The sequence below is a fragment of the Epargyreus clarus genome, unplaced genomic scaffold (assembly GCF_041222505.1).
Source record: "Epargyreus clarus isolate Ecla_fem2 unplaced genomic scaffold, WU_Ecla_fem_2.2 ptg000008l, whole genome shotgun sequence".
NCBI lineage: Eukaryota > Metazoa > Arthropoda > Insecta > Lepidoptera > Hesperiidae > Epargyreus > Epargyreus clarus.
Genome location: NW_027332216.1, coordinates 12507709 through 13661141, shown reverse-complemented (window position 1 = coordinate 13661141; position 1153433 = coordinate 12507709). Strand labels below are relative to the sequence as shown.

Sequence of the window (1153433 nt, the reverse complement as noted above, 5' to 3'; positions counted from 1 at the left end):
TCCAGTGACTTTTCTGGTCGAACCAAACTAGCTCTACCTACTCACTTTGTCTAGAATTAGTCTTCACAATTTAAACATTTATTTTGGGGTCTTATTATTATTTAAAAACAAACAATGTGAGCCGTCACGGGACGCCTGGCAGATGTGAAACATCGACATTATTTTGTAAAAGTAATATGCAGAAAAGAACATATTGTGATAGGAATTAAATATGTCATAATGATAAAATAAAATATTACGATTTTTGCGCATGGCGAGGCGTCGCCACACCGGACACACTACTGCATATAGACTGTATATATATACCATCGTATAGCGTGGCGACGCGTCGCCACGCCAGAAATCGGTTTTACGTGCGGCTATAGATGTTTCACATCAATAAGATAATACTTCCTAAAAATAACTGAAATTGTTCGCCCAACTATTGGCCCGTGTGTCCCCGTGTCGGTATGTGTCCTGGCGTTGAGTCGTGTGTAAGTAACGCGGGAACGACTGGGATTGGATTCGTTGCATTAGTTATGAGAACTACAATGTTAAGGCGAGCGTCCTTAATGTGGCCATTTTTTCAATCAGACGATTTTATTACTTCCTTTTGATGATATCGGCCTCGATTATGATTGATTCTTTTTACACTTTTCCGCTGTTTACTGGTCTGATATTTTCTTGGCGTCAAAGATAAATGATCGAACGAGCTGTTAAAAGTTCTATTAATGATGTTAGATAGAATTTGAAAATGGTAAAACGCTTTGTGGTTCGTCTGGGGGCATCGCTTCCACACAGTGTTAAACACTGCTGTGTTCCACTTTGAGAGGCTTAGTAAGGAAGACATACTTATCCGAGAACTTAGTTCTTGGGAATAGCAATGCATTTGTGGCCAATTTCAGGTAGATATATAAGTTTATCCGGGTTCTTCTTATTATTCTTCACAGATTTGCTTTACAGATGTCCATGGGCGCCAGTAGCAATATATGTTAAAAACCGATTTGTTAGGGTTGGAAGGTTTGCCAAAGAATAAGACAAATAATGATTAATGTTGTATACGCATATATACATGTTCGAAAAACATTACTCTCTGCGGTTTTGTAAAAAGGTATAAAAGATATCAAATGACCGGATATAGGAATATAAGCGTTGATGAGACACTTATGATTCAACTGAGATCTTCATTAGAGACTGGTTTACGACTTGGCTTTAATATCGGAAGCTTTCAATTGCTCTTTACGATCCTCGTAAATATTTTAAATTATCACTTTGAAGGAAAAAGTTGTTTTTTGTTGCCATCTTGAGTAAGATACTTTTGGATTCGATAAATATTTTACTTCCTGTCGTAACGTGTAAATTTTGTCAACCCACTGTCCCACTGCTGGGTACGGGTCTCCTCCCAGAGTGAAAAGTTTAGGCTATAGTCCACCGTGATGTCCAAGTATTGGTTGGGTTCTTTCTCTTTCATGACAGTGGGTTGTTGCAGTAAAGCTGCAATGTTCTACCTTACATTATACTGCACCTAGAATAAGTTCGATCCCTCAGTCGTCATACGACGGCACATATGCCGTAATGTAGAAGGTAATTGACAAGTAGGGAACAAGATTTTTTTATGATAAATACAATAAAATATTTATCAAAAGAACTCAGTCTGAATTCTATAACTCAAACTCTACCAAACGGATTTACAAGCGGTCTTCAGCAATAAACAAAGTAATTCATATATAAGGTCTAGGCGTATATTTTATTAAAGTTTTGCATAAATTGGGTGAAGTATGACGATAATTTTTCATTAATATAATCTACAATGTCGACGCACAAGGCTAAATATTTCACTTCGGTACGAAAAAGAAATTGCCATTTAAGCTATTATTGCTATTTTATTTAGTAATAATTGCAAAAAATGTTGATATCCATAAATGAATTATGACGAATACCAGCATAATTATTCCGTTCCATAACTTGTAAGGAAGCGCTTTATTTAACTGCTTATTCCTCATAACTGGGTTGTTTTAACTATGTAGAACTGTAGAAAAGTAATAATACAGTCTAGGTACACATTCTTAACATTAATGCTATTAACAAGACCTATTGATAATTAAGCGGATGCCCCATCCGTCTTTATTATGATAATATGTTGAATAAAAAATAGATTTTTTGTTGTTATAGAGTTAATTAAAAATAATTGACATGATTTACTGTTTGTTTGCAATTAACGCGACGGTTAAAGACAAATAGATTTCAGATGTAAGTTTTTTTTCATTTTTCTAGGAAATACGGCCCGTTTATATCTACGAAGACGTTGACAGTGGTAGAACCCTTTTGTGGTTCGACTCTGGCGGCACTATCGCCACACCTATTTCCCCCTAATAACACCAGTGTTAAGCGCTGCTGTGTTCTAGTTTGAAGCGTGTAGTAAGGGAAACATACTTTTCTGAGGCGTTCCAGCTCTAGCTTCCAGCCAGGAGCATCGGCGTATCTGTGGCCGACCTAGGGTAGGCATATCTAATCCTATCTGGGGTGGACTACAGATGTCCATGAGCGGCAGTACTTACCAACCGGTGGACAGCATGCTCGTCTGCTACTCCTATAGTATGAAATAAATATGTCAGATGCGGGTTGTAGCAGACAGCATATTTTCAACAGCAATATTTTCACAGGCTTGGCCATTTGGCCAATGGCTGTGCGGCCGTGTTACGGTAGATATACTTGTAATTCCGTTAATAAAACCAAGATAGGAGAACACGATGGGTACCTACTATCAGATCAAAATGTACCCATGAGTATGTAAGTTTTATACACTAGTGGTATTTTATCTTATTTAACATTGTTTGAGTTCAATGTATTTCGGAGGAAAAGTATGGGTAATGTTTCTGAAGTTTTGTTGTGGAATAAAAATCCCATCTTCATTTTCAATGGAACTTTTAAAATATTCGAAAGAGTTTTTGGTTAACATCCTAAAGCTATCGAAAATGTAAATATGGAAGTTACATTCGAGTCTTTAAAAATATTAAACTTGCAATAGAAAACTCTTCCATCGAGATTTTTTAAATATCCTAGCTGATCCGGTAAACCTTATATTAACCTATATAAATTTAAAAAAATGTAAATGGTGAACAACCCTTATCACTTAGGGGTATGAAAAATAGATAGTAGCCGATTCTCAGACCTACTGAATTTGCATATAAAATTTGGTCAAAATCGGTAAAGCCGTTTCGCAGGAGTACGGTAACTGTGACACGAGATTTTTATATATAAGATTAAACAAACAAATAAATATAGACAAACATACGTAAAAGCGTACACAAAAACTTACTTAACATTACGTCAACTGTTTTTCTTTTACAGGACGGATACTTTATTGAGCTAGGCGTACGCATTTATATGAATGCCAAATGGGTTTAATTAATATTATTGATATATACAGAATAAGCATAAAAACACGCATAACGTAGCAGGTCAACGGTTGAACCGTAGGGTAGGGATGGCGATTATAGAAATGAGAATCGATTTACAAAAAATCGATCTATTTAGGGCGCAATTACCGAAAAAAATAATAAAGGTCGTCAGATCCAAAAAAATAAATGAAATACGTATCCGTCAGCAAACATGACTATATCACATTTGTTAATATTCAATCTACGTCGAAAAAATCTATTTTCGATTTTGAAATAGCGATTAACTAAATACGCACCAAATAACACCAATAACACCAATACGCACTTGGCCAGCGCGGTGGACTAAGGCCTAATCCTTCTCATTATGAGAGGAGACCCGTGCCCAGCAGTGGAACAATAATGGGTTGTTGATGATGATGATGATTAACTAAATCGATTCAATTTCAACTGGAGATCGATTATAATCGATCTCAGATCGCCATCCCTACCGTAGGGGGACTGCTAAGGACATCTAATAATGTGCCGTAGGGTGAAGAATCCTATTATGTACATAATTGCTAAGCTACTAGACATGTTTTTTGTTTTTGAAACTGGTACAGAGCCAAAAATTTCTTTGTATTTTCCGGTAGTTATAGAAGTTGGTGTATTCAGAATGTTGTTTTACAAAATGTACATTTAGCAAAATGTAAAAGTCAAAGGTAACTTGAGACCTGCGTGTGCCTGCATGCACAAAATTGTCCGCTTTAGGGTTCCGTAATAAAATAGACAAATAATTATTACTAAGCTTCCATTATCTGTTTGTTTGACCTTCTGTCCGTCTAACACTATGGCCCCTATAACAATAAATAACTAAAAATAAAAAGGGTCCCGATACAAGTAACTGGTATTTTGCGGCATTCTCCATACTAACTACTGAACCGTAATAGAAAGACATTTTAACTGTTTACAATACATGTTCTTCTATAGCCGCTATAAAAACAAATAACTCTATATGTGTTGAATAATGTTGAAGTAAAATAAGTGAACATTTGATGGTACGGAATCCTCCGTGTGCGAATTGGGCTCGTAGTTGCCCAATTATTTACTTGAAATAGAATTATAATCTATTTATCTCTTCAAGTGTGTTAAATATCTGATAATAGATTTTCTTTCATATTTCACAAACAGTCCGCTGTGACGTCATCAAGCTCCTATTTAATGTTACTTAGCTTTTTTACACTCATACTTGTCAAAAATAATAATTACCTGTTGATCATTAATTGGTAATGTGGCCATACTACTTTAATGACATAGTGAAACCTATTAAAGACGGCTCAGAAACACGCCTATTTTTTTTTTATAATATAGGAGTAGCAGACGAGCATACAGTCCACCTAATGGTAAGAGGCTATTGCGCCCATTGACATCTGTAATCAACCCCAGATAGGATTAGATATTCCCACCTGAGGTCGGCCACAGATGCGCCGCTACCCCCGAGGACTAAGCTGGAACGTCTCGGAAAGGTATGTCTCCCTTATCACACCCTTCAAACCGGAACACAGCAGCGCTTAACGCTGCTGTTATGAGGCAGAAATAGGTGTGGCGGTCGTGCCGCCGGAGTCGAACCACAAAGGGTTCTACCACCTTCAAGTATGTATTTACATTGACAATATATTTTTATTAGTCTCTGAGTAAGTACACCCAAACAAAATTACGTATTCAACAATTTTACAGCATAATTGTCGATACTTAGCTTTGCGATCAAATTAACATACCATTCGAGTTAGCGGTTCAAATAAATAGTGCTTTGAAATGCGTTAAATAGTAGAACATTTTTTTGCTCGTCAATGGGCACCCTTACCTCGAACGGAACAAACCGTCCGGCAGGTGGACAGTACAATGACAAAAACATTGAATTTATTCCTTTGCGAATGATCAAAACCCGATACTGATGATATGTATGCATATGTATGAAATATTGACCATCTATGATGAACGCTGCGTTGTTCTTGTAAAACGTATAAGGATGACCACCCATTAGGAACTATCGCTTGAGAACCGGTAGCTTTAGTGAATAACGTCCGTTATTAATATCAATCTATCCAATATTCGCCTACTAAAGATCAAAATAGGAAAATCTATACATTGTTTATTAATTACAGGTGGTTAACGCGACTATAAAATGTTGCTCGGTGACGGCAATTGGTTGTTGACAGATTTATTAAATATAAATAACATGTAACGCTTATCGGTCGCTAAAAGAATAAATTGGACGCCTGAGCTGCAGCAGCTATTGTGAGAGCTGACTGCTGTCGACTATCGCTGTCGAGATAGTAGCCAATGGACTGGCAGCCGAACAGTCGACTTGTTATTAATTTTCTTCCTTTCGGTTCTTCAATGGTGAAATAAATTAAATATGTAGAGGAGAAACCTAACGTTTATTACAACTTCGATATCTTAGAGGGTTGAAATTCGGCCTTTCAATACAGGGGTCAGAGGTTTGGTCCCAGTTACACGCCTCTGATTAGTCAAAGTTATATACGTATTAAAATATAATTATTCCTTGCTTAAACGGCGAAGAATTATTAGGAAAACGCCAGAGAGTTTAAAAAAAGTTTACAAGAACTTTTTATCGAATGATGACAATCTCGCACTTGGCGATCATTGTGGTCTTTACCCCACTGAGAGGAAATCCATGCCCAGCAGAGCGTCAGTAAGAAGTTGACGTTAACGTTCATCACTTCATATATTTAATGATTGTAAAAAGATCAATTAAGTGTTTAAGACCCTCCGTGGTTTAAATAAGGCGGTGTTACCAGTATACTTATTTCTGCATAATAGCAGCAGGGCCCGCGGTGCTATGTTCTGGTTTGTGATGTGTATTCTTGTTTTTTCTGTTCCATGTGTGTAATAATAAGCGAAAAATAGTTTCAACAGATAGACAAATAAAATGCTGATACTGTATAGCTTGTGCGTTATAAAATTACATTACACTATAAATAAATAGTAAATTTTAAATATATGCATGAGTAACTTATTGTGTCAAAATTTCATGTATCATGTATGTATTTAAATTAATACTAAATTTTAAATATACGCATGAGTAACTTATTGTGTCAAAATTGTATGCCTCAAAATTGAGGCGAATATAAAACTATTCGATTACTACTGCTTTTTAAACAAATTGAACTCTATTTGGAGTTAGTAACATATCTATGACCCATTATTAATGGTCAATCTATTCAATACTTTGCCTGCAAAATATTCAAATTTGGTAATGTCTGCCTATAAGAATTGTCAAACGATCTTTCGTGACTACTCGTATTTCAGCCCATTCTCAATTTCTTTCTTCGGTTGGCAAAACATTAACGGGCGTTTGTCGGCAAAGATCACTCACTAAGGTGACCTGACCTGTTTACTGCTACTACAGTTAAATAAAAAGGCTAGACCATCAATTAAGACATTGGTTACACCTAGTAAATGCCCGTTGAAAGTTGTTTGTTTTTCAAAAGAATACATTGTAACTGTTAATGCCGACTTCTCATTACAATGCCGGGAACTCTATTTTTTTGTCAGTGTAAAGGGTAGAATTTTTATCCCCTAACGCCTAATGGGGTGTCTGTGTTTATGTCTGTCTATTGTGGTAACGAATGAACAAATTTTCAATGTTTGTGAAGTTTTTTTTTACCTTTTTGTTATCGATATTTCAATTCGAAGGGGATTTCAATGTGAAATTCTATTATAAGAGGGAAAGAAAGTTTCAAAGGTTTTTTTAAGATTGCTCGAGCATATCACCTGATGGTAAGTAGTCGCAATGGTGGTGCTTGGTAATGTAAGTTTTTTTTTATAACATAAGAGTAGCAGACGAGCGTGCAGTCCACCTGATGGTAAGTGGCTACTGCCGCCCGTGGACATCTGTAATCAACCCCAGATAGGATTAGATATTCCTTACCTGAGGTCGGCCATAGATGCGCCGCTACTCCTGAGGACTAAGCTGGAACGCCTCGGAAAAGTCTGTCTCCCTTACCACACCCTTCAAACCGGAACAGTAGCGCCTAACACTGCTGTTATTAGGCAGAAATAGGTGTGGCGGTGGTGCCGCCGGAGTCGAACCACAAAGGGTTCTTCACGAAGTTTAAACTGAGTCTCTGAAGTCTGAACTTTTAGGTAGTTTATAACCTTTCTTTGGGAAGTCGTTTAAAAATTGAATAAATAATGTATGTAATAAGCATATCTCTGAATACGTCGGCGGCCGTAATTACAAGGCATGCCAACTTATTCCTTAGGGGTAGCGACATATTTGTAGCGGCTCTTAAGTACGACTTTAATTCTATTTAAAATCCATTACATAATTATGTCAATGAGTGGCAGTAACCACTTAGTTTCTTGTTTTCTACAATTTCATAAAAACGTAAAACATAAATAGTTATGTAATAACATTAGACCAAACTAAAGTACATGTTAGTATTATAATTGAGGGTGGTAGAACCCTTTGTGGTTCGACTCCGGCGGCACCACCACCACACCTATTTCTGCCTAATAACAGCAGTGTTAGGCGCTGCTGTGTTCCGTTTTGAAGGGTGTGGTAAGGGAGACAAACTTTTCCGAGGCGTTCCAGCTTAGTTAGGGGTAGCAGCGCATCCGAGGCGTTCTAGCTTAGTCCAGCGCATCCGTAGCCGACCTCAAGTAGGAATATCAAGTCCTATCTGGGATTGATTACAAATGTCCATGGGCGGCAGTAGCCACTTACCATTAGGTGGACTGCATGGTCGTCTGCTACTCCTATATTATAAAAAAATGTGTCGGAGGTTGTAAACAGAAATTTATATTCTAAGTGCAGAACAAAAAACACGTATACTTTACTTAACAATATTAACATTGCAACTCTTTAATATTCATATTACGGTGCGCGAACAAAGTGTGTTAATTAACATTATTATTAATTATTTATCGTTGTCCCAGCGGGAGTGATAGGTTGCCATTATAAACAGAAGCCAGCTTATGAATTTTAGATTGATATTAATTATAAGTAAATGTCATGTGTAATTAATAGGACGAAAATGAAGTATGATCTATACAATCTCTGTTTTTTTATTATCTAAGTTTTTTTTATTATTTAAGACGCCTGAAGAGACAAATACTGATATGTACTAACAAATGATCAAAAATAAACATCTTATGCGGAACACTTTGAGGTATTTCAATTTGCAGAATTATTTAAAGTTTTTCAAGATATATAGCTACGGAAATATTTATTATTCCTTTTACGGGCGAACAAAGTGTGTTAATTAACATTATTGATTATTGTTTATCAATGAGCCGTTGTCACAGCGGGAGTGTTAAGGTGCCTTAAGCAGCCAACTTATGAATTTTGGATTCATATTAATTTTTACGTAGAAGTAGTACTATATTAGGAGTACAAAAATGTTTGTAGAATAAACTTTACTTTTAAGGCGCTTTACTTTGTATTGAATTAACATTATTGTTAATATTTATAGATATTACAGCGGGGTATTTATTATAATAGCTGGTGAATAACAAATTATATTTTTACGCCAAGTAAGGTTTGTCGGTACGTTTGTTTGTTTGTTAATAATATGATCAATTAATAATTAATTTACACTGTTTTGGTGCGTTAGATAAAAAGGTTAAGATATATAAGGTGTGCGGAAACACCGTCACACGAAAACGACAGTGTCGGTTTTGCCGTCAAAGAGAATATATTTGTATTGACGGTTCCATATTAAATTCAGTATTTGCTTTGATTTTAATATTTATTATTCTGCGATACTTTTAAAGACGAACTTTACATAAATACATTATACATTAGTACAAAGTCATTTTACATTAATACTTCCAGCAACTTTTTATTTTTATTTTGTTATGATTACCCTTTGTCATTGTATTGGTGTATATATATGCGTGTATAGGTGTGGTATATTAGCATATCATATAGACCAAGTGAAGTCAATAATCTTTGAAGATTGGACCGTATCAAGATGAAAAAATCTATGTTTAAAGTAATTTAGTAATGTCCGAACGATTTTAAGAAAAAACAAATGCACGAAAAGGACCAGGTTTTTTTAATAATATTTTAGGATTTAGTAGCAGATGAGCATGCAGTTCACCTGATGGTAAGTGGCTACTGCGGCCCATGGACATCTACTATTAACCCCACATAGCATTAAATATGTCTGCCTGAGGTTGGCCACAGATGCGCCGCCACCCCTGAGGACTAAGCTTGAACGCCTCGGAAAAGTATGTTTAAGCTTAATTGGATACCGGGCAGTAAGTCAATTTAACTGATGCAATTCCGAGACATATAAGTAGGTAGGATATAAGGTTTAAGTGAAGCTAAATAAACGCCTTAAACGATGAATTTAGAATATACGATGAATAAAGAATTTTCATATTTAGACGGTTACAAATGTAGAGACATTTGTCATTGTGTAATTTAAAAGTGAAATCTGTTTATGAACCACACGCCGCATTTTTGAATCGCAAATAAAGCTATATATCAACACGGACCATTGTTAGTGACAGTTATGATGGATGTTATGATGTTAAGTAAATAAATTGTTCTTAAAAGATCACTTCGAAGATGGTAGGACCCTTTGTGGTACGACTCCGGCGGTACCACCGCCACACCTATTACTGCCTCATAACAGCAGCATATACTGCTATGTTATGATTTGAAGGATGTGGTAGGGAGACGTACTTTTCCGAGGCGTTCCAGCTTAGTCCTCAGGGGTAGCGGCGCATCTGTGGTCGATCACAGGTATTAATATCTATCCTGTCTGGGTTGATGACAGATTTCCATGGGCGGCAGAAGCTACTTACTATCAAGTGCGCTGCTGGTCTGCTACTCCTAAATAATAAAAAAAAAAACCCACATTAAAAGAATTTCGATTTGAAAAAAGTACTACAAATCATAATATATCAAATTATTGGTGCCTGAATTAGATTGGGTAACTTCATTAAGTATTAAAATACATGTCTTAAAGAAATAACCATTTTGAAGGTGGTAGAATCTTTCATGGTTCGACCCTATCACCATATATATATGGGCACTGCCATATCTATTTCTGCCTAATAACGGCAGTGTTAAGCGCTGCTGTGTTCCGCTTTGAACGGAGACATTTATCCGACGCGTTCCAACTAAGTTCTCAGAGGGTAGGAACGCACCTATGGCAGAACTCAAGTAATACTGAATTCCTACTTGGGACTGATTACCGATGTCCATGGTCATTTGGCACCTCTAGATAAATATTATTATTAAATATGTTTATAAAGTGTATTATTTGAAATAAATTAAACACTATAAAATATGTAGTGTCTAGTCTATCTACATAAATGATAACGTGTGATATAAAATGGCTACGGTACTTTAAATAATATAAGCAATTAAATTGCACATAATATTTATTTTATGTAAAAAAACGTATATTAATTAGTTTCTGGCGCCTCTTCTCTATAAGCTTAACGGCGCGTCCACACGCATCCAAATTATTACAAATTCCAGAGTGTGGATAGATTTTGACGTGATTCGTGTAAGTTTGCAAGCGCTTGTAGCATAGCTTTTGTTTAAGCCAAATGTTTGCAGATTCTTGGAGTTCGCAGCGAAATCTAAGCAATGAAAATAAGCAACCCGAATGCTTAAAAATAACCTATGTTATTCCAAAAAAATTGACGTATCTAACGACACCATAATGTGTGTTATTTGTCAAGTTTCTTGCGCTGCAAGGCGTCCTAAAAATTAGAGATATACCTTATATATAAAATTCTCGTGTCACAATGTTAGTTACCGTACTCCTCCGAAACGGCTTTACCGATTTTCACCAAATTTTATATGCATATTCAGTAGGTCTGAGAATCGGCTACTATCTATTTTTCTTACCTAGGTGATAAGGGTTGTTCTCCCTTACATTTTTTTATTTATATGGCAACACAGTGTTTGCCGGGTCAGCTAGTTATATATACGTATGCTCGAAAAACGCCACGCTTAGTCAGGTAGCCAGTCAAGTAAAAATAAAATTACCTTAGAATGAAGAATCAATGATAGACACATGTTTTAGTTGAGGATCGTTGATCTTTAACTAGACTAATTACCTCGTAAAAGAACTAAGACCTGCAAGCATTCGGAACTTCTAAGAAATGCTAAAGGTGCTAAATAATGTATGCGAACAAACTGTGGACAATGTGCTAATTACGATCGGCGGAGTTATCTTAATTATCTGAAGCAGATGGCAAAGTTAAGGGTAGAAATATTATCGTAATGAACATGGAATCAAGTAATAAATTCGAGTCTAAATTACTACTTAGTTCGATTCACGACATTATAATGTGTAGTTACCTCTATAGCAGTGATAGCCTAGTGGTTAAGAAACTCGGCCTCTCGATCGAGAGGTCCGAGGTTCAAATCCTAGGCACACACCTCTGATTTTTCAAAGTTATGTGCGTATTAGAAATTAATTATCACTTGCTAAACGGCGAAGGAAAACATCGTGAGGAAACCTGCATACCTGAGATTTATAAAAAAAAAATCTCAAAGGTATGTGAAGTCTACCAATACGCACTTGGCCAGCGCGGTGGACTATGGCCTAATCCTTCTCATTATGAGAGGAGACCCGCAGTGGGCCAGTAATGGGTTTATGATGATGATGATGATGAGTTACCTCTAGGGTTTGCCAAACTGTCAGACGTCCAAGTGTGTGGATATAGCGTTCGACTTGGTATGTAGATTTGCAATCGCTTGTAGCTTAGGTTTAAGTAAAGCAAAAGTTTGAAAGAGTTTGGAGTTTGCCGCATAAGCCAAGTGCGCCGACGCAGCAATATACTTTTGAGTTTTTAACACGCTTTTATTAGCTTGGGTTGTATGTATGTATGTATGAAGGTATGTATGTAGTAATAAGTAACGGAATCTTTGAACCCGATTTCTATCCACTTTGAATGTTCAGTTTAATTCAAAATTTTGAAGAATTATCAAAAACCGATGACAACACATGATTTTAATAATTTTGTACTATTGTCCTTTTCAACATCCTCAGGATTAACGATTTTCGAGGCCAGATTGTGTGAGCGCCTTAGAGAAAGTTCATCGCAAGTTACTAGATTGCAAATAATTATTGATTTTTAGTTTCGATAATTTATTGATATCTTTAAGGCAGGCTTTTGGTTTGGTTTTGAGTGTTTTTATTTATAACTTATGATTAACTTGTTAATCTGGTGGAGGCAAATAAATATTTGTCAACTTTTTTCTCGTCGACACATTTTAGAACACAACAAGTTATAAAATAAAATGTTTTAAAAAATGTTTTTTTCTAACTAATCATTTTTGTTTTAGATGCTGCGTTGAGCTTCATAGATTCTCGTCCTGTAAGAAATGAGGTAAATAATTCATATGTTTTCTTACGTCATAATAAGTCGTAATTTGATAGATAAAGTAAAACGTTCTTAAAACAATAAACAACATCGTTTTTAGCTTCATTACATAATGATTCGCTCCTGTAATATACAATGAATATTTTTATGTCCATAGTGACTCTTATAATGTCATTCAGTACATAGAAAGCAAAACATTACTGAGTACACTTCAAAGATTTCAATATTGAAAAATGTCGATGCCAGTCGGAATGGGCACAACAAACGGCCTAGGACCCCGACTATTAGTGGAGCTATAAATATCCGCGTTTGCTCCCATAATTCTCCGCAAAAGATATGTATGACTCTATCCGGGCGATCCGATGTGATGACCGTACAGATGCTTTTGAGCGACTTAGATGTATGGGGTTACAGTTGTTCGTAGTAAAATTTATAACGTGAACTTTTTCAATGTATTTCACCTAACAGATTTTTGTACTAAAGTACTTGCTAAAATATTACAAGCCTAGTCAGAGAGTACTACAAACTTTTTTGAAGAGCCCTATATAATGGTAATTCAAAGATATCTCCGAATACTTCCTGATTTCATTTCGTTTTCGGAACTAATAGGTTAATTTACAAATTAAGTAATACTTAGTTAACTTATTAAGTTCTGGCAATTAAAACTGTGAGACTGTGAGACGCATTTCAGTTCATCTCTCGGTGACTGGTATTACGAGCTTGGTTTAGTAAGAACACATAAAATAAAACTATGTTTGCCGCTCATGTCAAAGTTATATCTTACTAGAAATATTTATGGAGCCGGAGTTTGATTGAAATGACGTTCAAAGTTGTTGCCGATTCGCCGACAAAGGAATATAATTTCAACGGGTGCCAAATACCATAATTCCTTGTATCATAACTATGGGAATGTACAGCATTCTTTAATTGCTATAATATAAAATTGTCACGTTGATACATTCTACGAATATAACTATATATGGACTTTTTTTAAAAAACTAGTGAAGGAATATTACCTAACCCTTTAATCTCTCTCTTTATTCTCTTATTTTCCTCATTCTGTGTATTTCTCCTTACGCTATTTCAATGTTCTATACAAGCTGCTGACATATTAAAGAGGTATATACATTTTGTACACTCTACCCTGTTTCACTTGCTACTGTACTATGTTGTCTTAAAATCAATGGTTGTTAGGAAGAGATCGCTATTTTAGTGATAAGACCGCCTGTTGTACCCTTAATTATTTGTTATTGTTGTTTATTTTATTTTGTATTTAGTGTGCAATGAAGAATTTTTGTATTGTATTGTATTGTATTGTATAATAAATACGTATAGACGTTTTTGGCCTCCGTAAGTAGTTCTTATATTTTTGATGACACTCATAAGGAAAACCTGACTGATTTGTTGGACTTATTTCACGATTATCCCTCTGAAGGTAAATAATTGTGGCCTTACTTATTTTATTTATGTAAAGTCTCATAACCGACCGTATTCTTCTACAATCCTCAATTTTATAATTTTGAAGGTGGTAGAACCCTTTGTGGTTCGACTCCGGCGGCACCACCGCCACACGTATTTCTATCTAATAACAGCAGTGTTAGGCGCTGCTGTGTTCCGGTTTGAAGGGCGTGGTAAGGGAGACAGACATTTCCGAGGCGTTCCAGCTTAGTCCTCAGGGGTAGTGGCGCATCTGTGGCCGACCTCAGCTGGGAATATCTATTCCTATCTGAGGTTGATTACAGATGTCCATGGGCGGCAGTAGCCACTTACCATCAGGTGGACTGTATGTTCGTCTGCTACTTCTATATTATAAAAAAATATCAATTAACTTCCCATATATTTATTTCGCTTCCAAAAACTGTCTTACTTATTTTCGAGCAGTAGTCTCGTAAGGCAAATCTAACCTAACTTATTTCTCCGATCTCTCAGAGTACATCTGTCAATGTTTTTTTCTCTAACAAGGCAGGATGTAAATCAAAGGCGATCTGCATACCACCGTGGTGCGTTCGTTACGCCGGTCTAGAATTCGAAATACCTAAATACCGGCTTGATAGATGGACCTCTCATTAAATTTTGACGGGTATACTTACTTGAATTTAAATAAATACGCGTTCGAACTCGTTTTAAAATTTTTAATACCATATTGTTTAGAAATATGTGAGGGTCGTTGACAAATGCTAAAGAACAAAATCCTTAGGTATTCTTTGCACAGATAATTTATTGGCACAATATAATTGAAATTAAAGAAAATATATGTAGAAATATTTTGTTAAGTCTTTGAATCTCAATTACACAGGTTATTATTTCTGCTTATTATTATAAGCATAATATTTATTAAGTTAAGTTATTGTTAATTATTAGCAATAATAAGAAGTACCTCCCTAAGATAAGTATGAATATAAATAACAGGTATAGTATAGTATAAATAAAAAGTAAACCACAGACAACAAGAAGCATAACCTGACACGATGGAAGCATAAAATAAAAATAAATCAGACAACGTATTAAAACTCACACATCTAGTTCTTCAGCACACGCGCTTCCTGCACAGAACAATTTCCTTTGAAAAAATTGTGATATTAAACCTTATACACGTGTTTCTTGCGGCCGCGGCCTATCCATATTGATACATCCTCAATTAATGTTCAATAACGTTTATCCTGATTGGACGCGACGGTGGAAGCGGTGCAGCATGTTATTAGGTACCCTAACTATATTAGGGTGACGGCACACTCGCGGTAGTGGTTAAGAGTAAGGTTAAGAGTAAGCAGTAGAGTGCGCTCGGTAACATTTAAAAATGACTAAACTACGCAATCTATGAAAAGAATGTTTCCGCTTCGAAACTGCGGATTAATATTTTAATTTCGTGGCCTTCCACAGGGGCTTAAGTTTACATAATAAACCTGCTTTTTAGGAGACCAAGAATATAACTTGTTTGCGTCAAAACTGTTCCATTGTTTCCTAAAAAGTTAATTAACTTACTATTATGATTCTTTGAGACACGATATATTCACTAATTTGAAAATAAATGACATAATAAACCGAAAAATGCATTTATATTTTTATATATTTGACAGGTGACATATTGTTAGCTTTAATGTTGCCCGTAAAGTAATTTTCTCTAATTTTTGGGGAATATATTGAATTGTTGTGTGCAATTACTTTTTACTTAGCCATAAATACTTAGGTATTATTTTATAATATTTTGAACCATTTTTAAAAGTGAAAGAATATCGCTATGGAAGCTACATGCCTAAGAGTTCTTATAATTTCCAAAGGTGTAAATACAATCCACAGTAATCCATAGCGCTAAAGTCTACTAAGTCTAAGAGAAAACATAGAACCTAGAGAAATCCCAATAATAGTTGATGATGATAAAGCACTCTACATAATAAATGTGAACTAAAATCAAGTGTAGAATCTTCTTAACCTATCCCAACTGTTATTAGACCTGCCCTTCACTTACAGCAAAGAGCAGTAATGACAGTACGCCACTGCCAATTTAATTGAAACATCTATGTTGCACGTTTCGTTTCACCGTGGTAGGGTCAGCAAAAATGGCAAAAATTTCTAAGATTTATAATAAGTTTTGAATAACGGTTTCTTCTGGTTCGGTTTGCATGGACGTGCTTGCCACGAAGATGCAAGATGTGGAATCAGCTTCCTTTAGGCGCAAAAAATGTGTAGAACAGACCTCTCCCTCAAAGCCGATGCATTGGCTGCTATGGTGCTGTACGTGTCCATAGACAACGTTGACTACTTTTCGTCAGGTAGCACGTCTAATTTATTCTTAGGTTCAACTATAAAAAGGAAAGAAAAATATATAATAGAATACAACAGTTATTCAAAGGCAAATCAAAACATTTTTTTTAATTCAAAATAGGTTCTTTACAGAGCACTTTTTGAATGTCAATACAACTACAATGGCAAAAACGGATAATGCATATAATAATATATAACCTAAATCCACCTGCCTCTTTTGTCAATCGGACATTTAGGCATCCTTCTGAATCATAAATTGCAGACATTTTTTGGGCTCGGATAAAAAATTGCCTTCTCCTTTTCACTATACTACTCGTATACAGGAAGAGATATTTCCTGATAGCCATAACCTAAAACTATTAAAGGAAAGATTAGGCATCTTATAGGCAAGCGAGATAAACGTTTTACTATTAGTTTAGATTAATTTATTATAATTAGTTTATTATATGTATATTAATTAGTTTTAATTTGCAACAAAGAATGCTTATAATTTTTTTTATCTGATAAATAGTTTAAGAGATATATCGTAAAAACCATTTCAACCCCTATTTTCAAGATGGCGGCCGTGGGACAAGGGTGGCGACCCCACAAACTTGGTTTTAGCTTTACACTGATCCCCCCTACACTTCAATAAAATAAAATTGCGTCCTCTAAAAAACGCAAGGTTAGGCCTAAAAATGTAACATTTCAATGGACTAATCAGCTTACGGTCAATTGCAAAACTATACATACTAATACAGTGTAAACTCCATGTAACGTCACTCGATTTAACGACAAACTCTATAAAGCGTCGAAATCAATTGGCTTAGTTGGTTTAGCTTGTATTCCATACAATGATACACTCTACATAGCATTACACCCACTCTCAATAACGACCACAATTGAGTAAAAAAAGTACCTTTTAAGTTGCTAAAATTAGTAAAAACTGCGCACCTGTGTACGTTCTTTTGTCGCTTTATTATCCTAGCCCGCAATAAACTCGACTGTCGGCATCATGCATACGGAACTTTCTAAGAAATTCGTTCTTTTGTTTACCAAGATGCCTCAACATCAGAAGATATGAATAATATAATGTAAAAATACAACAAAATTACTGGTGCAGCAAAAGACGTCAGACAAAAAAAAAAACAACACGCAATAGCGTTCAAATAAGATTCTTTTTTATGTGCATAACTACTAACACTAGACTGAAATAAACTTTTTCTTTTCCTAATTCAGATTTTTCTTCTCTCCATTTAACGACCACTCTCTATAACGCCATAAAATGCACAGTCCCTTCAGTGCCGTTATATAGAGTTTACACTGTATATAAAAATTCGTATGGATTATTTAATAAGCATATACTTCGACTGAGCGTCATAAGTAATCTTGTAAAAAATTAAAAAAGAAATTGTTAATGTTATCGTCGTTAATACAAAGCTTGGAAATTAACGATATCGCATTTTTATAATAGTACTTTAAAATAATAAGTCACTCATTTGATTTAGTAATCAAATGACTTATCAGTTCAAACACAGATGCAGTGGGGATGTCAAGTGGGGATGATATCATGGCGGCGCTCGAGTTAACAGAGGGCGGCATTCTGGTCGGAGACTTCAGCAAGAACAGTTTAATAACGGGGATATAGTTATAAAATCTCTAATCACTACTTACTTACGTGTAATTGTAATATCGTTACCCCGTACCGTATATGTGACTATTACTGCTACTACTTATACGTGACTACCTTCAAAAAGACGTTGAGTATATTAATTTTCTTTATTTTTGTATTAAGTTTTATCATATCTTACCACTCAGACGTCTCGATCCTTATTAAAATAAACAGATTTCCGGTTAAAGTTCAGATGATGTTTCCAACCATAAAAGTATTAGCATACTCCAGTTTTAATGGCTACATGATACAATTAAATATGCTATTAATGTAAATGAATGTAAATATTCAAGTTGGAAGTATTCAAGACTTTCTTGCGATAATTTATTACTTCTATTAATCGTAGAAACATGTTTGTGTAAGACAGAAATTGCCGGTAATGGGTCACGAGTGAGTGATTAAATAGTAAACGAATTACGATTTGTTGTGTAAAAAGTATTGACACAGGCTTTTACCGGGTGCAATTAGTGGTAATAACTTGCTGATTTGTATACAGAGCTATACATTCATAATCTGAAGAACCCTCTGTTAGGCTCTGCGGCACAACCGCCGTATTTATTTCTGTCTAATAACAGCAGTGTTAAGCGCTGCTGTGTTCTTGTTTGAATGGTGTAAGAGAGACATACTTTTTCGAGCGGCGCATCTGTAGTCGATCTTATTTAAGAATTTTATCTAATACTAGCTGACCCGGCAAGCTTTTACGGCCTCAAAATCTATTTATATTTCATATAAATTATAGCCTATGTTACTCGTGGATAATGTAGCTTTCGAATGGTGAAAGAATTTTTAAAATCTGTCCAGTAGTTTTTGAGCCTATTCATTACAATCAAACAAACAAACAAAGATTTCATCTTTATAATATTAGTATAGAAGTATAGATAGGGACTTTCGTTGTCACGCATGCTATACCCGCAGGTCTCACGCGCACGCGTGGATTGACTCGCGCTGATTTAGCGCACATAACTCTGTGATTGCGATGCAACGTTGAGCACGATCAGGAGTAAGATGGGTGACCGCTAGTGATTCATGCATTATGTATAGTTCATCTAGGTCATAGATGTAAAAACTTACTAAAGACTCTATGGTAAAGTTTCCTTAATTAAATAAATGCGTTCATGTTTATTAATTAACTAACTTTTATTGGCAGCTCTGCTCGCGGTCAGAGGTTGATGACATCTATTGGTCAGTGTCAGCTTAAAAGATGTTTCTATCTATCCCTGGGGAATGGTAACTTTATTCAGGATAAAAGGTACCTTATGTTCCTTTCTGAGCTCCTGACAACTTGTATACAAAAAATCATGACATTCGGTTATGTAGTTAGGATGTGAAAGTGTTGCGAGCAAACAAACAAACACACATTCGTGTTTATAATATTAGTTAGGATTATTCTCGGTTAGTTTGTAATGAATACCTAATAATTAAAAATAATTTTGATATTGTAATGATGTTGTTTTTGCAACTAAAACTTTGATTAGAGATACAGCCATGATGTGTTCTACCGTCGTTACACTTCCTAGATACATATGTATGTAAATATTTGTAAATAAATTCGTTGCTTAGAAAAACTTTGAATTCAAAATGGTGAACATAAAAAGCGCGCTCGACGCCTCGTAAAAATAATTGCAAACTAATATTGTAATACGGCTAAACTCATGACACATTGCAACTGCAAAATATAAACTCTATATAGGCCAGAAACAATGTCCTTTTGTTTTATTCGTGTAAAATCTTGTACCATATTACAGTATTGTACCATCTGGAAGTCCCGTTGGTAACCAAGTGGAACGGTGTTGGCGCCAGCGTCCTCGCACCGAGATTTCGATGCAAACGGAGATTCCGATCCGTTTTTGCGCCGGGATCCGGATTCCTCGACGCTCTTTCCACCTGTAGCCTATCGCAAAACGTGTAATAACTCAAGTATATTGGGAATTTCAACTGATGTTGCGACATTGTGGGGATAACTTTGTAGTAGTTGATGAAGAAAAGCACCATTTAAGGCCCGCCGCTCATTTACTTAAGTCAGTATTATGAGTTTGATGGAGATAAATAGCCACTTTATTCTCTTAGTTAAGATTCCGAATGTAAACGTCGTCAGGAGTCAATAAGCTTACATGAATTCGCGAATTCCCTTTTAAAGGCTGATCAGCGATTATTATTATGGCTTTTAAAACTGTGTGTGTTTTGTGCAAATGAGATATTGCAGGGACTCTCTATATGTACCGATGCGGCTCAGATCGTGTCGTCGGTCGTAAAAACTTTATGTAAACAAGGTACAAGTGATGTAATACGATTTATTTGCGTTTAAATTTAAATTTATTTCATGTTCGATAACAAATTAGGGATAAAAATGTGATAAATTTGAAGGCGGTAGAACCCTTTGTTGTTCGACTCTGGCGCCACATCTATTTCTGCCTAATAACAGTAGTGTTAAGAACTGTGTTCTGTTTTGAAGGGTGTGGTAAGGGAGTATACTTTTCCAAGGCGTTCCAGCTTAGTTCTCAAGGGTAGCGGCGCATCTGTGGCCGACCTCAGATAGGAATATCTAATCCTATCTGGGGTTAATAACATATGTCCATGGGCAGTAGCCACTTACCATCAGATGGACTGCATGCTCGTCTGTTACTTCTATATTATAAAAAAAAATGTTATAAATGAAAATGAAAAACAGTTTTTCAATAACGGAAGTAAGGGAATATCACGGAAACTTCCTATACATTTGAATGTTTAACCAATTCGAGCCAAAGCCAAGCAAAGTCCGTGTTAATAAGTATGGGGAGACCCTAACGGTGTCTAAATAGCTTGCAAGTAGTTGATGTAATATTAAGAATAAGTAGCAAATGATTGTTTTTTATTCGTTCATTTCAAATTTTGGGTGTACGGAGCGTATTAGATTCATCTTTAATGTTAAAATTCTGATGGAATTTCCACCAGAATACAGCCACAAACTTGTTGGTCCATCCAGTGATACGCGATGAGTTATAACGCGGCTAAACAATGGCGATGCTATCTCGTCTTGCCCCAGAATACTGTCGCCTGACTTTGTCGTGCAGATTTAGTTAATACCCAGTTATGGTAGTTGGGTGATCTTAGCTATGACGTCATAACACGTGTAGTTCAATTTTTAAAGTGAAATCTTCTGTGGGCGTATTAAAATTTGTTAGGGAAAATCTTATTTGAAGGTGGTAGAACCACCACCGCCACATCTATTTCTGTCTCATAACAGGGGGGCTAGCCATGTTACAAACTTTGCATTCTATTCGTTTTCTATTCTATTCGTTAGCAAATGTCATTGTACATATACGATAAGTCTATGGTTAGCGATCAATTTATATCAATTAGCCGTCAAATACAATATCGTCTAGTTTCTACACTACCAAAAATACCTAGATGGTACTGATTAATTATTTAATAGTAATATTACAATAAAACATTATAAAATACATAAAAAATATAGCATATTTTATAGTACATTTATTTTACTAATTACAATTATTTGCAAAAACTAGACTTAATAATGTGTCTATGAACGGTAACTATGGTGATTGGTGATTGTTTACAAAGAGTATACAAATTGTAGAGATATTACTAATGACAGTAACAGCGATTGCATGTATTTTATATAAATTTATTACTTCAACTGAGGATACTTATTCGTACCTCGTACTAAAAGAAAATATCTGGACGTAAGATTTACTGGCTCATGGCACGAAAGTCTTTCAGCAACATCAAGCAACAAAGCCATACTAAAACCAATATGGTCATATGGATCTAAACGTTGCGGAACCGCATCCAACTCAAACTTGGACATCATACAACGCTTCCAATCGAAGATGCTTCACATGGTAGCTGATGCCACAGAGACAACAGTGAAAGAGGAAGTGACAAATAAACTAAAATCATATACTCGTCCATAGGGGTAACCTATCATTGTATTCGTCATATAAAGACACTCCAATGAAGTTACTATTGAGCTTATGAAATCCACCCGCACTTTTAAACTCATCAAAAGTAGAGCTACTCAGGATCTTCTTCCATCGTAGGAGCGGCTTCCAAGGAGGCAATAATTAAAAATGGTTACGCCACTGGGTGTATACTATACATGCCATGCCAACAAATGAAACCTCATAACCACCAGCTTTTTGCCTAGACAGGGAAATTGCAGGGAAACTGGAGATAATAATGAAAAAAAGGATACGGATATTAATATTATTATTTCCTTTAAGGTTTTAATAAATTGTTTTGTTACAAGTAAAGATAATATGAGAAGCATTAATATAATGATGCAATAAAACAGTTAAACTGAGACAATACTTTTATTTAAATACTGGAATAACTCTAAGTTCTATTTTATCTATCTTTATATATATATAGAGTCGTATAGAGTCGTGCAATATATATATATTGCACGACTCATGATGCGAAGCATCAGAGAGTGCTTTACGATCGAGAAATTTTTTTCGCTTCATTTTGGCGGCTATTTTTATTACTATAGCCTTGATAGTTCACGGAATCAAGATATTTTGCATACTATTGTCGAGATAATTTAATGGAGATTTATTCCATACTTTTTAAAAATTGATTTACTGCAATAGAATTGGAAAAAAACATCAAAATAGGTCAAAAAATTTTCCTGTCCGTCATGTGTGAAACCTGAAAACACTGTAACTTGTGAAAAATCCATCATTTGAATTAAATTTTTTTTTAAAAAATTCTAATCGACGATTGTAAGTCACTGAATGCGAATGATTAATTACTTCAGTGTCGTTTAATTGCAATTAATAAAAAACGAAAACTACAAGACTGTATATCTATAGATATTATGTACATTTATTCCACCAGGGGCGCTTGTGCAGTACCTTCTTCCTACTACAGCTGTTTTTTCGGCAATTAATTTTGAACGACTTAAGTTTTTTTTCTTTTTTTTTATATTTCATAATTAAATGAGTATTATGAGTCGTGCACTTTTGGATTTTCCAAACTTTATATATATATATTTCTTATGTGCGTGTGTATGTCACTGAACTCTTCCTAAACGACTGGACTTTGATGGAATTTGATGAAGGATTTTGATGAAATTTGTTGTGTGTGTTCAAGGGGACTTGAGAATGGTTTAGATTCACAATTTAGTCCGTGGGAAACGGTTTTTTTAATTAATTTTTAATTCGTAAGTAGTTGTTGATTTTGGAATGTTTCACATTGGATTCCACAGACTTCGCTACCATCGCAGTTTCAAATATTAAATATTAATCTATTTTAATGATAGTTTTTACCAACAGTTGGCGCTGCAATCGAATTGAAAAAAATATTTTGTTTTCATTGTGTTACATTCGAACACGTGTTGAATCAATATCTATATATAAAAAATAAAGTCGTGTTAGTTACACTATAACTCAAGAATGGCTGAACCGAGTTGGCTGAAATTTGGTGGAGAGGTAGCTTAGAACCAGGAAAAGGACAGAGGATACTTTTTATCCCGTTCGACCGCGTTTCCGTGAAGTATTTTATAACTCGAGCACGGCTGAACCGATTTGGCTGAACATTGGTGGAGAGGTAGCTTAGAACCAGGAGACGGACATAGGATACTTTTTATCCTGTTCGTCCGCGTTTCCATGAATAAATAAGGGGAGAAAGGTTGTATTAAAGTCGCCCAGTTTTGATGCAAAACTATATGAATATTGTTATTTGGGATTTCGATAGAAAGTAATTAAATATCTATTTTACGATATTTGGAAAATCAACCCTAAGTTGGTTAAATAGGGGTTGGAATTTTATTTTAAAATCCGTTAATTTGGAAGCAAAGGCTGTAAAAAATTGCATTTGGCTTTAAAAGGCACTTCGTTTAGAAGTCGGCAGATTTTGAAGCAAAGTCTATGAAAATTAGAATTTAGCTTTTATATTGAAAATAATAGAACACATATTTCACCGTTTCTGGAAAATCAACTCTTACGGTCGTTTAATCGGGTATGGAACTTTAATTTAAAATCCGTTAATTTGGAGCACTAAGAAAATGATCATAAGACATAATGAAGCATCTGAGTCACTGTTTGTTTGTTTAGATCAACCCTTAAGACTGTTACACGAGTGAAACTACGGGGTACAGATAGTCACTCATAATTAGGTGGCACGAAGTTCACCGGGTCATCTAGTTATATTATATGCTCATATTAATTTAAAATAGAAAAACGGCTTTGTAATTCATTTCTATAATATTTTAGGATACACTAGTTATAGAGAGCCATATTCAAATTTCAACACATTTAAAGTATACATTTTCAAATGATCAAAAGTAATTAAAGTCTATAATGCAGTGATAGCGCGTAGTGAAGTGACAAACAGCTGATACAGAATCCACCATTTTATTAGCGTTTACGTTTTCTACAGGGTCGGCGCGATCGCTCACTATGATATTTATCTTAGAATACGCTTCGCTAACAAATTTGACAAAAAAGTCAAAAGGTTATCAAAAGGTTGTCAAAGGTTGTCATTTGTATGGAAAAAAGAAATGACATGGGCATTGTAGAATCGCTAGCGTTCTATTCTATCGTGTAACTTGGCTACGACTTTTCTACTTCGCTATTTTGATCACGTGATCATTGATATTTTCATACATTTTAGCGTTTCTATAGCGTTTCTACAGCGCAAGCGACTGTAGAATGTCAACTTGGCTAGCCCCCCAGTAGTGTTAAACGCTGCTGTGTTCTCGTTTGTAGTAAGGGAGACATAATTTTTAATCTTATCTGGGGTTGATTACAGATATCAATGGGCGGCAGTAGCCACTTACCATCAGGTGCACTGCATGCTCGTCTGCTACTCTTATATTATAAAATACTAGCTGACTCGGCAAAGGTTGTGTTGCCATATAAATAAAAAAATGTTAAGGGTGAACAACCCTTATCACTTAGGGGTATGAAAAATAGATAGCAGCCGATTCTTAGACCTACTGAAAATGTATATAAAATTTAGTGAAAATCGGTAAAGCCGTTTCTGAGGAGTACGGTAACTAACATTGTGACAACGAATTTTATATATGAAGATGATGGAAACGTCCGTACAATACATATATTTCATTGTTTTTATAACATGTAGTAGCAAACAAGTGTGTATACTGTAGACCACCTAATGATAAGTACTGCCGCCGATAAGATTGGATTTCAACTAGAGGTTGGCACTAATTGATAATTGATAGCAGGCATAAATAGCATATAGAGTTTAAAATTTTAGAGATTAAAAAATTAGCACAGTCTAAATTATACAAGTTTTTATCAAGTTGTTTAATTTTATGCGCAGATTCAGATTTGTGGTAAAGCCTTGTCAGTTTTGAAACTAGTCAGACTTTGCAACACCAGATAATTTTTTCGTCATTTCCCTACTTCCGTGATTGATATATTGTCAGTGGCGGTCACCCATCCATTATCGCACCGCGCCCGACGATGCTGAACGTTATGTTTCCTTATTTCCGTGATTGAAATATTGTCAGTGGCGGTCACCCATCCATTATCTTACCGCGCCCGACGTTGCTGAACGTTATGTTTCCTTATTTCCGTGATTGAAATATTGTCAGTGGCGGTCACCCATCCATTATCTTACCACGCCCGACGTTGCTGAACGTTATGTTTCCTTATTTCCGTGATTGAAATATTGTCAGTGGCGGTCACCCATCCATTATCTTACCGCGCCCGACGTTGCTGAACGTTATGTTTCCTTATTTCCGTAATTGAAATATTGTCAGTGGCGGTCACCCATCCATTATCTTACCGCGCCCGACGTTGCTGAACGTTATGTTTCCTTATTTCCGTGATTGAAATATTGTCAGTGGCGGTCACCCATCCATTATCTTACCGCGCCCGACGTTGCTGAACGTTATGTTTCCTTATTTCCGTGATTGAAATATTGTCAGTGGCGGTCACCCATCCATTATCTTACCGCGCCCGACGTTGCTGAACGTTATGTTTCCTTATTTCCGTGATTGAAATATTGTCAGTGGCGGTCACCCATCCATTATCTTACCGCGCCCGACGTTGCTGAACGTTATGTTTCCTTATTTCCGTGATTGAAATATTGTCAGTGGCGGTCAACCATCCATTATCTTACCGCGCCCGACGTTGCTGAACGTTATGTTTCCTTATTTCCGTGATTGAAATATTGTCAGTGGCGGTCACCCATCCATTATCTTACCGCGCCCGACGTTGCTGAACGTTATGTTTCCTTATTTCCGTGATTGAAATATTGTCAGTGGCGGTCAACCATCCATTATCTTACCGCGCCCGACGTTGCTGAACGTTATGTTTCCTTATTTCCGTGATTGAAATATTGTCAGTGGCGGTCAACCATCCATTATCTTACCGCGCCCGACGTTGCTGAACGTTATGTTTCCTCATTTCCGTGATTGAAATATTGTCAGTGGCGGTCAACCATCCATTATCTTACCGCGCCCGACGTTGCTGAACGTTATGTTTCCTTATTTCCATAATTGAAATATTGTCACATGCGGTCACCCATCCAATTTCGGACCGCGCGTAACGTTGCTTAACTTTGTAGATCGGTGGAGATCTACACAAGTTGCGGAGCGTATACCTACAATTTATCTAAGAGTACGTAATTATAATTAGTATCATGATTCGCATCGAGTCTGGTTTTATAAAAGCAGTAGACGTCACTGACTCCAAGATGCCATAGTTTTTACGTTTCCATTGTAACGTAACAATACACTACCATAGACGTAGCATCATCGTAGACTCCTAATAGGCTAACAATTTTTCATACGGATTCTATGAAGTCGCCGCTATATACGGTTGATTAATTTACACTACACTTTAATTGGCTGGGATTACACGATAATTGCGTCTCATAACACTACATTACAAGATCAATTTTATTCAGCGCACACTTTTTATGGTGACCAGTATGGTCTGACCCGCGAGGTACCACTATTTCTAGTGTGAAGCAGTTCTTGCGTATCGGTGGTCAGAGATGCGGGATGACTTACATATGAGGAGACTGTATTAGTCTTAGTGGCAACTTATTTGTGACCGGTTTCGTGTAGAATCACAGTTTTATATGGACCTGGTTACAGATGTTCTTGTATGCAACAATCAAATGTGACAATCAGGACTGCAAGCTCGTTTTTATTAATACATAATAATAATAATAATATTCCTAATTGTACCCAAAAACAATAGAATACAAGAATAAAAACATACAAATATAGAACGATACAAAAGGCTGCCTTATCGCTAAAACAGCGATTTCTGTCAGGCAACCTTAGGGTGAGGAGTTAAAGGGTGGATGAATTTGATAGAATAGGTAGGGTACGAATAAATAATTATAGTGTAGGAACTAAAAACCACGCTAAAATCGCCCAAGGAAAATCGTTAATCCTGATTCCTGACGATCCTGATGAGGAGAATGGATAAAACTATTAAAATCATGTATTGTCATCGGATCTTGATAATTGTTCAAAATTTTAAATTAATTGGACCGTTCAAAGTGGGTGAAAATCGAGTTCAAAGATTCCGTTACATACAAGCCAAGCTAATAAAAGCGTGGTAAAATTACTGACTCTTTAATCATAGCATACCTGATATTATTTTTAAAGCCCTAATCTCTAATGGCATGTTTCATTATTTATAACCAGAGAGCCAAATACTAAGGTCCGTAGCGCTTGCTTTCAGACTCGGCGGATATTCAAATAAACTTATCACTGTCACTTTAGGTACTTCATAAAATGAATATTGTCCAAATTTCAATTTGTCTTCAGTATTTTCGGCTCTGGTATGATGAACTTAATGTCAGCCAGAACAAATAAGATTATAAGATTTTTTATAATGTTACAATACGATTTTAATGTTAGGTGTCTATTTGATTTCGTTCTCTGTGAATATTGCATCATTTGCAAGAGGCGGGAGTGCTGTCATCTGCGATTGCAATTAGGTTATGCATGAAATTTACGTTTTTTGTATTGAATTTTGATCACATTTAACACATGTATGGTAGAGAGAAATACTTTTCAGAAGCACTGACAAACAGACGGGACCGGATTCTTTTCCCGGCCAGGTAGATCTAAATGATGTATTAAAAATACTCTGTATCTATTTAGGTCGCAGTATTAGGTGGCAGACTTATTGCCATAATATCAAAATAGTTTATAATTGTTATTACTTAACTGTAAATGTTTTTAAAGGCTACTACGACTATTAATACAAAAAGGAGGCAAGATACTTATATTCCATGAAAGATGACCTCGGATCCTGAAATTCCTATATCCTCTTCAGACTATGCGGCCACAGCTCAGCAGCGCGTGGCGGCATCGGCGGACGTATTTGTAACAAAAAAATGTTTTATTCGCGCGTTAAGTTAAAATGTAGGGATATGGATCAATGTATCAGTGACTTTCTAGATACGAGAGCAAGTAATATCTATACGAGATATTATTTGCTCTCGTATATTCATAAAAATGTCGGGAAAGTTCCTGTATGCATAATAAGGAAGGCGGTGAGACGGCGGTGCGGCGGAGAACCCTTTGTGGTTCGACTCCGGCGGCACCACCCCCACACCTATTTCTACCTAATAACAGCAGTGCTAGGCGCTGCTGTGTTCCGGTTTGAAGGGTGTGGTTAAGGGAGGCAGACTTTTCCGAAGCGTTCCAGCTTAGTCCTCAGGGGTAGCGGCGCATGTGTGGCCGACCGCAGGTAGGAATATCTAATCCTATCTGGGGTTGATTACAGGTGTCCATGGGCGGCAGTAGCCACTTATCATCAGGTGGACTGTATGCTCGTCTGCTACTCCTAAATTATAAAAAAAAGTGGCATGCCTTCGTAAATCGCGCCGCTCGACGCTCCGCTCGCCGCGCCGCTCGCCGCACCGTCCGTAGCTGTGGCTGGCACGTCAACCCGAAGTTCCACAGTCAATTAAGTCTAATAACGATCTCAGTTAGCTAACAACACTACTCCTTACTCTGAACCCTATAAATATTTCTTCGAATGACACTTAGCATCACCTGCGCATGCTTCTACGAAATCTACTAAGTGTACCGTTCATTAGGTGGAAAAAAGGAAAAATTCCTCGAGAAGTGTCAGAATATTTTATTTTCAATTAAGAGGTAATGTAGTGAATTATTTAATACTAATATGATGTTTTTTTATAATTTGATGTAACGCGTCACAATTAAGTCCATCTGGTGGTAACTTACCACTGCTGTTCATGACCATCTAGTAATCTAGCAATGATTGAAGTTTTATCGGATATAATAAGTACGATCAATCTCCGAACATCTGCATACGTTAGTAATAATCCATCTTAACTTTGCCTACTACAGTTTAAAAATTATCACTTAGGTATGTAGGAAATAATTGTGAAATTTCACTTATGTAAGCAAAAATTACTTAAAATAATTAATGAAAACGGGTGTAAGTTGGAATGCTACGTTATGAGCCTTAACACCAAACCTTCCAGAACACAGCAACATTACTGGTTGTTATAAGGGAAAAAGTGACCACATCGGTGACACTTATGTAGTCGAAAAAATCTTTAATCTATAAAATATATCTTAAATATCCTTTCGCTAAATATACAAAGCCTTACCTTACCTAAACGTGTTTAGACAACTTAATAGTAAGGCGACAGCTATAAATATGTAGTAACCTTATTAGTGCAAGCACACACATAACTTCCACGCGTACACCAGGCGCCGTATTTCGGCCCGAGTTTTCAAGGCAAGTCGCGATAACTATCTCTATTGTACGATGTCGTTGTAACTCATCTCGCCTCTTATTTATTGCGGTATTATCACGTCCACCGCTCATAAATACAGAAAATGTTTACGTAAAATCGAAAAGCTCAATACATTCGATAATGTGTTTGGCGTATGTGAGTAAAACGCTGATTATGTTACAACGCAACATTGTGTTTATATTTTATGGACATGACTGAAGATAATGGAGGTCGCATATTTGGATCAATATTTATATTGCATATCACGGTATAAACACAAGAAGATGGTAAAACGCTTTACGATTCGTACATTGCACCATTTGTTTATTAGCAACAATGTTGCTGTTGTACTTAGATGTGAAAGGAGGAATCCCTTTCCATCTTTTGGAAATTGTTTGCTCAATGTTCAATTGTTTGCTCTCTTTGTCATAGCCAATCAGATCAAATCTTTGCTTTTAGCATAGTGTTTGCTATCATTATTAGCTACACTTAGCTCAGTAAATACCTGCCTTATTCTTTAAGCAGATACTCTCTGTCTTCTCCAGGTGGACTGGTCACCTGACCCGAAGGTGTACTCGTTTTTCGTAGATGGTCACAGATCTTTACTTTCCTCCAGTCTAGTTTCTCGCTATTCCCTTCCTTTATTTGTCGGACTATTGAACAATGCTTATCCGCTAATTTCAGAGCTTTACTATTAACTTTTGTTCATGTACGAATCTCATCATAACGAATTAGACACCATAACCAAATACCTACTTCTCCCTACAGCTCTCAGATGGACACAGCTTCCGGATCAGGCTTCCTTGTAATACTTCTGTAAAAGAAAAAAATGTAAATTATATAGAACCTAACATAGCCAGTCTGGGAGTTGATTACAGATGTCTTTGAGTGGCAATAACCAATATCAGAAGTTGATTACAGATGTTCTTGAATGGCAATATCAGATGAAGTCTGTCTACTACTGCATTATAGACTATAATTGCTTTAAAATTAAAAGGCATTAACAAATGCAATATGGACATAATTGATTATATTGCGCCGATCACAACAAAATGAGGACAGATGAGTTTTACAGTTCTAGCGAGGCAGGTGACACCATATTTATAATTTGTTATCACTACAATCGCACAAATAATTAATTTAGCCCGCAGGTGAATATGTTTCCATGTTGTAATTGTTATTATTTTAATTCTAACGCTATTTACGCTGTAATGGAAACAATAAATCATCATGCAACACCTGTGCCAGACAGGGTACCGATCCGCCCACTGCATGCACTGTGCCTTAAGGAAAGGACGGTTAACGGAGCAGTGATCGCACCGAATAAGGGTGGGTTGCATCATGTAACTTTAAACTACAAGAGCCTTTTTTGTACGAGAGGAAGCCCTTCATGGGTTCCTCAACCGCGAGGGCAGCGCAGATGATATGCAGGACTCTTACCGGCTAAAACCTCACGGTGTTCCACTGAACGCCCTTTGTTGAGAGCACGGGGAATAATAGCAGCCGTCCGCGGTCCCAAAAGTCTACCAACCGTCAAATACACGGCTACAAATTCATTAGTTGCACTTTTTAAATTAAGGTTGAAATTACTAACACTCCGCTCGATTTTGATTAATTAAAGATGTTTTTTTTCGATTAATTAATTTTTTTGTTTTTGTCATCGACACAAATAACGTTAATGACAAATAAATTGGTGCAACACAGAATTGTTATATTCCATCGCTATAGTTAAAGTTATAGTTATATTAAACGTTAAGGCAACCTTTAAATGGACTTACTCGATGCACATACCTTAAATATTTTAAAGCCTATGTTCAGGTGGAAGCAAGAATAGTTTAATAGTTTACGACCTTACTCTGGATGATCTGGATCTGGCTAAAATCTTAGCCCCATATAAATACCGGTGGTTAATTGAATTATTAATTAGATACATCCTTTAATTTATATGGAAAATATGGCATGTAAGTGTAACTTGTTTTTTGAACTGTAACTGTGTTTGTGAACTTTACCAATACTCATAGCCTACATAGATAGCATAAAATGTATATATCGGTCGTTACCTATGACTTATGTTGTGGATCAAGTCGCTTATTTAGCTCACAAGATGGAGCTGCTGTCAAAATAACATAAACATGAGTTAAAAAATAGTGTGTCATGATCACTTTATAAAAAAATGCAATACCTATTGAAACAGAAATGTAACAATTTAACTTTGAATTGAAGTCTCCATTATCTACAAAAAATTACATTTATTGGTATCTTGGTATTGGACTTCCGTTATTCAACTTCCATTGCATTTGAAAATAATCTGAATAAATATAAAATCTTTAGTGATGTGCCTTTATCTATCGTGTATCGAGATGTCGACCATTGTGAGGCGCCGTCATAATTCTCAGCGCGTTATTTATCGACCATTATGGCGTCAACGAAACGGTAGCTTCGTGCCGGACTGTAGTAAGTTGGACGGGATGATTATGAGGAAAAATACGTAAATAATACCTATGATGTTATTTGAAACTCATGATGAAACGGCGTATTTGAATTGTGAAAAGATTTTTTTTTATAATATAGGAGTAGCAGACGAGCATGCAGTCCACCTGGTAAGTGGCTACTGCCGCCCATGGGCATCTGTGATCAACCCCAGATAGGATTAGATTCCTACCTGAGGTCGGCCACAGATGCGCCACTACCCCAAAGAACTAAACAGGAACGCCTCGGAAAAGAAACCACATTCAATTTTGTATTGCACTATGGGATGCATATTAATATGTACTGAGAAAAAGAGACTAGTGAAAAAACTACAAAATAAGTTCAAAAATTACGTTTGAAATATTAAAATTATACGTTTAAAATAATATAGTGATTCTCAATGAGAACTATAAAAACGCCACCCATGCCTCTGATGGCAGCGGTGGGATTCGAACCCACGCCTCCGAAGAGACTGGTGCCTTAAACCAGCGCCTTAGACCGCTCGGCCACGCTACCGATGACAGAATTGGCGAAAATGTTATTATATATCAATCCTTCTATTTCTGTAAAATTCGTTAGTTTTAGATGGCATTATCTTACATATAAAATTCTCGTGTCATAAAGTTAGTTACCGTACTCCTCCGAAACAGCTTTACCGATTTTCACCAAATTTTATATGAATTTGCAGTACGTCTGAGAATCGGCTACTATCTATTTTTCATACCCCTAAGTGATAAGGGTTTTTCACCCTTATTTTTTTTATTTATATGGCAACACAACGTTTGTTGGGTCAGCTAGTAAATTATAATAAAAAGGATGGACTGTGCAGTCTTTCGATGAAAAGTCATTAAGTTCGGAAAAAGTTTAATAATTATCAACTAGGAGCACTTACCCTATAAATCCCTTAAAGTACACCACATCCTATATTTGACCATGTTCAGTGTTGCCTAATTTGGTGAGCGCTATAACCACTTCACGTATTTCTGTTTTATCATCATCAATCCATTACTGTCCCACTGCTGGGCACGGGTCTCCTCTCATAATGAGAAGGATTAGGCCATAGTCTACCGCGCTGGCCAAGTGCGTATTGGTAGACTTCACATACCTTTGAGATCTTTTTTTTTTAATCTCAGGTATGCAGATTTTCTCACGATGTTATCCTTTACCGTTTAGCAAGTGATAATTAATTTCTAATACGCACATAACTTTGATAAATTAGAGGTGAGCCTGGGATTTGAACCTCGACTCCTCGATCGAGAGGCTGAGATTCTTAACCACTAGGCTATCACTGCTTTTTTATAGCAGCAATTAAATAGTTAGGGGTCTGCTGTTTAGGAGTCACTTATTCCCTTTTATTTAACAACCTACAATAGATACACTTATTACACGTAATACTTAATACATTTCAAAATTTATAAGATTTTTGAAGGTGGTAGAACCCTTTGTGGTTCAGGTAGGAATCTGATTTTATCTGGAGTTGATAACAGATGTCCATGGGCGGCAGTAGCCGCATACCATCGGTTGGACTGCATGTTCGTCTGCTACTCCTATTTTATAAAAATCAAAGATTTGAACCAAATTCTCAAGAGCTTAATTTCGCCTAACGAATTGTTATAGCCATTCAAAAAGAAAATGCTGCCAGCATCTTGGGAAGCCTTCCCAAAGACAGCGATAGAGATAATATTTTTGGTAGTATTTTTGTTTTTGTATTTTTGTTATTATTTTTTTTTAGTTTTTAATTATGTATTAGTACATTACAATACGAGGACGAAAAATTTTTTTCTGACAAGTGTGAGTTTGCAGGCCGAGCCGCAGGCGAGGACTGCAATCACACGAGTCCATCACACATCCATTTACGCACGCCGTGATATAAATACATTTAATTAGTGGCTAATTTAATGATTTTTGTATACCAGTACCCTTAGTATGAGTTCATACGTTTTTACAAAAATGACTGTTTTTGTATTTGTTTACGTATTTCCCATACATTTCCAAACAGTTCTGATACAGTCCGGATACACTACGCTAAGGGTGCTGTTTGAAATGTATAGGCAAATACCAAATACTTCTTCAAATCCATCGTCTAATGACTTTAATGAAACGCGTCATCGTCCATTAAAAGTCATCGGCCATTCATTAAAGATCATACGGCTGTAACTGTCATTGCTACAACGCCAATGAGTTATGGCGTCGTAACGTCATGTAGTGATGAGACGGCGATAGATATTATCGATGCGAGAATTACGAGTGTGTCCTGAATCTAATTATTACTGTTTATATTAGGAGCTGTTTGCGAAAGAGCAAAACCTTGTCATAAAAATGTTCTTATCTTATTATTAAATGTTAATGTTTACGAATATCGAATAATTGGCCAAGTGAGAACCGAACTTGCACACAGTGGATTCGGTACCACCAAGTACCACCAATTCAAGTTTATTAGTACCATAGTTTTTGGTACCATGGCGCCTATAGAAGTAAATGCATTATGGAAATTGGAATTCTCTTCCAATTACGGTTTTATCCTCATTTATTGTCAAGCTTTTTTATTTTTAGTATTTGTCGTTATAGTTGTCAATGTATACTCTGTAAAAATGTCAAATGTCTATCTGTTAGGGTTCAAGAGAGCCCTGTGACTGACAGACAGACAGCGGAAGCTTAGTAATAGAGTTCCGTTTTTACCCTTTGGGTCGTCGTCATCAACCCATTATTGTCCCACTGGGCACGGGTCTGCTCACAGATTGAGAAGGATTAGACCATAGTCCACTACGCTGGGCAAGTGCGTATTGGTAGACTTCACATACCGTTGCGATTTTTTTTATAAATCACTCAGATATGCAGGTTTCCTCACGATGTTTTCCTTCACCGTTTTTAGGCAAGTGATAATTAATTTCTAAAAATACTCACATAACTTCGAAAAATCAGAGGTCCTGGGATTTGAACCTCGGACCCCTCATTCGAGAGGCCGAGTTTCTTAACCATTAGGCTATTACCCTTTGGGTACGGAACCCTAAAAGCAGGTGTTGGTTTATCTTGTTTAAAAACAATGACCTATGGTATAATGCTTGGCAATGACCTCCTTTTCTGACATGTTTGCAGACACAATGCAGCACCCCGCTGTTTTATTGTGTTTACGGGATTCTTACACTTCACTCGCACCCTGCATTTGATGTTAGTTTTATATCCTTACATTCTTGTAACATTCTTCGTCGTGTTCTGAACTATAGGACCTATAGAATAGCGTCGATTTGTCAATTGATAAATAGGTTTGAAAAAAATATTTATATTGAAGGCTATATAAGAATTCCAGTGAGTTTCTTTACCCCGAAAATACGGTTCCATTAAGAAACCAGTGGCAATCGATTTAGTATTTTTATTCTACAATTTTTTTTCTTACAACTCCCTTCTAAAACTCGAGTTTTAGATTGACATCGACAATAGCCATAATATAACATTCGACGAATTGCATCTAATTGACTCTTTTCAACTTAATTCACATTCACATGCACATTCTAATTTACAATTATATTATTTACGAAAAACATAACTTCCATGCATATTTGTTTCTATTGCAAAAAATTCTAATCTTTTATTTTCCGTACTTTCTATCGATCACCCATCCCATCACTAGTAAATCTAACAGCAAGAGCACTATTGTATCGCGTATTATCACTTCATTTGGCGTTCACATGATATTTATTGGTGCCATACAAAGATTTAGAGGTTCCCAACAATGGAATAGTATTCCGCGATAGATTTACGCGGAAATGAACGATAGCGAGCCAGTTTTGTAAGTGTTCGGATGATAAATTGCTGGAAAGATTTAATTTATTTGTGTTTTCTGTGGGCGTTGTGCTCATGTTGCGTTATCGCTGGCGCTGACGTCATCGGTTTAACGTAAGCTTATGGAATTTTATTATTGGTTTTTTACATTATATAAATGTCCATTGTAATGATAAAAAAGTTAGTCGAAAATAAATTGGAAAGAAAAACTATTGACTATAAAACAAAATGACACTACAAAGTAAAGAGTTCCGAAACTTTTAAAATATACTGTAAGGTAGTAGAAACGATTTGCTAGCATAAAGTTGTACTTAATTTCGGTGGAAGAACATATAGGGGTCGGATGCTTTTCAAAATATGGGACAACCATCTTACACCTCACGATTTGATATTTTTGGAGTTGGCCACAGATTTGGACATCAAGAGCTACTTACCGAACAGACCGAAAGATCGTTTGCTAGTTTATAGGCCAAGGGTTCCGATCTATCAAAATGTAATATTTTTTTTTATTTTTAGTAATTGTTGTTATAGCGACCACTATATACATATTCCGTGAAAATGTCAAGTGTCTTTTATTACATTTCCAGAGATAGACCCCTGTGACAGACGGACAGACAGCGGAGGCTTAGTAATAGGATTCCGTTTTTACCTTAAGTACGGAACTCTAAAAAAAGCATTTGAATATAACTCATTTAAAGTACACAAACATAAAAATGAAAATAAACAAAATAGCCTTTTCAGTATCAAGAAATGAACCACTTAAACCATCAAATCTCTAATAGCTAAACACGTTACGCCCGCTACGCGCACGCATCGAAATTGCATCTCGGGCATAAATGGCGAAGATTAAGAGCATTCATGTTCTCATTATGGACGTGTGGTGCAAGTTATAAGCTTTGAAATTTTCAATTTATTTTAAGTTAGGTTAACTTTAATTGTAACTAACCAGACTGATCTCTGTGAACCGAAGATAAACAAATAATAAATGTGATTTCATGAATAATAAAATAGAGTAAGAAATAAGGTTATATAATGTTCTTGTAACATGATACCTTGTTACTATTTATGAGTTGGTGTTGTTGTTGATGGAGTTGTCGATTACAAAAAACATTATTTTAGACAGTCTTTTGAGTGAGTAATAAGAAAAAAATTAGACTCTCCAACCCAACCCATCACAGATTTCAACTCGGCCAGTTTTATTAAAAGATATTTCAAATAATATTTAAGTAAATTCGTATTAAGCACGATTCAAAATAGTAAAGATAAAAAAATATAAAATACGTGTGGCACTCGGAGACTGCCGCGGTAAAGAAAAGCATTTTTTATCAACCTATGCAATTACAATTATATATTTATTTTATTTATGCAGTATGCAAAAAGTCATTAACCCGTCAACTGGCGTGTGCGCCCCGGGGCGCACAGATCGCTACTAAAAAGTATCACCGCAGTGCCGGTCGGAGTGGGGGGTGTTAGGTTTTTTTCGTTACGGAATTTCTGGATTCGGTCTCCACGCTCAAGGCCAGCGATAGAAGCTATGCAATAGCTTAAAATAAAATGCCTAAATTTAGATTTTAAAGTTATAAGTTCAATAGTTTTACAAGTATACAACAAATTTAAAAAAATAGTTTTTGACACAGAAGAAATACAGTTAAAGATATGTTTTTACTTTAAAATTATAGTCCTTAGTTACCTTGGATTTCCGTCATTCCCGCGCATCAGAAATGACAGCGCGGTTACGAAAACACTTAGACCACTCGTGTTTTCAACGCGATTTATGGTACAAGTTATAAGAGGGCTATATAAAAAATAATTCAATTAATTGGGTACACGTAAATATATGTAATGTAAAAATAAATGTTATAACGTACTACGTAAGTACCTAAAATTATTTTTTCTTGGGTATCTTTGTAAATATATGATTAAACACCCTCATAAGAAGAAATTTCGACATAGAGTTAATTATCTTTTTTGTGCCAGCTCCACATCTGAATGATCAGTGCAGCTAATAAACAGCTGTATCAGATAGGTCTCTAAGGAGTCAGCAAGCCTCATTTGTAGATTTGTGTATGTTTATATTTCCACATCCTTTTAATCAAAGAAATAGGTGTTCTTACTCATAAACAGAATGTGTTTTTTAACATATTACGCAATATATTAATAATTCATTAAAACATAAGTAAAGAACAAAAAAAACTAAAGAAAATATATTGTGATTGTTAATGAATAGGTATATTGTGAAAAAGAAAACTAATTTATGACGATTAATAATTCCCATTAAAAATATTTTTGATCACATTACTGTATTTTTTGGCGCTCACTGCAAGTTAAATGCACTAAAATTCGTTCAAGTATTTAAAGTAACATTAAAAAAAACGGTATATAATTTGTTTGTGCACAGTCGAGTAGAAAACTAGTAAGACTAATAAATACATTAGTCCTGTTTTACTCCTGTTTATCTTTGTTAACGATGGTTGAAGTTGATCTTATTGCATTAAAGACACTTCCTGATTGAAGTTATTTAGTTTGATGGCGGTCATTAAGGTAATTGAACATTATCAAATCGCTGTGCTCTGTCAATTTAAATTTAATGAGATATTTATACTGGGTACTCAGGTCATATCTCTTTAATCTATGAATGCAATTAATTAAGCTTAACCGTTATATGATTCGAGCATAAAATTAGTTTCATTTAGTAGAAGTAAATCGTGATAGCATTTCTTCAATAAAATTGTAGGCAACGTAAATGCTCTATAAAATTAAACGAGTTATCCGCAGTACTTGTAATTATAGTGAACGCAATTAAGAAAACGAATACAGATATGAGGTACTGAAGTTTAAGTACACAGGACACAAAAATTGTAACTAGAATATAGCGCACAATAGAAATAATGTAACAACATGTATAAAGAAATCGCAAACGTAAGCAGATTATTTCTAATTATAATAAACCATTATAAAATAATGTACGAGTAACAACTAACAACATATATCTATACTAATGTTATAAAGAGGAAAACTTTGTTTGTTTGTTTAGGCTCAAAAACTCCTGGACCGATTTCAAAATTTCTTTCACCATTCGAAAGCTACATTATCTACGAGTAACATAGGCTATATTTTCTATGAAATATATTTGATATTATTTATCATTTTGAGACGGTACAAAGATTGCCGAGTCAACTAGTAAAAAATAAACGTAAGCAGTTTCTTTTAAAACTTCACATAGTTAAAAAACGCTAATCGCTATCGCTTATAACATACACCGTAGGATAGATCTGCGCGCACGCACTCCCCACTATTATTGCATTTCGCGACACCTCCTACTTATTAAACAGACAGTAGATCCCATTCCCCCTCCTGGAGTTGGGGCGTAGTGGAGTGGGTAACTTAATCACTTTTAGTACAGATAGATTTCAGATTTAAGTAGCATTTCGTAATTGAAATTGCATTGTAATGGTGCGTTGGTTAACGTTTGCAAGGTGCATGACTGTGTATATTGCTATTTATTACGTATTTTAGTGCGCTTGTGTTTGTGCACTTTATAGTTGTAAATATGCACTTGTAGATAGCGTCTTAGTTTGAATTTGTAGTTTTTTAATTGAAGAACAATTGTTTTGGGAAACGAGATGTTAAAATTATATTACAGTAAAATGGAATAATTCTTAACTTGAACTAATTGCAGAGTTAATCTGCGAACTGAACGTTACTGAATTTAAAAAATGCGTTTTAGGAATATAGATTCTTTATAAAAATATTTTGTTACTTTTAAGGTAACGCGCTGTGTCTACCAAATGTTTATAATTATAATGTTTCACCGGGTCTACGAAATGGAAGGTTTTCTTAGCATATAGGTAACACAATATTCGTTGAATCCACCCACAAATTTACACCCGTTAAATATTTTTCACTTAATCAAAGTAGATCTGTTCACTTGCATTTTGACATTCAATACTTACAGCCCTTCATAGTTCTATAACTCCAAATAGATACAGTTATGGTATTAATAACAGATGCGTCGCTTACTTGCTATCTCTGAATACTAAGGACGCCTCATTATACATAAGGGCACTTTAAACCAGAATTTCTACCTGCTACGAAATTAATACGGAGTCGTGGTGTCGCATCGTTCATTATTGAAAACTGTAAATTCCGAAGAGATCCTATTACAGACAAAAAATACTTGTGTAGTATTAAGAACGCCCATCCTTATGTTTTTTAATTAAAAACTGGTTAATCAGCTCGTTTGCTAAAAAGGCAAATACCGGACTTAATTGCTTGATATATTTGTAAGGGCTCGTTTACACGGTAGTATGCTGCGGCCTGCGAACTACTTCATCTGCTTAAGGTTAACTCCGTTATGTGCATTAAGTCAACTGTCAACGTATGAGCGACTTTGATTTACCGAGAGCGTTGTTGACTGCTGCCTTTAGGGATTTTGGTTGGCCGCGAGTGCATTAAGTATGGAAGGCTCACCAATAGTCAATGGTCATCTTTTGAATACAAACTCAGGTGTCAAACAATTAAGTGTTTTCACTGGGATTGTAGGCGACTTCTGCAAGTAAGCGAATTCGTCCGACGAGCTTTTTATCGTAATGACAAAACTAAAAACTAGTCAAATGAGCATGCATCTGATAGAAAGTCGGAAGCCGCCCATAGAGATCTGTACCCTTACCATGAGTTTTTACGTTTTGACAAATATGACTGTTTTGGTATTTGTTTACGTATTGGCCCATACAATTTCCGAGGGTACTGTATACGAACCCAAACATGATTAGAATTCTACATAAGTTTCGTAATAGATGCTCTACTACTCGTCAAGAATAAGTTTGAACGGCTCGCATAAGGATGTCTCTATTACCACACCCTTCAAAGCGGAACAAATACTGTTATTAGGTAGAAATATCCAGGTGTAAAGGACCTAACATTGTAGTTTGACAATACACCGGTCAGCTACATTGTGTGTCATGAATTAGTCTCGTTATGTCACTTGTCAATAATAACATGTCCCTCTTCCTTTTCATGACTTCTCGTCCCATCCACATATTCTTATTAAGTTGTTTCTTCTGTTACACAAAGGTGCCTATTTGCGTTGATTACATAGTACTTATTAAATAATTCCTAGCTTTTTGTTATGTATGATTGCCCTAGTTTTTGCTAGGAACATGTTCTGCGTTATTATAATATGAAACCAGTACTCACGATGCGCGGTTTTAATTACTTTATTGCCGAAATGTAAAACGCTTCACAATTTTACGTTTCATTCTTGTGCATGGATCATAATACAATTTTTTGTCTATTAAACGATTATTAAAGCCGGGAGATGATGAAATGACTGTCAGATTTGAATTTTAAATTTCGAATTTTTTATCAAGTGATATAATGTACGCACTCTGTGCATCATTTCCTTGGTAAAATCTACTATAAACATATTGAAAATTCCTAGAAACCGTCAGGCATAATCCCTCCATCTGCCTGACAGTTATTTCTCGCACCTACGTAGTGATTTTCCACGTATCACATTCTAGTATAATCTCGTTTAATTAGCCGACACGCCTTCACCCGCTAATTTCACTCGACCACCTAGCTCGTGGAAATTATAATATCTGTGATTACGTTTGCCTCACGGGATGTGAATATTTGAATATGTAAGGCAAATTAAAGGCGTACACGTGCGCATCAATCAATTAGGAGGGAATAATAAAAACTAATATGTCTACCTGGACTTTCTAATAAGATAATTTCTAAGCTTCTTAATTTATTTTATCTGTCAACTTAGTTTAATATTCCCTCAGGTTAAAAATATTTTTGGGCATGGTCTACCTCAACCTCAACTTTAGAACGAGACCTTTGTCCAACGGTAAAACATTAAAAGATTTGAAGCCAATATACAATCTCGAAATTCACATTTTAATTTAAAAAATCTGGAATGCAATTTTCGCTTGTTGAACCGCGAGCAAACCCACAAGCAAAACCTGCTATATTGTTGCAATATTATTCCGATGTTTTACCACTTGTATATTATTATTAGATAGTCAATATGAATTTAGCCCAAATACCGAACATTGCGGTTACAAGATACAAAGGTGGGCTCAAACAAGACCGAATATGAAGCGTGGGCCATCACACGAACATGAACCAGTAAGGAAAGGATATATTTATATACACTCGCGTGGATTCAGAATATAACGTCATTTGTACAACGCCATCTATCAAGCATACGAGTAAATTGATTTTTTTCACTCCCTAGGTTGGTTTACATATCAAGCAATGTTAGAAAAGCTACTTTTGAATTTTTAACTTTTAACTATTGATAAAGTGGAACGATTTTAAACAGACAGGCAAACATTCTAAAAACAGCATTAATAAATAAATGAATTGAGTTGAATAGAATAAAGTGCATTTTTCGACTACGGATGGAAATGTTGCATGTACCTATGTAAGTACATATGTTTCATTCTTTGGCACGCCCTATAGCCCAAACAGATTGATGGATTTTAATAAGTGTGGTGTCGTCAAACTCGTCTAAATTGTGGGAATGTAGCCTACGTAACTTCCCTTTTCAGTTAGTAAAAATAAATAACAAAAAGCAACTTCTTTTGGGATGTGATTTTAGTTTTTGTAATATTTTCTAGCTTAATAAAAATTAAATATGTACATAAAGAGCATATAGTAGCCGAAAGACAAAATACTGTGCATTTTGTAAACTTAAGTTTTCTTTTTAATTCATCATTATTAAAATATTTATGTAATTTTTCAAATAAAATTCTAGTGCAATTTAATATAATCTCTTTAATAGCGCGGTTCACACCCAGCTTATCTGGTACGTTCCACTAAATCTAACTACTTAATTCAGCTGAGATTCGCCACCTGATACCTGAACAGGTGTGTGTGGGCAGTGGCTCGATAAGGGACGAACTTGGTAGTCCAGTTGCGATTAAAATCCTTTAGTGTTGGTTCTATGTTATAGCCACTTACCTCTGTAACGGTAGTTAGTGCAATCAGATGATGAGACGTCCTTTGATATGAGACACGGAGGTAGTTGGCGCTTTGTTGTGGGGGGCTCGGAAATTGGCAAATATTAACGTGTTATCCTCTAACTCAAGGATTCATTGTCATTTTCTGGCTGACTGCACCCAGCCCCCTTTTCCCCTTTTCTTTATATAGACCCATGTTACTAGGATGGTTAAATTTATTTTCAATGAGTCCACTACACCTTTTTCGTGGCGGAGGGAAATCTTCAAAAGGCACCAGACGCTATGGAACGTCACCGAAGTGACCTTCTTCGGCGCTTTGTAGATGACTCCGGGATCTCCATCGGAATGCAACCTCAATCGATTGGCTTCGCTGTTAAAAATTCAGTTCCAACATTTTACCCTCATATACATATGAAAAAATGAAGCAAGTTAAATAATATCTGTTATTACCAGCTTTAAGCTATAAATAAAACATTATAAAAGCCTAAAAATTCGTAGTAGAAACCTAAATCAACCAGAGCTACACTTTGTTTCTAATCTCTCAATCCATCTAATGACGTTGTAATTCGACTCCGCCGTAAAGACAAAACGTGCAGCTTCCTCGATCACTTTAAGATTTTCGAAATCGCGCCGATCTCCGTTTAAGTAAACAAGCGGATTCCGTATTCATCGTACAATCTCGTTGCCCCCATATTAATTAACTCCGCAATTACCGTTTGCATTGCCGTGAGTATGCCGACGTCTTAATTCCGTGGCCCTATTTATACCATCCGGGACGGAAGCGACACGACATAGGGTCTAAAGGTATTTGGTAAGGAATTTTGTAATGTTTATGGGTGATGCTTTTTTAATTGTCACGTGAGCTATATTGTGTTCATTTGTAAAACAGTAGTATTAATAGTTGATGCCAGTGCTCTCAGGTTCCAGTCCCAACGAGGTGGTTCTAATTAATGCATTTATTTATCTACTTGTCCTGTATTTTATGCAGATGCTTTCCTTTGTATGCATCTATTCGGCCAAAATATAGGAAGATATAATGAAAGTATCTTAAATAAAATCGTCGGCTTTACAAACTGAATCGTGTGGATTAAAAATATTTGTTATTTATTAACCAAACGTTGAGCGACTCGTGGTCACCATGACGCTCACAATTAAGTCCTGTACATAAATTTTAGTGTTATTGTGGCCTAATACGAAGTAAGTGCCGTAAATTTCAACTAATGTGCAATATTCAAGACTCGGGCGTGGTAACCACATGTATCAGTTTGCTATTAAATATTTAATTTAATTATCGTTCAGGCAGATATCGAAGTGGTTAATTAATTTATCATTTGGTATGTGAGCCAATGAATGTCGCTCTTTATCTATTTAAATTAGACACTGCTACTGCTACATAATGCTGGAAATGTAAAAAAAAAAATCCTTAGCACACAATCGTGAAGTATAGATGAAAGCGCTCAACGTAACATTACTTTGATCTAACTAAGTGCCCGCTGCGACTAATTTTCAAATGTTACAACCCATATTATTCAGTGTCCACAATATTTACTCATATGCCGTATAGAAGATACATAACTGAATAATCGGATAACTACAAAAAATGTTTCTTTTCGTGTAAGTTCTATGTACAAGCACACAAGAATTCCTCTGTATGTATGTACAGATCAACCATAATTTATGCATATGTGCGATTCATTAATGAATGAAAATATTGTAACATAAGTATAATTTTTACCATATAATCGTGTCGTGTTGATTAAAGTGCTCTAGCCAAAGCATTGGTTATTCATAAGCGAGCGCTGAGCGACTCGTGGTCGCCACGACGCTCACAATTACGCCGTGTTCATAAATTGTAGTTGTGGTCGAACACCAAGTAAGTGCCCGCTGCGACTAATTTGCAATTTTACAACTCATGTCATTCAGTAGTCAAAATATTTACGGATAGGCAGTATAAAATGCAAATAATTGGATAAACGGATAACTACAAAAATTTGCAATTTCTTACGAGTTGTGGGTCCAAGAACACCATAATTTCTCTGCATATGTGTACAATTGTACATGTCACCCACAATTTAACAGTGTGCGAAAATATACGGGAACTTTGTATAAAAATTGTTTTCTTCCACATAATCGTGTCGTGTTGATTAAAGTGTTCAAGCCGAAGCATTGGTTATTCATAAGCGAGCGCTGAGCGACTCGTGGTCGCCACGACGCTCACAATTACGCCCATGTCATTCAATGGTCACTATATTTTCTAATATGCCCGATAGTAGATGCAGAACTAGCTAACCGGTTAACTAAAGAAAATTATTAGTTTCCTTATAACTCCTGAGATGAGAATTTCTCTATATTTGTAAGTGTACATGTCACCCACAATTCGACAGTATGCGAAAATCCAACAAAATGGGCAAAAGTTAATTGGAAGTTTGTATAAAAACTACATAATCGTATCGTGTGGATTAAAATGCTCTAGCCAAAGCATTGGTTATTCATAAGCGAGCGCTGAGCGACTCGTGGTCGCCACGACGCTCACAATTACGCCGTGTTCATAAATTGTAATTGTGGTCGAACACCAACTAAGTGCCCGCTGCGACTAATGAATAACAAATATTCTGTATGTTCGTCACTTGATTTATTTACGATATATACGTAATATAAATAAAGTTTAAGTGTCTTTTTGTGCTTTCAAAATAAACAACCATTTTAATTGCAATCACTTATTTGAGGACTAAAGAAACATTTTTTTAATAGTTTTTATTTATCTTGCGTTTTTTGGTTGGTCGAATATTTTTGCAACTAAACTTAAAGCCTCAAAACCGATTAAGCTGAAAATTTTGCATACAAGTTTAATTTGGATAACAATAAATTGATAATGCAGGATTAGCTTAGTGACGTCATAAATATCCAAATGTAGATGCACTGTTATATCCTTGAGCTACATTTTTCTGTAATTCTAAATCGAATGAACTATCTCTAATTTTTAGGAGCTTTATAATCACATACTTGAACTTTTTGGCTGAACTATAAAAAGTCATCTAAAATGTAGAATTCAACCAATCCACACTTGACTTGAAAATTGGTCGATAAAATATAGATACCTACAGTAATTTTATTAATTTTGGTAAATAATTATGTGTACACTAGCTGACCCGCTAAGCGTTGTATTGCAATGTAAATAAAAAAAATGTTAAGGGTGAACAACCCTTATCACTTAGGGGTATGAAAAATAGATTGTATCCGATTCTCAGACCCACTGAATATGCATATAAAATTTGGTGAAAATCGGCAAAGCCGTTTCGGAGTAGTACGGTACCTAACATTGTGATACGAGAATTTTATATATAAGATATATAATAGTTATAAATTCCATCAGACCAAGATTCATGTGTAGATTGATTGAAGCGTACACTCTTATCGGGTCCGACATCTGAGCGATGAGAGATGAATGAATGTCCATTCAATTATATCAGCTCAAACAGGTCTGTTCACATCACATTGTTCTTACTTCTTACTAATGATATAAGTATTGAGGTCTATATGTTTGTTCTTGGTGATTCAATTGAAATGCATTTCTTGTTGTACATTTGTACTGCCTACGGGCACTTTCAAATTGTCAGTTACGAATTTAATACAATTTAGGATTCCGTAACAAAATGGTAAAAACGTGCCCCTATTGCCAAAGTCTTCGCTGTCTATCCTTTTGTAAAAATACTCTAGATCTTTAACCGAAATGGATAGACTCCTGAAATATCATTACAGTATGTTCAACCATGGCTGCTTAATAACACGCAGACCAAAAGCAAAAATCGTAATTATCTGTTAATTTCATCTGCCTGGCCGGAGATCGCACCTGAACTTATGTGATAGGTGGGAGACGGGTATAGTGTCCGCTACGCCAATACGTCTAGGCTTGGTCTTCATAATTGTAATTAAAGGTGGTCCCAAATTATTTCGCTTAAGGCCTAAATAGAAATCCCTTGCACATTTATTTACCGAGTAATATTCATGTGCAATGCATGTGTAAGTGCAAGGAGTATGTTGGACTCTTACTGACTAAAACTCCACGGCGTTCTTTTAGACGCGAGAAGCGTTAACATCACAATTGCGGCCCGGCAACGTCAACCGGCGCTGGTGTTAACGCCAGCCACGTCCCGAGAGGGAGGACCCCTCTCAGTGGTATATCTCGTAAGCTGAGCATACAGTACGCACAGGCAACGTCCCGAGCCCTTAATCGAATTGGATTAATCTTAACCCTACTTAAATTTATAAAAACATCATTAAAAACCAAGATATTCTTAACAGTTCACATGTATCGCTCTATTACCGCAATCACATCTATATTTCCACGCTCATAAAGAACCAGAACTATTATGCACAGTTCAAAGATAGATCTTATCCATACAGATAGACTATCTAATCTGCTTTCTTATCCATCGCCGTTTGCATACATGGTTATTGGTTCCAGATATCCTTAATTGAGTGGTCATGCGGAGTGTAAGGATGGCGATTCTTTCTAAAAAATATCGATTCTTGAATTCGATTCGAAGTGTGATAAATCGAGTCCACAAAAAAATCGATGCCTGAAGAATCGATTCTCCAAAAATCAATCTACAATCTATTCAAGGGCGTAGCTATCGAAAAAAAGGTCATCAGAACCAAATAATCAGTTTAATACGTATCCGTCAACAAAAAATGTCTATAACACATTAGTTAATATTCAATCAATCAAAAAATCACAGAATTATTGGAGATCGATTTAAATAATCGATATTTTTAGTCTAAAAAATGGATTATTCGATTAATCGATTTCAGATCGCCATCCCTAGCGGAGTTCTGCTATTCCTATCACCGATATTAAGATCGTTACGGTGAATAAATATTGCCTTTTAATTGAGACCGCGATATAGTTTTCTAATTAATTCTTGTTTTATTTATGTTTGTGAATGTTAGGCACTGTTTGTGGCTCGATGAGCCTTCAAAATGGTATTTTAGAATTAGAAATATGTTAGTGTTTATATATTTCTTTTGTACTGCTCTCATAATTGCGAGGAAACCCATACGGTGGTAATTTCAGCACAATCGGTTGAGGTTAGAATGTAAGTTTGCAGTTCAGTTGCAACATCTGACCTTATAAGTAGACCAACTAACAAGGGAATTTATAAAAAATCTTGCAACAATTAAGAAAAAGAACTTTCAAGCATTGATATCCCTTCAATACGGAACACAGCAGCGCCTAACACTGCTGTTATTAGGTAGGAATAGGTGTGGCGGTGGTGCCGCCGGAGTCGAACCACAAAGGGTTCTACCACCTTCATATATATTTCTTTAATGTTTGTTCGCGGATAACTTCGTCGTTTATGTACCGATTTTGATGATTTTGCGGATGTGATGCGGAAATATAATGCTATTATGTTGATGCTCCGATGTAGAGCGAAACACGTGTTGGTGATGGTATGTATTTTTGCATCTGCACGCATCTTTTGTGGGAGGGAGGGTGGTGCATACTGCATGGTTTAAAATATATTCCATCATACATATTTATAGCGGATTGTTGCGAAGTGGTTTTAATCTTAACTTAATTAATATAAACGTTAGTACGAGTATGTTATCAATAGAAAGGGTGAAACTATTTTTTTTAACAAAAAAAAATGTTTAGCTCTATCACAACAACACATACAAGCGTTAAAGTTGCGATTAAACATCATCTCGCTAAGATACTGAGCTAATGATAACAGCGGTGGATTGATCGCCGCCACTTCCCGAGGCTTTCGTGTCCATAACTAATTAAAACAGCAATTATGGCGACCGACAAGTGCTGAGATAACTCGTTTTAATCTCTTGTTATAATCCTTATAATTTCTGCATAGTTATAACTTAAGTCTGAAAGATTTATTTGAATGAAAGTTTTTTGCGTGCCTTTAGCAGTCAACTACTCGTACGTGCAGCTTTTTTATAAATCTACACTACTTATAATATTATAAAGAGGAAAACTTTGTTTGTTTGTTTGGTTGTAATGAATAGGCTCAAAGACTACTGGACCGATTTTAAAAATTCTTTCACCATTCGAAAGCTACATTATCCACGAGTAACATAGGCTATATTTTATATGAAATATATTTGATAAATAGATTTTGAGGCGGTACAAAGTTTGCCGGGTCAGCTAGTTAAGTCATGTAACTTTCTGTAAAGTGGTAATTATCCTGGCGAGAACGCCTCATCAAATCGATTTAGTAGTTCCCAAAATTAGTGCATGTTAGACTAATATAGAAACCGATATAAACCGATATAGACCGCTATATAAGATATTAAGAAAAATATTCAGGGTTCCGTACCTACATAAAGAGTGAAAACGGGAGCCGATTACTAATCGTCCGCTATCTGTCCGTTATGTGTCTGTCTGACACAGTTCTCTCTTAAACATTAATTGAAAGATACTTATTTTACAGAGTGTGAATTCTTATAGCTGTTATAACAACAAACCACCAAACTGCAATTTTGCAGTTAGGTTAGTCAAATGCAAACTGCGTATTCTCCTTGTAAGCCTGCGGGTAGCCTTGTCCCGGCTGACGCTCGAGGGGGTCAGGCCAACAAAGACGTATGATGGTGGAGTCATGTACCTGTCGAAGGTTGAACAGGTTCCTAATGGCCTGTACTCAACACATGTTAGATGTGTTAATAGAGATTTTATACATGACTAGTTTTTGCCCGCGGCTTCGCCCGCGTTTAAAAGAAAATAATATAACATACATAAAACTGAAAATTCGTACCTTAACTTTGCTAAAGATCATCACTTGATCAAATGCATAGTTTACGATTCAATCCTTACTAATATCGATTTAAATAATCGATGTTTTGGGTCTAAAAGATCGATGCTCTGATTAATCGATCTTAGATCACCATCCCTAGTTCCCGTGGGATTTCCGGGATTAAATCTATCCTATATCCTTTCTCGGGTCTCAGACTATCTTTGTACAAAATTTCATTAAAATCGGTTCAGTGGTTTGGTCGTGAAGAAAAGACAACCAGACAGACAGACAGACAGAGTTACTTTCGGATTTATAAAATTAGTAAGGATAATGTCTGGCGAAATAACTACGATTTCTAATTATGTTTATCGATGCTTGGATAAAAACTTAAGTTTATATAGAGGTAGATTAAAACATCATCATCGCTATTGTGTCGTCATCTTCTTAAATCAGAGTGATGCTGTCTTCTTGAAGGTATATTTTTAAGTCCTATCGATCGCAATAAGTGAAATAAAAATTCAGCGAGCTTTCATCGACTGAAATTCTTAGGCGGGCGACAAAATAAATTTACTATTCAAAATAATGCATTAAAATCTATTTTAATATATAAGGCGTAATTATAGCTTCATATTAAAGCATTACTAGATATAAGAGAGGCAACAAAGTAAAGTACACTTAGTAAATATTAAAAATTCATCCCTTTAGGGAGAGGAATGGTGAATGAAAGCTTATAATTACAAAATAACACCTAAGGCTTAACGGAAAACATAGTTCAGACGCATGAAAGACACGACAGTCGACATCTATGTCTCTTAGTCATGGAATCCGGTACTGGTTAAAGGGCCCAATGAGTTTGTAATAGCCAACGTACCTTATAACACGCCTATCCGACTTTAATTATGAGATTTAATGCAGCGCGTATCAACCATCTCGCCTACAAAAACGGCACCCGCTCGCGAACAGCGGGTGGCATGCAGTCGCCTTACATTTAAACTTTTTGCCCACCAACCGTTACAGTTCCGATAACTTTTGTAATACCTAACCGATGTATATAATGCGAAATAATTATGCGCTGATTACAAATGGCGGTCGTTTATTTTTATTGACGCAAAATCGTGAAGATTAATTGTGATACGATACGATTCTGACCGTTTTAAAGTTACACGGCTGTTTTAAATTTAATATGCCGCTTGAATGGGTCAATTATTCACTCAATTTAACGCCAAAATGGTAAAATTCTTTTATATTTGCAAAACTTAACAGTTAACAGCTATCTGGAGGCACGGCAGTGCCTCCGCCAAGTCGAGCCAAAAGAAGCGGCACGGCCGTACCATACTTTTCCCGAAGCAATTCGGCCCATTTTTGACCCCCTGTAACTTCGTTGCATATGAAGCTAGAAGCCTGAATTTTCAGGAGCCAAGCAAGCATTATATAGACACAGTACATTTCAAATTTCATTCAATTTGAACCAGTAGTTTAAGAATTACAAGTAGTTAAAGTTCGTAATTTTGTCACTCACTCACTGACTGACTGACCGATCATGAAGCGGCACGGCCGTACCATACTTTTCCCGAAGCAATTCGGCCCATTTTTGACCCCCTGTAACTTCGTTGCATATGAAGCTAGAAGCCTGAATTTTCAGGAGCCAAGCAAGCATTATATAGACACAGTACATTTCAAATTTCATTCAATTTGAACCAGTAGTTTAAGAATTACAAGTAGTTAAAGTTCGTAATTTTGTCACTCACTCACTGACTGACTGACCGATCATCAAAAGTTTAAGGCACTTCCAGCAGACATAGAAGGTTGAAATTGAGAATACAATTAGTGTTTAGTATATAACTCATGGAAAAACTAAAATATTTTGCAATTTCTGTCCAGTTATCTAGATACACCAACTACATTAAATAACTTTGTATCCTATATAAGTTATATAGGATTACAAAGTTACATTTGCAGTTAATGAATCTGTGTTTCTGTCCGCGAAATGTACGAGTAGTAGGGGAGCCCATGATGTTAAATGGGTAGAAACTCGAGCGTCAATAGGACGTATACGATTGTGTAGATTACACGTTAGAGTGAAGAAAAGGTTGTGTGATATTTTTCGATTCACCGTGGGAATAGTTTCTAGATGATTCGAAAAATGTAAAAAGCAGAGTCAGACATACTCAAGGCGCGGCAGGTTAGTGATAGAGTATATATCTCTGATGCCGGAAATATGTTTATCTGCTGGTTTGTATAGGGACAGCCATACGAGAGGTAAAAATGGAAAAAAAAATCAACACATTATATTTTCAAAGGGGATATGAAGTTACCCCAGATGAGTCCCCCATTCGAAAGACTGACGATTCGATTCGAAAGACTGTCAGTGACTCTTCGAAAATGCAAAAAAAAAACGTTATCTTGACACACTCGAGGGCGTAAGATTATTATACAGGAAATTCCAGCTGATGTTTTACTTATCATAACCCTTCATCTGACGATTTGTGGAGGGGTTTTTTATACTGACGATTTGAAAAAAAAAATAGAATGAGAATATATAAAGAATAATGTATTTTCCATAAAATTTGCCTTTTCCTTTAGTTTGTTGTACACCATTACTTTCCAGGGATCCATGCTAATAAATGGCGCTATCAGATAGTGCATATTTTCTAGCATTATTTCCTTTATATTAAAAAAAATACCGTACTCGAGTATGTCCAGGTATAGATTTTTTGCAACCTTATTACTCCCTAACGCCGCCCTCAAACCATCAGATTATAAATTTATTGTTTTCAGCATGTAATTAAGCTACTATAGATAATACGATTTTTTATTAATAGTCTGATGGACTTCCCTGGTTGAACCCCCCAAATGGATATTTTAAGATACTCTATAGGATGTAAGGTATCTCCCATATCTTAATCTGCCGCGTTCGAGTCACTCTCGAAATCCCGTCTTGGGCTCCCCTACTATTATAGGCGACGTCAATTGTTTTTATTCTCGAGACAAAAGACGTTTTCAATTCCAACTTCAATTTAAATTCAATTCAAATAATGGGTGAAGTGCGAATCGAACTCGTACACTGAGGGTTCCGTACCACAAAAATATTTGTTTATTTTATTTTTATTTTTACTAATTGATGTTATAGCAGCCATATAATGCATTGTGAACATTTCAAATGAATAACGCTAAAAAATAGCAGGTCCTTATATGTTTGTCTCTGTAGTTCCTGGACTAAAAAAGGGTTAGATACGATATCTCGATCGGGGCATCGCCCTTAAATGACTTCTGTTACGTTCAGTCGGAGATCCCGGAGTTCTCCAACAAACGTTGAGGACGGCCACCGGAGGATTTTAGTGCGGCTAAAGTCCCACATAACCCGGCGTCACTCTCACGTCGTCGAGTACCTTTTGAAGATTTCCTCCTCATAAAGAAAAAGAAGGTCCTTGTATGGCAACTTTCCTTTATTTGAAAGTTTTTCTTTTTACTTTTGGTACTTATTGTTAAAGCGGCCACCATTATACATATTCCGTAAAAATTTTAAATTTCTATCTATTAAGGTTCCATAAATAGAGCTCTATGTCAGACAGACAAACGGACAGCTTAGAAATAGGGTTCCGTTTTTACCCTTTGGGTATGGAACCCTAAAAAGTTATATAATATCAAAAACATTCCGAATTTCTGACAAATGTCATGAGAAAAAAACTAGATGTTACGGCTAATGTGCCTAAATCAGTTAAAACGCAGATAGCTTGCCCACTACCTAAACTACAAAACGAAGATTGTATCAATTTTCACCCTTTGACGTCGACCCGTGCATGCCATGATGCGTCGTCGTGTCATGAATTTACGACAAACATTGTATATTTTCACGAAACAATATCGCTTTGCGGCACGATGTCGCTATGTGTCACGATACGTCGTCGTGTCGTAAAAAGGCATGTGTTTTAGCCCTAAGAACAAGTCTGAAAAGATGTTTCGAATTTTAACTACATAGTTAATCTGCATATTTTCTAGCTAATCTTAAGCCTAGTTAATGTGTATGCTAACGTATTCTACAATCTAACGGTAACATACACAAAATACAATAACTGTCGTGAGGTTAAGCAACTGTCACCGCATTATAAAATAATAATAAGTTTGTTTCCAAGGAAACAAGTGTTTAGGCAAAGGAGATGTTTCATTTTCGGCCATCTCATGTACATTATAACTAAAAACACGAATAATTTGTATAATTGAAGAAAAATACATATATATTTTGATAACCTAAAGTATTCGTGTTTAAAAATATTTAAAATAAGCAATCCTCATTGAAATATTAAATATGGCGGAATACTGTCAATGTCAAGTTTTCAAAACTGTCGATGTCGGGAACCTATGTGTACCCCACACATAGGTTACTATACTCTTTGGATGTCGGTAATTCTGTATTTCGCTGTTTTTGTCGTAAAGTTATTGTTACCTTTACTTTACAACCTGGCTTTTATTTTGGGTATCCCGTCATTATTTCTGAATTTAATTAATTATTTATAATAATAATAACAAAACCACCTTTTAAATAGTATCTGGTTTTATAGATGTAAGTGACATGTCAAATTAAAAAAGAAGAAGTTGTCAATTTGATATGCGTAAAAGTGGATATATACATATTATAATAGTGGACTCCAATGTAAATGTTGAATAAATATGTAGGTACTGATGAGAAGATTCCATTTTAATCCTGAATATGTTTCTGCTCTGTGCTGCTTACGATTATGGAGTGATTCTACCTTACTTGTTTACCCAGCTTATGTTTTATGGACTCTTGTGATTTTCGTGCGATCGCTGTGGATTGTGTTGACAAGGATTCAATGTCACCAGGTAAAATATACATCAGTTGTTGTATTCATCGTGAAATAATCGTAAATAATTTTAAACTAGAGAAACTAATCTTTTTACATTTCTCTTTTTTAGATAATTACATTAGCAAGACAAGGACATTCTTGGGATGACAAAATAATCAGTTATTATTGCAACTGCATCGCTGGGCAACGAACCGTACTCGTAGGTAGTTGCGCTCACATTATGCCCATTGTTTGATGTTTGGGCTGAGCTCGTCACAGGATATTACAGAACCTGCTACATGATTGGATGAAAATATTGCTAAGGGAAGATATTTAAAATGAATAAATAATGTATCTAAGTGAAGAATAAGTAAAATATGATCAAATGTGTACTTAAAGTTGTTTTATTTACACACTTAAATGTTTTAACTAAAATAAATTGGTATAGAAGTACATATTTTAGTATGTTTGTTTTAAGTCAAGATTTATGAAAGTAAATATAATTAATGTTTATCAAATATAGGCCTTGTTTCTCAATACACACAATACAATATTTATATATCTACGCCCATTCGCGTAAAAAATATATTAAAAAGTATATAATGTATATAGTAAGTTAAAATAGAATGACAGATGATATTATTACGGTAATCACTACCGCCATGATGTTTTTCCACTGTTGTGTTGCAAGTTTAAGTGTAAATTATTGTTTATTAACAATTAAACGAACATGATTTGAAGAAAATTAACCCCTACCAATTGTTCTTTGCAAGTTTTCTTAATTTTTAATATAGTGTACAAAAGGTGGCCGGGAGCCCACACATTTTGAAACATCTCCTTTCGGCCTTATTGAGCATAAATAAATATCTATGAAAATAATTTTTATATGTAAGCACATAAAAAATTACAATGTTCACAATAGAAAATCCCTAATAACTTCTAAACGGATTACCCTAATTACACAATTCCTTTTGCCCTATCCGTTTTAGACATAAACCTACCAAATGGCATTAAAGACAAACCAATATATATACGAACAAAAAATCATGTTTTCAACTTACGTAATATTAGGTACGTAACATTTCAACGCAATATTATAAAAATTTAGTTAAGTTCGTTTCAAATGATTCGAAATAGGAAACTGTTATATAAATCGAGCTTAGATATCCACTTTATAACATATTCTTGCCATGATCACCAAAAATATCAGCTCCTAGTGGCTTGATAATTGATAGCTATAAAAAAACGAAAATCCACAGTTTAACGTTGAATTTAAACAACCGTCCATTGCACAATTAGGGTATCCATTGCTTGTACAAAACAGTTACAAACGCGTGTCAGAAATGAACTGACAGTCGCGCACGTATGCGCTCGAGTCCCCCCGAGATAACGAGTCGGTAAGTGGTGTCTACGTGTGCGTTACTCCAGCCCACTTTGTATGAAGATTGACTTCTGTTAGTTTTTATTTTGTGGTAGTACCTACCCGGAAAAAACATGGAAATTATTATAAGAAACCTTTTTAATATAAATAATTTTAAGTATGAATTTGTTAGCGGTGAGTAAACTTACTGAAAAAGGATTTACTGTTAATTTCTTGAAAAACGGTTGCACTATTAGTAACTCTATGGATATTATCATCGCAACTGGCCACAACGTAAATGGTATATATACAATTTGTCAAATCACAGACATGTAATTTGACAATGTCAAATAAATATTGGCATAGAAGACTAGCCTATATTAATCCGGAATATATGCGAATTTTAAAGAATATTATGACTGGTCTTGATAATGTGAACATTACCGACGGATATGACGACTAGTAAGAAACCATTTCCAAACCTCTGAACGCGAACGAACGATATACTGGAGATCGTACATACAGATTTATGTAGTCCCATGGAAGCTAGTTCACTCAACGGTTCAAGGTACATGTTATTATTTATCGACTATTATTCTCGAATGACACGATGAATGTTTATTTTCTAAAACATAAGAGTGAGTCTTTAAGAAATTTCAAAAATATAAAGTGTTGAAAAGGGAACTAGCAAGTCGAACAAATGTATGAGATCAGATGGTGGGACGACATTTTGTAATAGAGCTTTCAATATTTTCTTATCAACAAATGGAATTCTACGTTAGAAGGCGATACTATATACCCCTAAACAAATTGTTGTGGTTGAAACAGCTAACAGAACTATTATTGTATATGCGAGAAGTCTAAAACGAATGTTATCATTATTAAATAAATATTTCATTTCATTTCAGAAGTCAGAAGTCTATTATAAATTGAAACTAATTTGAGCAAGAGCAGTAAATACTGTGGTTTATATCAAAAACCGGAGTCCGACGAAGTCAGTGAAAGATTACCAATGATTTTTGTCGGATATTCAGAAGAAAGTAAGGGATGTCGATTATTTAATACGAAGACACGTTAAATCCCAATAAATAAATAAATAAATCACAATCAGTAGAGATGTTTTTAGAAGATGTTTTTCCTGAGGATAACGGGCATAATTTCAGTTGTCAAAATAGTAACTTTTTTAGATTTAATTTATTGTCATGTTCGAATGAAAGTGATGATGAATGGCAAGATTATTTACATAACTACAAAGACTACCTAAACAATTTAATTGCCTTTAAAAAATCTGTTGTTGAGATTCAACTAGTGGAAGGTACCGGAAAGGAAAAGAGTAGAAATATCTACAAAAAGGAATGAGATGCCATCAAAAACAATGCTTGTAAAAAGATCCAAGTCTCGCCATTCAATTCTTCTACCGTAAAAAGTCTTGAGATCTATGTAATACCAAGCCGGTAATGTATGCAGTCCCTACTTAAGGGACCTTCTGTCTTAAGGTATTATCTCACTATCTAACCTAACAACATCTCATGGGACCATACCAATATTAAAAATATTTTATGTTCTAAATAAATTGACGTGGCAATCGTACTAATGTTACTTGTGTGATGCGATATGATAAGATGAAAACACAATGTGACTTGCAGTACGATTGCCACGTTAATTTATTTAGAACATAAAATATTTTTAATATTGGTATGGTCCCATGAGATGTTGTTAGGTTAGATAGTGAGATAATACCTTAAGACAGAAGGTCCCTTAAGTAGGGACTGCATACATTACCGGCTTGGTATTACATAGATCTCAAGACTTTTTACGGTAGAAGAATTGAATGGCGAGACTTGGATCTTTTTACAAGCATTGTTTTTGATGGCATCTCTTTGTCTAGAAATAGCTTACAGTTACTTTAATTTTGACGATGCAAGAAATAAAAATCCGTTCTGCTTAGCACACAAAATCGACCAATACGTTGTCGTTTTAGCATTACGGGAATATTTTTATTTTTGCAAAGCCCGCCATTTAGCAGAATAAATATTTTATGATAGGTTTTTTGAACAAAAAATATAGTTTTTAACGCCTCCATGGACGGTGTTGTGCTGGACAAAAAACGCGATTTTATAATGTTTTTCGAATATACAAAAAATTGGTCGCTTAGCGCCCGATCATCGTGTGATTGAAATTTGTCGGTTAACAACTTTTCATGGAAGTAAGTTCAACGACACCGGTCTAGACTCTTGAACCTGTGGACATTTATAAATTTAGAGCAGTCCGTTGCGGGATATATCGTTTTTATAATTATGTATCGCTATTTCGAAACACCAACGCCGATTCGAAAATTCCAGTCACGATTGCTCTGACTATTGAAATTAAGTCAAATGAATATGTGTTTCGAGTATAATGAAACTCGACTAACGCTAAGTGTATTTTTTGCGGCACATTGCCTAATACACAACAGTTCATTTCATCTTCACACCAGAAAGTGCGCTATCGACACTATCGACTTTTGAATTTGATATCTTATCACTGCTTGAGATTACGACATTATAAAATGATATTTCTGAATACCATGGCTATATCTAAATGAGATCAATAAAAGAAATACAACTAATAAGATGAAATAATACTTTTGATAAGATCAAGGAAGCAAACCCGATATTTGATGGGCACCGCCGCATGGTCAAAATCTTCACATAGATATGGAGTCATATCTGAATTTGATCCTAGATGCTTTAGTCTTTAGAACAACTTAGGAGACTCGTGTTACTTTTATATCCAAAATAGAATACTTATTTATAGAACAGAGTGTAGGTAAACTACAGTTCTTCCACCTTTATATCCTTCACAATATATCTGCCAAAATGGATAAAAAGTAGTTATGTACTTGCGAGCTGCAGTAACCAAAATCAAGTGAATTATTATATGTATGCACCTACTTACTATTTCGAGAAAAAAAAATGATATATATTCTCGTATGACGACCCGCGTGGCGGAGCGGTCACCATGCCGGTCTGACGCGCAGAGGGTCCCGTGTTTGATCCCCGGCCAGACAGATTTCTAAATGATGAATTTAGATTTCTGTTTTGGGTCTGGGTGTTTGTGTATTTGTCTCTATGTGTGTCCATAGCACCCACGATACAGGGAATCCTAGTGTGGGGCTGTGAGTGTAGAAAGCGTTTTATTAGTTTTTTTATTAGTATTATGTGATAATAGACACATGTATATAGTGTATTAGCTATATATGTATCGACGAATTTCTTTTTTCTACCATTAACTTTAATTATTATGCAGTGCTCCCATTGGAACATACACACAACTCCATAATCAATTTAAAATTAATACAAAATAACGGTAACATAACCGTTAATTGAATAAATCAATAAACCAATCAATTACAAGTCCGAATCTTGACAAGTTTCCCGAACTAATCTCATAAGCATATGTTATACACACGTCCAATACATAAGTAACCACTTACCACCGGACTGCAAAAAGCATAGCCCATAAAAGCAGTTTAAACCATTTGTAATAGACGGACGAAATATGAATATTGATCGAACGAGATTCCTCCAATGCGAGCTCTGGGCTTTTTATTACCCATATTACTGAGTTTATGCAGTTGGGATAAAATACTCTTATAGCTTTTTACCCCGCACACTCAGTAATCAACGTGTTAGCTTCGTGCGTTAATTATTCAGTTATAGAACGATCAATCTGGTGCATTTTTGCATAGAGTTGATGAGTATCAGAAGTGGCAAGTACAATTTTGGTTAGGAGGGAAGTTTTAACATGCAGCATTTATTCAATATTTCCCAAAACCTATTGTTTATATGACTTAACTTAACTGTATATTGAAATTAACAAGTAAGACTTATTTAAAAGTTATAAACAAACAGTTATGTAAATTGTAGGTATATAATTCTGTTACTAGATAAATGGAACGAAAATTGGACTTTTTTTAACTTTTTTTATTTAAAATGCATAGAGCGTTACTAGATAACTAAATATCTTTCTGTCAGTATGTAGCTTCTATGGCGTTTTTTATCAAGATGCGTGCAAATGCGACCTTACGCACGCATGCTGCCATTTCTAAACTTTTCTTTTTTCTTTTCTAAACTTTCTTTCTTACCCGTTGTTACGTAACAATGTAGCTGCCCTGAACGCGGACAAATTGATAAATAATTGCAAGATAATGGAAATAATTGTTTGTGTCCATCGTTAGTTGGAGCAGAACTGAGTTTTTATTAAAACTGCGATATACTCCCATAGCTTTATTAAGCTAAATACGTGTAGAATGAAAGTGGGTAGGACTTGTTCGTCCTTAGGGGCGGATTTTCTAAAGGGTCTTTAGTAATAGGGACGTGTAAACACGATACTGTTACTAAAGAACTAAAGAACCCAGAAGGGTTCCTGGGGGCGGTAATTTCCTATAAAAAATATGTTTCTGTAATTGCGCCCTGGTTAAGAAATATCGCAGTTACAAATAGATAATGAAAGAAAAATACGGTCGAATTAAGCACCTCCTCTTTTTTATAAAGTTGGTAAAAAGGTTGCTTATGAAATTTCTGAAATTGTAGGTAAACTTTTCACTTTTGTCACAACACAGTTACTAAAGGTGAAATCCTTTTATGTAGTAGCAATGTAGAGATAATGTGTTCAGTATGAAGGAAAAGTTTCTGCTGCCTATGATCATATATAATCAATCAATAGGATTGAAGTCCTATCTGAGATCGGCTATAAATGCAATTCCAGACCTTGGAAATCAAACACAGTAGGAAAAAATAAAATTTTAAACTTTTATGATATACAGGGTGTCCCGTAAGTACCACGACAAACTTGGGGAGAACATAGGTGAGGGTCTGACCGCTCTGGGAAAAAAAAATTACCTTAGTAAAAGTGTCACCGTTTTTGCACTATCAATTGTTTTAGATTTTTTTAGAAATTCAGCCCTCTTCATCTTCTTTCGTTAACTGCGTGTACAAATTTGGTGATGCAGTGTTTATTTTTTCTGTTAAATACTATCAGATAGTTGGTCTATCATATTGAAATGTAAATTGGTTAAAAGATGTAAAGGAACCATGAAAAAAATAGGGAAATTTTTAGATTTTAATTTTTTTACTATTTTTGCCTCAACTTTGACTCGTCGCGGTGAAAAAAAAATGTACTGGACTATAAGTGTACGTTGCGCCAAAAAATATGTCCAGTTAATAGAGATTTCAAAAAGGTACCACACTTACTATTTAAAGTTGAAAAAAAAAATTTAGGCCGTTTTTGCATGAAAGGGACTGAAACCAACTAAAACGTAATGATCGAGTTTTTATTTAAATTACGGTTTCTTCCGACTCACAACGTGTCAGGCAGTACTAAATCACATTATAACCTAGTTACACACTTAAAAATATCATTCTTCATTTGTAAAAAAACAATTTAGTAACTAACTAGCAAACACAGTATTACAATTTATTAAGTCAATTTTTACCTACTTTGAACTGTCGTTTCGAAGTAAAACTTCTTACATGTATGTAATTTGAATGACAATACCATAATTTGACATCTTGGAACAGATCTGATGATGGAGCCAGGATATGGATGGTAGATTTCTTACCAATTTAGCCCAAATTCGAGGGATTTACTAAGAAATGAACCATGCACCTGCTGGCTCCATCATCAGATTTGTTCCAAGATGTCAAATTATGGTATTGTCATTCAAAATACATACATGTGCGAAGTATCACTTCGAAACGACACTTCAAAGTAGGTAAAAATTGACTTAATAAATTGTAATACTGTGTTTGCTAGTTAGTTACTAAATTGTTTTTTTACAAATGAAGAATGATATTTTTAAGTGTGTAACTAGGTTATAATGTGATTTAGTACTGCCTGACACGTTGTGAGTCGGTAGAAACCGTAATTTAAATAAAAACTCGATCATTACGTTTTAGTTGGTTTCAGTCCCTTTCATGCAAAAACGGCCTTAACTTTTTTTTTCAACTTTAAATAGTAAGTGTGGTACCTTTTTGAAATCAATATTAACTGGACATATTTTTTGGCGCAACGTACACTTATAGTCCAGTACATTTTTTTTTCACCGTGACGAGTCAAAGTTGAGGCAAAAATAGTAAAAAAATTAAAATCTAAAAATATCCCAATTTTTTTCATGGTTCCTTTACATCTTTTAACCAATTTACATTTCAATATGATAGACCAACTATTTGATAGTATTTAACAGAAAAAATAAACACTACATCACCAAATTTGTACACGCAGTTAACGAAAGAAGACGAAGAGGGCTGAATTTCTCAAAAAATCTAAAACAATTGATAGTGCAAAAACGGTGACACTTTTACTAAGGTATTTTTTTTTTCTCAGAGCGGTTAGACCCTCACCTATGTTCTCCCTAAGTTTGTCGTGGTACTTACGGGACACCCTGTATATGTGAGACTAATCATTTGCTATGCCTAAAATACATAAATAATTTCATTTCTACAAATATTAAATGTAAGGTGCAAAATAAAACTATTTCTTGAACAAACTTTTACTACTCCCGCTTAAAAAAAAAACACAAACGTCAAAAAGTGTTATTTTTCTTTTTTTTGCTAACTTGTAAAATCTTACCAGCCTGTGATTACATAAATGAGAACTTATTATTATAAAAATAACACATCAAGGAAATAACACAAAATATTTAATTAAAATAATACTACATATTATAAAATAATTTAAATAGTTCTATAATATTTGACTTTGCGTAAAGCAGTAACTTAAGCAATAATAAAATAATTGTCTTTAACCTAATTATTTTTACTAGCCCTATTCGTGATTATAATCAACTTACATCACTCACATATGATAACTGAAAGTTGGCTCGTGTGAAATTGATTACTAAGGAACATGCGTGTGATATTAATCGCTCAAAATTATGCACATTACTTCGATTCCCTTGGGGCCTTAGCACACACACTTCTTTTAACATCAGCGATTCGTGTTTTGGATTGAATTGATTTGCATCGATACAACATATTATATTAATAGAATAGTGATGTATTCCATTAATATAATATGTTCTGTATTACGTTTTAGAAACTTGATGCATTCAGTCGTGGTATTGAAAACGATTTTCGACTTAACTTTTGCTTGCTGCATTTTTTTTATAATATTAGAGTTGCAGACGAGCATGTAGTCCACTTGATAGATGACCACAGATGCGCTGCTACCCCTAGCGAGCGAGAACTTAGCTGGAACGCGTCGGAAAAGTATGTCTCTCTTACCACATCCTTCAAACCACACTGCTGTTATTAGTCAGAAATAGGTGTGGCCGTGGTGCCGCCGGAGTCGAACCACTGAGAGTTCTACCACCTTTATCTAGTTTCAGAAAAGCAGACGTGACAGTACAGGCGTTTGGCGATTAAATCGAACACCGATACTAAAAATAGCATGTGTGCTACGGCCCTTACTTTGGTCATGCGTATCACTTATGCCAAAGTGATAAATAACTAGCAAAAAGCGCAGCTTTATAAGGGCTCGCGTATCGTGAATGGTATATTCAGTTTAAGATCCTATATCAAGCATGATGTGGTCACTTATTAATTAACAATAAATTATTAAATCTACCTTTCGTCAGAAGACCTATGAAGAGCAAAGCTACGTTTGATCCAGAACCAGAACCACTTTAAATGCTTGTGGTGGATAACTTATATTAGATCCATTTTTTGGGATTGTAATTTTTTTGCGATTTATCCTTGGTATCTTTTTACTCTTGAATTTAAACTCCGCCATACTAATAAAATTATTGCGTCTGATTTGCAAAAAATATTTTTTAAGTATATATAGGTATAAGCTATTGTGGATGTCTGAAACGCAGTACATTATAAACTAATCTGGGGTCTGTTACCAATCAACAAGATGGTGAATGACCTTTATTATTCTCTTCATGTCGATTTGGGTCATTTATCAGTGAATGTTGAATTCACCACGACTTCTTTAATTTACTAAAGCTCCTAGGGATACATTCCGTAAAGCTGCGAATGAGCTACTTATTAATTCTATTAAATAACATTTTTATCAATTGTTAAATTAACTATTTTTATGAATTATATTAATGAATTATGTGTGTGGCCTGCTCAATTAGTTTTGTATTTTCTTTTATGTTTCTACCTAACATAACCAATTCTATACAATACAGGAACGAATTTCCGTAAAACACAATGTGATAGTCGCTAAATTGTAAATTTGTCACTGGGCTTTTTGTCACAAACAAAGTATTTTTTGACGATGGAAATGAAATTTGCGGATGGATTCTAAATGGGTAGTATTTAAACGAGTGACTGCAAATAAAAGTTTTGAATGACAAAAATAATGAATTTTGGTTATAGTATTACTAAGGGAGCAACTGGCTGCGAGTGACGAGAAATTAACAGAACAGCAACTTACGAACATTAATTTGAGCGACCTAATATTTTTCTAAGTGTTAACATTACGTCCTGCGTTTTATTCAATATTTAGCAAATGTTTTTTTTTTAATACTGAGCAGCATTTTATTTTAAATGAAGTGTTTCGAATACAAAAATCACTTTGAAAAATACTATAATAAGTAGAATATTGTGTGCTCATGTCATTGATCATGAATAAAGGTAAGGTCTGAATTCATACAGATTGGGCCCACCCACTCACTGGGCGCTGTCGCGCCCTGCTCGCTTCGTTTTATATTGTCTTATATGTTCCAACCTAACCTAACCAATTCAATTACAAAAACCTAATCTATCTTAATACTAAAGTTGCCTCTCTATATTTCCAGTCGCTCACTTAGTAATGTAGTCGCTCACTTAGTAATGTAGTCGCACAAGTTATTAAAATAGTATGTCATTATCAGTCGCTAAGTTTTTTTTTATTTGATCGTTTTATAATTTCCCACTGTAAACAAAAACTTAGATTAATCGGATCTGTGGAGTTTTTGAAACTGCACTGCGTCAAAACATGTATAATATCCAACGAATATTATAAAGGTGAAAGTTTGTGAGTATGGATGGATGTTTGTGCCTTATATTAATCGGATTTGAATGAAACTTTACAGTATTACAGTCTATAAGTACACCAGTATAACCTGGAGAATACAATTCATAAAGATATGGCTATACTATACTTTGTTGTCAGAGCTATATTGATGTACCTACCATACGATGATACGTACATTTTATATGAATGGATTAATAGTAATTAATTAGGTACATTTTCGGTACGCATATTGTAAATAGATTAACTTTTTCTTTGACACTAAATCAATCGGACGGATAGTTTAAATTAAGGTGGTAGAACCCTATGTGTTTCGACTCCGGCGGCACCACCGCCACACCTAGTTCTGCCTCATAACAGCAGCGCTGTGTTCTGGTTCAAAAAGTGTGGTAAGGAAAACATGGTTTTTCGAGGCGTTCCAGCTTAGTCCAGTTTAGTCCAGGGGTAACGGCGCATCTGTGGCCGACCTCAGGTAGGAATATGTAATCCTATCTGGGTTTGATTGCAGATGTCCATGGACGGCTGTAGCCACTTACTACAGGTGGACTGCATGCTCGTCTGCTACTCATATATTATTAAAAAAAAAACTTATCTGAGACGTTCCAGTTTAGTCCTCAGGGGAGCGGCGCTTCTGTGGCCGACCTCTGTTAATTACAGATGTCCATGGGCGGCAGTAGTCACTTACCATCATATGGACTGTATGCTCGTCGGCTACTCCTATATTATAAAACAAAGAAAAACTTGAAACAAAACGCTTTTAAAATACACCGGTGAAACTTCGGTGAAACGCTGCCACCTTAGCATTTTCATATTTTTGATTGACATAATTATGTCATAAATGTCTGCATTCATCATGACGTTTTTTTTATTCTGCCATTATTTAAACAAAAATAATCCAAGTCATACAGCCATCAATGTTACACTAAATTTAAATTTGATAAAAAGTGGTTTGTTTTTGTGTACAAAACCTTATTTCAATCGTGTTGGTCCAATCTAGACATGACCTTAAGTAAATATGTTAAGTTTCAAATTTATAAGCCCTGTAGTTTTTTCAAAAAAGGGATGGAAAGCTTGCAAGATTTTCGAATTATAGAGGACTCGCTTCGCTCGCCCTAATAAGTGAATGCCTCAATCTGTGCCTAAAAGGGTATAACATAATTTGTAATGACGAGATGTGTGTTCACGGGAGATATAAAGTTAATATCCCTCATACTGTGTCTAAATCATTTTCATTTGTGACGAATAAATTGATTTGCTGTATATTGGATTTACTTTCGTCAGTGACTGCAACAGAACAATTATAAGAACGATACTATTATTGCAACGCCGTTACTGGCGCATCTTAGTCTTCCATTTCCTATTTGGGTTTTTAATTCAAAATCTTATTTAGGTACTTTATATAATCATTTGAGCATTATAAAGTGTAATCATTTAACATTACCCCACATAGATTCTTTAGCGATTCATGCCTTCGTAAATTATGTGTATTTATGTATATTATCGTGCGTACCCCCATTTACATAAACAGAAGACATTAGTTGCATATTTCGGATATATTATTATACTTTTTTTTTTTATAATATAAGAATAGCAGACGAGCATGCAGTCCACCTGATGTGGCTACTGCCGCCCATGGACATCTGTAATCAACCCCAGATAGGATTAGATATTCCTACCTGAGGTCGGCCACAGATGCGCCGCTACCCCTGAGGACTAAGCTGGAACGCCTCGGAAAAGTCTGTCTCCCTTACCACACCCTTCAAACCGGAACACAGCAGCGCCTAACACTGCTGTTATTAGGTAGAAATAGGTGTGGCGGTGGTGCCGCCGGAGTTGAACCACAAAGGGTTCTACCACCTTTTAAAACTTATCTTGGAATGTAGCATTTCACTTATGCAAAAGGTGCAGAAAAGCTCCCAGCATTAAACAAGCAGCTTAACACGTTATTTCTAATTAGTTGGCGTTGGTGACATTATAATTATGTTAATTAATGCACTGTTACTAATCCTTAGCTATTTTAATTATTTACTGTATGAGTTAGATGCCTAATGCCTTACTTCATATCTCATTACCAGACAAAGTAGTTCAAGCATTCCATTTGTCGGTAAACTTTTTTTTTATATAATATAGGAGTAGCAGACGAGCATACAGTCCACCTGATGGTAAGTGGCTACTGTCGCCCATGGACATCTATAATCAACCCCAGATAGGATTAGATAGTCCTACCTGAGTTCGGCCACAGATGCGCCGCTACCCCTGAGGACTAAGCTGGAACGCCTCGGAAAAGTCTGTCTCCCTTACCACACCGTTCAAACCGGAACACAGCAGCGTATAACACTGCTGTTATTAGGTAGAAATAGGTGTGGCGGTGGTAACGCCGGAGTCGAACCACAAAGGGTTCTACCACCTTCTTCTTTGTAGTTTCTTTGTACTTTGTAGTTTCTAATGAAGAGGGCATAGACGACTTGTGTTGTGGGTAACAATCTACAAAGATAGGCAGTATTGGTCAAGATTTGGATAAGCGAATAAATTTTATGTTCGTTTTTGTGCTTTGGTGCTTTTTTGAAGGTGGTAGGACTTAAGGCTTGTGCTTAAGGCTTGTGCTGGCGGTGGCAGCACCGCCACACCTATTTCTGTCTTATAACAGCAGCATTAAGCGCTGCTGTGTTCTGGTTTGAAGGGTATCGTAAGTGAGACATACTTTTCCAAGGCAATACAGCTTGGTACTCAGGGGTAGCGGCGCATCTGTGGTCGACTTCAAGTAGGAATATCTAATCCTATCTGGGGTTGATTACATTTGTCCATGGGTGGCAGTAGCTTTTGACCATCAGGTGAACTGCATGCTCGTCTGATACTCCTATATTATAAAAAAAAAAAGAATTCTTAGTAAAGAAGTAGGCATAACTTGTATAGAACTTAACCAATCTACAAAGATAAGCAACATTAAGCGTTCTCAAGATTTGGATAAGTGACCGCTAGTGGATAATTTTTAATGTTTCAGAATGTTTTCGTGTATTCTGAGAGAAGACCCGTGCCCAGCAGTGGGACAGTTATGGGTTGTTGATGATTTCGTGTTTCGGAGGCATCTTAACCTGCCGGTCCTAGTTATTTTCGAAGTAGTCACTAAACCTTGGATACCTTATATTTTATAACACACTAGCTGACCCGACAAACGTCGTGTTGCCATATAAATAAAAAAAATGTTAAGGGTGAACAACCCTTATCACTTAGGGGGATGAAAAATAGATGTTGGCCGATTCTCATAGATACCGGATAAGCACAAAAAATTTCATCAAAATCGGTCAAACTGTTTCGGAGGAGTATGGCTACGAAAACTGTGACACGAGAATTTATATATTAGATTTGTCTTAGATTGATCACTCACATATCACATATAACCTCCTTTCACTGATATCCAAGGGTACCTATACAACAATCATTCGATCGTCGATTAATACATCCATCGATGTTACAATCGATCAATAATGACGATTGTCAGTTGACTTTTGAAAAGACTATTGTTGCAGATAGCGATATCTATACAAAACTGAATCATCGGTCGACGATGATTCAATCATCGACCGATCATCGATTATTGTTTTACCGGTATCTATTTAACAATTAAAGCTACCAGATCGATCGGTCGAATTCGATCAAGGCACTCAAGTGATGATAGATCGTTTGTTATGTGGGTAACCTAATGCGCATGTAGTACGTACATACATTAATAATCAATCTATCCACTGTTGTGCCTACCAAAGATAAACATTTTCCCGTTTATTCATGGGTACTAGACATTGTTAAAAAGATTGGGCGTATATTGACGTACGTCTTCTTCTAGCATATTAAGCCAATTTCTAGCATATTAAGCATAAAATATGTCTAATAAAACAGCTTCAATTACGAATAGTATACAATATGACCAATATTAAAACAGCTTTTTCATTCAAAGGCTTAAGACGCTTGTCCTTACATTATCTTACTGATAAAATAAACGGTCAAGTAACAAAATTTATAATGTTCTCAACCAAATATTTCGCTCCGCTACTTGCTAAAGGTCATGCTATTTATTCAGCTGACACCTACAATATCTGAATTCCTGACCGATATCACAATTAAAACGTGCACTAAAATATTTACATTAAACAAATATTTGAATGATTTTTTTTTTAACAATTTCTGTATTAATTAGCTCCTTAATGGCTAGTTTTAGAATAAAATAGGGTTCGCTCTATCTAGATCACAATCTCTTGTTAGACCTCTGTAATAAGGAAATCCTATCCAGTAGTAGTAGTAGTAATATCAATTGCTAATATGTAAATTAGAAAAGAATTTGAAAATTTGGAGGACATTTTTATATATCCCATTTTTTATAATACACAGTTTTCATCACAGACCTACTTATATCTAAACAAATACAGGTCTGTGGTTTCATACATCTACCCACTGTACTGCTCAAAGTAAAGCGACTGTACTAGGACAGTGGAGAGTTGTCTATAGGTAATTGTTATTTGTTGCCGCCTCCAGTAATATGTAATTTCTATTTTATTATAAGTTTTTCCAAATTAAAATGTTTAGACAATGTTGATAATCTATATTTATTTTTAATTAAGTATTCTTTATTCTTTTACACTATTTAAACGTATGTTAGAATATAGCACTTATAGTAAAAGAACGATTAAATCGGTGTAGTAGTCTCTGATATATGATCCGAGAGATGGTAAATGAATTTGATGTGCCCGCTATTAAAGGTCAGGCTATTTATCCGAAGGGACGTCACTGCTACCTGCACTCCTAGTAGCCGTATTAAATAGTGATAACTTTTTGCGTTAAGTATAACTTATTAAACTTTCTTCTACACTAATATTATAAATAGGAAAACTTTGTTTCTTTGTTTGGTTGTAATGAATAGGCTCAAAAACTACTGGACCGATTTTAAAAATTCTTTCACCATTCGAAAGCTACATTATCTACGAGTAGCATAGGCTATATTTTATATGAAATATATTTGATAAATAGCTTTTGTATTATATTATTTTAAATAAAAAGCTTGATTCTACATGCAAACATTAAGGGAATATAATTTCACTTTGGGTGATCGAAGTTAGATTCCCAGGCATGTACTCATTTTTGTAAGTGAGTGAGTATTAAAAATTACTCACTTGCTTTAACGATGAATGAAAATATCATAAGGAAACCCACACGCCTGAGAGTTTTTTAAAGTTTAATTCTATAAGTGTTTGAGAGTGAGTGAAGTCTATCAAACCTCACTTAGTCAGCGGGGTTCCCTAACGCTTCTCTCTTTGAGAGGAGATCCGTGGAACAATGTGACAATAAATAAGTTAAATACGACACGAAATTAATACCTTTACCTTACGCGCAATACAAAACTTACCAAACCCAACAACCGAATTTGGGGTAGATCTACAGATTAGCTACTAGCAATTAACTTTACAAACTTTAGACAGTTAATTTTTTGTTTTACAACGAGAAAGTTAACATTTACACCGATTAACATCTCTGTAATTCGATTTAACAAAGGCGGCGGTATCGTTTGTGTAAGTTATAGTAATAAAAATGTATTGTATAAACTGCTGTAAGCTTCAAAACTGATCCAATTACTACCGAAACCAGCGATTCATCTATAGCAGAGGTTCTCAAACTTCGCGTAGCACCCACTTTTAGAAACTAAAATTTTCTAACGCTCTTCAACAAGCCGATAATCTGTCGTTCGAAGGAGCCTCGTTTTAAGTTTACTAAAAAACATTTGTTTTTATTTAAATATTGGTAAATTGTCCGAAAAAAGAAACGGGTTAGAAAACATGTGCTCCTATATTTGGATCTTATAAAGTTGAAAAGCATACATTAGACACCGCCCCAAAGCATTTAAACGGCCTCCAATCTTTGCTGAACTTTTTAGGGCTGGCCCATGAACGTTGTCGTCCACTTTGAGAACCACTGGTCTCTAACAAAAGATTAATTTCATCCAATTGGTTATCCGGTAAATCCATTTATTTTACAAACATTGTTCGGTGCCAATAACTGTACTCTAAATCAATCTGTAACGAGCCATAACGGCTTATTTTTCAAACTGGTAGTTAATTTTATGTGAAATTTGGTGCAGTATTTTATAACACGCTTTTTATTACATTCTTTGCGAATCCGGGCGTTCACCTAACGTTCAGTTAATGTTTTGCGATCAGTAAATTTAAAACGTAAATTTTCTTACAATTTTTTTCCTTTCACTTAAATCTCTTTAAGCAGTGAAGTTGCTCTTATAATAATTTGTTTTATATGTTCCGTGTAAATCTACTCGGATGCTTTGGCTGTTTTTATCAATCTAGCCTAGATCTCTCAGCAAGTGTTACCGTGGCTTCGAAGTAATCGGTTTTTAAAACCCCGCAAATATTGGTCCGCTGTTCTGATACAGTTAGACCAATTTGGTGGCCACCGCTGTATTGAGATCTCAATATGATATCGATGAAAGTAGGCGATGCGCCCGCGCATGCCCTTAAAATAAGAAATATGGTTTTAGGTTCTTCCGCAAAGCCCTCGCCATAACGGTAAGGGATTCCAGGTTCGATCCCCAGTTAGACATCTGAATGATGAATTTTGATATCTGTTCTGAGTCTCTGTTCGTGTTCGTCCATGACATCCACGACACAGGGAATTCTAGCGTGGGGCTGTTTCTTTTTAGCGTCAAATAAACTTGTAAACGCATGTTACTAGGTTTTAAAATAGGAGATGAAAAACATGAATTATCGTAGGTGGTAGAACCCTTTGTGGTTCGTCTCCGGCGGCACCACCGCCACACCTATTTCTACCTAATAACAGCAGTGTTAGGCGCTGCTGTGTTCCGGTTTGAAGGGTGTGGTAAGGGAGAAAGACTTTTCCGAGGCGTTCCAGCTTAGTCCTCAGGGGTAGCGGCGCATCTGTGGCCGACCTCAGGTAGGAATATCTAGTCCTATCTGTGGTTGATTACAGATGTCCATGGGCGGCAGTAGCCACTTACCATCAGGTGGACTGCATGCTCGTCTGCTACTCTTTTATTATAAAAAAAAAAAAAAAAAAGTTTTAGATTACGACGGGTAATTTTATAATGCATACTAGCTGACCCGGCAAACGTTGTGTTGACATATAATTAAAAAAATGTTAAGAGTGAACAATCCTCATCAACAAAATAGATTAGCCGATTCTCAGACTTACTGAATATGCATATAAAATTTGGTGAAAATCGGTAAAGCCGTTTCGGAGGAGTACGGTAATTAACATTGTGACACGAGAATTTTATATATAAGATGAAAGGTGCAATTGTGTTCTGACTTTCAAGACTGTGGTTATGTAGAGATTCAGGTGTTCAAATGCCACACCTATTTCTAGCGCAAAGCAGTTCGATGAAAGAGCGTGGATTCTGACTGAGTTAAAAATGAAGTATATACGAGTATAAACAATGATAAAAAATATAAGGAGGAGTTAAGTATGCAAAATCTTCAAAGGTTACTTTTTACCCAAACTATATTTCTAAAATTACAAAACTGCACTTTTCATCTTTCAAAAAGATAAATGGATCCAACAGCGCCGCTTCCGTCTAGAAACAAAATGGCGATAAAAGATACAGGTATTCTAGATTCAGGACGCGTTACTTGCGCTCGTTAGTTCAAAATGGGGTTTTGTCACGAAGCATGGTCCAAATTTATGATTGCATGCCTCTCACCTCTTTGATTAAAGATTGTATGTGCTGGACTTAGATGAGTGAAATACATAGATTGATCACTCCTAACAACAAAGTGTAATCAGGTTTGAGACTTGAAATTGCTGCGTAAAGTGTTGTCACATCTCCATTTAAAAGTCCCTAAAATGTTTGAAATACTAATTTATTTATTACGTAAATTATGTAGTATTAGTTATTTATACGTAAAGCTTCTTTAAAAATGTTTTTTATTTGCCAAGAATTTAAACAATAAATGATAAAATCCTTTTGTGGCTTCATTCAATTTCAAGGCGGTGAAGTATCTTTTTATTTTATTTATCAAAGGTGCCGGACTCGAATATGTTGATTAGATTCTAGCAGTAAAGAAATACGGCTTCATTTTATTAACAAGTCCACAAGTAATATTAGCATATTAATTAGTTTTGTTTATTGAGTTAATTCTAATTGCTCTATTAATATATGTGTTTATAGAGAGCAGGCAGTAGCAAATTATATTGTTGTCTGTTTTTATTTAAAAGTTTCATCATAATCAATTCATTATTTATATAGATCAGTCCATTGTGTTTTATGATAGTAACGTGAATATTATTTATTTGTTTAAAATTGACGTTTGTATTAAATAAGATAGGGGTTTAGGTTAAGCCTAAAGAAAAAAAAAACCATGTTTTATTTTTTCTTTTCTGTTACAGATTACGCTCATAACTGCCGGTAGCTGAGACGTCTTTTCTTGAGGTAAATACTTTGTTTAAATAATAAAACAAAAATACATATATCCAATACAGATATTGTCAATAGTACTCGTACGTAAATGCAAATCGCACTTCACAAGAGTACAATACGATGCTAATGTATTGTTATAAGCTATGTAGTTGTATACGTAACAATTTCTGAATGTTTTCTACCTCTTCCAATCGATCCTGTCCTACATCCGGCTCGAAGGACCAGCGACTGAATGCTGAATAATATCTAGATCTCGGACGGTCATGGACTGATGATGACTCATACAACAAATCGTAATTATCAAGTACATGCAGAATTAAATCGGCATTATAATAACGAATTCAGCCCAGATACAACCAACAACTCACTAGATCGAAGATAGTGAAGAAATTTAAGTTGCATTGTGTTCGTAATTAATTGAAAACTATTAACTAGATCACAGATAGCAAATTTACATTACAAGAAATGGACTATTCAATTTCTTAAATGTTATTCCGACTTATATTTGGTTAACTTTCCATACAGATTCATGTTTAATATACTTTGGCAAATAACCTTTGATTTCCAATGTTTAGTTTATAGAACTTAGGTACATATTTTAAGGTATGTAATCTTACGGTTCATTAAGTAAACCAAAGTAAGAAAACACAGAGCCCTATGAAACGGACAGACAATGGACGCTTAGTAACAGGGTACCGTTTTTAACCTTTGATATCGGAACTAAAAAACATGTTAAAACGTTTAAAGTAATGTTGTCAGCCTTTAAGTGTAAAGTTGCAAATTTCCATACTTTATTTATCATCACTATCAAATGACCGTTTAATCTTTGACATTACATTTAAACAAATATCACGGAGAAAATATTTAAACATTCGTAAACTGCACTACCGCTTATCGCACAAACAGTATTAATTTCTCCTTTTCTCAAAATTCCACTTACGCCTACCACCGACTGTCAGGTACATTAATTAATTACCAGATACCATAGATTAGTAAAGATACTTCGCCGCCTTGAAATTGATGAAGCCACAAATGGCTTATTAGTAAGTTCTTTTTTTTAATTCTTGACAAATAAAAACATTTTTAGAGAAAATTTAGCACGGAGACGTGGCAAAACTTTTTTACGCAACTATTTCAATTCTCAAAACTGGGTACATTTTCTTGTTAGGCGTAAGTAATATTTACTAATCTATGCCAGATACATTAATTTTGTTTTCGATAACAGCAAGAATAATCCTCTAGTTACCATTTCGGGTATGAATGTGAGTTCTAAGAATACGCACTTGGCCGGCGCTGTGGACAATGTCCCAATCCATCTCATTCTGAGAGGACACCCGTTCCCAGCAGTGGGACAATAATGGGCTGATGATGATGATGAATCACATTAAAACATAACGTAAGGCATTACTTACATTTGTAGGGTTGCACGTACTTAGCGCTCATTTTTCATCCCTTCTTATTAATACTTAGCTTTGGTATTGGCAAATGTGAAACAAATCTCACCGAATTAACATGTAAACATTGGTTATCTACAATTTATCGCTTAAGAATTTTTAATTTCTTCTTTTCTCGATATTCCTTACGCCTATAACGGTGGCAAGGTCTATTATGTTTATTTTTTAAACAGCAAGAATAATTATATCGTTACGATTTGGTTACGGGTCTATAAAAACCATTGCAAATGTCCATTTTCATTACTTTGTCCTGTCAATACGTAAGTATTACCGTTCGTATCAATACGTTAGTATTACGGTAAGTAATTACCGTTGACAAATCAAATCTAACGAAGTTAAAGATTTACCCATTCGTAAACTACGTTATTGCTTATCTGCCAAGCATTTTAAATTTCTTCTTTCTCCAAATTACTTCCTACGGTGGCAAGTTACATTAATTTTGATTTCAATAGCCAGAAAGGTCGCGATATATCTCGGCCGGTGGCATTTCGGTCAGTTTGTGTAATGTTCTCAGCTGTTTACTGGCATTTGGTAAAGTTTAAGGTATAGCGTGCTATGCTCTACGCCCACGCCACCGTTCGACATCTTAATACAAAGGGCTTATCTGCAATCTGAGTTGAGATTAAGTAATGATCTTGGGTTTAGTTTTTGTGGTTTAATGGAATCCTAAGTTAATTGTTTAATTTAGTAAGATTTTGTGATCTAAAAATACGTTTAGATGTTCATTACAAGCTGAGGAATATTGTTTACATAATAGCTATGATAAAACAATTCTGTGTCCAACATGTAAAACGGTATATAAACTAAAACTTAATCAAAAGATTAAAGTATATTTAAGTGAATCTAGTCGGAAATCTAACTTATTAATCTTTAACAAAATTGACATACTGTATTATTATGCCATTTAATATGCGGATCTTATAAGGATTACATTTTGGGAAACAATTATAAATCATAAAGCAAAACATCATTTTAAAGAAAATAAAAATGTGTATTTTCAAAACCAAAACATACTTAAAACCTAGGCACCTCTGATATTTCAAAGTAATGTGCACATTTTAAATTAATTATAACTTGATTTAATGTTGAAGGAAAATATCGTGAGAAGACCTGAGAGTTCTTGAGTGTGTAAAGTCTACCAATTCGCACTTTGGCGAGCGCGGTGGACTATAGCTCTCACTCCTAAAGATCCGTGCTCAGCATTGAGACAACGGGATAACCACGTTATAGATAGATCTTTTATTACAGATCTTACATATCATAAACTGCGCTTACAGAGGGAACGACAAAATCAAGGCGGCACCGAGAATAAACTACGCACATTAGAGATCAGATAACTTGCTGGTGATAAATTAGTGAATGCTAATCCACTATAATCTTTACTAGCGTAGCGCAGACTACCACATAACTCTAGATACCGGGTTATAATAACAATGTTTTAGTAACAGTAGGGACTAACTCTGGTTAAGGCTGACTTTTACTCCAAAAATATAAGGAACATACAATGTATTTTTTATGAGTACAATTTGAAAGATTTAAAGATTTATTTCAAAGCAAAAACAGTTTACCAAATTATATCGTAAACAGCGGCAATAGTTTAAAGCGGAAATAGTTTAAACTGTGTCGCCAATATTTACGCCTGCCTCGGAGTACAAAAATAGTAATAAGGGATATACAATATGGAGCACTTATTTTTATGAGTGCAATACGTAGACGAATAACAATAACCAAGTCAAAAATTATTTCTACACGCATAGACAGAACGACTATGATTCGACCGATATACTAGCGACTATCTCAGTCCTTGTGGCAATGTATAAATATGTGTTCGGCTTTATTTACTCCCCTGTTTCATAGGGAATTCGTATATGTCTGCTGACACTGATTACTTACTATCAGGTGAACCATATAACCATAAAAACAATTATATTTACAATGCAACGTCCACTCAATGGAGCCCCGCTAAGCTATGGTACAAACACTTCGACATTAGACAATTGTCAATTGGACATTTGGATAATTGTTACAATTTCTTTTAAAACTTCTTGTGATGAGAGTTGAAATGAAGGTATATATTACCTGTTACTATAAGAAAAATGTCTGCTTTATTGTAATATGAAATACTAGACTACTAGACTGGTTTATTGTAATATGACATGACTAATGTTATCTTCAAGCTAACAAAAGCAAATTGAACGAAATTTTGTAGTTACAAGCGACCGCACATCGCACAAAAACAAATCTTATCTTTGATAATCACCTCAAACGAAACCGCACACAAAGACTAGTTGTAGATGAGTAAAAATCAGATAAAGCCGGCATTAAGGAGCTGTATCTCGAATCACTTAATTAGTAGGCATTAAATCTGTCATTTACGCCTCCTAGGGCATTATAGAGCTTTCCCCTTAAACTGTGCGTTTAGACCTTATCTTAGGGCCATTATATCACTAATAGACGCTAGTTTATGTTCCTGGTCAAAGATTGAGGAGGTAGCAGCAAAGATTAATAGCCGTTGTTTCGCTATTTTAGATTGCATTCCAGTCCAGAGGTTGGTTGATACAATGACGCTGGATAAACAAAAAGTATTCATCGACTTGGAGAGCAATGATGCTATTTATTTTTTGCTACATACACCTATTTGTTATTATACAATGTTTGGCCTACCAAAAAACGAAGTCAATGGCTTTATTTTCCAAAATTTTGATTCTTGAGGCAAAAGTGGCATATATATTAAGGAGGTAGCCGCCAAAAATTTATATGGTTGTATCTCTATTTTCAATTTCAGTTTATTTATTAGTTGATGCAGTGATGCTCAATGAACATTAAGTATTCATCGTTTTTGCTAAGTTAGTTTTTGTTACATACGCCTGTTAATGTAGATTTTACAATCTACATCATCATCATCTATCCAACATTTTGCTTACCAAACATGGAAATTTTACAATAGGTTCCTATAAGAAAATTTCAATTTTTGATAACATAAATGGGCACTTACTTTAGACTCGTATAAATTATAAGATTGACATAAGCTCTATTGTGAAACTGTTGGGTTTTTGTTTTTTATAACAATTGACGTAATTAAAACCACATCCGTCTATAATTCTGAATAGCTTTCAATCTTCGTCATTATCGAGTTCAGTAAATAATAAAATTTAACCTCGTAACTTCATAAAATCGATGACAAAATAAGATTATTAAACAAAGTTCGAAGCGTCAGACCTTTATATATTACTACACATAATGTCAAATTTACGTCGTTTTATCTACTATTAACCCTTCAGTAAAACGTAATAATTACAGGCAAATATCTTTAACCTTTATAAACAGCGTTTGTTTATTAAATTAATTTACGATCTCATTTGTGCGTTTATCCTCGAGTTATGGCAATATGGCGGCTGTGTCCTGTTTGACATTTCACCAAACGGCTGTATTAAGTGGACTGCATCGGGCGTCTAAAATACTGCATGTCTTATTATGGGCACAGCTAGCTATCAACGTATCGAGTGTTTGGTTTCCATAACCACTGAGTTTTTTGAGTAGCAAATGTGCATGCAGTCCTGATGGTAAGTGGATAATACTTTAATAACCTCTAAGGATTATGTTGGTCCGATGTATAAATGTATGTATCTTATATGTTGAAGGTGGTAGAACCCTTTGTGGTTCGACTCCGGCGGCACCACTGCCACACCTATTTCTGCTTCATAACAGCAGCGTTAAGCGCTACTGTGTTCTGGTTTGAAGGGTGTGGTAAGGGAGACATACTTTTCCGAGGCATTCCAGCTTAGTCCTCAGGTTTATTCATGTGACTGATTTCAGGTAGGAGTATCTTAACCGCTACTCCTATATTATAAAAAAAAACCTGGTCTTTCAAACCAGATCGGAACAACTTTTAACACTGCAAGATCGTTTTACTCAAATGTATTAAAAACTCTTAAAATTTAGTGTTATTTAGTATAACTATTATGAACAAACTTAAGACACAAGTAATAATGAATTCTTACAATTATTTCATTATTTTAAAATAATATTGCACCAACGTCAGTAAATAATGATAATTATGAAACAGTAATTGTCGCGTGCGCTCAAAAATCACTTAGCACAGCTGAGTTAATTAAAAATAATGACAATAAATTATTGGTAATTTATTATCCAATTATCGCCAATGGGTTTCTTCGTTAATGACAATTGTCATAGATCATTTTTACGTAAATTATTGTAATGTTGTAACTAATATTTAAGTGGTTTCTTTACCCGTGATTATTGTATGAGGAATAAAGAGGAGAAGGAATCCTTTGTGGTCAGATTCCGTAGGCACTACCGCCACACATATTTCTGCTTAATAATAGCAGTGTTATGTACTTATAGCCTACAGCATAAGCGCGTACAGTGTTCTGGTTTGAAGGGTGTGGTAAGGGAGACATACTTTTCCGAGGCGTTCCAGCGTAGCGGCGCATCTGTAGCCGGCCTCAAGTCTATCTAGGTATGTGTAATCCTATTTGGGGCTAATTATAGATGTCCAATCCCAGCATTAGCCACTAACCATAGTGTGGACTCGACTCCCTTGCTCGTCTCCCTTAAAAAACCTGAAATAGTATTTATCTCAGGAAGATAACCATTATGCAGGAATACATTTTTCACTTCTTACTTAATAATATGAAGTATAGACGGAAAAGTTTACGAGGATCTTTATAAGTGTTACTGTTTCACACGAATAACACTAATCGTATTTGGATAAAACTTGGCCCCCAGATATTTAACCAGGACTAACACATACACTACTCATTGCCGTCGTAAAGAGTCAACGCATAATGATATATACTAACATACTCCGCCTTTTAATTGGAATTTGCGAAAAGATAAATGGATTTCATGTTAGAAAGCACAACCATTTCTATTAAACAAAAAACAAAATTCAAACCAGTAAAATATTACGAATATTTTCTAGAACGACACGACAATGACAGTTTGACAAAATAACGTGACAATGACAGTAGAAAATAACATTTTAATTTGCTGCACGTATCACATCCAATAAACTATAATGTGGCGTGTAATTTGCAGAATTAGGCAACAGTTGGTACAATTTAATTCAATTTATTAGTCATAAAACTTCATTGCATTATAAATTATTGCCGTCACCTCGAGAATACAATCGAACGTTAACAGAGCGTTTCAATCAAAACGGACGTTGTGTGGTACAGTGGTTCTCAACCTTTTCTCTTGAGTCATTCTTTTCCTTGTATGGTAACTGAATAAAATAAAGTTGGATCATTTCACTCAACGTATTGGTAATTGGCATTGCAATTCTAAGAGGAAATGCTGCCAGCATCTTGAGAACCTTGTCCATAGCGATGGTTATAATTTTTATGGTAATGTTTCTGGTTTTACATTTTTGTTTTATACTTGTATCTATGTATATTCTGAATATAAGTTTTTATTTGTATATAAGTAGTTTAATTGATTAATTTTCAATTTTCAAATCGCAGAACTGCTTCACACAAGAAAAAGGAGTAGCGGTACCTCCCCGGTCAACCGAACTAGTTCTACTATAAGTTATGTTGAAACTTTGAGCACCACATTTATGAGGCATTAACATTCTACCACGAGATTTCTATCGGACAAGCCCGCGATGACTAATCAGGGTGAAATATCTGTTCGATTTCAGTAGCTTTGCATTGATAATTAATTTATTGCAGCCAAGTCGTGACTGAGCTCGCAGGTTACGTGCCGCTGGGTCAAAGAGGAACGGAGTTATTGCACGGGGATTTTCATGTTGATACATATAACTGATACTATAATGCATAGTATCTGTAGTTAATGTAACTATACCAGTGTTTCTCGTAGTGAAAGATAATGTCCCATCGTGAGTACTGGGTTCACTCCCTTTGGTCCCTGTAGTTCTGGGAGTAGAATAGGACTACGGTATCTCCTGCCTGTCGTAAGAGACGACTAAAAGGGGGCTTCCGGGGTTGCGGGTGGCAAGAGTGGGAGCTCGAACCGCCCAGCCAGCGGCCCCGGGAAGGACGGCGGTATGTGTGGTCGCATACCGTCGCACGCACCGGACGGTGTGGCGAGCGCCAAGCTCACCTGGGCGGAGCCCGACGAGGCAACGCGCTAAGAGGGCTCCGGTTGCGTTTCCTTGGAGATCCCGCAGCCCTCTACGCAGCGCCGAGGACGGCCACCGGGGGGGTTTTAGTGCGGTAAGTATCCCACATAACCCTACGTCGCTCCCACGACACCGGGTACCTTTTGAAGGTTTCCACCACGTAAACAAAAAAAAAAGGGTTCACTCCCTTTGATCACCTTAGGTCAAAAGAAAATTGAGCATTGCCACACTGCTGTATCTTCTCAAGCGTAATAGACTTGAATTTTATGCGTAACCCATAGGGTGGCCCTATGACAATAAATCCTAAAAATAAAAAAAGTTGAAAATAAATGGGAGTCACTATACAAGAAACCGGTATTTTTCGACGTAATTTGCTTTATCTACTGAACCGTGATAGGTAGACAGTCAAATTTTCACAATAGTTACCTCATCATCAACCTATTACTGACTCACTGCTGGGCACGGGTCTCCTCTCAGAATGAGAAGGTTTAGGCCATAGTCCACCGCGCTGGCCAAGTGCGTATTGGTAGACTTCACATACCTTTAAGATTTTTTTTTTTATAAATTTCTCAGGTATGCAGGTTTCCTCACGATGTTTTCCTTTACCGTTAGAAGGTACCTATTGTGAAATATACTTCAATAGCTGCTAAAAAACAAATACAAAAAAATAATAATTAGTGGTACGGAACCCTCCGGTATGAGTTCGATTTTCACAGCCAATTATTTCTAACTAGAAATAGGAATTTTATCTTCGACCAGACTTTGGATGATTAATGATATAGTGTTAGTGAAGTAATGATATTGTTTACCTTCACAGTTCTAATCACAATTAGTTTATATACACCTAATTGCTACGCCAAGTGTGTAGTTATTACTTTCATAAAAATGATTTGAAGAAAATTGACGACAGAACGCAACGTTATTGCCATAAGAAAACTTTGTTTACCACATCTGTAAAGATTTACATAATAGCAGAAACACCACCTCGTCAGAACTCAAGAGGTTAGCCATTTTTTTTTCTTTTTTTTATAATATAGGAGTAGCAGACAGGCATGCAGTCCACCTGACGGTAAGTGGCTACTGCCGCCCATGGACATCTGTAATCAACCCCAGATAGGATTAGATATTCCTACCAGAGGTCGGCCACAGATGCGCCGCTACCCCTGAGGACTAAGCTGAAACACCTCGGAAAAGTCTGTCTCCCTTACCACACCCTTCAAAACGGAACACAGCAGCGCCTAACACTGCTGTTATTAGGTAGAAATAGGTGTGGCGGTGGTGCCGCCGGAGTCGAACCACAAAGGGTTCTACCACCTTCAAATTAATTCATAAATAAATAACAAAAAACAAAGATAAATTTCCTGTTCAAATCTTCGAGTAAACATATTAAATCAATGTTCGAAGCTACCGTATTTATATTGGGAGATACTATCTACCTAATTAATTTATTCAGTCGTGAGTCAGATGCGCGGAAAGGTCAGGTCAGGTTGATCGCGTAGAACTATTATATTTATCTTGGAGATACTCGATGGGGTCATTTATTTGCAAGCTTTTATTCTGTATTCGTAATCAGTGATAGCCTAGTGGTTGGAATTAGCGTCTCAATCGGGGGCCCGAGGTTCGAATCCCAGGCACGCACTTATGATTTTGCATTAGTATAGAAATTCTGTGCATACAGGAAATTAATATTATTTGCTTAAACGGTGGAAACTCTGCGGTGGTTTGAAAAGTGTGGTATAAGGTTGATCATACTTAACCGAAGTGTTCCAACTTAGTCCTCAGAGGTAACAATGCACATGTAGCCGACCTTAGGTCAGAATGTAATCTTGTCCGAGATTGATTTCAGATGTCCATAGGCAACAGTAGCTACTTACCATCAAGTGGAACGACACTACTTCCCTTAAAATTTCGGAAAATTTTCACAAGATGGCGTGGTAAAATGTTTGCTTAATTTTTTTTCATTAGATATCTTGAAAACTCATAAGAAATATATTCTTATTCTTATAACGTCAGAAAGTTATGATACGTTTAATAGATTTGGTAATTAAAACTATCACCTCAACTCCAAAAAATGATATTTATGATACTTTTGAATCAACATTGATAATTAAGTCATTCTATAAGCCCCAGATATTTTGTTATGATTTTTTATCTTAGTAAATACTTACAATCTCCCAATTTTTTTGGGTATTTTAAGAAAAGTATATGAAAAGTATGAATTTCCTAAATACTGGAAACAACGCCCTCTTTCGAAATTTATAAGAAACCCTTCGTGATAACTTCGTGAAGCTTATTTTTGGTTTAAATGAACACGATTCTTGTGACGACAAAAAGTTTTTGTGTCATGAATTTCTAAAATCTGACGAAATATTGTGAAACTGAAGAGTTATTCATTAAAAATACAAAAGTCTTTCAACGCCATCTTGTGAAATTGTTGTGAATTTTTAAGACATGAATTTTCCATACTTCAGTAGCTGCCATGGACTTTACTAAAAGCTCGCCTGACGATTACAAATGTATAATAATTATATTTATAAGTCTAATGAAAATATTAGAACTTAAAATTGTATTTTTTTTGCAATTTATATATCTGTTTAGAGGCATAAGTTGTTAAGAAAATAAGGTGTATAAATTTTAATTTTAAGTACATTTTAATTACTTAAAGTACTTTCATTATATCATTAACATTTTCAAAATATTTACATTCCAATTGATTAAAAAAAAGGATGCGTAGGAAAAACTATGTTCCCTGGAGGGATTCGAACCCTCGACCTCCGGCACCAATAGCCGGTCCTTTCCTATTAGGCTACAGGGACAGATTACAAACCTTCGAAATCTGGAACATATTACGCGTGATTGTAATCTTTAAGGAAAGTAATTCTTTCATAATATAAAAGTAGCAGACGAACATGCAGTCCACTTCATAGTAAGTAATAGTAGTTGATAGTAAGCAGGTAGGAATATCTAATCTTATTTGAGGTTGATTACTGTTGAACTCAAGGGGTACTCATCGCACACATATAACGTGTCGTCGGGAGTGCCACAGGGGTCTATTCTGGGGCCTCTCCTGTTCAACTTATTTATCAATGATATCAATAACTGTATACAACACTCAAAATTGTACATTTTTGCGGATGACCTTAAGATAGCAAGAAAAATCTCGGTGAGTAATGACACACAGTTTCTACAGGACGATATAAATAGAGTTGCTGATTGGTGCAAAAATGGCATGCATTTAAATCCCAGTAAATGTTCTTTTATAAGGTTTACTCGCAAGCACTCTGAGTTTCAAACTAGGTATACAATAAATAACAGCCTACTACAGAAATGTGAATCCGTTCGCGACCTTTTTTTTTTCTCGAGGGGGAAACCTTCAAAAGGTACCCGACGACGTGGGAGCGACGCCGGGTTATGTGGGATTTTTACCGCACTAAAACCCCCCCGAACTCCGGGATCTCCAACGGAACACAACCGGAGCCCTCCAAGCGCGATGCCCAACGGGCTCTACCCTGGTTGAGCAGTTTTCGCTCCTCCCACACCATGTAGTGTTTACGACGGTATGCGACCACACATACCGCCGTCCTTCCCGGGGTCGCTTGCTGAACGGTTCGAGCTCCCACTCTTGCCGTCCACAACCCCGGAAGCCCCCTTTTAGTCGCCTCCTACGACAGGCAGGGGATACCGTAGCCCTATTCTAGTCCCGGAACTACAGGGACGGAATCCGTTCGCGACCTAGGTATCACAATAGACGCTAAGTTACGTTTTAACCTACACATCGATAACATCTGTACAAACACTCGGTTTCATATTTAGAAATGCCAAACCTTTCAAGAAACCTAAAACACGAAGAACTCTATACACCACTGTGAGAAGTAAACTTGAGTATGGAACAATTATATGGAACCCCAGTTACCAAATACACAATGATCGTCTAGAAAGTGTACAAAGAAAATTCACTTCATTCTATTCCGTCGGACTGGACAAAAAATTACCTTACGCAACAAGGCTTACACAATTTAATTTAAATTCCCTTACTGACAGACGTAAAATACATGACATGACTTTCTTATATAAGCTCTTAAACGGGAAGATGGACAACCCTGAATTGTTGAGCCAATTTACGTTCAGTATACCCTCTCCTTCACCGCGGCATCCCTTATCTCTTCTTACTCATAAAGCCTATCGAACCAATCTTGGTCACCATTCTCTAATGCCTAGACTAAGTAGATTATGTAAGGAATGAACCTTGAAAGATCAAACTATAGATTTGTTTAGTGACAATCTATCTGAATTTAAAGTTAAAATTTTAAAAATACTTAATAATACTACTTTATAAACACTACATTCATATTATGTAACATATTAGTCTCCATCATCATTACGACAACTACTTGCAATCTCTTTTTATTTATTTTTGTATAAATATAATTAAGGCTGAGTCTATTAATACAGGTACTGTACGAACAATTTATAATTATTAATACGGTTACCGTACGAATAATTTATAATTATTAATACGGGTACTGGACAAACAATTTATTATTATCCGATTCGAACCGGTAGATTTTGAGAAATCTCAAAAAAACTAAAAAAAAATTTTTTTTGAAATGTTTTTTTTTTAATAACTTTTAAACAGCTCTACCGATCGATTTTAGAAACTAAGCTCTTAACATCAAAAAATGACGTGGATCGCCATCAGCCCGTTCGAAATCAATTAAAAAAAAAAAACCTAACCTAACCTAACCTAACCAATTGAATAAATGTACGAATAAATATATTTAAAAAAAATAATAAAAAAAACCTAACCTAACCTAACCAATTGAATAAATGTACGAATAAATATATTTAAAAAAAAATTGAATTTGTCACATAGTCACATTGTATAATTAAACGCTAATTTAGAAGCAACTGTACTAGCTACCTATTGTATAAGCTCTTACTATTTTGCATGTTATGACTACCTGTAAATGGAAATATGTGTACTAAGCTATATTACTTAAGAAAATAACATTTTCAGTCATGTATAACATATAGTTCTGTTGGTAGTTCTTAAAATAAATAAATTACAAATGTCCATAGGAGGCAGTAGCCACTTACCATCGGGTGGACTGCATGCTCGTCTGCTACTCCTATATTATAAAAAAGTGGCTACTGCCGCCCATGGGCATCTGTAAACAACCCCAGATAAGTCTAGATTCCTACCTGAGATCGGAGAAAGATGCGCCGCCACCTGGGGACTAAGCTGGAAAGCCTCGGAAAAGTATCTTTCTTACCACTCGTGTAACCAGTACCCTTACCATGAGTATTAGAAACATCCCACAATTTTACGTTACGTTTACTCAATCAATTATTCTGTTCCGTTTGCTTCAGTAGGCTGAGTAAACGTAACAATAAGTAAGTGCTCAAGTCTTTATGTCTACCTCACATGTTCGTAAAAAAGAGAGACAAAACTTAAAGCGCCATTTTGTCAATTTAGACATTTAATGTTACGTTACTGACACTATAGTTCTGATACAATCCGCTAGGGGCGCTGATTGGAAATTGTATGGGCAAATACTTAAACAAATACCAAAACAGTGTTATGAGGCAGAAATAGATGTACCGGCGGTCTGAGTCGAACCACAATTGGTTCTACTTATGCTTGCTATTTTGTGCCTATTTAACTAAAGTAGCATTACGTACGTCCTATTGGACATGAAGTAATTAACTACTGCTCTTGCAATTTACACAAGCGCCGCATTTTGTGTCTTTAGCGCGTTATAGAGCTGGCAGGACTTGCCCCCTGCTGGCTCTATTACAGGGTGACAACACGGTTGCTAAAACAGGTCTAGTCCTCCTTTATCTTTAACACGCTTTTATTAGCTAGGGTTGTGTCAATGTATGTATGTAACGGAATCTTTGAGCATAATAATCTTATTCTTCTTTGGAATAAAATTATAATAGGCATAGTCATAATACTAGAAATAAAGATAAATTGGCCATACCACAATTTAGATTAAGCAAGGTGTGCAATTCTTTTATGGGGAACTATATTCGTTTCTACAATAAAATACCAAAAGACATTATCGATCTATCCGAGAAAAGGTTTAAATCTACTATAAAATTAACTTTATGTAAAAAAGCTTATTATAATGTAAATCAGTACTTAAATGATAAATCCGCATGGTATGACAAATCCAGCTCTAACATCAATAATTAATTATATGTACCACTATGTAAAATTGTATATTATTTACCCTTTAAAAGATGCAAATATGCACACGTATGGAGTTTCTTGCGCCGCTTCTTCTCCATAGCGAAATACCTTCCGAAGCGGTGGTAGTTTGTTGACTTTCAAAAAGTATTCTATATGAATCAATTTTGAATAAATGATATTTGAATTTCGAATTTTTAATTTTCACCAACTTCCATAACTTTGATTAATTTGAAACTTTGCACACGTATCAAGGAACGATGACAATGCAATAATTTTATAACTGTTTCCTATTATTAGATTAATTAATTCACCAATTTATGAGTTTGTAACGGACTAAAAATGAAAAATAAATAATCGTTTAAAAACTAAAAAAACATGCTTTTATTGCTATCGAACTAAAAACTAGAAAATATTTTTTAAAGACAAAGTTTCAATTCAGAGTAAAAAGCGTGGGGTGCATTTTATTGCGGTTCTGCAGGTATACCTGAACAGGTAGAACCCTTTTGAAGGTGATAGAACCCTTTGGGGTTCGACTCCGGCGGCACCACCGCCGCACCTATTTCTACCTAATAACAGTAGTGTTAGGCGCTGCTGTGTTCCGTTTTGAAGGGTGTGGTAAGGAAGACAGACTTTTCTGAGGCGTTCCAGCTTAGTCCTTAGGGGTAGCGGCGCATCTGAGCCCGACCTCAGGTAGGAATATCTAATCCTATCTGGGGTTGATTACAGATGTCCATGGGCGGCAGTGGCCACTTACCATCAGGTGGACTGCATGCTCGTCTGCTACTCCTATATTATAAAAAAACGGTAGACCTCCGGTGCACCGTAATGTGCAGGCATTAGTACGCCACTTTGTGCTATTCGTCCCGATTCAGTCCCATTTTATCAAGAATGGTGGCCACCACATTCGCGTGTCCGCGATCCGGGCGCCGGCACAGTTTGAATTAATCTTCCTCAATCTCCAACAAATATAGATAAACTGGGAACAGAGGAAATTTCAATTTACCGTTTATGGCTTTCAATTACTATATGATATTTTATGTATATATACTGTATAAATAGAGCTGTTTGTCTGTTTCTTTGAGTGTCACACAAAATGTTTAACACAAAATTTTGGGGTTCGATTTCTTCGATCAATATTTTATCAAAGTTAAATTTAAATACTTGTACCTATTAAAGGTATTTTATCTCAGTGCACTTACGGAAGCCTTATTTACCTAATTTGATAAACTACATTTACAAAAAGTAAGGATGATAGTAGTTCGATGGTGGTAGAATCTGTGGTTTCAATCTTGCGACACCTCCTCCATACCTATTTTTTCCGGTTTAAAATTGTGGTAAGGAAGACATAGGTACAGGGCCAGATTTAAGGGAGGGCAACCGGGGCGGCAGCCCCGGGGCCTACACAAAAGAGGGGCCCCCACAATAGAGACGTCGGATTTTTTTTAATTCCGACTAGTAAAAAAATATATATATCTTTTCCTGTGATTTTTTTTTTCGCTGTTTTACCTTTATCTACAGTACTTTGTACAAACATGAATACTAGAAGAATTTACCTGCGTTTCACAATAAAATATTTGCAACTCAACTGAAAAAATTGTTCATTTTATTTGGTAAATAATTTGGGGGCAGGGAGCCTCCACTCCTTTGTTGCCCTAAGGCCTCTAGACCTCTAAATCTGGCCCTGCATAGGTACTTAGCCGAGGCATTCCAACTTTGCTCTGGAGCAGTACTCCATCTGTTGCCACCTCACGTATCTTCCTATTAACCTAACCTTACCGTATTAATTGTCGTTTGACGTATTTTTAGAACCTATTAGGTATTATTGGTACCTAATTCATGGCTAATTGATGAAACTTTCTCCCCATATCCGATCTATTACTATTATATAATTGAATAGCTTAGTTTACGTTTAATCTACACAGATGAAGTCGCGAACACAAGTTAGTATAACAACAAATTCATTCATTGAATTATTTATGTATTTATTTATTCTTTATTATACCATAAACCATGAGAATGAGAACTTATGTCAGTCGTAAATAGTTTTCACATCATTTTAATCGTGTCTGTCTAAACATACTGTAATTCCAATAAGGAGTAGTTTAAGTCTAAAGTTATACTTAGACTACTCCGCGCTTTATCACGTGTTAAGTGTGATAATCTCTATAGTACTTTTATAATGCTACAACACCTGTTTCTGTATTATTCAGCGATGTAAAGCTAATATGTGAATGAAAGGCTTTCTACCCTCTAGTATAGATAATACTATGACGGGTAGGGATTATTTAGATCTCAATGCGGGTTGCATTTTGTCCGGGAAACCCTTTAAGATTAATACCCCGGATTACTGATATAAAAACAGTATTAATGAATTTTCATCATTATCATTAAAGTTGTCGTCACTGAAAAGGCTTAAAGTACACAAGCAAAGGGCCGCTTGTATGTTAGACGATCGATTAAAATTCAAGGGCAGCAATTGCGACTAAATATTATATGGGCTGTATACACATTCGGTACATTAGGTACTTTTTCAAAATGAGCATATTCCAAAATACATACTTACCAGGTTAAATATACATAACTACGATGCAAGACATTCCGTATTCCGCTCCAGTTAATAAATATATTAGCATACTTTACGCCGATTATCTAAAAACGGTTCATCCAATCAGCTCACATCGTCAGTGACTGGATGTAAACGTTTATTACCCTGTCAAGCTGAAGTGAACGCATTCCGTCTGAGAAAACATACGGCGCAACGTACCGTGCGATTCCGTCGCGTTTTTTCGTCCGAAATATTCGAAATATACTAGATGTGTACATGCTCTAGTTTTCTTCTCGGATGTATACTAATTTTCGCTGATGTGTTTACAGATTGTATGTTGTCTCTATCGTGTTTGGAAGTAACTTCTAGAAATGTCGATTGTTTACAAGCTTAGTTTTATTTTACAGTATACAAGATTGCTTTACAAGTATAACTTGTGTTATTCGACGACCCGCGTGGCGGAGCGGTCACCATGCCGGTCTGATGCGCAGAGGGTTCCGGGTTCGATCCCCGGCCAGACAGATTTCTAAATGATGAATTTAGATTTATGTTTCTGGGTCTGGGTGTTTGTGTATTTGTCTGTGTGTGTGTGTCCATAGCACCTGCGATACAGGGAATCCTAGTGTGGGGCTGGGAGTGTAGAAAGCGTTATCAAAATTTGTATTGTATTTGACTCTCGTTCGCTCTTCATAAAATATGAAAGAAAAACAAAAGTCAAAATTTTAGTGGAAAACCTTATCGATATTTTGATATCAATATAAATCAGATTAACGATAAATTTACTCTACATTTACGAATTATTACAATGGCATTATAATTAATATAAATGATATTCTTAACAAATAGTCGCTCTAACGACGATAAAATACAAGAAAATAGCGTTAAACTGTCATCTGTCTTTCCGCGGAGAAAATTAATTATATTGCCACCAGCTGAAAGGTATAAATGATGGTTGTATGATATGAAATTAGTTTCGAATAATTGTGTGGAAAGTTATAACAAAACATTTTCTTTCGCCAATTAACGTACGTAGAACAAGAAACAACCGCTCGAGCTTGATTATATGCTGTGGTCGTCAGTTTTAATTGAAACAATCCGATGCCAATATTATTCTAACACGAGTACAATATGTTAATAATATAATAAGTTGCATTATCGGTTATAAAACAGAATTAAATAGAGAGTCAATTTTGAAACAGTTTTATGATAAGTTTCCTTTTGACGCTCATTTTAAGTGACTAGATTGATTCCAACTACATTTTAATTCGTTTAAACTTTATGATGACTGCCGATGTATTAGGTAGACATTTATCGTAAGAATTTATAGTATTTAAATGCTGATGGTATAGTAAAGTCCACTTAAGATAAAATAAATTTTATTTTTTATATCATGAAAGGTATATTTTCATATTCTTGGGGTAATCTTTATATAATAATAATTTATTTAACATAATTAAGTATCGTCTGCTGCCTAAACTGGGTAAATGCCTTGTAATATAGGCAACTGAACTCTCCCTAAAGTGCATCAGAGTTACTATATAATATGTCTAATTGGAACTAATATAAGCTTGTACATAGCAATATTGCTTCTGAGTTGATAATATAATTAAATTAAATTTAAAAATAGTATTAAAGTATATAATGGATTTCTTTATTTATTTTATTTTGGTGGTATTATAGGTACGGCGCTTAACAAAATAATGTTTCGTGAATTTCGATGGTTTATTTCACAGACAATAATCATACTGGACTCGTATGCAATGCGGATAATTTGAATATTTGCTTAGTACACTTTACGCGGAAGTGTTCCGTGTCAAGATTAGATTGAGGTGAGCTAAATAAGAACAAAATGTACTAAGTGGTATTATAGCATATTATTATATTATACAGTACTTCTTTCTATTTAATACAGTACCCTTAGTATGAGTTTTTACATTCTGACATAAATGACGGTTTTTGTTTACGTATTTCCCATATATTTTCAATCAGTTCTGATACAATCCGCTAGGGGCGCTGATTGGAAATGTATAGGAAAATACGTAAACAAATACCTACATAGTCAGTTTTGTCAAAACGTAAAAACTCATATTAAGGTAAGTAGGTATGTATTTATTATTTAACAATCTGCGTGACGGAGCGGTCTTCACTTCGGTCTCGCGCAAAAGGTTCCGAGTTCGATCCTCGGCCAAAAATATTTGTGAATTTAGATATCCTTTTTCATAAAAATATAATTAAATTTATAAGATAAACTTTGAAGTCTCATTTAAGAAAAGGTGACTTTAACCCAAAAATATCAACATAAAAAATTAAAATGTAAGTTTAATAAAATAATTTTAACCCCGTCAAACCCAGGTGAGGCATCACGACAAACTTGGACAAATTGTTGTTCGATTTTTTGTTCTTAAGAAATACTTTGTTGTATATTAACGTAGTGACATATCAATCAACCTTTTTGATATGCTGTGTATGAACTAAGCCGGCTCACATGTTCAACATTTGCAAAGGTCATTGCAAAAAAGGGCCCCATTATCGACGGGGCACCCACAAACGGGAGAAACACCAAACGCGTTTCCTTTTAGGGTTCCCTAGCGGAAATATAAAGCATATTTTATTAACTCATCGGCCTATTCCCTTATTTGTTGTTCAAAAATGTGCCGGCCACCCTCTTTGCATTTCTTAGCAAGGGTCTTTGTTCACTACGCCTCGAACATAATCTAACCAAGTACGAGTTTTTTGCAGACACGTGCACTTAAACCGCCCAAGGTAAACCAAAATTTATTTTGCCAAATTACAATGCTCCACCGCTTCAACCATAATAGATGGATATTCATTTTTTACATAATGTGTGTCAATAATATCAAATATTAAAAATAAAAAGTTAAAAACAAAGAGTTCCGTACAAGTCACCGGTATTTTTTCGGCTTACGTTATTTCTCGAGCAGTTAAAACATTCAAAATTTCGCTGCTATGATAACAATATTAAAAATAAAAAGCAAATTAAAAATTCGTGGTACAGAACCCTACTATGTTGTTCAAATCGCACCTGCCCAGTTTTTGTTAATTGAATTAACAGCCCTCACGATGCGGTGTGTTTTTACCCATAATACACACGTAATTAATACCACATACAACCACCATGATCCACCATTTCATAGAACTATTAGTAGCGTGAAAAGATGCCAATCATTTTTATTGTGGTCTTGTTCAATATAATTATATTTTATGTCTCAAAGCCGCTGGTGAAATAAGACTTAACTTATCTCCGTTCAGTTTAATTAAACGAAGCCAAGATGCAATAAAAGCAGTGATAGCCTAGTCGTTAAGAAACTCGACCTCTTAATCGAGGGGTTCGAGGTTCAAATCCCAGGCACCTCGGATATTTCAAAGTTTTGTGCGTATTATAAATTAATTATCACTTGCTTAAACGGTGAAGGAAAACATCATGAGGAAACCTGCATACCTGAGAAGTCTTCAAAAAAGTTTTCAAAGATGTGTGAAGTCTACCAATTCGTTCTTGACCAGCGCGGTGGACTATGACCTAATCCTTCTAACTCATTCAGAGAGGAGACCCATGCCTAGCAGTGGGACAGTAATGGGTTGATAATTAATAATTGGGTCATCTGATCTGATCTGATTAATTAATCCCAGATAAGATTAGATTCCTATCTGATGTAGTGTGGAGCTAAGGCATCCTTATATAAGATAGGAATAGAGTAATGTTAAGTTAGTCATAATAAAGACGTCGACACAGTAACACGCCTCTCAATACATAAGAGCCCGCGACCATGCCACGATAGCGACATCACTACACTGACGTCGGCCACAAATGCGCCGCTACCCCTGAGAACTAAGTTTCTATTTCGGAAAAGTATGTCCCCCTTACCCCACCCTTCACCCCCCCCCCCCTACCCCACCCCTGCTGTAAATAGGCAAAGATAAGTGTGGCGATAACGCCGCCGAAGTCGAACCACAAAGAGTTCTTTGCCTTGTCTGTATTGCTACTCCTTGCCTGATTTATTGAAGTCTTACAGATAAATTTGAAGGTGGTAGAACCCTTTGTGGTTCGACTCCGGCGGCACCACCGCCACACCTATTTCTACCAATAACATCAGTGTTAAGCGCTGCAGTGTTCCGGTTTGAAGGGTGTGGTAAGGGAGACATACTTTTCCGAGGCGTTCCAGCTTAGTCCTCAGGGGTAGTGGCGCATCTGTGGCCGACCTCAGGTAGGAATATCTAATCCTATCTGGGGTTGATTACAGATGTCCATGGGCGGCAGTAGCCACTTACCATCAGGTGGACTGCATGCTCGTCTGCTACTCCTATATTATAAAAAAAAAAAAATCTTCATGTCTTCCTTTTATGATGGTAGAATTATTTCAGGTTTGACTCTAGATGCACTTACACACGAGGCTGTTCTATAGATATTGCGTCCTAGTCTGAAGCGTGTGGCTAGGGAGAGACTTATATTAGGCTTTCCAACTAAGGTCTCAGGTGGCATCTTATCTATTGCCAATCTCATACGACTTTCAACCTATATTTCTCTAATTGATTTGGGATCTGGGATTGGTTGTACAGGAGAATCTAGTCTAGAATTGATTTTATATAACCGTGAGTTGCCGTCACCATTACCACAAGGTGAGCTACATACTCGTTTGCTATACAAAAAAAAAACATAAATGTTATTACAAAACAAAAAGCATTTCCTCCCTTCCCGGTACACACTTTCTCACAGCGATTTCCTGATTAACATTAATTAACCAAATTCCAATGTTTTGAAGCGTGATTAAAATGAGTCGTTAAGATTTGTAGACATCCGTGTTCTTCGGCAGTTCCCTAAACGGTTGTTGATTTTTGATATGCGGAGTCACACTGAGGTAATTGTGTTAAAGAATGCCAAGTTACATACATTGTTTACACTGGGCTTTTCTTCAATGAGACGACACGACACCGGCACGGCCAAGTTCACATCATTAATTCTTGGCACGTGAGATAGCGCGCAGTACAATTTCAAAGTATTTTCTAATTATTCTCGTAAGCATAATTATACTTCATCCTTCACTTTATTAAATAAAATAATTTCGATCTTTACTTAAATCTTAATTTAATAATTAACAGACAAAAGTAATCAAAATCCTGCCGTGTTGTGTCTCTGTCAGTAAAAAATTCAATATGGTTAGCGGTGTTGTATGTCGGCGCCGGTACCGTGTCGCTGCCATGTCGTGTCGTCTCTTAAAGAATAACGCATTGGTGTTGGATCGAAACGCATTTCACTACGAATGATAACTAGTTTCGAGGAAACGAATTTACTAACATTTATTCCGTACAACACTACTTATGACAACAAAATTACCGTGAAGATATTTAACAAGAAAATACGTATGTTACATCGTAAATTTTTATTATCAATTTTCCTTGTTTTGTGGAAGGTGTCTTGGAAGTGGCGTGTGGGGCGTTAAATCATTTATAGCCTAAATCTAGCACTGTAGGTTCGTTACTGGAATATTAATTAAGGTTCTGTTGCTAAAGGTACATTAAAACATTGTATTACTTTGTTGTAAATATAATTTTGACTTTCATATAAGGTGACGCAAAATTAATCACCCTATTTTGTTTTTGGACTACTATTGTAAAAAATAAAAAAAATAAAAATTGAGTTATAGAAATCTTTACCAGGACCTATAACTTTTTTTTGCCAATTAGAAAATATGATATCTGTTAAGAGTCTTCCACCAGCGCTGACACAAATTTGCGCCCGATTTTCGACGACTTTTCTTAAGATTTCCGCCCTTTAAGTGGATGTGATGACTCAACAACAGCAACAAGCCTTAGACAATCGCAGCTCTTAAGAACAATATTCGACTGGAATGCGAAGTGTTACCGGCTGAAATCTTAAGGAAAGTCGTGGAAAATATGATAAATATGATAGAACTGCGTTTACCTTACTATTATCTATTTTAAATATGTGCTGACGATGAATATGTGATTGTTCAAAGGAAGCTTACACCTTAAAAGGTATAAGCCTAAAGGTATTTCTTAAATAAAATTTCCACCACTTTGCCCACTCATATTCAAAATAATTAAGTAGTATAGTAATTTAGTTTTACTTACTTGAGGGTAATAAACCACTGCCATTAACATTTAACTTTTAGTGTTACTTAAAAAACATTTAGCCATATTACAATTGTTTATTTTATGAAATAAGTTTGTTGAGAATACCAATTATTTCGATTTTATTAGACGTATAATTTTTATTCGCAAATTGCACTTTTATTAGTAAACGCAGTTAGTTTATTTTTATTACCGTATATTTTTAATAGAATTTCTTTATTTTCTATTAATGTTATATGCCAGCATTAAAACGAGTGCCAGTAAATTCAAATAACATTAAAATTTTATTCATAAAATAAAATAATATTAAAGTGTTATAAAGTCCTCTAACGGATAGGATCGTAAAAATAAAAGCAAAATTATGTTTACAAATAACAAATTATATAATAATAAAGTTATAAAGTGAGTCTCTACCATTTAGAAACATAAAAATAAAAGCGATATTATGTTTCTATTATGGATGTTTGTCTGTATGTCCTTTATACAATCGTAAACTATGCATTTGATCATGTGATCTTTAGCAAAGTTGTTGTGCGTTAGCCCACGAAGGTTTCTGAGATGATACGACCAATTTTCGACAGATGGCGCCACTGTCATTCCAATGAAGGTACAAATTTCCAGTAACAGTATGTCATGTTATTTCTTTAAAACACGGGCGAAGCCGCGGGCATTACTAGTTTTTTTAGATATAATAACAACATCATTTTATAATATAAAAAAACAGCAAATACTACTTGTCAAGAACATAAAAATAAAAGCTATACTATGCTTACATATAACAAATAATATAATTTAAAAGTTATAAAGTGCGTCTACTGTATTATTAGCAATATAAAAATAAAAGCAATTTTATGGTTAGATAACAAATAGAATCTGCATCTTAGCGGCAGTTTTTCAATTAGTTCTCGCTATAGATAAGCTCTCGGGAATGCTCCCGTTTTTAATTACTCCATTCCATTTCCTTCGCAATAACGCCGATAGATTAAAAAGATATAAATTACTTTGTAATTAAGTAATTAAAACATTAAATAATAATTATTGGAATTTAATTCACAATACACGCCCTACTGTGCATACTAGTTTATATTACACTCATTATAACTTGACTATTATTTTTAATAACTAAACCTGATAGAACCCGATAGACCTGATGGGTGAAGATGTATTTTATAAGTCAGACCACCTGATAGAAGTTGTTTAGTCACAGTATTAAGTTAAGATTAAAACTACTTCGCAACAATCCATAGTTTCGCAACAGCATAGTTTTAATCTTAACTTAATAGCATGGATTTCCGCAAAGTAACACCTGATACAATTAACTGTTTAGTGTTGCTTGTTATTAATATTCAATCCATCCTACGTTTCGTCTATCGAATGAAATTTTACAAACTCCGAATTGTCAAATTTCTATCTTAAGTAGATATATGACATAGATTGATTATCAAAAACAGACGTAAGCTCTATGACCCTAATCGCAAGGATTGACAATGTATCTTTACAAATGTTTTATTTTATACTAGCTGATCCGGCAAACTTTGTACCGCCCCAAAATCTATTTATCAAATATATTTCATATAAAATATAGCCTATGTTACTCGTGGATAATGTAGCTTTCGAATGGTGAAAGAATTTTTAAAATCGGTCCAGTAGTTTTTGAGCCTATTCATTACAATCAAACAAACAAACAAAGTTTTCCTCTTTATAATATTAGTATAGACAACAAAATATCTGAATACAAAAAATATTTTTCAAAGTGGCAACCCTACCTATGGATCTAATTATAACAGCAATTTGTGTTCCTATTATCTGAAACGGCTATCTTTTCGGTGCGCTTCAATCACTAATTTAGCGATCATATCTCCCGTGATTAGTTACCTGAACTTACCCGAGTAAGTAAACGGTCTGAATATTTATAAGTGTTACAAGGTAATAAAAACTTAAGTAACTTTTAAGTACAATTTCCACTTACCTTAAATAAAGTTTAATAAACGTTTGTGTAACTTGTAACGTAATCGGGAATTTTTTTTAGATTTCTGCCATAGTTTTGTATCCATAATAAAGCCCTCGAATCTAAAATTGAAAAATAAGTAATATAGTCATAGATTAGTAAAGATTACTCACTCCTAACAAGAAAATGTAACCAGTTTTGACAATTGAAATTGTCACTGTCATCTATTTTCGTGTTTGAAAAATATTTAAAAAAATTAGTATTTAGATCATTTACGAATGAAATGATTCGATTTCGTGTTTTTACACCACTTACCTGCACATGTCCGCATTGTTCCGCGTAAATCACACCATGACATCCATTAAATGGCTGACGCATTTGTTAGCCTTTTAAGCCATTTAATGGCTTCCTTCAATTACAAGGCGGTGAGATATCTATGCTTATATATGAATAAAATACAGTAATAAAATGAAATACGAAACTAAGCATTTCAAGTGTTAAAGCACAACAGTAATAAGGAACTTCTTATAGATTAAATCCTTAAAAACACAGCTCGCTAAGAAATAGAAATACGGTCTTATATTCTTGTTTCAATTGTCTAAATAGATCTATTAGATTATGATCTAGGTCCAGTGCCAGTAAATGGCTAGAAAAGATTGAAACTTTATAAAGTTTTTCTGTAAAGTTTTTATCTATATCAACAGCTATCAAACACCGATTTTAGGTAGTATTAATAATCGTATCCGGGGTTGATTACAGATATCCGTGAGTGGAGTAGCCACTCAGGAAACTGCATGCTTGTTTGCTATTTCTATAATAGATATAAATAAATAAAGTACCATTAGTAAGTCTTTATTCTTATTTATAAAATTCTCGTGTCACAATGTTAGTTACCGTTCTCCCCCGAAACAGTTTTACCGATTTTCGCCAAATTTTATATGCATATTCAGTAGGTCTGAGCATCGGCTACTATCTATTTTTGATGCCCCTAAGTCAAAAGGGTTGTTGACCCTTAACATTTTTTTATTTATATGGCATGGCACCACAACGTTTGCCGAGTCAGCTAGTTACCTATAAAATTAAAGGATTTTAATTTTTATAATGCATACCATTGAGTGCACACCGGATCATAATAGCTGATCTTATCTTCACACCGCCAGTAACATCTAATAGAAGTAGATTTCACTAATTAATGTCTCAAAGGAAATAATTCATCATATTTGCGGTTTAAGACCACACGGAAACCAACACAGAAGATGAACATGATGGATCACGTGTGTATGTGACCACAAATATAAACTTGTGCTGGTGGAATGTGTGTCACTATAATTAGTTCATAATTTGTATTATTGATTATTATTGATTAAAGATTATGAGTGTACTATTAACAATTACATATACATTACATTAACATACATACAAAAAATCAAGTAATTTTTAATTGAGAATACATTTTATTTATTTTAAGCTTTCTTTCTCTACTTACTTCTTAGGGAATTTTACATCACCCCTTCCTAATGCTTTAAAACTTAATTGTAATAAATAAGGCATGATTATGTAAAATTTAGGATCATTAAATTGTGCCTTGTTTAATTTGTGCCTTATCTGTTAGTTTTAATAATGGCTGTAATCTACTTTGTAACGGTAACCTTATGTCTGCTGTGTGTAAGTAAAAAGTCTGCTCTAAATTAAAATAAATTCAATTTAATTTGTGTTAAGTAACTTGTAACTGAATAAAATTTCTATCAGTATCAAGCCAATTACAACTACTGTAGTATAAAATAGCTATTGAAAACGGCACCCATGCCGACTTCAAATCATCATACAAATACATAATCGATTCTCGTAGAATAACAACACCAATCTAATATGTATAAGGTAACTTACGAAGGGTTAGAACGTCTCGTACTACTAATTACTATAAAAACACATCTAACAAGGCATTCCACTGCATATTCCAATCATATTTACCAAAGCGCAAAGAGTACCGCTACGTATGAACTGTATACATAACTTTATTTATCATACATGTATATAAATTAATATTGACATTTAAAACCTTTGCAATGGGCGCGCAGTGTAATAGTTATACGTCGCATTAATTTATGCAATAAGAAACATTCAAGTATTCTCTGAAGTATAAATTATCGTTGTTTTAGGAGTCCATTTGCGCTCCCAAAGTACCGCTCAATTGATAAGGGAGACTGGAATTTTTAACTTAATTGTAGTTACACTCAAAGGTCGCCAAATGAATAGGTCCTGTACCTTTTATTTATCGAAAACAGGATCAATATTATAGGACTTTCACAAAGAAAGTAGGCTATTAAAAGACAAAGTAATATTCATTGCTTCCTTTTTTGTTAACATGAAAGTTGAAGTTTAAAAATTGACACAAAAGATCAAGGTCTTATTGTGAGCGAAATTTATTATTTCTTTTTAGCGAGAATTTCTTAAATTATTTACTCATTCTGCAGCAAAAAATTAAGACCTAACATAGATATAAGTAAGCTTCTATATTTTATATTGCAAGGAATATTGATTGAGAAAAGAATGAGAAACGAGCCGTGCTGCTTTTTTTTGTTCGACTTGGCAGGGAGCACGGCCGTGCCCCCAGATTAATTAAGTGTTAAAAGATAATTTTGTTATTTCTGTGTATCTAATGGTAGTGACGAAGTTATAAATGGTCAACTTTGTTTTATTGGTACATTTTACATTATGATGGTATGACATTTATTACCACGCATAGATTCTTTACGTGAACACAAAACAGGGTTGACGACTCGAGAAGGGCTTACAAGCATAAACAACACTTAATTACCTATAAAAACAAATACATTATCCTTTGTGGGTCGACTCAGGTGCGGCACCACCGTCACACCATTTCTACCTAAACACAGCAGTGTTAAGCGCTGCTGTGTTCCGGTTTGGTGGGTTTGGTAAGGGAGACAGACTTTTCCGAGGCGTTCCAGCTTAGTCCTCAAAGGTAGCAGCGCATGTGTAGTCCACCACAAATAGAAATATAATCATATCTGCGTCCATGGTATGATCCATCCTATTACAACAATTTTAACATAGGCGGCAGTAGCCGCGTACCATCAATTAGACTGCATTCTCTTCTGCTACTCCTTGTTTTCTTAACGAGAGGGAAACCTTCAAAAGGTACCCGACGACGTAGGAGCGATGCCGGGTTATGTGGTATTTTTACCGCACCAAAACGCACGGGGGGGCCGTGGCCGTCCTCAACGCTTGTTGGAGAACTCCGGGATCTCCGACGGAACGCAACCAGAGGACTTCTTCTGCTACTCCCATACTATAAAAAACCATCAGATCAACGGCAAGCTCGTTTGCTACTCCATATCAATAAAACTGAGACCCTAGGCGGTCGCGACACTGGCGACTCAACCCTACTAAATGATTAGCTACTAAATCATTTTAATTGTCAGCGCTACAATGTTGGAACCCATTTGTAATAACTGCATTAGGTACAAGATTGTAATCGTGTGAATTTTCTATATTTACGTAAAACACATTAACAGCTATATTGCCACATTGAGACACATCTGGTGGAAAAATAATGCCTGCACATTATGTCTAGAAAATAGGCAACTGTTCATTATAACAAAAGTACTTATTTGCAAACTTAACAAGATAATTGAGTAATAAAGATGGAAATATATAGATGTTACAATATTTCAGTTAATATCCTCTTTTAGAGGATCATGAACATAAAATTAAAAATTAAATTTCAGTGCTTTAATGTAAGAAAGGGAGACGTCAAATATAAATTGAGGTCCTACCTGGTCTGTAGGCACTATTTTTAATATAATGAATACATCTGATCCACTTTCTATTTTTGTAAACCTGCAATCAACCATATGCATAAAAAAAACATTTAAATCGGGCGAGCACTTTGGAAGTTACCGTGTACGAACTTAGTAAAATGTCTTTTATGTAATTGTACTACTTTACTACTAGTAAAATCGGACATATTATGCTGGAATTGGACATTGTTGTCCTGCCACAAAAAAAAAATTAATGTCATCTATCGGGTAGCATAATCGTAGGATAAATTCTATGAAGTGTACTCAATCACTGATGAACATCAGTTTGGGCGACTGGATAGTTAATGTACGAATGCACAAAGGACAAAGAGACAGACAAACAGACAGACAGACATAGATACATTAATTTTTAAAATATTTCTAAATAGATGTAGACAGACAATTAAAATAATATTTCTTGCCCCACCGACCATAAACAATTATAAAATAAGGCACAACTAAGTAAAATTAATTTATGACAGATTTCTCGCAGCAATGTATAAATATAAATGCATTGATGTTAACGCATGAACGCATAACATTGATTAATTATGATGTTCATAATTCAAATTTTTGGCGATTGTATAAATAGTGTAGGAATGAAGGACAAAGAGAAAGACAAAAATACATAAATAGGTACGCAACTTTTTATAATATTTGAATATGGGTATAGAAAGACTTTTAAAACAATGTACCTATACATATGTAGCAGGGGTGTTGATGATGCATGTTTTTACTATATCAGCAGATGCTGATGCTGATGTTGATGTTAAAAAATAAGCTGATAATCAGCTGATGCTGATACTGATGCTGATATTCTCAACAACCCTAATATGTAGGTATATCTAGCGTCCCTGACTATAAACATTTGTGAGTTTAAGTAAATTTAATTTAAGACAGATTTCACGCATAAATTTAAATGCATTGATGCATAAATATAAATGCATTGATGTTAACGCATGAACGCATAGCATTGATTGAATTATCATAATTACAGTAATTAAGATTGTAAATTCTAAGGAATGTTCAAGTATCAGATCTATAGGCTTGGCTCTAGATTTTGGTAAGGGACTTAATGTTTAATAATTTTAAGATTGACAACAAAGATTGTGTTTGATAACTGAAATGTTTTATTGTAATTTTGCGTCTATTTTGCTAGTGTTTTGTTAGTAAATATCAGTACCCTTACTATGAGTTTTCGAAACATCCCACAATTTTACGTTACGTTTACTCAATCCATTATTCTATTCCGTTTGTTTCAGTAGACTGAGTAAACGTAACAATAAGTAAGTGCTCAAATCTTTTTGTCTGCCTCACATGTTCGCAAAAAAGAGAGACAAAATATAAAGCGCCATCTTGTCAATTTAGACATTTAATGTTACGTTACTGACACTATAGTTCTGATACAATCCTAGGAGCGCTGATTGGAAATTGTATAGGCAAATACGTAAACAAATACCAAAACAGTCATATTTGTTAAAACGTAAAAACTCATGGTAAGGGGTATATTACTATGTTAAACATGAAGAGTAAGCGTCTCACATAAGTTTTCTGTCTTTGAGATGTGGCTCTTCGGTGCTCGGCCACGCGGCTCTTTGCATGCATTGGCGACTATTCTGTTGCAACTGCCATAAACATCGGCGATTATATATAAAAATACCATTATTTACAGTGTTGTGTTTATCGCCCCTATTGGTGATCACAGTACTCGGTGGTTTAATTACAGGCAGCCTCACCGTATAGCCTATTTCTGTATTTAAATAATGGTGTAAAACTTATGTCTTGTATGAAAAATATGACGAGGCAGTTACAAATAAACTAACTAACTAACCCAAACCTATCAAACTTCGACTTCAATTAATAGCTCCTTTCAATACCAAAAACTATATATAAAACTGGTGCGTTTTACCTTAATTCTGAAGTGAGAGACAACATAATTTACTCCGTAAGTAATATGCCACATACCCATAAATTAAACAGATACAAATCATCGACCTACTTATAAAACTAATTGTGGTTATGATCACTGTAATAGGTATTAAGTGACAAGTCGAATAAAGATAATATTACGGACGACAACGGCCTAAGAATTTAAATGTAAATGTTGATTAATGTAACTTGTGTATGTAATTAAGACTATGTAAATAAGACATTTTATTGCAATAGATATAAGTCCTACGTAATAAGAATAGATATGTAAGAGTAGGATAGCAATAGAGTGTAAGCATAGAATTGTAAGAGTAAGACAGGCTATGTTAGAAAGGGACGGCAATAGGACGCGGTTGCTGACTGAGCCTGCGCCTGTTGCGGTACCCAAAATAAGTACTTAAGCTCGCCTTTTTGTATGGAAAAATGTGTACGCCTCGGAATAAAAACAAGAAGAAAAGAACTGAAGATTCAAGTTGGAGTTTTATTTGAAAACCCATAATCTACATTGGTCCTTCGAGAAGCCGGATTTAAAGAAGACTCAAGATGAATACGCCGATCGCAATGAACACAAGGGGTCGTGTTCGCTCCGAATCGGGGTACAGCGAGTCAGAAGCAGCCCCGGGCGCTAAGGGTGCGCCAGGGCCATCGCTACACCGAATTTATGAAGATTCTCCGCAGTCGCCGTCGACGGTCGCAGGAAATTCCCAAGAAAAAAGGATGGAGCACTCTCCGCCAGAAGGGGCGAGAGAGACAGCACCAGCGACGTCAACGCGGACGTCCGTCATGGGGCCACCTGCACGACCAGCTAGCACGCCACCAAGGCGTGAAACTTCATCGCCGGTGCGGAGACCTACATCGCCGGTGCGGAGACCTACGTCGCCGGCACACACCGCTCGCAGTAACACTTCAAAGCGAAGCATCGACGCACGTATGAAGATGGCACAATACGAAGCGGAGAAAGAACTCGCGGCTATAGAAGAGAAGCGGCTACTTATGAAAGAAAAGCTAATCAAATCGAGATTAGCCGCTGAAATGACTGCAATCGAAGCCGAATCTGAATATGCGGCGAGCTCATGCAACGAAAGGGTACAAGACTGGGTGGATAGAAGCATGGAACAACCAACGGCGACGAAATACAGGGAAGAACCGGAAGAGGTTCGCCCTCCCGTTAGTAAGCAACGGGGGGAGAACGCGAAATTCCAAGGCATTCAACGGCTAGCCGACACCTTAGAAAAACTAGTCGCCTCAAGACCGTTGCCTCGCCAAACAGCGGAACTACCTATATTCACGGGAGCCGTCGCCGAGTGGCTACCGTATAAGGCCGCCATGGAAGATTCTACAAGACTCTTTAAGTTCTCTCCAACGGAAAATCTCCTTCGACTGCGAAACAGCCTGCGAGGGGAAGCGAGAGAAACCGTGCTGTCACAGCTATTCACCGCATCTAACCCAGATATCATCATGCGCACATTAGAGATGAAATATGGAAGACCGGAATTCATAATAGATCGGGCCATGGAAGAGCTCAAAAAGATCCCGAAATTAGGGAGCGCGAGCACCGATCTGTATGAGTTCGCGGTGAAGATTCAAAATATTGTCTATACGATAAAAAGTATAGATAGAAGAGGCTACCTACGAAACCCGCTACTCGTTCGAGACGTAATGGACAAACTGAGTCCTCATCTCATAAGCAAATGGGCGGAGTACGCAGCCAATAACGAAGCACGCATCATGGAAGATAATGAAATGATAGTACTCTCCGAGTTTTTAATGGCCGAAGCGGACCTTATGATAAGGTACACCCACACAACGAAGCGAAGCGTTCCGGTACCCGTCAGAAGAGAAGTAGCACCAAAGCGGGTTGCTACCAAGGGCGTATACACTGCGGGGGAAAGTCAACCGGAAGAAAGAAAATGCTTCATGTGTCCAACTGGGGGACACTACACTACTGAGTGCGATAAACTCAAAGCACTCGACGTCAACGAGCGATGGAAGTGGGCAAAGGACAACAAGATGTGCTTCAAATGCATGAAAAGGAAGCACAGCAGGTTCACATGCAAAGCCAAGGCCTGCGGAGTCCACGGATGTACCTACCAACATCACGCGCTACTACATAAAGAAAAAGTAACGGAGTCTACGACTACAGTGAGCACTCCGGACGACGGCAGGGAAGACGAAGCAGCCGCGCTAGTAATGAGCGTCACGACAAGGAGGTCGCCTATTACATCAGTACTGCTCAAAACCTGCGAGGTGAAACTCAGCGGTCCACGGGGGGAGGTAAATACGTACGCCCTCCTAGACGAAGGGTCTACTGTGACGCTAATAGACGAAGAATTAGCGAAGCAACTCACTAACGGCGGACCGAATCGACCTCTGAACATAAGGGGTATTAACGATCAGAGAAGGATCGACAGCGAAGCGGTCAAGGTTCGTGTCAAAGGGGTACACGAACAAGAAGCCTACTTAGTGACAGCCCGCACAGTAAAAGGACTACAGCTACATCACCAACGCGTACCGCACAACTTAGAACGGTACAAGCACCTGCGAGTTGTACAAGATAGCATCAGTAAGGGAGAAGCTCGACCTCGCATATTGATAGGTGCCGACAACTGGCATCTAATAATATCGCGACAGCTGCGCGCCGGCAAGAGAAATGAACCCGCCGCGTCGAGAACGAAGTTGGGATGGGTACTGCACGGGTCGGTACCCAGGAAATCGATTTATCAAGACCAGGCGGCCGTACTTCACATCTGCGCGAGCGACGTCCAACTACAGAAGCTCGTCGAGTCACATTTCGACGTGGACTCGCTTGGCGTATCGACTAAAGAAAAAATTAATAAGCATGAGAAGAGAGCCAACGACATTTTCGAAGCGACCGCCACAAGAAAGGACGGCCACTTCGAAGTGGGTCTGCCCTGGAAGATAGATAACCCCACGTTCCCAGATAGCTACGAGTCTGCCCTTAAGAGACTACACACGCTCGAGAAGAGGATGACTAAGGAGCCGGCGTTTAAAAAGGAATACGCGGCTCAGATCGCTAACCTTATACAAAAGGGTTACGCGGTGCAATGCGACGGCAGCGAAAGGGATAGCAACGTAAAATGGTTCCTGCCGCACTTCGCCGTCACCAATCACAACAAGCCGGGAAAAGTTAGAATGGTCTTCGACGCGGCGGCTAAGGTGAAGGGAGTCTGTCTCAATGACTTCCTACTAGAAGGACCCGACCTACTAGCTTCACTCACAAGAATATTGTTCGGGTTCAGAGAAAAGAGAATCGCCGTCACAGCGGACATCGAAGAAATGTTCCTTAGGGTTAAAATCAGACCCGAGGACCAACCGGCACAGATGTTTTTATGGAGGGACAAGCCTACGGACCCTCCGAGAAGATTTAAAATGGTCTCCATGATATTCGGAGCCAGCAGTTCGCCATACCTCGCTCACAGCGTAAGAAACCGCAACGCCGTCGACTATGAAAGTAAATACCCAGAGGCGGCCACGGCGGTCAAGGAGCGACACTACATGGACGATTACCTAGACAGTTTCCCATCTGAAGAGGAGGCTATTAAAATGGTGAACGAAGTTACCTACATCCATCAACAAGCGGACTTCAACTTAAGAAGATGGAACTCAAATAGCAAGAGAGTTTTAGCTAGCATACCCGAAGATAAGAAGTCTGAAAGCGCGAATGTAAAGTTAGCAGCACACCAGAAGGAAAAGACATTGGGGCTGCGCTGGGACCCGAGCTCCGACACCCTCACCTTCAACACTGACATCAAGAGGGTTCCCGATGAGGTCAGACTGCGGTTGAGAGCACCGACTAAACGCGAAACCCTAAGCGCGGTTATGTCGGTGTACGACCCACTGGGGCTTATCAGTCAATATACGATCGTCGGCAAGATGATATTACAACGCTTGTGGCTCAAGAAGGTTGATTGGGACCAGGAATTGCCATCTGAAGACGCTAACCTATTCGACGAGTGGATAAGGCGACTCCCAGATGTCTCAGCACTAGCAATACCGCGGTGCTATAGCTACAACGTAACGCCGGAAACTCACATCGAGTTACACGTGTTTGTCGACGCAAGCGAGCAAGCCTACGCTACGGTGGCCTACTGGAGGATCGCACACGGCGATCACATAGAAACAATACAAGTAATGGCCAAGGCGAAGGTGGCTCCACTGAAGTTACTAACCATTCCGAGACTGGAGCTCCAAGCTGCGTTAATCGGGGCACGAATGGCTAACACTATAGTCAGGAAGCACAGCTGTTGGAAACCCAAACGAGTCATATACTGGAGTGACTCCCGCACCGTCCTTCAGTGGATAAGAAACGAGACGAAAAAATACACGCCGTTCGTCTCACATCGCCTAGCTGAGATCGCCGAGCTCACACATACAGAGGATTGGCGATGGGTGCCTACAACACTCAACGTAGCCGACGATGCGACCAGGCTTCAAACCGACGGGATCGACAGCCGGGACCGGTGGTTCACGGGACCGCAATTCCTACGAGCCACAGAAGAGCACTGGCCTACGGAGAACGGGGAAGGTGAAGAGACCGGGGAGACGTGTTACACCGTCTCAGAAGAGGACTCGGACCGCAACGACTCATTACCCGACATTAGAAGGTTCTCCAGTTACCTGAAGCTTATAAGGGCGACGGCACTTACTCAGCTATTCGTCGAGAAGCTTCGATCTAGAGACAAGACTCTACACTTAGAAGTGTCACACTTAGAAGCGGCCGAACGACGGTGGTTTCAACGCGCGCAGCGGGACTCCTTCAGCGAAGACTTAGCGCGGTTAAGTCACAACCAGCCGCTACAACGACACAGCAAATTTAAAAGGCTCGACGCAGTATTGAACGACGGGCTAATAACCGCAAGAGGCCGTATAGGTGCGCTCTATTCTACAACGCACTCTAATGAGCCGGTAATACTCGACGGGCAGCATCCCTTTACTCACCTGCTTGTCGAGCATTATCATCGCCGGGCGGGACACGCGAATAACGAACGAGTCGTCAACGAGCTCCGTCAACGATTCATCATACTGCGCTTGAGGCCTACAGTCAAGAAAGTAGCACGAGCGTGTCAATACTGTCGCGTGTACAAGGCGACTCCGACGACACCACCGAAAGGAGACCTACCTAAAGTGAGGTTGGACTCGGGGCACCGCGCCTTCACCTATTGTGGCGTGGACTATTTCGGGCCCCTAACGGTGACTATCGGACGAAGACACGAAAAGAGGTGGTGTGCACTATTTACCTGTCTCACCACAAGGGCCATTCATTTAGAGATCGTCCAGTCGCTCTCTACGGACTCAGCTGTTAGGGCGCTGCGAAGGATGGCCGCCAGAAGGGGTTGGCCGCGCGTCATATACTCCGACAACGCCACTAACTTTAGAGGGGCCGACGTCGAACTGAGAAATACATACGGAGCATGGATCGCAGCACTACGGGACTACGGTCTGCAGTACAACACCGACTGGCGTTTCATACCGCCGGGGGCGCCACACATGGGAGGAGCCTGGGAGCGCTTAGTGCGTTCAGTAAAAACCGCACTAAGCACCACGCTCAAAGAAAAGTCGCCAAAAGAAGAGGTACTGCAGACGTTAATCACCGAGGCCGAGTACAGCGTGAACGCGCGACCGCTCACGCACGTCTCCGTGGACCCCGAGGACGAGGAAGCACTAACGCCGAATCACTTCCTCATCGGCTCATCGACGGGGCTACCGCGGACGGGGCCATGCACCGAGGCGGACCGCAGCACGTGGAGAAGGGCGCAGGCACTGGCGGACCAGTTCTGGCAGCGATGGCTGCGAGAGTACCTGCCTACGCTCATTCCGCGGGGGCCGTCCAACGCACAGGCGTCACAACTGCGGGAAGGCGATCTCGTAATTGTGGTCGACTACGCCTTACCCCGCAATACCTGGCCGAGAGGAGTCGTCGAGCGAGTTCACCCGGGACCTGATGGCATCGTCCGGTCTGCAGACGTCCGCACAAAGGGAGGTGTGTTCCAGAGGCCAGCGACGAAGCTTGCCGTCCTTCAGATGGAGGAGGCTTCGAAGAATCTACGCCGGGGGGAGAATATTACGGACGACAACGGCCTAAGAATTTAAATGTAAATGTTGATTAATGTAACTTGTGTATGTAATTAAGACTATGTAAATAAGACATTTTATTGCAATAGATATAAGTCCTACGTAATAAGAATAGATATGTAAGAGTAGGATAGCAATAGAGTGTAAGCATAGAATTGTAAGAGTAAGACAGGCTATGTTAGAAAGGGACGGCAATAGGACGCGGTTGCTGACTGAGCCTGCGCCTGTTGCGGTACCCAAAATAAGTACTTAAGCTCGCCTTTTTGTATGGAAAAATGTGTACGCCTCGGAATAAAAACAAGAAGAAAAGAACTGAAGATTCAAGTTGGAGTTTTATTTGAAAACCCATAATCTACAGATAACAAAATATAAATTATCTTTAATTTATTTGACATTTCAAAACTAGACATTATTAAATAGCACACACCTTGCGGTTGAAAAAGACATTAAAATTAATTGAAAAATAATACTTACAATGTAAAAACAGAGTTAAACATACAGGGAGTAATGAATAAATTATCCCTTTTGCAATTAGCATCCTCCCAAGCCTCATTAATTACGTTTCAGGATCGGCTGCGCCGTTTTTGATGCAAATTAGCGCATATTACAGATCAGAAGTGCCGCGGCATCACGGCTGTCATTGTTAACTAAGTTTTAATCACGGGGCTAGATTTATGCGCGCGCGCAGCTGTGTGTAGTGAATGGTCGTGTCGCCGGAGAGAAGCTAGTAGCGGTAAAATAAATAGTTAATCCACACTAATATTATAAAGAGGAAAACTTTGTTCGTTGGCGACGACCCGCGTGGCGGAGCAGTCGCCATACCGGTCTGACACGCAGAGGGTCCCGGGTTCGATCCCCGGCCAGACGGATATCTAAATGATGAATTTAGATTTCTGTTTCTGGGTCTGGGTGTTTGTGTATTTGTCTATGTGTGTGTCCATGGCACCCACGATACAGGGAATCCTAGTGTGGGGCTGTGAGTGTAGAAAGCGTTTTTGAAAGCGTTTGTTTGATTGTAATGAATACGCTCAAAAACTACTGGACCGATTTTAAAAATTCTTTCACCATTCGAAAGCTACATAATCTACGAGTAACATAGGATATATTTTATATGAAATATATTTGATAAATAGATTTTGAGGCGGTACAAAGTTTGCCGGGTCAGCCAGTTTGAAAATAAAAAGGCTCTTTTAGACTGCATTGCTGTATTGTACCGATCCGGTAGTAATGTAAGAATATTGTAAATAGTTGTAGGCATATATTTCATTTCATTTCACAAGTGATCAGGCAATAATTGTAAAGAATAGTAAATAGTAGAGTAGTATTTTACTGATAGTTTTATTTTAAATACTTTAATGTTCTTTCAAGTAATAGTAAAGATAAATAACATTTGGAAAATTCTAATCATTAATAATTTTAACCAACTGTTAAATATTTCGATTTGAAAACATTTTTACGCTTTTTTAACGAATTTTCCTATTGTAACAAAATGTCGTTATTCCGTTTGACTAATCTAAAAACATACAAATAAGTCCCTGTCCTCAGGAGTGGAAACGTATTTGGTGATCGGCTTCAGTAGAACACGTTTTATGGTGCTGATCACACATGTCCATAGTTGACAGTGAGCACTTATTATCAAGGAAACTGCAAACTCCAAAGTTTTTCGTAGTGTGGTATAAATTAAAAGATATATCTTGAAAAAATTCGCCGATGGTGTAGCAGGTAGCACCGCCGCCATCGGCACTTGTCGTATGTGATTAACCGTGGCCAGTTCGAGTCCGGACTGGTGACATCTCGTTCCAGTCAAATTAAGAATATATGGCTTATTATTAATAGTGAGAGCGAGAGTTTAATAGGAGATAGGGCTGCTGCATGATCTTTGATTTCTCACGGGTAGATTACGTCTTAGTCTTAAAAACTATCATCGTCATTTTTTTTACTACTAATGGTCACCAATCCAACTACGGACGGCGACCAACGTCGCTTAACTTTGAAGATTGATTAGTAAAGATACTTCGCCGCCTTGAAATTGAATGAAGCTACAAACGGCTTATTAGTATCTTTTTTTGAATTTTTGACAAATTAAAACATTTTTAGAAAAAAAAAACGAAAAAATAACTAATACTGCGTAATTTACATCATAAATAAATAATTATTTCAAATATTTTAGGGACATTTTAGTACGGAGACGTGGTAAAACTTTTTTACGCAACTATTTCAATTCTTAAAACTGGGTACATTTTCTTGTTAGGAGTGAGTAATCTTTACTAATCTATGATGTACACAATGTATTTATGCACCTTTAATAGTCTTCAGACTATAATCATAATTGAGAACCAGTTGCATATTTTCTTTGATTTATAATCTGTTATTTATTTGACAAATGTTAGTTGCGATTGTTATCTGTAGGGAATCTCCCGATTCTATTTCCAAGACTTTCGATGCAACAATGTTCAGAAATGTACGTCTAGATATTATTCAATGTACATTTTAAACAAAGTACCAACATAGATAAACCTTAGTATTAAAATACGGAAACTAGCTACAATTCATGTTTTGAATCTTCTTAAAATTAAAGGAAATACGAATAAAACTATTTACGTTAATAAAAGAAACTAAAATTAGTATTGTATCAGATATGCTTTATAATTACATGTATTTAATTAAATCATTTAATATTACGTCGTTGATTGTAATTATTATATTTTATGAGTTATTATTTTTAACACACTTATAGGTCCTAATCAACTTTTTTGAAAAATATTTTGCACACTATAGGTACATGTTATTTTTTTTTTTCAAATTAGTTGCATACTATTAATTGATGTTGCGAGCAGGTGTAGTCATACAATTTGCGATGGCGACTCGATTCATTTCTATATTCAGAGCAGACTGGCAGTTTTACGCGGACTATAACACACTTAAAAATATTAATCCATTCTATATTATTTATATTTTATTGTTGTTTATATTTTATCTGTGACGATATGCGTTCATAAAAGCAAAACCATAAATGACATGTATATCATTAATTTATGCACGTTGATATAACAAAATTACATTACATTACATTCTTATCATGGGAATGTAAACCCGATACAATGTAAAAGGCACTATCCGAAATAAATAGCATTAAAACTTACATTAAATTATCTGTCTCTTAAAATACATTTAATCTGTGGTCAGTTACTTCCTAGCCGCATTTCCAATTGAATATTTTATCTGTGGGGAAACCCGCGAAATTCTAGCAACATGGCGGCGACGCGGCGTAAGTGTGAGATATAATATTCAATGTAAATCGGCCTCCCACGCCGCGTGTCCTTGCAACGCGATGCAAACCATTGATACATTTTTATCAACCTTATTTATTTCGGTTTACACCTCAGAATTCGCAGTAACTCTTGGAGCGGTGTGAAATATGTGGGGATTGTTTATTTCGACTTGTTGGTTTATAAACTTTAGGAATAGCAATATGACGCAGACCTTGTTTTACCAATATTGCGTAGTATGCACGAATATACACACGTATATAACTGTTTTGCTTTATACAATATCGAATACAAAACTCTTCATAGTTAATTATAGCCTTAGATAAGTATAGATATCACACCGCCTTGTAATTGCAGGAAGCCATTAAATGGCTTAAACGGCTGACATTTCTATCAGCCGTTTAATGGCTGTCATGTTGTAATTTACACAGAATAATACCGACATGCGGAGTTAAGACACGAAATCGAAAGTACGAAGATATATCGTTTCATTCGCAAATCATCTAAAAACTACATTTTTTAATATTTTGCAAACACGAAAATAATTGACAGTGACAATTGTCAAACGGTTACATTTGCTTGTTAGGAGCGAGTAATCTTTATTAATCTATGATTAAAATAAAGTTGCATTTTTATTTCAATCAATACATGTCGCATAATTTCTAACAAGCACACCCATTTTTATCTGTGTACGGAAATAAAACAATAAATTTGTAGTGCGCATGAGAAATCAGTTCTTCCTAGAATTTCAATCTTAATGTAGACGGACCAGATCGATCATTGTCACATAACTGTGGGATTGCGTTATCGATGATAAAATAAATGTAGCCGGTATTCTAGTCTTTAGCTGCAAGATTGTCGCACTATTAATTCAGATTAAAGAGAACTACATTTTTATCTTATATCTCTTAACTACGTAAACATGGTAATGGTCGTTAATTTGTAATCTAAATAAATATATTTCTGCTTGATAAGTAGTGTTAAGTGCTGTCCGCTTTGAAGGAGACATACTTAGCCGAAGCGTTCTAACTAAGTCCTTTGGAGTAGCTAGCGTCTGTGGCTAGCCTCAAGCAGAAATCAGATCTTGTTTGGGGTTGATTGTCATAGGCAACAGTAGCCATTTCCCAGGTAAATATACCAATATTTAACTGCCAGATTCAGAGAGCCAGATTCCATTTCACATGAAGCATTCATATTATTCCTCGAAGCAAGAACCTTAGAAAAGCATGCGTAGACAAACTTAAGACTTCAATTCTATTTAGATTGATTACGAAACGATCCACCGTTTACCATGAGGTGCAATGCATACACACTTGCAACACTTGCTTAGCAACTAAGCACTGTGAAACTTAATTTTGAACTTCATGGTTTATTATGCAATGTTTTAGATTTCGTATTATATTCTCGTGTACTCTAGGTAGAAATGAGAATACAGTCGATCTGAAAATAAATAGTCACTATAGCCTACAAATATCTGTAACAAACTTCGTAGAGACATATACCTACAAAATATTAAGAAGTATCTTTAAAGAATTCCATTCTAAAGTAGCTCACACAATTCGTTAAATAATGTGTTATACATTTATGGCTGTTGTTTAAGAAGTTTATTGGCATATATTTGCTGTTTATGTTATAAAAAGTCGGCAAGGCCATAGCCACTGTATCTATCTCGTAAACGACCCACGCCTTTTCTCATCCGGGTTCGAGATTTCTGTTGCTATTTTTTTAAAACGCGTACTGACTAAATATATTTATGTTTTAAGACTGGAGTAGCAAGCTACCATGTAGTTCGTGCTGGATATTTGTAACCAACTCCATATTTTACGAGTTGCCTATAGCTCTATGCAAGTACCTTTAAATTGTCATTTAGATATTCTCTAAAATTATCGACATTAAATGATTATATTCTCCAGTTAAAAATCAGTTTCATTTTGTGACCTGTAGAATCTAGAGCCCTGTAAAATTATGCCATATATAAAAACAATATTTTAAAAACTGTACTGGAGGCACGGCTGTGCCTCCGCCAAGTCGAGCTTATAATTTTCTAAATTATGCTAATAAGCACCTATTAGCTAAAACCATTTTATTGGCGGCCTTTGCAAAGTTAATTGCACAAATACATTCCTTCTGTATTACCTCCCTAAGCAAATGGACATTGTCAACAATCGTACAATATGTAAATACTATTACAGAATCGCTATCTGAAGCTCGTAAGGCGGCCCACGCACGAGCTTCTCCTGACTCCCAATGCTCTGTAAATTGGGGACACGTCCAAACTAAGGAAAAGGTTTAAATAAATATTTTGTGGGTGAAGTAAATTTCACCAATTTAAGATATCTGGATATATATCATAATAATTTTAAGCATAATGCATGTAATTACTATATTGCACTTTGCAGTTAGGCAACTCTATATTTTACGAGGTAAAGATTATGAGTAAAAAAATGAATAATATACGATCCGAAAATTAGTAGGGAGAGTTTAGATAAATAATGAAATATATAGTAATCTCTTAACCAATCAGTATAATAAATTCATCATGTTATAACATTATAGTCATAAAGAAAAAACAAACAAATTTATTTTATCTCTATTCAAAGCTACGCATCCCTATAATATTGGTATTTATTTGAATCAATGACCGTGACTTTGATAGAACTAGCTCTCTGTTTTACGACAAACGTAAATATAGACGTTCGAATACTACATAACGGAATCTGTAACCAAATTAACTTTAATATTTAGTGTGCTATCCGTTTCAACTTTATGACTTACCGTAAAATAAATTAAGTAGCGAGTTAGCGACTCTCGCCCGAACATAATTATCTTTCCGCGCGTGCTTCGCATTGGTTTGAACGGCACCTTAAGCCGGTAAGAATGTAACCCGATCGACAGTCCGGGCGCATTATCGTAAAACTTGATGGACACCGGTATAAATACACGAGCTGCATCGAAAGTGTTACAATAACTTTACATTTTAGGGGTCCGTAAAAGGAAAAGTTACCGGGCAATTTAATTTATGCCTATATAAACGCTGAAACGCTTAAAAGGCTTTCTACACTTATATATACGTCTAGTTGATTGTTGTCAGTCTTACACTTAATATGCAATAGACAGCATACAGATCATAAAGTTGTACCAATACGCAATTGGCTGTATCACGAGTAACATCGAAAATGTCACAATAATTTTACATTTTAGGGGTCTGTAAAAGGAAAATGTAACCGGGCAATTTTATTTAAGCTTATATATCAATTTTACTGTCTATAAGGCTAAGGCTACGCTTATATGTGCAGCCACTGAATGAATCAGACACGAGCCATGTCAGCCAAAATCATAATTTCTGGTTAAAGTTTTAACAGGCAGGACCCTTATCTGCGCGGCTGTGTTACAGTAGTTAAAAATAAATAACTTATGCACATTCTATTGGAGAATACTATTTTGTCTACCAAGGCACGCATCTGACACGGTCTATATACGCTCATTTATATTTACATTATGTATATATGTATATAAATATAAATGAGCCCTTATCCGTATGACTAATTTTGTCAACTTTTGAATCAACTACTAAATCATTTTGAATGGGAATCGATACTACGAAGTCGAAACCATCCACACATGTCTTACAGCCCGGTGTGCAATATTTACGACTTATCTATAAAAATGCAAATTTAAATTTAAAATAAATGTTCCGAACCTCGTATTAAAAGATGTTCACGCTTGTCTCGAATTTGAATACGGTATAAACAAAATAAAACAAGATGGAAGAGTTATGTCCGACATCGTCGTACTATTATTGTTCGCTTTGATATCACCTGTAAATCCGGTAATGCTACCATACCACAATGACCATAGAACCAATATTTGAACTATAAAATCAATAATCCTTTAATGATAGTCGCACACTTAGTATTTTATGATATAGACATACAAATTAGTATGTTATGATATAGATAAAAAGACGAATATAATATATTAAATGCACGAATATAATATGAAACGTACGAACGTGCAAGATGTGGAATGAGCTTCCTCCTGAGGTATTGCCGGACCAATATGACATGGGGTACTTCAAAAAACATGCAAAAGAGCTCTTTTTCAAAAGCCAGCGATGCATTGGCGACTTCTCTGGTGTTGCAAAGATCGTTCGAAGTTCGAAGCGACGTTGACTACTTTCCATCAGGTTGTTTTATCGTAAGGCTCAACTATAAAAAAAATATTGGTAAGCTCGAGCATACAGGAGCGCTACATTTTCTAGATTTATTTGAAGTAAAAATAAGCATAATATGTTCTTTCGCATAGTTATCATTCCAGCCAACTCAATATCGATTATTTACACTAGGAAAAACATTTGATTGATATATTATAATCAGAGATGAACCTATTGTGGCTGAATGACTGACAAGAAATTACAATAAATTCTGTGCTACTGTTTGACATTAGCACAAAATAAACTCTTACGTTTTCCAAAGATTAAACTGTGATAGTTAGGGCGAAGAAATAACCTGGATAGATAAACCTGGACAGATAATAAGCTGGCCACCGTTAAATTATACTGTTGGCAACATTCACACTCGCTCGTCGCATAAAACCACAAATAATAAAGAAAAACAACAAAAAAAGAATAAAAATTCCACAAATGAAACACCACCGACAATTTTAAACGATTCGCAATGAAAATTAAATAAAACCTCGTAAATACATTCGGCGTATCGACGTAAAAATGCGATAAATAACCAACTTTTTGCATTCATCTTATGAAAATTATTATTATGTGTCAATACCATATAAACAGGTAGTGGTATTGCGGGTAATAAAATTTAATTGTCTGTTTATGCACCTGCATTTTACAGTTCTGTTACAAGCTATTTGCGTAATTGTCTATTTTTTGTGAGCTGAAAGATGATATTTTAGCCGACTTCAAAAAAAGAGTATTAACTTGTAAATGAACAAGAATATAATTGTAACTTGATATTAACGTAAGTAATTCTAATGTTTATTTTTTTATAAAAAGATTACCTAATCTCGCGACAAGATCTTATGTCTAATTTTTTAAGTAGTATCTTTATTTTTTTCTGTTTTAGAGCATTTAAATAAAAGCTGGTTATAAAAATATTTTTTACTTTTAATTTATTAATACGTGAAGATATTTTATCGACATGATTTTATAAAAATAAAAATATTGTTTATCGGGTTTGCTGTCGTTTTCATATATGTTCGATGGTATTCTTATTATTTCATGCAATGGAAATAAAAAACAATCATAGGTTACAATTTAATTAAAATCCAGGCTGCCGTCCGCTCATCAACTCTATGTAAAACTAATCCTAACTAAAGATCAAGATGTTACTCCTGAAGACTGAATAAGAACGTATCTTGTAACTTGGTCTAGTGTATAGCTATTTTTGGTATTTTGTTAACCAGAATTTGTAAACCCATTGCTACTTGTTACAAAATTTTGGAGAGTGTGCGTTTGAACTTCACAACTTAATTCCTGCTGCCCCTTTCCATCATCGGTCATCTAGACGAACCGCGTAATACCATCAATATCTGGTTGATGTTCCTTTTTTTTCAAATTAAAATCAAACCAATTTTTTTTTTCAAAATATGTTCTTTACAGAGCTCTTTTTGAATGTCAATAGAACTACCACCACTTCACAAGGTGTTTCGTTATGGAGAAGAAGCGGCGAAAGAAACTCCATAACACTCATGTTTAAAAAAATATATGTTTTTTACAATGTTAAACTTAAGTTGGTACATGTGGAGCTGGACTACTTCAAACCACACCGTTTTGTGCGGACTAAGCGTTTTAGCAACTCATTCTTGCTAACCGCCGAAGAACCTGGGATTGTACAAGTCAAGGGTGAATAGGCTACTTCTAGGCAAGCGTGTTTTTATCCAAGGCTGCATCTCACTTAACATCAGGTAACGTTGCAGCCAAACGCAAGCCTATAGTAAGATAAAAAAAAACACTAAATTGGAACGCTATTGCGCTAGTAGAAGTAAACTATATTAGACGGACACAGCTACTATAATCGATCGTACGATAATTCAAGCTCAAAGAATTGCTAATTATAACCCTCCATACGATCTATAGACAAATTATTATGCAAATAAATGTCTAAATGTAATCCCCTTAAGTTGACAATTAGACATGCAGTTTCGCGACGGAGGATTAATTAAAATAGAAAAATAATTTGCCAAGTGTGAGTCGAACTAGCGCGCGCTGGGTTCCGTTTTAACAATTTTTATTATTTTAATTATTTAAGAAATTAGGATTTGTTAGTACAGCAGCTTAATAAGTACAAGTAAGATACATTTTCAAAAATTGAAAATTAAATTATACTTCAATTGATAAACCGAAGTATATAGCTTCGCCTGAACTTTAAGCTTTATTTCTTATTTTTATTTAGTATCTATTTTTAAAATGGTAATACACACTCTGTACAAAAAAAACAAGGATCTATCTATTACGTTTCAAGAGATAGAGCCCTGTGTCGAATGTAAATGCAGAAATGCAGCATGCAAGCTTGGTAAGTGAGTTTAATTAGTAAGGCTTCCGTTTTTACCCTGTGATGACGGAACCCTAAAAATATGAATAAAATCCAGTCCACTGCATAATCATATCTAAATTTAAGAATCATGTTTTTATGCTAATACTGTAACGGAATAAAACTGTAGATGACATATTTCAAGTTTTTTGTCTAAATCTAAGCGGTTGTCGCCCACGCTCACATATCTAGACTTGTTTCTGAATGAAACAAGAAAGCGCATAGTTTTATCCTGGTTTCGTTCGGGGCTATTAGCCCCGAAATCAGATTTATGTTCTAATTTTATTATTCTGAAGGTGGTAGAACCCTTTGTGGTAGAACTCCAGCGGCACCACCATCACACCTATTTCTACCTCATAACAGCAGTGTTAGGCGCTGCTGTGTTCTGGTTTGGAGGGTGTGGTAAGGGAGACAGACTTTTCCGGGCGTTCCAGTTTAGTCCTCAGGGCTAGCAGCGCATCTGTGGCCGACCTCCGGCAGGAATATTTAATCCTATCTGGGGTTGATTACAGATGTCCATGGGCTGCAGTAGCCACTTACCATCAGGTGGACTGCGTGCTCGTCTGCTACTCCTATATTATAAAAAGAATTGTATGCCGTCTAATAGCCTACATCTTAGGACTACTCTACTCTCATCAAACCATGATTATCACAAACGTGGACGAAGTTATTTAATATGAGTTATTTAATATAATTCTGTGAAATTATTAATCTTCTACAAAATCTACACTCCCTGATACACAGCCAAGTGCGGTAATTATGGTACCCCAGTTTATTTTAGACAGTCATCATCCTCATCATCAACCCACTGTTATTGTTCCACTGCTGCTCCTCTCAGAATGAGAAGGATTAGGCCATAGTCCACGATGTTTTCCTTCACCGTTTTAGCAAATGATAATTAATATCTAATACGCACATAATTTCGAAAAATCCTTGCGTGCCTTGGGATTTGAACCTGGGACTCCTCGATCGAGAGGTCGAATTTCGTAACCACTAGGCTATCACTGACTTTAGACAGTACTGCCATTAAATTCCGAAGTTATTATTTGAGGATTAAATAATCCTTACTTCCTTACTAATATTATAAATCCGAAAGTAACTCTGTCTGTCTGTCTGGTTGTCTTTTCTTCACGCCTAAACCACTGAACCGATTTTAATGAAATTTTGTACAAAGATAGTCTAAAACCCGAGAAAGGACATAGGATAGTTTTTATCCCGGAAATCCCACAGGAACTAGGGATGGCGATCTAAGATCGATTAATCAGAGAATCGATCTTTTGGACAAAAAAAGTATATTATTTTCTCTAAAACGCGGGCGAAGCCGCGGGCAAAAACTAGTAATTAATAAGTGAAAAGATAATTGGTAATAGAATCGTACTTAAGAATGCATTTGGAAGCTCAAATACTAATTTACGGATCCCCTTCCACTCAATTCGATAGAATAGAATAGAATAATTTATTTGCATAGAATAGGTACATAATCAGGTGTTACAAAAAATTAGGTCCTCTTATTCTACTAACAATACGGTAGCATGCAAATTAAATAGTTGTCAAAGAAAATAAGAAAAAAGAAAATACCTTTCTTAACCCCAAAATATTTATAGCCCTATGATTTTAACTTACTATAAGCGTTTTTAATGTTGATATTTATATTCAGACTGGGAGAAATACTTGAAATGCATAAGTGTTAAATTAGTCATATCAACTCTGTCTTATATATAAAATTCTCGTGTCACAATGTTAGTTACCGTACTCCTCCGAAACGGAATTACCGATTTTCACCAAATTTTATATGCATATTCAGTAGGTCTGTAGGCTACTATCTATTTCATACCCCTAAGTGATAAGGGTGGTTCACCCTTAACATTTTTTTTATTTATATGGCAACACAACGTGTGCCGGGTCAACTAGTATCAATATAAGTAGTTTTACTTTTCGCAAACCATACACACAAACTGTATTTAACTCACATTTAAATGTAATACTTTCGATACATAAAACATCTGATCGATCATATTAATCAAACGCTAAAGTAGCCATTAGCGCTACCTTATAAGCATGGGTCACGATGACCGACCCCACATGATCCCTATTTAGTCACTCATTATTCATTCTGTACCGGTCTTTATTATCTACTTAATAGTTTTGTATATTTATCCTGTGGTTGGGGTTTTAATTTGAATTTGGAACATTGCAATTTTGCGGCTACGAGCGCTGTACGACGTTATTTATGTGAAGTTTGCTACTGTTAATTGTTTGACAATTAAGTGCACAGACAAGTAAAGAAATACAGATAAAAATTGACAGTATTAATTTTACCGCCATTTACTTTCGTGAAATTTTACATTCATATACATAGTCTGATTCATAATTAGGTGTCCAAAATGTAAACAAACAAATGTCATTGTCATAATACGATTACAGGTATTGCAAACCCTAACAAATTAACAAGAAACGAAAACTTTCACAAACTCAACATAAAACAAAAACTTAATAACTGCACACAATTTAAAAAAACGCGCTATGAAAACTAGAAAACATTCGAGTTGGACGACGATCACTAAAATGAATAATATCAACTACGAAATTTAAAAATGGCGGCACAAAAAATGTTTTGGATCACGAGTGTGTTACCATTATCACAATTTAATTTTCTACCATAAATCTTGTTTTTTATTATTATTACTGTTTGAAATAAAATTGACATAATATAAATATTGGAAAATGTGAATTGATTTTAATTTATTTAGATTATTATTTTATTTATTCTCGTTGTATTAATTTAATATTGTCAAAAATAAGAAATTACCATCTGAAACATATTTTCTTGATAGGTCAACACCTTTGTTTACATTTTGGAGACCTAATTATGATTCGGACTATAGTAGGGTAATATGTGTGTATATTATGAAGCCTTTGTCGAAATACGAAAGAATTAAGCATTAAAAGAGAAAACGGTTAAATAAAAAAATAATTAATATTTATACATAATTATCACTCTTGTACAACTACCTGCTTTCTTACTATGTGAATATGTGTAATTACTATCAAGTTTGTACTTCTTTCTGTTAAAAATATGTAGTTTACAAGGTAGGTATGTCTACTATGTTTTTTTAGGTGGTCAAAGCAAGCAAGTAAGTGATAAGTAAAAACATACTTACCAATGATAGACATATTATGCCAATTATTTTATATAAGCGATATCCCATGTTGTACCATGTATTTTTGTAGCCAATTAAGACCTAATGAATTGATTTTTTCATTACTAATTAATGACGGGGCTAAAAAATGTTTCGACAGTTCAAATTACACGTTTATATTTAAATCTATTAGGTTTCATAAAAACACGTAATTAAAATCAACGTTAATAAAAAGTATAGGTAATGCTAAATATGATTTTTTGTGCTGGCAAGTCAATCATTTTTTCATATTTCAAACACTACGTTTTTCACGAGAAAGTTTTTGTTAATGTGATAAAAAGTGTCACGACTCGAATTTCATGTAAATTCGAATACCTGGTATAAGGGAGGTAACACACGAACCTAGACTCGCTGTCGTTCGTTAATCCTAATACTCGAGGCGCAGTACGAGTCGGAACGATCACCGACACCGTAGCGCATCAACCGGTGCAAAGTTAATCCGTCACAGTTGCAGGTCGCTACGCAGTCTGCCTACATTAAAGATTGAGCCTCCTCAAAAAAGATTTACTCTATTTCATCTAGTTAACTCGGGTTCCTTAACTCGGAAGTATTTAAGGTCGATGGTTGAGCCTCCTCAAAAAAGAGCCTCCTCCTCAGTTTCATCAAGTTTATTCGATTGTTACGTTAATATCAAGTCGAATCAAGTCGTGTTTTAACTTGAGACATCTCTACCGGCGGGTGCTCGCGACATGGCAACATTCGGACTCGGTCACTGGCGTCGACATGACGGTCGAAAAGCGTCAGCTAGGACCGTCAACTGTGTCCGCTTCACGTCGGCGACCATGATGGATCGTTGGTCGCTGACGTCAAGCGGCAACAGTCGTCAACATGATCTGTTGTTCGTGTATCAGCTCCTTTATAATATTCTCAAAGTTGATATATGATAGTAAACTCATAAATATAAAGCAAAATCATTTTCACGCATGCGAGCAACGGATCCTAACAGAAACACGATCAGAGATACAAAGATAATCAAGTATGTTAATATTTACCAATAAAATAAAATCAGTCAGAAAATTTATTCAACATGGTAATGAGAGTGAAATATTTAATCTATATTTTATAGATATCATAAATCTAAATCAGGTTATAATTATTATTAATGACACAACCGACCGCTGATTGATGAATTTAGTTATTAAATCAGCTCGATGAATCGCACCATGATGAATAATTCCCCAAGTAGGTACAGTCCGTGTAAAACTGCTAGTCTGCTCTGAATATAGAAATGAATCGCGTCGCCATATCAAATTGTATGACTACATCTGCTCGCAATAACTTCAGAGCGGACTATACGAGTCGAACTCGCACAAGGAGGCTTCAGTCCCACCATATGTTCATTATGTTTTTCATATTAACTATATTAAAATATGTTTAATTGTTTGTACATGGATTTATTATAAAGGCAGTTATAGTAGTAAATGCATTGTAGACATTTCAACTGTCTTCCTAGTACAGTTTAACAGTTAGATCGAAAAATGCTGAAAAACCGGTTGACCTTTAATATTCAACCTTATTTTATTCTTAGTATTTGTTGTTATAGCGGGCACCGTTGTGCATCCTCTGTAAAAAAATCAAGTGTCTATCTATTACGGTTCAGGAGATAAAGCCCTGTGACAGAAGGACAGACAGTGAAGTCGTTGAAGTGATAGAGCGCTCTGTCTGAGACAAGGAATCTTCCTTGCCACGGAAAGGATCTCCTTTTCCGTGGCATTTTAACTTAGTTCTCAGCGGTAGCGGTGCGTCTACTAGAATAATGTAATCTAATCTACTACGGTTGATTTTAGATGTTCATGGGTGGCGGAAGCAGTGGTAACTGTACCATCAGATGGACTGCATGCTCGTCCGCTACTCCTGTAATATAGCATGAAATAGTACGCGATATATAGCGCTACTCATGTTATTTTTTAAACAAATACACGAGCGTGCACGCGCGTTTTCTTCAGCGGATAGACATAGTGGCCTTTTAGGACACCAGTCATAATTACTAACAGTTATTCAAGCCCAACATTAACTAAACACTGATAATAAATCATTCACTATTAAATTTGATTAACAACAAACAATGAATATTGTCGATAATTTTCCGAAATGATTTATAATAATGGCCCACCATATATTCGAGTACAGTCGGCGCCACATTTACTATACAATACATGTGCAAATCGTAAAGTTACATTCAAAATATTTTATCTATTGTCGAAGTGACTAGGTCCGTTAATGTCAACATTTACATGTTAAATGTTGAAAGTTACTTAAGTTAATGTGCAGCTTAGGAATCTTTGAATAATTATCATTTGAATTAAGGCATTTGAACTTATTCCTACTTTTTAGGTGACATGCAGATATAAAAATACGTGTGGCACTCGGAGACTGCCGCGGTAAAGCTATTGCATAGCATTTTTTATCAACTTATGCAAATTGCAAGCGTGATATTTCAAAAAGTCCCATCCTGGGTGACCGCTAGTGACGAAAACATATTAAAATAGCAATTGTAATCGACATTTAAATTACTAAGACGTAACTTAAGCAACGTTTGTCGAGGTCGGATGCTAGATGGGTGACCGCTAGTGGCATAAACATACTAAACATCAGTCTTAATCAACATTGTTGTTAAAAAATAAAATTTAAAAAAAATGTGTATTACTGCCATCTGTTTTCAAGTTGACGAATTAAGGTGTTAGGAATTTTTGTTACGGAATTTCTCGATTCGGTCGCCGCGCTCAAAGCCCGCAATAAAAGCTATGCAATAGCTTAAAAAAATACATGAATCGAAAGCGTTATTTTTAGTTGTTATTAATATTGAAAAATACCGCATAACAAAGTTACAATATTAATGTAAAGGTTTTTTATATATAGAAAATTCAAAATAAAATCGCTTTACCTACCTTTAAGAGAAAAACGAAAAATTGATTTAAAATCATCGAAAAAAATTCGAGCGTTATCAGACTTATTATCAGACTTCTTCGGTTCATAAGTTTTATATTAAAGTACATTGCCCTCAAACCATGACACTAATTAATTATTTTGTCAATCAACAAATCAACACACAGCTCCGCCAGCATACTTAATTAAGCATACATTTTATAATTTTGTTGTTACTTACAAAATTATAAATTTTATGCTTAATTGACCAACCTATGACATTTTCTGTAAAGCTTTTTTTTATTCTGTAAACCCTTTTTATAATGTTTGCTAAGTGGCTACTGCCGCCCACGAACCTTCAAACCTTTTCTGAAATATCCAGTTTCTAATTTGATCTGCGTTAGTTCTCATCAATCCATTGTTGTTTTACTATCTAAAACACATTTAACTTCAAAGAATTAATCTCATACTTGCCTACGATTGAAACCCAAGACTACAGAATGCAAATCCACAATTAAACCCACTGAACTATCACCACTTTAAGTTTTCATTTTAATAATGTTTAAATGAACTTATAACCTTAGAAGGCGCTTATTTGAAAGTTATAGACAAATAAATTAAATTTATTTGTTTACATTTCAATTTAACTATTGAATGCCTAGAATTATATTTCCGAGCTTTATTTAGTAGTGACCACCATGCCACAAGTTTAAATTCCGATAAATATAAGCTCGGACCTAACTAAAGCTTTGTGTATCTGACATACAAATGGAGCTTTATAGAGCTTTTATAGAATGCTTCGTTTAAATCAAGCAAATTCATCGTCGAAGCGGCGTATTCTGTAGGCTGAGCTAATAATGTATGTTCTATGCGTGTTTTATTAGTATACCAGCTTATTTTTTATCTCGAGGTTGATTTTTTTTTTATTTACAACTTACAACTTTTTTTTATAGTTTAACCTAACGATTAGGCAGACGTGCTACCTGATGGAAAGTAGTCAACGCCGCCTCTAGACACTTGCAACACCAGAGGAGTCGCCAAAGCATCGCCGGCTTTGTATGAGAGCTCTTTTGCACCTTTTTTGAAGAGCCCCATGTCATAGCGCTCCGGGAATACCTCCTGAGGTAGCTCATTCCACATTAGATTAGACACTATTAGACGTCCGCGGCAAGAACATCCGTGCAAACCGAACCGTGGAGGACCGCCACGGGTCCAGTTGGTGTGGATGGAACTTCATCCTTCGGCGAGTGGTGCGATGGAGGAATGGTGACGTAGACCAGGTCAAATAGTTCCTCGGAACACCCACCACCATACAACATACTTTATGCTTGTCTCATTTAGCGTGTGGAGATATATAAGTATGTATATTTACATCTCATTGATTGCAGATGTCCATGGGCGGCGGTAGGCACTTACCATCAGTTGGACTGCTTGTGCGTATATTATTAAAAATTATTCTTTAATATAAAAAAATATAATTTTCTTCTATAACAAATATGAAAGTTTTCATTAATTTATTACTATCCCATGGGAACGGGGCTCATCTCAGTATAGCAGGAGTTAGGCTACAGTCCACACTAATCGCCTAACGCAATTTAGTAGATTAAAGCCTGGAAAAAATGCCTTGCAGTGGGGGCAATATACGTTGGTAAAAATGACGAAGTTATCTTCATAGAAATGAAATAAAATTTCATTAAAATAATCCATTACGCCTTTATATAAATAACATACACTATTATCATGTCCGTAACCTCTATATCTTCCTCATAGCTGAAGACTAAGTACTTCATTAGGAGATTATTTAAGATTGAATATACTGAAGCTTTTGAATAATCGTTACTTATTGTTAAAGAGATCTGACGTGTGACAATGATACCCTCATGTAAGGCGCTTACCGACACTGATTTTAACTTACCAGTACTTACAGTGTTCCTGTCACATTAATTTGGTATTACAAGTAAGTTAAGTAATAAGTCAGAGACTTAGTTTTACTATAGAAAATATTAGCGGCATCATTATTAAGTAGAGATGGATTTTTTTAATTCTCCTCAAAATACCTAAAAATAAGGAGAAAAAGGAGTTTTGGTCAAAAATAAGGACAGAAATATATATGTAAGTAGATCTAATTTTTTTTAAAATGCTTTAGTATCCAATCTAGGGAGGACTGCCTCGTACCATCAGAATCGTGTCTCTTCACTATTATATATTCTCTATGTTTCACCACAAAACGCTTGAATATTCTACCTGATATTAAGTTAATATTACCAAACCTGATATTAATGAACACCGTCCGGGGTCACCACAAATAGATCAAGAGTCCTAAAAGTCCATAAAACCACTTACCCTGGACTAAGTTGCAACGCCTCTTAAGCTAAGTACTTAAAAAAACAATGTCGGAAATACCCATTTTATTAGTATGAAGCTGATGTTTCCGATTAGCGACAAATACAGCCAACATTTTAATAAACTCAACCACACACTCGCGCGGAACGCAAGTATTGCAATTATCGGATGTTTCTGCTGTGTTGCCAGATGTAATGAGTAGAGAAAAGATAAGATTTTCATTAATAATCGAACTGGCTTCATTCTTTTATAGCTATTGCGAAGTATATCTGGCGCACAATCTTCAAACATAGGAAAAACTTTAAATGAGGTAAAAAATGTAGGTACTATACGTTATAATTAGGTTTTTGATGAATTGGTAACACAGATAATGTTACTAAGGGAAAATATAATTATGTTTTACTATTAAATTTCAAATTTAAAATGCCAATAATCAACATTAAATTCGGGACTGAAGGAGTTGAACAGACAACGTCGTCCTACTTTAAGAATCAAAATCATGCCTGTTTCTATATATAAACCCTACATTAAATTATTGTCAATCCAAAAACATTCGATATTTCATATGGGTGCCAGACCCAATAGTTAAAAACAAATATAAGTACCAAAAGTATAGCAATTCTCCAGAATAGCATAAACAAATCCACCTAAAAATCGGGACTTCGCAAGGCGATCCTCTGGCAACACTATCCTTGTGTCCGTATCACAAAAACGTGTCGGTGCCTACATGGGATCTAGTGATTATTCTTGTAATTAATGCGAGTATCTCCCCGTTTTTGTGACGGCCATTGGCACTTTAACAATTTCCTTAACTGTATCATATTGTTGGTTAGAATTAAATTATTTCAACTGCGTATGGCGATAGCACCGCGTAGGACGTGCATTCTACGCATTTTCATTCCATTTTATTCCATTACTTTATTGGTTTTATTGCGCATCGCACTTTTTACTTTTATTAAGTTAAAATTTATACAGCTGGAATTATTTCATATTTATGGTTCCTTTACTTATACGGGGAAGGTGATTATATTTTTCTTTATCTAACATAAATCTAAGGAGTTAGTGTGTTTTTTAAATAATATAATCAATTCGCAAGTGAACATGCTTATTCCTGCCAATCATATTTCAAGCTGATGTCAAGGAAGTCGACATTTCTGATTGTGTGTAGTTGTCATGGGAACCAAGCCTTGATTGGCAGCTTCGTCAATAGAAAAAAACGGCTGAAAGCGTAAGTAGCATCTGCTTTTTGAAACAGAACAAGATCATTTTTTCGATAACAGCAAAAGGGAATATAAAGACACCCCTGGCGTAGCGGTCACCGTATCCTCATGCCACGCAATGGGTGGTGAATATAGATTTTGTTCTGGGTTTAGATGATTATGAATTCGTCTATGTGTTTCCTAACTTCCACAAAGAAACACCTATAATGTGAGGCTGTTGGTGTAGAAAGATCACTTTAATCCAGATGTATGTAATAAATTAGAAGTTCCGTTTAATAACCATGAAACGGAGATAATACATTAGTACTAGGCATAAGCCAGAAAGGATATCCAAGTAAATTATACCAACAACACAAAAGTTCTTAATTATCTAGATAAGCCAAAGGGGATATCCAACTGCTCAATGATAGCTGTAACAATAAAGACTAAAGAATTATATGGCATATCGGCAGCTAAATCTATGCACAACGCAGTTTAGCACGCAAAAACTGTTCTTCAATTTCAAAACAAGTTCCCCGCTTTGTAATCGCTTTTTCTTAGTTAATTCTCGTTAAATTAGATACTACACGTATTTTATCGCGATATCTGTTCCGAACAAAGCCCGTTGCATTTCCTAATCAAAGCTACTCACCTTTATACCTTTAATAACTAAATGCTAGGCACTCCCGTTAAGTTTTATAAATTCGACGCTTGTGCTCGTATCTCTCGGCTTCACCCGCAAGCGACACGCAATAAAGTTTCGTTAAGTATTCGTCGTAGTGGTGGCGAGTAACGATGTACGAGTTCAAAGCTAAATTAAATAGCAGTGTTTGTTGGTGGCAGAATGAGTTGTGTACGGTTATAATTCGAAGGTTATATTAATCCGTTGCAACTGATTCTATAATGTAGTAACACACTCACAAAGATAAAAAATTGCTAATCTTCAACTTCCATAAGTATTGTATGTTTGTTTTCAGAGTTTTTCAATTACAAATTAGCTATCAAATAAGGCTACAGTTATATTTCAGACGTAAAGTCGAACTTAAAGTAAATCTGTTTTAATACAAGCTCCAAATCAGACATAATGATTTTTGAAACTATGTAGAAGCTATAGAACCAATATAGATTCAGATAAAAATATTTGGGCTCGGCCACAAAATCCATGAGCGACAATAACTTACAGGTGAAGTACAAGCTCATTTTCTATCCTTTTCTTAGAAAAAATCTTAACATATATGTATACCTCACCTTTGTAATAGCATTCATCTTTTGAGTACCAGCTTGTTTCGTAACATAAAAAACACATCGACGAACGTAATTCCGAATGCGCTCATCGCATTCGCTCGCTCGCTTACCTTAGGTCTAGTGCGTAAACCATTGTGCACAATTAATTACTACCGCGATAGAATGCGGCGACCGTAACAAGAAGCCAACTGATATCTAATGTTTGTTAGACCAAGGGTTAAGGTGAGCCAGCCACCGGCGATGTAAGTAAACCCTTAATCTTGTTGCAAATTGCGCTTGAGAATATCTAGAATGCAGGAACAATGAGCTTTTATTGCAAATATAATGGTTATATTATTCATCTAGCTAATGTTACGATTTGACCTTTGATGATAACGGGAGCGGAATTTTGAATGTTTATGGCTTGTAAAATTTTCAGATTGGTTATTGATAGTTATTTTGAACTATGTACTATGTTTTATCTGTTTAATTTATATGCCTGTCCAATTCGGTGGTCTTATACATACTATACTTATATATAATATACCATATCTGATGCATACCTGAGAGATTTATACAAAAAAATCTCAAAGGTATGTGAAGTCTACCAATACGCACTCGGCCAGTGCGGTGGACTAAGGCCTAATCCTTCTCATTATGAGAGCAGACCCGTGTCCAGCAGTAGGATAGTAATGGGTTGATGATGATGATATTGATGATGATGAAAATATGAAGGCGTTAAATCTTTATTACCCGATCAAATACAGATTAAGAAAATAATATTATAACTGACAAATACACTTTATTTTGAATACGTCTAAATAACTTGGATGGTTATTTACGGTATCAAATTAAAGAATTATTAAAAAAAAAACTAAAAACTGTTCTGTAAAAAAAATGTAGCCTGTATCAGTTGCACAACTTAGCCGAATCCAGTCACACCATAAAATGTTAAAATCCTCAAAGTCGTTTAAGAATTAGACAAATATGTTGCGACAAATAAGTAGCGGGAACTTGTCAAGATGGCGCCACGAGTATTCTGAATCACGCTATCGAAGTTTTCTAAACATCTTGTAATATACAAGGTCCGTACTAACAATGTCGCTGCACGGCCGCTCCCGGGCGTGATCACCTAGCTCGACGATCTCCCTTTGCCAAAGATACATAAGCTCGAAAAACATTACCCTCTGCAGTCCGTTATAAATATAAGAAACTTTTTTCGTTTAAATTGAATATTGTAATTTTGAAGGTAGAACCTTTTTGGTTCGACTCCGGCGGCACCACCGCCAGATCTATTTCTGCCTAATAACGGCAGTGTTAGGCGCTGCTGTGTTCCGTTTTGAAGGGTGTGGTAAGGGAGACATACTTTTCCAAAGCGTTCCAGATTAGTCCTCAAGGATAGCGGCGCATCTGTGGCCGACCTCAGGTAGGAATATCTAATTCTATCTGGGGTTGATTACAGATGTCCATGGGCGGCAGTAGCCACTTACCATCAGGTGGACTGCATGCTCGTCTGCTATTCCTATATTATAAAAAAAAATGGTATGTCATAGACTTTTCCGAACTTTGTTCAAACATTAAACACATCTAGAACTTGTCTAACATTTTCCTTTAACGGTAGATAAAATCCATATCCGATAATTCTTAGTAAACGAGAACAAATTTATGACAAATTCTACGACATCAAAGCGAAATATATACAACTACGTCAATAAACATCACTGTTACGGAAAGATTGAACCCAGAAGGAAGTTATACTTTCAAATTAAACGACATACTAAAATGTGGGCAAGATCAAATTAATTCTACATCTCTGAACGCGTTTCAAGCACATGCAAGTTTTTGCATACTTGTCGCCTGTAACTATGTAGTGTAGAACCTTATTGACACATGTATCACGAGAAAGGGCGACGCTTTTTCAATACGTATTTAATTTGTGTAATGAGGAGTAATTGGCATAATCGCGCTCCGTATAGAACGACTAGCGTTGGTAATCGGAAATCCGTGCCATTTTTAGTATAACCATTCATCCGAACTGGGACCGAACCCAGGACCGGTCGCATTACGAGCCTGTTTGCTAAGGGACTTGTTTTACCGAGTGTAGCGAGCTTGCTACGCTTTATTTTTCTCACTGTCGTGTGGTCTCTACTATGAAAAAGCGTTTAAGGTAAATGTATGATTGGAAAATCAAAATGAATGTCAATCTTGTACGGAAGTTTTGAATACCTATACATCTTTTATAGTATAAACGGAATCTACAATAACTATATTAAATCATCAAAGGTGTCCAAAGGAATGCGAGGGCCCTTGAGTATTCAAAAATTTGCATGACCTATTATATTAGCCTTTTGGTTATACTTTTACTGATCTTTCAGGGCACCCGTTAGGCCGGGCGCCCTATGGAGACCCCGTAACCTTATGATAAAGACGATACTGCTTACCAGAAATAAATATAAGACACAACTCCTTTAGAATATCACTGTGCAAATATCTTGATTTTTTACAACGGGGTACCAAAAATCGCCTACCCTTTTCTCTTACATAGTGAGACATATCTAAATCGGTGCAATCTAGACTTTTTCTCCGACACGCCGCAATACTCGATCGGTGTTGATCATCAAATCGGGAGGTGGGTAAATTAACATACAATTAAGAAGTGTATATTACACCAAGACTAACGATGTGTTTATTACGTGTTTTTCTCAGCATCAGGAATAAATTGCTTCAGAATGTGTCGAAAAAACCACTTAGTTGATCCGCTGAGTTATGGTCAAGTTCTTTAATACAGACATTTGCATCTTTAAGTCTATTTAAATCTGTCTGTTTAAGGGTGGAACTTTGTAGTTCGCCTGCTGTTACGCCGGTGTTTTTCTGTGCGTAGACTTGTTCAGTGTTTAACTTAGTCCAGAAGAACGCATGTATCTAAAGATGGAAGAACCAGTACTGTTCGGGAAAGGTACCGCAACCTATTTCTAGCGTGAAACAGTTCATGTGTTTCTGGAAGGGTGTGGACGCCGACTGACTTACATATAAAGATACCATCTTAGTCCTCACAGATTCAAAGATTTCAAGGATTTATTCATCATGTGTGCCTATATACATACAAGCAAACTTAATATCGTAAACAGCTGCTATAGTTATATAACTGTGTTGCAGATATTTACGCCCACCTTCGGACACAGGAGAAGTACGTGATTGACAAGACGTCTGTGTTTGGCTTAAGTCAGTTAGGAGTCCATGCCGACCAGAACCACTTACTATCTGGTGGACTGTATGCTCGTTAGCTACTTCGAAGTATTAAAATCTAAGTATAAGTAAAATTAATTGAAGATTTTTATCTGAATTGATTAACATTGATAAAATGTTCTTCAATCCTTTCTAAATTAACACCATTCAGACTAAAAGTCTTTGCATCTACCATAGATTACTCGTAATAATTATTACTCACACAAGAAAAGTTTTGAAACCAGTTTTGAGAATTAAAATAGTTGCGTAAGTAAGTTTTGCCACGTCTCCGTGCTAAACTATCCCTAAATATTCGAAATACTTATTAATTTATCATGTAAATTACGCAGTATTAGTTATTTATTCGTAAATTTTCTCCAAAAATGTTTTTTATTTATCAAAAATTCAAAAAAATTACTGAATAATAAGCCGTTTATGGCTTCATTCAAGTTCAAGGCGGCGAAGTAGCTTTATTAATCTATGGTATCTACATAGTTGTTTCGTACCGTCTTCCTCAGAATACCAGTCCACTACAAATCGAATCATTTGTTTCCAAGATTACCCTCTTCAAACAAGAAACAAAAGAAAGAAGAATAAAAGAACATTTATGTATAAACCATTATAAACTCACCTTTACCCAGAGTTCAAAAGCGGGTCAGCGTCCATCCATACTGAAAGTGATACGAGCCAGCCCAGTTACTTCATTCATAAAATAAATAACGCACGTTCGTGCTCGCCCGCCCTTTGTTGTCCGCAACAAATGTGACGTGGAAATCGCAACGGACATGTTTACTGCACCCCAGAGCTCTGCGCAACTTGTATACTAGCGCACAAACATGCTTTAGTTTTACAAGCAATAACCCAAAGTCAATAAATCCGAGCGATTAGAAGTTGCGTATTAGTTATACGCTGCTATTTTACTCATTTATGCGGAATCAATTTTAAAGTGCGAGCAGTTTTCCTAAATGAATATTGTCAGTTCTTGAGCGCGAACTCTGCACTACTTCTACTACTACAAAGCTTACTTTAATTGCGGGAAAGATTATTTGCGCTACGAATTCTTATTTTGTTTAATATTATAGTTCATAATATTTGTCCAACCGTATTAATTTATATCTGTTGAGATAAAAAACCATTTCTTACATCCTGTCTCCATTCTACAACAAGATAATAACAAAATTTACATAAATCGCCAGTGTATTAGTGTTTTAATCACTCAACTTTGCAGCGTCCAAAAGTCGTTAGTAGGAAAGCGCACCGACCACGTATCTGATCTTGGACATAAATTGCTAGCGTATTGGGTTTGTAATCCAACTTTGCAACGTTCAATAGTCGTTAGTATGAAAGCGCACCGGCCACGTATCGAGCTTTACGACAAGTCGTGGATCCATAACATTTACAAATCGTCAGTAAATTAGCGTTTTAATCCAACAGTGCACATAAATCGCTTACATATTAGCGTTGAAATTGCTCAACTTTGCTGCGTTCAAAAGTCGTTAGTATGAAAGCGCACCGACCACGTATCTGATATTGAACATAAATCGCTAGCGTATTAGCGTTTTAATCCACCGGCGCAACGATCAAAAGTCGTTAGTATGAAAGCGTACCGGCTACGTATCGAGCTTTACGAATTAAAGTTTTAATCCAACGGTGCACATAAATCGCTAACGTATTAGCGTTGAAATTGCTCAACTTTGTTGCGTTCAAAAGTCGTTAGTATGAAAGCGCACCGGCCACGTATCGCGCTTTACGACAAGCCGTGGATCCGGTCGCGATCGCATTAAATAAAACAAGCCATTTGCGTTATCTGTCTACTCTGTCGTTAAAAATCGCTTGTGAATGGAGTAATGGGCGCGAGTCCGTTGCTCTTAGTACTCGTATAATCTGTCCGTTACTCCCACTGAATGGGAGTCATCGCAACGCTTACATCGTGCTGATTAGCAATTATTCCATGGTCTACGCAGTAGGGTTTCCTGTTTTCGAGTGACTTGGACACACGCAAAAGAAAAAAAATACCAAGAAGAGATTTTTTAAACTTAAATATATGTCTATGTGTATGGGATTGGATGGACTACGGAATTCTCTATGTTAAACTAATAAAGGTGCAAAAATTAATAAGGTATTGCTTGCTTAAACGTTGAAGGAAAATCTGCGCCCCTGAGAGTTCAAAAAAAAGTTTTAAAGGGTGTGTGAAGTCTACCAATTTGCCATTGTTAATCTTAAATCTTTACGTTGAAGAAGCCCAAACGTCGCACGCCAAATTCTTCTTTGTACCCGACTGCAACAGAAGCGAAGTAAAATAAAAAATAAGTTTTTCCAGTATACTTTTTCGCAGGGACTGGAGCCTAAACGGCTTAATATATTTTGACTTTATCAGAGGTGAGTTAGTTAATCTTCAATGCTCGATTAATATTGGAACTATTATAAAATTTCATAAATCGAAATAGCGGATTCGGTTTTTTGCACTTCTGGCGCGACAAGCAACTTGTTTCCGCATTCAAAGTAACTTGTGAGGTTCTTTAATCTAGTTCTTAACGTTGCCACGATAATATAGCAATCACAAACAGTAACGACGACAAGAGTATTAAAACAAGGTATTAATAAAACCAAACCTTGTTTCATCTTTGTAGGTAGAAAATCTCCATAGTTTACTGTGACAGAGCCCTGGGGGTCTACCACCATCTTTTAAAAACCATCATAGTTCAGGAAAGTTTTATTTCAATATTGCATCAACATTATTTTGTTTCGTACCACGACCTCCTTAAAACAGTATTGTTTTATTCCTGCCGAGTGATGTAAAAGAATGAGTAATTTCTATTCCTTATCCAAGAGGAAACGAGACCTCTAAACTAGTGTCATCTCTTTCGCACCACGGACTTGATTGTGTTCCGTCGTACGGACTTAACAAACTTAAACCCTTATTCATTTTCAGCTTATCCGTTGTATAAAACCAACTGAAATTGTCATATTTTGCTTAAAAAGTTAAATTACCTGCAAAAATAAATGAATAATTTCGATCGACATCATACAAAATTGCTTATTGTAATATTGTCAAACAATCTTATTTTAACGAAGTTGTGGAACGAAATTTCAATGTATGATTAAAATAATGTTGTTTTAAGAGATGGTAGTAACCCCCTGATTATCACATCACGCCGATTAAAATAGAGTAAAACGGTTAGTCTACCAGGTGGTTTAATAGTTAACTGGATCGGAAATTATTATGCAGGGGACAGTGTCAAATGCTGACAAACCAGAATCAATGCTACCTTGGGACAGGCTCCGCCATGATTCGCACGCTGGCATATAAACATAAATAAAACGATATCGTCCGTCTGTCATTACAAAATACTTGGTGTTGTGTAACTCTGTCGGCACCACCGCCACACCTTTGTCCGCCAAATAACAGCAGTGTTAAGCGCCGCTATGTTCTGATTTGAAGGGTGTGGTAAGGGTGACATATTTTTCCAAAGTGTTCCAATGTAGACCTCAAGCATTGTGATCACAAGTAGTAATCTAATTTTAAACGGTGGCGGCTTATACTGTTATTTGTAGTACCCATAGATTACTAAAGATTACTCACTCCTAACAAGAAAATGTACCCAGTTTTGAGAATTGAAAATATTGAAATAGTTGCGTAAAAAAGTTTAGCCACGTCTCCGTGCTAAAATGTTTGAAATAATTATTTATTTATTACGTAAATTACGCAGTATTAGTTATTTATTCGTAAATTTTCTCTAAAAACGTTTTTATTTGTCAAGAATTCAAAAAAAGAACTTACTAAAATAAGCCTTTTGTGGCTTCATTCAATTTCAAGGCGGCGAAGTATCTTTACTAATCTATGGTAGTACCAAAAAAATTCGTTAATCGATTTGAAAAGAACATTTGTGCTATGTTATACTTAGGTCTTTCTGTATGCAATAGAATTAGCAAACAATGCAGATTGCATACCGAATTATCTGTTATCAGTCCTAAATACGATTGAAAGTGGTCGGACACACACGCTTTGTTATCTTTAAGGACTAAATTGCCCACTTATATGTGTAAGCATTTCTCCTTTCAAACCAAAACGCAGTAACGCCTAACACTTCTAAGCATGCGTAGTATCTCCGGAGTCCAAGCACGATTTTACCAACTATAAGTTGAAGACACATAGATATTTAGGATTCCTCCATAAAATTGTTAAAACCGTTCACAGTGCAAGCAAAGCCGCGCACATACACTCATATCCCTGTATAAAGACCGTCCACACATTCACAAGGAGACCCGCGCACACAACCTCGTCAAATAAACTCCTGTAATTTTCTGCTCCCGTCATTTCATTGATTATCGTCATTGGACCACAACTGCTTTGATGACCAAGTTGTTATAACGTCGCCAAACAAATGATATCCCATTTCAAACTCTATTCCGTCTACAAAACGCTTACTGCGAACTTGCGAACGTAGATTATTTCTTGTAGTATTTATCAGTAACTAAACTTTACGACCACACAAGTCGTATAAACGATCGCTAACTGAAGGCAAATCGGATGGGAATTTTAACGCGTAGGAATTATATTCGCGTTATAAATGACGGCTTGAAGAGATTCCCATTTAAGTGTTATATGTGCTAAATATATTAGCTTGTTTTATTATTTTAATAAAAAATGGACGCTGTCTTTATAAGTGATAGTAGGAACTATTAACTTGTGGTCTAGTTAATGATACATACAAAAATGAATAATACTCAGAACCGCAGCATCGAACTAATACATGACTTCAGAAAGATGGTTAATGGTAGATGCGGCTACCATTGACCACTACCATACCTTTTTTTTTTGTTTACGAGGGGGAAACCTTCAAAAGGTACTGTGCCGTGGGAGCAACACAGGGTTATGTGGGATTCTTACCGCACTAAAACCCCCCCGGTGGCCGTCCTCAACGTTGCCAAGAGGACTCCGGGATCTCCTGCGGAACGCAATCGGAGTCTTCTGAACGCGTTGCCCCTTCGGGCTCCTCCTAGGTGAGCTTCAGGACTCACCACACCGTCTGGTGTTTACGACGGTATGCGACCACACATACCGCCGTCCTTCCCGGAGTTGCTTGCTGAACTCGACCTCCCAATCTCGCCGCCCGCAACCCCGGAAGCCCTATGCCCGAAGCTATTCTGCATTTCGATGGTAGGATGTGGAATATGGAGGCTAGCATAACATAACATATGAAGCTACCATAAGTACTCAGAAGTGGCAACTCACCTATTACTGCTTTTAGGTAGAACTCAGATTTATAATTATGAAATTAGTTTCACATTTTTATATGTGTTAAGGACCACTTACTATCAGATGAACTGCATTGTTTTATACTCCAATTAAAAAAAAATATTATTAGTTTCAGATTATTATATGTGTAATGATTATATCAGATGAATTGCATCGTTTTATACTTCAAATATATAAAAAAATCCCGGAATAAAAAATACAGAACGATCTTCAATTACGCCGCTCAAAACGGTACACCAATACCATTCACTGGCTTTAACAGGAAAACAAACACAGATGAGGAATGTTATCTCCAATCTCAGGCTAAACTCGTCTATTTTTATTAATTCAACGACACAAAAAAATAACAATCATCCTCCGACTAATAGATCTACTAACATCCGTGTAACGGTTAAAAATGAACCACCGATTAAAGCAAATCTGAACTTTAGATCTGAACCTTAAGGCTTACGATTAACCGTTTTGGTAAGAAAGTGATTAATAAAGTTTTTTTAATCGGCCAAAGACAACAATAAGCACTCGATCACGACCTGTCACTTGGCCACGTGCCAGATTAGTATAAGTGTTCAGCTTAAGTTGTTGGTACACCGGGATTATCATACGCGATGAACTTTAAGGTGACACTAGTAGTATGTACCTTGTAATAATATGTAGCTGATGAGCATGCAGTCTAAGATGCAGATGAGCATGATCATGCAGTCAGTCAGTCTTGATTGGTTTTCTACTTTAGGATAAACTTCCGAAAAGCGCATACCGGCCGATCAATCTGAAATTTTGACACACACACACACACACACACACACACACACACACACACACACACACACACACACACACACACACTCACACACACACACACACACACACCCTTTCTAGGGAAAGCTAAAAAAATAGTCTAAATCAGTTAGGAATGCGCGCACTAAACGAAAAGAGGTACTCCTTCGTTTTTCTTATACAGAATGGCGTTTGTGCCAAATTTCGTTATAATATTCGTGATCAGGAGGTCAAAATACGTTAGTCTACCAAATTTTAGGTCGATCGGCGGTATGCGTTTTTCGGAAGTACACCTTAATATATCCCTATTTATACCTGTATTAACGTAACAAAGTTGTGGTTAAGGAATAAATGTAGGTACTCAGATAACCTAAGCGTTGGTAGAACCCTTCGTGTATTCAAATATCTACGCATGCAAAACAATATTGATGGTGACTATTTTTAATTACCCACTTTTAAGCCCGTCTGTCCCCACAATTAGCACTTCTCACGCATACTTCACTACGCTTTTTCAATGCTGATTGGTAGAGAAATATACTGACATACATACCACTTACATACAAATCACTTTATACATGGCTGTATATTTTTTCTAGATACTTTACTCTTTAAAAAAGGGTGTATAATTTTTTGCTTATAGGTGCAGACTAATACGACGACGACTAGTCGCCAAGTCTAAAAACAATTGCAATATTTGTATTAGTATGATAATTGTGATTGAAATTACATTATCGTAACACAGATCATACAGAATATTTCGCATGGAATGAAGTGAACCAAATGCATAGATTATGGTGATAAATGGTGTTAGCCTTCATCACTAATATGTCGTTTCTCTATCCTGATGACTATCTTAACAAATGGTACCGAACGGCGTCTGAACGACTTAAGATTGTTTTTTGATATATGTCACAGGCGTGGTTGATGAGGATTGTATTAGCTTTCAAAGATAAGTGACTTAGACATTGTCATAGAGACAATATTGACTCTCTTTGATGATATCTCTGACAGATTCGAGTTGACCCTGTAACAGTACTCGTTGGAATGACACGAAGTTGAGAGGCCACTCCTTAGTGGTCCCTCAACTTCAGTTAGACCAGAATTTATTGTATCATAAAGTTCACGAAATTAACTCTTTCATAATATCCATTGTTCTATACCACTGAAGTAGCAAAAGAGGATGTTCGTATGTTCGTTTGTTCGTCCACCTGTACCCTTACCATGAGTTTTTACGTTTTGACAATCATGACTGTTTTGGTATTTGTTTACGTATTTGCCCATACAATTTTCAATTAGCGCCCCTAGCGGATGGTATCAGAACTATAGTGTCAGTAAAGTAACATTAAATGTCTAAATTGACAAAATGGCGCTTTATGTTTTGACTCTTTTTTGCGAACATGTGTTCATCGTCACTTGAGCACTTACTTATTGCTACGTTTACTCAGTCTACTGAAGCAAACGGAACATAATAATGGATTGAGTAAACGTAACGTAAAATAGTGGGGTGTTTTAAAAACTCATGGTAAGGGTATTGATGGTAAGTAATTACTGTAATCAAGCACAGATAAAATTCTAGAGATTCTAGATTCGAAATATTTCTAGATAAGAGAGTCCTACCTGAAGCCGGCCACGTATGCTACACCTGAATAAGTTGGATCCCCTCGGATAAGTATATCTCCGTTACCAGATTCATCAAAACAACATACATCAGCACTTATAAACACTGTAAATTCAAAGTTGTGTCTTAAAATGTAAAACTTGTTGTGAAAATTTAAGTCAACTTAAGAATAATATCCACAATAAACAAAAACAATAGAATAAACAAACAACGGTTCTAAGCAATAAACTGTTCTAACATTATTCAATCAAAACAAATGTAAAAGTTGCCAAGTCATGACAATCCTTCTTCGTAGGCGCGGCATCAGATATGCCAAATTGGTTGCATGACAACGTAAGTGCGAACGCGGCGTCTTTGATACAAATCCTAACAAAAACGAATCCAGCATGAATTGCCTAACTGAGAAAGTCACAAAGTATACAGAATAACGGCCTTAGGGCTCCTACAGACTAACTACTTTACTCTGCCGCGATCGACGATTTATTTGCTTTTTGAAAGCCAACAGCTATTTTTAAACGTGGTAGAACCCTTTGGTCCAGCTCTTATGGCACCACCTCCACACCTATATCGCCTATACCGCCTAATAACAGCAGTGTTAAATGCTGTTCTGTTGTGGTTTTTAAATGTGTGGTAAGGGATACATACTTTTCAGAGGCATCCATACTTGACGGTGGCGGTGCATCCGTGGTGGATCTCAGGTAGAATCTTATTTTTACAGTCAAAGTTAATCGCTAAAATGCAACGCATGCAGTAACTAAAACAGGCGTTTCCGATTTCAGCCAAACGCAGGTAAAATCGCCAAAAGGCGATGTAGCATCGACGCAATCGCCAAAATTCGAAGCAACGTCAATAAAATCGCCAAAACGCAAATCGCCGCTACTAAGAGTAGCACGTCTGCTAGCCGTAACTGCATATAGCCCCAGTGAAAGCCTCTGTCCTGTAGGCGCAGGATCAGATACGCTAATTTGGTTGCCATGACAACGAAAGTGCGAACGGCTTCTTTGATACAACGCACCGCTGCTACTAAATAAATTTAATGCACAAAACATTACTTGATTACCATTTACTACGCGTTTGTATGCGAAAATTATTAGCCTTTTACGATATAAGTGGTGTTTAAGAATTTAGCGCGTCTTTAAATGGGACATGGGACATGGAAGGACGACATGGGAAGAATAGATTCACGACAAACATTTCACATTTTTAAATTAAAACAGTTCCCTTAGTATGAGTTTTTACGATTTTACAAAAATGACTTTTTTTGTATTTGTTTACGTATTTGCCCCTACATTTTCAATCATCGCCTCCAGCGTACTCTTATCAGAACCGATTGGAAATGTATGAGAAATACGAAAACAAATACAAAAACAATCATTTTTGTAAAAACGTAAAAACTCATAATAAAGCTACAGAATATTATTCTTCTACAGTCGCTTGTTTCGTAACACGAGGACAGCTAGACAGCTTTTGTCTAACATCGATATAAATAGAATTAATAAATACCACTACGATTCCATTGCTTGGGTTTAAGGCTGTGTCGCTCGCGTCATCCCTAAAACATTTGGAAATGACCTTAAAAGTTGACTTATCGAAAGGTTAGCGCCAATACTCAATAGTGCCGTTCAAGCGTGATACAGTCCGCTAGAGAATTTGATACGTCCGATTGAGATGTAAACTGTCAAGATAATGGCCGTAAATAAATAGTCTACACGAATCCAACAGAAATATTTTGAATTCACAAATAAACAGTGACATTCAAACATTTATTGATCCCATTATACCCTGTCGTTCAATACAAAGCAGTCTGATCTTGTTGAGGCGTTTCGAAATGATCTCAGATTATGTACTAACACTTGGTTGGGTGTGAGTGTAAGCTAGTATGCAATGGATTTGAAAATGGGCTTAGATTCAGAATAATTGTACATACGAAATGACCTAACATTTTTTAGGAAAAAAAATTGTGTTTAGAGAGAGTTTCTTTATTCAGTCTGATTGCAAATTTTCTATAAATACAATTTAATTGTCATGTCATTGTCATTATCTCGTTTTTAAATATTTTTGATTTTTACTAATCGCTACGAAATATTTCAAAATACCGAAATTTTCAAAATTTCCAACATGAAATTGTTTCAGTTACGATTTTACTTACGTATATTTAAGCAGATTTAAATATCAAATGTTCTCTTTAAAATTTAAATTTCTACGAAAAACATTTCTATATAAGACCTAACACAAATTTATTAGCCTTACAACCGATTTTCAAATCCATTCCCTAACGTATTAGCTAACCAAACTGCAAAATCTGAAATGAAATTCTCGGATCATTTACAAATACATTTCGACAGAGGGTACGTAGATTTACGAAGGCTCATTGTGTCTTAAATCGCACCTACAGCGATATCATTTCCTATCTGGAACATTTGTCTTCGGACTACGATAGGGATGGCGATCTGAGATCGATTTATCAGAGAATCGATATTTTAAGGAATCGATGTAGCGAAGACATAAGTTACCAGACCAAGGTAATAAAGTTAATAATTAATCTACACAATTTTGGCTGGTCTATTACGCAGATTTTTGCAAATTTTTAGGTAAAACATTGGATAGATTGACTTATTAATTATGGACGTTAGTTTGTGACAAATTCACTTTAAAGTGTAAAGAATATAAAATATCTTTTCATATTGATCGTTAATTTAGTCTACCAATTTCTGTCCGATTAATAGTTTTTTTTCACTTTCCGCCATAGATAAGTAAAGATTACTCACTCCTAACAAAAAAATGTAACCAGTTATGACAATTCAAATTGTCACTGTCATCTATTCTCGTATTTGACAAATATTAAAAAAAGTAGTTTTTAGAGCATTTACGAATGAAACGATACTTCTCCGCACTTTTTCTTCGATTTCGTGTTTTGGCACAACATAACTGTACATGTCGGCATTGTTCCGCTTAAATTACGCCATGACACTCGGAGACGTAACACGTGGGCTGACACATAGTCAGCCATTTAACGGCTTCCTTCAATTACAAGCTGGTGGGATATCTATATTTATCTATGCTTTCCGCTATGATAAAATATCTTTTTCATCGATGTATTACCAAATCAGTAAGGAAATGAAACTCGATCTTCAATATTTTTGTGGATCGCTACTTCTAAATCTGATCATAAACATCGACCGTTTTCGGCAATATCGCCATCCCTAATTTCGATTATAAAGGCGAGTGCAGGCGATAAACAGCTCGAAAAAGGTCAATTTAACAATAGGAGCAGCTCATTATGGCCTTATGCGATCTTAGCCATAAATGACGTTTTCATGCATTTCCTATTTCCATCTTTACTGCTTTGTAACTCCAAAAACGCGCCTAGAGATAAATGATTTTTATCTATCTATACAAATGGATTAAATTGAATTGTTACTGTGGTTACAAAGTAACCACTATTGGAAAGCAGCATATTATTTATTTATTAACACTTTATAGTATTTTATATATATATATATATATATTTTATTATATACCTATAGGAGTAGTATATGGTGAAATAAGTGTACAAACATATCATCTTTAACTACTAGAGAATTAAACTAGGAAATAATTCCGGCAATCATATTTTTGTCTAATAAAAGCTTAAGCGATTAAGAGCTGCAGTGTTTTGGTTTAAAGGGTGTGGTAAGGGAAACATACTTTTCCAAAATATTTCAGCTTAGTCCTCGGGGGTAGCGACACATCTGTAGCCGACCTCCGGTAGAAATATCACATCCTATCTGGGCTTGATTACAGATGTCCACAGGCGGCAGTAGTCAGTTACCATCAAGTTGACTGCATGCTCGTTTGCTACTCCTATATTATAAAAAGAAATCTGTAGTACGTATCCACAGCACCTACAACAAAATCCTAGCGTAGATAGAACATTCCTCGGAAGTAATCTTACACACTCTAACTAACTAACAAGACCATAAATGCCTCAAGACTTTAGTTCAGTTTATTAAAGTGTGTATAACCGTAAAAACTGACAGATCGTTATTTACTACGCACATAAACATTAAATATTACAGGGTTCTCCATAAAAACTATCCTCACTCCCGTATCAGCTTCTAAACGCCTAAGGAAGCTATGCTTCTCTAATTGATTTATACGTACTTAGATAAAGGACTTGTATGATTGAATGTGTTGAGATATATTTCTTGTTCATATAGATTTATTTTAGGGTACAGTAGCTACGACCTATAATTTGTTGTTATCCCGCACGACTAAGAAAGGGGTTTCTACCCTCAGCTAGGGAAGCCTGAAGTATAGATCATAACGCTGGTTTTATGATTCGTGGAATATATTTTGCCAGAATAATATAATTGTTATGAATAAAGTTATTATTATTCTTATTTAGAGAGTTATTATAAAAATTAAAAATCGGACTGGTTAAAAATTTAGCCATTCTTATATATTGTATATATTTCCACAATTTAGACAAGTCCAATGATGATATGTTAAATGTCAAACTGTTTGGGGTGCAAGGCATGACAAAGTATAAAAATAACCATATTTGCACGCCGAAATGGGAAAATAAGAGGATTCTTGTATCTTAGGACAGAATTCACCACAGTTTTGTACCTTATTTGGCAAATAAAAATGTTTAATTTGATTTGATAAGACAAACGTACAATATACATATGTAGTACATACTTTCAGCAGTCGGGTTAAAAAGGAAAAAATATTACGAAATGACCACAATGTTAAAACTAAATTTAATTAAATGTTAAATTCGGTAAAAGGATTAAATAAAACAACATATGCTTAAGTTTCAGACATAGAGGTTTCCTAGTGAAGCTTTTTTATTCTATGTGATGCAGACCATTGTTACACACTTATTAATTTAGTTAATTTTTGTTCGCTCTTCGCTCATCAGTCGTGGGTTGTAAACGTCGTTAAATAAAAGTTGTTGTACGTCATAAATACGTTCCTAATTGACGTCGTCAATTATAAAAGTATAATGTGAGCTCGTGTTATTTATTGTTCTTGTGGCTTTAGAAATTTTTGTTATAAAAGTTTTATAATTATATATGGTTAAGTAGGATTATTATTAAATTGTCTAATTATCTTCATCATTAGCTCACTGCCGGGTACGGGTCTCCTCTTAGAATGAAAAAAAATAAGTCATAGTCCACCGCGCTGACCAAGTGCGAATTGATAGACTTCAGATACCTTAGAAAACTTTTTAAAATCTTTCAGGAATGTAGGTTTCCTTCGATGTTGTCCTCGGTCAAGCGGATTGGTAGACTTCACATAACTTTCTCAAATTCTCTACTGATAAAGTTACTTCACTCAATTGTGTGTTTTTTATCTTTTAGATTTAGATATATTTATTTGTTCGCACTAGCTGTCACGGTGCTTCAAAGTTTCAAAATTATAAGGTAAACTAAGTGACAACGTATCTGATGTACATGTTTTTTTTATAATATAGGAGTAGCAGATGAGCATGCAGTCCACCTGATGGTAAGTGGCTACTGCCGCCCATGGACATCTGTAATCAACCCAAGTAGCATTAGATATTCCTACATGAGGTCGGCCACAGATACGCCGCTACTCCTAAGGACTAAGCTGGAACGCCTCGGAAAAGTATGTCTCCCTTATCACACCCTTCAAAACGAAACACAGCAGCGCCTAACACTGCTGTTGTTAGGCAGAAATAGGTATGGCGGTGGTGCCTTCGGATTCCAACCGCATAGGGTTCTACCACCTTCAAAATGTACAGCAGTGATTACTTATTAACAGATAGACTACATGCTTATCTGGTACTATAATCTTATAAAAAAGTTAGTTTTTAAAGCTCTAAGGCTACCGATGAGTTTAAAACATTTTTATAGGTATTCCAAACAAAAATTTAAAAAAATGTGATAATCGACGTAACATTCCTTTCAAATTTGTCACTAATTTATTTCTAAACTAGCATTATGCACCACAAAAACATATTCATCCGAGCGTTAAAACTTAAATATAACATCGAACCGTCATTTATCTCCAGCCTCGTCACATAGTTTTAACACTCATTAAAGAGTCGATCGCCGTATCAATCGCGCACAGCGTGGGGTAAATTAGTGTTGCCAGCAAAAAGAGACGCCTGCCACAATACGGGCTGATTGGAAAACTTAATCGGATGCGTCGCGTTTTTTAATTTATTTGTCGCAACAAAAAAGGGAATTAAATCGGAAAATGTAGAACGTGAGTGACAACTCCATTTGGTACGGACCATTTAAATCAATGTACAAGTGTAGACTTTTTGCAAATTATGTTTCTTTACGTTGATCGTTTTATTAAGACGGAGACATCTAAATTGGATCGCTTTCTGTATATTTGTATATAGTTAGTGTATTTCGTTTTAATTTAAAAAATATAATCTATACGTAACTGTGTATTAGAGACTATCTCTGTATTAATCAAAACTACAAGTTAGTAAATTCGTTCGACATATATTAAGAGTAGCTTACGCGCGACTTTGCTCGCCGGCAGAGGTCGAAGACAATTGTTGGTTTTATCTATTCCTCGGGAACAATACTTTTACAGTTTAAAATATCTAGACCCTTAATAACGTGTGTACAAATTTTCCATAGATAAGTATAGATATCTCACCGCCTTGTAAGTGAAGGAAGCCAGTGCATTACTTAAACGGCTGACAACGGCTGATTCTGTCAGGCGTTGGCTGTCGTGATGTATTTACGCGGAACAATGGACATGCGCAGTTAAGAGACGAAATCGAAAAAAAAGTGCGAAGAAATATCATTCGTAAATGATCTAAAAACTACATTTTTTATATTTTTCAAACACGAAAATGACAGTGACAATTGTCAAAAGGTTACCTTTTCTTGTTAGAAGCAAGCAATCTTCACTAATCTATAAATTTTTCATGCCAATCGCTTTTGTAGTTAAGGCGAAAAAGCGTAGCAAACAAACAAATATACAACACACTTTCGCATTTATAATATTAGTTACGATACTCGCGAAACATCAAATTATATTCTACACATTTATTTAAACACAAAATGATCAATGAAAACTGTTACAAGACTAACTACCCAACTAACTTACGCCCGCGACCAATATTTCTCAGAGTTCCGTAACATGTCCTAAGAGCACTCAAACGGAACAGAATTTGCCACAATAATACAATAAGTGCTATTTGAATGCAAATCCGATCGGCCGCGTATGGCGTTACGAGTTATTGCTGGAAATTAAGCTCTCGTTTGTGCGAACTGGTCTAACTCGGCGAGTTTCAATGGGTTGGTTCTATTCTGTTATGTTTTATAATCTCGAAAGCTGTATCTGTTAATATCCAATCGTTTATTTAAAAAGTGTGAAAATAATATAGCACAAAGTTTCATTTTACCTGCATGATATATTGCATTCTGTATAAAATTACCGCACTGAATAACGAGATTGTCTGTTTGAAAACATGAATTCACTTACATTCATTTCACTCGTCGCCGACAATGGAGGTGTTATGTACATAATGAGAATTCGTATTGGTATTTCATAGAATAGATAGACTAACAGATATAGAAATACATACCGAATTTATACAGTTACTATGTTCAAGCGGGTGCATCAACAAACATGGATATTATGTTTCTACACAGAACACCCTAATAACAGCGATAACCGAGTGAGTTCTCTAAATTATTAGAAATTAATTCATTACTTACTATGTCAGTGAGGAACAACATCATCATCATTTATTAACAAAAAGTTCTTAAGGTCGTGTAAAGTGTACCATTCCGTACTTGACCAGCGCGGAGATTGACCTTTTTTTTCTTAACGAGGGGGAAACCTTCAAAAGGTACCCGACGACGTGGGGCGACGCCGGGTTATGGGGGATTTTTACCGCACTAAATTCCCCCGGTGGCCGTCCTCAACGCTTGTTGGAGAATTTCGCGATCTTAGACGGAACACAACCTGAGTCCTCCAAGCGCGATGCCCCGATCGGGCTCTGCCCTGGAGGAGCAGTTTTCGCTCCTCCCGCACCATCTGGTGTTCACGACGGTATGCCACCACACATACCGCCGTCCTTCCCGGGATCGCTTACTGGACGGTTCGAGCTCCCACTCTTGTTGCCTGCAACCCCGGAAGCCCCCTTCTAGTCGCCTCTTACGACAGGCAGGGATACCGTAGCCCTATTCTAGTCCCGGAACTACAGGGAACAACGCGGAGTTTGACCTATACTTATAAACCCCTGTCACTCTGAGAGAAAACTCGTGGCCAACAATAGAACAGAAATACATAGGTAGAGAACTCTAAGCCGTTATGATATTTTACTTCAAGAATATATGTTCACTTAATAATACATATTACTGAGTTACCGACTATGCAGCCTCGTCGATCGATAAGAAGCGTCCCGACTGCTCCAGTAATATCGATAAATGCGACCTTAATAGGACAGCGTCATATCATCCACATAATATAACCGTTTATTTTATGGCGCCATTTCAGTACTGTGACCAGATTAATTCTGGATAAATCCGGTTATTAGGAATTATGGAAATATTTATTAAGCCGAACTTTTGCGTGTCATATTTATGTATGTTTTCTGTTGAGTATTCAGTAGAAGGAGGTAATAAAATACTTATCTACTACGTACAATAGAATACTTTACTATTCTACTCGCACGTTAGCTGCAAACCTGAGAGATGTTAAAAAATAAATTCTCAAATAGATGTGAAGTCTACCGATTCGCACTTGGCCAGCCTGGTAGAATATGGTCTAATACTTCTCATTCTGAGACCTGTGCCCAGCACTGCGACAGTAATGGGTTGACGACAAACTGTACATTATTAAAATTAGTCCCAAACAAAACAAAAAATATGGTGAAACTAGTCGCGTGAAGAAAAAACAACATGGCGACAACGTGTAATGTGATCCGTAGGACTTGGGATACACGTTTTTATTCACTACACACTGACTTTATTGGTCAAATAATTCGATCATAGCACAACACTTCCATAATAAAACAAATATCTTGATTGAATAATTATTGATCGGTCAATCAAGTTCTTCTATGTAGGTGTTCGGTTCTTAGAAAAATAAATGCTTTTTCTTTTGCTGTTTTATTTTACTCTGAAGATTGTAATGTCTAAGTATGACGTGTGTGTGAGGTCTTACTTAGTTCTTATAGGAGGAATGTATTTTGATCATCTTTAATGAGATTGACTGCCATATGAGGCAACTTATTTATTATTTTAGTTCTCAGGAGTAGCTACACATTATTGGTCGTCTGCATCTGTAGAATCACTATTACCAACTGCAAAGAACAGTATTTAGAGTTGGTTATAGATATACCATTAGGTGAACTGTATCTTTACTACTTTAGTTTTATTACTACTTTAGTTTGCTACTTTAGTTTTATTAAAAAATCCAGTCAAACATACATGGGTCTTCTAAATAGTAAATATACGGTTTAAGACATTTATTTCTCATTCGAATACAATCCATTCAACATGAGAAACACAAACTACAACGTATGTCGATACGGTACAGACAGTATTATAAAAATAATAATACATGTAGATTTAATATTTAATTTAATAGTTAATTAGATTTAATAGTTAATAATAAATAGTTAATTATTCAATTTTAGTATGTACATTCAACGCATGTTGTGATTACCTGTCATAGTAAGAACAGTTACTCAATAAAATAATAGATATAATTATACTGTATATGATAGTCACTGCTGTATCTTATGTTGGTAGTCCGGAATAAATAAATAAATAAATTTCTGTTCCGGGTCTGGGTGTTAGTGTATCCATTGCCCTGGTCAATGTGTCCAAATAATAATCCATTTCTTTCTAATACACGTCACGTAAATAGACGTCAGTTCTAACCAAGATCGGAGCAACAAATCAAAATTAATCAAATCGAAATCATTAACCACCCATCCATCACCGACACCTGCGCCCATCTCCCTAATTGACGTCTCTTCAACCGGTTCTGTGTCCTAAATTTAACGGTTTCCTGATTTTTCCGTAGTCATCTGTCCATCTTATCGAGATACGACCACATAGTCGTTCAAGGATCATTAACCAGGGAAGATTGTTGAAGCCAAAAGCTTGATACACCTATTTCTTTTATAATACCAGTTTCAAGCCAAAATCTGGTTTAATTCTTATATATAGAGGTTCACTTTAAGAAAAGTTGAGGTCTCCACATTATTACGAAGCGTTTAAAGTAGTCCTTGAAAGTAGTGTCTGATACCAATCTCAGGTAAAACTTTCATCCTTTGATCACATATGTCGATAGGCTGTGTCGAATAGATATCAGTTGCACAGCATGCACTATTTCATGACAAAATAATCGGTCAAGTTTGAATCAGACATACATAAAACGCCTAAAAATAGGGTTCTTTTTGTATGGCGATTTTAGTTGTTGTTATAACGACCACTATTATACATCTACTCTTCTCTCTAATATTTTAGAGAGGAAAACTTTGTTTGTTTGTTTGGTTGTAATGAATAGGCTCAAAAACTACTGGATCTATTTTAAAAAATCTTTCACCATTCGAAAGCTACATTATCTACGAGTAACAAAGGCTATATTTTATATGAAATATATTTTGTAAATAGATTTTGAGGCGGTACAAAGTTTGCGGTTACCGTTTTAGGTTACCGGGTAAGCTAGTCTTCTTTATCTAGTGTCTATCTATTAAGGTTTAAAAGATAGAGCTCCTTGACAAACGGACATGCGGACAGGCGGGCAGACGGCAGAGGCTTAGTAATAAGGTTTTGTTTCAACCCTTTCAGTACAGAACCCCAAAAAAATGGTTAAATAGACTAAATAAATATATAAATACTTACAATAAGTAAACACAGTACAAATATCAGATAGTTGAGATTGCGAGCAAGTTGTTCAATGCAGTACACATTAGCGATCATACGGGAGATTAATCATCGCATGTTATCTCCGCGTATCTGCGCCGCTTATCGCGGTTAACATCGCACCAGATAGCTGCCAGCTAGCCAGTGGGGAAATAGGTATGGTATAGTTTTGTTTAGTTCATTCAATAAAATACATAATATTATATTTAAAAGCTAGAAGACTTGGAGGAACCTCTTCCACGCCATCCGTCTACTCGTATTTGTGTTTTAACGTCGTAAAGTCTAAAAATATTCAAGACATTTGTACTAAGTTACCTACAGTTCAACATTACAAATCACTCAAGCCAAAAATAAAGGTAATTTGGTTAAAGTAAGGTACACACAAAGCACATTCCAGTGTTTAGAGCTCGAGATGTCGTGTGTGCGTTCTGCACGCTCATCTCATGAGGGACACCAGCGAGAGGGGGCCCCTCCCTTTCGGAACGTGGCTGGCGTTAACATCAGCGCCGGGCCGCGAATGTAATGCTAACGCTTCTCGTGATCCGGCATCGAACGCCCAGAGGAACGCCGCGGAGTTTTAGTAGGTAAGAGTCGACATACTCCTTTCGCTCCCCTAGGGGGAAGGGAATCCATGAGGATTTCTCTGCGTAAAAGAAAGGTACAAACAAAGCACATACAAACTAATAACAGATGTATAAATTTAATTTGTTCAATTGCCACAGCATCTGCCAGATATTCGTAATAAAAGAGAAGTAACAATATTCTAAATATTGAATTTTTTTCACGTCTTATAAGGTCATAATTCAACGCATTGCATGGCTGCTTCAAGGTGAAACTATTCTACTAACTACAATTTTAAGGTTGTCAAAATTTTAAAGATACCAACAATCAAAATTCGGCGAGGCGTACTAAGCCACAGTTTCAGCTGTCCGATTATAGGATTAAAAAGGATTAAAGCAGCTCATAAAATGTTTCATAAATATATTTAATAAGCCAAATAAAGTTATCGGCAACCCTATCGCCAAATATGCGAGCAGAAGCGATTACGGCAGATACGCTCCACTGCAGCTGATAGCATCGCTGCATCTCGTTATAGCTTTATCAGCGCGACCTGCAGTTGACCTGCATTCTTACATACAGGTTGTTTAAGCATTTATCGTGCTATTAAATAAGCAATATTGTTACGGGCCTACACTAAGTATTATTATTTTAATAAATACTAGTTTCTTGTCACGTTTCAAGGTTTATTCTGTTTGCACGAAATTCGTAGTTTCGTCCCAATAGGCGCAATTCCTACTTCGGATTATTTACCGGCTTCGCAAAGAACTACGATCCCTCCGCTGAAAGCACTTTATTCATCCGAAAACTCAAATTTGACCTTTGATTGAACGGATCTGAAATTTAGGGTGAATCTAGACTCTATCGCCTGATAAGTATTTTACAGAAAAACTCGCATCAGTTTGATATTTAGTAGTCACTGCTGTTTGTGAACTTCAAAAGAAACTGACTAAGTAAGAATGCCTTGATTCTATAAGTGAATCTACGCCCTACAAATATGCCTTTACATCAGTATACCTTTAGTATAAGTTTTTACGTTTTTCGTAAATGACTGTTTTTATATTTGTTTACGTATTTACCAATACATTTTCAATCAGCGTCCCTAGAGGACTGTATCAGAAATGAACTGAAACAAATACCAAAACAGTTATTTTTGTAAAAACGTAAATACTCATACTAAGGGTACAGAACACACCGTAATGACGCTAGGTCCTTTGCAATCAAAGTTTAAAATACATGTAAAACGTACACAATTACACGCACCTATATCATACCAACAATCTAGAACACTCTAACCTTTCAGAAATTGCAGTCAAATGCAAAATCAAATGAATTAAATATACAATTATGCGTGAAAATGAACGAGGAACGGAAAATGGAGGTAAAGCTGTGCCGTGTCGCGGGGGGTTGTCACATTAATCACGATTTGAGCAGTGCGCTGCTGGCCGGCAGTGCGCGTCACTGGAACCATTGTGCGGCCATTAAACTAGCGGGAAAACGAGCTTCCAATGTTTTTTTTTAGAATATAGGAGTAGTAGACGAGCATGGAGTCCACCTGACGGTAAGTGGCTACTGCCGCCCATGGACATCTGTAATCAACCCCAGATAGGATTAGATATTCCTACCTAAAGTCGGCCACAGATGCGTCGCTACCCCTGAGGACTAAGCTGGAACGCCTCCGAAAAGTATGTCTCCCTTACACACACTTAAAAACGGAACACAGCAGCGCCTAACATTGCTGTTATTGAACCACAAAGGGTTCTACCACCTTCAAAAGTTAAAAGATTTTTTATTAATAATAGAAGTATCAAGAATTTGCAGCCTACTTGATGTTTAGTAACTGCTGCCCGGAGATGTGAAGGTGATAGAACTCTTTGTGGTTTGAATCACGACCACTGCCACACTTATTTGTTTAATTAAATGTATTTAATTGGGTGTGGGGCCATCTTAGGGCCATAAGGGATTAGGGATAGTAACGCATCTGTTGCCGTCCTCAAATAGGAATCTAACCTTACCTCGAAATTATTATCGACGTCTATGGGCCGCAGTAACCACTATCGGATGGAAAGAATTTGCTACTTTTATGGTATAAATCTATCATCGCCCTCAAATAAGACAAAAGTCCCAAAGAGAGTAAAATATAGAGGCATTGCGGCTCCTAATAACTAAGTTGGAGGATCTCATTTTGATATTACTTGCAATATTCTTTGATTTGAAGTACAATATTTTTCTAATAATGGACAAAGAGTTTTACAGTAAAAACGGTTTTAAAACCTCACATAACCAGCGCGTATTACATTAAAGCTCATAAAATATTTATCAACACCATCATTTCTCAACTCATACGTTTTCGAGCTTTAAGAATAATGCTTCATATACGCCTATATTAAACCGCTGATTTCATGGCCCAACATGCGAGATGAAACTAGTCTGGCAAATAGGCGTTAGCATCAATCATCGACTCGATATGTATCGGTCGCACGGCACTGTCCGAAGCACAGCCTATACTTATTATATAACTAAATACATTATGCATACGAATATGTTTTATTTAATCCCACTGTCGTTGCGGCTACTGCGTTGAGATTGATTATAGAAGGAATTTTTGTGTGACAGATTTTTTTTGTGGTATTTGCGTTTCTAATGGATTTGCGTATGACTTGATGAAATTATTAAGGTGGTACATTTATTGTAGTATTTATTAGGGTTTCGTACTCAAAGGATAAAAACTTAACCCTATTACTAAGACTCCGCTGTCTGTCCGTCTGTCACAGGGCTCTACCGCTTAAAGCGTAATCGATAGACACTTGATTTTTTTACAATGTATATATATCGTGCGCCACAACACGTGGGCCACGTAACAACAAATACTAAAAATAAAATAAAAGGGGCTCCACGTTACCTGTAACGCCATCTTGTTCAGTTTGGGTTCAACTATATCAAGTCGTCAACGCACACACTGCACACGTATTGACTGGTTCATTATAAAAATTAACAACAAACTAAAACTTTAAGAACTTTCACACATTTTTTTTAACTTGTTATTATTCACGACTTTGAACTTGTAAATTATAAGTACTCAATACTTCCTTAGTGTGTGTCTACATCATAAAATTAACCTAATTTATTGAAGCTAGGATTATGAGGACAATCCCCATATCCTTTCACTTAATTTGGATGACAGTAGAGATTGTTTATGTTAAATAATAATATGGAGGTAGTAGAATTAGACATATTTCCTTCTTAGCTTAGCTTAGAATGATATACTTGGTATACTAGCTATTATGTGAAATATATAAGGTATAAGAACATATATAAGAACATATACTCGTACCGACTTACACTAAATGTAGAGTCCAGTTCTCAGGACATCTCCGGTCTCCACTCGAATTTAATTTTGAATATAAATTTGATTGCACAATTGATCGGTCGTTACAAAAGTATTTATCACAAATCATAAAAAAATATTCTATTATATTGAAAAAAAAAATACTTCCATCTTAATCAATAAGTATTAACAATCTTAATTAAAATATGTAATTGCTAAATAACCACAATCACGACAACTATTTTTCAGAGAACCGCATCGATATACGGAGAATTATTGCAAAAACAATATTTAAAACAGGTCCTAGGAAAAAACGTTTGCATTCTTTCATAGAGATATCATCGATCGTTACTCGGAATTGATCACTCATTTTTTATGTAATATCAGTAACGGACATAATTTCATATCTATATGACATATATTAGGTACAAATCTTTGTATGTAACATTGTTATACACAATTCTTTTTCTAGAATTTGGGGTGCTCTGGAGCATATGTGGAATATACTCGGAATTGATCATGCATTTTTATGTACTATCAGTAACGGACATAATGTTATATCTATATGACATGTAGGTATTAGCTACAAATCTTTTTATGTAACATTGTTAGGCACAAGTCCTTCTCCAGAATTTGAGGTGCCTTGGAGCATACGTGAAGTGTACTCGGAATTGATCATGCATTTTTTTATATAATATCAGTAACGGACATAATGTCATATCTATATGACATGTAGGTATTAGCTACAAATCTTTAAATGTAATATTGTTAGGCACAAGTCTTTCTCCAGAATTTGAGGTGCCTTGGAGCATACGTAGAGTATACTCGGAATTGATCACTCATTTTTTATGTAATATCAGTAACGGACATAATGTCATATCTATATTACATGTATTAGCTACAAATCTTTTTATGTATTTTTTCTTCAATGTTTTTATATTATTATTCTTTCTTTTTATACTATTATCTAGAATTAGAGGAACCTTGCATGCGTAGAGTACAAGTATATTGGGTACTGTCCACTGCTCTGCTGTAGTATTACCAAGAATTGTTTGTGGAGGAAGAATGAATTAGGGGATAACTACATTTTACAACTTAAATTCAATGATAATTACCAAAACTGATACCAAATCAGCTTGAGAAACTCGGATTCGACTACTTACATAATATTCTTAAAAAAAGAGTAGCAGACGAGCATGCAGTCCACCTGATGGTAAGTGGCTACTGCCGCCCATGGACATCTGTAATCAACCCCAGATAGGATTAGATATTCCTACCTGAGGTCGGCCACAGATGCGCCGCTACCCCTGAGGACTAAGCTGGAACGCCTCGGAAAAGTCTGTCTCCCTCTTACCACACCCTTCAAACCGGAACACAGCAGCGCTTAACACTGCTGTTATTAGGTAGAAATAGGTGTGGCGGTGGTGCCGCCGGAGTCGAACCACAAAGGGTTCTACCGCCTTCAAAAGATATGCGAAATATACAACACCAACCCAACAATACCAACACTTTGGCCAACATATCAAACATTGACCAAATTCACATCTAAAAAGTAAATCCATGCCTTGCAAGGAGACAATTGATCTAAATCTAAACGAATAAAATTACGTTCCCCCTTCAAACGTTTGCACACTGCTTCATAACGAACATGAGCTGGCGTTATCAAATACAATGAGCCTCTTATTAAGGCTGGAATCACAACTTCGTGATAGAGGCATTTGTAAACGGCCTTTGAAGTCTCGGGCGCTGGCGCAGTGACATTTCTATCGGCACTCACACCAATCAGAATTACTTATCAAGTATTGCCACAAAAGAATGGCGTTCATAAAAGATTTCTAGCTCAAACTTTTTTATTTTTTCTGCAATGTCTTTTTACACTTAAATTCTTACAATACAAGTCTTATACGGTAGCAATATGCGAGTATACAAAATAAATAATGACTATACTTTGGTCTTGTCTGTCTTTCCAATCAGAAAGATCACAATTCAATTCCAAAATGTAACAAAGAGCTCAGTAGAGCTCTTTGTATAAGTATATAGTTTAACATATTATTTACTCTTTTGCTGTTGCAAATATCCATAAGAGACGACCGCTTTTTAGCAAGAAGTATTTTGACTAAGTTTAATAAACACCACAAACATTCGTTACGCTTGCTTAAAAGCATACCTTAACGTTAGTAAAAACTAAGATAAACGGCGTTTCGAGAGAAGACCGTATATTCTCATTCAATGAAGACGGTAGACACGGCCGGTAGACCCAGCGTTAAAATCAAAAAACGTTTAAAACGCACAATCCCAGTACGTGACAACTCAATCGACAGCACCGGCGTAACTTAACGCCCAGCAACACAATCTTCCAATATTTTACGTATTTAAAATATGCAACAGAACCACAGAATGAACGTTAAATAACTGTGGACGTACATTATACCCCCTGTTTATACTGCATTTAGAGTATTCATTGAACCTTAGCTGTATAAAGTAGATTCTGAATCGAGCAATATTTTAAATAGTTCGCGTATTCAGTTTCGTTATAAAGCTTCTTGCGCACTAGCAACTATGTAAGGAGGCATAGACACTTGTAATATTACGTACTTTAATGTTTAATACGCGATAAAATTAAAGCAATATTATTATATTACGTATTTTTCAGCAAAATTACATGTCAATATACAATCCAACAATAATAATATTAAAATGTAATATTGTTAAGGCAATCAATTAAACTTGTCGGATTAACACTATTATTACGTAAACCATTATACTATGAATGAATGGAATGCGACATAATTTCTTCTCCACGATGAAAAAAATCCTTTTATTCATAAATTGAACCATCACTTCTCCGTACTCAAAATACCGAAGTAGCGGTAATACTTGCTTAGGAAATAATTTTGTGAGGTTTTTCCATTAACTTAACATTTATTACACCAATTAGGCGCCATTACTTCCTCGCGGCAACCGGCCTGTCTTCGCGGTACAAGATCCTAAGTACTGTCCTGTAGCATTACCATGAGTTGGCATAGAAACGCCACTATAGAAATGGTAAATAGAAAACTATTGTCATTTTGCTAGTGAATAACATAACTACTATCGTTACGGTATTTCTTGACAACGTCTGTCAAATTAATGACTCATGGGACCGAATTTGTATGGCAATAGATCATAATGACATTCGCTAGCGATTTGATTTCGATAGGTTTTTTACGTATCGAGTTACGTACATGCTCACACTACGGATTTTAGTTCTACGAGTAACCACCAGAGGCGCTGTACAATTTTTCATACATTTATTTTACGCAGTCGCTAGCGAGTAATACTTTTGTAAACTCATGGTAGTCCTACTGATGAAATTTACAGCTCTTTAAAAAACTTTATCGCCATCTCGGTCAATTGCGACTTAAGGAACTCACGTGTCTATAGACTTACACGCGTAATTTATTTGAGCTCTAGGTAATTTCTATATTTAAATCAAGATCAAGATGTTAGATGTTAGCAATATATTCAAATTATTTAATTATACTATTTTTATTAATTATTTTGTGTTATATTTATTCATGATGTGTTAAAGAAATGCCCATTTATATAGTCACTGGCTGTATGGGTTATTCGATTGTGTGCATTAGCATAAAAAATGAAAAAGAACGCGCTTGGCGCGAGACTTGTATTTTACGCGGGAATAATAAAAGTTGCAAATTGGACCAAGAAAATAGTTTATGTTATTAATATTATCAAGGTAAGCATGGCCCCGCGGCTTGTAAAAACGGGATGTACCTACAACAAATATCCACATATTTGAAAACATTTGACACGGATTGGCCACCAACTTTCTTCCAAAAATTAGCAGCAGTATAGTAGAGAATTATGCAGGGCTTCTAAAGAAAGATAGAGAAAAGCCCAGGCAATGAGACCCAAAAGGGGTTACAATTCAAATATAATAATTAATAGATAAATAATTAGATTTATTTCAGGAAGTTACCAGAACAGTTGGTTTATTCATGAAATAAATTTATTTTATTTATATATTGTTGCTATTATAACATTTAAAAATAGCAACAATCTATCCAATAAACGCATCGGGAAAACTGCACAGATATTCAAGACACGAAAATAAATGGCTTGTAGCCTACCACAGATAAAAAATAAAACATGGCGCGTTAGCAGCAGCGGAGAATGTGAAGCGCGAATCACAGCTCAAAAACTCGAAATACAATCTTTAATATTACTTATACTTTCAGTAAATATTTATGTGTGTAACACGAGCGGAATTATGTCGGATCATTAATTTTATTGTAGCCAACCGATTGACTTGAATGGTTGTATGATGGACGCCATTTTCATTATGTTCTTTTTCAAACGTGTCGACGTTTGGATTTTGCACCTGCACGGGTACTGCCACGAGTCAAATTTATCATGCGGTGATAAATGATGCGTCCGGTCATCCGTGCTGCTGAATTTTAATGTTTCGAGATTTGCAGCTCTGTTTCCTGCCGATATGGAATGCGACTGGTGCTGTGATGTTGTAATCTTAAGTTATTGCGTTTTGTTTCTCCTCTAACTAGTTTTACTTAGGTATTTCGATGTTTTTTTTTTTAAATAGGATTTACTTATTTTCTTTAGATATTTATTTAGGTGTCATATCTTTTGGTGCAAATGGCAATAATTTAAGACATTTTTTTTAAATTAAGAAGCTAAACTATTTTTAAGGAGTGTAAAATCGAAATTTATCATGCGGTGATCAATGATGCGTCTGAATTTTAATGTTTCTGTGCTGTGATCTTGAAATCTTAAGTTATTGCGTTTTGTTTCTCCTCTAACAGGTTTGACTTAGGTATTTCGGTAACCTTTATGTGTATAAAGTTTTAAAATAACTGGGTTATTGACACTATTCCTAACCTCAAGCGAAATACAGTAAATAACGCAATAAATAAGACACCGTTTTCTTCAAACACGATTGTTATTAGACGTCACAGTACCGTTAACGACTCCATTTACATTATATTCCATATTCCTGAATACATAAAAATATCTACTACCTTAGTTTCTAGTTTGCAAGTATCACGACTATTGCCAGCAGTATGAAATATTAAATCGTTATTCCATAAATACCGCTCGGAAGTTTACGTTCATTGCTTATTTTGAGAACAGCATACGGTACGGGTTCATGAATATTCTTTTCATAAATAATAATAAATTGAATATCGAGACAGTTCGCCCGTCCGTTTGTCGGTACCGATCCGGAGGTAGCTACGTCAGTCACGACTCAACATTTATGAAGCCAACGTTCGTTAGTAGCAACACTCATTTGTGACGGAAAAAATAGGAATATTTACCTTCTACATACATAAATATTTGCACAATACTCAATAAGAACAATTACATATTTGCTCCATGGAACAATATGTATGAAATCAAAAAGCTGTAAGGGGCATCTAAGAATCATTCACCACCTTTCACATTTTTCAAAAACATAATAATAAAACGTAACTACTGATGTCTCTATGGTTATAGGTACTACTACGTACATGATATAACCAAAATATTGAAGACACATTATGTATTTTTACAACAAATTGATTCCTGCGCTGCTATCCTATAAACTTCGATTCTTAAAAATCCTATATATTCATTATCAAGTAAACTCATGCCCATTACTAATGCCGCTTAAAAAAGTTTTTTAAGCGTGAGATATGACACCTAAATAAGTATGTAAAGAAAATAAGTAAATCCTACTCATAAACATAAAAAGAAAAATAAAACATTGAAATACTTAAATAAAACAGGTTAGAGGAGAAACAAAACGCAATAACTTTTACATTAGTTAAAGTTTTTTAAGCGTGGCATTAGTAAATACCAGACACCAAGTGCAGACAAGCAAACAAATGCTTGTATGTATGATTATACAGCGCCCACGCATTAGTGTCGTCACAATAAACATTCAACAGTTAGCGATGTTACCGCTACTTTACCCGTGATTGTTATCGCTACAATCGCGATCGCATCTACTGAATACATCACGACGCTATATCTGTGTGACTGCGGAAACTATGGACTTCGGTGTATTTTGCACAATATTGTTGTAGTCATAATGTAACGATTCGATTAAATAGTATTCTAAGTAATATTGACAGTAACATATGATAACAAGTACAGAAACACACAAAATTAATTTAAAGTCATTCTGATATCTGCTTGATCTCATTATCTTTAAATATATATATAACTCAAAGGTGACTGACATAGTAATCTATCAATGCACAGCCCAAACCACTGGACGGATCTGACTGAAATTTGGCATGCAGGTAGATGTTATTACGTAGGCATCCGCTAAGAAAGGATTTCGATCAATTCTATCCCAAAGGGGATAAATAGGGGATGAAAATATTACTTCGTAACGCGAGCGAAGCCGCGGGCAAAAGCTCGTGAATCTATAACCCTCTGTACGATAAAGTCTTTTGCACCACATGGATTATCAAAAGATAGAAAGTTTAAAATACACTTTGAACTGTAGTTCAATGTTCAATGCAACCTATCAATAGCGAAGTTTATTTGATCAAAATGAATTGTTTCCTAATGTAAAGTCTAACCAAAATCTTGTTCTTTTGTCTTAATAATTATGTGACTGTATATCTTTCTAACAAATATGTTTAAACGACATTTTTAAAATTTCTCCATTGGTTTTAAATAATGGATCCAAGTTAAGACAAGTTCTTATTATTGAGGTAGCACTTGTACCTCATTCTTACTGCTTTTTTACCTTTGCCGATTGCTGTTGTAACACAAATAAATGAATGAATAAAACAAATAAATTTCATCTTACATCCGCACATTACGTGGTCTCCATTGCCGAGACATGTCGGAGTACTCGGCGAGAATATATTGTGTGTTAATATATTCGGATATGTTACGTCTAATACTGAATAATTGGGACTGGCTCCCGCCCGCTGAATTATAAGAGGTATGAGGATGCTGCGCCTAGGCAGTGATAGCTTAGTGGTTAAACTCGGCCTCTCGATCAAGGGGTCCGAGGTTCAAATCCCAGGCACGCATTTTTCAAAATTATATGCGTATTGGAAATTAATTATCACTTGCTAAAGTTGAAGGAAAACATCGTGAGGAAACCTACATACCTGAGAGATTTATAAAAAAATCTCAAAGGTATGTGAAGTCTAGCGATAGTCTAGCAACGCACTTGGCCAACGCGGTGGACTATGGCCTAATCCTTCTCATTATGAGAGGAGACCCGTGCCCGGCAGTGGGACAGTAATGGGTTATTTTTTTGTGATAAAAACATCGGCCTATAATCCAATGTAACATGAATATTTTACTGTTGTTAATAATAATCAGTCTAGCCATTGTTTTACCTACAGAAAATCGATATTTGACAATTTCTGCCTATAAAAACTTATAAATTTTGATAGATTGATTATTAATAACGGTATTAAGCAGCTCAAATAGTACGGGATTTATAATTCTCGATTACATATGCGTTATTCTTCTCTAATATTAAGTTGCAACTAACATTTGTATCTTTGACTTTAAGACCTTTCAGACTAGAACATGGCAGTTTACACTGCTATCTTAAAGTAGAAAGAAATGTTGTTTGAGCCTCCAAAATTGAAACACGTAAAGCTCCAAAACCTTCCAGAGTATATACCTTTTCAGAGTAATAGCCTGATAAGTAGTTTAATTATAATCAGTAATATTCATAATTATCTAACTTTGCAAATGTTAATGTTTGCAGTTTATGATACTTACCAAGTAAACAACACAAGAGACACTTTTGCTTTTAAGTTTTTTTTTATATAATAATAATTCTTAAACTATAAACTTTCGGCCGTGTATGGAATAATAATTTTCCTACTATAAACTTTCTGCCGTTTATGGAGTGAAAATAAGTAGTCAAAAACTGTACGATAAAAATAACCATATGGTAATATATTCGGATGTCTATTACTGAATAATTGGAGTCGATCGTCGCCCGCTGCATTTTAAGCAGACGCACAGATTTGGATGCTGTGTAAGTGGTTCAAACGCAAGTGGAATACATAGGTATTAACGTAGACGAAGTAACGAAATAGACCGCTAATATTTCTGCTAATTCGAATAATTTTAACTTTATATACTCATAATTGCACTCTAATTTTTTTGATCCATGGGTGTCATTTTCATAGATAAAACCACCACACACATACACTATACCCAGACTCAGAACAGAAATCTCAATTCATCATTTTCTGTCTGGCCGGAGATCGAACCAATACCCATTACATGTCAGGCCGGTATGGTAAGCAACCGAATCAAATTGATCTTATTTTACCACATCTCAAAATATGATTGGTACCTTTAGCAGCAATTGTGATGCCAAGCAATTGTGATGCCAAGCCCAAAAAGTGAATAAAAATTTGACCGCCATCCTTTAGATATCTCAAATAATACCGATCTCTCCCTTCAAATAGAGAAAGCCTAAAAGAATAAACGTGAAATAAAATTATAAATAACCAGAACACAGCAGCGTTGAACAATACTCATACTGGGCAGAAAAAACCTTATGAAAACGCTACAAATGTTTAGAACAACTCAATTTATTGAATCAGAGCCTCAACAAACTATATATAACTAGAAAATTCCTAGAAATCGTAACATCGACGTATCATTCGGCCATCAATTGTAATGCTCGATATCTCGGAATCGAGAGAATAAATGCACCTCTCAAACCAAACAAGATCTCGTACAACGACATATCGGATTATGCTTATCTCGGAATCTGTAGATCGTGAGAACAATGTTGTATGTACACTGTTAACACTAATGTGATATATGCACAAAAAACTGAATGTATAATAAATAACGTGTCGAAGTAGTGCTGTTGACAGGGAAGCGGTTTTACTGCTCATCATTGAATTAGTGTGTGCGTGTATGATTGACACATTGATTCACACATTTAAACACATACAAGTGTTAAAAATGTACTTACAAAAAGGTAATATAGAAACCGTTCGCATTCACCATATTGATCTGGCTGAGGTTTCCGGGTTGGATCCGTGAAACAGTTCTACTTAGATTATTAATTTAGATTTTTATCCTGGGTCTGGATCTTAGCAATTTGTTTTTGTCTTCGGTATCTAAAGTAAAAATGGTTTTAGTTTAGATGTATGTACATTATACATGTGTACATAGGAAATGGGATTTATTTAAGAATCATTATCTTGAAATTTTCGGTTTTTAAGCGTATATCCCAAGAACTTCGAAATTAGAAGTCTTACAGTAAAAATACGCAGACAGATGTAGGTTCTATATCTACTTTCATCATCAACCCATTACTGTCCCACTGCTGGGCATGGCTCTCATAATGAGAAGGATTAGGCCATAGTCCACCGCGCTGGACAAGTGCGTATTGGTAGACTTCACATACATTTGAATTGTTTTTTAAAAATCTCTCAGGTATGCAGGTTTTCTCACGACGTTGTCCTTCACCGTTTAGCAAGCCATAATTAATTTCTAATACGCACATAACTTAAAAAAATCAGAGGTGCGTGCCTGGGATTTGAACCTCGGACCCCTCGATCGAGAGGCCGAGTTTCTTAAGCACTAGGCTATCACTGCTTTAAAGTCGTTTAATAGTGTAATGTATCATACTAATAGTCACCGTACATTTCAATATTCCTACATGTATTATCATATTTATTCATAACTCCACTCCACTTGAATTTGAATTGTAATTATTCATCCAATACGACACATGTGATGGAATTCTGACCTATCCCTACAGTTCATACATAAGCCCGTTCTATTACTTATACTCAGAGTAATAAACCCATAAATTAAAAGTCGCGATAAAAAACATAGTAAATCAAGACAATCTCTATAAAGTCATCTCTGTTGCGACTCGATCTGTGGAATTGCTGGTAATTAACGAGTGAAACCACGGGGGGCACTTGTTTATAATTTATAAGGCAGATAAACTAAGTCGAAGAATTTCTACTTTAACTCATCGTTTCAAATACTTTGCTATAAAAGGATAATCTGCTAATGATGAGATCTTTATCATCGTTCAGATTAGATGAGTGGGGAGTATGTTGTGTGTAAGAAAATATAGGAACCAACGGATACCTGTGTGTAGTGCATTGACTTTGAACAAGACGTCGTATTTAGTAGTTAGCACTACCATGAGTTTACAAAAGTATTACTCGCTAGCGACTGCGTAAAATAAATGTATGAAAAATAGTACAGCGCCTCTGGTGGTTACTCGTAGAACTAAATTCCGTAGTGTGAGCCACTCGTAACGTAAAAAACCTATCGAAATCAAATCGCTAGCGAATGTCATTATGATCTATTGCCATACAAATTCGGTCCCATGAGTCATTAATTTGACAGACGTTGTCAAGAAATACCGTAACGTAGTAGTTATGTTATTCACTAGCAAAATGACAATAGTTTTCTATTTACAATTTCTATAGTGGCGTTTCTATGCCAACTCATGGTAGTGCTACTGTTCTTACAAAAAATTATTAAAATGCGATATGATCAAATTTAGAAAATAATGATTTAATTTTATTCAGTACTCAATACGTACATACAATGGCTTGAACTACTTTGAAATAATGATTTAATAGTACTTACAGAGAATTTAGTATCTTTTACAGACGCCGTCTTATCTAAAAGAATCCAAAGTAATTCATATTGCATTATTGGTCTCGTTAGTTACAACTCTTTTTTATTTCTTACAGCTGGGCATAGAATTGTTCATTTTTATTTTTTTATATTTATACCTAACGATAAGGCAGACGGGCTACCAGGTGAAAAGCAGTCACCGTCGCCTATGGATATTGGCAACACCCGAGGAGTCGCCAATTCATCGCCGGTTTCGGAGGAGAACTCTTTTTGCACCCCTCTTGAAGTTCATTCCACATTTTGCACGTACGCGGCAAAAATGACCGTTCAAACCGAACTGTGGAGAACCGCCACGGGTCCAGTTTATGTGGATGGAACTTCATCCTTCGGTGAATGGTGCGTTGAAGGAAGAGTGACATAGCCACCAGATCAAACAGTACCTCAGAACACTCACCATTGTAAAGCCAACTCAACTGTACAGAGCCTTACTAGCCTACATACTACTAACATAGATCATTTTACTAGTGTTCCAATGCAGATTGGTAAAGGATATGAATAAGAAGCCAACCCGTGTTACAAGGTACGGATTAGAAACTAACCCGTGTTGAATGTTTTCCGACAGTGCAACAAGCCGACAAAGTATAAAGAGCGCATCCAATGATTACAACCGGAACCGACGGCTTGCCTCCTAAGAACGGAAGCACGCATGTCAAACAGCTCCTCACCTAACACGCTCCATACCGCTTTACTTTGTAAATCGAGCATGATCTACAGAAATAAAGGTAGATCCATTTGTGGTCGGACTTTCGGTCGGAAGCACCAGTATTTCACCTTTTTCTGCCTAATAATAGCAGTGTTCAGCATGCGGTAAGGGACATATGTAGGTTGCGTTGCGTTCCTTTGGAGATCCCGGAGTCTTTTACGCAGCGCTGAGGACGGTCACCGGGGGGGTTTTAGTGCGGTAAAAGTCCCACATAACCCGTCGTTGCTCCCACGGCGTCGGGTACCTTTTGAAGGTTTCCCCCTCGTCAACAAAAAAAAAGGACACCAGGTTATAAATGCTCATGGCCGGTAGTACCCTCTTACGGTAGTACCCACTTGCAATAAAGTAAACTGCAAGCTTGTGTTTTACTTCACAATTATAAAAAATGCTTAACTTTGTATATCGATTGCGATCTACGGACCTCACTGCACACAATTATGCGCACTTTAGTAATACCTAAAGTACGGTATACCTACAACTCCAGTATTACAAATTATAATTATCTTGACATCTATAAAAGCAATAATACTATCAGTCGATTGATAATAAAGTAGATATAAGATCATCCAATTCCAGTCAATGGGTTCTGTAGCCCATGACATATAACATTTTATTCAAAGCCAGTAGGAGCAAAACTCATTAGGACTAATTTAAAAAAGAGATTACGACCTTTAGGTACCAGTTATTTTGTAGTTCGTTATACTTGCAATAGCAGAGGAATTTGCAATACGTTGTTAACGACTTACGGAATTCGAATATCATAATTAAAATATTTCTAGTTCGATATATTCAATGACAATTTATGGATAAAGGAAATATTATAACTTCAATTTGATTATATTTTGCACTCGCACTTGCATAGTCCCGCAAAACTGCTAGTTCGCTCTGAAGTTGTTGCAAGCAGGTGTAGTCAAACAATTTGCTATGGCGACGCGATTCATTTCTATATTCAGAGCGGACTAGCATTTTTACGCCGACTATATCTAGCTGAGTAATGTGCAATTTATTTTTACCTACTTATAATTTTTTTTCTATAATTTCTCCTCCAAAAAGTGCCCTAATCATCATGGGCATAATTTATATTATTAATATGACTAATTACAAAAGCAATAGGTATGTTTTTATTATACTAAAACCTAACCTTATGAATATGATTAATTTGCAGGATTCAATTCCAATTATATCGTAACATGTCATATACATACATACCTACTGCCGAAAATACATACAATTATACGTTCGTAGTAAAAAAGGCATCTATATAAACGCACCTTAGAACCAATCGCAAATGATTTCAATAAGCGAATCTGACGGCTAAAATGCCGTTATTTATAGTATAAATTATTGGGTTTCAATATTATCATATGGCTCGCGGCGCTTATAATCAACCTGTCAGAGCTCCTATGGCATTACAACCACATGGCTATGGAGACAAGCTGTATTTTCGACATTCTACGACCCACGTGTGAGAACACTTATCTTAAATAATGGCACAGACCGCAGTGCCATATTAAAGTTAACGACTTCATAAGCAGAATTAAGCTCTCGAGTATTAATACTAATACGACAGTGTAATCTATTGGTGGTAAACGCTTCTGTATTCTTTACTGTATTCAAAGAGGATTATTATCCTTATCATTAATTATGTACTAAAGTTTTGCAACCATTTTTTATACAATTAGTAACGTGTAAGGGAGTAGGGCTACCTGGTGGGAAATACAATCTTAATCTTCAAAAGTGACATCCCAGCGCATCTCTGATCGATTACAGGTAAGAGGTTCTCTATGAGATTGGTCACAGATGTCCATGGGCGGCAGTAAACACTTACCAACAGATGAACTGCAAAGTTTGCTTTTCCAATCTTACACAAGTCAGTAAAAATAGTTACAACAGCAAAAATAAAACCTACCTATAACTATGTACTATACTTACTTACCTTACCTACTAGATAATTGGTATCACAAGTGGCCGGAAGTCAATCAAAGTTTATTTATTAAATACTAACTCTTAAATGAAATAAAACTCGTCATAAATTATTTATTTAATCTAGTCGCTAGGTGTTTGTGCGAACGTGTAAATTAAATTTTATTGATCAATGATTCTATCACTATAACTGTCTCGCGGCTCACGGCCACAGGATGCGAGTAAATAACTTAATGACTAAGTTAATAAATTAACTACGATGTCTTAGTTAAATCATTGTAAAGTTGTTACTGAAGCTTTAAGTGATAACACTTTCTATTATATTCATAGATTAGTAAAGATACTTCGCCGCCTTGAAATTGAATGAAGCCACAAACGGCTTATTTTAGTAAGTTCTTTTTTTGAATCCTTGACAAATAAAAACATTTTTAGAGAAAATTTACGAATAAATAACTAATTTACGTAATAATTACGTAATTTAGGTAATAAATAAATAATTATTTCAAATATTTAATGGACATTTTAGCACGGAGACGTGGCAAAACTTTTTTACGCAACTATTTAAATTCTCAAAACTGGGTACATTTTCTTGTTAGGAGTGAGCAATCTTTACTAATCTATGATTATATTGGACTTATATTTTACGTGAAAATGATTTATGCTGTAAATTACAAACTATTCGTAGATGTTATATACAAAAGAACAGCACAGAATGTATAGTCCGCGCCAAACTGCTAGTCCGCTCTGAAGTTGTTGCGCACAATTACAAGCATATACTTCCGTTGCAACGTAAGGGCATACTAACGCATCTATGTTCCCGTGGGCGAGAGCGGGCAGTTACGATTTGCGATTTGACGCGACTCGTTTCTATATTCAGAGGGGACTAGTAGTTTGGCGCGGACTATACCTAATACAAAAAAAAAATCGGTTGTCTGTAAAGTCGGTTTACTGACGATAGTTGAACGTGACAACGTCATATGAAAATACTGAAGGAATGGTTGCATTTTTCAAAAGAAATTTGTAAAATAATAATTAATTAATTAATTAATTTTAAACTAATAATTTACTTAACACTATCAACATTTATCAATAATATGACATAACCTATAAACTCAGTTTCTCAACTTTTGTGTCAATCTAACAATTAATCAATCAATCATAGTTTACGATAATGAAATATCAGTGTACAATTATTTACCTTTATTGTTGTAGTTGTTGTAAATGATAAATGACGAATCTAAGCACTCCATATTTTCACTACAGACACAGCTGACGATACTTTAACCACACGTGTGAACTTGTATTGTGACGCTTTCTTGTTTTTCCAACGCCAAGAACGTTCGAGAAAGACAAAGACAGAGACACAAGCATGCGCCGATTCAATGCGCCTAATTCTCTAGTGCTGCGCGCGCGGCAGACCGATCATAGTTGAGTGGGAGAGAGACGCAAGGCATTCGGCGGGCCTCTCTCTCGTTCGGTGACTCATCGTAACGTTACCGGGCGTTACACTTTTTCATAAGTGACTCCCAGCCGCAACCTAATTTAAGACGTTGTCACGTCAAAATCATATTCATAATAAAGATATCTGGGATAGCCTGGAAATTGAACTCAGAACCCGGATAGACTAGCATAGCGATCTCTGCTCCACACGGGTACTGTTTTTGCGACAATTGGTGTAAATTCATCCGAAGATATGGATTCTGCGCCAGTTCAGATGTTAAGAGAGGTAGCGTAGTCGGCCAGGATGCATTGCTACCCTTGAGAGGTATCTGAGTCTTACCTTCCACACTCATGAAACTAGAAAACAGATATTACACTAACATATCTATACTGTACAATAAATACATATTTATTGCATTTCTTCCTTATTGTAGCAGTATTTGCAATAAAATATATAATTTATTTTGATTTTCAGGTACAACATGACAAGACTGAAAGAAAATTGGAAAACCAATAATAATGTAAGTTTATATTATACATAAACATAATAATTTTATTACATTTTTTCTTCCTGATATAAAATATAGATATTAAGCAATGTTGGGTACTTGGACGTTAGGCTTAGGCATATAAATAAGTAAAGTGAGCCCTAATTTTCTGCCCATTTTTACAAATTGTTCAAGGGTATTTTTATATCTCTAACATTGAAGCCTATTAGGTAAGCCTTAATAATCTAAAGGCCTCTAGATTGCACAGATTATTCAATCCTGTCCTTTTTCCTTCCTGGTGTTTTTTTAATTCATATAAGCTATATTTTATATCCACTGTACGTAGAATCACATTAGCAGATACTAAGCAGCAATCAATTTGATTTATGTACCGTAATCTTCATGCCGATTTAATATGTAATATCCTCTCGGTGAAGATTTTTTCCAGCAAATAATGAGCATTGGTCTTACTTATGATACCATTAGATAGCTATAATTATAAAATAGATCAGTCCTCATGTTTACACATTACTCCACGACTACATCTCCATCGACCACTTACCTTTGAAATGTCTGTTATGACTCCTAGGGTTGACACTAAAAGGGCTCAGCATTTTAATTTTTACCAAATATCGTACATGTATCGAATTTTAAATTTTATGTATCCTTAATAACCTTTAGTATGAATAAGTTGTTGCTTATCTTGACGCAACTTGGTATAGTTTTTTTTAATATAGGAGTAGCAGACGAGCATGCAGTCCACCTGATGGTAAGTGGCCACTGCCGCCCATGGACATCTGTAATCAACTCCAGATAGGATTGGATATTTCTACCTGAGGTCGGCCACAAATGTGCCGCTACCCCTGAGGACTAAGCTGGAATGCCTCGGAAAAATATGTCACCCCAGAGCACAGCAGCGCTTAACACTGCTGTTATTAGGTAGTAGAAATAGGTGTGGCGATGGTACCGCGAAAGTCGAACCACAAAGGGATCTACCACTTTCAAAATATTTTCATAGTATTTTATTATAAGTATAAAAGTAACAAAGAGCATGCAGCCCGTTTAATGATAAATGGCCACTGTCACACATAACTTTTGTAATCAACCCCAAATAGGCATAAAGTTTTATTACAGATCAGATCCACGATAGATACGTTGCTACATCTGTAATTAAGGTTGAATAATTTATACCTAACAGTATCTCTTATCATAGTAACGATATAATGAAGTTAATCTACGTGATCTTATAATAACGTGGAAGCGTGATGATATGTCAAGTACGTGACATACAGGACCCACTACATCTTATATATAAAATTCTCGTGTCACAATGTTAGTTACCGTACTCCTCCGAAACGGCTTTACCGATTTTCACCAAATTTTATATGCATATTCAGTAGGTCTGAGAATCGGCTACTATCTATTTTTCATACCCCTAACTGATAAGGGTTGTTCACCATTTACATTTTTTTATTTATATGGCAACAAAACGTTTGCCGGATCAGCTAGTTTGTTTATAATTTTACTGGAAATACTTTCAAAAAAACGGGTGGTCTAAACTATAATATCCAAAACGAAAAATCAACGCCCTTGAATTGACAACCTTGCCAACGACATCCTTCAACGCAGCATATCTGATAGGATATAAATCTGAATCTAACTAACTTTTTCCATATTACAGCCAGTAGCGATCCTAGAGGGCATAATCAAGGCTAAAGATATGCCATATCAGGCTCAACGGTTCATTAAAAGTAGTGAAGCGCATCTATCACAGATCGATAGCACGATAACGGAAGAAATAAAGTAAGAAATGTGTAATGTTAGTAAGAACATGATCACGTGTATAAAGTAGCATATATAAATCGTATGCTATAATAGGTCAGGAATACAGTTGCATGCGTGTTGTTGTAAGCGGTACATTAAATATCATTTGTTGAAACGGTTATGGAAAACGTAACGAATTTATGGGCAAAATGTGTTACCTACTTGTATGAAGCCATTTTGCCAATATTGTCGCTTTAACCTTACTTCATAGATTAGTAAAGATTACTCACTCCTAACAAGAAAATGTACCCAGTTTTGAGAATTGAAATAGTTGCGTAAAAAAGTTTTGTCACGTCTCCGTGCTAAAATGTCCCTAAAATATTTGAAATAATTATTTATTTATTACGTAAATTACGCAGTATTAGTTATTTATTCGTAAATTTTCTTTAAAAATGTTTTTATTTGTCAAGAATTCTAAAAAGAACTTACTAAAATAAGCCGTTTGTGGCTTCATTCAATTTCAAGGCGGCGAAGTATCTTTACTAATCTATGCCCTACTTATGCTGACAGGATTCGTATTATCGAAAGTGACAGTTATGCTTATGTTTAATTAATTTGTGGACGAAGATAAGTTTATGATGGGTTATAAGATATTTTTTTTTCTATTTTTTTACGGACTTTACAAATAGGGATTAATGTGTTGTCTAACATTTTCTTTTATTTCTACAGATTTATTTAATTGTTGTACCTAACTATAATATATTACGAGTACTCAACAAAATTATTAGTATATTTTACTATGTTATACTAGTTATTATATTTGATTATTAATTTGGTGTTATGTATATAGTTATTTTTTGTTTGGTTTTTAAATAAAAATGTGCAATAATAATAGATAAATCTGTTTTTGCTCGCTTCATTGGACAGTGTACCAAGTCCTTAAGAGTCAAATAACCCTAATCCTTATACGGAAAAGTTCACAATTAAGTCAGTTCTTCAATACAGTCACGTGTGCACTCTACTTAAAGCGCATCAAAGTCGTGTGGTCGTGTCGCCGGGTGATTTATCGTAAGGCGGTCTAATTTAATTGACCGTACCGATTCATTAGGCCTCGAATCGTAACTTACAATGGTCGCTATATCCTTATCCGTTAACCCCTGGACTATGATGTGCTCTGTTTCAATCAATTAAGGTCAATCAGTGAAGCTTAATTATATAGTTAGTTATAGGCTGAGAGCCGGAGGCAAAATATTGTTGCATGATAATTTCTACTGTCTTCTTAGTCAGTTCTTCTTTAACGCAAAATATTAAAAGCTTTCAACACCGAAAATTACATGGAGTTTAAAATTATTGTTAACAAAAATTTATTAATGATTATAATTAAGTGGCAATTTTCACGTATAAATTTGACAGCTCCATCTGATATTCATTATAGATGCGTTACAACGTCTGTACCTACCCTTACTATGAGTTTTTACGTTTTGACAAATATGACTGTTTTTTTGGTATTTGTTTACGTATTGGCCCATACTATTATGGCCAAGTTATGATATAATCCGCTAGGGGCGCTGAGTGAAAATTGTATGGGCAAATACGTAAACTAATACCAAAACAGTCATATTTGTCAAAACGTAAAAACTCATGGTGAGGGTACTGATAACGTTCAACGTTTTCGTTTCTATAACGCGAGTCTTTGTCCGCAACTGGAGAAAGCATAGACCGTACTCCTTGCTATACCAAAATGTTCTATGATAATCGATTTTTGATTTTTTTTATAATATAGGAGTAGCAGACGAGCATGCAGTCCACCTGATGGTAAGTGGCTACTGCCTCCCATGGGCATCTGTAATCAACCCCAGATAGGATTAGATATTCCTACCTGAGGTCGGCCACAGACGCGCCGCTACCCCTGAATCTAGGGTGATTCTATTTAAATTAAAACCTTAGAAAAAATCCATTCTTTTATTTATGCAAAGGAACAGAAAAGCAGCTCTCTTCATATTGTAGGTACCTACTCTGTAGCAGATTTCAAATGAAACAGATATTAAATGTGACGATTAGAGACTCGTAGCCGCCTTCAGGACTAAGTCTTAGGATATATTTAACATGGTGTATAACACCAACGAAACAAGTTAAACTTGTTCACAAAAACTGATCAGACTCGGTATCTTCTGCTTGACCTAAGACAGATAAGATTGAATATGGAAAACCGAGTTTCCGGACACGTAACACATGTTACTGACAAGAAACACCTCGATAATGCATATGTATTGACCATGTCACTTTACATACCCGCAACACTATATTCAGACGCGAAAACTATTTTTTGTCATCTACACATACGCTATACAAATCTCTTTTAGTTAAAGGTTACTCGATTACCATAGCTGTAGATTTTTCCTAGAATTAATCAGAAAGCGCGACTTTAGTATCAAAATCATTTTTTATAACGTCTACTATAGACGTAGCAAATGAATATGCTATTCACCTTATGGTAAGTGGCAACTCCAGTTAATGTACTCCTACAAAATCAACCCCAGATAAGTTTAGAGTAAGCTACCTGAAGTTGGCCATAGAGCTATTCGTGAGGACTAAGTTCTAATGTCTCGTATATGGTATTATGTTATATCTATATTAATTCACAATTATCCCTTACATATCCAGCGCTTTATTGTTTTTATAAGGCAGAAAAGTGTATGGATGCCACTCTAGAAATAATGTTCTACCACCTTCATTATCGATAAATTCAAGACCCAATATTTCAGAGACGACATGATATTACTACTTATCCATCTAATTTATCAATAAATCTACCTAAACCGCAGGGAATGAAAGCAGGAATGGAATTACGAGCGATCCCAGGTGTCACGGCAACGCGGTCAGCGTGACAGGACACAAATCGTCACTGCCGACGGGACGCCGTACATTAGTCATTCGTGATTTAACACCATTATAATATTACATGTTATTATGCAAACCCTAATAAGTTTAGAGTAGGTATCGTTCGTGCCAAACTGCTTGTCCGCTCTGAAGTTGTTGCGATCAGGTGTAGTCATACAATTAGCTATGGCAACGCGATTCATTTCTATATTCAAAGCGGACTAGAAGTTTTACACGGACTATACAAACTGAACTCTGCCACAGTTACGCTGCTATTAGTAAGAACTAAGTTGGAATGCCTCGTATGTTGCAATATTGTGTTTTATCTAGGTATATTAATTCATATTAATATTTTATTATTATTTATCCATTACTACATCCAATACAGCAGCGCTTTACTGGTTTTAGAAACCCAAAATAGGTGTGGCTGTGGTGCCACTGTATTAGTCAACTTCTACCACCTGTATTATCAGTAATTTCAGTACTTATATTTGAAAGACGACATGATATTACTACTTATCCGTCTAATTTATCAATAAATCTACCTAAACCGCAGGGAATGAAAGCAGGAATGGAATTACGAGCGATCCCAAGTGTCACGGCAACGGGGTCACCGTGACAGGACACAAATCGTCACTGCCGACGGGACGCCGTACATTAGTCATTCGTGATTTAGCACCATTATAATATTACATGTTATCATGCAAATTCTATAATTAATTGTAGAAAAGTGAGTAGGTATTAGATTAATGCAGTCTCAAGATGAAAGTAAATATTATTTCCAATATTTCCTAGATGAATGAATCAACTATGAAAATACTACCTTTCCAGGTACATATACACATTTGATTCATTCATTTCATTTATACTATTTTATACTATTATACTAAAATTTGGAATTATAAAAAAAAATCTCAAAGGTATGTAAAGTCTACCAATACGCACTTGGCCAGCGCGGAGGACTATGGCCTAATCCTTCTCATTCTGAGAGGAGACTTGTGCCCAGCAGTGGGACGATGATGGGTTAATGATGACAACTCAAATTTGGCAAACGCAATCCGTGTTCTTTGATATGTAGGTACGTAAAGTAACAGACCTAGTGCCCATACATACCTTCACATCCCGCTACGATTAAAAAACTCTTTTTATTAGGGATTTCTCGCTCTCTACTGGAACTCTCTCTAATGAAGCGCTGTATTGATTTTAATACTCCGGTCCCCGTATAAAACTAATCGATGACACTACAAGTACGTCTGCCTTACCTAACTTGAACCCAATAGCACTAAATATCTACTAGTGTGTACTACCTAATGCTCATTACAAAAATATATGGCTAACATGCCTCTGGAAATAATAATCGAATAATAACCTTCAACAACGTATCAATGAGTTCAGTTAAACCCAGTTCACTCATGAGTTTATGATTCTAAATATGAAATGCGATGATGAAATTACGAGTGTCACGGTTGTCACGGTAAACGCGCGGTCACGGTGACGGGACGCCGCTCGTTAGCTCGCGATATACGCCTGGGGGTTCAGATTCAATCGCAGCTCATAAAACGTGCGATAAATCGTACTTGTATATAGTAAATTCAATAAAAAAAATAATACATTTTATTGTATCCAAAAATGGAAATTACAAAGAAGCATACATATTTAGAGCAATACAAAAGACAGCCTTATACAGCGATGTCTTCCAGACGACATCACTGTGCAGCATTAAAATTAGAACGGTTTAAAATAGGTAGGGTGCAAATGACAGTTTTAAAATAATAGTAAAGTTAATAAAGACAAAGTAAGAATACGATGACGACGAAGAATAATTGTAGATTGATGGTGGTAGTAATGAATATTGGTAGTTACTTATGATTCTAAATATGAAATGCGATGATGAAATTACGAGTGTCACGGTTGTCACGGTAAACGCGCGGTCACGGTGACGGGACGCCGCTCGTTAGCTCGCGATATACGCCTGGGGGTTCAGATTCAATCGCAGTTCATAAAACGTGCGATAAATCGTACTTGTATATAGTAAATTCAATAAAAAAAATAATACATTTTATTGTATCCAAAAATGGAAATTACAAAGAAGCATACATATTTAGAGCAATACAAAAGACAGCCTTATACAGCGATGTCTTCCAGACGACATCACTGTGCAGCATTAAAATTAGAACGGTTTAAAATAGGTAGGGTGCAAATGACAGTTTTAAAATAATAGTAAAGTTAATAAAGACAAAGTAAGAATACGATGACGACGAAGAATAATTGTAGATTGATGGTGGTAGTAATGAATATTGGTAGTTACTTATGATTCTAAATATGAAATGCGATGATGGAATTACGAGTGTCACGGTTGTCACGGTAAACGCGCGGTCACGGTGACGGGACGCCGCTCGTTAGCTCGCGATATACGCCTGGGGGTTCAGATTCAATCGCAGTTCATAAAACGTGCGATAAATCGTACTTGTATATAGTAAATTCAATAAAAAAAATAATACATTTTATTGTATCCAAAAATGGAAATTACAAAGAAGCATACATATTTAGAGCAATACAAAAGACAGCCTTATACAGCGATGTCTTCCAGACGACATCACTGTGCAGCATTAAAATTAGAACGGTTTAAAATAGGTAGGGTGCAAATGACAGTTTTAAAATAATAGTAAAGTTAATAAAGACAAAGTAAGAATACGATGACGACGAAGAATAATTGTAGATTGATGGTGGTAGTAATGAATATTGGTAGTTACTTATGATTCTAAATATGAAATGCGATGATGGAATTACGAGTGTCACGGTTGTCACGGTAAACGCGCGGTCACGGTGACGGGACGCCGCTCGTTAGCTCGCGATATACGCCTGGGGGTTCAAATTCAATCGCAGCTCATAAAACGTGCGATAAATCGTACTTGTATATAGTCAATTCGTATACTTGTGGATTGAAGCTGGTTGTAATGAATAGTGGTTGGCGTTGCAACTGTGTTGAAATTTTACAAAATAATATTGAATTCTAATTTTAATGGTATAGGAACCGCCATGTAGTAACTAGGGACCAATAAAAGGTAGGCCATTTATTTAAATTCTCTTTAAAATTTTGTTATTTTAAAAGCAAAAATTATAAGTAATATCAAGTACAGATTAAAAATATTTCAGCTGTAACAGAGCATTTTTGGTAATGTAGGGTACCTAACTACATAGTTAAAAGAAAATTATTTACACCAATTTAAATTGATACAAAAGACAGAAACATTATATAGGTACAAAAAAAATGTGAGCCGTCACGGGACGCCTGGCAGATGTGAAACATCGACATTATTTTGTAAAAGTAATATGCAGAAAACAACATATTGTGATAGGAATTATAGCTAGTTATTTCAATATATTACTAAAATCGTAAATTATAAGTATCAATAATGAATGTTTCACAATAAATGCCACTATGATTAGAAAAAATAATTAATTTTTTAATGTTCATATAATCTATGGTTCATATTTATAACAAATAAGAAAAAACTTTCGTGCGCTGCACGCCATCAGCTGATTTTGAAATACAATTCTGTCAGTCTTAATAAATTTATTCTCTGATCAATTGTTTTAATGCATTAATTTCAATAAGAATGAAATTAAAATTAATTAATAATTTAAAAACATTGTACCTATGCAATGAAATTTATGTGAATTTTAATCTACCAAGATAGTAGATTTTACATTTGCTGGCGCTCAAAAGACACCAAATATACGCGTGCTTAATGCACAGATAAATGCATACTTTAATTATAAAAATTTAATTAACTTACTGATGACTTGATGGTGTGTCATAGTGTGATTTTGCTTTATTTGCAGGAGGCTGATCACTTTCACTCTCTAAATTATCACGGTCAGACATTTTATTATCAGAAAAATAATTTGTTTTCAAGCATTTATCTATAACCTGAAGATACGCCGCAAGCTGACAAAACTTGAAACATACAAAATACGTCAAGTGGTGTAAAACGAGTTAAAACGACTCCAGTCGCTCTCGCGCGGCGTAGTAATACACACGAATGTCACTGAACACCTTAAACGTCATTATTATGAATTTTAAGCCTCAAAATGCCTTCTTGTGCAATGCGTAAATGCAAAAATTATGCTCGAAAAAGAAACAAGCTTCATGGAATCACCTATCACACGTAAATGAAGAGAAATTATTAAATTTTGTTTATTTTTCGTGTTCGATCCGCCATGATTACGTGAGTAACCAGAAAGAGACAAAGTATGTTTTTGTCAATGAAAGTGATAAAGACGCAAAATGCATGGTCATAGATCAACAGAACAGAAGTGACATTTTATTGAAGCTCACGATGTTCATATGTCGTATGTTATAGTTTAAGATCCCACTGCTTAATTTTTATATTAGTGTGTTTTTAGTCAAAATATAACTTTCTATAGTTTATTTTAATAAAATAAAATCGATATATGGGAAATTCTTCTAAATTTTCTTCGATACCTGTGGTAAATAATAAAAAATATTACCATAAAATTTGTATAGGATAGTATACGGTATTTTAAAATTTCTTTAATTGAATAAATTAACCTAAACATAATTTAATAAAAAATCTTTGTATAGCCAGAAATTAATCCTCAAAAAGACCACGGTAAGATTAGAATCTTATATATAAAATTCGCATGTCACGATGTTAGTTACTGTACTCCTGCGAAACGGCTTTACTGATTTTCATCAAAATTTATATGCATATTCAGTAAGTCTGAGAATTGGCTACTAGTACATTTATAAAATGTACACAACTTTGCAATTAATGGTCGTGTGTAAAATAAAACTGAAAATAATAAACATAAATTAGTAAAGATACTTCGCCGCCTTGAAATTAAATGAAGCCACAAATGGCTTATTATCGTAAGTTCTTTTTTTGAATTCTTGACAAATAAAAACATTTTTAGAGAAAATTTACAAATAATTAACTAATACTGCGTAATTTACATAATAAATAAATAATTATTTCAAATATTTTAGGGATATTTTAGCACGGAGACGTGGCAAAACTTTTTTACGCAACTATTTCAATTCTCAAAACTGGGTACATTTTCTTGTTAGGAGTGAGTAATATTTACTAATCTATGATAATAAATATAAACAATTTTTAAACCGTATATTTTAAACCAGTCGATACATCTGTATAGATACATTCTTTCAAATTATATATTTATATAATAATAATTTATTTAGTTAAACTGTACTATAACATTTCTACGTAAACGATATACTAAAACTATTATCGACAGTTTTGGACATTTTTTACCTTCTGTTCCATTATTTCATTGTCTGTGACAAGCATGCGGATCAATGGGAAAGCCACCATACGTCCCGTTTTTAACGGGACAGTCCCTTTTTTCGATGCTTTGTGCCGTCTCCGAAATGAACCGTTGCCATTGTCAATTATGTAACAGTAAATATTATAATTGTGAAAAAAAAACATGGGGTGCTCCATTTATCAGTTTTCATAAAGCGCCCCACATTTTTTGCACAATTATACTATTAACTGTTCCTTAAATGATTCCTAGATTGAAAATTATTTTCTACTTTTTAGTTAATTTTATCATAAAAGCGTGTTTTTATTATTTTTAACTATATTTTTTCAAGTAAAAAGTATTTGACATAAAAAAATCGATGTCCCGTTTTGACTGAAGTAATCATTGGTCACTATATTACATGGTCAATATTTACGTTTGCGTACACTTGAAACGCAAGGTCAAACACTAGTTGTCTTTTTTTATCACATTGTTCTAATAGCTCCCTTATAGAACATTTGTCTATGTAGTTAAAGGTAAGCGTCGCCACGCCAGAAATCTTTTTTACGTGCGGCTATAGATGTTTCACATCAAAAAAATCAAATAATGAATTTGATTGACCCTTGGCAGTCGGATAAAAATGGAACTTCATGACATCTTGCAAATGCGAGAAATGTCTTTATTTTATTTTTGTATTAAGGTATAAAATAGACATAAATTTTCAAGATTGAGACAATACATATGCTTTACACCACATTTCAATTTTACTTAAATAACCTAAATCCTTAGTAAAAAATTTCAAGTGTCTATCTATTGGGGGCCAGAGCTAGAGCGCTGTGACAGACGGACAGACAGACGGACAGCGGAGTCTTAGTAATAGGATTCCGTTTTTACCCTTTGGGTACGGAACCCTAAAAAAAACGAGAAGACTAGCAGCGGACCTCAATGTCACTTGCGGACCGGTAGGAAATATCAATAATAATTGACATTCACATCCAGCATCCAGCCAACATGTATGACAGCAAAAAATAAAACATCAAATCGATCGCGCCCAATAATTACCATGAAAAAACTAGAACATGCTTCATGCTATCCGGGCGCGTTTAGTGAGCCTATTCGTTTAAACTGGTTCTTAGTTCGCCCTCCTTGCAGCCACACTCTGTGGGCATCATCATTCTCACAAACACGGCTTAGTTACATGTTATCGTTTTTCTAAGACCTCAAGAACTCTTACCGAACTATTGGAATGTGTTGTAATAGAACTTTACAGCCTTAAAGACATATTAAGCGTCTAGCAATTTCAATGCCCACCTAATACAGTATGTCCAATTTTTATACCATCATTACGGATACCAACCGAGTTGCCAAGCAACATAAACTGTCTCTAACAAAATTCCATATCACTTCACGACATTGTCATAGGTCACATAAAATTGTTACAAATGTACAACTAGTTGCAAGCTCACTCGTTTATCTCACTTCCTATGTTATTAGGGCCGTCCAGGAGTCTGAATCGTAATTACGCGTACCTGTATCACTTTATACGGTGGCGTGCATACGCAATTGATTCTGCATGTTCACGCGAGAGATCTCGCTACTTTACTAGTTTACGTTGCACGGCAAAAAGTACGTTACCGCCATTTACGCGCATCGGTAGGTACGTCGGTTGGCGCCTCCACTCCCCCGCCCCACCCACCGCACGCAACCAATCACAGTAATCCACTCGAAATTAGAACTTTCCGCGCGATCACAATTACGTATGATGCGGTTTACGCGCGAATCGTGGCGGCGCCATTATTAATCGCACAACAGGCAGAGGCATCGTCATTCAGCCTTTCGTGTGAGTATGCGATAGTCGAATGATTGTTATGCTACAGAAACGTAGAGAACGTAATTAATAGCCGCAAAATCGATTAATTTAGTATCGATTCTCTATAAGCGATAAAGTAAACCATAAACTATAAGGATTATGTTTGTTTTTAGGGTTCCGTACCCAACGAGTAAAAACGTAGCCTTATTACTAAGCCTCCGCGGTCTGTCCGTCTCTCCGTCTGATACAGGGCTCTATCTCCTGATCCATAATAGAAAGATATTTGATTAAAATAAATGGGGTCGCCATGCAAGAAACCGCTATTTTTCGACGTTTTTCGTTTTATCTATTGAACCGTAATAGGTAGACACTTCAAATTTTCACAATGCGTTTACTTCAATAGCTGCTATAATAAAAATAAAAAGATAATATATTACCATTTTGGTGGTACGGAACCTTTCGTGTGCGAGTTCGACTTGCACTCGGCCAATTATTTTAATTAAATTAATGAACGAATTACTAGTTCAAAAACCAAAAAATAAAATTCAGCGCCAATAATTCATTATTGATGGATCACTTATCTTTTACAAAGTCAAATGTTATACTGGACATGAGGCCACCTCAATGAATGCCGACAAAAAGTTCATTGCGTGTGGTATTATGGCATTAGCCGCAATTAAGGCATCGGAATGTTGGCTCCTTCTTATCAGAGCCCTCCAGATCGCAAGGTGGTTTGTGGTACGCCAACGGTGTAGAAACAGGCATTTGAATATAAACAGTTAATAAAATACTCCTTTACAGTCAAACAGAGATCAAGTAAAGTGTTTTTATCTTTGAATATAATATAGGGATGGCAATTATTTCCGAAAAATATCAAAACAATCACTGAAAAACGTATCCGACTCCGGCGGCACCACCGCGATACCTTTTTATGCCTCATTACAGCAGTGTTAAGCACTGTTGTTTTCTGGTTTGAAGAGTGTGGTAAGGGAGACATACTGTTGCAAGGCGTTCCAGCTTAGTCCTCCGGGGCAGCGGTGCATCTGTGGCTGACCATGGGCGGCAGTAGCCACTTACCATCATGTGGACAGCCGGCTCGTCTGCTACTCCTGTATTATAAAAAAAAAAAACAAAATATCTATAACACTATAACACATTTGTTAAATTTCAATTTACTTCGAAAAAATCGACGATGAAATATCGATTCATTACTGGAGATCGATTCTTCATTTAATCGACCTCAGTACGCCATCCCTAACATAATAACTATAAACTATGACTTGTAATAGGTACAGAAATTACATTTTTATTTTTTAACGGAATGTATCGTATATTAATAAGAATAACGGACATAATATAATAATAGTATTCTGTATAAGTAATTGTATTTGTAAACAGGTATTTCTTATGTTTTTTTAGCTCACGATAGGCTAACGTTTGGCTGCAATATTACGTGATCTTGATCTAAAATAACGGCTCATCCTCTCGGCCCATGAACGGCGTATAAAGAGACTAAATGATTTAAGCTAGAGGATAGGAAACTACGCCTGCCTGTGAAGTTATTCACATCGGTCCAAGAGGTCGAATGGTTATTAAAATAGTTTAATTAAAGTCTAGGTTCAGTTATAAACTTCTAATTACTTTGGTTCCTTTGATGGATTTACTTCATTGATATTGGTATGATTTATATGGAAACCAATACGTTATATTTTAACATTATCCTTTAAAATAGATACGCACAAATTTAATCTAAGCACCAAAATTGTTCGTAGGTATACAATACAAGTACCTATCTGTGTAGATAAGAATATGGTAATTCGCTCAAATTGAAGGTATAGAATAATTGGCCAAGTAGGTACGAGTTGAACTCGCACACGGAGGGTTCCGTACTACCCAATTTTCGAATATTATTTATTTTTAGTATTTGTTGTCATAGCAGCCATAGATGTTAATGCATTGTAAAAAATGACTTGCCCACCTACAGTTCAATAGATACGCGGAAAACGCCGAAAAACAGCTGTTTCTTGTATAGCTTAAAATAGTTTGAAAATAAAGGGAAGTCCTTTATTTTCAAGATGTTTTTATTTATTATTATAGCAGCTACCGTTATACATACTCTGTACATTTCCTATCTATCTATTACGCACAGTTCGAAGGATAGAGCCTTGTGACAGATGGACAGACAGCGGAGCCTTAGTAATAAGGTTCCATTTGTTCTTTGGATACGGAACCCTAAAAATCAGCAATGCTTGTCGTAACTTCTAATCTAAACTCTTACCAAAGGGGGCATCGTTAGCAATTGATCGCAATATAATATCTCAAAGCTCAATTACACCATCCGTCAATCCCTCTTCCGCTGCAAGCAATTTTGTCATTCAAAATCGTTGAAACCAGTCCACAACCCGTTATGGAATTAATTAATGGTCTCTGGCCATAAGCCGATGTAAAGCAGACCTGTCTTATGTATAAGAAATTCGTTGGAAGCCCGTGCACCATCGTGACTGCATCAGTCAAATCTTCACTTGATATTCCACAGATAACATTCGTTACGACAATCAGAGACACTGATCCCACACTTTACATCGCTCGCTGAATACATTGTTTTTTAGGATTCCTTGCCTTAAACGCATATTTGGTGGTCATTTTGTCGTACGTCTCAAAGATATCAAGTTGAAATTTATTAGATACTTCGCAATTTTAACCATATTGCTTTTCAACAATCCAAAAAATACCGGCATAAAGATAACTTTCTTATTGCATTATTTTCGATATTTCACTCAAACTTTAAGAAATTGACGATTAATTCATTAAAAGTAAGATACGTAGATGTCTAATAATTAAACGGCAAAAAATTACTTACTGCAGCATTATTTTGATTTCATCGAAACTAATATATAATAAACTTTTTGTTTAAATCGAGCACAATTAAATTTTATTTAAATGTATAACTTTCAACCTAATTGACACCATTTTAACACAAACGAAACCCAATACATAAGAACATGCTTGACCTGTTATTTATTTTTCCTTTTTATTGACATCTTGAAATTCGATTCGCAGTTTTAAAACAAGACAATCATCGATAAAATTGGATGTTTGGATCGTAACACCTTTGCCTCGATGACGCAAAAAGCATTATGGCCGCCTTATCAGAATGTCAATATATTTAATGCAAGCCACGCTTTTAGACCAATTTATTTATTATAAACAATTTATTTATATGCTGTTACGTATTTACGACTATTTAAATACAATAAGGTAATATTTTAATAGTGTTTGCAAACGTGTTAAACTTGACTTGTTTGGTATAAATCAAGTTAACTCTGAAAGTGTTCTATAATCATTATATTGGCGCGGTGTCGTTTAGGTTACTTGAACATATAAAAAAAATGGATGTTTGAAAATTGATAAAATATAGTCATTAATACACATAATTAAACGAGTAGCTAAAAGTCGAATTGCATTTTTTAATCCTTTTTATTCAATTTAATCCATAAGTTCACGTTTTATTACAAATTTGATATCTACATACTACATACATAGATAACTTATAGATAATCAATTAAAGTGTGCCCGTAATTTTTAACAAGTTCCTATTATACATACGAGTACTCGTAACGCGTATAATCCATACATTCTCATGTGCGTATCAGAACGTAAAGATGCTTTATTAATATATCAATTACACCGATTTTAGAGGGATTTTATGTGATGCTCTTGCTTTACAACGAGTCACATGGTCTAGGATTTAACTTCTAAATTAATAAGGGTACTGACGTAAATAATTAAAATCCACGCGCGACTGCCAACATTCTATACTACATGAAGCATATGTTCCTTAATATAAAACAGAGTTCTCTCTTTTTTGCAAACGAAGTCAGTTGCGTCAGCTAGTTATAAACGACCATAAATAGAGACTTGTTAGAACAGCACAAACTTGCAACAAAGAACTTGATAAATCCAACCCGCCCTAAGCATTTGAATCGAATGTACTGACAACCAATTAATTCTGGAGATAAAGCCCTTTGCGTCCAACGGTTATATATTTCATTTCTTAATCACTGTTCTGCTAGTGCACCTGATCGTGGAACTATAGGCGGTAGTTATAGCTTCTGCCTGCGACTTGGCTTGCACGTAGTATAGCCGTGTCACCGGAATTTGGCGAATAATTCCTACTATTCACCTAAACATAAGTATATGATATTTTGTTCGTCTTAATTAAGTCTTAGTTAAGTCAATATTTATCACAGATTCCGTCAAAAGTTGGTTATCGTTAAGTCGTTCACTCTTTAACATTCGTTTTTGGTCTGCCGTTTTTGGTCGTGAACTCTTTATACTTTTGTAGCTTTTTATTTATTTTTTCATAGGACATAGGTTAGGTAAATATTGTATTGGCTCGACTTGGCGGAGGCAATGCAGCACCTCCAGATAATTATACAGTGTGGACATTGTCTGAATTAAAATTATTGTCATGTACAAAAACGGAAGTTAATTGGACCAAAGAAAAATTGGTCAAACTTATCCAACCTTATGAAATAGAACATATTTCCTGGGAGATCACGATTTAAGTATCCAATAATAACATAACATCTCAATTCACGTACAGATCAGTCCTGTACAGTCACGTACAGATTAGCTCTGAGTCCAGGAGGTTACAACCATCTCTTAAAACAATATTATTTTAATCATACTTTTACTTCTTTTGCAGGAAATTTAACTTATTAAGCAAAATATGACAATTTCAGTTGGTTTTATACAATGGATAAGCAAAAAAATTTATAAGGGTTTAAGTTTTTTCAACTGTGTATGACGGAATATGACTGTTTTAGGGGGGAAATAAAACTTTCCTGAACTATGGCGGTTTTTAAAAGATGGTGGTAGGCCCCCAGGTGCTTTTGTTCCATGTTTGTGTGTCCACTTACTATGTCTACGAATCCTAAGATAGAGCTATGAATGTTAAAACAATTACTTACATAAAGCTTACTACTTCAAGCCAATTTTAAAGTCTTAAAACCTAACGCTATCAAATAAATTAACGTGTGGGTGTTCTTTAAAAACTATAAATAAGCCGTACGGAACCCCTATTAAAGGTTTAAGTTACTATCACCCGATCTTCATGCTGGCTTACTGCGCGTTACACGGCCGAACGCCACGCGACATATCACTTGCTAAACGCTTCTCGTTTTAATCGAATTTATCGCACCGTTAAATCAAACGGGTCGCATTAAATTCTTTGAATTCATTTAACAATACGAATAAGGTTTGTAATTAAGCTGCAAAGAAAACAGACAATCATACCCTTTGTCCAGTAAAACATAACATGACAAGCGCTTTCGCCTTCCTGATACTATTTATGACTATGTGAAAAAGTTAAATTCTAGTACTCCACAAATAAAGTTCATAGTGCAATAAATAAAATATGTAACCGCAAATATTAAATGGCGCGGTCCACTAAGATGCTACGCAAAAGGCGTTCCAGATCACGCTAAAAGCGTTGCGTTCAGTTTAACATAGAGACAATGCTAATAGGACAAGTACCGTGGAACGGAACGCATATGACAGTTTACAAGGTGGCCGCAGTATAACGTGAAACGTTTGTTATTTTATTGTTTATAATTCCTATAATTGTAGTTTAACTGATCTAGCGGCGTACATTCCCGTTTTGGTACTAAGATGACAACTGAGGCTCCTAAGTGGATAAAATATTGGTACTAAAGGACTCTAGGACGCACTATAAGACATTAATAGATGAAAACCGTTAAAAGGAGACTAACATTCTCAATAACTATATTATTACTTCCTTTAAATCAATAGACTCGACATTTTAACGTACCTAGAATTTTATTTATGTGCCAATTTATTACAATTCTATTTTATAATAAAAAACGATTTCAATACATAACAGAAAATAAATTAAATAGACACTCGCAGACATATCGCACAAATAATTTAATTCTTTTTGTAAATATTAAAAGTTTTAATTTTAATCCTCAAAATCTTAAAAGTCAAATTTTAAAGAATTTAACTGGTTTTTATTTCGCTTCCTTTCTTTAAATAACAAAACGTATTCTTTACCAATGACCGCACACAAATATTTTCTCGTAGTAACATAATATTTCTGAAGAAAAAGTAAACGTTCGAAATTCGAACGTCATAAAGGATAATGTTACCGCCAGCCCACATACATCGCGTCCCAAATAACACAAACGTATCTTTGCAATAAAGTTAACCCGTATCGTAACGTTCTAAAGTTGAATATTTAAATGTGTGTGTAAATATTATTTGGTAACAAAAGGCGCGAACAACAATGATGAAGGAGCTTGTCAGATACTGGAACAGCCATACAAGTCGGGTATAAACAATTGTAGGACATTTTGAATACGGTGTAAATGTCCTTGATTTGTGGGCAATGAGGGTTATTGTTTAAGAAATACTGAGATAATCTGTAGTAAAGTGTAGCATGTGTTAAAATAGGAATATATCTTGTTATTTGAATTGTAAGTATGTTTTATGTTGTATGTTTTATGTAATACGATTTTTTTTTAAATATGAGACGTATCAATTTATTCTATTGAGGTTACCGATACGTTGCAACCAGACATTGTAATTAACAAAGAGAACATTAAAAAAACAGCAAACGAGAATCTTTTTATGCAATAAGAAATATTTTTATTGGTACTGAATAATAGATTAGTGACGTTTTTCTGTCCCAAAACAGAGCACGTATAGGTAGGTATCTTTCCGAAACTGTTCCAAAGAATTAGACTATTTAAAAAATGCACTGAATAGTGATATATGTAGATCTTCAAAATGTCTGCAACAAAACCAACACTACACCTATTTCTGCCACCTGAAAGTAAAGTATATACTGTGTTCTCGTTTCAAAAAGTTTAAAGAATAGAGCATAGATTAGTAAAGATTACTCACTCCTAACTAGAAAATGTACCCAGTTTTGAGAATTGAAATAGTTACGTAAAAAAGTTTTGCCACGTCTCCGTGCTAAAATATCCCTAAAATATTTGAAATAATTATTTATTTACTATGTAAATTTATGTAAATTACGCAGTATTAGTTATTTATTCGTAAATTTTCTCTAAAAATGTTTTTATTTGTCAAGAATTCAGAAAAAGAACTTACGATAATAAGCCATTTGTGGCTTCATTCAATTTCAAGGCGGTGAAGTATCTTTACTAATCTATGGAATAGAGATATAAATAGAAGGCACGCTAATTTCCCCCTCGAGAGAAGAAACTCAACATTCTGTAGTCACCCTTCAAATGTGATGTTACAGTTCCATTGTCCATAGGTAACAGTGGCCAGAGAACAATAGGTGGGCTAATGACATTTACATTACAAAAAAAAACTCAATGACGTTATTTTTAGGGTTCCGTACTCAAAGGGTAAAAACGGAACCCTATAACTAAGACTTCGCTGTCTGTCCGTCTGCCACAGGGCTCTATCTCGGGAACCGTAATACATAGATACTTGAAAATTTTACAGAAGATGCATGATAGTGGCCGTTCTAGCAACAAATACTAAAAATAAAAAGAAGTTGAAAATAAATGGAGGTCGCATTACAAGAAACCGCTATTTCTCGACATTTTTCGCTTTATCTATTGAACCGTAATAGGTAGACAGATCAAATTTTCACAATTTAATTACTTCAGTGGCTGCTATAATAAAATATATTAAATATAAAAAAAAATATGAAATATGAAAATTTTTGGTGGCACGGAACCCTCCTTGTGCGAGTTCGACTTGCACTTGGCCAATTATTTTTCTTACGTCCTCATTAAGCTCATACCGTTACTCTCGTAATATTTTTTGTTTTAGATTAACCTGTGTAACCTACACCTGTTTTTTCCGAATTGTAGATACCTAATAAGTTATTCCAATAAAAGTTCAATTAATTGAATCGAACTACGAAGAATTCTATTAACGACTATCACTTCTTTTAAGTAATATTAGTAGAAAACAATGTATACAAAACATCCTTAATCGCATACAATTAGAGGCATACATTACAGAAACACAAGGCGTTGCTGAAATGGCTACTTTTAGAATTCATTCCATTTTATTGAATCGTCATGTAGAACGAACGATTGTGTGGCGCCAGATAATTAAGAGAAGATATTTCTGAAATGTATTTAATAATTTCGCATAGTCGGTGTAGGGCTGCCATGCTACGGGTGAAGGGAGGATAATCTTGAAAAATTATATTATATTATTTTTATTAAAATCCTATTGTAATATCGGAAATTAGTCATCTACCTATAGGTTACTGCAACTGCAACAAATTAAGAATGTAACTAATGTAAATTAACTCTGCGATAAAGGGAATTTACACAAAATTGGATAATTTCTTGTGCACTACAATCGTATAAAATTATTGCAAGAAATTATCATGAAATTATAAACATTTGATTATTATACATTAATAAAATGATGTTTACCATTTTAGTATAGATAAACACTTGATCTTAAAGGTTTTTATTTAAATTTATTTTTGTATTATGGTCGACTATAAAGCATTTATCCTACAAAATCGGTTTAGTTGGCAACATTAGTGACACACTCTTTTCACAAGGTATTTAGCGGGACTAATTGTAGATTTCTGCAGGTCTCCCATGCTCGAGTGCTCATCAACATGCCTGTCTAGCAATTATATATGCCCTTGCGAGAATACACAAATTGGATCTTCAAAGGTCCGTTACTAGTTTAGAGTATAGTTAAAAACAACGACTTAATTTAAAATTAAGGTCAACATATAAGTATGCAGTACACCCGATGGTAAGTGGTCATTGCCGCACATGGACATGTGTAACCAACTCCATAAAGAACAAGTATTCTATCTGAAATCGATCAGATACGCGCGTTCCGAAGACTTAGACGGCCATACGTCGTAAGTCCGTAAGTACGGCCGTAAGTCAGCAACACAACAACAACAACAACCGGCATCCATACCCTTCCACCGAAACGAAATACCCACTACACGCTAGGGCGAGTTCAGTATCGAAGAGGTGTGCCTGTCACACTTATTCATTTCCATTGTTAAACATTGTTACATTGTTACATGACGACATAGAGGCGACATATTCTTATGTCTCCTACAACGCAGGATTTCAGACCCCTAACATTAGGTATGTCAATTTATTTATTTTTAATAGATATTTTAAAAAGTATACATTATGTATATAGGTACTTCCTAGTTATTCGTTTCTATCAATGTCAAAATTAAACAGACAGTTTTGCAATTGTTGTGATCTATATGGTAAATTGGCATTGGCATGGCAGTGATAGCCTAGTGGTTAAGAAATTCGGACTCTCGATCGAGGGGTCCGAGGTTCAAATCCCAGGCACGCACCTCTGATTTTTCAAAGTTATGTGCATATTCGAAATTAATTATCACTTGCTAAACGGTGAAGTAAAACATCGTGAGGAAACCTGCATACCTGAAAGATTTATAGAAAAAAAAATTTCAAAGGTATGTAAAGTCTACCAATACGCACTTGGCCAGCGCGGTGGACTATGGCCTAATCCTTCTCATTATGAGAGGAGACCCGTGCCCAGCAGTGGGACGTTATTGGGTTGGTGATGTGATGTGATATGGTAAATTAAATATTAGAAAATGTTGTCTCAAAGAAATCTATTAATCAGACCACTCTATGCGCTTAATCCCAAGATAGATATAGCACTGAATAGCCACCATGACGCAGCAACGCAAACGAACAGACAAACACGACACAACCGCAAGTCATCCTCCCTTCACTGGTCCCGCTGGGCCTTTAACGCTAACGTTGCTATCATTCAACTCCACTTACTGTTGATCATGTCGATAGATTGATCTTAAGAGCTTTAATCGGAGAAGATGTGTGCTTTAGCACTTTTTATATGTTGTAAGTAACAAATAATTTTTTCTAAAGCACCTTTTACCTTTGACTCCAGTATTTGTTTTAAAAAATGCTACAGTAAGTATATTGTATATCTATATTTTATTAAGAAATAGTATGATTACTTCTGTACTATCAGTAGTACAATTGTAGTGATAAACCATTTCAGTTTTAATGTTTGGTCACAAGCCACATAAAATACTGAAGATATATGCATATATGCATGAATTGAAATAAGCATAAGCATAATACATAGTATTTTTCATAGATAATATAATAATAATTGTATTCTAACTTCTACCAAAAACTTTATTTGCACATTGAATTCCTACAAATTTACTACTATGTTTTCTATATGTTTCTATTGCGGAACCACCAGATATAATAAGTAAACTTGTTAGTTTGTTAAAGCATACATGAATGAGGCGTTACATAGCGGTAAAGGATAGTCAAAGGGTTATAGTTACGCAAAGAGTTCTATATTTGTTTCTGTCAAATGTATGTAAACATAGAGCTTCCGTAGTCGTAGATTTAACCGTTATTGTCATCTTTGGGGTTCTTTACCCAAAGGGTAAATACGTAACCCTATTAGTAAGCTTCCGCTGTCTGTCCGTCTGTTACAGAGCTCTATATCTGATGTCTCTATGAACTGTAACAGATAGAATCTTAAGTTTTTTACAGAACATATATACGTAACGGTGGCCGCTACAATCACAAGAACTAAAAATAAAAATTCTTCAAAATATATAGGAGTTGGCATATAAGAAACAGTTATTTTCCGGCGTTTTCCGCGCGTTATTATTGATATTATAATGATAATGATAACGAATACTAAAAATAAAATATAAGTGAAAAATTTATGGTACGATACCCTCAATGTGCGAGTTCGACTAGCACTTGACCAATTATATAAGTACTTCGTCTGTACTTTATAAGGCACTTTTAACTGCCGATGCCAGTGTTATTAACAAATGATATAATCGACAAGACTTCTTAAAGTTCAGGACAGTAATTTAAATAAACCAACTTATTCAGTCTCTAATAATTATCACTAAATCAACTAAGAATATGCTCTAGATCTTTTCCAGCTACATTCAATAACATTACCGTAATTATACACCGTATCTTATTATCGTAACTATGAGATATGAATATTGGTAGCAATTTGACTCTTTACAAATTATAATTTACCATTACTGCTTTAACATTCCATATACCTACCTTTAGAGGTAGTATGTGTTGTATAGGTGTATAATTCCTTCACCCGAATAACTAAAATAACTTTCTGCAATCCTTAAATTCGCTAACATTCATGATCTTCGAACTAAGTAAGCACACATTCACAAACTCTGACCCTAAGGTTGTTTGGCAATATCTAACGCCTCCAAATATGCACGAGATAACTCACCTGCAACTACAAACAATCCGAGACAGGTAATCACATGCAATTTACCCAAGATTAATAATAGCCCTTACGTTGAATGTCTGGCATCGCACGCGAGGTGGCCACTTCGAAAAACCACTTATATTTCCACTGGGTAAGGTGCAAAAGATTGTGGCGCGGAGAAAACAGTTCGGTCATAGAATGTTTAGCTTTTGTTTAACATTATCTCCATTTTACTGTCTCGTGCTAGCGTCTGGAGTCGTGTAGGTGGTCGGATTGCTGCGGAATTGAGCGGACAATTCAGAACTATTATGCCTTTACAAGCAACTTGCCCCTTTGGGTGAGCCGGGCTTAAGTCTAACGAGCTGGTGCTGTACTGAATTCTATTGGTGTCATATTTATATGTTGAATAGTTGGTGAGGATGAAGAAAGCGAGGGACTACAGCATTCATATTTTAATGGAATTAATTACGTGTAATGACAGTGGTGTAAGTTGGTACGGTCTTGTCTAAACAGTGTAGTCTGATTGATAAACTAATGCTAGTTGGTAAAACTAAATTATTATTATCTTAGACCTCAAGGACAGCAACGCATCCATCATCATCGATCATCCATCTTCACCGTCATATATTATGATTTTTGTCTTATTAGGAGTAGTTAACAGACGTCCATGAGCGACATTTATAATTTTAAGAAACTTAGCCTTTATAAAAAAATATTTAGCTGTAATAACATATAGCCCCAATACCAAATGAATTCGTTTAAGGATTCTCCAAAGTCGCAAATGGTTAATTAAAATACCTCCAAATATTTGTTTTTATTCTGGTTATCGTATAACTAACCAGAAAAAGATATTTATGTGTGCACTTGTAGTATTAGCCAACGGACGCGATGTGGTTTTATTGCCAAGAAATTTCAAATAGGTGAGGTACAACATTGTACAAGAGCTTAGTAGGTACTAGAGAACCACAGACATATGGAGCTAGAAGCCATTTCGAGCACAAAATCCATTTCGCAGTCCCCTTTAGGCGAAATATCAATCCCTCTATTTCAAAAATTCAGACAATAGAACATTTTCAAAATACATTACACGGACTGACCTGCGCTTTGTTCCAATATTCCGAATCCCCCATACATTTGTTTACTCGGAATTCAGGCAATAATTTTGTTTAATAGCGAAAGGTGTGGTTGTGTAAAATTAGAGCGGTATAAGAGCATTCTGCTAGCCACGACCTGCGTTTTTCACCGTACCCACATTCGCACAATGGGCTGCAATGCGGCTTAAATGGTAAACGATAATAGAGACCATTGATTGGTCCAAGTTAAAAGCGTCCGCCATAATACCTATTTGAATGTTAAATTTCAAATGTATACAACTTGAAAACTGCATGTCGTTTATGCAAAATAAGTAATTAACACAACACAGAAAATAATTTCGCTGTCGTAGTCTTTGAAAAAACGGTAGGTACCGATTTAATTTAAACGTTCACTCAAAAATAGACAGAGTTTATTCAAATTCCATTACAGAATATCGTGCTTATCGTCCGCTAAAGATTACGCGTGATATAAAAATAGGAGCACGAGAAAAATAACAAAATCTAAATATGTATATATAACTCAAAGGTAACTGACTGACATAGTTATCTATCAACGCACAGCCCAAACCACTGGACGGATCGGGCTTAAATTTGGCATGCAGGTAGATGTTATGACGTAGGCATCCGCTAAGAAAGGATTTTGATAAATTCTATCCCCAAGGGGATAAAATAGGGGATGAAAATTTTACTTCGTAACGCGAGCGAAGCCGCGGGCAAAAGCTCGTACAGCATATAACGTATTATCGTGGTTTAAAAACTATCGCAATTTTAAATATTCAATTTCTTGCATACATTTAAAAAAGAAAATCAAAATCTATGCTTAGCGCTCATGCCTTAAACCGCAGCGCTTAACACACCAATACTTCACCATTATCTCTCCACCGTGGTCTCTTGTCGCCAAATCGTTTCATTACCCACTCATTGTGGTCTACAACGTTCGAACACACTGTTACGCCTCGTAAGTATCAACGGTTTAGTTAATTATTTTGTTTTGCTAAAGTCGTCGTCATTCATTCCTGTCCCACTGCCGGGTATTAGGCAGTGGTCCGTCACGCTGGCCAAGTACGAATTGGTAGACTTACTTGGAACTCCCGATTGAGAGGCCGAGTTATCAAGCATTAAACAATGACTTTTTTTTATAATATAAGAGTACCAGACGAGCATGCAGTCCACCTGATAGTAGGTGCCTACTGCCGCCCATGAACATCTGTAATCAACCCCAGATAGGATTAGATATTCCTACCTGAGGTCGGCCACAGATGCGCCGCTACCCCTGAGGACTAAGCTGGAACGCCTCGGAAAAATCTGTCTCCCTTACCACATCCTCCAAACCGGAACACAGCAGCGCTTGACAATGCTGTTATTAGGTAGAAATGACTGTTCTAAACTAAATAAAAGACTGTTCTTGTTCTTCTTGTTCTAATTAATAACACATCAAAAAATAAAAATTCCTAGGTTTGTTTAATATTTTCACGATGCGAAAATGTAATTATTATTTGTTTTTTATTTACAGATCTTGAAAAAATACGATTCATATTTTACAAAGCTTCAATAATAAGCTCGATAATATCTTGTAAAACAGATCTAGGATATAATCAATGTCTGCAACACTAGACTTTAAACACAGGCCTTTATACTCTATGCCACCCATAGAGCTAATTTTAAACAGTTAACCGTTTTAATTGACGCGGTAAATTAAAATGTTATCTGTGGCAGCGGTCTTTATCGTCTTACGATTGCCCTTAAAGAAATAGATGGGAAAATTTGAACGTGTAACCCTTGCAATTTAGTACAATTTATAATGCAATTTGCAAGCGCGGACAAGCACAAAATACGGAAAAACAATGCGATTTAAGTAGTGATTTATTGAAATATCCGTTAAAGTCCGTGTAATTAGATTGGAATATACGAATAGCTAGAATAATTTGTACCAATTAGCAAGTTTAAATTGCGTGAATGCTAATGAATATCACTTACTAAGTATTGGACGTATTCTAATAGTTTGATTAAAAAATTCAAAGAACTAATGTGAAAATAATTTGTCTTAAAAACCCCCGTAAGCAAAGCAAATGCGTTTTATAAGAAGAAAGAAGAAGAAAAGGTTTCCCCAAATTTAAATGTAAAGTTTTATTAATATGATAAAAGTTAAATTGTTCATTAGGGCGCATTTTCTCAGCTACCAGACTTGTATATGTGATAAGTACTACAATTCATACATAAATAAAATAGTCAGGACGTATATAAGCTATACATTAAATAATAGGTTAACAAATATTAAACTATGAGTATGTTAATGGATTGAACAAAAAATACAGTTTCAGTTGCAAAGGTAAATACAAAACATTTTGATATTTTATTAATTAATAAAATGTCAAAATGTTTAATTAACACAAAGAAATTTAAACGTGTTTGCAATTTGTCCACACGCACGAATGTTTAAACTTTTACGGTTATTTAATTCTCTAGACCGCATTGCGTGCGTGTTAAATAGAAAAGTGCTGAATAGGGTACGCGCGGCCTAAATAGTGTAATTACGTGCTTTCTCTGCCGAGTAATTGTATCTTAGTAACGTTTTAACGAAATGATATAATGCTCTGTCCACCAGCAGATTGGATAAGTGCTGGCAATTACAAAGTGACCAGCAGGTGCGCAGTTATCGCAACAAACGTACCGAGATATGTAAATACATACGTCTGTGCGATTAGAGCGAATCAGGAGCAATTTATGGCGCTACGAAATCGCAGGGCGATGTCGCAACGATAGCTGTTTGTGATCGATTCCGCCTACTCGTACATTTTACTTCTAGACCTGTTCGGTATTTCACTACTTCGATGTGTGTGATATTTTCCTAAATTATCTGAAGTTGCTTGAATTCAAACAACTTTAAAGACTCAATACGCTTTCCAATTATTTATTTTGCTTTAGGGAGTAAAAATAATAAAAAAATGTTTTTGAAACTTCATTAAGTTATTCTATTATTAAGTAAGTACGATACAATAGGATAATAAGGCCTTAACTTCCTTATAAATACTATCACAACAGTCGAATAAAAAAGAACGCGTGCCGTTAAATGATGTAAATAGTCGCTTTTTAAATCTAAGTATCATTTTAATCTCACACAAGCACACAAAATAATTTAACCAGCAGATTGACTAAGTGCTGGCAATTACAAAGTGACCAGCAGGTGCGCAGTTACAACAACGTAGAGATATGTAAATATTGTAAATACGACTGTGCGGTTAGAACGAATCAGAAGCAATTTATGGCGCCACACAATTACAGTGGAATGTTGCAAATATTTTGACAGTTTGATTGATGGCTGCAGAAGTTAAAGAAAATGTAATTATGGAAATATTCCTCGATTGTTTAAATAAACACATTTTCCAAGTTGAAAAAGACAAGCACGCATACTAATCAACTCTAGGTATCTTCAGAAAAAGAGAAAAAACTCATTTATGTTTATATAGGTTTAAACGCTACGTTATTTATAATAGTTTTTATTTTAAGGTTAATCGTTAAACTAATATTATTTTATGTGACTAAGTTATTTTTAATATGTAAGAGGTAATCAACACACATAGCATTATTATCTTTTATCTTAAACAATTTCGGTGTGACCGCGCTCCATGTACCTAATTGGGACGAAATATCGGCAAAAAGAAATTAAAACAGCGTATCGTAAGTTCCCATTACATATTAAAATGTCTCAATTCCGCGATTTTATTAGTCTATAATGATACGGAGCTGAGCTATTTTGAAAAACACATAAGTGTTATAAGTGTAGGCGATAAAATAAAACGTATATAAATTTTAAGACCACATAAAGGGGTTATTGCAATAAAATACCGAATCAACGGATGCAATAAAATACCTATAGGTGCCCCCATTAAATTTATTGAAGTATTATACTAACAATGATAATTTATTTCAATTTGTAGAGCTAACTGCGTGACATGTTGGCATGTACCTTAACTGCGATCTCTTTTTCAATGGCCTGGCATTGCCATTATTTTACTACAAAGAGACGCAACGTCGTATAAAGTGCATGCTTTCGTATTTTATGACGTCATTAAACAATAAAAAATATGCTTTGTTTGCTTACTTTCTTAGTTTTACTTCTTTGAAGTTCCCCTAAAGGATAAAATCGTTTAAATTCGAATAAAATTTCTTAAATAAATTCTTCATTGTTTTAGCTGATATCATAAAAAAAAATTACAACATACAGCTAAGGCATATTTCTTAATTTTTGATATAAGTATATTTTTCGTTTTTATTAATATTTTTCTGTCAAGGCCTTTTGATGTCCTAAGTGGACTCTGGACCAAACCAATAATGGACCTAAAACCTATAATCTATATACATATAATAACCTATATATAATAGGGATGCATTGTTTTACAAACCTTAGATCTGACTAAAATCGGAAGATGTATCTATCATAAAACACTAGATTTTATAAACTGCCTTTTTAATTTTTGTCCACATGTATATAAACAGCCCTAATCTTACCCAGAGTAACGAGCTTTCCGCTACATTGTCTTTGCCACAATGACTTATTATGGTTCTAAGAGCTTCGTACACGCACAATCCCTTAACTCATTTATTTAACAGCTGGATTTAAGTACCTATAATACATTTTGCAATGCGACACTTAATTTAGTTCATAAATTTGATATTAGCCTCGTATCAATTGTTAGCTGATTGTGGAAGTGTTGAAAATGACTTTTTGTGACAGATTCTCTGGTATTTCTCTGGCTTCAGGCAAATATTCCTCATAAGACTCGGTTACAAATATTCCATGTGACGACTTGTATCGTATTCGTACAAAATAGTTCATATTCGGAGTCCATCTTGTTACTTTCGCCGTACCTTAATTTATGAGAACATACGAGTACCTACTATATAAGTACAACTGTTTTGATAACCCTTAGATAAGTATAGATATCTCACCGCCTTGTACTTAATTGAAGGAAGCCATTAAATGACTTAAACGACTGACGATTCTGTCAGCCATTTAATGACTGTCATGGTGTACGCGGAACAATGCCGACATGCGCAATTAATTGGTGCAAAACCACGAAATCGAAAAGTGCGGAGAAATTTCGTTTCATTCGTAAATGATCTGAAAACTACATTTTTTTTTAATTTTTCAAACACGACAATAGATGATAGTGACAATTTCAATTGTCAAAACTGGTTACATTTTCTTGTTAGACTTGATGTAGTATTGTTCTTCTATGAGACTTGAGTAATCTTTACTAATCTATGTGATAACCCCTGATCATGAGGCCCCCAATAAAAAGTAACAAATTTTAAGGCTATACAGCACAGATATATATGGACAAAACACAAAACAAAAACCAAATCAAAACTTAAAAATTCATATACCCTCCCATAAAATCGAATGCATACAATATTTCCCCTACTTAGTCAGTATTACATATTGTTCGCGAGATCTGCGCACGCGCACATTTTGTACGCAGCTCACGCGCCAGATTGCTTAATTGGCGCGATCACCGCGACTCGCGTATTTACTTCCAAGAAGTAAATGATATTCATTTGTTTTTATCCCGCCCCGATTTGGACAGGTCTTTATTTATTCAGCGCTTGAGCTGTTAAGGCGACGTTAAGCATTGGTCTTGAGAGCAACTGATATAATCGGCATTTGGATACAGACATACAATTACGAAAATGGAATATTTAAGAAGCCGCAGACAATTTTTTTGAAAATTATAAGAATTTCAGTAGCAGATTGTCATAAAATGAATTAAGTGCCTATTTAAAGACTTTAATGCGAAAGATTTTTATTGATTGTATAATACATAAACTACATACTTCTACTGATTATTTAAATTACCTTGTCGAAAATTACAACATTTCGAAATACTGTAAGTTACGACACTACTGGCGCAACACCACAACGGAGTGTGCAAGTATTCCCCGTGCGTCGCCATCTCCATAGCGAACCCGTGTGTTTTTAACGTACTATTTTCGTGTCGTTCGGTGCTTGCTGTAAACTTTGGCTCATTTAGGCTGAAGGTTTGTCGAAGGTGATCAAAGCCGAAGTCGAACCATTGATTTAGACTCTCGTAAGTAATAACAGTCAGTACATATGAACACCACAGTATCTACGGTGACGTCTCTCTACTCAATAAAAGATGAAGGGATACCCAGACATAGTCTACTCCTCAATTAAAGCAAACTTCTTAGAAACGGGAGATATCTTATCTTGCTATATAGGAAAAGTATTTTTTATTATACTCTCCAGTAGCACTACCATGAGTTGGCATAGAAACGCCACTATAGAAAATGTAAATAGAAAACTATTGTCATTTTGCTAGTGAATAACATAACTACTATCGTTACGGTATTTCTTGACAACGTCTGTCAAATTAATGACTCATGGGATCGAATTTGTATGGCAATAGATCATAATGACATTCGCTAGCGATTTTCGATTTTTAGTTACGCCACTACGGATTTTACTTCTACGAGTAACCACCAGAGGCGCTGTACAATTTTTCATACATTTATTTTACGCAGTCGCTAGCGAGTAATACTTTTGTAAACTCATGGTAGTGCTACAGGTGGCGAAAAATAATTAACTTGAGTCTTACTATATTGTTTCAAATCGTAATAAAGTAAAATATTTACCTATGATTCCTTCACACATTAAAGATTGTACTTTATAATGTATCAGTAAAGGAAATGGAATAATGCATATTTACATAATTTACTTAATTACTTATACAGTTTCATCTGAGACATCGGTTGGCAATATTTAGATGTTACTTTATAGATAGAAGCTAATTTTAATTCAAACTACTTTGTAAAGTGGAGTTAGTCCAGTTCGAATAGTTTAAGTCGTCCATGTATTTCATTGAGCACTTAACATGGTACTGCCGATCTTGTATAATAGGCTCTATAGGGTTATTTGATTAGACTCTAAGCGATAGATAAAAATCATGTTTTCTCTCTCGTGCTCAATGTTTTTCGTGATCATATTTAAGAATACGACAAAGACTACTTTGAAGGCGGTAGAACCCTTTGTGGTTGGACTCCGGCGGTACCACCGGTGTGGCGGTGTGGCTACCTAATAACAGCAGTGTTAACCGCTGCTATGTTCCGGTTTGAAGGGTGTGATAAGGGAGACAGTTTTTTCCGAGGCGTTCCAGCTTAGTCCTCAGGGGTAGCGGCGCATCTGTGGCCGACCTCAGGTAGGAATATCTAATCCTATCTGGGGTTTATTATAGATGTCCATGGGCGGCAGTAGCCACTTACCATCAGGTGGACTGTATGCTCGTCTGCTACTCCTATATTATAAAAAAAGACGAAAAAAATTTTCAACTGATTGTAAGAAAACATCGCACCAGGCACTTTTGACTACCACATGAAATGTATCTTCTCATGTAGCAGGCCCAATTTGGTGGATACCCGCCGTCGACCTGTTGCCGCACAGGAAAGTAAGCGATACTTTTCCTTCAGCAAACGTGTTTACATCAAATGGATTGCGCTAGCATTAAAATAATTACGTTATATATACGCTATAATAATGACGCGTCCAGATTTTCCAATGAATAAATTTACGGCGCGGCGGCTCGTGCGCGAGACATTTGCATTCAAACTGTAAATTGAACAAATTTGAAATTCATTGCAACTTCAACGTTTAGGACCCGTCCCCACTATGGTGTCAATCACTCCGATCTTTTCTTACTCAAATTACTTTTTTCGAACACATTGAAAATCGAATTGAATGATAGATACTGTTTTAAATATTAACGATTTTTCAAAGCCGATCTACAAAAGATTGATTTTCAAAATCTTATTAGACATTCTGTCTTGATCGATAGAAAACTGAAAATTTCACTTTATAGATTCCCGTGTCAATAGTTCTCGGAAAAATAGTATTCGTGCTACTAGTAAGTACCTATCTACGCTTTAAGGTGGTAGAACCCCTTGTGGTTCGACTCCGGCGGCACCACCGCCACACCTATTCCTACCTAATAACAGCAGTGTTAGGCGCTGCTGTGTTCCGTTTTGAAGGATGTGGTAAGGGAGACAGACTTTTCCGACGCGTTCCAGCTTAGTCCTCAGGGGAAGCGGCACAAATAGTGCAAAGTGCGGTGCGTAAGGATATTGTTAGTGTTATGTGTCGTGATGAAGCCTAGAAAATAAAAGCGAACTAGACGTAGGGTAGATACATTAATCTACCAATAGTACTTGTCAACTAGTTTGTCCCCGCCACCGCAGTTTCGCCGTGACCACGATCAATGCAACTGGGTCGAAGTATCGGCAATAAAGAAATTAAAAAACGCATATCGTCAGTACCCGTTACATAATAAAATGTACTAAATACTAGTCAGTTAAGGAAAAAAGTATCGAACAATGTTCGAAACGAACGAAACACACACGCGCATGCATACACACACACGCACACACAAACACACAACACACATACACACTGTGTAATACTTTAAATATTTGCATCCAATGTTTTTCTATGTACAATATTGGAAGTAAGTAATATGCAATATTACTTACTTCAGGTGGGCTCCAATAACTTTATATATAAGGAAAAACATTGTGGAGAAATAAATAAAATTATTGATTTTTTTTTTTATTTTTGAAATAGATTACACCATAATGTGAATAAAGTCTTATTACAGCGCGGATCGCGTGTGATTTGTGGTGAATAGACATTACTCGGTTCCGATACGTGAACGCTAATAAGCTCTTGATAATAAAATAATACTTAATGTTGCACGTTTTTAAGTTTTATGGCCAAATAAATATAATATCATTTTTTTTGCTGCTTACGTCCGCGATAGGTTTTCTTATGGTGTTATTGTCATGACACAGTGTGTCGTTGAATAATTGTCGTTGAATATCATTGTAATATTTATTTTTTATAATCCGACCATAGATTAGTAAAGATTTCTCACTCCTAACAAGAAAATGTTACCGTTTGACAATTGTCACTGTCATCTATTTTCGTGTTTAAAAAATATTTAAAAAATCCAAATTTTAGATCATTTACGAATGTAACGATAGTTCTTCGCACTTTTTTTTCGATTTTGTGTCTTAGCTGCGCATGTCGGCATTGTTCCGCGTAAATTACATCATGATAGCCATTAAGCCTGACAATTCTGTCAGCCGTTTAAGTCATTTAATGGCTTACTTCAATTACAAGGCGGTGAGATCTATACTTATCTATGAGTCCGACAAACTTTTTTGTGCGTTAACCTAATCTGTACACCGAAAAAGTTAATATAAAGGTAAGAATCTCGCAACAGATACATCTTATTCCAGTTCATATCACTTATAACTTAGTATGACAACCTGACATGTTTTATTAAATTTTAAATGGAATCAGCCAGCTAAATGTACTTAATCGCCGAAACATTACCTTTTTATATAAATAAGTATTTAACTACAGTATACAGTGTATATTCGCTCTAATAATCTGCACAGATAAAAACTAACTAGCCGTCAAGTTTGTCGCCATCGAGCCACAGAGTAAAAAACGGCGGGCTCTTGCAAATGACCAATAATGCGCGCCTGGCGTTACTCGCAATTACCGCCGCTTCTCACCGATAAACCGAAGATTCAACACAATTTTACAAAGTAATACAATTTAACTGCTAGCAATTTAAGTTTTTCAAATCGTACTCCGAAGATTCTTCACTTTGACACGGGAATAGCTTTATCGTAACAGGTTGACCATACGTTTTGTCGTATTTTTTCGAATTCCTTTTGACAAATATTACAATATAATAAATCTTAACAATATTTTATTTTACGTGACATTAATACATGGTATGGAACGTATGATCGTATAACCAATTTGTAAATTCCTTAAGAGAAAAAAATTATAAACACTTTTTACACATTTAAATTTCTTACAAAGCAACTAAGTATATCTATTTGTTTTGTTAATATAGTAAGGTATTATTTGAGCCCATACGTGCCTCAATGTGTGATACATTCTTATTTAAATAGTCGATTCCAAAGCTATTTTGTCCTAAAGGCTCTTGTACGAAAAATTGACACAGTTGCTCCGTAAAATCGAAGATGAATTACCTCGTGTGTGAGGTTGTGTGATTACTCTTCAGACCAGAAAACAGCAGCGACTGTTACCAAGCAAAAATATAACATCATACTATTTAGACAGTCTTTTTTTCTCATGGCAACCCTAGCTAGCTCTGCCGAGCGCTTCTGGTAATTGCCTTACGCGTCTCAGAGTGGACGCGACAAAAAACCTAACACGCTCCACACTGGATTGGATAAGTGACTAGCGTTATATTTTTAATACTCGCTAATGTAATAAAAAATGGGTTGTCTGCACGTCCATTCCAGCATTCATTTTTTCAGCATTGTTTTGGAATGTATGTTTTATTACAATAATTCTTTATAAGAAAAAATGACGTCTGGCAACATTATTAGCAAAAAAAAGAAATAATTGCACCAATGTTACGTCCTCTCACATTTAACGAGAATTTATAGGGATATCTTGTGACCTTAAGTTTAATTATTTTATTATAAGAAGTAGTAAGAAGTATACTATTACAAAATGATAATTACCTACATCTTTTATAAAACGCAAATAAAAAATCTCGTAGAATAGGTCGCATACTGTCATATGAAAAATGTATTTATATCTGAATGAAATCCACAGATAACATAGAAAAGGGTTTCAGTGTACAGATAAAAAAATAATCACAAAAAAGGATTTACGAAGTAAGCAATAGAATAGCATTACAGTTATTTGATTATCAAACGTTTATGTGCGCTCTATATTAAATCGTTTACAATAATGTTCTTGCTTTAGCATAATTGGAAATGTTCCCTTGGTTTCTGCAGTTATCTTATTATCTGGATGGCTCCGGTACTTGTAAGGAATAAAGTGCCCATTCACATGCATTCTCTAATGTACAACCATTGCTAAGTATCGGCAAAAAATCAATTTGCTTCGCCCTGCACGCTTTAATGAAGTACACTTGTATTTTTATAAGATGTTGCAGATTTAGACGGCTCTTTCTTATGTTTTATTCCGAATTCAATGTATTCTTTTGTACTTTTGTGCTGCTAGTAACAAGGAATAAGTAATAACTTAAGTAATATAACGATAAAAAATGTTGAATATCTACTTTTAACCAACAAATCCTCTACGTAGATTAAGCTTATCTATATACCTACGTATATGTACATAGATTATACCTAAATATTACACCCTTTTTTCTAATAAAATTAACTCACTGTCACAACATCTGCCAAATCATCACTGCTTTTGTAAATTTTGCATTGCTTTTATTTCTTTTGATCGTTATTGCCTATCCATCACTTAGTGTCCCATAGACAATAAAATACATTTATCGAACAACAATAAAGTAATGCTCAATCTATGTTAAAAATATAGACAAAACAAGCAACACTCACTAGTCAATCAATCCGATGCGGAAACGCCTAATACGGGCATACAAAATGATGTTGACGTTTCATTAGCAGATTCTCGCTCAGAAAATTGAAATCAATGGACGGCAGCGATAGAAACGGTTTTTTCAAGTCATTCTACATTGAATTGGTTGACAAACAGGCCGGCGACACGCTTGTGCTGGCATGCCGCTCGCAATCTTCGTTCTGCCTGATAACTCTTCCCTCATTAAAAGAAATAATTGGACTACATTGCATCCAAATTGTAGATAGAAAATACAGTGGTCGGCGTAGTGCCTGTCAGGTTTACTTATAATAAGCAGAATATTGCGTATAGCTGTAATGTGATAGAGAGCTGTAGGTACTTTTATAAGGATAATTCTATCGAACTATAAAGTATAATTTATACTGTTTACTCTAAATAATTTAAATTTTCTTAATTATATTTTTAAGAGCTCTTCACTTCGAGTGCAACCAGAACTTGGTTCCTAGAAATAATGTGTCAAATGCGTTGAAGCTGTATCAAACAGAAATTAACATTATTGAAGACATAACGCATATAATTGAATGAAATTACCTTTTAGCCACAAAATCTGTATTTTTGATCGTGCTTAGGGAGCAGACGTGCAATTTATCGAACAACCATTCATTCAAAGAAACAGAGCCAGGTGCTAACTTGTGATTTGCTCTAACGTGCTATTGAGATTCCTGTACCCTTACCATCAGTTTTCAAAACATCCCACAATTTTACATTACGTTTACTCAATCCATTATTATGTTCCGTTTGCTTAGTAGACTGAGTAAACGTAACAATAAGTAAGTGCTTAAGTCTTTTTGTCTACCTCACATGTTCGAAAAAAGAGAGACAAAACATAATGCGTCATTTTATCGACTGACATTTAATGTTACGTTACTGACATTATAGTTCTAAAGCAATCCGCTAAACAAATACCAAAACAGTCATATTTGTCAAAACGTAAAAACTCATGGTAAGGGTACAGCTATTGAGTTGAGTTCCTGTATTCCCTCAGAACACCCAAAGTTCATGGAGCTATTATTATCCGCGCCGCAATGAAACACCCGCAAGGGATTGTTAGAGTTCGTAGGATTATGACGTTTCCGGTGTGCTTGTTATGTTATAAAAAAAAAAAAAAAAAAAAAAAAAAAAATAACTGTCAAAGATATGTCAAGAACGATTTTTCCTTAAACAAATCATATTTTAATTAATTATTTATTTGAAATTATTATTTGAAGCCTAATACAGGATTTAGGACAGTGTCGTGAACATATTACGTAAAAAAATATTGATATATCTTCCCATCTACACCGAAAAGAGGACCTACGAGATCTGTCCCCCAAGCAAACTCCCATATGACAACTTTATGAAGTGATTTGATCCACATTATACATTGTTTGCAATGATACGAATGTAATAACCAATTTGTGCATGATACGAGCATTGGATTATATATTTGAATGCTGTAGCCCGTCTCCAGCCTGCAACGATAACATTCTTCAAGTTATTGTCACTTGTGACTTTTATTGTTTATTATAGTGTCAATTTGTGTATAATATTTTTAGAAAGTTATTTTTGTAAATATTAAATATGTTTTTATATGTCTTTAAATAATCCACAAGACCTAACCGCAGGCTCCTGCAGCCAATCCAGTAATAGTGTTGGGGCATGTTTCGTGCAGTGTCAATTGTGTTCCCAGCCACGTTTCTTTAAAGGAAATAGAGGGCTAAATATTCATACAGGTAAAGTACACTCCAATTCATCGTGTAAGGTCAATAGCTCGAATAATAATAATAATCCATCAAATATAAATGTACCTCATTCATCGACAGACTCATCTTTTTCATATACATTAAGCCGTTTGAAAGGTTCTGTGGCAGCAGTAAAACGAATTCCTCGAGGTGCTCGTATTACTGTTGCTACAAGCCTTTCAGAATCAATTCGAAATGTTTTAAACACAAACTCGATTCAAAGCTGGGAGCTACTTTTGACATTTGCTTACTTTAAACTACATGCCAAAAAGGACGGGCACAGCTCCCTCACAAAGATCATTAAATCAAATTGTGCTAACCAAATTTCACTAGTTGATGTTTTAAAACAGCCCAGATTTTCGACTACAAATCTAAAAAAAAAAATAGAACAAAAAGTTAGCGATGGCGATCTTAAGGGAGCTGCAACTCTCCTTTTTTCAAATGACACTATTGCACCTGACTCCTTTGAAACTATTTCGGCCCTTAAAGATAAGCATCCGTCGCCTTTACCATCATTTCATCTTCCAGATTCACCTAATTCTGATGACATTTGCCTGCAAGTATCTAGTAAAGAGGTTTTGGCTGCGTTGATGTCCTTTAAAGGTGGTTCTGCAGGTGGCCTGGATGGACTAACTCCACAACACCTTAAAGACCTGATGTGTAAATCTACAGGTAACATCGGTAGAGCCCTTTTGGAGGATATCACGCAGCTGATAAACTTCATGCTTGCAGGTAAAGTTAATAATAAAATTACAGGTATTTTATACGGTGCCAATTTATGTGCCCTTAAAAAAAAGGATGGCGGAATTCGTCCAATAGCTGTAGGCTGTACTTTCCGCCGTCTTGCTTCCAAAGTGTGTTGCAGACATATTTCACCAATAGTGTCGTCAGAATGTTCACCTGTGCAATTGGGCTTTGGAAGCAAGGGAGGGTGCGAGGCTGCTGTACATGCCACTCGAACTTTTCTTTTAAATAATGGAGGTGAAGTGCTGTTAAAATTGGACATTAAAAATGCATTTAATTCGATTGATAGGGGCGCCTTGCTAAAAGCAATCAAATCTTTCGCTCCCAAAATTTTCAATTATCTTTGGCAGTGTTATAGTACCCCCTCAAAATTAATGTACAAGAATAACGAAATAGATTCTTCTGTTGGTTGCCAGCAAGGCGACCCACTTGGGCCGGCCATTTTTAGTCTAGCTATACACCCCATAATTTCACATCTAAATTCTAAATTTAATGTTTGGTATTTAGATGACGGCACTTTAGGAGGTGAAGTAAATTCAGTAATTTCGGATCTAAAAGAGATAATTGAAAAATTTTCAGATATCGGTCTAAATATTAATTTTTCAAAATGTGAACTGTATATTAATGATACTTTTAACAACTCACAAAATTCTGATATTTTTATCAAATTTAGTGAAATAGCACCTGGCATCAAAATTTTAAATAAAAATACACTTCAACTCCTCGGTGCTCCAGTATTTCTAGAGTCTGTGACAACGCTCATAGATCAACATATTCAGAAATTCAATGATATTTCTTACAGACTTTATGAAATCAACTCTCATATGGCTTTTTTTATTATTAGAAATTGTCTTTTCGTTCCAAAGTTTACATATTTATGCAGATGTAGTCCTATTTTTAAATTTACAAGTATTCTAAATTCTCTGGATTCACTCATTAGAAACACTCTTGTCAAAATTCTTAATTGTAATCTTTCCGAATATGCATGGTCTCAGGCTTCCCTTCCTATTCGGTACGGAGGTTTGGGAATTCGCAAAATTTCCAGTGTATCCTTACCGGCGTTTTTGGCTTCTTCACATAGCACACAAAGTTTAATTGACAAGATACTGCATAAAATGGCTTTTAATAATCTTGAAATTGCTTATGTGAACGAAGCCGAAACTGCCTGGACATTGGCCTGCCCAGGGCAAAATTTTCCTGATGACAAAACTGTTCAGAGATTGTGGGACGAGCCCATTTGTAAATCTTACCATAAAAAACTTTTAGACAATTCACAAAATCTTTCAGAGCGGGCTCGTCTTTTAGCAGTCTCTGAAAAAGAGTCAGGTTTTTGGCTGCAGGCTTTACCATCATACAATTTAGGTACGTTTTTTGATAATATATCATTTTCAATTTGTGTCTGCCTGCGTTTAGGTATGAAAACAAATGAGCCACATCGCTGTCTCTGTGGTGAAAATGTCAGCCAGTTTGGCCACCACGGACTGTCTTGCCGCCGCAGTGCTGGTCGCTTGTCGCGTCATGCGTGTGTCAACGATATCATTCGAAGGGCCCTTGTTACCATCAACGTGCCGGCTTGCCTTGAGCCGAATGGTATTGCACGTGATGATGGCAAGCGGCCCGACGGTATGACTCTCGTTCCCTGGAAACAGGGGAGGTCGCTTGTATGGGATGCGACTTGCGTGGATACGCTGGCCCCATCCCATATTTCAGTGACCTCGACGCATGCAGGAGGTGCGGCAGAGGCGGCTGAATCTGTCAAGCGGCGCAAATATGCAGCCTTGGGGGATAGCTACATATTTGTGCCGTTTGCGGTAGAGACTCTGGGTCCGTGGGGGCCAGAAGCACGACGGTTTTTCAAAGAAATGTCGTCGCGTCTGGTTGACGTTTCTGGAGACCCAAGAGCTGGTGCGTACTTTGGCCAAAGATTAAGTTTGGCCATACAACGCGGCAACGCAGCCAGCATTCTTGGGACTCTACCGGGAGGCAGTGATTTGGACTCATTGTTTTATATTTAATTATTTAAGTTTTAATATTTCTTTTTTTGTTTAAATTATATTTTTTGTGTATATTGTATATAGATTTTAAGTTTGTAAATAGATAGATATATTATGTATAATTGTTACTTAATAAATTGAATAGTTTTATATATAGATCATTATGTACAAACAAACTTATTATGCCAGAACGAAACGGGTATTTTATATGTAGAATGTAGTATTATTTTACTTATCCTGATTTCTTTATTGATAGTTGTTGAATACAATTTAAATTTCGTGCCGTACAATGTTTTTAATCTGTAATATATACACTAGTATAAAAATAAATATATACTCTGTGACAATTATTCATCGCAGTGGCTACGTGTTTTATTTTAATTCCAAAGTATCAGTACATTTAACTTACAAAATACATTAACTACAACAATGGTACCTTATAATATTAAATTAGTCGGCGAAGTAAAGATAGATTGAAAAATGGGAGTATGCTCTCGACAGAAGTATTATGATCCTAGATTAAAGTTTTCAAATGAATTTTGTGAATATTATCAAAGCTTTTGGAATATACAATGAAATATTTACTTTTCGTTCTATTCCATCGACAGCACATCTTATTTCTGTCTTTGTGTTGTGTTATCTTAAACTAAACTACTTAGGTACTTATATTAAATATCTTCTAACTAATTTTCCAGCTAGGTATTAAGTACATTCCTAGTCTTGTAGCAATTCGCCCCAGCATAATTTAATCTTAATTAGGAATTAATATCGTCCCCAGCGGGCCGCGGCTACTATTTACTAGTACTCTAAACCAATACCACGACTACTACTTTTGTTATTTATTGATATTAAACCATCAGTAGAGTTATTGCGCTCGGTTCCCGGATAAATAACAACCTTGCTACCCGGTCACGTGATTATCCGGTAATTACCAATTAAAAGCTCTTTAATGGAAACACTAATGGAAAATACGAGTAACTGTTCAAATTGTTTTGGTAGCGTAGTTGTAAATCATCGTAATACATCCGCGCTAGGTGGTAGCTGACGATAACGAACCCATTTCAAATGGTCCAGTTATTATAATAATTTGTAAATTTAGCAGCAGGAGTTATGATGTAGAGCTTATTATATTTTCCTGAACGCTCAACTATACAGAATTACACATTCGTCTATAGCAAATTAGACTTCATCCTTTCGTGCTGATGGTCGGGGTTTAAATCCTAGGGCAACTCTGATTTAAAGTTTTGTGCATAGGTATTTACAAATGAATCATCACATGCTTTAAGTATTAAGCAAAACACTTTTAGATAATTTAGTTGCTGGGTAAAGCCTACCAAATATATTTAAAATCACAAAGACTTCAATTATTCTATTTCTATAGCCATAAATTACATAAGGATTACAGCGAGGGCAGGTCGAAAATATCGATATATCTATAATATCGAGAACTTAGTGTTACATTGTCGATATATCGGTATAAAATGTTCAAGTGCCATATTAAAACATATGATTTTTTTGCCAATTAAGTTTAAAGATTGGTAATATCGGCGACCAGTTTTTCGGTGGTGCTTTACGATTTAATATCGAGATTTCCAGTCATATCCATTCTTTAAGCAACCTTAAAGATAATATCGACATATTATCGAACTTTCGATACACAGTTACATCCCTAACAACAAATACATCCACGCTTTACACTGTGCAGACGAAACCAAATGTTTGTTGCCTCTACGTACTTTATTTGACGTTCAAATTGCCCGTAATTGCTCTTTATGGGAACGAATTTGAATATTACGTCGTGTTATGGCGATTATCCTGATTTTGTTGCAAATTGATTTTTTGATTTATGACCCGTAACTGCTTTAATCATACTCAAAATAAGTTATTTGCACTTTCGTTGTCGTGGTCGTAAATTGGTTTTATTAATTTTTGATGGTAAGATATATTGGAACAGGAAATTAAAGAATGGATTTATTATATTGTCTAACATCTTATGATTGATTAAAAATGATATCACTGTATTACTTATCACATGTTTACTATCCTACAACTATCCCACTGCTGAGCACCATTCTTCCTTTCGAGAAAGAGGAGTTTAGGCGATTGTCAAGCACACATGCCAAGTGCGAATTGATAAAATTCGCACATCTTCGAGAACTTTTAAATAAGTCTCAGGCGGTTTCCTCACGAGTTCTCCTTCACCGTTGCTCCTTTTCTATTATCAAAGAGTCCTACCTAATACCTAGTCATTTCATACGAATAGCCCTGCGGCTTGTGAGGATCAGATTCATAAGTAATCTACAAAGTGCAATAACATCTGTCGTGGTCGCCAGTGAGAAAGGTTACTGCTCATAGCAAAATTTCATGCTATTTGCCGTGGTTTAGAAGACACGTTAAGATATCGATATTATTATTGCAGCAGTTAAAGTAGAAAGCAGTCATCAACCTCGTCGAAATGGTCATAGGGAGGGAGTATAAAACCAAAAAACACGGATTGACTGTTAAACTACACCGTTCAATCCGGATTGAAGCAGCGTGATATCCAGAAGATTCCTGTGTCCCCCGATTGTGAGCAGAATACATGCTCAGTGAGACAAAAACACTTGTCTTGTAAAGCAGCTAGGAAAGATTTCTAAGGGCCCAGCAATAGATAATTAATTCCGGCGCGCAGCACACGTGTACGATATGTTATCGAGACCACGATCTTATCGTGCCATCGACGAGATGTTGCCGCGATATTGTATCCTGCAGTTTATGGAATTGGCACGCGGGCTTACTTATTAACTTACATTTAGTTGCAATAACGTTTCTAATCAATATAAAATACGATCCTGTCATCACTGAGGTTAAACGTTTAACTTGAGTTATGGCTTTGTTCAAGCTTTTATGAAATGAAGTAGCTAATGTAATACTGCTCTACGAACATCTGTTATCAACCAAATAAATAGTGAAATCCACAGTAATCTTAAAAATGCCGCGTATGTAGTAAGTACGAAGAAAAAATATAGAAATAATTCGCCAAGTACCTACGAGTCCAACTCGCCAATGGAGCGGCCACCGTCACGCATCCTCTGTAAAAAAAAACATGTGTCTATCTATTACGGTTTAAGCGGTACAGCCCTGTGACAGACGGACAGACGGACAGACGGGCAGACGGACAGACAGCGAAGTCTTAGTAATAGGGTTACGTTTTTAGTTGGGTACGGAACCCTAAAAACATAATTATGAAACTCATATTTTTATAGTTTGAAGAAATTTAATAAAATTGTTTTATTATGTTTTGAAATCCTGAAACTTTGGGCCTTGGCTTATAAATTATTTTATACCTGCAGACGAGTGTTTCCATTTTATTTATTGCTTTTGATGTGAAACATCTATAGCCGCACGTAAAAAAGATTTCTGGCGTGGCGACGCTTACCTTTAACTACATAGACAAATGTTCTATAAGGGACAGAGCTATTAGAACAATGTGATAAAAAAAGACAACTAGTGTTTGACCTTGCGTTTCAAGTGTACGCAAACGTAAATATTGACAATGGAATATAGTGACCAATGATTACTTCAGTCAAAACGGGACATCGATTTTTTTATGTCAAATACTTTTTACTTGAAAAAATATAGTTAAAAATAATAAAAACACGATTTTATGATAAAATTAACTAAAAAGTAGAAAATAATTTTCAATCTAGGAATCATTTAAGGAAAAGTAAATAGTATAATTGTGCAAAAAATGTGGGGCGCTTTATGAAAACTGATAAATGGAGCACCCCATGTTTTTTTCATAATTATAATATTTACTGTTACTTAATTGACACTGGCAACGGTTCATTTCGGAGACAACGGCACGAAGCATCGAAAAAAGGGACTGTCCCGTTAAAAACGGGACGTATGGTGGTTTTCCCATTGATTCGCATGCTTGTCAAAGACAATGAAATAATGGAACAGAAGGTAAAAAATGTCCAAAACTGTCGATAATAGTTTTAGTACATCGTTTACGTAGAAATGTTATAGTACAGTTTAACTAAATAAATTATTATTATATAAATATATAATTTGAAAGAATGTATCTATACAGATGTATCGACTGGTTTAAAATATACGATTTAAAAATTGTTTATATTTATTATCATAGATTAGTAAAGATTACTCACTCCTAACAAGAAAATGTACCCAGTTTTGAGAATTGAAATAGTTGCGTAAAAAAGTTTTGCCACGTCTCCGTGCTAAAATGTCCCTAAAATATTTGAAATAATTATTTATTTATTATGTAAATTACGCAGTATTAGTTATTTATTTGTAAATTTTCTCTAAAAATGTTTTTATTTGTCAAGAATTAAAAAAAAGTACTTACTAAGCCGTTTGTGGCTTCATTCAATTTCAAGGCGGCGAAGTATCTTTACTAATTTATGTTTATTATTTTCAGTTTTATTTTACACACGACCATTAATTGCAAAGTTGTGTACATTTTATAAATGTTATGTACTAGCTGACCCAGCAAACATTGTGTTGCCATATAAATAAAAAAAATGTTAAGGGTGAACAACCCTTATCACTTAAGAGATATGAAAAATAGATAGTAGCCAATTCTCAGACTTACTGAATATGCACATAAATTTTGATGAAAATCAGTAAAGCCGTTTCGCAGGAGTAAAGTAACTAACATCGTGACATGCGAATTTTATATATAAGATTCGAATCTTACCGTGGTCTTTTTGAGGATTAATTTCTGGCTATACAAAGATCGTTTATTAAATTATGTTTAGGTTAATTTATTCAATTAAAGAAATTTTAAAATACCGTATACTATCCTATATACATTTTATGGTAATATTTTTTATTATTTACCACAGGTATCGAAGAAAATTTAGAGATTAGGATACAGAATTTCCCATATATCGCTTTTATTTTATTAAAATAGACTATAATAAGTTATATTTTGACTAAAAACACACTAATATAAAAATTAAGCAGTGGGATCTTAAACTATAACATACGACATATGAACATCGTGAGCTTCAATAAAATGTCACTTCTGTTCTGTTGATCTATGACCATGCATTTTGCGTCTTTATCACTTTCATTGACAAAAACATACTTTGTCTCTTTCTGGTTACTCACGTAATCATGGCGGATCGAACACGAAAAATAAACAAAATTTAATAATTTCTCTTTATTTACGTGTGATAGGTGATTCCATGAAGCTTGTTTCTTTTTCGAGCATAATTTTTGCATTTACGCATTGCACAAGAAGGCATTTTGAGGCTTAAAATTCAAAATAATGACGTTTAACGTGTTCAGTGACATTCGTGTGTAATACTACGCCGCGCGAGAGCGACTGGAGTCGTTTTAACTCGTTTTACACCACTTGACGTATTTTGTATGTTTCAAGTTTTGCCCGCTTGCGGCGTATCTTCAGGTTATAGATCAATGCTTGAAAACAAATTATTTTTCTAATAATAAAATGTCTGCAGCCTCCTGCAAAGAAAGCAAAATGACACTATGACACACCATCAAGTCATCAGTAAGTTAATTAATTTTTTATAATTAAAGTATGCATTTATCTGTGCATTAAGCACGCGTATATTTGGTGTGTTTTGAGCGCCAGCAAATGTAAAACCTACTATCTTGGTAGATTAAAATTCACATAAATTTCATTGCATACAATGTTTTTAAATTATTAATTAATTTTAATTTCATTCTTATTGAAATTAATGCATTAAAACAATTGCTCTGAGAATAAATTTATTAAGACTGACAGAATTGTATTTCAAAATCAGCTGATGGCGTGCAGCGCACGAAAGTTTTTTCTTATTTGTTATAAATATGAACATTAAAAAAATAATTAATTTTTCTAATCATAGTGGCATTTATTGTGAAACATTCATTTCAATAATGACTTACTACTTATAATTTACGATTTTAGTAATATATTGAAATAACTAGCTATAGTTCTTATCACAATATGTTCTTTTCTGCATATTACTTTTACAAAATAATGTCGATGTTTCACATCTGCCAGGCGTCCCGTGACGGCTCACATTTTTTACATACAGCAGTATCTAATTAAGAATTCTGTTTGGTAGCTTCGTGTACTGTCCGATAAAAACAAATACGACGAATAAAGCATACAAGTGAGTCATTAAACCCGTGACAGTAACTTAGATACTAGTCGGTACAGTTACCATGCCGATGAGCCGTGACTGGTTCCGGGTTCAATCCCCGGCCAGACAAAAAATAATGTAATTAGTTCTTGTTCTGCGTCTACGTTTTTTGTATTTTTAAGCAAACGAGCTTTCAGTCTACAATATGATGGTGAGTGGTCACTGCCGCCCAAAAATATCTGTAACCAACTCCATATTAGAACAGGAGTCCTACCAGAAGGCGATTACAGTGTAAGGCTATATTTTCATTACAATACGTTTTAGTTAATTTATGTTAATAAGAGTCTATTTAATGCTCGTGAGTAGGAATGTAGCGGGAAACTCTATAAAAAGAAAGAAGGAGATTATATGTTTTTAGAGAATAAGACGTCATGGAATGAATTGTCAGAGAAAATAAATAATGGAGTTGTAATTGAATCTTTTATTATATAAAATAGTATTTCAGGAATAATGAGCTTACAACAGATACATTGCTACTCCTGAGGATTATGGTCTAATTTATGTATGTCATCCAGCATCCACAACCTTCGAAGATGCATAACTACTTCACACCAAAAATAGGTATCCCGATCGAAACATATTGGTTCTGCCACCTATTACCCCCTGTCCTTCTCATAAACAGTTTTATGTACCACAGCTGGTCACGGATCTTTCCCCACATTTGGGAGACTTTGACTAACTACTTCACCATGCTCAACGCGTTTTCTTAGATATCTTACACGCACTCAACCAGTGCTAAAACGACATAATTCCTATACCAATATAAGCAGCAATTCCTTAGTCATTTGTCACCTGGATCCAGACAGGAATGTACAACGCATGTAACGATAGGCGTGCCGATACGTTATCTGCCTGCATCGCGATATTGCGATGTTATTGGTCTTAGCTCGGCTATGCTCGGAAAATTGGGAGTCTAACATTCCTTACTTATACCAAGAAACAGGTGTTGAAGACACCTTGAAAACATCAAAAATAACAGAATTGTTAACACCTTAAAAACAGAATTGCTTGGGTAAACATCCCGGTAAACCTAAAGATTGAAATGCCATATTATAAAAATTGTATAGGGCTGTAAAAATGTATGCGTACGTATTATGTATGGCATAGTACGAGCAATATATTCACACTATTCAAAAATAGAATACAAACCTCAGTTATAAAGAGGATATAAGCAGTCCTATGCATGACAAATAATAAACCTTTAAATAAACTTTGTTATTACTTTGTTCATAATGGGCTTACTATTGTCCCACTAATGGACCTAGGTCATCTCCCAGAGTCAACTAGTATTAGGGTATTAGTTCATCCATCACGCTGGCCATGTGCGAACTTCGCACACTTTTGACTTTTTTTAACACATTTTTATTAGCTTGGGTTGTATGTAGGTATATATGTATGTACGTAACAGTAACGGAATCTTTGAACCCGATTTCTATCCACTTTGAACTTTCAGTTTAATTCAAAATTTTGAAGAAGTATCAAAAACAGATGACAATACACGATTTTAATAATTTTGTACCATTGCCCTTATCAACATCCTCAGGATTAACGATTTGCGAGGCGAGAGAAAGCGCCTTAGGAACAGTTCAGGCAAAGTTACTAGATTGATTTTTAGTTTTGTAAAATAATAATGTTACTTCCCTATAACTCAAATGTACTGAAACATATCTATAATACCATCTTGTCGAATGATTTTTTAGGATTCCGTACTCAAAGGGTAAAACGAAACCCTCCGCTGTCTGTTCGTGAGTCACAGGGGTGCTTTTCGAAAACAGATAAATGGAGCACCCCACGCTTTTTCCACAATTATACTATTTACTGTTCCTTAATTGATTCCTAGATTGAAAATTATTTTCTAATTTTTAGTTGAGTTTATCATAAAAGCGTGTTTTTTAGTTTTTTGAACTATATTTATTTAAGAACTTATATTTTACTAATATTTTTCGTCACCTTTTAAACTACTAAGACATTTCTTACTTTATTACTTTATTTCTTTCCACGAAGAGTAATATAATCACAGATACAAGAATATAAGTGACGAAAAGCTATGCGCAGGTACATAACATTTCGTCCCTATTTCGTACTGTAGCGATAGATCGCTCGATAAACCACTGATCCCGCAACGATAACGTCGCTACACTTGCTCCGACGATATAGCCTTATAACTGTGTATTTGTTACTTGAATAACGTTTCGTGTGATTGTAGAATCACTTGAGCTTCGAAATGATCCTTCGGAGTAAACGGAACATACTCTCGTTTATTTTACACTTCCTTTTAGTCTTATTTATGTTACTTTTAGTTTTATGTAATGTTTCACCTTTTATCAGTGTCCCAGAAGAGCTATTAATTTTGATAGCACTAAAGTTTTTTTCTATGACATAGAAGTAGCAAGCTTTCAATCCACGTTATGGTAAGTGACTACTTCTACTATAATAATCATATGATATTAAGAATCCTACCTCTGGTCGATCACAAGTCACTAGTAACAAGGTAGAGAAACGTGCTCCATTTAACATTAGAAAAATGTTAAAATAATATAGTGACAGCATAGCGAGTTTTCTTCAGAATCAAAATACTTAACCATAGCTTATAAAATGTACCTCCACTGCATTTCAACTAATGAAAATCAATATCAAATGATGAACATTTAATACAATACTTATGAACACGGTTATACTGGTTCGATAATATTATAATTGCTCTATGCCCAACTTACATAAAAATACTTTTGACTTCCTCTGTACTACATCACTTTTGTCTTGCATTTTACGCTCTGAAGACATAAAATTCATACGTATACAATACGGTACGTTCCAATCCCGATCCGTAGTGAGATAAGACGCCGATCCGACACGATAATGTCGTACACTTGTTGTAAAGTAGCTCGCAACAAGTCGAGTATGGGACGCTAGCTACGGCTTTTCACTCTCAATAATTTACGTATGAAATTCCAGTGCTTTTTGTGATACTCTAACGGTTTTGAATAAAATGAAAATTGAAGCTTAAGTATATTTATCTACGCGCTTTTGGCCGCGGCTTCGCTCGCGTTACGGAGTAATATTTTCATCCCCTATTTTATCCCCTTGGGGGTAGAATTGTTGAAAATTCTTTCCTAGCGGATGGCTACGTCATAACATCTACCTGCATGTCAAATTTTAGCCCGATCCGGCCAGTGTTTTGGGCTGTGCGTTGATAGATCACTATGTCAGTCAGTCACCTTTGAGTTATATATATTTAGATAACCGTATAATTTATTTATTTAACCAACGCTAACCATGTCAACGCTTGTTTTCGTTGTATAAGCGAAATTATCTCATTATATCTCATTTGTGTCTCACTGCTATGTATAGGTCATCTCTCTATGTCTGAAGGGTTTAGACCATAGATAGAATATAGAGAATTGTGGATTGGTAGACTTTACACACAGTTAAGAACATTTTTTTACAAAACTTCCAGACATTTTTTTTTTGTTTGTATAAAGTACCAAGCGAGTAATAGGTACTTTATATTAATTACGATATAGCCTAATTTATGACTAATGAGTAATTCTACGTTAACTTAAACTGCTACATAGTCATATAATGCAGGCGTCCTCTGACACTGCACTTCTTTGTTTTAACACATTTCCAGTCATGACTAATTTAAAATAGTATATAATATCGAAATTTGGTGCGACTCAAACTCCAGAATTCCAGCGAAGAGGCAGAGTCTCACACTTGGCTGTTTTAATAGCATAGCAACCAATAATTAGATACAGAACCGGTGTAACTGTTCACTTGGATTGAGGACACAAATTTATTTGCGTCGAATTCGCCTGTAATAGATGCTTCTGATTGACGCAGCTTCTTGGGCAGTCCGATTAAGTCACAGGCGATAGGCGGTTCCGCTGGAGCAGGTTCTTGGTATTTAGATACAAGATAAATGTTTTCATCTAACAGGATGTCGTTAATTTGAAGCTACGCCACTTGTCAGCATTAAAGGAAATGTGATCGCGTTTTAATACGCGTTTTAATACGTTTGAAAATTTACATAAAATTTCGCTTACGTCCTTTAGGTGACTTAGTAACACAAAAACTTTAAATATGGAGCACTAAATTTGCGTTCAATTAGCTTGAATTATTGCTTAAATCGTATCAAGAATTTCTGACAGGTTATTCCAACAAATATATTATAGATAAATATAGATAATATATTATAGATAATTTATAACATGATTTATTTTTATATATGTAACCCGGCATAGATAAATAAATTGTTATTACACATTCGGTAAAATAGACAATGCATTTTGTGTTTCTCAAAATAGGTTTGATGGTAAGTAATCTCTACCGTCCATATATCATAAAATATAATATAATTTACAGAAATATTTAAAATATGAAGACATGATCTGAGATACCTAACAACAGTGACAATGCACCTCATAATTTGGCATAACGATGCTATCTTCAGACATTTTTATGTGATCAGAAAAGTAGACATAATTTGAAATTGACACTTTACAAAATATAAAAAAAATCTACATATACGTAGTTAATCACATTTATTACCTTTTTGCGCCACACAGGACAAAGCAGCTCACGGCAGTCGGGCAATCAGGTAAAAACACGCTTAAGGGTATGTGTATAACGGCCCTAATCACAGTTTACCGTCCCTACAATTATTAGGCATAATTCCAGTGCACAAACTGTGTTTACTATTAGTTATAGCAAATAGAGCGACGTGGTTAGAATCAATGGTGATAAATCGGACATTTTCTGGTCTTCGGAGATTTTTAGAGGCGGATTAATGATTAGTTTTGACTAAATTGCGCGTCAAACTGCGCTCATTTTATGTAAGCCTACCCATTAACTTACCTGTCATCTCAGTTATTCATTGAGGATAAATAACTCTGAAAATATTAGATTAATGCACTGCGCTTAGAGTTATTTTTAACGAGCATCGAGCGCGAGCTGGATTCGATTTTATCAATTGCCACATCGTAAATCGCGATTCATTCATCATAACCCGTTATTGCTCCACTGTTGGTCACAGGTCTTCTCTTAGTTTTCAATAGAATTGTCATAATTCACCATACTGCCTGTGATTCGGACATAACATTTTTGTAATTACTTCGCGCAATTGGCAAAAGTGGTAGAACTCTTCGCAGGTCCACTCCAGATTTATCAACGGTGAACTGTTTTGAAGGGTGTGGTAAGGGGCAGATTTACTAGTATAAGATGCGCTCCAACTTAGTTATCAGGACGCAGCAAAGCAGACCTCTAGGCTCTAATCAAATCCAAGATTGATTACAGGTATCCAGTTGCCACTTACCATTATTCATGTAAACAAGTACTTTCAGCGTTAAAATGATAATTAAATGCGAATATCATTTACATTGCAGTAACCCGTAACATACTGATCTGAAGTAAAACAAGAAGCGCCAACAAATGGTCCCGATACAGTACGAGAGTAAATTAGTTACAATCTGCGTATGAAACTAACCGGGCCTGATAGAGATATCGGCATGCTAAGTTAAATTTGCGCGCGTGCGTTGAAAACACACTAACTGTGAACTTCGGCTCAGTAGTAAAAAAAAACTACACTTTTTTTATAATATAAGAGTAGCAGAAGAGCATGCAGTCCACCTGGTGGTAAGTGGGTACTGCTGCCCATGGACATCTGTAATCAACCCCAGATAGGATTAGATATTCCTACCTGTGGTCGGCCACAGATGCGCCGCTACCCCTGAGGACTAAGCTGGAACGCCTCGGAAAAGTCTACCTCCCTCACCACACCCATCAAACCGGAACACAGCAGCGCCTTACACTGTTGTTATTAGGTAGAAATAGGTGTGCCGGTTGTGCCGCCGGAGTCGTACCACAAAGGGTTCTACCACCTTCAGTAGACTAGTACACTAGACGAAAAGTGAAAATTTGACGCAGCGTTTTCCCCTTCCGCATGAGGACGCGGATCAGCTGTTTTAAAAACGCCCACGTAGAATATAATCATGTAGTTAAAATATACTTGTCATTTTAAGAAGAAAACGCTACGTGAGTTGTCAGCCTAAGAGTAGGTACTCACTGAAAACGTCTGAACAAAAATACTACAAATTAAAACACTACAATGATACACCAACTATCATTTGCACTGCCAAATTAAACTAAATATTTATTGTTACTTTTGTAGACTTAAACCGAGCCCAATATGCCATAGTTTTCGTAGCCACCCAAGTGATAACTGACGTAAAGTAACTTATCCTTTTACCTTTTGCTGCCAAAGCTAAATTTAAGTTACAAATAAGTAAATAGTCATTGGTTCTTTTTTAAACTTAACCAAGTACATGTGACATGGGGCTCTTCAAGAGGATTGCCAAAAGAGCTCTCTTTCAAATCCGGCAATGCATTGGCGACTCCTGTGGTGTTGCAAATGACCACAGGCAACGGTGACTGCTTTCCACCAGTTCGCCCGTTTGCCTTATCGTTAGTTTAGGTTAGGTTAGGTTTAAATATATAAAAAAGTGCAATATCGGGTAGTTTTCGTAGCACGCCAGTGATAGTGATGCTCTTAGCCAGCCATTACGCGCAGATAGCGCACGGCGCTGGACGCTAGCGCTCGCCGCATTAGCCGCCACCGCCGACAGATACGCTGTTGATTCTTAATTAATTTGCATCTTGTTACGTATGATTGGAGCTGTTTTCGGCTCTGTATCGGCTAGTAATTCAGACTAGACTTGTATGTGATATTCTAACGTAATCCTCAGGGCAGAGGCGGGTTCATTGCCACGTACGTGCAAATGTTAAATGAACTTCCTCCTGAGGTCCCTGAGCACTATGACATGGGGCTCTTCAAATAGGGTGCAAAAACAGCTCTCCTTCAAACGCGGCGATGCATTGACGACTCCTCCGGTGTTGCAAATGTCCATAAGCGACGGTAGCCACCAGGTAGCCCGTCTGCCTTATACGTCAGTCAGGTATACTCGTATATATATAAAAATAAGTGTCCAAGGGTGGCAATGCCCAGCAGTAGCCACAAATGTATTGCAGCCGGAGATCAGAACCCAGTGCAATCCAAGAACTAAATAAAAGTTCCTCTTTTTTTAATCTAAAGTAATTTTATGTAATTTACGCTAAAACCTTACTGGTTAATTTTTTTCAAGGACTATGTTTATGTCTACAAAAGAAACAAATAAGACATTGGTTTGTTTGTAAACTTAAACCTACCCCAATATAAGATAAGGTGGTTTTCGTAGCACACGAAATATTGAGTATTAATGACTACAAAGTTAAGAGGAAAAAGATTTCTTAGAACTATATTACACTTATGAATTTTTCATTAGATAAGTAAGACGTTGACTGATCATACTTCTTACCTATAGAAAATGATTGCAACCAATATTTCACAACATTTAATTTCGTAGAACGGGATATATAGTAATATTATTAAACTGATTCATATATCTCACTGGTATACTCGTAATTTATAGATGGTAATCTGCAGGTCAAGCGGACTCATTCGTCCATGTAAGACACCATAGACACTCGTAAATTAGGACAGAGAACTGCTGTATCAATAATAACGTCATGTCGTCATAGATTAGTAAAGATACTTCGCCGCCTTGAAATTGAATGAAGCCACAAACGGCTTATTTTAGTAAGTTCTTTTTTTGAATCCTTGACAAATAAAAACGCTTTTAGAGAAAATTTACGAATAAATTATTAATTTACGTAATAATTACGTAATTTGCGTAATAAATAAATAATTATTTCAAATATTTTAGGGACATTTTAGCACAGAGACGTGACAAAACTTTTTTACGCAACTATTTCAATTCTCAAAACTGAGTACATTTTCTTGTTAGAAGTGAGTAATCTTTACTAATCTATGCATGTCGTATGTACATTTTGCATTTTGACAAGTATTTGTATGGATAAAGATAAATCAGGTCTGTATGGATAAAGATAAATAAAGAACAAAGCAGGACAGAAATGAGAAAGTTGCTATATAAATAATAATTTCAAACACTGTCTTTTGTCAGAGGTAAATTTTGTATTCCGTTTTAGAAAAAACGCTTGTATTTGTAGAGATAAAGATGAATCTTAAGATAATATTATTATATTTTTAATGTAAGTATACAGCAATCTTCATCATAATAGTATTTATTATAAACTATAGACATTCGTAAAGTAGGACATAAAGCTGCTTTATCGATAACGAGCTTTTGCCCGCGGCTTCGCTCGCGTTACGAAGTAATATTTTCATCCCCTTGGGGGTAGAATTGATCAAAATCCTTTCTTAGCGGATGCCTACGTCATAACATCTACCTGCAAGCCAAATTTCAGCCCGATCCGTGTAGTGGTGTGGGCTGTGCGTTGATAGATCACTGTGTCAGTCAGTCACCTTTGAGTTATATATATTTAGATAATTTCAAACACCGTCCTTAGTCGAAGATAAATTTTGCATTACGTTTAAGAAAAAGCACAAAGATATCGATAAATCCAATCAGCGTCCCAGCGGACTGTATCAGAACTGATTGGAGATGTATGGGAAATACGTAAACACATATAAAAATAGTCATTTTTGTAAAAACTCAAACTAAGGGTACTGGATAGATAGTCCGATACTTAAAAACTATGACACAAAAAACTTATTAATTGTTAATGCTAATATTTATGTCATTTTAATCTCACTTGAATATAAGCTTACTTGAGTTGCTAAACAACCGACATTTTTGTTTTAGTCAGTACCTACTTGACGTAATTTGTAGTGATGTTCAATACCCAAATACCTACATTTAACTTTATGTATATAATCCGGGTATAGGGCAGGAAAGTGTAATTTTCGACTTATTACGAATTGGTAATAAATTATTCTGAAATATATGTCATTCAACGCGAGATGGTTTCAGTATGAAAAGTTTTATTAAAATCTTGACAATATCCCCTCTATGGTCTTAATCTTATACCAAAATGCATTGTTTTGCATCAATCATACATCTTTTTGACCGCCTATGCGCCTACATTCAATCATACAACATGTATGATTCAAATGGATACGGACCTCTACGTCATAATTTCAAATTAATAGTGAAGGGCGCAACGTGGGTGGTACAATCTTGCATCATTATTCGAACACGGTGATTGAATAATTACTTTCATTATAGAGATTTTTATAATCATCAGTTATAATTATAATTTAAGATTTAAGTGTTGCAGTAAACAAGTAAAACTGTCACTTTTTAGAGCTTATTGCCGAATTTCTACACAGCGAGTACGCTACACATATTTCTGCTATAATAACAGTAGTTTTGAAGGTGGTAGAACCCTTGTGGTTCGACTCCAGCGGCACCACGGCCACACCTATTTATGCCTATTAACAGTAGTATTAAGCGCTGCTGTGTTCTGGTTTGGAGGATGAAGTAAAAGAGGCATACTTTTCCGAGGCGTTCCAGCTCAGTCCTCGGACGTAGCGAGGCATCTATGGCCGACCTCAGGTAGAAATATCTTATCTGTCTGGGGTTGATTACAGATGTCCATGGGCGGCAGTAGCCACTTACGGTCAGGTGGACTGCATGCTCGTCTGCTACTCCTATATTGTAAAAAAAATATTAGTTTCACATTAAAACTTAGGAAGGTAATACATGAGCAACAAATCATATCGGTAACCGTCGCCGATTGTCGCCGCTTGTCGTCGCGTCTATGTTCGTCCTGGAATGTGTAGTCAACAAGACATTAGGCAGGTTGCATGTGTCCCTGCAGTTCCGGGACTAGAATAAGGCTACGGTATCCCCTGTCTGTCGTAAGAGGCGACTAAAAGGGGGCTTCCGGAGTTGCGGGCGGCAAGAGTGGGAGCTCGAACCGTCCAGTATGCTCGTCCCGGGAAGGACGGCGGTATGTGTGGTCGCATAGCGTCGTAATCACCAGATGTTGTGGGAGAAGCGAACGCTTCCCCAGGGAAGAGCCCGATCCGGGCATCGCGCTTGGAGGACCCCGGAGATCCGTCGGAGATCCCGGAGTTCTCCAACAAGCGCTGAGGATGGCCACCGGGAGGGTTTTAGTGCGGTAAGAATCCCACATAACCCGGCGTCGCTCCCACGTCGTCGGGTACCTTGGTTGCATGAGCGTGTTCTATGTCTAATAAAATATGGAATTAGTTTTGATGTACAGGACATGCCAACTAACTTACATGAGGCGACCATCTTAGCCGTCAGGAGTAACAACGCATTTATAATGAGTAGAGTAGAACCTCTATTAATGGAGTTGGTCGTAGAAGTCCATCAGCGACAATGACCACTTACCATCACTTAAACCACTCATTCGCTACTGCAACCTTGAGTCCCATAAAATGCAGAAATATTCAAATAAATCACAAACTTAGCATCTAAAACTGACAGCCAAAGAATTTAAACACTACAATATTTCATCGGGCACGCTCATACGCAGTTTATAATGCTGATAATAATTTATTGTTCTTACGATGCAATTATTTATTGTTCAGAGCAATGCCGATAGTGATCTATGTTACGTTAGCGGTAGTACAAGACAGTGATAATATAGATGCGCTTACACGTATAAAAAGTTGATTTACAAGCGACTATTATGCACTTAGTTTGCAATGGAGTGTTGTTTTTAGTAGAATGTGGAGAGTAATGTTTTAAATGTATGAATGTATGTATGTATTATTACTCTTTGACATGCCCAGTATCCTTAGTATGAGTTTTTATGTTTTAACAAAAATGACTATTTTGGTATTTGTTTACGTAGTTGCCCCTATATTTCCAATCAGCGCCCCTAGCGAATGGTATCAGAACTGATTGGAAATACGTAAACAAATACCAAAACAGTCATTTTGGTCAAAACGTAAAAACTCATACTAAGGGTACTGTAGCCCAAACGGCTTGACAGGTTGAAAAATAGTATGAAGTCACTTCATTGAAGTGTTGTTGCATTGTACTATATTGTAGAAGTATCATAGGCTATTTATATTTTTAAGAAATAACTATAAAAATATTAAAAAAAAAATCTCTTACTAAATTAGTAGCTAAGTACTATAAATTCAGCAAGAAAAAAAATCGCAAAAGAAAATTTAGACAGGCCATAAACCAAATGCTGTGTACCTAAAAATAGATTTTCTATTATTAAAATTGCATATTTTTTACTATGTAGATTGATGGAGGTTTAAAGTAGCCTTAGATCTGGACTAATAGAAGTTCATATTAGCGGCAAACCTACAGAAAAAAAGTTTTCAAAGGTATGTGAAGTCTACCAATTCGCACTTGGCCAGCGCGGTGGACTATGGCCTAATCCATTATCATTCAGAGGAGACCCGTTCCCAGCAGTGGGACAATAATGGGTTGATGATGATGATGATGATGAACACCTACAAACTTAAATCCGGCAACTTTCCGTTCAATAGCAGAGTGCCGTCGAGTATGACCAATCCATACAGTTATTATTCAGAACGCGACGTCACGAATGAGAAAGGGTGTAATCCAGAACAGTAGAGCACGGAGACAATAGTCGCAGTAATTGCGCTCTGTTAATTAGAGCCGTGTCGCCCCCGCGCTGCGTGCGTGCGCCGTCAGTACCGAACGCAGAATGACGACAAAATGATACTGCTATTGAAATAAAAACTGACGTAACATAACACATATTAGCAGCTAATCACGTGACGTAGCACATTCAGTGACGTCACAACACGTTATTTAAGCCACGGAGTATGTTACGGCGCATCATAGTTATAAAAGTAGAACTCTGGTTTACTCCGGCGGCACCACCGCTACACGTATTTCTACCTAATAACGGCAGTCCTAAGCGCTGGTGGTTTGAAGGGTGTGGAAAGGACTATACTTTCCGAGGCGTTTCAGCTTAGTTCTCGGGGATAGGACAAATAGGACAAAAGTTCTAATTACTTAATCAGAACGTTCTATTCTATCGTCTATCTCACAGAAAGAAATGTAGCCTTAATGCCATTACAACTACGAAGATCTCTAAAGACCAAAAATAATTATGTACGAGTACAATATATTTACTTTTATTATATTCCCTATACTTTATTATTCCTACATCACGTGCTATATCAACGATAAAACGACAATTATTTGGCATATAAAGTGTATTAATATAAATAATAATTTATGAGCTTTACAACTTGTTTGCAGACGGTACTCAGTAGGGAAATTAAGCTAAACTTGAGTGCGATGTCGGCGCGTGGCTCGCGTTTATGAAATACTCCTTTCCTTACACCGAGCCCGAGAAATACCCGTGTAAAGACACCCACACACACCCGATCCGACTAATCAAAATTGATTTCTCCAATTCGAATGTTAACAAGTCAGGAGATAAGCTTAAATTATAACATTGCGCACTCCTAATTAGCATACTAGTTCTTAATACAATAAATAGTAATGGAATTAATAATGGTGTATTTAATGCGTAATGTTTGGTTCGAACACGACTCGGCTGAGGCGGAGCGAAATTCATACTCTAATCTTGCGTAGGAGTTTCAGATAAGTTGACGTGAGAGATTGTCCGACGCACCTGTAGGCCGGCATTGTAGGCTCCGAATTAAACACAATATCAATATTTGGATCACAATCTCTGAACATGTTTTAGTATTTAGTAGTAACTTGTTCGCTTGTAACGGTTTCGTAAAACTGTTTTGAAATTCTGTTATAGCTGCTGATTTTTATTTTAAAATTACGCAACTACTATATAACTATAGTATCTTAATATGTACTATGTATTTTTATTATGTTCGCATTTATAACAATTATTTGATTAAAATCTATTTTTGTAATATCAATGTTTTTGACTTTAAACAATGTAAGATACGTCCTTCCTCTAACGACCTAGAATAGATTTCAAGCAAATATTCATAATTACCTATAATATGCTCGTAAATGTAAACATAAATAAAATAAAAACTTGTCACAGAAATGTTACGAACCCAGCAAATTTCAGAAACATGTAGGTAGTGTACAAATACCTTTAAATTACGAACAGTTCACTGCAGAAATAGGTCTAATTCAATCGCTCTGAATTCCACGGACGTCGGCATCGGTCAGATTTATCGGTTCGTTTCGCATTACAGCCTTTTGTTTGAGGATTGAGGCACAGGGTGCCTGAGAGTCACGATCCAATCGAGCAGGAAGCTGTAGATAACGTTTGTCAGATTAATCATGTCCACTGTCCGAGTTTCGCCGACGAATGCCGACGAATGCCGAGGAGCCTTGACGTCAACGTGAATAGTCCCTGAATAATTTGAAGTGGAGTTAACTATGCAAGAATTTAAGTTTTCGAAGTGGTTTGACTTCAAAGACGATGGCTATTCGTCTGGTGTTGCAAATGTATAGACAGACGTGACTACTTTCCATCTGCCTTATCGATAAGATTCAACCACAAAGATGGTGGAATCTTTATTCCACTGTGGCACGCAGCTGTGTTCTGGTTTTGATGATGTGGTAAGACCTCACTTATCTCTAACAAGTTTTATTTTATTTGAACAAATTGAATTACCAGTTTATTTTGTTTTCATATTCGTTCTTGTTTCTGGTATGACTGCTACTGAATAGAAGTTCTTTCCGTTTTCCCTGTAGCATATTAATCATATAATTTTATTATAGTACCTTCTTATTGCTTAAATTACCTTAAATATAAAAGTTATCTGCACATGATTCAAAATTTGGTAGATAGTATGATCCATGTTGGTAGATAGTATCTTTTGTGGTTCGACTCCGGCGGCACCACCGCCACACCTATTTCTGCCTAATAACAGCAGTGTTAGGCACTGCTGTGTTCCGTTTTGAAGGGTGTGGTAAGGGAGACATACTTTTTCGAGGCGTACCAGCTTACTCCTCAGGGGGAGCGGCACATCTGTGGCCGACCTCAGGTAGTAATTAATATCTAATCCTATCTGGGGTTGATTACATGGACGGCAGTAGCCACTTACCATCAGGTGGACTGCATGCTCGTCTGCTACTCCTGTATTAACATAAAAAAAAAGTTTCTATCATCACATACAGAAATAACTAAAGTTATATTTTCATTGTAATGATGATAACATTTACTTTTAAAGCCACGTTATCAATTCAATAATTCTTCATGTCATAATATCTTCTCACAATACCTTGCAGCAAGGCCATGTTGCTGTGCTGTAAAGGGTGTGAAAGGTAAAACCATATATCAGCCCTTAGAAGTCCGCTGTTGCATATAAGTCCGCCCTAAAAAGGAAGTTTTGCCGTTGTCACCACGCTGGGCTGTGCGCACGTGTCGCCGACACGCAGTAAATAAATAACTTCGAAAGGAGACACCACTGTCCCTTTGCTGTATTTAAACCCTGTGCTGACACCTAGTTGTGCTTTTTAGGCGGATAGGGCAAAAGAAGTTGATAAATACAGTTCTCAGAAAAATAATTTAATGGAAGTAAATCACAAAAATTATTCGTCATTCTAGGTACAGCAGATTTACTACTCAAATTTTACCTTATTTCATTTAAAAAAATATTTGCTAGTGCCTTTGTAGGTACGTTTATTAGAAGCTATAGATCTTAATAAAACCTAAGTATGTCATATAGATTGTGCAATCTGAGAGAGTAATAAAATAATTAAAACGCATTGAAGAGATAGAAAAAGTTAAATTTAGTATTAGAAATTAAGAATGCACGCGCTTGTAGCATATAAAAATTAATTACTCAATAAATTTCGTAAGGCTAACGTCAATCGATCGTTTTCATATTGTGTGCTAATGCCAAAGATATTTATTTTTCCTCTAAGGGACCTAAATGCGTATTAATTCACTACAATTGCCAAGAGTTACTCGTTTTATCCAGGTTTAAAAGAAAAAAAAAGAGTGAAAAAAGTGTTTCTATATCCTGTAGCATTACCATGAGTTGGCATAGAAACGCCACTATAGAAATGGTAAATAGAAAACTATTGTCATTTTGCTAGTGAATAACATAACTACTATCGTTACGGTATTTCTTGACAACGTCAAATTAATGACTCATGGGACCGAATTCGTATGGCAATAGATCATAATGACATTCGCTAGCGATTTGATTTCGATAGGTTTTTTACGTATCGAGTTACGTCACTACGGATTTTAGTTCTACGAGTAACCACCAGAGGCGCTGTACAATTTTTCATACATTTATTTTACGCAGTCGCTAGCGAGTAATACTTTTGTAAACTCATGGTAGTCCTACTGTATATAGACACTATTCGATAGCACGATAATACAGGGTGTTTTTTTCCAAATGAACTAGTTCGATTCCCCGATAGGGAAATATATTTTAATCTAGTGACGCAGAATTTGATCCTTATAAGGGACATTATCCGATGATATAATAAAAAGGAACTTATTCGATTCTCGGCTAGGGAAAAATATATTAAAAAAAAGAAATAAGCAATTGTAATTTTTATAAAAATCGACATCGTCTTATTCAGCATTTTCGCTATTCCTTAAAGTTACGGATTTGGCCCTGAAGGCCGACTTAAATTCATCCTGTATATATAAATCTTAGATACCCAAACATTTGTATATCAACATCAGGTATGAGGAAGCGTATTATCAAAGTAATAAGTTTATCTTAATGCAATCTTCCGGAGTTCGTTTTATGGCCCGCGTCCGGACTAATCTGTGATTTATAATCTATGTTTCTACAGATTAGATTTGACGATTGCAGTCTATTTACATTATCTTGTACTGATTTAATGGCCTCCATATTCCTTTATTTAATTCGTATTTCGAATGAATCATTAGATGTTAATGATCGATGTTTGATTTGTTGTTTTGTTTGAACAAATACGGCGGCTTCATTATAATTCAAATGAAGTTGATAATAATGGTGAGGAATGTAAATTTACATTCGACGTTGTAGTTAAAATTTATAGCAAATTATAATTATTATTTAAAGTAATGTTTTGGCATGCACGGTATGTAGATTTGACAGTAATGATAATTTAGTTTGCTTCAATCTTATCACTACGATGCTGCTACACTTATAACAGGTGTGGTGGTAATGTCCACACAGTCAACTGTCAAAATGTCCATCTTTAAGATTATTAAACCCTATTAAATTAATATTCCTCTTTTAATGATTATTGAATAATGAAATATATGTATCTACTAGCTGACCCGGCAAACGTTGTGTTGCCATATAAATAAACAACACTTATCACCACTTAGGGGTATGAAAAATAGATATAGTAGCCTGATTCTCAGACCCCTGAATATGCATATAAAATTTAGTAAAAATCGGTAAAGCCGTTTCGGAGTACAGTAACTAACATTGTGACACGAGAATTTTATATATAAAGATATATTTTCAAATTAGTAGTTCAAATAGTATACGTAGCATGACCATGCAAGCATAATATGGCATTTATATAACAGCATGAAAACAAATATTGCAACATAACAATTCCTCCACAATTAGTTACGTTATGCAATACCCCGCACCTGTTGCCGGGTCAGGCGCGGGTCGGACGGCCGTCGCTCCCGGCTAGCTCCTGATGCTTTGTTGTTGCAGTTTATCTTCACATCTGTGTAATGTATAGCACTACCTCAGTAGAAGATTGAGGGTTGTGAATTTCTTCTCGAAATAAAAAAAGTGTTGTATATAGCTGCTAATATAATTGTAATAGGCAAATAGAACATATATTTTTTAATTTTGCTCAATTTACGTTTATTTTACATTGACGGTATAAATGGGCGTACTTTGTTTTTTTACCTAAAATAAAATATAAAATGATGCAATATAAAATAAAAGGTCGTCACATTATTTGCAAGCAACGTCTCTTTTGATTTTGTTTTGTTAGAATTAAAAATAGACTGTAATTTTTTTTTAAGTAGACAAATAACACAAAATACATACGAAGACTGTTCACTTATATTCAAATTGCACGAAAACAAATATTGCAATATAACAAAACCGCAATACCCCGCACCTGTTGCCGGGTCAGGCGCGGGTCGGACGGCCGTCGCTCCCGGCTAGCTCCTGATGCAGTTTATCTTCACACTCCATACACTACCTCCGTAGAAGATTGAGGCTTGTGAATTTCTTCTCGAAATAAAAAAAAGTGTTGTATATAGCTGCTAATATAATTGTGATAGGCAAATAGAACATATTTTTAATTTTGCTCAATTTACGTTTATTTTACATTGACGGTATAAATGGGTTTTCTTTGTTTTTACCTAAAATAAAATATAAAATTAAAAAAATGATACAGTATAAAAAAAGAGGTCGTCACATTATTTGCAAGCAACGACTCAGTGGCGTAGCTACCTAGGGGCTAGGCGGGGCAGTGCCCCGGGGCCCTCAAACTCAGGGGGCCCTCGAACCCTTACCAGAAATCTCGATCGAACGGAACTTTTGGAAATTTCTCCCATTTTCAAAATAAATATGAAATGTTGCAACCCCACTCAGTTGAAAGTAATTTAAAAGTTATGTCTAGGGAATTCCCCTAAATTCTTTCTGTACTAGTACTTAGTTTTACCTCAACTAACTCAAGCATGGACTGTTCACCAATCATGCAAGGAAATAATGAGCAAATATGGAGTGCTAGAATGCGACCTAACGGAAGTATTCCGCCGTGGGGCCCCGGCGTTGTAAAATAGGGCCTCCCCCTCTCTTTCCGTGGGTGCCGTAAGAACCGGCTAAGGGATACGGTGCAGACCACCTATGCACAAATGTGAATAGTTTGCAGACATATGTTTTTTTGTGTTTATTTGTTAGTATATTGCGGTTTGGTAGACATATACGAGTATATATATAAATCAATAAATGTATTGATCGGCATGTTAATGCGCAATCGTATCAAATCGGGGTGCGCCGACACATGGACCCTTAATTTATTTAAGTAAGTATATGTTATGTGACAAATTAAAGGAAAAGGAAAATTTTGAAGAAAGTACGTATTTTTTCATACTTTTGCATACTAATCCTTAAGGATTATACATAAATACATATGTCATAACATGGAAGAATTTGTTGGTTTATCAACTAATTCTTCGATGTTATGACATATATGTTTGTAACTTGCGAAAATATAACGGACACATTAGCGTCATAGGATCGTATCCAATCGTGGTCCTATGACGCTTTGATCTGCCTATTTTAAGAACAAATGTCCCTACAGTGAAACATTTTTGATTTATGTGGAAACGTTATACTTTTGCGGAAACTAAAGCTAGGGAAAATTGTAAATAAAATAGTTATTTAGTCAGTTAGGCCCGACCTTTATATGATAAATCCTTGACGATCATATTTCGTTTTATTAGCCAAACCTACATCCAGTATTAATTGTAATTTATGTTGTTACTGTTTGATATTTTTATTACCTGCCCTGCACTGCACAAAAAAGGGCTTAAATAGCTTAGCATTTATAAAGTATTTGTATATTTCATATTTTTGTTTGATAAAACCTAATTAGTTTCCATAGCAGTGGGGCCCCATTTTTTTATTTGCCCCAGGGCCCTTGGTTACCTAGCTACGCCACTGCAACGACTCTTTTGATTTTGTTTTGTTAGAATTAAATATAGAGTTTCTTAAAATTATCTCATATATATTATGTGTTAAAAATGTTTAAGTAGACAAATAACACAACATACATACGAAGACTGTTCACTTACAATCAAATTGTAAGGAAACAAATATTGCAACATAACAAAACCGTCCACAATTAGTAACGTTGCGCAATACCCCGCACCTGTTGCCGGGTCAGGCGCGGGTCGGACGGCCGTCGCTCCCGGCTAGCTCCTGATGCTTTGTTGTTGCAGTTTATCTCCACATCTGTAGTTAAGTATATCTACCCTAACTCTGTTGGATAAAGCTTGCAAATTGCTTCTCGAAATAATTTATGTACAAATATATAAGTATAAAATTAATTTGACAGAAGTTATCGACCTCCAAAAAGTGCCGCCCAAGTCGGGTGGTGTAAGTAATGAAAATAAAATGTATTTATTTAAACGGTATAATTCGTGAGTCACTGCAATGAACACACATAATGGACACAAAACTGTACACCCAGACCTAAATTCACCTATAGAAATCCACCTGGCCGGGATTCAAACCCAGTACTCCGTTCAAACCGATTAGTTACGCTATACGGGTCATCACTTTGAAATTTCCATCCCTACATTGAATGAAGAACACCTGTATCCTGCGATAGGATCTGCCTTCCGTCGCCCCCGGTCAACGATTATTCCAATAAATAGATAGAGAAATAAAATTTTCCATAAACACATTTTACTGGTAAGATCGTAATTCTAAGAATTTTAAATAAGAGGCAATATTAATGACAGAGTCGCTTTCTAAGCTAGAATAGCACCACTTCCTCTAACCATTAATACGGAAAGTGGGAAAAATTCAAGTGCATCAGATGGATATGTGCATCTGCGGTCTATTCTGACATGTATGGGAACAAAGTCCTGTCCCCGTAGGGGCAAGGGACATCCTAGAGGTGGGCAGCAGCAGCGTGTCCTTATAAAATTATTTACTGATATCACTTACCGAACTGCTAAGAGCGAATACTGTCATAAACCTCCTTTTTAGGACACGTTTTAAGCATATGTCAAACTTCATAAGCTCAGCGGATGAACAGCAAATTCTGGACTAAAACAACTGAAATCTTTAAAATTATCTAACAAGAACATTTTTTACAATTCACGTAAGTAATTAAATTTAAACTATGAAATTTTTCATGTTGAAATTAATAAAATCATGGATATAATCCTATCGATTTCTGATTGTCCAAATGAATAAAATTGCTCAAAAACTGACTTTTTCTTAAATTCAAAACACTTGCCAGATCCCAAGATGTTAGCTACTTATACGAGTATTGGAGGATCTTCCTGGTATCGGGGCCGTATAAATAATGCATCAGATATGTGGTATAACCCGACTCTAATGATAACATGGCTGCTTCAGCGAAGGCTTTCGTTAACTGATGTTTAAAATATGCGCCCAGACTATTGTTAGGCCTCTAATAGAGGATACGAGCTTGAATTTTAAGGACCGATTTTATCATCTATGCTCGGAGTATTCATGTCAATTAATAAATGAGAAATTATGCCGAAGTGTATCTCTAATACATTGTGTAGGAATTACAGATGGAAGCTAGAACGCTAAACTTGCTAATAGGAAGCCTATCCCAGTCTTGCGCCTGTATTTATAGTCAAGCGTAGGTGCCTATTTTTGTTAAAGAAAATAAATAAATTTACGTAATTTTATTAATTTACTTAATTTTACTGTACCTACATAACTCTCAAATATGTTTACCCATCCGCTTGTCGGTCATAACATTTGCGTAAAATTAAAACTTAGAACAGACGTATCAGATATCTGCTATTGGGCCAATTGGAGCAATAAAGCCAACTGTTGTGTTTAGTCAAATATTGAATCGTTCATTGTTCATTTCGATCCGTTCATTTTGATCCGTATTTAATTCGCATTTAAAAGATCGCTTATAAAATACCTAAGTTAAGTAACATTAACTACACAATGTGCATTTATCTTACTTTATACGTGCGTCAATATATTACCTACGATTAATCTTACCTACTAAGATAATATAAACACATTATACTACACTTTAACTAAAGTTAGCGAGAGTTATTTCGTGATAAAAACAGATGTCACCATATCTCTTCCGTGTTTATACACAGAACATTCATCCACCTATTAACTCAATTTATAAACGTTTAAAATCAGTTCAATAGATAATACAGAGCAAACTCAACGAGGATTTATCTCCAATTCGACGCCCACGAACAATCGCGGAAAACCTCTATTTCCTGCTGTTAGCCGCATCGCCTGCAGCGTGCATTACTTATCATCACAGAACAAATAACTTGTAGAAGTACCGTTTGGTACCGCCAACTTGTCATGTAACATGTCATCTACCTAAGACTACTTTTATAATGTTGAGTATCAAACGAGCATGCAGTCCAACTGATTGTAAGTGATCACTGCTGCCCATGGACATCTGTAATCGACCTCAGATAGAATGAGAGTCCTACCTAATGTCGGCCACATTGTTACCCCTGAGGACTAAATTCTGCATCTTCCTTACTGCGCTCTTTGAACAGGAAAAAAAACAGTACTAAAAACTAAGTATCTACTAATAAGATAAATATAGGCTAATCGACGGTTCTTTTAGAGCCGAACCACAAATGATTCTTCAACTGTCAAATTCTTATTTCTTTCTTACCTCATTCAAAACTCATTCTACACTATCCTTAGATGAAATTATGTGATGTAGTATACTAGCTTTACGTAAGTAGCACTCGCTAATACATATTTTTATTTATAATACCAATAAAATTAGTAAATGTGCTGTCCAACTTATATTAAGTGGCCGCTGACGCATATTAACATTAGTAATAAACCCCACTACCCCTGAGGGCTAATTTGGAATGCCTCGTGTAAGTACTCTACATTAACACATCCTTATGACCTAAACGTGTTATAATAATACTGATATTGCTATTACTAGGCAGAAGTAGGAAATATTTTAATATTTTTTAACAGTTTCATATTTAAGAAATATAGTTTAGAATTAAAGCCTTCGCTAAAATTATTTTGAAACACAGGATGTATAATAATTACCAACGTCGTACGTCATAATAAATACATTACTTACGAATTTACGATAAATAACGTCGACGTACTTTTAACGTCGGAATTTTCTATTAGATTATAGTACACAGTAACAAAGCACTAACATACTTAGGAATAAATGAATTTTGCATTTCTGATTCCTATTGCCTCCATGCTTACAATCGATACATCGATTCAAAACTCGATTCCGCGTCAACAGACGATGTAATAACAAAGCTATCGAATTTTGAATCATGGCCGACATTAAATGATTTCGATTATTCAAGCACATCGATTCGCCGCGAGCAATGACGATTTACGGGGACCCAACACCTTCGTAAGCTATTGTCATTCGAAATGGAATTGAATGTTATGGGCCTATAAGCAATAAATCAAGAATAAGCGATAGAGAAATCAGATTTTGTTTGCGTGGCTATGATTTAATATTGGAGGTGGAACCCTTTGTGAATCGACTCCGGAGGCACCACCGCCTCACCTATTTCTGCCTGAGAGGGTTAAGCGCTACTGTGTTCCACTTTGAAGGGTAGGTATGGTATTGTGACATACCTACTTATCCGAAGCGTTCAAACTTAATCCTCAAAAGTAGCAATACTTTTATGGGCGACTACAGGTAGGACTCTAATGTCATCTAGGGTTGGTTGAGTACTGACTACAATTATTAAAGTTTAGAGAAAGGGGGGTTCATAAATGATCGGCGTGTTCTGATTTACTCGTACGCTTTGCCAAGTGTGAAGTCCCGTGTCTCTGAAAGTCGGTGAAAACAAATGAAAGGAACCCCTTGATCCGCGGAATTCACTACGAACGCATATTGGTACAATGTATAATGTATGTATAATTTATAACACAAATGTATAATTTATACATTTACAAGCTGACCCGGCAAACGTTGTGTTGCCATATAAATATAAAAATGTTAAGGGTGAACAACCCTTATCACTTAGGGGTATGAAAAATAGATAGTAGCCGCTTCTCGGGCCTACTGAATATGCATATAAAATTTGATGAAAATCGGTCAAACCGTTTCGGAGGAGTACGTTAACTAACATTGTGACACGAGAATTTTATATATAAGATGATAAAGAAATAAGGAATAATGCATGAATTTTGATTTTCACTTTGACTGGTATTTCAACCGTTACAAATTAACGTTACATGGTTACATTATTATATCGCTAAGATTATTCAAGGTTAGTTACCAGCATGACCGGAACAAGACACTTTTTACATAACTCACGTCATATTTAAAAATAAATAACGTTTAACATACTAAAACTGTAATAAACTTTATTCTAAAGGTGCAAATACACCTTCCTATAACGAATTAGAGGCATAAGACATCGCAATTATAATATCTAATTGATCGGTTACATGAATGGCAATACTAATGTATTTTCCGGTATTTTAAAGACGTTTAGTCGTAAATAATAATAAACTATGTCCATACTGACACGAAATTAGATGTAAAAAGTATTGCAGCTTATAATTTTTCTAATATTACCATCGCGAATTAATTTTTTGTGTCCAATGAAATATGACGACGCCCGCACGCAGTACGTCTAAGAATTTGCGTTCTACACGGCTAAGTTAACGTTGATTATATCAGTATGAAGGCAATTATAGTACATACGTATTGATCAATAAAGGATATTCTTAGTATATACAGAAATAGTAACGAAAATAATGTAAATTACTGTTTTTCTTAACTCAGTCAATATACAAGTATACAAAATAAATGCCAAAAATTCGCAATGGAACGTTATCGAATTCTTTTTCCTCTCCTTTTTCTCTGTCGTTCCAAGATGATAAAGATTAAACCACGTGATGAGCAGCAAAGTCGTTGCAAATTTTCCTGACCACCTACTATACCTACAACTGCATACTGACAATAATTTTTCATCGCAACGCTAAATTATTCTACCGTTGACTGCTTCCAAACGCTTATTAAACGCTTACCATAAACAACTCAGTATTAAGTCCAGTACATTAGTCATCCGACCGCTCGCAGGACGAACAAATAAACAAACACAATTTGCTATCATCTAGCGGCAATAAACAAGTGTATGTAATTAAATTGATTACACAGTCGCTGGCGGGCGCGTGCGTTCCGTTGACAAACGAGCTGCGTTCTGGATTTGTCGTAACTATGGGCTGGACGGTATCCGGAACGGGAGCCGCATCCGGCAGCTGGTTACGTAACCAAACATGGTTACGTTGGTTTAGAAAGTGGAAGATTGAGAAGATGTCGAGGGGTTTGAGAGGTAGAGCCAGTATGCTTCGGCTGGGGAGGCGCCACCGCCACTCCCATTTTTAGTGTGAAGCAGTTCTTCATATCCCTAGAGGGGTACGAATGCAAGCTGACTTACATATGAGGTAATCATCTTAGAGCTCAGGAAAGACAACGCATCTATGATCAGCTAAGTTCGAACCTGTTTTATGTTGATCGTTGTTGTCGTCCATCAAGGACGGCAATGTACACAAATCATCAGGTACACAGAACGCTCGTCTGTTACTTCAATTTTATAAATAAATACACTGCAAGAGTAGGACTTTGTACAAAGTTACAACACGTTCAATAGTTCTCCGCTCTACGCGTACTCTGATGCCGCTCGAGCCTCAAATTTCTTGTTTGAGCGCCTGATAAGCGCTTCTTACCAAAATGTTTGATTCTATTTGAAAAATCTGTAAACAGTCGATTGTTTATGTGTCTGTAGCTCTATTACTATACAAACGCGTCTACTTTTGCATAACTTAAAAGTCGCCCAGCAACTTTTGACAGTGGCATTAAGTACTACTTAATGGCTAAAATAACTTGCTCAAGCGATAGCAGCTAATGGGCGGTCCGCCTTAATTTAAGATTTACTTCAACTGACCTAACCTCACCCGAACGCTGCACCCGATAAATATATTTCGATATAACCTACACCATTACTATTTAATACAGAATCGAACAATACGGTGCTGTGAGCATAAAATCATAAATTAACACTACAATACCAATAATTGTATCGTAACATTCTTGCGCGGACGGAGAAATAGATTGCCGAGATTCTAGGAGCGATAGTCTAAAACTAAAAGCAGCCGATTCGAACATTTGTTCCGCTGTTACAAGCAATAATTTCACAGGCATATTTAGGCCAATTTAGGTAAACCGCACATCTGGACGTGTCTGCCTTATTTGCTACCAATAACGAGCATTGTGGCCCATTGTGGGGTACAACGGACGATCTGCGAGGGTCGCCATGCGTTTTGGTGTTTTGTTTTTAATATTTCTTACAAGAGGATTTAAGCGTATCCTACTTTCTACTTAATAATAATAAAATCAACCAAGTGCGAGTGCTTGCATGATGTATACTTTAAGTGAGAATTTAATGTATAGGTACCTATTACATTACAATCCTAAAAATACTGGTTTTCTCTATTTGGTACAAAACCCTAAAGGATCTACTGTGTCGTATAGATCAGCGCATTTTGAGCTTTTGTTAACTTTCTAGTTTTTAACAATTAGCCTTTGATAGTATTGTAGATAGATCCTAGGGCCTACTCTATCAGTGTGTCCTTATCAATTTTCCAGCCTTGCTACCTTATTGTAACATTGTACTAGCACCTTATATTGAAATGAAAATGAAATTAGATGAGATCAGATTACATTATGGAAAGTATTTGTATTTCCTTTTTATAGGTCTACGGGAAACTTACAAATTGTTGGTAACACATTTTATTATTTTACTCTATTCCATCTATTTTCTATCTATCTTAAAGATCAGAAAAAAAAGATTTACCTCGTCTTGTACCTACTATTATAATATTCTTGTAGCAAAAATACTTCCATAAAAATGTCTGTCATAATTATTCAATAATTAAATTAAATTAATAAAATAAATTTAAGCTAATAAAAGCATTCATACTTACATTTATGCTGAAGAAAAATTTTATTTCTTTTATATTTAAACTTAAGGATTAAGACGTTGTATCTGATGAAAAATAGTCGCCAATGCATCGCCGGCTTTGGATGAGATGACATCTCATCCAAAACCGGCATCTCATCTTGCACCTTTTTTGAAGAACCTTACAAGAATACCTCACAAGGAATTTCATTCTACATTTAGCACTTTCGTGGCAAGAACTTTAAATGATGAGCCTTCTACAAAAAAATAAGTATCCCGTTTAACCCTTAACTCATTGCTACTCGTCTCGAGGTCCATTTTCTGTGGTATCCGCGATCGGAGCCGGCGGGCAGCACGAGCGCCATTCCTCACCTGCCGACAACAGCCCTTGATTAATCACAGATGCCCACGCCTCCAGAACCAATTGTACGCATACGCCACAATAGAAACACTATAATGCTCCGAAAATATTGCGGTTTATCATGCATTGTATCAAATGTATTTATGGAAACTTTGTACAAGTCCCCTGTACCCTTAGTTTTTACGTTTTTACAAAAATGACTGGTTTTGTATTTGTTTACGTATTTGCCCGTATATTTCTAATCAGCGCCCCTAGCTGACTGTATGAGAACTGATTGGAAATGTAGGGGTAATGTAAATACGTAAACAATTACAAAAACAATCATTTTTGTAAAAACGTAAAAAGTCATACTAAAGTGGCATTGCCGTACAATTTATTTGTCCAATTTAACATAGAAAACCTAAAACATATTTTGCAAAAAAAAATATTCATTACTATTAGAGATTGGTGTTTTAGATTAAAACTTCGATCTCCGATCGAGCTAAAAGTCCATATTATGGAGCTATTGCTACTTTTATCTCTCCAATAATTCCCATTAACTGAACTGTTTTTGAAATTATTTTTATTATAACATGATAATAATAATACTTACTATCTCTTACATTTCTTTTTCCATCGTTACAGGTAGTAACCAAAAACATGCGCCATGACAGCAGCTGGGTGTGGTAAAAGTTTGACAGACGTCTCGGAACAAGAGAGATACGAATCGCTTGCCTGCTAAGAGGCTACTAAAACGGGGCTTCTGGAGGTGCAGGCGGCAAGAGTAAACGCTCCAACCACCTAACCAGCGACCACGGGAAGGACGCCATGTGTAGCCACATTCCGTCATAAGTACCCGAAGAAAGGCATGGGATGAACGTAAAGCTCTCTCGGGAAGCCCCCAACTATACTGCGATGGGATACTGCGCTCAGAGGACACTGGTTGCATTCTGAAGCAGATTTCCAAGTTTTCTACGTAGCACTGAGATCGCCTGCCGGGAGGTGGATTTAAAACAATCGAATGAAAGGATAAGAGATTTATCTGTAGGAACATTCTGATGTGTAATAATCGTCGAAAATAAACTGGACAACAAGCAACTGATTCCAATCGGAATAAATGCAGGTGCATCACCAGCTTCATACGATGTTTATTAATCTTCAAAGATCTTGTTAAGTGATAAGTCTTTAATTATTTTTTTTTTTTTGTATCGATCCCACATGAATACAAAATAAATATTACATTAAAATAATTATGTAACTACTAATAAATTATAAAATTAAAGACCGATACACACGAAGCTATATGTTAATATCCTATTAAGCACATTTTATGAAAACATGATATATATAATCATAACCATTTTCATATTTATGTTACAAGCAATATGTGTACAATAAATATAATATCAATGTTTTAATATTATTTTTTTTCTTCTCTTACAGCCACATGCAATGCATGTAGCATAATTACTTAGACTAATCAACCAGAACCAAAGAAGAGCAGTTTGCCTGCCCAGTCTCGAACCCGGTCACCGTTGCATGACTAATCGGTATGATGCATGTGCCGGGTGATACTCGTTAGTGACTACCCATATAGGATGTTATCAATAGTCTCGACAACGTTCCCTAAATATTATTAAACAACTTTGTAACTACAATTAAAACTTGTAATACCAACGACGAACTTACGAATCTCACCTCCATATTTTTTCACTGAAAAGCGCGCGAGATTACACGCAGATACGACAGATTTGTTTTCATGATAGCTAGTGCTGAGACGTTGAAACCATCGTAGAGATGTGCCTAACAGTGTGGAAGGACCACAGATATAGAAAGCTTAATCTATATCTATGGGAAGGTCGCATAAGATTTAAACACAAGCGGTTAGCCAATTCCTAAATGCATCCGACAACGCATTTCTGCACTTAATATACTATTATTTGTAAACTTATACTTCAAATTAATAAATTAACCTTTTTCCAGCGTAAGAAGATGTCGGGAAAGTTTAAGCGCTCTCTTGCGGCAAGGGTCTTGGCGGTCTGGTGAGTGTGTGGTTCCTTACTGGCCTGCTAAGTCCCAAGCCGCGGCGATGCCAATCCAGCTAACCAAGAAAGAAGAGAAAAGAAGAAAACAGGAAATTAAAAGAGAGAGAATATCCGAAATAATCAATGTAAACACACTCTAAATAAAAGCTTGTAAAATGTGTTATATTATTAGTACTATGATTAGTTTTAATTTTCCCTTTTACGGGGGTATATTATTATAATTATTTAGCCACTTCTTCGAGCTTTCCATCTTAGCTTAAAAGGATTAAAATGACGTTTACAAAATAATATTGTTCATTCCATTCATTAGGCATTACTCCAATCCGTGCCTATTCGTTATATTCAATTTATTTCATACTATTCATACCAATTACGTCACTGCTTCTAAAATTGACAACCGTTCCCACAGTGTAAATTGCGTGAGGCATTTCTCTAGTTTTCAGTTCTGCATGGTTGACACTGCTTGTGTCTGTCGAGTCGCGTCTATAACTCCGCTCGATAGCATCTCGATAGCCTGAAGATACGCAGATCAAAGGTCCTCGCGATAACTCTGTTTACCTACTACTATTTTACGACATCCTGCGATTTTGGAGATTTAGTGTAGAGAGATTAGTTAAATTAATGTTTTGAATAGTTTTCGTAACATTAAGATTTAATATGTTTCACGCTCGTTGATGTCTCTTACATATGGATTTCAAAACGTTGGTGACGTCCGTAGAACCGTAGAATGAACACGCCTACATTGCTAATGGGCATGATGACAGTATTAAAAAATCGAAGAATAAATGATTTAATTAAAATCAATATGTTGAAAGAATTCTCGGAAATGACCCAGTTTTAATACAAACTTTAAGATTTATTATATTTTCAACTAGCTTTTGCCCGCGGCTTCGCCTGCGTTTAAAAAAAATAATATGACATACTAACATACATAAAACTGAAAATTCGTATCTTCATTGGAATGACAGTGGCGCCATCTGGTGAAAATTCTGAAACCTTCGTGGGCTCATGGACAACAACTTTGCTTAAGATCATCACTTGATCAAATGCATAGTTTACGATTAAATCCTAACTAATATCGATTAAAATAATCGACTTTATGGTCCAAGAAATCGATTCTCCAATTAATCGATCTTAGATTGCCATCCCTAGTTCCCGTAGGATATCCGGGACAAAAACTATCCTATGTCCATTCTCGGGTCTCAGACTATCTTTGCAAAAAATTTCATTAAAATCGGTTCAGTGGTTTAAGCGTAAAGAAGAGACAAACAGACAGACAGACAGAGTTACTTTCGGATTTATAATATTAGTAAAGATAACGGTCGGCCATCTTGTCTGAAACGCTAATCGGGGCGAAATGACGTCACTTTTTGGCGTGTCATCGTATTGCTTGAACTTTTCTATGGGATATCTAAGCATGACGTCACTCGCGAACGCCATGACACCCGTGAGCGTTTTCGCGCTTAATTCAAAAATTGTTTTATAAATGAAAATATTTTCGTTAATAATGAATTTATTTCCGAAATAATACGATTTTTGGAATCAGTACACATGTACCTACATTATAGAAGGGGATTTCAAAATTTGTCATCATGCCCATTCCCGATGAATAGAAGACGAGTATTTTAAGCCAGAATAGTATAAGGCTGTTTTTCCACTAGTGATGTGCGAGCTAGCTGAGCGCTGAGCGAGATTGCAGTTAAGCTACGCAACTATCTGACACTTTCCAATTTTCATCAAAGCTTAGCGTATAGCATGTGGGATGCCGCCATGTTAACCTCATGGTTGAACATGGTCTAAATGAAGGCATGTAACTCATAGAACATCGCACTAGTTAAGAGCGATCACTAGACGCACGTTTAGGAAAGCAAGTAATAATAAATCCTTAATGCGCACATCATTTGCTTAAATAACGCGGTAAAAACTCAGACGTGTTGGGGGAGGTCGTATTTCATACCACGACTTAGAATTTCCCAATGCTCTAATACTCGCATTTAAATGCAATCCGTACCAAAATCGAAACGGAACCATTAACGGATTGTCCTATCAGCTGTCACACCTATTAGGTGTACCGTTGAGCGTCGTGACGTACGGCACAATGGCAGATGCGCGGGCGCACGCCGCGGCGCAATCAAAGGCCGGGACACTTTGTCAGCTGATTTAATTAAGTCCTCCCAGATATCGGACAATCGGCATTATGTACTACGATACGAACATGATACTCACTGGCCGGCTTTCCATTCATCTAGTCTAATGGATTGATAAATTGGATTGGCGATTGTATGCTCGTGTTGTTTGATTTATTTATGTGATTTGCGTAATGTTTTGGAGTTGTATTTAATTTTTAAACGTTGTTGTAGAATGTCTCGTAGCAATGTAGATTAGAAACAAGTATCTTAGTTTCTATGATGTAATAATACTAGACAAAATGCTCAAAGTCCGTAGTAAGTGGCCGCTGAACCTAACAGGGGTTTTTTTCATAGTTGTGACGTCGCTCATTTTGTAGATAGCTAATGACATGATAGAGAATCAAAGCCCGTGGGAAGGCCGATTGGGTGTTATGTGTAGTGCACTTAAAACCACAAAAACAGCAATGTGAACATTCAAGACAGAAATATTGTTACCAGATTATAGTTCCAAAGCTATACATAATTCTTTACAAAATAACATAATTCTGAGAAAAAAATATTTCCCTAACATAAATCCGATTAAGTAAGTCGACTTTGTAATTCGGGTATGTAAAATCCGTAACTATTGAATTTAAATTGTTCATAATGTAAGGATTCTCTCTCTCTAAAACGGATAGTAGGTCGCCGTAAAGCTGGGGTTTCCAAGTGGTATGTGCCTTCAGTCATGCAATGCCCTTGGAAATCCCAAACGTGCTGGCGACGACCATCTGCTAACTCGCTCTCAGCTACAGAAGAAAGAAGATAGAAGAATCACGAATAAAACTGCAAAAGATAAAAGAAGACAAACGACGGAAAGGAGACTTCTTTAAATATTGCATTTAAAGGCATGGCATACACTCTGCGTTTGAACGCCAGACCGAGCAGCCCCGCCTGCTCGCGCTCTAGTGTTTCCTAACCCAGAATTTTCTCTGGCCTTTCGGCCGGTTCTCGCCTACTCGATATTATCGATAGCGGTCCGTGCTTTGTTTATTGCCAATTTATTGGGAATAAACAAAACTCACGTCCCGACGCGTTTGAGTTGGTGGATACCTAACGGTGCCAACGAAACCAGCTAGCGTTGACCCGGTGCGCTTCTCAGACCTCTCGGCCTGAGAGAAACCGGCAGACCCGATCCCACTGCACTTGGGCTATCCCAAGGGTGACGGTAGCAGTTACTTTCCCTTAGGGGTAATTGCATTTCCCTCCCCCTCCCCGTTAGCTCCCTGCCTCGGCAGGGAGGCATCCCAGGTTACCATGGCCTACATGGTAACAGATAGGTTTTTCGAGGCTCTGTCCTCCCTCTTGAGCAAGGAGCTCAATCGCCCATTTGACTCAGTCAAACTCCGCTCCCTTTGCGAGCCCTTAAAATCCGTAACGGATCCCCTGTCCGTTACTGATTCACCCGCATCCCCTGATGCCACCCCGAGACACGAGATGGACTTCGATGCCATCTCGCTCAAACGCCCCGCCTCCTCCGACGAATCGTCGGAGCACACCCTCATCACCGCCCCCTCCTCCGACGACGACCAGGGTTTCACCCCTGTCAAGTCGAGGAAGACCAAGAAACGACCGGTGAAACGCGTCGCTAAGGCGACAAGTGAAACCTCTTCCGAGGCCTCTTTCGAAGCCACCTCAGCCCCAGCGGCCCCCGCTCTGGCCCCCGTGCCAAAAGCCTCCACTCTGGCCCCCGTGCCAAAAACCTCCACCGAGCCCCAGAGCTCAACCCCCGCGGCTAAGCCCGCCAAGCCAGCCACGCGCTGCGAACCGGCACTTGCCAAGTGCAAACCGCCCCCACACATTTTCTTCAGAGATAAGTCGAAATGGTCCGACTTCTCTAAAACCCTAGTGGAAAAACAGATCCACTACACCAAGGCACGTAACCTTCGCGACTCTATTCGCGTTTCATGCCCCACCACCGAGGACTTCAGGAGCCTCATTAGGCTCCTAACTCACCTTCAACTCCCGTACCACACGTACGCTTTAGAAGAGGACCGCAAAATCAAAGCGGTCCTCAGGGGTCTCCCCTATGAGCTCCCCACCGACGAAATCCTAACGGATCTAGTCAACCAAGGGTTCCCCGTGGAAGGTGTACACAAGCTGTACAACCGCAAAGGGGTGAAATACCCTCTAGCCCTGGCCATTCTAGCCAAAACTCCGTCCTCCAAGGACATCTTCAAGGAGAAGGAGCTCACAATCTGTGGCCTTTCTGAGATCAAGGTGGAACCACCTAACAAGCGTGGCTACCCTGCCCAGTGCCACCGCTGCCAGCTTTACGGCCATGCAGCGGCGAACTGCACTGCCCCCCCAAGGTGCGTCAAGTGCCTAGAACCCCACGCCACACGTGAGTGCAAGAGAACTCGTGAAGACGAGTCCCCTCCTGCCTGCGTGCTATGCACCACTTCAGGGCACCCGGCTAACTACCGTGGCTGCCCTAAAGCCCCCCGTCCCGCTCAAAAGAAGGTTGCTAAAAAGCAGCCCTCGAAAGCAGGCCCACCTCCGGTCAACTCGACCAATTTCCCGCGGCTAGGGGCCTCCAAAACCCCAACCGCTCCCATGAGTTGGAGGAAAGTCGCACCCGCGACCGCCCCACCAACCCCGGCCCCTAAGGCCACTCCCACTCCCCGTCCCACCCAAGACGCATCGGTAAGGGAACATATCATGTTCCTTAAGGACTGCGTTAAGGGCGTGAACCTCGACGAGATCATACTCGTCTCGCAAAAGATGCGTAACGCCAGCCAGGCGGAGCGCATCGCAATCTACTCTGAACACCTAGCGTTGTTCAAGTCCATTCAATGAGTAACGTTCATACTCAACCCCTTCATCCCGGTCGTCAAAAACCTAAAGGCGTCTCGCTTATCTCCTTCAATGCACGAGGTCTTAAGCCTTGCATTCCCGAACTCAAAGAGTTCGTCCGCAACAGGGATATCGACCTGTTGCTTGTTCAGGAAACTTTCCTCAAGCCCTCCCTTAAAGGCGTAAGTCTCCCCTCTTACGCACTTGTACGTAATGACAGAGCCGACGACCGTCGTGGCGGAGGCACTGCCATCTACTACAAGAGATCCTTCCATTGCACCCCTCTGGAAACACCCAAGCTCACCAATATGGAAGCCACCATATGCAAATTAGGCATGACAGGACACCCGTCCCTGATCATAGCCTCAATTTACCTCCCCGCCAATAAAGCCCCTCTCCAAAGCGACTTGGAGGCCCTCCTCTCGCTCGGAGACTCTGTCGTACTATTTGGAGATTTCAATTGCAAACATACCGTTTGGAACAGTCGTCTGACTAACACCAACGGTAAGAAACTCTTAACCATTTCCCGCGCACTGGACTTTGATATCTTCTCTCCAACAGCGCCAACCCACTACCCCGATCGGGAAGACCAAGAACCCGACGTGCTGGATTTCGCCCTCCTTAAAGGCGTCGCGCTCAATACAAGAGCGATCGAAACACTGGACGATCTGGGCTCAGACCATCGTCCAGTCTCTCTACAGTTAGGTCCCTATGATCCAACTCCCCATACCTCCTCGAAAACCTTCACTAATTGGGAAGGGTACGAGAAATCTCTCACCACGGCCATAGAGGCCCCCGATTCACCGTATACTATTCCCCCAGACTACCTTGTTAGCTCGGAGAAAATAGACAGTACGGTGAACTCACTCACCCAGCTAGTTCAGACTTCGCTTCATGACAACGCGAAGGTGGTAGAGGTCCCGAACCGAAAACTACCTCGCGAGGTCAGGAAGCTAATCCAAACTAAAAACGCAGCCCTCAGATGGGCCGCCAAGTATCCCACCCCTGTCCTTAGGAGGCGCGCTAACGCCCTCCAAAGGAAAGTCAGATCCCGGCTAGCCGAAATGAGGGACTCCAACTGGAACTCTCTCATGGAGGATATCCAACCTTCTCATAAGGCATTCTACAAAGTCGCTAGACGATTTCGTACCGAAGCCTTCTCAAGCACTCCCCCTCTCACGCGTCCCGACGGCAGCATAGCCTTCGAAGACGCTGAGAAGGCCGAATGCTTCGCAGATAGCATCGCTGCGCAGTGCTCCCCCAGCACTCAACCGTGCGACCCTATCCACATTCTCAAGGTGGAGGAGGAGGTCCTTAAAAAGATCTCTCTCCCTGTCACCTCTGCTCCCATTAAAATCACTACAGACGAGGTCCGGACCGTCATCCGCGGTTTGAAACCTCGTAAAGCCCCAGGTCCGGATGGTATCTCCAACCTGGCGCTCAAACACTTCCCCGAGCAGGCACTGACCCTTCTGGTCATTATCTTCAATGCCTGCCTCGATCTCAGCTTCTTTCCAACAGCCTGGAAGACAGCAACAGTTATCGGTATTCCCAAGCCTGGGAAACCGAAACATATTCCCTCCAACCACCGCCCCATTAGCCTCCTCAATGCAATGGGCAAGGTTTTCGAACGGGTGATCCTCGTTCACATAAGAGGGCACCTCTTCCCAATAGATGCTCCCCCACTCATCATTCCTCGCCAATTTGGCTTTCGCCTCCAGCACTCGTGCCCCCAACAAGTCCACCGCATTGTCGAGTACATCACAAGCGGGTTTTATCCAAGACGTAACAAGACACTAGCAGTCTTCTTCGACGTCGCCAAGGCTTTTGACAAAGTCTGGCATGGAGGACTGGTATACAAGCTATACCATTCTGGTCTTCCTGATCGCCTAGTCCGCATCGTGGCTTCCTACCTTCAGGACAGAACCTTCCGCTACAGACACGAAGGTATCCTCTCTCCCCCACGCCCCGTAACAGCCGGAGTCCCTCAAGGCTCAGTGCTCGCTCCTACATTATTCATATCGTACTCCAACGATATTCCTATCCCCAAAAATGGGGTGCAGCTCTCACTCTTCGCCGATGACACCGCCCTTTACATCCAAGGGCAAAAGGAGTCATCTGTCCTCGCCAAACTCCAACGCTCGGTCAACGAGTTAGGAGATTGGTTTAGGAAATGGCGCATCGAAGTCAATGCGGAGAAAAGCTCCGCAATGCGCTTCGACCACAAACGCAGGCGCTTAAACAACCTGCCCTCCGTCAAATTACTTGGGGCCCCCATTCCATGGAGGCCCACAGTAAAATACCTAGGAGTTACCCTTGACCCGGGCCTCACCTTTAGACCCCACGTCTCTAAGGTCACCCATACCGCCCGCTCTTACATGAGCCGCCTCAACGCCATGATTGGCAGACACAGCAAGTTGTCAGCCAGGAATAAGCGAACGCTGTATAAGGTTTGCATTCGACCGGTGTTAACATACGCCTCTCCAGTCTTCGCTCACGCGAATCCCACCATCCTAGACAAACTCCAGGTCATACAAAATCTCTTTTGTCGTCGAGCACTTAATGCCCCCTGGTATGTCAGAAACGCTGACCTCCACCGCGACCTGGAGCTCGCTCCAATACAACAAGTCCTTAGACAATTCTCTGAAGCGTTCTTCGACCGCTCAGAAAACCATTCCAACCCCTTAATCAAGGGTGCAGCGGACTATGCTGCCCCTCTTCCTACCCGTTACAATTGCCGTCGGCCAAGAAATATCTTGACCGACGCTCCTAACAAACTCTCCACCGATGTGGAGAATCTTCTGGCCGCCCACAGGGGCGTACAACTCTCCATAGAGAATCGTCTTCCCGACGATTCTAATCTTATTCATGATACGTTGACACCTTCAGTGTCATCTATCCAGCGGTAGCTCTCTAGGGAGCGCCGCTAGCGCCTCTCGCTCCGCAAACGAGAGGTCGCTATCCGATGTCGGCTGTACGGTCCCCTTGGACGAATGCCTTAAAGGAGTTTTTAGTGGGATGGTCCTCCCTTCAGGAGGACCTTTCAGTCAGCCCCACACGACGCAGGCACCGGCCGTCGCGGCCTGTAAGTGCTTGGACGCATTTTTTGCTCCTCCCTCTCCGTAGAGGGTCAGCCCTTCTTCCACCTACATCTGGGCGCCAAAAAAAAAAAAAAAAAAAAAAAGCATGGCATAATAAAAAAAATCTATTCGTTTGTGTTATTTTTTAATTTTATTAGTTTTTTTATTTTAGTTATATAAAAATTAGTAATTTATTTATTTCTTTCTATGGTGTGTAAATAAAACACACCGGCTTTTTTTAGATTTCTAAAACATTTTTTTGCTAAAACCGATTTATTATTTCTGAATTAAAAGGGAAAGGGTTCCTTTAAGCGTTTCGAAAATGATATTAAGTGACGTGTATAATATAAACAATAAAACAATGTGTTATGTCATCAATATTTTTATTAAATTACCTAACCTCACTATTTTAATCCCAACTATCGCTCTCCTTGAACGCTGTCACACATTTTGATTTACTGTCACTGACAAACTTTGTTACAGTCACTTCTTTCTCTATTCTTTTAAATTTTATTTTATCTACTTTTTCTATCTTCTCTTGATTCTTTTCTTTTGTGTTATTTTTCTTAGTTTTCTCACTTTCCTTGTCTTTCTTCAGCGGTGGTTCAACTTCATCAATCTGTAAAACAAATATATATATATATAGTCTACTGAAAGAAGTTGCAATGACATATAGCTTTTCTTATCGTTTTAACATAACGGTAACGCTCGAATGCTACTCGTAAATTGATATCGTCGACGTGTAAAAAAAATCAATTGTGTACAACTTTTTTGTGTATTCATGTCAAACGTGTAACTAGTGCCTATTTCATTGATAAAATAAAAATAAGTTTATTATCACTTTTTTACATATTACCAATACCTATTTATTCATTAAAAATAGGTATAAACTTTCCGTATAACGTATCTCAATAAAGATTATAATCCCAAATGGCCACACTTCTTTTGACCGATTGTTTTTTAATATGTGAAAGCTAAAAATTAAAAAGCCGCTACTGTTTATTTAATCGGAATTTAGTAATGTAAGTACTGACATTGTGTAATGTAGGTTTCGTAATTACCTGAAATACGCCAGAAGACGTCCTCTTCCTGTTGACGGCGGGCGACGGGACAGCCTTCGACTCCAGCGACAGGCTGCTAGAACGGACACGAGGCACCTTCTCTGGAGATGGCGGAGGCTTCAATGTCTTTGGTGTCCTTGATGTAACTAGGAAGATAATAACACTTCACATTTATAAACATACAAATATGTATCAGAGCCATTTTAGTTTGAGCATTATTGCATGGTAAAATATTGAAGCACATAAATATGTAGTCCTAATTCCTTATTTCCACTTTTGATTTGTTTTGATGCTTGGTGACGATTTGTCAAGGACGATTCTAATAAGAGGGTATGTAAAGATGAAATTATGAAACGTATGTAAAAATTATAGATGTTGCCATCATTTTTAAATAAAATATCGAACATACATTAGTACAATATCTGTACATTGCAGCAATAATTTGTAACACACAAATACATGATGACCTAAAACCGTTTTGGATATTACGATATTACTGTTTGAACTAGAGAAATTCGAACGAGGTTTTTACAGATATATAAAATTAAATAGCGCATCCCTGATGCCAGCGTGGGGACCGGTGGAGTGAAAGCGGGTCTGTTTTATTTATAGTATATTTTTTGTATTTCATTAAGATTCTCTTAACAAATTGCCACTTGTAATACACCTTTCCTGAATTAAAAAGTTAATTATAGAACATCAATTTTATAGAACCTTTCCTTTAAATTGCCTACGGAGGTGGGCTTATGTTAAACTACGAAACTTGGAGGTTGATTGCAATTCTTTCACATTTTTTTAACAATTTCGAAGGATAATTTTAATTGTTACATACAGCTGTGCAGGTAATCTATGGTCAAGATGTTTTTAATTTCCGTAATCGACATGTTTATGTACGATATAAAGTAGTTAAAAGCTGCTTACAATGACAAATTAATGACAAATAAGATACTAGAGTGAGGGACCTCAAATTCCTTACAAAAGGTACCTTCATATTTTGTGCCTCATACATTTCTGTAATTATTGACCGATTATTGTCCCGCTGATGGATCTGTGCCTTTATTTTTAAACAAGAAAGTTTATGTCGTGTTATCAATAATTGTTATAAAGTTACACTTACCCTGTCGGTCCTTGGCCGTGGAATTAAGTATGTTCCGTCTGAAACAAAAAGTGCAATTATTTCAATAACCAAAACGACAAACAAACTTACCTAAACAGACTCACTTATTTAAGTACATCTATAGTATCCACATTACAATAAAATATACGCATAATAAAAACATAATAATAGCAAGGTAAAAACGTAACAGTGACTAAAGGAACCTTTTAAGACCATCCCTATCAGTCTGCCAGTTAATTTTCCAGTGTTCCTAACGAAACGAGGCTATACGTAAACGTGCAGAAAACGAATGTGTCGTGAGTGCGCGACGATCTCGCCGATACCTCACGACTAATCGCGACGTCACTTCGACGTACACTCAGTATTACAGGGACCTCATCTCAAATTTAAGAGAATGTCTATGAAAAATATCTCGCAAATTGCGATTGTGATAGTGCCACAACTTAAGACTTACAATTTAAAACCATAGCGTAATATAAATTTTATTGATAAATAAGAATTGAAGAAACAAATAAAATTGTAATTTGTACAGTAACATGTAGGCAATAGTAGAAATATCATGAAAACAACAGCTGTATTGAAAATGTAAGATTTGAGAAAGCTGCACTGTTTTTTATGTTTAAATATTATTGTATGAAAGAGGATAACTATCTTTTATTCGAAACAAAAGCAATTTGACACATTGGCTTGACTTTCCAATATGGCGCGATGTTTTGGCGCGCAACGGCATTTTTAATCTGCGTCCCGATCAAGAGTAAGGTGGTCGCATTCCGAATCGGCAAAGAGACGTGTACCCGTACAGCCATGTCCTGTCACCTCGTCGGTGTCGCCGGCGTCGTGGTGTGTCGTTTTAATTGGTATCGGGACCCATCGGCTAATTGTGGTGTAGAGCACTGCGACACTAACGCCGCGGGTCGCATTCACCTGTCTCGGGACGCGGGAACATACCCCCGCTGAGCCAAATTACTTAGCGACAGTCACGACTGCGCGGATGGATTTTTTGCATTGGTTTAACTCGAACGCAGCCATAAAGAAAGGCATTAACTGTCTCCAGTGGCACGACGGATCCCATATGCGATTAAGTTATTATGTCGCGCTATTTACCGGTCAGCTGCTGTGCAATTTGGCGTAGTGAAATGGCATCGTTAAGTAAAAAAATTACGAAATTATGTTTTCAATGTTGTCCTTATATTTTTATGTTTTAATGTTTGGCCGATCAAGAAATTGTCTTTATTAAACTGGCATATTTTTATCAGCCAAAGTGTAGCAATAAATAATCTATAATTGTGTATTTATAAATATAGAAAGTTCAAATATAATTACGTATTTGCAAATGTTTTAAGAGCAGCTGCCATTTTATACTTTTTATTCTGATTTGCATAGTCCAAAACCCGCGTATGGATAATTGGACTACACATTTACTACATCCATAGCGCAAAGAAATAAGATAGAACTCGTGGCTACGACATAACGTAGACGCATCGCTTGCCTCATATGCACTTCATAACGAACTGTACCCTTACCATGAGTTTTCAAAACATCACACAATTTTACGTTACGATCACTCAATCCATTATTCTGTTCCGTTTGCTTAGTAGACTGAGCAAACGTAACAATAAGTAAGTGCTCAACTCTTTTTGTCTGCTTCACATGTTCGCAAAAAAGAGAGACAAAACATAAAGCGCCATTTTGTCACTTTAGACATTTAATGTTACGTTATTGACACTATAGTTCTGATACAATCCGCTAGGAGCGTTGATTGGAAATTGTATGGGCAAATACGTAAACAAATACCAAAACAGTCATATTTGTCAAAACTTAAGAACTCATCAAGGTAAGAGTACTGGAACGTTTTCGTCATCCGAATATTACATTTAATACCTTTATCCACAGAACAATACCCATATAACGATATCTAAATTTCTTATTCGTGATGTTTGTGAACTGTATACCTAGAGGTAGGAGGTCGTACGATTTTATGTTATGAGATATGGAGCAGCGTTGGCAGATATTGCTCCGTTTCATTAGTATTTCCGCTGGAAAATGGGCTCGTGATTTCAGTTTCTGTAACGGCGCGATTAAAATTTAGTACCATTATAACGAGAGACAGCGGTTGATTTCGCAACTTCCATCTTCAAACCAATTATTGTCCTACTCTTGGGCATGTATCATTTCAAGTGAGATGGCTTAGGTCATAAAAATGTTATTTTTTATTTTTACCATAGATTAGTAATTTTTACATTGTAATCGTGGATGATTTTTTTCAAATAAAACGTAAGTTTTCATGAGACAGTCAAAATATTAAGTCGTTTCTAAAAAGATTAACTCACCATGACAGTCTTTTTTATATGTTGTAAAATGTAATACATTACATTTTCAATCTATTTCAAATCCACGAACCAACAGATGTCATAAATAAAATCATTTTTAACTTCACTTTAAAAAAAATAAGTTGACAGTTGACGTAATGTTTCCCGCCTTAAAATATATAGTCTGTGCGCGAACAGGGGCCTGCGTTTACAGATATCAATCAGCTTCGATAAACCAGAATACCGGTCTTTTGTACATATTTATAGATTTATAAAATAGCTCAGAATAATAATAATATGGTTTCCATTATTTTGTTGTTGAGAATCAATAAAAACTGTTAATCTTATCGGCAGTTTATAAAGGTCAGATGTGTTTATAAATTTAAACAATAGCGTTTAAAATATAAGTAATTCAATAAATTGCAAAGAATGGAATATAAAAACTACACCAATGGTGGTGACGTATAATATGTAGTAAAAACTATCTAAAAGTGGCATACAATTCAGATGTCTGTAATGGATGTAAATAATTGGCATGTTAACATTTTTCAGGGAAACATGTGCATGTGCATGTTGACAGTGGACGTAAACCTTTCACATGTGAACACGTCCCGAAATGTCTTGTATATTCAATGTAACAATTGTTTTAATTTGACACCATTAGGGTTTTTGCATCGTTATATAACTTATAATGTCGTTAATAATGTATAGTCGGCGTAAAACTGCTAGTCCGCTCTGAATATAGAAATGAATCGCATCGCCATTGCAAATTGAATGACTTCACCTGCTCGCAACAACTTCAGAGCGGACTAGCAGTTTGGCGCGAACTATACTCTTAATTATAATATAATATATTTCAATTTAAATAGTGGATGTTTTTAACCTATTAAATACAGAGCACGTAGTACAATACGAGTACATTAAATTAAAATACATATCTCTATTGGGGATTACGAAATAGTTGCAACGTTTTAGTAACCTTACGGCTTCTTACGTTAAAATACTGTAACTTATTACATTCATATATTAATTCAATATATTTAATGTATTTATATCCGTCGTTAATAGCTTTTTGGCAAAGGGAGATCTCCCGGCGGGCTACGTGATCATGCCCGGTGAGCGGCCGCGCTCCGACAGTCTCAGTTCGGAGCTTGTATATATGCAAGATGTTTAGAATACTTCGATAGCGTGATTCAGCAGCGCCTTCTCTTGACGAGTAAAGGGAAGTCGCAACAGCTTATTCGGACGTTTAAACAACTTTTTTCTCATAATAACAACGACCTTTACACCTTTTCAACACGAAGTAATATATCATAATACTTTTTTTTAAAGATAAATTATAACTATAATATATCAAGGAATACTTGGTGAAAGCCCAGCTTAACACTATTATGAGGTACTACTCGTATGTCCCGCTTAAACATTTATAAATGTTCGCGTCTCTATCCTGGTCGCACGTTTGTTTTCTGATGAGACCCTTCATCACGGTAATATTTCCCGGCGTCGATGTTAACAACGTTAGAACCAGTCGCCTGTCTGCTCGGTGCCTTCGTTACGCTATTAAAATGACACCCGTATAAACACGGCCTACTCGCTTTAAAACAATACACGCTTACGGGACATGTTATAGCTCATACGTTAGCGATAAGCGATGAAATATTAACATTAACGCCATAAAATGCGTGCCTAGAAATTAATAATTAAGGGTTAGGAAAAACCTTCCTTTTTTTCACCAAATATAATTTCTTAGTTTTCTTGTGATGAACACAATGGAGGTCTTTGTACACAGATTATTTATTCTACACAGTACACATATATTATAAGCAAGGTCTTTGATTAATAAATTATTAATTTGGGAGCAAAATACGATTTCTCTGCAAACCTTGCATAAATTATTTCAGCCGAGATTTATTGATACCTTTAATAAATTGCAAATTGTATTTTTTAAAATAAATTTGACAACCGATCGTCACTACCGCTTATGGGCGTTTTCATAGCCAGAAAGTAAAACCTCTTACCTATTTACGTATTTAACGATTCTGATTAAATCCAAATAACAAATGTTCGATAGTGAAACACATGGCTACGTCCACAACATCGTAATGATGTCGTTTCGAATTTTAAATCGATGGCTTCACCAGCACGGGCGTTGAAGCCCTCTATCGGGAATACGTTACACTCCTCATACATAACTGTCAGGAGTTACATCGAAGGTGCTTGTGGCGTATTAGTGTCGTCCAAGTTGTGCTATGTACCCGGATATTACATAGTTATGTCACCATTAGACGGTTAGTGTTTTATTTGTCATGCAATCTACCTGATGGTAAGTCGTCATTGCTGTGGACAACTGTATCTGAAATTAGTCACAGAAGTGTTACCCCTAAGAAAAAACGTTGAAATATATTACATACGTGTGTAACACTCCCTTCAAAGTAAACAACGAAACACTGGTAGAAACTGCACGCATGTGTAAAAAGAGATCATGCATAAATTAATAAACAAATTAAATTAAATATACCAATGCGACACGATAGACCAATTTTAATATTATTAAATATTTTTATACTTATGTACATCTAGATTGAATACGGACCTAAGCAACCCCACCCAGACATTCACTCTTTCTACTGACTTCGAGAAAGGAGGAGGTAGGTAGGTACTGTATTCGGTTGTATATAAGTTATTTATACCCTTGTAATGGAGGGTCCATTTTAAGACCATTCTCGTGAATCTTCCGTCATTGGCACCGGCACATAATATGTATTTTTCAGACTTGAGCATTAGTAATTGTCTTTGTGATAGCACCTCCACTACAGGGAATTTCTTTCACGTATAGCTCATTATTATTTCTTTTATCAATCCCACTCGTATAAGAAATAAATTCGTTATTAGGCCACTAAATCATCGCGGGACACAACTACAAATTGCTTCATAGCGCGCCTATCTCACGCACTCCATCTAGCGGGGCCTGCAATCCGATTGAAACGTACGAAGTGAAAAATTATGCTAATTGTCAACGCTGATAGAGTAAACGGTCGGGACAGGCCCCCGGCGACAGCGGGGTTCGACAGCTTAATGCACTTTTTTAGGGTTACCAGTTCAATCAACGTGGATATTCTGAAGGAACTTTCGTCCTGTAAATGCATAAGACGCATTCCTATGTGGATCGCAAGGTACATATTAAATTAAGAACATCGGGCGCAGTATGGAGTGTGATAAATGCCTGCCAGTGGGTTTTATGAGAAACCACTGAGAATTAGGTAAGTTAGAACGCCTTGTAAAGGTGCCTCTACTTCAACACCCTCCCTACACCCTACTTAACCCTGCACAGAGCAGCACTTAACACTGCTGTTATAAGTTTAAACCACGAAGAGTTCCACCACCTTTATTCCTAAAAAAGAAGAATTTGACAATCTATCCAAAAGTTCATGCTTGGTCAATAGTACTTTCTAAAGTATAGTTGACTCTCCTCTACAGACCTTTGTTAAATTGACGTTAGTGATATAGGGCATGGTAAATTTATTTTTAAGAATAAAATGTATATTTTTGATTTCCCAAAGATACCAACCCTTAACGCAATAACAGATGAAATATGTCCCGTCCCTAAACAATTATTGTTAACAGGCCGAGTGTGGCAACTAGTACGATCGATCATTTGCAAGGTAATTAAATGTATTGAGATTATATTTTCAATGGATGGAATATTCACATTTTTCTTATCCGCATCGACTGATAAGTATGCAAAGATCAATTTTGTAAAGCAAAGATATAGGTTGTAATTGTGAGTTGTAAAGACTGACCTCAAAAGCTATAGGATCGATACAAGTAATTACTTTATTGTGAGGAATCTTAGGAAGGTTCATAATTCCACACAGATATGGCCTATTCGAGTTGATTTGATTATTCAAGTTATTTTCACTCTCTTAAAAATAAATATTTAAGGTACGTATATTTAAGTTACGTATCCAAAAAAAAGTTTATATAATAACTCAAATCCGAGATATATAATGTGAATATTATATATAAAATATTAAATATTAAAAACCTTTAATAAAATAGAAACATTGTCTCTACACTTCCACGCATTAAAAAAACTTCGTACCTTTTTTCGAATCGACATCTGTTTTATCATAATAAAAAACTACAAAACAATAACTTGACAGACCGGCCGGACCCGTCAATACATCTTCATTTGTGGTCTAATGGTTACAGTTATCATACAAATGACATTCTTAAATTAAGTTAACATTTAATCCATTTCTCCCCGCTAATTGGCTATTGGGCGCCATTAAAATGGTCGTTAGTGCCCACAACATCCATTACACATGTAATCGATACGCGAAAGACATAACTATCGCACATAAAAATTTGTCCGTTTTTAAAGGAAATAACACTATTTTAAGGAAACCTAATAGGCTGATGATCGATAAGAGAAACCGTTAAAAGCCGGTTCATTTCTAGTTTTGTTTGAAATACAAATTAAGGGTGTTGTCAGCGGTCTCGGAGAAATAGAATTACATTTATAAACGATAAAGTATTTATTTTTAAATATGTAAACTTTGAATAAGACATACTAACTATGGTAATTTAGTCATTTAGCGAGCAAATCTTGTTAGTAGGTATCTTGGGAAGAATTTCACATTTCACAAGGCATCGAGTTACTTCCGTATAGATATATGTTATAGATGAATTATTATATTTAAATATGTTATTAAATATAGTGTGTTAAGTATATTTTAATGTAAATTCCAGATGTCACATAGACTCCCCAATTGTTTCAATGTAGACCCGCGTTGATGTCTTTTGTATGCGTTACTTTACCGAATAGTGTGGCATAGACATCATCATCATCAACCCATTACTGTCCCACTGCTGGGCACGGGTCTCCTCTCATAATGAGAAGGATTACGCCATAGTCCACCGCTCTGGCCAAGTGCGTATTGGTAGACTACACATACCTTTGAGATTATTTTTTTTAGAAATCTCTCAGGTATGCCGGTTTCCTCACGATGTTTTCCTTCACCGTTTAGAAAGTGATAATTAATTTCTAATACGCACAAAATAATATCTTTTTGAAAAATCAGAGGTGCCTGGGATTTGAACCTCGGACCCCTCGATCGATAGGCCGAGTTTCTTAACCACTAGGCTATCACTGGCATAGACATACTATTCATTAAATCAAGATTTATTATCACTCCTGCGATTTTGATTATATTATCTCCCTTACCACACCTTTCAAACCTCAATACAGCAGCGCTCAACACTGCTGTTATGAGGCAGAAATAGGCGGTGGTGCTGCCAGAGTCGAACCGCAAAGGGTTCTATCACCTTAAAATTTTTACCTCTACAATAAAACGCTTCTTTATCGTATCATTTAAAAAACATCAACAGTTTTAAAACAAGTTACATAACTCGATAATGAATGCAAAGAATGCTGTTACTAAACTTACGGCCAATTATTTGTCATATTATTTTCAAAGAATTTAAATTTTTTATATACTATAATTTACAGGTTATTAAGATAAGCTATAAAAAGTGCAGAAATGTTTATTTTATAGTATTTTATCTACCCCTATGATATTATTTAATAGTACAATTTAATTCAAATAAAAAAGAGGAACAATGCAATAATTTAATAATAAAAAGGTCATATCGTACGTTGGTACAAGTGTGTATTGAATACTCTACAGTGGTTTTAAGTGCAATGAAACCCGTTTAAATATATAACAATCAATTAGCTGGTTTAAGTGCGAATAAAACTAACATATAGACAACAAAAAATAGTTAAAGTTGAAAAATATTATTTACTACATCGAAGTATTAAAAGAGCATGTAGTCTACATAATAGAACGAGTAAGTGGTCACTGCCGTCCATGGACATCTAATAGGTATAGAACAAGAAAATCAAGAATGGAATCCCTGATTTTGCCACTATTGCAGACTTATTAAAACGTCTTGAGTAAATGTATGACCCTTACCACAAACACGTACAGTAGGTGAGTAAGTACATACCTACTTGCAAGGCACAAATATAAAAATATTTTTTGCCTGTACATACCGTACGGACAAACATTGAATTTGCTAATTTAAGTGATGTTTTTACATGTCATAGCATAAGTTTTTTTTTACCCAAAATTATAATTTAGGCGCCTTGTTTGCATAATTGTAAGTAACTGAAATTACATAAAACACAAGAGATTTTGAAAGCTTTAAGGACTACCATAAAAACCAACAAAAAACCTTGCGACTTTTCTTTTGACAATACGTCTCTACGTAGCTACTTCTACATAATTCATAATCACTGAATCCCCGTTTCCGTGGCGTCGCCGCCTCCTTAAATTGGTTCCAGCTGCCGGTGGTTAGTCATAGCAGCTCCTTATACGCGCAAATCAAACCACCGTCGACGTCGGCACGCCTGACCGTTTCACACGTCCGCTATCTACGATCTGGACATAGACATCGAGTTAAATCCCTCTCGTCTTGTCGCCTGCGCGCTGTCATCGTTACCGACCACAGAGTGCATGTCGCATAGAACTGGCGCTCGGTTTTCAACAAAAACGTCGTATGTCAAAGAAACAACTCCTATGACGACCCGCGTGGCGGAGCGGTCACCATACCGGTCTGACACGCAGAGGGTCCCGGGTTCGATCCCCGGCCAGACGGATATCTAAATGATGAATTTAGATTTCTGTTTCTGGGTCTGGGTGTTTGTGTATTTGTCTATGTGTGTGTCCATGGCACCCACGATACAGGGAATCCTAGTGTGGGGCTGTGAGTGTAGAAAGCGTTTGTTTTGTTTTATGATGTTTTTCTTTCATTCATCTAATTATAATGATTGCACGCAATACCAGTGTCCCTTATTGGCAAAAATATTTCAAGCTTATTGGTTGAAGTGCTGCTCATTATATGATACATAGTTTGCTAGTTAACAAAGTTGTGATAAGGCTCAAAGGGCGCCACAACATTCTTGACGGTAGCATTAGCAAGGAGATGACTACACGCTTAAGATTGTAACCTTAAATGGCAACGCTAATAAAGTACTCTGATTGATAGTAATTGCGAATAAAAATTAGAAATTACATTGAATACTTTCCCAGATTATTAAGTAATATAGGCTTATCCTTACACGGCAAAACATCAATGGCAGGAAAACAGAAATTGCAGTTTAGAAATTTCTATTGACAAGGGCTGATTGACAGCCTCACTTGGCGTGAATAGGCGTGAATGGACAGACTATGTCATTGGTCAACTTACATGTACGGCCAGAGTTCGTGCTTGATCTAAAATATTATCGTTTGATACTTATCCAGCAAAGAGTTGGGGACATATGTAAACGAAACGAGTCTTTAAAATTTACAATGTTTGCGTTTGTTATTTTATTATTGGGTTTAATTTTATGATTCTAAATCGAATTACGCGCATTTCATCAAATAACGTATTTACTTTAAGACTATTAATTTAACAGTCGATGACGATGTCTAACAAGTTAAGTGTTACAATGTTATATCCAAATTATAGTCTAAAACGCTCAGACTATTACATCGATTGCAATCACTTACAATAGCAATTGTAGAACTACTGGCAGGCGCTGATACTGCAATCCTTACGCCACTTCTACGCGCCATCAATTCTTCGTCACGGGCGCCTAACGGAGCCGGCGATATTCTTTGCGAACGCCGCCAGATCGTATCGCAATCTCATTAGCTAATGGCGGTAAAGGCCAATTACACTGAGTGACGTGTCCGGGGCAAATTGTGCGACACCGGGATGTTTTGGCGGGTCACCGGACACACTGCCTTCAGTAGCACCAAAGCGGTATCTCAGTTGAAAGAAGTTTCTAGAAAATCGAGGTTTTGTAAAAGTTATTTCCTTCTTAATTTATCATTAGTTTCTTTTTTTTTGCAAATTAAAAATGATGATGTGTTTATTTACTTTTAAGGAAATTAACGTCCATTACTTTCATATTTTTTATACTACTCTAAGTCATCATCACCAACTATTTTCTGTCCCAGTGCTAAGCACTGGTGTCCTTTCAGCATTGACCTCTACGTAAAAATATTCTTCTCAATTATTTGTAGCTTTCTTTTAATGAAGATATCGTTTGTTTGCTTAGTTCATGAGACGCATGAGCTATCCGATAGCAAAAAGAAATAAAAAAAGTAATCTGTAGATACTATAATTTACAGGTTATTAAGATAATCTATAAAAAGTTCAGAAATGTTTATTTTATAGTATTTACCCCTTTTATATTATTTATTAGTACAATTTAATTAAAAAAAGAGGAACAATGCAATAATGTAATAATAAAAAGGTCATATCGTACGTTCGTGTGTACAAGTGAGTGTTCAATACTGAATAGCGGTTTTAATTGCAGAAACCCGTTTAAATTTGCTTAGTTCATAAGACGCATAAGCTATCCGATAGCCAAAAAAAAATTAAAAAAGTAATTTGTAGATACCGCTTTTGCGCTTCAGAGGGCAGTATAGCCACCGCCTGAGCAACGCCAGTTGACGCCCGACCCGTGTTTAACGACCCGCGTTGTCGGTTACGTGTCACGACGCCGTGATTGACGCCAATTATGTACATACAAGTACATGACAAAGTACGAGTGTTTAGTGTTGCAATGTTAAGCGTTTGCGATCGATAAGGCCGTAACACCGTGACACAAATTTTAGGACGTGTGTCTTTCAGTGTATCCTATAGCGATCAGCCGAGCAAAGGTTTCGAGTTCGATTTTATAATGTGGGCCTGTCAGTAATCTTTCAAGAAATGTAACGTCGGTCTTCTGAAATGAGAAAGTTAACATTCTGCCGTGAGTCTCACCAACCACCAACCAAAGCTTTACCTTCCTTTTCTTTCGCACTAACACTTCAATTAATCAATTCCATAAGAGGCCCTACATTTTTTAAAAGAATTAATTAATGCCTCAATGACGGATAAAGCGACGTTTTATGTCATAAAACTATAGAAATTATAAAACCCTAAAAAAGAAGTTACAAAAAAGAAAGCACGGACATGGGGTGTGTGGATTCCGCGCGAATCGCCTCGTATGAACACGCCTTACAGCACTCACTAGCGTTATAGCCGAGAAAATAGCCATTATTTAGACACAACAGTAGTTTCACGTTACACAACTCAATTGAATAGCAAATGTAAGGCAAGGGAGCAGAGGGCTCGGAGGGCACAGGAGTGATGGCGGCTCGTTAGCCGGCCGTCGTACGCCATAACTCGCGGGCGTCGTCGGGCGGCACCATTAGTCGTCGACGAGACGGATACACGGATAGTCTGCCCATTGTCACGCAAGACATTTGAGATACAAAGAGGAGAGACAAATTCTATGCTTTGTCCTTAGGATGAACTTGCATCAATCTAGGCTTATTTTGTACGAAATTATAAATCGCTACGGGCGTCTAGAAGACAAAAGATAGAAGTTCATAGCTATATTTTGGTGATTTGATATATTTTTCATATAGAACAGGAGCGTACGGACGTACAGTCCACCAGGTGCTAAGATCGATGAACACGTTTTTTAACTACCCCTAATTGAAAGTTAAGTAAAAGCCTTACGTTAAAATGTATGTTTACACGCCAGTCAAACGAAACACAAAATTATTGTAGTGAAGGTGCCGCCGAAATCCAATCACAGTGAATGCTATCACGACTTCAAAAAATCATAATTATCTAAACATTATTATATTTTAACTTCAAGCTAAAAATATATCCAGATATAAACTGAGCCTAATTGACGATAACTATTGTGTGTTTTTTATTAAACTTCAATAGATATAAGGCAATACAAGCTATTTTAACCTCAAACAAACGTTCAAAAATTAAATTTCCAATATTTGAATTTTATGAATACTTATATAGCATGTAATCAAAGATTACAATACATTCTAAGCCCGCGACATACCAAAACGACTTTTTAAACGAGTAGCACCGACGTAACAAACAAAAGACAATCGCGTGACGTCTCATAGAAATCGATAGAAATTAATGAAGAGGAAACGCGATAAAATCAGGCAGCTAAATAATCGATAGGCTGTCGGGGAGCGCGCTTCCAATCGTCCGCGAGGCCCGAGCGAGATTCGCCAACCGCATACCGACAGATAGCGATATCGATCTCTTGAACTCGCTAGACACGGGATTACTGTCCAATCGGAGGACCGCCGATAGAAATACTAATGAACGTGTATTTAAATCATAGAGGGAATGTTTAAAAACGATGTCTACAACAAATTAGCGATTAATGAATGTTATTTCGGATTTGTGATATGTATTAAGTTTAAGGTGCCAACTTCATTTCTATAGTAAGGGGTGGTGAAGAAAATGAGTCGTCCAGAAATTACTATCTTTCTGGTATGTCATAAATCTCTTATCAATAAGGAATAGGAACAGTTACTGAAGAATAGAAAAAAATAAGTGATGTCTCATGGAAAATGGAAATGCTTCCGTGTAGACAGACATGAACGAAAGTTGGGGACAAGTAATGAAAACGCATTGCTTCTATTAATGCTAATGGATAGCGGCATTACGTTACCTTTTCAATGCTCAAACCTACATCAAAATTCCTAATCTGTAACACTAACTCCACCCTATGTATGATTTATAGTAAATTCACGTACCATTTCGAACGTTGCTTTAATTCAAGCTTTCTAGGCGCCAAGTTAGCCACTTACATATTTATATTTGACACAAACACACTAGTAGATGGTGAGATTAATACTCATAGCGAGTGCAACACGGGTTAACAGGCAGGAATACCGCGCGTGAGATATGCACGCGCGCCGTCACGAGCGCACAGCGGATGTTAGTGGAACTAGAACAGGGATTAGACGGTACGACCCTATAATACACGTGGAAACACCTATTAAATTTATCTTAAAACGAGCTTTTGCCCGCAGCTTCGCTCGCGTATCGAAGTAATATTTTCATCCCCTATTTTATCCCCTTGGGGGTAGAATTGATCAAAATCCTTTCTTAGCGGATGCCTACGTCATAACATCTACCTGCATGCCAAATTTCAGCCCGATCCGTCCAGTGGTTTGGGCTGTGCGTTGATAGATCACTACGTCAGTCAGTCACCGTTGAGTTATATATTTATCTTAAAATACATATCTTTGATAATGAATTCATATAGTTTAAATCGGATACAAGTATTTCTTGCTCTACGTGAGATATGCACGCGCGCCGTCACGAGCGCACAGCGGATGTTAGTGGAACTAGAACAGGGATTAGACGGTACGACCCTATGTTGTATGAGGAGACTTTAAGACACCTTTACTTCCTAAAATTATCATAAACACATTTTCTTCAATAGTAAATTAATGCCATTTACATAGGATACAAGGCATAATATTTCTATTACTTGCACTTTACGAGAAATGCACGTGCGTCGGCACGAACGTACAGCGGATGCTAGTGGAACTAAAACAGGGATTAGACGGTACGACCCTATAATGCACGTGGAAACACCTCTTAAGTTTATCTTAAACACATATATTTGATAGCGAATTCATATAGTTTACATAGGATACAAGTACTAACTATTGGTATTTCTTGCACTATGTGAGATATGCTCTCGCACCGTCACAAGCGCACAGGGGATGTTAGTGGAACTAGATAGGGATTAGACGGTACGACCCTGTAATTCATGTTGAGACACCTTTGCCTCCTAAATTTATCATAAACACACTTTCTTCGATAGTAAAATGATATCATTTACACCGGATACAAGGCTTAATATTCGTATTCCTTGCACTTTCCGAGATATGCACGCGCGTCGTCACGAGCGCTCAAATCGATCTTTTGATGTTTGTGGAAATGTAAATGATAAATGATTAGATAATATGAATTTAAACAGCACGTTAAGATACCTTTATCCGTAAGTTTATTCTAAACAGACTTTCTTTGAAAGTGAATATTGCTTCCATCGGATCCAAGGGATAATAGTCGTGTATTGCACGAGGTGAGATTTGCACGCATATCGTCACAAGAGTTCACACTACACATCGATTATTTATGATGACTACTAGTCTACTAGTGTAATAATAACATGCATATGAATCCACTCTTTACGCTTTTAATTACAAATCTCTTGAATAACAAGAAATTTAACCAACTTTACAGCCTGTTTATTAATGCGACGACTACGATTTTCTATTTTACAGCAAAAGTCCTCATGGTCTTTGTTTAGTATTTAGAACTGGTCGAAATACTGATTATAAATAAAAGGAGTAAATTCAAAATTTAAAAGGTTGACGTTTCTGTCATAAAACACATTGTACAGACAGTCGGTATTCGGATTTCGTCACGGGACGTATAATAAATTTATATTTATTACGGGGTCCTGGGGACCTATTTGAGAGTCGCGAGTGTGTGTGCATCACGGTCGATCGGTCGCCGAAGGGAGCACCGCACCACTACGGTATTTATACATTTATTCACCTACATTATTGTTTCTAGCGCACAAGGGTTCCAAATTATATTTCGGATCAACCAGCGACCTAAAACTCTACAGTCTTCTTTAGTTTATCCAAACATTCAAGCAGAGTTCTTGGACCGACACGATCGCTTTTAAAGTAATTACTGACAAGTTTACTGTATTATAACATCATTAGTAACTATATACGATACGGTAAAATTTAATGATGACGTAGACGATTTATATTTTCATTTTTATTCCCAGCTCACAATCCCGGCAAGTCACGAACGCTTAAATCAAACAGTGGAACTACCGAGAGCCGCTATCAAAGAGTAGCGAGCGACCCACTTCGGGCGCGTGCTGCCTTCTACAGAGTAATGACACGACAGATGATTTATGTATTTATTAACGAACTAAATTGGCACACAAAAGTAAACTATCTAGATTTCTTGAGCTAAGATTTGTCAGACAATGGACATAGAAACGTCAATAAAGCTAATGGGCATGACTGTTACAATCTAAAACAGAAAATTGCTGATATTGTTTACAATGATAAATGCCTACGTAATTGACGACGCGAGTGGCGGAGCGGTCACCATACCGGTCTGGCATGAAATAGGTGCGGGTTCGATCCCCGGCCAAGCAGATATGTAAATGATGAATTTAGATAGCCATTATGGGACTGTGAATGGGTCTGTAATTTCTAATGTGAGGCTATTAGTATCGAAAGGTTTTTGCAGTATATGCCATGCATAGATAAAAACATGTTGACTTCAACGTGTTGCAAAAGCGATGTTAAAAATTTTCTGGTGACATGAATCATGAATCTCCTATCTTGACAAAAATCACCCCTTAAAAAGACTATACAAAAGCCTTGCGCATGTGAGCAACCTTCCGTCCGTGTTTAAAAGTAAAAAAAAACATACGCAACTCAAAACAAAGTAGCGCATTGACAACAGACACTATACCACAAACAATAAATCTACGGTCGTACCACAGACAATAGATCGCATCACAGGTTACGTGTTATCTGTGCACGCATTAGTCTAGAACAGCGACGCAACATCGCGCCGATAGCATCAGCACGAGCCGCGGCGATGAAACTGTTACTGAAATATGGATAATGTTCCACCATGCTCTTTATAGTGTGGATGAAGCAAACCATTGCCATAAACACAACCTAAAAGGATGGTTTTGAAGTGAACATGAAATAATTATTGGTGTTACGGATTTTGAAACGGAAACGATCAAGCTGAGGCGTTACATTGCAATGATTAATTCGTTGTCGATTTATAAACATGATATGGTATAATATGACTATCGTGGTCGATAGATACACGAGACGATACGATACGATAAAATACGATACGATACGACACGATACGATACGTACGATACGATACGATACGATACGATACGATACGATACGATACGATACGATACGATACGATACGATAAAATACAATACGACACGATACAACATGATATGATATTATATGGTCGTTCTGTAACATTTTTCTTGTTTTATAATAGTTCTCACGCGTGTACACTTTGATACACGCTTTTTACTATCTTTTGGAACTTTAAATGTTGATACCGCTTCTCCAGGCGTTTCTTTTATAGGTGGCTACTCAAGAATTCCATATCTACCATGCCATATCTACTTGCCATATCATCAGGGATCACAGACCTTGGAAGACTTACAAAAAACTGACCAAAGAAAGGAATTAAATCCACCATGAAATCGGTAACAGATATAACGATCTCATACACCAATACAGCCTGCCTTACCATACGTCAATTTAAGTTAAACAAAGATGGTAGAATTCGACGTGCTTCGACTTCGTACCACGTCACATCCATATTTCTGCATTATAACTGTACATGTTGATACGCTCTAGTTTGAATACGAAACAGATATGCTTATTGACGTTCCAATTTAGACAACTTAGGAACAAACCCATATCTATCATAGGACAGTAGGACTCCTATAATCATGTTTTGCAGTTATCATAGATTAGTAAAGATTACTCACTCCTAACAAGAAAATGTAACCAGTTCTGACAATTGAAATAGTTGCGTAAAAAAGTTTTGCCACGTCTCCGTGCTAAAATGTCCCCTAATATTTAAAATAATAATGTATTTACTATGTAAATTACGCAGTATTAGTTATTTATTCGTAATTTTTCTCTAAAAATGTTTTTATTTGTCAAGAATTCAAAAAAATAACTTACAAATAAGCCGTTTGTGGCTTCATTCCATTTCAAGGCGGCGAAGTATCTTTACTAATCTATGGCAGTAATATAAAAATAACCTTGCCCTTCTAGCACATAAATACTTTGAAACCGAAATACCGACTAGAATAAAAGAACATGCACTCCACCTGATGGAATGTGACAACTGCCGGCTATGGACATTTGTAATCAACCATCAACCCCAGATAGAATGTAACACCTCTATTTATACCGTACAAATACACCAGAATTGCATAACAGTTTCATTTAGACATTTAAAATACGTAGGCATTCAATTCAAATCCTCCTCTTACATGTAATTTCAGGCAACTAAATTTTATAGTACCGTTCAAGTCCACCTGTTTGAAATTTGCTCACAATGCGATCTCGAACAATACGATAGCAAGATGGTGGTTACAATGGTGAAAATCCATTTTATGCGAAACAGAAAATGAGAATGGAATATCATCGCACGTGTCGGCGGCATGCAAATACGGTGCGCGGGCGCATTAAAATGCAAGATGGCGGAAGCGGCACGCGAGGTCGCGGGGTCGCCGGTATCGCCACGCGCCATTGTCCGAGCCACTCCGAGCTACTGACGACGCGTACCACACTTTCGTATACAAATAAAGGACATGATTTTTAAAGTTATATGTACTTTTTTGGCGCGTTTAGGAATAACAGATGACAGTTAAATTTCACCGTAAGCCCCGCCCCGTCGAAGTAACACATATTTAACTTATTTTCTTTTTGTATCCAAAGACTAAGTAACAAAACGTTCACGCCACCTATGACTGTATGTCCGGATTCTAAGAACCTAAAGAAAGTATTCGAGTATATAATCAAATATTTTTCGTTCTTATCGCGAATAATTAATTTTGTAATAAGACTACAGATTTACGGAGTATAATAACTCTATAAATATGAATGTAGCGAAATATACTCGCAAAAATTAAAGCGTAAGCGATAAAAGTTCTAACATATTTCAGTACAAAAATATTTATGTGCTTCAACCTTTAAAATATTTTCCAACATTTAATCAACCAATATGACTAAACACGACCCACTTTCCTCAAGACTATCCCAAGTTTATCAAGCTGTGGGCCACCCTAGCGATATCCTCAGCGAATCCGTTAACGCGCACAATAGCAGAGCTTCGTACAGCGGCTGAGCTGGCTTTAAATTATTTACTTAGCTAATGAAACGTGCTGTGTAAATCTCTCGATATCGATACGACGCTTTGCCCAGCGCTGGGATTTTAATAGGATGATATTTTAGCCAATTTAATGAATACGGCGAACTGTATAGGATTGTATTTCTTTTACTGAATGGGCTTAATTGGCTAAGATTCCTTTTAATAGGTAGGTATACTTGAAATATTAGAAAGTTGTGTTCCTGGTGTTCTGTTAATACATACAGGGCCGGATTTGGAGGTCGGGGAGCCATAGGGCAGAGGAGAAACTGCGGCTCTTGATAATTTTCCGAATAACATTTGTTGCAAATGAACATTTATTTTCGTCAAGCCTTTAAAAAATTATTGCCGTTAACAATAAAATCATAAAAGATCAAAAATAATCTCTTAATTTTTGCTTGGTTTCGAAATGCCTGAATTAAATTAAAAATACATTTTCAAGAAGTTACGATGGTTTATAAAATGTATTTTTATATCTTACTTTTTACCATCGCGGTGAATTTTGTCAAAGTGTATGAAAACTTTTACCTATTGAAATCTGCAACCAGGTTTAAATTGTATAATTTAAATAATACCTATCATTTATAAAAAAAAATAGGACACGTACATATCCTATTTTTTATAATATAGAAGTAAAAAACGAGCATCCTGTCTAGTAGCCACTGCTGCCTATGTCCATCTGTAATACTATGTAATCACCTCCCAGTCAGAATAGAATTAGAATCCTTATGCGTAACCCTAACTAAGCAGAAATACCTCATATGTCTCTCCAATATCACACCAAATACGATTTTATAAGTTAAAACTCACTTGGAATGATGTTTCCAATTAATAAAATACTGCTTGTGTTTTAGAAAGCGAAGGGAATTGCAAGACCAAGTTGGAGCAATAAAAGTATTCACAAAACGCAAACTAAATACCTTAAGTTTTAGAACGAACGGAAATATAAAACGAATGTTTGCTCTGCAAATATATGCAATATGACTCCAACCCGCTACTTTCTTATAAATAAAACATAAAACAATTTTCATATTAAGCATTTTTATTACATGAAAATAATAGAAAAAAATAAAAATCAAAATTATATCTTAGTACATAGCTAATTAGAGTCACATTGTATTTAATATGTAACGGGTACTCATACTACGCGGTTTTTTATTTCTTTACTGACAATATTACGACCCAGTTGGATGGCAAAACTGATCAGTGTTTGAACTGGGGCCTTACCACCATCTTTTAAAAACCACCATAGTTCAGGAAAGTTTTATTTCAATATTGCATCAACATTAGTTTGTATCGTACCACGTCCTCCTTAAAACGTGGTACGAAGTTTCAATGTATGATTAAAATAATATTGTTTTAAGAGATGGTAGTAACCCCCCTGATAGCCTTTCGTCGTGATCACGATTCTTATATTATATCAAGCATAACTATAACGCGTGTACTAATAAAATGTACCAAAAATCGGCGAAAATATTAGTTTTTCACACATTACAACGATATTTTTCGCTAAACATACAGTCACTTTATAATATTTAAGTTGTTTTCACATGGATTTCATTTAGGAGTAATTTTAATCAGAATTATCAGAACAAGTACTCGTATGAGTAGAAAAAAACAAAATGTAGCTTTTCGTAACTAACCACAGAAGTTTACTAGGCTCAATTTTGAATAACACATTCTACTCTACCGGCTTTACAATGGTGAGTGTTCCCAGGAACTATTTGACCTGGTGCCTACGTCACCATTCCTCCATCGCACCACTCGCCGAAGGATGAAGTTCCATCCACACCAAATGGACTCCTGGCGGTCTTGCACAGCGTGCAAGATGAGACATGGGGCTCTTCAAAAAAGGTGCAAAAAGCTCTCCTTCAAAGCCGGCGATGCATTGGCGACTCCTCTGGTGTTGCAAATGTCCATAGGCGACGTTAACTACTTTCCATAAGATAGCACGTTTGCTTTATCGTCAGGTTCAAATATAAAAAAATAACAAAATAGAAAACACAAAAAATGGGCGCACCCGAAAATCATACATACAGCCTAAAAGTACTTCCTCCTTTAATGAAGTCATTAATGATAGAACACATGAAAATTAGCTTATAATGACTGAAAATATATTAAAACTGAACTTTATATATACAATTTGAAAACATCTTAAATAATACTTATCAGTGTATTGTACTGAGCAACAATTACTAATATTTAATTAAAAACAAACATTCGTTTTATACACATAAACAACGTGCACGTATGTTTATAACACATGTACGAAAAGGACATCCACACAAATATATGAAAGAATAAACAATGTCACTAAATTCTTCACTAACACCATATATTATATTGGTTTTTAGAATGAGCAACAACTTGACCGTAGACAAAACGTTCATCAATATATCTGATTAAAATACTAAGGAAATAATACTTTTATATAATTTTATTTATATTCCCTACCATAATGTAAAATTATATTTACTATTAGAAATGCGCCGAATAGTGGTTTCGCCGAATAACCGAATACCGAATAATATTCGGCACCTTAAACCTAACCCTTTATAAAACTTTAACGAACCGGATATTCAATCAAATTATTTGGTTCACCATTTCATTATTGTCAATTTGCCAATTATGTGTATTCATTCAAACCTTACAATGTTGATTTGGGTTTTAAAAATAAATACTGATTTAAGGTTTAAAATAAATGTTGACTATACTTACTATAGCAAAAAGCAGTGATAGCCTAGTGGTTAAGAAACTCGGCCTCTCGATCGAGGGGTCCGAGGTTCAAATCCCATGCACTTCCTTAACGGACGCTTAAGTGATCCCAGTTATCACTTGCTTAACGGTGAAGGAAAACATAATGAGGAAACCTGCATACCTGAGAGATTTATAAAAAACATAAAAAAATCTCAAAGGTATGTGAAGTCTACCTTTTGCACGCCACGACCAAAAGGCTTGACCGATTTTAATATTAGTGTCATTGGATTCATTTAAATTTTGGGAGTACCATAGGCCATGTTTTTTAGAAGTCAGAATTTTCTTTTTATTATTACTAATTCCCTAGTTTATATTGTTTGTAATGATGTGACATTTATCTTACAAACCGCAAGACAGAATTATATAACCAAGGTCCAAGGTATTTTCATTAACTTTGCCTGGTTACCCCAAATGTCCAAACAGCTATGGATGCCATTGATTGACGTGAAAATTTTTTATTCAAACACGAGACTATGCAATTATGCATATCAAAATGAAAATAAGTATAAGTTTTAATACTTTTAAATTTTTTTGTTCCGATCCGGAGATGCATTGTGTATTTTTGTTTATACGAGTAATATAATAAAATTAGATTATATTTTGATCTAACTGGTTACCCTTGACATAGATCGCATCACAGACATATTTTAATTAATTAATTCGAAATAAGATTAATTTATAACTAAATAGAATAACACGTCGACCTCAATAACCGTTTATATCTTATGATTACTTTTGTATAGAAATTGAGCATGAAATAATATAACTTTATTTTAAATTAAATATAAAAAGCTACATCTAAATTGCTGTCCCTGGGATGAGTTCCCAGATTGAGCATTATTTTTAACATGCCTAATGGAAAAACGAAGATCTAAAAAATTAGAACACTAGATACATCCTACAATAAACACAAAAATAAATGCATATAATTGAAAGCCTCATTTTTATCAATAAAAAGAATGTAACCAAAATGATTGAAGGGGAAATACAGAATGTTTCATACCTATGCACCGTTATTTCTAAGGTGGCAAGTGCTTCTTGTACTTATGTAAATAACTTCGTGCGCCAAGATGAAATTCAAAAAAAAATTTAACAAAAAATACAACCGACTTCTATGTCACTACAAAGTAAAAAATCATTCAAATAAATGTTGGTTTAGTACATATTTCTGAAGTCGGCGCTCTATATATTTCGTTGGATAACGATGAACGTGTCTAATATGAGTGCCGACTTCAGAAATATGTACTAAACCAACATTTATTTGAATTATTTTTTACTTTGTAGTGACATAGAAGTCGGTTGTATTTTTTGTCAAAAATTTTTTTTTACCCTTTTTAGTGATGACATAATAAAATTTATATTAATGCAATATAAAATTGTATAAACGTGATCGTGAATTAAGGTAAGGTCTGAATTTACATTGATTGGAACCGCCCGTTATTGTCGATTTTATATTGTCTTATATGTTCCAACCTAACCTAACTAAATAGTCAATGATGAACTGGCTTTGCAATTTCATTAGAACCTACACCAAATATCTTCAAACACAACTCAATTATTCCCATCGGTTGAGGAGTTACATATTTTGTCTCCGAGCCACATTATCAGACTCTTAAATAGTCAATGATGAACAGGCTTTGTAATTTCATTAGAACCTACACCAAATATCTTCAAACACAACTCAATTATTCCCATTGGTTGAGGAGTTACATATTTTTTCTCCAGAACCCACTCTGATCCTCGTCATATTTAAATGGGACCAACTTGTAGCAATAGTCCACACACGAAATTAAAGGCATTAAAATAGGTTCATAAACGGCGAAGTTATGGCTGTTATATTTACATGGGTGGAGGAGTTCCCCTCATTTTGGATGGATCCTAACCATATTTAAATGGGACCAACTTCCAGCTCGTCTCTACACAATAAAAAAAGAATTATTAAAATCGGTTCACTAACGGCGGAGTAATTCGTGTACATACATAAAAAAAAAGAGATACCGGCCGAATTAATAACCACCTCCTTTTTGAAGTCGGTTAAAAATCAAAAAGTTTAGAATATATTCAAGTATCGCGATTTCCTTTAGAACCCAGCACCGTGTCAAGTTAGAATAACCAGCTATCCGATGTATATTGTGCAAATAACAAAGCCAAAAGTACAGCGATTACGCACGCTTCCACCATCATCATCGTCTTCGACTTCGCCAGCTCCTGCTGCAATCGCTCGATCTGCGCTTGGTACGGCGACTGTGGACAAATTGCAAATTATAATGTGTTCGATTAAACGAAGAATATAATTAATTATTCGAACCTGAAGGTGGTTGTGATTGTGATTCAACTCCGACGGCACCACGGCCACACCTATTTCTGCCTAATAACAGCAGTGTTAGGAGCTGGTATTTTAATGGATGATTTTCCATAAAAAACCACAAGGATTAGAAACTCGGACTCTCAATCTCCGATTTTTCGAAGATGATGTATATATAATAAAACGTATTATGACTTGTTTAGTGGTGAAGGAAAACATCGTGAGGAGTACACACTGACTGCTTTAAAAAAAGTTGCCCCATTAATGTGTCTTACACGAATTATTGTCTATGTTTGGTGAGCTATTAACACATTTTGAAGGTGGTAGAACCTCTTGGGGTCCGACTCCGGCGACACCACCGCCACACCTATTTCTGGCTCATAACAGCAATGTTAAACGCTGTTGTGATCTGCTTTGAAGAGTGTTGTAAGAGAAACATACTTTTCCGAGGCGTTCCAACTTAGTCCTCAGGGGTAGCGGCGCATCTGTGGCCGACCTCAGGTAGTCTATCTAATCCTATCTGGGGTTGATTACAGATGTCCTTGGGCGGCAGTAGCCACTTACCATCAGGTGGACTGCATGCTCGGTCTGCTACTCTTATATTATAAAAAAAACATGCTCAAAATCCTCACCATTTGTATGAACATCTTGTACTTGCTGAAGGGCATGACTTTAACGTGGCTGCTCTCGTCGAAAGCGCGCAGCACATAGCGGGAGTTCTCGCGCTTCGACAGTTGCACAATCGCCGTGGTGTCCCCCAGGAATTGCACTGTCACCGGACCTGCAATAAAACCACGCATTATATAAATGATACAAAAACACAATCTAAAAAAAATATAGCCATGTTGCTCCCACAATTTAGACGAATCAAACGAAACGTCATATGTTAAAATCCGTTAAGACCTTTGGGCGTGCCAAAGAATTACACACATACATACGCTCGAAAAACATTACTCTCCCGCAAAAAGTATCCGGTAAAAAAATGCAAATGGCTATGCCGTCCATCTGGACGTTTATTGGTACCATTGCTGCCCATAGACCTCTGTAACTATCTCCATATAGACCATTCTACCTAAAGCTGATCAGAATTGCTACTACTTCATCCAATATTATAAATTAAAAAAAGAATCTAAAATGGTCAGTCAGTATTCTGACGTCGATAGCAGTCAGATTGACAGCTATAATGACACCTGTCGCCTACCCGCCGGCAAAGGCAGACAATCTCTCCGTTTTCTCCCAGCCGCCGACGAATGCGGACGCTCAGTGTGAAATTGCTGAAATAGTTCAGTTACTACGTAATTCCTACTGAATTGACGGTACCAAACGCAAGACATAACACATACTAGTAAGTACTGTTATATCATAATAATAATAGCAAATACGAACTCACCGAAGGGGTTGAATAAATCTGATATTGTATGCCTTTGCCATTCTCTCGGGAATGTTAGATGGAACACGTGATCTCTAGACGGTGAAGCTGTAACGAAACAATAAACATTAATAATATTTATAATATCCATATTTCACACATTCTATTAGCAAGATTTTTATTATCTGTATAAGTAAAAGTCTAATCCTAGTAATATATGGATGTATAATGGTGGCCGTTGATAGCAGGAGTCAATGGCAACCATTATACTTAATCTGTTAAAAAAACTAGTATCTACATGCCGCCATCGCCAGAAAGCACAGACCGGTGACGTACGCGTCAATAGCGTGATTTAGCAGCGCCATCTCTTAATTATTTGTGAAAAATTCCCACAGTCCTCGCTAGGAACAGCTTGTTGAGATAGGGCGCGAGCTGGGACCCGTTGAGATCGCAGCGGCCCGCGCGCGACACGTGCAAACATCGCCAGGAAGCACCGACACGTACGCGTCGATAGGTTGATTTAACAGCGCCCACCTCTTGATGATTTGTGGAGAATTTCCACAGAAGCCACTTACCATTGGGTGGACTGCATTCTTGTCGGCTACGCCTATATTATGTGTAAAAAAAGAAAAAAAATCCTGCAACTCACGATCATCACCAACCAGGTTGAGATACGGCGAGTCGTGCGGCGCGGTCCTCGCCAGGAACAGCTTGTTGAAGTAGGGCACGAGCTGGGACCCGTTGGTATCGCAGCGACCGCAACGCAACACTTGCGCAGACATCGCCAGGAAGCACCGACACGTACGCGTCGATAGCGTGATTCAGCAGCACCATCTCTTGATGATTTGTGGCCGAGTTCAGGTAGGAATATCTGATCCCATCTAGGATTGCTTATAGATGTCCATGGGCGGCAGTAGCCACTTACCATCAGGTAGAGTGCATGCTCGTCTACTCTCAAAAAAAATATACTGTACTTACGATCATCGCCAACCAGGTTCAGATACGGCGAGTCGTGAGGCGCAGTCCTCGCTAGGAACAGCTTGTTGAGGTAGGGTACGAGCTGGGACCCGTTGATATCGCATCGGCCCGCGGGCGACACGTGCGCAGACATCGCCAGGAAGCACAGCCCCGTGACGTAAGCGTCGTAGCCCGCTTCGTGCTGCTTGTCCGCGCAACGAGTGTAGCCGCGACCCTCGTCCGATTCTGTTGGTGTATCATTATTTGAGAACATACTTAGGAGAGACGTTCTAACTTAGTCCTCCAGGGTGATAATCAATCTCTCTCTCGCATCTGCAGCCTCTCTAATCTCACAGATTCTTATTTCATCTAGAATTAATAAGATGTCCATAGGTTCCTTTTAAATAGAAGAATGAAGTAAAAACAAGCATGCAATCCACCTGATGATAATTGACTAGTGCAGCCCATGGCCATCTATAGTTAACCCCCAGATAAGATTAGATTCCTAAGCTAAGGATTAAGCTGGAGCACCTCTGATAAGTCTGTCTCCCGTATCACCCTTTAACGCGGGACACAGCGCTAACACTGATGTTATAAGAGCAGAAACATGTGTGGCTGTGGTGCCTCCGAATTCTAACCATAAAAGGTTCGACCTTCAAGATTTGACACCAAATGTCCATCGACAATAGTAACCCCACTTACCATCAGATGGACTACAAACTTGTTTGCAAATAATATTTCAAATAGAAAACGCAAAATATGGCTACTTACCAACATTCGGCATTGAAAATGGAGCTTCTGATAATGTCTGGAACAGATGCTTCAGTACACTGGAATTCACTTTATCCTTCAAAGGTGGCAAGCTTGACATATACTTGGTGTCAAGAAGCCTGCAAGGGAACAACAAGAACATTATGGATTTTTCAAAATGTGGTAAAGATGTTCGAATTAGAATCCTCCACAATAGAGATAAAAATATGCAAATTACGACGGGTCAGCAACTAATTAGTTTTTGTTTTACAAAGTTTCTTTTCGCATTTATACTATCAATACTTGCACTTAACTAATTACTACATTATTTTTGAGACATTTTTAGGTGCTGGCAAAAAGTTTTTAAAGATTTGACAAGGGCCTCCTTTCCTTCATTTCCCCAGGACGCCAAATCGAGCACCAATGAAAATTAAGGGCTTTAAAAAAAGAATTAGAATGAACTGAAAACACTCACTTTGGGAACATACAATGCGCAAACTCCTTAAAAGCAGCATAGTCCATGCCCTTCAAGGGCTGGAAGAAATGATTGAGCGTGTGCATCAAGTCCAATAACATATTGTGCCCAATCACCAGCTTACCCTGAAATATGACATTAATTTAAATTTATGCTTCTTCAAAAACTTCAGCATAATGTACAGGGTGATTTTTTCAAATAGGCCTTCAGGGCCAAATCCGAATCTATAAGGATTAGTGAAAAATGCTGAAAGGGTATATATGAATTTTCTAAAAAAAAATATTATTACGAATGTTTCACATTCTATATCATTTAAAGCAAATAGCCCATAATTTTTCTTACACCAATCAATATAATTTTTAGCATGTTTGTCTTCAAATTAAATAAAAATAAGATAAATATAAATTCAAGGAAATAGAAAGTTTTTAATGTTACTACAAACTTACTGATTCACTAATCATCCTAGCAACTTTGGAGAAACCGACATCTTCCTCAAATTCCTCCCATTCCTTTTGTTTCTTAAGTTCGGTCCTGTTATTTTCAGTGGTCTCCTTGGTAAGGCGAAACACTTTTAATACCCTGAAAAAAATAATAATTGAAAATTTTGTAACATGTAATAAATAGTGTAAAGGGTTGTGGTTAGTGTAAGGGATATTGCAAAAAAGTATGATAAAAAATGTACTAACAAGACTTTTGTGTGATATTGTAGTCATAATCATAATTATAGTGAATTGTTGAATATATTTATAATTCTATTTCTATTAATTTGAACTCACTACTCACCAATAATAATGATATTAGACTTTCAGATGTTCAGACATCCCACCTTTATTACATTGTCTTTCATACCATTACCAATGCAAAATCATTTCATAGATGAACATACAAATATGGATGAAAAAATATAGAGTAAATATATTACTAGAGTCAACAAAAAAATCAAGTAGTTTCCTAAAATACCTAAACAATGTTTTATTGTGTATTTATGCAAGCACACAGTCTATCACTTACACAAATGAGTATACAATACTACATAAGTTCGAACACTCGTAGTCTTCTACCAACCTGTCTTTATTCTCCAATATAACCGTCTCCAAGTAGATTTCATCCCTGAAGCGCTCCTTCAACTCCTGGTAGAGGAGCCGACGTACGAAGTTATTACAGCGATCCACCGACATCTCATTGGCTTGGTTTTTATCGAGAAAGTTGCGTACCCTCTCACTAAAACAATTTTTATTCTATACAGATTATAGAAGTAGCAGCAAGCACTTGAATAATAATTGAACTGGAAACTTCTTTAGGCGTGTTTGTTCATTTTTCAAATGCGGCAGAACCATTGAAGTTGTGAAACTGTTACCATAACATCTGTATATAAGTATGTACATATTTACGTATATATATTGTTTACGTACATGACACACATGCATGTTGACATTTTATGAGATGAGAAAAACAATTAAAAACTTTTCAAGATTCCACTCCTGTTGGCAGTTGGCACTCCCGGAGTGCATTTCTTTTATAGGGTTGTAGCCAGCTACCAAAATAGTTATTTTAAGGATGTGCTTTCTAGAATATTCGAGGATCAAATTTAATAGGAAATTTAGCAATTAACGACATGTATAACTCACCACACTTGGTCAATGTATTTCTTATGCTCCTCTGGTATGGTTATGTGGTCCCTGTCTTGGTTAGATATTTTTTGCTTTTCTCTTAACGCTTCTCGCAACCTGGTCTCATCTGGTTCTGTCATAAATGATATTCCTGGAAACCATTGATTAAAAACGTTGCTTTTTACATTTGTAACACTGATGTTCTCTCCATATGGTATGCCACATTATTTTAATTGTATCAAACATGTATGCATACACCTGATGGTATGTGGTCACTGCTGCCCATTGGCATCTCTAACCAACTCCTTATAGAACAAGAGTACAACCTAAATCCTATCACAGCCGTGCAAACTGTGGTACAACTATAATGGTTCTACAACTTTTCAAAATCATGTATTTCCAAAACCAAATATACAAGCACCCACAGTCAGAACAGAAAATTAAACTAATCACTTTAGGAAACCTATATGGTTCACCATATCAGTATGAAGAGCCGGGCTAGGAGTTCAATCCTGACCAATAAGATACATATAGGAATTTATGTTTATTAATTGTAGTTTTTTGTATTCATGGCACCAACAAAGGTGTTTTGCAGTATGAGGTTAGAAGTATAATGCCCATCCGATGACAGAATAGTATTCTCAATGCGAGCTGAAATTGAATCCTTACAATGCTGTGTAATTACTACTGATCTATTAGAAAATAGCACAATCTTTAACAGTATATCAGTACTCACCTTCCCGAATCAACTTGTTAAAATCGAAACCCTGCGACGCCAAGAAGTCTAAACTGGAACCCTGGCAGAGAAACAATCTGTCCAGGCCAGGCCGACCACGTGGGAACAGGTAGAAGTTATATGCATGATTCTTATACTGCTGTAGTTCCTCATCCCAGTAGAATGCACACAGCCCATACTGAATCAACAGGAATTCTGATGAGCCTTTCAGCAAAGTAGCATAATACTCTCCCGGGGTATTGAATACAGATATCTCCCGGCCATCCATGAGCCCTGTGAACTCCGTGTCTATAACTAAGAAGTCCGCCTTGTTTATTGACTCGCGTATTAAGTGCAGACTGTCCGTGAAATCTGCAAAATTGCATGTAAAGTTACACATTATTTTCATTAAAAAATAACACAAAGAAATTTACAAACACAAGATACGTGGGAATAACATAACCCTTCCTTAATAGTCGGGTAAAAAGAACATAAAGGAAACTAGCGAGTTACGAATTGCAAAGTTATCGTTGTGTTTATTGCAAGCTACTTACTTTTGCGAGTCACCTCCATCGTACAATCAGTGTAACTACACTACTTCGTATACAATATCATATATAAAATGTAATAATGTTTATTTTCTTAAAACATGAAGTATAAATGTGATTCCTATCGAATTTATTTCAAACTTTTTAAAGCTTTTATGGATTCATTCACCACTTGCTCCCACAAGCCGCATTGACATTTTTGACAATGTGACAGTCATATAGTCTGAAGTAGCGGTGGTTGTTGAATCAACGAACTAGTTAAATCAACCGTTGATTCACTTTCAACGAATCAACGTTAACCTAATAGAAATTAACTAGTTAAATACGTCAACGACGTTGAACGGAACGTTTCGTTATTTTCAACGTAAATTGTATTTTGTTTAAAATTAAACTTACGTTAATTTTTTTTATAATATACGAGTAGCAGACGTGCTTTATTGTCGGTATAATAGCATAATTTGAACTCCAATTATGTAGAACGAATTATTTCCTAATAAATAATTATAAATATCAAGAATTGATATTTATATCAATTCTTGATATTCATATGTAATAACACGCAAGTGCGGTAAATGTTATTTTAGAAACAATTTGACGTAATTGTTTCTAAAATAACATTTACCGCACTTCAGTAGAGAAGCGTTGATCGTCGAGAGCATAGTTAAAAACCGTTTATTATTGATGCAAGTTGAAATTAGTAACACGTTAACTCGTTGACGAAATTAACTAGTTGATCAATGGAAATTAACGTTGACGTTTCGTTGACGGTAAAAACTTCAACGACCCACCGCTAGTCTGAAGTCTGAAGTCTGATTCATAATTAGGTGTCCAAAATGTAAACAAACAAATGTCACTGTCAAAATTAACAAGAAATAAAAACTTTAACAAACTCAACAAAAAACGAAAACTTTACAATTATTCACAATTTAACAAACTCGCTATGAAAACGATAATACATTCGAGTTCAATTACAATCACGAAAATGAATAACATCAGCTACGAAATATAAAAATGACGGCACAAGAAATGTTCTGGGTTCCGATTGTGTTACCATTACCACATTTTAATTTTCTACCTTGTTTTTTATTATAATTACTGTATGGAACGAAATTGAGGTAATATAATTATTAGAAAATATAAATTGATCTTATTTTTTTTAGATTATTATTTTATTATTGTTGTATTAATTTAATATTGTCAAAAATAAGAAACTACCATTTGAAACGTATTTTCTTGATAGGTCAACACCTTTGTTTACATTTTGGACACCTAATTATGAATCCGACTATAGATATATTACACTAATAGATTGGCAAACCGAAAGAGTCAGAGCATAGTATACGTGTGTGTTAGAGCGAGATAGACAGGCGAGACCATTCACCAGTGTTGCCAACTCAGTGGATTTTCCACTAAATCTGGTGGTTTAAACCTTCGTTTCAGCGGATAAATATTGGCTTTAGTGGCTAGTGGATTTCTTAAGTGACTTTGACTGCTTCAGTTAGTGGTAAGGTACAATATTCACCCACTAGAATGATTAACATATATACCGTATTTAGATAAACAAAACTAAAACAAGGGTATATTTATCTGTTGTGCAGGCAACACAACAGAACCAACGTGGTTATTTTCGGGGATTTCCCCGATATTTTGCCAATTTTTTTCATCATTTTAATAATGAACTTTATATTTATAGTTACTAGGTCGAATTTGATTTGTTTCAAAGGTTTTATAGTATTCCACTGGTTTGTTTTTGTTTATTCCAGTTTTCCAGTTTGCTCGAATATACCGGACGCACTGTACAGTTAGGGTTGATTTTTCATAATTGCATATTATCTTTTAGAAACGAATATGCCAAAACCACAGTATACACAAAAAATCCGTGATAGTTGGTTACATGACCCAGAATGAAAGGACTGGTTACAAGTTGTGGAAAACACTGTTGGTCCAGTAGCTAAGTGCAAATTGTGGTTCTATTATTTATTTTTTTGGTTACGAAATAAATTATTCCCTATTTACAATATTGTTGTTTTATTTCCAACGAAAAATTATTTATTTGTACCTACTATAGAAGAGTGAAGAGTGTGGAAGTCCTTAGGTAGTATGTTTTTGCCTTGATATGCATATTCGTGAGTGTATATATATTCCCGGTACGCCTGAGGAAAAATCGTACTTTAAAATAATTGAAATATAATATAATATGAGTAACGTTCATAGTTTTTTTAACCCCCTTACACCTGTCAAAAGATATGAAAACTCCATAAACTGCATCAATTTATTATACAGGTAGCAAGCAACTACTACAATTTGTTTCATAGCTACATATCTGCGCGCATTGATGTTTTTCTTTATTTTATTTATTGGCGGTCTTCACCAGTATAATTTCTTGTCTTTAGCGATTGTATCCTCTTTAAGTCACTAACTGAACAAACTAATAAACAAATTTGTTATTGATATCTTTATTTAATCGATATCGATACATTATTAGCAGTAACACTAGCGATGCACACTTTGGCATTTCACATACACATAAATAATCAGCTTTTAGTCTCGCTTGACGTTTCATATTGCCAATCTACCCTACGTCAGTAGGATACATAGATATATTATACTAATAGATTGGCAATCCGAAAGAGTCAGAGCATAGTATACGTGTGTGTTAGAGCGAGATAGACAGGCGAGACCATTCACGTATAGGCTATCAGCCTGTATCAGCCTGACGTTTGTTATCGTAAAAATAAATCTCGCTTATTTTTAAAGATTTCTAATCAAAAACAGTTAAAACAGTGCTTAGTAAAAGTGTTGGCCATCGTTACGTGAGCTGTACCTGGATGTAACACATCCAAGAAAGAAAACCCACAAAAATACTCATTTCACATGTAAGTACTACATTAATTGTTTAGCTGTTTAAATGCAATATTTTACACTTATTACGAAAGTGTTATATACCAAAAGATAGAAAAAATCTTCCAATTTGATCACATAAACACTAGAAATGCACAGAAATACATATAAAAAAAATAATAAATACGTGAATAGTTGCTATTACTTATCAAATTTTTGGTGTTGCGTATTGACAATATCGATAAAAAATATCGATATTTCTAATTCTAAAGTATAAGTATAGTTTAAATAGGTTGCGTGTAACTTATATAAAATCTTATCCGACGTCACCTTTTATTATTGTTGGATTAATATTTTTTGGGTGATTTTATCTATGTAAATTTTGATAACGTCTTGTTAAACTTATTTTTATTTAAGTTATATCATAGGCCAATCTATACTAACATTATAAAAAGGTAAAGTTTGTAATTTTGTTTGTTTGTTTGTAAGGGCTAATTTCCGGAAATACTGAACGGATCGTGAAAATTCTTTCACAGTCAGAATGTTACACTATTCAGGAGTGCTATAGGCTATATTTTATTATGATTGAACAAAAAGTTCAAAAATCTTATGAGTAACGTTCATAGTTTTTTTAACCCCCTTACACCTGCCAAAAGATATGAAAACTCCATAAACTGCATCAATTTATTATACAGGTAGCAAGTAACTACTATAATTTGTTTCATAGCTACATATCTGCGCACATTGATGTCTTTCTTTATTTTATTTATTGGCGGGCTTCACCAGTATATTTAATCTTTAGCGATTGTATCCTCTTTAAGTCACTGATAGAACAAACTAATAAACAAATTTGTTATTGATATCTTTATTTAATCGATATCGATACATTGTTAGCAGTAACACTAGCGATGCACACTTTGGCATTTCACACACATAAATAATCAGTTTTTAGTCTCGCTTGATGTTTAATAATGCCAATCTACCCTACGTCAGTAGGATAATATATCTATGGTGACAGTATAACAATGACATTAGTAAATTTGACGTATTATAACAACAGTGTTGCCAATAATCTCACATTAAAAAACCACTATACTATATCTGTGGACAAGCCCGGAGCAGTAATAACATGAACATTTTTCTGCATTTGCACTCTTTTGTTTAATATAGATTTTAACATTAGCAAAAGTGATAAGTAATGGAACTATGGAAGACTTCAAACACCAATACAGTCGTTCACATTCCTTCATAGTCTGGTGCAAAGAGTATAGTATAGACCTTAGATAGATATTGGTCTGGTGGTTTGTTAATAGATCGAAAGATCTACTGAATCGGACGAATTTGATTGGATCGATTCCTTATAATTTGATAAATTGTAGTCGAAATATGCAGTATAAAATTCGGATACATAACATCAGGATCAAATATCTCGAATCATAACCAGCTACAGTTAATAAAAAACACAGTACGTTGATAGAAACATAACATTTAATACAATCAACCAATCAGTACCACTTTCGTACAAGAAAAATAGTCATAGATAATATCGTTATGTACGCAACCTTATGTATTTTATACGTTTGTAAATATGAGGACGGCAAAGGGGGCGGCCGCTGCAGACGGCACATTTTAAGGAACGGCAAATTGCAGTTATTCATATTACATCATTTTTATTTATTATATTTATTGCCTGGTCAGCCATTTTCTATTATATTAAACATTTTGTATAAGGTACAATCTGTGTCATTATTGAAGGCAATACAGACATTTGCCAAACTGTTCTGTAATCAAATCGGACACGCAATAATATAGGGCTGTGTACACAGTCATGAAAGGACAGTAAGTCACACACACATAAAACGACTCGAACAAATGGATAAAATTAGCTACATATAATCAAATATATACTATATTTTTGTACTTTCCCATTGCAATACACGCATAAAGTTTACAAGTGTAACAGAAAAAATATTTCTCCATAACTGTTATAAGATAAAATATAACAACATTAACTATACTGATTTAATGATTACTTCTAAATGACTAGACAACTTCTCGTACGCCGCCTTGTTCCTGTATAAATTAATATTTGCTTTCACTTTCTTCATTAGTAGCCTTGGATCCACATCGCTAAGAGTCAATAAAGCATCTGAAAAAGAAGAAACACAATTATAAAAAAATCTATAAACCGCAATCATAATTCTTTTTTCTTATTTTATGAATTATTTTATGACTTATTGAAAAAAAATAACAATAATTTCCTGACAAAAGGATTGTATGGGCTCCAACGTTTGCTTTATAGTCAATGGCCTAAGCCCTCACTAAAAATAGCGCCTTACTACTTATTAAGCTCCCGACAATGGGGTTAAACTTTCTAACTCGCAACATATACCTCTCACCGAGCATGTCTTTCCTAAAGTTCTCGTCCGCGTCGTAGAGATGCACGAGAATGACGGCGCCGCGGCCGGTATCCGAACAACGCGCATAGCGTTTGCACCACGAACGAACGTATGCGGTCGCTACTATCATCCATAAGTTTGAGAAACTGCCATAAATGAGCTCTTTTTTTATTATTATTGTTTATCCTAACGATTAGGCAGACTGATGGAAAGTAGTCAACGCCGCCTAGGGACGGTTTCAACACCAGAGGCCAATGCATGGCCGGCTTTGTACGAGAACTCTTTTTGCACTTTTTTTGAAGAGCCCATGTCATGAGGTCTTAGAAAAGCGTCATAATCTTACCGAGCATCTCCTTCCTGAAGGTCTCGTCCGCGTCGTCGAGATGCACGAGCATGGCGCCGTAGAGCGCGTCCACGTGCGCCCCAAACACCACCGCGTCGTACGGCCGCGGCCGCCGCCCGAACAGCGCGCACAGGGTTTGTACCGCGAACGAGCGCACGCGGTCGCTGCTGTCGTCCAGACGTTTGAGAACCACTGGAATAGACCAAACGCGATGGACATATTAGTTGGTGTTTGTACAAAAAAATGTGAATTTCTCACATATGGCAATGCAGAACTTAAATAGATATTTTTAATGATATCGTAGAAAACGGGCATTCACTTCAAGGTAAATGGCCTCTGCCGACTATGGACATCATTAACTCTTCAGAAACGAAGAAACTTCTTCCTCCAATCACACTCACCAAATTGCAATTTGTACTTTCTATTAGAGGTGAAATGATCTTGCTGTGCCCTAAACGTGAAAAAGCAGCGACACCAACTCCTCTTGACACGACTTAGCGGCTCCTCGCTCTGAGAAAATTTATTTGTAGACATGTTTCTTTTTATAATACAAAAGTAGCAAACGAGCATGCAATCTGCCGTCCATGGATTACTGTAATCAATCAATCCTTAATAAGATAACAATCCTTCTTGCGATCGGCCACTGAAACATTGCTACCTCTGAGAACTAAGTTAGAACGCTTCGAAAAATATGTATAAAGACACTCACCAAAATACAACTTGTGCAGTATCTCAGCGGTGAAGCAGCCCCGCCGCGCCCCGAGCGCCGCGAGGCAGCAGACGGCCCGCAGCGCGTGTTGCCGCGTGAGCGCAGAGCTGTCGTCCAGCAGCCCCGCAAGCAGCGGCACCAGCTCCTCCAGGAACGGCTCCAGCGACTCCTTGCTAGGGAACAGGTTCACCTTCTGCCAAAACATGTGTAGGTACATACTGTGTTTTTTGCTGTGTTTTAGATACGATCAATTGTCCATGTCTTAAAAAGAAACAACATCAAAAAATAATGATAATAAAAAGAATAATTATTAAATTGAGAATTTAAATCGATCATTTCCTGTAGTCTTTATTTAGTAGGTCATTAATTTAAATAAATAAAGCTTTATAGACACTCACAACATAGCATAATCCTCATTCTTAATTATTTACATGACTACAATTTGGTATTGTATCATTTAACTGTGAGTTTCGACTACTACAATATCTAGAAGTCGTCACATTATTAAAAAAAAATCAATTACCATAATCCATACTTCAATACCAACATAACAACACCATTACCAAAAACTCATTGAAAATAACAAAATGTATATACTTCGAAAATAAGAAACTAATCAAAACCAAGAAAGTCTTACCGTATCCCCACTGTCTCCGTCTCCCCCCTTATCTCCCCCCAAATGATCAGCGGGGTCATCCTGCAGCGCGGCGCAGAGACACGCCACGGCCGCCGTGCGGATGGCCTCCGCGGTGCGGCCCGGAGACCACACCAGGTTCGGCAGTATCACCTCTGTTGTACAAGCAATACCTTATTACATTAGTTATTACCCAACACTACGTTTCGTGACAACGCGACAAAGAAAATACCGACTTACATAACGAACACATCTTAAACTACGAAAATTGAAAACCATTATAAGGAGAAATAACACAACTTAAAAAAAGATCAGTTAAATTATACCAAAGTCATTCATTTATATTTTCATTCATTCAAACATAACTAATAAACATAATTAACATAATTAATAAACAAATGTGGATCAAATTAAGAATCCTCTTCTTTTATTATGAAATGCACATTATTAAAGTATTTACATTATTAAATGACGCGAAAGATTCTTATACCAAGGCGTGCTTGCCATTCAAAAACCTTTAAAATATACCTAATCAAATACAAATTATAAGTAAAATTTGAAAATTAGTACCTTGGACAATTATCTTCAAGAAACACTCAAGTTTGAATGGCTCGCTCTTGCTGAAGTTGGTCTGCCGTTGCAGCAGGACTGTCGAGAGTGCTGTGAATATCTTTAATTTCACCTCGGGGTCCACCTCGGGGGTGGCCAGGCATTCCTTAAGGAGCGGCGCGATAATGTGAAGTTGGGTACCCATTGCTGCTCCTAAATATAACAATTGATTTAAAAAATAAAATCATTGCAATTATTAGATTAAGTAGAAACGCCTCAAACTTGTTTCTGACCCTTCAAAACTAACAAGAGCCACTTTATACTTCTGTTATAAAGCAGAAATTATTGTGCCAGTGGTGCCGCCGAATTCTAATAAATAATTCACACTTTTTCAATACTATATAATTACTTACTTATGTAAATTGTGTATTTAAAATTTTAAAAGAATAATTATTTTATAAATTAATTATAAAGTAAATAAGCTAACCGAAAAATAATTTCAGTTAGGGTCTTCACACACTACTTAAAAACGCCGCAGCCTTACCGGCGTGTAGTAGCACACACTCGAGCAGGCAGCGGTCGGGCGTGAGCAGCGACCACGTGACCGCGTCGCTCGTGATGTCCGCCAGCACGCGCCGCACGTGCCGCGAGTACAGGCACGTTAGCGTCTTGCCGCACTTCTCTATGTAACGCAACTTGTCTAGATTAGCTGGAATAAATATCTTAAAGTTATGTTAATTGTTTTTCAATTTGTTATATCCTTACGAACACAAAATTTCCAGGCAATCGGATCATTTATAACTAACATTCACATTCAAAAATTTTGCGTACTTCTGTTTATGAATTTTTATAACATCCTAACCACTGGTAACCCAGCAAATATTATTTTTATCATAATTCCAAGATGAAGTTTTAGCGCTGAAGACGGATAGGCTGCTGAATTTAAGCTTAAATTCAATTACAACATTAACATACGAGTATTCGTATACTCGTATATTTAATCCAGAATCAAATTGTAAGTAAATACCCTTTCCGTTTGCCCTATCACAACACAACTTAAAGTCACCTCAGGTATTTTTTCTCAGCTAATATCTTAAAAAATATATTTAAGTGAAGAAGTTACATAAAGCCATAAACTGTATCTGATCGTCCACGGGCATGGCGTAGACCGTAAAGTTGATGATGAAGAGCTCCTCCGCGACGGGCATGCAGTCCTCGCCGCACAGATCCATCAGGGCTTCGGTCACTTGCAGCAGGCTTCTTTGGTATTTTGGCTGCAACATAGAAATTAAGTAGTGATAGCCATTGCCATAACCAAAATTGCGAAGAATTGCGAGTTATGTATGAGGCAACAGTCTAGTTCTATGGAGTAGCAAGATTTCTGAAATCAGCTTTAGGTAAAACCCTTGTTCTAAATGGAGTTCGTTAACACAGATACATGGGCCACAGTAAACACATATCATCCGATATGCGTTTTAATCAAAAAAGTTTTGAGAGATATGTGTTACAAACTACCAATTCGCTCCTAGCTTGTTTTTTTTAATTGTCGCCAAATCCAAGTCATTATCTGAGGTGGACTCCTCAGATAATGACTTAGTTTTGGGAGATGAAACAATAGTGTGCTGTTAAAAAAGGGAACTAAGGCACAAAACCCTACCTTCCTAACCCTGCACCTGTCGGGATCAACGAGCTCCTTGCACAGCTCCCGCATAATCTTCTTCGTGATCAGCTCCTTGCGGGACCCCTTCAGGATATTGGTGATGACGAGCAGAGCGCCCCACGAGTCCACGTCGGCCTCCAGCAGCGGCCACCACGTCTCCGGGGCGATGAAGTAACCGAACAGCTCCGACGCGCGTTTTATCTGCAAGTGTGTAGATGGTTTAAGGTACATTTAGTAAAATATTTTATTTATTTATTTACTCTTTATTGACCATATTAAAAAATGTGGTACAAAAGGCGGACTTAATGCTAAATACCATTTTCTCCCAGTCAACCTTAGGCATGTGCAGAAAAATTAAAAAATATCGTAACTAATAAGTGAAGAGTCTGATTTTGTCATTTCAATATTTATATTGCATTAACACTTTCCATCTACAAATATCCATCTGTTAACCTTCAGAAATTTAAGACTTTAAGTTAACTTGAACAGAAGTAATTTAAGACTTTAAGTTAACTTGAAAAACGGAATCAATTTCAACATGATTCGCAAAAAGAGGCATTTCTCGGGAGTAAACAAGTGGCTTTTACTAGGGATCTCTTTTAAAAATGCTACTTTTTAGTGTGACGACTTTCTGCAACTTACTAAGAGATGGCGCTTTCTGAATCATGCTACCGATGTTTTCTCAACATCTTGTAAAATATACTCTACGAACTATGAACAAGCTATGAACTAAAGGCGGAGGACGCCACTCTCCGAGCACCTACCCGGCAGGAGATCTCCCTTGACCAAACAAGAATTACTTACCATTTTCAAAATATTCTCTAAAATCAACCCAAACCACTCCTACTTGTATTATCAATACACTTTCTTTATTTGAATAATACTACATTCTCACTTCAAGCACCACGCGTTGGTCGTCATCACTGGCGCCTCTGTGCAGCGTCCTCACGATGGTGTTCGCGTGTTGCGTGGCGCCCTCCTCCGCGCACAGGATCAGCCAGCAGAGAAGCTGCGCCACTCGGAGACGCGTGTCCGCTTGCCACCCATCCATTTCTGTACAAATAAAACATATTTTAAGAATTAAATATTAGAAAGAGTAATAATTAACGTAGCCTATATCACTCACACAGATGAATCAAACTACACCACATATGTAAAAATTCGTCAAGACGTAGGACATGCCAATGAATGAGGCATACCTCGAAAATCTTCATAAAAATGTCAATGTTCTTTACGCAAAAAAAAATACTATTTACAAAATAACAAGTAATTTATCTTCCCGTCCTACTTATTTGTCATACATTAAAATTTTTCCAAGAGACAAAGATTACGATGTGATAGATATTTTAGAATCACAGATAGAAACTCCAATTGCATTCACTTGCAAAGATTATTTACCTCTACCAATAGCAGGTACAATTTTCCCAATATTGCTTTGAACAAGTGTCCTGCAGCCAAGGTTCGGCCGCTTCACATCAGGGTAGTGGGTTGGTACATCCTTTAAGAAGTCTGCCTTTTTCTTCAGATCTTCCTCGTTTTCCTCCATGTATTGCAGTCCAATATCTGTCCACAGCTTCGTGGCTGTCTCTCTCACGTCAGCCATTACATCACTGAGGCTGATAACAAAATTGAAAAATTAACAAGTATATTTTTAATTTAACAGAAATAGTAAATTATTATAAAGTCTACCTAATGGTATGTGGATACTGCTGCAGATAAGACATATATTCAGTCTCAAATGTGCCTGAAGTGCTTCCTGATGACATCAACAAATGCAATACAAAGCCCGAGAATGAATTTAGAAAAGCCTTATGTGTGTGTGTTTCTGCGTATTTATGTATCCTTTATAACCAGAATCCGGTAGAAGTTTGCATTGCTTTTATAAAACAGAAACAGGTATAATGGTGGTGCCCCTTTTTTTAAGGAGGAACTTAGTCAAACCAGTTAGGGCTACACTTGTTATATTAGGTTGTAATATAAATAAACTTTTTATATACCTAGTAAGCAACAATGGAATCATCCGATGCCAGAAGGAGTATCTATCTCTGTAGCAAAGCATCCAGTTGCCCACTTCCAGAGTAACTTGGAGACGAACCTGGGTGTTCTCGTCAAACAGCTTCTCAGCCATTGGTGTAATGGACAGCTCGAAACACTTCACATTGCCCGCTATTACTATAGCACCTGAAATAAAAAGTAACATAAAATAATCTAAAATGCAACTCTGTAACTTTTTTTCTAGAAACTATAGTTTAATATTATTTAATTGATTACCCATTTAATCTAACCTAAAGAATAAATGTAATTAATAATATTTTTTTATTATTACTCATACTGATGCTCAGTGTACTTGACATGGATTATAAACATTAAGAGAAAAAAGATTTGACTCTGGTATTTATACTTTGTCTCAAGCTTTCATTCATGAGCTTTCAAAACTCTTATCAAGGTAAAACAATAATCATACTTATTTTATTTTTAGACATGACATAAAGATTGAAATAAAGATGGTAGCGAATATAATCAAGTTATGATTAAAACTACTTTGCAAAAATTCATTACCAATATGTATGATGGTATACAGGGTGAATTTTTCAAACGGGCCTTCAGGGCCAAATCCCAAACTATGAGGATTAGCAAGAAATGCTGAAAGGAGTTACGAGGCTGATTTTGATAAAAACTAAAACTGCATCATTAGTTTTTTAAAATATCTTTTTCTCTAGCCGGGAATCGAACGAGTTCATTTTGAAATAATATACACCCTCTATATTATTTCACTATCTGATAGTGTCGCTTATAAGGATCGAATTCTGGAAAGTAATGTTATGTGACAAATTAAAGGAAATTGATTTTTTTAAAGAAAAACATATTTTTTCATACATTGGCATACTAAGCCATATGTACAACCCATACCACCATATAGTAGAATGCTTGCTTGCATATGCACATATCCTATGTTGCAGGGAAAGTGCATGGTTTAAAAAATATACCATCATACCTATTGGTAGCAGATAGTTGCAAATTAGTTTTAATCCTAACTTTACAGCATAGATCTTCACAAAGTAATGCCAGGCATTACTATTATATTACTATTAATAACTATGTAGCAAATATTATTTGTATATGTAACTTTACCTATAGCTCTAATGGACGCAACTCGAACTCTGAAGTGTTGGTGACTGAAATTCGACAGCAGCGGCTTCACATAGCTCTCCGACTGGAAATGGAAGTCACGTTGCAGGACCTTCGCCAACAAGATGATGCACTCGCAGGCCTCCAGCTTCACCTTCGGGAACGGGTCCGCACTTGTCTTCGTCAGAATGTTAGTGAAGTCGTTGATAAAGGAACTAAGGAAGTGGGTGCCTTTATATTTTACTAATATTTCATGGACTAATTGGATTAAAACTAAACGCATCTCCTCAGACTCTTCCACGATCTCTGGACAGCCGATACGTCGCACAAGCACGGGGAGTATGTACGTTAAGTAATAGTCGTTGAGTGGTAACTTGTCAATGAAGTTTGAAATGATCGAGGCGGCAACCTCTCTACAGGCTTCCGATGCGTCGGAGAAACTCTTGAGAACGTAAGCATAGATATGGGGAAATACAACTGTGAGATCGCAATCAACATTGTCAGGATTCACAAATATATCTTCCTTAATTTTCAACAATGCTTGCTTTCGGGCAACTTTCGAATCGCTCTGCAATGATGTAATATACTGTTCAAGAGCCCCGCGAGGGTTATCTTCAAGCTTTGGTTTCGCGTTTAACATTTTAAATGTTTCGGAGAGCGAATTAACGATGCTCAGAATATTCCTATCGACAAAACAGTGCGACGACAAATTCCAAATATTCAAACAACACCAATAAACAACCTGTTGCTATGACAACGGATGCCACTGTCAAAATTGACAGATACTTTTTTTTTACTCCGAGTGTCATTACCAGGTTTAGATACTCGCCAAGTACAGACGAATAGACGCGAACACGACTGTTCTGTGTAGTATTAAGTACTCTGATAAATTTGGTATACATGGTGCTTGTTCGTTCCCCGCAATACGTTTTTATATAAATGAGGTATGATAGGCATTATTTAGCTCTGTAACTTACAAATTATTACCCATGAGTTTCAAACTATTAACTATTAAATATTACAAAATATTTTCTAATAAAGTGAGAAAAGTGTAGGCACAAACACTATATTATAATCTTTATTGGTTAAGCTTTCTCTGATCGATTTACTGAGTCGAAAGGCTGCTAATATTGCGATCGATTTTATGATCCTAAAAATCGATATCTGATTGCATCCCTCTTACCAAAGACGTCATAGAACAAAGTGACGTCAGTGACCATATCAAACGTGCACCAATCAGAGTCAGCCAAGTAAAGCTGTCAACGTCTTCATGCAATGAATAGACGAGATCCTTCCAACAGTTCATTTTCGTTTTAGTTTTTCTATTTCTATGTTGCGTTGCATACATCTGAGTTACTATTAGCGTTTTGTGACCGCTACACATTCAGCATGTATAAATTAACCGTGTTTAATTTATTATTCCTAACAGCGACACTTCAAGTAGCCGTGTCGCTCAGAGAAGGCGACTGTGAAGTTTGTGTGAAAACTGTGGAGAAATTCGCGGCCACGTTAACAGATGACGTGAAAAAAGATCCCAAACGCATCGAGGCGGAGTTCAAAAAGTTTTGTAAAGGTACAAGGAACAAAGAGAACAGGTTTTGTTACTACTTAGGCGGCTTGGAAGAGTCGGCTACCGGCATACTCGGTGAGCTCTCAAAGCCTCTGAGTTGGTCGATGCCCGCCGACAAGATCTGCGAGAAGTTGAAAAAGAAAGACGCACAGATCTGCGATCTTCGTTTCGACAAGCAGATCGACTTAAATAACGTAGACCTCAAGAAGTTGAAAGTTCGCGATTTGAAGAAGATTCTGAACGATTGGGACGAGGTTTGCGACGGCTGCATCGAGAAGACAGACTTCATAAAGAGAATAGAGGAGCTAAAACCCAAGTACATGGGTAGATCTGACTTGTAGTTCAATCAATTTAATAGGTAAGGTTATTGTTACTATTAGTCATTACTTTATTTATTTTGAGGTATTAGGTTACATTTCAGGTCACCATAATCAATGTCACACTATTGCCTTCAAAAAAGGAGCAGGTTATATATACGCCCCTTACTCTATACTTATTACTCCATTCACGTGTTATTTACACCTAAAAAATCTGTAATATGGTTTTAATGTTCCACTACTGGGCATGTATCTCCCGCCATAATTTGGGCTATACTACTACTGATTAAGCACATCCTGCCTAATAATAGTGGTGTTTCTTTCTATATGATCCATATTGTTGCTTTTCTGATCTAAAATGACTGCTACCTATGGACATCTGTTTCAAATCAAGTGGAAATATAAGTAAGAATAAGTAATATTAAGAAAAAACAGATTTAAATAAAATACTCGAATATTTTTTTTGTATACAATAGTATATAGAATCAAAAAACTACAGAATGTCTTAATATATCTGAAATTACCACCAAATTATAATGTATTTTTTTTAGCCTTGTTGATCAGCAAATGCAAAGATTTTTAACATAATTGTTTTTTGTTCCAGAGTAATGTTATTAAAGATGCATAATGTGATGTGGCCTCACCATCACAGAGGCTGTCTGGAGGTCTGAGACAAATTACAAGTGATCAATAGACTATTGCATTTGAGTGAACCTTTTGATAGTGTGCGAGCATGTGTACTTGGTAGAATAAATTATTACTTTGATTAAGTAAAAAGTATTTTTTTTGATACTGGCAGTTTTTTATTTATTCCACTTTATTCTTTAACCCAAAAATATATTTACTGAAATAAAATACATTAACTTTTTTTAAGCATATTCCTTATATTTATTAATTACATATTTAAGATAAAGATCCATGTGAGGTAAAATATTAAATATCATTTCACATCAACTTTTACTTTATTATATTTCAATTTTAAACATACTCATTTTAAAACTTTAACCATTTGATTTATAGGCAACATAATAGAATAAATAAAAATAAGTAAAAAACTAATAATTATGGTATTGATAATACCATAATACTTAGTGAAATAGTTGTAAATTTAAGAACAGGACAAAAATAAAATATTTTTTACAGTAGATTATAACTGAACAGTGCATTAAAGTTATATACTTTGAGGAAATAGATCTTTTTCAAATTGCCAGCAGAACATGAATCACAATTAATAAAATTCACTTGTTAGCTTACATATTTTTTTATCACCACTATCTTTAATGCAAAAATAAAATCAAAAGCAATAAAACGAATTATAACTGTTGAACGCTAGCTTTATTGTTTTATTTGTAACACAACACCTACAAGACTGATTCATGCGGAGAATTTACATTCCAAACATAATTTAAATAACTGCAGACATTGGTGCTGGTGGCATAGTCCAGATTAGTGGTATTTGTAGTTCCTGTGGTGCTCTGTAACAAAGAAAATTATATTTATGAATGTCGCCCTGGTAAATAAATGTTTTTTGGAATTTTTGTTAACCATTAATATACAGATATTAAAATATTTTTGATAGTTTTACATTTATACAGGTTTGATAAACCATTTAGGCTAAATCCGAATATATCCATGATGATTTATTAATGTTCAATGCGAGTTATAAAGGAGAAATAAACTTGTACCATGCTTTTTGAAAGGATATCCAGTCCAGCAATTAATATCACAAATACTTAAATATATGTCATTCAATCATTTTAGACAATACAAATAAAGAATTATTATAACAAAAAACCCAACCCATCAAGCCAGTCGCTAGATACAAAACACATTACAATATTTTCATCATGTAAATGATTCTAATGTATATTATGAAAACATCCATTCTATAAATAGAATAATTCGCACCATTTCCAAAGGATAATTGCAAATTTAAATAAAGGATGTTCGCTAAAATAAATGAAGGAGAAAGCTAGTTCCCACTTGCGTTTCAGCATATCATTTAAGAATGGCAACTATATACCACATAATGCCAGCTCATTATATAGATACTAGTATTAGCAGACACCCTAAAGTTTACCACTACCATACAATCCATACATATAATTGAGGGCAAATCAGTAGTTAACCGATTTAATGCGGCGGCCTTTTGGACAAACTTTAACGCCTGGCGGCGAACAAATATTTCGTGGCACCACTGTGGTGCCCGACGCCAGGGACTTTGATGGCACCTCTAAGGTGCCCTCCGCCATGAATTGTAACTTATAATTTTTTTTTGCTTTTTCCACGTGCTGTAAGTTTAGTAGCCACCCAAAAGCGAAAGTGAATGGTTTAACTTTTCGATTAGTGTTTACAAAAGTGACTATCTACGTGTAATAACGGAAATGGAAGGTAAGTGTCTTATTTCTATTTGTAAGTTTATGATGAATTGATTGTTTTAGTGTTACTATAGAATTAAATATGAACATTCGAGACGTGCAGAGCGCAATGATAGTTCTTTTCTAGTGTATTGTTTAGAATAAAAATTCAAATTATTAATGGATAGGTTTCTACTAGAATATCGAAATTGGTTGCGCTATTTATTCAGACAAAGATAAACACCAAAGTAAGAATATTTTAATCCAGTTTCTATTGGCTTACTATTAACGAAAAGTAGGTACTATTATAGTAATACAATCACAGTAATTTGCAAAATAATATAATTTTTTTTTTAAAGGTGAAGTATGTGAAATCACGTTATCTGCTGAAACTGACATTCTAGGAAGGATCTATGCGATAAATAAAGACACTTTTGTTTTCAGAACAACTTTGATAAACGTTGATTTATCCGAGTTTTATGGCTTCAAATTTTGGCACCTCTCGGGTGCCACCTGCCATACACAAAAGAAATTCATGGCACAACTGTGGTGCCATCCGCACGGAATCGGTTAAAATTTATAGAATATTTTCCTAGCTGTAAATCTAACTTTGAACTCTATCTAACACCGATTGCCGAGACAAATGTTACTTACTCATCTTGCCATAGTTGATCATATAGAAGAAGGTCATGGACCCCACCAGCAGCTGGAAGAATGGAGCAGCAGTCGTCCTCTTAGGCTGGACATACTTGTGCTGCCACCTCCACCAAGCTAGAAATTTTTGTTTTATGTAAATACAGTAATTTATTTATATATATCATGTAATTTACACACTTAACCTAAAACTTTACATATACTTAAGAATACTCTGAATTTATAAATCTAGTAATTTTATTATAAAACACATCAATATCAATCAGGTGAATCAAATTATGTGAAAAAATCCTAATATTTAAATTTCTCTGTGGGACATTTTATAGTAGGAACAGAGAAAGGAGTTGAGAAATCTTCGTCATATGTACGTTTTTTGGAAAATTATGAAACTGTTTTAATTTTTTTTATCTGCACACTTGCCCTCAGTGGCACATAAAGTAACTATAGAAATTGTAAACGGGCTATGAACAACTCCCAGAGAAATTGTCCCTACGCAGGTGAAAAGAAATCTGAATATAATTAGAATTGAAAACCCTTACATACATTTTTGACGGTCGGTATTGATAAAACCTAACCTAATAACCCCACAGACACAATGTAAAAAGTATATTTATTACCTCGGCTGAAAACCCCCATAAAGGCAGAGGGGGTCTTGTTCCTACGAGCCAACCATGATCCGATCTCTCCCACTTTCACCTGACCGAAGGGAGTATCAGCTGAAAACAAAAAATAAATTACATAACCGAGCTCAAGGACCAGCCATCATTTTACATCACTGAATACTTACGCTTTCCATAAAAGCGGGCTGGGTCGTACGGCCCGTGCACCGCAGGATTATACTCCTTGGGATAGTCACCAAAACCCATGGTTGGTGGAAAAATTAAAATTTACAAGAATTTTACCAAGAACAGGCAAAATTCTGAACCAACTATGCCCACAGGTTAAAAATGTAACTTATAAAAATGTCAGGAAAATGACAGTTAATCGATAGTTGACAGTCTTAAATATCGTTGAATTCTAACTAGTCTATGGGTTTAATAACAGTATAAGGATTTTTTTTTTATTTCTTTTTCGTAGTAAGAATAAAATATAAATATAAGGTTTATTTTAATATATTTCGCACAGAAAATATTCCAATGATTAAAATGAGAAAGGCCGGCTTTATAATTAAATATTTTTGTTAGCTAATCTGTTACAATATATCATCTGTTTCTCTGTATCTGTTTGATTTTTTGTCTGTGATAATTAGACAGCAAATTTCGTTTGCCTATGTTGTAGTTCGTCTTTCATTGTGCTTTTGATCATTTTAATTTAATAGTTTATTCCAAGTCTTGATAAATAAATATTACAAAATGGTTTTGGAGAGTACAATGATATGTGTAGATAATAGCGACTATATGAGAAATGGCGACTTTCTACCTACGAGGCTGCAGGCTCAGCAAGATGCCGTAAATCTGGTATGTCATTCCAAAACACGGTCCAATCCCGAGAATAACGTTGGGCTGCTGACTTTAGCGAACGTGGAAGTGCTGGCCACGTTGACGAGCGATGTCGGGCGAATCCTGTCTAAGCTGCACCGAGTCCAGCCCAATGGCAATATCAACCTTCTGACTGGAATCAGAATCGCGCACTTGGCACTGAAACATCGTCAAGGGAAGAACCATAAAATGCGCATCGTCGTGTTCGTCGGCTCTCCTGTGAACACCGACGAGAAAGAGCTCGTCAAACTAGCTAAGAGGTTGAAGAAAGAAAAGGTGAACTGCGACGTCATATCTTTCGGCGAAGACTCCGAGAACAATCCCTTGTTAACTTCCTTTGTGAACACTTTAAATGGTAAAGACAATACAACTGGTGGGAGCCACCTCGTATCTGTGCCAGCGGGAGGCTGCGTGGTGCTGTCGGAGGCTTTGATCACGAGTCCGTTGATTGGGGGCGATGGTGCCGGTCCATCAGGGTCTGGCCTCTCGCCCTTCGAGTTTGGCGTTGATCCTAACGAGGACCCAGAGCTTGCACTCGCTCTCCGTGTTTCCATGGAGGAGCAGAGGCAGCGTCAGGAAGAGGAATCCCGCCGCCAAGCGGCCACAACTGAAGGTGGTGAAGCTGGTAAGACTGGTGAAGCCCAAAATACAGGAATGGAGCGAGCATTAGCCATGACTCTAGGGCGTGAAGCCATGGACCTATCTGAGGAGGAACAGATTGCCCTCGCAATGCAGATGAGCATGCAGCAAGAAACCCCACAAGCTGAGGAAAGCATGGATGTCTCGGAAGAATATGCTGAAGTTATGAACGATCCAGCTTTCCTTCAGAGTGTGCTCGAGAACTTGCCGGGTGTGGACCCACAGAGTGAGGCCATCCGGAATGCCATGTCCACCATCAAAAAAGACAAGGATGAAAAAGAAGAAAAGGATGACAAGGATGAGAAGTAAATGAAACAATTTTATTTACTGCGAGTTTATCAATTTTTATTTAACGCTCATAAGCTTTTACAGTTGGTATTGTAAACTGAGTAAAGAACTTTCAAATTAAATACAAACACTTTATTGGATTTAGCATTATTTCCATGAGATCCAGTTAAGACCCTCAATTTTGTCGTACTCTGTAATAAATGAGATTTTATTAGTAGTAATAAACAATGCTACTTACACAACTGAGATTATTATTGTTTTAAACATACTTGAGTCATTCCAAAACTTTCTGCTCTTATACCTCTGTTTTATTTCTAGCAATTGCAATCTTCTAATGTTATCATTCGAGGGTGGTTTGCATGTAACCGGCTTATTTTCTGTAAATTTATTGGTCAATATGACATGTATGTAATATACTATATATAGCTGGACATTGGGCCTTTCTGGACAGTTGACGTTGTATACTCCACCATTTCACGTCTTGTGCATGGGTGGAGAGAATATTCTATTACCTTGTGTGAAAATAGGACTGGAGTCAATCCTAATCATCCTTTGTCAACTGATTGACTTTGATGTCTAGCCAGTAATCGGTAAGTCGTCCAAAGTGATAAGAATGCATACCCAGCCCACTTTTCACTAAAATAATAGAAAACCACTAATAAATAATGCTATGTAGTAAATAATATGAAACTAGCAAACTGAAGATTAATATGTGGTTTTTAAAAACCTGAACAAAAACAAAAATTCATATTTACGTATCTTATAATATTTCAAGAATTTTTACTATTAAATTTCAGGATATTTAAAAATTACAATAATTTTGAATCTTCGTCTCCTAGTTCGTATGGCATGAGTCGTCTGTTCCGGATTGGATTGGGGTTTCACTGTTAGGTGCCATGACCACTGGGGAACATAGTATTATTACATTACAATATTGGGGGCTACATAATAAAACTAGCATTTATCCTAATTTAGCATCTGCTTAGGTACACTACTTAATTATATAGGTAAACATCAAACAGTAGCAAGGTAGATTTTCAAGCAAATTCTGATCAATGATAATGTAAAATTCCTATCATTGATGACAGACTGATAGAACAGCTTGTTAGAACCAAATTTTTGAAGTATGTTTAGGCTATAAAGGTACTAAAGTTCCATAGACTGCAGTCATTCCTTCAAACTAGTTGAACTGCATGTATGGAGTAGACTACCCAAACACACAATTTAATATTTGACTGCAATATACATTTATCTTCTTATAGTATAGTAGATGATACAATACTACCGTCGTCTCCGGGTTCGTTTATGTTCCTGTCTATAGGTTTTTTATTCAACAGTAGGTATGAGCTCTTGATATCCTCGAGTTGCGGCTTAAAAGTTTTGCTGCTGTGGTTTGCAACTGGAAGAAAAAAAGTACATAGTTTTCAATTAAAAAATCTCATGAATTCGAACCTAGAAAAGCCAGTTATGTATACAAGCTCGAGATCAAGTTAATAAAAATACGAACATTTCGCTTTCCCATTTACAATAGGCTTATTAGTCTCTTTAGGATTATGCTTCTTTTGGTTTCTTAGTTGAATGTGGTCTGGAGGTTCTTTAACTTTGGCAGGCGTTTTCATAGTAGCTTCTTGTAAATGTGGTTTTATTCCGGTTGGCGTTTGAGACCTGGGTGTGCCCTTCGTAGACCTTGGATCTGGAAGTTAAAAAATAGAGGATATAAGGGTGAATATACACACTGCAAATTACGGGACCATAAAATTTCGCAAATCTGTAACATTTTAAAATCAATATTACTTACCTGAATTCCAACTTCTCGCTTTACGATCATACGCGGTATTGTTCGTAGCCGTCAGACTCGATGTATCTGGAAACATTTGCCGAAATAATAAAAGGGTCCTGCTTATTTCATTTAGAAACTACTTATAAAGAACTCTATTAACCTTGTGGCTTCCTATCAGCCGAACTAGCTCTTCTCGGACCTGAGTTTAACCGTTGCTGAGTTGTTAGAATAGGTTTCGAGGCTGAAAAAGTATAAATATTAATTAATTTCCTTCTTGTACCACTTTTATAATTTTACACTTTTAAAAAGTTCTCAAATGTAGTGTGTGAAGTCTGCCAATATGCACTCGCCCTATGAAAAAACTTTTATCCAGCAAAGGGACAGTAATGTATTGACGACCACTTTTGCAGGACACACGCACCTATCCTACTATAATTTAGTTAAGTATAGCCCGCGCCAAACTGCTAGTCCGCTCTGAAGTAGTTGCGAGCAGATGTAGTCATACAATTTGCTATGGCGACGAGATTCATTTCCATATTCAAAGCGGACTAGCATTTTTACGCGGACTATAACATACTACCGACAGTGGAATAATACAAGAGAGACGGTCGGCGTCAATTACTCCTTTTCACCTACAAACTTTCTTACCCTTACCCAATTCTCATAACTGGTCATAAGATACCTTCGATCAACAATACCACTTCACCGATTGGTATTCTGGATCGAAGTAAGATACTAAACTGAATACTAACAGTTAGCCGCCACGCTACTCTTCGGCCTCTTCGCCGGTGTCGCTGGCCCAGCGTTGGACCATCGGGGAGTATGGCCAGACACATTCTCCCTAGCGGCTGTCCAAAACAAAACACCGACTGAGACAATTGTTACCACCACCTGCCCTTGCACGTATGGCAGACAGGAGACCACGCGGAACAGTCTCCAGAGTATGAGGTGGATCAAAATACTCGTCACGACATCTACTTCAGGGTATTTTACTGAAATCGAAGCCGTGAATGTATGTAGGTAATTTATAGCTTTTATGTTTACGTTTACGGGAAAATGTGGGTAGGAATATTTATTTTGTTGTTAACTGTAAAGAAATAAGATTTAATTGAGGTTCCTTCATTGAATTCTAATATTTGAAAATCCTATTTTTTATATGAGGAATAAGTTTTAACTGAGTAAAACACAGTAAAATAGATTATTGTTATTACTAAACAAATAAGACCAAATCGTTTAGCACTCACGTATTTTAGTTTTGCTCAGTTCTCGTTTATTTGAGGAGACTGAAGATGAAGATGGTCGGTTCTCAGCTAGAAAATAGATAAAATTATCAGTACAATAAAATACTGGACTAAAAAGTAAATTCGTTTTTCATTTTTAATATGTTTTAACTATTTTACAGTTACTATTGTACGTGTGTACCTACCTTATACCTTAATAGGACATATAAAACAAAATTTGAATAAAGTTAAAGATTATAGCAGGAAATTTCATTCATATTTACCTTTCCATGATTTTACCGGTGACTTGCAACGGTGGATACTAGGAACATATTTCTCAGTATCCGCGTCTAAAATAATATGTTATTATGAGTAAGTGAACTGTTTATGGTCATAATAATGACAATTTAATACAATAAATTTATTGTGGATTTTTCATAACACTGCGCTACTATTATCCAAAAAGACATGATATGCAAATATTGTTTTCGAAATATTCATAGAGCTATATTTTCTACTAAATATTTGAAACAAGTACTTGAAGTAGATCCTAAGTGGTAACCTCTTCTTATAACGAGTTTTTTATTCAAAGGAGTGACTAGGGGCTTCCCATAACCAACACCAGATTCTGCAACAAACCATTAACAAATAATAAAAATGGAAATTTATGTAGAATATAATTGCCGTTGGTAAGTAGTATTATATAAGTCTTTACGAAATAATGAGAAAAGTCGTAATTCTATAAAGTGACGTACGCCCGCGTTACGTATAGACTAGTGTAATTAATCGTGTCGGTAAAGTGTTTGTAATAAGTAATAAACTATTGTGCGCAGTATTTCGTCTATTAATCAGACCTATACATTGGGGTAACAACCGAGGAGACAATTCAACAATATTATGAATACGAATGGTTATATAATGTAAATAAGTGTCCCTTATTAATATCTATTCAACGTTGCGACCAGAGAAGATCATTTTTTTCAAACTTTGGTGGGCAAAAATTGATATATTTAACTAATCATGAATAACGGACTTAAGTTTGCCATTATCATGGCTAACCTTTGGAGGGCTGTTTGTTGAGATCAATTTTGTAACTGTTAATCTTGTTGTCCGATACATTGTCTTTTACTTTGACTGCAGAGGGCGTCGCGGATGCAGAGTGCAACGTTCTTGAGCGCGCTGCAAGTAAAGGTAGTCTTAAAAACCAAATTTTCAAACATTTTAGTTTTACAATATTTAAACAGTAATGTTTATTCCAGAGTTCTTGTTTTTTTTAATAGAAAGATATTTATTTTAGTACATACTTACATTTAAAATATCTAAATCACTACATCTTTTCTACAATCATTTCGTGCAGAATACAGCAGACTTGTAAGTGCGAATTAGTAGATTGCACAATTTACGAAAAGAATACTAAAAACTTTTACGCGAGTACATTGTTATGCCGCTAAAACAAATGATTTTCAATTTATAATTTTAAACTTATAAAGGTAACTTACTATCAATTACATGAACATTGGAAGCTACTTTTGATCTCTCTTGAGCTTCTTTAACAATGTTCGAGGACTGACTTGTGGAACGAGCTGGCAAAGTGAGGAAAAATCATTGAATACATCTGACTCACCAAAATGAGCTCAAAATTTATACCACTGAATGCTTTATATTGGAGGTGGTTTTAAAATAAACTTACGTGTATTAACTTCAAGAGGTTTCTCAGCTGTCTTTCGTTCAGGGGATGTGTTTTCACTATTATGGGACCCTGAAGTAAAAAAAAAATACAGAAATAATACTGCATAAGTTATTTACTTACTGTGGCATATAAACTCATTCAGCAAAATAATCAGCTTATTTAAGTTATAAACCTTAAAACATTACCTTCAACAGTCCGTTAAAAACGTGTACAAAGTATACCTACTTGGAGTGGCGCTGTTAGCAGATTTAGTTGACGAACAAGACTTGCTACGAGTGTTCCTTTTCACTGGAGCGTTTCCTACCATTCTTCTGATTTCTTGCCTCAATCCTAGAATAAAATCATTTTTACGGAACGGTGAAGAAATTTTACCGTTTATGTATAAGAAGAGAAGAAAAAGTCGACGCTCGATCAATTGGAAAAATTAGCTCACTGAACACCGATAATATTTCTATTTGAGGCAGTGCCATTCAAAATATGTTGGACGAATGAATGGAATTCTTAGACAATTACTATTTTATACTAGTTTATTTTACGATAGACGGTTCGATGTTCTTATCAAAGTTGTATTAAAAGTTAAGTTATTCTGCTATCTCATGTGCTAAGTTCGGTGGGGTTTTCGTACATAATATAAATAATATGTCACTTTTTTATAAAAATAAACCCTTAAAACTGTTAAAATTTATAGTCGTTATGGTTAGTGTTAACTGACCATAACCACTGTGACTGACCATTTTTTTTATAAGAGTAGCAGACGAGCATGCAGTCCACATGATGGTAAGTGGCTACTGCCGCCCATGGACATCTGTAATCAACCCCAGATAGGATTAGATATTCCTACCTGAGATCGGCCACAGATGCGCCGCTACCCCTGAGGACTAAGCTGGAACGCCTCGGAAAAGTCTGTCTCCCTTACCACACCCTTCAAACCGGAACACAGCAGCGCTTAACACTGCTGTTATTAGGTTTGGGTTCTACCACCTTCAAAACCATCTTTTTGTAGCTAAAATAAACCATACAACTTGGCTGACAAAACTCCGTTGTAGTCACTTACTAGAAGCATTGCTATCTCTATAAGTGACCGTGTTGATAGCGTGCTTCTTCTGATTCTTCTGATTCTCATCTGTAATATTGTCAACAACGCTAGTTATTATTCGAACTATTCAAGCAATAATTTGTTAAGAGGAACATTAACGCCATATGAATGCAACGACCATTTACACAACCATGTCTTTCAACGTAAATGATAATCTATATACTACCACACTACTCTTAGCACTAAATCATTTAAAAAGAACAAATATTTTTGAACAATGAACTTGAATGAACAATGAACTCTGCAAAAATGGATTGAAATTTAATTAAAACGAAATCGTAAAATATAATTAATTTATTCTAAATACGGACAATACGGCAATTATAAAAATACAGGGAATACAATAAAACATTTTTTAGAGATATAAAACATAATTTATTTCCTAATATACAACAGTCAAATGGCAACAACTAACTATATAACTAAATATATAACATGAATGTTTCATAGGATGATGTTTACATTACATTAAATTACAAATGATATCAACAATGATATTTACTAACAACAATATACGCTTCAAGCCCACCAGTGGGATTGTAATGAATTGATAACGATGATAACAAAATTAGGTAAAACTTTATATACACAGGAGTTGGGAAAATATTTTCACGCGTAATACACTACACTATAAGATCTTAGTGATAATATTTATCTTAAATCCACTCTGTCAAACGGAAAGACATATTAACACAAATTAAGTTGTATTTTTAAAAACATTAAAAAAATCCACTAATTGCGTGTTCATATTTCAATGACCAATAACATACAAATTTTACAAAGAATTAATTTACATTCTTCTAGTGTCTATTTTAAAAAGGCATACCTATCATATCACATAAATAGGATATCTAGATAGCACCAATATGTCAGACATTTTAAATAATATAAGGGCTGATAAATATCTGCTAACATTGGGATTTCTAAGTAGTTGCATTACGAAAATACCTTAACTCTTATAAGATTTCTCCACTTTACCAAAAATAATTGGTCAAGTAGGAGTCGAACTCGCACATAGCGGGTTCCGTACTAATCTGTACCCATAATTTTGATTTTTTATATTTTTAGAGTTTGTTAATTGTGTTATTATAAGGCATATGTATTGTAAATATGTCTTCTTATTACGGTTGAATAGTTAGTACGAAGAAAACCGACAAACACCGGTTTATTGTATTGACCCCCTTTTAATTGCATTTTTATTTATACTATTTGGTGTTATAGCGGCCATTTCTAAATTTCAAATGTTTATCTATAGAGCCTCGTGACAGACGGAGAGTGAAGGCTTACTACTAAGCCTGTTTACTCCTCGGTTAGGGAACCTTGGGTGTGGTTGTGTAGCCTAGCTGTCGTGGCGGTTACCGGGCGGCAGCTTGCGGCGCGCGCGCGAGGCGGCCTTGAGCTCGAGCTCGACGCAGTGCTCCGCAAACATCAGCTGCAGCGGCGCGTACATGTGCGGCAGCAGCTCCAGGTCGCCCATCGTTATCTAACAGAACAGATAAAGACAAATAATTATAATATAGTGCAAGATCATTATTTCTGAAAGACTATTTTATATAATAACAACTCCATTATTTATTTTCTCTGACAATCCATTCAATGACATCTCTTCTCGAAAAACATATAATTTCCTTCTTTCTTTTTATACAGTTTCCCGCTACATTGCTAGTCTACAGGAATAAAATAGACTCTTATTAACATAAATTTATTAAGAAGTATTGTAATGAAAATATATTATAAAAAGTATTTGTAAATTACTTGAGAACAAATTGGCATACTTTGTTCGTAATAAAGAAGCATAACTCTATAAGCTTATAGCTGAATGGTGCTCTAAATGGCAGTTTAGATCCAAATAAAATATTCATTTATTAAAAGCATAAACTTTTAGCGTCTTACAATTATTAAGCACATGTTAATATACTCCACCACACTGTTCCAATGCGGATTCGGTAGACGATGGTAAGGCATGTAAGGACTTCGCACGGGTTTACGACCACACTTGTATTCGACCCACACATAAATCAACTCGATTTAGTATGTACAACCACACAGATCGCAAGTCACATATAGCACGCATGACAAAAAAAAAACCAGGAAGGTTACGGTAGCATTCATAAGGTATACGTACAGATGAGACCCGCCTGAGACACACATATTTTTAATTCAAGCAAAGTTACAGATAACTAATTAAGATAAGAGTTTTAAGTTCTACAATTCAAATTACCTGCATGTTATCAAAAGCGATGCCAACTCTCTTATTATCGTGCAGTATGTGCGCGCTGAGTCTCGGCAACCTCGCGTACCGCTGACTGAAGTGTGTTAGCACGGTGAACTTCGCTTCCATGTCGCGGCCGATAGAAATAGCCTGTGAGGTAGTGGAGTGCATCTTCAACCGCGCTTCATCCGCTAACTCGTCTTCCATAGTCGCTTCGTGGATCAGGAGTGTTGATTTTTTACCTATAAATGGATGATTTGTTATGATTAGCGGTCGGTACATATCTGACGGAAAATGGGTCACGTATTATCGGTCGCGTTACGCCAGAACAGACAATTATATAATAAAACATTCAACCTTTCACACCTAACCGATGATGCGTTAGTGCGTCGAGCATACAACGTCTGATACGCTCTACGCATTTTCCGTCAGATATGTACCGACCCTATAAAAGTACAAACGCCTTGCCACAAAAATACACCTATCAGAACCAAATATATCTCTACTCCAAAACTGGAACTAACTATGAAACACAATAATTTATTGACATTATTGTAATAATTGTATGTAGTATTAGAAATTAGCTGTTTTAAAAATTAGTGTATATGGTCCTTTTTGAACCGGCCGTAAAAGACCAAATCCGAAAGTACAGGGTAGTAGAATGCAGAAAGGAAACGTATATTTAAAAATAAAAGGAGTCACGCGACTAATTTTGAAAAAAAAAAGAACTAAAACTGTATAAGCTGCTGCTTTGTTGTTGTGTTGCTATGTAAGCTTTTAAAAAAATCAAAATTTTCAATCGAAAATCATATAACTTAAAAACAAAACAAATTGAATAAGTAATATAAAATAGTTCGTACCAATCTTAACCAAAGCCTCGCACGGTATAGTATCCCCGGAGTACGTGATCTTGTGTTGCGCGTCCACGTCCACGGCCACGCCGAACGCGTTGGGGCAGTGCGTGACGTAGCACGTGCGGATGTTCTGCACGCCGATGCCGGCCAGCATGGCCGACGGCGCCTCCGTGTTCGACGGCGCCTCGGTACTCTCGTCGGTTGTTGGTGCCAGCTTGTTCGTGATAATAAATAAATATAGTGGACATGTTTTATAAAATCATATTTTTTATTATATTCTCTTTAGATAAGTAACAAATTTTATGATCTGATTATGTAAAATATTTATTGTTTGGACATATCCTTATCTTATTATTATTAATAATTACCGTTATTGTATTCAACTCCCTTTATAGGTCCGCAACTGAGCATGACAAATTTAAAAATGAAGGTGGTAGAACCCTTTGTGGTTTGACTCCGGCGGCACCACCGCCACACCTATTTCTGCCTAAAGCAGCAGTGTTAGGCGCTGCTGTGTTCCGTTTTGAAGGGTGTGGTAAGGGAGACATACTTTTCCGACGCGTTCCAGCTTAGTCCACAGAAGTACCGGCGCATCTGTGGCCGACCTCAGGTAAGAATATCTAATCCTATCTGGAGTTGATTACAGATGTCCATGGGCGGCAGTAGCCACTTACCATCGGGTGGACTGGAATGGAAATATTTATTATACAAACGTTACCAGGTTCTGATTGGGCACGAGCGTGAACTCCGCGCGTATCTTCTCGAACTGCATGTCGTAGGTGGCGAGCCAGCTGACGATCTGTCCCGGCGCCAGCAGCTGCAGCGGCTCCGAGCGCGCGCCCTCCAGCTCCTCCAGCGCCTGCCGACGCGCTTGCAGCACACCTATCAGACCTGAGGAAACATATGATTTAAATAGAATTACGGTTGGCAGCTTTTTTTCTGAAAAACATTATCTGTGGCCTATGAGCATTTGTAATACCAGTGGAATTATTTTAGTATGCAACGAGCACCATATTTTGAATGATCACGAGTAGTTTATCAAACCTCCAAACCGAATCTTTTGATTACTTTATCAATCTACCAGATATTTTTATTTCATTCCTTACTTGTGATTATATACAAATTGCATACTAATATTTCCAGAAGAATCTTTCGATTAGTTCATTGATTTAAAATATAGATTAGTAAACCCATTTACATCTATGGTAACATAATGGGAATATAAACACATTTCGACGAAAATTAAAATCTGTCATTTTTACCAAAACCTGGAATAAACATGTCATTTATACATGTTTTGGTATTTATACAAACTTACCAATATGATGATCGGCATGAAGATGTGAAATATAAATAGCTTTGAGTGTTCTCAGGAACGCGTTAACTCGCTTCGGACCGTAGAATCGCACCAGCTGACCGAACGTGCCTTCGCCGCAGTCCAGAAGCATAGAGCTGTTCTCACTGTAGAGAAAAAATTAATAATATGTTTTTTGGAAGTACATAGTTGTGTATCAGATTTATCCATATAATTGTTTGACTGATATTGTAGTCCTAGGAGGATAACTTCAAGAGACTTTTGGGGCACCAATTAACTTTAGTAGACAACAAAACTACTTCACTACTGAAAAATGTTTAGCTACTCACAGTGGCGGGCTAAGGTCGTCGGAGGCCCGGGGCGGAAAACTGAATGGAGGCCCCGAAAATTGACCTTTTTTCGCTGTGTGATACACATTTCATAGATTGCTTAGGTCTGACAACCTTTTTTTAGCAACTGTGTTTGGAGGCCCCACCAGGATCGGAGACCTAGGGCGGACCGCCCCTTCCGTCCCCCCCTTAAGCCGCTATAAGCTACTCATTATTAATAGCTTATGCTTATAAATAAAGAGTATTGCCAAAATGTAAATTTTAAATCTCGTTCCAATGCCTTTAATTTATGCCTCAAATACAGAGTATGTATTGCCATAATGTAATTTTTACAGCTCGTTCGAATAAAGGGTTTGAAACCTATAATTTTGTGATAAAAAAAAATAAAACATACTTGATATGCAATACAATGGCGCTAGTATTCCTCGTCTTGCTCGGTATACAGGAGCCGGTGCCGAGGAAGACCACCTTTGGGTACTCCTTATGCGAGGCGTTCCTCGCGTACCGCATGCCGTCCACGAGCTTTCTGAACTGCTCCAGGCTCGTAGCGAAGCCGTCTACGTCCATTGCCTCTTGGATGTAGTCCTGGATTTGAAGCTTTGGTTCCGCTGATCTGGCAATGAATGTCATAAAGCGCATAATGTATTGGGGATCACGCCATCTATATTTTTCGTAGTTAAGACCAAATTTAAGTAAAGTTAATCGATCTATACGTATTCAAAAGAGTGGAAGCAACATCGTACTTTACTTTTATGTTATGTTATGTGAATTATAAATTTAATTTTTTATGAATACTTTAATCATCAAAAACATTCCTGGCTATGTATTGCATTGATAGACTTGTTACTTTTAAGATTTTTCGTGGTTTGGAAGCGATCGTCGATCGATGATTTCGATCAACAACTTATAGACAGTCCTAAGGTTCCTCGCAATGTTTTTATTTGTTACAGCAAGTGATAACTAACTTATAGCGATTTCGATCTTTAGACTATACCCAGTGTAAACAGCTGTATACGACTAGTACACCGCGGCACACTGGTGTACGGTGATCATTAGTTGGTGTGGCGCGAAAAAAATAAGGTTATCTTATTAAACTATTTTAGTAAGTAAGGCTAAGTAAAATACCTACACAAATCATGCGAGCGCACGAGCGAGGTTGTTTCGTGCATCTATTTCTTTAGTTATAATTAATGGTGATTTATGCAACTTAAAAACTAATTTGTAATTTGTGGTGTACCTCAAAAAAATTAGTTTTCCTAGATGTACATTGAACACAAAAAGTTTGCAGAATACTACCTTAGAATACACAAAAAACAGATACAAACAACCCAACTAACCTATCGAACTCCCGCTTCGGCCTGAGATGGTATATGGAGAGCGTGCGCGCGGCCAGCAGCTGCGGGCGCTCGTCGTCGGGCGCGCCGTCGCCGCCGCAGCTGCCCTCCATGCTTATTATGTTCTGGAACTGCGCGAGCGCTATCTACAAACCACCGCGTTCTGTACACACACCGGACATGCACACGTGCTTATGTTAACATATTTGTGTTATGTTATTATACAATATATTTAGGTAATGTCGTCGAAAATAATTGTTAACGTGAAAAAAACTGAGGTTTTTATATATATTTTTTATATATAAGATATATTTGTATGTATATTATATAATACATTAATTAGTACTTACAAGCATATTTCTATGCAATATATAAGGAATATGAATGTGGGAAATGGTTAAAAGATAGCTAGTTTATAGCATATTTCTAGTATGTTAATAAATAATATAAATATGATATGAATATTATATATTTTGAAGGAATATTTTTAAATTAATTTTGAATTGTTATGATGATATGATATATGCAAAGCATAAATGTGTACTTACATAACAAACACCCAAATCCTCAAATGTGCCAAGCGACGCAGCGTATAAAAAGCATACATTTTATTAAAGAGCGAGGCATTTAGATGAAAGGTCTGGCGTGTAATGTTTTATATATTCTTCAGAAATAAAGTATACAAGCAATGAACCACACTATTTATCATAAAAATTTAAGATTAATACAGAAAATAGCGTTTTAGTGCAGCATCATCAAAGCCAGTGCGGCCGTCCATTGCAACGCAGTTACGTGCGCTTCCGACGCCCTGACGAAACCCTCAACGTTCAACACGCGGTGCCTTCATGTGTGTCGACTCTAGCTCAGATTTCTAGCTATGATTTTGTTAGATAGGCAGTTAGTAGTAATAGTTTAATTAATTTATAATTACTAAGTTACTTTTAGCCCATTGGTAAAAATTTCATCAATTCATGATCTATCAATTTACTAGCAAAGACAACCGGCACACATACTTTTACATCACTTTGTAATAATATGCAATTCTTAATACTTTTTATCCACCATTTTTGCTAATCAACTAAATTTCCAATAATAATAATAAAAAATATTTATTAATCATCAAAGAAATGCGGTATAAAAGGTTGACGTAATGCTAAAAAGCTAATGAAAATAAAAAAAAATTAAGTATTACTATCACATTAGTAACAACCTTATTCAACATACTCAATAACCATCTTATTCTTAAGCTTACATCAACAGAGTGTGTATGTGTGTGTGTGTGTGTTCAATAGTCACCTTATTTTCAACCTCGCATCGATAATGTGTGTGTGTGTGTGTGTGTGTATGTGTGTGTGTGTGTGTGTGTGTGTGTGTGTGTGCGTGCGTGCGTGTGTATGTGTGTGTATGTGTGTGTGTGTGTGTGTCAGTCACCTTATTCTTGAGCTCCTCGAGACACTTGACCCTCTCGGCGCCGCAGTCGAGCCGCGGCGGCTGCGCGCGCCACACGGCCGGCACGCTCGCGTCGCGCAGTAGCGGGAAGATGTCCGCGTCCAGCAGGTGCAGCTTGTGCTGCGTGCGGTGCACCGCCTCCGAGCCGAGGCATGCGTTCTGCTCGTTCAGGACTAGGTGCCGGGCGCGGGGGCCGAACATCGTTATGAAGGCCTGGTAGCTGTGTGAACAAGCGTGCAATTTATAGGGCAATTTATAGGGATGTCGTATGTTATTAATACTTTGATAGGTAAATCGTTTATTTCATTATTGAGTAAGGAAGATTGTATATCGTTGACATTACAATACAAAATTGTAATAAAATGCTTTCAATGCTACAGGAGCCTCCTGCTACAGGCATTTTTTTAATGCTTACTAGGATTGCACGAATTACTAGGTACATAGATATAGTCCCTGTAGTTCCGGGACCAGAATAGGGCTACGGTATCCCCTGCCTGTTGTAAGAGGCGACTAAAAGGGGCTTCCGGGATTGCGGGCGGCAATAGTGGGAGCTCGATCCGCCCAGCTAGTGACCCCGGGAAGGACGGCGGTATGTGTAATCGCATACCGTCGTGCCCACCAGACGGTGTGGCGAGCATCAAGCTCACCTGGCCGGAGCCCGATGGGGCAACGCACTAAGAGGACTCCGGTTGCGTTCCTTTGGAGATGTTTCTAGGGAGTAGTCTAAAATGCTACTATAATGTTCAGAAATTTTAGTGTAAGACAATTTCGTATATGATATCTTCATCATACAATCCAATCATCAAGTGAAGCCTTCATCTATGAAATCTATGATTTGTTTTAACCTCTAGCTTTATTTGACTAATATGACAATAGCCATTTAACAGCAGATTTTAACCTATTCTATTACATATTTTTTAAAATATTGCAACAAATGTATAACACATATATCATTTAGTAAACTGTTAGCATGGATACACATATATTGTTTTAAGTGTGGTGTGGTAAGGGAGATATACTTTTCCCAGGCGTTCCAGCTTAGTCCTCAGGGGTAGCGGCGCATTTGTGGCCGACCTCAGGTAGGAATGTCTAATCCTATCTGGGGTTGATTACAGATGTCCATGGGCGGCAGTAGCCACTTACCATCAGGTGGTCTGCATGCTAGTCTGCTACCCCTATATTATAAAAAAATTGATTATAATAATGATAACGTTACCACTTACGTGGGATTGTGGAAGACGTGCGGCGGCGTGTAGTGCGCGACGAGCGCGGGCACGCGCTCAGAGGGGTTCACGCCGTTGTCGAAGTGCGCCGAGAACTCCGCCTCGCGCAGGTACGAGATGTCAGGCACCTCCAGCACTGTAACAATACCGCTCTTTATTTTATTACACACACAAAACAAGGTCAATAAAAAGATAACAATAGAAAAACTATTTTATTCAGCATTTTTAATTCTCAATATTCTAAAAATGTTATTACTCCACACATAAAACAGGGTCAATAAAAAGATAACAATAGAAAAACTATTTTATTCAGCATTTTTAATTTTCAATATTCTAAAAATGTTATTACTCCACACATAAAACAGGGTCAATAAAAAGATAACAATAGAAAAACTATTTTATTCAGCATTTTTTATTCTCACTATGCCAAAAATATTATTACTCCACACATAAAACAAGGTCAATAAAAAGATAACAATAGAAAAACTATTTTATTCAGCATTTTTAATTGCGCATATTCCAAAAATATCAATGCTAATATATACTTCCATGATACTAGATACTCGTAGATAGATATCCTATTTGATTTAATGCCTTTAAAATTAATCTGGGGAATTACCAAATCAATTTGGACATTTCTCTAAAATAGTTGATTTTGGGTGTGAAATATGGCAGACAAATAATCTACTTTTTACAAATGTACCCCAGTCAAATGATATTTTCATTACTGACCTTGTTACTTCCTTGTTAAAAAACAACTAAACTTCTGTAAATTGTAAACTGTACTAGATAGTAATAAGTATCCCAACAAGACAATAGTGGCCCAATTTAGTAAAAAGGAAATATGTGCAATTGTACACAGTTCCACAAAGCAACAAAAACTTTCAACATACCAATAACCACAGGTCCAGGGTCATCAGGAGTTTTGACATCTTTGGAGAACACGAGCGTGCCGTCCGGCAGCACCACGTCCTCGCCCATCTTGAGCTTGCCCAGCAGTGGGCCCGGCTTCACACCGCGCTCCACGCACTTGGCCAAGTCTAGGGTTCCATATCGTTTCTGTATAGACAAAGTCGGTTAAAAAATAAATAGTTATAGAATTTTATTTTTTTAAGTTAGTTGATATTCAAGTATTATAGGCACCAAAGAGGGGTAGGAGTCCTTGATTTGTATATTTTAAATGAAATGGGAATGGGGCCCCCTGGTATTAGATGGTGGTTACATCAGCATCAGAAGATATATTAAGTGCACCTCACAATTTTAAATCTGAAAAATCTTAGCAATCCTCACGTACTGGCTGTACATAAGTTTACATACAAAATATGTTTAAAAACTGTTATAACTCATAGTTACCTTGAATGTACAAATGTAAGCTACCGTACAATGCGATTTCCTTTGCAGATTTTTTAAAACTTGCTCTGTTTTTGATTTCATTGAATCTGGAAAGATAAAAAAAACCTTCATTAATAAAATCAGATTTTAACACATGATTTTTTTTGAAAATCGCTCTGCAGGTGGTAAAAGAGTTGACAGAACTATTTGCATGACTACTGCATTATTCCCCCATTTCTGGCATTTTAATTTACTACATTAAAAGTATTGAATTTATTAGATTCAAAATAATTTAATATCTAAATGTCTAATGTGGAAATCAAATAATGTAATTTTTCATGCCATTTCTTTTGTAATAGAAGGAAAACTAATAATTTCCATTAAAACCTAAAAATACATCATTTTACTCATATTACCTAAGGACCTAAAGTTTAGCGCCTCAACTTTAGGTCCTTATTAGTTTAGGCCCTAAACTTTAGGTCCTTAAGAAATAAGTCATAACAGTAAATCCATACCTCTTTCGGGACTTTTAACTTTCTGTTTAATCTGTTTGTTATCTTGGTTTTTATTTTTATTGGCCTCTGCTTGCCTGAGCTCCTTATTGTAGTAATCAGTGTTGTCATGTATGAACTCTTCGAAAGCCTTGTCAATGTTGTTATCATCTAACTTAGCCTTTTTTGCAGCAGGTTTTGGATCATTTTCAAGGACATTCTCATCTGGACCTCTATAAAGAGATAGATATTTTTTTAAGTTGAGATTTGTGCAATATAGGTACTCACTAGACTAAATTGTAAGATCTTGTTAGTGTTACAATGATGTCAATTTATTGAGTAAATGATGTCTTTTAGGCATCATGACACAGACTCTTGTTTTATTAGACTCATAGACCATCCTAACTAACATTACAACAGCAAATGTGAGTTTGTTTATTTGCTACACTGTCACATCTTCACTACATAACCAACCGTAGTGAAATTTTGTACACACATTTTTAGGGAATAAGAAAAGGACATACGCTGTTTGTCCACTGCACCGTCACCGAGCCGATACCGATAATTAATCACGACGCCGAAGTAGCGTACACATACATTTACTATGGGATGACGGTGCTCGGGTGACGGACGTTCGGTGGACAAGCTGCTATAGCAAATGTATGTACGCTACTTCGGCACCGTCATTAATTATCGGTATCAGCTCGATATCATAGTTGGTGGACAAACAGCGTTAGGGTACCTTTTATCCCAATAATGTACTAAGTTGCAGAGGGATATATAAAAACTCTGACTGCCCACGAAGCCGGATGAAAACTACTTAACAATACAATACTCACAACAAAACATATTTGACGCTCATGACACTATCGCTGTAATCTTCGCTGGGGCTACATTTTGCCATATTTACCTCCATTTCCCTTAATATGACAAATCTCCTTGTGGCATTGTATAATTCATCCTGCAAATAATTGGTTAAAATAATTTTATTTGTATGTTTTGGTAAAACAGATAGTACTTTGAAAAATTCTAAAAAATTTAAAAAATACCCTGAACTGGCAATATTTTGACCATTAACATACAAACAATCATATAAAACAATAAAGTATACTATAAATAAGATACTAAAAAGATTTTCAATTACATAAATTTAAATTAAACTTTAAAAAAATGTATTAAGTTTCCTTTCTTTTTCTTTACTCACTAAGCCTTCAGGACCGTGAAGAGTGATACTTGGTATTCCAACATCTTGGAGAGTTAATGAGACACCAGGTAGCCCTCCAATGTTCTGCCAGGTCTTGCTTGTGACAAAGATATGCTCTAATTTTGACAGTCTTACTTTGTGCTCATGTGCCAGCCTTTGAGTACCCTCACCACAGTTGAATAAGTACCTGTATGATATGAATGTGAGTGAGACCATTTTCTGCGGAATTGGGCAGGGACTATAGACTATTTTAATTTTATCATCATGTTAATTAGTTGTCCACAAATTCGCTTGAACATAAATGTTACACAGTAAGACCAATAGTATTGATAAGTATAGTTTTACATTTGGTATTTGTGTATTGAATGGCTATCGATTACCATAACTCATGAGAATGTTAACAATAGATAATGAGAAAATATTTCATAACATATTTTGTGTAAAGAATAAACGAAGGGATTGCATCATTTTAAAACAAAAGCTAAAAGTTACTAATGATACCATTAAAGATCTTATAATTAAAATATATATTTGATTTCATGCTGAAATAGAACACACACTAGTACCTTAAACAAGGATTAAGGTAATTTTACTTGACCTATTACATTATTTAAAAAGAATTGCATCAGAATTAAGACATTTCTCTGTACAAATAACATAACTGTAGTAATAAAGAGAAAGATTGGTTACCGTTTTTGATCAGTGAAAAGGTATAGGGTGTTAGGAGCCCCCCGAGCTCCGGAGCCAAGCACTTGGAGGTAAATCGTGCTTACACCAAAATTTTCATGTTTCTTAGCGGAGATCACTCTCTGACGCTGGGTATCCAACACCCTAACCGATTTATCCTTCGGCATTTCGGCTAGAAATTCCAGCAGCTTTTTAGAACTTCCTTTTTTGTAACTATATACACTACTTGTGCTAACTACTCGCTTAAATATTATTATACCGTACATGTGTTTATAGGTTACTTTTGTTTTGGCTTAAAGTTTACGAGCATTCCTTATATATTTTGTTGGGAGTTATCGGTTTTAATACTTGACCATAATTTCTAATTGTTTTCTACTGTATCAATTACAAATTTTTAGATTTAGAACAGCGACTTCAGTTTTGTTCACAAAATTCAATGTTTTTAACTTTTACCGATGACTTTGACAGATATGACTTTTCTTTTTTGTTGCGGATTGTTGTGATTTGTTTTTTTTCAACTTCGTTCTATTATATTACCATTATATAACCTAAATTAAAGATTTTTGGTTAAAAGAAAACATTTGAACATGGAAGTAACAACAAATACTTTTATTTTAAATACCACATAATAACGTATAAATTTGGAATTGCCACCATAAAATTTACGACTGTAACGAATATATTTTTTACAGTATGCAACATCAATATCGAAAAATGGCGTTCTGTACAGCTGTGGGTTGCGCAATTTATATGTAAATGTGCCCGAAAAACTTAACAAATTCAATAATTAATGTGTAAAAAATATCATAGACTTTGAAAATGTTGTTTGTACATAATTTATAGTGTTGATATTGTACAGTGTTCTATAATATTTCGTTAGTGCAAACCTGTCATGGACCGTGTATTTTTTGTGTTGTGGTGATGTATAAAAATAGTAAATAATGAAACGAAAAATAATACGGCTGTGTAAATAGTGTGATAATGATGGGTATGTTATGGGCTGTTTTGTTTGTGGCCTCGACAGGCCTCCACTTGGCGCAGGGCCTACCCCTGCGACCAACGCCGCAAGTCTACCCTCACGGTAAGTTGGTTTCTTCAAGTATTCGTATGTTTTTCTTAATTTTCTAGTTAAAATACGATATAATCAAGTCTACTCAGTTTTACTATAAGATATTGTCAATGTACTGTCGTAGAACAATTTTATTTCCTGTAAACATAGGTATTGAAATTTAGGAAAACGAAAAGGTTTTGTGAAATAAGTTATGTAGGATTCAAGGTTTTCTTTTTAGTTCAATAACCTATTCATATCCAGGCATTTCGCGCATTCCACGATAACTAAAATACAGTTTACTAAAAACTTTAAAAATGCATGATACAATTTTCATAATAAATGGAACAGTTTTTACCTCCTCTTTTTATTTCATTATACCCCCTTCTACAAAATATTTCTCATAAAACACCCCATTTCAATCAATTAGAAATAACTGACAAAATCTGCTTATGTGAACATTTTAAAAACTACTTACCACAAAGTCACCATATATTAACAATAGCAAATTAATGCTTATTATTATTTAGTTTTTCTTTTCTTTATATAGAATTTTCTTTTAAGTGAATCTAATTAATATAAATATTACATTCTTGTGATAATATTCTTAAGTTATGCATGTATGTAGATATTTTTTAATAAAAGAGCAAGTGCTTAGTGTTCTCTAGCCAAAACCTCCTGTAAAGCCTTATATATTTTTATAAAAGTTCTCTAAAAATTATAGGGACAATTTCCAATTTACTTTTCCCATTTAGATCCTATGTTCTTTGACACTCAATTTTGTTACTAAAAATAGTAGCAAATAGTTATAATTATACTTAAAACATTTTTGAAAAGGAACTGATATGAATTATTAAATTCCAAAACTCAATTGTTTTTTGATTGGTAGATTTAGAACTATTATTTTTACAGCATCTTTTGCGAAATTAATTTAACTGGTAATATCAATCCAAAAAACCAAGGTTCATAGAATCCTTTTCATTTAAAAAACTTTGCTGTAATACAATTTTTTAAAATTTACTGCAGTTTGTAAATTGTTTTATTGTTACTTACTTTATAATATCATCTAAAGGCTTTGTTATTAAAGATGGTCAAGGTATTATGTTCTGGGAGAAGTGGATAGTTTTAATTTACTGGCATAGATTTCTACTTAGACCTCAATATTTATTTTATAATGAAGTTCTCTTCCAGTACCATGTAATGTGATGTCACTGAACACATGTTTTATCCAGTGCAGAACAGATACCCTATTATAATTATGTTAATAAATTCATATTTGTATAATGCAAGAAATACATATAAAAACATTACTGTCACATTATACGAGTAGGTATTTAAGAAAAAATTGCAGACATTCTAACATTGTAATGTAGGCCTTTGACATTTGAAAATGTAGGATCTTGCTGAGAATAAAATATATATGCATAGCAGTAGAAGCCATACTAGTTGTGAGATCCAACAATCTACACTACTGTAATCTAACACAACTAAGCTTATATTATGAATGTAATTTCATAAACTGTGAATAAACATTGTGTCACTTGTTCCAGATCATAGTGGGCCATCGGTGTATGAAGCATGGGGCTCAGGGGGGCTGTATGCAGCATTGCCAGCGCTGGCGCTGGTGGTATCTGCCGTTGGATTGGTTTTTGGGTGTACTTGGTGTTATCGGCATAAGGATTGCAAGGTATGAAGATAATTTTGTCATGTGACTAGGTGATTTTGTTAGAAATGAAGTGTGAATAAAATTTCTTGACAACAACATAGTTATGAATGATCAAAGTCGTTGAATAAACTTGCCTGAATCCAAAAGTTATAAGATTCTGTATAACTGGCTCTTTTTATATATTTCACACATGTATTATGTCCAGGCAGGCTTTAAGTAAGTAAATTACATCAATTTGAATTACCTACAAAAAATAAATTTAATGAAAATCTAGATGAACTTATAAAATTTGTTACCAAAAAATTACATTTAAATGTAATGCACAAATGATATAATGAAATGACTTTTACTGTCCTATGAATTGAAGAGGTTTCATTGCAACATACTAAAACACCTTCCATTCGATTTACCACATTGATCAATTGGCTAACTAATCCGGGTTTTATATGTATCTACTGGGTGACAAGGTTAATCCTATAAGTGCTTTTATATTGAACATTGTGTATTTCTATGTTAGTATTGAAATGTTTACTAGCTCTGTGGCGCTATAGAGTTGAATTTGATTTGTTAAGTTAAGAAAATGTATGTCTTTCATAGTCTTTTAAGCATGTTCAGAGGTTCAAGAGGTTCTTCATATAATTAAAGATAATGCTTTAATAAAATCTCACACTTGGCTGAGCTACTTAACTCTATTTCCTAATGCATTCATCATTATCATGACAGTAATTTAATAAGAAGCCTTCCCATACTTTAAAATACATGTAATATCTTAATTTAGTTACAACAAATGGTTTCTATTTTTTATGTAATGGTAATTGGCAAGCCTTTATCCATTTTATGAGAGTGCCATGGGTTGGGTCTATAAGGGATGCTCATAACTCAGTAGCGCTAAGTGCAACATTTAATGTAGGCATCTGGAGTAACACTGATCCTTATAAATATGTGCAAAAGCAACAATAGTAGGAGGCATTTTTATCATAAGTTGCTTCGAAGGGTATTTATGTATCAGTATATATGTAATATGTATATCCATAAATAACTTAGTTACTCATAGGCATTCCAACTTGGTCATCATAGGTCATAACCTAGGTGTTATCAACTTTGGGTTGAACAAATTTAATGTTCTATTTTGAGTTAAGTATAAATGGATATGGTGAGACAATATCAGGTGGTATGCCTGTTTATTTCTTCTATTATGTATAAAAATATATTATAAGGGATGACTGTCCAAAGTTTTTTGTATCCCCATCGCTATTTGTATTTGTCATAGGGGCATATTATGTTTTAAAGTATAGAACCTCGTGTCTTAGATCACTATACATTTCTAAGTAAATATTATAACAATAGTGGTTTTTTGCGTATCGTTTTTCGTAAAGGTTAGAATGATATTTTGTGTATGGGCATTAATGTATACTTACATACATCTACTGTGAAATAAAAAACACTACATTTTAAGATAATAATCATTTTTCAAGTTCATAATTACGCTTATTCACACGGTACCAAAATTGGTTAAAAAATGTTAAGATTGGTTAAGAAACGTCTGAATTTATTGTTATTTGTGCAAAAATAGTACATTACAATACGAGGACGAAAAATTTTTTTCTTACAAGTGTGAGTTTGCAGGCCGAGCCGCAGGCGAGGACTGCAATCACACGAGTCAGAAAAACATTTTTCGTCCGCGTGTTGTATAAAATTTTATATTACGGGGTCGGAAATGGGGGTTTTGCGCACGCGAAGCGTGCGTAAAACGTCAATTTACGCACGCCGTGATATAAAGTTACATTTCGTTACAACGAGACACTTACATTGTAGGCCGAGAATAATTAGGATTCTTGCATATAATTAGAAAAACCTTACGCACAAACGCTTAACGACAAATATACACGATATTAATTGGACAAATACATAAATAGATACTCGCTAACCGGTAAACATGTGCACTTTGCTAAAAACAGCAAACAAGGCAATAAAATTTATTGGCAATTGTTGCATTCATCGGGCGAAGTTTCATTGTAAACAACTGAATGGCGTCTTTCGTTCACAAATACAATAAATGCGATTGGATGGTACGCGAATGTTATTGCGTACGTGACGTGGAACAGGTAATACAGTACGCGTTAATCCTAAAATACAAAAATAAATTGATACATACGGAGAGGTGGAACAGTAGAGTCCGCGTAAAACTGCTAGTCCGCTCTGAATATAGAAATGAATCGCGTCGCCATAGCAAATTGTATGGCTACACCTGCTAGCAACAACTTCAGAGCGGACTAGCAATTTGGCGCGGACTATAACACACTTACCAATTGCTACATACGGATTGTAAGACGAAAGATATGAGAGATTAATTTCGGCTTTACGTCACCTAAAGGAAAAATCACTGTAAGAAAACCTAAGTCGGTACCTACTACCTGTGAATTCTCTACAAGGATCTGATGATATCTCAAGGTATGCGTACTCAGACAGGAAACAAGTGTTCGGCTCTGAGATATAATGGATTAATGAGATATGTGAATAAGATAATATGATAAACAATAAGATGATGATAATTGTGGCAAAACAGAAAAAAAAACATTCCATCAAACTGCAAATGTATGTGATTATTGCGGGGTTTGATACGGTATAAGAGTTATAAGAATACATGAATATGTTATAAGAATTATAAGGACCAGCCGGACTATAAGGTTCAACTGGACCTACAAAACTTTACTGTATCTAAAAATACTGGAAAAAGTGGTGAATACGCATTTAAAACAACAGCCTTAGATACCTTATATCTTTTATTGCTCTTCAATCCAGTATTAATTCTGTATAACTGGTAACTTTCCTTCCAAGAATAAATAACTCAGTTTCCAACGCATCAGTTTATGTGATACCTGTTTCCTTCTGAGAGATGGAAGACGATTTCTGATGCAAATTCTAAAAGCTCAAGAACGCTTAACTAAAATACTTTCGAGAGAATATTTGCAAGTATTGCGGATTACACTTTGCATGTTTTATAAGTTGCAGAGGAATTGCATTTCGCGAGCGTGAAACATAGGTGAACTTTGCGAAATTGCCTATCTATTAAATATGTAATCCCGCTAGACTATACTGGACTGCGTGCATAGCAAGTCCGAGATCTGTCCATCTGTGTACATGAATTTATGTATTTGCGCGGTTAACAAAAGTTGCACTTATGTATCTAATCAGTTGCGGACGGAAGAGGTCGATGTACCGCACGCCCTCAGTTCTTGTCTATGTCGCCCGCCACACATTTGGATTTGGCCAAATATTTGCAAACATAATACAAATATTTGTTAAGCATGCTTAACTGATAACACAGTAACCTTGATGTTGAAGAAGTTAATAGCAGTTAAATGCAACTTGATAAAATTAAACCAATACAACTTTATTGGCCAGTATTGACAATTATTGGGTTATTTTTTGTTGACTATTTTGTTATTATGACTAAGATTGCAACTCCGAAGTATTTAAGTTAAAACATTACAAAAACCAAGATCAATGTTGACCACGTTGGCTATTATTCAAAAATGTAAGTTGTTGAAGCGTTCGCGTACCTACGATAGTGACATAAGAAGCCAACCGGTCTGCGGTCCAATTTTGTCTGTCGCTCATTGGAGCGTCAACGCGGATCAGGTTTCAAGGGGTCACTACCCACCGCCACCCCATGTACTAATTAATCCACATATACAATGAGCGGTCTGACTCATTCCCGCAGATGGGACAGCCCGCGACAATTACTCATCGTCTTGCCGATGTTTGGCAGCATCTCTGTTCTATTCTTCGCTCTGATGCGTCCACCACGTAGAACGGATGTCTGCCGTGTTAATCGAAGTATCGATTTTGCTAACGTTAGTCATTCAATGTGCATTTCTAGTTTTTATGACCGGCAGTTGTTATGAGTTGCTGCATTCGGTAATTTTATATCTCTGTCCGCTGCGCTTAGGATCAGGATCGAACGCCAAGGTCGATAAGCACATATAAATTTATGTTTGGCCAGATGTGTCCCGAAAGTATTCATGCGTAACTCGTCCAGAAGTATCGATTCGATCGAGTAATTCAATTCTACAAGTCTTAAGATTTTCCGTAATTAGACTTCCAAACATATAACTACAGTTTATTTATTATTTGATGAGATTCTGTTGTCCTCGTTTTTACTGGAGGACACTGCAGTTTCATTTAAATTCATTCAACGCTTTAAACACTGCAGTTTTATGCAAAAGTTCATTCTCTTACTGGTTTTATATGTTTTGTGCAATAAGAGAAAAATATTATAATAAAAACATGTTTACATGTGGTAATGTTTATGCGATCGGATCAATTAATGTCTAAACAGCCTTTTCAACTTCTTTTGCAAATATTGGCAAATATTGTCTAGACTACCTGGATATCAGGCAAATTTGCAATCAAGAATGTTAACAATAGTAGTTCTTGTACAGGTTGTTCCTGTTGAATAGTATTTAGGAATCGTTGAATGGATTACCGAATAAGACTCTAGAGTCGAGATGCATAATCGAGATATCAAAATAGATATAAGGTCTACGACCACTACGATTTCAATAGCACATACATTAATATGGATCTTAGGTTAGAGTTTGATGTTCATAATTCCATTTTAATAGTTTTTTTGCGGAAAGTTTTAGCTGTAATTTTGTTTGTATCATATTTACAACACGTTCAAATGGTAGGCGATGTTCCAAGCTCAGCATAAGTGGTTTTACAGAAAATAAAACTAGAATAAAAATTCAAAGAATATCACTTTGAAGGAGTCATGAAGGACACAAAGGTTTCTATAACATAATTCGATGAATCGTATACAAGACATAAATGTACTGCGATATCACCATCATGTGTCAGAAAATCGGAAAACTTAATATGCTTATTGTACTTATGATGTTTTTATTCATCTTCCGCCAATAAATAATCTTGTTTGCAATATATTAATGGAAAAAGGAGTACATATATTTATTCATGTGAATACTAAGAATAAGGGTATTGATAGTGTTTATTAAGTCTGTACAGTAATGACCCTCTACTATTTATTAAGAACATTTAACGATAACCATAAAATATAATTTAATTTATATTGATGTTTAGTTTATTACGATAGAATATTAATAAATCTATGTGGACATTGATGTTGTGATTAAATAATGTAATTTATTAGTATTACGTTCTACCCAGCATCGAACAATACCTCGTGACATCTTTAGACGTCATCGTTACAGCGTTTGCTCATCTCGGGTTATTTATTCTCTATACTTATCAAAAATCTTGATTTCTTATAAATGAATTATCTTTAGGAAAGATACCCCATTATGACTGACCTAAACTATAATTCATGTAAGTATACGTATGTGTTATGATTTTTTGACACCTATGATCCTTAGAGGTAGCATATAATTCCTGTAAGCATAGACATATTTAAATAGACTCCTACGGGAAGCTATTCATCTGTCCTGACTTCAATCAGGTTTCCTGCCCTATTTGATGGTGGTTACTAATTACAATATCGTCACTGTAGCATCATTTACAACTTAAAACATTTTTATTTATTACATACTTAAAACATTTTTATATACATATTCTTCCATTCTTGCCCTAAATCGTGCTACTGCCGCAAGTCAATTTGGTCTATTAATGTAATTGGTATACAACATTTGAGCGGAAATTGGATCCATTTTTCACCTGTTATGGCGCTTTCCAGCGAATCGACTGAACATCACCAATTAGACTCGCATTTATGTAGTGCACGTAAGCGTAATTTCATAATGACTAGCGTTTGGCACTGTGCGAAAGAGCTATACCGAATATTAGCTTTTAATCACCCTCTATTTTTAATCTTTTTAATTATATGTAGGAGCCTGGGAACGTCGGGGGCTAATGGGCAATCCGTCTGATTAGTTTGTTCGGGAATTGTTTGTGTCTTTTTACTTGACAATAAAAAGTTTAGATTCAAATCGAATACAATTAGGGAAAAAAAATAAAATATGACACCTGCATTTTTTTTTACTTATATAAAGAGTCAGGTTATGGAAAAATATTGACTTGTAAGAAAATAAGGAACTAAAGTAGTTAAACAGGGATCCCCCCTTTTAGATCATTATTTGGAACAATTCTTCTTCCTAATGAAATTTAGCATTTTCAGTACCTTATCACAGTTACCCAGCCAGTTCTCATCCATAGAAGTAAGTCTCAATGCGTCGACTGAAACAATACGAACCACATTTCGTAATAAAATCTTCCGTAGTTTTGCTAAAATGTTATTCTGATTGAGTTGGACAGGGGTCCATTTAGTGCCGAATTCATTAAAATTCATAATGTTATGTTAATTCCGCTGGCTTGGCTTATTTTCAATGACGTACATACATAATCGCGTATAAACGCCTCAGTGCCTTTTTTCTTACACTTGTAGCCGGCAGTAGGTCATAAGTCTTTAAGAACTTCAAACGAAATTCAGGTTACACTTTAATATATTCACAAGAAACTTCTAATATTTTATGGTATTATTTTAAATGGTTTCAATATTTGGAATATTTTATAAAGGTTGTAGAATCCTCTATGGTTCGACACCGGCGGCACCACCGCCACACCTATTCATTAATCATTACAGCTTAGTCCTCAGGGGTAGTGGTGCATCTGTGGCCGACCTTAGGTAGGAATCTAATCTTATCTGGAGTAGATCACAAATGTCCATGGGCGGCACTTACTATCAGGTGGACTGCATGCTCGTCTGCTACTCCTATATTATAAAAAAATGTCGTGCTATTGAATAATACCGTGAGATCATGCTGGTATTTCCTATATGAACCACATACCATACATCTGATACAATGTCACTCTGATTGAATTGACAATGCCCATTCAGACTATTCCTTTTTCGTTACACATGAATCTCGATTATGTGGTACCTTTGCCCATGACCCTTTTCAATGTTATGTCACTTGACATTGGAGTTAGCCGAAGCCGTGGTAAATGTTGAAGACTTACGTGCTAAGGCCCCAGCAGAGTAGCAACTCTCAGTTTAGGCGATAGACGATTTAGCTGCTTTTCTTAAACAAAAGGCAACCATCATACTGCAGATATAAATATTCCAGTCGAGGCAATCAAGTTGCTATGCAATGGTGTTGCGAGGCAATGGTGTTGCTAAAACGCGCGTTTTTGTACCGCTATCGAACGCATAAAGTCGCCAAAACGTGATGAAGCTCATAAAACTGCCTTAATATAGATATTTGAACCGCCATAAATCTCTTCTAAAGGCAGTCGTAGAGATTAATTCTTTTTGTAGAGGGAGACCTCTACAATGCACGCCGCGCCCGTTCCATACATTGAATTGAACAGCGCCCGCCCATTCTGCTATAAAGCCATTCTGATTGAATTGGACGCTGCCCATTTAAAGCATATTCGTTTTCAATCGATGTGAATCCGTATTCAGTGGAGAAAATAATAACAATATTACTTTCGTTACGTTTAACATCAGTGCACTGTTAAATTCTCACTCAATATTTATCTCATTCTAAGGACGTTAACATACAGATGGACTGATGGTAAGTGGCTACTGCCGCCCATGGATATCTTCAATCAACCCCACATAGGATTAGATATCTCTACCGGAATTCGGCCACAGATGCGCCGCTACCCCTGAGGACTAAGTAAGAACTCCGCGGAAAAGTATGTCTCTATTTACCACGCCTTTCAAAACTAGAACACAGCAGCGCTTAACACTGTTGTTATTAGGCGAAAGTAGGTGTGGCGGTGGTGCTGCCGTAGTCGTGCCACAAATGGTCTACCACCTTCAGACTGTATTGCAAATATTATTTCCCGAGACAGATATAGACGTTTCTTTTAGTTTGACTGTTTAGGCGCCAAGAAAAATATTCCGTGATCGAAGGCATGTTTACAAACACAGTTAGCCCACATTTGATAACGTGTTAGTGGCCCCAATTCCATGTAAATGCTAAACAAGTACGTAATTAGTCGACCGAACAAACAAACAAGCAAACATACGGTAATCTTAAAGTTATATGCGTAGGAGAGCTGAGTCAGGCGCCCACCTGTGGACCGCGAGACCGTTTTGCTGCGTAAACATATTACGTGCGTACTTAAGGCACAATATATTATGACAATATCAAAAGATACGCGGGCCATACTGACCTCTAAAATAATCGCACTATACGCGATAATCGCGTGCAGATATCCAATGATAGTTTGCGCATCGTAAGCGCGTGAAGATTCCAATTTGCGGGGAACTGCGAGTTTTTATCTCTCGACGGCCGCTGATATCATTATTAGACGCTGTTTTTACGGAGGCTAGCGTGTGTAATTGTTATTTACTCTAGGCCTTAGTCACTTTACGTGTTGCGTGTCTTCTGCGTAGGCTGATGTAAGGCAATGAGTAGTTAGGGCTCTCTTGAAGTTATGATCAATTGATTACGCTAAGTGTATTATTCGTGTACTTGCGATTTTTTTAGAAACATGTCTAAGATGAAATAGATACGATATAATTCTTTTACATTGCTTTGTTTTTATTGTCGCTTTGTGATATTATATTGGAGGATTGTTATTGTATCAAAATTGTATTTAGGTCATTTTTTTCGTATTTAGGTGTAAATCTTAAGCCAATTTGGATAAGGTTCTTTGAGACAAAGTCAAGTGCACAAAAACCTAGTGACAAAAATAAACTTTTTTCAGTCAGCGTTGTTTCAGTAACGACGCCGGTCGAATTCTTTCACGATGGACTTTGAGACGCTTCACACGAAAGCCCTAGACTGCGCGCGAGACATTTACACTTCACAGGCCAGTGTGAGCTTTCGCTTGTCGGGCGTGAAAGTGAATCTTACCGGATTGGGAATAGGAGCTGTTCAGGGGTAGATTTATGATGGCGTTGACAGACGATGCAGTGGGCGCAGTGGCGCTTCGCGTTGGCACAATGCCCGGGGCGCGGGAACCAGCCACCTCGCCACCTAGCCCCACCCACGACGTTCCCTCCGCGCCTCCCTCGTTGCCACTCTGACTAATGCACGAAAACAATACACCGCTGTTGACCCAGCAATGTACTGGCACGCCTACAGCGCGTCGCCGACGGCGCTCAACCCCGCTCAAGTGACGCGCGGAATGCTCGATATGTACGTACCGGTGTCATTGTTGCTCTACCTTAACAGCTATCGGCCCTTTGCTCTCACCAAGATTTATTCGAGGCATGACAAGTGATAAATGGGTTTGTTTTTTCCACGTGCATCTCGGTATTATACGTACAAAATATAAATTTGCTCATGTTTATTTTAGTAACTGAATAATGCTTTATCTATTTACCGTCCCAGATCATTACACCTCTTGCGACTTTGTTTTTATAACAAAATTATAAGTTTCATACATCTCACAAAAGCTTTATTTGTTCGTACAAGTTTTATCAACTACAAAAACATTATTATATTAAACGTTTATTATTTATTTCCTGTGGCACATTGATAATATTAAACTTGGCGTATACAATTAAAAAAAAATCTACGCAATTCAAATGAGTGGTTGTTATCTATGTCTGGACTTATAAAACCAGCAAAAATAATGTTCGTAGCAGAAGCGCAGCAGCGATACCCATCTGTCGTGAATGCTTAAACAAACTGAATAAGTGCCTTGACAAGCTGTGAATCAGCAGATAAGCGGTCTGAGAGATAAGGCATTCACTTCTCGGTATTGCGGTAGGTCGGGACGAAGGAAATTCTTGAAAAGACTGCCGAGTTTTGTAAAGAAAACACATTTTGTGGTGGAATTGCAGATATGCGCACAGAGCAAAACCCGACCTCATAATGTTTATAGCGTAATGAAACAGTTGAAATGGAAGCGGAATTTGTAAAGATTGTTACATTTTGGTCTAATTAGTAAATCGATTACGACTGAAGTATTTTATTACGCAAATACAAAACTTTCAAGTAAATTACCTAAGAAATTTGTTACATCGCTAAACACTCTCAACTATTTCAGGAAACTGCCTGAACGCGAGCGGTCATTCATCATTTTAACGATTAAGCATTACGCAACGCTTATGAACATCCTCCATTCATTGTGGACATGCAAATTTCGATTCGTTCTTCGCATCCACATTCGAGTCACGTCCCGAAGCCGCTACCGACTGCGTCTGTAATTAGTGTGCGTGTATAAACAAGCCATTTGCCCGGCAAATTGGCCATTCCCGCTAACCGGTCCGTTGCCTCAGCAGATTTGTGGGAGAACGAACTAGCCATGAATAGATTGCGCTAAATATTTAATTAGGAAGCCAGCTGCTAGGTTTTCACTTGGACGCGATATGCAGTTTATGAGCTCATGAATTTTACATCATCTTAGAAACTGATTTCAACCCTCAAGTGTCATATTAATATACTCGTAAAAGCCGATGAGCCTGTTTTAATTTATGCAAAGAGGTTTAGGCATGCAAGTCAGACAAGTAACATACAAAGTTCGGATTATCTACGAGCTTTTCCCTTAGGAGTCTTTTAATCTTCCTTGAAATTCTGCTGCCCTTGAAAACCAGAAAGTTTATCTGAATAGACATTGTTGATTTTCCTTAACGTGATTCACTTTTACCTAGTATTTTCTCGGTCAGCTCTGGTAATCCTGCTAAAATTATGACGGAGTTCGGCTATTTATTACAAGGTTACAGTTATTTATTATCAAGAAAAAGGGTAGGACGAAGGAAATATTTTGCAGCCGCTGGAGTCCGCTGTCTGGTAAACATAAAATAAGTAAGGACAATATCAAATACATCCCAGAAAGTACCAACGACTAAGATATGTTCGTAGCACATCGGCAACTTGGATGTTAACGACGCAGCAAATTAGTATTCTATTAGTATCATTAATATTATACCTATACTTATTTATGTGTAACTTGTTACTCGTGCAGCTTGATTATTATTATATTCTATATTTACTTCATTGTCTTACGTATGTGTCTTATGTTGTTGTGTTAATTATTCGTTCCCGATCAAGTTTATAGCCGACGCACATGTTATAACTTTGCATGAGATAAAACCAATAATATAAATCTGAATACTCGTCGACCTACTTCTTTCTATAAGGAGGAAGCATAGATAGATATTATGCATTATTTCTTCGGTCGACTGTGTATTATTAATTGGCCTTTCGCGTAGGTAGTAATTTTGTATCAATCGTAAGTGGCGATTGTAGTTAATCTATAAATTCCTGATCACTTAATCTACGATTAGCAACTCGTTGCCAAGTCCCGGCGTAACCCAATCGCGTCCCGTGTTGGCGGCCGTACATCGTCCGCTAGAATGCCGGCCGTCTCATAAAGTACACGGTGTGCATGCGCGGGCGCATCACCCAGTGCGGTGACTCATGCATTGTGCTCACGCTAATTACATTGTACGTCGAACACGTGCATGTGTTCCCCTTGAAACGGCTCGCCTGATAAATACAGAACTGTACGGTAACCGCTCCCTGGGCTCAGGATCGGGCATTGTTGAGGAATATACCCGTGTATATAATATCTAATGGGTTGAACTAACCGCCATTGTAGACATAATAGGCAATAAATGGACTGGCCAAGGCCGCCAGTTATGCATTCGCTTGTCGTCTATATATTTTATGGCGGAGAGAACTGTCTATCTATGCAGCCAATTATACATCATTTATGACAACCACTTAAATTGGTCCGGTTTGTAGGAATAGACGTTGCCGAGTGAAATTATGTTCCATTCTATACAACTATAGGGGTTAGAAAGAATTAGACGTGTTTATGTTTGTTTTTGCGATAACCGTAATTTCTGTGTATCACTATCGTTTTTATTGGACCCACCATCCGCCCACTTGTACTTAACCCTACCGTTATTTCTTACGAGCTTACGAGTAACCTTGAATGTTGCAACGTAATGTTATTGTTAACTTAATCTTTTGTTGTTGCGTGTATTTTTAGATATAGGAAGCTAATTCTTTTTCTCAAATTGACATGATTCATTCATTCACTTTATTTCCTGTTTTAATCGCCTTTATTCCCATAATTGTTCAGTGATGTAATTTCGTTGATACATTGTCGATGAATTAAGAATTGTTTTATAGTGTATCATGAAAGTATCATACGTGGAAGTTTACTTCGATTAGACTATTCATTGAAACCGTATTACTACAGTACTTTCCGTGGCTGTGTGCAGCGCCGTTGCGGCTGTGGGAATTTCACCTGTCCGACGAGTAAATCAAAAATCGGCTCGGCTATTTTCGTACTCTTTAAAGCTTTTCGGTCGGTGCCTCTTCATTATACAACGCTCTCAAGTGTTCCTATAGGAGTGCGGTTTTTCACCTCGTCCGCATTTTACATTTTCATCATCCTAAAAGTACATAAATTTTCGAAATGAACTTCTCCGTTCCTCCATAGAAATTCGTTTAATTTTTGAATGCATTTACTCTTTGATTAAAGTCTAGGAAATCGCATTTAGCTCGTAGATTCGTACGGACGTTCGTATACGTACGTATTGAAATCGGTTTAAAACGACTATTTGTGACGTTTATTTAACTTATATTCAAAACCATTTATCGCTGAACAAAAAATGTAATTCCTTTTTTGGTACTTTGCTATATGCCAATTCTGGGAATTCAAAAACGGAATCATCCGTTGTAATTACGCAAGTTACGTTGCTCTATATGATTCACTTACAAAAGTAGACATGTGCACCAATTTGCTAAGTGTTCATGTTATTAGGTTAATGAGCTTCGTGTAAAAGAAATCTGAATATAGCATGTCTTGATATGACTGTACTTAATTAATTGCAGACTCTGCGTAATACTATGTTTAAAATGAATGTCGCTTATTGCCTTCGGTGTCTAGCTTATGATAAGTTCACAGCCGTATTCAGCTTTTACCAATATTGACGTAAACGATTTTCACTTTAAATAAAACCGTTCATTGCAGTTTTTTGCGACGTCCACCTCATTTCGTTAGGCACGGAAGAATTGGCGATATCGGTACAGCGTGGCGTATTTGACGGCCAATTTCTTTAGCCGGCTATTCGAATATATTTCTAGGAGCATTCCGATCTAAAATCCAGCAAATTTGTAACATTTTATCGACTATACTGTATGCGTAATGTAGCTACTTAAATTCAAGAGTGATAATTAAGCAAAATCAATTTATGTTAATGAATGCATATATTTTTATACGCGTGGATTAGCCGTAATTACTGTTAATTATTTAGTAACACATGTTTTTGTTTTTCTTTCTTTTCCTCAAACATACTTGTTAAATTGTGATATTCGTACGATCACTATTTCTTTTTATGTCTCGTTATGAACGTTAACAAACGAGTTAATTGGGACAAGCACACGCTTGTTCTTCGTTTTTGAACGTCTTTTTCCATTTTGAGCTTAAAGCGCTAACGAACTAATTCTTTCTTTAAACTTTTGGAATCTAAAACTGTTTAAAACCATACCTCGTTCATTTTATTCGCCTGTTGTTTACTAGTGAACTATCTAAATTAAGGGTTATTGTTTCGCAAATTTCACAGTTATTGCAAAAATTTGAAAGAATGTCAATGCCCACAGCGCTATTCGAATTATTTTGGCACGAAGACAATATCATTAATATTGATACTATTTTCGGTCGATGTTCACGTATGTACGTAGGTACATCAACTGAGATATGCATTTGTTTGCGAAAATAAATATTTTTCGATGACAAATATTTTAGTTTTAGCGTCACTAAAAACATTTTATGCATCATCTTTCCATAAAGTTTGCCTATATTTTATTTCATGATTTTTAATTTGTATTTTCCTGTTCTTTTGGTTGAACGGATATTCAACTATCATTAACAATCGCAAGGAGATTTTAAAGAAACTACTCAGTACATCTGAGTCTCAGTACATGTATGTTAATAAATATAACGATTTACATGTAATTACAATTATTACTATACTTTGATGACTTCTAAGAACTAAAGTAATAAAGGTAGCAACCACATATGCATAATAAATTTTATCGTTATGCACTAAGGTATAAACGCAGATTATCGTCATCGACTCTTGAATGTCCCACTGCTGGACTGGACACGAGTATCATCTCAGATTGAGAGACGTTAGAGCATAGTCCACCATAATAAGCGCGAGTTGGTAACGCTAATTATACAATTTTCAAATTTCAAAAATAGTTCAGCAATGCAATTACTATCCCTGTAAAGTAATATTCCTTCGTCGAGAGCTGAGAAGTAGTGGAAGATTCACTACTAAATATATTTCGATAAATAACGTTTGATCTTCCATTTGTATCGTCATCATTTATATTTCATTACTGTCTTAAGTTTCTTAGTGAATGTTTACAGTTTGGTACCGAGAACACCTTTGTTTACTTTGATGCTCGTGTTTTTCCTCAAAATTTGTTGTTCTTCATATTTTATTCCTCCTTTCGACGCCGCATGTTATTGATCACAAGATTGTAAAGGTTAATTTTGATATCTTATTTCTAACGTCTAGAATCTAGACTCTAGATTAATGGTCATTTTTTTTGAAATATGAAAAAAATCATAGCCAACGTTGTTGACTGTAGTTGAATTTAAGTATAAACTAAACAAGCATTCAACTTGGGAAGCTTTTTCAACAACTAGGATATATTTATTTATTTCACTTGGTAAGATGCCTGTCTAGCGTCTAGCTGTCTTTTATTATATTCTATTTGAAATTTAAATGTATTGTATATTGAAGTAATTATATACCTGCCTCTATTCATCATTAAGTTCAAAATGGAGCTGCATGATCAAGCAAGTCAAGTGTAGCCGCGGTGTTCCGTCTATGTAACGATAGGTTTTTATTTTCAAAATCGGTAGATTTGGTAGAGGAATAAGGGAAAAGTTTTCATTCATTTACGACATGATCATCCGCTTACTTTCCCTGAATTCATCGCTTCTAGTCCACTACCCATTGATTCGTTGTGCGCAGATTGGAACGGCACGTAGACCTCCGCTGCCTCATTGTTTAGTGACACTGGGCCGCGAGGAGCGCCGTATTCTTGCGAGCCGGCGTCTATTGTCCCCGGCGTTGCGGCGCGCATGCGTGAAAATGTTGTTTAGTTTTTGCCCGATTGTGCAACTGCGGTTTCCCTTATTATGTCTGTTGTAATTTCCTTCAACACTCGTTTCAATGTATGTGTTTTTTGCGGTAGGCATACAATTGTACTTTATTAGACTTTTCCGCACCCTGTTTCTATGTTAGTACTTTTCTTATAATGCTTGCACACATTGTTAAAATATAATTGATGAATTAAGGCATAAATAATTGTATAACATTTTGATATGTTTAATAATAACTCAAGAAGCCTTACTTATCTTTATTGTACCAGCTAAATTGCCAGGCGGTTAAACGGCACCCAATCAGTTCAGGCGAAAATTCAATTTCACCGGCTTTGTTAGAAATCGTTCTGGTAGCTGAGACTTAGATATAGTTTGTGCTACCCTTAGCGAGGTGGCCTTCGTTGTGTAAACATAGTTTGGAATACTTCGATTGGTTGTTTGTTCGGAATGTTTGAATAGAACTGCCTAGACTTAATTGGCTAATTATAAGACGTTTTAATTTTTTCAGAGATTAAGAGGGATCTTATTTGCTGTATAACATTTCATATTCGTTATTAACTTATACATTATTCCAATATCTGTTAATCACACAATTTAAAGGTACGACATTATTATGACTACTTACCATCGAGTTGTCCGTCTACTTTATTACTAGGTTTATTTCGAAGAATAGTAAATTCTTTGAATAGCAATTATGTTATTGAGATTGGTTTACATAGTCGCTACAAACCACAAAATTCGCTTTAAACTGTAAGCGCGTAATACCATGAACTTCCGACCTTGCCGCCAAAGCGATGCAGGCCGCGCCTTCTCTAAATCAGCATGAATAGGCATTAGTTACAAATTGGACCGCGTTAGACACACCTACCCAATCGCTTATCGTTCATTTTCGTTACATCACCCGCCGCAAAAAGTGGGATAGACGAGGTTAACTAACCAGTAGCTGGTGGCTCAGTGGCAGCTACCGGCTGGCCCCGTTCTCACGGGTTGCATGACGCCGCGACATGCGTACCTGCGTCGTCATCTGCTTGCAACAATGCTCGCTCGCTACATGCCTCGACGCTTACGTCTTTAAATATATTTACATTATCACCGCAAACACCTTTGTTTTTGACTTTAACGAGAATATACAATATTGTCCAGTTTCAGTTTTCTTTAATATTGTTAACAACGTCATTCGCGTTACGTAAAACGTAAGCGCTGACTCACTTTTAACAAATTGTATGTCTACCAATACTTTTTGTTATATGACTTAAAAACCGAAGTAGAAGGTTTTTACTTCTATTTATTTTTGCCTTAAATATATTTTGCTTTATCAAATCTCCTCATATCCTGCAATTTGAAGACTTTTTCATACGGGTCGAATAGCGTTCAAGGTTGAATCGAAGGCTTCGTAATGCTGTTTGTACGATCAATTTAAAAAGTGACTCATCGTAGTTATTACCTCATAAATAAACTGCCAATCAACTGGTACATAAATCATCAGGTCTTGCTTCCTGATATGTTTTGTCTTGTCCAATATACGATTGCGTTTACGTATAAAAGTAGTAGAACTGCATCGCCTGTAGAGTCGCCAATGCATCGCCGGCTTTGAAGAAGAGCTCTTTTTGCAGCCCTCTTGAAGAACCCCATATCATAGTCCTGAGGAAATACCTCAGGAGGAAGTTCATTCCACATTTTGCACGCACGTTCCTCATTCAGACACGTGTCCTGTACTAGTATTAATGTACTGATTAAATATATCTAAGGGTGACAATGACCACTTAACATCAGGTGTGGTTCATTGACGTGTGCTAGTTGTACACATGATTACCATAAAATTCATCAGCTGTACTCTATCAAGTATCACTTACATCATGCCAAATTAAACTATCAACAATCTAATCGTCTCAGAAGAACAATGCTAATTATCATCGTCCATCGGACAATGTAATTACCAGCTTATTATAATATTTATATTTTATGATTTACACATGTATTAGTCATCTATTTTGTTTGTTAATAAGGATAAGGCTTATAATTTAACGTTCAGGGCTATTCCCAAAGATATATTACTATTTGAAATGTGAAATTTCCTACCACATGAGGCAATGGTGTTGAATGAAGCCTAAGGTTCGACCGTGGTCCGCCAGTGTCAGTATAAAGCTTGTACATATAAAAGGTGCTTACAAAATTTTGATAACGTGATTCAGAATCGTATGTACCTATTGTGGAGCCATCTCTTGTCAAGTGACGAAAGTTATCCACTATTGACTTTCAGTCAAGCCAATCACATTCATTTAAACGTATTTTTACGAGTAGTATCGTTCTATTTATTCCGTCTATCTCACTACTTCTTTATTGTATTTATGAATTTAAATTCTGTAAAAATGAATTTCTTGTAGTAGTTCATTTCGTTAAAATCTATTTTATATATCATTTATACCGATGTATAGAAATAATCTAAATCTGAAATTTATGCAATGTTTTGAAGATATTCGTCTCGGAAATGGATCCTGCATTGAAAATGCATTTTTGTTTTGAAGAATAATGTAACTCATACGGGCAACATCAGACTGACGCCCATAAAATGACATGTCATTTAATGCATGGAATATAATTAATTGCACAATTACGTTAATTATGGCAACAGCATAATTTAGGACCTTGTCGGTGTACCAATATCAATTAGTGTATATAGTAGCAACACTTCGACCAAACAATTCGCACTTGACCAATGCGACGGACTATGACTTAAACCAATCTCTTAAAGAAGACCCATAATCAATTCTGGCTTGACGTATCGTAATGATTTTTCGGCCTACGGAGTATTCACGATAATAATTTAAAGAATATGTTAGAGATTCCTTATCATTGTTATCATGTCAAAATTACTAAATTTATATATTTTGATAAACAAGTGCCACAGAGTTATGAGTAACTAATTTTATTTTAAAATTGATCGTAATTATCATAAGTATTACTCATTGTTGTTTGTTGTGTCTTGTATCTAATTAAATGTTTGTTTTCTCTTCAGCCGAACGAAGGAACGGACAATCAGGTACTTACACAAACTTTACATAGTACATTGTGTTTGTCCATATTGTTTTAGTATGCTGGAGTTTAAAATATGGTTTGTGGTATACAATACACATAGTTTTGTATATGGTTGATTTTGTTGGTATCACCCTTGTTTTTTTTTGTTTTCGCTTATTTTTTTAAGTAAATAAAAGGAAGCCAGATCCACTTATACTTATTAATATCGAGTAAGATGTAATCATTTTGTCGCAAACCTTTGCTGTCATAGACTTCTATAGGCAAACATCGCTGCCAAAAAAAAAACACAAATAAAATGTTCTTATTCTTTTTTCTCAGTAAATCTTTCGAAAATATAAATTATGCAAATATATCGAAAGCACCTATAAAAGTTCGAAGGGTTTCTACATAATAGCATATTAACTGTAATAATCATTCCAATATCTCATCTACTAGATGTTTCCGGAATAATACAGTGAATCCTTGAACAATAAAGACGAACAATATAAAATGTGGAATGAAGAAACCTTTTATAATCTCTTTTGCAATGATTGAAAACATATTGTTTTTTCTGGTCTAATAGTATGAAAATAGTCACTATAAATATTTATTTCTGCGAATAGTATTTGTGACGTTATAGACACGAGTAAGTAGGGTATTAGCTAACTTATTAGACTTGCATGAACACTTCGCTTTTTAATTTGTATTTACATATTGATTGAGATCATTTATATTGATACGACTTTTGTAAACACTGCTACGTGATTAGTAATTAGTATCGGGTTCGATTCCCGGCTATAAAATGCAATTGATAAATGTAGCCTACTTTGGTTCTGGAATTACATATGTGTGTTAAATTATGTATCAATGTGTGTGTCCCTAAAAATACTGTTATAGCACTGTTAGTACAGGTAATAGAATATAGCAAGTAGAAAGAGATATATTTCTAACAAAGTTAATAGTTTTCCCACTGACCCATATTTACTGTATAAGTGTACATATTTGTGTTCGTGTTTGTATTGTCCTGTGTTTGTTATAATAATACGTTCTTTGTTTGATGTACCTACATGTTGATTCCAATTAGCGATGCGTATGATAATGAAGTGTTAGTCATCTCGATCTGGTTTTATGGTTTGCTCAACTCAATGAGGGGAGTGTTAAGATATATTCATATCTACGTCTTACAAATCGTGTGTAGTAATTAACTGTTTATTGATTTGCAATTAGTTTAATCGTTAGGTAGATATATTCATTCCACTCGTTCATTATAGATGCCCAATTCTTTATTGTTACTGCGTTTGCTTATTAGTAGTATCATTCATTCATTTCATTATCGATTGTTTATTGAGCCTTCGTGAGGTATAAGTTTACCTTCATTACCATGTTGCTTTACATTCTTATCTTTTTTGTATGTTGTTACAAAGAACATTAATACATATGTTTTTCTTCTCCAGTTGTTCACAGCCAGCGCGACCCACCTGCACGATGCGCGGCGCTCGCACCCGCCCGACTCGGGCTTCTCCGAGCCGGTCAACAACAACATCACCGAGGACAACAACAACGGACCCATTTCCCTCAGAGAGATGCAGAACATCGCCAACAACAATGCGACCGCTTACATCGTCAGTGAGAACGAGGAGAGGAATAGGATAAGCCGGGAGTCGGTTGTGGAGTTTGAACCGCTACCGACGATACGAGTTGCAGATCCCCTGGAACGGTGTGCTGATTGGTTCGGTAAGTGTAGTTTCTGATTAGTAGGTTCCGTTTTCCCTAATAGGTTTTTATCTATTGAGGAGACGTCAGGGAACGTCGTCAAGAAGAACGCAACGGCTAACGCGCCGATATCTCTTGGGTATTATCCACATATATGGATAAGTGAATAGAGGAGTAATACCCCCTATATGTTGACTTATTTGAAGTAATTATAGGTAAAGTATTAAACATACAATTTCAAATCATCAAATATGTTTATAATATATTTTCACCTCATCTCACATTTTTTTTATATATAATTATATTGTTTCAGGTGGTGAAGACTTGCCAAGAGATCGCTTGCAGTATCTAAGAGAAATTGGAAGGGGATGGTTTGGCAGGGTAAGTTAGATCGTAGCTATATTACCTAATTGGAAGTATTTTCAGAAATAGATTTGATTTTGCGCCTATTTTATGTAAATTTTACTGACAGCCACATATGCATAAATATTTAAGTTGAAAACTCTCGCGTCGAAACATAATAACTACCACTATGTCCGGTTCACGCAGAGGGTTCTGGGTTCGATCCCAAATAAATAATAGACATGCGTTCTGGGGTCTGGCATAAGCTTTGGGTATTTCCATGGCACCCACAACAACACAAAATCCTAGCTTGAAACTAAGAGTGTATACGACATCGCGTCTTATAAGTGCCCTTTTTAAATTTCCAGGTGGTCGAAGGTGAGCTGGAAGACAACGGCACAACGACGGTGGCGGTGAAGATCCTCAACCAGAACGCCCGTCTGGAGGACAAGGCGCGCTTCCTGGACGAGGCGCGCATCTATCGGGACTCCAGCCACGAGAACGTGCTGAGTTACATCGCCAAATGCCTGCAGGAAGACCCTTGGATACTCATTTTTGAGTTGTGCACTATGGTAAGCGCTGTGGTTAAATTATGTATAAACAATGATTACTTTGTGTGATAATCGCTTTTACATGTTGAGGAGTCCAAATTGTTCAAATCGATCCATATGCCTATTGATATGTCATAAATTGAATGGATTGTGTAATATCTTAATTAAGAATTATTTGTTTAATAGCGTATTTAATGGTTACAGGATCTCCAACAGTACTTGGTAGTGAACCGTCCAAAGATGGCAATGCTCAACGAAACCGGGGTCCCCCTGCAGCTGATGTGTGACGTCACATCCGCTCTCTCCTACCTCCACTCTCGGGGATACTTATACGGGTGAGTACCTACATTAGTTTGTTACTTTTTTTTCGAAATTAACACCAGGTGGCCCATTTGCTGGATTGTAGTCATTTTTATTGATGATGTTTGAATCACTAGAGGTATGCATTAAAGCTTTTTAAAATATACATTATTTTAGTTTATTTTTTAAAAGCCCCAAGCTCTGCCAGGAATATGTCAAAACTTCAGGAAGAACTTGAAGGTTTTTGTTTACAAAAAGTTATTTCTTGATAGATGATAACAATAGATCGTGTGATATTATAAATTCTAACATTATTCTAGTGTAAATTGTCAACTGAATTATTAATACAATCAACTACCGGAACCATCTCGATCATTTTTGCCGCGTACGTGCAAAATGTGGAATGAACTTCCTCCTGAGGTATTCCCTCAGGACTATGACATGGGACTCTTCAAGAGGGGTGTAAAAAGAGCTCTCCTTCAAAGCCGGCGATGCATTGGCGACTCCTCTGGTGTTGCAAATGTCCATAGGCGACGGTGACTGCTTTCCATCAGGCAGCCCGTCTGCCTTATCGTTAGGTTACATATAAAAAAAAAAAAATAATCAATACCATTCAGTAAATTTTATTACAAATAAAGTGTGTCAATTACTCCATCACTATTCTTTTAATCAGTCCTATGTCAAGAACGTATTATAATTTCCCTTCAGCAACCTGTGGAGCGGCAGCGTGTTTGTCCGCGGCGCGCCGGAGAGCGCCCGCGCGGTGCTCGGCCGGTACGCGGCCGCGCCGCCGCCGCACGACTGCGTCGCGCCCGAGACGGAGACGAACAGGCACCCACCCGTATACACTGTGAGTTTGTAGAGATATTTTTGATTTGATTTTGATGAAGACATAACCTTTTCTCGCCGATTTAATTTTTGATGGCGATGTGCATAAGAGGGCATGTGCTACTTAATCAGAACATCGAACCATTATAATGGTGTTGAATCAAATTGTCCTTTCTACTTAATAAACTTATAATATAGTATCTTAAGCACAATTATTTTTGTATTAAATGACAATAATTAAGAAAGAAATTAAATAAATACCTTAGTTGTGGATATAGAGCCAAATTAATCATATGTAAAGATTATGGCATAAAAAAGAGAAAAAGAGTTATTATTTAAAAAAAAATGACAAACCAACTGAGTTTCTTACCAGATCTTCTCAGGAGAGGTCGCGTTCCGATTCGATAGCAGTTTAAGAAAAATATTGTAACTGACAATTTGTAGGTACCGTCGTTGGCTTATATAAAGTAAATATATTTCATTTCATTTAAAAAAAACTGCCATTTTTATTGTTGACACCTCAGTCAATGAATGTTCTGTGAAAGCCAAATATTAAATTGTAAGTTTATTTATTTCCGACATTTATTGCTATAAAAATGTTGTATAACAGCGTGACGTCACTGTCGTAATATAATAATTGTACAATTGGAACTGTAAAATCCGCTCCACATTTTCGCGAGAATCTTGCTAGAATCTCGCGAGAACGCGAGAAAAACCCGTTTCGTACTGGCTCCACATTCTCATTTCTCGTGCTTTTCTCGCGTTCCACATTCTCGCGGGAATGTGAAACGCGAGAGCGCGAAAAGGGAGCTTAAGCAAGCATCGTTGACGTTTTGCAGGCCGGCAGCGAGGTGTGGTCGCTGGGCTGCGTGCTGTGGGAGGTGTGCGCGTGGGGCGCGCCGCCGCCGCGCGCGCCGCCGCCGCCCGCGCTGCCCTGCCCCTACCGGAACCATCTGTGAGTACACACACCACACACTCACATACATCGCCATACATTACCATACAACGTACGCCGTCATACGATTCAAAATAATTATATTATACCAACGCTGTACATAGTACTACCATACATCGTAATTAATACCAGCGTGTGCCCATATACTCTCTCATAAACACCAACATAACGACACACAAGAACACGCAGTCATACATATCACCGCACATCATCGTACACACCACCATACGTCATGATACTCATCGCCTTACATTATTAAACTTACTGCCATACATACCCATGCCGCCCCTAAGCTCGTCACCGTACACCTTATACAATCACTTTTTACCTGCATCGCAATACAACAGTATGATGGGCGGTCGTACGTTCATCGTCATAATCATGATCATTATGGTCGTCATAATTATCTTCATTAACAACGGTAATGGTTGTGACAAAGACTTATATTAAAATCAATTGTGTTTAATCAAAGCAAATGACATTTTAAGTACTACAAAGTGCACCATACAGAATTGTAAACAGTCAATATCTTTATTAAAATTTTTGCAATATAATATACAGGGTGAATTTTTAAAACGGGCCTTCAGGGCCAAATCCGAAACTATAAGGATTAGCGAAAAATGCTGAAAGGAGTTACGAGGCCGATTTTGATAAAAACTAAAACTGCATCATTACTTTTTTAAAATAACTTTTTCCCTAGCCGGGAATCGAACGAGTTCATTTTGAAAAAAAATACAACCTCTATATTATTCCACTATCTGATAGTGTTGCTTATAAGGATCAAAATCTAGGAAGTAATGATAAATGACAAACTAAAGGAAAAGCCTCAATTTTAAGAAAATACATATTTTTTATATTAATTTGGCAGTTAAGTTCCCGCCATTCATCAATTTAAACATTTCGTGTATTAACATTTTTTTGGTTCAATGTTTCAAATCATTCGAAATGGACGTTTTGTTCTTCAAGAATTTATATTTTTATGTCCGACTTAGTTCAGGTTACTTTTAGGACCATTATAATAGATTTAACTTGCTATGGGCGGAGTTTCGTTTAATACAGATGTAAAATTGTCAATTTTCGAGAATGTCTTTTTCGAGTCAAATCCGAGTGATAACTAAACAAAGAGATATGGAAAATTATATTTACTGTTGAAACGTAGTTATAAACAACAAACAATAACAATTTACTATTTAATCACTTATCTATTTTTATTAAAAAATAAATCCTAAAAACGGCGGTAATTTACTTGCCAAACTATTTCTTTCTCATACTTAGCCGTATGTCACGGTTATAACATCGAATAATTAGTTGATTAACCAACAAATTCTTCAATGGTATGACTTACGTATGTTTCTAAAAAATTACACATAAATCATTTGTTATGTATAATCCTTAAGGATTAGTATGGCAATGTATGGAAAAATATGTATTTTCTTCAAAATTTTCCTTTTCCTTTAATTTGTCACATAACATTACTTCCCAGAATTTGATCCTTATAAGCGACACAATCAGATGGTGGAATAATATAGAGGGTGTAATTTTTTTTAAAAATGAACTCGTGCGATTCCCGGCTCGGGAAAAAGATATTTTAAAAAACTAATGATGCAGTTTTAGTTTTTATCAATATCGGCCTCGTAACTCCTTTCAGCATTTTTCGCTAAACCTTATAGTTTCGGATTCGGCCCTGAAGGCCTGTTTTAAAAATTCACCCTGTATAATACTGGTTTATCCTACGTTTTAGATATCAAGTGATGCAACTGTGCTGGAATCCTAACCCCGAAGCCCGGCCTACGTCAACACAAGTCCACGCTCTCATAAACCACTTGCATACCACGCACTCACGAGCCAGCGAAACCTCCCAGGACGATGGCTACGGCAGCAGTGACTTTGAGGAGCGCTGGCAAAGACTCAAACCCAACACCATCCCCAAAGTGGACGAACACGTCGCCATCGTGCACGCGCCCTCAACGTCAATGTCATCGCACTTCACGGGATCAGACCAAGACTTCGACAATGCACCAACCATTCAAGATACACTCAGCGTGGAAATGGATACCGCCGTCTCAAGATCCAGTAGTATTATGTCCGACAAGGACCCCCTCTCCATACAAATCAAGTCGGAGAGTCTCACGAACCTCCACGGGTCCCTGGAAGACGTAAGGAATATCTACCTCACACATAACGAGACGGCGGCTCTCGAGTGCCACCAGGGAAACATGAGCCTCGAAGAAGCGAGAGAGAAGGAACATGATCGATCAGACAGTTCTGTTGATCCTTGGCTTAAGGATATCATTACCGGAAGTCAAGATGACGTCAGCTATTACAAGGACGTGAGCGATGTGATTAAGAATCTCGATAATATTCTCAATTCAGAGAAAACCTCTAGCTCCGAGTCCAGTCATCAAGCGAGTCCTTCTAGAGATAATTTGAGCTTAGAATGTAAAAAAGACTACCCGATGCAGACAAGCATGGTGAAGTCCCCTGGTATAAGTAATTTCCAGAATATTCTGGAAATGGGATTCAGTTCAAAGCCGGAACAAAGCGGAACCTGTGAGGACGATGAAGTAGATCGAGATACAGTAGGCACCCTCAGCCACTCGTTCGAACGACACAGCGATTCGACCAGCCAACATACTCTAGAAAATTTAACGCCCGATACGCCTATGAAAGATTTAGACATCACAAATAATGTAGATCAAATTGAAACTAAGAATAAGGAAGATATAGTTAGCTTAGTTAATAATGAGGAATTAAAACTTTCGCAGCAACATAGTGAATTGCCAAAAGATAATAATCTAGATAATAGTGATAGTGAAATACCGAAATTGATGGAACTTAGTGTAGCATTAATGCCTAGTGTAAGTGAAACAATAATTCAACAAGTGAATATTAAAGAAGACTGTCAAACACCATGTGATAATAACATAACAGAAATAAGGACTGAAATGAAGGAATTTGAAACTAAGTCAGTAGATAAAGTAGGTGGCTTAAAAACTGAACAAAACTCACCCATAGAACCGGAAAATACAGTTAACTCCGTAACATTACCTGTAGATGATAACTTAGGAAGCCAGAAGGAATTTAATACACAAAATACGTATATAATTGAAAGCTCAGTATTGCCAGACCCTAAAGAAATAGATACGGAAATAATGGAACCTCTAGTCAACAGAAATTTGGCTGACAGTTTATTACAAGAGTCAAACAAAGTAGAAACGAATTCGGAAAAACCATCTTTAAAGGAATGCGAAGATCTAAAAGAAACTTATGAATTATCAACAGAACCCGAAGAAAAATTTAAAGAACAAGTACCCATTTCAAAAGACAGAAATACTTTGCTAAATGATACAATCATTATTGAAGGTCACAATAATGAAATGTCACTTCAGAGTTCTACAGCTCCATTCGTTGAAAGTGAATTTGACTCTCCAAAATTAACCAGTAATGAGATAGATGGATCGTATCTTCACAAAACATATGTAATCCCTGATGAAAGTCAACTAAAACGAGTCAATTCAAACGAACTGATAACTGAAACAAATTTTCTGAGCCCTAGTATGGATGCTGATACGCCATCAACAGTGGAAGTAGAGTCAAAGCTAGCAAATGATGTAATGAAAATTATTTCTGATGAAAAAAATATCGATAATCTGGCAGGCACTGAAAATATATCTAGCAATGATCATGATATAATCAATTCCCCGAAAGGAAATACAAGCAATAATGAATTATCGCCTAAAGTATGCTCATTGCCCTTTGAAACTGAGCTTTCAAATATAACGAGTGAACTGAGATCTGAACCTGAACAGGAATTGAATCTAATTTTACCTCCAAATGAAGTTATCGTCTCTCCACAAGAGGTGGGGGACTTCATTTTGAATGAGAGACTTCATAGTTCAGAAACTAGTAACAGTAGTATGTGTTTTGTCAAACAGTTAGAGCCAACTACTCAGGCACCTGAAGCAGTACAAAGCGTAATAGACAATGCATCCCTTATCAAAACACCCCATAATGAAACTAATGTAGATGAATGCATAAATATCTTAGATTTTGAAATTAGTAATACATCACCGGCACCGTCACCTGAAACAGTACAAATTACTAATAAGGATGAAGTTACACCCATTTTGCCTATCAAAAAATCAAGCATAGAAGATATAACGATTAATGATAATGAATTTATTTCGAATAGATCTGATATTGATAGTAAAGAATTATTGGAAACGGAATCTAAAGAACAGTCGAACGACGCGACTGCTAACATGGATCTCATTAATGATACGAACAGCGATATTGTAAAAGATAACAACATGGATAATGTTAAAGATGTTATACAATCATGTTTAGAGTCTTCTAGCACGGAAGAAGCTTGCACCTTTGTAAAAAACGATTCCACAATATATTTAGATCTGCCTAGCGTTATAAAGGAAACTGATAACTTCTTACATTCGGAGAAAAATCACAGTAGCCAATCATTCGACACAAAAGATGGAATATATGCGAGTACACCCAAAGGTAGCAAAGACTCTGCTGAAACAACTCTCGAAGAGTCTGCAATGGAACATATCACTGAAATATTGTCAGAAACGAAAGTACCCGACTACGGCCCAGGCGTGAGCCAAACTAAATTGGAGCAAAGGTGTGTACCGGATAGTTTGAGCCCTTTTGAATCTCCAACAAAAAGTCATCACACGGATACTTACGACGAAAACAGCTCTGTAGTGCTGGGTCCATTCGAAAACTGCACTCTTGATTTTTTTAAGGGAGCGAAACCCAGTTGCGAATTGGTGGAAATACCGAAAGAGGAGTTATTGGCCTTTTCGTCGAACTTCAGTGAAATAAATCTCGAGACTCCTTCTCCCTTGCGTGATGGAAACTTTCTGAATGAAGTGCCAGATTTACAGTACGACGACACCAATACTTTGAGCGAAGCTAAACCTGTCGTTAACGAGCCATTGACGGAAAACAACTCTGATGAGACAGAGGAGCAATCTACAACAGAGAAACGCGTCTCGCCTTTAACTCCGCCCAATTCTCCGGGAAACTTCTTGGCGACGGTGTCACAACAGAAGTACTTAGTGGACATCGACGTTAGCTCCCCGAGTGAGGCTCCACTCGTATTAGATGCTGTTGCGAGCTCGTCACAAAACGAGGTGGATTTAAACCAGATACAGCTTCAAATTACGACTAAAATGGCAATGGCTGAGAATGAGAATAACATGAATATAGAGTACTCAGGACCGCTGACAGAAGAAGGTTTGATAATGGAAGATTCGGACATGATGCATGAGAGTGATGCGATCCCGGAGTCCTATCTGGCGGGGAACGGAGGGCAGGTGGAGGAGTTAAGAGAGGGCCTCATGATCGATGAGGAACGCATGAAGGAGCTGAGGAACGAGTTGGAATTAAAACTGCCACTAGCACAGGTGAGCTTTTTTACCTTGTTTTCCTAAATTAACTTTTGTTGCGTGTTGGTTAGTTTATAAGTGGGGAGGAATATTTCTTTGTAGTGAAAAATAAAATAAACAGTGGGTTGTTCCGATCACAATTGCTAGTGTATGCCTAAGATTTGTTTGATTTAATTTATGATGATTAATTTAATTTATGTAATTAATACATAATACCATATTTTAGTATTACATTTATCGCTTAAGGTAAATATGGTATTTTTAGTTTTGCAATATGCCAATGATTCTAAGTGACTACTATATAGTGGATTTACATGTGTCGCTCAGTAGTAAATTCTATTGATACTCATAAGTATATGCCTGCTGGTCGAAATTTATCCATTATCGTTATACGAAATGTGAGAATCTTTAATTTATAACCTTAGTGATGTCATCAATACTTAATCAAAAAGAGAACAATCGTGTGTCTTCTGACACATAAAAAAACTGTTCTATCTTGGCCTATTTACAGGGGTGCGTTTTTGATAATAAATCTATTCAAAAAAAAAACGCTTTCTACACTCACAGCCCCACACTAGGATTCCCTGTATCGTGGGTGCTATGGACACACACAGAGACAAATACACAAACACCCAGACCCAGAAATCTAAATTCATTATTTAGAAATCTGTCTGGCCGGGGATCGAACCCGGGACCCTCAGCGCGTTAGATCGGTATGGTGACCGTTGCGCCACGTGGGTCGTCGATTCAAAGTTTCGCCAAAGACCTATAATCTACATGTGTCAATTTCTTCGTGCTTAACATTTTGAAATGTCGAACTCTGGTAGGCAAAATATTGGATAACGTGAGTTATTGATGATGGTTTTAATCGTGTGTTTAGGTGGCAGCGATAGAGCCGTCGTGCAGCGCGTGGTGCGAGCTGCCGCCGCCGCCCGAGCTGGTGCTCAACTACGGCGCGCTCAGCCCCATCGCCGAGGAGACCGGCCAACAGCTCTCCGCTTACGAGAACGACGATCACTGTTAGTGTTTTATCTTTGTTTTGATTATTTATAATTATATCTCATAACGTCGTGTTGGTTACACTTAATCCCACATACCTACTGTAAACACGTTATGTTAGTAACCGACCAGGGTTGAAGTTTTATAGCGTGCAGTCCAGTTGCAGATGGTATGTTGTTAATACGCCCAAGGAGACGTATAATTCACATCAAAAGGGGTTGTAGTTTTATCACAAGATGGCCACACATGATTGCTACCCCTGAGTACTAGCTGAACAGCCTAATGAATTTCTGTCTTACCACGCCCTACAAAAACCAGAATGCAGGAGGGTCTCACATTTATTTTAATAAGGCAGAAAAGCGTGCAATTTCGTTGCAATCGAATCAACTTCAAGAAACATTGTCTTCAAGACACAGTTTTAAGACATGGGCCTAACAGTCACAAATCATCAGATACTATATAACTAATTTGTCTATATTTTAACAGGGAACATTTCCACAAGAACAGAATCCTCCGAAAGCTACCCGGAGCCGTGCAACAACTCCACCGACGATGTAACAGACCTACTCACCGGGATACAGAGCGCACAGCAAGGATCGCACGACCACTCTACATACACCATACATTCGAAGGAACCATCTCTAAATCATACCTACACTGTGCAAAAGGAAGTGCCTAGTAGCAAGGAGTGAGTATCTACAAAGAGTTGATGATATGAAGAGAGATATGTTTGTTGGTATATAGGTTTAAAGATTTTTTTATTCTCAGATAATCTCTATATATCGTATCTGTTTCGTATTTCGGAATATATCTCACTGTTTAAAGCTAAATTGTTCATTAAGCCCATAATATAATATATATTTTAGATAGTGTTCATGCCCATGATATTTTTCGACTACTTAAAAATTAATCTAGACTTATTTCTATATAGTCACTGGAATGGATATGATATTGTATGTTATAAAATCAATATTATTGTGTTATTAAGGGAGTTAATTATTTTATCGGTTAATTTTCTCAGAATGACCATGAGTGCAGACAGCTTGAACGCCAGCCCATTTAAACGACAAATAACAGAGGTGCGCAAAGAGGAGCCCCAGTCTATAGACGACCGAACGTTTAACAAAACGGAGGAAGTCGAAGAGAAAGATTCCAACTGCGAGAGAATATCGCAAGTGTCGCCCTTCCTTCTCAGTCCAACCACCGAAACCTCAGCGCCAGACAATTCGGACAACGTCGCCGGAATGTCCACGTTGTCCAAAACGACCGTACCCACTGACGCGAAGTCGTCAAAGCCATCCGAAACCCAGTGCTTGTCCAAAGCTACAAGTATAGATTCGTGGTGTTCGAACGACACTTTGTATAATGTCGAAGAAAATTTCGACGATCTAGCGATGGATCCCGACGTCCCGCTGGACTTCGAACAGGAAAAAGATAAGAGTGAAAGCGAAGACACCCTGACTCATAATGAAGACGAGAAGGAATTGAGCCACTGTTCTACGTATATCATCCACGATAGCAAGTCAGAGGTGTGCGAAACGTTTTCCCCGGACTCCATCACGGCCAACGACAACTACACGTATACGAAAGTGAAGACCGACGCGGCGGGCGCCACGCCCTCGGTGATTACGAAGTCAGACGTGAACGACTCGACGAAGAATACTCAAACTAAGGACTTGGCGTATGGAACGCTAATGTCCGGAATGCCATCCTATTCTAACTGCACAACGGAAGTGTTATCCGGTATCGAAGACCCGTGGAAGCTAGCCCAGCCGGAATTAGTACGGAGATCGCCCATCGGCGATGATTTTCAACTATCCCCACCGAAACAAACTGAAGACAAAGATACAATCGTAGATGACAGCCCTCAGTTAACAGCCGAGCCCTCTATTAAGAAAATGGATAGTGTTGATATAACGTGCCTTAAGGACGAATCGGTAGCCAGTCAAAAGTCAGACAGTCAGGATGGGAAAGATTTGTTAGTGCACATAAGTGACAGCCCAAACTGTCAGTATAAAAATATGGCGCCATCCGTCACCAGCACGCCTTTAATCGAACTCCTCGACGGCGATAACGTACAAGCGATACCCATGCAGCTGCCAGAAATTAGGACAGAAAACACAGAGTACTTGATGAACAGTATTCCAAACTTCCAAACCTTTTTACAATCGGCGGAAGTCCGCCCGCAGGATATATCGTCAAACGCAAGCAATGAGCATTCCGAAATGTTATTGGAGGGAGACAGTAAAACGTTGAGCCGGAACAGCAACAGAGATAGCTTGGTGGTTTCGGAAAGGACGCCCACGTACTCGGATTTCGAGGACTCTGCAATCACGAAACCCCAAGACATGCAATCGAGGGAGAGGTCTAGTCAAAGCTTGGAAAGCGGGATAAGTTCGGAGGATTTTCGGCAATTTGAGAGCTCGGTTCGGCAACGACCGCAAGATTTATCATCATTGATTGACGCCAGCTCTCTGCTACTTAAAAGCGAAAGAATGTCGAGCGATTTAGCTATGAGTAGTCTAATGAACGTTGATTTTGATTTGGCTAGCCCAACCGATAACCACGGAAGCAATACCGATATACAAGCAGTAGTTGTAAGTCCGCCTAATATAACGAATTTAATAGAATCTCATAATGTGGATATTAATCGACCAATGAATGTTTTTATAACTGATTTGGATTTGGAAGATGAAAACGAGCAACCGCATTCTATTATCATAACAGAATGTCAAATGGTTCCATCTAAATTATCTATTAGTCCTAACAGGACTTACGATTCTCATACGAAAGGAAATCTCATAGATGGATCTCTTAATTATACGTACGATTCGCATTCATTTACATCTCAGCAGCCAGAAAATATTAGAGAAAGTGAGACGTTACCAGGAAAGCCTATAGTTAATGGAATTGATAAAATAGGGAATCACACTCAATCTGTGATAGAACAATCTGTTAGTCCAAAAAACTTAGACAAAGTGGAGGTACATTCAAAAAACGAGAAAGCAACGACATCCTACGAAAATGATGCAATAAAGAAACCGAAATCTCCGACAATTGAGTCCGTTGCAGTCGAAGAAGACATTGATACAATTCAATGTAATGGTAAAAGTGAGAAGTTCGCAACAGTACACTTTCTAAATGAGGCTTTCGAAGAACTCATGGAGAGCAACGTTGATGACAATGATAGTAAGGATTCCGAATTGAAAGACGAACAAACTGCTAGTCTTGAGAAATCTCATGAAATACAAGAACAATGCGAGTCCACCGATAGGTCGTTAGAAGATAAATCTAAATTAGATAGTATGAGTGAACCCGTCACAGATGAGGTACATACGGAAGATGTCGAAACCACTACGAACGGCCAACTCGAGGCGGAAGATAAGGTGACGTCGGTCACACAACATTTTTTGATGAATGAAAAGAATTTTTGTCAATTTGATGCCTATCTGCCTCTCCTGAGCGACATTAGGTTTACCGGTAAGTCTACATCTTATAGTAATAAAAAGGGAGAGTTTACATATTAATTAAATAATGTATTTGTAGTTTTATTAAAAATCTTGTTAAAAATGTTTGAAAACCATTGTTTTACACAAATAATGGAAGCGCTACTTTTATACTCACTTATGAATCTTATGATGAACAAAAATTGTGTAAGGAATTGCAAATTATATTGATGACACAACAGAAGAAGAATACAAAACAATAATTTATTGAGCAACAACGTATTATACTCTTAATCGCATATTACAAATATTGATAAAAAATATTGAGCAATATACTATATACATTATATAAAATTGCAATCCCAGGCCCGGCATCAGAAATAATGAGCACATCCTTCACCCAAGACTCGCCGACGGAGCCGACATCGCCCGAGTGCGAGCAGGACAGCAAACCTGATCCCGCAACGGACATACTGAAAGAATGGGACAGCGATAGCGAATCGCATTCGAGCAATTCTTCGAGCGGTGAATTCATTTGGAAGGTAAGTGCATAGTACCGAGTGTATCTGGTAGTTTATGTGAGGGTGATATGTATTGTAAATACTCCTTTATACTTTTATATGGCCTGAAATATTTCCCCCGGCTTGATAAACGGTAAAAAGACAGTCTCTTTATACTTGAGAAATTGTGTCTACTAATTTGGAATTTGAAGGATCGAATTTTGTAACCTCTTATTTAATCGTTACATTTCTTATTTCAATGGTATAACGAATCTATTTGATCTGAAGTCTCACACTAAACAAAGAAAATAAACTTACATTAATCAATTAAAATTTAACATTATCCAAAAATTCCTAATTAGTCGACATAATTTATAAATCCTCAGCTATTTCAATCAAATACTGCCTGATTTTGTGAAGGAATACTAAAATATACAAAAGTTCGTTGCGAATTTGTAATTAATCTGTGGTGGTGTGAGCTAAAGTAGACTTCCCCCCCCCCCCTCTTCTGGACGATTGGAAAGAAGAAAATACATTATTTTAATTAAAAAAAGCATCTATAAAACAAGTTTGGTTGTCTACAGATTGAATGAATGAAATATATATAAAAGTAAAACAATGTATTTTTTTTACCTCAGTGATGGTTTTTATTATCCTTAGTGTAATGTAAAGGAATTTCGATTAATTATTACATACATTTTATTTTATCGAGCAATAACAGGTATCTTTTAAGTTATTTTCATGGAACTTAAATATCTCTGAATTTACGCTTACACAGAATCATTTTAAATGTATGTAATTATTAATTAGAATTGAAAAAATGTGATGCTGTACCTATTTATACCCCGTTTGTTATTATTATGAGGCCTTTGCTTAAGAACCTACTGTGACTACTATACTTAGTACCCCGTTTTATTACTAGTATATATTATGTTGTATACATGTACTTAAGTTTTTCACTTTTTTTTTCTCATAAGACGTATTTTATTTAAATTGAACAGTTACCCATTAGTAAGTGAATATACAATTAATTTCTGTATGCAGTATACGACATTTAGTTAAAAAAAATTATTTTTACATAGTATATTACATAACATGGAACCACTGTTAAGTTATTAAGTTTTTTTCAGTTCAGATGTTTTGAATCATTTATTATTTTGAAATAAATTACCTAAAGTATATGAGTAAAATAAATTATTCGTTTATAAAATTATACTGTCTGAAATGTAACGTTTTTTCGTAGAAGGGTGTGGGCGCTATTAACCACTGATTTAACATAAGATGACCTGCATGCCTGATTGAAACTTTAGTATAAAGAAAATGGGTACTGGTTTCATAAGCGCTTAGTGTTTAACAAACAAACAAAAAAAAAAACAAGAAAAACAAGTACATGTGTACAAGTGGTTTGTGTCGGTGTCGGTGTGCTTGCATGTCGTGTGACTGTGTGTGTGGCGTAGGGCGGCGACGGGCACGAGACCGCCGTCGTGCCCTCCACGCACTTCCACCACGTAAGTGCCCTTACCTTCCCTTTGTACCTTTGTACCTCTAGACATCCGATACACGGCCGAAGTAACCAAATGTCTCCTAAGGCGACATTTCATTTCATATCGTATTAGTAAAATACATAATGTTCCATTATAATTACAATTAGCGTGTTATTAATTAGTTATTTGCCTTAGGAGTCTATTTGGTTATTTCGTCCATGATCCATTACGAAAATATATTATTGGATGATGTTTATTTTAAATCAAATTATTTTGCCTTTGTTCAAGTTAATTTAGATGTAAATTAAAGATAAACCACCTTCATTAATCCATAATGCTGTTTTAGAGTTTTAGTTATGTTCTACTATAATATTTATGAATTTATCAGCCGTGGAACATACAGAAAGTTTCATACAATCATCATCGTGCGCTTACTAAAATATTTAATTTTCTGGCTTACAAGATGTATGAATATATCTAAGGTGTTGCAGAATAAAGTAATCTGACTATAAGATCGTTTAGAATATTCTGCAAAAATGTTAGTAACAAACCTTTTAAGAGTACAATGTTATTTTATATTTATAGAATGCATTTTTTTAAACATCATCTTATAATATACATACCATGATTTTATTTGCTTCTTTTTACATATTATGCGTGGCATGATCCCCTTTTGTAGAACCAAGGATTGTTTGCGACCCATTAGCATAGGTAGATAGATCATGTTACATGTAGCGTATTTTTAAGGATAAATATTTTTATTTGGCTATATATTTTTCGTTTCATAATGTGATAATACATTTCTGCGTTAACATCCTTTTAATTAATGCGCTTGGGTGCGGTTTTGTCGCTATATCCATTATGTTTTGTATGTAACCTCATTATCGTAATATTATTCTATCAGCTGAAAATGACCAAGACTATCAGTGTAGAACACCTACATATTACACATATTAAGTTTAATAGCAGTGTTATTTCCTACTGTGTTCTGATTGAAACGGTGTGGTAAGGTAAAGAGAGATCCTTACACTACGAATTCCTAATACAATTGTTAAGAATAGCAAAACATACGTCCATAGGCAGTCAGGGCCATTTAACATCGCTACAGGTTTACTACTTCCATATTTTAAAAAACCTCTGCACACTTATATTTTTCCAATTTCAAATGTTACAATAGTGAGTATGTTAATCTCAGTATTAAAAAATGGGACTTGTAACACAAGATAGCGTCTCTTAAAAAAGCTGATTTGTAATTTTTACATTATGTGTAAATTCTGCTGTTCAGTAGTCACTTATTATTATAAAACAATATCCTTTAAATTCTATTATGCCCAATCATGGTTTATTTTTAAACATATACATTATTATGTTGGCTACCTTTTCAGTGTATCTGTAGCTTTTTAGGAACCATCATTAGTTTACTTACATCATTTAAATTGGTATATTCAGCAGAGACAGCAGTTAATTTAAAATTAACATACTAGTGAATAAATCATATGAAATTAAGGTGTTTGGCTCATTAATTAGTAAGACAAAGTTTTGTTCTGGAGAACATATTCAATTATTTTTACATAATGTAATACCACCCTAAAAAAATTTATAGGATATCAATTTTAGTTGATATTTACCATCTGAATATTAAAGGTTCTTACAACACTAATAATACATATTGACATCATAGCAACGCGACAGCGGTTCCCAACCGAGCCACAGCCAGACGGAGGGCGGCGCGGCGGACGGCGACGCGGCCTCCTCCGCAGGCTCCGGTGACTCCGGCGACTCCGGCTCGGGCTCCGAGGGCGACGAGGTGGAGTTCGTGCCCTCCTCGTGGGACTGCAGGGCCGCGCCCGCCAAGTCCTCGCTCAGGAGCTTGGAGCAACCGCCAGTGAGTTAATACTTATTTATTTTTGGATGGTAAATCGCGAAATGATAATTGAGGTGCGTTTTGTAATATAATAAAAGTTTTAAACCGTTTTTTGTTAGGTCTGCATTTGAAGATAAACAAGCTTGTATTTATTATTAATATTATCTATACGTCAATAGTATATTGAAAAAACAAACTCGAACGATTAAGCAGTACTGGCGACTAATATTAACTGCAAAATTATATAGAAACAATCTGATGATATATAAAATACCTAAAATTATTTTGCACTTTACATTTGCCGGACAACTTTATGGTGACGATTTTAGATGTAGTCATTATAAATTACTCTCATATTTTCAAACGTGCCGAAAGAAATATAAGCTCAATAATGTGTGTATATAATGTGATGTGTTTTGTTGTGCAGGAGAGCAAGAAGCGCGTGGTGTTCAAGCGTCAGAAGTACCACTGCGTGTACGAGTACCCGCGCGAGGTGGCCGAGCTCGACGCCGACTCGCCCGCGCCCTACCTGCCCGACCTCTCCACGTATTGCGGTCAGTTGACACTTTGTCTACATAGATAACTATAGATATCTCACCGCCTTGTAATTGAAGGAAGACATAACGGCTGACAAATATGTCAGCCGTTTAATGGCTGTCATGGTGTAATTTATGCGGAACAATAACGACATGTGACATAAGTGGTGCAAAAACACGAAATCGAAGAAATAGTGCGGAGAAATATCGTTTCATTCGTAAATGATGTAAAAACTTAATTTTTTAAATATTTTTCAAACATGACAATAGGTGACAGTGACAATTTCAACGTCAAAATTGGTTATATTTTCTTGTTAGGAGTGAGTAATCTTTACTAATCTATGTTTGTGTACTTTATTTTACTGAGAATTTATAATAGAAAACTTCCTACTTATTTTATGCCTTTCATGAAAATCATCTGACAATGATCACGGGCTACTTATTCATATCTGCGTACACCAATTTGTATTGGGAACGTGGGGAGTATGTTCAAAGGCTATTATTAAAGTAGCATGTGCTTGATTTCCAGTTTTAAATATCGATCGCATAATTTTGAGGATGGGTCATGTGAATCCTTTTTTCTTATATAAATTACCTTGTTATTCTCCTACATTAAAATATGATTTCATTACTTTTACCCAAAACGAGCTTTTGCCCGCGGCTTTGCTCGCGTTACGAAGTAATATTTTCATCCCCTATTTTATCCCCTTGGGGGTAGAATTAATCAAAATTCTTTCTTAGCGGATGCTTACGTCATAAAATCTACCTGCATGCCAAATTTCAGCCCGATCCGTCCAGTGGTTTGGCCTGTGCGTTGATAGATCACTATGTCAGTCAGTCACCTTTAGTTATATATATTTAGATTGCGCATATATAATAAGAAGTTAAATATGTGTGTAGTATAGATGCAATGTATTTGTAATTAAAATATATTTGTCCTTAGCAGAGTGGGACCCGACGAGCGTGGAGGAGGCGGAGCTGGGCTACGGGCAGCTGTTCGGCGCGCCCAGCCCGCTCGACCTGTTCCCGCTGCGCGCCGGCATCGCGTTCGGCGCCGGTCAGTACCACCACGCACTAATTATTTATACTCAGTTTACTTGTTATTTTTTTATTTTCCTTCATAGAAACTTATTCAGCATTATACACCCAATTTATACTACTGTTTATTTTAACACTAATAACAAATTATGATTATAAAAAATGGATATAATCTAAAATGAGATCCTATCCTATCTATAATAAGATCCTTTTCATAATTCAGCTCTTACATGTAACTCTGTAACACTAATTCCAGATTACGACGAAGACTTCTTCATATCGTCATCGGCGCGCCCGTTCGAGACCCTCGGCGTGATGTCGAGCAGCAGCCAGTTCTTCCCCGGGCTGCACAAGCCGCCGCCCTCCCCGCCCTCGCCGCCGTCGCCGCCGCCCGCCCTCGCGCCCGCACTCGACCACCCGCTCGCGCACACCGCCACGCCCTCGCTCGACTTCACCACGCCCGACTCCGGCGTCGAGGACATCACGCCGGGCTCCACGCTCGACGACGACTTCAAGGAGAAGAAGCTGCCGGACGGCGAGCCGCAGTGCTGGCGGCCGCTCGACAGCGCCAGCTCCAGCGAGTCCGTGAGCCCGAGCTCGCCCGGCGGCGAGGCGCTCGGCGGCCTGCGCCACACGCGCGACAAGCTCAAGCTGGACCTGCCGCCCAGCCCGCACGTGCCGTCGCCGCGCCACAGCCGCGTGTTCAGCTTCGTGCTCGACAAGCCCAAGCGGCCGGAGCCCGCCACGCCGCTGGTGATGTCGGACGCCACGCCCGTGGCCGGCGCCGCGCTGCCCGCCAGCGTGCCGCCCGCCGACGACGCCGTCATGCCCGAGCCCACCTTCTCCACCTTCGGCAAGGGCCTGCCGCGCCACCGCGCCCAGCCGCCGGAGCAGGAGACCAAGAGCATCATCCTCACCGACGAGGATGTCGAGAACGAGCTGTTGGCGCTCAAGGAGGAGAGCGATCACGTCAAGGAGCCCGTGAAGGGCGAGGGCACGGTGCTGGACAGCGGTGACGAGGACTCTGGCATCGAGAGCAGCTCCAAGGCCACGCTCGAGAGGAACAAGCCCGCCACGCCCAATATCTCATAAACGGAGCGGACTCAGATGTAGTCTCGTTTTTGTATATAAGGCTATCCATGATATTAAAGGCTTAAGCGGACGGGGAGCGAGAGACTGCCGACCGCAGAAGACTTGCGTCTTGGGACTGAGCGTGGCAAGAAAGAAAATCGAGGAGTCGATAATTTTAAAATCGAAATTACTCCGAGCGATGCTCGTTGCCGGGGATCCGCCAAGCCACACCATCACACGCGCCAGCGGTGGATATAATATACGTAGTAGCCCGTCGGCGCACTATGTTGCCATTACGTTAGCTAAGATATTAGAGGTCTTATCGTCTAAGAACTTTCCATTCAGTAGTGCAACACATTTTTCATTTTGCATGACACTAATATACATATCGGAGTTCGATCATCTCAGTCAGTATTGTCTCGAATGTTCCAACGTAGACGTTCGTCCACCTTTATAGTATTTACGTCATCAAATGCAAAATTCAGATGCCACCAGTGATTTGTTTGGTGTTCCCACAACTATGGTACAAATAGCCGTGAATTATATTATATATTTGTAGATATAGCGCTTTCATCAAACGAAGTGAGTGCTCCGGCACGTTTTACAGGTCCAAAATAATATCGCAGCCTAATTTTTAACTTTGTACGTTAGTGATGGCCTATTCACTTTACCACTATGGCGACCGATTATACTTGCTAGTTATTTCATACGTAATATTTTTACTGTTTATTTCGTAATGTCGTAGCGGATTAGATTGTAATTCTAGTAGTCTTACTGTAAGTTCGAGCACACGCGAAGGGAGTGATTTTTTTATTTTGGCTTGAAAATATATCATGCATGTGCAGTCAAGGTGAATCCAATAAAATAACAGCGTTCGACGTTGATCTGTTTGAAGCGTGTGCCCGAACTATTTATGGTCTAAATTATCTTGTGACATTACATCTACGCACAATGGATACGCAACTTCCATCGTAAGAACTTCGTGGAAAATAAAAAAATATCTATACTCGAATGTTTGTAGTGGCAGCCGGAGGAAATGTCAATTTGTTATTAGATTTTTGCACACATGGATTATAAAAAATTCTGAACACATTATAATTATTCATTTACTTCTATACTTAAAGGCATCACAGTAGTTAAATATTGTAAAAAATAGTAGCTTTTGCACATTTTCTACTAAAACTTCACGTTAAAATTTATTCCAAAAAGTAGTCATTCTGACTGTATCTACAAACATTCGAAACAGAAGCCAATTCTAGTTAAGTAAAAGTTTATATTAGGTAAGTGTAGATGTAATATAAGTTTTGGTGACAGATCGATATTGCGTATTTATCGGGCGCTCGGCGATTGAAACACCGTATTAACGACAATTTGTTATTCTCTTTATCTTGAAATAGTGAACACCCAAAAATAAACCGATGTTACGATAATAGTCGTGAATATAATTGTAAAGCGATCTAAATAACTACATAAATATTTTTCAGAACATAGCCTCATTAGACACTGCGTTATATTAAAATCAGCCGTAAAATTGCAATTTTTTTATTGTCGGGAAAATATAGCTTGTTGAAAACTTCGCACCTCGGTGTTTCAGCCGCCCGGCGCCGCTCGGAGATCACGTCATCGATATGCAATACGTCCAAGTGTGAACCTAATGTGCAATTCTTCTCATTTCCATATCATCGCGTTTTAGTTGTTTAGTTACTGCTGTAAATATAATTTAATGTTATCGAAGATTTTTTTGAATAATATGAAATTTATTGATTGTACTACATGTTTATTGTTCTGAACATTATTTTTAACAGTTTTAGAATGTTTCGTTAATGTACAGGTGTAAATACGCGGTAGATGTTCATTTTGTTGCGGTTACGATGTAGGAATGCTCTTGGTTAGATTTTTGAACGTAAATTGTAGTTTGTGACGAGCGCGGCCGGCGGATAGCCTCGGCCCGATCTCGTCAGTTAGTTTTTATAAATAGTGTTTGGTTTAAAAATCTTTCCAACAAAATTTATTTACGTCACCCTTTATACATTGAAATGAAAACGAGGAATTATTTGAATGAATTGTCCAATAATAATTATGGTATTTATTGTTTGTAAGTTGTTGATTTGTATGCTGTCGGCAGTATTTAGTGAATGTGAACGCATTGGGAGTCTTTTCATATTGTGACATTGTCGAGTCTTTTAAAAGTATTTATATGAAAAATAAATAATTAATAAAACTCGTGACTCAACAAGATTTTTATTTATAAAATTGAGCATTTCTCTAATAAGTAATTAGTAGCATCTTATCTTTACAATATTATTATAACCTTTAGGTTCATTCGTATTTTTTGCGTACAATAAAACAAATTTTAATGTTTGATCATAATTATATTGATATTCATTCGTGGAATGTATAACATTAGCTGATAAATATTTGACTTTATTTTAATAAAAATAAGTAATAAAATATATAGAGATCACATTAAATATCATAAAATAAGCATAATTTTCTATAATTATAATATCTTCTCATTTTATTCGAGATAAAGTATTATTATAACAAGAATAGATTTTAACATTAACCAAACCCATTGAGGCTAAAATATGTTATTTGGGAAGATCATTGTTCTCTAGTAGATTTTGTGAATCAATTGTATAAAGCTAAGAGTACGAGGCTACTGTAGTAGCGGAGAGGGTGCGGCGCGGCGGTCAGCTGCGGCGCCAGATGATGACGAGGCCGGACGCGTCGCTGCTGGCCAGCAGGCTCTCGTCGTAGCTGAAGCTCACGCCCAGCACTGGGTGAGCGTGCCCTGGGGGAACATAACCATTCCATTACTAAGTCATATAGTCAAACAGTTAATAATGATAGAATCTAACATTAAATATACGCAAAATCTGATTGAGTACGTTGAAGCAGGGTAAGGCAAATTTGCTTATATAACACACTCCAAGTTAGCCTCCAGAATGACAATGATGTGTCATTGAATATAGGTAGCGGCAATTTGTTCTTGGATTTGTGTTATTTATAAATCATGTGCAGTTTTAAGCAAATTATGGCGCAATACTCTTCTTTCTCATAATGCAGTTTACGTTATGAAATGTCACCTACTAATTGCTATGGTTCAACTGTACAGTTAAGAGTCAAAAATAATGTTACAAATATACCCCAACGTACCCTGCAACTTATTGACGACAGGTTGATCAGCGTGGCCTTCGATGTCGAGGAAGTACACGCAGGCGTCCTCGGAGCCGGACACCACGCACACGCCGCGCCGGAACGACATCAGCGGGCAGAAGGTGGACTTCACCGCGTACTGACGGTGCGACACCTCGAACCGCTTCTTCAGAACCAGGCTACCTTCGCGGTCGGCTATTCTGTAAATAATAAATAATAGGCATGCTAAGATGAGAGTGAAATTTAATATAAGAGGACACCGTGACGTAATTTTTGAAGTAAGTTATACATCTTACGGGCACTCGCGATAGGGGCAATCCGTTCCGGGCCTCTGGTCCGCCCATGGACATCCGCAATGAACCCCAGATAGGCTTAGATATTCCTACCTGAGGTTGGCCACAGATGCGCCGCTACCCCTGAGGAATAAGCTGGAACGCCTCGGGTTAGTATGTCTCCCTTACCACACCCTTCAAACCAGAACACAGCAGTGTTGGTGTGGCGGTGGTGCCGAAGTGCCGAACCACAAAGGGTTCTACCACCTTCAGAAATAGGTGTGGCGGTGGTGTTGGTTACCTGAACAAGTAGAGCGCATCGTCCGCGGCGGACACGAGCAGCGCGGGGTGTCTGGCCAGCCAGGGGCTCCAGGACGCGCAGCTGACGGCGCCGCGCACGCAGCAGCGCCGCAGCTTGCTCAGCGCGCCCGCGCCGTCCATGCGGTAGCTCACGATCAGACCCTGCGCCACACACACGGGTTACCGACGAGAACGAACTTGAAAATACTTATGATCGGCAGCAGGAAGCAGTGATTATATTAATCGATATAGGTCAATAGTGTCAATGCCCTACGACCGTAACTTCGTATATGAAACGCATGCTTACTGGGCTGGGGCTTTAAAGCACAGCAAAGCAAAATGGGTCTAATATTGGGTCTGTTTAATATAAAGTTAAAAGCAAACATATTTTGGCACGAATTATACACTCATACCTTATCATTGGCTGCCCAGAACATTCTTCCACTAGATTCACACGCTATTGAAAGAACACGTCCACCTAAAATACTACTGCCGCCTGTTAATAAAAACATTATAAATTAGAACATATTCTGACATAAGTTTAAATTAAAAATTGTTTTTATTTAAAATCTTTATATTTTAGCATGTATCATAAAATCATATATTTTAAAAAACTTACCTCTTGGATATATTCCTGTGGAAATATTAAGAACTTCCACCATTCCTCGTGCGTTACCAGCCTGATTAGAAAGTTAAGGAAATAGTAACTCCGGTATTTTAAAAAGCTTTTTGTACTCTGGCATTTTGTTCGTGAAAATTAATATAGTATCGTATCGTTTCATATTATTACCGTAACGTTACGCTTCGGCGTAAAAGTTTCCTTTACAAAATCGTTTCACCATTACTTTCTTCCTCCTCATGGCACACAAAAAAGTCGCAATCGTGTGTTGTGTCAAGAGTAACGTCTGTGTGTGAGGTGTAGTGTCAGCATGCAATCCACCTTATGGAAAGTGGCTACTGCCGCCCATGGACATCTGTAATCAACCCCCGATAGGATTATATATTCGTACCTGAGGTTGGCAACAGATGCGCTGCTACCCCTGAGGTCTAAGCTGGAACACCTCGGAAGTATGTGTCCACCCTTCAGACCAAAACACAGCAGCGTTTGACACTGTTATGGGACAGAAATAGGTGTGGCGGTGATGACGCCGGAGTCGAAACACGAGGGGTTCTACCACCTGCGAAGGGTGTGTGAAGTTGACAAGGATACGATGACCATGTTGTTGTTGGCGGGCAGGAAGGCGCAGGCGAGCAGCGGCGCGCGCAGCTGGTCGCGCACGGTGCGCAGCCGCGCGCGCGCCGCCACGTCCCACAGGCACAGCACGCCGTCCAGCGCGCACGACACCACCAGCTCGTTAGACGCCGACCAGTCGCACCCTGCCACCACGACACAATGGGGTTAAGCACGGGGTAGTAGACACAATGAGCGATATAAAAAGTCTAGTATAAAGAAATTGTCATACGTCGACTTTCGTTAGGCAAAACATTGGATAGATTGATTATTAATAACGGATGTTGAATGGAGGCCTCCAGACTAAAAAGTTGATTTCACAAAATATCTAATGATCTTTTTTTAACAATTGTGTTTGGAGGCTCCCCTGGATCGGAAGCCCGGTGCGTTCCGGCCCCCCCCCCCCCTAAACCCCGCTAGAGCTCATAGGCTTTTGGAACTCTAAAAGTCATCAGAATTGAAAAAATGTTTAATAACAAGTTTTAGTAACTTATGATATGCAAATTATGAATTTAGATGTCAGTTCTGGTCTAGGCGTTTATGTATTGGCACTTGTTTTATAGCATCCACTGCACAGAAAATTCTACTGTGAGGCAATGAGTGTAGAAGGCACCTGTGACCGCCTCGGTGTGTCCCTCGAGCACAAAGGAGACGCGCGGCGGCGAGGCGGTCACGTCGCAGATGGACACGGTGCCGTCGTGCGACGCGCAGCACAGCTTCGAGCGGTCGTTGTTCGCGAACTTCACCACGCTCACCTGATTTGTATGCTGCACAAGATATTGATAATGTTAGAAATAATAAATTGTATTTTAATACCATCACATTAATGTCAGTTGTGTGTGATTATTTTTGCAGTGCAGAAATATCGTTATTCTAGGTTTTGATTCCCAAGAACTATAAATATTGACTTGTATTCTTGTTATAATTTATTAGCAGTTGGTCGAAGGCTCTATGGATAATTTGAAAACTTTTACTAATCCATATTCCATACTGCTACAACAATCCATATTGGAGAAGCACATTCAAAAATGCCCAGGCCTCTTCTTATTTGAAATTTGAAAGTGATGTTGTAAAACTGTGAGTAAGACAAGATCTTACCTGATCAAATATGTGATGTACTCCTGTAAAGGCATAGTTCTCAGAAATACTCAGATCATTTTTTTTCTTAGTGTTACTGTTTGGAGTTTCATCGATGGATAGACTTGCCTGGAACCAAGGAACATGTTTTTTACCAATTTGTAGTTTTTAAGTATAAATATTCATAATCTTGAACTGTTCTTTCTGATACTATTGAAGTATATTTAACTGAAAATAAAATGAAATTTTCACCTTGCTGCTAGATCTTGGTCGAGACGAAGATGAGCTGATAGAGATGTTGTCCTGCACTCCATACCTTCTTTGCAACAACTGACTCCTTATGTTGAGGTACTTTTTAATTGTCTCTATATCCTACAAAATTGATAATTATATTAATGAAGACTGTATATAAAAAAATAAATATGACTTTTTGTCACTTATATCTATGTAAGATGAAAAAAAAATCTGTATTGTTTGTAAGCAGCTCTTCTCCTAGACACTTCTGTGGTTCCCTTAAAAATTCATAACATCTGTTGAATATTTAAGGCTTACCTTAAATTTAGCATTTTCTCTTAACAGCTGACTTCTTCGTCTTATGTATAACGTTTCTGTAATAAAATTATATGGCAAAATAATGTGACAAGTAAATAAGTGACAATTGTAGGCGGTTTAATTTTTAGAATTTACATAAAAGTATTTATGACTTAATAAATAAAATTATAAGTAATGACCTGAGTACATTCATCCATAATGTACTGAATTAACTTATATAATAAGATAGAAGTCGTTTCAATTATAAAACAATGGAACTGACTCTTCATACACCGTTACAGGAACTAGGAAGTCAAGAAATAGTTGTGGGTTAATATAATATGTGCGAATGCATGCAGTAGTAAGATGCAGAATACTTAAACTGCTTTGTAAATACAATATTAAACATGACTTACTAAAGTTAGGATTCCCAGGAGCTCTGTAAGCATTAAAACGAGCATCTAATGCGAAAATCTGCTGCTGAAAAGCTGCCGCCATCTTACACGAATTAATAATACGTGAAGACTAAATGGTGTTTAAAAGAAGCCTTGTTTAATTACACATAACCGATATTGCCTAAACTCTGATTATTTCTCCAAAGAAGTTTTATAATGATTGTTTTCAATCCGTGTTTTGATTTTGTGTTTGATTACTTTGCAGTCACTGATAACTGTCACTGTCAAGACACTTGACAGTGACATTTATATGTCAAATTTTAGACAATTAATATTTTTTCTTTGACAGAATTGAAGCTACTGCGATTATGTTATTCTTCATTTTAAAATACGGTACATTGTACCATAAGGACGTGCCTAAGGGACGTTCGATAATTCAGTAGAAACTTGTCAATAAACTAACGAATAAAATTCACGATGACGCCATGAATGAACACAATTAACAATGATTTTTAGTTATAAAAATATTTTATACCTAATAATTTATTGTAACCGGCTATTGTCGCCCATGGATATCTGTAATCAACCCCAGACAAAATTAAATTCCTACCTGAGGTCAGCTACAGTTTCGCAACTACCTCTGAACTGAAGACTACGATTGCATTGGAAAAATATGTTTCCCTTACCACGCCCTTCATAGCAGAACACAGCTGTGCTTAACAGAGCTGCAGTGAACACTGCTGCTGCTGCTGCTGGTGGGGCGGTGGTACCGCCGGAGTTGAACCACTAAAGGTTCTACTACCTTCAAATTGATACTATGTACTAAATACTGTATATTGAATATGTATAATATTTATAGTGTATACGATGTATAATTATTTCCGAGTATACCTTCCGTGACTCATTATGTATTAAATGAGTTATTAGTATGGTATTACATTATAGTATACAATTTTCCCATTGTTTATTAAAATGCAAATTCATGTGAAATTATTATTTATATCTTACGCAGGGATTAGGTATTTATCTCATTACCATTCACAACTACTGTAGTAAACAGTGCGGTTGATCAATTTAATACACTTAACCACGTTACACTTATCAATATTTTTATATTTAGGTATATTAAGTACTGGCCCATACAAATTTCTAAAGCATCTCACCTCTGATGGTCGTTTAGGAACTAAAATTTGACATTGGCCATTGTAATGAATTCTCGAAATGGAGTTCTCAATTAAAAACTTTAACTAAGGGCACTAACTATTATTAAAGTGTGCCTTTTCATATACTTATATATTCAATATTCATATCAGGTTTGGGTACCTGACCTAGGGTATAAAGAAAATAAATACCTATGTAATATAAAAGCACTTGTACCAACTCCAGATTCATTAATCACCATTTCCTTTAGCACGTTTCCTATAACTAAAACATTAGCTATTACATTATTCGAGATAGCAACTTTAATTTAAAATGAAAACCACTTAAAATTATATTAAATACATATGCAACGTTACATCAATTTGTCTGGGGAGCATTAAAATGCATGTTTAATAATAGATACAGCGACCCGCCACTTATGAACCTATAATTTCTCGGTTTCTCCGAAGCGAAGCATCGCCCGCGCTATGTAACACTATAGGTCCCGGTAATAGCGTCAAAGTTCATAATTACGAAGTGGCTCATGCGTATTGCGGGCAAAGGCTATTTATCACACACCTCCACCTTGCTGCGTCCGCCGTTACCACTTTGTGTAGGGTTGTCGCGGATTAATAGCGAAAATATTTAAGTCAGTTCCATATTAATACTATTTCTGTAAAAGCTGAATAGAGTTACAAATAATTCATTCTAGGTACTCACGAAATCCGGAAATTCGTATAAATATGTAATATGGATTCTACGAAAAAAGCGCCTTTGTACAAATTCATATAATTTGTATCAGCAATTTGTTTTTGATTCGAATTTGTATGCAATAAATGTATATAAGGAAAATATTTATTTTATAATTTATCAGGCACACCTCAAATGTAGCTTTATATAAATTGTACCTACCAAAACATCTGCCCTGTAAATATTTGCCTTAGTGTGTGATAACAATATTTCCTCTGAGCTGGTAGCCCTAGCGCCGCGTCCTCCGAGCGCCACGCGCGGAGGCCAGCGGTTTCCCGGAATCCTTATTTCCGAAATCGAAATACTCGGCGCTGATACCGAGAAGTCTCAACGAGCGTTATTCTGGGGCAATGCCGTGTAAAACCCGAAACACGTCGCTTCTAGCGAGGTGCTCTGCCGTTATAAATAATCAGAATACGTGAAAACAAGTCGGTGACCCGCGATTACCGGCTTATGTATCTGTACCGGGAAGCAGGGCCCGGATAACGACTTGGACAGCTTCCAAAATAATTCGTATATTAAAAAAACACTCGAGTCACTCAAGTAAAGTGATGTAACCACTTAAGTTTAATATCTTTTGCAGTTCTAATTTATTTCATAATAGTTATAAATTGTTTTGAGTTGTTCTAGGGATATATCTAATTGAAAATAATATTCGAAATAATTATTGCATAAATTAACTCATGATATAATTAAGCTGATTCAGAATTTACCTGTTTCCGATTTATATCTGTTTATTTGTCGTTACTTTACAAACTACTTACAGTGAATCTGAATATTAGACTCGGAGATTGTCATTAAACAATATTTATACGCGACCGAAGTCGCGGAAAAACATGAAACCTATATAGGAAAAAACAAGTTAAAATAAAACAAATCGTAGAATTAAAAATCTCATTTATTTACCACCATACATAGTAACGGGTAAAATTCAATCATATAACGAACTTTATGTATACAGGCCATAGATATCATGATTAAACAGTTAAAATGGGCGCTTTGTATATTTACAGTTTCTACTAACTATTCTAGACATAATAAGGTGGATTAGTGGAAAATGGTTAACAGAGGATTTATTTATAAGATACGTAATAATTATGTTAATAACAATGGACAACATCCGGGCGCCGATAATTTTAACAACGCTTACAATTGTTTATCAGGAAAATAATAAGGTCATTATCACCACCCACTAATCCACTTTAAATAGTTGACTATTTTGTTGTACCTAAATAGTGTCGAAGAACATTTGCATTGACTTGTGAGAAATGCATAGTGTAAAACCACGATTATAAATTACGTAGATTATTAAATCAATCAGTCAAAATCTTACGAAAATCTTAACATAAGGCAAGTTACTAAAGTACACAATAGTTACATGTAGACTTAGTTTATACACATATAATATTTAATATTAATATAGCGCTATTGTATATACATAATTTTGTTAACAAATTCATCTATAATATCAACATTATTACAATTTTATTTCCCGATTTACTTCATAATACTTAAATCTATTATTAATAATAGCTACCTTAAAGCTACATGAAACAGTTGATATTTTAGCTACCATCAGTGTTTCAAATAAATCAACCAGGTTGACGTACCAATATTTAACACTTGTTACCTTTAAAAAAACTTAATGTTTAAAAATACAAAAATATAAAAAGAATGCTCGTATAAAATATGTACACAATGCTCCGTTCTCAAAAGATCAAATTTTCATTTGGTAGCGTAAATATATCAACCTGTATAAATAGTGGCGATAGCTTACACGAATATTTCAAATATTCTAGTACAATGGCATTAGTTAGTGAAGCACCGATGTACGATCGTTTCAGAGTATCTGTGAATGCAGTGTCGCCATATAAAGAAATCGACAAAGCTACTTTCTCACGACAAAAGCTTATTCCGGCGTAGTTCATGTTTAATTTATAAGCAGCTTCTTTCACATGGGCTAAGAGACTGTCGCCCGAGATGGACCATCGTTGTAAATATACTACACTTGACACTACCAGTGAGATAGTCTAATATTAAGATTCAGGAGCTCACTACAAGAATGAGGTCTGATTCATGCTTGGTAGGCAAGAATCGGCTTCTATACTAAATAAGTGGAAATAGTCGACTCGTTGTTACAAGATGTTTATGTGTAACCATTAAAATAAGCAGAATTCAGGCGCAACATGTATATTTTATGTAATGCGATAATTTGCATTGCGGCGATTAGGAACCGTAGCAGTTATTGTTGCTCTCACCCTTCACCAATCCCCGCGATGTTCATTACCTCGGATTATAACTATGCAACAATTTCAATATCTTATATATTTAAACACACGAATAGTTATAGCTGTATACAACCATAATTTGTACACAAAACTATACAATAGAGAAATGGATTTCACTAACTTAGTCGTTTCAATGTGAACCTCGTAGAGAGAAAACAATAAACTTTTGAGACGCCTTGAAACAAACGATATGTACTAAGAACCAGCTAATCGAATGCATAATTGGAACGCTTCTAACTTGACCGCAATGAATTTAAATACACAGTCGACTTAAAGGAAGTTAGATCCAGGATTTTAGATTACAATACGGGGCTAATCTATTACAAGAGCAAGTTTGTTAATCCACGCAGAGCCGGCCGATACGGCTACTTCGTCGGAACTAACTGTCGTCGGCGGCGCGCTGCATACAAATGCGACGAAATTCAAACAGCACGCACCGACCATAACCGACCATTTACCAAATACTGACACTTGCAGTTCCCTCACGTAGACGCGGCCATAAGCGAAAATCGACGTTTATGTAATAACATGGGATTAATGTTTCCCTTATCTCGATACGGATGCTGCAGCAGACACGAATGCCATTGCAGTTGGACTGCTGAAAGTTTATAAGATTGCGACAACAAGCAATTGTTTACTTATTTACCTACATTATACATTAATGATTACGAACAAACAGATACAATTTTTAAAACAAATCATTCTTACTCATTATTTCCTCTTACAGTTTATATTGTAAAATATTTAGCAAATAAATTTAGTGTGTGTAAAACATTTTTTAAAATTAAAACGGTATACAGTATTTTATTTAAAAATTATTATAAATAAAATACGTTTGGATTTTAATATTAATAAAGTAATAATCAAAATTCCATAAATTGCTAGTAAAATTGGGCTTCTGTATGCGTTTAGTTATGTTTGTTTAATTGAACGAAAACTTTCTGTACTGGAGCAATAATGAAGATGCTTTTCCTGATAGCATTTTTTACCAGCTACATCTTGGAAGCCAATATATGCTAAAAAATGTCTTGCTTAAAAAAATACCTTTTGTATATCGTTGTCTTTCCTCAATATCTTACAAAAGAGGTAATACAAGACACAATAAAAATCGGCGTTTAGAAGTATAAAATTGTGATCGGATACTTTTATTAAATTACAATAATGAACTGTAAAAACTTTATGAATTTACGAATTTATCTACCATAAAATACTGTACCAACTACCTTTCGATGTCCTTTACAATTTGAACAGTGAATGTACAGAAAACATTAAAGATTCTAAAATCTTAAGCAATAACTTTTTCCTTTAATAAATTATTTATAATCTCACGGCAAGGACAGCCTACTGGGATATTTTATTTACATCCAAATAAGGACCTTCGCATATTTTTATGCTTCTCAGAATTCATATACGGTCAAATGTTTCAGCTGAGCGGTTATTTTATGTCCTACATATTCGGTACCGTTTGAAAATATAAAATTACGTTCAAATAAAGATGACAATGTTGCCATTCGAGAGAGGTTTATTATTTACAGTTTCCAAATAATGTTCCTTTATAGTGTATAATACAAGGCAAAATGAGCTTATAGCCTACTTAAACTTATAAAAATGTTGCAATATTTAAAATTCGATTCCAACTACAAGCTCGCAATTTTTCCCCCGTCGAGTAATTTCGAAAAATCACACTAAATGGGGATTATGTCATCACAGTTCAATCATAACTACCGCAATGTTTATAACGACCAATTATTTAACATTGACACACATATTAACAGCAATATACATTTTCATCACTACGTAATTCGATACATCTTATGGTTACATTTTAAACGATCAAAGCCGAATTTACAACGTACAATTCTAATAATTCAAAGATTATTTCTAAAGATTACCCAATAACTTATTTTTATATTTAACAATGGAATTATTATAGAATTCTTCTAACATACGCATTAGCGTAGCGGAATACAGTATGAGTGGCCAGTTCTGGTCTAGTTCCAAGTAAAGCCGTGCCTAGCTGCGGGATATCCCACTTGTATATAGAAGGCTTACTATGAAATTAATTAATTGCGCCTACATTTGTATAAAACTACCATTGCTAATTCGATCCGACGTCACCAAAGCTCCGATGTTACTATCTATCTTAACGATATACAGCTTTAGCTCTCGTTCACTCCAAATGAATAGCGGGTGGCGAGTGGAAAAGCTTCGTTACATCGTTTAAAACGCACTTAATTAATATACCTAATAAACTCTTAAGTCATAGTAAAGTTATACCGTATTTTGTACAAAGCAAGATAAATGTAAAACAGAACTTACAAAATTCCGAGAGAAGCTACATTTTATTTAGCACCCCCTAGGCACACACATCTCGTATTCTCAATCAATATATCAACAGTATCGCTTTCTAGATCTTAGCCTATCTCGTAAACCTACATTCTTCCACAATCACGGCCGGTTTCTCCAACGATGATTAATAGGTAAATTAATATAACGAATGTCAAACATCAAACGCCGTTTACACACCGTCGGCTCAGATGACGTCAATGAATCCTGACCGCTCGTCCGTTTTGTTAAATTGATTAACGGTCTATTGTGTAAAACCAACATGACGTACGTCAAAAACATGTAAAAACGAACTTTCACGGACTCCATTCATCGACGCTCATTGTCCCGGTCAGTGCGTAGCTTCAAATATTTGACGTATTGTTAATGAAGCCGCGATCAGCGTTCCAGAAACCGGCGTTCAAATTTAAAGCCAACAATGCTAAATAATATGGACTGTATACTTATGATTATAATAACAACGGAAATATAAGAAAACCTACCAATATACCTTATCAGATCTGTTTCATAAAATGTCATAATACAAACAATTCTATATGTATAATGTTAATAAAAAGCATAACGTTATACAATTTTCGCAATATAAATTTCATTAACAGTAATTTTGTTCGTTGAAAATTGCGTGGGCTTTAGATTGTCAAGGGCCTACGATCAGTCTCACTGGCTTTAGGCTTAGGCTGGCTACTATGCACCTGTTTCTAGATGATACAAACTTACGCCTATTATTAGTAATTTATTTAGGCATTTAATGTTTTGCCTAGCAAAGACCGACACTTGATCATTTATGCTGGAATGCAGCTAGTAATTGCCAATTTTAATCTTTTGTGGGCAAAAATTGGATAGATTTTTTCCTGCTAACGGGCATCTATTTATTATGCAACTGTTGTTGCACTATTTTATTTGACCCTGGATGGTGGATCAAGATTTACGCCTCTTGTAAGGCAACCTATAATTGCTCAGCATTCAATTTTATTGCCAAACCATTACGTCCTATCCAATGTCGTCGAACAACGTTGAGTTATTCAGCGCAACCAATCATATACAGTGGTATTTGCAGAAATTATGACGGGTTGCATAATAACGCGAACATAGCCGGGAATTGAACTAGTTGTATTATAGACGTGTAACGTTCGTTTACGTGCTCGGAGCACCCGAAAACGAGCTAAACCGCTATCAAGTTCCGTCTTATCACGAGCTTCGTATATTTTTTCGAGTCGTTTTTTGTTTCGCTCAATTCTGGAAATGCTAATCACCGCGGTTGATAGTTCGCGGGGAAGACTTGTGAGCGCCTTCTCGGAAGCGAAAGCGAGTCGGCCGCTAGTGGGAAACGCGATTATCGTAATAACCTCCCGGAACCGCAATCCTTTCCGATTTGCTCCTAAACAGACATTACTCGTGCTGCAAACGCTAATGGCATTTACATTAGTAGAAGTAAGTAGGAACACGTACGATTTGTAGTCTCTTATGTTATAACGAGTGTATCAAATAACAAATGAATTGAACAATCGAATAGATTAATGTTACGTTACAGATAACGTTACTTCGAGATAGATCAAATATATTTTAACGATGAAAACTATCAAACAGTGTTGCAATTTTACAGAACTAATTATACACCAAACATAAAATATGAATCCAATTAACTTTTATGTAAAGCATAAATAATTATGTCATTCTTCAGTGATTATTCAGTGACGTAATACCTAAACACATTAACGTATTCGAAGAAGCCAACGTTAACAGAAAGTGATCGGGTGTAATCGATTATTTAGTAACATTAGACGCGGTTCGGGGAAGGCGGAACGATTAAGATACACCAAAAGCACCATTGAAACTGGTATTTCAAATGTCAACTACATAAAGAAGCGTTTCGGGTATTAAAGAAGATTAATTTGAACATAAATTATTATTGAATTAAATATTGGGTTTTGGTACAAACCACTTTCCAGATTACAATCAAAGTGGATTTGAAATTTAAGACCTGTTGCTGTTTCAAATTGGAAATATACTGCCAGTAAAACTAACGACAATAATACCGTTTTATATCAACAAGTCGTATTTTTAACTAATACAAAACTGCCATAACATTAACATTAACTATCAGAAATTTTCTGGGCGCCACTCACTACGATTGTATTATCTTTTCCAGCCTTCCCCTGTCAATACAAAATTAAAAGCTACAATATTGTCCAAACATTTATCTATAACAATGGATCCTTGTTGCACCACTACAACCATAAACCTGGTCAGTCCCAGTCGTCCTCGCTGGAGGAGCGTTGCGTCGGTGTCTGTTCGCCGGGCTCCGGTATGATGCTGGCGAGGGTGTGCAGCACGGTGCCGCCGGCACGCTCGGCGCCCGAGATGCCGCGCCGGCGCATCGACAGCTTCGCGTGCAGGTCCGCCATCAAGTCGCCGCCGATAGCCCCTGTCGTACCCTGCGACAACAAAAATGTTGCTAAATCATCAAGGCTCGCTGGCATTTCTTGTATATCTCCTAGCGCTGTCGCAGTAGAATCAGATGGTGTTATTTATTATACATAAATATGTAATTAATTTGCACCCAAGACTTGTTTCTTCTAATTTTCTTGCTCAAATAGATAACTAGGGAATATATTTATACGTGACATATTAAAGGTGTAGGTATTACCTACTAACTTATAGATTTCATTTATTATAAAAACTCATAGGATTATGTTTCAAATAACTATAATGTTTGTCATGTGTATTATATCTGTAAACTAAATAAATCATGATATATGACGGTCAGGACGGGAGCCATCAGCCAGTTACGAGTAATTCGTGGTTTGTAAAAATAAACGATATCTAACTGATTACGCAGAAACAATTATTGCGTATGATCACTTCCATCAATACATCTATTACTTGGAATGGAAGGTCAATGGCATGCCATGTTAAGAATAACTACATGATAAGGCTTAAATGGTATTACATACGATGTATTTTTACGCAGTTGAACGATGTGTCCAGATAAATATCGATAATAAATAATTTATAATCCCTTCTTACATCGTATGATATGCATCGTGCCTACAGTATTACGTACTTCATACTTTCTAAAGAAAAATATAAACATTATAAACAATGGAACGTTTATTGAACGTGGATAGATAGATGACTTTCAAAAAATAACTATTATATTATAAGAGATATGACAAGGGGTTAAGGTCGTGACAACACTCTCGATAAGAAGTAGATATCGTTACGATGAACGTTTATCACGTAAGAAATTACGAGAAGTAGTACGACTATCTTTTACCAGACTCGCTGTAAGCTATAACGTAATAAACTAAAATTAAACAATTTCAGTGGTGCACATTTGGGAGCGAACCTGCTCTTCCCTTTTTAAATCTCCAGCGGTGGTATTTCAACGAGCACTTACTGAGAAATGAGACAAGCCGAGAAAAAAGTATGTACGAAACCAGAAGGCATCCTACGCAGTGCAAAATGTAAATTCTCAAGATGGCGATGATCATTCCGGAGATGCTCGCGCACTGCGTGCCCACGAGTGAAACAATCACGAGGCGACACGAATTTTGATACACAAGTGTGATGGTTTAATTAATGAAGCAATCTGAATTGAGCGAAGTGTGGGCTTACATCAAATATTGCAAAAGGTTAAAGCGGTTTGCATTCTAGCATACGTAAACGCCGATAAATACGGGCACATAAACAGCAACTGGAGAATAGAAATAACAATGGCAAATAAAGCAGTTTTCATAGCATTGTTAGAAAAACAGAGTCAGGTTAGGCACGTACTCGGTGTAGTCGTTACGTCGTGAAGCCCATGGATAGCTGGTTATGTAACAGAATTTGGTTACTGCGAATGGAACAATACGCAAATTCGACACAGCTCGAGTGTTGGCGGCCCCAACTCAAAACCGATAACGCAAATGGATTCTCCGATATTAGAAATTCTCGTCTTTGTACTCACTTTTTAAAATTGTTGTGAATAGGTGAACGGTTCCCTTTATTTGAAAAACCTAAAGGAAAAAAGTCCACTTTTCACAAACGGCTAAAGATATTTAGACTGTTCGAGCGCAAGATAATAAATTTATGTTTCCCGAAGCGGTTTTAATAAGAAACGGACAGACGAGGCGTCCCTTCGATTCATAGCAGCCAGTTTAAAGGCGCGTTCAGCGAATAATCTATAAAAACAAAGAGACGCATATCCGAAAGAAACATACACACACACATATTCCCGGGAAGCGCGCGACAAAAGCCGACTCATGAGAAACGCGGCGTTCTGCAGAAATGTTCGATTCTTGCTAACAGTAAGACGATCGATTGAATCGTTCGACAACACAAGACAACATAATTTTAGATAAAAGAAAGTTTCGTCTAGAAATAGTTTTCATTGCTAATACTTTTTAGGTTCATTAAAATATGTTTCTAAGAATTACTAATTGATAAGAAATTGAAGAAATTGATAAGAATATGAAAGTAACTATTAATCCTAAAAGGCGATGTTATAGTATTTTATTGTAATCGAAGACAAAAGTATGGACAACAATTAAAAAGGGCTTCATTTGGGCAACCTTATAACGGCTGGATATTGATCTGGTGTAACATGATTACGTAGATTCGTCGATCACATAGGTCAGTAACACTTTGTTAGCTTAGTTAAATCGAATCACAAAACGAACGTTCGAGACCGAATTCGTGAGCGTTGCATCAAAACCGCTCACGACTCGTAACATGACAATCAAACAAATATTATACGGCTTCGGGCCGTGAATGTGGCTTCGACAAATCCCCGCTTTACGATTTACGGTCAACGGTCACGGTTTGGAATGTAGCGTAATGTCCTTTAAACAACTTACAGATAAATAACTCGGTTGGGTACTAACAGACAAAAGCTTAATGTGAGTTATGAGTGTGTTCCTGGAGGTAATAAACTCCTGGCGGCATTTTAGGAATCTAATATTTTTGCAGCATAAGCGTTTAACATAATTATTATATTGAAATTACGTTTCGTATGCTTAAACAAGTAATAACAGATATAATGGGAACAAATTAATAAATTTCATTGGCAAAGATTCTTTATTATGAATTCTATAAATATATGTTTTTCATCTGAACTTAAAAATTACTATTAATGGCCCATTCACTCAGTACACGGTAAAATAAATAAAAAGCCTGTAAAAAGAAATACCAATACAGCGGGTTCTACGGATCACGTTCCAGTGCTATTTACTAGAACGAATCTATTTGTATTTTGTTTGTAATCTTTATTGTTCATAAAACTGAAACGAAGTATTTTTATTTGGTATAAAAAATCGTAACAACACAATGTTATACAAAGTCATTAGTTTAGTCACTTTAGTTACTTAGCGGAGTACAACTAGCCCAAAAGTTCTTGATGTAATCTCAACTTGCCATCGATATAATTGAAATATAATATCATAGGTACTTCAATATTCTATGAATAATTGTAATTGACTTTATAATTATAGTTAACGCGTTAATAGTAATTAACAATAAAATGTTGTAACGACTTTTTATTATGCATTATTTCCTTTTATACTTCTTAATGACGTAAAAGAAGACCTACTTGACGTATTTTTCAATACGAAAACCAATATATTGACTAGGACACTTCGCTCGAGCTTACTTACGAGAAAATCTACATTTAGAGCAACACAATCTTTCAATAGGTTACATAGGAGTCTTAGAAAAACGTAAAGGTTAAAGAGAACAAACGCTAATTGGGTCGCGTTTTCCCGAAGTGCCTTTTGTGCGGCGGAGCACGCGGCGCGAGGGGCCACTTAACTTGCATTTATACAACGAGCAGTGGTGCTTTATGAGCGAGCGTTCCGTACAAAAACGCATAAATATTTCGAGGAACCGTCCACGCATCCGCCACGGGCTTACGGAGATAGCATCTAATTAAAAACCGGTCAAGTGTGAATTGTCTTCACTTGCCACGGGAGCCGGTGCCGCGAACGTTTTGGGCTTTTACACTTTTTACAGTAAATATCTAGTTGATTTTGTCAACGATACGTGTAGGAGTGTTGTTAGAGTAATGTGTTAGGCAATTATGTCTTCTATAAATATACACAATTTAAAGCGGTAGTCGCTTTGTTTGTGTCTGCGACGAATACCAATGACTGCATTTGTAACGTAGTATGCTTTCAAATTAGTATACCTAACCATAATAGCCCAGTATACCAGCCGTTTAGCGCTGTTAACTGTTGTATTGAGATTTGATGGGTTTGGTAAGGTAATGTAATTATCACCTCATGGATAGCAACATATCTATAAACATCTCTAATATCAAGCTTATTTGAAATTCTTTCTATAGGCAACAGTTAACACTTAACGTCAAGTGTAAATAGAAATATTGACAAGCGCGTCAGATTCGTATAAGGAGGTTTTCGTGCCACTACTTTTTTAGTATTTGTAGTTTGCGGCCACAGTAATATCTACACAGTCTGAAAAAATTTCAACTGTTCATCTGTAACACTTTAGGAGATAGTGCCCTGTAACAGACGGAAATAGACGGTTCCGTAATAGTTTCGTTTTTTCCTTTCTGGCATGGAACCCTAAAAGTAAATAATTAGGAAGATAAAACATAATATTAATCGTACCTCAACAAACCCCTTAGCCGATTTATTTCGGGCACGTGTAAAAAGTGGGCTAATTTCAATTTAATATCAACATCGCATCTCGGGCCGGCGGGTGGCCGGCGAGCGGCGGCGCGCTGCGGGGATGCGATAGGGTGGTTTTTTACACCGCTATCAGTTCCGCCGGCACAGGACATTCTATTATCGTGGCGTACATTCTTCGTTTGGAATCAATTTCGAGAAGTTTGTGGCTCTTTGCGATAGTTTTAAAACTATTTTTATTGGTAGTTATATGACAAGATTTTAAAATTATATGTTATTGTTCTTTATTACCTTCTTGATACGATTGTGGAACGCTGAAACGTTTCGTGTAGTATGCAAATAGGCTAGTGCTTTCGGACAGCTAAAATTTGTCCAACGCACCGTGCGTTATGTCGAATAAATTGTACATAGGTCCAATATTAGTTAAGTAGTAATTGACAGTGATTTTAAGAAGTCACTACCACCCACGGAACAGCTTCTGATATTCAACAATAATAGAACCAGATTCACACGTTCATTCACGAAGCTTTAGCGACTATATTGTACCGTATTAAATTACAGTGCGTTCACCCCTCTTATGAATTTTATTTCCTTATTATTGTCAATCATTTGGACTATAAACAGGTATAACAATGTATTGTACGTAAACAATATTAGAAATAAATATATCTAATTACACATGTCGTGCGTAGCACACACACATGCAAAAACTAGTGATGATTTTGTACTGCTCTACCACCACCTGATACATTTTATATTTTTGAAGTGTACTATAATTATCCAGGTGATCAAAGTGGAATGGACAGTTTAGGTAGAGGTACATATGAATTCCATTATAGTAGTTATACATCATTCCATACAAGACATAATATGTAAGACATCCCAACAATTTAAATACCAGACCACGGAAACAATTAAAACTGATAAACCGCACGAACTTACTAAAGATATATACTAAAGATAAATAAATAAATAAGATAAATCAGTACCTATAAAACAATGTTATCAACCGGCGCCAAAAACCAAATCTATACCCGCAAACCAAACATAATTACGGTGCGCATACAAATAACTGTGTGTGAACAAACAAAATTTCATTAGCCCACAACCCACGGCCACCAGACCGGCGTGTTCAATGAGACGTCGGCGGCGTCTCCCCTCGGCTGAGTCACGCTTCTCCATAAAGTGCACTTCACATTATTGTTTGGGTGTATTGTTTTGGACGCTTCCGTTTTTTTAAGAAAATAATACAGTTGCTATTAGTGGAAAACCGACATAGAATTGGTATCTATATCTGGGACGACTTATCCCCCGGGCGCACATATATTACGGCAGTGTCAACATAAGGGCGGTGGGCAGGAAATTCGGGTCTCGAGATAACTCTCTTTGCTCGGGCAGATTCTCAGGTGGTCGAATGTCCATAGAATTGGTGAGCGTTGTTGCATCTTAAACTTTTTTTTTTCACATATTCTATGTTTCTAAGGTCCCGCTTATACAGACATTGAGTGTGTCAGACACGGGCCGTGCTATCTGTCTAGCACGTTCCATGTCTGCAGGAATTGTTATGCATGAATGCAGGCTTTGTTTGTCCACTGCCCGTGGGTATAATATATATAGGAGAATAAGTAGTTCATATTTTTTGTGTAAAGATTTAGGAATAGAACTAACGTAGCTGTATCGAGACAATAGAGAAACACTAGCATAATAAGTTCAAAAAACTCAAAATTCCAATAAACTGCATAAATATTTTATCATATAGGTAATCATCAGTTATGGTTATCACCAATACCGCAAAAAAAACTTAAATCGATACCGCGAAGGAAAATAATTATTATCTTAAACGCAACTACTGACCGTTATAAGATAATATCAGTAAAACTTGTTGACCTTTAAAGCATCAGTGTAAACATGGCTTAACGCGCCACAAGTATTCGCCGATCGCCATAACGATCGCCTTGACATCGGCAAGGACAGCACCATGGTCGGCACACACCCTTACACGCCATACAAACAAGGCAGCTTATTAGGCAGGCCATGTTTGAATAAAACATTCATTACGTATGCATTATGTCCGATTCCTCTTTACAATATAAACTAACCGCCCACTGGCTACAATTGCTTTAGCAACTGGTAACGATTAAGAAGTGGTTAATGCAACTGAGACAGCATCACTGAAGCTCGGCGATTATTTTCTAGTTAAGACACCTAAGAGATATAGACGATAGACAGCTGACAGGTTTTTATAATAAAATGAAATATATACCTCTCGTTGGTCAGTCAAACAAAAAAAAATTGACAATCAAGCTACGAAGGCTTAAGCAATTACTCAGAAGTAGAAGGTAACCTGCGCAACTATCGCTCGACCGCAAGTTGTTAATGGGTGCTCAGACTTATTCTTGAAAGTATGTAAGTTCAAAGTTCTCTAAGGCGGCGGGTTATTATAAGCCATATGAGTATGTAAGGTTACGCCACAAAGCATGCGATCGATACTTTAACGCGCGGCCGCTAATTAAGTAAAAAAAATGTGAGCCGTCACGGGACGCCTGGCAGATGTGAAACATCGACATTATTTTGTAAAAGTAATATGCAGAAAAGAACATATTGTGATAGGAACTAAATATGTCATAATGATAAAATAAAATATTACGATTTTCGCACAGTCGATTGCGCATGGCGACGCGTCGCCACACCGTACACACTACTGCATATAGACTGTATATATATTCCATCGTATAGCGTGGCGACGCGTCGCCCCGACATGCGTCGCCACGCCAGAAATCGGTTTTACGTGCGGCTATAGATGTTTCACATCAAAAATTCGCGAACCCTTCTGTGCTTCAGCGGGGCCGTTAATATTGTTCACTTGTAACATGTAGCACAAACGCCCCATAATAATGTATCTCAAGGCTAAGTACGAGACCCGTCTCGTAAAGTAAACCCTCACCTGTACATCCTAAATTAGACAAACACAAGGTTATTGACATTGTTAATCAAGTTCTTTTTTTATCATTAACATTGACTTTGAAAATAAGCACATTGTTCTCAAAGTGGGACCTCCCGAAAAATGAGTACAAATTAGGTAACTTTCATTGCTACAACGTATCTATAAAACATATGTAGATTTTTCTCTAAAAAGAATCTGCCGACGTCTGCTAAAAGAGATAGAATAGAAATTTGTCTCAAACGGCTCCACATATTTGTTATCCGACGCCCAAATTGCTTGCTTTGATGCCAAAGGAATAAATTCAGTCTGAGCGTCGTCTGTTAACTTTACGATGTTAGTTGGACAAAGGAGTTTCATATTATATGTATAGCCTTTGAGAATTTAACCGTCCAATGCTCAGATCTCATAACGAATGCAACATCTGTCCTAGTTTCCGATTTCCCTCTCTCATAAATGAAATTAATTTAGTATAAACAATTAAGTTGAAAACCTTAAGTTTTTAACGCCTAAATCTCTTATCTAACGTTGGTCACATGATTGTTGCTATACTTAGTGCTTCAATATGTCTATAAACGGTAGAGGCCTGTTATCATAAGGTGGACCACATTCTACTTTTCTGTTTCAATTCCATAAAACATACCACAAGACACCTCATCACCTGCATGCGGACCACGTGGAAATAGAAACAGACAGTGGGAATCACTCGATACGATTATCATTGTTACGTTATCAGCCGCCATTACAATGGCCCTTCTCGGAACCAGCGCTAGTGTACAATTATCGCCACTTCCTTGAAGCGTCTCAAAGCGATCGTAATTATATGCGTATGGAAGCCACCGCGCTGCCCGCCACAGAAATAGACTGAGCTCTTTTTGCTCGTCAGCAAACTACTATTAGATAAATAGGTATACAATATACATCCCTAGAAACACTGCATGTTTAGATCGTTGCTGATATAATATTCCCAAAATAAAAGGCCTAGTTTTAATTGGTCAAGGCAAATCCTTAGATGACGATGATGATAATGATGATGACCCACAATATTTTTAATACAAAAGTAAAAATAAATTAAATAGATTTGTCTTATCGAGCTGTAAGTGTATTATTATTCAGATATTTATATACATAGATATTATTATGCTGAGTAGGTACCTACTTTGTTATAAAAACCTATCGCAATACTTTTCATGTTTCTCTTCAAAATATTTGCACGAATAACATTTTAAGGAAACATCATGACGTTATAACTGGCTAGCGAGAATTAATGGAACTGCGTCCGTATTTAACGTCAGACTACTTGTGTAATTAAATCGTGGGAAAAACGCATAATATAACCCCTTGAATGTAATGTTTGAACGTTTGTACGTAAATGTATTAGATGCCTAATGCAAAGAAACTCTATAAAAACTGATGAAATGTTACATGTTAATAAAATTACCATTTTCAAATACAACCTACCTCAGTTATTTCATGCAAGTATTTGCAATGTATTTGAAAATAATAACTCATTACTTTGTTGTGGTATATCAAGAAGAGATATTACTGAGATAACAATTTTAGATTTATAAGCATCAATGTATGAACAACTATCTTATGAACTTTCCAATAATAGCAAAAGGGAGTTATTTTTATAAATAACTATCCTGTAAAGTTATTCCTAGAAAATCAGAGCTCCATTACTCATATAGATACCTACAAGAACTGTATGTACACTTAGTGCTTATTAATATATTACATACATAATGTATGAATTACTTTGACACATACTAGTGACTACGTCTACAACCTACCTGATATCTAATTGTTATCAAGTAATATAAGAACTAATATTATAGACTACAAAATTATTTTTATTTGCTATTTAAGAGATAAGAGACGATAATCCCTCACAACACTAGACGATTCCTTTATTTTTTACAAAGAAATATTTATTATTCCTATTAGAACAAGATAAGTCTATTAAGTCTAATAGATACCTTTAATCCTCCAACGTACTTAGCTGTAATAAACTTCAATAAAACTTCATTATTTTCTTTGTCTTAGTAAAAAACTGATAAAATAGGTTTGTAGTTTATTTCCTAAAGAAATAAGTAATTGATAAAACCTATTTCATATTGTTGTATCAATGAAATAATCATCAGAACATATACAAACACACACACACACACTGTCACTCCGATGTTGTGTCTGCATGTATACAATAACTTTCATTGTAACAGCGTCTACTGTTACATTTTGCACCAGTACACTCTTACGTCAAATAAGTAGCGTTTAAGGACATTTATATTCTACAGGCGGTCATTGGTGATGTCATTATTGTTCTCACTGATCGATAATCGCCAAGCCGCATTGATTCATTGCAGTCACTTACGCACACGGCATTTATCTATACAGCGCTACTATCTCCACCAAAACTGGAATAGCATACTTCCAATATGTATTCCAAAAGTGGTAGAATCTGCCGTGGTTCGACACTGGAGGCACAACCTACCCACCTACTTTTGCTTCATAACAGCAAAGCTACGCGCTGCTGTGTTCAGATTTGAACGATGTAAAAGTGGTACGATCGAACGATGGTAAAGGAGAGACACTAATATAAGTCATTCCAACTTAATCCTCAGGAATAGCAATGCATATGTGGCCGACCTTGGGTAGGGCTTATACCTATCAGGAATTAGTTTCAGGTGTCCATGGGTGGCAGTGGCCATCTATCATCAGTGTGACTGCATGCTTGTTGGCTACCTCGATCTTGTTACCGGGAAGTATTTATTTCCGAGCAATAAACGCTCCCAAATACTGGAGACCACGCTCACCATAAAATTTTATCTAAACACTCTTGAAAGTATGCAGGCAAAATAACCTGGGATATTCCATGAAACTTATTCATAAATTGACTAGTCTTATAGTTATTAACCACAAAAGCTAACTAATAAATAAAACCTATTTCATGTAAAAACCCTTTAAAGGAGAAAACAGCTCAGAAAACTAAAACAATTTCATATAGAGTCCCAAACCCATAATTAACAACTAATAATAATAATAATAATTTATAACATGTTGTATATTTATTACTTATTGTTATGATATAATATGCAGCTACTAATCCAATTCCTATTTTCATTTTCTTATATTATCTTTATTGTAAAAGTCTTTACTAGTATTGTCTTTTGATCCGCCCACTTTCATTATGTAACATGCATATTTTATAATTAAACGTAGTACTGAGAACCATCGCTGTGCTGTCGGTACCACCGTAATAAATACCATGAAGTATGACATTGCTCGTCTCCAATTCTTGGATGTTTCTTCTATTCCTCGAATAACATAACGTAATTAAAGATGTTATACAATAACTCGCGTTTATTAGGTTATTTACATTTTACTACATTATCTATAACAAAACTAAGTATACAAAGAATTCACAATGACTTGCCATATATAGTCGTTGTTACATAACATGTTTTTGTAAAGCTGGTAGAAACGATAACTCTTTTCATAACATGAGCATTTAAAATGGCCGAATTTTGTTTTAAGCTTAAAACGCTAATTATTTTGCAGAATGTCTGTATCCATACCCGCAATATTTATAAAAAAATTAGAAGATTTTTTTATAAACATAGAAGTTTATAAAAAAAATCCACACTCGAAAAAGCAACACTACTGGCACTTTTGACTTTTAAAGGTTACCAATTGAATATTTCACCGCCGCTTCAGCTTTTGATATAAAATGATCTCACAGAATAGCACTTTGGAGCGGTGAAACGAATTCATGATCATCGGATAGAGTTGCGAGCGTTTCGCTGGAAATACGCACCGGTGATAAATTATATTACACATACAATTCTACTTTGGACAAGTAGAGTGAAGGGCGATTCCATGAAAGCTTTCGGTCCAAACATCGAACTAAAAGCATAGGCGTCGATAGATTTATATAAATAGTGACGGTTTCGCGTTAGAATAATGCAAATATTATTCTTAGAATTTAAGCTTTCCAAAAGAAAATGTAATTATACCTATCTACCGATAGAAATAGAATGAAAGAAAGAAAGAAAGAAACATTTTATTCGGATAAATTGCAACACAAATGAAATATTAATGCAAATCTATGTCATCGAATTTTATGGAAAGGACATATATGTATATACCAAGACTTTATGGAACGTGCAACAATTCATTTTTATAATATGCAACAGAAAGGGAACATCCCTTTTTTATTAATATCGGCGACTTTCACTAAAAATAAAATCAATATATTTGGCCGCTTACATAATCATGAATAATGATATAAATCCATATTTATCGGTCGTTATTTTAGAGCGATTTTGAGAATATTAACGTAACGAATAATTTTCATATCGGAGTCATATGTTTGTTTAGTCCCACCGCGATGTGATTAGCGATACAGCTGATGAAGTAGCGATATATTTCCAAAGATTGTCTGATAGAGATGACTTTTTAACGAGAAGCACGCATTATTTTATATTGAAACTTTAATGTTATTACTAGTAATGGTAGTAACAATTATGCTCCAGTCGTAAACTTTCCAATAAAACGGCAGGTCTGACACCTCTCTTTATAATAATCTTAATAAAATCTTTGGGTATAATAATAACACAGGTGGGCGAGTACACAGGAATACGGAATTTTACTGGAAACTTTGACACGTGGCTCCTATTATTACTATACACGGATAGTTCCGTCTTACATTCAACAGTATACTACCATAGAAATACAACTTTAATTAACGTACTTCAATCACTCACCACGACTACCTGTTCCTTGAATCGTTTGAATAAAAACATTATTTAAAATAATGGTAAAATGATATATAGATAGTCATGAGGATTGTCATGTTTTACAGGGACTCGGCAAAATATTTCTTATTAGTCCACCCACAGACCTATGTATACTGGGTACAAATACAGGTCTGTGAGTCCATCTCTTCAGAGGTCGTCGACCATGAACGTCTGTAAATTCATATAGGGCTGGGGTTCTACCTGAAGTCGACCACAAATGCTCTGTCCTTTCTAAAGACTAAATGATTGTCTCATAAGTAAGTTAGAAAGGGAATCTTCGAATGTTGTTTTTAACAAATAGGGGTGACTTTAATTTTGAATATTATACCATTGTTGCATTATAATATGCCAAAACGCTACAAAAACTTCGTATGCAACAACTCACTAAATGCTTACATCTTTTCAGTGTGTAGTATTAAACCACAAAACCTTGCAACATACCAAAATGTAATACGAACACCTTAATCGCTTGTATGTAAAATGTAAAATAATTTCCCAGAAAATTCAATAATACCGTCATTAGTTAGTTTCTTATAATACAATGTGGGTGTACCTACGCTCCACGCGCGGCATCCTCAAGAAAATAACGACTTTTCTCAGAATAACGATGGCCATTAATGTTTGAATTATTATTATAATAACTTGTTGGCGTCCGCTAATTAGCGATATCAAGATGTGAGCTATATAAAATGCGAATCGAACGCCGATAGTGCCTCTCTTAATCATTTCCACGAACTGCAAGATCGCTGCAAGGACGTTGCCTCACACGACACGATTAACATTCAATATTGACACATAACCGCTAATAAAAGCAATTCTTAATGTTATTGAAATTTTACCAATGTTAGGTACCTAAAAGTATGAAATCGAAGAAGCGTTGAATAATTCGATCAATCTTTACGCTATTTTTTCTGCATCTACGATTTTATCTCATCAATCAATGTTTTTGGCAATCTGGTCTAGACATAAGAATGTACAAAGCGTAAAATATCAAGAACATAGTATGTTAAACTTAAAAGTAACTTGTAATAGGTATATTTATTTGAATATTAAACCAACAACTAATCAGCGAATCGATTAAAAATGTACATTATTGACCATAGCAAACCACCTTACCGTAATTCGCGCACAATCAGTCATGAACCGCAGTTATGGAAAATATTAGAGAAAATAAAATTCATACACATATTCCACGAATAGAGGATTATCATGCAATCGAATAGAACACACAAATGAATACTGAAGAAACAGTTACATTCTTCCATTAGTCTCATCGATAATCAGATATTGAGATTAGTGATATACATTTTCGAGTAATCCGATTTAATGATTTCCCAGTTTTATTGTAGCTACTCAGAAAAATATTTCATTCGTGCTGTCGAGAGCAGTTCGTTTGATTCCGGAATGAACGAAGCTCTCGGAAAAGCGATTATATAAATAAAATATATTTCGATAGATATCAGATAGCACGATAGCAATGTACCTACTAATTAATTAATTCATTTCAAAGTTAATTCTCGTGCAGATTAATAAATACCGTTCTAAGTGCCGTTCCTTTTAAATTCCTGGACGATAAACAATGATTTTAATTTAAATGATGTTAAGACTTTATAGATACTATGTTTTATACTCTTTTTATATCTAACAAAGTATTTTATTGCTTATATCCCAGGGCATGTACTTCTATCGCTTTATTAACTCTACTTTCATCTTTACACCTTTTATGCTTGATACAATGTTGTTTTATTATTATTACCTTCTACGTCGATTAAACTCGAGGTCGTTAAACAATATTCACATATTATTATATCTAATTTGGGGGGACATGCTTAAGTGAAGTGCCAATCGTTTGTTTCGGTCATAATATTACGACTTTTTTGCACAAAAAGTACAAAACTTCCAAAGTGAACAATCAACAATAGTGAACGCTAATTTGTAAATGATATTGACGTAAGAGGTCTACGTGATATTAGACATATCCATTAAAATATAGTCACAAGATTTAGTGATATTTATACCGACAAAAATAACGTATTACAAATACATAGGATGTCACTTTGTATCACGTACGCCTTATTAAAATCTCTCATATTTTACCGTAGGGTTTATTATAATTGGTTTCTTAAATCACTTTAAAATAGCCGAGCGACACTTTAGCTTTCATAGATTTTTACAAGAAATAGATAGCAAACGAGGATGCACCTGATGGTTAGTGGCCACTGTCGCTCATGCACAGTAATCAGGCCCAGAATTCTATCTAAGGTCAATCATAGATGCATTTTTAAGAACCCTTGAACTTAAGTTGGAACGCGTCAGTTGCTTAATTGGATGTGGCGGTGGTGACACTGGAATAGAATAACGTAGGTTCTACCTTCAAGTAACATATAAACAAAAGGTTCGTAACATTTGACGAGTTCCAACCTAGCATACGTTGGATAATATTTAGCCATTTATCTTTTGAAAAGCAACTTGCAAAATATTGATGGCAGGCCAGTATCCACCGACCAGCAGCAGCCACCAGTAAAAAGGCAACCTTGACTGTGACGAGCGTTCTGGAAAGTTATGCTAGAATGTCGTTTGACCCAGTTGGCGCGGTCGCAACAGCGGCGGCTTGCGAACAACCGGTTCTGCGTTTGATTCCCGACCGATACCACCGCTGGGTGGATGCTTTCGAGACAACTTGCCATGTCGCCTCCACTCTCGAAAATATTCCAAGATATTTTTTGCAATGCGCGTATACACTGCTTGTTAAAAAAATAATGGGCCATAAAAATCTATCTCTGTTATCTGAAATAAAATTTATTATATTATTATTATAAAAGTTTGGTTTAATTTTGGATTTATCCGAATTAAAATTCATTTGAATATGGATTATTTTATGTTTATTATGGTTCACTGAGATTTCGGTCTTATAAAAGTCGTCAGGATATCGGTGTTTATATTAACATATGTTTATAAACAACAAATTTTGAATGACAAATTGCAGCAAGTTTTATAAAAGTTTTAGTTACTTTTAAATGCAGTGTTGGCAAGATTTTCATGTAAGAAAATCGAAATTCATTATTTTTTATAAAAATAACATTTAGAATATTTTAGTGAAAAAAAAACGTTTATAGCAAATTTAATTAACATTAGGTTAAGATGTATGTACATAATTTCAATATGGTATATGTGTTTTATTACTTTTATCCTTACCATATAATATAAATGCAAATAAATTTAACATTACGTTTTAAATGGTTATTTTAAACAATGCATAGGGAAATTTTCTATGAAATCGTTTGTTGTAAACACTATATGAATCATAATAAAATCAATTCCCCGCCGATACCGAAAACTTACGCAAGAACCGCGATCACACTAAACTCCAAGAAGAATACGTTAAAGTCACAATAACAATGATGATTGAAAATAGATGTCAACAGAGCGCAGACGTGTGAACGAAATAGGGTTGTCACCATTTGTGAGGAAAAATTATATTTGTATAAAAAACATTGCAAAACTATTTTCGTACATAAATTTGAATTATTCAGATAACCTCTATTTTTTCCCCGACTTCGTATAATAATATAGGCTAAGACGGCTTACTTAATCTTTTCTGACCTAATTTATTATGAAAATATCGTGATTTTTATAGTACTGGTGGCAACCCTACAATGAGATAAAGCGGAATCGAACGAGCTCAACTCCAGAACTGGAATACCGGGAACCAACTTGGGGTGATAGTGATGTTATGTATACATGTGAAAGAGGATAGATTTCAATATAATAGATTTATGCGGAAAATACATAATTAAGTCTAGGTATATAATGTTGATTTTATCACTTAAACATTTATTTCCGACTGGAATATAACCCGGAACTCAGGTCATCGGCGTGGCAGCGCTGCGTCACTCGTCCGTGTGACGTTACTGCAGCGTCATCCGCGCAGTATGCGAGGTACTGAGATACACGGCGTGAGGTTACGTATGTATTTATGTACTGTTTATCTAATCTGCGATAACGTGTTTTCATGTTAAAACCTGATCTAAAAATATTTACTAGAAAATGTTAAATGACGCCCGTGAGAAGCACACGTAATTCCGTAATGTGGGAGGTATGTGTTTGTCCCCATAAGAGGGAGCCTGAAGCGTCATCTACCACGCTGTTCCAATGAGGCTAGACGACAAGCATGACACGTAGTCAAACCACCCATAAAATACATACTAACCAATGATTACAACCGGACCGCTTAACGTTCCTTCAAAGGTACGACAGCGCATATGGAATTTAGCCACAAGATCCCATCTTAACTCTTGATTAAGCCTTATGTTGCTAAATCTATTCAAAATTGTGCACTTATATTTTTTATCCTACCTTACATTACTGTACTGTTTTCTCTAATTTTAGATAACAAAGTTACTTTAGAACGTACGCAGATATTTCTAGCGTTTATAGTACAAAATCAACACTATTAAACGTTAAATAGTATCAACATAGTAGAGCGCCAATGAATGCGCGTGCGATATACACAGAACCCAAATTACGATGTGCTATGTGGTAATTCGTAGGCGAATGCCAAGAAGAGATAAATTTGATCGCCCTCTCTGTACATCACTGTTGACAAGGTCTACAGCAACCAGATGGGGTGATACGCGTATTTTATTATCAACACGAAAGGCAGCCGGACACTTAATATTTATAACATCAGTTCAAGACCACTTGGCGAAAATGTCAAAATGACATGCCTTATGTTAATACCCTGTGATATGACTTAAAGAGAGTTTGGATACCCAATCACACAAAAGTATATAAATATTTTCAAACGTTTTTATATCATGTTTTTTATTTTCCCGCCTTCATTATTACCGTATTTATTAAGAAGTTACAACTGAACCTGATCGATAAAAGAAAGCAGACAAAGTTACATATAATAAGCATCGTACTACATAACTACATATAAAAGCACCTTATGTGCTTTATTAACAGTACGATGGTTTTGTGTTAAATAAAAGATAAAAAAGGAAAATCTTCCTTATGTTATAAATTGTTATAAAGAATTTCCCGAAGCTATTATCGCGTCACAGACCCACGGCGTCGATTCCTGGTAGTAAATATTAGCATCCCAAAGCACCAGGGAAATTCTAAAGTTTTAATGGATGTTTGAACTACTATCTAACGAAATACCAAAGCTGGACTAGAATGTTTATTTAGATTTGGAAATTGTACCTATATTTTAGAACTTTCTTGTCATTTACTATTTATCTTGGATGACATTTTTTGCCAACATTTTTATGGTCACTTATTCCTACAGGATTGCAGCAAAAAAAAATACTTAACGTAGGTTTTTACGGCCCTCCAATATTTATTGACCTACGATTGTATGTGGTCTGGGGCTGCTGCTGCATTCAGGGTTGCTGAATGACACACGAAAATGAAGAGTATGAATTGTAAAGGTCAGTAGACTCGGCAAATTCTGCATCATCTACTGGCATATAATTTGCAAATCCGCGAATGGAAAGGTAAAGGAAAAGATATAAGGTTTTCACGAATACTGAAGGTAGACGTAGCTTATATTGATACGCATAAATTTTCCACATATACCTACTGTTTGAGATAATCTTTACAATTACCAGCGTGGTCCGCGGAACTCATTACAACGGATAGTCGAGCTGATAATTAAACGAAACAATTAACCACAGGCTGGCCGTAGCTTTGACCTTTAGCAAAAGACGACATGCGATGTCGAAACACGTGTAACTATGCTCATTTATATATTAAATTGTTGTAAGTAAATATAGAATTAATGTTATTAATAACAATGTTATATAATAAACTTTTAACGTTAAATTAACAATAGGTACAGTACGAAAGATATAACGAGGTTTATGCGCACGTCAATATAAAATGCAGTTTAATTAATTCAAAAGACTTTGGATTAATTAAATATGCCTTACAGATAAAATCATTACCTATTCATCATTACATTGTGTATTTATAGAATGTACTAGGTAACTTAAACTGTGCAATTGAATATGCAAGTAAGCCCGCTATATTTCGTATTTATTCGAATCTAAATAAAAAATCAGCTTTTGTACATTTGTGTCCGCAAAACTCTGGAGTGAAGTCGATCTTGACTTTATTTTTTAGACAACATTGCATTTTTAAATTGTATTTTATATACTTTACCGGACCCATGTTTTGATTGAAATGTTTTTTTGGAGTTTACTCCTTAAGAAACGATTTGAGTTATAAGGCCCGGTACGGAAATTTTATGAGGAGTAAAATCAAGTGTAACACGAAAAGTTGAGGCGTAACGGAAACCAAAATATGAATCAAGAGTGCTTTTATTAATTTAAAATACAGTAAGTTCAAATCCCATATGAAAGTAATTATTACAATAAAAATAATTAGCAATATATAAAACATTAAAACGTCATTAACTAATTTGTTTACATTTTTGCATAAATTAAGTTATAGGTTTGATCATTTATAAACACTGTGAAAAATATGAACATTGGCGCCATAATATGATTAACAATCTTTTATGAACGTTTTTAAAGAAGAGTAACATATAAAATCAGTAAGCAATTGAATAAGATATAATATTAGCAAAATAAGTTTTTAACATAAAGAGGCTTTTGTAAGTTACTGATATATTAATTTAACTTATAAAAATGGATGCATTATTGATCAGAACCATCTATCAACGATAAACGGGCAAAATCAAAACAGTATTATTTAATATTTATTACAGAATTATTGCTAATTATGTTCAAAATAAGTTATATAAAATTAGCAATACGTTTTAAATGAATTCTAGAATTATAAAACATTCAGAAACAATCCAAATAACATATAATAACATGTTTATTGAGTCTCATATAAATTTCATCCGTAAATTGCAACAAGGATATTTTATAGATGGCAAAGAAATTATAATTATTAAGTTTTAAGTTATAAAACGTTTAACATTGTTTTAAATATAAATAATTATATTATATTAAAATTCACTTTAATATAAACAATTATATTAAGTTACCATTATAATATTCCAAATATAACCAAAATACATAGATTGATAAACTTGAAAACTTACAATTTATAAAACTTGCCACTAGATGGCGCTATTTTATATTATTTTGTAACATACTTTATGTAATACGCATTATTGAAGTAATATAAATAATCCGAATAATTACAGATATATGTTTGTTTCTCTTATCATTTTAGCAGATGCGTTCATTTACCTACCCTTTTTTCTATTCGATATATATCATAATTATCATTCGTAAGGAGTAAACTCCAATCGTGCGTCGTAGCTGACACACACACACTTTTTTTTTTTATTTCTTCCCATAATAATGTATATCAGCCAATGAGCCACAGCGAAGCGTAGTCGAGCTAAGTTATTATTTCGTAAAAACAAAGTACCAATTGAATAGGAATTCGTAAAAAGTAGTGACAGTGGGAATGCAGTGAAAGCGCTAACAAACACGCTGGGAAAAACTAATAACTGTTGTTATTGTGCCGTCTTCATTTCACGGAATAAAGACTTAAAATATTGTTTACCTTATTATTATTAATTCAGTAAATCAGACCGACTTTTGGTCACTCCTTCAGTGGTATAATCAATTGAGGATATATAAAAATAAATATAACTTAGAAGTAGGTATACAATACAAGGTGGTTTGAAAATATTCACAAAAATATAGAAGAGGTCAATGTGGTATAGGTAAAGATTAGTCTTTAAGTAACTCTTTACTATTAAACGCGTAATTCTTTGCCTACAGGGATGCACTATGCACAATTAATTTATCTATTTATTGTTAATTAGATCGATACACGAATCACTTACAATATTTCAATAATTTTGGCTCTTAGAAAGCATAACTGATTCTACTTTGACGACATATTGAATGCAGAAGCCTCGCTACCAGGCTATGTTCTCTAATCTCTACGCTATGGTTCTATGTTTTAAATTTGATAACCTATTCAACCTACCTATCAGCAGTATTCTATCAGATGCCGCTGTGTTCCAGTTTGAAGAATATGGTATAGAATAGGTTTGCCAACGCAACAGATCTATGACTTTAATCCTCTAATCTAGTCTAGAAAAGTCCGTGAGCAGTGACATAAACTCATCTATACTAATATTATAAAGAGGTGAAGTTTGTAACTTTGATTGTTTGTTTGTCAGGGGTAATCTTCGAAAATACTGAACCGATCATGAAAATTCTTTTACAATTAGAAAGAATTACAATTAGATTACACTATTCAGAAGTGCTATAGGCTATATTATTATGATTGAACAAAAAGCGGGTGAAGCCGCGGGTACTGCTAGTTTGTCATAAATTTCAAGAACATAACCTGCACGATTTGAATAAGACTTACCTTAGTAGTGGTGGCGTCCGCGGCGGGTTTCAGCTTGGCGCGGCCGGCGCCGCCCGCCTGCCGGATGGCCGCCATCAGGTTGGCGTGAGCGTCGCCCGTCGCCGGCGCGGACTGAGCGGGAGGCTTCTTCTCCTCCCTACGACAAACGAACACAAACTAAATTAAAAAAATGTGAACATATATTACATGGATCATAAAGAAAAAGGCCTGCCTAGGAATATACCACGATGTTATATGCCAAGTCTTAGAGTAAAATACAAAAACAGTTATAATGAACTTAGGTAATATGGTTAACGTATTTTTGGATCCCTTCAAACATCGACATTGTGGTTGTTTAAAGCAAACATTGCTGTGCATCTATGAATTGCAATAAGCCCAATGTTGTGTAATAAAACCTCTACATATAATTGTAATGTTATTCATTTGTATATATAACATATACAAAGATAAATTGTTAAAAAACTAGAACGTTAACGTAAATACTTGATGAATTATCGCAATATTTTTGCTACACACGACCTGCCGGGTCATGGGCTAACGACTGACTCGAGGCCCCCGTTATTGAAAACACAAGATAAAATATTATAACAATAACAAGTTATATAAAACACATATCATCGATGTTAATTTAATCAACCAAAGCAAGAAAACGCTTAAAAACTTCGTTGTTTATACCATGGTAGTTTTTTTTGATGGCTCTTTGTGTTTAACCTTATATAGGATTGAACTTGTTTGACAAATTTTCAACCCTAGAGCGCAAAGAGTGTTGTTTTACACAAAGAGAAAACGAAAGATCGATAATTGTGTTGAAGCCGGGCCACAGACACGAATAATTAAACATGGTGACGCGACATACGAGATAATCAACTAATGGCCGGCGGCGATTGCACGGCGTCGGGGTTAGCGGTTGCTAAATTTAATAATTAAACTGTTATATTACAGTATAAATTTTTATCTATTTTTTAAGCATGGAATGGCATGCAGTTTGTCTGATAATATGTGGCTATTGCGACTGTTTGACATCTGTAGTCTACTCCCAGGTTGGTTTGACATCTGACGTCAGCCACATCGTCGCTAGCCATAGGGGACTAAATAAAAATGTCTCTTAGTCGTGTGTCTGCCCTGCTCTTGAAAGACAAAGATAGCAGATTTTATCGCATATCTTCATTTCTATGCCAGTATTATAAGAAATACATAAAATGAATATATTAATGTACTTATGTATATGTGTACTCCATAGATTAGTAAAGATTACTCACTTCTAACAAGAAAATGTACCCAGTTTTGAGAATGGAAATAGTTGCGTAAAAAAGTTTTGCCACGTCTCCGTGCTAAAATGTCCCTAAAATATTTGAAATAATTATTTATTATGTTAATTACGCAGTATTAGTTATTTATTCGTATTTTTTCTCTGAAAACGTTTTTATAGGTCAAGAATTCAAAAAATAACTTTGTGAAGAATAAGCCGTTTGTGGCTTCATACAATTTCAAGGCGGCGAAGTACCTTTACTAATCTATGGTGTACTCATAGAACTTTTAGTAAGATACTTAAACGCTATTTTGGCGCCTTCCTATTAATACCGTATCGAACTTTGCACTCTATGGGCTGCCAATTAGTTCGTACTATAGGTATTACGAATTACGATATGAGCTTACGAATCGTGTTCTACTTTTGTATGCAAGGTGACTTCGGGACTTTCAATGAAATTCGCTTCCAAATTTAATATGTAGGTACATACGAGTAGTAGTAACCTACATGAGAAGTAAAGAACTTCAATTTATATAGTAAGGTTTCTGTGTGCTGCTTTGTTTTTTTTTTTGCATTTCTCAATTTAACCTGTACTGATAAAAAGACAGATATAAATATAATAATTTTTATTTAAACACTTTTTAATCATAAACCATAATCATAATTCATAAATGATAATTAAGTAAAACATATCACGTAATATGAGAGCATATGAAGGCTTTTCGATAGTCTTATATTAATATCCAAGCATTATCGCATCTAAATTTAAAACTTGTAATACCTCAAAAGAAACGTAAAAAACATAAGGACATTTTACAACTATGAAAAGGCATAAAATAACGGACCGACAATGTAATCTCCAAGCAAACGCAAGTTATGTTGCTTATTTAGCTCACGCTGAACAGAGTAGGTAGTTACTTAGAGAAACAAGCAAGACTTGCACTACTTAGTACTGATTGGCAATTAGTTAACTTTGTAACAGTTTCCTGTACTCGTCGGTACTGTATTAGCTCAGTAGGAAATTCGATCGCATGGCTTGTAAACAGCTTGCTTTAACTGCCCGGAAATTAAATCCTTGTTGGAACTTCTCGGCGAATCGAATACATATTGAGAAATTATTACACCATTAATAATTACAAGAAATAACCTAATGTTATACGTTAGATATGACGACAAGCGTTGTCTTGTGGCGCCGCAATTCATATGCAGCTGTGCAGACAAGTGAGAAATGATATATGTACATCTGCAGAATCCAAGATTGCTTTCAGCGACTTGGCCAACTGCCAGTTCACCTGTATTTAGCGCGGAGTTAAAGAGAATACTGAAACTAATTACACTTCCTCAGTTTTGAAAGCACGATGACAGCTCAGACAGTCAACCGAAGACATAGCAGAACTAACCTAATTAAAACCGATGCATGTGCATCGTGCATGCATCGCTGAAGATCTCTTTTCTTTGTACACACAAGTAAAAAAAACTAAATTGATATGATATAAAGTAAAAAGTAGTTAAATCAGAACAATGTGACGAAACAAAAACAACTATCAAAAGTCAAACAAGGGTTGGTAAACCCTGGTATTGATTAGACGCCGACCAGCGGGAAGCTAATAGCCTTCGAGATTAGTTTGCCTCCCCATTGTTTACCCTAACACACCACACAACTAACGAGATCGTATCGACAGATTGGAATATTACAACAATAATCATTACATCAACCATGCGAGACGAAAACAAATTCGTTTCATTACAAACTACCAAAACTAAGTGATTATAGATAAGGCTATAGAGGGTAACATGTGTGATTACCGAAAATGCATTTAAAGCGAAACCATTAATTTAAACATCTATTATGGGTCTGGCTTGTTCGATGATATTATTTCTCTGTACCAAGGCACTTGAACACAGGAAATCGACATACATTAAACAGGGTAGTATAACAATCCCTTCAGTAGGTACATAGGTCATGGTCACACACTCCAAAAGCGTGGGTTTGACGCAGTCTATATTATGAAGTAAATGCGTAGATGAGTACGCAAAATAACGAATAAACATGTGAGTCACCGAGCAACGAGGCCGAGCAAGAAAGTCAAACATCACCGACGACGATCGGTTTCACGGATGTCGCCGTTCATGTGGTCAGTGGCCACATCCTATCTAAATTGAATTGAATGAATTGTTGTCCAATTGTCGAGCTCACTCACCCACAAGCGAATTGTATTAAGCCCGTGATAAGTGATCAAATTAAATAGTTAAGAGCTTCTCGGGAAGGTGTTACGTCATCATCATTTATACGCCACTGAAACGAAAACAAGACTACTCGAAAGAATACAAATAACAAACTATTGAAAAGAATGTCTTTCCTTAAACATAACTTGTTCTTGTTATATTCCAACGTTCTGGCAACCGTGAAGAATGCAACGAGAGATATTTTTTCGCTAAACAAAAGAAAGAAAATGTACAAACTTCCTCTCTACGGACATGGAAACATTATAACAAAGAAAATATTTCAGGCTCTGGTAACAATTATTCGGGCTGATTTTCACGTCGTACTTCGTTAAAGACGGTAAAGCTGTTTTAATTAAACGATAGATAACTTGAGATAAGTTCAAGATACGAAGCTGTTATAAAAGGTAACGGATCGGAATGGTATAAATTAACACTAAGAGACATTGACAGTGAAGCCTAAAATAGAAAACTTTCGAGCGTACAACTCTCTACGGGCGCGATTCCGAGAACGGTCGCGGATCGTGACGGCATAGACGCCCCAAACAGAAATAGCTCTTCGTGGGAAAGCCAGCCACGAAAGGGGACTCGTTTCCTTCCATTTCGTTGCTCTATTAAACTTTATTGCACGCAACCGAAAGCCAATGCCCTCAGTTTGTTTATGGTTAAGCAATAAAAGCTATCGATGTATTGGATTTTCGATACTACTGCAGTTTGTGAGCAATGCCAACGGAGACTTAACAGGAAAATAAGATAATAAATTGATTTAGGATGTTCTTTTCATCATATTGTTTCTGCGAATCGCGATCGCCCACTCTTGAGTCCGGTGGAAATCGTAACGTGCCAATAAATAAAATCAAAAATGGTCGTAAAGAAGACCGTAAAGAAGAATGACCTTTACAATAGTTATAAAACTAATATGTACAAGTTTATTACCTTAAACTGTTGTTAGTTTTTATAAAACCTACAAAACTTTAAGGTATTCGTGACTGAGATTGTGCTTAATATATTTAACGGGATTTTGGCAATCAGATAACTACGGTTGTGTTGTGAGTTGTGACTTGTTGTATTACCGCGAAACAAGTAGGAATTCCCTCGCCTGCGCTTGCGCAACAAACAAGACACGTCACGACATTATAATAATTGTGAACGGGCACTTTTTGCATGCGTCAAATGATTGATGTTTTTATTTTTAAACCGGCTAGCTGATTGTATTGTCAACTCCTTCCTGCATTTTTCATTTATTATTGTATAAATCAATGAGTCATTTTCAAAGTGTTCCAATTAATTGAGATAAGTTTTTTTTAGCAAATATCGTTGATAAGAAAAAGTTTTAAAAAAATTTCACAATGAGCACAAATCCGTTTTAATGAATCATTCTTTGCATTTAAACTAAAGGTATGAATCGTGTAAAGGATACAAATGTATATTTTCACCTTCGCTTCGAGATAAACATCTAAATAAATCTTTCAAAGACGCAATACAACTCTTTCATAACGTTTCTCTGAATCAGTTTCGTACAGACTTCGACCAATTCATTTCATGACTTAAAACGTATAAAAAATATCACATTTTTTATGCACATTATTTTACTGTGTTAAGGAAAACGAAGTACAAAATGTCGGCTGCAAAATAAAAACTCACAAAAGGAGTCTCTTGCCTTTTACGCTTTGTTAAATTTTACGAAAAACGCATACAAAGGAGAAAGGTAAAATGAAGCTGAATTATTCGTAATACGAGGTGACATTATATTGGTGCGGCGTGGGCGGGCGGCGCTGCGGGGGCGGGCGCTTGGTGCAAACAAACGCAGCCGGACGCCAGTCGTGCCATTTCACCCGCATTTTGATATAAATAAGCTCGATGATTATTATCTATTGTCTATGTACGTTTTACGCGAATTGCATAAGCATTTATGGGCCACAGAGAATTAAACATTTTTACAAAGTGGATAGAGACGATTTTTATGGAAATTGGTATTAACAGGTTTTCGCGATCCTACGTAATCATAATCAGATCAGATTATTTTATTAAAAAAAAATAATATACAAACAAGATAAATGTCTTCTTAATGGAGCGCTGTACAGGCCCGTTCTGTTTGCCCCTTAGGAAAAAATAATTTAATACCCTTATAATTTGAGTTAATGTTGCGTAGTAGAGAACTGACAGTTAGACGTGCCATAATTCACATATAGGTACGTAGATGCGCAAATGTTATGACCCGTAATAGCGCCGTCTATATTTTCTACTTTTAGTATCGGAGACTGGCTTACGCATACAATGTAGACGCAATTTGCTGATTATTTTCGCGTGTTACGATGTGTTTGCGGTGATTAGGCACCTACTAATGGGCCTATTAAAGATAATTTAATTACAACCGACATACACGCATCGTAAAGTAAAGCAGTTAATGCGACACTTCTATTGTTAAATAGCGAAAAAGCACTGAGAATTTAATTAAAATATAATACGAGAGATTATACGTATTTATTACAGCTTGTTTTCATATCATGTTGTAGGTGAAGGGAAATAACTTCACCTTATTACAAGACGTTTAATTTTTAGGAAGGTAAAATATGCGAGTAATCCGTGGACTAAATGTCCGTACAAGTCAGACAAAAAGAATTATAACGTATACGATATGGGATCTCATCAATACTATGGTTGCCTTAATGTTACCTATTTGTAATAGGATTATACTAAGGGCTTGTTATAAACGACGAAGCCTTGTCAAGATACAAAACAGGTAGATATAAAGAGGTAGATATCAGAAGTAACTAAACCAATAAATCCAAGAGGTAACCTGGCAGAAGCGTCTCCCTATTAAGTTACTAGTGACTAAAAAGCACAAACAAATAAGATGAATACGGCAACACACGTTTTCAGGGGACGTTACGCTATGGACACAATAATGAATACTATTCAATACAGATAAAAAATGATCAATGAGTGAAGAGCCTGTAGGTCCGTTAGAAATCATCATAGTACATAGTATTGTATTACGCTATAAAAGCGAATCGTAGAGCGTGTTCCGATTACAGATAAAATCATTCACATGCATATCGATGTGTTTGAGGTACCTCCGCAAAGGCTGGCCGAGTCACGATTGCGCGTCTTACCATGTTACTCTACGGTGAATCACATACCAAACATTATATTGTACTTAAGATCAAAATAACTACCATTATATATGACCATATTTGCTTATTTTGGCGATAGATAACATAAAAACAATTAAAATATAAGCAGGTACTTATAATGTTTATTTACATTAAAATTATACATATTTTTTTGTTTGAAAGTCTCTGGAAGAATTTATTGAATATTTTAGGCTATAGACAAAAAAAAAATCCGAAACTCGAGATTTAGCTTGACCTCTCAAAAGCACTGTGTCATACGTAAAGGACGTATGTTACAGTGATCTATATTTTAAAAAGGTGCACGCAGTGCAAATTGTATGTCATGTTGGGAGACATGGTTTGTAAACGAGTAAAACCGTAAAACGAAGCCGGTATATAACATATCACTATGTTATACCTTCAACCATATTATGTTTTATTTTGAAATGTGAATGGGTATGACAACTGATGGTTTGTAGATGCATTTTGTAATTGGAATAATCCTTGCTCAAGATTTTTGTGTATAGTTAACTTTTACCCGAACAATTATACAGAAAAAAATTTTGAATATGATAAATTAGTAAATGATAAATTTTCTGAGCAAGATGCCATTAAGATTAATTAGGCCATTAAGAACGCTTGTCGTGTGTCTTAGTTTCACTAACATAAATATTGGAATATAATTACATTTTACTATCACACTAAGTGCTAACAATACAGACACGGGATAGCAATTAAATGACTAATAGTACTTTAGATTTATTGCTTATCGAGCTTGCTAATCTGTTATTTACGATTAGTTCTAAAGTTGAGCAAAAGGAACGAGATCTAAAAAATGAAAAAATGGAAACAAGTATTACCTACTGAAAAAAAAACTCAATTGATAGTCCTTTATTTACGCTCCTCCACTATTGCGATTGCAAAATCCTTAGAATATGAGTTATGACACGTTGAATAAACATATATAGTCTTCTTCTACAAAAATCATTCACATTAGAAAGTACACAAAGGACGTGTAAAAGCTCGCATGCCTTCACTGAGTGCTAGAGATTCTCGGAAAAAATCATAAATCCGAATTAGCAATAATAAATGTTACGCGCGCCTCTATTTCTAAACAAGATTTTATTGCTGTTACCGCGAAGTAGCGCCAGATTGACCCACAGCCAAGCGAAAACAATTTTTAATGGTAAATTAGGCAAAAATTCTCAAAGAAATTAATAAACTTGTTTGACAATTTTTGGTCTTAATTAGTATAATATTAAAATTAGCTTCCGGAGATGTCAATAAGTAGTCCATTGACTACTTATTGACATCTCTGTCTCATCTCTGTCTCATGTCTAGTCGTCATATCTCAACCCGCCGTAGCTTTTACTTACTTTTTCGAAATTAATATCAGATTTAGCCAATCAGGTATATTAAAATACTTGTTTGTACATAGAAGTTTGTTATCAACCTTACATGAGAGAACCATTATAGGAGACTAATACGGAGAATCACGAGCTACGTTCTACCTTGAATAGATATTTTCAACTCTACGTAAACTTTACTCAACTATACTCTACGTAAACGTAAACGTACTCTTTATGTAAAAATATTATCGGGGCTGTGAAAAAGTAAAGTGAGTGGAGCCTTATATTCTGAAGTAATGCAATCTGAATGTGTACATAACAATTTGACAGCGTCGTTTAAACATGAAACGCATATACGCTTGTTAAAACCGGCTTCTTGAAAATCGCAATGCGCCCGATTCCGATAGGTCGTTAGGTGCTGGACGGCGACCTTATTAGGGTGGGTTATTAGTTATTAGCATGCGCGCCATTGAATTTATGCTAATTCACACCAAGGTTGCTCGCACCAACAATAACATCTATATACCGCGATCTATATGACATGCAAAATTGCTACACAATAAAGGCTCTTTCGAATCCGATACAGATTTTGTTAATCTTGCCCAATAAAAAAATCACACAACCGTGTCAAGGAATTTTGGATAATTCAAAAGATTAAATCAATGAATGATATTGTAAGACCATAGGAAGCTTAGCAGTCCCATAAAGTAGAGAACTAAATGTAAATAAGAAGATGCGTAAGAGAAACTAAGTATGAACGGACGTTAAAATTGGTATGTAGACAATTTAAAAACAGATCCTTTGATAAAAATATACATAGGTACTTGTAATATACCTTTTAACAAGGTACGATACCTTATAAATAAGAGGATTCGATTTCATTTCAGACGAAGCTCATTTATTATGACCATATTCGTTGTGCTATTCACATTTTCCTGTTATTGTCATAATACGAGTACCTATATTAAATAAAACATCTCACGAATATTTCCCTGGAAACGTGAATCTGCGCCGCACTGAGCCCAAGCACCCAGAACGCGTCGACATCACGTTCGAATCATACGACATTTTAAAATATTTACGCACATTATTATCATACAATGAGATTTGGATCGTGGCTTTGAGATAAGAGCCAAAAACTTAGTTGCTTGTAGCGTGTTTGTAAGTATTATGTCACCATTACGCTTGTATATAGATATAGGTACATAGCGACGTAACTGGTTGTGTTTGAAAGTATACCTACGTGAAGTCAAACTGACCTACAACACTTTAAGTACTAACACTTTGGAAAGTAATTTTTTATGACGTCATAAATAAATTTTAAATGCAGACGTTCTTGGCATTTAGTATTATTATTATCAACTTTAATGTTAATGTTTTTACGTATTTATAGTTTATACTATCGAAATGCTATATTTTGTTCATAAAACGCATAACCACATCGTTTTTTTTTCTATCAAATTATTTACCAAATTAACTGTTATTATTAACCACCAAGTTTGTATAACAAGCATCCTGCAATTCAGAGGAAAGAAAATATCAAATAACCAAATTCCACATTCCCAGGAAGTTATCTTTAAACAAGTTTGTTTATTTTCGAACATATTTACGAATTATTGTCGGAAGCTTATCTATATCGATGTGATTCTTGTAATTCACAACGTCAGAAGTAGACGTAATAAATAATTGGTAATTATTATTTCCTCCATAAACAAAGTAAACGTATAAAGTATTCATAACATTTTTTACATTTTGCTCTCCACAATATTTACTACGCAGTACATACTCGCTTCTTTCTTTATTCATCATCATCATCATCATCATCAACTCACTATTGTCCTACTGCTGGGCACGGGTCTCCTCTCATAATGAGAAGGATTAGGTCATAGTCCAGCGCGCTGGCCAAGTGCGTATTGGTAGACTTCACATACCTTTGAGATTTTTTTCATAAATCTATCAGGTATGCAGGTTTCCTCACGATGTTTTTCTTCACCGTTTAAGCAAGTGATAATTAATTTCTAATACGCACATATTCATCTTTCTTTATTATTTGGTCTTTATTATGCTTTTTAACCTGAATTTTCTACGGGAATCTATCTAAGCTATTGCAAAGTGAGGTAGGTAGATCCTGGCTATGAATTATTATAATATCAAATCCACTAACATTATTAACTCCCAAATCCTTACGATATAAGGGAGTATTTTCTCGTCACAGAGTTTTAAATACGTCGAGATGATCGCGTGAGCCTTATCAGTGATCAATGGATCTGGGGCCTGGCCTTACACAATTGATAACGTGGCCTTGAACTAGTGTCTCCGTGACTACATCAGTCATCAATGTAACTAGTTGCTGGAATTTATTTTCCAATGGAATATAGCAGACATTAATCTGAATACTCCAATGGGTAAAATAAAATTAAATAAACTTTTGCTTTTTACCCAACTGCAGAAGGTAATGTTTTTAGTGTACACATTCTTTGGCATGCCCTCCGGTCTATACAGCTTGATAGGCTTAAAAATATGAGGTGTCGGATTTGTCTAAATTGTAGGAGAAACATAGCTACTTTTAAACAGTCGAGTTTTTGTTTTATAGAATAATAATTACAAGTTAATGAAATTAAATAAGAATTTATAATTAAAATCACGATATTCACCGAACCGATCTCTTCTGGCTTGAATACAACTCTGATATTATGTACAGTCCTCAGTACCTCGCAAATGTAATCCATGTCCCTCCTGAATTAAGGTAATGAGACATACCGGGTTCATTATAATTGTAACTAGGACACTTGATTAATTATTCCAGCCATGAAACCAACATATAATATTGCACCTTTAAATAAATGTGACGCAATATTACAATTTAAGGAAAATCAGTTACAGTCATGAAGTGATTCAAATCGAAGTTATCTGAAATGCGACTACTAATTAATTTACTTAACTGTTGAATACGTACTTTGCTTATTTAACAGGCAAATAAAGTTATTACAATAGAAACAATACTAAAGAGATCCTGTAATTGTACATTGGTTACGTGGTGTTTCAATCAAAGTAGTATAAAATTATTATGAATTATTTTAAGCCCATAAATGTATTATAAGAAAAATATTTTCTGAAATTCACAACTATTACATTATTTCAAAAGGTGCGGTGTATTACGTTATAAATTAGGCAGTACAAATAAACTTCATTCCACGTTCGGAGAACTTGTGAATGGGTGTTATTTCGCATAAGCAAATATTTAATATTTCTGCAGCGAGCAAGGACGCATAGAATAGCGACACGTCTCCAACAATTTGTATCATCATCAGCCCATTTTATTGGCCCATTGCTGGGTAAGGCTTAATCAGACTGAAAGTTTAGAATGTTTAGACCATAGTCCACAAACCAGTCAAATGCGAATTGGTAGAATTCACACAACTTTTTTAAACTGTCAGGCAAGTTCCCTCCCCGTTTTTGGTTATTTTTTAAGCATGGGAAAATTATTTCTACTATGCACAAAATTGCGAAACACTTGGGATTTGATGAACAATTTGAAATCTCTAGACTATTGCATCCTTTGGACTACCATATCTATTATCATACAATTTTAAGAAACGCAAAATACATACAGCCGAACACAGTACATCCCTCTTTTTAAGTCGGTAAAAATAAAAATTGTAACACGCAAGTCATAATGACTAGTGCGCAATATAATTAACTGCGCGAACGGAAGCCACGGCTTTACAGAGAGATGTAAACAAATGTATTAGATGTAGATTTTATCTTTGATAGTAATTACGGCCGAATTATTAATACGGTGTCAGTAATTATGTGGTAAATTATTACAGTTCTGTTCACCACTGATAGTTTGAGGGAAAGCAAGTGTTTGTCTAGTTTTCTCCAAAAATCCGCAATTTTATTCATAAATTAAATTTACAATTTTAATGTATACAAATAAATAAAATACGAAAATTTAACTTAAATATCTATAATAATTGTTATTTTCCAAAGAATACGTATCGTGGATAGCTGCGACAAGACAGAAGATCGCGTACCTACTCTATAGTAGCTACTATTACTACGCCAGTAATAGTGCTATGTTACTATACAGTAAACTGTTAAATGTTTTATAGACGTCAATATTGTTTACATGTAATAAACTATTGCAAACATTCTTATAATTCTTTCACTACCATTTAATTCCAAATAGGAAAGCCGACGAGAACTAAGATAAACTAGACTTGACCTTACATACAATTTAACAGCGTAGGTACATTTCATGGGACTAATTAAACTTTTCATTAATTTTGTTGTCGCACTGTTATCATCGCGCTATACCGAAAATCCAAATGAAGGTATCTGTAGCAGTTACGTAGAATAGATAATCCGGATTTGTTATCAGATAAATGGTGAATAAAGTGAAAACAATAGAAGAGTTATCAACGTATCTTCGGTTCACGGAATTCCATTATCTGCGGTCACTGCCACTTGTCTACTCACGAAGACATCGATACCAATATAACGAAATTGATGGGATTGTATTTTTATTTCACTACTCTTTATCAGTGCGAGTAATTTGAAGCAGTCTTAATGAATTCGATAAATTATTATTAATTGAGGAAAGTTATAGGATAAAATGTATTAAAATTGGTAATTTGGATCTGAGAAATCACGTTGACCTTTTGAGAAAAGTAATTTTGGTTCTTTCCAGTTTACAAATAGGTACTCATTACATTCTTGTTGGTATTACTTACTGTTTATGCCGTATCAGTGTCACAATGTTAGTTACCGTACTCCCGCGAAATGGCTTTACCGATTTTCCCCAAATTTTATATGCATATTCAGTAGGTCTGAGAATCGGCTACTATCTATTTTTCATACCCCTAAGTGATAAGGGTTGTAACACTCTTAACATTTTTTATTTATATATGGCAACACGTTTGCTGGGTCAACTCTTTAATTGATAATTCTTTATTTGCATAGAATAAGGTTAACAAAAGTCTTAAAGCTACAAATCTTTCCTCATTCTGCCTTGTCAGCGTGCAAATTTTTATTCAATTAATAAAAAAACTAACATTTTTAAACAGTGGGGTGTTTCTTTTTTAATAATTTGTTTAATTTTACATAAATGTATGTTCATGTTTTGAATATATATGTGGCATCCTGTGAAATACCCAACGACGGAAGACATTTTGTTTGAAGTTATGTTTTCCGTGTTACCTTACGCATACTAACTGTACAATTTCATTTTATCTACAGATTATCTTACATAAACACAGATTGAGGAATTATTTGTAAATAATTTTAAGATTACGACACCTCTAATTACAGTATACGACTTTAATCTAAAAAACACTATGTTAAACATTTAAGTTATTAATAGTGTAATATTATTTGCGAGCAAATGCGTCATATGTACCAAAAATAATGAATATTTTGTATTTGTATAGTGGTAGTTGGAGAGGAACGTTGTTTTCGAACCGTTTCCACTTAGAGCGGCACGAGGAAGAGGTTTGTTTGATAAACAACCCCTATTCTCGACTGTACAAACACGAGCGATGCACTGAAAACGACTCGTGAACGATGCTTTGAACCGTAACGGGAGACGGATTAAATTGTGAATATAAATATAGTAGATATTAACCGTTATAGTCCCACTGCTGAGGAAAGCTCTCCCACCAGTGTGGGACGCCTAGAGGATTTTACTAGGATGCATTCCATTAGAAGCACAAATAATAATCAATTTATCATTTTTTTTCTAACAAAAATCGATCTGGCAATTTCTAGTAGGTGGAAATTGTGAAATTGTAGTCCCGGCAGATTTGTGGCTAACCTTCGGTAAGATTCTAATCCTATCTATCCATTACAGATATTAGCGTAGCTGCTTACCGACAAGTGGACTGCGTGCTCGTTTGCTCCTTTTTTTTTCCTCTTTATTTATTTCGGGGTTTGGGTACTAGTTGTACATGTCAACCCCGTTGTACCTTATATCAATCTATTTTACATTTTAATTAAATTATCCTTATATAATTAATTTCTATGTTTGAGAGATGCATTGATGAACGCATAAACACATCTCGTAGTTTCAGAAAACGGCTCCGACAAAATAGTTTTTAAATGCACCGACATTCATTTGATTTATTTTTAGTTTTTCCATCAATGCATCCTCTCTTTACGATTCCGGACACACTCCAGCAAAAGATGTTGAACATCTTCTGGTCTATCACATAAAAGACGGTTTGGTGAAGCAACTTTTTTCATGAGATATCCGAAAACATTTCACTATATCACAGGAATAACTCTTACAAAACAGGTGTACAATTGAAACGTGCAACGTATTAAAACCTCAAGCGACTTATGCCTATTTAAAATTCTATCAAAGAGCCAAGTTAGGGTCAAGTGACCCATAACTCTGAGCGCACATGAAAGCGGCGTACAATGTTACATTCACAATTCACATTTTTTCCACGAAACTCTATTAGTCCTTCCTCTTTAGAGTGACCACTTACCATTCATGTAATGTAACTATTGAAGTCAACAAAAAATTTAAGAAAATAACCGAATTTGTGAGCGTGGGATACGTATACGTTCCGGTCTCAATTAAGTGGTACATGAATGTTAATATGAATGGTACCTTAAAAAAGAAAAAAAAAACACATTTAATATCTCATATCGTATTGATACGGTTTGCAATCTATTCGTTGTAGCATATATTTCGAAAAAAAAAGGACAGATTAACTTCGTCTTTTTAGAGCTTTAAAAGGTTCGTTTATATGTACAGACATTCAGCGTGTCAGACATGTGCCGTAGCAGACAAAACAATATTTTTCTACATTACGTACCTATCGGTACGTAAGCGCGGCCAAGTTACAATAGATATAAATAAATAAATTAATACAAATCGTATACAAAAATATTACTTTGTATGGCACGATATACACCTGACACTTTTAATATCTGTACATAAACAAGCCACAAACCGTGGCATTACTTACGTTTTGTCTACTTAGTGTATCGTATGATTTAAATCTATATAACGCTTTATATACTAGAAGAATCGTGGATACCATAGACACACAAAAACGAGTAAACACACACAACCCCAAAACAGAAATATAGGTTCACCACATAATCGCCTCCATGGCCAGGCATTAAATCCGGAGCCGTCATCTTCAGTGTATCAGAATCGTATGGTAACCGCTGCGCCATGTACGTCGGCAATCTATGATAATTTTTTTCGACTTAATCTGCATGCATATGCAACTGAATGGAAAAACATCGCCTTTGGTTCGACAATTTATTTTTGTGACCTAATTCTATTCCACATAAAAACTAATGGCCCGGATTGAAGAATGCAAAAAAAAAACAGGTAAAGAAATACGATCGGCTCAAACCCTACAGATAATCCTAAACGAAAGTGGACATATGGTGCTATCAACAAATTCTTTTCTAGTGAGCCTGGTTGAAAAAAATAGCGGCTCCAAGAGGTCAGAAAAACTATAACATTAAGTAATCGTAAATACGACTATTATTTTTATAATATAGGAGTAGCAGATGAGCATGCAGTCCACCTGATGGTAAGTGGCTACTGCCACTCATGGACATCTGTAATCAACCCCAGATAGGATTATATATTCCTTCCTGAGGTCGGCCACAGATGCGTCGCTACCCTTGAGGACTAAGCTGGAACGCCTCGGAAAAGTCTGTCTCCCTTACCACACCCTTCAAAACGGAACACTGCAACGCCTAACACTGCTGTTATTAGGCAGAAATAAGTGTGGCGGTGGTGCCGCCGGATTCCACCACAAAGGATTCTACCACCTAAATATATATTATGCTAGAGAAATTTACAAACAGTGCACTTACCTTTTATCATTAGTTGGTGTTTCCATCGGCGGTGGCGGCGGCGGTGGTGGCGGTGGTGGTGGTGGTGGCGGCGGAGCGGGCGCCGGCACGTGCGGGGCGGCCGCGGGCGGCGCGTCGGGCGCGTCGGCCGGCGGCGGCGCCTCCGCCTTCACGTCGGGCAGCTCCTTCAGGTCCGGCAACTCGGGCAACACGGCCGGCGCCACCGGCGTCGTCGCCGCCGACGGCGCGATCGACCCGTCCCCGATCACCGAGTACTGCACGTCGCCCGCCACGCCCGGCAAGTGCGGCAAGTCCAGCGGCATGTCCAGTTCCGGCACCTGTTGTTTGTTCATCGATCAGTTACGAAACTACAAAATTAATATTATTTCAAAATAGAAATAGGGAAGTTATATTTTATGTTGATAACATGCGACATTACCCTTAGTTGTACACTCAGTTCAAACGCTATGAAAGCGTAAGACAAAAACAATGACAATTTCGAATGCCCCCCTTCCAAATATTACTTTTAAAGTAAAATAAAAAAGAAAACTTACCATGCCCATACCCGGTGCGTACATGTATTCATCGATTTCTCTCTTCAAAACATTCCTCTTCAATATCGATGGCGGCGCCCCTTCCAGTGAACTCTGGGTCTCCACATTATGGCGCGTTGTAGGCACGTATGCGGTCACTTTCGTCTTAGTATCGAGATAGGGGCTTTCGTCGGTGTTAAATATCAACAGATCGCCCACCGATGATACTTTATCCACAACTGCGTCTAGGGTAAAATCTTTTGCGGATCTAGCAGTTTCAGGTTCAGCCACTTTGACGTGAAAAAAATGTAGTTTCTCCTGAGCAAAAAAATATAAACGATGTAAGTTTCGACTCAAAATAATAAAAAAAAATCAAGAAAATATTTTTATAGTACACAAAATACCTGTATTCCTTTTTCGTTAGACGGCCTCTGAGGTTTGCCACTCAGAGTTATTTTATGAGGTTTATATTTATGTCCATCTAAATCGAACATAGATTGATAATGGTTATGCACGATAGACGTCGGGTACTTTGAACTAGAAAATACTTTTATCGCCTTTTGCATGCCGGCAAGTTTTTCGACCTTCAATCTAGAAACTTCAATCCTCTCTTTAAGTTTATTTGTTTTATCTGTATTCTGCTTAATTCTGTCCATCACTCGAAAGAAAACATCGTCGACTATTCCATTGAGATTATCTAGCGTGTTCGCGATCTGTAGCACGGTCTCTTCCATACTCAGATCACTGGGTATCAAGTTGACTTTGTAGATACCTTCCATTGTTACCAACAATATTAATTGCGTCGACTTTTCTGAAACAAAACTTTTTCCTTGTAATATGCTTATAATGATTTTGTAGCAAACAATTCATAGGAGGCGAAGATAAGCATGTTACTTTTAGTGTATTTCATGCAATACCTATACATACTAGGCCGACTGGTAGTTCACTAGAAAAGGGACTGCAATTGATAATTTATATTGATAATAATTAATATTGATTATATCTCGTACGAATCTAAAGAACGGGAGACCTTCTTAATGTTAGTTGAGGACTATTAAGGAAATTGAATATCTATTTTTTCATATACGTCAAACCATAACAGCTGTTCAGTTTATTATAATACAGAAATAGGGCTGATGATAGAACCGTCCTAATAGAAACACACAAAGAGTTCTATTATTTTCCATGCCGCTCTTAACGTATACTTGTTTTAGGTAGAATAAAATTTGTAGCAAAAGATACATAACTGCAAAGTCGATTCCATGTGGCAAAGCTATCTATGGTTATGGCCTAATGCTTGCTTACAGAGAATATGTATTGCAGTTTATTTATTGGTTAATATGAAAATGACAGTTGTGATACTTGAAAAAAAATACAATATGTGATAATCATGCAAACAATGTTGTCCTTAAGATGACTCTTAAGGAGTTAGGCTGTGGTCCATCACCGCGGCGCGGCGCCGCCACCGTGCTAAGGTACGGCGCCGCCGCCATATCACGGCACGGCGCCGCGCCGCAGCACGGTGCCGTGCACGGCATGCCGCGGACGGTGCAGCGTGGTGCCCAATTCTCAGTCGATATTTCGCTATTATCGTACGCGCAGATGTGTGTAAAACAAAATCTCATTTCCACATATTTTAGCGCACGATATTTCTTTTTGAAATGACCTCCGTCTTGGTTTCAGAAAAGCAGGTTTGAGCACACAAACTATAAATATCGACTGAGAATTGGCCCTCGCGGCGCACCGTATGCGGCACAGTGCAAAGGCACGGCAACACGCCGTGGTGATGGGAACAGGCCCTTAAGTATAAAACAGTTTATCATTCTTACCTACTAAGCTTCTTTTAAATCACCTAAAATAAATTAATAAGGCACAAGTTTTATCACTAGACGACACATCCACGTATTTGAGATTGTTTATGTCCAATGTCCTATAATAGCACTTTGTTAAGTTACTAAGTTCGTTAACTATTTACAAATCCGTCACTAAAAGTTTTTATTTATTTATTTATCAGTCCAGTCACTATTTTACACAGTACTCAATTCTTCGAGGAAGTTCGCGTGGTCGAGTCGGCGAGTAGAGAGTGTAAATTATCATTAACGGGGTCAGTGCTCCAGGAGAACCGACAATAAGCGTCGGGAGACATCGTGGGGTCCAGTATAGCCGACTCATCAGCGAGCTGGCTTCCGGACAACATGTTGTTGAGATGTTTGTTGATAACCACATCTCCGGGACTCACGTAGCCGCTAGAGATTGGCGGTTTTAATGGCACTGTATTGCGGACTTGAGGCTTGAGACTAGGCAACGCGTCTAACGACTGCAGTTGAATATAGCTAGAGTCTGCGCCATGTTTTGTAGGCGGTGGCAAGGTTGGCATCGTTGGCAAGCTTTCCGGCCCCAACACCTTTGTCGATGACGTTCCTATTTTAGGGAAATTCATCATTGACCTGGCTTGAGCTTCCGCGGGCAGGACATATTCCGACGAAGACTTCGGTGGATTTGCCATCGGTGGCTGTGTTACACCAGTGGTAAATATGGGCGGTGATAACGCCGCCATCACATAACTAGATCCTGCTGGCTGCGAGGATGTAGTTGATGGAGAACTTTTGACGGGGCTCGGCGCTGACTGCACGTAACCCGTAGCGGGTTTGACTACTTGTTGAACATATCCGCTGGCAGGATTTTTTGTAAAAGCGTTAGGATTGACCACTGGTTGAACATATCCACTAGCAGGATTTTTTGTAAAAGCTTTAGGAAAATGTAGACTGTTCTCAGGAGAATTGTCACTGTCGGCATTAGATGTATCCTTTTCTTGAGCACCATTACTATCATCAGTCCTCACCGGTTCAACTTCCAAGTGTAAGGAAGAATTAGAACCATCATCCGAAGTAGACGCTTGTCTATCAACAGCTCCCCTCGATGAATCTGAAAGTGCTGTACTATCAGTGTGATCACTAGCAGCACAGTTATTATCTTTCTGTTTGTTCTCTGGTGGAGTAACAGTTGTTTTACTGTTTGGCAATAATAGCATCTCGTCTGACGATGGTTTCTCATCTTTATTAGTTGGATTCCAACCTGCAAAGGTATATTTCGATAGGTCTTTTTCAGGAACACCTAAACCGTTAGGCAAAACAGGTTTAATATCCTCCATTTTCCTATATCTCTTATACAATTTAATTGAACCATAAATCAATCCAATTATAAAAAATATCCCCAAAAATATAAAAGTCATTGTGAGGCCCCCTCTATTTCTACAGCTCATTGTGCTTGGTTGACTCCATTCACCATAATACACATCCTTAGTATCATTTTTCGATCTAATTGGGAGAGTTACATTTCCAATGCCAATAACACCATAATTAAGATCTGTATCAAAGTTTATGGCCCTCACTTGGTATGTTTCTATGGATACTGACCCTTCACAATGAGAAAAGGTATAGGATAACTCAGAAGTATTAAACACTTCACTTGGTTTATCATCTCTGATTCTTCGTACTTGATATGCATCTACTGTTCCACCTGGTATTATTGCTGTTTCCCATTTGAGCCCATCTGATGTTATTGTTGGTGCCGTAAGTATTCCTGGTCGACCAATTCTTGTTCTTACAAGTATGCCAACTTTAGGGTCTGGTTTTGAACACATGCCAATGGCTGTATTACAAGCTTGCACAGTGAAGGAATAATTTCTAAATGCTTGCAAACCTGTAAGTGTGATTTGTCTTCTCCTGTCTTGTCCTGTCTTGTCTGTTCCTGATACCCAATCTACATAGTGCTCAATATCATAGTTATAAATGACATATTTTCCAATTAAGCCATTTCTCTGCAGTGGAGGATCCCAAGATAAAACTAATGAATCATTTCTTATATCAGACACCCCAACGTTAATAGGACTTGTTGGTGTATCTTCGGATGTAGTAATCCTTGCAGTGGCATTTTCAATATTCTTTTGACCATAAATAGTATTAAGAGACAGAGTAAATTGGTAAGTTCTGAATGAATGCAGACCTTCAATGAGCACTGTCATTTGTTTGGGGTCTGATATATATTTATATTTATTTTCAATTGATTCATCACAGACACTACTTGTTTGTACTATGGGACAATAACTTATGTTGTAACCAGTAATTATACCTTTTTGAAGGGCACAGTTCATTGACCAGCTGAGGTTGACGGACGACTTGCCTGGAGCATCATACTTTAACTCTGCTGGGAACCTATACATTGCAAATCCATCTTTTGAGATATCACACTTAGCCCAAACCATGCCACTAGTACTTGTCCCATTATTGGCAGATATTGCAAACTGATACCTGTATTCTTTAGGTAAATCAATAATATGATTATTCTTCTTAGCATCAATTACAGCAAAATCCATTCGACCTGAACATATACGTGTAGCATTGTAGTGGCACCAGAAAAGTGTGTAATTATCTATATTTTTAATCCCAACCCAAGATAATTCATAAGTACCATTTTCATAGGCCAGTTTAGTAAATGATGTAAGGCTTAAGGTATTTCTTTCTTTTTCTGATGGGATATACATCTCACTATTATTAACTGAAGATCCATTTGAATTAAACGACCAAACACGAACATGTAAAGCTTCCAAGGATACATCATTGAGAACAACATAGCTTAAACTTTTATTCTTATCAGGAAATATAACTGGAAATGTTTTGTTTCCTTGGCTGTAAAGTACTTTATATGTAAAATTTGCCCCTGCTTCTTCATATTCTTGTAATTGTTTCCAATATACATATATGATCCGTTTTCCTTCCCATACAGATATTTCAAAAGCTCCCGCAATCATCTCGGGAGGTCTATTTGGTCGTTCACTAGCAGTATAGAACATTACAAAACTGAAATCCGACCAAAATTCACGTTCTACTGCTTTCTTTGTCTTAATAGATATTCTCACCTCATATTGCATATATGCATACGGCAAATTGCTTAACTGAAATTTGTATGTTTTGTTTTTAGGTGGCAATGATGAAGAGTCTACTCTGTGGAAATATGTAGTATTATCAATTTTTGCTATTTGATATTCAATTATATGATCAAGTCCACATGTAACAAGATCAAACATGTTGTTAGGAACATTCCACTTTAGAACTATACTGTGTGGACCAATTTTAACAACCTTCAAATTTGCTGGTGGCTCAGGTTTCACAATAGAGAAGTGGTCTACAGTAAAGTTCTGTCTGTTACAGCCGAAAACATTACAAGCTGTCATTTTAAAATATTGAGTCTCCTCTTGCTGTCTGTACCTCGGTAGACTGGATTGATCCCATGTACAATATCTAATATCTGTGCCCTCCTTTGCCTTACATAATGGGTGCACACTGTTGCCATTTATGGCAAATGTAAGTGTATAGTTCACAATGCTGTTCGTTTTTGGATAGGGCCAAGAGCATATCAGCGTCTCGAGATTCTTCGATATGCACTTAAAGTCTGTCACATCATCTGGCGGAGCTTCTACGAGGACACGTTTCACACATTTTTTAGCTGTTTTCTTATTTCGACAATAGTAAACTTTGAGTTGTTTTTCGGGATTTTGCTTATAAAACCTTATCGTAGTCTCGTTGATCATCTCCGACTCGAGAGTCTTACCGTTGACAGTGAACTCGAGATCTACGGAGGTGTAATTATCCTCCGCTATGCAATATATCTCCAGCGGATCGCCGTACCGAATGGCGATATCGGTCTCCGGGTACATCGCCACCGTAGTGTTTAGGCCGAGGCATTTTGAAAATATGCATGGCAATCCAATAAAACACTTTATTAGAATACACCAAACCCAAGATCGTAACGGCCCCTTCCTCGAATCACTGCACTTCGTTCGCCTGTAACGCGTATCTAAGCAATTGTTTGCCATCACTGACGAAATTGTCCTAAATGTTTCCCGTTAACCACACCATTACGATTTAGAACACTGTTTGTTGTTTCCAACGACTAGCGATGAGCAATAACACATTCCTTATTTTTTATCGAGAACTCAATGGCGCACTGTATTACCGACACGATCAGACAAGGCTGACTGACTGACTAACTTCGCCACTAAACGACACATTTATTTGTCTATCATTACTATTTATTCTGAGCGAAGGAAATGGGATCTTTCTTAGCATACCGAGAGAGCAGGACTAGAGTCTTTAGAGAATACATGAAATGCAATACGCTATATTTGTGACTACTTACATAAAACAGAAAGAAAAACTTTGAAGTATTTCTAAGAAACGCCAACTTCACTTCAGTTTTTACGTTAGGGATGTACCAGTAAAAACTCGGTCTACATCCGAATTATTCCGAATCGATTTGACGAGCATACATTGACTTTATGGCATCAATTAAAATACGAACTAAAAAATGTGATTAAAAACATTTTATTAGAAATTTGCTTAGAAAAGCAATTGATAACTCAACAAACAATTTAATTTGGGACAATATTTTCACTTTAATGAGTCGAAGGATCAAAGTCACTAAAAACAAAATGAAATTTAAAAAGCGTGTATATAATTTTATACGCAAGTTAGAAGTTTTACTTCTTTAGCGTAGTTAATAAAATTTTTTTAGGCATTCAAATAAACTTTAATATACTATATATTAAAGTACTATACAGGGTGAATTTTTAAAACGGGCCTTCAGGGCCAAATCCGAAACTATAAGGATTAGCGAAAAATACTGAAAGGAGTTACGAGGCCGATTTTGATAAAAACTAAAACTGCATCATTACTTTTTTTAAATATTTTTTTCCTTAGCCGGGAATCGAACGAGTTCATTTTGAAAAAAATTACACCTCTATATTATTCCACCATCTGATAGTGTCGCTTATAAGGATCAAATTCTGGGAAGTAATGTTATGTGCCAAATTAAAGGAAAAGGAAAATTTTGAAGAAAATACGTATTTTTCCATACATTGGCATACTAATCCTTAAGGATTATACATAACAAATGATTTATGTACAATTCTTTAGAAACATACATAAGTGATACCATCGAAGAATTTGTTGGTTAATCAACTAATTATTCGATGTTATGACTATGACATACGGCTTAGTATGAGAAAGTAATAGTTTGTCAAATAAATTACCGCCGTTTTTAGGATTTATTTTTTAATTAAAATAGATAACTGATTAAATAGTAAATTCTTATTGTTTGTTGTTTACAACTTTGTTTCAACGTTAAATATGATTTTTTATATCTCTTTTTGTAGTAATCACTCGGATTTGACTCTAAAAAGTAATTCTCGAAAATTGTCAACTTTACATCTGTATTAAACGAAACTCCGCCCATAGCTAAGTCGGACATAAAAATATAAATTATTGGGAAACAAAACGTCCATTTCGAATGATTAGAAACATTGAGCCAAAAAAAATGTTAATACGAATGGCGGGAACTTAACTGCCAAATTAATATGAAAAATATGTATTTTCTTAAATTCGAGGCTTTTCCTTTAGTTTGTCATTTATCATTACTTTCCAGATTTTGATCCTTATAAGCAACACTATCAAATAGTGGTATAATATAGACGGTGCATTTTTTTTTCAAAATGAACTCGTTCGATTCCCGGCTAAGGAAAAAGATATTTTAAAAAACTAATGATGCAGTTTTAGTTTTTATCAAAATCGGCCTCGTAACTCCTTTCAGCATTTTTCGCTAATCCTTATAGTTTCGGATTTGGCCCTGAAGGCCCGTTTTAAAAATTCACCCTGTATACTATAAATAAAATTTGTGTTACATCGGCGCATAGGTTACTATACTCTTTGACATCGGCGTATACAAAAATTTGTACTTGTAATATCTTATATTCAAGAAGAAGGCATTAATGTCGAAAATAAAAAACAAGTAATAGTAAAATATTTTGAAGTGTCGCTAAATAATCTGTAATTAACATCCTTATACATTCATAAAATTCGACTGGACAGAAAAACACGAAGCTAAGTCAAGGCAATGAAAAAAATCCGTAAAGTCACAGCTGTCTAAGCTGTTTACTATTTTGTCAAAATTATTTGGAGGTTTTACATAATTTTACAATTTAGTGCATAAGTTATAAATTATGCAGATTTGTATTGTATAATGGATGATAATCAGCACGTCCTTGGTTTCTCAACAAGGGAGGCATTAATTAAATTACGGAATGATATCCGTGCAGTAATAGAAGAACATAAACAGAAAAATCCTGTTGGGTATTTATTATAATATATGACATTTAGTATATTTGTAAGGAAGGTTTAAGTAAATATAACATTAAGTTAAAATTTCAGTAGAAATAATTGGCCCTATCATAAATTTTATTGTAAACAGAATTTTAGTATTATTATCAATGATATTATTATGTTAAGAATATTATATTGTTGTACAGTTACGGCTGCATCTATTGAAACAGAAATTTTGTACAAGAAATTTTAGAATCTCAAGTAATCAGATTTTTTTTCTATTTTTCAGATTCGGACTCGTACGTAGTATAATTTCATTCTCTTCTGAGAAAGTGCTGCTATCAGGAGTGGCATATACGGTCACGATAATATATATAGTATGTCTAATATTAACATATTTAATAGGGGAAACTTTACACGCCCAAGCACATTTGCTCTGGGAGGCATTTTTCTTGTTTATCATATTGATAATTAATTTTTTGTTTGCTCTCAATGAAGAATACTTGTACAGGCACGAGATACCTCACAGAGTTAAAAAAGTTTTAGGTGAGAATTGGTAATTTTTAAATAATCTACTAATTACTTTATTTTATCCTTTTTTAGTAACATCTGTGCTGAAAATGCTCTGTATGTTATATTTACCTTGGTTTTGTCCAACTTATACATAGGATTCACACTTGAAGTAACATATAATTTATTGAAGCTGTTAACTCATTTAGTACACTATTCAATACACCAGTTTGATGCACGTAACTGAGTATGGTGCTTTAACTATGACTTTATATTTCAGTGTAATATAAACATGGAATAGACATGCTTTTATATTTATTTGATTATGTGCATACTTTTTTTGATTATATGTGTGACCCAATTGCTTTAAGTCTACCACGGATACTTTGTGAGGATGTATTTAAAAGATGTCATTTGAATTTTAATTTTAACTTCAAACCTTAATATAGCAAGTAGTTGGTGATAACAATAAAGACAAGATACAGCTTTGCCACATTTGTGTTGCTATCAAAGTATACTTATGATTCAATGCCAAACAATATGATAAACTAGGCAAAATAAAACAGTAATTGGAGGAATGAGGAAGTGATTCAAAACTCATACTGATTTCCATGCTTTGAGAGCATGCAGTTTCTTAGAAGACATGCAGTGATTCAAAATCATTCTTTGTGGACGTCTGTTACAACTATTAATACTACCAATTTTTTTTAAACAGAAACTCTGGATGAAGCAATAGATAAGGCCTTGTGGAAAGAGAACCACTATCCACACCTGTGTGCTCCTTTCTCCCCATGTGTGATACTGCAATGGACTTACCGCGATGGTAATATATTTTCAATGGTATTTGATTTTATATACAAAATATTATAATAAAAATAATATGGTTGTTGCAGATTAAAAACCTCTAAGATGTAAAAAAACTTGACATTGAAATTAAGTTGGGATTATCATTTGGACAAGTTATTTTAACCAAATAACTGAAACCAATTCAGAGTGAAAGATGTTAATGTGGGGATTAGAAATTCAATATATGAAGCAATTTGTAAAAAGTAAAAAACTGACTTATTTTAACCAAAAACTCAAAAAAGGTTTTAAGTTTACATATCATATTTTCCCACTTTTAATACTAAATATATTTACAAGGAATTTTAGTTAGTGACACATGTAATAAGACAATTTTTTTTTTTCCTACCAGCTACAATAGTAAACCTTCCTTGGTCGCTGTTGGTGGAAGGCGATGTGATAGTCCTGAGGCCGGGGCAGGAGGTCCCAGGGCACTGCCAGGGCCTCCAACCTGAGGATCCAGAGCTTTTCTTTGGTCAAATATTTCAACCAACTTCACAGGTATTATTGATTAAAAAATGTCAAGTTCTCTGCATATGGTTGTTTGTGATTATTATGAACATTAGAATTACGTCACTGCTCAATTCACGTTGGACTAGCGTAGGGAGTATAATCCATGGCTCTAAATATTGGGGTGTGAGACCCATACCCAGTAACCTATGTGAATATAATGATTGAGATGCATTGTTCGCGTATCGTGTAAAAGATACTGGATAGATTTCTATCTTTTTATTATAGTTTTACTTTTTGGATACTGTTCCTAATGTAAAAAATATATATCATGATATCTTTATTTACTACAAAGTTATTGATTGACTTCGCCAAAGTCTTTCACTTAAGGGGTTCTATTAAAATCAAAGAACTAAAAGGCTAACTGGTAATGTAATATTAATTCTTATCAATATGAATTATATAAAAATCAAATATTTAATGTACAGTACAAAATAAAAAACTTAAAATCTTAAATGTTTTGTCAGCTCTTTTTTATTAATGTGATATACATTGACTTTTAAAAGGTTAAGGAAAACTTTACAATGCCGCGCGTGCGTACGCCCCATCAGAACCGAGCGTACAGGATGAAAGAAACGCCGTATTTGAAGAATTTGAAATTAGCCCTCGAGCAAGCCACGGTCAGACCCGTCACTGTATTTGAGAAACAGAGGTATTTGGTGAGTTTTTGTCGTGTCTCCTAACTTTTTCTTTGCTATTATCGTAGTAAAACAATATGTGGTAACAAATTCTAATTCTCAATTTACCATCAACATAATTCCCCATACATTACTGAGTGACTAAAAAAAGAAGATTATTATACTAATTATTGTTGATGATGATGTTTCCTAGGGATAATCAAGTAAATGTAATATTTGTAAAATTTGTGTTTAAAAGTTAAAAGTATCTGAACATGAATAAAGCAATGAGCTAAATTTATTTGACAGCCTTATTATTTATTTTTGATAAATTGTGATGTTTAACACAATAAACAATACATTCAGATGATTTCTTAATAAATGACTACTTTATTTCTGATATACACTGGCTATATCTATCAATATGTTAATGAGTATCTTGTTTTAATATTAACTGTATTTCAGCACCTCCTCATTTTTTAATTTTTTAAATAATATGGATTTTCAATCAACAATAAACATGAAATTTCAGTGCACAGTGAAAATAATGGAGGGCATAGTGTTGCCCCTTGTGATATCCCTCATGATGGTGGCGAGTTTCTTCCGGCACGTGTACCACCTGCCTGGCCGCACGCACTGGACCGAGATATACTTCCTGCAGACCATCGCCGCGTCCCTGCCGCTGCTGCAGATTGTGTTCCCCATCGCTTGGGTCACACTCAACTGCTATGGATTGGCTAGGTAAGCTCATTAGTATTAGATCCCACATTATCTGGTGTCGCTCTCTACACCTCTCTTCCGGCTTCCGGCTTCCCCTCTCGTCAAAAAAAAATGGTAAGGCTATTAATAAATTCAGTACAATCAGGTGAATCTGCATATGTTGCAGTTTTCTATTGTCATAGTTTTTTTAAGGATTAGAAAAGTCAGTGACATAAGTAAGTAGCAAAAATAAATTTAATAATAATAATTTACACCATTTTTCTATTGATTTAGGCATGAAATAAATATTTCATACAGAAATGCTTTATTTTTCGGTCTTCCTCAGTCAGTCAAGTTAAAAACATTAAAGACATGAACGAATCTTAAGTCGCAGCTATACTAATTTTAAATTTTTATGGACTATAAGAATGTTTTTTTTCAGATTTAAGCTCCTGTCAGAAACACGTCAAAAGTACATCCGTCCGAAGTCGTGTTCAATATCAGAGGACGCAAGCGACCCGCTGATCCAGGCGCTCAGCGAGAACAACCTGAAGCCGCAGAGCCTGCGCTCGCTGGGGAGGACGTTCTTCAACATCCTCACAGGCCGCGAAGACATGGTGTCCAGGACGGCCAATATCGTGCATGTGTTGGGGTCCTTGTCGGTAAGTAGAAATGTTAAAAAATAATTATTTTTTTATATAATAATATTAATCGATTTTTTATAAATCTATTAATATTACTAATAAAAAATTGATTATGAGAAAATAATAATCGATTCAAATAAAAATCGACTATTTTTTAACATCTCTATCGGTAAGGTTTATGAGGTCTTGGATGAGATTTCAGACTAAACGGAAATTTGAATGATGAAGTTATTTTATAATATTTATGGTCAATATTTTTCATCATGTTTGCAGGCATTATGCTGCGTGGACAAAAAAGGTATTCTCTCTTGGCCGAACCCGACAGCGGAGAAGGTGTTCTTCCTGCGCAACTCCAGTCCGTCCTCCCAGCACTCGAGCAAGACCAGCCTCGTGGGCTCAATGGGCCACCACAGCGAGACCACGCTGGAGCAAATAGCCGGGTGTGATAGCAAGCAGAATTCGGAGCCGTCTACTATTGTTGAGGTAAACTGCTATTTATACACACATATAAGGAATTTGGGATCGTTTGGGAGTCTGAAAACTATATTAGGTTATTATTGCTTTGAAAGTTAAAAAATAGATGTCTATTGAATATACATCAGAATACTTTTATTGTTAACTATGAGCTCTAATATACGAGCTACAACCTGAGCTGTAGTAGACTACCGTCGGCGGCATTCGGCGACAGTCACCAGTGCGTGCTGTAACTCGTGTATAGGGTTACCGTCGCTCTTATGTTACCTCCCATAGATATACATACATCAGTTACATGTTTATAATAAGATATTTTAGTAGTAATGTAAAAATATTTTAACGAAAAGAGATGACATGATAAAAAGAATCAGTCAAAGTAAATGATTAAAATAACTTACTTTGTAAATTTTGCTTAACAATTGGCCTCTGCATTTTTATAATAACACTACTCAAAAGTATTATTGTTTAATACGTTAATGCTCTATAAAATAAAGTGAATAAAATAGAATAAATGTTAAAAAAAATATAGACACCTTCAGCTGTAAACTGCAAAGTATACACCAAAAATGTAGAATTTCAAAGTTCATTGACCTGGCGGAGGCTCTTACTCTTATCTGATTGGAATTTTATTTTACATACTTTAACCGTCGTTTTAACCATCAAGATATCTTTTCGTCACTATTGCATTTCCAAAATTAAAAAAAAAGGCTTTTCACCCCACCCTAACGCTCATATTGTTTCGTGACGGTCTGAACGTTGTGTACGTTGTTCTTTATCGTTGTTTATGTCGTCGGCGCGTGCAGGTGCTGGACCTGACGCACGACCAGAACGCGCCGTTCCGCGTGGAGTTCGACGAGCAGCGGTGGCGCACGCACCTGGCGCGGCTCAAGCCGCTCGGGCTGGCCGCGCTGCTCAACACGTGCGCGCCCGCGCCCAGACACACCTACGCGCACTTCTGCGCGCACCTCACCTGCGAGGCGCAGTACAGGTGACCGCAGTGACTGACTCGCGTGCTGTACGCCACGCGTGACTGGAAAGCGCCGTTCTACGGGGAACTCCCCGTAGCACTCCCACTCCAAGTTTCTCTGAGAAACTTTCACTTTTCGACTACGACGACATTAACTTCGCTTTTTCATGTTTAGAAAAAAGAAAAAGAAATATCTCATCCCTAACGCACAGCTGAGCCTTACCTCTACGGCCTTATTTAAATAGTCTTGAATTAAATATCATTACGCTTTTAAACTCGACAAAAGTTGCACATCGTTACTAAACAATAACGTTTCAGTGAAGACCTGGTGCCGGTGACGAACAGACGCTGCCTGTGCGAGCTGGCCAAGCAGATAGGCTTCACGGATGCCGTCGCAGACTCTTACACTGTTCAGGAGTGTTTAGCCATCTTCAGACATTTGGTAAGTAATTAAATTTATTAATCTTTTTCTGCTTAATAAATGTCAAACAATAGTGGTTTTAAAAATATGGCAATTTAAAGGCGAGTAATTTTAAAGGAAGTTTTACTGTGTATTCAGATGAAGGTAAAACAAATGCTTCAATGGTGGGTGAACACTACCGATCCAGATTAACTATGACCAAAGCTTGCTTTGAGAGATTTGTGCCCAGCTGTGAGACGAACGGATCGATTATAAAATATTGTACACAAAAGAAATAACGAAAATAATGTGATTAACCGTTATTTTGTATGAGCTCAGGTTTCCTCAGTACTGGTCTTCGCCAGTCTTGCCAGGTCTTTACCATATTAGCTATACACAGTGGCGGTCCTAACAAAAATTGTATTATGTATGTTGCAGCTAAGCCTTTAAATTAATAGCCTAGCCTCTTTTTACTAACAGTGATGTTAGGGTTCCGGTGCAATGGCATCGCTCGCGCCGCCCTTGGCTTTTTATAATTAGCAGTATTTCCACGTAATCGGAATGTGTGGTGTTCCAGCAAGCGGACACGATCCGGCGCGAGACGCGGTTCGTGCGCTCGCTGCACCTGAGCACGCGCGTGAAGGTGCCGCTGCCGCACATGCTGGCCGTGCTCGTGCGCGACCAGGCCGCGCAGCTGCAGATGCTCACGCAGGTACACTCCGCGACGAACATCTCGTCCGCTCTGAAGTTAATGCGCGCAAATGTCAATCAGAGAGCCAATGCAGTCAAATGCAACTACAAGTATATACTCCGTATCAACGTAAGGGCACACTAACGCAGCTATGTACCCGTGGGCTAGAGAGGGCAACGGACGGGTGCCAGGAGAGTCCCGCGCTGTCTTCGTCCCGCCAATATCTACAATATACTGTTGCAACGCAACCCGTACCTATATTCTATAGGTATTCTATACGTATAGTGAAGTAGCAGTTTGGCGCGGACTCTAACTACCACTTCCACTACTCGCACTGCTCGTAAGAGGCACTCGTCACGTGGCGTCACGCACTCCTCACGCCAAATACTACCCCGCTGCTCGTGGGTGGCACTTGCGACGTGGTGCTCAAACAGGTAATCACCTCACTGCTCGTAAGCAGCACTCACTCAGGTAATTACTTAGCTAATCGTAAATGGCACACTTGTGACATGGTGCATGCGTAGACAACTGCTCGCAGATCGTAAGCTCCACTTGTGACGTGACGCTCACGAAGATATCCCACGTATCACGCTCCTTGTAGATGGTATTTGTGACGCGATGCTCGCGCAGATAATGAGAGTCGCTGCGTATACTTGGTACTTGTGACATTGAAATAAGAAACTAATTCCGGGTCACGGACGTAAACATCTGGCCACGTAGCTAGCTGTAGGTGGCAATTATGATATCGATATGATTATTATGCAATGAATGTCAAACATTGTACTAATAATTTAGAAAAAATATAAATAATAATTTACCAGGGAACAGCTGACATAATCCTGGACTCGTGCGTGGACTACTGGAACGGGCGCGATTTGACGCCCATCTCGCCAACCGACCGTAAGAAGATTATCGACTTCTACCAGCGGAACTCGCTCACGGCCTACTGCACAGCATTCGCCTATAAGTGAGTTTTAAACGATATTTAAAAAATATTTTCGATGTATGGAATTCAAATTGTAAATTGTCAATCAGTCGGTCAGTTAGTCAATCAGTCAATTGATTAATAAGTCAAATAGTTAATCAGCTATATAGCTAGTTTGGATGTTGCTTTTTAGATAGATGAAATGAAATTAAAATACCGTGCTTTACACTATGAGTTTAAAGAACATTGTGTGACAATTTCTGCCTACTAAACATTGTAAATTTCGAACTTTGATAGGTAGATTCTGTATAGAACTTGGAAACCAGTATCGAATCCAGAATAAACTGTGGTGTCAAACTAGTGTGGGGACTACTGTGTCACATCAAGTCACGTTGTACGGTTGTTGTCAGGCCATTGACGCGCAGCATCGCGCCAACGCTGGCGCAGCTGTACCTGGAGCTGCCGGCCGACAGCCGCCAGCTGTACGTGCCGCGCGCCGCCAGCTGGGCCGACGCGCCCGCGCTGCACTTCCACTCTACTGGTGAGTGTCGTGCGGTGCGTGCGGGCCGCTGACGTCAGCATCGCTAGGCGCCGGCGCGGCTGTACCTGGAGCTGCCGGCCGACAGCCGCCAGCTGTACGTGCCGCGCGCCGCCAGCTGGGCCGACGCGCCCGCGCTGCACTTCCACTCTACTGGTGAGTGTCGTGCGGTGCGTGCGGGCCGCTGACGTCAGCATCGCTAGGCGCCGGCGCAGCTGTACCTGGAGCTGCCCGAAGATACAATTATAATAAAAAAACATAACCTCAAAATGTATAATATTAGTTACCATTGCCCGAGAAACTGATATGACGATAACGCTGACTTGTTATATATGTATAACGGAAAAACACCGTCCGTAGTATTTTAAAAAGGCGTGACGTCAGCACCGCTGACGTCATAATTGTTGTTGTGTTGGTGATGACTCGTAATGAAACCTTCGAAAGAAAACCACACGAGAATTGTTGAGATTCGTATATTCTTCGGGCAGCATAACGACGTCCTAAGGAGGTCCACACTGTTCCACAGGTCGAGCAATAATGCCCCGATGTCGCCAGTACGGCCCTTTTTATAGGACCGGCGCATGTGCAGTTGTTTTCGTATTTTAAGATGCAGGTAGTTTTCCTCAGGTGTTTAATCATTTCATTTTATAATAGGAGAACTGCCGTATTTGCTCCGACATATTGTATAAGTATGCCTAAAATTACGTTCCATAAATGGAAAAAATATTATATGAAATTTCTTCAACATTATGGAGGTAGTCTATAAATAAAATATATTTACTTTTCAGACTCATTGCTATTTAACGAAGTAACAGATGATGACGTTACTGATACTGAGGGATTCTTTGACATGCAGTGTAATCAGGTAAAGAAATTTTAAATACACTTCCTTTTCATCGAATGAAGCATATAAAAAAATATCTGATTGCTTCTGTTCAAATTAAATCAAATTGAAATAGTAAGTTAGGGGTAAATGATCACTGCCGTTAGGGTTATCACATTATGAAGAAATTTCAAGTGTCAAAAAATTTAAAACAATCCATTTAAAAATCACGATATTATTTCAAGTAGCACACTATGTCAGGCAAAATAATTCAGTGGCGATTATTGACGCGAATCCCGCAGGTGTTCATCGGCATGGTGACGATGCAGTACCAGGCGCAGAGCGACATGGTGGAGCTGATCGAGCGGCTGGAGCGCGCCTGCATCCGCTTCGTGCACTTCAGCAAGGAGAACGAGCTGCGCTCGCGCGTCTTCAGCGAGAAGATGGGCCTCGAGTCCGGCTGGAACTGCCACATCTCGCTCATGAGCGGCGGCGAGAACAGGTCGGTACTGTGCTGAGCAGTTGTAAGTCGCGGGATACATACCTGTAAGGTTCATTTTTGTCCCTTTTAATCACCAAATGTGAGGCGAGTTGAATACAAGATGATCTAAGATGATCTTACCTCTCATTAATACGGTTGAACGTTTTAGTAATGTCATACACGAGGTTTTACTGGTATAAGGAATTAATAAGAGAGGGGGTGGGGATAATTGAAAAAATTAATCTCTACTTTATAAAGTAGAAATGTAGTAATTTGGACTTAACACAACGGTGAAATAATGATTAATAAAAATATTGAGGTTTAGAATGTGGGTATGGGTATGTTTTCATAGTGTTTCTTAATTGGCGCGATTTATATTGTGAAATTTAAAGTTATGTGATGATTTACCATGGGTAGTGGCATATGGTGAATAGACGACGTGGGATAATAATGGAATTATAAACATAATACAATTATTTATAACATCAAATATATAAATAATTTGTTGGGACTGGGTACATGCAATACATTTGGGGAAACTACATTACTTAAAAATATTATAGTTACAATTATGTTTGTTATATATTTAATCACATTGACAAATTATATTAATAATGTGTTGTTGTAATAACATTGTACATATGATTGGCATATTAATTCCAAATATTTACAGACATCATTCACGACATCTAATGAAGACTGCACATTTTATCCGTTCAAATTATTTTCATGCAAGACTAACCGTTACGTTGGTATTTAAGAAAGTAAAATTGAAGCCCTATATTCATATAGAGGGAGATTTTTTCAACTGGGCGTGGATGACCAAATCCGAAAGAATATGAAAAGCGAAAATGCTGAAAAAAGACAAGGCACCTTTGCTTTTTATCTTTTCATACCATTACCAGCCATTTTAACCCATATTCGAAAGAAAATTTATGCGTGTCAAACTAATTGACGGAATAACATTATAAAATACAGTGGATGATTTTATTTTGTATACATAAATATATTGTAATTTGATGACTAATGCAATGGTTGGTCTTTTAAACACTCATATATTGTAATAATACAATAAAGTATGTGTTAATTTGTAAAAAATCCTAATGTAAAGAATACCATCAGAACTATTTTCTGTTAATTTATTCATTTGACTTTAATTTCATTAATGCTTAACTATTGGTTAATGCGTGATGGTGCTCCTTAAATCACCTCTCATTTGGAATAATATAATTAATTATCTGTATTTTACTATGATGTATTTTAAAAGTACTTCTTAGACTTTACATTGCTGTCATACCTAAGGCTGAGCAACTGCTTGCCAGTTTTGCGTTGTTGTTTCATTAGTGGTTCAATTTTAGCAAAATAGTTTCATTTATAGTAAAAAATACAAAATACGCAAGCAGTTTATTTTGACCAATAAAAGAAAAAAAAATCTTTTTAAATACTACCTAGCGATAGATTTTGGCGTAGCCAAGCCAAATTGTATCATTTTTGTATACTTTTACTGTAAGTTCTTAACTATCACACTTATAACGTCAGTTATATTTAGTCGATAAATGACGATAGGAGCACCATTCACTATAAAATTTTCAAACTTATATCAACGTTTATAAATAAACATATCAGCACATACAACTCAGTTCTATAATTTTATAAATATAAATGTTGTAGGTAGACATTTAGTAAAATAATTATATTTCATCATACCGTCATACATAAAAATCATATTTTCCCATATATAAAAATATATATGTAAATTCAAATATGATACCAGTTTATGATGAAATCAAACACAAATTTCTTTTTTTCATTTTCACAATTATACCTAATTTTGTATAATTTGTGTTTTTTATTCTTTTCTAGATCGTATGAAAAGTCTGAGTGCTTGATCTGGTTAGTCTTGTCTCTATGTCTATAGTATATACTCTTATATTAATCTACTTAGAAATGCTATGCTTAGAATATTATCGTAGTTAATTTTATATCCTGCAATTCCGCCATACTTTTAGCTTATTTACAGGAGAAGATATTTAAGAAAAATCAGATATCTCTTTAAATGAATGTGAAAAAGGAGCTTACTAAGTTCAAAATATAATAAATATTACAATGAAAAATGACTGATATTAAGGGTAATATTGAAAATTACTGAACCGATTTTGACGGGACAGGTAACAGTAAAACACTGTGTAGTGTTTTTTTGTAGCAATAAAGCACTAGAACTGCAAGTGGAAACCAGTATACAATGACATGTAAAAATAATTTATTGGTCGTGTAAGCTACCAAGTATAAGATCTTTCGGATGGCTGACACATGTAATGATATAAGTCGGTATTCTCAGTTTAACCAGTTCTACGAAGCTATGTTATGGTTCATGAGGCTACCACTGACAATAATCTCTGTAACTACATAGTTGCCTTAGCTACAAAAGATGGATAATCATACGTCAAACTCTATGACCTCATGTTTGAAAGAGACTACAACTTCTGGTGATATGTTGAGGGTCGTAAAGTTTGACGTAAATAATAAATTGTAACGTTCAACAGTAGGCCGGGCTCGCCGCTGTCGGCGCGCTCGCGGCCGCACACCGCCGCGCACGACCCCTTCTATAGGTGCGTGCCTCGCGCGCGGGTGATACGTCACGTCACGTCACGCGTCACATGTCACGCTCGCACACGCGTCACGTGCCACGCGTCACGCTCGCTCACACGTCTCGTGTCACGCGTCACGGTGGCACACGTGTCACGCGTCACGCTCGCACACGCGTCATGTGTCACGCACGTGGACATGCGCGTGCGCTGTGTACTCGTTTTTTTGTTTGCTTTGGAACGCGATTGCGCGATCATTCAGCTTGCTAGGCGTGCTTATTTAATATGGCAATGAATTATAATATACATTTTTTATAATAAGAGTAAGTATGATAAAGGGAAGGGCAAGTTGATGGAAAAACGACTATGTTTCTCCACTATTAATTCCCTAGGCTTTTTTTTTGCTTATTATACTAATAAGCAAAAAACACTATACTATGTTTAATATTCCTTCCCCAACTTGATACACACTTCCCACTTTCCTCACTACCCTCCTTACCTTTTCCATGCATAGGTTGTCTGGAAGAGATCGCTGCTTAGCGATAAGGCCGCCTATTGCATACAATTAACTAATATAATTGTGTACTATTGTAATGTTCTATTGAAGTGTGCAATAAAAAATATCTATCTATCTATCTATCTAATTATATAAATTATACCTATTCATTTGCAGACTTGTAAATGAAGTCATATTTCCCCGTATACACTCTATGAAGCTACCCCCGTAAAAAACTAATCCTATAAAAGTACGCTATCTTAAATTGATCACGCAATCGCGTTCTATTTAGGACAACGGCTTAGGATTACAGTTCTAGCTGCTCAGATGTTTGTCGATTTGATTATAGGTCGCATCTAGATTTTTATGTTCAATAGGAGTGATAGCAGTATGATACAATATTTGACTTTTATAGAGCATGAAATATAATTCCTACGTTAAACTATACTGCAATTGCCTTTGCATTGTCTTCCAATGTAATGATAATACAAGTACACTTTGGACATGTTACTCTAATTAACAAAGCGTCAAAATAAATTAACACTAACTTCGTATGGGCGTTAATGTCTGTAAAACACAAGAATACAGTTAAAACCACATCTATATAGAATACAAGTGTTTGTAATGTATGAATTTTCAGCCTCCCACTGCGGGAGTCCGGGATTCAATCGAATCCCAGGCACGTACCTACCTCTGCTTCAATATTATGTATGTGCCTGTCGAAAATTAATTATCGCTTGTTTAAATTCCCCTTGAGTTTTGAATGTTTGAAAGGGCGAGTTAAGTGCACCAATGCCGTCTTGAACAGCATGCAAAAGTAATAGTTTAAACCTTGTAATACTAAAAAAGACCCGTACTCATCAGGGAGACGATGATGGTTTTATATTGGTGATAAATAATGTCAGTCTAGTAGCAACATGTTATCGAGTAGTGGTTCGCCCTTGTCCGTGCGTGTCGTGTGTTCGTTACGTGCTCAAAACGTGCTTGCACATTATTTTATCAAACGCGTCTTTTAAGCTTAAGTACATGAAATCATAGTTTTTTTCGTAGTGTTCTTTATTTTAGGTGTGATTTCAATTAGATCCGCAGTAAATATTGATAGACCATGATTACAATTTACATTTGTTATGTGACGTAACACTCATGTGCATCTACTAATTTTTGTTTTAATGCGGTTTGCATGCGTACCGCTAATCGTTTTAATGATTGTTTTAATAGAAATAATGCTTTGCTTCTGCAAAATATTTGAAAGTTTCGTAATAAGTGTTTAATTAGTTTTTTAAATGCGTTGTGGTACATTTCGTTACCAATAAACATATTTCATGTTATCTGGGCTTTAATGAGTTCTAATAACTATTGGACACTCACATGATATCGATCGATATTTCATGTCAAATATGCACCACAATGCATTTTTAAGTCGACTGCTTTTACTTACAATTCGTCCCTGTAGTTATAGAAAAAAATATAATCTACGCTTTTTCTACTTTTCTTAAGTTTAAACACGAAGCACAATTGATTCACCTGTACACAGTTACAGTACGCTACTTATAACTAAAGGTGTTGTTAAACACAATTTTCCAAATTAAAAACAAAGCTTATTAATTGCTACTAAAGTTTATTCGAGATGAAATAGACTGCACTTTGACTGCAATTATTAAAATATTGTGGATTATATTATATACATTCCACTTGTGAACAACGATGTCACCTTCAACTAGAAGGTTTTATAGATATTGGTTAAATTCTCAGAAGAATGTAATTATCTTATACTTTTTTCATCACTAATCTTTATAATGACATGCTCCAGGTTTTTCTAATTGTTGAGAAGCCTTACAGCCAGACATAAAAAGGGCTACAGTCACGGTAAAATATATTTTAATCTTCTCCCAGGTGCGTGGTGACACCATATTTTGCTCAAAAAATTATACAACGTTTTGCAGTCAAAATGCAGTCTATAGTATGGACATATCAAACATGACCGTTATAACATCATACCTAAATGTAAACAACAGTGGCAACATAGTGTCGTCTAAAGCGCTGTCGATGTCGGCCCCGGGCGCCATCAACGTGGAGCATACGACCGTTAAGTTTGACAACGAGATCAAGAAGGCCAGACACTCTATGACTGCACATAGTGGACTGAAGGTAAATTAGATTTAGGAGAGAACATGACAGACATTTACTTGAAATATATCACAGTTACGTTACTATTTCTGTTAGAAGTGTACTTTTTCTGGATAAGGCTATTAAAGGTCTTACTGGATCTATGAAAAAGAAAGTCGGATAGATGGGAGCAGGAAATTTTCGGAAATTGATATGTAGATCACAAGTAATTCTTTATACACTAAAAACAAGATCGATACAAAATAAGTAAGTCGCAGTTAATTTGAACGATTTTACTGACCCTACTCCCATGTTATTTATGGATATTTTTTTATGCAAGTGTAGCATATTAGTAAATAGATATGTTTGTAATCTTATTATATTAATAACATTTATTTTTTATAGGTACCCTATCAAAATTCAGAAATAAATTAAGTACTATTATCGATAAATCTATATAGAAGTCGAAGTTAAATCACAAATTCACTCATAAATTTAAGCCTATCATTTTGTAGTCTAACTCAATATTACGATTGAAACATTATCCGCTTATCGTACCCAGCTGCAACGGGCCAGCATCCCGACGTCGCACCCGTCGACGGACTCGCTGCTGGAGGGCGCGGAGTCGCCGGTGGACGGCTGCCGCTCGCTGTCCTGCCTCACCGACTCCACCGACCACTCCGCGCCGCTGCACTTCGACATGAGCAACCGGGTGAGTTCATCTACACTACAATTGTTTTTTTTCTATTTGCCTGTTTATACGTATTGTATGTATAGGTTTTTATTCGTATGTATAATTATCGCCAAACTCCTAGTCCGCTCTGCAGTTGTTGCGAGCAGGTGAAGTCATACAATTTGCTATGGCGACGCGATTCATTTGTAGATTCGTGTCTGAACACGACTAGCACTTTTACGCGGATTATACATACTTACGCACCATAAGTAAGCACGTTCGCCCGTACACGCTTACTCGCTCGTGCACAAACGTACATAATAATATCAGCAAGGTTTGATAATCGACTATTAATACGAATTGATCACATACTACATAATGTATTTCCTATGTAAACATATAAACAATATATAATCTCGCAGGCGAAGCTCCCGCGCGGCATCGAGAACATCCGTCCGCACATCGAGCAAGTGGACAACGTGCCGCTGCTGGTGTCGCTGTTCACCGACTGCACCGCCAGCTCCGTGCACTGCATGATACAGATTATGCAGGTAAAGTCTGCGCCAAACTTCTAGTCCGCCCTGAAGTTGTCGGCCACACACAACCACAAGCTTATACACAGTAAGGTCACATTAACTGACTGACTGGAAGTTTCGCTCGGATTCTACTACCGCTTTGTACCGAGTACTGCTTTGTTATTGAAGTATTTATGGTAATGTTGACTGCTGACGGGTTTGACAAGTGTGAGAGTCGTAAAGAAGATACACGGAGTATTAGATTGAAGTAAATATCAGGTTGCACTTTAAAAAGTTATCGCATAACAGAAAAAACATTAGTTTCTTTTTAAAGGTTACAAAACTTATATTAAGTTTTAAGCGATTATTTTACAATGACCTATATCGTAATGTGGCAGTATGTAAAAAATGTTTTTTTAATTGAAAGGATTATGGAGAGGTTGTCTGCGTAATGGGATCAGCAGCCAACTGTCAGAACATGGAAATATTTATGCAGGCAGATGCTAGGTATGTAAGAATTTGTAATTATAATTATTTTAAATAATTAAAATGGCCATAATGCAGGCATTGACTATTTAAACAAGTAACACGCAAAACTTAAACTCATTGTAAAGTTTACTCTATGTACATCAATTCAAATGTTATCGTTAACTGAAATGAAAACAGCAAAGCAGAAGCGTTTTAAATCAATTTTTACATGATTACATTTGCAGCCATAGATTAGTAAAGATACTTCGCCGCCTTGAAATTGAATGAAGCCACAAACGGCTTATTAGTAAGTTCTTTTTTTGAATTCTTGACAAATAAAAACATTTTTAGAGAAAATGTACGCATAAATAACTAATACTGCGTAATTTACATAATAAATAAATAATTATTTCAAACATTTTAGGAACATTTTAGCACGGAGACGTGGCAAAAGTTTTTTACGGAACTATTTCAATTCTCAAAACTGAGTACATTTTCTTGTTAAGAGTGAGTATTCTTTACTAATCTATGTTTGCAGCATAGCGCTGGAGCCGCTGTACCCTGTGCTGTGCCAGAAGATGCCGCCGTACCAGGTGCCCGCCGACTGCGTGGGGCCCATCGACCTCGCGCGAACCCTCAACTCCGTGCCCTGCTCGCTCTCGGTGACCACCAACTACTTTTTTTATAATATAGGAGTAGCAGACGAGCATGCAGTCCACCTGATGGTAAGGCTACTGCCGCCCATGGACATCTGTAATCAACCCCGGATAGGATTAGATATTCCTACCTGAGGTCGGCCACAGATGCACCGCAATTAAACTAAACTGAAGTATTCTATAGAAAACTAATATTGTTATTGTGGTAGGTAAATAAACAGACATTCGATAGATACATTACTATATATCTACTATATTTTGTAGAATTGTATTGGATAGATACAATATTATAAATCGATTGACCGATCTACATTTTGGCTGATGGAAGGACAGACAGAGACACTGACAAACAAAGCAACCAGACGGACAGACAGACAAACAAACATTATTAACATTGTATTTAAAATAATCTAAAATTTTACTGTATACGCATGGTTTAATGTATTTAAAACTGTTTCACGCTGCTTATGAAGTTACAAAATAAATGGCAAAATCAACCGCCGACGAACTACTGCAATTCACAAGTATGTATTATATTGTATATTTTACATAGAAAATAATCTTTTGAAGTGATCGTTTTGTCAAACTAAGGGTTTTGCTACTCAAACATTCCAATTAAAAGTTCTATAAACCAGCAGAAATGATGCAATGACGGTCCATTTGCTCTAGCTATCCTTGGTAAAAGTTTAATAAAATCATATTTAAACATTATTTTCATCCTATCAAAATTTTATCTATTTTAAATAAAAATACCTTACATTACCTTGCCAATATGTGTAGCCGGTAGTATTGCTAAACAATCTAATATTTTTACGAACATCTTTTTCGTATTTTTTTAAAATTCAACACTATAACTCAAAGTCCCATTTTTAGTAAGCCGATAAAATGGACTTATTATATTAAATATCACACAAAGAGTACGTTTCATTGTTAACATAAATATTAGTAAATTTTTCCGTGTTATCATTAATATCAGTATATAAAAATGTGTGTATGTGTCGGTCAGATGGCGCGCGACGCGGACGTGTCGCTGTTCGCGCTGATCACGATGTCGCGCCACTACATGATGTGCATCTGGAACTGCACGCAGTTCTGGATATGCAGCGCTTGCTACATATCGCTCATACAGGTATCGTTTCGGTTAATCGTAGGAAGTACAAGAATTCAGACTATAAAGTGGTAGTAGCAGTTATGTCGCTGTATTCTAGTGTTGGTAGTGTTATTATCCATGCTTATGAGCTTAAGGCCGACACATATAAAAATGTCACAACGCAGACATTTACGTCACATACATTGCCGCACTGCGTCGCAATGTTTTTCTGTGTGTCAGCCCTTATCTGTAACAGTATATTGTATAGTTTGCGCCAAACTGCGCACAACAACTTCAGAGCAGGTTTTAGCCCGCTCTGAAGTTGTTGCGATCAGGTGTAGTCAGAGAGCTAATGAGGTCGAATACAACCATAAGCAGTATGCTCTGTAGCAGTAAGGACACACTAACTGCGCTATGTACCCGTGGGCGATAGTAGGCAGCGGACGGGAGCTGGGTCCCGCGCTGTCTTCATCTCGCTAATATCTACAATTTGCTGTTGCGACGCGTATTCTATATTCAGAGCGGACTAGAAGTTTGGTGCAGACTTTACATATGTATGAGTGTGTGTGTACTGCAGGTGGGGTCTCTGTACGCGTTCCTGCCGCTGGCGCTGAGCCCGGGCGGCGCGCTGTGGAGCAGCTGCGTGAGCGTGCCGCTGGCCGCCGCCGCGCTGGCCTTCGCGCCCGCGCACCACAACGTCATGCAGCGCGCCGCCACCAGGCCCACGCTCGCGCTCGACCGCAAGGTGACATGCCACGTGTGTGTGCGCGTCAGGTGGGGTCGCTGGACACGTTCCTGCCGCTGACACAAGACACACAGTCGCGCCCGACCGCAAGGTTACATGTTACGTGTGTGTGTGTGTGTGTGTGTGAGCGTCAGGTGGGGTCGCTGTACACATTCCTGCCGCTGGCGCTGAGCCCGGGCGGCGCACAAAACCCACGCTCGCGCTCGACCGTAAGGTTACATGGTTTATTCTCTATGCTTTTTAAGTCACGTGCGCTTGAAGGTGGTAGAACCCTTTGTGGTTCGGCTCCGGCGGCACGTGTTGGACGCTGCTTTGTTCCGTTTTGAAGAGTTTGGTAAGGGAGACATACTTTTCCGAGGTGTTCCAGCTTAGTCCCCAGGGGTAATGGCCCATCTGTGGCCGATCACAGGTAGGAATATCTAATAATAATATAATCCTATTTCATTACCACTGTACTTTAATATGTATCCCCAGATTTCAATTTTGATTCTATTTATATTGTGTATTTACGAAGCAACTTTTTTTCTCTCTATCTTTCTTTCTGAATATAAATAGGACCTTACTCGTAACTGACAATACTTATGAACATAGAAATATTGCCTTTAGCTAGTAAAATAATTTGCCTTTAATCTTGAATATTGCAACGTTTTAATATACACTTTTATCACCAAACTTTAGAGTACGATTATAAATATTTATTTATTAAAACTTTATTCTATGGTTATAAATATTTATTTATTAAGAATAACGTTAACCAGATGGCGCTATTCGTGTTCTGGTGCTACGCGTGCAAATTCGTCCCGTCCGCGATATCGATCGTCGCGATCTACGGGCTGACGTTGCGCAGCTTCTGCGAGCAGATCGCGGCGGCGAGCAACGTGACCGGCTGCTGGCTGGTGTACCCGGTGAACCTCGCGAACCGCACCGCGCCCGCCGACCTCGCGCTGCGCAGCTGGCACGGCTGGGGCGACGACTTCTACGACGGGTTCTATCTGGCGCAGCATATCACGCTCGCGCTTGTTACTTTGCATTTAAGTTAGTTATTTTACCTTTTTTTTTGTATTTATTTCTGTTGGTAAAGTCCGCGCAACAAATTCTTATCCGCTCTGAAGTTTTTGCGCGCAGGTTTAGTCAGCATGTACTCCGTAACGTAAGGGCACACTAACACAGCTATGTACCCGTGGGCGAGAGCGGGCAGCGAAGGGTGCCGGGGGGGTCCCGCGCTGACTTTGTCCCGCTAATATCTACAATTTGCTATTGCGACGCGACTCGTTTCTATATTCGAAGCGGACTATCAGTTTGGCGCGTCCTCTACAGTTATCAAAATTGTAATGTGAATGTCGGCTTAAAATATATTAAAAAAGGTTGTTTGTTCTGCCTTAGTTGAATCTATTAGAATTTGTAGAGGTAACATACATATACCTAAAAAAATATCTGACATTTTGTAGCTCCTTATACATTAATTACTTCTCAATCCTAAGCACTTTTCTTGTTTCTTTCAGTTGTGATATCGTTGTCTTTTGTACATCGACACTCCTCTATCTGGGAAAGAGGCTTCTGGGCGAACCGCGTCTGGTCCGTTACTGTTGTGATATTGTAAGTACATTATATATTGTCAATAAATTAATTCGCCTTTAATCTTTTTCTTATGTGAACTTACATTTTTGATATATTCATTTTTGATAGATATTTCATGAGGTTAATATTTTATATATTCAATAATGTGTTATCGGTATCGTGCTATTAATAACGCTTAAGCGATGTGACTTATGATGTATGTGATATGTTAACATTTTTCATGTTGGCGTGCTATGTCGTTAATCGTTGTATTTTTGTTGTTTTAAAACCGTGACCACTGGCAGATAGGATTAGATTCCTACATTAGGTTTGCTACAAATACATTGCTACCCCTGGAGGCTTAGTTGGAAAGCCTCGGAAAAGTATATTTCTCTTACAAAACCAGACCATAGCAGCGCTTTACATTGCTGTTATTAGGCAGAAATTAGTGTGACGTTGGTGCCGCCAGCGTCGATCCACCGAGGGTTCTACCACCTATGTAGAATGTGATATTATTAACGATTTTATGGCGTACCATATGGGTAATCGTTTAGTGTATAACTCTTTGAATCATGTATAACGTTTCCAGGATTGTCCTGCAAGCGCTGTTCAGCGGCGTGATGCTGCGCGGTGTGGGCGCGGGGGCGGACGGCGCGGAGGCGGGGGCGGGGGCGGGGTGCGCGCGGTGGGGCGCGTGCGGCGCGGCGCGCGTGGCGCCGGCGCTGGGCGCGGCGGCCGCCGCCAGCCTGCTGCTCGTCTTCGCCGCCAACGAGTTCATCAAGTGGCAGGAGATCAAGTAGGTTTTCCGAACAAGTAGCTTTGAGGGTGTCCAAAAGGAGAGGTCGAGGTCGATGAAACTCTAAAATTTGTTGGGGATAAAAAGAAGTCAAAGATAGTCAGAAAAAATAATCTCAGAGTTGGCAAAACAAATGTCCTTCAGTTTTCTTTTTACCCGAACCTCATGTGTTAAGTGAGTAATTCGAAACCCTTTTACGCACTCACAATACCATTTGCTTTTAATTCATGCAAACCGGATATCACTCCAAACCGAAGATTGGTTTAAAACGTACATAGTTCAACTTGCAGCTAGCTCCAATAGATTCGTAGGGGAATTTCGAATTTGTGATTTATATTTTGAAATATTACAACCAAATCTCCACCAATAATGGTCTTAGATCCGAAGCTAAATCGAACTGGACCGAGCTGATAATAGAATGAAACTCATTTTATAATGAAATTAGTACATTGGGTAATACATTAAAATGGGTTTGCTAAAAAAATCCTGGACAGGATAATTTTAATTATTTTTTGAAAAATTAAAATTTAATTGAAAATTAAATTTTGCAACATCAAGATAATAAGAAAATTCTATTCTGAGTGAATGTTAAAAACATACAGAATGTGCAGGCTTTGGGTTGCCTATTATTTACGTGGACGAACTACTGGGTTGTCAGGTATAAACAGGTATTTCGCTGTTTTATTTTGAACACGTTGATATAGGGTTGTCTGCAAAATGAAAATTAATTTTTCAAAAAATAATTAAAATTATCCTGTCCAGATTTTTTTTAGCAAACCCATTTTTAATGTATTACCCAATGTACTAATTTCGTTATAAAATGAGTTTCATTCTATTATCAGCTCGGTCCAGTTCGATTTAGCTTCGGATCTTCTACTATAATATTTGGACTTGAAGTCTAGTATGCCTAACAAAGCTTAAGCTTTTCGTATCTTTTGCCCTTTTTTCGCCACATCTTTATCGAAACAATTAAGAAAGAAAATACGATTTGATATCACTGAATATTATGATTAATTTAGCGAAATGAAACTGTATTGACAGGTCTAGAATTTTACAGCCTTATATATTATGCCTAAACATATTTTAAATCACATTTGTATCATTTATACATCCATTAATTTCAGAGCGGACGTGCGCAACCAGCGACGCGCAAGATTGGACTTCGGGACGAAGCTGGGCATGAATTCGCCGTTTTAAAACTGCCGCATCTAGTCAATTACTTTAGTGAAATTTATCCTAAGAGCCAACACAGTGGCCACACAAAGATTTATATTATTTATAGTGATAAGAATAAATGAAGCATTGTACTTGATGCGTACCTAACGACTATTTTGTACTTAATTTATTTGACGATGACGTGTTTTTGATAAACCTAACATTTTTAATAAAAATACATAAGAGTACACATTGTTTTATTGTAAAATAAAAGAACACATTTTAAACAAATAGTTTATTAGACTAATTAACGTGTGATGTATATATAGTATATTGCTATGCTAGCATAGCAGTCATTGTTGTACATAATTTTCATAAGACCAGTTCTATCCGAGGCCACATAATAAGGTTAGCAATTGACATAATGTTAAGTCTTATAATAAACAATATCCCATCACTTTCCAATCGTTTCGAAACTCATCGCCGTTTTAAAGCCACCCCAACGTATTAACATGATTGCACATCAAGTAATCCTCGGCTCTACTATAAATTAATGTGTTAATAACAATTTTCAATTATTACTATCTCTCCATTTTTAAACTAAATTTTTGTTAGTCGCTAAACACTTGTACTTATAGGTACGTAAAATAAACATTTCCCTTTTACTAGGAGTCATCAGGTAGATCTAATATTTCTTGAACGAAGGAAGCCACATCAGTCTCCTTTTCACTATGTTCTTGACAAAACTTATGTGCGAGCAGTGCATCGTAATTGGGTCTCTGCTTGTAGTCTTTCTTCAGACACTGTGTAATGATATCTTCGAAATCAGATGAGAACTGTCCACTGGGAAGCCGTGGTGGATCATCCTTCACTACCTGTTTGAGTTGCTCAAAAGGCGTGCACCAAGTGTTATACGGGAATTTACCGGTCGCAAGTTCGATCATCGATATTCCTAGCGACCACACATCACTTCGAATATCGTATTGACCTGGATTTCCAGTTGGATCAATTCTTTCTGGAGCCATATACGGTTTACAACCTGCATCAATAGTCTTTGCGACTGAATCTACAAGATATCCTGAGATGCCAAAGTCACACATTTTCACCTCTCCTTTTCTGTTAATCAATATATTTGATGGTTTAACGTCCCTGTGTATTACTCTCAACTTCGAGTACAGGTAGTGCAGGGCGCTCACTACTGAGAATGCAATTTTGCCGAGAATATTCTCAGTGATAGTCTTATTGTTTTTATAGACTTTAGTATAGAATTTGTCAAGGCTCATATCCATGACTTCCATGCAGATCCAGACATCTCCCTCTCGGAACATGGCACCATAGAAATGCACGGTGTAAGGACAGGCACTGGCTCTCATGGACACGTCCAGGTCCATCAACAGACGCTTCAGCTCAAGAGACTGGCTGTTGAATGATGCTGTGATTCTCTGGAACAAAACCACCAATCATTACTATACTGAATAAATTTCAGGAAATTCATTTGAACAAATTTATTTATTTAATTTTTGAAACACCTTAAACTAAGGGTAATAAGGGAAGACTTAATGCCTATAAAAATGGGACGTAAGTTACTTAACATAACAAGTAGTTTAGTTAACCTGTATGTTTATTTTTTTTTTTGCAATGTCCACCATATATTAAGTGGCTATGGCTGCCAATAGGCATCTGTAATCAACCCAGTATATGATAACAGTTCTACCTGAGTTCAGCCACAGATACAAAGCTATCTCTAATGACTAAATTAGAATGCCTCAGATAAGTATATCTTCCATACATTTCCCTTAAAACCAGAAAACAAAAGCACTTAACAATGCTGCTCTTATGGTATATATAAGATAGGTGGTGGTACTACCATCACACCTAGAATCAAACAACCTGCTTCTTAATGATGTTTATGGGTTGATTACAAATGTTCAAGGTCACTATTGTAATGACCATTTATCAGATGTGGAGAGCATACCAGTCCATCTTTAATTTCATTAAAAATCTCACCTTCACAGCCATAATAGTGTTGCTGGGCTTGTGGTGCATCTTCTCCACAATGCCATAAGCACCACGGCCAAGGTCACAGATCTTCACGAGATCATCCGCGTGCACTGTGAAAGTCTTATCATCCACTGTTATAGTTGTCTGTTTATCCAAATTTCTTGGTGGAGTCCTGAGAATGAAATTTTGTGTTAATTATGTGCACTCTTATGTGATTACACCACTGTTTTATCACTGGCCTCTAGAATTCTACGTAATATTTTATTACATAGACTTCTAGAATGTACATTGCACCTTCAAGGTATGCCAGGACAGATACAAAAATGTATAATGCCCTTTGACATCATTAAAATTTTGGTTATGTGTGAGTATTCTATTCCTCATAATCAATTCATAAGAAAAATGGTTTTAAAATATAGTTCACCAGAAATGACACTAGGGCATTTTTGTACATAAATAAGAGTTTAAAAGTCAATACAAGTTTTATTAAAAGGTTTCTGTTGAACTTCCCTAAATTTTTGATTTCCCCTATTTTTCCTCCAATATAAAATACTATAAAACTAACATGAAGCAATCAACAAAATTCATCAATTTTCACACAGGATTTTTTTTGCAAGCTATAATTGATTCACAGATGAACACTATGACCTGTGAACTATTATGTGGTTTCAAACTTTATGTAGAACTTTCAAATAAAAAGTGGTTAGTACAAGGAGGAATATGGATAATAGCTCTAACATCGCCTATGAATATTTACTAACACTACATTTAATTGTACTCACGAGAGTAAAAATATTTATCTGCTCTACTTAAAAAAAAAAGGTTAATAGCTATATTTACATATACATATAATTATACCCATATATCATATACCTATAAACATATTATAAAAAGTATTTGTACCGAAATATGTCTATGGATCTTCAATAACATCTGAATAGATATATCAATTTAAAATGATCCCGTGTGGTATAAACGGATAGTAATAAAAAGTGTTTATAGCATTATTAGCTTTAAATTGTTAGTTTTATACATCAACTTGCGTCCACTGCATGTACTCACACGGCAACGGGTTCCTCATTTAACTTGATGCTGAGGCCTGGTCGCGGCGGTTTTCTCCGGCCAGACATTTTTTAGGATGCTATGATAAGGGCACGACAGCAATGTATTTTTAAGCGTATGCCCGCGACCTCCGAGCGAGTCCTTCACACTCTGGACGGGCAGTAGTTATTTTTTAATAATTCTCATATCGTAACCAAAATTGTTAACTAAACAGTTAAGATGTTCGTTCGGATGTAAAGGAATATTTCAATTTCGATCACATTTATCTCAAAATATTTCCTAATTTGTCCAAAAAAATTTACAGCACTCAAAGATGACACTTTAAGGCTAATGTTGCTGTCCTCCACTCTCCAGTAATGCGTGTTGTGTTACCAGAATGAAATTAAAGCAAACAAGCGCGGACTATACATGTAAGAACATGAGATTTATTTCATAATATAAAAAATATATATTATATTATGCGATATTTTATAAAAAAAAACAATTAATCACCATAATAACATATATTATCATGTGATGATAATCATAGATTCCGAAAAAAGCCAGAAGCTGTGTACTCGTGGAAATAGTGTATTAAAAATATATAGAAGAATGCGCGGGAAACGTTTAAACTTGCAGGTTATTATTTTTATTTATTAACTATTTTAACTAATTTATCGATAATTTATAAGAAATAAACATATAATATAGCATTTTATTCACGTAATTAGAATGAGTCCCTATTGTGATCAATCGTTATTCGGCAATGTGATTAAAATTGTGATTCAAGCTACTTGAGTGTGCTGTGAATTGGTGTATTTCTGTTTTCGGTCAAGAGGCTTTATCTATTTTTTTTAATTTGATTATGAATAAAAAAATGAGAAAAGGACGGGATAACCAAAAAACATTAGGGTTTGTCAATAACTTGAAATATTTGATAGTTTTGGAAACATGTTATATTATAATATTTATTACAGATATATAATAATATAAAACGAATACTCTTTAACCAGCATAAACCGTTTCTTTAACAAATACAATAATCAACATCTTCATGTTTTATTACCTTTCTCTTATAATTAAACATTATTTAGTAGAAAACTTAACAGCTCTAACAGCTTTCTTAGCATTCCTTGTAGCTTCTTCTTTCATTCGATATTTTCTCTCTTTCTCTGCTAAACCAACCACTACATCATGTTGGAGTGCATTCTTCACTGTCGCCTTTGCAAAAAGTTTACTTAAAACATAATCATCGTCACTGAGTTTCTTTTCCTTCTCTTTTTTATGTTTTTTATTTTTTACCTTTTTTACAGCTAATAGATTTTCAAATTCTGATTGTGGACATGGGGAATGTTTTCTTTTTCGGAGTGATCCCATAACGTCTACCATAGATATTTTTTCCTGCTCCCGCTGAATGACCTCTTCATTTGGTGTTAATTTAAAATTTAAACAATCTGTTTCCACATTCTTATTAATAAATTCCACTTTTATATCTTCATTTTTGTGATCATCTTGTACCATCTCTTTTATTTCCTTATTTGCAGGTTGATCTTCCATATTTGATTTCAATTCATTTTCATCATTAACATCAAGTTCTGCAGCATCATCTATTAGTTCCCCTTCTTCAGTTTCTTTGTTTTGACTATTTAATACCTCTCGTATTAAATTTTCTTCATAATCCTTCTTAACATGCTTGTTTATTATATCTATTTCAGAGAGCACATCTTCAAATGGAACATTAGTTACCTTATCATCTAATAAGTTTATTTCTGGATCCTCAGATGGTGCAGGAGGGTTAAGAATTATCTCCCTTCTTTTCTTATATTTCTCACGCGGGTCTTCTTCAGGCTCTTCTATTTTGTTATCAGCATTGTTATCTTTTGATATCTTCTTACTGATTTCTTTGGCCCTTCTTCTCATTGCCTCTAACTTTTTTTTAGAAAATGAAACACTACCACTTAATAGAATTTTATCATCTTTTTTCTTATTATTTAAATTAACTTTAGTATGTTTAAAAAGGGATGCGGTTTCAGTATCTCCATTACAATTCAGTTCATCAAGAGTAAATAAACCTTGTAGAGTACTTGTTGTAAGAACATTCTTTTGATTTGGATCTATTAAAATTTTATTGCTTAAAAAGTTTTTAAAGATTTGCCTCTGATATATTTTTTCTTCAATTGTACCAGCTGAAAGAAGTCGATACACAGTGACATTTCTTTTCTGACCTATCCTCCATGCTCTTTCTTTGGCTTGGTTATCTGTAGCAGGGTTCCAATCGGGATCGTAAATGATCACCCTATCTGCACCTGTCAAGTTAACACCAAGACCACCAACCCTGGTTGTAGAGAGAAAGACCAAATAATCCTGGTTTTCATTAAATGTTTTTATTAAATTTTGTCGTTGGCTTACTGTTACAGAAGAATCCATTTTTAAATACTTATATTCACAATTTTGTAAGTGTTGCTCCAATATACAAATCATTGCTCTAGATTGTGAAAAAACTAATGTTCTATGACCTTGTTTGTGCCAGAGTTTTAGAAGTGAGTGTACTACAGACATTTTTCCAGATCTCTTCCAATGACCAAAATTTTCACTATTAATTTCTTCACATTCCTCTTGAGCTTCATATAGGTACAAATCAGGGTGGTTACAAATTTTTCTCAGTGTTGATAATGCCACTAAAACTCTAGCCCTCAACGGACCCTCATACTTATTATCCTTATCCAGGATGTTGCGAACTATACCACTTGTAAGATATCCCATATACAAATCTCTTTGTTCTTTAGTTAATGCACAGAAAAGAACTTGCTCATTTTTTTCTGGAAGCTTTATGTGTTCTTGAACTTCAGCTTTTGTTCTCCTAAGCATGTATGGAGTTATCATGTTCTTGAGAGCCTTAGCTATTTCAAGCGCCGTAGCTTCCTGAATCTCTGTAGCATTTGCATATCCTCCTTGAGTGATTGGTACTGCAAAATGATCCATAAATGCATTGTAAGTGCCAAGAAGACCTGGTCTTATAAAATCAAATAATGACCAGAGCTCTTGCAGGCTGTTCTGCATAGGTGACCCAGTAATCAGGAGCTTGTGAGGTGTTTGAAACTTTTTGACAACTTTACTGACCTGTGTTTCAGGATTTCGTATTTTGTGTCCCTCATCAAGAATGATGTAGTGCCATTTCTTTGACACCAGATCCTTTGTATACTTTACAATACCAGCATATGAAATTAACAAAATTCCATGAGCAGCATGAATATCTCTTATTAGTTTGTTGTGATTTCCACTGTGTGATCCTGAATGGTGCAGCACTGCCACACGCAATGGAGGGCACCAGTAATGGAAATGTGATACCCATTGATAAATGACTGTCGCTGGTGCCACAATAATAGATGGTCCCAGACCACCCCAGGAGCCACTGTCAACTTTAAGAAGCCCAGCTAGAAATGCAATGATTTGAACAGTTTTTCCCAATCCCATTTCATCACCCACGATCCCACCAGATTGTACTTGGTGTAGCTCCCATAACCACTTTACCCCAGTCCTCTGGTACTTGTATAATTGTTTCCAGATATAATTAGGTACCTGGAGACCATTCTGTAGTTCGTGGCTCTCATCAGGATTTCCATTTTCGTCTAAAACATAATGTATATCAGCAGAGTAATAGTTTTCATCGAACTTTTTTAAAGTTGCCGCCGTTAAACTATTCCGCCAACTTGTGACACGTTCGTTATAGAGTTTAGAATCCCCATCGTCTATAATCTTTTTTAAATTATGTTTCACACGAGAAGATGAAGTCGTTGCAATAGGAAGTCTATCTTCTTCATCAGAGGATGGTAAATATTCCTCATCAGAATCAGGCTCCTTTGGTGCAGATACACTAGGTTGGCTCAGGCAAGCGTCAGAAGATTCGTTTGTAGTACTTTTCATAAAATGTTTGTCTTGTTTCTTCGTTATTCGGTCCGCTGCAGTTATACTTTTTTGCGACACTGTGTTCTTTTTGTTGCAATCTTTTTCGACATTCTTTTGTTTAGCTAATGCGAGTTGGGTTTCAAGATATTTATTTATATCAACCATTTTTTAAAGTAGTTATGGTTCAAATATTTACAATAACATTAATTTGAACATTCTAAATTCAATTTACTGTACAGAACAGAACAAAATGACATTGACAGGAAAGCGAACAACGCGTTTCATGTTTGGTTTGGCACTGACATGTTACGACATGTATTGTTATTAGTTGTATATTTTCAAACATACTGGAAATTAAACCATTTTTATAACATTTTTGCAGGTGAAGGATATTTTTACGTGTATTTATTTATTTGCAATCAATCATCGATGATCCTAAGCCGTAAAGGAATACAAAAAAGTGTAACGTCAATTTGTCAAGTGTCACTGTCAACTGCCAATAGCCAGAATCAAGTTCATGAAGTTGTTTTAGCACGTGTGAATTACTTTATTTGTAGTTAACTTTGTGGTATATTTCGTTTTTATGAAATTCATAAACCTATATAAAATAACACATAACTATCAATACTTCCCTTTGTTAAGAATTCAACCACCAATAGTGCATACATCTGTATAACCTCAAAAGCACCAAAACAGACCAACGTTAAAAAATGTTGAAAACAAAAAGAAAAAACGATAAAGAAGACTTCGGGTCGCCCAAAAAGAAGAAGAAAGTGCAGTTTGATAATACTGATAAAGGTAAGGAAAATGATGAACAGAAGAAACCCGTTACGTTCAAGGAAAAAAAGGAATTTAAAAAGCACGATGCGAAAAGTTCTAAAAACTTGAAAAAAGATGGAGAAAAGACTAAAACCTTCAAGAAAGGACCCGTGGGAGGTAAACCAGGTGCAGCACGGTTCAACAAGGGAAGTGTGAAGGGCAAGCCTCAGTTTTCAAAAGATAAATCTAAGCAAGAAAATGGTGAAAAACCAAAGTGGTCGGAGATGAAAAAGGAGAAGAAAACGTTAAGAATAATGAGGCGTAAAGCTAAGGCGACAGCTGAAGTGTTCGAAATATCACATAAAGCTAAGTTACTCTCTGCTCAAATACAAAGGTAAGTCATGAAAATATGATCATGCTTTAGAATTCCCTATCAGTTTAGTTGTAATGGGATATTATTTGTGACTGTTATCAATTACTTCCAACTTATATTAAAATTGGATGTCTACTTCTGACACTTAAACTAATTTTTACCTAATGTGGCAATGTAATAATGGTAATATTGAGGTTTTTAAAAGATTATTAAAAACTTTTTTACTTGTTAGTCATTTATGGTACTTAGTTGTTTGTTTTATTTTACAGAAAGGTTGTTAAACCAGAATTCAGATCAAATGCCTGTAAAGAATTACACTGTTTACTAAAGGGGCAGTACAAATCAATAGCACTAACTCATGACTTGAGCAGAGTCATACAAGTCCTTTTGAAGAACGGTTCAGAGGACATCAAGAATGAAATATCAGAAGAATTGTTAGACATCATGGTTCAGATGATGCAGTCCAAGTATGCTCATCATGCTGTCAAGCGCATACTGAAGTATGGCACAGATTTCATCCGTCATGAAGTTATAAAGAAGCTATTTGGCCACATTGTGTCCCTAGCCTCACATTCTATAAGTGCTCCAGTCCTCGATTATGCCTATGGCGAGTTTGCTACAAAAAAGGAGAAGTTGCATATGCAACAGGAATTTTATGGTGACATATATAAAAATGTAAGAATTCAATAAATACATACAAGATATCCATGTATAATACATTTGTATGTATTCTTGTATTTTCTTTGTATGTATGCTTGCTGATATTTTACGTATCATTTATAACTAATACATACTTTTACTATGCTATGCCCTGCATATTGTAGTTACAATGTGCTTCCAATAAGCTTGATAACAAAAATAGCAGTTTACTATGTGTATAACATATTTAGTCAAACAGTGACAGTGACCCAATTCATTTATAATGTGTATAAAATTGTTTTGCTTATGTATATCTCTTTACATTTCAGACTAAAGATAATACAGTAACAACATTAAGCGATACATACAAAGAAAGCCCTGAAATGAAAGTTGCTATCTTACAAGCATGTAAAGCAAATGTACAGCGGATTCTGGACAAAAACTTACATGATAGCGAGTGAGATATTTTTGTAGCATTTTTATTGTGCAATATGTAATTGAATAATTGGGGAGGAAATCCATGAAACAATATGGTAGTAGCTTCACAGTTGAACAGTATATAGCTACACAAACATTACAAACGGAATGCCTAGACTACAGTATTAGTACTCAGGAACTGCAATGTGTTGAGTTCAAGACCTCATGTTGAGTTCAATATCATTGAATATCTAATTTTGGATGAATATTATTTTCCAATATTATTGAAATGCATTCAATATCTATTGCATTTCTACTTAAGTTAGTTCCAGATGTCTATAAATTGACTCCTTTAAATTAAGTACTCTTTACCCATTTTTCATATATTTATAGATTAGGATTGGAAACTACCACTTACATTATAACATCTTCTTTCAGACTACTACATTCAGTTCTCTATGACTACATACGGGAGTGCAGTGCTGAAGACAGGACAGAGTTGATTGCAACATTAAGTCCATTGATCGTGCCTCTCAGTAACTCATTGCCGGGCGTCAATGCAGCCAGCATATGTGTCTGGCAGGGCACCAATAAGGACAAAAAAGTGAGATTATTATATATTTGAGAAGTATTTTTAATTAATGATCTCTCAGGCGTGTAGGTTTCCTCATGATGTTTCCCTTTAGCATTAAACAATATCATGCCTATATGTAAAAATAAGATTAGATTTTATTTTGATTTTTAATTTTCTTTTCAGACCATACTAAAAGTGGTGAAAGAGCATGTGGTACCTCTTTGCAAACATAAAACAGGCTATCGTCTACTCCTAGCAATATTTGATTCTGTGGATGACACTGTGCTTGTTAAAAAAGCAATTGTGACAACCATTGCTAACAACTTGAAGGATATTGCTAATGATCATTGGGGCAAAATGGTAAGTAATTTCTCATTTCGATTGAAGAATGAAAATGGATTAATGACCCCAAATGGCAACCTAATTATTAAAACCTACAATTTAATACAGTTTCTAAACATTTTATTAACAGGTTTTACACTGGCTAGTGAAGCCCAAGGACCCAGCGGCGTTTCATCCAAGTTTCGTAAAGTTTCTGGAGGAGGGTTTCAAAAGTGGCACGTCCAAAAAGGACGCAGAATTGCGTGTATCTGAACTGCGGGAAGCAATCTTCCCAGCTGTAAAGAAAGACATTGAAGAAGATCCGGACTTCTGGCTCAGTAACAAGACTACAATGCTCTTAACTGTGGCTGTGTTGTCTATAGGTAAGATTTTTTTAACAGGTGATATGTGTGCAAGATTGTATTGTATATCAGCTTTTTTCAAACATGACATTTTATTGTTGAATAGAATGTAAATCTGCATTGTAAAAAATTACTGTTAAATTTTGGACTTTGAAAGTTTTTATTTAACTCATATGTCTTGTCCTTTATGTTGTAAATTTCAGATTCCTCGAAGGCTATGCTAGATGCTATAGCAAAATCGATTTGTCGTGCTGACTGGGTGGTGAAGCAAGGCGAGAAGGAAGTCCTGGCGGTAGAGGACGCGGGGCTACATATGTGTTTGAACAAACTGGCAAACTTAGATGAGAATGCAGCTGATGGTAACACACTTGGTCGAGCATTAAGTGAGGTGTTAGATGAGGGAACTGTAAGTTGATATATAGAATTTTACCTTATAGATATTATTTAAATGAAAAAGCAAAAGAAAAATAATGAACATTAATTCACATAGTGTTTGTTTCATAAACATCAGATAAATAAATAAAATAGTACTTTTTTTTTGTGTAAAAATGTTACACAAAGAAATGTAATAGGTATAGTCCCCTCTGAAGTTGTTGTGAATAGGTGTAGTCATGCAATTTTCTATGGCAACACGATTCACTTCTATATTCAGAGCAGACCAGCAGTGTTATGCAGATTATAAGTTTTAACTTATGTACTTTTATTTTACAGATCAAATTGTGGCTTGCCACAAATAGAGGATGCTTCTTCTTATTAAAAGTAATTGAAAGCAATAAAGAAGACATAGCAGCTAAACTTCTGAAAATAGTAAAAAATCATAAAAGCTTTCTTAAACAACAGACATCGAAGGGTGCTAAGTTATTACATGGCAAACTCTAATTAAGAAATAAACCCTCATTATTTGAGTTTCTTGTTTTATTATCTAACTACTAAAAAGCTCCTTTAACTTTGTCATCTATATAAAGATTCTGCCATGGACATGATTGACACAAATACATACATAATTAAATATTGTAGAGATATCTACAATGTATATGTTACTGATGGAACCCACAATTGCCTACTTAGTGGATCAGTATGCCTTCTGTGAGGTCCTGACTGGGTAATAGGTAAAAAAATACAAAAACAGGTTTTATATTCCCTTGTATTGTTAGTAAATTGCGCAGCCACATCAAACATATACATAACTTAGTCAAATAAAAATGTAATATTAAGGAACTATTAAGAATCAATTATTTATAAATAAAACTCATATTACTTAAATTCCTATTTACAAAATTATAATTTTATTTATAATCTTAGAATTATCAACCTGTTATCGTCGTTAATAAGAAGCTTGGATATTAACGATATCACATTTTTATAACGTTACATTAAAGTAATAAGTGACTCATTTGATACTACAGTTAAAAACAGATGCGGGTAGGTGAAGTGGGGACGACACCTTGGCGGCGCTCGAATTAACAGAGAGCGACATTCTGGTCGGAGACTTCAGCAAGAGCAGTCGAATAACGGAGATACTTGTGTAGTTATAATACTTCTAATCACTAGTGTGAACTTACTTACGTATAATTGTTATATCGTTACTCTGTACCGTTTATGTGACTATATTATTACATGACTTCAAGACCTACAAGATGAGTTTGATTTCATCAGAAGTGTACAAGAACCAGCTCACAATCATGGACGGCGATTCGTAAGTACGAACATACTTGACACAGGAATAAAAACCGTGAGTTAAAACATTATTATGTCATATGTGAATTCATCTTGGTAGAATAAGTAAAAATGGGGGTAGATAAATGTCGTTGATGTAAGGGAAAACTCATTTGAATTAAGAAAATGGATAGATTGAGACTAGTAATTCAATGAAATGTTAATACCCTCTGAAAATGATATACTTAAATTTTGTGAACAAACTTTACTCTTATCAAATTACTTGTTAACATTGTAAACTGAGGTGTTTACTTCAAAATAAGTGCATTTTCTGTGAAGAAGTGTCTAAAAGTAATTTTGCAAGGCAGTTCTTGTGGTAAATCTGTCCATTTGGTTAAATTCTGTGGTGTAAAAAGTAAATCCTAATTGTTCTAAAGTTACACCTACTTTGAAATATATAGAAATACACGTACTTATGAAAATATTTTAAGGATCTTTAATCTTAAATGTCAGGCTTTATAGATATGGGAACCTAATGGTTGTTAATATAGGCTAATGTACGCCAGAAATTGCATACAGGTTAGATTTGAATTTATTTTTGATAACTTTTAATGTTTCAAACGGGGTTTACGTATATGCGTTTGTTTTTATTGTATGGAAGGGACTATGCGGTAGCAACAAACGCAGTTACAGAGTACAGTATACCTACTTGATATAAGTGACACGTTTATTAAGTTGCAAAATTTTGATTATTCATAATTGTACAGAAATGTATAATATCTACGTGGTACATATTTAACTGCCTGCAAAAAAGTATCACGACCACGGTATTGAGTGGCTGAGTGTACCCAGGAGGGAAATGGTAAATGAGTTTAAGGTTTATTGTTTTTTTTTTTTTTTTTGATATTAATTGACTATATTTAAAAATAAACTTGCATTCACATCTACATTGTTCACATTTTCATTTTATAAATCAATGAAAGTTTCCTTTTGATTTCATATACTTGATACGTAATTGTTATGAAAGAAGCATACGTACGTTGCCAAATTTAGATTTCCATCAATTCTAGGCGAATTCACGCAGTACTGTGTACTACTGTGTTTTGACTCCCATAAAGTATAAATGCACATTAGTTAATGATCTATAAGAAACTGAGAAACTTATGCGCAGCGGTCTTTGGAATATTATATATAAAAATATCTCTCTTATCTCCCATTCTACTTCAGACTGACTCACTTATACATAATATTAAATGTCTGTTTTAAATTTAGTATGCAACGTTTCGTTTTGTATTAATATTTCTTTACATCTCGTAATTTTAAATCTTTAAATTTCAATTTGAATTTGACACATTACACGTCCTTTTGGTTTGAAAATTGGGCACTATCAAATACTGGTAAATGAAGTTTGTACCTTAAACGTTGAGACGCTTAGACTATCGATATTATTAATTATGTGAGCCATTTACGAAATGATAAACGGGATCCACTTTGTATGGGATTGAGAATAAATTATTTTAAGTAAAATAATAATAATAATAATAATAAATTGATGCTTTTATAACTTGAGCTTAGTTCTATTTACAAGTTACAGCAATTAAGTTATTATACGTATTAAGTGAGAAACGGTCACTGAAGCCTACATAAATTTAGATAGTCTCTTGTATACCATATTTAAAATGAGTCTTGCCTGCGACTTTGTTCATGTGGAGTCAGAATATAATTTGAATTGCATTTTTAAAACGAGTCTTGCCTGCGACTTTGTTCATGTGGATTCAAAATATAATTTGAATTGCATTTTTAAAACGAGTCTTGCCTGCGACTTTGTTCATGTGGATTCAAAATATAATTTGAATTATACAATGCCCTCTGTCAAGATCACGGAGTACGTTAGTAATTTGGAATTGTCCATTACCTGGTCATGTAATGTTTTTTAAAAAAAAAAATGTATACTTTTGACATCGACTTCGTAGTTTTGGTTTTAATGCATTTTCAAATATACAAACCGACAGACAATTTTTCTTTTTCAAATATATTCGATGTAAACACGTGAAGATTTCATTCTTATTATATGTATATCATAGCCAAATGAATAATAATGTAATCAAATAAAAGCATAGGTACATTTCGATGGGATTTTCTTATACAATAATTTACTTTTCATATAAATTTCATACGGTTCACAATTGCGTCATGTCTAGGTTTTCTCTATAGAAACATCGAGCATCTCCTTGAGAGTGTTGGTTGTAAATGATACATATTATATTAATATAATCTATATAGATATTACGCACTAATATAATTTTTATTACAAACTATATAAAAGTCGGGTGAAGCCGAGGCGTTTGAAATATATATAATAAATATGAATTGTTCGGTAATAAGGTGTATCATAAGATAGTTTGACTAACTGTTTGTTTGGCTGGCTGGTATAAAATCATGATCAACTTTAATAGACCTTTTTCAGGTCATAGAAATTTTAGGTTGTGATTGATAAGGAGCCACATGTTATGTAAAACAGTTATAGTTTTAAATCTGACGATCGTGATGAGACAAAATTAGAATCGGACAAGATTATTAAAATCATGTCATGTCATAGGTATTTCAAAATTTTTAAATAAATCGGACCGTTCAAAGTAGGTAAAAATCGAATTCAAATATTCTGTTACATACATACAGGTCAAGTTAATAAAAGCGTGGCAAAAATAAAAGCGTGTTTAAAAAAAATCTTTTATCAGTTGTAGACACAAATAAGTATAGTTAAATAATGGCCGGTTTCTGAAGTCATTTTTCTTGGTAGGTAGTTTACGAGTGTGTATTCAATAACACTATCCGTTTGATAACTACCTACGGAAAAAAAAATCCGCTTCCGAGGAACTCAATGTAAGACAAGGTCTGTTTAAACTCCGTTTAGATTAACGGACCATTTTAATGTGTTTATTCTTTCCATAACATTATTTGATTTTTTTTTAAAAAACGACGTTTGCGTAAAGTCTAGCAAATCTTCCTTAGTATAATGCATAACTTTTACAGTAAAATAGCCCAAACTATAACTTCCTTATGGGAATCTTAATTTAAAACTTTTGGTGAAATAAAAAAAAAAAAAAAAAAGTTAAGTAGTTAAGCCATACACAATTGACAAGTATGTCGCTGACGTGAACGCATGGGTCCTTTGCTTTGTTAATTAAATTTTGAAATTCATGTAATAGTATGTATTATTATAACTGAATATAAATTCAATTTAATGTAATGAAATTTCTTTCTGACTTTCAAAAGTGGGTTATGTGGCCCTACTTTGAAAGAAATAATTTGAATTTGTGATAAATAACGTAAAAAAATTGGGTTCATACAACTTATACGTGTTATATTGTGTGAAATTCATGGTTAGTTTACCATTATTTAGTCTTTAACTTTGATATCATTCATTTCAAATATTCACGATATATTATTATTTTGATACTGCTTCATCAGTTGATAAAAGACGTACATTGGAAAGGCAACTATTTGTATAAAATAACATTGTAATAATTAAAAGAAGTACTAAGTAGTAATAAAATAATTTTATAATAGTATTTTGAGTCGCACAGATTCATTTAGTGGCCAACTATAGATCTATCTATCTATCAGTATAACAGTTATTGAACAGGTTGTTGAGCATTCCGAAATGGACTAATAAGATAAACGTCGTTATTCTGATGCGTAACTTTATCGAATCAATAGTTGTTGGAGATTTAACTATTGGACTTAGAATCCAGACATAAGTAAAGTGGGCAGCTAGATGTTGTCATTACTGTAGGTGTAGGAAATTTTTTTTAGTTTGATTTTTATTTATCTGTAGTTAAGATGGATTAGTGCAGATGCCTCGAGCAGTGTAATGTTCGCGGGTGTCTCTTGGTGATGCATATGGTTGGGTGTATGTATGTATGTATGTTGGGTGGATGTATTACATTGAGTGAATATTGCATTTTTAGAGTAAATTTGAGTTGAGCACTGGCCGAATGTTATCGTAAACAAGGTATAAAAACTGCGGTGATACATGACTAGAGTGATCCTATATGAACATCACCTAGTTTAAACCGTGTGTTTTATTATTTAACAATGGTCTAATGCATTCGCTTCAATACCTGTCGCGCATATGACATTTATGTAAAGAGTCCTTATGAACTATGCCTGCAACAGAAATCCGTGGTGAACACTGTTGGGGCAGATTTATAACCTAGGTAATACACAACTAGTGTGATTCTATATGAACATCACCTAGTTTAAGCCTTGGTTCGGATCAACAGTTCGGGCTTTTTACATGCGAGTCGGTATTGCAAGAAAATGCGTAGAGTTTAAGCCATGTTTTTGATAAACAGTTCGGGCCTCTTACGTGCGAGTCGGTATTACAAGAAAATGTGTAACTCTTCTGGACTTAGGCATTAAACAACTGGTTTTCTTTTGCAGCTCTTGTATCAGACCATACACGATCGAGGACGAACGTGTGAGCAGGACGGCCGAATGTTATCGTCGTTAATAAGAAGCTTGGATATTAACGATATCACATTTTTATAACGTTACATTAAAGTAATAAGTGACTCATTTGATACTACAGTTAAAAACAGATGCGGGTAGGTGAAGTGGGGACGACACCTTGGCGGCGCTCGAATTAACAGAGAGCGACATTCTGGTCGGAGACTTCAGCAAGAGCAGTCGAATAACGGAGATACTTGTGTAGTTATAATACTTCTAATCACTAGTGTGAACTTACTTACGTATAATTGTTATATCGTTACTCTGTACCGTTTATGTGACTATATTATTACATGACTTCAAGACCTACAAGATGAGTTTGATTTCAAACCATAAAAAAATACATAATATTAAATAATGTAATTCAGTCATTGATTTTCATCTACCCACAATTTATTTACTGGACTGAAACCTACACTGTCCACTATGGTTAGAGATTTATTTAGCAACTCTTCTTGGATAGCTGCTATAGACCTGAAACAAAATAATAGGAAAAAAATGAGGAAGTTCATTGTGATACTAAATCAAATGTGTATCATTATGTCAGTATACTTTTACTATATTTTACCTGGTAGCATCCAGTATCTCCCAACTTTCGTCTTTTAGTTGCATATACATATTCAAAACTTTCTTCTGAAATTCAAGGACTTCATATCTGAAACAATTATACAGACAAACATAATTACAAGAGGGCATTATAAATCCAAAATTAGCTAATTAATTTGGTCTGATATAAGGGGACATTTTTTACAACTAAAAGTACATATACAAATAAATTAAAAAGTAGAAGTTTACCTTTCACTACCAAAGCCCTTCCTCTGTTCAACCTCTTCTGGGGGCATTGTGAGAAAGAACACCCTATCAGGTTTTGGCAGACCAATGTCAGGTGATTTGCACCAATTCATATCCAAACCTGTAACCAAGTAGTATTGACATTTCTATGATTGACAAAGCATAGATGATACACTTAATATAGAGAAGGCAGGAGAAGGTATTTATAAACATATTCTGACTCATAAAATGGTCATGAAAATTTCCACATAAATGGCACAATCTCTGTATTTTGTTACACATTATGTACCTACACGATCTAAATAAATATTGAACTATAATAAACTTGTATGGAATAATTTATACAATACTACAATAGCTATATACAAATAAAACCCATCAAGCATGTGGGAGCTTCAGTTAAGCAAATTGAACAGTGGTTTAGAAGCCTCAATATCAGAATCTGACTTACATTTAGCTAGTGATTGAAGTATATGATTAAATGCTCCATTACCTTTAGCAGCTGAAAATGCAGCACCTGAATAGCAATATCTGTCAACAATTACACTTATTCCTTTTTTCAGTAATTCTTTTATTGTTTCCACCTTCTCCCAACGATTTGCAGAGAACAAGAGATGTATGGCTTCATCTGGCAAATCTTTCTGTGAAAATAAGAAAATATAGAATTTACACATTTACTACATATTCTTACAGCCTGCTCTCTTCAATAAATAAATGTTCTTTAAAATAGATTTACATGTGTTATGAAATTCTATTATCAAGACAAAACTAGATGGGCTCAAAAAATTTATAAACTCAGCCATGATAGTAATTATCATATGTCAAGTAATAACCTTACTGATTTAATATATAATATATAGCCACTAGCTGACCCGACAAACATTGTGTTGCCATATAAATAACAATATGTTAAGGGTGAACAGCCTTTAACACTTAGGGGTATAAATAGGTAGTAGCCGATTCTCAGACCTACTGAATATGCATATAAAATTTGGTGAAAATTGATAAAGCCATTTCGGAGGAGTATGTTAACTAACATTGTGACACGAGAATTTTATATATAAGATATATGAAGACGGAATTACCTTTGAACATAAATAACTATTAATAACTTTTCCCACTTCTGTAGTCCGGTCTGGAAAGTTGGTATACTCAGCTGGAATTTGTTTCTTATTCAAGTTTTCAACTGAAACATGAACCATTAACAGAAATGGTATAAAATAAAAGTTAGTAAATACTGTGCAAAACAGTATATTTCATCAATCTCTATAACACCCCAAAGATAGTAAAGCTTTCTGTGCGGGACGACGCGAACAGCTGACTCAAGATTCGACGTAATTATAAGTTTGAAATTGTTTACTTAATTTATAGTTAATAATAGTTCATAAGTTGTAATAAATAAAGACTTAATTATTCGTAACACACGATCAGCTGATTAATATTGTATAGTTCAATGGCCGACGCTAAACAGCTGACTCCAACTCGATCAGCTGATCATAGCAGTAAGACGTAGTTACGTAAACAGCTGATAGTTTTTAATGTAATTTATTGATGTTTTTATTATGTTTGAATAGTGTTTTACTTATGTTTTATTGTTAATAGTATATAATAGGATTTAATAGAATAGGGAAAATAGATAATAGTTTAAGTTTTGTAAATGTATTAAAATTAATATTTCGTAATAGTTTATAGGACATAGGTATAGGTGTCAATTATAATAGGTTTTGCAATAGTTTAGGTTTTAATAGAAGTTTAAATAGAAATATGTAAATTCCTAAACAAACTAAATAGATTATTATTATTATTATTGTGAATCCTCGATTCAAGGCCACAGTTTGAACAGGTTCGTACAGGTCCGTACAGGTTTAGACATAGAATAACGGGAAATGGTTGTAATTGGCCAAAAGGCCTATATTCCTGCCTAAACCTGCTTCTAGTTGTGGTACTTGAGTCGGGGATATAAATAGGCCAGATTTTCAAATTTTCATTCAGTACTGGCAATAGACCTATGGAACAAAGGAATAAATGGAACAAGAGTAAAACAAGGAATTTCAATTCTTCCAACCCAGCAATTATAGTAATGTGCCCCTGCACATTTAATGGTCCTTCAAAAGCCGAATATTGAAGAAATTGAAGAATAGTAAGTAATATTATCGTTCCAATTGTCATTTTTGTGTATTAGCAAGAAGAATGCCGATCACACGCTCCGTGGGAAAAGAGCGCCGAGACTCGACGGAAACGAAGCCCTCCTCGTCTGACGCGACCACTGGGACCTCCGCTACGGGCACAACAACAGAAACGTCGGCCACGGGAACCACCGCGACCGACACTACTGGGGGAACCTCCGCTACAGACACGTCCGTCACGACGAAGGGTACAGTAGCGTCAGTGGCCACTGGCACCACGATGGCCAGGCCGGCTGCGACCATTTTCAAGAATCCCGTCGAGCTCACCGCCAGTACTGATTCACCGACAGTAATACAGAAGCCTTCAGAAGCACATAGTCAGCATGGTTCCCGCGCTCCGAGTCGACGCGCCGGATCCACGCGTTCAAGGTCAAAGGCTTACAAGGTAGCCAAGGCCAAAGAAGAACTTATACGTCTGCAAGTGGAACTTGCAACAGCACGCCTCGCCGTTATAGAAGCAGAAGACGACGATGACGACGTCTCCGAGTACTCAAAAACAGAAGCCGACACCAGGGTCGACGAATGGTTGGAACAGCAAGCGCAACCGAGGCTAGCCATAGCCGACGAGCCGCACCTACCTCTCCGCGAAATAGAAGCCATCACGGAAGAGACAAGGCCGGTTCAACAGAATAATAGTACAGCGCACCATACCCAACCAGATCCGCGAGTACATACAACGGCGGGAGCTCAAGCACCGGCGGGAGTCCACGCGCAGCCAGACTTCTCTCAACTTACGTCAGCGATAACACAGGCCATCAAAGCTAGCCAGCGGTCCTCAAAGTTTGTTGAATTACCGACTTTTAACGGTAATTATCAGGACTGGCTACCTTTTAGAGCAGCATATATGGAAACAGAAGAGTCTTTTTCAATAGTAGAAAATATTAATAGGTTAAGAAGACATCTAATAGGAAGAGCTAAGGAAGCAGTTGAAAGCTTATTGATCACCAACGCGCACCCATCCGATGTTATGAAGACCTTGGAAATGAGATTCGGTAGATCGGAGATGATAGCAATGGCCGAAATAGACACATTGAGAACACTGCCGCGCCTCTGCGAGTCGCCTAGGGATATTTGCGTGTTCTCTACTAAGGTTACAAACGCCGTGTCTACACTTCGGGCATTGAAATGCGTCTACTATCTCTACAATCCGGAGGTATCTAAGGTAATGGTGGACAAGCTTACTCCTACTTTACGTTACAGATATTACGACTTTGCTGCAACACAACCGAAAGAAGAGCCTGACTTATTGAAGTTTGAAAAATTTATGAAGAGAGAAGCTGAGCTGTGCGGACCCTATGCACTCCCCGAACAGATGGCACCGCCGATGTATAGTAATAGACGTCCTCAGAAGACACATACAGTATTAGAAAAGCAGTCTACAGTTATACAGAAATGCCCCGTATGTGAAGAAACAGGTCACATCGCGACGGACTGCAAACAGTTTAAAGAAGCAAACGAAAGCACAAGATGGGATATAGCAAAGAAGAAACGACTATGCTTTCGGTGTCTACGCTTCAGAAACAAGACTCACAACTGCCGAACGAAGCCGTGTGGTATTAATAGTTGTAAGTATTTTCATAACAGGTTACTACACTTCAACAGAACAGAAAAGGCAGAAACAGAAGATAGGTCAACAGAGGTCATCAACTCCGCATGGACTACAGCCAGACCTACAAAGAAGCAAACTTTTTTGAAAATAATCCCGGTGCAGGCAACAGGTCCCAAGAATACGGTCAACACTTACGCGTTATTGGACGATGGATCTACAGTTACGCTGATAGACGACAGCCTTGCCTACGAAATAGGGGCAAAGGGACCCATCGACCCATTACGTATAGAAGCAATCAACGAGTTGAAAACAGCTGAAACGAAGTCAAGAAGAGTTAGCATCACACTCAACGGGTTGAACAATCACACAGCAAGCATTCAAGCGAGAACTATCAAGAACCTGCACGTATCGCCGCAGGAAATAGCAAGACAACAGATTGAAGAATGTGAACACTTGCGAGATCTTAGCGACGTACTTTCCTATGAAGATGCGAAGCCTACCATACTCATCGGTCAAGACAACTGGCATCTCCTTCTAGCATCAAGAGTGAGAAGGGGAAAGAAGAACCAACCGGTAGCGTCTCTCACGCCACTTGGGTGGGTACTTCACGGAAGCCACAACCGAATTATTGGACGTACCGCTAATTTCGTGTCACACATTACAGAAGCGCCGCAGGAAGATAAGCTTGAAGATCTCATGAAGCATTACTTCGCAATGGACTCGCTATGCATCAACCCAAAGAAGCCACAGTCGGACCCTGAAGAGCAAGCCTTACGTATCTTACAGAAAAATACAACCCAAACAGAAGAAGGAAGATACGAAACCGCTCTACTATGGAAAAAAGAAGAGGTCGACTTGCCTAACAACTACGACAACTCGTTGACACGTCTTATGCACATAGAAAAGAAGCTTGACCGTAATTCTCAATTAAAACAGAAGTATACAGAACAGATGGACGCGCTTATCAAGAAAGGATACGCCGAGCCTGCACCGAGGACGAAGACTCCCAATAGAACTTGGTATTTACCGCACTTCGCGGTAGTGAACCCAATGAAGCCAGATAAACTCCGAGTGGTACACGACGCCGCAGCGAAGACTAAGGGTGTCGCACTCAACGACTTGCTGTTGAAAGGTCCAGATCTACTGCAATCACTTCCAGGGGTCGTGATGAAGTTCCGACAGCATATGGTTGCAGTAACAGCTGACATTAAGGAAATGTTCATGCAAGTGAAGTTGAGAACAGAAGACAGAGACGCTCTTAGGTACCTGTGGCGAGGGAACCGTCGTGACGATCAACCACCCGAGGAGTATAGAATGACATCACTCATCTTCGGAGCTTCAAGTTCGCCGTCAACAGCAATATTCGTCAAGAACTTGAACGCTAAGAAGTATGAAGAGACCGAGCCAGAAGCAGCCTCCGCCATTATAGAGAAGCATTACGTCGACGACTACCTGGACAGCTTTAGAAGCCTCGAAGAAGCCATACGCATCACTTCAAGCGTGCGTGATATACATAGAAGAGCTTGCTTCGAGTTGAAACAATGGAAGTCCAACACGCCCGCGCTACTACGAGCACTAGGGGAACAGGAGTCGTCACAGGACATAGAACTCTATAAGGCGGGAGAGCAGCTGGAACGTGTGTTAGGAATCGTATGGAAACCGGATACAGACGAACTTACCTTCAACCTCAATTTAACGCGTGTGCCTCGTGAACTTATAGATGGGAAAACACCGACGAAGAGAGAAGCCCTACGTATAGTTATGTCGCTTTTTGATCCGTTAGGCTTTGCTTCACCAGTTACTATAAGAGCTAAGCAGATTTTACAGGAACTCTGGCGGCGTGGGACATCGTGGGACGAGAAAATAGAAGATCACATAGCGGAACAGTGGCGCGACTGGATGGTACATTTGAGAAGCCTCTCGAATATAGCAATACCAAGAAGATACCTACAGTACAGCGACGCTACATCCCTTCAGCTCCACGTGTTCACCGACGCCAGCGAGTCAGCCTACGCAGCGGTATTGTATTGGAGAGCAACGGCACCCAACGGCGACGTCAGCACATCACTAATTATGTCCAAGGCCAAGGTGGCACCTTTAAAGTTAACATCTATACCTAGGTTAGAGCTACAAGCAGCAGTGATGGGAACTCGCCTCGCCGACGCCGTCGTTAAAGAACATCAACGAAAGCCGGACTCAAGAACGTTCTGGACGGACAGCCGCACAGTACTCTCATGGATCAAGGCTGGTTCGCGCTCTTACAAGTCGTATGTGGCACATCGCATAGCGGCTATAGAAGAAGGTACAAAGGTAAGTGAGTGGCGCTGGGTGCCAACGAAGTCCAACGTGGCGGACGATGCCACAAGAAATGTCCCAATAGGGTTCAATAAGAACCACAGGTGGTATAGGGGACCGGACTTCCTACACGAGGATTCGAGCACCTGGCCAATAGAAAATTCTGCGTCGTATCCATCAGAACCTACAGGTGAAGAAAGAACACACAACCTAGTAACAGAACGAGGTCTGAAGCTGGCTGAAGGTCTACCGGAGATGTCTAGATTTTCAAATTGGGATAGATTACGTTTCACTACAGCAAGGGTTTTACAGTTTATACAGCTTTGCAGGACGTCTAAACAGCGGGTCAATTACAAGAGGACTAGACGAAACGCTCAAGCGGACCCCGACTGGCGACGTCAAAAGAAGACACCGGTGGCTCCACAGATGCCGCATGAAAACTCAAGCACCGCCGTACCCGAGAACCGGAGACCTACCATCGTGTCGCTTGGCACATCACAAGCGACCTTTCACATACACAGGAGTCGACTACTTCGGGCCGCTTACAGTAACAGTCGGGCGTACCAATCAGAAGAGGTATGTAGCTATCTTCACCTGTCTAACCACACGTGCTATTCATCTAGAAGTTACAGCATCGCTCACCACCGACTCTGCGGTGATGGCGCTCCGGCGGATGATGGCGCGCCGTGGACGTCCGGCGCAAATATGGTCGGACAACGGCACCAACCTGAGGGGCGCTGACAAGGAACTACGGCAGGCGATCAACGCAGCTACAGCGGAGGAGGCTGCTAAGAAGATCATCTCGTGGCGATTCATCCCACCTGGCGCGCCCTTCATGGGAGGCGCGTGGGAAAGGCTCGTGCGCTCCGTGAAAACTGCACTGCAAGCAACGCTTCACGAACGACATCCAGCAGAAGAAGTCCTCACGACGCTCCTGGCAGAGGTGGAATATACAGTGAACAGCCGACCTCTCACCCACGTGTCAGTGAGCGCCGAGGACCCAGAAGCGCTTACACCGAACCATTTCCTACTCGGCGGGAACGGAAGAGTATCGACCCCGGGAGAGTTCAACGACCGCGACACCATATGCAAAAACAGCTGGCGTGCCGCGCAGAGATTAACCGACATATTCTGGACAAGATGGCTTCGAGAGTACCTTCCTGAGCTTCAACACCGGCGGGAGCCCCACGGAAGAGGGGCAACAGTGAAGATCGGCGACTTAGTACAAATATTGGACAGTAACCTACCTAGGAACATATGGGTTCGAGGTCGGGTCATCGCAACATTTCCGGGTCCAGACAACATAGTAAGAACAGTCGACGTGGCAACCAAGGGAGGAGTCCTACGCCGGCCAGTGAGGAAGCTGGTAGTGCTGCCTATAGAAGACGTCGCCCCAGCACCGACAGAAGATGCAACACAGCTGCACGGCGGGAGAAATGTGCGGGACGACGCGAACAGCTGACTCAAGATTCGACGTAATTATAAGTTTGAAATTGTTTACTTAATTTATAGTTAATAATAGTTCATAAGTTGTAATAAATAAAGACTTAATTATTCGTAACACACGATCAGCTGATTAATATTGTATAGTTCAATGGCCGACGCTAAACAGCTGACTCCAACTCGATCAGCTGATCATAGCAGTAAGACGTAGTTACGTAAACAGCTGATAGTTTTTAATGTAATTTATTGATGTTTTTATTATGTTTGAATAGTGTTTTACTTATGTTTTATTGTTAATAGTATATAATAGGATTTAATAGAATAGGGAAAATAGATAATAGTTTAAGTTTTGTAAATGTATTAAAATTAATATTTCGTAATAGTTTATAGGACATAGGTATAGCTGTCAATTATAATAGGTTTTGCAATAGTTTAGGTTTTAATAGAAGTTTAAATAGAAATATGTAAATTCCTAAACAAACTAAATAGATTATTATTATTATTATTGTGAATCCTCGATTCAAGGCCACAGTTTGAACAGGTTCGTACAGGTCCGTACAGGTTTAGACATAGAATAACGGGAAATGGTTGTAATTGGCCAAAAGGCCTATATTCCTGCCTAAACCTGCTTCTAGTTGTGGTACTTGAGTCGGGGATATAAATAGGCCAGATTTTCAAATTTTCATTCAGTACTGGCAATAGACCTATGGAACAAAGGAATAAATGGAACAAGAGTAAAACAAGGAATTTCAATTCTTCCAACCCAGCAATTATAGTAATGTGCCCCTGCACACTTTCTTGGGTTGGAAAAAATAAAAGTTTTGAACACTGTATGCTTCAACTTTATCAGTACTAAAACAATAGAGTAGGAGTTAGAAGGACGTCAGTAAGGCAGTCCTCAATCAAAGTCAAGAAGAACTTGTATATTTATTAATGTAGATTGGTTGTAGATGGTCATGGGCTGATTGAAAATGCTCATAAGCTGCAACAACCACTAACATCTACAACTCGTCTACAAGTAGATGATCTAAATTGACACAACCTTCAAAGGTTTCATTGACCATTTTCCAACTGTAAAATGTATAATGTAACATAAATTACTAATCTTTGATTGGTAAACTTACCTAGTTTTCTGCATTGTGTCGATTTTCCGGTTCTATCTACGCCTTCGATTACAATTAAAGCGCCTCTTTTCACAGTCATAATAAAATTTTAATGAAAGTATTTTAAATGCTTTAGTACAAAACCAAAATCAATTGTATGATGAGATGACGAAATACGCTCTGATACTGTCAAGGCGATGGACAATATCCGTACGGTACCTGTAATAATAATTTTAAATATTTGCAAAGAAATAAAATCAAAAATAAACAGTATCAATACTTTAACGTTGAATAAAATCAAGCTCGTTAGTGCTAAATAAAACTGCATGAACTGCATCTGACATCTGACAAGTTAAGAATTTAGCGGGAAAAAAACAGACTGAACAGACAGAAACATTTTTTTAAACATGTGCCGTTCCATTTGATCCTTTCAGTTTAATTTCAATTAAGGTACAAATAATTTCCATGATATAATTCAAATTGCAATAAACGAAAAAATAATGTATTTAAATTACAAATGAAGTAAGTTTTATAATTGAAATTATTCCGTGAATGGAACCCAAACATTTATCCCACTAGCCTCGTGGTATTGTGTAATTTGTTCTAGTTGATAAAGTTTATTAATTTTCTAATAGCAATTTCACATGCTTGCATATGAATATTATAAAAGAGTATAGTATATATATAAATGTACTTATTATTATAACATTTATGACGTCTATCACTTTCACTCATTGACATTTGTTTGACATATCATATGGCCTTGACTTGAAGTTGAGAAGTTGTACGGAGGCTGCGCAGCATGAAGCCTTGAGCTGCGATGTTTTCATTTTCCATTTTCCTAGTTAGAACCAGTGTGAAGCTAGCTGAAGTCGTAACTTTAAACAAACTGCACAGGAGTGAACTCTGATACCTAAAATTGAGCTCGTGGAGTGAGCATTCACTGTGGTTTGCTTTGCAACGTATCTTTTTGTTCTCAATTTGTTTTTGAACCGGTGTTTAATACTGAAATATGAAAAAAGGGTATAAAGTGACTGATGTGAGGCGGGAGAAGAAAATCGGCGTGGCGGCGGAAAATTTGCAAGAGCTAATTGATAAATCGTGCAGAAAGTTGGGTGTAAGTTGTAATTGTAACTTGGTATCCTTTGTTATGTTGTTATAGGTAGTATTGATGTGATTTGGATGTTAGTTTCATTCACAATTTCGTCGTTTTTTGTGATCTTTGCGGCGATGTGCGGAAGTGGGTCAAGGGTGATGTTGCGAGGCCTTGACCCACTTGCGTACCTTGGCCTGATTCGTTTATCGGTTTCAGTTCAATGTCAGTTCTTCGGAGTGCCGATTGTTCGTGGCGGAAGACGGCACCCAGGTCGACGATGACGACTACCTCAACACCCTGCCCCCTCAAACGCTCTTTATACTGTTGAAAGATAAGGAACAAATGGTAACTGGTATGTTTGGAAAGTTAAATAGAAATGCAATAAATTCTAAATTTAAATTTCCTTTTTTAAAAATTGGATGATTTTTAATTACACTTTAACTTAACATGCACAAGGGATTACAAAAAAGAATCAATTTTTAGTGTCAGTAAAGTTATTTAAAGTTCAATTATTATTAACTTAAACCACAAATTAATAATCTATTTTTTGAAACATTGACTACCTGTTATACATGGGCTCAGGTTCAATACCAAATGGTGCAATCATCTGAATTTATTTCTGAACTGTGTTAACATATAGCTCTCACAGTACAGGTAATATTAGTAGACTATTTTTAAATTGAAAATATATTTTTATTTTAGACTTTGACTACTACTATAATGTAATCCGGTCAACCAAGAAGGACTACATAGACACTGGGCTGGCTGCTAAGGAGTTCCTCGATACCAACTTTAAGGAAAAGTTCAAGGTGTTCCAGAAGTATATAGCCGCAGCTGATGATGCTCGTACTATGCTCAGTGAGAGGACCCAGGACCCTGACTGGTTTGATGGTGAGTGTACTTATACATAATCTATGCTATATCTTATATATAAAATTCTCGTGTCACAATGTTAGTTACCATACTCCTCCAAAACGGCTTTACTGATTTTCACCAAATTTTATATGCATATTCAGTAGGTCTGAGAAACAGCTACTATCTATTTTTCGTACCACTAAGGGATAAGGGTTGTTCATCCTTAACATTTTTTTTATCTATATGGCAAGACAATGTTTGCCGGGTCAGTTAGTTGTAGTATAGTTTTAAAGCAAAATTTTATTTAAAGGTTCTATAAATTATAGCTTCCTATATAGTCAAACTTCAAGTTGAAAATTCTATTGAATGAAATAATTCAGTTATAGGAACATTTTTTTTGCAAAAATGTTATTTTGATGTTTTCTGATGATTTTTTCCTTGCTTTTCAAGATGGGATCTACCATTTTCAAAAACTCAGAAGGTTCTCACCTGCTCACCAATTGGTTTTATGTGTTGAGTTTAGGCAATAAACACAAAAACCTAAGTATGTGTCCAGACAATTTTATAATGTAAATACGAAGAAATCGTGTATCTGTATTGTCGTAAAGTTGTTGCTCACGTGAAAAATATTGCTGTTATCCCCAAAATCGTCTCCAATCTAAACAAAACAAATTACAGTTCGGTTTGCATTTTAGGTTTGGAGCCATCCGAAAAAACGAAAGAACAGTCAATGTCTAAACGCGTGAAGGATCGCATGCGAGGATATTACTACAAGACGAAATCGGCGCTGCAGTCGTCCGAACTGTACGTGCACTCCAAAAGCGGCCGCGGTAAGAAACTAATCGACCAATTCCTTCTAGACCTCCGCAAACTCCTCGAGTGCAGGAAATATAACGAGGGATACTTCAATCGGAAAGCTGATAGGAAGCTGCGTCTTTGCAAGCCGAGCGGCGAGTTCGAGTGCGGCGGCCTGTGGAACACCGATAAGTGCGTGTACGTAAGCGAACACGTCATCAATCCGTACAGGAGTCGCGAGGAACGCATCATATTCCAAACGTGGAACTTGGACCACAGGATCGAGTTGTCCCGCTCTATAATACCCAAGATATTACAGGCAATCAATGCCTTGTCCAATAGTGATATCACATGTGTCTCTTGCGAGAAAATCTCCCGTCAAGGTGCAATCGACGCTGACAGATATTTCTTACAAATTTTTACTAAAGACAACTTGAAGCTGGTTCATATCGTCTGCCATTACAAGGGCAAGCACGATGCCGAATCTGATGTTTATACGCTGTGCCAAAAATGTTTCGGCGGTCAAAGCATAGACTTTACAAAGTAACGGCTGAAGACGGTTTTCAAGGTGAAGCGAGATTTTCTTTTGGCTTTTTAGCACTTATGACAAATTCTTTAGCTATTTTTACATTTTTTGTGTTAAGAAAAAACGAGCAATCTTGAAGTTTTAATGTCGCGCATTGGCGTAACTAAGATTTATCGGAGTTTGCGGGAAATGCTCGGAAAAGTTTGTAAGAGTCTTATATTAACAATTAAATAACTGAATGTCTGCTCAGTGTAAACTGCTCAAAAAGCACCTAACAACCGAGTAAAGTGGTTATAACACCTAAATAATACCCTGGTTGGTCTAGTTTATAAGTTCCCAAAAAATAGATAGGTTTCCAACGGATTATAACTTAGGGACTTCGACTATCCTGGTTACGTTAAAGATATCGTGCAAATGAAATTTCCAGTGTAAGGTTTAATATAGCCAAGTTAAATAATCTCTAGCAGATACGCAGAGTTAGGTACTACATAATGCATTGTCAGGTACGTGACTAAAGATAATGCAACTTAAAATGTTCATCAGAAATTACACGTGATGTATTTCGCTCTGCTCCTAAATCCTTCCTTGCCTTATTGAAGGTGGAAGAGCCCTTTGTTGTTTGACTCTGGCGGCACCACCGCCACACCTATTTCTGCCTTATAACAGCAGTGTCAAGCGCTGCTGTGTTCTAGTTTGAAGGGTGTGGTAAGGTAGACATACTTCGAAGCGATCCAGCTTAGTCCTCGGGGGTAGCGGCGCATATGTGGCCAACCTCAGGTAGGAATTTGTAATCCTACCTCACGTTGATTACAGATGTCCATGGGCGGCGGTAGCAATTTAATATCAGGTGGATTGCATGCTCGTCTGCTACTTCTGTATTATAAAATAAAACCCTACACTGGTTCTGTTAAAAAGTAAAGTGAATCGACGCTAATAATGAGGGTCAACATTAGTGCTAGGCCAAAGATATTATATACTGTAACTCGATCGTTTCGGGAAATTGTTAAAAATACAGATAGGACAGAACTTACGTACAAAGATGTGGATTAAGGATTACCTTGGCCAACAAGCATACATGGAGCTTACGACCCATACATACGTCAATTAAAAATCAATTTGTGACAGAAATGTGAAATCTTGACGTATTAAAAATCTTTGTATGTGTCGTTTCTGTAAGATCAGATCTGTAAGATATAAGATCGAAGGGTCCAGCACTATAGCAAGTATAGAGGAGTACGTCGCGTCTAGCAATCGGGTGATGTACAATTGAGGCTGTTAGAACTAGAGTAGCCTAACTACGAAAAATAAGACTTACAATATGGAGAAAAGTAAAAGTATGTAACATTTTTAAATTACGAATATACAGATAGGTAAAAAGTCATTAAAATGCGGATAGGCTGGTTCTGCTGCTAGTTCTGGTTCTAAGATGCTGCTGATAAGATAAGATGCTAAAATGCTGCTAGTTCTGGTTGTAAGAGTTTCAAGTGTACACGACAGATTACTTATCATTTTATCAATTTAAAATATAAATTGCTTACGCCATTCCTAGATGGAATAAATTTTATTGTTGCAATATATTTTATATATGTTTTAGCTGTTCTCTCTTGTTGATTAGTCGCTTATTTAGATCGGTTGCTAGGATAGTTAGTGCAAGTTGAGCTTCGTAATCATTAAATATGTATATTAATATCCCTTACGAATTTCTATATTAAAATTGCTCTCTTATTAGATTTATGGCCGTGTTAAATGTTTTCCGACACTCGAACTACATATAATAACTTCAAAAGAAAGAAAGAAGCAGCACAAGTATAAAAACTTGGTTCAATAAATTGAATGCTACTGGATAAGAAAAATATTATAGTACTTAAGCGTTGTCCTAATAGAACGATATAGAGATATATCTGAGAAGTATGTTTGTATAAATACATACCTACAGTTTCATAACTGTGTGATGAGATGATATAAGTGAATGAAAATGTGATTATTCATAATATCTGTGTGGAATATCTTAAAGACGGCAAATATCTATACTGACGTGGAATCAGCGTTCATCCCAGCCCAGCGTTAAGTCTATTCGATTTCGTGTATGTTTTACGTGAATATGATTATCATCGCGTAGTCGTGCTTCTATCGCGTTTTATTAGGACATAACCTTATAGTACTACATAATAAATAATAATTATTATACAGCTTTGTTTAGAACTGTATCTAGATAGATAGGTAATTATACTGGTAAGCAAATTATTCGTAATTAGAGATTTTAATCAAGTGATTCAATATCATGTGTAGCCTTTTGAGGTAGTGATTATTTACATCTTTATTATTATGATGATAATGATGTTGTTATAATTCTTTGATAGATGACAAAGATTTTTCTATTCCTTAATTGATCTCCTCTTCCCTTGATAGCTTAGGATATAAGAATTAACAAAATATTAATCAAAGTATAAGTAATATTATAAATATAAATCATGTAAGTGTAAACTATAGAAAATAATATTAAGATAAAATTTATTTTTATACTATGTTAAGGAATTGCATTCCAACATCCTATATTTGTAACTGGTTGTGTAAAATATGATTATGTAATGAAATGATTATATATGAACTAAAATATTGAATTTAAAATGATTTAAATGTGTTATAAATTAATAATTTTAAAATTATTATATATTTCTACCATAAATTCGATTCCATGGTAACACAAACAAACCTCTATTGTTATACAGGGTTATAGCTAGACCATAAACAAAATGTTTTAATTCTAAAGATGATCGTTATTTTTTATATAAAATATACTTAATTAATATACAAATTACTCACTCGCTTCTCAAAAAATACGTCTTCGAACTGTCTGCTTCCGGCCTTCTTATTTAAGCTGAAAGCGTTGCTTGATTTTTTACCATATTTCACTGATCTCGGCCATATAATTCTGTCTAGTTCGTCGGTGCTTTCTTGGCACATTTTACCTACTTATTCATATAATACCAGCTTTCTAGCTATTTATATATGCTTTCCCTTCCTCTCTGCATTCAGAATAGATAGATAGCGGGGACTATATGTTTATGAATAAGAGGTAAAAGTATTTTAATTCTGAGTTTGCAAGAGCCTAGTGTTTCAATCCAGAATAACGTAGGGTATTTCTGCCGTGAAGTAAAGGGACGTTAAGAGCATAAATAACCCGGAGGTCACCGACATGATTTATCGATTTCTCCTTGTTTGTTAAATCAACTTGGGCTCCGATTTAACTCTAGCTAAGAGTTACCTAATGCAGTGACTGACTGCATTTGGGTGTTCGTAACTAATGCACATATCTTGTTTTTCTGGCTTGAAATACCGGGATTTTGAATATCCAGTACTTAAATAGAATTAAATGAAATTAAATAGAATTATCATTATTATTATTTAATATACATATTAGTTATTACTGTCTTACAAAGAAAATTTAATGATCATCTTGGATATTAAAAATAAAAACATAATGTAATATTTATTTTCGAAACGAACGAATTTGTTAAAGCCTTCACAGATAAAAGATTTAGTAGCTATTCAATGGCGACAATTTTAAAAAAGGTTTTCTAAAAGCCATTCTATTTTTAATAAAAACCGTTATGCACGAAACGTTATTCAGATTTTCAGTTGTATGAATGTCATTTTAAGATGATTAATTTTTAACACTGATTTATACATATATACCTACTATTTACTATACTTATCGTATGTGCCAAAATTTAGTATACCGTAGACCCTGTAGCATCTATAAATACAGAAAAACTTTTCATTTATGTAACATGTTTAAGTATTTTGTACCGTTTATGAAGTAGCAATGTTTTGTAAAACTGTTAATAGCCTTAGCTGGGTTGACGTCTATTAATTTATTTAGCGAAGAAGAATAATGAAACTGATATTTGGTTATACGGCAAATGAAATAACAATTATGTAATATTCAAATTTTAATCATTATTTTTTTTAAATATTATATCATCTATTTTAGTTTTTGTAACTTAACTGATACTTTGCCAGATAGAATTTAGCTGCCCTGAATAATATTATAAATACATAAAATAATACCAAGTAATCTTTTTGTGAAGTAAACCTACCCATTATTGGATTTTCTCTTAGTATTCTGCGCTAAAAGTTGGTCTGGATTGTTAAGAGTTGAAACGGGGAACTCAAGGATTCTCAACAAACGTTCTCAAGATTAGATTAGTTTTTAGGTAGTAATAAAAATATCATAAAGAGAAATGGCAATAATATTTCACATAAATTGCCTTTTAGCGAAGTTATTGAGATGTCGTGACCGGCTGGCTCAGCAGCCAGCTGGGCTTTAGCTGAGGAATGGAAATAATTCTTGAAGTTATAAAAGTAGTTATGATTTTCTATTAAAAGTATTCCGTATTATTTTTCTTCTTTATGCGCCATTATAAAAAATAATAGCCTATTTCGGTTATATTTTTCTGATGAAAAGGTCCAATAGGTAAAATTAAAATAAAAACAAAGCGGTTAAGTGTATGTCAGTTCACACATTTTATGTATTTCTCAAAAAATCCTAAAAGTATTTCTTTATTTCTTTCTTCGTCAGTTTAACTTAGGTATGCAGAGCCAAATATTTCTTCTCGTAATTTCCTTGTAACCTTTTACAGTTTATTTAAACTTTCCAAATTAATTATATATTCTCCTAATAATGTAGCTATGACGCAAGGGCCGATGAAAATAGAAGGGTGCCGTTTTTTGCTACAGAATTATGCGAAAAGATAAATATGTGATGTGGAAGTTCTATATAAATACCACGTGGTAAATGTCGATGCTAAGAGGGTACGACCTCGTTTATTTTATTAATAGTCTTTTTGTGATCGCCTTCATCGACCTAGTAACCTAATTTGAAGGTAACTGAAGTCTTGAGGTGTATATGTTACCGTCAGTGCGTGAAGGTTCTCTGCAGGTTATCCAGGCATGCCACTAGGTGTTTCACTCAATAATTTGTTGACAAACTTAGTCTAATCATAAGCATGCGAGCTTAAAAACCACTACTTTAACTCTGCCACTCTTTGCAGCGGCTCTGTCTGTTGTTATTAGGAAAATATTATATACCTACCGAAAAGTTTAATTCGGGTAAGTTAAGCGAGGTCATTAAAAATTTTCAAGTCAATCCATCGCTTAATTATCGAGTATTACGGATACAAATATATTACGTATATTGATTTTTTATATACACACCGAAAATGTTAAAGATATCCATTTTCGTGGATCGCAGATTTAACGGTAACATGTACACTATATGACTGTAGTTAAGATGATGAATAGGGTTGTGAGTAGGACTTAGTGTGGCGCTTATGTATCTACACATTTTTTGTCATATATTTTCTTGTATAGAACTTTAGTTATTTTGTATAAATTTCCATAATATTCAGAATGTGAGGGATGCATTTAATCTCAAAGGTAATCCCGTAAGTTTTCAAATTTTGTTCGATAATGACATGGAAATTTAAGAAGTTGTCATTTTCACATTCTCGCGCACTCACACGCTTCATTACGTTGATGATTACCAAAGAAAATTACAAATACCTATGTCGGTTTCCTTGTACCAAATTTTACCAGAATCTCTTTCACTTGTTTTGTTATGTTTTTAATGGTTTTATTTAGTGAATTTATAATTATATTATGTCAAATACAATTTATCTGTTCTTTTCAAGTCTTGTCTGATAGTATGTGTACCTATTTACATAATTATATAAAGTATGTGTACCTGTATGTTTAAACATAAACCTAATGTATAAAATGTTCAAAATTTAGCAAAATATTCTATTTTCGTATATTGTTAAGTATATTAATACTAAATGTATGTTCATTGTCTGTTCTGAAGGGTAGGTCTTGATATATCAATATTAGATTAATGTGATTGTAAGGCGACAAATATATCGTGTAGTGATAATTAAGCAATATTAACGTTGTAGTGACAGTTATTGTGACATCGACAACTAATACCATTCATGTGATATTTTTTAGTTATTCGTTTTCATGACGGTTTCATAATTCTGTGAGATCATTTTATAACCCCGAACGCTGTTGTTGTTGTTTAAAAATACGAATTCACTGAATAATTACTTCACAGAGTAATAGAAATTGAAAATGGAATTCGTCTTGGTATTTTGAAAAAAAATCATGATCCAAATATGTAAATATCCGCATTGAGTCAAAATATAAGACGTCATCGTAAAAAACGAATCAAGAATCCCAACGAGTCCCGCGTGAATGAATTGATGGGGTACTTTTGGTTCTCGGTAATTCTACTGATCCCGAGGGAACGATGAAAACTCGTGTATGTGCCCAATCTGAAGACTTACACTTCAAGGATGTCGAGTGAAATATAGATGTGAGATATCCTTGGAAACAGAATATGTATCCAAAAGCCTAGATATTTTTATAACGAATTTAGCAGTACCCTATATTGTTTAGCAGGTTGACTAATTTTATTGAAATGACAGCCAAAATATTTTTTCATTCAAAATAGATGTTTTATTGAGAAGAAGTTGCTATGAAACTAAATAATAGTCATTTTTCATTAAAATGTCGTTTTTAACTCCGTATTCACGCTGTGTCGAAACGACCTCGTTTTCTAGTAAAATCAGTTCTTATTCAAACGTTTTCATCCAAATGAAACTTAAAGAAATTTATATTTAAGAGCGAATATTTACGTGTTGTTGATGTCACGATAACAATAGAATAGTATCGTCGAAAGTAGGCACAATAAATTGTAGATGCTTCCAGAAAGCTTTATAGTGGTTTCATATTAGGGTTATAGATATTATAATAAACGTTCTTTACAGTATTACCTACACCTTACCTTCCCATAGCATGTTAAATATTGAACAATTAGTTGTTAGAGCTAATTGTTAATCACTTGTGTTAAACTTAAAGATAGAAGATGTTACGTAGACATGTTAGTAATCAATCCATTAGTGCATGAATTGTATTCACATTTTTAAAAGCTTTTAAAGGAAAAGCCAGTTATATTTTCATACTAGTATGTATGTCAAGGTTTAGTATAATTAATTTGTAACGAATGCGGGGGAGTTTACTGAAAGGGCGTGACATTAAGTAATGAACGGCACGTGTCGTGTTTTAATTTGTTTAAAACTTTCATGCCAATTAAATGGATTTCCACCTAAATTTCGGGAAAATGTGTAGGTTCAGGAAAGTTTTTGAAATTAAATTTCGTTAAGCGCGCTATAAGACAGGAGAAAAAGAATTGCGTTATTTTGTAACGGAAAACGGATTTTGTAACGGAAATGGTTACGCTGGGGCGTAACCATACAATATATAAAAAAATGTTGTATTTTGTAAACCTAATACAGGTAAAACACACTGGACTAATAGTATGTACATAAGATCTGTGTAAAAACTGTGTTCTGGCAAATAAAGAATTTGTATTTAAATAATAACTTTTAGTTAGCTTTTAGTGGTTTCATATTAGGGTTATAGATATGATATGGGTGTGATGTGTCTCATTTTGGAATATATTTTAAACTTCTTGCACGTCTAGGATGCTTAGGTGGTAGGCGTGTAAGTTCACACTCTTTTATTGATGCAGGCGTTAATTGATAGAGAGGATAGGGCTTCTTAAAATCCCGTTTAATTGATTTAAAATTTCATTTATAAACATTAGTATCAAATAATGATGTACCGTGTAGCTTGTTTGCCGCTCACATTGTTATAAATTGTAGTGTACCTACGCAATGATTGTTTTATTTTCAAGCAACTTTTATTAATTATATTTTCTGTTCTCCTGATACTAAAATAGCGTACTTATTGTCCTCATTTAAAACGCATATAATACTTATTCTAAAATTTAAATCCGCAAATGAAAACTACGTACTATAATGTTTAACGTACTATTTATGTTTTATATTTATAACTTAATATTTTTATTCACTATTAATTCAATTTCATATACTATATATTGGGTTATCTATGTGTAGAGGCTGATACGGATACTATATAATATTATATTTTAATGCATTTTTACTTTTTACACTCTTACAAGTGATGATCCAATGTTTGCTTGTATGAATTGTGTATTGAAAATTATATTTAGTTTTTTTTTTATTTTTATAAGTTCGTTTTAATAAATTTAACTACTTGATTATATGGAAGAGATGATACAAATTAAAATTATATAAAATCTATGACATATGTTTAAAACGTAGATATTTTACTCAAATGTATAAATTAAATTTACATTCAATTTATTATTTAAGAAAAAAGTTTAAAGTTTCTTTAATACACATTTGTTATTTCCAAAGTTAAGAACACATTTAAGACTGTAACTATTTCACATGTATGAACTGTGTTGTATTATAAATTGTTTAATTATTTTGTTGGAAATAAACAATACTTATCCAACTGTATTCAGTTGTTTTCTTAACCCTGTGTCATGTTACTAGTATCTCTATGCCTTAGAATCCTTATTAACTTCTAAATGTCATCTAAAGGATCGGTAATAAAAATGATTTTTGTATGAATATAGTTTTATTAGATATGACAATACACTAAATTCTTATTACTATAATAATCTACCTTCTCTTCCGGCCCGGATTCTTTTTGTTGGGATTCCTCTGGCCTTTGCCTGCTTTTGGCTTCTTCGCCGAAAACTGGGTAACATTGCCTTTGCCTTTAGGCTTACCTTTACCTTTACCTTTAGAGGGCTTCATCGTCTTCTTTTCAATTGATCGTCTAAAAAGAAGAAATAAAATGAATAAGTAATCTTAAAAATGTATACTATGTGTAATGCTAATTCACAATCCATTTGAATCATAAATGTTGTGTTGGGTATCAAAATTCCCAGGTTTAATGTGTATATAATATATAGAGGCAATTATTTGACTACCCATTAATATCAGAAGACAGAATACCAAGCATTAAAGACTAGAAAACATGATAATTAGATAAGATTTGCCCTTTAACTTCTCAAATAATATTAAAGTTGTATTATTTTGAATAAAATACATAATGGCTGTTTTACTAAATCACCCTGGATACTATGTTCTATTATAAAAAAAAAACACTTGTCTGTGCATTTGACTGTATTAGGAATAAATAATTTACAATACTTACTGTACTTGTTCTTTATGTATGTGTTGTGATACGGCTTTCTCAATATCAATTTTGGGCCGTTTGTTCAATATCTTATCAATCAGATTCAAATTATTCTCTTTCTCTGCCTGTGGTGTGGGTATGGGTGCTTTGCGTTTCCTCTCCTTGCCGGGGATCAGCTCATGGATGCCCTTTCCTCTTGCTTCCTTCTCCTTTGGCAGTTTGTCTTGGAACTTTCCAAGTGATGCCGTTGAAGCCTTTGCAACTGTTGCTGCTGTAGATAACTGGAATAAAGAAGATTCAAATACAGGTTATAATAGCTGATTACAAAAAATATATACCATATAAATTAAACATGAATATGTTAAAAGCCACATAATTTCTGATTATTTCTCTTTTGATCATTGTAATTTGTTTTTGTGTAGACAAAGTAGTGGTGTTACGATACATATGAAGTTTTATTACTGCCTAAAGGCAGTTTTTTTGACAAATTGTAATATATTTTTAAGGAACTGCAAAATTATCCAAATAAAATTTGACAAATAAACTATGATTACCTGTGTAGCTGAAGCCTTATCAGAGGTGACAGGGATGCCAACTCTGGGTATTTTGACTTTTCTAGACCTGGCAATATTCTTCAGTCTTTGCAGTTCATTCTTGGCCACCTTTTCAGATTTCTCACTTGCTTTCTTTTCATACATGTCAGTCATGGGATCCACATTCTGTGGTACTTCTATCAGCCAATTCTTCTCCTTTTCAGCAGCAGCCCGTTTGAAACTGTAACATATTGATTGAATTAATAGTAGAGTTTTGTATAGTATTGTGCAAATACAACCTTGATATCAGTTTCAAATGATATTGGATTATTCTATGATAAAGAAATGCTAAAATGTGTTATTACTAATTTTCTTTAAACTACATATCAACATACATTCATAAATAATGAGAGGTAGGAAAAAAGTACTTCCAGTACTCCATAAGTGTACTCTTATGATGATAGTTCAACTAAGTTGATGATCACATTCAGTGAAATAATAATATGGATATGAAAGAAAGTAAGTTTTGTTCAGTGAATTGTTATGGATACAAAAGGTGCTATAATTTACTTACCCATACAAAGGCACCCATTTCTGTAACTGTTCATCCCACTTAAGCTTGTCCTTTTTACTCTTAGTGATGCCCTTAGTCTTGGCAAACTCCTGCCATTTGGTGAGTGGCTTGGGTTTCGGTACTGGCTTGGCTCGCGGCAGCACTGTGGTGGGTTGTGGCAACTTCACAACTATGGCTTCATCTATCCGTTCAGTAGGCAGCTCCCAGATCTTGTTTAGTAGCAGCTGTGTATTGTCTCTGGCTAAAGACTGTAGGTATGCTTCTCTGTTGCTATCTGATCTAGAAGGTGACAAAAATAAGATGTTAATGATGCAGACTTAATATAGTTTTTATTTGTCTGAACTAAATAGTCTATGCTGAATATAAGTAGCACAAGCAATCCATTGACGCGCGTTATAAGTCCCAAATAGAAATGGAGTGTTATAAAAACTGTATGTCTTAAATGCAAAATTACAGCTAACATGTAACAACACAAAATTAATAATGTATTTTGTTTTTAACAAGGTTTAAGATCTAACGACAACTACATTACATATTATAAATCTTTAAACAAGTTAAATAGTAGGTTTTGTATCCGTAGTACAGAACTACAGTGTAAAAAATACCACATCTTACCTTAGTGACTTTGTGTCCAAATCATTGGTGTCAGAGGCAAGAAGAGTTCCAATATCAAATTCTACCTCTAAATGCTTTTCAACTGTAATCGGCTTATACTTTTCTGCTTTTCTCTGCTCTCTTTCTAATATTTCGTTAACAATATCCATTTTTAAATCCTGTATTGTTTTAAATCATTACAATCATAATTATGTTGCACCACAATCAAAACTAACCTGAAAATCTGTTTGACATTTCTGACAAACACGTGTGAGTGAAGTTTTACCTAACACAGATTATTAATCCTCCACAGATGGCTTACGTTTCTTGTAGATTTGAAATGGAAAATACCACAGACTACTCATAGATAATCTATGATAGGTCTATGAGTAGGTTTTCACAAATGTCAATATTTTTAGATTATTTGTGAAAGAAAGCATTTATATAAATTATAAAATAAAACAATAAATGATAAAAACGAAAATTTATAAGGTCAGGCCGAATAGCAAGAATCCAGTGCGGTAAAAAAATCAATCAATCAGTTCTGAGTTCATCCATTCATTCAATTCACAGAGAAGTCAGAGAACAGAAATATAGTAGTAGCGGTGGGTCGTTGAAGTTTTTTCCGTCAACGAAACGTCAACGTTAATTTCCATTGATCAACTAGTTGATCAACTAGTTAATTTCGTCAACGAGTTAACGTGTTACTAATTTCAACTTGCATCAATAATAAACGGTTTTTAACTATGCTGCAACGATCAACGCTTCTCTACTGAAGTGCGGTAAATGTTATTTTAGAAACAATTTGACGTAGTGCGTGTTATTAAATATCAATATCAAGAATTGATATAAATATCAATCAAGAATTGATATAAATATCAATCAAGAATTGATATAAATATCAATTCTTGATATTTATAATTATAATTATTTATTAGGAAATAATTCGATATGTTCTACATAATTGGAGTTCAAATTATGCTATTATACCGACAATCAAGCTCGTTTGCTACTCGTATATTATAAAAAAACGTAAAAAAATTAACGTAAGTTTAATTCTAAACAAAATACAATTTACGTTGAAAATAACGAAACGTTCCGTTTAACGTCGTTGACGTAACGTTGATTCGTTGAACGGTTGATTTAACTTGTTCGTTGATTCAACGACCTCCGTTACAAAATACAATTTACGTTGAAAATAACGAAACGTTCCGTTCAACGTCGTTGACGTATTTAACTAGTTAATTTCTATTGGGTTAACGTTGATTCGTTGAAAGTGAATCAACGGTTGATTTAACTAGTTCGTTGATTCAACGACCACCGCTATATAGTAGCATTAGTAGCTTCAATTCATTCGATTGTAAAAATTAGAAATATAAATTATAATCTAATTTATCTAATCACTTCATTAATTATTTATTATGTATTTTAGTCATAGGCGTCAAAGCTGAGAATTTAACTTTTGATACTCAATATGACTGCAGATTCAGAAAAGACTTACTGTTTCAAAACAGAAAACAAATTTATAGTCAAAAGTGGCTGCAAGAAACGAATGTGGCGGTCTTTGAAGCAAATACTAACTGCTGATAGGGCTTTGCCTTGGCCTAACGAGGCTGTACTATGTATGTATTATTATGTACAAGCCAAAAATAAATTTAATAATGTATGCTTAACACTACTGTTTGAACAACCTTCACAATAAAATAATCTTTTAATTTTTTTTACAAAGTTATTGTTCAAATGAAATTGTAGTATCCTGACACTGTTTAGTCAGTCTTTAATATTGTTATATATCTAATAGTTCTATCAATGTCTATTCATGTCCGAATTATGTTAAAACCTATTTTGTAATTAGATTTCAATGGAAATAATTTCTTTGATTTGCATGGTAATAAAGTATTTATTTAAACAATTCATTTTATTATAGGCCTGTTTATATTTTTTTACAGATTATTCCATAAACGCACCTCCAACCTTCAAACCGACTAAAAAATACTCAGATATCTCAGGTTTACCAGCTCCTTATGTGGACAGGCACTCCAAACTGTATTATAGTAATGTGGAGGAGTTCACAACAGTTAGAAGCTTGCCAATGGACATAACTGCGGGCTACTTGCAACTGAGAGGAGCTAATACCATTGTAGGCTGAAAAAGCTTTTGACTGAAATTGGTTATTTAATCTGTCTGACTATGAGACAAAGCAGAAATAACTTTACAAGTTAACCTCTTGTGATCAATCGTAAATTATATAGATTTTATTATTCTACAAATGTGTTGGCGCTAAAGGTTTAAGTATTATAATTGTAACCTTATAGGCGAAATATCTTCAACTTGAGTGTTGGTATATGAGTTGACATCTTTTTATTTTTGAAATTAAATAATTCGTCAGAAGATCATGTGTACTTATTAGAAACCAAATAAATATTTTTATTCATAAAACCTTTCTCTCATTGTTAATACCTTTTAGTGTCAAATAATAAAACTGCAATTTGTATGTAAAAATAATATATGTATTATTAAAATTATGACTTAACAGTAAAGTTAATAACTAGCAGCCCATTCTTGCCATTTCCTAATTTGAACCATCTTCCAGACTTGTGCTCCTGCCCCACCGCAGCATACAACTGTTTACCGTCACTCGTAAACTGCATACTATTCACAAAACCATTTATTTCTATACTAAACATAGGTGATACTTTTCTATAAGAATCACTTACTTTCCACAGTCTAATGTTATTGTCATAGGACCCTGATGCAAATACATCTGAATTTAATAATGTGGCTAAACTAGTTATCCATCTTGGGACATCATTTTCTGAGCCATGTGCCTCAAGTACTGTACATAATGGCTTCTTTTTTAAGACACTCCAAATGCATATTGAACCATTGTCACTACCAGATATAAAATGCTCTTCATCAAGTAGTTTTACTTCATCTAAGCTTCCCACAGGCCCATTGAAGATGAGCTGCGATTCTTCCACTATTTTCCATATTCTAACAGAGGTATCTCTACCACCTGCGGTAATTGCCCTTTCTCTAGTAAGAGCATCAATAGCTGTAATGGGTGACTGGTGACCAAATAATGTTTCAACATATGCCATCTCATCAAGAGACCAAATCTTTACAGACCGATCCTTACTGGCCGAATATAAATCATGTGTGTTTTTCCTGAAAACTAAACCAGTTACCTTATCCTTGTGGCCCTTAAATGTGTGTATGTGCTTCAAGGTGTTGGGGTCCCAAACTTGAATATTAGGGGAATCATCTGAAGACACTAAATATTTGGAATCTGTAGTAAGTGCAACTGAAGTTACACCTCCTTTTAAAAAGTTTGAATGCGTTTTGTATGTGAGGCTTCCGAGTTTCTTTTTTTCTTTTATACCCCATTTGATAACGCTGCCGCTCTTGCAGCCGGTGAATGCGTAGTTCCCATCGCTGGAAACACATACGCAAGTGAGTGTAAGGCGGTGCTCTTTCGCTTTTATTAATCTACTGTCATTTTCAGCAGGCGCTGAATAATTATCCGCTACCTCTACTCGTAACTTGCCCTTCTGCTCTAAATAGTCTTTTTGTAAACGTTTCTCTACCGCGTCGTCGAGTTCTTTAAGTTCCGTTCTTTTGGCTTCTTCTTTCTCGATTTCCTCCAAATATTTTTTAGCTAACCTCAACTTCTTCTGTTCTGCGGTCTCATGATCACTTTCAGATTCCTCGGCGTCAGAAAACTTCTTTAAATCTAACTCACTGTCCGAAGATTCGTTACCGTTTTCTAGGTTAGGAACAGTTTGTTTTTTAGGCTTTTTCTTGGGAATTTTCTCGCCTTTCCTCTTGTGTACTTGTCTCGATTTCCCTTTTAAGAAGAATGAAGAAGACATTTCTTATTACTCACAGAGTAAAATTTTATTGTAATAAATTATACAAAATAAAGCACGTTGAACTGGCGTTTCAAAATTTACGTTTTCACAAGTTGAAAGCTGACATTGACATACTATACACATAGAAGTGACGTTAATCTATCGTTCAGAAAAAAAGTGTTTAATAATATGGTTATTTAGCTTCAAAATCAGACGAATAGATTTAACTGCACTTCATACTGTATTAAAATTTAGACAGTTCTAGATATATACCAATATCTAACGATAAAAATATCATGATGGGGGAATAATTATGGTGCAATTATTTCCGTTGTGGTCACACGTTGCCTATAGTTTAGGGCGTGGGCACATGGTTACGGTGCGGCACCGGATACCGTGTAACGACACGGCGCCGCTACCGGTTGAAGGCACGGCGTCGTGCCACGACACAGCGCTTTGTGCGGTGCACCGCGGGAAACCATCTTTCAGTTTTTATCTTGATATGGACCGCGAATGACGTATTATATTGCTCCTGTTACTAAGGCGACGAATGAAGAAAAAACAGAATCAAAGAAAATATTGGGTGAATCCATATCTTTCTACAATGAACCATGATGTAGGTCATTTTGAGACGAAATATAAAGCGCTGAAAAAATGTGGTAGGTATTATGAGAAATTTTACGAATATTTTAGACTGTCTATATCAAGTTAGTTTTGGTTAGCAATTCTTCAAAATATCATATAGACATTCAAAAATATTTGTAAAATTTCTCATTACATTTTTTCAGCGCTTCATATTTCCTCTCAAAATGACCTCCATCATGGTTCAGTATGACATGTGCCCACGCCCTTACTATAACTTATATACTCTTTGAGCTGGTCTACTCGCATTGTGTTTATTTGTGACATTTTGTGAAGAAATAGTATTTCTTAGAAAAACATTACAAATATATAATAAATACATTAGGAAAAATATAGTAGGTACACATTTAGTTTTCGTCGACTAACTTTAAAGTAACTATATTTTTCTGATGACTTATTTTTATATGCAGGTTTTGTTTATCTGAATACTGGTATTATATAATTTTATGGAGGTGAAGCATTTAACTATTCTTGTAAGAAAAAAAAAATCATAATTTTTGAATTGCGCCTGACCAAATCATGCTACACTGCCCTATCTCATGCTACACTAACGACATCAATACTTCTTATTCTTGAGGAATGGTCCTCATGGGTGTTCGTTTCCATTTTCCGTATGGCCACGCCACAAGTGTTGAGGCAGATCATTGATTTGCGAGAAACATTACTCGAGTGAGCCGTCAATGTGTGTAAAAAAAATCGCCACACGAGTATTATTAGTTTTTAGACATTGAACACAGCGCGCGCGCGCTCGAGCACATACATAATAGCGCATGGCCTCATGTTCTTGCTAAAAATTACATCCTCAGTCATCTAAAATAGGGTGCTCTTATAGTTACATCTCCGGTCATCCTTTTGGCGTATCTAAGATATTATTAATTATACAATACAAATGTTAGAAAGGATATTAAAAAAAACACGTTGAAATACGTGGGAAAGTTTAATATTAAAATAAAACAGTTCTTGTATTTTAGTATTTATTGAAGATTGAACGAAAATAGACCTACACACAAATAGTGCCAGGTGTCCAACATCAGATGACTCTTCTTTCTTGATGCAGAAACATTTTAAAGGTTCAAGTTGACGATGCAGTAATATAGTATTGCTTGATCGACCTTTTCCTTAAGAGACCTAAATTATAATATTTGATCATGTTGTTGCGAGAGAACAAAAATAAAACAAAGTATTGCTATGTACTCCACGATCCATGTTGTGTTTGAGCTACCTCATTACAGCCAGGCGGGGAGGGTGTTATCCTATTATACCGATAAACCTAGACGCGCGCGTATCTGCAAATCACAGCAATCAGCACAGGTACTGCCACAGCAACAGGCCAGCGCACCACCGGCCTGCCAAACAAACGCAAGTATTAGTTCAGACTACGCATGTCTGTCGGCCACCAACCTACCTGGATTCTCTTTTTGCAAGTGTTTGTGTACAGAAAAAATACTCTGAATCAAATTGTTCAATGAAATTATGTACTTACGACGCGAAAATGGGCAGATGATAATAATGTGCTTTTGGTAAATAAATTGAAACATTTTTGTAAAAAATGAACATCTCCCAAATCCGCAAAATGGTATATGGAAAAAATACTACATCATATTACTCGAAACGGGTCAACGCGGTTCATTTACGTCTGTTTATATGCGTGTCTCGGTTTGTCAATAATATAAAAGTTTACTCATAACTTATGTACGGCAACAACAGCAAATCAGCAGTTGTCAGCATCAGCAAACCCCCCCTCCCCGCAAACTGCCCCTCGCTCTCTGCACACTCCATGCCCTGAGCATACCAACATTATTATTAATTCTACAATAATAGTTCTTAATTATCTTACTCTACACAACATTTCACTATGTCAAAAGTAGAAGTAGGCCCTAATATAAAAAAATCCATTATAATTTCAATAAATTGTTAAACAAAATAAACTTCATAAGTAAGGCCTACTTACTACACTAAAGGGATTCACAGTGATAAATAAATTGAAAGTACCTTTTTGATACAATTGTTTACAGTCAATGATTTTAATACTCATTTTTGTTATGTTATTTACCACACATCATGAAGTTGTCCTACATAATGCCCAATTTAGCCCAATTATCCCTTGGGTGAACATGATCTTCTTGTTTTAGTTATTAGAAACCTGAAATGACATCTAATGACTGGTAGAGTCACACCTAAGTTCTTATTAATGACACAAAATATGTAATTTAATCTAAATCTCAAGAGTAATTTCCATTAAAGCAAATACAAGTGGCTTTTTATATTATCTGAGAACAGTCAAGTTATAAAACAAAAACAGACTTGTAAATTAACTTTGACGAAAATTGTAACAATTAGACAATTGTAGACAATTAACTTTAAGAACTTTGACAACATTAAAAACAAAAAATATTGATAAATACACAAAATTAGAACTTGGACAAAGATATGAGTGACAAAAAAAATTAAGATACAATCATTTAATTAGTTAATCTATGTTTTGAAACTTAAATCTAGACCATAATTTGTTACATTGAAGTTTTGCCACTATGTTGATCATAGTTAGGTCTACGGAGCTTATTTTAAGTGCTAGTACCTTGGCCAAAGGCTGCCTTGAGTCATGTTTTACAGCACTTCAGCACTCAACTGGTACGCAACCTGAAAACAAAATGAATTTTTATATAGCAAAAATGTTTAAATTGCTTACATATAGTGTTAGTTGCCTAATTAACTAGATAGGTAAGTAATCCCTGGTAAAGTTTTAGTTATATTATGTAGAAAATGAGTAAAAATAATGTTGTTGAAAGAAATTTTAATTTAAAATCTTTTACCCCATGCCAAAAATTATTTCAAGTTTTTCTGTGTATCTCGATTTTTTTTTTACATTTACAGGTGTGGTTCTTTATGTTAAAGAGGTACAGATAACAGATATTCCTCGCCCCCCATTGGGGGGGCATTGTATCATTATACATAATGGTCACCTTCAAACACCTTTTAAAACAGCATGGACAATTAAATCATGCACACTACTACATATTCTACTACAATCAAACCCATGAAGATACCCGATAGTGGAGACAGTTCTTACTCAGCAGTTCAATGTCTGGATCGGGAGCGGGAGCGGCTGCGGCTGCGGGTGCGCCCGCGGGAGCTCTTCGAGTCGGAGCGCGAGCGGGAGCGGGAGCGGCTGCGCGAGTACGAGCGCCGCCGCGACCGGGACCTGGATCGACGACGTGAACGAGACCGTGAGCGCGATGCGCTAAAAGAAATTCCATCACACACAAATATGAATTGTGCACGGGGTTCAACATGCGAAGCGGCCACAACGCGCTGCCTCTGCGAACACTGCTCTAAATGTTGATAGAAAAACGTAAATAAAACGCCGGCGGTGCGACACTTAAAGCATTACATACACACAAGCGAGTTCAGGGATCTTGCAACTGATTAAATAAGATTCATTGTTAATTAACACCAGATAACTGTTGATAACTTCTAGAACTTGACATAAATTGTTAAATTATTTGTTTTTTTTAAATAAATCACTGTACAGACTACAGACTTCCAATTTCTTAATTATCAATTAAAAAAGTTACTTTGATTATACATCGTAACAGCAAAATGCTTATGCTGGATAATTTAAATTTATTTACTTTTTTATGTTGGGTGGTTGAGCAAAAAATAAAGAAACGCAAAAACAAATAATGCGTAGGATAAAGGTATTAACAAAAACTGAGGTTACCTGCGGCGTCTGTCGTAACGGCTTCTGTACGGTGAAGATGGTCGTCCGTATCTTGCCATCTGCACGCGGAGCTCCCTCCCATCCAACATGCGGCCGTCTAAGGAATCCAGCGCGTCCTCCGCATCACGCCGGTCGTAGAACCTAAAATAACCACAAAATAATAAATGCTACCGAAACACTTATATAATGCACGCATAACTAGAAAACATTAACTACATTTAAGTAATAATCATACCTGACAAAGGCGAAGCCCCTGCTTTCCCGTGTATACCGGTCCCGAGGAATATAAATGTCTCCAACCTCGCCACACCTCTCGAAAACGCGACGCAAATCTTCCGGCGTTGTTCTGTACGTCAAATTATCTACTTTTAAAGATACCATGCCGTCAATCCGCGGCGGTGGTCTTCCGTAACTCATCTTGAATTAATTTACTAGTCTTTTATCACTTTAAAATTGTACAAATCTCTTTATTCAACAAGCATAACTCAACAAAATGGCGTCGGCTTCACTTTACGGATAAAATTCACACGCGCACATGCGATGCGACCGAATGGAATCAATGATGTGCGCTGCCGCGCTACTTCATGCCAAAGCCGGGTCGGATGCTACTAAGTTCATTCATTCTTCCTGTATATTATTTTAATCGAAATATGTTTTATGGTTCTTTTCAGCCTTAAATTCATGTATTTCGGCCAAATTTAGTTTAACAAAATATAAAAGTTTTTGATAGAAAAATATCTGCGTCTATTTTCTCTTATAAAAAAATAATAAATAATATTTGATTTAACAGGTATCCGGAAAAAATATAAATTAGAAGTCTGTCTTTTCTTTAAATAAGCATGATTTGTTATTAGTTGCTGCTACGATTATTTACGCGACATTTTGTTCGAAATTCAATTTTGTTCAAAACTTTAAGTACGGTTGTAACAACCACATTTTAACAGGTGGGACTACACTAATTAAAATTTTTGAACGCGCTGTAGAAAATAGGTACCTACCATCCTTCTGTCTGTCAACGTTGACCTCCCCTCCCCATTCATACAATTCCGATTCATCTTGTCATATCGTCAAAAGATTTAATTTTTAAGTTGCAAAATTTTTTACGTTACCTTTTTGTTCGTTAAAAGTTGTTTTAGTTGAAACTTGGAAGACTGCAAACCGATCTAGTGGTAAGTCGGCGCAATATCATTATAATTCATGAACTGCCACATGTTAGTAAGAGGCGTCTTGAAAATCGACTTACATTATAGCCTACTTATTTTAAATTGTTTCAGACTGTACAAAATCTTTCATAGGCCTCAGGCTTCGGCCTGTGGTCATCGTACCACAAAACCAAAAGGAAAAACATTAATTATCTTAATTTAAAACTACCTTCGTTTATTTTTCGTGTACACTGTCCAAATTTCACAATATTGCGAACTTGTTATCGAGATGTCTCAGTGGAACAACTCATACGCTTACAACAACCAGTACCAAGGCCACACAACCTGGAATGGTGACATGAGTGGCCAGTATTTAAACCAAGCTTATTTTCCTAATAGACAATACGACCCCAGTAACCAATATGTCAGCTTCAATGAGTTTCTAGCCCAAATGCAGTCCGCTGGCGTCCCCGCGGCGAATCCTGTCGCCTACAATAATATTCAATATCAGAATTATCCCAACAATCAGTATAGTTACCAAAATGTTCCATCACAGAACACTCAGATTGATTATACTTATGGGACAAGCACCGGGAACAGTGTCGCTTCATCTAGCAGTGCAGAACAGGTTTATCAAGTAAGCGCGCAACATCCACACCAGCATCAATATGATACAGCATTATCAGAAACAAATAAATACAATGAAATGGTGTTCAATTCCAAACTTACCCCAACCGCAACAGAGTTTGTACCTAAAAGCTCTGGAGTTGAAACATCCAGCAGCTCTAGTAGTATACCACAGCCAAGTAAGCCCTCCACTAGCAAAAATTTAAATGAAACAGTATGTATAAGCAATACCAATATTCAAAGTAAACCATCTAGCTCCGAAACTAATTGGAGAGAAAGGCCTCAAAATTCTCAAAATGGCAGTTCATACTTTGAGGAACACAATGACCGGCAAGGCAGAAGTCATAGGGGACAAAAAAATGGGCCTAACACCAGTTATCAGGAAAATAATAACTCTAGTAATGATTACAATCAGCAGAGGCAGGATTCATATTACCGTAACCAAGAGTCCGGCAGACGTAACTATGATTCTAATGGCCCCAACCATGACAAGAATAGCTCCAAGTACAGTGTTGAAACCAGTGACAGCTCAGAATCAAGTTCTCGTTACCAGGAACGTAACAAACGGAATCATGAATCAAACAACCACCAAAGGTCTAACCGGTATTATGAGTCTAGCAGCAGTAATCAGGAGCAAAGTCGCAACTCTGATGGAAATTACCGTGGGGATGGTCAATCATCTGGCAGGTCTAATACCAAACAAAACAATAAAAACAAGGAGACAGACGCTGGACGAATGTTCTACAATAGTTCAATGCCTAAAGGTAGTCAGGATGTAAGAAATGGTAGAGGTGATGGGTCCGGCCGTCGAGGCTGGGCTGGCAGCCAGCGGGTCCGAGCTGCTGAACGTAACAACGTGGAGGACGAGCAATACGCCAATACATATCTGCAGTATAGGGAAGAAAAATTAACCAAAGAGCCTAAAGCAAGTCCTATGAGAAGCAAGAGTAACAAAAATGGGACCAATCATGCAGGTAAATATAACTTCAAACTGTTATGCAACAATTAAATTTTAACATCAAATAATTTTAGTCATAACATATGTTATATTTATTTTAAAAGTATTATATACTATTTAAAGTTTAATAATTTATGAATCAGTCATTGCTGTTATATATGTTAATAATAAAATCAAAATTGCTACTGATCTGAAAGATGTAGTTGTAGGACAACAGTATGCAGAGATCCTAAATGTCTATCAACTTGATTATGGCCCTGCCTGATATTGACTTATCTCATTATAAAGTTGATATTGATGCTATATTAAGTCACACCCATTTTTGTGAAAAGAAAAAAATATTTTCTTATTTGATTCTGTAATATTTGTTAATCATGTCTTATTATGAATCCTTAAATTTCCAGCTAATACAGAGATGACGCAACGTGAAAGACTCAGCGAGCAGTTAGACAAGGGGACGTTGGAATGTCTTGTGTGCTGCGAGCGTGTGAAACAAACTGATTCAGTGTGGTGGTGCTCCAACTGCTATCATGTACTGCATCTGAAGTGCATTAGGAAATGGGCACTGAGCAGTGTGATTGGTGAGTGTTTTTACCTTTGCATTTTTCTACTAGTTAGATTAATTGAAAATATAAACTATACTACTGTGCCTTATGTACATTTCAAGCTCGAAAAGTATTAGGTTTGGTTGGGTTTTGTATGACCATTGGTGGTAAATGAATGCTTCTGTGCTTTGCAGAGCATAATAAGCTGTTGTTGTTATCATTTAACTAGTAAATGTCATCATAATTTTTACAGACACTTCGAAAACATTAAATATTGGTTGTCCAATAACCTTACCAACCTCCAGGCTTCTCACATGTATCCCATGCCTAGCAAAGAGACAAAAATATTGTAGCCAATGCTTAAACATTATCTGATAGTTGTTGTTAAGTTATGGAAGACATGTCAAGGAGTCATCACATATTGTGAACTTTATATACAATTTTTAACTGGATTAACAATAATTGTCAATTTAGCAAAAATATTGTAACGGTTACATTATATCATTAGAAAATATATTCAGTAGATAAAAACCCAAGAGAATTACATTATCAGAATCTGAAGTAAACAGGAAAACAGGAAATTAATAACACATCTGGGAAAATCCAAATAGTATTAGTTGTAAATTAAACTCGTATGCATAATATTATCACAGCATGTAAATATACTAAGGTTTTTTATTTTCCATAAACAATCTAGAAAAGGGAAAAGAGCTATGTTAGGAATAAAAAGCAGCAGGAATAAATAGCCTAGTGGTTAAGAAACTCGGCCTCTTGATTGTGGTGTAGAGCTGAGCCATATAGTATATAAGTTAGTGTAAGAGTAATATTAAACAGTCATAGTAAAGACATCAACACAGGAACACGCCTCTCAATACCACAAGAGCCTGCTCCTTCATTACATGGCGACCCTGCCAGGAAGGGTCTGAGGTTCACAACCCAGGCACATGTTGATTTTTCAAAGTTATGTGCGTATTAGACAGACATTAATTATCACTTGCAGGTTTCCTCGCGATGTTTTTTCTTGACCGTTAAAGCAAGTCATAATTTATAATACACCTAACTTTGATAAATCAGAGGTGCATGCTTCGATATGAACCTCAGACCTCTCGATTGGCTTTTCATAAAATGCATTTACGCATATTTATGTAACATGCGCGTGTTGCAGAGGGCAAGTGGCGTTGCCCCGCGTGCCAGAACGCTTCCAACGAGATCCCGACGGAGTACCGCTGCATGTGCGGCGCGGCGCGCAACCCGGAGTACCAGCGCGGCGCGGGCGGCGCGCACACGTGCGGCCGCGCGTGCCAGCGGCCGCGCGCCTGCCCGCACCCCTGCACGCTGCCCTGCCACCCCGGCCCCTGTCCGCCCTGCCAGGCCACTGTTAACAAGTTAGTTGTGTATACACAATTATTTTAACATACACATACAATATGTCTATTGTCAAAGTTATCTGTTAGTTTGTTTATATATAAAAAATCTGGCTTAATAAGGTATGTGTTAAACTGCCTTTGTAATTAATATTCATAAGATTGTAATAAAATGTTTCCTTATTATAAAGAGGAATTATTTAAATAAAACAGGTTGGAGATCTTTTTATACATGTGTAAAAATGAGTTTAAGACTCCAGGCACCCTGAAGTTCCTTAATACAATCGAAATAATGTAGTTGGCATTAGGTAAGTGCATAAGTTTCATTTCATTGTCTATGTTAATACAAATATTCTATCAATTCAGTGTCAGTAGTACTACCTAACTAATTTCATAGTTTCTGTTATTAATTAAACTTGTAAAATTTTCAGACAATGCGGTTGTGGTACAGAGACTCGATTGGTGCTTTGTAGCAGCAAGTTGCCACAAGTGTGCGGACGGGAGTGTCGCAAGAAATTGGACTGTGGCGTGCACACGTGCAAGAAGGAATGTCACGAGGGACCCTGTGATGAGTGCAAGGAGACTATTACACAAGGTAAATTGTTGGCCATCTGATCATAGAAAGTCTTACTTTTTTAATGTCAGTAAAAAAAAAATTAACTTCTTACGCATAAGTTTTATTGGGTAAAATACAAAATTCTTTGTAATTGGTGTAATAGTGTTAAGTATGATCGAGATTACAAGGAAACAAATATGAATTCGAGTAGAATTTAATTTATTTTTATAAGTCTGAGTCTTTAAAATAATTTCATTTGTTTGATGTCTAAACAACCCAAATAACCTCATACTATGATTTCTTGGTAGTTGGACATGTGGAAATACAGTCAGATGTACTCAGACGCAGATAAATCATCTCACTTTATAATTTAATATAACTATGATAGATAGATCAACGGTATTCCAACAAAACAATTAACAGGTTAACCACGTTTCACATTCTAGTGTGTCACTGCGCTGTGTCGAAGACGCGCGTGGTGGCGTGCGAGCGCGGCGTGACGTCCCGCTGGGCGTGCGGCGCGGAGTGCGCGCGCGTGCTGGCGTGCGGCGCGCACGTGTGCCGGCGCGCGTGCCACCCGCCGCCCTGCGCCGCGTGCCCGCTGCGCCCCGACAGCGTGCGCGCGTGCCCCTGCGGGAAGACCAAGTGAGTGCCGGTGCTAAATAATTATACACGTATAGTCCGTGCCAAACTGTTAGTCCACTCTGAAGTTGTTGCGAGCAGGTTGCAGGCAGAGCGTCGCCATAGCATACAATTTGCTATGGCGACGCGATTCATTTCTATATTTAGAGCGGACTAGCAGCTTTACGCGGACTATACAATGTATGCGCGTAACGTGAGAGCCCAGGGTCATGTTTTAGAATGTTTGTAAAATATACAAAGCTCATAATTTAAGTAAACGACTTACAGGTTACATCAAGTTATAGGATTTCTTTCTATATATTGCTTTCTGTTATTTTAGAGTATATGTTTAAAATTATAACATAAATTGAACTCTTGATGGTATTACAATATTTATTCTTTTAGAATTTTACAGTATCTAAAGTAGTATTTTTGGGTACTGTGTCATTGATAATTAATTGGAAATGACTACTATCACATACGTGTCTGTTCAGTTTCAATGCATCCTCGAGACTGGAGAACGCCTCAAACGGGCAAATATTGTCAATATACACATAGCGGAAGTCTTGATGAGACTATTGCTATATTTGTAAGAAATAAATAAAATGTTTGTCATCAGGATCGAAAAGGGCCAGCGCAAATCATGCACGGACCCCATACCGCTGTGCGACAACATCTGCGCTAAGCCTCTGCGCTGCGGGGCTGAAGACGAAAGACATTTCTGCAAGGAGAAATGTCATGACGGTATTTATGGGCAATGTTTATTAGAACTTTAGACCAACCTTAACTAGTCTATCATTTATTTATTTGTTATTTGAAGAACCGCTACCGTCCATTTGGAAGAATTAATTATTACTTTGTTAGATTAATTATCCATAGCACAAATGTGGTTAAAGATCTATTTATTCTCAAAAGAATTGGTTACAATTCACTTAAATGAGAACTTAATATTAATTACATTCATAAGTAATGAACATGAGGGTAGACTGCAAAAATTATGTGGATTTTACTTATAAACAACACAAATAAATGATTATTTCCTGAAACAGTAAAGGACATTTTTGTGTGGGAACCTAATAACCTCAGAGTACTTTATCGTCAGCTGCAGCATTGCAATTGTAAACAGCAGTGATAGTTTAAAAAATTGTAGCGAATTATTTGGTATTCGTAGGAGAATGCCCCGTGTGCCCAGACTCTACGCACCTGCAATGCCGCTGCGGACACTCCACGCGCGAGGTGCCGTGCCGCGACCTGCCCACTATGGAGGGGAGCGTGACGTGCCAAAGGAAGTGTAATAAGGTACATGACGGCTGGAAAAAAGTAGAATTAGTTCTTATGTGAATACCGTTTGTTAGAGTATCCAAGATGTAAAATCAAAGTATTTTGAACACAAGTGCTTTGTGTTGCGGATATATTAAATTATAACTGCAAATTGTTGGAGTTATAAGTTTTCTCTACCAGCATGTAGTCCGCTTAAAGTTGGTAATTGCCGTCAATTATAGATCTATACTAATTTGAAAGTATTTATAAATCCAAACAAGAATTCATCAGACACTTCTCTTTTAGAGAACAGTGGTGCTTCCTAAGGTGAATCACGAAGGCCTCTAACTAATTAACACGTACAGTAAATTATTATCAAATGTAATAAAATGTATAATTGTGGTAACAGAAGCTGAGTTGCGGCCGGCACCGTTGCCGCGAGGTGTGCTGCGACAGCGCGGAGCACATGTGCGCGGTGGTGTGCGGCCGCAGCCTGTTCTGCCAGCAGCACCGCTGCGAGGAGTACTGCCACGCCGGACACTGCGCGCCCTGCCCGAGGCTCAGTGAGTGTTGTGTTTCATTTAAAATTAGCTGACCCGTGCCCACTTCGATGAGCGTTAATTATATTTTTGTTATGCAATTATGTTGTGAGAACTAATAGAGAACAACATTTTTGATGAACATTATGTTCGTCTGTTTCAATTTCCGCTAACTTGATATACATATCCCATTGTTTTTCTCTGAACTTTTAGGTTTAATGAATTTACTTATTTATTTCTACCTAATAACAGCAGTGTTAAGCGCTGCTGTGTTCCGGTTTGAAGGGTGTGGTAAGGGAGACAGACTTTTCCGAGGCGTTCCAGCTTAGTCCTCAGGGGTAGCGGCGCATCTGTGGCCGACCTCAGGTAGGAATATCTAATCCTATCTGGGGTTGATTACAGATGTCCATGGGCGGCAGTAGCCACTTACCATCAGGTGGACTGCATGCTCGTCTGCTACTCTTATATTATAAAAAAAAAAAAAAAAAAAAAATTTATTCTCAAAAAAGACACATTGTCACTTACTTGAGAACAATAGCATCATAAAAGTTTTACAATTTGTCGTTTGTTACAGTTATAGTTACACTATAAAACAAACAAATAAGATTATGCAATTTGCTCAAAAAGAAAAAGATATAAAAAATGAAATAAGATAGGGTTGATAGGTAGTTCTTAATTTGTAATATTGTGTATTTTGTATATATTTCAATCTTAAAGTAATTAAAAATGATCTGTAATGTATTGGGCAAGTTGTTTTTTGAATTGTTTAGGTGAAGTTATATTTTTTAATGATGAGGGTAATTTACTTTACTTTTGGTTAGGGTTACTTTTGGTTCACATCACAATAGAATATAGCCTATAGCACTCCAGAATAGTGTAGCTTTCTGATTGTAAATTTTCGTAATCGGTTCAGAATTTCTTAAGATTAGCCCTTACAAAAAAACAAAGTTACAAAATGTACCTCTTTATAATATTAGCATAGATAGACGTCACTTTTACTGAAGATGTATATTTAATTATCATTGTATATTGATCGCCAAAATATATTTGGGAAACTTGATGCAAAGGTAAATTCACAGACATGTGTAATGTCTGTGGTTAAATCACTGTTGTTTTAATAAGATTTGATTTGTATGTATTATTGATTGATAACGGAATGTTTCGAAATAAGAATGGATTGAGATTTGATCACGATTTGGCGTTTGTTACTGATACACATTTTTAAGATACTAATAATACAATTCATCAGCGATATTTGTAACTGTGATGTTTATAATTTCCGCAGATTTCGAGGAAGTGCGATGCGAGTGCGGCGAGTCGGTGTTGCTGCCGCCAGTGCGGTGTGGCGCGCGGCCGCCCGCTTGTAGTGCGCCGTGCGTTCGCCCGCGTCCGTGCGGTCACCCGCCGCACCACTCGTGCCACGTGGCCGAGTGCCCGCCCTGCGTCGTGCTCACCACGCGCGTGTGCCACGGCGGTCACGAGGTCAGTACTCCCGGGACCTTAAGTTCAGACTTAGTATACTCCGCGTAAATCTGGTAGTCCGCTCTGAATATTAAAATGAAGCGCGTCGCCATAGCAAATTGTATGACTACACCTGCTCGCAACAACTTCAGAGTGGACTAGCAGTTTGGCGAGAACTATACCGCTCCAACTGTCCGTCTTCTAGTTTAGGGAGGACAACTGTTCATGGTCACTGTTCGAGTACGGTGTAGAACGCGTCCAGCTCACCACCTTAATCATTGTTACGAATTTGAACATGAGCTTATTGTTTATGCCTCACGACAATGTTAAAAGTCACGACATGTGATGCGGAGGTATTTTGCTGTAGTCGCAAATATACATTAGGTCCATTATCCCTTTTTGTGTACGCTACGTCTTCACTTTTGAGATATGAATGCTTCTTTACTTTATTATAATCATGCACTCGTGTCACAATGACAACGCCCACATCTACAGCCCAAGATATACAGTTATTACAAATTTTATTTCAGGAGAGAAAAACGATCCCATGTTCACAAGAGGAATTCTCGTGCGGTTTACCGTGTGGGAAACCGTTGCCTTGCGGCAAGCACACCTGCATTAAAATCTGCCACAAAGGACCCTGCGATACTGGCAAGTGAGTAGAATGCGAATGTAATTATAGTTAATTATGAGAGTGCCATATTATTAGTATAGTATATGATATGAAGGTGGTTGAACTCCTTGTGGTTTGCTTTTGAAGAGACTACCGACACACTTATTTCTGTCAAAAATAGTGTTGCTGTGTTCCACTTTGAAGGGAGTTGGTAAAAGAGATATACTTATCCAAGGTGTTTCTTGCTTGCTTCTCACATGTAACAATATATCTGTCGCCGACCTCAGTTAGGACTTGAATCTTAACCGGGTTCAGATTATAGATGTCCGTGGCCGGCAGTAGCTATTTGTCATCAATAATTAAGCAATGTGTATAATGTACATGTAGTTTTTGGAACAAGAAAGAACACAGTAAATAATTATTAAAATAAAAGTCATCGTTTTAAAATTTTATGTATCCTATATTTTTATGACTATTCAAAAACTGAAGTCCATATCCCCCCCGTGCCCCCAGATGTACGCAGCCGTGCACGGAGAAGCGTCCGTCGTGCGGTCACCCGTGCGCGGCGGCGTGCCACGCGGGCGCGGGCGGCGCGTGCCCGAGCGCGGCACCGTGCCGCCGCACCGTGCGCGCCACGTGCCCGTGCGGCCGCCGCGCCGCCGAGCGCACGTGCTGCGACAACGCCCGCGATCTCGCCAGGTGAGCGTGCCTATTACTTTTTAATATTCGATGATTATGGATGGTTATTTATTTTCTCTGACAATCCATTCATACATCTTATTCTCTGAAAACATATAATATTCTTCTTTCTTTTTATATACTCGCTACATTGCTACTCACCAGCAACTAATAGATTTTTATAAACATAAATTAATTAAAAATAATTGTAATGAAAATATATCCTTACAGTCAAATATAACAAATTGTATCTAATTTATAAACTGTGCTATAGAAAATTAATAATAATAAATATTGGGATTGATTAAGTTACTTTTGTACGCAACTTTCAAATTATGTTTCCCTGGTCATTGATTAATATTATACTGTCGACAATTAGGATGATGAGCACACTGGCCGTGTCGAAGATGCAAGAAGGTGGCTCCGTGGACTTGAGCGACGTTCAAAGACCTGCTAATATGCTTAAAACGTAAGTTCACTACAATATAATTTTAAAATAAAATTCTTAGATACACGATGTCTGTAATCGCTCATTAGTGAAACATACGTTCCCATTATTACCATTTCTGTATAATTGCAGCTTGGAGTGCGACGACGAGTGTCGCATGGAGGCGCGCAGCCGGCAGCTGGCGCTCGCGCTGCAGATCCGCAACCCGGACGTGTCCGCGAAGCTGGCGCCGCGCTACAGCGAGCACGTGCGCGCCACCGCCGCGCGCGAGCCCGCCTTCGCGCTGCACGTGCACGAACGCCTCGCCGAGCTCGTGCAGCGCGCCAAGAACGTAAGCGACACACACACACACACATGATCCGCAACCCGGACATGACATATAAGAATGTATGTATACTTAACCACACGAGTACTCGCACACACACACATTTACGAACGAACACGCACTCGCATGTGCACTTACTCACGCATGTACACAGGTATACACGGGCGCTCGTACCTATGCACATGAGCCTATACTCATATCTGCATTTCTATATCTAATGTTACACAAATGACGTCTAAAATTCTAACATTACAATGCAGTAATTGAAACCATTATTATTTGATTTGACAGTCGAAACAGAAGACGCGTTCCCACTCGTTCCCCTCGATGAACCGCCAGAAGAGGCAGTTCATTCACGAGATGTGCGAGCACTTCGGCTGCGAGAGCATGGCGTACGATGCGGAGCCTAATAGAAATGTGGTCGCTACGGCCGATAGGGAAAAGGTATTTATATTTGTTATGATGATGTTTAATTTTGTTTTCCATGTATTGTTGACTAATTTCTCATACTATATGTAATTTTTTGTTAGAATATATGGATAAAGTGATATACAAATAATATAAACTTTGTCCTCGAAGTAAATGGGATTTTTCAAAGGGCAAAGCGTTTAGAATGCCATCTGCTTTGGGGGTGGGCCTGGGTGTTTGTGTATTCGATTTTGTGTGTTCATGGCACTGTTGACACTGGGAATCCTAATGTGTCTGTCCTATTGAGCCTTTGACAAGTTAAATAGAAAGATACTTCACCGCTTTGAAATTGAATGAAGCAACAAAAGGACGATTTTATCATTTATTGTTTGAATTTTTGACAAATAAAAAACATGTTTAGAGAAAATTTACGTATAAATAACTAATACTACGTAATTTACGTAATAAATAAGTATTTCAAACATTTATCTTATTTATCATTTATTTAACATCTTAGAACGGAGACGTGGCAACATTTTATTTACGCAACAATTTCAATTCTCAAAACTGGTTACAATTTCTTGTTAGGTTATAAATTTATGTATTTTAAGTGTGTGTACATAAGTGTGGCTGCGAGCGTAGAGAGCGTTTTGATGTGTGATTATTTTATGAGAATGTTCGTGTGCCGCAGTCGTGGCTGCCGGCGATGAGCGTGCTGGAGGTGCTGGCGCGCGAGGCGGGCAAGCGCCGCGTGCCGCCGCCCGTGCTGCGCGCGCCCGCCGCGCCTGCGCCCGCCGCCGCGCAACACCAGAACAACAAGTACGATCATACATATATATTTTATGTGCATTAGAATTATGCGTTTGGGTAGTGGTTCTTTTGTGAATTCCCTTGGGAATTGATCCTCTTGTGATTTTATCTTTTGGGATTTGTATTTATTTATAACAAGGGTAAAGAAGTTTTATTTCCCTGTCTACAAGATGTTGTCCCTTTTGTCCCCATCCCCCCATCCCCATCCCCCAAAAAGAAAAGATCCTATATTTGGCATAAAGCCATGTTTCCAGAAGATAACAACACCTAAAATTATTCAGTGTAGCTGCGCAAAACATATTTTAAATACAATAGTTTTGGTTATATTTAATCTGAGTAATAATATAAACTTACTGATATTTATATTATGAATGAAAAAAAAATATTCATTAACAGATCCACGAGTGGCTGGGCAACGTTAACCTCTACCAACGCGTGGGCGGCTCGCAGCGCTCGCTCTGCCCTCCAACAGCAACAACAACAACAGCAGCAGCAACAACAGCAACAGCCGCATCAACAACAGCAGTCGCAACAACAGCAGCCACAGCAACAACAGCCCGCTGCACCCAAGATCGACTACTTCGACAACCCGCCAGATAACTAGAATAGCTCAAACTGATTATTATATACGTCAGGCGAGTGCATGACTTCTGTTTTAGAACATTTATTTCAATTAAACGTGCATTGTAAATCAAATGGCTAAATTTAAATTTGTTGTTCATTGATTTAGAGGAAAATCTTCCCGCCAATGTTACTTCGAAAATAGCAGACGTAAAAATGACTTACCATTGAAATCAGCCACGAAATCAGTACAAACAGTAATTATTGCAAACGTAATACGTTACAAACGTTGATACATTTTCAAACGAACGAAACGGCGATTTTACCAAAACTCCAAAAATAAAAATGTAAAGTTTTGGAGACTAAGGTTCCATAGATTTGACTGTTGTATTCCGAATGTCAGTTTTAACAACTGTTTTTATGGAATTTAACAAAGGCGATTTTGCTTTGCCCAGAAGATTAATTTTCATGTTATTATCCAAGAACTGTTTTGTGAATGAACGAAACGACGACCCGACGGTGACAATTAAATAACTGCGCACTGGACTGTATTATCATTTTTGTAAATTAAATAAATTGTGTATTAAAAGAGTTTTAAAAAACAAGCTTTCTACGTATTTTTCTCAGGAAACCATATCATTTGATACCCATTTCTTGGGCGTTATTAATAAATAATTGGTCCGCGATTTCGGGAACCGCATCACATCCCTCGAAGACTGCTTTGCGCAAGATTACAATTCTAACCAGGGTGTATCAGATTTGTATGGTCGCAGAAATAAAAAAAAATGTAAATCATTTATCTTGATATTGCACAGGTAACGTGAACCGACTATAAATGCTGAATTTATTATCAATAAAGAAGTAGTTTGTATTGCACTCGCCTGGTTTTAATCTTAACGTAAGAAACTTACTGGTGATCTTAGTGTATGTCCATTATAATAAATTATGTTATTTATTTTTGTCTGCAACAATTTTTTTGGTTAGATGGAGAAGGAAAAATAAAGGGTGTAGTTCATTCGCATGGAAGAATATTGGGTATGTAGAAAATTTTGATAGCGTGATTTAAAAATACAAGTGGCGCCATCTGTGGTCGTATAGTGAAAGTTTGCTGTAAAATCTGTCTGAAATCGTTACGACTTCGCATTGTTTTTAAAATCTTGGTATGCAATACGAGTAAAAAGTAAATAGATTGAAAACACTGCGTTTTTTGTGAATGTAAGATATAAATTTATTTGCACATCGGTTTTTTTTTGTTGAAAAGTTTCGCCTTATTTAACTCAGGTTAAAATGCCCGGAAGTTTGGTGAGGCTTTTTCTGAAATATTAACTTAGTATTCTGATTTTATTATATAATTGTTAATATGATAGGTTTCCATAGCTATTTTTCATTGATGAATAATAACTGTATAGCGTTTTGTTACTACATGTTAAAACACATCACGTTTTACGAAATATTTTTAGACCAATTTCATTTTATTTCAAACTAATATATGACCAGCGTACATGCGTCGTTTAAGAGGGGGATCAAGATGTAGAAAAGACTGAGGGAATTGAGGGAAGGAAAGAAAGTTGTGTGTGGAGTGATTAGACATAGAATTAGTAAGCCATGTTATAAATCTCGTTGATCGAGTCACGTGGCTTCGCATAAATTTTTGATTTAAATGGTGTAGGTAATTTTGTGCTAAAATTGTGACTAAGAGAAGGTAAGGAATATAGGAATTTATTTATTCAGCAGGTAAAGGAACATGTCTTGTTTATTTTTATCATTAAATGTGTAATTAAATATTAAACCGTGCTAAATTTGACAGTGTTTTTATGCATATTTAAACATCAACATCTTTTATGTAGGGTAAGACTCGCACAAGACGTATTGATATAAATATTGTATGTCTGGCAAATATATAGAGACATGTTGGTTGGCAGTTTTGTATTAGAAGTATCGAACATAGCCCATTTGATAGAACCAAAACACTCCAATCTCCTGTAAATTTCACGTTTTTTCATACTTATTACACTGAGGTCACTAATAAGAGTTGATAGTGTCAATTTTTTTTATAAATGTCTATTCATATAATATTACGACATATACACTAAATTATATCGTTAGGATAAATGATAGGGGATATGTTCAATAAATGTTTTGTACATTGGCGACGGTAAATATGTGGTCATTTGATTGTATCAACTCCAATATTGCTGTTCATATGGATACCAACTAAACGAGCTAATGTTTAGTCCAATATTTGGCCCAGTGTAGGATTGCAAACAATAAATGAACTTCAAACGCTGGCGTTCTGTTGGCGGCACTGGAACGGTTCTTAGCGACCAAATATTTGTTCAAACACCAATAATGATTCGGTTATTACATTGGATGCACACTTAGTTATAATGGCTCCTGTATTTCAATGTGTGGGTTGAAAATACAATGTTCGTTTTTTTTATTTTTGTTGTATCTTTGAATTACATCTGATTATTTTTTTATTGTGTCTATTTTGAAAGCTTCTACTGACACTCTGTTTTATAAATACTGTATTTGCTTATTTTATTTATACTCTAGTTAACACGACTTTTAACATTTGCGCCAAATGTTGGTTCAAACTTTAATGAAGATGAATTATGTATCCTATTATAGAACATTTTGGATAGCATTTGGCGCCAATGTATGGAATATTGAACATGTGTATTTAATGTATTTATCTCTAATCTGTTATCTTTAATCTCTGCTGTGACCTATCGTAAAGCTTTCATTCGGTCACATTCACGGTAATTTTAATAATTATATAAACCAGATATAATATATTATTCTTAAACGTGTTTTTCCTTAAATGTTTTTTTTTTAAATATAATATACACTTATTGTATTAAAAAATAATATTAAGTCAGGTACATTTCTTCAATTTCATGAAACTTATTTGAGTGTGACCGAGTGAATGAACTCTCTCTATTTTAGTTAAGTTAATTTATAAATCTTTTGTATATTTTTTTAGCTTGAATATTTTTGTCATTAAATTTGTGTTACCGCGTTGATATAAACTTCTGATTTCGATTGGAGTTTAAATGAGAAAATTAATTTTATATTTGTGACCAACGCTTTTTGGTATACATAATATATTTTTGCAAATATTTTTTTTCATAAAGTACAATATGGAATATCGTATTTTCATTTTTTTTATGATGAAGTGAGCAAAAATATTCATGAGAGATGATTATATTTTTATTAAAACAAATTCTACTTCAATAAAGTATTAGCGAGTGTGATATTTGAGTTTGTGAAAATCATTACAAAAATGTTTTAGTTGTAAAGAAACCAGTGTAATAAAATAATTTGTATATAATTATGTAGATTCCTTTGTTAATAGTCCATACGAAGTTATTTATTGATTTTATTTATTACGTCTTTTACATGCAAATATAACAAATACTATTTTGAGGTTTATGGTACATATTGGATATTATATCGTCCGTGGTTGAGGTATTTTGTCATGTTAGAAAAAACTAAAAGTACATTATTATATGTTGTAAAAAGCAAACTATAAATGTCGATTTTCATTCATAAAAAAATAATATAAGTTGTGTACGGAAGTTTACATTCACTATTTTCCATTTATTATTTAAAAATTCGAAACGCAATTCCGTTTTGATTGCGATGTGACGTCACAAAAGGCCTATTTCTATCTCGCTTATTATCCTGTATTAGTGTGAGACATCGTATTGGCCGCGGTCGTTATGAGTCGTGTAGGACGGCATAATATCTGTAAATACATATTATTATGTAGGTTGTTACCCATTGAGGAAATTCGAAATAGATTATAACTTGATTATTTGAATTGCGTGCTTGTCAATTGTATTAATTCGATGGAAACATCGAATATAATATGGTAGTGTCAACATAAGCAATAAGATTTTTTTTATTAAGTCGTGTTTCGTGTATTGGATGAACAGTATAAAATAAAAAAGAAATTGTATAAAAAAAGAAATTGATAATATTGTCTGTGTATCCATTATTTGTAAACCTATTACATATCTAGATGATTGATCCAAGTACACAGTTGAAATAATTACGTTATATTGTATGTAATAGTATGGCACCATTTTTCAATAATGGCTGTTACATTTTTTTAAAGTATTGCAGTTTGAAATGTTTGAAATTTGTGATGCGTTGTATATATTTTTTGTGATGCAAGAATGTGTTCATGTTAACAATGGTAAAAAACTGACTTTTTACATTGTAAATAATTTTCCTTTAACATCTCTGTACTTTCTGGTAGATCTCCTATCTTATTTTGGGTTGATTATAGAAGTCCATGGGCGGCAGTAGCCACTTACTACCAGGATTGCTGCAGCTCGATTGCTGTTTAAATTTCACGATGATAAATGCAAGGGCTTATACCGCGGATTGTAATCTTGGGATGGAAAATGGTGATTGGGTACTAACATTTAATTCACCAAAACTATATTGAAATAATGATGTGGATGGAGATTTTTATATCCATTGCTCCGTAGTTATTGCTCCGTATTGCGACGAGTGACCATTATCCAGTATTGGAAGATGTATTGTAGCCAAATTGTAAAAAACATTTATTGAGGCAATATTGAACGTATATCTATAATAATAATCATAAGTAGTAAAAATTGCACAAATAAGCGCTAAATTATTGTAATTGGAGAATGGTTCTCATGTTCAATAAATTTGTACTGCCATAACTTATGAATATTAATATTTATATTGTTATTAGTATACATTTTACGTCTGATTGACGCTATATAACTCGATATTGTAGTGGGTACATTGTAAAATATATGTTAAAATTATTGGAACTATCATAATGTAATAGTATTATGGCACTAACAGACTACCTATTTATAGAAAGCGGAGGTTTTGCGTTTTAACGATTGTATTGAAATTGTATCACGTTCTAGCGAATAGCGGGTCGCGGGATAGAAAACGCGATTTTAGGGGCTCCATACATCACATTTTTGTAATTGACAGCAATCGATTTCTTTCGGAGAATTTATAGTCTAAAGCCTTGTATTCATTAGGCAACATTTGTTTATAAACACTGTTTATAAACAGTGTTTATCAATGTTTCATCATCTCTGTAAACAATTTATAAACAAAAGGTGATGAAACATTGTTTCTAAAACATGTTGCTGTGCTCCCCACGTTGAATGGGGAGCAAGACGAAACATTTAGTTTATAAACAGCAGTTGACAGATGTGGACGTATGTTGCGCTTGTTTATAAACATGGAAATAGTGTGGTCCAACGAGCTTTATCAACAGTATAATATATTTTGGGATGTCTCAAATAAAGACAATAAAATAAATTTAAAAAATGATGTTTGGACCGATATTGCTGCAGAATTGAATATTTTGCAAAAGGAGGTACACCCCAAGATGCATATTTTACGCTCACAGTATTCATTCCGAAAATAAAAAAACTGTGGTGTACTATGCGATGCACTATGATAAGTCTGATCGAATGTATTGAAAGTATTGAGTAGTTAGTAATAAATCAGGACTCGAAGATTACGATCGTTTATTTTACATTACAAAACAAAAATCATTTTTTTTTTCTATTAACACTTTTATGAATTATTACGTAAGCAGCAGAGAGCATCACTATCTCCTCGGGCAACATCCTAGCAACATCCGACAAGTGTAGACTGCAAAGTTTCAGAAACATTGTTTGCGGTAAACTTGTTTATAAACACGCCTTAAAAGTTTATAAACAAATGTTGCCTAATGAATACAAGGCTTAAAGACGCCGATCCCCCGACTTGCGTTTTCGGATTTCTAGTGTGCAGAGTTTGATCTTTGCATCTAGCTTTGGAAAAGTAGGCATAACGTTCCTCGCGTGTGCTATAAGTAGGTAGTCTGCCAGGGCCCTTAGGAAGTATGTTCGGACGTGTATATGTGGCTGTTGTTTATTACCAGGCCTTCACATTGAGCTAAAATGTCTCCCGCTAAGCTCGAACACCGATGGATTATTCTATAAAGTCATAGTATAAGTCGAAGCACTAGGCTTGGTTTATGTTCGCGCGATTGAATTTCTCGTGAATAGGTTCTATTTGTATGTCTATTATAGCCCTCTAATCGATATTCTGCGTCAATACGAATTATTCAGGGGTAAAAGTATTTGTTTAGGCTTCGGTTCTGATGCAAAAATGCTTATTGTCTGTACACGGAAAATTATTATTTTGGAAAACAATATATTTGTAAGGCATACATTCGCAAAGTGTCCAAATTGCAGGCGAGTTTAATATGTGCCTATCATTAAGAACTTTTTATAATGAAAATGACGAAAATCACAATAACGTGTCAAAAGCTATTTGGGAAAATTAGACAGTTTGCGAATTTAAGCTGCCAGAGATTTCTTATCCGGATGGTTCTAGGTTTATACCGTTATTTTTTGTGAATATTTATATCACGATATTTAAAATCTGTATTGTAACGTATGTTTGCTGTTGCATGGACGGCGCATGTATTAAAATGTTACATACTTGTTATATTGTTTTATTATTAACAAATTGTAAGTTATAGCTTTAGGGTGTACACGTACGAAGGTAAACTATGTGTACCCATGCCTAATCTACCACAAAGCTCCAATTATTATATGGAGTGTTCGCACTTGCGAGTGCTAAGAATAACAGTATCAGTGTAGTTATAACAACCTCATTGTTACTAAGTTTGGACTATATGAACTTTTAGAATATTTGAATGTTCAAAACGTTAGCCTAGCTTACCTATCTCACACATCTTTGAAAAAATGCTGTTATAAATCATAACAAGGTCACACCTTGAGTCAATAAATACAAGAAGTTTTGAGGTGTATATTTAATATCAAATTAAACAAAATTATAAAATAAATATAGTAACAAAATAAATTAACAATAACAAATCAATCATCGAGTTCTTGCAAAATCATGTCGATGTACCGGGAGAGTCTTAATATTGGTTTTATCGCTTGTTTGAGTTGCCGACACTTACAGTTACTTGAACAGTTATCTTTTTTAAACCTGTCCAAGAATTTATTACACGAGGATTTTTCTTTAAGAGAGTTTCTGCCGCCGGAAAATTTTGCCACACTGCGCCACGGTTCGCTCGCACCACGTGTTCTCATTTTGTTTAATCTGTTTTGTACCGAATACTTGCAATAATACTGTGATCTGTTTTCTGAAGAGTATTTCCTTGGGCAATAGCTAGGTTTTTCTTCAAATTTCAATATGCGACACTGGAAAAATAAGAAATACTAAAATATATTTTATTCATTGCTGAAAGCGTATGGAAAATAAACAAGCCCAGAATTTACCTTGTGATTTATATTTTTGTTTGATTTTCTTATCTTTGATTGAGATTGGTTTTGTCTGAAATTGTCATTGGCATCAACTGAGGCGTCGCTTTCGTCATTGGTATACTTGATGGGTGAAACGTAGGGCTGCAAAATATGACCTAGAATTAAATTACCCTATTTGAAGATGAACGTTTTAGCTTTCAATGCCGCATCAAGAAGGATAGTTTCATCCAAAAAATTTAAATTCATTTAACATATAGTGCATACCCACCTATCTATACTACACCCGAAACAATAAGCACCCATAGCAATGTTCCGCAAACTGAAAAGAAATAATCAGTAGAAATTTCTTCAAAATTAATAAAAATATTACATAGAGATTACTTACACATCCTATTGATTCCTCTACGGAGAACGTCGAAAGCTAGCACCGCAGTGAGGAACTGAGAGCTAAAGTCGTAATAACAATTCCCTGAAAAATAATTTGTTGGTGCAGTAATTTAATGTTTAATGCGTCTAAGATGATCTTAATGGTAAATCTTCAGTGTTGCGGCACCAGAGCCATAATATAGGTATTATTTTATTTATTTATGTTATAGAAGAAGTAAAAGAAAATGCAATGTCACTGTTCAATGTTTCGTGATCTCAATACTCCTAGAATCTTATTTCTGTGATCTAGAAATAGATTACAAATGTGTTATCTGGGAACTTAGGTGTTATAAACAATGCCATTCGACTTAAAATGTTGCTCACCTCGATTCATCTGCATCAAATTATAGGAAAACGTCACTAATTTGGACCATATTGCGAGAATTCCATTATCATACTTCGGATAATATTTGTCAACAGATTTTACAGATTTTGTTTCAATATCTTCTAAAGAATTTAAACTTTCACTATCTGAATTCGTGTCATTATTGCAAAGCTCTGTACAAGTTTCTAGACATTCCTTTTCTGCTTCGAGTTGCAAGTTAATAATTTCAGCAATATTCTTCTTTACAAATTCAAGTTCCACCTTAATGTCGTCAGCAATATTTTCGTTCAAATCAGTTATCTCTAACACACTAGTGATGCTGTCGGAGGGACTATTAAGATCTTTTTTGTCGTTTGAACTCTTGAAATCATCATAAAACTTGCTTGTTTTTGAGTGTTGACTTAATGTGCCTTCTGGGCCTTTTCCACTGACAACATCTTCTTGTTCGCTAACGCTTTCAAAGAAACTATCACTGCTTTCACTGAAAGGTGTTCTTGTTGTATCACTCTTGATATTTCTTTCTATTCGAGAACTACTTTGACGAAGACTGTAGTTATCACTGAACCGCCGCCTTGCCCGCCGTTCGTTCAGTTCGCGATGCAAAATCCTATCCTGACAGGATCTGTTCTTCAGTTTTTTGGCCGCATCCAACTGATTCTTTTCTAGAGATTTGTATTGTTCGTATAAGTACCATGAACGCACTCTATTTGACTTCTTATCTGGAGTGTGTAAGTCTGGAATATTCCAAATGTATGATGAAATTATGTCTTGGAATTGTAGAAAGCAACATATCTTCGTTGTTAGTACTTACCAAGAGAATCCAAACAATCCATTCAAGAAAGCTTTACATTGAATAATACTATTGCTATTTTAAATATGTATTCTTTAAATTTTCACCGATTATATTTTTGAATTAATTTCTAAAATGACAAATTATATTTTCGACACTTTCTGCCAGAAGATTCGATGTGTCGTATTATTTCTTTTTAATAATAGACAAGAAAAGATTGGCAATTTTTATTTGATTATAATTATACTAATCTATTGATGTAATAGAAAAGAAAATATTGCCTTTTTCTGGTTTATTTTCTTAATTCGAATAATATCATAGAACACTATCGGATTACAAAATAGGCCTAGGGGTTACAAGTTTCTATCAACATCAGCTGTTGGAAGTAAGTACATTGGTACTTAATAATAATAGACGGACTTGCGACAACTTATTTACGTACCTACTTACTTAAAAAGCTGCTAAGGTGCTTTTTATTTTTTAATAATGGCATTTACGGTGGGATATTTATGAAGTTGTACCAATAAATACTATTTACTTAAAGCTCATGTTGTACCTTAACTATTGATGGGCAAGGTTAAAGGCAGAAAAATATTATTAATTTTATACAAAATGTGTTTATTTAAAAAATAAGTATATGCAGAATTACATTTAATGCTAGTAGGTTGTAGGTCATAAGATTGAGTATTTTCAGCACAGATTAATGATTAACAAACATAAGCACCTATATATAATAATTAATAATAATAAAATGTTAAATAAACATGAGACTAAATTTAAACCAATGTAATTAAAATCTACACAGGTAAATCTTATGCATTTCAGTCATAATTTGCAATCACGCATTTCAAATAGAAAATAGGCAATCGTAGGTAGGTATTTTGCAGATCATGTGTATCACATGAAATCTCTAGTAGAAGAATATGGCTCCTCCAGCTGGCTGTCTGCTGTACCCGGGGTTGGTTTGCGAAGAATGGACTCCTGAGTTCATCAGCTTCACACTAAATGGTGACTTACGTTCCTTGATGCCTCCTCTCTTCATTGGATGTCCCTGTACATAAAAAAAAAACATTTTAACGTAGCTTTTAAGCAAGAATACGTGTTATATAATTATAGGTAGTATGAGCCATAGTCCACTGGCCAAATGCGGATCGGTAGACTCCACAGACCTTTAATTTTTTTTAGAACTCGGGCATAAATATAGGTTTTTTCACTAGGCTATCACTATTTACTATTATCAACGACGGAGAGAAGCGTATATTTACTGATACTACTGCTTACCAGGGGAATCACAACTGGTGGAAGTTTATCGTATGTGTTTCGCAGCCGCCGCCAGGTGTCGCAGCCGATGGTCTCTGGTTGTAAGTAAAGATCCTCCTTGTCTGCGAAACGTTCCGTTGAGTGGTTGTACGTGGCTGCTAATATCAAGTCCAGGCTGTCATCTGGTAGACTGGAACATGTAAGGTAATGGAGTTATTTAAGTCATTGATAAATTAAGGTATTTCGGTATAGGTAGGTACTTAAAGGATGATGATAAGTAATTTATAACATTGTTTTTGGCGATAATACCTTCTAAAAAACAAAACGTACCATTAAGAATAAGGTCATGAGACTCTGTGTACGGGTGGCCACTGTAAGTTTGTATTAAAAATTGATGTGCAACCACTTTTCTCAATTTCGAAAATCCTGTAAATAAACTTACAAAAATGGGTGAAAGAAGTGCAATTTCCTGACGCTAGCCAGCGTGTGATGGGAGAATAGTCTGGAGCCGGTGGGAACCCCGTGTTTTTCCTTTGTCGACAGCACTATTTCCTTGGTAAGTTCTCCCTCCTTTCGGAGATCGGGTAGAAGCTTCTTGTTCCTAACTTGCTTTATTCCGGACATCTTAACTAACGAAATTTTAACTTAATTTTTTATTTTCAGAAAAACGCGAATTTTACATAACCTAAGCGCCCAGATACCGACAATGATTGTAGTGACAACAATATCAATACTGTAACCATGGTAACTACCAAAGCCAGATACACCATCAATAAACATATCATGTCCGTGAGTATGTCAGTATGCCTGGCGTTCGTAGTTCTTTATGAATATTTTAGGAGATTATAAAAATCTGACGGTTTCTACCTATTATTTACAGATTGTACTAATAGGAACAGTATTTATATTTGCTAATGATACATATAATGATCAAAAATAGTAATAATTTGCCAAAATATTTATTAATGATTTGTGCAATTCTTTACGTACCTACTTACTTTAGCTATTAATAAAGATGGTAGAAGTGGTTGTGAATCATGTATGGATGTATTAAGCTTAATTTATTTAAGGAAGAATGTTTTAATTTATTATTTATCAAACAGATGGCTGTGTTGGATAGAACACCGTCAGTTATTTTCTACATTAGATTACAACGTATAATAAGATTGACCTAAACTAAATAAAATATTTCTAGATAACAATAATTACCTAGTAATTAGGTAGGTATATCAGTAAATGATAAATACATAATTTGACGCATACTAGGTATTTACCATTTATTTACATATTTACTTATACTATTTAAGTTAACTATTAGTTACACAGTTAATTTTAATCGAATAATTTTAAACTTTCGTGCTCATTCATTTTTAATGATGTGGGTACATACCTATTACATAATAACAATTAATAGGGATTTGTGCATTGTCATTTCGCCAATAATGTTCGTGAGTGTATGTAATTATTTGAGTATACCATAATCATGATGGTTAGTGGACACGCCATAGGGGTTTTTAAATTGATATGCTCTTTTAATGGTGTTTGTCTTATCCTTACGCTTTTTACACTCACATTAGTAGGATTTTTTCCTGTGTGGTGGCCACGGTCATACACATAGATCAATACACAAACTCAGATACAGAACGGAAATTTAAATTAATTATTTAGATATCTGCCTGACCGAATATCAAACCCTGCACTCTCTGACAGACCGATACAATGACCGCTCTGCTAGGCGGACATTGATTCATCGTATCAATGTCTAAGTGTATATTTATTTATTTCAGATGTCAATAAAGGCGAATTGATTAATAAGAATTACTAGCCAATGATACTCCGTATATTATATTTTTTCTTAATTATTTTCAATAACCAAGAAACTAAAATTATTTTTTATTTTAGATAGATATATATAATAGATACTGAACGCAGTAAGTACGCTCTATAACATTTGTACATCTTTGGTACTGTGATAAAAGGTACGGGTACTGTTGGTACGGCTCGAATCTAACCACCACAGACTAACCACAGACCTGTACCTATTCTAACTAATAATATGTAAAGGGTTTTCTACTGTACTATTAGTCGAAGTATAGACCTCGGAATGGTTCACATATGGGTAATTGGACTCGAGTGCTTGAACAGTTCCTATAAACCTGCGATTCGCAGGTCAGATTGGTATGGGTTGTATGACTAGTTCTCAAAGAGTTGACGTCATTCCACCTGTAAGTATTTATGTTTTTTTTTGTGAAAAGTCTCCTATGCTTCAGCTTAAATAAATCTGTGTTTTAAATATAGTAAACGCTTTGGGAATTAGTGCGTCTTTAATCTTTATCATCAAAATAAATTACAGGGAGAATGTGTATATATAGGGAGTAGTCTAAACTATACAGAACGAATTAGATACGAGCTCTCCAAATACAACTTTTTATCTTAGATAACCTAGGGCTTTCTTTTGAATCTGACATACTTTCATAATACCTAAAAAAACAATGCAGAGTTAATTCTTTACTTTGAAATTCAATTTTAGAACCAGGATATCACGCCGTGGCTAAATACATCAGATAAAAATGATACAGTGGTCTCTATGCTGCGAAGGTTGGATGAGGAGATCGCCAGAAGCGAGAAGTCCTACCCAGCGGAGCGTCTTGCAGTCGTTACAGCGGAACTGGAAAGCATACAGCAGGTCTACCAACTAACTAAATTATTTATTGCAATTTAAAATACAGCAAATTGTGTCAAAAACAATAAGCTTTTGTGTTGTTTTTGATCACTGGATTTATCATGGATCGGTTCTTTTCGCAGGAAATAAAGGAATTCAACGAAAGAAATGTTTTGCAAATAAGTACAGATTCTTACGCTAAAACTCTACATCAGGTATTTACATAGTAGAAATCGCGACATTTATTAATAATCTTTTTGTTAATACTTATGAGTTGTCTTACTTATAAATGACCGAGTTCCTTTTTCTCAACAGATTTTTGTCAGCTTAGATCTGTACAATCGTCCAATGTTGGCCTCGGAAAACGAAGATTTTATAGCAAATGTTAATAGAAAGGTATTTTTAAACATTCATTTTAAAATCGGCCTTAAAAAAATCGTTGTTTAAATACTTTTAGATTTTTAAACATAAAAAACATAATTTGTAGTGATTTAAAAATCTTATATTCTAATCTCTATTTACCTACTTAGTTTAAAGCAGATTCAGTAATAAAATAAATATATGTGAGTTCCAACATAGTTGTAACGATTATATATCGTTGAAATAGCGTTTGTTTAAATTTCTATAATTTTGTAGGAAATGCGTCGTTTAGAACTTATGTGGTTATGCACGAGACAACGGGAGTTGCAACAAGAGCAGCGCTTGTTGCACGCGCAGTTGTTGCGAACCCGTTCCTTGTACAAGCAGTTGCAGCAATTACTGGGTAAATCGCCTGATTTGTTTTGTTTATCGATATGCAACTAATTCGGGTAGTGTAAAATACGTTATTTTTGTCGTTTTTATGTGGGAGAGGTTTGGAACGCGATCCATTAATTTGCTTTAATGCGAGGTCGTGGTGGGTAATACGTCCCTATTAGTGGCTAACCCTGTGGCGGATGTTTTCAAACCACCATAAGTACTCTGAAAATGTTTATTTATTATTTAACATTAATAACAACTACTGCGACAGACGGTTTGTGGATACTTAGCTTTAACGTGTCTTCCATAGTACAGAATCGCGCAAGAATTTAGTATTAGAGATCATCGGCCTAAATCGTAATGTAACTTTGTCTATGCACGTGTATAGTCATTTACCAGTGCTTCATTTGCAAAAAGATTCAACATGGAGCAACGGTTCCCGGCCGGGCACGGGTATAGAGGACGCGTTGGGACGGGCGCACGCGTTGCGCGGCGCGCTCGCGTCCGTGAGCGCTCGGCTCCGTGCCGCCGTGGAGTACGTACATGCAGCGTTGCGGCTGTTAGATGAAGCGTTGCCGGCCTGGAAACTGGCTTCTGTTGGCAAGTAAGTCCTCTTTTCTTTTTTTTTTATAATATAGGAGTAGCAGACGAGCATACAGTCCATCTGATGGTAATTTCATTGATTAACTGTTGTATGTGCTTTAACTGTTGTATATTGTGTCTCTAGTTGTAAGTAAAAGTTCAAAAGTTGCGTGGTGTATTCCCGTTAAAGATTAGTTCTTTGTTACGATCGGTAGGATGTTTGACTGACGATACGTTTTTGTCGATTATTACTTAAGTTTTGTATCTCATAAGTGGTAGTCATAATTCCAATATAAAATATAAAGTTTGCCTTTTTATTCACCTTAAAATTTTAATATTTTAATATACATTTATGTAACTTGTGCTTCAAACTCATAAACTTTCAATGTTGCGGACGTAATGGGCACGTCCAATTGCCAATCTGCCGGGTTTATAGTGCAAAAAGAAAACATGGATATTGTAGGTACCAATTCAGTCATTACCAACCAAGCTTGTGCTAACTGCGGCAGTACTTAAATGATAAATCCGTATGGTATGACAACTCCAGCTCCAACATCAAAAATTAATTATATGTACCACTATGTAAAATTCTATATTATATACCCTTTAAAAGATGCAAATATGCACACGTATGGAGTTTCTTGCGCCGCTTCTTCTCCATAGCGAAATACCTTCCGAAGCGGTGGTAGACTTTCAAAAAGTATTCTATATGAATCAATTTTGAATAAATGAGATTTGAATTTGAATTTTGAATAACCAGAAGCGGCTGGGAACGCACTGCAGCGTGCGCGGAGGCGTGTCACGTGCTGATCCGCGCGCGGTGCAGCGAGCGTGGCGCGCGGCGAGTGCTGGCCGCGCCCGCCGCGCCGCGGGCCGCCCGCGCGCTGCGACTTGCGTTGGATTACGCGTTCACTGACGCCATACACGACCACAAGTAAGATTTTTTATAGTTTAAAAACTAAAAACCAAAAATTTCACAGGAAGTCGTTAATCCTGATTCCTGACGATCTTAATGAGGTGAAAAAATTATTAAATCGTGTATTGTCATCGGTTTTTCATAAGTGTTCAAAATTTTAAATTAATCGGACCGTTCAAAGTGGGTAAAGTCGAGTTTAAAGATTCAGTTACATACATACATGCAGGTCCAGCTAATAAAAGCGTGGTGATTAATATCTTATTTGGTCATTAGCTAAACAATATCATAAGTAAGAATGGCTTTTCGTCATTTTTCATTTACTTATTTCATCATTTACTTATTTGTCGCTTTTATGCTTATTATGTGGTTTAAGTTCAGTAAATAATAAAAATTGTTCAACTATAAAATTTTAGTACTGGTTGGAAATAATGTATTTCATTAATTTCAGATACCAGAGAGCTACCGAAACTTTTGTGCAATTCAAAGAGGCTCTCGTTCAACTAGTTAAATCAATTCATCAGGTGAGTAATAATTACACAAAAATATTAATCACTGATTTCTGTCTTTTGTTGAAAATTAACAAGTTCAGCATGTAGGTCGTAGTCGTAGTAACGTCCCTGTAGTCCCGGGACTAGAATAGGGCTACGGTATCCCCTGCCTGTCGTAAGAGGCGACTAAAAGGGGGCTTCCGGCGGACGGCAAAATTGGGAGGTCGAGCCGTCCGGTAAGCAACTCCGGGAAGGACGGCGGTGTGTGTGGTCGCATACCGTCGTAAACACCAGACGGTGTGGCGAGTCCTGGAGCTCACCTGGGTGGAGCCAGAAGGGGCGACGCGTTCAAAGGACTCCGGTTGCGTTCCGTAGGAGATCCTGGAGTCCTATTGGCAATGTAGAGGATGGCCACCGGGGGGGTTTAGTGCGGTAAAAATCCCACATAACCCTGTGTCGCTCCCACGACACCCTCGTAAACAAAAAAAAAAGGTCCCATTACTATATTCAATGAGAAAAAAAAAATAATGACACAAGATTGGCAATTTAATTTGACAAATCTAACTTATTGTTATTTGGTATTTTAGTGCCCTTTATTGTTGTATAATATAATCTAGAAAATATGTTCAGAAGACGCAATGAACTCTTTACGTTATGTAACATATTTCTAAAAACACAAATTAGGACACAGACCAACGAAGTAAATATATTTATCAATGGCAAATCGATTAACGTTCCCAGCTATTTTACGATCCTCCAGGCATTACGAAGGGAACGTGTAACAATACCCACGTTTTGTTATCATGACCGTCTGTCCATAGCAGGGAACTGTCGAATGTGTTTAGTGCAAGTCGAGGGCATGTGGAAACCACAGATAGCCTGCGCGATGCCCGTGGGTAAAGGTATGAAGATACGAACTAATTCCAGTGTAACGAAACAGGCCCAAGAAGGTGTCCTAGAATTCATTTTGGCAGACCATCCGTTAGATTGTCCTATATGTGACCAAGGTGGCGAATGTGATTTACAAGATCTATCGATGAGATTCGGGAGCGATCGCACCAGGTTCACAGAAATACATTTCACGGGAAAAAGGGCTGCGGAGGATAAAAACTTGGGACCACTTATTGGAACCGAAATGACGCGATGTATACACTGCACACGTTGTATACGGTTTGCTTCCCAAGTATGTGGCTTGGATGTACTAGGCACTTCTGGTCGCGGTACTGATATGTTAGTTGGTACTTATGTAGACAAAAAGTTTTTTTCTGAACTATCTGGGAATATTATTGATTTATGCCCAGTCGGGGCATTAACAGCTATACCTTACAGATTCAAGGCCCGACCCTGGGAAGTCAAAAGAACTAATTCAATTGATGTTACTGATGCTACTGGTACAAATATTGTTCTGAATTATAGATTTGATCGGGTATTACGGGTCTTACCAAGGGAAAACGATGAAGTTAATCAAGAATGGGTTTCAGACAAGGGAAGGTGGGCGATAGATTCGTTAGAGATGCAAAGATTAGTGACGCCCATGTATAGAAAAGAAAATTGCCTATGTCCAATAGAATGGGACTGTGCTTTAAAAATGACTGCTAATTTAATAAGGTGCACTAATCCATGTAAAATAATGGCAATAGCGGGGCCTTATTGTAACGTCGAGACGTTAGTAGCAGCGAAGGACTTTCTTAATATGCTTGGATCAGACCATGCATACGTAGAGAGAGATCTTACATACACCTCAACAGGTATCGATATTCGGGCTGCATATTCATTGAATATAAATATGAAGGATATTTTAAAAGCAGATAAAATTCTATTAGTAGGAACCCATCCAAGGTTTGAGGCTCCTGTTTTAAATGCATGGATAAGGCAAGCATACCTGTTTAACGAATGCGATATTTATTTTATTGGTCCAAAATGTGAATTTAATTACTACGTAAATCATTTAGGACAAGATGCGTCTGCTGTATGTAAAGCAAGTGAAGCCTTAAGAGGGGCCAAGAAACCTCTTATACTTGTGGGGGTGTCCCAGTTAGAAACACCAAACGGCGGTCCAATGATGTGTGCTTTGAGCAATATAGCCGCTTGTTTTAAGGGAGATCCTGAATGGACTGTCCTCAATGTTTTAACGAGAGAGGCAAGCTTCGCTGGTGCTTTAGAAGGCGGCTGGAAACCAGGGGCCTTAAGCGCTATTAAAATGTATGGTCCTAGCATATTGATATCATTAGGAGCCGACGATATATTTTATGATTGGAACCCACCTCCAGGTTGTACTGTAATTTATATAGGGTTCCAGGGAGATCGAGGGTCGGAGTGTGCTTCAATTATTTTGCCAGGGAGCGCCTACTCGGAGGCGGGGGGGATATTTTTAAATGTGGAGTGTCGCGCTCAGTACGCTTTGCCAGCTGTCACGCCGCCTGGGAAGGCCCGCCATGACTGGAAGATAATTCGGGCGCTTGCAGAATACAGCGGCATCTGTTTATTTTATAGTGATGAGAATTCTTTGTGTTGGAGACTAGCTCAAGTTAGTCCGAATTTTGTTAACTTTGGTGAATACCAAAAAAAGTTGTTCAATGAATTGATCCCGCCATTCATTGATACCAGTCAGAGAATCAGCGGGCCAGTGGATGTGGATATGAAAACGCTGAAGGATTACTATTGTTCAGATACTTTTACCTATAATTCTCCAACAATGGTCAGGGCGCAAAAGGCAGTAGTGGAATTTGCTACATCAAGTTATGCTGCTATTTAGTACAAGACTTGACATAGACTTATGTATTTTGCTAAATAAAAATTAATGGAACATAATTTCTTCTTTGTGGTTTTTATGTTTTATGGCATTAAAATAACTTTAATGAACATGTGTAAAGATACTTCGTAGCGAAATCTAGGGATGGGGCTAATAATTGTAATATACTTAGTGTGCAACTGTCAATTCTACCATTCATTTGTAATCATGAAATTGGTTTAAGAATAGGTATATTCAGATGTGAACTTTTTTTTATTCCTACTCACATTCAGATTTTAATGAAGGACCTATATTTTTATATACATTTCAACAGGTGCTCCTTAATAATAGAGATAATCTAGCAGTGGCTGAGAAAGAAGTGATAACATACAGGAAGCAACTGCAAGTGGTGAGAGTGAATGACATAGTAAGAAGAGGATTAGCGGATAAGAAGTACAACTCTGCAGCATTGCCGAATTTGAAGACAACATTAGAGTAACACCAGTATTCAGAATATTATAAATTACGTTTCTTATTACTTAACACGGTGACTCGAATTTACAAAATCAATACCATAATTGATGTAAAACGGGGCCTTAAAAAACCTTCTTTACTATTCATAAAGATTTGTCATTCTCTTTCCCAGTACCTCGTGAGGCAGGTACCTATAGATAGGTATATTGAAAAGTATTTTAGCAAATATTTTCTCTTTAAGTGATATATTTATATTCTCTTAAGTTAATTGACTTTTATTGTGTATTTCACTGTATTTATTAATTTAAATTTGGATTTTGTGTATTATGTACCTACTTCCAATTTATTTTGTTTCGTTTGACTAGGGAGAGCATGAAATAAAAGACGATTATTACAAAAACACAATCAAATTTTATTAAATATCAAATATTGTATTGTCTAACACGATTCCTTAACTATCATGTTTCACATCAATATCTTATAATGGCATATGATTATACTGTTACAAATACGTTTCAAAGATGAAGGTACAGTGATAGTTGAGACAGAATAAGCTGAAAAAATAGACATTTAGATAAAACGAAAGATGGAAAAACTGAAAATGTTGATATAAATTTTAGTGATATTGTCATGAAGGAACAAGAAGTAGATAACGATAATAAAATACCCGTAATTAAAAATACAAAATATGTAGAGACGAATTTATAAAACTTCATTAAAATTAAAAAAGATAGCCAAATAGAAATGAGATGATAGTTCTCTCTGATAGTACAACTCTTAAAAGATAGTTAAAATAGAAGCAATGGTAAGGGAGAAACGGAAGTTGAAATATTTGTGTTTCAGAGATCATGAGAAAAATAAATGACCATACTACTATACAGCGTAGTGAAAAACATCGTAAGGGTCTGTGTCAATTTTGAACTTTCAAAGTAATACCAGCAAGATTTTGTAAAATTGAATTACGTTTGCTATTAACAATTAATCTATCCACATTTTTGGTAATGTCCATTCAAATATTCTTGAGGAATGATATACAATACAGAACATTGAATTCAAAATTTTCTCACGATCTCTACAAATCACTCGAAGAAATCACACAGAACACACTCACGTTATCGATATATACTTGTCACAATACATGGGCTTAAATGCAAAATCTACAAAAGATACACGATTATGTCCAAACGGTACGTAGGATTAATAATAGGGCTTATATCTATCAATACATAAGGTAGATTCTTGTGCGCCAAAGCTCTACATACGAGTCTGATGATATTGTAAGCATAGTTAGAGAATCTTCTGCAAAGGACCACCACGAATCACCAACAGAACTGGTCAGGTAGAGAATTATGAATGAACTTTGAGCGATTTACGTAAAATCTGTGAGTTCCTTTATCGTTCATAGAAACATGGTCTTGATATGTTGTTCTTTAAACCGCTGAAAAGGCTTTACTCTTTCTCATCAGTTTCTTGAAAATTTGAATTGCCATAACGTGGTGTATCGTATACTCTAATAAAACCAGTTCGTAATGATCGGAGGCCAATTGCAGACGAAAATCTAGCCGATTAAGACGAGTTAAAGATAACACTGATATGTGGCATGATGTGTCACGTCTCACTTGGTCGCTAGACTGTCTAGCCCTAAAAGTCTTCGAAATGGGCAGTTCCAATCATATTTGTTGTAAAAAAATAAACAATAACACTAATATTAAAAACAAATAAATAACAACAAAGAAATACTTGGGACTAACAAAACGTACACATTATTTGTACAAATAATACTTTAGTTACAATAAAAAGTAGATGATTGCATATTTCCTATCAAAATAGTTATCATTCTAAACAGCACTGAAAATAGACATAGGATTTATTTAGTTTTTAAATCAGAAGTGATGTTTACACGAATATAAAGAAGTACCATAAACATTGATTTAAAAATTGCGATTAAAGATTAATTAGATGAAGATGATTAAATAAAAGTTGGCAATGTGCTATTTCACATCGCCTTATACTGATAGTATAATAACATTAATTTCTATAAAAATCAAGTGGGGCCGATACTCTAACATTGATTCGATCGATTCTAAGCTAAGAGAAGCTAGAAATATTGTCAATCCGAAGCCAGACCAATGCAGCGGCTAATCTTGCTTTGAAAAGTCATAAAAACCGTCTAAATTAGCATATCCTTAAACACCGTAAAAACATGGAAGCACTCCTGCGGACAGACTGATTGCTGGCTAATATTGATAATATTTTACATATAAGTACTAGAGGAATAGGTACTGCCGTTATAAACTTTGTAAGAGCTATTGATATGCTGCGGTTAGAAACGACGAGTTCACTCGCAAACTAATTTCGATTTACGAAACATAACAAAATTATAAGATAGATGATGTCACACATCGAAAAATCTTTGGTAGTGTTACAAACTCAACAATGAATGTTCGAATAAATAGTGATTATAAATGTAAGTAACAAAAGTAACGAGGAGATGGGGGTAACGATAATAGTTGGAACAATACGTCCACGATGCAGTGTCGAGGCCGGAGACCAGGGCGAAGCAGCCACGAACAACATACCGACGGGCTTACACTTTGGTGATCGTTTTCATTTTCCTGCTTCGGAGGCATCTGGAAATTTTAACATTAATTAAATCATTAATATTCTACATCGGAATAATATTGTAGTAATCATTAGTTATTAGTGGCATTGGTAAATCTTAAGACCTCTGCCAATATAAAACTATTTTTCTGTCGTTATCCTTATCCTTATCGTCGTTATCTTTATTTCGTAATTAAGAATCCTGTGCATCCAGATATTTAATACGATTAAAATTGTTGACATCATCATCTTCATAAGAATTGCTCAATTTTTTTTGTATTATGTCTATTTAATCTAAAAATGTCAAATTATAATAAAGTTTAAAGGGCTTGATAAAGATTACCTAATGAATCCACGATACAGCATGAACGAGCCGTACAGGCTGAGGATGATGGTCGCCGTCCACACCACGGCGAGTAAAGAGCTGCTGCCCTCTGAGAATTACAATAAATATATATTTACTTTGATCAAATCAATACTCTGAAATGTAAGACCATACAATAGTAGAATTATCAGCTTTGAACGTCAGCAAATTGTTTGAGGTTAGATAGAAATAGTGCTTTTACCACATGTACCATAGTTACAGGTTTTTATTAAATATGAATTATTATAATCAAATATGATAGAAGGAGGAGCTGTGATCTTTATTTATTTCTACATAAATACAATGATAAGAGAAGTATCTCTTATCATTGTCATTCTTTGTCGTGTCCCTTATCAAATGTTCAAATATTAAATTATCTTATTTATGCTATATAGCACAGTGTTCAAGGTTCTATGTGTTGTCACGTTGAGATTTTCAAACGAGATGTTCAAATTCCCTAAAAAAAAATTAAGTTGTGAAGAGATCTTGCCACTGGCCGCGACCCTACCGATGTATCCGTCGTGGAAGGCGTCGCGAGCGCGTGCGCGGCGCGCGCGCTCGCCCGCCGCCTCCTCGCCGCTGCAGTTGGCCCACTCGATCGTCACGTATCTGGATAATGTAGTATTAAACTGTAGTTTATTTCGTGTGGAATGTAATGTTTCTTATGTATGTATGTATGTCTCATTCTTTGGTACGCCCTACAGCCTAAAAAGCTGAATTTATGAAGTGTCGTTAGATTCCTCTAAAGTGTGGAATTTTACGTAGGCTAATTTATTTGGATATTTAGCCAATGCTCAATCACATAAAAATAGCCTACTTGAAATATAAAAAATATAAATTTTGAAAATATTGAGTTTATTGAGTCTTGGTTGTGTAAGAAATAGTTTATTCTTATTACTTATACAATAAAAAAAATAAAATCCACTTAACGCGTTCGTGTGTAATGCTGCTCATAAGAGCGTGCATACATCAGTTTTAGTGAGGTCCCAAGAAGGGTATGGTGTGTTAGTTACCTAGAGGAGGTGGTGCAAGCGCGCGAGGCCGGCACCAGCAGCTGGCGGGTGCGGGAGCGCGCACCTCCGCGGCATGCACCCCACGCGCCCCAGGGACCCGCGCCACCTGTACCAGTACCGCCGACACCGCTTGGACGGCAGCCGCACTCCACCTCGCATGTCTCCTCCTCCTGTTACAATCATATCATGTGAAATGTAAAACGTTCATAGATGACGAACTGTCCAATTGGTTGAGTTTTCATCTTGTGTGTATTGTGTGGCATTTCAATCGAATCAATGATCAACTTTTGTCTTCAAACTATTCTTCTTGCGATCATTTTCACTTAAATATGGTGAAAACTTTTTGCAGGATTTTTAACTTTACAGATATTTTATTGACTTTACAAACTTTTTATTCTGATATTTACGTAATTTAATAAGATACCCAAAAATGACAATAATTTTTCAACTTTATTCTGATATTTACTTTAGAATAGGTAACCAAAACGTTAATAATGGTGAATATCAGCTTTTAAATCTTTTTCTTCAGAAAAGAGTTCTTCAATTCCTTAGGTATTCCTATGCGACGTCAATCACCTCCTCTAGCACTGGCACCAGCACGTACCTATAAGACGTGTATAACATACCTGGTGGTGCAGCGAGGGCGCCACGATGCGGCCGGGCAGCGCGGAGGCGCAGCGCCAGGGCTCGAGGAAGGCGTCGCCGGCGGGCTCGTCGTTGCCGGACAGCTCGCAGCGCGCGTGCGACAGCCGCACGCCCCAGCCGCACGCGCCGTCCGCCTCCTCGCCGGATGAAGTCTGAAAAAGGAACATCAATCGTTCAGCCACGTCTACTCTTTTTATCAAGTCGACTTTAGGCATACGCTTAAAATCTAACAAATTTTAAATGCAACAGAATTGTTAAAGTGCTACTGAATGGCGGGAGAGCTGCATATAATTTGCCCTGCTATTTCTACAGAAATATCGAAAAAGTCATTTTCAATTTTGCCCAGTGGTGATCAAGTCATGATTACTAAGAACTTTACAAGAATATATTGGTGTATTTGGAATCCTTTAATCGTTTTGTAATTCTTAGTATTATTTACCTGAACATGACATCCAAGTACTGGTCTTGCTACCAGTCGAAGACAGGGCTCTCGAGGGCACGGCGCGCGCTGTTCAGTCGGAGGGCACGCGCGGCCCGGCCATACTGATGATGTCAGGTGTTGCCTGGAAATATTATTGTCATTCGTTCACCTTGTTTGACCTCGATTTTAGCTCAGCGAAGTTAAGGTGTTGTACTTTCAAGTTGAACAATTTTTAATGGAAGTTTGGACAAAAGGAGATTTTCTCTCATCATGTTAGCCAAGGTGATCAAGATCGGCCGTGCTCCAGTACTCCGATTTTAGCTTCGACAATTACAAAATTTTGATAGTGGCATTCAGTATCATGTGTTGCAATATCTTATGGAATAGCGAGAGATCGCCAAGAGTACCATCTTTTGTCGAGGAACGGGAAGTTGCCATGAGAGTTTTAGGGGGAATGGTGCGCCGAATTTGGTTGATGGCTGTTTAGCACGCTTATCCGATATCTATGATTAGAAATCATATAGATCTATTTCATGTCGCCAAGAATTCGAGCTGCAAGTACTCGTGTGTCTAACCTGGTTCGTCGCATGTGTCTAGCGGCGGCGTCTCCGCAGGTGCAAGCAGCGGCGTCCCAGGCGGCCCAGGGCGCCAGCTCGCAGTCCACGCCGCACGGCACGTAGCACCATGATTCACGAGCTTCGCTTGCCGTCGCTTTCTAGAGGGGCAGGGAGGGAATTATCAAATTAGGTCACTTGGCATTAAAGTAGCCTAATATTGAGTGCTCTAACGTATTGCTCTAAACCGGTTAGATGGAGTTAATCTATACGAAATATATATTAATTGAGTGCAAGAATATTGTAGAACTTACAGGACAGAAGGAATCATTGACAAACACGCCGTCACTTCGAAGGCATCGCACGGCTCTCTTCTTTGTTCCCTCGCCACACGGTGATCCTCCTATCAAGCAAAAAATTACGGTGGTTATTTTTGTTGTTGTATGACTTGACATGACATTTCTATGTGGAGAATTTCGAATTTTGGGGGGGTGCGTACAGCTCAGCTAGCTCAACTAGCACTGATAGCCTAGTGGTTAAGAAACTCGGCCTCTCGATCCAGGGGTCCAAGGTTCGAATCCCAGACACGTACCTCTGATATTTCCAAGTTTATGCGTATTAGAAATTAATTATCGTGAAGAAACCTGCATACATGAGAGATTTGTAAAAAAAAATCTTAAATGAATGTGAAGTTTACCAATACTGTATCTACATATATGCTGGTGTGTGTGTGTCGGGCTCACCGAGGGGCTGGCAGTCGTCCCAGGGCGCGAGGTGCCAGGCGGCGCGCGCGGGCGCGCACGGCTCGGCCGCCACCAGCTGCGGGCACGCCGCGCCGCCCGCCTCCGCCGCGCGCAGCACCGCGCGCGTGCGGTCGCGACGACCGCCCCACTTCGTCTGATGACACATTTCCGGTTACATTATCGTATACACTTAAGCTCGCTCCAGATCGCAAGATTCTCACGAGAATGTGGAGCGGGCTTTATACACAGCACTTACCATGTGGGAAGGTATAGTCAGCGCCAAACTGCTAGTCCGCTCTGAAGTTGTTTCGAGCAGGTGTAGTCATACAATTTACTATGGCGACGCGATTGATCCTTCTATATTCAGAGCGAACTAGCAGTTTTACGCAGACTATTGTAGGTTTTGATATTTGAGTGTCTGTGCGAAACTCTTATATGCGCGTATCCGTGATCTCTCTCGGGTATATCAAAAATTGAAAACCATCTTGTAAAATTTAATGTATATGTGTATAAGTCTATATGACTATATTTAAGTCAATATTTTTTTAATTTTTTAAGCGTACACTTGTGTCTATTAAGTGTACACATATGGCGCTTAGTGTGTAAGTGTACCTGTTCGCAAGGGCTCCAGTCGGACCAGGCGGAGACCACGCAGTCGCCGGGGCAGGGCGCGCGGCACGGCGCCTCGTGCGCGGGCGCGGGGCCCGCCGCCGCCTCGCACACCGCCTCATCGATGCTGTTGTCGTGTGAGTCCACGCATCTGGAAGACGCGGTTGTGATAACTCTAATACTCGACGTAGCGGCTACATTTTTTAAGACATAGAGGTAGTAACCGAACAATAATTTTATCTAATAATAAAAAAACATTATACTCGCCAACAATTTGCCTAGTAACTCGTAGAACAATGAGGAGTACGTTATCACTGCACAAGAATAAAGATGTATGATTCTTAAATTTGTGCTAACAAATCTAGCACACATCCCACCTTCTACCCTATGGAAAACCGAGTGGCACCAGAGACCCGTGGTGATCAATTCAACCCACGTGACTGTATTGTTAATGAGGGACCACAAACTCACGCACCAGACGGATCTCACATGCACACTGACCACCCATCGACGGTTCACTGTAGATCTTGTATCAAGAACGTCGACCGGTGTAACATAGCACTGCATTCTCGATTGCCCGCTGAAACAACTTCAATCCTTGCAAGTCAACTCACGTGACGGTTCTGTTGATGATGGATCGGCCGCAGAGCGAGCGGTGCGGCGCGCACACCGACCACTCACCGACGGACCAGCGCGGCTCCTGTACTACGCATGTCGACCTTTGCAGAGTGGCGCCACACTCGCGACCACCCGCTGAACCTTCTTCAATCACCTCCCTACGAATATGTAAAAGCCATTGAGTTACTTGACTAACTGTGTCATGGTTTAGTTCTAGAATAAAATCAATTTCGCTTGCGTCGTAAATATCGTAGAAGTCGACGACGGAGACAGGCACTAATGTCAGAACTTAATATTAAGTTATTTTTACCTTGTGTTGTCAGAAACCCGCACAGCTAAGCGCGAATTAGCTATAAAACTTCATTTTTTTTAGTGAAGCCTATAACACTGGACTTATCAGTCGATAATTGAATGGATGATATTGGTTGCACATGTAAAGATTGTCCAGTTATATGACCTTAGCACAGATGATTAAAACATAACTAAGTCTACGACTGTTTCCAAGCTTTTATTGACGAAAGTAGAGTATTTTAACAGTAGCCGTAACCCTATATGCGACTATCCGCAGCTGTAGCTATGTTGGCCAAGGTCAAGATAGACCAACTTACCTCGTCCTGAATCTAAAAGCAGCCCTTGAACCAGGTTCGGGCTGGCAAATGCCCCACGGCGCCCAGGGTCCCACCGCGCAGTCCCTCGCGCACCGCACGCTGCAAGCTCCACGGATCAGCGACGGGAACTCCGCATCGTATGAGAGACCGTCTGTTGATGCTTCACGAACTCTTCGAGGACCTACATAGAAGATGAACACCAAGATGATAGATTTCATAGTAAAGATGTAGTAGTAATCTAATAGACGTGTAGCAGAAGTAAGATGTTTTGATAGGTAGTGTTGTGTGACAAATTAAAGGAAAAGCAAAATACAGATTTTTTAAAGATAATTTTCGCAGATTACCATTTATCTGAATTTAACAGTTGATTTCAGATTACTTACCGGTTAGAGGATGATACTTTTTGCATACGTCCATTGGAACGTCGCGACCAGCTACCATGCATCGAGCTGCTCTCAGAAGTCTACCTTCTCCGCACTCCATCCTATTAAAACATTATTGTGAAATTCTTGAATCTGAGAATGCTTAAAATAAATGTTTTGATTATTTTTTTAATTAATTCTTACCCTGGTGGTAGGATGCAATCTGAATCAGCTGGCAGAAGTTCAAGTGATACGTTCTTACAAACGCAAGATGGTATATCTGGGTCAGAAGCGTCTAAATATCTGAAAATAAAACGATTAAGGTATTGAGAACTGACGTAGAATATAATCAAAATAAACCATCACGGAACCGTATATCAAATTTAACTATGTAGCACTAAGTATTACTACGACAGTCTTCCATAATAATTCAAGGCTAGAGCTTACTTCAGAGGGTCAGCGCAGACAACATCACAAGTGAGAGTGATCAAAGCATCGCAGGGCACTTGGCAAGCCGCCACACTCGGTGGTACCAGCTGCCCAGCACATGCCCCCGCTTCCACACGATGGGAATCTGATCCGCACCAAAGACCTACCATTTACAAAAGAAACATTACATGAACATTTACACCATATGAACATGACACAAATAATAAATAAAATTTTATTTAAAACAAAAAGGAAATATATCACAGACCTGTGTCTAAACAAAACAAATACAGGTCTGTGAAATATATCGACACAAAATATCGATTTTTGAACGTACTTCTAAGCCGATATCCAACTCCACAGCGCTGTCCAGGAGGCAGCCTGCAAGTAGACCACTCGCCAGCGATCCAGGTGGCCTCACGGGAACGACACGAGCGCGCGACGGGACAGTCACGGGCTTCCTGCAGCGGTCCACAGTTGGGGCCGCCGTGGACGGTGCGTACACGGATTTGTTTGCCGGGATCTGGATAAAAAAAATACTGTAAGAAAGCATAATCTTTGGGCAACAACGAACCAAATCCCCACTGTTTTATCCGTGGTTACTTTTGTTCATCTAGAAATGAATATGAAGCCTGTTTGATATTAGTGCTCACTTCCACTCTTAGAGATCTATATTCAGATATACAACTGAACCTGAAATTCGAAATACCTACTCTTGAGGTTCTCACATTTGTAGATGAACGCAACGAATAAGTAAATCTGCCTTATCACCCCGTTTAGACCTGAACAGCAGCGCTTTACTGCTTTTACTGCTAAAAGTGCTATCTTTGTTTGCTACAAAGGTATGCTGCTAAAGAGGAATGGAAAAGAGCCTTTATTTGCTGATGTTACAGTTATAATTACCACATGTGTTGGGGCAGGGCGACCAGGGCATCCAGGCTTCTACACGACACCCTCGTCGGCAGCGCACCGTACATGCACGTCGCGACGCCGGGCGACGGAGGGGGGCGCAACTGAAGGATAAAACACGATTTTCTCAGTCTAATCTGAGAGATTCAGTTTATTGTAACTTTAAACTGATTAATAGTTTCTCCTCGAAAATGTGATAATTTCTGCGAAAAAATCAAAATTCTAAAAATAAAAATCAACTCAAAACTTGTGAGCTTCAGAAGTCGGATGAATCTTGTTAAATAAGGTTTAGGTGATCCGCTCCATGAGAACCTTCTACTGTTTTTTTTTTTACGATAGAAATCCCGCAAGAGTCGATCCACAAAGTCCTTTCCAGAAAATAAAATAAAGTCGTTGTTGGGAATTAATACAATAATGGTAGGTATGCTAGGTATTGAATAACTTACAGTGCTTCACGAACAACGTCGGCATTGTTCTGGACACACATGACGTCTCTTGTCATTTCGCCTTCTTCAACGCACGGTTCTTCTTCGTCACTCTCATTGTAAGGTTCCCCATCCTAAAATGATATTAATAAACTTTCACAATTTCACTCATCTATGTTTATTGATCAAATCACATTGAAGTCTGCTTTTACTTTTTGCTGCAATGTGAAATTTAAGGTGTAAGGTGTAAGGTACATTACACCTGGCAATATTTATTCTGTTTAGATTTATCTTACCAATAGGTCAGTATAATTGTTGTTAGGCATGTAGTCCTGTCGGCGGCGCTCGCAAGGTCCCCAGGGTGTGGCCAGCCACGAATACGTAGCGCAAGCATGGGTGTTACAGGTTTCGTTTTGGACTAACTGGTCTTCAGTGGGGCATGGCCAGCCGTCTGAAAAAGGCTCATGTTTTATTTTATTGCTTTGAAGATCTTTTTTTTATGGAAGGAAGTCCTTTCGCATGCCGTATCGGACCCAGCCTATATCTCTTTAGAACTCTTTCGCTTAAGATGTCAAAGCACGTGTCGCTGTTGTTTACGCGAGGTCCGCGAGCGAGCGGGCTCAGCACAGAGAGCTGGTCACGACTTATTAAAGACAATAAACAATATGTATAATAAACTTAATTGTCACGTACTTGGCGAGCACGGACGCTAGCATGCTCAGGCGCCCAGCGCTAGCTGCGAGGGCGCGCCGCAGGATGTGAAGGACGGCTTGTCAAATACTATAAAAAACTACATAGTGACGTACTGGGTGAGGCGTGTGCGAGCACATGTCGTTGTCGTGTACGTGAGGGTCGCGGGCGAGCGGGAGCAGCACAAGGCGCAGAGCACGGCCCCCAGCGCGCCCAGGCGGACACCACGCAGTCGCCCGCGCACGCGATGCGGCACCGCTCGCTGCGGGCCGGCGCTCCGCCGCCGCTGCACCATGCACGTTGAGCTTCCTTCTGTAATGAGAGTCACTTTTCTGCTGGGGATTCACGGGACAGTGTCAGGACGTTTGTTTACTTCAGTTGAGAAAAATATATATCTTTTTTATGTTTAAATTATCCTTATGTTATGGAAGACGAGTAAAGTACTCCCAGCTAGGACAAGTCCAACCATCTCAAAGTTACAATTTATTGAATAAATTCATGTTCCATAAATTATTGTTGAAGTTGAAATTACTCGTATTAAAAAGTGACCAAACACTTGAACATTTCTTGACCTCAGATTTTGAATTGGCAATGGGCTGGATAATACTTTTATAAAGAATGTTCACACTCACTCCATCATGTCCAACGCATCTGAGCTCCCTGCTGCGTCTACCAGGTCCACAAGTGGTATGCGGCTGGGTCAGTACACAAGGGCCCCAAGGCAGGGCTTTCCACGAAGCGCAGCGAGGTGTGGTGCAAGTCCTCTTCTCTTCTAGCGGAGGACAAGGTGCTCCGCCCCCTGATGCAGCTGATATCACACGACGACGACGGACACTATAACCTGATAAAAAAATTGCATGTGTCTACTATGCTGAATTACCATAATATCTATTAAGTTCATCAACTATATAGCACATAAATCTTAAGTAACATATATTACTATGTCTTTGATACTGAATGACAAAAGTATAAAACAATACGAACCAGTGGTAGTGAGCTGTTGAACAGGGAAGAGCGGGCAGCCATCAGTGGGCTGGCACGCACCCCATTCGGTCCACTCTCCCACCTCACAATCCCGTGGACACGGCACCTGAACATGCAGTTAATATCATCACCATCACTCTGACAACCAACATACGCTTATAATTTACTGAGTTATATTAACATGTACATATTTAGGTACCCCTATTTTGTATCTTTACAGACCTCATCATTCTTGAAACCCTAAAGTTAGATCTTAGCTTGCAATTGCTAATAATCAATTGTTAAAAATCTGTATACCGACTTAAGTTCTTACTAAAATTTAACCTATGATACTTTAGACTTTTTTAATTAAACGGTCTTTTACACACACACATTACTCTGGAGTTATTTATATCTGAATACTTAATGATTCAGAGTCAGTTCTTACTTCACAAGGCTGAACCAGCGTAGGCATAGGCGCATGACCACATTGAGCAGGGTGCAAGGCTCTTCCATCAGCGCGGACACAAGTAGCCTCTCGTCTTTGCACGCCACCTCCACAGCTCGACGGAGTGTCCTTATCGGACTCGTCAGACTCGTCATCATCTTCATCGTAGATACCGTCGTTGTCATCCGCGTCATCGTCGTCGTCATTAGCTGGTAATGTTAGTGTTTTTTTAGTAAGCTTTAGGTAATAAGAAATCAAGATTAGAAGCAGCAAAATTTTTAAGGATTTTAATATTGTGAAAAGAAGCAAGTTTTAATTTATTTAGTTTTGAGAAAATAAGGAATTTATACCAAAGAGCAGAAAAACTATTAAGCAGGCATGTGAGCATAAAGGTAAACGCGTAAATGCTGATGAAAGGCAAAAATGGAAGACATTGTGTGAACCGTTATAAACTGATTAATGCTTAGGGATAATTGTCTACAATTCCTATTTTCCAGTATAAAATCTTACAAGGTGTAGCAGGAGCAGGCATTTCGATGGCAACACGGCATGGTCCCCATGGGCCGGGAGTCCAATGAGCACTCGCTTCTAACGATGCCGGTCTCACTTCTTCCACGACGTCACACTCCTTGCCACCACCTACAATATCGAAAATTAATGGTGAATACATACAATTGACGAAAATAATATTAAAGATCTTAATTATCGTCCTGAGAAACTATTCTGCCCAACCAACTGGATACTTCTTAACTTGTCCAGGTCTTATCTTATATCATGGTAAAGAAAACATAATAATACAATACTGAGAAAGTTTAGCACTTAAAACGTTGAAACGCAGTCTTTATGATGTTTTCAGATAAATACAAAGTTGTATAAGTTTCTTAGTTGTTGTATACAAATAGAATTCCACAAACTTTTCCTTTATCAAGAACTTGGCCCAGCCTAGCATACTTGTTTATCATTAACTGCACTCAGATAGGAATCTCTGTTCCACATTGTTTCACTGTTTCGAGAAACGCTTTCAGTACGAAGCAGTGTTGAACTTGTTCAACGGCTTTGAACTTCACTTGTATTGTTCTACAAACATTCAGCGCATAATAAGATAAGAGCATTGCCCCAATTGTATTCAGAATTTTACGCTCGGTTCAAATCGTAAACGCGCATATCTGATTCTTTGAAGTGTTTCTTTGTCAAGAAACTTATTGTTGTCCTACACTGTTGCTGGGCACTGATCTTCTCGTAGGATGAGAAGGATTTAGGCCATCGTCCAAGACCTTAGTCAAGTGCGGATTGATAGGCAAATTACAAGTTCTTGCATATTGTAAAGGAATTATTAAGTACAAGTTTTGACGATAAACAAAAATTACTCGAGAAACTTTACATGCTTTAGTTCTCCATTATATGTGAAAATTCTGTTGTAATGTATTCAGTTGTGATAAAAGCATGATCTAAGATAGGATTAATATTCATAAAGAAAAATGTTGGCTGAACCTTTTAACCAAGTTAGTGTTGTGGTAGGCATACCCTTACCAAGTTTACCTTGCACTCAGACATTCTATGAATAAATTCACTGAATAATTGAATAAGAACTAACTAACTATTCATGGAATTCGTGAAAGTCGTCCTTTGTTAATTGTAGTAACTTGTTTGCATACTTATCGCTCAAAAGTTTAGTTTAGTACTTTGTTCAACGGTTCAGAGGACGGCTTGAGGACGAGGTCGTGTCATCCATTTTGTGCAACCTTCATTATATTTGTTATGATTGTAATCATGGCCATAGTCATAGATTAGAAGGTGGTAGAGCCCTTCAAGGGTTGACTATGAAAGCTCCAAGGTCGCATTTACGATTGCTTTAAAAAAAACAATGTTATAATTTGCTTTTACGTGTTTTAAAGGGTATGATATAAGGTGTTCTAACTTACTCTCCAGCCTTAGCAAATCTGTGATTAATTTCAGATTAGCACACCAATTATATTTGGACCAATTATATTGTATTGTTTTTGTTTTGTACATTACCGTAGATATTAAACATTGGCGAAATCGGCTATTTAATAGCAAGTGATGTCATTTATTAGGTATTCAAATTAATTTTCTATATACTAAACATGATAAGTAAAGGTTAACCCGCGCAAGCTGTAACGCCAAGCCGTCATTAATACTTGTCTTGGCTCGGCTCATAACGCCGTCAGGTAAGTAATTGGTGTCAGTCCTCCGAGGATCGCATATTGCTACTTCAGAGAGATAATTATGAATAGTATGTCTCTCTTTCTCTCAGAGCTATGTTTGCTTCACAGCAGCAGTTTAACACGTTCGCTGCGTAAAAAATAACAGTAACTTTCAGCTAGTGCGACGGCAGTCCAAAAATGCATCCACTTGACTTTCTTATTGTGCGTGGCAGGCCTTTTCGACCCGACACCTCTGGGTGGTATTGAAGCCCTATTATCTTAGTCAAGGCGCATTTTACATTATAAATTTTTATACTTTTAAAATCCTCATGAATCACTTGTCTATACATTAGTCCCGCCCCTGGCTCCTCCAAATAGAAAATTAGAAATTAGCAATCAAAAATGTCTGGTCGATAAGGCCCGATACCGCACTAGAGTGTAATTTCTGTAGTGATGGGATAGTAAAAGAAAAGAAAATATCGAGTCATTAATTTTATTAAATTTTAATAAACACAAGCCGAGCCTTTTTAATGTGTTACACATAAGTCAAAAATAGTAATTATAAAGGTAGACCAAAATTTTATATAATTACAAAGATTTTTCTTAGGGATTTCGAAATATGAACCACCGTATTCTTCTTCGTTATCACTATCATTTTCTAGTACTACAAAATAGTACTAGAAAATGCGCCATTGTAACGAAGCTTGCAGGAAACCGAGTAGCGCGAGCGCGTCCTCCTCTCGAAGCTAGCACAACACTACTAGCGGGTCAACGCGTACGCATCTGCACAGTGCGGCAACAGGTCGCGAGCGGTCATCCACCAAAACAGGCCTGCCCCCGCACTGAGATAACTTTTTTTACGTTCTATGCGGCGGAGGTCGAAAAAGGCCTGCCGTAAAAATACCCAAGAAACAGGTTTCGCACTAGCGAGAAAGACCTATTTTTCCTGTGCGCATATTGGTTTGGCACCGCGTCGGGCCGATTGTGGGTGAACCGCAGTGAACGTGTTAAAGAGGTGCACAATGCACATATATTCCTTCTACTTGGGAAAAAAATAACTTAATATTATAAAATTAAGTTTTGTTTTGTACTATTATTACCGTAGATATTAAACATTGGCGAAATCGGCCATTTAATAACATGTTATGTCATTTATTAGGTATTCAAATTAATTTTCTATTTACTAACCATGATAAGTAAAGGTCATTAATACTTGTCTTGGCTCGGCTCATAACGCCGTCAGGTAAGTAATTGGTGTCAGCCCTCCGAGGATCGCATTTCGCGGCCTCAGTGACATCGTTATGACCAGTTTGTCTCTCTTAAATTTAATTAATGCTACAATATTATTGTGTAACAAAGCTAATGTTATCGTCGTTAATAAGAAGCTTGGATATTAACGATATCACATTTTTATAACGTTACATTAAAGTAATAAGTGACTCATTTGATACTACAGTTTAAAAACAGATGCGGGTAGGTGAAGTGGGGACGACACCTTGGCGGCGCTCGAATTAACAGAGAGCGACATTCTGGTCGGAGACTTCAGCAAGAGCAGTCGAATAACGGAGATACTTGTGTAGTTATAATACTTCTAATCACTAGTGTGAACTTACTTACGTATAATTGTTATATCGTTACTCTGTACCGTTTATGTGACTATATTATTACATGACTTCAAGACCTACAAGATGAGTTTGATTTCATCAGAAGTGTACAAGAACCAGCTCACAATCATGGACGGCGATTCGTAAGTACGAACATACTTGACACAGGAATAAAAACCGTGAGTTAAAACATTATTATGTCATATGTGAATTCATCTTGGTAGAATAAGTAAAAATGGGGGTAGATAAATGTCGTTGATGTAAGGGAAAACTCATTTGAATTAAGAAAATGGATAGATTGAGACTAGTAATTCAATGAAATGTTAATACCCTCTGAAAATGATATACTTAAATTTTGTGAACAAACTTTACTCTTATCAAATTACTTGTTAACATTGTAAACTGAGGTGTTTACTTCAAAATAAGTGCATTTTCTGTGAAGAAGTGTCTAAAAGTAATTTTGCAAGGCATTTCTTGTGGTAAATCTGTCCATTTGGTTAAATTCTGTGGTGTAAAAAGTAAATCCTAATTGTTCTAAAGTTACACCTACTTTGAAATATATAGAAATACACGTACTTATGAAAATATTTTAAGGATCTTTAATCTTAAATGTCAGGCTTTATAGATATGGGAACCTAATGGTTGTTAATATAGGCTAATGTACGCCAGAAATTGCATACAGGTTAGATTTGAATTTATTTTTGATAACTTTTAATGTTTCAAACGGGGTTTACGTATATGCGTTTGTTTTTATTGTATGGAAGGGACTATGCGGTAGCAACAAACGCAGTTACAGAGTACAGTATACCTACTTGATATAAGTGACACGTTTATTAAGTTGCAAAATTTTGATTATTCATAATTGTACAGAAATGTATAATATCTACGTGGTACATATTTAACTGCCTGCAAAAAAGTATCACGACCACGGTATTGAGTGGCTGAGTGTACTCAGGAGGGAAATGGTAAATGAGTTTAAGGTTTATTGTTTTTTTTTTTTTTGGATATTAATTGACTATATTTAAAAATAAACTTGCATTCACATCTACATTGTTCACATTTTCATTTTATAAATCAATGAAAGTTTCCTTTTGATTTCATATACTTGATACGTAATTGTTATGAAAGAAGCATACGTACGTTGCCAAATTTAGATTTCCATCAATTCTAGGCGAATTCACGCAGTACTGTGTACTACTGTGTTTTGACTCCCATAAAGTATAAATGCACATTAGTTAATGATCTATAAGAAAACTGAGAAACTTATGCGCAGCGGTCTTTGGAATATTATATATAAAAATATCTCTCTTATCTCCCATTCTACTTCAGACTGACTCACTTATACATAATATTAAATGTCTGTTTTAAATTTAGTATGCAACGTTTCGTTTTGTATTAATATTTCTTTACATCTCGTAATTTTAAATCTTTAAATTTCAATTTGAATTTGACACATTACACGTCCTTTTGGTTTGAAAATTGGGCACTATCAAATACTGGTAAATGAAGTTTGTACCTTAAACGTTGAGACGCTTAGACTATCGATATTATTAATTATGTGAGCCATTTACGAAATGATAAACGGGATCCACTTTGTATGGGATTGAGAATAAATTATTTTAAGTAAAATAATAATAATAATAATAATAAATTGATGCTTTTATAACTTGAGCTTAGTTCTATTTACAAGTTACAGCAATTAAGTTATTATACGTATTAAGTGAGAAACGGTCACTGAAGCCTACATAAATTTAGATAGTCTCTTGTATACCATATTTAAAATGAGTCTTGCCTGCGACTTTGTTCATGTGGAGTCAGAATATAATTTGAATTGCATTTTTAAAACGAGTCTTGCCTGCGACTTTGTTCATGTGGATTCAAAATATAATTTGAATTGCATTTTTAAAACGAGTCTTGCCTGCGACTTTGTTCATGTGGATTCAAAATATAATTTGAATTATACAATGCCCTCTGTCAAGATCACGGAGTACGTTAGTAATTTGGAATTGTCCATTACCTGGTCATGTAATGTTTTTTTAAAAAAAAATGTATACTTTTGACATCGACTTCGTAGTTTTGGTTTTAATGCATTTTCAAATATACAAACCGACAGACAATTTTTCTTTTTCAAATATATTCGATGTAAACACGTGAAGATTTCATTCTTATTATATGTATATCATAGCCAAATGAATAATAATGTAATCAAATAAAAGCATAGGTACATTTCGATGGGATTTTCTTATACAATAATTTACTTTTCATATAAATTTCATACGGTTCACAATTGCGTCATGTCTAGGTTTTCTCTATAGAAACATCGAGCATCTCCTTGAGAGTGTTGGTTGTAAATGATACATATTATATTAATATAATCTATATAGATATTACGCACTAATATAATTTTTATTACAAACTATATAAAAGTCAGGTGAAGCCGAGGCGTTTGAAATATATATAATAAATATGAATTGTTCGGTAATAAGGTGTATCATAAGATAGTTTGACTAACTGTTTGTTTGGCTGGCTGGTATAAAATCATGATCAACTTTAATAGACCTTTTTCAGGTCATAGAAATTTTAGGTTGTGATTGATGAGGAGCCACATGTTATGTAAAACAGTTATAGTTTTAAATCTGACGATCGTGATGAGACAAAATTAGAATCGGACAAGATTATTAAAATCATGTCATGTCATAGGTATTTCAAAATTTTTAAATAAATCTGACCGTTCAAAGTAGGTAAAAATCGAATTCAAATATTCCGTTACATACATACAGGTCAAGTTAATAAAAGCGTGGCAAAAATAAAAGCGTGTTTAAAAAAAATCTTTTATCAGTTGTAGACAGTATAGTTAAATAATGGCCGGTTTCTGAAGTCATTTTTCTTGGTAGGTAGTTTACGAGTGTGTATTCAATAACACTATCCGTTTGATAACTACCTACGGAAAAAAAAAAAATCCGCTTCCGAGGAACTCAATGTAAGACAAGGTCTGTTTAAACTCCGTTTAGATTAACGGACCATTTTAATGTGTTTATTCTTTCCATAACATTATTTGATTTTTTTTTTTAAAAAAACGACGTTTGCGTAAAGTCTAGCAAATCTTCCTTAGTATAATGCATAACTTTTACAGTAAAATAGCCCAAACTATAACTTCCTTATGGGAATCTTAATTTAAAACTTTTGGTGAAATAAAAAAAAAAAAAAAAAAAAAAAGTTAAGTAGTTAAGCCATACACAATTGACAAGTATGTCGCTGACGTGAACGCATGGGTCCTTTGCTTTGTTAATTAAATTTTGAAATTCATGTAATAGTATGTATTATTATAACTGAATATAAATTCAATTTAATGTAATGAAATTTCTTTCTGACTTTCAAAAGTGGGTTATGTGGCCCTACTTTGAAAGAAATAATTTGAATTTGTGATAAATAACGTAAAAAAATTGGGTTCATACAACTTATACGTGTTATATTGTGTGAAATTCATGGTTAGTTTACCATTATTTAGTCTTTAACTTTGATATCATTCATTTCAAATATTCACGATATATTATTATTTTGATACTGCTTCATCAGTTGATAAAAGACGTACATTGGAAAGGCAACTATTTGTATAAAATAACATTGTAATAATTAAAAGAAGTACTAAGTAGTAATAAAATAATTTTATAATAGTATTTTGAGTCGCACAGATTCATTTAGTGGCCAACTATAGATCTATCTATCTATCAGTATAACAGTTATTGAACAGGTTGTTGAGCATTCCGAAATGGACTAATAAGATAAACGTCGTTATTCTGATGCGTAACTTTATCGAATCAATAGTTGTTGGAGATTTAACTATTGGACTTAGAATCCAGACATAAGTAAAGTGGGCAGCTAGATGTTGTCATTACTGTAGGTGTAGGAAACTTTTTTTAGTTTGATTTTTATTTATCTGTAGTTAAGATGGATTAGTGCAGATGCCTCGAGCAGTGTAATGTTCGCGGGTGTCTCTTGGTGATGCATATGGTTGGGTGTATGTATGTATGTATGTTGGGTGGATGTATTACATTGAGTGAATATTGCATTTTTAGAGTAAATTTGAGTTGAGCACTGGCCGAATGTTATCGTAAACAAGGTATAAAAACTGCGGTGATACATGACTAGAGTGATCCTATATGAACATCACCTAGTTTAAACCGTGTGTTTTATTATTTAACAATGGTCTAATGCATTCGCTTCAATACCTGTCGCGCATATGACATTTATGTAAAGAGTCCTTATGAACTATGCCTGCAACAGAAATCCGTGGTGAACACTGTTGGGGCAGATTTATAACCTAGGTAATACACAACTAGTGTGATTCTATATGAACATCACCTAGTTTAAGCCTTGGTTCGGATCAACAGTTCGGGCTTTTTACATGCGAGTCGGTATTGCAAGAAAATGCGTAGAGTTTAAGCCATGTTTTTGATAAACAGTTCGGGCCTCTTACGTGCGAGTCGGTATTACAAGAAAATGTGTAACTCTTCTGGACTTAGGCATTAAACAACTGGTTTTCTTTTGCAGCTCTTGCATCAGACCATACACGATCGAGGACGAACGTGTGAGCAGGACGGCCGAATGTTATCGTCGTTAATAAGAAGCTTGGATATTAACGATATCACATTTTTATAACGTTACATTAAAGTAATAAGTGACTCATTTGATACTACAGTTTAAAAACAGATGCGGGTAGGTGAAGTGGGGACGACACCTTGGCGGCGCTCGAATTAACAGAGAGCGACATTCTGGTCGGAGACTTCAGCAAGAGCAGTCGAATAACGGAGATACTTGTGTAGTTATAATACTTCTAATCACTAGTGTGAACTTACTTACGTATAATTGTTATATCGTTACTCTGTACCGTTTATGTGACTATATTATTACATGACTTCAAGACCTACAAGATGAGTTTGATTTCACTAAGTTGTACACGAAAGCTCCTCGTGTACAACTTAGCTTTGTTTTGATTTAGTTTGTGATTTGGTTATTTAAATGAAATCTTGAGGGTAGATGTAGAAAGTACTTTGTGATTTCATTTAAGATATCAGTTCTAATTGTTATACTCGTATTATATTTCGACTTGATACGGAAGTGATAGAACCATTTGTGACTGTACTCCAGAGACTCAACCACCACACCGATTTCTGCTTAATAGCTGGAAGAGGAGTGTGATGAAGGTAAGACCTATACGAGGGTTTTCAAAGTTAGTCGTTTGTGTAGCTGGCCTTGGGTACGTTCGTAGCAGAGTAGCAGAGTAGATTCATTCCAATTCTATCTGAGGTTGATTTAAGTGTTCATGGGCGGTAACGACTAATTATCAGATTAGATGGACTAAAGGTTTGCTACGCTAAATATATTTGGGTGGCTGTAACATTATTGGTAGGCCGCATAACGTATTAACTTGCTGCTACATTAATACAAACAATACAAACATTTAAATAAGTGGAATATTTTATTACAAAATAGACTGCATGACTTACTTTGCGGCAATTTCATAACTTACTTACTTGCTGCTACGTCACACAAACAATACAGGTATTTAAATAAGTGTAATATTTTACTATAAAATATTTTGCATGACTTACTTTGCGGCAATTTCATAACTTACTTGCTGCTACGTTACACAAACAATACAGGTATTTAAATAGCTTCAATATTTTATTATAAAATAGTTTGCATGAATTACCTTGCGGCAATTTCCGTAGACGCCGGGTGCGCACAAGGGCGCCATCTGGCCGCGGGCGCCACGGCAGCCACTCCGCCAGCGTGCAGTCTTCACGCATCACGCACACACGCGTCGTGCCGATGTTCGACATGCCTGACCCGCAGTACCTGTAGGACTCACATAATGTTAAGGATTTTCTTTTGAACAACATTTTCAATATTTCAGTGCAATATCTATTGTATTATGTTAAAAGAAGTTTAGTTTAGTTATTTAAAGTTTAAAATGTAACAGAAGGGGACGGCACGGATGGGGGCCGGTGACCAATGTATTTGCTATCATAGGTAAATTATTGAATTAATTAATTTATTCTACAATTAAGTTTGGAGATTATAATTTTCTTAACTAATGAATTAACATAGGAAACAGTTCATATAGGAATTTACAGGTTTTCAGATTGCTGTGTAAGATCTTCATAATAATAGGGAAATTAAGAAAATAATGATAAGAATTTTTTTATACATAAAAAGTTGAACTGAGGCTCATAATTGAGATCAATCTTTTGTTGTAGGCATAATTTTCTAAAGCAAATTCATTTTTAAACTAAGTCTGAACCCAATTTAAAAATCAAATCGCCATAAACGATACCATCTGCGGCCGAACGTAACGTATGTTCCATAAATCAAATCCATGCCTGCATAAGAAAGGAATCGATAGGATAATAAAGCGCTCTCCATACGTCGTTATGAAAGCGAGGGTCGACCGTTCCGAATCATAAAGTCAAAAAAGCATTAAACTAGAGTGGCATCCGATCAATAAGGCGACTTGACAATGTGACCCAGTTTGCAAGATGTGGCGTAAAAATGCACGACGCGACTCCCGTTCATCTACTCTCGTGCGGAGATGAATATTAAAACGTTAGACTGCTTCTGGAGATCACCTAAAGACTACGTGACTTGCATTGTACGCATAAGTTTTAGAACTATTTAGTGAAATACGTAGGTTTGCGAAATGTACCTCATATTCGTATCTTCTTTGCTAAAGTATTGTTTCGCATCTTCTAACAGAAAAATAATTAGAATCTTTATTCAGTTTGGATAACAACAATCAACATAAAGATAAAATGTTCAAGCGTACTGAAAGTTGAATATACCTATTTAAGGGCGTCCTAATCGTACTCGTTATTTTCGTATGAAAAAAAAATAGAATTAATATAACAGACCAAAAAATAAAAACCAACTGCAATAGCAATGCATAAAAAAATAATACTATAATATAACACTTTTGTTTCGAATTTTAGTGTGAGTTTCAATGAGACCCAACAAAACTCTATAAAGCAAATTAAGCCATGGAGGAAAAATTATTTATGATCGAATTCCAAAAGTACGTTTATTGCCGTTATGACCGTTATAGAACTTACATAGCTTCGACGAACTGGCCGTCCTTCCTGCGACACTGGACCTGTCGACGCTGTAAGCCCAGGCGTGGAGTGTGTACCAAGGAGTCGCCTTCCAATCGCATGTTAAATCTGGTCAAAAGGATCAAAAACAAAATTCAAAAATGCTTCACTCGTGCCAAATAATAGACACACTCAGCAAGAGCCCCTATTGTGACTAAATGACCTTTTTGGCTACCTAGGCTTTTTATTTTCGTTAAATGACAGAGATTTCAGTAGGGCGCGATTCAGTTTAATCTTAAGAGATAAGTCTCTTCAATTTCTTCACACTTTAAGGTAATCTCTATAGATTACGTTTGACTATTCAAATGCAAATGAGCTGTCTGTTTTATTGGGGCCAGTGACAGTTCTAGACCGGCAGTGATTCCTTAAGTGGGAATACATATGTTTATATGTAGCACTAATAAATCTATTTAGTACAGTATTTTGGTTAAATGACACGGATTTCAAATGAGGCTTAAGTCTTCAAAGAGTAATGCATCAGTGATAGAATGTCAGTGGGATTTCTGTACCCTTACCATGAGTTTTTACGTTTCGACAAATATGACTGTTTTGGTACTTGTTTACGTATTGGCCCATACAATTTCCAAGTTCTGATATAATCCGCTAGGGGTGCTCATTGGAAATAGTATGGGCAAATACGTAAACAAATACCAAAACAGTCATATTTATCGAAACGTATAAACTCATGGTAAGGGTACTGTTCTTTCTGGAGCCAGTTACAGTTCTTGAACGGCAGTGACCTCTCAGCATCAGGCGTACTACACTCCTTTTCGCTATTGCATAAGAAGTTGAATAGGAGAAACATAAAAATTACTTGACATTTTTTAAATTTTTATTATGTAAATGAAGCAGCATGATGACATATATAGAGACTAATGACATCGTTTGATTATCGAAAATAATATTGACGATGAAATTAATTGCAAATGTTGGACATAATTATTTCGATTGGTCGAAGCGTATTTGTGGTAAACAAATCTTGTATCATTAAATTTCATTGCAACCGGACTGCCGCTTGCAATAATTGATGTTCATTATTTTAATTGTATAAATCAATAGTTTATATGGAATGTGTAAATTGGTGATTACGAAATAATAGTATTATCAAAGCTTATTCTACGAGTATGTTTAAATTTAAGGTGATTTTATGTGGCACTGCGGCAAAACCTATTTGTGATGCATATGTGATAGCAGTATGAAACTGGTTGAAGAATACGGTAAGGTAGAGATGCTATAACTTAGTCATATGCCCTAATCCAAGGGCAGCAACACATTCGTGATCGAACTAAGATATGACACTTTGTTGCAGATCTATGGGCAGCAAGGACCACTGAAACTGCAAGTGTTCTAATTTACTATTTTCATTTAATAAAAAATATTTTTCTAATTTTGTTTACACGTGACTTAAAAAAAGATACTTGATTTTATAACCAGCTTACACTAAATGCTACGCTATTTTAAAACCCAAAATTGTCTAGACGCACTGCCGTGCGTCCACGATATTCCAGCGACTACGTCATAACTGATCAAAATTCGTATATGTAATGTACATAATATGTGCCATATGTAAAGTAAGATTACCTTTCAATGATTCTGATGTGCTCTGTATCCGCGACGCACTCAGTCCAACGACCCACGTAGATCGAATACTCTGCGTCATTCATCTCTGCAACAAGAAAATCAAATGTTAGGTACCTATATGTATGTCCCTGTAGTTCCGGGACTAGAATAGGGCTACGGTATCCCCTGCCTGTCGTAGGAGGCGACTAAAAGGGGGCTTCCGGGGTTGCGGGCGGCAAGAGTGGGATCTCGAACCGTCCAGCAAGCGACCCCGGGAAGGATGGCGGTATGTGTGGTCGCATACCGTCGTAAACACTACATGGTGTGGGAGGAGCGAAAACTGCTCCCCCAGGGTAGAGCCCGATCGGGGCATCGCGCTTGGAGGGCTCTGGTTGTGTTCCGTCGGAGATCCCGGAGTTCTCCAAGAACCGTTGAGGACGGCCACCGGGGGGGTTTTAGTGCGGTAAAAATCCCACATAACCCGGCGTCGCTCCCACGTTGTCGGGTACCTTTTGAAGGTTTCCCCCTCGAGAAAAAAAGAAAAAAAAGGTAGCTATATGTATATGTTGAAAGTTCATTGGGATGAGCTTTTGGCAAATGGAGATCTCCCGCTGGGCTAGGTAATCATGTCCGGGGAGCGGCCTTGTATATATGTATAGGTGAAGATGTTGAGAAAACATCTGTGGCGTGATTCAGGACTATCGTGACGTGTCGCACCATCTCTTCACGAATAGCGGGAAGTCGCCATATGTTATTATATACCCTAGCAGTCCTAGCTATTTTTTGAATCAGCGATACGAATTTGGTGATTGATGAAAGCGGTTTTGGTGATTGAAGTTTAAGTAATTGTGATGCAGTATCACGTTTCCAAGATAGCTGCGTTCCGTCGACGCATCGAAAACGTGCGTTTAGCGACTGCATTAATGCTACATCACATTTTTGCGTTTATTTTCTGCATCGAGCATCCAAAAGTAGCTGCAACTGACGCTTAAATGTATGTGGAGAATAGCGTTTGAACGCTACATACATTTACATTCCGAAAAGCTTAATTGTTGAAACTCAATCAGTATTCTTGTCGCGTCCTCCCTATTATCTTCATGTACCCACAGACATCCTCGTGAAAAATTACCATTATACTATTACACTCTGCATATTATTGTTTGGAACTTATTACTTTCGGGAATGAGATCCCCGTCTGTTACTAATATTATACTTTATCTTCTTGTTTTCCAAACTTTAACATTTCATTTTGGTGTACAATAAAGTACTGTATCGTATTTTTTCTATGTGCTTACATATTTATTTGTCCGCACCCAATCAAAGTATTTGCGAAACCGAGAGATCTAATCCCAAGCAACCATTACCCATTATTGTACGTTTGGGTCTATGGGTATCTATAGAGAGTGGGTTTTTCCATACCGCTTTGTTATTGCTATAAGCGAGGACGATAAAAGATAACAAGCTCGCAAAAATAGAGTACGAAAATAGATTTGATACGATTGCTTTCCCCGGAGGTTTCGGGGAAATTCAATGTTGACAATATTGTAAGGTACATACCTACATAATTATAAGTATAGTATACTGTTATTAGTCTCTATTATTTCTCATTTTATCAGTCTATTGTCAATTAAAAAGTCGAAAGTTTTCGGACATACGTAATTCGATAAGAATATCCACCATTAATTTCATTAAATCAATATTTTAGATAAACTCTCACTACTTTTTCAAAAGAAATAATTGATATTTAAGATAAGAAATTAATTATCACTTGCTTAAATGGCGAAGGAAAACATTGGGAGGAAACCTGCATACCTGAGAGATTTATAAAAAAAATATCTCAAAGGTATGTGAAGTCTACCAATACGCCTGCGCGGTGGACTATGGCCTAATCCTTCTCATTCTGAGAGGAGACCCGTGCCCAGCAGTGGGACAATGATGGGTTGATGATAAATTGACATTTGTTTCAACTGTAAATATTTATAGTAGTTTTGTGTAAGCCACATAATCGAAAACAATCAAATATAACAAGGTAACAAAATACACGACACATATATATTCAATCTAACGGCGGTATCGGGGGAATCTACCGTTTCGTTCATGTATATGTATCTGTTTTGAGTCATCCTCTTATCGACTTCGACAGAAAACGGGTAATCGGTATGCGATGGATGCTTATTCCTTATTTACGATTTGCTTGGTATCGGGGCAATATGTTATCATTCATATTGCATCCGGATGTGGCAATATTGCTATGACTGTAAGTTTGCCTGAGATCTCGTTACATTGACAGCAAAATGTTGCCAATATTCTTAGATGTTTTGTTCATTATATGTGTTATTGCTGTTGGCGTGTAAAAAAGATAAAATTAAAAAAGGGTCATGCGATAAATGACTAAATAAAACATTTGATAATAATATATAGTCCTCAAAAACCAAATACTTTCTTTCTATTGGGCACGAGTCTCCTCTCCTTTTGACAGTCATTTAGGTTTTTCACTCAGACTCTACGTCAGACATTAATTAATAAGTGATGAAATTAATTTGTAATACGCACATGTTTGAAAATCCACACATCATAATGATGTAAATATGATGTCGAAACTCGTATGAATTGGCTGTAGATAACTGCTAAATCGCCTTAAAAACTCACTTTAACTCATTTTCGGCGTAAAGCAGTAACCTTTCACAGACTATTTTCCTCTTTAGTAACACCGTTTGTTGTCAGCGTCATAAGTAGTTAAGAAGCGCTGTATTTAGCAGTGCCAACGAAGCACTTTAATGACTAAGCGGCAAGTAGCGCAACAAATGAGGCGTCAGCGAGGTAATTCGATGAGCGCTTCGTGGATTAATTAGTGCTGAACTGTCTCCTGGCTCACCTCTTAAATGTTTAGCGCTTTAAGCGCTGAATGTAAGCCGGTAATTGGTGACGATGTTTAAGCGTCCCCAGCGTAGTCTTGCGTATGAATAGAGTCTACGGCAAGTCTGCGTTTGCTAGGGCACACCTATTTCTATTTATAAGAAGTAGCAATCGTCTACCTAACTTTTAGTTGGGACTTAGTCCAAGAAATACTAGAAAGCTAGCCACTAGCTACTAGAAAGGCAGTTTTATGTCTTTCACAGACATCTTGCTATCTTGAAGGAGTACAAGTGGGAGGAATGCTCTAAATAAGTTTGTATTGTCAGGTTCTTGCAATTACAACGCATTTATGCCTGTAGAAAAGTACCCCTATCGAGCAATAAAGGAGTTCTATCGTCTTTACGATATGGTGTATCAGTAGATTAATTTCCCGGTAACTTAGGGAAAGAATTAAAGGTACAGGGGAGTACAAGGAAAAGGAGGGGCTGATTATCACAAAAAGAAAAATATCCCGTTTCCTGTGTGAAAAAATTCCCTCTGTACATAATTTACAACACTTGCGGCAGAGAGAATTGGTATTCACCCGTTCGGCTTATTTTAATTTCAATTATGTTTCGCTATAAATGGAAATGCGGCGAAAATTTCATTCCCGTTTCCCGAAAATCTACGTAATAGGATTCATTTAATTAATCCCTTTTTATAAAACGTGGTAGTTTAACAGAGATGTTTCATTCACTGAAAGCGTATTTTATTCGGTTCTGTTTTAGTTTTTGGTAAATTGATCTTTATTGCTATGCTTATTTTAATAATTATATTATTATAATTATATTCCCAGTTTGTGACTATCGGTTATTGGTACCTCATTTTAGAAAGGAATTTGTTAATACCTATCATTGACTGCTTTGATAGTTAAACTTAAACTATTTCCATTGAATTACAGCAAGTAAATCTTGCTCGCAACGGACCATTTTCCTAATTCTTAATAGAAGACTTTTGCCTCAAAACTTCTTGAGAATAAAACCTGTTAAAGGCTTTGAGGTGTAAATCACGCTTATAAAAAATGCAATAGCATAGTATAAGTATAAGAGTAGTTGGCATTTAATACAAAACTACAATCAAACTCATTTTTCTTTATTAGTTATATCAAAGAAACCAAGCATAAACACTTATATTTATAAATGCTTTAGTATTTTCCGAGAAAAGAGCAATTTCTGTACTTCGCTTTTCTTTTATGAAAAAGTGTATTGTTGATTAGTCTAGTTAAGAATAAAACAAATTTTAATCAAGGGAAACGGTAGAAGCCATATTGAAAGCGGAGTAGAGTTTCCATAATTACAATTCTTGCAGGACATTCTATTTTAGAATTTTGTAATATATTCCAGTTTAGGAGTATATGTGTAATGAAATGTAGGTATGTTTAACGTATGTCGATAAAAAATCCAAAATTAATAATTTACTTATTTTTGTAACATTTTATAATTTTAATAGTAAATTAAAAAGGTATTTGTGGATTTATACATGAGTTTGCGTTATAAATAAATATTATTAAAAAATCTTTCGATATGTTACGCACTTTTTATATTTTTGTCCTGATTTTGTGGAATTGTATTTGGTTATTCTAACTGGAAGTGAATTAGGGCCGGCATTGAGCGGGATCGAAAGGAAATTAACGAGTCGTTTGTTGAGTTTCTTTAAGATTCCATTAAATTAACGGTCGTCGTCGATAACTCGATTTGGTAAAGTACCTACTCCGTAGCACTTGAAATAAGTGAAGCAAAAGTAAGCGAAGGAAATATTGGCGCTTAGAACTTTCAAGTTGTTATTTCGTAACAAATATTTTATTGATTCTTATTGACAATCAGTAAGTTCTCCTTCAATTACGTAGCGTCAAATTGCGTCTTACGGCATCTCTGACAATTCTATATTCCACTCCATCGCTTTATATTTACATCAATAGACGCTTTCTACACTTACAGCCACACTAGGATTCCCTGTGTCGATGTCCCTGTAGTTCCGGGACCAGAAAAAGACAGGCAGGGGATACCCCTGGGGGAGGGGGGAGGTGGTACCCCTGCCTGTCGTAAGAAGCGACGAAAAGGGGCTTTGGGGTTGAAATACACCAGACAGTGTGGTGATACAAACACACCTGGGCGGAGCCCGACGGGGCAGTGCGCAGAGGACTCCGGTCGCGTTCCTTTGGAGATCCCGGAGTCCTCTACGCAGCGCCGAGGACGGCCACCGGGGGGGTTTTAGTGCGGTAATAGTCCCACATAACCCCGTGTCGCTCCCACGGCAGGTTGAAGGTTTCCCCCTCAAGAAAAAAAAAGGATTCCCTGTGTCGAAGGTGCCTTGGACATACTCAAAGAGGAAGACATATCAACCAAACTCAGAACAGATATCTAAATACATAATTTAGATATCGGTCGGATATCGAACCCGGAACCCTTTGCATCAGAACGATATGGTGACCGTTCCGTTATGCGAGTCTAAAAAAATACTATTCCTCTTATTACGAATGTAATATATAATATAAATAGCGTATTTTACATAATAGGTGACTTAGGGTACGATCATCATTTGTTTGCGAAACTTGACCCAAAGTTTTAGATATGCGCGTCTCGTACGAACGAAGCACTATGAATACGTAAGTTCAATAAAACAAGAGAGACGACATTTCGATAAAAAAAGGTACATTTTCGGAGCGTAGTTTGCGAGATAAGCATGTAAATGTGACGCCGGTAGATAGCAGCGTAAAATCCTCAATGCCGTTCTATCTTCCATCTATCAGGCATTTGCATACAAACCGGGTTTACGTCTAGGATTCTACTTCAAATCCTGGGAACATATTGCGCGCATTTGTTTTACAGCGTAATGTATGTTGGAGGAAGTGTTATAAAAGGATCCGAATGTCCCAACGCTTCTCTTATTCAAGCGATGGTTTAGGTATGTTTAAGTTCTTGCGATTTGTTCTACTCGGCGTTTAGACAGCTAGAATTCTAAAGTATGTAATTTCAAAAGTAGTTATATGCTTTTGCTTTACGCAAATATAGTATCGTGTCTTTAATCCATACGATACGAGTATATTAGTCCAAAAGAGAAGGCTGAAGTGAGTAAACGACGTATATGATTACCTGTTGTTATAGCACTAAATAGAAAGAGATATTTCGGATTTATACTTATTAAGTAGGTATGTATCTATATCAACACATTCGTCATACTAACCTTCCCTTCGATGCTTTTTTCTGCAACTACGCCCGAGCTGAGGTCCGTTGACTAATTACGAGGCTGACGGTGTACATATTTCATTTATTGAGTATTACAAGTGGCCACGACTTGACTGTCTATTTGACAAGTTCTGACAAGTGGATTCAGCGGTTCAATTCTTTGCGTTGGTTAAGTTCATTGAAATCGCAATTTCGTCTTATGTCTTTGCAAACGTATACCTATAATCTTATTTGTTTTTGTTGATCCTACAAAAACAAATAAGATTAATAAAACAAACCAAAACTTTTAGGTTATTGGATTACGAACTTTGAAACGACAATCCGCTGTTTATGTTTCAAACAAACAGTACATTTCCATAACAAAGCGTTTAACATGAAGCGAAGACGGCGCTGGAAAATTTTTCAATGTCGTTCCTATCCGCACCCTATCGATCAGACGCTCATTTGCATATAAACCGTCTGTTTACTAGGATAGTTCAAATCCTTGGATTGTGAACGTGGAACGTATCGCGTACATTTGTTCGCTTTATGCACGGTTTCCCAAAGTGGTACCCCTTGGAGTACGCCAATTAATCGTAGGAGGACGTGACAAAATTTACATACGGAGCTTCTAAGCGCACTTGGGAAATCGAAGTGAAATTGCTTCTAGAATGTACGCAACATAAGATAGAAATAAGCTCATCTAACTAATCAATCAATAACCTACTATGCTTTGAGGGACTTTTATTTTTTTAATAAAATGCTTTATTTTGTCGAAACTCTATAAGTTTAAGAAACGCTCGTAGCCAGTTTATTTAAAGGAGAAAAGGAGATACTGTAACTTAGAGAATGTTATCGGGGTACGTGAAATTATGAGTTTGAGAAACCCTGCCTTAATGTATGTAAAAGGAAGCGTCTGATGTTGCTAAAGTGCAAAGGCGTCTCAAGAGCGCCATTTTCTTCTCATTTTGTTCTTATTTCATACAAGTTATTCCACTTCCTTCTCACCCCACGTTTAGACGCATGAATAACTACCCTAACATTTATGTTAGGTTTTAAATCTTAGTGAGTTGAGAGACAGGTAGCAAGGTAGGTAGACGTGTACATAGGGGTGTCGAAGTTTTTCTATAGAAGTATATTCGTTGCTACTCATGAGGTAAGTAAGTCAGCATCCACAGCATTCCAACAAAACGCAAGAACTTCTTTAAGCTAAAAATAGGCTTTGTGCCAGCTTATTTAAGGTCGGACGGATAGATTGATCGTCATTATAATTTTGTGAGTCACTCGTTTTAATATTTGAAAACGGCGGCATATTTATATTTGCCTTTAAAACGTTCTCTAAAATGTGTGAGCAAGAATTACTCGTATGTACAGAAGCTGGCATTTTGCATGATATTACTATGCTAAATTACTCGTGAAAATATTAAACTGAATTATACTCACACTACCCTGAATAAACTACGTTTTTTTAACTGCGAACACCTCTAAGTAAATTCCAAAATGAATGCAACTGGCTCTCTTTAAGGCTCGTTATATTTAGTTTTTTTGGTCGGTGAAAAGTAATTTCCATATTTTCCGGTGTAAATGAGAATCCTTTTAGACGCGCTGGAAGTTTTTCCGTTATTCCAGACTTAATTACTCGGCTCAAATGGAATGTCTTAAGTTGCTCTGTTGATAAAATAAAATAAACTGCTAAGGACTGGATTTTACTACTAATTTCGAAGATAGCGTAGTTTTATGGTAGTGATAAATTGGAAATAAATACCTTTTATTGCACATAATTATATTATAGATGAAATCTACACGGTGTTATGTAAAAAAGACAAGTATACCAGATATAAAAGACACTAGATATTTCTCTCATAATATCATTATAATTAAATCACGAATCACCAAAACTAATTGTTTAAAACTAGCTGTGTTGCAAACTATAAAAAAGAACTTTATTAGCATCAAAATCTGTCACATCTTTAAATAATAAAAAAGTGTAAATTACTTTTTATTAGCAATCATTTACTGCCAGTTAATATTCCAATTTCAATTATTTAAAGTTTTGTTGTTTTTGTGTGTAAATAACCCAAAACGTATTTATCTTATTCTTTCCATCTAATTTAGGCATCTAAAGTGTAGATTATTCTTTTGGCACAATAATAACTTTATTGTAAGAATTCTGCATTGTTAGAGCATATACGCACTGTTTATTTATAGTTATGCATCCGCAGACATATTATCTGAATGCAATTTACATCTTAATGGCGTCGTCTGGATTTGCGACATAGTGACGTGTGCATGACGTTTGCATGTAATATTTGTGTAAATTCTCGCATGCAAGTTGAGTTTCTGACTTCGTCGTACATCGTGAAGCACTTCTTATGCAAATGTTTAGACAGTCGCATTAAATATAGAACCTCCGTAGTAAGTACGGCTGTCTGGCATATTCCGTATTTTATGCAAATATGAATAAGTATGGCTTGTTATGCATTATTTTCTTGCTGATATAATGTTATAGTTTTTATTTCTTACATTTAAATGATTATAACAGTTTTTTGTTACATCTTTTTTGATATTAGGTACGGTAACTGTGGCGGATATAATTTTATATGTATACCTTTGCTTTATATTCATTTAAATATAAAATATTTTAATGTGAATGTTGTTATATTTTTTCTAAACATTCGTAATGTAAAAGTAATCTCGTAAACATTGTTAAATTCTCTCCGCTTTCGAGAGTACTCGTAAACAAAAACACAAAAATATCTATGGTACCTACCCACTGTACCTATCTAATTTTTTGCAGTAGGTACATTAGGTACGTATCAGTACGGTGTGAAAAAAAATAATATATTGACGTTATTGTAATTTCGGAATTTGAATACTAAAAAGCGTAAATTTACACAACGTTTACGCAAATTAAGACACATACCCAATTTAAAAAATGAGGGCGTTATTTTTTAAACCCAGTTTGCGTATAAAATTTTCAAGTAACGGTTTTAAAGTTCTACGGTCGAGGGTTGTGACGCGAACGCCTGTTTTAAATATGCATTCGGGAGATTTCACGTCAGCGGTCTCCGAGGGGTATATTTTTAGAAAAAGAATTAAGACTTCTGCGAAACCTTGACAGAAGACACTTCAAGATAAGATATGCAAGAAACTTTTTATGTAGAAATATGCTTGGAATTTTATGTTTCTTACTCTTTTTTAAGATTGTTAAACTTTACTGCCTATTTGAATCAGAATAATAAATTGCCATCATAAGTATGGGGCGAGTTCTCTTTTGGGTAAGTATTTTGTAGATTTTAATCGTTGACTAAGTTATTCCACAAACTGTGTTCCACAAAAAATGTTCCAAACCATTAAATTATTAAAAAAAAAAAACAGAAAAATGTTGTGGGCTGAATGCTGACGTAAATATTCAAATTTGGAATATAATTCATATCCAGTTCCAACTTCCTGTTATGGCCTTTCCTGAACGTGGCTAATCTGATACAGTTTTTGAATTTAAATCAGTTCTTAGCTGAAACTTTGTTAATTTTACGAACTTCCAAGGCGAAACTTTTTATATTCATATAAAATAGACAAATTATCGTTGGTAGAAAATGTAATTTGTAGTGTCTCGACGTTTTATATTTCTTATGAAGTTTGTTAAAATTCTGGGTATTTAATTTTTTCGTACCTAAGTACATGATTTTTTATTTAATTGAGCTCACAAATACAGTACTTCATTCTATTAATACGTTTTATTAACACAGTTTAAATCACTGCTCAGTAATTATAATTTACTTTTTTGTCATTTTTTCACACTCGTTCAAGTATATATGCAAGACATAACGATACTAGGTATAGAACATTTTTGGAGCCGCATGCTAAGTAAATAATGGTGAAGTACGCTCAAAGACTTCCCTCGTAAAGAACTCGTCCCCAGCAGTGGGACATAAGAAGGGATGCGACCGTGAACCATTTCGAGTTAATTAACTTATTTGTAAAAACTGTATATAAAGCGTTTCATTATTAAGAGGCCGTTTCACCCCTAGATTGGTTTCATTAGCTGAATACCCACAATACCCACATCTGCAAATCAATCACCTAACCGATACGATTGAAATCGAGGGGTTGGGTTCAATGAACCGAGTAACAATTCGTGATAATGAAGACTTGCCGGAACGCCTACAACGCCCAAACATTTCCCATATAGGTTATATGTACAGTCCTGACAAGTGGGTAAGTATATATTCGTACTAAAATAGATTCAATCATTTTCAATCCGTTATTGTGCTAGCAAGAAATGAACTCCATTCCTTAAAGAACTGTATGGAAACTCTCGACTTCTCGAGAGATGATATTTTATATAATTAAAATAAGTGATAGTTAAGTTGTAAGATCCAGGTCTTTCCTAGATGTAGGAAGAACAGTGGCCAGCAGTGGGATAAAAATGGTGCTGAAACCACGTACGTTGTCTAAAACTGTTGATGCTTTGGTTGACACTATTGACGCCCACTGTTAAAGGCTAAAATGTTATATCACATAAATATCTCTATCCAGATACACCAGGGTATCTTTTATATCCTTTATAAACTTCAATAGGAAGTACTTTCCATATATTGCGTGACAAAAAATCAAATTTGTGAAACCGTAATCTGTCGACAAATGACGTCATAAGATGCACGAAAACAATACAAGTGTGTTCACATTTGTATTTCGGGTAATTTATCTTTCACTCAATATAATGTTTGAGTGAGATTGATCGAGAGTGGCTTAGTTCAATGAACCGCGTAAGCGATTGTCGGTTTAATTTAAATTCAATAGGAAGTACTTTCCATATATTGCGTGACAAAAAATCAAATTTGTGAAACCGTAATCTGTCGACAAATGACGTCATAAGATGCACGAAAACAATACAAGTGTGTTTACGTTTGTACTTCGGGTAATTTATCTTTCAGTCAATATAATGTTTGAGTGAGATTGATCGAGAGTGGCTTAGTTCAATGAACCGCGTAAGCGATTGTCGGTTTAATGAAGGCTCGGTGAAACACGTTCGATATCGCTCGCCTCTGTTGCAAACCCCCGCGATAGGGACACACGCGAAATCACGAGTGGTTTAATAATTTGTATGTATGATAGCGTTGTTGCATGAAAATTATATAAATATCATCGAATTACGAAAATTATTAATAATCATCCTATTAGTACCCTACCTACCTACCTTTTTTTTTTTTCATTTCGAGGGGGAAAACTTCAAAAGGTACCCGACGACGTGGGAGCGACGTCGTCTTGTGTTCGAGTTGATACCATATATGGAGAGATTGTTAATTTATACGCGATGTTGGCTGGAAGAACCAGTCAGATTTGTGAAATCAAACTCATCTTGTAGGTCTTGAAGTCATGTAATAATATAGTCACATAAACGGTACAGAGTAACGATATAACAATTATACGTAAGTAAGTTCACACTAGTGATTAGAAGTATTATAACTACACAAGTATCTCCGTTATTCGACTGCTCTTGCTGAAGTCTCCGACCAGAATGTCGCTCTCTGTTAATTCGAGCGCCGCCAAGGTGTCGTCCCCACTTCACCTACCCGCATCTGTTTTTAAACTGTAGTATCAAATGAGTCACTTATTACTTTAATGTAACGTTATAAAAATGTGATATCGTTAATATCCAAGCTTCTTATTAACGACGATAACATTCGGCCGTCCTGCTCACACGTTCGTCCTCGATCGTGTATGGTCTGATGCAAGAGCTGCAAAAGAAAACCAGTTGTTTAATGCCTAAGTCCAGAAGAGTTACACATTTTCTTGTAATACCGACTCGCACGTAAGAGGCCCGAACTGTTTATCAAAAACATGGCTTAAACTCTACGCATTTTCTTGCAATACCGACTCGCATGTAAAAAGCCCGAACTGTTGATCCGAACCAAGGCTTAAACTAGGTGATGTTCATATAGAATCACACTAGTTGTGTATTACCTAGGTTATAAATCTGCCCCAACAGTGTTCACCACGGATTTCTGTTGCAGGCATAGTTCATAAGGACTCTTTACATAAATGTCATATGCGCGACAGGTATTGAAGCGAATGCATTAGACCATTGTTAAATAATAAAACACACGGTTTAAACTAGGTGATGTTCATATAGGATCACTCTAGTCATGTATCACCGCAGTTTTTATACCTTGTTTACGATAACATTCGGCCAGTGCTCAACTCAAATTTACTCTAAAAATGCAATATTCACTCAATGTAATACATCCACCCAACATACATACATACATACACCCAACCATATGCATCACCAAGAGACACCCGCGAACATTACACTGCTCGAGGCATCTGCACTAATCCATCTTAACTACAGATAAATAAAAATCAAACTAAAAAAAGTTTCCTACACCTACAGTAATGACAACATCTAGCTGCCCACTTTACTTATGTCTGGATTCTAAGTCCAATAGTTAAATCTCCAACAACTATTGATTCGATAAAGTTACGCGACGTTAATCTTATTAGTCCATTTCGGAATGCTCAACAACCTGTTCAATAACTGTTATACTGATAGATAGATAGATCTATAGTTGGCCACTAAATGAATCTGTGCGACTCAAAATACTATTATAAAATTATTTTATTACTACTTAGTACTTCTTTTAATTATTACAATGTTATTTTATACAAATAGTTGCCTTTCCAATGTACGTCTTTTATCAACTGATGAAGCAGTATCAAAATAATAATATATCGTGAATATTTGAAATGAATGATATCAAAGTTAAAGACTAAATAATGGTAAACTAACCATGAATTTCACACAATATAACACGTATAAGTTGTATGAACCCAATTTTTTTACGTTATTTATCACAAATTCAAATTATTTCTTTCAAAGTAGGGCCACATAACCCACTTTTGAAAGTCAGAAAGAAATTTCATTACATTAAATTGAATTTATATTCAGTTATAATAATACATACTATTACATGAATTTCAAAATTTAATTAACAAAGCAAAGGACCCATGCGTTCACGTCAGCGACATACTTGTCAATTGTGTATGGCTTAACTACTTAACTTTTTTTTTTTTTTTTTTTTTATTTCACCAAAAGTTTTAAATTAAGATTCCCATAAGGAAGTTATAGTTTGGGCTATTTTACTGTAAAAGTTATGCATTATACTAAGGAAGATTTGCTAGACTTTACGCAAACGTCGTTTTAAAAAAAAATCAAATAATGTTATGGAAAGAATAAACACATTAAAATGGTCCGTTAATCTAAACGGAGTTTAAACAGACCTTGTCTTACATTGAGTTCCTCGGAAGCGGATTTTTTTTTTCGTAGGTAGTTATCAAACGGATAGTGTTATTGAATACACACTCGTAAACTACCTACCAAGAAAAATGACTTCAGAAACCGGCCATTATTTAACTATACTTATTTGTGTCTACAACTGATAAAAGATTTTTTTTAAACACGCTTTTATTTTTGCCACGCTTTTATTAACTTGACCTGTATGTATGTAACGGAATATTTGAATTCGATTTTTACCTACTTTGAACGGTCAGATTTATTTAAAAATTTTGAAATACCTATGACATGACATGATTTTAATAATCTTGTCTGATTCTAATTTTGTCTCATCACGATCGTCAGATTTAAAACTATAACTGTTTTACATAACATGTGGCTCCTTATCAATCACAACCTAAAATTTCTATGACCTGAAAAAGGTCTATTAAAGTTGATCATGATTTTATACCAGCCAGCCAAACAAACAGTTAGTCAAACTATCTTATGATACACCTTATTACCGAACAATTCATATTTATTATATATATTTCAAACGCCTCGGCTTCACCTGACTTTTATATAGTTTGTAATAAAAATTATATTAGTGCGTAATATCTATATAGATTATATTAATATAATATGTATCATTTACAACCAACACTCTCAAGGAGATGCTCGATGTTTCTATAGAGAAAACCTAGACATGACGCAATTGTGAACCGTATGAAATTTATATGAAAAGTAAATTATTGTATAAGAAAATCCCATCGAAATGTACCTATGCTTTTATTTGATTACATTATTATTCATTTGGCTATGATATACATATAATAAGAATGAAATCTTCACGTGTTTACATCGAATATATTTGAAAAAGAAAAATTGTCTGTCGGTTTGTATATTTGAAAATGCATTAAAACCAAAACTACGAAGTTGATGTCAAAAGTATACATTTTTTTTTTAAAAAACATTACATGACCAGGTAATGGACAATTCCAAATTACTAACGTACTCCGTGATCTTGACAGAGGGCATTGTATAATTCAAATTATATTTTGAATCCACATGAACAAAGTCGCAGGCAAGACTCGTTTTAAAAATGCAATTCAAATTATATTTTGAATCCACATGAACAAAGTCGCAGGCAAGACTCGTTTTAAAAATGCAATTCAAATTATATTCTGACTCCACATGAACAAAGTCGCAGGCAAGACTCATTTTAAATATGGTATACAAGAGACTATCTAAATTTATGTAGGCTTCAGTGACCGTTTCTCACTTAATACGTATAATAACTTAATTGCTGTAACTTGTAAATAGAACTAAGCTCAAGTTATAAAAGCATCAATTTATTATTATTATTATTATTATTTTACTTAAAATAATTTATTCTCAATCCCATACAAAGTGGATCCCGTTTATCATTTCGTAAATGGCTCACATAATTAATAATATCGATAGTCTAAGCGTCTCAACGTTTAAGGTACAAACTTCATTTACCAGTATTTGATAGTGCCCAATTTTCAAACCAAAAGGACGTGTAATGTGTCAAATTCAAATTGAAATTTAAAGATTTAAAATTACGAGATGTAAAGAAATATTAATACAAAACGAAACGTTGCATACTAAATTTAAAACAGACATTTAATATTATGTATAAGTGAGTCAGTCTGAAGTAGAATGGGAGATAAGAGAGATATTTTTATATATAATATTCCAAAGACCGCTGCGCATAAGTTTCTCAGTTTTCTTATAGATCATTAACTAATGTGCATTTATACTTTATGGGAGTCAAAACACAGTAGTACACAGTACTGCGTGAATTCGCCTAGAATTGATAGAAATCTAAATTTGGCAACGTACGTATGCTTCTTTCATAACAATTACGTATCAAGTATATGAAATCAAAAGGAAACTTTCATTGATTTATAAAATGAAAATGTGAACAATGTAGATGTGAATGCAAGTTTATTTTTAAATATAGTCAATTAATATCCAAAAAAAAAAACAATAAACCTTAAACTCATTTACCATTTCCCTCCTGGGTACACTCAGCCACTCAATACCGTGGTCGTGATACTTTTTTGCAGGCAGTTAAATATGTACCACGTAGATATTATACATTTCTGTACAATTATGAATAATCAAAATTTTGCAACTTAATAAACGTGTCACTTATATCAAGTAGGTATACTGTACTCTGTAACTGCGTTTGTTGCTACCGCATAGTCCCTTCCATACAATAAAAACAAACGCATATACGTAAACCCCGTTTGAAACATTAAAAGTTATCAAAAATAAATTCAAATCTAACCTGTATGCAATTTCTGGCGTACATTAGCCTATATTAACAACCATTAGGTTCCCATATCTATAAAGCCTCACATTTAAGATTAAAGATCCTTAAAATATTTTCATAAGTACGTGTATTTCTATATATTTCAAAGTAGGTGTAACTTTAGAACAATTAGGATTTACTTTTTACACCACAGAATTTAACCAAATAGACAGATTTACCACAAGAACTGCCTTGCAAAATTACTTTTAGACACTTCTTCACAGAAAATGCACTTATTTTGAAGTAAACACCTCAGTTTACAATGTTAACAAGTAATTTGATAAGAGTAAAGTTTGTTCACAAAATTTAAGTATATCATTTTCAGAGGGTATTAACATTTCATTGAATTACTAGTCTCAATCTATCCATTTTCTTAATTCAAATGAGTTTTCCCTTACATCAACGACATTATCTACCCCCATTTTTACTTATTCTACCAAGATGAATTCACATATGACATAATAATGTTTTAACTCACGGTTTTTATTCCTGTGTCCAGTATGTTCGTACTTACGAATCGCCGTCCATGATTGTGAGCTGGTTCTTGTACACTTCTGATGAAATCAAACTCATCTTGTAGGTCTTGAAGTCATGTAATAATATAGTCACATAAACGGTACAGAGTAACGATATAACAATTATACGTAAGTAAGTTCACACTAGTGATTAGAAGTATTATAACTACACAAGTATCTCCGTTATTCGACTGCTCTTGCTGAAGTCTCCGACCAGAATGTCGCTCTCTGTTAATTCGAGCGCCGCCAAGGTGTCGTCCCCACTTCACCTACCCGCATCTGTTTTTAAACTGTAGTATCAAATGAGTCACTTATTACTTTAATGTAACGTTATAAAAATGTGATATCGTTAATATCCAAGCTTCTTATTAACGACGATAACATTTGAAAAAAAGAAAAGAAATCGTAGACCATTTATTTACAACGGTTTTAGGCTATTAATTTTGAAAATCGGTACTCTATAACTCGAGATTCAGCCTGACCTCTTTGTAGTATGTGTGTGTATACGCGAGAGGTCAATGAAACTAGTTTTTGGGTTTTTAACATTATTTTAAAGGTCCGTGAAATCACGCAGTATTTTTAGATAATGAGTAAATTAATAGTAATTAATTGTTCGTATTAACCAAGTATGTAAATTACCAACACAAATTGAAGAAATATAGCGGATACATCGTCAGCTTTATTGTTCGTCTGATATATCGTGTTCATTATTGTGACTGAGCAGTCCGCGCCATTGCGCCGTAACGAGCTCCGCGTTAATGTGGCAGATGTGCAATTGTTCTGTAATAGATCGTTCACGCAGCGATAATTATCGCCGAAACGTGAGTCGACTTGTGTTCGAGTTGATACTATGTATGAAGAGATTGTTCAGTTAAACGCAACATTGTCTGGCAGATTATACCATTTTTACAAAGGTTTAGGCTATAAAGTATAAAAATTGGGGATCTGTAACCCGAAATTCAGCCTGAACACTTTGTAGTATACGTTGTTATATATTCGAGAGCTCAATAAAAATGGTTCTTGGGGTTTTCGAGACTGAGAAAGGATTAGTGGGTGCAAAAATAGTGCAAGAGTGGGACAACATTTTTGCCATTATTTTTAAAGGTGCATAAAATCATGCAGCATATTTAGTTTTTGAGTAAATTGATAGTAATTAATTGTACCTATTAACCAAGTATGTAAATTACCAACATAAATTGAAGAAATATAGCGGATACATCGTCAGCTTTATTGTTCGTCTGATATATCGTGTTCATTATTGTGATTGAGCAGTCCGCGCGATTGCGCCGTAACGAGCTCCGCGTTAATGTGGCAGATGTGCAATTGTTCTGTAATATATCGTTCACGCAGCGATAATTATCGCCGAAACGTGAGTCGACTTGTGTTCGAGTTGATACCATGTATGGAGATTTATATATTTATACGCGACGTTGGCTGGAAGAACCAGTCAGATTTGAAATAAAAGAAAAAAATCGTAGACCATTTATTTACAACGGTTATCTATATATATAAAAGCGAAAAGATACTCACGTTCGAAACGTATTAATCAAGGTTTTGCCGAAACTACTGAAGCTACAATCATGAAATTTGGAATATAGCTTCATTTTATAATGTAGATGCGCACTAAGAACGGATTTTTTGATATTCCACCATTAAGGGGGTTAAATGGGGGTTGAAAGTTAATATGAAAGTCCGTCAGTTTTAAAGCAAACTGGATGAAAATTGGTAGTTAGCTTTCTGATTTAAAGTAATAAAAATCTAATCTAAGGGTTTTTCCAAAATCAACCCTACAGGTGGTTAAATAGGGGTTGACAGCTTATTTTAAATTTTGCCATTTTGAAAGCCAGCACTATGAAAGTTAGCCATTGCTTTACTGGTTAGATATAATAGAACTTTAGTTCTACCGTTTCTGGAAAATCAACCCCTATGTGGGTTAAATAAGGGTTGTAAGTTTGTATGGAATTCCCCCAGTTTTGATGTAAACTCTATGAAAATCGGTATTTGGGGTTTCGATTAAAAATAATTAAATACGTATTTCACCATTTTTGGAAAATCAACCCTTAAGTTGGTAAAATAAGGGTTGACAGCTTATTATAAAATTTGCCAATTTGAAAGCCAGCACTATGAAAGTTAGCCATTGCTCTGCTGGTTAGATATAGTGGAACTTTAATTCTACGGTTTATGGAAAATCAACCCTTATGTGGGTTAAATAAGGGTTGTAAGTTTGTATGAAAATCCCCCAGTTTTGATCTAATCTCTATGAAAATTTGTATTTAGCTTTTTGGTAGAAAATAATTAAACACCTATTTCATGGTTTTTGGAAAATCAACCCTTAAGTTGGTAAAATAAGGGTTGACAGCTTATTTTAGAATTTGCCAATTTAAAGGCCAGCACTACGAAAGTTAGTGATTGCCTTACTGATTAGATATATTGGAACTTTAATTCTAGCGTTTTTGGGAAAATCCACCCTTATATGGGTTAAATAAGGGTTGTTAGTTTGTGTGAAAGTCCCCCAGTTTTGATGTAAACTATATGAAAATCGGTATTTGGGTTTTCGATAGAAAATAATTAAACACCTATTTCACCATTTTTGGAAAATCAACCCTTAAGTTATTTTATTTTAAATTGTGAAATACAACATTGGAAAATATTTTTTGCAAATTAAGTACTGTACTACTTTCTTACCATATGTTATTAAGTTTTACATAAAAATAAACATAAATTTATTGGATAATAATAAGGTTATATACAATATTTAATATTTTAATACCCTTAAGTTGGTAAAATAAGGGTTGACAGCTTATTTTAAAAATTTCCGATTTGAAAGCCAGCACTATGAAAGTTAGCCATTGCCTCACTGGTAAGATATAATGGAACTTTAATTCTATCGTTTTTGGAAAATCAACCCTTATTTGGGTTAAATACGGGTTGTAGGTTTGTATGAGAGTCCCCCAGTTTTGATGTAAACTGTATAAAAATCGGTATTTGGGTTTACGATAGAAAATAATTAATCACTTATTTCATTGTTTTTGGAAAATCATCCCTTAAGGTCGTTAAATGGGGGTTGGAATTTTATTTCAAACTCCGTTAATTCGGAAGCAAGGTCTATAAAAATTTGCATTTGGCTTTCCTGTTGGAAATAATAGAACTTTTTAACACCATTTATGGAAAATCTACCCTTTTTTTAGATCAACCCTTAAGACGGCTATAAAGGGTGTATGCATCATGCCTTTCTGTTTACACATCTGTTTCAGCATTTTTAGCAACTCAACAATCAACCCCATTAGGGTGCTATAAGTAAAGAAAGTTTCTTTAAAAACCGGTATTGAAGTTACTTCCTTTGGCGTGTCTGGAAAAAGAACAGAGTCCAGAGAAGTTTAGTGTAGGGCGAAATTCCACGGGCCGTAGTAACATATTTTTTTAACATGGCAATGTATTGCGCGTGCTGAAGTGCAGAACAGCGGTTTTTTAGGGTTCCGTACCTAATGGATAAAAACGGAACCCTATTACTAAGACTTCGCTGTCTGTCCGTCTGTCCGTGTGTCATAGGGCTCTATCTCTGGAACCGTAATAGGTAGACATGTGAAATTTTTACAGAGGTTGCATAACGGTGGCTGCTATAACAACAAATGCAAAAAATAAAAAATAAGTTGAAAACAAAAAGGGGAACCCATACAACAAACTGCTATTCGTTATTTTTCCAACTTACTTTTGAACCGTTAGAGGTAGACAGTTCAAATTTTCACAATGTGTGTACTTTAATGGCTGTTGCAATATTAAATACTAGAAATTTAAAAAAATTAAAATTTTGGTTGTACTGAACCCTCCAGGTGCGGGTTTGACTTGCACTTGGCCAATTATTAGTAACGCACAGACCCGCGGGCCCCAAGGGAAAGTCGCGGGCCACACACCACCCGTGGGTGTCGGGTTTCCAACCGCTGGTATTGAATATTAGCTTCCAGAAATTTGCTGATAAAGTATTTATTGATGCATATGTATATATGATGTTTTTGAAATTCTACTATGGAGGTAAAGGAAGTGTTATATGTATGTATACGGGAATCTTTTAGGTTCGAACTTTGAAACATGAAATTTCAGATAACGTCTATTCAGACAAATGCACGACCACCTGGACAGGTGCAAATTTTATATATGATAATGCGTAAGTTTATTCAAATTGGCCTACATTTTGGTATACTGATTAGATACGTCGCAAGTACTTTGGACACACTATGTGCCAACATTTTGTCCTGCCGTGGGGTATGGTTGTGGCTATGCGTGGATTAGTGATGGTGATGTGATAGATACATAGATCTTGGATAAAAATTTTGAACAGGGCTACAGTATACCCTGCCTGTCGTACGAGACTAAAGGGGGACTTCTGGAGTTGCGGGTGGTAAGAATGAGAGCTCTAATCGCCCAGTCAGAGATCCTGGAAAGAACCACTGTATGTAAGGCCCCATAGATGGACGGTTCCTATGGAATAGTGTAAATAATAAATATTATATCCAACATGAAACGTATATTTTAAATAAAGTTTCATTACAGTCCACTAATTAGAGTTTTAGTGTATGTTTCTGAAGAAAGCTTGACCAATTTAGGTACACAGTGACGAAAAAAAAAGCTTTTATTAATTAAATATTAATGCTACTTTATTGTTAAAATTGTTAAAGGTACAAATTTACGATTACAGTTGTTTGTATGACATATCATATTTTTTTACGCGGGCGAAGCCACGGGTTCTGCTAGTAGGCTATTAATTTTGAAAATCGGTACTCTATAACTCGAGATTCAGCCTGACCTCTTTGTAGTATGTGTGTATATAAGCGAGAGGTCAATGAAACTAGTTTTTGTTTTTTTAACATTAATTTTAAAGGTCCGTGAAATCACGCAGTATATTTAGATAATGAGTAAATTAATAGTAATTAATTGTACCTATTAACCTTAACTTTCATTCAGAAAAAGTACCGTCTCGACGTATAGATAAAATCGCTCACCGCGAACGAAAACGCGGGTAAAAGCAAGCTTCGAATAAATGTTCTTGTTACTTCAACTATCACCTACCAACGACAAAAATACAAATAAAACATTAATATCCGAACAAAATATCTCCACGACTTACTACCGTTCTTAGAGATAAACGATTTGATTTACAATAGAGCCCTAATTTAGCTTTTCAGCAATATCTGTAGTGCGGGAATTTACCGGCATTGAATTCCCAGCGGCAGTAATGCGATCAGTTCCGGCATTGGTCTTGTGTAGCGAGCGGCAAATTTATCATATTAGAACGTATGAAGCGTGTATCAATACCATAAATTGCAATATGGTGTACCGTGGTTAGTATGCCTCATGCTTCTGGAAACTAGACCTCATACTATGCATAGTACACATTTAGTCTGTTAGTACCAATATAGGTACTACTCAATAGTCCTATATTGGTGTACAGCCGTATACTAGTCAGTACTTGTAGACCAGGGAACGAATCTAAAACAAAACTACGTTGTTATTTAGAGTTAAAGAATGCAGGAATTATATGAGCGTGCTAAAAGAGAGACGCTTACACGAGCGATTCATCTTAGACCTCAGGGATACCTAATAAAACATCTGTAATCGATCTCAGGTAGACTCACTAGAATGGTTAATTATAGATGTCCACCGGAGCTAGCACTATAGGGTGAAATGCAAGCTTCTTACTACTTAGCATTGCTAAAAATTGCTAACAAATCTAAGTAATCTAGTAATTTTTAACCAATATACGGTATCCGGATATTAGGAATACTGGAACGGTACAATTGTATTAATCTAGCATTTCTGCAAACTCGGTATCGAGATTCCGGGCTACCGCAGTAATGCAATTAGGTATCGCTTTTGTGGGGTAAAACGAACTGATTTATGTAATACGTGGGTCTATTCGGTTGATCGCTCTATTGCACTTCTGTGAGCGGTATTCAATTTTTGCTGAGGGCCCAAAGATGTTATCGACTTATATGTAAGTCTGTGTATATTTCTTAAAATTCTCAATTTCTAGACCATTTAAGACCAAATAACTTAGTCATTTCAGATAGATTATACCTTAAATTTTTCTCAGATAATACAGGGTAATTTTTCATTTATTATTTTTTTGAAACTACAGACTCGCAATTTTATTTATTATTGCAGATGTTGTATTCAACAACATTATATTGTAATGTAGTCGTATACGTAATTGTTCTAGAGTCGTTTAATATAGAGATACAGTGAAGCTTTCATTTAGTTAGTCGGCGTTTGTAGCGAGGGAATTTTGTAAATTCCTTCGTTACGGCGATAATGCTTTAAATTCCCGCATTGGCTTTGTATTGCGCGGTCATGAAAGCAAACCTATTATATTAGGACTGTGTTCTTTGGCATACGAAGTTTACTGCTGTTTACGGCGTTTAAGAAAGGAATTTTCGGTAGTTTGTGTTGTAATATTTATAACATGAGCATTTTTTGGTTATTTTTTATAGCTGACTTTACGGCAATTTTATCTGTGTTGTTGTGTCTTAGTTTGACCGTTAAAAGACAATTACATTCAATTTTAAGGTAGTACCTGTGGTATTATTACCAATTGGGCATAAATTGTTATGAAATCTATCAAATGTTGAAATATATCAAATGTCAATTAATTCGAAATGGTATCCGTTTGAAACGGGATGAAAGCTTTTGTTTGAAAATCCGATCAATGTCCGCACTAAGCTCCATACATTATATCCTGTATGGGAAACACAGTTTTACAAATACGAGACGTTTCTACTTTTAAATAAAATATACGAAACCGTTAGACTTATTATATCCGTACTGCTTTATTAATTTCCGCTTAATACTTCTATCCACTACGATATCCACGCGAAGTCAGGAGCAGAATAAAGCAATTTATTTTGCACTCGTAGTAACTTAAATCTACTTTGCATTTAAATTGCCGCAATTTGTACCGAATTTCCGGATTGTGGTGGAGCTGTGTAATCTGTATCGATAGTACCTCGATCTCCGGTTATGTCAAGTAAAGCTGGAATACGGGTTTACAGGATGAGAACACCGTATTGGTAATTACTAGCATATAAATAGTGTAAAAAGTATGTCAGCGGCTACGGGACTCCTATTAGGAATGAAGATCCTTATTCTTCATTCCTATCACAAGTGTCTCTGACTACTTACCAGGAAGCCACGACTACTACTGTTAAGGATTTTTCTTAAATAAATGCATTTTTTTATGTTTTTTTATTTTCATTGCAAAATTTCAACAATGAGGCAATATAACTCACGTATAATAAAAAAAAGACAAAATAACAAATATATTTTAACCGACATAAAAAAGGAGGTTTCTAAATTCGACCGTATATATGTTTTTATGTTTGTTCGCGGATAAATTCGTCGTTTATGAACCGATTATGATGATTTTTAATGCATTTTTTGCGCACTGAGGTATTCAACTATATGATTGGCTGCGAACGATGCTCGTGTTTCCAATCCACGGAGTGAGCCGTTAGGCTGTTTTCATTATGTGACGATTTCTACCATTTAACTGCTACCACTTCATTTAGAAGTTTGATTTAAAAACAAATAATGTTTTTAAAACTAATATTTTAAGGACGTACAGTGTTTTATATCTCGCAGATAATCTACTTTAATGCGTCTATATATCTCCATAAATAAGGCAGCTATTCCACTACATTTATCACGTCTTCCCTGTAGGCAACGTGGACGTTAAAGAAAAAATATTGCAGGAAATTCCCTAACAGTGTAACAGCACATCACAGCATGTTAGCTACATAGCTTCATATTTAATATTGTTAATGTTATTATAGGCGTATACTCTAGGCATTTTATTGTTGTGTTAATTCATATTGATGACTGTTAAAACTTTGAACTAGTAAGTATCACCACGGTACGTATTTTTAGCGTGAACCATATTGCGATTTGGTGGACGGCTGTAGATGCCGGCGGACTCATATGTAAATAAGGCGACGTTGGTTCTTAGCAGTGACATTCCAACTACGAACGGCTTCAGGTAGAACCTTTACACCCTTGTACACACTCATATCTATGCATAATATTAAATGCTGCTGTGTCTCGGTAAAGTCCTGGCAAAACAGATGATCTTATATGTGTCGTTCCAACTTCATCAACACTCGTCAGAGAAAACAAAGCATTTGTGGTAAAACGGATACGATTCTTTGAAACTGATTTCTGACGTCCATAGACAGCAAAGATCACATACTATATAGAATGCACAATATCGTAGGTAAAGTAAAAAATCATATTCCGTCGTAATTTGATTGGACCAGAAGAAAACTGCTGTATGTGGTTATAGAAAAAAATGTAATGGTTCCATTATTGGAGGCTTGTCCAGTAATTAACTTTCAAGGCCCTAACAATGGTGTTGTAAATATATAAAAAAGTTAAGACGCAATTAATTGGCGGAAAAAGCGATGGGCGGACTATTCCTTTACGAGAAGATGGAAGCATAAAGTAAATTAGATAGTAAAATGCAAATCCAGTTTAAATTGGATCGATTTGTATCGAAACCTCGAATGGAGCGCAATGCAATCAGTTACTCTTCCTGATCCGATGCCGGATACGTACTTTAGTATTTGTAGCAATTCGTTTAAGTTGATTGAGTATATTGATCAGCTGTGCAGATTTCCTTTAATTGTAGCCAAGAACTGTAAATTTAGTGAACAAAAAAAAATCAAAAACGTCTCGAGGCCACAGACAGACAGACAGACATTAACAATCATTCTTGATGAAAAATGATAATTTTTGCGTGTAGTATAGTTTGACAGAGCTAGTTTGATGGGCGAAAGCGAAAAGTGTAAGAACAAGTTAGAAGAATAACGTAAATTAGATAGTAAAATGCAAATCCAGTTTAAATTGGATCGATTTGTATCGAAACCTCGAATGGAGCGCAATGCATTCAGTTACTCTCCTTGATCCGATGCCGGATACGTACTTTAGTATTTGTACCAATTCGTTTAAGTTGATTGAGTATGTTGATCACAGAATGGAACACCACAATTATTATGAAAAAGTCACAGTTTCTTTATATTTAATCGTAAATAACCACATCATAGAAGAAAAGAATTCGATCATCTATTTTCAATACTAGTCATACTTTGGTTGGCATATAAGGCAACAAGGAAACTTACAATTGAAAATATATCTCCGTCTCGAACTAAACAGAGCTGACGATTTGCAAAGACCTGAACATACTGTCTTTATTCATAAGTAGCAAAGAAAACTGTTAAAAAAACGTGAATCTAAATCAATACCTACAGCCTAGAGTTACGAAGACATACATATAAACAAGTTAAATTTAAAACACTCATCTTGCATCGAGGTTTAAGAAATATGTTTTGTACTACCGTACAAACCACCATGCAGTCCACCTGATGGTAAGTGGCTACTGCCGCCTAGAAATAGGTGTGGTGGTGCCGCCGGAGTAGAACCACAACAGGTTCTACCCCCTTCAAATAAATAATAAACCATTTCAAAATATCTATCATTAAGACGTCGTTTTATCATATTTGATCCGTATATCATTGATACACATCATAGTAGATACGGGTACAAGTGATACGTATAGTTGCGCTCCTAGCGGATACGATTGGTATCAGCTCACCCCATCGGTTCAATTTGCAACGAATTTCTGCGGTGGAGAGTAATGCAATCATTGTCGATAGTCAGTAGATCCGGTTATCTCCGGCGCTTACTGGATTAAACCATTCATTGTATATCGTAGCACTATTAGTGGTCTGTTTATTTCAGTCTCTATAAAGTTATTTCTGACCTATGGATGGGTATATTGTGGCATGGGTTTTTCACCTAGAAGGGTTTAAGCCCTTTAGGATTTGTTTTTACAGAACACTCAGACATTGTTCGGATTTCTCATGACCATTTCGTCCAGTATTAGAGCAAGTAACAAATTTATAATATCCACATAATGAAAAATCAGAGATACGTGCCTGAAATTCAAACTGCTTAACCCTCGCCCGCCCTCAATATGAGAAGCCAAATTTTCAACTAGATTGCCATTGTTTTAATCTTCTGAGATTCGAACTCCGGTCCTCTAAGGGAAAGGATAGAATGAATATCATTCACTTTTTCTACTTTTCAGTTATCATTTGCTGGTGTGGTAAGGGAGATATATTTTCCAAAGCGTTCCAGTTTAGTCCTTAGCGGCGCGTCTGTGGCCGACCTTAGGTAGGAATCGATTAGATTCCGGGGTTGATTATAGATGGGCATGGGCGGCAGTAGCCACTTAACATAAGGTGGACTACACGCTCGTTTGCTACGCCTATGTTTTAAAAAATGCATTTACTTTTACTTCACTACTTTTCACTACAACTACACTACAATCATCTGCATCCTCATTAGGGTTGCCTAACTTTGATTAAACCTTCTATAACTTAGTTACTTTATTTTTATGTACAACGTTCACTACGTTGTTTTATTTGTTATGAAGTCCTTGGCTCTCCACTCTAGACTTTGTTTCATTCATTTTTCTCGTTGTTGAGTGCTATTTACTTCTCGTTGTAGCTTTCGTATTGTGCTCATAAAGTATCTTATTTGGTAATTACGTCTGTACAAATGAATTTTATTAGCCTTGTAATTTGTAATATACCTTTTTGAAATGGAGATGTATTTTATGTGTACATATACGTACTCTCTGGTATACATATACCCTTGTGGTATGTTATTTATTTTTTTAATAACATTAAATTAGAGAACCGCCTGATGGTAAGTCACTGCCGCCCATGACCATCTGTAATCAACCCTAGATAAGATTAGATACCTACCTGGGATTGGCCACAGAAGCGCCGCTATCCCTGAGGTCAAAGCTGGAAGGCCGCGGATAAGTGTGTTTCTCTTACCACACCACATATACTCTACGTAGTAGTTACTTCTGTCGCGGGACTTTTGCTATTGCACGACTCATGATGCGAAGCATCAGAGAGTGCTTTACGATCGAAAAAATTTTTTCGCTTCATTTTGGCGGCTATTTTTATTATTATAGCCTTGATAGTTCACGGAATCAAGATATTTTGCATACTATTGTCGAGATAATTTAATGGAGATTAATTCCATACTTTTTAAAAATTGATTTACTGCAATAGAATTGGAAAAAAACACCAAAATAGGTCAAAAAATTTTCCTGTCCGTCATGTGTGAAACCTGAAAACACTGTAATTTGTGAAAAAATCCATCATTTGAGTTAATTATTTTTTTTTTAAATTCTAATCGACGATTGTAGGTCACTGAATGCGAATGATTAATTAATTCAGTGTCGTTTAATTGCAATTAATAAAAAACGAAAATTTTAAATTTTCGATCGATTAATTTTTTTTTATATTTCATAATTAAATGAGCATTATGAGTCGTGCACTTTTGGATTTTCCAAACTTTTAACTTGCAAATACGTCTTACCTGAGGTCTTAGGTCGCGGATGTGTTGTTACCGTAATTATAACTTTGAACTCGTATACGTGTCTTGATTAAAACCACCGCTCTATTACGGACTAGAAATTGGTGTAGCGATGGTACGAGTAACTCTACCCTAGAACCACGGAGGATTTTACCAGGTTAAAGTATAGCAAATGTAACAAAAATGTAATAAAATGTAACAAAAATCAAACAAAAAATTGTATAGGAATATTACTAAGTTATTTATTAATTTCCCAAATAGAATTGCGTAAGATTGTTTTCTTCAAATATTACATTTTGTTATTATATAGAAAAGACTATTGTCTTCAAATAATAATTTGAAGAAAATAATCTTCTCTTCAAACAATAATCTGATAATTGAAGTGGGTATAGTCTGCGTAAAATTGCTAGTCTGCTCTGAATATAGAAATGAATAGCGTCGCCATAGCAAATTGTATGACTACACCTGCTCGCAACAACTTCAGAGCGGACTAGACGTTTGGTGCGAAGTATACTTAAGCTTATAATTTAATTGCCTCACGTGTACCTAAGCGGCCATTATCGTAGCGCTTAAAACGAGGTTATTGTTCTCATGTGTGAAGCCTCCAAGTCGATACAGTAGTTGTCAACTTCGGGAGATTATTAAGCACAGCGATGTAGGAAACAAGTTCTCTCTGACGTAAACTTAATACAATTCCAAGTTTATTGGAGTTTTATTAAATTGTAAACTTGTTGCGAAGCGTTTTCTATTGCTGCTATCGTATTTTAAGTTTATAGATACCAGGATGTTATGATACTATATTTTAGTAATTAATTTTTATTCGCTTTAACGTTGAAGGAAAACATGGCTTTATATATATCTTAAAAAACCTTCTCAAAGATATGTGAAATCTGCCAATACGTACTAGGCCAGTGCAGTGGCCAACTAAATCCTTCTCATACTGAGAGGAGACTCGTGACCAGCAGTGGGACAGTAATGGGATTAAAGTTACTAAATGAGAAATGTACGCTTCAGAGATTGGGATAAAATAGACTGGTTAATATTTCTTGACAAATACGACTAGTATAATAGACTGGTTAATATTTCTTGACTAGTAATTGACTAACAAGGAAAATATTAGATACAGTTAATTAATATTTCAGTGCCTTTGTAATAATTTCTACGATAAGATGATAAAGTAGTTGTTTTGATTTCGTATCTTATCACTGATAGATAACATGATATTAAAAATTACATATTTTTCTCATACCATAATTGGTTGTAAATAAGTTACGATTCACGACAATAGTCCTAAATTTATAAACGTAAATTTTTCAATAATAATTAAAAATAACAATCAATAATTTAATCAATTCAATTTGGTTTATCAGTCACATGTTTTACATATCAGGTAGTTTCTGAATAAAACAAGGAAGTGCTTGAATTTTCTTATTACCCATATTTGCGACAACAATATAAACAAAAACAACATTTTCTTTTAACTAAAACGAAACATAATTTGTCATGCGTGTTATAACAATAGTAACGCTAAGTAGTTAATCATTATATCCCTTACTGTCTTTGGTTGACTGTCTAATTTTTATATATGCACATGGGCAAACGTCATACTTCAGCAGTGGGTATGCATTTAGCTAACTAAAGAACAGCCGTTGTCTGTGACATAGATACTTCCAGTGATGCTCTTGGCTTTTTCACTCGATAAAAACAGTATTAAATCTGCAACTTCGTCAGGTTCCGCTATTCTCTCAAGAGGGATGGTAAATTTGAAATTTGGTGCGTTTTCGAAGGGTTGACTACCACAATTTTCTATGAAATCCGTTTTAACTGGACCAGGACTAATGGCATTTACACGGACACCGTGTGGAGCCAACTCTAGTGCTGCACCTTTAGTGAAGTAATTCAAACCAGCCTTAGACACTCCGTAGGTGATGAAAGCTGGGAGAATTGGTGAGCAAGTCGCTGCAATACTTGATATATTGATAATGTTACCTTTAGTTTTGATCAGGTAAGGTGCGGCCACTTGCGTGATGAGCATCAACGCCCTTAAATTAGTTGACAGCGTTTCATCGTAACTTTTTATAAGATTTCCATCTAGAATGCTGCCATATCTCGCCATGCCAGCATTGTTCAACAATATATCAAGTTTACCAAATTTATTTATGGTTTCTTCCACAGCTTTTGTGGCTTCCTCGTCTGATTTTATATCTGCTTTAATGACAAGCGGTGCCTTGCCGCGTTTCTTGCACTCGTTAGCGACGTTCGTTAGTTTTTCTGTATTTCGTCCTACCATAACGATGTCGGCTCCTTCTTTAGTATATAGGATAGCTGCGGAAGCACCTATCCCAGAACTGGCACCAATCACGAGCACTACTTTGTTAGCGAAACTCATTTTGCACGATTGAACAGCAGGGTATCTTTAGTTCCAATAGAATAAAGACTAATATTTATATTCATTAAACATTCTGATAAGATATATTTACTTATACACTTTGTACTTCAGTTTCTAAGATAATGCTCGTATCGCAGTATGGACTTCAAGTATTAATTGTTTTGACAATAGTATGCTAGTCATGCTGATATTTATTTTGCGGAAGCTTGATAATACTATACGCAATAATACCACAAATGCAAAAAAAAAAGAAAAATATAAAATGACATTACTAAAAAGCTTGTTTTTAAAATCGTATTTACAGTCGTATTTTTGTTTGAAACTTAGTGAATATGCGATAATTTCAATAGAATTTTATAAACAGTCTCTTAGTGGTACGGAGTGTACAACAGTGTGTCTTTACTCTGTCATGAAACTGTTGCATTTTCAAACTAAGTCTCAGACTGTAGTTTTTATTTAACTGTCACGTATACCCTTGTTATTTCGTCTAACAATAGTAAATGTTCCGAACTTCGCCGGGTATAAATCTTATTTTTCTACTTGTTTTATTCCTACTTTTTGTTATGAATATTCTTTTATTATATTATATATCATTCTTTGGTTTCTAATGGATATTCCTTTATCATTCTAATTTCTTTATTACCCATATTACCACCCGGTTCCATAGATCGTGGTCACGGCGGCTGGTGATGGTAAAAATATATTAAAATTCCCTATTGTAACTATCCGTTTAATAATAAAATGCATTAAATCTGTTATAAGATCAGTCAGTAATATTTCGTTTCTTTTTACTCTTAATGCTTGATGATTCACCTCTATATAAGGCAATGTTCATTCTGATTCCTGGCTTTGGCCTATGATGGAAATTTGATATTTAGAGCGGTTGTTTAATATATAGTAGGTTTCTCGAAATATAACCCCTTTGAGGATCAAAGGGTGTAAGAAATAGAGACTTTATGAAAACTTTGGATTGAAACTTAATATTATTTCAGGGTTCTCCAAAATAATTATTGATATACGAGTACGTTGTATCTTTATGTTTCGACATTCAATGTCCAAGGAAGAGGCGGTAAATTTTGTAAGAAAAAACTTAGTAACGCTTTACATTTTCTCTGAATTTTATTTGCTCTTGGTCAATATATAACAGAATTACGCACAATCACGACCGCTTCACACATTTAAGATGTCTTATGCTCTCCATAACTGTTTCAAAAAGTGATAATTGTAAAGCATAACTTGAGAACTCACGTTCTGGGTAAGTTACAAAGTCGTTGCGAAATAAAATGACATATCGCTGTCGTAACATACGAAGCAGTGTCGTAAAACCTCGGAGATTTAATATCCATGTTAAAGTTCTCATTTCTTGACAGTAAAAGGAAAGTTATAGCAGAAGAATAGTCATAAAGAGTCACATTACTTCTCGAGAACTACTCATGTTGTGTAGAATGCTAATGGACATTATTATGGGTCGTATGAAATGCGACAAATGTATGCTCCGTTCAACTAATGTTGAAGAGCCACTGATGTCTATACTAGATACTATATAGATTTCAGTAATCAATTCCAAAAAAAGGATAGCAGTAACACATACAATGATATATATAAAATATCTATCATTCCGCACATACCCGAAATTTTATAGTGTAAATTAATCTTAAACAAAAACATATAGAAATTCACAAAAACAGTCCATTTTTTACACCACAACTTAAACGAATAAAGGGACATCTCATATTTTCAGTTCCGGGGCGTACCAAATAATAAGTATATCGAAACCCTCAACTTACACATTTGTAAGGTGGTAGAACCCTCTGTGGTTCGACTCCGGCGGCACCACCGCCACACCTATTTCTACCTAATAACAGCAGTGTTAGGCGCTGCTGTGTTCCGGTTTGAAGGGTGTGGTAAGGGAGACAGACTTTTCCGAGGCGTTCCAGCTTAGTCCTCAGGGGTAGCGGCGCATCTGTGCCCGACCTCAGGTAGGAATATCTAATCCTATCTGGGGTTGATTACAGATGTCCATGGGCGGCAGTAGCCACTTACCATCAGGTGGACTGCATGCTCGTCTGCTACTCCAATATTATAAAAAAAAAAAAAAAACTTTCTTTGTTCTAGCGGTAACCATTTTAATTTCCCATTGTTGGACAAAGCAGTTTCGTCATGACCCGAAAAGGGCTGGAGCTTACTCCACACTGTACCACTACGGGTTAGTGAAGAAAGATCTCGAATTTTCCTTTTAACATTTATTGTAGTAAGACAAGTAGGTACACACATACACATACTCAGAAAGAAAATATGTTCTAGGAATTGGATTTGGGAACGTAATTTGACTTCATCATACCGATATAGTGTTATTTCATATTTATGTCACTATATTTTACTACTATAAGCCTACAAAATGCCTAATTAACCTCATTAAATACAATTAACCTTACGTTCGTTTTGCGTACTTAAAAATATTTTAGAACATAGGTACGGGTCGTGTTCCCAAAACCTAGTTTAATAGCAATTAAGCAAAATTATAAGTTCAATGTTGCTTATGGTACTGCGAAATTGAAAATACCATACCATTTAACGTAATTTCTGACATTCAATGAAAGTTCTGACCTCTTTGTTCATAAACAAAGCCACGATAAAATATTATTACACTAAAAAACAATTGAGTACTCATATTATTAATTTGATTAATTATTTCGTTTCCCACTCGTAAAAAAATTCAAAAATTTTATGGTACTTGTAATAATCAAATAGAAGCTCTAATTTTAAAATTCTGAGCCCATAAAACGTCGCAGAAACGGAAAATGTGTCTTGAAATTTTTAATGTACAATAAAGTTATGATAACTTTCGACAAGAACGCCCACTGTGTATTTTCGAAAATTGCCTTTGCATCTAAGCAGGCATCCGATGGTTCAAGAACTAGATCTTACCTGAGCTAACCAATAAGTAAGGCTATTCACCGAAGCAAGAAGATGTGTTTTTAAGATTCTTAACTTAATATTACTCAAATATTTGTACAGCAGAAATACAGAATGATTGAATCTGTCACTATACTAGTTTCAAAAGGTGTTTTTGAAAATGTCCTACATATAGATATTATCGTAGATAGCCTCAACTTTTCCAATTTGTGCTTGTGTGAACAACCTCGTACTGGGTTACTTATAGGGTTACTGCCCTCGAGCGAGGATTTATTTCAGAGTTTGCACCCTCTTGTCGACTGCCTCGGATTTCAATCTTTGAAGTAATTCGACATGAAGCACTTCGTGTGATCTCTCCAAATTGGAGAAGCCCAAGTTCGGGAAACTGATATTGCTCGTGTTTCAAACATGCGAAATAAATTTAAATACGAGTAACCTTTGTGGAGGTAAATAATACGAGTGTCTGAAGGTGAAATGAGGTCTTGTTGAAAATATTTGGTGTCATTCAGGAGGGTGTATCTTAACGCTTTGGTAAATTCGCAATAAGTATGTTCATATCAGTTAAGAATGTAATAATAACTGTTGTTAAGAATAATGGAGACGTGTGTTATAGAGCTTTTTCGGTGCTTTCTAAACGAGACATCTTGCTAAGGGGCGGTAGTGTATTCATTTTTAAAAAATACATGATCTGAATGATCTGAATGACCATGTATTTTTTCAAATTATTTGTGATTAAATAGTTTTTGTAGCTTATTAGGCCATAAGCTAGTAGGCTAATAGTGTATCTATTGCTAAAAACTTAAATTAGGCGAAAATATCATTTCCTTACATACTTATATACCAATATCCATACCATACCAACTTCAATTAATATCTAAAATTATTTTGAGAAAATATACATAGAACACAGTTGAATAAAAATAAGAAAAAAATCCGTCATATAAAAGTCCCAATAATTTTGAGGTTTCATGAAGAATAAGAGGGGTAGAGAGGAAAATATTTTTCTACTTGTCCAAAGCAATTCGTAAAAAGCTCACATTGTGTTCAACAGCCTTCGGGAAATATTCGTCTATACTCCTTATTTTCGTGACATGTTTCCCGAATTAGGGGTGATGGTCCAGTGGTTCAGAACATTTCGGTCGCTGAAGCCTACGTTTCTTATGAGTTTATTACGTAGTTTGTGACGTCATATTTTATGTTTCTACGTGCAAATTAATACCTGCTGAGTATACAGATAAATCTATAGAGGTTATTAATTAATAATTTTCCTTTATTTTTTTTTACTTCTGGTATCCAGTAGTTTGTGACGTCATATTTTATATTTTTGTATGTGAAAATTAGTACCTACTAAGTATTCGCTGGAAAACACATAAACCTATAGAGGTATCTGCGAAACGTTTTTTGACAGTTAGCACAACAACTTATTGCCGATTGGTAATAAGTGGATGACATTAATGCTATATTGTTGAATATCTTCGTTTACTACAATTTTGATTGCGAAGTGCCACTTATAATATGTTTATTTGTTGCTGTAATCTTAATTACATTCCACTATAAATAACAATTTGCAAGTGCTTCCGTATATATACAAAATAAATATACCTATTAAAGGAGTTTCATGAATTTTCATTGTTTTATTTCTCATTTATAACCACTTTAATTGACTTGCATAAGCGTCTTATAAACGGCGTAGATATTCTGGGTTTCTTAATGGTAGGTACGACATGGATCTATTGCCGTCTATTAAGTATAACTTGTTTTGTCCCTGTAGTTGCGGGACTAGAATAGGGCTCCGGTATCCCCTGCCTGTCGTAAGAGGCGACTAAAAGGGGGATTCCGCGGTTGCCGGCAAACAGTAAATGATAAAATCATCCTTTGGTGGCTTCATTCAATTTCAAGACGGTGAAGTATCTTTCTATTTTTCTTATCAAAATTCATGTTATACAAGTGTCATTTTGAATCATAATCTATATATATATATCAAATCATGCAACTAAGCATGCATAAGACCGCGCGTTTGAGTGGTCAGAGCACGCATATGTACGAAGCATGTTCCTACATACTTAATACACTATGCCCTAATGTGTTGCGGCACGCAAGTAAACCCTTAATACAAATGAGACGGCTAGCGTTTAATGCTCATTACACGATTACTTTACGTTAGGTCTTTATGTAATGTAAGTGCACGTATTCTTGAACATAACTAATTTTATTTATGGATATAGATATTTATGGATATACAACCTATACCATAAAAAATAATTAAAGTAAAATATGTTTAATATAATAGGATTTGGAAATATACATCTAGTAATTTGTTATTTTAATATTATTTAATACCGTGGGCGAGAGCGACAGTCTATATCAACGAACGGTCGCTGATGAGAACCAGCGAAACTCAATGAAAACTTGTTCATGTGCGGCTGTGACGTGCTATCGTTACTTATAGCGTTACTACTTCAGTTACGAATAAAAAAAAATATATAAAATGTTCCATTTGAATTTTTTTAAGAGAATTGACACTCTTGTAAAGATATAGAAGAAAAGCTAGTATTAGACTAGTTGACTAATCTTCATGGAAATAAGATACACTGAACTTCAGCGCAGGTAATGAGCAGCTCCGGTCGGCACATCATTATCCTCTCCTTTGTGCTTTGTAGAGCAACACGCTAGACAATGGCGGGTTGTAATTACCACCGGTAACGGAAATTGAATGACCCGGCGATGTGTGGGTGGGATATTAACCGGTATTAGATTAATCAATTCAATGTGTAGTCCCCTTATATGCAATGAAATGAACATGCAATAAATATATTTGACATAAAAAAGCATGCTCGTTTCTTATAGTCTAAATTAACTTGAGATATATGAATAGTTTTAAGACTCCAAATCCACACTCTTGTTAAGATATAGAAGAAAAGCTAGTATTAGACTAGTTGACTAATCTTCATGGAAATAAATAACACTGAACTTCAGCGCAGGTAATGAGCAGCTCCGGTTGGCACATTATTATCATCTCCTTTGTGCTTTGTAGAGCAACACGCTAGACAATGGCGGGCTGTAATTTCTATCGGTAACGGAAATTGAATGACCCGGCGATGTGTGGGTGGGATATTAATTGGTATTAAAATAATCAATACAATGTATAGTCCCTTTATATGCAATGAAATAAGGATGTTTTCGGTACACTTTATACAAAGTGGTTTAAATAAATTTTAAATATATTAGAAATTATGTTTTAATATTTATTAAGACTCCAAATTCACAGTCTTATAAAAATATAAATAGAAAACCTATATCAGACTAGTTGACTAATATTTATAGAAATAAGATACACTGAATTTCAGTGCAGGTAATGAGCAGCTCAGACACATTGTTATCCTCTCCTTTGTGTTTCGTAGAGTAACACGCTAGACCATTGTCTTCCGGGTTGTAATTCCCGTCGGTAACGGAGATTGCATGACCCGACGACTGTGTTAATCAATACAATGTGTAGTCCTCTTATATGCAATGAAATGAACATGCAATAAATATATTTGACATAAAAAAGCATGCCCGTTTCTTATAGTCTAAATTAACTTGAGATATATGAGAAATTGTGTCTGAATAGTTTTAAGACTCCAAATTCACACTCTTGTAAAGATATAGATGGATGCTAGTATTAGACTAGCTTACTATTCATCTTTATGGAAATAAGATACACTGAACTTTAGTGCAGGTAATGAGCAGCTCCGGTCGGCACATCATTACCCTCTCCTTTGTGCTTTGTAGAGCAACACGCTAGACAATGGCGGGCTGTAATTACCACCGGTAACGGAGATTGTGTGACCCGGTGATGTGTAGGTGGCATATTAACTGATGATAGATATAATGTGTAGTCCTCTTTTATCCAATGAAAGGAGCATACATTAACTAGCCTTGATAGAAAGTGGTTTAATTCAACTTTAAACATATCAGAAATTGTGTCTCAATATTTTTAGACTCCAAATTTACACGTAAATATATAGACGGAAAGCTAGTATTAGACTAGCTGAATTATAATTTTTATGGAAATAAGATACACTGAACTTCAGCGCAGGTAATGAGCAGCTCCGGTCGGCACATCATTACCCTCTCCTTTGTGCTTTGTAGAGCAACACGCTAGACAATGGCGGGCCGTAATTACCACCGGTAACGGAAATTGAATGACCCGGCGATGTGTGGGTGGGATATTAACTGGTATTAGAATAATCAATACAATGTATAGTCCCCTTCTTTGCAATGAAATGAGCATGCGTTAATAAATACACTTGAAATAAGTGCTTTAAATTAACTTAAGATATATCAGAAATTTTGTCTCAATTTTTTTAAGAGTCCAAATTCTCACTCTTGTAAAGATATAGAAGAAAAGCTAGTATGAGACTAGTTGACTAATCTTCATGGAAATAAGATACACTGAACTTCAGTGCAGGTAATGAGCAGCTCCGGTCGGCACATCATTATCCTCTCCTTTGTGCTTTGTAGATCAACACGCTAGACAATGGCGGGCAGTAATTACCACCGGTAACGGAGATTGTATGACCCGGCGATGTGTAGGCGGGATATATACCTGTATTAAATTAATCCATACAATATGTAACCCCCTTATATGCAATGCAATGAGTATGCATTAAATACATTTGACATAAAATATATTTAATGCATGCTCATTTCTCATAGTCTAAATTAACTTCAGATGTATGAGAAATTATTTCTGAATATTTTAAGACTCCAAATTTACACGTAAATATATAGACGGAAAGCTAGTTTTAGACTAGCTGAATTATAACCTTTATGGAAATAAGATACTCTGAACTTCAGCGCAGGTAATGAGCAGCTCCGGTCGGCACATCATTATCCTCTCCTTTGTGCTTTGTAGAGCAACACGCTAGACAATGGCGGGCAGTAATTACCACAGGTAACGGAGATTGTATGACCCGGCGATGTGTAGGCGGGTTATAACTGATACTTGATATATTAACATAATGTGTAGTCCTTAAGGATTATTATAGTACAAAGAAGGTTTAAAATTCTGATGTATATATAGGAACACCTCGCATGGGTAATTATGTCTCTCTTACCACCCTTCAAACCAGCTCACAGCAACTCTTAACACTACTGTAAGATTAATAAAAAAATAATAATAAACATTGCGTATGTAGCTTGCTTTTGTATCCAGGAAATATAATATAATATTTCAATCCTTTTTCTTTCCACCCTACACTCATTCAGCCTTTTCATCGCACCGGAAGCAATAAATTAAACTGAAGCATGATATATTCGTTCCGGTATTAATGGTTTTTATAAGCGATACCATATTATCTCCTTAAAATCCTGAGAGCCGAATATCTATCAAAAAATGGTTTCGGTTTGAATATATCAGAAAACAAGCAGACACATGTGATATTTTTTTAAGATATTGCTAAAACATTGATTACTGATAATCACGAATACTGTAGCTATAACTACTTTAACTGAAATACAAAAAATTCTATCAGTTTTATTGTCATAATCCATTAAACCTGTGATCATCTTAATGCTCGACACTTGTGTCGTCTCTCTGTGTGAATTTATTCGATGGTTTATCACGCTGGGTGTAGATTGGTAGACTTCGCAAGCCTATGAAAATTTTAAACAACTGGGATTGTAGGTTTCGTAAATTCCATTCAAGTTATATTTTTACTTCATCATCGACCCATTATCGTCCCACTGCTGGGCACGGGTCTCCTCTCAGAATGAGAAGGATTAGGTCATAGTCCACCGCGCTGGCCAAGTGCGTATTGGTAGACTTCACATAACTTTGAGATTTTTGATGTGAAACATCTATAGCCGCACGTAAAACCGATTTCTGGCGTGGCGACGCATGCCGTCGCTATACGATGGTATATATATACAGTCTATATGCAGTAGTGTGTACGGTGTGGCGACGCGTCGCCATGCGCAAAAATCGTTATATTTTATTTTATCATTATGACATATTTAGTTCCTATCACAATATGTTCTTTTCTGCATATTACTTTTACAAAATAATGTCGATGTTTCACATCTGCCAGGCGTCCCGTGACGGCTCACATTGTTTTTTTTTTTTATAAATCTCAAGTATGCAGGTTTCCTCAAGATGTTTTCCTTCACCGTTTGAGCAAGTGACAATTAATTTCTAATACGTACATAATTTTGAAAAATCAGAGGTGCCTGGGATTTGAACCTCGGACCCCTCGATCGAAAGGGCGAGATTCATAGCCACTAGGCTATCACTGCTTCTATATTTTTACTTATGCCTGGGATATTTATCTAACTACCTTTTATACTTACATATTTATTTTTCTTAATCAAAAATGTTTTTATTGAAAAACCAAAACCGATTTACAATTTCCTCTACTTACAACAAAAAATAAATTCAAATATGAATTCAACAGACATTTTTAGTTTTTGCAGCGATGCCATATTCTCCGACGTTTTTCCAGAATCTGTGACCGCGTCGTTTGTACATTTTTTATTCTCTACTCTCATATTTTATATCAGTACGTGGCTATGTACTGCGATTTCCTAGGACGATAATACTTAACTAACCACTATATTTAAGTAATGATAATAATATGGTGAGTTGTAGAGAAATTGAGATTTATTTATATTATCTTCAAATTGATTAGTATGTATTATTGGGCATAATTATAAGAAGGACTAGGATTATTTATATTATTTGTTAGTAAGCCCCAGTAAAATTGGTTAGTACCTATATATTATTGGGGATTATTACAAGAAGGACTAGAATTATTTCTATTATTTGTTAGTAAGCCCAAATAAAAATACCTGAAAATATTGAGAGCGCCCAATAAATAAAACATTTTACGCCTAAATAATTTCGTAACTAACAGTTGTTATATTAAATTATTGTACATGTAGATGTACATGTAGATATGAAAATTTTATAAAAATCAAAAGATTTTTAGAGAGTTCAATATACCTTTTAAAAAAATGTGTTTTAAATTGAGGCACAGAATTGAACAATCATATCTATTGTTAAACATATAACGAGTAAAACAATTCCAACAATTACCAAACATAGATTAGTAAAGATTACTCACTCCTAACAAGAAAATGTAGGTACCCAGTTTTGAGAATTGAAATAGTTGCGTAAAAAAGTTTTGCCGCGTCTCCGTGCTAAAATGTCCCTAAAATATTGGAAATAATCATTTATTTATTATGTAAATTACGTAGTATTAGTTATTTATTCGTAAATTTTCTCTAAAAATGTTTTTATTTGTCAAGAATTCAAAAAAAGAACTTACTATAATAAGCTGTTTGTGGCTTCATTCAATGTCAAGGCGGCGAAGTATCTTTACTAATCTATGTTACCAAAATGCATTTTATCATACGTCCGAGCTACACTCAAATTCGTTCCACCATTTCGTTGGTTTCCACCGCCGTATTTCTCATTGTTATCCTACAATCGGCCGTGACCCGGCTTTGTAGACTTTTTTATCCTTCCACTCATATATTTCATGTTTGTGACCGCCATTTTCTAGAACGAGCTGTCCTTAAATCTCGCCCTAAGTGTGAATAATGTCTTGAATGAAAATGTTCTGAGTAACGGCCAGACCTCAGATTTTTTCTTGTTAATTTTGAACGTGCTCTGTGTACGTGGGCCCTTTATTTTATTTTGTACACATTGTAAGAATATGTTATATTTACCTGTGAATTTATAGAGAACTAGCTGACCCGGCATACCTTGTGTTGCCATATAAGTAAAAAATGTTAAGGATGATAAACCCTTATCACTTAGGAGTATGAAAAATAGATAGTAGCCGATTCCCAGACCTACTGAATATGCGTACAAAGTTTGGTGAAAATCGGTCAAGCCGTTTCGGAGGAGTACGGTAACTAACATTGTGACACGAAAATTTTATATATAAGATAAATGTAAGGTATGTATTGAGAACTATTGCTAGTATATTTAGTATTATATCTGTTGAGTAAAGTAATTACACTTATTTGCACAGCATTCAATTTTCAGATTTGTTTGTGTACTTACTCGTATGTTAGTGTATTTTTGAAACTAACGCCACAGGAAACAAGTTTTTCGAAAGATTTACATTTTACATTATTCTTATTATTAATTATATTTTAATAAAAACAATCACTTAAGTCGGTTATATAATTGCTCACTTGTTAATTGGTTGAAAAAAGTTATCCATTTACAACAAGAACTCTTACAACTTTAAGTAATGTTTAACGAAGTTTGAACTTAAATTCGTTGTAGTTTAGTAACATGAAGATATAGTGAAACAAAGTGTTTAATATACACACGAAACCGTGTGGTTACGGCACCTAATGGGTATTTTCTGTCAACCCTTCGGGGGAAGTTAATTCGGAGCGGTGCCACCCTCCCAAACTTGTATGATTTATTGTCAAAATAGAGAGTTGGGAGTATACCCATAAATCGTTAATATTCATATGGAATATAATGGGTGCCATGTATGTGATGTATGTAATGGGTAACACATATTGATATGTGTTATGCACAAAATTCTTAACAGCAGTGTTATACGCTGCTGTGTTCCGTTTTGAAGGGTGTGGTAAGAGAGACATACTTTTCCGAGGCGTTCCTGCTTAGTCCTCAGGGGTAGTGGCGCATCTGTGCCCGACCTCAGATAGGAATATTTAAGCCTATCTGGGGTTGATTACAGATGTCCTTGGGCGGCAGTAGCCACTTACCATCATGTGGACTGCATGCTCTTCTGCTACTAATAATATATTATACAAAAAATAAAACTATATTAAAGTGATCTGCTGGAATATTCTGAATATAATAAGTAGAAACTATACAAGGGGCACAAGTTATTTCAGAGATTTTGTTAAAACTTCAAATACATTTTATTTACCATTAAAACAAAAAAAGAAGTTAAAAAATTAATGCAGACTTCCTTCAAAGTCTCTATAATATTAATTTCTATAAAACGTCGAAAATAATCTGGAATATGTGAATAAAATATTTTAGATTAAATTAGACGTTTATAACAACGTAGAACCTCTGGCTCCAGATCGAGAGACCGAATTTTTAACATAATGTAACTAACATATTTACCTATATGAGCGATGGACATTAAGAAGAGATGAGCCCGACCTCATTTCCCAATATCTTTTAAAAAGCGCCTAAGCGACATATCAAGTCTCTATTAAACATTTATACATGCACTAAACCAAAGCACAGTCTCTAAGGCACTGAATATTATATGTACACGTGCTTACATCGGGCTCGCAGATGGAGCTGGAATGTCGTAGAGATTAAGTTTCACACACGCGTAGCTACAATACAAATGGCAGTTAAGATGTTGCTTGGATTGCGCAGCTCGACTACTTTGCAACTTAAATCTCAAAGATGGAGCTGAAAAGATATGTCAATTAAGGCGTCACACACACGTGCAATACAAATGGCGGTTAAGATGTTGCTTTGATTGAGCAGCTCGACTACTTAGCGATTTTAAATCTCTCACATTGAGCTGGAATGTTGCCGAGATTAAGTCTTGGCTCACAGGTAAAAAAGTAATGGCGGTTAAGATGTTACTTTGATTGAGGAGCTCGACTATTGCGATTTTATTCTACACATTGAGCAGTAGCTCCGTAAAGATTAAGGCTTCACACGCACGTAAAATCCAAATGCCGGTTAAGATTTTGCTTGGTTGTTGGAGCTCGTCTGCTCCGCGACTTTAAATCGCAAATGACAAAAATGACAAATTTCATTATAATATGTACTAGGGTTCATTTCTATGAGTAATAATGTTAATGTCAATTTATTATTGTCGAACTGCTAGGAATAGGTATCAAAATATAATATCGGTAGTACAAGAAATATTTAGAAATCCTTCATTAACTAATGACGCGATTCTGTACCAAAGTGCGACTGTAACAGTTCTACTGCAAATGTCGTAGCAAACCTACGTGTGAGTAGGTTTATAGGTAACTGACACACACATAAATCACGGCACAATCCACACGGATTCAGTATGTATCTTGTACGAACACAATAGAATCGTGACCAGATTATCTAGTAGCATTCATAGATTAGTAAAGATTACTCACTCCTAACAAGAAAATGTACCCAGTTTTGAGAATTGAAATAGTTGCGTAAAAATGTTTTGCCACGTCTCCGTGCTAAAATGTCCCTGAAATATTTGAAATAATTATTTATTTATTATGTAAATTACGCAGCATTAGTTATTTATTCGTAAATTTTCTCTAAAAATGTTTTTATTTGTCAAAAATTCAAAAAAAGAACTTACTAATAAGCCGTTTGTGGCTTCATTCAATTTCATGGCGGCGATGTTATACCGGCGTATGTTATACCGTAGATTTGAAGAGACTAGCTGAAACACTTTTATTTGATTATTTTTAGAACTTTTTGTTATTCTTAAGAATTTAGTTGCAAATGAGTTCACCTGATGGTTAATTGTAACTGTCGCCCATGAACACCCTAACCAACTATAGAACCATATAGAACGAGGGCTCTACTAATGCCCGTTATTAAAATTAAATCTGTCATTTGTCAACTCCTTCCTACTAGAAATTCAAATGTTAATAAAGATTGACTGGGAGAATTGGGGGCTAGGCGGAATCTATCTATCCACCTCTATTATGTAATCTATTAATTGTTTATTAATAACTATTTTAAGTAAAGCCGATCATAGATACGTTACCGCGCTTGAGGACTAAGCTATTCGACTAATGTATAAGTCAGTCAGTTGTTATTACAATTGTATAGGTGTGGTGCGACTCTCGCTCTGGCTCTCGTCGCGTACGGTCGTGCCTGCGCGTCCGTTCCCACCGTGAGTCACCGCTAGACGACGCCCTGTGCGTCACCCCGTGCGTCATCCGCCGCCACCTGCGTGCCACGTGGCACGTATCCGCCGCGCTACCTGGCGCGGAGTTTTGTTAACGCGAGTGCTGTGTTGTGCGTTTTACATTGTATCCCTTGGGTACAGTGTATAGTGTGTACAGTGCAGTGTTTGTGTCTTCGTTGTTAGGACAGTGTAGTTCGCTTGCCCGAGGCTCTGCCCGGCGCAAGCAGCTTGTCCGTGCGTGGTTCCAGCCCGCACGCTTACACGAGTAAGTCTTATTATTAGGCACCCACCCCGATTCACCAGATCGAGACATTAGGGTCACACAATAGGCACACACCTCCCTGTTTAGGCAGGGAGGAACACACTTTCGCTTATTGTCAGTATGGCAAAAACTCAATGGTTCGAGGGCATGGAAGCGTTCTTAAAAGAACGCTACCCAAATGTGCTCGAGTCATATATCAACTCGAGTATGCCCTTATCGCCGCAACACCCATCCTCACCCAGCCCTCCAGCCTCTCCACAGGTAGCACCTATGGACGAGGATGAACCTAGGACTTCCGATTCGGAAGCTAGCGCCAAAGCGTTCTCGGACGCAACTACATCGTCGGACTCAGACTCCGAAGGTTTCCAGCCCGTTATGGGCCGTAAGAAGCGCAAGGCGAAGGCCGCCAGCACCCCTCCCCCCTCGAAAAAACCCTCCGTTCCAGAGGTATCTGACCCTAGCCCTGCCTCTGAGCCCCAAACTTCCGGCCAAGTACGGCCAAAAAGCCTCCCGCCCCCAATTTTCGTTAGGGATAAATCCAAATGGGACTCCCTCATGTGTGTCTTGAACACACAAAATATTAGCTTGGTCTCGGCTAGGTCCACTCCCCACGCTATCAAAGTACAGGTAACCTCCGAACAAGACCACAGGAGGCTTACCCGCGTTCTTTCATCCCAGTCGATAGGCTACCACACCTATGCGTTGGAAGATGAAAAAATGCTGAGGGTCGTCATAAGGGGCGTACCCAAAGAACTAGAGCTCGAGGTCATCTCAAATGATCTCAAATCCCAAGGTTTACCTGTTAAAGAGGTATTCAGGATGTACGGCAGGACAAGGCAACCGTATGACATGGTCCTTGTGGTACTGCCAAAATCAATCGAGGCAAAGAAAATCTTTGCCATTAAAACTGTATGCCTACTCTCGGGCATTGCCATAGAGGCTCCCCACACTCGCATAGGCCCCTCGCAGTGCCATCGCTGCCAACTATACGGCCATTCGGCCAGAAATTGCTTTGCACGCCCTCGCTGTGTGAAGTGCCTAGGAGACCATAGCACCCCCGATTGCCCCAGGCCCAAAGGCTGCCCTGACCCACCGAGCTGCGTGCTCTGTGAAACTGAAGGTCACCCGGCCAGCTACCGAGGATGCCCCCGAGCTCCTCGCAAAAAAACGTCCAAGAAGGCTCCCCGCCCTCTCCCAAAAAATAATTCAGCAGGGAAAACTCCCTCGATCCCTACAGCTAAAGCCTTCCCGGTACTAGCCGCACCCGTTCCCAACGCATGGGTCAAGCCGCCTTCGATAGTGGCAAAAAAGGCCCCTGAAACCACTCGCCCCCAACCGGCAGCAGTTACTCCTAAACCCCCTGTAGCACAGAATTCTAACCCTTCTGTTGCCCGCAAGCCAAACCCAGTCCCACAAAACCAGCCAACACTGGTGGCGGAGGACTTCCAAACTATCGGGGCTTTCATGCAGGCCATCGATTTTGGTGAGCTCAAACTCCTAGCCACGAAACTCAGGGCTGCAAACTCACCCCATGAAATGATGTTCGCAGCATGCGAGCACTATTCATTATTAGACGCCATGTGGCGATCAAAGTCCTCTTTTAAATAAATCAATTATGGATTGTACACCAACTAGGGAACACCACACAGCTAGGGTAAAACCCCGCTCTCTGGCCATAGCGTACTTTAACGCAAATGGCCTTAAACCCCAAACCGATCTCGTTCGTGAATTCCTTACATCTCATCAAATAGATATAATGCTAGTACAGGAGACTTTTCTTAAACCAAGCGTAAGCAATCCCAGAATTGCTAACTACAACATCATACGCAATGACAGAGTAACCTCGAGACTCGGTGGTACTCTGATCTATCACAGACGGTCCTTACACTGCACCCCATTAGATTCTCCCGCTCTTACTAACATCGAGGCATCCGTATGTCACATGGCAATGACTGGACATCAATCCATCATTATAGCTTCAGTATATCTCCCTCCAGGGAAAACACTCCTTGAATCCGACCTTAGGCTGTTGCTCAGTATGGGAGACTCAGTCATCCTGGCCGGGGACCTCAACTGCAAACACCCCAGGTGGAACTCACTACGCCAAAACACAAATGGCTCCCGACTAGACAAACTAACAGACAAACTACAGTTTGAAATCGTAGCGCCCCTCACACCAACCCGATTCCCCCCAGGGGAACAGTCAAATCATAGCCCAGATGTCCTCGATATAACGCTCCTCAAGAACGTCACACTCCGGTTGCGAAACATAGAGGTCCTACACGAGCTGGACTCGGACCATCGTCCAGTCCTACTCAACCTAGGTACCGTTCACAACCCCCTCCAAAGGACCAATCGCATCGTCGACTGGTCTAAATTCGACAAAATCCTTAACTCGACCGACTTACAGACGTTGCCTGAAAACATTGTCACTACACAGGATGCCAACGTGGCTATTAGCTCCCTGACCAACCACATACGGACTGCGACAGACAAATCGACACGGGAAGTCAAAGTGGCGAACGATCGACGCTTTGAACTCCCGGACGATATAAAATCTCTCATCACAGCTAAAAACACTGCCACCCGTAGATACGACCATTTCCCTTCTCCCGAGAACCGTAGGACTCTTAATTTCTACAAAAGGAAGGTTAAAGAAAGCATGAACGAGATACGGAATAACCACTGGGGTTCCCTGGTCGAAGCGATTTCGCCATCTCACCAGGCTTACTGGAAACTGGCGAGATCGCTCCGATCAGAGACTGTAGTGTCAATGCCTCCATTGACCAGACCGAACCTACCACCAGCGTTCGATGATATGGAAAAGGCCGAACATCTGGCCGACAGTCTAGAGAGCCAATGCACACCAAGTACTCAACCGACAGATCCAACACACGTCGCCCTAGTCGAAACAGAAGTCGAGGCTCGGTCTGGCCACCCGCCAATCGATCCTCCACTATCACCTATCACGTTAGACGAAGTGCAAGCAGTCATAAAAGACATGCACGTCAAAAAGGCCCCAGGCCCAGACGGAATTACAAATAAGGTGGTTAAACGCCTTCCCCCCCTCCTGCTAGGACTTCTTTTAGCAATATTCAATGCCCTCCTATCCAACTGCACATTTCCAGACGCCTGGAAGGAAGCAGATGTCATAGGAATCCCTAAACCCGGTAAACCGAGGACTGAGCCTTCGAGCTACCGTCCCATAAGCCTTCTGAACACGTTTGGAAAAATATATGAAAAGTTACTTCTGAACCGACTTAGAGCGGTCGTCCAGTCCAAGAACCTCCTAATGGATGAGCAGTTTGGCTTTAGAGCAAAACACTCCTGCGTACAGCAGGTGCACCGCCTCACGGAGCACATCCTCGTAGGATTAAATCGGAAAAGATCTAGAGGCACAGGTGCCCTCTTCTTCGATGTAGCAAAGGCGTTTGATAAAGTCTGGCACCAAGGCTTGCTTTATAAGCTCTACCATATGGGAGTGCCAGACAGGCTCGTGACCATCATACGAGACTTTTTATCAAACCGCCGATTCCGCTTCCGAGTGGATGGCACACGCTCATCCCCTCGCTCCTTACGAGCCGGAGTCCCCCAGGGCTCCGCTTTATCCCCACTCCTATACACACTTTATACAAGTGATGTCCCGCGCCATCCAAACGTGGAACTAGCCTTGTTTGCGGATGACACCGCTCTCTATTACACCCACCCAAAACCCTCAGTCGTCACCTCAAAACTCCAGTCCGCAGCCACCGCCCTAGGTGAATGGTTTAGGAAATGGAGAATTGAGGTCAATCCAGGAAAAAGCCAAGCTGTTCACTTTGCCAGAAGGGCTTACTACCTCTCTGCCAAAAGGGACTGCTCCCACAGGACCAAACAGGTACTTAAACAAGTATCACTATTTGGAAAGCCCATCCCATGGGCTAAATCCGCCAAATACCTAGGTGTCACACTAGACAGTAGGTTGAACTTCACTGAGCACATCAAAATAACGCGAAATAGGGCCGCTTTCGTACTAGGGCGACTCTACCACATGTTAGGCAAGAAAAGTAAAATGGCACTTCGTCATAAAGTGACGCTTTACAAAGCTTGCGTTAGACCCATCATGACTTACGCCAGTGTAGTCTTTGCACATGTAAAACTCATTGATAGATATCAAAAGCTTCAAAATCGATTCTTGCGCATGGCCACGGGCTGTCCCTGGTACGTGCGTAATGTAGACCTCCATAGAGATCTTGAGCTGCCCACCATCGCTCAATACACGAAGCAACTTTCCAAAAGCTATTTTGATACAGCTATTGACCACCCAAATCAGCTAGTTGTCAAGGCAGCCAGTTACATCCCTGATAAGGATGCAAAGGCTCTACACAGACGCCCAAAACATGTCCTAGGCTACCCTGATGATAAGATCACGTTAGACAATGCCCTCCGGCAAGGAGAACCCCCTCCTCAGCCTCCACACACACTCAACAACAACAGATTCTATACACACCGTCCCCGCCGGCGGAGACGAGGACCCCACTACAGTACAGCCGTCACAAGGTATCCCCGCGTGATTGGTCGTCTTTCCCCTGTGCCCCACATTAGCGTAACTGACCTAAGCCGAGGTCCGTACCTCACAGGAGGTGCCCTTGGGTCAGCCGCAATCCCTATCTGACAAGAGGTGGATGGTCAGGACTCCGGCAGTAGCTGGGTCCGCAACCTTCTCTCCCTCCAGCGAAGGTGGACGGCTTAGGGAACCGGCAACGGCGACCAAAGCTATCCCTCCCTTCCAGCCCATAGTCTTCTTGTCCCGGCTGAGCCTAAGGCTCGCCTCTCAAAACCCGGTGAAGCTGTACAGGTCGCTAGGACCAACAGTAAACTACACAAATCGAAAAAAAAAAAAAAAAAAAATACAATTGTATACAAAACCGGCTGTAAGCTTTTTCATAAAAGTTCCTACTAAAAAAATCAAGAGCTTAGAATAACATCTGTAAATTATATAATCACTGAATACTTTCAAAAAATCAAAATGCACTAAATGAAGGTGGTACAACCCTTTGTGGTTCGACTCCAGCGACACCTAATAACAGCAGTGTTAGGCGCTGCTGTGTTCCGGTTTGAAAGGTGTGGTAAGGGAGACAGACGTTTCCGAAGCGTTTCAGCTTAGTCCTCAGGGGTAGTGGCGCTGGCCAACCTCAGGTAGGAATATCTAATTCTATCTGGGGTTGATTACAGATGTCCATGGGCGGCAGAAGCCACTTACCATCCTGCATGCTCGTCTGCTACTCCTATAAAAAAAGTAATTTCTATTATCAGTCGAAATACACATGAAAATTAACCATTCACATCACACGCATTGCATTCCAAGGTTCTGAATATTACATACGCTGAACATTGAGATTACGATATGTGGAGCCGAGTGTCGCAGAGATTAGTATATAAATCACGGACCAAATGAATGTGTGCGTTATGTAGTTTATGACTTCTGACAGAACATTCTTTCTGAGATGTTTTAATATAAGAGTAGTAAACGAGGGAGTACTTCATCTGTACCCTTACCATGAGTTTTCAAAACATCCCACAATTTTACGTAACGTTTACTCATCCATTATTCTATTCCGTTTGCTTCAGTAGACTGAGTAAACGTAACAATAAGTAAGTGCTCAAGTCTTTTTGTGTGCCTCACATGTTCGCAAAAAAGAGAGATAAAACATAAAGCGCTATTTTGTCAATTTAGACTTTTAATGTTACGTTACTGACACTATAGTTCTGATACAATCCGCTAGGGGCGCTGATTGGAATTTGTATGGGCAAATACGTAAACAAATACCAAAACAGTCATATTTGTCAAAACGTAAAAACTCATGGTAAGGGTATTGGTGACAAGTAGCTATTGCTTATATGTTTCAAGCCTAGATAGAGTCCTAACGAAGTCGGTCACAGATGCGTTACTATCCGTGAGGACCAAGACTAAATAAGATTAAATGCCTTTTATAAGATAATTATTATAAAATTTAAGTATCAAACGAGTACGCAATCCGTCTTCAATCTGGTGGTAGGTGACAACAGCCGCCCATGGGCACCAACCCAACTTCATATAGAAAATGGGTACTTACTTGTTGTTCTTGAAAGCGCTAGTCGACTCATTGGTTATTTTTTTTTATATATGTACATGTTAATGAATAATTAGAATTTACACGATTATTTCTATTTTTATTTGTATTGAGAAAATTATGAATACAGTTGTCGGCCATTTTGTTTTAACATTCAATGAATATCGCAAACGTCGCGTTGCCATACGCTCTATTTCTACCTCTTTGAACGCGACTTTACAATAGATGCGTTGTTATGCCTGAGGATTAAATGCTTGCCTAATTACATATCTAAATCAACCAGCATCAACACTTCCACTGAAACGTAAGAGCGCCTTACTAAATACAATACAACTGTGAGCACTTTAACTAATCTTACAGCCTTACAGCAGACTGTAAATAAAATTATACAAGTATTTAGTGTAACAGCACAAATTTCCCTCTTTACTGTAATTTACATTTTCAGCCGTATTTCTCTTATCCGAGTCACTTGACCAGCTCAGGCTCCCAAGGGGCCTATTACTACGTAGCAGCTTTAATTATGTAACCTGTAGCGAGCGTTATTATCCTGGAGTTTTCCTGTAGTGTAGAAAACTCGACAATTGCCTACAACAAAAGAAAGACGAGACCGTGTAATCTGAATCATTAAAGATTAGAAACTACAATGGTTATCTACATGTACTAAATAAAGGCCAAAGACTTACTGCAGGTAGGTTTACAAAAGACGTTTTTTACGGTCATATTTCTGAAGACGTACTCTGTTGTAGATGCTAAGGATCATATACATAAGATAAACCAGAACATAAATCTAAATTCGTCATTTAGTAATCTGGCTAGCCAGCGATCACATCCGGAATGCTCTGTGATTTGGAGTGGTCTCCATATTAGTCTGACGCACGGAGCATTCCAGGTTTGATCCTCGGTCAGTGAAATATTTAAATGAAGTGACGTCACTATGAATTTTAAGTATTTGCTCTAACAGTAAGACATAAGAAAACGTTGCAGCTATAATTATTTCAAATGACTAGATCGTTCTCCGTGTAACAAAGAAGCGAATACGTTACGAGTGAGATAGCACGACTGCTGTTACTATCTATGATTCTAATCTTTAATGATTCGAATTTCGGAAAATACCTACACTGAATTTCCAGGGTTTATCTAACCGTGTATCTTGGCGAGCTGGCCAGAGCTGAATTTTGGAACAAATAAATTTAGCAGCCTGTGCCCTGACACCCGGGACAGTTGACCGGAGTAAGATGGATGTGGTAGGTATAGGCGGCTAACCCAGTTTTACACACAGTGCCAAATGTACGCGCACATACACATGTGGGTATAATACAATATGCTATGTACGTGGTACAGACGCTTAATTCTCATTCTTTTAAAGCGCTCAACATAAGTACTTAGGCTTAGGAGTCGCAACACAGTTGTAAGTAATTTTAGGTAGGACTCTTCTCGGATTAACAGTTTATTATAGATGTTTATGTACGACAGATGGAGAGGGACACATGAACAGACGAACGGACAGCGGAAGCTTAGTAACCGATTCCCGGTTTTACTCTTTGCGTACGGAACTCTAAAAACGATATCACAATTAGCCAAGCTAGAAGAAACCCCAAACTTTCAACATCAAGTAATTGGTGAAAGTTTGCAAACGTTTTAATGCATTCTTTCAGTTCCGGCAGCCGTCTGTGAGACGCCGCAAATTGATATTACGAGTTGCGGCAATAAGAGCAACTTTGACGACGTTACAAGAATGCTAATAAAACTTTATTCATATTCCGCATCCTATGAAAGTTACAGCACTATTTTATTCATCAGGTACTCTACAGTATATAGTTATTATACTCTTTAGTTTCGTACTGTATAATATAGGAGAGCAAATTAATACGTATATATACTCAGTACATAGGAAAATATTAGTAAATTTAGTAATAGATGGTGCAATGGAAATTCACTTGAATGGAAAATACAGATACAATTTATCTCACCATTTGTGTTTATAAAATCTACCAAGTGCGAATCACGCGCGGATGATTCTCTGCCACCCTTTTATATATTCTTCGTTTCTTAAATAGCATTAAGCTTAGTAACAAATTTTCGTACGGGACCCTAAAAACGATTTCACAATTAGCCAAGCTTCAAAAAACCCCAAACTTTCAACATCAAGTAATTGGTGAAAGTTTTCAAACATTTTAATGCATTCTTTCAGTTCCGGCAGCCGTCTGCGGGACGCCGCAAATTGATATTACGAGTTGCGGCAATAGGAGCAACTTAAACGACGTTACAAGAATGCTAATAAAACTTTATTCATATTCCGCATCCTATGAAAGTTACAGCACTATTTTATTCATCAGGTACTCTACAGTATATAGTTATTATACTCTTTAGTTTAATGTTCTTACTGTATATATATTCTTCGTTTCTTAAATAGCATTAAGCTTAGTAACAAATTTTCGTACGGAACCCTAAAAACGATTTCACAATTAGCCAAGCTTCAAGAAACCCCAAACTTTGAACATCAAGTAATTGGTGAAACTTGCAAACATTTTAATGCATTCTTTCAGTTCCGGCAGCCGTCTGTGAGACGCCGCAAATTGATATTACGAGTTGCGGCAATAAGAGCAACTTTGACGACGTTACAAGAATGCTAATAAAACTTTATTCGCATTCCGCATCCTATGAAAGTTACAGCACTATTTTATTCATCAGGTACTCTACAGTATATAGTTATTATACTCTTTAGTTTAATGTTCGTACTGAATAAGATAGGAGAGCAAATTAATACGTATATATACGCAGTATATAGGAACATATTGTTAGATTTAGTAAGAGAAAGGTACAGTGGAAATTCACTTGAGTGGAAATACAGATAAAATTTATCTCACCATTTGTGTTTATAAAATCTACCAAGTGCGAATCGCGCACCGAAGATTCTCTACCAGCCTTTTATATATTCTTCGTTTCTTAAATAGCATTAAGCTTAGTAACAGATTTCCGTACGGAACCCTAAAAACGATTTCACAATTAGCCAAGCTTCAAGAAACCCCAAACTTTGAACATCAAGTAATTGGTGAAACTTGCAAACATTTTAATGCATTCTTTCAGTTCCGGCAGCCGTCTGCGAGATGCTGCAAATTGATATTACGAGTTGCGGCAATAAGAGCAACTTTGACGACGTTACAAGAATGCTAATAAAACTTTATTCATATTCCGCCTCCGATGTAAGTTGGCAGACTGTTTTATTCGTGAGGTACTCTTTATCTCTCTCTCTTTATCTCTTTATCTCTCTAAAGAGTAATAAACTGACAAAGAGTATTTGCGTAACTAATTACGCAAAGATACGTACCGTATACGACAAAAGACGAAATTATTAATTAAATAATTAAGGAAAGCAAATTAATAAATGTATACGTGGTAGGTACATACCACTGATGTAAATGATTGTGAAAATTTAAACTGTCTATTAAGGTCCAATAGATAAAGCGAAAAACGTCGAAAAATAGCAGTCCTTTAAGACGTCCCCATTTTTTCACCTTTTTTATTTTTAGCATTTGTTGTTATAGTTGCCTTATACATACTCTGTAAAAATTACAAGTGTCTATCTATTATGGTTCAGGAGATAGAGCCCTGTTATAGACGGGCCAACGGACAGACCGTGGAGTCTTTGTCATAGGGTTTCGTTTTTTATATTTTTGTACAGAACCATAAAAAAATACGTACACATTTCAGGTCTATGTAAAAAAGTTACACAACAGTAATTAATATTCCACATACAATATTACCATCTCTATATTAGAAGCTAGATGTTAAAATATTGGGGTCATTACCCCCACGCAGATTTAATAGGGCTGCCACGGACGGGTAAATAAAAATAAAAAGGCGTATTACGGTCAACTCGGGTAGCTTTTTAATTTACACAGCCTACATAAATCTCCCTTTTGGCCGTAACGGGTCTGGGTTTAGGAGTGTAAAAACGTATAAATTCACGTGTAACTTGATTAATATTTTTCAAGTATAACATATAATTTTAACCCTGACTGCACTCGTGAGTTCTATTTTCAAAATATTAGTTTTTGTTTCTTAAGAATGTTACCTTATTAAATAAGAGTAAATATTAATTGATACGTATTAACGTTTACGTATAAACGTATTTTTTATTACTAATAGACTTATTATTCGGTATTATTGGAGGTATTTATAAAGTTTTGATCTATGTTAGCATTTTATAATGAAAGGTTCACATGTAGATATGATTGGGAAATATGAGTCAAGTGTAAATAATTAATTATAAATAATATACGAGTAAAATATTAATTTATCTCAAAAATGCATCTGATATGCGATGGAACTCGTTACTCATACGATATGCCATTTATTATATTTATTTATTTTGTATATGTAATATTATCTTTGTGAGATAATAACTAATATTACGATTGCTATTGTGATATATTGAGTGTTTATGAATTGGATGAATTTGCAAAATAAACAATTTCCTTTTTAAATTTTAATGAGTACCTCCATACATACGTATTACGCATTATACATATTTTACTATTAAAATCCTGATAGGAAGATACATCATACATTTCGTGCAAGCAAACAGGTCAATCATAATTAAATAGTGTTCATGTCATATATTATTCAGCGAAATATAATCTCATTAAACCAGCGCACCGTAACAATAAAATTCCCGGTAATCCTCATAATTAATGTTGATAATTTACCAGCCGCCTGTAATTCGACGGCACGTCAATTTTGATTAGCAATTTTCCGCGCTCGGTAAATTGTCGATGGCTTTTTTAAATCGCCTTTGTAATAACGGTTCATAGGCGTTGGTTGTGCGCGTAGTGATGGGCTATTTTATTTGGTATATAATTCTTTGGTATCGATAAATCGTTGTGTAAAGAAAATTATCGAAAAAGATTATATCAAATAATAAAGGATATAAGTTATATTGTTGTAAGGAATTAGATAGTAAAAGATAGACAAGGTAAATAACGAAGTAGGACCTTGTGTACATCATCCGCCAAACGTATTACTGCCTAATAACATCAGTATTAACGCTACTGTGTTCTGGTTTAAAATGAGAAGATATGAATCTATCAATTTTTACATACTTATTGAAGATGGACATTTTTACGACCAATTATCACCACCTACCATCATTGTACGGTGTTGTAATATAACCCCGAAAAAAGCTACATTTTCGGTTCTATCGGATTTACTTATTTCATTACAACTTTAGTAAACTAAAGCTTTTGTAACTCGAATATTGATAATCAAAACCAAATGTTCTCCTTTTTCTACACGATCGATAAAGACAGGCTCATCACTAGACCTTTTCCGCTTCGCCTGTTACATTGAATAAAGTCGATTCTAGACTGTAGGATAGAATAAAATAACGAGCCCTTATTTTTCAGGTTTCTAAGCGTAACTCAAGGTTATGAGTTATTGTAGGTAAAATAATTCTAAATATCATTTTAAGTTTTATGTAAAACGTCAACGCCAAACTCAATTTTAACTTTACATTTTTTGTGACCTTTGGATAGTTAAAAAACGTTTCATTGAAAACATAGGATTATGTGGGATTTTTACAGCACTAAAAACCTCTCGGTGGCCTAACAATGCTACGTTAAGGGCTCTAGGATCTTCAAAAGAACGCAGCCGGGACCTAATTCAACCTAATAACAAAGGAACTACCGTTTTCTAGTTTTTTTTTAATTTTATATAATATAGCAGATGAGCATGCAATCCACCTGATGGTAAGTTGTTACTGCCGCCCATAGACATATGCAATCAAGCCCAGATAAGATTAGATAGTTGCGGCATCGATCTTTGTTTTTTTTAATAGCTACATAACCGTAGGCGGCATCAGTATGCTATATCAGAAAATTTTATCTTTATTTTAAAATTGTAATTCATTCAATTTTACCACGATATGCTGCAAAAGATTAGGAGCTTGTCACTTAAATGACTATTACGGTGTGCTTCAAAAGATATTTCTCGCAATTCAGATACAATCTTACGTGGTTCCTCATAATTTATATTCTCAGAAATGGCGTTGGTAACATGTTATAATAGCATTAACGTTTCCATTTTCGCTAACGCAAATTTGTGCTAAATATTATGTTGAATAGGTTTATTTTCATACGTTGCCTGTGTAAAGGGAGCTTCATAAATTATAGTCCAACGCAGCTTTGCTCGGATAACCTTATCCTAACAAACGTCTTTTAATAAGAGTGTCTTAGTATTTTTGCTCCCCACATAGAAAGAGGGGTATTATAATTAGGCTTACAACGTGTTGATGTGTGTGTTTAATGTTCTAAAACCAATGATTTGACCGGAGAGGTGGGTTAGGTTAGGTTTTTTAGCGTGAAAAAGAGTAAATGCCGTCTGATTTAGAATATTACAAGGCGACCATCTTAGTCCTCAAAAGTAGTAATGCATCAGTGACCGGTTTTAAACCCCTGGTTTATATAAAATCAGCCTGCCTGATGCCTGAAGCGCCTAAACGTTTATTTGTGCAAGGACCTTCACATTTCTAGGTTTCTTTTATAAGGGTAATTCTTATGTTACACAATATACTTGTTTGTTTTAACAAGTAATATATACGCAGACATTTTAGATTTATTTTAGAAGGATAATTCCATTACAATATTGTAAGAATTTAGGTAGCCTACGCTTATAAAGAATTCAAATAATATTTTCAGATTTGATCGACAATTATCGTAATGGTCGGGCCAGTTTGTACAAGACCTTCATAATTTATACTTTTTAACCTTTCTCATGAATGAGTATCAGTATAGGTGAAGGCTGAATAATAATACTTTTGAAATTAGTTTTGTAAATATAAGTAATCTCTACAATGACTTATTAAATAATAAAGTACTTTTAAAAGAGCTTCTGTAGAGGTTTATATTTTATTGTAAAATTGGTAAATTAGAGCATAATTTGGACTTGGTGGTGTAGCAGTATTTATTGGACCATAGTAGTATGTAGATAGTATATAGAATGTGTACACATACTTTGATGCGTGGAACATAATATTATATTATTTTTAATGTGTACCTACATGATATTGTATTAAAGAGCACTTATTTATAAATATAATATAGGCTAAATAACCGGGCATGTGATATATAAAATTAAAGACCCTGAGTTTTTTCGAAAATAAGTGAAATCTTTAAAAAAATGAGGTATACTTCATTTCAACAAATTGAGATTTTAATTATGATACAGCTTATTATTTGAACAAGAGTGGTATTTAACTTGTATGCTATAATATACCTCAATAGAATGCCCAAATTAAGTTTTCCCGAAACCTATTTGAAATGAAATATCAAACAAACTTTAACAAAGTACTCAGCCATATTAAACCTTTCATCGAGTGTACAAAACAATAGTATAACTATAAACATCAACCCTATCTATGGTGGTGTCAACACTTCGCAATTGTAAACGAGCCCTAACGGGTTTGCGACATCGATCGATTTTGGGGTGGGCAGGGGGTAAATATTGGGGTAAATACGGGGTGGAAGTTACGATGTCTGATAGCGAGCGAGGAAAGAACTGAAAATATAAAATACATTAATTAGATTTAAGTCACTCATCGTAACTCTTATGGCAGAGACAGGAATTAACATGTTGTGACTCTGATTTTTATATAACGCCAAATAAAGCATAGATCTGGTCATGAAGATAAATCACCCGCAAGCTATACTATACAAAAATGACAGAGCTTACACCACCCTCAAGTATAACTGCACGATAAACGATAGACAACCTTTATGACTTGAATACTGGACTTACGTGAGGTAAAAAATCATACCTCTTTGCTTTTACTGTTTGATATAAGCGACGAACATCTACTTTTGCGACAAACAAGAATATTACTAGTGTATATCTCAAGGTATCATGGAAAAATACTGTCAGATTTTTTTTGCTTCTTTTAAAATATATGAGTTTCAATAAAATTTAATTCCTCGCTACTCGCTCATCGCGCTCAGTGCAACAATTTTCCTATATCCGATGCTTACAGGCGTAAGCGTTCGCCGGCGAAGTGATAACGTCTACTTTGAGTTTGCATCGTCCTTGTTGCAGTCTGAAAGGAAATGAGTTTTTACGTAATACTCGCAACTTCCAGGAAATTCTCCCTCGGACTGTACTTTGTTGTATTTTATTCACAAAAACAGAGGAGACGGCTTTTGTGAGATACTGAGTTTGAAAATAAGGAGAATGTTGATTATAAAGCAGAGTTTTACGATAAATTTATCCGTATTATTAAGACGATTGAGTGACTATTTTCGAAATGGTTGTAATATGATGATTTTTTGAGAATGTTAATTATAAAACAGAAAACGTATTTTACGAATAACATATCGGTATTTTTGATCGTTTTAAGTGACTATTCTTGTTATGATGATGTTTTAATGGATGTGTTAGTAATGGTGTGGGGATGTATTTCTCCCCGGAGGAGGAGGTTTAGGACACTTAAATTTCCCCACAAGTTTAGGAGGTCTACACAATTTAAGCTATTAAATTAATGGGTAACGTTACTATGGGTAAAGTTATTAGTTGAATATGGACTTATTAGGAAAAACTTGCTCAACAGTGGGACTGTAGGTATTTAATTGGTAATAGCTAATAGTATGTCCCTGTAGTCCCGGAACTAGAATAGGGCTACGGTATCCCCTGCCTGTCGTAAGAGGTGACTAAACGGGGGCTTCCGGGGTTGCTGGGTCCTGAAGCTCACCTAGGAGGATCCCGAAGGGGCAACGCGTTCAGAGGACTCCGGTTGCGTTCCGTAGGAGATCCCGGAGTCCTCTTGGCAACGCTGAGGACGGCCACCGGGGGGGTTTTTAGTGCGGTAAGAATCCCACATAACTCCGTGTCGCTCCTACGACACTGCGTACCATTTGAAGGTTTCCCCCTCGTAAACAAAAAAAAAGGTATTAAATTGGTGTTGATAATGTATGATTCCAGTTAATATAAATGTTTAACAGTATACATATATACTAACTATAACTAGTCAAAATCAAGTGCATTGCAAGCTATTTTCATTAAAAAAATTCAAAAGCGCGATTTTAATTTGATTTTATGCCAGTAGCCTACTAAAATCATTTATGCGAATGTTTTTACGCCAAATTAAATGGCAGCCATTACAAATTTCATAATATCGCCATAAAACAAATAGCTTGCGTTATTGAAACACGCAACCGTACACAGATTAATCTATGTAGGCCGATATACCTACTGTGTCGGGTGTAGCTTCTGTTTTGTTCTAGGGATGGGGATTCTTTCCGAAAAATATCGATTCTTGAATCGATTCGAATCGAAGTATGATAAATCGATTTCAAAAAATCGATCTTCGGTCTTTTCAGCTAAAAAGGGCGAAGATAGCAATAAAAAAGGTTGTTCAACTTCAAAAAGATCGACTTTTGACTTTTCTAGGATGAAAGATCGATTCACTGAATCGATCTATTATTGGAGGTCGATTAAAATAATCGACTTTTTCGGTCCAAAAGATCGATTCTTCGATAAATCGATATCAGATCGCCATCCCTATTTTGTACCGGGAAATTACATTGTTCCGCTGAACAATAAATGTAAAATAAATATAAATGGATGGACTGATTCCGGGAATTTTAGTAAAGCGCTTACTCGATAAACAATGGAATGCCAATAAAATATTGCGTAGGCTTTGATAGCGATGTGTTTTGGTTTTTTTTTATTTCATTGTCTAGCCTTTGAGTTTTGTTTGTTGCCAGGCATATGCAATGACAAATATAAAGCCTACTTGTACTTTTGGTAGCATTACTTTCAGGAGACTTTAAAAAATACCATTAATTCTGATTCTGATTTCTTTTCATCTCTTCTGATTTTTCAAAGTTATTTGCGGATTAGAAATTATTTTTCCTTTGTTATAACGGTAAAAAAAAATCATCGGTAGAAAACCTACATACATGAGAAATTTTAAAAAAGTACTCAAGAGTTTGCGAACTCTGATTGCGTGGTGGACCTATATCACTCTAACTTTATAATGATTGTTTCCGTAACACTAAAATATAAATCGTAATACATAAGCTAAGAACATACTAAATACATATGTACCATCATAAGACAATGTTCAGTTACTATTATCGAACAAACAGTACGTTTGCTCAGACAACTTCGCAACCCGCTACAGATTGCAAACACCTAATGGCAAATACGAAGCTACGTACACATATTTGCCGTACCCCTATTCTCAGATAGAATCGAATCTCGTAAATGGATGCTTTCAAGCGTAATAAGATGTATTTCTGCAATCTATATAAAGTAAAGTTTATACGGAATTGAACGGTAAAAGATTTGTTTTGTACTTTCTTTAAATACACATTACCTTAATTACATTATTTTTTACACAGCCGCCTTACTCTCATATGGATGCACACAAACAATAAATTCTTGTTTTTTTCCACACATACAATTATTTTATTGTTAATTACTCACTTTGACAATAAAACCTTTGGAAACTGATACGTTCGAATGATTATTTTAAATATATTCTGTTCGAAATTAAATTTGAATTCGGTTCTTTTTTCTGGTTTATATAGTTTTGTTTTAATACTTTTTTTTCTCCTTGGCATCCTGCCTTTCAGCCAATTTCAATAATATTTTCGTTTATTATTGTGATTTATAAAAATAAATTAAAAACATATAAACGCATTTCACGCGCATAGGGTATATTAAGGTCTTCTTTAGTTTCAAGAAAATATAAAAATGTTTACTATAAATTATTGCTACTCTATTAGTAAAGTACTAGTAGTAACTGTAGAGTTCTCAAGCATAATTCTCTAAGGAAAACTTAATAGACATTTCTTGCTTCCTTCTAATTATGAAATTCATCCGCAGGGAAATGTTGCAGAAGTAGTTATTTTTATAAAAAAGCTGCAAGTTTTATGCTACAATTTTCTACACGGAAAGTAGAATTTATTTTTCTCAGGAATTTCGCTAATTACATAAATAAAAGGGTATTTTTTTGTACATTTGCCTCATTCTTGGAATCTGTTCCTTTGATGTGCAAACTGAAAGGCGATTTCATTAATATTTAGTACCCATAAAATATATAATTAGAGTAAGGCATAGATTTGTAAAGATACTTCGCCGCCTTGAAATTGAATGAAGCCACAAACGGCTTATTAGTAAGTTCTTTTTTTGAATTTTTGACAAATAAAAACATTTTTAGAGAAAATTTACGAATAAATAACTAATACTGCGTAATTTACATAATAAATAAATAAGTATTTCAAATATTTTAGGGACATTTTAGCACGGAGACGTGGCAAAACTTTTTTACGCAACTATTTCAATTTTCAAAACTGGGTACATTTTCTTGTAAGGAGTGAGTAATCTTTACTAATCTATGGAGTAAGGTAGTAAAATATTATATCAAGTCAGTGTACTAAATGTCAAAATCTATATCATAGTGATGTGGGTACATCGAATAAAGTAATATTTGTGACAAGGAGAGTTCCTGGTTCTTTCCAGCCACGCAGAGATAAATCAATGTAAAATGTTTAATTTAAATTTCAAAATTTTCCGTCATAATTTGTGTACGTAAGTTTGACATATGGCACATAGTACCTACATGGCGGTAATTTACAAAAAAAAAATACTTTTACGTATAATATTGTGCTTTATTAACTCTTTTAATATTTCGAGCGTACATTCAAGTGATAATACGTATTTTATTTTATTTTATTCGGAAAAAATACAGTGCTTAAAAACTATGTTACTTACAATATAATTACATACTACACCATTTAATAGTTTTCGCATATAATAGCTACATTGCTTGTTTGCTTCAAAGTTTAATCAAGTAAAAAAGAAAGAGAAGGAATACAGTCATAATTAAGTTACAAAAAGTAACAAGAAAAACTAGACAAATAATATTAATTACTGAGTGAAAAATATTGTTAATTACTGAGAACTGCTATAAATAAATACTTATTATAAAATAAAAGTATTACGGCTATGTGTCCATCCGAGTGCGCAGTTAATATTGTGTTCAGTTGCTAAGCTGTCGGCAGGCTGCTTGCGGCTCACTGGTTGCCCAAATGAGTTTCGTGCTCCCATCCTTACAAAATGAATTCACGTATTTACATTATGTAGGTACCTTTACATGATGATATGTTCATTATAATGAAAATTGTAAGTACAATGGCTTAGAGTGCAAAGAGAGTCTTTTTGGGCAACATTTGGCAATAAGAGTTAATTACATTGTAACAACATCAACTTTTTTAACTTTTTACTATTACAAATTTGCTAGCTAGGCATTAATTACAATAACAGACTAACTTTTTCATGCACTCAATGCGTTTGTGCTGATATAGAAATTAAGTAATATGATAACACGATTTGACTGAAACAGTATTTTTGCTATTATCAGGAAAAAGACAGGCTTTTTCTTTAATAAAGATGTTCGTTGAAGCGTTAGACACACATATCTGAGTGCGCAGTTAATATGGTGTTCATTTGCGATGCGCTGTCAGCATGCAGCGTGCGGCTCACTGGTTGCCCAAATGAGTTTCGTGCTCCCATCCTTACAAAATGAATTCACGTATTTACATTATGTAGGTACCTTTACATGATGGCATGTTCATAATAATGAAAATTGTAAGTACAAAAAAAGTCAAAAGAAAAAGTCAAAATACCATGTCATGGAATAAATATTTTGTGAAATATAATAACAATATGTGATTCATAAATACATAAACTGAGTAAAAGTACTAGTATAAAGTGGTTATTTATTAGAACTTTTTCATTGCGCAGTGCGCACTATTAATTTTATAAAAATAACATTTTATAATGTTATGAGCGCTCTGACGACTGACAGCTGTTGTCACCACTATTTATTTGTAAATATTTTTATTGTGAAAGTGAAAAATGGGAACATGACATTATTTTATACAATTTCAGTATTTTCGTTAGATTCAAAGCTACTGTCCTCTTGTTTGGGGATGTCTTGAGCAGCAGTAACGACAGTAATGCATGTGTTCGACCTCTGATGAAAGCATATCTATCCATTGTCCATATTTCCAAGAAGTCCAGTGCTTTTAGGAGGATACCCATCCAGAAAACATTTGTTAATTTCAACTACACTTCGTATATAATTTTGTTTTCTTTTTTACTAACATACATATATATTTTTAATAGATTTCTAAGTGCTATCATACTTTATTTAATTTAACTTTTTTACTTAGTTACTAAATGCCTAATGATTCGTTGTTACGGTGCTCCATTTGTGCAGACAATAAACATTACAAAGGACAAAGAGGCTTAAGGATACATTGCAGCCGAATCCATATACCGCGAATCGATCCCATTAACACCACCTCTGTTGCAAATTTCGTAAGTAATTCAGATGGGGCCCGTAATAACGAACCATTATATCTGAGACTCGCAAATCTTAAACATAATGTACGGGTGGTCAAGCGAATCCCTAAAGGAGCGCGCTCGACTGTGGCCGTGTCACTTACCGAGCGTGTGGCCAAAGTAGTTGCAGAAAATAGCTTTAATGCTTGGGAAGACCTATTACTATTTCCATACAAAAAATTACATTTAAGCAATAGACAACAAAAGCAATCACTATGTAGTTTAATAAAATATAATACTATTCAAAATGTTCTTCCCATTCCTAACGTCCCTACAAATAACCAAAACTGTATTCCTTTTCGAAACAATATTTTAAAATTAATAGAAAATAAAATCTCCGACGGAGATGTGAAAGGCGCTGCAAAAATTCTATTTTCTAATGATACTATGGCTACGCGCTCACCTGAAACGCTTGGGGCACTTCGCGATAAGCATCCCACACAGGCATCCTCGCAGTTACCTTACCCTTCTTACAATCCGCAGCATGAATTTTTGAGAGTCAGCGAGGAAGCCACCAAGTTCGCTATCCGTTCATTTTCGAGCGGATCTGCTGGTGGTTTAGACGGCCTTACTCCACAGCATTTGAAGGATTTAACTGATCCTTTTTTAGGCGAAGCAGGTGTAAATTTGGTGAAGGAGCTCACTGCTCTCATTAATTTAATGTTAGCAGGAAGAGTTCCTCCCGAAATTACACCTGTACTTTATGGAGCCAACCTCGTTGCTCTTAAAAAAAAGGATGGAGGCATTAGGCCCATCGCTGTAGGTTGTACTCTACGAAGATTGGCTTCGAAGTTGTGCTGTCGTAATTATAACGAGCCATTGGCTAGTCGGTTTAGGCCTCGGCAGCTTGGCTTCGGAGTCAAGGGTGGCTGCGAGGCAGCAGTACACGCTGCTCGTACTTTTCTGAATAGAAAAAATTATGAGGTTTTCTTAAAAATAGATGTCAAAAATGCATTCAATTCCCTAGATAGGGGGGCCCTACTTACAGAAATTCAAAAAGAAATGCCTGAAGTTTTTGGTTATATGTGGCAATCTTATGGGACCCCCTCAAAATTGTTATTCGGCGATAATGTTATAGAATCGTGTGTGGGATGTCAGCAAGGCGACCCTCTTGGCCCATTAATTTTTAGTTTGGCTATACAACCAATAATCACACAACTAAATTCTGAATTTAATGTATGGTACCTAGATGATGGTTCTTTGGGAGGAACTGCATCAACTGTATTGGAGGACCTAAAAATAATAATACAGCGTTTTAATCACATAGGTTTGAGTCTAAATTTTAACAAATGTGAAATCTTTTTTTCGGAAAAATTATCTGTTGAACAGTGTCATAATATTTATGATCAGTTCAATTCAATATGCCCTAATATATCTATTTTAGAAAAAGAAAATTTAACACTATTAGGTGCTCCAATATTTGATGATGCATTTGTTCCCATTATAAATTCTAAATTACATCACTTTGAAAACATTTCGGAACGACTTTTTGATTTAAAACCTCACATGGCTATGTACATTTTGCGCCTTTGCTTATTCGCTCCAAAATTCATGTATTTACTTCGTTGTTGTCCATTTTGGAAATTCCCATCGGTCACTCATATTTTAGATACTTTTTTACAAAACTGCTTATCCAAAATTTTAAATTTAAAATTTGATGATCGTTCCTGGATGCAGGCAACTCTTCCAGTTAGGTTTGGTGGCATAGGTGTCCGCACGACGGAAGTTTTAGCACTTCCGGCTTTCTTGGCCTCTTGCCATAGTACGCTCGCCCTCATCACTGAAATATTGAACACTAATTTAAATGATGTTCGGGTGGCGTACATGTCAGAGGCAGGGGAGGTCTGGAGTGATCGTTTTCCGTCTGAGGACACCTCTATGTCAGAAAAGACCAAACAATCAGTTTGGGACACACCGGGTCTTAAATCTGTTTTTGCCTGCCTTCTGGAAGGATGTCCGGACAACACTGATAGGGCCCGGTTATTAGCTGTTGCCCAAAGCGATTCAGGGCATTGGTTACACGCACTCCCGTCCAACAATATTGGCACCGTGCTGGATCCTATAACTTTGCGTATTTCCATAGGTCTCCGGCTCGGTGCCAGGATTTGCGAGCCTCATTTTTGTCCGTGTGGGCAGGAGGTGGACACGTTGGGTCGGCATGGCTTGTCCTGTACCAGGAGTGCCGGCAGGTTGTATCGTCACGGGACTCTGAACAGTTTGATTCGTCGGGCACTTGCTACCGTCTCTATACCTGCGACGTTAGAACCTCCAGGCCTTTTTAGAGACGATGGCAAGAGACCCGATGGAATCACTCTAGTTCCATGGAGTCTCGGACGACCCCTGGTATGGGACGCGACGTGCGTAGACACCTTGGCCCCATCGCACGTAAGCAATACATCTGTGTGTGCGGGGGCCGCAGCCGACCATGCCCAAACTCTCAAGCGCCGTAAATATAATAATTTATTAGACAATTATTTGTTTGCGGCGCTTGCAATAGAGACAATGGGTCCATGGTCATCTGACATGAAAAAATTAATGTCAGATATGTCGGCCAAGCTTGTAACTGCTTCCGGTGACCAAAAAGCTGGCGGCTACTTTGCTCAAAGGCTAAGCCTGGCCGTTCAACAAGGAAACGCCGCCAGCGTTTTGGGAACCATGCCTCGCACGGCAATTTTAGATGGTTTATTTTATTTATGATTTTATCTTTTTTACTCTTGATTGTATATATTGTTAATTAGAAATAATTTGTATATATTTTAGCTTTAATAATTTCTTGTTATTTAGTTATAAATTTCTTATCCGTAATTGACAATAAAATATTAGTACAATGGGTTAAAGTGCAAAGTACGAGTAAATAAGTCTTTTTGTGCAACATTTGGCAATAAGAGTTAATTACATTGTAACAACATTAACTTTTTTAACTTTTCACTATTACAAATTTGCTAGCTAGGCACTAACAATAACAGACTAACTGTTTCATGCACTCAATGCATTTGTGCTGATATAGAACTTAAGTACTTTCATAACATTATTTGATTGAAACAGTATTTTTGCTATTATCAGGAAACATTGAGGTTTTTTCTTTAATAATGAAGTCCGTTCAAGCAATGCACACACACATCCGAGTGCGCAGTTAACATGGTGTTCATTTGCGACGCGCTGTCAGTATGCTGCGTGCGGCTCACTGGTTGCCCAAATGAGTCTCGTGCTCCCATCCTTACAAAATGAATTCAGCTCATTGGTTTCCCAAATGAGTATGGCGCTCGCATCTTTACAAAATGAATTCACGTATTTACATTATATAAGCATCTTTACACGTACATTCATCCGAATGCGCAGTTAATATGTTGTTCATTTGCGAGGCGCTGTCAGCAGGCTGCGTGCGGCTCACTGGTTTCCCAAATGAGTATGGCGCTCGCATCTTTACTAAATGAATTCACGTATTTATATTATGTAGACACCTTTACACGTAGGTACATACATCCGAGTGAGCAGGTAATATGGCGTTCATTTGCGACGCGCTGTCAGTATACTGCATGCGGCTCACTGGCTGCCCAAATGAGTCTCGTGCTCCCATCCTTACAAAATGAATTCACGTATTTACATTATATAGGTACCTTTACATGATGGCATGTTCATAATAATGAAAATTGTAAGTAAAATGGGTTAAAGTGCAAAGTGAGTCTTTTTGTGCAACATTTGGCAATAAGAGTTAATTACATTGTAACAATATCAACTTTTTTAACTTTTTACAATTTGCTAGCTAGGCACTTATTACAATAACAGACTAACTTTTTTATGCACTTAATGCGTTTGCGCTGATATAGAACTTAAGTAATTTCATAACATGATTTGATTGAAACAGTATTGTTGCTATTATCAGGAAAAATTCAGGCTTTTTATTTAATAATGAAGTTCATTCAAGCGATGCACACACACATCCGAGTGCGCAGTTAACATGGTGTTCATTTGCGACGCGCTGTCAGTATGCCGCGTGCGGCTCACTGGCTGCCCAAATGAGTCTCGTGCTCGCATCCTTACAAAATGAATTCACGTATTTACATAATGTAGACACCTTTATACGTACATACATCCGAGTGAGCAGGTAATATGGCGTGCATTTGTGACGCGCTGTCAGCAGGCTGCATGCGGCTCACTGGTCGCACAAATGAGTCCTGTGCTCGCATCCTTACAAAATGAATTCACGTATTTACATTATGTACTTTTATATGATTACTTGTTCTTTGATATAAAAATGGTATAAGTCCAGTGTGATATGTGAGTGTGTGTGTAGTAAGTGTGACCAGAATAAGTATTGCCTTGACAGTTTTACATACTTATCATTATCTCCAACTAAAATATGGCTTTGAGTCACAAGTTGTAAAGATCCTGTATCTATCGTAAATTTTATTTTTTCAGTAAAAAACTAAGATAGTGATTATTTTCCGGCTCAAAGGAAAGCTTGAGACGTACTTTTAGTTTCTTGTTATTGCACGCGATCTGCGTTGAGGAAGCCCTTTGTTACTGGAAACTGAAGAGAAAAGGAATACATTTTCCTACAAGCATTCCCCGGGTGAAGCGTTCGCTTGTAATTTCTAAGTTTCAAGCACATACATGAATAATGTAGCTTGTAATGTTAAATTACAAGCTATTATGGACGTAGGTATTAGTCGTCGAAATACGACCGTAATTAAACTAAGCTGGAAATTCACCGAAGTATTATATGAATTGTTCTCAATTACAATAGATTATTTAAATTGGAAATAGTTTTTTATAGTGTACAATCCTTACATTTTGTGTATTGTATCGTCTTTCTATTATTTTTCGAGTTCTTCGTTTCGAAAAACACTCGTATAGAAAAATGAGATTGAGACTGTAGTCTCATATTTAAGTCAGATATACTCGTTTTTGTAAGACCTGTGTCGTGGGATACTGAAGAGTAAATGAAACCCAAAACACAGGAAATTGTTAAGTGGGTACTTAATTGTTTGTGTCTGTTTGCTCGGCTTGTAAGTTACAAGCTGTTGCCGTAACAGCCAGCGCACCCAACTACGCTAATGGACTCAATTTGGCTTGTTTCGGCCAGTTTATCAACGCCCACCGATTTATCACATTAATGCTTTGATTGTAAGCTCATTATTCATATTGCTGGCAAGCTACTACTCTCGGATTTGCTTGCGAGCATTCTCGTGAACGGTTTTTGATTTTAGGAATCTTAGAAATTTCAACTTTAGTTTCTTAAGGGAAGATAATTCACAGGTGCGTTACTAATCCTAAGGACGTACGATGGTCGCGTCATACTTGCGCCATAGATTGCTAAAAATAGGCTTTTATATCGTATTGACTATTTTGATCATTATTTATTTTTTTCAATGTCAACGTCAAAAACGTTTTTTCTTATACAAATTCTGCAGTATATTTTAGGAAATACTAGCTGAATTGGCAAATGTTCTGTTGCAATATAAATTAAAAATGTTAAGGGTGAACAACCCTTATCACATAGGGGCATAAAAAATAGATAGTAGCGGATTCTCAGACCGACTGAATATGCATATAAAATTTGGTGAAAATCGGTAAAGCTGTTTCGGAGAAGTACGGTAACTAACATTGTGACGATTATCGTAAATGTAGCAACATTTAAATCTCAATAAATTTAATAGTGTTTAACGCCTGACTCATGTGAATATACTATTTGAGCCACTTACTCAGCAAGTTAGGCGACTCATAACTGAATCTCACATCGCTAATGCGAACAATTTTGCATGTTTTGCCAACTTGCTTTGTTTCTGCCGACAGCCCGCAGCTGCGTATTTAATTTGTTTTTATTGACGGCGGACAGAATAGGCTTTTGAAATAACTTTTTTATTGATAATAAGCCTCGGGGTTTTGACCTCATATACTCTCCTCCCCTATATAATTTGAAAATCCTTCTTAACTCTTAAAAATTGTTCTTAACAGATACGTTACGTTGAATAGTATGTATACCAAAAAACATACTTATACACATAGAGGAAATAAAATACTTGTTGGTGTAAAAGCATACAAAGCATACAAATTTATAGAAGTTTCGTAAATTTATTTACTATGTCTACTTAAACGTGATAATGACAGATTTGTATAATCAAATTAATTGGGTACACGACCATCTTAAACACATAACTTAAGTTTCAGTCATTTCAGGACGTTTAAAAATTAAAGTAAAGAAATACGCATTTTATATTTTTATTCTAATATTGCTTTTGTCTTGATTTAGGTACTTTCGTACAAATGCAATATCTAAATCAAACCTACCCGATACGTGAAAGTGTTGCAACGAAAAGTTTCCCCGAATTTGTCGAGAAATTTATGACTAGTGGGTAATCGAAGCTCTGAAATATTGTCTGTGTCGACGTCGGAACCAGGCGAACACACGGAAGAACGGCTCCGAGTTAAAATCGCTAGATTTATTACATGACAAGTTTTTGGATAAAGTTTTACTATTTTACGATGGAATCTTGTTATCAAAGTAATACAATAACACAGGCTATGATATTTCTTTACTACAACCCGTTAAAGTAAATGAGGTTATTGTTATATTGTTCCAAAACTCAATCCAAAACAGTGCGTTTTGTTTATATTTTTCATTTACACGTCATACAGCAGTAGTGGGAGGTAGATAGAAATACAACTATTTAACGTGGATGACGTAGAATAATATGGATTGATTAACATTTTCATGCAAATCGACACCTTTATTCGCAAATCAGTCAACTCCACTTTTTGTCAATTTTTTTTTATTTATTTTAATAGTAAATAGCGTTGAACGAAATCAAAATAAATAAAAAAAAACATTTTGACAAAAAGTGTAGTTGGCTGATTTGCGAATTAAGGTATCGAAATATAAAATTAATTATTTATTTTTACTTAAGATTTTTATAAAGTAAATGTTTTTTCCATGATATTCCAAAGAAGCTACCTAGATATTATTATTTCGCGAATATTTCTACGTATTTTGTACTGTTTTCCAAAATACGTAGAAATAAAGGAGAAACACGACAGTATCCCAGCAAGTGCAGCTGTCAGTTCCAGCACTCATTATTCTCCGGGGAACCTCGGCGATGCCTCCATTTCCTTGGTTTCCGGAGTCTGTCAGCAAGCATCCGCCCGCGGAGCTTGTACGCTACTTTCTGAAGGAAATTAAAAGCAACATCTTGGATCGTAAAATCAATTTCAGGCACTTATGTTTCTTTAGCGTATGAAGTTGTAAGATATGTAACTGTTTTAAGTTACAAAGAATTTATCTGAAATATGTTCATATTTTAACACGCTTTTATTAGCTCGGGTTGTATGTATGTATGTATGTAAGTAACAGAGTAACGGAATCTTTGAACCCGATTTCTATCCACTTTGGACATTCAGGTTAGGTATGGTTAGGTTAGATTAGTTTATTATTGTATCATTGGGGCGGTATCGTTTTGGCCAATATAAAGGAATGAAGTGAGAAAGTAAACAAAATCAATTTTGTATTAAAAAAAACTTACATGGATTAACTTATACCAACATAAACTTTAGCTTAAATAGGTGAGCCTGAAATATTTTTAGGCGCTTAAAGAAAGCAAATGGAAAATCCGAAAGAATTTTCGATAATCCATTCCCTAATATATTTATACAGGAAATAAAAGCTTTTTATAATAAATTATTTATGTTATCATCTATTGAACAATAACATTTCAGCGATTCGATTTTGATGTAAAATTAATTAATTTATTAATTTACCTTTAGCATAATGAAATAACAGCACAACCATTAAAATATATCTTATTTTATAAGTATACTGACCCGGCAAATGTTGTGTTGCCATATAAATAAAAAAATGTTAAAGGCGAACAACCCTTATCACTTAGATATTAGCCGATTTTCAGACCTACTAAATATGCATATAAAATTTGGTGAAAATCGGTAAAGCCGTTTCGGAGGAGTACGGTAACTAACATTATGACACGAGAATTTTATATACAAGAGGTTCATGATGCTGTCAGTTATACTACATTATTATATTCTTTGAATCTCTTTATCGTGGTTACCACGTCGGAGGCATGTCAGCCACATGCCTTTTTACAAGCGCCTCTTTTCTCTCTATTGTAAAGGCAATGTAAAGGGTCTTCAAAGGTCTTTTATCCAATGCGATGCCTTTAGTAACGTGTAAACTTTACACATTTACATGTTAGTTCATGCGAAAGTGTTGTGGAGTCTAGATCAGAGATAATGTACCACTTTTGTGTGTTGATAAAAGGTTTTTGAAATCTTTTTTGGGTACTTTTTTCTCTTTATTAACCGACTTCAAAAAGGAGGTGGTTATCAATTCGGCCGGTATCTTTTTTTTTCTTTGTATGTACACGAAGTACTCCGCTGTTAGTGGACCGATTTTAATAATTCTTTTTTTATTGTATAGAGACGAGACGGAAGTTGGTCCCATTTAAATATGGTTAGGATCCATCGATGGGTTCTGGAGAAAATGAGAGGAACTCTTCCACCCATGTAAATACAATTTTAATGTAAAAAACAATTGAAATAAATGTTGGTTTAGTACATATTTCTGAAGTCGGCGCTCATATTAGACATGCCGTTTACATCGTTATCCAACGAAATATATTGAGCGCCGACTTCAGAAATATGTACTAAACCAACATTTATTTCAATTATTTTTTACTTTGTAGTGACTTTTTACTTTGTAGTCGGTTGTATTTTTTTGTTAATTTTTTTTTTATTTTAAAATTCATATCGTTAACTTCCTTCACCTTCAAAATCAGATCCTTCTTTTGGAAACTTCTTCTTTCTCACTGATGCACACATATTTTTGAATTCTCTTCCTACCACAGATAAATTTGTTATTTGTATAATGTAAAAAGCGTCTTTTTCATTTTGGTTCAAAACTCTTTGTTTTTTTACTATGCCCTCCCTTGACATAAAATAAATTTTGCGTATTTTGGAGGGCAGTATATTTGTCGTTTTGATAATAATAATATGTCTAGGCATTTCTATTTGGTTTCTAGAGATAAAAGGTCTCGTATCTAAAACCATTTCTCTTAGATTGGAATGGAGATCCATGGGCGGTAGTAACAACACTACCACACGTACATCCTGCGACATAAACTTTCTTTACATTTGAACCGTACCCAATTTCATACATAATTACCGAACATTCAACGAGTAATATTTTAGACTCAACGTCATATGTCAGAATTTAAATGCGTGGCACGTTGAGCTCTATTTCGTTAAATATTCACGTCTATCTGTACACGTCACGCGTGCTATTCTTAGCTCTGTAGCCAGTGGATTTAATTACAGTGAGCTGAGATTGTGTTGATTAATTAAACTCCTTTGTTAACTATATTCTGTGATGAAGCGTGTACACGGGAGAGATAAGATGATTACAACTAGTATACTTACGATTGTAAGTTACTTCTATTTATGTACTTTCATATTATTTTATGACTCGTATTAAAATTTTGTATTTTTTCCAATTGAGAACTAATCATATGCTTTGCTATTGATAGAATAATTTCCGAGGAAAGTTTAGTTTGTTTTACTCTAAACTAACTTAACATTTGAAACTGTGCCCACTTTCATACATAATTAGCAAACATTCAACGAGTAATATTTTAGACTGAACGTCACATCTCAGAATTTAAATGCCTGACACGTTGAGCCCTATTTAGTTAAATATTCACGTCTGTCCGTAACACGTCACGCGTGCTATTCTTAGCTCTGTAGCCAGTGGATTTAATAACGGTAAGCTGAGATTGTGTTCTTAATTAAACCCCTTTGTTAGTGTATATTGTACGTGTGTAATTTTTCGAAATGAGAATTTATCACGTACTTTAAGATTAAAAGAATAATTTTCTAGGAAACTTTAGTTTGTTTTACTTTGAAAGAAGACCGATGTGATGGTAATGGGTTCATGACAAATATCTTAAAAAAATAAAAGGAAAGGCTAAGGTATTCTTATGCACTTTCTAGTTATAAAAATCTTTACGTATCTCACGTAAGACTTTTGTTACAACTTAGATCTCTATATCTAATAGAGATGAAAATAATCATAATATCACACCAGTGTACTTCGTATGTACATATTTGCGACATAAACTGTCTTTACATTTGCAACTTTACGCAATTCCACACATAATTAACGAATATTCAAACACGAGTAATATTTTAGACTGAACGTCACATCTCAGAATTTAAATGCGTGGCACGTTGAGCTCTATTTCGTTAAATATTCACGTCTATCTGTACACGTCACGCGTGCTATTCTTAGCTCTGTAGCCAGTGGATTTAATTACAGTGAGCTGAGATTGTGTTGATTAATTTAAGTCCTTTGTTAACTATATTCTGCGATAATGCTTCTACGCGGGAGAGATAAGATGAGTACAACTTTCTATAAACGATTATAACCATAGGTAAGTAAAACAATATATAAAGTATGTTTACGCCACTTGGTCATGTAAACTCGGAACAACTCTAGAAAATTGTTTTGTTTCGATTGTAATTTATGAGGAGCGACTACTTATGTATTATCATATCGTATTTTAGTTTTTTAAGTAATTTGCATATTTGGTATTTTGCTCTAACAATGAAGAATTAAATAATTTGCGTAAAAACCTAATCATTTTCAAGTTTCCTATGACAATTTTTCATAAGATTCTCTTGGTAAGCTTAAATAAATGTGTCAAGGCAAACGATTTTATGAAATTAAAGAGATTAGCGGGTTTCCCTTATGTTAAGAGTGAATCTAACCCGGTTTCTAATTATCATTCAATTCTCACTCAGTTTATACACTACTATACTAGTACATACTAGTACTTATAAAAATCAACTAGAGATGAGACACTCGTAGACCTAGTCTAGAGCGGCGTATTAGTTCCGAAGCAAGTAGGTACTTATGGTAAAACGATACCCATATGTGGGTTACCCGGAGTCGAGGGTTCCATATTAGTTTAAGTTAGTAGCGAAGATAAATAAGGGAGCCTGGAAGTTTCAGTTTGCACGTGAACCGCTAGGTTGCAGAGCGCTGAAATTTTGCTAGTGAACGAGTATAATGGATGGTTATTAGAATCTTTACTAAATACACGCTTTTATGCACTTATAGTCGAGTTCGGGGTTGGATTTTCAAAAATCTTCTTAGTGGTAGTGAATTCTTATTCAGTAATTTGTATACAAAATTTAATGCTTCTAGATTGATCGATTTATGCTGTACGTAAGTTGTCTAGATACCTGTACCCTTACCATGACTTTTTACGTTTTGACAAATATAACTGTTTTGGTATTTGTTTATGTATTTGCCCATACAATTTCCAATTAGCGCCCCTAGCGGATTCTATCAGAACTATAGTGTAAGTAACGTAACATTAAATGTCTAAGTCTTGTCATAATCTAAATTGTCTAAATGTTTAAATTGACAAAATGCACTTTATGTTTTGTCTCTCTTTTTTGCGAACATGTGAGGCAAACAAAAAAAAAAGATTTATTTTTCATACCCCTAAGCGATTAGGGTTATTCACCCTTAACATTTGTTTATTTATATGGCAACACAACGTTTGCCGGGTCAACTAGTATGATATATTTTTGTATCTTACAAGTTAAGTGTATTTTTTCATGTTATTCGGACTTACCGACTTCACGGAACAATCCATTTTGATTCGATGTGGCATTTGTTGTGGGCCAGGACCCTTGTTAAATGAATGTCATGTTGTTTTTCAACCAAGTTTTCCTTAACGTTTCTCATTGATGTTAAGAGTATATTTACAAATCGTAATAAATTAAAAGGAAAGGAGTTCTAAGACGGCGAAATTGAAAAAATATCTTGGTTATATGAAGATGTTACGTAACAAAAGCTTAGAACTTTTTCAGTCAGTTAAAGTAATATGGTAGCATTTGGGTTTCATACGGTTAAAAATATACTCGTAATACGAGTAGGTAGCAAAAAAGTGGTCGTTTAAAATGTAATCGCTATCCCTTTGGAACTGTTTTTATATCGATTAAATTAATTTTACATAATAAATATATTTAGACATTGAGTAACTATACCATATAATAAATAATTATCTGCGTTTCATTAAAAATAAAGAAAAATAAGGATAATAACATATTCTACAAAACGAGTCACTCAATACAATCTTTACACGCACACAAACCCTAAATAGATATAATTTAATTCTCTAACAAATTTTCATTTTAAAAACAAAAGAGAATGGAACTAATAACATTTTTATTCGAATAACAAATAACATTACAACAATAACAAATTCTACAAAAACAATGAACATAATACAATTTTATATTTACACCGTTTACATAATTTACATGTTAACACGGAAAAGGTGTCAACATTAAAATTCAATCCGTACGTCCCGTGAACCAATCGCAGATCGGCGTGTAAGCTGATTATCTGCGTTGTGTGCGTGTTATGCCACGAGGGAGCCAATTTACGTAGGTTAACAACCTTAGTATCTCCGACCGCGAAGCGATCAGGAATAGACTGTATTTTCTAGAACCTATCAATGTAAGCCATTATCAAGCATTACCTTGATAATGAGAGGCATAGAAAGACAATTATGTCTTTCTTTTACGGTCAGCACCCTTAGTATGAGTTTTTTTTTGTTTTTACAAAAATAACTGTTTTGGTATTTGTTTACGTATTTGCTGTTACATTTCCAATCAACGTCCCTATCGGATTGTATCAGAACTGATTGGAAATATACGGAAAATACGTAAACAAAAACAAAAGAGTCATTTTTGTCAAAAAGTAAAAACTCATACTAAGGATACAGTCTCATTGTAAAACACAAGCGGTTAACAGTCCTTCACAACATTAGCAAAATAACGTTTCATATAGTTCCTGCAGATCAATCAAGGTTTAATTATTACTTACTTATTATACTGGCATTTAATTAAAACGATTTTACGGCTAAGATCTAGTCTCATCGCCACAAATAAAATTCTTAGACTGAAGATGATACAGCAGCGTTCTTACAAAAAAACAAGGCCTTTTACAAGGTACAATTAGAATAATATGTAAAACCTTACCCATTTCTAAAATATAAGTCCTACAATATCCCAGGTACACGTTAAAACATTCTAGACGTTAACCTTTATGTTCACTTTTATTTGGCCATTTAAAAGCTGAACTGTAAGTCTTAATTGTACTCGTGTTTATAATTAGAAAATCCGGGCATTGTTAATGGAACAATCCGCTGTAGAGCTTTTTAGGGCTTTTCATTGTCCTGAAATAACAGCCATTTGTATTTGTAATAAACAAGCGTACCTCGCTTACTTATTTCATGTAGTGTAATATTGAATAAAATGTTTATTTTATAAATTGTCTGACAGTGAGTGACTTACACATCTTTTGTAAATTTTAAAAGTCGTAAATTACAATAGAAATGTATATAATTATATTTGATACGGATTTCATAACTAGGGAAGATTAGGGCATAATCACTATGAAATCAATATAGGAAGGGCTAGAACGGATTAGTAATTTCTGCTCTTAAATAACACTGCGCTGCTTTTTTTTGTTAATAGTGTTAAGAATTTACTTATACATATTTATATTAGCTTAGTTAGCAACGTTAAAGTTGATAATATTCTTGTCCTATTTGTAAAATCTTGTCCTATGATAACGATAATCCTTAGATGGCAATGACACGTGAGCTCGTATCGACCCTTATGTAATTAGAACAAAAAGTTTAACTAGATGTATTCAGTCTTCTCAGGCAATCTTTAATGATTGTGGCCTAACGCAGTAACTCAGACTGACTAATTTCATACATCATACAAATGAATTTCTCTCATCCTCTTTAATATAAGCGAAAGATAAAATTCAATTTCAAAGTGTCAGTATATAATGTAAAGAAGATCAAAGTATTTAATTTCATTATAACTTTATTCGTTACCAAAAGTTTGCAATTTGTAAAGCAAAGAAGAGTTATTATAAGTATTAAATTTTACTACAACTTGTCACCAAATTTTCGGGTTTATTCGACCTAGTTTTTTGACCTAATTAACCTACAAATATTATTTATATCTATACTACTCACGCCTAAGGTTTGCATACGTTATATGAATATTAATAAGTACAAATAGGACGTACTACTTATACGACAACGTTCATGCGAGACTACTGTGTTCATACTCGTAATAGGGATTTATTTAAAGCTCCACTTCTAGTAGTGCGATTTTGCGAATATATTGGTAGTTGTAGTGATAGGGAAAAGTCGCATTGTCGTTGTAATGGAAATGTTAAACGATTGTCATTTTTTTCGGCCGAAGTAGAAGGGTATGGTCATCGTTTATATTATTCATGCCAATTCCTATGGAGCAGTTATCATACTGCTCTGTTACACGAGTCTCGGATTTGATCCCCGGCCAAGTGAGGTAAATAACTGTTAACATAATATGTATAATAAAGTTCCTAAGGCACATAGGCAAGCTACTTTGTAGGTAATATAATAAAAAAATCTAAATACATATTTTATCCTAGTTATTGTTATAACTTGTGTCAATAAAGTGTTATTAATAATTGTGGCATATTTAACCTTTGCTCATTGCCATGTGTAGACGGAGAAAAAAATAATAATGCTGCCAATTCAGAGTTCATTCTTTATTAACACAACAATGCACACTTACCCCGGTATCCCTGTTCTCTTATCGGCCCACGCAGCCGCGTCCATATTACATGAATTTCTCCTGATTGTACTCGCTTGCTCTCGGTAACTGTTTGTTTGGGGCACCGCCTATTTTGATGTGAAACATCTATAGCCGCACGTAAAAAAGATTTCTGGCGTGGCGACGCTTACCTTTAACTACATAGACAAATGTTCTATAAGGGACAGAGCTATTAGAACAATGTGATAAAAAAAGACAACTAGTGTTTGACCTTGCGTTTCAAGTGTACGCAAACGTAAATATTGACAATGGAATATAGTGACCAATGATTACTTCAGTCAAAACGGGACATCGATTTTTTTATGTCAAATACTTTTTACTTGAAAAAATATAGTTAAAAATAATAAAAAACACGATTTTATGATAAAATTAACTAAAAAGTAGAAAATAATTCTCAATCTAGGAATCATTTAAGGAAAAGTAAATAGTATAATTGTGCAAAAAATGTGGGGCGCTTTATGAAAACTGATAAATGGAGCACCCCATGTTTTTTTCATAATTATAATATTTACTGTTACTTAATTGACAATGGCAACGGTTCATTTCGGAGACAACGGCACGAAGCATCGAAAAAAGGGACTGTCCCGTTAAAAACGGGACGTATGGTGGTTTTCCCATTGATACGCATGCTTGTCAAAGACAATGAAATAATGGAACAGAAGGTAAAAAATGTCCAAAACTGTCGATAATAGTTTTAGTACATCGTTTACGTAGAAATGTTATAGTACAGTTTAACTAAATAAATTATTATTATATAAATATATAATTTGAAAGAATGTATCTATACAGATGTATCGACTGGTTTAAAATATACGATTTAAAAATTGTTTATATTTATTATCATAGATTAGTAAAAATTACTCACTCCTAACAAGAAAATGTACCCAGTTTTGAGAATTGAAATAGTTGCGTAAAAAAGTTTTGCCACGTCTCCGTGCTAAAATGTCCCTAAAATATTTGAAATAATTATTTATTTATTATGTAAATTACGCAGTATTAGTTATTTATTTGTAAATTTTCTCTAAAAATGTTTTTATTTGTCAAGAATTAAAAAAAAGAACTTACTAATAAGCCGTTTGTGGCTTCATTCAATTTCAAGGCGGCGAAGTATCTTTACTAATTTATGTTTATTATTTTCAGTTTTATTTTACACACGACCATTAATTGCAAAGTTGTGTACATTTTATAAATGTTATGTACTAGCTGACCCAGCAAACATTGTGTTGCCATATAAATAAAAAAAATGTTAAGGGTGAACAACCCTTATCACTTAAGAGATATGAAAAATAGATAGTAGCCAATTCTCAGACTTACTGAATATGCATATAAATTTTGATGAAAATCAGTAAAGCCGTTTCGCAGGAGTAAAGTAACTAACATCGTGACATGCGAATTTTATATATAAGATTCGAATCTTACCGTGGTCTTTTTGAGGATTAATTTCTGGCTATACAAAGATTGTTTATTAAATTATGTTTAGGTTAATTTATTCAATTAAAGAAATTTTAAAATACCGTATACTATCCTATATAAATTTTATGGTAATATTTTTTATTATTTACCACAGGTATCGAAGAAAATTTAGAGATTAGGATACAGAATTTCCCATATATCGCTTTTATTTTATTAAAATAAACTATAAAAAGTTATATTTTGACTAAAACACACTAATATAAAAATTAAGCAGTGGGATCTTAAACTATAACATACGACATATGAACATCGTGAGCTTCAATAAAATGTCACTTCTGTTCTGTTGATCTATGACCATGCATTTTGCGTCTTTATCACTTTCATTGACAAAAACATACTTTGTCTCTTTCTGGTTACTCACGTAATCATGGCGGATCGAACACGAAAAATAAACAAAATTTAATAATTTCTCTTTATTTACGTGTGATAGGTGATTCCATGAAGCTTGTTTCTTTTTCGAGCATAATTTTTGCATTTACGCATTGCACAAGAAGGCATTTTGAGGCTTAAAATTCAAAATAATGACGTTTAACGTGTTCAGTGACATTAGTGTGTATTACTACGCCGCGCGAGAGCGACTGGAGTCGTTTTAACTCGTTTGACACCACTTGACGTATTTTGTATGTTTCAAGTTTTGCCCGCTTGCGGCGTAACTTCAGGTTGTAGATCAATGCTTGAAAACAAATTATTTTTCTAATAATAAAATGTCTGACCGTGATAATTTAGAGAGTGAAAGTGATCAGCCTCCTGCAAAGAAAGCAAAATCACACTATGACACACCATCAAGTCATCAGTAAGTTAATTATTTTTTTATAATTAAAGTATGCATTTATCTGTGCATTAAGCACGCGTATATTTGGTGTGTTTTGAGCGCCAGCAAATGTAAAATCTACTATCTTGGTAGATTAAAATTCACATAAATTTCATTGCATACAATGTTTTTAAATTATTAATTAATTTTAATTTCATTCTTCTCAGAGAATAAATTTATTAAGACTGACAGAATTGTATTTCAAAATCAGCTGATGGCGTGCAGCGCACGAAAGTTTTTTCTTATTTGTTATAAATATGAACATTAAAAAATTAATTAATTTTTGTAATCATAGTGGCATTTATTGTGAAACATTCATTATTGATACTTATAATTTACGATTTTAGTAATATATTGAAATAACTAGCTAAGATTCTTGAGTTTACTAATATATTGGAGCCAATTTAAATTTTTCGGTATATATTAATAACATATTTTTGATGTGAAACATCTATAGCCGCACGTAAAACCGATTTCTGGCGTGGCGACGCATGCCGTGGCGACGTCGCCACGCTATACGATGGTATATATATACAGTCTATATGCAGTAGTGTGTACGGTGTGGCGACGCGTCGCCATGCGCAATAACTATTACCGAAGTCACAGATTAAACGAATTAAGTATGTAGTCACGATTTGAAATAAATTCGTAAATTTTTGTATTTAATGAAAATAAATGTTTATTCAATAAATAGTCATCGTTATCTGGAAAAAAATCGTAATATTTTATTTTATCATTATGACATATTTAGTTCCTATCACAATATGTTCTTTTCTGCATATTACTTTTACAAAATAATGTCGATGTTTCACATCTGCCAGGCGTCCCGTGACGGCTCACATTTTTTTTTAATCTGGGGTCCCCTTGACAAATATTAAGTAAAAATAGACGATTCACTGATGTTTTCGACCTTTTTGTATTTGAGTTTTGGGTCTAAATGGAAATGTTTTTAGTAATCCGAGGATAATTCTAAAAATGTTATGTTTATAGAGAGATCAAAGATATAAAAGATAAAGCGTTTCATGTAGTATACAATTGCTTACAATTTATTTTTAATTGATTTTTATTTTTAAGTGTCAAGTTTCATTTCGTCAAGATCCGCGCTTTACCTACTGTTCATTTTAATATTTGTTAAGGTTATTGTTATATACCAAAAGCATTAAAAGAAAATCTCATTCAACATAGGGTTAATATATACAGATGATATCTAAAAGGTCTGCCCATCTAATTTGTGTAGAATCACTACGAGAATTTTACTGTTTCTCGCCTTAAATATTTAACGACGAACCCATTTCATTTTTACTACGGCTCGCCATAAAACCTTAAAGTTCGCGGCGATAAAATATAAACCTTAATACAAGGATGTAAAGATCTTCGCTTAAGAGCGATTGCATATACCGTTCTGTTATTGTTATACATTTGTTTAATGCAGGCATTCTCAAAGTGGGTGATAACGCCGTAATAACCCCCGTGGGGTACGAAAGCGCTATATGGATACAGAGAAATTTAGGGAGAATCGGTATAATCTTTTTTATGAGTTTTATGTAGCAAATGGTCATGCAATTCATCTTATAGCACGTGGTCAGATGTAACCAACTCAATAAAGAATATAGGTTACAGGTTACAGGTACCCAATTTCAATGACAGATGTGTACCTTTGAAGGCTGAGATGTTCGTCTCATGTAAGTCAGTCGGCAACCACACCTTTCCATTGAATCATAAGAACTGATTCGCGTTAGAAATAGATACATTTCTTGCTCTTATGTAGGAATGTTTGAAGGTTGTTTAAAAAAGACGAAAAAGAAAACAAATTGGCAAGTAGGTGAAATTTATTACTCCGGTTGCGTTCCTTTGGAGATCCCGGAGTCCTCTACGCAGCGCCGAGGACAGCCACCAGGGGGGTTTTAGTGCGGTAAGAGTCCCACATAACCCTGTGTCGCTCCCACGGCATCGGGTACCTTTTGAAGGTTTCCCCCTCGTATACAAAATAAAAGATGAAATTAGTTTGAGAAACTCTGGTTTATGGGAATGAGAGGGAAGTATAACTTTCCACCCCTCTGAATAAGATAAAGGGATGACTCCTGATGTGGAAGCGCCTTTGAACAACCCCCAATGTAATTTGAACGAACAGTTACATCTAATAAACGGATTGCCGCCATTTTTCAGGATTTCCTCGTGATACAAAGACAATTACAGCAGTTCGAACCGAGTAATTTTGCATTTAATCTAATTTATTGGTAAATAAAAAATACTTCCTTTGGGATGTTATACTCACTGTTTTTTATATTTTATCTTTGGTTTAGAAACCGATGAACTTTTGTGTAAGGTTTTCTGTCAAACTTTACACATTTTTAAAGAAAAAAAGTTGTATTAATTTATTTTTAGACTATGGATTTTTTATTATCTAAGTTGAAAGGCTTCTAAGTATGACTTTAGTTGACAAAAACTCTTATACTTTGCAAGCTCTAATCACCCATAAAAAAGCAGTGATAGCCTAGTGGTTAAGAAACTTGGCCTCTCGATCGAGGGGTCCGAGGTTTAAATCCCAGGCACGCACCTCTGATTTTTCAAAGTTATGTGCGTATTATAAATTAATTATCACTTGCTAAACGATGAAGGAAAACATCGTGAGGATACCTGCATACCTGAGAGCCATAAAAAAAATCTCAAAGGTATGTGAAGTCTACCAATACGCACTTGACCAGCGCCTATGGCCAGGTGGACTATGGCCTAATCCTTCTCATTATGAGAGGAGACCCGTGCCCAGCAGTGGGACGTTAATGGGTTGATGATGATGAATCACCCATCTAGCGTCCATATAGGATGAATTATCAAAACTCGATCCCTAGTTCGCATTAAAGTTTATAAGAAGCTTTGAAATAAAGTGTAATGCTTTTACTCTGTTTATATTTACTCCGGAGGCACAGCTGCCACACCTATTTTTTCTTAATAGCAAAGCGTGCTTTAGTTTGAAGGGTGTGGCAAGGGAGACGAGGGGCGAACTTAGTCTTCAGGGGTAACAAAGCCCCTGTGGTCGATCTCAGGTGTGACTCCTATGGGGCGGCAGTTGCCACTTAGCAATTAGGTAGACTGCATGCTTCTTTTACTTAAAAAAGTTATTATGGCATAGCAATTATTTCACAATATGTTATACCATAAGATTTATATTAAGTACTAACATAGGATAAGTCTATAATGTAATACTAACACATATAGTAGTAATAAATAAACCAACAGACCTAGCGCAATATTTTAATGACTATTTTATAGAATTGACTAATAATAAAGAATGCACGGTAAATAATACAAACAAATTTTCAATATCCAACAGCATATTTTTAAGACCATTTGAACCCGATGAAGTTAAATTATTAATACGCTCACTAAACAATACAAATTCAGTTGGTTATGATGACGTCACCACAAAAGTAATAAAACAATGTAGAGATCAAATATCGGGTGTACTGTCTTATATAATAAACTTATCCTTTGAAAATTGGTGTTTCCCTGAAAAATTAAAAAAATCCATAGTAAAGCCAATACACAAGAAAGCTGATAGAACCTCTATGTCTAACTATCGACCGATAACTTTGATTCCAATATTTGCTAAAATATTAGAAAAAGCCATGTATAAACGCCTTATTGAATTTATAATTAAGTACAAAATCCTAAAAAAGGAGCAATATGGTTTTCAAAGAGGTAGTTCTACAATCACAGCTTGCTACGATCTTGTTAAAACAATAGTAGACAATGTAGATGATAAAAAGCTAACAACTGTTTTATTTATTGACATGACGCGCGCGTTTGATTTTGTTTGCCATAAAATCTTGTCCCAAAAATTGGAAAACCTTGGAATTCGAGGACCGGCCCTTAAATGGATAGAGTCGTATCTAAAACATAGAAGGCAATGCGTTGAAATTGAAAATATCAATGGTAAAGCCGAATTTACTACATATACTTCAAAGTATCGACATAATACTAGTGGTGTGCCGCAGGGAAGCATACTCGGACCATTATTATTTTTATTGTATATCAATGATCTCCCTTACATAACTGATAATAAAATGATATTGTATGCTGATGACATTTCTGTAGTTGTGACATCGGACAAATTAAACAATTATGACATAACCAATCACACCATTAAAATAAATAAAACATTGACATTAATAATAGAATGGCTCAATAGTAACAACCTACAAATTAATCTAAATAAAACTAAAATTTTAAGCTTTACAAATAATAAGCAACCAATAAGTGGACTAAACGTCAGCTACAACGGCGTAAATATAGAACAAATAGATAGAGCTACATTCTTAGGTATACAGATAGATGAGCAATGTAATTGGAAAGCACACATTCAATATGTTTCCAAAAAACTTAATCAATTTGTATATGTACTACGTCGTTTGTCGCAAACGGTCTCTTTAAGCACAGCCTTCACGGCATATCACGGGTATGTTTCCTCTGTATTAAACTATGGCTTGCTAATATGGGCGAACTCAGTTGATATAAATAGAGTATTTATTATCCAAAAAAAATGCATACGTGCTATTTGCCGTCTCGCGCCTCATGAATCATGCAAACCGTTATTTAAAAAATACCAAATTCTTACTCTACCAAGCATGTATATTTTTGAAATAGGCAAATTTGTGAAAGTAATCTAGATCAATTTAAAACATCTAAAGACATATATAACTCAAAGTCAAGGAGAATTGCAAATAGGCTAGGGTATCATAAAACGCCAAAAACAGCTTTTTATAAGAGAAATTGTTACTCTATGTGCATTAAAGTTTATAACGCATTGCCAACAGACATAAAAAACTTGAATTTTGATAGATTTAAGAAAGAATTAAAGAAATGGCTCATAGCAAGGACATTCTACTCTACTAATGATCTATTTGACAAATAATAACTTGTAACTATGTGAAAAAATAAGAATTGGAATGAATAATTGTTATATTATAATATTAATGTACAAAATATCTATCGTGACATGAGTATAACTGAATATTTATTTTTTTATTAATAGATTTATTAATTATAATTGTACCAATATTGCACGTCTCAGCTTAAGGTGTGTTTATGTAAATTTAAATCTTTGAATAATTATATTGACATGACATTTCCTATCTTAATACTATTAACTTTTTGATCATAGTGACTTGTACGTAATAATTATATATTACGTATGCTATTGTAATTTGCATGCCTCATTAGGTACAATAAGAGGGCTTGTATACATGAAATATCTAAATTGTACCTTATTTATGCAAATAAATGTTATTATTATTATTATTATTATTATTATTATTATGAGTCCTATGGCTTGAAATAAAAAAGTTATTATTATTATTATTGTATCTGCCAGTGATACGGACGCCACCAAATTAAATGGGTTAACCAATTTACAATCCCGTTTAATAAAGGAATTTTTGAAACCAATAAACGTAATTGGTTTTAATATTAAACGATGGATTTTTTTGTTGATAGATTGAGCTGGTTTGCCAGTTAATTAAATTGCGTAGATAGGTATTTTAAAACTATGTGCGGAGTTGGAAACGTGAATTGATTACATACTAGCGTTCATTTTAATTTACTACATAGAGAAGGTTTATAAATAACGTTTTTGATCTAAAACCTAGGCTTATATAAAGTTGGCATATAATTTGTACTAAAAGTTCAAGTGCCTTATTTCTCTAAATTGCTACCAGATTTTGAGGTTAATCCTGAGCTTATTTGGATTAATTATAAGTCTATTTTTCGGGTAGTTTAGGAAGCTACTGAAATAATTATTATTTCAAAACATAGGAATTATTTGTTTAGCTCTTGTTCATTCATAATTTTACAATTATGCCGAACTATGCTCCGTAAAAAATGGTTAAGATTGATAATTAAGTACATTGAAATAGTTTACCAACCTGTCATATAAAGCGCAAGTGTGTTAAGAAAGACATCTATGTCATTAGCAACGCATCTGTGGTCAACTTCAGGTAGGTAGGGCCCTTACTGGGATTTAATACCCGTGTCTTTGGGCGGCAGTGGCCACTTACCACCTGCATAATGCATAAAAAAGCAACGGCGCTTAAACAACAAACAGACAAATCTAGATCCGTAACCTCAAAATAGAATGGCAGTCACTTCCGTCCCCTTTATGAAGGGCTCTTCTGAACGAGGGGTCGGCTTAGCGCGTGTCTATTCCTACTTCGACACTCGGCTTGTTTCAGTTACACTACAATACACTTATCACTGTTTCTAGCGATTTGTGTGACATACGTAACTTATATATATGTGTAAGTAAATAAAAGAGAACTAAGGTTTTCGGGTTTCGAACTGTCAATTATTCGTTTTTTTGCCTTTAGAATCACGTGGTTGACATAAATTAGAACAAAAATTAAATACAGGTCTGTGAAATTAATCATCACAGCCGAAAATAGAATTTGATTCAAATATACTTAAGTAATTTTTAAAATGGTATAATTAAGGAAACAAATTTATAATTGGTTCTACTTATTGACACCAATGTTACTGGTAAGCGCTGCTTTGTTTTGCTTTGAGTGTGGGTGGATAGCAACGCATTTGTGGCCACTCTCAGATAGGAATCTACACGTATTTGGTGTTAATTAACGATATCCATGGCGGCAGTAGCCACTTAATATTAGGTAGACTGCATGCTCGTTTGCTACCTCAATATTAAAAATGATCAACATATTTATTAAGTATCACATAAAAACCAAGAAACTAAAGAAGCAACCAATATTTCCCTAAACTGCAATATACTGGCCCGCACGCATCAAAATCGAAAAATATTAAAGACATTCCTCATATGACCTCCCGTAACTCATAGAGTCGATAAAAAAGAAGTTTTATTATACTACAAGGATATCAGGGTTAAGGGAAACTTAATAAAATAATTTTAGGAATCTTTGTGTGTTAATCTTATTTATTGCAATTTAGTTTATTTGAACATGATCTACCTCTAAGATATCTCACACAGTGCATAAAAAACCAAAAAGAGGTAATTAAATAAAAAAAATGTATTCGAGTTTTACTTTTTAGTACTCCTATAAACTCTTACTTATTTTAGCATTTGAGTATATCTTTATTGGTTACGCTTGTATATACAAAGTACAAAGTACATACATTGGTACATAATTTATTTGCAGTAAAATACTCAAGTAAAAAGCAACGACCGCAACAAATAACACATCCTAAAAGACACGTACAAATTACAAATGTAGGTGCGCGAGTTTTATTTGACTTAAGCCAGTTTCCTGAAGAATAATATCTCCGTAGACTCGTAGCGAAGCTCTAACCAAGTTGGTGTTTAATGTCGTAGTTCAGAAAGTTTTTCGGATATCTAATTTATCTAGACGTTAGGGGCAAACATTCGCAAATGTATTTAACCTCGATCCGAAAAAGTAGTTCAGATAAATTGTTCGTGGTTGGTTTCTTTTTGTACAAAATTACCTAAACCTGGATAGGTAGAATTATAAAAGTAATAACACTTATTGAACTAAATAATATTGAACTAAATAATATATTTAAGTAACAAATTTAACCCCCTGAGTGCTATGCAAAAAGAGCTTTTCTTCAAAGCTCGCGATGCTTGTCTCACCTGACGGTTCCTGATTTACAATCATACAGCCTATAGGACTTTTCTTTAGGTATAATTATAAAAAATCATGAATCAATAATCAGTTTTGTAAAAAAATACTATATCTTCGAATAATAATCTAGAAATCATTAATATTACTGAGAGTTATATTATAGAACTAAAACAACTGCTACATCTAAAACTGCTAAACGCTGTAACTGCTAAAACAAGAAAAAAAAATTGATCAGAAATATCAAAACGGCATCATAATAATATCTAGAAAAATAATAAATGAAATCCAAATATTAAAGCCCACATCGGGTTTATTTCTCTTACTAATGGATTCTAGATATGTTTAAGCCTAATTTAGGTGGGCTTAATCTCGAATGTGTAGGCACGCCTGCATTTGATGTAGGTCTAATTGCCATTCTCATTCCATTTATCGGTCTATCTGAAGTTGCTCTTCAGAAATTCACGTTACGAATGTAGACTAAAATGTTTTTTTACTTTTTTTTATAATTGCCAACTTTTATATGTCAATATTTAATGAGCAGTTTCGTTTGTTCACATAACTTTTTATACAAGTGTGCTTTTACAAAAATGACTGTTTTTGTATTTGTTTACGTACCTCCCATACATTGCCAATCAGTTCTGATACAGTCCGCTAGGAGCGCTGATTGGAAACGTATGGGAAAATACATTAACAAATACATTTTTGAGACGTAAAACTCATACTAAGGATACAGAATACTATTACTAAGCTTCTATTGTATGTTTATCCGTCTGTCCATTTTCGTCTCTTTGTCGATAGACAGTTGAAATTTTTACATTGCATGTACTTTATTATTGTATATTGTATATTGTTGCTTATACGTAATGTTTTTTCTTTCGTGACGATATCTTGCAGTTTATTAGGAGTTTACTCCTACAACGTTAACGAGCTTCGCTTCAAAATACGTTTCAGCGAATTCTCTCTTTATAAAGTAACATAAACAAAGAACAATTAATTAAAATTAAACGCAAACACGTCTCGAAGTACAACAAAAAAATTAATATATTCTCAACAAATATCCCTAACAATATCTCCAACTCCGACTGGAATACAAATGGGAGATGAAAGGAATTACCCGGTCGAGACAAGCCGTCTCTTATTAAAAGCTCACCTCATTTTGTATGTAATTGTAACCCGTGAGCTGAAACTGCAAAACACTTTATCTCTGTTAGCTCTGAAATTACACGAGCCGTTATATTACAAATGTTGTTATGTTATATATTGTATATAACGGCGCGGGCTATTATTTTCAATTAATTTTAGTTAATTTTGAGTTGAAGCTATTTAATCTTATTTTATGATTTACATTCAAATTACTTTATTAACAATTATTTTAGTAGACTATATTTTTGGAGCGGGTAACTCCGGATGGGGTTGCAAGTGTCGCCTTTTTGTTATAAGAACTATGATTATTGTTTCGTTTTTGAGAGTGAGTTGACAATTGACGTTGATGGCGTGTGGACTTGTAAATCCATCGGCTCCGAATTTATTATTTTCTTGTGTGCTTCTTTGTTGGAACCGAAAGCAGTTGGTGCACTATGAAGGAACGCCATCTGGCATTTCTATATCGGTCAGACGCGAGGCTCGGCGATCTGACATCAGAAGCGGGACGCCCAGGAGCTCCACAGCGTAGTGAGAGTGACAGTTGGAAAATTTTATTTGAAATGCAGAAAAAGCAAATGAAGGAATTCGTTCGTGTAATTAGAGAACCAAGCTCTTATAATTCTAAGGTCACATTTGGTGCACGGAAGCGACGCACGCGTCTGGTGTAATATAGTGGATTTAATCTTTGCAAGAGAAGCCATTATCGGGTATTCATGTTATTATTACAATGAGTAAAGCCCTCAAAGGATCTACGACCTCATGTTTAGCACAAAATAGCTTTACTGAAATAACTTGGCCTCAGTTGGGAGACCTATTTTGGCAGGTTTTGTTAAAACTCCGGCAGCCTTTGTGTAGATTGTGTATTGAGACCCCTACGGAAGGAGAATGTATGTCCTCGTATGCCACTCGTTTTCTTAGTACACTAATGAGTCAGTGGCGATCTTTAGCGGTGGAACAAATTGCCATTGCTGTTACTATAGCACATGCTTCCAAATTGACACAACTAACTTGCCTAGTGATGCGAAGAAACCACGAATGTATCACGCTAGAAGATGATATAGTTGTGGCAAGATGGGCCACGTTTCTGCTGAAATTTCTGCGTTTTTAATAAAAGCAAAAGAGATGTAATAACTAATCCCCGTTCTGAGTTTTTAGGTAATCGTACGCCACAACAAACTATGGAAGCAGTAGCCACTAAGAGACCCCTTATCTGCTATTCCTGCGGTGAAAAGGGTCACATGGTGACACACTGCCCGAGGAAGGTCGATTCCGGTGCTGAATGATCCTTACTTAAAGAAAGTGTAGCTACTCGTAACATATTCTCAGGTAAACGACAAAATACCGGAGTTATTCGGAGTGGTATTTAAGGACCCGCGTGGCGGGGCGGTCACCATACCGGTCTGAGGCGCGGAGGGCCCCGGGTTCGATCCCCGGCCAGACGGATGTCTAAGTGATAAATTTAGGTTTCTGGTCTGGGTGAATCTATGTTTGTCACTGTGTGTGTCCATGGCACCCGCGAAACAGGTAGTAAGCTGATGTGGGGTTGTGAGTGTAGAAGGCGTTTTATTTTTTTCATTTATTTATTCAAATGTTAACTGTAACTTGCAATTATTAATGACAGTAGTGTTACAGGGCATTGCGTTTATCTAGTTGTTTCACGTTGTACCTAACCTGTGTATTTCACATGATATTATGATAGGTAGAGATTTACTCTCATTGGGGTTTTCCTTTGAAGTATGTCAACTTATTCTGAAGATACGACGACTATACCGACTTAGCCCTGAAGAGCGGCAAATGGCCCTAAATAAAATTAACGAACTATTGGACTCCGGTATTTTACGAGAAAGCTGAAGAATGGTTCTCGAGTCCTATTCTATTAGTTAGGAATAACTTATAATTTAAAAATAAAACTAAAAAAATACACTTATAGTTAAATTAACAGGTAATGATTTTTGCAATCTAGTTACGAACTTTTATCTCAATAATAATTAACGCCATCTAGCGATTCGGTGGTGAACTTTGTGGATCGATAACAGCATCACTTGGTTAATTAGTTGTGATTTAGTCCGCACCGCGTTGCTGCGGCGCCACTTACCTCGAACACTGCTACGAAAATAATGTATTATCATAGGACCTTGATAGTTGTTCAAAATTTTGAATTGAACTTACCGTTAGAAATGGGTGGGTATCGGGTTCTGAGATTCCGTTACATGCATTCATACCTAGATACATGCAGGTAAAGCTGATAAAAGCGTAGTAAAAAGGGTGAGTGTTCATTATTTCATGTCCCTGAATGTGGCGAGCGAGTACCACCAGATTCTCGTTCATAAAGACTCTATTGAGCGTATTGCTTTCGTTATACCTGATGGATAGTTCGAATATCTCTCCATGCCTTCTGGTTTACGTAAGGCTCCTTAATAGAGCCATTCGCTGTAATTTACATTGATTGTGTTATTGTCCCGGCTTGTACTGTAGAAGAAGCTTCTGACAGGCTTCAGTAAGTTTTAAAAGCTCTAACAGAAAATAGTTTATCATTGAATTCAAAACAAAAATGCTGGTTTATGAATCTAGGGTTGAATTTTTAGGATACGCTTCATATTTGAGATTGTACCCAGTTTCTTTCAAAAGACAGGCCATTTATATAGGTGAACAGGAAGAGGCAAATGTAATTGGACACCCAACGTTGAAAACAATAGGAAAGAAATAGCAGTGATAGCCTAGTGGTTGATAAACTCGGCCTCTTGATCGAGAGGTCCGAGGTTTGAATCCCGGCACGCACCTCTGATTTTTCGAAGTCATGTGCGTATTGGAAGTTGATTATCACTTGCTTAAGCGATGGGAAATATTGTGAGGAAACCTGCATACCTGAGAAATCTTTCCAAGTGTAAACTTGATAAGCGCGGTGCATTGTGACCTGGTCCTTCTCGTTCTGGGAGGAGACTCGTGCAGTGGGACAGTGATGGGTTAATGATGATGATGGTGAAAAAAAAAAAAATTAAAATATTAACAGACAAACCGGTCGTATCGATTTTATTTTTTTGATGTCGATAAATCAATCGAACTGCACACAGACGTGAGTGCCGATGGGTACGGAGCCGTTGTTCTCAGTCACCAGACAAAACAACAATCTAGCAATTGGCTACAAGCAAAACAGAACAAGATTCTTAAAATAAAATCAATAATAATCAAGTTAGAGGTAAATGCCAGATTAGATATTGGCCTGGAATTATCTACTGACAGAGAATCAGGGTGCACCGATAACGGCGATGGTATGCTATAGAATATTGCCTCCTATTTAGGCAAGACCCGTATCTGAATTAATCGTATGATGTAAGTATTCTTGCTGTGTGGTATTTTTAGCGAACGAAACTTTAATGAGAAGTGTAACTTAAGTGGGGTGGTGCGGGAAGCCTGTGTGGCATAAAAGCCTGTGTGGCGTAGATGCCTGTGTGGCGTAGAAGCCTGTGTGGCATAGTAGCCTGTGTGGCATAGTAGCCTGTGTGGCATAGTAGCCTTTGTGGCAGAGTAGCCTGTGTGGCATAGCAGCTTGTGTAGCGTAGTAGCCTGTGTGGCATAATAGCCTGTGTGACAGAGTAGCCTGTGTGGCAGAGTAGCCTGTGTGGCATAGCAGCTTGTGTAGCGTAGTAGCCTGTGTGGCATAGTAGTCTATGTGGCAAAGTAGAATGAGTGGTATAGTGACCTGTTTGGTATAGTGGCCTGTGTGGTATAGTAGCTTGTGTGGCACAGTAGCCTGTGTGTTATAGTAGCCTATGTGGCAAAGGAGTATGTATGACACAGTGGTTCTGAATATATATCGGGTGAGTATGAGTTGTAATCGTAACGACTTAGTGTTTTGTGAATTTGTACAGTTCATAGTAAGGGGTAAGACTCTTGTCACGTAAGTTTATACGAGATTAATACCCAGTATGTACTTTGTTTATAATTTGCTCTCTGCGTTAATTTAGTAAAGGGTCAGTATGGCCGAGTGTATCGAGGTACGCAGTGTGGTATTGTTTGTTTTCAAAAGGCATCGAAGAAGCACACACGAGGACGTGTGATGATGCAGGACGGCCGTAACGGCGCGGGCTATTATTTTCAATTAATTTTAGTTAATTTTGAGTTGAAGCTATTTAATCTTATTTTATGATTTACATTCAAATTACTTTATTAACAATTATTTTAGTAGACTATATTTTTGGAGCGGGTAACTCCGGATGGGGTTGCAAGTGTCGCCTTTTTGTTATAAGAACTATGATTATTGTTTCGTTTTTGAGAGTGAGTTGACAATTGACGTTGATGGCGTGTGGACTTGTAAATCCATCGGCTCCGAATTTATTATTTTCTTGTGTGCTTCTTTGTTGGAACCGAAAGCAGTTGGTGCACTATGAAGGAACGCCATCTGGCATTTCTATATCGGTCAGACGCGAGGCTCGGCGATCTGACATATATTATATTCATTATATGCTGTAACTATGTTATGTTTTCATTTATGATTGATTAGAGTAAAGTGTTTGTGTTATCGTGTGTTATCGTCGTATCCTATCCATCAGTGGAACAGTATCAAATTGACGATCAAATCAATAATCTTGTGATTAGGTAGACACATTAATATAGATATATTGATATGTAAAAAAACCTAAATTTATACCCATTCTGAAAAACATTGCACGGCCAATGGAGTGTGGGATATGGCATAATTATATTTTTTATGTTTCTCATTCAATCCATCCAAACTACAATTATTCAGGGCAGAACTTTTAATATAAATGATTTGTACCCACCTCGTTTGTAATATAGTATATTGTTATCAGCACGTAATTCCGTTATCAGCGATATAACCACCGCAATGACTTTGTATATTGTAGCTAAGCTACGTCGTAGAGCTCATCGCGGCTACGAACCGCTACGAGGTTACTAAGTGTAATTAGTATCTGCTACGTATTTTCGTAGAGGGTACTTAGGGTGCATTACATCAAGTAAGTTTAACGTTAACAAAAATCTAACTAACCGTCAAATCTATGGTTAAGCAATTCATGGTTTACAATATTTTATTTACGGGTAACATGACATCATAACTAACATTTAACGTTAATCAGTCGATTTCGATCGGTTAAAATTATTGTTTTTGTTAACTTCCGTATTTGTAGTAAAAGTGACAAAAGACGTTTATGACAAATAACTTCTTCAATTCAGAATTGTAACATTCAATCGCTATCGTCAATGTTATTGTTATAGCTAAATTTAATGCAAGCTTTAAACGGGATTCGGTGCAACCCACCCTTAGAGTTCAGACTGTTGTTCACTCTGTTGCTTTCTTTTAACTTTATTGTACTAGTCTTGTTCAATTTTCTTACGCCAAAGCTAGTAGAATTATTTCTGGTTCTATAACGATGGGACCATATTTATACACTGTATACTTTTATTTTAACAATGTGTCTCCTCCTATCCTAATTGGATGGCTTGTAGCCATTTTACATATGCAGTACATGGAAGTTTACAGATATTTTAAGATTTTATTTTATTTTATTGAGATTTTTAAAAGTTACTTCTTCATAAAAAAACACACGTTTACACATTCGGGCATGGTTACCCATTTTAAGAGAAGTCAAACTACTAATTTGCAATTGTAGTTTATATTCATTAACGTGCAATTTTGCTCATTTGGAAAGAGTAAAGTAACAACATTATTTAGTACAGATTCAGAATAATCCGGTGTAATATGGTGCAACTCCGTTATCGACGTTAATGGCCTCCATAAAGGCGTTGTTCGTAGTAGCAGCTACGCTGTAGAGCTCTACATGTCTATGTCCTCAGTGCTACGAGTCTGCTACGCATATTTAGTATCTATTTATGATGTTCAAATAGATATACAGACAATATAATAATTTGCAAGAGGTTAGTATTTTACACAAAGTTAACGGTGAAAATTACGAACTGAGATTTTGTAGTGAAATTTGGTAGATATTTTAAAAGATCTTAATTATGTTTTATCATTTTAATGATCGTAGTACGAATTTTTTACATTTATTTTTGCTTTCCAACTTTAACATTTAAAAATATTTAAAGAGATTTATTTTACTTTAATATTATTATTATAATTTAATACCTCTCTACTTTACTTTACTCTTTACTTTTTCTATGAGTTTACTGTAATTTTTTATATTATTTTAATCGTTTCTAAATATAGTCATATATATCAATATTAGTTTATTTGAACAAAAGAAGATCAATAATAATGTTTAGACGAATTTTAATGACGAAACAAGCTCTACGATAATGGCCGGTAACATTAAGTCTACGTCGTAGACGTTTGATATTATATACGTAGACAGCTACGACGCTACGAGCTACGGTGCTACGGCCACGAAGTAATTAGAAGCTTTGAGGCAGCGCGCAGATACACTTTGTTATTAGATTTTTATTACTTTGATATAACTAACCTAATTGCTTTATAGAGCTTCGAGGAAAAGGAGATTTTCTGTTTTAAAACGGGTAATAAGTGTAAAAAGTAGACATATTGATTAATTACAGTGTAATAATATCACAATGCTTTGCTTTAGATTATAAACATGGCAAATACTTTATTTACCTTAATTATTTTATTGGTCTTGGTAAAATATGTTATTAATTATTTATCAATTAAAATGTGGTATTTTATCCACATAGTCGTTTTTATTAGACAATAAAATAGTATTATTATTTAAATTGTTTATAGTTCATTATATTTTTCTTATAAACACTTAGCAGTTTTAGTTAGTAAGTTAATATTCTGTTTAAATCTATTAAAATAGTAGCAGATTTAAGTTCGATAGTGACGCAATTTTATATTTCGATGGCGGCGTAGTTTAACAGACGGTTCATAATTGCCTGTGAAATAGTATATAATCTATCATCTAAAATAATTATGTGTAAAGATGCAGAAATATCACGAATGAGTTGTTTGTTCTTGGGGTTCTATTACCGTTTTTGTGTAGCATTCAGAAGGAACCTGTCATTATTTTGTGGCTAGAACTCTCGGGACTTACCTGGTACAGGTTCGAGAAGGCCCTGTGGGTCGGTGGCTTCGTCGGCAATGGCGACCGCGACGGCCAAAGCCAGCAAGAACCACGGTCGCACCATCGTCCTGTGAACAAATTGAGATTATATTAATTATTGCCAATACATATAATCAAGAGTTATGACTTAAAGATTAAATGAGGAGGCATCGCCATCACACCTATTGAAATGAAATGAAATATGTTTATTTTTTTATAGGCCAACAAATTGTCAGTTACAATATTTTTCTTAAACTACTACCGGATTGGAACGCGACCTCTATTGAGAAGATCCGGTAAAAAACTCAGTGGGTTTGTCTTTTTTTTAATAATTATTATCCTCTTTTTTTTAAATGCCATCATTTTTACATATATTTTTCACTCATAGCAGAATTATAGACTTCCTGTCATCCGGCTGTATCAATATAGCATTGATTTATGTATATATAACAACTAATACGCGTATATAAGACGTTTCGTCTTACTCTTAATATCCTTTAAGTCACTTATCATTATCCTTGAATAACTTGTACAATTATAAAGACAAAACTTTGTAACTGAACTTATAAAGCTTATTGAGAGAAATACACGACTGAAAGTTCTTATCCAACTATTTTGCACAACTCACTAAACTTCAAAAACCGTTTAAAATATCTCTAATTATTTGTAGCAACAAATTAAGGGAAAATAAAATAAAACATAAAATTCTTAAAACGATCCATTACTGAAAAACAAAACGATTATAATACCATACTATGTAAACTGAATATTCATTCGCTCATACAAACGCATTTCCAATAACCACAAAATTAATTCCACTTATATAGGAAACCGAAATACAAACATTTACTTAAATCAACATTTATTTTACACCGAAATTTCCGGGAAATCAAACTGTGTTCGGAATTAAATTGACAAGTACGAACGGAATTCATTACTCTATTTTAGTGTATTTATTGAATTGATAATTTATTCATTTAGTTAATTTGAATACTCTTTCAAATAAAAATACTTATGCGCGCTTGATAAATAATCTAATTTAGAATTAACAAGAGATAATGGCACTAAAAAGTGAGTACTATTTTTTAAAAGAGAAAAATATAAGTATTATTTTCTACATTGTAGGTGAAAGTGTTTTTTGTAGCGATCGATATACTAATGGGAACCTATATGTCGGAGCAAATACGGCAGTTCTCCTATTATCAAATGAAATGATTAAACACCCGATGTAAAACACCTACATCTTAAAATACGAAAACAACTGCACGTGCGCCAGTCCCTATTAAAAGGGCTGCATTGGCGACATCGGGGCATTACTGCTCGAGCTGTGGAACAGCGCGGACCTCCTTAGGACGTCGCCCGAAGAATATACGAAGCTAGAAAATTCTCGTGTGGTTTTCTTTCGAAGGTTTGAACACGAGTCATCAGCACCATAACAATAATTGTGACGTCAGAGGTCCTGACGTCACGCCTTTTAAAAATACTACGGTCCGTGTTGCTCCGTTATATACAATAAACATAATTATTATAAAAACAAAAACCCGACTGATAAAAATATAGCTTATGTAAGTCCTATATTTAGATAAATCTAGCGACACTTCATATTACTCGTACGTTAACATCCATCATGCGGGGCTATAGAGTGAACTACAGAATAAGACATTTCTACGTACGCTCGACAAACACTAACCTCCACAGTTGGGTATAAAAATACATTTAATTATTCATCCGTATCGACGTTTATATTTGACTTTTGTTGTTCTAATAGTTTACAGGTACATAGTATGCACGTAATTTCCAAAACATTTTTAAAGACAATTATCCTATAGAATCAATCAACATTGATTAGGCAAAAAAAATAATTATTTTGGAAAGCTGAAGTTTTCCTTCCTAAAACGCAATTATTCGCCATTATCCTTATATAGATTGTCTCATATACATAACAGGTAAACACTTAGTGTAGCTATTCCAGAAACAATAAATAGAATCGTTCGCTAAGTGGTGTGTAATGGCGTTCGGTTCTTAAAGCAATAAACGAGATAATAAAACGGCAAAGTGCCTTGTGATGGCTTTTCGTTCACTACACATAGTACAGTCTAATAAGAAGGATAAACTACGTAGTATTCAACTAGACATACTTTTTCGCGTTCCAACTTAGTTCTCAAGGGTAGTAATGCATTTGTGGTCGACCTTAGTAATTAATCATCTTTGGGGTTGATTACAGAACATCTGTAATCAACCCTGTCTGCAGCATTAGTTACTTATTATTAGGCGGAATGCATGCTACTTTGCTATTTCTATATATATTTGTATATATAATATAGGAGTAGCAGACGAGCATGCCGTCCACCTGATGGTAAATAGCTACTGCCGCCCATATACATCTGTTATAAACCCCAGATAGATATTCCTACCTGGGGTCGGCCACAGATGCGCTGCTACTCCTGAGGACTAAGCTGGAACGGAAAAGTATGTCTCCCTTACCACACCCTTCAAACCAGAACACAACAGCGCTTAACACTGCTGTTATAAGCCAGAAATAAGTGTAGCGGTGGTGCCACCGGAGTCGAACCACAACGGTTCTACAACCTTCAAATTATCTTCAATATTTTAAAAATACATAATAATAAAATAATTGCTTAATAATAAAATATTATGCATAAATAGATCTCTAAGCTCGATAAGAGTGTATTAAATAAATATTAAAACTGTTAATTTCCAATTATTTTGCCCCCACTTAATTTGCATACTCGCCACTAAGTTAAAACTACCCACTTTGTTCCTCTCAGATTCATTAAACAGTTTCACGAACATATTTTGGACGTGCGCTGTGAAAACAAATGAAGTTTAACAATTTATACAGTGAGATAGTAAAACAAACTTGTGGTTTGAAATAGAGAACGCAACTCAGATATTTATGTTGTGAGAACGAGGTTTATTTGCAAAAGTTGCGCTACAAAATGGCGGAGAAGAGCATGACCGGCTTTTATTAATGTTTGTGGATGAAAGAGGTGAGTAAGTTTTAGGATTCCGTATTGAAAGAGTGCAAACGGTATACTCTTGTTGAGCATTCGCTGTGTGTTTGTCTGTCACGGTTAAGCACCTGAACCTTAACAAATAGACAATTTTATAAAAATAATAAAATAATGTGTTGTGGCTTGCCTATTGAATCGTAATAACAAATACAACAAAAAAACAAAAAATAAAAACAAAATAACAGAAAAATACTATTTAAATAAAACGCAAAGTATTACATAAACTTCATTGTAATTTGAACGGACCCTCATGATTTGATTCATGCTATAGAGCAGTGTTCCGCAAAGTTTTTGTGTTCAAGGTACGTCTAGGAAGACTAAATTTTTTGGAGGTAAGTACACCACAAATTAAAAATTAGTTTTTAAGTAATATTAATCAACATTTATTGAAACCAAAGAATTAGATGAACGAAACAAAACGCCTCGCTCGTGCGCTCGCGTGATTTGTGTAGGTATTTAACTTACCCTTACCTAATTATTAAAATAATTTTATAAGATAACCTTATTTTTCCGCGGCACACCAACTAATGGTCATGGTACACCAGTGTGCGGTACATGGTACCATGGTACCACACTTTGCGGAAAACTGCTATAGAGGATACGACTACGTAGAACTTTCTCACTAAAGTATAGAAACTATTAAACTAAAAATACTTTATGAACCAAGCAGTTACTAACGACCGTATAATTTAAATTTAACTAATAAAATGTGTATCGTAAATATATACGCGTATGCTTGCCATTTTAGTTAATTTTCGTTTTATATTCCACCACAATTATATTAAAAGCAGAGCAAACGAAATCTCTGTCTGAAATAAGTCCGTACAAAGTGCTTAAGCCGAAGAATGAATTTGCATACAAAGCGAAATGAACTATTACAGTCGTTCATTAACATAGCAAAGCGCAGGTGGGGCAAACCCTACGGTATTTACGGAACGGTGCTGCATTCGTTGGGTGTAGTTAAGGAAATATCCGTAAGCATTGAAACAGCTGGACCACATACTTATTTTGATGTATAAGACCGAATTTTAGTATATTTTTAGTATTATTTAGTACTAGAGTCAAATAATTTTTATCTGAAACTAATGAGAAGCTATTATTTTCTATGACCATAATTACATCACAAATCACAATCCAACTGGCAAAAGGCTAACACCGACCATGGACATCTGTAATATTTTTGTATGATTAGATGCCTACCTAAGCTGTGCCATAGATACGTTGCTAACTATGTTAAGGTACTAAGTTGAGGTTTCTCAGATAAGTATGTCTCCCTTACCACAAGTTTCGAACTTCCCTACCACATCGTGGAACGTTGTAAATGTCGACTTAGAAGAGGCAACGCATGTGAATGGGCAGCAGTGAAACCTTACTATAATGTGGATAGCATAATCGTTTGCTGGTTTAATCTTATAAAAATAAGCAGTCTTTGCCGCTATTACCTTTATCCATATAATACTTAAATATTCCTTAGATATTCCTTCTAATAAATTAGCTTATTTATTTTAATTTCTCGCTCGTAACAAAAATAAAAAGGTTACAATACTTTATCTACAAATTCACATACAAAAGATATAAGCCCGCATATCCTTACAAACGTGAAAACTGCCATAATTCCAACTTATCACAAACGTATCAAGATGGAAGCTGACACAGAGTTCCTTTGAAGACGCCGCTTGCACACAATAGGCTGACATCTCTTTCAAATATATACTCTTGCTACACTCGTACGTGTGTGAAATGTTCGTTGCTAACTCACACTTACAAAATATATAAAAGTAGTAACACATACATGAAGTACGTATGTGCTATATATACGCAGTAACACGCACACATAGACTAGGTATGTGTAACTTACAAATAAAACTTGTTAAGGTAGTAGAAGCTTTCGTGCTTTGACTACAAAATGTTAAGCGCTTTATTCAGGTTATAAAAGTGCTCTCACTTTTATAACCTAGACCTATATGTCTGTAAGAAACGTTGTAATTCAGTTCTGGGAGCAACGCATTATTGCCAGAACTCGAGTAGGTTGCCTAGTAGGCCTCGGAGTAGGTGTCCTGTTCTGGTAGAAACGAATAGAACATAGTACTGCTTGTAGACAGAATTCTTGATTATTTATTTAGTTTAAATTATAAAAGTACTTCTTAAAGTCTATAAATTATAAAAGTCCCGTAATACCAAACAAAATACAATAATACAATACAAAACAATCCACTCATCATAAATAATTAATTATATGTAACACTATCTAAAGTTGTCTAAGTAATATTTACTTTTTCAAAAGACGCAGTTCTCGTATGGAGTTTTTCGCCGCTTCTTCTCCATAGCGAAAGACATGAGGAACTTTAGTCATGAGAATGTTCCATGTTCTCAAAAGATATAGATTAATCATAGTTACCGTTACGTAAAGTTAAGACTCAATTGCCTAAGTTTAGGCAAAAGTTTTTCGTTCAATATACGTGTATTATTTCTTGTCGCATACAATTTCTTTCTTATATACCGTTGCTAACGGCAATACATTGAACCTGTACCCTTACCATGAGTTTTTACGTTTTGACAAATATATTTGTCAAAACTCATGGTAAGGGTACTGAACCTGAAGCATAGTAGGTAACAAACACAACAAACAGTCCGTAATATGGCACGAATGGATCATAGTAGTTCTCATAGATGGAAAATATTATTAAAAAAACTAGGTCTGAGAATTCTACGTGTTCTCGAAAATGTGTAGATTGTCAGAAGTTATCTTTGCAACGTTAAGACTCATTTGCCTAAGTAGGAGCAAAAGTCTTCGTTAGCCTACAAGATACGTTTATTTCTTGTCTCATACAATTTCTTTCTTATATACCGTTGCTAACGGCAATACATTGAACCAGATACATTGAACTTTCCGACTGATCATTAGCCACTTCACCGACTTTTTCACATAAAAGATAAAACGTATCAGAGGCACAGAGGCCCAGTATATTGAATAACATGGTCGGCTGAAAGCAAAGAGCGTGAAATTAATTTTCAGCCTGAAGCTAATAGAAGAGAAAATAGGTTTCTAGCCGGGATGTACTGGAAATTGGTTTGATATGAAATTTGTGTATTCATTTTATAGATATAATAGTAATAGTTTAATAAAAGTTAGGAGTTAACATGAAGGAAATCTGGGTGGGGAAATGTGCTTGAGATTTCCTTAAAAAAAGGTCTCTAAGTTGTAATATTACCAATCTGCTATGGTTCAGTGTGTTAGACTTTGGCCTGATTCTTAAAGGAAACCTGTGCCACGTAGTGGGATAATTATGGTCAATAATGATTAAGAAAGGTAAAATTCTTAGTACGCAACAGCTAATATCATATTAATATTTAAAGACGGCATTATTTCGTGTAAAATAATAAAGTATTGTAAAATGTATGTATATTTTGTGTGAAAACTATTTTTTATATATTTGAAAAATTAGAGTTCTTTTCTCGAATTTACTTAAATATTCGTACATACAAGATTTGATAAGTATTTATTTGTTTTCTGGTATTTCTATTGTACTATACTGTTTATTAAATTAATTTACTGTATTTATAGAAGGAATGATGCACATTCTCTGGGTAGTAAAAAGAAGATTCCAAGATATTTCAGTCCAGGCGTATAAAACTGAAAGACTCCGTGTAATTAGTAGCACAAGGTCCGTTTCTACAAGGGGTTCATTCCAGTCCCTTGAGTGCACCTGCGGCCGTAAGGGGGTCACGGGTGGAAATGGGTGGAGTGGACCTCGCGTAGCCCCATTTACCCTAAAGGTAGGGTTGCCAACTGTAAAATATGTAGTATTGTTCTATATTTTGTTCAAATATATAGAAGGAAAATAATTCGTTCTAACCGTAATGTGGTAAACAGCAAGCTAAACGGAGGGTTATTATTTAAATGTATGTACTATGTACGTATGTATTTGATTATATATTTATCAGATCCCCCTAACTCCTAAACAGGAGTATTTTATATGAGTTAGAGGAGATCTAACTGTGTTACTAACAAACATTTTATAAATGAGGTATCGTTAGTAGCGTTTTGATTATCCACTGGTTATAGACTAAATGACGTCATACTAAATCCAATATGGCGTTGATTTTAACGAAGGAAATCACATCTCAGATATTTTTATTTAATTTTATTTTTCCCATTTATAAACATGTCAGTTGTCTTAAAAGACTCAAAAATAATAAAGAAAATGTAAGTACGTATATGAAAAACTGACTATATGAAAGAAGAAAATATTTTTATGCTCGATATTTTATTAAGTAATAAAAAATTACATATTATACATTTTAATTTAATACATAGTGGTAGGTGTGACCGTTGGCAACCCTAGCGAAAGGTGTCACTGTAAATTTTTCGATGTTTTTACTTTTTGTAGAAGCTTTTGTTGAAAACTTAAATGGTTTTGTGTAATAAATTTATAAATAAACAGCCAAGTGGGAGTAACCGTCTCGCACTTTGCTGTTTATTTATTAATCGTACGGAACAGTGCTTTAAACCTAAAGGTTCCGTAGTACTTTATGCACCTATTTATCTTTATATTGTGAAGTATAGAGTTTAGCCGTATAATAGCCGTACTAACTAAACATATTTCGATTATTCGAAATTAGCCATATTTAAAGTGTTTTTTCACTCTACGAGACATCTAGATACTCGCCAACAAACCGTCGAGTAACTCGTCGAACAATAACGAGTATGTAATCACTGCGCCCGAGTACATACTTGGGAAATTTCGCGCTTATTCATCTGTCCTCATCAAGTATTGAAACATTGCATTGGATTAGGCTTTAAAACAAATATAATTTCAAGAGTACCTCAAAATAGTCAACAACAAAACAGTGACAAACAAAAAATATCTTTATTAGTTCTATTATTATTATTATTTTTTTGAAAAATAACTTTATTCTAGTAATTATACTTATCTCACAATTTGCAAAGTTATTCCACAGTTGCAAACATTTGTTAGGTGTCAATGTCAATGTTCTATTTATTTAAAGGAATTTACGTATAATTTTTAAGCGTCATTTTTAAAACATTCTTTCTTCTAATTTAAAAATAGTCCATTGAAATGTTACATTTTTTAGGCCTTAGTGTGCATTTGTCAGAGGACGCAATTTTATTTTTTTAATGTGTAGGGGGGGTCAGTAGAAGCTTAAGTTCAAGTTTGTGGGGTCGGCACCCTTGTCCCTCGGCCGCCAGCTTGGAAAAGGGGGTGCAAAGGGTTTTCGCGCTGTATCTCGTAAACTAGTTACCCTACAGAAAATTTAATCAAACATAAAATGTAGCAAATTAAATTTCCTACAATTTTATTTCTATTACTTTTTATCGTCAAGTGACCAACAAAAAAGTTATAAACAAAAATAAATGAAAATTTTGTAACAAATTTCCTTTTGGAGGTTATAACTTTTTTTCAGTTCATTTTACAATAAAATGACATCACAGCAATTTTGTAGAGGGTTTTTCAACGAACTATATAATTGTTTCATTTTATTTATTTATCTAGGTTTTACAGCGCTCCAAACTTGAACGGATGCTCGAATGCTCATAGGGATGCAATAAAAACTAAAAATGAGGCTTACTTTTCTATCTATATTTTTTTTATTCATACAATTTATTATGATCTTAACATTCCTATGCTATTATTAAACTATGTTTGACCCTTTTACCCACCACCTATGAGGTAACTCTATCAGAGGTGGATTTTACTGTCGACCAGGCTGAATCGGATGCAGATGCAGTCATCGTCCGTTGTGCGCTTGCTGCATCACAATCATATGATTCGGTGACAATCATAGCAGAAGACATCGACATCCTTGTATTGCTGACGGCATTAGGAAGGAATCAAACAAATCTATTTTTTTTAAAACCTTCAAAAGGGCGTACGTCCGAACAATTGTACTGTCCTTCAAGTTTTAAATATGACGACGTAAAAGCTGAGAATTTACTGTTTCTCCATGCCTTCTCAGGATGCGACACAACGTCAGCAGCGTATAACATGGGCAAAGTCAAATTTATAAAAATTTTGCAGAAGCATCCAGAGTTAGCAAGTGGAACTAAATTATTTATGAGTGAGAAAGTCGAGTCATCGTTACTCAGTGTTGTTGGCGAACGTTTTATCGTCTCTTTATATGGCGGAAATAACGACGATACTCTAGACACTCTGCGATACAAACGATTTGCTAAGACAGTGACAAAAAATGCATTTAATCTCTCTTCACTTCCTCCAACACAAGATGCAGCCCGTTTCCACAGTTTCCGAGTGTATCACCAGATTCAGTTATGGCTCGGTAAATATTGTGATCCAGAAGAATGGGGCTGGAAAAAGCATGGAAAATTTTGGATGCCAATCCAAGCTTCCAAGCCTCCAGCACCCCCCGAGCTTATGAAATTAATTTTTTGCAGATGCAAAGCAAATTGTGGAAGTGCGTATGCGAAAAGCAGGCCTTAAATGTTCACCAGTTTGCCTCCATTGTGGTGGTGAAAGCTGCAGCAACATCGAGGACATATCAACATTACTTGAAGAAAATGAATTAGAAGATGAATTACCGACAATGACGCCAATACCAACTCCCATTATACTACAAAAATTCACCTTGGATACTGATTCAGATTTTTTCTCGCAGCCTGGACCATCGAAGAGAATGAAAAAATAATAACTGATAGACATTTTTCAATATATAATAATAAATAACATTATTTTGTCTAGAAATTGCCCGTGGATTACCTCATAGGTGGTGGGTGATAGGGTCAAACATAGTTTAATAATAGCATAGGAATGTTAAGATCATAATAAATTGTATGAATAAAAAAATATAGATAGAAAAGTAAGCCTAATTTTTAGTTTTTATTGCATCCCTATGAGCATTCGAGAATCCGTTCAAGTTTGGAGCGCTGTAAAACCTAGATAAATAAATAAAATGAAACAATTATATAGTTCGTTGAAAAACCCTCTACAAAATTGCTGTGATGTCATTTTATTGTAAAATGAACTGAAAAAAAGTTATAACCTCCAAAAGGAAATTTGTTACAAAATTTTCATTTATTTTTGTTTATAACTTTTTTGTTGGTCACTTGACGATAAAAAGTAATAGAAATAAAATTATAGGAAATTTAATTTGCTACATTTTATGTTTAATTAAATTTTCTGTAGGGTAAGTAGTTTACGAGATACAGCGCGAAAACCCTTTGCACCCCCTTTTCCAAGATGGCGGCCGGGGGACAAGGGTGCCGACCCCACAAACTTGAACTTAAGCTTCTACTGACCCCCCCTACACATTAAAAAAATAAAATTGCGTCCTCTGACAAATGCATACCCAAATGTAACTTTTCAATGGACTAAAAGTTATAAATATAAAATTTTGTTTGAGCTGTCAAGCTGTCAACAAGCGACCTTTCGACATAAATTTAAAATATTCGTCGAGAAAAATAAAAACAATGTTGTTTACAATTTGTAATTCCATTTTTTAAAAGGTATCGCGTTGGTATATTTCATTTATATAAGTATGTAAGTCCTTTTCAAGTTCCAAATGATGCGAGCTCTGATGTATGGTTGATAGCGACCCTTTGCAGACCTTTGTGTATAAAAGGACCGTATTGCGAGCTTCAAGCGGCTTAACGTAAGCTGGATTTGGAAAACGTGCTGTTTTCTTTTCATCGAATGCTCTCTAAGCCGCCACGTTGTCGCGGGAAGCACGGAGCGATCAATGTACTGTGTAACTTTTTATTTGTGGTTATTTATGGTTTCTTTTGTATGAAATGGATTTAGGTCCATTCATTTTTATATACTTATATCATAGATTAGTAAAGATTACTCACTCCTAACAAGAAAATGTACCCAGTTTGGACAATTGAAATAGTTGCGTAAAAAAGTTTTGCCACGTCTCCGTGCTAAAATGTCCCTAAAATATTTAAAATAATTATTTATTTATTACGTTAATTACGTAATTATTACGTAAATTAGTTATTTATTCGTAAATTTTCTCTAAAAATGTTTTTATTTGTCAAGGATTCAAAAAAAGAACTTACTAAAATAAGCCGTTTGTGGCTTCATTCAATTTCAAGGCGGCGAAGTATCTTTACTAATCTATGACTTATATATAAATATATATTAATTCTATTTCAAACATTTCTTACCAAACACTAAAATTACATTCATACATGTATTTGTAAGACGGAAATGACGAAGATGCTACCCTCATTTACATCACATAGATATCTATAAAGTATGGCAAATACTACATGAAGTTTTCCAACTCTGTCTCCAGGGATAGCGGCTGTGATCTACAAAAAGCAAGACTTCTATCTGGAGTTGATTATAGATGTCCATAGCAGTAAATTACCAATGTATAGACATCATACTCATTTCCTACTACAATTTCACATATATATAAAATCTATGGTCCCAAGTGTGATATAGTGGATGTTACTTGTTATTAAATCCTTCTTTATTTATATCGTATATTAAAATGTTTAGGTACAACATTAAAGAAAGTAGCAAAAACTTACTTAGAATATAAATTCGAAGCTTATTACTTAAATTTTAAAGTTCAAATGATTTATTTCTAATCTAGTCGAGTAGTAAAACACTTAAATTGAAATTATTTATCACAACTAGCAACACTAGTTCGTGACACTTTAAAAGGTTCCATTTCAGCGTTAATTTAAATTTGAATTACGAACATAAAATTAGATTACGCTCGGATTTGTGTTTTAAAAATAAAAACTTTCACAATGGCCGACAATGCTCGCGTTACAAATCCTAATTTTGTTCTATCATAAAAAAGAATTATCTATATCTATGGTAATAATCGAGTAGTGGTTTTTGTCTCGCAATAAAATGAGAATAGGGTAACCATACCTCAAAATAGAAAAACGAGACGAAAGTGTTTATTTGGTTTTACTTGGTAACTTATTAATAAATAAATAGTGTGTATATTTTTAGTATCAATATTTGGTCATGAAATCCTAAAAATACTGATGTGCAATGTCCAGTGTCAACCAGGAAATATGTAAGTCCTAACTGCGAGGTCTTTGAACTCATTACTGTATGTAAATCGATACTTGTTGAAGGTAAATTTTAGGTACCTTTTACAATCTACATACGAAAATTCTGAACGTAACGATTTGCAAGACGCTGTTTTAGTTTTAGGAGATTTTTTCTTAATGGCAATAGAAATTAGTTAATAATTTATTAAAATAAATATTTTGTATTGATTACCTAATGGAATTGTCTGTGGATTATTATTTTTTATTTATTACTAACAGTAACGACCTATGAATGTTGCTATATTTCAGGCCAGTTTTATTACACGAACTTTATTTTTATTAGTCTGTGGTTGAGGAATAGCTATACTGACCACGTTTTACATTTTAATCCTTCTAAATTAAAATATTTTTACCGTAAGGTGGGCTGTTATCAGAACGACTGAAATCTGGGTCGTTGAACTCATTTCTGTGAGCCTTCACACTAGGGTTGCCACCTTCTTGCAAAATCCAAAAATATAGTAGGTACTTTTGGAAAATTCAGTATATTCTGTATATTTTATGTGTTTCGCCGTCTAAAACGACTCATATCTTTGTATTATTTTTTATTTCACTCACTTACTTATAATAGTCAAGTCGCTTTTCTGATGACTTCTCTTTCGCCGACAAACTATATCTATTGAAAATCAGTACTCCTAAAGCTATTTTGGGGAGAATTACTGTTCACTGAAGTCACGACAACTAAATCAACAATGACCCAATAGTATGTATTGTAATGTATTAGATAGACTCTGAGAGATCTAGATAAGCAGTGATAGCCTAGTGGTTAAGAAACTCAGCCTCTCGATCGAGGGGTCCGAGGTTCAAATCCCAGGCACGCACCTCTGATTTTTCGAAGTTATGTGTGTATTAGAAATTAATTATCACTTTCTAAACGGTGAAGGAAAACATCGTGAGAAAACCTGCATACCTGAGAGATTTATAAAAAAAAAAGTCTCAAAGGAATGTGAAGACTACCAATACGCACTTGGACAGCGCGGTAGACTATGGCCTAATCCTTCTCATTATGAGAGGAGACCCGTGCCCAGCAGTGGGACAGTAATGGGTTGTTGATGATTGATGAGATAGACTCCTTCTATAATATTTAGTATACTTTACTAAAATATACCTTACTATATAATACAGTACGGGTGGCAACCTTAACGCCTCAGCTAATATTTACGAAAAGGGTTTGATAAATTTAATACAAGGGAGGCGTCGGCTTCATTTGGGGGAGTTACTTCGGTGACATCACGTCAACAAGTTTTTGCGATTAATTTCGTATTCCACGGGAGTGCGTTGTCTTAAAATTACTGGATTTATTAATCATCCACATTGTGGTAAATTCAAGATTAGCATTCGTCGTACAATTCGGCGTAAAAGCGAGTTATATTATACAATTGTTAACAAAATGCAAAATGAATGCGGACTGCGTTGAACAATTGTTTACAATATGTAAATATAATTTTAAATTAGCATTGTAATGATCATTGTTTGGTTGAATTGCTTGTTGTTGAAAGGCCTATTCTCTGAATGAGATGGGACAGTCTACTAGCCCGGCGATACGACATTGGTAGATATCTCATACTTACTTTCAATTATTCAATTGGTCGGGTACTCAGGTACAAATTTGTCTCTCAGACTAGGTTTGGTATCGCTTTTAGTTGACAGTTAATTTCTTATATTAATAGTAGAAATTTAAAATAATAAAATGGCTTATAGTTAAACATGGCTTTGTATTTCTGGACTCATACCGGGAAAAATTGATACCGCAAAAACTACTCTACTTTATTCCTATATGTAAATTTCAATTGTGTAAATAACTGCTATCTCTATTAACTCTTCTGAAACATTATCTGGATATTAAAGTAAACATCTCACATCATAGAACCTACTAAGCTGAATAAACTAAACTACCTAAACATCTAATGAACACCTTACTAAATAACATCTAAACTCCTGTGATCTCAAATTCAACATAAATAAAAGCTAAGAATTTACAAATGCATAGAAAGTAGAAGCTATAAATGTTATAGAAGGAAGTTCCTACTCCCGGGAAATGAGGGAAAATTCCCGACGCGTCCGATGATCCATTCACGTTATCTCGCTAGCATATAGAGTTTATTTTCAAAACATTTTTTACATTTTAATGGTATATTGTCAGACATTGATATTAATGACATAGAAATGTACTGAAAGTTGTACACAGTGTTAAAACGAACCTAACTAAATATAATCTAAACTCTGCCTGTAATCTCAAATTCAACATTAACAAAAGGAAAGAATTCACAAATGCATATAAAGTAGTAGCTGTAAATGTTGTAGAAGGAAGTTCCTACTCCCGGGAAATGAGGGAAAATTCCCGACGCGTCCGATGATCCATTCACGTTACTCCGCTAGCGTATAGAGTTTATTTTTAACACATTTTTACATTTGAACATTTTTACAATGATGTACTGTCGGACATTGATTTTAATGACGTACAAATGTACTGAAAGCCGTACACAGTCGTTAAAACTAAACTAACTAAATATAATCTAAACGTTACCTGTAATTTCTCAAATTCAATATGAAAGAAACTAAAAATTCTCAAATAAAAAGTAGAAAGTATAAATGTTGTAGAAGGAAGTTCCTACTCCCGGGAAATGAGGGAAAATTCCCGACGTCCGACGATCCATTCACGTTACTCCGCTAGCGTATAGAGTTTATTTTCAAAAAACATTTACATTTTCAATGATGCATTGTCGGACAGTGGATTTAATGAGGTACAAATGTACTGAAATATCATCTAAACTGTACCTGTAATTTTTGAAATTCAATATGAAAGAAACTAAAAATTCTCAAATAAAAAGTAGAAAGTATAAATGTTGTAGAAGGAAGTTCCTACTCCCGGGAAATGAGGGAAAATTCCCGACGCGTCCGATGATCCATTCACGTTACTCCGGTACCGTAAAGAGTGTATTTTCAAAACATTTTTACATTTTTAATGATGTATTGTTGGACACTGGTTTTAATGACGTACAAATGTTAGAGCTGTACAGTCGTTATTCTGCTATGCTAAGAATGGAATTTTATTACATGACTTTTAGAAAACTATTATGCTGAGTGCAATTGGGTAACGCGTTATACATTTTTATGTTTTGATTTCGAATATTTCAGCTTTCGCTGCCTAAGTAGGTAGACATAAGAGAAAAAAAACGAAATTGCTTCTGATATAATTTTTATTGTTGATATAATTACTTTCTGTGTAAAATTTATGGTTCTACATTTAGTCACGTATTGTGCGTTGTCTGTCCAGAGGTCAGCAATAGATAACGAATAACAAGTGTTATACAGAAATAAAACATATTATCGATATTTCCTTGCAAACAACATTCAATAAAGTGTTGGCATAGTAAACTTTTGCAAATGGCGGGATGAGTTTCTGGAGAAGCAATTCCATATGGACATGCAATAGACTATCGATCTAACTGTGATGCCCACTTGTAAACAACATTCGAAGGAAACACTCGTGGGAATGGCGGAGGGAATTTATAGAGAAGAATTCTATGCGATCTATAAATTATTCTAGAATGAACACGTGTCATGTGTGTTTAAAAACGCGAACAATATTCGGGTAAGTTTACTAGTCAAAATAGCGGAATATATTTCTGTTAAGTCATACATACATAGCCTATTTATCAATCTGATCCTGCGAGTTTAAGCTGCAAACAACATTCCTATCAAATGGCGGAGGGAATTTCTAGAAGAATTCTATAAGTGCTCTAAAACTCGATCGCAACCTGTGATGTTCTGAAGCACGAACAACATTCGAGGAAGTTCACACTCGTTGAAATGGCGGAGGGAATTTCTAGAAGAGTTCTATAAGTACGCTAAGGATCGATCGCAAGCTGTGATGTTCTGAATCGCGAACAACATTCGAGGAAGTTGACACTCGTGGAAATGGCGCAGGAAATATCTAGAAGAATTGTATAAGTGTCCAAACAATCGATCGTAAGCTATGATGTTCTGAGGCGCGAACAACATTCGAGGAAGTTCACACTCGTTGAAATGGCGGAGGGAATTTCCGACGCGTTCGTGCTTCAACGACACTTTGGAAGTGCTGCGCTAGTTTTATTTGAGCAGACATTTTTTAATTCAATATGGAGAATGTGAAACCTGATTTTTAGTGCACGAAAAGATATGTAGTAGGTATCTTATTTTTATCAAGCTTAATAAAATGAGATTCAAGTTTATATAACTATACTTTGAATTATGTATTGAAGTACGTATTTAGGAGTATTATATTTGTGTATGTTCATTACACTTGCTCAGTGACAGCCTAGTCTACACCCGAGATCTTTTTTTGCGTTATGAATATTCGCTTGATTTTTACGAAAAATATTGCGTTACAAATGAGCAAAATAACATTTTTAGGGCGAGGGCGTTATTTTGATTTAATATACGGCGCCCGAGGTAAAATAATTTTGCGAGTACCTCTTATTTCCCTCTACAAGACTCGAAAGACGTTTTCTACACTCACAGCCCCACACTAAGATTCTCTGTACTATGGACACCTATATAGATGAATACATAAACATCCAGGCACAGAATAAAAATATAATTCAACATTTACATTTAGATGTCCAGCCGGGGATCGAAACCGGAACCCTCTGCGTATCAAACCATTATGGTCTCTGCATGCAGTCTCCAGCTAGAAAGTGAATTGTATGAAACTTTTGAATAGTGTCTAATAATCGTGAGTTGTGTTGTTGCTAATGAGGCATAATCACTGTTAGCAACTGTACTAGAACTTCCTCTAGGTATTCAGGTTAAATGAGAAAATACCTAGAAGTTTCTGGAACGCTTCCCAACGGAATTGGATTCTTCGAGACCGCCCTCGAAGTACACGTATTTCCCGACAGGTAGATGGTTAACAATACCGTCCAGTAAAGTTTGGATATGTCCATGTGAAATGTGAAATTACTATATCGGGAAGTTCAATCTCGTGAGATCTGCCCGCGTTCGAGTTGACGTACAGTTTGCGCGACGTTATTCAGAGTTCTGTGTTGCAAGAGGGATTCGAAACCGTTCGGAACTCAATATATATGTATTCGTTATTTATTATTAATTTATTTATTAATAAAATTAATAAAATAACAGTATGCCTAATTAAAATATTTATTTATAGAATAAAAATAGAATTATTTCAGCTATATTTTTTATTTGGAGATAATGCTTATTCCTTAAATTGTTTGCTTTATAATCAGGCTTTATATGTGCGCTAAGCTACTATGAGTTAAATTAAATTCTTAGTACATTTTAAAATCTAAATAAGACATTTAAAACAACAGTCTTGTCGTGAACGTAATAGTTCTTTATAAAGAGTCTTCAAACATAAATAACAAAGTAAGAAAACCACCTTAAAGGTAACTAACATTTTCTCCACAACATATTTCACTATTACGACAGAAAAAAGTACTTAATACCGGGCTATCTGTAGAAATATGCAATTATTTAGCGCAGCTTTTCATAACAATGAAAAACGCAATCATTTTATTACCTTTGTGTCGGGTACCCGGTCCAGGAAAAAATACCATTGTGCACTGCAATTTATTAAACTGACACAACTGAAAAATTGTTTCATATTTCATACATTTCTACGGTGGAGTTTTATTCATTTTTTCATTCATTACGGATGGTAAAAAAGGAATATCGCGTTTTTATTAATTTGTATCGGATGTAGAGTTTGTAATTAACAGATTTGGGAATATTAAAATATTTTTTATATAATATAAGTAACAAACGAACGTACAGTACATCTGATGCTACTGCTACCCAAGAACATCTGTTTTAAACTCCATATACATTTACATCCATGTATATCCTACATAGGATTAAATTGGAATACCTCGCTATATATCTAACCAAACCAATCAGAACACAGGAGCACTTAACACTGTAGTTATAAGGCAGCAATAGATATGACATAGGCAGTGATAGCCTAGTCGTTAAGAAACTCGGCCTCTCGATCGAGGGGTCCGAGGTTCAAATCGCAGGCACGCATCTCAAAGGTATGTGAAGTCTATCAATACGCACTTGGTCAGCGCGGTGGACTATGGCCTAATCCTTCTCATTCTGAGAGGAGACCTGTGCTCATCAATGGGACAGTAATGGGGTGATGATGAATGAATGAATAGATATGGCGGTTTTTCCTCCGCAGTCGAAGTACGAAAGGTTCTATCACCTTTTAAAGTAGTAAACGTGAATTATTGTTACTGTTGGCGATGGTGGATTGAAGACTATATCTTTTCTATACTAATATTATAAAGAGGAAAACTTTGTTTGTTTGATTGTAATGAATAGGCTCAAAAACTACTGGACCGATTTTAATAATTCTTTCACCATTTGAAAGCTACATTATCCACGAGAAACATAGGCTATATTTTATATGAAATATATTTGATAAATAGATTTTGAGGTGGTACAAAGTTTGTCGGGTTAGCTAGTATATGATACAAGTATCCCAACAGAGGAAATATTGGTCTGATAATGAAACCAAACTTTATATTAGTTTGCGGTAAGTCCTGTCATAGTGTTTGCCAACGGCTATTATGATGTAGTGAGATGGGATGCGAGCCCGCGATCATTTGGCACGACATCAAGCTCGGAAGTTTAATTAAACTGCCATTAGGTGAGTTTAACGGCTTCATCGGATTACTCACGAACTCTGAGGAGCTGATGAGTTTGTGTGGTACTCTCATATATATCTATAGACCAGTTAAATGGAACCCCTCCATGCGGCCCTCAGATCCACTCCTTTTTATAACACTGAAGTTTGTAATACTGTAATCGACCCCAGATAATATTAGACCTCCTGAAGTTGGCAACAGATGCGTTGCTACCCCTAAGGACTATGTTTTTTTTTTCATTTTTATAATATAGGAGTAGCGGACGAGCATGCAGTCCACCTGGCGGTAAGTGGCGACTGTCGTCCATGGACATTGTAATCGACTCCAGATAAGATTAGACTCTTACCTAAAGTTGGCAAGATATGCGTTTAACTGGGCACAAAATTGAAATTTTGGATAATTATGATTCCTTTGCCTAATAAGGGTGTGCCTTCAAACCAGAATATAGCAGCGCTTAATACTGCTTTTATTAGGCCGAAATAGGTGTGGCGGTGGTGCCGCCGGAGTCGAAGCACAGAGGGTTCTACCCCCTTTCTTTTCCATTATTTGTGGCTAGCGGAAGATCCGGTCCTGGAACCTAATTTCTCGTTTTTCTGCTGTCAGAATTTCAGAAACTATTTACAGATGCGGCCTGTCATTACCTCATTTAGCTATAATGTTACTCGTATATCCAAAAAGGTTGCCAATCCCTGTGTATCAAATTGTATTTGTATACAACATGTATGTTCGGTATTTGTATTATAAAACAAAACCGAATTTACATTGCGTATTACGATTGTACGTGCCGTAAAAATGTTTCAGGCTGAATTGTATGCACAATGTTCCGATCAGAAATCGATAACCACAAACCGAGGCGTGTATCCAAACCACGATCTGCGGTTTCCGTAATCTCTAATGCATAGGTGTGCCATAATGTTCTGTAATTACCTCCACATGCCTTTGTAGTCTAATGCGGTTAGTGTAATTGGAGTGATAGAGATATTTTCAGAATATTTTGGGGATTTTTCAGGTATAATTGCGTCATAAAGGTTTGATTAAGTATTTATAATACCCTTACCACATACTTAGTCCTACACAAACTAGGAATCTCTATGTGTGTACACACACACACACACACACACACAAGTGATTAAGCACCTAGACTCAGGACACAAATCGAAATTACTATTGATTATTTCGATGTTTGACTGACTGGGAACGTGCCCGGAACCTTCTGCTGTTGCTACTTCACCCATTAACGGTCGTCATTATTTTTGTCTTATGACTTGGAAACAATTACAATTTATTGTGACTACAAGTTGTCGGACTTAGCGACGAATTGGGAATACTTGTCTCGGGAAAAGTTAAAGGTATGTCCTTAGGGATTGGTAAACGTTATGTGTTACAATAATATTTGAACACCGAGTGTAATAGGCATACTTAGTTCTGTGTATTATTAAACATTATCTTAATCAGTGAAGCGTACTGATAGGAATTCCGCGGTCTTATATTGGAGGTTATGGTTCAAAGCGCAGACTTTTAACTTTGTTTAAAGTTTAGTTGCTTTAACTATGATAGAAAACAAAGTGTGGGAACCAATAACACATCAAGAAACATAATATAGTCAAGAATCGTCCTTAAAGGTCTCAAATTAAATTAATTGTACTGATCTGCAAACGACTAAAGCTTTTTTATTATGTAAGACCTTTGCCTAGCAGTGGGACAATAATCTGTCGATAATGAAACAGGCTAGCGACTACAAAAGTTACGCCTAAAAACTTAATAACTAGCAAAAGTTCAACATTACTATATAGAAACCTCAGTTCTATTAGTTCGAAGTTAACACTGTTAAAACTTCACTTTCAATACCTAACCCGGTATTCCGGGCATTACCTGGGATCGGATTTAACTAAGTTATATGATAAAGCACTACCAACTCACCGAACTATTATAAAGGATTAATTAAACTTTAAATTGTTTAGTTTCAATGTGAATACGGTTCCAATCTGATCGTATCTGTGTTTCGAATTCGCTGTATCTTGTTTGTGGTTAAAGATCATTTATTCTCAAAAGAATTGGTTACAATTCACTTAAATGAGAACTTAAGATTAAATACATTCATAAGTAATGAGCATGAGGGTAGACTGCAAAAAATATGTGGATTTTACTTATAAACAACACTGCGACGGCGGTATAGACGGAATCTGTTAACAAAAGGTAACGTAGCGATAGTGCCGGCTGGATGCGACTTCATGTTAAAGTTAGAAAGGTGACTAACTTAGGCTTTGTACACACGGAGCGGTTTTCAACCGTCTCCGCGCGCGGCTACGTAACCGCAACACTAAAATAATAGATTTTTATCAATTAAATGATTTATTTCGCTGAGAGATTTGTGGACAATTTATGCGTATTTACAGACGAGTTCTGCTGTGCAATCGCAGCGGCTATATGATCGCACAAAACTGTGGTTTCAGGAGTTTTGTAACAAAACATCTATTTTGCATCCATGCTGACAGAACTAGTTGTGAGACAGAGAGAAAACCCACGGAGTGATTGCCAGCATGCCCAGAATATTAAAATATATATAAATAATAAAATATGGTTGTCATTTTCAAAACAAAAGCCAGCTATTTCGCACCCGTGTACGGAGGGGGAAAGAAAACGCTCCGTGATTCCCGAAGGCTGGCTCCCCGCCAGCCGATTTACCTTTAGTGCCTTCCGTAAATTAATGGCCAGCTATGGTCATTTTCTCTATTTCCATTTCTTTCTTTCTTTACCTTGTCTAACCTGCCGTTTTTCCCATTGTTTCGTCGGAATTTATTTGATAAACAACAGGGAATTTATTTGATAAATAGCCTAGAACGTATTTAATAAAATCCGGAAATAAAATTTCATCATGGCAAGTGATTATGGGCGTATTAAATACCTGATTTATTTTGTTTGTTTATATACAGAGACGTACATTTATTTAAGAAATAATAAATACAAATCAAAAAAAAACATGAAGAAAAGACAAATAATTAAAGAAAACAATAAAACTGATTATGGACAGATAAGCGCGTAAAATAATAATAACAATAATATTAAAAAGTTATTATAATATTAAAACTCTTTAATTTAACTTATGGTTTGAATCTGGTCGTATCTGATACTTGAACACTTGAATTGGAAGCTGTAACTTGCTTAACTTAGGGTCTTGAATTGGCTCCCCGCCAAACGATTTACCCTTTGTGCCTTCCGTAAAATAATGGTCAGCACAAGCCATGATTTTTGACTATTTCGTTTTCTCTCTTTCTTTACGCCTACTAACACTACGCCTTTTTAATTATTTTTCGGAACGTTCGTATAAGAACTGGGAATTCATTTGATAAAAATCCGGGATATGTTTTCGATAAAAAAAATAAGTATTTAATAATGACTAAAACATAGAGTTAGAGTATGTGTCCAAAACACTTAGACAAAAAAAATGAAATCAATAATATGCGTTGTACATTTTAATAAAATATTTTAAATAGTACTATATAGTCAGCATTTCTAAATCTCACTCTTTCTTTTATCCTCACATAACGAAACGTCCATTTCCATCAAAAACTTCGAAATCCAACGAAAGGATACCATGAACCCATGAAATCCCTATCTCGAACCACGACCACACTACGTCATTATTACGCGACTAAGCCTCCATGAAGATAGGGACTGATGGGGGTGTCGACGTCCGATACCCCGTCAGAGTTATAATTACCCGGCTTTGATGATTGCCCATTACAATATACATCTCAATGTTTATATAAATATGTAATAATATTTTCTGTTGCTCCGTCAGTGCGTTTGTTACAATTTTTTCAAATTCTAAATTAACTTGCAAAATAGTTCCAACATTAAAATCAGTGTTCACTTTTAACCTAAATTAAATTCTAACTTTTAACGGTTCGTTAACGGTTATTTTATCTAGTAAGTATAAACTGCTTTTTCTTCCGTTTTCATAAATGAAAAGTAATACTTTAGTATTTTTGTGTTTTGTCTAACGCCTGTTTTGACGGTACCCTCGCCACGCCTATTTTTATTTCTGTAATATGATTGTTGTACTTTCTTTCAGAATATGTGGCAATACAGACTCATTCTTCGTGATATTTCTAAGAGTACTCTACTCTACACTATCTGTGAATAATGTCAGATTAGACTCCTATTCAAATCGTGTTCACTTATGAACTTTAGGTGGGTAGATGTAAATATTCCACCGGAGTTGCCTTGTCAATGTCACTTCGTGCGACCAGTCGTCGTCTTGCGCTCTGCGAGAACATACAGACGTTCTTCACGTGCCCTCTCGCTCCTTTTCCACGTAGATTAGCCGTACTACTGCGTGTGAATGTGAAGTGCAAAGAGACTACTCCTCGTAGAGATTAGGCAGCGCTTTCTTCTTTGAGCCCGTGACAGTGCTGTACGCATCACCCCTGACACGATTCGAGTCCGCAGATCATCTTGGAAGGTAAGGTTGGTGGTTTTATGTACTTATCTGCCGGGACGAGGATTAGGGCATACGTCTTACGTATTTACACCATACAGTCCACTATATATCGTTAAGTAACGCAAACAATTTTATTCTGTTTCTTCGAGCCAGAACCCTACAATCCTACAAATCGTTTGGGCTATACGGAGTGCCAAAGTGTGAGACGTACGTACTTCCCCTTAAAAAATATTAACCCTTTGCAGTCGGATAACATTTTGAAAAGTTACAAGTATTTTCTAATATGATACATCAAAGCCTACCCCTGCAAAACAGGGATAAAACTTTAGTATCTATAGTTCCGTAGGTATAATCTTCGTTTGCTCTCGCGACAAACTTTGTAATTAGAAACTGGAAGATGATATTATCGCAGCTTTGCGGACTTTGTACAATACTTGTGTATAGCTAATCCGTTGTTGATATAACGAATATTACTTTGTACTTAGTTTCTCTTTATTTATGTTTAACATAAAGTTGGTGTTGACAAAATTTTAAATGTGTTTACATGCATGGTTTGGTGGATCGTGGTTTTTTTTGCCAGTGGTGGAGAAAAAACTATTGTGAGAAACTCACATTATTGCTTGGTGCTAACGATTACTTTAGATTTGTATAGAAAAGTTACTTTAAGGGTTTTTAATTATGCCTGTCAATATGATTTTTTATAATAAATCCGTGCCTAAAGGGCTATTACTAAGCCACTGCTGTCTATCCGTCTATTACAGGGCTCTAAGCATCTAAATTTAAAAAGTTAAAAATAAGGGCGATCCGTACAAGATACCAGCAATATCATAATTATTGATTGTATATAAAGTTAAAGTTTTCAGCTCTTTATAGAAACGACTATACTTTATCATTTAAAAATGATATCTTCTTCCCAAAGATAAAAATAAAGGTTATTCATATAGGTCTGGTTTTAGTTTTCTTTTAAAATCTAGGACAAAAGCCACATCGGAGATAACATTCGGAATTCACTTACGTAAGTCTATTGAGCTTTCAAGTTCTAAACCTGAAATTGCAAAAAAGCTCTCAAGATCTCGCTCTAAGGACTTTGAATTACGTAAATATATTGGAAATTCTTGAGCTTTGAAAGCTTTTCGGGTGGAAGCATTAGTCTTTTAATATTTTAGATAATATTTAAGTTAATACCAATGGCGTTGTGAATGCTGGCTAAGTTTTGAAAAAGGATAAGAAATATCTATGAAATAGTAAATATGAAAAGTAATACTTATATATCGATAACTACTATTTTAAGTGTTTAGTGTACTATTACGAATGCATTAAGCGCATGTTATTAAGTATTTTAAAATATTAATAATATGGCAAAATTTCAAATTATTTTTGTCATATTTTTATAATTACCAAGTGATAATTTATTTCTATTTAGGATTGCTACAACTCTATTTTATACCACTGCTGGGCATACCATGCTCTCATGCCATCGTGGTCGTATATTTTCAGAAACTTAAAAATATTTTTTTCATAAACTCAACTTTCCAGAACAAGAAAATCCATCTTACGCCTTTTTAAATTAATTGAACGATTCCTGTAATAACTCAAACATAAAGCCTCCAAGAAAACGAGACAAAAGGCAAGCCTTGCCATCGCTTACGAACAGAAAAGAGATAAAGAACTTTTTAATATTCCGCAGAAAGTTCAAGTTTAAACACAAATCGATATTCAGCCGGCTGAGCCCCTGGCAGCCTGAAATAGGGATGCGATCACCTTACCACGAGTTTTTACATTTTGACAAATATGACTGTTTTGGTATTTGTTTACGTATTTGCCTATACAATTTCCAATCAGCTCCCCTAGCGGATTGTATCAGAACTGTAGTGTCAGTAACGTAATATTATATGTCTAAATTGACAAAATGGCGCTTTATGTTTTGTCTCTCTTTTTTACGAACATGTGAGGTAGATAAAAAGATTTGAGCACTTACTGATTGTTACGTTTACTCAGTCTACTCAAGCAAACGGAACAGAATAATGAATTGAGTAAATGTAACGTAAAATTGTGGGATGTTTTGAAATCTCGTGGTAAGGGTACTGAGACGGATTAATCGAAGAATCGATCTTTTGGGCCAAAAAAGCGATTATTATAATTTTCTCTAGTAATTAAACGATTCAGATAATCGATGTATCATACAATAAAACCGAAAGTCAATCTTTTTGAAGTTGGATGAATATATTATTATTATAGACATTTTTTTGCTGACGGATACATATTTCAGTGCTTGTTTGGTCCGGATGACCTTCCTTTAGCTATCTTCGCACTTTTTAGCTGAAAAGATTAAAGATCGATTTTTGGAGAATCGATGCTTTGGGCCTCGAGTTTTTGTGAATCGGTTCATTGCACTTCGATTCGAATAAATTCATGAATCGATCTTTTTCGGAAAGAATCGCCATCCCTAGCCGGAAAAATAAGTGCCTACTTTTGAGAAGCGTCAGGAAATTGCACGAGTCCATTGTCCTTGTTATGTTTGGTTTTAATTAAGACCCTTATTGAAACAATATTTGTGGAGACGAAATCTTAGGAATTTTAATTACGTAAAATGGTATATGATATTCATTTTGGAATGGGATATTTGGGGTGATTTTTATTAGCAATTTGCTACGAATTTTATTGAGAGCTTTTGTCCTTTACGGACTGATTTTTCAAAAGAGGTTCTAATCCTATATTCATCTATTTAACTAACAGTCAATGTTAGTTTTATTAAGTAAATTAAAAAAATAAGGTTTGACTTCTGAAATGCTGCTATCATAGAACTGTACATTATCTAAAAGTTATTTTAATTAGATCTACTAAAAAGATAATTAAGTAAGAATTGCAATTCTATCTGGTACTAACTTTACACCCTTTCAGAAGTGACCATTAAACAAAGTTCGGCACTATAATTACTGCGCCGACGAACAAGAGAATTTAATTAAAACCAAACATGAGGGTGGTCCTGTCTCCGGCAATCTCCGGCTCGCAAAAAACTAGTTTAAACCGGTTTCAAATAAAATTGGAGCTCACATTTTTGCAGGACTCGGAATATATTATTTAACTGACGAAAATGAGCATTTAATTGCACGCTGAAAAGGTAAAGAAGCACACAAAGCATAAGGAGTACATATTCATACTTAACTCTACATGTGTTGACTCCGGTAGCACTGCTGTCACACCTGTTTCTGCTTTATATCAACAATATCAGGTACTGCTGAGTTTTATTATGACAGATGTGGTAGGGAATATATAGAAGAGGCGTTATAATGTTATCCTTAAAGATAGCAACGCAGTATGCTGGCTTCAAATCCTAGTTGATCATGATTACAGGTGTCCTCGGGCTTCGGTGATCGTTAACCTATAAAATATGACCAAAAATTTACTTTATCTATTTGACTGATGGACAACCAAGAGAATGTCTTGCAATAAAAACAATTTTATATTTTATTTTGGAGCGGATTAGATCTAACCCCGTCAGTCATTGAATGGGGAGGTAGGGGTAAAATAGCCAATTGAAGCTAGGGAGGGGATTAAGTGCCGCGCTAGGTATTGTGCTCATTGGTGTATGAAAAAGCTTTTGGCTCTTCAACGTTCGCCTGAATAGTCTTTTCGCATTATTTAGTAGCAGTTAATTTTTAAATTTAGAACTATGATGGAATAAAATAGTAAAGGGAATTTCTATAAATTAAAATAGTCGTTCCATGCAATAAGTTGAGATCATCTTTTATAAAATTAGACGCATAGTACTAGCGTTCGTAGGCGATTACGTCTATATGCAAAGTTATGAGCACAGACCTGGGTCCTACCACCTTCTTTTAAAAACCACCATTGTTCAGGAAAGTTTTATTTCCTCCTTAAAACAGTAAAATACACATACGTCATATACAGTTGAACAAACTTAAACCCTTATTAATTTTTCGCTTATCCATTGTATAAAACCAACTGAAATTGTCATATTTTGCTCAAAAAGTTAAATTTCCTGCAAAAAAATAAAAATATGATTAAAATAATATTGTGTAAAGAGATGGTAGTAACCCCCCTGTATCTAAAAGAAAATACAGGTCTGTAGTTATAAGGTATATTTATTCTCATAGAATATTTTTTTATAAAATGGAAGTATGAAACGAGCATGCGATTTACCTGATGGTAAGTGAGGTAAAAAGCAGTGATAGTCTAGTGGTAAAGAAACGCGGCCTCTCGATTGAGGGGTCCGAGGTTCAAATCCCAGGCATGCACCTCTGATTTTCGGAAAAAAATTATGTGCGTATTAGAAATTAATTATCACTTGCTTAAACGGATAAAGGAAAACATCGTGAGGACACCTGCATACCTGAGAGATTTATAAAAAAAAATCTTAAAGGTATGTGAAGTCTACTAATACGCCCTTGGCCTAATCCTTCTCATTCTGAGCGGAGACCCGTGCCCAGCAGTAGGACAGTAATGGGTTGATGATAATAATGATGATGAAGTGAGGCTCGCCAGCCATAACACATAAGTGAGGTCCGCCGCAAATGCGTTGCTACTCCTGAGACTTTAGTTGGAATGCTTTTAATGTGTTTCCCTTACTTCGCCCTTCAAACCAAAACACAGCATTTAACACATGTGTTTTAAGGCACAGATAGATGTGGCAGTAATACATCCGAAGTCCTACCACTAAGGTTTCAACCAGCTCTAGGTGAATGTTAAATTACGCAGATAAAGTGACCAACAATAATCAACGAAGATATTACACAATATTATATCATCGTCCATAAAGTAGCTATGTGGTTGTGTCACTACAAATACCACAAAAACGTCTATAACCACGAAAATCTAATCGAACTATTAATTTACACGCCATCTGTTGAAAGGGGAGGCTGGGGTGAGTGGGCCAACCGGACGCAGGGTGCTTAAATGACCGCTAACACACGTATTGCTCATTGGAGTATGAAAAGCTCACTCTTCATCGTTCATTTAGCTCTTCCCCCTTTTTAGGGTACCGCACTTTATACAGGAAATTAAATGCTCATGCTTTAGTTCGTAGTAAACATGAACAGGAAAGTGGAAAATTCGCTTTTCTTACGCTGTGTTCCCTAAAATAGCTCCAATTGCTCATAAAGATCACATCTGCATTTCTATTAAAAACTACTCTACGATTCTACTTCTTGCACCTCGTCAATAAATGGCGCTATATGTTTCTGAATCACACTATCGAAGTTTTCTCAACATCTTGCATATATACAAGCTCTGTACCCCTACCATGAGTATTTACGTTTTGACAAATATTACTGTTTTGGTATTTGTTTACGTATTTGCCCATACAAGCAGCGCCCCTAGCGGATTGTATCAGAACTATAGTGTCAGTAACGTAATATTAAATGGCTGAATTGACAAAATGGCGCTTTATGTTTTATCTCTCTTTTTTACAAATATGTGAGGCAGACAAAAAAATTTGAGCATTTACTTATTGTTACGTTTATTCAGTCTACTGAAGCAAACGGAACAAATAATGGATTGAGTAAACGTAACGTAAAATTGTGGGATGTTTTAAAAACTCATGGTAAGGGTACTGAACTGAAACTGTCGTAGTACGCTCCTCGGGCATGGTCACCAAACCCGTCTAGAGATCTCCTAAACTAGTAAAAAGCTGTTTTTAGTTAAGCATAAATCTGTAATCCTACTATATGTTAAATATGTACCTAGTTAATATATTTACCTCCTAAAAATACGAGCGTGTATTACATAATCCTATGACGATAATATTATTCGTCATTCGCATCGCAGTTCATTATGGAACCTTTGTCTGCGAACGTTAATATTGGCTCACCGACAGTCGCATGTATTTGGTACGCTTCACTTAATACCGTAATTAACAGGAGAATCCCCTTTGTATATTAGGTTGTATTTGTTATATGAGTATGTCATTGCTTAGTATATTGTTTAAGTTGTTTGTGATGCTGAAATAAGACTGACTAACCTCCAAATTAGCAATGTATCCGTAATCTACTTAAGAAATGAGGATTTAATTTAATTGATTTATTATTAGTTGGATTTATGATGGAAGAACCCTTTGTAACACTATCGTCACACCTTGTACATACAATTATTCGCTTCTGCGTTCTGGTTAGATGTGTGTAATAAGAGAGACATACTTATCCGAGGCGTTCCAACTCCTCAGGGGTAGCAACGTATCTGAGGTCAATTTTGGCCAATTTTACCATTAGGTGGACTGCATGCTCATTACTACTACAATCTTATAAAAAATCTTAGCCATGTCCTACAACATTCACGACACAAGAGTGGATGGATGGAGAGTTGTATTTATAACACGGCAAATATCAATAACGATATTAATATTGTATATTATGATAACTTATATTCTCTATACAGTTCAAGGATAATAAGCACAAGCGGCGCAATGTTATAGACATAATGGATACAGATTATCTGGGCTTTATTCGCTACGATTATTGGAGTATATCGGATATTGCAATATGAAATATTCGTATATCATTGTCTCGGAGTATCTTGTCTATTTGTATTAATACGTGATTATGTTGTCCATGTGAATTATTAGTGATATCTTAGAAGGTCTTTTAGGGAAGCATAATTCACTTGTATCTCAGGTAGAATGGAGTATTTTTATCGATCTGCTGAAGGTCAAATTTTTCGAGCGTTTGTACCAACGTATGCCCAAATCTTTGGCATTTCTTGCAGACCAAATAGCTTGACGGATTTTAGCATATAAGCTGGTGTCGTTGGATTCGTCTGAATTTTGGGTATGAAATATATGACTATATTTTTAAACATTTTATGTTTACAATCATTATTTAGTTATAACAATTAATAAGATTTAATAATAATATTTGACAACTATTTCTACTTTATCGTACGTTGAGTTGCTGTATTTTTAATTTAATAGGCTGTGATAGGTATGCTGTAAGCAAGATTTTTGAAGAAAAATATATTATTTGTTATGAGTTATTCTCTAAAACAACGCAGTATTTGCCGAAAATATAACCGACATATAAAAATAGGCAACAAAATAGTTTTTCTAATAAAATATCATTCGTACAAGTAAACATGAAACGTTTGCTCAGGGAGAGGATAAAGCTACGAAAAAACATGGGTTATTTCCTTAAGTATATAAATGAAATTAAAGACACGTTACAACAAATATTTGGCAACAATCATACAGAAATATATTTCCACTGACAGAGCACATATTTACTTTTGTGGAATATTTGTATACATATAATAGAAATAGCAAAGGAGCTTGCAGTTCACTTGATGGTACGTGGCTACTGCCGCCCATGGACATCTGCAATGAACCTCAGCCAAGATAAGAGTCGTACTTGAGGTCGGCCACAGATGTGCCGCTACTCCTGAGGACTAAAATGGACTGTGTCGGAAAAGTAAGTTTCCCTTACTACAACTACCTTTCAAATTAGAATACAGCATGGCTTAACACTGCTGACATCAGGTAGAAATAAGTGTGGCGGTGCTGTTTCCGAATCGAACCAGAATAGGTTCAACCAGTTCAGAAATACATTTGAAAACACAATTACAATGAAAAGTACAGAAAACCTTTTAAAATTTACAAATAAGTTACTCGTATTTTTTTTTTTTTTTTTTTTTATATAATATAAGAGTAGCAGACGAGCATGCAGTCCACCTGATGGTAAGTGGCTACTGCCGCCCATGGACATCTGTAATCAACCCCAGATAGGATTAGATATTCCTACCTGAGGTCGGCCACAGATGCGCCGCTACCCCTGAGGACTAAGCTGGAACGCCTCGGAAAAGTCTGTCTCCCTTACCACACCCTTCAAACCGGAACACAGCAGCGCTTAACACTGCTGTTATTAGGTAGAAATAGGTGTGGCGGTGGTGCCGCCGGAGTCGAACCACAAAGGGTTCTACCACCTTTAAAATGTAAATCGTATGTTAGGGAACTACTGCTTTTATTCATTACATGCTCATAACAGCGGTTACATCAGCGGTATGTTATATCCGGATATCGGTACATTAATCAGGGTATTGGATTTTGCGGTTCATTGCCTACTGGATCGAACAAATGATGACGGATGAACTTTTCCAAGTATTATGTAATTTTTATGTAAGAATGCATGGCATTCTTACATAAAAATTACATTAATGGACATATATAATGAACTCTTTATAAGATAGAGGTTCTACTTTAAGCTGGTACAGATGAGTTGCCACTCATGAGGCATATTTATATTGCCTACTTTAAAATTTAAATCCACGGTAAAGTTAAAGGAAGGTGGTAGAACCCTTTGTGGTTCTACTCCGGCGGCACCACCGCCACACTTATTTCTGCCTCATAACAGCAGTGTTAAACGTTGTTGTGTTCTGGTTTGAAGGGTGTGGTAAAGGAGACATACTTTTCCAAGGCGTTCCAGCTTAGTCATCAACGGTATCGGCGCATCTGTGGCCGACCTAAGGTAGGAATATCTAATTCTATCTGGAATTGGTTACAGATGTCCATGGGCTGCAGTGGTCACTTACCATCAGGTGGACTGCATGCTCCTCTGCTACTCCAATATTATAAATAAAAGTTAGTTAAATGATCAAACCTAAGGCTAACCAACGAATAGAGAGAGAACTATGATTCCTACACCGTTAGAAAAAATACAAAATACTGAATACAGCTGAATCGAAAAGTGAATTTGGTGGCTTTTTAAAACCGGCATTTATGCTTCTTAGGTCGAGCATTATTACATCAGGTCAATGATGATTAATTGAGAAGATATTTCATCGTCTGTCGGTTACTGTTTCAAAGTGAAACAAATCGGTAGTTTCCATTTAAAACCCAGCAATGTATTTGATGCTATTAATCGTTGTGCCCTAACTAATGATACTGATTAGGGGGATTTATGTCGGGTTGTGTTTTCATAATGCGCATCGTTTAAAGCTTAAAGCGTAATGGGTGCCAAAATCATAAATTTGATGTGTAGGTAGTAATTTCTGAATTTATGCGGACGTGAACAAACTCATTTGTATTGTATAACTTGCCATTTTATTTACATACGAAAATGTAATGAAAATATATGATCTTATTCTGAAAGACGTAATTTTTATAAGCTCAATCAGAGTTAGATGAAAATAAGCGTACACGTCAGGTTGGATAAAAATTCATGGATCAAAAATGGCGGACGCCCCAAGATGGCGGTCGAAAGTTCCTAGATATCCACAGTTAACTGAGAATAAGAAAAGGCTTGTTGTAAAAACGTTTTATTAAGTTTTACGTATTAATACTAAATATGTTAAAAATGTATGTAGGTAATTTGATATCATTTATCATAATTATCTTTCAAGTTTTTTCGCGCAAACGTAAATATATATTTTTGAGATCACAAACATCAACATTAATATTTTATTTATTTAGAAATAACGACGACGACGGCAAGATTATAAGTATACCAACATTAAAATATAAACCTTAGATCTCTGTAAGTTATATTTGAAACAAAACTATGAAATACTTCTTATTCTGGGCGAAGTGTTATCATCATTTCCAGTCCCGGGTCAAGTGGGCATAAACAAAACATTTCTATGCGAGTGACGTTTGTTTGTGTCTCCATTTTTACTTTTATGAAAAAAGGGTTATTTATTTTTAAATTACCCAAATATTTAATACAAATCTTAGGGCTTTGTTACTTATATTTAAAACACAAAACTATGAAAAACTTCTTATTCTGGGCGAAGTGTCGTCATCATTTCCAGTCCCGGGTCAAGTGGGCACAAACAAAACATTTCCGTCCGAGTGACGCTTGTTTGTGTCGCCGTTTTTACCTTTATGAAAGTAGGGCGATTTATTCGTAATTTACATAAATACAACGAATTTGAATTATTAAAAAAAAATGCATCGATAATGGGTCTTCAAAATAATGTGGTTTAAAGAAGTACGTACTTCAAATTCAAATCGATAATGCAAAATTAAAATTGGAGTTTTTGTATTATCGTTACTTCTGCAAAACTACATACATAAAATTATATCTTTAATGAAGCCTTAGAATACTTTGAACACTAACACATTCCTCGTGAACCCATCAATGTCCCACTGCAGGACTCTTTCTCATCTCAGAGATAGGTTTAGGCCATAATCCACTGCGCGAGTTAAATGTGAATAGGTATTGTATGAGTTTTAGGTCGCTGGTTCTAATCCGAAATGTAATTTTGATCCTTGACAGTAAGTGTAGGTAAAAACAATATATAAATACCGATGAGTGGTGCTCTGCTCCCTATTGCGACCTTGACCTATTGACCTAGTCCTTCATGCACAAACACACCCGACTTCGTACTTAATACCTCCGTAATAAAATATAATACAATATAGTCTCGTGACGGATTCTGAATGCCGACTGTCTGATTTTATATGTAGTGACAGCAACGTCAACATTCCAAATTTTGAATTTACTCTTTAGTATTTATTATCAGTATTTCAGCCGGTCTCAAATACCGAACAGGTATACTAAAATATAATGAATATTATATTTTCGGCATGCGTTTCTAATACAGTAATTGCTATAAAGTAAAAATGTAAAGTAAACATATAATAACAATTCATACGGTTGTGTACAAAACGGTCGTAAAATTTGCAATCTACGGCACTCGTAAATGCAATATGCGGCAACGGTGGAATAAAAATATACGTAGCGCACTATCAATAAATCTAACGATATTATTTGAACAAACAACCGATTCATATTACATTTTACGCGACTGCGGAAGGTAATGTCTTTTCGAGCGTATACAATATAAATGTATGTCTCATTCTTTGTCTGCAGCCCAAAGGGCTTACGGATTTTAATATGTGATGCTGGGTGATGAAGTCGGGGTTTTCGTTTTTACATGATTTTCTAGTTAACATGGTCTGTGATGATTTGAATAACATATATCGTAATCTACATATGTGCATATTATTTTATGAGCAGAAATGTTTATTTTGTAAAAGTCTTTAATTAAAACCCGTAGCCTCTTTATAAAGATTATTTTTTGTCATTTGGTAGATCAAAATTCGCTAATATATTTTATAGGAGAATATTTTGTTCTCTCCCGCAATACATACAAATAAAAGCTAAATCGTGCGAGAGCAAACGTAAAAAGTAGGACATAGGTAAACCGAAACACTTGATTTATATAACTGGTTGTCTAAAAGTATCGTAACTCTGCAACAGAGAACGCCACTCGTAAAATGCAATATGGAGCTCACGTCGCAATAAAATGCACGAACCACACTATCGATAACTCTGGCAATATCTTTTGTACAAGGTTCTCTCAACTATTTCGATTGAATTCGATAAATCTACGCTTCGAATAAAATCGAGAACTGAATATGCAATTGTGAGTTGGAATCGTGAAATGATATCAAATTCCATCTGCACTTATATTAATCAAATAACTCTTTAGATCATTTACATTTAGATGAAACTAACGATGTTATAACAGTTTGAAATGGGGTAGAACCTGTACGGTTCGATCGAGGAGGTATCATCGAGACTAATATTTCTAAAGTAATGCAATTTTAGCGTTTCGGCGCAGAGGTTGGCATGCCGGCTGACATATATTTAAGGCGATCATCTTGGTCCACTGGATACCACTCCAGCATACGCAGCTTCGCATATGTGATCAGATAGAACTCCACGTAGATATGGAGTTGGTTGCAGATGTCTATGGATAACTATTACCACTTTTCATCAGGTGGTCTGCATGTCCATTTACTGCTTCAATCATGCTTCAGATCTTATTTAGTTTTGGGTAAAGGCCCATTTACGGAAATAGGATGAAAATTGTGTTGCAATCAAACAAATCAATAGTTATTTGAAATCGTAAAAACACAACGCATGCCAGTCGTAAATGCAATATGGGGCACCATAAAAGTGCACGTACCGCACTATAGATAATCCACCAATATCAAATCTACCAATATATTTTTTGAACGCTCACGCTCTCTCAATTCTTTCTGTGGGTTTATTAAATCTAGACTTAGATAAAGCCATGAATTGAATATCAAATTGTAAGTTACGCTCGTAAAATTATTTCAAATCCTATCATCATTTCTTATAACTGAAAAATCATTGGTATAAAACCCTTTACTGCCTTGAGAATGGGTATTTCTATATTCATGTTTCACATAATGTTAATTTTCAAAATTCAATGATGAAATCCTACATATTTGCGTGATGGATGTTTGCATATTTTTTTTATTAAAATATTAGCATTTTTTGACATAATAGAGTCATGCTTTTAATATTTATAAAGTACTAAACTGTAAACATAGATAGAAATATATGTATAATTTCAGTTTTTATAAATTATAGACAGATATTTTCATTTCATTCATTTTTGTTTTCAAAAGTTGCATGAAACGCAATAATCAATCCGGGAATGTACACCATGGACGCAATATCGGAGCACAATAAAAACGTGCTATTGTATTTCTACTATTTTTTTCACAAAGTTCCTCTCAACCACTCCGATTGAATTTAATAAATCTGCGCTTCAAATAACTTACAAATTGAATTTAAAATTATGACTTGACAATTTTATCGGCACTTTTATTAGCGACTACGAAAATAAAATACTAAGTGAGATTCAGCTATTACCTACTATGACTTTTTTCTTTAGGAATGAAACAAGTAATATGGGTAAAGTCATAATGATATAGTTTATATTATCTTTTGTCGTCAAGCCAACGGTCCCATTTGAGACGAGTCTCCTCTCAGAGTGGGAAGAGTTTAGGTTATAGACAATCACGCTGGGCAAGTGCGGACTGGAACTGAGATTTTTTTAAGAATTCAGGCGTACACGTCCACGATGCTTTCTTTGATAAGTGATAATACGCCCAATACACATCGTTTCGAAAAAGTTAGATTCTTCATAAGTTCATAACAATGAATTATATAAATACTCGTATTGGGCCCCTGGACAAGTTTAGATACCTTGAGAGGCGTTTTTAAAATTAGTCTATCACTGCTTGTATCTTATAAATTCTACTTCGTTATAACATAGTAAGCATTGTTACATAGATACCACAACCTTTACGAAGAACAATTGATTACATCTTACCATTCATTTACTTAACAATAGCTATCTCGGCTGTAAGACGAAATTAATAACGTCATTGCTGAATCGAGTTCATAATCTGAGATTGCAAAATGCGAGCGATGAGAGTTTTGGAGCAACGTTGGCACAAAATCCCGAATAACGGTCGGTGAATGGCACTCGATTTCACTCAAATGCGGTGTTGGGGAAATAATGGCACGTGAGTACAGCCAGGACTCGATGGGCCCTTCATGTGGAATAGGCTCACGCAGGAAAATGTTTGAAATGAAATTGGAAGGCTGGGAAGTATTCACAAAATTCAAGAAGTAAGCGAAAGACTTTTTTGACAGTTTCGATCGTAAACTTTTTTTAGGGAAGCAAAATTTGAACTCCTATTTAGCGCTGTTAGGAGACGAATTTTGGAAAATCTATTCATACTTCTCATTTATGTAATTTCTATATAACAATTTAAATAAAGATTACAATGCATTACCTTTTTTTTTTGTTTACGAGGGGGAAACCTTCAAAAGGTACCTGACGACGTGGGAGCGACGCCGGGTCATGTGGGATTTTTACCGCACTAAAACCCCCCCGGTGGCCGTCCTCAATGCTTGTTGGAGAACTCCAGGATCTCCGAGGTAACACAACCGGAGTCCTCCAAGCGCGATGCCCCGATCGGGCTCTGCCCTGGGGGAGCACGTTTGGCTCCTCCCACACCATCTGGTGTTTACGACGGTATGCGACCACACATACCGTCGTCCTTCCCGGGGTTGCTTGCTGGACGGTTCGAGCTCCCACTCTTGCCGCCCGCAACCCCAGAAGCCCCCTTTTAGTCGCCTCTTACGACAGGCAGGGGATACCGTAGCCTATTCTATTCCCGAGACTACAGGGACTACAATGAATTACCTATGTGAATGAGATATACGTACGTACACTTGAAAAACGTTATCCGCAGTCGAGTAAGTAGATCTAAAAATAAATTTCAAGGAGATTAATTCAATTTCTTAAACGATAAAATGTGTTGTTATAATCTCACTTTTAATAAAATACGCTTAAATGAATGAAACGATCACATTGTACGGTAAGAATAAATAAATCCGAACCAAAACCCAATCCTTCCTATATATATATACCTAGCTATATGCCGATACTGCCAATATTGCAGGATTCAGTAAAACCTCGTTCAATTTTTTGATATCGCATATTGTCAGTCTTTTTTAAAAGTGCATAAAAGTGCAAAGGCTGTGATGAATTCTGAGTCTGTATGACTCGAGTTACAATGGGAGCAAAATCTATAAACCAAGTCAAATCGGCACGGATGGCTCCGGAATCCATACAATATTGCAATGGATCGAAACGCAGTGGTTGGAATCGTTGGACTCGATGGTTACTTCCTATGAAATGTCAATGTCATTAAATCGTGTCGCGTGTTTCGGTAATCATCACTTTAAGAAGAAAATTACTACAAAAACAAAAACCCAACTGCTTATCATTATAGCCTATGTTATACCCACAATGTATACATTTCCAACGACACAACATATATTAAGCCACATCAAGCCGTTTTAGGGCGTACCAAAGACATATCCAGACACATACATACGCACTAATAACATTACCCTCCGCAGTGAGGTAAGAAGAATGTTAACTTCCATGTTAAATTGATTTACCTGGCAAAATTTCAATTTGATATTTAATATATAGTTTCCAAATGCGAACTAGCAAAAAAAGTTAAAGAAAAGCTTATAATAAAAACAGAACGCACTACCAAATAGGTATCAAGGATTTTATTCGAGCAGGAAAAGGAAAAAGTACAGCTAATAGGCACTCAACAATACTAGATTTCCCTTGAATACGGTGTCGGTGAAACAATAGGTCGTTGAGGGGCACGGGTGAGAGCCCAATGGTCCCCAATGAGGTCCTTGATTACGTCGTAAAAGGCCTCTTCTAATTCGTTCTTTCGCTTTCTCTAAGAACTCACGGTTTCGACGTGAAAACGTGTACACATTCGACTTAGAAATCAGTTGTTTTCTGTAAAATTCGATATACTGTTCTGTAAAATAGCAACTTGAATTTGAATCTCAATTACTTTGCGACTATTGAATGTTCGTCAATTTTATTAACGTGGTCATCTGTTTATAATGTAAGACGCTTTGTGGTATACATTTGCGACCAACGGCCTGTGCTACATAGCATAACAAAAATAAGTTCATGGGTTCATCTCTTCGGCCAAGTAGATTTAAATAACGAATGAAGATATCCTAGGTTGTAAACTCCTCGGCCTCGTACATTATTAAATAAAGAATTAAGATATCCTAGAATATCTATACAGAAAACATATATAAGTAAAGATATCTCACCGCCTTGTAATTGAAGGAAGCTATTAAATGGCTTAAACAGCCGACAATTCTGTCAGCCATTTAATGGCTGTCATGGTGTAATTTGCGCAGAACAATGCTGACATGCGCAGTTAAGACACGGAATCGAAGAAAATGTGCGGAGAAATATCGTTTCATTCGTAAACGATCTAAAAACTACATCTTTTTAATATTTTTAAACGCGAAAATGGATGACAGTGACAATTTCAATTGTCAAAACTGATTACATTTTCTTGTTAGGAGTGAGTAATCTTTACTAATCTATGACAGAAAAGTTCAACATAATTTTATTACTTTTTTAGTTCGTTGGTAAATTGTACGAAAAGCTAAAGAACCTTATCTTAAGTAATGTCTCATTAGGGAGCTTTATAAAACTAAATATATTCAAAGTACTTCTTAATTAACTAAAGATGTTCAAAGTACATCTTCATTTACTAAGTTCCAAGTATTTAAGCTTTTGCAAGATAAATGAAAGTTCATTTCGTTTTGGAGCAAGATACTTCTTACTCGAGTGATTATTAATTAATTAGTTTTAAATTAAAGCAGAATACTTAAGATCATTTAAGAGTAAAAGTTATATATTTGTATTGTTCATTTAAGTTATTTTAATTTTTTTTAAGTAGAACTTTTTGTGGATCGACTCCGGCGGCACCACCGCCACACCTTTTTCTGCCTATTAACAATAATGTTAAGCGCTGCAATGTTCTGGTTTGAAGAGTGTGGTAAGTGAGACATACTTTTCCGAGGCGTTCCAGCTTAGTCCTCAAGTGTAGCGGTGGATCTGTGGCCGACCTCAGGTAGGAATCGAATCTTGTTTAGGATTTACAAATGTCCATGAGGAATAGCAGAAGAAGGATAGGAATAGCAGAAGAGCATGAAGTCCACCTGATGGTAAATGGCTATTGCCGCCCATGGACATCTGTTATCAACCCCAGATAGGGAGCTACTTGAAGGTAGCGGCCTAAGATAGTAGAACTCAACATCGCCTGAATAATATTTTCAATCCTACGAGTTTTGATTTATTTATGTAAACCGTTACCATACTTGATACGAATCTAGAGCATCATCTGTGCAAATCGCTTTGCCTGAAGTTAATCGCAGGAGCTTTGCCAAATCGAGAACGGGGTTGAAAAGCTTGAAATGTCGGCGATTAAGCTCTTTTTGCTCATAATTGGGACGCTGTAGCTTTTGGCTTAGCCGCTAAATTGTGGTAAGGTGGGAAGTTAGGACGTTTACTAATCGACTTTCGTTTTCCGAATATTAGTAGAGCCAAACTTTTGGAAATGTTTCTATTAACGTATTACGTGGAAATTTCTATGATATTTATATTATGTAGGTGAAGTGTACGAATACTTTCCAAATAACTTTATAGGTACAAAGTATTTGTTTGAGGAGTGTTCTTATTTAATGTGATATTTCAAAGTTATACGGAACAAATAGCTAGAGATAAGACTATCTTTTTGAATGAGAGGTTAGAGGTCATCCAAAAAGACGATGAATAATTTCAGGTTTTTTTAACAGATATTTTTCTTACTGTTAGAGCGAATGTAAATAATATTCCTGAAACACTATCTAGTTATTTTTCACTAATAATCACTACAACAGACTTTAACCTTTAGTTATAAATGTTGTAATCCATATTTCTTATTATTGTATGTATGAACTTTTCTTCGATACTTAGGCCTTCGAAAAACATTTTTTGTAGATGAAAGAGGCGTTTTGGAATACTTTCTTCTTAAATTTAAATACTAATGGCTCTATTGTGTACAGCTCTATAGAAAACGAAAAAATATTAATTGAATACCTCAAAACAATAAAGAATGAATGAAAGAACGACTGAATCGTTTTAATTGCTTCTATTGTTCAACATTCTGTTTTGGGGGTAAGTTGTCGCATGAAAAATTAAGTTTTTAATATTGTAAGTAAGAGATTTTATAGTAAGGTTGTTGATGTTGATTTTTATTTTGTTATCCGATTGCGGAAGAATAATGTTTTCGAGCGTATGTATGTATGTATGTATGTATGTATATATGTGTATATGTATGCATGTATGTATGTATGTATGTACGTATGTACGTATGTATGAATGTCTTATTCTTTGGCGCTACTGCCTGAACGTATGTAACATATAAGGAGTCGGTGGATTGTTCTAAATTGTGGAAGTGACATTTCTGTGTAGACGAGAATACTAATCAGGCATATAAGTTATTAGATGTAGAGTCATGTACCGCTCTAGAAAATTGTAAATAAATTAGTAGAATACGAGCTTGGAACTCGATTACAGATTCATAGTTACACCTGAAGACTAAGTTAGAATACCTCACACATGTAAGCCACTGCACCTAACCATTTAAACCAGTGAACAAGCACAAGAACACTGCTGCAACAATACCTATTATAGCACATACTATATTTTTGCAAATATAGTATGTACTATTGCTATTGTGTATTGCTACAATGAATAATATTTAAAGCATGATATGTCCAACAGATATTATTTATAGTAGTACTAGTTTTTGCCCGCGGCTTCGCCCGCGTTTAAAAGAAAATAATATGACATACTAACATACATAAAACTGAAAATTCGTACCTTCATTGGAATGACAGTGGCGCCATCTGGCGAAAATTGGTCGTACCAACTCTGAAACCATCGTGGGCTCATGGACAACAACTTTGCTAAAGATCATCACTTGATCAAATACATAGTTCACGATTCAATCCTTACTAATATCGATTAAAATAATTTATTTTTTGGTCAAAAAGATCGATTCTCCGATTAATCGATCTTAGATCGCCATCCTTAGTTCCCGTAGGATTTCCGGGATAAAAACTATGTCCTTTCTCGCGTCATATTTTTGTACAAAATTTCATTAAAATCGGTTCAGTGGTTTAGGCGTGAAGAAGAGACAACCAGACAGACAGACAGACAGAGTTACTTTCGGATTTATAATATTAGTAAGGATTTAACAAATTCATAACCCTTTAAACCGATATTCGCTAAACGCTGGCGTATAAACTAAAAATAGTTTAAACGGGGTTAAACTACATAAAGACATTTAAACTAAAATGTTACCGTAAAACAGATCGTATTTATAGTAGCATTACATGTCATAACATGGTAAGAGGCACTTACATAAGCCAGCACAAGGTCAGAGAAGTCATTACCAGCGGGATGACGGGAAAGACGCGACCGCAGGGATATTCCGGAGTGATTGTGGCGAGATTGTGGCTCTTTCAAAACTATCCCTACTTTCTTAGCCTTTAAAACGTAGTAATGTTATGTTAGTGTATTATTATAGAATCTTGCAGATTGCATTTCATGTCATAACATGAAAAGGGGCACTTACATAAGAACAAGGTCATAGAAGTCATTACCAACGCGGGATGACGGGAGACGCGACCGCAGAGACGTTCCGGAATGATTGTGGCGAGATTGTGGCTCTTTGGAAACTATCCCTACTTTCAGACATTATAAGTAGTGTTACGTTAGTGGTTGATTATAGAATGGATATGTTACTCCGACAGTGAGGTTGTTAGCAATAAATAAATAAGTAAATGGGATTCTGTTAGTTTATTTTAGACTATTTGCTTGTACTTTTAGGAAAGGTAAGTTTATTATACCTTGATTAATTAGTACTTCGATTAGTTGAATAATATTTGGCGATGTAATGATAAAAGCTAGTATCATTAAACCGATCTAATACAATCCAAGAAATATAGTACTCATTTGGTTGTTAATATAATTGTTAAATTGTACTATTTTTTTTGCCTTTAAAAGGTTGGCACCTTTTTACATTGTTGGCACGGTATATTGAAATTGTGGCAAGATTTTGGCTTATTGAAAACTAATAATATTGCTTTATATATTTGCTAAACTTAGTTTTTTAACGTTGAAATAAAATGCGATATTGTAACTTTGAGAAGTGATAAATCGTACAACGTCAAAGAACTATTACGGATTGTTTGTTGATCTGACATAACGTACAAATAAGGCAGTTACATAAGCCTGAGAAGCCACTGCCGCAACGTCGCGAGATGACGGCGAGATGCACCGCTGAGCCATTCCGAGGTTATTGCGGCTAGATTGTGGCTTGTTGGACACTGGCTCTACATTGCAAGATTTATATACGTCTTTTACAGGGGATAATAGTGAATAAAGATATCAATGCAGTAAAAATGCCTTTAAATATACTGTATATTGGCCTTTCTTTTAAATAGACGTCGTTAGGTTCAGCGAGTTTGAGGCTCATTGACAACTATTCGAAAATATCTAAAAATTGGCCGTTTACTAACTCATACCAAATCAGCTTATACGAAGTAATCAATAGCAAACATTTTAATTCCTTTCCTAATTCGGTTAGCTCGTAAAAATACAGTTTCTTAAAGTACCCAGATGTATCTAATTAAATGTAAGATACTTACTCTTTTTGGTTTAGAAGGGTAAAGTTACTCGATCATATTTCTAAAGACCATTGTTGAAAGTTATGATTTTAAAACTAATATAGGAGGCTCTTAATAAAATTAATATTAAGTTTACGTATTTATGAGGGAAAAGGCTAACTAAGATTTCTTACTCTTTTTAAGAGTTTTAGAAGGACAAAAGAACTCGGTCACACTTCTAAAGACCTCTAAGTAATTTTAAAGCAAAGATACGAGGCTCTTAATAAAATTAATATAAGTTTACGTAAGTATGAGGGAAAAGGCCATTCGTGCCAGGTCCAGGCCACTAATGTGCTTCTAATGTAGGTTACATAGATGTAGCCTAGTTTATGAGCACGTCGATAGCTAGGATTCGATTGAACTACATGCAGTAATATTGCGGTAGCACACTGACCTGTATTTTAAATGAAATATGAAGGAAATATTTTTGTGAGGAGGATTGAAGGTGCTTGGTGCTGTGGTCAGTATATTAATATATCAAAGCAGAGGTTCTTTGATATATTATGTAGAAAAAAGGAATCTTTTTACCCGACTGCCAAGGAAGGGTTATGTTTTTCGCGCGTATCTTGTATGTTTGTCTTTCTTTATTTGATCCGATCTAACAAACGGCTGGATGAATTTCAACAGTTAAAGTGTCATTATATTTGTCTCAATGACCCGAGTGTCCTTAGATAGGTGTTAGTAAAAAAAAATCAAAATGGCGGATTTTTGGCGCGAAATAGTAACACATTTAAAAAAAAAAGTTAACCGAACCTATCGAGTAGGGTATCAAATGAAAGGAAATTAAACGGAGATTATAAAAACATATTTGTTTATATATATAACAGTAAGGTGACTGACTGACTGACTAACTAAATGACTTTTTCATTTTTCAGAAATCAACGTACAGCCTAAACCAAGGACTTTACAGTTCTGAAATTTTGCACACAGGTTCTCTATATAGCTTGAATAAGTACTAAGAAAGGCCTTTTGGAAATTCTACCCTTAAGAGGGTAAAATAGGGGAAAACAGTTTTTTTGAAATCCTTTAATTTTGAAGCAACTACTATAAAATTTTGTATTTGGCTTTCTGGATAGGAACAAAGACGCACTTATTTATCCCCCTCCGAAAAATCAACCCCGTAGAGGGTAAAATAAGGGTTAAAAGTTCATTTGAACTATCGTCAATTTTGAAGCAAACACTATGACATTTTGTATCAGGCTTGTTGGATAAAAATAATGAAATGCTACCTCTAAGGAGGTAAAATAATGACCGAAACTTTGATTTACTGAAGTTATATATTTTATAGACCGTAAATGGTGAATTTTTTCGCGAAATAGTAACACGTTTTAAAAAAGTTAACCAAACCTATCGAGTAGGGTGTCAAAATAAAGGAAATTAAGAGGAGATTACACATACATTATATAATATATCTTATATATAAAATTCTCGTGTTAGTTACCGTACTCCTCCGAAACGGCTTCACCGATTTTCACCAAATTTTATATACATATTCAGTAGGTCTGAGAATCGACTACTAATTATTTTTTTACACCTAAGTGATAAGGGTTGTTCATCCTTAACATTTTTTTATTTATATGGCAACAACGTTTGCCGGGTCAGCTAGTACATATATACTCGTATATACACATCGAGATGACTGTCTGACTAAATGAGAGAGTTGATGTGCCAGAGATCAACGCAAAGGGAAACCGCTGAACTTAAGCGTGCTGGAATTTTACACATAGGTTCTTTATATAGCGTAAATGAACACTACGAGGATAAAATAAAATAGGATAATATTGTTTGAACATTTTTTGTTTTTGAAGCAGACACCTACTATGAAACTTTGTATTTGGCTTTCTGGATAAAAATAATGAAATGCCTATTTCACTGCTTTTGGAAATTCTACTTCAGCCTTTATGGTGCAGTCGGGTTTTTGATTTTTTAAATTAATTACTTGTTTCGTCTGTAGCTAACTGTTACAACGAATATCTTTCTAATGCTCCTTTTTTCGGGCATTGGAAGGAAAAAGCTATCGCCCCTAAAAACGAGCGCAGCTCTCACTTTGGGAAACAGTGACTACTTTTGCTACAGTTACAATTACAGACGACCCGCGTGGCGGAGCGGTCACCATACCGGTTTGACGCGCAGAGGGTACCGGGTTCGATCCCCGGCCAGACAGAAATCTAAATGATGAAATTAGGTTTCTATGTCTGGGTCGGGGTGTTTGTGAATTTGTCTCTGTGTGTGTCCATGGCACCCACGATACAGGGAATCCTAGTGTGGGGCTGTGAGTGTAGAAAGTGAAAGTTAAGATTGACCAGGAGAATGTTGCAATGGTTACAATATTTGTATAGTATATAACAGGTTCGGAGTTCGAACTCGGGCAAGGCCGGCAGGCGGTGTCCGAATTTATCCATTTGGGTGTTTGAAAAATAACTTTTTTGACTCCATTTGTCAATATTTATTTTGGTACATACATAACGACATACAAAGACATGCTCAGCCCTTATCATTCAACATCACCACAAACAAAGTTACACCAAGCAGCAATAATTCGTTTTAATGAGAATATTCCTCGCATTCCATTTCTCTTTCCCGAGCCACAGGGTAGAAAAACGAAAACCAAAACCCAAAAGGCTGTAGCGGAATAATTCCACTGACCGCAAAGGCCGACTAAAAAGCACAAATAATTTCAGCTGGAAATAGAATTAGAACTGTAATTTAATGTGGCCACAAAGTTGTTTTCATAAGGTTTAATTATTTTTAGGTTGTTTTTAGGTTAACTTGTAAAGGGTACAATAGTGAACAAATGGATTGAGTTGTGGATGCTTTGAACACATATAAAGTAAAGTAAATAAACTTAATAACAGTATAGTAACAATGGATCTTATCAGGAGTTGATTACAGATTTCAATAGGTGGTAATACCCACTTAAAATTAGATAAAATGCATGATGTTATCATTATGCAATAAAAGTACTTTATTACATATGTAAACGGACTTAGTTTTTCGAAATAACCTATAAAAGGCACGCATTTATTCCTTTATAAGAAAAGCTGCGTAAAAACGTAAGCCACTAAAAAGGTTAAGAACATTTCAATCCCAATTCCAAACTACATTAAATTGGATTGGCTGGAACAGAATGCCGTTAGCGGTTAGCGCCGGGAATAATTCAGTTATGTGGACCTACGCCGTTTAATAGCCAATTCCTGTTTGTGTCTTTAACCTCGATCGGAAACTGTGTAAAATGATAATTAGTGGCTAAACTAATGAAAGTATTTGTGATTTGATTCCGGAGGCACCAGCGCCACACCTATTTCTGCCTAATAACAGCAATGTTAAACACTGTTGTGTTCTCATTAGGTGGGTGAGGTAAGGGCGACACACTTGTCTGACGGGTTCTAACATAGTCCTTAGCGGTAGTAACGTATCTGTGGCCGACCACAAAATCTTATCTAAGGTTGATTACAGATTTCCATAGGCGGTAATACGCACTTAAAATTAAATAGAATGCATTCTAATTCTGCTGCAATGCTGTTTCTGTTATTATATAATAATAATTTCTTATTAGATAATCTATGTAAACGAACCTAGTTTTTGGAAATAACCTATAAAAGGTACGCATTTATTCATTTTAAAGAAAAGCTGCGTAAAGTGGGTAAAAACGTAAGCCACTAAAACGTTAAAACATTTCAATCCCAATTCCAAACTACATTAAATTGGATTGGCTGTAACAGAATGCCGTTAGCGGTTAGCGCCGGGAATAATTCAGTTATGTGGACCTACGCCGTTTAATAGCCAATTTCTGTTTGTGTCTTTAACCTCGATCGGAAACTGTGTAAAATGATCATTAGTGGCTAAACTATTGAAATAGTCACATGCCATGGACTGCATGTTTGTTTTCTACTTTTATATTATAAAAAAGAACCAAACTTTGGATCTCAAAGTTGGACAAATAACTATCGCATAGAAAATTTGTAAAATTTCTGTCAAAAAAAAAGATGGACGTAAATAACGACCCGAAACCCGAATTAGAACCACGACAAATATCTCAATAAAGCCACAAAATTGTATCATACTAACGATTTGTAGTTTGCCTTTTGATTCTTTCATACGTAAGTTTTTTTTTATCTATATATATAAAAGCGAAAAGATACTCACGTTCAAAACGTATTAATCAAGGTTTTGACTAAACTACTGAAGCTACAATCATGAAATTTAAAATATAGCTTCATTTTATAATGTAGATGCGCACTAAGAACGGAATTTTTGATATTCCACCGTTAAGGGTGTTAAATGGGGGTTGAAAGTTAGTATGAAAGTCCGTCAGTTTTAAAGCAAACTGGATGAAAATTGGTATTTAGCTTTCTAATTTTAAGTAATAAAAATCTAATCTAAGGGTTTTTCCAAAATCAACCCTAAAGGTGGTTAAATAGGGGTAGACAGCTTATTTTAAATTTTACAATTTTGAAAGCCAGCACTATGAAAGTTAGCCATTGCTTTACTGGTTAGATGTAATAGAACTTTCGTTCTACCGTTTTTGGAAAATCAACCCCTATGTGGGTTAAATAAGGGTTGTAAGTTTGTATGGAATTCCCCCAGTTTTGATGTAAACTCTATGAAAATCGGTATTTGGGTTTTCGATAGAAAATAATTAAACACCTATTTCACCGTTTTTGGAAAATCAACCCTTAAGAGGGTAAAAGAAGAGTTGACAGCTTATTTTAAAATTTACCTATTTGAAAGCCAGCACTATGAAAGTTAGCCATTGCCTTACTGGTTAGATATAGTGGAACTATAATTCTATCGTTTTTGGAAAATCAACTCTTATTTGGGTTAAATAAGGGTTGTAAGTTTCTATGAAAGTCCCCCAGTTTTAATGTAAACTGTACGAAATTCGGTATTTGGGTTTTCGATAGAAATTAATTAATCACCTATTTCATTGTTTTTGGCAAATCATCCCTTAAGGTCGTTAAATGGGGGTTGGAATTTTATTTCAAACTCCGTTAATTCGGAAGCAAGGACTATAAAAATTTGCATTTGGCTTTCCTGTTGGAAATAATAGAACTTTTTTAACACCATTTATGGAAAATCTACCCTTAAAAGGGTAAAATAGGGGTTTAAAGTTTGTTGAGAAGTCCGCAGATTTTGAAACAAAGTCTATGAAAATTTGTATTCAGCTGTCTGATTGAAAATAATAGGACACCTATTTCACAGTTTTTGGAAAATCAACCCTTAAGGTTGTTTAATAGGGGATGGAATTTTATTTTAAAATCCGTTTATTTGGAAACAAGGATTGTAAAAATATGATTTAGCTTTCTGGTACGAAATAATAGATCTTCTTTAACAACATTTATGAAAAATCTACCCTTAAGAGGATAAAATAGGGGTAGAAACTTCGTTTAGAAGTTCGCAAATTTAAGAGCAAAGTCTATGTAATGTAGTATTCTGCTTTCTGATTGAAAATAATAGAACACCTATTTCCCCGTTTTTCAAAAATTAACCCTTAAGGACGTTTAATACCACTTACGGGAAATCTACCCTTAACATGGTATAATAGGGGTAGAAACTTCGTTTAGAAGTCCGCAGATTTTGAAGCAAAGTCTATGAAAATTGGTATTTTGCTTTCTGGTTGTAAATAATATATAACTTATTTTTCCATTTTTTTGAAAATCAACCCTTAAGGTCGTTAAATAGGGGTTGGAACTTTATTTTATTATCCGTTAATTTGGAAGCAACCACTATGAAAAATTATCATTGGCATCAATGAAGCATCTGAGTCACTGTTTTTTTTTAGATCAACCCTTAAGACGGTTATAAAAGGGTGTATGCATTATGCCTTTCTGTTTACACATCTGTTTCAGCATTTTTAGCAACTCAACAATCAACCCCATTAGGGTCCTATATGTAAAGAAAGTTTAGGGTCCTATATGTAAAGGAAGACTTCAATAACGGTTTTAAAGAATTTAAAAACCGTTATTGAAGTTACTTCCTTTGGCGTGTCTGGAAAAAGAACAGAGTGCAGAGAAGTTCAGTGTAGGGCGAAATTCCACGAGCCGTCGTAACACATATTTTTAACATGTGAATGTATTGAGCATGCTGAAGTGCAGAACAGCGGTTTTTTAGGGTTCCGTACCTAAAGGATAAAAACGGAACCCTATTACTAAGACTTCGCTGTTTGTCCGTCTGTCCGTGTGTCATTGGGCTCTATCTCTGGAACCGTAATAAATAGACATTTGAAATTCTTATAGTGGATGCATAACGGTGGCTGCTATAATAACAATTACTAAAAATAAAAAAAGTTGAAAACAAAAAGGGGTCCCCATACAACAAACTGCTATTCGATATTTTTCCAACTAACTTTTGAACCGTTAGAGGTAGACAGTTCAAATTTTCACAATTTGTGTACTTTAATGGCTGCTGCTATATTAAATACTACAAATTAAAAAAAATGAAAATTTTGGTTGTACGGAACCCTCCAGGTGCGGGTTTGTCTTGCACTTGGCCAATTATTAGTAACGCGTAGACCCGCGGGCCACAAGGGAAAGTCGCGGGCCACACCACCCGTGGGTGTCGGGTTGCCGACCGCTGGTGTTGAATATGAATATTAGCTTTCAGAAATTTGGTGATAAAGTATTTATTGATACATATGTACAAAGGAATGTTTTTGAAATTATACTAAGGAGGTAAAAGAAGTGTTATATGTATGTATACAAGAATGTTTTAGGTTCGAAGTTAGAAACGTGAAATTTCAGATAACGTCTATTCAGACAAATACACGACAACGTGGACGGGTGCAAATTTCATATATGATAATGCGTAAGTTTATTCAAATTGGCCTACATTTTGGTATACTGATTAGGTACATCGCAACTACTTTGAACACACTGCGTGCCAACATTTTGTCTTGCCGTGGGGTATGGTTGTGGTTACGCGTGGATTAGTGATGGTGATGTGGTAGACACATAGACCTTGGATTAAAATTTTGGGTTAGAACAGGGCTACAGTATCCCCTGCCTGTCGTACGGGACTAAAGGGGGACTTCTGGAATTGTGGGCGGCAAGAATGGGAGCTCTAACCACCCAGTCAGAGACCCTAGAAAGAACCACTACATGTAAGGCCCCATATAACATGGACGGTTCCTATGGAATAGTGTAAATAATAATTATTGTATCATACATGAGACTTATATTTTAAAGAAAGTTTCATTACAGTCCACTCATTAGAGTTTTACTGTATGTTTATGAAGAAAGCTTGACCAATTTAGGTACACAGTGACGAAAAAAAAAAGTGTGTGTGTCAGCTACGACGCACGATTGGAGTTTACTCCTTACGAATGATAATTATGATATATATCGAATAGAAAAAAGGGTAGGTAAATGAACGCATCTGCTAAAATGATAAGAGAAACAAACTTATATCTGTAATTATTCGGATTATTTATATTACTTCAATAATGCGTATTACATAAAGTAAGTTACAAAATAATATAAAATAGCGCCATCTAGTGGCAAGTTTTATAAATTGTAAGTTTGCAAGTTTATCAATCTATGTATTTTGGTTCCAAATATTATAATGGTAACTTAATATAATTGTTTATATTAAAGTAAATTTTAATATAATATAATTATTTATATTTAAAACAATGTTAAACGTTTTATAACTTAAAACTTAATAATTATAATTTCTTTGCCATCTATAAAATATCCTTGTTGCAATTTACGGATGAAATTTATATGAGACTCAATAAACATGTTATTATATGTAATTTGGATTGTTTCTGAATGTTTTATAATTCTAGAATTCATTTAAAACGTATTGCTAATTTTATATAACTTATTTTGAACATAATTAGCAATAATTCTGTAATAAATATTAAATAATACTGTTTTGATTTTGCCCGTTTATCGTTGATAGATGGTGCTGTTCAATAAAGCATCCATTTTTATAAGTTAAATTAATATATCAGTAACTTACAAAAGCCTCTTTATGTTAAAAACTTATTTTGCTAATATTATATCTTATTCAATTGCTTACTGATTTTATATGTTACTCTTCTTTAAAAACGTTCATAAAAGATTGTTAATCATATTATGGCGCCAATGTTCATATTTTTCACAGTGTTTATAAATGATCAAACCTATAACTTAATTTATGCAAAAATGTAAACAAATTAGTTAATGACGTTTTAATGTTTTATATATTGCTAATTATTTTTATTGTAATAATTACTTTCATATGGGATTTGAACTTACTGTATTTTAAATTAATAAAAGCACTCTTGATTCATATTTTGGTTTCCGTTACGCCTCAACTTTTCGTGTTACACTTGATTTTACTCCTCATAAAATTTCCGTACCGGGCCTTATAACTCAAATCGTTTCTTAAGGAGTAAACTCCAATAAACTCCAAAAAGCTTTTATTAATTAAATATTGATGCTACTTTATCGTTAAAATTGTTAAAGGTACAAATTTACGATTACAGTTATTTGTATGTCATATCATATTTTTTACGCGGGCGAAGCCGCGGGTTCTGCTAGTATATCATATAAGAGTAGCAGACGAGAATGCAGTCTACCTGATGGTAAGTGGCTACTGCCGCCCATGGACATCTGTACTCAACCAGATAGGATTAAATATTCCTACCTGAGGTCGGCCACAGATGCGCCACTACCCCTGAGGACTAAGCTGGAACGCCTCGGAAAAGTCTGACTCCCTTACCACACCCTTCAAACCAGAACACAGCAGCGCCTAACACTGCTGTTATTAGGTAGAAATAGGTGTGGCGGTGGTACCGCCGGAGTCAACCACAAATGTTCTACCACCTTCAAAAAGTAAGTATTTAAAAATAAATTCAGACCGCTGAATCTTAGAGGCTAGGTGAAGTGAAGTTATGTCCCTGTAGTTCCGGGACTAGAATAGGGCTACGGTATCCCCTGCCTGTCGTAGGAGGCGACTAAAAGGGGGCTTCCGGGGTTGCGGGCGGCAAGAGTGGGAGCTCGAACCGTCCAGCTAGCGACCCCGGGAAGGACGGCGGTATGTGTGGTCGCATACCGTCGTAAACACTACATGGTGTGGGAGGAGCGAAAACTGCTCCTCCAGGGTAGAGCCCGATCGGGGCATCGCGCTTGGAGGGCTCCGGTTGTGTTCCGTCGGAGATCCCGGAGTTCTCCAACAAGCGTTGAGGACGGCCACCGGGGGGGTTTTAGTGCGGTAAAAATCCCACATAACCCGGCGTCGCTCCCACGTCGTCGGGTACCTTTTGAAGGTTTCCCCCTCGAGAAAAAAAAAAAAAAAAAAAAAAAAAGGTGAAGTGAAGTTGGACCTACAGCTTATTAATAGTCTGTCTATTTGCATCCCCGCTCAGAAAGAGCCGTTTCGAATTGAATACTTGTTTAATTTTACCTCCAGTACTCCTTCTTGTTAGCATTTAGAACCGTTCATAAATATTTGTCGATTTACTTCGTTGTTCATTATGAAGGTTGAAAGGAAAGTACGGATTTAGTTAAGATGTTGTTCGTGTTGGGATTATCTCGACTTCGGCTTAACATTTTAATAACTTTCGTAACGAACGAATCTGCAGTCCAACTGATGGTAAGTGGGCACTGTTACCAGTAAGTACCCTTACCATGAGTTTTTACGTTGCGACAAATATGATTGTTTTGGTATTTGTGTAAACAATTGGGGCTGATTGGAAATCTTATGGGCAAATACGTAAGTATTTGCCCATAAGATTTCCAATCCAGCCCCCCTAGCGGATTGTATCAGAACTATAGTGTCAGTAACGTAACATTAAATGTCTAAATTGACAAAATGGCGCTTTATCTTTTGTCTCTCTTTTTTGTACAGAACAGATGTATTGCCATTTCTGAGGACTAAGACGGTATATAAAATGATAGCGTAAATCTTTAACGTATTTAGTTAATTTAGTCAGGGTGTATATTACGTTTTAAGCCCTGAGAGATGACCCGTGCCCAACAGTATAAAAATGGGTTGATGATGATGACGATCCAACCAGTTAATAATTTGTAATCACAATAATTATTATATGTAGCTTTTTTGTAGAAATATTTCGGAATAGGGTAGTTTTTCAAGAAAATGTCTGTAATTTATTCCCTTAATAAATAAAAATGTAGCTGCAGTCATATTGCAAAATTTTCCAGAAAATACTGTTTAAATTCACAAGAATTTACAACAATTGCGGCCATTCGAAACGCTACTGTGCCCCTTTCAGTCAACAGTCTATTGTGCTGGATTAAAATGCGGAGTTGAGAATATATGGATATTGTGAGAAGTTGAATTCCGCAATCCAGCTTCTGGGGACAACAATAGTTGTGGCACTCGGCATTGTCCCTAGTCATTGACTGCTAGTTGCAAATAATTGGCAGTGGACTAACAAGCCACTGTACTTAAAATAAAATCTTATAGGCTTTAAAAATATTATTTTATATGTTGGATATATTAAATGATTTTTCTGAGCTTTTAAAATATTATATCGTAGTTATTATTGCAGTTCTATAAAGAAGTATTCCGGGGAAAGTGTATTATTTTAAATAGTAACGTATGTAATTTATTCCGTTAATAAATAAAATATAACTGCAGTCATATTGCAAAAATTTCCAGAAAATACTGTTTAAATTCGCAAGAATTTACAACAATTGCGGCCATTCGAATCGCTACTGTGCCCCTTTCAGTCAACAGCCTATTGTGCTGGATTAAAATGCGGAGTTGAGAATATATGGATATTGTGAGAACTTGAGTTCCGCAATCCGGCTTCTGGGGACAACAATAGTTGTGGCACTCGGCATTGTCCCTAGTCATTGACGGCTAGTTGCAAATAATTGGCACTGGACTAACAAGCCAACTATATTTAAAAGAAAATCTTATAGGCTTTAAAAATATTATTTTTTATGTAGGATATATTAAATTATTTTTCTGAGCTTTTAAAATATTATATCGTAGTTATTATTACAGTTCCATTAAGAAGGATTCCGGGGAATGTGTATTTTTAAAGCAGTAACGTATGTAACTTATTCCCTTAATAAATAAAAAATAACTGCAGTCATATTGCAAAATTTTCCAGAAAATACTGTTTAAATTTGCAAGAATTTACAACAATTGCGGCCATTCGAAACGCTACTGTGCCCTTTCAGTCAACAGCCTATTGTGCTGGATTAAAATGCGGAGTTGAGAATATATGGATATTGTGAGAACTTGAATTCCGCAATCCGGCTTCTGGGGACAACTATAGTTGTGGCACTCGGCATTGTCCCTAGTCATTGACGGCTAGTTGCAAATAATTGGCACTGGACTAACAGGCCAACTATATTTAAAATAAAATCTTCTGAGTTTTAAAATATTCATTTCATTTGTTTTTAATATGTTTATTTATAATGTACATTTTTAAAGGGAGTAGAACCCTTTGTCGTTCGGCTCCGGTGGAAGTACCACCACAGTTATTTTTGCCTATTAACAGCAGCGTTAAGCGTGCTGTGCTCTGGTTTGAAAGGTATTGTAAGGGAGACTTTTCCGAAGCGTTAAAGCTTAGTCCTCAGGGGTAGTGGCGTATCTGTGACCAACCTCAGGTAGGAATATATAATCCTATATGGAATTGATTACAGATGATCATGGGCAGTAGCCACTTACCATCAGATGTTCATCTGCCACTCCTATATTATAAAAATGTATATACTCGTATATCTTAATAACGTCATCCGTGCCATGTCGTTAATACTAAGTTGATGTGACCCTAATATCTATTCAAGCCGTGTTCCTAGAGTACCTTCGACTAAAATTATATCAGCATATTTATAAGGACTTCAAGTTTTATGTTCAGCAAAGTTAAGAATTTTTGCAATGTCGTCCTTTCCACCGAGTTTGTTATAGTTATATGATTCAGCTACAACAACTAAGTTGGGTTGGAGCAAGTTGGTACACTCGAGACGCGAAACTTGTAGAAGATTCTGTTATAACTATGTGCCTAATTGAAGTAGTTTAAGGCGAAAATTTTGTAAATTATTTAAAGAGCATACAAACATGTTACAGACGGAAATTTTCTTTACTCGAAAAGACCGGGTAAGTTGGAAAATCTTTGTCAGTTCCTTTCTTTCTTTAAACCGTTAATCTAAACCTAACATCAGGGTAAGTTTGACTTTATGGTGGTAGTACGCTTAAATTCTTTGTACTTAACGAAAAACGAACTGACCAATTATGGCATTGACATTCTTTTTATAAGTACCGCCGTCCTTCCCGGGGTCGTTGGCCAGGCGGTTCGAGCTCCTACTCTTACCGCCCGCAACCCTGAAAGCCCCTTTTAGTCGCCTCTTACGACAAGCAGGAGATACTGTAGCCCTATTCTGGACCTGGAACTACAGGGACAGTAACCATGAGTCTATCACATCTTTAACAATTACCTGGCTATCACAACCAACAACCAAACGGCGTCACATAGTTATATTTTGTTCCAAAAATATTTAAGGTTTAATAAAATCCAAAAAACGTACACAAACGATAAAAGCCACGCTCAAACGCTCGTTAACTAACACGGAAATAAATAAGATTTAAGCCAGTTAAAATCTTTCCACGTTAATATCTGGAGCTCAAATAAAATACCTCTCCTCCGTAACAAGTAAACTGTAGCACTGTAATTTCTGTGGAAAAATCTTCTTTTATAACCTCCGACAAATACCCACTTTTGCCTTTGATAAGTAAAATAGAAAGATACGTCACCGCCTTGGAATTTGATTAATCCACAACCCTGTTTTGTCAGTTATTTTTTTAATTCTTGACAAATAAAAAACATTTTTAGAGAAAATGTACGTATAAATAACTAATACTTCGTAATTTACGTAAGTAAACTTCGATAGCGTGATTCAGAATACTCGTGGCGCCATCTCTTGTCGAGTAGCGGGAGGTCGCCACAAAATAAATATTTTAAACACTGTCCACACAATGTCCACAAAACATTTTAGCACGGATACGTGACAAAACTTTATTTACGCAACAATTTCAATTCTCAAAACCGGTTACACTTTCTTGTTAGGAGTGATTATCTATGTATTTTACTCATCTAAGTCTCCAACAAGTACCCACTTTTGCGAAGAGCTTATTACAAGCCTGAACAGGTCTGGATTTTTTCAGCAAACCTTTTTATAAAAAATCTGACGCTTAAAGTTTTCACGTGGAGGTTCTAAAGACTACTGTGGTGCTGGAAACTTCGACAAGCCTTTTAGGCTTTACTCTTAATCGGTTCTTAACTACTGCCTGTTTTTAAGTAGAAACTGACCGCTACTTTGTTAAATTTTACTTTGCTTTGAGGCTTTCATAACATTGTCTCTTAATAAAAATTTAAATCATTTTGGGGCAATATGGAATAAGGCAATATTGTCAATATTGAAACTGGCAATATTGAGCTTATTAACAATATCAATATTGGTAATACTGAGGTTGTAACTAAGCGATAGAAGCTTTATTAGTTCTATATGGCTTACCATAATTTGATCTAGAAATCGAAATCGTTTAAGTGTCTGATTCCCTAAAGAACGAACTCGGTCTGTTGGATACGCGGATCGTCGGTAGCGGTCATCCATTTACTAACTGACCGCGTTTTATCAGACTCAACAGATCAATAATTAGTGAGTACTATTATCCTGTCTCCTTAAAACTTCGGAATATTTTTCGGACCTAGGCGAGGAACTTCAAAGCCTCCATATCTCCGATTGGTCACTTCTTTACTACGCAAAATGTAAAAAGCGGTCATCCATCCAAAGACTGACCGCGTTCAATTGTATTTGACTCGGCGGATCACAAATTACTTTTTTTTATAATATGAGAGTAGCAGACGAGCATGCTGATGGTAAGTGGCTACTCCCGCCCATGGACATCTGTAGTCAACCCCAGATAAGATGAGATATTAATGAGATCGGACACAGATGCGCTGCTATCCCTAAGAACTAAGCTGGAACGCCTCAAAAAAGTATGTTTCCCTTACCACATTCTTCAAACCAGAACACAGCAGCGCTTAACACTGCTGTTATGAGGCTGAAATGGGTGTGGCGGTGGTGCCGCCGGAGTCGAACCACAAAGGGTTCTACTGCCTTCAATTTTCAAATGCCTTGCCCAAGAACATCCCTATCTACTTATCTCTAAATATTTACACAACGAAACCTTTGCATAAACAAAAACAATATAATCAAAAATATTTCCGTGGCCCCGTACGAAACTTCCAAGAACTTCCGGATCTCGAGAATTTGGTTTTATTACTTCACAAACTCATGGGTTAGAACTTTGCAAATATCCTTTGTCGCGAAATTATTAACTTTCTCGACTTGAGAAACTGCAGCGTATTTTATTGTCAGAAACACTTACGGAATTACATATCTAGTTCAGACTTTTTAGGGTTCTGTACTTAAAGGGTGAAAACTGAACCCGACAGCGTAAGCTTCAAAATAAGCTTACGCTGTCTGCCCGTTTGTCACAAGGCTCTATCTCCGGACCCGTAATATGTTGATAGACAGTTGAAAATTTTACAGATCAATGTATGACGGTGGCCTCTATTACAAACAATAAAAAAAACAACTTCAAAATAAATGAGGATCGCCAACTCGCTATACAAGAAACCGCTACTTATCGACGGTTTTTCGCTTTATCTCTGGCACCGTAATAGACAGAAAGTTCAGATTCTCGCAATGCAATCTATGGCTGCTATGATAAATGAAAAGTTGGTAGTACGGAACCCTCTGTATGAGAAAGTACGAAGGGTTTAAATCATGGGACAAGGGGACCCAAACCCGTGCCTTCTAGTTTTCCGTATGGGAGCAATTGGGGCATATTTATACCTTTTTTGTAATACCGAACCCTCTACAAATTTCTGTTTTCGGCAATGGAAAATTGGATTTAACCCTATTATTTAATTAGCCTCTTTTACATTAAAAATGAAATAATCATGAGTATAATGTAAAATATATTTTTTTATTACATCAACAATTTACAATACTATATTGCCGTGAATAGAGGAGTACACATATAGGTATTGTTATTTTATAAAAACTATCAATCGGTAATTCCGAACAAAAGATGAAATTATTTTAAATATATTATTGCAATGAAGTTTTAAATATATTACAACTAGCAGAACCCGCGGCTTCGCTCGCGTAAGAAATATGATATGACATACAAATAACTGTAATTGTAAATTTGTACCTTTAACAATTTTAACGATAAAGTAACATTAATAAAAAGTTTTTTTATTAATTAAATATTAATACCTTTTTTCGTCAATGTTATACCTAAATTGGTCAAGCTTTCATCAGAAACATACACTTAAACTCTAATAAGTGGACTGTAATGAAACTTCTTTAAAATATAAGTTACATGTAAGATACAATAATAATTATTTACAATATTCCATAGGAACCGTCCATGTTATTCTCCGACCTATAAAGTACCTAACCACTATGCAAAAATCATAACGATCCATAACGTATACATGGGGACCGTATGGTAACGGTTTGGTGCTAAACGTATGGCAAATTATTAACGCACTAAAACCCCCTCTCACAACTTTTGGAGTTCAGCTAAAGGTATGCAGCCTTACATACAGAGGTTCTTTCTAGGGTCGCTGGCTGAGCGATTAGAGCTCCCATTCTTACCCCTAAAAGTCCCCCTTTAGTCTCTTACGTCAGGCAAGGGATACTGTAGCCCTATTCTAGCCCAAAATTTTTATCCAAGGTCAATGTGTCTACCACATCACCATCACTAATCCACGTATAACCACAACCATACCCCACGGCAGGGACAAAATATCAGCAAGAAGTGTATCCAAAGTGATTACGATGTAGCCAGGATACCAAAATATGGTACATGTGAATAAAAATACGCATGTTAAAATAATTGTGCTTACGTGTGAATTAGTATTTGAAATTTCATGTTTCTAACTTTGAACCTAAAAGATTCCCGTATAAGGACAATGGCGAGTCTGATTTTGATTTAACTTATTTCTAATGTTGTGCAAACCTGTAATTTAAGTGCATAGTTTAAAACTTTTTCTGATGGTCATATTAATATTAGATTCATATTATGTACTTAGTTGGTATGCCTAATTACATAAATAAATAAATAATACTTATAACACTGATTTTACCTCCTAGTGGAATTTCAAAAACATTCCTATGTACATATATAACAATAAATATTTCATCAGAAAAATTCTGAAAGCTAATGTTCAACAACACCAGCGATCGTCAACCTGTGATCCATGGGTGGCGTGTGGCCCGCGGGTCTGCGCGTTACTAAAAATCTGCTGTTAAAAATATGTTACGATTGCCCGTGGAATATCGCCCTACACGAATCCTTTCTGCACTGATTATGAAAAATGCTGAAACAGGTGTCTAAACAGAAAGGCATACTGCATACACCTTTTTATAGCCGTCTTAAGGGTTGATCTAAAAAAAAGTGACTCAGATACTTCATTGTGTAGAGTGGTAATTTTCATAGTGCTGGTAAAGGTAAAGGTAAAAGTAAAGGTTTTTTAAATAAAATTTCATCCCCTATTAAACGACCTTAAGGGTTGATTTTACAAAAATTGTGAAATAGGTGTCCTATTATTTTCAATCAGACAGCCGAATACCAAATTACATAGACTTTGCTTCAAAATCTGCGAACTTCTAAACGAAGTATCTACCCCTATTTTACCCTATTAAGGGTAAGTTTTCAATAAATGGTATTAAAAAAGTTCTATCATTCCGTACCAGAAAGCCAAATGCAATTTTTTACAGTCCTTGCTCCCAAATGAACGTATTTTAAAATAAAATTCCATCCCCTGTTATACGACCTAGAGGGATGATATTCCAAAAACGGTGAAAAACGTGTCCTATTATTTTCAATCTGAAAACCAAATACCAATTTTCATAGACTGCTTCAAAATCTGCGGACTTCTAAACGAAGTTTCTACCCCTATTTTACCCTCTTAAGGGTAGTTTTTCCATAAACGGTGTGAAAGAAGCTGTATTATTACGAAACAGAAAGCTAAATGCTATTTTTACAGTCATTGTGTCCAAATTAACGGATTTTAAAATAAGGTTCCATCCCCTATTAAACGACCTGCAGGGTTGATTTTCCAAAAACTGTGAAATAGGTGTCCTATTACTTTCAATCTGAAAGCCAAATACCAATTTTCATAGACTTTGCTTCAAATTCTGCGGATTTCTAAACGAAATTTCTATCCCTATTTTACCCCCTTAAGGGTAGTTTTTCTATAAATGGTGTTAAAAAAGTTCTATTATTTCCAACCAGAAAGCCAAATGCAAGTTTTTACTGTCCCTGCTTCCAAATTAACGGAGTTTGAAATAAAACTCCAACCCCCATTTAACAACCCTAAGGGATGATTTTCCAAAAACAATGAAATAGGTATTTAATTATTTTCTATCGAAAAGCCAAATACCGATTTTCATAGAGATTACATCAAAACTGGGGGACTTTCATACAAACTTACAACCCTTATTTAACCCACATAAGGGTTAATTTTCCATAAACGTTAGAATTAAAGTTCCACTATATCTAACCAGTAAGGCAATGGCTAACTTTCATAGTGCTGGCTTTCAAATTGGCAAATTTAATAAGAGGTCACCCCTAATTTACCAAATTAGGGGTTGATTTTCCAAAAATGGTGAAATAGGTATTTAATTATTTTCTATCGAAAACCCAAATACCGATTTTCGTATAGTTTACATCAAAACTGGGGGACTTTCATACAAACTTACCACCCTTATTTAACCTACATCAGGGTTGACTTTCCATAAATGGTAGAATTAAAATACCACTATATCTAACCAGTAAGGCAATGGCTAACTTTCGTAGCGCTGGCTATCACATTGGCAAATTTTAAAATAAACTGCCAACCCTTATTTTATCAACTTAAGGGTTGATTTTCCAAAAATTGTGAAATAGGTATTTAATTATTTTGTATCGAAAACCCAAATACCGATTTTTATAGAGTTTACATCAAAACTGGGGGACTTTCATACAACCTTACAACCCTTATTTAACCCACATAAGGGTTGATTTTCCATAAACGGTAGAATTAAAATACCACTATATCGAACCAGTAAGGCAATGGCTAATTTTCGAGCGCTGGCTACCACATTGACAAATTTTAAAATAAACTGTCAACCCTTATTTTACCAACTTAAGGGTTGATTTTCCAAAAAATGTGAAGTATGTATTTAATTATTTTGTATCTAAAACCCAAATACCGATTTTCATAGAGTTTACATCAAAACTGGGGGACTTTCATACAAACTTACAACCCTTATTTGACCCACATAGGGGTTGATTTTCCAAAAACGGTAGAACTAAAGTTCTTTTATATCTAACCAGTAAAGCAATGGCTAACTTTCATAGTGCTGGCTTTCAAAATGGCAAAATTGAAAATAAGCTGTCAACCCCTATTTAACCACCTTTAGGGATGATTTTGGAAAAACCCTTAGATTAGATTTTTATAAATTTAAATCAGAAAGCCAAATACCAATTTTCATCCAGTTTGCATTAAAACTGACGGACTTGCATATTAACTTTCAACCCCTATTTAACCCCCTTAACGGTGGAATATCTTAAAATCCGTTCTTAGTGCGCATCTACATTATAAAATGAAGCTATATTCCAAATTTCATGATTCGAGCTTCAGTAGTTTAGCCAAAACCTTGATTAATACGTTTTGAACGTGAGTATCTTTTCGCTTTTATATATATAGATTAGAATAAAACGACGTTTTCTAAAATTGAAACCTAGCTATAGTCTATAGTTAATTAGGTGTCCAAAATGTAAACAAAGAAATGTCACTGTGACAATTAACGAGAAACAAAAACTTTAACAAACTAAACAAAAAGCGAAATCTTTAACAACTACTTATACACAATTTTACAAACGCACTATGAAAACGAGAAAACATTCGAGTTCGATCACAATCACGAAAATGAATAATATCAGCTACGAAACTTAAAAATGGCGGCACAAGAAATGTTTTGGATTCCGATTGTGTTACCATTATCATGTTTTAATTTTCTACCATGAACCTTGTTTTTTATTATTATTACTGTATGGAACGAAATTGAGGTATTATAAATATTAGAAAATGAGAATTAATCTTAATTTATTTAGATTATTATTGTATTATTTTATTATCGTCAAATATAAGAAACTACTATTTGAAATTTATTTTCTTGATAGGTCAACGCCTTTGTTTACATTTTGGACACCTAATTATGAATCAGACTATAGATCGATTTATCGCCCCGAAATACTCTGCATCCTAAATTTCATGAAAATTGTTGGAACCCTTTCCGAGATTCAAATTATATATATAAGAGTTGCTCATTTAACGGTATTAGATAGATATATAGGTATGTAGATAGATTTGATAATCTGCTGACTACCGCATACACAATAACAATTGAAACAAATTAATTGAAACATGACTCCTTATATACATCTACGTATTATTTTAATTAATTCCTCGGGCTAGCGGGAAGATCTCTCATTTTAATTTGTCAGGTCGAGTATGACTTCAGGAAGTCCTCAATTTGTCAGCTCAAGTAGGTCCGTAGTGCGCAATGAATGGCATGCGAAGAGCACAGTCGAGTGTTCGGCCATGCTCACCCTTGCATATGCCATTTCGAACGACTTTTTTGTGTTCGAAAATTATGGAGCTGTTGCGACTTTTTCACTCTACCTTCCAGCTCAAAGATAAACATAATTTGATATTTTCTGCAGACCTTCTTTACGTTTTAGGAACAATTTAAATAGCTTAGTGTTTATAAAATTTTGTTTCGTCATTAATAGGTATATTATACTTACATTTAGTCATAAATCTCATCCATTACTGTAGCCCTGATGAGCATGAATTTCAAACTAGACCTTAAAAAGTAACTTACGAAAAAAGAATTTAAGACCACGATGTACCACGCTAACAATGGGTTAAGCTTTCACACACCTTTGTGAACATTATAGAAAACTTTTACACATCCTCTCTATCATTTTTCTTGCTCTTCAGGCTTTGAAATATAAGACAAAACTGCCATCTGAAATAAGGTTTATTTAAATAGTCATTTTCGAATTTCAAACTCCTTAATTTTTCACATTTCGAACTGGCGGACATGAATGGCATGCAAAGCGCACAGTGCTCAGTGAAGTGTGCTTCGGCCATGCTCTCGAGAGCTCACGTCATTTCCAAACAGGACGGCTCTCGAAATTGTTCGGGCGCTCGGGGTGTTATTAACGAGTATGACATAATTGTTTATTCCTAAATCCATGTCGGTCATTATATATCACGATTTACTAGGATAACAATTCGTTAGTCATTTTTATACACCTTTGTGAACATTACAGATTTTTTTTATAAATACATCTAATTTATCGTATTTCTTTCTTTTCAGAATTTGAATTTAAGGCAAAGCTGGACATCTGGAGTAAGGTTAATTGGTGTGTAGTTGACATAACAGACTTAAGTATTTTCGCTACGGGTGACATGCAAAAAGTCGTTTTCGAATTTCAAACTCCTTAATTTTTCACATTTCGAACTGGTGGACATGAATGGCATGCAAAGCGCACAGTGCTCAGTGAAGTGTGCTTCGGCCATGCTCTCGAGAGCTCACGTCATTTCCGAACAGGACGGCTCTCGAAATTGTTCGGGTGTTATTAACGAGTCGAGTTCGCTCTTCATAGAGGTGACATTTACGACATAATTGTTTATTGGTAAATGCGTTTGGGTCGTTAAAATTAATTTTCGGTTAAGTAGGTACACACTTGGTAAATTCGTTCGACATTTCAGTCACACACTTTTGATCTTTATTTTTTATTTTATGTATAGTGCATTGGTCATATAGATAGTTCAAGAGTTACGAGTAGAACCTAGGTCAAGCAGATGTTTTATTGTGAGAGAGTGTATCATGTGTTGATTTGCGATACAAACTTATTACGCAAATTTTATAATTGCCTCATACTATGAAATCATTAAATAAACATTTTTTAATTCCCGCAAATTTATTTTTAAAGGTCCTCCATCTTTTGTCTTTTAAAATAAATTATTCACTGTTTTTGTGACCTAATAAAAACCATGAATACTCAATAAAATTAAACAAAATAAATTGAGAATTTTTATGATCACAGTAGTACCACAATAATTACTCAACACTACTCTTAAACTCGTTTAATAGCTCAAAAGTAGCAAAAACATCTGAATTTTGAACCACCTTGAAGCTGAAGCGATCCCAGTGGAGGCGTCGCATCCATCACTAATTCAGTTACCTCCTAATGGGTTTGCTGTCGGTCTGAACACTCACAATCACTCACGCCGTGTTACGACATCAATATTTGAACAACGTACCAAATATGTGGAAAGCGCTTAGTTTGTACCTATATTTTTGCTTTCTTTGAAAATGCTGTTATCGAAATAAGAGTTTTTTGTTGTATTTGTGTTATTGGATCTAGGAGGTGTTTGTAAATGTGTATATTCGAGTATAAAGTGTAAGTAAGTATAATGGCCTTCAGGGCCGAAACTATAGGGATTAGCGATCATTATCATGGACGTCAATACCAAAGAAACAGGAATATGAGATAAAACACGCTAAGGTACGACTATGCTAGAACCACCGCCACATCTGTTTTTGTCGTATTTTGGTTTTAAGGGTAAGACTTAGAATTACTTGAGATTTTCCATATAAGTCCTGAGAAACGCACCTGTGACCTCATACAGGTAGGATATCAATCCTAATAGGATTTATATTCATAGCATAGTCAAGGTAGAAAAAGGCTCTACTTTTTTTTGGAAATTGATTTTTCTTATTTTACGCCGTCATTTTCATATCAGCAATTCTGTGTCGAGTGCGAAGGCAGAAGAAAAACGCTCCGTGAGCTCTAAGCCTAAACCAAAAACAGGTGAAGCGGAAACCTTTGAAGTCGAACTAAGGACTGTCAACTTTAATATTTTTCGTACAATCCGATACCAGGCCACTTAAATATTGTCTCTGCTACTTAAATTTTGGTTTGCGAACCGTTAGCGGATTTCCGTACGTGATTCATCAAAGTCGAGCGAAAACCAGGGACGCATGAAATTTAGACAGAAGATTGCTTTTGTGCGTAAAGGACACAAAAAAGGCATTTCGCTTAAGGGTCGAATGGGTGACATTTATTTTGCATAATTATTTATTACAACGAAGTGTATTTTTCAATTAATTAAGGCGTATTAATAGGGAGAGTAGGTGCAGGTTTATTAATATAGTAATAGTATGTATAGCAAATGTAAGAATTACAAAATTACATTATATATATTATGCACATACAAATTAATAGACACGCTCACAGACGCACACACAGACCCACAAACAAACACGCACGCACGCATGCACACACACACACACACACACACACACTCACACACACACACACACACATAAAATACTATTACACTATATAATACTCACGACTCCCGGACATAGATTTATTATGTAAATAGTTTAAGTTTTCTCATTTTAAGTGACCATGTGTGTCTTATGAGTAAAATAAAGATTATTTAAACCCAAGATAGACAAAGTTGTAAGTAACTTTGATATTAAAAGAAATAGGAAGAGGAAAATATAAACATTTTTTTCAATCCTGAACTTTTAACTATTGTATAAGTATGACAAAGCAAATATACTTCTAATGTTTAATCTTTTCATATCTGGTTAAAGAAACTCAATCTCAAAAGAAATATACATTTCATTTAATAATGAGACCATTAGTATCATAATGGTATTTGGAGACGTGATTTTACTTAAAATGTATTTATGTGACAACAGAATTAGTATGTTTTGTATTAGGATAATATGAGTGATACCTAAAGGGAGACTGTTGGAATATAGCAAAAACTCAAGCCTCTTATAATGTATAATATTCAAGTAGGTTATATATGATAAAGCTGGCAGCTGAAAAACATATATTTTTAATTCTTCTAATTTGTCATTCTGTCAATGATTCGATATAATAAAAAGTATCTTTTTGGAGTGAATTTTATTTTATTATATTTCATAGTTTATTTTCTCGTTCTCCTGTGGCCTATTCCCAACAGGTTATGGGCCCAGGCTACGCTATCGTAAAATATTGAAAAATATAGTCATCTACTAAGTATAAAATTTATGTAATATTTCAAACATGGAGTCGCGGAAGAAAAAGACACATGAAAAATGTTTGATGGCGAACGGCGATGGCAAACAATAATATATAAGTGTCTAAACCAATACCGTCTACGGCGAAAACAATAATGGATGACTTAAATAAAATTACGAATGGAGAATTTTTTGGCTACACAATTATTTTGACTGCGTAAGAAACAACTTAATTTGCAATTGCGACCAGATATCAAACGCTGATACAACTTATTTTAATGATTGAGTAATATGATCACTAACTTGGTGCTAAACTTGATTAAATGGATCAATGGATGAAATGGATCGACGGATTATGGATCAAAGGATGAAACGAATCGACGGAATGCATATAATTCAATGTCTCATCTTTTAGATTCAATGAATACATTCAAAATGTTCAAAGTAAAATTAAGACCTGAAACAACTGAACTTCAAATATCACACGCTTGTAAAAATATAAATTTTAATATAGAAAAATGTGTAAACTACTACAAGAATACTTACTACATCATGCAGATACACAAGCTAATATGAATTTTTATCATGGAAACTGTTGGTGTAAAAATTATATTTTTTGCGATCTGAACCCGTCGCTATTACTGATGCTAACTGTCATTATATCAAGTACCTAATTGCAACAAAATGGAGACAGTAGTAGCTATATAACTGTAAATGCATTGGACACTGCAAATAAAAATAAGGACAGTTTCGCTTTTATGTCTTAAAAATGAAATTTATTTGATTTTTGTTCCAATTCTAACCCTGACACTTGTTTTTCTTTTAGATTTGAAAACTCTGATCACTTTGAAAATACAAAGGATTAATATGTATTAAATGACAGACTACGTTTAAAATTGGAGGAGCTAAAGATTTGGTAAAGGTAAAAAAACAAACAATTTAAAAGTCTATACTGTTCACCAAAAGTTCTGTGGAACTTTAGTTCTATGGAACTTAAGCTGTACCTATGCAGCTTCTTAGTAAATCGAATTGAATAATAAAAGGTATGTCGGTTATTAAAAAATGAAGGGCATATTTATAAAAATAGTAAATGTCTAATATGTAGTATAAAGGATGATAGTATCATTATTTTTCATAAAATGATAGATCACAGTATAAAATAAACTTAATTCAAAGTTAGAAATCGTATTAGTTATGGCACAAACGGTCATTTGAATAAACAGAAATTAAATTTGAATAGCAGTGATAGCCTAATGGTTAAGAAACTCGACCTGTCTAACGAAGGGTCCGAGGTTCAAATCCCAGGCAATCACCTCTGAATTTTTTCAAAGTTATGTGTGTATTAGAAATTAATTATTACTTGCTTAAAAGGTAAAGGAAAACATCGTGAAGAAATCTTCTACACCTGAAAGATTTATATAATAAAAAATCTGAAAGGTATGTGAGTCTACCAATACTCACTTGGCTAACGCGATGGATTATGACCTAAACCTTCTCATTCTGATAGGAGACTCATGCCCAGCAGTGGGACAATAAATGGGTTGATGAAATTTGAATATTTTTAAAGATTTTATTATTGACCGTCATATGACAATCTTGAATACTTATATGTAATCTGTGATCTTGAATTTCTGAAAGTCAAGACTGACCAGCTAATGGTAAAAAAAAAACATTTTTTTTTTATTATTCACTGTGATGTTTGCGATTCGATAACGTCGACTTCCTTTGATGACAAAAATTGTCTTTATGTTACATGTATTTTAAATGGGAAATAAGTATCATTTTAAAAGTCTAAAAGTGAAAATGTATCCTATAGTAACATTATTCATTTACATTATGATAATGATCGAGAATATATTTCTGAAATAATGAACTTAAGGAATTTTTGTTGGCAAGATAATTATGTATCATTAAAATTTACCTTATAAAACACAATAAAATGGTGAAACAGAGCAAATGAATCGTATATTAACCGAAATGGTTGTAAATGCGAAATTAAATAAAGCTTTTGGGGTGAAGCTGTTACAACAGTCATATACCTACTTATATTTATAAAAATATACATATTCCCCACTAAAGCTCTGATAATAAATAAATAAAACACCATGTAAATTGTGGCAAGGTAAAAACAAAATCGATCATATGAAAATGTTTTGGTGCTACTGCTACGTTCGTAACACAGTCAGCAAGATTAAAGATAAAAATATTTTAGATCCAGCCTAGTTGGTAAAGATTTTAATGGATATACATTATTAAATATTAAAAGTAATGAAATGTCCATAGCTGCGAAGCAGATCATGTAGTTGATGAATTAAATATTGAAAATAATGACAACAAACATTGAGCATTACATATCAATATAAAATTTAGAAAGCCTGACTCTGATTCGGCGAAACTAATTGAAAGCTAACAACAACATTCCTTAAATGATAATGCGTCAACAATAACTATTAAATACTTGATCAATCCCTGAATTATTATATACGGATGCACAATCCTGATAGCTGATTTTTATTAAGTACTTTGCAATAATTACCTAAATAATTTAAAGGTATTTTAAGGTGCCTATTAAATGGTGAAAAGCAGTACAAAGTGAAATTAAGCCACAAAGGAGCAATCAAATCTGATATTTTGTTTACAGACCTAAATATGTTAACATTATTAGTTGCAAGTGGGTATTTACCACAAATAATAATGAACTAAGTATTTAAATCAGAAAAAATAACAAAGCTCGTTTAGTTGCTCGAAGTTTCACTAAGAAATTCAGTTTCAGTAAGAAATTTTACAGGATTAAGATGTAACGTTCGCACCAATAGCCAGATTTACTACATTTAGATAGATTTAAATGTACACCATATGGACGAAAATACTACCTTTGTAAATTTCATTTGATATAATTAGAAAAATATACATATTATAATGGTTTTCATACAGAGAATATTTATATGGTAGTACCAGAAGGTAAAGGTTGCTAAAAATAAAGAAGGTTGCCTAAAGATAATAAAGTAAGTAAATTAAATAAAAGCTTTAACGGCTTAAAGCACACATCTCGGCTTTGGTTTGAACTTCATGTTTGGTCTTCATGTTATACTTAAATATAGGGTTTAAAAACTCTTAAAGGTACATTCTCATGCAGATGCATGTAGATAAATGTTTAAATATACCTATATAAGATAAATTAATACGGATAAGAATATATATATGTATAGAATAAGATATATGTATAGTCCCACACGTATGTATATGGTTTAATAATTTCAACAAAATAAGCATTATAAATTTGCAAAAACATTTTAATGCAAATAATTTATATTACAAATACAAAATAAATAACATAATTTCTTGATATAGATGTTGAAAGAATAGCAAATACAATATCACTTAATCAGTCTACTAATGTGCAAAATGTGTTAAAAATATTCTATGAGTGTAATTTATCCTAATCACTTTCCTTATAAATTATTCAGTATTAAATACTAACTTATGTCATGGTGCACATTGTAGAGTTAAATTAAAGTAGTATTGTATAGAAATCTAAAAGTAAATGTACTTACGCATCCAGATTTTTTGTCTTAAATGTGTAAATATTTAATACATCTTTTAATGTTATATAAAAGATATAAATAGTTAAACCTAATCAATGAAAGCTGTAATTATAAGTAGTTAATTATTGCTTATGTGGACTCTGACTGAGAAACTGAGAACGCGACGAGACGCACAAACATAGTATTAGAAACTATTTGTTCAAAGTAATTAAAACTGCATAATTTCGTGAAACACACGAAAACAATGTAGACACAGTCGCAGTCTCATCAGCTAAAGCAGAGTACGAGTATAAGGTTTTGTTTGAAGTTTTCTTTGTATATTTGACTGATAAATCGATGTGGTCTGAAGTATCTTCAGCTCCACATGTGCCATGGTTAAGTTTGCCATTGTAAAAACATTTATATTTATTGTAAAAAGATGTGTGTTATGGAGTTTCTTTCGCCGCTTCTTCTCCATAACGAAACACCTAGTGAAGTGGTGGTAGATGTAATGACATTCAAGAAGTGTTCTGCAAAGAACGTATTTATAAATTGTTTTATACTTGAATTTTTGAGGGAGGCTGTTGGAATATAGCAAAAACTCAAGCCTCTTATAATGTATAATATTCAAGTAGGTTATATATGATAAAGCTGGCAGCTGAAAAACATATATTTTTAATTCTTCTAATTTGTCATTCTGTCAATGATTCGATATAATAAAAAGTATCTTTTTGGAGTGAATTTTATTTTATTATATTTCATAGTTTATTTTCTCGTTCTCCTGTGGCCTATTCCCAACAGAGACATACTTTGCCGAGGCGTTCCAGCTTAGACCTCAGGGGTAGGGGCGCGTCTGTGGCTGACCACAGGTAGGAATATCTAATCCTATCTGGAGTTGATTACAGATGTCCATGGGCGGCAGTAGCTACTTACCGTCAGGTGGACTGCATGCTCGTCTGCTACTCCTATATTATAAAAAAGTATATTTTAAGATGTAATGGATTCTCGTATGAGTACCCGTTACATATTAAAATTGTCTCAATTCCGCGGTAATATTCGTCTAAAATCATATGGTCTATGTCACTTTGTCTATGAATATGATTCTATCTTTAAGGTTAATGATATAAAAATAACATAAACATAATACCAATATGATATCCATATAACACTCACCCTCTGTCGATTATAATGATATCGTACCATTATTGTTATATTTGACAAAATGTCATTGAAACAACAAACAAATGAAATTTATGTCGTTTTATCAATATTGACTGTGACCACGCCCTGTGGGCTTCGAATATTCTTCATGCATAACTGATCCATCCATTAGGGGAAGTTAAGTTGAAATTTACCTTCAATTATTGTATTTAAGTTAGGTAAACAATTGTGAATGATCGGGAAAGTGATAAGTGGTCACTTGGGACAACAAATTTAGCCTTAGCGGAGGGCTTACAGATTGCTTGAAAATGTTTTAATAAAAGCTCAGGAAACAAACGAGCATGTGTTAAGTGGTAAGTGATGGTAAGTGGTTACTACTGCCCATCGACATATTTAAATAACTCCATGTTCAACAGAAAGCTCTACCTGAAGCTTTGCCACCCACAAGCAATAAGAGCAACCATATTATAATCCGTTTTAAAAAACATTTTATTTATTATTTATATATTAGAACTTGAGTACCAAGTCCGTAAAAATCTTTACGAGACCCTTATTAAAAGAAAGAAAGAAAGAATTTTTTTCATTCTGAATAATTGCAAGTGGACAAAAACATATATACGGTCGAATTGAGGAACCTTCTCCTGATACTATATATTAACTATTAGGTATACTTCCGGCCTTAAATAGAAGAAATTATTTCCATTACATACACCGTGATACGCACTTTAAAATAAAACAAGCATAGTTTAACTAATGGGCAGTGCATTCGTCCATAAAACATGTTGACTAACTGAAGTGCATGGGCAGTGCATATTTAATGGCTCCATATTTCACCAAACCATGCATGCGTGTATGCACATGCTGTGCATGGGTTGCGACGGCCGCTCGTTGTGATTGATTAACTTTTATAACAACTCGTGTTCGTCCATCAATTAACGTTTCAGCCGAGTGTACTGAAAATGCGAATTTCAAAATGGCTGCTTAATTATGTAACGCTTTGTGTACTAATAGCTTTACACTAGGGTATGGATACTGTAGGTGCTGTAGATACTACACAAAGATAAGTACGGATAAAAAATAAACAATTTAGATGTCTACCTGATCGAGAATCGAATGCGGAACGCTTTTAGTAGCAATAGCAATTTGTCCATTAGCTTGAAGTAGAATTCTCTAAATTTGGATATATAACATGTTTTTTTAATAATATGGAATTACAATACTATAACTTTATTTTACAGTTAAATGTGCCTATTGGAGCATTCCATTAATAATAATATAAAGAAAATTTAAATAATAATGTCATGTTTCTTGAATAACACACTGTATGAAGTTCCGGTGGATGAGCGGGTACCTGTAACACAGGTCTAGTACCAAGTACAGGGCTCTTGCGACTTGTATATAATATGTAACCGTGTTAAGATCAATATTTTTTATTTATTTATTAATTATTTATTATCATATCTTTACAATTATTTGAACTCTAACTACACGCCCATTTTACAAGCCCAGAAAGGACGAACCCAAGTATTATAATTGCTTATAAATTAATTGTGAATTCCATTCGCTAAAAATAGCTCCATTTGACCTTTTCGTAAAAGCCTCTTTAGTGCCCTAACTAATTATATTTTTGAGTACTTCGCCTTCAAGCTAATAGCACAAATATAATATTATATCTATCAGTACAAATCACTATATAAATACTTTTTCGTTCGTATTACATTGATGTAAATTGCTCAATTTTTTTGATTGTCATTACCAAAATGGTGCGCTGAATATATCTCTTCCATACAAACTCATTTAAAACAGAACACAATGTCAATGCGGCATAAGTAATATTCTTCGTAAGAAATAAATATTTTAAAGTATAATATTAGTTACTTTACTATTTAGAGTCTAATTAAGAAGTCACTTATTAAATTCGTTTTAAGAAGTAAATATTTCTAAAGCAGAATATTAGCCATTAGACTGTTAGATTTTTAAAATTCTAGTAGTAATAGTAGTAGTAGTTTAGAAGGTGGTAGAACCCTTTGTGGTTCGACTCCGGCGGCACCACCGCCACACCTATTTCTGCCTCATACCAGCAGCGTTAAGCGCTGCTGCGTTCTAGTTTGAAGGGTGTAAGGGAGATGTCTCCCTGTACAAAAGTTTGTACTTTACCGGGGCGTTCCAGCTTAGTCCTCAAGGGTAGCGGCGCACCCGTGGCCGACCTCAGGTAGGAATATCTAATCCTATCTAGGGTTAAATACAGATGTCCATAAGCGAGAGTAGCCACTTAGCATACTATGAACCGTAATATGACAACATAAGAGAGACTAATTATCTACGTATTCTGTATTAAGACGCCTCGCTTATTTATGCGTAGACACGGAACTGTGAGCCCTTTATTTGCTCACCCTTTGAGAGGAAATATTTACTAAATTATGAATAATGTCTATCCTAATTTCAAGAAACATTTACCTAACAAGGAAAGTTTTCTATACTTTTTAACCGACTTCAAAAAGGAGGAGGTTACTCAATTCGACCGTATATATATGTTTTTTAAGAAGAATTATCATAAATTCTGTCTTAATATAAATAATAATCAATAGGATGTCACTATATGTTAAATGGTGTACCGAAAGAGAGTTTAGACAAAGGATAATTAAAAAAAAAATAGCAAGTGCGTATGAAATTTAACTGATGTGATATGGCCATATACAGACAGACGTCTATGAGGCCTCATAGACGTCTATTACGAAACCAAACACACCAACTATTCCAAAAACTAAATTAGTACGTCTGTATAAAATACGGAAACTCTATAATATTGGTAAAACAAAATATATTGATGCAGTGGTGCCTCTTTCAAACCGGGATGACCTTTGATTGCAATTCAATGATGTTAGATATTATTAGGATATTAGGTTAGGTTAGGTTAGATTATTATTATTAGGTTAGATTATTACGAACAACATTTCCATTAGAAAAAAATGTGATAATTAACTTCAAAAGAGCGGCCTTAGCTTCGCAAATCCGAACACGCTAAGCCAATTACAGCTTTTATAAAAAATGCTTATTAAAAACATGAATAATATATTCATTTTCCTCAATTGAACCGCGCAAATGAAATTAACTAGCATGCTCGTTAGGGCAAAGCGTTCGTCGGTAATTGGAGAAAACTCGGCATCCATAATCCAATTGATGGTTAATGAGCCATGCGTCTCCTGAACCTTTATATAATGGTCCTGTAAAATGGGCTATTATATTTCGCGGCTAAAAACAGCGTAACAACTTTCTTAAGAAAATGAGGTTTTTATTCTTTGTAATGCAATTTCTATGATTAATTGAGGTGGAATTGAATCAGTGGTTGTGTATTAATTGAGGTGGAATTGAATCAGTGGTTGTGTTAGCGGTGGAAGCAATCGTAGCTTTGATCATTGTTGTTTTAATTTAATTGTGATGATCCGGGTTCGGTTTGCGTTCAAGCAGATATCTGAATGATGCGTTTAGATGTCCTGGATTTGTCCTGTTTAGGTATTTCTCTTTGTGCGCGTCCTCCGGACTCATCACTATGACTAAACAAATCGGGAATTTATTAATTATGATTAATTACTTCTAATTTAAAACAGTTTTAATTTTAGGACTCTTGTTGGACTTCATAGTTATTATAGGCTAAGATGAGTAGGAAAACTCTAACAGAATTGTGATGAGTCAGCGTGGTTTGGAGTTATGTTTCAGAGACAATCTTCTTCGTCCAAAAGGAGAAAGTACAATTCTCCCGGAGTTTTAGAAATAACTTAATAACAACGGCCGATGCCAACGAGACAGAAATATATCCTGTAGGAATAGTATAAAAGAAAAGAAAAAAGCTAAATCATATAGTTTCCAAAAACCATTTAAAACGTATGCGAACAAAGAGTTCACTTTTCTTGATGCATCATCATCATCATCAGCAACCCATTACTGTTCCACTGCTGGGGACGGGTCTCCTCTCTTAATCAGAAGGATTAGGCCATAGTCCACCGCGCTGGCCAAGTGCGTATTGGTAGACTTCACATACTTGTGAGATTTTTTTTTTTTTATAATCATACATCTTGATGCATACTTTTTCTTGTTAGTCGGTGTTTTTTATTATCACAAACCATTGCGATGTAAAAATCTGGAAAATCATTTACGTTCTTCACGGAAAAATCAATATTTACGTCGAAATAAACACTCGTAATTTCATGTATGCATAAATTTGCATTTTTTATTCTGTGCGCTTATTATTGCAGATTCAATGTTAGCATTTAAAAACATCGTAATATTAATGAATATGGTCTTTATGTATGGTCATGTTGCATTTTTATATTTGGTTATTTAAAATAATAGTTTAATTATGTAGAGCTATAAGCCACATGTCTCTTAAAATTATCAATTTTAGAGACATAAAAATTGTAATGTGATATTTTATAATTTCATGAAAACAATAGGTAGCATTTTTAACACTACTTTTGTATCAAATATAGAGCATAATTGTATTAATTTAATAATAATGTAAACTGTAAGAGTCTATTGCTTTTTCACTCTATGTAAACACAGAAACAACAAAGCGCTCATCCCGAGAAGGACGTCATGCTCCCCTGATCAGATCGATTTGGATAAAAATAGAAGAGGCAGTCTCTACCACAAAGGATGCCATACGCTACCTATGTTTATAAACTTCGTAGCGCAATAAATTATGATTATACGTAACTTTGTACAATGTGACAACCATTAGCCGTAATTGGTTAGAATATACACACATTATAATTGGTTTTAGGTTTTAGAACATCGGAAAAACAGTCATAGTGATAAGAAAAATGTTACAAAAAAAAATATTCAATAAGTCGTAAAATAAGAAGACTTACCTTATATTTACGTCGTTTTCTTGAAGTCCTAACCTAACCTTCTCACATTCCTACGCGACAAACACCGAAGGTTGGCAAAGAAAGCCCTACTTAATAATTACTTGACTGGCATATTTGCCGGTTTATCTACAACTACTATATTACTGATTATTTACTGTGTATTTTAGCAGCAAGACGAGAAAGAAAGGCTCGTGTACACGACCGAGCAGCTCCACGGCGCGCGGGGCACTGACCAAGGCTTGGCAGCCCCTCGCCGCCCTCCGCAAAGATTATGCGAAAACTGAAGCCTGAAAAACTCGCAGAGGTTCGCTTAACCTAACTATGTGGTAACAAGTGTAATAATCACTGAGGTAAGTAAGGAGATTTTATTTTATTTTACAACAAAAGTTTACTATATTTAAGGCAAATTAACGTACAGAATATAATCATAAGTTCAGGTTCTTATCAATAATAAATGTTAGATACATTAATTATACTGTATTTATTTTTATAGGCTTTTATGTTAACAAGCGACAAGAAAAAATAAATTTGGATGTATAAAAATATTATTTTCTACATTTCTTCAATATCAACATCTATAAACATTAAAACAAAGACTTTTCGTTATTATTAAAAATATTTAAAAGCGATTTTATATCCGTGTCTTGTCTCCGTAAGTTAATCTTTGGCGCTGTCACTGGGCGGGCGGCTCCGTCGCTTGCCGCCCGGAAGCCCTTTGCAGACCTTTGTTTTGCAATGGGAGAGTATTCCAATCATTTGCCCATTTATAACACGAACATTTCGGATACACTCTACTATTGACGTCCAAAAATCGATACGATAATTACAATTACATTAAAAGGAATTTATTATCTCTTTACTTTGGCGTTGATAAAAAACAATAAATGAATATAATAAATGATGAATGAAGGATGGATGGTGATAACTGCTCTAGGTCTGGGTGTTCGAGTACTCGTCTTTTTTTTTATTATATACATAGGTGACCTGATAGTAAGTGGCTACTGCCGCCCATGGACATCTGTAATCAACCCCACATAAGATAAAATTCCTACCTGAGGTCGGCCATAGATGCGCCGCTACCCCCTGAGGGCTAAGCTGGAATGCTCCGGAAAACTGGTATTAACACTGCTGGTATTAAGCTAACCTATTTTAGTCTAATAACGGCTGTCATACAGCTGATGCCACCCTCCTCGAACCACAGAGGATTCTACCACCTTCAAGTCCATAGCATCCACGACACAAAAAAATATATAAAGGGAGTGCAGACAGCATAATTAATTCAGATTGACTTATTAATACATGTATTCCTAATATTTCAAGATTACCTAATATCTGTGCTGTACCTGATGACCCTTAGACCTTTGCACGCCGGAGTATTCCAATAATCTACTGATTAGAAACAGCCTGATGGGGCATACTTGTGAGGGGAGTTTCAAACTTTTTTATTAAACGCTGCGAGAATAAACACGTACCCACCGAAAATCCGGCTTAAAAGGGATTAACACATACATACGTAGCCCGGTTGTATAATATAGATATAAATTGGCAGTCAGTTCCCCTGATATTAAGTTTTCGCCATCCGACGATATTGTAAAATAAAAAATTTGAAGGTGATAGAACCCTTTGTGGTTCGACTCCGGCGGCACCACCGCCACACCTATTTCTACCTAATAACAGCAGTGTTAGGCGCTGCTGTGTTCCGGTTTGAAGAGTGTGGTAAGGGAGATAGACTTTTTCGAGGCGTTCCAGCTTAGTCCTCAGGGGTAGCGGCGCATCTGTGGCCGACCTCAAGTGGGAATATCTAATCCAATCTGGGGTTAATCAAATCCAGGCAGTAGCCACTTACCATCAGATGGACTGTATGCTCGTCTGCTACTCCTATATTATAAAAAAAAACGTAAATGGAAATTGTATTTTTCTCAATACAGATACGATACCTATTCAGCAAAAAATTAAGTTTCTTTCGGTTTCAATTTTACGATAAGCTTTGAAATTGAATTATATGAGCTACCTTTAATTGGTCACACATACTTTAGTGGAATTAGGAACTTTGTACTTTGAGATATTCTACTACATTTCGTAAACACAACAAAATAATTGACAGCTTCATTTCTTAATATTTTTTTTTCAAATACATTACAAATCGGCCTACATATTTCTTTAGTAACTAGCATCCTTAATTTTGTTTCATTGTGACAAATCTATCAAAATTGTAGAGTAATAAGTACCTACAGCAAACGACTTTTAAACCACTTTTAATTTTTCTACCATTACAAAATAAATATAAAAATCCGAAATACGATGCATTACTAAACCAATTCATCACCCTACGCTTATTCAATATGGAACACCACACACCATAATCTGGCTCGAAATGTAATCTTTCAATGTCGCCCACAAATCTACGCGAACAACTTTATAATTTTTATGGGGAAAAAGTACCCTGTATTGCTTTTAGCGTAAAAATGTATTCCAACAGGAAATGTTAGAGGAAAACGCAATATTTCAAAACTGTACATTATTTTAACATCGCAGGCGGAAGTAATCCATATTCAGGTGGAAAATGAACATACGAGTACATTTGTAAGATTACATATTGGGTTCTGGAAAATATTTTTTGTAGTTTTGGTAGGAAATGGACATTGATTCAATAATAATAATAATATAATTGTTTATTGAAAGTAACAAAGACTTATTTATTTAATTACAATTAATTTTTTTAGGTACATTACAATTTTATATGTAGGAAACTGCAATGGGAAATAAATCTACAGTCTACTCTATTGCTTATCATCTTCAGGATGCTGTTGGTACTATCCCGGACACGGTACATCAGGGAGCTGCATCTTTTTCTCATTATGGTGTAAAAACAGTTTACATGAGCTTCTGCAAACATCCCTGATGTTTTCAGAAGAAGAATTGGGTGACTAAGAAATATGATTACAATCAAAAGATAGTCCGTATATCTTTTCGAACTTTTTGTACTACTATCAAACATAGCCTAGGTTGTTGATTTTGAACATTCTAGCGAAAGTCTATAATTAAGCTTATAAATTAAGTTCTACATATCTCGTCAGTCACACTCGATGATACGACGACTCACAAACTGTTGAATGATTATTGAAGCCTTTAGACATCAGTAATCAAGTCTAAATAGGGTTCCTACTTATATTTGATTACAAACGTGTTCTACGCTACATTACTTAGTTAAATTAACTTTGTGAATTTAATTTAGAATGATAATATTAAATCTTGCTTAAGACATCAGACGTATCTTATTATTATGCATACTGACATACAACGTAATTGTCAACCCCATGTACATAACAAGGGTGGAATATGTGGGTGGTACATGTAAAGACAGTGAGATTGGAGAACTGTGATATACAAGTAATGTAGTTAGGAATAATTATGAGTTAGAGTAAGCTTTTAATTTGTACTTGATAGTTTCATGCAAAAGATGTGTAGTATAAAGTTTCTTTCGTCACTTTTACTCGATAAACGAACCATCTTGCGATGATACTTTATTGATGTTTGATAGAATAATGTACTTTGAATAGAAATATTCATTCAAAAGCAAAGTTTTTAAGTTAATATACATATTTATAAGAAAGTATAGTTTATTTATAACATGTGTGTTTAAGGGGTTCCTTTCTCCGCTTCTTCTGATTACCCGAAAAACCTTGCTTAGCTTGATTTTGAGTAAAAATATTTGGTCAAATAATTAATTAGGTAGAGAGGTAGGTCAGTCAGGTAAGACATTCCAAATATTTCCAAATGAAACAGCATTCATAATTTGATAAAACAATTGCAAGTGCTGACTTGGATTTCACAAAATTTGCTACGTAGCAAAAATCTAACCCCATTTTTTCATGTCGCTGACTATGCCCACTATCTGCCCCATTTTTACTGAATGTCTCAAAATTGTGTCTGTAATTAACTTTGCACTTTTACAGTATCGGAAGATTTATATTATTGACATTGCGACATTACTTTTCAGAGGTCCAGAGAGTTTCCAGAGAGGTTCGATTTCGTTGAAAGTTGTTATATTTTAAAATTGTTATTCCATAAAAGTAAAAACGTTAATTTCCTACAATATCTACTAACCGCCCAATTTAATTTTCAAAATTCTTTTGTTATTGCTTATATATTATGTTATAGGTACTTATTTATAAAAAAATAGTACTGTTAGTAGGTATATGTAGGTGATATTATAGATCATACACGAAACAAACATAGATACATATTGAGTTCAATAATGCATATTATATATTTAGCTGACCCGGCAAACTTTGTACCGCCTCAAAATCGATTTATCAAATATATTTCATATAAAATATAGCCTATGTTACTCGTGGATAATGTAGTTTTCGAATGGTGAAAGAAATTTTAAAATCAGTCCAGTAGTTGAGCCTGTTCATTACAACCAAACAAACAAACAAAGTTTTCCTCTTTATAATATTAGTGTAGATTACCTTAATTACGATTCGATATTCCGTTTAACTGACGATAAATTTAATAGTACTTGTAGTCAGTTCGAAGCAAAAACGCCCTGAAATTTCGCATGGAAATTGTTCGTAAGCTGGAAAAGTGCTAATTGATCACGTTTCGTTGTGTGCGTTTAAATTGGAACGTGTGGTCTCTCCAGTTTGTCCAGTGGGTCGTAGCTACTTTGTCACCATTTGTCATTATATTTAGAATAAAATCAGTTATAGCCTAATGTTTAGAAGCTCATACCAGTACTCTTACCATGTGTTTTTACCTTTTGACAAATATGACTGTTTTGGTATTTGTTTACGTATTTGCCCATACAATTTCCAATCAGCACCCCTAGCGGATTATATTGGAATTGGAAATTGTTTGTTAAGCGTTGCTGTGTTGTAGTTTGAAAGGTGTGGTAAGGGAGACTTTTCCGGGGTGTTCCATCTCAGTCCCCAGGAGTCGACCTGAGGTGGAAAGCTTATCTTATCTGGGGTTGATTACAGATGTCCAAAGGCGGCAGATGCCAGTTCGCTATCCTCTATATTATAAAATATGCACAGATTTTTCAAAGTTTTCTGCGTAATAAAATTAATTATCATGTACTTAAACAGTAAGAAAACGTGCATGTCTGAGAGCTAAAATCCCGAGTTCTCAACCAATTGTTAGATAGTTCACATTAGAGTTAAACTTAAATAACGAATCTTAAAGTGACAACATTATGCTGCTATACATGAGACAAATCAAAATATAAAGGAAAAAATAGAGTAAAAATCAAATTCCCTAATTTTTAGTATTGAAAGTGTAAATATATAGTATAAAATATTCTGCTAGTATATTTTATACTGTATAGATGTTTCCAGTGGTTTAAGTAACTAAGGTATAATCGCGACCCCGAAGGTAGGCTTAAAATACTTTTAAATTTGGCAACTGTTAATTAAAAACTCCGCCCGGTTTTTAAAACTAATTAATTTTCAGCCTCAAATTACAGAGCTTTTGGTAGAACAAGTTTAGTGCTTTGAGCTTTTGACAATCAAACGTAAATTTACATTTTGAATTATAATTAAAATGTTAATTTGTTATAATTAAATAGAATATAACCTTTAAACACAAAACTTAATTGAAATGGAATTATTAGTTTTTAGTTCTTTGAAGTTATTTCAACTGTTATTTGATAGCCCACTACCCACCGGAGAGTAAATAATATAATCAAAGGGTGCTCTGTAAAAAACCTATTTTGAATAAAAAAAATGATTTGATTTGAATAATATTAGAGTAATCAAAAAGTGCTGTATAAAAAACCTATTTTGAATAAAAAAATTGATTCGATTTGAATAATATTTGAAAATATTGTAAAGTGGTTAATGTTACAAGATTTAATTGTCTAGCCCCCTTAGAAGGTGAGTTTTCGAAAATGATACTTCAGCATTTCTACCCAGACATGCATTTTCATTTACTTCGGTATCAAAAAAACAAGAGATAAGCACCCAATAATATCCTCCAAGAATAACCTTGTTCGGGTGTAGAACTGTAGAGCCTCCTACAGGTTGATAGTTAAGCTTATCAACCTGTCCTGAAAGATATTATGAAAGAAGACCTGCGTGGCGGAGCGGTCACCATACCGGTCTGACGCGCAGAGGGTCTCGGGTTCGATCCCCGGCCAGACAGAAATCTAAATGATGAATTTAGGTCTATGTTTCTGGGTTTGAGTGTTCTTGTATTTGTCTCTGTATGTGTCCATAGCACCCACGATACAGGGAATCCTAGTGCGGGGCTGTGAGTGTAAAAAGCGTTCCCTTAGAAATTTATAATAATAATAATAACTTAATTACAAAGGATGCTTGTTCGAGGCTTCTGCCAGTCTAAGCCTGTACATACGACATTATTAATGACGTATGCAGCAACACAATTGACATTCACATATATGTGTGTGACCACTAAGCCTTGTCAACACGCGTGCCACGTTAAGCCTTCCGTACAGGTGAACGTACAGTATAATGGTAAGTTTGAATTATATTGCCCTTCTGTTTATACCAGTAAGTAAAAGCTTAGTCGATTTCAAGATGATTCTAGTATGAAAACTACGATATTTCGAAACATGTGCCGGTAATGTAAATGTGTTTTGTACCCTTAACATGAGTTTTCGAAATATCCCACAAGTTTACGATACGTTTACTCAATCTATTATTCTGTTCCGTTTGCTTCAGTAGACTGAGTAAACGTAACAATAAGTAAGTGCTCAAGTGACTATAAACTTTTTGTCTCCCTCACATGTTCGCAAAAAAGAGAGACAAAACACAAAACGCCATTTTGTCAATTTACACATTTAATGTTACTGGTTTGAAGGGTGTGGTAAGGGAGACATACTTTTCCGAAGCAGTCTAGCTCGGTTCTCAGAGGTAGCGCGCATCTGTGATCATCCTCAACTAGAAATTTAATATTATCTGGGGTTGTTTACAGGTGTCCATGCGCGGCAATTACTTACCATCGGATGAACTGCTTGTCTGCAACTTCTATAAAATGCTTGCTTTAACAGTAAGGAAAATACAAGTGAACGCACCGTACACGCTTCGTAGTCTGTCATTGTGTTTTCTACCTTTATTGGAGTCTACAAACGTAAATACAGAACGTAGGTGACTACGGTATAATCCGCTCTCGTTTTAAGGAAAGACCCGGAGTCGTAATTAAGAGAACTAATGGTCACCCACGACTACGAATAACAAAGGTTTTTTTTATAAGCAAACGTATTTATCTTATATATAAAATTCTCGTGTCACAATGTTACTCACCGTACTCCTCCGAAACGGCTTTACCGATTTTCACCAATTTTTATATGCATATTCAGTAGGTCTGAGAATCGGCTACTATCTATTTTTGATACCCCTAAGTGATAAAGGTTTTTCATCCTTAACATTTTTTTATTTATATGGCAACACAACGTTGGCCGGGTCAGCTAGTAATAAATATATTTTAGATATATTCGATTCTGGAAATTAAATTGATGTGTGTGTTTGTGTGGGGTGGGGTCAAAAGGTATTTGGCCGTTTGTAAGATTCTAAAATCCATTCTCAATGAAATCAATAGCTCGTTACGTGGCAAAATTTGCACCATAACTGTCAGAATTTCGTAATGTAGGGACGAATGGAAAGAAACTTTGTGGGCCTTCGCCGCGCACGATTGAGTCAACATGCGCCTAATTTGTGAAGTTTAACCATTAATACCCTGTGGTGTGTGAAGTAAAGAGGTGTTTAAGAGGTCTTCATGTATCGATTGGTAGGACAAGCTCAATATCTATGCCTGTCTTTTTACAGGTTAGACAGCTGATGCGTTTTTGTTTGATCAGTAGGAAACACTAAATGAAATGAAATAAAATGAAAATTATTTATTGCCAGAATGTAGTCATGGTAAATTGTGACAAATATTGTATATATTCTTACATTTTACTATCAAAATAGTGTGCAATGTGAAGTTCATAATACAAATGATTTTTTTAGTTATTTTAGTCCATTATGTATATTAATGTCAAATATGTTTCATTTAATTACATTTATTTAAATAACAAGAAAAAAATATGTATGTATCTATATTGTATGTATGTATCTATATTGATAGCAGATTACTATGATTACTATTTACATTTAGTTCTCAATTACCATGTAATAAGGGGTAGCAGACGAGTACGTAGTCCACATGATGGTATGCGGTTACTGCCGCCCAAGGACATCTGTAATCAACCCCAGATAAAAGTTGTACCTAAGGTTGACCACATTGCTACCCTGAGGACTAAGATGAAACACCTCGGATAAGTACCCTGGTATGTGAAATAGTCGTGGCGGTGATGGTCGATGCCTTTAGAATGGAACCACAAAGGATTTTACCTTCAAAACCTATCCTGAACGTAAAATCACTTCAACATGGTATATGTTGAAGTTCCAACTAATTCATCTAATGGATGGAAATAGTTTGTAATCCGCTAAAACAGAATGTAGGATGCAAATTGGCTGAAACAGTTCGCTCGCTGACAATCCGATTAGCAGTTTTCAGCAGTTGTTTGTGATGGTCGTTTTAATTGGGATTTTTGCAACGAAATGGATTGGGAAAACGGCACACAATATAGTTTTAGAGTTTGCAATTGTTTCATTTACGTTTATATGTGTGTACATATAAACGTCAACGAAATAATAAACTTTGTACGCAAGCCATTTTTACGGTGAAGGAAACCCTATGACATAGGAGTCATGAACAGATACAAAGATAAATAGATTACTACGTAAAGATAACAAAGCAAAAACTTGTTAGGAAACTCTGCCGGTAATGTATGTTAAAAACTGAAGTTTGAGGTAATTGTAGAAAAGTATTTGTATTATTTACAAAAACCCTTAAAACATTCAGAACAACATCCCCCTATTCGTTAAAGATAGACGGATGCATCATGTGAACGTGGTGAACTTGCATGCGCATCTACGCATAGATTAGTAAAGATTACTCGCTCCTAACAAGAAAATGTAACCTTATAACAATTGTCACTGTCAATTATTTTCGTGTTTGAAAAATATTAAGAAAATGTAGTTTTTAGATCATTTGCGAATGAAACGATATTTCTTCGCACTTTTTCTTCGACTTCGTGTCTTAACTGCGCATGTCGGCATTATGCCGCGTAAATTACACCATGACAGCCATCAAACGGCTGACAGAATTGACCGCTGTTTAAGTCATTTAATGACTTCCTTCAATTACAAGGCGGTGAGATATCTATACTTATCTATGGCTCTACGTCGCATTTTATACGCCATGTTTCATACGAGAATCGCATACACATGGACGGGCGACATCTGTAGCACTACCATGAGTTGGCATAGAAACGCCACTATAGAAATTGTAAATAGAAAACTATTGTAATTTTGCTAGTGAATAACATAACTACTATCGTTACGGTATTTCTTGACAACGTCTGTCAAATTAATGACGCATGGGACCGAATTTGTATGGCAATAGATCATAATGACATTCGCTAGCGATTTGATTTCGATAGGTTTTTTACGTATCGAGTTACGCCACTACGGATTTTACTTCTACGAGTAACCACCAGAGGCGCTGTACAATTTTTCATACATTTATTTTACGCAGTCGCTAGCGAGTAATACTTTTGTAAACTCATGGTAATGCTACTGGTGTGGTGCGTGGTAAGACTGGCGATTGGCTACCATGAGGCTGATTGCGGCACAGAAGACATACTCGATTTACTGTTTGCGGAATTTGTAATATTTTATTAGTACTTAATAGCACTACATAACTTTAAAAATGAATGATACGAGCCCCAACCTAATGCGATTGCGTCATTAAATTGTTGGGCTTCCGTACCTCCCTTCCAGCATCATCACCAGATACAGAATATATACTAGGACTAAGGACATTACCTAAAACAAATCAAACGAGCCCATATTCAATAGGGTTGCGTCGTTAAATTACGGAGTTCCCGTAGCCATTAGGCACAACCTAGGTAAGGTTATGTCATTTAATTAAAGAGCTACTTTCTAGCTTCATTATCAGACCCTGGATATAATTTAGGATCACAGTCCTTGTCAAAGCGAATCGAACGAACTCAAAGTCGAACGGGTATTATGTTGTTTTATTACAGAGTACCTATAACCCTATAATACACGTATAACATAACAGATAGGTATATATCAGATCAGGTCCATATGGTAGTATTATTATTGAATTATCTACAAGTAAAAGTTTATAAGTGGTCGACCGAACAAATATACTGGAGCTCACTGGAGCGTTGAATCTCGAAAGAGTAGACCACTTTAATTACCTGGGCTCCAGCATCTCTAACACCGGCTCGTGTGATTTAGAAATCCGTCGTAGAATTGGAATGGCCAAGGGCGCCATGGGCCAACTAAAAGGAATATGGAAAGATAGGAACATCAGGAACAATACCAAGCAGAAGCTTGTCCGAACGCTAATATTCTCCATATTCCTTTATGGAGCCGAAACATGGACGCTCAGAGCAAATGACCGAAAACGTGTGGACGCGTTCGAGATGTGGTGCTGGAGGAGGATGTTACGTATTCCCTGGACAGCTATGAAAACTAATGTGTCAATACTCAAGGAACTCAAAATCTCAACTAGACTTTCGACCATCTGCCTACAGCGAGTCCTTGAGTATTTCGGCCATATTGCCCGGAAGAGTAGGGACAATCTCGAAAAGATAGTCATCACCGGCAAAGTCCAGGGAAAGACACCGCGCGGACGTAGTCCGATGCGCTGGTCGGATCAAATCCGCACCACTCTCAGTAGCAAGATGCATGATGCCATCCACGTTGCTGAGAACCGGCACCGTTGGCGCAATTTAGTCCGGGATAAGGTGATCCGTGGAGGGGGTCACGACCCTCAGCATTGAGGACATCGACGCAAGGAGGAGGAGTAAAAGTTTACAAGTAAAATTTTAGATCAATCGGATACCTTCCCGGTATCCGATTGATCTAAAATTTTACTTGTAAACTTTTACACCCGGTGGGTTACATTAAATTTTTTCTCAGTTAAATGCACTCGAAGAATGTTTAAAAGGCACTTTTGAGCAAAGATTTCGCAGCAGAACTTTTACCAACTTATCCGTGTTCAATTTAACTTGCACCCTCAATAATTCATCCAAGTTTTAAAGTGAATTTATGCATAAAATCTTTAACTTAACTAATTACTGTAAGAAATGACAGAATTGATTGATGAAATAGTTATGCTTAATATATGCGTTTAGTTTAGTTTTTAGTTGCGTATGTTTAGTATATGCGTCAGTATTTGAACACCAAAAAAAATTACATCACGTTTCACCAAAAATAGCTCTTATCAACTGAATTAAATCAAGATTATCCATGTAGTAAGTAGACTCAAATCAAATCAAATAACTTTATTGTGGAACATAGGTTTAAAAAACATAGGTGTACATTGGGTAATTGTCAGCCATATTCCGGCCTCATGGGCATACAATATTATTAAAGAAAATTATAATTACTATTAATATTATCATTAAACATTAACATTAAATATTAACGGACTAAAACTAACTAACAGACTAAAACTGACTAACATACTAGCTATAGCTTAAAAAGCAGGATGGTAGAACTCTTTATGGTTCAATAATAGCAGTGTGAATGTCTACTGTGTTCCGGCTTGTAGGATATGGTAAGGGCTATTCTAAGGATCCAAGTTAAGAAGTTATCAGGGGTAGTAATGCATCTATGACCGACATCAAGTTAATCTCTAATCTTAAGGTTCATAATTATAGATGTCTATAATTATAATTATAGTAATAGGCCACATACCCTCAGTCGAATTCTTCTTTGTTACTTCTTTAAAAAGATAGATAGATCTAGAATTATGGATTGCACAAGTGCTTAAGTAACGGAATAGAGCACACAATAATCATCATCCCCTAAGAAGCTAAAATACGAGAAAAAATCTTATTTTTCATAAAACAGTATCAAATTTATTTTCTGAACCATCTTTTGTCCGATCTCAGGAGACTTTTATAGATTTTTATTCCTTTACGGACCTCAGAGTGCATTCAACTGCGCAAACTGAAAATGCATTGGGGATTTAATGCTTTTATCCGTTCTTTTACCTTCTGTTTGTTTTACTAAGAAAGGATTTATTTTCTTCTAGACGTTCTAAGTATTAGTTAACTACTTAAGATTCTCTTGAGAATGTATTAATTAGAAAGCATTCATGTCGTCAACCCGTTTTGTTCCACTGCTGGGTATGGGTTTCGGGATGTGAGGGTTTTTAGGCTATAGTCCACCGCCTAGGTCAAGTGTGAGTTGGTATATTTCACACACCCTTCAGAACTTTTATTTTGAAAACTTTCAACTGAGGAAACGATGTTTTTGTTCATCGTCTAAATATATTATGATGACTAGTTTTTGCCCGCGGCTTCGCCCGCGTTTAAAAGAAAATAATATAACATACTAACATTAATAAAACTGAAAATTCGTACCTTCAACTTTGCTAAAGATCATTACTTGATCAAATGCATAGTTTACGATTCAATCCTTACTAATATCGATTAAAATAATCTATGTTTTGGGTCCAAAAGATCGATTCTCCGATTAATCGATCTTAGATCGCCATCCCTAGTTCCCGTGGGATTTCCGGGATAAAAACTATCCTATGTCCTTTCTCGGATCTCACTATCTTTGTACAAAATTTCATTAAAATCGGTTCAATGGTTTGGGCGTGAAGAAGAGACAACCAGACAGACAGACAGACAGACAGTTACTTTCGGATTTATAATATTAGTAAGGATTAGTAAGGATTAATTTTCAAGTAAGCATTTATGCGTGGGTAAAACGATTATATAATTATAATAACATACATTTACGTTTTATTATTTTTGTAAACTAAATTATTTTTTAATTCTGCTTGTTTGGGGATCAAAAACCCTTTGTTAGTAACGCTACGCTATAGGGGTCATCATTAAAGATTACATAATGTTTACAATAGATAGAGCCTGACTCATAAACTTTAACTTAAACATATTGTGCAAGTCTAACTCGTTTCAAAAATATGTAAAGTTAAAGCGTAAAACTGTAATCGCGAATTCTTCAAAGCTTAAAGTAGTTGAGATATTTACGATTACAAACATTCCAGTGTTGAGAACTTTACTTTACTTTACACTTAGCACACTTTTACGAGTATTACACGTTCTTCAATTCCGTCGTGTCAATTTTATGTAACATACCTACTCAGTCTTTTAAGTAAAGTAACATCTAAAAATGAAAATTTCAACTATTTTTATTTCAACTATACTAAAAACGACCTTCGGAAGATGTTATTAAAACTCAGCTAAATTTAAAACTGTATCTAATTTCAATAATAATGCAAAACGTTTTACCTGCATCTCTTCGTTAAGCGTTGTGAAGGGCGCTCGATGTAAGCGGCAGGTGTAGCGCCCTTCAACGATTCCAGGGCGCCATGAACGATAGAAAAGATTAAATATTTAACTTAACTCGGATTTTTTCTAATGCAAATTCACAAATAGGTACTTGCTAGTGGTAGTGGTAGCCGATAATCGTCTGACTGAGCTGCAATTGTTTTAAAGTTCCACTGCTGGGCACGGGGCTCCGTTCAAACCTGGGGAGACCTGATGAGTACACCACAGGACTGCTCCAAAGCACAAAAATGCACTATATAGCCACTATATAGTTCCGGGACCAAAATAGAGCTACGGTATCCCCTGCCTGTCGTAAGAGGCGGCTAAAAGGGGGCTTCCGGGATTGCGGGCGGCAAGAGTGGGAGCTCGGACCGCCCGGCCAACAACCCCAAAGAGGACGGAGGTACTTGTATATGTGGTCGCATACCATCATAAATAGCCGATAGTGTGGCGAAAATCATGATCACCTGGGCGGTGGCCGAACAGGAAACTTTTCGAGGAATCCGGTTGGGTTCCTTTGAAGATCCTGGAGTCCTATATGCAGCGCCGCGGAGGGTTTTAGTATCACTACGGCAGCGGGTAACTGAATGGTTTTTCTCGGCAAAAAAAGCTCTATCCTAGCTCTATCCAATATGTAATTATGGATTTTTGTTTAAAACTTTTCCAATAGTAACGCGAAACGCTTAACACAGTATACGTATGAGTATATCCCTCGAGAGTCACGGTGGAGGGCGCTCGATGTGTAACGAGGCCGGTGTAGCGCCCTTCAGCTCTAGGACATAAGCTGCGTTCCAACTTTAATCCTGCTGTAGATTAAATTGATTGTAATCCTAATAAAAGTGTATAAAGATATGTATTTCGAATTTTATCTTAGTAGTTAGTTCTCGTTAATGATGATTTATTCCAGTGGTAAATTTTCATACTTAAATTATCTTAGTACTTACTTAGTTCTGATTATTGATGATTTATTTCTAGTGGTTTTTCATACATATCACTTAAAGGTCTCATCAAATCACAGGCACACGATGTTAATTTTTCATTATAGATGTTAAAGGTATAGAATTCCGACTATGTCTATTATGCAGAAATTGTCAAATGTTGATCTTTGATAGGCAAAGCATTGGATAGATTGGTTATTAATATAGGATGTTAGTTAGCAACGCAACTGTAGCCGACTACAGACAGGACTCTAATTGGATCTCGGGTTGATTACAGATGTCCATGGGCGGCAGTAGCCACTTACCATCAGGTGGATTACATGCTTGTTTGCTACCATTATAAAAATACGTTTTAAGAATTAATTCTCATTTATATTACAGTGAACCTGAAGAAACCTATCTAGGAGATCCTTAGAAATTATAAGGAATAATCAGCGTCAGATCTTTTTTACATTTATCATTAACTGTTTGCTGACTATAAAAAATAAATTCAATTAATAGTTTCTGTACTATACACCTCGTCTCCATTTTCGAACGGTAGAGGGCAGTGAAGAGCTCTATAAGCAACGAAGCAGGTGTAGTGCCCTCCAGGACTCTAGGACATGAGTACGCCCTTACAGGTCATAACCTACGATAATGTACAGTTTTATCGGTTCATCCTATAGTTAAAGTACTTATCTAAATAAACGTGCCTTAGCCTTCATTCCAGAATATTGCTAAGCTGTTAAATTATAGTCTTATATATAAAATTCTCGTATCACAATGTTGGTTACCGTACTCCTCCGAAACGGCTTTACCGATTTTCACCAAACTTTATATGCATATTCAGTAGGTCTGAGAATCGGCTACTATCTATTTTTCATATCCCTAAGTGATAAGGGTTGTGCACCCTTAACATTTTTTTTATTTTTATGGCAACACAACGTTTGCCGGGTCAGCTAGTAAACTTAGTTATAATTTATAAAGTAAAACGCAGTCTACTCTATCAATGTACTTCATTTGTGTGCATTTCATTTGACACACACACACACAAAGAGAAATATACACCTACACCCAGAAAGAGAATCTAAATTCATAATTTATATGAATTAAAATAAGTAGATGACTTATCTGGGGACCGAACCTAGAATCCATCTGCCTATCAAACCGCTCTAGTGACGGAAGTGACCGTGAAGTTTTTTTTAATCCATTTTGCAATACATGTGTTGCTCCAAACTCAAAAATCTTCGTTGTGAACATTTTTAATGACAAGGTTACGTCATCAACCGCTCGATGTACTGAATTTTAGGCTGAGGGACCACTAGCTGTTATCGCTTCGGAAAATAGTGGCTTCAGCGATTTAGTAGTGGTTCATGCAACTGTCACTTTTTCGCAGACTATTAGCTCAGCTTCTGCATATACAGACACGTAGACAATAAGTTATTGACACATTCATAGATATGTAAAGATTACTCACTCTTAACAAGAAAATGTAACCAGTTTTGACAATTGAAATAGCTGCGTAAAAAAGTTATGCCACGTCTCCGTGACGATGAAATGACGTGAAAATGTCCCTAAAATATTTGAAATAATTATTTATTTATTATGTAAATTACACAGTATTAGTTATTTATCTCAAAAAATGTTTTTATTTGTCAAGAATTCAAAAAAAGAACTTACTAATAAGCCGTTTGTGGCTTCATTCAATTTCAAGGTGGCGAAGTATCTTTACTAATGTATGGACACATTATTCTGATTAAATCAAACATGTCTCGTCGGTAGCTCAAACCACAATTGCGCGAGCGGCAGGGGATTAAGCGACTATTCAGTAGTTTAAGAGACAATGTAGACTAAGCGATAGTAGCCAATGGGTGTATAGTCTTAAGGAAACGGCAAAACGGCCTAAAGCATTAGCGTAATTAAAAAGCGGAGGAACGTAATACTTAGTTCATTTAAACAATTTACGCTTGGCGGGTTTTACGGGATTGCTCGTGTTTAATCACGTAAGTGGATTAGGAACATATTTATAGATAGCTAAAAAAAACATAGAAAGCAAATACTCAAATATCCCAAAATATTACAAGAATTTTGGGAGACTACTTACATATTCTGTGACACCAAAAAAATGTGTTTCAATGTTTTTTTTTTCATTTCGACGATATAAACTTTTAATTTCTTTCCTCAATATTTAATTATTTCTCTCAATGATGTAAGTAAAACAGAAAATATTAATGAATGTATAACAATTTTACTTATATAGTAAATAAAGATACAAATCATAGATTAATAATTGATATAGTCCGCGTAAAACTGCTAGACCGCTCTGAATATAGAAATGAATCGCGTCGCCATAGCAAATTATATGACTAGACCGGACTTCAGAGCGGACTAGCAGTTTGACGCGGACTATACATATTTACACATGATTAGATTTATTTTGGGGTTATAAAACCAATCTTAGAAATAAAACAACAACAACTGAAATATATTTAGGTATTTGCCTTTTTTTAATTGCCTACCTAGATACTAAAAACTAAGACATCATTTAATGCTGACAGTAAAAACTGACATTTTAATTTTTAAATGAAGTATTTTTTATTTTTCTTTAAAATTTACCTAGGCACCTGCTAAAAGTGGAAGGGATTCAGTTGAAGGTAAGCAGTAATATTCCGTACCATTTCATTTTGTGCTTATTCCTGTATTAAGATTCTATAAATTGTATAACAACACAAATCAAAATTATTTCACTAGAATCCTTTAGTATACTTACACAATAAAATTAAAAATTCAATGGAGCGCAAACCGAATAAACCAGTATCATATATCTACTTACTAGGCCGTCGAACTATCTTCTATTGAATACAGGACACAAAAGACGGCATGTTAATCAAATACTCCGCAGTGGTCCAGAATGTTCTACTCGACTTTTTAGCTACGTCCTATTCTAGACTCTTCCTTTCAGGCACCCGATGAAATTGAATGCACAGTAGGTACGAACATGGGAGTTACTACGGAATCTCGATTTGTTTTCGATTACGCTGAAAAAGTGCTACTAACAGATCAACTGATATGTAAATGGTTTAGATATCTGCCATAGATGTTGGTGTCTATATAAATGTCTTAAATCGTATATCATATATAATTTTATAACAACCAACGTATATAAATCTGGCGTAGAACCGTGCGCATCTACTTAAACAGAATAATAAAATAACATAAATACAACTAAAAATATTAATAGCCTCGACGTCGATAAAATCACTTCCTCTCCTGTTAAGTCTATTGCTACTACATAGTTGAGCGTCTTTCAGTATACCACATACTTGAATCTGAACACATTGCAAATATAAGATAGTACGTTAAACCACGTCCAAGTTGCACGAACTACAGCAAAACTCGTGCTATCTAACAGCTCTTGTTCCGCGAAGTTGGGCTGCAGTTGCGAAGTCCTTCAGACGATCTGATTGCGACTGCAAGAGTCAATAACCCAGCATAATGTAATCTAGGAACTATTGTGTCGGTCTTGTTGTATTAGTTTGTCGACGATACGCGCGTGTTTGAAGTTAGTTGGACTGCAATACGCTAACTTTATAGTAACAAAAACGAACTTTAATATTCTTTTGCAGGATACCTACAAGTTATTATCGATTTTGTTATATAATAAGAGTGATATAAGCGTGTGCAGTCCATCGGATAGTATATGTAGTATCTATTGCCGCCCACGGACATCTGTAACCAAGATAAGACGAGAGTCCAACTCAGATAGGTCACAGATGCGTTGCTACCCCTGATGACTAAGATGGACCGCCTTAGGTGAGGATTCTACCTTCAAACCATCCATATTCTCCATCAAGACAGTTATAATAATTTGACGAATGATGCATAAATATTAGGATGATAATCAATGTGAAAGCGTCATCACTTTACCTGTCTATATACGTTTGAACAATCAATACAATTCGTGAATCAAAATAATTAACAAAACAATTAGCGACTGTGTACGAAATCAACATGTCAGTGGAACTGTACCGTGATGGCAGTTGGTGTGCTCTGTTCATAATTAGTGACTGTGCTATTTAGGTTCGGCGCTCGAACTGGATTAGTTTATTTTGTGTTGCGAATTTAATGACTGACGCGATAAAGGGATCAGTTTTAGGTCTAAAATATTTTTTCTAAAATAAAGGTCTAAAATAGTTTTACAATAATTACAATCATAACAGAAGGACTGTAGGGTCTAAAAGATAGATGTTTTATTAGCATTTTTAAGTAATATCGAAGTAGCTAGCGAGTATGCATTCCACCTTATTGAGAGTGGCTGCTTCCGCCCATGGACGTTTGTAATCAACGCTAGATAAGATAAGATTTTTAACCACAGTTTGATCATACATGCTTTGCTACCCCTGAGGACTGCGGAACGCCTCGGTTAAAAATGTTTTCCTTACCACACCTTACGAAACGGAACGCAGCGATGCCAGTCTTCTATTATTAGACAGAAATAGGTTTTAGAGGCGGTATGCCTCTAGAGCCAAACCACAAAGGGTCCGACCTCCTTAAATCATACCATATTATGTGGCCATCTTTACAACATCATAGTTTTACTGAAATATACTTTTCTACATTCCTACCTCAAAAATGTCATGAAATTCTAAAGAACCATAAAAAAATATAATTTTATCTACTTCCAAAATCTAAACCTAATCGAAAACCAATAGTAGGTACCACGAAGGAAGCTATTTCCTTTAAAAATACTTCCCAGGAATTGGTCCTTTTACGTAACAGCGAGTAAATCTGTATGCACTGACAGAATAAATCCCTAGATTGCTTGTATATACTCAGCCCGGCATTCGATCTTCCATTACATCCCGAGATTGAAGTCTTAATAGGCTTTTGATTCCCCGAAACGAGATAATCTTACGTCGAAATGTGAATGTGTTTGAAGATTCCGTTATTGAGTGTTTAATTAAATGTTGGGATCGGTAAACTGTTTATTAGTAAATTATCATTAAAGTATTTGAAAGACAATGAATTTATAAAAAAAATAAAACGCGTCTTTTTCATATTCTCATAGAAAATTCTCTCATATAATAAACATATCATAAGAAATAAGGGTTGCATAAAAATAATTGGTTCACCATTTAGGGGTATCCACCATTGTACATTTAGAATGACGTCACTAAGCTAATGATGGCATGTCGTTCAAAACAAACGTGTGCCCAAAATTGCAGTTAAATCAGTTAGCTTTAACTGGTTTCAGTCACAAGATTTGACTCTAGATACAAAGGAACTAATAAGGTGGTTACGTAAAAGCTAATAATGATTATATTTACTTAGTATTTTATTCGGAAAAGTACAATTGCTTTCTTTAATTTTCCATTTACCCTCAATATTACAGAACGCGCTATTTCAGACCTGTAATTCCAGAAAAAAATAAACACTCAGTTTTTATCAAAATCCCAACCCTGAAGCATATTCACTATTTAAACATTTATCCCCAGTAAGGAAAATGTTCCTTGTATATTGAATTCCGGAAGCCATTTCCTTTCTTTGTTTAATTCAAAGAATGCTAACACGATAAATTAGGGGAGAAAATAAAGAAGTGGCTTAAAGTGTCGGAAAAAAGCGGTAAGCGCTGTCTCGCGGTTACCTAATTACTTCATTGCCTTAAACGAACCAGACTATTGTTTGAACCGTTCGTTGCATTATTATAGCTAATCATTTTTAAACAACAATTAACGTAGAAAACTGCAGCTTGCAGTCCAACTGATTGTAAGGTAAGTAGGTAGGCACTGACGCCCATGAACATCTGTACATACAAAACAGATTCTATTCTAGGACGACCATTGCGTTCGCACTCCACAGGCTTAGCCCTCATGGGGGGACTGGGGAGTCCCCACATGGGTATTGCTCGTGCACAGTCATTGCACTCTTTTAAAAAAACAAGTGAAGAAATATTAGCTAACCCTTTAATCTCTCCCTCTTTAATCTTTTATTTCCCTCATTCTGTGTGTATCTCCTTTTGCTCTTTTGATGTTCTATACAAGCTGCTGACATAGTAAAGTTGGTATATACATTTTTTACACCCTAACCTGTTTCACTTGCTACTGTATTATGTTGACCTAAAATCAATGGTTATCTGGAAGAGATCGCTATTTTAGTGATAAGACCGCCTGTTGTACCCTTAATTATCTGTTATTATTATTATTATTGTATTGTATTGTATTTCAGTCGGCCTCCATAGACTGCCACCGAAACGCAAGAACTCCTTCACACTGAAATAGGTGTGATGATGACATCTCTCATCGGTAGAACCATACTAGTTCTCATAAAATTTGAAAGTGTCCTTAAAATCAGCCTCAGTTTATTATTACCTTTGTTTTCTTAATATTTCCCAACATTAAATCCGCCCTTACATATGTTGAAAACGGATCGATTTCAATGAGTCACCACATCACATTCAAATACTCATTATAACGTAATCAGAAAGAAAAGCTAAAGAACTTTTCATGTAATCACAAAGCTATAAACATACTAATAGGTATATCAATACCAACACTCTAAAACATTACCCTCCATAGCCAAGTAAAAATCCTAATAACTATTATCATTCATGCCGCATGTTCTAGATATCACCTCTTTTCCTCACAAAGAGGTGACCATCCGACGACGGCTGTGGAGTCCCTGAGGACTGAAGCCAAAAAGGGGATGTTTAGTGGGTAAAGTACTCCCCCGGACAACCCCGGTCCCCGGACCGGTCGACCCCGGGAAGGACGGCGGTATGTGTGGGCGCATGCCATTGTACACACCAGTGGATGTGGCGAGCTTACGCTCACTTGGGAGGAGCCCGATGGGGCAACGCGCTTAGATGACTCCGGTTGCGTTCCCTGGAGATCCCGGAGTCCTCAACACAGCGCCGAGGATGGCAACCGGTGGAGTTATAGTGCGGTAAGATACTTAAGGATGAGTACCACACTACCAGGCATTGTCGCAACGCTGGTATGTACAAGCATTCACCTCCCTGTTCGCAGAGTAGTCCTTTTATTGTCTGGGCAAAAAAGGCTATACAAAAGACTTCTCTTACCCACGTTAATAAGCTTAATCTGTTGTTTCAGATTACGATTATTTTTTTGTTATTAGTAGGTATAACCAAAAACCTTCCTCATTAGCCTATTAAACACAAACAGACTTCAATATCAGATTGGTACATCCATATAATAATAACGCGTAACAAACACTTCCACAGCATTATAATTGAGTATACAGTATAGATAATTTCCCGTCTGCATCGCTGGAATAGCGTAGCCTAGTGTAGCCAGTACACAGGCATGTGATTTGTATCTATATTACCAATCGATTGCACACACAGCATTGCTTTACAGCCAGTTAAAGCGTGCATACAAATATGCTATACATTGCATGGACGCACGCGAGCCGGTATACCTTTTCCTTATAGACCTATATGTACAATACATAATTATTTACTTACTAGGTACCTATGAATTTACTAGAACTATGAATTTCAGAATCTCAGATCGTGACTCGAACTCAATATATGAACGTGGTTTTTGGTGACGTTATCGGGGGAATTAATTATTATTCTTACATCTTACATAAGATCTAAAAAAAAAAAAAAAAAGGTAGATAGTTTACCAAATATGTTCTAAAAATAAGTATCGAGAAGGGTCTGAAGTTAAGTACGAACTCGCACTTGGCCAGCGCACAGGACTATGACTTAACCTCTCACTGAGAGGAGTGCCCAGCGGTGGGATAGTTGGATTGACAACGTGACGTCATACTACACTCACACACACAAAACTAGAGTATACAACATCAAGCTATCACTCTAGTACCTATTACACTCGTTCCACAAAATCAATAGAATTGCGTTCAATAATTGTGTTCATTCGAAACCGAAACAAACAATAAACTTTTGATACCCAAATCGACTTTAATTAGCAAACTATACTACAAAGGCCTCAAATTGATCCCAAAATCGTTAACCGCTGGGGAAATTAAGCCAAACTGACGCACCACGAAAATGATCTTCAAAGCCGTTGGGGACTTCAACTATAATGGAAGTTCAACTGGTGGGCTGATTAAAACTTGAAGTCTGACTGTCATGAATCGTTGAAATGGGAAAGAACGAAAATGCAACGAAATGTGAAGATAGTCTTTTTCATATTAAAAAATGTAAAAATGAAATTTGATTGACTTACAGAATGTGCTATAAAGTAAAATGTAGACAAAGGAAATTGCATTAAGCAATTAAATGTGAAGATAAGTCTTTTTCATACTGAGAAGGTCGAATGCAATTCTTGCCATTGAGTCCTCGACTGAACAGTGTTCCACTACACAATAAAACATAGACAAAGAAAATTAAAATGTAATGAAATGTGAAGGTAACTCTTTTTCATACTAAGAAAGTCGACTGCAAGATTAATGCATTTGAGCCCTTGACTGACTCACGAAAAGTTCCACTACACGATAATATACATAGACAAATAATAAGTAACAAGTACATAGACAAATAATAATACATAGACAAATAATAAGTATTTATGCGTCATTTCTAAGTAATTGCCATTTTTAAGGTCACATATTTACTATCGTACCTAATATCTTTTTAACACTTAATATCTTTAATATCTTTTTTAACTAGTAACATTAAACTAGTTTCAAACAAACTTTCATCCAAGAATTACAACTTTACAATGACAAAATTCTTGTCACGCTAAAACTTTACTTTGGACAATAAGATTTAAGTGTAAAGTATTAAATATATAGATAAATAATAGATAGATAGGTATGAACAACCTTTTCCGAGTTATTCCTGCTTAGTCGTCAGGGCGTCAGGGTAGCGGCGCATCTATGACCTACCTCAGGTAGGAATGTAATCTTATCAGGGGTTGATTATAGAAGGGCACAGTAGCTACTTACCATCAAGTGTATTACATGCTTGTTTGCTAGTCCAATATTATAAAAAAAGATATTTATTGTGATTTAAAAATAAATATAATTAAAACAACTGACAGTACGACCAACAACATAATGTAACTGTAGATAATGAGTTGGAATTACTTTTGAATAAATGTGTAAAACATTTGAACACAATAGCTGAATAATATGTCTTTGGATTGCTGAAACATTATAAAAACACTGAATCATGATTACCGTGCCATGGTCATGACGATCCTTTGTCTAGCTTTCACAAAATTATATAGTTACTCGTAACTGGTATAAACTATGGTTCGCAATTTTAGTCAAATTGCTTCTAGGTAGGGCGTCGAATAAGTAAATTGTTTACCTAATCGATTTGTGAACGGTGGATCATGATTCATGTTTGTATAATAGTTTAATGCTGTCACCTCGCTTTAATTCGCAATTGAGGCATTAGGAGCTTATGGATTTTGAAATTTTGTTTTTTTATACAGAAGTAGCAAATGAGTCCATCTGTTAGTTGGGGACAACTGCTGCTCATAGACATCAGTAATCAACCCCTTATAGGATTAAATTTCTGAAGTCGGCGACAGATGCACTGCTACCCCAGAGGACTATGCAGTAATGCCTCGGAAAAGTATGTCTTTCGCACCACACTTTTAAAACCAGAACACAGAAGCGTTTAATATTTTTTCTTTTTTTTTATAATATAAGAATAGCAGACGAGCTTGTAATCCACCTGATGGTAAGGTCTACTGCCGCCCATGGACATCTGTAATCAACCCCAGATAGGATTAGATATTCCTACCTGAGGTCGGCCACAGATACGCCGCTACCCGTGAGGACTAAGCTGGAACGCCTCGGAAAAGTCTGTCTCCTTTACCACACCCTTCAAACCGGAACACAGCAGCGCCTTACACTGCTGTTATTAGGTAGAAATAGGTGTGGCGGTGGTGCCGCCGGAGTCGAACCACAAAGGGTTCTACCAGCTTCAGTTATAATATGTTATGCTTATATTAAGAGTAATATAAAGAGGCTTACTATTTAAAAAATTAAGTGGTATTCTGTATCAGCAAACCATAGATTAGTAAAGATTACTCACTCCTAACAAGAAAATGTACCTAGTTTTGAGAATTGAAATAGTTGCGTAAAAAAGTTTTGCCACGTCTCCGTGCTAAAATTATCCTAAAATATTTGAAATAATTATTTATTTATTACGTAAATTACGCAGTATTAGTTATTTATTCGTAAATTATCTCTAAAAATGTTTTTATTTGTCAAGAATTCGAAAAAAGAACTTACTAATAAGCCGTATGTGGCTTCATTCAATTTCTAGGCGACGAAGTAAAGCGGCTTTACTAATCTATGCAGCAAACGAACTCAAAGTGTAATGGAAAACAATAGAAACCCGAATAATTCCACATTTATACAAAGCTGAAGGTATTTTATATTTTAAATTCCAGACTTCGGGTAAATGGGGAGATTTCGGAGGGCAGATTAAATAAATATGCTCAAACGGAATCACAAAAACATTCCGGCGAGTTGCGATGAGATTGTTATCATTGCTATAAACTTTTGGGAAAATAATCCTTTGTCCGGTTTCATTATTTGCAACCTTCCGTTCTCTCAATCACTCTCGTAGTATCTGTATATTGTGCTTTATATCTGTGCTATCTGTACTTTACGTTCTTCTTTCTATCTTTTATATGTTTCTTCAAGGCATGCGGGCCCAATAGTTGTTTTATTAAAAAATAACATAACCGCAGTTTAGTGCGGTAGTGAAGCCGCCTTAGATGAGTAGCGCCCGTAAAACTCAGCGAAACAGCAAGTCAGACACGTCATAATAAGTTTCTCCTCTGCATAGCATAGTTTTCCCCCTGAAATAGAATACAATCGCGAACGTCATAGAAAAACCAGCACTTGAAAATGGCAATAATTTACCAACATTTTGATATTCCATACGTGTTGTTCTACGACGCGCGTAGGCGGCTGAAAACCCTCATTGAAAATAGATTTCTGATAAACGTGACTTAATAATACACATTTTAATCGATAGATATGTTGTCCCAAGAAATATGAAGACACAATGTCATTGTCAATCGAACTCGCTTCGACGAAAGGCTTGCTTACTATCGGTGCCCTGAAATTATTTAGTTACTCGGTCACTGAGTCACTATGATTCAGCGGTTACGGGTTTACGTGATTACAATCGTGGTGACTCAGGCTTTGGATAATTGAAGTAAACAAAGAAAACAGTAATGTTACTAGCTTTCTGTAAGTTTATTTCCCTTCTGCCAATTCATAAGATTAAAAAGTTCATACTAATACAAGTCGTAAAATACCATGATTATAGTAAAAATGTCATTTGACTGACTGACAGAATGAGCTATAAAATAAATTGTAGACAAAGGAAATTGCATTTAGCAATTAAATGTGAAGATAAGTCTTTTTATACTAAGAAGGTCGACTGCAAAATTCATGCCATTTGAATCCTCGACTGAACAGAGAGATCCACTATAAAACATAGACAAAGAAAATTAAAATGTAATGAAATGTGAAGGTAACTCTTTTTCACACGATGAAAGCCGACTGTAAAATGTTATATAGCTCTATAGTAGGTATGTATTCTACTTTGAAAGGCGTAGTAAAACGAAGATTACCTATTCATAGTGGTCCAATTATGTCTTTAGCCATGATGTACCTATAAAGATTTCTATTGCGTTTGAATACTAAGGTCTAAGAAAACTTTTGAAGAACGTGTAGCAACGCCATACTTATTGTGCCTTGTAAGTACCTAATAATTATATTAAAAAATATTTACGCTGCCACATGTTTATAATGTAATGTAAATAAAATGTCGCCGAAAACTATTTCAAACGTTGTGTTTATTGTAACTTAAAACAATTTGAGTTCACCTACAGGTTTTACTTAAGTGCGGTCGAGTTTAATATGCCTTTGCTTATAGTATACCATGAGGCGTTCAGTATTACTATTAGACCTTCAAACTTAACCTCATTCTGTCCTTCACATGGGCATCGTTTACAAATCGAATCTCCAAATTGTTATTGCAAAATAGAACTTGGAACCGTGCCAAGTATTGTTTTGAAACAAAGCGAATGTTATCAGAATGAGATAAACGAAAAGTAATAAAAATCAAATGGAACAGGCGACAGACAAGGGAGTGGGAAATAGGGAAATAGTAAGGGGAAATAGGAGCGCGGTGGGAACCGGGACGCCTGTCAATCTAGTAGAGTTCTATTGTGTAATAGTGTCTATTTGTTTGTGAAATTCTTTGGATCAAGTTCTTGTGATTCTTTGGAAGGCAGTGTATGGAAAGCAAAACTAAAACTACAAAGCAGAATAGTAACAGTAATAGATTCTGGAGACTCGCCCCTTCTCTACCTTTATGAGCGACTAGCTGACCCGGCAAACTTTGTACCGCCTCAAAATCTATTTATCAAATATATTTCATATATAATATAGCCTATGTTACTCGTGTATAATGTAGCTTTCGAATGGTGAAAGAATTTTTAAAATCGATCCAGTAGTTTTTGAGCCTATTCATATTAGCCAAACAAACAAACAAAGTTTTCCTCTTTATAATATTAAGTATAGAAAAAACATACAAGCGTCTCCAATTTAGATTACTTTATTCATTGATATAAGTTTTAACATGTATTACACATTAATTTATTACTATTAACAACATTTTATGTAATAGTATTCATATATTTTTGTGTAAAGTATTTTTACACATGTATAATTAATGAGATCTACGTTTTAATGCTCCTACACAAAAACGTCTATTAATAATATTTTTAAAGGAGATTATGTTTATTCTTGTTTAGCAATAACGGAACTAGGGTGCGAAATCAAAGAGGCTATTAAAATGATGAGATTTGATTTAATTTCCCTGTAGGCTTTATTTGACTTCCTCGATGTCGGCGCCTGGATGGAATCTAATTTAGTTTGACGCAATTTTGACGTTTTAAATAAATCCATTGGAAATCCTTTCCCTACAGCAATTTGTTGCCGCGGCAAAGATTGGAACCTGATTTAATAAATATTAGGGTGGGAATATTATTAAAAACGAATGGTTGACTTAAAGGCATTTGATTAAGTGGGGATTAAATGAGTTCTTAAACATGCTTTTTATCAGACAGAACTGATTGTCCATTATTAAATATTATCATATCAAGTACATAGATACTGCCGCCCAATATTTTTAAGTATTAGTGATAACGTATGAATTTCAGGAGTTTTGCAGGAAACTGCCTGCAAAACTCGATCTAGGCCCGAAAATAAGCCAACATTTTTTCAAAAGCGTGGTAGGCCGTAATCGAAAACTTATGGGTAAGGACACCCGTGCCTAAAAGTGATAGTGATAGGTCAACGAACGATAATATAAATAAGTTTCTACTCCACTCCAAATCCTATAATTGCGCCGTTAAATTAATCAACTACAACTCAGCTATAAACTCTGTCAGAGTTGTACACCATTAGTTGCAAGTATAGATAAGGCTCCGTACACAACCACAAACCCCATAACAGGCACTTCCCGACGGCGAAGGCTTATTAAGTTTGTGTGCACCGTGCAACATGCGACGACGGCAATCGATGTAGCCATGGCAACGTGCCTGTCCGGAGAACTTTACAACCGCACGGGCTGGGTACGTCACGACTAGTCGTGTGGTATATTTTTCTGTTTCAGAGGTGATAATGGAACATTAACTTAACTGGACATCGCATGGTGTATCTCCGAGGTCGAGGGCGTATTTCCATGGTGCTAATTTTGTATGCCTATTTAATGTACTAAATAGATAATTCTGCATAAACATGGCGTGTCAACAAAAATAGCAACGTTAAAATTATATTTCTATTACAAAGAAATGGAGTAGATGTGACTACAGTCCGGCCACAAATTTAAATATAGGTAAATTCAACACTGTTATGTGCCTACGACCATTTCGTATTACGAAATGACTTGAGTAACATAATTTTTTTTCCGACAACAATTTTTTAACTTTTCAGGATCAGAGTTTAAAAAGATCGATTAATTTATCAATCCATACTTCCTCCTATACTGTTAGGTAGTACTCTTATACTGTTAGTAACATTACATGATCAGAAATGGGATATATTACATTAAATAAAATTATATTAAAAATCGTGTCGTAAGGTACGAAGCATCTCGAGTTCAGACGATAGAGCCCGCAGATGCGATGCGATGCCTTCATTCGATTCCTAACTCGATAATGTAGTTTCGTGGTTATGTCGCTAGCAGCGCTACGTTATTATATTGCTTCAAACATGCTAATTAGACGTCGAGTTTGCTGCATAATATGCTGATTGTATTAACGTATAGTATAAAGACAGATAGGCACTTAATTTATGAATAAATGAATTATGGTATACTATTATTATTATCAGCAACCATCATTCACTATAGGTAGGTACAGTCCGCTAATTTAAAACTGCTAGTGTGCTCTGAATATATAAATGAATAACGTCGCCATACCAAATTGTATGACTACACCTGCTCGCAACAACTTCAGAGCGGACTACAGCGGGGACTATACCATTCTGCCATGGAGAAAGTTGCTTTTCTATTTTTATCTTCACGAGTACATTTAAATGACAAACTATCAGTATAATGTTCTTATGTTTGCAAATAAATACTAAGTGTTTTATAACGACTTCACTTAAATTAAATAAATATTTACCTGCATAATAAAAAGTAGTTACTTATTCAATATTTAATAATATATGATTTTGCTAATCTACTTACTAGATAATATACTTTATTATGTTCTTTTAAACGAATTTATGTGTACCTATTATTCTTATATGTTACTTAAATCTGGAATTAAGAATTTAGTTGATATGGAATAAGTTCCTACTTGTGATTACCGTATGTACTCCCATATCATTGGGGTAACAAATAGTTTAATTTACCTGCCGCTTGTAAGGTCTCCTACAGAGCGGAAAACCCATACAAATCGTTTCATTAATTTCAAAGACTGAGAAGTACTTTACTAAACAACAGGCGAAGGAGGGACATAAGGAGCGAAACAAAAATGTACTTATCCGTAAAATCAGTAAAAGATCAATTATGGTTTACCTAAAATTATTTTGTTTCTTTTCTATTCCTTTTTAATTAGTTTCGTTTTTTATAGTAAATCGGGTTATTGTGGGAAAATAGGTATAAGTATACTTAGGTTGTCATAGCATTAAAAAGGTTAAAAACTTTATAATGACATTGGAGTATTATTAAAATTAGGCAATAACAGCTTAGTACTCTACAAAGACAAGAAACATAAATGCCAACTTTTTTGTTTCTATCTTTCTCCCTCGTGAAGCAATTGTATTTCATTCAAAATACACCAGATGGCTCTATTGCATACTCGTCATGACATATCAAAAATATTTTGATAAATATAAATAGTAACTCAATAATTATATTTATAATCGTTATTATAGTTAATGTATATTGGTAGTTAATTTAAAATATTTTTAAAAGATAACTGAATTAAATGTATTTCATAAATTGTTAATTCTGAATGCATCTTAAGATAATGTTGGCATCCAAGAAATTTTCCCCAAAAGTCAGCAAAATTGAGAAGATACATTATATGTTCAAAAATAATTATGAAAGCTTATTAAAGAATTTCACCCCATTTTTTGTTATATAATTAATGATTGTAAAAATGTGAGACATGTTAGAAAATCAATAGTATTTTTTAATTAAGATATTTTTATCGATTTAAAATTATTTTGCCACAAATATAACGCCTCTAAACATTTCAAACACTATTTGGGTTATTGGCACTTATTGGTCAAAAATCTTACTGTTGTGAATGAAGGATTCATACGGAATATAATTCATATATTTTCGGTTAATTTATTCACTTAGGAATAATAAAGGCAAACAGTAATTATTTTAAGTGCTGTATATTTTAGAAATTAATTTTGATATTTTCCCTTTTTCAATTTTGAAGTCCATACTTGGGCAAAATATTTACGTTATAAATAATATAGCAACACCGAAAACCAGTCACGTCACGTCATGGTGTAGTGTGGGTGCGTTTCGTGTGCGTGCGTTCACTTCATGAATATGTTAGTGGTTTTTGGTGTTTGTATGTATTTCTAACGACGCTGTGATTTGCCTGTCATATCTCTAATTTTGGATTTTATCACTAAAACTCCTCAAGCTGTCGTCTGTAGGTACGTAAGGTGACGTTAAATTACAAGTATCATCGTTATTCTAGTCGGATCCGCATCAAAACTATTGTAAAGTAACCTGTTCGACACTTCAACAGGCGTTGTCTCTGTTCGGGATAGTGGTTTTAAAAAGTATATAATATAATACCACGTCTAGTGGTTCTGTGATAGGTATCGATTGTTATCTGTGCGTTTTATCTAGCGATTGGAAGAAAAGCTGGTGTTATTATCTCGGAGCGGGAGTAGGCTGTGGTCGGCGGTGTTCTGTTCTGACTAAGAGACGAGTCAGTTGACTTTCCGGCACCGGTCGGTGAACTAGTGTTTGAGTGTGTAGCGATCTATATTTGTAGTATGAAATCATAATGGTAGGCTCGAGTGTCCGTTTGTTTGTTTTGGTGGTGTTGTGAAGTGTTCTAAGTGGGTTGTGTTTTGTTGCAGGCCGGCAGAATGCTAAAGTTTATACGCGGGAAGGGCCAGCAGCCTTCGGCCGAGCGGCAGAAACTGCAAAATGAGCTGTTTGCCTTCCGAAAGGTAAGTGACCTTCAATAAGTAGGATAAAAATCTGATGCTTCCTGCCTATCCATGACTCAATTGTATATTTTGGTTTGTATAGTATGTACGAGTATAAACTGTCTTTAGCATTGCCCACACTGAGATAATTCTCCTTAAATTATAAACTGCCATTAGCTAGTTAGGATTGGTAGAATTCACTTATGTTCTCAACAATTTTATAAATAAAAACCTTAATAGTTAAATCAGGTCCATTTATTTCTGTCATTACTTACTTAAAAATAAAACAATTTAGCCGAAAGCTACCAATAAGCTTTAATAGAACAGTATTACATAGTTCCTAAGTTACAAAAAGTCAAAAAAATTTATTGAAACAGGTATCAATTAAACTAACCACTTTAGGTTAAGTTTATCTAAACAAAATGTAGTACAGTATGCCACCAGTTGCTTCATATTACAAATATTATGATTCACTTTATTCATTACATATGATAAATAAATTGATAGGTATGAATGTTAGTACCTCTTAATATTTTCACAGGAAATAAGTCATTTATTATGGTTTATTTTAAAAATAACACTAAAACACCACACATACAGCTTAGGTATTGTTTTATTTATAAACACTATCATATGTCTGATTATAAATGTATGAGTAATGTTAAGAAGAGACTTTTTAGGAAGTAGTTTCAATATTTATTATTGATATTAAATATTTTGTGTTTATATTAAGTCGACACTATGAGTGAAGCTATTCACACATTCAATCATGTGTGCCATGGACACTAATGGCCAATAGTAAATTATGTGTAATTTACTAAAAAAAAATTAGTTTCGTTACTGCATAACCAGGACTCGAACTCCGAACACTTTGTGTGACAGACTGATACCCGCTGCGTCATATGGTTGTTATATCAACTGAATGTCAAACATTGCAATAACTTAATAGGACATGAATATGGGGATTTTCAGGGGTTTTTGCCATAGGATTGTTTAGGCAATATGGACAAAACTAATTGTATCATGAAACAAATATGAAAACAAGGTAAATTGAAACCTAAAAATACTGAGACTATAAGGAATAATACTCTAAAATTTATTACAGCTGAAATGTATGCTACCTCGACTGTATGCAAAAAACAAAAATATTCAGTAGCAGACAAGCATGCAGTCCACCTGATGGTAAGCTACTGCTGCCCATAGACATGTGTAATCAACCTCAGAAAAGATGCCTCAGGTTGGCCACAGATGCATTGCTATCCTTGAGGGCTCAGTTGGAAAACCTCAAATAAGTATTCCTTATCAACAAAAGCACCAAATATATAGTCCGCTCCAAACTGCTAGTGCGCTCTGAAGTTGTTGCGAGCAGGTGTAGTCATACAATTTGCTATGGCGACACAATTGATTTCTATATTCAGAGCGGACTAGCAGTGTTACATAGACTATAACTTTAATATTTACATTTTACAACATATTCGTTTTATTTGGAGTCAATACCAATAATTTTTAATTAAAAAGGTAAATGGTTTTGTCAATATTACACCTATTACCATTTTCTTTAGCCCATACTTGTGATGATAATTATAATGTTATCAGGTCTCATTATTCAGATATGGGCAAATAATTAGTATGTAAATCACTTTTAAATAGAGTTATTCCCTGTTTTATCTGTTAAATTCCTCAAACTCAAACTAAGTTAATGGCGCTGCTTTAGTTTAGAGCGGCGTACATTTTGTGCTATTAGAAGACAGGTCGCACAAAACAGGAACGTAAATGATTAAGCTCAGTATTTAGTACCTAATGTCATTTAAATTTTAATAGTACTATAACATTTGAACATGAATTTGCAAAAATTCCATTAATATGCAATTATGCAACCCATTTGTGTCCGACTGCAGTGTCTCTTCCCAGTGTGAGTGGCATTCAGGCCAGCAAGTGTGAATTTATAGACAAAGGTTATTGATGGCTAGTCACAAATGATTTATTCTTTTTATGTACTGAATGTCATATTATCACTTTGTTTGCAAATCTTTTATTTTCACTTATAAGTAGATCAATGTAATAACTGTTATAAAACTTACTCCCCTTCATTACTATTACTCTCACAGTTGGGATAACTATGGATAACTTAGTAACAAGCCCATACAGTTACTCTGTTAGTATGTCTTTTTTTGTACCAACCATTGAAGCTTTTAGAGTTTGTTAACAACCTGTCTATGTCATGTCAACCATGTCTACTTCTATGGTATTTTTATAGACAAAATGTTTTGACGAATAGCCATTGCTAATTAATCAATCACGTTAGTCAAGTGCAGTTGCGTCTGTTTGATTTCAAATTATATATGTGTATGAAATATGAATCATTCGTAACATAATTAGAATTGTATATTTTCATACATGAAAGAGGTTCTCTATTTGACCAACAACTGTTGAGACCTGGTCATCGATACTTTCATTTATCAGCTTTTAAATATTAAGAACTATATATAGATTTCACCTTATTTAGACCACTCCAACCGGTCCGTGGTTACAACATATTTTTTTTAGGTTGTTAAGCCTGGTCTGTGAGGAGTCCATACAATACCTATGTAACTACACCCTTCTAATGAAAGCAAGCTGTTACCTCACGATTTTTTATAACTATTTAACAGTGATCATTCTTTAATTCAAATATAACTTGGAATCTGCGTGTACTTGGGTTTCCAACCTCAGTTCTTCGATTAAGAGGCAACCACCACAATAGTCTCAACCTCAAGACTATCACTGTTTTTTAGCATCTATACCACACGCTCATCCTAAAATAATAGCTTAACCCCACACAGTATATGCTTGGATAATATTCCTAACAATAATCCACTATACCAAGAAACAATTAACCTGAATCACAAGTGTTTGCCACCACAATCTTATCACTGCCAGCCCTATGTATTTGCTCACAGATAAAAATGCCAGCTATTTTTTACGGTGCCCGCGATTTTAATTACTGTGTGCAATTAGGCCATGGTCATAGATGGCTTGATAGTCTTCATCAAATATTAACCTGTTTTCGAAATTGTCATGGGGTATACAGAATCATAGGTCATTGAAAGTCGCGTGTATGGTTCTAAGGTATTGCAAGCGAGTTATTGATTAAGTTTTGGGTAGTTAACCTGAAAATATTTAAGTTTTCAGGTACTTATTTCCATGTAGACAAATTTTCTTGTAAGTTTGTAGAACGTTTAGTGGTTCTGTTCTGAGGACACTAAGGTCATACCTATTTCTGCCTAATAACAGTAGGTATTAGTCCAATTTTATCCGAGTCGTTCCAACCACACTCAGCTACGCATCGAGCTCAGGATTCCAATTTTACCTGGGATTGATTACAAATATACATGGGCGGCAGTAGCTACTTACCATCAGGTGGACTACATGCTCGTTCGCTAAAAAACCATCTCTAACATCTCCAAAATTAATTATTTCAACTTAAAACCTATTTAACCCATTGCTATATTACTAATCTTTGTTTTACCTTAATTCAAATTATAGATAACACGCATATAAGTTGTTATCGTTACTCATGGGCCGCTCCCAGTGGTAGCACGCGCCTCCATGATGCTATTTCATAGATTGCTCCCAAGGCCACCGAACTGTTTCACTTTGTCAGTTATTATGTCCGTGTTCAAGACGTTCAATTGAATTCTTCATTACCCATACTCATGTTCGTTTCGTATTTGTTTTCTCATGAATTAATTGTGGGTTTGAATTGATTGATCTGTTTAAATGTTTGTTAAACTCGTAGGCAGTATATAAATAATGCAAACAAGTATGGTTAGAAGAAGGTTAAAAAGGTTGTGGTAAGGGAACAAAGTTATAACAGAATATAAGCTTCCTCTTGAGGTATTCCCGAACGCGCTATGACGTGGGGCTCTTCAAAAAAGGTGCAAAACGAGCTCTCCTTCAATCCCGGCGATGCATTGGCGACTCCTTCGGTGTTACAAATGTCCATAGGCGGCGTTGACTACTTTCCATCAGGTAGCACGTCTGCTTAATCGTTAGGTTTACCAATGAAAAAAGTAGAAGGGTAGCAATACATATACGACCGATGTCGGGTAGGGCTCTAATCTGTCTGATGATAAGATGTTCATAGGCAAAAATAGTCCCTTACGATCACTTGGTCTGGATGCTCTTTTGCTACGTCTGTATTTTTATTCCAAACTTAGCTACTGTGGTATCATCGATGCATCTACTTTTCTACTTTAGAATATAAGGTCTCGTGTTCTAATGAGCAAACCTGCATATGAATCCTTCCAATTTTGTATTATACTAAATCCATTAAAAACTGCACCTCAGTAACCTATGTATGTCTAGTGTGAAATATATACTTCTCCATTCTCTATATTATAAGATACTTTTTTACTGAACCGCGAAGTGTCTAGAAGCTTCAACGACCTTTTGTCAGACGTTACTTTTCTTATTTTAGATTGTTTATTATCTGGATAAGAATGCAGATGCCCTATCGTTGTTTCGAGAAATAGCTCTCTACAATCTCTACCGAAGATTAAATCTACAACGTTATACTGCATGTTTTTCAAAAAATGTATTTACGAGGAAGCTACAACCAGTAAGCATCTCAACTTTACAGCCATCGTCATCATCCTCAATCCATTACTGTCGCACTGCTGAGCACGGGTCTCCTCTAAGAATTGAGAAGGCTATAGTCCACCGGGCTGGCCAAGTGCGAATTGGTAGACTTCACATACCTTTGAAAACGTTTTTTCTCAGGTATGCAGGTTTCCTCACGATGTTTTCCTTCACCGCTTAAGCAAGTGATAATTAATTTCTATTACGCACATAACTTTGAATAATCAGAGGTGCGTGCTTGGGATTTGAACCTCGGACCCCTCTATCAAGAGGCCAAGTATCTTAACCAATAAGCTATCACTGCTTTTTTGCTTTGCTTTTACAGCGAAATTTATCGAAATCGCATCTAAGTACTTTAACGGAAAGATACAAAAAACTGAACGTTTTTCGGCAAATAAAATGGGCAAGCTACGATATATTTATTTACCAAAGTAAGCCGAGTGCAAACATTCGAAACGCTTATCGGCCGTTATGTGATAACGCGGTGATAGCGATACCGATAGCGATAGAGATAGCTCAATCGATATCTCCGTGTAATGTCACTACGCCCTAGCCAGAAATGTAATTTGTAATAACACTTTGCTAATCGAAGATTGTTATTTCGCGGTAAAGTGAAACATACTTGTTTACTTGTAAATGCAAGCTTTGTAGCCCACTGGCTGGGGTTTGATTTCTTCCGATAAATGAAAAGCCGGGGAGAACATATTTCACGAACGGTTACGGTGTTCCCATACCAGATAGCAGAACGTGAGAACAATTTATGAGGTAGAATTCTTCGTGACACTTCTTCTTACGCACTTTAATACGGTGGCCACACTTTGGTCGCACTGCTGAACTGGTAGAAGATACCCCACCACGCTGCCTTTTGCACTCTATTGCCTTTTGGAGAATAACAATTGAAAATGGATATATTCCATTATTTTAACTACAACCAACTATCTTATCAATTGTATGAATTATCATCTGGTACAACAGAACATTTATCATATACCTGTAATAAATCTAAACCATTGCCCAAGTCAGTTTTACTTGGAGTTTTTAGGAAACTTTCATTTCTTACATATAATTATTAGTTGTACTGAATTATTTATTGGTTTATTACATTTTAATGGGAACTTAAAATATGTATACAGTCATTGATCTTTGGAGAAATGGATGTTGGCTTGTTAGTCTTAAAAATCACTAGAGCTTGTCTACTAAATTATTCGTCTCGGATATTGAATCCTGTGATATACCAAAAAGTAGTAAGTAACTTGTTCAGACAGTGAATTAATTGAAATTTGAGACCTATCCCTCGTACTAGTTCACCGTTCTCGTACTCGTTCCCGGGCACTCGTTCTTACAATTATGTCTTTGCCATTCCCTTCAAACTTTGCAAAAAAAAAATATCACCGAAGCTAAGATAAAAAGTGTTATATGTACACATATAAAAACCTTATCCATACCAAAACACCGGAGCATCACTACCACTACAGAAATAGTAATGTATATGAAAATTTATCCATGTTAAAGCCAAGCGAAGCCGTCAAGGGTCTAACTATATTGGCGAACTTCGATATCTGATGTGTACGATATTGTTGAAGAGCAATAAACTGAGCTCGGCCTCGCCCGTGCCTTTAATTATTATCGATGTACCGATACTACCGATACCAACAAGATATACTAGTTCGCAATAAACAACTACTCTTGTCAAGTGTAAATTCCTATGCAACCGCTCTTGTTCCATTCATTTACATGACACAAATTGTTATGAATTATCGGCTATCGACTATCATTTTCCATTAATCATATGGTGGAATGTATCCTGAGGAGCTCGGTTATAATCGTCAGTAGATTGCTCCGGCAGTAATTACTGCAAATTAAATTACTATAATTCTTGATAATCAGTTTAAAATTATTTTAGTCATTTCCTTACCTAGTCTAGTAATCTTAGTCTCATCGAATTCAACAAGTTATATCCTACTAATATAATCCATCTAAATATAATGATTAAACCAGGAAGGAAATGCTTTTTGATTAGAGAATCGCACGATTTTATACCGCTAGGCAATAACCTAAAGTACCTAAACAGTACACACACACAGTTTAGAACAGTACACAGTTTAGAAGTTTAACAGAAAGAAAATACTAATTTAACTTTGTAAGATCACATTTCGACCGTCAAAAAATTGCCCATAATGGAACACCTAAAATTTAAATCCAATTTAAATATGATAACAATTACCTCTCGAAAGCTCACTGTCTGCGAGTGATTAACCCGCTAAATCTGCGGAAGGCTTCATTATATCAAGATTACAACATAATCCAGTTATGTAAAGGCGGATAAGTTTTTAATCCACTTGTTGGCGCTGCTCCGAACTAATGAACGAGACGATTCGCTCCCATGGCATTAACGGTTGAGATATGCTAACGTTGTGAGAAGATAATTTGTTCAGACGTGAGATATTAAAACTAGACATAATTCTAGACGTGAGATATCAAGACTAGAATTATGAGTACTTTCTAGTTAAATAAGATCGCGAATTGCATGCCGTTCTTGGGAAAGTTTCTTGGTTTATTAATTACCAATCGGTTGTTGTTGAGTCAAATCTTTGAAGAGAATCCTTATTTTGTTGTCATAGTCCTAGCCCTAGTTAGAGGCATAGTCCCATGGTTAGGAACAAAGGTTGCATCCATGAGTGATTTTATGGTATTTAGGGACTTCCAATCATAAGTAATGAAAACAATCTTACAACTATCGCCTAAATGAACTTAAATGATCATTTATATGACGTTAAGTTAGATGCCTGATATAGAGCAGTTTATGATAATCTTGAACCATTTCGGTTCAGATAAATGAACGAAGCCCCTTATTTCTAGCGCCATGTTAGGTAAGACGATGTGGGAACTATCTTTGCCTGACATCGATGCTGTCGTTTTGAAATCATTATCTCATCGACAGCTTGTGAGTAAACTAGATAGACAACTTTTTATGAATTTCCTAGTTCTTTATACTTTACCCTCCTATTTGGATTGTTATTATTTACAATTTTATTACCAAGGTTAACGACGTAGTAGTTAAAGACATGGAAATCTGTGACCAACTCCACAGGACATGTTCTACCTGCAGTATATTAGCGTTGCTACTTCACTTTACTTTACTTTATGATGATCGTCTCATAAGAAAGTCACCCACACCCTTCAAATAAAACGATTGCGTAGCTTGGCCGTCCAACCAGACTGACTCTACCACCATTCAAAAATATTTTTCAAAAATTGCAAAATGAAATTCCTTGCAAAATCATCAATCTTGTTTGTACTAAAACTTATGGTCTATTTTTGAACTGCATTCGATTTTTCAACACATTGTTCTTTATAGTTTTCTCGTAAAACAGCCGAGTTTTATAGTCGCGCTTTAACAGGCCTTTCCCATTAAGACCGCGCCCGCGACCGACTTCACCACAAGGGTGAGGTGCGTGCTAATTTTGTAATTGAAATTATTTTATGCCTTCAATTTACAGCAAAATTTTCCTTAACGTGATAATCTATGAATTGTGTAAATTGTGTAACGTTCTCAGTTTGTAATTGATAATTTTTCGTCTAAATCAGGTTACTCAAGAAAAAAATCCAGTTCAATATTAGTTGGAAGGAATTACAGAAATTATTATTCCTTAAAGTATTAGGGTTTAGTGAGTCCATTGAAATTACGTACGAATTACAAAATGTTGACCGCCAAATTGCATCGAATAGGCAAAAACAAGTTTGGCCGATAAAATTGAAATTTCTAACCCCAGTACAGCCCGAGGTATTCAGACCTCTTTCCAGGAAGACTAACGCAAACGGGTTTAGAGGCGCAGGTAGTGAATGCCTTGAGAAAACCCTTATAGGGCTCAACGTTGCGAAGTATTTTTGGATACAAGAATTCTATTATTCCTAATCTAGATTAACGTTCAAGGAATATTTTTACGATATCACTAGCGCTTATCAATATTATAACGGTATTTTATGGTGCTTGATAATCGTGACCGCGTGATGTTTTGTAATACATTCTAAGACTAATATTTCGATTAAAATACCGCATGAGTAAAGATCCGTATTTCCGGAACGCTATGGAAAGGGTGATTCAAATAGGCACCAAAAATAATAGCATTGTTATGATGGTAACGTGGGATAATGAAATTAAATGACTTTGGCAATGCGACACACGGTAAAAAGTATAACCACAAGAATTTATATTTAATTCAGTCTCGCGGTTTCACTTTCGATTAAAAGTATAAACTGTCGAGTTTTGTTTTGTTTTTTTTTTTGGGCGAAACCCTTATTTTTTTCAAAAGTAAAAGTAGTCTAAATTACTCGTTATGATATCAGTTAACTGTCAGGGACAATCCCGTCAAAATTCAGCTGTTTCGGAGATTCAGAGTCGAACGGAACAAACAAACACATAATAAAAATGTTGATAATTGTACCGTATATATTTTCATATGAAAAAAGCTGTTATTTTGACATTATAAACAGACACTTCAATTTTATTTATTTGTATCGAACACAGTTGGAAAGTATGAACAAGTATGCAAAAAGAAGAAGAGGTTTTAACGGCGTTGGCACGCGGAATGTGGTCAGGGCGATGCAACCCAATAGATATAGATTACAAGGAGAAATATGTCACGGCGGGTCGCATTGGATCTCAATACCATTGTGTACGCGTATTGGAATATATTCCAAATCAAATTCAATGTTCCTTTCCTCTATTTAATACTAGCAGCGCTTCCGGACTTAATGCTCTCTTCAGTTTCTATACTCTACTCATATCAGTAACACCATCTATACAAAGAAACGAAATTGAAGTCTCTTTCCCTCCTCCCTGGACAAAAAGTAAACGATTATTTTTTTGTCTGTCTGACTGTCAGTGTTCCGGATAATTTCAGAATCAGAAACGGCTGATGCGATTTCAACGGGACTTTCACTAGCAGTTTGCAGATTTTCGTCTACAATATATAAAAATTTGACAATTTTTACATTTTGTGGACGAAAATTGTTAAGTATGTGTGTTAAATATTGACTTTTGGCCGAACATTGGATTGATTCATCATTAATAATATGATAGGGTGATAAAAATCATTAGTGTTTAGCAATATAGCAGCTAATTACGCCAGTGAACTGTTATATTTACCATCTTTACTGTGTATAACTTACGTTTTCTGTTACTCCTTTACACTGTATTTTATATTTCCATTTTTATTACAATACAAATAGCTTCTTAATTACCATTTAATAAACTTGTATGTGATATACTTATATCTATAAAGATCATTTTCAAGTCGAAGCCCTTATCTTCAATATAAGCGGAGTCATGCCCATCAATGAGGTTCTATTGATCAAAATATGTACATTTGTGGCCATTGACCTTTGATTTAACGTTCTCATTTATATGCGTATTCGTAAACCATTAGTGATCCGATGAAAGGTACAATCAGTATTGTGTTTCAGTATTTCTCTTAGGAATATAAAAGGTGTCGCGGGTCTTAAGGGCTAAAGGGTAGCCTAATCTTTTGTATATGTTGTCTATCTTCACATAAACGGCTAGTCAAAATCATTTTGCCGTATCTAAGATACGACAAATAAATAAGTGAGTAAATAAACATATTTGCTGTCAAAAAGACTACTTTGCATTCTCAGTCTCTACAGATGTTATTTCATTTCATTAAATACTAGCTAACCTGGCAAACATTGTACCGCCTCGAAATCTATTTATCAAATATATTTCATATAAAATATAGCCTATGTTACTCGTGGATAATGTAGCTTTCGAATGGTGAAAGAATTTTTAAAATCGGTCCAGTAGTTCTTGAGCCTATTCAATACAACCAAACAAACAAACAAAGTTTTCCTCTTTATAATATTAGTGTAGACAAATAATTCAGTTCATATTGTTGTTATGGTAGAATTGTTTAAATTGCGTATGAGGTAACAAATCTGGTACATTTTACCGAAACCTTCAAGTGGGCGTAGTTCCAAAATAAAACCACGTAATGATATCCGATCTCGTCAGAAGTCAGAAACACCTTTGAACCTAACCAGAATTACACACACGGTTCATTACAGCTTATGGTATTTGAATAGGTGTAATAAAAGTCCGAGGCGAACATGTGCTATTGGGCAGAGGTACTCGAGTGTTCTATTTTACGGGCTGCGTTGTTGGTCTACTGTAAAGTATAAAAAATCGACACAGGTGGTTATGTACTACCTGTATGTACTTTAAAATTGTACTGTTAAATCGCATTAACAATATTTAATTAAACGTTGAAATAAAAATAAAAAAATGCTTAAATCTCACAGGGATAATCATTGAACCTGATCCTGATGAGGAGAATAGGGCAAAATTATTAAAATCGTGTATTGACATCGGCAGTTCTTGATAAGTCTCCAAAATGTTGAATTAGTCTAAAGTAGTAGACCGTTCAAAGTGAGTCAAATACGAGTTCAAAGATTCCGTTACATAAGCTAATAGAGACGTGGTAATAAAAAAGTTTAATACGACTGATAGTCAAATGACATTTTTAATAATTTTCGATCGTATTATTTTTAATTATTCAAAAACCTTCTAGTTATCAAATGGTCAAGTACCTATTAAATATCTGACACATTTCATACATTTAGTGTTTCATTAATAAATTAAATACATCGTTTATCCTTCCTCTGCAGCCCATAGTTTGTTTATTCTGACTTCGATCACATCATAGCCTCGAGCTGTTTTTAACTACTAAAAACTTGTTGATGGATGTCCAAAATTAACGATAACTTTAAATTTGTCCATAATTTATCTATCGTATTTCTTAGGAGTTTGCTAATGTTTATAGTCGATAACTACAGTTATTACATAAACGAATTCTACGTGTTCAGTAATTTTGCCGTGTTTCCTTATCGTACCGTCAATGATAATAAGTTGCGATATTTAAATAATCTGCACACTTTTCGACAAATTATCGAGGAATAATGAAACCTGATATTAAAATAATACAAGAAATGCTAACGCCTTAAAATAGATATTTACCATGACCTGTTATAAATTAGAAAGGGCATCAAAAGCTTTTAAGTTTTACCTACTTTTCTAACAGCTAATCATTTTTATTCGACTTTTTGCCATCAACCAATCTATCAGCGGTCGGGAACTGACAACTCATCCAATTTGACTGCACGGCACAGTTGCGTCGAACGAGGCGCGATGCTCATTACTTGGGGGCATACATCTTAACCTCCATTAGGCTTCGTCATTGTCTGAATGGAACGTCTCCCACGGCTTCCTACTTGGAGAAGACATCGTCAATTTAGGGACAAATGCGAAATGTCGTGAGATAGGGATGGTAAAACTAATTTTGGCGTTGATAAAGTAGCAGTTACAACGTTACGTGCAAATTTATTAATACGTTATAGTAAAGGGAAATATTGCAAATAAAGACACTTCTGAGAGTTTGCTGTAAGTTTAGCAAAGGACGATGAAATCTGCCATCCGCTCTTTTCAAGCGAGGTTTAACTCCTTTTCATTCTGGAAGGAGACTAATGTCCTACTGATTACCATATTGTCCAAATATAATATTCATTCAAATACTCAAGTAAATAACGATTAATTCTCAAGCCTATTTGATAAGTAAAACTTTACTCTACGTGTTTTATTATTTTATTTGGAGTTCCTGAAAAATGATATGAACTTCATTATTGATCAATTCAACCTATTGGTCGTTAGGACGTGTAGATGAAATAATTCGTTTTTATTTCTCTTCCTGTGGTGACTTTTTACGTTACAATTATAGTTCAACACGCTGTTAACGTACATCCCTAGTATGATGGCCATTCGGCCATTCAACTTATACACGAGGGTGGCGCTTCCTATTTCGGTCTGGCCTATATCTTACCTTGTTAGCAAGCCTCCCACATAACTATTCAACTATCCAAGCATTAAGCGGCAACTAGAAATCTCTATTTAAGTCTCTATTACTGGAAAGCGTCTATTAACTAAGATAACTTGCAAGCTAACAATAAGCCTTCAATTGTCTTCAACGAGTTTAATGACCTTTCTGTTGTCTACTCTCGGTGATGGCAATTTAACTACTGGTTAATGGCTATTTAGATTGCCTTTAACGGTTTTGTTTTTTATCAGAAGGTTAGCTTTTTTTCGACCATTAATAACTTTAAATTTATTGTTTAAACTGTTTCAGCTTAAAGCGTTTAGCTGTTTTGTTTTCCATAGAAGATTAACCGTCAAAGATCATATCTTTCCGATTTCTAGTATCATTTGTATGAAGTCTACTTTCCAGAAACCTAAGTCGCTGGACGATAAGACAAGTTAGGGTTCATTCACACCATCGGCTTAAGCCACCGACCGTTCCTGTGCTTTTATTCGCAACCGCTTATGTCCATATTTGATGGCAAATATTTGTTCAGGTCGTTACGTATGTGTGTGATATTTTAACGTATGCACTTTGTGACGTAAACGCGTGTTTCATTCATAACTTGTTTTGTGAATTTATAAATGTAATAAATATTCTACCGTGAATTGTTTGGTTGTCTGCTATATTTCTTAATGCAAATTTTAAACAAAATAAATGGTATGCTACTATTATTACTTTCATTTTCGGAAGGTGGTCGTACTCATTAACGAATGGAAATATAAATTTAGAATATTCCGTTTGCAGTTCCTTCACTTTTAATTAGAAATTAATCTCTTTATAATCTAAATTCTTATTCCGGTAACAAACATAAATAGTTTCCGAATAATATTTTTCTATTGATAACAACAGACGCCGATTAATTTATTTAACAATTATTTTGGTATCCACTCTCTACCCTACGTTTTTAATGTAGTAATAGTCATAATACTGATAATATCCAACACGTATTCACTGTCACGTAGCTGTTATTTGTCATTTCATTTGAATTCCCCGGCAATCCGAGACACTTCCCAAGTTAAGCTCTTCTATTAATCTTTACGTGAAATTATTCGCTTAGTCACTCCATTTGATGCCGCTTACATGGATGAATTTTTAAATGAGATGTCGGAATGAATTTAGACTAATTCAAAACATTATTGTCTTCGTTCAAAACTTTGCTTATTCCATTTTTTATTGTAATGTATACGTGTTATATAAGCAGGGTCTAAATAGCAAGGTAAATATAAATTGTTATTAATATAAATAGAATTGACTTCAATTGTTTTGACTGCACCACGTTCCGTTACCAACAAACGAATTTACAAAATACATTTCAAAACATAGATTCCGTGTTGTTGCAACAAAATCACATCCGTTCAACGCGATGGCGTTGGCTTGTCGCACGTTACTTTTTTTTGTTTCGAAACGAACCACTATCAAATGGGTAAGTAATTGCCTCAGCTTGGATATGCAGTACTTTTTTCTAACGCTTTTTATCATTTAAATGATTAATAGAAGTCAGTGTACACGTATCGTATAAGTGGATAGAATCGGGCTTTGTGATCGGACAGTTACCTTTTCGAAGGTCACTTCTTGTTGCCTCAGCGTCCCCGTGTCAGCTTCTATTTGCTTTTTACTTTTTCCTTTTATTGTTATATAAGCCTTTTGTGTCTTATGCTCGTGTTGGAAAGTTATGAGTGTGTGGGTAAGTAAGTTTGTTTTAAATTTTATAACATGAAAATCTGGTTTAGTAAACGAATTTGTCATATTCAAGTATGCTTATATTTTATGAAATGATATTATAAGATCTTGAGATTTTACACCCGATATTTTTCAATGACATTTCTCGGAACATAAGCAAGGTAAATCTCTGCCAAGTGCATCATAATTCTTGCAGGAAGCCGTATTATGCCACTACGATATCAGAACCCTCCTGCCATTGTTTGGGGCTTAGAAGCCCTATAGAAACCAAGTTCGACGGACTATTGATTCTATGGTCTTCTTTTCATTAAATTGACAATTTCTATACCTTTCCTGAATACAATTTTCTCATAACTGATAATGAAACATCCAACAGCATGTAAGATCGAAAATTAATTAGAAACTGTACTTTTAATTACTGTTACGTACAATATAATACTGGTTTCCGATTGTTATGGAAAGTAATGACTACTTGTCGAAGATGATGAGATTACCGCTCGTAAACTCGTTTTCCGCTACAGTAGATAGTAAAATAGTCACGGTTTAATAATCAAATTATACCAATTTTGTACAATGATCGAAAAATTACAAAGACTGGTAAGAAGAAATTGTAAAAATCGATCTTTAGTAGCAACATCGGAAATATTGTTCATATGAAAAGTTCTAACAAAACTAAACAAAATTCTAATTAACAGTAGTGAATAACAGTTATCTGAAATGGAAACAAAACAATACATCCTTTATTATTTATCGTTAATCTGCGTGCAGATTGCACGCTTCTGCAACAACAATTCCGTTGTGGTTACCATTACAATAAAAGTTTGTGATGCAGCCGATAGTCAGCTGAGAGGTCAGTCACCTGCTGTTAACTGAAAGTGCACTAGCCGTTCATTTTGACAGATATTACGTAACTAATATTTCTTTTACTTATTTTCAGTTTAGAGTAAGGACAAGATTTCAATGAATATGTTACGCCCGTAATTATCTACTTATCGGTTTTTCCTACAAAAATTGAAGTTTAAAAATGCTTAGAATGTTAAATGATGAAATTGTAAATGCCGATCTTTAGTAAGCAAAACATTGAAAAGATTGATTATTGATATCGGTCATATTAGAACAAAGTTGGATACATTCATTCATTAACCAAATGTCATAATAACACTGGGTACATAAAATATTAAAACGACGCCAACGTAAACATTCTAATTTAGTGTAATTTACGCTAATCGTAAATAATCACGTGCGATGTGATTTGATGACATCAATCAACTCAGCAGTATTTGCTTTGATTAAATCACGCGGATGGCTACGCGCTCCACATTACCTAAAACATTTACTCGTAGTTTGTGGTGTGTTTTCATTGACAGTGTTACCATCTGGCCGTCATAATATTTTGTAACTTTCATACACTTTTCAATAGTGTAATTTACGCTAATGAGAAATAATCATGTGCGATGCGTTATGATTATGAATTTGATGACGACAATAAACTCAGCAATATGTGCTTTGATTAAATCACACGGGTGGCTACAGGCTCTACACTAACAAACATTTAGTTTGTCGTGTTATGTAATCATTTTGACTAATGGTCAGTTTTCATTAATACTGTTTTCATCAGATCGTCATAATATTTTGCACAACTTTCGTGCACTTTTCAATGTCGAACAACAAAGTATTTTTGGTCCCAAAGCTTCATAAGGATCTCGGTCTTGAAGTAAATAGGGAACAGTTCAATGGATGACGTCTTCTATTGTAATAATATAATCTCTACATACAATATAGTTTCTACCAACTTTGAAGGAATGACGTAAATGTATTGATTATTGTATTTATGTATTGTATTGTAGGTGCAGCAATCACGTTGTTGTGCGGTCTTTTCTATTTTTATCTTTCACTGTATGAGTACTAAGAACGTCAATTTTAAAACCTTATACAATGTTTATTAATAAAATGTACTGATTTTTAAATAATAGACTTGTGTTGCTTATAGTTTTAGGATATATTTCCAATACAATGTATTTTCGTATTGAAAAGTAATATTTGCTAGTGAGTAATATATCGTCGATGACAATACGTCGTCTATATTGGTTGTTACTTTAATATTCATTAATTCACTTCCATAGGTTTTGTTATAAGCACGGAAATTTGAATTTGAAGACTTTCTTTTTCATACTGTTTTCATGTTATTTTCTGTGTTAGCTCTTTCTAGGTCCTTTTTGTCTTTCAGTCACAGGAAGTGGCTTGCAGATTGCATTTCTTGCTTCTGTATCCACCGCGTCGTATACTTGTAGAGCAATAGCAATATCAATATGATATCGTGACATACGACACAGACACGAGGTCTCGCTTACCACGCGACTGCTATATGAATGATACCGCTTCCACGTCTGGGGTTACGCGTGTAGTCAGGGCTGTGTTTTCAAAATTTTATATTTTTGAACTTTTTTTATAAAATCGGAGTAGCAGACGAACATGCAATCCACCTGATGGTAAGTGGCTACTATCGCCCATGGACATCTGTAATCAACCCCAGGATATTAAATTAGGTATTCCTACCTGATTTCGGCAAAAGATGCGCCGCTACCCTTGCGGACTAAGCTGGAATGCCTCGAAAAAGTATCTCTCCCTTACCACACCCTTCAAACCAGAACACAGCAGCGATTAACGCTGCTGCTGAACAGATGTATCTTTCCATTTGTGAATGGGTTATTCATGAACGGAAAGATTATCCACTATTACAATAATGTAGAAAAACATTTGAGTAAATATCTCAGTTTATGCTAATAAGGCTTCTAAAATCCTGAACTAAATAGTAAAAAGTTTTTGAAATCAAAATAAATTTGGAGAAGATTCGATTAAACATTCCCAATCTTTGTGTACAATTTAGTGTAGAAAAAAAAAGAAACAAAATTAGCAATGTGATAACGTAGCAGTTTAGACTATTACAAACAATTTTTTATTTTCAAGTTTAATTTCGTCCATGATTACGATTTATTGATTACGCCACAACCCTGTATGTATCTCCGAATAGTTTGAATTTTACGATATCTTTACGATACGATACGGTGCTCTGGTTTGCTTGTTGCTGTATCCAGCGTTGCGTGTTGCTCGTTACTGTTTTACTGCGCACTTTAATGGTCGTCTGTTATGAATGGCACACGACTACGACGTTCTGTTTTATGGCATCAGCTGCTGGGGAAGCTTACGGTTGAAATTAATGAAAAGGCGTGTTTGTGTAATTGAAGTGCTTGCAATTTTGTTGGAGTGTCGGTTAAGTCCATTAACCGTTCGTAAACTCTTATTAAATATAAACCCAATATTTAAGGACATTTAACGTATTCGACACTTTCCGTGGCAGACAAAATTGTATTTGTATGTGTAGTGTATTTTTTTGAAATATTTTGGAAGGCACGGGCCCTACCTTACGGAAGGTACCATAATACATGGTATAGTTAGTCCGCGCCAACTTGCTAGTCCGCTCTGAAGTTGTTGCGAGCAGGTGTGATCCATACAATTTGGTATGCCGACGCGATTCATTTATACGAGGGTACGTTTTTAAGTTCGCGGAATGAGGGACAAGGAGCGAAAATAAAATGTCAAAATTATTTTTCTTTTTCTACATATTCTCCTGCAAGACGAATGCATTTTTCAGATCTTTGTATTAACTTATTTAAACCCTCATAAAAAAATGTTTTGTCCTTGTCGGAAAAATACGAGGAAATTGCGTCCTTTACTTCTTCGTCTGTAGAAAATTTGTTTCCACGAAGCTCTTTTTTCATTTTTGGAAAGAGATAATAATCGCTGGGAGCCAGGTCTGGACTATAGGGTGGGTGATTTAAAATATCAAAGCCCACCTTATGCAGGGCAGCCAGTGCAATACGGCTCTTGTGTACGGGCGCATTGTCGTGCAACAGCAGGACACCTCTGGATAATTTTCCTCGTCTTTTTTCTTTGATGGCTTCTTTTAACCGCTCCAAGATTGTTGCGTAATATTCTCCGGTTATAGAGACACCTTTATCTTTGTAATCTATTAACAAAATTCCTTCTGCATCCCAAAAGACTGTCGCCATGAGTTTGCCGGCCGATTGTGACACCTTAAACTTTTTAGGAGGTGTTGTACCCTTTTTATGCCACTGCATGGAGTCTTGTTTAGACTCAGGTTCATAATGGTGAACCCAAGTTTCATCTCCAGTAACAATTCGATTCAGTACAATATCCTTATCTTCTCCACAGAGGTTCAAAAACGCACGGGAACATTCAACGCGCTGTTGTTTCTGAGGCGGCGTGAGCATTCTCGGCACCCACCGCGCGCTGACCTTAGTCATGCCAAGATGGTCATGCAGAATTTTAAAAATGGTTGTATCCGATACTCCAACCATTTCTGCAAGCTGTTTCTTCTTTAGCCGAGCATCTTCCAGTACTAATTTTTCGACTTCCGCTATCGTTTCCGGAATGGTCACCTCAACAGACCGTCCTGGTCGTGGGTCGTCTTCAAGTGAATCCCTGCCTTGCTTAAAAAGGTTGTTCCACTTGTAAACCATCGTTTTTCCAGGGCAAGAGTCCCCGTAAACCGATGACATCTCTTCCATTATGATTTGCACAGACTTTCCTTGCTTGGTAAGGAACTTTATAACGGCGCGATGCTCGATTTTCTCCATACTTCCAATTTTCTTCCGGATTGAGTTGTTTAATTGTCGATAGTTTTAAAACTAATGATGCAATTGTGATAAAACTTTATATTTATACTATTTATGAGTCACTTAACACGTACCGCCCTTAACGGGCCCGCTATCCCCCCTCCAACCCTGCCATTCCGCGGACTTAAAAACGCACCCTCGTATATTCAGAGCGGACTAACAGTTTTACGCGGACTATACCTACCATAATACACGTTATTGAAAAGAATACTATTTTGTCTAATGTTGTGTCTGTTTATATAATGGGATTTTAATCCGTTATATGTAGCAAAGTTCTTGTCCGTTGACTATCATTTATATTAATTTAAAAGTTTACTTTAACACTTCTATCTTATCTTTCATCACTAACATGTATATTATGATTTAACTTATTAATTTAAAATACGCCAACATGAAAACCTCACGTTTTACCACCGAACGTGTCAGATTTAACCGCTCGTTGCAACATTAGCTAATCCTCTGTACGCGCGACTATTGAACACAGTTCCGTTCTCAGAAGTATTGTGTTTCTGAATCTATTTCCATATTTTCCGAGTATGTATGACTTTCGCGTACGATTTCATCTCACAATCAAGTTGTTCGATATTTGATTTGATGTCTGCGTTTAATGAATCCCTTTTTGTGATGACTCAAAACTGTTAGTTATCGAATATTATTGGTCACATGAAATTATTACCACTCATTTTCGCTGTAAATTCGTAATTCGCTGTATAACAGTGAAGACGCGTAATAATGCGTTGAAGACACCTGAAGATACACCTGAAGACAAAGAAGATCGTTTCTTATAAGTTTGTCATGTATCTTTCAACAAGAGTTAATATCCTGTTTGGAACAATAGTGTTTAACATTATCTGTCATATTGGAATAACATACAAGGTTATCACCTGATATTATAATCGTTATCTGTCCCAAAACCTACGTTCGCCCTTCGATGTTGTACTCATCGGAATTATGACTATCAAAGTCGTTAACAGATATTTGACCATTTTCCTGTTATATACAAGGATTTTTACCAACGCCACATTCTGTTTTACTTATATCGTTAAATTTTACCATTTTCCTGGTACAAGGATTTTTACCATCGCCACATTCTATTTTACTTATATTGTTAATTCGTTAAGTCAGAATAATGTAATTGTGTTTAGTCAGATTATTCGCATTGATTTATACGTGCCTAATTTATCCGTATAGATAATTTTATAGCCTTTTTATAGTGTAAATTAGATTAGGACTTTCGTAATTATCCCTTAATTATAAACTCAGGTTGATTTCATTATTAGTCGTTTAATTGGTTTCAATTTCCTCACGCTTTCAGTTTTAGACACGGTATTCAAGTTTAGATTTTGCAAGTAACTATAAAAAATATGCACAAGCACGTTTTTTTTAGCTATACCTATTGACAATAACTTATATATATTCTTCTACTACAAATCTCTTCCCCACTGAAGTTATTAGTAGACTTTAAGTTTGAATACTTTTGCATTTGCCGTTTTCATAGTTATGTACCTTTAAAAGGCCATAAAATACCATTGTCTGGATGTATCGTACGACGCTCCCGGCCGAAGGTCGCGACAGACGAGCCATTTTGTCGTCACAGTGGTTGGTCCCCTTGAGCATTTGTTAGGCTGCGCTGGACATTGCGAATACTGTGATACATAACAATGTACCATTTGCCATGAAGTCTAGAAAATAATACGTAAATGTTCTATCCGATTCTACGTTTGATCTAAGCGTTTACTTACCTACTATGTTCTGGATATTACGACGTCTGAAATAAAACTCATAAATCAGTTTAATCTTCATGTTAGATCATAAAACGATATTAATAAGTTATGTACTTAACAAAAATCTTTTTGAAACATAAAATAAATAATTTCAATCTAAGAAGTATAATGAAATTACAATTATGTACATTTGTCTTAAATTAAGTTTCATTTTGTTTTTTAATTTATTTATAAAAATCAACTAAAATAATCTTCAGTCGTAGCCGGTAATTACATGAACTGGGAACTTTCTGTATGTTAGACCATTGTAGAGAATTGGAGATCGCTTCGCCACGCTGTAGTAGTCGATTATAATGCAAATATAGAGAGATTAAAACAGGAAGGCTTTTCTATTACAAAGCCGTGTTACGCCTTCGTCTACACGTCCCACACTAGTTTTATGTAGACGTTGCCTGGAGGTACTTGTATTAACATTTTATGCTGTTCCTATTGTATACTTTCTAAAACAATTAGCTTTAACTGAACAATGTAGTTCATTGAAATCAAATCCTTAGAGTTTGGACTTACAACAACGAGTATAGGTAGGTACCCCACTCAGACAAGAAAACGTGTGTAAATGTGGAACGTAGCTGTCTGTAGGACGGAGAATTGAACCCAGAATCTGTCTACATAACAGGAGACTTGATATTTGGTGACATCGCTCAACACCTTATTAACATTTTCTACAGTTGTAACCTCAATAAGATGTCTTACGGGTGCCATAGATATACAAAAACGAACACCCAGTGATTTAAATTTCAATCATCCATCTAAACTGACCGGGACTCGAACCCAAAACTCTATATCTCTAGATTACCTGCGCTACGAGATTTGTTTTGTATTTATAATATCTACTTTTATCATACGAAATGTAATCTGAAGCTTCCAAACTATCGCTCCAATCACTATCCATTAATGCATCTGAATCTCAATTGTCATACAATTCAATAACAGTATTAGAATGAATGGGAGTAACGTTCCCGCGTAGACGCCGGCCCACAGATTCTCAATGACAACCGCGTATCGTTCCGCCACACGGTATCGAGAACTCGGCTGCCTGCTCCATTTCCCGCCGATTGCATAATTCGATCATTGCATCGCTATACATAGAATCGATTTTCACTTTCGTGTGAACTGTTTGAAATTTAACGTGTTTCGTTGTTTTTACAGCAGTTGTAAGTGCTGGGTTTGTTTATTGGTTAGAACAGCTATTTAAAAAGTAATCGATTGATTGATCTTTCATATTTTGATTATCAACAATCTGGCATTAGGCAATTCAGTAGATTTCTTCTGGGTAGATTTAACGCAGTAAGGAGATCAGTAGAATTTTCTCTACTCAATATCGTAATCTATTTACACAGTTGAGTAATGTCAATCTGAAATTGGATACATATGGTATACCATACCATATGTATCCAATTTCAGATTGACATTACTTACAATACGTATGTTCCCAAGAGTATTATAAAAAAGTTGCACTTAGCATCCAATCCTTACTAGAATTCTTTAAAAGGAGCAATGTTTTATTACTGTCTGTTTCTAAATCGACAATAACATTTTTATCATAAGTCAGTCTCGCTTTAGTAATTGAGAGTTTAAGTGCAAGATGCAGTGATGTAGATTGGTTCGAGGCAACGGTACTACGCCCCCGAACCGAGACCTCACGACTCGTATGCTCTTTATCCGCGCTCCTTGTATAGCTGTTGACTCCTAATTCGGTAAACGCGGGCCTTGTAAGTGAATGCTGTAATAAAATTTTGGACGTATTTAGTTTTAATATTATAACACTTATAGACTACTTAATGTAGTATTTTGAGGTTCTTTGATTTTGTTTACAGGTTAATTTTAATTTTTACTCAGCTTATCCAGAAATTTGGACTTCACAGAATGAAGGAAATGTCAATTCGTCACAATTCTCACGAAAAATCTAAACGACATCTCATTTAAAATCTCTCATTAAGATTTATAATATTTCACCTCATATTGTGATCACACGTCCAGATTCGTTCTACTACACATTATGCGAATAGCAGTGTGATCGTAGTATGCCATGAACAAACAATTTTTCAATAATATTGACTAAGGATTAAGTGTCTGACCGTAGGAACGTGATTCAATTCTATAAATAATAGGAATTCCCATATTTGCATTCATTATGTGTCACAAATGGAATTTTATCAAATTCTTATGGAAATTAGATTCTATTGAATGGAGCGTATGTATATTAATTAGTGCAAGTATAATCGTAACTTCGGTTTCATTGATGTTGGTAACTTTGGAATGTTACCAAAAAAAATATTTAGTTTTTTTTTTTGTCACTACTTTATCATCACATTTAGTAGCTACGAAAGAAGATTCTTCTATCAAAGTGATTTCGCTAGTTTCTTACAATAATCAGGCCTTTTGCCAATCAATGGGACAGACAATAGTGTTGATCCCAATGAAACCAAGTCTAATATCATCAGCTAGAGAATCCTTTCTAGCGATGACGTGACCACAGGAAGTGAGGAGGCGCGGATCGCATAAGTAAAGTTGACAATACAGACGATGCGGTGGGAATGCGCCAAGACAATATGAGAATGAGTCGCTCAATCAGCAAATTGGCCAATTTGACTAATTTAAGAGCTACGTAACGAAGAGGTAATAACATACAAAAAGCTAGATTAATGTGTCATATACCTACTTATACATACAACGAGGATAAAACGCTTACATAGCACTCATTTATCGTGATTAAGCTCATTTGCATTGAAATTAGACATATATTATGCAAAATATGCAAAATTCAAAGTGCTATTTATTTTACCTACAGACAATTTATTGCAGCTTAATGTAGCATGTCTTTGGTCTGTGTATAGATTCCCGTCGATAATACTGGCGTAAAGGTAAAAAAATCATAGATTCTTATTTTGCTTTGCGATTTATAAGGATTTTTATTCTAGTGTTGGATGAAGGTTCTTCGAATGAGGCATATTATGTAGTTTAGACAGTTTATTTTATTGGCTGTGCCCTATTTTGTTCGTCTTCGTCCTAAACTAAAAGTTCCCCGGCACCCGTTCTACAAGCAGCGAAGTCCACAACAACTCAATGGGACATCAAACAAACTACACACGTTCAACTCAAAAGGCAGTTAATACCGTGATGAGTCACGCGTGTCACAATCACCCGTCCCCCGAGGCTATTTGTGACTCTTATCTATGACGTGCATTTCGCAATCCATCGACGGTTGTACACAAACAAACCGAGCACGCTATCCCATTAACGGGAAATGGAAGCGAGCGGGAAAGTTTAATCGTGTTTTTCTTCTGCAGTTTAATTAAGGCACTTTTCTTATCACTACAGAGCGTGCGGAAAGCGAAGGTCAATTTTCTTGTTCAGATAAAAAACATGTGTGCACGATACATTTTTAATGCTGATTAGTTAAGATTTGTCTTGCTTTTATAGATCTCATTTGCTATATCTGCTCTACTCGCCTCGCATTCCTTTGCTTCCATTCTTTATCCATTAATTTTCTTTTACCTGTCTTCCATCCATTCTTTCATGTTTTCTTTCATCTTTTTCTTCTTCGCCTTTCTTATCTTTTTTCTCATTCTCTAAATATAATTACCTATCCTACCCTTTTGCGCCCTCTTTCTGTGCAGTCTTCCGATCTCCCTGTCTCTATTTTGTCTGTACTGAAGTTCATCGCCAGTCATTTGTTTACTACTTTCTCGCTCGCCACTCGTTGGTGTTAAGACACGCGGCTTTTGCTATCGGGTGAATCACGGCTGTTGCACGATACAGCGGTACGTAGAATACACAAGCAGGTTATCTTAGTAGCTTGATTCATCAGCACCAGTCATTTACGTGTTTGCGTGACGTAGGCACAGGAAAAACTAGTAGTGGAATGTACGAGGGTACGTTTTTAAGTTCGCGGAATGAGGGACAAGGAGCGAAAATAAAATGTCAAAATTATTTTTCTTTTTCTACATATTCTCCTGCAAGACGAATGCATTTTTCAGATCTTTCTATTAACTTATTTAAACCCTCATAAAAAAATGTTTTGTCCTTGTCGGAAAAATACGAGGAAATTGCGTCCTTTACTTCTTCGTCTGTAGAAAATTTCTTTCCACGAAGCTCTTTTTTCATTTTTGGATAGAGATAATAATCGCTGGGAGCCAGGTCTGGACTATAGGGTGGGTGATTTAAAATATCAAAGCCCACCTTATGCAGGGCAGCCAGTGCAATACGGCTCTTGTGTACGGGCGCATTGTCGTGCAACAGCAGGACACCTCTGGATAATTTTCCTCGTCTTTTTTCTTTGATGGCTTCTTTTAACCGCTCCAAGATTGTTGCGTAATATTCTCCGGTTATAGAGACACCTTTATCTTTGTAATCTATTAACAAAATTCCTTCTGCATCCCAAAAGACTGTCGCCATGAGTTTGCCGGCCGATTGTGACACCTTAAACTTTTTAGGAGGTGCTGTACCCTTTTTATGCCACTGCATGGAGTCTTGTTTAGACTCAGGTTCATAATGGTGAACCCAAGTTTCATCTCCAGTAACAATTCGATTCAGTACAATATCCTTATCTTCTCCACAGAGGTTCAAAAACGCACGGGAACATTCAACGCGCTGTTGTTTCTGAGGCGGCGTGAGCATTCTCGGCACCCACCGCGCGCTGACCTTAGTCATGCCAAGATGGTCATGCAGAATTTTAAAAATGGTTGTATCCGATACTCCAACCATTTCTGCAAGCTGTTTCTTCTTTAGCCGAGCATCTTCCAGTACTAATTTTTCGACTTCCGCTATCGTTTCCGGAATGGTCACCTCAACAGACCGTCCTGGTCGTGGGTCGTCTTCAAGTGAATCCCTGCCTTGCTTAAAAAGGTTGTTCCACTTGTAAACCATCGTTTTTCCAGGGCAAGAGTCCCCGTAAACCGATGACATCTCTTCCATTATGATTTGCACAGACTTTCCTTGCTTGGTAAGGAACTTTATAACGGCGCGATGCTCGATTTTCTCCATACTTCCAATTTTCTTCCGGATTGAGTTGTTTAATTGTCGATAGTTTTAAAACTAATGATGCAAGTGTGATAAAACTTTATATTTATACTATTTATGAGCCCCTTACACGTACCGCCCTTAACGAGCCCGCTATCCCCCCTCCAACCCTGCCATTCCGCGGACTTAAAAACGCACCCTCGTAGGAAAAACTAGTTGCTCCCATGTTTTTTTTAATGATCAGTGTTTGAATAGGTGTTAGGTTTCCTGTGAAATAACCCGCGGAGAACTATAATTATAATCTGCACTAAATTAAGCTATTTCAATAATTCTGTCTATATTACTTCTATCTCCTAATATAGTCGAATCATCTTATTATTGTGTGTCTCGACCATACAGTGTTCCGACACAAAATTTTGATTTCCTTTTTTGTTTTTCTGAATTTTGAAATAATCATTTACAAAAATGGTTAGATAATGAGAAAATCAAATTTATTGGCACACTTTTTGTAAGTGTTTTGCTGCATGTGTATCATTATCAATAAGTTGTCTTGTAAACACTAAACCGTAGAACAAACAATATCGGTCGGCTAATGGTTGAATCGAGATGAGTTTAGGAAATAATAATATTAATTTATTAAGCTATTTGCATAGCTTTTATCGCGGGCTTTGAGCGCGGCGACCGAATCGAGAAATTCCGTAACGAAAATAAGTAACACCTTTCAACAACTCGGTTGCCTGGAGACTTGATATTCAACTATCAAGTCTCCAGGCAACCGAGTTGTTGACTGTCAATAGAAAAATATGGATATAATTGAATAAAGTATTATTTTACATTCCTTATTATTTTATTTGATATTGGCGACGAGATGTCGAATGAACTAAAAAACAATAAGGAAATACGAGCCACATTACGTGGGTTAATGAAACGAACCGAAAATTACATTTCGGGAATAGAAAAAATTGACATTGAAGCAATAAATATACGACTGAATTCTTTACAAGAAAATTTGAACAAATTCTACGCGATTCAAGAAAAAATTGAATGGCTTACAGAAGAAGAAAATTTAGAAGAGGAAATAAAATACAGGTACGAATTTGAAGAAATATATACAAAGCTAAAATTTAAATTTTTGAATGTACAAAAAGAAAATAATCGGCTAATACCTGAATGTTCTTTTATATCAGCAAGAGCGGAAGTTTATTTGATAAACTGTTAACTGTCAAGGCACGCTTGAGACGTACACCTAATACAAAAGAGTTATCACCTTATCAGTTAATGTTCGGCAGAGAGGTAAGAACCTATATGCATGCCTTATTTAAGAAATCCGCCCCACTATCCAGATTACATTACAATGCACCGCCAACGCAGGAGTTCGGACAAGGTGATAAGGTACAAGTCCGCAGTTACACTAACCCAAGAGTTAAATGGGAGTTCGGAGTCGTCATCTGAAGATTAGGTAGACTCCATTATGAAGTCAGAACTGAAAATGGCATACTGGTGCGCCGTCACCTTGACCAAATGCTGCCGGCGCCCCTGGTGGTGTAAGTGAAAATAGCGGTGGAGGACTGTTGGATATCAAGTCTCCAGGCAACCGAGTTGTTGACTGTCAATAGAAAAATATGGATATAACTGAATAAAGTATTATTTTACATTCCTTATTATTTTATTTGATAACCTTAATTCGTCAACTTGAACACAGATGGCAGTAATACACATTTTTTTATAATCCGTGCAAAAATCTTAAAATTGCGTGAAGTATATTTTATATTCCCATTATAAAATTCAAAATTATATTACCATATTATCAAAATAATATGTTTTATCAACATAAGCTATGTTGAATTCTGGATTGATAAAATAACGTAAAAGAGTGTTTGTTATTTTTAAACGTACAATTACAACTGACAGACTTGACAGCACAAAATCAAAACGCCATTATGATTTATGGTACAAATAATTTGGGTACAAAGTGTTTTAAATATGAATAAACAAAGTGCATTTATTAATGAAAAATGCGATGTACCTGTAACATTCGGCCAAATGTCACAGGCACATCGCATTGATCCATTTATATTGCTGGTTGTTAATACTTTACGTCACTTATTAAATACTTTTCTATTTTATATTTTAGAATGTTCAGTCTTGCTTGGACTTATGAAATGTCAGCTGATATTTGCAATGTCTTATATAATGGAGATATGATAAAATAGTGGATAAAGATGTATTAATGTAAATGTTGATGATTATGGAAGAATATATTGTATCTCTGGAATTCCTTCTGAGCGTTTTCATAGCATAAAAAATGCTATGCAATAGCTTTACCGCGGCAGTCTCCGAGTGCCACACGTATTTTTTCGGACGTAAATCTATATTTTGGTTAGTAACAATTTGTACTTCAAAGACTATAACAATTTCTGTTCCACTATAACCACTATAACAATTACTGTTCAAATCTACAGCTACAGTACTATTATTTGCCAGTTAATTCACATTTGTCGTGATGTAGATCAAAACATTTGAACAGTAATACAACGAGCAAGTTTTAGTCTAACAGTTGCCTGGAACCGGATACTTGTAAACGATATAACTATTTGTGATAATTTAATATATTTCAAGGTATCAGATAAGAAATAATAAACAAGAAGTCTGATAAAATATGACTGCATAGATATTTACAGCATCATGATCGATATTTTCCAATATTGGTGACGGTGCCGTATCGATTCTATAAACTCAGGATATGAGTATACTATCCGTATCTACAAATTTCCTTAAATAATATAGATATGTCATTTCTATTTAGAGAATGGTTGTCATGCATGTAAACTATTGCTTTAGTCGTTTTTCTTCAGCTTAAGTATGATAAATAGCAATTTATTCTAATAGAAGAAAACGACTATCTGCATAGAGCAGCGGTCACCATACATATTCTGCCTTAAAAGGTACAGAGTTCGATCTCGAGCTTTCCATTCACCTGCCGATATACTAGGAATAGATTAGCTGCCGATTGCAGACAGAATTTTAACCTATTTTGGGCTAATGACAGATATCCATGGTAGAGCCTGCATGCTCATTTGCCATTTCAATTTCATATAAAGAAAAATGAAGACCATATCTATAGAATGTTGATATGTGTTTCCTTTACCATAATCGTGTAGAGGTAATAGCGCTAGACGCCGGCGTTTGTGAATGGCGCACGCTCAGCGCGTCTATGCGCTTGCGCATGCGCATGGCTAGCCGAGGCAGTAATTACGGTGTTACCGTATAAGTAAAATGATCCCACGCTTATGTAATGGCGATAGATTTATAAGATTGGAAACTAGAGTTCTAACTTAAGTCTTAGTGTGCCCGTAAGAGTAAGGCTTTGATCATTTTTTGTATAACAATTTGTGGGTATGTGTATCATTTGACATCATCATTACAAATGCCCATTCGGGCTAAATTAGCTCTCTTAGACTAAGATAATTGTTTGATCAGATTAGCTCTGGAAAAACCTAACGCCCACTTTTACGCTACACTAAATAAGTTGTGAGACAAAGGAACTGCTGCTAACTGTTTTGTTTTAAATTTCGATGCCGTGTAAAACATAAAAGTGATAAGTGAGGTAAGCAAATGTTTACATCTTGAAAAACAGCAGATACTGTATTGTATGTATGTACACATGTCCGTATAAGCAGCAATATTACTTTTTTATAATAATGAATTCATTTAAGCTCCTTCTGCATCAAGACGCATATTTAAATAGCTCTATAAACATTAATAGAGGATATCGTTATACCAAGCTGTACATATAAGGATTGCGTTAACTATTGATTACTTGATTGATTAAAGTGTTATATATTATATACTTACTTAGGTTCTTAGGTTTGAAATTATGAAGGAATACACAAAAAAATGATTAATATTGATAATTTTATAGTAGTTTAGTTTAATGGTTTATTCTATAACGTAAATAATTGAGGATTAGAAGTAGCTGTTAGGTATAAAATACATTCTCAACACAAACAAAATATCGCGTAACCAATATACGAGTAACTTTTATATATTTAGTTGTTTTGAAAACATGAACTTAAATTTTAGTTAAATTCATAGTTACGAAAAATAATTAAATGATAGAACAATGTGCTTAAACCCTGCGCCTGCGCACGTCGTCCGGATGTAACGCTCGTCAGGAAACGCTCGTCTGTCACACCTCGCGCCGATGTGTGATGTTGTCAAGTATCGATTTATATTATGTATGTTTTATTGTTTAAAGCTAACATTGGTATATCATATGTTATGTCATATGTTTTAGTTATTTAAAAATATCGACACTTGAAGTTTAATTTAATCTATAGATACAAAAAATAATCAAATGATAGAACAATGTGCTTAACCCTGCGCCTGCGCACGTCGTCCGGATGTAACGCAGGAAACGCTCGTCTGTCACACCTCGCGCCGATGTGTGATGTTGTCAATTATCGATTTATATTAATGTATGTTTTATTGTTTAAAGCTAACATTGGTATATCATATTGTTTTAGTTACTTAAAATACCGACACTTAAAGTTTAATTCAATCTATAGATACAAAAAAGAATCAAATGATAGAACAATGTGCTCAAACCCTGCGCCTGCGCACGTCGTCCGGATGTAACGCAGGAAACGCTCGTCTGTCACACCTCGCGCCGATGTGTGATGTTGTCAAGTATTGATTTATTAATAATGTATGTTTTATTGTTTAAAACCAATTTGCCGTTAGTGTATTGTCTAACGTCCATACAAGTCTTTACTTATAGTGCCTAACTGCCTAACAACGAGGTCTAGTTTTCTCGTCATAATATGTTATTTTTTATACCCAAAGACGAAGGGTAATGATTTTCGCATGTCTTATTCTTTGGTCCGCTACAGCCCCAATGGCTTGACGAATTTTAACATATAAGGTGTCGTTGGATTTGTCTAAACTCTATATTGCGGGAATGATATAAGCAGTCCGGCTATTAGTTTTTAAAACATAGTTACGAAGCATCAGTTGTAAAAACCGTTGCTAACCATTTAATAATGCTACTACATTCAATCAATACTAAAGTATCAAAGGAAATTAACTATTCAAAGCCTTACGACAATTTTTAAATCGATAAAGTGTGACCGATTGACCGATATCCATTCGGTCGCATTAAAATATTATTTAACCTAAAAGGCTCGACGATCGATGTTGAAGTGAATACGAGAAAGAAAATGTCAAAGGTTAACTATTTATTTAAAATAGGCTTTAATGATATTCATCCATTTTATAATGTAGAGGTAGCAAACGAGCATACAAGGTGGCAATTGACCACTGCCGCTTATCTGTCATGAACCCCAGTTAATATTAGAGTCCTAGCTTAGATCGGCCATAGATGCGTCGATACCCCTGAGGATCAAGTGGGGCGCCTCGGGTAAGTGTCTCCCGTGCCACACTGTTATTAATGTGGCGGAGGTGACTTTGGAATCGAACCAAAAAGGGTTATTCTACCTTTCAGCCGTACCATAATAAATCTAATGATTTATATACATGTCCATTAATCCGTATTTAGGCAGCGTAGAGTACACCACAGGGTTCTCCTAATATCGAAAACGCTTTTATCCTACAATGTACTCTTCTTTGTCACAATTTTCTAATGACTTTAGTAGTGTCGACATAAACATTGCAAATATTTTTAATTAAGTACGTTACTTACCTATATTTTATGCTTTACTACATTATTTCGTGTGTAAATAGCGTTATACAATAGTGTTATACAAACGTTATTAAGGAACTCATCCTCCCAGGCGTGTGGTCGGCAAATCGTACACGTTATAAAATGATGTCATTTGGCAAGGAAAGCGGCTGTTATTGTAACAGTGATGTCATACACGATCACTGTGTGGGTGGTACGTTGCAGTTTTAACATTTTTGTGTCGGCCCTGACCTTGCGTCACTGTAGGCGATGTTAATTGGTTTAATTTTGTAAGGATATACTAAGAACTTGACCGCACTAAGCTTATATAACAAAGACGATCGGATGAAGTTAGGAAAATGAATCAATTACTACTTAAATATCCAATTCCGTATCTCAATACGTAAGGATTGCTTTTCGCCTTCGACAAGTAAATTTCCATTTATAAAACAGCAATATTGAAGCGTTGCTGTTAAGTTATCGTTTAGTTTGAAGGGTGTGATGAGAGATACACTCGTATAATGTATTCCATTCATAAACATGTTACATGTTCGTAAAACGAGAACCCCGTCGGCGACTCATTTCAAATTAAACGCTATTTTGATCTTAAAAATATCAATGAATTCGTAGATATCTCTCGCGGTACAAAGACGAGTCTAACGACACGTTGTAGAATGTCAAAATCTATTAAGTAGTTTAGGTCACAGCCCGTGCCAAAGGAATAGCGTGCACTCAAAAACCATAACCCCGTTGTCGCAATTGGGTAAAAAAATGTTTAACTCTATTATAGCGTAATCCACAACGCTAGAACGTAACGCTCTAATTGGCGGTAAATTGCAAGCATTGATTTAATTCCTCACGCTCATGAATATGGACGAGCGTTATTTGCATTCATTCATCTAATTATCCCCCCTCGATCATGGAGGACCGGTGCTTATACATTAATTATTGTGTCATCTAATTTACGGGGTGTCAAACACTCGCGCGCGTAAAAACAACATACCTAATGTTATTTACGTAGCGTTTCGTTGTGACAAAAATGATATGTATTTATACGAGTGTGGTTCGATTGGGGAAGTGTTCCCGCTACACCTATTCCTAGCAAGAAGCAGTTCTTGCGATTCGGTCGAAGGATGTGGATGCTTAAGTAAGCATATATACCTAAGTATATATGAAACGACCATGTTATTCCTTAAAAGTGGTAACGCGTCTTTGATTAGCTTAGATAGAACCCCTGTTATATATAAATTGGTCACAGGTGTCCATGGCGGCAGTGACAATTAACCTTCTGGTGGACTTCATGCTCGTTCACTACATCAAATTTATGAAAAGGTTAATATTTCAATCAACTTATTATTGGAACTAAATACTTTTGCTTGTGCTTAGGTTCTAATTTGAAAGAACTCAAAATTTCAGACAATCAAATTATCAAAGTATTTATAGCGTAGGAATAGTAACCGGTTGGTGGTCGTGATGACCCCGAACCGGTTCAATAGACGACTGCTTCGGTGCACGTGTACCCGGTTTTCCTAGTCTAGTCTTTGTATTGGTTGTGTACCCTTTGAGATATGGGATGTGTCGAATATTGCCCTGTTTTGATATTGCCGTGTGTCATCCGACTTAACAAGTTCCAAAAGTACGATACAATTATCCTAAGCCTAACTAATATTATAAATGAGAATGTGAGTTTGTTTGTTTGCTATACTCTTACGCTTTAACTACATTGCTGATTGTCATGAAATTTTGTACAGACGTTGGCAAAGGTTCAGTAAAGGACAGGGGGTACATTTTATCCCAAAAAAGTACCGTTCCTGTTGGATAGATTAAACCTCTGACCGCGTGTGAAACCGGGGATAAAATCGATGTTGATATCAGTCGAGAAAGCCAAATAAACAGTTACAACAACAAGTAAACAAGTTTTAACACTGCCTGAAGACAACAGACAGTATTAATGTAACTGTCATCTACGGCAGTGCAATATGACGTCGCAGGATATTGCCGCCTAGGGCAGAAATGCAATTGTTTTTGTTAATTGTTGTATAGACTTATTAGTTACGACTCCAGCGGCACCAACGCCACACCTATTTCTCTATTAAGCGCTGCTGTGTTCTGGTTTGAAGCGTGTAACAAGAGAGACATACTTTTCCGAGGCGTTCCAGCTTAGTCCCCAGCTGCTGTCAGCTTAGTTACCATCAGGTGGACTAAATGCTCATCTGCTACTCCTATACCTATTATAAAAAAGTTACTATGTTTTGTTCCTGATCGACTATCGGTTTGGATCGTTACCGCATTTTATGGAGTCACGTCGTGCCGTAGAAAAATTGCCTAAGGGTGAGAATGTAATGTTATTTTTATGCGTGCCAATAACAATAGATACGTGGAAGTACCATTAGGAAAGGACAGTAATTGGATTTTATCTCCTTTGGCCACCATGGAATGATTGCATTACATTCGCACTTTCATCTTTAATTGAATATTCCATGTAGGAAATTGTAACAAGCAGTTTGGTAAAACATGGCTTATCAACTTTTTCATGAAAATAGACCATTTAACATGTTTTTGTCCTCCTGTGGACCATCAATTATTTGACAATACCTGTCTTGTAAAATAGATACATTAAAAGGATGACATAAAGCGTAAAATACTAGTAGTAATTTAGTCAAAACTTTGGTTACCACCTCGAACTACAGATCATACGAACTTCGGGGGATCAATTCTAACCACAGAATACCAGTAATTCAATTGAAACTTTGAACCACGGGCCGTCTGTGCTCCGCGGCCTACTGGTTTAGAAAAGCTGTCAAATTCAAAATTCAAATTCTTTATTTGCTAGAACACAGTTATTACACAGATATTATGTACATATTACAGTCCAGTGTGTTCTACCTGTATGAGGTTTGCAAAAATTCAACAAAATTATATAACACATAAATTAAAATTTGTTACTAATTGATTTATAATACCTGAGTGGCATTAGTCGATTAATAATAATTGCATATTCATCAGGTCAATAATAAGATTAAATAATCACATGTAAAAAAAATAATAATAATACCAAATAGTTAAATACAATAAACTTAAATGTGGATAGCTTAAATGTCAGTTTAAAATAAAACATTATTTTTACAAATTAGTTCTGTCCTAGAGTTCGCTGCAAGCTTCCCTTAATTTTCAGGGTATTTTAAGAGAATCTTACTATTACTCAATAGTCTTAGTAGGTACTCATAGTTGCTACATAATGAGATACTGTACGAGTAACATAGAAAAATATGTCTTATCTAATCTACCTGGTAAACTATTTCTATTCTTAGAGCCCAAAACTATTTCAACGAGGGAACCGCTTAAGTCTGATAAGAGACGCATTTCTATTCAGGAGGTATTGTCGACCGGCTCACACACTTAACTGATGTACGAAGTGATGTTTGAAGGTGGTAGAACCCTTTGTGGTTCGACTCCGGCGGCACCACCGCCACACCTATTTCTACCTAATAACTGCAGTGTTAGGTGCTGCTGTGTTCCAGTTTGAAGAGTGTGGTAAGGGAGAAAGACTTTTCCGAGGCATTCCAGCTTAGTCCTCAGGGGTAGCGGCGCATCTGTGGCCGACCTCAGGTAGGAATATCTAATCCTATCTGGGGTTTATTACAGATGTCCATGGGCGGCAGTAGCCACTTACCATCAGGTGGACTGCATGCTCGTCTGCTATTCTTATATTATATAAAAAAAAATGTACCTATGACCTATATGCTGCATTACACATAGGTACCGATACCTTAATTCGCAAATCAGCCAACTCCAATTTTTTGTCAAAATGTTTTTTTTATTTATTTTGATAGTCATTGGTGTTGAACGAAATCAAAATAAATAAAATACATTATCGATATACCTACCTTAGATTATCTAAAAATACTCAAACAGTTAGTCTCTCTAAAAACTGCAAAAATGTTTGAACAGCCATTATAATTCGGGCTATGCTTGACAGAAATACTTTGTTGCACCTAAAATTGGATAAAAAAAATATATAAATATAAGTATACTCTTACCAAAGAGTATAAGGTAGCTAAAAAGTATGTACAATACGAATCCTTAACTTGTTACGGAAGAGTTTAAGCCACTATCCTCAATGCTGGCCAAACGCGAAGCAGCAAACGAGACATGCCTTTGAGGTTCACGGTGTTTTACCAAACGATGTTTTCTTTGAAGTGATTATCAATGAAATTTCCATATCAATATAATTTCAAAAATCATATATTCGAAATATTAATCGATAAGCATAAAACATACATATTATGAAATCACATAGAAGGAATCTGTTATATTGACATGTAGAGGTCGTTGACCGCACCATGACCGATCAATTTGTGATTCCGCACATATTTGCTTTCGACTTCCCTTATGAGATATTGTATTACTAAGGGGTGCAAAGTACATTCTTATGTCAGTATACATAAAACAGTATGTACGGATAGATTTCCCCATTACTATTGTACGTGTTAGTAAGTGTAATATACATTAAATTATATGATGGAGAAAATTGGCGTTTTTGTTCGGTGTCATTCTTATGTCAGTATACATAAAACAGGAAGTACGAATAGATTTCCTCATTACTATTGTACGTATTAGAAGTGTAATATACATTAAATTCTAAGATAGAGAAAATTGTCGTTTTGGTTGGTGTCTTAAAACAATACATTACACAGTATACATACCTACACACTAGACATAGTTCATTTTTATTTATTTCAAAATGTAAATTATAAGTAAATTGACCCAGAAAAAAAATATGAAGATCGTATGTAAGAAAATATAAATAGACAGACAGATTTTTTTCAATTCAATCCATTAAAATAGCAGTGGTAAAACAACTGGCCGCGAACAAAGGCCATTTTGTGCGAATCTTTCCCACGATTGTTTTATAATCGATACGAGTATGCTATAATTATATAGGTTCCCGTTATTAATAACTCTTGATCTTATAGCTCCTTTCACACTAATAACATATCATTGCTGTCTGTCTGCTCGGTTCTAATATATTGAGATGTTTCAATATCAAAGATCGTGCAGATAGTGATGTACAGAGTTAAGTAAGTTCTGGGGGCCTACCACCATATTTTAAAAATCATCATAGTTCGGGAAAGTTTTATTTCAATATTGCATCAACATTATTTTGACAACAGTTGAACAAGCTTAAACCCTTACTTATTTTTGTTTATCCATTGTATAAAACCAACAGAAATTGTCATATTTTGCTTAAAAAGTTAAATTTCCTGCAAAATACCAATGAATAATTTCGACCGACATAATACAAAACTGCTTATTGTAATGTTATAAAAACAATCTTACTTTAAGGCGGTCGTGGTACGAAATTGCAATATATTATTAAAATAATATTGTTTTAAGAGATGGTAGTACACGCCTGGTATGGTCAACGGTTGGGTGGGTAACCGCTTTGCAATTTCGCACTTGCTTCTGTGCGACGTAAGGACAGCTGTCGTTCCCGATATATTGTTATGAACTGGATAACACTTGTTAAATCTGTGTGTAATATAAAAAGCGAGTCAATTTTTGCAAATTTTCTCGTAGTTTTTACCAAAAAAAAATTTTGAAAAATATATTTTATGACAATTATTAGAGTTTTTATTAATAAATTTATTATTTTATGAATTCTTAACTAAACTTAAATGCCACAGGTAGCAAAGTTTTATTTTTACCATGATCAATGCTAATGTTATACTTATCAAAGCATTTTTTTTATATTAACAGTAAATTAAAGCGAAACAATACAATAAAACTATTCTTCAAGTTTTATTTCAATCGTCTGTTAGGCGTACTTAGTGTTGCCAACAGAACATTTACCGGATATCGAGCTTAAAAGCTCTGTCTGAAGGCTAAGGGCGTGGTTCAGTATACTAAACAAAATCGCTTTTAGCCGTAGAAACTATTTACTCAATTAATATTGACCAATTTGTATTGTATTAACTGTAGTACTATAGCCGTTGTTATAAGACAAACATTGATTAAACATATTGTACGCATTGAAAGGACTTAACCTCCATAACAAAATGTGGTTCGCACAAATATTGCTCGAACCACACCTCCAACAGGGGTGGCTGGAAATTTAATAATGGAAATTAAACAACCCTGTTTGAGTTATTATTTAATGAAGTAGGGGAACACTTGGGAATTCGATGTATTAATGAATAAAAGGCGTGCTGCGCGGACTGGGTGCGCGGTGGACGGTCTGCCCGAACTGTCACATTAGGCACTGCATAAGTCTTCAATGCAGTGTGCAGCCCGCCCGGTCGAATAACCTTCGCAAATCTCTGAAATCCTGGTACTCTAAAGTGTTCAAGTGATTCGTGTTCCGTTGGGAAATCCATGAACGTTACGTCATCAATCTGAAGTCCATGCTGACATGGTAAATATTTCACTTATTTTTACAGTGCTATCTACTTTAATAAAATTAGACACACCGTACAGATTTTCTGAAGCCCTAGTACTGATATTAACTTGTCGAACTAAAATCAAATCTGATTGATAGTCAACTACATTTTTTTATTATTTCTGAATTTATTGCAAGTGCCAATTTTTTATTTTGGTAGAAATTGACCTTTACGTCGGCTTATAACCTTTAATCCCTGTATTGATTTATGTGATTGGTGTATAGTTATGTAATAATGACATTTGTTATCACATAAGTAGCCTAATTTCTATTATAATGGCTAAATTAACAATTTACAAACATTAGAATTTGTGCTTTTAACCTATTATCTACTTTACTATTTCTACATTATTTTATTATACCGAAAATACGTTTCAAACTCGTAAAAAACATTGTATTTTATTTTGCAAATTGTAAATTCCTCATTGGCAAATGTCCACGACAGTCTCAATTAAGACTAAGTAATTTAACTAGTTTGTGTGGTAATTAAAAACATATTAATTGAATTCTTCGCATACTAGATGTAACTACAATTTACATAGTGTTGCAACTATTATATCGAGTGTAATGGCGTAGTTAATTATGTAATTACTTTATGAACTTATAGAGCACATAAATATGTAAATGAACAAGAAGCTATGATTAATAGAACTGCCGTATACATACTATCATATACCAATAAAATATATGAAAGAAAAAGCTTCTCATACTATGGTATTTTAATACTTCCTATAGAACTGAATTTGAATCTATTTTCCAATTATTTCGTTTAAAAAATCTACCACTAGGAATATCTTTATTAAGTCGTAAAACCGTATGTTATCTATAAATTCACACATACATAACAGTATATCGATACCTTAATTCTCAAACCAGCCAACTCCACTTCTTTTCAAAATATTTTTTTTGTTTATTTTGATAAAAATTGGCGTTGAACGAAATCAAAATAAATAAAAAAAAAACATTTTAAATAAAAGTGGAGTTGGCTGGTTAGCGAATTAAGGTATCGATATGTGAATTTATGAATGCATTTATCTAAAAGTGTTTGTATTGTATAATATTGTATTATACGTATTTATAGTATAGTATATATTTATATGTAGTATTTATACCTATCACCACCTGAACTAAATCATCGTTGCTCCATGTAATCCAATAAATAACATAAATCTTTATAGGAAAGTAGATAAGCCGTGTCACCGCGCGCCCCAGTTAGCTCGTTAATCTCTAACCTCTGCTCTAGATGTACGACTGACCTAGGTTTCACAGCGAGAGCTTTTTGCTTTCATAAGCTCAGATCAAATCTGGAACTGGTCCGGTTCATGAAGTATAAAATTTTAAAGTTACATTTATTCAACTCTGTAGCGCAATATTAATTGCTTATGATGAAATAGACGAATTTACGATTTTGCACATAATATTGTATGTTTAATGATTCCTCTGTGATGATTTTATGTATGGTATGGGGGAGATGGGTAGGGTAAAGGAACCTTAACTCTGATAAGTAACTTGAGACGGTTTAGTTTAATCGGTTTCAAAGGTGTTAGTTCGGTTCTTTGATTAAAGGGTAGTAAATCTGCCTTTACCCGCGAGGCTCTTTAACTTTGTCCTCAAAGGTATCGACGAATCTGTCGTCGTCGTCGTCGAAAAGCTTTTAAAAAGGTAGAGACATTTCTTATCTGTTATTGACAACCTTCTTGTCATGTTCCAATAGGTCCCTAGAAGACCATTTAATAACAGACTGTCTGTTTATCTATACTAATATTATAAAGAGGAAAACTTTGTTTGTTTGTTTGATTGTAATGAATTGGCTCAAAAACTACTGGACCGATTTTAAAAATTATTTCACCATTCGAAAGCTATATTATCCACGAGTAACATAGGCTATATTTTATATGAAATATATTTGATAAATAGATGTTGATGCGGTACAAAGTTTGCAGGGTCAGCTAGTTCATTTATATAAAAATAGCTTACATTATGCTGCTCGAACCAGAGTGGACTAACTGCATTTTAATGACTTTTGCCCTATGTGTGTTTTCGTAATTTTAAAATGTTGCACTGTTTTACTTTTCTCCATATTGTAAATCATGTTTTTTGTAGTTAGGCTACTCTGGTTCTAACAGCCACATATATAAAATAATATTTTGCGTTTCAAAAACATTACAACGCGGGATAGTTGTTCGCACGCGAAATTCGCCTCGCCCGCAAAACCGAAACAATCGCTTCCAACGAACCCGGCCAGACTAAATATTTATAATCGCACTATCGCCACTTCCTCGCCGATGCTGCGTACCGCTATAATTACATCATTAGCGTATCTGGGCTCCTGGTGATGTGACTGCAGAAATTGTAATGGTTACGAGTGTGTATTTAATTTAAATACGGAAGGAGAAAATGGTGTAATCGGTAATAAACGTATGGGGAAAAAGGTGTTAAATTTTACAGAGATCTAATAAATTTTCATATATTTATTTTTAGTCCCTACAAATAAACGTGTATAAAACAAAACTCAAAATATTATTTCAATGTAATCTTTGTCATTGCTTTTCGTGAAAAGTACTTACTATCATTTATTTTTCTAATGGGGTTCCTAGATCACACTAGGATTATGTGTTGTAGATACTCTTACACAAACACATGAATATACAAACTCTCAGACCCAAAATACATTTCAGATTTCATCATTTAGATACTGGAGATTGAACCCGGAACTACTGCGTGTCAGACCATACCAGTGTGATCGCTGAGATACGGTAGCCTTCATCGTATAACGCGTCTATCAATTAGTCGAATTTTCACTAATAATATTTATGACGAATCAATTCGAAGGATACGTATTGATTAAATACGATTACTCGTCATGGCAATACCCAGAAACTTAAAGCCAGTTAAGTTCACTTTTACGAGCAGCACACTAATTAATTCAACTACAAGGATCATGCTGAGTCAGTCAATGAATTTACTTGCCTAAATGCAAATCACAAGAGCAAATTATATTTTTTTAAATCTGACGTCATCGTTATAAAGATCACATAGCACAGATCGATTCACGTATGTTTTAACGTTAAGTAGTAATATTGTAAATCTTAAATAGGCTTCAAACATTTTTGTGGGTCAGTCATAACTGCGTTCTTGCCCCTAAGGACTATACGGAAAACCTCGTATTCGGGTAGCTTCCACCACACTTCAAACCAGAATATAGCAGCGCTGAACACTGTTATTAAATAGAAATTGGTTTTATAGCAGTGATGCCTAAAGAGTCGAACCATCTAGGTTCTACCTTTAAATTTATTCGTAGTTCTCATAATTTTAATTCGTTCACAGTATTCGATAGGTGTCCATATATCGTGACTGTATCCATGCGTCAGTAACGTCAGAAGTGTCAATTTAGCAGTAAAAAAAGCTTGCTTTATCATTCAATTACATACAGTATCTTGTGTTTAGCGCTTACTTAAACTCGCATTGTTTCCGAATGAGTAATTATGGGAACGTTTATGATGAGTTGCTGATTGTCCACACACACACATACTCTTCCATACACACACGGATAAATGGACATCTACAGATTGGTACTAATGAGTCCTTTTCTCATTAAGTCGTATCTTTTAACTTTCTGTGGTATACAAATAAGAGTAGTTTGAAGAATCTAAAAATCTAGATGAATGAAAGAAAATGTTCGAAGTATATTAAAACTCCCGTTAGCACTGAAACAATGAGCCATTAAATGGGTATTTATCGAAATGTACAGTTAATCGTTTAACTGTAAATAAATTTAATGATGATTGACTCAATGACCCCATATAATTTTGCAATTGTGTATTAGTGTTGTATCCTCCGGGTCCCCTTCAATGATAGAGAAGCTAAAAATGTAGTACATACATAAACAAAAAGAAAGAATACATGCATCCTTATTTCACGTATTTATAAAACATTGTTTAAAGTATAAAAGCAAATGTATTAAAGTAGTTATAGAGCCTTTATCCACCCATCCAGAACATTTCATTGTTCATCTACTGTAAACTCTTTCCTATTATTGTCTAAATAAAACAATTTGTTAATAAGAAATTCGCTTGTCCACAGACAGTCCAACATGGCTTCCCGCACAGAGCGTCCGCCCTCGCCTGGGACCCCCTCCTCAGGCTGGCGGCGCTCGGCACCGCCACTGGCGCGCTCAAAGTCTACGGCAGGCCCGGCGTCGAGTTGTACGGACAACATACCAACCCAGACTCGGCCGTCACACAGATACACTTTATACCAGGTAAGCTTTAAGGGATTATCTTCAAAAATACCCAATGTTTTTGGTCTTGAAATTGCGTTATAAATAGAGATCGGGGAGGCACTACTGCCTTACATATTACAGTCTTGAAGCAGTTTGCGTATCGATGGAAGTTTCTGAATTCCGACTGACTTACATATTAGGCATCTCAGTCCTCTGTAGTGACAACGAATCTGTGACCAGCTTCAGACAGAATCCCTGTTCTATATGAAGTCCGTTACATGTACGGCAGCTTCATTTACCATCAGATGAACTGCAAGCTTCAGAATTCAAAAAGGTTATTTTAGATACAAATTGGATATGCAACTCTTGAAACCCTTGAGAGACACTTAAATGACTCTGTGCGCTTAGTACGACATTTCTTGGATTCGTCTCAGTATACAAATATTTTTACAAGAGATAATCTTCATGTCATTCTTAATAAACATTTGTCATCTAAAAAATTACAACTGTCTATCAAGAACCAAATTTGTTTGTTTTGATGACGAAGTCAAACAAGTAGTTACACTTGTCAGCACTCATCCTGATGAGTGACAACTAACTGTAAACACTTCACACTATGATTTTCGGTCTGTCACTAATATCAGGCTTATTAAATCATGCTACCGTCTTTTACCTGACTGGAATTGGATTCCTTTTCTACAAGATATGTTGGTTAGTTATTTAGATTTCTCTCTCAGCCTGTACTGGTCAACTGCTGGATATAAGCCTCTCCCAAGGCGCACCTCTGAGTCCGATATTCTTCTACAAGTATAATAACACTTTTTATTTTTTTCTATTCCAGGCACAGGTAGACTAATATCACTCTGCGACGACAACAGCCTACACCTTTGGGAGATTAACGAGAAATCTTTGGTGGAACTAAAGTCGCACACATTCGAAGGCAAGAACAAGAAGATATCGTCGATATGCGTGGAGTCCAGTGGGAAGAACCTCCTGCTTGGTACCGAGGGGGGCAACATTTACACGCTGGATATCAACACGTTCACGGTCAACGAGGACGTTATATATCAGGATGTTGTTATGCAAAAGTAAGCTTTTGTTGTTTGTGTTAAGATGGTCATTTACATAGAGCTTTAAAGATTCTAAATTGAAGGTGCGTTTCTATACCTAAAATGCTAAATGATAAATCTCCGTAAAAAGTGTGTCTTAGTACACTTATCGGGCAATAGGGGGAACCAAATGATTAAAGATGTATATGTGATGTACCGGCAACCCTCCGTACTTATATTGTCTCTATGATCTTTAGATGAAATAAAAAATATAGATTACTTATCATAGCACAGTACTTAACATTTCTTCTTCTTAATTTTTTGAACAATCAATGCCATTTAAAAGTATTTCCTAATTTTTACAAGCAGCGTCGATATAGAAGAAGGGTAATACTATTAATATTCGTTGCTTATTTGTAACACATACTTTATCCCAAGTGATTGCATACTTGCTTTGTTGACACAGATGAATATTAAAAAATCTGGCTTATAAATAATTGTATATAGACAGATCTAGCTTTATACGACCAGTTGTGTAAAAAGTATCGACTTAAATGCAGCTAAAGCGTTGTAAGGCAATCCATTATTTTTCAACTTAACCGATTACTAATTTTCTTTATTTAATTCCATACAATGTTGTTCAATTCCAGTTGCCCGGAGGACTTCAAAGTGAATCCCGGTGCGGTGGAGGCATTATGTGAACACCCAAAGGTCCCGACGCGCATCCTCATCGGCTACAACAGAGGCCTCGCCGTCCTGTGGGACCGCGTGTCCTCCGCGCCAACGCACACGTTCGTGTCCAACCAGCAACTCGAGAGCCTCTGCTGGAATGATGAAGGTGGGAATATTCTGTATAGTAACATGAAAGATAGCAATCTTAATTGGTCAATATGGTCAGTAGTCATTGACAAAGCATTGCAAGGTTTAAAGTTAAGTTCTGTAATAAGTTTTGAATAGCCCCATGTCCTTTTTTTTAGTTTTTTAATCTTGAGAATCATTAGATCGGTCCTTTGTTGTCAAAGTAGTTGTCAACTATGCATTGTTTTTACTATTTTTTGGGTTGTTCAAATGTTTAATATAGTACGACCGAATTCTGACGTCAGATCCTCTGTCATTAGCATTGAAGTGATCTTACCATGTACATAAAGTTATGTCACCCTAAAAGTTCCTAGCTATCAGATTGCTAATTGTCGACACATTCGATTTGCGTTACTTAAAAGGAATTTAATTTTTTATATCAAATCTTTAACTACCCACAGGCGAACACTTCACATCATCACACAACGACGGCTCCTACGTCACCTGGGAAGTGGCGGGGGCGGCGAGCGATCGACCCCTCAAAGAACCCATCACACCCTACGGACCGTACCCTTGCAAGGCCATCAGCAAGTTCCTGAACAGGACGAGCGTGGACGGCGATGAGATTACCATTTATGCTGGTTAGTAGATACGTATCGTATAAAGCGCAGGTGTAACGTAGATAGATGGCGCTACGTATTACTATGTACTTACTATTCTGAAATATAACATTTAAGGCTTATATTTCATTATTGAAGAGAAATGTAACTGACAAGTATAATGAGATTCATGGGATCCCATAGACGCACTACCCGGCTATTGTAAAATTTTGTAATAGCCAATAGCAGCACTATAGTAGTAAGATACAGTAGTATCATAGATTCATAAATTTAATTTGATAAATTTTATGCAAAGTAAAAATTAAAAGGAGATCATAATAACTATTTAAATAAAATTGATATTTAGACAAAATGTTTTTACTTATTTCAGGTGGCATGCCAAGAGCGTCATATTCAGACAAATATACAGTCACAGTTCAACAGGGTGAGAAGCATGTTGCCTTCGACTTCACAAGCAGAGTAAGTATTGTGCACTCCTACTTTTTTGTATTTCAATCTTTATTATAGTTGTTATACTTGTTACTTGGATAAAAATCCCGACCGTTTGTAAATAAGAAACGTATAACGTAAATATAATATAATAACATGAATAATCTAGTTTTTTTGTTATTTTGTTGAGCAAAGATTTTTTATTGAATTATGTTTTTCCATTATTTAAATTATCTAAGCTTTAATTAAAGAGAGAAATGCTAGACAATTTAAAAATAGTACGGATATAGTTTCTCATAATGTATATTTATTTCCAGGTGATAGATTTCTTCACAACGACTCCCGTGCCGCCGGACGGCGTGCCCCTACAAGAGGACAGACCGAACACACCCGCTCAGATACAAGTGCAAACCGTCAACCAGGTTGCTGCTGCCTTGGTGAGTGGTGCTTTTGTTGCATTTGTACTCTGAAATAAAATAAAGTAATATTGTAGAAAGTATGTAGAGGAGTAAATAATGTAAGTGTAAGTGACTAATGCCATCCATCATATAAATCAAACTTTGATAGGATCAAAGTCCTACTTACAATTGGCCACAAATGTGTTGCTACCCAAAAAAACTGATATGCAACGCTTTATATAAATACCAAAGGGCACCATATGGCACCATATGGCCCCTACCACATCTTTGAAACCACAGTGCTTTACTGTTGTTATAATTGTTGTTGTTCCCCAGGTGGTACTGGCGGAGGAGGAGCTAGTGGTGATCGACCTGTGCGACGCGCGCTGGCGACCACTGCGACTGCCGTACCTCGTGTCGGTGCACGCGTCCGCCGTCACCACCGCGCAGCTCGTGGACGCCGTGGCGCACAACGTGTACGACAACATCGTCGCCGCCGGTGAGTGCCCCCACTACCCCGCACGGTGGAACAAAGAATACTAAAGCGCGTCACAGTATTCATGAGTTCGGTATTGGCCATCAAGGTAAACACACCTATCACATTCTATTTCTGCTTCATAACAGCAGTGTTAAACCTGCTGTGTTCCGGTTTGAAGGTTGTGATAAGGGAGACAAACTCAAGTAGGAGTATCTACTCCTATCTGGGGTTGATTAAAGAAGTCCAGCAGTAGCCATAGCCAATTACCATCAGGTGGACTGCATGCTCGTCTGCTACTCATATATTATAAAAACAGTTTTTACATGGGTATGTATCTGAGGATTTTTTATTGTAGGGCCACTTTGCAATTATATACAGTACAAATCATAAATCAACATTTCTCCGCAGGCGAACAACAAACCGAGAACGTATACTCGGAGAGCCAGTGGCCGATATCCGGGGGGTGTGTGGAGCCCACCGAAGCGGCGGAGAGGCAGTTACTGCTGACGGGCCACGAGGACGGCTCAGTGCGCTTCTGGGACGTCACCGGCGTCGCTATGACACCGCTGTATAAGTACACCACCGCGCAGCTGTTTAGGTGATTATATACTTATGTTTGTACGGTGTAAGGCAATGGTTAATAGGGAATTATGAAAGGATAGTTGGTGTGTAGGCATTGTTGTGAAACATGTCATAGGAATAGAGAGGTTGATGAAGTAATTGAATAGACTCCGAAGAGGTATTTTTTATGTGGATAATTGTGTTTAACTCGTTTTAATTATGTTGGTAGGGTTTTGTAGAAAATTGTAAAACATGTGAAAACAATAGTACCCATGGATAGAAAATCTTATCACAAAGCTTTAGGTCTAGGGATCAATAGTAAGTGAATTAGTTACGAGGGAACTAAAGTTAATTTACCAGGGGAGTCTGGCTGAGTCAATTCGGTTATATACTCTATGATTCAAATAGTATCTAAACAATATTTTCATGTATAATCATATGCAAATTATTTTATTTATTACTTTTGACTTTAATATATAGAATATATTAACTTATACAATTCATATCTACTTATAATAACTATCTTTATTAATATATTTTCATATACCCCAAACTCACTTAAATTTTATTATCATTCATTAGCGAATGAGCTATATTCCACTATTTTTGACTAAAAATAGAGTTATTGAAAATTGGTTTAGCATGGCTTGAACATCATCTAGAGTCTAGAACATTTTATAAAATTCATTCACTAAACTCATTCCAATAAAATTGAAAAATAAGATATCAGATAAGTAAGATATCAGAAAATCTCTAACAATTGGGCTTAAAATATTATAAATTGGTGTTTTATGTTTTAACATATTAATAGGATGGCATAATTTTAATTAAATTTCATTTTTATTCAAATATATTACCACAGAGCAGTACATATCAATAAATGTTAAACTTACGAGCCATTAACGCTTTTTTTTCCTTTTTTTTAATTTTTTAACTAAGTTTTAAATATAATCCCAGATGAACTCCACTATGCCCTGTCAAACCCGATTAATATAAAAAAATCGATTGTATTTATTATGTAAGTTTTATATGTTATAAAATTTAAACTTTACAACATATAAAACTTATATACTAAGTAATATGTTCGTTATATATTACATAATTTGATCATGTTATGTACCTAATACGTACATTGCTCTGTGGGCCACACTAAGCCCTGACCAAAATCGATTTCCAATAACTCGATACATAAAAACCAAGATCACTTATCAAACATTAGCGCTCAGCCAAGCTTGCGGGCTTGTATTGGCTAATGAGGTGTTCGCTAACCGTTCTGTCTTCTGCTTATTGCTTTACCAAGTGGGCTGAAACGATCTACGGCGAGGTAATACTTAATGTCATTTATATAGAACATTTATCGTTTTGTTTGTTTTTTTTCTGTTGCGATCTGGCTTCATAGGTCCTGTCTTAAGTAAATATGCTTGTTAGGCTTCCCGCTCGCTTTTTAAATGAGGAATTGAAATTTTTTTTTTTTTTTTATCTTAATGTATCTAAATAGGCTGTGTGTTACGCATAATTTACTTGCGACTTTTTTGAAAACTTTTCATTATCATGGCGTCTCAAAAAGATCCTCTCCGTCATATCTACCAAAATAGAAACCTAAACTAATTATTTAATATCCGATCATTTTTAATATCACCTGGTCAGGAATCAAACCTAAAATCAATCTATGCCGTATGGCATTTAACAAGTAGTTATGTTGTGTTGGTCTAAAAAATATTGTGAGAAAAGTGAGCAGGAAGTGTAATTTAAGCATGTTTGAGGCCACGAATTTTGTTTGTTATATTATTTGGTAGAGTAGTTATGTATTACAAGCTTCTGCCCACTACCTCGCACGCAGGAAGTATTTTTTTAATATGACCTACGTTGTTACAACAATATTTACTATGTAAATATCCTGTATGCCCGTATTAAATTATACGTTAACTAGTCCGTATTTACTTTGAATAAACTCATATAAGAAAGTTTCCCCTAGATTTATTCTATGTAATAGAAATTTTGAATAAGCTACCAAACACTATTTAGCAACTTAAGAACCCTTTTGCTTTGTATATTTTAAATGAATATTTAAGGTATTTTTGTGCCTATGAAGTAAGCGTTGTGTAAAATAACGTAAGAAACACAATTTTAGAGCTGAGACAATTTGTTTGTGATGTACATTGAATAATTAATTTTAATAAAATAAAAAATATTGGAGCAATTAAGAGCTTTATAGAAGCCAAATAATGAAATATTAAAAACATAATTTATCGGCATTAATTCATAATTAAAATACTCCTTAACTTCATCATGTCGTTTTCACGTGACGGTTGGCGTGCTAATGTCAAACATTCACTGTCATTTTTTCCTTCCAATAAGTACGACTTCTAAAATATTTTCACAATTTTGATCATATTTAAAGCTTTTTTTATAAACATAACGTAACGTGCCTAAAGTTACATTTATTTAATTAAGATTTTTTTGTGTTATTATATAGTAAGCTTAATTTATTTAACGCATGAACATAAAATAAATTAGACACATGATTATAAAATGGTGATAGAATAAACATAACACATATCATTTGAGATGGAGATTTACTTTCTAATGTACAAATTACTGAAACGCCATGAATTCCAATATTTTGATCAAATTTAATGTACTACTAATGCTTAAATATATTGAGTACAAGTGATATACTTATTATATTGTTTTTTGTCCAGCGGTGAAGAAATAGGCGAGCACAACGACAGTCAAAACGACGAGGAGGAGTGGCCGCCCTTCAGAAGGGTCGGCAGCTTCGATCCCTACAGCGACGACCCTCGACTTGGTGTTAAACGGGTAAGAATGTACTATATTTTTTAATTAAATAGAATTTTGATGGTGGTAGAACCCTTTGTGGTTCGACTCCGGCACCACCACCGCCACAGCTATTTCAGGCTATTAACAGTCACTAGTGTTAAGCGCTGATGTGTTCTGGTTAAAAGGGAGATATACTTTTCCGAGGCGTTCCAGCTTAGTCCTCAGGGGTAGCGGCGCATCTGTGGCCGACCTCAGGTAGGAATATCTAAACCACCAGGTAGACTGCATGCTCGTCTGCTACTCCCATATTATTTAAAAAAAAAAGTTATTTAAAATACTATATTTGCCTTTACCACACAAGTAAGTCCTATACATATTTATATCTGTGCACCCCATTAGGAAATTAGTGGGCTCTAAATCTTTAATAACATAATACTATTATAATTTAAAAAAAATAGCTCTTAAAATGGTCAAATTTAAATAGGTTACTTTAATATTTATTTTATTTGTTCACCAGGTAATTCTATGCCCTCTATCCGGTATGCTGACGATCGGTGGTGCGGCCGGTCACATCGTGATCGCTAGCCTGAAGACCACATCGAACACAGCTGAAGTTAAGGTAATTATTCCTCAGTTTAATTCTTACTATCTACTATCTGCTAATTTAATTTCGATTAATTTTAACACTAGGAAAATAAATTGTTTTGTTTTGTCCAATCTCACGTCTTTAGTTGTTTGCGTTCCTATGTGTAACTGCAGTTTTTTACTATCTGCAGGTTAATTATTAGAGAAAACATGACCTATTAAAAATCGGTGTGTATGAAAATATCGTAAACGGGAAAGCTTTTTCAGACTAATCTATACGTATTGACAGATAAGGAATTTAAATATGTGTTTTCATGATTTATATCGTTTTAAAAACAAACTATTTTTAACATATAGTCTGAGTTTAGATTACACTTTTATACATTTGTATGAATCTCTAATATAGAATAATGTATTCATTTTTTGTTTCAGTCAATATCGGTTAACATCGTGTCAGATCGCGACGGCTTCGTGTGGAAGGGACACGATCAGCTGACGTTGCGATCCGGCGCACTAACTTTCCCACAGGGCTATCAAGTTAGTATAAGAGTTTTCTATTGATTTAAATTTCCAGACCTTGTTTTATGTATTGCTTCTCTTAATGCATTTTTAAACCAGAATACAATACTTCATAAATATTATCTGTTGCTATTTTATATTGATAAAGATATGATGTGGAAAAATATATATTTTATAACGTTTCAACAAGTATAAATGTAGTGGCACTTTACGAACGATAGCGCCATAAAATTTACGCTATTGAAAGTTGCCTTGTCAAAGGTCTTACGTGTATTCAAGCTCCGAACTGAGACTTCAAATTCAAATTGAAATTCAAATTCAAAACATTTATTGCCAGAAAATGGGTAGGTACAAATGATCGACGGTAATAGAATAGGTCCGCCAAATTCCACCTGTCAAGGCATGCAATATATAAGTATTTACAATTCCTTATTACAGACTTGAGCCTTGAGCACGAACTTGTTTCCTAAGCAACATCATCTAACCTGGCGAATCATCTATCGCGTATACCAAAAATTGATATCATTACAATTTATATATGTTTCATATGCTGCTTTTAAGTACAGTGTTATAATCAGCGCCAAACTGCTAGTCCGCTAAAGTTGTTTCGCGCAGGTAAGAGCACAATAACGCACCTATGTACTCGCTAGCGAGAACGGGCTGCGGAGAGTGCTGGAGGGGTCCTGCGCTGTTTTCGTCCCGCTAATATATACAGTTTGCTGTTGCTACGCGACTCTACATTCAGAGCGGACTAGTTTGGCGCGGACTCTAATACTCGTCGTTATGTTACAGGCGACAGCGGTGGCCCAGCTGTCCCCCCCAGCGGCGGTGACGGCGCTGGCGGCGCAGTGGGAGTGGGGCGTGGTGTGCGCGGGCACGGCGCACGGGCTCGCGCTGTTCGACGCCCTGCACGCGACGCCGCTGCTGCATAAGTGCACCCTCAACCCGCACGGTGGGTAAACTGACCCGTTATTACCCCGTTTGACGACCCGCGTGGCGGAGCGGTCACCGCGCTGGTCTGACGCGCAGAGGATCCCGGGTTCGATCCCCGGCCGGACAGATTTCTAAATAATGAATTTAGATTTCTGTTTCTGGGTCTGGGTGTTTGTGTATTTGTCTCTGTGTATGTCCATGGCACCCACGATACAGGGAATCCTAGTGTGGGGCTGTGAGTGTAGAAAGCGTTTTTTTCTTTTTTTTTTTTTAATATTGCTCGTATCGACGATGTAGTAGCAATAACTCGTATCTTATTTTTTTTTACGAAAAAGCGATTTTGCATATTTGGATTTAAAATAACGTATCGTCCTTGAGACACCAGGTCCTTAGGTTCAAAATTGAGCAAAATTAAAAGTGTGGCAATACGTTCTACGACTTTTTAAAGTAGCGTTTCTTCTTATGTAAAGTAGCGTTTTTTGAGTTACGAGTTATTGCCAATTCGTCGTCGGTATGTATACAGGGTGAATTTTTAAAACGGGCCTTCAGGGCCAAATCCGAAACTATAAGGATTAGCGAAAAATGCTGAAAGGAGTTACGAGGCCGATTTTGATAAAAACTAAAACTGCATCATTACTTTTTTAAAATAACTTTTTCCCTAGCCGGGAATCGAACGAGTTCATTTTGAAAAAAAATGCACCCTCTATATTATTCCACTATCTGATAGTGTTGCTTATAAGGATCAAAATCTGGGAAGTAATGATAAGTGACAAACTAAAAGAAAAGCCTCAATTGTAAGAAAATACATATTTTTTCATATTATTTTGGCAGTTAAGTTCCCGTCATTCATCAATTTAAACATTTCGTGTATTAACATTTTTTTTGGCTCAATGTTTCTAATCATTGGAAATGAACGTTTTCACAATAATTTATATTTTTATGTCCGACTTAGCTAAGGTTATTTTTAGGACCATTAAAATAGATTTACTTGCTATGGGCGGAGTATCGTTTAATACAGATGTAAAGTTGACAATTTGCGAGAATTACTTTTTAGAGTCAAATCCGAGTGATTAATAAAAAAAGAGTTATAGAAAATCATATTTAACGTTGAAACGAAGTTGTAATCAACAAACAATAAGATTTTACTATTTAATCAGTTATTTATTTTGATTAAAAAATCAATCCTAAAAATGGCGGTAACTTATTTGCCAAACTATTACTTTCTCATACTATGTATGTATGTATGTATGTTCAGCCGTATGTCATAGTCATAACATCGAATAATTAGTTAATTAACCAACAAATTCTTCAATGGTATGACTTATGTCTGTTTCTAAAGAATTATACATAAATCATTTGTTATGTATAATTCTTAAGGATTAGTATGCCAATGTATGGAAAAATACGTATTTTCTTCAAAATTTTCCTTTTCCTTTAATTTGTCACATAACATTACTTCCCAGAATTTGATCCTTATAAGCGACAATATCAGATAGTGGAATAATATAGAGGTGTCTTTTTTTTCAAAATGAACTCGTTTGATTCCCGGCTAAGGAAAAAAATATTTTAAAAAACTAATGATGCAGTTTTAGTTTTTATCAAAATCGGCCTCGTAACTCCTTTCAGCATTTTTCGCTAATCCTTATAGTTTCGGATTTGGCCCTGAAGGCCCGTTTTAAAAATTCACCCTGTATACAGGATGTACTTTTCAAGTGATCCTTTAGGGCTATATGGATTAGCGAAAATGCTTCCAATGGACCTTAATGGTTAAATCCGAAGGTATAAGGATGAGCGAAAATGCTGAAAGGACTTACGAGGCAGATTTTGATGAAAATGAAAACTTTATTATTTTTTTTAAATATCTTTTCTAAACGTTTGTCAAATTATATGATAAGTTTAAATGTACTTATTTTGCCCTATAGATATACTAAAAAAATATCAGTTACTATATTAATATTTTTCTTATACACACTACTACCTGATTGGAAAACTACCTCAATCGAGAAGATACGGCAAGAACTTCAGCAGGTTTGCGTTTTTTTTATAATTGCAATTTACAATTCGCCTGCATACCGACATCTAAAAATGACACCGTAAACCCGTACTCAGCGCCATCTATTATGAAAGCACTTAAGAATAATGTTACGTTCCCCTCATGATGGTCTGAGTACTTTCATATTGCCAGTGTAGACGCTAATAAAAAATATTTATTTCAGCTAGTAACACATATTATGCCTCGGAACCATTTCATGTATTATTATAGTAGACCTCCGTATTTTGTATTCATTTATATTAAACGAAGAAGTACATAAGTAGACATATGCTTATCATTTTATTATAATTAATGCGACAACTTGTTACATAACATTAATAAAATGCTATCTCCAGTAATTTGCCATACACTTGACTAAGCTTATTTTGCAAGAGACACTATACTTTAACTTTTCTTTTTTAATTTTAAATAATTTGGTTCCAGACCATTCCGGAGCAGGTGACACGCCAATTTCGAGGAGGAAATCGTTCAAGAAGTCCCTGAGGGAGTCGTTCCGTAGGCTCAGGAAAGGCAGGTCGCAGAGGCGGCAGACCACAACCAGTTCGAGTCCCACCTCCCCGACACAGGTAATTCGTCAAACCTTACAATCATACTAAACATCCAAAGTATCTAATTTGGCAGCCACCCTTTTTCAATCAGCTAAAAGTTTAAATAATACGTATGGATCATTTGCCATAACTTGGATATATATTTAAAGGCAAAACTTATTTCTACCTAACAGCCGTGTAAGGTGTGAAATGAAATGTGTGGTAAATTAAAGAAATCTACGTGAGACATTTAACTTGGTACTCAGTGGTAGCAACACACCCACAAACCACGTTTGGTGGAACTCAAACGTTGCTTTGTTCTTGACGTATTATGTGCTGGAAATCTAAATTTTCATATTAATTAATGAAATTGTAATAATCATCTATCGCGACTTTCCGAAACTAATCAACAGTGCGCATACGAATCATGCTATCAAAGTTTTCTCAACATCTTGCATATATACAAATTGGACTTCGGAGTGTCGAAGCACGGCCACTCCCCGGGCATAATCGCCCAGCCCGGCGGGAGATTTCCCTTTGCCAGGCCACAAACAGTATCTTATTATTGTTTTTATTATTTTAAACAGCCAGCCAAGAAAATACTGGACAAAACAGCGGAAACAGACGCGGATGTCAAACCGATCGAGCGGGCGGTGGAGGCGCGCTCCACTGACGACGCGTTCGGCTCCATGGTGCGCTGCTTGTACTTCGCGAGGACCTTCCTTATCAACAGTGAGTTGTTTGTTAACTAATTCTGAACTAAACAGTTAAGAAATACTGGACAAAACAGCGTAAACAGATGCGGATATCAAGCCGATTGAGCGGGCGATAGAAGCGTGTTCGGCTCCATGGTGCGCTGCGTGTACTTCGCGAGGACATTCCTTATCAACAGTGAGTTATTTGTTAACTAATTCCGAAACAGCCAGCTAAGTAATACTAGAGAAAACGGTGGCAGCAGACGCGGACATCAAACAGACTGGACAAACGATGGGAGGAAAGTGAATTGTTAACATTTCGTTTTTTTGTTAATTAATAGCGACCTTCATATATGGCGTAAATGTAATTAGGAGTCGACTACGGAAACAAAGTTAGTACTACCTTTTTAAACGAAAGAGGGATTTGTAAGTGTATAATATGTGTTAAAACTAAAGTTTTGGTTTACTGTAGAGTATGAAGATAACAGTGGTTCACATAACATTTAATTTGTACTTCCCACAGTTTTTATAATTATTGTGTAATTACAACCCGCCAGTCGACCTTAATCAGTCCTACATCGACGGAGGCGAGAGACGGACGTATCGCAAGCGCATGAATCATGAATAGGTTGTTTCCTTGAGTTCCATATTTTTATTCATTTAAAATTATAATAAATGAATGAATTGAAGCGTGTTCAATATTACATATTTAATTATGCAAATGCAAATTTTATTTTATTATTAATTATATTATTTAATTCAATTTCGCAGCACAAAACTCGACGCCGACGCTGTGGGCGGGCACCAACAACGGCACCGTGTACGCGTTCACGTTAAACGTACCCAACACCAACAAGCGGAAAGAAGAGGCCGTAAGTCGAGCATATTTTATTTTATCTTATAGTATGTTTTATAGTGTATACTAGCAGTACCCGCGGCTTTGCCCGCTTTTTGTTCAATCGTAATAAAATATAGCCTATAGCACTCCTAAATAGTGGAGCTTTCTGATTGTGAAAGAACTTTCATGATCAATTAAGTATTTCCGAAGATTAGCCCTTACAAACAAACAAAGTTTACCTCTTTATAATATTAGTATAGATATTAGTATAGTTGTTAGTATAGATAAAACTTTGATAAAACGTGGATAATAGTAATGTGCAACCTCTAATAAAAAATACGATGGTGAAGGTGCGTTTGGTGCACGAAAAGTACGTCCAATACAAAGACCATGAAATATAGTGTGTTATACATGTTATTGTATCATCTAGTACCACCAATATTGAGTTATACTGGTGGTATTATTCCGCTGTTATGTAGTTTATTGTGAGGTTAATTGTATTTTCAGGTAACGTGCCAGCTGGCTAAAGAAATTCAGTTGAAACATAGAGCTCCCGTCATAGGAATCACGGTACTCGACGGAGCGTCAGTACCATTACCAGATCCGTTGGAGGTAAGGATAGTAAGCCATTATATAAGCTTGTGGTTGTATAATTATTGCAGTTATTATTTAGATAAAGTTAGAGGTTGTGTCGTGCAATGATTTTAGTTGATTTGTTTGGGTGACGTATGTCAATGCGACCCTACTAAAATAAGAACCACATCTTGTTCAGTATTTCTACATTTTTTTAAACAACATGTAGATTATATTATTGGACACTTTTTTTGACTCTTATAGAAAAAAAATGTATTTAAAAAAAATGAAGTTGCGCGCACCGAATTAACATATAATTAAATATAAATTTTCTGATGTAACACAAATGCATTTTGTAATCTAACACATAATTTCATATGTATTTTCCGATGTAACACATAATTTGATATGCATTTTCCGATGTAACACATAATTTGATATGCATTTTCCAACACATAATGTTGCGTGTGCAGGTGGAGAGGGGCGTGTCGCCGCTGCCGGAGCCGGGCACGCACCGCGTGGTGATCACGTCGGAGGAGCAGTTCAAGGTGTTCACGCTGCCGTCGCTCAAGCCGCACAACAAGTACAAGCTCACCGCGCACGAGGGCGCCAGGGTCAGTGGATTTGATTGTTTTTTTTTTTTAAATTATGTTTGTTTTTGTTTTAAATACTTTAAATATTGTAAGGGTAATATTAATAAATTGATTAACCTTTCTTTCTATTTCTATAATACTGAAGGTTGAATATTATAGGTCTTAAATCTATTTTTTTAAAAATCCTTACATTAACTTAAGATTCTGGCTTTCATTAAAAATGTTAAAGTTAAGTATTATAAAGTATGTGTAAGACATTTTTAGTTTTTTTACTCTTCTTTAATCATGGGTCTTAAAAAACTAAGGATTGGAATGTAGTAGATTCGTCATAGTTCAGTCCTGGGAGTTTCAACCGCGACGTCTATTTCTAGGATGAAAAAGTTCTTGTGATTTGGTAGAAGAGCGTGAATGCTGTGTTACGTACGAAATGTAACACAGCATGTAAAATGCTGCTGTTATTAGGCAGAAAAAGTGCGGTGGTGTCTCCAGAGTCGAACCACAAAAGATTCTACCGTTTTAAAAAAAAGTTTTATAAAAAGGTCTAACCGTATTTCCCCTATGTCCCCAGGTGCGTCGCTGTGCGTTCGCGTGGTTCGAGTGCGGCGGTGCGGGTGGTGAGAAACACCGCGAGTGGTGCCTGCTGTGCCTCACCAACCTGGGCGACTGCCTCGTGCTCTCGCCGGACCTGCGCCGCCAGCTCAACGCGGCCGCCGTGCGCAAGGAGGACATCAAGTGAGTGCCCACCCATTGCTGATCCACTGTTGAGCACGGGTCTCCTCATAGAATGAGAAGGATTAGACCATAGTCCACTGTGCTGGTCAAGTGCGAATTGGTAGACTTCACATACCTTTGAAAAAAAAATTTAATGATCTCAGGTAGTGCCCGCGCCAAACTTCTAGTCCGCTCTGAATATAGAAATGAGTTGCGTCGGAGCAGCAAATTGTAGATATTACCGGGACGAAAACTGCGGGCCCCGATACCCGTACATTGCTCGCTCTCGCCCACGGGTACATAGTTACGTTAGCGTGCCCTTACTGTTGCTACGGAGTATTTGCTTGTAGTTTTATTCGACGGCGTTGGCTCTCTGACTTAAGACTTAAGAGCGGACTTGAAGCTTGACGCGGACTTTACCCTCGCGATGTTTTCCTTCGCCGTTATAACAAGTGATCATATTTGTTGCTACCATATAATGAGTTGACAGTTCCGCTACGCATGTCGCACGACGCACGCCATTTGTGTTGGTATAAATTAATATTTAATTATCTGTTTCAGTGGTATTTCAAGTCTGTGCTTCTCGAAACGCGGCGAAGCTCTCTACTTACATTCGTCTTCGGAACTTCAAAGGATTACGTTGTCCGCCACAAAGGTAAGCATTTACATCACATTTTTTTTTATAATTAGAGCCTAACGATAAAACAAACGTGCTACCTGATGGAAAGTAGTCAACGTCACCTATGAACATTTGCAACACCAGAGGAGGCGCCGGCTTTGAACGAGAGCTCTTTTTGCACCTTTTTTGAAGAGCCCCATGTCATAGCGCTCCGGGAATACCTCAGGAGGAAGTTCATTCCACATCTTGCAAGTTCGTGGCAAGAACGTCCGCGCAAACCGAACCGAACATAAAACCATTACACAACACAACTTATAGTGTAAGCTCGTATAGTACAATACTTTTTAATAATAAAGAACGAATAATTATAAAGTTAAAACTGCTGCCTGCTCCAACGCCGAAGTATGTGTGATGAAACAAATTAGTCCTCGGAGCTTGCAATGCTTTGGTGATACACTTTAGATTATGTCCCTGAACAGTGTTGACCACTTAAATCCCAATACTTCTCAATATTATTCTCAACTGTACTAGTTCGCTTTAATTAAACAGATTGGTTTGTACAAATCAATTTTAACTATTTTTATTTCCGTAGGTGACAATCGCGCAATGCCATATAATTTTATCACCATGGGCGGCAGCGCTGCGCGGACCTCCAGAGGAGACCCCCTTGACTAATGGAGAACACAAGGTATAGTTTATTATTTATTTTACTCGGAATAAATAGTGTTTATGATTGATTTTCTGAAGACACAGGATTAAAGGAACAGTTTGGTAATGACCAATTAACTTCACATGCTTAAAGATATTGGTCGCAAAAATAATTAAACATCATATCGATGGAAAATATTGTTATTCTTAAGTATTTTGTAGTATGTATTTATTGATTATGTGAAATATAAACTGAGAAAGTTTTTTTAATTATGATAAATGTGAATTTTGTAATATTTTATTGTAATAACTTTTTTAAAACATTTTCGACACTTATCAAGGAGTATAGTCCGTGCCAAACTTCAAGTCCGCTCTGAAGATAATACGCGCAGTCAGAGAGCCAATGTGGTCGAACACAACTACAAGAATATACTTCTTAGTAACGTAAGGGCACACTAACTGCGCTATGTGCCTGTGGGTGAGAGCTGACAGAGGGCGGTTGTCTGGGCGGTCCCGCGCTGTCTTCGTCTCGCTAATATCTACATCTTGCTATTGTGACGCGACTCGTTTGTATATTCTGAGCGGACTAGCAGTTTGGCGCGGACTCTACCGATGTGTTTGTTGTGCTCTAAACTGTTTTCATATAGAGTTCTTCGTTAATATGACCAGGAGGAGGTCCCGGAGACGGCGCACGACGTGACGGCCGCGTCCGCCGACATCACGGTGGACTCCGTGCGCGACCACACCGCGCCTCCGCCGGAGCCGGAGCTCAACATCAACCTGCAGGTCAACACTCAACACCAAATCTAATGCGGCCACACAAGGGTGTCGCTAAGAGGGAGGAGGAGGAGGATGGAGGAGCAAAAAGAGCACCTGCTCGCGATCCCCTTCCTAAAAATGCTAAAACCACTGCTTCATATGTCAACTGCCCATGGACCATAAGCTAGCCATGCCCTTTGAACACATATGGGGACCGGATCTTCACAAGCGTTCATTCACATAAGGATCATATATTATATATACAGCTGATGTACATTAACATGCAAACCATTCACCCACAAGGAAAGTGTTCTCATTCTCATTCAAACCAATATAGATAAACATACATGTGGATGTGGATCATAAACACAAATTCACGTGCAAATCAACATTCATAAGAAAAACCAGATGCGAGCCATATTTAAATTGATTTGCTTGTTCACACTGGCGATGTTGTCATCAACGGTTAAGAATTTTAAAAATATGTCACACACACAGTTTTAATTAATTATACACAATTAAAAAACATGCACATTACATGTTTGTAATTTTTTCGAAAAGAAACTGCTAATCACTTATATGGTATTATTAACCCTTGTTAATTTTAACCCATAACCGTATCCAGCATAGGAACAGTAACGGGTTCTACGACATTTAAACACTTATACATCTCTTACTGACATTCATATGTCAACGTTTCCAGAATTCCCAAGTGAACACGAGCTCGATGGTCGTGAAGACGACCACACGGACGACGATCAACGAGAACAACGCGGACGGCGTCACCAGCACGATGACAACGACCACGTCCAACTCCACCACCGAGAACAGTCAGTATACCACATGATAACGTTACACTCACACTATCTCACACACACACACACACACATACAAACAAACTCACACAGACGCGCGCGCGCGGTTGCTTATACTTTACACTTTTATTTATACATACACTTTTTAATATAAATACAAATTCTTTTGATGACTAAGTTACTTTTAATAAAGATATATATAGTATAGATATATAGTATAGTTTTATTTTTAGTTTTTAACAATGATACAATATATTAACAAACATAATTCTAAGTTTTCAGGACAGTAATGTTATAAATGAGTTGTTACAAAATATCTATAATTCCAAAATGTTCCGAATTATCATAAGAAATAAACACTACATTATATCAATTATATTTAAAAAATTACCCAACTCAGCATACAAGCTTGCAGTGAATAACATTATTATTCATTATGAAAGCTACCTATCAAACTATTTTATCAAGCAGTCTTAGGATCGATCCACACTGCTCTAATGATGTCAATAATGACGTCATGATAAAAATAATCAATATTAATTTCCACGCCTGCGCCTTTGGCATAACTCTTTAAAAGCAGCAGTATAATGCTTCTGCTGTCTAAAATATGTATAAAATATAACATGGCACACACACTTATGTGATCCATACTCATTCTTTAGACAAATAGGGGGAATATTATAATAGGAGATCCTACTTTTTTGTATAAATCAATACCAACATTATTAGACAAAGTACCATCATGATAGTGTGGATCGACCCTTAACGTAGCTTCGCATACTACTTGCATGATGAAGTATATTCGCCTTCTATATGGCTTTATAAGGCCGTAAGTGTATATGTATGTATGAGAGTAAACGAGATAGATGATATGCGAGTGTCCTGGCTGTTGTGTTTATTTAGTTTTGTATTATTTGATAATTAAGTAACCTTTTTAACGCTACTTTAGTCGACACATCAAAATATGATGTTGATAGCCGGCAATATGTAGTTTAAAACGAAAAACATTCTAAAAAATATTTTCATCACCCAAAAATAATAAGCGTTAAGAAAAACATTTAAAAAAATATTAGTTCCCCAAAAAAATTGCAAACACACTCAAAGATCAATGTGTGTTATATTTTATTTATTTTAAAATATTTCAAATATCGAATTCGCGTATCTATTGAAACTAAGTTGATTTTTTTATATATTATTTTTGGTATGAGTTTCTTAATCTTACCTAGAGTGGTGTTGAAAAGGTTAAAATTAAAATATATTTCTATACCTTTATTGTTGTGTACCTCCTTATTTAGAAATGTGTATTTGATGTACCTACTTGTTGTTGTATTATCTGCAATTGCAAGAAAGATTATCATTTCTAACAGAACTTTCTTTCTTTTTAATTAATGAATTTCAATTCAATCCATATACGTATAAATAAGTTTTATTTTTGATTTACTATTATAAACCGTCTGTTTTTTTTTTATTAAAGATTTAGATCAATTTAGAATCATTGCGTAGTTGAAAATTATAAAGAATTCTAGCAGAAGACTAGCAATGAAAGGACAAAGATTTAAATCGTATTTTACTCGTATATTTACCTATGTGTGCACAGTATATTTTTAACACAACTTTGAAGCAATTTGCTTTAAGGTTGTGTGTTATTAGTATTGAGTGGAATAAAATATTGCCTACTTTTTATACTCATCGAATTTCAAAATAAATATATATATTTAAATTGTAATTTTTTTTTAATATTTGAAATGTAAAAATAAAATATACATATAAATTATTGTGAACATAAAAGTGTTTATTCCTAGACAAAAGAAATCTATGTAAAATTTACGTCACAATTGAATCAACTCATCTCTTTGTAGAATAATTTCTACACAGCCGTTGTAACGATTTAAATCTTTGTCTATATAATATATTAAAAGTACGTTATAATTTGCGACATTACTATTCAATCATACCACTGTATCTGGGTCTCTCAATAATTAAACCATAGACCCAACCCCATAGACACACTTTAAGAACAACGCAAAATTTAAGATCAAAAGTATTTCCAAAAAGTCTATTTTTTATTTATCGAATTAATTTTAATTACAATTTCGATGCCCTTAAAATTGATGAATTATAACCTTGTTTATGATTTATATTCGCTTCACTATCCATTATATACATATTATTATTACGATTATGTTTATGTCCGTATGTATGTATGTTTGACGGGCGCTTTGTGTTTTTTGTTTGTAGTCCTAGAGCACAGTCGCGAGGAAGGCGTCATCACCCGCATCGAGGTATCCCACACTTTGCTTTAATATGTACCTTATGTATGGTGTATGATAACTGATGTGGATATGTGCCGGTTTCTTATCTATTTGTGTTTTAAAGAGGTTGTTTTGCATGTTAAATTTGTAAGGAGGATTTTTTAATATTAAATACGTTTTTGAAACAAAATTGTTTTGTTTTCGCAATAACAGTATTATGGAGACATTGTAGTTATTTTAGTAACAAAATTAGTAACATGTAAATAAAAAGTACTTTCTTGTAATATTATATTGTTGATTAATTATTGAGTATTACAAATATTTATAAAGTTAAATCAATAAAAGTCATCAATTTAGTCTAATTTTATTAATTGTCGTCCATTTATGTCAAATAAAAAGTATAGTAAAGTTAAATTACGCTAAGTAAATTAACGTAGCTTTTTCTTAAGCAAGTATCTTCTTAATTTAAAATAATATCTAATTCAGACTGAAACACGGCACATATCTACCTGACAAGGCGTAAATCCTAGCATGCCCCCTACTTTAGCTTTCGAATCAGCCGACATAAAGTAACGCCAACTAACTTGACTATTTTTATCCTCAACTAACCGTGTGACAACTAACCAACCGAATCTACCCGCGCTGTGTTGTGACGTCCGCTCGTGTTCCGTCCAGAAACCGTCAAACAAGGTATAGAAGAAAGGAATTTTCGTGTAAAAAATTTAATAGTAAAGCCCGCTCTACATTCTCGCGCGAAGGCGAGAAAAGCACGAGAAACGAGAATGTGGAGACGATACGAATCGGGGTTTTTCTCGTGTTCTCGCGAGAATGTGAAGCGGGCTTAACGTTAAATAGAGGATTGTTTCAATAGAGCCAGACAAACACGGGCGGGCGTCACGCGCTACCGCGGAGAAGAACGTCCGCTGGTACTCATAGAGCGTTGTGATACAGACGGGAACCGTGACGGTGCCGGCCGGGACCGACCCGAAGCTCATCCTCGAGATGTTTGACCGGCAGCGCTCCCCGCTGGCCGCGCCCGTGCCCGCGCCCGCGGAGACGCGCTAACGCTGCTCGCCCCCGGCACACACACCCACCCCGACAGGACACCCGAACACAAGCCAGCCGTTATCGTATCCAGGGCCGCCCCGAGGACACCCATCGATTTTATAGACCCCGGCGACCGTTTGATCCGCCCGTGGCCCGCCATAACAACCGAGCCGAGCTCCGGTGCAGTTGTTTTGGCCCGAAACGCTTTTAGGAGACCGGAAACGGAAGATATGTCGAATGAGATAATGATGCCCTCGCCCGCCAGGAGGAATATGCTCGCGCTTCCGAGTGCGCCCTGCCCCACTATTGGGTCGACAGCCGACAGTGGAAACATTCAACAGGAGCCAACTACATTTGGCCCCAATATTGGGGCTTATCCCGCTTTGAGGAATATCCACCCTGGCCCGATTATGCTTGGTCCCAATATTGGTGCCTTTTCCGGTTCGAGGAATGTTCGCCCGGGCCCAACTATGCCTGGTCCCAATATTGAGGCCTTTCCCGGTTTTAGGAATGTCCGTCCGGGCTCACCTATGCCTGGTCCCAATATTGAGGCCTTTCCCGGTTTTAGGAATGTCCGTCCGGGTTCACCAATGGCTGGTCCCAATATTGAGGCCTTCCCCGGTTTTAGGAATGTCCGTCCGGGCCCACCTATGACTGTTCCCAATATTGGGTTCACGCCTAGTACGGGAAATACCCGACCAAACCCAACTACACTGGGTGCCAATGTTGGGCCCACAGTCGACACAGACAATCGTCCGGATCCGACTATGCCCCCACCCGGTGTCGTGATCGTGTCCAGAGTTGCCAAGAAAAAGTCGGCCACAGGCATGCGTGGAATTGTTTCTCGATACGCCATCATAGGCAACGTTGTGCCCAAGCGCCGACCCCGGAAAGTTATGTCGCGCGTCGTCCGAAACTTGGAGACCGGGGAGAATTCCGATTGCGAAGGTTTGAACGTAGTACCGTTCGAAAATGCCGCAAACCTAGTTAATAACCCTTCGAGAGGACCGATTATAACGAAAGCGGCGCGGAACAGGCACAGAGAGAGGCTGCTCCATGAGTACCATCTATACAATCCGACCGGCGACCCGCTTCAAAACATGCGGCCTTTCTTGAGACGCAGAGTCAGAGTGGAGTTGGTTAACAGGCGCGTCTTACAGGACTACCAGGACAATTTTACAGGTTACGGCACATTTTCATTCCTCACGGCGTGTAGGGTATTCTCACTCATAGTCCTCGGGTACTTCATGCTCCAATACAAAGATACCTAAACGTACGTGCGCGTACGTCCCGCCGTCGACAATTCAAAGTCGCACGTAACTTGCGACAAGTATTCGTTATTTGTATCTGTATTTTATATACACTATTGAACGACTTCATAACTATTATTGTCTTGTATTCGGTATTTCATCGTAGGTGTAATTTATAACTTTTGTAAATTTTATCCTCGTAAGGCCCATAATTTGTAAGTAAATGCATTTTATAAAGGTTAGTTGAATTATTTTGCCCTGTCAATTATTTAGCGTGCATGAATGTCATTTTTTTTATAAATTTTGTTTTTATTCTGTCTACATTAAGAACCTCTATTGAAACATTATGTTGCAACTTATGTGCAAAGGTACTTAAGTAAAAACAACATACTTAAAAACCCTCCATTTTTTAAACATTTTTTTTTAATTTTTAATCTGTATAATATTCCGTTATATTCGAATTTCAATTAAGCACGTATATAATGTTTATTTTAGTACAAAAAATGTTAAAGCCATAAATTTTTGATGTAGAAATGCTGCAATTAAATTGTGGAATGTGTAAAACAATATTATTATTATTAGTATAATAATTATAGTGAAGAAGCGAAATCATTTTTATTTAGATTAAGTTGAACATTTTTAAACATTCATAATGAATGCGCGATGTGCCTATTTATTTCTTTTTTTTATATCGAAGAGAATTTTATTTAGGTGTTATTATTAGCTATATATACCTATTTGACAAGTAATGACTAGTATAAATTATAATAATATAATTAGCATTTTTTTAGATTTTCCATGGCGTATGTTAGCAGTTGCTATTTTTTATTGAATTTAAACGTTCTTTTAATCCAGCAATGTTTTATTGAATTGTATATTCAGTAAATATTTAATGTAATAAATTATAATGAACGATGCGGTAGTTATGCAATATGTATAAGCGTGTAGGTTTTAATTCTGCGTCTTCATAATTTAATGTTGTACCTATTTTTAATCTGGTGTCTTGCGTTATTCACGGCAGCTGAGGTACAAATAAGACGCACGCCATTTTATTTTTAATGACAATTTTTGTACGTACTGTACAATGGGGCGTTCCACTGAATTACCAAAACGACCGCGATCTTTCATATGCTTCACTTTAATACACAATGTGTAAGTGATATAGACTGCGGTCGTTGCGATCGTCAAGTGGAACGCGGGTATTGACAACAGTATTTCACGGGCAACAAATTATTTTAAATAAAAGGCCACTCACATGCAATACTTCTCGTAATAAAAGTCCTAAGTATTGTATTATACTTTACTTATTTAAAAGTTATGTATTTCCTGCTTTATTATAAAATAATGCCAGGTGTATACTACTTGAACATATGTCTAGTTCCATTACCGTTGAAAAATTTCTAGTTAGTTTGGACCGCTTTTAAAAAAGCAAAGTAACCGAATTATATTATTTATAAAAATTCAAATTAAGTATAGCGGTCCCATCTAGGCTCATTTGGAAAAACATATATCATTTTCAAATCGAGCATTGAAAACGATGACAGATTTAGAAAAGGGTTAATGTTAAAAATAAAGACTATTAAGTTTAAAGTTAAGAATGAATATTTTACCGAAGCCTAATTCAGATCGTAGTAGTATTGCATGTGAAACTGGCGAATAAACATCACATGTTGTGATATAAAGGGGATTGATTTTCGTTTTTATAGACATTGTATTTTATCGTAGACGTAAGTTGAACGTGCCTGTTATTTTTATTAAGAATCTGCTTTTAGCCCGCATAGTGAGTATGTACGGTGTATTATTGTGCTGCATTGGTCGAACTACGTCCGGACTATGCATTTATTGTACAATTTTCTCTATGCTATTGTATTTTTAATATTTGATACGAACTTGCTATTTGTATCCTAATCTTACATGAGAATAAAAGCTAATATGTATTAAAGTTGTTTCGTTTTATTGTGATCCTAATGTTGTATTGTTACTTATAATGTTTATTGTAAACTTTTTGTATAAGTATAAAAGAGTCCGTCCACGCCTTCGGTGATAATTTTTGGAGCAATTGAAGTAGCGTCGCTTAAACTTTGAACTTTCTGTAGAACTCTTTTATACATTTTCTTTAGACGGCAGATTAGCTAGTATTGAAGATGCTTATTGATGAAGTGAGCGAGTGAGTGAACAAGTATGTAATTTGTACTGAACTTGTTGTAATAATGCATGTATGTATGTAAGATTAACGATTACTATTGAAATCGAGTAGGGATTAAAACACGGACTAACATGAAAATATAAATTTATTCTCCTTCATTAATCAAACTTTAACATTAACAACCTTGTTCCCTTCAAATTGAAATTAAAGTCTTAACCACTATATAAACATAATTATTTTGACATACATTTCATAATAAAGTATTATTAATAATCAAAAATCTTCATTTATTTATTTATTTTAATTTCTTTGAATATTATATGCCGCATAAAATAAGATTAATTTCTGTTGTCTGTTGTATAAGAACTTTTACCATCTCATATAATAAAAATATATAATTTTTTACTTTCTAATATATCCATGAATTCGAATAATGGAATGATTTTTAATTATAATGGAATCCAAAATAAACAATCGAATCACTGGAGCAACAACATAAGTCGACATAAAGACAAATTGTTAAGTATTTTGTGCCAATTTGACCTACAATTAACTAACTAAATCAACTACTTTTTGAGTTTCACATACAGATAAAAGATTTGTATACATAAAGAAAATATAAAAAATATACTTATTTCTGACAATGAGGCAAAGTATAGGCCAGGGTCCTCAATTTTTTTTCTTTGATTCCAGTCACTTCCAAACTATCTATTTCTCCTATAATCGTCGTGCAATGTTTATATGCTCGGCGAACAGACGCGAGGATAAGTATGTAAATAACCTATGCGGGTATATTCGAGATTTGTCAATATGCTCGTCCGTTCTCCGCGGAATATGTTTTTCTACGCGAATCAAAATACTATACGTAAATATTCGTGCGCGGCCGTTACATCTTCCTTACTGTTCGGCGATTTACTCGGTGGATTGTTCGCGAGTATCTAAACATTACATTAGACTGTACAAAATAATCTTTGGTACAATGTTACGCGGTGTTAGCCAGCAGGTGTCTCTCGTGCGCCGTCCGCTCGTGTCGCTTGCGGTGGTCGGAGCGGCCGAAGCGCACGCCGCAGTACTTGCACGGGTGCTTCTTGATCTTCGCGTGGATTGCCATGTGGATCTTCAGATAGCTGAAACATAAACAAAGTTACGTTTTTACATTTGCTTTAAAGCTAATAGAAGCCTTTTGGAAGTTGGGTCAAAAGGCACCACCACACTTATTTTGACATTTTGACTGTAATAGCAGTGTAGCGCTGCCGTATTCTGATTTGAAGGGAAAGACATTACACGAGACTTTCCAACTTAGTCATCAGGCGTCATAATGCATCCGTGGACGACTCCAACTAGAACTTGGATATCTTTCTGGAGTTGATTTTAAGCAACCATGGGCAGCAGAGGCCACTTACTATAAAACTGTCTGCATGCTCGTTTGTTACCCTTATCATAAAAATCCTCCCTTCCCGTACAAAACAAAGTATAATAAAGGGCAACATGGCAGAATCTTCATTCATAATTCCTCATCTAACAACGCTTTCTAGTCAAGCGCTATGGTTGAAATCAAACTTACGCCGGTGTCCGGAACTTCATACTGCAATGTGTGCACTCGTATTGTTTGTGCTCGTTGTGCGTCAGTTTGTGGTTCTTGAGTGTTGTCGTCGAGGTGAAGAACTTACCGCACTGGTTGCACTCGTACGGTTTCTCTTTCGAGTGACTTCTGTGGAAAAATAATTATTTATTCGATAAAAATTCATATCTACTATGTAAATAAAATCTACTATGTAGATACACATACAATATAAATTAAAGCAATGACAAATAATTAGCATTTATAATTTAAGATTATGAAAAATATAGAACAAAGGAGTACTTATTTCCAGCTGAAATTTTATTTGGGGTTTGTGCAACTGTTCCTGGACCAGTTCTGTAATATAAATATGATAAGAACCTAAAAACATTGCTCTTACCTCAAATGAACTTGAAGGTGATACTTTTTGAAGAAGCTTTTGGAGCAGAATTGACATAGGTGTGACTTCTCTTTGTCGTGTACTTGACGTCTGCAAATAAATTATTTGTAAGGTTAGGAAAGTATAGAGGGTAGTAAGAAGAACCGTTTCATATTGGGGTCTGTAAAAAAGTGGCGTCCGTCAGAATGGCGTGTGTAGAGTCGTATTTAGCTCTCAAATAGTGTCGAAACATTGCTTCCAAGTTGCTTCCCATTGCTTCCAAAGACGAGAGAGTTGCTTCCTTCATAATTTAGAATAAAATAAACCAGCAATAAACAACAGTCTAAAATGGCGCTATTGTAGCAAAAGGGTACGAAATTAAATTAACAGTTGTAGACTCGAGAGTAAATGACGCACAGTTGAAAGATTTAATAATTTTGGTGACCAGAGTAGTTAATAAAACTGCAGTCAACAAAACCCTCTTTTTTATGTAAGTAGTCCAAAATCATTACTGAAGTTTTTTTTTAAATATTCTGGGCCTGTTTTAAGGTAGGTATAAGCGTATCTATGTATTTTTCCACCTACTTGTGCTGCAATATAACGATCTTGCTACCAAACTCCTTATACTGGTCCTACGGGTAGAAGCTCGCGGTGGAGGGTGTGGTGGAGTGCGCAGCGAACTGCGCCAGCTACCATAGATACGTCGTCGGTGAATACCGGCGCAACCCACCTGTGCAGCAGCATGACAATTTTGCTGCCAAACGCCTTCTCGCACTGGTCGCACTGGTGCGGCCTGGCGGCGTGCGCGGCGAGGTGCGTCGGCTACCATACCTATTTATCAGCCCTACATTAAGCACGACGAATATCAGCGTAACTTACCTATGCTGCAACATAACAATCTTGCTGCCAAACGCCTTCTCGCACTGGTCGCACTGGTGCGGCCGGGCGGCGGAGTGCGTGGCGGCGTGCGCGGCGAGCTGCGTGGGCGACAGGAAGCGGCGCGCGCACACCGCGCACGCGTGCGGCATGCGCGACGGGTTGTGCATCTTCATGCAGTGCGACCACAGGTCCACCACCTCTGTTGGGGAAAACGTTTCAAAAAATCTAGTTGTTTCAATGCTAGTGGTAAAGGAAACAGAATTGTTCGCTACTTACGATTTTCTCTTTGTTGATCAATTTCTATTACAATCTGTAGTATTTAAATAACTTTGCAAATATGTATGTAAAATAATAAGTTAACCATATATTCACAAGGAAATTTCACAACTCAAAAATCAAAAATGCCAACTAGTAGAGGATAAGTGAAGATTCAGTTGTAATATTCCTGTAATGTAATGTTGTAATGTTCCTTATGCCATGAGGGTATATTACCAAAAATATGACTACCCACAGTTTAGATTGTTGTCCATTAGTACAAGAGGAGATCTTTTACCTTTACAAATAAAAAGCAAACCAAAATCAATGAAAGCACTAACCTTTACTACAAACATTACATCGTTTTTTGAGGCTAAGATGTTTTATCCTGTTGTGTTTGTATCTGGCGCTCATCGTGGAGTACACCTTATCACACACCTTGCACTTGAACCTTCTCCGCTCGCTCAGCGGCTTGTGTTGATACATGTGCGCTTTCAAGTTGCGCACTCTCTTACCACACTCTTCACACACCATCTCCACTGGTTTGTGCGACTTTTTTGCCCTACCCCTCTTCTTGTACTCTTTTTTGATTTTGACCGGTTCTGTTTGCATATAATTACAATAAAAAAAAATTATATAATCAATCTGATTGTAAAGGTAAACAATTAAGGCGTACTAAAAATACAGACAATGAACACATTTGGTAATAAAGTAATGTGTATTATTGTCTTATGAGGAAGTTCTTTTTTAAATCAAATTTTGTAATTTGGGAAAAAAATGAAAACAGTTAAATTTAAATTAAACATTCAATCAAATGAGATCAGAATAGTTAGTGTTATTTTGGGTATCATTTTCATTAAATACCTACCATTTTCTTTAGTGTCTTCCGATTCTTTATTATCCTCAGATACAGATTCATCCTTGATTAACTTGATAACACTCAGTAACTCATCATCCGATTCACAATCCTGTATATCCTCCACCTTAACACTTAACTCGGTAAAGTCTACATCACTATCATTATTCATAGAAATAAAGTTATTATTAGTAAATTCCTCTTTGATTTCGTTAAAAATATTGTCTTTATTAATTTTTATCTCTGTTTCTAGTGTTTTCCAATATAGATCATTTTTTTGTGCGAGAGATTTGAATTCATGGAATGCGAGTATATTTTTGTAGCATTCTAAACATAATTTTATACTTGCCATATCTTCTACATGGATCTGGAATTAAGATTTTTTATGTAATAGCTTATTTTACTAATCTAAGTGTAATAGGATAAAATATAAATGTCCACCTGTTGATATGACAGCTATGACCTCTAATCAACAATCAAAAATTCTATTGAATAACGACCACAGAGGTATTAACTACCACCCACCACTACTATAGCATGTAGTGGGTTATATTTCTTCTAAACACTAAGGATTACATCTTCTAATTAATTAACAGAAAACTGAATCTAAACAATAAGTTACTACTTAAAGAAGTATAAGAACTAACTAATTGAAAAAGCATATGTTTTACATATAAAAATTATTAAATAAAAATTCTAGTAACTTTCAGACAACTCTTTGGTTTTTTGTTATAATTCTTATAAATTTTTCGTATTAACTAACGTCTAATTAAATATGTGCTGTAAAGACTTATTGTCTACTATAATAATCTATGAGGAAAACAAAATACCTGGATATCCAAACAAAACAACAATACATCGCTAAAGTTTGCTTTCCCGTTCACCTCAAGTTCCTTCATATCCTTTTCCGCTGTATCAGCGAGGCAAATTCTACACATAGTCATCTTATTACCCCGTTTCGTATATATTGTATTGATTTTACATTATATTTAACAATGTTTTCCTTTTTTAACAAGATGCCAAATGAAAACAAAATATCCCAGAATTCCTATACTCCCTTTCGCGAAAACATGTCAACTTGACACAAGTGACACTTACGTGACGTTACAAATTCATAAACAAAATACACGTTCAATAGCCTTAAATTCATTAGAATTGCCTTAACTTTTTCAAGTTGCTCTTTATATTATGACGTATAACTAGTTTCAGTAAAGAATGTCATTAAAAATGGGTGGATTTTGAATAAACTAGCAGTTTGAACGAACTTATGAAACAGTCCGTTTGAAAGTCTATAATCTTACATGTAGAGTGGGAACAAAAATATAAATGAGCAAATAAAAATGTCTTCTTTTAAAGGATAAAATAAGTTTTATTGTGCACTCTTTCAAAAACGATCACAAAAATCCAGAATTTAAAATAATATCTAAAGGAAACAAACTAAAAAACTAAGGACAATCAGGTTTCTCTGCTACATTCTCGTCTACAACGTCTTCAACAGTCATGTCAGAGCATACACATTCTTCAGTCAGGCTCGGAGTGTCCTCTGGCATGTCAATATTCAATGTGTTTGCTATCACTTCCAGCTTGTCATTCAAATAGGGATACTCGTTCATCATGGAATCCACCACGTACTTCAGCCGTTCGTTCAACGTTTTCGCCTGAGTGTATTCGTTTATGACGACTGCTTTGGGCTTCCTCACTCGTACAGATTGGCGTTTGATCGCAGTTGCCAATTCTGTACCCAACCGTTGCGTACGTACTACACGCTCCAGCAGCTAAAAGTTAAAAAAGACAAATGCATGAAATACTCTATACATTGTGATTTTATCAGTACGTAGAATTTTCATAAAATTCTTCACTTTTACACTTTTTACAATATACGAAGATAAGCTATTTTCATAATTAAGTTCTTTACATGTAACATTGTTTATTTAGATAATATTCGAAGACTTTTTGGCGTAAAAACATAAACCCTATAAAAATCCAAAAAGACTTCCTATGAAAGACATCGACGCAATTTACCAGCATGGCAGCATGTTACTTAGCCTATTATCAAAAATACTGTTCTTACAAAAAGATAGCAACGCTACCTGCGTTGCTATCTTTTGTAAGTTGTGCGTTGGTATGGTTATAAAATTACCAAACTACCTATATCATTCAGCAAAATTACCCATTGCTTCTGCTTCTCGGTATCCCGGACCTCGCGAAGCAGCGCGGCCACGTGCTCCTCCAGCTGCGAGTTCATCGCGCTCGTGTCGGCCACCTCGCGCTCCAGACGGACCTGCTCTTGCTCTAGCTGCTCCATGTGCGCTCTCGCTTCAGATAGATCCTGGAAACGAATTTCTTACATCGATATTCTGTAGAACATAATGATGTTCAGTACCAATATTCTGCAGATATCCTGTAACTATTACTTATTGCTGATAGGGATGAATTGGATAAACCTTTATGAGATGGCTAATTGGCCAATTTTGCTGATAAAAATATGTAATTCTTGAGAATTATTACTTACCTTTTAGTAAATACGGAACTGATTTCGGAGCAAACGATTTATGGGCCCTTGAGAAAATATTTTCAAACCAATCAATTTGTTATTTTTTTTTTTGCTTTAGTAGAACTTAATAATTACTAGAGATTGATATTACCTTTGTAACCCTCGCTAGATCAGCCTTAGCTAAGCGCAGTTTATGGTGATAGCTGGATTGCGAGGTCTGTCCAGCGGCACCGTGAGCCTTCTCCACGGCAGCGGCCGCGCGAGACTTCTCCATCGCGGTTTCACGCCTCGTCACGTACAACGCCAAGTCTTCTGCCAACTTCTCACTGGTTTTACGAAGCTGCTCTCGACGAACCTAAATGAAGTGAAGTGGAATTTTATACGAATATTCCTGTATATGTTAGTGTAAGTATAAGTTCGTCTTGTAACATTTTTTTGTTATCATTCCGAAAACATTGTAATCTGAAATATCTTACTTCCATACGGTGAATTTCTGCTTTCATTTGTCCAATTTCGCCTGCAGCAGATTTTGCACTTTGGATGTTTTTCTTTAAATCAACTGCTAAAATTCCCTAAAATTAAAAAATATTACATTAATACTCATGATATGTAGTATTACTAAATTTAAGTATTGCAAATTCATTCAAAATTGTAAATATTACCTTCCTTTCCCAAATAAGCGCTTCCCGCGTGACACGATCTAGATCCTGCGTGAGGTTTATCTTCTCCTTATCGAGAGCTTCAATGTCATCTTCTAATTGAATTATTTCACTTTCTGCATCCTGTTTAAATAAAAATATTATACAGATATCTAGAAAATTCCCTAATTAATTTTATGAGTTAAACGAATCTTCTTAGGCAAATATAACATCGACTTTAAGAGCCCCCGCAGACTACATACTTTTATTTACTGATATTTTACTTAAGAAAAGTTTAAAAGCGTGTAAAATGTAAAACTTTTTATCGGTTAATACCATTTATTTGTATTGTACGCTCTTGACTACTACTACATCTGCTTAAAAGCTAGACCACACTATCACCTCCAAAAGATTTTTAGTTTACCCAGACTCAGTTAAAACCTCACCTTAAGATTCGCAGCGTACTCATGCGTCATGGCGTTGTTCATACGCTGCGAGGACTCATTACGCTCGGTGGCGTCCTTGCGCGAGCGCTGCAGCAGCTCGAGGCGGCCGCGCAGCGCTCGCAGCGAGCGCTCCACGCGCCCCTGCTCCTGAGACACGTGCTCGCATTCCGCCTCAATGCGCATAGTCTTTTGCTCGCAAATTTGAATCTCTAGAACGTTGAAAATTAATTACAATGTTTCCAAATTAACCAATTTTAAAGAACCGTTATTTATTGTAAATGAAAAAAATACGTGATCATTTTGTTTCCAAGTTCTTCCAAGTTTACTTTAACTGTACCTACAAAATATACTAATCTATGACAAAATCATAGTTCAACTTTGGAGTAATGTAATCAGTAATGGCGTTAACTAGAAACAATACTAAGGTAAAGTCACCTAATGCCGAGGGATTCTGAAACTGGCACCATATTCCGTGGTATTTAAAAAAACGGCTTTTATAAACTATTTACCAACTCATTTTTAATAAAAGGTATGTTATTTAATAGATAATTTATCACTCTATTGTCATATGGCTATCGTAATAGTATTATGTGTATGGTTTTTTGAATAATCGCATAGTTTTGCATTAGTGCCTCCATCAAACGCATGCTTCATACATTTTGGGCCTTTTGCACGTGAATGTCACGATTTCGCAAATAGTGATTTTTTCAGTAAATTTGCATGTGTGTGATAGTGTTTCGATGAAAACATTATATTGAATATATATGAAATCAATAACATTTAAATTTTGTGCTTATTTGTTAACAGATAAGAGTAAAAATAAGTTTAAAAATACAGCGGCGTTAGGTGCCAAATATTTTGGGCTGTCCCTAAAACTGAGGTATACCACGGAATAGCAATTTCATAGACTTGTTTTTAATTTAAATTTATGTAGTTGTTTTTATGAATAAGCACGTATTGCTTCGGATTTGACAAATTTAATACTCAATTAATATCGAAATCATTTTCCGTGGTAATGCATTGTACTGCATTACCTAATTATATGATATCAAAGATGACTTATTTATGTACTTTCCTAATTTCTTCTATGGGACAACTAAGGAGACAAAATGAAGTTCATCCAGATATGGATGTTATATTGAACAAGTATTGTATATTATTATGTACATATTTGAATAAAGCATGTTTCTGTCTCTAAATTGTGTAAAAGTCTTTTATTATTTAATAATCGGAATTTGGAAACGTGATTTTTAGTTATGAAACGCTATTCCGATGTATATAAGTCGGAATTACGTTATATGGGCACATTAATCCGCGGCATAACCGAAAAATACTATAAAGGGTGTTTAAAGTTTTCATCGGTTTTTAAGAAAATTTCTATTGTTTGTATCCGTAATTCGCTTAATCCTAATTAATGACGAATTAACATTGTTATACGATTATAACGGATAATTAAATAAGAACTAGAACATTTTACGACGTTTTCATTTGATTAAATTATTTAAAATGAAATAATTCTATAAACCTCATGACGGTATTCCATATTATTATTATTTATGGTGTACGATAATAAACCTTAGTAAAGTACACGAAGAAGAATGTCCAAAATTGCATTGCAGATACACGAATTGACTGCAGTTTAAAAAAAAAACATGATATACATTAGTAAAATTAACCAATCAAGAAACTATACTATAAAAAATGTTTATTTCGGCAGCTTCCCTTTAATCATAGCTAAGAACAATTTTGATAAAACTACTCTTTAACTAATTAAAAAAAATTGAATCGAAATTGAAACTAAATTCAATAAATAACATTTATCTTTATACACCATGTAGCAGTCGTTCTATCTCTTTCTCTCCCTTATTTTGTATACTCGGAATTAGGAACCAAATACATCGGAATAAGGATTTTTACATCGGAATTAGGGTTTTCTGCCTTGGTTCATATTTATTTAAAATACACATTTAAATCAATATTTAATCGTAAAATGTCGAGTTTATTTCAAGAGTACAGATAATAAAGCTTCTGATAAAATTATCTAATTCCTTATTAAGCCGTAGCAAATGCTTAATATCTGACGCTCTTTCTAGTTTTAGTGAAAATACCGCGGAAATAGGTGACTTTACCTTAAGAGCCCATTAACAATACAAGGTAAATTAGTACACCATTCCATTAAATACCGGAATACATCATCCAATTGGTAAGAAGCTGCATAATCGTTAAAAGGCATGTGTGTTTTATGTACGTGCTCATAAGAAATTATACTTCTCTGTCTTAATTAATAAAAATATGTACTGCTTTATTTTTACTGCTTTCGTTTTATATATCGAGTATCATATAGTATCGTAAAATTCGTTACAAAATCGTTTCACCAATAGCTTTCCCTCTTAACGCGCGTCTAAACAATTACAACTTCAATAAAACAGAGCAATAACCCACGTTTATTAATAAGATTGATGTCGTAAACGATCTTGTGGTGTTGTGATGTCAGCTTCACGACGTGACCCTGAAGCCGCAACCACTCGTGCTTCATGGTCTCCGTCCGCTCGCGGAGAGCCTTGATCTGCTGCTCCAACTCTTCTATACGACGCTCTTGGGGTGATTTTAACTACAAAATATTGTGAAGCTACAATTTGAGGCATAGAACTTAATATATGTTGAAATATAAAAAATAAGAAAAGAAAGAATACATATATGTTACCAAAGTAACAGCAAAAGCATGAATGTAGCAGAAGAATGCAAAGGGTATACAAAAACAAGTATAATATAAGTTGAGCATTTAAAGCAGATATTTCTGACTACTTTTGTTACAGAGCAGATACATTTTATAAACTTTCTGAATATTCCTTTCAGGTGCAAAGTCTTTACTTTGCCATGTGAGCATAGAAATTTAAATTTAGGTTGATTCATGAATACGTCTTTTTATTTCTCGAAATGTTACATAAAAAATATTCTTCTGAAAAGCAACAAAAATAGTAAGTATTTATTTGTAAGACATGAACTAACATCAAAGATTTCTTTCAGCGCGTTATACTTCTTGATTATTATATCCAACTCCCTTTGCTTTCTGGTGATGACGAGTGCCTTCTGGTCGTACTTCTCTTGCAACTGCTCGATCTCCTTCTCGCGTTCCCTCACTTTGGAGAGAGTCTCTTCTAGAACGAGCTTGTTTCGCGCCTGCCTGTCTCGGTGTACTTCTATATCAAACATCATCTTTGCGTGTTGGTTTTCCATGGACATTAAGGATATTTCCTAAAAATATTGTATTAAATGGTGAGTATTAAAATAAAGTTATAACTAACTAATTCTAAAGGACTTTATTACAATTTTGGACGGATTCTAATCACTTACAATCGTCACTGACTTTAGCATTTATTATGAGGAATCAATTACTATCAGACTGTAAGCATAACTTGTTAACTTATTTCCATCTACAACATACTTACGTAAGTAAATAGTTCTCGATTTATAAAAATCTTCTATAAATATTATTAAGTACTAAAAAAAGCCTTACTTGTTTTCTCGACATTTCTCTCATCTTCTTAATACCATTAGCCATTGACTCCACAGCTTTGTCATTCAGCAAACATTCCTGTAGGTTGTGCAGAATTTCATTTTCTATTTTCATCTTCATCTCTACGCGACGGTCGTATTCCTTTTCGGTACTCTTCAAAATGTTCCTCATTGTTTGATTTTCCTGTAATCATTTGTTTGAGAATAATATGTAAGTCTCCTTATGCTGCTTTTGTATTTAATCATCTATATCTCTTACCGATTTTATCAATTCTTCGTCACGTTCTGCCATTTCTATAGCTTCAGTAAGTTCTCCAATATGTGTCTCTAGGCTAATTCGCTTTGCATGCTCACTTTCCACTATAAAAATACAAAATATGTATTCTATTATTTATACTAACTATATTAGTTAATTACTATTAATCTCATTAATTATAAGTACAGTTAAGCTAAATAGTAATAATTACTTACACAGCTTAGTAGCATTCGCTATGTCGTACATTAATTTATCTTTGTTCATTGCTATTTCCTTTCCTTTATTCATCTCCTCAATTGCCACTTTCTTTGATATCTCTAAATTGTTAATTAATGTGCGGTAATTATCGCGAAGCGCTCTATAAATTTTAGTAAAGATGTAATTATTCTTTATTTTATGTAAATATTATTTTCATCTGTGCATATTCAGTTATTCAATAAAAAAATAAGTTATACTAAAATTTACAATTATGATACCAACTTGTAGTCATCTCGAACAGAGTCGTAAACTCGATCCCGCTGTTGTATGTTAACAAGAACAGAGTTCCACAAACTAACGAGTCGACGTTTGTCTAATTCCAAATCTTCTAATTCTGCAGCATACGCAGTCACCTGAGGATAAAGGCTTTTAATAATTAACAGGTCCTTAAGCCTTTGAAAAGCTTTACATTTCTATTCATATTGTTGATGCAGAAAATAATGAATTGCTTAAAAGAGATTTTTACTTTTTACCTTATCGTTAACTTTCTCCATTTCCACGTTCTTGATATCCAATTGCTTCTGAAACATTTCTAGCTTCGACTCCAATTTCCAGACTTCGTTGTTCAGACTGTATATCACCATATCCTATAAAAAGTAAATTTAACAAGGATTCATATTTTATTTAACTGATTTCAAAATACTAAAAGTATAATTGCCGACTAATGATGAAGAGAGTTATGAAAACCTCTCTCCGACAACGTTTAACATTAACTTCCCCATACTATGATCGGAAAATGTGTTCGACTTATTAACTCCTCGCTTATCACTTAACTCTTTACGAAAATAAAAGAAATCGACAAACATTGTACAATTTGGACATCATCGTTCCAAACAAAAAAAGATCAATTTGCCAGCACGCACGATTTGGAAAGTTTACAAAGTTTGGCAAAGTTCGTTAGTGAATTCATCGTTGCCGTACGTACTATTGTTCTATAAACATACCAATTGCCGCTTCTCATCAGCCAAGGCTCGTTTCTCAGCGCGCATCTTGTCGGACACGCGCTGGCTGACGGTGAGGTCGGACTCCGTCTCCTCGCGCCACGCCTCCAGCTGCCGGCACAGCGTCGTCAGCGCCTCCAGCTCTTCTGTTGCTTCTCGTTCTGTTACGATCGCCCGTCGTACCAGTTAATAAGCTTATTCTACAAACTGTAGTATAAGCGAATGTGACTCAACTTGTTTGATCAATTTTTGTAGATTTAACCAAATATAAATTTAGAATTTAAATATAAATTTAGGATCTTATTGGTTGTAGTATGATATTTTTTTTTCTCTCTGTTTGTAACGAATAAAATTTAAATGATGGGAGTAATATGATTCGAGTATAATAAGATTAACACCATTTAATAATCAAGACGAGCTCGTATACATTTTATATCGCCATCAAAAAAACTGATAATTAATCATCTACAGCTTCCCATAAAAACACCTTCTCATAAAAAAAAAATTGTGTGGTAAGTTAAGGATTATGAATCCTATCAACTTACATCTCAAGGAGAGAAACATCTGATTCCTTAAACGACTTTGAGTAACATTGTTATCTTATAACCAGAACTTAACTTATAACCAATGTTATCTTAGAACCAAAAATACTATATTATTATTTGCTATTTATTTTAAGTTACAATCCCAGTACCAGTATTAGTTTGTTGCTCCAACTTTTCCTTCGCTCGCTTGTATCGTTCGTTGGACTCGCGAGCGCGCTGGTCGGCCGCCTCGCGCTCTGACGTACGCTTCGATAATGTCGCTTCGTATTCCTCTATGAGAACCTTGGAAAAAATCGAGCCTTGAAATAAGTAATTTTTTGCAGCTATTATCACAAAAAACGAATATATATTAAAGCTAAGAAAGCATTTTTGGTATCTAACTTTAATGCATTTTCTGGGAGTCTTCCCCGAAATGCGCTCTAGAACTATTCAAGGATTCACTCTCCTCTGGCACATACACAATGGAACGCGGACGGTAGTAGTATCTTAGTAGTAAGATTAAGTTTAGTGCATAACAAATAAAATAAATATTGAATACTAACCCTTTGTGCATTCGTATCATGATCACTCCGATATATGGCTTCTAGATCCTTCTCATACGCCTGCTTACTAAGTTTTAACTCGTCGCGCTATGAACACATTTGTAGATAACATTTTAATTACAATATTTTTATGTAAATAATAAGATTTATGTAGATTTACACATATATTGAAGATTTAAAATGAGACTAACCATCTTAACATTACAGAGCAACAAAAAATTAAGTTTAGTAGTACAACTCTTGTGTAGATTTTTTAATTGTCAAGCAGATATTTTCAATGATTGTCCTTTTAATCAAAACCAATTTTATATGAACCTTAATTAAATCTATAATCAATGTTACGATGATTCACGGTGCAGATGCGTACCAAATTAAGAATTTCCTCTTCAGCTATGGCGTTCTCTTTCTCCAAAAACTGTTTCAGCGTTGATTGAAACCGCTGCATCAAAGGATGGGTGGATTCCAGCACCGCTGGCATCGCACCCAATTCTCGCTTGTTGCGCCACCTTAAAAAAAGTTACGTATGAAGTAGTTGGTATATGAAATATTTAATAAACATAAATTTTTCCTAAGCTTAAATGGTTGCTGACAGTATGGAACGATAAGTTTGTTTGAACGACACTGCTGCGCATCGCCAGGATGTAAACTTTAATTATCTTCAAAGACCTTCGCAAAATTGAAGATTGGGAGTCATACAGTTCGCAGAAGATAGAGAACAAAGAAAATTAGGCCGACTACCCACGCCATACATTTTAACTTTATATAAATATACTTTTTTATTATTTTTAGGTATTTAATATAATGAACTTACTCATCAAACACCTCCCTACCAGCTTTCTTACAACGACACTGGTCTTTCAGACACGCGCAGCACTTGCATATAGCGCCCTCTGCTGGCGTCTCGTCGCATTCACATGTTTCTGGCTCCTGAAGTCAGTAAACGTTAATGGGAATGAGTTAACGGAAACTATTAACTAAGATTTTTTCTTAACTAGTTTAATGTTTAAATCCATTTCCATTTAAAAATGAAATTAGATGTCAGACAAGAGAAATATAAATTTATTTACTCGACCAAAACCAATTTTAATGCCTAAATAATCTAAATTATAACGTAGCGGAAAGCAACGGGATAATCAAATTAAATTTTATTTAAATACTGGCCAACGTAATGTTAGATTAAGATGCTATATTTAAATAAAGTCATTTACATGAGGAAATATAATCCTCTCATTTTTATAGAGGAGGCATGTCTCTTCATGCACGACGATCTCGTGTTCATCCCTCGGGCACACACAGTGTGGGGAGACCAACTCACGAGCTGTCGATTTTTCTTCCGTGCACACACATGGCGCATCACAGACTCCTTTCTTTTTCGACATTATTCAAACCTACAGTGCAGTTAAAATAAAATGTTTCTCTCAGGTAACTTGTAAGCGTCGTGTACAATTGATAAAACAAAACTAAGCTGTTGCTTAGTAGTATAGCTATAACGCTGTTGTTTTGGTAACCATGGTTATAACGGCTCAGGGTTTTTAAGTTTTTTTTTAATCTACATAAAATATATACATAGCCAGTTGTATCAGTGTAATAATCACGAAACAGAAAAACTAGGTAATAATATATATTATAGTAAATGTATCCATAGCATTATTCCAATCTTTAGACGAATTAACTCAATAAAATAAAAGAGATTGTTTGATGTTCATACTTTACTAAGTGCTTTTCGTTTAAGCCACCATTTTTTATTCGTAGCTGTATTGACTCAGATTAATTATTTATGGATTAAATTATTTATTCTACCGTACTACCATAGACAAGCAATTATTGGTTATGGTATAGGTACATTCTACAAAACGACTTGAATATCCGTAATTTTTTGTTCCTTGAGTATAATAGTATTGGAATGTTTGCAGTCTTTATGGTCCCAAAGTGGAATACCCATAGACAACTATTTATTTTTATAATAAGACGATAAGCAGGCAAATAATAATTTCTTAAAACGCCATGTATGGACATTATGACTATCACGATAATTTTATATATAAAAAATGTTAAATTAAACTTTAAAAAATATAATTATGAAGTTATTATATAAAATGTTTTTTTTTTTCATTTAACCTACCTTGGTGTTTTGTTATCAGTTTATGGATCAGCTAGTCGGAAATGTTATCGCAAGCTTGTAACTTGTAACGTCTTTCTGATAGTGACGTCATCACAGTTTATGTTTAGCGAACGAGGAGACAGTTACGAAATGCACAAATTTCGTTTTCAATCGCAGAAGAGGCGCATTTAGTACATTGTTTAATGTACAGTGTTTTTTTTAAGCCCAATGCGTTTTCCGTTACGTGTTTTATGAATGGAAGTTCGCATTAACATTGAAAGTGTCTGAGTTGCGTTTTGGCGGCATTACACGAAGCCACAAAAATAGAATTCCTTGTGCAATAATTCGGCGCGTATTCCACTAACGGGGATATGGGTCAGGGTCAGTGAAGTGAAAATGTGTGGAGAAAAGTGAAAAGTGAGGAATAAGTTCTGGGTACAGTGTCAGTATGGAGAACCCTACAGTCAGCGGGCTCCGTTCCCGGTCTCGGTCAAATACACCCTTCTTGAGGTCCAGTTGTGATCGCGAGAGCTGCTTGGATGATCACCCAGGAAAGTCTGGAAGGAAAACACCAATCAAACGAAGCACCCCTATCAAGTGAGTGCCCTATATTGGTTTTATTTGTTTACGTTACTTTTATTGATTAAATTGATTGATTCTTTTGTAGATGTATGTTCCTTAAATGAATAAAATACAAATACAATACAAATCTATATTACTTATCGAAGTGATCAACACACAATTTTGTACTCAGGAAAAATTAATTAAATGTATAAAAATATTTCATCAAAAACAGTTATTCTAAACAGTTATCGCTTATTATCTTGTGAAATTTAAATTGACTTTCTAACCTTATATCTAAATGTCTGATAATAAGTTGAAGACTACTGAATATATAAGTCATCGGTAAGCCCTTGAAATTGTAAGATATTGTCAGAAATCTTTCTTAAACACATTTGCAGCCTTCTTTTATTTTGGTGTCAATCAAGTAAGTTTATCAGTTGACAAGCTTAGTGTTATAGATAACACTCAATCTCAAAATCTATTATCAATTTCTAAATAATCTATAGATATTTTTGCAAAATTACAGCAAGCAAAATACAAGATATAGTTAACATTATATGGGTCCACGTTGATCCCATAATAGAAATGATAATAATGCTTTATTCTCCTAAAACCTTATTTCTGCTCAATAACAGCAGTGTTAGGCGCTACTGTGTTCTGTTTTGAAGGGTGTAGTAAAAAAAAACATACTTTTCTGTGGCGTTCCAGCTTATTCCTTAGGGGTAGTGGCACATCTGTAGCCGACCTCAGGTAGGAATATCTAACCCTATCTGGGGTTGATTACAGATGTCGACAGGGGAGAGATGAGCGGCAGTAGCCACTTACCATCAGGTGGACATCATAATAAGGTTACATACAATGGCCGAGATAGACACACAGAAAGACATTTAAGAAACACTCATTCAACATACATTCTACATTTAGTCGCCTCGCTGTTAATTAAATCGGGAACTCTTTGCATGTCATATAATATAACAACCAGTGAGCTCTAAAGGTCCTTAATCAATACAAGAGATAAGTGTACTCTGTGTTATGTGTACATCTGTTCTCGTCACATAAGGTGAACTGCACAAACATTGATACAATCAGATAACTTTACATACTGCAATCATTAATACATTGTTTTCATTGAGTTTAAAATTACATGTTAAGAAATAGTCCATGTAAACCTATGGATCTATTTATTTATTAGGGTTTTTTATGACTTTTTTCATAGGAAACCATTGTTCACCTTGTAAATATTCAAAACACCATTTGATAAATTTCACACCATTGATACCCAAGGCCCATGGTTATGGAGGCCAGGTGTTTGTTTGATGATGTCATAAACATAAAACTTGATAGCATGGCCATTGAGGTCTTTTGATGACCTTCCTAAATACATATACCTGAGGTCAAAGTATGTTATTAATGTTTTGACATTTTTAAGTCACATTATAGCATTGATAGTAAAGAAATATGTTAAAAGTATCTAACTGTGTAAGTACTAGAGATCCTTCAAGGAAAATAATTATCTATCTAGATCATCTATATTAATAGTTGTTGTCAACCTGTTGGACATGGGTTTATTCTCAGAGTAAGAAAGGTTTAGCCATAGTACACTATACTGGCTACAAATTGATAGACAACACATAACTTCAAAAACTTTCGTTTTTCGAGATCTCTGGCATGTAGATTTCCAGACTAGATTATGTTTTCCTTGGCCCTTAAAGCAATTAATTTGTAATTTTAGTAATTATACCGAAAATATAATCTCTGACTTAGTATATGGCATATTTTCTTTCATGATTCCTTAGAGGGTTCGTTCCAACTCAGGTTAGTTCCAACTAAATTTAAAAATATAAATAGGGAACCTACTTGTCTGTGTGCATATGGTTATGTATGACACACTCCTATCGTGAAAGTGTTAGTGGCATTCTTCATTTTATGAGTTCAGTTGCACCATCAATGGTTACTTATATTTCATTACAATAAAAAAATACAATGATGGCGTGGTAAGGGAGACATACTTTTCTGAGGTGTTCCACCTTACTCCTCAGGGGTGGCCATGCATCTGTGGGCAACCTCAGTTAGGAATATCTAATCCTATCTGGGGTTGATTACAGATGTTCATGGGCAGTAGTGGCCACTTACCATCAGATGAACTACATGCACGTTGGCTACTCTTATGATATAAAAAAACAATGATACATAGTATAAAATGAAATTACTGGTATTCAAAATGTAAATGACAAAAACATATGCTTATCTTTTACATGTACTAGTTTAGTCATACCGGGCAAACAAAAAATAACTTAATATAAAGAGAAAAAGACAATGCCGGAATATGAATCAACCTTGATGAGGTTACTTTATTTTATGACTAATGTAATTAATGTAAGCTATGGAGTCTTCATCCACTATTTATCCTTTACTCATTTATTTATTGTTTCTATGAAGTTACCCTATTCTTTCTCTGTGGTTAGAATACTCTTTATTGCACATTTACAGTTGAATTTTAACAATAAGTAATATACATACACAGGTCAAGCAGTATGCAATAGGCGGTCTTATCGCTAAGTAGGAATATCTTTCAGACAACCTATGCATGAAAAAGAAAAGAGAGACACGTGAAGACAGAAGGATGGTGTGCGTGAAATTAGAGAATGAATAGGTTAGGAAGGATAGGATGCATTTAGTATTAGTGTTAAAGCAACAAATAGAGATAAAAAAAAAACAAAAACAAAATAATGACATAGTACATGTGAAAAAGACAGAAACGAGGTGGAAATCATAATTTCAAGTAATGGTTAATACTTATCTGTGTGTGGTCTGTAAAATTTATAAAAGTTTTTTGATTAATCAGCCAGAACCTCAGGAAGTGAAGTGAAGCTTAGAAAACCGATTGACTCCACCATGCATTTATTTTGTTTAAAGTCTAAAAGTATGTAAGGGGTCGTTCAAGTATTACGTAACGCAATTTGGGGGGGAGGGGGGGTCATGTGAAACGTTACGATGCGTTACAGGGGCGGGAGGGGGTCTTCCGTAATACACGTTACGTAACATTTTTTTAATAAAAAAATTGGGAATTAAAGCTCCTAAATTGGCAACCCTTTTCATTTACGTTTTACGGGAAATCCTTTGAATGAGCTGGTTCAGCCGAACTAAGTCCTGAGTATTCTGAGTTAGACTAAGTATAGTACAGTATAGCAGTATGTATGCTTTGACCATACTTAAACTAACTTAGAATACTCAGGAGACCTAGTTCGGCTGAACACGCTCTTTGTATAGTCTGGTTGTCATTTTTAATTTGTTCTCGCAAGTTGGCAAATCTTTTCGTTCATATTTCACGAGGAATACCTAGATTGTATTGTACGTCATTTAATGTTGTTTCCGTTGTCAGTATTCGTTCGTTGTGTTTATAGACAAGTAGAGATGGGTTGTACTAGGTAAATTTGGGACTAGGTATGCCTGTTCCTAGTATTTAAAAATACGTGATCCAGAAACCTGTTCCACCTAGTCCCATAAAGTCTCATTAGTTAGTACAATTTGGTGTGGACTAGGTACTTATTCTTGGACTAAGAAGCTAGTTCGTTCATGCCTTGCATAAATACGTAAGGGCGGTAAGGTTTGCACGCGCACTCACTAGTAATAATAATTGTAATCTTTCCTTCATACTTTATACAGGCTTAGGACTATCAACGTTAGATTTATTGAAATAGTAGTTTGATTTATCATTAAAGGTTTCGTGAGCCGGCGCGGCGTCCACCTAAATGACATTCGTATAAATTCGGAATAGATGCACGACTGAACAATTCCGAATTTTCACACATTTGACATTTCATACTTAATTCGCATCGAGTATCTGTTTGATCCGACAGCGACTAGGTGTAGTTAAAAAGGACAAGTATATTTTTGCCTGCCCATGAGTTGATGTTTTATTAGTTTTTACTCTTATTCGCATTAAAAATCTCTTGTTTTATTTCTAAGTATTATAAAGTAAATATGTAAGTAAAAGTATCCCAAGGATAAAAACTATAACATAACTTTTTAGCGAGTTTAGGGTAAAAATTGACACTTGAGTGTTACGTAACGTTTGGGGGGGGGGTATAGAAAAACGTTACGGTGCGTTACAAGGGGGGGAGGGGGGGTCAAAAATCTTCAAAAATTGCGTTACGTAATACTTGAACGGCCCCTAACTTAGAATTCTTGACAAAATATCTACCTACTTATTGATTTGAGCATGTTGGTCATAGTTAATCTTAACCAATTTTTTGTCTATCAAAATTAAAATTCAACAATTATTGCTTAGAAAATTAGTAACACAAGTGGGCAGTAGAAGTATCTCAAAACTGCTTAAGAAACAATATAATGTTTTCTTATGGTATAATTTTAGTGATTTACTTCACTGCTACACTGATTGCAACATGAAGGTTCAATATTCAACCCTTTTCTAAATATGTCACATAACTTATACATAAAATTTTCATGTTACAATGTTAGTTACCGTACTCCTCCGAAACGGCTTTACGGATTTTCACCAAATTTTATATGCATGTTCAGTAGGTCTGAGAATCGGCTACTGTCTATTTTTCATACCCCTAAGTGATAAGGGTTGTTCACCCTTAACATTATTTTATTTATATGGCAATAAAAATAAATACAGTATCATAATATTTGTGGATTACGAATGCTATATTTATTTTATGGGTTAAGGTCCATGTAATATTACACCGGTGACCTTGAGACGTTGCCAAGTGATAACAACTTGTTTTGTCATGCATGCATTACAAGTGAAGCGCATATTGCTTACAATGCACCCTGTATTATATAACCGTGCGAGTAGTATGCAAAATTTTGTGTGTTATTAGGTTTTTTAGTTTTTTATATTTTACTATATGCACAATGTTTTATGATTGTTGATGATGGGTGCTAATTTTAATAATGCACTGTGTCGTGGGCGCCATGGACACACAAGGACTAATTCACAAACACCCAGACTTAGAGCAGAATTCTAAATTTACCATTTAGATATTTGTGTGACCGGGGATCGAACCTGGAACCCTCTGCTCGTCAGAGCGGTATGTTGACCGCTCCGCTACGCGGGTCGTTAAGAACCGAAAAACATTTCTACTGTAGTCACACGTTACTGCCTCACTCCTGGGGTTTTCTGTCAGACCTATCTATTGTCTTCATATTTATTATGTATTTTATTTCATTTTATGAACTCATTTCTCAGGCAATTAGCCCCAACGTCAAAGAAGATAGAGCCACTGTCGGAAGACAATGAGGCGGCACCAGCGCACCACACGCGGCAGTCTGTCAGAACCAACACCGAGAAAATCATCAAGACCTCTGACTACTCCTCGGAAGAAAACCTGGACAGACTGAGGGAGCATAAGAAGGAAATATACCAGGTAAGGAAGCTTGGCGAATTAACAATAGGTTGAACGGTTTTTATTGTAGTGTATCGCTGTAAATTGTAAAAAGTCATTAAGATGGTTATAAATTATTTTTTGTTACTAGGCTTCTTAAGGCTAATTGCAATGCGAAATTGTTGTAAGGGTACAGTTGTTATGGTCCATTGGTGCTGTGCTCGAACTAAGAAACATATAAGTTGCAAATATTATAAGTTGCAAAAAAAAAATTCTTATATTTTAATTTTGTGTAATGTGACTGCATGGTAATAATATATTATTTTTCCAAGTGATTTTGCCTTACAATCAATATTAAAATAGTAAAATCATTGGCTACAATGTGCTATTAGCAACCTTTTATAAATTGATAGTAAATACCACCACCACTCGCCGAAGGATGAGGTTCCATCTACATCAACTTGATCCGCGGCGGTCCTTCACGGTTCGGTTTGCACGGTCATTTTTGCCGCGTACGTGCAAAATGTGGAATGAACTCCCTCCTGAGGTATTCCCTCAGGACTATGACATGGGGCTCTTCAAGAGGGGTGTAAAAAGAACTCTCCTTCAAAGCCGGCGATGCATTGGCGACTCCTCTGGTGTTGCAAATGTCCATAGGCGACGGTGACTGCTTTCTATCAGGTAGCCCGTCTGCCTTATCGTAAGAAAAATTGTAACCTTTGTAATGAAATAAGTGACTGATTGAAATTACTGTTTCTTAATTCGTGAATAAATTCATTTATCTATCTATTCTACTTTACCTTGAGATAGCAAATTTTTCGAGAAAACTTCAAGAGTCCTTGACTATTCTCTATCGTGTATGCTATTGTTCATTTCTCATTTACTACGTTACTGTAGTGCTGATTACAATACATTAGCATACTAAAGAAACCCACTTAAGTTGATATAACAAGGTTGATGCCATAAGGAGTGTTTGTTTGTTATTTTCATTGAATTATCTTTATGGATACGTTTTCGAGACATGGTTAACTAATGTCTCACATTATGACAAATGTACAGTATTTATTTGTAATATGAGTTGTGTTGTTGTTGTGTATATTTTGTTGTTATCTGGTAATAGATTAGGAAAACTGAACTGAGTTAATGAATGAATGGGTTGTTAAGATATCCGCCTATTAATATCCATAACATTTTACTTTCAAACGTTTCAAATGGAACAAACGAACCATTTGAAGTCAGTGAGAACAGAAGGGTTATTTAATATTCTCGAGGACATTGCTAAAGTGTAATTGAGGAAATAATCATCTAATACTCATACATTATTACGGACGCTATAAGAATTTACGGCCTGAAACAGCTGCAATTTCATTTCCTTCATTTCTACCTAACACGGAATACAGCAGTGTTAGGCGCTGCTGTGTTCCGTTTTGAAGGGTGTGGTAAGGGAGACAGACTTTTCCGAGCCGTTCCAGCTTAGTCCTCAGGGGTAGTGGCGCACCTGTGGCCGACCTCAGGTAGGAATATCTAATCCTATCTGGGGTTGATTACAGATGTCCATGGGCGGCAGTAGCCCCTTACCATCAGGTGGACTCCATGCTCGTCTGCTACTTCTGTATTATAAAAAAAAAATCAAGTCATAAAGTTGTTATATTTGTAGTGTTATATTTTTTATTCGTAATATCTCACTAAACTAAAGAAGTGAACTTGCGAAAATAAAAATCTATTTTGAATAAAATATTTAGAAATGAACGTAATCCGCAATTACGACTTCTATGGATATTTCTCTTTCAAATTTTACACTACAACTTTGGACTACAATCTGTATCTGCAACGAGTTATACCTATTTATAGAACGTTGAAATGTCAACGGAATAAATTTAAACCGACAGATTACAACGGAATGTCCACAACGAAAAGCTATCGCATCGTGACCTAAATTCCGTTATAGGAAAAAGTTAAAATGGTAACTGTTAAATATGTGTAAGCTTGGGCGCCTGTTCCTCGAAGCCATTACCCGTCTGTAACTGAATAACGTACCGTAAATAAGTAAGGTGGCAGAACCCTGTGTGATTCGACTCCGGCGGCACCACCGCCACACCTATTTTTGCCTTATAACAGCAGTATTCCTGCTGTGTTATGGTTTGAAGGGTCTGATTAGGGAGACATGCTTTCCGAGGCATTCCAACTTAGTCCTCAGGGGTAACAGTGCATCTGTGGCCTACCCTTAGGTAGGAATCCAATTCCATCCATTAGTAGGCGTCCGTGTTTTTAAGCCGTATGCCCGGATGTAATTGAATAACAATTATAACGCACCCATAAATAACAATCAGTACGCAAGTTGAATTGAACAGACGCCCACTTGCGCCGGCGTCTTCCGGTAAGCTCGTTAGATGCTCAATATGGCTTAATGTTGTAGGACAGCCATACAATCCAGCTGGAGGTAAGTCACCGCCGCCTATGGATATTCGTAATTTACTCTAAGTAGGTTGGAGATAGAACTTAGTCGATCACAGGTGCGTTTCTCCCTACCCCTGAGGACTGAATCGTGAGTGAAGTCGATCATGGAAGCGTTGCTCGTATTTCTGTAGCAAACTAGCAACCTCATGGCAGCTTTTTGTGAAGTTTTTTTTATCCTATCCCACCTTTCAAATTAGAACATAACAGCGTTTAGCATTGCTATTTTGACGCAGAAATGATGTGTGTTGGTAGTGCCGCCAAAATCGGATCGTGATTTAGTACTTTGACGAATATGTATTGCCTAATAGGTACCTATATTTCTGAACTGTCTTCACCATTATTTCCACCATCATCGTGATATTATTTATTGACAAGTCTTTGACATCCTTTTGGGTAAATAAATCTATATCATCATTGAATTAAATCTAGTCAAAACCTTACAACAAAAACTATTTAATCTATTGTAGGGTACTATAGAGGCGCGTGTTGACCGCAATAGCAAATCGCAGTCGCGTGGCGTACTGGGAAGTTTCCCATTTCACATATTATTATAGATCATGTTACTTGGTTACACTCACACATTGTACATTTTATTAGTAGGAGAATCTAAAATTATTTACTTAACAATGGTTTGAGGGCGGATAGCATTTGAATTCTCTCATTCACACTTAGAGTCGTGATTAGACACTTTTTTTAATTTTGTAAGATGAAAAAATACGACTTAATTATATTATGCAATGGTTTTACTGTATTAAAATAAGTCTTTTAATTCTTTCATCTCAAAAAGCATCAAAATTGGAAGTAAAAATAGACATTATATTGCATTTGTAGACGCTAAATCTATTAACGAATTGTTTGTTTGTATTAACGAATTAAATTACCAAAGATCAATTTGGTACACAAAACTTTCGATAGATTGGTTTTTAATAAATGCCCATCTCCATTATACAAAGAACTTGTACGAGGCAAATTTTCATGCTTCTAAAATCTAAACCTTGGCTTAGAGCTATGTATTATCTGTCAGTCAGTAATAGATTTATATTAAGTAGGAGGTATCTTATTAGTACGGATATAGAACATAGAGTCTTAAGTGGCTTATCTGTGTTTGAGATTATCTCTCACGTGCTCAGACACTCATACATTCCTATGTTCCGGTCACGCGTACGTAGGTAACTCACATCCAAACGTCAAATTGAACACGTGGTTAACTGTATATTTTATTATATTAGACTTCAGATATTTATACGTAGATAAATGTTTATGCAATTATACTATATTTTTCAAGCCGCATTAATTTCAAGTTGTCTCAAAATTCACTGGTAGAGATTGCTTTCTGGCTAGCCCAAGGTTGGCTGGTAGAGAAAGCTATTAAAGCACATAAATATTACCATTTCCCGGGTATTATTGAAACGTATTATAAGCCAACGCCGTCCGTCCGTCTGTCTACCCTGGGTTAAAAAGTGAAAGGAATCTCACGCACAGAACATGTAATGTAACGTTCGCTGGCTTGCGAAGTCTCAACAAACCGTTACAAATTCAAACATGTGGATAGGGCGTTTGCGTTTGTTTGTGTAAGTTTGTAAACGGTTGTAGCTTATCCAATAGAGCATCAGTTTTAGTAAATTAAAATGAATTCGCCGTAAGCATTTGCAATGCGTCCACATCTTAGTGCGTTTGTAGAGAAATGGAGATTGCGGCAACTGCCGTATGGACGTAGCATTATGGTTATTATAGTAGACGAGCTTTTGCCTGCGGCTTCGCTCGCGTTACGAAGTAATATTATTTACTAAGTAGATTTATACAAACTTTCATCCCCTATTTTATCCCCTTGGGGGTAGTATTGATCAAAATCCTTACTTAGCGGATGCCTACGTCATAACATCTACCTGCATGCCAAATTTCAGCCCATCCCCTCCAGTGGTTTGGGTTGTGCGTTGATAGATTACTATGTCAGTCAGTCACCTTTGAGTTATATATATTTAGATGTCCTTACCCTAAGAAGTTCGGTTGTTACAATGATCCTAAAAGAAAGAGTAGTAATACATCTCGTGATAATAATAATGGCCGTAAGTTTTAAAACTGGTTGTGTTGTAATCATGTTACAGCCGCAGAGGAAGTGGTGAGGGCGCGTGCGTCTATCTCGGTGACTCACGCTCAAATTGTTCTCAATTTCACGTAATTATGCACTCCTTGCAAATGAAACGATTGATGGTCGTATCCAATTTGTCTGCATGAAAGTTGAGCTAGACAAGAGTATATTACTTCAGGATATTTCTTACTCTTTAGATACTGGGTATATCTACTTTTAGGTTTACTTAACATGTAGATATATAATTTGTATTAATTAATACTATATCTTTAGTTTTGAACTAGCCTTATTAAATAAAGCACATAGATTAATTGGCCAAATACCTCAGTTAATTTGAATAAGTCTAATCGGCAAATAATAAACGCAAATATAGGTAATTAAAATTAATTGTGCTCGGTGATTGACTAGACACCATAATTAAATGGTCCATAACGAAAATGAGACTGAATTTTAATTGAAGTCAATGATAAACAACACAAATACATACTATGTTTATATAATGCAGGTACATCTATGTCTATTATATTGTAGAAACTTGTGTATGTAACGTATGCACCCATGGAATATTTCTAGTCTTAATCAGCTCTTGCACATTCTTTCTAGTTTTTTGACCGTCATACAAGTACATTAGTACCAATCCAGCCAGTTTTACGGGATTTATGCTAATAGTTTCCAACGATAGACGGCGGCATTGCATTCTTATGTTTTTTGTTATTTTTCTATGTTGGTAAATATCACCTTAAATTATTCAGCTCTAAATTTATTTAAGATCAAACTTTTAAAAATATTTAAATCGATCCTTTTGTTTGCAACTAACATTTAGTTTGTGCTTGTTATGTGTTTTTCCTACAGCAATTCAAAATATTCGCTTTAGTAAGTAAAGAATAAATGGTGTTTCTATAGTTACAAAATTGTCCAAAATCAATCTAGAAACTTGTTCAAATTTAAATCTTACAAATTTCGTCTGGATGAGCCCACCACGTAAGTTGCATTATCTTGCTTTATAATTAAAGTAAAAAGTCGAATATATCGACCCCATTTGTCAAATATATCGACTAGTGTTTGGTAAAAATATATCCAATCTTCAACTATGTTGGTCGGAAGACGACGCCGTATTTTCTAACATGCTTAAAGATTTAAAATATACGCCAATGTTTGCCAAACAAACGTTTAGTTTTGACAGCATTTCGACCGCCACGTTGCATGCGTAATGCGTAAACACGAGAGCATCATTGACCTCGTTTTTTAAGCCATGATGAGCACATAATAGGTAAGTACTTGACAAACGAGTTGTATAGTTTATGGACCCTTCTTAAAGCTAGCGATAATGTGTGAAAACCTTTAATTTAAACGTATAAACTAAATTCTTGGATTCCTGTCTTTAAATCTAAAGACTTACTATATGACACTGGTCTTCGATAAAGACTGTTTTTATCAACCAATATTTATATTTTGAATTCTGAGAATAATATCAATAAAACAACATCAATAAATTAAAATGTTTTGACGCAGTGTGGACAAAACTTAACAGGAAAACTAAGGGTTTGTAGCAGGAAAACATAATAATAAGTCCAAATATAACTTGAATCGAACTCCCGCGTCGGTTTATTTTTACAATACTCGTACAACACATATGGACATTATTATTCCCGACCATCTGCTGCACTCCGGTCGCCGGCGGCAAAGAGCATAGTTTAAAAACTTTGGCTCCATACTTCGAATACCTAATTGCCGATCGGCCACGTTCAATCTTGACCTAGTTTGTGTTTGTGTGTTCTTTATTTATACCGAGGTTTTGGCGATGCGAGGTACGTCTTATTATAAGTGTAACGTTTCTATGGCGATGGGCGAAAGCGCCAAACGTAACCCAATCGACTTATCATATCACGGCATAACGTTGGTTTCGCGAGCGTGTGTGCAAGCATGTTTGTTTTATCGGACAAGGTCAGTTTTGTGTAGTGATAGCATTGATAAGAGCGTGTGTCATAGTGTACGTTATGTGCGTCGTTCCGTTTCGTTTTGTTTCACGTCGAAAGTAATAATTAGAGTTTTTTTTAATACAGTGGAGATTTTTAATTTAATTTAATAGAAATAGATCATAGACTTTTATTAATAAAATTATTACAGGACATTTGTTCGTAACATAGTAATATACTAAGGACATTTAAGCTAAACGTCTATGTAATAGGTTTGGAATCTTGTCTGAGGTCGTTCATAGAATTGTTGTTAACTTGTCACAAATGACCTTCTTATTTGAACTAAGTACTTCATGTTAGTGCAATTTGTTTTAAAATCAGAATGCTGCAGCCTAGCACTGCTTTACACAATGATATTTGGAAAAAACTCGACCTTTTCTGATGGAGCTTCACAGGAAGGGATATAGATTTCTTTTTCACTTCAAAATATTTAGGATTCTTGCGCATAAATAGAAAAGACTTGCAACTGGGGCGGTGCGGTGTTATCATATTTTGTGGTTCTACTTCCTCTTATACAAATAATAATAGCTGTTTTAATTAGGTACTTGGTTATCCTGTTTTTTGCTTTCGAAGTTTTACATAGATTTCATGCCAGATTTTAAAACGTAGATGATGTAATTAGATCGATTTATAATATTATAACCTTTCATCCTTTGCTGACCCTTTGGTAATTTTATTCTTAAGAATCCCTTTTAGTGCCTATCCTTGTATAAGAAACTTCTGTGCAAAATTACACAAATCTAGACCGATTTAGCTGTGCTTATTCTGCCTGTTGTTTGTTGTACATTTATTTATTACTAAGATGTATATTTGTCCTTCATTTGCTCCCACGTCGTCCCAGCACAAACATTGCACCGAAATAAGAAGGGCTATCTCTTATTTACAAGAGCACTTAAGTTATTTTTAAACTCATCAATAAATGCTATTGCTGTTATTGCTCACAATGTTACTGTTATCGGGTGAAAATGATAAATGTTATTGCACTTGTGTTGGGTTGATGTGGTTTAAAACGTAGGTTTTTTAATGTACCTACTCATTAAGTCATGTGATGGAGTACGTTTTAGGTCTCCTACAGGTATGGAAAGGGGAGTCAGCGCAAAATTTGAATATGAAAAGGAAACTATTTGAATAATATTAAAACTCATTTAAATAATTTTGACCAAATTTAAAGGTAAAAATACAAAAGTGAGGTCGAATGCGCAGAGTAGTAAAACATCATATAAATAAAATTACTAGATTTATAACTGATAAACCGAGCCTTAATTCTTGTACGTAATTCCTGCATGTGTATTATGTAAGATCTGTTAGGTACTAATACTAATATAGCTCAGGATAGATAAATAGATCCAATTGCAAATGTTGTCGTCAATAACGACGTTATTAGCATTATAACAGTTTGCTATTCAATCTAATTAAGTCTGGCTTGTTTATACACGGCCCGGAATGTAAAGGCAACAGCACAATGTTACATTTAGAAGCACGACTCGATAAACTGTACGTGACTAGAGATGGGCAAAGAACCCGGTTTAAACCCTGTGCAGGGTTTAAACCCGATAAATACCCGTTTATTTCCTCCCACTGGGTATTTATCTGGGTGTTTATAAAATGAGTTAATAAAATCTACACAAAGCTTTTAAATTAGTTCAAATGTTTATTTAATAGATATACTATAGGTTTTTACTGTATTTCTAGTGTTTTTACATTTTTAAATATTACATTTTTAGGGGTTCATCTATTTTTATTAGATTTTTAATTATTATTTGTTTGACGAAACAAATAGCGCACAACTAAAACAAATAAATATACCTCTCGTATACTATTGCACAGGTGGTGTGGGAATATGGGCATATAATGTAAAATGTAATTCTTACGTAATATCTTAATAATTATAGCTTTAAGAAAAAAAAATAAACATTATTTTATAGAAAATTTTAAGTGCTACAACTTTGGTCCAAGGTACTTTTCGATAAAATTTACCGTTTTCGAGAAAAATCCAGAAACCCGAAAATTTTGACGTTTGACCCCGAATAAGTGCCGACACACACATCGATGAGGACTTTTGGAACTTTACTTGTGATGGTAAACCCAAGGTCTCTACGGAAGTTTAGCTTTATGTTATTTGATTACTATTTTTATGTCTAAATTGACCGGACTATAAAAACTCCTTTATCAAAATGTTTCGATGTCATTTTCTGTAAATTAAGTAGAAAAATGTTAAAAAAGTCTTCCCAAAGTTTAATCTATTATTGTTATTATCTTTGTTACTTTTGGTTTAACGACAAAAAGTTATAGAACTAAAATTATAGATAAATCAATTTGAAACCATAATTGTTTTTACTAAATTTCTGTGCGACAAATAGTTTGCCTGGTAGAGCGTAAAAACGCTTTGTGCCCCTTTTTTCAAGATGGCGGTCGAGGGACAACAGTTGGGACTCCACAAATTAGGATTTAACTGTACACTAAGCCCTTTACACTAATCATTGACATCTATAAAATAAAATTGGGTCTTCGAAAATTGCAACCCAAATGTAACACATCCGAATGGACTATAACATGACTATAACAGCGTAGTTAAATGAAATATGTGCTTTTAGAGTGCATATTTAGTGAATTGTTTACAATATTATTTTAAAAATGATATTACACGAAGAAAATAAAAATATGAATGACAATAGTTTACACCCGCTGTTTGGGTGTTTATTTGGGTTTAAACCCTATTTCACCCAAAATACCCGGTTTAAACCCGTATCCACCCATTGGGTTTAAACCCTCTGCCCATCTCTATACGTGACTAAACGGTAACGGAAGGCTCCCGGCTCAGCTTAGGGATGTGGTGTGACGAAACCATAGACTTTGCTTTTTATATCTATTGACGAAACCGTCGGATATCTGAAAGAAATAAATCCGAAACGTTAATTGAATTTTGAATTTTAATTTATAACTTCCAGTGTAATGTTTGTATATAATTTTGTCGCTATTTATGTATTTTTGTACGATACTATACGTTTTTATATGCAGAGCTTCGAGGTCCAAATAAAGTTATGATGTCCGTTAAAGTATGAGTAATTTATTACTGTATTAAAATTGTTGTTAAACGTTGGATTGAATATGAAAACGATTAAATTTTATTAGCCATCAAACTGACAGTATACAGCTATGCACTATAAAGAAATATGCTAGTATGCACAGGTGCAGAGTTTTAGATCTTTCCGTTATTGTAAATGTGGATAAGTTTATGCTTTGAAATCGGTCAATCTTTTCCAAATTAACTCTTATAAGTAGACAGAACAAAAATAAAAAAAAATGTTTTAGTACGAAAAGCAAAAGGAAACCCCATTTCTTTATCTAATAAAGTATCGTTTATAGAAGTTTCATTGGATCCGAAGTATTTTATAGGGATACGGATCTTGCATAGGGATACGGTTGTTAGGGAACATCCCTACCTCGTAGTTAATGTTGCAAGTTCGCGAGATCGATCTGTTTATGCGGGCGCCATGAGCTCTTAGTGACATTTCTACGGGTCATTGACCCGAGGTTAGATCGAAGTCCAGGGACAACCACACTGACACCATTTAAGGGAAATGTCGGTTGGTTCGTTTACTTTTATTTAAACTTCGACAAGTTTACATAATTAAATTGAATATTTGTTCAGCGCTTTTATATACGTAGGTGAAGGTAATACAAATATTCGTCAAGCATATGAAACTCTGAAGAGATTTCTAAAAAAATGTTGCCAGTCTAAAAACCCACATAAGTAGCGTGGTCGTGGTAGCGGTAACTTTTGCCTACACTTTTCATTCAACAAAGGGGACCGAGGCCCAGCATTACGACAATACCGTAACAATATGGTTAAGATAACATATCAATTCCCCTGAGTTTAACGGAAACGTATTTTTTTTATTATAAAGTAGCGAACAAGACTGACAGTACTAGACAAGATACAGAACATGGTAAAAAAATATTTTCTTCATAACATAATTTAATTCTTTCTGAGTGCACTCAATTAGGGTGCACTAAACATAATTAACTTTAAGCGAATGCACTATTATCTTATCTATACGTGTGTGGTATGTATCTTATCGTAATTAAATGTAGATTGTAGGCCCGTAAATTACTTGCCCTATTGTTATAAAGTTTTGTTTGATGTTGATAACAGTTGAAATTCCTTAGGTCCCGTAAGTATTAAGATGTGTGATGTGATGGATCCACTATATTTTGTTCCTTTAATATATTCGTTAGTGTAAGGGGGATGGGGTAATACTAATGACAGGAGGTGAGCTATTGACATAACACTACCGACAGATCATGCCGAGGAACAAAAATATTTTTCTATGATATTATCAGTAAAGATAGTCATCGTAATAAACCTATTTGTAAAGTCTAAAAGTCACATAAACATTATAATATTAGAAAGTTAAAAACAGATTCTTATCCGTACATTAATTTAATGGTTATGAGGTTCCCCTAAAAACCCTCCAGCCCGCATTGAATCTTGCGAGCTAAGCTTATAATATATAATCAATGGGAGCATAAAACAAATGTCTATCGGCAGTCATTATAATACTACTCGTATTTAGGAATACGGTGGAGTCGTGTTGTGTCGCCACAAGTATAGACATCTGTTTTCATAGCCCCAACGACACGTCCGGCGCAGAATGGACCGCTGATTCAACAAAGATCGTCGTATAATGATAAGGCGCGGAACCTTCCGATCAAGAGTAAGATATGTATGTCGACGCGATGTGATCAACGTGTTCACTTACGATGTTAAATAAAATAAAGGATCCCGCAAGATGGAATCTCACCATTCTGAAAACCAATTTAGATACGGTTTTGGACTTAACTTAATTTTCTCTTTAATCAAAGTTTTATAATTCACGTGGAATGGATGGAAATCTTTTAAACATGGTATAAGATTTAAGATGATAATTGAAACAAAGATTAATTAAAGAAATATATCGAACAAAAGTATTATTATTCCTTTTCCATCCTTACTTAATATTATAAATCCGAGAGTAACTCAGTCTGTCTGTCTGTCTGTCTGTCTGGTTGTCTCTTCACGCCCAAACCACTGAACCGATTTTAATGAAATTTTGTACAAAGATAGTCTGAGACCCGAGAAAGGACATAGGATAGTTTTTATCCCGGAAATTCCACGGGAAAGTTCTATATAGAAAACAACGTAATTTATTTTTGTGAACCTAAAATTCCTTGGAACTCGCGGTCTCACTTCGCGCGTATCAATGATGTCACCGGTGACGATGACGATGACTGTTGCCGCTTTTTGTACACTTGTAATATATTTTTTGCTTCACGGTTTTGTCCGATAGCGTGTACTGGCGAATATTCTAATGAAATGCGTGAAGTTAGTAACGCTTGGATTTTGGTAGATTCAGTTTATTTATATTGAAGATTAGGTTTAGGTTCTTATATTGCTATTACTTATTCGAGTTGCTGGTATAGTTATTTCACACGTAAAAACAAGTAACTCTCCAATTTTCAGGTTTCTAAGATTTTTAGTAAGTAAATTGATCCATGACGCGAGCCTGTAATAATTTACAATTATGACTGTTTCTTTTAAAATATCTCGGTCTTATGAACTTTATGAAAACGATGTCTTTAAGTGTCTCAAGGTCGACCGTAGGTGTAATAACTAGTAGTGAATTGTGTTACATCCATTCATCAGTAAACCTGTCTAGTAAGACCCAAACAGCGCTTATTGGCGTCGGTACCACGCTTCAACCAAAACGGCGTTCAGGTTCCTCGTAACCAGTTTGCCTTAAAAGGAAGGCTGAATTTGGAGGGTGGCCAATTGGCTGCAACTATTCGAAACTTTAATTTACTCCTAAATTAAGCATTAGCGCCTAGAGCTAGTTTAAGGTTTAAAGATCGTTTTCTAGGAGAAAGATAAATTCAGAAAATATTTTTTAATGGTAGCAGTGGAACAACGCCTAGTTGTAGCACGTGTTTAATCAGTGTTTAACAACAACGTAACTAATCAGTGTTGTCTGTCAACAGAACGAGATCAACAGTCGGTATGAGCGCGTGTCGACCAGCTCGCAGCGGTACAGCAGCCTCGCCGACGTCACGCTCAGCCCGATACACGTCGCGCATAATGTGACGCACGACCGGTGAGACTATTTTGTTATAAAATGTTCTATACTCATCTACGTCTTTGGAGATATTATCACAACTACACAAATAAATTGATTTTTAACAATGGATGATATAATAAATTGTCTTTTGGTAGGTCTGTTGTATGTGGCTAAAAAAGTTTTTAATATTGTGAAAGAAGATTGCCATTGTTTTTAAGTAAATTTAGGTGACTGTTTATGTTATCCCGAAAATAATTAATATTCGTAAAGTTGAGAAATGGAGAAATTAGCAAATGTAATAGATATACTCTCCTTCAAAGCTGGCGATGCATTGGCGACTCCTCTGGTGTTGCAAATGTCCATAGGCGCCGTTAGGTTAAAAATACATAAAAAAGACATACAACACTTTATTTCAATTTATATAAGAACTTTAAGAACGCAAATTAATCTGTACATTAATAAATAAATTAATGTTTGTTTGTTTCTTCTGTATGCGCTCGTAAATCATCCGATGGTGATGAAAATTTGGTAAGTTGTTCGCATGCCCGCTAATTTTGAAATAGTACAAGTTACAACCATTTTAGAATAGGTGGAGTGCACATTATTTCATGTACATTTGATACTCCCGAATGATTCCTTAATTATAGTATGTTTTTTATATAATTTAAGTAAGCCATAGAAGTCTATTATGGAAATAAGCTAAAGATGTTAAATAGGGCATGAAAGTTTGAATGAAAATTGGTAACTTTGTAGGTCATAGTTTATTTTCTACTCATTAGTGTCTAACGTTGATCATGCATACGTAGTCTATTTTTATTTGAAAATTAGTACGAAATAAACAGTACAGTTTATTGAATTACGGTCAAATTTTAACAATATCAGTCAGTGGCATGGGCCTTCTACATACATTTAATTTTATGAATGGAATGTGTAATGAGTAATATTTATAAGGTCTTGCTACATAAGAATATTTAAGTTGACTAAATAATGTATGTAACACTTGGCGTTCTTCCAATTTTTTATTCATTATTTATACTACTTCCGAACAGTTGCTACGTCGTAGATTTAGTGTAAGTCATTGATGTTAACAAAAAATAACTTATAGTTATGCCTAGAGATGGGCAAAACACCCGGTTTAAACCCAGTACTGGGTTTAAACCCGATAAATACCCGTTTATACCCTCCCACAGGGTATTTATTTGGGTATTTAAAAATGATTTCATAAAATCTGTAGACAGTTTTTAAAGTAGTTCAATTATTATTGAGTAGATGTACTACAAGTTTCTATGGTATTTTCAACGTTTTTACATTTTTTAATGTTATTTTTGAGGTTTTACCTACTTTTTTACCCGACTGCCACGGAACGGTTATGTTTTTTGCGCATATTTTGTATGTTTGTAAATCTTTTTAATACATTCGTATCTGGTTAGATAAATTTTGACAGTTAAGGTATCGTTATATTTGTCTAAAATACCTAAGTGTCATTTTTTCATAAATAGGAGTTTGAAAAAAAACTGAAAGGTATTACGACGCCAATTGTGATAAAAACAAAAACTGCATCATTAGATTTTTTGAAAATCCGAGAATCCAGAGTTCATTTAAAAAAAAAAATCACACCCTGTATTATTCCATCATCGCATACTGTCGTTTGCAAGGGTCAAATTCTGGAAAATAGTGATATATGACAAACTAAAGGAAAAGTGATATTTTGAAAAACTAATGCAGTTTTAGTTTTTCTCAATATCGGCCTCGTAACTCTCTTCAGCTTTTTTAGCTGATCTTTATAGTTTAGGATTTGGTCTTGCCGGCTCACTTCAAAATTTCACCCTATAATAAATATTTTGTATACTGTAGTCAGAGGACGACATATACTACTTTTTATCAAGGAAACATACACGTTTCCTGATACAAGTCGAACTCACACAAGGAGGGTTCCGTACCACCCAATTGTCATATATTTTTTCATAGAAATATGCTGAAAAAATTGGGTCCTTGTATAGCGTCCCCCATTTATTTTCATGTTTTTTTTTTTATTTTCAGTATTTGTTGTTATAGCGGCCACAGGATATTATAATCTAGAATAACAACAGGACGTGGACATTGTTTGAAATTTGCATCAAAAGCATACGCTGATTGGCTTTTTACTTAGGTCTGCATCTATAATGGCGTGATAAAATGGCATTTTGGCGCTGTAAATGTCTTTTTACAGTCCATATTTTGTACAGAATCATCATCAAAGTAATAATTGCGCTTAAAAAAGGATAAAAACCCGGTTTATTCCCGATGGGTTTAAACCCTCTGCCCATCTCTAGTTATGCCTGATACTCTTTCCTCTTTTATGGTCACCGAATGCCACATTTTCGAATCGTTCGAATTATATAATCATTACTTCTCATAATATTGACATTTATCGCTTTAATACGAAATCTTTAATATGAAACTATTAATGTATGTGACGACAGCATCTTTATATACAATGAATATTTTATTTATTTTTATTTGTAATTTTGTGTTGTTCATGCGTGCGTGAATGCGTGTGTGCTTGCAAGCGAGCGTGCGAACGTGCCTATGTATGTGCATGTGTACGTTCGGATGACGTTTCGTGTCAATATTCTCATGTTAGTGCACCTATGCCGCAGGTCGGTCCGCTACGGCAGCCCAACTTACAGCCACTGTTCCACGGACAGCTCGTTCGCGGAGCAGGCGCTGGCGGACGCGAGCGCGCTGCTTGACCTCGACCCCAACGCGGACCATCTACCCTACCGGCTGTACAAGATGGCCGGCGAGTATTGGAAGTGAGTATCTATGATGTATTGGTATCTATCAGGTTTGGTATGGCTGGATACGTAAAATTAAAGTGTGGTATAATTATTTTGGATTAGATAATGTTCGGATGAGTGTATTATTGATCTATCATACATATTGAACTGACGCGGAAGGTTCCGCGTTCGTTTTTTGAGTACACACCTTAAATAAACTTTACAGATGTTATTAACAAAAAAATGTTCAATTATTTTCTTCTTGTAGGGCAAAACGATTTTTTACTAACGGTATTTTTACAAGACTTTGATTTATTCAATTTACAATATAATGTTCTGTACGCCGTATAGATTTTTTATATACACAAGTGTAACCATAGCATTACAATCAGCATAATTATTATCCATACCAGAGGGTAGTCAAAAATATTATATACGTTTAAAATGTCAACGATTGTAACAGCAGGCTGTGTTATTAAATTTGTTAAAAATATGTTAAATCTTAATTTCATGCTTTATTGTTATGTTATTAGTGTTATACATGTTATATAAGTACTTACAGTTTAGTTAGTTTTGTGTTTGATGTGTAATAAATATGGAGAACATTATGAAAGTCGTCGACGTGGAGTCGGTGGAGAGTGTGTTGACTTTGAAGTAAGTGATTTCTTAAAAGATAAGTCAATACTTTTTACATTAATTTGATAACATTTATTGTGGTGGTAGAACATTTCGTAGCGGCACTATTGACACTTCTATTTCTGGCTTATAACAGTATTAAGGTTAGTAAAAGGAGAAACATGCACGAGGTCCTTTAGCTTATTTCTTAGCGGGAATCGAACGAGTTCATTTAAAAAAAATACACCCTCTACATTATTCCACTATCTGATAGTGTTGCTTATAAGGATCAAATTCTGGGAAGTAATGATAAATGACAAACAAAGGAAAACCTTATTTTTTTAGAAAATACTTATTTTTTTTTGTATTTGTTTGGCACTTAAATTCCCGCCAATCATTAATTTAAACATTTCGCGTAGGTATTAACATTTTTTTTATCTAATTTTTTAAACCATTCGAAGACCATTTGAAAAAGTCACCCTGTATATGTTCACTTCATCTTCATTTATAGTTGCTGTTTGTTAATAGTAGATTTAAGTTAACATTACGTACAGTACTACTGCTGTAATATACACTGACAGGGGTCGACAGTGTTTGACATTATTCGTCCGTGTACACAATACCGGGAATCGGACAAAGCGACAGATGCAAGCACTAGACCAGCGACAATAAATACACAGTTCTATATTCGTCCCGCGCTGCAAATGTCAACCGCCGGTCGTGGAAACAGTCTCTGGGGAGAGTCACACTCGCTATCATAATATATTGCATTTCATAAGAGAAAGCCGTTAATAATCAAATATTTTTTTCTTAGAAATATAATAAAGAACACCATTTATATTATTATTAAGAGATTTCAATATGTATGTTTTTAAAAGAAAATAGTGTCTTTAGGAGTGTTCTGTACCAATAGTCAAGTTATATTTGATTTAGGGTAGTGAAAATATTGTTTTTTGTTATCAGATAAAATGTTATGTTTTGTTATGTGTGATTGAATACTGTTAAAATCATGTTTGAAGGACTATGGTGCACTGAAATATGGAGGTACATTTTATATTTAACGTGTTAAAAAACTTTTTTAATACAAGTGAAATTGTTAAGCTCTTATATTTTGTGAATATCTATCAGATTCACTTGTGGAAAATTTAAATAAGAATATAAAAGAAAACACGATTTTAATGTAAAGTTAGGTATGTTTAATTTTAGATATACTACAAGTCATGTTTTGATATAAATATTATTTCAGTTTTCTTATCAATAGATTAAAAATACATACAGCCGAATACAGATTCTCCTTTTTCAAAGTCTGTTAAAAATTAAGGTAGAAATGAGTTCTTAAATAATTTGGTTATTAAACAGAACTTTTCTTAAATTTCCAATAAGACTAAGTTCATGTAATAAAGTTAATCTAGCCACATTAATCTAATCAGAGGTTTCCAATCAAAGGTCAGTAGGCGGGTGAACGCTGAGCGTGACTATTGTTACATTTGTTGTGTACTAATACTAAATACATTTTATTGTGTGCACTCGCCTGGCTCTGTGTGTACTAATACTAAATACATTTTATTGTGTACCTATGCACTCCGCCTGGCTCTGTGCCAAGCAGGTATTCACTCAGATATGTAGTTGAGAGGTGCGGAAGAGCCGTGTAAATGTTATGATATTATTATATGATGGGCAGATACATAACACTTTCATGCCAATAAATTCGAATCAGAATATTTTATTTAGGCTAGATTTTTAGTCAATGAGGTACCACCTCTTCTAACGGGGGTTTGATACGGGGGGCAGAGCAGTCATACCAGTATAACACCTTCGTCGTGTTCGATTCCCGGCCAGACAATGTGTCCAATCACGACACCATGTGAGAGCACTTCTCTAACATACCTTAGCCCTTGAAGCAACCTATGAAATCTTCGTTGACTTATATTCTTCGAGTAAAATGTTCATTTCATAAAAAGTATATTTTATTTATATGTGACTCATTTCTTAATCTATATAATGTACCGTTATCCGTTATAATCGGCAGGAAATGATTGAGTTCAATTGTTTTCCTAATGTGGCATTTGCCAAGAGACTATAATAATAAAACAATTGTTATTACAGTTAGGTAACCTCAGCTTAGATGGGAATAATTACTGTTTGTATTTTATAAGCATAACAGGCGACCGCGGGTCAGGATGGACGTCTAATGGTTGAGCAAACATTATCAAATATTCTTGCTCTAAAGATGTCTTGAACTGACTCGTTTAACCGGAAATTCTGCTGTACGTTTATTCTTTAAATTAGTACGTATGTTTTACTTCGTTTATTTTATTATATTCATGGGCAACTTTGGTAAATTTTTGTTGTTTTCTAAGTACTAAATAGAGTTATGGTGAATCCCTGTATACATACAATGAATTCTAAATATCATGCCATTTTTTAACTTAAAATCATTAATTTGCAGATACCAAAACATAAGCCATTATCGAGGTCGTTCTCAAATATTTGTTTCTGTATATACGAGTGCTAATCTTAAACCACAGAAGATACAGGTCTGTGTCTTAAACCCATTGAGAATATGTAAACACTTTATATCTCTTTCAGGCGACGTACACTTTTAACCTTAAAAAGTCACACGTATTATTTGTTTGTTGTTACGAATAAACTCTTTATTTCTGTGACCCGCAGCAAATATCCAAAAACGGACTACACGTATTCTCCTCTATCGCGCGACCGCGTGGAGCTGGCGCCGGGGCAGGTGGCCGTGCCGAACATGTCGCGCCGCTCGCTGTCGCAGTTCCGCGTGCACGGGCCCGCCGCCGACGAGCCCGACCGCGCCTGGACCGCCGCCACCGTGCGACACCGGTTCACTGTGAGTACACCGCGCTGCACCGCACCGCACCGCACTGCACTGCACTGCACTGCACTACACTACACTACACTACACTACACTGCACTACGCGCACTCCCGCTGTCGCGCGACCGCGTGGAACTGGCGCTCCACTGCATTGCACCGGACCGCACTACACTACAGTATACACTGCACTACACTACACTGCATTACACTGCACTACACTTCATTACACTACACTACACTGCACTACACTACACTACACTACACTACACTAAACAAGTGCACTAAACATTACTAAACTGCACTGCTCTGCACCGCACTATACTACACTACACATACTCCCGCTATCGCGCGACCGCACGGAGCTATCGCCGGAGCACCTTGTTTTACTAGGATAATTTAAGATGGCTGAATTAATGAATTGATGAACCAATGACTTGAAAAAGACCGGAAGTGCCTGGATTCAGAAGGATAGGTTACTTTAACAGGTAACATCAATTAGAGCACGCTTATATCAACAATGGATGTCAATACCCTTTAAGTAGATGGAGGGTCACACAAAGATTCCATTTCCGATTAGGCAGACATCTAATCGGTGAATTTAGATCTCTTCTAGATACAGCTATTCCTAATATGAGTTATGAGAGTAAAACGTGCCTTAATGTCATTATGTTTAGCTTGAATAAGATAATCATACTTTGTGGACGTCATTTTTCATCTTCCCCTAAATATGGCATTTAATTAATAAAATTACCTCCGACATTTATGGAGAGGGATGGGCTAACAAAATATGACATCGCGTGACCAAAGGATACACAGGAAAATTTACGACAAAAAACGTTGTAATGTGATTACATTGCAACAAAAACATAACGTTTGCAATGGGTGAAATAAAATGAATGCGCGATTGACGTAAAAATGATGTTCAGTTTTATATAAATCCTTGGATAACACAACCATAGTTCATACTTATGTAACCAAGTCTACCAATACGCACATGGCCAATATTGCGTACTATACCCTAAATGCTTCTCACACTGACAGAAGATTCGTGATCAGCAGTGGGACAATAATGGGTTGACGATGCCACTAAATATTTTTGTACTTTTTAGATACAAAAGTAATGCATTACTTGTAGAATTAAGTGTTAAATTATTCGAGTATAAATTACAAAGTGAATGCACGCCAAATTGTTCATCGATGATATGTGGGGTGGGGCCCAAAAGATCACTATTAAAAACCTAAAAACCTTATTAGTGCTATTTTTCTTTTTTTTTTAATATAGGAGTAGCAGACGAGCATGCAGTCCACCTTATGGTAAGTGGCTACTGCCGCCCATGGACATCTGTAATCAACCCCAGATAGGATTAAATATTCCTATCTGAGGTCAGCCACAGATGCGTCGCTACCCCTGAGGACTAAGCTGGAACGCCTCGGAAAAGTCTGTCTCCCTTGCCACACCCTTCAAACCGGAACACAGCAGCGCTTAACACTGCTGTTATTAGGTAGAAATAGGTGTGACGGTGGTGCCGCTGGAGTCGAACCACAAAAGGTTCTACCACCTTCATATTGTTAAAATAAAAAAAAATCATTCACAGGAAGTAGAGAAGCCAAAGGAAGACTACTCGTACCTTCGGCCTAACGGGACGTACGCGGACCAGCGCTGGTGGATCACGCGTCTACTATCCTCTGCATACTCCGCCGTCACCACGTCCAGCAGGAACGCCTGGAGGAAGCTGGTGGGACCCTCGCACAGATACCCCTACACTGATAGGCGGCCGGCGAAAGGTACTTTAATACACATTTTTTATGAAAATTTCTTTAGGCACTTTAAGCACTTTTTGGGTGAATTAAAATCATGCAACTGGCGTCTACGTCACCGAACGCTTTACGAACAAGGATTAAAATTTAAATTGATCATTAGGACTTCTATACAAAACAAATATAATTCAAAAAATAATAATCTAATAGTTCAACCATACAATTCACAAGTTACTTAGTTTTCAGCTCTATCGGCAGTACCCAGAGTAACCTTAATTTTTATGATATAAAAGGTAGAAGAAGTTCGTTTAGTTCCTTCTTTTAATAAGTGTTTTAATTAAAGCCGATGACAGATTCGTTGCCACCTCTGACTAAGATCGTTATCTCATATGTAAGTCAGCATGCACGCTAGAAATAGTTATGGCGGTGGTATTTCCCTGACCATACTATACTGATTCTATGACTTATTAATTAATTAAAACTATAAAATGAATATAAAACACATTACCTATCAAATAACAAAATTACACATAAACAACGCGTAATGAAAATATATATATTTATATTTTTTTTTATAATATAGGAGTAGCAGACGAGCATGCAGTCCACCTGATGGTAAGTGGCTACTGCCGCCCATGGACATCTGTAATCAACCCCAGATAGGATTAGATATACCTACCTGAGGTCGGCCACAGATGCGCTGCTACCCCTGAGGACTAAGCTGGAATGCCTCGGAAAAGTATGTCTCCCTTACCACACCCTTCAAAACGGAACACAGCAGCGCTTAACACTGATGTTATTAAGCAGAAATAGGTGTGGCGGTGGTGCCGCCGGAGTCGAACCACAAGGGGTTTACCACCTTTATGTATCTATTTCAGCCGGTATAGCAACGAGAGCAGCGTCAGCAGCTGTGGCTCCGTTCTACTGGATCTACACAATCATCACAACCATCGTCACCACCACAGTCACTACCATAACTGAAACTGTAAGTAAAATGCAAACAGAATCTACAATTACATTTAAACCGCTAATCGTAGATGTTCCTCAATTCGTATTACTTGGTTCGCATTATATTTGCATCTTTTTACTGCAATGTAGCACGTGAAGCAAAAATCGATAAATATCGCGGTCTCTTAGTACATTGAAGCCGGGTGAAGGTGTAAAGGCCCTTAAGGCCAACAGTTAAAAAAAAACACATATACATACCTTAATTCGCAAATCAGCCAACTCCACTTTTGTCAAAATGTTTTTTTTTATTTATTTATTTTGATACTAAATGGCATTGAACGATAACGATATCGGTATTTTGTATTAAAAAATTACTTGGGCTACTTATTATTAAATACATACCCAATTCGGGTAATTTATAACCTTTCGAAAATTTCAAGTCTCGTCTCGTCAAGAGATGGCGCAACGAGTATTCTGAATCACGCTATCGAAGTTTTCTAAACATCTTGTACACATTCAAGTTCCGAACCGTGACTACTAGAGCAGCCAGGCAGGAGGTCTCGCCTTGCTATAAATCTATGTATTTCTTCAAATTGGCATACCGATTCTTATCAGATCACACCACGTCACGAAGACGAGAAGTATATGTCCCGGGATCACAAAGAGGCAGTTGTAAAACGGCGCTGGTGGCCTTGGGCGCTGCTGCTGTTGCTGCCGGCCATGGGATACGGATGTGAGTAGCCACCGTTACCATACTATTGATATATGAGCTAATGGATTTTGGGTTGGTTTAGTCAAAAATGTCTGAAGAGAAGCAAAACCAAGTAGAATAACATAAAAAGTGCTATACTGAATTGGTAAATCAGTTGTTTTTTTTGCTGAAGTGGACCTATTTCAATGTTTTTATGTCATAAAATTATGTAAAGTATACAGCGAAAATAAAAAATATATTTATGTAATTTGGACATTAAGGAAGTTAGTTATAAATTATTGATCTTAAAATACAATATTTTATTCATTATGTCTAATAAGTATAAAAACATGGCTGACAAAGCTTGCGTTTCTAGAAAATATTCTTTTCTTTTTTCTTTTAATTTCGTGAATAAAATACTAGACCCAATATCCATTTGCAACTAGGTCAACAAGTGTGGCATATAAAATATTATCTGAATATTGCATTAAGGAACAAACGAGACAAGATAAAAGAATTTAACTAAAAATTAGTTCATGCTACTAAGCGATGCAAAACAATATTAGTTCTGTCTCTTTCACTTCTTTGCGATTCCTGCCGTTTTCTTTTTACTCTGGAAGCAAAAATGGCACCAAAATAGCATTTACGACAACTAACCCATTCATTTCAGTGCACTACACCTACGAGAACTTCGACGACATGGCATTGCCAAACTTTACCGATTTCCAGCTAAAATTATCAGAGTTCGGGATGCCGTCTCTACCGGCGATCTCCTTACCGACTCTTCCGCGTTTCAATTTGTCTCTACCGGAGATAAATATAACGTTGCCGGCTGTAACGGATAACTTGCCAGCGGTTTCCAAAGTGTACCGCGAGTACCGGCAAGTCGTTCACAACCGGATGGCTGATGCTTCGGATTATGTGGCCGTCGTCGCGGATAGCTGCTGGGAGGAGCTGCGTCGGTACTGGCGGGGTATTCTCGGTTAAATGAGGCTATTATTGTATGATGTACTAGTTTTGGGCCATAGATGTTAATCACATAATGCAATAGTGTCATAGAATGTTAAAATTTAATTCGTGGATGTACTGGTACAAAGTTACAAATTTACGTTCGACGCATTCGTTTTGGTCTTATATAGAACGTATATGATGTAATAACACGTACGTGAATTGTGTATGCAATAATCATGTAGACTCGTAAATAATAGGTTAGGGCGTTATTCCTTTTGCGCGTTTCTACACCCGCACGCACGTGCCACACGCACACATTCACGACCCGTATGCGTGTGTGTCATAGATAAGTATAGATATCTCACCGCCTTGTAATTGAAGGAAGCCATTAAATGCATTAAATGGCCTAAACGGTAGACAGTTCTGTCAGCCATCTAATGGCTGTCAAGGTGTTATTTACGCGGAACAGTGCCGACGTGCGCAGTTAAGTGGTGCAAAAACACGAAATCGAAGAAAAAGTGCGAAGAAATATCGTTTCAGTCGTAAATTATCTAAAAACTACATTTTTTTTAATATTTTTCAAACACGAAAATAGATAGTGACAATTTCAATTGTCAAAACTGGTTAAATTTTCTTGTTAGGAGTGAGTAATCTTTACTAATCTATGGTATGTGTATGACACAATAGGATGCAAGTAGCGTGCGTGCGAACGGGACGCGCGTGCGGGTGTAAACACGCGGGACAGGAAAAGTGTCCTTAGAGCGTGTACTAAAACTGACGCGGGGACATGTTAGCATGTCTGTATTGAAATAGTTTAAGCCAGCAATAGTACTAGCAGCGTAACAAACGCGGGTGTGTGAAGAGTGTTTAAACACGCAGCGGGCGCCCGCTCGCATACAACATCTATAAAACACCGCCTATACATACCACGTGACGAACGTGACGGTCGCCCGCGGCGGGGCCAGGCTGCCCGTAGCTGACGACCGCTCTGTGATCACGAGCAAGTGTCCGTTTACATCCTCATATTATGCTATATTTTTTAACATACGACGTGTTTACGCCTTCTCTTAACTAGATGCTACTTCGTATCGTCACTAGCAGTATCGAAATAAAGTGTAAAAAAATATATAATGGTAAATCGATGAATTTTACATAAAAGATTAATTATTGGGAACAGCCTCAGTTTGAGCAAAACGAAGTGATCGACGCTGTAGAGATATATACGTGGCATTATATAAGGTACATTTAACTGATATAATTACCAGAAAGTGTATAGCCTTAGGCGTTTAGGTACTTGGTTATTCTTACTATGGTGCTGCGCTTTTTAGACTTTCCATACATTATCCATTGCCTGACTGAAGTGTCGAACGAGCTTATATTTAAGAGGTTATTCTGTGATTAAAATCTATGGTCCAACCTTTAAAAATACAGAGGAATCCTTTGTCGTAGTATTAAGCTCGCAAAATTATATCATTATATTCCGTAAAAAAGTCTGTTTGCAATATCCTCGTGGATGGTTTATATTCAGGTGCGTTCTTTAAGTTTGCAACTTCTATATATAAACACAGTATCTATTTACATATGGAACAACAAAGTTATATGAAGACAAGAATAAATATGTTCAAAGTTATCCTTCCGTAAACTATTACTATATGTTGTTCCTTTTTCTTAACACTTACTCATGCGTTATATTATTGATATTATTTTAACCTTTTTCTTTAAAATTTTCATAAAACATTATAGGTGTCCATATAAGTGTTGCTATTAAAAAGAAAACGTATCGAATTTCGTATTGAAGACTAATCTTTAAGTGTTTAGTAACTTTGGAGCAATGTATAATTATAGATTAAAATAGTAGTATAGTTCCGCAATAATCCTGATTTTATCTAAAATCGGCTTGTATGAAACCGCTTAAAACATTCGGAAGGATAAGATACAAATAATAAAAATTATAAGTAGCAACTCAAGTTTTAAGTAGAAGTAGAAATTTATAGCAACAAATATACAAAGAATTCAGTATTTGGAGTAAATATGAGGTTGTACATCACAAGTAATAGTAATGTAAGGTATTGCACGTTTGTAGTTGAAGAATGGGAGATAACTTAATAACGCGGTCGGTGGCCCGTTACTCGTATTTACTTGTATATAAAAAATAAGAATTTTATAAAATTTTAAATGTTCAATTTCTAAAATTTGTTTAAGATATCACATAAATATAATAGAACATTATTACTATTGTAAATTTAAGGAGTTTATGTTTCATACTAAATAAACACACAAATATTGTATGTGCTATTTACCTGATATATTATTTATTTTTAAAGGTTAAAAAAGTTCGTTCAAACATTGTCTATGCTGATATGCCATAATGGGACTATGGGATATATGGCTCAAAGCTTTATGCAGATGGCATTTGTGCTGTATGTGCTATACCGCCTGTATTACGGCGCCTTCATATTAGCCGCTGTGTCACATCAGATACTTTTGCGTGGCTTACGACAGTCGAGAGTCGTTATCTATTCAGTTTCACGATAAACTCTGAAGAAATATCATACCCGCGAAACAAATCGGTTAATCTGAAGACGCCTTAGCAGTCAATACTGACGCGTATACCAACAACGTAGTATTATACCAATATTACAACCTGTCGAACTTATAGTATAGACATAATATGACATATTATAGATTTTGAGCACGCAAACATTGGCTTTAAATTATCAAAAAATCATCAATGGCAAAAAGAACACTTAAATTCCATTTCTTTATGTTCATGTTTAGAAAATGTTAAAAAGTCGGGATACAGAAAATTAATACTTATTTTTTTCAATTGTAGCGGCTTTAATTAATTTAGATTGGATGTTTTGAACTATATGTTAGTCGGACAATATCTAAAGATAAGATAAGATATAAAAAAGATAAGAAAAAAAATAATTATTGTACTTAAGTCTCTTAATGTATAATTGTAATTTCATTCCTAACTATATAGATAACATATTATTTTTATAGCTTTTTATATTTATTTCTGTCTTTTCATGACGTTAAAAAGATACCTTTCTGGTCCTATTTCCTACATTCAGTATAGTATAATATTATTATTTTTATATGGAATTTTATGAATATCTTACATTAGTTAAGAGAGTGATAATATTTATTTTGTAATCCGGCTAAGCTGGAAATATTTTTTTATAAAAAGATTATACAGGATGGATACCTTCAAACGACTATAAATATACATAGATATATAGATACATAGACTATAAATGACTGTAAACATAAGTCCTACTCCTTCCTTGGAACATGTTACAATAATTAAAAAACATTTAACATCGAATTTAAAAAAAAAAATCACACAAAATAGTAAATGTTGGGGTAAAAGTCAGTCAGTCAGTCGGTCGGTAGACGACAACTCGAACACCCGTGCCCCACGCGCCTGCGTTACCGCAACTGCATACGGTTCTCAACCTCAACATAATTATTCGTATTAGTTTTCTGCAATTATGTTTACGTGCGGTCGCTGCGGTGTTCAAGCGAGAGATGGTGCTCAATGTTCCTTGTGCTCGAAGCAGTTTGACTTCCCCTGTGCAGGTATCACTGAAGTAGGCTACAGGAAATTGGGAGACAGAAAAGCCACATGGAAATGCATAACCTGTAAAACTGGAGCTGCAAGCCCAGTTCCCGGTAAATCGCCCACCAGCCTCAGTCCTTTCGCAACAAGTGACCTGGACAGTGTCAGTGTGGAGCTTCGTAGCCTCAAAGACCAAATGTCATCACTACCTCAACTGCTAGCTGCCGTGAGGAGCATTCAAGAAGATTTAACGGACCTTAAATCGCTGAAGTCAGAAATATCAGACGTAAAAAACTCGTTAGATCATATTTACACTTCGGTTGATGGACTCACAAGAAGGATATCTGAAATTGATCTTGAGGTTCAGACTCTTAAGAAGACTAAAGAGGACGTAGCCCGCTTACAACTACGGTTAGAAGCTCTCGAAACCACAGCCCACGAAAGTGAGCAACGGGCTCGATTGAACAACATCGAAATCAAGGGAGTACCGAGCACTAATTCAGAAAATTTATATAATATACTCTCGAAGATATCCGCTAAGATCAATGTAAGCGTCAGTAATGAGCAGATAAACTACATTGCACGTGTGCCCACGCATGGCGACAATCCTAATAAGAATATAATTGTATCCTTGCACAATCGGTACCTAAGGGACAACTTTGTGTCTGCGGCAAAGAAATGCAAATCCTTAACACCATTGGACATTGGCCTCAACGGCTCCAACAGGATATTTGTTAATGATCATTTAACAGTAGTTCATAAGAAAATACTAAACAGGGCGAAAGGCCTCGCCAAGGAAAGGAACTTTGCCTTTGTGTGGGTAAAAAACTGCAAAATATTTGTTCGAAAGAACACCACCTCACCGATTATCCTGATCAAAACAGAAGCGGATCTGAAGAAAATAAGTTAATAACACTAGTTCTATTGCTAATATTTTTCATGTGCACGCGAAGGTTGGGAAGCGCAGGTATGGCTTACTCATTGCTTGTTATCGCATTTGTTATTTACGCTTCGGGTCTCGATGCATCTACCTGCGGTACTTATTTATTTTTTCGATCTTATGCTTATATTCTTAAGTGTATGTTTTGTTTGCACCTTGCGTCTTTAATTTGCTTTTCTTTGGTCTGTTTGTTATACTGTTTAATTAATGGCAGTATATATTCTAAAATTTTTAAAATACGAAACATCTCTTCTGCTTTAATGATACTAAATGCTGTAAATATAATATTTAATAACTTTCATCATACGTATGCGCCTATTATTTTTCTAAAATATTGCAGTAATAATGTTTAATATTTACTATCAGAACGTCCGTGGCTTGCGGACAAAGGCACAAAGCTTATATAGTAGTATTGCACTGAATGACTTCGACATAATTTGTTTAACGGAAACGTGGCTTAATAGTGACTTTAGTAATAATGAATTATTTGACGACCGTTACCTCGTATGGAGGCGTGATCGGGATTATGCTCATACTAATCAAAGTTTAGGGGGTGGTGTTTTAATCGCCGTTCGTCGTACCATAGTCGCCCACGAACGTGTTGACTGGTGCTCCACAGCTGAGGATCTGTGGGTAACTTTAAACCTCAAACACGCTACGACACAAAAACATCTTAGGTTGAATCTCTGTGTTGTATACATATGTAATGAAAACTTGGGAAACTCATTACTGACACAATTGCAATGTTTCTACACAAAATTACATGATATTGTTTTAAACAACTTATCTGATGAATATTTGATAGTAGGGGATTTTAATTTACCTAATTTAACATGGAAAGCCTCGGAAGATGGGAATTCATTTCATGCTACAAATACACAAGGTTTTATTCAATCAGACTTCTTTGATATTATCGATTTATGTTCCTTATCACAATTTAACAGCCACGGTAATTGTAATAACAGAATTCTGGACTTAGTATTTTGTAATAGCCATATTAACGTCCAGATGTGTTGCGATCCATTAGTCCCTGAAGATCCTCACCACAAATCATTGTGTATTTCCGCTGACTTTATCCAACACCGTACGTTATCTGTTGTCCCAAGAACTAAATATCTTTTTCACCTGGCCGACTATAGTTCAATTTGTAGAGAGTTGGACAGTATTGAGTGGGAGGGTTCTCTTCGGAGGGGAACAGTGGAGGATGCGGTATCTGTGTTCTATGACAAATTGGAAGTTTTACGAAATAAATATGTGCCATCTACCTTGTTTAAACATACAACTAAATTTCCTCGCTGGTATAAAACCCCATTGATTAAAATCTTAAAAGAAAAACATAAATTTCACTGTAAATATAAGAAGTATGGTAATTTATCGGATTTAAATTCATTTACATTATTACGTGATCGTGCTAAAAGTTTGGAAAGTGCCATGTTTGATGATTATATACAGGCTGTAGAAAATAATATTTGTAATTCACCAAGAACCTTCTGGAATTATGTCAAAAGTAAGAAGTTCTCAAACACATATCCCTCTAATATGAAGTACATAAACCGGTCATCGGGTGACGGTGCAGAAATATGTGAAATGTTTAATAAATTTTTTAACTCTAATTTTCTTCAGACCACTGATACGTTTAATATTGACACAAATAGTCTGCCTCTGAGTGATAATTGTTCTGATGTCAACACCGTAGAGGTTAATTGTGAGGAGGTGTCTAAACTGTTAAAAGCTGTTGATCTGAATAAGTCAGCGGGACCGGATGGTATTCCCCCAATCTTCGTCGTCCGCTGTGCTGGCTCGCTTACTCAACCGTTATGTATACTTTTTCAGCGCTCACTAAATGAAGGCGTAGTTCCTCATATTTGGAAGAGAGCATTCATCACTCCAATTCATAAAAAAGGGCCTAAAAACGATATCCAAAACTACAGGCCAATCTCTAAACTCTGCCTATTTGCAAAGACACTTGAAAAAATTGTGCACAATCAGGTATACCCTAGCCTGCGTAATACATTTATTGATGAACAGCACGGTTTTTTAAGTAATAAATCCACTGTGTCTAATCTGATTGTCTCCTCTGACTATATATCTACCTATATGTCAAATCCAATGCAGGTAGACGTGATCTATACGGACTACAGCAAAGCTTTTGACCGTATAGATCACGTAATCCTGTTAAGGAAGCTTATGCTAATTGGCATCAGAGGTGATTTGTTTAGATGGTTCGCATCTTATATCAAAAATCGAAGTCAAATAGTCGTCTTAAATGGCTACAATTCTTCACCTGTATACATATCGTCAGGGGTCCCGCAGGGCTCGCTTTTGGGCCCTTTGCTGTTTGCCATCTTCGTTAACGATATTAACACGTCTTTTAAAGCATCCAAAATTATCCTATACGCTGATGATATGAAAATCTTATGCCCCATTACCAATATTACAGATTGTACTACTCTTCAACAAGATCTTCACAACTTAGAAACCTACTGTTCCCTCAATAAACTTGAGTTGAATGTATCAAAGTGTTTTGTCTGTTCTTTTACGCGTAAACCCAATCCTATAATTTATAACTATAAGATACATAATACATTGTTAAACAGAACTAACTCCATCAAGGATTTGGGTGTAACTTTTGACTCCAAATTAATATTTGATAATCACGTAGAAGACGTTATTAAGAAAGCTAATAAAGCCCTAGGTTTTATTTTAAGAATTGCAGCAAATTTTAAGAATATCAAAACTCTAAAAATTCTTTATTGTGCATTTGTCCGCAGTCATTTGGAATACGCGTGTCAAATCTGGAATCCTCAATATAACATATATATCGATAGATTAGAGCGCATACAAAATCGTTTTTTACGTTTCTTACAATTTAAAACTAATAAACATATATCTAATTATTATCTACCCTGTAAAAAGTTTCATATCCTTCCGCTATCTGTTAGAAGAAATATAGCTGACTTATCATTTCTCTTCAAAATTGCCAGAGGTGCTATAGATAGTCCTGAACTGTTAAGCAAAATACAACTGAAAGTACGTTCATTTAACAAGCGTGACTCGACTCTGTTATCAATACCGTTGGTCAAAAGTAAGTACCGGAAAAACTCCTTCATGGTAAGATCTTGTAGATCCTTTAACAATATATCAAATAATATAGATATAGATTTATACCATACCTCCGATTCTGAACTCAAGCGTAAATTGACAAAAGATTTCTTCACTTCCTAACTGTAAAATTTTCTTCAATTTATATTTATTTATATCTTCGTTATTGCTTTGTTAAAATCTATCTCTCATGCTCTAACTTCACTTGACCATCTATGTATCTACCGATCCTTTACCTATTTACTATGCTTGTATTATCTATTTGCGGAAACTTTTAAATGGCTGTCATTTACTTACTCCTTTGTTATATGTACTATTCCTAGCTGTAAGTTTTCCTTCAATAAATAAAATAAAAAAATAAAATAAAAAAATAAAAAATAGAACGCCATTTATAAACATCAATTTACTCATCTTTGACAAGAGCGGCTACAGCGAAGAGTCATGCCGTAAAATCTTTTGCTGCGCGTGTGATCCTTATGTCTTAAGAATAAGGTACAATATGCATTTCCTTACTTTGACGATTTTGCAACATTGTAGTTTCATTACGTCTCGATTTATAATGTTTTTGCGATTAGATAAAGCGTGTAGAAAATTTGAAAAATGCTAAAAAAAATCCTGCGCCTGAAGTACTAAAGATATTTGATTGAAAATTTGTTTGGCGGCTTGGGAGATGAATAGTTTCATGTGGTTAAATTTATTGTCCTATGAAAGTATGCATCCTGTATATTATTCGATTTAATTAATTTTATTTAATTTCAACCAGATGCAGTACAAATTTTATTTTAGTTATTTTCATCACAATTATTTATTTACTCTCTTCTATAAGTATATACGAATGTTATATTATTTTTGCGTCAATGCTTTAATTGTTTAATAATTTTGAAATAATTTAGAATTTTAATTTTATTTTAGATTGTTTAAGTACTTCGTTAGTATTTAAATAATAAAAATATAATTTAACAAAATATTGTACCTAAAATTTATGTGGCCATATTTTTGATTTATTTAATCCAAAATTTTACATTTGTTTGAAAAAATGTTATAAAATTGGGGACTAACCTAACCTAGTCATAAGGTTTTAACGTAGTCTTGCGTTATCCTTGTATTTAGTTTTTGCAACTAAAACTGAATTCATAACGCACATAATGTATTTTTCCGCCTTACTATCCAAAAAAATAAATTATTCATTTCTAAAATTCACAAAAATATAGCTAGAGTCTTTGTTTATGTTAATTATTGTGTATATTTATTTCGCTATATATTAATATTTAAGTGGGTCGGTTAGTGTGTAAGCATTCTAATGTAACTTGGTGGTTAATGGGTTGTCATTACCAATACCGTGTGTACTAATGCTGAGCTATTTTTGATTTAATTACATTTTTGTATGCAAAATGTGTTTTCCTTATCCCCCCTCCTCCCACATAATTCTTCCCTGTTGTTGAATATTTTTGTGAAAAAATCAGGGAAGGATAGAGGTCTTAAAATCACCTAGAGAAAGTGGCAACTCTGAGGGGCGCTGCACTTTTAGGTGAGTTTCAATTTTTTTTACACTAAATAGTATAAATACTCTGTCCTTCCCTGGTTTCGGATCTCTTATTTACTTTTTTATAAAATGTTTACTATGTGGGAAGGACAGAGAACTAATACAGACCGAATATAAAAATCCTTTCCGTTTCCAGGTTACAACTACGCGGACCAAATACTACCGCAACGAGTGGAGCAACCAGTCATAGTAGACACTTACAAGCCGCCGGAAATAGTCCAAGACTCCGACCTGACGAAACGCGTCGCGGCTCTCGAGAACTGGGCGGTGAATGTAGACACGAAGTTGAAACTATTCGACACAAAACTATCGAAATTAGACGATCTAGACGCGAAGATCGAGCACTACTCGTTGAAACACATGCAACAGAATCTAATCCAAATGCTCACTGGAAACGATAATAGAGACGCTCTCGCAGCCGCCTTGAAACTGTACTTCGATCAGCATTACGTGTCGAAAGACCAGATGCAAGTGTTGAGTCAGGAGATCCACGAGCGGTTGATAAACGCCTGGAAGCCGGAAATGGACGAAGACAGTATTCGGTTGATAATCCAAGGGTACTTGTCTCAAGTGGAGCGCCGCCAGATGGAGCTGATAGTTGAGAAGGTGAGGGAGTACGTGCGCGAGGTGGAGGTGCGACCGGTGGAAGCTACTGTTGACATGGAGGCGGTTAAGCGGCTGGTGGCCGGCATGCTGGATGTCTATGACGCTGATAAGACCGGCATGGTGGATTATGCTCTGGAATCCGCTGGTGAGTTTCGTAGAATAAAAAAACACTATAAAAAAAATTGAAAACTTCGTACATCGTTGTAATTTGTAACTTTAGTAAATCAACTCCGTGATCATATTTTAAACGGTACTTTAAAATGAAGTATGTTGATATTTCTGCTGCAAGTCTCTCAAGTGTGGATTAATGAACAATTACAGACAACTAAAGAATTTTTTGGACTTTAAATTCTATATTCGTTCTTGTTATTAAGACTTTTTTTTCAATCTTAGTACCATTATCATCTTTTTACAATTCAAAATGCAAAGAGCTCGTCATTTCTTTTTACTATTACAAAATATATGATTGCTACAACATTACAATGTTCATTGTGTGCCAGGCGGCCACGTGATCTCTACGAAGTGCACGGAGCTGTACCAGATCAAGACGAAGCAGTACTCGATCCTGGGGCTGCCGGTGTTCTGGGTGTACACGTCGCCGCGGTACGCGCTCACGCCGGGCGCGCTGCCCGCCGAGTGCTGGGCGTTCCAGGGCTTCCCCGGCTACCTGGGTGAGTGCCTGAGTGTTACACCTTCATTGAACCGTCTGATGATTGTACCAAATTTATACTTGTTCTTTACTAGATTTCGAAATGAGGCAGATCTAATAAAAATGTTTAAAAATGTCTTTTCCAAAGCCAAGGTGTTCAGATTTGATCTGTGGCCAGGCAAATATCAAAATAATTATTATCAATATTTTTAAGCATAATGGTGTAATTAAATATTTCTTTAAGCTAGAGGTAAAGATTTTAATGGAACTAAGTTCACTGGCTACCCGAATAATTTAAATAATCTAAACGATCAGAGACAAAACCAAGGCAGTTAAAATTTTGCAGATGTGTCACATTTTCGAATTCCAATCGTGCATATGTTGAAATTTTTCAGTACATGGGTATTTATGTATTTGCTTTTGTTTCTATCAATAATAACTTTATAATATGGATAACATAATATAAAGATATGAAAAGCGTAATTATTTGATAATAAATGTCATACAAAGATAAAACTTTTTTCTCTTTACTTTATTCTTTATCAACATTTTAATCATCATTTTAATAATCATTTTTAATTGTTGCATACTGCATGGTTTAAAATATATACCATCATACATATTTATAGCGGATTGTTGCGAAGTAGTTTTAATCTTAACTTAACAACATTTTATTCGTCCAATTTGTCAAATCTACTCGAAATTTATTTGCAGTGGTCCGAACATACGCGATAATAGAAGTGACCGGTTTCTCCTTGGAGCACATGTCCAGGCTGTTGGCAGCGGAGGGAAAGATTGAATCGGCACCCAAAAACTTCTCTGTATATGTAAGTGATATTTATTTTGTCATAATGTAGGAGTAACAAAAGAGCATGCAGTCCACCTGATGGTAAGTGGCTACTACCGCTACTGCACCGTTAGATAAGAGTCCTGAAGACCTGAGATCGGCCACTGTTGCGTTGCCACCCCTCAGGACTAAATTTAAACGCCTCGGATAAGTATGTCTCCCTTACCGCACCTTACACCTTACTTCAGACCCGAACACAGTAGCACTGAACGCTTCTATTGTGGGCTTAAAACGGGCAGTGGTCCCGAGTTCAATTGTATAGGATTCACCACCTTCAAATACACATACTTATCACTCGTTAACAAAGAAAGGGTAATACTAGTTTTTTACTACCACATTTACTTGTATTTCTTCTGTGATAATCAGTATGTGTACTAACTACTATAATACTACTAAATACTAACCTACAGACGCTCCAATGCTAACTAATGCTACGCTATTTACAGTTATCATTTTGTGAATATAAAATTGTGATTGAACTGGAAGAACAAATTTTTAATGATATAATAGTATCTTTTACGTACTACACATGTACTACTGAATAAAAGGACCGGTCAAAAATTGTCATGACGTGTCTTTTGAATATTTTATTATCTTTTTTTTTTAACCTCAAATGCACGATTTTCTTTGAGTTAAGTGCACGCTTAGGGTGTTGCGTCTTCAAAAATAATATAAGAATGTGTACAAACTTCAATTTATGCATTTTGTCATAACCAACTAACTTTATGGAACTGGTGTGAAGGTTTTTTTTTGGAAAACGTGCCTGGCTTGCTGCAAGAAATACTCTGCCGCTGTTCATAAGTATAAATACTATCCACTTAATATTCGGGAAGAACTGATTGTTAAGTATTTCTGGTTGATTTATATCTACAGACTTTGAACGAAGCATCATCAGCAGTGGGAAAAATAATAATTGTATTAGTAATTATTATAAGAACAAGAACTTGCTTAAAATTATGACCACAATTTAGACGAATCTAATGACACTTCGTATGTTAAAATCCATTAAGCTGTTTGGACTGGATGGCACCTTCAATGTCTGTACATATAAACTGGTTTCTAATCTGTTTACTAATGTCTTCATTAATTAATTGTATGTTAATTGGGTGTGGAAAATATTCTTAATTTTTTTATTTTGGTCGATTTTGTAACCGGCCCCTACATTTGCTTTTTTATTACAGATTTTTTCCAATGCATGACAGCCCTATTTTTGATACTATATTTTTTAATTTAACTAAAAAACTTCTGATATTTTAAATATCTTACTAGCATTGTTTAACTGTTTGGTGTTGGTATAGCTAATAGTTAGGTATAGGTAATAGTTTGTTTAATTCTAACTGCTTCTCTCCTATCATATTACTTAAATTGAATTTATTATTGTATGTTCATTCTGTTATTAAGTAATTAAAATTATTCTTGTTTTTATATCTTCATTATTTCTTATTATTGGGTCCGTTGTAGGGTCTCCACGGTGAAATGGACCTCGAGCCGCACCTGTTCGGCGATTACATGTATGACGCGAACGGTACAGCGATACAGTACTTCCCGGTGAAGTATCCGAAGACTACCAACATTGGTGGTGTGGAGTACCCCGTCGCGTACGACATTATAGAGTTACGGGTCGAGAGTAACCATGGGAATCCGACCTACACCTGCGTTTATAGGTAATGGAACTGCAAGCCTTTTTAGGTCTGACTAATGAATACTAATTTATCTATATCAGAAAAGACCTGGTGAGTACTCCATCACATTGATCCAAGGCGGATTATAGAGAGGGATTCAGGTAAACCAAATAAACAGGGTGAAAGATTATATGAAAGTCATATTCCAGCCCACGATAATTACGCTTTTAGGTGTTCAAACAAAAAGTGACATCCATAATATATTAATATTTAAAAAAAATCCCAATGAAAATGTTATAAAATATCCCCCGTGAAAGAACGCCATATTGGTCGTATGACCATGCCAATCTCATTATTTGTGAGTTAGATTTCAACCGGCGGGCTCACTTTTAATCAACAAATTATTCAAATCGATAATCGTGTCAGAAATTAACATAATAGAATATCTAAAGCCCTCCTGAAATAACTCCTTTGTTTTACCTACCACCCAGTTGACCTGTTAGACCTCGCTGTATGTATAGTTGTATACCATCTTAGGTATTCTGCTTCAATATGATTTGACTATTCTATATGGACTTTTTACAGGTTCCGCGTACACGGCAATCCGTTGACTGACATCCGACAGGCCACGGAGGACAGCATACGGGACAGTGAAACGTAGCACGTACATTGACTAGTTTTGAGTGTGATTCGTTGATGACGTCACATTTGGGGATTGACTTATGTGGTACGTGGGATCGGGGTTTGTGACGTCATGTATAATATCGGAACAAATGATAGAAGCTACAATATTCGTGACCTCGTCGTCGGCTATTTGTGTCTCTTTGTTGGGCACTAGTGTTCCCACAAGTGGCGTACTTAAGAGCACTGCTCCAGTGGGGATTGGCTGAGGCGTGACGTCATATCTCGTAATTTTATGAATGACCCCTAATTGACTATCGGTGCCGTTATAACGTCCAAATTGTCTAACGTGTTCATTTCGGTAATTCGGAGACTGAGCGGCTGGGATTCCCGTTTTCCTTAAACGTTGCTAGCTAACCTAGGTTAAGGTCCAAAGTACAAATCCGTGCGTTGACTTACTTGATTATTTATGTAGTAGTGACTAAGGAATACTAATGATACAAGGACCAGTATGTATGTGTTCGTAAACGGGCTGTTTTGGCTGTGTGAAGCTGCGATGTCTATCGTCCGTTATTTATAATTAATCTGTCCAATTTTTACCTATCAAAGATCAAATTTTATCAGTTTGTAGTAGACAGAAATTGATATATTTTGAGCTTTGTAAGCATTGGACAGATCGATTATTAAAAACAGGCGTAAATCAACAAGTCATTGCAATACTTGCTGCAATTGTCTTGCTACAATCAATAATAGTCTTATAGTAGCAGCGTTGCGGTGTTCAAGTTTAAGGGTTTTAGTAAGGCATTTACGGGTCTAGCCTTTATGTTTTACCCTACCGATGGTTAATACAATCAGACCTCTTCAAATGAAAAATTGTTAGAATATATGAGGCATTCCAGCTTAGTCCTCAATGGTTAACTTCTGGTAAGATTTAGATTTCATTATGTCCATAGTTGAAATGATCATTTAACATGTGCAAAAAAAACGAATGCCTTAGAAACATTGTTAAATTTCAGAAATTATTGCCATGCCTCGCCCTAGACAATATAATTGCAGCAAGATATCGCAATAAAAGTAACTCGTTTGCGATCATAACAAAAAAATAGTAAAAATAAAAACGAAAAATCTCGTTGAACACCGCACAATATCCAATATACGCTTAGAAGTTCTGAATACGTTTTTATTAACAATATTTATAATGTTAGTTTTTAATGTGTTTTAGATTTTGATTTAGTTTTTTAAGACTTCGATTGTAATGTTTTTAATTTTTTAACTTAAGCACGGGCCTATTGTCAGCAAAGAACGTACTATTTTGGTAAATATATACAGTGGGTTGAAATAAATTGATAAATAAATGCGCAAAGCGCGGTTATGTCTATGTACTGCATAATAGGATTGTAAAATCGTGAGTTGCTATTGTAGAAAATTAAAAATTATGTTTATTTATTAAATCCATTTTAAAATAGGTCTTATTTTAATGTAATTTAAATATTAGGTTATTTTCATTGAAACGCTAGTGGCGTGCTATTGAATAGGTTATCGTGTAGAATTATGGTATTTTTAATTAATTCATAAGTTGATTTTAAACGTCTTGAATATTTGGGATTTATGATTTTTCACTTATAGTGATATCTGCATTGTTTAATTATAAGTACAAAAAACCCTTATATTCCACTTAAATTTGAAAAAATCAGATTTGAAGTTTGAAATGATTTTATCCCAATTATGTCTAACAGAACTCCCATATTTAAGTAGAAACAGTTACAAATAAATTTAATGAGAATAAAGTTTCTTAAACCATAAATCCTGAGAAATATACATACTTATAACTATGTTGTCTAATTATAATTTATAAGTCTTAAATTATCGAATAAAATAAAAATGATAGTTACGTGTCGGTCCATGTGCTATATTTATAAGTAGGTTTAGTGAAGGAGCTAGTCCAGTTAGCGGTTAATAAATTTTATGCCAACCTTACGTTTAAGTGTTTCAGTTGTCACTGTTAATGGACGTACATATATATACCAAGCATATATCTTAATAAACAAAAAAACATACATGTGGTCGAAGGGACCCCGGTCACGAACGGAGTTCTTTGATCTTTGCCAAACTACAGAAATCATATAAATGACTTGAAACAAAAATCAATAATTAGTATGAAATTTACACAAATTCAGTGTTAAAGTTTTACATCCAACCGCGCACGATGCTCGTGAATGCACCTGAATCTCAAAAGCCACGCAAACACATTTGTATATAATAGAGATATAAAATTCATAAATATAGATTAAAGTCGCATGTACAGAAATAACCTATTACTATACCTGTTCCTAAAAAAATATACTATCACTTTTGTGTGCCCTTGTTGTTGTCGGTGGCGAGACATACTATATGTACGCAAATATCCAGACTCTGACGTCACTGAACAATTGAACAATCGGGGTTTAAAATTGAACATGATCAAATATAGGTCACCGTATAACATTGCACTTGTTGCAGAATATTAACACTTACTATTTCTGAGTATCTTTTACTATAAGGCCCTAATCGTACCACCCGATTTTCAAATGGTTTGATGCCTACATAAACTAGATGCCTTTTGATCAAGAAATCAATCAAGAAATTAATTATACTTATGTTATGCTATAAAAAGTTACTTTGTACATAATTGGTTAGCTATTGTGCGCCTGCCTGTGTTGACAGTGACGTATGAGTAGAAATAGTCCATCAATATTTCATTGAAGAATAGCAGTAGCTGCAGTCCACGGTGTGACCCTTACGGATCTTATACGACAACCAATCATAAATATATTTCTGATTGATTGTTCAATACTTGGCTAAAGATGGTCAAAGTATATGCATGCAACATTATAATAGATTAAGATCGAACTACATTATCGAACACTGACCACTTATTTATTTCATCTGTTTATAATTTGTGAGATTTAGTTTTGATTTGCAAAAAAATAATTTATTATAATATATAAATTAACTATATTATATAAATTAACACTCTTTTCCATTTTGATATATTGTAAAGCTCTATAAAATATTTCCAATGTGTAACCTTCTTTAGATAAAATAAATTTATTCGTTGTGTCCCCCCTAGGACATTTCAGGCATTCAGACATTGCAACGGGCTGACTTGAATCTTTAGACACTAAGTTAGTTTTTTATTTTTAGATAGAACCTTTAATGATTTTGCTCTGGTGACTATTATAACTAAACTTTATATGTTTTGACTGTGTAAAAAATATGAACTGTAGTTTTATATTTACATGGTGTATAGCCACAGAACAAATTAATATTTACATAACAAATCTCTTATTATAAAATACTATCACTATTCTTACAAAACGCCACTAATCCCATGTAAAAAATACCTTTCATAATATGTTTTTGATCAATTATGTAAAATAACTGAATAATTATGTTGCTGATCTTGTTACTACTTTATTTGCATAAAAAAAATAGTGAAACGTTAAGTTGTTATAAAGTTATATTAAATTGATTGAACACAAATAAAAGTAAAGTAATTTATATTTTTTATAGAAATAAACGAATATATAATCATTTGGAATCACAAACACACAAGACACTTATTTCATGCTACCTAATGTTCTCTTGGTTCCTAGGATTATTTAATGTTATCGCACCTTTTGTCAGTAGAATCAAAGTAGTCAGTAAAATCAAATATAACATTTATGAGGTAGTTTATTTAAGATAAAACTAACGTGATCTACAAATCAAATCAAATCTAACTTGTTACTTTGCGGTCATCGCTTAATTAAAGTGTTATTAAGCATTTATGCAAGAGTCAATTTGTGAATATGATTAAATTTCTACAGAATTTTTACCAGTCACTTTCAAGTGCAAAGATACGTAGATATATTAATATTGTAACCAATCATTTATAAATTTGACTGGGAAATAAAGAAAATGATGACCGAATCTCTTTCTAATTCTCGGATAAATAATAGGTACAAAAGGACGTATTGTAACACAATTTTACCAATTGACAACAACATGCGCTAATTTAAAAGCCAGACGAAAGAATTAAGAAAACAACATCTTTTTTAAATGCACCAACCATGTCACTAGATTATTTTTAAGAAGTTGAACGTATAATTTTAAGTGGCAGCTTACTATAAACTATCTTAGTTAACATTAGGTTATTGTTAGTTAGAGATATCTTCTATTCTCAAAGTTACCACACATCTTGGTTTTAATCTTTCCTACCTATCCTATTTTAACACTTCGATTTTTTAATCAATGCCAAGTTGTAAATATACAGTACTAAATGTAAATCAGGGAATATATTTTCATGAATTTCATAAGAAATATGATTTATACTATACCTAAATAATGTATATGCATTGTAATAAATAGCTATATTTCAGTCAGAACCATGTTAGCGCTCTAAGGATAAATCTATAAGTTATTTTTGGATGTTGTAAACTCAATGTTAAACATTATCCTGTATGACTATTTCTTGGTAACTGTTGATGTTAAAGGACAATCCTTCATTGTGTATATTTTAACTCTTTTTAACTAACAATTTTAATACTGCTTGATACCTATTTGTCTAAATATTTGTGATGTTCCGAATAAAAGTTTTAATAAAAAGCTATCCCTGACTTTTATTTTAACGGGTCTAATTGTTGTTCTGAAAAAGTGTGCGAGTACATAATATTGATCGTAAAACTACACTACAATAGATGAAGGGAATTGGATTAATTTGTTGATAAATCGTATTGATTTGGATGTAAGATACGAGCAGAATCCTAAGTTGAAACTTCTTATGACATTTTTACGTTCCCATTTCCCAATAAAGATTGCATGATGCGTGCGTGCGTGGTGCAGTAAGCACAGACACATGTATCATCTATGTATCATATAAATACTTGTGGTAATTTTCGCTGAAGTTCAATGTATTGTGAATTTGTATTTCGCATTCGGTTGTTAGTTTTATTGTATACAAACTGTACTTGTTGTAACAATTTATTGCCCACAGCCATATTATTTAAACCTAATCGAGCGGTAACATCTACTGATCGTGGGAGTTTTATGTCGGCGTTACATTATTTCCGCCAACATCTGTTATCTCCCCATATTGCGTTTTTGGCTACAGAATTTTACGTCCGCTTAAAACGTTTAGTCCGCTCTGAATATAGAAATGAATCGCATCGCCATAGCAAATTGTATGACTGTGTATGTAGTCCACCTCCTGGCTTCAACTTCAGAGCGGATTAGCAGTTTGGCGCGGACTGTACCTACTTTTATTTACAATGATGTACTATTTGTGTAGACTGTAGGTTTTTACCACTACCTTCTCTGAATTTTTAAAAAATAGTACCTTGAGAATGACCGCTAGATTAATAATTTAATTTTGAAAAATATTAACGGCTGGCGCCTTTCAATTTTCGTTCAGAGATAAGTGTAATGACTTAATTCAAAACATAAATTCCTTAAATTTGAATGAAATTGAGCAAGCTCCAGCTACGTTATTTGTGTTGAAGGAATGCCATTCTTGTTAATTAATGTGTGCTGCAAGTGTATATATTCAGTCGCCACTGCAAGTATGCGAGCTATTTCTGTACGTGGGTCAATGTCGAGCATCGCCCTCGCACGTCTAGTGTGTTATGCGTGGTATGCGTGTGATGTTACAAGGGAAGGTAAATAAAAGATTCAAGTAAATTTTTCGGATTTTTTTTTGTATTTTCATTTTCTTTTATAATTTATAAATGACCTAGTAAGAAAGTAGTCTTATCCGTTTCAGCACATACAATCATCATTCATGAGATTACAAAAAATCCTTTGGCGAGTGCAGTACCGAGGCCGGCGGTCGAGGCGCGCCCGCGGCGCCGCGCTCCTTCCCGCCGTCACTATTACGATTTAATTACAATAATATCTTACGTACAATTAAATTAACGGAGATTACAAGCCTGAGTTGAGCAGCCGGCCGCGGGACCGGCCGGGCCGCGGGCTGCTGCGGGGCAGCGGGCGACCGCTTAGAAGCACTTCCTGTGCACAATCGACGGGCCGGATTCGTCGTATTCTTGTTTCGAGATCCACATCTGCTGGAAGGTAGAGAGGGACGCGAGGATCGATCCACCGATCCATACGGAGTACTTCCTCTCTGGGGGCGCGATAATCTTGATCTTCATCGTGGAAGGAGCCAGAGCGGTGATCTCCTTCTGCATACGGTCGGCGATGCCGGGGTACATCGTGGTACCGCCGGACAATACTGTGTTGGCGTACAAGTCCTTACGGATGTCAACGTCGCACTTCATGATCGAGTTGTAAGTGGTCTCGTGGATACCGCAAGCTTCCATACCCAGGAACGAGGGCTGGAAGAGGGCCTCAGGGCAACGGAAACGCTCGTTGCCGATGGTGATGACCTGGCCGTCGGGCAGCTCGTAGGACTTCTCGAGCGAGCTGCTGGAGGCGGCGGTGGCCATCTCCTGCTCGAAGTCGAGCGCGACGTAGCAGAGCTTCTCCTTGATGTCGCGCACGATCTCACGCTCGGCCGTGGTGGTGAACGAGTAGCCGCGCTCAGTGAGGATCTTCATGAGGTAGTCGGTGAGGTCGCGGCCAGCCAGGTCGAGCCGGAGGATGGCGTGCGGCAGCGCGTAGCCCTCGTAGATGGGCACCGTGTGCGAGACGCCGTCGCCGGAGTCCAGCACGATGCCGGTGGTGCGGCCGGACGCGTACAGCGACAGCACCGCCTGGATGGCCACGTACATGGCGGGCGTGTTGAACGTCTCGAACATGATCTGCGTCATCTTCTCCCTGCAACGGAAAGTGGCGGTCAGTGGCTGGACGCGGGCGGGCAACGGCTGCAGTTGCGGTCGACCTATGCGTTCGACACTCACCTGTTGGCCTTGGGGTTGAGGGGCGCCTCGGTGAGCAGCACGGGGTGCTCTTCGGGGGCCACGCGAAGCTCGTTGTAGAAGGTGTGGTGCCAGATCTTCTCCATGTCGTCCCAGTTGGTGACGATGCCGTGCTCGATGGGGTACTTGAGCGTGAGGATGCCCCTCTTGCTCTGCGCCTCGTCGCCCACGTACGAGTCCTTCTGGCCCATGCCCACCATGACGCCCTGGTGGCGCGGGCGGCCCACGATCGAGGGGAACACGGCGCGCGGCGCGTCGTCGCCCGCGAAGCCGGCCTTGCACATACCCGACCCATTGTCCACCACCAACGCGGCTACTTCCTCGTCGCACATTTTGATTTAGTCTGGAAGAGAAAATAAAACATGAATATTATTAATAATGTCATAACTTACTACTTAATCTATCGTAGAAATCGATTCGGTAACACTCGACTATGCCCATATTTACAATAGGTCGTTAAGCAGTGGGCGCTTACGCCTTTACGCCCTCGGTTAGTCAGTGGGCGAAGGAATCGCAAGCACCAAATAAGGCTGGGTCTAATGAGACACGGAGCGAGGCGTGGACGTGGCGGCTGACGCGGCGAGATGGAAGGCGATTCTCGACCGGTAAAAGCCAAACGCGTGTTTGGCCACTTTCGAAAAACCGTTGGAAGACTCGAACCACCCTCGTTGCCGACGCGACCACGCCCTACCGCAACCGACAATCCCGGGTCCCGCCGGCGGCACGCGGTACCTCTGCTCCGTGTCACTGACCGCACTCACTAATTGCACTTTTATTGCACTCTACACTATCCATGCACAAAAATAACACAAGTATTGCACGTCGCATCGACTTACTTTTAATTAAATAGTCCTATTAAATAAATAAATTAATATCGCTATTGCACAGCCTCGGTAGTGCTGCACAACGCCTTAACTCGAGCTCACTTCGTGGAATGTCGGCGATCGGGGCACGCGGAGTATATAAATGAGGCCGGTTATCGGAGCGCCCCTACCCGCGAGCCCGCGACCGCGGTGGCCTCTCCACCAATCGCAGAAATCCTGAGTTTTCGTAACCATATATGGTATTGCGCTGCAGGGAGCCTGCGCGTCCCCCCCGCACCCCGCCGCGGCTGATAGCGCGCTACTTGATAACGAGATCTCAGAATCGACTTACATTACATTACACACTTGCAATTCAACCGGGCATAAGCTTGCTTTTCATAATAATTTAAATTTACGCGAAAAATATCAACCCTAGCACGTGTCATGCTCATGCATGTACAAGTGCATCGGCGAAAGTTTATGTCTACGTTTCTTTGTAAGTTAACAAAATTGGCTCTGTTCCAATACTCCACGTCGATTGTATACAAAATGACGAATTGCAAAAATGACGTATTGCTAACGTATAGAACGATTTGCTATTATCGTCATAGTTTCTTATTATTTTTTGTAAGCCGTTCCATTTAGAAATGTTTGATCGATAATCAGCATTCACTTAATGTCTTCAATTACTCCATGACGTCCACGTTTATTTGTATTTATATAATTAACAAGTCATCAGTTTATTTTATTGAATTAGAGACATACATGATTATTAATTTGCGAGCCCATGTGAAAACAAAGATTAAAATCTTACTTACCAGTAACGATTGAACCGCGGAGAGATGACAATGCAACAGCAAATTCTTGCCAATTCGTGAGAATAGTGAGAAATGCCGGGCGGACGGCCGTTTGAGTCGCTGGCTCGTTTGCAGTTGCGGAGGTCGATTTGCTTCACTAGAACTACGCCGGTTCGCCGGCGTCACCACAATGGACTCGCCCGATAGACCTCTGCGGGTGCTATATTTTAATGAAAATTTCCAATTATTTATATTAATGGCATGCGAAATTACCTACCAAAAGTGACTTAAGATGTATGTGTGTCAGATGTCAATCAAACATTCAAAAATTAAAATCGGAATGTTATTATTTTTATGTCGATCAATAATGGACTCGCCCGACCTCCCCACCCGCCGCAACCGACGGTTTTACCATATATGGGCATAGAGGCTTCTGGGCTGTGATTGGCTAACAACGGTCATCGTACGTACATGGCGCACGACACACGTACTAATATTTTGTGGTTGTGTGTAGTAACAAAACGATTCATTCAATACGATATCGCGTCTGCATGGAGTCAAAATAACCTGGCTGAAATACGAAGCACGTAGTTCAACAACAGGCTAAGTCGTTTGCAGCTTTACTTCTTGGCGGATATTGGATTTAGCCGGGTTTTTGTCGCGTCGTAGTCGCATGCCTTATCTCTGCCACTGATTGTAATCACGTGAGGCTTCCCGCATACCTGAGAGCAATACCAAATGCAGATAGAGCATATAAATAGTATTGGTTCTCTTCATATGTTCAAGATGTTGCTGAATGCTCATACTGTAGTGATAATATTATTTAATGCAGACTCATAGCATAGGCGTGAGATGAATAAACCGTAATATATGCACATTAATCGCTGGCAAATTCAAATAGACTGAGTTTTTATAACTTTCTCTAAGAAGATGCGGATAATAAAATCGTGACTTTACTTTTAATAGATGAAAAGAGCCCAATGAAATTCACATTTACCAACCAAATTTATCATTCAACTGTTTATCATTAAACTGTATGTAGCTACTAGGTATAAGAGATTGATATAGATATGAATCAGTGTATTCATTTTTTGAAAATTGATAAGTATGTTGTATAGGAACTTCAACTAACATGCATTTTATCTTCAAACTTTATCATAAGTAACGATAATTATTGCTTTCTATGATAATGTCATAAATTAAGTTATTGTGTTTCTTGTTTAAGATGTGTTTAAGTTAAATAAAATTCTCAAGAAGACAATATAAATAATAATTCCACAAATAGACGAGATATTGGCATAAAATTAACTAGTTATAGCCAATGATATTTTATTTACCTACATCTATGGTTATAGCCCTGAAACAAAATATTTTTGTTGTGAGAAATGTTCAAATAATGGAAATTAAAAATTGTCACGAAATCCATCCAAACTTTTTTTTTGCCATAAATCCAGACATTGTTTAAATGAACATGCTATACATATTTGAATTTAATATTTGTGTACAAAATGTAATACCTGTCCTAAGGTCAAAGCTATAACATTTAAAATACGTCTCTCCATTGTTCCTAGAGTCGACATCCCTCGCTTAGTCAAACCGGTCGGGTGATACCAGTGATGACTATTCTACTACAATCACTCTAAACGTTTTATCTTTTTGTACTAAGATGCAAAGTGTAAAACAAGACAGCGTCACAAATAAGTGGAAATTATCGGAAGCAGTTCCGATACGAATGTCAGTTATAATGAGTCACGCGTGAGTCGTACGAGCGTACTACGTTGCGACGTCTGTGAGTCAGCCATGGTCCCCTCTGGTACTCCAGCCTGGGGTCCGTGATCGGGGGTCAAGGGCGAAACGCTGATTAACTGTTTTTGTTCAATAAATTATTATCTTTGTTGTGTATATGCTATATTTCACCTTTGCTCGAAGAATGAATCTATAAGTATTTTGTAATGACATTGATATTTCATTGATTAGTAAAATGCCACTTAATTTTACTTAATTTTTGTATTTTTTTTAGAAAATATTTTTTGTAAATACTCTTTATATACATACTACATACCTGTTTACTTACAATTGTAGGTACCATTTGAGTACATCTAAATATTTTGTTTAACTTATTTACATTTTTTTCATAATTGAGTCAGTAGATAATCTCAGAAACTCGAAGATAACTTTATGATAAAATCGTTATAACACGGCAGTTAACAGCATTAACAGTGTGAAATCATCTGTACAAACTCATAACCATTTGTATTGTCATATTAAAATTGTATGACACATTGCTTACAAAACAAAATATGTAGGCACTCCTTAATTTATCGTTTGTGACTCATCGCTCCACTTGTGTAAATTGTCTGATGTTCCACCAAAAAAATATTAGCACATGTTTATTATAACAATATCTGCTACGCAACTTTGCCTGCTTTACCACCATTAATTTAAGAATAATAAAAGTTCAATCACATTACAAATATGGACCATATTTCTACTGTGGTTCAAGTCAGTGTGGAGTGTGCTTAATTAAAAAAGTCGTTCTAACGTGCGATAACCTTAACAACAGTACGAGATACATGGATACAAAAAAAGAATTACCTTCTGACAGTTAATGTTTTTAAATATGTATTTTAAAAAGTTATATCTAATCTCTATAAAAATATATTTGATAAACACTAGCATTTTATTTACATTTTTCAGCTTTTATCAATTCCTAGAATTCGGTATTCAATTAGAAGCGAAGCCATGGCAATTTATTGATCTATGTTCGTGGAACTGCGGAACCCGCTGAAGTACACTTGGCTGACTTCCTTTAACAATGTGGGAGTAATGCGAATTGGGGAAATCGGAGGGGAAGCAACCCCTGGAATTCACTGCATCGATTTTCGCCTAAATGTGCATCCATGTCCACACAAAAAATACCTAAAGTTTAACTCTCATTCATTTCTAACTTTTATGTACGTATGTAAGTAAGAAAAGATCTAAATTTAAAAATAATAATTGGCCTCGCACACGCAGCGAAAAATGCAAATGCAGAATGCAGATTAAACCGTAAAACATAAAGCTAGTGCAGGTAATAAATTAACCGATAGATCCGATTTTTTCTTCAGAAAACATTCTTCGATTATACCTACGTGGTTTCAATAGCTCTTGCATATTCTCAAAGGCGTTCCTTCGAAGTACACATTCCACGAACTCTAAAAGTCTGTATATTTTCAAGATAAGTATGATTTCCGTTTGAAAATCGATGGGATCACACAATGAGTCAACGGAGGAAACTCGATTCAGCGCGTAGAATTATAAAAGAGTTTTGTATCGCTATTGTGAATTCTATTCGGCTTGAATACATATCGAGCGCTTGAGTCATGTCTCGGAGCCTTGAGTGGCAATGTGACAAACTGTTGTCAAATGCACGGCGCCATGCTAACTTTAGGACACTATATAGGTACATACATTGTCTCTCTGTTAGGGTGTTAGGTATTAGAGAGTGGGCGTTGGTGCTAAACAATGTTAGAGGAAAAACATTTAGGCTAGTTCTGATTGGTACAAATTAACAAAATTGTATTGGTATAACATTCGAGCAAGCATTTTCTGCGTATTTGAAATATGAGTATGCTGAACTTTGAGATTCAGTTACTTACCTACCGAAGTGAAATTTGAATATGCATGCCCAGTCTGTAATAAGAATGACACAATCAGAATTCGATGTAATATTTCGCTTATGTAATTTTAAGCAATGAATGATTAATATTTTATTTACTAAATTAATATAAGGTAATCGATCATATAACCTTATGTTTGTCACGTACGTTCGACCTACGTTACATGCGAAATTAACCCTCTGTAAATATTTATATTAATACAATAATTAGAAAAAAGTCAATTCGTCGTCAAAAAAGTCAATTCATACTTGGGCAGCATGGTGAGCTATGGACTAAACCTCTCTTAACTGGAATGGCGATCCGCGCCCAGCAATGGGAAGGCCCAGAATGGGTTGTCGACGAATAGAAAAAAAGGACGTAAGGCAGACTATGAGGTTTTTGATATATTTCTTTTGCAAACTTGTAAGAGGAAAATTTTGTACAAAGTAAAGGCGTTATAATAGAACTGAATGTATAAACATTCGCTTTATTATATTTTAAGCAATGCAAGTATAATTTAAAGATCAAAGTATGTACTTAACAAAATAATTATTTCTTTTGGCTTTCTTGTTTAGCATTCACAGCTGAATATGGCAACGACAAGATGGGAGTGTGAATATAATTACTGCGAATATATAAATATGTAATGAGTAAGTAGTATTTGCATACAAAGTGCCTCAATTTACTGTTTCCCGTTGTATTATATCAAAATAATAAAAAGTATTCACTTTGTATTGTCTATGTTTCAAGAGTGAACAGAATCCAAGATTATCCATTCAGTATGCACATGCCTAACGTACATCCGGTCTTTGTCACACAGGGATTTTTACACAAACTGGACAAATAAAAACGATCGTAGACTATAGAAATAATAAAAAACATTTTAAGGGCTTGTCTAAGTAACATGAGTTTAATTAATATTAAGTATATGCCATAGATATATTATACTAATAGATTGGCAATCCGAAAGAGTCAGAGCATAGTATACGTGTGTGTTAGAGCGAGATAGACAGGCGAGACCATTCACGTATAGGCTGTCGGCCCAAGTCAGCCTAACGTTTATTATTGTAAAACTAAATCGCGCTTATTTTTCAATATTATTAATCAAAAACAGTTAAAACAGTGCTTACTAAAAGTGTTTGGCCATGGTTACGTGTGCTGTACCTGGATGTAACTCATCCAAGAAAGAAAACCCACAAAAATACTCATTTCACATGTAAGTACTACATTAATTGTTTAGCTGTTTAAAGGCAATATTTTACACTTATTACGAAAGTGTTATATACCAAAAGATAGGAAAAATCTTCGAAATTTATCACATAAACACTAGAAATGCACAGAAATGCAAATAAAAAAATTAATAAATACGTGAATAGTTGCTATTTCTTATCAAATTTTTGGTGTTGCGTATTGACAATATCGATAAAAAAAATTATCGATATTTCTAATTCTAAAGTATATAGTTTAAATAGGTTGCGTGCAACTTATATAAAATCTTATCCGGCCTCACCTTTTTTTTATTGTTGGATTAATATTTTTTGGGCGATTTTATCTATGTAAATTTTGATAAAGTCTTGTTAAACTTATTTTTATTTTTTTTTCATAGGCCAATCTATACTGACATTATAAAGAGGTAAAGTTTGTAATTTTGTTTGTTTGTTTGTAAGGGCTAATTTTCGGAAATACTGAACCGATCATGAATTTTCTTTCACAATCAGAAAATAACACTATTCAGGAGTGCTATAGGCTATATTTTATTACGATTGAACAAAAAGTCACAGGAAAATAAATATATACATCAAGTCAGCGGAAATTGGAAAAGATATGATACTTTACCGGCGTGCGCTGACTAAACTGTTCGGTATAGACGAACATGATGTTCATTAAATATTAATCCTATTGCATCGTTAAAATTCTTTAGGGTATACATTTTCAGAAGTATGGTAGGTTATTTTTTTTAAACGCGGGCAAAGCCGCGGGTGCTGTTAGGATCTTTATTCATGTAGGGTTACCATATTCAAACTACACTATATATCATGTAATATTTTTATAAAATTTGGATTTTATTCTTCATTTCAGATTTCCTAAGAATATAGATGTTCAACAAAAATTGTTGAAAATGGTAGATAGAAAGGAATGGGTTCCTAGTAAAAATTCTACTATATGTAGTAAACATTTTGAACCAAAATGTTTTTCTAATCGAGGTTCACAAATAGTAAAGCTATGCTCTGGATCAGTACCTACATTATTTATGCCCGTATGTATTTTTGAAATACATAGGATAACATGTATAGTTATTGGCTACTTACGCGAATGTAGACTTTAAATTCGTTTTAAATGTATACCCGGTGAATCGCTATTTTTATAGCTTCGAATTTGATCATGAAGGCCCATTTGACAAATTTACCCTAATTGTTTTTGTGAATGTTAATAATAAAACCTTTTTATTAATTGTTTATTTATTTTATAATAAATATTTATAATAAAATATTTCTTGCAGGTTGTATTAAAACCAATACGTAAAGTATCGTCATATGTTTATAGAAATATATCTCCAGTGCCCTGTACTTCTGCAGGTAATGTTACTGATTTGGACAATTCTCCGAGGAAGAAGAAATTGAAGAAAAGTATTGAAGCGTTTAGAAGACGCTTAAATAGTAAACAATAAATAAAAAATAAAAAATAAAAAAATCTTATGAGTAACGTTCATAGTTTTTTTAACTCCCTTACACCTGCCAAAAGATATGAAAACTCCATAAACTGCATCAATTTATAATACAGGTAGCAAGTAACTACTACAATTTGTTTCATAGCTACATAACTGCGCGCATTGATGTTTTTCTTTTTTTTATTTATTGGCGGTCTTCACCAGCATAATTAATCTTTAGCGATTGTATCCTCTTTAAGTCACTGACTGAACAAACTGATAAATAAATTTGTTATTGATATCTTTATTTAATCGATATCGATACATTATTAGCAGTAACACTAGCGATGCACACTTTGGCATTTCACACACACATAAATAATCAGTTTTTAGTCTCGCTTGACGTTTCATATTGCCAATCTACCCTACGTCAGTAGGATAATATATCTATGGTATATGCTCCAATGGGCTACAGATTTATTCATTGATCTATAAGTATAAAAAGTCATTGGATTTATTCAGATAAATATAAGGTGTAAAATAGGTAAGTATACCTAGGATTACCAGACGAAGTTTTTTAAATGTAAATATTTAATGTATACATCACCATCTACCTATTTTCTTATTTTAAAAATATTAGAAATTCTTTATTTTAAAAATATTAATAATATTATATTGTTAACACTGCAATTGGTATAGAAGTTAATTAGCCTCGCAATTCACAAATGAATGCTTCAATTGACTACATTCTACAGGCTGGCCTACTTACTAAAAATATACAATGCCTACGCATCTACAAAGTGTCTTTGCTATTACAGAATCCCTTAATACTAAACAATAAGATCTATTTTTCTGGAAGGATCTACAACTTAATGTTTGCACGTGTACACATGTCGCGAAATGAATAAAAAAACAGGATTCTTTGACAAAGGACACATCGGCTTCGTCGGGTCGGGTTGACCCTTTTTTGTCAACTTGACAGTAACATTTATAAAAATAAACCAAACTGGATTCGTAGAAACGGTATTCATAACAATTAGTGACTGGTTCCTAGAAAATATTAAAATCACTAACCATTGTACCAAAACGCACAGATAACTCGTACATATATACAATTCAACCAATGGCTGAATGAACTCTTTTTTGGGTTCCGTGCCCAAAAGTTAAAAACGAGACCCACTATGCCTCCGCTTTTTGTTTAGTCTTCCGTCAGTCACACTCTTTCTTATTAACTGTAATCTACCTGCATTTTACGTAGTATAATGGTAAAAAAAACATGTAAATTAAGGGAACTTACCATACGCGTAAGTATTTTTTGTTTCCCTATTAAATTGTAATAGGTACATACTTCACTTCACATTTTCATATTGCATCTACTTCTGCTGCTATCATAGCAAATCTTAAAAAAAATGAAAATATAGTGTTAGGGCTCTCTGTATGCGAGATCGACTCGCACTTGACGAATTTTTTTCATGGCACGAGTAGTCCCTACAACTGGGGAGGCTCGCCCCAGGCCAGAGTGTACTCCAAAATGCGTTTTCAGTTTGATAGAGAATGATTGATCGAGGAGTGAATTCTAGTATGTAAGAGGTACCCAATTTATATTTTTAACTGTTGTTGAATATTTTTTACTGAAATAGGCTAGGCATGTGATAATCAAAACACATTTTTTAATAAACATATTGCATGTTGCATTGTTGCATGAAACCAACCACAGAATTACAAATAAAAAATAAATAAATAAAAGAATTAAGTGTTATGTGTTGTCTATGGAAATTACATTATTTGCTTGCCTACGCTTTAGCGGGTACAACACTATTAAATGTCTAGACTACACGAACCAGACGAGAGCAGAACATACAATAGAAGAAGCAAACAAGAATAAAATAGAATGCAAACTATAGGACCTAGGTGATTCAAATGAAAAGAAACAAGGACCCAACATAAAGAAAATTCATCCACTTATATGTTATGGTATTTTTAATGTTTGGATCGACTTCTTAAATAAAGAAGTTTTCTATACGCGTGTATATTTTTTACCTGAATGTTTAATGACGATAATATTTTTAATACGTTACTTACTTATGGTGTATACACATAGATTAGTAAAGATACTTCGCCGCCTTGAAATTGAATGAAGCCACAAACGGCTTATTTTAGTAAGTTCTTTTTTTGAATCCTTGACAAATAAAAACATTTTTAGACAAAATTTACGAATAAATAACTAATTTACGTAATAATTACGTAATTTACGTAATAAATAAATAATTACTTCAAATATTTTAGGGACATTTTAGCACGGAGACGTGGCAAAACTTTTTAACGCAACTATTTCAATTCTCAAAACTGGGTACATTTTCTTGTTAGGAGTGAGTAATCTTTACTAATCTATGTGTATACATTTAAAACGTTTCATTATTATAATATTTCTTACAACTAGTTCTGTAGAGTTAGTTTTATCTGTGTAGTTAGCTAACTCCAATAATTTTTTAACCATTTTGATATTAATTAAATGATTCGAGCTTAGGTACAGCAAATAAATATTCGGAAACAGTAACGGTGCTCCCAATATGAATTAATGAACTGATTATTTTACTGTAGTGATATAAAATAGATACCATAAAATTATCATTCTAAAACGCGCATCGCACGCGTACCGGGCAGACCCCAGGCCCAGACGGGGCCGCGGGGCGCGGGGCTCGATCGATCGCCCCGCCGCCCTTGACCCTCGCGGGGTGCTCCGCAACTCCGCAAGGGTACTTACGGAGGGTTCTTGGGTATACTCAACACCATGCCTTTGAAGATATGAGTGTTCAACGCCAAGACGGAGATAATATGTTCATTTGGGTCATATAAAATTCTGCACATTATTAAAGTTAACTATTTTTTTATTTATTTGTCTAAATTAAATTGTTATGTATCGTAATTACGTTTTTACAGTACCTCTATTATCTATTTATTAGTGCTTTTAACATTTATTCGGAAACAAAACACAATAAAATTCATAACTTAACCGCTTGGTGAATACTACGCCACGTATGGTCATTATGTTCGAATGACTCTTTAATGTTAACTAATCTTTGAGTCACTGTGCAGTAGTTAAGGAGTTCCAGTCAAATGACGCATAATCGGCAGACGAAAGTCAGACGCGGCAATGTAGTTGCGTCAGTAACTAGTTGTACCAATATCGTATTGGTGGTCCCGGCCACGTTGTGCACAGATTCCGACAGCAGCGCCACCTATCGGGTCCTATCGAGTATCCTTTCTTCGTTGAAACAAAACGTAGACATTAGACACAAAATTCTAATGGAAACGGTTAAGCGATTTTGGATATTATAAACGACACTAACTTAGACGATTCTGTTACAGACCGACAGCTTTTTTTAATAGTTTGAGACATATAGTGAAAATAAATATAAATAGTATGAATTCACTAAATTGCAATTTTTTCAACCTATTGTTTAGGCCATAGTCCATCTGTCCCTGTAGTTCCGGGATCAGAATAGGGCTACGGTATCCTCTGCCTGACGTAAGAGGCGACTAAAAGGGCGCTTTCGGGGTTGCGGACGGCAAGAGTGGGAGCTCTAACCGCCTGGCTAGCGACCCCGGGAAGAACGATGGTATGTGTGACCTCATACCGTCGTACACTCCACACGGAGTGGCGAGCTTCATAAGGATCTGGACGGAGCCAGACGGGGCCACGCGCCAAGAGGACTCCGGTTGCGTTCCTTTGGAGATCCCGGAGTCCTCTACGCAGCGCTGAGGACGGTCACCGGGGGGGTTTTAGTGCGGTAAAAGTCCCACATAACCCGTCGTTGCTCCCACGGCGTCGGGTACCTTTTGAAGGTTTCCCCCTCGTCAACAAAAAAAAAAGGCCATAGTCCATCACGATGGCCAGGTGCGAATTTACTAATTAAATTTAAATTTTAATTAATTAAATTTACCACTCCTTTAAGAACTCTTTATAAATATCTGTTAAGCACGCAGATTTCTTCACGCTCCTTAACGGTTATAGGAAGTGATAATTAAGTTCTAATTGGTACATGACAGAAAAATTTAGTCGTGCCTGGGATTTTAACCTCGGAAAGGCCGGGTTTCAACCACTATCTGGGGGCACGGCAATTCCCCGCCAAGTTAAGCAAAAATAGACAGCACGGCCTTACCATTCTTTTCTCGAAGTAATTCAGGCCATTTTGAACTCCCTTTAACTTCGTTGTAGATAAAATCATCTAGTAAAGTACTAGGCTATCACTTCTCCGTAAATTTTGAAATTAAGGATGGTTAATTTGTTTTATTTCTTGATAAGTATAATAATGTTTGTTTCTTTATTTATATTTGTTGTAGGTTCTACACCTATTAAGTATATACATATTACCATAATTATGTAGATTTAATTAGTATACCTATTGATTCCGTTGCTAGAGTCTATATAATAATTATAATTAAGATTATTAGGTACCTACTTTAATGTAATGATGAGGAAGGAAAATTGGATGTATCATTTAATACGAGGAATAATTATAGGAAATCCGAGGGTCGAGATAAATTATAATATTTAGGAACACATCTGACCGCCTCGTGTACTCGTTTAGGCTATCTTGCGGCTGAAACAGTCGCTTCAAATTAAATACATGTATTTATACTAAAAGGACATATTAATACAAGTAACATCACAGACCACACCTCTCAAACGTCAACACCAGAGCTCTTCCTTTAAGCATATAAATTGTAGCGTTGTATGTTTGTTAGGGAGTGATGCACCCGGGAATAGCATAGCGTGACGTCGGTGCCAGACGAAAGCCAGACGTGTGGAGGTGTGTCCGCTCTAATTATATCGATCGCATCGCATTGCCTAGGTCGGCTTTAAATAGCCCCCGAACTTACATCGCACTTCTGGATCGCGTCGGAAAAATGTAAACATATAACGTAGGTCTCTACGTATGCAACGCAGGGCTGTCAAGCTGGGAATCTGGAAATAGGAAATTTATTTCTTGGGAAAATAAAGAAAAATACAAGACGAGTTTCATGTCTGATCTACTCAACTGAGGTCCTGTTTCAATTCGGTAGTAAATTAGTCAAAGGGCTACACAAAATGAATTCATTCCATTTCATTTATTCGGATAGACGATCGAGAATATACCTATTTTCGGAATAAGAGTACATCTTTTAATGGAAGTCACTTCCGAATCCGACTAACTGTTTAGTTTCGTGTTTACTTTCATTTGGCTGTCAGTCTTGGTTTCAGAAATACATTGGTGCTTAGTCAGTAATAAACATAGTCAACACTACTCTTACAATTAAAAAACCCGCAACGAATTACGCAATACAAAACTTTAAACGTATAAATAACGCACGGAAGCTGCTGCGTCTAGAATCGAGATCATTATTTTTGGACGGGATGTTCTCCTAGATCTGGAGTCTGTACCTACAATGTAGACGAGCGCCTAGGGTATAAATTACCTATCGAAAACATCCCATAGTGCTAAATAGGCAAATTATGCTTGTTTCCTATTTAAATCCAATATACGTCAAGCATCAGCATACGTACTTAACGTAGTAATTAATCCCATGAAATATAAATTTATAACTTGTTATTGTAAATTTGGTTTATCACTTGACCACAATTTTCCTGTAAAGTCCTCGTGTGGACTAATTGTTTACACTCGTTATTAAACTACATTACCATATTAGTACATTTGCTAAATTTAAATTGAGGTAAACGTACTTAAATCGTCAACTGACAATTTAAAATAAACACGTACTTATAACAGATTTTTGTAATTGTGTAGATAAATAACGTTATTTTTCAAGCATGAGCGATAAATTAGATAATTATTGAATGTTAAATTTCATTGAAATTATTTTACCGATTTATTAATTGAAGGGTGTCTATTAAATTGTGTAATTAACTAATTACTGCTAACGTAAATAACGGAACGTAAATAACGAAACGGAAGCGCTTCCTCTTGCATGGATGTATAATTTTACAGAGATACCCTAAGCGTTTACTAGATAGAATTAAATTAAATTATTTCTTGGTTGCTCTGCGAGAAAATCCCGGCCAAATCGGTAAAGTAGGTATTATAAAAGAGTCACTCGTCTGAAATTTAGAGGTGTGAATTTCGGCTTCTTACAATTAATTATGTAGAGACATAATTCTCTATGCCAATTTCTAACTTAATGTCTATTCAGCTATTTCATTATGATAGTATCCAAACACTTTACATTTATAATACCTAGGATGATAACTTAACGACCATTTCACTAATTAATTATTGAAACTGAAGGGCGTGGGCGAGCGTTACACAATTACAGAGGTGAATACGGACAGTAATGGTCGCGCCTCGCCTACCCTCAACCTCCAACCCCCATTAACGTTATTAGACGCAATACCTCCCCGATGCCCGGGAAAATCGATTTTGTCGCGAGCCGAACTAGATTATTAATGTTAGCATTATGTATGTACAAAGTTTTGCCTAGATTAATAAATCGTTTGCGGTGATAATCTATGCGTAGGTAACGTACGAACGTACGGAGGGAGCAGCAGCTAAGCAAAAGGAGTAGGTAATGTCCTATCTAGAGATGGGCAGAGGGTTTAAACCCATCGGGAATAAACCCGGTTTGGTAAAAACCCGGATTGGTAAAAACCGGGTTTATTCGTAGTTGGGAAGAAATAGGGATTAAACCCGAAAATGGGTTTTTATTCGGGTATTTACTATTTTCATTCATATCTATCCTTTTTTAAGCGAAATAATTACTTTGATGATGATACTGTACTAAATATGCATTGTAAAAAGACATTTACAGCGCCAAAATGCCATTTTATCACGCCATTATAGAAGCAGACTTAAGTAAGAAGCCAATCAGCCTATGCTTTTGATGCAAATTTCAAACAATGTCCACGTCCCAATCGGGAATAAACCCATCGGGAATAAACCCGGTTTGGTAAAAACCGGGTTTATTCGTCGTTGGGAAAAATAGGGTTTAAACCCGAAAATGGGTTTTTATTCGGGTATTTACTATTTTCATGCATATCTATCCTTTTTTAAGCGAAATTATTACTTTGATGATGATACTGTACTAAAAATGCATTGTAAAAAGACATTTACAGCGCCAAAATGCCATTTTATCACGCCATTATAGAAGCAGACTTAAGTAAGAAGCCAATCAGCCTATGCTTTTGATGCAAATTTCATACAATGTCCACGTCCCGTTGTTTTCTAGAATATAATATCCTCTGGCCGCTATGACAACAAATACTAAAAATTAAAAAAAAATATATCAAAATAAAGGGAGACGCCATAGAAGGACCTGCTATTTTTCATCATATTTCGCTTTATCTATTGAACCGTAATACGCGGACAGTTCAAATTTTCACAAGACATTTACGTCTATGGTTGCTATGAAAAAATATATGACAATTGGGTGGTACGGAACCCTCGTTGTGTGAGCTCGACTTGTATCAGGAAACGTGTATGTTTCCTTGATAAAAAGTAGTATATGTCGTCCTCTGACTACATTATACAAAATATTTATTATAGGGTGAAATTTTGAAATGAGCCTTCAGGACCAAATCCTAAACTATAAGGACCAGCTAAAAAAGCTGAAGAGACTATGCGATGATGGAATTTGACAGGGTGTGATTTTTTTTAAATGAACTCGAGAAAACATCTTATGATGCAGTTTTAGTTTTTCTCACAATTGGCCTCGTAACTCCTTTCCGTTTTTTTCAAACATCTATCTATAAAAAGTGACACTTTGGTACTTTAGACAAATATAACGACACCTTAACTGTCAAAATTTATCTAACCAGATACGAATGTATTAAACAGATTTACAAACATACAAAATATGCGCGAAAAACATAACCTTTCTGTGGCAGTCGGGTTAAAAAGTACGTAAAACCTCAAAAATAAAACATTAAAAATGTAAAAACGTTGAAAATACCGTAGAAACTTCTAGTATATCTATTCAATAAATATTTGAACTATTTTAAAAACTGTCTACATATTTTATGAAAGCATTTTTAAATACCCAAATAAATACCCTGTAGGAACGGGTCTTTATCGGGTTTAAACCCAGTACTGGGTTTAAACCGGGTGTTTTGCCCATCTCTAGTCCTATCAGGTGGATGACCTTTTCGTCAGCTAACTGACGATTGCATGCAAAGGCCACAGAACTTTTTTGAGTGGCGCCAAAGAGAAGGTACCTTCGCAACAGTATCTCTAATCTGATCTGATCTGATGCATGCATGGTCAATAAATTAGCCGGTTTTTACAATATTTAAGACTATCCCATTAAATCACTGTACAAAGTAAATGTTACCTACATTCTGCTGCGTCAGTAAATAAAGATGATCATATGACTGTCGTATTTACTTGTATGAAATGTCTATTTCTATGTCTTTTACCTTATCTGTGGTAATACAGACAACTGTAGACAGCAATATGAGAAGAAAACGTAAACTAATCCTGTTGCTAACCGAAACAATCTGCCGCGCTTTGGATGTAATCGGGGCAGACCACTTATTTAAATGCATACAATAGTAATTTTAGATAGATTGGATTAAATAAATTAGGTACCTATCTGTGTATGTTTTTGCCATACATACGAGTACTTACTAAAATAGCAAGCTATTCAGACAAAAAGACCGTTACTATGATAGTCTACTTCAAGAATACAATTTTTGTTCTATTTTTTGTCTCCTAAGATGGACCCTCAAATTAAATGTTATCATTGCTGAATTTTGACGAATTTAATATTTATGTAACAAGTTCGTCATTCTCGTTAATTTCGACGAATCGGAGAAAGTCACGATCCGTGAAACTTCCGAGTCATGACCTTTTTACTGGAATTCCTTGGAAATTTGGTCAATTGAGGAAATTCGTGTTAGTGTAAGCTATTTAATACCCCAAGCACGTTTTCGTTTTGTTATTAGGGTACTGTATACTTAATGAAATAAAAAAGCGAAAGTTGAACTTGAACTATCAAATGTGATTATCTATGTATGTACTATGTATATAAAAAAATTATTACCGTTAATTCTTATCGCATAACATTATGGCATTAATTTGAATGTAAGAATAATAAAATTAGATAATACCAAAAGTAATATTTCTTATCTTAACTAATATTAGATTATCAATAATCCAGGTATAACATTTTATTAGAATTACAAACATCAATTGTTGGTAATTCAGTAACAAAAGAAAGCTAAAGTATCAATGATTTCTATTCATTTAAAAATCCACATTCATTGAAGTAATTTAGAACGTTAAATGAATGTAAAGCTACGTTGTAACGTGTTCAGTAGTTGTTACTAATTATCTAATTAATTAAAATCACGTTATACGTTTATAACATTAACGGGATCAAGTGCTTAAATATGATAATATAGAGCGGTCAATGACTAGGCGAATGCACGAGAAACCGCTCTTCACACATATTTTGTGTGTCAAAGTGATCGTACTTTCAGTACTGTCTCAACAACAGACTATATAGAGGAAAAGAAACAGCGAAAGTATACCGGTATAAATTATTTTATTAAAAACATGAGGTTAGTAACTTTTAATAAATTAATCAAAAATCTTTGTCACGAACGGATCCGATCCGTTAGTTTACGTAATATGCATATTACGATACCTTACAACCTATTTAAATACTGCACTTAAACAATAGATCACAAGCGTAATTTGAGCCTCCCGGTCAGGGTCTCGGTGTAGGGCATCATCATAAGTTAGGAATAGTCTCACTTGGCAAATTAGAAGCACTTCCTGTGCACGATGGAGGGGCCAGACTCGTCGTACTCTTGCTTCGAGATCCACATCTGCTGGAAGGTGGAGAGCGACGCCAGGATAGATCCTCCGATCCATACGGAGTATTTCCTCTCTGGGGGCGCAATAATCTTGATCTTCATTGTGGAAGGAGCCAGAGCGGTGATCTCCTTCTGCATACGGTCAGCGATACCAGGGTACATGGTAGTACCGCCGGACAATACTGTGTTGGCGTACAAGTCCTTACGGATGTCGACGTCACACTTCATGATCGAGTTGTAGGTGGTCTCGTGGATGCCGTTAGCTTCCATACCCAGGAACGACGGCTGGAAGAGGGCCTCAGGGCAACGGAAACGCTCGTTGCCGATGGTGATGACCTGGCCGTCGGGCAGCTCGTAGGACTTCTCGAGCGAGCTGCTGGAGGCGGCGGTGGCCATCTCCTGCTCGAAGTCGAGCGCGACGTAGCAAAGCTTCTCCTTGATGTCGCGCACGATCTCACGCTCGGCCGTGGTGGTGAACGAGTAGCCGCGCTCGGTAAGGATCTTCATGAGGTAGTCGGTGAGGTCGCGGCCGGCCAGGTCGAGCCGGAGGATGGCGTGCGGCAGCGCGTAGCCCTCGTAGATGGGCACCGTGTGCGAGACGCCGTCGCCGGAGTCCAGCACGATGCCGGTGGTGCGGCCGGACGCGTACAGCGACAGCACCGCCTGGATGGCCACGTACATGGCGGGCGTGTTGAACGTCTCGAACATGATCTGCGTCATCTTCTCCCTGCAACGGAAAGTGGTGGTCAGTGGCTGGACGCGGGCGGGCAACGGCTGCAGTTGCGGTCGACCTATGCGTTCAACACTCACCTGTTGGCCTTGGGGTTGAGGGGCGCCTCGGTGAGCAGCACGGGGTGCTCCTCGGGGGCCACGCGAAGCTCGTTGTAGAAGGTGTGGTGCCAGATCTTCTCCATGTCGTCCCAGTTGGTGACGATGCCGTGCTCGATGGGGTACTTGAGCGTGAGGATGCCCCTCTTGCTCTGCGCCTCGTCGCCCACGTACGAGTCCTTCTGGCCCATGCCCACCATGACGCCCTGGTGGCGCGGGCGGCCCACGATCGAGGGGAACACGGCGCGCGGCGCGTCGTCGCCCGCGAAGCCGGCCTTGCACATGCCCGACCCATTGTCCACCACCAACGCGGCTACTTCCTCGTCGCACATTTTGATTTAGTCTGGAAAATATTACGATCGTATTTAATCTTTATGTTATAAATTAACAAATTACATACTAAACAAAGATTGGAAATTGAGTAGGTATATTTCTAGAAAAATCAAAAATCATAAATGTTGAAATAGTCCTGTACTTTATTATTATACAAAATATGGAATTGAACAATATATTGTACTTTCACCTTCATCGTAAAATATGACATTGTCATGTAAAACTTTCTAAGATTTTTTTGTTAATAACGCAATATAAATTAATCAAGACATGTAAACTACGTCATAGTATCTTATCAGAACTCAAAAAAGTTCAAAAGGAATAAAATAATTAATCACGAACACAAATTGCGAAATCTATTAGAAAATATGTTGCTAATTATATAGTCGTTACATTTTTAACTGAACATACAAAATAATAAAAATGATATAAGATTAAAATAAATATCTATTTTAAAAATTAGAAGTAATTCGAATGCACTTTCACATATATGTACATTGTACATTAATATTGTATAGATTTTTATGCAAAGAATAATGAAATAAGCTCAAAATAAGTAGTATTAAATTTTCAACGGAATAAAAACCAACTTATAATTCTTTCACTTCACGCCTAGTTACGTAACACTGTAATAATTATTATGTAACTGAAAAAACACGTTGCATTTAACACGATCGAAGCACAAACGGGTTCCCGAGTTATTTAAACAAACCAAAAAATATATTAATAACTTAAACTTATTTCAATAATTTAATTTTAAAACTTACTTTTAAATGTATGTATTAAATAGTGACTAGTGATACGGCCGCTACGTCCAGCTCACGACACGAAATGAGTAACTTGTTGGGAGGATATAGTATATAAAACACGTCTTATCAGTCACAATTCACACAGTATCGGCAACAATTACTCCAGCCAATCGCGAGTTGGCTCAATTTTCGTTACCATATATGGTAAGGGCGCATGCACATAGTGATAAAGGTGTGATATGAGGATGTAATAACACGTTATCAGTGATAACGATAAGGTAAACTCACGCGTTCTCGGCCGTTTTGCCGCCACGCTAGTGAGTCGACGCGTTAGTGGAATATAAAATGATGTAAGATAATAAGGTTTTAGGGTTCCTTTAATCGACACCTCATTAAAAATTGTCGGAAGTAAATGACGAGGTCTCGGTAAGGAAATAACGAGAATGGCTAAGTGTAAAACGAGGTTTTTGATTGTAACATGACTTACATATTAATTTATAATTCGATATTAAAAATTTTATTATTATTTTTATAATAATTCATGTTACATTTTTTAGGAGTTTGATTTATTAATGTCAATTTAAGTATATATTATTTTATACAATAACTATTGTAGAACCCAATATATTTTTTGTATATTGGTTGTGATAGGCACATAATGCTATAATTAAATTTGCTCCATTTTTATCGTTTTATGTGCTATATTAAGCAATAAATGTTTGTAGGTTTGAAAGATAAATTGAATTCTTGTAAGAAGAATGTTAATTTCTCAATTTATTACGCGTAAAAGTGTACGGTAACATACTTAACGTTTCGTGCGCATAGAATCTTGTATTAATTACTGAGTTGAAATTTGAAGCATCTCTCCGAGCTACGAGTAGGTACTTTCTCTATGACTCTGCATTTTAAAGTAATGTAATTACCGGCTACTGATATTTAACCTACATATTTTTAGATATACAGTCTGAAAATTTACACCTAAAATGGTTTTTTAATTTGATTGTAATTAGAACGAAGGTGTAACATAACTGTTACTGTAACCGTACAGCTCAATTTGGGCTCTTATGCTTCAACTTTCATGACAGCTTTTTGATTTCCTTACACTACTATACTAAAGACTTTTGACTATATAATATTGAGTTAAGAATACATCACTTAGCAGTTGAACTTCCTGCTATTTAACTTTTCCTTTTATACCTTAAAAATTCAATTGATGTATATATACTAAACGTTTATTTATTTAGAAGCAAAAAGAATATAATATAATATAACTAGACATTTATGTGATTTTTATGATCCTATTATGGTGATAGTTTCGTCTTAATACACATGAAAGCTTAGAAACGTTAATAATAAAATATATTAGAGGCAATAAAATTACCATTTTAACTGTAACGAAAGATCCGCAAGTTATTTACATAATGGTTTAGTGTTAATTCATAAACATGTTTCTCTTTTACCAAAATTTTCTAAGCCTTGTACGTAGAAAATAGTATTAATGTTATGAGATAAGATGTTAATAATGCGTCAGCCGCAGATTGTCCCGATCGATATTTTCTATACTGCTGGCAACCCTTACTCGTAACTTAATTCACAGGTGTAGCTATCAAGAAGCTATGTATATATATAGATACTGGTACATAGGTACCTACTAGTAAGGTGAACTTCATTAGCGTTTATGTAAGAAATATAGTTGTAACATTGTAATTTTTTATGTAGTTTTTGTGATGAAAGAGAGGATTGGGCAATAAAATAAAAATACCAAATTTTGGCAAACACTATTTTAGCATAACAATTGTATAATATTAGTAATACTCAAACAGCTTGTCCAAACGTAACACATTTGCATTATAATAGGCAGCTGCTATATTTCTAAATTGCAATTGTACGTAATTAGTAGGGGTCGCAATCCGGTATTCGAGATTTCGAAAATACCGGGATACCGGGCCAAATTTAGGTCTTATTAATACCGGTTTTAATTTCACAAAAACCGGGATATTCGGTATTTTCGGTTTTAAGTAAAATAAAACAAAATAAAGTTATAGTCATATAAATTGACTCCAATGGACTCTGGCACAATGCAAAAGTCCATATTAAACAAGTGTTACAATCGACACAACCTATGAAAATCAACAAACATTGGATGTCAGGTGAGACTTGGCGTATTGTATAACTTCGTCGGAGAGCTAAAGAAAAGGTTCGATTTGAAATAAAAGATCTCTTAAAAAATCCGATGTATAACCTATCAATTTAAATCCAGAACATGGGCTATTGAGGATTCTGATAGTGTGATTGTTACCGAAATTAAGGAAATCGTCAATGTATGGCAAAATACTTCATATCACTTTTCTCTAATAGTCGACCTTATACACAACATATGCCAAAAAATGATATACAAAAAGAACCATCTATGTATATTCAAAGATGAAGTACGCGCTGCTATTTAACTTATTAAAACGCGACAAAGCAAATAATATAGATGATATTCCTATTGAAGTGTTTCGATCAATCGATGAACTCGAGGTTGACATGTTGCATACCATATGTAATCGCGTCTGGGAAAATGGACAGTGACCACGACACTGGGCCCACACTATTTTCATTACACTTCATACAAAAGGGTCGACAAGGAAGTGCAGTAACTATAGTTTTATGCTATATTTCTTGAGTGTATCACAATAAAAGAAACATTTAGAGGAAGATGATATATTTTCAAAATATTTTATAACAATGACAATTATGACAATAGGCGGCAAGAAACAACCCGCCAACACAATCTTCGTTTTAACAAGATCTGCTGTCGATAGGCTTGATAAGATTTGGAGGAACCGCAACATATCACAAAACACCAAGACAGACCAATATGGTTGTCGCAAGGGCCGATCAGCTGGTGATCTTCTTGTGTACCTCATTCACCTTTGGGAACAAGCTGTTGAGAGCAACGGGAAGGCATTGGCCGTAAGCCTGGACATCGCTAAGGCCTTTGACCGGCTCTGGCATAGGCTCCTTCTCGCGAAGTTACCATCTTAAGGTTTTCCCGAGAGGTTGTGCACATAGACAGCCAGCTTTCTGTCTGAGCGGCATATTAAGGTCGTAGTTGACGGGTGCTGCTCAGGCACGGAGCTCATCAACGCTGGCGTGCCCCAAGGGTCTGTATTATCTCCCACGCTTTTTATTCTGCATATCAATGATTTGCTGCTATTAACCGGTGGCATTCATTGCTATGCAGATCATAGCACGGGAGATGGTATGTACACAGGCCGTGCGGACACCTCTCGGACATTCGTGGAAGAAAGCAGAATCCGACTTGTGTCTGAAATCGAGAACTCTCTGGAGCAGTTCTTGGAATGGGGTCGTCTTACCCTTGTTGAGTTCAACCCCATGAAGACACAAGTCTGCGCGTTTACCGCTAAAAAAGCCCCATTCGTCATAGCGCCTAAGTTCCAAAGTACCCCGCTCACTATTGGTAAAAGTGTAGGGATTCTGGGAGTTGACATCTCGTGTGACGTGCAGTATCGGAGTCATTTGGAAGTTAAAGCCAAGTTGGCTTCAAAGAAACTGGGCGTCCTGAACAGAGCCAAGGAGTACTTCACTGGGGGCCAACTCTTTCTGCTTTATGAAGCGCAAGTGAGGCCCCACATGGAGTACTGCTCGCATCTCTGGGCAGGGGCACCACAATACCAGCTTAACCCACTTGACTCCGTACAGAAACGCGCGGTGCGAAACGTCGATGACCCAGCGATCTCTGATCGGTTAGAACCCTTAAGCCTGCGGAGGGACATAGGTTCCCTCTGCGAGTTCTACCGACTTTACAATGGTGAGTGTTCTGAGGAACTGTTTGATCTGGTGCCTAAGCCGCCTTTCCTTCATCGCACCTCTCGCCGAAGGATGAAGTTCCATCCACATCAACTGGACTCGTGGCGGTCCTCCACGGTTCGGTTTGATCGTTCATTTTTGCCGCGTACGTGCAAAATGTGGAATGAACTTTCTCCTGAGGTATTCCCTCAGGACTATGACATGGGGCCCTTCAAGAGGGGTGTAAAAAGAGCTCTCCTTCAAAGCCGGCGATGCATTGGCGACTCCTCTGGTGTTGCAAATGACCATAGGCGACGGTGACTGCTTTCCATCAGGTAGCCCGTCTGCCTTATCGTTAGGTTACATATAATACTTATGAAAAGTCTAGTTTTTCCTATCCTTCTCTACGCTGCAGAGACGTAGACGATTCGGATGCAAGATCGCCGTAAAATTGATGCCCTAGAAATACTATTCTCTGGATCTACGATTATCTGGATTAGAATACTAAAATATTTCGGCCGCATATTTAGGGACGAGAACTCAGTAGTACGGTTGTAGTTCCGTGAAAGGTAGATGGAAAGAGGTCACGCGGCAGATCGCCTACTCGCTGAACAGACCTTATAAAATCTAGCACACAGTGTTCCCTCGTCGAGTGTTGCCGCAAGGCCAGCATAGAAGGCGGTGGTGAAGGATCGCAATAGCGTCTGTTCAAGGCAGCTGTGGATGACTGACCAGTTGTCATCATCATGCCACGACCACTCTGTCAAGAGTGCACGACTACAGAGATATTTTTTTCCAGCTTTCCACATATATTTTTATATAATTCATTTATTGATGAATTCAGAACTCATAACGTCGTTAATAAATCATAAATTTCTGTAATTAACTTGGTATTAAGTAATAGGACCTATTTTCCTTCGGAATTCCACTAAATTAACATTATATAGTAAAATGCTTAATAAAAATTAGTAACTTTATCTTAATCTCGAAAATATCGAAAAAACCGGAATACCGGGTTTGTCTGGGGTCAGTACCGAAAATACCGGTTTTGCTTAGATGGTCCGGTATTGCGACCCCTAGTAATTAGATATGTATCTTACGATATCGGTCTTCTGAACGTATACCTTTGTTAATATACCTACTCCGGTATCGATTTTAGGCTGCTTCTTCCACGTGTTTCAGCCTTCTAAGGCCAAGGTCGGAATTCAAACTTGATGTTTATTCGAAGTAAAAATGTTATTTCTTTCTCTGAGAAAATATATTCGCTATAATTCGATGAGTAATTACTTACATGGTTTGCTGTTTTTGTTGAGCAAAATAATGATTTTATCTGAGATTTAATATTTGGTCAATTGCTGAGCTATTTTGGATTCACTTTTCATACGAATAATTTGTGAACCGTTTAAATGACCTAATTTAACCAGGCTTTGATCATAAATCTTAATCATAGGTAATTCATGCGTAGATATTATTTTAGCTCTCTGTATTCCCTCATCACGTGTCGAGTCAAATGAATAATGAATATTGTTTTCAGTGGCTGTTAGGAGGATAACCCCGAAATGCGGTCGACGGCACGGCTCTGCGGGTAAACGAACCTGAGGATGGTTTAGCAAAAGTTGAACAAATACTTTTGAAATGAAATATGATAAAATTGTGTATCAACCGGAATTATAATTTCTAGTATCGCGTCATTTGGTTTGACGACTTTGATGAAAAATTGTAGAGTGATAATTGAATCTAGGTAAGAGTAATCCCGTAGATATTCCTTTTTTTGTTGATTTACAGTTTGTTTCTAGAATTAGGTAGTTTCCTTTATGAAATGTGTTATGAACATACATTTATTAAACATCTACGTACCTAGTATTCAATAGGCATGAGTCATCATATTATCATCAATGATACTCGTAATATCAAGTTCTTAAAACAGTATATTCGTATTTCTTTGAACGGTCGATGATGTTGATAAAATACAATCATATTTATTTTCTGTACTTTCCGTCATTTGAACTGTTATTCATATTCTTAGATAAACATAAAGATTTTTATCAATTACATGAAACCATTGTGACAAAAACTCAAACGCCTGAGGGGTTTTTTAAGATCTCAAAGATGTGTGAAGTCTACTAAACCGCATCTAGCCTTCATGGTGGACTATAGTCTAAAACCTCATACTCTGAGGTCTCTTCTCACCCACCTTGAAGTGGGACTGTAATGGATTGGCGGCACAGCAGAATTACAATAAGTGTAGAAAAGAAGTAAATAATTATTTACTCAAAGTAAATTGTTAGCACACGCTCTAAAACCCATTCGGAAACCAAATATACGTTATATTATTCAATATTCAACATGATTTCCCTCGCAATCACGAACGAATTACTACTTATCTGTACCGGTCGGACGGAGCGAGGGTTGGCTATATTTATATTAACATTTTGCACCAGTCTGCCCGTCTGCGGGTATCGATCTTTCACCCTCGGCTTAAATGAACACCTATCGTACAGAGGACCAGTTACGTACAATCTTAGATAAGAATCGTTTCAATTATTTATTAATGAGAGAAATTTCGAGAGGAGATTACAAGATGTATTGTGGATTGATAAGATTTAGATTATCTGTGGACTTGAGTGAATAAGAATTGATTTATATTTATTGTAATTTTTTATACTTTTTATTTCGATTTCCAACTATTACACAGTCATATGCGGCAAACAATACATACTAAGATTTACAGAGAAAAATCTAAGAAATCAATGTCCAGGGTGAAATAATCTAGTATAATGAGCAAGAAAATGAATCTTAAGGAATTCTACGCCAAAAATTTGAAGATAAAACACAAATAATAATTCGCTTTACTAGTCTTGTTATCAAAAATTGAATGATGGATTGGCGCTTAAAGGATTACTTTACGTGAATTTGTAGAAAGTAGGCATTTATATAAAGTGTTTAGTAACCCATCTGTATCGATATTTACTCATCCACCCTCACCCCACCCTCGCAACCCCGATGCAGTATGGGGTGCGTCACGGCGTGCATCTGACTCACCACTTTACGCCCTTGCTACGCTTCGCCCGCGGCAACCAGGCTAGACTATATTTGTTTTATATCATGAAGATCGAATAACACTGGAATAACTAAAATTTTTGATGTTATTGAAAATGGCATTTAATGGGATATTTACCCTATGACTTTTTGTTACATGTCAAAAAGCGACATTTCACAATTAAATAATGAATATTAATGTATAAGGAGTTTGTTTCTATTAATACTTTGGATTTATTAAATTAAATAATTAGTCATAAGTTTTTATTATTAGCAATAAATGAAACAATACATAAATAATCTATATTTTCTGTTAGTAGCATATTCGCTTCCATAAGATGGTTATTACTTTTGTACTAGCGATGCAGTCCGTCTATTTTTTTAAAGATGATTATAAGTTATCGTAATTTGAAATCGACCCTAAATAATATATTGTTAATATGTGGACCCGTCATAGGAACGACATTTAGCCACGGTACAAATATATAGATCCTTATACTGTGACAAGACGACGCGTTTGGAGAGTGAATTGGAATACAGTATTGAAAGCGGTGTCCTAACCATAAGTACTAAAAAAATATTAATAAAAACTTCTCACTATTTTAGCAGTAAATAGCTAGGTACTTTACTTCAACATAAGCTACGTCATGTGGTTTCAATTTTATATGAAGTGTCAACCATATTTTTCATGGAAATAGATTTGTAACACATTAAGGAAAATAATTATTATCCTTTTGTCACTTAAAACTAAAATAACCCATTGTTTGTTATGCGTAGTTTGTAAATCGGTTGGCCATGTTTGGAAAACATAGCTATATAACTTCGTGTTATAAATAATTATGAGTCATATTTTTTACATTTATTTCATGATAAACATCATTTATAAAGTATTAAAGGTTAATAAGAACTTCCGTATGAAATTGCAGTCGTCTCCTTCTAAAAAAAAAAAAACTTATCTTTTACTGTTGAATCTGAATTGATCCATTGTCACGTCATTTAATAATCATTTAAAAATACCTAATATCTGTATCTTGATTATGGGAAGGGGAGGAATAATCGTTTTTTTTTGGGCACATATATGATTCCATAATTAACGCATTTTAATAAATTACAATCGAACTTCTGTGTATATATATGATTCCATAATGTTATATATTATTTATATAACATATAAATGTGATATGTGAATATAAATGTAAATGTGTTATGTGATTGTGTTATATATGATTCCATAATTAACGCATTTTAATAAATTACAATCGAACTTCTGTGTAGGTACGGGTCTCCTCCCAGGTTGATAAGGGTTTTGACCACAGATCACCACATTAGGCAACTGTGGATTGATATACTTTATATACCTTTGAGTTTATATACGTTTTTCAGACATGTAGATTTTCTCACCATGTTTTCACCGTTTAATCATGTGATAATTAAGAAGATGCTTAAAAACTAGATAGTGGATGTCATCAATTCTTTTCTGCTAAGTTAGTATGCGTTGAATGTGTGCATGGTGGTCGATAAACATAATATCAATGATTCCTCACAGAGGCCCGTATGAGTCACACATGTTGTATCAATATGACTCATCTCACATATCGATTGCCACGAAAACACAAATTGGTTTCTCCATTAAATAAATTGTATATTTCATTACATTTTGATGACAATAATTTTTGATGTCAATTGGTTCTTCACGGGGACAATTAAATAGCTATTTATGTAGTGTCAAATGTTCCAGGAAGGTAAATTTTGTGGAATTAACCTTATTGGCCACTGTAAACCATAATGCTGTAATAACAGGCTGTAAAACTAGAAATGGGACAGTCCATATCTGCTTAATGCAAGCCTATCTATAACTAAAACTCGTTAACTATGCCTATACTCGTATATACAATGCAAGTATCTCTAGATAGCAGTACATCCGTTTTCCTTCTAAATTGGCAGTCTTAAGCGCTATTTCTGTTACAACATATGTTATAAGAGAAATTAAACATATTTGAGATTAAAATTATCCATCATAAAATACCTATATAAAACGATGATTTATTCAATTTATATAAATTATACATGAAAATTCTACGTGAAAAGGTATCGTACTCTTGTACCTGGCAATTTATAGAGCGATATTTAGAATCTCGTACTATATGTACGATTTGAACGGTACAAGTAGATACCTACCAATGATACGATATCACGGAGGCCGCACCTTGTTGTATGATTTGCGATAACTATGCTAATACTCTGCAATAATTTCAAAAAATGTGCCAAACAAAATATCTGGTGCTTCAGAAAAAAATCTGTAAGCTTTCAGCTCTATTAGGGGCGTTATCACTCATTTTGAAAAAGACTAGTCGATTTTTTCTCTCACTCAAAATATTTATCTGTCTGTTTAAAATCATGTATGTATGGGCGCAATCATGCATATATAAAATATATAAATAACCTATTTGCGTCAAAGAATTACCTATTAGTAGTATCACTATACGTAGAAATATAATACTCAACAGCAATATGACTAGTAACCGCTAACCGGTCGAGACTTCCCGTCTGCTATATAATATGTGCGTAAATAGATACAACAAAGATATAGTATAGGTACATAACAATATTATGATAAATACTTAGATATAGGCGTTCTTTACAAATAAAACACAGTAGAGAAACTTTAAGAATTTATTGAGAAAGAAAGAGAAAAAAAAATCATAAGAGCTCCATAATATACCTACCTAAATCGAAAAATATATAATAATGTAGTTGACAGTTTTAAAGATTTTAAAGTTATGTGAAAGTACTTCTATAATTGCTATTGGTAAGGTCTCTGTTCTTGTAGTCTATTACGAGATAAATCCCTTAAAAAAGTGAATCTGCCTTACCATGCAAAAGCTTAGCTCCACAAATGTTATAACGAAACGTTTTGTTTCTCAACTAAACATATAGATAAAATATCCGACCGAATACTTCTAAGTATTGGTATATAACTAATAATAACGGATAATTTATTATTAAATGGATATATATTCATTATAACTGTATTTTGCACATGTTTACAGGAAAAGTGTGATGCCTATAATGACCGGACAGTTGAGTCAGCCGTTAGAACGACGATGACACAGTACTAAAGGATTTGCTTTAACTTTACTATCAACGACTGAGGAATTTTATTTATCCATAAGCCTGCCTGCCGGCACTTGGCTCGTAACAATGCTAAAGCCTAAACGTCCAGAACAATGATATTTTATGTCTAGAAATTATTTTTATTCTAAGAAAACATTCTAGTTAGATGTTATTTACTTCTAAACGTCTGGATACATTCTTATTCTGAATAAACGTTGGTACCTACTTATATTGAAGGTTTTGCTTATCGATCATACACTCACTCATAAGCCCGTTTGGCCAAGAGGCCAAAACGACAGAATAATATTCAAATGTTCAGGACTTTTTTATTTTTAAAGAAACTTTACCTCACTTCCTGATTAATCATTAACGTTAACAAGAAGCTAAGGGTTGCTTAAGGTCTCTTACTCTGCGACTTTCATCTGACGTGTTCTTTGAAAGTTGTTTCATTTTAACTCTCAGGATATACGAGTATATATTTGGTTACTTCCTTTCCTCCCGCCTTGGAAGCTGTTTTATTTTTCCAGGAAAAACAGCGCACGAGAAACTTTATGACACTGCTAAAAGGAATTACAGAAATGTTAAGGTTCGACGATTTTTTTAGTCGGATTACTCAAACTTTCCGATTGTATATTATGTTAGCAATTCTTGTAAGCTTAGAAAAAAGGGCAGAGTACTTTAAAAATAACGGAATAGAATATAACAGAGTAGAATAGAGTAAAAAGTTTTATACATTTAAAAGATATTATACGTATAGCAAATAACAAACCAATTTCATTGAAACTGTTCACAAATTTTTTTTTTATTTATTGTTAAACATTAACATTAAGAACTTTATATTTTTATGAAAATATTGCATAATTTATCAGCTAAGTTATGTGCGTTGACGTCACTTATTTGAGTTCTTATCTCGTTGCGTCACTCCACAAATATTTGGCGATAAAGCCGAAGATTGTTTGTAAGAATTTGTACTATATCATACCACATAATCTCATGTTAAGTTGATATAGATAATATTTTATTCATGGAAATAAATATTAATATACTTTTTAAAGAAAAACAGCTTTGCAAATTCACCTGTATGCGGAGCAAATTACTCGATCAACAATTACCACGTAATGTTAATCAGAAGGCAAATTATAATATTTTCTTAGTATATCCTGCAAATGATTAGGTTAATTCTATTATTTTGAGTAGCTACAGAAAGGTGGTAAATATCTTTGGTGGTCGCCTCCGGTGGTACCACCACGCCCTATATCTGCATTATCATATCCGTGTGGCTCTTCTATGTGTTAGGTTAAAAGGATCTTGTAAAGTTGATTCACTTTTGAGAGGTAATCCATATCTGCTTTCAAGAGTCGCAATGTATAATCTGTTACTTAGTTATATTTCAGGATCATCAGCCGAAGAGTCCAGCGGGGTGGACATAGTAAAAGGAACGATTCGTCGTTATGAATTCGTTACGAAACTTTGAGCCACGAATTATAAGAGAACTGATTCAGAACTATTCAGATTATTCATGAAAAGAGCCTTGTTGACCAGGCAAGCAGAATTGGCACGATGGTTGTTGAACAGTATTATCTTACGGATATTAATTTTCCAATATTCTAAGGCCTGCCGCAAAGAGTTCAGACTCGGTTATGAATTCCACGTTCACAATATTTTGTGTGTCGTGAATAAGAATCGTGTAACTTATTATTATTTATAAATCGCCCTGAAGAAAATAAGATACAACCATGTCTTGAATAAAGTAATAAACAAATATTTTTAATAAGTACTTTATGAGCGTTTACTGTGTTGGAGACATTCAACTCATATAATTTTTAAGTAAAGAATAAGATTTTTATATAAATGTTAAGTTTGACAGGATTGGGTCTCAAAAAAGTAGGTATAGGCTAAAACAGGTCCGTTCGGTCAGATCGTCGTAGTAATATCTTAATCTCATCATTAGAAGTAGTACGGAATATTAATCAGTACTTCCTTTCAGAAGAAATGCGGAGTTTGTTTCTAATTAGCATCAAAAGCTTAAGTTTGTTTGGAGGCTGTGAATGAATAGGCGTTTTAGGGTGTTATGAGTGGGCGTGAGGTCGATGACGTGCTTAATGAGGGTTCGCTGCTCCAACCTGTGAAGCTGAAAGAGGTCGGGTCAAAAGCTTCGGAAATGTAAAAGAAAAAGGTAAATGATCCAGAGCAACGAACGTGGAAGGATCTGAAAGTAGAATATCAGTAAAGCAATATGCGCAGAACTGAACAAGAAATAAACTTAAAAAGGTACCATGGTTTATTGCAACTGCAAGTCCGTCTAATTGTTTTTATGGGCCAGATCATCTATGAATTAAAAGTTAATGAAAGTTGGCAAAGGATAAGAAAACTACGGCAAAGTAGATACAACAGAATGTCAACGTACGAAGTGTTTTTTTCGAACTATTAAAGTATCAACGACATATAGGCTTTGATAGACAAAGGTATCGACATATTATAAACATTGAACAGGGCGATAAGGAAAATCCAACGTCAAATCATATTAAACGATTTTTTAAACGGACATGGGACAGCACCAAACTTCAATCGAATTATCGACCACATAGGCCTTGACGATGACGGCCGTTTAGCTATAAATCTGACCGAATGCGTCATTCTTATAAACAGACATCGGACCACGCCGGACGGGTCGGTCATTTTCCTTTCTACGGACTATTGACACTTGCATACTAAGAATCTCAAGATAACTCATGAATACCGCACCGGACATTCACTTCGTGTTGGCATAAATTAAATTAATTTTATAGCAACATTGTATATTCAACAAGTTTCTATTATATAGTTTTTTGTGCCTACTTTCAAACAAGCTTCCATATTTTAACGGATTTTTTTACCAAACGTGTGTTAATTGCAATCTACGATATTTGCTTAATCTAATACGTTTTTGGATTCGTTGGAGCTTTGGTCATGATTTAGTTTATAAAAAATGTTTCATAGAGCCAAAACGGGGATAGAAAAAATATATTTACAAGTTTTATTTTTGATCATATCATAAAAACTTCAGAACTATTTAAATACTGAGAATGACAAAGCAAAAACAAAATAAAGTTAAAATCCTATCCTAGGGGAACTGACAAAGAAATTAAAAAATCGAAGAGTGCATCCTGGGTTCTAGAGCGTAAGCTCCGAAGAAGTCTATATTGCAGCTTTTGAAGCAGATTACTCAGACAATAATTAAGGTTAAGCCAGCACCATATACGTTCAGACTTATAAGGCGAGCAGCAATGAGGTCAAGCGGCTTATTTGAAGGAACCTTGCCACTGTTCTCCTTTTAGGCCAATTCCGTGGCAATTTAGGTGTCACGGCTTCTTAAATAAATCGTGATAGCCTTCGTGATTCTGGGGTTCAAAGCTTTTAAGGTTAATAAAGATTACCAAATACTATTAGATTTAAGACCGTCTGCACATAAAAATTCCTACAACATGTTAACATATGCCCATATCTGTCATAGTCGCCATAGAACAAGTTGCTGACTAAACTAAGTCCATGTATGAAGATGTGGTAAAGCAGTTTCTGTTTAATGCTTATCTGAGATAGATACATCAATTCACACCCATTATTAATAATCAGTCTATGTAATTTGACAACTTCTGCATACTATAAATTACCATGAAATTACCGTTCTTTAGTAGGCATTGAAGGTGGTAGAGCCCTTTGTGGTTCGACTCCGGCGGCACCACCGCCACACCTATTTCTGCCTAATAACAGCAGTGTTAAGCACTGCTGTGTTCCGGTTTGAAGGGTGTGGTAAGGGAGACAGACTTTTCCGAGGCGTACCACCTTTGTCCTCAGGGGTAGCGGCGCATCTGTGGCCGACCTCAGGTGGGAATATCCAATCCTATCTGGGGTTGATTACAGATGTCCATTGCGGCAGTAGCCACTTACCATCAGGTGGACTGCATGCTCGTCTGCTAATCCCATATTATAAAAAAGGCAAAATTGCCATAGAGTATTTGTGTACTTTAGCCCGTAGGCGACGTATATGTGACCGGTGTCAGATGCTTATCAATTCAGATAACTGACATAGACCTGAGACAACTTTCATTCAATTTATGTAACAACCTAAAAACATAAAAATAGCGAATATTATCGATAAAACTGATAGGAACAGTAGCTTAAAGTATCAAGTACGAAAATTATTTCCACGAGCGGTCACTGGCCGTCTTTCGTGTAGCTTTATCTCAAATATCGTTTTCAATTTCAAGACGCAGTCGCCACTCTAACCATTTAACTGATAATCCTGTGATTGATCTGTTAAGAAGTTACTTTTATCAATCGGTCTGTTGTTTCGACTCTCGTCACTTAGTTAACCGCCACAGACATCGTTGAGTTGAGTCGTCAGGCACACTTGTTATTGACAGCCCCCAATAGCCAAGTCAATAACCTCTCTGCGTGGGTAATATTCGTGTCTGCGTTTTTTATTAACTCGTACTGTGAGAGCTAAGTCGTAAAGGCGATTAACGGGCGCGAAGTCGGGTACAGCGCTACTGCAATTTGTTGAATGAATTTGAAATAACGATCTAGTTTCCTTTTTTTAACAACCTGTGAATTTATTTAAAAACTGCCAGTCTCACCACGGACTCATTCCGGATATATACGTCTAGTAGTGCTTCTACATTAATATTTTTTATTATTACATTCATAACTGGTACACCTATTTATTGTTGAAGATAAACGATGAAAGATTTACGATTTGGGATCAATTAAGTGTTCCGATTTCTCCACAATAAGATCTTATAGATCATGTAATTAATCTACGTTAGAATCAATTTGTCTACGAATTCAAAAACCGTGAAACATTCGAAAATTTCTCTTTGAGGCCCGTTTTCGAAAAGTTAATTTGTTACAATGACATATATAAGTCTGATTCATAATTAGGTGTCCAAAATGTAAACAAAGAAATGTCACTGTCAAAATTAACAAGAAACACAAACTTTAAGAAACTCAACAAAAAACTAAAATTTAACAAATATACACAATTTAACAAAAACATTATGTAAACGAGAAAACATTAGAGTTTGATCACAATCACGAAAATGAATAATACCAGTTACGAAACTTAAAAATGACAGCACAAGAAATGTCTTGGATTCCGATTGTGTTACCATTATCACATTTTAATTTTCTACCATAATTTTGTTTTTTATTATTATTACTGTATGGAACGAAATTGAGGTGATATAAATATTAGAAAATGTGAATTAATCTTAATTTATTTAGATTATTATTTTATTATTGTTGTATTACTTAAATATCGACAAAAATAAAAACTACCATTTCTAACGTATTTTCTTGATAGATCAACACCTTTGTTTACATTTTGGACACCTAATTATGAATCAGAGTTATAGAAATAATTATGCCACTACTCCGAATTTTGTCATATGACTGAATTATCATAAGATAAAATCGAGTAAAGCATTTGTCACAATCTGAACTTAATCAAAAGCCGCATTTGTAAGAATGCATAAAGCTGAAAATATTGATCAAACTATGCCATTACCATACGTAGATAAATATATTGCAACACAAATATAAGGCTGTTTTAGACCGAATACTAACTATGTTGGAACGACACACATGTTACAATTTGATAAAAATAGCCAGGGGAACGCCATCTTTCGCTCACCTACTTTCAAGTTCAGGAGCACTTGAGAAATGGGTCGGCTGTATTTAGCTCCCCCACATATCGCCGCTGCACTGCGTATGCGCAAGGTCGAGGCGAACCACTACGCATGCAAGTTCATTGATCATTATGTTTGCACGCTATGTGTGAGTGTTGAAACTATGTATAGTTTTTGAATGTATTTTTACTTAAATTTCACAGACACATATACACAAATTTAATAAGATAGTTTGTTATGTCATTATACATTCTCCATTCACATTTATTGGCTGACTTTCAGAAATCGTCATTACAAGACGACGATCGATTTTGAAAGTTGCATTGCATTTTGTATTCTTGCGTTTCATGCATGCATGAGTCAAAATTCCTTTCGCCAAAATTAGCAAACACTTGCGTGTTTATTATCCACTTAAGATAAATCCGGTCATAAGGTGTGATACATTATACATAGTTTAACTTTTATTTATTTCAGAATGTTTATTTTAAAAATTAATAGTCATACAAAACGCTTAAAACAAACTTTTAAATGGTAACATAATTAAGCAAGCTCCATATTATTATCTGTTTCAGCGAAACACGCGAAACCCGTTGCTTCCAGCCCTACTTCGCTCGCCTTGTCCGTGCAATTAAAGCGGTTAGCCCTCTAAAAGGCTCTTGAGAAACCATAAAAGGCCTACAGTCCGCGCATGCGCGACGAATCGCCAGCAGGCCATTTTTGGACGCACCAACGTAAAACCTTGGGCTCGCCGTATCCAGATGGTATATTCCATAATGGCAGTAAGTTTCTTGACTCGAAAGCCAATAGAATAATTGCTTTGCGACCAAATATCTTCAATGAGACCCTATTTGGTGCGAATAATGAACGTAAGTGTAAGCTGAAAAGGACTCTTGGGTTTTTATGCGTACTTAATTTTATTTATTGATATTGTACATTAAATTTATGTAAAATAAATGAATAATAATATAATAAGATATATAGGGGCTACTTTAACTGCAAGTTGGTGTTGATTTTAATAATCCAGAATAAGAATATATCTAAGATTTGTGACTCTACCTACTACTCTACTATGTCGTGTCGAAGTAATTTAATCATCTGGTGCCTAATATCTTGTCAAATAATTAAATAAAATAAGGAAAATTCATTTACTTTCGTAAATGTTACGCAGACACTTCAATTTTACTATTTGTCTAGATATTTAGCTAAGTACAGAACCAACTGACGGGGCGTTGACCTCCGCACTAATTTCAAAATGTTCCGAAAAGACTGTTCAGTAGTGTTTGTACTGCGCAGTCAATTATATTAAAAATTGGTCGAGACAACATCTGGAGGCAGGAAGGAAGTTGATAATGGCATTTGTGCCAAGGCGACCTCACACGTTGTAGCCTCCTTATACGTGCACGGTTATCTCATAACGTAGCGCCTTGGCAACTTGGCACTTGGCATTAATGTTCAAGGAATTTAGAAATTCCATAAAATGTAAATAAAGTGGCATTGAAACTGTAAAAAATATACACAAAACTTCCCATACTTTTAAGGCTTACATTTTTAATTTAATTAGTTAATATGGACTGAAAGCTATCTTAATCTTCAAATTAAAATATTTTTTCTTAGATTTTCTTGCAATATTATAACTACAAGCATAGATTAGTAAAGATCACCACTTGAAATTGAATGAAGCCACAAATGGCTTATTAGTAAGTTCTTTTTTTGAATTCTTGACAAATAAAAACATTTTTAGAGAAAATTTACGAATAAATAACGAATACTGCGTAATTCATATAATCAATAAATAAGTATTTCAAATATTTTAGGGACATTTGAGCACGGAGACGTGGTATAACTTTTTTACGCGACTATTTCAATTCTCAAAACTGGGTACATTTTCTTGTTAGGAGTGAGAAATCTTTACTAATCTATGACTACAAGTCAATTAGTTCGATAGAATGATCGGGATGATGCAGTGTAAGCGCCTTCTACCTGCCTACTATATAAGCACAATATACATCATCATAATATGTATCGCTGGAAACCTATATACGAGTACATTGCTTTCCATATCAAAAGAGAAACATTAAATTGTAATTACAGCCTTAAAGGAAAAGTAAGACTTCCATTGTTTGCAAATTTTAGGTTGAACTTGACTATTAAGTCTTGAAGAAATGTCAAAAAAGGTCTTTGTGTTAATATATTCTAAAAAGATATAATAAGTCCTTCGTGGGTACATGCACGACATTGTCGAATATTACATATGTAAGTCATATTATACATATTATACATCCATATATCACCTATGTTACCTACATTTATTATAGAAATAAAGATTTGGACGAATCATCAATTATTAGAATCATCAGTTATTTGCACCTTCAAATAGAACCCTTTGTGGTTCGACTCCGGCGGCACAACCGCCACACCTATTTCTACCTAATAACAGCAGTGTTAGGCGCTGCTGTGTTCCGTTTTGAAAGTTTTGTGGTAAGGGAGACAGACTTTTTCGAAGCGTTCCAGCTTAATCCACAGGGATAGCGGTGCATCTGTGGCCGACCTCAGGTATTCCTACTTGATAGGATTAGATATTCATCTAATCCTATCTGCCTTTGTATCAACCCCATGTATGTTTGCCTTGTAATCAACCCCATGTATGTTTGCCTTGTAATCAACCCCAGATAGGATTAGATATTCATCTAATCCTATCTGGGGTTGATTACAAGTGTCCATGGGCGGCAGGCCACTTACCATCAGGTGGACTGCATGCTCTTCTGCTACTCTTGAATATCGTTATTTAATGTATTTGCACTTTTTCATGTCTTCTGCAGTTCCCTTTATAATCAACATGTACCTATGGCTCATTATAGTTTAGCAGAACATTTATAACATTTTTAATAAGAGTTACCTTATGCTAAACATTTCAAAATGTGTAATCATCATTTATTTTAGGCCTTGACATCATTCCGTCATGTTTACAAACTGTTATACAAGTCCTCCCACATAATCATATTATGCAATCCTCGGGGGATATAAAAATAATCAATTAGGTCGAAGAAAATAATAAAGTTGGTATGACATTTTATATCCTTCAATTAAAACTTTTGGCTTCCTATTTAGGGACTGATGAGACGAGATTATAATAACATGTTGCAAAAATTAACCAAATGACTTCCGTAATTCGAACGCAAAAGGCGCGAAGTCTTTGGCCTCGAGTCGGTTTATGCCCGTTACGTTTTAAATTCAAAGCACAGCGGCTTGGGTTTTGGCTAACGGATGTTGGCAGTTTGGGTTCTTGAGCATTTGCGGAAATGTGCACACATTAAATTGCAAGTTTATTTATTTGCATAATGATTTTAAATGTAACCTTGTTAAGGTGTCTTCTTATCTTACCTGCATAATGATTAGGAAAATTGAGAAAAAAATTGAGATAGCAGTGCCACGTGTGTGACTAATTTTAGTATAAAGTTGTTGCTATTAGAAAAAATCGTATTAAACGGTCAAATATCGTAACCTAAAGTATAAATTAATCGATGAGGATATTAAAATGTTATTAAACACTCATTACAGTTGATAAGATAGGAAAAATAATTATCAGTTACAGGAAATAAACTAAAGATAGGTACTCGTTATCAAGAAAATCGATATACAAAAGTATTCCACGTGGACTCAATTAGGCTGTCCTTGGTTTAAGTGGCTTTTCTTCGATGAAATACGAGGGGTATACAATAAGGTAGTCAATTAAAATAAATTAAGATATACAACATTGTCTTTTTTAAATTTTGATAATAAAGTACCTACTACCCATTGTAATAACGAGTAAGAGGTTATTTTTTTTAACAAAAGATTATGTATGGTTTTTATAATGATGACTTCATCCATTTTCGTAAATATTACAACATTCCTGTATGAAGATTGAACATTTTTTCTCAGATGATCGCTTAGTGACATAAGATCAATATAAACACCTATAACATGCTAACGTACAGAAAATTACTTGCTTACGATGTTTGTACGTTGATAAATACGTAGGCCATGACGTGATGCAGGTGAGCAAAACATCACGTCTTGAAATTCCACGCGCGAAGCGAGCCAACCTTGAACAAAGTCAAGAGAGGCGGTTTGGTTTGAATTTCATACGTTGTGTTATGCCAGGCTTGCACACTAGATAATGCCCGTTACACACGTTCGGCCAATATTAAGAAAGACTTATAGATGGAAATGGAAACACGAATGAAATATGTAGCTATGTACTCAGTGCGGTCCCCAATCAACAGTGCAATCCTCATCGCAGTTCAGCCCCAGGGTCCTATTGAGCTAATAATATTCACTAAGAAGTAATTAATATATTTTTTAGAGTTGCAATTTAATTTCGGAAAATTATTTTAAATGAAATTTATTTGATACTATTATAAACTTCTTTTTCGTACGGCGCAGCAATCCAGTGAAACTGAAGACAACATATTATTAAATACAATAGAATACGTCCGTAAAGGATTGCTTTCTATACTCTTAAAACGAACAAAAACACTTCTAAGTCATTCAAGAGTATTTTGCCTGTCTAGATTATTACCTGTCTGAATGATCTCACTTTGGAAACGGCTGCAGACGGCAGGTTCACGGGAAGATAATTAAATTTGAGAGGACTTTATGGCAAGCTATTTGAACTACTTAATTCTTAGAAATGGAGTTTAAATTGGCAAATGGGAAGTTTATAAAAATAAAGCGGGTATTTCCGATTTTATATTAGAGGACGCTTATTATAAATAGGTATGATTACAATACTTATTTGATCAATTTGCACATCAAGAAATTACATCATCAGGCGCCGTGCCGTCGGCGGCAATGCGGTCTTGTAATACGAATAATGGGATCAAATGTTTAGGATGCCTAGATTGTAATAAAGATTATAAGCTAAACTTTAGAATACTACTTTGGCTTTTACTTATCTACTTATTTTTCATAAAATTTACAGTCTTCAACAAGTTCAATTTCTGTATAAAATATCTACATGGTCTTAAACAATGTTATTTTAGCATATAATAATAAAATTGTACGTTTGTTTATTAGTAAAGCTATATTTATACAAAATAGTATTATTGGTATTGGCACTAAAAAATGTAGCCAGCATATCGAGTACTATCCACATATTTAACAAATGTTAGATAGTAATTTAATCGACTATTATTTATCGATCTTTGTAGTACCTATATATTTTAATGGTATTCACAATATAAAAAGGGTTGGTAGGTTCGCTTAAGATTATATTTTATGATGATATGCTACAGTAAACTTTAAGAGGCTAATCAGTAGATAGTGGAATCAGGCTACAGTACGATAAAGAAATTATGAATATTCAAATCTATGTTCACTCATGGAAACTAAACACTATGTTATAACATTCTTATAAGTATTACATGAACGTTATGTTCGATGCTTCATTGCATATGGTAAAAAGTTACTAATGCATATGTAAATACTAATATTACAGCTATTAATGTACCTAACCGAAGTATACTACAAACATAATTTCGAAATTATAAAAATCCTAATTAAACTATGACACTAAAATTTTATGACAAAAAGTAGTGATAGATTATTGTTCATTAAAACCTGTTCCTCGTATGTCTTCCTCTGATAATTCCATAACACGTCTACTTTCTCTTAAGACAGTATCCAGAAAACTTTTAACTTAGTCTGACGATGTTGCTTAGATAAATAGACGATGATGTACAGTTTCATTCATAATAATATACTTAGGACTGAAGTAACAAACAAGCATATAGTCCAGCTGACGGTAAGTGATCATAGTCGCCATGCCACCTGCTGACATAGCAACTCCAGCAACCAACTCCACATAGAACAAGAGTTCTGCTTAAGCTCATCAGTGATCATAGTCGCCATGCCACCTGCTGACATAGCAACTCCAGCAACCAACTCCACATAGAACAAGAGTTCTGCTTAAGCTCATCGTAGAGGCATTGTCACTGCTGAGCACTAAGATGATCGCCTCATATGTAAATCAGCTGTCACGTCTCTCCACCGAAAAGTAGAACTGCTTTACACTAGAAACAGGTGTTAAAATGGTACTTCTCCGTTCGAACCATATTGGTTCATACCATTCAAAAGGTAGACCTTGAATTTTTTATAAGAATACGTACTTTAAAAACAATTTTACATAGTATCATCACATTATTTAGCCTAGCAGCTTGTTATTGTAGTTTTGGACTCGGAAAATGTTATTAATTTCTCGACATTTTCTACTCTAATAATCTTTATATTAGACAGCACGCGACCACGACACGCAATGTCAATAGCATTTTTTGCAAACCTGCTAACCTACTTTTAGGCGTTGAAAATTGTTTATCGTACCAAATTCTGCTTATAACATCAGTGTTAGCGCTTCTATGTTCTGGTTTTTAACTGTACGTTCTGATGTACTCTTAAGAGGTATCTGTATGTGAATCAAATTTAGTTTTGGATTGAACACAGATATCCGCGGGCGGTGGTGATCACTTACCAGCAGGTGAATTGTATGCTCGATTGTTAGGTACTTCATAAAGCAAATGTTATCTGGGGGTCTATGTGGTGTTAATAGGAAGGAGCCACCAACAAGTTAATTTCTGTTTGTAAGTGAGAAAAGAGTGAAGGATGATGTGATATATGTAATTACTTATGTATTTTTAAAAAACATTTCAAAATATTCTTCGGGCTTAGAAACACATCTACTTATGTTCATCTTGAGGTAGAACTTCAGTCCTTATTCATTTTGATGGCAGGTGTCTACACCAAATACGACTTGCCACTTCCATCACATAAAAAGTTAGATAGGTATGTGCTTTCATAGCGCAGCTCATAACTCAATAGAAAAGTGCGTGATTCCGTGTCAGCTGTTACATTTTTTGCTAATATTCTGTACGTACAAGTGTAACAATGAAACGTTAAACTTGATTATCGGTACTCGAAAGATCCCGCGGTTCTCATTAGCGAAAACACTTCGAGAAAGTGACGTGAATGTGTCTGAATAGAGAAAGTACAGACTGCTGAGAACAAGTCGGCTTGAAACGAAAGCACCAACCATATACACATTTTTAAAGCTGAATATTTAATGCCACGTATAATTATATGACACGGATTGATGATAAATCTTGAACATTAACTATTTTGCTGTTTAGAATGCGTTGCGATTTCTTTCAAAATTGTAAAAGAAAAACGAATGTATTAGGTATGGTAAAGAATTAAGTGGTAACGAGGTCGACTTTTATAGGTATATCATGTTAAAGATCTCTAAAATAACTAGACCTATTCTAATTAATTTTTCATTGTTACAAGCATAGACGTTTTTATGATACAAGCCGTATTATTCTGCATGTAGCAACACTTTATTCATCAAATACAGAATTTGAGAAGGTGGACGAAATCGACAGACTTCAAATCTATTTTGTATGCAAATAAATAAAATAAAATTGTATCTACGATTTCGAACCTGCTTTCCTCGCAAGACAATAATACAAATGTCTGTTTGCAGGTATGGGCTTATCTTGAATATGTGTTCCAAGTTTATCAGGAATTTCACGGTTTTATAAGCTACTTTTTACATCGAACTTATTTGACTAAATTATACGAACAAAAACGAAAGCCCGCGGCGCTAGGCGCGTTCCTACTTGAAGATTGATAAATACTTAAAGTAAGCTGTTCTATTCAATGTTAAACATCGGAAGTTGACATCGTAAAGTTGAATAATTTGATCCGCGACTCACGGCCACGATCTCGAGGTCGGAGAAAAAACGTAAACAAACTTTCGAACTTGTTCATCGGTAGAATATTGTATTGTGCACCAGGTGCCGATTCCACCTGCACGCTTTTTTGTAGGAACCGTAGATATTTTCGGGGCAAAAAGTAACCGAAATCAAATCGTCTATCCTTCTTCATAAGTTAAAGACGCATCGATTAAAGTCAATTGCTTCTAACAAAGTTAAGTCCAAGTTACGAAGTCATAAGATAAGCTTAACTGGAAGAAAAACTTAAAAGGGATCTAATTGCTTCAGTACCTTAACGTAAAGGAATCTTATATGAGCTTGAAAAATGACAGATGTTTAAATCAAAACAAACAGACAGAACGATTTGTAAAGATATTATGAGAAATTATTTTGATGAAATAAGGTATTTCCGAATCGCATAACGATTAATTCCACACCATTAACAAATTAGCATTTCATTTGAAAGTGCATTTATAATTAGATGCAAGTTGATTTCGAACTATCTAAATTCTTACCGGACTTGTTTTAATATAATCTCTCGTAATTCGTAACACATCAAAACTTGTTTTGATCCATAGTTTTTGGGCACTGGATATCCTAAAATAATATTGCCTATAAGTAGGTACTACATAATTTGTATGTGAAATATTTTGGCAAGCATAGAAACTTTCTTGGGCATGGTTGTATAAGCTAGGTTTAGACTGATAGCTGGCTATACCTAGCTACAAATATGGATTGTAAGGAAGTCCTTACAGCATTGGCAAACAAAACCCTAACTCGATCTGCTTGAATTATATCTATATCCACCTTGGTTGGTCTACTACAGGCTCTCATTGATGCGGTTGCTTTGGGGAAAAAATGCTTATCTTTGTCATCAGTTCATACCTTACTTAAGAAGAAAAATTTAACAATAATTTCATACTTAATTACTACCTATCTACACTCTACTTATACTACATACCCTAATGTGAATATAAATGGTTGATAGCTTCCGTAATTTTTTCAGCACCCAGTCAGTCATGTCATCACGGAATCGATTGCTATAAATGGCCAAAAATATAGTTTACGCTCGAAGGGTTCCCACGCCCTTTTTCAGTCCAACAATGAGTATTCTAGGCGCGGTGCCCGACGGAATATCCTACCATATAAGGTGCGAATACCATGTGACAGCCGGCAGAGCGAACAAGACTTCACACGTCGATGCGCTCGGGAAGATAGGAAACTAGCTTGCTCAGCTCATTATGAGCGTCATCTTGAACAAGACGCAATGTAAAGACGCTATTAGATTTGACTAGGGATGTTACTGACGCCTGCGGTAACCGAAAGATCCGGATATCTAAGAAATAACCGGATCCAACATAAGGGTCGTGATCTCCAATTACTTAGTATTGGTAGATAAGTATAGTGTCTGTCAGACAGTAGTAAAATAAATTCGGTTCAAAATATTACCTGGAGTCGCTAAATTCATAGAAGTTACATATTTTTAAATCATTACCTACTCTAAGCATTTTGGATCCATACGAATTACTAGAACAGTAGCATCTTGGTAAGAGTAAAGTAAGGTATGTGATGAGTATATGTTATTTTATATGATTTCATAAATGAATCAAATAAAAGATTGAGATATCGATCTTAAACTATTTGTTTGCCATTTTACTTTTTCAAACATTCTTACTTGTTTCTAGATCCGAATTCTCTTATTTCTAACAACCCTAATGTAGACGAACGGAATCTGTTTAATTTGATAATTTTTGCCAACTCTCTCCCGCTCAACGTCTTTGTACAGACGAGAGCGAGCCAAAAGATGTATTCAAAACTAGTGAACAGACAGAAATATGTAATGTGTGGTCTTAATTAAGACAATTAAATTGTATGATCCCATTATTTACAATACAGCGAACAAGAGATACATAGGGTCATTGTGCTCATGAAATCTTTAAATTGAAAGCAAAAACAACATAGCCAAGATCATATCTGTAGCTATCAATTTATTTTACGACGTAATTAAAAGAATTTGAACAAAATTCATTATGTATCCCTAAATATATCCAGAAGATCAATAAACAAAGTTAAATAGATACAAATAGCTCCATCTAAAAATAAAAGTATTTCGGATAGTTTAATTATAAATCATAGATTAGTTACCAATAGCAGTTTTACCATAATTCCAGCGCTGCTTAGCCAGCTGCTGCTTCTGTTGTGGAGCAAAAGTTGACAAATGGGCTATAAAGTAAACGCACTCGAGTCTATTAAACCATAATCTCTACCTGCGAATACTCATTAAAAACTAATAACAAGGCCTTATTATTAAAAGCCGCTACAATATGCGGCCATCTGCCAACAGTGCCAACACAGACCAACATTATGGCACCAGTGTTCTCGTTTTCCATAAAAAGCGAGTATCTCCTTGCACGCCTTGTTTGGTCAGACACTGCCTCGATGCGGTTTTAACCATAATTGCACCAATGTTTGCGTTGCAATTAATCTGTGTTTAACTATAGATAGCCTATATTTAGAAGTTATAATAAGGTAATGAATCTATCCTGTAACTTGACCACGATTATGATTTTAATGTACGATTTAATAGATGTAAAGTTGTCACATGATTATTTACTTTGTTTCAGGTGGCAGCGTCTGAAAATGGCTGAGCTAATAATAACTTCAGATAGTCCACGCCAAACTTCTAGTCCGCTCGGAAATTGTTGCGAGCAAGAGTAGTTCTGTAATTTGCTATGGCGACGCGATACATTTCTATATTCAGAGCGGGATAGCAGTCTTACGCAGACTATTCTTGAGTGATTTTCTAAATACTTACAGTATAATGACAACTTCCCGTAAGTTCTATGTTTTCATTAAATGTAGTTCCTACACGTAATCTAGTACCAATATGCCCAAGATACAACTTAATTATGTCGTCCAAGCCGAATACCCAATACATATTGTACTGCAATTAAAAAATAGCTCTGAAATTTAATAAAAAAAATACCCCACTCTACAATTTTATTTGTTCTGTGTTAAGTGTATATATATGCTTAGTGTCATACACAAGTCTAAAGTGTAGATTCCCAGATGCATTTATTATAAATACAATCACGTTCCTGACTTCATTGTTTAAGACGAATAATCTTAATTATAATATTGGCATGTTAAATCCTTATATATTTAGGGTTTGAAAAGTACTGGATACATATTGGATATTAATTCTTTCAAAAATAAAGAACATTATATTGCGTACCATCGTGTATACAGATAATTTATTGTCCATTATGTGCGTCTAAATGGGCCTGAGTCGCGTCACTGTAATGGTTATAATATAATACCCATTTGGTAATTTGGTATATTACACGGCTTCTGGATAATAGCAGGTTGGAGATACACATAGGTACTTAAATGTAAATAAAAATACGTAATAATTATAGTTTAAAAACTAAAATGCACGCTAAAATCGCACAAGGAAAATCGTTAATCCTGATTCCTGACTATCCTGATGAGGAGAATAGGATAAAATTATATTATTATAATTTATAATCGAGTCTTGTCATCGGTTCTTGTTAATTATTCAAAATTTTAAATTAATCGGACCGTTCTATGTGGGTAAAAATCTACGTCAGTAGGATAATATATCTATGGTAAAAATTGAGTTCAAAGATTCCGTTAAATAAATAATACAGGTCAAGCCAATAAAAGCGTGGTAATATTGGTCGCAACTCTTTTTTGATATCCTACTCGTGTGGTCACATCAATGCGATATGAGATAGCACATTTTTGTTTACATATCGTTTAAGTACATATAATTAACCTTTACCCAAACATAATACCTATAATTATATTGAAAATGGTAGAACCCTCTTTGGTTCAACTCCGCCGGCACCCAGCCACTCCTATTTCTGCCTTTTAACAGGAGTGATAACCACTGCTGTGTTCTGGTATAAAGGGTGGTGAAGGAGGTATGTCCGATTCGGGGACATAAGTTCCGATATTATCGGAACTTAGTCCTCAGGGACAAGTAACGCATCTGTTGTCAATTATAACAATCTAATCTTAAGTGGGACTACCCATGTGCCATATTAAGAATGTGTTTTCATCAACCAATACAAAATGCATTTAATTATATTATGTAAGTACTAAATTTTAATATCTTTTCTGAAATCAGTGGTAACTAACTAATTAGTTACCTACATTTTTACCTACGGCAGTATAAATCTATTCTAAATTGTTTTAAATATTATAATTATTTTTGTACGATAGTACAAGTATTAAAATACTGTTTTAAAAAAAGGTTTTTAACATAACACGTTACGTATAGAGCCATCTGTTGAGTAACTTAATAGGATGAGAAATGTATGGTAAGCACGGGTGGTGAGGCAGCATAACTCGCATCCTGAACATCTAGTACGGTGACTACTAGCGACATCTATCTAGAAAAGAAACAATCATGTACGTAAAACAATGTTGCTAGTAACAAATTGAAAAATCTTCACTTTTGTCACTGACGTCACTGTGGTTTTTAATATTGTGGTGTACCTATCTATTTTATTTTAATTCTCAATGAATATATAACTATAATGATAATATATGATACTATGAATATATATATATCAGTGAATGAATAAATACTTCTACGCAAAAAATAAAAAAGCACTATCATATACAAAGTAAACCTTACATTCATATAAATTATGATGTTAGATATGTTCAACTCTAAATTGAAAAAGACGCATAGGTTGAATTAATATAACTTCTTATTCTTAAATTATTTAAATTTTTTGTGTTTGTCTTAAAAGAACAAGGACAAGTTTAGTGTTTCAACACTAAAAAAATATAAAATAATAAACAGCTGTGTGTCAAAGTAGAATCTGTCAATAACTTCTGTCGAACTACGTTTTTGTCACGATTTTGTAATACACTATTTGTAGAGTTTCATTATCAAACAGTAACATTTTGTGGGCAGATGACTTTTGGAAAAGACACCACATTAAACTGGACCTCTTTTATTGGAAGCAATGGAAATAATTTTCTCAGAAACATGACAGAAAATAGGTACACTTTCGTCCACATTGAGAACTCTAGTCATTAAAGTTATGGTTAAATGCACAAAATATGTTCCAATATCTATTCGTCTGTTGTATACATTATATTTATTTCAGAAAAAGATTGAGAGAAGATGACTCGTGTGAATTCATGCCGCTCTCAAAGCGAATTAACAATTTGCATATAAATAATAATCTCTCGAACTCCACACCGCAATCTCCAGAATCTAGTCATTTAAACATGAATAATGGAATAACCGTCGAAAATGGTAATCCGTCGTCAAGTTCATCATCCGATCCAGGAAGAAGACTAAGTTACGACCCTGGCGTTACGTCGTCACAAAGCACGTACTTCTACGAAAACAAACTTTTGTTTGAGTTGCATTTAGAAAGAATACAAAGATCAGGCCAACAGTATCCTTATTAATTTTAAGAATTTAAGATGTGTCAGTATTGCGTAAATTGTGTTGTGTACCTAATGCTATGCCTATTAGTTTGTAACTTATTGAAATAAAAATATTTAACATATTTCTATGAAGTTTTAATAATTAGTTTTTGTATAATATCATAAATAGTTGTTAAAAATCACAAATGCTAGATAGATAGCTAAAAAGTAGTAAAAAGATAATTTAGAAATAGTAGACTTGTATCAATGAATGGACAAATATGAGTAAACGTGAAAGAACGTAATGAATTGTGCGCCACCTGGTGATAAATTGTGTAAACGCCAAAACAGTAATGGCGGATTCCATTTGTTGTACAGAGAACAGTGCTGTTTAGTGTTTACAAGGTTTTTGTGAAATAAATTTAGTGACCGAAGCCATCATAGAGTGAAAATTAACAAGTTCTTGAAGAGAGGAAAATTAATGATCGGAGGTATGTGAAAGATTTGTGTTTTTGTGTATCGTGAGAAAATCCGTGACCCTATTTCCGTGTAACGGTACGTGTTGTACTGTTAGACGGGGCGCGTGGCCGTCCCTGAATGCTATCGCGAGAGTGCCGCGCGAGAGGGCCGCACAACCCCTCCTCTCGCTATTTTCCTGGCGGTGGTGGAAGGAGTCGGGAGCGGGAGTGATTTGGTGTCGTATCGTATCAAAAGCATATGGAGGGGATCCCGCATCTTGGTGGGGATGCGTACGGCCGCGCTGATGGACGGTGAGCCGGCCAGGAGGTAGGGGTGAACAACCTTCGGCCTTCGTACGTGTATGTTCCGCCCACGGCCATGTGGCCTATAAACAAAAACATGAATTATAATACTATATTGTAAAATATCGCGTAATTGCGTAACTTTAATTTCTTACAAACGGCCATTTTTGTGGCTATTTCTTTGTGCCCATTCTATTTGGCCTTGCAACAAACTTGCAATGTTAAATTAGTACGAGCATAATACTATATCAATGAATGGTATTTTTGAACAACCTTGATTACGCACTTATCTTTTATGTTCATACTTCAAATGACCAATTCATATTCAACTTATCTATGTAGTAGGAATATAGTACCGCTGCTAAGCACTAGAGTTAAAATTATTCAGGTCATCCCTTTCACTTAACAACTACTAACGTCAATTAGCGCGTGGTACTTACGACTATTTATACTAATAACAATGTATATTATCAGCAGGTATCTACCTAAATTATATTTTTGTTCAGGCTGATATATATTCTCTTCAAGCTTCTGATGCCTAGGGTAGGCATCGCTTGGTACCATACCGCCCATATGATTTCCTAAAAAATATTGTGCGCACATTGCAAATAAAATAGAGAATTAATGGTGCCGAAGCGTGTAGCATGTAACAAGATGATTACCCAACGAGCCTGCTTCCTACATTTAGTGAACCACGACCACACCTCAGCGTGTGTCTTGTGAAAGTACGCGAAGAGAAAGTGTGATCCTCAGTCTCACAGAGCTAACGCCAGCACACATACACTGGAATCAAGCGCGTATACCAACTCGCCGGTCGACTATCGAGCCTGCATAAAAAACTTTCTTTAACCCACTTTCTTATTAGTAGTCGCGATCATCTTTCGCCTCTCACCGCTGGTGAATTAATTCAGTGTTGTGTCGCGTTTGGTGGCCGGCAGTGGTATGTGCCCTACCATTGTGGTCCCAGTGTAGTCCCGTGCGTGTGGCGCCGCGGTGGTGGGATCGAGGGACGTGGGGATAGCGCGGGTGGTTCGTGAATGACTCAAGTGGGACAGTGGTATTATTATCTTTTTCCCGCCTCGGCGGCCGCCAGGCGCTGGCTGGATCATGTGTGATATGCAGAAAATGCCCACCAGAGATGATGCATCTTGGTACGAGAATGTACCTTTAATGTTAAGTTCTATAACTTGTTCCCTTACTGATTTCACTTTTCATGTATGGACGAAGGAAATAATTTCTACATTATAAAAGTCAACATAAGTTAACGTGATGACTTCAAAGTATATAAGGTGCAATTTACTCTACCGAGACATATCTTCAATATTAATCTCAACAGCTTGTAGCAATATTAATTTCACTTTCCTACCAATAGTCCATAGATCATATTTTATCTACAAACACTAATACTAAATAAATGAGTTTCATAATAGTAAGATTACTATACAGATGTAAAGAAAAGTATTTTAGTATACATTTTATATTACAGAAAAGGAAAAATATAGAAACACTAATATGTAATTGCGACATGTAACTAGGTTTCCGTTACTAACACTCAGTCTTATGCAATAGGCGTTTGACTACTTTCATCATTGTCTTAGAATAATTCACACAACTTTTCCTTTTTCTTGCAGATAATTTAACTCCTTAGCTACACCATATTTTCCTCTTAGATCTACATAGGATAATCATTATGTTAACATTGAATCATTATTCATCATTTTAATGTATTCAAATAACATTATGTCCATTATTTTTCTATAACGTCCTAAACTTCCTTATCAGATTTGGGTCAATGGAACATTTACACAAATATAAGAAGCTATAAAAATTTAAGTAATATTTATTTCATTGCAGTGACGAGGATTCCGAGATGAACTTTGCTGCAGCTTTCTCAGCGGTGAACGCTGGAGGCACCCACTTTGTCACCACCGGGGGACAGATACCGGTCACCAAGATCCAACAGAATGTGGCCAATAATGGAGGACTTCAGCAGGTCAAAAGATATAACATATTTTGGATTGTCAATTATTGAGTTGTTCGTGATTAAAATGTACTATAGATGAAGATTTTTACTAATTGTTTCAGAAATATTTTTAGTTTGTTACATACATTATTATCATCATAATCTACCTGTTACTATTCTATCCTTGGGTATAATTCTCCTTTTAGAATGAGAAGGATTTAGGTCACAGTCCACCTTGCTGGCACTTGGCATTAGCAGTCATCACACATGTTTGAGAACTCCCAGGAATTCCCAGACATGTCAGTTTAAACAATGTTTTCATATACAGTGTAATCACATAGCAAATACAATTTAATTTCTGACATACACACAACTTGGAAAAGTCCATGATTTCTCAAATACCCCACCTAAATTTATCCTATAATCTATTCTGATCACATCTATTTTATTTTACATGTGACTTCTATATTATGAGGGCCTAATAACCATGAGTATACCTGTCGTATGGTCACCATATGCAAAACAATACTATTTATTTTGAAAATTGTATGTCTGTTTCTATTATTTTTTTTTGTGTCATAAGTTAACTTTCACTATGTGATGTCAGATTTGAATATCTAACAAATTTTCAAGAAACTTATATATAGAATTAGGCAATGATGTCATGCTATCCTCATACCGCACTTAAAGTACTTACTTACTTAGAAACTTTTACTTTCATTTCGATATAAAATGTCGTTGTTAAACCATTACTGTTGTGAAGGAAAACATCGTGAGGAATCCAACGTACTTGAATGGTTATAAAAAAGTTCTCAAACAAGTTTAAAGTGTATGAATCTGCACTCATCTACATACTTGAATGGTTAAAAAAAGTACTGTTATAGAAATTTTAGATCTTTACCAACTGACAGGCGACCCTATCCAAAGGGAGAATTATGGGTTGGCCATAAGATAAATAAGAAGTGAAATCTTAAGTGGTAGTGCGAAAAAAGCTCTGCCTCTCATTCGGGGGTACGAGGTTCAAATTTCAAGCATCTCTCGTTTTTTAAATTTATGTGAACATTAGAAATTAATTATTACTAGTTACGAAGGAAAAAATTGTGAGGAAACCTACACGTCTGAGTGTTCGGAAGAAAAAATCTCAAGTGTGTGTGAAGGGTCGCACTTGGCCCGCTTGTTGGATTACGGCCTCAAACCCCTCATTCTGAGAGGAGACAAGGTACAAAGCAGTAATGTTTGACGACGTCGAGAAAAATAATACAATAACTTCACAGGTGGTGGGTATGGTGGGCGGGATGGGTATGGGCGAGGGCGTGCAGTTCGTGCGCGCCATAGACGGCAGCACCGCGCTGCAGGCCGCGCCGCAGCTCATCTCCGTGCCCATCGCGTTGCAAGGACACAAGCCTGGTGAGTACACTGTCATAACAGAGGGGCTTTTATTATAACCCCTTTATTGAAATTTGGAAGGTCATGAAAAACACTATCACTATGAAAATATAAGTTCTTTCGTAAAACTGCTGCAATAAAGTTAGGAGAGTCACAAATAACACTTACTACGAAGGTAGTAGAATAGTAGAATCTTCTATTACTTATATGGCGCAAAGGCAATCGAGAGTATAATGTGCGGAACGTTCTAGGTTCAATCCCTGGACAGACATCTAAATGATTGATACCGGGATTTAAATGATGAATGGATGATCTACCTTTCATAGGCTTAGTTATTTGCGTGTCCATGGCAACCGTCTTCTTCTTCTTGTCATGGAGTAATTTGGAGTTATGGGTGGAGTAAGTCTAAATTTGTTTTTTATTTTTTCCAGGTGACCCACAACCAACAGTGCAGATCCAGGTGTTGAGTCCAAACTTAACGCTGCAGCAACAGCAGCCCAAGTACCAGATGCAAATACCTATACAGGGCTTCCAACAAGGTACACACTAATAATCCAATGTATTTTGAAAAAAAAAAACTTGTAACTTTTAATATCGGTTGACTTCTTACATTTCTTCCACTATTCTGATTTTGAATTTGTACATAGAAATTGTGCCCATACATAAATAAAAATGATAACAATCCATTTGAAGCAATGTGTTTACAGACATACCATGTTCCGCTATCTTTTTTAGTGCCTTTAGAACCTTTATTGCCATAGTCATATTTTAAAATATGTACATTTCATAAGGTTTTTACATAATAAATTTATTTAATTGTAACATTTCTGTTACAGGCGCAGTTTTGACAGTGGCGTATTCACCAGATGGGAACGAAACTGGTGGCATCCAATTACTGGGAAACTCATTACCTGAAGGTAAATGTTTTTCATGTAATGATACAACAAATAGGTACACAAATAGTCCATCAGATATGAAATACTCACTGCCGTTCATAAACATTTGTAATCAATACCAGAGCATTAGTCCTACCAAAGGTTAGATACATATGCAATGTTGCCCCTGAGGATTAAGCTAGAATGCCTCATATGCCTGTGCTTAAAACTACTGTTATAGAGCCCCCAAAACAGTACCATAAGGTATTCTCATATCTTCAAATGAAATAATTTAGCAATTTTTACAATTTAAAAAAGTTATGTCTGAAAACTAAATTATGAGAAAAGTACAAGCAAAACATAACAAGTGTGGCACAGATAGTCATATCCACCGCATGATTACAAAAACGAAAGTGAATGAATGAATGAATGAAGTGAATATGCAATATTATCATCACCATCATTAATCCATTATTGTACCACTGCTGGGCACGGGTCTCCTCTCACAATGAGAAGGATTAGGCCATAGTCCACCTCGCTGGCCTAGTGCGTATTGGTAGCCTTCACATACCTTTGAGATTTTTTTTATGAATCTCAGGTATGCAGGTTTCCTCACGATGTTTTCCTTGGCCGTTTTAGCAAGTGATAATTAATTTCTTTTATGCATATAGTTTCGAAAAATCACAGGTGCCTGGGATTTGAACCTCGGACCCCTCGATCGAGAGGCCGAGTTTTTTGAGAACTAGGCTATCACTGCCACTGCAATGCAATATTATACATATATTTTATATAGAATTGAACTGAACTAAATTGAATTGAATACAAAATTGAATGAATGATGTCCGACGTGAATATGCATTTAAGACAAGTACATTTAGAAATGTTCCTTTAAAAAGTTATTTTACATATTTAATGAAATTTTGTACACATTCAGGTACATTCAGGATGAGACCAGGTGAATCAAGGTTTTACTTACTTTCTGTCAATGTGTTAACCTAGCTAGTTGTACTGAGCACTCGCAATCCATACATTGTTTGGTAACATTTTGGTATTCATCATTTCATGCACCAAGTTTATGATTATATGAAACAACAGATTCTGTAGATTGTTCTAGGTGACTTAGTTCATGTATTGATAATATCAAAAGTTTGTACATATATGTTGTGGTTTGATTATTTGAAATTGATTATCAGTTTTAGAAATTGTGTTAGATATTTTTCTTTTAAATATTGATTAAGAAAATCATAAAATTAAGGAATTCTAATAGGAAAGGAACGGAACGGAACGGAAGGAAAGGAACTTTCTTTAATATAAATTAAAGAAAAAGTTACATTCTTAATGCTTGTTGTCTCAGATACAAGAATTATATATAAAAAAATCCAGCACATCTATTTTTTTAATAATAGTGTGTTCTATATACCAATTCCATTTGTCATCACCATAACATACTGCATTCTTTCATAAAGGCACCCAATAGTTTGTGTTAAAGTAATGTATTGTGTATGTACATACCATTATGTGTCGTTTGTTTTTAAATCATTGTTTTGTTTATTGCCAGATGTGGTAAGTAACATTGTAAATAGTTTTTGGTCTTACTTAAGTTAGTATAATTTATTACAGCAGTCTGTTAAACAACACGTAGTAAAGACAAAATTAAAAAAAAAAACACAATTTATAAATTGTAATATACAGGGTGAATTTTTCAAATAGGCCTTCAGGGCTAAATCCTAAACCTTATAGTTTCGGATTTGGCCCTGAAGGCCCGTATGAAAAATTAACTGTATATAGATTTTAATGGTCAGTTCGGAATAATCATCATTGAAATAGTGCTACCATGAAGGTGCAAACCTTTCTGGGGTTAATCCATAAGGGCGATCTCTGAAAAAAAATAATTTAGTTTTCATCTGGGTCTGTCATCTATGTACTATTTTGTTTTGTGTGTGTGCACTTTATATTCACAATACCTAATCTGGTCAAATATGTGGGGTTGTATGAAAAATGCAACAATACCTAATCATATGGATATCTTAATTGTTTTATCCTTGATTGTACAGGTTTGCAAATGGTGACAGCGTTACCCCAGGAGATGCAGCTCGTGCACCAGCAAGAAAACAAGGAGCAAGTGCAACAGGCGTTACAACACCAGGTGAGTGCAGAAATTGGGCTTAGTTTCCTACCCGCAAATATCGTAGGAAATTACTATGGGATTTAATTTGGGATATGGGTATTAACAAATCGAATGTTTATTCAGATATTGCGAAATTGCATGCGAAGTTGTTCCTTAGTAGATATTCTAAGTTCGTGATACACGTATTACATATAGATCTCTTGATCATTTAGCCAGGCGTGGTGAACTCAAAACTTTTCTGTCTAGATTTACAGCAGTCAATGGGCATCAGACTAGACTGTAATGGAAGAGTTGGACGGCTAACCTCTATTTATTCGTATAGTCAAATCATGCTACAAACTGGACATCTGACATGAACATCCTTATCAACCCCTGATAATAGTCCTAACTGAGGTTTGTTACAGAAGCATTGCTATCCCCGAATACTAAGTTCGAACGCCCCGGATACCTGTGTCTCCCTTACCACACCGTACTACGCTCTTTCCTCACATTTTGACAAGCTTGTCCAATTCCGCAGATATTAATAACGCCGAACCATCAGATAGTGATCAAAGGACCGGATGACTCGAAGGCGCTCAACAACAACACTAGCAGCGACAACAACAACGCCGCCGAGATCATCATTAAGGAGGAGTGCGACGAAATGACCAATGATGACGTAAGTCAATGACACTTTATCTTATGTTTAGATTAGGTTAGGTTAGATTTTTTTTTCAGAAGGGACGATAAGGCTACCTGATGAAAAGTGTCACCGTCGCCTGAAGCCTATGGATCTTTACAACAGATCCAATGCATCGCCGGCTTTGAAATATAGCCCTTTTTGCATAAAAAAGGTTTTAAGACATAAATAATTGCTTAGGTTAAGTTTGGTTAGAGTCCTACGCTATTTAGATGTGAAATTACCAAAGATAAAAACATGATAATCTTGTGTGGCCCAAGTTTCAGTTTTATCCACAATGATGGGGAATTGCCTAAATATTCTTTATAAAGTTTTTAAAATGTTGGCAGTGACCAACTTTCAGACAAAATTTCAACCTTTCAAGCATATTTATTCAAATTCAAATTCAATTCATTTATTGCAGGATAAGGTGGTAGACACGCGTGAAATACATAATTTTTGTGCTCCTATCATAACCCAAAGGGTATGCAAATATGTCATAAGTATATAAATTACATAAATTCTAATTAAAATTAACCTAAATTATTTAAATTAAAACAGGACAAAGCATACAATAATAACATTAAATCTTCATATTAAACTAATAATTATACAATAAAATTGCATGTCAGAACTAATAAAAAATATTTTCTTGTAATGGCCTATACTCAAAACAGACAAGATAAATACTAAATGCGAATTATTTTAAAATTACTAAGAAACACCTCATTATGTTTAAACATTTTTAATATACATGTATAATGTGTATGAAATTTTGCAGGAGAGTTCACAAGGGACGGAAGAAGGCGGGGACACTGTGTATTTGCAATTGCCCCACTCGTCAGAGGACCTTGGCAAATATCTCTCCACGCTACCACCTCAAGTAAGTATCCATACTAACATTATAATGCGAATGTGACTTTTGTGCCTTTGTTATGCTTCCAGCCCTTAACTACATAGTCGATTGTCATGAAATCGTGTACACACGTTGTTACAGGTTCAGAAAGGAACATAGGGTATCTTTTATGGATCTATGTATAAAATTATTAATTTTATTTCACTGCTGCATGTCGTAACTCGTAACTGATAAGCGTCCAGACCAAGATTTGGATTTATATAAAATACTAGCTGACCCGGCAAACGTTGTGTTGCCATATAAATAATAAAATGTTAAGAATGAACAACCCTTACAACTTAGGGTTATGAAAAATAGATAGTAGCCGATTCTCAGACCTACTGAATATGCATATAAAATTTGGTGAAAAACGGTAAAGCCGTTTCGTAGGAGTATGGTAACTAACATTGTGACACGAGAATTTTATATATAAGATTTCCTAAAAAAATATCTAGCTTATCATAAAATTATTTGTCTCGCAGCAAATGCAGCAGCTGCCGCTGTCACTGCGACAGTTTCTGAGGCTGAATCCCATCGAGGGGAAGAAGTCGGACCCCGGGATCACCTTGGAAGTCACTTGTGACGACGAAAAGAAGGAGACCTTCACTGTTGAGGATGGTGTGGATTTTTTTTTTTTTTTTATATAATTTGGGATTAGCAGATGAGTATGCAGACCACCCCTCCAGAACCCTCTCCAGAATAGCTTCGTGTGTTTAACACGTAGTGGTCAATACTGCTGTTATTAGGCACAAATATAATATAGTATGTATAACTTTAAAAATCACAGATGTCTGCTTAGGATCGATCCTAGGTCGAGTTTCTAACCACTTGGCTGTCACCGCTGTATATTACTGCTGCAAAGAATCTTATAACATTCTAAAGTAGAGCGCCAAACTGCTAGTCCGCTCCGAATATAGAAACGAGTCGCGTCGCAGTAGCAAATTGTAGATATTAGCGGGAGGAAGACAGTGCGGGACCACCCCGGCACCCTCCGTTGCCCGCTCTCGCCCACGGGTACATAGCTGCGTTAGTGTGCCCTTACGTTACGGAGTACATGCTAACTAAACCTGCGCGCAACAACATCAGAGTGGACTAGAAGTTTGGCGCGGACTATAAAGCGGTATGCATTCCAGACGGCTCCCTCCGGATACAGAGCAAGAAGAAGAAGAAGTACAAGAAGAAGCCGTCGAAGCCCGCGCGGCCGAAGCCCGGCCAGGTGGTGATCGCGACCGCGGCGGACGGCACCGCCATCTACTGCTGCCCGGAGTGCCAGATGGCGTATCCGGAGAAGGAGCAGCTGGAGCTACATCTGAGCGTGCACAAGATCGAGAGGAGGTTCATCTGTGGCGTCTGTGGTGCTGGGTGAGTGATTGATTGCGATTAATTATATGTAAAAAAATATGGTATTTTTAAAAAAGAGTAATATTTTTTATGGAGAAAAACAAATCCGCCGAGTTTCTAACCAGATTTTCTCAGTTGAGGTCGCGTTTCAATCCGGAAGTAGTTTAAGAAAAAATATTGTAACTGACAATTTGTAGGTAAGTGCAACTGTAGGCCTATACAAAATAAATATATTTCATTTCATTTTACAATGTGGATTTTGTAATAATTTTCTATATTCGTAGTACTTGGATTTTTTTCTGTTTCGGGTGCTATGGATACATACGAATACACACATAGAACCATAACAGAAATTTAACTTCATCATACAGACATCTTTCTGGTCGGGGACTGAAGACGTTATGGTGACCGGTCCGCCCCGTTGGTCGTCATTTTATCCGTCAAAGGATGAATTTGCCGTCTTATGTGTAGGACAATTTTGCCGCTCGGTTTTTTGATGTCCGCCCGAGGGCAGATTTGACTGGCGTGCAACTCATGATCAGGGTGTTAATGAAATTAGTTGTATGCTCCCCGTATAGATTATAAATTTAATTTGCAGAGTTTGATTTCTTGATGCACTATTTTAATAAACAAAAATCTCTTGTAGAAAGTTAAGAAGCCAAAAAAATAATAATTAAAGATGCCAATTAGTCTTTTTTTAAGTATAATGTAGCCAATGTCATTACAAGAATTTGTTGCAGTCGAGTAGGTAAAGGTTCTAATAATGTAATTATAATTTCCAGGTTGAAACGCAAGGAGCACCTCGAGCGGCACAAGCTCGGCCACAACCCGGAGCGGCCGTTCGTGTGCGGCGTGTGCCGGAAGGGCTTCAAGCGGCGAGAGCACCTCAACCTGCACACCGTCATACACTCGGGCGTCAAGACCGAGATGTGCGGGGAGTGCGGGAAGGGTACGTGCCGTGTTCACATGCATGATGCATATTGGATACTGGAGGTCCACACGCAAGGATCGCCTAGAGCGACCGACATAAGCTCGGCCACAACCTGGAACGTCCGTTACTTAAATAACCTGTTTGTAAAACCCATGGCGTGTTGTAAATTGGCACACAACTTGCATATTAATGTGAAAAAATGATTTATATGCACGTAAGGACTATTTATATGCACGTAAGGACTAAGTGTGTATTTGTCTACGTGTGTCCATGGCACCCACGACACAGGGAATCCTAGTGTGGGGCTGTGAGTGTAGAAAGCGTTAAAACAAACAAAGGAGTTATATTTTTTTGGAATGTTTAAAATTTCAATATGTCCCCACACATGCTATTCAAGTTATTCCAAACCAAACAGAAAAATAAAAATGATATACAACACGACTCGTAGTGTTACACATACCTAAGATTTTTTATGCAAGAATTGCAAAATTACTAGGCACCATCGCATTGTCAATTCTTTGCATGTTTGTAAAAATTCAGTCGTGTCATCTTTTCGCAAACGCCCCAAAAGAATTATAGTTTCAAAAAACTTTACTCGTAGCTCCGTACTCGTGGGTACGATGACTCGATGGCAAGTTGTAAACGTCACCTTTGATCTCAGGTTTCTACCGCAAGGACCACCTGCGCAAGCACACGCGCTCGCACGAGAGCAAGCGCGCGCGCGGCGACGCGGCGGAGGAGCGGCCGCTGGCCCCCGCCCCCGCCCCCGCCCCGCAGCAGCCCGCCGCCGCCGCGCCGCCGCAGCAGCAGCACCACGCCATCCTGCCCGAGATCACCATACACGTAAGTCGCACACACGCGCACACACACGCACGCACACACACACACACACACACACACACACACACACCTCACGCGCGCACATAAGCAGGCGTATACACGCATGAAACCGCATATACGCCATTGCACAGAAACATACTTAAACTTAACTCATGTTTAGTCGGCGCCAAACTTCTAGTCCACTCTGAAGTTGAACGTAAGGGCACACTCACGCAGCCATGTACCCGCGAGAGTGGGCAGCGAACAGGTGTCGGCGGTATCCCGGGCTGTATCTTCCCGCTAATATCTGCAATTTTCTGTTGCGACGCGACTCGTTTCTATATTCGGAGCGGACTAGCACTTTGGCTCGGACTATACATACTTACATATACACAAACACATAACCGCACTTAAATACGTGCACATACACATTCGCATAGACGCACTAAACGAGAGAAAGAGCTAAGTAGAAGGGAGAGAGAGAGAAAGACGCGTACACGTACAAATAGAGAAAAAGGGGACTAAAGAGAAAACAAGAGATTAAGAAGAAAAGAGGGAAGAATGGAATGACTCAGAAGGAGAGAGAGAGAGGGAGAGAGAAAAGAAGCTACAAGCTAGGATAAATACGAACGAACGAAGAGATAAATACGAACAAACAGACACATACATAAATGGTCTCAGTATTTCTATTACATGAAAAAATAATGTCGGTATGTCTGTACAAGTAATTAAGAATAACATTTTTGTGAACAGGTGCCGACGAGCGCGAACATGCAGGTGCCGGTGCAGATCAACATCCCGCAGCATGTGGTCTCCTCACTACAGCAAGCGCATGCGCAGGCGCAGGTTGGTGTTCATTTACGAATAATAAAATAAAAAATAAGACAATTATGTCCATTATATTTAAAAATATCATAATTTTTAAGTCACTATAACATTTATTTTTGGTTTACATCAAGTTTGTTGTGTAGCATTGTTTATATTCTACTTTAAAGTTGATTCATTACTGATTTACCTTAGACATTCTTACCATACTCTTTAAATGAGAAAATAGCTACCAAGGGTTCCGTTATTGTCAAAATAAAGCAATGGTAGATTACTACTACATATAGAAGTTTTTTTTATAATATAGGAGTGGCAGACGAGCATGCAGTCCACCTGATGGTAAGTGGCTACTGCCGCCCATGGAAATCTGTGATCAACCCCAGATAGGATTGGATATTCCTACCTGAGATCGGCCACAGATGCGCCGCTACCCCTGAGGACTAAGCTGGAACGCCTCGGAAAAGTATGTCTCCCTTACCCACACCCTTAAAACCAGAACACAGCAGCGCCTGTTATTAGGTAGAAATAGGTGTGGCGGTGGTGCCGCCGGAGTCGTACCACAGAGGGTTCTACCACCTTCAAATAGTCCTCAGGGGTAGTGGCGCATCTGTGGCCAACCTTAGATAGGCATATCTAATTCTATTTGGCGTTGATTACAGATGTCCACGGGCGGCAGGAGCCACTTACCATCAGGTGGACTGCATGCTCGTCTGCTACTCTTATATTATATATATATAAAAAAAAAAAACAATAGACAAGTTTTTAAGCTATTGAATTGTATCTCAAAGTACATTTGATTGTTTTCGTAGCAACATATTACACGGTATTATAATAAGGTATTACAAGGTGTTATAGTATGTAATGTTGCCGGTGTGGCAGGCGGCGGCGGCGGCGGCGGCGGAGGTGTCGGCGGGCGAGGCGCAGGCGCAGCTGGACGCGCTGCTGGCGCAGCACTCGTGACCCGCGCACGCGCCGCTACACTACATATTGTGAGTACACAGTATACATGACTTCAGAGCGGACTAGTTTGGCGCGGACTATACCTCTTATAACGAAGGTCAGATAAATGTATTCTCGACGATTAAAAAAAGGTTTAAAATAATGAGATTTCCACTATTCAAAAACTTTTGGTAGGTATAAAGAAAGATTTGTGACTGCAGTGCTATTTTTTTTTTTATTAAAAGATAATTAAGACGAGTGTAGTGACTAGAAACTGAACTATAACTTAAATTATATGTTTGTCATCAGGTATCTTTAACTTAATATTTTTTTACTACGGGGCATAGGTGTCTTTTCACAATGAAAATAATTTAAGTCATAGATCACGTCAAAGCAAAGCTCGAATTTGATATTCACCTTTAAGAGTTTATTTGAAAATCTCTTAAGCATTTAGGTTTTCTAGCGATATTTTATTTTACCCTTAAAACAAGAGATATAAGCCAAATGTTACATACATATAAATATATATATTTTAATTTAATTGCACACAAATTTACAATTATATTTGTTTCAGATGACGATATAATATGATGTAATTTAAAAGGAGAACCCTAACGTAAGGACAGCATAAAGAAGACTGCAACATATCGATAGTAAGGTGACAATCACAGTTACACAGCGAGATAAGTGGTCTGTACATAACATGTGAAGACATCACAAATATATCGCACCCTTAGGATCACAGTGACGTCAATGCAAAAAACATTTGTGTACAAAAAGATTACAACAAGTTGCCACTTGACACTAGGACCAAAATGTGTACTCCGGTTGTGTTCCCTCGGAGATCACGGATTTCTGCAACAAGCGTGGAGCGGAAGAAGGAATGCCGGGAGAAATGCGTCTCTCTTAATATACTAAATCCCCGATTCCCCTTCCACTGTCTTCCCGTCTTACAATAGCATGCTATTCTTACGAACTAAACGCATCTGCATCGAACTAGTGATTTACTACAATTGCCTACTTTTGCGCGATTAACATGAGAAGTACGTAAACAATACGTGCCGAAATGCATACGATTAAAACGATTATTATTGGCCATTTGCTCGCGCGTCGCGGGATGTATGGATGTAAGGTTTGCACTTACGTCGTTGTTATTCTGAAGGTGTGATGTATCTTTAGTTGTATTTATACGTAGTTAGTGTAGTATACTGTCTTTACTTGTTGTATTGGTAGTTTGTTTAATTCGATGTTTTTTTTTGTTTTGTTGCTTTTATGCAAGTTCCAAACTTGCAATTGACGATGCCACTTAACGTTTTAAAACGTGAATCGCGTCACCCGTTTGAGGGAAGATGTATCGAATAGAAAGGTGGACGACAAAGCCTCTCATGTTGTGATAAGTTAAGTGGAATGTTTTCTATGAGCGGCTTAAGCCGATTATGCATTGCTACCTGTGTATAATTGTCTAAAATACTTAAACTATCAACTAGTGTATGACGTCATCACGTTTTGTGAAAAACAACAACATTTGTTTGTTTTGTGAACATTGACAGTTTTTGACAAGTACAGGAGAGTAGGATGTGACATCACAACTATTGTAATTATGTGTTACAAGGTATTGAAAACTATACAAGTGTGAAATAATTATTGTACATACATTGTCTATTGCTCTCTCACATCTACGTGAGTGTGACTGTGTGAATTTAGATACTTTTGTGTCTGTATGTCTTGATAACTACTCTGATATGGTGTGATCACTGTTTGTATGGCTACGTGCAAAAAACCGGCGCTTTTTACACCCATAGCTCAACAAAACTATGATAGTACTAAGGTTACCTGTGTCGTGGATGCCATGAACACATATAACATACGTAACGCATATGTAACTGTACATACTCAAGCCTGGAACAGAGATCTATATTCATCATTTAGTTCAGGCTGGTCGAGAATTGCCTCTGAAACCTACTGTTGTTAGACCGGTATAACCTTTCGGTTCAAGTCAAGTTGGCTAGGCAAATGGGTCGTGTGAAGATGGACAAAAAAAGCGACACAAAATAGAATTTTACTAAAGAAGACTATTCATGCATGGCCCTCATGGAAGAAACATCAGTTAAATGGATTGGTCATATTACGTGGCACACTTGTTGCTAATTGTACTAGAAATATATTCCATATTTGACCTTGAATTAGAAAAAAAATAGGTAAGTTTACGGAACCAAAGTTGTAACAAGGAATGCTTACTTAAATAAAATCGTTATACATCAAATAAATTGATCAATTTATTAATTTATACATATCGAGTTTTGTAAATAAATAAACTCATAGATGGCGACACACAGCCATTCCTACTTATTGTGCTAAATATCACAATGTTTTCTTTAGTATATATTTTTTTCTATATAATATGTATCATGTATATTGGTTACTTGTAACAAAATACACTTTATCATTATAATATGTAAATTGTGATTCCAAAACTTTAATTTTATTAGTATAATCTGATTCAAGGAACGCAATCTTAAATAATTATTACGTGAGACGTCCATGTATGATTTTTCTTTACTTGTCTTACTATGGAAGCAAATTCTTAATATTTCCTTTAAACTACTATAAAATTGTACAAGTAAAGAAATCCATAATATAAAAGTATAGACTGATGTGAATATCTTCCAAATCTAATTATATTAGTATAAATTGCACTAACGATATTAATTTGAGTTATGTTAAGTTTGAAACGCTACCTAAAACAGATTAAGGCTTAGAACTCACGGAACAGTTACACGCGGGATCAGAAATAGGTGAATTTAATGCATTTCATGACTCCCATGAATCGCTGCATAGGCGGCCAATTTCACAAAGTTTCACGAAATGTTTGAAAAAAAATGTTGTTAAGGATCTTAATTAAATAATTAGTCACATGTGTAAGACTTTTTAAATGAAATGTATTACTCAATTTGGAGCCATATGCCATACCGCACTTCGTGTCAGTTGTGTGCCTGCCTTATTTCTTGCCTTACATATCCCTACTACACCCATTACATCACAATATTTTAGTGCAAGATCATTTTACATCACTCATGTGTAATGATTTGCAACTAAAGCAGGATTTATTAAAATGACAATAATAAAATTGAACACATAAATTCGTGAAAGCTTCATAGAAATTTGGTACTTTCACACTTTTGAACTAATTTACGTGAAAGTTATTTAAACAAAATGAGTAAGAGAGGTTATGAATTTTGATGGTGAAAGTGAATAAAGCATTAATAGATATAGTGGTAAGTTCTATTAAACTACTGAAATCTTGTACGAAATTATAATTATACTATATCAATTAAATTATATGAGCAAATTATATCCATTCTGCTCTGTGATTCAAACGATTTTGTAATGAAAAGCAATGTAATATAATTAGGTAGATATATAAATAGTTGTGATTTTTTTAATTCACCCAACAAAGCCGTCCCCAAAATGATAAATGAGAATCGGAAGCAATAATTATACATAAATAACTAAAATAAATGAACACATGAATCAATTTTGTAAATGTATCATTTGCTTTGTTAATAGTACACTGTTAGGAAAATGTTTTTATCCGTTTCCAAAATGATATCCTTGGTTCAACTAATAGTACTCTTAAAGTTCAATAAAATTATGCATATAATTGTTATAACGATAATGTAAGCTACAATAAAAAATATTTATATGTAAAAAGACGTACCTAAAATTTTATATTATTCCATCATTTACTTTGCTTGTATATCTTATTCTCTGGCGGGCGCTTTACGAGAAACTCGTATGCGATTATTATCGTATAGGTACGTATACCCGGTAGCCGGAAACAGTCTTTGTTACTAATCAATATCATATGTATAATCATGGCATGTATTTAGTCGTAATATATCTCTATAGTACAGTAACTACGCAGTAGGTACCAACCCATAGTACGTATTGTACTGACAATTCATGTAAGGATTCTTCAAACTGCGCGTTTTAATAAACAGCATGACGCCCGCCGATTAGTTCGTTCAGCGGCGAGCTGGGAAACTTGGGAGCTGCGTTGCTGCAGTCGACCGTTTTGTTTCGTGTTTTAGTCGAAAACTGGTCGCCTAATGCGTACAAGCCCTAAACGAGTTCTTTGACTAAGTACCTATACTCGCGTCGTATCTCTATTTTGATCTTACACTTAAAATGAACAAGAATTGTAACTCTCTATTCCTTTGCATGAAGTTTGACTTACAAATTCTTGTAATCCAGAAATACATTGTAAATATCATTATTTACTGTGATATGTATACCATTTCTTTATTTATTGTTGATATTGGATAAGTTTTGTACTTCGACTAATATTATATGCGACTATATTCTATGAGAGCGTCGCACGTTGGTATATATTTTCTTCGACTTGACAAACGCAGTTTTTGGACTGCAGTTGACGCGCCACAAATACGCTCGGTCTGTAATCACCCTTACACATTGACAATGTAGTGGAGACAATTTGCATGTCTTTTTCTATCTTTCACCGTATGTGCCTAATTTATTGAAGAACGCACTGGTAGGTACATATTTATATTACACTGATTTTTACACAGTCAAAGCAAATAGATCAGTTGTAAAATTAAAATTTCTTATCCGGTGATATTAGAAAATTAAATAAAGCTTAAAAAAATTACCTACAACTAATGAAACACGCACAAATACGGTATAGAATCATCTTATACACAACGTACCAATTAGTAATCATAACATTTTATTGGTCACTTATCTATAATTAGTCGGATTAAAGTGGTCATTTATTATTAAGTATTGTACTTTAAAAGTACTTCATAATTGGTCATGACGAATGTCGCGTGTCGCAACACATTATCATTAAGTGGTCGTCCTGCGTGTTTGTCTGCGCTTTCTACGTCGCGTAATGTTGACGCTCGTCTCGAAAGCTCTCCATAGTTCCATACAATCTTGTGGACGCGTCACTGTGTGTCATCTCACGCAATCGCATACCTTTAGGCTTATAACTCACGGAACGTTTTTCTTCCACCTACGCGCGCGAACGCAAAATATGTATGTTTTTTCGTCTTATAAAACGTGTAGAATATGTAGATAAAAGTTAATTGTCATTTTCTAAACAAAAGACCAAAGCTATTTCGCGCCTGCGCGCGAAGACAGAAGAAAAACGCTACGTAAACTCTTGTAAAAGCTGCCCCAGTACTAGTTGCTGTACTAGCGTCCCCCACTGCCATTATGACGATAATATGAGTTATTATTCGCTTATAACTTTACATTACGTATTCGTTCTCTTACGTTCGAGCGGATATTATTTGTCGATACATAGACGTAATATATTGCGCATAAACCTAACTTTCCATCACAAGATATTTACAATGTAAGCTTTAACGTAGCCGTAGATTGATTTCGAATTATATTTTTGTAATTAGATTTAAGTTTATTTAATTTAATTTTAGTAATAATTTCCCACTTGTGCTATACTGTAGCTTATATTTTGCGCATAGTTTATCCTATTCTCATTCATAAAATAGATTTTAGACCCACTACTATTTCTTTGTACCTGTCGCTTTTAATTTTCAAAACTCTTACTTGGTTAAATGAAATAGGTTTTGGAACCAGAGATTTTATTAGAAAGGGAAGGGAAGGGTAGTGAAGTGACATTTATTCAAACCTCACATATCATTCATCATGTGTACTTGCTCACCCCAACCACCCCTCACGTACGCGAACAGCCCCTTTCTATTCTGGCCCTTTGAAAGAACCTTCGTATTTATTGAAGAACTATATTAATTAAACAAGTTATTTTATTTTTTCATCAAAGTAACAAAATTACCCTAAAAATGCATTGTTTGCTTTTTAATTCATATTCGTCATTTAGCTTTGTGATTTTGTATGATTTTTAAAATGTTATACACATTTAACATCATCGTCTAAGGTGCTCCTATTTTTAGTAATATCGATTTTCTTTTTTTTATAATATTGCTAGTCTATAAATTGTACATATTTTGTTAGGTGGTATGACGTAAGTTGTAGTTGCAACATCACAATGAGCCGAGATGTGTTCTCAACTAATGTTAATTAAGGCTGACCGCCTATTGGCTACGATCGCTTGAGCAACTGGTAGCTTTAGCAAACTTGTTGACGCTACTGTCATATTATTCGGCTACTATTTAGTTGCTTATGCAACTGTCGCGACTCGCGAATCGAATGTCGCGACTCCTCGGTTACTCAATCAACAGTTTGGTCGCCCGAGCGATACTGACTTAGCAAGTGTTCCGTAGCTTCCGCGTCATGATGACAGCCTATCTATCGCTCAGGCGATACTAGCTAATGAGTGTTCAGCTTAAGATGTCCGTATTTTGTTTTAAGAACTCGCTGTAAGTACATGACGATAGTTTAGGACGATGTGTATCTGGTTAGAAGTTTAAAACTAATTATATACTTTTAATAACAAATTTTCGATTTTTTGTTACATTAGCAAGTTAACCAATCTAGATTTATATTTTTTTACTTTATTTTTAGTCGCAAGTATTATAACAGTAAGGCATTATAAATAGACAACTAAACTTCTGAGGAAGTTGTGTACTTTTTGTATGAAAATTTTTATTTATTAATGATGAGATTAAAAAATAAAACCACTGATTTTCAAAAACTGCCTTTAATTGTACCTCGTACCCCACTGTCCCCACCCCCACCCTACTCTTCTATCGTACAAAGACAGGCACTGAACTGTCATCAAATGACAATAAAGTAACATGAACGCAATCAAAGAAATATAATATAATTTTTTATCGATTTTACTATGAAATTCACAAGAAATTGATTTTATGTAACATTGATTTTCATTATCATTGTAACTACTTGCTAGCTAAATCTGAATTTGCGTAAATATTTTGATAGACCATACATGGGGGTGTAGCCGCGGGTGGAAGTTCATGAATATCGTCGTCGTTTTGTCGTGGCAATGGTATGTGGCGCCTTCCCAATGGCAGCGAGCTTCCGGGGCGCATGCGCGCGGCGCCGCGCAGCCGCGTCGCGCTCCCTTGCCCTTCGCGAAGCGTTTTTCACCCACGAGAGGCTATTATAACTCGAGAAAACGCACCACGCCATCAGAAACGAGGTAATTATGCCACTGCGTCCCCTATCCACCGCGCGGTCCCGTCCGCGGGCTCCCCTAGCCCGCCACGAGGTCGATGGTGTGAGAGCGCGGGCCGGTAAAAATAGAGCGCTAGGAACGTCGGGCGGCTGGGGTGAGGCAATGGCGGGGGTTGAGTGAGCGCCCTCCGGGGCCGGCCAGCCGATCCCGCGTCGGCCGAGCCGGGACCTGCTGGCCCTCGCCGCGTGTACGAGACCGTTACTACTGAAGAAGCAGACTTGTCGCGTGCATTCCGTCTGCTACGAGTGAAGAAGTCGACGACTGGCTCTCCCTACGCGCTTGTCGAGCTGACAATTATGGCGGTTTCAGATGAACTTCGCCCCGTTCTCGGGGCAGTTCCAGTCGGCGGCGGCGGCGGCGATGCCCACGATCCACCAGTTCGCCGCGAAGTTCGGCTACGAGGGCGGGCAGGAGCGCTACCCGGCGGTGCAGCTGGTGGCGGACGCGGTGAAGTTCCGGCCGGCGGACGCGCTGGTGGTGGTGAGCGCGGCCCAGCCCGTCGCCCTCGCCGGCATCGCGCCCATACACACCGGTTTGTTATTGTTTGTGTTTGTGATTAAGTTGAAATAATCGATATTTTTATAAAATTCCGACATACCTAACCTAAAAATCAAGATGTTGCGAGTTTACTTGGTATTTGGACGTTATAAAGTAAACATTAAAAAATAATCGATAATTATCTGAAATCAGAGAAAGTGCCAAAAGAACAACATTGTTTATTTAATTTCCGTGTCCAAATGTGACAGAATAATGTGCGCTGGTATAACAGAACGCTAGTAGTGACATCTAGTTCTTGATAAAAGTTCTATCTGTAATTTGTTATATACTATAGCTACCTACTATTAGCTACGTGCATTTAACTAGGTACTACGAGTGTCATCACACTGAAGGGCGCGAAGTGGGCTCGAGTACCTCGAGTAGAAATGAATTACCTACATGGATTGACACCGGTAAACCAGATACACAGCGTTTTACGACGGCGTAAGGCTACGTCGATATACGTAGGGGACTAAAATGTTCGTGCAAAGTGTAGAGTACAGACAAACATAATTGTACACACAAATAAAATAAACGTAACGGTGTATTAGAATAGAGTTTTTTATAATTATTTTTTTATTATATATTATATTTACGTTATACGTTACTACGGTAAGTGTTGGAACACTTTGTTATTGAACTTTGTTTACATTTCATAATTAGATCCGGTAGTAGAATATAAACCAACCAAGCTGTGATAGTCTAGTGGCTAAGAAACTCGGCCCCTTGATCGAGGGGTCCGAGGTTCAAATCCCAGGCCTCTGATTTTTCAGTTATGCGTATTAGAAATTAATTATCCCTTGCTTAAATGATAAAGGAAAACATTGTGAGGAACCTTGCACACCCGAAAGATTTTAAAAAAAAAAATTCAAAGGTTCTCATAAGACTCACTTCACTTCACTTATCAATACGCACTTAGCCAGTGCGGTGGATTATGGCCTAATCCTTCCCATTCTGAGAGGAGACCCGTGCCCAGTAGTGGGATAGTAAGGGGTTCATGATGTTGATTTAATAATTATTATAAATGCCCCTAACTGTCACATGATTCCAGTGAACACAGGCGTGAAGTACCAAGCGATATCCGCGTCGTCGTCAGTGAACCTCGGGAACATAGCGTACGGCGGGCAGGCCAGCTACGTGCAGGCGGAGGCCGTGCAGGTGAAGGAGCGCGACAAGCGCGAGTACCGCGAGGACGTGCACCATGATATCATGATGATGCATCAGCACCAGAGTGAGTGGCTTTGCATCACTATGGTATAATGTAACCAACTGGCCGTCAAGAAGGTAAAAGAAGGAAATGTTTTTTGAAAATTAATCTCCTAAGGGGCTTAATATGATAAAAATATTTAATTTGTTTACTTTTAAATTTCATAGCCTAAAGGGTCTAAATATCATTGATAACCTTTAATAAAGCCTCGTTGATTAGTTGAAAAATCTGACATTCAATTTTGAAAATGTGCTCTGTAACTTTGTTTTTTAGTCCCCTTAAAAGGCAAATTATTACGTAATTATTTTAGAAATTACTATTTACTCCAATTGTATTTACTTGAAGAGTTCTTGATGGATTGAAAACGTTAACCACAAGGCTTTTTATTTCCCTTAAGAGAGCTAGATAGAAAATCAGCTAGATAGCTGATTTTCTAAAATCAAATTTCAGGTATTCGAAAATCCTTGTTTATACTAAGGATAAATATTTTGGAGATGTGTATCACCTTAAATCCCCTGAGGGGCTAAGTATCAGAATATTTCCTTTAAAAACGTACTAGTATATCAGAGACATTTAATGAAATTGTAATTATTTAACATCTGTGTCTCCAGTGAGCATGTGTGTATCATCAGCAGCATTTCGCTTGGTATCGAGATTCCCCTATGAGGCTTCTTAAAAACCAGTATGCAGGTTAACTGATTTTTTTAATATATTTGTCACTCCCCAGTGAATGCGCCGCCGCCGCTGCAGCCGGGCGCGCAGCAGCTGCTGGTGGTGCTGCACGAGCCCAAGGAGGCGGCGCTGGCGCGCGCCATCAAGCAGGAGGGCCGCGTCGACCGCGCGCACGCGCAGCAGGCGGAGTTCATCAGTACGTACGCGGTGTATGCTAGTGACGTAGTGGCACTTGTATGCTAGTGACACGGGCAGTGGGCGCGCTGCCGCCGCTCGTCGCCGTCGCTGCCCGTCGTAAAGGGGTCAGGGAGTGTAAAACAAAAAGGGAAGACGTTTCCTTTTTGTTTTAGACTTCGCTAAGTAGAAAGTAAAGTTGTCGAGGTGGAAATAAAAATCAAAATGAAAATCGCGACATATCAATGATAAAATATGAATTAATATTTTCAATCATTTATGAAATAAATATGATTTTAAAATCGAGATTAACATAACTCCTGACATAAGATTGACTGTTCATTTGGGGTATCAATTAAAAAAAAATGGAATTACGCACTCTCTGTCTTTCTCAACTTACGTGACGTGGTACTTCTCTCACTCTCCCTCTAAATTCTCATTCTTTTTATCAATTTCCTAAAAAAAAACATTTTACTTTCTCAACGTTCTTTCTCTTACACTTTTTACTCAAAGCAACATTCCCCCGCCAGGTATAGGCGACATGTCGGACAGTTCGACCTGGCAGTCGCTAGGCGGCGGCGTGGCGGACTACCTGTCCACGCTGCCCCTACCGCTGCACCACCTGCTGAAGTACGCGCCCAACGGGCCCGACAAGAGAGAGGAGCAACCGACCATCGTTGCTGCGGTGGCCAGTAATAATCTGCCGTCGATGCCCGCTTTGTCTGTATGTATTTGGACAAGTTTTTTTTATATTTTCAGAGGTTGATTTTTGACGTCACTTGTTATTCTTAATTAAATATGGACCACGGTATCCATCCTCGATCGAAGAATTTTCACATTTTTTTTACTTCAATGAGCATGCACCGCAAATGTTACTTTATGGAAATAATAACCTTTATACAGTAGACCCGCGGTAATTCGACAATCACCCGGCCGGAGTCGAAGCACAGTGGCTTGTAGCACCTTCAATTAAAAAGGTTATTTAAAATAAATTAATATTAAATGAAAATTTCCAGATCCAACCTAACACAGTGAACAGCGTGGTGGTGCAAACGACCACCATCGTGAACCAGAACATCAGCGCCAGCCCCCCGCCCGCCCCCAGCGTCATCACCTGCGTCAACAACAGCATCAACAACAACATCAACAACAACAACAACATCAACAACAATAACAACAACAACAACAAACGGAAACGCAAGAAGAAGACCGCCAAGGAGAAGAAACAGAGACCTAAGCCGGGGGAGATTAGACTTACTACTGCTTTGGGTATGACTATTTTGATACCTACCTACTACTTGCATATCACAATGATCAAAATACAACCATAATTAAACGCAAATGAAATCTAACTTTGAATTAATTTAATCTAATATTAATTGTTCTGAAACCCATTAATTTTAAAATAATTCTAAAACTGTTTTAAGGTATAAAAAAGTACGTATTCATATTTCTAATGCCAGATTTAAATACTAGTCAACAATCGAAGAAGTAATTTGCTGAATATTGACGAATATGTAAACGCTGCGTACGAGGACAGGCGCGTAATCTATGACTCGCGTTGAAAACCTACAACCCGTGGAGGATAAACGAAAGTGGTCGCGAGTGCGGAATACAGAAGATTCACATACACGTACTCGCGCCTATTCGCCTCAACTCGGCGAGTATGAAAACCTAGAATTAATTATCTTTTAATCCGCAGAGATAGAGAGATACGAAAATTTGTAAAATATATAATTTATGTAAATGTAACGTATTGCAGATGGCAGCACTTTGTACTGCTGTCCGGAGTGTCATATGGCGTATCCGGAGCGAGGGATGCTGGAACAACACCTGCTAGGACATACCATGGAAAGAAGGCACGCAATTTTTTAACTTTATTTTTTGCCGTTTTCTTTTATTGCATAAATTAGTATTTCTTTATTCATTAGTAATTCTTTGTCAATTAACGTTATTGTCCCACGGCTGGATACGGGTCTTCTCCCAGAGTAACAGGCGTTTAAATGGAAATTGATAGACTTTATACACCTTCGAGAGCTTTATTTTTTTAAAACTCACGTATTATATTAAGTTTGACTTTAAAAATTTTCACTGTGCAGTGTGGTTCATTGTTTTTTAGATTAGTAAAGATTGTAAGAAGTCATATCGTATTCGTTTTTTCTAAATTGTTCGGATATTTCACAAAAATAACAACCCCTTCCTCCGTCCCCAAGGTACATCTGCGACATCTGCAACGCGGCGCTGAAGCGCAAGGACCACCTGACGCGGCACAAGCAGTCGCACAACCCCGAGCGGCCGCACGTGTGCTCCGTCTGCCTGAAGGCCTTCAAGCGCAAGGAGCAGCTCACACTGCACTTCGTCATACACTCGGGCGAGAAGCGGCACATATGTAACGAGTGCGGGAAAGGTAATTTCATACATCCAATCCCTCCCAAACATGTGTAACGTCAGCTTATTTAGCGCTCGGTTCGGTTAGCATAAGTCGATGAGTAGCTCACGCTACACTTATTAATGCACTAAGGGGAGAAGAAGGAAAGGTAATTTGCTTTATAGGATAGGGGCTTTTGTTGGCTTTGTTGTTGGCCGGGAAATGTCAATTATGTTAGTATGTCAACCCCTGGGAGGGGTTCCTAAACAAATCGAAATCTCCCTTCTAATAAGTTAAATTACCAGTTCCGAGTGTGTGGGTTGGTTGTGGAGTGGGTGGGTGAGCAGCGATCTACGTAATTTGAGTAACTGTTTCTGGACTTGTATCATAGCAATAAGGGATTAAAGTTTATAGTCCAACTAAAGTTGACGATCTCTTGCAGGTTTCTACCGCAAGGACCACCTGCGCAAGCACGCGCGCTCGCACATCGCACGGCGCGTGAAGGCGGAGCTCTCGCAGCAAGCCCCGCCCCCCGGCCCCGCCCCCGAGCCCTCCTGACACGACGACAAGCACGACCTCATGACCCTCATAGCCGCCGCCAAGGACAGCTTCTGATTGGAGTAACGCACTCGACTTGACCTCGAACTTATTGGTGATAATTAAGATCCGTTTATTTATATTAATGTTTATAATTAAAAATAAAAAAGATTTAAAAAATCAAATATCAGAAAAGATTGGTCTGGAGCGCGGTTACCTTCGTTAGCGTGATTCAAAGACATATGGCGCCATCTCTTATGAAACAGATAAAGATCTTCACTACAGTGGGATGCAATAAATTGTAAAAAAATGTATAAAGTCTTGTTATCTATCTAATGTCGGCAATTTATTGAAATAAATTACTACCATTAAATTTAAGTGCAGATGAGGATTTATCATGTACTAAGCGTTATAATGATAAATAATTGATAGTTATCGAAGTTGTGCAAATCACCCATTGTGCCTATGCTTACCACGCTCAGAGAAGGCTGAACAGGAAACTTGTTATTTTTTGCCTACTTTGAATACCTCTAGTTCGAGATTCTTTTGTATACTGCAAGTTTGATATTATTTTGTTTATTCATTTTTATATTAAGGAAGACGCTTTTCTATTGTCGTGGGTGCCATGACACGCACAAACATTCAGACCCAGAACAGATATCCAAACTTACTCGTATCATTCAAAAGTCAATCCGGGGATGGAACCCGGAACAATTTGCGCGGCAAATGGTGGCCGTGTGGTGGCAGTATGGTGGCTGCTCCGCCACGCGAATTAGTAGAAGTAGCAAAAGAAACTAAACCTCAAAATCTAGCATGCATGTTATTTTTTCATTCAGAAATACGAATTGGTACAACGACACGACAGGAGTGATTTTATAAATTCTCGACAAAGATTGGCGCTGGGGTCGAATACAGACAGAATAGTGAGATCGTACCATAATATGATATAAATTATTATCTTTCACAAGTTTTAGGTGGATATTTTTATTGTTATTTTAGGCGAAAGTTGTTTATATTATTATTTGTGTATAAAGTACATGTAGAAAATACATTTTTAGATAAAAGTTCGATTGATTTTGAAACTTATTTTTATAAGAAGTTATAATAGATTTTCAAAATGTCTTGTTCTATTAAAACCATGTTCAATTGTTACATAAATTCGCTAGTTGTTTATAATTGAAATCATTGACTGATATTCTACTGCCGTTATATCAAAAACCATATGATATGAATGTATTAGATCGTACGCACACATCTGACGCACACAAAAACGTAGATAATATTAGCAACTATAAATATATATTATTATTCTTACTTAGTGTTATATTTTCCATGCACACACGTATAATTCCTACATTTTTAAGTCTTATTTGCTGGAATTCTTGCTAAGGAACTTTGATATTATTGCCAGGATCTCTTACTGCAGTGCGTTGTGTTACGACTCTTATTAATAATCAATCTTTTCAATGTGTTACCTAACAAGATCGACATTTGATAATGTATGTATAACAGGAAATTTTAAATTTTGATCATTGGTGGGGAAAATATTAGTTAGATTGATTATATTAATAACAGGCGTGATTGTTCAACATGTTATCTACTAACCAGCTACATCGAATAAAATGTTACTATATCGCCTACATCAAATTATAACTGCCGTAGTAAGTTGAAAAACAGGTAATTGTATTTCATATTAGTAAGATAGATTGGTCTTACAATTTTAATTCTATCCTTTAGATATTTGGATATTGAAATAGGATATTTGGTCTTATTTTTCTAAATAATTGATCAGATTACTCTTAAATTTCGATACATTATGTCTTAGATGTCTAATAAATACAAGTATTGTAAATAGTGTAATTTTGTAGCATTTAAGGATTTTGTGTAATAAAAGATGTACATCTAATATTTTGCTGTGATGAAATTCTTAAAAATTATTGTTCTTCTTTATGTACGTTTTAAAAAATGTTTTGGCTGTTAAAGTTATTATTTATATCATAATGATGTTATCGGGTTAAATTTGTATTTTTTCTAAATTCAAAATTAACTATTATTAATTTTTAAAATTAATTAAATATTTAATTCTATATTTACCTTTAGACTTGCTATCCTACTAACCGCCATCCTTTACGTATTGGGCATTCACCACATTACCCGAATACTGATTGGTGGTAAGGTATTATCATAGTATAAATATGCATTTGTTTGTGTAGAGTCGTTGCATATATCTAGATTCGGAAGACATGTTTAAATAATATTTTTATAGAACACTGAGAGTTCATGATTCTAGATTATTATAAGCATAGTAAAAGTACAAACTTAGTGAACGAATATTATTTTTAAAGTTAATCTTAATGCTTGTGAAATTATCGAGTCGACCATTGTAAGGGTTTTTTGGAAAGTAGGAAAATATATTTATTAATCGAGGAAAGCATATAAGTATTTAATAACAGTTAATTGCTGCTAAGTTGTTTTTTATTATTCTTAAGTTAGTGTTTCTTAACGGAGTATGTTTCTTAGCATGTTCTTTATGCCTTCGAGTATGCCAAAGCTTGTCGAACTATGACGAACATACACACCCCGTCTACGAATACAGACACTAAATTCATTTATCAGCGCTAACAAATCGCGCCACTATGGCAAGGAAAACGTACTCATTTAGATTTTTCCTTCAATTTAAAAATAAGTAGTCTTTGATTTGATATCATAGTGATAATCTAGTCTTAGCAACTCAATACACGTGGATTGTTAAAAATCGGAAATTGTATTGTTATATTCTAAACTACCCAAAATATATTTAATACTTAGATTTAATAGATAAAAACTGAATATATTTATATACCCGCATCTATTTTAATTAATTTCTAGAAATAGCCTATTTTTAAGAGTTATTCGGAAAATTAAGTAAAAATTTAAGCATTTTACCTATTATAAAGTTTTATTTCTTATCGAATATAGAAAAAAAAAACAATTTTATTTACATTCTTAACATGTTGTTATAAAGTAAGTAATTTGTGCTTCCGTTTAATTTGACACGTGCTTCTAATAGAATACAATATTACTATTAAACGTGTGTTTTATTCAATAAAATACGTCATTGGATGTACAAAAGCCTTTATTAAATTTTGTACTCAAAGTTACAATTTGAAACTTATTTTAAAATCACAATAATTTGTGTGAAAGAGGAACTTCGCAGACGAAAGATACACTAAGTTTTTGGTACCTATAGAATTACGACCATTTTGATCTTAAACTTCGAGAATTTTAAATGTTAAATAAAACCTTATTACTATAAATCTAACGAAAAATGTAACTAACAACTCTGTGATACTTACGTGAAAATTAGTCACAGATTTGGGGGTGCAGGCGCCATATTGGCTTCAAAACCAACCCCCTGGCTCTTCAGATATTTTCAGAAACGAACTTTGCAACGAGAAACATTTTTTTACATTATCTGGCGAATTATTTAGATGTGCGACTTTAGAGTATGTATCGTGAAGAACGGACTATATTTTAAATAGATGTAATAAAATAATTTATTCTACACAAATCTTCGAGTTACGCGTTAACACAATAATTGCAAACATTTAATTACCTAGGTCTCCCATCAAGATAATGTTACAAATGTACAGTATTCGCCACAAAATAAGAAATGCATTGAGATCAACATAGTGACGACATTTATTTGGACCCAGTGGTAAAACCATACTACAATGTAAATAAAGTATGCAATATTATGAAATAGAGAATACTAAAAGTATATTTAATTTTATGCTAAACGCAAATAAATAATGGCCTTTATAATTAAGAGCTCTTGTAAACAACATAACTATATTGTATGATTCATTATAATCGCAATTTCATATTTGAGTAATATAAGTGTAATATTCTGAAAAATGTTCATAAATCATAATTTCTATGGTAATCATAATGAAAAATACAGTTTTTTGATTCAAGTGTTGTGACAAAAATATATCGATTTTACTACTAGAATAAAATTCATTATTTAAATTTATTTTATACAATTTTATTTGTTAAAAGCTATTAAACTTCAAACTATTAATTTCATTTAAATCATAATTAAGTGTTTATTTTGTAGTATTTTAAAGTTTACAATGACGCATGTATTTATTATGTAATATGACATATTCAATATATTGTTATACAAATTATGATATTATCTATTGACTGTTTCTGTGTCGCTCTCGATTGTTCTTTCTTATGTATGTGAACAAACATATATCAAAGCGGCTATTTTGCATTTCAGCCCTTATTCAATTAAGTTATTGCTACTTACATGATATTAAGATTATTAAGTGAAAGGTATGGCAAGACAAAAATACTTTAAATGTAGAAATTCGTATTTACAATACAACGTTAAATCAGCGTATTTTTAGACACAAATCGTTGAAGCTAATATGTCTAGATTTAGAAATGTGCTTAATTCCATAAACATTTTGAGACATAATTTTATCATACAATTAAACGATTGAAATGTTGTTGCTATTATTTCTTTTTTTTTCAGTATTTCGTATTCTCAAATGATGAAAAGAATCATCATTCATATCTGTTGCAGCTACTGAGACTAGCTTCCACATGAAATATTCAATTCATTATGGCAACTTTTATTTTTATGAAATCATAAGACCGTGTAAGTTCATGGATCATCTTGGCCCATAGTGGCTCAGTGCCTGGCGGGCTGCGGGTCGACGGTGACGGCGCGCTGCTCGCCGTTGCCGAGCGACATCACCATCTTGTACGGCACCTTGATGCTCAGCGGCACGCGGAGCTGGCTGTTGGTTGGCGCCTGCAAACAATCACATTCATTATTACGCTTCAAATACAATGTTACACCGGTTCAAACGCTTTGTAGCGACATAACAGTTTATGTCTATCGTTACATTTTTATGACAAATGTAGTCCACGTGACCTGGTTGGTAATTTCAAATATATCAAGAGCCCTAACCTGCCTCAACCAATGCTTTTGACTTCAAAATTATTTATAATGTGTTATTTTACACAGTATGATATAATCTAAAAGAACAATCGAAGAGAGGCTCCCCCCTAAAAATATATCTTAAACTATTTATTTGACAAGAATGTGCCCACGCAAATCCCATAATTTCATCTTAGAGTCATATGAAAGTATATTATATAGCACGCTATATAACTCGCTATGTAACATGCTATGTCACGCTATATAATAGGCTTAATCGGCTTAATAATAAAGCGTGCTGGTGCTATTAATATTAAACAATACTCACGTGTATGGTGATCTCGGGCTTGACGTCGGTCTTGGGCAGCCTGTCGATGGGGTAGAGGTCGGGCAGCTGCTTCCGGGGCTTCTGCTTCAGCGGCGGCCGCGACTTCTCGTGCACCAGCGCGTGCTTCTTCATGTGGTCCTTGCGGTAGAAACCTGCAAGTTTTTAAGAATCTATCAGTTTTTATATCTTATATATAAAATCCTCGTGTCACAATGTTAGTTACCGTACTCCTCCGAAACAGCTTTTAGCGATTTTCACCAAATTTTATATGCATATTCAGTAGGTCTGAGAATCGGCTACTATCTATTTTTCATACCAAGTGATAAGGGTTGTTTACTAGGCTGATTAAAAAAAACGGCTATTTTTTTATTTCAAAATCCTCACATAAAAACTTCCGAGAAGATGTGAAAAGACGCCTGTAAAAAGCAGAGCCCTTAATATTATTATTAAGAGGTCGCGCATCGGGAATTTCTATTTCCCGTTTAAATAACACAGGAATATATTTTTTTTAATTTTGCAATTTCGTATTTTTGCAACGGCTCATTGAATTAGCGGACCAAAGCATATTTTTGTAGGAAATTTGACGCTCTACAAAAAAGGTCCTTACAAAGTTTTTGATAGTCACACTCCTTCAAAAGTTATTCGAGGTCAAAGTTGATCTTACAAAAAAATTCAATGTTTTTTTTTTTCGATGATACTATGAATCTTTTCTTATTATTTTGTTATAAAGAGGATAGATTTCGGAACAATTGCATTTTTAAATAGTCAAGTGCATCAGTTATGGATTATCCATGATAACATGTTTATTATTTAACATCGCATTTTGTAAGGTAACTAGCATATTTTTGTAGGAAATTTGACGCTCTACAAAAAAGGTCCTTACAAAGTTTTTGATAGTCACACTCCTTCAAAAGTTATTCGAGGTCAAAGTTGATCTTACAAAAAAATTCAATGTTTTTTTTTTCGATGATACTATGAATCTTTTCTTATTATTTTGTTATAAAGAGGATAGATTTCGGAACAATTGCATTTTTAAATAGTCAAGTGCATCAGTTATGGATTATCCATCATAACATGTTTATTATTTAACATCGCATTTTGTAAGGTAACTTTATATTGACTCGATGGGAAAATTAATGATTGAAAAAGCCCAATTAGAGTAAGATATATTTATTGTGTTATATTCTATAGTAAAGTTAAAAAAAATCTTCGAATAGCAAAAATACATCAGAAAATATTATTACTAGCAAAATATTGAGAAAAGATTCATAGTATCATCGAAAAAAAAAATACATTGAATTTTTTTGTAAGTTCAACTTTGACCTCGAATAACTTTTGAAGGAGTGTGACTATCAAAAACTTTGTAAGGACCTTTTTTGTAGAGCGTCAAATTTCCTACAAAAATATGCTTTGGTCCGCTAATTCAATGAGCCGTTGCAAAAATACGAAATTGCAAAATTAAAAAAAAACATATTCCTGTGTTATTTAAACGGGAAATAGAAATTCCCGATGCGCGACCTCTTAATAATAATATTAAGGGCTCTGCTTTTTACAGGCGTTTTTTCACACCTTCTCGGAAGTTTTTATGTGAGGATTTTGAAAAAAAAAGTTTGCCGTTTTTTTTGAATCAGCCTATTGTTTACCCTTAACATGTTTTTATTTATATGGCAACACAAATTTTGCCGGGTTAGCTACTTATATTAGTTTCGCTTATAACAGTAGACATTGAACGTACCAGACATGTAGCAGCGAAAAAAATATATTTTCTATACCTATTTTCTATTTCATATTTATTAATACGGCTAGTCCTTAGCCGTAACAACGCTAATATGAAGAAGTGCAGATTACACAAATTCACACGAAATTCGAAGGCATGTGAATTGGCTTACAGCATTTTCTTTCACCATTAAACCAAGTGATAATGCATATTTAAGTCAAACTATTAGTATCAGTTCTTTTTATAATATGTGTAGGGATTATTACAAATGTATATATTAAAGTATTATAGTGTATAGTTTTAATGTTATACCTAAACGATAAGGCAGACGGGCTACCCGATGGAAAGTAGTCACCGTCGCCTATGGACATTTGCAGACCAGAGGAGCCGCCAATGTCTCGCCGGCTTTGGAAGAGACCGCGCCGGGAATACCTCAAAAGGAATTCATTCCATATCTTGCTAGTACATGGTAAGAATGTACCATAATTGGCTTAGTATTAACTTTAAATTTAAATCTAGAACTAATATTCTATCAACATAGTCTTGATATTCAAGAAACAAGCACAGTTTTTAACTAGCAAAACCATCATACCTTTATCACAATACGGACAGAAAAACGACTTGACGCCGGTATGTATGTTCAGATGGATGCGGTAGTGGTCTTTCCGCTTGAAGGGCTTCGAGCAGTACTTGCACACGAACACGCGCAGCGGCGTCGGAATGTGCATCTCCTCCGGTCGGATGTCGATACGGGTCTCGTCCACTATTTTGATGTTTTCTTCCACCTAATAATATAGGATTTAATTATAACTAAAGTGACATAATATCATTATGAAGTTCTAATTCTTTGACGCTTTTGGGATTACAGATCAGTGTATTTTTATACGGAAGTTGGGTACGACATTGCATCACATATACATTCGTTTTCTATTGTAACCAACGCCACCTAGTTTAAAAATTAAACAATTATTTGCGTTTTATTGTATAATCAAATCTCTGAAGAATAAAATTCTAAAAATATTTACACAAAAAAGTGTAACTTCTTCCATGGATAGACCTCTACCTCTGGTTTTTTTTAAGTAATTTGCGAAGTTTAATATAATGAAGTTAACAAATACAATATTACCACGCTTTTATTAGCTAGTTTGTATGTTTGTAACGGAATCTTTGAACTTGATTTTTACCCACTTTGAATGGTCTGATTAATTCAAAATTTTGAACACTTATCAAGAACCAATAACAATAATAAGTTTGTCACATTCTCATCAGGATCTTCAGGATCAGGAGGAGGATTTTAGCGTGGTGTTTAGTTTTTAAACTATACTTTTTTTAGTTATGATATTCTCTGACTTACCTCAATAAACTCAGTAGGGTAACTGTTTTCCTTCCTGGCGTCGTTCGTGGCGGTATCGGGCAGGATTGCTTCAGACTCGTCGTGCTCCACGGTGTTATCGGTGATGGCGCCCGGGCACTGGTGCGCCTCGAACTGCTCGTTGTCGAAGAATCCTGAACAAATGATCACGTTTTTAATAATGATAATTTATAAGTGACAATGAATGAAGGTGTTTTTAATATTGATGCCTTCGAAAAAGGGTATCAGTAAACGAAATGTATATACTATTGTTGGAATTGCATAGTATTCATATTTTTATGTTGGTTTATTATGGGTGCTAGATAAATATATGCTAAAAATAAAATGTTGGTTAAATTGCAATGGTTCTTCATGATTGGTCTGTAGAGGTACAAGTGCATACCTATTTCTATTTAATAACCGTGTCTATATGATCTTACGTGCTGCTGTTCTTGTATGTTGTGTTTTTTGAGGCATTCCAGCTTAGTCCTCAGAGCGACCTCATGTTGGAGCTTAATTCTATCAGGGGTTGATTACAGATATCCATGGGCGACAGTAGCCATTTACCATAAGGTGAACCGTATGATCGTCTGCTACGACTATATTACAAAAAAAAAACACTTATATGAGTCATTCTAATTTATTCCATAGGAGTAGCAACTCAATAGTAATCAACGCATCGGTAGGAATCTACTCGAGTCGGATAGATTACATATGTATATCCAATGCCACATACCGTCATGTGAGCTGCTCGATTCGTACCTCTATAATACAAAAATGCATCTCACCAGCATTACACAGCGAACACCAGACCGTGAACTTGATCTTGAGATGCACATTCGCGTGCACCTTGAGATGCTGCCGCCGCTTGAACTTGCGGTGGCACACCGTGCACTCGTGCGGCCGGTGCTCCGGTTTCGACGACATCGGCACCAGAAGGTTATCCACTGGCTGGGACTTGAGGAAGCAACAATCGTTGAGTTTAGAGTGAAAAATAAGACTTTATTTGACTTATTCCGATGATATTATAGATAGATAATGCCTCGAGATTGGCAACGCGTTTGTGATCGGTTTCAAATAAAACTCCTGTTTTATATGGAGTTGGTTACAGATGTCCGTGTAGCGTATACTTACCATCAAATGGACTGCAATCTCGTTTTCAACTAAAATCTTTAAAAAAAAACCCATGTTTGTATTTATATAGTTACGTAAGCATGTAAGAATTTACTACTCTGTTATTTGGCGTAATTAATATATAATTTGTAGCGCAAGAAATAAATACAGTGCAACCTTAATATAACGTACCTCAATATAACGACTTCCTCGATTTAACAAATTCTTCGTAATCCCCTTGAATTGTCCATAAGAGTCAATATAAAATATACCTTTACATTGCGAACATTCTTTGCGTACAACCTCTTAATAACGAATTTTCAACTATCAAGAAAAAGTATTCATACCTCTAATTAACGAATTTTGCCAACCCAAAACCTTTGTATAAAGTTTCCACCAATAATATAACTGTTAATCTTATAATGTGATTCATGTCTCGACATGTTTCGATACGCTTTTGTTTGTAAAGTAATCATTGTTGTTTTGATGGAAAGTAATGTAAACACCTCTGCTCGTCACTATTGTTAAAGATTTAAGTTAAATACATATAGTAATACATAGCAAATACATATAGTAATTTGATAAAAATGTGTTATCATTTATTAGTAGAAGTTGTTCGCTATAACAAGATAAGTACGTAATATTGAGGTGAATAAAACTATTCTTTTATCTCTTTATAACGAATTTTAGACCAATCTAACCTCAACATAACAAACCTCAGTTCAACGAATTACTTGATATTACGAATATTTTCTTGTTCCCCTCCGATTTGTTATATCGAGGTTGCACTGTATATTATAAAAATATAAATACAAACACAAAATAAACACAAAAATGAAAAGATTACATTACTATATTGTTAGATTTTTCCACTTAACTTCGACATTTGGTAGCCAATTTTAGAAGTAGATGCAATGACATTTTATACTAGACACGTTATACGCCCGCTAACTTAAGAGAAAACTTGAGCGAAACTGCTTTGATAGCACACATGCACGTTTTTTATTTTACTTACCTTTACTACATAGACAAATGTTCTATAAAGGACAGAGCTATTAGAACAATGTGATAAAAAAAGACAACTAGTGTTTGACCTTGCGTTTCAAGTCTACGCAAACGTAAATATTGACCATGGAATATAGTGACCAATGATTACTTCAGTCAAAACGGGACATCGATTTTTTTATGTCAAATACTTTTTACTTGAAAAAATATAGTTAAATACTAAAAAACACGCTTTTATGATAAAATTAACTAAAAAGTAGAAAATAATTTTCAATCTATGAATCATTTAAGGAACAGTAAATAGTATAATTGTGGAAAAAATGTGGGGCGCTTTTTACAAAACTGGTAAATGGAGCACCCCATGTTTTTTTTCATAATTATACTATATACTGTTACTTAATTGACAATGGCAACGGTTCATTTCGGAGACAACGGCACGAAGCATCGGAAAAAGGGACTGTCCCGTTAAAAACGGGACGTATGGTGGCTATCCCATTGATCCGCATGCTTGTCAAAGACAATGAAATAATGGAACAGAAGGTAAAAAATGTCCAAAACTGTCGATAATAGTTTTAGTACGTCGTTTACGTAGAAATGTTATAGTACAGTTTAACTAAATAAATAATTATTAAATAAAAATATAATTCTCAGACTTACTGAATATGCATATAAATTTTGGTGAAAATCAGTAAAGCCGTTTCGCAGGAGTAGGTACAGTAACTAACATTGTGACATGAGAATTTTATATATAAGATTCTAATTTTACCGTGGTCTTTTTGAGGATTAATTTCTGGCTATACAAAGATTATTTATTAAATTATGTTTAGGTTAAGGAAGAAATACGACCTTAATGATTGAAATATATATTCAATTAAAGAAATTTTAAAATACCGTATACTATCCTATATAAATTTTATGGTAATATTTTTTATTATTTACCACAGGTATCGAAGGAAATTTAAAGATTAGGATACAGAATTTCCCATATATCGATTTTATTTTATTAAAATAAACCATAAAATGTTATATTTTGACTAAAAACACACTAATATAAAAATTAAGCAGTGGGATCTTAAACTATAACATACGACATATGAACATCGTCAGATTCAATAAAATGTCACTTCTGTTCTGTTGATCTATGACCATGCATTTTGCGTCTTTATCACTTTCATTGACAAAAACATACTTTGTCTCTTTCTGGTTACTCACGTAATCATGGCGGATCGAACACGAAAAATAAACAAAATTTAATAATTTCTCTTCATTTACGTGTGATAGGTGATTCCATGAAGTTTGTTTCTTTTTCGAGCATAATTTTTGCATTTACGCATTGCACAAGAAGGCATTTTGAGGCTTTAAATTCAAAATAATGACGTTCAACGTGTTCAGTGACATTCGTGTGTATTACTACGCCGCGCGAGAGCGACTGGACTTGGCTGGAGTCGTTTTACACCACTTGCCGTATTTTGTATGTTTCAAGTTTTGCCCGCTTGTGGCGGATCTTTATATTTATAGATCAATGAGTAGATGTTTTAAAAATCCGCTCATTTTTCCAACCGCGCCAAAAGGCAATTCAAAAACGATATAGCAATATAGTGGTTATATACTCACAACGAACCGCGCGGCGGGTTCCGTCTCTGTTCCTAGTATGGTCTCCGGTTGCATGTGCTCGATGTAGCCGGGCGTGTTGCTGTGCACTCGGTTCACGTGCTCCAGCAGAAGCTCCGCGCAGTAGAAGGCTGGGGAGTGAGGAGAGGAGATGATTAAGTCGCTGGCCAAGTGCGTGTGAGACTCGCGAACGGAGGGCTCCGTATCAACAAATTTTCTGTTTTTTTTTGCATTTGTAAGTATTGAAAACTTAATTAAACGCGCAAGTATCTCATACAAAAAAAAAACAAGTACAAGTACTATGGTTCAAGAGATAAAACCTTGAGATAGACAGAGAAATAGCGAAGGCTTAGTAATAGGCCTTTAATAGTTTTGAAATTTGATAGTTTTGAAAAAAAAACTTTTTCTTAACAAAATATTCGCCTAAAAATACAACGAGCAAATCGAATCAATACCATACGTGTTATTTGCAGTGACGTGGTAGGTACATGAAACGATTCCGGTGGGTTAAACACCCAAATCCACCCTGGCTACTATACCTACTCTGTTACGGGCTTATGGCTATGATACCTATCTACTCTTTGAACAACTATCGTGAATAATTCCGCTCTCGAAAAATATTTTCTATTTCATCGTAAATCCATTACTGCAATACGACTGCTGGACATACGTATCTACTTAGAGTGGGGCGTACTTACAACTTTTTTGTATAATATTGAAATAACAAACGAACATGCAATACGTACACCTGATAGTAAGTGGCTACTGGGGCTCATGGACCCCATAATCGACGCCAGATAAGATTAGATTCCTACCTAGAGATGGGCAGAGGGTTTAAACCCAATGGGTGGATACGGGTTTAAACCGGGTATTTTGGGTGAAATAGGGTTTAAACCCAAATAAACACCCAAACAGCGGGTGTAAACTATTGTCATTCATATTTTTATTTTCTTCGTGTAATATCATTTTTAAAATAATATTGTAAACAATTCACTAAATATGCACTCTAAAAGCACATATTTCATTTAACTACGCTGTTATAGTCCATTCGGATGTGTTTGTTACATTTGGGTTGCAATTTTCGAAGACCCAATTATATTTTATAGATGTCAATGATTAGTGTAAAGGGCTTAGTGTACAGTTAAATCCTAATTTGTGGAGTCCCAACTGTTGTCCCTCGGCCGCCATCTTGAAAAAAGGGGCACAAAGCGTTTTTACGCTCTACCAGGCAAACTATTTGTCGCACAGAAATTTAGTAAGAACAATTATGGTTTCAAATTGATTTATCTATAATTTTAGTTCTATAACTTTTTGTCGTTAAACCAAAAATAACAAAGGTAATAACAATAATAGATTAAACTTTGGGAAGACTTTTTTTTAACTTTTTTGTACTTAATTTACAGAAAATGACATTGAAACATTTTGGTAGAGGAGTTTTTATAGTCCGGTCAATTTAGACATAAAAATAGTAATCAAATAACATAAAGCTAAATTTCCGTAGATACCTTGGGTTTACCATCACAAGTAAAGTTCCAAAAGTCCTCATCGATGTGTGTGTCGGCACTTATTCGGGGTCAAAAATCAAAATTTTCGAGTTTCTGGATTTTTCTCGAAAACGGTAAATTTGATCGAAAAGTACCTTGGACCAAAGTTGTAGCACTTAAATTTTTCTATAAAATAATGTTTGTATTTTTTTTTCTTAAAGCTATAATTATTAAGATATTAAGATACGTAAGAATTACATTTTACATTATATGCCCATATTCCCACACCACCTGTGCAATAGTATACGAGAGGTATACTTATTTGTTTTAGTTGTGCGCTATTTGTTTCGTCAAACAAATAATAATTAAAAAGGTAATAAAAATAGATGAACCCCTAAAAATGTAATATTTAAAAATTTAAAAACATTAGATATACAGTAAAAACCTATAGTATATCTATTAAATAAACATTTGAACTATTTTAAAAGCTTTGTGTAGATTTTTTTAACTCATTTTATAAACACCCAAATAAATACCCAGTGGGAGGAAATAAACGGGTATTTATTGGGTTTAAACCCTGCACAGGGTTTAAACCGGGTTCTTTGCCCATCTCTATTCCTACCAGAGGTAGGCCACAGATGCGTTACTACTACTCCTAAGGATTAAGTTGTACACAAAATTACCTTAATAAGTTAATAATACCCTATCAACAAGATTTTTAAATGGAGTTACTTTAATAAACATAACTCAAGTAATTTCGTTTCAAATTGAAGGTATAAAAAAATTTTACATGTTACACGAGACAAAAATGTAGAAAACATTTTGCAAATACCTCGTGGTATATCCATTTTGCAAGAGCTTAGCTACAGAATTTCGTAGATAGCGAGGGGAGTCGTACCCGGCTCGTGTCAAGTATTTTAGGAGGGGATGGGGGTACTATTTCTGTTGGGGGGTTGAGAGGTCCCGAGTGTAGGGGGAGGGTTCTGTTTCCGAAGCTTACTGCGCACCGTTTTGAGGTTTAACATACAATATGTATATGTATATAACCGTTTGAAATGGAATTCAGTGGAAAATACTTTAACGCCTTAATAATTAAGCTGACTCCACATTGAACACTATTGTAAGAAACATCGCAGCTTCCGCAGTAAAAAACAAATATATTTTTTTTGTTTTTTAGAAATATCATTTCTTATCATAAGAAATGATCAGGATTATCATAAGACTGAAACAAATGAAGGGCGTGATGTCAAAATAACATAAAGGTGTGTCTTGAGCGGGCTCGAATCCGGACCCATCTGCCCGTCGGACCGGTATGCTAACCTCTCCAACACACGTTTTCGTAGCAAACATATAACCGGAAATCCCGGTACGTACTACGAGAGTAGAAAGCGCCATTTTCCTTTTTCCTTTCCATTTAATATAGGCTTTGTAGAGACTAAAGGTTGATACAGACAATATCATACGTTCTTATAGCAACGTATGTGAATAAAAGCAGTGATAGCCTAGTGGTTAAGAAACGCGGCCTCTCGATCGAGGGGTCCGAGGTTCCAATCCCTGGCACGCACCTCTGATTTTCAGATTTATGTGCGTATTAGAAATTAATTATCGCTTGCTTAAACGGTGAAGGAAAACATCGTGAGGAAACCTGCCTACCTGAGATATATAAAAAAAAAAACAATTCAAAGGTATGTGAAGTCTACCAATACGCACTTGGCCAGCGCGGTGGACTATGACCTAATCCTTCTCATTCTGAGAGGAGACCCGTGCCCAGCAGTGGGACACAGTAATGGGTTGATGATGATGATGATGATGATTATCACAGCTCATAATAGCAAATGTATGGTTGCTATAATATAATAATATACAACAGTATATTAAAATGGTTTTATTGTCGCACCGTCTGTGACTACCTTAAAGATCTCAGTAATTTAAATTACAGAGACTTCTATAAAGACGTGAACGCTCCCGATGACTGACTAGACCGAGTCTCCTTGTGGGTATATGAAGTTATGAACCAATAGCTATAGAACGCAATGTAGCTATTCAGATTTGAATATTCTCTACCGAACTACCAACTTATCTCTTAAATTACTATCTGTGTTATTTATAATGATATTATTGGTCGTTAGTAACTTTTACAGCGTTTACGGTAACATGCATAAGTTATTTTTCACCTTTAATATTTAAATTTCTGGCGTAAACATAACAACACCGTATAAATACCCCGAGGCCAAGTTCAAAGGCACGACTAATAGGTACATGCCAGGTTCATCCCAATCAGGCTTAAGTTTACTATTTCACCTCTGCTTTTGGATACAAACTTAAAGCAATGAAGCAATACGATTTTTATTTCATCTACATTGTAGGGGAAATACTTTTCTAAAACCGTACCAAAATCCATAATATAAAACGTAAATTCCCCCCGTCTAACATGTGTGGCAGGGTCGGATTTCGAGCCCGGAGCTGCCCCACCCGACAACAAATTAAATCTCTAAAACCCCTCTACAATCTAGCCGCCCCTAAGCCCGAGGTGGTCCCCCCATGCGCCCCCCGTGGCAGGCCCATAGGGATCGCCCCCAAAGTAGGGATCGGCAAGGTCGCCAGGGTCGAGCCCACGCGGCCTACTGACGCACCCACGCAATGGCAGCCAGCGATCGATCCTAACCTAACAATAATCTCTATATATATAAAATTTTTGCTTATAATTCTCCAGAAAGGCGATTTCGATTAAGTGTGTTTTTATATTTGAACGCAAATTAGTCACCAGAATGATTTTGAGGGCTCCGTACGTCAAAACGAAAATAATGGAACCCTTATTAAATTTTGTTGAAGTTTGCATTCTTTTCTTACTACCATAAATCTGATGATTTAGTGGAGAACATAACTAAAACATCAAGCTCGAATAACCTGTATAATAATTTGACGAATATGTCAAGATAGCGATTTTTTTCATTCTCAAAGAGTTACTGAGAGCTTTTCTCTTATCGGAATCATCAGTCTTTCGAATGGGAGCTTCGTCTGAGGTCACTTAATATCCTCTCTGAATATCTAATGCGCTGGAGTTTTTTTTCTCTATTTTTAACTCTCTCGTACGGCTGTACGCAAACCGGCAGATTAACATACTTCCGGCATCAGAGATATATAGACTCTATATTCTATTAATAATCTGCCGGGCTCAACTATTACATTTCCATCTGACTCATTTTTTCTACCTTCTACATTCTTTGAGAAGTTTCTAGAAGCTCTTCTCAGCGCTGAATCGAAAAAATAGTATGCAAATTCATCACAACACAAGAAACCCACAAATATTTAAGACAACGTATGACTGAAACTTGTTTCCCCTCGTAATTTATACTACTTCTTTCCTATTGTTTCAGTTCCACAGAAACTCAACCTTAAAAAAATGACTAGCTACTTAGAGCACAAATAATACAAAAAATACCAACTCATATTTAAGGTTTCATAGTACGACAAGGAATTCTTATAAGATCCTCGGAGAAAGGAGCGGTTTGAAAAAACATGAATAAAGCTTTATTTTTAAGGTTTTTTACCTCAAAACCATGCTCCTAGTCACAAGTTAGGCACTTCTTAGTAACTTGGCCTTAATTAAAATTGCATCAAAATCGTACATGTTTTGACAAAATAGAGACAAAATTACTTTTATAATATAAAGGGCTATTAAATGCACATTATCAAGATTTTCATTTTTTAAATATTATATATTTTTTTATGATATCCACGGTAAAATGAAATGTCATTTTTCTTGACAGGGGTGCTTCCCCCTTTACACAAATGGGGACGATTTTCTGTTCGCAACCCCTGGGTGGTTTTAAAAACATATTAACCAGAAAAATGGAATAATAAAAAAAATACGCAAAATTATTATAATCCTTTAATATATAAAGCCAGAGGAGGCTTCAAATTTCAAAGAGTTCCACGATCTTAAATCGGGTCGACGACACAACGTTGCGAAAGTTAGTCAAACGTAAAGCAGATGGTTAAATTCGTGTGCTAAGTTTAAGGTCAAAGGTGTCGCGAGGAGGCGCCTTTGTATCCACAACAATGGTTCGGTTGCACGACCTTCGATGTCGCAAGATACTTCTATGGGTTTCGTAAGTAAGGGTGCTAACACACGTTCCTAATTGGGCGGTTATTTTAAATAATTAGAGAACATGTTTCAAAAAATTAGCAAATGAGTATTTAAGTCCACCTGTTGGTAAGTGGACACTGCCACCGACACTTGGACTTTGAGGTTATTTCATTTAACACTATTTTCTCATAATTTCACTCTGTCTTGTGGAAAAAAATACGTGATATTTACCGAGACTCCCTCTCTCCACCCCAAAGTAATATTAGATGAGATTTGGGTCGACTAAACGCGTCACGTAATCAAACGTAAAAACCAAATGTCTAAATTTATGAAGATTGAAGGTGTATACAAAATAATTCGTTTCCCATCTTGGGGCGTCCGCCATATGCGATTCAGAATGACGTCACTACGCTAATCGTGCATTGTCATCCAAACGAAACGCGTATGCAACACTGCAGCTCAATCGGTTGGTGTAAACTGGTTTAAAAAAGTCGCAAAATGTAATCCTTACATACTGACGAAATAACGCAAGCTAAATAAAATAATTTTATTTAACTTGCAAATAAGCAAGTTAAATAAAAGCTTGTAATACCAAGTTAAATGGAATGTTATACGTTAAACTTTGACGGCTGTACCGTCGGACAAACAAATGAGAATTTTATTAAGAGCATTGTATGTTTTAGTATCGCGCCGATAATTTAAGCTTATATGCTCAGACAAAATCAATTCTTCATTACACATAGCTTAAGCATTACTATCAACAACATAACATACGATCTAACGCATGTACCCGAGCGTTATCGGTCAACGGACGGCAACCAACGGATTCATTAGTTCAGAGTGAGCTCCGCCAGGGGGCGCTAGACCCTCGACGATCCCTCCCCTCGCCCAGCGCCACGCTATATGGGGGGTCGGTAACGCCAACCAGTGACTCGCTGTAATACGAAACTTTACCGCACCGTAATGGTACATTTTGAAATAGCTCTGTCCTAACCCTGCAGTCTTCTTTGTACATATAGGTAGATATAATCCGTATTTTGGTTTGGGCATTTTTAAACTACCTTAGGCAAAAAAGGATTGACGTTACCTTGTTTGAATCGAAAACGGTAACGTTACGTTACAAAAATCATATTTAATTAATGTTAACTTATAGATATTATACATAAAATACATATAGTTAATATATAGAGATATTCTATATGGTGTAAGATATTGTAAGGATATGTTAAACTCCCGCGGTCGATTGACTCCCGAAATCCCTTTCTTGAGCTCCCCCACTATTATCAAGAATAAACGATATTAGTAATTTGATCCTCGTAACAAAATCCTACAATTATTCTGAAAATAAAATATGTCAGTTGATTAACTGTTTTGTTGTGCCCGCGTTTGTAATAAATGGAACATTACATACACATAGCCGAAATTATATATATTGTTTAATTAAATATATTTTTTCCACAGAGAATTAATAGCAATAAGCACCACACAGCGCATTCAATAAAAACAGGAATAAACAGTCCAGTTACAATGTAAAATACTCAACAAAGATAAGCAGTTCACTAGGAACTCCTCTGCTTCACGAGGCACAACTGTGCGCATTTCAAGGAAGGGGTCTACAATACCAACTTAACCTACTTTACTCCCTGTGGAACCCCGCAACGACCCAAGGGCTTCCGATGGGTTAGATTTTAGAATCTTTACGCCGTGGATTCATAGGTATCCTTTGCACGTTCTACCGGTTTTATAGCGATGAGTGTTGTGAGGAATGTTTGACCTGATGTCTACATGACCTTTCCTCCATTGCATCGCGATCTCAACGATGACGCATGACATTAGGGAATGTACCTATACTACGTAATCCATTTTTACAATTTTTTAACCAGCGTCAGTGTTGTGAGTTTAAAAAAACGCCAAATTTGAATACAGCTAGAAAAGAGTGAGATTTTTCTAGAGATATGTGATGAAAACCTAACAACACTTCCCCGCCCCTGTGGTTAAGCGTGGTATTTTTAAAGACCCCCTCCCCCTGACGGGTCATGTACATGGGTACATTCCCTTAACAAGGGTTTGTGGCGTGTTTTAATAGCGCTCCGCTTAAGTCCTGCTTATTGTGACGATGACAATGTTTCTCTATCTTAAATATCAAAAGTGATTAAGGTTTTAATTTTGAGAATTGAAAACATATCTGTCCATCCATTTATCTATCCTTAGTAACTTACACCTTTATAGATAATGTTAGCAGGACATTTGTCAAACTTTTCTTCGGACGTATCCGAAACTTCGTGAACAGTTGACACTGGGTGAACGCGACCTCTCGTCACTAATAAATTAATGAACTGGTACAAAAAAGTAGGGGATACAAGTCCCAAGAGACCTCAGAACCAACACTTCGGATAGCGTGAATGTGTGTGTGATAAAAAATGTGACAACTACATAAATACTGAGATTAGTCGAAAACATCACCTTAACCAAAATATGAAAATTTGTACAAAGCACAAAAGAATAAAATTTATATTATCTTTTATCGAGCATATTTTTACTGGTTTCGAAAAATGAGTAGGCGATGGTCGGTTTTATGTATTTTTTGATTTTTAATTATTTATAATTTAATAATAATAAATAGTACATCACAATACAAAAATAATTAGACAAACTAAATAACCAAAGGGTAAAACGTAGTGGAACTGCTATGGTATATTAGATGAATTGAACACATCACATATACTATATATACGGTGCTACATTTACGAAGGTAGGTATGTTACCCAACAGACAGGTCGATATTTAGGTCAAGCGAAATGGAGGGGATCGCCCTAGGGGGTGGGGGGCGGTCTACCTGCGGTTGCCTTTCCACGAAGGCCGCTGGAAGCCATTGTGACGTTGGGTTTAAGCGCACTACTCGACAAAAAAACCGGACGCGTGGGAGTCGGCCCTATGTTAGCAGTGTTCCGTAAACGCTAGAGTAAGTTAGGGTTTCTCAAAGTACTCGTAGTTAAAAGGAATTAAAAGCGTCTAATATTTTTTTTTTAGGGAATAAACTAAAGGGATGATATACTTAGGGCTTTTCAAAATTTTAACTTTAATATGAATAATTGTATAAAATACCTAATAACACCAAATTGTAATAAATATTAATGATAAGTATATCAAAACCATAACCTTTATATATTATACTTTTTATAAGAAAAAAGCAGTGATCCTAAAAGTGTTCTCCTAATTTAGTACAAAACACAAACAAATCAAGTTTTTTCGTTAAAACTTCACAAATCAAACATTCTCGAGACCTTACAAGGGTAAATGAATCCGTGCCATAAATAACGGTTCACCCATTTGTACGAAGCGCCGACGGTCACCACCCCCTCTACATGTGCCCACTTTTTGTACCGTCCGTCCCTCCAACAAAAACTTTCTCTTTTTTATGTCAAACAAGCTTTCGCCCGATGTACCCTGTGAACAATTTTTAATTTTCCAGGGCAAAATGTACATACCTACCCTTTGTAGGCACATAGTAGGATATAGTATGGAAGTTTCATGGATGATTTAACTACTTATTACAAAGGACGAATAGCCTTTTTTTAAATAACTTGATAATTTATTGCATGTGCACAAAAGTATTTTTCTTCGAACTAACAAAACAATCGCTATTGTCACAAATGATTATCAAGCAATAAATTCAGTGAAACTTGTCAATAAGAGGATAGAATAATCTGAAGGGTTCTAGGGTACATTTCAGTGTAGTGAATATGCAATAATATGCATATTAATTTAGAAAATGGTATTTATTGGAAAAATAAGCAACGACTAGTCATTACTACATAGATAATCTAGGGGATTCTCTAGCTTGTCTATGTGTTATCTCCGAGTAGAGACGACACTGAATTTAGTAAAACTAAATTTATATGAATTCGCCAGCGACTTTACGTAGAACGCCTGAAACTGTCATATAAAAACAGAAATTAAATATAAATCTAACACAGTAACACTTGCCCTAACCTCACATGGGTACTATCGACCCTACGCCCTCCATTTACAGCGTGAGTATATACCACAAACCGGTCGTAACGAGGCTCCTGCCACTATGCCACCCTACTGCTACATATTTATATAGTCTTAGTAACGTATACACTTTAATATATAGGTAAATGCGTAAATAAACGAAGTACAAAAATTTACTCCCAATTAATTATACCTAACATACATACTCGTACTTCGCTGAATGAACACATGCGGTTAATTTTTTTAACTCACCGCGATATGTGGGAGCAGATAATTACGAGCTAATTGTCTCAACCAAGCGCCGTGTAACTCTGTACACTTAGGGGTGAAATTTCTAAAATTCCTTTCTTAACTTACGCTGTATAAAGAACTTATGTGCAAAATTTCAGAACTATTAGGTACAGTGACTTCGGCGGTGCGTTGATCTCTGACACAATCATCTGACACAGTCACCTTACTGTTTTATGTTATAGAAGATTAATCACTGGCGTTGGCCTACGAACACACATTATGCAGAAGTAGGAGTAACACACGCTGAATATTCTCTATAAGCGCGCTACATAATTAGTCCTTCAATTTTCATATAACCCCTTGCCTTACTTCCGATTTATAAATAAGGTAGTACCAAAAACCCGTGTTGCGTTAGGAGTCTACATTATTACCATGTGTGCGGGTGCGGTCGACCCTGCGCCCCCCATTCTCGGCGAGAGGATACGCCACAAACCGGTCGAACGCTCCTACAAGGCCACCCCGCTGTTACGTAACCGTACATTTTGCCAAAGCGACCACATGATAATATTTTGTTGCAATTTTACCATATGCATTCGAAAGGTTATGTTTTATTAATTCGGGCGTTTACATGTGATGTTCACTATTCATAGGTTTTTGTAACAGCTAGCGTTATATGGAGAGATATCATTCAAAGTAAAATTTATAAGTGATTTCTATTATATTTACAAATTACTAAAACACATAAAACACTTTTTATATTATTACATAGTGATGATTACAGAAAAGATTTTAAAGCAACTGCTCGGATAATTTATTCTGCATATTTTTAATAGAAATAGCTCAAAAATATGACAGAGGACCGAACCACTAGCATAGACAAAAAAAATTGCAGCACTTTTTTCAGCTGACTTTCGGGGACTTTTTTATTCTTGGCGACCTTTTTAGCAGCAGACATTTTAGGAGCACCTAATTATAAATTCAACTTCCGACCCGGGCGGTGCGAACCCACGCTATGCCTCTCAGGTTTGGACCCTCCCCCCCTTCCTCCTCAGCAAAGCTGTAGCTAAGCCCGTGTCAGCGAAATGTCGAGACAAGTAAGGCGCAAGAGTCTAGATGACCTGAATCTGTCTCGAAGTCTTGAATTTACGTCTTATTTTGATTTTTGCTTTCGATGACTTCGGAATGTCAATTGAGTATGTGATTACATACATGATCGTGCTCGGTCGAAAGGGACCATCCATTATTTCCAACCATCCAACGTCCTCTCTTGATGACGTGTCGTGACATTTGTCTCGATTTTCCTCCTCATCTCACGAAAGATTGTTAAAAATATACAATAGCATATTGTGTAGGATTTTTAATTAGGCTAAGTTTTCTCGTACACTGCTTTTTGCGGAAAATCAACGTGATGTTTGTAGAGATCCCCTAATCTTCTCCACGAGATTGGGTGAGTTTTGGCAAAACCCCCTACCTCCCCTAATGCCTTATGTAATAAATGGATGCCCCAAAGCTTCTCACCCAAGAGATTTCGAACGACAACTCAGCCGATAGTGTAAACTCTCTATACAATACATGTTATAGTAATGTCACCTAACATGGCGTGGTGGTCGACCCTGTGCCCCCCATCCCCGGCGACAGCACCGCATACCGAATGCTGATGCAAGGCCACCTCGCTCTTACCCAACTGTTGAGAAACCGAATGCGCTTATCCAAACAGCTATGTTACCATTTAAGTAGTTGTATACCAAATCATGTTTTGTGTGCGAAGGTACTTCATACTTTTGCGTATAGCACATTGACGAATATTTATAAGTATGATAAAGATTTGCCGAGTGTTTGTGTCCGTACAACTCGAAAAAGATCATCTTGTTATCTTGTGCAACAGGCTAGTAAAAATTGATCCTTTTCCATTGAAATACAAGTAAGATTGTATATCAGATTTTTATATCCTGCTCTCATCATCATTATCTCAACCAAAGAAAATAAGACCGTAAAGCTTTTAAGCATTTGAGCGCGAAACTCGGCCAAACAAACGAACAGCATTACAATATAGTCTATAGATATATAGATACTGTAAAGTGAATCCCTGAGCACGCCTGGCCGCTACCCAACATACCCGAGCCTAAGCTCCCCACTCGCCCTTTACGATACCCGGGGGTAAGGAGGGGTTGCGTCTATTTTTTGCTGAGATCCCACACTGTAGAACAGCGTTCCTCAAAGTGGGCGATAATGTCCCCTTGTGGGCGCTTGATGCCCGCAGGCACCGGCAAGTTGTTAAGGGGCGAAGGCTGATTTGCTATTTTTTTTTACTCATTTTAGTGACAGATCTTTGTTATAGGATAATAATATTCTTTTTTTTCGCAGATTTATTCCCAATAAGAGAAAAGATTGACAATCTTAGGAGGCGAGACGAAAAAAATTGATTCAAAAGTAGCGTTAGATGAAATGAGTTTGAGAACCACCGTTGGAGTAGCTTACGCCATCCTTTGCCCACATTTTAATATTTTATTGTAACATGTTAAACTTCTATATTTTAGAAGCACTATCCCTCTATCATCATAAAACCATAATTGTCTTACTAGACTTGGCCTTCATATTTCTTTTTTTTTATGAATTTTGGAACGAATATAATATGTACACCCGTGGAAATCTATATACCCAGAGCTCACATATCACATGAATCAAGTCTAGGGTGAAAGTTTGAAAGGTGGTAAAACCAGTATGGTTCGATCGGGAAGGTGCCACCGCTACATCTATTTCTAGCACGAAACCGTTCCTTCGATAGAGCGGTGTAGATGCCGGGTGATATAGTATAGTTCTTAGAAGTGGTGACGCAACTGTGATCAGCTTCAGGTAAAATGGGACGTCCATTACGTCAGGTGATTTTGGCAATTTTTTTAAACCCCTCTTCCCTTGGTGAGGTGTAAATAACTCTTGTTCTGTACGGAGTTCGTTACAAATGTCCTTGGATGGCAGCGACTACTTGGACATTAAATGGATTGTATGCTCATTGCTCGATCACTACTATAATGTTATAAAAAATGTCCAATCTTCGAATCCGGAACTCTGGCGCCACATGCACATCGCAAAAAGCGTTTTCGATTATCTAATGCTAAAATGGAAAGGGGTATCTCGCTGAAGGAACTACATTAAACAGCATCTCCCCCTTTTAATGCCCTACTTTTTACAACCCCTTCTGAGAAGGGTTTTATCAAAAACAAGAACGTTGAATAATAGCCCATAGTCATATTTTTTATTACGGACTATTCTTTGATTTTATATGAACAGGGGAATAATAAATAGGTATATTTTTTAAACCAGTCTTTCAAAAAGGTTCATTGAATCAATATTTGAGAAAATCGCAGACACGCAAGTCTACATATATACATATATAGCGGACGATTACAGAACCTCCCTTTTTGAAGTCCTAAAAAACAGGTTCATAATTTGACCTTATCCCTTTTTTTGTATCCCTCAAGCAATATCCTACACCAATTTTTATTATTTATGTATCGGAAAAAATCTCATCCCTAAGGATGGAAAAATAGGAGATGAAATTTCATAATGGGCCCTATAACGGGGTCTTCACAAAGGGTGTAACCTACCTGCCAGGCCTTGCTGCCTTATTATTATAATGTTTGTCAGTAAAATGCAAAAAAAAAAATCAATAGACTACACAATCTTTACAAAGTTATGTTAATAACAAATATAATGTTGCTTGTAGTTAGTTTTTACCATGCTTTTATAAGCTTCATGTGTATACATATCACAATCAATGCTTTTAAAAAGTGTATAACTTTTAAAACCGATTTAAACGAAAACTTTAATTCTATAAATAAATTGTGCGTGCTGTGTTTGCTTCAAAAGGTGTACACATACTTATTTTGAATTGGCTTAAGATACGTTGTTGTTATTGTTGTATGTGATGTAACCATTGGCAAACCGAATAAATAAATAAATTAAATACATAATTATCTGGGTATGTAACGGAATCTTTGAACGCAATGTTTACCTACTTTATTTGGTCCGAAGAAATTTAAATTATTATATAAGTTATATGTCAATAGGCGACAGTAACTTCAACTAACTTCCTTTCATCAGAGGGACTGCAAGTTAGTTCGACGTTCGTTCGCAACGCGCAAGTGTAGCTACACTTTCAACAATAAAAATTTACTCTGCACTATACTCTCACAAGTGTATAGTAATTTCTAGAAAAGTGATCTTATGTCGGCGGCTCCAATTAGCGAATCAAACTAACGTTTTCGAAAAATATTTTTTTCTTATTCATCCAAAAATCTTGACATTCAGTAAGTATCTACCTGCAGCCGAACGAAACAAAAATAATAGTAAAAATAAAAATACAATACAAAACACCACTCACCTCTCCCGCACTCTTCGCATATGCTCGTCTTGGACAGATGCGTGATGCTGTGCAACTGGAGGTGATGACGGCGCTTGTATGTCTTGTTGCAGACTGTACACGCGAACGGCCGCGCGGTGCTCTCCTTGCCTGAGTCCTGCGCTTCGCTTGTCTCGGGTTCCGTGGGCGCTTGGCTTGTCTCCGCCGGGGAATCCGCGGAGCCGTCGTCGATCTGAAAATAAATGGTTGATTGGGTGCGCGAAATAGAACATCGAGAGTATAATAAGATTAAAAAAAAAAAGCTGGCTGCTTAAATATATAGCCTGAGTTATTCCCACCATTGAGAGGAATCCAACACTTCATGTAATGTTATGTTATGTTAAAAATCGCTAAGCCGTTTGGACCATACTTTTATCCTTTTATTTATAGTAGACAAATTATTATAATGTATTTTTTTAATATTTGTATAATGCATGCAAAAAACAGCAAACGTTTAACATAATCAGTAATTTTTAATAGCATTCCACAGAAACCGGTTTCATTATTTTTTATACGCAGAAAATATCAGTTATTGTGTATTATTTTTATAATAACCGTTTGTAAAATCCTGACTGCACCTTGACCCACTAAATCAGTATCGACCACAAAGGTCGACGTTACTTACGATGTACACTGCAAACATATTCCTTTATCATCAATTTGGTTTATATGATGCACCGATTTATATATTTTACAATTAATTTGTTAAATATCAAAGAAATTATGTCAAGTATTAAAAAAATATTGTAGGGAATTCAATTTTAAAGACGTTTTCTTTTTATTTTTCTGTGCGAATAGTTTGCTGTAAAAAAGATTTGCTCCCCTTTTCCAATATGGCGGCCGCGAAATAAAGATTGCAAGCCTACAGACATAGGGCTCGTACCCAAAACTGCGATGCGACGCGATGCGAATTCGCAACGCAGAAAATTGCGACACGAATTGCTGCGATGCGATATCGTGCGGCATAGCATCTCCCAGGGTGACCATTCTTTCGACAACCGTCAACCGTACGGAACGTATTTTGAAAATTAGGTCGTGACATGGATCGTAAAAAGAAGTGTGCACTTTTGTTATTGCTTAAGAGATACAGGAAAGAGTAACAAAGAAAATTTTGGGTTCATCCATTTATGTAATTCATATATAATTTATATATAATTTATTTTATATTTAGTTTCCCAAAGAACAGGGCGCTCCTCAATCAGTAATATAAAAAAGTCAACGACGTACTTTGTCATTTTTTACATTAAAGTATACGTCTTCCCACACAACAAATACAGGTCTGTACGTCTTCCCCACACGCTTTCCCAGAACGAACTAAAAATGGCGTCAACAAGTGTGACGAAACATCGCAGGAATGTGCGATGCGAATTCATTCGCAAGTTCTTGCGATGCGTCGAGGGAGCTCGCAGATTTTTACGCTGCGACGTCGCATCGCAGTTTTGTGTACGAGCACTTAACATTACTAGAATTAGCTTAACACTAAGCCACCCCTTGACATCCAAAGAGAAAAAATGCGTCCTCTAACTTCCTCCCTAAGCCAAAAAAAATGTGACATTTGAAGGGCTTATATTTGGAATATCACGAACACCGATAACTTCGCAAAAAACAAAGTCCAAAACCAAAATCCTTGACTCGCGAATTCCTCTCTCTGACCCGCCCTCTATTAGGGAAAGCTCGCCGGGTCTTGCATAGAGCATACGAGATTTGTAGCTGGCCATAATCCGCTATTAACCAAAAAAATATAGATTGTGTCATAATTGCTAGAACCAGAGTGGTCTAACTGCATTTTAATGATTTTTGATCCATCTGTATTTTCGTAATTTAAAAATGTTGTATAGTGCGCGAAAAACTGCTCGTCCGCTGTGAATATAGAAATTGATCGAAATGAATCGCGTCACCATAGTAAATTGTATGACTATACATCCTCGCAACAACTTCAGAGCGGACAATACACTTTTACTTGTAGTTAGGCTACTCTGGTTCCAACAGCCTCATTTGTATCATTGCCATCGCTAACCCATTACTGTCACACTGCCCAGGTCTCCCCTCAGAGTGGGAAGATTTTAGGCCATAGAAAAAACACGCACACGCTTGAAATGTATTTTAAAACACTTAGACGTGTATGTTTCTTTAGGACGTTATTAGCAGTTCACACTTATTAGTGGTACACTTACTTCCATTTTCATATCTTCGTCGCTGATCACTTCCTCGGGTATGATCGGCTTCTCGTCGTACTCTATGAGCTCCTGTTTGAAATCTACGATCTCTGAGTCTTCACCGCCTATGTTCTTTATAAAGATCTTGTTGTGGGTTTGCAGATGCTTCTGTAGATGGTCCTTGCGGTAGAACGCTGTAGAACATTAAGCAATGGTTAGCGAATATTAAGCTGGTTGACTATTGGCCACCATCGCCTGAGCGATAGATTCGTACACTACATCTTGTCTTTTAACCTACCGAGTCGCTATAGCTGCTGCTGTTCGGGCGTCAAAGTTGTTGCTGTTGTTGTGCAACCGACTAGCGACACTTGTTTGATTTTAATCAAAAAACTTAAGTCTTAAGTTGCATTAACAATCACTTAATTGCTAATTCTATCAGTTGCTTAAGCAATAATAGTCAATGGGCCATACTTAGTCTTTTATATATAGCCAATCAGCCGAGCAGTGAACGACCACGCTGCCTACCAGATGTTAAGTGGTCACGATGAATGAGTGAATCCTACCTACGGTCGAACACACGCGTTACTGATTCCGAGGACTACAATACCCATATCATATGCTATACCTTTGTTAAGGAGGGTTCCCGAAACAGTAGTGTCACCCGGGAATAAGATGAGACGGCGAAAAATTCGTCCCTTTCGAATATATTTATCTCACCTATACTTAGGGAAGGGTCCGGAATAAAGTATCTGAAATTTGCAGGCGAAAACAAAAAAAATCCTCCTGTTTAAACGTTTATCTCGACTATGCTGAGGGGGGATTACGGACCTCCTAATCCATATCCACCCATATCCACATGAGAATAGCTCATATTATTATGTAACGAATATGTGTGGGTTGCCACAACCTTTCAAATCAAAAGTAATTTGTTATAGGTACAGAAATAGGTTTTGGCGTTTAAGCTTTGAAATTCTATATTGGTTACTAGGAAAGCTACCAAAGGTAGGGAACTAGTGGGATTTACATAATAAAACGCGCTTACAATGACGTAATATTTTCATCTTAGGAAGGGAGCCTACGATGCTAAATGTGTCGTCCATCGGATTAAGTAGATGGTAAAAAAAAAGGTTATATGTTTATTTTCCACCGATGGGGGGGAGTGTATACAGCGCGTCAGAAATTGATAGTGTTTATATTTCACATACCTCTGATGCCGGAAATGGTTAATGCCGGTTTGCATGGGGGGAACAGCCGTACGAGAGGGTCAAAAGTGGGGACAAAAAAAATTACTCGACCGCGTCAGATATTCAGAGGGGATATTTAGTGAACAAACGAAGCGAAGCTGGAAAGAATGACGATTCGAATATGAAGGAATTTCATGGGAAATTCATGAAAATGCAAAATAATCGTCACTTTTTCCTTTAGTTTGTCATTGGACCTTGGATTTCCTTTACTTCCCAGAATTTGATCCGTATAAGCAACACTATCCGAAGGTGAAATAATACAGGGTGTGTTTTTTTACAAAATGAATTCGTTCGATTCCCGGCTAGTGAAAAAGACTTTTTAAAAAAACTTCTCGTGCAGTTTAAGTAATAATCAAAATCAGCCTCGTAACTCCTTTCAGCATTTTTTGCTAATCCTTATAGTTTCGGATTTGGCCCTGAAGGCCCATTTAAAAAAAAAACACCCTGTATTTATCATGTAGGTACTGTACAATTATTAGTCATTAAAAATAAAAATAAGGTACCTAGAGTAATAATAGAGGGTTAATAATGCCTGAGCATTACTCTACCATGCCATTAATACTACCTAAGCAACGTGATTCCATAGAACTGTATGTTCAGGGTAAAACGCCCCTGGCGAATTACGTAACGCTAGCCCACTAAGGGGGGGTTGGTCTCCCTCCCCACTGGTGAAACCGTCGCCGGACCGCTCCACACCCACTTATCCGCTTATGAATATGTTGTTCACAGGCGAATTGTGTGTGTGATACCAACTTGCCTATACGTAGATGGTGGTAAAATTCACCCTAGTTAAAATTTGGTAGTATCATCACCGTCATTCCTACCCGATAGAAGCAATGTTGCTTTTCAATTTAATTCTTAAAGTTAAAACTATCCGTAACCATGAATGAACGATTGTTCCGTTATCTATAACCTACCTATATGTAATGCCTCTGCTGGGCACCATAAGACGAATTTCGTTTTACGAAAAGAACTTGATCGATCTATTTTTATGCTGATGCCGACCTGCAGCACTTTCAACACCACTACTTGTAAGGCGTTAATAGAGGTGTGACGGTTGTACCTCGAAACCAAAAAAAGTTAAATTTTCATATTTCCCAGATTACTTATATTATTAAGTAACGTACACAGTCATACAATAATATTACTCTCGTATATATAGTACGAAATAAAAATAAATCGATAGCACTGCTCAACACGCTAACTATATGTATAGGTAGGTACATATGCAGATGTAGGTATATACCCCCTTCTGGCTCAAATGCCACCCTCATCCACTGAACCATGTTCTAACTAAATCCCCCAAATACAATTCCTACTATAACCAGGTATCAAGTATTCAGAGAGACATATGAAAAATATAAATTGAACAAAATACGATGTCACCCTTCCCTTAGACCTTTATAAAATCTACGACATGTGTATAAACCGAATTTAGGGGTGGTTTTTCTAACAAGCGCCCGTTAGGAGGGGATCCTCTCCGGGGAGTGGAGGGTTATATTTTCGGCAAAAAATCGTGGGCAGCGAAGGGCATCGTAAGTTTTGTGAGACGCCGAAAGGGACTGAGAGTAAAAATTATATTTTTCGAATGAGTTTCGCGATTTTGTTTCGTTGGTCGGACATTAAAGAATGTATCGAACAATTCGTAATTTTCTCTATTATTATGGAACTTTATTAAGTTTTCTTACATCGGGTCTAAGATGAGAGGAGATGGTGGAGTCGCGCTCAACTATTTATTTATTTTTATGCACAATTTCTTAATACCTTAATTAGATAAATAAAAAATACATATACAGCAATTTAAATAGAATTCTGAAAGAGTGAAAGGTGGTAGAACCAGTATGGTTCAACCGGGGAGGTACCACGGCCACACCTATTTCTAGCGTTAACCGATTCATACGTTTCGTGGCAGGGTGTGTAAGTTGGTTAATTTACATATAAGCCGATCATCTTAGTCCTTGGGTAGAATCGCCGTTCGGTATGCCATATAGACTCGTAACCATGAAACAAAATCAAGAACTAACTCCATAGTATATGGAGATGATTACTAATGGCCATGGGCGGCAGTGACCACTAACCATCAAATTCAATTCTTATTTTACCACTTAACACACGCAAAAACAAAAAATAACTACATGGCTATTTATTTTTCTAATTATCTTGTCTTATTATGATTCTTCTTTTACCAATCCAAAAAAGGGATCTCTGAAGAATTTCTAATGTTAAAATTAAAAAAATAATAAAAGTGTAATTTGAATATCAAAAGATCAGTAACCCTTTGAAAGGGTTAACTCATAAATGCTAATTTCCATGTTTCCTAAAATCACCACAAATTTACTGCAGGAATTTTATATGTCTGACTTACATTTATTGCATACAGCACAGTTAATGTTCTTGTCCCCGCTGTGAATGGATCGGTGTATATTCAGGTGTTCCTTTCGTTTGAAGGCTTTGCCGCAGTCAGGGCAGAGGTGAGGCCTCACTTCCATGTGGCCTTGTGTATGTCTTTCAAGGTGTTCCCGTCGTTTAAGTCTATGTAACAAAGAAAAAAAATATTGGTAAGAAATAGGCCAAGTGTGAGTCAAACTTGTCAGTGTTCCATTTTTCTGTTTTGTGTATGGAACCCTAAAAAAGTAGTATGGATATTAAAAAACTGTTTTAAGAAAGTTTTTAAAAACGATGTTTTTACAACATCATTATGGTTTCATATTCCTCCCGAAAGACCTTTTCATTTGATATACATATTATGGGTTTGCATATATAACAATATTTGGCCTGCCATCTTGACGTATCCTCCATATTGGATTTAGAATGACATCACTAACCTAATCATGTATTGTCATCAAAATCAAATGTGTGTGTGCAATATTTCAGGTCAATAGGTCGGAGGGTCACTTATCTAAAATTCTGTTGCAATATTTGACTCTAACTTACATCTAACAAGGCATGTTAAAAAAAGTTCCAACAAATAAATACCACGAAATGCAATAGTGAAATAAATAGGAATAAGTACAGTTTTGAGTCAGAATTAATTTTAATTTAATAGTTTACTTATTTGCTTACACATGTTAATAACTTATGGATATTTACAAAACACAATAGTTATAATACAGCATTGTTACAATTTTAGTTTATAGGAATTTTTTTTATAATATAGGAGTAGCAGACGAGCATGCAGCCCACCTGATGATAAGTGGCTACTGCCACCCATCTGTAATCAACCCCAGATGGAATTAGATATTCCTACCTAAGGTCGGCCACAGATGCGCCGCTACCCCTGAGGACTAAGCTGGAACGCCTCGGAAAAGTATGTCTCCCTTAAATTAAAATTCAAGGATAGCATTTTTTAAGAAATTACATATTGATGGTCCACTTTGCAGAGCAGTCATTATACCGTTCTAATTCAGTTTGTTCTGGGTTCGGTCCCCAGCCAGACGAATATGTAAACAACAAAATTTCACATTAGACATTTGATCAGGTCTAAATATTTTTCTATACATTTATATGTGTGTCTATTGCACACATTACTCAGAAAACTCTGAGACTATGAGAATCAGTTCTTTTAATTTGTTTTATATTAATGGGGATGGGATTTTTACAATGTATAAAGGAGGTAACCTTTACCATTTAAAGGTCTACATTTAAGGAATTATTCAGTTTACATTTCTTCTTAGTAGGTGTTCTTAGGGATATTTATGGGTTAATGTTGAATTCCAACTACTCACCCTACACCACATATTCCACACAGGAATCTGAATTCATTATAATGTAAATATAGGTGATGCTCCAAAAACTCCTTGTCATGGTGTTTCAACGGGCACTCCTTGCATCCGTACAGAATCTTGCCGTCCGAGTCTTTGGTTATGGAGGTCAGGGCATATCTTCCCATCAGGTTTTTTTTCACAATTGCCTCATCTAAAAATGATTTGCCAGTGTAATTCTATTAATTAAGTTAGTTATGATATCATTATTAATTTATTCTATGAATATTGGAATGGAAATTATGTATATATTTGCTTACTATTACTTCTATAGTTAGTGGATAGATAGTTCCCAATTTATAATAGGTACAAAATACAAAAATACATTAAAAAATAAAATTAAATGGTAATTAATGGTAATATAAATAATTGCATGCAGATATTTATATAAATTAAAATTCAAAAATCAACGTATTTTAGTAACTAGTAAGTACCGTCATTAGCTGTCTCCATTTTTAGTATATCTTCAAGAAGTAGTCACCACAAGTGCACTAAATCAACTCCGAACTGCGTAGTGCTGTACAAGTTTCTCACACTCCCGCGAACCGTTACACAATAAAAAAATAGAAACTCGAAATAGTGATCCCTCCCCTACTAACCGTTCGTCCAAAGCCCGGACTCCCCTACGAATAGGGGTGACTACCCTTTGTCTGCCCTAACTTCCCCTACAGAGGGGAGGGGACCCCACTTCGGCCGGTTAGGAGGGTGGGCTACACTTTACCCCGACATTGATTCAAAATTCTTTACCTGAACCGATCTCTGTGAAGATTAATACGTAATAGTAATAATGTTCAACACTATTTCACCTAAGTTTTGCGGTCACTGCACTAAATTATCATTTTTTCGCGGGTAAAACTTTTCGCCAATTACATCGCACTTATCGGTCATAATCACACATTCTTTAAAAGGAATATTGATAAAAGTTTCTAAACATTCAATGAATGCTATGACAAACTGCTTAAAGTTTCTTACAGCTGTTATTAGGTATTATTTTTCAACAAAACATGACCCCTAAACTTTCACAAAAATAATTATCAAAACGCATCAACACATAACAGAGATCAATTTTCAAATGAACTAAAATTGAACGAGAGAATGAAATGAAGTTAATGGAATGGATGAGTAAGATTGAATGAATGGTCAATTGTCAGTGTCACAGTTGTCAGAGGTTTTCGCTTTTAAAACATGGTTTTACGGCTTAGAAATTTATTTTTTCAGCCAATTGTTATTCAACATAGGTATCTATGGAAATGACAAATATTTACATAAAAAATTGAATTATGGCTTTTGATAACATTGAAGCATAGCAATGTTATTAAATAATAATATTATGTATTTTAAATGAACTATTGATTAAAAGAAGTTAAAAATAAACATATGTTGTCAATGTCAATCACGTTTTAAAAATCAAATGTCACTAATGTCATTGTCAGTCATTCAACTTTATTATTGACTTATTGATTGAGGAATTGAGGTTATTATTTAGTGGTTTATTGCCATGCCGATAGGTTAATATTTTTTAATATAATTATATACATCTACGTTAAAGTTGTCCGCAATCCTCAATTTGAGCTCATCCTATACACTGAAACAACAATGGATTACGACACTAAGCTGGAAGATCTGGCTTTGAGCCTATTTAACATAGATGCTGTGAAGTTCGGAGACTTCACCACCAAGAGTGGAATAAAGACTCCGGTTTACTTCGATTTGAGGGTCATTGTTAGCTATCCGGAGGTTATGGTAAGTCTTTTATATGACTCACATAGACGTTACTATTCATTAAAAAAAAAAAACAAAATAAATAAATACATTGCACATGTAATAGTATTACTTTTAATATTTTTGTCATTGTTGTCTTGTTTAATGTATGTGTATCTATACTTACATGAAAAATACATTTTCTGTGATGGGTGTTAATCATAGAACATTTATTTTCACCAAAAAATGTTTATAACTTTCCAGGAGCTGATATCAGACTTACTTTATGAATTTGCAGTGAAAGACAATAAAAGCAACCACTTATGTGGTGTTCCATATACAGCATTGCCCATTGCTACTCTCCTAAGTGTGAAAGCCAAGAAATCAATGCTTATGAGGAGGAAGGAGGCAAAATCGTATGGAACCAAGAAGATGGTAGAAGGACATTATAACTCGGGAGACACTTGTCTCATTATAGAAGATGTTGTGACCTCCGGATCAAGTGTGTTGGAAACTGTAAATGATTTGCGTAAAGAGGGACTGAATGCCGATGAAGCAATAATCATTTTAGACCGAGAACAAGGTGGCAGGAAGAACTTGGAGTCTAACAGTGTAAAAATGAAATCACTGTTCACTATGACAAAATTAATTTCTATCTTGGTAGCCCACAATAAAATAACGCCTCAAGTGGGCATGGATGTGGCTAATTATCTCCAATCACCAGTGACAAGTATGTATTATGTTTTTGAAGGTGGTAGAACCCTTTGTGGTTCGACTCCGGCGGCACCACTGCCACACTTATTTCTACCAAATAACAGCAGTGTTAGGCACTGCTGTGTTCCGGTTTGAAGAGTGTGGTAAGGGAGACAGACTTTTCCGAGGTGTTCCAGCTTAGTACTCAGGGGTAGCGGCGCATCTGTGGCCGACCTCAGGAATATCTAATCCTATCTAGGGTTGATTACAGATGTCCATGGGCGGCAGTAGCCTCTTAACATCAGGTGGACTGTATGCTCGTCTGTTACTCCTATATTATAAAAAAAAAAGTAAAAATCTCATTGCTGACACACTCCTGAGCATGCGTCGCATCTCGGACTGTGAAGGGTTTAGGCCATAGTCCAATACTCCAAGTACAATATGCAAAGCCATCTTTTTGACTTTTTTAAACTCAAGTTTGTAGGTTTCTTAACAATTTTTTCCTTCACCAGTATGTGGTAACTAATTGTGAATGTGCATATAACTTTTAAAAATAAAATCATCATACATTGGACCTAGATTGAGACGCCTGATTTCAATACCTAGGCTGTCCCTGCCATGCCATTCTTGCTTTTTCATTCAATGCGTTAATATTTTCAATTTTGGGGTATTCAACTCAAGTGATTTATTTATCTTTGGATATTTTCCTAAAATTTTTGGGGGATTAATGGCATTTTGTTCCCAATGCAGTGTACGCAAATGGCTTTTAATCAAAAGCTAAGGAATATTTTGTTAATTATAAGTCAGTTACTAAGCAACTAAGCAAAGTTGATATCTATTAACACGCAAGTTACCATCATATTTGTACTATCAATATGTAAATAAATACATATTTGAAGTGCATGTTGCTATTTGAACTTTGATAAAAACTACATTTTTTTCTAAATTTAAGGGGTTAATATTAAAAACTTTTGAACTTTACTTAACAGCTACTTAAAAATTGCATAGTATTTCGTATAATTTATGTGTTACATTGTTTTCAGTTCCAGTCATAGACAGAATTCTTTTGCCATATGAAAAGAGAGCTGAAATGACAACAAACTTAGCTGCAAAGCAGTTATTTAATATAATGGCAACAAAGAAGACTAACCTCTGTCTTTCTGTGGACTTGACTTCAGCTACAGACATTCTTAATTTAGTGGAGAAGGTTGGAGAACATATCTGTATGGTGAAGACACATATAGACATTATAGAGGACTTCAGTGACAATTTCATTACAAACCTGAAGAGTTTGGCACAGAAGTTTAACTTTCTTATATTAGAGGATAGAAAGTTTGCTGATATAGGCAATACAGTGTCTCTGCAATATTCAAAAGGGTTATATAAGGTGGGGCAGTGGGCTGACTGTGTCACAGTCCATTCTTTGCCTGGTGAGGGTATATTAAAGGCATTGAATGCTTCCATGAATGAAATTAATCAAGGTGTGTTCCTCTTGGCTGAGATGAGTTGTGAGGTAATTATCACTTGTTTTTATTGCTCTCAATCCGTGTTGTTATACTTAGGTAGGTAATGAATAAACAATTAATTAATTGAAAAAGAACATACATAATTCCTTCAGAATTGTCTATTTTTTTCAATTTCATATTACCTCTATTTTCATTATTTGCCAAAGAATGTTTTGTTAATAAGCTGATTATTTTTCAGGGTAATCTTATAACACCAGATTATACAGAAGCTACAGTGAAAATGGCTGCAAAGTATCCCAACCTTATCACTGGGTTTGTGTGTCAGAAGAAGGAAACCTTCAAAGACCCTGGGTTGATACAGTTTACACCTGGAGTTCAGCTGGAAAGTTCCAAGGATAACCTTGGCCAAGTGTACAATACTCCTGAGAAGGTGATATTGGAAAATGGTGCTGATATTGTAGTTGTAGGGCGAGGTATTGTTGCTGCCAAAAGCCCGGAATCCCAGGCCGTTATCTATAAGGATACTCTTTGGAAGTGTTATGCAAAACGGGTTTCTGGCAAAATTGAATAATTTGTTGACAAAATAATATAATATATGCAGACTTACTTGGTCATTCCTGTAAACTTGTTGAGTACAAGTTAATTTATATTTGAATGTTTGAAATATGGTTGTGTAATGATGGGACCAATATTGTGCTTTGTATTTTTTATACTTGATATATAAATGTTGTTAGATAATAAGTTAACTTTGCTGTAGTTCAAAGATTTACCAGTTATTTACATTATTCGTTTAATATTTTTTATTTTATAATTTTAAAAGTCGATTAACTTTATTCTTTAAAATCGATAGGCTTGACGGGTTAAGACTTATCAGAGACTACAAACTAAAGTTAAATAATGATGACCATATATGTTTAAAAAAAAAGAACTACACTGACTGAAATGCAGTTTCTACGCTAAAAAGCGAATATTTTTTATAGTATCTTGTTATTAAATAAGCATAATTTTGATTGAAAATAAAACTATATGTACTAAAAACGTGGATTTCATTTTTGTGCCCTTATCAGGACCAATTTATACGTTGATTTTTTTATTAACAACTTTTTTATTACTTTAATGCAATTTCGAAGTTTCTTCGAATCGATTCGGTGTCGCTGTCGGTTCAATTGATCAAGTTCTCAATTGAAATCTCATATAGGTGCATTAATTGAAGACAATAACCCTGATTGAAGAGGAAAGAATGAGCAGTAACATTTATGATTTTCATTTTAATTTATTTCAAATAACTGTGTAGCTGTGAAAAGTTTCACTTCTTACTGTGAAAAGTTCTACTTCTCACTAATCACACTGATTTTAATCCTGGTAACTTTATCATTTAACAATTTTAGATAGCCACATTTAAATCGACCTGTCAGTCATGTCATGTGTAAAATGTTTATGTCAGTCAGTTCTACAAACAGCAAACAGCAAAACAAAGGCTTTAAAATATTAAGAAATGGATTGTATAGTTAAGGAATTAAATATAAGTAGTAAAAATATATTTCCCACCAACTCACCCACGTTGTTCACAGTCGTCGTCCATAGTAGTTGGATAAGAAAGTGGTTAAAAAATTTAGAAGTCGATAATTCTGTGGATTTTGCATTACAACCTGGTGAAAGTGCCCCTCATCCCTGGCGGAAAATATTTATAAGGGTAATTTTACAGTTATAATTTATGTTACTAAAAATATTTATACGTTTCTCTATTTTACGCCTAAATAAAATATTTTCAATTTTAGGTACTGAATAAGAAAGTGTCCAAAGTTTTGCCTTTACCGCGGTACAAACTAAACGAAAACAATGCAGAAACGCCCCTTACGTTCTCGCAGCTACTGCAATATGTGTCACAAAGCAACCAAAGGACCCTGTGGAAGGAGTCATATAAGAAATACTCTCAAAATAACGAGACCGCGAGAGAAAGCACGATAGTAAATTTACTGGAGCATGACCAGCTTCTGTCCGAGGTGATACTACGATTGTACGGCTGTAATATAATAAGAATAAGGAATGACCCCTCAGGAAATTTCATTGAGTACAAAGAAATATTACCAAATAAGCACATTTTGAAGTCCTATGAAACTCACGTCAATTTATTAGCTGCTATGTTCACGTTCGAAACTGACAATAACTACTTTATAGTGTACAGAGGTCATTACGAGAATAACTTGTTAGATTTTCTTAACTTTAGTCCAGCTTTAATAGATAAGACATATGCGAGGGGGTTGTTCCTTGTGTATCAGCTGTTGAATGTGTCGAAGGCGTTATGCGACAGGGGCTTAAGTTTGGGGATGCTCACTCTCCAAGATATATACTTGTCCGAGAACTTGTGGCTGCAAGTCATACCGTCGATCACTAATAATGTGTATTGTTTGGATGCCTCATTGATTTATGAGCAGAATAAGAGTAAAGGCACAACCCAGCAGCCTGTTAACCAAGGGTCACAGGCGAAGAGAGGGGAGGAATGGTGTTGGAGGAATGATGCTGTGCAGTTGGAGAAGTTGTGCATGCTGTGGGTTCGAGGCCGGATATCCAATTTGGATTATTTGCTACACTTAAATGTTCTAGCGGGAAGGTCGGCCAATGACCCACAAGCACACTTTATGGTCCCATGGGTCACAGATTTCAGTTCTCGGTGTGGTGAGTTATTTATTTATTTTATTAGGGTATATTGAAAGCACTTGAACGTCATAGAAACCAAAAAATATTGATCATCTCAGGTTGAGTTCATCATAAATATTGCTCCTAAACTTGGTCAAGGAATCAGCTATCCAGGTATATAGCCCTATGTTTATTCCTAATATAACAAGATATTCACATTTAAAATAAGCAAATAAATCTTAAAAAAAATTAAGTAAGCCCACACTTGCAAGCTAAATATCAAAAACTGTAATGTATTTTACCTTTATGGCTTATGGTGCAATAAAGAATCTTTTGGGATTAAGTTGGTAGGAGCATTTTTTACACCATTTTAAGTAATGGAGGCCTTGCATGTATTAATTCTAAAACCATTAAAGCTATTTTTTATAATGATGTTGCTTCATGTAACATTATGTACAATTAAATTGATATTTAAGTGGTATAATCATAAAATCGTAATAAGCATTCATTTGTTCGTCCAATTCATTTGTAAAATGTCACTCTTATCCAGACAATTAGAGCATCTATAATTGGAGTGGTTGTATTAGTTATTAATGGGTGCATTATCTTACAAGTATTTGTGTACTTACTGATTAACATTGTGATATCTAATTTTACACTGCTAATATTTAACTTTTATCTAAGACTTGACAAATGCATTGTTACTAAGCTCTATGTTGGAAAAATTATGGGCCATTTTGCGTATTTTTAATATGTATAAATTTTTATACACAAATAGTTTTTTGGAAAGTTGAAATATTTAAATACATACAATATATTAGAATTGCATTACATCTGATTGGGAAATATATGGAGCCTGGCTCTCTTCCAGGCTGGATGGTAGAGCTATCTATTAAAAAAATTATATAAATTCCATTGTTTGTAAGCACAATCATAATTACACAATACACATCAATACGTAAAAAAATATTCAGTATTGCATACAACAAGCAAAATCATTTCATTTTATATTTATTGCTTTATTATGTTTTATTCAAAAGACTATTGTATTGTTATCGGAGAGAATGTTATTGTTTGCGACAGTGACACTTTTATATAGCCTTGACTGTATTTTCTCTTGACAATACAATACCTACGTTTTGATAATGTTATTTTATCAAGAGCATTTTAAATGAGGTGGAAAATTTTACTTTGGACTGTATACAAAACAAAGTAATGCTACAAATTTTTGTGTTGATTATTTTGTATCTTTAATTTAACTGTGTACTAAATGTAATAAAAATCTAAAATGTACCTATAATTTTTTAGTTTATGTTTTTGTTTTCAAAGTAATTATGTATTTTTACACATAGAGTATCATAAAAATATAACTACTAAAAGACTACTACTACTTTGTTAAATAGCAATAGTTAAAACAGAGACATAACACTACACTACACGAAAGTATGGTCATAAATTGTGACGATTTGTACTGATATTTTGATAATGAGGCAACCATTTTTGTCCTCAACAATTGCAAAGAACCCTTGCTCTATATCCAGTTGGTAACAGAAGTCCATGGGCTGCAATCACCACTTAACATCAGGTGGCTGCTCTTTTGCTACTGCTCCTTAGCTACTTCAATCTTATAAATTGTATAGTTATTAAGTTATTGTTGTTCTAGGGCGTAACTGGCGCGACCTGAGCAAGTCCAAGTACCGTCTGAACAAAGGGGACCGGCAGCTGGACATGACGTACGATGTGACCAGCGCGAACGGTCAGATTCCCCACCACGTCTCTGATGCCCTGTCGGACATCACCTGCTACGTGTATCTGGCTCGAAGGTCCATAATCTGTCAAGATGTTTAAGTTTAATCTCGCGACAAGCTTTTTCTAATGAATCTATATTGAGTTTTAGGGTAAATGAATGGTCTTAAAGTTAATTTTCTTTTAAAATTAAAAAAGAGCTTGTTCTTTTTTAATTTTATTTACTATTAATTTATTTAAATTCGAGTCGGTCAGTTCTGATACTGAGGACTAAGATAGAATGAGTCATATTTGTATCATAGTTTCGCTATAAGCATCGAATAAAGCAACTGCTTTGCTCCAATATTATAAGGTATAAATTAGTGTAGCGGTCAGTTCAACGCAGTTGAAACATTAAGAAACCTACCTACCATTGTAATTTACCTATCTATCTTTTTTCTTTATATAAGTTTGTATTTTTTTATCTTTCGTAGAACACCAAAAGAGATCCTGTGTAAATACGTGCGCAACAAGTGGGTGCCGGCGGAGTACCCCGCGTCCATCCAGCGCGTGCAGGAGTGGACGCCGGACGAGTGTATACCGGAGTTCTACACCGATCCCGCCGTCTTCAAGAGCATACACGAGGATCTGCCGGTATTTAGTTGTTTGACCTTTTGTACGTATATCTTTCTGGTGGTCATTGGGTCTTCTCTATCACGGGAGGAGGCCTAGCGCAGTGCTTTTCCAAGTGTCTCTATAAGAGGGTCGCGGAGGATTCCGACGCCTTGGTAAAAAATAATATAACTACAAAAATATTTACAAAGGATATTATAACTGTAGGTACATTTCTAGTTATTAATTATGTATTTAACCTAAACCCAATTTTTATTTTGTGTCGTGTGTGTTAATGAAGTTGTTAAAAACTGTTTCAAGCTAAGACGATCGTGTCATGAAAAAGTCTAAAAACACTGGTATTTTTAAAGTAAAAGTCAACATTGTCTATCAACTATCCGTAACGCTGCGAACAAAGTCGATATTAAACGTTAGTGCAGCATAAATTAGCTGCAGGTCAAGGTGATAAGGATGCAACTGACAAACTATTATCTGAATTGAAAACATCCGTTAATGTATGCATCGCAAGCGCACATAATTATTTATGCGCTCAAAGGTAATAAATTAATGAAGAGTGATTTACCTATATCTTTTATTGCTTTCCGAGTGATATTTTGAGATACAGTGGCGGAGAGTTCGTTCGGGTCTCCCGGGGAATTTGAATGTACTACTTCTATACAGAATTAGTCGGCGAAAATAGTTCGTCAAAATTGTTTGGAGTTTATGATTCTCATTAGTCTCCAAATAAAGAAACCGAATTTCATGTATCTAGCTTTAATAGTTTTTGAGTTATTAAGGGGTCGAAAGTAGCTCCAAATGTTTCCTGTAATATAACACTTAGTGCTGTGTCCTTTTTTTCAGCACTTGACTGAAACGCTTTTGCGTGCTTAGATCTCTGTAGTTTGTCAAAAAAAATGGGGATGTCTGTCATATTATCACGCGCTCTCTTTATAGAAAATACATAATATGTGCCCAGTAGTGGGTTTAAGTTGATTATGCGTTATTTATTGACTGCTCCCCAAAAGTATCGCGTTTAGGTATTGTATACGAGCCTATAAACTCGATCAATTTGTTTCTATCTACAAGGTCCTTGATAACGTAAACTGGTTACATTTGATAGGAGTATTATATATAGCCCCACGCCAAGCGTGACACTCTAACAGCTACATATCATATTGTAATGTCATAAAGTTTACTTTTGTATAACGGCGTATATTGTAACGCTTCATGGACCTGTTTGCAAATTAACATTGTATGTAAATATATTACTCAATTTTATGTAAGATATTAATTTATAGTTAAGTAGATATCTTTTCTTGGTATTTTAATACCGAATTACGTTTTTATCTATAGGTGTGGAGGGAGGTTATTTTGACGTTGTGGATGTCCCATTTGGATGTAAATCGTAAGTCCTAAATAGTCACGAATATAATAAAATGAGGTCATATTATATTGTTGAAATGGATTAGGTACACACGAATATACCATAATTTCAACATAACATTTATAACACTGTTTTTTTTTTATCTAAGGGAGAGGTTCACATATATTTTTTACAATTATAGGATCTAGGTATCCCGTCATGGGCGACTTGCGTCGAGGACTTCATAACGAAGCACAGAGAAGCACTAGAAAGCACGCACGTCTCTGAAAACCTACACCACTGGATCGATATCACTTTTGGCTACAAGTGAGTTTAATTGTTTCTGGGAATACAATTTTTATGGGTTCAATTATTAGGTATACCTTGTTTTGCTATAATGAGTTGTACCTTTTTACGTACATCAATATAATGTATATGAATACATTATATTGATATTCAGAAGTATCTTTTGCTGTACAAATACGAGTTTGTAAGATTATAATTTTTTATAACAATTTGCATATAATATCGACGAAGAGGATGTAAGCCTCTGTTGTGTATCATAACTAATTTGTACAAGGAATTTGTTCTTTGTTGAAGAACGATCTTTGCTAGATAATTTTTCAGTTAGAACGAGTTATTACTTATAAAAATCTCTTACGCTTTTACATCGAGAGCACACTGTAATAAAGCTGTTTTAATTAATTTTAACATGGATTTCCGCAAAGTAACGCCTGATATTATCTAATAGCTCGAAAAAAATAAAATAAAAAGGCAACATTTACCAGAAGATCCTAAGTCTTAACGAGAAAGCTCTTTACCAGACCAGTTAAGACGTGTGTTACATAAGAGATTCGGACATCCAGGTTGTCCGGCGGTCCCGCGGTGAAGGCGAAGAACGTGTGCCTGTCGCTGGTGGACGGGCACACGTGTGCGCGACGCGGCGCCGCCGTGCAGCTGCTGTGCGCGCCGCACCCGCCGCGCCGCGTGCGCGCGCCGCCGCCCGCGCCGCCCCGCCTGCGCTGGACCGCGCCGCGCGACACCAGTGAGTATAGCCTGCGCCACACTTCTAGTCCACTCTGAAGTTGTTGCGCGCTGGTCAAGTCAGAGGGCCAATGTGGTCGAACACAACTACAAGCATATACTTTGTAGCAAAGTAAGGGCACACTAACGCAGCTATGTACCCGTGGGCGAAAGCGAGCAACGGAGGATAGCAAACACTAAAGGCTGTGCAGCTGCCTGATTTGGACTGGCTATTCACAAAAAAAATTGTGACAAGTCAATAAACATTATTTGCAGCAATACATTCCTATGTAAAATTACCTAAAATAGTTAACTTTTTTATTTACAGAAAAAGCTGTCCGTGACAGCTCAGATGATTTGTCTGAAGAGGAAGAAGAATCGACCAGCCTCCCCCAGCACATCTCTAGGCTCACCGTCCCTCCGCAACGCTTGCGATCGCGGCACAAGAGCAGCAATAGAGCACGATCTCTCTCCAAAGGACAGGAAACCGAAGAATCTTCTGTCAGCGAAAGTAGAGCATCGTCCCATTCGAGACATTATAGAGTCCAACGCTCTGAGCTCGGGAAAGGAGTCATATATCTTCCGAAGGAGTTCAATCCAGCCGCGTTAATCCAGGCACAGGAGACTCTGGACCATTTCAGAACAAAGTGTTTCCTTAGCAGGGCAGCTGACAAAGAGAAGCACAAGGAACATTTGACGGGATTGAACCTGTATCCCGTGCAACAAGAAGAGAGAGAACCGATTAACGGTCAATTGAAAGATGGGTCCGACGAAACGGCGTTCACGAATCACATGTTCCTGGCGTCTTACGATCAAGGATACTTGAAGAAATTCACTCAGGACACTAATTTAGAGAATGTTTTGAAGGAAAGGAAAAACAGAATGTTTAACACCAGATACACGACAGACGCGGCGGTGTACAAACAGTTTGTGACGGAGAGTCGCAGGGAAGACATGTTGGTCATGGGATGCCTTATTGTCGAAATATTCCTCCACACACAGATGAGACCGTTACGAGCCAGTAACGGTACTTTCATGGACAGATACAACAGCTGTCGGACCGTTTTGAAGTACAACTTCAGTGCTATGCCACGATGTGTCAGCTACATGGCGTGTCTTCTTCTAAACGTCCAGCCTCCGACCCTTGCGTTTAGAGAACTAACCCCGAAAAAGGAGGAACCCTTGAAGAGAATTGTGGTGACAGACAAAGGCTTGCCTCCGCCAACACCGGCGCAACTGCTGCAACCACTCTTAATGCAACATTTGATACCGTTTCCTCAAAACTTCACTACCTTGTACAATCTTCTGAGTACTCTTCACGAGTATGAGCTAACAAGCAATGAATTGAGCATATTATACACGTATGAATGCGACGGTGTTCAGTGCGAGAAGTACCAAAATGTTGATAAAACGAAGCTTTATTTCAACCAGAAGATAGCAGAAGGGAAGATACAAGCGTGCGTCATTCACTTAGGCGTACTATTGAACCAAGTCGCTGGTCACAATCAGTTTGATGTTCTTGACATTTTTCTCCAACACTACATTGAGTTGCTCGAGAGGAAAGATACCTCAGTATTAGCTGCATGGCATCTATTCGATACTGTTAGTAAAGCGCTTGGACCAGCTGAGACCAGAAATAAGTTGTTGAAACACATATTGAATCTCTATGAAGATGACGACTTCATTTTCGATAAGCCAGACCAACACAAATTAACAGAAGTTGATGTTATATCCGCTGGTAACTTGGCAAGCAAACAGAAATTCGTGAAACTGTATCATAACATATTCTTACTGCAACTTATGGTGCGACTGGGTCTTCAATGCTTTTTGGATAATTTCACTCAGCATTTAGTGGAAGCTGTCGGTGGATACAAGGACATCAGCTTGGAAGTAGGTTCTCCAGGGCACCTCTGTCATAATCGAACATTATCGAACAAGAAGCCGCGATATTCGGACGATAATGTGAAGAACGCATTAACTTCAACATCTGATATATTTTCCCCCGATACCTCATACGGTTCTGAGCACGTAATAACTCCAAATATTGAGAAAACTATGGCCGAAGTCAGCGAAGTTTTGAAAGAGAAAGAGAAAGACGTCGATAGCAGAAGCGAAAATGAATTGTTCCACTTTGAAAACGACAGAGACAGGAATCCTAGTCGGAGCAGTAGGAGTAAATCGCCGACTGGATCGGTGGACTCCAACAACGCTCTAAAAGAATCAACAGTATTGCAGACTCCGTCACCGTCAATAGAGTATGTATCTCCTGGGAATACAAAGATATTCGCAAACAGCATAACTTCATTGAATTGCAAAGAACCGAATGTTGTAATTAGTAGAGATGATGACCGCGACAATTTCCCAGAAACTCCGTCAAAAGGGCCAATGTCACCGACTATAGAGATCCCGAAGCCGATGTTCACGAGTTACTTGCATTTCGCTGATGACGACAGCAAAGATACTCGCAGAGAACTAAACAGCAATCGTGTCAGAAGTTTGGAGCTGAATAGAAATTTTGATAATTTGACTCCCAATTCGACTCGCAGTTTCGTCGAGGAAGATTTAAATCAGGGTAGAGATACCAGCGCATACAAAATATCAGAGATGAGTTCTGAGAGTCTTATCTGGCTGGCTCATCGCTTAGGCCCAGTGCTCACCTGCAGGTATATAACTAGGAACTTGCTCAAGATGCTGACGTTGTGTTATATCGGCAAAGACAACCTGTCGCCGTGGGAAGGGGACGAGCGAGATGAGTTCGATGAGATATCAATAGTCAGCAGCAAGGTTGTTGGCGACAAGAACGCTATAAAAGTCATCAAATGTCTAGCATCTATTGTAGGTAAGTGAAAAAGGATTAATCTGAAAATCGATTTTTGATTATTATTACTAACAATAATTATGAACGGAATAAATTTCTTTAAATTTGCCCCAAATGAGTTGCCAAATGAAGACGTTAGCAAACGAGCATACAGTATACCTGATGGTAAGTGGTTACAGCTGCCTAAGGACATCTGTAATTAACTGCTGATAAGAACGCTACTTGAGGCCACAGGTGCGTTGCTCTTCTGAGAACTAAGTTGGGATATCTCGGATAAGCATGTCTTCTCTATCACACCTTTTAAGTCGGAACATAGAAACGCTTAACACTGCTGTTATTAGACAGAAAAAGATCTGGCGGTGGCTTAAATTTCCCTCCATCTTTCCACATGTTCCATTACTCGTTACAAACGAGCGTGCTAACAACTCCTTTTCGTTTGGGCAGCGATGTACGGCGAGCAGCTGATAATATTCCAATACCTGCCGCACATGGGCGAGCTGATCGCGTCGTCGCGGCGGCGGCTGTCCGCGCCGCTGGAGGGCGGCGTGGTGGCGTGCCTGCAGCTCGTCAAGTACCTGCTGCCGTTCATGTCCGATGTTAAGGTTATGGAGCAACTGCAGGTTTGGAGTTTTCCTAGTATTGCTTTTCCGTAATTATAAGGTATTAATTTTATTATAGGAGTTGGACCCGTGGGATTTTATTCTTATAACATTATTATTTTATTTTACGTTTGTTGTCGCGTTTAACGATTTAAAGGTCCTTAATGATGATTCAAAATGAAAAATTACAATAAGAAGCTATATATTTTTCAAATGTCTATTCAATGATATCCCACTTAATACTGTTCCTCGACTTTCAATTTTTTCTTTTTACAATAAGGCGTCTAGTTGTAGCGATGTTGAATTTTGATTACTGTCATATCTTTAGTTACATTCGCAAAATTAAGACAAATGTAAGAATCATCAATATCAGCCCTCGTTGTAGTAGTGTAGGTAACGTATGTTGTCAGTGTGTGTATGCGTAACATTTAGGCTAAGTTAAGGTAATAGATTTAAGACAGTAATAAACTATCAATCACTCGGAACGCTCGTCTTTCAATCGTAACCCCCACACTTCACTCGTGATTGGTCTCTAGAGATGCATAAAGGAACAAAAATCATATATAAACACTTTATACATTTTTGCGTCGTATAGTCAAAACAAAACAAAACCGCTTCTTCCAGGACACGTTCTTGAAGTCGATCCTACAGCCGGCTCTACGTCTGGCGGGCACGGCGCGGTGTGCGTGCCCCAGCGGCGCGGTGGCGCGCGCGGCGCTCGCCCGCAAGCTGCTGGACGCGCTGTACGCGCTCGCGCTGCGCATCGGGCCCGAGATGACGCGCAAGCACCTCTGCGTGCCCGCCTTGCAGAGGTACGATATGTGGACGTATACCTGATGGTAAGTGGTTCCTGCTGTCTATGGACATATGTAATCGATTCTTGATAAGAACGCTACTTGAGGCCACATTGCTCTTCTGAGAACTAAGTTGGGACACCTCGGATAACTATGTCTTCTCTATCAGACCTCTTAAGTCAGAACATAGAAACGCTTAACACTGCTGTTATTAGACAGAAAAAGATCTGGCGGTGGCTTAAATTTCCCTCCACCTTTCCACATGTTCCATTACTCGTTACAAACGCGCTGATTACTCCTTTTCGTTTGGGCAGCGATGTACGGTGAGCAGCTGATAATATTCCAATACCTGCCGCACATGGGCGAGCTGATCGCGTCGTCAGACGACGGCGACAGAGATATATGGACGTATACGACGGGGATTAAGGGGCTCGTGGGTCGGGGTTCGAATTGTTTAATATGCTTAGCTTGATGTATGATATTCATTATGAATACGGTTTTTTTTTCAGATTTTTCTTGACGTTCGATAAGGCTACAGGAAAGACAGACAATTGGCCAAAACAGGAAGAAACCAACGCTGAGAAGGTTAATATGTCTAAATTAAATTATCCATAAAATATAAAATTTTGAGAAAGAAATAACTTATAGACTATTATATTCATTGATGATTGATGATGTATACTTTAAAAAATGTACTGCAAGCAAAGTCTATATTCGTGTATATTTCAAATCAGCTGTCGGAAGCGGAGTGGTCGGAGGCGCGCGCGGACGGCTACCTGGAGATCTGCCGCGACGGCAGCACCGCGGAGTGGGCCGTGCGCGAGGGCCGCGTGGTGCGCGCCGACCTGCCCGAGCCGCACTCGCCGCCCGCGCCCGCGCCGCCGCCCGACCCCGCCGCGCTCACCGTGAGTGCCCCTCTAGTGCGCCGCCGCTGTGCGCGCGCGAGGCCGCGTGGTGCGCGCCGACCTGCCCGAGCCGCACTCGCCGCCCGCGCCCGCGCCGCCGCCCGACCCCGCCGCGCTCACCGTGAGTGCCCCTCTAGTGCGCCGCCGCTGTGCGCGCGCGAGGCCGCGTGGTGCGCGCCGACCTGCCCGAGCCGCACTCGCCGCCCGCGCCCGCGCCGCCGCCCGACCCCGCCGCGCTCACCGTGAGTGCCCCTCTAGTGCGCCGCCGCTGTGCGCGCGCGAGGCCGCGTGGTGCGCGCCGACCTGCCCGAGCCGCACTCGCCGCCCGCGCCCGCGCCGCCGCCCGACCCCGCCGCGCTCACCGTGAGTGCCCCTCTAGTGCGCCGCCGCTGTGCGCGCGCGAGGCCGCGTGGTGCGCGCCGACCTGCCCGAGCCGCACTCGCCGCCCGCGCCCGCGCCGCCGCCCGACCCCGCCGCGCTCACCGTGAGTGCCCCTCTAGTGCGCCGCCGCTGTGCGCGCGCGAGGCCGCGTGGTGCGCGCCGACCTGCCCGAGCCGCACTCGCCGCCCGCGCCCGCGCCGCCGCCCGACCCCGCCGCGCTCACCGTGAGTGCCCCTCTAGTGCGCCGCCGCTGTGCGCGCGCGAGGCCGCGTGGTGCGCGCCGACCTGCCCGAGCCGCACTCGCCGCCCGCGCCCGCGCCGCCGCCCGACCCCGCCGCGCTCACCGTGAGTGCCCCTCTAGTGCGCCGCCGCTGTGCGCGCGCGAGGCCGCGTGGTGCGCCGACCTGCCCGAGCCGCACTCGCCGCCTGCGCCCGCGCCGCCGCCCGACCCCGCCGCGCTGACTTCAATATGCTCAACATTAACTTACCCAACTATGCTCAGTAGAAGTTATCCCCATTTCCCCCCCCCCCCATTTGACTACATTATTTTGCTGATCCTGCGCATATCGTAAGTACCCCAGTTCAACCTATACATTTGACTTTGCCGGGATCACCGTAAAATTGATCTACCTACAAGCCCTACCGACGCTACACTGACAGTAAATTATTCCCATCTGCAAATGCTGGAGTCGAACAACGAAGAACTACTCAGTACATCCTTACCAAACACCATGCCTAAAATGGATTATTACTACAACCTATGTTAATGTTTTTAAAATAACAAATCAATTTTAACGAAAAGACTTATTTCCTCTCCCCGATCAGGCCCAAGAGGAGCTGGTGCTGGTGTTCGACGCGCAGCTGGCGTTCCGCGCGTACGGCGCGTTCGCGCGGCTGGTGGGCGCGGACACGCTGGAGCGCGCGCTCAAGAACACCGACACCGTGCGCGCGCTGTGCCGCGCCTGGGCGCACCGGGCGGACGGGAGGTTAGTGGGGTTTTCTATTATGACACACTTTGATAAGTTAAATAGAAAGATACTTCAACCCTTGAAATTTAATAAAGCCACAAAAGACTGATTTGTAATTTATTTTTTAATGCCATGACACTAAAAAAACATGTTTACGTCTAAATAACGAATACTACGTAATTTACGTAATTAATAAATACGTATTTCAAACATTTTAAGGACATTTAAGCACGGAGACGTGGCAAGACTTTATTTACGCAACAATTTCAATTCTTAAAACTGGTTACACTTTCTTCTTAGGCACTCCTATCTATCTTTGTATTATACTTATCTATGAAGGCACAGTACAAGTTTTTTTTACTTTATACTTAGACATATATATACATATATAATAATGATCTTTCTTGTGGAAAAGAAAACGAAATTTGTTGTTCTGTAAAATAGAAATTTTATTCTATTAATCTATATTCTATGTACAATAAAAAATTAAAATGATATAAATGATTAAATAAATAAACAAACCTGTAAAATAGAAAAACGACATTAAACGTTTTTTATTCCACTAAAACATTTGTCTATTTAAATATATGTGACATAGAATTTAATGTCTCAAATAAATAGACAATAGAGAAAAAGTTCATAGATAAAAAAAAATAAATTAACTTTTTCTTTACATCTCCCCCCCTGGAGAAAGAAAATAATAATAATAATACTAATAATAATTACAATTAAAGTTAACTTAATTCATCTTCAAAAATAATAATCTTCTTCTTAATTCTTTACTCATCTTCGTTTTCCTCTTCTTCTTCATCTTCTATTCTCATTCTAGGAACTGGAATCAGTTTTGTAATATGGAATAGATTTGATTCAGATTTATTGTGACCTGTTTCAATTTTGTATATTGAGTTTGAAATCTTTTCAGTAATTTTATATGGTCCAATCTTTAGTTCATCTAATTTCTTCCTGTTTAATTTATTTCCATTTTCAACATACACCATATCTCCTACATGGAATTCATGGTGTTTTCGATTTTTGTCGAATAAAGTTTTATTATAGTTATGTGATTTCATCGTGTTATCCAGTGCTGTTTGTCTGTCTTTGATCCAATCATTATTAGATTTGTTTTCCTTCAATTCTTCTGGTAGAATTCTACTATCCGTACCATATAAAAGATAACTTGGAGTAAAGCCAGTAACCGTGTGATTAGTATCATTATATTTATTCACGCACTCTCGAGCTATTGTTGTCCACGCCATTTTCTTTCCTTTTTCATTTATTTTGCATCTGATTTTATTCACCAATGTTTGATTCAGTCTTTCATTTAGACCATTCGAGAATGGTGCATTTACTGCCGTAAAAACCACTGGTATTCTTTTTTCATTCAGAAAATTCTTAAATTCTTTCGAATTGATACCCGGGTATTGATCAGTGAGAAGCATACCAATATCTCCTGTTTCCAATGTATCTTTGACCAATTTTATAAAATCTCTTGCATTCTGGGTCTTTGAAGTCAAAATAAACGCATATCTTGTGAAATGATCTACCAACAGGTGTAGATATTTTTTTGTTGACCGTGAACCTCCGAAACCTCCAATTGTATCTATTGAGACAATTTCAAAAGGTTTTGTTGCTGGCCCTAAATGGGACATCAATCCAAATTTCTTAAGTCCTCTTGATTTATTTTTTAAACAAATCTCACAACTTTTACAAATTATTTTTATATTTTTTGTCAAATTTTTTGCTGTATAGAGTGGACAAATTGTCTTTTGCATTTGTCGAATTCCAATATGGCATAAGTTTTCATGTATATTTCTAACGAGTTTAATGCTAAATTCTTCTGATAGTATTATCTTTTGCTGCCTCCTAAAATTTTTAAAATATATACCCTTATTTTCAATTAACTTGTTTATGTTATTTTGTATTTCCATATTCTTATTCTGATCCTTTAAAATATCTTCCATCTTTATTAAATTGACAATTTTTAATTGTTCATCTTTATTCTCATCGGGTTCTAATACGGGATTCCTGCTTAAACAGTCAGCTTCTAAATTTGTTTTACCTGGAGCATATTTGATTTGAAAATCATATTGAGATAAATAATATGTCAAATCTCCTAACTCTTCATCTGTTCTAGATTTTAGGTTCATATTTTCCAACGGTTTGTGGTCTGAATAAACTGTAAATGTTTTACCTATCAACCAATATTGCCAATATCTCACAGCTTCTTTGATAGCTAAACATTCCAAGTATATTGCTTTCTTTTTCTTTTGAGCTTCATTGAGTTTTTTCGAAAAGTAAGCTACTGGTTTTTCTTTTCCGTCTGTTTGTATTTGTTTTAAAATAGCACCAATACCTTCTAAAGAAGCATCAGTATAAATATTTATGGGTAAATCTTGATCGAATATTTCTAAGACTGGTTGTGAACATAATAGGTTTTTCATCATCTCAAATGCTTTCTGGCATTCAGCAGACCAAACAAACTTTTGATTTTTCCTGAGTAATTTATGTAATGGGTCTAATACTATTGCACTCCTTGGTATATATTCATGGTAAAAATTTATCTTTCCTAGAAATTGTCTTATATTTTTTTGCGTCTTTGGAACAGGAAATTTTTTTATCGAAACTAAATTGTCTTTTATTGGTCTTATACAATTATTTTGTATTATATGGCCCAAATATTTCACTGAATCTGTGGCAAATGTGCATTTTGTAAATTTTAACCTAAAACCTTCTACCTTAATAGCTTCTAACAACTGCGATAGGTGATTAATATGTTCGGGAAAAGTCTTTGAGAATATAAGAATGTCATCTATGTAATTAACACAAAAATCTGTAAGTTTATACTTTCTCAAAATATTTGATAATATCCTCTGAAAAATTGCTGGTGAAGTCTTAAGTCCAAAAGGTAGGCATGTCCATTGGAAATGTCCTTCCTGTGTTACGAATGCAGTCTTATTCCTATCTTCAATTCTTAGAGGAATCGACCAAAAGGCAGAATTAATGTCGAGAGCGGAAAAAAATTTACAATTCCTCGTCTTTAACATTAGATCATCAATTAACGGAAATGGTTGAGCTTGGGGTACTACTATTTTATTCAAGTCTCGGAAATCTATACACAACCTAGATTTCCTGTTATCTTCTTTCTTGAATGCTAAAGTCACAGGTGCAGCAAATGGACTGTAGGATTCTTCTATCAACTTATTGTCTAGTAATTTTGCTATTTGTTCTTCTATTTCCTTTTTATCCTCTACCGTGCATCTATACGGTCTCTTACTGCAATATTTATCCACTAATAAATCTATTCTCGCTTCATATCCATTGACAGTACCAATGTCATACTTACTTTTTGCAAAAACGGACTTATATTTGGAAACCAACATATCTATTTCAGATTTTTGATAAAGATTCAAATGATCAGTTTTTATTTCAAAATTGTCCTCTTTCACATGTTCATTAAAATTTATTTTGAATTCCTGTATAGTGCTGCAGTTCTCTCTATTTATTAAGTCAGTCTCTTGTTTTATATTGGCTATAACCTCTTGTTCAATATTTAGACCACTTTTCTGAGTGATTTTTAAATGTTCGTCTTGGATTAGTTTAAAGTGTATTATTAAATCTAATCCAATCAAAAAGTCGTATTTAAAATGTTCTCTATCCATGATGTATACATCAACCTTTTTTTCTATGTCAAAAATCTTTATTCTTAGAGTTGTCAAACCGTTTGTCTTTTTAACACCATTAATAGTTACTAAATTAGCTTCATTCAAAATATTTCTTTTTCCTTTTATTTTTAATAACTTAGAATTAATCAAAGAAACATTTGAACCTGAATCATAGACTCCATATATTTCTAAATCATTATTTACTAATAGTTTGACCTTTATTAATGGTGTGGTTATTCGTTTTTTTGATCGGTTTCATTCAACTCTGCTTCTATTACTGAATTGTTTACATGTTTGATGAAGTTCTTCTTCATATTAGCGTCTTCTTTTCTTTTAAACCAGCATGTGGCTTCAGGATGATAACGAATCCCTTTATTTAGATCTTCACAAATCTTACATGGACTTTTATTATCATATTTTGTCTCGTCTCTTACATATACATTACTTTTTTTACATGAGAACCTTTTTTTATTAACTATGTATTCATATTTGCTTAATTCATTAAACAAATCCTCTGTCTCTTTTAATATTCCTCTATCAATTCTATTAAGGATAAATTCAGGTAAACCGGCTGCAATGAGATCCAATAAAGTACCTGTGTCAATTGATCTTCGCATGTCCAATAGAAGCTTTTCTTTTCGTATAGCATAATCCAACAAGGACCCATCTTTATATTTGAATAATAATGCATAGGTAACAGGGTTCCATCCCTTGTTGACAAATGAATCACAAAATTTCTCTTTCCATATTGACCATTCTGAATTCATAGATAGTTTTATCATCATTGAGCCATACCAATCCACACAAGACTTATCCATGAACAATCTAAGAATTTCAATTTTCCTTTCATCTGTTGTTATATCAAACCTCAAACATTCTTTTTCAAAAAACTCAATCCACTGCTTTGCATTATAATTTTTGCTAGTAAACTTTTCAATCACAAACTTTTCTGCAATATGTTTTAGACTCTGTTGTTTATTAGTCTGTGTACTCTCTATAATTTTTTCAAATAAGCTTTCTAATTGACTAGTTTTTTGTGAAACAGCAAACTGATTTTCATCATGTATCGCTTCTTCTAGAAATTGATCTCTAAACTGTAAATTACCATCGTCATCTAAATATGTCTTTCTTAAATCTTCTGTCATAGTTATCCAAATTCTTCTTACTTGGTATCTTTTTGTTAAACTATTTTTAACTTTATTATAAACAGTACTTTTCACTATTTCCTTGTGGTGTCCCACAGATTGCAGTTCTTCTGGTATTGTATATATTTTATTATCAATAGTTGCTATTGATGTAATAGAATAAATATTAGATTTACCATCGCTTGTAGGCAATAACGTAAATTCAAAACGAAGTTTTTCCATCGTAAATGAAATGTCAAACAAAATGTCGTTTTATAATAATGATCTTTCTTGTGGAAAAGAAAACGAAATTTGTTGTTCTGTAAAATAGAAATTTTATTCTATTAATCTATATTCTATGTACAATAAAAAATTAAAATGATATAAATGATTAAATAAATAAACAAACCTGTAAAATAGAAAAACGACATTAAACGTTTTTTATTCCACTAAAACATTTGTCTATTTAAATATATGTGACATAGAATTTAATGTCTCAAATAAATAGACAATAGAGAAAAAGTTCATAGATAAAAAAAAATAAATTAACTTTTTCTTTACACATATATACTTTATATACTTTAGACAATATTTTATAAAACATGCAAAATTTTGGCAAAGTTTCTGATTTCTGAAAAAGTATACAGTGAAACGTGAAAAAGCTCTATAAAAGTAAAAAAAAAATGATTTATGATTAATATTTCATTACTCTAAATTAAGTCTATGGTAATTACTCTCAAATAAATGAAAAGAAATAAGATGAATAACACCTGTGGCGTTGTTAAGCGTTACCTTATTTTGGTTCGCATTATCAATACCTACTAAATTGGATCATTGGTTCCAATCCAGTCGATATTTCCAACAAACATTCGAATTCCAGTCCGCCCCTGAGTTCTCCACGTCAAGACAAGCGAGTCCAGACATCGTTCAGCGACGAGCCGATCAGCAAGAAGAGCATCGACATCGCCCCGAGGCCGGACCTGCTGGACCACATGTCCAACTCCAACAGCTTCGGCTCCAACGTCACGCTGGTCGGCAACAGGATAGATGTCGCTAGTGACGCGTGCGAGAATAACCAGGTGTATGGCTTTGAGGCGGTCGCGTACAAGATGGATAATGGAGTTAAGAGTAATAGGTACATTTAAATTAACATATTTTATTCATAGTAGGTTCGTTTACAGATTCTCTTTCATAGCATAATATAAAATAATGAAACAACCATTTCTGATTTTACGTTTTCACTATCATCTACTTGATATTTTAATGTATTTTTCTTTCTTACAAACTCAACCTAATCCTTCCTCAAACACATTACTCCTTTCACATTAATCCAAGGACTAAGTTGGAATGCCTAACGTTATTGTTAACACCTTATTACTTACCTTAAAATCAGAACATAGCAACACATCTATAGCTAAAGCAGAATCTGTGTTAACTCCATAGTTGAATTGCTTAAATACCTAAATTATTTCCATTGCCCAGGCATCTACGTGGAGACTGGCTCATCTACTGGGAGCACGAGATCGGGCGGCCAGATAAGGACACGAGATTTAACTTGAAACAAATCAAGCTGCAAACCTTTGTGGGACACTCGCAGACCGTCAAGTCCATACACTGTCTTGACAATGAGAACAGCTTTATGAGCGGCTCCAAGGATAAGACTGTTAAGTTATGGTCCTTGAGGAATCAGGTACGTGAAAATACTTCTTTTATTGTGTCTATATTTATTTTATACCCGATTTATAGAAATCGGTATCAATATAGATTGAACATATTTAATTGGTTAGACCGAACGATCTGATTCGGTTGAGTTTGACTGAATGAATCGAATGTATTTGAATGAATTGAATATGTTTATGTATAGTATGTTCATTGTAAACGTTTTATTCTCGGAATATTAATATTCAAAGTTGCTAACTCTGTTAGTTATAAGACAATAATGTTCCGGTTGTAAAAAGTAAATTAAAAATATAAGACAAGTTTTAAATTTAAGCAACATGCTCTGCATTCAATTTTCAACTGGATTGGTGTGATACATTTGAATATATTTTTTATCACGGCATTCACAATTGAATGATTGACGAATGACAATGTGAATACATTCTGTCATTCATAGCGCAAATGTCTTGTTTGTACCAAATTGACCTGGGCAAATAAGGCAGCACCCATTTTAGTATGGGACAATCTAAAAGTTATAAAAATGTTATTTTTATTAGGGTGATGGTAACGCAACGTCACAGTGCAACTGGACGTACACGGGCCACAAGAAGGGCGTTTTATCTCTTACCTTCATGGAGTCGATGCGCTTGGCGGTCTCCACAGACTCCGTCGTGCACATCTGGGACCCTTTCATGGAGAGTGTGGTGTCGCAGGTATGACTTTTATACTTCAAATTGAAACTTTCTAAGAAGTAATGAGTATAAAAAAGCTTTGAAAATGAAAATTAAATAAGTTCAAAATTGTTAGTTTTTTGACATATGTTTATCTTATAATATACAGGGTGAATTTTTCAAATTCAAAATTCTTCAAGGCCAAATCGAATCTATAAGGTTTAGCGAAAAATGAAGGAAGGAGGTAAAGACCGATTTTGATAAAAACTAAAATTGCATCATTAGATTTTTAAAATAGCTATTTTTTAGCCGGGAATCGAACGTACATTTTGAAAAAAAAAGACACCCTATATTATTCCAGTATCGGATAGTGTCACATTACATTTATAGATTTTATATATACGAATAAATTGTTAAGGAAGTAATTTTCTGTCTATCAAGAATCGAGATTTTCTCGCCTAGTTTCACTCAAGTCTCAAGAATCAACCTTGCTGTTTTTCCCTCTATCATCTTATATACTCTGTTATCTTTCCACTTATATGTATGCCATTCGTAATAAAAAATAAAAATAATTGTTGATGAACAGTTGGACAGCATGAAGTCAGCAGTGAGCATAGTGCGCGCGATGCCGGGCGGAGCTCGCTCGCTCCTGGCAGCGACTACGGACGCCGCGCTCAAGATCATCGACGCACGCGCACCGCAAAATATGTACGAGTTAAAGGTGAGAGGATGAACATTTTACGTATTTATTTATTTAATTAATTTATAAATAATAAGTCATGTTTTTTTTACTCTTATGTAAATTGTTGAACTTTATCACGCTGTTAATATTTGATAATTATAACTACAGACGTAATTTATAGTATTAGTTTTTATAGTTCTTCCATACGGAAAATATTAACTAACATTTTTAAGTGTTCTGTAAACGTCCGTACTCACCCGACGGCTTAGAGTAAAGTGAATGTCGTCTACATTTAGTGGCGAGTAGGAGAGTGAAAGACGCCATCAATCTGACGGAATGAACTTTTATTGCGTCAATATTCTACCAACACTTCGCAATCAATGTTTTATCTACACAAAATTAAATTAATAGAAAACTTGCAGTTACAGTTGTTTTAGACAATGCAATTTTATCTGTCAAAAAACCGCTTGTTTTTAGTACCCTTTTTTAACATAAACTACATTTAATGACTGCATGCAATGACTTGCATTAAACAAACGCTACATTCTTAATATGTTTGTTTGTGTTCAGTTACCGGCGGTGGCAACAACATTCATCCGCTGCATGTGCGTGTGCGGCGGCGCGGGGGCGGGCGGCGGCTGGGCGGCGGCGGGGCTGGCCGGCGGACACGTGGCCGTGCTCGACCTGCGCAGCGGCCGCCCGCTCGCGCACTGGAAGGCGCACGACGGGGAGGTGAGTGTGACGCACTGACCTCGTCTGACCTTGCCTGACCGGAGTTGACTTTAACGGCACGGTCAGCGTCCTTTGTTCGGCAGTGGTCCGTCTTGTCGGGCGTTTGTGCGTGCGTGCAATGAGCGGCGGCGATACCCGGGCGGTGGGGCTGGAGGGCGGTCACGTGGCCGTGCTCGACCTGGAAGGCGCACGACGGGGAGGTGACCGTGACGCACTGACCTCGTCTGACCTTACTTGGCCTCAGCTGACCTTACTTGACCTCAGCTGACCTCGCTTGACCTGATTTGACCTTAGCGGCGTGATCGGCGTTCGTTTGTTCCTGCGTGCGTGCGCAACGTGCGAACCAACGAATTTACCGACGAACACGTGCGTGTTCGTCGGTAAATTCGTTTGTTTGCTTGTCTGTTCGTTTCATCTTGGTATCTTAGTTTGAATATTCGTTATTTTTTCTTGTTAACTTGTTCACTGGCAATGCCTTTGGTTCTACATTTATCTATTTGTTACTTATCAAAATATTTTTTTTTTATCTTGAGACTTGCGAAGTTATAAGTTCTTCTAGCGCTAGATAATAATGTACGATAATATGAAAAAAATATTGACAAAACAGACACTGTAAAGTTGACTAGTAAATGTCATAAATATTGCAAAATAGGCTAATAACAAAAGTGCGGTCCGTTCCGGTTCAGCGCAGTCATATTTTCTCGGTTCACTTCGCCGTTAGTTAGATTTTTCATTACTTGTATTTTTTTATTTGTTAGTTTTACTTTTAATGGTATACTAATAAATCAATATTAATTAAAGGTACTTCGTCTGGCTGCCGTGGATGAGCACCGCCTGCTGACGTCCGGCCTCGACCAGGTCACGGCATTATGGCGGGTCGATGATGGCGAACTAATCGCACATTTAAAGTAAGTGTGTTCGATTCCGAAGGTACCAACGCTGCACCTTTTTGTTCCTTATAACATAGCAGTATTGTATTTACAGCAGTATTGGGTGCTGTTATGAAACTGGCTTGAAGGGTGTATAAGACTGAGAGACGTCCAAAGGGTTTTACTCTAGGCTTGATTACAGATGTCTCCACGGCAGTGGCCACTTATCATGTGGACTGCAATGCCGTTTGTTACTTATGTATTGCATAAAAATACCCCGGCTTTCTTATTTCCTTTCTGAAAAAAGTAACTTTAGTATTTTAAGTGTCTATTGAAATTTCATGCTGATATATTTTCCCGTCTGCACAGAGGCAGCACAGAGCCCGTCCATTGCCTATCAGTGTACTACAACGAGCTGATATCAGGCACCACGAACAACCGGATAGGCGTCCACACCTCGCTCGACCAGGAGGCCTCTTTCTCAAGTACCAAACTCCGCTCCGACACCTTCAAGGGAGTCCTCACATGCATGTCGGTGCTACCCCTCAACAGGTTGCTCTTACTCGGCAGCGATAATGGCACTATTAGTCTACTTTGCTGATAATTATAAAAGTATTTTTTGGACCCAAATAAAAATTAAGATAAATATTATTTAGAAAAAATACCACAGGCGGCTTACAGCTCTAAACAGCGCTTTTTTATAATCTTAAGGATGAGTATTAAATAAAAGAGTTAAATGAAGAAATAGTACATTTTGTTTGTATAAAATAAATGGATCAGAATTGCTTGCTCACTCAATCTTTACAATATGCGAGTGTGAGTGAGTCTTCTTTACATTAAAAAACAAATAGCATATTTATGCTGCTATTTTGTATAACTAAGTTATAGGGTACTATTGAGAGTAGTCGCTCCGCACGCCGAAAGATTATATAGTACTAAGATCACAAATATTAATTGAATATACCAATGTCTTGAATTATGTTGTAATTTTAATTAAAATAGTTGTGCAATAAGTTTATTAAATAAGAGTATATAACTTAGTTTCTTAATCGTCATCTTGTCTTGGAACAAAAAGTATTAGGCAACTCATTAAAATAATTTCATTCACGCGAAATTGTATTAAACTGAAATCTGCTTTAAAATTATTTTTAGTTAATTTATCTGATTTGGCCTTCGATCACTAATAAGAACGATTTGGCTAATAAATTACTTGAAATCATTCCATGTTTGATTCCATTCGAATGTTTATTTTAAAATTGTAATTTAAGTTTCACTTTACATTTATAGATTTTATATTAGTAGGATATATTGTTAAGGAAATATTTTTTGTGTCTGTCGACATTCGAGACGACCCGTCCCTGTGACCAAACGTGGTACTTTTTAAGACCCCCTCCCCCTGAACGGCTCACGTAGTATGGGTACGTTCCCTAATGAGCAACACCTGATCCGTGCAACCACGCCAGTTTTAGCGGACGCCCTAATACCCGAGTTCCACTACATATAAACAAAATAGTTTATTATAATCTAGGTGAAAGCGTACCGTTTAAATAATACTGTATTTTTATGGCAAAGAAGTACAAAATGATTGTTACCAAAGACGTTCGAATATTGTTATCGTCTGTTTATATGTTGATTTAAAGTAAGGTCCCCGTTTTATAAATAAAGGCATTATCGTGGAGTTTGAAAAATAGTTGAAATATATACATTTAACATATTATCATATATTATGTATTTTAATGTGTAGATAATATGTGGTCTCTAGTTATTGAAGTCACAATTATGTTATTTCTAATTGTATTAATTAAATGTGATTTTGATTAAAATATAACTTGTACATGTATTATATATATATTTGTCCATTTTCAAAGTTAATGTTTCATTTGTATTGGAATAAAAGTAGTAAATTATAAGCCTTGTGCTATAGCGAGCGAGTATTTGAATTTTATGAAAATAAATGGAATTTTAGTTTCGATGCGGTCCAAGGGGCGCTGTGTGAGCGAAAACGTAAACGATGACTGGTTTAGAGCAAACGTAAAAAATGATACTGACCACATCGAAATGGGAACGAAGATTATGTTGAAAATTACAATTACGTAAGAGTAGAATGTTTAGAAAGAGCTAGTAGAGGAACGTTTTAGATGGTTGGAATGTGATAGGAAACTAAAATCACAATTTTTAGTGTAGCTAAGTGTAATATTATTTTAGTAGTAGTAATATGAAGTTGATTAAGTACTATATTTTAATTTCAATTAGTGTGCATTAATAACAAATCGGGCGGCATAATAATGTCAGTCGGTTGGAGGTCCCGTGTTCAATCCTGGTTGGGCAGATACGAAACATTTTGATATTGCCTCTGGATCTGCTAGTTTGTGTATATTTGTATTTGTGTGCGTATTGCATTAACAACAACACAGAGAATTAGGCTATGATGAACTGAAATTTTACTATTTCTGAAAGTATTTTTTCGTGTTGAGTAAACAAGTTTTTATTATTAGGCATAGATTAATAAAGATTACTCACTCCCAAACAGAAAATGTACCCAGTTTTGAGAATTGAAATAGTTGCGTAAAAAAGTTTTGCCACGTCACCGTGTTAAAATGTCCCTAAAATATTTGAAACAATTATTTATTTATGACGTAAATTACGCAGTATTAGTTATTTATTCAAAAATTTTCTCTAAAATGTTTTTGTTTGTCAAGAATTAAAAAAAAAACTTACTAAAATAAGCCGTTTGTGGCTTCATTCAATTTCATGGCGGCGAAGTATCTTTACTAATCTATGTAATTAGGTATGATTTCGGATTAAAATTTATTTTTTAGTTTCTATTTATGTTATAAACTAACTTTCTCCAATATATTATTTTACTCGACTTCTGCGAAGCATAAACCAGGGATGTGATTTTGACCCTTATGTATTTATATTATATTACACTAACACTACATAACTTTTAAACTACTTATTAGAATGATGACCTACTGATTTAACAGTCTAGATCGTTCGCTGGTTATAGCCCATGTTACGTCATTTCTGAGATATATTCATTTTATTTTTAGAAAAAACTCCGAACATATATAAAATCATGTGAAATAAACGTGCATATTGTAAAAGTATTTTAATTATTTTGTTAACTTTGAAATAAAAAAGCAGTAATTATAATTGCAAAATCGCTCGGTCACGGAGCGAAGTTCGTACAGCGTAATATCGTTCGATCACAAAGTTTTAATATAGCTTCGAACAATCACACTACCCTGAATCCAGTCATTTTTCCGGTTTAATGCAGTTTAAATAATACGACGTACTAACGATGACCCTAAATAACTATGTATTCATGAAGAAAGTCTACATTTCTTCGTGTCTTTTGTTTGTCATAATTTTCTCTGTATGTGTGCAATAAATAACTGGGTTGCATGATGTATATCTTTGTCCTTTAAAATTTGTCAGCGTGTTTCAAACGTTCGAAAGTTGCATGTATAATGTAAATAAATGTATAGTACCTACAAGTAAATGCAATACAGTAAGTGCAATGTTTATAGTGATCTTCAGTGTCTGTTGTAACTATGTAAAAACCACAGTTGTATAAGTCGTACGTACCGTCAGTGATTTGTAAGTTACTAAAGGTATTTTTTGTAATAAATGTGTTTTAAAACTGTTTTTGTTATTTTTTATTATCATATCATCATACACAAAGGAAGGGCATGTTTTCTGAACGTAATAGATGAAGGAAATAAGGTCTCTCACACTATGGTATATCGTTTTATTTGTTTTGTGATGGTGTCCATACATTGTTTTACACCACAAGTATCAACACTCATATTTAAAATTGGTATTTTCAAAAAACAAACAGACAAAAAAGAACAATTTGCGAAAGTTATAAGGTTATAACTTAATGAAGGGTGTGCTTTTGTAAAAATTTACAATTAATTAATCAAAAAGCTGCATAGTTTACGAAAGGTATTAAATACCGTTTTTTTAGTTTAGTGTACTGGACATACTTAAGCGTAAACTCTTATCTAAATGCATCCAACAACTGCGCTATTACAGCAAATGTCACAGAATAATTTTTAGTTTTTATAACTGACGCAGAAGTATAAAAAGAAACTTGCTGTCATAAAATTTTCCTCAAATAAATGCACTGAGAAGATTATTGGGAAGTAAATATTTTTATCATTATGCCTCACAATTCGAAGCGACGTTCCAGCACTTCGCTTCTCGGCGCCAAACGACCAAGCATCCAGCACGCGAACACTGAGACATCCCAACTCAATCTTCTGAAAGAGGAGACCCATACAGGTGACCATTTCCTATCGCCAGCCCAACTAGAAGTCATCTATCGCACGAACGTTATCACCGGGCTCACGGAAAATTTCGCGAAGGAGTTACTAGAACACTACGGTCCTAATGAACTAAAGGAATTACGAGGTAACAGTTATTGGGCAATATTTCGGCACAATCTATTCGGATGGTTCCAATGCGTTCTTTGGTGTGGAGCCATTCTGAATTTCATCGGTTACTTTGCAGCCGACGTCATTGATCCTGGCGGTGAAGGCGGACACTCCGGAGACGATTACCTCTACTTAGGATGCGTTATAACTGCTACTATAGTTGGCACAGGATTATTCGGGTTTTACCAGGAAGCAAAGAATCTTGCCGTTATGAGTGGATTTGAAAAAATGGTTCCTCCTAACACAGTGGTCATTAGAGAAGGAGTGAAAAAAGTAATACCGAATAGCGATGTGGTCTTGGGAGATATCGTCGAAATGACAGGAGGTGAAGTGGTCCCAGCTGATGTTAGAATACTCAGTGCAACGAATTTTAAGACAGATATGTCTTCTCTGACGGGTGAATCAGAACCTGTTAAACATCGCCCAGAGTGCACGAATGCGAATCCACTTGAGACCAAAAATATGGTATTTTTTGGTTGTCCCATAACTGAAGGCACTGCTAGAGGTATAGTTGTTGCTACTGGCGAATTGACACAGATCGGTAAGATTGCTGGACTAGTTACGGGCTTAAAAAAAGAAGAGACACCTATAGCTAAAGAGATAACGCATTTTATTAAAATTATATGTGGTGTGGCCTTTACTTTTGGGTTTATATTTTTCCTTATGGTATTCTTTATCCAAAACAGTTGGTTAGCAGCCTTACAATACATGCTGGGCATCATTTTAGCAAACGTACCGGAAGGGCTTATTGTAACGTTAACCGTTTGTATGACTTTATCGGCGAATCAATTAAAGAAGAAAAACTGTTTGGCGAAGACGTTGCAAGCTGTGGAAACTTTAGGGTCCACGTCGTGTATATGTTCCGACAAAACCGGAACATTAACTGAAAATCAAATGAATGTTTCTCATTTGTTTAGTAATTACACAATTTATGATAAAACTGATCATGCTCATGTTTCCGAAAGGGCTTACTCTATTTTAAGCCTAGCAGCGTCGCTAAACCTTAAAGCTGAATTTTCTCATGATACCATACATTTGCCAATAGAGAAAAGGAAGATAATGGGCGATGCCTCTGAGTCTGCAATCTTGCGATACATGGAAATAAATCGTTCCGCGACACAAGCTCGACAAATGAATCCCAAAGAAGCAGAAATACCATTCAGTTCAGCATATAAATATCAAGTTACGATACATAGAATGCAATCCACTCATAGCTACTATTTAATAATGAAAGGTGCTCCGGAAATCGTATTAGAATACTGCTCCACGGTATTAACTGAAGAAGGAGATCAACCCATTAATCCTCAGGCGAAAAAAGAGCTTAGAGCCAATTTCATTAAACTCGCCAACATGGGAGAAAGAGTAATAGGATATTGTGATTATAATTTGCCCTTAAACGCCTATCCTCTCGGTTACGCCTTCGATACTCAACAACGTAACTTTCCTGTGGAAGATTTAAGGTTTATTGGTGCTATTTCAATGATTGATCCTCCGAGATATGAGATTGAAAAGTCTATCGCCTTGTGTCGACAAGCTGGTATCAAAGTTATAATGGTAACGGGTGATCACCCTGTAACAGCCTTGGCGATATCTCGTCAATGTGGTACCATCACTCAACCAACAGCTTATGATTATGCGTTTGAACAACACATTGATCTAGCTGATGTCCCATCGCACATCAAAAGCCAGTTTAGCGCAGCGGTAATAACTGGAGATGAATTACGAAAAATGAGTGTCAACGATTTAAAGGCAGCCATGAAGAAATACGACGAAATTACGTTCGCTAGGACAAGCCCCCAACAAAAGCTATTTATTGTCGAAACTTATCAATCACTGAAACACGTCGTAGCAGTGACGGGAGACGGCGTTAATGATTCGCCGGCGTTGAAGAAAGCAGATATAGGTATTGCTATGGGCATCACTGGGACGGAAGTTTCCAAGCAAGCAGCTGACATGATACTCTTAGATGATAATTTTGCATCCATTGTTCTTGGGATACAGGAAGGGAGACGTATTTTTGATAATTTAAAGAAGACAATCGCATATACCCTAACCTCTAATACACCTGAAATGTTGCCGTTTGTGCTTTACGCATGTCTCGGTATGCCTCTTCCTATGACTTTGATATTGATACTCGTGGTTAACGTAGGAACAGATCTCTTACCTGCAATGAGTTTGGCTTACGAGACGTCCGAAGAGGATATAATGTCCATACCTCCTAGGAAACCTACCGATCACCTCGTGAACAGAGTTTTAATATTCATGGCCTATTTTCAGATCGGCTTGATACAGTTCTTTGCGGGGATGTACGCTTATTTTGTTGTGTTTGCTGAGAGCGGATTTTTTCCGTCTAGCTTATTATTCGCGCGTGAAAGTTGGGAGTCGCCTTCGGCCACTGTCAAGGATACCTTAGGACGCGCTTGGTTTTATATCGACAGGAAAAGGGTGGAGAGGAGGGCCCAAACGGCATACTTTGTCGCTACTTGCTGGGCTCAGGTGTCCGATGTTATAATATGTAAAACTCGACGCATTTCGCTGTTAAAGAAAGGTATGACTAACCATGTCTTGAATTTTAGTATCATCGTGGAGTTGGTCTTAGCTTTATTAGTTACATACACTCCTCTATGTCATGAGGTCTTCAGCACTGAACCTTTGCCATGGCATGATTTTATCCTTGCATGGCCATTCTTCATACTTATGATACTGGGAGACGAGTTGCGAAGATATTTAATAAGAAATAATTATTCGAAATGGATCGAGGAGGAGACATACTATTAGACGTTTTATGTGGCACAATTAACTTCCAGGCTGTCACAGATTTTGAACCACGGCCAAGTAGATATTTTAATTTTAGTATGATTTTAAGTTATATGTATAATTGTATGTAAGTGTTTTATGTTTTTATTTCACTAGTTTTTGTTCTGCGTCCATGTTATTTTACTGGACCGGTAAGGTCTCAGCGTAGAAACCTTATGTTTAGTGTTGTTAGTTATAGATCTAACGATAAGATTAACTAACATGACTCTGTTTTCGTCGTTTATGTTAAAAATGTAAATGTAATTTTTGTTCATTATTGTATTTTTTATAAGAATACAGAAGAATACTTTAAAATATTTTTATTGTTTGGCTTTAGTAGTTTACTTAATAAAACATTTTGACACGTGTAGGCATGATAGGGACTGGGGCGGCATCACTCTCACTGCTACATTTTGTTTGAACCATGTCAACAGTTCAGTTGGTTCAACCGTGAATCTTTCGGTTTCAGTGGAAGGGTATGCCAGCTGATTTACCTACATGTTATGAGGCAAATATCTTAGTCCTTAGGAGTGGCAATGCATCCGTGATCAACTTCAAGTAGAACTACTCGTATATAGAGTTGGTCACAGATTCATTGATGGTAATTACCACTTTTCGTTTGTTACTTCAGCAGGCTCATCTATGATTTTCTGATAGTAAAGATGTCTGTTGCATAAAAAGTGTTAAGAAAGAGAGCTTTTAAAGTGCTTGTCCTAATGTCCAACACACCTTAACATGCCATAACACCAAAATGTTATGTAGTTACAGTAAGTTCGTCATAATAATTTAAGTACCAATAAAGTAATTAGGTTATTCCACGTATCTTACACTTGATAATAAATTCAAATGTTATGATACTAGATCAGGCTAATGAGTGGTGTACTGGTGTTGCCATGTGTAGAATATAATGTTTCTGACCAATTTAGTGTTATTTAATAAGAAAGGTAGGCCGGTCTCGAATTGCAATAACGCAACTTGTCTTTGCGACACGCGGATATTGTAGAGCGTGCTATTCAAGGGTAGACTTTATATCGAAATATAAATAACAGTATAAGGTGTCAAAATATATTGTCAAGTTTCCATATGGTTTCAGTAATTTTATTAAATATCTACGATAGGAATAGTAAGTACGTGTATTTAAAGACGAAAGATGGACCAGAAGCACTGACTGAAATGGATTAATAATACGGTGCAAGCATCGAGGACTATGTTAAAAAATACACTTTAAAGAAGAAGCAGCCTTCACATTAAAACCACAAAGATCCTTTAAATATTTTAAGTCTACCCGTTAATAGCGGTCCTTAATCTCAATCTATCTCGAATGTTATGTCGTACACACATGAGCGGGCGCGGTCAGCTCTAGGGCCGCGTGCCTAGGTTACCAGCTATCTAGTTATCTAGCCGCGCCGGAACACTCTGTGACCCACATTACGCCCAAATGCGTTAGGGTATGGCCCGCGATATAGCGGAATTAGAGTGATCTCTTTATTTTGATAACTTGTAAACTTGAGTCCGATGCATAGTATGTGTAAAGGGCAAAGTTTTGTATTGACATCTACAGACAAACAATAAAAACGTTTTTACAATTACAGGAATTGCAATATTATTATTTAATTTTGTAACAAAAAATGAGATAGGTCTGTTTGACTTGTCTGTTTCAATTATTTTTCGTTTTTGTGTTTAAGTCTGGAATATAATTATGACATAGAAACAAAATATTGCCTACGTAGATAAAAGGTGCGAGGTAGATCCTCGTAGGACTGCGATTTGATAAGGTAGGTACGTAACTGGGTACTAAAATACAAATCAAATTAAAAAAATACGTGTGGCACTCGGAGACTGCCGCGGTAAAGCTATTGCATAGCATTTTTTATCAACTTATGCAATTACAATTATATATTTATTTTATTTATGCAGTATGCAAAAAGTCATTAACCCGTCAACTGGCATGTGCGCCCCGGGGCGCACAGATTGCTACTAAAAAGTATCACCGCTGTGCCGGTCGGAGTGGGGGGTGTTAGGTTTTTTTCGTTACGGAATTTCTGGATTCGGTCTCCACGCTCAAGGCCCGCGATAGAAGCTATGCTAAGCTAAGCTATATTATTTTACATTTGCTATGGTATTATCCTTCTTCGTTCTAAAATACCTTCGCCAGCGGGTTTTACGTGTTTACAGATGGCATCGTTTTTATTTAATAAACTTATACGTATGAAATTAATTCTTGATTTTTCATCCGTTGCATAGATACGAACTGTTTCTAAAAATCGATTTAAACACGTATTATAAGAAAATTATAATCAACGCCCCGCCAACGGTTTACGAGATATTTGTGTTGTTTCAACTGTACCCAGTCTACCCTATTGTGATTCTCGACAAGTCTGTATAATTTTGCTTGCGATATTGCATGTCACGGGACGTACAAGGTCTAATTTCTAGTATGTGTATTTCATTCATTTGTGCAAATTGAAATAACATAAGCATCTGCAACATTTTTCAGGGGAGAATATAGGTAATAGAACTCATATATTGAATCGCCACTGTTGAGACCGTACCTTATCATTCCTCACGATGTTTTAAATTAAAGGGCTACCATTTTATGATACCAATAAGCTGCCCGCTATAACGTGACCTCAAAAATTACTGCTAATATGTTTCTCATGCATTTATCGAACCTATTATTTTCATTTAGACGTCGTAAGTTGAATTACTTTTAGAAATATTGGTGTACCTACAGCCTGCAACCTTGTAATCATTTCGTTTATGATAAAAGTTCATTTTCCAAGTTAGGTTCGTAAGTATACTTCTTGATTTGAGAAACAAAGATGAAAGGGTAACAGTGAGAGGCATTTCGAACTTATTAATATGTAAGCATCTACCTAAAAATTAAATGATGCATGTCTAGTCTTATGGGATTCCTTGCCTTTACCTTACCTATATAAACGGTTTGTATTGCTAAATTGTCCTTGCATTGTCGGATCCAACAAACTTATTTGTAAACAAATAAAACACATATTTAGCGGCGTTTTTGAAATACTTATGTACTTTACTTATTCTGCAAAACGCGTAGGCCGATATCGAAGTAGCATATCTTATAAGTTCTCGTAAGAATATAAATGTGGCAGTTCAAAATGGAGCAAATGTCCAAATAGTAGGTATCGTGTATGAGTACTACGAGTGGGTATTGCATCAGTCCTAGTGAGTCATGTGGGGCTGGACTTTCAACGTTCCTGTCACAGCTTTAGTCGATTAATAATACGAGTGCATTAAATTAATTAGTCCAAGGATTACAAAGAACGGTTGTTAAAGCTTAGAGCTTTTATCTATCGGGGCACTTGACACTTTTGAATGATAAGGCGTGTAGATTCGCGGTTGCGGCATTTGTGGTTGTATACGGGGCGATCATTTCCAAAATACGTTATCTCTTGGATCTATTTCGTGTCTGCTATATAAATTTACATAATATTTAATTAAGGAATTATGTTTAAACTTAATTGGAAGCGAACCCTGTCACTAGTAGCGTCTAAAAATATAGACTCATAATTTAGATGACGAAATTCTGTGTACCTACGTATTTATATTTTCATAACATTTATGTACTTACAGAATTACCTTTTTACGTTGAGAAAAATATTAGTGAGGACCACTAAATTGTCATGCACCATCAGTATTTATCATTCTTTACTAAGTAGAATAAATAGTTAAATTTCAAATAGGAATTAGTAAATCATGCTTTTTGCTCCTTATTTAAATGCGTGTGGTAAGAGTTCGCATTTCCGCCGACGATCTATCTTTGATGTTTATGAATTACCTTGTGTTTCATAAGAAATATAATTATTCGAGAAATTATTCTGCATCTGGTAATAAATGGCAATAAATTAAGTAAATAAATAATTATTTCCACTTTAAGCTCTGCATAAAATTTTAACAAGATAGGTATGTAATCCTAAAATTAATTATGCATTCGATACTGAAATTCCAAACAAAATATGTATTTCTATATTACATATATCCTCATTCATGGGTAGTAAACATATAATTTATTTATATCGAGAAATATATATTCTATATTTTTTAACTAGAAGAATATATAATATTTATTTTATTGTGCTAATAAATATATGATTTAAAAATAATACATCTATTTCGTAGTCATTTTGCGATTTAGGTAATGTAACACAGAGTAACATAGGTACAAATAGTTAAGAGTAATAAACAATTAATATACCTACTTAAATTCATTTAAATGTATAATTTCATTTTCCAAACAGTTTCATTTTTTGTTAAAATATTTTTAACTCTACGTCACTTACAAGATATGTACCTAATATCTACAAATCTACAATCTCTCAGGTGCCTAATCGTACATGGGTAAATAACATATAATTTATTTATGTGGAGAAATATATAGAGTAACATTTAATCACCACAATAATTTGTTAAACTAATAAGGTAATGGAATAACCTAACATTGATATCGTAAAAGCAGGCGCAGTATTCAGGCTGCTCATTTTACCACCTTATACGTACGGAACCGGATTCGCAGTTAATTTGTGCGAAGTCGAAAATAAAATTATTCTGCCTTAGATTTCCTTGCGTAATTGGATCAATACACTGTCATAGTTTAATACTGATTTTAGAATTTATACTTACTGCAAATTTCATTTCTGCAATAAGTACCTACCTATTAGTAGGTAGGCCACGTAGTCAAATAATTAAAATGCGGAATAAGTATAAATATACTTTATCATAATAAACTAAACTTTACGGATCATGCTTATAGAACTTAGAAGGTACGGTGCAACATATGAATTAAATAGTTATCCGAATTTCGTTTCGGATCCGAAAATTTATTGATAACTTATGTAGTAAGTAAATTTATAATATTTTTTTTGAGATATTTCTTAATTTTTATATAAGTAACGTCAATAAATTGCGTATTTCGCAATATCCGATGACAGCGCTCTGCTCTACCATAGATTCGATATGAATATTAGGACATTTTGCTTTCGTAACGTCTCATAAGGATTAATTTATACGCGTCTTTTCTATATTTTATTTATTCTGAGATCAGTATTAAGAAACAGTTTGAAATACATATTACAGTTAGAAATAGGCATAGAGAGATATAAAGGTATACACATAGATACATGAGTAGGCACCTAAATTAAGAAGTGACGGAAGTAATGGAATTTTCAAGACGTTAGATCTCAAATAATGAAGTTAAGGAGTTGGGTTTGAATTTGTGTAATAGCAAAACGAATAATGGAATATTTTTTTCTAGTAAGTATACACAACAAAAAATAGAGGAGTGTGGGCGTATAACAAGGGGAGGAAGGCTGTAGGAGGTCCAGACTGGTGTTCGACCAGGGTCCGGACCCTGCCTTAGCAAAGATAAGAAGAAACTTTTTCGCCTTTTTACAAGTTTTTATTATTTTTTGCCGACATATTTAAGAGACTATTTAGCGGATTTCGATGACCATGACTACACCACTATTATTGGACCCCCTTAACGAAGCTATAAGAGAGTTCCCAATATCCATCCATCCATCCATCAGCCTTTTGAGGTCCACTGCTGGACATAGGCCTCCCCTAATTGGCGCCACTCCAACCGGTCCCATGCCCTTTGAAGCCAGCGGTTTCCCGCCGTCTTCTTCAGGTCGTCGGTCCACCTGTTGTCGTCCACCGTCGGTTCTCAATATATCCTATTTAAGTGTCTAAGCGTAATTCAAGTTATCACAGGATCTATTTATACATGTGTTAGAATAATCAGATTTCCTTACCGCTGAGGTATTCGGAACATCGCCTTGCCTGCTGCGGAAATACGCTGACCCACAATCCAACTTAAAGTTACGAGATATTAGCTCAATAAGCATAAAATCCGTTGCAACGTATTTATGTAGACTCTTTAAGTCTTATTTTTTTATTCTATATACGTACATAGCGCATATATTATTATAAGTTTTTTTTTTAAATATGTTATTCTTTGGTGCTGAAAATGTTGCGCCTTGCAGGTGTGATTAACCAACTATAAAATCTCTAGTAAAACTTGTAAGATACCTAAATAATTTATTAGAAGTTTATATTGATACCTATAATAAAAAGGCAATTCAATAGGACAGCAAAAACTACAAGATATCGTAAATCATTTCTAGGTCAATAATTACTGATATTAAATCAGCAATTTTTGTCCCAATAAAACTTTTAGGCGTGTAGGTTTCTCAGAATCTTAGCTTCTAGATGGGAAAATGATATTTCTATCTGTAAGCTGCGTATAAGTTGCGTGAAACTTTAAGTTGTCCTATGATCTTATTAATATCATGTTAAATCACTTAATTTTAATGTAGATTATTTTTATTCCTATTAATTTCATGTTAAGCCACTTAATTTTTAATGTAGATTATTTTTATGGCAAGAATCTTTTTCCCATTTCCAAAAATACATATCCCTTATCAGTGGCGGCGTAAGGCGTGGACGACGTGGCCATCGCCCAGGACCTCGCGCCCAGGGGGCGACGTGCCTATAGCGGCCAACGAAAAAGAAAAAAAGTTTTCCGGAATTATTTGTAATTTTGTAAAATCAAATGAACTTTTTAGACTAGGGGCCTTCATTCCACTTTCCTCCCTGGGCTTCCGACGACTTTAGTCCGTCACTGTTTACATTGTATTGTAGCGGAGGGCCCCGCAAAATGCACTTTGCCCACATATAATTTAGGTCTTACGCCGTCTTACTCTCCCTAATATAAAGTATATGCATGCAATAGGGAGAACCGATGTAATGGATATTATGCAATAATTATACCACGACCTACAGCCTAATAGCTTCCGTCATCTTGTCCCGAACTCAATATATCATAACTTAACATGGGAGCTGAGTTGCAAAACTAACCCTAAAACACATTATGCTTTCATGCGTTAGGTTTCGCGGGTTAGTATCCTTGGTTGCGAAATGTGTATCAAGTGTGCTCCACTCCTTCTGGCCGGCCTTTATAAAGCACGTGTGTGGAGCACACACCACACGTGTCCCAGACCCGTTGACGAGCGCACGCACCGTCATGTCTGCTAAGGTAATGTTCAAATAATTAAACAACAAATATTCTAATAATTATTAACCTTTAGTTTAGGCTTGATTTGAAATATATCGAATTTCTAATAAAAATGCTTCTAACCCTAATAGATTATCCCTATTGTAATACACTTCAAAATTATTCATTAGACTTGATTTGAACCAAATCAATTTCTAATTAAATGTGTATTATCCTAATAGACTAATCCTATTGTAATTAAAACATTAAAAGATCAGTTTAAGTTATAAATTCAGATACTTCTAAATGTATACTTTTAATTGTTATTGTAGAACTATTTTACTATAACGGTCAGTCAAAAAACAAAATTTACTTACGAAGTTGTACCTGGTAAAATATAATAATCATGTTAAAATTTTAAGTAAAGTTTAATATTGATTGAAATCTGCAAAAGTTATTAGTTATTAAGCAGCATAAATTGCAAATTCTATAGATTTTTGCAACGGCTATTTTGCCTATAAAGGTAATTTAAATGTGTATACTATGGTCCGTCACTCAAAGCATAAGTATATTCTTAAGATTTAATTAACGATAGGTACTGGTTATACTTAGCATGAATAGTAAGTACTTAACTCTATTGCAAATAACAAATGCATCTAAACAATTGTTACCTGTAACAATAAAAACACTGTCCTTTAATAGCAAGGGCTCCGTATAGACGGCAATTGTATGTAAATTAAATAAGTCCATTCCATAATGTACCACACATACAAGGAAGAGCCTCTATGGGTAAAAATTGGAAGCTGTTCTTTATTGAAAGATAAGTGAAGAACTCCTCGAGATTAGACCCTGGTTTAATTACTGGTAAGTGAAACAGGTGCACCTGCAAACTAAGTTGGAATGTAAACTAAACCCCGTAAGCTGCATGCTCGTATGCTATTTAATATATGAATAAATAAAATGCTTTCATCGTCCAGTTATTTATCTTATGCTGCGCGTGCGCCGTGGCGGCGGCGGCGCCCGGCATCTACGACAGCTACGGCGGTTACGGCGGTTACGGCGGTTACGGCAGCTACGGCTATGCGCCGGCCATAGCGGCGCCCGTCGCGCACACAATAGCGGCCGCTCCGATAGCGCACACGATAGCGGCACCTGCGATACAGCCTGTCGCACATGCTGTCGCAGCGCCGGTATGATCTTTCATTTTAATTGTTTTTAATATAAGTACTTATTTATTTGAATATTTAATTGAGGCTCCATAAGCTGCACCTCTTACAATTCAATTGACATATTTGACGTTAATGCCGATGACGTTGATGTTTGATTAAATTAGGAACTTGTAAATTGCTACAACTTTAACCGATTCCATATACCATTTCATGAATTTCTGATATGATCATGGCGGATGACCTTGTACAAATATGAAAGTAATTTAATGTATGGTAAGTAAGGGGTGATTGTGCTTTGTTTGTTTTTGAAGAATAATTAGTGTTTAATCTACTTCACATAGGAAATAGGCGATATATTCTTCACGTTCGTATATATTTTTTGATTTACACTTATTTACATTCAGCTAAGATTATGCAAAACTAAGCCATGTACTTACATATTCCAATTTCTTCATAAACCCAGGTGGTCCACGCCGAGCCAATAGACCCGAACCCCGCGTACAGCTTCTCATACGGTGTGGCGGACCCCTCGACCGGTGACCACAAGGACGCTTCGGAGACGCTGCAGAACGGCGTGGTCCACGGCTCCTACAGCCTGGTGGAGCCTGATGGCCACGTGCGAAAGGTCACCTACACCGCCGACAAGGTTAATGGGTTCAATGCTGTCGTCGAGAGGACAGGCGCGTCCCATGCGGTAAGTTTGATGCTGTAACCAGCATATACGAAGATACTTATCAATTAATTTTTTCGTTACGATGTCATCTTCCGTTATTAACTTATGTAATCATGATTTTTTAAATCCGCCGAATTAGTAGATACTTTTGGTAAATAAGTGTAATTGGTAAGCAATGTGTGGAATCTCGGGTTTCTAGCGTGAGAGGCCGTAATTTATATCAGTAGCTCCAGATTTCATAGTATTGCGGAATAAAAATATAATATCTTTGTATTAATTTCAATTCATTGTATTGTGTTAAAGAAATGTTGATTTATTTTTCAAAAATGACCTCTTATTATGGTTAAACGTCCACTTCGACGGCTTTCAACAGCTTTGCCTAATCATCCAATGTTGCAGGCTCCAGTTGCGGTCGCAGCGCCCATAGCGAAGATCGCGGTGGCCCCGGCGCCCGTGGCTGTCGCGGCGCCCGTCGCCAAGTACACCCTCCCCGCCATCGGAGGCCACCCCTGGGGCTAGTCACCACGCACCCCTCACTACTCTACTGCTGATCGAGACTTCCACGCAGAAAAGTTGAAAGTAGTAGTGCTAAATCGCTGTAGCGCTCAAGTACTAACTATTCATTTTAGCGCGCTACTTGTACGCTATGTACGGTATTCGTCAGGTACATAAAGTGCGCTATTATCAATTATCATAATATTTCGGTAGCGCACAGTATGAAAAACACGACAGATACGCGCAATAATAGCATCCGCGCCCTTTAAATTTTAACAATTATATTTGCGTCGCGTATAGCTGACATAGCGTGCTATTCGTTGCGTACATAGCGCGCTGTACTACAGCGCTATTAGCCATAGCACTACTAGTTGAAAGCTCCTGTTGAGTATGTTGGTTTGGTTACGAAATAGTCGGCAAATGTTCGGTCAATGCGCTCACGTAGGACCTGCTGGCCTGGTTGGACGTGGTGCTCCGTGGATGTTGGGACCGCCTCCCACCTTCGGATAACCGCGCATGTCCCGAACACAGTTTGTATTCAGCTCCTTATTACCATAATGAGAGGCTGTAGCAACTGTCTACTACGCTTAGGTGTAAATTTGGTGTAAGATTGAGTTGGTAATGCTTGAAAGGTAAGGTTATTAAGATGGTGTTTCTAAGCCGTTTAGGTAATGGGATTGTTATAGTATTAAATGTTTAGTCCGATCAGCAATATAGTGGGCCTAATGACCTCGCCTGTGCTCCGTATGGAATATGAATTATTGTTTATTTATTTTGTACTGCTTTGACTGTTGCTATGGACTTGATCTTGACGCGTTGTATCACGTTCATGTAAATATAATGTAGTTGGTAAAAATAAAATGCAATTTTTGCGGTATTGTTGTGTTTTATTACCTGTTCATTATTTTTTTTTATCAAATGGGAATTTTATAAAATTGGTATCATAATGAGTTTTGAAACGTAGGTACTACGAACTTCGCTACGATAAGAATGCCTACTAAAATTATCTTATTCTAAAATGACTATTGATCTGAAGCTTGGACTAATTAATAACAGGTCCTGCACCTGCATACTAAATACATGAAATATTAACAGTTATGATCAATTAATTAACTTACCTACATCTTGTTATTTCGATAATGTTTACCGGTGCTAGAATAGAAATGACCTAGACGTACTTCCATTTTTAAGTAGCTTTGAGACACCCCTACCTAGCAGTAGGCATACATGAGGATTCGAATGTTTACAGACATAAGTAATTCATCATCATCAACCCATTACTGTACTGTCCCACTGCTGGGCACGGGTCTCCTCTCAGAATGAGAAGGATCAGGCCATAGTCTACCGCGCTGGCCAAGTGCGTATTGGTAGACTTCACATACCTTTAAGACTTTTATCTCTCAGGTATGCAGGTTTCCTCACGATGTTTTCCTTCACCGTTTTAGCAAGTGATAATTAATTTCTAATACGCACATAAATTTGAAAATCAGAGGTGCGTGCCTGGGATTTGAACCTCGGACCCCTCGATCGAGAGGCCGCGTTTCTTAACCGCTAGGCTATCACTGCTTGTTAGGCTATCACTGCTTGTTAGGCTAGCACTGCTTGTTTACTACTACATAAGTAATTAAAAAATACATATTACTTACATTTAACGTTGAGTTACATTTAAAAGTTGTGCTTAAATTAGTAAAGTTGTTAAGGCTGTAGGTAGATTCAGTGCCATTGCAGTGCCCATTTATTATTAAGTGTGCCAATATCCATTTGAATCACATAAATATAACACTTACTTAATTTTAAATCCAGGTACATGTTATTCGTAGGAAACCCGGCATTTGAATTAAATATGTGCCAACTTTAATTAGGTATTTACTTAAATCATTGCATTTTAAAGTTTTAACATATCTGCGTAAATATTTACCGCGTCCGTCCTAAAGGATTAATTGCTACAAATGCGCAAATGGCAAAAAATAATTGGCCAAGTGCGAGTCGAACTCCCATAAGGAGGGTTCCGTACCACCAACCTTTTATTTGCTTTTTATTTTTAGTATTCTTTATCATAGTAGCCATAGAAGTGAATGCATTGTGAAAATTGAACTCGATTTGATTCAATAGATAAAGCGTAAAACGGCGAAAAATATGGATTTCTTGCATGGCGAATCCCATTTATTTTAAAGATTTTTTAATTCTAAGTAGTATTTCTTATAAAAGCCACCATCAAACATATTCTGTGAAAATTTCAAGTGTCTATCAAATGCCGTTCCAGAGATAGAGGCCCGTGACAGACAGCGGAGCCTTAGTAATAGAGTTCCGTTTTTACCCTTTTGGTACGGAATCCTAAAAACTGGTCCGGAACAAGCCAGTAAATCAGCTATGGAGGAAACCTACACCTTTCTACGGCGCTGACCTAAAACCACGCTAATACTATCATTTATCTGAAGCAAATGTGTGTTGCTTGAGTAACACCTATTTATAGCCGACTAGCTTATACCTGCGGCTTCGCTGCCGGTCAGAGGTTTTTATGTATCGCTCGTCCCTTTCTGAACCCATGACAACGGGTGTACAAAATTCCATGACAATCAGTTATGTAGTTATGGCATGAAAATGTAGCATATAAACAAACTGACGTTCTCATTAATAAAATTAATTTAGGTATAATAATCATTTAAGATACCAATACTTGTAAAATAAATGAAATCTTAAATAACTGGTGGCAAAGACACGAATTACATGAAAAAAACTATTTTTATTCGTGTCAGATACAAAATACTTAGAACTATAAGTTTAACATTATAAAATAATACTTAATAAATAATTTATATGAATAATATTTGTATATATGGGTTAACTATATTTATATGCATCACGCAAATAGTGCATATTATGACTGTTTCACGCCTATACCATATTATTAAAATTTGCCATGGATACACACAGAGGCAAATACACCCAGACCCAGAACAGATATATAAATTCATCATTCAGGTATCTGTTTGACCGGGGATCGAACACGGAACCCTTTGCGGGTCAGACCGGTATGGTAACCGCTCCGCCACACATGTGGAACACGCAGTCAACCTGATGGTAAGTGGCTACTGCCGCCCATGGACAGATGCGCCGCTACCCTTGAGGACTAAGCTGGAACGCCTCGGAGAAGTATGTCTCCTAAGGGAGACTTGAATGGTACCTAAGCCACACCCTTCAAATCAGAACACAACAGCGATTAACACTGCTGTGTAAGGCAGACATAGGTGTTTTCAATAGGATTTTATGATAAGCATATACTTATTAATTGAAAATACCTATCTTCGAAACCAACGAGTCGCAATACTTTTAAGACTCATTACCAAAAACCACTATTCTCCCAAATATTAGTATCGCAATGTGTCTAATTAAGATATTTCGTTCCTTATTTACCGTAATAAATTATGGAGTGTATGTGAGCCCCAAACATGTATAAATACAAAAATTGTAACCACATTCTTATTTAATGCCTTTTCCATGAATCGGACTTATCAATCATATTTCGAGGTACGTATATAAACAAACGGATTTAGGTAAAGAAAAAATAGAGCTCTAGGACCTACATCTAGTACAGAATAAAGATCATACATCTAAGTATGATGCCTTCTTATGGATTTTACAATCCAGAACCCAGCAGCACAAAAAATGCTTAATTGGTATCAGCGCCATAGATTTATCAACAAAAATAATTAAGGAAATGTGACAGATGTTGAAATTTGTCTACGGCTTATATTAATTATTACACTCAGAAAACGGAAAAATAACTAAGATAAAACAAATATCTCAATAAAAAATTTCAAATGGCGTATTAAATGAAGCTAAGCTTCTCTTCGACATGTATATAAACGTACCCAAATGTCATTGAGCAATATTTGTATAAATATGCATCGATCGACCGCTTTCGGTATCGTATCGTTCGGGGAAAACATGTTTTGGTTAGCGAACTTTTTCTAAGGCCATAACAACTCTAAGGCCGCGACAATTTCCGTTTCTTGTAGGCCACTTTACTCGCCCGAAATTGGACTGCAGTCTTATAAGTGGCTCGTGTTACGAATATATTTATTTTGTACTTGTGGTTCCTTCATAAAGAAGACAATTTATGATGTTGTATTTAGTCAAAGTTGTAATTTATATGTTTCTGTATTTGGTTAGGCAATAAAATATAAGGGACTGAATAAAATAGAATATGTATTTGGTAATGTCTTGTTGAGATAAATAATTTGGTTAGGCTAAACATAAACACAAGTTTGTTGTTTGAAGTGCCTATTTTCCGTCTTTAGAGGTACGCTCGCATGCGTGACTTAATCCTCTACATTATTTGCGTAAACCACGTGCGTCTGCCACAAATCCTAGAACACTTTTCTGGGACGGTACGGTAAACCATAGCTCCTAGTTATCACTGGATTTGAGTAATGCGTTGACCATGAACCCGTACTTACCTACGGTTCTTAATCAATGCGAATGGCGGAGTAGTCATGTAGAAGGATCGTATCATTGCAAACAAAAAATCCACTAGGACAAAGATTTATTTCAAAATCCTCAGCACATTAAATTTCTATATCTAAGTGTATTTCTATCGACGACTTGCAGTACAATAAGTCCACCTACACGATCGTGCAGGTGCGTGTGTCCACTCAGACGGGTACCCGGTGCTGCTGCGCCCAGCGCGCGATGGGGCGCGCGATGTGCTCGGCGCGGGGGTGCGCCCGCGGCCCCTTGAGCAGGGCGAGCGCGTCCCGCAGCTCTGCCGCGGCGTTGGGCTTGTTCGCCGCAGCCGCCTGGGCACAGCCGCAGACCGCGCCGCGGAGCCCTTCCCACATCTCTGGCCCTCCGTCCAGTCTGATCCACGTTTCATGGAAATATATTGTTATATTTTTCTTACTGTATGATTTTTGTATATGACATTGCGTGAGCTATAATATGACGTTGATGACGTTGATGTTGAACCTATGTTCAAACCTAAAAATAGTAAGTGCCTGTATATTAAGTGAACAATACAAGTCATTCTGTTTTTTTTAATGTTAAAACTCAATGGATTTGTCTTTCTTTTTTGAAAAATAAAGATGAAAGAGTCTCTGACTTTCTTACGAAATTATCTCAGGTAAGGTCGTGTTCTAATCCTGTATAAGTATAAGAAAAATACGGTATCTTATATCTCGTAACTTATAAGTTCCCCTATGAACCTTCCAAAATTCATTAAAAGTACCTGGATGAGCTTTGCTCGTTATTGTAACAATAAAACAGAAATACGACATTTTCTGAAAATAAAACCTAGCTAGATCGATTTATCGCCCCCGAAACCTCCTAAATACATTTCAAGAAAATCGTTGGAACCGTTTCCGAGATCGTCGATATAAATATATGTGCAATAATTGCTCGTTTAAAGGTATTAGAAGGTATTAGAATTTCAAACGTCATACGATATTTTTGTTTTAAGTTAAAAATAATAATGTATCACCTGTCGAGCATATTAAATGCTTTTGCTGCAACTAAGAATTGCCCCATGCGATAACTGTCGTTAGCGACCAGTTGCAGTAGCGCGAAACTGTCTGGCGTACCTGCAGACTAAAGAAAAATATGCAATAGCTTAAAATCAAGTTCATGTTTAGCCCAAACTATTGTCAATGGAAATTATCAGATTTAAAGTTATAAATATGTATATAAAAGAAATTTAGATGTACGACTGTAAACAATCGTCATTTTCAAATCTTATTCGCTCTTTTTGCATCAATACTTAAATATAATAGACAAGATTTAAATTAATATCTTTATTCAATAATAGATTGACTGATTGCAAATATTTTTGAAATGTGTATTATTAGCCAATCATTTTCAAAATGTGTTGCAGATCAGTCGTAGGGTAAGTTTTCATGGTGTAAATGAACTAATTAACCTTAACGCATATCTCCCAGGCGAGATGTGCGTCCTTGTTCATGACGTGGCAGCGCGCCAGGCACGCCAGGAACGTGAAGCTACTGCGGACACTCTCCTCCTGGACGCTCAGCAGCACCTCCTCCGCCTCGCGGTAGAAACCCGTCGCCACTTTCGCCTGAAAACACCAGAAAAGGGGTTAAAAAGGATTCTGAGGTCAAAAGAACTTGATTTCAAAGGATAATTTTCATACGAGTAATTTATGTGAATGCTACCAGACAACAAGGACAAGTCAAATATGATAAAATGCTAACAGATTTTTTGTAGGAGCTAATTAACTTAGTGGTGATTATGGAAGATACAGACAGACGCAAACAGGGGTGACGCGTAGACTTTTAATATCCGATAAGAGGTGGCGTTAGTGTCGTAGTAGATGGATAGTTGATAGTAGTAGGTAGAGTATAATACCACAGTATAAGGATATACAGTATTTTATCTTCATACAAACGCACGAAACGCAAGCCACGCCTACTCGCCTCGAGGTAAGTAAACACTCGGTACACGCAGTGTCGTGAATGTGCCACGGTGACGAGCGGGTTATGTGACGGTTTTGTAAGATATTTTGTTGTTTCAAGAATAATATGGCGAAGAAAAGTTATAGATTATATTGTGTTGTTTTTGGTTGCTTCAATTCGTCAATAACACATCCAGATATAACATTTTTTAAACTGCCTGGAAACTCCGAAAGGTAAGACAATAACAATGATTTTTATGTTAATACTAGATACTTAATCTACTAGGTACTACTACTACTAAATTAGATTAGTTTTTAATTAATACAATTTGATATTTTAAAAAAATACGTATGATTGTTGTAATTTTGGTTCAGTAGACAGGTGTCAGAGCTTGTTATTTGAGGTTATCCCTCTTCTGAATTAATAGAATAAAACTATTTCTTCGACCAATTTACAACTTTTATTATTCCCACGCAAAATAAAACTCGAAACTGTTGATAAACGAAGGGCTTGCTTGCACAACGCACGCGTCGTATTTATTCGTCGTCGCGCGGCGCAACAAAGACTGAGGGCGTGGCTTAGCGGCCTTTCGGCACCCGTTTGTTCGCGCGATATGCCGCCGAGGGACTATTCTGAATGAGGTAATATAAATATTAGAAAATGAGAATTGATCTTAATTTATTTAGATCAATATTTTATTATTGTTGTATTATTTTAAGATCGTCAAAAATAAGAAACTACCATTTGAAAGGTATTTTCTTGATAGGTCAACACCTTTGTTTACATTTTGGACACCCAATTATGAATCGGAGTATAGATTATAATTAGAGATGCGCCGAATATTCGTTTGGTATTCGGTTTTCGGCGTATTCGGCATTTTTTTTGGTATTTGTATTCGGCCGAATTATTCGGTTTTGGTGCCGAATATATTCGGTTCGAGTAGGTATGTCTACTTTCGTGTATACACGACACGGTACATAACTAAAACACAAAAGTTCTTATGTAAGATTTATGTTATATTTTAAGTCAAAGAAATCCTATGATAATTTAATAACATAAAGCAATTAAACTTCAAATCAACATTTATTTTGAAACCTTAAAAGAACATATTTATTACTTACGAGCTGTGCCCCGCGGTTTCACCCGCGTTAAAAGTGTAAATACTCTGAAGTTTTCATGGGATTTAACTTTTTTGCGCTTATCCCTAATTCTTTTTCCAAAATTAATGTAGCCTATGTTACTGTCTATAACATCAGCTAATTGCCAGTGAAAGTCCCATCAAAATCAGTACAGCCATTTTAAAGATTAGCCGGAACAAACCAAATTTGAAATAATTTTTTTTTTCGTTAAAAGTACCGTATGTACCGTATATTTTATATTTTCCTTTTATGTTATATGGTCTTAGTAAAATGTTGTTATTTTGACATTACAAACAGACACTTAAATTTTAATTATTTGTATAGATTCTAAAGTTAGTATAGTTAACATTTATTTTAAACCTCAAATCAGTATTTCTTTTTACAACTTAAATCAAAGTTTTAATGAACACAGGTAACTGGCAAACTGTCAATAATGGACACTATAAAAGAAATATTAGAACCTGTTTACGCGGCAAAACAATGAATTGGTAAACCGAATCATTCGGCCGAATATCCAGTTCGGTGAAAGTTAAACCGAATAATATTCGGTATTCGGTTATTCGGTGAAACCACTATTCGGCGCATCTCTAATTAAAATTATTATTAAATATTGTATTAAATATTTAAACTAAATTTTGCATAATTTATGTTAATTTATAAGCTTTCATGTCGAACATATTTCATATTTTATTGTTGTAACTGTCAAGTACCCAATTATAAGAATAGTTTTTATTACGTAATATATACATATTAAAAAACATAACATGCATTTTCATTCAACACTTTCTATATAATTAACTATAGCATTCATTTGTATAAATAAAAAAAAACACAACATTTACAATCAAAAAATTAAAAAGAAAGTCAAGTATGCAGATGTAATTAAAAAACTGTAGGCAGGCAGCCCTAACGCGTTACCGTGCCCAGCGCAACCGTAGGTATCTAATTCAAGGACAGGGCCGAGTTAAATTACTGTATATCCTTATACTGTGATAATGCCGAACGGTGATGAAGAATATAGCGAAAGTTTTAATTAGCAATTTTCCACGCCAATATTTTCGTCATACCATTGACCAAGGCGTTGGCACCGTCACCGTTCTAAGTCGCTATAGAAACGCATAAAATTTATGAAATTGTGGACGAAGTAAAACAAATCCAGTAAAAGTATCCAAATCATAGCATTGTCCGGCGCATAATGTGAAAGCTACGTGAAACAGAATATAATTCAACGAATTTGGAAATATCAGTTGCTTTTATCTTCCAAAGCCTCATATCCTCATATGAAATGATAATCACGCAAGATATATCAGAATAATCTTGACATGTGCAACGTACCTGAGCATAGTTAAAGTTGAAAGTGTCATCATTAACAAAGAAGCTCTTGATGGAGTTGAGGTAGACCAGCACCTCCTCGAACTGCCCCGCGAGGAAGTAGGAGGAGGCCATGCACTGGCGGCCGGGGATGGTGTCGCACTCCGACGCCGAGCTGCCCACCAGGTGGAAGCTCTGCTGGGCCAGCTTCATTTGCTCCTCCTGGACCACATAAAAAAAAAACATAAAAAAATGCTTTATTGTATGATGTGGCGGTAGGAACCTAAACAAACCGGAGGGTTTTTGACCAATCGCTGTAATAATTATTTTTATATACAGGGTGCAATTTTTAACGGCATCTGGAGGGAAAATACTCGAAACGCTGAAGAAAGCATTTTTTGGTAAAAAGTTAATATTCATTTATTTTTGAAGCGAAACATGTTTATAAAAGAGATTTTATCACGATTGACCCTATCGATTGATGCTATAAAAGTAGTGAAGTTTTTTCGAATTAAGTCAGTTCGATTCTCGGGGGGTGCATTTTGACCTTTGAATGCAGTTTTGTTTCTTGAAGTTGAAGATGGGAGAATTCTTTGTAGTACTACTGCAGCGTCACACTTTCTGCCTAACATCAATGTTAAGCGGTGCTGTATTCTGGTTTGAAGGGTATGATAAGGAAGATATAGTTTTTTGAGGCATTCCAGCTTAATCCTTAGGGGTAACAACGCATCTATGGCCGACCATAGGACTCTTGTTTATCAGGGGTTGATTTCAGATGTCAAGTAAGATTCTTCTGGACAGTGGATTACACATGTCCATGGGAAGCAGTAGCCTAGTGGCTGCTTTCCATGCGGACTATACCTGAGTAGGTATTGTCCGCGCCAAATTGCTAGTCCACTCTGAAGTTGTTCCGAGCAGGTGTAGTCACAATTAGCTATGGCGACGCGATTCATTTCTATATTCAGAGCGGACTAGAAGTTTTACGCGAACTATACTTGGTGGATAAAACGCTCGTTTCCTACTTTTATACTATAGAAACAACTCACGTCCCCAGTTTCGTTGTAGAGCCTGACAGCGACGACGGCCCTCAGGATGTAGTGGAGAGGCGAGGTGGGCTGCAGCGGCTCCAGCAGCGCTCGTGCCTCCAGGGGTTCCCGGTGACGTAGTCTGTAGCCGGCCAGGTTCAGCCTCGCTTCTGGCACCACGTCCACTAGTTCTGGTAGTACCTGCAAGGATACAAAGAAAATGATTAAAAGCCTTTATAAGTGCTTTTATATGCTACTAGCTGACCCGGCAAACGTTGTGTTGCCATATAAATAAAAGAATGTTAAGGGTGAACAACCCTTATCACTTAGGGGTATGAAAAATAGATAGTAGCCGATTCTCAGACCTACTGAATATGCATATAAAATTTGGTAAAAATCAGTAGAGACGTTTCGGAGGAGTACGGTAACTGACATTGTGACACGAAAACTAAAAGCCTTTATAGATGATAGGTAGGTATATTACAAGTAATGTTAATGGCACGTATACAGCGGTAACCATTCTGATTTGCCATGGAAAGAGTTACGGGTTTAATCTACGACCAGGATCAGTACTACATGTCTTGAACAGAGACGATTTTGCACGACGCAGGAAATCTTATAGCGACAATATGAATATAGAAAGAATATAGAAGAAAAGATAGCGTTATTATAATCTATTTATGATAAAAGAATATTTAAATAGTTAGGTATAGGTAAATAGAGTATGACGTTCCATGAATGATGACCGCCTCGTTGACGCTTCTATGGTTTTTCGAGACCAATAAATTAATAAGTTAAATAAAAACCTGAGCATGTTAAGCTGTATGTGTATTTATTTTAAGGAATTGCTATGAGGATATCTTTTGGATTATATTTATTATTTTTTATTTTACAGCAGCGCTGTTATAAATTTCTGGAAGGACACGTCGTATAAGTATATAAGTACCACAGTATATTAATTATAAGTGTCATAATTATTCATAAATTAGATATATCAGTCAGTCCTTAAGGGCAGAACGCAACTGTAATCAATTATATAGGACCAGTCTTTCAAAGTTTAATTGGTTCTATAACGTGAACAACATTTTATTAAGCGGTGCAATGATTTTACAATTTCATGACAATAAATAATTATGAAAATTTTATATTTAGTTCGTGACATTTTAATAATAATAATACTTTACTTTCACTTTACCATTTTACTTTAACTGCGATGACTTCCATTTTAGGTAAATGAAAGTACACAATCGTAGTACTTATTATTTTGCATTTATAATAGGCTTTTTTATATGTTTTAAATATTTTATCAGATATTATGTAGGTAATTAGGTATATAATGTATATTTTTGTTAATTTATTTTAATACTTTGTATCATTAACATTTTAAAATACCTTCTCCTATCGAATATGAGCATGAAGACAAAGGAACACATATCTATATATACGATAACATAAAATTCAAATTTATTAACTATTAAAATTAAAATATCCATATAATACAAGAATGTCGTGAGAAATAAAATGATAGTTAATGAAAACAATTATACCTAACTGTAATACGATTTACTTGAAGTATTGTAATAAGACTACACACAGTGGCAAGTCACATATGCGAGTAAAGTATACAGTAGAGAGTATAGTGTTGTAGGAGAGTAGGAGGTAGTATTAAAGGGAAATGGATTCCCAGGTCGTCATAAACGAGATTATATCGAGTCAGATTGCTTTGAACGTGATCGCATTGTTACTTCAGCTCACGGCATATTTGTTTCCTCCGCAGAGTAATGTGGAAGGTAAGGAAATTATATTATACGCCATAGTAGAATCTCGGCATCGCACACTGAGGTCCACTTGAGGACCACACGTATCATCGTCCTTCCCGGGGTCGTTGGTCGGGAGATTTGAACTAGATGGTACTTGCCACCTGCGACCCTAGACTCCCCTTTAAGTGGCCTCTTATGATAGGCGATACCGTCGTTCTATTCTGGCCTCCGAACTACAGGGACAAATGTGGAGAGAACTTAAGCGCCTTAGCGTTTTTCATAAAGTTCTCAAAAAATGAAAATAAAGCTCGAATCAGCTCTGCTAGCTAGCGTGGCAAGCAGCCCATAGTCGCGACTTTTACCACTGTAGATTAATGACGATGATTGTAACTTTGACAACATCATTAATCATATCTTGCTTGTTTTTATGACTGCTGCAATTCATAAAATACAAAAGTGCAATGAAAATTTTAGATCAGTATGCACTGTAGATACTGAAACTCAATAAAACAACTTGACGTATTTTCATGTAACTTGAGTGAATTCGCAATAGTTGTGCTTATAATATGTACAATGAAGTAGGAATGTAGGTAGGAATTTAGTTTAAGTGTTTAAAATAAGGCCTCTCTATCGTATTGGGTGTTTAGCCTGTAAGGATAGATGTAATGGTGTTTTAAGATAAATAAATAAATAATAAGTAACCAATTTATTCATTATCTTTTTTAAAAGATAATAAATAAATTTATCTTTATCTTTTTTATTTTTATCATTATCTTTTTTAAAAGATAATAAATGAATTGGTAAGATTTGGGCTTCGACAAAGGTTAAATAAAAAATAAGGATAAAGATTTTTTTCAGATAAATTTACAGTCGACTTCATTATAATCGGCGGTGGTACCTCTGGAAGCATTCTTGCCAGCAGGTTGACCGAAATAGAAGATGTCACCGTTCTGTTAATTGAGGCTGGTGACGATGCTCCCCTTCAAGTTATGGTATGATCTCTAAAGCTTATTTATAACAGTAATCCTATTGTCACATATGTGAGAAATTTGTGTATGAAATACACAAGCGCAAATGCTTATATATTTCATATAGGTGGTAGAACTTTTTGTGGTTCGACTTCGGAGGCACCATCTCCACACCTGTTTCTGCCTTACACCAACAGGGTTAAGCGTTGTTGTATTCCGGTTTGAGTTGAAAGAGACAAAATTATCCGAAACGTACCAACTTAGTTCTCAGGGGTAGCGAAGTATCTGTGACGGACCTCAGATAGGACTAATTTTATCTAGGGTTGGTTACAGAAGTCCATGGGCGACAGAAACCAACGTATCATCAGGTTGACTGCATGCCAGTTTGCTTGATGATATTATTAACTTTTCAGATACCTGGTTTAGTTGCATATCTGCCAAGGTCTCCTCTAGATTGGAACTATACTACACAAAACGACGAATATTGTCTACGATGCCATAACAAACATGTTCTCGGATTAATAAGTGGGAGAGTGCTGGGTGGAGGAAGTAGTCTCAACTATATGTTCTATGCGAGAGGTAACAGAATTGATTACCAGAACTGGGCAAAGATCGCACAGGACGATACCTGGTTATGGGAAAACGTTCTTCCGTACTACAAAAAGAGTGAGAGGTTAGAGGCTCCAATCATTCTCAATTCGTCCGATAGATGCTACCACGGGACGACCGGATATGTTGGAGTCACGAGACAACACGATAACAAAGCTAAAAAATATCTGGAATCTTTCAGAGAACTAGGAAACAAAATAGTACTTGACCTCAGTGGAGCCAAAGTTTACGGATACACACAACCTTTATACACTCTATCTAAGGGTCGACGGCAAAGTACTGGCTACTGTTTCCTATCGCGTGCCAGAGATCGCACAAACCTATACGTGTTGAAGAAAACGCTAGCAACAAAAATTTTATTCAACGACGATAAAAGGGCTATTGGTGTGAAAGTTATGACTGAGACCAATAAAACGTTAACGTTTTACGCGAACAAAGAAGTTATATTATCAGCGGGTGTCTACAACTCGGCCAAGCTTCTGATGTTATCAGGTATCGGGCCTGCAGAACATCTACGGCTGTTGGGCATCGACGTGATCGCGAACCTGCCGGTTGGCAAAAATTTGCAAGATCACATCGTCATCCCCATATCTTATCAAATGCAACGCGACAATTCCACAGTCAAAGCAGTTAACCCTTACGACTATCCCTTTGTAACTGTCCTAGGTTTATCAGCGCTGAACAGATCTCAACCTTACCCCGACTATGGGGTAGAACTATTCATATTGCCACAAGATTCCAAGTCACCCGTACAATATTTTGGATACGATTACAACTACGACTATAGCGTTACACAGAAATTTTACGACATAGTGAAAGCAAGGAAAACAATACTAGGATTGGTGATGTTTCTCCATCCGAAATCAAGAGGCGAGGTGTTGTTGCGTAGCGCGAACCCGAGAGACCACCCTCTGGTGTATACCGGTTACTTTACGGAAAAAGACGATTTGGAGAACGTTATAAAATACGTCAAGGATTACGTTAAGATTGGGAACACGACTTACTTCCGAGAATCTGATGCCGCTTACGTCGATTTGGCTTACGAGAAATGCGGCCACTTCGAAGTAGGAAGTAATGAGTACTGGCGTTGTTATGTTTTGTGCATGGTAAACTCCGCTTTCGACGTCTGTGGTACGTGTGCTATGGGCTCCGTGGTGGACAGCAGGATGAGGGTTTACGGAGTCAAGGGTCTACGTGTGGTAGACGCCAGTGTGATACCTTTAGTTCTTAGCACTGTTATCAATGCACCGGTCATGATGCTCGGAGAAAAAGCATCGGACATGATCAAGGAAGATAACGGTTTGTTGAATCCGTATACAGCTACAAATGTTTGACTTGCCTTAATAGATAAATTTCATTTTCATATTTTTAATGAACACTGTTAGATATTAACTTTCTGATTTTTTTGTGATCATAAAAATCATTGTGACATCAAAAAAACTTAGATAAGGTACATATATCTGTTTTGTCCGTTTGAAAAAAATACACGCGACTTAAACAAAATATACGTATTTATTTATTATTAAGTATTTACTTGAAATATTAGTAGGTAAATCAAGAGAATTTATTGGGGAAAAACTAGTCTACTAGTCTCTGAACTTTTTGTCTACATATAAGGTCGGCCACAGATGCGCCGCTACCTCTGAGGACTAAGCTGGAACGCCTCGGAAAAGATATTCTCCCTTACACCCTTCAAATACAGCAGCGCTTAACACTGCTGTTTTAAAGCAGAAATAGGTGTGGCGGTGGTGCCACCGGAGTCGAAGCACAAACGGTTCTACCACCTTCATTCTTTTCTTTTATATTTTCTTTTCCTTTTTACCGCATACCTTTAATGCTCCCTCTCCATTCCTGAACACGACGAGGTTGTGCTTCACCAGGTCCTGACCGAACGTGTGCTGCTCCGAGGATATTTGCTTCAGTTCGCTTTCAGCCGCCTTGCCGTTGTACAATCTTAAAAAAATTATATATATGTAAATGAGACTCATATTTTGTAACAAACGAAAACGCAGTCAACCTGATGATAGGTAAGTGGTTACTCCCGTGGATTTTTTTAGTATATCCCGGATAAAATTAGAGTCCTACTTGAGCTCGGCCATAGGTGCGTTGCTACCCCTTAGGACTAAATTAGAATGCCTCTTACTTCAGACGGGAACACAGCAGTTCTTAACACTGCTGTTATTAGACAATAAGAAATGTAGCGTTGGTGCCTTCACTGTCGAACTATAAACGATTTCATCCACCATCTAGGATAAAAATAGAGTCCTACTTGAGATCGGCCACAGATTCGTGGCTGCCACTGGGTACTAAGAATACATTGGATAAGTATCTATGTCTCCCTTACTACAGACTGGAAAACAGTAACACTTAACATTGCTGATATTAGACAGAAATATATAGTGTGGCGTGAACCACAAAGGAATCTACCACCTACACTCAAAACCAACAATATTATATATCATTAACTTACCTAAAAAGATTGCAAGCCTTCAAATTCCCCGCGACGGTGGAGGTGGGGTGTTGTGCTAGGTACACACCCAGAACCTCTTGAGATACGTCGTAGTAGTCCAATTTGTAGTAGCAGAGTGCTACGTACACATTCAGGGCCATGTACGTTCTGGAAAATTAATTTCAATTTATAATGTGATGTGATAAGAAAGACAAAGGGCCTTTCAAAATAAATATTTTGGCTGAGTTCATGAAATCAATCTTTAGGTCTTATTCTGAGAGGAGACTTGTAGTCAGCGGTAGGAAGATATATCTAAAGACTAGGTAACTAGGTATCTAAGTAGGTAATATTAAAACTTTATAGTTTATATTATTGATCTACGGAATAAGACAGACATATAGTATAATATATAAGTACTATATAAATAAAGTTAAATCTGTATCTATTTACCTACTACCTAAAATAATTTCCTATATTAAAAGATATAAATACCTACTCGTATAAACAACGTATCAATATCCTAATTTTTTGAAATTTTACTTAGCACTACCACAGTATATGGATATACAGTAATTTAACTCGGCCCTGACCTTGAATTAGATACCTACGGTTGCGCTGGGCACGGTAACGCGTTAGGGCTGCCTGCTTTTTTAATTACATCTGCATACTTGACTTTCTTTTTAATTTTTTGATTGTAAATGTTGTATTTTTTTATTTAAACAAATGAATGCTATAGTTAATTATATAGAAAGTGTTGAATGAAAATGCATGTTATGTTTCTTAATATGTATATATTACGTAATAAAAACTATTCTTATAATTGGGTACTTGACAGTTAAAACAATAAAATATGAAATATGTTCGACATGATAGCTTATAAATTAACACAAATTATGCAAAATTTAGTTTAAATATCTAATAATAATTTTAATATAATCTATATTCCGATTCATAATTGGGTGTCCAAAATGTAAACAAAGGTTGACCTATCAAGAAAATACTTTTCAAATGGTAGTTTCTTATTTTTGACGATCTTAAAATAATACAACAATAATAAAATATTGATCTAAATAAATTAAGATCAATTCTCATTTTCTAATATTTATATTACCTCATTCAGAATAGTCCCTCGGCGGCATATCGCGCGAACAAACGGGTGCCGAAAGGCCGCTAAGCCACGCCCTCAGCCTTTGTTGCGCCGCGCGACGACGAATAAATACGCCTCGTGCGTTGTGTAAGCAAGCCCTTCGTTTATCAACAGTTTCGAGTTTTATTTTGCGCGGGAATAATAAAAGTTGTAAATTGGTCGAAGAAATAGTTTTATTCTATTAATTCAGAAGAGGGATAACCTCAAATAACAAGCTCTGACACCTGTCTACTGAACCAAAATTACAACAATCATACGTATTTTTTTAAAATATCAAATTGTATTAATTAAAAACTAATCTAATTTAGTAGTAGTAGTACCTAGTAGATTAAGTATCTAGTATTAACATAAAAATCATTGTGATTGTCTTACCTTTCGGAGTTTCCAGGCAGTTTAAAAAATGTTATATCTGGATGTGTTATTGACGAATTGAAGCAACCAAAAACAACACAATATAATCTATAACTTTTCTTCGCCATATTATTCTTGAAACAACAAAATATCTTACAAAACCGTCACATCACCCGCTCGTCACCGTGGCACATTCACGAATGTTCGTGTACCGAGTTAGTACCGGCCCGAGGCGAGTAGGCGTGGCTTGCGTTTCGTGCGTTTGTATGAAGATAAAATACTGTATATCCTTATACTGTGGCACTACTGTCTTCCTACTTAACTATATTAGTTAAAAGGAATTTATTTACTAAAAAATAACTATGTATTAAATAATACCCTGCAGTGTGAGCCAGAACTTTAATCCAATCCATGTTATCGTCTTCATATCTTTTATAGCTGTAAATTAGACGTGTGAGTATATAAATAATAAGTTCTATGTATTCCTGATAACGGCCATAATAAAATGGTGTTCTGTATCTGTTTTGCTTACACTTCGTTTTGTACTATATTGTGTATTTACTTACGTTTAATAAGGTATTTTAGCCGACCTTTGGTACAGAACCCCTCGAAACAGAAGTCTAAATTGATCATTTCGATAGATCGGTCTAGACGGGTATCGAACCCGGAACCGTTTTCGTGCCTTCTGGATTTCGATCAGGATATTTTTACGACATTTTTAGTGCGACTTTCTTTCGTAATTTAATTATATTTTAACATGTATTTTTTATTTAATCGTTTGTGAACATGATTAAGCGTGAGCTTCAATACCTAAGTCATATCCTTCTACACTGTATCGCAAGCTTGAACATATGTCGTTTAATCTTCCACACAGTATACTAACATAGCAAAATAATAAACATCTAGTGAAAAATCTTCTTCCTATCGTAAAACAAAAGCGACATTCAGCTGCCGACTGAAAATCCTCTGCCTAAATAAAATAAAAGTATATAAAATAAAAGTCACATTGAGACTACCGACCGTCTATCGAGCAGCAGTTTCTTATAAACATCGATAGCCTCCTGGTAGTGTCCGCGCAGGTAGTGCACGGCGGCCAGGCTCAGCTGGTCCTCGGGCACGTCGCGCAGCGCCGCGTGGGCGCGCATCAGCGACTCCTCGTCGCCCAGCTTGTGCGCCAGGTGGAACTGGAGCCTGCTCTGGTGACGGGTTATGGTTTTGAGGCTTGGGTTTGCGAATAACGGAAATGTGACTGATGGTACGTGGTAATAGGGGACGAAGCTCGGAGGTCCAGGCCGGCAAGTTGAATGAGCTCCCGAGTCTAAGAAGTTGGTCTAATTTTACAAGCTTTTACAAATGTTTACAAGGGAACATGTAAACTTTTGGAGGCCTCCTTTGTCCTCCAGTGGTAGGTACTCTCTAGCACTCATGGACATCTGTAACCAGCTCCGTATGGACCAGGGATCTCACCTAGCTGATCGCAATTACGGTTCTGATATAACGAAGTAATTACCTAATTACAAAATAATGAATAAATGATGCAGGAACATCTCAAAAGGAACCCTACAACTACATACCTACTTCAGAGTTATATAAAAAGTAAATAAGACATATTAAATTATGAGCGTGTTTTGTGTGTTAGTAAATTTTAAAATGTATCTAAGATCAAATATTATCGAAATAATTTACCTTTAGAGCACATTTAGGCGCTTTGTCGACTTCTTCTTGCGACTCTGTATACATTCCTGAGGACAATGTATAAGAAAGTTAATAAATAAAAATTGTTGCCATATAATAAAAGTAAAATACCAATGTAAATAGCATTAAAGTGGGTACAAAATCATAAAAAAAACAGGTTTTGAGTTTATACATATACATATTTTGAGTTAGTCCAGAATAAAATAATACGCTAAAATAGGTAAATATGGTAACAATTTGTGCCAATCAATCAAAGTATTATAGTATTGATTAAATTGTAATAGAAGAAATCATAGTAGTCTATTAATATTTATGCTTCATATAAAATAAAATTTAATTGTAACCAAATTCCGTTTGCTCAAACATATTTATATATCGTTTGGTCGTCTATTCACGCTTACCTAGATAGAAGTAGCACACAGCGAGATCGAGTGCTATATTATCAGCGACACGGGAGTCGAGCTGGTCCCGCGCGCGCGCCGCGAGGTACCCGTCGAGCGCCGCGCGGTACTCGCCGAGGTGGAAGCGGCACCACGCCGCCCACACGCACACCCACACGTCTGTGTTGCCCTCGTGCTTGAGAAACTACAATCGTAATACAATTACTGCGACAGGCACGGCGGAGCGGCTACCGTTCCCGTATAACGTGCAAAGGTTTCCGGGTTCGATCCTCAGTCAGATAGATATCGATACGATTTAGGTGTCTGTTTTGGGTCTGGGTGTTTGTGTACTCGTCTTTGTATGTTCATGGCATCCACGATACAGGGAATCCTGGTGTGGGGTGTGAGTGTAGAAAGCTACTTTTTATATTTAAAAGCATAGATTAGTAAAGATACTTCGCCGCCTTGAAATTGAATGAAGCCACAAACGGCTTATTTTAGTAAGTTCTTTTTTTGAATCCTTGACAAATAAAAACATTTTTAGAGAAAATTTACGAATAAATAACTAATTTACGTAATAATTACGTAATTTACGTAATAAATAAATAATTATTTCAAATATTTTAGGGACATTTTAGCACGGAGACGTGGCAAAACTTTTTTACGCAACTATTTCAATTCTCAAAACTGGGTATATTTTCTTGTTAGGAGTGAGTTAGGAGGAATCTTTACTAATCTATGTTTAAAGGATGTAATTTTAAGAATTATATTATGAACCACATAACGAGCTGGTCTTGTGAATGCGCCGTAAGGAAGGGAGGTTCCCATCAAACGACGCGAGGTACAGTCTTCGATCACTAATAATAATTACACGGTACAATATTAGACGTGGCGGAGGTGTTTCCGGAATCGAGCCACATTGGGCTTTACTACCGTTAATCTTATTGTAATTACATATCTAGGATGTACCTATTTTATTAAGCTTACCTCCAACATAGTTAGAGCGCCAACATAGTCCCTCTTGAGTAAGAAGTCCTCAAGTTCTGGGAAGGTTTTTTTTGCAGAACCACCTGAGACACGGCTTTCATTCGCAGGCTTTGATCTTGATAGAATCTAAAATAGAGTTAAACCATCGGTAAAGAAAACTCTGAGGTTATGGTAATGAGTAGTCCACAGTCACAATAGGTAGTAGGTAATAGCCGTGTGGTACCAGTGTTACTAAATATATAAATACTTACCATATTAAATTCTAAATCGTATTAATCAGCCCCTTAATTGCTAGTTTTAACTACTATATTTGTGTTCTGTTGATGTGTAGCCTAACGTTGCTATGGCAACGCGCCAAAAAGACAAAACATTTCTAAAGGTTGTCAGTGAATAGTTATACCAAGGATAGCAGAAATTAACAGCCAAATATATATGATTGCATTAAACATTCTTATTTTGATACTAAAACCTTTTAAAAGGATAATGGTTTGGGCTCTTTGGATCTATTTTAGCCTTCAGGCATCGCATCGTATCTGGGGCGAAGCTTGGGTTGGACTGTGGGCTCTAATTCCATTTGGCCTTTCGTTACAGATGTCCTTCTTATAATCCTGACGATAATCCACCAATCGAAGTCATTGTAATAATTTTAGAGGCAACTTAAACCCTTGCTTATTGTAACTGAATTTCGGCCAGAATAGTTACAAATAACAAGTAAACAGAAGTGGGCTCATATTACCTTAAAATCTTTGTGGCACCCACAAAATAAGTAATTATAGCGAGTTTAGGTATATAGAGATACTGTGATTTCTTATATATTTGCAGTAACCTAGTCTTCTCGGTTATGTTTCGCAATCTCGGCTCGACTGGAATCTCAAAATGATTAATACATAATGTAGTGCTACTAAGACGGAGTTTTCAGATGACACGCAATTACCTATGAGTTTGGAGATAGTAGCTGCGTCAATTACATGAACTATGTTAGATGACGTCCCCACGATTACCAGAGATGTATAGAAATAGCGAGAGACTCTTGGAATTGGACGAATGTGTTTTTATATCTTCTAGAAATTTAGTTACCTTCTAAGCCTGAAAAAAAAAATGAATAGGTAGTATGTAGTTATAACCTCAAAATATTCATACCTTGTATACGCATAAAAACAATAAAACATAAGCAGAAACTTTGTTTTCCATGAAAATGTCTTACTTCGAAATCAATATACCTATAGCAAATCTAAAAAGCAAAAATGGCTGTCTTAATTTAATTTTAATGTGAATAAATGCAATGTATAGGTATCTACATAATTTAAAAACAAAATAGTTTAAAATTTAACTTGTTTATTTAATTTTTTGATAACAGTTACTACAAAATGTTTAAAGATGATACGGTGGTCGTTAGTTTATTTCGGTTACTCCGTTCTTGGAGCCGGTTTACTAACGATTGTTATAATATAAGGTCACCAGTGTTACAATAATAAAATATTTACGTATTCAAATATTTAATTATTCAGGCTTCATATTGCCTCATGCACGAACATTCTACAATGTTTATTAATTAGATTAGTATGATAGTTAAACAGTCAATGTTGGTGTTATGTGTTAATATAATAAAATCTATTAGTGCTACATTATATTGATACGTTCCTATATTATTAGTGCATTTCATTATCAATCGTTGGTAAGTAGGTACAAAATGTTACGGGTAATGTGTGAAACCTATTTTTCGGCAAGATATCAGATAATTCTATTGTAAAATGTGATCTAGTGGTAAGGGAGCTAGGCGTTCGAACTAGGTCCTAGACAGCAAGTGTCGTCGTGTACGTATCGCCGATCTCTAACAGGGCTCTAACTCCTGGGAGGTTACTACCATCTCTAAAAACAATATTATTTTAATCATACACTGAAATTTCGTACCATAATTCGATTAAATTTATAAATAATTAATTTATGATCGTTTTTAAAAGATGGTGGTAGGCCCCCTGGGCAGTTGATTACAGATGTCCTTAAAATAATAATATCATGAAGAAATTTAGTTCGCTACTTCCATATTGTTAAAAAAATAGGAGCAACAAACGATCATTCAACTCATCTAATTTTATTGCACGCGTTCGCCTTTTCCTGGCGTTTTCTTAACTTTCATAGTGCCATTAGCCTTCAAGAATAAGTTCAACATATGGACAGAACTAAAGTAGGTATAAGGATTTTGATTTACTTAACATTTGGCTACAGAACTCTAAAAAGTGAAATAACTTTAAAAAAAAATACCACTAGGTAGTTTTACAAATACAATTTCAAAAATTTTGCCAGAGCAATGACATGTTATATTTACTGGTTAAAAAATGTAGGGTCATGCACATCGGTTCTTACATATTTTACCAATTTAATATATAAACGGTAACATATTTATGTAACAAATATCACAAAGATCGGATTTCTTTTATCATTATGAAACGAATCATTATTTTAATTGATTTTAATAGTTTGATTACTCATAACGTTGATGGTGGATAGGTTTGTAGGAAATAATGTATTCGTAAATTATCAGTCTCCGGAAACTATACTTTGAGTCAGGCGATAATTACTTATATATGAGTAGGTAAGTATGCACGTGCGCACATGGCAAGAATTGGTATCGTATGATTTTCAAAGTGATAAGTGATAACTACTGAATTTATGTATATTCAGTTGTTTACGGGGGCTCTACCTGGGATGTTTAGCGGCCGCACATAGGTACCTACTTTTGACATCTACGTCATCGTAGAGAATAATAAATTGCCAACGACAGTACCACAGTATAAGGATATATACAGTATTTTAACTCGGCCCTGACCTGAATTAGATACCTACGGTTGCGCTGGGCAAGGTTACGCGTTAGGGCTGCCTGCCTACAGTTTTTTAATTACATCTGCATCTTGACTTTCTTTTTAATTTTTTGATTGTAAATGTGTTATTTTTTTATTTAAACAAATGAATGTTATAGTAAATTATATAGAAAGTGTTGAATGAAAATGCATGTTATGTTTTTTAATATGTATATATTACGTAATAAAAACTATTCTTATAATTGGGTACTTGACAATTTCAACAATAAAATATGAAATAAGTTCGACATGATAGCTTATAAATTAACATAAATTATGCAATATTTAGTTTAATTTTTAATACAACATTTAATAATAATTTTAATCTATACTCCGATTCATAATTGGGTGTCCAAAATGTAAACAAAGGTGTTGACCTATCAAGAAAATGGTAGTTCCTTATTTTTGACGATATTAAAATAATACAACGATAATAAAATATTGATCTAAATAAATTAAGATCAATTCTCATTTTCTAATATTTATATTACCTCATTCAGAATAGTCCCTCGGCGGCATATCGCGCGAACAAACGGGTGCCGAAAGGCTGCTAAGCCACGCCCTAAGCCGTTGTAGCGCCGCGCGACGACGAATAAATACGACGCGTGCGTTGTGCAAGCAAGCCCTTCGTTTATCAACAGTTTCGAGTTTTATTTTGCGCGGGAATAATAAAAGTTGTAAATTGGTCGAAGAAATAGTTTTATTCTATTAATTCAGAAGAGGGATAACCTCAAATAATATTAATTAAAAACTAATCTAATTTATTAGAAGTAGTACCTAGTAGATTAAGTATCTAGTATTAACATAAAAATCATTGTAATTGTCTTACCTTTCGGAGTTTCCAGGCAGTTTAAAAAATGTTATATCTGGATGTGTTATAGATGAATTGGAGCAACCAAAAACAGCACAATATAGTCTGTAACTTTTCTTCGCCATATTATTCTTGAAACAAAAAAATATACTTCTTAAAAAACCGTCACATCACCCGCTCGTCACCGTGGCACATTCACGACATTACGTATACCAAGTGATTACTAACCTCGAGGCGAGTAGGCGTGGCTTGCGTTTCGTGCGTTTGTATGAAGATAAAATACTGTATATATCCTTATACTGTGACAGTACATAATAGTCGCCCACCAGCAAAAGCCGGCGATCGTCGAGATATAGCGGCCAGTCGCTACTAGCCGATGCCGGTAGCTGCTGAACGTCACTGGCGACATAAACTGTCTCACATGTTTTACCTTCCTTACTTTTAAATTATCATTGGCAAGATAGCTTATGTTCATTCGTAATCAAACCATATCTGTCCTATTGTCCTATCTGTATTGTGTCCTTTCAGAGTGAGAAATGTTTAGGTCATAGTCAAGCGGCTGAGTCCGGACCTAACTTCACACACCTTTCACAGAACTTTTGTTACAGAACCGTAAGGCGCGTAGATATTATTATCTTTACAAAGTTTTTCACCGTTAAAGCGTTAAATAATAAATGGTTATTATTATTATTATTATTAAAGCAAGTAGGTACCTACTTGTTTTTCTTTATATAGTATAGGAGTAGCAGACGAGCGTGCAGTCCACCTGATGGTAAGTGGCTACTGCCGTCCATCTGTAATCAATATCACACTAGCGTCTGCTACTCTTAACCCCTGTAAGCCGAACACACGTCGACGGCTATCGACCACCTAGATAGATAGGATTAGATATCCCTACCTGATGGCGACCACAGATGCGCCGCTACGCTTGAGGCCTAAGCTGGAGCGCCTCGGAATAGTATGTCTCCCCTACCACACCCTTCAAACCAGGATAAATAAATAACTTATAATAAATTCTAATATGCATTACGCACATAACTTTGAAATATTAGCGGAACATGCCTGATTTCGAACACCTAATCTTATTATGTTTTAAAGTTCATTTATTCGATACTAGCTGACCCGGCAAACTTTGTACCTATTTATCAAATATATTTCATATAAAATATATTCATACATAATATATCTATTTATCAAATATATTTCATATAAAATATAGCTTATGTTTCTCGTAGATAATGTAGCTTTCGAATGGTGAAAGAATGTTTAAAATAGGTCCAGTAGTTTCTGAGCCTATTCATTACAACCAAACAAAAAAACAAAGTTTTCCTCTTTATAATATTAGTGTAGACTAAAATGTTCAATGTCACTTAGCAATATTTACTAAATTGGTTTCTCAATGCTTCACGTAGCATAGTCTTCTATTCATATTTAAATTTACATAATGTTTGCAGATACAGTAATGGAAACAATAGATATAGTGTTGTCTTCTCTCAGCGTTCAGGGCGCCTTGAAGGTGATTGCGTTAACCTTGCGGCTTACGGCATATCTTTTCCCACAACAGGCTTACATTAAAGGTAATTAGAAATTTAAACAAATGTGTTAATGACCTAGTAAAAACAAATGTGTATATGACCTAGTATTAGTCAAAATTAATGTCAATAACAGTGTATAAAGGATGCGAAGATAGTCATCAGCTAGCCCTAAGATAGAATGTCTTGTAAGAATGAATTGAAATGAACGAATGAATTTGCCTTATCTACTCTTTAAAATAAATATTTTTATTGGTACTTACTTCGTAAAGTATTATTTTAAGTGCCCAATATTCATATTTAAGAAAAAATACCAGTTAGGTATTAGAGTGGTAAAACATCGTTTGTTTCAGATGGCTTTTCATACGACTTCATAGTGATCGGTGGAGGTTCTGCGGGTAGCGTGATCGCTAGCAGACTCTCGGAAATACCTCATTTTAATGTTCTTCTCATCGAAGCCGGTGACGATCCGACCACCGAAGTTATGGTATGAAGATTTTCATAAATTTGAGTTTGCTTTTTTGCAATCCTTGCTAAAATCAAGCCATTTTCTTTTCAGCTGCCGAGTTTGTACACTTACATACCACATTCTAGGCTCGATTGGAACTACACTTCGGAGAATGGCCACAAATGCTACAAAAAGGGCAGAATTCCATTAACCCGTGGCCGAGTATTGGGCGGTTCCAGTTCCGCGAATTATATGATGTACGTCCGAGGGAATCCTCACGACTTTCAAGGATGGGCAGACGCAGCCAATGATGACGGCTGGAACTGGGATCACGTCCTTCCGTATTTCATCAAGAGTGAACGTTTAGAAGATATAGAAGTGATGACATCGCCATACGCACGGTATCACGGTACAACAGGATATCTGGGGGTAACGAGACAACTCAGCGCGGTTTACGAGAAATACCTGGATAGTGTACGAGAACTTGGACATGACGTAGTATTGGACACTAATGGCTATATAACATTAGGATACACCCAACCAATGATGACGATAGCGGAAGGCGTTAGGCAAAACACCGCATACAGTTTCCTAACTCCAGTGAAGGATAGATGTAATTTGCATGTTGCTAAAAATACTCTTGTAACAAAAATTATTTTTGATCGCAATAAAAGGGCCATAGGTGTCGAGGTTCTCACCAATGACAATAAGAAGATAACACTAAAAGCAAATAAGGAAATCATATTATCAGCAGGCGCTGTAAATACCCCGCAACTTTTGATGTTGTCAGGAGTTGGACCTGAAAAACATTTGAGGGATTTGAACATTAAGAATATAATTGATTTACCCGTAGGACAAGGCTTACAGGATCATGTCCTAGTGCCTTTATTTCATCAGGTAGAACGATCTAACCAATCTGATGGACCGATGGACCCTCATACCTTTCCAAATCCTCTCGTCGCTGGTTATACGGCTCTCAACAGATCACAATCGCATCCGGATTACCAGACAATAACATTTTTCTTATCTCCTTATTCGAAGGGCGTTTTGCAGCTATTAGCTTTCCATTACAACTACTTAGATGCTATTAGTCAAGCAGCATACGACGCTGGTAAAGGTTGGAGAACAGTCATGTCAACGCTCGTTAATCTCCACCCGAAGTCCACAGGGGAAGTTTTGTTGCGAAGCACAAATCCCAGAGATCCGCCGATTATAAATCTAAATTACTTCTCCGATCCTTACGATTTAGAGAATATGATAAAGTTTATCGAAGACTACATTCCTATTGAAAAAACTACTTATTTTAGGAGTGTAAATGCGAAATTTGTAAACATAGTCGGCGATAAGTGCGATGGCTTTAAACACAGAAGTAAAGAGTATTGGAGATGTTATATTCTGTGTTTAGCGAACACGTTATACCACTATAGTTGTACGTGTTCTATAGGGAAGGTGGTGGACAGCCGTCTACGTGTGTTCGGTGCGCAGGGGTTAAGGGTAGCAGATGCTAGTGTGATGCCGCTTATTACAAGTGGGAATACAAATGCCCCTACTATCATGCTCGCTGAAAAGGCCGCTGATATTATTAAATCAGATTATGGTGTACTGGAGAATAAGCACGTAGACTAAGTATAAACAAATTGTACTATTCATTAATTGCTAAAAATGCTTAGACAATTCAAAGTACTGCACTGAAAACAAACAATAAATATTAATTTATCAAATCTGTTTTCTTTGTAGCTACCTCGTAAAATTCAGTGCAAACTATTTGTAATAAAATAACATTTTCAGTGTTTTTTTTGAATCGAACCGAAATTTTAAGCATTTTGTAGGGACACAAGCGATTCTACGAATCAAGTGCAATGTGCATGGTTAGCAATGGCGATCGTATGCGCTTGGTTCGTGGGAACGTTGTGTTACTAGTCTGCTCCCCGCCCCCGAAACAAATACCTGTGTCTTGGGTGGCTAAATAAATGTGATCAAAATTCAACATCTTTAATTTAAATTCAACTAAGTACTCCTAATTTCAATATATATTGGCCTACAATTTCATAGAAGATAGAATTCATAGAAATCAAAACGAATAAAATGTTCTATCATTGTATTAAATACAAGTAACTATTGAGTTACAATAACAATATGTAATACGAACTGTAATAATTGAGCTCGCTTTGACGGAGGCACTGCCGTGCCTCCAGATGTAGGTACTTATTGTTTTTAATCTTTAATAGGCAATGTGTTTAAACGGCTTGCATAAAAGTGGCTTTGCTGTCGATACGATATGCCAATATGAACAGGTGTTCGTTTGAGCTGCAATTGTCCTTGATTATTCTTATTACAAATGTTTTGTTACTTGTTTTTATATCATAAAACTATAACAATAAAATGGATAAGTGCAACTGTTTATTTATTTCGTGTTGAGCCTAAAATTTATGTGTTTATATTTTAAGGAGGGAAATTAGTTCTTTGGGTCAATTATAAGGTAACAGATATTTCAACAATTAAAAAATAATTTTGGTTATATCCTAAGAAAGGTGGTACCTTAATGGTTCGACTCCAGAGGCACCACCGCCATTAACAGCAGGGCTAAGCGCTGGTGTGTGCTGGTTTGAAGGATGTGGTAAGGAGGCATACTTTTCCGAGGCGCTCCAGCTTAGACCTCAGGTAGCAATATCTAATCCTATCTGGGTTTGAGTACAGATGTCCATGGCCGGCAGTAGCCATTTACCATCAGGTGGACTGCATGCTCGTCTGCTACTATATTATAAAAGGTAATTTAGTCTATATTATATAACAAAAAAATAGCTTGAGAAACCATGAGGCGTTGCGAGTTAAGACTTTATTATACTCATGTAGATATTTATGGCAATAAGTACAAAATGCCTGTTTGCAATACTGCAGAAGATAATTATAATGGATGCAGACGTGGCTGTGTTGGGTGCTCTCAGCATTCAGGCAACTTTAAGGTTATTTAGCTTGACGCTGCAGTTGTTTGCCAACTTATTCCCCAAGCAGGCTCATGTTAAAGGTAAGTTATTGGTATTTTTTACAAAATTCTGCATGCAGTCTTTACAGGGGGATTGCCGTTAATGGACATTTGTAACAAGCTCCAAATAAAACAGGGTTTATTCTGGAGTCATGGGAATTAAATGGTAGGTTTAGATTACTTTGGGTTCCAATTTAGTATCTCGGTTATATATTAAAATTTTAAATATTTGAAGGTAGCAAACTGGTTGTGGTTCGACTCCGAAGGCACCAGCGTCACACCTTCTTCATAACACTATTGTTTAGTGCTGCTGTGTTCCGCTTTAAATAGTGTGGTAGGGGAGACATATATCCGAGACGTTCTATGTCCTTAGGGGACACATATGGCAAACCTCAAATAGGAATCTAACCTTATGTGGGGTTGTTCCAACCTTATCTGCGGTCGTTTATAGATGTCCATGGGCGGGAGTAGCCACTTACCATAAGGTGGTCAGCTCGTTACTACTACCTACCTTTTTTTAGTGGGAAAACCCGTCATCGGTTCCTCTCAGTCGCAAGGGCAGCTGAGAGGATATGCCGGACTCCTACCGGCTACAACCCTATGGTGTTTCTTTGTACTCCCTTTCGGGACCACGCCTACGCTAGTAGCACTCTTCCGCAGTCCCGACGGCACTTGCCCGCGTCCGGGCTCATCTCGGTATGGAGCTGAAGCTACTCTATCCCGTCATCTTCGAACACCGGGAACACCGAACTACCTACCTACCTCAACTACCACCAATGAAATAGATACAAAGATTTTTAATTCCCAGATGGTTTCTGTTATGACTTCATCATCGTGGGCGGAGGGTCCGCAGGCTGTGTTCTCGCCAGACGGCTCTCCGATGTAGAGCACTTTAATGTGCTCTTAATAGAGGCTGGAGATGACCCCACCTTGTCAGTTATGGTAATAATTTATACTAATTTAGTTATAATAAGTTTCGACATCGCTTGTTATGATAATGTTTACCAAATGGTGGATATAAGACAATAAAAATATATTAAGAAGACTTTATTGTAAGAACAATTCGACACTGCAGATATAAACGAATATGTCGTTTACTTGATGATCTGATGATGACAATTGGTCCCCCCCCCCCCGAACATCTATAATATATACCATATTCGTTTTCTAATGTTACAAATATTTAAATATGTTGTTACTTTCTCTGTCTTTCTGTCTATCCACATTCTCAAGTCTCACCATCCAAGTCGACTGGTAGAGAATGTCACAAAGGATTAAATTTTTCCTTTTTTTTTTACAATAAAGTGACGACGAAATTCACGAAATTTGTAAAATAATTATTAAACAAATAAAGTGACAAACTATATGTTTTAGATACCAGGTTTAATGTTCTACGCGCAATACACGGAATTCGATTGGAACTACACCTCAGTGAACGATAAGCATGCGTGGCAGTGCTACCGGGACGGCGTGGCGCGCCTGGCGCGGGGCTACGGGCTCGGGGGCTCCAGCGGACTCAACTTCATGATATACATCCGCGGACACCACGACGACTACCAACAGTGGGCCGAAGCTACTAACGACTCCACTTGGGACTGGGAACACGTCCTCCCGTACTTCTTAAAGAGTGAACGCATGGAAGATCAAGATATACTGAACTCGCCCAACGGAATCTTCCATAACACCGACGGCGAGCTGCGTGTCTCCACGGAACCCCATAACGAAAACACGAAATACTTCTCAGCTCTAAACGACATTGGATACCAGACTGTATTGGATAACAACGGCTACGACACCCTAGGTTTCAGCTTCCCGTCCCTCACCTTAGCGGAGGGCAAGAGGCAGAGCTCGTGCTACGCATTCGTATCCCCCGTTAAACATAGACGAAATTTGCACGTCTTAAAGAACACACGGGTGACTAGAATTATTTTTAACAAAAACGTAGCTGTGGGAGTGGAATTCCTGACATCGAATAACAAAAGGATGACGGTGACGGCAAGTCGGGAAGTCATCGTGTCGGCGGGAGCCATAAACAGCCCTCAGCTGCTAATGTTATCGGGAATCGGTCCCAGGGAGCATTTACAGTCCTTTAACATTACAACAATATCTGATCTACCCGTAGGACATAATTTACAAGATCACATCGGTGTCTTCGTGCCTTACCAAACAAGTAATATATCCGCAATACCCCTGAATCCTTTTGAGTATCCAATCAAATGTATAAATGGCTTCTTCACTTTAAACAAGACGCAGACCCGTCCCGATTGTCAAGTCCTACTCATAATATCGAACGATCCCAGCAGCATTATGATGTTATCTGCGTTTAGTATTCGTTACGAAAATGATATCAGTCAAAGACTATTCGAGGCTAACAAGCAGAGGGAAGTCGCCCTCGCGTACATAATGAACCTACATCCGAAGTCCCGCGGCCGGATTCTGTTGCGCAGCGCCAATCCGTTTGATCCGGTAGAAATACACACCGAAGCGTTATCCGATGAGGCGGATATAAATAATACGGTCAATTTCATTAAAGATTTTATCCGTATAGAAAACAGCACTTATTTCAAGAGCGTCAACGCGCAACGAATCGATCTAGCTGGTGAAAGGTGTAAGAGTTTCGTTGCTGGAAGCGACGAGTACTGGCGTTGCTACGTCCTGTGCCTGATGGCGACGGTATACCACTACTCGGGCACGTGTGCGATGGGGTCGGTGGTGGACGGGCGGCTGCGGGTGCGGGGGGTGCGGGGGTTGAGGGTGGTGGACGCCAGCGTGTTCCCCAGCATCCCCGGCGGCAACACCAACGCCCCCACCATCATGGTCGCGGAGAAAGCCGCCGACATGATCAAGAATGACCATTATGAACCAACACGAGAATACTGTCCCTATTTTGTGATTAAACCGTTTTGCTTTTGAGACGATTTTCATTATTTTCTTTATTTTCGTATTAATAAAAGTACCAATCGGATTTTTTTTTTTGTAAAAACGTAATTATATAGGTATTATGATTTTTTAATAATATATTTTGGGAATCAAGTAGTTCAAAAATACATATAATGAAAAACAATAGACATAAAAAGCAAAGTACAAAAATATTTATTTATTACTCATGCCTTAAAATAATAGTATTGTACTTAAAAACAATAATTGGATAACTATGGTTAATTAATCAATTCACAACTGAATATATGTATATTTATTAGATTTTTAAGTAGATTAAACTTAACGACTTATCCGCGTCAAATTGCTAGTCCACACTGAATAAAGAAATGAATCGCATCGCCATAGCAAATTGTATGACTACACCTGCTTCGAACAACTTCAGAGCGGACTAGCAGTTTGGCGCGAACTATATCTAAGTCCTTTTCAGTCATCAAGGCAGATGGTTTCTACATCAGAATCTGAAATAAAAAAACGTTCAGTTTTTGAATATACAATTACAATATAATATTTATTCAATTTTGAACTGTTGTCTATATAGCTCTTAGCAGTAGGAACTATAGTCTGATTCATAATTAGGTGTCCAAAATGTCAACAAAAGTGTTGACCTATCAAGAAAATCAGTTTCAAATGGTAGTTCCTTTTTTTTGACAATATTAAATTAATACAACAATAATAAAATAATAATCTAAATAAATTAAGATCAATTCACATTTTCTAATATTTATATTACATCAATTTCGTTCCATACAGTAATAATAATAAAAATAAGATTTATGGTAGAAAATTAAAAAGTGATAATGGTAACACAATCGGAACCCAAAACATTTCTTGTGCCGTCATTTTTAACTTTCGTAGCTGATGTTATTCATTTTCGTGATTGTAATCGAACTCAAATGTATTATCGTTTTCATAGCGCGTTTGTTAAACTGTGAATAATTGTAAAGTTTTCGTTTTTTGTTGAGTTTATTAAAGTTTTTATTTCTTGTTAATTTTGACAGTGACATTTGTTTGTTTACATTTTTGACACCTAATTATGAATCAGACTATAGTATTAACGGCTCAAACTATAATATTTAATGACATATGTTATATAAGTTTTTTTTTTATAATATAGTACTAGCATGCAATACATCTGATGGGAAGTAGTCATTGTCGCCTATAGGCTACCTTATCAGAGTCCGTGCTTTAGTCGGCCACATTTTTATCCTGAACGGAATTCTAACGCCTTGATAAAATATGTTTCTTTTATCACCCTTCAAAGAACAGCAGCGCTTAACAATCTGTTATTAGACAGAAATAGGCGTGATGCCTCCGTAGTCGAACCACAAAGGATATCTCCTTAAATTCCCCTTGGATGGGTGACTATGTCCGACAATTTGTAACCGACTTCAAAAATGGGCGTTCTGTATTCGACCGTTATGTATGTATTTATATATGAATGTAAGTTTGTACGTCCGCGATTGTCTCGAAAGCTAGTGATCCAATTTGGATGGGTTTTGATTATTTGAAAGCTTATTTTTCAAGAAAGGTTTGAGTATACAGGGTGAATTTTTCAAATAGGCCTTCAGGGCAAAATTCGAAACTATAAGGATTAGCGAAAAATACTAAAAGGAGTTACGAGGCCGATTTTGATAAAAACTAAAACTGCATAATTCGTTTTTTGAAATATCTCTTTCTTTAGCCGAGAATCGAACGAGTTCATTTTGAAAATAAAAATACACCCTCTATTTTTCCACTATCTGATAGTGTTGCTTATAAGGATCAAATTCTGGGCAGTAATGATAAATGACAAACTAAAGGAAAAGCCTCAATTTTAAGAAAATACATACTTCTTCATATAAATTTGGCAGTTAAGTTCCCGCCATTCATTAATTTAAACATATCGCATATTAACATTTTTATAGCCTATTATTTCAAATCATTCGAAAGCAGACATTTCGTTCTCCAAAAAATTATATTTTTATGTCCCACTTAGTTTAGATTATTTTAGGACCATTCTAATAGATTTTCAACTTGCGGAGTTTTGTTTAATGCAGATATAAAGTTGACAATTTAAGAGAATGACTTTTTCGACTCAAAACCGAGAGATTACTAAATAAAGAGATATAGAAAATCATATTTTACTTTGAAACGCAGTTGTTAACAACAAACAATAAGGATTTACTAATTAATCATAATTCAAAAACGGCGGGAATTTAGTTGATTTACCATTAAATTCTTCGATGTTAGGACCATGTCATACGGCTTCGTAAGAAAAAGTATGAGGATGGCAAGAATTATAATGTATAATACATATATATTAATACATATTAAACATATGTCATATGTTATGTATAATCCTTAAAATCCTCAATACACACTTAGCGGTAGACTATGGCCTATATGGGTTGATGATGACTCACCGGCGTCCATTCGGTCGCTCTCCTGCTCCGTGATGTCGTCTTCCCGGGTGTCATCCTCCTCGTCGCCCGCGTCGTCCTCGGCCGAGCTCGTCGCGATGCCCTCCGCGAGGCTCTCCGTCACGTACTGTTTGTAGTTCAGCTGTGGACAATTTTATCAAAGTAAACGACCACCTTCTATTCAATGAAATTTGCTGGGAGGCAAAAAATATGATAAAAAGTGAGATGTTAAAAAAATATAGTCAAAATAATTTTGTAAGAAAATATAAAAAAACTTTGACCGCGACAGCAACTACACTTAGTAGGTACGAATCAGCCAGGGGTCATAAATACCAAAAAAAACATCAAAATCGGCCAAGCCATTTAGGAGGTGATAAATACGAATGCAAACCAAATATGCACAAACACACTCATAAGGAATGAAGTAACAATCCGATTACATGTTAGATCATTTCGCTTTTTATCTTGACGTATTAGCAAACGAGCATGCAGTCCACCAGATATTAAGAGACCAGTGCTGCCTATAAACATCTGTAACCAACAATACATAGAACAGAGGTTCCACCTGCAGTCGGTTATAAATGCATCCTTTTCCACGCACCACATTCCAAAACGCAAGATCTGCTTCGCATAGGAAATATGTGTAGCGGTGATACCCTGTCAAAATATACTAGTTTTATCATCTTTTAAAAGTGAAATTTTAAAAAATACTCTACCTTTCCATTCGCATCCAGTGAGCACACAAAGTTTCGGAACTTTGCCGCCTCCTTCACGGGCATAAGCTTCACGAAATCTTTGCTACCGTGTTGCTGCGAGTTCAAGTAAGCGCCGAGCTTCTTCAGAACCACGATGAACTGGTTCCCCAGTAACTTGATGAGGTTCTCCAGCCTGTTTTATTAGAATATTATGTGAGTTCTACATAGTGCTGCAGTTTCTCGTATTATTATTATAATTAGAATAGTTTTAATTGGAAAACTTTATGAATAGTTTGATAACATTTGACACGGGTTAAGCTTATAGGTCAGGACCTTTACATTGCTATAATTAGCATTTTACACTTTAGGTATTTTTCATATGTGAAAAGCTCTTTGTTCCGCAGTTGAAAAATATGAAGCTGATAGTAATTGATAGTGTCGTCTGTATTAAAAATAACGTTAATAATAACATTGTGTGAAGGTGCAGCAAAACGATACTATTATACGATTATTTCGGTGTAGATAGATGCAAGCGCGTCTGCGTCTGTTTCTAGGTACGTGTGTGCACATCCACATCCTTGTGTATTTGTGTGTGAGCACACGTACACACAATAGTTGTATTTGGTTCGTATGGTTCGTGCGGCGTGCGGCGGCGGCGGCAGCGGTGAGCAAACTGTGTTAACTTTGGTGCATGTGTGTGTATGACTGCATGCGTGTATGACCTGGCTCTAGCAGCGAGCGGCAACGAGCAAACTGCTTAAACTTTGGTGCGTGCGTGTGTGTGTTAGTGTGTGTGCGTGTGTGTATGTGCGTGTGTATGTGTGTGTGTGTGTGCGTATGTGTGCGTGTGTGTGACCTGGGTCGTGCGGCGTGCGGCGGCGGCGGCAGCGCGGCGGCGGCGGCGAGCAATGCGGCGGCGTGGCGCAGCGGCGGCGCGGCGGCGGCGCGCAGCGAGCACAGCGCGCGGGCCCGCCGGGCCGCCGCGCTCAGCTGCAGCACGCCCGCCTCGTATGCCAGGTACAGCTCTGCAGGCAGGGATATCGTTTGTATGTGTAACCTTTCTGTGCATGTAGCAGGGGCGCCATTGGCTATCATAATACGTGTACGTTTCAAAATTACGTAAGTGTTTTTTTTACAATTGTACTTATCAATATTTTACATATTAAAACGGATATGTAATAATTACACATAACATAACTTTCAGTTTTTAATTTTATTAAATTCACGTCATAATTAATAAAATCTCCTTACCTGAGGAAATTAGAAAATCACTTATGCCTGTTGACCAAAGCTGTTTAAAAAAACCGCAACATGCAAAGAAAAATATGTCGTACTAAATAAATCTTGAATGTGTCAAATTTAGGCCATATCAGATAAAATACTACTATACTATACATTAACATTCACAGACATAGTTTGTGGCGCACCACCAACTTTATTACGGCAGATAAAAATCATTAATATGTATATTTTTTTCATAATATTTCCTTTAGTCTACTACTAGCTGTTTAAATAAATGAATTGTTTTTTTTAATAAAAACGATCAACTAACCTTTTTCCTTTTTCAATGCATTCCATGAGCAGCAATATCATACATCAAACATTAATTTTCGAAAAAAGTAAGCCGTAAGTAATGATCATAACATGGATCATATTAATCCATAAGTAACTAAATCTTCCATGTTTTTCAAACATTGTCGTCAATGTATGAAAAAATATATGTTTTCTTCAAAATTTGGCTTTCCCTTTAGTTTGTCACATAACAATGCTTCACAGAAATCCCATCCTTAGAGTATGCGCTAAGCTGCTAGTTTGTTTCGAATATAGAAATGAGTGAGTCGCGTCGTAATAACAAATTGTAGATTTTAGCGGGACAAAGACAGTGCGGTGTCCCCCCGGCACCCGCCCGCTGTCCGTTCTCACCCGTAGGTACATACATAGCTGCGTTAGTGTGGCCTTACGTTACGGAGTATATGCTAACTAAACCTGCGCGCAACAACTTCAGAACGGACTAGAAGTTTTGCGCGGACTATAACTGCGTCGATATTCGACAGACTGTCGTCAGTGGGGTACTCTGGCATGTCGGCGAGGTTGCGCGCACGCAATACGACGTGTCGCGCGCGACTAATCCATAACTAGTATGAGCTAATCCATAACTAATAAATTCTTCCATGATTTTTATACATTGTCATAAATGCATGAAAGAAATGTTTTTTTTTTCAAAGTTTAGTTACCAGCGTCGATCCAGCGGGCCTAGACAAAATACAACCGTTTCGTTTTCCGCACACGCTACGGAATACGCGTTAACGTCTCACGCTAACGCTAAATCGGTAGACAATGTTATAACCAAACGCCAAACGTTCATTCCGCAGCGTCGTAATGCAAACTCCAGTTTGTCTATGGAATTTAGGCGTGACAGAAAGAAAAAAAAAACGTCAAGTCAATGTCAAACGAAGAGTGGCGGTCATATTAGACGATTTCAAATTGTTGTGCGAGTGTTTACAGTGTTTATTTCGAGCTTTATAGTATAAATGTATATTTAATTATTATTTCACGTATATGTACTTATTGTTTACGACGCAGACATAACTATCTATTTGGAATTAAGTGTTATGTTGTTGACCGAAGAGAACATACTAAAATATTTATGAATTGCGAACGAAGAAGTTTTAATCTTTGTAAACTATTCAAATTATTATTTTAGAAGATGGAAAGTCGACTTCGAGCTAGTCGTGAACAATTTTTAATAATGATAGATTTTATGGAAACGTAAGTACAAAATTCATAATTGTTTAATACATAACTAGGAACGAAAGTTGAGATTTGTTTCAAGTGCAGCTCTTATCGCTGGTATTTCTTAAGTGGTTTCTTAGGAATGTTTACTTTTCTTGGTAAGCAATAACGCTTCTTTTGCTTACTGACTAAGGTAGAAATTGAATAAATAGAATACTAATACCCTTTTCAATGGGCATTTCATGAACTCATTCATTATAATAAACAAATTGTAGCAGGTAACTTTTTTTTGATTCTTTAGACAGCTAATAAATAATGCATATTATTATTTTTCTAGAAATGGTGATCTTTCTAGACCGCAACCTGGAGCTCAAGGGCGGCAGCGAATGGAAACCCAGTGGAATGAGCTCACCGAACTTTTAAATTCTACTGGGGCTGGCGTTCAAAAACAGGCAGACAAATGGAAAAGGGTAAAATAGAGATTATCAATACATATACTATTTAATATTCTTATCTAGAATATAAATATGTCCAACAAACAAAATAATGTTTTTTGTTTAACATTCATGTGAAATTTTAGTTATATTTTCACTTGTTTCAGGTGTGGTCTGATTGGAAGACAAAGACAAAAAGAAAGGCGTCTTTGATGAATAGAGATACAAACAGTACTGGCGGAGGACCCAGCACAATTAAAGCCCTTACTCCCCTGGAAGAAAGGGTTTTAAGAATAATGGGTCTACAATCAGTCACTGGACATCAGGAAGTACAGGAAGCAGGTTTTGAAGTTAGTATTTTATATACCTTTGCAGATTTGTAGTTATCATGTCTACAACACACTATTATATTAATCCTTATTTAACTGCAACAATTGTCTTATTATATCATTCATTCTAAAGTCCACAGAACCTGCCTCAGATCACATGCTGTCCTCCACTCAGCCACAACCTGCCGAGGAAGTGATAGAGGTACTAGCAAGCGCTACACCAGTCTTGGAACTATGTCGCAATCCTGAGCCATGCAATATGGAGTTGTTGAATGTAGCTTCAACAAGTCAGGGTGTGTGTGACTTATCTAACACTGAAAGGCAAAGAGGTATATATTTTTTTAATTGTTAATGCTTTGTATTATAGTGCAATTTAAATTTTATACCAAATAAATATTTTTCATTTTAGAAGTCGTATCACCACGGGTTCCATGTACTCCACGTCGTCGACGTATATTTGGACAGCGCAGAAGGCACCATCAGACTCCATTTGAACAAGCTGCTGACCGTTTTTCCCAGATAGAAGAGGGCAGATTACGGTTAGAAGAAAAAAGAGTTCAAATGGAGCATGACAGGGAGTTGGAACGGTTAAGGGTGGAGTCTCAAAGAATTTTAGTGGAGCAACAAAGAAATGAAATTTTAGAGAGAATTGTTGTTCTAGGTACTAACATATTGGAAATATTATCACAGTCACAGCGAATAGATGATGTTTAAATAATTGCAATGTGTAATGAGGTATCACATGAATTCTTTCAATTTTCATGTCTTTGTTGCTCCACTAATTCTTGTAACACCAAAAGGTGTTATTTAATTTTCCATTTTATTCACAAAATATGCTTTATAATCTATTTCTTATTTTAAATTGAGGTACTATTTTATTCTCTTTTAGAGAGACAATTGTTTTTCTTGTCTTTAAATAAAGTACAATTTTATTGTTGTTATTTCCAATGTTAATTTTAATTTTAATTTAATTATTGTTTTTATCAAATGTCCATTTCTTTCTTTTTATTTCTTGGTTGGAACCAAAGTATAATTTTATTTTTGTTTTAATAATAAAGGATGAGATGCGAGATATAAGACTAATTAATAAATTTGATTAATTTCATTATCTCACAGCAGTTAAGACTAACAATTAGCCATAAATCTAAATCTCAGTGATCTCTGTAATACAACATCCTATTTCTAATTAAAAAGAATTATAAACTTTTTACAAAAAAAGCTCTCTACTAAAGATGTATATGAATATAAGACTGACATTAACATTAAACATGTAACATTTTTGTGTAACCTAGGCGATATATTGTTTGTTTCTCATTTTAAATGTTTCTATTATATTATAGTATATTACTGTTATTACCATTTATGATTATTTTGTTGTAAGTTCCTACATTTTATGAAAATTAGGTTTCATTTTATTTAAAAATGCATTTTTAATGTAATGTTTATTATTTGTTTATTATAATGAATGTTATTAATGTTTATTATAATGTAATTTTTAAGTTATGGATAATTAGTACCACCTGCAGGTGGTACTAATTATCCATAACTTACTCATGGAAAGTAACAACTACCTTACAGTAGTGTTTGTATTTATATAGCTGTGTATTAGGGTGTGATAAATTATTTTGAACTTAGGTAGTTTGCTAAGTAATTACATGCATAAGGAAATGCATCTATTCAACTTCATGTGGAGCAACCTTTATCTGGAGTTGATAATTGGTAGATAGGTTAAGGAATATATATATTAGCACAAAAACATTAAGTAAATAAAACATTCTAAAAAAATAAACATATATTTTAAGAAGACTAAAAGTACATTATTTTTCTCTTTTAGGTCACTAAGAAGATTATATGCGGTTATAAGATTATTAGCACAAAATATTTAATTACAAAAACAATTTTGTCAACAAACACTAAACTTACATTTTAAAGGATCAAAAATAATTAAAAAATATATCCCATACTACTATTTGTATTGGTGCTACTTCAGAAAATAATAATAAAAATAACATCACATACTTTGGTAATTTATCTTTATTTCTAAACATTTAACTAAAATAATTATTTTAAAAACGAACACTTACTGTAATCTTAATATTAAACTGTTTCGTATAGCTCTACCTTGGATAAGCTCATTTTGACTACCTTCAGTAGAAATATTTTCTAGTGTATCTCTGAAGGGTAACTCTTCTTCTTCTGGGGAATGTGGAGGAGCTGGTAAACTTGCATCAATTGCCATGTTATGCAAAACAGAACAAGCAAGTACTATTTTCCCAGCCTTAACAGGATGGTAATGCAATGTTCGGTGTTTGAGTAAACATCTCCAGCGTGACTTGAGTAATCCAAAGCAGCGCTCTATACAATTTCTGGCTTTTAGATGACGCTGGGTGTAAATCTCATCTCTAGAACCAGGAGCTGCATCTAAAATTGGTGTTAATAACCATGGCCGCAACGGATACCCAGAGTCACCTGAAACAAATAAATTATAATAAATATTTAAAATTTTGTAAAAAAATTGTTTACTTTACAAGCTCCATCTATACACATATCTATCCTTTATAAGCCTTATTTTATATTAATCCTTTATAAGCTCCATCTATATCATATATAACTGCAAGTTTAAAAATATAGAAATTTAATTTTCCCATAGCTTTAGAACTTATTAATAATATGATATTATTATAATAATGCTACCGTACTTATACTTTGAAGAGCATATCCTATACTTTGAAGGAGCAATTTTTATAATTTTCACAAAAAAGTAAAACAAATGTAGCTTAATCATCTTACCTAACAACCATACATGTTCTCCATTTTGATGAAGTCCACGCAAATAAGGCTCTACCTTGCTGGAAGCCCAAATAAATGAATCATGGGTAGCTCCACCAAACTTAGGATTGACATTAATTATTTTTAAATTACTATCACATACCTGTAAAAAAGTGAAACTTTAGAATCTCAACAAGAATGAAATATTTACATATTTAAATGTATATTTCAACTTACCATTTGCACATTCAGTGAATGATACCCCTTTCTATTAAAAAATAGATGCTCATCTTCGGTTGGCCTGCAAATGGCTACATGTGTACAGTCTACACAGCCAATTACCCCCGGCAGTCTAAATTTACTTTGAAACCTACAATATTATAAAATAATCATTATTTATTTTAAGTTATCCTTTATCTATTTTCGTTTTTTCCAACTCTATACAAGGCACTTAGAACTTACTGAAGTTTCAAACGGACTCTTTCTTGTTGCAATTGAGGAAAAATTATCCATTTAGCTTGAATCGCAGGATGATTTAGGGCTTCCACAACTTGCTGAATGCACCTACTTGCAGTCCTCTGGATCATATGTTGTGTAAGCCCAACTATCCGTTGATATGAGCCCGTTGCTAAGAAACTAAGTGTGCAAAGAACCTGAAATAAAACAAAATATGTTACGCAAATTCCATTAAACAATTAATTTAAATGTAAGGTCGATCTAGGTGACTCTTAATAGTGATAATACCCTTAATAGAGAAAATACTCTTAATAGATAATAGTTACTTACTTTCACCTCTAGGGTAATTTCCTTAGTTCCTCTAAGTGAAGTTCTACTTCTTAACTCGTTGCAAAGGCTCCGAAACGTTTGCTTATCTAACCTAAATCTACGAATAAACTCCTTTTCCGATATAAGACCAATAAAGTTGTCTTTACGGCGAGTTATTCTTAATTGGCGATTTTGCCAAATTTCCTCATTATTTGCAGCCCATAGCAATCTCAAATGATGCATGATCACTTAATTATAGTAACTTATTTTTCAAAAAATACTCGTAACAAAAGTTAGCGGCACCTTTCTTATTAACGCTGCGGAAAGTGACGTGAGCGTGACCAAAACTAGCCGTAGCGTGTGTCAAAAACGACACTTGTCTACCATTTTGTCCGCAAGACGTCAAGCTGCGGAAACATTTCAAGCGTTAGCGTTAGCGTGCCGATACTTGTCAAACATTGTCTACGAACTTAGCGTGACGTGACGTCACCGTTCCGCAGCATATGTCATTCCCATACATTTATAAGTTAGCGTTTGGCGTTAGCGCTTGCGGAAAAGTATTTTGTCTAGGCCCGCTGGGCAGGCTGTCGTCGGTGGCGCGCTCCCGCATGTCGGCGAGGTCGCGCGCGCGCACGACGACGTGTCGTGCGGCGGCGAGGCGCGCGGCCGCGTGCGCCGCCGCCGCCGCCAGCAGCGCCGCCGCGTTGCCCGCGCGCACCCAGCACAGCGGCCCGCCCGGCTGCGTGCTTTGCGTCTCTGGCGCCTGCGAAACAGGTGTGTAGTAAAGTTTTTGGGCGCCTGGCTCTCTGGCACCCGCGAGTCAGTTTTATAAGTAACGTTCTTTGTGTGTCATGAGAGGAAAAAAAAATTGTTTGTTATGAAAACGATAACGCTGGAGTGTAACGTTACAATAATATTTAATAATGGATACGATACGTAATTAAAGATGTATATATCATTTATGATGATATAGTACATAACGATACCGATGCTTTGTAAGATAAATGTGTATGTACTAATCATTTGTATTTTTTAAATCATACATTTTTGGCGCGTTTGGGTAAAATGATGAAAATAAATTTTTAGTTAACCGACAAAAATTAACATCATAAAATTACCTTGTAAAAGTCAAACTTTTGCAGAAAAGGCTGCCAAATAGTAGTTTCAAATACTTATTTTTTAAGTTGCACATAACATCATATGATACCTCACAGGCAACAATAACGTCCACTCTTGCGGCTGCGACACACGCTCCTCCTTAAGCAAAGGTGGCCATTTTAAACTTACTGGGGGCGTATCCACAGTCCCGAGCACGGTAGCCAGACGCGCGAGCAGCTCGTCGAGCAGCGCGGCGTCGGGCGCGACGGCCGCGGCGGCGGACAGCAGCGGCGCCACCAGCGACGAGCAGTCCTGCGTGCTGCCACACACTCGCTGCTCCCACTCGTCTATCTCCTGCAAATAATAAATGCTACAACTTTAAAGAATGCTATACCATACACACTCACAGCACGGATTTCAGTTTTTTTATCCACAAAAGTACAAATTACAAACTAGTTTCAGACAAATAAAATGGAATACATAAATAAATTCACAAAGTTATATTAAAAAAAAAAACTTAATAAAAATTACATTTTTTTTTTTAACAGACAGACAATCCAATCCCTTAAGAAAAATATTGATAACTAACAGAAGATTCTTGGCGACTAATCCTCTATGAAATATGGCTTAATAACCCTCTAAACATATTCTTGTATCCTAAAAGTATTCAAATTTAATGTGATTCAAATTTGACTTTGAACTAATAGTATTTGAAAAAAAAAAATACAAAAAACTTACCCTAACCAACTTGACATTATCGTTGGAATCGGTCCGTTTGCCCTCATCCGTGGGTATCTTGAGCAGCGTGGTGGTGACGTCCACTACCTCCTTGAATATTTTCTTGTTAAGCCCGTTGGCGTATTGTGAGGCGTCCGGTAACTCGTCCATGAAGAGTATGGACCGCAGTGTACCCAGTATAAGGGCTTTTGCCGCTGTCGGCGAAGCGGCGCTATCTCCGACTGCAAATTATTATACTATTTAAAATGTTTGAAGGTGGTAGAGCCCTTTGTGGTTTGACTCCGGAGGCACCACCACACCTATTTCTACCTCATAACAGCAGTGTTAAACGCTGCTATGTTCTGGTTTGAAGGGCGTGGTAACGGCGACATACTTTTCCGAGGCGTTCCAGCTTAGTCCTCAAGGGTAGCGGCGCGTCAGCTTAGTGCTCTGGGGTGCCGACTTCAGGTCCAGGTACCTGTATCTGGGGTTGATTAGAGATGTCCATGGGTGGCAGTAGCCACTTAGCATCAGGTGGACTACATGCTCGTCTGCTACTCCAATATTATTTAAAAAAGTGCAATGGTTACTCATGGGAAGCTAATGCAGTGGTTAGAATTGTGCCTCTGAATTGGGGGGTCCGAATCTTCATCGACTTCTAATTTTTTAAGGTTATGTGTGTGTTACAAATGAATTATCACTTGCTATAACGGTTAAAAAAAACATGGTGAGGAAACCTTTCAAAAGCATCGCCTACCAATCCGCACTTACAATAAAAATTAAAGAAAATTTAATAAAACGAGTTTTTTTATTAATTAAATGAGAACATACTTATAGTGGACAGCACAGACGGGTCCATATTCAAGTTCGGCGAGGAGAACAATTTGAGACACGCGTGAAAAACTTCGAGGCAGCCGAGTGCGGTGTCGTCGTCGAATTCGTACAAATCTTGGAACCTGTATAATCAGAAGAGGGGTATTTTAATATACAAATCAAATAAGAACATGTCATAAGAACAACATTAAAAGTATCATTTTCTGTTCCATAAAAAATCTTTATAATTAAAACCTAATTAAAACCAACTTATCAGCTGTACATTGTTGAAATCCATAGTTGTAGTTCCCAATGGCTTGAGTGTAAGATTGATATTTGGTACAGTAAGCGTTGTTCCCAAAGTGTAAACATCCAATATTGTAATCCTTATTGACAAATGAATAAATGATTATGATCTTTTTTCGTTATGTGAAGCTATAAGTCGCATGGCGACATGTGGGCCGCGCGCTTGCACGGCAACCTCGCGTACATTCACTGTTGCGTCGCTTGCAAACGCGCGCACCTATCTTGCTTTACTCTTCCGCTCACCACCACGCCACCTGGGCACTGACGAGTGTGCTTATCTATATCTATTATCTATGTATTACCTGCACAGGCAGCGGTCGTACACGAGCGCGGCGATGCGTGCGGCGCGCGCGGCCTGGCGGGCGTGGCGCGCGGCGAGCGCGGCGGCCACGGCGCGCGCCGCCCAGCGCTGCCACACGCCGCGCGCGCGCAACGAGCTGCGCTCCTCCGCCGACGACCACGGCACTTCCTCGCTGCTCACAGGAATACACATTATTGTAGTATATTTGTAAAACCTAAGAGGGTATAGTCCGGGCCAAACTTCTAGTCCGTTCTTTAATATAGAAAAAAGTCGCGTCGCAATAGCTACGACGAATACAGCACGGGGCCCACTCTCGCCCACGGGTGTTAGTGTGCCCTTACGTTGCTACGGAGTAATGCTTGTAGTTGTGTTCGACCGCATTGGCTCTCAGATTCCACCTGCACGCAACAACTTCAGGGCGAACTAGAAGTTTGGCGCGCACTTTACCTTATTGAATAAACAGTAGCAAACGAATTTCCGCGCGTTTCACTATAATGATGACAGTTTTAAATAAAATAATGACCCAGTTTTAAAATAAAGTTAAAGAATATATTTTCTATAAAATAAATAGATAAACATTCCAATCCAGGTGAATCATGGTCGACCTCATGCGCATCATCGAATGGTTTGAACTTTTCTATCCAACTCTATGACATCTGCAAGAGTCAAAACTAAATCATTGGTTATATTATTTTTAGAAACAGCTAACCTACACTAACATTAAAGAAAAAGACAAAAAATCGTACCTATTATCCAATTATCTGTACTTGTCTTTACTTCTTAGTAGTAATTCGACCAAAATTAAGTTATTAGTAGTATTCCCAACTCAATTTTTAATGTTTATAACAATATGAATATATCTTATTTTAGTATTAATATCTATCTATCTATCGTTAAATTACCCATAATTAAGTTCCAAGACCCGATGGCACAGCGACAAGTCCCACAGACACGGCAAGGGTTTGAAGGGCACGTTCTTGTCCTTCGCCAATCTGGGTTTCTTCGCGGTGCTTTTCTTTGGAGATTGCTATGAACACAGGAAGTGTTGATAACATAAAACAAAAATGTGGAATGAACTTCCTCCTGAGGTATTCCCTGCACGCTATGACATGGGGCTCTTCAAGAGGGGTGCAAAAAGAGCTGTCCTTCAATCCGGCGATGCATTCGCGACACCTTTGGTGTTGCAAATGTCCATAGGCAACGGTGACTGCTTTCCACCAAGTAGCCTTATCATTAGGTAAAAGTATAAAAAAAAAACATAAGAGTAACACCTACCGTGGTTTGACAAAATCGCGATGTTGCTCTATTAACAAAGGCAAAGGTGGTAGAACCCTTTGTGGTTCGACTCCGGCGGCACCACCGCCACACCTATTTCTACCTAATAACAGCAGTGTTAAGCGCTTCTGTGTTCCGGTTTGAAGGGTGTGGTAAGGGACACAGACTTTTCCGAGGCGGTCCAGCTTAGTCCTCAGGGGTAGCGGCGCATCTGTGGCCGACCGCAGGTAGGAATATCTAATCCTATCTGGGGTTGATTACAGATGTCCATGGGCGGCAGTAGCCACTTACCATCAGGTGGACTGCATGCTCGTCTGCTACTCTTATATTATAAAAAAAAAAAAAATTAGCAGTGTTAAGCGCTGTTGTGTTCCACATTGAAGGGTGTGGCTTACCACTGGTATACTTATTCGAAGCGTCTCAACTTAGGCCTTAAGAGTAGCAACGCATCTAAGGCCGACCTCAGGTAGGTCTCTAATCTTATCTGCGTTTGATTATTGATGTATATGGACAGCAGTTGCTATTTACCAGCAAATAACAAAGACTTGTCCTTACTGACTTACTGATTCATCATCGCAAAGCCTAAACTATTGGAAATAGAAATGTGAACTTGTATTGATTGAATTTAACGCATACTAAGGGTTGAATTTTTGATATTCTACTCTTAAGCGGATCAAGTTGGGATAATTTTGTATTTTTAATCAAACATAAAAAAAATTAGTATTATATCCCAGTACTCTAAAAAAATCACCGTTAAAAGCTACTTATAAATCTACCTTCGTGTTTTCAGTAAGTTGGTTGTGAGCCTTATAAAGCTGGTAGACGATGTCGGCGTGGCCCTCCGTAGGGCTCCACTGCATGACGTGGTGCGCTATGAGCGCCTCGTACACCTGCAACAGCTGCTGCACCTTCATGCAGCTCGCCTTCGACTCCGGCGTCGGGTCAGTCAACACGAGGTTCTCCTGAAATATAACAAATGATTATAGAAAAAAAAAATCAAGAATAATAAGTATGTAAATAGTTAAATTGAGGAAAAAAATAATATTCTTATTATAAACAGTATTTTCACACAAAAAGTTAATTTAAATATAAGTAAAAAATATGGTAATTAAATAAATGTAAATAAAAGGTAAGGAATTTTAATTTATCATTTAGATTTTTGTCTGGCCGAGTATCGGCCACGAAACCCTTTAATACCCAGTAAAGTGACCACTTTGACCGCATTCAGTTCGTTAAATAAGTCTCATGCGCAAAAATAGATATTATTATTATTGTTAAAAGCAAACAAACAAGTATGCTGTTAACTTAACTAATTTAGTATGTATCATATTAACTCTGTAACATTTTTGGTCAAATAAAGTATTATTATTAAGTTAAGATTAAAACTACTTCGCAACAATCCGCTACAAATATGTATGATGGTATATATTTTAAACCATGCAGTATATATACCATCATACATATTTGTAGCGAATTGTTGCGAAGTAGTTTTAATCTTAACTTAATAGCATGGATTTCCGCAAAGTAACACCTGATACAATTAACTATCTAAAGTATTATTATTATTTAAAAAAAAACCTGACGGTAAGCGGTCACTATCGTCCATGGACACATCTAGCCAAGTCCATATAAAACAGAGGTTCTACCTGACGCCGATAACGAATGCCTTACCACTCCTGATGGTTAAGATGGTAGCCTCGTATGTAAGTCAGTATTTACTCAAAAACTTCTCGGTGGCGATGGTACCTTCATGGTCGAGATACCACCTTACGTTTTTTTTTTTTTATAATATAGGAGTAGCAGACGAGCATGCAGTCCACCTGATTGGAAGTGGCTACTGCCGCCCATGGACATCTGTAATCAACCCCAGATAGGATTAGATATTCCTACCTGAGGTTGGCCACGGATGCGCCGCTACCCCTGAGGACTAAGCTGGAAAGCTCGGAAAAGTCTGTCTCCCTTACCACATCCTTCAAACCGGAACATAGCAGCGCCTAACACTGCTGTTATTAGGTAGAAATAGGTGTGGCGGTGGTGCCGCCGGAGTCGAACCACAAAGGGTTCTACCACCTCCTAACTCCTTACGTCATATATTTACCATATCAACGTTGCTCAATAAGTTGCATTTGCTGAGGTCCGCCAAGTACGCCTTCAGCTTGTTCCTGATGAAGCCACTACTGTTATCCTGGCTGCAGAATAAACTCTCCATGTCACTCTCTACTGTAGTTGGTTCTAGTAACTGGGCTATCAAGTAGAGCAGGTGTCCTATTGGTTCCTAGAAAATAATTGAAACATTGTAAACAAAAAAGGGTGTGTATTTGTGTGTGCACGTAAGGAGTATATTTCTTTGGGCGTAGACTCAAAACCACTTTAAGACGCGAATGTGTCCCCACGGCAAACGGCGCCGGCTACTTTTTTCGGCGCCGGAATTCGGCTTCAGGAGCAACGATGTGATAACGTCATCCAGAACTCCTTGTAGCCTAAAGGCCAGAACTCTAGCGGCATTTACTCGCTGTTCAGCAATGCTAATAATTTGTAGTGTGCGTAAAACCTCTAATTACATATGTTAGGATAAGCTTAGTATTAAGACAGTACTAATAAAGCTATCAGCCAAGCAACACGCGTCTTAATATACTATACGAGCCTGCGACATCTCTACAAATTGGGTAGAAAATTTATCAAACTTTTGGCTTGGGAAGGGAAATTAAAAAACAGTTTGGTAAAACGGGTCACACTCACAACCAAAACAGCGGCCGTCGGAGTCGTGTTCACACACTGGTCCATGCTCAGATTGATCTCCCCGTCCGCGAGGTACTTGCTCAGCTGGCTGTGCAGCATCTCAAGCATCTCGTCGTGCAGCGACGTCTTGTCTCGCACGCACGCGTACCAACCTGGAATAGAACCCAGCACAGCTTTAACTTACTTTCCTACTACCGGGCATAGGTTTTTTTTAAATACAGGAGTACCAGACGAGCATGCAGTCCACCTAATATACTACTGCCGCCCATGGACATCCGTAATCAACCACAGGTAAAATTTGATATTCCTACCTGAGATCAGCCGTAGATGCGCCGCTACTCCTGAGGACTAAGCTGGAACGCTTCGGAAAAGTATGTCTTCCTTACTACACCCTTCAAACCAGAACACAGCAGCATTTAACACTGTTGTTATGAGGCAGAAATAGGTGTAGCGATGGAGCCCGCGGAGTCGAATCACAAAGGGTTCTGCCACCTTCATACAATAGAACCCAGTAAAGCATTAACTTACTTTCCACTGCTGAGCACAGGTTTTTCATAAATGCTTTTTACACTCACAGCCCCACACTAGGATTTCCTGTATCGTGGGTGCTATGGACACACACAAAGACAAATGACAAATACACAAACACCTAGACCCAGAAACAGAAATCTAAATTCATCATTTATGTCTGGCCGGGGATCGAACCCGGGACCCTCTACTCGTCAGACCGGTATGGTGACCGCTCCGCCACGCGGGTCGTCCAACAGGTCTTCTCTATATTAAGTCGAAAAAGCTCGCCAATAGTACATTGCGCCACTTCTCTAATCTGCTGCTTTCAGCAGATTGCAACATACTCAGTCCAATTGAGGTAAATACGCCATTCTATTGTGCATAATTGATTACAGCTATTTTTCTTAATATTGCTGTGAAATATAGTATATATAACTATAAAATAAGATAATAATATACTATATATAACCACAGTATATATAACTATAAAATAAGTAATAAAATAAGTTTTTTTTTTGTATTTAAACGAATACCACTTACGACTGTATAGCAGTTCCTTCACGGATGCCTCTTGACCGAGACATCGTCGTAGTGTCAAAATTATATTTTCGCAGGTACTTGTACTTGTACTTGTCGGACGGTAACTGAAAATATAATGATTACGATATAATATCAGACACACAGTTTCTTTTTTTTAGTTTCAGATAGTATAGGTAGACAATTAACATGTAATACACATGTTAATATTGCGCTTGTGTGTTTGTGCGTGTGTTGGTGTTCAAACTTCAATACTTCAAACTGAATACATATCAAATAAGATGAGTATAGTGTAGAAGGTGATAGAACACTTTGTGGTTCGACTCCGGCGGAACCACCGCCACACTGATTTCTGGCTACATACACAGCATACATAAATACATACATATTACAGCAGTACTAAGCGCTGCTTTTCTCTAGTTTGAAAAGTGCGGTAAGGGAGACCTACTTTTCTGAGGCGTTCCCGCTTAGACCTTAGGGTTAACGGCGCGTCTGTGGCCGACCTCAGGTAGGAAAATCCAATTCTATTTGGGGTTTATTATAGATGTCCATGGTCGGCAGGAGCCACTTACCATCAGGTGGACTGCTCGTTTACGATTCCTATATAAAAAAAAACTTCAGTTTTAGTGTTGTGCTTTTTTTAATGTACGAAGAGTTTGTCAAACGTGTGGCGGCGCTATTCGCGTGTACCTGTCGCCGTCCTGCGAGGCGTGCACGTGCACGGCGCCGCGCTCGTCGTCCTGCGAGCGCGGCGCGCCCGCCCCGCGCAGCGCGCGCAGCGCCGCCAGCAGCCCGCGCGCCGCCAGCGCACGCTCCGCCGGGTCCCTGCACGTTGGATGCATAGATTAGTAAAGATGCTTCGCCGCCTTGAAATTGAATGAAGTCACGAACGGCTTATTTTAGTAAGTTCTTTTTTTGAATCCTTGACAAATAAAAACATTTTTAGAGAAAATTTACGAATTAGTTATTATTTACGTAATAACTACGTAATTTAAGTAATAAATAAATAATTATTTCAAATATTTTAGGGACATTTTAACACGGAGATGTGGCAAATAGTACATTACAATACGAGGACGAAAAATTTTTTTCTGACAAGTGTGAGTTTGCAGGCCGAGCCGCAGGCGAGGACTGCAATCACACGAGTCAGAAAAACATTTTTCGTCCGCGTGTTGTATAAAATTTTATATTACGGGGTCGGAAATGGGGGTTTTGCGCACGCGAAGCGTGCGTAAAACGTCAATTTACGCACGCCGTGATATAAACTTTTTTACGCAACTATTTTAATTCTCAAAACTGGGTACATTTTCTTGTTAGGAGTGAGTAATCTTTACTAATCTATGATTGGATGTTAAACACTCAATAAATAACAGATACATACGATAAATAACAGTTCTACCAATTGCTAAGAGTGAAGTGAAATTAAATATATTTGTTTTGTATAGGCCAACGGCGGCACTTACAAATTTTCAGTTACAATATTTTTCTTAAATTACTACTGGATCGGAACGCGACCTCTACTGAGAAGATCCGGTAAGAAACTTTGTCTTTGTTTTTAATAATTATTATTCTCTTTTTGCTTTTTTTTTTAAATGCCATCATGCTATGCTTTTTTTCTAAATGCCATATGCCATTGCTTGAGACTCGGCTTAAGCGAGAGGTCCTAGGATTGTATGCCTAGGGACACGCATATCTAAATCATTAAAGTTATGTTAGTATTAGAAATTAATTATCACTAGTTTTTAATTGACGGTGGTAGATCCTTTTGTTATTCGTTTCCGGCGGTACAACCTTTATACCTATTTCTTCCTTATATCAACAGTGTTAAGCGCGTGTTCTACTTTGATATGTACATTCATGAGCGTAGTAGTGGCCGCTGCATTACCATTGAAAATCTAGTTACAGAACCTCTAGACACAAAATATTAGTGCCACTCAGGATGTCTGCAGCTGGCCCGCGCTGCACCGCCAGCGACCCACCTGCAGTACAGCCGCTTGGTGCAGGTCATGATGAGCGCGTCCCGCACGCCGCTGCTGAAGTTGAGCAGCGGCTGCACCGCCTCCAGCACGTCCGGCGCGCTCGCCCGGCACTCCTGCAGGATGTCGCGCAGCTTGGCCTGCCGCTCCACTGACAGCGTCTCCTTGCACAGCACTGCCAGGCATTCTGCACAAAATTTATTTCATAAATAATTTTTAAGTACACCATAATAGACAATGAAGTCCAAGTGAATTACGTCCATTTTAGGTTACACAAGCCATTGATAAAACTAAAAAATTAATACCTGCATAGTACGGATTTCCAGTGTCGGATGCCAGTCTATCAGCCATGATGTAGAGGATCTGGTTCGCCGAGAACTCGTGTACCTTGGCCACCTTCACCAGCACGCTGATACCGATGTTGGCGCACGCCCGCCGGTCCGCCTTCGTCTTGCGATTGGCCAGCAGCGCGAAGCACAGGTGGATCAGACCGTTTATTATCATTGGGCATATACCTTCACTGTAAGAAAAAAAATTGATACACATACGATTTGGATGTCAATGTAATGCATGATTATATTAGTGACGTCATTCTCAGCCCAATATGGCGGACGCCTCAAGATTGCGGACCAATCATTTTTTATGCACCCTTGTGGGATCTAATAAACGGTTCTTTTTAAATATGAACACGAAAAAAGCTTACTTTAAAAAAATACATACAATAATATCAAAAATATGACAAACGTGTGTGTTTAAGTGGATGTAAATGTGTATATAAATTGAATTGTAAAGTTACCTTTCAACGATCTTCTCTAGCAGGGCAGTGATGCTGACGTCTGGTCGCAGTATCACGCGCGCGGCCGCATACTCTCTGCTCAACATCTCGTCTATCACTGATGCTTCAATGGCTAATCTCATCACCTAGACATAAACAATGATATAACTAAAAAGATGGTTCGTTATGAAGGAGAAGTGGCGAAAGAAACTCCGTATATGCGCAATTTGAAATATTTTAAAAATTAAATTTTATGGGATGAATAGATTGTTTTATATACTGTTTGTAAGGGATGATATGTTCACCCAGCGAAAAAATCCCACTGTAAATTAAAATAATTAAACAAATAAAAAGGCTAAGATGAAAAAATTGTTTGTGAACAGTCCACCTGTTGATAAGTGGCTATTGCCGCCCATGAACATATGTAACCAATGAATAGCGGCACGAACTTAACATTTTAGAACTCCTGCTTTATAAACAGCATGCACGTTGATAGGAATCGGTTCATTTATAAGGCTACATTCAAAACACCACTTGTAGACACCTGGATTCTAAAGCCTTTACTTTTCGCGATCATAAATAGTGCCAGCTTTCGCGCCAGCCACTCCGGCTCCTGCGTCAGACACAGCACGGACCGGCACCGGCACTCACGTCGAGGCACGCGGCCCTGAAGTCCTTGCCCTTCTCGGTCAGGGCGAGCGCGAACAGCAGCACGGCGGGCGCGCGCGGCAGCTGCGAGCGCGGCCACTCGCGCAGCTCCCGCGCCAGCCACTCCGGCTCCTGCGTCAGGAACAGCGCGCACGTCGACAGGCACTGGCCCAGCTCGTTCTCGTTGTACTGAGCTGCGTGCAATACAATTATGTTATCAACCAGTACATAATATACATAATCCGTGCCAAGCTTTAAGTCCGCTCTGAAGTTAATGGCGCGCAGGGGGCAGTCAGAGAGCCAATGCGGTTGAACACAACTACAAGCTTATACTCCGTAGGAACGTAAGGGTACACTAACGCAGCTATATCGCCATGGGGAGTGCGGACAGTGGACGGGTGCCGGAGGTACCGCGCTGTCTTCCTCCCTCTAATATCTACAATTTGCTGTTACGACGCGACTCGATTCTATATTCGGAGAGGACTGGCAGTTTGGCGCGGACTCTTACAAAATTAATAGCGGACTAATTTAAAAAATATTGAGAGTTGTTAGAACAATTAAAAATCATTCAACTCTTTTTAAAAGAATTAGAAATTAATGACATTAACAATTGCCTAAAAAAATTAATTCCGAATATAAAAAAATGCAACTTGAAAATCACCAAACTATCAGACATTACTCAGGAGTAAAAACGCATCAATGTTCAGCTTTATCAGAACCCCTGGTTTATATGGAGCTGGTTCCAAAAATCCGTAGCCGGTAGTAAAAAACAAAGGTAACTAAAATTGTAATGCTCAAAATAATATGGTTTAATGAACTTTGTTTAATCTTATTGGTTTATCATAATATGCAATTATTAAAGTGTATTTTATTTTCTGATATAAATTCTAACGAATTTCAGATCTTGTAAACGAAGTCATGCATAAAAAATAAAGACAATATTTTTTCATAAAAGAATCTTACAAATATCATCAATATCCATCGTAGTCGTAGACTCAGAATCTTGGATTGGTGTAGTTAGTTTATTGTACAGGTGCATATGGAAGTGATCGCTCAAATGCGCCAAGACTACTTTCAAATTTTGCAAACGGCATAACCTGCAAGAGAAACTTCCTTATAACCTTTCTTTATCTATACATTTGTGACTTTATTATGTCAGTATAAAGTCACAAATGTATAAACACACACGCATGCACACACGCACACATACATGGTGAATTTTTCAAACGGGCCTTCAGGACCAAATCCGAAACTATAAGGATTAGCGAAAAATGCTGAAAGGAGTTACGAGGCCGATTTTGATGAAAACTTAAACTGCATCATTACTTTTTTAAAATAACTTTTTCCCTAGCCGGGAATCGAACGAGTTCATTTTGAAAAAAAATGCACCCTCATTATTATTCTACTATCTGATAGTGTTGCTTATAAGGATCAAAATCTGGGAAGTAATGATAAATGACAAACTAAAGAAAAAGCCTCAATTTTAAGAAAATACATATTTTTGGAGTTTACTCCTTAAGAAACGATTTGAGTTATAAGGCCCAGTACGGAAATTTTATGAGGAGTAAAATCAAGTGTAACACGAAAAGTTGAGGCGTAACGTAGAAAGAGACAAACATATATATCCACACTGTTCGAATTCGGAGAGGTGAGGGCGCTGAGGGGTTGTTACTAACCACACTTGAATTAAAAACACACTTATATGTTCCACTGAATATATATTAATAAATTTACAAGGGGCCTCTTATAGTATCTACGAAAGGTTCTCAACAGCGTGATTCAACGGCTGTTTTAGCAGCGCCATCTAGTTTAATATTACGGAACTATCATATACAAATTATTTGAATATTGAACACAAATTTGAATATTGAACACACACTTTACGCGCAACACCAGTGAAGTCACTGAATAGAAATGTCATAATTTTATTTTTTTGTACTAGTGACGTGAAAGAATGCGTTGTATCGGTAAAATAGGTTCACAGACTACATATTAAAAGTATTTTTAGCCACAAATAAAACATAGATAATTTAAAATAAGCCAAATACGAATATATTAATGATCCATTACAATCCCTCCTTTTTATTACAATCATCATATCCTCTCAAAAAGGAAGTAGCGTTTTTAACCAAAATATGAATCAAGAGTGCTTTTATTAATTTAAAATACAGTAAGTTCAAATCCCAAAAGGAAGGTAATTATTACAATAAAAATAATTAGCAATATATAAAACATTAAAACGTCATTAACTAATTTGTTTACATTTTTGCATAAATTAAGTTATAGGTTTGATCATTTATAAACACTGTGAAAAATTTGAACATTGGCGCTATAATATGATTAACAATATTTTATGAACGTTTTTAAAGAAGAGTAACATATAAAATCAGTAAGCAATTGAATAAGATATAATATTAGCAAAATAAGTTTTTAACATAAAGAGGCTTTTGTAAGTTACTGATATATTAATTTAACTTATAAAAATGGATGCATTATTGATCAGCACCATCTATCAACGATAAACGGGCAAAATCAAAACAGTATTATTTAATATTTATTACAGAATTATTGCTAATGAATTATGTTCAAAATAAGTTATATAAAATTAGTAATACGTTTTAAATGAATTCAGAAACAATCCAAATTACATATAATAACATGTTTATTGAGTCTCATATAAATTGCATCCGTAAATTGCAACAAGGATATTTTATAGATGGCAAAGAAATTATAATTATTAAGTTTTAAGTTATAAAACGTTTAACATTGTTTTAAATATAAATAATTATATTATATTAAAATTTACTTTAATATAAACAATTATATTAAGTTACCATTATAATATTTGGAACCAAAATACATAGATTGATAAACTTGCAAACTTACAATTTATAAAACTTGCCACTAGATGGCGCTATTATACCCATGCGCCCATATATACATCTATATACAACGTACATAAACAGCAACCTAACCATCAAGTTTTAATGTTTTGATTTTAAAGTTTTCTTGTACTTCTATGCATTGATACGTGTATTTTATGTACTATTAAACAAATCATCAAGTGATTAAAGTTGAAAAAATATTTGAAAATATGCAAGAAATTGATTAAGATGATAATGAAGAAGAATCCAAAAAACACATGGATGCGGTTAATTGGTATTTTCTATTCGATATATATCATAATTATCGTTCGTAAGGAGTAAACTCCAATCGTGCGTCGTAGCTGACACACACACACTTTTTTTTCATATTAATTTGGCAGTTCCCTCCATTCATCAATTTAAACATTTCGCGTATTAACATTTTTTTTCGCTCAATGCTTCAAATCATTCGAAATGGACGTTTTGTTCTTCAAGAATTCATATTTTTATGTCCGACTTAGGTTACTTTTAGGACCATTATAATAAATTTAACTTGCTATGGGCGGAATTACGTTTAATACAGATGTAAAATTGACAATTTGCGAGAATGTCTTTTTTGAGTCAAATCCGAGTGATAACTGAACAAAGAGATATAGAAAATCATATTTACTGTTTAAACAATAAAACTTTATTATTTAATTACTTATCTATTTTTATTAAAAAATAAATCCTAAAAACGGCGGTAATTTATTTGCCAAACTATTACTTACTCATACTAAGCCGTATGTCACGGTTATAACATCGAATAATTAGTTGATTAACCGACAAATTCTTCCATGGTATGACTTATGTATGTTTCTAAAGAATTATACATAAATCATTTGTTATGAAAAATCCTTAAGGATTAGTATGGCAATGTATTGAAAAATATGTATTTTCTTGAAAATTTTCCTTTATCTTTAATTTGTTACATAACATTACTTCCCAGAATTTGATCCTTATAAGCGACACTATCAGATGGTGGAATAATATAGAGGGTGTAATTTTTTTCAAAATGAACTCGTTCGATTCCCGGCTAAGGAAAAAGATATTTTAAAAAACTAATGATGCAGTTTTAGTTTTTATCAAAATCACCTCGTAACTCCTTTCAGCATTTTTCGCTAATCCTTATAGTTTCGGATTTGGCCCTGAAGGCCCGTTTTGAAAATTCACCCTGTATACGCGCACGTGAACCTATTACTCTTTTGGTTCTCAATCGATTTTATTAGTTTTGATTGGTATTCAATACTAGTCATTGTTAAGTGTTCACAAAGTTGAGTGTTCCAGAAGAAAAATTGAATTGTATTGTTAATTTTGCATATAAAAAAATATACATTTACAGTAGGTACATCGGTACATATTTTTTGGTACATGAAAATATATACTTACTTTATAAGCTGATGTACAAGCGGAGGCAGGTCTTGTGGTGGCGTAACTTTTATGAACGTACATATTTTCGTTACAAATTTCCTATGTTCGTTGCGAGGCAGTTGTAAATCTCTGTAACAATATCAGTTCTACATACTTTATACTATTACGAGCGTACCCGGCAAACGTTGTTGTCATATAAATAAAAAAAAAGTTAAGAGTGAACAACCCTTATCACTTACGGGTATGAAAAATAGATAGTAGCCGATTCTCAGACCCACTGAATATGGATATAAAATTTGGTGAAAATCGGTAAAGCCGTTTCAGAGGAGTACGGTAACTAACATTGTGACACGAGAATTTTATATATAAGATAACTTGATATTTTAATTTAAGAGTACAGTAGTTTTATTATATCAAAGTGGCAAAGGAGAATGTAGTTCACCTGATGGTGCTGGTCAAGCGCTCATGAATATCTATAATAAACCCCAGATAGGCTCACCCCCAGATACCCTCAGATACATTGCTACCCTGAAGACTAATATCATTATTATTTTCAACCTATTGAATGTTTTGTCTATCAAAAATTTTAATTTGACATTTCTGTATGAACAAACTAAAATTGGATAAATGATATTGCATTGGATAGACTGATATTAAATAATTGGCCAAGTGTGAGTTGAACTCTCACACGTACCACCAAAATGTTCAATTTTTTTATTTCTAGTATTTGTTATTATAGCAGCTATTGAAGTAAATGCATTGTGAAAATTTGAACTGTCTATCTATTACGATTCAATAGATAAAGCGAAGAACGGCGAAATATAGCGTTTTTTTATGGTCACCCCATTTATTTTGAATATTTTTTATTTTTACATTCCGTTATACATTCTCGGAAAATTTCAAGTGCCTATTAATTACGGTTCCGGAGATAGAGCCCAGTGACAAATGGACAGACAGCTGCTTCCTAATAATAGGGTTTGGTTTTTGCACTTTGGGCACGGAATCCCAAAAATTGGTGCAAATTTTAATGCCACATATAAGTGTCTCCCTTATCACACCCTTTAATTTTATTTAATTAACAAACAAACCTGGTCATAATAGCAAGCTGCATCAGCTGCTCCTTGTTGAAGTTACAATCCAGTAATTTCTGTAAGCACCGCTTTTTGTACTCTTTACTTGTGATTGTCACTGTTTCGTTATTTTCATTGCAACTTATCATATCATGGGATGACAGAGCGTACATACATTCTGGTACCATAACACACCAACTGTAAATAAAATATATATATATATATATATAATTAGATACGTCTAAAAGTTATGAAAGTGCGCCCATATGTTTGAATGCTTTTAAAGTTTCCCAAATTCATATAACTTAACTAGCTGAGCTCATGGTTTCACCTGCGTTAAACAAAATGACATGCCTATATGTACCCTTAATTATATATCTTCAACTGATAGCAAATTAGCAACTAATATTCACATGTTCAAATATTGTTCTGGACAAGTCATCCTTGACATCATTGTGATAACTTCTAAGCTATCTGTTCAAATTATTTAGTGTAAATGTTTATCTAATTTATTCTGATGTACAAACTACATATATTGTTGAAATTATAAGTAGTAATAATATTATTATAAGTTATATGCCTTGCTTTGACCTATGTCATGATAATGGACTATTTAACACATTTTCAAACTTTTTAATCCTGCTGCAGACCTCTAACTGCAGAGATCTAACTGGCACTTTATACTAAAATGCTGCATTGCAGTGTCGTTCACGAGCATAAACACAAATATAAAAACAATATGTAAATAAATTTAAATCAAACTTACATCATATTTCTATCGGAATCATCAATGATGGACTGGATACTGTCACTGCACCATCTGGTGACAGCTTCAGGTGGCAGACGGGGCAGCTCAAGGCACACCCTACGTGCTATGTTCTCACAGTATGTCTGTGACATCTCATTTGCTCTTAACACCTCCAGGATTTTGTCCACCAACTTTAAAGAGGTCAGTTTCACTTAAAAATTTTGTTACAATTCAAAATTGCTTTCTACCTTCTCAAGTTAAACTTTCTACATACTGTTAACATTGCCTCATAAGTTTATTCATAATATTAATTTAAACTTATGTAAGCCATACACACTATGGCCTAGCATATGGTTTACCTGTACAGGTTAATTGCATGTCCTTGTGTATGGGGACTTTCCGGTGTACCATACTATGTTCGGTTATGTTGGCAAATGACATCGACTGAAAACTATGACTATGGTGGCACAGGAAAATATTGATTTTTGATCTTGCATCAGTCGTCTGCATAGATTCAAAAAATTGCACAGGTCTATTCCCACACATGGTCCAGTGTACCTGCACAGGTAGATCTCTCAGGTGCACCATAGTGTGTTTGACAGGCATTACATACAAAGCGACCATTGTAATCCTCAGAAGTGGCAACGATTCTTTAAACCCCCGGTAAAACCACTTTTTTGGGAAGTTGTTACAGATGACCATAGGTGATAGTGATCACTTACCAATAAGTGGACTGCATATTAATGTGCTACTTCAATGATGTAAAAAAATCATACAAATTTCAAACAGTTAACAACAAACATCAAAAAATTCAAAAACAACAATAATTAATAACTTGCCCTTATCTTGTTCTGACTGTCGTTTGACATATTATTGAACATGTTATCCAGATCAGCTTTTCCTGTTAATATTGTCTGCGGCAATTCTCGAAGAATCTGTAAATTGTATTTGTAATAATTAGTGACCGGATAATATGCAACATAAAAAGCTTGAAATATGCATGCAAATATGCATGAAAAATGCCTAAAATATGCACGAAAACTGACAGAATATGCAACATTAAATGAGTTTTTTTGTTTTGTAAATATTATTCCTTTAGATTTAAGTATTTTGTTAGTAAATACTTGTCTTATGTTTTACTTTATTATGTATGTATCTTTTTAATTTATTGTTATTTGATAAAATAAAAAAACTATTAAGTTTTATATTTTTTATTAAAAAATCAGCATACATTTATAGAAAACTATCCATTGATAGATGTTAATCGATACAGCAGACATGTAACATTATTTAATATTTTTGTAAACATTAACAATCAAGTATTGTTCCAAATGTTCAGTGGTAAGATTATGTCTTCGATCATTCAAAATATTTTTATAGGTCGAAAATGATCGCTCCACATCTACTGAGGTAACTGGGCAGAATTTGAACTTGGGTGCTATGTTAGCGCTTATATTTTCTGGCAAAACTTCCGTCGGTCCATTAATAAAGCTATCAATTTGACACAGATGTTCAAAGCCTGGATTATTGTTCAAAATGTTTTCAAACTTTACTTTAAGTTTATGCGGCAACGTACTTGGCAACGTGGAGTTAAGATAGCGGATTTTATTCATTGTTTGAATGGATTCATTCAATGCCAAACCATGAGTTTCAAGCTTTTTAATACTTTCGGGTATGTGAGAAAAATTGGTGCAAATTACAGCTATGTTTTTTTTATGGTAGAATCGTTAAAAGCTGTCTGTGACTCACAAATTGCTCTTGACTCGGCACTGTCAAAGTCATTTACCACACCTTGGATGGCCTCAAAATGTTCATTGTTCACGCTCGAAAAATACCTACTGTAAATTATAGCAATAATATGCATCATCACTAGATATTAGTAAAAATATGTTATTAGCCTTGAAAATCGCTTAAATATGCAAATGCATATGCAAATATGCAAATGCATATTATCCGGTCTCTAGTAATAATCATTTATATTATCAAGATATCATATAAGTCAATATATTTTAAACTGCATAGGCACTACTGCTACACTACTTCTACTTCTTATATTTCTGGTGTGGTTAAGGAGACATACTTTTCCGAGGCATTCCAGCTTAGTACTTAGGGGTAGTGTCACATCTGTGGCCGACCTAAGATCGGAATATCTAATCCTATCCTGGATGATTACAGATGTGCATGGGCAGCAGTAGTCACTTACCATCAGGTGGACTGCATGCCCATCTACTACTCCTATATTATATAAAGAAAAAACCTAAAAAGAACCGTGTTAACAGCTGCTGTTTCAAGCTTAATCACTATTAAGCTTGAAACAGCAGCTGTTTCAAGCTTAATCACTATTAAGCTTGAAACAGCAGCTGTTTCAAGCTTAATAGTGATTAGCTTTAGTAGATTAGGTGTAGTAAGATAGAGAGAAATAAACAAGGTCTTTCAACTTAATCCTCTGGAATAGCAAATCTGAATGTTTTTCTAGTTTTATCTGGCATCAGTGGTCACTCAACATAAGGTATACTACGTAGTTATTTGGGTTATTTTGTATTTTTTGGAAAGAATATAACAAAATATATATTCATCTCATAATTTCAGTGTTTTTTAAATAGGATTAATTGACAATTTAAAATATTTTTTCAGTCATGGACTTAATTCTTCTAATCCTGACAAAAACCCAACAATGTAACAATTTATGACGGTTAAAATCACTTAAAATTTAAATGTGTTACTGATAACAAGAAGTAGGTACCTGATCGATATCAGTAGAGTTATTCATTTTGATTTGAAGTTCTTTTTATTTATCCTCACTGGTATTATTTGATATAAACACCAACTACAGCTACAGAATAATTTTTTATCAATTCTTTGACTATTTTAGAAAAAGAAACAATTTTCTTTCAGTTTTCCGGCCCCGCCCAGTTTTCAGGTACGAAACTACGAACTGGTTAGTGGTTGACACTCACACTTGACGTCTGACAGTTTGATTTGAAAATGACAATCAATGATAAATCTATACTCTTTGAGTATTACCTTTATATATAAGTTACTATACTCTTTGGTATTACCATCTCAAAGTATTATTTATGAACACAATAATATTCCCTGTAAACATAAATAAAATATATTGAACAATTTTTGAACGTACCTGCTGTGTACGTACCACAGTACAATAACGTCTCACCAATAGAAAAATAAATATTTAAATTAAGAATTATTCTTCCTTCATTTTTGAAATTCATTTTTTTAAATTAAATAAAATGCAGTTGAAGAATATGTCGGCTGCCAGAGCGTATATTTTGACAACTAAATTAAGAATAAGGGAGGGGAGATTGGGCTATAAAATATTATTTATCAGAGCAATTAAGATTTATTTTTAATAATAGGGAAAAAGTATTAGCTTTTGTGCTTAGGAGTCTGGATAGGATAAATTGCCATAAAAAACACTTCTTATTTATTTTCTGAATAAAGACAAAAAATATCTAAAATATATTTTTTATCTATTAGCTAGACTCGCGGAAGCATAATTATGCTAAGTTTGAATATATTTTACAAGACTGTTATTTTATAAAAATTGAATTTTAAAAATACTTATAAAAAGACTCGTGAAATTTCTACGTACACGGCATAGAATGTAGCTAAAGGATTAGGCAAGCGATTTATGAGTAAAACCTAATAAAGACTACGGAAACAGTTCACGTAGTTGTAAAAACTGTATCAGTCCATAGTCCAAAACATACCTAGAGTTCCATAATATCCTAGTTCGGTGTATACAATTTCGCGTTAATAGTTTTTGCTTACATTACATCTAATACCTAGGTGAGTTATGCTTTAACTAGAACTAGTCGTAGTTCTAGTTAAAGCAAGTAATGACAGTATTTATCCGTTAGGAGTATAGGTGTTCTGTGGTATTTATGCAGTGTTCGAGCGTTGCCGTAAGAAGTTAACCCTTAACTATAGACCGAAGTGTAGTAGAAGGAGATTTGGAGTTTAAAATAAAGATCCATGAGAATACATGCGCCTCTCTGCGACGTTATTCATGTTCTGTAGCATAGTTCGACTTTTTGTGCGTGTTGCAGGGAAGCAATAATGTTCGTCAAATGTACCTAAGAAGTGGAAAATTTTACCCATTGTGTTTTATTTTTAAAATACCATTTTTAAACATTTCCGAAAACCGTCACACGTAGAAAAAAGTTTATCAGATTATTTTTAAGATGAAACTTTTTAAGAATCACTGTAATGTGTTTTAATATTAATACAAATTACAATCTTTTTATATATTAAGAACTTCAAATACCTACAAACAAAAATAACTAATTCGGAAGACCTATATTTGAAATAACATGATACAAAATTACCTATGCATGATCTATAAATAAAAAATATTGTATTATTTTGCCGCATATCCTCATTTAGTTTTAACAAAGGAGGTTTTAGTATTCTACAAAAATCATAAGCTCTTATTCATCCGTAGAAGAAGAAATGAACGTCACCTAAAATTTAAATATTAAATTTGAAAAATTAGAATTTTTCACGTTCTAGAAGGTTTCTTTATTGCAGCAGGTGTAAAGAAGGGCAATCAAAAACCAAACTTCAAGCCATCAACACGCAATACAAGAAGCAAGCAATATTAAAAAATCTACAAACAAAATTCCAAGCCTCTCAACAAACTCCGAAGAGTCGTGTCAATTTTGCTGAAACTAAAGAAATCAGCGAAGATGCCTTGCTATCCTTGCGGCGGTTGCTATTCCCCTTGCTGCGGACCTTGCTACTCCTATTCTTGCTGCTCGCCATGCTGCTCCCCGTGCTATGGCGGCTGCTGCTACCGCTGTTAAGTCATAGCTGTTGCATGGGCAGCCTAGTATACTCGCGCAGTGGGGTCCTGATGAACTGGAAGGCGGCACTCCTGGAGCGTGGCGTCGCTCCGTCCAGAGCTTTGCTCCTCGAAAGAGTTCGACGTAGAAGCGACTGTACGACGTAAGAGCTGGCCTCCGTCGGAGCTCCCCATGACCCTCGAGAGCTCGGAGGGTCTACGAGTTTCGCACATTCCTGGCAGTGAGCCCGCGAGCGGTGGATGCCAATATGCAAGTTTCTGCAGTTAGCAAAATTGTTACGGTCTATTTCAGTATGCAAGTCTTGAGCAGTGTTTATTTTTGTATTCCTATATCGTTTAATAATAAAAACGTTCAGGTCACTACGCATGTTTTTCATTTAGATATTGCTACCAATGAATTGTAAATTTATATTTCCAGGTCTTCATTATTAGGTATATAAATCACACTATCCTAGGCCAGAAAACTCCCTTTCATTTGTTATTTAAGGCGCTGCGCAAACGGGGCACTTTCTGTTACTGACACAGCACACTATCACAAGCAACCTTGGTTTGGCTGCGCAAGGAAGAATGAGCACGCACGCAGAGCCGGTCGGCTCCTCTTATTTCACACGAAGCGCGTTCAAGCTTACTTAATGACAAAAGTGCACATGTTATTACACTCAAACTCAAACTCAAATGTTTCCAACGTGATGAAAATCTGCTCTCCTCTCGGAGCCGGTCTGTGTGAACGGACCCTAATTGCTACCTTCGATTAAAAAAAATAAAGGTAACCGGCCATTCTGACATCAGGTTCAGGACATCAGGATGGCTGGTCACCTATCCAGTGAGAAGAAACTGTCCGCACGTTGCGAATTCGGAGCGCCAAGACTTGCTTCTAGTCGCGATGTCGCCGTCGATGCACGCGAGACCGTTTCAAAAGCGACCGACCCACCGTACCACCAGCTGTTGGGCGCGAGCACATGTCTTGGTGTTGCACCGACTACCGTGTAACGACACGGCGCCTTGTGCGGTATACCGCGGGAAACCATCTTGATATGGACCGCAATAGGCGTGTATTATTTTGCGCCTGTTAACTAAGACGACGAATGAAGAAACGAATGAACGAATGTCCATGGGCGGCAGTAGCCACTTACCATCAGGTGGACTGCATGTTCGTCTGCTACTCTATTATAAGAAAAAAATACGTGTGGCACTCGGAGACTGCCGCGGTAAAGCTATTGCATAGCATTTTTTATGCTATGAAAACGCTCAGAAGGAATTCCAGAAATACAATATATTCTTCCATAATCATCAATATTTACATTAATACATCTTTATCCACTATTTTATCATATCTCCATTATATAAGACATTGCAAATATCAGCTGACATTTCATAACTCCAAGCAAGACTGAACATTCTAAAATATAAAATAGAAAAGTATTTAATAAGTGACATAAAGTATTAACAACCAGCAATATAAATGGATCAATGCGATGTGCCTGTGACATTTGGCCGAATGTTACAGGTACATCGCATTTTTCATTAATAAATGCACTTTGTTTATTCATATTTAAAACACTTTGTACACAAATTATTTGTACCATAAATCATAATGGCGTTTTGATTTTGTGCTGTCAAGTCTGTCAGTTGTAATTATACGTTTAAAAATAACAAACACTCTTTTACGTTATTTTATCAATCCAGAATTCAACATAGCTTATGTTGATAAAACATATTATTTGGATAATATGGTAATATAATTTTGAATTTTATAATGGGAATATAAAATATACTTCACGCAATTTTAAGATTTCTGCACGGATTATAAAAAAATGTGTATTACTGCCATCTGTGTTCAAGTTGACGAATTAAGGTTATCAAATAAAATAATAAGGAATGTAAAATAATACTTTATTCAATTATATCCATATTTTTCTATTGACAGTCAACAACTCGGTTGCCTGGAGACTTGATATCCAACAGTCCTCCACCGCTATTTTCACTTACACCACCAGGGGCGCCGGCAGCATTTGGTCAAGGTGACGACGCACCAGTATGCCATTTTCAGTTCTGACTTCATAATGGAGTCTACCTAATCTTCGGATGACGACCCCGAACTCCCATTTAACTCTTGGGTTGGTGTAACTGCGGACTTGTACCTTATCACCTTGTCCGAACTCCTGCGTTGGCGGTGCATTGTAATGTAATCTGGATAGTGGGGCGGATTTTTTAAATAAGGCATGCATATAGGTTCTTACCTCTCTGCCGAACATTAACTGATAAGGTGATAACTCTTTTGTATTAGGTGTACGTCTCAAGCGTGCCTTGACAGTTAACAGTTTATCAAATAAACTTCCGCTCTTGCTGATATAAAAGAACATTCAGGTATTAGCCGATTATTTTCTTTTTGTACATTCAAAAATTTAAATTTTAGCTTTGTATATATTTCTTCAAATTCGTACCTGTATTTTATTTCCTCTTCTAAATTTTCTTCTTCTGTAAGCCATTCAATTTTTTCTTGAATCGCGTAGAATTTGTTCAAATTTTCTTGTAAAGAATTCAGTCGTATATTTATTTCTTCAATGTCAATTTTTTCTATTCCCGAAATGTAATTTTCGGTTCGTTTCATTAACCCACGTAATGTGGCTCGTATTTCCTTATTGTTTTTTAGTTCATTCGACATCTCGTCGCCAATATCAAATAAAATAATAAGGAATGTAAAATAATACTTTATTCAATTATATCCATATTTTTCTATTGACAGTCAACAACTCGGTTGCCTGGAGACTTGATAGTTGGATATCAAGTCTCCAGGCAACCGAGTTGTTGAAAGGTGTTACTTATTTTCGTTACGGAATTTCTCGATTCGGTCGCCGCGCTCAAAGCCCGCGATAAAAGCTATGCAATAGCTTAAAAAAACAAGATTTATTTTTGAATGTGCACTTCTTTTGTCATTAAGAATGCTTGAACGCGCTTCGTTTGAAATAATAAGAGGAGACGACCGGTTCTGACTGTGTGCTCATTCTCCCTCGCGCAGCGCTGCTGTGTTCTGGTTTGCAGAGTGTGGTAAGGGAGACATAATTTTCCGAGGCGTTCCAGCTTAGTCCTCACGAGTAGCGGCGCATCTGGTGGCCGACCTCAGATGGGAATATCTAATCCTATCTGGGGTTGATTACAGATGTCCATGGTCGGCGGCATAAGTGACTACTTACCATCAGGTGGACAGTATGCTCGTCTGCTACTCCTATATTATAAAAAAAAGCCGATCGGCTCCTGTTGCTAGCGCATCCGCTTCAGATCTTTAACAACTGGTCTATTTCACTAGTTGGCGGCTCCGCTCTGACTAATTCCAAGCGTATACGACCTGTGTGAAAAGAAAAATGCGGGCCGATGGTCTCCGAGCCGGTATGTGTGAACGGACCCTAAACCTGTTAGATAAGGGATCTATAAGCTAAATAATACAAACAGCTTTATAATTACTATTTTAACATTATTTATTGAACAACCACTTAAAATTTCATTTGGACAAAAATATCTTCTTAATCAATAGGAATCCTATGGCATATTGTGACCTGAAAAAAATTGTAATTAATCTTGTCATATGGGTAGGTAGCTAATTAATTAGTCTTATTAAGTTCAATCAGGAACTTTCACAAGAATCATCTCTTTAGTTTAGAATGTAAAATAAAACTATTATAATATGTCCTAATGTAGAGGCTACGTAATTGTAAAAATTTGTTCAAATTGAACGCAAATACAGCGACCATTCGAGTTTCTTTGCGACTAATGTTTCTCTGACATGATAAAATGGGTAGATGCTAGCTGAAAGCGGCCGCTAATGGGGTAATTATACTATAGGAGACCCGTAACAAATTCATTGTATAGGGTGCACGAGGCTCCAAAAAAAATTTCGCTCACGAATACGTACTTAAGCGATTGTTTGGTCCTGGCGACCGTTTTTGCGCTGATTTATACACATTTTTTACACTTTTGAGCTTACGAACCCTCGGACCGGGGGCCGGAGGCATTTTGCCAGTCCTGCCACCCTTTTGTTACGCCACTGGCGCCCAGGACAACCATGTCAATGCCGACTGCCGATGACCGTCATGATGATTGTCATCAGCATCAAAAATCAAGTCTTCGCAGCCAAAACTATCAGAGCAGTGGACTACGACGATAAAATAATCATATCTAGTTTTATGTCGTCAGACCGCAAAGATGCGAAAATGAGTTAATCATGTCAATCAATACTTACGTTTACTAACACGAGAGTGGACAGCACGGCCCCGGCAGCGGGCCACACGGGCCACAGCCCCCAATTGTAGGGTTGCAAGGCTGACACGAGTACAAACAATAGCCACCAGAATGGGCGCCTCCGACAAAACCTCCATAATACACAGGCATGGTAGTCTCTTCTAAATACTTTCCTAAATAAAATAAAAGAGGAAAATTAAATGTATTTCATTAAATTTTAATAGTGAAGCCTGGCAAATTCTATGCTGAATAGAATTTGGCGTAAATTATTTTTAAATTGTGCTTCATATAGCTATTTGGCCAGTATGTTTTTTGATGATTGAAACGACAAAGGCTGGAACATAATATTTAAACCCCACTCTACAAAATACCCTATGGAAATATTCCTTTTTTATGATGAGAATCACATGATTATCACGTCGCGTCGTATGTTCATAATGTGATTCTGGTCATCTACGCTAATATTATAAAGAGGAAAACTTTGTTTGTTTGTTTGACTCAAAAAATACTGGACCGATTTTAAAAATTCTTTCACCATTCGAAAGCTACATTATCCACGAGTGACATAGGCTATATTTTATATGAAATATATTTGATAAATAGATTTCGAGGCGGTACCTACAAAGTTTGCTGGGTCAGCTAGTAGAAAATATATAGATTTGATTTACTCTACATGCGTTGCGTTGCATGTTTCAATTGCATGCTTCCGCATTAAGACCAATTAGTATAACTACTAAATAATGTAAACAAATTTCCCAATTTATTTTCTTGCACATCCTATTGGTTACATAGAACAATGGGACCACTGATCCGCAACCTGTTAAGCAGTTAGACTGATATTCATTTATATATAATATTATGTACAGGACTATTGGACTTATCGCGCAGATTATGTACCTATAATATTTCTCATGAATTAACGTTTAATACGTGACTATGGAAAATGAGAAAAACCATGATGAAAACCAGTGTAAAAACGCAAGTGCGAGGATATTCTTATTATAATAATAACAAAAATACTGGTCAAAGATTTTTGTACACTGTCCTCATTGACGACTGAAAAAAGAATATTACTCATATCATATCACATATCATATAAAATTACAATAAAATTATTCCTACAACATAAATGTCATATTTATAAAAAATATTAAAAAAACATAAAAATAAAAATAAAATACAAAATCGTAAAATTTAGTAGGAAACAATGCCGTATCAATACGGGTGTTACCGGGACTTCAACATCGGCACGTTCGCGCGGTGCCCCGGCGGGTGCGACCCCCCGTGCTGCTGCCGCTGCCCCCCGTGCGTGCAAGGCTGCTGCTGTTGCCCCGTAGGCCCTTGTTTCAACTGCCACTGACGTTTATGTAGTTAGCCAAAGCCAGTGTGATATGTGAATTTTAAGTTAATAAAGCTGTGTTCCTCGGTTTTTTTAAGCTATTGCATAGCTTTTATCGCGGGCTTTGAGCGCGGCGATCGAATCGAGAAATTCCGTAACGAAAATAAGTAACACCTTTCAACAACTCGGTTGCCTGGAGACTTGAAATCCAACTACCAAGTCTCCAGGCAACCGAGTTGTTGACTGTCAATAGAAAAATATGGATATAATTGAAATAAGTATTATTTTACATTCCTTATTATTTTATTTGATATTGGCGACGAGATGTCGAATGAACTAAAAAACAATAAGGAAATACGAGCCACATTACGTGGGTTAATGAAACGAACCGAAAATTACATTTCGGGAATAGAAAAAATTGACATTGAAGAAATAAATACACGACTGAATTCTTTACAAGAAAATTTGAACAAATTCTACGCGATTCAAGAAAAAATTGAATGGCTTACAGAAGAAGAAAATTTAGAAGAGGAAATAAAATACAGGTACGAATTTGAAGAAATATATACAAAGCTAAAATTTAAATTTTTGAATGTACAAAAAGAAAATAATCGGCTAATTCCTGAATGTTCTTTTATATCAGCAAGAGCGGAAGTTTATTTGATAAACTGTTAACTGTCAAGGCACGCTTGAGACGTACACCTAATACAAAAGAGTTATCACCTTATCAGTTAATGTTCGGCAGAGAGGTAAGAACCTATATGCATGCCTTATTTAAGAAATCCGCCCCACTATCCAGATTACATTACAATGCACCGCCAACGCAGGAGTTCGGACAAGGTGATAAGGTACAAGTCCGCAGTTACACCAACCCAAGAGTTAAATGGGAGTTCGGAGTCGTCATCCGAAGATTAGGTAGACTCCATTATGAAGTCAGAACTGAAAATGGCATACTGGTGCGCCGTCACCTTGACCAAATGCTGCCGGCGCCCCTGGTGGTGTAAGTGAAAATAGCGGTGGAGGACTGTTGGATATCAAGTCTCCAGGCAACCGAGTTGTTGACTGTCAATAGAAAAATATGGATATAATTGAATAAAGTATTATTTTACATTCCTTATTATTTTATTTGATAACCTTAATTCGTCAACTTGAACACAGATGGCAGTAATACACATTTTTTTATAATCCGTGCAGAAATCTTAAAATTGCGTGAAGTATATTTTATATTCCCATTATAAAATTCAAAATTATATTACCATATTATCCAAATAATATGTTTTATCAACATAAGCTATGTTGAATTCTGGATTGATAAAATAACGTAAAAGAGTGTTTGTTATTTTTAAACGTACAATTACAACTGACAGACTTGACAGCACAAAATCAAAACGCCATTATGATTTATGGTACAAATAATTTGTGTACAAAGTGTTTTAAATATGAATAAACAAAGTGCATTTATTAATGAAAAATGCGATGTACCTGTAACATTCGGCCAAATGTCACAGGCACATCGCATTGATCCATTTATATTGCTGGTTGTTAATACTTTATGTCACTTATTAAATACTTTTCTATTAATACGCTTTTTTTATATTTTAGAATGTTCAGTCTTGCTTGGAGTTATGAAATGTCAGCTGATATTTGCAATGTCTTATATAATGGAGATATGATAAAATAGTGGATAAAGATGTATTAATGTAAATGTTGATGATTATGGAAGAATATATTGTATTTCTGGAATTCCTTCTGAGCGTTTTCATAGCATAAAAATGCTATGCAATAGCTTTACCGCGGCAGTCTCCGAGTGCCACACGTATTTTTTTTTCATTTTTATTTCAATAATTTCATTGAGTTTAATAGTTCATAATAAACAACGCACATCCTATATGTGTATAAATTTTTATAAGCATCGAGGTCGCAGCAGTACAGCATTCGTTTTGCATCCACATATTATAAAGAGTACCTTACATTCCGCATTAAACAAGGCAACCACAACACCAGTGCTTGCCAACATCGTGTCGTTGCCATTTGGTGTGGTTGTAATACATATGTGTGTTAATAGATGTACATACGTGGCCGCAACAGCCATATCAGGTTTATAGGTATAATGTTGCTTACAAGGATAAGAAAAAATACATAATAAAAAGTCCAGAATATATTCATAAACGAAATACAATTGTAACTTAACACTATACAAGGGGAAACATTATACCGATTGACAGACAATGGAACTTATTTGAATAATAAGGACACCACCAGAGGCATGATCTGAAATTTCTGTTATTCACATAGGACGACGCGTTTTGGCAACGCAGTTAGAAAATTCAGTATTGTGCAAAGACCCAAATCGCAAATGTGATAATGCCCTAGAGCCGCTTACCGACGGCGTATAATACATATTTTAAAAGATTTAATAAGCAATAATAATACATTAGTTAGTAAAGTACGCGAAATAGTCAGTACTGGTATGTCCATAAAATGTGGAATAGCTCGTCGGTAAAGAGCTTAAATTATAATAGGTCTATCCACACGCAGGTCCGCAACAAGAGGCGCACAGACCGCCCGTGCACCCTCCGATACAACCGTGCCCACAGCTGAAGTACGACCCCGCCACGCCGCCCCGAGCCCTGAAAATTGGGAGTGTAAATGAGTTCCTTTATCACTACTACTAGTCCGCGCCAAACTGCTAGTCCGCTCTGAAGTTGTTGCGAGCACGTGTAGTCATACAATATGCTATGGCGACTCGGTTCATTTCTATGTTCAGAGCGGACTAGCAGTTTTACTCGGACTATATTTACCATAATCTAATATTAAAAGGTTGTTCAAACTGACGCAGTAGCAAGTTTTATTGTATTATGATATGCTATGATACGAACCCGTGTAAACAACCATGCTCCCCGCATGGTGCGCAGCAGTTAGCCCCGATGGCATGCACGCAGCATGGCCCCGTCCCGCAATCCATGCGGTAGGCGAGTGGCCCGCAGGGTCCTGGCATCGGCCCCTGGCAACCCAAACAACAGTTTCGTACAGGCATATCAAAATTTTTAATATTTTATAATATTTTTACCAGATTGATGTTCACGAAAAATTTTTAGATTTTAAAATTTGACACATTATTCTGCCAAAAGATGAATATCTGTGTTTATGGAAAAGTTGCTTCAAAGAAAAAGTAAAATAGTCAAAAAGGTTCATTAAGAAACATTTTTATGGTTTCCTTTTGTAATTTAGTTTTGTTAATTTTTAGAAATATGTATCTAATGGTAATTGTAATTACCTATAACTAATACCTATACCTTTATTCAACGAAAACTAGGAAAAGCTTTACTGGCTGCCTATATGCAATACCCTAACAAGCTAAATGCTACTGAAAAAAGTTGAATTTTGATAACCGTCAATCCAAATCGATACAATAGTTAGCCGTCTGAATAAAACTAAAAATAAAAAATTATAAAAAAATATTGTAAGAATCCTCGCCCGCCTATCTATATTTTAACTTAAAGCTCGTATTTAATATGCCTTGTTGCTCGACGTGCGGAGTTCCTTGCTGCGGCCAGGTAGCAGGGGCGGCGTTCCCTGCACCCTTCTGCGGGCCCTGCTGCGGCGTATGCATCGGCCCCTGCGGTCGCCCCTTCGGCACCTACAGCTGGCGCTACGGGCCTTCATGCTGCCCGTAACGGTGCATATACTGCGGGGATGTTTGCTTCTTCAACATGCACCGTTAATGAATTTTGCTGTTTGTAGTGTTGTATGTGTCCATATGAATATATTGTGAAATTTGTAAGTATAAATTATATGGATGAAAATGTGGACATTGTGTTTTTATACAATTTAACTCTATTGTTGAAGCATTCGTTTCCAGGGCTTTGGTAAAGCTGTGCATATTACGGCATATTGCAGACAAAGCTACTTTTGCTAGCAGCCATTTGCGTTTTGGCGACTTGCAGCGTTTGGTCGTGCTATCGAAAACACGTGCTTGTAGTATCAATATTTAAATATCTTGGCTGGGGATCCAATCCGTCAACTATGAAGAGAATTTGTGCCCTCCGTCGATCGTCATAATTTTGAACAAAAAGTTCTTTATGATTAATATAAGTACATCGTGTGCCTTTAGCAATTTATTAAAGAAACTGTCAGAATTGCTATGAAGACTGAGGTGTTGGACGGAAGTATGGTGGCTGGCCGTCGCCATCAGATAGCACTACGGGAAGTCGGAGCGATGCTCTAGAGATAAATCACGTGTTGGCGAATGTGCTTCATACGCGCATATTTGTTCTGGTAGTTTGGGAAAAAAAACTGCCGAATCTGTACGACACGAATTTGCAAAGCAGTAAACTGATTTTCAGGCTCCTAAATTAAGTTTTTCAAATCCTCCATGTACAGTGCAGCACTTCAGTCTTACCTTGTCTAATATTTAGTGTTCATAATGTTGAGTGAAATAGAGGTAATAACATCTTAGCTTAGTTCAAAATACCATAAAAAAGAAAGCTTTTGTACACAAATTTTATTAAAATACTTTCACTGTATCAAAAACATTCAGGAGCGGCTTCTACACTATGGCAACTCCCATAGACAATATACTTTAGACATTCACACTAGTCTCTCAGCACGGTCCGCAGCTGGGCGAGCACGGCCCACAAGGACCGCATGCAGGCGGTCCGCAGCATGGCCCGGGTCCACACGAGCCGCAAGGTCCGCATGAGGGAGGCCCGCAGCAAGGCCCGCACGGACCCTTACAGAACGACGGGCACGGTGAGCAGCGAGAAGCGCAGGGCGGGCAGCAGGGGCCGCAAGGGCCACAGCCACCACAGGGGCCACAGCCACCACAGGGGCCACAGCCACCACAGGGGCCACAGCCACCACAGGGGCCACAGCCACCACAGGGGCCACAGCCACCACAGGGCCCACAGCCACCACAGGGGCCACAGCCACCACAGGGCCCACAGCCACCACAGGGGCTACAGCCGGGACCGCAAGAGCCACAACCAGGGAAACACGAGCCGCAGCATGCCATTTCTATTAATTAATGCAAAAACGTTTCACTTAACTACTCTATTTTTATAAAACACTTTGAAATTTTGTTATAAATAATATATTTTGCTTATTTTATAGGTTTTAAATTTTTTATAATATATTTTCGTGTGTATAGTAAAAAATTCTACAAAATACTGAGGGAAAAATATGTGAGCGCAGGATTGTCAGATTTTAAATTTGCTTCTATTTAAATGTTATTTAAAACAGGCTCTTATACAACCACCAGTATCATTTAAACAGGTGTGCATAGCAAAAGAGTATTTATCTGCGTTCATGTTCGCTGTGTTGTTCAATCATTATAATATTAATTTAGAATTATCTGAATCCGTATGTTGAAACTTATTAATCTAAACAGTAAAATCCAAAATAAACGCTTTCTACAATAAACGCTTTCTACAATCACAGGCCCACACTAGGATTCCCTGTGTCGCTGTCCCTGTAGTTCCGGGACTAGATTAGGGCTACGATATCCCCTGCCTGTCGTAAGAGGCGACTAAAAGGGGCTCTGTCTAGCCGGGGATCGAACCCGGGGCCCTTTGCGCGTCAGACCGGTATGGTGGCCGCTCCGCCACGCGGGTCGGCAAAATGGCGGATAATATTGAATCGGTCTCGTTTTGTCAAATTATATGCTATTGTTATCATTGTATTGGCCTGCCGAATAAACAAATAAAAAAAACGTCATATTAGTAATTAGTAGGTATAAGTAGATTTCAATTTAGGAAGAATAAAGCCAAACTATACATAATATATTATATTGAAACAACAATAAGTAAATAAAGCCACAAATAAATGTCCACTGTCCATAATTGTAGCTATTGGTTGCTGTCTAATACTAAAGTATTACGTGAGGTCATTATGGTTATTACAGTCAATAGTCGGAGACGAAGGTTCTCAACACATAATTTCTTATGAGGTTAAAGTAGAAAACGGGCAGTTTACCTAATGGTAAGTGGTCACTGCCGCCCATGGACATGGATAATACAATACAATACAAAACACTTTATTGTACACCAAATTTATAGTAACAAATATAAAATATTTTACAATAATCAAAGGCTGACTGGCTATACTAAATAGCGATCTTTTCCAGGCAACCATTTACTTATTGCTAGAAACCTAGGAAGCAGATTATAATGATAGATAAAATTCTTTTACTTGATTTTTAAAAGAATCCAGTGACTGCGCACGTCGGATAATAAATCGATAATAGATGCGTTACCGCTCCTGAAGACAACAACAACAACAACAACATATTCTTTATTTGTACACCAAATATAAGCAACATATAAAAACAATATATGAGACAGCATACAAATAGGCGGTCTTATCGCTTAGAAGCGATTGAAGAAGACTAAGATGTTACCTCATATGTAAGTCAGCAGACACACACCCGCCCACCGAAACGCAGAGCCCTTTCACGCTAGAAGTGGGCGTGATAGTGGTAAAAAATAAGGTCGCCAACCCCAACAATCAGTAACTTCTAGTCCGCTCTGAAGTTGTTGCGCGCAAGTTTAGTTAGCATGTACTCCGTAACGTAAGGGCACACTAACGCAGCTATGTACCCGTGGGCGAGAGCGGGCAGCGGAGGGTGCCGGGGTGGTCCCGCACTGTCTTCGTCCCGCTAATATCTGCAATTTGCTATTGCGACACGACTCGTTCCTATATTCGGAGCGGAATACTAGTATAAGGCGACTATACTGCCTGCGTTTGCGCTGCTGTGAAACGGTAGATATAGACATACATATTGTATAGGAGAATACTTTGTATCTACAACGACACGCGTCTGACACGCTATATATACCTACAAGTAAATGAACCTTTAAAAAGAATCGAGGTGAAAAAGATTGGGAAATCCTGGTCTGTAATGGCGGTTGCAACACAGAAGCGTCCACTTAGCAGTAAACATGGTAATAACGTAATGTCATGTGCAATTGAAAGGCGGCAAATTACGCGGCTTCCGGCGCAGTTCCGAGGACTGATTGCGAATATTAGGGTTGCCTACGTATAACTACAAAACGCAGTGTCTTATAATTATATACAACTCAAAGGTGACTGACTGACATAATGATCTATCAACGCGCAGCCCAAACCACTGGACGGATCGGGCTGAAATTTGGCATGCAGGTAGATGTTATGACGTAGGCATCCGCTAAGAAAGGATTATGATCAATTCTACCCCCAAGGGGATAAAATAGGGGATGAAAATATTACTTCGTAACGCGAGCGAAGCCGCGAGCATAAGCTCTTTTTATAATATAGGAGTAGCAGACGAGCATGCAGTCCACCTGATAGTAAGTGGCTACTGCCCCTTATGGACATCTAATCAACCCCAGATAATTTCAGTGCTAGATAAAACTATTTTTTTAATGTTTTGCCCTATTCCTTATACCAACTTTTGAATTTCGCCGACCCGAAAATATCTGTGGCATCCCTAGTGAAGACCGCATATTACTGTGAAGTGGATATCATTGTTGGGAAAGTACCGAATGAACTTTATGTTTGTATGTGTGAGATTATTAATGTTTATTTAATAATTATAGCTTAGTGTTATCAAATTGGTTTTCTGGATTAAAGATTAATTGGAAGTTACGACTTACGAGTAACTCATATTAGAAATTTTCACTTTAATTTTGCATATTGCTTTATGGTGAAGGAAAATGAAAAATAAACATTACCACAGTCGGGTAAAAACGCTCTTACCGCCATGAGCGAGCGTAAGGGGGTGGTAAAAATTAATATATTGAGAGAGGCTTATCAAAATATGAATTTTTACCACCTCCTAAAAGGCCGAGGGCCGCATGCAAAGCCGAGTGTGTGTAAATCTTGTCTGCAGGGCAGTGGTTCTCTATGTGCCACCCTCTTCCTTCCTATATCGATGGGTCCTATGTATATGGGCCAAACTAACAATTTGGCCATTTTGACTTTTTTATGGTAAACGCATCTTATCGATATAATTAATCATATGAGCTATTAAAAAAGATCCTAAATAATAATAATATATTAAGGTCCTAAGAGTAGCTAGAGACTTATACGCGGGTTCCCCCGCGTTTTTTCTATGGTTTGGACCAATCAGCTAATTTGACACTTATACGTTGAACGGAGCAACTGCCGCACTGTGACGAATACAAAATGTAATTGTTGTTTTTGGGTAACAATTTAGTTTAATACGCAAAATATGTCATCCAATTATCGCGCTAAGTTGTGTAGAAGTCTGAATTTAGTGAATTTGGCATTGGGAAATGAAAATAATAGTGCACAGAAAAACGATTTAGGTTATGAAAACGATGATGCTATAGAAAATAGCGATGATAACCTTTGTAATAACTTCAAATTTTATGAGTAAAAAATAAAAAAAATATATATACTTTATGCTAATTAGAGTAATACGCGTATAAAGGTCAATATGACTCATTGGCCCTTTTAGAGTGTTTTTAAAGAAAAATAATTATAACAAAAACGAACGTACAAGGGCCAATGTGACGTAAAAAAAAACTAATAAATGTATATATAAAATACTATAGTATAAATGAGGAGGATAGTTATCTTAGCAATCAAGCAAAGATTCTTAAATTTCAGTTTAACAATCTGAAGTTATAGTAAATTTAAACTTTGGAAGCCTCTCCTGTAAAGTTGTAATTTTGCATTTTGGCCCATATACATAGGACCCATCGATATACTTATTCTTATTTTTACAATTGTACTTAAATCAATAAAAAAACATTATTTTACTTTACATATTTTACCCCCAATCCCCAATCGCGAGACTATAAAACTGTTTGTACTTATGCGCGGTTCGCGCGTTATAAGTAGTTGAGCAAATTATGTTTCTGTACTCGTGTGCGGCATTTAAATACTCGTCATTGTTCGGCGAGTTACTCGGCGAATTAGTCGCGAGTATCAAAATGGTGCCTAATATAAAAAGTGACTTGATAAAAATAAAACTGCAAAAAATCCAAGAAAATCTTCATGTATAACTCATTTACCGGAGGTACTCGTACATAGCTTTTGAATAACAAAAATAATTGATTTGTGAATTTCGTGTGTGGTTAAAAACCGTATATTTACCTACTATTAATAGTATGTCACATAGCCAAATTTGGAAAAAAACGTTGCTGAACCGCCATACGGAAAGTTAAAAATATTCATTCCTAGAATTAATTACTGCTATACAAATATAATTATAATACAACATACAAGGTAATTAATTACCAGGATTATAATTACAAGCGTCTATACAGATTTTTATATGTACGTAAGATACATTGCTATGAACATATGTTAGGCGTTTCAAGATCATAAAAATCTACATTGAAAAATTATTTAATTGAAGCAATATATACGTACCTGCGAGTACATAGATAAATATATTTATTTATAATATATAAAGTTATTACATTAGGCAAGCATTGCCCGCGTTCTTTTTAAACAAAAAAACAATATTGGGAGAAACTATTTTCGCCGCCTTTAGAGGCTATTTAATTATTTGATGATACAAGTTTTTACATTACCTTACCTTATTTTGTGACATTAGTTGACCCTTGTCTTATAACAAGAAATAGCAAATGAGCATACAGGCCACCGGTAAGTACCGCACATGGACATCTGTAATCAACGTATAGAATGAGTCCTAAATGATGTCGGTCACAGATGCGTTGCGTTAAAACGTTTAAAGGTTTCGTTAGTTTCTCCGTTACCTTACCTAAAAAACACAGCAACGCTTACCGTTATTATTAGGCAGAAATAAGTGGAGCGGTGGTACCTCCACAGTCGAACTGCGAAGGGTTCTACCACCTTCAATTTAATCAATAAATTACTAATAATTCGGCCGCAACCAGGTGTGACAGTCGCAAATTGGCCGGTTTCCTGCACGCTTCCACGGATCCATTGCAGTAGCGCCGTACACACACTGTATTATTCAGAAGTAATAAACCTTTTCAAGAATTTACTACCTTAAAAATTGGGTATTTGTTGTGCTTCTTGTTATGTTTTCTTTCCTATTAGTCTGTTAAACACAGGTACAATACAGGTCTGTGTCAAACTAAACTGAGATATAATTACACCCATTACTTACAGATACAATTCAATTTCTTAATAATTTACTAGGCTCTTATTATTCCTTCTATTATATGTTGATAAGAGATCGCCTTAGCAAATTGTATGACTACACCTGCTCGCAACAACTTCAGAGCAGACTAGCAGTTTGGCGCAGATTATACCTACCTACTTTTATCCATAGTACAATAAACATTAAAAATATTTAACTGGAAGCAGTTGTTTTATCGAAAAATATAGAAACGTTATTTTTGGCTAGCATTCGGCAGTCTAGGAGGGCAGGTGTTGTTATAAATAATGAAGGGCGGCAAATTAGTCCCTTTCCGGCGCTTCCACAGAACCGGTGGAGCACGACAATCACGCACTCACTGTTCGTTATTCAGGGGTTCGACACATTTTACTTTTTATGAGCCTTTTTTACATTTTAAAATATTGAAGCAGAAAACTATCAATGCTCCTGATAGTAAGTGGCTGCTGTCACATGCCCATCTGAAATCAACCCTAAATAGGATTAGATTCCTACTTGAGGTCTGGAGCTGGAACGCCTTCCTTACCACATCCTTTAATCTGGAACACAGCAGCAGTCTGCTACTCTCGTATGATAAAAATAATCTTAAAACTCTCCAAACCTAGACACACTACACCACCACAGCGCTTGACATCTCTTTTACAAGGCAGAAATAACTAAATATAAGTAATATTTAACTTCATAATGTTGAATATTTTAACACAAGCCAAAGGTTGCGTGCCCCTGTCCAGCGCCACTCACATCCGTCGGCGGCTTCCCACGACAAATTATAGGAAATGCGTCCCAAATAACCGAAACGTGTGGTACTGGTTCTACGAAACCTTCCTAGGGTGCGTACTGACCCGGCATAGACCTACCGAGAAATCATTATAAATGAATGACAGTACCCCTGTAATACCTACATGTGTTTGAGGGTATTTCAAACTTACTATATTTGTATGTTGGGGTATTTTTTTATAATATAGGAGTAGCAGACGAGCATGCAGTCCACCTGATGGTAAGTGGCTACTGCCGCCCATGGACATCTGTAATCAACGTCAGAAAAGATTAGAGATTCCTGCCTGAAGACGGCCACAGATGCGCCGCTACCCCTGAGGACTAAGCTGGAACGCCTCGGAAAAGTCTGTCTCCCTTACCACACCCTTCAAACCGGAACACAGCAGCGCCTCACACTGCTGTATTAGGTAGAAATAAATCTTGGGAAATTAATTATTTCTACTTACTTCAGTTTAAATTTGGTTTACCTACTTTTCTTTACATATAAAAATGAATGTTTGTCTGAATGTCCTTTGTACAATCGTAAACTATGATCATTTGATCATGTGATGACCTGTAGCAAAGTTGTTGAGCATGAGCCCACGAAGGTTTCCGAGTTGATACGATCAATTTTCGACAGATGACGCCACTGTCATTCCAATGAAGGTACAAGTTGTAAATGCCATGTTATTTTTTTACTACTAGTTTTATATAATAAACGGGTAAGTGGCTACTTATACAAGGCATCTGTAATCAACCCGAGATAGGATTGGCACCTTACCTAAGGTCGGCTTATATAGGATAACGTATCGTGTGTTTCTTCGTAACGACACTCTTCAAACTAGAACACACAGATGCTTCGAAGCAGAAATAGGTGTGGGGGTGGTATCTCCGAAGATGAAACCACGTAGGGTTCTACCATGTTGTACAAATTTTATAAAAATGCTATAATATGATATTATTGAGCTGATCAGATGATGGGCCTGGATGCTGGCTATAGCAAAACCTAGACTTTGTGTGTATAGAAACATTCCATCCAGTCAAATATTGTATTTGGATTTTTAATTCATTTCCGGAATAGCACTTATTCCGTAAAATAATTAGTTGTACAAATTTCGCCGAATCGTTAAAAAAGGAAAAAACAATAGGAATTACCCATTTTGAATATGTGTGTGGTCAATTAATTTCAAACGGAAAAATTGTCTATTAATTATAAATATTAATTAATAATTAATGTCCATAGTTTATTATATACAGTAATGATAATGTAATGATATACTGCGATGAAATTGGTAAGGACATGGGAAGTTTACTAAGTTCTCTCTCGGGACGATCAGTATTAAATAATTGTATGCCTAATGCATCTTTCCATGAGATTATGCATAATGTATGTAATACTGAATTAAAGAATAATACAAGCTTAGTTATCTTTATAGGAAATAGGGGAAATGTGAACAAAAAGCATTTATTACATTACTTGGATACTTTGTTAAAACTTAATTTAAAGGAAATTGTAATGTTTACATTCCCCTATAGTAAAAGTTTGCCAGTCGAAGAGAATGATATTAGATATAAGTTAAATATGACTTTGCACACTGCAATGTGCAATAATAATAAATTTCATTTGATTGATACTAACTCGTTTAGTATGAATTTTTATTTGACAGGGGATAATTACTATCTCCCTAGATTTTATAAAAGACGGATAGCTGTTGTGCTAGAATTTTATTTTGACATTTCTGCCAAAAACTTGGCAACCAAACCTGCTTCTATTGAGCAGAATAATAATTTAAAATTATTGACATCCAATAATTTAAATTTGACATTGGAAAATTTAAATTAAATGATAGGACAACAGAGTGCACCTCTGGCAAATTATTTAATTTACAACCATTGTCAAATAGTAATTCATTTAATAACATTGACATATCAATAAATAATTATGTAAGTAATTCATATGAATATAATAATAATAAGCAAATTAAGAGACATATTTCAAATAAATGTCTTCATATGGGTAAACTTAGTAATAATAAAACTAGCAATAAAAAGTTTTCATCTCTAAAAATATTGCACCAGAATATCCAGGGTTTTTCAAGTAAGGAGCTGGAACTGGAGTTATTTTTAGAGAGTAACAATTATGATATAATTTGTTTAACAGAGCACTGGTTAAAACAAGGTGAAACACAAATAAACTATATAAATCACTTTATTGCTAGTTCGTTCAGCCGTGAGTCAGCTATCCATGGTGGCTCATTAATAATAACTCGTAAAGGTTTAAAATCAAGAGAACGCTTGGATATAGTGGGGCTCTCGGTTGAACGTGTTATTGAATTATCATGTGTCGAGCTGGATAGCCTTATTGTGGTTAGCGTGTATAGGCCCCCTAACATAGAAACATTTTCTAGATTTGAAGGTGTAATGGAAAATGTTTTGGATATTATTTGCAAATGTAAGAAATATGTTGTTGTTTGTGGTGATTTTAATGTGAATATTTTAGAAAACACCACATTGAAAGTAAAATTACTTTCCTTATTTAGATCATATAACTTAGAATATAGTTTTTTTGAGCCAACCAGGGTGACTTCATCCTCTGCTACTTGCATCGATAACATTTTCTGTAATTGCTCTGTAGTTGAAAAATCTATAATAAATCAGATTAAATCTGATCACAAGGGGCAGTCTGTCCATATCCAATATAACATATCCAAGGAAGGGAACATAAAGTTTCTTCATAGACCAATTACAAGTCACCGTTTATTAAAATATAATAAAGTGCTACTAAATAAGTTGTCAGTTCTGAACCATAGCACTTGTGTTAATAATTTATATTCTGCATTTTTCTCCACAGTGCACTCAGAGTTTAAAAAAATATTTTCTGAAGTTAGCTATGAAAAGAGTACTAGACTTAGTTTTTGTGAATGGGCTACTAAAGGTATTCATCTAAGTAGAAGTAAACTTTTCGAGCTTTATAGTGAAAGAGAGAATAACTGTAGCCCTCACTTCAAGGAATATGTTCGTAAATATTCTAAAATATTTAAATCAGTTTGTATGACAGCTAAATCTAAGTTCATACATAATAAAATAAAAAATGCTGATAATAAAATTAAAACAATCTGGAAAATAATTAATGCCGAAACACGAACTTGCAGATTAAGTATCAGTAAAGTATCTCTTACTACTGAACGTGGTCAGATTACCTCAGATAAAGAAATTGCACAAGAATTTGAAACTTTTTTCTCGAATATACCATTTAATACTACTAAATTTTTAAAATCATCCCCAATTAAAGCAGTGACCATCCTTAAAGAGAATTTAAGTCAGTGTCACATTAAATTTAAATTTAGACATATTTTAATTAATGACATATTAAAAGCTTTTAAAGAATTAACTGTTAAAAATACAGAGGACATTTGGGGAATGTCAGTAAAAGTTTGTATATCAATCATTAAAACTTTAGCTCCCTACTTAGTCACTATTTTTAATATGTGTGTTGATCAGGGCTGTTTCCCTGATTTAATGAAACATAGCAAAATAATTCCATTGTTTAAGGCAGGTGATACTAAAGATCCCAACAATTATAGACCCATCTCAGTACTGCCTGTTCTAAGTAAAATTTTTGAAAAGATCCTCTTACAGCAAATGTTGCTTCATTTTAAACTAAATAATTTACATCAAAAGCAATTTGGCTTTACTAAAGGCCGTTCTACCACAGATGCTGGTGTTCAATTGCTGCGACATATTTTTGATTGTTGGGAACAAGCACATGATGCTATAGGTATTTTTTGTGACTTGTCTAAAGCTTTTGATTGTGTTGATCATAAAACCTTATTGTTAAAATTACAATATTATGGTATTCAGGGAAATTCTCTAAAGTTGATAAATTCTTATTTAAACAATAGAGTCCAACGAGTGCAAGTAAATGGAGCATTATCAGCAGGTTCTAATATTAAAATAGGTGTACCTCAGGGCTCCATCCTAGGTCCGTTTCTATTTTTAGTTTATATAAATGATTTGCCAAATGTAGTAAAGGATTTATCTGAGGTTGTTTTGTTTGCTGATGACACTTCCTTGGTGTTTAGAGTAAAACGACAATCACAGGATACGAACGATATTAATGAAACTCTTTGCTTGATTCAGAACTGGTTTGATGCAAACAACCTACTCTTAAATTGTAATAAAACTAAATGCATTAAATTTATGCTACCAAATGTAAGGAGTACGGGGATGAATGTCGCTCTAAATGGTGAGACTTTGCAATTCGTCAATGAAACTGTTTTCTTGGGGATTACCATTGATTCTAAACTCCAGTGGGGTCCCCATATCTCTGCTTTGTCCAGCAGACTTAGTACTGCAGCTTTTGCAGTCAGAAGAATTAGACAGTTAACAGACATACCCACTGCCAGACTTGTCTATTTCAGTTACTTTCACAGCATTATGTCTTATGGCATTCTACTGTGGGGCAGTGCTGCTGACATAGACTCTATATTTACTATTCAAAAAAGAGCAATAAGGTCAATATATAGTCTGCGGCGTGGTGAGTCCCTAAGAGAACTGTTTCCCACTATTAATATATTGACGGTGCATAGTCAATACATTTATGAAAATATTATGTATGTAAGAAAACACACTGATATGTTTGAAAAAAATAGTAACCACCATAACTTTAATACCAGAAATAGAAATAAATTAGTAATTCCTAAACGTAGATTATGTAAGGTGGCTAGATCTTTCGTGGGCAACTGTATTCGCTACTACAATAAAATACCCGACCACATTTTGAATCTCACAGAAAAAAAGTTTAAACATGTCGTTAAACTAACGCTATGTAAAAAAGCGTACTATAAAGTAAGTGATTATTTGACTGACAAAACGGTGTGGTCTGAATTAGCTCCAGCTCCACATGTACCATTACGTTAAGTTAACATTGTCAAAAACATTTTTTTTTAAAAGATGTGTGTTATGGAGTTTCTTTCGCCGCTTCTTCTCCATAACGAAACACCTTGTGAAGTGGTGGTAGTTGCTTTGACATTCAAAAAGTGATCTGTAAAGAACCTATTTTGAATAAAAAATTTTGATTTGATTTGATTTATTTTTATTCATATTGCGTCATATACATTTATTTATCTGATAAATGCACAGCTTAATTTATTGGTAATTATCTTATACTTAATAGTAAAGCCAATAGCCCAAATGGATTTACACTTACGTTATAGATGCAGTCACTATGTGTGCGTGAATGTAAGCAGGGCCGGATCTAAGGGAGGGCAACCGGGGCGGCAACCACGGGGTCTCCACAAAAGAGGGGCCCCCACAATAGAGACGTCGGATTTTTTTTTTAATTCCGACTAGTAAACACTAGTAAAGAAATGTATGTCCTTTATTTTTTTTTCGCTGTTTTACCTTTATCTACAGTACTTTGTACAAACATGAATACTAGAAGAATCTACCTGCGTTTCACAATAAAATTTTTATTGAAAAACTCAACTGAAAAAATTGTTGGGGCCAGGGGGCCCACTCCTTTGTTGCCCCAAGGCCTCTAGACCTCTAAATCCGGCCCTGAATTTAAGCATGTTTGTATGTGTATGTGATTGCGTGTATGTATGTTAAAACACGAAAGAATAAACTATAAGTATTTGTTACTTTAGCATAATTATATTACTAGACTGTGACGGTAATGCTGTTCGAGTGTGTACTGTTTGTATGTATGTCTTCTTGTTTGGCTCGTCCTACAGCTCAAAATAACGGATAATAACATGTCTATTGTCAATCAATTCGTGTAAATTGTGCGAGTGACATTGATTATATTCTATTTTTCATAGAATTTCGTGCTAAACCTAACTAACCAATACTTCGATATTATGTTAATACAATTTTCTCGCAAAAATAATATGTGATATTTGGCGAGGCCCCTCCCTATCCAAAATAAGATTATATGACCCAACTCCCCCCCCCCCTCAACGCCACTCGTAATTAATGAATGCCCCTTAATAGGTTTCATTACAAAGTTGTAATCATCAGAGACGTTTCAAATGAGCAGTACGACGACGTTTAAGTGGATTTATATACAATGTTATCAACACAGTACGCAGATTTCAGTGCCATATTTTACCTCGTGATCAACTTCCGCTGTCCTTGGTGAGATTCCGTGACGTTAGAGCTACTCCCGAAATAGAGGCAAATTGTACGCTCTTTTTGGGAAACTTTCCTGTCTTGTTGATCGTTTTAGGGTATCGTGGCACTTTAGTAAGTGGTTAAAAACATTATTTATCTATCTAGTTTAGCTGTTGTTACGTCACAAGATGGCATCCATAAATGTTTTCCAAATTTTCGATAAACGTTTTTAATTTAAAAAATAGCAAACGAATATGGCTGTATTCAGCCATGGTCAGACACAAAATCAAACATATACATGACTAGAATAAGAAGCTGAATTCCTCCTTTAAATGTCTGGCCCAATGACGAACCCGGGCCCCTCTACGTGGTAGACCATGCTAGGTTATATACACAGATTATTATAATTTAAAAAAAACAAATAAAATAAACGTTATGACGTATTGAAGTATCTATTTTTCGAATTCCTACTTCAAGAGGTTTTTTCCTCAATTCATTAGACTAAAATACAATTGTTTTCTGGCTTTTCCAAGAACCACATTCCTGAAACAAAAAATAACGTTACCGTCTAACTCTAAACCGGGACCAGTGTGTAATATATCAGGAGACGTGGCCAAGTAATTTTTACGCGTGCCCTAAACCTCTTGTCAGATCAACAAAATCTGGAAGCATCCATAATACAGCTGATTTAAATTAAAAGGTCATTACAATTGCGCTTTTCAATTAAGGGATCCAAGATTCAAACCCTAGGTAGACCTTGTTTTTTTGAAGTAATTTGTGTATTAGAAAAAAAGATCTATCAGTAGCAGTAACAGTAAACCTATCTGCATTTTGCCGTCGTAGTGGATTGCCTGAGGCCTTTCGTCTTAATAAGATCTCGCGTAATGCACGCAGCTAGCTTGTTAATAAATAAAGAATATTTTTCGCACTATTTTATAATATAGGAGTAGCAGACGAGCATACAGTCCACCTAATGGTAAGTGGCTACTGCCGCCCATGGACAACATATGTAATCAACCCCAGATAGGATTAGATATTCCTACCTGAGGTCGGCCGCAGATGCGCCGCTACCCGTGAAGACTAAGCTGGAACGCCTCGGAAAAGTCTGTCGCCCTTATCACACCCTTCAAACCGGAACACAGCAGCGTCTAAAACTGCTATCATTATATTAGTTCACTCGCTGTCGATACAACACATGCCTTACGTAGCGTAAATAGTTACGCAAAACAAAGCGGTAATGCGTGGCGGGCGTCGCCGGCGCCAAAGAAGCTCGCGATCGAAATAAACAGATAATTAAATTTCCAAGAACTTTTATTTGTGTTTATAAACCGCGCACGTATCAATAATGTTGCGCTATTTGCGCACACATCTCGCATGCGGGTTTCTTCCACGTAATCTTTGATGCCAATCCCTGGTACGCGTTAGTTTTAGATCTGGTAGAACACAGCGTCATTCGTAAAGTAATAGCTATTTATGCCAAATAACAGTGTTATGTGCTGCTGTTCTGGTTTGAGGCGAGGTAAGGTAGGTATGGTTTACAAAGATTACATTAGGCGTTCCAAATTAGTCCTCAGACGGCAACGCTACTGTGGCAATGGTATAACGTGACGGTAGGTCACCTTTTGTAATGCGGCAAAATTTGACAAATCACCTCTGTTTCGTATTTCCTTTAGAACTTTTCTTGCCGACGGGGCTGCAAATTTCATCGTATTATTACTATTTTTGTCCAGTGCCGGTAGGCCCTTTTGTGATGAGGCAAATTTGACAAATCACATCTCTTTCGTATTTCCTTTAGAAAGACCTTTTCTTGCCGAACGAGAAGCAAATTTCATCATATTATATCTATATTTGTCCAGTTTCGTGATGCGTGTATTACGCCCGCACGTCTGATCCACACATAATGAATTAGTGAGCTGTAGTCCCTTCATGACCCGCGTGCTGCCCGCGTGCATATGAAACGATAGGGACTTGACACGTGACACTTTTGCGGATGGGACAGGCGTGCGTGCAGAATCGCGCGACATGAAAAGATCCCTAGAAGGCCCTTTTTAGGGGAAGAGGAGAACTTACTAATTTAAATATTAACAGTGTTTCTTAAAATGATTTATTTGTGTTTTATTAAATACACCAAATAGGCGATTTGCGAGGTTTTTGCCCAAGCAGAAACAGTGTTTTATTTTCGACGATTTATTTCGAAAACAGATTAAGTATAGAATTTTTTGTCGATCTTTGGAGGGACCTTACATAATATAATGATTTTAAAAGTGGGCGATATACTAAATAAGTTTGAGAACCTCTGGTTTAAACTATGACGCGTCTTCTTGAAAACCGCCATTCCTACGGGACTACAATACATGTATGCTGCTTGCTTAATGCATTATTTTGCTAATTATATCCTCACTTTCAATCTCCGCCCGGCATTCCAGTGTATTAGAATTTGCTAACCTACAGCGCATTATAAGCTCTTAACTTAGTGTAATTGTATTTACATATAAGTTAATTTACAGTGATTCTTATAGACGGAAACATGTTACTAATAGGCGCATAACATTTTAGTCTCTTTGAAGCAACTATTTAAGAATATTTAGGAAACTGAGGTATATACCTACCTCTGTAATATCTAGGGATCTTCGAGTATCTGAATATCGGAATATTAGTAATTTTCTTTTTTTCTATGTGAGTAAATAATCATGGTCTGAAATTCGTCATTTTAATCAAGGAAAAATTCTAAGTCTATGGGTTTAGTAAGAATTACGAGTTTCTAACTTAATAAACAACAACAACAACAAACAAAACAACAAATCTAAATGTATGTATGGTACCTGCTTGCCTTTGTACACGTAAAACTACGTTGCGTTAAATGTACAACTTGGTTCAATTTTGCGATTTCAAAACTGAAAATTAATTGCAAAAATATATTTACAGCCACATTACGTCAGATGAAAGCGATAATTGCGTCTACAAAATTCATGGAAACTATATTTCGCCACTGCTTTCGTCATTCTTTTGTTACTTGTGTGACTAATGATTTATTATAGACACAATCGCAACTGTTGCCTAATCCAACGTAGGATCGTTAGGCTGACCGCATACTAGCGATAGTATATTTATTTATTTATTAGATATTATAAGACATACCAACAACATGTTATGTTATACAAACTTATTCTAAACATGTAGACTTTTTGAAGGTGGTAGAACCCTTTGTGGCTCGACTCCGGCGGCACCACCGCCACCCCTATTTCTACTTAATAACAGCAGTGTTAGGCGCTGCTGTGTTCCGGTTTGAAGGGTGTGGTAAGGGAGACTTTTCCGAGGCGTTTCAGCTTAGTCCTCAGGGGTAGCGGCACATCTGTGGCCGACCTTAGGTAGGAATATCTAATCCTATCTGGCGTTGATTACAGATGTCCATGGACGGCAGTAGACACTTACCATCAGGTGGACTGCATGCTCGTCTGCTACACCTATATTATATAAAAAATGACTGGTATGCATGAAAGTTACAGTTGCGTACATCTTTGATAATCTTGTATGTTTTTCGTTTTTTTTACAACATACGTGTAGCAGACGAGCATGGCCATTTGATGGTAAGTCGCTACTGCCGTCCACGGACATCTGTAATCAACCCCAGATAGAATTAGATATTCCTATTTGAAGCCGGCCACAGATGTGCCGCTGCTCCTGAGGACACGCTTTTGTGGCTCTCTTACCACGCCCTTCAAACCAGAACACAGAAGTGCTTAAATACTGCTGTTATGAGGCAGAAATAGACGTGGCTGTGATGCCGCCGGAGTCGAACCAAAAAGGATTCTATCAACTTCAAACTTTTACTATGAACTAATTTTAATTAACACATCAAACGTTATAATCAGCCGGTAACACACGTGGAAAGTATGCAAAAACAAACATATTTTAATCGGAAGGAGATTCCGTTTTCCTTACGAAGCTTGCTCGGTTTTTATTTACCAACATTGTAGTAACGTCTTCATTGGATTTCGTTGTAAAACATGCTTCAACTGGCTGTTTATACACGAGCGGATATGCGTTTAGTGCTCGTGTTATTCTTTTCATTGTTATAGGTTCGTCAGTGGCATGTTTTTTTGGTCTAATAACAGCATTGTTAAGCGCATCTGTTTGAGGTTGATGTTCTGGTTTGAGGGATGTGGTAAGGGAGAGGTCTCAAACTCATTTGTCACATGTACTAAATACGGGTACAATGAAACGGATATTACCAGTTTAATAAATTATGTTCGTGATGATGTTCGTTCATGATGATTTCAGTGTAGTGAGTGATAAAATTTAAGTACTTATGAATATATTGCTACATTACTATAATGCGTTATAATATGCATGCTATTTCCTACTCTTATATTATAAAAGAAATTGTACCTTGGCTCTCTCTTGACAGGGTAGAACGAGCGAATTAATGTCATAGTAAAATCGTAGTTTCTGTTAGTCTTTTTTCTTTTTTATAATACAGGAGTAGCAGACGAGCATGCAGTCCACCTGATGGTAAGTGAAGCCACTGCCGCCCATGGACATCTGTAATCAACCCCAGATGGGATTAGATATTCCTACCTGAGGTCGGCCACAGATGCGCCGCTACCCCTGAGGACTAAGTTGGAACGCCTCGGAAAAGTCTGTCTCCCTTACCACACCCTTCATAACGGAACACAACAGCGCCTAACACTGCTGTTATTAGGCAGAAATAGGTGTGGCGGTGGTGCCGCCGGAGTCGAACCACAAAGGGTTCTACCACCTTCAAAAAGTCTATCATTAAGTCTATTTAGTAAGTTGTGAGTCTATCATTTGACTTTTGGCGTCCTATGTCAGTGGCGTCTAGAGCGATCGCTCTACCCCAGAGTCGGGTTGGTCGTCCGTGTGCACGAAGCCTTACATGCTTAGTAGGAAGGCAGCGTGATTCCCGCAAGCTGCGTCATTGTGCTCAAGTCCCAACGTTCCTAGAACGTGCATACTGACTTTCTGTAAGTATACTGTGGATTGCCACTGTAACTCTTTTATATAGTGAACTCTATAATTTATGGATAGTACACTTTTTTCTGACAAATAGTAAGATAATTAAAAGAATAAGAGATACCTTTTGTAAGATTGGAGTAGTAAAGATCTTGCAGTCCTGATTGTAAGCGGTTTAACTGCATATGGAACAGCGGTTGGAAGCAGTCACCTCCTATGTAAGTCAGCCGGCATCCGTACTCCTCTGCCGAAACGCAAGTGCTGATTCACGCTAGATTTTTTTTTAATAATATTGGAGTAGCAGACGAGCACGCAGTTCACCTAGTAAGTGGCTACTGCCGTAGACATCTGTAATTAACCCCAGATAGGATTTGATATTCCTACCTGAGGTCGGCCGCAGATGCGCCCCTACTCCTGAGGACTAAGATGAAATGCCTCAGAAATGTACGACTCTCTTACCACATTCTTCAACCCGAAACACAGCGACGCTTAAGCGCTTAAGCGGTGATGCCACTGGAGTCGAATCATAAAGGGTTCACCTTCAAAGTGTAGAATCATTTCAAAATACTACGTATTTGTGTTAAGTAGCAAATAACTATAGTTATATTGAAAATACTACTTACTAACCGCATATAAAATAATTACATCACTCAGTTTTTGTTTATTTGCTATTTTCCTGCATAACTACAATTTTCTGTTGGTCTTCAATCAAAATACAGGGAAAACTATAGAGATGATGCAATATGTAATAAAATTATTTTTGGTATATCAAGCCATGAGGTAAACCATAAAGTTATAGTAATAATATATTCATTTCCTGGTTATGACTCATTGTAATACTCATCCATCAGCCTTTACTGGTCCACTGCTGGACATAGGCCTCCCCTAGTCGGCGCCACTCCGACCGGTCTTGGGCCGTCTGCATCCAGCGGTTACCCGCCGTCCGCTTCAGGTCGTCAGTCCACCTGGTTGGGGGACGTCCTGTACTCCTTTTGCCGAGACGTGGTCTCCATTCGAGGACCTTCCGACCTATATACTAAATACTTATATATTAGAGACTTCGTTCCCGCTATCCTTGAAGAAGATCTCTTTTAGATCTCTTTTTTACTGTCTGGGAAAGCCATATCTGTATGAACGTACAATGCAGTATGCAGTATGTCTTTAGACATCTTTAATCAACTGCATATACTTAGAACAATGTTTTTTTAGATGCTAGAACCCCTTGAGGACCGACTCCGGTAGCACCAGAACCACAGCTTTAACAGCAGTTTGCAGCAGTAGCAATTGGATTAGATCCTTACCGGAGATCGGCCACAGAGGTCTCGGAAAAGTATGTCTCTCTTACCACCCTTCAAACCAGAACACAGCGTTTAACATTGCTGTTATTAGGTAGAAATAGATGTGGTGGTGGAGCCACCGAAGTCGAACCACAGTGGGTTCTACCATTCTAGTTTCACCTTCAATGCTGACGTTGACCAAATTCACGAGCCATTCCACGGCAAGGTGACTAGTCTCGGAGTATTCGTGCAGGAATTGAGTGCGCCTCGCAGATGGTCTCTCTCCCTATTCATAAGAACTCTTCGATTTCCTCTTACTGCTTGTCTGTATGTACATATTCTTCCTACATTTCTTCAAAACTTAGACTCGATAAAGTACCTAGTGCCCTTTGTCGAATGTACCTAGTATCATACGTAGAACGTCACGGTGTACATAAGGGAGGTTTAAGGAATCCGCCCCCCATAAGAACAAAAACAAAAATATCGCTAGTCAACAGAATTAAGACCATCTTTTCTAAGGTTTTGCAAATTTTAAGATATAAGAAATTTTAAATACCTACTTTAAATAAATTTATTATAAAAAAAAAACAAGTTTTGTAGAATAAACCCATGGCCTAATGGTTTTAGAATTGTGTATATGCTAAGTAGCATTCTTCTAACATCACATCATAAAAAACCCACGATGACTTAAGTAAGTTCCATAAGAATTAAATCAGGTAAAATGTAAACCGCGCATTAATAAAATGTCGCATGATCTTCTAAGGTATTCCCAGAACGTTGTGACAAGCGTTCTTATAATAAAATCTAGCAATAGTAATTATTATATGAAGACAAAACCTTAAAAACAATTAACTGAAAAGGGATATGAGTAAGCCTATGTCATTCCCAAAATTTCGACGAATCCGTACGACAACATTTTTCATACCAGGGTCATCCAGGGTTCATACATCTCAAAGGTATGTGAAGTCTACCAATACGCACTTGGCCAGCGCGGTGGACTATGGCCTAATCCGTCTCATTCAGAGAGGGGAACCCGTGCCCAGCAGTGGGACAGTAATGGGTTGATGATGATGATGATATGAAGAAATTGTCAAATGTCGATCTTTAGTATGCGAACCTTCGAGAGATAAATAAATAGTAAACGCTTTCTACACTCAGTCCCACACTAGGATTACCTGTATCGTGGGTGCTATGGACACACACAGAGACAAATACACAAACACCCAGACCCAGAAACAGAAAACTAAATTAATCATTTAGAAATCTGTCTGGCCGGGGATTTAACCCAGGACCCTGCACGTCAGACCGGTTTGGTGACCGCTCCGCCACGCGGATCGTCATTACTAACATCGTTAGTATTTAATACTAGCTGACCCGGCAAACTTTGTACCGCCTCAAAATCTATTTATCAAATATATTGCATATAAAATATAGCCTGTGTTACTCGTGGATAATGTAGCTTTCGAATGGTGAAAGATTTCTTAAAATCGGTCCAGTAGTTTTGAGCCTATTCATTACAATCAATCAAACAAACAAAGTTTTCCTTATTATAATATTAGTATAGATGGGTACATAGATCTACGAACACAAAGCGTGTACTTACAAAGGAACCTCTGCAATTAATCTTCACGACATCGGCATAAGTATCGACTTTCTACACTTCCCGGGATCGGAGAAACGACCATTGTAATAATAAAATAAATTCTCTTGAAGCGACCTCTATAAGAGAGAGCAGTTCATGGAAGCACTCGAAAGTATTAATCCTTCACCTTTGTGCTGTGTCAAAGGCTTTTTGGGACAACTTTTACAACTTTGATTGCGTTTCTCGAAATTGTAAGTTCTGCTTTTAACAGAATTTTGGAATGAAGTTTAGTCATAAAAGTTTCGTTTGAGACCTGAGCTAAGATTTAATTTATTTTATTTTCAATATTTGAAGGGTGATAAAACGCTTAGTGGTTTGACTCCGGAGGCATCATCGTCACACATATTTATATTGTCTGGTTTGAAGGATGGTAAAGGAGAAACACTTACAGTGGTGTAACATAGCAACTGTGGCCGACCTCAGGTAGGTTACTAATCTTATCTTGGGTCGTATTGATGTCCATAGACCGTAGTCGTCTCACCATCAGTTGTATTGCTCGTTTGTAATTTCTATATCATACCGTAAAGGTGGTAGAATCCTCTGTGGTTCGAACCCGGCAGTACCACCGCCTACACATATGTATCCACCTCCTGCCTAGTGGTAAGTGCTGTATTCTGGTTTGATGGGTGTGAAACATACTTATCACAAGCTTTCAAACTTAGTCCTCAGGGGAACGTATTTGTTGGCAGCCTTAGAATTTAAACTTATTGGGGTTGATTATAGATGTTGATGGGCGGCAGTAACCACCATCAGATGAAACGTACGTATCGCTACTACGCAACTTGTATGTGCATATTTAATCTCATATTAAACTTGATTTTTTGGCAAGTATTGCAACATATTGCAAATTACACGAGCGAGCAAAGTTTTGAGAAACCCTACCACATTGCACAACCTTCTCAGAAGTCGAGATATTGGAAAGGGATTATATTAATATTATTTCTGCTTAACGCGACAAACAAATTTGTAGATCATGTATGTATTCTTTTTTTAGGGTTCCGTACCCAAGAGGTAAAACCGGAACCCTATTACTAAGCTTCCGCTGTCTGTCCGTCTGTCACAGGGCGCTATCTCCGAAACCGTAATAGATAGACACTTCATTTTTTTAATAAACCACGTATTATTGTAAATTAAGAGCTGTGGATTTGTAAATCAACAAATAAATTAATTAGGCTAATACAGCTTCCTTAAATAATTCCTACGATCGATTGACGTATTCGTGATATTATTTTCGACGGCAGCTAATAATTATGTGATGGTTAACGTCATCTATGAATCAATGGGCGGCACAGAGTTCAATTATTACGACAAATGCGTTGTGACTTGTGACCACATCCCTGTTTTGATGCCAATAAAATGACAAGAGGGCGTCCCGTTTGCGTCATTCCGTTCAAGTAGTAATTTAAAGTGCTATAAATATAACAAATACTACCTAATACTAGAAAATACTAGTATAAACTAGCAATTAATAAACGCAATCACCCGACTGCTTGTGATATTTGACCTTATGCATATACTATATGTAACTCCGAAAATTTGCGTGCGTGGGATTTGAACTTACGCATCCCCCCCCCCCACCTATTGAGAGGCCGAGTTTGAACCGCTAGCTTGTTACTACCTAAGTAGTAGTAGTTGCTCGGACAATCCTTGTAGTTCTGGGACTAGAAAAGGGCAACGGTATTTCCTGCTGGTAATATGAGGCAATTAAAAGGCTACTTACGGGGTTGAGGGCGGCAAAATAGGGAGCTCAAACCACCCGGCCAGCAACCCTGGGAAGGAGGGCAGTATTTGTGGTCACATACCGTCGTAACACACCAGAGGATGCGGTGATCGTCATGCTCATCTGGGCGGGGCCTACGGGCAACGCGCTAGGAGGACTCCAGTTGCGTTCCTTTGAAGATCCTCGAGTCCTCTACGCAGCGCCGAGGACGGGAACCTAGGGTTTAGTACAATATAGATCCCACAAATAAACCTGTGTCGCTTCCACGGTACAGGGTACGATTTGAAAGAAGAAAAACTGTCACTACCATCTACAAAGCATACATGTACCTAAGATCCAATATTTTCCTATTCATAGACTAAACTATTGTCCGCAGATTAACCCGTAAAACCCGGATGAATAACATCAAGCATGACTCAGTTTCGGTTACGCAAAGTTCAAAGGATTTTATAATATTACGTAATTGAGGATTCCCTTTAACATCGGTTTTCCTTATTAGTTTTGTTGTCGTTTTTTACCTGCGACAAAAGGAGGGTTTTTTTGATTGTAAGAAGTAGCAAACGGGCATGCAGAACACGTGATTGCAAGTGTACTGGCACATCGTAACCAACTTATAGAGCAGGGTTTTTACCAGAAGTCGATTATATATGCCACTAAGACTTAAGACTAAATGTTCGCCCCGTAAGTCAACCCAAATCAATTCACAAAAACGCTAGCCTGCTTAATATTAGAAATAGGTGTGATGATGGAACTTCCCCGGTCAGACCATACTGGTTCTACGACCTTTCAAACATGTTAGATACATATCTTCATTATATAAAAATAAAAGTTATAAATTAGTCTCTTTTTATCATAGGTCAGTCTCTTTCAACACTAAAGTTAATAAATAAATGCTTTAAAGTCGAGTAAAATGAATAATTTTCATATACTTTTAACCGTAGATCACAAATATACTCGTAGTTAACTAGAAATTAATCTGTGAATCTCGATTGAAGATTGTTATTATTAATTATTTATAAATACATAACACTGGTATTACGTTAGGTTGTTAGTATGCAACAAGCATTTCAATATTTACATAATGGTATTTACTGTATACGAGTAAACACGGTGAATAAGTGGCTCCATCGCAAGCGAGTAAAAGATATCGCTATCTTTTACCAAAGATACCAAAGATCACATACTTTACATATTTATCGCGTTGAAAAAGCAGTGTTTTATTTAATTTTAAGTTATTTATATATTTATTAGCCGATCTAGGCAGATTGGAACCAATTGTCCTGCCACAACATAATTAAATCTTGACAAAAGCGCCACCTCTCGGGTCTAAAACTATCTTATTATATTTCAAGCTGGAACCTACCATAAGCAATCACAAAATTTCATCGGAATCGGTTGAGCAGTTTCAGAAATTAGTGTATACTAACATAGAGACACGTGATTTATACAAAACTAGCTGACTCGGCAAACTTTGTTTCGCCTCAAAATCTATTTAGGTATCAAATATATTTCATATAAAATAATTATAGCCTATGTTACTCGTGGATAATGTAGCTTTCGAGTGGTGAAAGAATTTTTAAAATCAGTCCAGTAGTTTTTGACCCTATTCATTACAACCAAACAAACAAAGTTTTCCTCTTTATAATATTAGTGTAGATTAAAGATATTTATCGATTAGTTAATTAGGTACAAGATAGCCATTAAAATATAAGTAAAACTTTCGTGCCAAATTACGCCTTATTTGCCAATTAGTAAAGTATAAAAACTTATGAAGCCTATCTTTACTATTTTTCCTGTAGCAGTGAGACAAGTCATTAAATACGTTTCAAAAACTGAACCATTTGAAGAATTTTAATCGTATTATATGCTAGTTAATTGCATTTAAATTATGCATACATGAAGTGCAGGACGTAAATAACGATTATAAATTTATTATATGTGCCAATCGCATGATTCTATGCACAGACTTACACAAGTATGTGATTCAATTTTTTTATGATATAGAACTACTAGCTTACCCGGCGAACGTTGTGTTGTCATATAAATAAAAAAATATTAAGGGTGAACAACCCTTATCACTTAGGGGCAATGACATAACGTCTTTATTAGTAGTATATCTATGCTTAGGGGTATGAAAAATAGATAGTACCGGATCTTAGACCTACTGAATATGGATATAAAATTTGGTGAAGTTGGTAAAGCCGTTTCAGAGGAGTACGGTAACTAACATTATGACACGAGAATTTTATATATAAGATAATACTGTATCTGTATTATATATAAGGTAATATTGTATCGGCAATTGTTTCTATCGCACATTATCATTGATCGATCAGTCTGATTTTTGACAATGTCATGAAGAATTTGACATAGAAAAAATATATTTGGGTTCGATAGTATCGATATATAAGTTTGATATTCTGTAGGCTTCCAGTTGTTTGGCAACCGTACCCAGTGGTGGGACAAGAAGGTAACCTTCTTATAGCATATTTCCTATAATATCATACTTATATATCTTATACTTAACATTATGTCATTGTAAACAATGCACCGTAGGATATTTCTGGCGAAATGTTTGTTATTTATATTATGTTACTTGTATTTCTACATAAAACCGCAAAATATTATTATTACGAGTATGTTCCATACGTTGTTATTGTAGATGTTTATGTTATTTAAACTATTTAGAAATTGTTACGCAGTTATTATAGATACCTATTATTTCTAGGTTCTACGCAGGGCCGGATTTAGGGTGAGCACGCGAGGCTACAGCCCCAGGCCTCCACAAGAGTAGGGCCTCACAGTAGATAAAAAGCATTCAAATTTTGAAGGGTCAGCAACTTGTAATTTTCTTTTTTCCAAAAAGTATTAAGTTTGTGCTTTTTCAAAAAGCGTGGATATTTGTAGGTCATAAAAGGTTAGCAGATAAGCATGCAGACGACCTGAAAGTAAGTGGCTACTGCCACCCAAGGTCATCTGTAATCAACCGCAGGTGAGATTGGTTTCCTACCGATCGGCCACTGATACTCCGCTTTTCCTAAGGATTAAGCTGGAATGCCTCGAAAAAGTATATTTCAAAATAACACTGCTGTTCAGAAATAGGTGTGGGGGTGGTGCCGCCGGAGTTGAACCACAAAAGGATTTGTTGGCAGTACTTTTTTAAAGAAAATAAATTGTTATTTATAATTCGGAAAATAATTAGGATAATTCACTCCTTATTGTCCCAGGACCCAGGATCCAAATCCGGCCCTGGTTCTACGTAATTAGCACAATTCCTGAGCAAGTTTCCTCAATGGTGTTTTTACCACATTACTTAATTCTCAGTAACTATTATTAAAAAAATCATTAGCTACACTTAATTAGAAATAACAATAACATGTTATGTTTCTTATAATATACGTTTTGTGTATTTTATTGCTTTGGGTTTTCTATAATATAGAAGGAGCAGACGAGAATGTTGTCCATCTGGTATAGCCCCCATGGATATCTGAAATGAATCCCACATAAGATTCCTGCCTGAGGTCGGCCACAGACGCATTTATACTCCTAAGCACCCTACACGCTTCAAAGAAGAACATTAATGTTTGAATAATGCTTAACATTGATGTTATTAGGCAGAAATTAGTGATGCGATGCTGCGGCAGGAGTCCAACCACAAAGGGTTCTACTATATTCAAAGATCTCAAATAGGACATAATCTTAACTAAGATTGATTGTAGAGGTCATAGGTGGCGGTGGCCACTTACCATTAGGTGGAATGCTCGTTTACAACCTGTATGTATAATAATAAATAATTGGCCAAGTGCAAGTCTACCTTTGCACACGGAGGTTTCCGTACCACCCATAATTTTCATACCTTATACGTATGTATAAGGTATGAAAATATTAATAAGTAAAAATGTAATGTAAGAAATCAAGTGTTCTGTCGATAACGGCTCTGGATAAAGTCCGGTGACATACGGACAGACAGGGGAGGCTTAGTAATGGGAACCCCATTTACCTTACCCCGTTAAACCTTTTGGGTACAGAACCCTAAAAAGTTGCCTGGCTTACTTTGCGGCTATCACGGCCAAGCTAAGGAGTAAATAGATGGCATCGTTTCTAAACCATTAACACTTCATATTAGCATACTAATGTTACTCAGATAAATTTATTAGCACACAGCATTTCCAAGAATCTCACTAGATCTTATATCTGATATCTTTTAATTACGAATTCACAAGAATCTATTTACATATAAAATCGAAATGAAATCTGAATCGAATTTTAATTTAATACCCCTTTTGATATGATAACAAAACATAAACCAGTTTTGTTACACGCGTTTATTAGCTTCACGTGCAATTTATATTGTAATCAAATCCTGGAAGTCAATAATAATCTACTTGTAATTATAGTATCGATATGAATTTTGTATGGATAATAATTGTATCTGCATAATTATGTAGTTCGGATGACAATATGTATTTAGGAGAGCAATACTATTTGACACTGGCTTTAGCGGATTAGGAGGGGGGTGCTAATGGGCGATTAGCCCCGGGCCCCCGATCCTGGGGCCCCCAAACACAGTTACTAACTACCAACTGTATTTGGGGGGCCCCCAGGATAAAAAAGTCGTCAGAACCAAACAATCTGTGCGATGTGTATAAAAAACAGAGAAAAGGTCGGCGGAATCATGCACTGGGGGCCTCCATTCAACTTTCCGCCCCGGGCCTCCGACCTTAGTCCGACCAGTCTCATGATGGAGCCAGGAGGCGTATAGGCGGATCACCTCAGTGGCTACTAGGAAACCCGTATAGTCTAAGCTCATTTTGATTCGTTTAACCAACGAGCTACACCTTTTTATTTATTGCATTTCTATCTGTACTATGTAATCTGTATATCGTAAGATTAAAACCGTCTGGGTATTTGTCTAAGTATGTACATGGCACACACGATTCGCGGAATAATGTGTGTGTAGAAAGCTCTATTTATTTATTGTTACCTATACCGTGACTGGCGGCACGTAGTGATAATCAATTCAAGAATTAGCATCATATGACGTATGGATCATTGTATAACATAATGGTCCGTGGACAGATGTGTGGTTTTCTGATCGAACTCTTTGTGTTTCGACATCAGTCGCCATGGGCGTAGGTATATAAGAGAAGAGCTCTAGCGGACTAAGGGGGGAGGGGCGGAAAGGGTGATCCATCCCGGGACCCTTGTCCTGGGGCCCCCAAACAGCTCGTCAAAAAAAGGTCGCCGAAATTGTATTTGTCGGCGAATAAGACAATGAGACATTTGTAATTTTGTAAAAAATTATATCTACTTTGTAGATTGGGGGCCTCCATTCAATGTTCCATCCCGGAGCTCTGACGACCTTAGTCCGCCACTGGAGGAGATTCCAGATTTTACCACCCTTAGCGTAGGATAAAAATATCCAAATAAGAGGGCCTTTTTCCAAAGAGTTTATATTATAACACAGGTATGATTCACGTGGAACTGGTATACACGGAGCTGGTTACAATGGACCATGGTTGGCAGTGAACATTTTTTTATAATATAACAGCAGCAGACGAATATGCAGTCCACCTGATGGTAAGTGGCTACTGCCGTCCATACCGATGGATCCGTAATCAACCCCAGATAGTATTATGTGTGTATTTCCCACCTGTGACATACGAGTATGTTCTTCATTGGTCATAAGTGCATCGAGTAGGGATATCAGAAATTTGCTTTTGCTTTCGTATGTTCCGTAAAATGCAAGATCGCAACCGAACTTTCATAGAGTATCGGCAATATTTGAGTCATAGTGAGTATCCTATGAGACCCTTATCAACCCAATATTGCATCACCGCCCCTACAAAGAAACAACCAAAATATAAAGTGAACAAAAAAACTTGTGATGTCATTAACATAAATAAGTAAAACAATATTATTATTGCTTCATTCAAAGTAGTTTGAAACAGGAATTTCTAGTTTAGTAAAATATTGAATGAAATGAATCCCACGACGTTAACAACAACGCCGGTAAACCCGTGCAGGTCCATTCATTAGCCCAGAGTTTCTCAAAGTTTCGTACTTAAGATATGAGTTATCGTGGAGAGTACGCCACAAAATTTACGTAACACGCACGGTCGGATTTGAGGGTACGATGGACTTGAGCGACGAAGTAGCGGAGGCCTCTAATTATTTTATGATTTAGAGAACAACCCTTCATCGTTAAATCTGTCAAAAATATAAAATTATTTGGACAAATAATGTAATCGGTAAAATACGAAAAAGTGATGTTTGGAAATAAAATGTAGATGCTGATCCGTTGGAATTTTGATTTTTGGTGGTGGCCCCTCTTGATATATACCTATATATGTAGGTCCCAGGTACAAGCCTCGCTTGCCAAATACCGGCCCTAGTAACGCGTAATGGAAGCACGCGTTAATCAATTCACTACTCCATTTACAACAAAAACAAACAAGAATTAATTACCAACAATATCTATTGAGCAATATAAATAATTAAAGGACGTATTTCTTTCATTAATACATTATTTCCTTCTTTACACACATATTTTTTTGGGTTTGGTGTTGCTCCAAACAGTGCTACTACAACTTTGAGAAACCCTGCGCTAACCCATTAAGATTCTATCAGTACTCGTTTTCCTCCGAGGAATGAACTAGAAACTGCGGAATGGGCTTGTTACGTGGACGTGAGTCTTGATTCTTTGGGGTTTTACATATACATGAATGAATCCAAACTGTTGTTTGTTGTAGACAAGGCCATCAAAGACACTGATCCACTGTCGTTTTTGTTCTTTTAGGGAGTTTTGGGTTTACAAAACTGCCGTGTCGTGTTGTATCTTTTTTGTAATATTTGTCGTTTTATAATAATATGTCGTTTTATAATAATAATCACTTGTGGCGCGTGTATGTTTTTTTTTATAATATAGGAGTAGCAGACGAGTATGCAGTCCACCTGGATGGTAAGTGGCTACCGCCACCCATCTTGGACATCTACCGCCGCCGCCATGGACATCTGTAATCAACCCCAGATAGGATTAAATATTCTTACCTGAGGTAGGCCACAGATGCGCCGCTACCCCTAAAGACTAAGCTAGAACGCCTCGGAAAAGTATGTCCCCCTTACCACACCCTGCAAAACGGAACACAGCAGCACTTAACACTGCTGTTATTAGGTAGAAATAGGTGTGGCGGTGGTGCCGCCGGAGTCGAACCACAAAGGGTTCTACCACCTTCAAACTTTTTTTGGTCGTCGTTTATCAGATTTTACATGGACAGACTTTTTAACATGGAAACGTCTTTGGTATTGACGCATATTTGAAATTATGGATATTATCAGTGGGACTGCATGACTTATTACTTCAACTTCATGATAACATACAAACGATTATGCGAACTGAAATTCCACGTTTAAAGAATCTGGTAACAGCTATTTACATAACAATGCGACATGGTTTTATTTTCAATCATCATTCTAGACACGTAACTGGAGCGGTTGAAGTGAAAGCCAGTGGTTTCAAATTCGGCCTCTCAATCTGGGGTTCAAGGTTTGAATCCCAGGCAAATACAGCGCTGATAGTATTTGCTCTACGTCGAACTGAAGGTTGTGTCGCTTGTTGTTGGTCTCTAGAGCCCATTTTTAATAATCAATCTATCCAATGATTTGCCTGCCAATGATCGACATTTGAATTTGAATTTCTGTGTATCATAAATAGTCAAATTTCAATATTTAATAGGATAGTATCGAACCGCCCAGCCCCGGCCAGAGCGGCCCCGGGAAGGACGGCGATACTCGTATGTGTGGTCGTATACCGTCGTACGCACCAGACGGTGTGGTGAGCGCCAAGTTCACCTGGGCGGAGCTCGACGGGGCAACGCGCTAAGAGGACTCCGGTTGCGTTTCTTTGGAGATCCTGGAGCCCTCTACGCAGCGCCGAGGAAGAATCCCACATAACCATGCGTCGCTCCCACGGCACCGGGTACCTTTTGAAGGTTTACCGGGTACCCTCGTAAACAAAAAAAAGGAGGTTATTGCTACCCGTGTAGGTATACCATTTACATTTATATTCACTGCTGATAAAAATACGCAAAACAGGCATACAACGCAAATCCGTGTATCTTTTACCTAATTTAGTTATCTGTGAAGTGATAACAAGATAAATGAAAATAAAACATTTGTACCAATTCGTAGAAATTGTTTTCGGGTAACGGAGTATGTAGCTAGTGAGATAAGTTATTCAAATTCAAATTCAAATCTCATTTATTAAAAATTGATTCATATAGAATACTTTTTGAAAGTCAACAAACTACCACCGCTTCGGAAGGTATTTCGCTATGGAGAAGAAGCGGCGCAAGAAACTCCATACGTGTGCATATTTGCATCTTTTAAAAGGTTACTGGTTTTCATAGTCAACCTTAATATCGTAAAGGTTATTATAAAATTTCTGATTATATTGATGATTATATCAGCTTGGGTCTGATCAATAACAAAATGATTAATTAATTAAGAAAATGTCAAAGTGTAGCGTATCTTGCTAAACGAACTTCTTTTTTAGATAAATGTAAAGCAAGATACTGGAGCTAATGCTTTATTAATTATATGTAATAATGATGGCATTAAAAAAAAGAGAATAATTATTATTAAAAAAAAGACAAAGAAACTCAGTGGTTCTTACCGGATCTTCTCAGTAGAGGTCGCGTTCCGATTCGGTAGTAGTTTAAGAAAAATATTGTAACTGACAATTTGTAAGTGCCGTCGTCAGCATATACAAAATAAATATATTTCATTTCATTTCATAAATGTTAAAAACAATCAACGGGTTTCACTCCAGGAGTGCCGCAGAAGGCAGAAGTGAAAACTTTCGAAACCTAACCTGAATAATAAAATATAATAAATAAAAAATGAAACTGACATATTGACATTTTTTTATGCTGCTATCGGATGACATCTTACGAATTTTCGATCAGGCCACGTGACCTGACGTGAGTTTAACATTTTTTACCCATCCAAAAACAGTGCACAACTCTAAGAAGTTTTCACTTCAATAAAAACAATATGTCACCGTCGTCAACTTATCATTTATTAAGACAGATTTATTAAAAATCGATTAATATTGTTTATAAAACATTTAATACACAGAAATAATCGATTATTATTTTTCACATCCCTAAATAATGCTCTATATACATACATCAATCCGGATGTCAAAAATTAGTCCGGTTAGTTGAGGTACAGTGCCACTATGCGTTTGGTTAAAATGGCTTACGGGAAAATTGTCTTTTATTTCCCTTTATCGTGGTTTCTACGAAGTTGATGGCGTTGTTACATTGGATTAGTTCGCGTGTCAACTTATTATCTAATTTTCCGAATTACATTTACGATTGAATAACAGGAAAATGTTGTCAAACTGTTTTTTAATCTCATACACCCATCTCTGTCCCTGTCTGTCTTGAAATTATTGTTATTTCAGATCAATTATGATTATGATCTCTGAAGTCTTTGCGCAAAACTATAAGCGTATATTGCGTAGCAACGTAAGGGCATAATAACGCAGCTATGTACTCGATCGATTGCTTCTCGGTTTTATGACCATTTTGCCAAGAAATCTATAATTATAACTTATGTATAGACAGAACTGTCAAACCATAACCAAATCGATTTTTCGTCGATCGTTCCGTCGTTCAAAATCGTAAAAGGAACTGTATAAGTGTTTTGCATTTTAAATGTATAGAAGCTCGCTTAACACATTACACATTAGATATCTAATTAAATTTATTGGAATAGACATATTTTATTCATAAATTTGTCGATTGCGAGAATCATAGTCGATAAAATATTCAAAGCGGTTTAATGTTTGCTGATTTTCAGAGAACTACACCACATAGCAAATATCGATTCTTGTTATAGCGTGATTCTTTGAAACGCGGGGAATGAACCCTCCCAATGTCACATGGGTACATCCTTGACAGTTCTAAGAGGACTATCAACTTTGATAACATTACAATATCGATAAGGGTTACGTAGAAACAATTTTAATTTCAAGCTTGTGGATTGATAACGATTGATGTTCTTTCGTTATCAGCGACCTTTTGTGAGATTGTTCGGAAGTATTTTTTTCCTGTGTACCATCTGCGGAAGGTAATGTTTTTCGAACGTATGTTAAATGTATGTATGTTTTATTATTTGGCCATAAATAAGTATATATATCTCACCGCCATGTAATTGAAATTTAAATGGCTTAAACGGCTGACAATTCTCTCAGCCATTTAATAGCTGTCATGGTGTAATTTACGCGGAACAATGCCGACATGCGCAGTTAAGTGGTGCAAAAACACGAAATCGAAGAAAAAGTGCGGAGAAATATCGTTTCATTCGTAAATGATCTAAAAACTACATTTTTATAATATTTTCAAATACGAAAATAAATGACAGTGACAATTTCAATTGTCAAAACTGGTTACATTTTTTTGTTAGGAGTGAATAATCTTTTCTAATCTATGTATTTGGCATGCTCTTCAGTCCAAACGGCTTAGATTTAAATAAGTATATGATATGGCTATCTTGTGAAAATATCGTGTTTGTATTATACATATATACTCTCTATTCATTTGTTTACCTATTACTGCTTAAGATAAAGTTTTGTGAAAAACGGAAAGACAGCGGAGTCATAGTAATAAGGTTGACAGCAAAAAAGGAAATACGGAAATATTTAAAATATAGTGATAATGAAGCGAGAAACTTTGCAAATTCTAGAAACCGTTTTCAAAGTATACTTTGCGAAACATAAAATTGTTTTCGCATAATATTATAGTTCTATTACCGGGAACCAGTTTTATTAAAATCTTGCCATTCGCGGAAGGTGAGTGCTATTTTGATTCCAAGAATACAATTGGAATATTCACATGCGGATCTAGAAATAGCTAGTAGGGATGTCGATCTGAGGATCATCAGAGTCGATGTTTTGGATCAAAAAATATGGATATTTTAATCGATGTATCCGTGAATCGATCTCGCGAAGTTACAGTTACCGAAAGTCGACATTAGGTTTTTTCTATTTTAATTATTTATACATATAATAATATATATTTTTTCAATATATTCACACATTAACAAAACATCGACTATTTAGCCTATTTAGATCTATTGGATATTTTGTGAAGTGATTTGTCAGACTTCGTTTCAAATAAATGAAAATCGATATTTTCGAAAAGAATCTACATCTCTAACCTGGAGATGGTAGGGTAATACTCTGGCTCACTTACTCAACGAATAAAATTTAAATATAAATACGTAATATATTAAACGTTGTGAAAAACTGGAATGTACGTTAATTGCTTGGTTTTTCTGACTGCAAAAACGTTTATACGGCTATTTAATTACAGCTTTTCCTGTTTGAAATCGTCCCGACTTAGTTCTCGGGGGTAACTATGGAGTAGGGGGTTTAAGTGGGTTGACATAGATATTCAAGGGCGGTAGCAGCCGCTTACCATCAGGTGAACTGCAAACGAGCAACCCCACGATTTACCGTAAAGCTGCCACCACTGACCAGTAACACTCTTTTTAAAAGTGTCTTTTTAACTTTTACCACTCCCTTCAAAACATAGTAGGTAGCAATACGAGCAAAGGTGCCCCCGAAGCCAATTTAATATAAAGGACAAAGGTACAAAAGTAACTTGGTTAATTTTCGCTAAACGTAACATCACATTTCCGAGTAGCAATCGAGTCTCTAATTACGCGTTCGCGGTAATACGGCGGTCCGTCTGTACGTCGGTAATTACTAATTACTACATTCGAATGTACCGCTTCGGCGAACCCCGACTGTTACGTGTAACTCGCAATTGGTGTGGACCAGCCTTTCTCAAAGTGGACGATGACCCCACCACCATGGGGGCACTAGAAGCATTGGAAGTTGGAAGGTTAATATTAGTATATATAATAATATATATTTTATTACTTTATTTAAAATTTCTTGTAAACCTAGGGGTTACGAAAACATAAAATACTGGTTTACTTATAATTGTAAAAAGCTTACAAAATCTTTCTTGTAATAAAAATATTCTATTTAATGAAAAGTAGTTTTTCTCTCACTATTGTGTCAATTACTACTACGTTTATCCTAAACAGATCTTTCTTCTTCAAAAGTGACTAAGTTTACCCGATGACAAAAAGTGTTTGTTTTTCTGACCTCTGCCTTCCGGGCACTCAGATAACGAATACGATGATTGCCTACTGTGTCTTTATTAATAATGTGGTAAATCATAGACGCTTAGTTATATTTCATCGGCGATGGGAAACGGTCGCGATTCGTGTTGTAAGCGATCGAAGTGCAGTGATTCGAAGATAGGGCGGCTGCTTCGATCATGGGGCTGGTGTTTACTGATACAGTGCTGGGTAGCGGTGCCTGGCGTACTTTCGAGTTGCTACGGTGTAAATGTGACGCTGACAGTTCATCCTGAGGGTGACATTGTCGTCCGGCACGGGGACCCGCTAGAGATGTTTTGTACAGCGAATGGTTACTCCTCCGACGACATTGAATTCACGTCATTGGGTGTAAGTTTGCAGTCGGAGAAGATCAACGAAACGACCAGAAGGTTGTATATTTTAAATCCTGAAAAACAACTTAGAGCGTATTATTGTCGAAACAAGAAGACATCAAAAAAATGTGTATCACGTGTGCTCGTGGATTCTCCTCCTGCTGACGTAACAGACTTCAGCTGTATATCGAAGAATCTTGACCTACTAAATTGTTCATGGACCGACCCGCCTTCATACCGCTTTAACAACTATACACTAACATTCGACGTACGTCATAACATTGTGCATCCGTACTGCACTGTAAAGTCTACGAGTATCGGAACAAGATATTGTACGTGGGATAGCCTCAGTTTGCCCAGATATAGACAGCAGGAGGAGACCTATTACTTCTTAATGAAAACTTGTAATGCCATAGGATGCAATAATCAGAATTTCACTGTAGACCACTACTCCATTGTAAAACCTGATCCACCGGCAAATTTGAAGGTCGTTAACATTGAACCACACAGCGTAACTCTAAAGTGGAAAATTTCTAGCAATATGTTTGATTTACTCTCATGTGGAGTTGAACATATAATCGAGTACCAAATAGCTGGAATTGATAATGTTACACATTTCCACCGAGTAGATTCTTCATTGTTGCCTTCTAAGAACAAGAGAGAATATACATTTCAGTTAAGCAATTTGCCGTATGCGTACATGCAATATGAAGCGAGAATATATATTAAGACAAAAAAGGCTGTAAAACGTGAATTTTGGTCAGATTTCAGTTACGTAGTGTTTTATACTGCTAGTGAACGGCCAAATAGACCTCCTGAGACGATCGCGGGAGCTTTTGAACAAGCCGTGTGGCAAGGAATGAGAACTATATACGTATATTGGAAACAAATTGAAAAATATGAAGAAGCAGGAGCCAATTTTACATACAAAGTACTCTACATTCAAGGAGATAAAACATTTCCAATTGTAAGTCCTAATAAGCAAAAGAGTCAGGGCTATGTTGTCATCACAGATATTTCTTTAAAAGCGTTAGATATTTATGTTTCGTCATCGAATACAAAAGGATCTTCTCTTACCAGTAGCCATATGTACATCCCATCGAAACAGGAAAGAGTTCCCCTAAGTCTTACTTCGTTTAGTAAACTTGCTCATGAAAATGGCACTTATCAGTTATTCTGGGATGATGTTGAAAATGTAGATAATTACACACTATTTTGGTGCCACCACACTGTTTCACATATATGTTCAGGTCGCATGGATTTCACTGTACTGGATGCTAGAAAGAATAATTATATTATTGACCTACCTAAAGAATATCCATATCAATTTGCAATATCTGCCAATAAAGGTACAAGTTCTACTGGTATGGTTTGGACTACATGCGATATCTCAAAAGATGGATTTGTAATGTATAGAATTCCTGCTAGCTTACATTATGATCCACCGGGGAAAACATCCCTTCGTCTAAAATTTCAGATGGGCTGTGCTCTTCAAAATGGTATAATTACTGGATACGACATAACTTATTGTCCAATAGCACTCACGAGTGGCTACTGCGATGAATCTGTTGAAAATATGCATATGTACATATCAGACCCCAAACAAATGGATGTTGTTATAAAAAATTTGCAACCATTTACAACGTACCAAGTTAGTTTATCCGTTAATACTGTTTACGGTAAAAAAGATATTGAAGATGGCACTGCTGTATTTACCACATTAGAAGACACTCCAACTAGCCCCGTCAATATTGTTGTGTCTAATATAAAAAGTGATTCATTAGTAATATCGTGGGATCCTCCACTTAAAAGTAATGGTATTATCGGGAAATATGTAATATATAACTATGATAAGAAATATTACGTCATTTCATTTAGAGATGTGTCAAAAAGACGAGTCACTCTTACAGGATTGCAGGCATCTACAAATTATTCCTTTACTGTTCAGGCTTGTAATATAGCAATTGGTGTTTGTTCAAATGCAAGTCCTGATGGTGGCATATTAGTAACAACAAAACCATAAAAAAACATCACTATAACAATATCAGATGGTACATAAGAATGTTCTATTAAATTTGCAATATTTAATATATATCCTTGATGATTTCTTAGCATGTTCATATAGCATTATGCAAAGCAGTGTTTTTATCATTTTACTTTTTATTGTTTACTTTTTTTAATCATACGGTCACTACGCGAATTATATGAAGGGGATCCCGATCTAACCAGGGGGTCGCGATCCACATTTTGATAAACACTGCCGGAAAGAAACAATAAAATCTTACTTAAATAGATTTAGTTTTTTTTACATATACCTACATATATTTCATATATAAATAAAATATAAATCAACCAGAATCTATTTGTAATCGTAATTGTTCTTGTGATTGTTTTGTATTAACGTTGTATGAGAAAGATTTAATCTTTTACAATATATTTTTATATTATATCTCTCATTAAACAAAATGGCTTGTTGTACGAATAATAACTTACATATAAAATTTGTAAATTCCTACATTAATGCTTTAGTAAATTATGAGTAGGTATCTTGTAGATATCTACATATGTAATATACTTTGATGTTGCGCCATATTTGTTCATCAGTAAGCCTATAAGTTTTGAAAACTCAAAAGTAGGTGTATACTACGTTTAACTATTCAAAAAAGTAACTTACCGTTTAAAATCATTTGAAATAATTTATTTATTTGGTTTTTAAAACCTTTTACAAGTCATTTAAAAATTACAAAATAATTTTAATAGAATAATAAATAAACAATATTTTTTACAATATATAAACAAAATTGAGCAAGAAATTTAACAAATATATAATTTGTAGAGACTTCCCGCTACTCGTAAAGAGATGGCGTTGCTGAATCACGCTATCGAAGTTTTCTACACATCTTGCATATATACAAGCTCCGAACTGAGACTATCGGAGCACGGCCGCTCCCCTCACCTCACGGGCATGTTCACCTAGCCCGACGAGCCCTTTGCCAAAATTAGTAATAATTATTTAAAATATGGTGTCTAGTTTTGTTAAAGAAATAAATGTAATTTAAAAGTAATATAAGGAATAAACGGAACTCACCCATAGTATGTAAGTAATTTCAATTCCAAATTATGATAGACAACAGTAACACTATAGCCAACCATGCCCAGTCAAAATCACTGAAAATGTTAAGTGGAGACTAACACAGTGGCAAATTATTTCTTTATAGTAATATTATTATACGTTTCAACAATGCCGTGAAGCATAATTAGAGGTGATATTGATTATTTCCCGGAACGCAACAGTTATAGGATAGAGACACGTGCTACAAACATAATTATATTTTATATATATTTATAAAAGTGGATATTCGACTCTATGTCTCTTATAGAATCGTAAACTATGCATTTGATCATGTGATCTTTAGCAAAGATTTTGTGCTGTGAACCCACGAAGGTTTCTGAGTTGGTACGACCAATTTTCGACAGATAGCGCCAACCATTTTTCAGTCATATGTATGATATGTTAATTTTCTTAAAATGCGGGCGAAGCCACAGGCTCTACTAGTACTGTATATATAAAGGTGGTAGAACCATTGTATATTACGTAGGTAGGTAGGTATTTTAATACTTATACATTTTTTTATACTTAATAGTGCAGCGGACTAGCAAGTGCATACTGCCGCCCATGGACATCTGAAATCAATAAAATGCCTCGGAAAAGTATATCTCCTTTACCACACCCTATAGACGCAGCAGCGCAGCGATTTCAAATGACCATAGGCGTCAGTGGTCACTTACCATCAAGTGGACTGGACACATTCGTCTGTTACTTCAGTAAAAAAACAAGGTGCGTAATAAGAAGAATGTGATGAAATAATTATTCCAAGATCTATTTAATTACCCTTTTCGTTTATACGTAGAATTGTACAATGATAGGAGTATTTAGCAAGCATATTATTTGTATGAGTTTTTCCAATAAAGCAAGCCATAATAGAAGATACTGCAATTTCTAAGAAAACTCTTCATATAATTAGTCGTAGGTAAGTTGTGACTGCGATTTCCTTGAAGATTGATCTCGGATTTTACCTGTAACATTTTCTGAAAAATAATATGATTGGTCCACAAATAATAATACGGTAGCAAACAAGTTTGCAGTCCAGCTGATGATAGGCAAGCAGCCACTGCCGCCTATGGACCTGTAGTCATTCCGGGATAAAATTAGTCTTACCTAATATTGGCCTAAAATCACCCATTATAGGAACCCGATATAGGACGACCTTCACCGAGCTGCTTAATTGATGAAACGTTTTTTTATATCAAATTAAATATGTCCAAAAGTATATTGAAAATGGGTTGACTAAAAAATTTCAGCCCAATATAGTACAGTTTATTTTTCTTAAAATTTTCACTTTTTTCATTAATAGAAAGATGACATAATAATCGAAAGTATCAAGCCTTATAATATGCAAACGTTAGGATGTCAATTTTTTCCCGTCACAGTCCTTGAGTAGGCCAACTTGATTACCTGTTTATACCCGCCTACCCAAGGGTTGTGACAGGAAAAGAATAGTCAACCTAACATTTGCAAATTCTATAGGCTTCATATTTTCGATTCGTATGTAATTTGTCCAAAAATCAGACCAGTGAAATGAATAAGATTTTTTTTTTATTAAAAAAAATAATATCTTTAATATATCTTTATTCTGTCTCGTGCACGCGTATCCACCATTTGTTAACCCATTCCCTTTCACAGGTCTGCTAGAAGAAATTTCGTTACGAATAAGCAGTACCTTTGCACAAAATGTTATTTTTAAGTCTTTTGTATCAGTTGTCTATGTGTGCATAAATAAATAAATAAAAAATCATATTCTGGACAATCTTAGACAATCCATTTGCAATATACTTTTTGAAATATTTAAGTCGATATAAAAAATGTTTCATCCATTAAGTAGCTCGGTGAAGGTCATCTTATATCGGGATATTAAACCCTACCACAACCTCCAAACCAGAACCCGCCAGCGCTTAACACTGCTGTTATTAGGTTATAATTATTAATTATAGTTTAAAACTAAAAACCACGATAAAATCGCACAAGGAAAATCGTTAATCCTGATTCCTGACGATCCTGATGAGGAGAATGGGATAAAATGATTAAAATCGTGTATTGTCATCAGTTTTTGATAATTGTTTAAAATTTTATATTAATCGGATCGTTCAAAGTGGGTTAAAATCGAGTTCAAAGATTCCGTTACATACATAGATACATACATACATACAACCCAAGCTAATAAAAGCGTGGTAAAACTAGGTGTGGCAGTGGTGCCGCCGGAGTCGATCCACAAAGGATTACCTCTTTCAACCATTGTGTTTCGATCATAATTGAGGCAATATTGTCATGTCTGTTTATTTCCGTGATCTGTGGTCAAGCTCCACAGACCAACACAAAGATACAAATGATACGCAATAGCTTTATTCGAGACTGATCATGGTTCCACGAAATATTGTATCATGATTCTCGATAGGTAAATTATAAGAAAAGGGTGTAACGTGGGATGACTACACGATTATTTTATACAAGGCTTCAATCG

The 1153433-nt window shown here is 36.1% G+C and overlaps 47 protein-coding genes, 4 long non-coding RNA genes and 1 other non-coding gene across 83 annotated transcripts; 25 read left to right on the top strand and 27 right to left on the bottom strand.

The window, feature by feature from the left end:
- Nucleotides 1-32765: 32765 nt before the first annotated feature.
- TRNAL-AAG (transfer RNA leucine (anticodon AAG)) lies at nt 32766-32847 on the bottom strand. Its single transcript has one exon. It is a non-coding gene; the product is annotated as a tRNA-Leu (tRNA).
- Nucleotides 32848-52459: 19612 nt separating this feature from the next.
- LOC140744515 (uncharacterized) lies at nt 52460-57870 on the top strand. Its single transcript, XR_012102553.1, has 3 exons — nt 52460-54670; nt 54764-56561; nt 56902-57870. It is a non-coding gene; the product is annotated as an uncharacterized LOC140744515 (long non-coding RNA).
- A 195754-nt stretch (nt 57871-253624) lies between these two features.
- Nucleotides 253625-285294, bottom strand: Parn (poly(A)-specific ribonuclease). The gene is made up of 14 exons (XM_073076142.1): nt 285088-285294; nt 284555-284905; nt 283837-283969; nt 283274-283429; nt 282655-282787; nt 282209-282333; nt 281755-281873; nt 281005-281229; nt 280048-280134; nt 279290-279438; nt 278523-278596; nt 255437-255474; nt 254320-254465; nt 253625-253877 (listed from the first exon to the last, which is right to left on the bottom strand). The coding sequence occupies exons 1-14, from the start codon at nt 285104-285106 to the stop codon at nt 253668-253670; spliced, it is 1965 nt and encodes a 654-aa protein (XP_072932243.1). The 5' UTR covers nt 285107-285294; the 3' UTR covers nt 253625-253667.
- A 4098-nt stretch (nt 285295-289392) lies between these two features.
- On the bottom strand, nt 289393-298110 carry LOC140744511 (dynein axonemal assembly factor 5). The gene is made up of 12 exons (XM_073076138.1): nt 297349-298110; nt 296214-296397; nt 295615-295832; nt 295112-295269; nt 294214-294417; nt 293680-293830; nt 293101-293265; nt 292578-292769; nt 292011-292162; nt 291374-291566; nt 290665-290856; nt 289393-290071 (listed from the first exon to the last, which is right to left on the bottom strand). The coding sequence occupies exons 1-12, from the start codon at nt 297983-297985 to the stop codon at nt 289935-289937; spliced, it is 2583 nt and encodes an 860-aa protein (XP_072932239.1). The 5' UTR covers nt 297986-298110; the 3' UTR covers nt 289393-289934.
- Nucleotides 298111-298576: 466 nt separating this feature from the next.
- Manf (mesencephalic astrocyte-derived neurotrophic factor) lies at nt 298577-300024 on the top strand. Its single transcript, XM_073076139.1, has 2 exons — nt 298577-299273; nt 299837-300024. Exon 1 carries the CDS (start codon nt 298735-298737, stop codon nt 299254-299256), a length of 522 nt encoding a protein of 173 aa, XP_072932240.1. The 5' UTR covers nt 298577-298734; the 3' UTR covers nt 299257-299273; nt 299837-300024.
- Nucleotides 300025-300545: 521 nt separating this feature from the next.
- On the bottom strand, nt 300546-303214 carry ATPsynF (ATP synthase, subunit F). Its single transcript, XM_073076140.1, has 4 exons — nt 303031-303214; nt 302861-302959; nt 302244-302360; nt 300546-300707 (listed from the first exon to the last, which is right to left on the bottom strand). Exons 1-4 carry the CDS (start codon nt 303107-303109, stop codon nt 300679-300681), a joined length of 324 nt encoding a protein of 107 aa, XP_072932241.1. The 5' UTR covers nt 303110-303214; the 3' UTR covers nt 300546-300678.
- Nucleotides 303215-303595: 381 nt separating this feature from the next.
- Rpn10 (regulatory particle non-ATPase 10) lies at nt 303596-304890 on the top strand. Its single transcript, XM_073076137.1, has one exon. It carries the CDS (start codon nt 303596-303598, stop codon nt 304667-304669), a length of 1074 nt encoding a protein of 357 aa, XP_072932238.1. The 3' UTR covers nt 304670-304890.
- On the bottom strand, nt 303633-323344 carry RNaseZ (ribonuclease Z). Of its 7 annotated transcripts, XM_073076135.1 has the most exons (31): nt 323129-323344; nt 322868-323036; nt 322178-322364; nt 321813-321934; nt 320998-321206; nt 320504-320589; nt 320044-320209; nt 319151-319286; nt 317910-318147; nt 316482-316624; nt 315539-315757; nt 314819-314961; nt 314219-314391; nt 313507-313714; nt 312656-312888; nt 311794-311917; nt 310393-310461; nt 309564-309668; nt 309339-309407; nt 309148-309231; nt 308708-308827; nt 308187-308276; nt 307933-307998; nt 307673-307738; nt 307181-307420; nt 306589-306669; nt 306447-306512; nt 306156-306341; nt 305934-306047; nt 304918-305025; nt 303633-304839 (listed from the first exon to the last, which is right to left on the bottom strand). In XM_073076135.1, exons 2-31 carry the CDS (start codon nt 323029-323031, stop codon nt 304796-304798), a joined length of 4059 nt encoding a protein of 1352 aa, XP_072932236.1. In that variant the 5' UTR covers nt 323032-323036; nt 323129-323344; the 3' UTR covers nt 303633-304795. The 7 variants fall into 7 exon arrangements, with proteins under 7 accessions (XP_072932236.1, XP_072932231.1, XP_072932237.1 ...); XM_073076130.1 differs by having other exon boundaries at nt 322868-323344; XM_073076136.1 differs by having other exon boundaries at nt 307181-307276; nt 322868-323344.
- Nucleotides 323345-323578: 234 nt separating this feature from the next.
- LOC140744504 (uncharacterized) lies at nt 323579-366939 on the top strand. Of its 6 annotated transcripts, none has more exons than XM_073076123.1 (19): nt 323579-323945; nt 325463-325599; nt 343670-343693; nt 345123-345402; nt 345695-345762; nt 346092-346295; nt 346479-346609; nt 347283-347424; nt 348242-348357; nt 350099-353783; nt 354646-354784; nt 355251-355452; nt 355786-358244; nt 358577-358752; nt 360168-360218; nt 361876-362079; nt 362486-362612; nt 363541-363651; nt 363889-366939. In XM_073076123.1, the coding sequence occupies exons 1-19, from the start codon at nt 323846-323848 to the stop codon at nt 364722-364724; spliced, it is 9192 nt and encodes a 3063-aa protein (XP_072932224.1). In that variant the 5' UTR covers nt 323579-323845; the 3' UTR covers nt 364725-366939. The 6 variants fall into 6 exon arrangements, with proteins under 6 accessions (XP_072932224.1, XP_072932223.1, XP_072932228.1 ...); XM_073076122.1 differs by having other exon boundaries at nt 363538-363651; XM_073076127.1 differs by lacking the exon at nt 343670-343693.
- A 140-nt stretch (nt 366940-367079) lies between these two features.
- LOC140744507 (WD repeat-containing protein 13) lies at nt 367080-371943 on the bottom strand. Its single transcript, XM_073076129.1, has 11 exons — nt 371690-371943; nt 371295-371350; nt 370995-371114; nt 370764-370871; nt 370279-370432; nt 369645-369811; nt 369054-369114; nt 368848-368930; nt 368436-368596; nt 367863-368062; nt 367080-367497 (listed from the first exon to the last, which is right to left on the bottom strand). Exons 1-11 carry the CDS (start codon nt 371769-371771, stop codon nt 367397-367399), a joined length of 1293 nt encoding a protein of 430 aa, XP_072932230.1. The 5' UTR covers nt 371772-371943; the 3' UTR covers nt 367080-367396.
- Nucleotides 371944-376743: 4800 nt separating this feature from the next.
- LOC140744503 (WASH complex subunit 1) lies at nt 376744-423512 on the bottom strand. 4 transcript variants are annotated; one of them, XM_073076119.1, is made up of 6 exons: nt 423427-423512; nt 417633-418039; nt 417250-417546; nt 416717-417033; nt 400932-401067; nt 376744-380627 (listed from the first exon to the last, which is right to left on the bottom strand). In XM_073076119.1, the coding sequence occupies exons 2-6, from the start codon at nt 418005-418007 to the stop codon at nt 380439-380441; spliced, it is 1314 nt and encodes a 437-aa protein (XP_072932220.1). In that variant the 5' UTR covers nt 418008-418039; nt 423427-423512; the 3' UTR covers nt 376744-380438. The 4 variants fall into 4 exon arrangements, with proteins under 4 accessions (XP_072932220.1, XP_072932222.1, XP_072932221.1 ...); XM_073076121.1 differs by having other exon boundaries at nt 417633-418034; nt 423427-423506; XM_073076120.1 differs by lacking the exon at nt 423427-423512 and adding an exon at nt 419058-419244 and having other exon boundaries at nt 417633-418034.
- Nucleotides 419262-423420, bottom strand: LOC140744502 (cytokine receptor-like). The gene has a single exon (XM_073076117.1). It carries the CDS (start codon nt 423101-423103, stop codon nt 419267-419269), a length of 3837 nt encoding a protein of 1278 aa, XP_072932218.1. The 5' UTR covers nt 423104-423420; the 3' UTR covers nt 419262-419266.
- A 1629-nt stretch (nt 423513-425141) lies between the features above and the next one.
- On the top strand, nt 425142-447596 carry l(2)k05819 (transmembrane protein 94-like protein l(2)k05819). Its single transcript, XM_073076116.1, has 26 exons — nt 425142-425414; nt 425674-425930; nt 426610-426717; nt 427090-427238; nt 427754-427906; nt 428397-428605; nt 429006-429225; nt 429481-429690; nt 430485-430669; nt 430967-431090; nt 431626-431760; nt 432561-432706; nt 433075-433205; nt 433991-434067; nt 434328-434527; nt 439603-439735; nt 440256-440405; nt 440789-440917; nt 441309-441388; nt 441888-442011; nt 443012-443134; nt 443673-443840; nt 444599-444875; nt 445343-445436; nt 445987-446193; nt 447318-447596. Exons 1-26 carry the CDS (start codon nt 425305-425307, stop codon nt 447388-447390), a joined length of 3972 nt encoding a protein of 1323 aa, XP_072932217.1. The 5' UTR covers nt 425142-425304; the 3' UTR covers nt 447391-447596.
- A 32-nt stretch (nt 447597-447628) lies between these two features.
- lic (dual specificity mitogen-activated protein kinase kinase lic) lies at nt 447629-450762 on the bottom strand. The gene is made up of 3 exons (XM_073076115.1): nt 450412-450762; nt 449356-449521; nt 447629-448790 (listed from the first exon to the last, which is right to left on the bottom strand). Exons 1-3 carry the CDS (start codon nt 450477-450479, stop codon nt 448014-448016), a joined length of 1011 nt encoding a protein of 336 aa, XP_072932216.1. The 5' UTR covers nt 450480-450762; the 3' UTR covers nt 447629-448013.
- Nucleotides 450763-451435: 673 nt separating this feature from the next.
- On the bottom strand, nt 451436-454581 carry LOC140744499 (DNA excision repair protein ERCC-6). Its single transcript, XM_073076113.1, has one exon. The coding sequence runs from the start codon at nt 454459-454461 to the stop codon at nt 451477-451479; it is 2985 nt and encodes a 994-aa protein (XP_072932214.1). The 5' UTR covers nt 454462-454581; the 3' UTR covers nt 451436-451476.
- A 190-nt stretch (nt 454582-454771) lies between these two features.
- Nucleotides 454772-458646, top strand: peng (Pumilio and CPL domain-containing protein penguin). Its single transcript, XM_073076110.1, has 8 exons — nt 454772-455449; nt 455698-456103; nt 456397-456524; nt 456923-457088; nt 457242-457418; nt 457531-457762; nt 457945-458147; nt 458453-458646. The coding sequence occupies exons 1-8, from the start codon at nt 455007-455009 to the stop codon at nt 458618-458620; spliced, it is 1923 nt and encodes a 640-aa protein (XP_072932211.1). The 5' UTR covers nt 454772-455006; the 3' UTR covers nt 458621-458646.
- Nucleotides 458647-458867: 221 nt separating this feature from the next.
- On the bottom strand, nt 458868-473620 carry LOC140744498 (uncharacterized). Its single transcript, XM_073076112.1, has 7 exons — nt 473299-473620; nt 465787-465887; nt 465195-465342; nt 464705-464822; nt 464478-464564; nt 464241-464383; nt 458868-459053 (listed from the first exon to the last, which is right to left on the bottom strand). Exons 1-6 carry the CDS (start codon nt 473375-473377, stop codon nt 464278-464280), a joined length of 639 nt encoding a protein of 212 aa, XP_072932213.1. The 5' UTR covers nt 473378-473620; the 3' UTR covers nt 458868-459053; nt 464241-464277.
- Nucleotides 473621-474175: 555 nt separating this feature from the next.
- Drep4 (DNA fragmentation factor-related protein 4) lies at nt 474176-477200 on the top strand. Its single transcript, XM_073076111.1, has 4 exons — nt 474176-474394; nt 474590-474725; nt 475076-475264; nt 475924-477200. The coding sequence occupies exons 1-4, from the start codon at nt 474290-474292 to the stop codon at nt 476568-476570; spliced, it is 1077 nt and encodes a 358-aa protein (XP_072932212.1). The 5' UTR covers nt 474176-474289; the 3' UTR covers nt 476571-477200.
- A 7859-nt stretch (nt 477201-485059) lies between these two features.
- LOC140744492 (ribosome biogenesis regulatory protein homolog) lies at nt 485060-487614 on the bottom strand. Its single transcript, XM_073076107.1, has 5 exons — nt 487368-487614; nt 486753-487031; nt 486200-486419; nt 485664-485926; nt 485060-485282 (listed from the first exon to the last, which is right to left on the bottom strand). Exons 1-5 carry the CDS (start codon nt 487514-487516, stop codon nt 485123-485125), a joined length of 1071 nt encoding a protein of 356 aa, XP_072932208.1. The 5' UTR covers nt 487517-487614; the 3' UTR covers nt 485060-485122.
- A 1075-nt stretch (nt 487615-488689) lies between these two features.
- On the top strand, nt 488690-489785 carry LOC140744491 (INO80 complex subunit C). Its single transcript, XM_073076106.1, has 2 exons — nt 488690-488968; nt 489296-489785. Exons 1-2 carry the CDS (start codon nt 488821-488823, stop codon nt 489493-489495), a joined length of 348 nt encoding a protein of 115 aa, XP_072932207.1. The 5' UTR covers nt 488690-488820; the 3' UTR covers nt 489496-489785.
- Nucleotides 489786-489834: 49 nt separating this feature from the next.
- On the bottom strand, nt 489835-491328 carry U3-55K (U3 small nuclear riboprotein factor 55K). The gene has a single exon (XM_073076105.1). It carries the CDS (start codon nt 491216-491218, stop codon nt 489869-489871), a length of 1350 nt encoding a protein of 449 aa, XP_072932206.1. The 5' UTR covers nt 491219-491328; the 3' UTR covers nt 489835-489868.
- A 1435-nt stretch (nt 491329-492763) lies between these two features.
- On the bottom strand, nt 492764-496145 carry SC35 (SR family splicing factor SC35). Of its 3 annotated transcripts, XR_012102551.1 has the most exons (5): nt 495796-496145; nt 495561-495701; nt 494910-495080; nt 494418-494479; nt 492764-493621 (listed from the first exon to the last, which is right to left on the bottom strand). XR_012102551.1 is itself a non-coding variant. In XM_073076103.1 (4 exons), the coding sequence occupies exons 1-3, from the start codon at nt 495975-495977 to the stop codon at nt 494918-494920; spliced, it is 447 nt and encodes a 148-aa protein (XP_072932204.1). In that variant the 5' UTR covers nt 495978-496145; the 3' UTR covers nt 492764-494479; nt 494910-494917. The 3 variants fall into 3 exon arrangements, 2 of the variants coding, with proteins under 2 accessions (XP_072932204.1, XP_072932203.1); XM_073076103.1 differs by having other exon boundaries at nt 492764-494479; nt 494910-495041; XM_073076102.1 differs by having other exon boundaries at nt 492764-494479; nt 495796-496144.
- Nucleotides 496146-496580: 435 nt separating this feature from the next.
- stc (nuclear transcription factor, X-box binding stc) lies at nt 496581-510661 on the top strand. The gene is made up of 17 exons (XM_073076101.1): nt 496581-496729; nt 496835-498303; nt 498692-498868; nt 499998-500217; nt 500628-500791; nt 501199-501397; nt 501993-502117; nt 502545-502672; nt 503043-503196; nt 504458-504654; nt 505164-505288; nt 505760-505945; nt 506304-506393; nt 506505-506703; nt 506989-507141; nt 507797-507924; nt 508312-510661. Exons 2-17 carry the CDS (start codon nt 496992-496994, stop codon nt 508517-508519), a joined length of 3765 nt encoding a protein of 1254 aa, XP_072932202.1. The 5' UTR covers nt 496581-496729; nt 496835-496991; the 3' UTR covers nt 508520-510661.
- Nucleotides 510662-510667: 6 nt separating this feature from the next.
- On the top strand, nt 510668-514983 carry LOC140744489 (uncharacterized). Its single transcript, XR_012102552.1, has 2 exons — nt 510668-513492; nt 514231-514983. It is a non-coding gene; the product is annotated as an uncharacterized LOC140744489 (long non-coding RNA).
- A 310-nt stretch (nt 514984-515293) lies between these two features.
- Nucleotides 515294-519315, bottom strand: LOC140744193 (uncharacterized). Its single transcript, XM_073075690.1, has 7 exons — nt 519015-519315; nt 518594-518762; nt 518261-518363; nt 516522-517241; nt 516157-516240; nt 515787-515926; nt 515294-515708 (listed from the first exon to the last, which is right to left on the bottom strand). The coding sequence occupies exons 1-7, from the start codon at nt 519194-519196 to the stop codon at nt 515376-515378; spliced, it is 1731 nt and encodes a 576-aa protein (XP_072931791.1). The 5' UTR covers nt 519197-519315; the 3' UTR covers nt 515294-515375.
- Nucleotides 519314-527423, top strand: LOC140744191 (uncharacterized). The gene is made up of 9 exons (XM_073075688.1): nt 519314-519361; nt 521103-521258; nt 521378-521449; nt 521550-521630; nt 521871-521997; nt 522390-522576; nt 523315-523488; nt 523919-523991; nt 527024-527423. Exons 1-9 carry the CDS (start codon nt 519314-519316, stop codon nt 527186-527188), a joined length of 1083 nt encoding a protein of 360 aa, XP_072931789.1. The 3' UTR covers nt 527189-527423.
- Nucleotides 524498-526729, top strand: LOC140744494 (NADH-ubiquinone oxidoreductase 75 kDa subunit, mitochondrial). Its single transcript, XM_073076109.1, has one exon. The coding sequence runs from the start codon at nt 524581-524583 to the stop codon at nt 526711-526713; it is 2133 nt and encodes a 710-aa protein (XP_072932210.1). The 5' UTR covers nt 524498-524580; the 3' UTR covers nt 526714-526729.
- Nucleotides 527424-527596: 173 nt separating the features above from the next.
- Nucleotides 527597-724341, bottom strand: LOC140744493 (thrombospondin type-1 domain-containing protein 7A). The gene is made up of 29 exons (XM_073076108.1): nt 724118-724341; nt 648357-648454; nt 552064-552148; nt 550444-550551; nt 549048-549193; nt 540076-540204; nt 539566-539774; nt 539139-539244; nt 538787-538995; nt 538271-538466; nt 537761-537915; nt 537486-537598; nt 537034-537143; nt 536468-536653; nt 536149-536293; nt 535906-536004; nt 535723-535823; nt 535340-535520; nt 534728-534889; nt 534117-534264; nt 533505-533658; nt 533076-533164; nt 532783-532922; nt 532226-532349; nt 531768-531938; nt 531142-531311; nt 530637-530737; nt 530108-530198; nt 527597-529793 (listed from the first exon to the last, which is right to left on the bottom strand). Exons 2-29 carry the CDS (start codon nt 648448-648450, stop codon nt 529751-529753), a joined length of 3765 nt encoding a protein of 1254 aa, XP_072932209.1. The 5' UTR covers nt 648451-648454; nt 724118-724341; the 3' UTR covers nt 527597-529750.
- LOC140744034 (3-oxoacyl-[acyl-carrier-protein] reductase FabG-like) lies at nt 581284-582061 on the bottom strand. The gene has a single exon (XM_073075475.1). It carries the CDS (start codon nt 582059-582061, stop codon nt 581300-581302), a length of 762 nt encoding a protein of 253 aa, XP_072931576.1. The 3' UTR covers nt 581284-581299.
- Nucleotides 724342-754441: 30100 nt separating the features above from the next.
- l(2)gl (LLGL domain-containing protein l(2)gl) lies at nt 754442-821592 on the top strand. Of its 3 annotated transcripts, XM_073076097.1 has the most exons (27): nt 754442-754495; nt 755039-755131; nt 796981-797158; nt 797961-798207; nt 798819-799006; nt 799428-799607; nt 799957-800045; nt 800333-800452; nt 800750-800912; nt 801300-801489; nt 804155-804272; nt 804751-804852; nt 805251-805355; nt 806130-806289; nt 808278-808298; nt 808747-808889; nt 809438-809582; nt 810317-810417; nt 810891-810995; nt 811430-811570; nt 812118-812281; nt 812822-812915; nt 813472-813567; nt 814197-814313; nt 814990-815116; nt 817340-817383; nt 818305-821592. In XM_073076097.1, the coding sequence occupies exons 2-27, from the start codon at nt 755048-755050 to the stop codon at nt 818416-818418; spliced, it is 3336 nt and encodes a 1111-aa protein (XP_072932198.1). In that variant the 5' UTR covers nt 754442-754495; nt 755039-755047; the 3' UTR covers nt 818419-821592. The 3 variants fall into 3 exon arrangements, with proteins under 3 accessions (XP_072932198.1, XP_072932199.1, XP_072932200.1); XM_073076098.1 differs by lacking the exons at nt 754442-754495; nt 808278-808298 and adding an exon at nt 754751-754965; XM_073076099.1 differs by lacking the exons at nt 754442-754495; nt 808278-808298; nt 817340-817383 and adding an exon at nt 754751-754965.
- A 331-nt stretch (nt 821593-821923) lies between these two features.
- LOC140744483 (uncharacterized) lies at nt 821924-826822 on the bottom strand. 2 transcript variants are annotated; one of them, XM_073076095.1, is made up of 7 exons: nt 826557-826822; nt 825739-826093; nt 825212-825472; nt 824616-824814; nt 823758-823847; nt 823361-823507; nt 821924-822923 (listed from the first exon to the last, which is right to left on the bottom strand). In XM_073076095.1, exons 1-7 carry the CDS (start codon nt 826668-826670, stop codon nt 822779-822781), a joined length of 1311 nt encoding a protein of 436 aa, XP_072932196.1. In that variant the 5' UTR covers nt 826671-826822; the 3' UTR covers nt 821924-822778. The 2 variants fall into 2 exon arrangements, with proteins under 2 accessions (XP_072932196.1, XP_072932197.1); XM_073076096.1 differs by lacking the exon at nt 826557-826822 and adding an exon at nt 826168-826274.
- Nucleotides 826823-827071: 249 nt separating this feature from the next.
- Nucleotides 827072-836860, bottom strand: l(2)41Ab (lethal (2) 41Ab). Its single transcript, XM_073076100.1, has 19 exons — nt 836571-836860; nt 836174-836289; nt 835730-835868; nt 835363-835449; nt 834970-835102; nt 834279-834436; nt 833808-833921; nt 833557-833687; nt 833292-833434; nt 833080-833180; nt 832822-833004; nt 832314-832559; nt 831747-831915; nt 829305-829513; nt 828883-829002; nt 828697-828792; nt 828372-828575; nt 827897-828055; nt 827072-827501 (listed from the first exon to the last, which is right to left on the bottom strand). The coding sequence occupies exons 1-19, from the start codon at nt 836739-836741 to the stop codon at nt 827172-827174; spliced, it is 3009 nt and encodes a 1002-aa protein (XP_072932201.1). The 5' UTR covers nt 836742-836860; the 3' UTR covers nt 827072-827171.
- Nucleotides 836861-837556: 696 nt separating this feature from the next.
- On the top strand, nt 837557-881748 carry LOC140744482 (klaroid protein). Of its 4 annotated transcripts, none has more exons than XM_073076092.1 (13): nt 837557-838060; nt 843246-843423; nt 855922-856034; nt 858656-858793; nt 862046-862229; nt 863810-863999; nt 864851-864957; nt 865536-865653; nt 875849-876463; nt 876819-876989; nt 877682-877794; nt 879276-879478; nt 880022-881748. In XM_073076092.1, exons 1-13 carry the CDS (start codon nt 837912-837914, stop codon nt 880095-880097), a joined length of 2355 nt encoding a protein of 784 aa, XP_072932193.1. In that variant the 5' UTR covers nt 837557-837911; the 3' UTR covers nt 880098-881748. The 4 variants fall into 4 exon arrangements, with proteins under 4 accessions (XP_072932193.1, XP_072932192.1, XP_072932195.1 ...); XM_073076091.1 differs by having other exon boundaries at nt 858638-858793; XM_073076094.1 differs by lacking the exons at nt 837557-838060; nt 843246-843423 and adding an exon at nt 849710-849735.
- A 4002-nt stretch (nt 881749-885750) lies between these two features.
- On the bottom strand, nt 885751-887946 carry LOC140744478 (actin-5C). The gene is made up of 3 exons (XM_073076089.1): nt 887787-887946; nt 886933-887293; nt 885751-886849 (listed from the first exon to the last, which is right to left on the bottom strand). The coding sequence occupies exons 2-3, from the start codon at nt 887280-887282 to the stop codon at nt 886069-886071; spliced, it is 1131 nt and encodes a 376-aa protein (XP_072932190.1). The 5' UTR covers nt 887283-887293; nt 887787-887946; the 3' UTR covers nt 885751-886068.
- A 5175-nt stretch (nt 887947-893121) lies between these two features.
- Nucleotides 893122-894891, top strand: LOC140744473 (uncharacterized). The gene is made up of 2 exons (XR_012102549.1): nt 893122-893404; nt 894689-894891. It is a non-coding gene; the product is annotated as an uncharacterized LOC140744473 (long non-coding RNA).
- Nucleotides 894892-904356: 9465 nt separating this feature from the next.
- On the bottom strand, nt 904357-906725 carry LOC140744472 (actin, cytoplasmic A3a). Its single transcript, XM_073076078.1, has 3 exons — nt 906578-906725; nt 905460-905820; nt 904357-905376 (listed from the first exon to the last, which is right to left on the bottom strand). The coding sequence occupies exons 2-3, from the start codon at nt 905807-905809 to the stop codon at nt 904596-904598; spliced, it is 1131 nt and encodes a 376-aa protein (XP_072932179.1). The 5' UTR covers nt 905810-905820; nt 906578-906725; the 3' UTR covers nt 904357-904595.
- A 28102-nt stretch (nt 906726-934827) lies between these two features.
- Nucleotides 934828-935479, top strand: LOC140744480 (uncharacterized). Its single transcript, XM_073076090.1, has 2 exons — nt 934828-934961; nt 935069-935479. Exons 1-2 carry the CDS (start codon nt 934873-934875, stop codon nt 935376-935378), a joined length of 399 nt encoding a protein of 132 aa, XP_072932191.1. The 5' UTR covers nt 934828-934872; the 3' UTR covers nt 935379-935479.
- LOC140744481 (uncharacterized) lies at nt 934897-936901 on the bottom strand. Its single transcript, XR_012102550.1, has 2 exons — nt 936760-936901; nt 934897-936180 (listed from the first exon to the last, which is right to left on the bottom strand). It is a non-coding gene; the product is annotated as an uncharacterized LOC140744481 (long non-coding RNA).
- LOC140744475 (uncharacterized) lies at nt 935685-949799 on the top strand. 5 transcript variants are annotated; one of them, XM_073076084.1, is made up of 16 exons: nt 935685-935827; nt 937952-938090; nt 939335-939467; nt 939878-939985; nt 940283-940363; nt 942376-942467; nt 942967-943107; nt 943532-943591; nt 943889-943990; nt 944485-944620; nt 945136-945364; nt 946126-946292; nt 946936-947117; nt 947847-947939; nt 948798-948907; nt 949432-949799. In XM_073076084.1, the coding sequence occupies exons 2-15, from the start codon at nt 937968-937970 to the stop codon at nt 948876-948878; spliced, it is 1728 nt and encodes a 575-aa protein (XP_072932185.1). In that variant the 5' UTR covers nt 935685-935827; nt 937952-937967; the 3' UTR covers nt 948879-948907; nt 949432-949799. The 5 variants fall into 5 exon arrangements, with proteins under 5 accessions (XP_072932185.1, XP_072932181.1, XP_072932183.1 ...); XM_073076080.1 differs by having other exon boundaries at nt 935685-936106; XM_073076082.1 differs by having other exon boundaries at nt 935685-936122.
- Nucleotides 949800-955861: 6062 nt separating this feature from the next.
- LOC140744477 (uncharacterized) lies at nt 955862-962599 on the top strand. The gene is made up of 9 exons (XM_073076088.1): nt 955862-955980; nt 956326-956548; nt 957605-957784; nt 958488-958628; nt 959137-959330; nt 959623-959875; nt 960369-960465; nt 960820-961013; nt 961417-962599. The coding sequence occupies exons 2-9, from the start codon at nt 956326-956328 to the stop codon at nt 961530-961532; spliced, it is 1398 nt and encodes a 465-aa protein (XP_072932189.1). The 5' UTR covers nt 955862-955980; the 3' UTR covers nt 961533-962599.
- Nucleotides 962600-965827: 3228 nt separating this feature from the next.
- Nucleotides 965828-996000, bottom strand: LOC140744476 (uncharacterized). 3 transcript variants are annotated; one of them, XM_073076085.1, is made up of 11 exons: nt 995368-996000; nt 994898-995087; nt 993538-993704; nt 989947-990122; nt 987755-987965; nt 973576-973703; nt 970632-970800; nt 969847-969998; nt 969085-969277; nt 966776-966927; nt 965828-966318 (listed from the first exon to the last, which is right to left on the bottom strand). In XM_073076085.1, exons 1-11 carry the CDS (start codon nt 995384-995386, stop codon nt 966196-966198), a joined length of 1680 nt encoding a protein of 559 aa, XP_072932186.1. In that variant the 5' UTR covers nt 995387-996000; the 3' UTR covers nt 965828-966195. The 3 variants fall into 3 exon arrangements, with proteins under 3 accessions (XP_072932186.1, XP_072932187.1, XP_072932188.1); XM_073076086.1 differs by having other exon boundaries at nt 995681-996000; XM_073076087.1 differs by lacking the exon at nt 994898-995087 and having other exon boundaries at nt 995681-996000.
- A 379-nt stretch (nt 996001-996379) lies between these two features.
- r-l (rudimentary-like) lies at nt 996380-999831 on the top strand. Its single transcript, XM_073076077.1, has 4 exons — nt 996380-996676; nt 996899-997364; nt 998371-998840; nt 999032-999831. The coding sequence occupies exons 1-4, from the start codon at nt 996530-996532 to the stop codon at nt 999362-999364; spliced, it is 1416 nt and encodes a 471-aa protein (XP_072932178.1). The 5' UTR covers nt 996380-996529; the 3' UTR covers nt 999365-999831.
- Nucleotides 999832-1000213: 382 nt separating this feature from the next.
- On the top strand, nt 1000214-1023152 carry Wdr81 (WD repeat domain 81). The gene is made up of 19 exons (XM_073076079.1): nt 1000214-1000486; nt 1000572-1001469; nt 1003094-1003253; nt 1003650-1003809; nt 1005333-1005457; nt 1005997-1006175; nt 1006482-1008992; nt 1009416-1009591; nt 1010195-1010382; nt 1010874-1010949; nt 1011099-1011269; nt 1012476-1012636; nt 1018285-1018539; nt 1018887-1019094; nt 1019621-1019776; nt 1020321-1020455; nt 1020987-1021148; nt 1021950-1022056; nt 1022387-1023152. Exons 1-19 carry the CDS (start codon nt 1000289-1000291, stop codon nt 1022616-1022618), a joined length of 6258 nt encoding a protein of 2085 aa, XP_072932180.1. The 5' UTR covers nt 1000214-1000288; the 3' UTR covers nt 1022619-1023152.
- Nucleotides 1023153-1025931: 2779 nt separating this feature from the next.
- LOC140744190 (sodium/potassium-transporting ATPase subunit alpha-4) lies at nt 1025932-1038797 on the top strand. Its single transcript, XM_073075687.1, has 6 exons — nt 1025932-1029232; nt 1029725-1029731; nt 1036171-1036318; nt 1037254-1037466; nt 1037909-1038139; nt 1038518-1038797. The coding sequence occupies exons 1-6, from the start codon at nt 1026187-1026189 to the stop codon at nt 1038635-1038637; spliced, it is 3765 nt and encodes a 1254-aa protein (XP_072931788.1). The 5' UTR covers nt 1025932-1026186; the 3' UTR covers nt 1038638-1038797.
- A 4379-nt stretch (nt 1038798-1043176) lies between these two features.
- Ttc26 (tetratricopeptide repeat domain 26) lies at nt 1043177-1063700 on the bottom strand. Of its 4 annotated transcripts, XM_073076074.1 has the most exons (15): nt 1062739-1063700; nt 1062529-1062641; nt 1059093-1059927; nt 1058842-1058967; nt 1057876-1058059; nt 1057466-1057521; nt 1056800-1056975; nt 1056158-1056217; nt 1054303-1054449; nt 1053662-1053785; nt 1048517-1048696; nt 1047495-1047692; nt 1044528-1044683; nt 1044093-1044199; nt 1043177-1043473 (listed from the first exon to the last, which is right to left on the bottom strand). In XM_073076074.1, the coding sequence occupies exons 3-15, from the start codon at nt 1059093-1059095 to the stop codon at nt 1043269-1043271; spliced, it is 1722 nt and encodes a 573-aa protein (XP_072932175.1). In that variant the 5' UTR covers nt 1059096-1059927; nt 1062529-1062641; nt 1062739-1063700; the 3' UTR covers nt 1043177-1043268. The 4 variants fall into 4 exon arrangements, with proteins under 4 accessions (XP_072932175.1, XP_072932174.1, XP_072932176.1 ...); XM_073076073.1 differs by having other exon boundaries at nt 1062529-1063700; XM_073076076.1 differs by having other exon boundaries at nt 1043342-1043473; nt 1044093-1044192; nt 1062529-1063700.
- Nucleotides 1063701-1063823: 123 nt separating this feature from the next.
- On the top strand, nt 1063824-1066477 carry LOC140744469 (ecdysone oxidase-like). Its single transcript, XM_073076072.1, has 3 exons — nt 1063824-1064087; nt 1064396-1064529; nt 1064602-1066477. Exons 1-3 carry the CDS (start codon nt 1063955-1063957, stop codon nt 1066114-1066116), a joined length of 1782 nt encoding a protein of 593 aa, XP_072932173.1. The 5' UTR covers nt 1063824-1063954; the 3' UTR covers nt 1066117-1066477.
- Nucleotides 1066478-1067362: 885 nt separating this feature from the next.
- On the top strand, nt 1067363-1070391 carry LOC140744466 (ecdysone oxidase-like). The gene is made up of 3 exons (XM_073076068.1): nt 1067363-1067515; nt 1068282-1068415; nt 1068848-1070391. Exons 1-3 carry the CDS (start codon nt 1067401-1067403, stop codon nt 1070384-1070386), a joined length of 1788 nt encoding a protein of 595 aa, XP_072932169.1. The 5' UTR covers nt 1067363-1067400; the 3' UTR covers nt 1070387-1070391.
- Nucleotides 1070392-1070543: 152 nt separating this feature from the next.
- LOC140744468 (uncharacterized) lies at nt 1070544-1074691 on the bottom strand. Its single transcript, XM_073076071.1, has 4 exons — nt 1074364-1074691; nt 1073529-1073700; nt 1072816-1072954; nt 1070544-1070871 (listed from the first exon to the last, which is right to left on the bottom strand). Exons 1-4 carry the CDS (start codon nt 1074600-1074602, stop codon nt 1070837-1070839), a joined length of 585 nt encoding a protein of 194 aa, XP_072932172.1. The 5' UTR covers nt 1074603-1074691; the 3' UTR covers nt 1070544-1070836.
- Nucleotides 1074692-1075752: 1061 nt separating this feature from the next.
- On the top strand, nt 1075753-1077776 carry LOC140744467 (uncharacterized). Its single transcript, XM_073076070.1, has 5 exons — nt 1075753-1076276; nt 1076578-1076710; nt 1076842-1077024; nt 1077137-1077332; nt 1077413-1077776. Exons 1-5 carry the CDS (start codon nt 1076215-1076217, stop codon nt 1077715-1077717), a joined length of 879 nt encoding a protein of 292 aa, XP_072932171.1. The 5' UTR covers nt 1075753-1076214; the 3' UTR covers nt 1077718-1077776.
- A 3281-nt stretch (nt 1077777-1081057) lies between these two features.
- FANCI (Fanconi anemia complementation group I) lies at nt 1081058-1101306 on the bottom strand. Its single transcript, XM_073075686.1, has 21 exons — nt 1101068-1101306; nt 1099164-1099259; nt 1098343-1098515; nt 1097595-1097774; nt 1096525-1096635; nt 1093196-1093329; nt 1092236-1092426; nt 1091606-1091730; nt 1091115-1091329; nt 1090813-1090996; nt 1089524-1089658; nt 1088837-1088940; nt 1087787-1087938; nt 1087146-1087322; nt 1085824-1086009; nt 1084675-1084799; nt 1083774-1083944; nt 1083184-1083308; nt 1082374-1082594; nt 1081825-1081989; nt 1081058-1081300 (listed from the first exon to the last, which is right to left on the bottom strand). The coding sequence occupies exons 1-21, from the start codon at nt 1101092-1101094 to the stop codon at nt 1081058-1081060; spliced, it is 3240 nt and encodes a 1079-aa protein (XP_072931787.1). The 5' UTR covers nt 1101095-1101306.
- A 9561-nt stretch (nt 1101307-1110867) lies between these two features.
- LOC140744033 (uncharacterized) lies at nt 1110868-1111866 on the bottom strand. Its single transcript, XM_073075474.1, has 2 exons — nt 1111604-1111866; nt 1110868-1111354 (listed from the first exon to the last, which is right to left on the bottom strand). The coding sequence occupies exons 1-2, from the start codon at nt 1111759-1111761 to the stop codon at nt 1111249-1111251; spliced, it is 264 nt and encodes an 87-aa protein (XP_072931575.1). The 5' UTR covers nt 1111762-1111866; the 3' UTR covers nt 1110868-1111248.
- A 35795-nt stretch (nt 1111867-1147661) lies between these two features.
- LOC140744465 (cytokine receptor-like) lies at nt 1147662-1149948 on the top strand. Its single transcript, XM_073076067.1, has one exon. It carries the CDS (start codon nt 1147814-1147816, stop codon nt 1149875-1149877), a length of 2064 nt encoding a protein of 687 aa, XP_072932168.1. The 5' UTR covers nt 1147662-1147813; the 3' UTR covers nt 1149878-1149948.
- The last annotated feature ends 3485 nt before the right edge of the window (nt 1149949-1153433 follow it).

What these genes read in the sequence shown, in the direction of transcription:
- RNaseZ (XM_073076130.1), bottom strand. Translation starts at nt 323,130, where the DNA reads ATGTACGGTATAATAATATTTAAGCGAGTAGTTAGCACAAGTAGTGTA. An exon ending in TCGAGGAGCTCAAGAATAAG is followed by an intron (nt 316,625 to 317,909) that starts GTGACTGACACA and finishes GGTGGTTTGTAG; the next exon opens with ATAGCGCTCGCGCAGTTCCA. An exon ending in GCCATTGTATTGCATATCAA is followed by an intron (nt 314,962 to 315,538) that starts GTATGTTTTATT and finishes TTTTCTCTACAG; the next exon opens with TGAGAACAGCTCTATGCTTC.
- LOC140744472 (XM_073076078.1), bottom strand. Translation starts at nt 905,809, where the DNA reads ATGTGCGACGAGGAAGTAGCCGCGTTGGTGGTGGACAATGGGTCGGGC. An exon ending in CTCAACCCCAAGGCCAACAG is followed by an intron (nt 905,377 to 905,459) that starts GTGAGTGTTGAA and finishes TTTCCGTTGCAG; the next exon opens with GGAGAAGATGACGCAGATCA.
- LOC140744503 (XM_073076119.1), bottom strand. Translation starts at nt 418,007, where the DNA reads ATGGAAGGTATCTACAAAGTCAACTTGATACCCAGTGATCTGAGTATG. An exon ending in CTAACGAAAAAGGAATACAG is followed by an intron (nt 417,547 to 417,632) that starts GTATTTTGTGTA and finishes TTTTTTGCTCAG; the next exon opens with GAGAAACTACATTTTTTTCA. An exon ending in ACGCACCGGGTATGGGCATG is followed by an intron (nt 417,034 to 417,249) that starts GTAAGTTTTCTT and finishes AACAAACAACAG; the next exon opens with GTGCCGGAACTGGACATGCC.
- stc (XM_073076101.1), top strand. Translation starts at nt 496,992, where the DNA reads ATGTCTCAGTGGAACAACTCATACGCTTACAACAACCAGTACCAAGGC. An exon ending in TCGTGCAGCGCGCCAAGAAC is followed by an intron (nt 506,704 to 506,988) that starts GTAAGCGACACA and finishes TTGATTTGACAG; the next exon opens with TCGAAACAGAAGACGCGTTC. An exon ending in CTACGGCCGATAGGGAAAAG is followed by an intron (nt 507,142 to 507,796) that starts GTATTTATATTT and finishes CGTGTGCCGCAG; the next exon opens with TCGTGGCTGCCGGCGATGAG.
- LOC140744491 (XM_073076106.1), top strand. Translation starts at nt 488,821, where the DNA reads ATGACTGCAGATTCAGAAAAGACTTACTGTTTCAAAACAGAAAACAAA. An exon ending in GCCTAACGAGGCTGTACTAT is followed by an intron (nt 488,969 to 489,295) that starts GTATGTATTATT and finishes ATTTTTTTACAG; the next exon opens with ATTATTCCATAAACGCACCT.
- LOC140744465 (XM_073076067.1), top strand. Translation starts at nt 1,147,814, where the DNA reads ATGTTTTGTACAGCGAATGGTTACTCCTCCGACGACATTGAATTCACG.
- Ttc26 (XM_073076073.1), bottom strand. An exon ending in TGTGTGCTACTTCTATCTAG is followed by an intron (nt 1,057,522 to 1,057,875) that starts GTAAGCGTGAAT and finishes CATTGTCCTCAG; the next exon opens with GAATGTATACAGAGTCGCAA. An exon ending in AAGGCTTGCAATCTTTTTAG is followed by an intron (nt 1,053,786 to 1,054,302) that starts GTAAGTTAATGA and finishes AATTTTTTTAAG; the next exon opens with ATTGTACAACGGCAAGGCGG.
- LOC140744494 (XM_073076109.1), top strand. Translation starts at nt 524,581, where the DNA reads ATGTTCAGAAGACGCAATGAACTCTTTACGTTATGTAACATATTTCTA.
- LOC140744190 (XM_073075687.1), top strand. Translation starts at nt 1,026,187, where the DNA reads ATGCCTCACAATTCGAAGCGACGTTCCAGCACTTCGCTTCTCGGCGCC. An exon ending in GCACCGTCATGTCTGCTAAG is followed by an intron (nt 1,036,319 to 1,037,253) that starts GTAATGTTCAAA and finishes TTCATCGTCCAG; the next exon opens with TTATTTATCTTATGCTGCGC. An exon ending in GGACAGGCGCGTCCCATGCG is followed by an intron (nt 1,038,140 to 1,038,517) that starts GTAAGTTTGATG and finishes CCAATGTTGCAG; the next exon opens with GCTCCAGTTGCGGTCGCAGC.
- Drep4 (XM_073076111.1), top strand. Translation starts at nt 474,290, where the DNA reads ATGAAAAAAGGGTATAAAGTGACTGATGTGAGGCGGGAGAAGAAAATC. An exon ending in AATCGTGCAGAAAGTTGGGT is followed by an intron (nt 474,395 to 474,589) that starts GTAAGTTGTAAT and finishes TATCGGTTTCAG; the next exon opens with TTCAATGTCAGTTCTTCGGA. An exon ending in GGACCCTGACTGGTTTGATG is followed by an intron (nt 475,265 to 475,923) that starts GTGAGTGTACTT and finishes TTTGCATTTTAG; the next exon opens with GTTTGGAGCCATCCGAAAAA.
- ATPsynF (XM_073076140.1), bottom strand. Translation starts at nt 303,109, where the DNA reads ATGGGTTTTGGTGACTATCCCAAGGAGTATAATCCTGCGGTGCACGGG. An exon ending in TATGGGGGTTTTCAGCCGAG is followed by an intron (nt 302,361 to 302,860) that starts GTAATAAATATA and finishes AAAAATTTCTAG; the next exon opens with CTTGGTGGAGGTGGCAGCAC. An exon ending in GATCAACTATGGCAAGATGA is followed by an intron (nt 300,708 to 302,243) that starts GTAAGTAACATT and finishes TCTTTGTTACAG; the next exon opens with AGCACCACAGGAACTACAAA.
- Rpn10 (XM_073076137.1), top strand. Translation starts at nt 303,596, where the DNA reads ATGGTTTTGGAGAGTACAATGATATGTGTAGATAATAGCGACTATATG.
- LOC140744482 (XM_073076091.1), top strand. Translation starts at nt 837,912, where the DNA reads ATGGAGAACCCTACAGTCAGCGGGCTCCGTTCCCGGTCTCGGTCAAAT. An exon ending in CCGTGCGACACCGGTTCACT is followed by an intron (nt 862,230 to 863,809) that starts GTGAGTACACCG and finishes AATCATTCACAG; the next exon opens with GAAGTAGAGAAGCCAAAGGA. An exon ending in GGGCTTCCCCGGCTACCTGG is followed by an intron (nt 876,990 to 877,681) that starts GTGAGTGCCTGA and finishes ATTTATTTGCAG; the next exon opens with TGGTCCGAACATACGCGATA.
- LOC140744193 (XM_073075690.1), bottom strand. Translation starts at nt 519,196, where the DNA reads ATGTCCGGAATAAAGCAAGTTAGGAACAAGAAGCTTCTACCCGATCTC. An exon ending in CACCAGTTGTGATTCCCCTG is followed by an intron (nt 518,364 to 518,593) that starts GTAAGCAGTAGT and finishes TTTTATGTACAG; the next exon opens with GGACATCCAATGAAGAGAGG. An exon ending in ACAAAAATATAAATCACAAG is followed by an intron (nt 515,709 to 515,786) that starts GTAAATTCTGGG and finishes TTATTTTTCCAG; the next exon opens with TGTCGCATATTGAAATTTGA.
- LOC140744469 (XM_073076072.1), top strand. Translation starts at nt 1,063,955, where the DNA reads ATGTTTGCAGATACAGTAATGGAAACAATAGATATAGTGTTGTCTTCT. An exon ending in ACAACAGGCTTACATTAAAG is followed by an intron (nt 1,064,088 to 1,064,395) that starts GTAATTAGAAAT and finishes CGTTTGTTTCAG; the next exon opens with ATGGCTTTTCATACGACTTC. An exon ending in ATCCGACCACCGAAGTTATG is followed by an intron (nt 1,064,530 to 1,064,601) that starts GTATGAAGATTT and finishes TTTTCTTTTCAG; the next exon opens with CTGCCGAGTTTGTACACTTA.
- FANCI (XM_073075686.1), bottom strand. Translation starts at nt 1,101,094, where the DNA reads ATGAATAACTCTACTGATATCGATCAG. An exon ending in ACAGTCAGAACAAGATAAGG is followed by an intron (nt 1,098,516 to 1,099,163) that starts GCAAGTTATTAA and finishes ACCTCTTTAAAG; the next exon opens with TTGGTGGACAAAATCCTGGA. An exon ending in GATTCCGATAGAAATATGAT is followed by an intron (nt 1,097,775 to 1,098,342) that starts GTAAGTTTGATT and finishes TTTTATTTACAG; the next exon opens with TTGGTGTGTTATGGTACCAG.
- LOC140744483 (XM_073076095.1), bottom strand. Translation starts at nt 826,670, where the DNA reads ATGACTATGTGTAGAATTTGCCTCGCTGATACAGCGGAAAAGGATATG. An exon ending in TGTTTTGTTTGGATATCCAG is followed by an intron (nt 826,094 to 826,556) that starts GTATTTTGTTTT and finishes TCTTAATTCCAG; the next exon opens with ATCCATGTAGAAGATATGGC. An exon ending in ATGAAGTTCCGGACACCGGC is followed by an intron (nt 822,924 to 823,360) that starts GTAAGTTTGATT and finishes TTTATGTTTCAG; the next exon opens with CTATCTGAAGATCCACATGG.
- r-l (XM_073076077.1), top strand. Translation starts at nt 996,530, where the DNA reads ATGGATTACGACACTAAGCTGGAAGATCTGGCTTTGAGCCTATTTAAC. An exon ending in TTAGCTATCCGGAGGTTATG is followed by an intron (nt 996,677 to 996,898) that starts GTAAGTCTTTTA and finishes ATAACTTTCCAG; the next exon opens with GAGCTGATATCAGACTTACT. An exon ending in TCTCCAATCACCAGTGACAA is followed by an intron (nt 997,365 to 998,370) that starts GTATGTATTATG and finishes CATTGTTTTCAG; the next exon opens with TTCCAGTCATAGACAGAATT.
- LOC140744466 (XM_073076068.1), top strand. Translation starts at nt 1,067,401, where the DNA reads ATGGATGCAGACGTGGCTGTGTTGGGTGCTCTCAGCATTCAGGCAACT. An exon ending in CAAGCAGGCTCATGTTAAAG is followed by an intron (nt 1,067,516 to 1,068,281) that starts GTAAGTTATTGG and finishes TTTAATTCCCAG; the next exon opens with ATGGTTTCTGTTATGACTTC. An exon ending in ACCCCACCTTGTCAGTTATG is followed by an intron (nt 1,068,416 to 1,068,847) that starts GTAATAATTTAT and finishes TATATGTTTTAG; the next exon opens with ATACCAGGTTTAATGTTCTA.
- LOC140744034 (XM_073075475.1), bottom strand. Translation starts at nt 582,061, where the DNA reads ATGAGTTTCGCTAACAAAGTAGTGCTCGTGATTGGTGCCAGTTCTGGG.
- LOC140744478 (XM_073076089.1), bottom strand. Translation starts at nt 887,282, where the DNA reads ATGTGCGACGAGGAAGTAGCCGCGTTGGTGGTGGACAATGGGTCGGGT. An exon ending in CTCAACCCCAAGGCCAACAG is followed by an intron (nt 886,850 to 886,932) that starts GTGAGTGTCGAA and finishes TTTCCGTTGCAG; the next exon opens with GGAGAAGATGACGCAGATCA.
- LOC140744499 (XM_073076113.1), bottom strand. Translation starts at nt 454,461, where the DNA reads ATGGTTGATATAAATAAATATCTTGAAACCCAACTCGCATTAGCTAAA.
- LOC140744033 (XM_073075474.1), bottom strand. Translation starts at nt 1,111,761, where the DNA reads ATGCCTGTACGAAACTGTTGTTTGGGTTGCCAGGGGCCGATGCCAGGA. An exon ending in GAGCATGGTTGTTTACACGG is followed by an intron (nt 1,111,355 to 1,111,603) that starts GTTCGTATCATA and finishes CCCAATTTTCAG; the next exon opens with GGCTCGGGGCGGCGTGGCGG.
- LOC140744477 (XM_073076088.1), top strand. Translation starts at nt 956,326, where the DNA reads ATGAACTTCGCCCCGTTCTCGGGGCAGTTCCAGTCGGCGGCGGCGGCG. An exon ending in GATGATGCATCAGCACCAGA is followed by an intron (nt 957,785 to 958,487) that starts GTGAGTGGCTTT and finishes GTCACTCCCCAG; the next exon opens with TGAATGCGCCGCCGCCGCTG. An exon ending in ATGTAACGAGTGCGGGAAAG is followed by an intron (nt 961,014 to 961,416) that starts GTAATTTCATAC and finishes GATCTCTTGCAG; the next exon opens with GTTTCTACCGCAAGGACCAC.
- LOC140744493 (XM_073076108.1), bottom strand. Translation starts at nt 648,450, where the DNA reads ATGGTGCGACCGTGGTTCTTGCTGGCTTTGGCCGTCGCGGTCGCCATT. An exon ending in ACAATTATACTGACCTATTG is followed by an intron (nt 537,599 to 537,760) that starts GTAAGATAAATC and finishes ATATCATTTTAG; the next exon opens with GATGGGGAACCTTACAATGA. An exon ending in CGCCCTCGCTGCACCACCAG is followed by an intron (nt 531,312 to 531,767) that starts GTATGTTATACA and finishes TGATTGTAACAG; the next exon opens with GAGGAGGAGACATGCGAGGT.
- LOC140744480 (XM_073076090.1), top strand. Translation starts at nt 934,873, where the DNA reads ATGACTTTTGGAAAAGACACCACATTAAACTGGACCTCTTTTATTGGA. An exon ending in AGAAACATGACAGAAAATAG is followed by an intron (nt 934,962 to 935,068) that starts GTACACTTTCGT and finishes TATTTATTTCAG; the next exon opens with AAAAAGATTGAGAGAAGATG.
- LOC140744511 (XM_073076138.1), bottom strand. Translation starts at nt 297,985, where the DNA reads ATGTTAAACGCGAAACCAAAGCTTGAAGATAACCCTCGCGGGGCTCTT. An exon ending in ATTCCATTGTTGCTTACTAG is followed by an intron (nt 295,833 to 296,213) that starts GTATATAAAAAG and finishes TTTTGTTATCAG; the next exon opens with CCTCAGTGATGTAATGGCTG. An exon ending in ACCAACGCGTGGTGCTTGAA is followed by an intron (nt 294,418 to 295,111) that starts GTGAGAATGTAG and finishes ACACACTTGCAG; the next exon opens with ATAAAACGCGCGTCGGAGCT.
- LOC140744475 (XM_073076080.1), top strand. Translation starts at nt 936,054, where the DNA reads ATGGAGGGGATCCCGCATCTTGGTGGGGATGCGTACGGCCGCGCTGAT. An exon ending in TACGGCCGCGCTGATGGACG is followed by an intron (nt 936,107 to 937,951) that starts GTGAGCCGGCCA and finishes ATTTCATTGCAG; the next exon opens with TGACGAGGATTCCGAGATGA. An exon ending in TATACAGGGCTTCCAACAAG is followed by an intron (nt 939,986 to 940,282) that starts GTACACACTAAT and finishes TTTCTGTTACAG; the next exon opens with GCGCAGTTTTGACAGTGGCG.
- Parn (XM_073076142.1), bottom strand. An exon ending in GCGCATTGTATGTTCCCAAA is followed by an intron (nt 281,874 to 282,208) that starts GTGAGTGTTTTC and finishes GTTCCCTTGCAG; the next exon opens with GCTTCTTGACACCAAGTATA. An exon ending in AGATTTATTCAACCCCTTCG is followed by an intron (nt 279,439 to 280,047) that starts GTGAGTTCGTAT and finishes GTTTTATTGCAG; the next exon opens with GTCCGGTGACAGTGCAATTC.
- LOC140744498 (XM_073076112.1), bottom strand. Translation starts at nt 473,377, where the DNA reads ATGACTGTGAAAAGAGGCGCTTTAATTGTAATCGAAGGCGTAGATAGA. An exon ending in GACACAATGCAGAAAACTAG is followed by an intron (nt 465,888 to 473,298) that starts GTAAGTTTACCA and finishes TTCATGTTTCAG; the next exon opens with TTGAAAACTTGAATAAGAAA. An exon ending in AAGGGCTTTGGTAGTGAAAG is followed by an intron (nt 464,565 to 464,704) that starts GTAAACTTCTAC and finishes TAATTGTTTCAG; the next exon opens with ATATGAAGTCCTTGAATTTC.
- LOC140744502 (XM_073076117.1), bottom strand. Translation starts at nt 423,103, where the DNA reads ATGGCAAACAATTGCTTAGATACGCGTTACAGGCGAACGAAGTGCAGT.
- LOC140744468 (XM_073076071.1), bottom strand. Translation starts at nt 1,074,602, where the DNA reads ATGATAGCCAATGGCGCCCCTGCTACATGCACAGAAAGGTTACACATA. An exon ending in CACTGGATGCGAATGGAAAG is followed by an intron (nt 1,072,955 to 1,073,528) that starts GTAGAGTATTTT and finishes AATTGTCCACAG; the next exon opens with CTGAACTACAAACAGTACGT. An exon ending in GAGCGACCGAATGGACGCCG is followed by an intron (nt 1,070,872 to 1,072,815) that starts GTGAGTCATCAT and finishes TTTTTATTTCAG; the next exon opens with ATTCTGATGTAGAAACCATC.
- LOC140744191 (XM_073075688.1), top strand. Translation starts at nt 519,314, where the DNA reads ATGGTAACTACCAAAGCCAGATACACCATCAATAAACATATCATGTCC. An exon ending in ACGCTAAAACTCTACATCAG is followed by an intron (nt 521,450 to 521,549) that starts GTATTTACATAG and finishes TTTTCTCAACAG; the next exon opens with ATTTTTGTCAGCTTAGATCT. An exon ending in TAGTTAAATCAATTCATCAG is followed by an intron (nt 523,992 to 527,023) that starts GTGAGTAATAAT and finishes ACATTTCAACAG; the next exon opens with GTGCTCCTTAATAATAGAGA.
- LOC140744467 (XM_073076070.1), top strand. Translation starts at nt 1,076,215, where the DNA reads ATGGAAAGTCGACTTCGAGCTAGTCGTGAACAATTTTTAATAATGATA. An exon ending in TACAGGAAGCAGGTTTTGAA is followed by an intron (nt 1,077,025 to 1,077,136) that starts GTTAGTATTTTA and finishes TTCATTCTAAAG; the next exon opens with TCCACAGAACCTGCCTCAGA. An exon ending in TAACACTGAAAGGCAAAGAG is followed by an intron (nt 1,077,333 to 1,077,412) that starts GTATATATTTTT and finishes TTTTCATTTTAG; the next exon opens with AAGTCGTATCACCACGGGTT.
- LOC140744504 (XM_073076122.1), top strand. Translation starts at nt 323,846, where the DNA reads ATGATGGGTATGTTATGGGCTGTTTTGTTTGTGGCCTCGACAGGCCTC. An exon ending in GAGCGACATTAGGTTTACCG is followed by an intron (nt 358,245 to 358,576) that starts GTAAGTCTACAT and finishes TTGCAATCCCAG; the next exon opens with GCCCGGCATCAGAAATAATG. An exon ending in CGGCATCGCGTTCGGCGCCG is followed by an intron (nt 363,652 to 363,888) that starts GTCAGTACCACC and finishes CACTAATTCCAG; the next exon opens with ATTACGACGAAGACTTCTTC.
- Wdr81 (XM_073076079.1), top strand. Translation starts at nt 1,000,289, where the DNA reads ATGGATTGTATAGTTAAGGAATTAAATATAAGTAGTAAAAATATATTT. An exon ending in AGATTTCAGTTCTCGGTGTG is followed by an intron (nt 1,001,470 to 1,003,093) that starts GTGAGTTATTTA and finishes TTGTTGTTCTAG; the next exon opens with GGCGTAACTGGCGCGACCTG. An exon ending in CCGACCCCGCCGCGCTCACC is followed by an intron (nt 1,011,270 to 1,012,475) that starts GTGAGTGCCCCT and finishes CTCCCCGATCAG; the next exon opens with GCCCAAGAGGAGCTGGTGCT.
- U3-55K (XM_073076105.1), bottom strand. Translation starts at nt 491,218, where the DNA reads ATGTCTTCTTCATTCTTCTTAAAAGGGAAATCGAGACAAGTACACAAG.
- Manf (XM_073076139.1), top strand. Translation starts at nt 298,735, where the DNA reads ATGTATAAATTAACCGTGTTTAATTTATTATTCCTAACAGCGACACTT.
- LOC140744476 (XM_073076085.1), bottom strand. An exon ending in AACCCGCCGCGCGGTTCGTT is followed by an intron (nt 970,801 to 973,575) that starts GTGAGTATATAA and finishes TGCTTCCTCAAG; the next exon opens with TCCCAGCCAGTGGATAACCT. An exon ending in ACCCTACTGAGTTTATTGAG is followed by an intron (nt 969,278 to 969,846) that starts GTAAGTCAGAGA and finishes CTATATTATTAG; the next exon opens with GTGGAAGAAAACATCAAAAT.
- lic (XM_073076115.1), bottom strand. Translation starts at nt 450,479, where the DNA reads ATGTCTGGCCGGAGAAAACCGCCGCGACCAGGCCTCAGCATCAAGTTA. An exon ending in AATGAGGAACCCGTTGCCGT is followed by an intron (nt 449,522 to 450,411) that starts GTGAGTACATGC and finishes TTTCATTCTCAG; the next exon opens with GACTCCACCAAGAAATTTGG. An exon ending in ACACTATTATGGCTGTGAAG is followed by an intron (nt 448,791 to 449,355) that starts GTGAGATTTTTA and finishes GTTTTGTTCCAG; the next exon opens with AGAATCACAGCATCATTCAA.
- LOC140744507 (XM_073076129.1), bottom strand. Translation starts at nt 371,771, where the DNA reads ATGGCGGCAGCTTTTCAGCAGCAGATTTTCGCATTAGATGCTCGTTTT. An exon ending in CCAACAACAACATGGTCATC is followed by an intron (nt 369,115 to 369,644) that starts GTATCCTTGTCA and finishes CTTTCTAATCAG; the next exon opens with GCTGGTAACGCACGAGGAAT. An exon ending in CACAGGAATATATCCAAGAG is followed by an intron (nt 368,931 to 369,053) that starts GTAAGTTTTTTA and finishes TTTTATTAACAG; the next exon opens with GCGGCAGTAGTATTTTAGGT.
- SC35 (XM_073076102.1), bottom strand. Translation starts at nt 495,977, where the DNA reads ATGAGTTACGGAAGACCACCGCCGCGGATTGACGGCATGGTATCTTTA. An exon ending in AGGGGCTTCGCCTTTGTCAG is followed by an intron (nt 495,702 to 495,795) that starts GTATGATTATTA and finishes TGGTTATTTTAG; the next exon opens with GTTCTACGACCGGCGTGATG. An exon ending in CGTTACGACAGACGCCGCAG is followed by an intron (nt 495,081 to 495,560) that starts GTAACCTCAGTT and finishes AATTTCTTTTAG; the next exon opens with CGCATCGCGCTCACGGTCTC.
- peng (XM_073076110.1), top strand. Translation starts at nt 455,007, where the DNA reads ATGTTGAAAACAAAAAGAAAAAACGATAAAGAAGACTTCGGGTCGCCC. An exon ending in ATGGTGACATATATAAAAAT is followed by an intron (nt 456,104 to 456,396) that starts GTAAGAATTCAA and finishes TTTACATTTCAG; the next exon opens with ACTAAAGATAATACAGTAAC. An exon ending in GCACCAATAAGGACAAAAAA is followed by an intron (nt 457,089 to 457,241) that starts GTGAGATTATTA and finishes TTTTCTTTTCAG; the next exon opens with ACCATACTAAAAGTGGTGAA.
- LOC140744492 (XM_073076107.1), bottom strand. Translation starts at nt 487,516, where the DNA reads ATGGATATTGTTAACGAAATATTAGAAAGAGAGCAGAGAAAAGCAGAA. An exon ending in AAATGGGTGCCTTTGTATGG is followed by an intron (nt 486,420 to 486,752) that starts GTAAGTAAATTA and finishes AATATGTTACAG; the next exon opens with TTTCAAACGGGCTGCTGCTG. An exon ending in ATAAGGCTTCAGCTACACAG is followed by an intron (nt 485,927 to 486,199) that starts GTAATCATAGTT and finishes TCTTTATTCCAG; the next exon opens with TTATCTACAGCAGCAACAGT.